This window comes from Neofelis nebulosa, chromosome 1, assembly GCF_028018385.1.
Source record: "Neofelis nebulosa isolate mNeoNeb1 chromosome 1, mNeoNeb1.pri, whole genome shotgun sequence".
Classification (NCBI taxonomy): domain Eukaryota; kingdom Metazoa; phylum Chordata; class Mammalia; order Carnivora; family Felidae; genus Neofelis; species Neofelis nebulosa.
This window is the reverse complement of record NC_080782.1, coordinates 114,985,420-116,138,852: the sequence shown is the minus strand read 5'-3', so window position 1 is coordinate 116,138,852 and position 1,153,433 is coordinate 114,985,420. Positions and strand designations below refer to the sequence as shown.

At 39.0% G+C, this 1,153,433-nt stretch overlaps 8 protein-coding genes, 2 long non-coding RNA genes, 1 other non-coding gene and 5 pseudogenes across 32 annotated transcripts; 9 read left to right on the top strand and 7 right to left on the bottom strand.

Annotated features, from left to right (window-relative positions):
• The first annotated feature begins 12,052 nt into the window (after positions 1-12,052).
• DDX4 (DEAD-box helicase 4) lies at positions 12,053-102,084 on the top strand. 7 transcript variants are annotated; one of them, XM_058732354.1, is made up of 22 exons: positions 12,053-12,165; positions 12,929-13,024; positions 21,502-21,562; positions 47,119-47,196; positions 51,375-51,425; positions 52,958-53,008; positions 56,941-57,000; positions 65,985-66,086; positions 67,484-67,564; positions 68,533-68,595; positions 74,525-74,572; positions 74,683-74,730; positions 74,956-75,098; positions 75,772-75,924; positions 76,931-77,085; positions 82,537-82,666; positions 83,936-84,102; positions 88,131-88,276; positions 99,002-99,101; positions 100,535-100,805; positions 100,955-101,065; positions 101,751-102,084. In XM_058732354.1, the coding sequence occupies exons 2-22, from the start codon at positions 12,953-12,955 to the stop codon at positions 101,835-101,837; spliced, it is 2,178 nt and encodes a 725-aa protein (XP_058588337.1). In that variant the 5' UTR covers positions 12,053-12,165; positions 12,929-12,952; the 3' UTR covers positions 101,838-102,084. The 7 variants fall into 7 exon arrangements, with proteins under 7 accessions (XP_058588337.1, XP_058588332.1, XP_058588322.1 ...); XM_058732349.1 differs by lacking the exon at positions 51,375-51,425 and adding an exon at positions 51,226-51,303 and having other exon boundaries at positions 68,548-68,595; XM_058732339.1 differs by lacking the exon at positions 51,375-51,425 and adding an exon at positions 51,226-51,303.
• Positions 32,380-33,603, bottom strand: LOC131513036 (vacuolar protein sorting-associated protein 26A-like). Its single transcript, XM_058732366.1, has one exon. The coding sequence runs from the start codon at positions 33,580-33,582 to the stop codon at positions 32,599-32,601; it is 984 nt and encodes a 327-aa protein (XP_058588349.1). The 5' UTR covers positions 33,583-33,603; the 3' UTR covers positions 32,380-32,598.
• Positions 102,085-132,272: 30,188 nt separating the features above from the next.
• IL31RA (interleukin 31 receptor A) lies at positions 132,273-199,452 on the top strand. The gene is made up of 15 exons (XM_058732324.1): positions 132,273-132,280; positions 138,278-138,368; positions 159,126-159,243; positions 162,360-162,541; positions 165,033-165,184; positions 170,646-170,811; positions 179,309-179,388; positions 181,660-181,876; positions 188,525-188,707; positions 189,517-189,618; positions 190,446-190,592; positions 192,830-192,970; positions 194,880-194,973; positions 196,113-196,194; positions 197,379-199,452. The coding sequence occupies exons 2-15, from the start codon at positions 138,311-138,313 to the stop codon at positions 197,826-197,828; spliced, it is 2,172 nt and encodes a 723-aa protein (XP_058588307.1). The 5' UTR covers positions 132,273-132,280; positions 138,278-138,310; the 3' UTR covers positions 197,829-199,452.
• A 26,419-nt stretch (positions 199,453-225,871) lies between these two features.
• IL6ST (interleukin 6 cytokine family signal transducer) lies at positions 225,872-277,957 on the bottom strand. 7 transcript variants are annotated; one of them, XM_058732271.1, is made up of 19 exons: positions 277,728-277,957; positions 263,283-263,367; positions 259,935-260,171; positions 258,684-258,778; positions 257,309-257,388; positions 252,277-252,582; positions 251,302-251,422; positions 244,177-244,343; positions 243,492-243,646; positions 241,600-241,759; positions 238,742-238,824; positions 237,880-238,090; positions 237,163-237,345; positions 234,749-234,850; positions 234,420-234,566; positions 233,963-234,103; positions 230,999-231,095; positions 227,578-227,659; positions 225,872-226,929 (listed from the first exon to the last, which is right to left on the bottom strand). In XM_058732271.1, the coding sequence occupies exons 5-19, from the start codon at positions 257,370-257,372 to the stop codon at positions 226,192-226,194; spliced, it is 2,757 nt and encodes a 918-aa protein (XP_058588254.1). In that variant the 5' UTR covers positions 257,373-257,388; positions 258,684-258,778; positions 259,935-260,171; positions 263,283-263,367; positions 277,728-277,957; the 3' UTR covers positions 225,872-226,191. The 7 variants fall into 7 exon arrangements, with proteins under 7 accessions (XP_058588254.1, XP_058588230.1, XP_058588263.1 ...); XM_058732247.1 differs by lacking the exon at positions 259,935-260,171; XM_058732280.1 differs by lacking the exons at positions 258,684-258,778; positions 259,935-260,171.
• A 751-nt stretch (positions 277,958-278,708) lies between these two features.
• Positions 278,709-280,361, bottom strand: LOC131512986 (tubulin alpha-1A chain-like; annotated as a pseudogene).
• LOC131518074 (succinate dehydrogenase [ubiquinone] cytochrome b small subunit, mitochondrial-like) lies at positions 280,267-343,917 on the top strand (annotated as a pseudogene).
• Positions 343,918-352,671: 8,754 nt separating this feature from the next.
• Positions 352,672-881,468, bottom strand: ANKRD55 (ankyrin repeat domain 55). 3 transcript variants are annotated; one of them, XM_058732216.1, is made up of 17 exons: positions 881,362-881,468; positions 629,755-629,874; positions 628,174-628,252; positions 599,446-599,492; positions 549,678-549,910; positions 529,389-529,498; positions 448,826-448,916; positions 421,837-421,959; positions 409,973-410,103; positions 405,712-405,821; positions 395,626-395,686; positions 384,227-384,355; positions 371,954-372,138; positions 367,703-367,870; positions 363,973-364,634; positions 355,633-355,725; positions 352,673-353,688 (listed from the first exon to the last, which is right to left on the bottom strand). In XM_058732216.1, the coding sequence occupies exons 7-17, from the start codon at positions 448,881-448,883 to the stop codon at positions 353,567-353,569; spliced, it is 1,842 nt and encodes a 613-aa protein (XP_058588199.1). In that variant the 5' UTR covers positions 448,884-448,916; positions 529,389-529,498; positions 549,678-549,910; positions 599,446-599,492; positions 628,174-628,252; positions 629,755-629,874; positions 881,362-881,468; the 3' UTR covers positions 352,673-353,566. The 3 variants fall into 3 exon arrangements, with proteins under 3 accessions (XP_058588216.1, XP_058588199.1, XP_058588207.1); XM_058732233.1 differs by lacking the exon at positions 367,703-367,870 and having other exon boundaries at positions 352,672-353,688; XM_058732224.1 differs by lacking the exons at positions 529,389-529,498; positions 549,678-549,910; positions 599,446-599,492; ... (1 more) ...; positions 629,755-629,874; positions 881,362-881,468 and adding an exon at positions 501,833-502,144.
• On the top strand, positions 549,790-550,872 carry LOC131517983 (heterogeneous nuclear ribonucleoprotein F-like; annotated as a pseudogene).
• LOC131489793 (U6 spliceosomal RNA) lies at positions 633,824-633,925 on the top strand. Its single transcript, XR_009250746.1, has one exon. It is a non-coding gene; the product is annotated as a U6 spliceosomal RNA (small nuclear RNA).
• A 77,057-nt stretch (positions 881,469-958,525) lies between the features above and the next one.
• On the top strand, positions 958,526-959,598 carry LOC131517884 (dual specificity protein phosphatase 5-like; annotated as a pseudogene).
• Positions 959,599-971,814: 12,216 nt separating this feature from the next.
• Positions 971,815-979,031, bottom strand: LOC131512948 (uncharacterized). Its single transcript, XR_009262398.1, has 2 exons — positions 978,919-979,031; positions 971,815-972,876 (listed from the first exon to the last, which is right to left on the bottom strand). It is a non-coding gene; the product is annotated as an uncharacterized LOC131512948 (long non-coding RNA).
• Positions 979,032-990,990: 11,959 nt separating this feature from the next.
• MAP3K1 (mitogen-activated protein kinase kinase kinase 1) lies at positions 990,991-1,076,606 on the top strand. Of its 5 annotated transcripts, none has more exons than XM_058732110.1 (20): positions 990,991-991,503; positions 1,041,819-1,041,969; positions 1,044,845-1,045,045; positions 1,049,189-1,049,389; positions 1,049,751-1,049,867; positions 1,050,183-1,050,331; positions 1,055,893-1,056,014; positions 1,056,623-1,056,704; positions 1,056,819-1,057,002; positions 1,059,864-1,060,142; positions 1,063,119-1,063,240; positions 1,065,062-1,065,153; positions 1,065,406-1,065,595; positions 1,065,902-1,067,186; positions 1,067,792-1,067,944; positions 1,068,690-1,068,852; positions 1,070,762-1,070,893; positions 1,071,726-1,071,868; positions 1,072,592-1,072,723; positions 1,073,952-1,076,606. In XM_058732110.1, exons 1-20 carry the CDS (start codon positions 991,022-991,024, stop codon positions 1,074,099-1,074,101), a joined length of 4,530 nt encoding a protein of 1,509 aa, XP_058588093.1. In that variant the 5' UTR covers positions 990,991-991,021; the 3' UTR covers positions 1,074,102-1,076,606. The 5 variants fall into 5 exon arrangements, with proteins under 5 accessions (XP_058588093.1, XP_058588119.1, XP_058588101.1 ...); XM_058732136.1 differs by lacking the exon at positions 990,991-991,503 and adding an exon at positions 992,053-992,566; XM_058732118.1 differs by lacking the exon at positions 990,991-991,503 and adding an exon at positions 1,002,961-1,003,176.
• On the bottom strand, positions 1,044,777-1,105,987 carry LOC131512944 (uncharacterized). Of its 2 annotated transcripts, none has more exons than XR_009262396.1 (4): positions 1,105,860-1,105,987; positions 1,078,456-1,078,552; positions 1,064,171-1,064,377; positions 1,044,777-1,045,043 (listed from the first exon to the last, which is right to left on the bottom strand). It is a non-coding gene; the product is annotated as an uncharacterized LOC131512944 (long non-coding RNA). The 2 variants fall into 2 exon arrangements; XR_009262397.1 differs by lacking the exon at positions 1,044,777-1,045,043 and adding an exon at positions 1,059,090-1,059,543.
• On the top strand, positions 1,095,629-1,096,708 carry LOC131512940 (homeobox protein NANOG-like; annotated as a pseudogene).
• Positions 1,105,899-1,113,903, top strand: SETD9 (SET domain containing 9). Of its 3 annotated transcripts, none has more exons than XM_058732168.1 (6): positions 1,105,899-1,105,997; positions 1,107,455-1,107,822; positions 1,109,229-1,109,352; positions 1,109,843-1,109,958; positions 1,110,912-1,111,013; positions 1,113,534-1,113,903. In XM_058732168.1, the coding sequence occupies exons 1-5, from the start codon at positions 1,105,900-1,105,902 to the stop codon at positions 1,110,962-1,110,964; spliced, it is 759 nt and encodes a 252-aa protein (XP_058588151.1). In that variant the 5' UTR covers position 1,105,899; the 3' UTR covers positions 1,110,965-1,111,013; positions 1,113,534-1,113,903. The 3 variants fall into 3 exon arrangements, with proteins under 3 accessions (XP_058588151.1, XP_058588134.1, XP_058588141.1); XM_058732151.1 differs by having other exon boundaries at positions 1,110,908-1,111,013; XM_058732158.1 differs by lacking the exon at positions 1,105,899-1,105,997 and adding an exon at positions 1,106,306-1,106,959 and having other exon boundaries at positions 1,110,908-1,111,013.
• Positions 1,113,904-1,118,123: 4,220 nt separating this feature from the next.
• On the bottom strand, positions 1,118,124-1,152,881 carry MIER3 (MIER family member 3). The gene is made up of 13 exons (XM_058732026.1): positions 1,152,773-1,152,881; positions 1,151,305-1,151,329; positions 1,148,129-1,148,274; positions 1,138,352-1,138,486; positions 1,136,709-1,136,829; positions 1,135,486-1,135,571; positions 1,135,222-1,135,294; positions 1,133,094-1,133,245; positions 1,129,283-1,129,364; positions 1,127,675-1,127,769; positions 1,122,454-1,122,581; positions 1,122,234-1,122,376; positions 1,118,124-1,122,128 (listed from the first exon to the last, which is right to left on the bottom strand). Exons 1-13 carry the CDS (start codon positions 1,152,779-1,152,781, stop codon positions 1,121,671-1,121,673), a joined length of 1,653 nt encoding a protein of 550 aa, XP_058588009.1. The 5' UTR covers positions 1,152,782-1,152,881; the 3' UTR covers positions 1,118,124-1,121,670.
• Positions 1,152,882-1,153,433: the final 552 nt, after the last annotated feature.

Genomic DNA, 1,153,433 nt, shown 5'->3' with positions numbered 1-1,153,433 from the left:
ACTTTGGATATTAGCCCTTTGTCTGATATGTCATTTGCAAATATCTTTTCCCATTCCGTTGGTTGCCTTTTAGTTTTGTTGTTTCCTTTGCTGTGCAGGAGCTCTTTATCTTCATGAGGTCCCAATAGTTCATTTTTGCTTTTAATTCCCTTGCCTTTGGGGATGTGTCAAGTAAGAAATTGCTACGGCTGAGGTCAGAGAGGTCTTTTCCTGCTTTCTCCTCTAGGGTTTTGGTGGTTTCCTGTCTCACATTCAGGTCCTTTATCCATTTTGAGTTTATTTTTGTGAATGGTATAAGAAAGTGGTCCAGGTTCATTCTTCTGCATGTTGCTGTCCAGTTCTCCCAGCACCATTTGTTAAAGAGACTGTCTTTTTTCCATTGGATATTCTTTCCTGCTTTGTCAAAGGTTAGTTGGCCATACATTTGCGGGTCCAGTTATGGGGTCTGTATTCTATTCCATTGGTCTATGTGTCTGTTTTTGTGCCAATACCATGCTGTCTTGATGATTACAGCTTTGTAGTAGAGGCTAAAGTCTGGGATTGTGATGCCTCCTGCTTGGGTCTTCTTCTTCAAAATTACTTTGGCTATTCGGGGCCTTTTGTGGTTCCATATGAATTTGAGGATTGCTTGTTCTATCTTTGAGATGGATGCTGGTGCAATTTTGATTGGGATTACATTGAATGTGTAGATTGCTTTGGGTAGTATTGACATTTTAACAATATTTATTCTTCCAATCCATGAGCACGGAATGTTTTTCCATTTCTTTGTATCTTCTTCAATCTCCTTCATAAGCTTTCTATAGTTTTCAGTATACAGATCTTTTACATCTTTCGTTAGGTTTATTCCTAGGTATTTTATGATTCTTGATGCAATTGTGAATGGGATCAGTTTCTTTGTCTTTCTGTTGCCTCAGTGTATAAGAATGCAGCTGATTTCTGTACATTAATTTTGTATCCTGCAACTTTGCTGAATTCATGTATCAATTTTAGCAGACTTTTGGTGGAGTCTATTGGGTTTTCCATGTATAGTATCATGTCATCTGCAGAAAGTGAAAGCTTGACTTCATCTTTGCCAATTTTGATGCCCTTGATTTCCTTTTGTTGTCTGATTGCTGATGCTAACACTTCCAACACTATGTTAAACAACAGCGGTGAGAGTGGGCATCCCTTTTGTGTTCCTGATCTGGGGGGGGGGGGGGAAGCTCTCAGTTTTCCCCCATTGAGGATGATATTAGCTGTGGGATTTTCATAAATGGCTTTTGTGATGTTTAAGTATGTTCCTTCTATCCCAACTTTCTTGAGGGTTTTTATTAAGAAAGGATGCTGAATTTTGTCAAATACTATTTCTGCATTGATTGACAGGATCCTATGGTTCTTATCTTTTCTTTTATTAATGTGATGTATCACATTGATTTGTGAATATTGAACCAGCCCTGCAACCTAGGAATGAATCCCACTTGATCATGGTGAATAATTCTTTTTATATGCTGTTGAATTCGATTTGCTAGTGTCTTGTTGAGTATTTTTGCATCCATATTCATTAGGGATATTGGCCTATAGTTCTCTTTTTTTTGCTGGGTCTCTGTCTGGTTTGGGAATCAAACTAATTCTGGTTTCATAGAATGAGTCTGGAAGTTTTCCTTCCCTTTCTATTTTTTGGAACAGCTTGAGAAGGATAGGTATTATCTCTGCTTTAAATGTCTGGTAGAATTCCCCAGGGAAGCCATCTGGTCCTGGAATCTTATTTTTTGGGAGATTTTTGATAATCGATTCAATTTCTTCACTGGTTATGGGTCTGTTCAAGTTTTCAATTTCTTCCTGTTTGAGTTTTGGAAGTGTGGGGGTGCTTAGGAATTTATCCATTTCTTCCAGGTTGTCCAGGTTGTTGGCATATAATTTTTCATAGTATCCCCTGATAATTGCTTGTGTTTCTGAGGGATTGGTTGTAGTAATTCCATTTTCATTCATGATTTTATCTATTTGGGTCCTCTCCCTTTTCTTTTTGAGGAGCCTTGCTAGAGGTTTATCAATTTTGTCTATTTTTTCAAAAAACCAACTCTTGGTTTCGTTGATCTGCTCTACAGTTTTTTTAGATTCTATATTGTTTATTTCTGCTCTGATCTTTATTATTTATCTTCTTCTGCTGGGTTTGGAGTATCTTTGCTATGCTGCTTCTATTTCCTTCAGGTGTGCTTTTAGATTCTGTATTTCGGATTTTTCTTGTTTCTTGAGATAGGCCTGGGGTGCAATGTATTTTCCTCTCAGGACTGCCTTTGCTGCACCCCAAAGCATTTGGATTGTTGTATTTTCATTTTAATTTGTTTCCATATGTTTTTTAATTTCTTCTCTAATTGCCTGGTTGACCCATTCATTCTTTAGTAGGGTGTTCTGTAACCTCCATGCTTTTGGGGGTTTTCCAGACTTTTTCCTGGCTGATTTAAAGTTTCATAGCATTGTGGTCTGAAAGTGTGCATGGTATGATCTCAATTCTTTTATACTTGTTAAGGGCTGTTTTGTGACCCAGTATGTGATCTATCTTGGAGAATGTTCCATATGCACTTGAGAAGAAAATATATTCTGTCACTTTGGGATGCAGAGTTCTAAATATATCTGTCAAGTCCATCTGGTGCAATATATCATTCAGGCCCCTTGTTTCTTTATTGATCCTGTGTCTGGATGATCTATCCATTGTTGTAAGTGGAATATTAAAGTCTCTTGCAATTACCACATTCTTATCAATAAGATTGCTTATGTTTGTGACTAAGCGTTTCATATATTTTGGGGGTTTGAATTTGGTGCATAAACATTTATAATTGTTAGCTCATCCTGATGGACTGACCCTGTAATTATTATATAATGCCCTTCTTCATCTCTTGTTACAGCCTTTAATTTAAAGTCTAGTTTGGGGGCACCTGGGTGGCTAAGTCGGTTGGGCGTCCGACTTCGGCTCAGGTCACGATCTCGCTGTCTGTGAGTTCGAGCCCCTCGTCGGGCTCTGGGCTGATGGCTCAGAGCCTGGAGCCTGCTTCCGATTCTGTGTCTCCCTCTCTCTCTGCCCCTCCCCTGTTCATGCTCTGTCTCTGTCTCAAAAATAAATTTAAAAAGTTTAAAAAAATTAAAAAAAAAGTCTAGTTTGTCTAAGTATGGTTACTCCAGCTTTCTTCTGACTTCCAGTAGCATGATAGATAGTTCTCCATCCCCTCACTTTCAATCTGAAGTTGTCCTCAGGTGTAAAATGAGTCTCTTGTAGACAGCAAATAGATGGGTCTTGTTTTTGTTTTTATCAATTCTGATACCCTATGTCTTTTGGTTGGAGCATTTAGTCCATTTACATTCAGTGTTATTATTGAAAGATATGGGTTTAGAATCATGGTGATGTCTGTAGGTTTCATTCTTGTAGTGGTGTCTCTGGTACTTTGTGGTCCTTGCAACATTTCACTCACAGAATCCCCCTTAGGATCTATTGTAGGGCTGGTTTAGTGGTGATGCATTCCTTTAGTCTTTGTTTGGGAAAACCTTTATCTCTCCTTCTATTCTGAATGACAGACTTGCTAGGTAAAGGATTCTCAGCTGCATATTTTTTCTGTTCATCACATTGAAGAATCCTGCCATTCCTTCCTGGCTTGCCAAGTTTCAGTAGATAGGTCTGCTACTACCCTTATGAGTCTACCTTTGTATGTCAAGGCCCATTTATCCCTAGCTGTTTTCAGAATTCTTTCTTTATTCTTGTATTTTGCCAGGTTCACTGTGATATGTTGTGCAGAAGATCGATTCAAGTTATGTCTAAAGGGAGTTCTCTGTGCCTCTTGGATGTCAATTCCTGTTTCCTTCCCCAGATCAGGGAAGTTCTCAGCTATGATTTGTTCAAGTACATCTTCAGCCCCTTTCTCTGTCTCTTCTTCTGGAATTCCTATGGTACAGATATTGTTCTGTTTGATTGCATCACTTAGTTCTCTAATTCTCCCCTTGTACTCCTGGATTTTTTTATTTCTCTTTTTCTCAGCTTCCTCTTTTTCCATAATTTTATCTACTAATTCACCTATTGTCTCCTCTGCCTCTTCAATCCATGCTGTGGCTGCCTTCATTTTATTTTGCACCTGATTTATAGCATTTTTTAATTCATCACTATTTTTTAGTCCCTTGATCTCTGTAGCAATAGATTCTCTGCTGTCCTCTTTGCTTTTTTCAAGCCCAGTGATTAATTTTATGACTGTTATTCTAAATTATTGTTCCATTATATTGCTTAAATCGGTTTTGATCAATTCATTAGCTTTCGCTACTTCCCGGAATTTCTTTTGAGGAGAATTCTTCCGTTTCATCATTTTGGCTAGTTTTTTGTCCCTTGTGCATTTTAAAAGCTTGTTGTGTGCTCTGCACCTGCAAGCACTGCTATATTAGAGGAGGGTCATACACTGTCCAGGGCCTGGCCCTTCAGGAGGTGTTTTTTTGGAGATGGTTACTTGCTCTCTCTTGTTGTGACTTTGGTTAGTTTATTACCCTACTCGTAGTAATATTTTGGACCCTCCACCAGGTGTGCTTTGATTTGTTCCTTGGAGTAGCCCTGTAAAGGAAAACCTATAGACAAACAGGAGACAAAAACACACAAACACACAAACAAATAACACAAACAAATTAACAAAAACAGAAAAGTAAAGACTAAAAACAAAAAACCCATAAACACCGACTACAAGTAAAGAAGAGGGTGGAAGTGGTGCTGATGGAAGAACACATACAAAGAGAGAAAAAATAAACATTGATTAGGCAGAGAGACTAAAAGGCTTAATCCAGAGAGAGAGAAAGAAAAATAAAGACAGAGGTGGGGAAAATGGAATGAAGATAAAGTTACCCAGACAGAGAAACTATATGGGTTGATTATTCCAGAGAGAGAGAAAGGATTATAAAGAAGGAGGTATAACCAGCCTAGGGGAGGGAAGAGATAAGGAGGAGAAATGGGGAGCAGGGAGAATATATCTATATATCCAGAATTGACCTAGAGTTAATCTAGGCAATGCTGCATAGCATGTCGGGAGTAGCTGTCTGCAGGGTCTGTGCTGCTCCAGTGGATACGCAGTTACCCAGTGCAAAGGGGCGTGGTTTGGCGTAATCCGGACACACCTCCTCTATGGGCCTCAGGGTGTGATCCCTGAGGCCCAGCCTTGGTGATGGTGGTGGTGGGGGGGAATGGTGATCCCCTAGTCGCTTCTCCAGGGACCTGGACCGGTGGACTCAGTTTGAGTGTACTCACTATGCCGCGGAGGCAGATAGGGCGGTCCTTCTCTCTCTACCAACTTCCCTGACCTGCGCTTGGCTAGGATTCAAAGTCCTGCTCCCTGTGCTCTGGCACTGGGGAAGTGCCTCTCAGTGTGGTGATATGTGGTCCGGACTGGTCTTGTCTGTGCTGCCGCACTTCAGGGAGGACACCAGTCTGTTTGCTGCAGGTCTCCTACTGCATACTGAGAGCCACCACCCTTGCAGTGAGTCCCGGGTGGCAGACACAGGCAGGCTTTGACTTTTCCCATAGCACTCCAGGGAGACCGGCTGCCTTTTCTTCCTACAAACTTCGCCCTCGGCCCAGCCACTGCGCCCTGGGGTGGCAGACGCAGGCAGGTTCTGTACTAATGTGCAGCCCTCCAGGGAAGGAACCACTTTCTCCAACTACGGACTGAGCCCCTGACCTACCACCCCAACCAGGGCTGGCTCCCCTCCTCCCCATGTGCGTGAAAAGGGAGCCAGCTCCAGTCCAAAGAAAGCCCTGCAGTTAGAGATTGGATCCCTCTCAGTCTCAGTCTGAGGTCTTTCTCCTGTTCAGCTATGGTCCTACACTTCCCTAGCTGCCCTTTCTCTTCCCTTTGTCTCTCCACAGAAGAGGGTCACTCCCCTCCGTGCCCATGTGACCTTTTTTTTTTTTTATCTCCCCCAGTTTGCAGTTACCCACCTATCTTTTTCCCAGCTTTCCCATTTTCTTCCTAGTAGATTCAGTTTGTTTTCCTCCCAGGCTCTGGTGTTCAAAGTCCTTTGGCTTCCGCATTTCTTTGTTTGAGAGATGTGGGAAGTATGGATTTCCCCTACTTCTCAGCCAGGTTAGCCAACTCTGGTTTTATTGTTTTCACATATGAATTTCTTATCCTGTTATATCGTATGAAGAACAGATCGAATTTTATATCTTTCTATATGGTTATCCAGTTATATTGAGAATATTTTTGTAAAGAAGTAGTCAACAGTGTCAAAGACTAATAAAAGACCTGTTAACTTAAGAATTGAAAACCGTCAGTCAGTTTTAGAAACAAGGAGGTCAGTGTTGCTATTGACCTTGGCAATATTGGTAAAGCAATGGGGTAGAAGCCAGAATCCAATGGGTTCAGGAATGAAAGGTGGGGAAGTAGAAAAATCAAGTACAGACAATTACTGTAGGTCCTGAATTAATAAAGTCTTTTCATTAGGCACCATATAAAAGATTCACAATTCTAAAACATAGATTTCAGGGAAAAATATTTTCAGTAAAATCTTTTTGTAAGTCAGTGACCAAGTAGGACAACAGAAACCATTACAAATATGTAAATAGAAGGAATTAGAAAATTATGCCTTATGTGGATGTATGCAGCTCTGCAGTGCATGGCGTGGTAAGTAGTATGTAGGCTGAGGTCAGCTCCTTCTTGCCTCTTGGCTTGGGGCCTTTGTGTAGGGCCTAATCGTCTCAACTATAGCTGGTTAGCCCCATTTTACAGACAGAGTGATTAAATAACTTGCCCAAGTTCACATAGTTATTAAATGGACAAGTAGAAATTATCAATAATGACTTCATAGTCAACTGCTATTAATTTCTTCCTCCCTGCTTGAAAGCTCAAAGTCTTTAGTCTTAGTAGGGTAGGTAGAAAGAGATTTATCCCTGATCGAGTTTCATTGATTGGACCTGGTCACTACTTCTCTCTCTTTTTAAAATATAATTTATTGTCAAATTAGCTTCTATACAACACTCAGTGCTCATCTCAAGTTGTCACTACTTCTCTTGAGGTGAAATACTTCTCTCTTTTATATCGAGGAAGATTTACAGTGATGACATTCACAAATTGTGTTTCCTTTGCCATTTGGGATACAGAAAAGCCAACTTTCTTTGTTAAGTACAGCTAACATCTAGTGGGAATGGGAAGGGCTAGACTTTGGTAATACTATGCTTTCCTCGTGACTGTTTACCAACTTCCATTATTCACTGGTGAAACACTGTTTTGCAGTGAAGGGCCAAGAAGACCCCTTAGTCTTAGGAAGGATTGCACAAGGTACACAGTATTTGACTTGTATTATTCACTCACTTTTAGCTCTCATTAAATACACTTGTAAAACTACTTAGGGACTACTGATATGTCATCTAGGAGGTCTGGTTGATTGCAGTCAGGAACTTTCAGGAATGCTATTTAAATAAGACTGGTTTCTAAACCAGAATCTCAAAATGTATTCATTCGTAATGGGGAGCAATTAAGGCTTATATGTCTTATCCACTGCACCTCCTTTCTTAGTATTGAAATACTTGGGGAAGTTGAACTATTATTTAGGAAGTTGCTAAGTGAGCATAGAATCAGAACAGGTTATGATGAAATATATTTACCTCACAATAGAGAAAATCTGTCTAGTTACCAGTCCCCATATCCAAAGTCTTTCCCATTTGCACCAATGTTTCCCAAACTTCAGTCCTTTGAATACCACCTTCATGATTTTTGCTATTCCTGCATACCATTTATATTTACTTTTTCTTTAATTGAATAAACTTTTTTGAACTTAACTATTTAGTGTCATTCTAAGCAATTATAGTTCTGAAATCCTGCGTTTGTTATGATTCTTAGTTATCTAAAATATTAAAATAAATATTACTTTAAAATGAAAATTGTCCATGAATTGCCTACAATCAGTGGTATGTGTACCACACATTGGTAAATAGTCCCTTAATCATTATTGGGAAAATAGAGATTTTCATGTCTTTGAACTCTGCTGGGGTATGCTGAAAACCCCTCTTTGGTGACTTTTTTCCTTAGATGTGTTACTAGCACCATAGTATCTTGGAGACACTGTAAACCTCCCCCCCCATCTATTTACAGAGCTCCAACCATACCATTCATTAAAAAAAAAAATCTTTTTTATGGTTATGTGCATAGTAAGAGATTCTCAAGTATTCTCAGTACCTATGAATGAACATCTATTCTCCCCCATTTGAGGTGACCAATTTTTAGCCTACTGGAAGATTAAAAGAAAAATTTAACAGTCTTGACATGATATTAGGCACAGTTTACATCAATTAAAAAATCATTATTTGAGTAACGTGGAGATAATATTGAAAACATAAGTCTAAGATATCAATTCTCTTTATCTACATTACTTTGGAAAATGTAATGCCTCTTTCTAAAGTGTAAAGGATCTTAACTGCAAACTTTGATTCTAAACTATGAAACATTTTTGAGGAAACTCATCCTACCTTATTATATGGGATGTACAGAATTTGGATAAACTCTATATAAACTTTACAGTGAATCTTCTATGACAGAAATCTTAAGATTTTAGATTTTTTTAAGTCCAAAGCAGGGCTTGAACTCACGATTCTGAGATCAAGACCTGAGCTGAGATTAAAAGTTGGATGCCCAATCAACTGAGCTACCCAGGCACTCCCACAAATCTTAAGGTTTTATATTCCATTAGCCGTGCCATTCTCTTCCCTAGACTTCTCCTTGAGAAATTGGCTAATTTTACTTGTAGCACTTAGCATAATACCTGGCACACACTAGGTATTCAGTTAAAGCCTATTTAATCACTAAATGAATTCCTGCATTTTCCCTATGTTGCAATTTATTACCATCACTAATTTAAGATTTGTCAGAGAGAACCTGAATATAAAACATACAGGTCTTCTCCAGTATTTGAAAGTGCAGTGTTCTTATGAAACCTTTCATAAGTCACAATGGTGTCAAATGAAGAAACAATTACCATTAATTTATATGAAAAAGTTTTTGAGACTTCTCAGACAAAATATATGACCTCTCTTAGACTTTTCTGATACTTGAGGACACATCTTGCTAACAGATACCAAAACAAATTGAGATGCTCATAGACACACTTCAAAGCTATAGTGGCTTGATGCTGACATGCTTAGTTCTTGGGGAAGGAGCTTAGTGTCACTCGCTGCTCCAGGTCATGCTACTTCTATAAGGCATCCCTGCAGAAAAACACTGAATGCTATTTTTGCTTTTGCTTTTTTGTAAAAGCAGAAATCCTCCTTGGATTTTTCTGTTAGTGAAAAAAGGCCCTAATGTAAGTCTTTTATAAAAGCAAAGTAGCAGAATGTGAGCTTTCAAAACATGGGAGATACCCATACTGGCTTTACTTTCTTGGCACACACATCACAGAGCAAGTATTTACTTAATTGTGTTTGTCTTTTTTTCACTGTTTCTGTTCAGTTTTTGAATTATATTATTTTCATCCATTGCTTATTTTTTCTTTCCTTAATATTAAACTTTAGTTTTCATTATTATTAAATAATAATAATATTATTTTTATTAAAAAGTAAATTATTACTTTTTCTTAACCAAAGCTAGCTCCCAAAAATTATATAGAATGTTTCATATAGAAGAGTTTCATTGCAATGCCTGAAAGCAATAACAATCTGTTCTAGGACTGAATGGCAGAGATTGTTGACTAAGTGTTTTCTTTAACCCAGAGAAAATGAAAACACTAATTCATAAAGATGTATGCACCTCTCTGTTTATTGCAGCATTATTAAAGTAGCCAAGATATGGAAACAACCTAAGTGTCCAATGATAGACAAATGGATAAGAAAGATATGGTATAGATGCACAATGGAATATTACCTAGCTACGAAAAAGGATGAGATTGTGGCATCTGACCCAACATGGATAGACCTAGATAGTATTATGGTAAGTGAAATAAGTCAGATTGAGAAAGACAAATATCGTATTGGTCTTTATGTATCATCTACATGTCATCTACATTTGATTTCAGTCCTATGTAGACTCTAAAAAGAAAAAAAAAGCAATATCAGATCTATAAATACAGAGAACAAACTGATGGTTGCCATAAAGGAAGGGGTTAGGGAGATGAGCCAAAGGGGTAAAAGGGAATGGGCTATAACAGGTTTCCAGTTATGGAATGAATAAGTCACAGGAATTAAAGGCACAGGATAAGGAATATAGTCAATGATATAGTAATAGGGACCTATGGTGACAGAGAATAGCTATGTGGTGAACATAGCGTAATGTATAAACTTGTTGAATCACTATGCTGTACATCTGAAACTAATGTAACAGTGTGTGTCAACAACATACAAATTTTAAAAAGTTATTTTCTTTAACTCTGTTCTGAAAAAAATTATTTTAGAAAATATGTCCAAGTTTTCTATATGTAAAACAGAATCTACTTGGTTATCATTCATCTACACAATTTAATACCTTACTCTTTTCACTTAATATTTTCCCATGACACAAAAAGTTTTGAAAGAATAACATTCAATTCAAAGTGAGTTAAAATACCTCAAGGACCCCTGTTTACAGATTCAGAATGCCAGGAGTATTGGTGGCTCTCCCATACACGTGCAGCAATTTAAGGTACTTCCCTCTTAAAGGGCATGGTGTGAAAATCTAGTTTAAAATTAGAAATTGTTGGGGTGCCTGAGTGGCTCAGTTGTTTAAGTGTCTGACTCTTGGTTTCTGCTCAGGTCATGATCTCGTGGTTGTGAGATCAAGCACTGAGTCAGGCTCCATGCTGAGTGTGGAGCTTGCTTGGGATTTTCTCTCTCCTTCTCTCTCTGTCCTCCCCCTCTCAAAATAAATAAATAAACACTAAAAAATAGAGATTATTAAAAATGACAGATAAAATATATTCTGGCTTGATCTTTGTGCTTTGAGTTTTGAAGCAGGATCCAGGCTCTGAGCTGTCAGCACAGAGCCTGATATGAGTCTCAAACCCAGAAACCATGAGATCAAGACCTGTGCTGAAGCCGGATGCTTAACTGACTGAGCCACCCAGGTGCCCCTGATCTTTGTTAACAATAATCTTTTAAAAATAATTCACGTTGAAAATAGTGCTAACTAGATAAATAATGACATATTCTTGATGAAGACACAGAAACAATAATGGTGGTTCTAAAGATGAAAGAAGTTTAACCCGCAAAGTGCCTAATCCTCTATGCCCGAATGTCAGACTATCACAAAAATAAAAAATGGAAACAATACTTCTAAAGCAGTTGGTTGTTATACTTTTTGGTTGAAGGAAAAATATTGAGAAATTTCCTTTACTTTTTTGTGAGGCAAAACAAGAATATCTGATTGGTCAGAGCATTAAGCATGGAAATGATCCTTGGTCACTCTTAGGTTTGGCTAGTACCCCTAGGGATGCGAATTGGTGGGCCACAAATCCAAGCCTTGATGAATGAACCTACTCCAGCACAATTTCCTTCCTTCTGCATCAGAGGGCATCTCTTTCCTGAAGAGAAGCACCCTCAACTCTATAGGAAAGGGTAAGTTGTTTTTTTTTTTTTTTTACAACATCCTGGATGAGGCAGGACAGAGCCTCATCCTAGCTGTCATGGGGAGGAAACGGAAACGTGCCAGCTCCACAGTCCTTAGCCACATGCTGAGGCAGCAGGAATCCCCAGTTGTGAAGCAAGCACCTCAGAAATAAAGAACCAGAGGGACCAACAGCCAGGGACTACAGCAAGAAAACAGGAAGATCAAGTCAAAGAGGTTGGAGGCAGGGCATTACTCACCTTCCCTTTTATTTTTGGTATTATAAAAAGGGGATGTGCATCTTTGGCTTGCACACAGAGAAAATCTAGGGCATCTCCACATTGAGGACCACCCCCTCCCCAAGAATCTAGAGACAAGTGGCTCACGGCCAGCCTTATACCCCCAGGCCTAACGGGCCACTGTGTGAAAAAGAGAGCGGGTCTGGCTTTAGCGACCTCAAATGCGAGCAAATAGGGAACGCACTGCTGGAGATGGGGTGGGGCAACGCCGGTGGTCTGAGCGCTGATTGGCTGGAGGCACTCGTCGCCTGGTGCCATTTGTTGTTGAAGCTGCGCACCTGACGCAGTCAGCGGCGTCCTGCACGTGCAGCCGTTTAAGCGGCGTCGCCGCCTGAGAGGACCCCGGGAGAGCAAGCAGCGGAGAGGTGAGTGGCCTGGCGACTTTCTTCCTGGCGTGGGTCTCCACTGGCCCCTGTGGGTTTCCCGGTAGTCAGAGTTTAGGCTAGATGAAGAACGGATGGGGCAGGTGGGCCTTGGAGCCGTCCTTTGGGGCTTTTTCTTTACTTACCAGTGTAAGTCTTAAAGCCCGGCTGACGCCTGTAGGGCGTAGAGGCCTGTAGAGGAGGTAAAGAAGCATCTTTGCCCAGTTTGTGTGTGGCGTTTTCTCCGAACAAGAGTGGCTGTAGTATCATTTGTGTACAAACGCCCCTTAGAGTAACTAGTTGTCCACTGTTGAAAGCATTTGGGCCACCTAACTCGTGACCCCTACCCCGCCAAGCTTGAAGGCCTTGGCCCTGGCTCCCTCTCTCCCAGTAAACTATCAAAACCTACAAACCAAACATCTTTACTTTTGAAGGGAGGTGTGCAAAGAGAGAAACATTGAGTAGTAGTTGAGAAATTTCCCTTACCCTTAATATCCAGTAAGCTGTTTGGGAGACCCTTGAAAGGAGAGGATAAAGTCAGTAAACAGATTTTGGAGAAAGGCCCAGTAGGGACATTGTGGTTGCAAGAGTGGTTAAGTAGTTCAACTCATTTTTAAAGATAAAAAATAAGGGGATCTTTGGGGAAGATCAGCAGCTAGTTCAGTAGTTTTGGGAGGTGTATGTGAAATTGTGACAGTTCATGTTGTTAAGTATATGATTCTGATCTAATAGAGGCCAAATGTACGTTTTTTTTAAAAAAATTTAGATAAAAATAGAACTGGAAGCCACCATGGGAGATGAAGATTGGGAAGCGGAAATAATCAAACCTCATATGTCTTCCTATGTTCCTGTATTTGAGAAGGTAGTAAAATTTAAAGTTTGTGGTTATTAAACACTACAGATTTTATTGAAGTTGAAAATCACTGTGGTGGGAAAGTTCTAGATTACAGTCCGGTGGAGTGTGCTGTGCTTACCTCCATCTGATTGTTATTAACTGCCTTAGGGGCAATGAAGAGGAGGCACTCTAAGCCTCAAATGGAATAAAATAGTATGAGGTAATTTGATAATTAACTAAAATATGTGTAGTGATATTATTGACAATTTAAATGTCAGTGATTGAGGACTTACTGTGGGTGGAAGCAAGCTGGTACAAATATGGTTGAACATGTTTGACAGACACTTGTATTGAAAACTGAAAAATACAGTTTGGTGTTGGGTGATATTTTGAATTCTATAAATTGGTTTCCTACAAGTAGGATGCGTATGTTAGGCTGATTGAGATGGTGTCATCACTTGGCTCTTCAAATGTGCAAATCATCAGATCTTTTTCCTTAGCATTGGGAGAGTTATATTGTAATTCAAAAGAACAGGACTTGGAATAGCTTTTTGGGTTTCAGTTCTGATTTGAAAGTTGACTTAAAAAAAAACCCTCTACTTTAGAAGTTAATATATATTTTTTTAATGTTCATTTTTGAGAGAGAGAGAGAGAGAAACAGAGTGTGAGCGGGGGAAGGACAGAAGGAGAGGGCGGGAAATAGAATCCGAAGCAGGCTCCAGGCTTTGAGCTGACAACATGGGGCTCGAACTCATGAACCATGAGATCATGGCCTAAGCTAAGATCATGACCTGAGTCGAAGTCGGATGTTTAACTGACTGAGCTACCCATGTGCCCCTAGAAGTTAATATATTTTAAAGGATTGTTTTTGCACAAGTGTTATTTATTTGAAAATGTCTCAAAAGTTGGTTTTCTTTTCTTTTTTTTTTTTTTTTTTTGAAGTTCATGTGTTCACTTTGAGAGAGTCAGAAACATCATGAGCAGGGAAGGGGCAGAGAGAGAGGGAATCAGAATTCCAAGCAGACTCTGCACTGTCAGCATGGAGCCCGCTGAGGGGCTCAAACCCATGAAACCTTGAGATCATGACCTGAGCCAAAACCAACAGTCAGTTGCTTAAATGACTGAGCCACTTAGGCACCACTATATTGTTTTCTTCTGGAATTTCCAGTTTGCATTTATGTTGGTCACTTTTTACAAACACTTCATTATTTCAAGAGATATCTTAATGGAAGTTCTATCACATAAAAATATATGTAATACTTTATTTCTCTTAATTGGATTTGATTTGTATATAAAGTTTATTTCAAAATACTGAAGATTTTTGGGTGAGGGTGTCAAAATACTCAAGATCTTAATCTGAATTTATCGTGTTTTTTTTTTTTTTTTTGAGCTTACTTGAGAAAGACATCTTTTGTGTGTTAGTTTTTTTATAGTCCTGTGCCTCATAAAAATTTTTTTTTTTTTTACAATATTGGGAAAAGAGAAAAAGTACTTAACAATCATGTTTATTAGCACACTCTTGTAAATTTTTATTAAATTTTCTTCCCCCCCCAAATGATAGTACATAATAATATTTTTGATTCCAGCCTTTTCACTCTTGAGCACTATTCCATATTACTACTAACTTCCTAAATAATTTCTTAAGGTTGCATAGTACTTCAAGGAATGGATCTACTGTAATATAATTTTCTGTTGGCGGGAATTTAAGATGTTATCTTTTCACTGTAATGTCATGAATATCTACAGCTTATATATATATTTTTTAATTTGGGAGTATTTTTTAAAAAATGGAATTACTTAAAGGATATTTTATGGTTCTTTTTACCCCAGTTCTCAGTAAATTTATTATATTACAAAGTTTAGTTCACAGATACAGACTTTTTCATTTGAACTTAGTCATTTAATTTTGTTTCTTCTTAGTCTGAGATTTTTTTCTTCATTAAGCATTCTTCAAATAGTACATTAGACTCAATCATGTTGTACTTGTTTATTGAATAAGCTGTCTGAAATTGAGGGTGGTTGACTGTCAGATCTTTCAGACTTACCTTTTTGGAAATATTTGTGCTATTTAGTAACATACCTTGTTTAATATTACGAATACTAAATTAAATGTTAATACTAACTTTACCTTATGATTCTTAATATTTATGTGGGGCCAATTTGTAAATTTTTTGTATTTGTCTGCAAACTTAATTCCTGATGCTGTTGAGCAATTAGCTATCTGGCCTAGTTGACTTGGAGGAACATGGTGCAATCAATGCCTTTGTGTGCCTTGGTTGAATAAAAAGTACAGAAAGTGAAGATGATTATATGATATATACATGTGGGAGAGATCTGAGGTCTTTTATTTTGCCTAGTTTCATTTAAAGGCACCATTTTGATTGGTAGTTCTGAATTTCTATTTCAATTTTTTTTAAGTTTATTGATGTTGAGAGAGAGAGAGAGAGAGAGCATGAGTGGGGAGGTCTGGAGAGAGAATCCCAAGCAGGCTCCATACTGTCAGTGCAGAGCCTGACAAGGGGTTCAAACACATACTGCTGAGATTACGACCTGAGCCGAAATCAAGAGTCAAATGCTTAACTGAGCCACTCAGGTGGCCCCCTGAATTTCTGTTTTAAGAGACAGCTGGGCTTTTTGTTTTTTAGAATTTGTCTTCACCCTGCGGCTGTCTTGGCTTAATCCATCTTAAACAATATGTGATCAGCCTTTTATGAAAACTTTCTAGGATTTTTATTTGGAGATTTAATTTTTACCCATTCTTATATGATTTTGTACTGATAGGCCACTGGGAAGTGTACTACTTCGGTGTAGACCAGTAAAAGATGTGAGGTTAGGAAGAATTTGATAATGCAGCAATTATGTAGTCCAGACATCTTAATTGTTAGGCATTTGCATATTTCATGTAAGCTTGTTGGAATGAGTTTTGGAGTGGTGGGTATGGTGAATGTAACAGGGTATTGGATTTGCTTACTAGCTGTGTAATGAATGCTTCTTGTTGGAGGACCATGGGAGTAGGTCTACATAGTGATTGTCTCCATCTGTCTCCCTTTTTGGTGGCACATTTCAGAAGTCAGATACTCTTGTGATTAAAGTAGAAATAGTGTGAGATAATTGGTCCACCCACAATACAATTTTGTTAAGTAGTAGTAGCAAAGTTTGTAATAATTAGGTAAGAAAATAAAGTTCGGGGCTTCTCTGTTCATACTATGATTCTGAAGTAGTGAGAAGAAATGTGGCCCTTGAACATCATTGTATTTGCAGACCTAAGGAAGCTGAACTGCTAGAGCCTTAAGAAGATTTTGAGCAATTTCTGCCTACAATTATCACTGAGATGTAGGAGGATATTGTGTCTTCTACTAGAAAGCTGGGATATTATTATATGCTAAATAAGAGCAACTTGTGGAAGCTGGTCAAAATGGTCATCCAAATAAAATGGCCATCCAGATAAAAGTGGCAGGCTTGGAGGAAGGAGCTCTGATGACTCATAATCAAAATCTAAACAATTAAGTCTAGAGTAGAGTGATGAAAAGATACGAGAAAGCTGAGGAGAGGGCTAAAGAGATTGCAAAGGTGGCAGAGATGTTGGTGGAACAGGTCTGGAGAATAGAGAAAACTGAATCCTCTTGAAGAAGAATCATCAATTTACAGCCAGCAGATTCTAGTCAACTGATAGAGATTCGGTGACACCAGAGAGAAACTGAAACTAGAGAGCCTTTTGTTTTTTTTCTCTGTCTATACACTATTATCATTTATAGTAGGTTTCTCTCATAGTGTGTGGGAGATGTTTTCACTATAAGTTTTGATTGTGAAATGTTTGGGGGAAAGAACTTTTATTTGGAAAATGCTCTCAGATAAAAAAATTAGGGCCTACATTGTAAGCTCTTAGAACAGTCATATTTGTTCCTGGCTTTGGTTGTTTTTTCTAAATTTTGAGGTGTTTGCTTTTTCTTGTGTGACATGCTAGCTATCTAGAACCTTAGATCTGTGTGTGATACATGAGACTCAAGAGTTGGAGTTTTTCAGCCCTGGAGGTACTGAAGTAACTGCAGTAATTTTAGATGTCTCCATGTAGCAGTTGTCAAAGAAAGGACCAGGCTTCAACTGTGGATGTGAATGGGGCTGATCTGGCCAGGACTGATCAATCAGAAGAAGGGATGGAGGATAATATTGTCTGTATTTTGGGACTTTAATTTCTGTATCAGATCAAAGAAGGAGAAATAATTTGTTTGAAATTTAAATTTTATGTGACACTGTCTGATATAACCTGTCTGGTCATTTTATTTGGACAACCTATCTCAGCTCTATTTGACATGGAACCTAAAATAGGAAATGAGATCTTGGTACTTTGTATAAATTGATACATTCTTAGGCATTTCAGGGGATTCTGAATATAAAGTGAAAGATATATTTGCTAAGGAATTTAAGGGGCTGGGGGAAGAAAACATGGAATTGTATTGGACCCCAAATTGGACAGGGAGGAGGCATCTCCAAGGTTCATAAATTGTCCAGCTATAAATTCATTTGAATAGCAGCTCTGACAAGTCATTGAGATCAAAACCTTACTATGTTGGTGGAAATATTCATTTGCTTGAAAAAGACCTTTAAAAGAAAACAACCTTTAAAGGGTGTGATATTTCATAATTGAAAATATTAAGAGTACATAGAAGGTCAAAAGAAATGTGTTTACCAGAATGAGAATGAATTATTTGTAGCTGTGTGTGAGAACCCTTATGTGTAAAATATTTTGAAATTTCTGATTGCTCTGTCTTCCCATGGCCTTGGTTAACTTCTTTTGCCTCTCATAAGGACATTTGTAGTGACATTTAAGGTCTACACAGATAATTGAGTAATCTCTTCTTTTTTCAGAATCTGTAATTATATCTGCATTCTTTTTCCAAATAAGGTAATGTGGGTGGCCATATTTCATCCTACTACATGTAGTGTGGCTAAAGCACTGTAAGATGAAACAAGAGTGGTAGAAAATGAAGTCAGAGAGGGAAAGGGAAAAGCAAAGGGAGAGGGGCCTGAAGGTAGTTGTGAGCTTAGTTAGTAGGACTGGCTTGACTGGGTGTGGGGAGTGAAAGAGAGTAATCAAGGTTGATGTCTAGTTTTTAAAAATTTTATTATTTTATTTAATTTAAGTATAATTGATACACAATATTAGTTTTGGGTGTACAGTGATTTGACAAGTTTGTATGTTAAGGTATGCTGATGATAGTGTAGCTACCATCTGTAAACCATACAATGCTGTTTCAGTATCATTGACTATATTGCTTGTGTTGTACCATAGACTTCTTTTAAGTTTAAGCAACTGGATAGAAGATGGTTCCATTTGCTGAAGTGGGGAATCTCTGAAAAAATGTATAAGCTTGGGAGGGGTAAAAACAAAGAATGCTAGCTTTGTTGTGTTCAATTTGGGATGGCTATGAAAACATAAAAGTAAAGTAGCTTTTATGCATTAGTTGCTTAGAAGAGGGATCAGGGATATAGATATAAATGTGGTAATTATCAGGGCGCCTGGGTGGCTCAGTCGGTTGAGCGTCCGACTTCAGCTCAGGTCATGATCTCGCGGTCTGTGACTTAGAGCCCTTCGTCGGGCTCTGTGCTGACAGCTCAGAGCCTGGAGCCTGCTTCGGATTCTGTGTCTCCCTTTCTCTCTGCCCCTCCCCCGCTTATGCTCTGTCTCTCTCTCTCTCTCTCTCTCTCTCTCTGTCAAAAATAAACATTAAAATAAATGTGGTAATTATCTGTATATTAATGGGATTTTTAAAATTTATTAAAAAGATTTTTTTTTAATGTCTATTTTTGAGAGAGAGCAAGACAGCTATGAGCAGAGGAGGAGCAGAGAGAGACAGACACAGAGGATCCCAAGCGGGCTCTGTGCACTAACCATGAGATCGTGACCTGAGCTGAAACCAAGAGTTGGACAGTTAACTGATTGAGCCGCCCAGGTGTCCCTGTGTGTTAATGGGATTTAAAGCTACCAGACTAGGTAAAGATACATAGTGTAAAACAGACTTAGAGGGCTTGACCCTGGATAGTCCAACTTGAGAGGTCCAGTATAAGAGGAGCCGGCAAAAGGAGACTGAGGAGGAAGTAGCCACTGGAGCAAGAAAGAAAACCAGAGAATTGTGGGTTCCTTAAGCCAAGAGGAGAATGTTATAAAGAGGAAGGAAATAGTCTGTCATTTCAAATGCTGCTGAGAGCTCTGGTAGAATGAAAGATAAAAGTAGTAATTTTATTACATAATTTCCTTATTAAAAGCATTTTCAGTGTAGAATGAGGATGGAAGCTAAACTGGAGTAGATTTAAGGAAAAAGGGATATGAAAAAGTAGAGGCAGCAACTAACTGTAGACATTTTGTTTTAAGAGAGAGAAGTACTGCAGTAGCAGAAGGGAATATGAAGGTAATTTATTTTTAAGGTAATGAAAAAGGTTAAGAATCTTTAATGATGTTTTGTTTCAGAATTTGCCTTGGAATTTTTAAATTTCGTGTATGTGGAATATTAAATTCCACAGCCTGAAGGTCATCTAATAATAATTTTTAAGTTATTGACTGCCGAAGTGTCTCATTACCTTTATTAGCTTTATATCACTTAAATAAAACCAGACCTTTTTTGGATTCTAGTCACTGGATAATACTTTGGCCACTAGGAAAAAAAAAGTCTTTAGAATTGCACTTTAAAGATAGAAAACTAGATCATTCTTGTTTTAATGTCTATGGTAATTGTAAATTGGAACTTTATACTGTAGTAATTACCAAAATCCCAAAAGTATTTGCCTTTCTGTTCTTAATAACTCAGAGAATAATTGGGTGGCTCTTGGGCTTTATAAAAGTAGTTTTAAAAGTCATTTAGTGTCTTTTGTGAAAGAAATTTTAGAAAATAAGTATTACTGAGACACCTGGGTGGTCAACAGGTAAGTGGCTGACCAGCTCAGGTCCTGATCTCACAGTTCATGAGTTCAAGCCCAGCATCAGGCTCTGTGCTGACACCTCAGAGCCTGGAGCCTGCTTCAGATTATGTGTCTCCCTCTCTCTCTGCCCCTACCCTGCTCATGCTTTGTCTCTCCTTCTCAAAAAAAAAAAAAAAAAAAAAAAAAGAGTAAGTAAACATTGAAAAATTAAAAAAAAAAGAAAAGTACTACTTTTGCACTCTTTTGACTTATTTAAAGGAACTTAGGTAAAGAAATATTGTGTCTGTTCTAAAGTAGCCAGTTAATTAAGGTATCATCTTAAGTTTTAGGACACCTTTCATTTTTAAAGTATTGAATTCTGCTTTTCATGTGCAAGAATTTGAGACCTCTCTTCTGTAAGTTTTGTCCTAAGTAGAGGTAGCTTATATGAGGGGAAATTAAGGTGTCAGTTAATGATTATAAGAGCACCCTAGGAGTTAAGGTGAGAAAAAGGTTACTCAAGTTTTTGTTAACACAGAGATACACTAAGAAATATTGGAAGTTTCCCAAATTAACTTGACATTTAGCTATTGGTTTTATAACAAAAGTTGAATTTTCTGAGCCCAATAGAAATGCAAGTACATCACTGGAAATGTAATACATATATATTAATTGCAAATACATAGTTTTTGAGACTAAGGTAGGGAAAATGGGATAGGTAGTATTTGAGAACATCATCGACATTTCAGCTGTTGCTGTGAAAAGTTTGATTAAAGTTAATGATGCATATTCTGATCCAGTAGCTAACATGAACCACTTTGTTGTATTTATACTGCATTTGCATTGTACATAAATAGGTATATTGTTTTTAGTGCATCAGTGACCTTTTATTTTAGAGTGAATTCATTTTAAAAAATTGTGAACATGTTAATTTGTTTCCTTTTATAGAAACAAAGTTGAAGTTTTAAAAATAAATTCCTGTAGTACTTTACTGTAGAAACTATTGTCCACTGCTCTCCTCTGTGCTCTACTTTATTCTGTGCATTGTTAATGAGTATACTGTAAAATACAGAACTTTTAAAAATGTATATTGGCAGGCATTGATTTATTCATGTGTTATTTTGGTCAGATTTTATATAATAATAGTACTTAATTATACTTTTCAAGTATATGGGTGAGTAAACTTTTAAGTCAGATGTCAGCAAACTCTTTCCATAAAGGGCTAAATAGTAAATAGTTTAGACTTCACAGAATTTAGGATCTCTGTTGCAACTTCGGTATCCTGGTGGGAAAGCAGCCATAGACATTTCTAGATAAATGAGGATGGCTATGTTCCAATATAACTTTATTTACAGAAACAAGTGACTGACCGGTTTTGGCTCATAGCTATAGTTTGCTGATCAATGTTTTAAGTGATATATTAATATGCTATACGTTTAGTATTAAAGTGAAGAGGTTTTGGAATAATTAAGGAATGAGTGGCGTAGAAAATCTTAGAGCCTGTTACTGTTTTGTTTGGAACAAAGTCCAGTTGTTAAAATTTTCTAGCATTGGTGATGACACATTCTTATTTTCAAAGTAGAAAATGAGTCTTTTCTTCCTGTTAACAGGAGAGGTATTCTTCTGGAGCAAATGGAGACACTTTTAACAGGACTCCAGCTTCATCATCAGGTATGTGTTGAGGCAAAAAGATGGATCCTTTTCTAGGTTAAAGGCTTCACCTAGTGAATAAGGAGCAGACTAGTAGACATCTTATAAATAGTGTTTGTTAGATTTCTGTGAGATTTCATTCTGTTTGGATGTTTTTAATGAGGGACACTTCCAGCTAGAGGAAGCAAGAGAGGAGAGAGTATAGTGATATAGACCATAGTGCTTTAATATTATTTGGTTTTGTAGGTTTCCTGTAAATCCTTTGCCCAACTTGGAAGTTGTATATTTGTCTTTCATACCACTAGAGAATTGTCAGGGTTCCTGACATATGGAAGTAGGATATGGGATTATTAGGTTGTTGTTTGTTTTTACAATGTAAATATTAAATATTTAATATGTAATATTAACACTACAAGCAATGGGTCAGTTAAGAAATCAAATGGCAAATCAAAATATGTTTCAAAACAAAAGAAAAAGAAAACATAATATTCCAAAACCTATGGGATGCACCAAAAGCAGATGTTAGAGTGAAACTTAAGTTATAAATGCTTGTATTAAAAAAAGTTGGGGCGCCTGGGTGGCTCAGTAGGTTGAGCATCCGACCTCGGCTCAGGTCATGATTCCACGGTCCATGAATTCGAGCCCTGTGTCGGGCTCTGTGCTGACAGCTCGGAGGCTGGAGCCTGCTTCAGATTCTGTGTCTCCCTCTCTCTGACCCTTCCCCGTTCATGCTCTGTCTCTGTCTCAAAAATAAATACACGTTAAAAAAAAAAAAGTTAAACAACTTAACATGACACTGCAGAGAGCTAGAAAAAGAATAAACTTAGCTGAAACTTAGTAGAGGAAGGAAATAACAAAAAACATAGAATAAACAGTTACGTAACATTAAAAGTAATGACCAGTTTTTCAAAAAAAATCCCTGCAAAATTGGCAATGTTTTAATTCTATTAACTAGGGAAAAAAGACTCAAAATTGAAAAGAAATGGAAGAGAAGATGGTAGATAACCACAGAAATACATAGTGTGATAACAGATTATTATATACATTTAAATACAAATCAGATAATTTAGGAAAATAAAACAGATAATTCCTAAAAACACACCAGTTACCATGATTGAATCATGAATCTTGAATCCAAGAAATAGGAAATCTTCTTAGACCAATAAAAAGAATGAAGCTGAATTAAGAATCAAAACTCCAGCATGGAAAAGCCCAAGACCTTATAGTTATATTGGTAAATTCTACCAAATATTAAAAAAAATTAATGATACTCTTTATCAAAGTTTTACAAATAATGGAATAGAGGGAACACTTTCAGAATCATTCCATGAAACCAGTACTACCCTGATACCAAAACAGGATAAAAACAATACAAGAACAAAATCTAGTTTGTCCCATGTAAGTATTGATACTCCAGCTTTCTTTCCTTTGACATCCATTTGCGTGATAAATGTTCCTCCATTCCCTCATTTTGACCTGCAGGTGTCTTTAGGTCTAAAATGAGTCTCAGAGCACCTGGTTGGCTCAGTTTATTAAGTGCTAGACTCTTGATTTTGGTTCCGGTCATGATCTCAAAATTGATGAGATCAATCCCCCCTACCATAATGTGCGCTGACAGCATGGAGCTTGTTTGGGATTCTCCCTCTCCCTCTCTCTCTGCCCCTCCCTCCTCATGCTCTCTCAGAGTAAATAAACGCTAAAAAAATAAAATGAGTATCTTGTAGGCTATAAGGTTGTTGAAGTAAGTTGCAGTAGTAGTGACCTGTCAGGGTAATTGTTTAATCCTGGGAAGCCATCAAGATATCATGAGTTTTGGGGTGTCTGGGTGGCTCAGTCAGTTAAGTGTCTGACTTGATTTTGGCCTAGGTCAGGCTGTGTACTGAGTGTGGATCATGCTTAAGATTCTCTCTTTCCTGAGGCACCTGGGTGGCTTAGTTAAGCGTCTGACGGTTGGTTTTGGCTCAGGTCATGGTATCACGGTTTGTGAGTTCGTGCCCCAAGTTGGGGTGCAGAGCCTGCTTGGGATTCTCTCTCACTCCCTTGCTCTCTGCCCCTCCCCCACTCATGCTGTCTCTGTCTCATAAGTAAATGAAAAGACTTAAAAAAAAGATTTTCTCTCTCTCTCTCCCTCTTTCCCTCTGCCCCTTTCCCCTGCTTGCCTGCACTCTCTCTCTCAAATAAAAAAATAAAAATTAAAAGCAAATTTTAATTCCCATGTTCACCTTAAGTTCAAAGTTATCTTGACAGAAGTTAAGAGATGCTTTTGCTGTTGTCAAGATGTATTTATTTTACATAAACTTTTAAAAGTAGTGGTTTAATATAGAATATTCAGATTAAGAAAAGTTGATGAAATTGCTGCCTGCTGAAACCCCAGAAGGCTAACTTTGCTTCCATCCTATGAACTACTTACATGCATGTGTACTTGAAATATCCAGAAAAGACAAACAGGTAAAAGAATCTGTGTTTATTTGCATAGATTACTATATCATCAGGAGAAACCTTATTCTTTCAGGTGCTGAAAACCAATTTTTGTAAAGGAATTAAAATTTAGATGTATATCAAAGTAGAACATTGTTTTGTGGTGAAATCTTGAAGAAGCTAGATTGAAACAGCCACCAACTTTAGCATTAGATCTCTGAATGTTTAGGCAAATGAAATGAAATCAGGCAATGAAAAATGCTATCTACAAGAAGGTAAGCATGCAATTTACAAGTATTTTTTGTAGCTCTTTTTTTTCTTTAAAAAATTTTTTTAACATTTATCTATTTTTGAGACAGAGAGAGACAGAGCATGAACGGGGGAGGGGCAGAGAGAGAGGGAGACACAGAATCGGAAGCAGGCTCCAGGCTCTGAGCCATCAGCCCAGAGCCTGATGCGGGGCTTGAACTCACGGACCGTGAGATCGTGACCTGAGCTGAAGTCGGACGCTCAACCGACTGAGCCACCCAGGCGCCCCATAGCTCTTTTTTTTTCATAGAAATAGATTTTTTATTATAGAAATGCATATGAAGCTAATGAATGTGTCTACGCCAATACCTAAATATGCGCTTGGAAAAAAAAAAAAAAAACCTTAAATGCAGGTAAAAAGGAAGAAAGAAATGATCTGAAATTTTGGCCCCCAGATTAAGCCACCATTGGGAGTATGTTGACTGAGATGTTTTAGATTTTTGCATATATTCCTACATACATAACTGTATTCCAATGGCATATTATATACATGGTTTTAAAATTTTTTTATTGAAGTATAGTTGACATACAATGTTAAATTAGTTTCACATATACACCATAGTGATTCTACAAGTTTATACATTGTTATGTTCACATCTGTCACCATACAATTCTATTGCAATACAATTTACTATATTTCCTATGCTGTGCCTTTTATTACTGTGACTTATTCATTCCATAACTGGAAAGCTTGTACATGTTCCTTTTTATCATAGCTATGTGTCTTGCTTTTCCTTTGTTTACCTACCGTACACATCCTTTTAACAATCTTAAATAGATTCTTGTTAAAATGCATATCGCTTTTGGCGTGCCTGGGTGAATCACTTGGTTAAGTGGCAGACTTGGTTTTGCCCCAGGTAAAATCTCATGATTCGTGAGATCAAGCCCAGCCTCTGGCTCTCTGCTGACAGTGTGGAGCCGGCTTGGGATCCTCTCTCTCTCTCTCTCTCTCTCTCTCTCTCTCTCTCTCTCTCTCTCTCTCTCTCTCCCCCTTCCCAGCTCATGGTTTCTCTGTCAAAAAAAAAAAAAATGCATGTTGCTTTTAATGATAGTCATAGAAACCCTCCTAAGTCAACTATTAGAATCTTATTCTTTGCAAAATTCAGTGGAAAAAATTCATGTTAACTGATTTTAAAATGTCACCTGGTAACTTCACACCTTACAATTGAAAACATTTAGTTCCCTTTCTCATTCATCATTTAACTCAGTATCTATCATGAGTATTTAGCCTTTCCCCTTCCCTCATGCAACCTCCCTCACACTTCTTCCCTTTCCATTCTCCTAATAGTTACACTTTTTGCTTAAAAATCTAAATTCGTTTTTTATATCTGCATGGCTATGTATGCATCATTCTCATTTGAGACATACAATATGTTATGGTTACACTTCTTTGTTATTTTATACAGTATGCTCTGTTATGTTCTCTTCTGTTTTGGTTTTAGTAGACTTGCTGCTCTCTTGGCTCGCATCCCAAGAATTAATAACTTCACCTCTTCTTCATTCCTGTTCAGTTTTCCATGGATCCCATGTTTTCTCTGTCTTAATTTTTTTTCACCCCCCCCCCCCTCACTTGGGTAGAGTCAGTTTTCTTTCATCTTGAGAAAGGAAGAATAGGACATAAATTTGATATATTACAAGTGTCTTTACCTTCATGCTTAAAGTTTAAGAATAAAATTTCAGGTTGGAAATAATTTCCTCCACAGACTTCATATTGCCTTATTGTACATGAAATTCTAATGAGTTCTGGTCCTTTGTGTATGACTATTTTTCTGAATTCTTCTAAAGTTTTAGGATCTCATTTTGTCTTCTGAATACTGAAAATTTAATAATCATGTACCTTGATGTGGGACTTTTTATTTATTGTGTAAGACACCTAATGAGCCTGTTAAATCTGAAATACATATTCTGCACTTTTGAGAAATTTCCTTGTGTTATTTTTTTCTCTGAGGATTGTTAAAGTTTTATTTGAAGGTTATTTCTGTTGTTACTTAGAGTTTTTTCTTTCCTGTGTTTCCTGTGTTTTTTATTTTTATTTTTCATTGTTTATTACTTTAATTTTCAGAAGTTTAAGAGTCAAAAAATTAGGGAACATTATAACATGTATCCTAGTATTTACCATTGATTTAGCATTTTTCCTCAGATTTCCTTTTAATGAAGTAGAATATGACAGATGAAACTGAAATCCTCTTTAGTCTCTCTTGAATATTCTTTGTATCTGTTCTCTCTTTCAAGAAAAAAATATAATGCATGTAGTAACTTTTCAGTTTTTAATTTTTAAATACACATAAGTACTTATAAATAAGTACTACTTTGTATTTTATGCACAAATGCTTTGTTTTACTATGCTTGCAGTTTTTATTTGACATTTTGAGATCTGTCTGTCCATGTTGATATATACAGAACTGATTTAATTTTGTATCATGTTCCATTATCTGAATATGTCACAATTTTTACTCCATTTTATTCATTGACCATTTGTGTTGAGCACTGTGAACTGCCTGTTTATATCCTTTGCCTATTTTTTAACTGGATCACTTGTCCTTCATTTCTAGGATTTCATTACATAATTTGTGTATTGATTAATTGTTGGCTACATTAGGCTATATTTTGTGTTGTATGTCTTCTCTTTTATTTATGCTTATATTGTACATAAATTTTCAGTTTTGAGAAAATGTATCAATCTTTTTTTAGGTTATTTTGCTTTCTGTGTTGTAAGAAAACTTTCTATATCTAGTTTACAAAGATATTCAAAATTTTCTTCCAAAATCCTTAAGTTTTACTTGTTCTGTTTAGATTTTAAATTTATCTGGTTGTTTGAGTGCCTGATTGATTTGAGTTTAGATTTTAAATTTAATGTAATGGTGTATATTGGTGGTCTACCTTAATGTTTTCTTCCAAAAAGAAAGGTCATTTGTCCCAACACTTCTTTTGAAGGTTTCTGTATTAGTTTCCTAATGCTGCTGTAACAAAGCACCACAGCTGGGTGGTTTAAAACAATAAAAATTGATTTTCTTATAGTTTTAGTGGCTACAAGTCTGAAATCAAGGTGTTAGCAGAGCCATGTGGTCTCTGAAGCCTCTAGCGGAGAATCTGTTCCATGCCTTTCCCTTAGCTTCTGGTGGTGGCAGTTGATCCCTGGTATTTCTTGACTGAAAGCTCTTTAATTCTAACCTCTGCCTCCACTGTAACAAGGTTTTCTCCCTTTGTGTGTCTGGGTCTCTGCATCTACTCTTATAAAGATACCAGTCATACTGGATTAAGAGCCCACCCTACTCCAGTATGATAACTCAACCAGTTACATCTGCAACAACCTTACTTCTAAATCAGGTCATAATCTGAAGTTCTAGGAAGGACATGAATTTTGGGTAGACACTGTTCAACCCAGTAGAGTCTGCATCTGTGTTCTCTTTTGGTTTCCCCTGCTCTGTATGTCTATCCATGCACAAATAGAGCTCTGTTAATTCTATGGGCTTATTGTAAGTTTTATTATCTGCTAGGATGATTCCCCCTTCATTGTTCTTCTTTCAGAATCATATACTTGACCTTATTTTTCCAGATAAAAATTTAGTATCTGTATTAATTAAAAAAATTTTTTTAATGTTTATTTATATTTGAGAGAGAGAGAGAGAGAGTGTGAACAGGGGTGGCAGTGCAGTGTGGGCAGAGAGAGATGGAGACACAGAATCTGAAGCAGGCTCCAGGCTCTGAGCTGTCACAGCCTGAGGTGGGGCTCAAACTCACAAACTGTGATATCATGACCTGAGCCGAAGTTGGACACTTAACCGACAGAGACACCCAGGTGCCCCTTAAACTTTTTTTTTTTATTATTTAACAAATTAAAAAAAAATTGATTTATTTTTGAGAGAGAAACTGAGTGCAAGTCGGGGGGGGGGGCAGAGAGAGAGAGGGAGACACAGAATCTGAAGCAGGCTCCAGGCTCTGAGCTGTCAGCTCAGAGCCCGATGAGGGGATTGAACCCACGAACCGCGAGATCATGAACTGAGCCAAAGTCAGACATTTAACTGACTGAGCCCCCAGGGGCCCCTAGTATCTGTATTTACATTCAGAAAAATCTTACTGCCATTTTGATAAAACTGCAGTAAATTTATATATTAACTAGGAAGAAAAGTGTCTTTGGGGCACATAGGTAGCTCAGTCAGTTGAACATCTGGCTCTTGGTTTTGGGTCACGTCATGTTCTCACAGTTTATGAGATTGAGCCTGGCATCAGGCTCTGCTCTGACAACAGGGAGGTTGTTTGGAATTCTCTTTTTCCCCTTCTCTCTCTGCCCCTCACCCACTCACAAGTGCACTCTCTGTCTAAACTTTTTAAAAAAGTATCTTTACTGTAGTTAGTCTTTCCATATATGGGCCTGGTTATCTCCTGTTTATTTATAATTTTTCCATAAAGGTGTCACATATCTTTTGAATATTTAACTCTAGTAATTATATTTTCTTGGTTGAGACTATTAACGCTGTTTGGAAAGTTTTTGTTTTAATGTTTATTTTTGAGAGACAGAGACAGAGTGTGAGGGGGGAGGGGCAGAGAGAGAGAGAGAGAGAGAGAGAGAGAGAGAGAGAAAGAGACCGAATCCAAAGCAGGCTCCAAGCTGTCAGCACAAGAGCCTGATACAGGGCTTGAATTTAGGGATCACGAGACCATGACCTGAGCTGAAGTCAGATGCTTAATGGACTGAGCCACCCAGGTGCTCTGACGCTGTTTTGAAATTAATAATCTGACGAATTTGTTAAGTAATCAGGAAATACGGTCAATATGAAAGTCTATAAGATATTTAAAAAAAAAATGGCCAGTCCCTCTAAACCACAATTACAACAGAACAGTAAATAATTAAATAATGTTTACTCTGGTTATGTTTTCCTATCCTATTCCTTCTAACTTGTCTTCCTTCCTTGTTATACTCAACACAAACAGTAACACCTTAGCAGGCTGAATTATATTTAAGCTGCTGCCAGACATCATTTCAACCACTCAGAATCTTAAATTTTTTTAAAACACTTAGTATGGATTCAGTAACTATGATGTAAAACTGGCTGAGCTCTAAGACCCATAGCAGGCAGCAGACCAATTTCTCTCCTTTCCCTTGTCTGCCCCTGCCATGCTTGGGTGCCCCTGGTCCAGGCTGGGCTCACTTTTGAGTTGACCTGGTCCATGCTTAGTTTGTTCAGGAGTACAGCCATGGACAAGCCTCAGAAGTGGCATCACTGCTTCATGTCAGGGTCCAGAACTTAAACTTGGAGTTTAGTGTGACCCCCAGACTCCTTTCCACGAAGGAAAGGAGTGCTGCCCCACGAAGATCCTGGATGTTGGCCACCAAGCCAGAGCCTGACGACCTGTGCCAAAGCACCAAGTCTAGGTGTCTGCCTGGGGAGCCTTTCTTACTGGAGCCGGCTGGGCCAAAGGTTGTCCTTGCCTGCTTTTTTTGTATTTGAGTGGACCATTAAAAATGCTGGTAGGAAATCAACTTCATGTGCATGGACACAGCTTGTTGAGTGCTTGGCTCCTCTATCAAGTAATGGGGCCAGGGCCAGGCTGTTTTGTTGGGGAGAGCAGTTTCCCTAGAGAGGAATTAGCTAGTGTTTGTCAAGAGGATTTATGTTTTTATTTTTATTATTATTATTTTTTTAAGTTTATTTATTTTGAGAGGACAAGCAGTGGAGGGGCAAAGAGAGAGAGAGAGAGGGAGAGAGAGAATCCCAAGCAGGCTCCTCGCTGACAGCATGGAGTCTGATGTGGGGCTTGAACTTAATGAACCATGAGATCGTGACCTGAGCTGAAACCAAGAATCAGATGCTTAATTGACCCACCCAGGTGCCCCTAAGATTTAAGTTTTTTAAACTCTGTTTCCTATTTAATTTTCCTCTTTTGTCATTCCCTTCTCTTTATCTCATTGTATGACACAATGGGGCAGAGACAGGAAGAGACACAGAATCTGAAGCAGCCTCCAGGCACTGAGCTGTCAATACAGAGCCTGATGTGGGGCTTGAACTCACAAACTCTGAGATCATGACCTGAGTCAGTTAAGTCTGTCGCTTCACTGACTGAGCCACCCAGGCACCCCAGTATGTCAGAGATCTTATGTTGCCTTTACTGATTTTTTTCATTACCCTTTTTTGAATGATTTGAATTAGTCCTAGATGAGCTATTTATGTAAGGGAGTATCAGGTGCTCTTTTCCCCCAAAGGAACTGTTCTTCTTTATGTGTGTTTTATTTATTTATTTATTTATTTTTTTGGTATCATTTCAAATTCTTTATTATACATCATGGTTGCACAATTTGAGGCTGGTTAAATACAATTGGTTTTCAAAATTTCTTCAAATATTCCCTAATTACTACATGCAAGTGACCATGAAAATATTTGGCATTTTTAAATTTTGAAACTCTGAACAGGCACTTACATGAAGGAAAACATTACCATTCACAGAGAGCCACATTTAAAATAGATGCTCCAGCACATGGTACATGGAACCTTTTGGCAGTAAAGAAGTTGGTTCCTGACCATTTTATCAACAAAGTGCCACAGTAGTAAACAGGTTTAAAGAAATGTAATTTAGGTTACTTAGCTTACTCATAAGGTAAGGTTAACTGACAAGACTTGCGCTGAAGTGTATAAAAAAATATTGGTACAAAAACCAGTGAACCCTAAGTGAAAGTAGTTTCACACAGCAGGCTTCATTTTAGTTCCTACACCCCACATTTAGTGTATCTGAGCTCAGACCCCATGCATATGAACAGATGACTGAAACCTTTTTGGAGACTTCGAAATAATGACTTGAATTTAGTGTTAACAAAATTTAAACAGAGTGGGTGAAGTTTAAATCTGAGCTTGAACTAGCCAAAGTCCCAGCTTACCGAATATGAAATTGTCGGGATCTAGATAACTACATGCTTCACAGGTCCTCCTGAGTTCCCTATCCTCAAATTTTCCCCTAGCAAGGGAAGAGAATATTTGTGAAGGCAAGAATATTCTATTTGTATATATGTGGTAAAAAGATGCCTTAAATTAAAAAAAAATTCAAAGTATTTACGGAAAAATTATATGGTTCTAACAAACTTTAAAATGCCAACACAGAGTCAACTCAACATTGCAGAAAACATACAGTGGTAGCTGCTGGATGGCAGAGGCAAAAATAGTTACTTAATATGGCGAAAGAGAAAGAGAAAGAGAATGAGAAAGAGAAAGAAAAAAAGAAAAGAAAAAGAGGAAAAAAAAAGAGCGAAAGCAAGAAGGAAGGGAGGAAGGCGGGGGAGGGGGATAAGGTGGGGAGAGAAATAGGAAGAAAGGGAGGAAGGGCGGACGGTAAAGAAAGGGAAGGAAGGAAGGAAGGAAGGGGGGGAAGGAAGGAAGGAGGCAGGCAAGCAGGCTTCGGGGAGATGCCACATAATCTCTTGGGAAATAAGTTTAACATTCACACCACAGAAGGCTTCAAAGAGGATACAATTCAGGAAGCCATGGAATAGTAGACTAAGAAGCACCTATGGTGAAACACTCCATATGCCTTTCCCAAACACACATGTAGAAACATAAATGTAGTTCTCAAAAATACTGAGATGCCATGTTTTAAATCTTTGCAGGATGTAAGGTCCACTCAATTTTTCTATTTTTATTTGAACACAAAATATTTAATTTTTTGCATGTAGAGAATAAGAGGTAATTATTAGCATGAAAAAGGAGAAAGTATTTATAATCAACATTACGAAGAAAGCAAATTACAAATACCAGCCTACTCACGTGAAAATCTTTTTTTTATTTTATTAAAAAAAATTTTTTTTTTCAACGTTTTTTATTTATTTTTGGGACAGAGAGAGACAGAGCATGAACGGGGGAGGGGCAGAGAGAGAGGGAGACACAGAATCAGAAACAGGCTCCAGGCTCCGAGCCATAAGCCCAGAGCCTGACGCGGGGCCCGAACTCACGGACCGTGAGATCGTGACCTGGCTGAAGTCGGACGCTTAACCGACTGCACCACCCAGGCACCCCTCACGTGAAAATCTTTAATGTTTATGTTGATGCGTATCTGAGTGCTTATAATCAAATCAAAGTGTGCAGTAAAAAAAAAAGAAAAAGAAAAAAAATGGCAGCTTAAGAAAGTTCCAGTGTTTCAAAGAAAGCGCTTTTTTTTAATGTATATACATGAAGAAAATTTAGTTGTATCATAAAATAAATGCAGCACTGTAAGATAAAGGAAGACTATTATAAATGGAGTTTTGGCCTTTCCCCCCCTACAAGCTGCAACCATCTTTAACCTGCTGAACGTAACCTCAATGGATATAGGAGTTTTTTTGTTTTTCTTTTTTTCTCCTATTCAGTTCACATTTCAGGCTGTTCAGCAGATGCCTGGGAGTCTGGTGATTCAAATCGCTGGTGAAAGTTTGTTCTCTGTTTCCTCAATTTTTCAGGAGCTTTTCTCCATAAAATGATCTCCTGCTGCTTGAAATACCTTCTGTCTTCCTCATCAACAAGGACTAGATTCAAGAAGTACCTTACTGAAAATTTTTTGTTCACATCTCTCATTGTTGGAGTTGGGTCATATCCCGCTAAAAATAATCTTATTGGAATTGATTCACCTTTTACTGGTGCACCATCCATTATTTCGTATTTAGCAATTGTTTCTGTTTCTCTGGTGGTACTGGGTCCAATTCCTGTGATCTCTTTTTTGATCAGTTGCAACTCCATATGTTGGATTTTTATTCTTACTAATAAAAAGTAAATTTTCCCAACAATCACATCCTTTAAATGATACTTTGATTTATTATATTCAAATTCTATGTGTAGACAATCTTCAGTGCCCACTTCCATCTTAATAGAGTTGGTAACATCAGGATATGTGGCAAGCTGGTGAACAATAAGATCATATTCTTTTACCAAGTCTGTGAGTCTTCTTACTATTGTCACTTTAAGAAAATACCTCAAGCGGACATTGGCACCGATGTAAGATTCATATGGCTTTTCAACTTGCATAAATTCAAAATCATAACTTCTGCTCTGAGTCAATTCTCCAGGCAAGGCTAGTTCTTTCACTAGGTTTACAAATTCGTGAGTATTACTCTTGTCATTGAAAAGTTCAATTTGACCTACAAATTCAATTCTAATTCCTTGGTGCTCTAGTCTCTTTCCAGGTTGCTTAAAGGCTAGGTTTACCTTTCCTGAAACAGATTCTCCATCATAGAAAAGATAGTGTTTTTCTACTTTGCCATCTTCAGTTTTCATCTCGGCCATTTTCCTGGTTTCCCCATCATTAAGGACAACATTGATCTCACAAATGGGTCCAAAAAAGCCTCCAAGAAAACTCATTGTCAGCGCCAGCGCCGCGTCCCCCCCACTTCACTCCGCTTCCCTCTTTATGTGTGTTTTAAAACATGCTGTTTTGTGTGCCTGTTTTTTCTATACGTGTACTTAGAAAAATGTAATTGAGGTAAAGATCTCATTCTTTCCCACCCTACCACTATGCTTAAGACTTACTTGTAATGGATCATTGATTTCATTGTTTCTAACTACTGCAAGGTATTTAATACCCTTTGTCTCCAAGTTTTATTTACACCCCACCCCCACTCCCATAATGGACCCTGAGAATACATCTTATCATCCTCCACTACCACAAAGGTGAACATTTCTGTACATATCCCTTCATAGACTGGAGTGAGAATGTCTTTGGGTAATGGACGCAGGAGAGGAATTAGAGGGTCATGGGTGTATGTGTACTTAATTTGACTGAATACTTAATAATTGCTCTCTAGAATAACTATGCCAGTGTATACTCCCATCAGTTGGATATAAAGGTTTTTATATCTCCATTGATATTTGATACTATTCAGTCTTCTAAATTTAGCCAGCCTATTGGGTGTAAAGTAAAATCTCATTGTTGTAAATACATTTATCTGATTAACAGCTGAAGTATCTCTTCATATGATTGGTAATATTTTAGGTTTCTCCTGTAAGTTGCCTCTTCATGTTTTTAGCCCATTTTTTCTATTATGCATGCTCTGTTTCTCTTATTGATTGGCAGGCATTCCTCCTGTATTTTAGATTTTGTGCTCTTCTGATTTATACATGGCCAATATTTCCTTCCATACTGTAATCTGTCATCTTTGTCCGTGATGCGTCTTACTGTTGAAAAATTTTGTTGTGAGGTCATTGAACTAATATTTTTACTTTCTGATATGCTTTTGCAGTTTTGATTAAACTCTGTCACCTCTGTGTTAGAAGTAACCACCTGTTACTGTTAAGAGTTTTACTTTTCACGTTTAGCTTTTAATTATCTGACTCTGTCCTTTAAAAAAAAAATCATGGTAACTATTTCAGTGACAAATCAGAACATTGTGTATTCAGTATGAGTGAATACAGGATTCACAAAAAATCTTTGCATTTGGGCTTTTGTGGTCAACCCAGACCATGGGTCTATAGCAGTTAAAATGACGTGTTTTTTTTTTTTTTTAAATTGTGGTACAATAAACATACAACGTAAAATTTGTCATTTTAACCATGATATTTTTAAATTAAAAAAAATTTTTTAAGACTAGATTTAAAAAATTTTTTTTTTTCAACGTTTTTTATTTATTTTTGGGACAGAGAGAGACAGAGCATGAACGGGGGAGGGGCAGAGAGAGAGGGAGACACAGAATCGGAAACAGGCTCCAGGCTCCGAGCCATCAGCCCAGAGCCTGACGCGGGGCTCAAACTCACGGACCGCGAGATCGTGACCTGGCTGAAGTCCGACGCTTAACCGACTGCGCCACCCAGGCGCCCCCAAGACTAGATTTTTTTAGAGTGGTTTTAGTTCATAGCAAAATTGAGGGGAAGGCGTAGATATTTCCCATGTGACCTATTCCACATCTGCGTAGCCTCCCCCATTATCAACATTCCCAACCAGATTTGTACATTTATTACAGTTGAACCTACACTGACACTTTATAATCACCTAAAGTCCATAGTTCACATTATAGCTCACTCTTGGTGTTGTATGTTCTGTGGGTTTGGATGAATGTATAATGACATGTATCCATCATGTATCAAAAAGAGCATTTTCAGTGCCCTAAAAATCCTCTGTGTGCTGCCTATTCATCTCTCTTCCTCCCCTATCCCCTAGCAACCAATGCTCTTTTTACTGTCTACATAGTTTTACCTTTTCTAGAGTGTCACACAGTTGGAATCATACAGTATGTAGGCTTTTCACATTGGGTTCTTTCACTTAGTAATATGCATTTAAGCTTCCTCCATGTCTTTTCATGGCTTGATAGCTCAGTTTTTTTTTTTTAAAGCAATGAATAATATGCTGTTGTCTGGATGTAGCACAATTTTAAATTTATTCACCTGCTGATGGATGTATTGATTGCTTACAAGTTTTGGCTATAAAGCTGCTATAAACACAACCATGTGCAGGTTTTTGTGTGGATATGAGTATTCAGCTCCTTTCGGTAAATACCAGGGAGCACTCTTGCTAGATGATATGGTAGGAGTATGTTTAGTTTTGTAAGAAACTACCAAACTGTCTTGCTAAATATCAATACCCTTTTACCTTCCCATCAAATAAATGAGTTCCTGTTGCTATATATCCTTGCTAGCATTTGATATTTTCAGTGTTAATGGATTTGGGCCTTCCATATAGGTATATGGTGGTATCTTAATGTTTTAATTTGCATTTCTCTGATGTCCTATCATGTGGAGTATCTTTCCATATGCCTGTTTGCCATTTGTGTATCTCTTTTGTTGAGGTCTCTATTACGGTCTTGGACCCATTTTTTAATTGGATTTGTTTTCTTGTTGAATTTTAAGAGTTCTTTGTTTTGGTTAACAGTCCTTTATCAGATGTGTTCTTAGATATTTTCTCCCAGTGTGTGGCTTGTTTTCTCATTTTTTTTGACATTGCGTTTTGCAGAGCAGAAGTTTTTAACTTCAGTGTAGTTCAGCTTATCAATTATTTCTTTAATGGATCATGCATTTGGTGTTGTGTCTAATAAGTCATCTCCATACCCAAGGTCATCTGTGTTTTCTCCTATGTTTTCTTCCAGATGTTGTATAGTTTTGCATGTACATTTAGATCTGTGATCCATTTTGAGTTAATTTTTGTGAAGGGTGTAAAGTTGGATCTGTGTTCTTTTTTTTTCCCCCTCCCTGTGGGTGTTTAGTTCTAGCACCATTCTTTGAAGACTGTCTTTGCTCCATTGTATTGCCTTTTGACCCTATTTATGTGGATGTTTCTTGGTTCTCTGTTCTGTTCCATTGATTGATTCTTTTGCCAATACTACACTTTTTTTTAAATCTTTTTTTGAATATTTTATTTACTTATTTTTAAGAGAGAAAGAGTACAAGGAGGGGAGGGACACACAGAGAGAGGGAGACACAGAATCTGAAGCAGGCTCCAGGCTCCACGCTGTCAGCTCAGAGCCTGACATGGGGCTTGAGCCCATGAACTGTGAGATCATGACCTGAGCTGAAGTTGGACCCTTAACCAACTGAGCCACCCAGGCTCCCCAATACTACACTGTCTTGATCACTATAGGTTTATAATATAGTATATAGTATACTATTGAAATTGGGTAGTGTCATTCATCCAACTTTGTTCTTCTCCTTCAATATTATGTTGGCTATTCTAGGTATAGAATGTAAAGTCTCCATATAAAAATTTAGAATTGGTTTGTCAATATCCATAAAATAACTTGCTGGGATTTTGATTGGTTTAGCATTGAATCTCTAGATCAAGTTGTGAAGAACTGACATCTTGACAATAGTTTTAGTATCTATGAATGTGAAATATCTTTCCATTTATTTGGTTCTTTGGTTTTTGTTCATGAGAGTTTTGTAGTTATCCTCACAGAGATCTGTATATTTTGTTAGATTTATACCTATTCACTTTTTTTAAGTGCTGATGTAAATGGTAATGTGTTTTATTTTCAAATTCAACTTGTTCATTACTGTTATATACTAAAGCAGTTGGTTTTGTATATTAATCTGGTATCCTTATCCTTTGCTATAATTGCATATTAGTTCCTGGCATTTTTTTGTCTGTATTTTAGATTTTCTACATTAATGATAATGTCATTTGTGAAAAAAGACTTTTATTTCTTCTTTCCCAATATGTATACCTTTCATTTTCTTTTTTTGCCTTATTACATTAGTTAGAACTTCCAGTATGATATTGAAATGGAGTGATGAGAGGGCACATCCTTGACTTGTACATGATCTTCGTGGAAAAGCTTTGAGATTCTCAGTATTAAGTGTGATGTTACCTCAGGGTTTTTTGTAGATAGTCTTTATGAAGTTGAATAAGCTTAACCTGCTTAACCATTTTTAAGTGTACAGTTGAATCCTTTATTTTGAATATGATGTAAAATAGAGATCCATTTTTTTTCTGCATAAAGTTTTCTCTGCAACATCTGTTAAACATGCTCTCTTTTCCCTAGTGATGTGTGATGCATATTTCATCTCTTAACACAGATTTTGTCCTTTGTTGTCTTAAAGTAATGAATAAAGCATATCATTCACTAAATAGTAATAAAAATAATCATTTAGACTTTTCTCAATTTCAGTTAATGCTCCCAAAATTTTATAATTAAAGTATGATGTTTGCTTTAGGCTTACATTAGTTGTTTTTTTGTTTTTTTTTTTAATATATGAAATTTATTGTCAAGTTGGTTTCCATACAACACCCAGTGCTCATCCCAAAAGGTGCCCTCCTCAATACCCATCACCCACCCTCCCCTCCCTCCCACCCCCCATCAACCCTCAGTTTGTTCTGTTTTTAACAGTCTCTTATGCTTTGGCTCTCTCCCACTCTAACCTCTTTTTTCTTTTTTTTCTTCCCCTCCCCCATGGGTTTCTGTTAAGTTTCTCAGGATCCACATAAGAGTGAAACCATATGGTATCTGTCTTTCTCTGTATGGCTTATTTCACTTAGCATCACACTCTCCAGTTCCATCCACGTTGCTACAAAAGGCCATATTTCATTCTTTCTCATACGTAGTATTCCATTGTGTATATAAACCACAATTTCTTTATCCATTCATCAGTTGATGGACATTTAGGCTCTTTCCATAATTTGGCTATTGTTGAGAGTGCTGCTATAAACATTGGGGTACAAGTGCCCCTATGCATCAGTACTCCTGTATCCCTTGGATAAATTCCTAGCAGTGCTATTGCTGGGTCATAGGGTAGGTCTATTTTTAATTTTCTGAGGAACCTCCACACTGCTTTCCAGAGCGGCTGCACCAATTTGCATTCCCACCAACAGTGCAAGAGGATTCCCGTTTCTCCACATCCTCTCCAGCATCTATAGTCTCCTGATTTGTTCATTTTGGCCACTCTGACTGGTGTGAGGTGATATCTGAGTGTGGTTTTGATTTGTATTTCCCTGATAAGGAGCAACGTTGAACATCTTTTCATGTGCCTATTGGCCATCCGGATGTCTTCTTTAGAGAAGTGTCTATTCATGTTTTCTGCCCATTTCTTCACTGGGTTATTTGTTTTTCAGGTGTGAAGTTTGGTGAGCTCTTTATAGATTTTGGATACTAGCCCTTTGTCCGATATGTCATTTGCAAATATCTTTTCCCATTCCGTTGGTTGACTTTTAGTTTTGTTGGTTGTTTCCTTTGCTGTGCAGGAGCTTTTTATCTTCATGGGGTCCCAGTAATTCACTTTTGCTTTTAATTCCCTTGCCTTTGGGGATGTGTCGAGTAAGAGATTGCTACGGCTGAGGTCAGAGAGGTCTTTTCCTGCTTTCTCCTCTAGGGTTTTGATGGTTTCCTGTCTCACATTCAGGTCCTTGATCCATTTTGAGTTTATTTTTGTGAATGGTGTGAGAAAGTGGTCTAGTTTCAACCTTCTGCATGTTGCTGTCCAGTTCTCCCAGCACCATTTGTTAAAGAGACTGTCTTTTTTCCATTGGATGTTCTTTCCTGCTTTGTCAAAGATGAGTTGGCCATACGTTTGTGGGTCTAGTTCTGGGGTTTCTATTCTATTCCATTAGTCTATGTGTCTGTTTTTGTGCCAATACCATGCTGTCTTGATGATTACAGCTTTGTAGTAGAGGCTAAAGTCTGGGATTGTGATGCCTCTTGCTTTGGTCTTCTTCTTCAAAATTACTTTGGCTATTCGGGGCCTTTTGTGGTTCCATATGAATTTTAGGATTGCTTGTTCTAGTTTCAAGAAGAATGCTGGTGCAATTTTGATTGGGATTGCATTGAATGTGTAGATAGCTTTGGGTAGTATTGACATTTTGACAATATTTATTCTTCCAATCCATGAGCAGGGAATGTCTCTCCATTTCTTTATATCTTCTTCAATTTCCTTCATAAGCTTTCTATAGTTTTCAGCATACAGATATTTTACATCTTTGGTTAGATTTATTCCTAGGTATTTTATGCTTCTTGGTGCAATTGTGAATGGGATCAGTTTCTTTATTTGTCTTTCTGTTGCTTCATTGTTAGTGTATAAGAATGCAACTGATTTCTGTACATTGATTTTGTATCCTGCAACTTTGCTGAATTCATGTATCAGTTCTAGCAGACTTTTGGTGGAGTCTATCGGATTTTCCATGTATAATATCATGTCATCTGCAAAAAGCGAAAGCTTGACTTCATCTTTGCCAATTTTGATGCCTTTGATTTCCTTTTGTTGTCTGATTGCTGATGCTAGAACTTCCAGCACTATGTTAAAACAACAGCGGTGAGAGTGGGCATCCCTTTTGTGTTTCTGATCTCAGGGAAAAAGCTCTCAGTTTTTCCCCATTGAGGATGATGATAGCTGTGTGCTTTTCATAAATGGCTTTTATGATCTTTAAGTATGTTCCTTCTATCCCGACTTTCTCAAGGGTTTTTATTAAGAAAGAGTGCTGGATTTTGTCAAAGGCCTTTTCTGCATCGATTGACAGGATCATATGGTTCTTCTTTTTTTTTTTGTTAATGTGATGTATCACGTTGATTGATTTGCGAATGTTGAACCAGCCCTGCATCCCAGGAATGAATCCCACTTGATCATGGTGAATAATTCTTTTTATATGCCGTTGAATTCGATTTGCTAGTATCTTATTGAGAATTTTTGCATCCATATTCATCAGGGATATTGGCCTGTAGTTCTCTTTTTTTACTGGGTCTCTGTCTGGTTTAGGAATCAAAGTAATACTGGCTTCACAGAATGAGTCTGGAAGTTTTCCTTCCCTTTCTATTTTTTGGAATAGCTTGAGGAGGATAGGTATTATCTCTGCTTTAAACGTCTGGTAGAACTCCCCTGGGAAGCCATCTGGTCCTGGACTCTTATTTGTTGGGAGATTTTTGATAACCGATTCAATTTCTTCGCTGGTTGTGGGTCTGTTCAAACTTTCTATTTCCTCCTGATTGAGTTTTGGAAGAGTGGGTGTTTAGGAATTTGTCCATTTCTTCCAGGTTGTCCAATTTGTTGGCATATAATTTTTCATAGTATTCCCTGATAATTGTTTGTATCTCTGAGGGATTGGTTGTAATAATTCCATTTTCATTCATGATTTTATTTATTTGGGTCATCTCCCTTTTCTTTTTGAGAAGCCTGGTTAGAGGTTTGTCAAATTTGTTTATTTTTTCAAAAAACCAAGTCTTGGTTTCACTGATCTGGTCTACAGTTTTTTTAGAGTCTATATTGTTTATTTCTGCTCTGATCTTTATTATTTCTCTTCTTCTGCTGGGTTTAGGCTGTCTTTGCTGTTCTGCTTCTATTTCCTTTAGCTGCGCTGTTAGATTTTGTATTTGGGATTTTTCTTGTTTCTTGAGATAGGCCTGGATTGCAATGTATTTTCCTCTCAGGACTGCCTTCGCTGCGTCCCAAAGCGTTTGGATTGTTGTATTTTCATTTTCGTTTGTTTCCATATATTTTTTAATTTCTTCTCTAATTGCTTGGTTGACCCACTCATTCGTTAGTAGGGTGTTCTTTAACCTCCATGCTTTTGGAGGTTTTCCAGACTTTTTCCTGTGTTTGATTTCAAGCTTCATAGCATTGTGGTCTGAAAGTATGCATGGTATAATTTCAATTCTTGTAAACTTATGAAGGGCTGTTTTGTGACCCAATATGTGATCTATCTTGGAGAATGTTGCATGTGCGCTCGAGAAGAAAGTATATTCTGTTGCTTTGGGATGCAGAGTTCTAAATATATCTGTCAAGTCCATCTGATCCAATATATCATTCAGGGCCCTTGTTTCTTTATTGACCGTGTGTCTAGATGATCTATCCATTTCTGTAAGTGGGGTGTTAAAGTCCCCTGCAATGACCACATTCTTATCAATAAGGTTGCTTATGTTTATGAGTAATTGTTTTATATATTTGGGGGCTCCTGTATTCGGCGCATAGACATTTATAATTGTTAGCTCTTCCTGATGGATAGACCCTGTAATTATTATATAATGCCCTTCTTCATCTCTTGTTACAGCCTTTAATTTGAAGTCTAGTTTGTCTGATATAAGTATGGCTACTCCAGCTTTCTTTTGGCTTCCAGTAGCATGATAAATAGTTCTCCATCCCCTCACTCTCAATCTAAAGGTGTCCTCAGATCTAAAAGGAGTCTCTTGTAGACAGCAAATAGATGGGTCTTGTTTTTTTATCCATTCTGATACCCTATGTCTTTTGGTTGGCACATTTAATCCATTTACATTCAGTGTTATTATAGAAAGATACAGGTTTAGAGTCATTGTGATGTCTGTATGTTTTATGCTTGTAGTGATGTGTCTGGTACTTTGTCTCACAGGATCCCCCTTAGGATCTCTTGTAGGGCTGGTTTCGTGGTGACAAATTCCTTCAGTTTTTGTTTGTTTGGGAAGACCTTTATCTCTCCTTCTATTCTAAAGGACAGACTTGCTGGATAAAGGATTCTCAGCTGCATATTTTTTCTGTTAAGCACACTGAAGATATCGTGCCAATCCTTTCTGGCCTGCCAAGTTTCAAAAGAGAGATCAGTCACGAGTCTTATAGGTCTCCCTTTATATGTGAGGGCACGTTTATCCCTTGCTGCTTTCAGAATTTTCTCTTTGTCCTTGTATTTTGCCAGTTTCACTATGATATGTCATGCAGAAGATCGATTCAAGTTACGTCTGAAGGGAGTTCTCTGTGCCTCTTGGATTTCAATGCCTTTTTCCTTCCCCAGTTCAGGGAAGTTCTCAGCTATAATTTCTTCAAGTACCCCTTCAGCACCTTTCCCTCTCTCTTCCTCCTCTGGGATACCAATTATGCGTATATTACTTCTTTTTAGTGTATCACTTAGTTCTCTAATTTTCCCCTCATACTCCTGGATTTTTTTGTCTCTCTTTCTCTCAGCTTCCTCTTTTTCCATAACTTTATCTTCTAGTTCACCTATTCTCTCCTCTGCCTCTTCAGTCCGAGCCGTCGTGGTTTCCATTTTGTTTTGCATTTCGTTTAAAGTGCTTTTCAGCTCCTCGTGACTGTTCCTTAGTCCCTTGATCTCTGTAGCAAGAGATTCTCTGCTGTCCTGTATACTGTTTTCAAGCCCAGCGATTAATTTTATGACTATTATTCTAAATTCACTTTCTGTTATATTATTTAAATCCTTTTTGATCAGTTCATTAGCTGTTGTTATTTCCTGGAGATTCTTCTGAGGGAAATTCTTCCGTTTGGTCATTTTGCATAGTCCCTGGAGTGGTGAGGACCTGCAGGGCACTTCCCCTGTGCTGTGGTGTATAACGAGTTGGTGGGCGGGGCCGCAGTCCGACCTGATGTCTGCCCCCAGCCCACCGCTGGGGCCACAGTCAGACTGGTGTGTGCCTTCTCTTCCCCTCTCCTAGGGGCGGGATTCACTGTGGGGTGGCGTGGCCCGTCTGGGCTACTTGCACACTTCCAGGCTTGTGGTGCTGGGGATCTGGCATATTAGCTGGGGTGGGTAGGCAAGGTGCACGGGGGCAGGAGGGGCAGGCTTAGCTCGCTTCTCCTTAGGTGATCCACTTCAGGAGGGGCCCTGTGGCAGCGGGAGGGAGTCAGATCCACTGCCGGAGGTTCAGCTCCGCAGAAGCACAGAGTTGGGTGTTTGTGCGGAGTGGCAAGTTGCCCGGCAGGAACTGGTTTCCTTTGGGATTTTGGCTGGAGGATGGGCGGGGGAGATGGCGCTGGCGAGTGCGTTTGTTCCCCACCAAACTGAGCTCTGTCGTCCAGGGGCTCAGCAACTCTCCCTCCCTTTGTCCTCCAGCCTTCCCGCTTTCTGAGCAGAGCTGTTAAGTTATGACCTCCCAGACGCTAAGTCGCGCTTGCTGTCGGAACACAGTCCATCCGTCCCCTCCGCTTTTGCCAGCCAGACTCGGCGGCTCTGCTTGGCTGGCGGGCCGCCCCTCAACCCCAGCTCCCTCCTGCCAGTCCGTGGAGCGCACACCGCCTCGCCGCCCTTCCTACCCTCTTCTGTGGGCCTCTCGTCTGCGCTTGGCTCCGGAGACTCCGTTCTGCTAATCCTCTGGCGGTTTTCTGGGTTCTTTAGGCAGGTGTAGGTGGAATCTAAGTGATCAGCAGGATGCGCAGTGAGCCCAGCGTCCTCCTAGGCCGCCATCTTCCCTCTCCTACATTAGTTGTTTTTTAAATCATGCCAAGGAAGTTTTTTTCCACTTTTGGTCAAATATTAGTTTTGTTTAGAAAAGGCAGTTCAATGTTAATAAATGCTTTTTTAAAAAAATTACTTGTATCTGTTGTCTCCTTTAAATCTCTTAATGTAGTGTTGTAAATGGAGTTCTTTAAACTTGAACTAAATTTGTATTCCTAGTATAAACCCTGCATAGCTATTTTATTGTAGTTTTCAGTGAAACGAGATGTTAATTTTTTTATTTAGCACTTTAAAATTAATTTATTAAGATTGGCCTCTAGTTTTCTTTTCTCATGTCCTAATTTAATTTTGATTTTATGCTTTTCATCTTTTAAAAAAAAATAACCTCTGGAACATGGAAATTACCTGCTAATTACAAGGTTAGTTGCCTTTGTCCTCAGATCTATGTAGACCAAGTTCTTGTTTTAAAAAGAATTTTTTTTTATTGAAGCACAGTGTACACACAGATTCACTATTTTAAAGTAAGATTCACATCATAAATGTTCAGCTTCCTGGATTTGAATAAACTGAACATACTGCTGTGTTGAGTACCCAAATCAAAAAATAGAACATTAGTGGAGCTCTAAAATTCTTCTATGTCTTCCTTCGAAGCACCATCATTCTGACCAGGAGTAACTGCTATTGTGATTTCTGGCAGCACAGATCAGTTTTTCCTGTAAATTGGAATCATTTACAATGGAACTATATATTCTCTTGTCTTCAAGTTTCTCTCCATGTTATCACAAGTAGTTGTGAGTTATTCTTGGATATATGTTTTCTACTTTGTAACTGTGCTGTAAACTGTATTAATGGGCATGTGGGTAGTTTACAGTATTTCCTGTTTTGAATATTTCTGCTGTGAATATTTTCTGGTTTGTCTTTTGGTGGATATAAAAATCGTGTTACTCTGAATGTGGTTACCAGACTAGTAGCATTGATGTTACCTGCAGACTTCTTAAAATAGAGAATCTAATGCTCCAACCAAAAGTACTGCATCAGAATCTACACTTTAACAAGATCCCTAGTGCACATTACCTTTATAATTGCGTGATCTCTAGATGGAAGACTCAACATTGGTGATTGATTGATTGATTGATTGATTTATTGTTCATTATATGAAGTTTATTGTCAAATTGGTTTCCATACAACACCCAGTGCTCATTCCAAAAGGTGCCCTCCTCAATACCCATCACCCACCTTTCCCTCCCTCCCACCCCCCATCAGCCCTCAGTTTGTTCTCAGTTTTTAAGAGTCCCTTATGCTTTGGCTGTCTTCCACTCTAACCTCTTTTTTTTTTTTCCTTCCAACATTGGTGATTTATAAATGTTTAGTCTTTGAGCTACTTAGGATAATGAAGGGGATTAGAAGTTAGGACAGCTGGTAGCCCTAAAAAATGAGAAGTTGTTTTAGAACTCTTTGCCACAAAGTCTTTCTCATCTTCCCTTAACCTTTTCACCTTGTGTTAAGCAGATCATTTCAGAGGAAGGTTGGAAGATCATAGAGGACTAGAACTCATACTGAAGTCCCATAGTTGTTGGTACTTTTGCTTGGTTCAGTATGTGAGTTGTTGTTGTTGTTGTTGTTTTTTTTTTAAGTTCAAAAGTTGCTCCTCCTTCCTGGATCTGGTCCAAATGTGACTATATATGAGATATATTCTTTGGTCACTGGGTGGGAATTGCTTTCATTAATCTGATTTCATTTTAAATGGAGTTTATTTTTATTTCTTTTGATTTGTTTTGATAGGGTTCAGAGCACTATAGAAAAATAGCTATACTTCATCATTTATATTATGGACTTCTGTACTGATGTTTTTCTTCCTATGTATTTTGTTGGGGATTGAACTGGATAAAATTCAGTGATGGCACTTAGTTAAATTTCTGAAAGTGAGAGCAATAATCCCTAAAATTACTAAAGAAAAATTAAACATGAAGAGAGTATGAGTGGGGGAGAGGGACATTGGGAGAGAAAGAATCTCCAGCAGTCTCCACGTTCAGCATGGAACCCCACATGGGGCTCAATCCCACCATCCTGGGATCATGACCTGAGCCGAAATCAAGAGTCAGACCCTCAACTGATGGAACCACCAGGCACCTGTTTTCTTTTTTTTTTAAAGAAACTTAGTACATATGTACACTGTACACTATATTTAAGATTGCTTCTTGAGTTTTACAAAAATGGTAACTTACTATATATAGTCTTTTTCTGCAATTTGAATTTTTCATTCAGTTTTCTTTTTAAGTTTTATCCATGTTGACAGTTGTTTTGGTCCATTTATAATCATACTCTTACATGAATACACTATACATATACAATATATGTAATTCTGTATAATAAAGTATAGAACATATTTACATATGTAATACTCTTGTGTGACTGTGCCACATATTTTTATTCTCTTATTGATGCACATATGAGTTGTTTCCTTTTTGCTGGTACGAACAAAGCTGCCATGAACATCCCTTAAATTGCTAAGTATATGTTTTTAAGTCATAAATTGTGTTGAGTTATATCATGGACCTATGGAGGTAGTTTTTTCTTTTTAATATGTTGATGTTGTTAATTACCTTTTGAAGACATTGTGATGTTAAAATGCCCTTGCATACGGGGGAAAAACCCAAGTTGGTCATAATGTTTTGTCTGTTCAGTTTCCTTTGGGGTTGTTTTGCTAATAATTGTTTTGGAGATATTGCGTCTACTTGTGAGAGTTTTCCTTGTCATGTCAAAATTATGTTCACTTGGTAGAATGGGTTGGGGAATAATTCCTCTATTTCCGGGAATGGTTGTAGGAAATTGAAATAATTTGTTCTTTGAGATTTGGTAGAGCTCACCTGTAAAACTGTTAAGGCATGATGTAGAGATTTAAGTATTGATTCAATTTCTATATGACAGTTTGATTTGTTTATCCAGAGGAGAAGTTAATATACTTTCAAAAAGTATACTCTTTTAAAATTAGGATTAAGATTGATTTATAGCTTCACTATAGTATACGATTTGTTCTTGTTCCCCTGTCTTTGACTGGTTTTGTTATTAGCAAACTTAAAACTGTTTTCCAGTCAGTCATGTGGTTGAAAAAGCTGTTTCCTTCCTTTGATTTCCATTCTGTGTAGTTGAGTAAGCTTTAGTTACCATTTATTTTTCTTTTGGAAAACTCCCTTAGATAGGCTACTAGGCTGTTTGTTTTTCTTATTGATTTATATAATTCTCCTTTGTCCTATGGGTGGTACATTGGAATGGCTTAAAATTTGTGTACCACCAGATACTAATTTGGATTTGCTTCAAAATGTTAATTGCTTTAGAAATGGATGATGGACCTTCTGGAAGAGATCATTTCATGAGAAGTGGATTTGCTTCTGGGAGGAGTTTGGGAAACAGAGGTAAGTATCTTTGTCTTTCATTAAAACTTCTCAACTGTTGAATGGTAGAATGAATAGAGACTATTATGGCTGTTGAGTGCAAAGCTAAATCTGTTACAACTCTCTGCAGAGTAGACTTTGAGGTAATGAGTTTATTATTTTTTCAGCTATGAGTGTTCTTTTTGCTTTTTTTTCCTTTTCTGGGATAGTAGGAGATAGTTAAATTGATAAAAATAGATTGGTTAGATTGATTAAAGATAGTTGGTTTACAGAGCTGCTACTTAATGTGTTTGATTATTGATTTCCAACAATTGGCATGGGAGGAGTGTTGGTAAAAACTTCACAGATGAGGGTGAGAAGAACCTGTTTTTTTTTTTTAATTTCTCAAGAAAGACAGCACAGAAGCATTTCTCTGAGGTCATTAATATTAAGAGGTTATTTTCCCAGTGTTGAAACTTTTCATTGTTATTTTTAGATCAACTGTGTGATCTGATAATGACACAGCAGAACACCTTACTGTGGTCCATTTTTAGAATTGTTATTAAAATGCTGAAAATATTCTGCTTTATGTTTTAGTATAGTGTGATAAAATATGAGAACCTTCAATTTATTTAAATATCTTTATGACCATTTATTTCTTTTACAGGATGCCATAAATAAGGGCTAATTGGTAGTTTTAAATACACAAAACATTTAATCTTGAATTCATTAGATGTTAGTTGGAAAATCTTATTTCTAAGGATTTTTATTCATTGGAAACTAAAGGTGTGGCATTTCATTTGATATTTGGAAAACTTAATTTCTTGTTTGGATTCAGTTAACATAGTTAACATGTGGATCTATATTTTGATATAATTTGGAAATAATTATTTTAAAAAAATTTAAGTTTATTTATTTTGAGAGAGAGCATGAGTGGGGTAGGGGCGGAGAGAGAACCCCAAGCAGGCTTGGCACCATCAGCACAGAACCCAGTATGGGGCTCGAACCCATGAACTGTGAGATTATCATGCAAGCCAGAATCAAGAGTTGGATGCTTAACCAACTGAGCCACCTAGGTGCCCCAGTTTATTCCTTAAATATGCACATATATTCTGTTTTTAAAACCTTCATAGTAAGAAGCATTGATGAATAAAAATCATGTAATCTTGCCAAGAGGTTCAGGTGTGGGTTTTGTTAGTTATTACTAACATTAGAGATAATATCTTAATATTACACTTAGAGAAATATTTAATACTGGATTTATTTTAAAACTTTATTTTTGAGTAGATGTTTTTAAATCCCATTTTAGAATAGATGAGGTGACACTTTTTGATGTAGATTTCAAAATATTATTGAATAAAATCTTTTTAAAAGTTTAAATACTTTATTTTTACCAAAGCCAGAAATGTTTTGAATTAACTATTTTTAAATTTTCAAGTTCAGAAAGTATACTTATATATCTTCTTAAAGTTTTACATTAATTGAATGTACTTTTTTTCTTTTTTTTTAATTGAAGTATAGTTGACCTAAAATATTGCATTAGTTTCAGGTGTACAATGAAGTAATTCATCACCTGTATGGGTTGTGGTATGCTCACCACAAATGTAGCTACCATCTGTTACCATACAACACTATTAACAGTATCATTGATTATATTCCCTATGCTGTACTTTTCATCTGTGTGACTTACTCATTCCATAACTGGAAGCTTGTATCTCTGAATAAAAGCTTTTTAAACTAGAAAAACACCACTTAGACAGTTTTTACTACACGTTGTTAATTTCATATGGGTTAGGTAGCAAAACTTATCAAAACTCTTGGTTGAATGTTAATACTTATAAAAGTTATCATTGTACCACATACAATCTTGGGAATTCATAGACCCATTAATATAACTCGTTTTCGTTATTGTTAACCCGCTATTTTAGTTTCAACCTCTGTGATATTTTTTTCTCAGAACTTGCATAGCTAGTAATTTGTTTTTGAAATTGTCTCTTAGGGGCGCCTGGGTGGCGCAGTCGGTTAAGCGTCCGACTTCAGCCAGGTCACGATCTCGCGGTCCGTGAGTTCGAGCCCCGCGTCAGGCTCTGGGCTGATGGCTCGGAGCCTGGAGCCTGTTTCCGATTCTGTGTCTCCCTCTCTCTCTGCCCCTCCCCCGTTCATGCTCTGTCTCTCTCTGTCCCAAAAATAAATAAAAAACGTTGAAAAAAAAAAAAAAGAAATTGTCTCTTAATTGCTTATAATACAGCATTGATCCCCTTTTTATGTTCTATAAAGTATAACATAAATAGCTTTAACTTCTTGAATCACACACATCTTTAGAATCTGATGAAAATATGGATAATTGCTCTTAAGCAGTTTTGCACGTGGCTTTAGAAGTTTTGCAGGTCCTTTAACTTAGTTGTATTAAGATATTACACAGATAGGTAAGACACAATTTATGCAGTTTTTGTTGTTTCAGATGTCTTTTGTTCTAGTGTTTTGTTCTAAATAACCATGCTTCTTGCCTTAGCACCTCTGCCCTCAGAAAGATTAATGTAGTGATAGAGAAACACATGGAAAGAAATAAAGTGGTAGTGTGCTGTGGGAATGTGGAGAAAGGATTGATGATGACGGGAGGTCTGAAAGAAGACTTCTTCAGATAAGGTTGCCTTTGAACTGGGGTTTTGAAGTGTGAAAGGAATTTTGATAGGAAAAAATAGGAAAACGGAACGCCATGCTGAAGAATTTTGGTAGGAAAATATGAAAGCAGGGAATGCCTTGCTGAAGTATACAGGAAGGTACACAGTATTAGAAGTTCACAGTGTGGAACATGGGACATTGTTTGGTGTGAATTAAAATGTTGAGAGCTCAGTGTTATGTGGTAGGAGATAAAGTTCAAAGATAATATGAGTAAAGATGCTGGAAGAGTGGAGAGGTGATAAGGGGAGTGGCAGTCACAGCTCTTATTTCTTTATTGCCTAGTTCCTTCCTAATTTGAATTTTAAAAGTGGAAAGATTGAGAAGTTTAAGTATTAACAGAATAAATAAGTAATAATTAAAAAATCGCACAAGAATATAACATGTTCAGTAGCATGTAACCTTCATACAGGGGCATAAGTTTAAGTAGCTGGCTCTATACAGGGTGAGGTTTCAATATACAGAAAATCACAGTTGAATTTCCTCATTAAAAGTCAGGAAAAGTCATTCATGAAATAACAACTAATAGAAAGCTGTATTTCACCAGGAGTATGTTTATGGTTTTACCTTAGTATTATAAGTTACGAATTTTTTATAAAAAGTTGAAGGGTATTATATCTTTATAAGTTCTTATACTTGTTTCTCCCTATCCTTGGAGGTACCTTTACCCTAAAGATTAATTTAAAATAGGGACATCTGGATAGCTCAGTTGGTTAAGCATCCAACTTTGGCTCAGGTCATGGTCTCACGGTTTGGGAGTTTGAGCCCCACGTTGGGCTCTGTGCTGACAGCTCAGAGCCTGGAGCCTGCTTCAGATTCTGTGGCCCCTCCCTCTCTGCCCCTCCCCTGCTGGCATTCTGTGTCTCTCTCAAAAATAAGGAAACATTAAAAAAAAAAAATAAAACTTAATTATTTAAAATAAAATTAAATAATTTATTTACTTAAAGGTTTTTTTGTTTTTTGTTTGTTTTTTTTGAGAGAGAGAGAGAGAAAGAGCATAAGCAGGGGAGGGGCAGAGAAAAGGGGATACAGAATCCCAATTAGGCTTGGCACCATCAGTGCAAAGCCCCACACAGGGCTTAAACCCACAAACCATGAGATCATGACCTGAGCCAAGATCAAGAGTGGGACATTCAACCAACTGCACCATCAAGGCACCCCCTGAAGATTTTATTTTTAAGTAATTTTTAAATGCAACGTGGGACTTGAATTTGCCACTCTGAGATCAAGAGTTGCATGCGCTACTGAAGGACCCAGCAAGGTTCCCTCCTTTTTTTTTTTTTTTTTTTTAAAGATTTTATTTTTAAGCAATCTCAAGGAGTCCTTTAATTTCTAGTCTTTGATGGCACAGTTATATGTTTTAAAGAGTTTTAACTCTGTCTGAATTTTCAGATGCTGGCGAGTCTAGTAAAAGGGAGAATACATCCACAATGGGTGGCTTTGGAGTTGGAAAGAGTTTTGGAAACAGAGGTAAACTGCTGATGATAATCTTATAATCCCAATTTGAGTGAGCCCTAGTTGTTTTTTTTCCTGTACTCAAGACTCTTCCCCTGTGGCCCCCAGCAAGAGATCCATCTTATATACTTCAAAAGGTGAATTTGAGTTGAGCAAAGAACCAGTAGTAGCTTTGAAGTTACATTTTTTTTTTCTTAAAAACTAAAAACTGTATATCAGAACTGGAGCATAACTTAAGAACAAGACTGATAATGTGAAGATGGACGACTTTACCAAGCATTTTGGAAACCAGACAGTTGAAGAGGGTTGAATGTTGGGAAAGGTCAGTTGTGGAGGGTAGTAGATAGATTATAATCCTTTCTGAACCAACTTAAAAGATTGCAAATACTGACATGAACTAAATAACTGAAAACTTAGGTTTTATGGAATATGCTATTTCTGTATAGATTATCTTTATTTGGAAATTATGTATCTTTTCAAGGAAAAACTCTTTTCCTCTAATTACACATTGAAGCTATAGGGTACTTACTTTTATATCATAATTGTGTATTAGATTTCTGTGTTAAAAGGGATGTTAGATTATTTTGTACCTGAGATATTAAGTGACTTTATATATACATTCTGCATATAAATTTAATACCTGTCAAAATGATTAGTCTCTGTATTGCAGAAGCCATCATTTAATATAAATATATTTTATAATTTTGCTTAAATACTGATTGACAGGCATCTTACATTCACATTTAATTTTAAGGTATATTATTCCATGAATGTCTTTGCACTAAAGATAATTTAAGTAAGATTCAACATTTAAAAATTTTATGAAATATTACTGATAGATCCTTTTAAAATTAATTTTAGAGACATATCTGTATGTTCCAGAGACACGTAAATCTTTGTACTGGTTTTTATTATATGAGAAATCTGAAAGTAGAGTTAAATGAAAGATGTAAAAAAAAACTTGCTGAAAATAAAAAATGTTAGAAGAATTTCCTTATTACTGAGATGGGAAAAATTACTGATTATTGGATTATAATTGAGTAATATTGTCCTCTGGCAAATGAAGAGATTGAAGGTTTTAAAACATTTGATATTTTGAATAGAAAGTATGTAGTGTGTTATGTTGATATATAGCTGTAGTTTGACCATATAATATAGAAGAATATATGACATCTGAGATGCTATAGCGTTGGCTGACATTTTACCTTAGTTAAATGACACAATGCAGAAATTGTTAGCCAACCCATGTGAGTTTAAAAAAAAAAATTTTTTTTTTAACATTTATTTATTATTGAGAGACAGAGAGATACAGAGCGTGAGCAGGGGAGGGGTAGAGAGAGGGGGAGACAGAATCTGAAGTAGGCTCCAGGCTCTGGGCTGTCAGCGCAGTGACTGACATGGGGCTCGAACTCACAAACTGTGAGATCATGACCTGAGCCAAAGTTGGTTGTCTAACCAACTGAGCCATCCAGGTGCCCCCCAACCCGTGTGAGTTTTTATTCAGTATTTATATTTATAGTTCTGTGTCGTTTATCCTGTATTAAAGGGGCATCATAACAAGTAGCACTTGTTTTGCTGTTTTTTTCCCTTTGTTTTTTGGTTTGTTTACCACAGAGATACAGGTAATTGTTTTCAGAAATTTGCAAGTTTAATTTTCTATTTTGTATAGGTTTTTCAAATAACAAGTTTGAAGAAGGTGATAGCTCTGGTTTCTGGAGACGTAAGTTTAATGTTTTTTGTAGTGGCTTTTAAAATTGAATGTTCAGAGTACATGCTAAAGGGAAAACTAAGATTAAGTGTCACAGTGGTTTTCAGTTCTAATTTATTCAAACCCACTTTCATACAGCAATTATAACCAGAGCCCTGACCAAGAATTCAGGCATCCTAGTTTGGCCTATTGCCATTTGACTTAGTCTATGAGGTGCGACTTCTGAATGGTTTGCTACCTTAAGAAAAAGGGGATAATAGAAAGAACAAGTTAAGAATCAAAACTCCATGTCCATATACACATACAGTTTGGGACATGCAGATCCCTATTCAGACTTACATAATTCTTGACAGTGGAAAAAGATTCATGAGTATGTAGATGACTGCTGCTATCAAGGCATTTCCATCAAAAGTACTGACACACTGGTTTGGAGGAGTAAAGAGAATGATGAGAGTAGAGTAGTGTTATCAGAAGATAGATTATAAAAATTAATAGTGCTTTCTACTGATTAAGTAGATTTGGATGAGGCCTTGGAACCTGTATTTAAAAAGCCTGCCTGGTGATCCTGATGTCATTTTGTTTGGTAATCACTTATCTATGGAAACATAATGATGTAATACATTTTGGATATGCAACTTTGTTTCCTGGCCCTGCTTTGTGACCTAGTTGAATGACTTAGAGCAAGTTGCTTAATTTGTCAGAGCCACAATTTGCTATTCTGCAGAGTGGAGGCCATCATATTAAAAGGTTGTTAGGCAAACTTAATGAAAATGTGTGTGAAAATATAAAGTTTAATACCACACACATTCATGGTAAATAGTAAATGCCATCCATCTTCATGATTTATTTGAGACCTAATCTTTTTATACTCTTAACAGTGATTCTCAACATCAATACCAAGCCTAGAATGATAACCTTAAAACCTGTTTGGAGTTAGATGGGGTTTTAATATCTCTAATAAGACTGTTTCCCTAAACTGTCGTCAGTCTCATCCTGCCTAATTGTTTCTTCATTTTTTCATATCTTATTCAAATGAAAATGTACATAACATAGAAGTAATATTTAACAGAAGAAAAAAAAACCCAATTTTTATTCTTTTCCATTTCTGTTCTACCTAATCTCCCATTTTTAAATCTGTTAATATTTCAAGATCATGTTCACCTAACCAATTTGTGCTTTTGAGCACAAAGTCCAGTTTCTCCTGGCACCTGAGAGAACTTGTTTCCTCCAAAATGGTCTGCTTTCTTCTCTTTTGTCTTCTTTCTTCTGTTCTCAAGCTTGTGTCCCCTTAAAAAAACAAAAAAAACCCCAAAAAAACCCACATATATATGGATTGAATTCTGTCATTCTTACAGTTGTTGTTGGCAAGCCCAGGAACAGATTTTAATATCATGATAGAAGCTATTACTCTGCATGCAAATGAATAGCATCTTTTGTGGTCGTTATTGGCCCTGCAGTCTTGTTTCCTCTAGCTGGTATAGCTTTTATCTTTTGATAAAAGATGATAATACCCATTTCATAAGGTTTTTGTGAAGATTTAAAAAGTTAGTACATATTATTCATTTAGAACAGTGCTAAACTATACTGAATTCTGTTATTACTATTAATTAATTTTATGTGATATTATTTATATAAAATGCTATAATATATGTGACATTTTTGCATACTAATATATATTTGATATGTTTTATATAATCAATGTATTATGTGTTATTTATGTTTATATGTTTAAAGTGTCTATATTTTATTTAAGTTACATATTTTATACAGTTTTAGTGATTTTTATGTAATTACTAATATAATGTGGTCATAGCTGATGTTGGGATAATCTCTCTTTTTTATCCTTGGCTTTATCTTCTAACTCTACAGTGATTTTATTTTTTAACTTTATTTTTTAAAATTTACATCCAAATTAGCGTATATTGCAGCAGTGATTTCAGGAGTAGATTCCTTAATGCCCCTTACCCATTTAGGCCATCCCCCCCTCCCACACCCCCTCCAGTAACCCTCTGTTCTCCATATTTATGAGTCTCTTATGTTTTGTCCCCCTCCCTGTTTTTATATTATTTTTGTTTCCCTTCCCCTGTGTTCTTCTGTTTTGTCTCTTAAAGTCCTCATATGAGCGAAGTCATAAATTTATCTTTCTCTAATTTCACTTAGCATAATACCCTCCAGTTACATCCACGTAGTTGCAAATGGCAAGATTTCATTCTTTTTGATTGCTGAGTAGTACTCCCTTGTATGTATGTATGTATGTACCATATATATATATATGGTACATACATACATACATATGGTACATACATATATATATATATATATATATATGGTACATACATATCATACATATCACATCTTCTTTATCCATTCATCCATCAATGGACATTTGGGCTCTTTCCATACTTTGGCTATTGTCGGGGTGCTGCTATAAACCTTGGGGTGCATGTGTCCCTTCGAAACAGCACACCTATATCCCTTGGATAAATACCTAGTAGTGCAATTGCTGGGTCATAGGGTAGTTCTGTTTTTAGTTTTTTGAGGAACCTCCATACTGTTTTCCAGAGTGGCTGCACCAGCTTGCATTCCCATACAGTGATTTTTTTTTTTTTCCCATACAGTGATTTTTTAAAATAACTTGTTATTTTGAAATAGTCTAAGACTTACAACAAGTTAGAAAGTTAGAGTTAACAAGTTAGAGTGTTTCCTTCACCCCTCTGCTAATATAATTGTTCCCTTCACCCAACTTCTCCTAATGTCATTAGCCTATTTTAATTCCCAGTGTGGTCAAAATATAGGTGTGTTTTAGGGGAATAATTGGACAAAAATAATGTGAGACTTCTTTCTCCTTCTCACTTCTCAAATTAATTCATAGGTTTTTTTTTTTTTCATATAAGGCAATAATTGTTAGCTGTCATACTTATTCCAGGGTGTGCTAACCTTTCCCCAATTTTTTCCTTCATGTTAAGTTCCCTTGTAGTTTTAAATCCTGCCTTCTGGAAAGTTGTCTGGTTGTTAGATTGTTCTTAAGGAATGTTTGGTAGTCGTTGACTTCATTTGAAGTAGGAGCCTGCAACAAGAGCTCTGGGTCATTTCTTATAGAACAGTATTAATTGTTAAATTAGCATTTTTGCAAGGAACTTAACTGATAGCTTCTAAGCTGTCTAGCCACTTGATGACATTACTGTGACTTAAACTTCTCAGATTTTAAACATTTCATGGCATGTATAAAGATCTCTTGAAGCCATTTGTTTATTTCCCAAATGTGGCTTTGTTGGAGTTTTCTAGAAAGAGTTTTGTAAAGTTATTACTAAAGGTCATATTATTATTTTAATAATAAATTTAATAATTTATTAATAATTAATATTTATTTATTATTATTAATTATTATATAATATATATGGTAATGTTATTTGATAATGTCACTAAAAACAGAAAAGATGGGATATCTGCAAATTCTTTCATTAGGATGATGAGGGAAAAGTTAGCATTAAAAAAAAAAGCCTCTAATGTCTGAGGTTTATTAAGAAAGGCAAATTACAGAAATATTGATAGCATTATAAAAAAAAATAGCCATGTATTTCTAGTGGCCTATGGCCTACATTTCAGAACCACTTGACTACTTAATAGTTTAGATGTTTCTGAAACCATTTTTAGTCATACTAACATTTTGAAATTCCTATTTTTTGGCTTGTGTGTGGCACTTGGCAAAAAGTGAGTTCTCAATTGTATGCTTAACATTTAACATTTAGGTATATTAAAAGATTTGTATAGGGAGTTGACTGAATAATGTCTTTATATTGCTAAAATTATTTCAAGAATTAAAATGTTACTTTACTTTAAGAAAATACTTTTTCACTAATTTATCCTGTGACAGTGCTATTTAGATATTTCACCTTTAAAATTAATTATTTAGATACTATTCACATGTTAAATTTTTATTCAAGAATCTAGTAATGACTGTGAAGATAATCAAACACGGAACAGAGGATTTTCCAAGAGAGGCGGTAAGGACCATATTTTGGAACAGTTTGTACTTACACTTTCTAATGTCATTGGGTTTCTTTCCCTGAAGATCTCCAGAATGTGCTATGAAGTACAGAATAGGGACTATGAGTTCTGGTTATTCACAGTATATATGAACTGGGATGTCATTGTCTCTGAATAGAATATTTGGAGATGAGGGAGAGGGAAGAAATTGTAGATTATTCTTTGTTCAAGTCTGGCAGTGCTCTATCATACTCTGCTAATCCTGCCTCTGATGCAGTTAAGGTGAGATGGTATAAACATTACCATGCTTAATTCTTGATAATCATTTATGGGTAGACGTGGGTTTTATTTTTGGTATTTCAACAACACATAGTGAACTTATAAAATGGATAAAAATTACTGAATTTCCCTATATTAAAAGATATTAAATCTCCTTATATTAAAAGAGTTTATCCTTAGGAACTATATAATCAGATACATTAGTATTTTCACCATAACTTGGGAACGGCTTTTTCCTTCCCTATTGAATAGCCCACTGAATACCAGACACTCCCTAGTGAAGCTAGGACTTGTGGACTTCAGTATAACCTTCTTAGGGCTGTGAGGTAGGGAGGAATTTGGTGGTGAATGAGGGATGGCTATTTACCTCATAAATTGAATTTTTTAATGATAATTGCAGGGGGACATGTAATAATGGCAAGGAAATTTAAGTAAAAGCCAGACTCCCCTTTTAGAATTGCTTTTCCTTTAACAAGCAATTTTAACACTTAATATTCCTTAAGTATTGCTCTTAGTTTTAAATTTTTGGTTGTTTTCTGCAGAACAGTGAGTATCTTCCTCACTATTCTCTTTAAATCTGCTTAACTCATACTTATGGGATGCAGTCAGAAGCCAAAATCTCTATGTGCTTGATCCTGGCCTATTGACTAATACAGGGTGACTCACAGGGAAACAGTCATTTTTGGGTATTCCTGATCGCTGTTCTTTGGAGTTGTATACATTTGAAGGTAGGGAAAGCGTGCACATGGTGGTCAGTAAATACAAGTATGTGTGCATAAATATAAGTGTATTTAAATTTATATTGAAATATGACATAAAGTACCAGATGTGTGCATACATCATACATGTTCATAGGCATCCAGATCAAGAAGTAGAAATTACTAGCACCTCAAAAGCGCCTTTTATGATCATATTCACTCAGCAGCAACTTGCCCACCACATGGGTAATTTGTATTCTGACTTTTGGCGGGACAGATTAATTTTCTCTGTTTTTGTACGTAATATAAATGGAATCATACAACATGCTGTTTTGTCTCCAGCTTCTCTCTGCTTAATGTGTTTGTGAGATGCAATCATAGTGTTGGTTGCAGTTGTAATCATTATCATTACTATATAGATTCTTTTGTTTTACTGTTCTGTACAGAACAGTACGTGGATGTTGGGATGTCTTCCAATTTTGGACTATTTTGAAACTGTTCCTGTGGATATTCCAGTACATTGCTTTTGGTGATACTGTTATCTGTTCGGAAATAGAATTGTTGGCTCATAGATTTTGTATATATTTTTTTACTGTCAGATGTTTTCAAGATAAATATACTGAGGTACACTCCCACATCATCACCTCACTTGGTATTTTCTTCTTAATTTTAACCATTCTGTTAAGTCTGTAGTAATATATTTCATTGTGGTTTTAACTTGCCTTTTCTTGATGGGCTAATAAAATGTGCAATGCATCGTATGTTTACTGGCGATTTGCACATCATCTTTTGTGTAGTGTTGATTCAAGTTTTTTGCCACCTTTTTTTGGGGTGTCTATTTTTACCTTTTTATTTGCAAATTAACACAGAAAATTTGCAAGAACAATAAAAATAACTCGTGGATAACATTTATATTTGGAGACTCTTTGCTCCCTTTAAAGTAATGGAGATACTGTCTTCTCTTTTTCTTGTTAAATTTTATTTTTTTTAGCCTCCACATTCAGACTGTGATTCATTTGGACTTCATTTTTTATATGGTGTAAGATAGGGATCAAGGTCCATTTTTATTCCCCATAAGGGTGTGCAGTTGATCCGGTATCACTTTCTGAAAGACTTTCCCTTCCACTCTCCACTGCTAGGCTGCCTTTGTCCTAAATCAGGTGACAGTATTTATGTGAAACTATTCCTGGACTTGGTTCCTTTCCATTGGTCAGTTTCTGTATTTTCACATCTTTGCCATATAGCCTAAATTAGTGTAATTTCATAATATGTCCTAATATCTGGTACTGTAAGTCTTCCAAGTTTATTGTTCTTCAGTATTACTTGGGTTATTGTTAGTCTTTTGCATTTCCATGTGACTTTTAGATTCAGTTTATCAATTTCCAGGAAAAAACTTAATGGGATATTTTGGGGATTGCACTGAATCTGTAGATTAGTTTGAAGAGAATGGCCATCTTTGCAAATATTGGTGCTTCCAATTCCTGAATATCCCCATCGTAAATCTTGAGTTTTTCCTATGTTTTGCAGTTTTCACTAGTGAGTGATTATATGTCTGTCTTTACTTTAGTATTTGATATTTTGTGATACTTATGTTTATTTATCTAATATGTCATATAACATAAGCTTCACCATTTTGATGTATATAATTCAGTAGTTTTAAGTATATTCACTGTGTTGTATTTCAAATCATCACTCTTTAATTCCTGAACATTTCCTTCTCCCCACTCCCCAAATACCTTGTGCCTATTAGCAATTCATCCCATTTCCCTTTTATCTCCATCCTTTAGCAACCCAACCACTAACTGACTTTCTGTAGCTATGGATTTGCCAATTCTGGACTTTATGTAAATGAAATGATATAATATGTGTTTTTTTTGTGTCTTCTTTCACTTACCATGATGTTTTCAAGGTTTGTCCGTGTTGTAGCATGTGATGGTACTTAATTCCTTTTAATGGCTAATTAATAATTCACAGTGTACCATGTTGTGTTTGTTCATCACCTGATGGATTATTGGGTTGTTTCTACTTTTGAGCTATTATGACTAATGCTACTATAAACATTTGCGTACAAGTTTTATGTGAACATGTGTTTTAATTTTTATGGTGTATATACTTTGGAGTGAAACTGAAAAATTGTTTCCTACGGCAGCTGCACCAATTTACATTCCTTCCAACAATGTAGGAGTGTCCCAACTTCTCTGTATCCTCACCAGTCTTTGTTATTGTGTGTCATTTCGGTAGTAGTGATCCTTGTGGGTGTAAAATGGTATCTCATTATGGTTTTGATTGGCATGTCCTGATAACTGTCATAAGACATTTGCCCTTTTCTGTCTGGCTTAATTCACTTAGCATAACATTTTCAATGTTCATGTTGTAGTATGTATCAGAACAAAGAACTTTTCTTTTTATAGTTGAATAATTATCCATTGTATATATAAAATGCTCTTATGCTCCTATGAACATTCATATATGTTTATCTGTTGGGAGTCGTTGTTTTTGCATCTTTGGAATATATGCCTAGAAGTGGAATTGCCAGAAGATGGGACTGGAGTAAGTTGAAATATGCCACAGAGTTCACCATTCTGAGAATCAGCTTAAAATATTCTCTGGGTTACTGCAAGTCTGATTAACTTTCATTTTGGAAAATTTTTATTCTGACAGTTTTTGTCCATTTTTTTTTCTTTTTTTGGAGTAGCAGAATTTGGAGTTTGTTACTTTGCCACTTTTGCTGAGTCATTGATCCATATCATTTAAAAATTTTCATTTTGTTTTCTGGTATATAGAAATATAATTGAATTTTATATATTGAAGGTTGAGTGACCTCACTAAATTTATGGTAAGTACTTTTTTAAATGAAGAAAAGATGTTTATATTTCTTTTACCCGAAGTTTAAATGATTTATAAAGTTATGCCTTTTTGAGGATTGTTACCAGACATCATTAAGAGCTGCAAGAGTTTGTCAGCTGTCCCTTATGAAATGCAGAACGCACCTCACGGAAGGACTAATGTGTCACCTTTAAAAATACCTTAATGTTGGGGCTCCTGGGTGGCTCAGTTAATTAAGCGTCCGGCTTCAGGCTCAGGTCATGATCTTATGGTTTGTGAGTTTGAGCCCTGCGTTGGGCTCTGTGCTGACAGCTCAGAGTTTGGAGCCTGCTTTGGATTGTCTCTCGCTCTCTGCCCCTCCCCCACTTGCTCTCTGTCTCTGTCTCTCTCTCTCTCAAAAATAAATAAACATTAAAAAAATAAATTAATGTTATTTATGAAAAGTGACTTTTAAAGTGGTAAATTTTGAAATATTTCAATAACTCAGAAAAGCACAGAATATTCTATTACAAACACTTGAATACCACTACCTGGATTTAACAGGAACATTTTGTCATGTATATTTCATATATAAAAAGATACATAATTGTTGGAAGATTTATCTTTATATTTTATATCTTCTTCTTCCCAGAGTTAATTTAACATTGGTGTGTGTATATATTTCATATTCATACTTTGATAAAAATGTATTATACCTATCTTTTTGTGACTTATTTTTAAGATTTTATTTTTAGGTAATCTCTACACCCAACGTGGGAATCAAACTTAAAACCCTGAGATCAAGAGTTGCATGCTCTACTGACTGAGCCAGCCAAGCACTCTCCCTCTTTTTGTGACTTTTTTTATTCCTTGTTTTTAAAGATTTATGTGTTGAAAGTGTAGATCTAGTTCATTCATTGTAACTTCTGTAGTGCTTTACTTACCTTTTAACCTCTTTATTTAAAAACAAATTATTTTTATGACCATGTGGGATACATAGTGTCCCTACCTTCAAACAAGAAGGTCATGCAGATTTTTAATTGTATGTAACATCCATGTTATTTTCATCTCAAGTTATTAGACTTCTTATATAACTGGAAATTGGCATTAGTTACAGGAAAAGGAAAGCATCTTCATTTAAATGTTTGTGTTTCTCTTGTGTACAGAATTATTAAGCTTTGGTACTGGAAGTACTGAGTCATTTTATAATCATTGGCTCAGCAGAGAAGCTAGTTTTGAAAAGGAACCAAATTGAATTTACAGAAAGCAGTAGTGATTGAGAGCATAATGAATGGATTAAACAGATTAAAGATGAGTAGAATAAATGAGTCCATATAGAGATCTGAAGAAATTCTCTAAATTTGGGAATGGAAAACTTGAAGATATCTTCTAGGGAAGATAGAATAAGAAGCTCTGTTACTCTAACATATGTCTCTATATCTCCTGAGGAAAGAACACAGAAGATGAAAGAGGGAAGGGAAGAATACTATTCAAAGAATAGTTCAGAGACTTTTCTAGAGTTAAGGAGGCACAAGATTACAGAGAGAATTTAAAAAAAACTTACACCCCTATATGTGTATTGAAATTGCAGAATTATGAAGATAGAAATATTTTGAACTATCAGAAAAAATATTGATCCACCTGTAAAAGAACATTAGATTGATAGAACTTTTGTGCGTTTTTTTTTTTTTTTCCAATAAAGGTAGAGATCAGAATAGAGGAGAATGTAGAATTCTGAGGAGAATAGTTCTGAATCTGAACTGTTACATCCGGAAAATTTAGTTATCAGAGAGAAATAATACCACTGAGATAAAGATAGTGTTTAGTACTGTCATACCACTGAGGAAACAACTACTAAATCATATTTACTAGTAAGAGGAAACTGCAACAAAGAAGTAGGAAGCAATGATGAACAAAACTAAATAAATACACGTTTTAAAAATGGTAAGCATCTTGGTAAGCCTAGGTAAGTATTGCTTGTAGAAGATAGTAATAAATGATGGTAATTAATTTAGGTGTTATAGAAACAAAGAACCAACATACTAACAAATGAAATACTTTAGTTCTTTGTCATCTCAGTAGGAAAGAGAATGGATTGAAACTAATTTCAGGATTTCTTAAAAATGGTAAAACTGAAAGATAATAAAAAGTACCTGATGTATAACTCACTAGTGGAGGAAATCCAGTAGAAGGGCAGGACTTTGTAGTAAATAGACAAGGTTGAAGATAATTTATTTTTTAATTTTTTATTAAAAAATTTGTTTTTGATGTTTATTTTTGAGAGAGAGAGAGCACAAGCGGGGGGAGGGACAGAGAGAGAGGGAGACCCAGAATCTGAAGCAGGCTCCAGGCATTGAGCTGTCAGCCCAGAGCCTGATGCAGGGCTCAAACCCATGAACTGTGAGATCATGACCTGAGCTGAAGTTGGATGCTTAACTGACTAAGCCACCCAGATTCCCCTAATTTAAATATTTATAAAATATTCATGGTGAGATTGAAGGATGTCAGTAAAGGCATAAAATGTAGCATTTGGGAAATCTAACAGAAGGGCAGAAAGAACAAAAAAAGTTGAAAAAAATTCAGGAAAGAGAAAACACAAAAGAGGATGAAAGAAGTAAGAAATCAATGTCAGTAATCATAATATGTGTATAGTTACATGTATTTCAGTGCAGAGTTGCAAATAAAGAGAAAAATGTCAGTCCAATATGAACCCCCAAAAGCTGGTATAGAAATAGGAGACAAAATAGACTAAAGCAGACATATTAGGGATAAAGAAATAATTACCTAATGATAAAAGGCATGTTCACTGGGAAAATATTACAGTTTGGAACATGGTTTGAAATCTAACAATATATTCTTATGTATATAAAGCAAAAGTAGACATAATTACGTGGAAAAAAATTGCAAATTCTAGTTAAACCATTAATCTTAGGTTTAAACCATTTTTCTGTTACAAACTGATAGAATGAGCAGACCAGAAATGAGTAAGACTATAGAGACTACGGTAGATTTGAATACTAGTTATTAAGCCTGATTTAATATTTCTGTTTGGAATAATACACACCCTTTTTTATACATTCTTTTACAGCATCTAGAAAATAGATATAATTTTGCCATAAATTAAGGCCAAAAGGAAGTCTCACAATATACTGTAGAATTTATCATATGCTATGTCCTCTTGTTAAAGTATTGTGAAAACAGAAATCCATAATGAAAAGCCTAACCCTTGTGGTTTGGAAACTGAATTTCTCAATTTCTGAAAATTCATATGGAAATAATAAAGTATTTAGAACTGAATGGGCAGTAAAAACATCAAAACTTAAGGGATACAGCTAAAGCAGCTGACTTTTTGAGGAATTTTTGTAGTCTTAAATGCATTGAGTAGAAAAGAAATTAATGTATTCAACTTAAGTAATTAAAAAACTCAGTAGAAGGAAGTTAAAAAGAAAATAGACATGAATGAAACAGATACAGTGGAGTGTTATTCAGCACTAAAAGTGAATGAAGTATGCATCAACAAAAAGTTGAATAAAAGGAAGCAAGATAAAAAATACATATTCTATAAGATTCCATTATATAAAGCTCAAACAAACTGAACAATATGTTGCATAAAGATATGCACATAGTTGGTAAAATTAGGAGCAAGGAAATGAGAAACAAATCAGGATATTGGTTGAGGAAGGGGGAAACATAGGGTGAAAGACTACACATGGTCTCCCTAGGTCTTGGGAATATTTTTAGTTTGTTTTTTTTTTAATATATTTATTTTTGAGAGACAGCATAAGCTGGGGAAGGGCAGAGAGAGAGGGAGACAGATCTGAAGCAGGTTTCACGCTTGTCAGCACACACCCCGACTTGGGCCTTGAACCCATGAACTTAGCATGACCTGAGCTGAAGTTGGACTGGGTGGACCAGCTGAGCTACCCTGATGCCCTGGGAACGTTTTTAGTTTTAAGCTGGCTAGTAGGTCTATAGGTTTTCATTTTATTATTCATATGCTCACACCAAAGTAACATACCTAAAAAAGAAGCTGGTCAAAAAAATAAACTGTTTCTTGAGAAGAGATAAACTCTAACAAGGTTTATTCAAAGATAAAGAGGCACAAATAATTTAGAAAAGGTGGATATAAGTATTGATAAAGCGATTGTTGCTAGATTGAGGAATCTAAGTTTGAGGTTGTAGATGAATCTACCTTGAATTAAGTCTGCCCTATTTTATAAATAGGCTTTAAAAACACATATAATTCAGTATCAAGAAATACAGGTAGAATTTTTACCTTTATTGAGAAGTTTCTTTGTAAATAGTGGCAAGTTCATAAACTGAATCTCTCTTTATTTTCTGCCCAGTTGACGTTTTGGTTTTGAATTGACCTCGTTCTGCCTTAGGTGGGATATGTTACTTGAAATATTTATACTGATTTTTGGTTTTTAATTGAATTTAAAGTGTTTATAGTAGGAAATCAGGCTTTGTATATGTCTATATGTCTCTGCTTTGAGTAAGATGTTTTACTGTTTTCTGTAAAGAACAATGTAAGCCTAGATTTATCTAAGGCTTCTGTGCATTGTAGAAATGTTGTTAATGATACATTTGTGGTAATTTTCAGTGTTTTGCAAGTGACAGTTTTTTCGTCAAAAAAAATTTTTTTTTCAAGTAAACTCTTCCTCTCAACGTGGGGCTTGAACTCAAGACTCTGGAATAGAGTCACAAGCTGTACTGACTGAGCCAGCCAACTAACTACCTCTGGTTATTTTTCGTTTTGATTCTCAGAAAACAGTGGGTTTTTCTTTTTTTAAATTGTAGCTATATCTGTTTATGGTAGTAAAGTTGAACATTTAATGTTTATTTTTAACAGAGAGAGACAGACAGATTCAGAGACAGAGCATGAGTGGGGAAAGGGGGAGAGAGAGAGGGAGACACAGAATCTGAAGCAGGCTCCAGGCTCCGAGCTGTCAGCACAGAGCCAGACACGGGGCTCGAACTCAAAGATTGCGAGATCATGACCTGAGCCAAAGTGGACGCTTAACCGTCTGAGCCACCCAGGTGCCCCAAAGTTGAACATTTATAGGTCAAATATGGCATTTCTTTTTAGTAACTATTAATGCCTTAAAATATTTAAAGTTACTTAATTATGCAAGGCTTAAAATAAATTTGGACACCATTTCTCCAAGATTTCTTTGTTGTTATTTTGTGTTGTTCTTGTGTGTGTTTTCATATTATAGGCTATCAAGATGGAAATGATTCAGAAGCTTCAGGGTCATCCAGAAGAGGTGGAAGAGGTGGTTTCCGAGGTTGCCGTGGAGGATTTGGTCTAGGAAGTTCAAGTTAGTAGTGAATTGCAAATGGTGTGCTTTATCTGTTAAGAAGGAAATGATAAAAAATAAAACCTATCGGTTAAGCTTGTTGAGAGGATTATATGAGAAGAGCTTACACTGTAGCTGGTATATAATTGCTTACATTATATATGACATTTTTAGACACATATCTAATTGCATACCTGTTGGAATAGATGAGTCTTTATAGAAGTTTGTGTGACTCAGCTCTTTAATCTTACTTTTTTTTTTTTTTTTTTTAGAGTTTATTTATTTATTTTGAGAGAGGGAGAGAGCGGGAAAGGGGTGGGGGTGAAGAGAGAATTCCAAGTGGACTCTGCTCTGTCCACACAGAGCGCAATGCAGGGCTCAAACTCACAAACTGTGAGATCATGACGTGAGCCAAAACCAAGAGTAGGGTGCTCAGCCATCTGAGCCACCCAAGTGCCTAATATTACTGTTTGAAAGCCTTCATCATAAAAGCCAACCTTAGAAATAGGTAGCCTTCTCTAAGACTGTACCCTCCTTTATACCCTCTTCTACCAGTTTGGCTTTCTAACAACTTACTCCAGCCATCGTTTCTTAGAGCTAGGGGTATTGACTTCAGAAGTCACTGCTGGATTGCGTGTGTCTCTTTTTTTTTTTTATTTTATTTTTTTTTATTTTTGGGACAGAGAGAGACAGAGCATGAACGGGGGAGGGGCAGAGAGAGAGGGAGACACAGAATCGGAAACAGGCTCCAGGCTCTGAGCCATCAGCCCAGAGCCTGACGCGGGGCTCGAACTCACGGACCGCGAGATCGTGACCTGGCTGAAGTCGGACGCTTAACCGACTGCGCCACCCAGGCGCCCCTGCGTGTGTCTCTTAATGGAAGAGGAAGGATGCGTGGTTTTGGAAGTCAAAACTAAATCTGTAATAATTTAATAGATGTATAGGAGATTAGTGAATTGTCACTTTTAAAAAAGTGTAAGGGTCTAGGGGTTGTTCAGGACTTGTAAGGTTTGATTTAGCAACAGTGGGAGCAAGCGGGTACTGTTCCGGAGAATAAGCAAAAAGGCTATGCAATGTGAAGTTTCTGGGGCAGTAGCAGTGCTATTTTTGGGAGGTTGTTTAACTTTTGCTTATATGATATTTTAACATAGTATTGGCCCTAACTTTTTTAAAAAATAATTTTAATAAAAGTTTTGAGGAAGTCATTTGTAATTCAAAGAAATAATTTATGGAGAAATCCTTTGTGTGATTCTTAGAAAAATGCTCATTGTGATTCTTGTACAATTTAAACTATTTTGCCTCACATCTTTAACTTCTGGCACTATCACTTGATTTTCTTGTCTCTCTTTTAGATTTTCTTCTCTTTATCATTTTAAAACCTCTTAAAAGTAATATAATCTCATTATGTACAAATACAGATAGTGAATATGAACAAGATGAGGGGATGCAGCGCACTGGTGGCCTTTTTGGTTCTAGAAGACCATCTTTAAGTGGTGCAGGTGAGAAATAGAATTTCTTATTGAATGTTAAACATTCATGTTTTTAACTCTACAATTAGTAAACTAATAGATGTATTTAAGTATACTTGGTTAGCTCATAACTTTCTATGATTTTTAGATCTGCTTTTTATACATGAGCAGTTTTGCCTTCCTTATAAAATTTGTGCACTGTGAATTATTTCTTCTCTCTTACCAGTTAATTTGATGTATAAATATAGCTTGAATTGGAGGAAGGAAAATGAAGTTTGCAGTGGTTTCAAAGAAAGAACTCTTTAGGTGATTTGAGGAGAAAATGAAAAAACACAGCAACACAATTATTGATAAAAATGTGCAAATGTGTATATACTGGTACATCCAAACCATAGACTGTTATTCAGTACTAAAAGGAAATGAGCCATCAAACTATGAAAAGACCTGTAGAAACCCTAAATGCATGTTACTAAGTGAAAGAAGCCAATCTGAAAAGGCTACTTATTAAATACTTTCCAACTTTAAGACATTCTGGAAAAGGAACAACTTTGGAGAAGGGTAAAAAGAATAGTGGTTGCCAGGGGTTGGGGGCAGGAAGGAATAGTATGAAGGATTTTTAGAACAGTGAAAATACTTTGTATGATACATCAACGGTGGATACAAGTCATTTTATGTTTTTTAAAACCCATAGAATGTATAACACCGAATGTGAGCCCTACTGTAAACTTTTAATATGATAAACTTTTAATGTTGATAATGGGGGAGGCTGTTAAAATGTGAGGGCAGGAGGGAGGTATCAGAGAAATCTCTGTTCCTTTCTCTCAATTTTTCTGTGAACTTAAAACTCTCTCTCAAAAAAAAATGAAGGTTTTAAAGTGTTCACATGAGGAAAAGATTTATATTAAATGTAGAATTAAGAGATGGATGGACAAAGGGACCAGGTATCCTCAGTACTCAGTATTTGAATAGAAATAGCTATATGTCTAAGTAATCTGCAGAACAATGCCTTACAGGTAATGGTGACACTTACCAAAGCAGAAGCGGCAGTGGAAGTGGACGAGGTGAGTTTTTACTTGGTTTACCTACAAGGGGTTAACATTATTGTAATCCAAATTTAATTTTTTTAATCTAATTTTTTTCAATATATGAAATTTATTGCCAAATTGGTTTCCATAAAACACCCAGTGCTCATCCCAAAAGGTGCCCTCCTCAATACCCATCACCCACCTTCCCCTACCTCCCACCCTCCATCAACCCTCAGTTTGTTCTCAGTTTTTAAGAGTCTCTTATGCTTTGGCTCTCTCCCGCTCTCACCTCTTCTTTTTTTTTTTTTTTCCTTCCCCTCCCCCATGGGTTTCTGTTAAGTTTCTCAGGATCCACATGAGAGTGAAAACATATGGTATCTGTCTTTCTCTGTATGGCTTATTTCACTTAGCATCACACTCTCCAGTTCCATCCACGTTGCTACAAAGGGCCATGTTTCATTCTTTCTCGTTGCCACATACTACTCCATTGTGTATATAAACCACAATTTCTTTATCCATTCATCAGTTGATGGACATTTAGGCTCTTTGCATAATTTGGCTATTGTTGAGAGTGCTGCTATAAACATTAGGGTACAAGTGCCCCTATGCATCACTACTCCTATATCCCTTGGGTAAATTCCTAGCAGTACTATTGCTGGGTCATAGGGTAGGTCTATTTTTAATTTTTTGAGGAACCTCCACCCTGTTTTCCAGAGCGGCTGCACCGGTTTGCATTCCCACCAACAGTGCAAGAGGGTTCCCGTTTCTCCATATCCTCTCCAGCGTCTATAGTCTCCTGATTTGTTCATTTTGGCCACTCTGACTGGCGTGAGGTGATATCTGAGTGTGGTTTTGATTTGTATTTCCCTGATGAGCGACATTGAGCATCTTTTCATGTGCCTTTTGGCCATCTGGATGTCTTCTTGAGAGAAGTGTCTATTCATGTTTTCTGCCCATTTCTTCACTGGATTATTTGTTTTTCGGGTGTGGAGTTTGGTGAGCTCTTTATAGATTTTGGATATTAGCCCTTTGTCTGATATGTCATTTGCAAATATCTTTTCCCATTCTGTTGGTTGCCTTTTCGTTTTGTTGATTGTTTCCTTTGCTGTGCAGAAGCTTTTTATCTTCATAAGGTCCCAGTAGTTCATTTTTGCTTTTAATTCCCTTGCCTTTGGTGATGTGTCAAGTAAGAAATTGCTACGGCTGAGGTCAGAGAGGTTTTTTCCTGCCTTCTCCTCTAGGGTTTTGATGGTTTCCTGTCTCACATTCAGGTCCTTTATCCATTTTGAGTTTCTTTTTCTGAATGGTGTAAGAAAGTGGTCTAGTTTCATTCCTCTGCATGTTGCTGTCCAGTTCTCCCAGCACCATTTGTTAAAGAGACTGTCTTTTTTCCTGCTTTGTCAAAGGTTAGTTGGCCATACGTTTGTGGGTCTAGTTCTGGGGTTTCTATTCTATTCCATTGGTCTATGTGTCTGTTTTTGTGCCAATACCATGCTGTCTTGATGATTACAGCTTTGTAGTAGAGGCTAAAGTCTGGGATTGTGATGCCTCCTGCTTTGGTTTTCTTCTTCAAAATTACTTTGGCTATTCGGGGCCTTTTGTGGTTCCATATGAATTTTAGGATTGCTTGTTCTAGTTTCGAGAGGAATGCTGGTGCGATTTTGATTGGGATTGCATTGAATGTGTAGATAGCTTTGGTAGTATTGACATTTTAGCAATATTCTTCCAATCCATGAGCACGGAATGTTTTTCCATTTCTTTATATCTTCTTCAATTTCCTTCATAAGCTTTCTATAGTTTTCAGCATACAGATCTTTTACATCTTTGGTTAGGTTTATCCCTAGGTATTTTATGCTTCTTGGTGCAATTGTGAATGGGATCAGCTTCTTTATTTGTCTTTCTGTTGCTTCGTTATTAGTATATAAGAATGTAACTGATTTCTGTACATTGATTTTGTATCCTGCGACTTTGTTGAATTCATGTATCAGTTCTAGCAGACTTTTGGTGGAGTAAGTCGGATTATCCATGTATAATATCATGTCATCTGCAAAAAGTGAAAGCTTAACTTCATCTTTGCCAATTTTGATGCCTTTGTTGTCTGATTGCTGATGCTAGAACTTCCAACACTATGTTAAACAACAGCGGTGAGAGTTTACATCCCTTTTGTGTTTCTGATCTCAGGGAAAAAGCTCTCAGTTTTTCCCCATTGAGGATGATGTTAGCTTTGGGCTTTTCATAAATGGCTTTTATGATCTTTAAGTATGTTCCTTCTATCCCGACTTTCTCGAGGGTTTTTATTAAGAAAGGATGCTGAATTTTGTCAAATGCTTTTTGTGCATCAGTTGACAGGATCCTATGGTTCTTATCTTTTCTTTTATTAATGTGATGTGTCACGTTGATCGATTTGCGAATGTTGAACCAGCCCTGCATCCCAGGAATGAATCCCACTTGATCATGGTGAATAATTCTTTTTATATGCTGTTGAATTCGATTTGGTAGTGTCTTACTGAGAATTTTTGCATCCATATTCATCAGGGATATTGGCCTGTAGTTCTCTTTTTTTACTGGGTCTCTCTGGTTTAGGAATCAAAGTAATACTGGCTTCACAGAATGAGTCTGGAAGTTTTCTTTCCCTTTCTATTTTTTGGAATAACTTGAGAAGGATAGGTATTATCTCTGCTTTAAACGTCTGGTAGAACTCCCCTGGGAAGCCGTCTGGTCCTGGACTCTTATTTGTTGGGAGATTTTTGATGACTGATTCAATTTCTTCGTGGGTTATGGGTCTGTCAAGCTTTCTATTTCCTCCTGATTGAGTTTCGGAAGTGTGTGGGTGTTTAGGAATTTGTCCATTTCTTCCAGGTTGTCCAGTTTGTTGGCATATAATTTTTCATAGTATTCCCTGGTAATTGCTTGTATTTCTGAGGAATTGGTTGTAATAATTCCATTTTCATTCATGATTTTATCTATTTGGGTCCTCCCTTTTCTTTTTGAGAAGCCTGGCTAGAGGTTTATCAATTTTGTTTATTTTTTCAAAAAACCAACTCTTGGTTTCATTGATCTGCTCTACAGTTTTTTTAGAGTCTATCTTGTTTATTTCTGCTCTGATCTTTATTATTTCTCTTCTTCTGCTGGGTTTAGGCTGTCTTTGCTATTCTGCTTCTATCTCCTTTAGGTGTGCTGTTAGATTTTGTATTTGGGATTTTTCTTGTTTCTTGAGATAGGCCTGGATTGCAATGTATTTTCCTCTCAGGACTGCCTTCGCTGCATCCCAAAGCGTTTGGATTGTTGTATTTTCATTTTCGTTTGTTTCCATATATTTTTAAATTTCTTCTCTAATTGCCTGGTTGACCCACTCATTCTTTAGTAGGGTGTTCTTTAACCTCGTTACATGCTTTTGGAGGTTTTCCAGACTTTTTCCTGTGGTTGATTTCAAGCTTCATAGCACTGTGGTCTGAAAGTGTGCATGGAATGATTTCAGTTCTTGTATACTTATGAAGGACTTTTTTGTGACCCAGTATGTGATCTATCTTGGAGAAGGTTCCATGTGCACTCGAGAAGAAAGTATATCTGTTGCTTTGGGATGCAGAGTTCTCAATATATCTGTCACATCCATCTGATCCAGTGTATCATTCAGGGCCCTTGTTTCTTTATTGTTGGTGTGTCTAGATGATCTATCTATTTCTGTAAGTGGGGTGTTAAAGTCCCCTGCAATGACCACATTCTTATCAATAAGGTTGCTTATGTTTGTGAGTAATTGTTTTGTATATCTGGGGGCTCCTGTATTCGGCGCATAGACATTTATAATTGTTAGCTGTTCCAGCTGGAGTAGCCATACTTATATCAGACGAACTAGACTTTAAATTAAAGGCTGTAACAAGAGATGAGAAGGGCATTATATAATAACCAAATTTAATTTTTGATGTTAAAAGTAACCGTTAGTACTTTTATACACTTTGAGGAATATACATTTTCTCTGCCTGTATTGGGAGTTACTTAATACTCCTCAGTATAGCAGTTCCATTATAGGAATTATATATCATTGATGTATTTGCTCAGTGTATGCACAAGGGTGTTCACTGAAGCTTCATTTATAATAAGTAAAAACTGAAAGTCAACCAGAATTCATCAATAAATAATGGTTTACTAAATAATATAACCATAAAATGGGATACTGTGCAGATGTTGAAGATTGAAATATGTATGTATAAGTTCTTAAGACAGTATGTTTTGTGGGGCGTCTGGGTGGCTTAGTGGGTTAAACATCTGACTCTTGATTTTGGCTCAGGTCATTATCTCATGGTTTGTGAGTTCCAGCCTTGTTTGGGCTCTGCCCTGACAACACTCCTGCCCTCCCTGCCCCCTCTCTCAAAATAAATTAAAAAAAACAAAACTGTGTTTTCTTATGAGATAGTTATTTGATTTGATTTGGTAAAAGGGATAAACAGTGTCGAGTATACATGATTTTGTACTATGAAAAATTTTTTTAGAGTTAGAAATATTTAAATGTCATAAAAGTTAAAATGCTTTCCTGACCAGGAAAACAATAAAGCTTGTTTTATTTCTCTGAAAAATCCTCAGTGATCATTAGTACTCTCAGAGCATTCAAAGAGACAGTTCCTTTGGGCTGCCTCTGTTCTACCCTCTTGATTCTTAGATTCTTCATTATAGAAAGAGGTTACTAATGGCTAGTTAAACCATATTTACAAATGCTCAAATCTTGTTTGGACAAGGATGTTCAGGACAAAATTAGCTTACATGTAAAAATGTATCTTGTTAGATTTTTAAATCTAGTGCAGTCCTTATTCTTTTTTTCTGACAATACCTGAAAGTGGCACAATAGATAACTATTGTCTAAAAACCATAGGGTATTGTATGGAAAAGAGTTAACGTAACAGTCCTGACTGTTGTTCTTTGAATGTCCTGCTTACAAGGTTGTTCTTTGTCTAGTATTCGGGAAATTGGATTTGGGGAGGGTTCTCACCACCCTGAGTAGTGTAAGAATGGCTTACTGTGCCTGAATTGTTAGTACAACAATGTAGGTTTTTTTTTTTTTTTTTTTTTTTTAATTTTTTTATGTTTATTTTTGAGAGAGACAAAGCGCAAACAGGGTAGGGGCAGAGAGAGGGAGACACAGAATTTGAGGCAGGCTCCAGGCTCTGAGCTGTCAGCATGGAGCCCCACACCGGGCTTGAACTCATGAGCCATGAGATCATGAGTTCTCATGAACTGAGCCACCCAGCCAACAGAGCCACCCAGACGCCCCAACAATGTAGTTTTAATACCTTCTTTTCTTTTGAGAGTCTGAAATTTCTGCCTGGTATTTGCGAGGCAGAAAGTGGCTACATTATCAGCCCCTAATAAAAAGCAGTGTTTCCAAGGTGTTGTTACAACTTGGGGCTAGGGAAATTAGTCCTGTGTGACACCACTGGGAGCGGACTCTTGGAAGCTTATGTCTGGTTATCTTTGGATTTTGCCCCATACACCTTTTTCCTTTGCTGATGTTACTTTCTGTCCTTTGTAATAAATCATAATTGTGAGTATGACTATAATAGTTTCTGAGTCCTACTGAATCATACAACCTGGGAATGGTAGTGGGGATACCCCAATACAGATGGACTTTTAGTTCATTTTAGAAAATAGATTCCTTTGCTGAGGAGTATAGGAATTAGGAAAGGGACAGAACAGCTGAAACAAAAACTAATAATATATAACAGTATCAGCTGCATGAAATCAGCATTTTGAGTATTAAGGAAACCTAATTAAGGTTAACCTAATTGTTAGCCTAATTGTTAAACCTAAAATTGTTAAGGATTTTATTTATCAAAATTGTCTTGTTTGTGTGAAGGGACTTTAAAGATGTCTGTCCATTTTTAGAACTTACTTTCTTTGAAAACAAGCAATGAAAATAAAGATGTGCACAGTCTTTTATCTTGACTAATTGTCAGTATGGATTTTTTTTAATTAGGTGGTTACAAAGGTTTAAATGAAGAAGTAATAACAGGCTCTGGAAAAAGTAAGTTTTACTTTAGATAAAGTATTTGATTTTTATGGTCAAAATTCTTTTACCCTCCAATTAAAAAATACAAACCATTTATATCTTGTTTTGGTTTGATTGCCTTTAAGATTCTTGGAAGTCAGAAGCTGAAGGAGGAGAAAGTGGTGATACTCAAGGTATACTAATTTTTGTGTGATCCCATGAATTTCTATTGTATTTTAATAAAAATGAAAAATACTTAAAAGCAGAGTTGACTTTTTTTTTTATTTGAAGTGAAAAGTTGAATGGTAAACATTGGGAAGTTCTACAGCATTTAAAATTTGATATTCAGTTCTTGTTTTCCCTCTTACTTTTCTTCTGGTCCTTGTGATGTAAGCTCTTTCTTTTATTTGAATTCTAAGGACCAAAGGTGACCTACATACCACCTCCGCCACCTGAGGATGAGGATTCCATCTTTGCACATTATCAGACAGGCATAAACTTTGACAAATATGATACTATTCTTGTAGAAGTATCTGGACATGATGCACCACCAGCAATTCTGGTCAGTGTAATAATTATATCTTTATTGACTGTGTAGGAAACTTTGTTTTTAAAATAGTTGGTACATTTCCATAGGTTGATGTGAAAGAATATAAAAATCTCATTTTTAGCACTTAATGGCTTAGGTTAGAAATTAAGAACCATATCTACCATGTACAGTAGAATTAATAACTATGTTGAAAGAGTATTAAATTTCATCTCCACATTACCAAACCAGGATGAGAACTTCATTTAAATCTACTAAAAAGGATATTTTTCTAGAGATTCAAGATGTCTGCTTCCTAAATATTTGAGAAAGTCTGTTTTAGGAGAATGATTTTCTAAGGAGTAGGGGAGCTTACAGTCCCCTGTTGATTAATGAGCCATTATTACTGGTCAGAGTATTTGTATTTCACAGGTTTTGAGAGATCAGAAAAAATGTTTTTAGAACTAGTATCTATAGGGAATATTCTTTAATTCTATGAAGTAATAATATATAGGCTCTGTTTATTACTTTTGAGTAGGGGCATATTGGTAAAGTAAGTTTAGTATATAGAATGGAATTAACAAAAACATGAGAATAACTCAAATGGGATATGTTTATGGGATGATCTGCGTGTGATATATGGAATTTAATCACTGCCCTCCCCCCCCCACTCCCCTGCCTTGTTTTTTTTTTTTTTTTTTTTTTTTAGACTTTTGAGGAAGCTAATCTCTGTCAGACACTGAATAACAACATTGCTAAAGCTGGTTATACTAAGCTTACTCCTGTGCAAAAATACAGTATTCCTATTATACTAGCAGGGCGAGATTTGATGGCATGTGCTCAGACAGGGTCTGGAAAGACTGTAAGTCCTTTTCCAACATGTACTCTCCATAATCAAACTATTAATAGTTTTTGAACTTAATTTTTTTTCAAGTAGTTTGAATCTTTTCGGTTGAATGGTAGATCGATAATTTCAATGAACTGTCATAAATACTCATGTTTTTTGCTTCTGAATGAAGCAAAATGAATGTTTAATTCATTTTTTTAAGAGTGCTCAACTCCTTCTGTAACATGTTAATATCCGAAATAAAATGATAGAGGGTCAAAGCACTAGAGGTTATAAAAATAACCTCAGGTTATGCTATCCAAAAGAACTCGGATGAGATCGGGCTGGTCTTAAGACTTACCTCTGGGATCTGTCTGTTAAATAGGGTTCCATGAGATGAGTCTTAAAGACTATCCTTTCTGAATCATGCAATTTTGGTTCATGCTGTTTTAACCTTAATCAGCCTCCATAGTAGAGTTGAGGGGATAATAAGTGAGTTATATAGTATAGCAGCTGATGTGTGACTTAAGCCTTACTTTGGAGGTAGATTTTAGTATCTTAATGAGAAAACTATTACAAAACATTTCTTTTGCCCCATTAACTTCAGTAAGGGTGAGTAATCCAAATGAATGATTTCCCAATTTTTGCTCTGTTTGTGTAACACTTTTGTCATGAATTCGGAGTGATAATTTTATCACTACTCCAAAAGGACAGATTTAGAATAATTGCTAAATGCAATGATTTACGTCAAGTTATATGTACATTCCCCTCTATAAATAAGTTAATGTTAATTTATTTAGAATCAATGGGTGTGCTTTTTAAAAAACTGAAAAATATCAAAAATTTTATATTGTGTAAATGAGCATAAAAGTTGAGGTGTTAAAAACTCACTGAACTAAAACTGTTTTCTTCTCTCATCTTAAATTTACCAGCAAGATGGAGGAAGAATCTAGAGACTGTAAGGAAATAAGGAATAGATTTATTTTTACAGGGAGAAGGATGATGTATTATAAATTCGTATACCATGTAATTTAACTTTTAGGCAGCTTTTCTCTTGCCAATTTTGGCACATATGATGCGTGATGGAATAACAGCCAGTCGTTTCAAAGATCTGCAGGAACCAGTGTGTATTATTGTAGCACCAACTCGAGAGTTGATCAATCAGATCTATTTGGAAGCCCGAAAATTTTCTTTTGGGTATGTACATCTGGAATGCCATCCATTTTTTTTTTTAAATGTGTATTTATTTATTTTGAGGGCGGAGGGCAGTGAGAGAGGGAGAGAGAGAATCTGAAGCAGGCTCCATGCTCAGCACAGAGCCCAGTGTGGCACTTGATCTCACAACCATGAGATCACAGCCTGAGCCAAAATCAAGAACAGACTGAGCCCCCAGGCACCCTGGAATGCCATTCAAAACAAGGTTTTCTTTAGAGATTTTTCTTAAAGTCTCAGTGGAGTTCTCAGAAGAACTCAGTGCAGTAATACTAATTATTTGATTGAAATGTGCTTTCTTTATAATCTTTATGGAATCCCAGTTTATTTAAAAATTTTTTTCAATTTTTTTCAATTTTTTTCAATTTTTTTTTTTTTTTTGAGACAGAGATACAGAGTGTGAGCCAGGGAGGGGCAGAGAGAGAGGGAGACAGAATCTGAAGCAGGCTTCAGGCTCTGAGCTGTCAGTGCAGAGCCCAATGTGGGACTTGAACCCATAGGATCATGACCTAACTTGAAGTTGGACACTTAATTGACTGGCTACCCAGCCGCCCCCAAGTTGTTTTGTTTTGTTTTACCTGTTTATTTTGGTTTTGTTCTATTTATTTTTTGGGGGTAGGGAGGGAAGGTAAAAAAGAAAAGTTTGGTTTTTGTTTCAAGGAGACTTCCTAAAGAGTAGTAACTCATTTGTTACACATTACCATGGATGAACACTGTTGTTTTGGCTTTCATGACTGTTCAAATTCAAGGTAATGTGCATAACCTGTATTTTTCTGAAATTCAGTGTGTTCATTTGGACAGACACAGGCTGACTCTGTATTTTTGTAGGAAAGGGACTGGCACTTTGGTATCAAGAACAAATAATTGAGCAATAGTGGTCTTGGATACTTCAATGCCCTGTGAACCTGCAATTAACAAAGAGACTGCTCATTCTAAGAACAATGCAAGCAAGAAGGGAATAAGGGAAGAGTTAGAAGTCTCATGGTCAGAGCAAAATATCAGTCGTAATATCCTTCTCAGTTCTCTGATATATGTAAAGTAGAGGGTGAGGATAAGACTTATATGAATATGACAAATAAAAAGTATATACAGAACTGGGAAAGTATTTTTCATTAAGTTGGCCAATTATGCTAGTTCAACAAGCTTGTGAGGAAAAGAACTAAGGCAGAATAGTAGTTACACTGTTGTTAAGAACTTCTTGAAAGCAAAAGAAAAGAATACTAGTCAACTAATCAATGGTGTGATTTTAATCGTGTTAAAACGTGTTATTTTTAACTTGAATATCTATGTTATGCCTTGGAAATTCAAAGCAAAAAGTAAAATCAAAAAGCCAGAGATGTTATTGACACATCTACACAGATGTTTGCTTGTAGTTTTTGGTATCCAAAACCTTTTTTCCACACATTGCACAGATGGCCTTTTTGTAGGCACAGCCCTAGCAGTAATGAGAACCTGGCTGGTGCACAGAACTTTTACAAATTCTGCAAGTGGAGAACTTATTTTTTCCATATGGATTGAATCTTGCTTTTTTTTTTTTCTTTTTTTTTTTTTTTTTTTTTTTTTAAGTCAGAGCTTTATTTTTATTCTGCTTTCTTCCACCATTTTCTGTGGTATTCCTTGCTGCTGAGCCACCCAGGCACCCTGGAATCCCAGCTTTTTTTTTATTTTTAAAAGAAACATGGGGAGCCCTGGAATCCCAGTTCATTTTTATTTTTAAAAGAAACATGAGGCGCCTGAGTGGCTCAGTCAATTAAGCATCTGGCTTCCACTCAGGTTAGGATATCTTGGTTCGTGAGTTCGAGCCCTGCATCAGGCTCAGTGCTGAAAGCTGGGAGCCTGGAGCCTGCTTTGGATTCTGTGTCTCCCTCTCTCACTGCCTCTCCCACACTCAAGTGCATGTGCGTGCTCTCTCTCTCTGTCTCTCTCTCTCTCTCTAAAATAAAGATTAAAATAAATTTTTAGAGAAGCATGCTTATAAATCAGATGATAATAGATACATAATAAACATTGGTGGTATATTTTCTAGTAGTTTTTAATGCATGTTTAATGCACTTAGGGTGTTCTTAATAAACTGTTTAATATAATTTAATAATATAAAAGATGCTTATTTCATAATTAGACCTAATTTTTAATCATTTTCAGATTATCTTATTTCTGTATTTTGGCACATTTCGGTTGTTTCTAGTTTGGGACTACTATAAATAAAATCATAATGAGCAGATTGCTAAATAAACTTTTTCTATTTTTATGTTTTAAGTTTTCCTTAAAGTAGGTTTTTATAAGTTTAATGTTAAAGGGTATGAACTTCAAGCCAGTACTGATAGTTCTGTTAGCAGTGTATGAGAACGCCAGTTCACTCTACACTTTGCCAACATTTGGTATTATCTGTTGCCTAACAAATTACCTAAAACATAGTTGGTTAAAATGATAAATACCGTGTAATAGTTTCTGGGGATTAAGAGTTGGGGAAGAGTTTAGCTGAGTGCTTGTTGCTTGAGGTCTCTCTCAGGAGTAGGAGATTGCAGACAAGATACCAGCCAGAATTGTAGTTTTCTGAAGACTTGTTTATACCTGTCCCATAAGGATGCTTGATTGTCCTTAGGAAATGACAACTGGCTTGCTTAGCACAATGAATGAGGAAGAGCAAGGAGGAGGCTACAGTGTCTCGTATAAAATAGTCTGAGTCACTTCTGCCATATTGTGTTCATCACTCAGCAAGTTACTAAGTCTACCCCGTACCCCAGGACTGCCATGTCATTTGCTTGAACAGTACAAAATGGAAATGCAGGGTCCTTTGTTCAATAATTATTATGGGGGTCACCTGGGTGGCTCATTCGGTTTGAGCTGCTTTCTGACTCTTGATTTTTCACTCGGGTCATGATCCTAGGGTCATGGGATTGAGCTCTACATTGGGCTCCACGCTAAGTGTGGAGCCTGCTTGGGGTTCTCTCTCTCTGTCCCTTTGCCCCTCTCCCCTGCATGTACTCTCTGTCTCTAAAATGATAGAAATGGGAGTGCCTGAGTGGCTCAGTCTGTAAAGCATCTGACTTCGGCTCAGGTCATGATCTCACGGTTTGTGAGTTCAAGCCCTGCATCGGGCTCTGTGCTGATAGCTCAGAGCCTGGTACCTGCTTCGGATTCTGTGTCTCCTCCTGTCTCTGCCCCTCCCCTGCTCATGCTCTGTTTCTCTCTGTCTCTCAACAATAAATAAACATTAAAAAAATAAAAGTAAAATAATATAAATTATTAAGAATTTTAAGACCGCATATAGCAGAGCATTAAACCAAGCTAAGGACTCTTCCTATCTTGGGACCCTATGTGACTGCATAGGTTGCACACCTATGAAGCCAGCCTTAACACACGCTTAAGGGGAAAGGGAGTTAGGATCTATATTTGAGGAAAGGGACAAGTATCTTTACTTTTTTACTTAAAAGGCGAAACTACTTTTGGAATGCTTAATAAATTTTCGTTTGTTAATTACACATTGGTGTATACCACTTTATCTAATGGGATGTTAGTGTTGTTTTTACAGGGTTTTTTTTTTTTTTTTTTTTACAGATTTTTATGTAGAAATGGTTATATTTTATTTTCTATGAGTCAGTTTATTTTAAAATGAGAAGAAAAAACTAAAGTTACTAAAAATCCTTTAAAGCCTGGGGCGCCTGGGTGGCGCAGTCAGTTAAGCGTCCGACTTCAGCCAGGTCACGATCTCACGGTCCGTGAGTTCGAGCCCCGCGTCAGGCTCTGGGCTGATGGCTCAGAGCCTGGAGCCTGTTTCCGATTCTGTGTCTCCCTCTCTCTCTGTCCCTCCCCCGTTCATGCTCTGTCTCTCTCTGTCCCAAAAATAAATAAACGTTGAAAAAAAAAAAAATTAAAAAAAAAAAAAAAATCCTTTAAAGCCTGAAGAAAGTGGATATATATTGCTTATGACAGTGTTTTTTCTTGATAATCCCCATGTACTGTGTTGCTTTTAGGCTTTTAAATCAAGTAGTAAAAAATAACATTTTATTTATTAACTTTATTAATTTTTTAAAATTTACATCCAAGTTATTTAACACATAGTGTAGTAATGTTTTCAGGAGTAGAATCTAGTGATTCATCACCTACATATAACACCCAGTACTCATCCCAACAAGTCTCCTCCTTTGTGCCCCTTGAACAAATACTATTTTAAAAACAAAAACATATGCATGGTAAATTCAGATAATGGTCATGCACAAATTGAATCTTTGTACCTGGAAATTTGTTGCAACGTTATGGCAAAACTGAAAAGTAAATACCTATCAGTCAAGGACTGGTTAAGTTATAGTACACTTAGAATACTAATGGTAATAATGAAGTTATTGAATATTTAGCATTTGCTGAGTTATAAATATTAAATGTGTTATTTTATTTAGGCCTAGCAATAGCAGAAAATAGAATCTGTTTAAAGCAATGAGTTTGTTTAATAAACATAAAATTTTGGGGGTACCTGGGTGGCTCAGTTGGTAGAGAATGAAACTCTTGATCTCAGTGTTGGGAGTTTGAGCCCCATGTGGTATGTAGAGATTACTTAAGTAAACTTAAAAAAACCCCTACAACATAAAACTGTCCTGCCCTCTTGACAACCCTCCCCCCCAACTTATTTAATTCTCCTCTTCAGAGTTAACCACTGTTAACAGTTTCATATGAATTAGTGTAAAAACAGCTGGTGCACACATACGCACTTTAATCCTTCTTCCAATAAGTGGGTAGTACACTAAGCTGTTGTCACTCTCTTTTTTTTAATGGTAAATGTTAATCTGGAACTGTTGCCCTTTCTATGGGAATGCACAAGTATCTCTTGGGATGAGTGAACTGTAATTACAACTCTTCTGTTTTGATGCTAAATAGCTGGCAGTGAATATTTATGTAAATTCATCTTTGCCCATTTGTGGCGACATACTTAAAGGGTAAATTCATACATGTGAATTTATTGGGACAAGAGAGAAGTTTTTACAATTTTAATAGAGACTAATTGTGAAAGAGCCTGTCTCATTTTATCCTATTAAGTGTCAGTTTCCCGACACCATGGCTAACATGGTATTATTACACTTCAGGGAAAATGTTGTGTTTGTCTTAATTTGTCTTCCTTTTTAAAGTAATGTTGACCTTAAAAAAAATGTTTAAAAGCCAGTTGTATTTCTTATGAACCACATGTTCATGTTTTTGGTCAATGTTTTTGTGGGTGGTATTGGTGTTTACCATTGTTTTTGAAGAACTGTTGCTTGGATAGATTGCAGATTTTTTTTCATAATTTTTAATTTCTTTTTCAACTTCTTGGGAAGAATTTAATTTTTTTTAGATAATGAGAATGTATTAGTTTTTTTCTTTATGGATTTCTTTTTATAGTTCATTAGAAACAGATGTATAATTTTCACAAAACTAGAAAATAACATTTATTTTTCTTGTAAATAGGACCTGTGTAAGAGCTGTTGTTATATATGGGGGAACCCAGTTGGGTCATTCAATTCGACAAATAGTACAAGGCTGTAATATATTATGTGCTACTCCTGGGAGACTGATGGATATCATAGGTAAAGAAAAGGTAGGCCCTCGAGGGATGACAAAATTGTGGATTAATAATTTTTTTTGTATGGGAAAGGGGAAGAATGGTATATAGAGAGATATATATTTATTAGAGTACCCTTTATATGTTAGGCCCCCATCAGAATCTTTGAATGGACTATTACATAATTCTTAAAATAATTCCAACATGAGATAAAAAGTATTTCCTATTTTGTGTTTGAGAAAGCAGTAAGTGATATTATGCAATTTATTTAAAATCCCTCACTTAGCTCTAGTGATAGAGCTAGGGTTAGAGCCTGGATCTGACTAGAGTCTATATCCTGTACTCCACTACACAGGGAGAAATGCGTTAAATGCTCCCATAGTTTCATATAAGTTATGATGACATATTTTCTTCCTGAATTGTGTACTAGCAATTTTGTTTCCTGTTGAAGCATAGGAGTAATGTTAACCAGGATTATTAAATTTCCAAGTCTTTAAAAAGACATTTTAGAGTTATATATTTAGTGTAGGTATTCCCATACCACAATATTAAATCACTAAATCGTTGCTTTAAATTCACGTTCATGAACCTCTTTTGCTTTTTTTAGGCTCTTCTCTAAAGGGGTTACTCAAAATACGGTCTTTCTGCATAAAGATACGATACTTATTCAGACTACCCAGAGAAATCCACTTTGATTTCTCACTTAACATCTTACATGGTTGTGCGACATTCATTTGTTTTCCTTGCAAATGTCTGTTTCTCTTTGTAGTGATAAGTGTTCATGCGAAGAAGGTGAGAGAAGTTTCTCAGTTGTTCCCAAGTGATTACAGAATGGAGAATTTATTAAGAGTTTAAAGCATTAGAAGTAAATTTACCAGTTATAAGACATTTGAATATGTCATGATGTTAGAAAATGTTTCCTTACATTTAAGAATCTGACTTTATCAGATAATAAGATGTAGATCTGTGAGGTCCACTATGGTAGTTAGCCACATGTGGCTGTAAACATTTAAAAAGGATATAAAATGAAAAATTTTGTTTTTTAGGCATACTAGCCACAGTTCAAGTGCTTAATAGCTGTATGAGGCTAGTAGCTAACATGTTAGTGAAGATCAAGAATTGTTAATAAACATTTAAATAAACAGTACTAGTGTTACGAACCAAAACAATTCTCATCGTTTTATGCATTGATTTCTACTTTTCATTCTTAAGAATAAATCAGTAGTTGGAATTGTGGACACATTTTAGTTTAATATATTGACTAATATGCATTTTCTGCTCTAACCCTTGAAAATATCCTTAAAGATTGGTCTCAGACAAGTCAAATATTTAGTTTTGGATGAAGCTGATCGCATGCTGGATATGGGTTTTGGACCAGAAATGAAGAAGTTAATTTCCTGCCCAGGAATGCCATCAAAGGAACAGCGTCAAACCCTTATGTTTAGTGCAACTTTTCCAGAGGCAATTCAAAAGTAAAATTTTTTTCTTCTTAAAAATAATTGTTATGCACATAAATGGCTTTATGAAAGGAAAAGCAATGTGACTCTATGATTTTTAAGAGTATTTTTAAAATTTAAGGTAACAAAGGTAGTTTAAGAAGTGGATGTATTCCTAAAAACTTAACTGCGTTTTTGATTGTTTGTAACCTTTATCCCTGGCTTTGCCACACTTTAAAAAATTTGTAACATTTTATTAAAGTGTGTGTGTGTGTGTGTGTGTGTGTGTGTGTGTGAGATTACACAGCACCTAGATAGGATTTAATAAGTGCTTACTCAGTGAAGTTATTTTTTGTGTCTTGAAACCAAAATTGTACTGCTTGCAAAAATTGGGCCTTTTGTAGAAAATTCACATACCAACTGTTGACACATATTGAGTATCTTACTGTATATGGTTTGGTGAATTCTGAGATGAGGATGACACATCCCTTATAGATGATGTGTTCCTTCTAGAGTTCTAACTCTTCTTCCTGCTTGCTGATCCCTTGGCCCTAGGGAGCCTGAAGTGTCTCAACAGCAACTTCTTAGCTTGTCATTTAGTTAGACTCTTGCATATTTACTCTGATAGAACTTTTCTTTCTTTGGGAACCAAGACCTCCACACCTGCAGAATCTGTGGCTGTGGGTGGGACAGGAAACACAGTTTCAAATATGAGTCACAGGGAGCAATGGTAAGTGGACCACTCTTGCTTTGCATGCCTTGGTCTCAGACCCAATGTACCATATAAGGATTTCTGGTTGAAAGTTACCATGCCCTGTTGAATCATGTGCCATATTCAGAAAGAAACACTTCCAAGCACTTGTTTAAGTGGATGTTCCACTTTCTGTTAGCCTGGCAGCATCTCACTGTTGTCATGTGATATGACCTGTAGACGTTATGGTTATGGGCCTGCTCTGTCACTTATTATTCTGTAAAGTGGGTCTCCTGGCCTGATAGAGTCTTACATGGGATGAAATACTTCACAAGCCACAAGTTAGTGGTGCTGGCTATTGATTTGTTTTACTTAATAGATGATTTAAAAAGTCTTTGTGTTGGGGCGCCTGGGTGGCGCAGTCGGTTAAGCGTCCGACTTCAGCCAGGTCACGATCTTGCAGTCTGTGAGTTCGAGCCCCGCGTCAGGCTCTGGGCTGATGGCTCGGAGCCTGGGGCCTGTTTCCGATTCTGTGTCTCCCTCTCTCTCTGCCCCTCCGTTCATGCTCTGTCTCTCTCTGTCCCAAAAATAATAAATAAAAACGTTGAAAAAAAAAAAAGAAAAAAAAAGTCTTTGTGTAAAGTTAAAACGAGCTCTTTATTGGGGGAAAAAATCTAAATCATAAGAGAGCATTTGACCAGTTAGGATTTTTTTCTTTCTTAGTGGTACATAAAATAATAGTTTCTTATAATAACTGGTGTCTTAAAACTTGAAAGGTGGTATCTGTATTTCCCTTATCGCCTTTGCAATTAATAATAAGTAGATAATTACCTACCTAAATAGCAGGTAATATTCTGCTGCCTATATGTTTTTTTATTCATCCTGAAATAGGAAGGTATTTGAATGTTGGCTAGCCAGAATGACTAATGTGTACTGTCATCAGTAATATTTGTGAGGGCTTTTTATGAGCCATATTTGAGTATAAGTCCTGGGTATGTAGGGTAAACAGTAGAGTCCCTCACCTTGAGGGACCTTGCCCATTATTCTGTCTAAAGTCCAATGTTATCATTCTACATATTCACTGAACTATTGCAGCATCCATTTCCTTGGCTGATGTTTCTTTCTGTAACTGTCCCCAATTTATTACCTGTATCCTTAATCTCTCTTCGGATTGCCAGACTTGCAGATTTAACTCTTCAGGAGTATTTTATTCTTAGATGAATTACCTGTAAGGTTCATTATGTCCAAAATGGAAGCTCTTCTTCAATGCCCTCTTTCCTGTTCAGTTTCCCTTACTGGCTGTGTTGTCTTTCCAAGCCCAAATCCTTTCAATCATCTTGATTGCTTTAATATATTCTTTTAACTTTATGCCCTTCAAAAACAGTCATTTTGGCAGTTATCTCTAAAATATTTCAAATCAGTTTCTTCTGTTTCCCACCTTAATTTAAGTCCTTTTCACTTTTCTCTCTGCTCATTGTCAGTAGCTTTCTAACCTGTCCTCCCTGACTCTAATCTCAATTTTATGTCAGTAATAATTCCAAAATAAAGTTTTAGGTTTTTTTTTAGACATTTATTCAAAATAAGCCCTTCTGTGTCTTCCCATTTCCACAGACTAACCAGATTTCAAAGTGTACATATGATCAAATCTTTGCTTTTTCTGCTACTTTATTACCTGGAATTGTATATTTCTTTTCTATTAAAACTATTTCTTGTTGGCTGAGCAAGCCAAATTCCATACTTCCTCATTATTTTTTCTTGTTTCTCCTTTCTTCTTAGAATGTCTTTCCCTAGTCATCACTATTATACATTCTTGCTTGCTGCTGCTTAGATCTAGCTCAGTACTTGAAGACTCTTGGAAATACACATCACTTCATCCATTTCTTGCCATTGTATTTGTCAAGAAACTATTTTAAACACTTGGCACATTTTTTTGAATATGGTAAATGTTTAAACTGGAATATGAAAATATATTAAATACTAAAACGTTTATTTTTTTAATTTTCAAAAATTTTTAAAAATATTTACTGTCAAATTTTGTCAAATTGGCTAACATACAGTGTGTACAGTGTGCTCTTGGTTTTGGGGTAGATTTTCGTGGGTAATTACTTACATACAACACTCAGTGCTTATCCCAACAAGGGCCCTCCTCAGTGCCCATCACCCATTTTCCCCTCTCCCCCTCCCCCATCAATCCTCACTTTGTTCTCTGAAATACTGAAATGTTTTATATATGATTATGCAATATTAAAAAATGTTATATACTTAAAAATGTAGTAATTATTTTTTATATAACTATATCTTATTTGATGTGAGCATCTCAGTGGCAGAAACTATCATATTCATCTTTGTATTCCCAGTACCTTGTATCATGTATGCCTGACACAGACACACAATTAATGTTTTAGTGAATGAAAAAAATATGATGGAAAGTAATGAACTGTAGATGGTTTTAAGATTTGTGCTTGAGGGGGTGCTTGATTCTTTAAGGAAGGACTTCAAAAAGAAGCTTTTCTTTTTCTTTTATGGTAACAGCAGGTGAAGAGAAAGAAGCAGTAATGATTTATTAAGATTCTGGATATGCTTTGCTCATGAGATTTTCATGAGACTGCTAAGAAGTAGGGACTGCTAAATGGGACAGAGGAGGACTGATGATAGATTTGGCCCTCCTCCTTAATCACAGAAAAACTCATTTCTTTGCCAGTTCCCTTTCTCCTCTTCCTCTGTCGCTGGATGATTTAAAGCAGGCCTTCTTAATTGTATGCTGTCTGTGAGTTATGTGTGTGTCCACATGCTGATATCTTCAGCGTTTGGGGTGACCATACACAGCCTGATGTGACCTAGCCTCTAGGCCCTTCACCTCCTGTCTCATTTTTTTGCTCAGACATGCTGTATAAATGCTACAATTTTTTGTATGTGTCATGACATGAAAAGCCCTGACCTAAGGTCTGGTTTGCTGATAATTGTTCAAAGCATAGTAGTTTAACAAGTAATATTTTCAGAAAACAACTTTTAGCAATAACATACATGAAAGCATTAGTGAAGGACAGAATTTTTGCCCTAGGCTTGCATTTCAGTTTGTAACAAAAATTCCTATTTGTTGTAGTCTGATCATTTAGCATACTTTTCTATTGTTATATACACATTTTAAATAGTTTTGCATGGCCACGTTTCACTAAGTTATTTAGTATTTTACAAAATCTTAATGTTTTATACTGATCTTTGGAATTAGTACTTGCATGATGTAAGTTATCTACCTTGTTATAGTTGTTATAATCTGTCTAATTAACATTAAATAACACTTGGAATAATTCAGTGAATATTGTGAGTGTTAATGGAAGAGGATAAGTTAAGGAGTAATTTTTTGTCTTTGAAGGTTGGCTGGGGAGTTTTTAAAGTCGGATTATTTGTTTGTTGCTGTTGGACAAGTGGGTGGAGCATGTAGAGATGTTCAGCAGACCATTCTCCAAGTTGGCCAGTACTCAAAAAGAGAAAAACTTGTCGAAATTCTGCGAAACATAGGTATCTTACATTGATATTATTTTTTTGTCATAATTTTGATTTTTAAAAAATGCTTAATTTTTAAATTACTCTAAAAATTGTTTGGTATGGGTTTTTAAATAAGTGCGTTTTCATTATTTCCTCTTTCTCTAAAGCTTTCTTTATAAAAGGTTTTATGATTTAGTTTCCTCTGTAAATTATATAGCAGTTTAATCTTTTCTTCATAAAGATTAAAAAAAAGGATTTGAGACTTGAGATATGTGACTAAGAGCTATTCTAGGAGGGGCGCCTGGGTGGCTCAGTCAGTTAAGCGTCCGACTTCGGCTCAGGTCACAATCTCATGGTATGTGAGTTCGAGCCCCGCGTCGGGCTCTGTGCTGACTGCTCAGAGCCTGGAGCCTGCTTCAGATTCTGTGTCTCCCTCTCTCTCTGACCCTCCCCCATTCATGCTCTGTCTCTCTCTGTCTCAAAAATAAATAAACGTTAAAAAAAAAATTTTAAAAAAGCTATTCCAGGAGAAATACATATATTTTTCATTGTAAGAAATAAAAAAGCCTCCTTTACATTAAACTCCATTTTCTTCACCCTGAGTTATTTTTACTTCATAGTTTTTGCTTCCAAAATATTTCTATAATTGTAGATTCAAAAAATTTTAGAGCTGAAGGGAACTTTAAACATCTGGTTCTGGTTTTTACAATAGTGATGAGAAATTTCTCACCCCCCCCAAATAATTTTTATAGAAAGTCGTATTTCTTTGATTGAGTTGGGCTTAGTTTGTGCCGAAAAATAAAACTTTTTAATATTGCTATCTTATTTATCATTTTTTTCATTATAGGACCTACTTTATTACTGAGAAAAAATGTTTTATTTTTTCCACCATATGTAGCAAAATTTATTTTTCCTTTTTTAAAAAATCTTAGTTTTAACATATAGTACAATATTGGTTTCAGGAGTAGAATTCAGTGATTCATCATAGCAAGTGCCCTGTTTGGTACCCAGTAATATTATTTTAATTTCTTCTTATTACCTCACAGGCTAAGTGTACTTACATGCTATATATTCCCCCTCCCCTTCTTCATTTTAGTTTCAATTTGAATGTCACTGTTGAGATGGAGGAATGAGGAGAGGACAGGAAACCATCTAATTTCCAACAATGAGGAGGAAAAAAAAGAAGTTGACTTAGAAAACACTTAAAAATTTTTTTTTAATGTTTACTTATTTTTGAGACAGAGACACAGCATGAGCAGGGAAGGGGCAGAGAGAGAGGGAGACACAGAATGTGAAGTAGGCTCCAGGATCTGAGCAGTCAGCACAGAGCCCGACGTGGGGCTCAAACTCACAAACTGTGAGATTGTGACCTGAGCCAAAGTCCGACTGAGCCACCCAGGCGCTCCTAGAAAACACTTTTAAAGGCTTCTATTCTTCAGTTTCCGCTAAGTCTTAAAAAAAAACACAAAACTTTTTAAAACCAAATGCTCATCATGAGTTGGAGAAATTTTACTGGTTTGCTTCATCCAGTGTTTCATAAATATACTGTATATGGCATATTAAGTTAAAATAATAACTTCTGTGGGCCACATACTCTTCTGATTGTTTTACATGTATTAACTCATTTAATGCTCAAAACAACTTTCTGAAGTAAGTTTTGTTAACCGCATTTTAACATTGAGGACACTGAAATACAGAGAGGTCAAGGAACTTGTCAGGTATAAATTGAAGTTCCATATGCAGAAGAGATAAGCAATATGTAGTTTTGCTGAAGTTAGAACATTTTTAGTATAAATGTTAAGATTTATAAAACCTTAAGATTTTTTATGTATGAATTTGTGCAATAAAGATTATTTGAGAATAATTCTAATGAGAGTTTTCAGAAGTGCTGGTTTGCCTTTGAGAAATCTTTGAAGTCACTGTATGAGCACTATTGTATACTCCTGTATTATTTAAACTGTTAAATGTTCTGCAGTTTAGAGTTAATTGTTTTTATAATTTATGTATGTATGTATTTTTTTAATCTGCATGGAATATCCATTCAGTATATCCTCAAGTTTTACATATATTTGTTCATATAATTTGTTTTTTCTACTTTTTAAGGTAAATCTGCTAGCCTATCCCCTGTGCCTTTAAAATGTATAGGTATAATTATTTTATAGTAGTATAACCAGCTGCCTTTTTCATAATTTAATTTTTTAAATGTGTACTTATTTTGAGAGAGAGAGTAAGAGACAGCACTTTCAATACAAAGCCCTGTGCGGGGCTTGATCTCATGAACCATGAGATCATGACCTGAGCCGAAATCAGGAGACAGACGGTTAACCGACTAAGCCACCTAGGTCCCCTCATAATTTAATTTTAGTTGAACATGTATCAAACATTTTATTGAGCTCATTAATTATTAGGAGAACTAGTAAGATGTTATAGCTACTTTGAGCAATTCAAAGAACACGTATGTGTAGGATATTAGGAAAGCCCAAATAAATTTACAAATAAATGTAAAACTGGTCAATATCCACAAAGCAGTAATCAGTTATATTTGAGGGGCAACTTCATTTTTTTTTTATTGATAAAAATCATTTGCATTGCTATCAGTTGCAATAGAGGTATAACAGAAAAAATAGAGTAAAAGTCACATAACCATGAAGGGTGTGCTAGATGGTAATTTTTCTTGGTTATTTCAAAGTCTTTCACAGTTTTTCCTGACAGCTATATCCTCTCATGATGACAACAATCTCAGAGATTATTCTTGGTCACAGAAAGGCTGGTCTCATTCTCTTAGGCTTATTTGCATAGACGCAGCAAGACTATTAACAATATAGGCCTCTTTGAGTTTGTTTTGCACATCTAGAGCCAAACGATATTGAATAATAAGATCACAAAATTAACTTCTATCTGGAAGTTTTCATAAGAAATCTGACATTGAACTTTTAAAAGTCTCCATTATTTGCTTAGATAGGAAATTAAGTCTGGGAAACTCTCTGAGTCATATTACAACTGTAATACATAGCAGCTTTAGTGAGTTCCTATCTTCTAAAGTTTCACCTGATTTTTCATGTAATTAATTCTTGTTCCACTGCATCTGTTAGACTTTCATGATTCTTTCTGCTTCTGAACTAGTCCTATAAATTCTGCTTGTCCAGTGATAGGATCTAAAAGTTATTAAAACATTGTCCACTTAGAACCTTCTACCCTAGACTATTTTTTTTTAATATCAGTAGTTAGAAGTGCTTGATAGAGGCACAAATATACAAACTCTGCTATCTGGCTCATAGTATAGCCTTTGGGAAAGTATCAAGAGAAAACAAAAACTATATAGTTAACAAAGACTTAATGATCCTGGTTAATTTATTAGTGATCATTATTGAAAATGAAAGATTTAATGAGGGTTTATAATAAGAATAATGCTAGTAGTAAGGAAATTTGGTTGTTTCTGTGGCATTGCAAAATAAAGGTAATAAAGTCATTTCTAAGAAATTTTAGATGAATGTCTAAATGATGATGTCTCTAATGAAATGTCTCTAATGATAATGATAAGCCTATTTTCAAAGCACTATGTAAATGTTACATCTGATTTATAAAAATAGGGTAGGTCTAATTTTTCATACCAAGAACATCTGGTAAAAAGATTGAGTAAGTGCAAATAGGATCTACTTTTCTGTATTTATACAGAATGCCACATGTGAGTCTGGTGTACATCCCATTTGAGAACCACTAGCCTAGAAGGTGCTAGATTAAAATTAAGAAGTGAACTATTTCTTTTAATTAAAAAAATTATTTTATATATATTTACTTATTTAATGAATATAATTTATTGTCCAACTGGCTTACATACAATACACAATGGTCATCCCAACAAGTGCCCTCGAGAAAGAGCACGGGAGCCAGGGGAGAGGGGCAGAGTGGGGAGAGAGAGATTCTTAGGCAGGCTCCACACTCAGTGCAGAGTCCCATGCAGGGCTCAATCCCACGACCCTGGGATCAAGACCTGAGCTGAAATCAGGAGTTGGACGCTCAACTGACTGAGCCACGCAGGCACCCCTAAATATAAACATTTTAAATAATAAGTGAAATTATGACTGGCAACACTATGCTGTTGTATTAGGCACTGTGTCTCTAACCCTCTGATCAATACAGAAAAACTCTAGAGAGTTATTTCCTAAGTATTTTAGTCAATGTTTCTCCTGTAGGTGTAAACATATGGGCATTTATACATCTCCAGGGACTTCCCAGAAGGTATACATTTTGAAAGTATTTCCATAAAGTCTACATCTTACCTATGCTTTTTAACCTAGAGGAAGTTTAATATCTGTTCTGACTTGACAACTGTTGCCATTCAACTCTTAAAAATAGTAACACATCAAACAAGCCTAATTATTTTTAGCCTCTCTTTTATTTTTTAAGGTGAGATAACAAACTTTTGTGCTTTTCCTGGTGTTTTCTGAGAAATCACAATGATAGTTTAGATGGATTTTTTTTTCTTAATTTATGGTTCATTTTTAGAAAGGCAGAATCAAGAGTTGTCAGAGGAGAGTTGAACATTGGGTTAGTGTGGGATCATTGGTGGCTGAGAAACAGTACTTGGTTGCCAGTTTAATTAAGTGACAATAAAACCTTTAAAAATAAATATAGAAGGTAACATGATTGTTAAGAACCATAGCTCTTTCATAAATATAGTGCTTTTGCTGTTTTTTTTTCCTTTAAATAACCAAAAAACATAATAAAGTCAGCACAGTCTCTGCTATATAAGCTGATTACAAGGAAAAGAAAGAATAAACTTTAATACTGTAATTACTGAAAATAGCTGTAAGTTATTTTCTGGAGTAAACTGACACTTCAGTTTAGGACAAAATGAGTGTTCCCCGGGTCCCCTAAGACCTTCTCGTAGGATCGCTGAGGTAGAACAGTTTTCATTATTATACTGAGAATTATTTATTTTAACATAATATACATGCCAATAAGTATTTCAATTTTTTCTTGGTTTTAAGTTTTAATATGGTAAATTTAATAACTGAAAGTGTTTGGGATTGTCAATAATATAAGAATTTAAGAATTTAATGGGGCCACAGACCAAAATTTTGAGAGCTACTACAGTAGGGAAAAACTACTCTTTTTTTTTTTCCTTCAAAACAAAAGCACATACAGTTTCTATTTCTGTTTTTATTACTCCTTCTATAGTCTCACTTATGTTAATTATAACTTTTAACCATAGTAACTTCTGTTTCATAGAGGAAACTGGAGGCAGGAATGGGCATTTGAGAGATGTCAGACATAAGTGTTGTAGCTGACTACCAGAGCTCATGAACTTTTTTTTCACCTTTTTTTTTTTAGTGTTTATTTTTTGACAGAGAGAGCGAGCGAGCATGCACAAGCAGAGGAAGGGCAGAGAGAGAGGGAGACACAGAATCCGCAACAGGCTGCAGGCTCTGAGCTGTCAGCGCAGAGCTTGACGCAGGGCTCGGACTCACCAACAGTGAGATCATGACCTGGGCCAAAGTCGGATGCTTAACTGACAGAGCCACCCAGGTGCCCCTCATGAACTTTTTATACTACTTTTTTATGGCACACTTTGTTAAAGTATGAAAGTGCTGCAAATTTTTAAGTGGCAAAAATGAACATGTTTATTAACATGCCTCAAAGATATTGCATATGAAAAATAAGCAAAAGAACATGAAATTAGGTTTAGTAATTAATATGTGAGAATTCTAGTGATCACTAATTTACTCAATATAATCTACTCTTTTAAGTTACCTAAAGCTGAAGATGTTGGATATTATTTTCAGGATGACATTATGCAAAATATAAATACTGTTGAATAATGAATCAATTTACTGAACACAAGCTTGTTTTTATACTTTTAAGTCTTTAAAATTTTTTTTTTTATTTTTGAGAGAGTGTAAGTGTGTGGGGACAGAGAGAAAGGGAGACAGAATTTGAAGTAGAGCTTAGAGCTCTACTTCATGCTTAGAGCTGTCAGCACAGAACTTGACGTGGGGCTAGAACCCACAAACCATGAGATCATAACCTGAGTCAAAGCTGGACCTTAATCGACTGAGGCCCTATGTTGTTATGCTCTTAAACATTATGGAGAATATTAGCTTATTTGGGTGGCTAACCTACATAGGCTAAGGAAAACCCAACTAAAATAAGGTGTTTGTATTATGCTTAAAACTGATAAATCAGAGAAAAGATGTGTGTTTTTTTTAAACTGAAGTTATTAAATTAGTCTTGAGTTTATCAAAGATTTCACTTATGTGTACTTGTCATCTTAAATGTTTCAGATTTAATTCCTGTAGGAAGATTTTTTTTCAAAAACAGTTCAGTTTTAGAAATTCAGTTTTGTTATTCTCTCGGAATTTTAGGAATGTTTGCTTCTGTAAATTATTTTTCTGTTTTATTTAACTCAGTAAACCAAATCAGAATTAATTTGATAGACCTATAAGACACTTTTTAAAAGATGCTTTAATAGACTTTTATAATTTATTTTTTTTTCTAGTTTTGCTTCTCCCCTCTTCCTATTTTCTCCTTCTGCAGCAGTAATTAGATAATATTAGATCTTGTTCTGTCCTCCATATTTTGTAACCTCATTTTCATATTTTCTACTTGTTCTGGGTTGTATTCTAGATAGTCTGGGTAGTTATTCAGATTTACCATCACTTTTGCAGAAATTGGTACTGGTACAGTGTATATGTATAGTTCTCTGCCATTTTGCTACCTGAGTGCATTTGTGTAATTACCACCAACATCAACATCGAGAGCTACTACCTCACCACAAAGATATCCCTTGTGCTGTTTTTATAGCATACCCACCACTCCTACCCTCACTGCCTATCCCTATGTCCTCACAACCACTAATCTGTTTTTCATCTTTATAATATTATAATTTCAAAAATACTATGTAAATGGAATCATGCATATGTGACCTTTGAAATGGGTTTTTCCTTTCGCTGTAATGCCCTTAAGGTCATCAAGTTGTTGTGTCAGTGGTTGATTTCTTTGTATTGCTGAGGAGTATTCCATGGTATGGATATACTTGTATTTTTGGTTCTTAGTCCTTCTGTCAATTTTATTCCTTTTAATTGTTAAATTTATACCATTTAGGTTCATTGCAATTATTAGAGGTTAGAGCTTAATCATTTCATTTTTTTTAATGCTTGTGCCATAGAACATTTATTTTTATGTGTGCCAGTAAACATGAAGAAGTTAGGTTTGATTTTACAAGACTCTGAAAAGGACTAAGTTCAGATTCGTCCATGACATTTGCCTATTTTTTTTCTTTTTTATTTCTTATTTTTAGTTATTTTTAAATTTTTGTCCAAGTTACTTAGCATATAGAGCAATAATTTCAGAAGTAGAATCTAGTGATTCATCCCCTACATATAACACCCAATGCTCATCCCAGCAAGTGTTTTCCTTAATGTCCCTTACCCATTTAGCCCATCCCCCAGCCCACAACCCCTCCAGTAGCTCTGTTCTCTATATTTAAGAGTCTATTATTTAACCATTTCTATCTTCTTTTTGTTCCTTCTGTTTCTCATTTCTCTGTTGTTGTCTTCCTAGAATGTTTTTTAGAATTCAGTTTTGATTTTCCTACTTTTTTGAGTTTTTAAGTATATCTTAGCATAGCTTTGTTAGTGGTTGCTCTCAAGGCATTACACTGCACATAAATAATCACAGTGTGTCAGTACTGTTGTCTGTGTTGTGTCAGTTTGAGTGAAGTATAGATACCTTATCTCCCTTTGTGTTCCTTTATCCTCCCTTATTTTATTTATTTACTTTTTTTTTTTTTTTCCATAATAGTAAGTGTATTCTTTAATCCCAGTCACCTATTTCACCCATTCATTCCCCACCTACTTCCCCTCTGGTAACCATCATTCTTTTCTCTGTAGTTAAGAGTCCTTCTTGATTTTTTTTTCCTCTTTTTTTTCCCCCTTAGCTTGTTTGTTTTGTTTCTTAAATTCCACATATGAGTGAGATCACATAGTATTAGTCTTTCTCTGTCTTATTCGGCTTAGCATTATACTCATTAGCTCCTTCCACGTCATTGCAAATGGCAAGATTCCTTTTTTATGGATGAATAGTATTCCATGGTATGTATATACCACATCTTCTTTATCCATTAATCAATGTACAACTTGAGTTGCTTCCATAGTTTGGATATTGTAAATAATGCTGCAATAAGCATAGGGGTACATGTATCCTTTTGAATTAGTATTTCTGTAATTTGTGGGTAAATACCCAGTAGTACAATTAATGGATTGTAGGGTAGTCCTATTTTTAATTTTTTGAGCAACCTCCATACTCCATACTGTTTTTCACAGTGGCTGCACGAGTTTGCATTCCCACCAATGGTGAAAGAAGGTTCCTTTTTCTCCGCATCTTTACCAATACCTGTTGTTTCTTTTGGTTTTGATTTTAGCCATTCTGACAGGTGTGAGGCTTTTTAAAGAGGCTTTAAGAGATGTTGTAATTTAATTTTTTAATATTCTCCACAAGGTATTAACATAATTATTACATATAATAAAAAAATCCTTTCTGAATTACACATAAAGTGCTTTAGTTCTACCGCTTTAAGCCACAGTTCTACCACTTAACTTTCTGGGGTTAAGAATGACCCCAGAAATACAGAGAATTGCAATCTAGCTACTATTCTATTAGGAGAATAGTAGAATCTATTAGAATTATTTTTAGATTCTTAGTTGATTTTTACTTAGCTCACAATGGACTAACAAAATGGATACTCCATCACTTCTCACTCAACAGAATAGAGATTTATAATTCATCTGTTTATAGAGATCACTGAATGGTCTGATCATAAAGCTAAATTTGCAATTATTGCTATCACCAGTGGTAGTATGACCTATTGTCTGAACTAGAACAAATACAAAATCATTAGGAAGAATTCTAGAGAAAGTCAGAGTTAAATTCTTATTGCCACTGGGATTCATACTGAAAACCAAGAAAAGAGATCAGGGCTTAAGTTGCTCAAGAGTGTTAAGTACTTGATACTATCAGTTGTATCAGTTTTGGCTTTGGGCATCTTATTGGGTGACTTCCAAAACTGTGGAAAAATAATTGATAAAAAATCACTATTCTAATAATATGAAAATGACTATATCTCGAAGATTTAACTGATTTATTACTGTAGGAATCACTTGCCCTTTGAGTTTTCTGCTTGATTTTTAACAGGTCTGAGAGTTAATGAAACACCACCTCTGAGCCTTTTTTTCTTATAGATCTCCTATTTCAGTTAATGTTAGTTCTGTTTTTCCAGTTACTCAGACACAGTCTTGGGAGTCCGCCTTCATTTCTTTCTTTAACTGCATATATCATTTCTGTTAGCAAAATCGTTTTGGTTCTAACATCAGAATTTATTCAGAATCCGTTAAGTCCTTAGTTAAAACAAACACCAGATCTTGTCACTTCTTTGTTCAAAACTTAGTGGCTTCCCTTCTCAAAATGAAGAAGTTTTTTTTCAATGGCCTTCACGACTCTGTGTGACACAGCTGCCATTACTTCTCTGTCTTCATGTTCTGCTGTCTCTTGCTCACCCTACTCCAGCCAGACTCCTCATTGCTGTTCCTCACACGTGCCAAGCACGTTTCTCCCTCATAGCCTTGTTACTTGCTGTTCCCTCTACCCAAAATGTAGGGGTCACATGAGGGCCCCTGTGTGTGTGTGTGTGTGTGTGTGTGTGTGTTAGCACATAACTCCCATGTCTCTTAGCCTTTCCTTTATATTTGTCCTTCCCTGTGCCTTGATGTTCTTCCCCAAGTATCTCAGTAGTTTATTATTTTATTCTTAGTTCTACTTAGATGTCATCTAATTAAAAAGGGTACATCTAAAGTAGCCCTCTTGGGACTCTATTTATCCTTGTGGGTTTTTTTTTTCCATTTTAGGGCTTATTGCATAATTATTATTTGCATCTCCACAATGAGAGCAGGGGCTTTGTTTTCTTTGCAGTATTTCCAACACCTGGAATAGTGACTGGCATCTCTTAGGCACTAAATATTTGTTGAATAAATGAAGCCAACTAATAGGGAAATGAGGGAGAAGAATTATGAACAGTAATACAGTCTTCTTTCCGTTAAGGCTATAAGTTACCTTCTTTCCTCTCCAACATAGGGAGATTCCTTGTGTGAAAAAATCTCTGGCTCATGCTTGAAGTTCTACCAATTAAATTCTTTAAGCTAACTGGTAAATATTTTTGACTCATAAAATCCTAGGATAAAGCCACTTAGTTTTTTTGATAAATAATACCTTGGAAATAAAAGGGTTTGAATTAACAGAGAATGTTGAAACACAGAATGTCGCAGAATTTGTCAGCCTTGGGTTGGATGCCTTATAAATTGGGCAATCAAGGCAGAATGCAAGATTGGATTATCTTGGGAGGTAAGGAGCAAAGGCATTAATTTAATGAGTGGGAAATGAAGGTCCTGAGATGAATTTGGAACTGCCAAAAGTTGGCAGGTAGATACCATTTATCTTGCCCTTAGTCAGCTTTTTGGTGTTGGCCTGGGAGGGCAAAGGGCAAGCTCATTTTTTTAGTCCCTAAAGTAGAAAACAGTTCTGATACTTTATCTTTGACATTCATTCATTCAGGAAATATTTGGGCTGCTGTTACCTACCAGGCCTGGTCTTGGTCTTGGGAATACAGTGATGGATGAGACTATTTCCTACTAATACCTCCTGGCTTTTTTTTCCTTTTCCTAATTTCATAGTTTCTGTGTTTATCACTGTTTCATTGTCTTGTAGGTGATGAAAGAACTATGGTTTTTGTTGAGACTAAGAAAAAAGCAGATTTTATTGCTACTTTCCTTTGTCAAGAAAAAATATCAACAACAAGTATTCATGGGTGAGTAGATTAATACGATTTCATAGTAGGGAGGTGACACTTGTATTTGTCATTTGCTAAGAAATAGCAGTGCGTGTAACTGACATAACATAATCCTAAGATTGGGATTCAGAATTCTCAAGATCTAAACTGTTAGTCATTTTAAGTTTTTATAAGAACTAAGAGGTGGGGATGGGTGAGTTAAAGGTTTGTCTTGGACTCCTCATCATGAGGAGTGGTAACTTCTCAAGAGAACTCAGTAAGTTTTTCTCTTCTGCTGAATCCAATCTTTCTCTTGCTTGAAATTTTTTATTGAAGTGCATAAAAATGTCATATGAGCACAACTTCATTGACACTTTACTCATGGATCTGAAATACTAATGAATATACAGAATTCTGAGATTATACTTAAACAATTTTTTTGAGAAAACATTCTAATCAAATAGTTGTGTATTGTCAAGACAAGTACGAGATTAATAGGTGAGATTTAATGTTTGTCACACTTGTTAAAAATTTTTTTTTTAGGGGCGCCTGGGTGGCGCAGTCGGTTAAGCGTCCGACTTTAGCCAGGTCACGATCTCGCAGTCCGTGAGTTCGAGCCCCGCGTCAGGCTCTGGGCTGATGGCTCGGAGCCTGGAGCCTGTTTACGATTCTGTGTCTCCCTCTCTCTCTGCCCCTCCCCCGTTCATGCTCTGTCTCTCTCTGTCCCAAAAATAAATAAAAAACGTTGAAAAAAAAATTAAAAAAAAAAAAATTTTTTTTTTAAAGTTTATTTTTTGAGAGAGAGAGCGCACAAGTGGGGGAGGGACAGAGAGGGAGGAGGACAGAGGATCCAAAGCAGGCTCCACATTGACAGCAGAGAGTCCAGTGTGGAGTTCAAACTCAAGAAATGTGAGATCATGACCTGAGCTGAAGTCAGATGCTTAACTGACAGCCGCTCAGATACCCTGATGTTTGTTTGTCTGACCTAAATTTGTGTTGTAGCACTCTGTACTACCTTTGTTACCTTACTTCATGTGCAAATGAGGATAATTGTTCCACCCTCAAAGTATTACTGTGAGAATTAAATAAAATGATGGCTTGAAAAAAATTAGTATAATACCTGGTATGTAAGAAGTAGATAGCAATGTTGATTGCTGCTATTTTTACTGTTACTGAAAACATGTTGAACTTGAATGGTTCATTGTAGTAATTTTTTTAATGTTTATTAATTTTAGAGAGAGAGAGCACATGTGAGCAGGAAAGGGCCAGAGAGAGGGGGGTGGAGAGAGAATCCCAAGTAGGCTCTGTACTGTCAGTGCAGAGCCTGATGTGGGGCTCAAAATCATGAACCGTGAGATCATGACCTGAGCAGAAATCCAGAGTCAAACACTTAACCGACTCAGACACCTAGACACCCCCACTGTAATAATTTTTTAAGAGCTGTCCTGACACATGCTTTCTTTGATTTCTAGTGACCGAGAACAGAGAGAGAGAGAGCAAGCTCTGGGAGATTTTCGCTGTGGAAAGTGCCCAGTTCTTGTTGCTACTTCAGTAGCTGCCAGGGGGCTGGATATTGAAAATGTTCAACATGTTATCAATTTTGATCTTCCTTCTACCATTGATGAATATGTTCATCGAATTGGACGTACTGGTCGTTGTGGAAATACTGGCAGAGCTATTTCCTTTTTTGATCCTGAATCAGATAACCATTTGGCACAGCCTTTAGTGAAAGTACTGTCAGATGTAAGTTTTAAATGTTTAAAACTGAATGGATATTATTCTATCATTGAAAGTAGACCTTGTATATCTATGTATATTGAGGAAAAGTAAACTGCTATAATCTTTGAGACTAGATGCATATTGAATATGAAGTTAATAATTTCTTTTTTTAGGCTCAACAGGATGTTCCTGCATGGTTGGAAGAAATTGCCTTTAGTACATATGTTCCTGCCTTCAGTGGTAGTGCAAGAGGAAATGTATTTGCATCAGTTGATACTAGAAAGGTTAGTTGAGGGGAAAAATTTAGAACTTGGCTTCCAGTTACTCTTTGTGAATGTTGTAGTTAATATTGTGAAGTAACAATAACGTTTAATAATTATCTTGTCATTTTTTATACTTAAAAGTTTAATATTTCTTAAAGTTTTATGTATGTATGTATTTTTGGTCTTAAAAGTGAGGAATAATATAACCTTTCAATTCACGCTCAAACATCCCTCCTTTCTCAAATTTGCTGGCATTTACAGCTCCTTTGGATTCTTCTGAATTTCCTGTAAGAATTCCTTGTTTTTAGAGTTCTGACAGTATTATTAAGTAAGACAGAATACTAGAGATAGTGAGTTGCATGTCCTTTTTGATGTGTCTGTTTATAGGCAGCACCACTTTTATACAGCAACAGTGAATGCACTAACCATTAAATATTTATGCTTATTTATTAAGGTATAGAGCTTTCAGTTTTTCCATCTGCCAAAACTACTGATTAAAGAAAGATTTTCTTGAAATATTTTGTGTAATTTAGACTACCCAGGTTCATATGGGCCTTTATCAAATGGATTAAATTTAGTGAGAATCCAGTCTTTTATATTTTTTGGGAAAACATGGTGGGAAGTTTGAGTACCTTCTCTGAGTCTGGGAATGTAATTTGAGAGATATCATAAAATTAAATCTTTCTTTCTTTCTTTCTTTTTAAAGAATTACCAGGGCAAGAATACTTTGAACACAGCAGGGTTTTCTTCTTCACAAGCTCCCAATCCAGTAGACGATGAGTCATGGGATTAAAGCTAAAACATCCTTCAAGTTTGTGGTACAGTTTTGATGCAGAGAAGAAAATAGTTTTGATTTTTGAGTTTAACAGAAGTGCAAAACCTGACACTCTATTATCTTCTGTCCTTCTGTTCTTATTCCTACCCTTAAAAAAAAATTCTTGCTGACTAGTTATGTGAAATACTAAAAATTAACAACATTGCAGTTACTGATATAAATGGTGTTAACTGGAAAGATTAAAGCATTCTGAATGTCTTGCTTATTTCTAGTGTATTCTTCAGGGGTTTTAAACATGTTTCATGTCTAAATACATAGTCTTAGTGTGGTGTTTATTGATCCTAAAACAAGCAGTAGGATTTATGACAAACTTTTGTTTAGAAACTGAGTCTCCTTTTTTTGCTTAAAAAGGAGGCTTTAAAGCAATAGTGTGTCACTGAAATATGGTAACATGATTTTCATGTAACAGACAGTAAAAGACATAAGCCTTTGAAGGTGATTTTGACTTTAGGTCATCACATATGTGATGAAAATGGTTAAATGCAATGTGAACTCTGTACACAATGAAGTAACAAATGTTTGTTTTTACTCTGTACAGACTTTCCTTGAAAATAAAGGATGAAACACTTTGCCCCCTTAGTTTTCTAACAGCATTTAAAATTTTTCTTTGTTGCATATCATAGTTCTCCTGTATTTTGAAATTTTGAGCCTTGTAAAACCAATGAAGTGAACAAGGTATTACATAAATTAAATATTAATGTATGATATACATTCATACACAAATAGTGAAAATCATTATTTGAACTCAAACTATATCAACAAAAAACAATACTGTTCACTTTTGCCACAATTAATTTTTTGATATTTTAAGAACAATGAGGGAAAGAATCTTTTTTTTCATTTACTAATATATATCTTAAATATGTCTAGAATGTAAGTAGTTCTTAATAAATCATTAAGTAAATGAACCAAAACATTAAGACATGGAACAAGTAAGAATTAGGGAGACAAAAAATTAACCATTACAAATGTTTGTTATCATTAACTTAAAATATCCAAAGCAACATGTCCTCAACATATATCTTGTTACATGAATTTGGTTTATAATTAAGGCATCACACATGAAAAGAGAAGGTCTGTTTAACACATGTTTTTAGGATTAGTTAGATACCTACCCCATGCCATATTCAACATCAGTTCCATGTGCATTACTAAAAGTTAGAACTACAAAAAATACAGTTAAGTATGAAAGCTTTGAATTGGGGATGAGAGTTGAATTTAAACTCAGAAGTCAGAAATCCCAAAGGATTTGTGCACAAAAGGATGAGTTGCTTATTTAACGAGTAAACAACAAAGAAAAATATGACAATGATTACAATGATTACAGTGACTACAATGTATTATTATCAGTGAGTAGTTCATGATAATGTGGATATGTAGGAATACCTTAGAGGAATGCACAAAGAACAAACAGACAACTCAAGGGAAATTCAAGTAATGAAAATATGGGGAATATTTAACATGTACTGTGTAATCTCATTTCTGGGAAAGGTTAAATTAAGGAAAGCATTGGTGTCATTACTCATAGTACCTGTGTGTCTTAATTTTCTCCTCCAGTTTGTTTTGTTTACAAAGGGTATTTACAGGCCATTTGTCTTTTTTGTTTGTTTCTTTTTTTAAATGTTTTATTTATTTCTGAGAGAGAGAGTGTGTGCAAGCAGGGGAGGGGCAGAGAGAGAGAGAGGGACACAGAATCTGAAGCAGGCTCCAGGATCACAGAGCCTGATGCAGGACTGGAACCCACAAACCGTGAGATTATGACGTGGGCTGAATCCGGACACCCAACGGATTGAGCCACCCAGGCGCCCCTTTTTTCTGTTTCTTGAAAGAGCTTTTGGTCATACATGGCCTGATTGCTTTAAAAATATTTTTGAATTTGCATGATTTGTCAAATTACCATAATAGCATTACTGAATCAGTATAAAAAAGAAAATAAAATTGTACCAGTTACAGTATCATTACAAACCCACTGTTAATGTCCCCATGTTCAATTACTTTCTGCATTTCTAGGTATAAATTTGAATGATTTCTTTAAATTACATCAAAGTAACAGGTACAGGTATGATTAGAAAATGCTATTGAAGAGTTTATAATAGGAAGAAGTATTCTGCCTCTTTCTTTCAAATTGCTATTTCACATCCCATGTTCAATGGTCTTTCACCATTTCTGGTAGTTGGTATCATATGTTTTATTTTTATCTCACCAAGCTGAGATTTCTCTTGGCTTTCTGTATAATAGGTAAAGATTTAACTGACCTCAGTCTTCTTGGGTAATTTTAATATAGTTATAAGTATACTTTGTGAGGTGATGGTAAAGTCACCCTTTCTCTTCTCTTTGTTAGCGCTTTTACAGTGTATCAACTTCAAACTGTACATTAACATTTCCAGAGTTAACACTTCCACTCTATTCTAATAACCATAAAGTTTCCCTTTTATATTTATATGTTGGTTCTAAAATTGGAAATCAACAGGCAGGGTTTACATAAATAAAAACTTAAAAAATAAGAAAAACAGAGGAAAATATTGTTTGCTGAATGGACCAATTAACACAGTTTGATTTCCTTTTTTTAAATTTATTTTTCCAATTTTATGATCTCTGTTGTGTTTCCAGGAAGAATTCTAAATGTCAGGGTCAAACGAAAATTGATCAAAACCATTCCACATACTAATTTGCTTTAAACTTGAATCGTAGTCTCTTTGAGCAGTTTTACCTTTGAGCAATTTTACCCTTCGGTTTGTCTTTGTTTTTTCTTTCTGGGAGAAGAAACATGCTCTTTTCGCCATATCATTATCTTTCTGGGTTACTGTATTGACTCCAAAAGATACTGATATTTCTAAATTTTTTGAGTGGGCTTTTTAATTCTGGCTAGTAGTTGGTGTGTTTAGCAGATCATTCTTTTCTGGACCTGAAAGTGTTTTGTACATTGTCTCATAATTTTTCCTAAGTTTTCTTTCTTCTGTCTATATCCTATCTCTCATGTTTTTTGTCTTTTGGCTTGTTATGTTCTGGTAGAATTTTTACTATTTTTTAACCCTCTGATTTTTAAAAGCAATTTCTTATTTCCAAGGACAATCTTATTTTCCTCTGTTTTTCTTATTTTTTAAGTTTTTATTTATTTATTTTTAATTTTTTTTAACGTTTATTTATTTTTGAGACAGAGAGAGACAGAGCATGAACAGGGGAGGGTCAGAGAGAGAGAGGGAGGCACAGAATCTGAAACAGTCTCCAGGCTCTGAGCCGTCAGCACAGAGCCTGACACGGGGCTTGAACTCAGGAACCGCGAGATCATGACCTGAGCCGAAGTCGGATGCTTAACCGACTGAGCCACCCAGGCGCCCCAAGTTTTTATTTATTTAATCTGTACACCCAGAATGGGTTCAAACCCACAACCCTGAGATCAAGAGTTGCAGTGCTCTTCCAACTGAGCCAGCCAGGCACCCCTCTTCTGTTTTTTGAAATGTTGCTTAATAGTGAATTTTCTGCTTCACTTAGGAATTTAACCTGAAATTTTTTTTTTCTTTTTCTTTCTTTCTTTCTTTTTTTTTTTTTTTTTTTTTTTTTAACATTCACCAGTTTTGCTGCTTGGCATCAGAAATCTTAAGCCTTCATCAGTTTGTAAGTTATATGTTTATTGAATGCTAGCTTTACTCAGATACAGCGATGTCTACCTTTCCCAGCAGGGCCTACAGGTTAAGTGCTCTTCTGTCTCTCTAAATTTTTTTTACATGTTTTATTCTTGAGAGAGAGAGAGAGAGAGAGAGAGAGAGAGAGAGAGAACGAATGGATGAATGGGGGAGGGGCAGAGTCACAAAGGGACTCAGAATCCCAAGCAGACTCCAGGCTCTGAGCTGTCAGAACCGGGCACAATGCAGGGCTCTAACTTAGAAGCTGTGAGATCATGACCTGAGCCGAATTTGGTGCCCAACTGACTGAAGCACCCAGGAGTCCTTGTGTCTCTTTAATTCTACAATCACAGCTTGTTCTCTAAAGAAGGCATAGGTTGGGATGTGAACAATAAAGCTTAGCTTTTCTTTCCTAGAGGCTTGTGCATTTTTAATGAGCCAAAGGCTCTGGTCTAAACCAAAGTAGGAAGCTCAAAATGTGGAATATGAAGCATAATGTGAAAGTTTGGGAATAATGGTGATGCAGTAGCAAATAAAGGTGAAGAGTGGTCCTGATTACAGTTAGGGTAAACTTGCCTACTTCATCTGTCCCTACATTCTTGAAGTGGAGTAGCTACGGCTTTTCTGATTTACGTTTTTCAGCATTGATAACTTTTGTATATAGAGCAGATGCCTTGGTGGGACGTTTACTCTTCCAACCCTGCCCATAACTTTACACTTACCCAGTTTGCATATTTAACGGTTTTATTTATCCGATAATTTGGGAGAAGGCAGCTTTTCATTTTGTTTGGTTTGTGTGCTCTTCACAGATATTTAAATGTGTCGAAGATAGGGTACCTATCTAGTCTTTAAGTTCTGAGAGCCCTTTTTCAGTCGCTCGCCAGCGTGCGGCTGCTATCTGTGGTTGGCAGACGTTGCTTTTGCTTGCTATCAGCATCTATCGGCATGATCCCCTCCTCCGCCGCCCCCCCCCCCCGCCCCACGCTGCTCCCTGCCCTTTCGCACCCCTTGCCTAACTTCGTGCCTAATACATCTTTTGTAAATATTAGCCCAGCATTGTGTCCCGAGATCCTGAGGAAAGGAACTCTCAGCATCCAACCAGGAGAGAGCCGAGCCTGGGCGCGCAGGCGGCGGTGGCCACTGTGAAGCTGCCGGTGCTGCGAAGCAGTTTCCGCCTGCGTCCGGGCTTCTGGAGGCGGCTCCCAGGTGCGGCCCCAACCTGTGGTTCTTCCGCTCTCCAGGACCTGGCAGAGCTCATTCCGAGGCCCGGAAATGACAGCTAGCGAGGGCGTGGGGCAAAGGGAGCCTTCGGGTGGAGTAGGAGGCTGGCCTGAAGGGACCCAGGGGGCTGAACCGCCGCGGAAGGGTGCCTGCATGGGCGACGGTTGCACTGGAGGTGGGATGGCACTGTAGGCTGTCCTTGGGACTCTCCCTTTAGCATTCCTAAACTTTCTGGATCACATCTACAGAGCCCAATTGTACATTAAATCTCAGGGCTCTTATCAGCCTCTCTCAAATCCATTTATACCCCCACCCAAAGGGTTCAGAACAGCAGATTTAAGACTCCTACTCTAGAGAATATACGGTAGTGCCATGAGGAATTCATGTCAAGAGAGGACAGTACAGACGCTGAAATAGAAGTGAGCAAATGATGTGGCCTCAAGTTTGGGGGCTGGAGATTCAGGTAAATTTCTTAATCCTTTAAATGATTGATTGTTTTGCTGTAATTTAGGGAATAATTGTCAAATCATCAAAGTGGGGTATTGGAATTAATTTTCTGTGGGGGATTTTGAGTGTGAGAATTCGTAAAAGGATTTTTTGTCTCCATTAGTTAGTGTGTTCTGCAGCTGGAGTCTAATGTGTTTGTGGGATTCTTTTTCACTATTCCAGGGACAAAAACCACCTTTTCTTCTCCTGAATATATGAGCTTATTAATTATCCCAAAGTCTTGGATATGTCCATTTTAATTTGATTTTTGTCTTCGTTTTGCAAGGGGGGTTACAATGTAGGGGATTAAAACACTTTCAACAGAAATCCAAACACTTTATTTAAAAGCTTACATGTGTTGGAGGAGAAGCTCATATAGCAAGGTAGGCATGATGCTTCAAAATAAATAACTAGTTGGAATAACCTTAACATTGGCTTTATTTGTTGACATGTGTGGTGCCTAGTTCTATCAGTGATCTGCTTTAGGCCTTGGTTTGCTTATATATAAAAATAAGACAATAACTGGGTTTTTTTCCATGTTCATCTCTAATCAATGAAGAAGTCACACAATGCATGCATTGAAGTGTTTTTTTTTTTTTTTTTTTTTTTTTTTTTTTTTTTCAACATTTTTTATTTATTTTTGGGACAGAGAGAGACAGAGCATGAACGGGGGAGGGGCAGAGAGAGAGGGAGACACAGAATCGGAAACAGGCTCCAGGCTCCGAGCCATCAGCCCAGAGCCTGACGCGGGGCTCGAACTCACGGACCGCGAGATCGTGACCTGGCTGAAGTCGGACGCTTAACCGACTGCGCCACCCAGGCGCCCCTGAAGTGTTTTTTAATAGACACAGTCTGAAGACTGTGTAAGAATGCAGAGTATCATAAGTAAATGTTGGTATAGTTGTATTTTGATGTTCAAGTCTTATTCTAGTATTGCACTAGCTGCTTTATCAGTGTTAAATGTACAGTTGAGAAACAAGTCAGATCACATCTGCAGCTATAGTGGTTGAATCTCTTTATAAATATTACATGGGCATGAGTGATGCTTGTTAATTGACTGTTCTGGCATCTTTATACTTCTCCTTTTCATTTTTTCATCGTCCTTTAGATGTTCCACCACTGAAGATTTATTCATGATAATTCACACGTGGTAATGAGCCAGTGTGTTCTTGCCAGGTAAATGTAATGCAGGTTCTGACAGTTTCATCTTAAAATGTTTGTTGAATTATATTACTGGGTTACCAGTCATCTGTGTTTGTAGAAAGTTTGGTTTCAGTAATTTTTTTTCAATTCTCTAAACAGAACTATTGTTGATATAGTGTCACAAAGTTAATACCACCATTTGATATAGAATGCAGTACCAAAACAAGTACATTTTATCATAGTGTGTGTATTAGATATAAAATACATAGAGTGATGCTGATTGCCTGTTTAAACAAAGTTCTAAAGAGACCTTGTAGTTTTCTCATCTGTGTATGCAATTTGGTAGGAAAATGAACTCTACTGTAGTGAAAAGACTCAAACTGACCTAAGTTCAAACCCAGCTCAACAACTTACTAATAATTGTGTGCTCTGAAACAAGTTAACTTTTTAATTTTTGAACTTGAAACAAAATTTACATATAATCAGAGACACAAATCTTAAGTATATGGCTTAAATTTTTACTGCATATATTTCTCAACATCACCCAAATCAAGATATCTATCACTTATATGACCACCTTGCCCCTTTCCAGTTGAATTCCCACCCAGAGGTTATAACTATTCTGATTTTTGTTACCATAGTTAGATTTGCCTGTTCTTGAACTTGATATAAATGGAATCATAGAGCTTGCCCTGTTTTGTGTCTGGCTTTTTGTCCAACGTAAAACCTGTGAAATTTATCCATGTTGGTTTGTGTATCACTAGTTTGTTCATTTTTTTTATTCTGTCATATGAATACATTACAAATAGTTTTTCCAGTTTCTTGTTGATGGGCATTTCATTTGTTCACAATTTTTTATGAATAAAGTGCCTATGAATATTGTGCAAGTCTTTTGGTACATAAGCACTCAATTCTCCTAGGGGTGGAATTGCTGGGTCATAAAGTAGGTATGTGTTTAACTTTATTAGAAACAGCCAAAGAGTTTTCTAAAGTGGTTTTACTATTTAACGTGGCCACCAGCATTTTAAGACTATTTCATTTGCTCAACATCCTCACTATCACTTAGTATTGCCAGTATTACTATTTCTAGCTATTAATGTGGTTTTAATTCATATTTACCTGGTGGTTAGTGATGTTGAGTGCCTTTTCATATGCCTGTTGGGTATATTTGTGTCTCTACACCTGTTTACATTTCTACCTAGTCAGGTTTTGCAAACCATATACCATGAGTGGTATAAGAGAGTGGAGAAAAAATGGAATTAAGAGAGATGGGGTGCTATCTTGCTCAATAGTGACAGCAAGATATGTGGAAGTGTTTTCTCCTTAGGTTAAATAACAGTCCTTTGGGTCACTGACTGTATCTATTAGGGTGACCCTACCTGTTGCTAACCCCTAAAACTTCAGTGACTTATGATAGATTTACTTTTTTTTGCCCACCTTGACTGTCCAAGGAGCATATTCCCAGTAGGTAGGTTGCCTCTCAACTATTTACTTAGAATTCCGGGATTCTTCCATCATGTAGATCTGTAATCTTTGATACATGGCTTACAAGGTCTTTATGCTTCTCTTCATCAAGCTAGAGAACGGAAGAGAGTGGAGGCAGAGGAAGGAGGACAAGGACATATGGAAGATTTTGATGGGTCAGGCAAGGAAATGGCATATACATCTCTTTTCACATTCTACTGTTGAGAACTTAATTGAATGTAACTGTAAGGGAGCTCGGAAAAGGAGTCTTCTTCTGTGTGCCCAGGAAGCTGGAAATCAGCCAGCAGTCTCTGCCAATACTGATGAAATGATATGTTCTCAGGAATAGTCAATTGATTTCTGTATTAAACTGAGTCAGGACAAAAACTAACTTCTTGATATCCTTCAAATAGCAATGAATCTATGTAAACTGATAAATAAGGCATTTCTCATTCTTTTTGTGTACCCTCACAGTGCTGTAGGAGTTGGAGAGTGACCATTAGAAGTACAGATAATGATAACTTAATGAGTCCATTATGTGATGGTTAAAATACTTTGTTGAAAGCTCTTTTCCATTTTATTTATTTAATATGTCATATTTATAAAATAAATGTAATTTAGAATAAGGTAATTACTGTGTCCTTTAGTAATATTTCAGGACTTTGTGATTTTAAAACTTTAAAAACCCCCTTAAACCATTTTTTTTGAGACTTAATAGAAAATGACTCCTGATACTGTCCTTGCGGAAATGCAAAGCTCTTTGACACTTTCCCTTAAGTTTCTAAGATGTTCCTAATATGTTGGAGTTGCTGAGTCATTGCCCTGTTCTTCTTTTATTAAGTTCTAAACCAGTAAGACATGGATTGCCTTGAATCATCTAAGCCCTGGGTCAGCAGTCTTTCTAGCTCTTAAGAGTCCAGTGCACATCATTGTTAGAAGGAGTAGGGAGAAGAAAACAAGGGAAGAAAGAAGGGAACAGAAAGAAAATGCGTGTATGCAGTAGAGCTTCTTAAGTTGTTCCGTGTTTAAGCTTTTATGGGCAAAGTATTGCTCTACAGCAGTCCTGTACTTTAGAAATATAACGTGAGCCATATATGTAATCAGTATATCCCAAATATCATTTCAACATTTAATCTTTATAAGAATTAGATATTATAAATTTTCTTTGTACTAAATCTTTGAAATCCACTACACCATATTATAATTACCTCATACCTCATTAAATTTTTTTAATGTTTATTTATTTTTGAGAGAGTGAGATAGAGTGCAAATGGGAGAAGGGCAGAGAGAGAGGGAGATCCAGAATCCGAAGCGGGGTCCTGGCTCTGAGGTGTCAACACAGAGCCTGATGTGGGGCTCAAACTCATGAACCGTTAGATCATGACCTGAGCCGAAGTTGGATGCTTAACCAACTGAGCCACCCAGATACCCCCACAACTCATTTTAGATGTGGTTTTCATTGGAAATTATTTAGTCTTTGTAAAATAGACTTAATATATTAGGATTCACATATGTACTATAGATACCCAAGTTGTTCCAAACATACTTAGAAAAGTTTCCAGTAGGTGAGACAATTCTCAGATTTTAATTTTAATTAGATTAAGAATTCAGTTTTTCAGTTGTACTAGCCATGTTTTAAGTACTCAATAGCCACATGTGGCTACTGGCTTCTTGGTCAACAGTTTAGCTCTAGAGTATAGACTCAGTTTGAACTGAAAGCTCTAGGAAAGCATGAACTTCTCCCTGGCATTGAAAAGTACTTAAATATTTGTGGTTTGAAGATATTATCAACCTATTTTAATGTTAGTGGAGTTAGAAAGTGAGGCATAATAAATAAACTAATTGAACAGCTGGAGCGAAGCCAGGCTTCTTTTTCAAAACTGAATTGCTCCTTAAATTAGCTTTCAGAGTGCAACTATTTAGACCAGAATGGTTATGCTTTTTGGAGGATGCCTCTATCCAGCCCAATGGCTATTAACTGGCCAAATGACCTATTACTTGTCACAGGTAAACAGTTATAAGGGAAAATACTCAAGTGCCCTTTCTATAACCCACTAGTTAGGATTTGGGGAATATAAACCAAAGGAAAATGTAGTCAAAACAATTAAGGTTGAAAGTATGGAAAATAATCCTACATCCCATTCCATGTTACTCTGCAGAGGAAAATAGGTTCTTGTTTTAGAGGCATGCACCTCTAATTTACCAAAAAACAAAACAAAACAACAAAAAAACACAAAAACAAAAAAACCCCCAAAATCCCACAAAACCCTAACCTGGAAAATGTTCCTCAGTGTTAGAAAAGGACTCTTTATATTCTTTGATAGTGGGAATATTATACTCTAATAGGCATATGCTTTGTCCACTAATTACCAAAATTGTACTAGTTCAGTGTTCTGAAGATGGTTTCCTTTCACAAAGCCTTCCTTGATTACCATAGTTGAATTGCTTCCTTCTTTCCTTCAAGTCCTTTCTCATGAAAATAAAATATTTTTATCATCCAAATACATATCTACAGTGCTGTGAATTGTTTCCATTGGATAAGTTTTGTCATGTCTAGCACAGCCAAGTCAGTGTTCTCATAAGCAGCAGTTGCTCAATATTTACTTGAATACACAGAAAAAGAGAACAATCCTGAAATCGTGGCTGATGAGCTTCTTAAGAACCTCTGACTATGGCCATGCTTTGTGTTGAGATTGCCTGACTGCATTCTGCTGTACTTGACTGATGGCAGAAACTCAGCTGAGCTGCCAGGTATTGGAGTAGTGAATTAAATGAGCCAAAATGAAAGTGACAGTCAAGCTTTTAGTCACTTATTGCAGTTAAATAAATAGAAGTCTAAACCAGAGAAAAGACTTCCCAGTTCCACTTCTCCCTATGGAATGGCCTACAGAGTGAGGATCAGATGCATCAGCATGGATATTGGGTGGTGTTGAGTGAGCCACAAACAAAAGCCTTCTGCAGATTTATGGACTGTTGGAGGAAAGAGGAAGAAGGGCTAGGAGTGAAAAAGTATTCAGTCAGAATGAAGGAGTTTGCCTTACAGTTTTCCCATATAGGGAGACCTCCAAATGGAGTCACCTGGGCCAGAGTCCTTTATTGCAACAGCTTTCAGAGATTACAGTGTACTGGTTGTACCCCAAACTGGATGTGGGGAGGACAGCTTTCTCCTGTGAGGCCTGCCAGGTAAATCCTGTGTAATTGCCTGTGACTGGTCCTGAAATGTCATACAGGTTTTTTTGGCTAGAAGCTGTACTCCTCAAAGGGAAAATCACTTCTAAAGATTTTAAACTATTTTCATCTATTGCAGGATGTACATGTTCTTACTTTTTAGTATCAGGATGCATTTTACAGTTGATGCCAGCCAGGTAATAGTTGTGATCTAATTGTGTGAAACCTTCCATTGACACCTTTGAATAAAATCAAAAGTATCTTTCCCCATTGTGTATTCTTGCCTGCTGTGTTATAGATGAATTGATCATGTAAGTGTGGGTTTATTTCTGGGCTCTCTGTCCCATTCCATTGACCCATGTCTCTGTTTTTGTGCCAGTACAATCCTGTTTTGATTATTACAGCTTTGTAGTATATCTTGAAATATGGGATTGTGATACCTTCAGTTTTGTCCTTTTTTCTCAAGATTGCTTGGGCTTTTCAGGGTCTTTCGTTATTCCACACAAATTTCAGTATTATTTGTTTTAGTTCCATGAAAAGGGCTATTGGTGTTTTGACAGGGATTGCATTGAATCAGTAGATTGCTCTGGGTAGTATAGACGGTTTAGTGGTTGTAAGCCTTCTAGTCTATGAGCATGGAGTATTTCTCCGTTAGTTTGTGTGTTCTTCAGTTTCTTTCATCAGTGTTTTTTAATTTTCAAAGTACAGGTCTTTCACCTCCTTGGTTAAGTTTGTTCCTAGGTATTTCATTCTTTTTGGTGCAATTGTAAATGGGATTGTTTGATGAGATGTAGTATCCGTTTACATCATTTTACCCTCATAAACTACCTATATAGGTCTTGAATTGGGCACCTTATGTCTCCATTTTAGACCTTTTTAATATGTTCTGATCAGTTAGATTGAGGTATAGGGTATAGAATAGGAAGGGAATATAATGGAACATTCTCAAGCGAAGAGGCTAATGTCTAATTAATCTTTAGTGGTTATTACCCCATATTTTATTATGAGAACTTCCCATTACTAAGTAAGTTATTTCTCAGCCCCCTGACAGGACTAAGCATTCTGTTATATTTTTCTGACCAAAGGCCCTTATCCTGTCAAGGTCAACATAGTCCAAAAACACTTGTCAAATCTCTGTCCTTTGTTCGATTTTTTAAATTTTTATTTATTTATTTATTTTTTACTCTCTCATGTTTATCTTTTCTAGGGATTTTTTAAATCTCTAACTCTGCCAACCCTTTCTGGATATGACTTGAAATCTTGCTTTGTAGTTTTGGAAAATGAGACATGACTGAAAATGAAACTTGACCCATTTGGCTATTTCATGATCCTGAGGGAGATGTGAAGAGACTATACATGTGAAAAGGACATTTCCCTGTACTCTTTGTCAGGATTGCTGTTTCATAAGCTTTGCCAGGGCAGAATAAATGAATTAAAGCATGGAATGTTTTCATGGGCTTTTGTAGGGTCATCTGGAGCCATTTCCTAAAATAGGACTGCTAAGCCTGTTCCAGGATAAGGTCTGGTGTTCTGACCTGATGATGATTCTGATGATACCACAGTGGTGTTCCTCTTGACTCTCGTTTGTTTTCAGTGCAATTTGGAAACCAAATCCAAATGGTACATAGAAGCAGGAAACCAAAGGATCCTGAGGGACCACATGAAGAACATGGTGAGCCAGGACCCTTCTGTAACAGGGAGATCAAATCCTGGGACAATGACCTTAACAGCCTCACCTGCCATGTCCTGAACCAGAGTCATTGGATTCCCACTGGAACAAAATGGACTTTGTCTTCCTTCATTTTTGTTACCCCACTTTACTTTTCCCATATATTTCTCCCTTCTAGCACTCACCTTAGCCCTGGGTTATTCTGATAAACACCCTTGCTTAAGAACCACTGGTCAGGGGCGCCTGGGTGGCGCAGTCGGTTAAGCGTCCGACTTCAGCCAGGTCACGATCTCGCGGTCCGTGAGTTCGAGCCCCGCGTCAGGCTCTGGGCTGATGGCTCGGAGCCTGGAGCCTGTTTCCGATTCTGTGTCTCCCTCTCTCTCTGCCCCTCCCCCGTTCATGCTCTGTCTCTCTGTGTCCCAAAAATAAAAAAAAAAAAAAAAAAACGTTGAAAAAAAAAATTAAAAAAAAAAAAAAAAAGAACCACTGGTCAGACTTACTTTATAAAGAAATATCAGAGATAGATAGATGTATATTAATAACTTTCCTCTGTTTGAATTATCACTGCATAATAAATTACCTCCAAACTAAGTGACATAAAACCATATAATTTCACCGTTTCTGTTGGTTAGGTTTCTGCATTTAGCTTAGGTAAGTCCTCTGTTTCTGGGTCTTTAACAAAGCTGCTGTCAAGGTGTTACCTGGGATGTAGTCATCTCAGGGCTGGATTGGGCAAAGATGTGCTACAAAGCTCACTCAAATTTTTCACAAGATTTAGTTCATATCAGGTTGTTGGACTGAAGACCTCAGTTTCTTACAGCCTACTGATCAAAGGCTGTCCTGTGAGTTCCTTGCCATGTATGGCTCTCTGTAGCACAGTTCACAACATGGCTGCTAGCTTTGTCAGGGCAAGTGAGAGGGCAAAAGAGTATGAGAAAGACAGAAGTTAAAGTTTATTTATTTATTTATCAAATATATTTTATCTTATTTTTTAATATGAAATTTATTGTCACATTGCTTTCCATACGACACCCAGTGCTCATCCCAACAGGAGCCGTCCTCAATGCCCATTACCCACTTTCCCCTCCCTCCCTCCCTCCCCCCATCAACCCTCAGTTTATTCTCAGTTTTTAAGTCTCTTATGGTTTGGCTCCCTCCTTCTCTTTTTTTTTTTTTTTTTCCTTCCCCTCCTCCATGTTCTTAAGTTTCTCAGGATCCACATAAGAGTGAAAACATATGGTATCTGTCTTTCTCTGTATGGCTTATTTCACTTAGCATAACACTCTCCAGTTCCATCCATGTTTCTACAAAAGGCCATATTTCATTATTTCTCATTGCCAAGTAGTATTCCATTGTGTATATAAACTACAATTTCTGAATCCATTCATCAGTTGATGAACATTTAGGCTCTTTCCACAATTTGACTATTGTTGAAAGTGTTGCTATAAACATTGGGGTACAAGTGCCCCTATGCATCAGCATTCCTGTATCCCTTGGGTAAATTCCTAGCAGTGCTATTGCTGGGTCATAGGGTAGTTCTATTTTTAATGTTTTAAGGAACCTCCACACTGTTGTCCAGAGAGGCTGCACCAGTTTGCATTCCCACCAACAGTGCAAGAGGGTTCCCGTTTCTCCACATCCTTGTCAGCATCTATAGTCTACTGATTTTTCATTTTAGCCACTCTGACTGGCATGACTCAGTGTGGTTTTGATTTGTATTTCCCTGATGAGGAGCAGCGTTGAGCATCTTTTCATGTGCCTGTTAGCCATCTGGATGTCTTCTTTAGAGAAGTGTCTATTCATGTTTTCTGCCCATTTCTTCACTGGATTATTTGTTTTTCGGGTGTGGAGTTTGGTGAGCTCTTTATAGATTTTGGATACTAGCCCTTTGTCCGATATGTCATTTGCAAAAACCATTCCCTTGGCTGCCTTTTGGTTTTGTTGATTGTTTCCTTTGCAGTGCAGAAACTCTTTATCTTCATGAGGTCCCCATAGTTCATTTTTGCTTTTAATTCCCTTGCGTTTGGAGATGTGTCAAGTAAGAAATTGCTACGGCTGAGGTCAGAGAGGTTTTTTCCTGCTTTCTCCTCTAGGGTTTTGATGGTTTCCTGTCTCACATTCAGGTCCTTTTCCATTTTGAATTTATTTTTGTGAATGGTGTAAGAAAGTGGTCCAGGTTCATTCTTCTGCATATTGCTGTCCAGTTCTCCCAGCACCATTTGTTAAAGAGACTGTCTTTTTTCCATTGGATATTCTTTCCTGCTTTGTCAAAGATTAGTTGGCCATACATTTGTAGCCAGTTCTGGGGTATGTATTCTATTCCATTGGTTTATGTGTCTGTTTTTGTGCCAATACCATGCTGTCTTGATGATGACAGCTTTGTAGTAGAGGCTAAAGTCTGGGATTGTGATGCTTCTGGCTTTGTTTTTCTTGTTCAATGTTACTTTGGCTATTTGGGGTCTTTTGTGGTTCCATACAAATTTTAGGATTGCTTGTTCTACCTTCGAGAAGAATACTGGTGCAATTTTGATTGGGATTGCATTGAATGTGTAGATAGCTTTGGGTAGTATTGACATTTTAACAATATTTGTTCTTCCAATCCATGAGCATGGAATGTTTTTCCATTCTTTGTATCTTCTTCAATTTCCTTCATAAGCTTTCTGTAGTTTTCAGCATACACATCTTTTAAATCTTTGGTTAGGTTTATTCTAGGTATTTCATGATTCTTGATGCAATTGTGAATGGGATCAGTTTCTTTATTTGTCTTTCTGTTGCTTCATTATTAGTGTATAAGAATGCAACTGATTTCTGTACATTGATTTTGTATCCTGCAACTTTGCTGAATTCATGTATCAGTTCTAGCAGACTTTTGGTGGAGTCTATCGGGTTTTCCATGTATAATATCATGTCATCTGCAAAAAGTGAAAGCTTGACTCCATCTTTGCCAGTTTTGATGCCCTTGTTTTCCTTTTGTTGTCTGATTGCTGATACTAGCACTTCCAACACTATGTTAAACAACAGCGGTGAGAGTGGACATCCCTGTCGTGTTCCTGATCTCAGGGGGAAAGCTCTCAGTTTTTCCCCATTGAGGATGATGTTAGCTTTGGGCTTTTCATAAATGGCTTTTTATGATGTTTAAGTATATTCCTTTTATTCTGACTTTCTCAAGGGTTTTTATTAAGAAAGGATGCTGGGTTTTGTCAAATGCTTTTTCTGCATCGATTGGCAGGATCATATGGTTCTTATCTTTTCTTTTATTAATGTGATGTATCACGTTGATTGATTTGCAAATGCAAAAAGCCCTGCAGTCCAGGAATGAATCCCACTCGATCATGCTGAATAATTCTTTTTATATGCTCTTGAATGCGATTTGTTAGTATCTTGCTGAGAATTTTTGCATCCATATTCATCAGGGATATTGGCCTGTAGTTCTCTTTTTTTACTGGGTCTCTGTCTGGTTTAGGAATCAAAGTAATACTGGCTTCATAGAATGAGTCTGGAAGTTTTCCTTCCCTTTCTATTTCTTGGAATAGCTTGAGAAGGATAGGTATTATCTCTGCTTTAAACGTCTGGTAGAACTCCCCTGGGAAGCCATCTGGTCCTGGACTCTTATTTGTTGGGAGATTTTTTGATAACTGATTCAATTTCTTTGCTGGTTATGGGTCTGTTCAAGTTTTCAATTTATTCCTGTTTAAGTTTTGGAAGTGTGTGGGTGCTTAGGAATTTGTCCATTTCTTCCAGGTTGTCCAGTTTGTTAGCATATACTTTTTCATGGTATTCCCTGATAATTGCTTGTATCTCTGAGGGATTGGTTGTAATAATTCCATTTTCATTCATGATTTTATCTATGTGGGTCATCTCCCTTTTCTTTTTGAGAAGCCTGGCTAGAGGTTTGTCAATTTTGTTTATTTTTTCAGAAAACCAACTCTTGGTTTCGTTGATCTGCTCTACAGTTTTTTTAGATTCTATATGGTTTATTTTCTGCTCTGATCTTTATTATTTCTCTTCTTCTGCTGGGTTTGGAGTGTCTTTGCTGTTCTGCCTCTATTTCTTTTAGGTGTTCTGTTAGATTTTGTATTTGGGATTTTTCTTGTTTCTTGAGATAGGCCTGGATTGCAATGTATTTTCCTCTCAGGACTGCCTTCACTGCATCCCAAAGCATTTGGATTATTGTATTTTCATTTTAATTTGTTTCCATATGTTTTTTAATTTCTTCTCTAATTGCCTGGTTGACCCATTCATTCTTTAGTAGGGTGTTCTGTAACCTCCATGCTTTTGGAGGTTTTCCAGACTTTTTCCTGTGGTTGATTTCAAGCTTCATAGCATTGTGGTCTGAAAGTATGCATGGTATGATCTCAATTCTTTTGTACCTATGAAGGGCTGTTTTGTGACCCAATATGTGATCTATCTTGGAGAATGTTCCATGTGCACTCTAGAAGAAAGTATATCTGTCGCTTTGGGATGCAGACTTCTAAATATATCTGTCAAGTCCATCTGATCCAATGTATCATTCAGGGCCCTTGTTTTTTTATTGATCCTGTGTCTAGATGATCTATCCATTGTTGTAAGTGGGGTATTAAAGTCCTCTGCAATTACCACATTCTTATCAATAAGGTTGCTTATGTTTGTGATTAAGTGTTTTATATACTTGGGGGCTCCCGTATTTGGCGCATAGACATTTATAATTGTTAGCTCTTCCTGATGTATAGATCCTGTAATTATTATATAATGCCCTTCTTCATCTCTTGATACAGCCTTAATTTAAAGTCTAGTTTGTGTAAGTATGGTTACTCCAGATTTTTTTTGACTTCCAGTAGCATGGTAGATAGTTCTCCATCCCCTCACTTTCAATCTGAAGGTGTCCTCAGGTCTAAAATGAGTCTCTTGTAGACAGCAAATAGATGGGTCTTGTTTTTTTTTTTTTTAATCAGTTCTAATACCCTATGTCTTTTGATTGGAGCATTTAGTCCATTTACATTCAGTGTTGTTATTGAAAGATACGGGTTTAGAATCATGGTGGTGTCTGTAGGTTTCATTCTTGTAGCGGTGTCTCTGGTACTTTGTGGTCCTTGCAACATTTCATTCACAGAATCCCCCTTAGGATCTCTTGTAGGGCTGGTTTAGTGGTGATGAATTCCTTTAGTTTTTGTTTGTTTGGGAAAACCTTTATCTCTCCTTCTATTCTGAATGACAGACTTGCTGGGTATAGGATTCTCAGCTGCATATTTTTTCTGTTCATCACATTGAAGATTTCCTGCCATTCCTTCCTGACCTGCCAAGTTTCAGTAGATAGGTCTACTACTATTCATATGTGTCTACCTTTGTAAGTTAGAGCCTGTTTATCTCTAGCTGCTTTCAGAATTTTCTCTTTATCCTTGTATTTTGCCAGTTTCACTATATGTCGTGCAGAAGATGGATTCAAGTTTCATCTGAAGGGAGTTCTCTGTGCCTCTTAGATTTCAATGCCTTTTTCCTTCCCCAGATCAGGGAAGTTTTAGCTATGATTTGTTCAAGTATACCTTCAGCACCTTTCTCTGTCTCTTCTTCTGGAATTCCTATGATACAGATATTGTTCTCTTTGATTGCATTACTTAGTTCTCTAATTCTCTCCTGATACTCCTGGATTTTATTTCTCTTTTTCTCAGCTTCCCCTTTTTCTATACTTTTATCTTCTAATTCACCTATTCTCTCCTCTACCTCTTAAATCCGTGCTATGGCTGCCTCCGTGTTTTTAAATATTTCAATATTTTTAATGTTATTTTAAATGTTTATTCACTTTTTAGAGAGAGAGGAGCAAGCAAGCAGGGGAGTAGCAGAGAGAGAGAGAGAGAGGGACACAGAATCCAAAGCAGGCTCCAGGCACCCGGCTGTCAGCACACAGCCTGATGCGGGACCTAAACTCAAGAATTGTGAGATCCTGACCTGAGCCGGAGTCGGATGTCCAACCGACTGAGCCACCCTGGTGCCCCTGAAGTTAAAATTTAAAAACCTTAAGTGACATCCCTTAACTTTTGCTGTATTCTTTTAATTAGAAGTGAGTTACTGGGGCCTCTGGGTGGCTCGCTTGAGGGTCTGACTCCTGATACTGGCTCAGACAATGATATTGTTGTTGTGGGATCAAGCCCCATGTCAGGCTCTGTGCTGAGTGGAGCCTGCTTGGGATTCTCTCTCTCCCTATCTGTCTGCCCCCCCCCCCCAACCCATGTGTGCATGCACTCTCTCTCTGTCTCTCTAAATAAATAAATAAACTAAATGTACATTACTAGTTCCAATCTACATTCAAGACAGCATTATACAGAGTGTAAATAACAAAAGGCAAGATCACCGGGAGACCTTGTGTCTAGAAGCTTTGTAACCACAGAATATAAATTATTACATAAATGATATAAAATTAAAAACAAGAGTCTGGATGTGAATCCTGTTCTATATGCTTAAATATAATATCACAAAAGTTCATTTGGAATCTTCTATCTGATTGAAATAGTAGGGAATTTATCTCAGTCATTATGGGGATCACTCTAACCCCAACACATGGAGTTGGCTGGGATTTTAGGTCATGAACACCACCAAAGCTGTGGGCAGGCCCTTCAGATCAAGCTCATGGAACCTCCAAATCCTTAATCTGTCGCCAATCTGAGGTTGGGTCAGAGCTTTTTTACTGTTACTCTCTGTTTCCCTTCTAGGCACTTCGTCTCCCTTCCCTGAGTTACCTTTTCCATTAATCTGGGCTTTCCCTAACCACTGAACGAGTCATGTACTTCACGTAGACATTTCCAGTTTGTTCACCTTCCTGAGTCAAAAACATAACAATGATCCTGTTTCTTGCTCATAATGGGGAAGAAAGGAAAAATAGTGGAATATTAATATCTCAAAACTATCCTGTTGCACAACATATAAAGATAAAAACTTCTTAGACACCATTTAAAGATTTTTCACCAAGCTGTTCAATATGGTTATTATCTTAGGGTTTCTGTTTGTTGGTTCCACTATCTGAGTCATGTCTTAGTTTGGTTCTGCTAACTATATCTTGACAAATTTTACTCAAATTCCAATCATGGGTAAAGAATCAGGTAAATAATTTTTATACCTGGAAATAGGTGTACTTCTTCTGGCAGCCCATCAGTGTGGGGACTTGATGCAGCCTAGCCAGATTTTGAGCTTGGTTTGAGCTTCAGTGTATCCTAGGCTGCAATTTTTTTTTTTTTAACAGTGGGTTGCTATTACCTTTTGCTTAGAGTGAGGTCTGGGGTCTACCAGCCCCGGGTCTACCACAGCAGGGGTCTCTCTCCCCCATCAGAAGACCGTGGGTGCTGATTACCTGATGCTATACTTATGGCTGTCCTGGCATAACAGAAGTTGTCCTATGCAAGACTTGTACTCCTAAGTCTTGGGGGTGAGACTTTCTCAGCATTTCTGCCTTTCCTCCCCTTGGCAGCTAGCCTGTGCCTGAGATCTGTAGTTGGTCTAGGGCAAGAGAGGGTTTACTCTGTATTCCAGTGGTAGCAGATTTTGGGATAGAAGTGCCAGATACTGAGCCTGAGCTTCTTTCCTGCCCCTGCCCAATGAGTAGAGAGGTTTTGTTTTTACCTGTTTCCCAGTGGCTAATGGATCTTCTCCTGTGTCCTGAAGTTAGAAGATTTTCCTGTCATCTTCCAGAGGCAGTGAGGTTTGCTTTTATCTCCTTATAGAAAAAGTGGAGTTTTGTCTGTGCTCTAGTGGTGAGGGGGTTCTTTGTGCTTTGATACTGTTGTAATCAGTTGATTTCATCTTGCCGTTTGCTTCACTGAGGAGGTCCGGTGGGGGTGGGTGAGTGCAGTCTCTTGGCCCATCCCAGTATTTCTTGTGAAAGTCAATGGAGGAGTGTGGTAAAGAGCTTGTTTGTGGCTGGGTTCTCCCGACTACTTGAAAAAGAAATGCTAGTCCACACTTGGCATTAATGATTCATTATAAGTCTTGGTGACCTGTTATCTATTTGTATGATGGTCACTTCTTTCTCCTTTTCTTGTTTAAGGTGAAACAGTTGGTATGATCTGTCTCTCTTTGCAGGAACTTGCCCATCTTTAGAATTCCTTTTATTGGTTGCCTAAGGATCTCAGCTCTTGGATGGGCTCAAGAAAAATCTTTGTGTATTAGCTGGCTGTGTTTGTTGTTGTTAAGGTGGAAGTTAAATTTTCTTGGAGTTTTCTATATTGTAAGCAGAAGTCTAAGTTCAATTTTCTATAACAATAAATCAGCAATGGTATTTCCCACAAACACAAATTTAAGTAATCTCAAAGGTAAAGGTTGTATTACAAAAACAGAACACAAAAGTCCCTACTCTTAGTTAATGTAGAATCTCCTAGAGTGCTTCTTACTGGAACAAAAGCAACAGCAGCAACATGCACACTGTAATTAGAGGAGGAGTGTACATTCATCTGCTGGGAAAGGAACCTTTATCCCAACTTGGTTAATGCTTATGTTCTTAGTGTCTTCAAGATACCTGTTATTTGCATAAATATCTTTCAGTTTTTTAGTTTATCCATAGTACAAAATGCTACTTGTGTCAACTATTTTCCCCTTCTTTCAAAATTCTTTATTATTAAATTGGAGTTTGAATCCTGTGGTCTCTGATTTTAGCTCTATCTTTCCCAGAACTCATTTGGACCCTATGCTTCTTTAGTACCTAGACCTTTATTTTTTATCTGCTCCTCTGGGCCCTTCAAATAAATGCATGTGTGCATATTGTAAATCAGCTCTCATTTCCACTTTATTTTTTTTAATGTTTATTTTTGTGAGAAAATGTGAGCGAGGGAGGGACAGAGAGAAGCAGACAGAGCATCCAAAGCAGGCTCTGCATTGAGAGCACAGAGCCCAATGTGGGGCTCTAACTCATGAACTGTGAGATCATAACCTGAGCCAAAGTTGGATGCTTAACCAACTGAGTCACCCAGGCACCCCCCTCATTTCCACTTTATGACGGGTTTTTTTTTGTAATAAATTTATTCTTTCTTCCCTTTCCCTTCACATATCCTCTGACTACCAGAACATAGATCCCTAGAATTGACAGAAAAATCCAGAAATTAATCTAATTTGTGATAGGAATAATACTTTGATTCAGTAGAATAAGAAATACTTGATGAATGAAAAGTAAATTCCATATAGATTAGGTATTTAAATGTAAAAGATTTAAATGTAGAATGAAAAAAATCTCAAAACTTATAAATCAAGATTGTAAAAAAGAAGCTATAAAAGAAAAATTGAACGGTGAAGGGGATTAAGAGTACATTTATGATGAACACTTAATAATGTATAGAATTGCTGAATTGTTATTTCACCTGAAATAAATATAACACTTTGTCATAATTATACTGGTATTTAAAAAAAAGAAAAATAATTCTAAACAAAAGCTCCTAGTTAATACTTCTGCAGCCGAGCCATAGACTGTACTTTGAAAAGTCAAGTTCTAGGGCACATTGACTAGTTCTCAGCTAGTATTAACACAATGAGAGAAGCTTGACTATTATCTGTGTATATCCTTTTTATTTATAATGGTTTAGATGTAATGATGTGGAAAAACCATTTGGTATTTGTGGTTATATGAAAATGCAAATAATGTTTTCCATTCATGGGTCTTAAACATTCTTGAAGAATAATTAGTGAGGTAAATTCTTGAAAGGCTTGTAGAGTTTCCCAGAAAGCACAATACTCCATTAGCTCTTGGCATGATAACATAATGGATCCATTTGTAAGAGTTTCCTTGGAAAGTTACATGATTCTATTATATTTCAGAAAAATAGACTTCAAAAACCCACTTTATTTTTCAATTTTAAGTTTTTTTTGTTTTAATTCTACTGTAGTTAACATACAGTGTTATGTGTACAACATAGTTAGTGTACAGTTTCAGGTGTACAGAATAGTGATTCAACAATTCTATATATTACTCAGTGCTCATCAGGAGAGTATACTCTTCATCTCCTTCACCCCACCCACCTCCCCTCTGGATAACCATCTGTTTTTTCTCTATAGTTAGGAGTCTGTTTCTGGGTTTGTTTCTCCCTTCCCCTCCCCCTCCCTTTGCTTGTTTGTTTGTTAAGTTCCACATTTGAGTGAGATCATATGATATTTGTCTTTCTCTGACTGGCTTAATACTCTTAGCATTATACTCTCTAGCTCCATCTATGTTGTTGCAAATGGCAAGATTTCATCCTTTTCGTGTGTGTGTGTGTGTGTGTGTGTGTGTGTGTAAACACACCACATCTTCTTTATCCATTCATCTATCAATGGATACTGGGCTGCTTCCATAGTTTAGCTATTATAAATAATGTGGCAATAAATATAGGGGTGCATGTATCCCTGTGAATTAGCTTTTTTGTATTTTTTGTCTAAATACCCAGTGCGATTACTGGATCATAGGATAGTTCCTTTTTTAACTTTTTGAGGAAACTTCCTACTGTTTTCCATAGTGGCTGTACCAGTTCACTCCCACCAAGAGTATGTGAGGGTTCCTATTTCTCTACATACTGTCCAACACTTGTTTCTTGTGTTTTTGATTTTAGCCATTTTGACAGGTGTGAGGTGATACCTTACGTAGTTTTGATTTGTATTTCCTGATGATGAGTGATAATGAACATCTTCTCATGTGTCCATTGGCCTTCTGTATGTCTTTGAAGAAATACCTGTTCATGTCTTCTGCTCACTGTTTAATTGGATTATTTGTTTTTTGGATGTTAACTTCGATAAGTTCTTTATATATTTTGAATACTAACCCTTTATTAGAGATGTCATTTATGAATACCTTCTCCCATTCAGTGGGTTGTCTTTGCGTTTTGTTGATTGTTACCTTCAGCGTGCCCAGGCTTTTTATTTTGATGAAGTCCCAGTAGTTTATTTTTTGCTTTTGTTTTCCTTGCCTTAGGAGACACATGTAGAAAAAACTTGCTACAACTCATGTCAAAGAAATTACTACTTGGGTTCTTTTCTAGGATTTGTATAGTTTCAGGTCTCATATTTAGGTCCTTAATCCATTTTTGAATTTATTTTTGTGTAAGGTGTAAGAATGTGGTCCAGTTTCATTCTTTTGCATATAGCTGTCCAGTTTTCCCAGCACCATCTGTTGAAGAGGTTGTCTTTTTCCCTTTGGATATTCTTGCCTCCTTTGTCAAAGATTAATTGGCCATATAAACATGGGTTTATTTCTGAGCTGTCTGTTCCATTCCATTGATCTATGTCCCTATTTTTGTGCCAGTACCAAAATATTTTTATTTCTACAGTTTTGTAATATAACTTGATACCTGGAATTGTGATGCCTCCAGCTTTGTTTTTCTTTTCAAGATTCATAAATGGACCACTAAGCATCTGTATTGGTACTAATTATGTTCCATTCTTTGTGAAATGGAATTGTCATTTAAGTTCTTGTTTGTAGTTTTTTTTTTTTTTTTTTTTTAATTTTTTTTTTTCAACGTTTTTTATTTATTTTTGGGACAGAGAGAGACAGAGCATGAGCGGGGGAGGGGCAGAGAGAGAGGGAGACACAGAATCGGAAACAGGCTCCAGGCTCCGAGCCATCAGCCCAGAGCCCGACGCGGGGCTCGAACTCACAGACCGCAAGATCGTGACCTGGCTGAAGTCGGACGCTTAACCGACTGCGCCACCCAGGCGCCCCTTGTTTGTAGTTTAGATGAGAAGCCTAGATGAGAAAGGCTGCCAGAGATTCTTGCAGTTTTAATACAGTTAATTTACAGATAGCTGTGTAATTATCTCCTGCTATAATTATTAAAACAGGAAGATGGAATCAAGAGTTTAGTTAACAGTAATGGAAACAGAAACATCCCTCTGACCTGTGCCTAGAGGATATTCCTTGATTTTACCCTATAGTTGTTTTGTCCTGAAATAATAAAGAATTAAGTCTTCATATGAGTGTCACAGAAGCATGAGGATATTTTTCACCAGTCAGCCTCTGAGAATAAGAATGTTTCATTTTTAGCTGTGTAGGATTCATGATGTCACTCAGTTACCTTGTCCTAAGCAGGATCTGCTCCCTAGTGTGCTTTTCTCATTAGGTAAATGTCACTGCTGTCCTTAGATCCTTTTCTTAGCAGATGGCCATTTCTCCTATTTTAGTGGGGGAAACTGAGGCTATTAGGTGGAAGGACTCTAATCTACATAGACGTTCATTTAAGCCCATTCTTATTTATTTGAGAGAGAGAGCTAGAGAGGGAGCATGCACCAGTTCGGGAGGGGTAGAGAGGGAAACAGAAGATCTGAAGTGAACTCTGTACTGATAGCAGAGAGCCTGATGGGGGCGCTCAAACTCATGAACCATGAAATCACGACCTGAGCTGAAGTCAGATGCTTAACCAACTGAGCCATCCAAGCGCCCTAATTCAAGCCCATTCTTAATTCTGAGAGGACAAATAAATACATACACTCTACCTTCCATTCCACCAATGTGTCCTTTTTTTCACAGTGTTCTTATCAGACTTAAGCTTCTTTCAGAGGACATGCTGCTTCCTCACTGTGCACCCCTCCTGTTGCATCCACTTCCTGCTGCCAAAACCTCATTGTAGCTGGCTCCAAGAATACTCTTCAAGAAGAAAATGCATTTATTTTAACAAAACATGTGATTATGAGTTGGGATGATTATGTATTAGGTGGAAGGTATAGGCTTCTCATATCAACAAAAGAATAGAAAACAAAAACTTGAGGAAAAACAAAAAGGTCTACTAGAAAGTCATTGTCCAATTAGGAGGAATAAATGGGGCATGATTTTGAGGATTAGAGTAGAGTTTAGGAAAAGATAATCCAGTTGACTTCTCCTCCCCCCCCCTTTTTTTTTTTTTGAAGTATACTCAATCTAGTGTGACAATTTGAGGGACATGGGATTGCATTTCTTTTTCTATATGTGCAAAACACTACTTGATTCTGCTGTGATTATAGATTAATCATTATATTATAAATGCTGTTTATTAACATTTAAGTTTAAGAATCAAGGTATAAGAAAAGCATGGATGACCTAATTAAAATAATGTGATATTTACGAAACTTTGAGAGTATAAAACTATAGCTGAAGATTTTCAGAAGAGGAGTAGGGGAGAAGAGAGGTCAGGGTAAGTTTGAGTAAAACTAGAGCAGCTGTTCTCCAACAAATGTCATGCAAGCTTCATTTTAAAAAGTAAAAAATGTAAAATTATATATTTAACCTAGTGTACTTAAAATGTTATTTCAACATAAAATCAGTAGAAAAATTAGTAATAAAGAATTCTACTTTATTTTTGTATTAAGTCTTCAAAATCTGGTGTGTATAGTACACTTCCAGCACATCTCAGTTTGGAATTGCACCTCAATAGCCACCTGTAGCTAGTGGCTACCACATTGGACCTACCGCAGTCTTTGGCACGTAGTAGATACTAATAGATGTTCAGCGACTGAAGGAGTTATGCAATTGGCATGTAAGATGAAGAGACCTAATCCAAGGTAGAGGGACCACAAGACCTACCCTGCAGAGGGTTGTAAGTGGTGGTTAGTAGAATTGTGCTTGTTTCGGTCTCTGGACCATTTGATACTCTCAATTTTTCCGTCCTCTCCCCTGATGTGAATATTTAGTCTGGAGCCTGAAACCATCAGCTTGGTAGTTACAAAAGAAAGCTTAACTGCTTTCTGTTCATTGACCCTTTTTATTGGTAAAATTTCGCACCTGTTAACCTTTTCTTAACAGCTTACTCTTTGAAATTACTCATGTGTTTAGCAATTACCATTTTATTTCAACCTCCTTATATATTTTTAAAACCAAGTTACTGCCAGGAATCATTGATAAATTGAGTATCATTTGCTTGCAAGGAACAAAAACGGATTCAATGTACTTAACAGAATATTGGAGTGACATAGCAGATAATGTCATGGATATCTACAGGCAGAGAATGCACCAAAGTTTCATGTGTTCCACGCAAACAACTAGGAAGTTGGGTATTGAACTTTCCTCACCTGGACTCTCCCCTTTGCTTATCTCTTTGCTTTTCTTCACTGTCTTCTTCATTTTCTTGCATGTCTAGAACCTGACAGCACTCACGACCTGAGCCTCATTGTCCACCACAGTCTAGCTGGTTCACTCCCACATTACTAGATGAAAGAATTTGATGGGTTAGCCTTGCCTGTGAATCACATGCAATTTGGTTTTCTTGGACTATCTAACAAGGTACCACAAACTGGGTGGCTAAAAACAGGCATTTATTTTCTCACTTCTGAAAGTCCAAAGTCCAAAATCAAGTTATCCATGGGGTTGGTTCCTTCTGGAGGGCCTAGGGGAGAATCTGTACCACGCATCTCTCCTTGCTTCTGGTGACTGTAGCCGTTCTTGGCTTCCTTTACTTGCACACACATTGCTCTGATCTCTGGTTTCCTAGTCGCGTAGCTTTCCCCTGTGTCTCTGTGTTTTCTTTCTCTTACAAGGACACTAGTCGCTGGCTTTAGGACCTGCACTAATCTGATGATCACATCTAGAGATCTGTACCTTAATTACATCTGCCAAGACCCTTACTCCAAATAAGATTATATTTTCAGGTTCTGGTTAGATCTGTCTTCTGGAGGTCCAGCATTCATCTACTTCAGGAAGTATACTGAAGGGATACTAGTATGGCTTCTACGAATCCGTCCCAGGTGCCAGCAAATGTCTGGCTACTACACTTCTCTACACAGAACATAATTTCGTACATCTTAGTGTTCCACTAAAAAGTCCCTTTCTCTTATTTTGGGGGTAGAATTAATGACTCCCTTTTGTCATTTTTTTGTAGCACTTTGTACACGCCTCTTTGGCAGCCCTTGCCATATTAGTTTATAGCATTGTGTTTACATGTCTCTTTTCCCCGCTTAAATTGTGAACTTAAAAAAAAATTGTTTTAAATGTTTATTTTTGAGAGAGAAAGAGAGCATGCACGTGCAAGCAGGGGGAGGGGCAGAGAGAGGGAGACATAATCCGAAGCAGGTTCCAGGCTCTGAGCTGTCAGCACAGAGCCCAATGCAGGACTCGAACTCATAAATCGTGAGATCATGATTCAGGTTGCTCTCCTCCACCAGTTCACATTAATCTTCTCTGTTGCACAGATGTTATTTGTGGTAATTGTGTTCTCTCTCTTTTAATGTTTAATATTTGTTATTTTGAGAGAAAAAGCTAATGGTGGAGGAGCAGAGAGAGAGAGAATCCCAAACAGGCTCCATGCTATCAGTGCAGAGCCCAATGTGGGGCTCGAACTCATGAACCGTGAGATCATGACCTTAGCCAAAATCAAGGAGTCAGATGCTTAACCAACTGAGCCACCCAGGCACCCCTGTGGTGTTTATGACCTATAAAGTTGCTGAGAACACTAAATTATTGAATAAGACACCATTCTCTCTAGGCAAATAACAAGATTGAGTTCCTGCAAGCCTCTGGTTACAATTATTTCATTAGTTGATCAATATATAACCTTGTTTTATGTGTGTTTTGGCTTAAAGACACCTTATTTAATATATATAGTTGACGCATTAACCTTGAACTTAGAACCAGTAGCAGTGTAATCCATGCCTAAATGAAACTTACCTAATATACATATTTTTTCTGTAAGGCACATCACTTCTTCCACTTGGGAACACTAGCCAGCACCTTAGACCTGTTCTCGAGGGCCATTTTAAACAGCAAAACCACCAACAAAAATGCAGAAAACATGGCTCTAAATAGATGATGAAAAGGATATTTGTATATAGTATGAGATTAAAGTGTCATCTTGTTTCACCGCAGCTGGGAACGTGAACATCAGGTGACTCTGTTTTTGCCAATACACATGTTTGCAAATGACTGTGAAAACATCTAGAGTATTGATTTCGGGGGTACAAATTAAATTTTAGAGGGTGGATTTGCAAACATGGAATCCATGAATAATGAAGATAGATTGTATCTACCTGGTGTCTCAAATTCCTGAGCCATTGTGTGATTCCACCACCCAATTCTTCGTCTTGGCACCTCTCTTAGGCATTTTTAGGTTCCAGCTTTTCTTATTTTTACCAATTCAGTTACCACTTGATTCACTTCTCATTTTCCCCAAACTTGCTGCCATCCTTTATTTCATGTGTAATTTTCTCTGCTCCTGTTTGTTTTGTGTTGTGTTTCTATACCTTTCCCATAATTTTTGTGGAGTTTGCTGAGAGAATACAGATGAATTAATCAACAAATTCTTACCCAGGATTTTATGTCATACCCAGCACCTTCAGTCAGGTGTTACACATATACTGGGTGTTTACTAAGTACTTGTTGAACAAATTAAAGAAGTGCTATTTTTTTAATGTTTATTTTTTAGAGAGAACACAAGCAGGGGTGAGGGGCAGAGAGAGAGGAAGACATGGAATCTGAAGCAGGCTCCAGGCTCTGAGCTGTCAGTGCAAAGCCTGACATGGGGCTCGAACCCACAAGCTGTGAGATCATGACCTGAGCTGAAGTCAGACCCTCAACCAACAGAGCCACCCAGGTGCCCCAAAGAAGTGCTGTTTTTATGCATAAGTTTAGTGATGGTAAACAATAAATGGAGTTTTTAATATCTTATGTAGGTAAGGGACTACCTCTTTTTCTCCTTATTTCTGATAAATTCTTTGACTTAGGGAAACATTGCCTGAAGATGATGGGGAATGGGTTTAAAATAAAACATGAGGCTGGAAGGCATACTTTGTTTTAAAAATAAGTTTTCTTTCCCTTTGCATTATAATCTCTTCCTTAATCTGTTTACTTCTTTTACAGTTTTGTTATTTGCAAAATAAGGTAAAATTATAGTGCTCACATGAATCCCAGAAATAATCTAATTTAAACTTTTGATTTGTAGGAAACTGAGGGTCAGGCTACCTTAGCTCAATTCTTTGCCCCACCACTAAGTTTGGACAAGTTTCTCAATTGTTTTGGCCTCAGTTTCCTCACCTGTAAAATGGAAATAAACATACTATCGATAATTTTAAGATTGTTGTGAAGATCAAAGGAGATAAATAAAGTTCTTAGTATTGTGCCTGACAAGTGGTAAGATCTCCACATATAACTAACTATCATAATAACCTGCTAAATAAGCAGCTTAGGTAAATAAGTGGTTTAGTTTGGGCTCCTGACTCTCAGTTTAACATGTTTTCTTTTAGATATAAATAAGAATTATAAACCTCTTTTCTGAGTTAGCTACTATTATTTTCTTCCCTTCATCTGTTTCATTTAAAGATGATCACATGATGCATTTTTTATTTCTGTTTTAATAGCTAAATATATTCTCAGCATTTCACCCATTACCACATTTTTAATCACTTCCTGAAGAGAAAATTTAAAATTTAGTCATTCCTTTTAATTGTTTATGACACTTTCAGATGGTATTTTTCCTGTAAAGTTGAGTACTCTCACAGAAGCAGATTTTTTTCCAGTTACAATAATGTACTTCACTTCCCAGCATAAATGGGTTAAGTGCCACACTGGCTTGGGCTTTGCTTAAAAGCAAAGAGAAAGCTCCCAGACAACCAGAGAGGAAATAGTCAAACATCTCTATGTAGATAAATTCCAAATTCCACTCCCTGTCCTAACATGGTCTGTAGGGAACAGAGCACCTTTGATGGGGATCCTTTGAACCGGCAGGACATCTTCTGGATACCACAGAGAGGTGAGTGCCACATTCAGAGTCTAATAACTCCAATCCTTGCAAATTGGGCCTCTTTTTCTATTATGTGAGGGTCTTTTTCTGCTTTCTTCAGTGAAATTATGGGTCAGAACCCAGCACATAAATTACTCCTTAGTTAGACTGCTCTTTGGTAATTACAGGGAATCTCATCTTTTGGCAGCTAATGTTTTAATGTTTGTTTATTTTTTGAGAGAGAGAAAGCAAGCTGGGGAAGGGCAGAGAGGGAGAGAGAGATCCCAAGCAGGCTCTATGCTTTCACTGCAGAGCCCTATGTGGGGCTCGAACTGATAAACTGTGAGATCACGACCTGAGCTGAAACAAAGAGTGGGACACTTAACTGACTGAGTCATCCAGGTGCCCCTTTTGGCAGTTAATGTTTTAAAATGCTGCAGCAGGGGTGGAAATCATGGGGGTCAGAGGTCAGGGGCTGGTGAAAGTATGTGAATATAATGGATTTATCTTTCTGAAACTCTAGGCTAGAGAAAATTAAACCTAGGAAGAAAGGTTCAAAGGAAGATTCTTTTTGTGTATTGGTGTTTTGTGGCAGCAGGGTTGAGGGACAGTAAATCACTAATAGCTACTGTTTTGGTAGAAAGAGTCTAAGCTTTGGATTAAGACAGTCATGGGTTTGAATCTCAGCGATGCCACTTATAAACTAAATGATTTTTGGACTGGTTACATAATATTACTGAGCTACAACTTCCATATCTATAAAGCGGAGATAATAATATTTTCTCCATAGGGATTTTTAGTAGACCAAGATATAATTTGTGTAATATAATTAGCACATTGGAGACTCTCACTATCACATCACAATTATGTTTTTGCCAATCTTGCTGCTAGCATCTCAAAATGTTCTTTGTATGAAGGCACCTTGAGTGGATTTATAGATTTTGAAACTGAATGTGGTATTTTGACAGCTTTTTCTTTTTACATTTAGATACAATGTCACATAACATTAGTTTTAGGTGTACAAAATAATGATGTATATTTGTATATATTGTGAAATGATCACCACAGTAAGTCTAGTTAACAACCATTATTATACATAGTTAAGGAATTTGGTGGGACTGAATTTGGTGGGACTGAGGCTGGGCAGCTTGCTGCTTGCTTCTTCTCTCTCATCAGTAGAGTTCACGGGTTCTTAATTAAACCTACAGCCAGAGTGCTGTCCCTAGAATTTATTCCTTCTTTTCCCATCCTTTAAAAACCCAAGTCCATACTATGCATGGTTTCTGACACAGAATGGATATCAACATACATTAAGTGAATGTATGAATAAATGAATGAATGAAAGTAGGACCAGCGCTGGGAAAACACATACATTTTTGTACAAGTGTATTCAGATGAAAGTTTGCATCTAGGATGCACCCTTGAGTGGGAACTTTTGAGTTGCCGAAGGACACCTTTGTGTGTGTGTGTGTGTGTATGTCTATGTGTGTGTGTGTGTGTGTGTATAATGGAATGCTAGACAGTAAATCCCCCCCCCCCCCCACACACACACACTGTTTCTTTTGCTTTGGTCATATGAGATAAGATGCAGGAAGACAGAGATAATTTAACATGTTAGCATTTTTAGCAGAAACTGGCAGAGGAAGTATCTCCTCCTTTGTTTCTTGCTTCTTGTCCCCAGTCAGTGTGCATAGCCAGCCAGCAATAATTCCTTGGATTTGTTTCCAGTCCTTCTAAAAGTAGTTATTACTGTGTTTATACCTTTAAGGATAAGACACTACAGGTTACTTAAGTGGCATCACTATATATTCTCAGAGTCCTTTAGTCCAACATGGAATATTCATAGTGTTGTTTGAGAATTCTGGGTCTCCATTAAATGCTGTATTCATCTGAGGTCCCATAATGAGATGTATATTTCTAGGAAGTGACCTTTTATTGAAGACAGTTGTTCAAAGCTGCTGCATTTTAGAAGTTAGGGCTGATGACCAGGGAGTACAGGAAATGATTTGCTTTCCTCCAGAGCAAGGCATAATCTTTCTGAATTTTCTGTGGCCCAGAGTGTTGGTACACCTGGAATTGCTTAGATTTAGGAAGGCTAATTTACCTCATTTAAGACTTCAAGAGACTGATGTGGGTTTTTTTTTTGTTAATACAGATTTTCATGAAATTATTCTTGTGCCTAAATTCAGACAATAGCTTAGAAAATGTAGCCTAAAAAAAATAATTTATGCATGTCTTCATGTAAGCACATGCTTTCAATTAAGTTTTAAAAGAAAAGTTTCCAGAGCCTTAGGAATCTATCTTTACTGTACCGCCTACCGGTTCTGATAAATGTGATATGTGACACCAATCACACCCTCCTCCTGAACTGTCAAAGTTCTCTCCAATTTGCCAGGGAATGTGCTAAAACAGCAGAGCACAGAGTCCTCCCCTACATAGTAGATCCATTCACCATGGGGAGATAGCACAGCTAACAAAGTCACCACCTTCTCTGTTATTGGAACTAAAGCTTTTGTTACCTGCATGTTCATGAGGACCACTGTGTTTGATCTGTTGGACACCACAAAGTGCTCTGGGTTTTTAGGAAGCAGTATCACACTATTGACAGTGATATCTGTTCCTGTAGTACTGCCTAGAGATTTAAAGGTATTTGAACATTATGTGGTCTTCATATCTTTGCAGTGCCATCATTGGTGCAGGATACACCAATAATGTCATCTTGTGTAAAAGTTGTTTCACTAACAAAGGAAGAATAGCCATGAAATTCCTTCAGGATTTTCCCAGATTTTAACATTAAAAAAATTTTTTTTAAATGTTTAATTTTGAGAGAGAGCACGAGTGGGGGAAGGGCAGAGAGAGAGGGAGACAGAATCTGAAGCAGGCTCCAGGTTCTGAGCTGTCAGCACAGAGCCCAGTGCAGGGCTCGAACCCATGAACCATGAGATCATGACCTGAGCCGAAGCTGGACGCTTAACTGAGCCACCCAGGTGCTACATCCCAGATTTTAAACCAGGAATTCTAATTGGTCAAAAGAGGCACTAAGGATATGACTCCTATGATAAGAAGAGTTTAGACAGGCGACACCTGTACTGTGTGCCCAAAGAAGGAGAGGATAGTCTTTGTAATGACTCACATCCCTTGTTCAGGGTCTCCTCCTCTAAATCATTCATCAGAGAAGTATTAACAGAATCACAGCAATGGTGGAGATTTTTAGTTTTGAGTTTTCTTTCATCAAGATTGTGGTTAGGTCTAACAGTTGTCTTTTTTGGAGTATACCACTACAGTACCAGGAAGTTTCATCATTTCCTCCAGGAGATAGTACTCTACCAACTTCTACCTTTTTTAAACGTCAATGTTTTAAGGTCTGAGGTGAGCTCTCCTTTTTGTTCTCACAGTCTCCTTCCATTTAAGATATAATTAGTCAAGTAGTTTCCTGTAACTAAATGACAATGATGGTTTTCCAGGTCCACCTGAGGTTACATCCAGATTTTTCTTGGCCGGAGTTTAGAGTGTACTCAAGCTCTTCAACTGCATATTTACCCACTAGTTTACTCTCACAGATAACTAGGAGGCTTTGTACACAGATTTTGCTACTTGAACTTCCAACTGAACTTATTTCTAAGTCCCTGGGAGGCACCTCACATTTGTTCATATTTACTACCCACAAGTAATCTCTTTGTGGTGGTCCTCTGGTATTGGAGAGAATGTGGAAAAGGCACTGGAGGATAGGCAAATGGTAGAATGAGGGGCACTCACCATATTGCACCAATTGTTGGCTTTCTGCAGTCATTAGAGTCAAATGAGTCATTGGCTCATTTCTGTCTTTAGATGCTCTGCTCTCGTTGCACTATTAGAATTACAGCACTTACCATGTGGTATTTGCTATTACTGTCCATGATTCTGTCTCTGCAAGTAGATCTATGATTCTCAGTTCTTTTTTTCTTCTCAGACCCATTTGGAAGGATATGATTTGGAGCCATCAGTAATAGTAGCTCACTCTGGACTGTGGCATCCTCTCCACCCTCTGACTCCCTTTCCTTGTTAAAAAAAAAACACTGAACTAGGGACACCAGGGTGGCTCAGTCAGTTGAGCATCCAACTTTGGCTCAGATCTTGATTTTGCATTTCACAAGTTTGAGCCCCACATCCGGCTCTCTGCTGACACCTCAAATCCTGGAACCTGCTTCGGCTTCTGTGTCTTTGTCTCTCTCTCTGCCCCTCCACTCACATTCTGTGTCTCTGTCTCTCTCAGAAATAAATAAACATTAAAAAAAAAGCCACTGAACTAGAGTGAAATTGGGGGCAGGATGATCTTTTATTCCAAGCATCTGATGTGTGTCTGGGACATTGCTGAATGAACAACACAATGCCAGAGGCCACCAGCTGATTCAAGGGAGAGTCAGAGCTAGAACGCAGGCAGTGTCAACTTCTAGAATGCTCCTCTCTTCAACTACTGCAGTTTTTCTAGCTTTGTCTCTGAGCATGATTTAGTACTGTTGATTTTTTTCAGAAAGGGTCTTTTTAAATTCACAAATAATAGATGGGTGTTCTCATTTTAAAGGAGGCAAGCAATAATTCCCATTGTTTTTGAAATATTCAACAGTTAACATTGATGAGATTTTAAAAACATAAAACCCCATGTTAGAATAACAATTTTAGCTTTAATATCTACAATTATTCATTTACTCAATTACTGAGAATTTGAGCTTTAATACAGTTTTCATGGTTGGGCCTCCCTCCGTTTCCAGAATGCTTTTAGAACTAATATAAAGGTGTGACTTCTAGCTAAGAAATGGAGAAAATTAAGACAATGTTCTGAGTAATTAGGCACTAAAAGTGCCATTAGTATTACATTTCATTTTAAAGAAGACATTTATTCTTTATTTAAAAATTGTAAAATTTCTCTTTGTTTTGTACTCATTAAATCAAAACATTTATTTCCTGAGAGAATAGCTACTGCTGTTGAGTAACATGTGTTTACTATTTGTTATTGTGGAACCAGCAAACATTGTTTCCTGATGGTATTTTTATTATTATAGACCCAAATTCTTTCTGCTTTATTGCCATAGGAATTTTCAATTAGTAAGATATTTCAATTGATTCACATAAGAGAAAATCTTATTCCTTGTGGTTTTCTCCAGAAATGATGCTTGTGAACTTTTCTCAAATGATTTGTTGGGAACTCCTTTTTTTTTTTCTTAATAATCTGTCAGATGAAAATGTGGCATCCTTTATCTCTTCCTGAAATGAGTTCTTGCTTTTACAGTTGCTTGACACTTAGATTATTCCACCATCTCATGTGGGATGAGATAAGAAGGCAGCAGCCTTTTTGTCCTAATCAATTCCATTACCAGTATTGTATGCCTACCATGTACCAGTAGGTACTTAAGTAGTTAGGCTTCAAAGAGAAATAAGAGAAGCTTCACTATTCAAAAGCACTATGTAGAGAAGCCAACAGGTAAACTGTTAAACACCAATCTGTGTGACACATGCTAAGGTATAAGTGGCATGGAGAAGAGTTGGTGTACAGGGAGGAAATGGCTAGCCAACTCCATCTGAGGCTTCAGGGAGGTGTTCAGAGAAGGTTAGCCTTGAGATGAGTCTGGAAGGTGGGATTAGTTTGCCAAAAATGAGGCAAAAAGGACATTGTAGGCAGAAGGAACCACATGAACAAAGCGTGGGATGTAAAACACCATGACAATTAGGGGAAATTGTGAGTTGTTCTATTTGGCTCCTGTGTTTAGGGCCTGAGGCAGACACCAGATGATGGTCTCAGATCTACACAACCGAGAGTACTTTCTTCTGGAGTATATTTTTCGTAGCTGGTGTACTTTTCACATAGTGGAATGAATTATGGACAAATTAAATGTTGACTGGGGTTGATGTAGTAACTATGAAAGGATCTATATGATGATGCCCAAAAATATAGTAAGATGAAAAAAAGATTCTGCCTGAAACCCCCCAGAGTCTGTCACTGGAAATGAGTTAAGAGATAGGAAACTAACTTTTGACTGATGACGTTTTTAGTTCTCTCCTCAGCCTGCCTGCATTGACTTGGGGATGATGTGGGCCCACACACTGTGGACACTCCTCCTACTCTGCAAATTCAGCCTGGCAGGTAGGTTGACCTGTGCCCTTTTATGGATTGTGTAGTTATTTTTAGCTTCTTTGGATAAGAACTGTTAATTTGAGTGCAAAGTGCCTCCTGGACCATGAGCACATGTGGGTGAACAAGGGATTCGTGACCTCCCTGAATTTGTGTGGGTGGGTGTGTAGATGTTGATGTACACGTATGTGTGTGCAAATTTGGCAAGATGGCCTATCACATTTTCAAAGGGAGATAAGACCTGCCAAAAGGCCAACATCCACTGTTTTAGAGTGGTAGTAAATTCTTGTATCAATAGTTTTTGTGTGAGGAGCAGTGGTTGCATATAAACACACACAAAAATAAAAAAATATATTTTCACAGTATTTTCAGTAATTTCCAAGGATATAAAGGGAAATGATGGAATACCACATTTTTACAAGGGCCCATCTCAAGACTATGTGCCTGATATTCATAAACTACCTTGCAGATGTAATATCCGTTAGTTTGGTTGCATCTTATGTTAAAAAAATTAAGACCAGAGAGGAAAAGTGGGGATTGGGTACTGGGAACGTAGAGAAGGCATCATGTCATGTACCGCTTTGCTAGGGCTTTCATAGCTACAAACTGGGTGGCTTAAATGACAGAAATTTTTTTTCTTATAGTTTTGTAGGCTAAAAGTCCAAGATCAAGGTGCCCATAGGGTTGATGTCCTGACACCTCTCTCCTTGGGGCATAAATGGCGTTCTTCTTGGTGCCTCTTCATATGGTCATCCCTCTTGTTTGTCCTAATTTCCTTTTCTTATAAGTACACCAGTTGGATTGGATTAAGGCCTACCCTAATGGCCTCCTGTTAATAGCTCCTTAAGACCCTGTCTATAAATACAGTCACTTTCTGAGGTACTGGGGGTAGGCTTCAACATATGAATTTAGGCATATACAATAAATACTGTCACACGTAGTAATTGGAGGTGACCAAGAGACAGATAATGTCTTCCAGGCCTCTCTTTTGCCATGGCCTGCCTTGTTGCCCCCTAGGGTATTCCCGTGGTACTTAGGAGTTGTATAGACAATATAGACACGTAGGCCTTTATCTCTCTGTGTCATCTAACCTCTTTTGGCCCATTCAGAAACCAAAAATTGGTCCAGTTACCCAATTTACAGTTCAAATTATGTGCATCATGGCTCCTATCAACTCACCCTTCCCCTCAACATACCTTTTTCTGTCTCCTATCTGTGGCTTCTTCTCTTATTACCTTTTACTTGTACCATGTCTTATGTAACTGGCTCCAGTTTCCACCAGACTTCCCTTCTAGACTATCCTTCCTTTGATCTCTGATCAGCCCTGCCTTTCTTCTATTACAAGACACTTTTCAAAACACTAACTTTGGGGGCACCTGGGTGGCTCAGTCAGTTAAGCGGCTGACTTTGGCTCAGGTCATGATCTCGCGGTCGGTGAGTTCGAGCCCCGCATCGGGCTCTGTGCTGACAGCTCAGAGCCTGGAGCCTGTTTCAGATTCTGTGTCTCCCTCTCTCTGACCCTCCCTTGTTCATGCTCTGTCTCTCCCTGTCTCAAAAATAAATAAAACATTAAAAAAAATTTTTTTTTAAAAACACTAACTTTGCAACAGCACCTAAGTGATATAAGCATATAGGAAAGAAGGGAGATCGGGAACATTTTAATTTTGAAAAATGTTCTTTTTGCATGTGGACAGTTCTCTGATAAGAAGAATATTCCCCTTAGAGGAAGTTAATGAATATTTCCCTTTTTATACACATAGGGAAAATAGTTATTTTGAGAAATAGGAATATAGTTGTGGATTGTTTTTGAAGATGTGGGACAAGGATAGATATGTACCAATGGTAAATCTAGCCTTCAGATGTCCATTTTTAAAAAATAAAAATTCTGTTTTTGAATAATTTAGATTTATAGGAAGCTTGTGAAGATAGTGCAGAGAGCTCTTACATAACCCTCATCCAGCTATCCCCATTATTAATATCTTATAATACCATAGTACATTTGCCAAAACTCAGAAACCGATACTGACACATTAGTACTGACTAAATTCCAGACTTTATTTAGATTTCACTAGTTTTTTTCATTAATGTTTTCTCTCTGTTCCAGGATTGAATTTAGGGTACCATATTGCATTGCATTGTCACAACTCCCTAGTTTCTTCTGGTCTGTGACAGTTTGTTAGTCTTTCCCGGTTTCTCAAGGTCTTAACACTCTTGAGTACTTGCCAGTACTCCTGGGTTTTGTAATAAGTACAAGGGAGGTGAAGTGCCCTTATTATTCTATCACAGGTTGTGGCAGCCTTCAGATGAAGAGTTGATATCCTAGTTAGAGATCATGAATAAGACCTAAAATCAGCATCCTGTTGGCCAACATGTGGAAACGGGAGGATGATAGATGTATAGGCTCTGTGAATCATGGTGGTTCCATTATGTAAAGCAAAAGCAGTTGACATGTGCAGGGTCATACCAGATAACTGAGGCTGGAAATGTAAGTAAAGCAAGCAAGTAAAAATGAAGCCTAATATTGTTTGTTGTTTTGGTTCCTTCTTCTTCCAGTTCTTTCCAGCCTCCTATTTGTGATAAAACAAATCTCAAATGACTTAAAATACATAGATAGAATGTTATGAGGATATATGAAAAGAGGAGAGAAAACTACTGATAAAGTGAATTCTACCCCCAAGTCTTAGAATCCTGGATTTTCACAGCAGACCATTTTTTTTACATTAGTCAGGGAAACTTGTTTATGCTGCAGAAACAAACAAGCCTCAAATCTTAGTATTCAAAACAGCAAACTGTGTATGTCCATCAGAGGTAAGTAGGATCCCAGGGTGATGAAGGCTCTACCATCCTAAGACACTGTCATATCAACGTGGATTTTCAGTGTGTGCAGGAACAGAGGAAGGAGAGAAAGGACAATTGTACACCAAAACTTAAATGCTCCTCTCATGTCATTGGCCACAGCAAGTCATGTGGCCATGGCTAATTTCAAGGGAGCAAGAAAATAAAATCTTACCATAAGTCCAAGAAGGGGAGATATTGATGAACACTGAAGATACTACTGAACTTATATTTTATTCATCACAAATCTCTTCTCTAATACTAGAGTAGGGGATCAGAATACTCCATTCCAAAATATGCCATTGGGATTATTTTGATGTGGAGGTAGACGAGAATCAACAAATGCAGTAATGAAGCCTACTCCATTAGTTTCCCACATATATTTACCTTCCTGCAGTTTGCTACCCTTGAAAACCTAAATTCCTTTTCCTTTGTCTGGTCTCTTCACAAATTTATTGTATTTTTAAGATACTATGTGAGCCCAAGATTTAACCACCTTTTTGAGTTATTCTTCACTGAGGTTTATCCTGCATCATGTGCACTGCATATGTTAATAAACTGTTTTCTCTTTTAATCTGTCTTTTGTTAGTCTCATAAAAACCCAGATGCAGAACATAGGAGGGTAGGAGGAACAGGATTTTTTCTTCTCATATACCAATATTTATATAAGAATATTGCCTTCTTGCCATATTTCAAGCAGTAAGGACAAGACAAAAGTAGCTCCTTTAAAAAGCTCACATGGAATGGAAAATCATTTTTAAAAGCACTTTCTACTTTCCTGATACCTGGGGAACCAAATGGTTCTGTTTATGGGAACAAGCTGTTTGACTCCCTTTTTGACCCATGCCTTTTATATATATTAATTAAAGCTTCTCAAGGAATGAAGGAGAGGTATTCAAAGACGACCAGGAAAGTAAAGATAGTGAGTTTTGACATGGTTGGTTTTGAATCATAAGGACTTATTGATACATGAGTTTTTGTGGCTGGCTTTGGATTCAGCCAGTGCAAGGCAAAGTAAGAATGAGAAGGAAATAAAATAAAATATGACTATAAGAAGCCAAAATGAGACTAGCACAAGACCAAAGAATATCCTGGGGATACAGAGAAAAACTTCTTGTTTCCTTGTTCTCCAGCAAAGACTCAACTTTGAAATCCTGCTAAAAGTGAGTGTAATGGGTGTAAGTGAAATGGAGGGTGAAGGGCAAGCTAATATTTAATGAATATTTCAAGCAAACTTGTCCAAAGAATTGAAGACTGACCCACATGTATACACAAATGCACACACGTGTATCCTGCCATCATCTCTGAGTCACGGAGGCAGAGCGAATTGGTCAGTGTGAAAGTTGTTCCTCTCGGGATATTATGGGATGACCTTTGGTTCACTGCCTCGTAGGCTTTTTCTTGTTTCCACTGACAGTTGTGAATCTGTTTGTATTCTGATTGCTCACCCAAGAAATTCTCCATGGAGGTTTTCAAGCTGCGTGGGCTCTTTGAAGAATGTGTTACTGGTCTAGCTTCTAATTTCCATTTACCATGAAGCAGTTGGTTCAGGTCTAGTTATGCTGGTCTTTTTAAGCACTTGGACTTGGAGATCACCATCTTTGTCATGGTTTTCAGCATAAAAATAGTAAAGATGGAAAATCTTTTCTAAATTAAGTTTTATGTTAATTCCAATGTAATTAGCATACAGTGTTAAATTAGTTTCAGGTGCACAATATAGTGATTCAACAATTCCATACATCACCTGGTATTCATCAAAACAAATGAACTCCTTAATTCTCTTCACCTATTTCACCCATCCCCCACCTCACCTCCCTTCTGGTAATCATCAGTTTGTTCTCTAAGGGTCTATTTCTTTGTATCTCTTTCTCTCTCTCTCTTTTCCCTTTGCTTGTTTGTTTTGTTCTTCAAATTCCACATATGAAGAGATAATATGGTATTTGTCTTTCTCTGATTGATTTATTTTGCTTAACATTATACTCTCTAGCTCCATCCATATTGTTGCAAATGGTAAGATTTCATTGTTTTTTATGGCTGAATATTATTCCATTATCTATCCCATTATGTCTGTATCTGTATATATATAGATATATGTATATATATGTGTATATATGTGTATATATATATACACATGTGTATATATATACATATATATCTATATACATAGTGGAATATATATATATACACATATATCTATATATATAGTGGAATATTTATATATATATATATAAAATTCATCTTCTTTATTCATCTATCGATGGACATTTGGGCTGCTTTCACATCTTGGCTATTGTAAATAATGCTGCTGTAAACATAGGGATGTATGTGTCCTTTTGAATTAGTGTTTTTATATTTTTTGGGTAAATACCAAGTAGTATGATTACTGGATTGTAGTATAGTTCTGTTTTTAACTTTTTGAAGAACCTCCATACTGTTTTCCACACTGGTTGCACCAGTTTGCATTCCCACCAATGGTGTAAGAAGGTTCCATTTTCTCTACATCCTCCCCAGCACCTGTTGTTTCTTGTGCTGTTGATTTGTAGCCATTCTGATGTGTGTGATGATGAGTGAAGTTGAGGAACATTTTGTGTGTTGGTTAGCCATTTAGATGTATTCTTTGGAGAAATATCTGTTCATGTCTTCTGCCCGTTTTTTAGTTTAATTATTTGGGTTTTGGTTGTTGAGTTTTATAAGTTCTTTATATATTTTGGGTACTAACCCTTTATCAGAAATGTCATTTGCAAATATCTTCTCCCATTCAGTGGGTTGTCTTGAGTTTTGTTGATTGTTTTCTTCACTGGGAAGTTCCCATAGTTATTTTTGATGCAGTTCCCATAGTTATTTTTGCTTTTATTTCCCTTCAGGAGATATATCTAGAAAAATGTTGCTACAGCTGATGTCAAAGAAATTACTGCCTGTGTTCTCTTCTAGGATTTTTATGATTTCAAGTGTCACATTTAGGTCTTTAATCCATTTTTTAAAAGTTTATTTACTTATTTTTAGAGAGAGAGAGAGCGTGAGTGAGCGAGCACAAGTTGGGGAGATAAAGATAGAAGGAGAGACAGAATTCCAAGCAGGCTCCACACCTTCAGTACAGAGCCTGATGTGGGGCTCAAATTCACAAACTGTGTGATCATGACCTGAGCTGAGATCAAGAGTCAGATGCTTAAATGACTGTGCCACCCAGGCGCCCCGGTCTTTAATCCATTTTTTAAAGTTTATTTATTTATTTTGAAAGAGGGAAAGCACAAGCAGGAGAGGACCAGAAAGAAAAGGAGAGAGAATCCCAAGCAGGCTCCACATTATCAGTGCAGAGCCTGACTCAGGGTTAGAACTTATGAACTGTGAGATGAACCTGAGCCAAAATCAAGGTTGGATGCTTAACTGACTGAGCCACCCAGGTGCCCCTAACCACTTTGAATTTTTTTTGTGTGTGTATGGTGTAAGAAGGTGGTCCAGTTTCATTCTTTTGCATGTTGCTGTCCAGTGTTCCCAGCACCGTTTATTGAAGAGGCTGTCTTTTTACTACTGGATATTCATTTCTGCTTCATCAAGGAATAATTGACCATATAATTGTGGGTTTATTTCTGGGTTTTCTTTTCTGTTTTGTTAATCTATATGTCTTTTTTTGTGTCAGTACCATACTGTTTTGATTACTGCAACTTTGTAATGTAACTTGTAGTCTGATATTGTGATGCCTCCTGCTTTGCTTTTCTTTTTCAAGATTGCTTTGGCTGTTTGTTTGTTTGTTTTTGTGGTTCCATATAAATTCTAGGATTATTTGTTCTAGTTCTGTGAAAAAATTTGTTGGTATTTTGATAGGGATTGCATTAAATGTGTAGATTGCTTTGGGTGCTATAGACATTTTAACAATATTTGTTCTTTGATCCACAAGTATTGAATATCTTTCTGCTTCTTTGTGTCATCTTCAATTTCTTTCATCATTGTTTTGTAGCTTTCAGAGTTCAGGTCTTTCACCCCTTTGGTTAAGTTTATTATTAGGTACTTTATTATTTTTTTGAGCACTGGTTAATAGGGTTGCTTTCTTACTCTGTTTATCTGTTGGTTCATTATTTAGTATATAGAAATGTAATAAATTTTATATGTTGATTTTGTATCCTAAGAGTTTACTACCAATTCTAGTAGTTTTTTGGTGGAGTCTTGAGGGTTTTCTGTATGATGTCATCTGCAAATAGTGAAAGTTTTACTTCTTCCTTACCAATATGGATGCCTTTTATTTCTTTTTTTGTCTGATTGCTGTGGCTAGGACTTCCGGCACTGTGATGAATAGAAGTGGTTAGAGTGGTCATTCTTATCTTGTTCCTGATGTTAGGGAAAAGCTCTCATTTCTTCCCCTTGAGTATGATGTTAGCTGTGGGTTTTTCATATATGGCTTTTATTAAGTTGAACTATGTTCCCTCTAGATCTACTCTGTTGAAGATTTCTATCATTAATGGGTGTTGTATTTTGTCAAATGCTTTTTTGCATCTACTGAAATAATCATATGGTTTTTATCCTTTCTCTTAATGATCTGATGTATCACACTGATTGATTTACAAATATTGAACCACCTTTGCAATCCAGGAATCTCACTGTATCATGATGAATGACTTTTTAAAAATTTATCATTGGGTTCAGTTTACTGGTACTTTGTTGAGGATTTTTGCATCTATGTTCATCAGAGATATTGGCCTATACTTCTCTTTTTTTTGGTGCAGTCTTGAACTGGTTTTGGTATCTGGGTAATGCTGGCTTCATAGAATGAATTTGGAAGTTTCCTTCCTCTTCTGTTTTTTGGAATAGTTTGAGAAGAATGGGTGTTAACTATTTTATTTTACTTTATTTTATTTTATTTTATTTATTATTTTAGAGAAAGAGAGCATGAGTTGGGGGCAGGAAAGGGGGGGAAGAGAGAGAGAGAGAGAGAGAGAGAGAGAGAGAATATGAATCTCAAGCAGGCTTCCTGACCTTGATGCAAGTCTCCATTGTATGAACCGTGAAATCATGACCTCATGACCTGAGCTGAAATCGAGTCGGATGCTTAACTCCACTGAGTCACCTCAGGCGCCTCTGTTGGGAGTGTTTTGATTACTGATTCAAGTTCCTTTCTAGTAATGGATCTCTTCAAAGTTTCTATTTCTCCCTGTTTCAGTTTTGGTAGGTTATATGTTTCTAGTAATTTATCCATTTCTTCTAGGTTGTCCAGTTTCTTGGCATATAATTTTTTGTAACATTCTCTTACAGTTGTTTGTATTTCTGTAGTGTTGGTTGTTATTTCTCCTCTTTCATTTTTGATTTTGTTTATTTGAGTTCTCTCTCTCATGAGTTTTTTTTTTGATGACCTAGAGGTTTATCAATTTTATTGATTTTTTTCAAAGAACCAACTCCTGCTCATTGATCTGTTCTATTATTTTTTGTAGTTTCTGTAAAATTTATTTCTGCTCTAATCTTTATTATTTCCTTCCTTCTGCTGGTTTTAAGTTTTGTTTGTTGTTTTTTTCTAACTTCTTTACATGTAAGGTTAGGTTGTTTACTTGAGACTTTTCTTCTTGATATAGGCCTATATTGCTATAAATTTTCCTCTTAGAACCCATTTTGCTGAGTCCCAGAGATTTAGACTATTCTGTTTTCATTTTCATTTGTTTCCATCTAAATTTTATTTCTTCTTTGATTTCTTTTTGATGCATTCATTGTTTAGTAGCATGTTATCTAACCTCTATGGTGGTCTTTCCAGATTTTTTCCTGTGGTTGATTTTTAGTTTTATAGTGTTGCGGTCAGAAAAGATACATGCTATGACTTTGATCTTTTTGAATTTGTTGTGACTTGCCTTGTGACCTAATATGGGATCTAGTCTGGATAATGTTCCATGTGCATTTGAAAAGAATGTGTGTACTGATGTTTTAGGATGGGCGTTCTGAATATATCTGTCAGATTCAGCTGGTCCAATGTGTCATTCAAAGCTGATGTTCCCTTGTTGATTTTCTGTGTAGATGATCTCTTTATTGATGTACATGGGACTTTAAAGTCCCTTACTATTACTGTACTACTATTGATTATTTTCTTTATGTTTGTTGTTAACTGTTTTATGTATTTGGTTGCTACCATATTGAGTGCATAAATACTTATGATTGTTATATATTCTTATTGGATTGTCCCCTTTGTAATTATATAGTGTCCGTCTTTGTCCTTTGTTACAGTCTTTGTTTTAAAGTCTATTTTGTCTGGGGGTGCCTGGGTGGCTCAGTCGACTGAGCTTCTGACTCCAACTCAGGTCATGATCTCATGGTCTGTGAGTTCGAGCCCCACATCAGGCTCTGTGCTGACAGCTTGGAGCCTGGAGCCTGCTTCAGATTCTGTGTCTCCCTCTCTCTCTGACCCTCCCCCGTTCATGCTCTGTTTCTCTCTGTCTCAAAAATAAGTAAACATTAAAAAAAAATAAAGTCTATTTTGTCTGGTATAAGTATTGCTACCCCACCTTTCTTTTGACACCCATCTGCATGATAAATGTTTCTCTATTCCCTCACTTGCAGTCGGTAGATATCTTCAGGTCTGAAATTAGTCTCTAGTAGGCAGCATATAGATGGATCTTGTTTTTATTAATCCATTCTGTCACTCTGTGTCTTTTGATTGGAGCATTTAGTCTATTTACATTCAAAGCAATTATTGATCTGTATGTTATTTATTGCTATTTTGTTACTTGTTTTGTGGTTGTTTCTATGGTTTTTCTCTGATCCTTTTGTCTCTTGCTCTTTTTCGTGGTTTGCTGGTTTTCTTGGTGATATACTTGTATACCTTCCTCTTTATTCTGGGCATATATATTACTGTTTTTTAAATTTATAGTTATCATAGATTTGTACATAACATCTAATGCATATAGCAGTCTGTATTAAGTTGATGGTTGCTTAAGTTTGAACCCATTTTTTACTCCTTTCCCCCATGTTTTAGGTATATGGTATCATATTTTACATCCTTTTATTTTGTGAATCCTTTGTGAAAAAAACCTTTCAGTGGTTTTTACAGATGTACCTCTTTTTCACACTCTCATTTATGGTCTTTCCTTTCTACTCACAGAGTCCCCCTTAATATTTCTTGCAGGGCTGGTTTAGTAGTCATGAATGCCTTAGTTTTTGTGTCTGAAACTGAAACTCTTTATCTCTCCTTATATTCTGAATGATAGTCTTGCTGGATAGAGTATTGTTGGCTGCAAATTTTTCCCTTTCAGCACTTTGAATATATAATGCTATGCTCTTCTGGTCTGCAAAGTTTCTGATGAAAAATCTGCTGATATCCTGATAGGGTTTCCCTTGTATGTAACTGTCTTCTTTTCTCTTGCTGCTTTTAAGATTTTTTTCTTCATCACTAATTTTTACCATTTTAATTAGAATGTGTCTTTGTGTAGACCTCCTTGGGTTGATTTTTTGGGGGTCTCTGACTCCTGTATCTGGATATATATTTCCTTCCCCAGGTTAGGAATATTTTCAGCTATTATTTCTTCAAGTAAGCTTTTGCCCCCTTTTTTCTCTCTTCTTTCTCTGGGATCGCCATAATGTCTGTGTTATCAGATATAATGGAGTCACTGAGTTCCCTAAGACTATTCTCAATATGTATGATTTTTTTTCCTCTCGTTCGCTCAGCTTGGTTACTTTCCATTACTTTGTTTTCCAGGTCATTAATTTGTTCCTCTGTTTCATTTAGCCTGCTCTTTATTCCATCAAGTGTATTTTTAATTTATTTATTGTGTCCTTCATCTCTGATTCTTTTTTATCTCTTTGTCAAATGTCTCACTGATGTCCTCTGCTCTTTTCCCCAGTCCAGTGAGTATCTTTTTTTTTTTTTTTTTGTAATTGATAATATATTTTTTTCTTTCTTTCTTTCTTTCTTTCTTTCTTTCTTTCTTTCTTTCTTTCTTTCTTTCTTTCTTTCTTTTTTAATATATGAAATTTACTGTCAAATTGGTTTCCATACAACACCCAGTGCTCATCCCAAAAGGTGCCCTCCTCAATACCCATCACCCACCCTGCCCTCCCTCCCACCCCCCATCAACCCTCAGTTTGTTCTCAGTTTTTAACAGTCTCTTATGCTTTGGCTCTCTCCCACTCTAACCTCTTTTTTTTTTTTTTTTTCCCTTCCCCTCCCCCATGGGTTTCTGTTACGTTTCTCAGGATCCACATAAGAGTGAAACCATATGGTATCTGTCTTTCTCTGTATGGCTTATTTCACTTAGCATCACACTCTCCAGTTCCATCCACGTTGCTACAAAAGGCCATATTTCATTTTTTCTCATTGCCATGTAGTATTCCATTGTGTATATAAACCACAATTTCTTTATCCATTCATCAGTTGATGGACATTTAGGCTCTTTCCATAATTTGGCTATTGTTGAGAGTGCTGCTATAAACATTGGGGTACAAGTGCCCCTATGCATCAGTACTCCTGTATCCCTTGGATAAATTCCTAGCAGTGCTATTGCTGGGTCATAGGGTAGGTCTATTTTTAATTTTCTGAGGAACCTCCACACTGCTTTCCAGAGCGGCTGCACCAATGTGCATTCCCACCAACAGTGCAAGAGGGTTCCCGTCTCTCCACATCCTCTCCAGCATCTATAGTCTCCTGATTTCTTCATTTTGGCCACTCTGACTGGCGTGAGGTGGTATCTGAGTGTGGTTTTGATTTGTATTTCCCTGATGAGGAGCGACGTTGAACATCTTTTCATGTGCCTGTTGGCCATCCGGATGTCTTCTTTAGAGAAGTGTCTATTCATGTTTTCTGCCCATTTCTTCACTGGGTTATTTGTTTTTCGGGTGTGGAGTTTGATGAGCTCTTTATAGATTTTGGATACTAGCCCTTTGTCCGATGTGACATTTGCAAATATCTTTTCCCATTCCGTTGGTTGCCTTTTAGTTTTGTTGGTTGTTTCCTTTGCTGTGCAGAAGCTTTTTATCTTCATAAGGTCCCAGTAATTCACTTTTGCTTTTAATTCCCTTGCCTTTGGGGATGTGCCGAGTAAGAGATTGCTACGGCTGAGGTCAGAGAGGTCTTTTCCTGCTTTCTCCTCTAAGGTTTTGATGGTTTCCTGTCTCACATTCAGGTCCTTTATCCATTTTGAGTTTATTTTTGTGAATGGTGTGAGAAAGTGGTCTAGTTTCAACCTTCTGCATGTTGCTGTCCAGTTCTCCCAGCACCATTTGTTAAAGAGACTGTCTTTTTTCCATTGGATGTTCTTTCCTGCTTTGTCAAAAATGAGTTGGCCATACGTTTGTGGGTCTAGTTCTGGGGTTTCTATTCGATTCCATTGGTCTATGTGTCTGTTTTTATGCCAATACCATGCTGTCTTGATGATGACAGCTTTGTAGTAGAGGCTAAAGTCTGGGATTGTGATGCCTCCTGCTTTGGTCTTCTTCTTCAAAATTACTTTGGCTATTCGGGGCCTTTTGTGGTTCCATATGAATTTTAGGATTGCTTGTTCTAGTTTCAAGAAGAATGCTGGTGCAATTTTGATTGGGATTGCATTGAATGTGTAGATAGCTTTGGGTAGTATTGACATTTTGACAATATTTATTCTTCCAATCCATGAGCAGGGAATGTCTTTCCATTTCTTTATATCTTCTTCAATTACCTGCATAAGCTTTCTATAGTTTTCAGCATACAGATCTTTTACATCTTTGGTTAGATTTATTCCTAGGTATTTTATGCTTCTTGGTGCAATTGTGAATGGGATCAGTTTCTTTATTTGTCTTTCTGTTGCTTCATTGTTAGTGTATAAGAATGCAACTGATTTCTGTACATTGATTTTGTATCCTGCAACTTTGCTGAATTCATGTATCAGTTCTAGCAGACTTTTGGTGGAGTCTATCGGATTTTCCATGTATAATATCATGTCATCTGCAAAAAGCGAAAGCTTGACTTCATCTTTGCCAATTTTGATGCCTTTGATTTCCTTTTGTTGTCTGATTGCTGATGCTAGAACTTCCAGCACTATATTAAACAACAGCGGTGAGAGTGGGCATCCCTGTCGTGTTCCTGATCTCAGGGAAAAAGCTCTCAGTTTTTCCCCATTGAGGATGATGTTAGCTGTGGGCTTTTCATAAATGGCTTTTATGATCTTTAAGTATGTTCCTTCTATCCCGACTTTCTCAAGGGTTTTTATTAAGAAAGGGTGCTGGATTTTGTCAAAGGCCTTTTCTGCATCGATTGACAGGATCATATGGTTCTTCTCTTTTTTTTTTGTTAATGTGATGTATCACGTTGATCGATTTGCGAATGTTGAACCAGCCCTGCATCCCAGGAATGAATCCCACTTGATCATGGTGAATAATTCTTTTTATATGCTGTTGAATTCGATTTGCTAGTATCTTATTGAGAATTTTTGCATCCATATTCATCAGGGATATTGGCCTGTAGTTCTCTTTTTTTACTGGGTCTCTGTCTGGTTTAGGAATCAAAGTAATACTGGCTTCATAGAATGAGTCTGGAAGTTTTCCTTCCCTTTCTATTTCTTGGAATAGCTTGAGAAGGATAGGTATTATGTCTGCTTTAAACGTCTGGTAGAACTCCCCTGGGAAGCCATCTGGTCCTGGACTCTTATTTGTTGGGAGATTTTTGATAACCGATTCAATTTCTTCACTGGTTATGGGTCTGTTCAAGCTTTCTATTTCCTTCTGATTGAGTTTTGGAAGAGTGTGGGTGTTTAGGAATTTGTCCATTTCTTCAAGGTTGTCCAATTTGTTGGCATATAATTTTTCATAGTATTCCCTGATAATTGTTTGTATCTCTGAGGGATTGGTTGTAATAATTCCATTTTCATTCATGATTTTATCTATTTGGGTCATCTCCCTTTTCTTTTTGAGAAGCCTGGCTAGAGGTTTGTCAATTTTGTTTATTTTTTCAAAAAACCAACTCTTGGTTTCGTTGATCTGCTCTACCATTTTTTTAGATTCTATATTGTTTATTTCTGCTCTGATCTTTATGATTTCTCTTCTTCTGCTGGGTTTAGGCTGCCTTTGCTGTTCTGCTTCTATTTCCTTTAGGTGTGCTGTTAGATTTTGTATTTGGGATTTTTCTTGTTTCTTGAGATAGGCCTGGATTGCAATGTATTTTCCTCTCAGGACTGCCTTCGCTGCGTCCCAAAGAGTTTGGATTGTTGTATTTTCATTTTCGTTTGTTTCCATATATTTTTTAATTTCTTCTCTAATTGCCTGGTTGACCCACTCATTCGTTAGTAGGGTGTTCTTTAACCTCCATGCTTTTGGAGGTTTTCCAGACTTTTTCCTGTGGTTGATTTCAAGCTTCATAGCATTGTGGTCTGAAAGTATGCATGGTATAATTTCAATTCTTGTAAACTTATGAAGGGCTGTTTTGTGACCCAGTATATGATCTATCTTGGAGAATGTTCCATGTGCACTCGAGAAGAAAGTATATTCTGTTGCTTTGGGATGCAGAGTTCTAAATATATCTGTCAAGTCCATCTGATCCAATGTATCATTCAGGGCCCTTGTTTCTTTATTGACTGTGTGTCTAGATGATCTATCCATTTCTGTAAGTGGGGTGTTAAAGTCCCCTGCAATGACCACATTCTTATCAATAAGGTTGCTTATGTTTATGAGTAACTGTTTTATATATCTGGGGGCTCCAGTATTTGGCGCATAGACATTTATATTTGTTAGCTCTTCCTGATGGATAGACCCTGTAATTATTATATAATGCCCTTCTTCATCTCTTGTTACAGCCTTTATTTTAAAGTCTAGTTTGTCTGATATAAGTATGGCTACTCCAGCTTTCTTTTGGCTTCCAGTAGCATGATAAATAGTTCTCCATCCCCTCACTCTCAATCTAAAGGTGTCCTCAGATCTCAAATGAGTCTCTTGTAGACAGCAAATAGATGGGTCTTGTTTTTTTATCCATTCTGATACCCTATGTCTTTTGGTTGGCGCATTTAATCCATTTACATTCAGTGTTATTATAGAAAGATACGGGTTTAGAGTCATTGTGATGTCTGTATGTTTTATGCTTGTAGTGATGTCTCTGGTACTTTGTCTCACAGGATCCCCCTTAGGATCTCTTGTAGGGCTGGTTTCGTGGTGACAAATTCCTTCAGTTTTTGTTTGTTTGGGAAGACCTTTATCTCTCCTTCTATTCTAAATGACAGACTTGCTGGATAAAGGATTCTCGGCTGCATATTTTTTCTGTTTAGCACACTGAAGATATCGTGCCAAGCCTTTCTGGCCTGCCAAGTTTCAAAGGAGAGATCAGTCACGAGTCTTATAGGTCTCCCTTTATATGTGAGGGCACATTTATCCCTTGCTGCTCTCAGAATTTTCTCTTTATCCTTGTATTTTGCCAGTTTCACTATGATATGTCGTGCAGAAGATCGATTCAAGTTACGTCTGAAGGGAGTTCTCTGTGCCTCTTGGATTTCAATGCCTTTTTCCTTCCCCAGTTCAGGGAAGTTCTCAGCTATAATTTCTTCAAGTACCCCTTCAGCACCTTTCCCTCTCTCTTCCTCCTCTGGGATACCAATTATGCGTATATTATTTCTTTTTAGTGTATCACTTAGTTCTCTAATTTTCCCCTCATACTCCTGGATTTTTTTATCTCTCTTTCTTTCAGCTTCCTCCTTCTCCATAACTTTATCTTCTAGTTCACCTATTCTCTCCTCTGCCTCTTCAATCCGAGCCGTGGTGGTTTCCATTTTGTTTTGCATTTCATTTAAAGCGTTTTTCAGCTCCTCGTGACTGTTCCTTAGTCCCTTGATCTCTGTAGCAAGAGATTCTCTGCTGTCCTGTATACTGTTTTCAAGCCCAGCGATTAATTTTATGACTATTATTCTAAATTCACTTTCTGTTATATTATTTAAATCCTTTTTGATCAGTTCATTAGCTGTTGTTATTTCCTGGAGATTCTTCTGAGGGGAATTCTTCCGTTTGGTCATTTTGGATAGTCCCTGGAGCGGTGAGGACCTGCAGGGCACTTCCCCCGTGCTGTGGTGTATAACTGGAGTTGGTGGGCGGGGCCGCAGTCCGACCTGATGTCTGCCCCCAGCCCACCACTGGGGCCACAGTCAGACTGGTGAGTGCCTTCTCTTCCCCTCTCCTAGGGGCGGGATTCACTGTGGGGTGGCGTGGCCCGTCTGGGCTACTTGCACACTGCCAGGCTTGTGGTGCTGGGGAGCTGGGGTATTAGCTGGGGTGGGTAGGCAAGGTGCACGGGGGCAGGAGGGGCAGGCTTAGCTCGCTTCTCCTTAGGTGATCCACTTCAGGAGGGGCCCTGTGGCAGCGGGAGGGAGTCAGATCCGCTGCCGGAGGTTTGGCTCCGCAGAAGCACAGAGTTGGGTGTTTGCGCGGAGCGAGCAAGTTCCCTGGCAGGAACTGGTTCTCTTTGGGATTTTGGCTGGGGGATGGGCGGGGGAGATGGCGCTGGCGAGCGCCTTTGTTCCCCGCCAAGCTGAGCTCTGCCGTCCGTCCGGGGGCTCAGCAGCTCTCCCTCCCTTTGTCCTCCAGCCTTCCCGCTTTCTGAGCAGAGCTGTTAACTTATGACCTCCCAGACGCTAAGTCGCGCTTGCTGTCAGAACACAGTCCGTCCGGCCCCTCCGCTTTTGCCAGCCCGACTCGGGGGCTCTGCTTGGCCGGCGAGCCGCCCCTCCGCCCCGGCTCCCTCCCGCCAGTCCGTGGAGCGCGCACCGCCTCGCCGCCCTTCCTACCCTCTTCCGTGGGCCTCTCGTCTTCGCTTGGCTCCGGAGACTCCGTTCTGCTAATCGTCTGGCGGTTTTCTGGGTTCTTTAGGCAGGTGTAGGTGGAATCTAAGTGATTAGCAGGACGCGCGGTGAGCCCAGCGTCCTCCTACGCCGCCATCTTCCGGACTCCAGTGAGTATCTTTATGATCCTTACTTTAAATTTAAATTATCTGTCAGGCTTATTACTCATGTCTGTTTTGCTTAGGTCTCTTGCTGTTATTTGGTCCTATTCCTTTGCTTGGGATATATTTCTCTGTCTCCTGATTTTTTTTGCAATTCTCTGTATATGTTTCTCTGTGTTAGGTAAGTCAACTATGTCTTCTGCTCTTGAAGGTAGTGGACTTAAAAAGAAGTCCTTAAGTATCCTGTAGTGCAGTATCCCCTGCTTCCCAGGGCCTGTCACTTCAGATAGTTTCTCTTGTGTGTGTTGTATGTGCTTTGCTGCGTTCTTGTATCTTTTCCCTTTAGTTTAGTTGTCTGTAGTGGCTCTTTTTGCCTACTGTGGGAAGTACTTGGTCCCTGGCAGGTGTGGCCTGCATTTATACAAGGTAAATGCTGGTTTACTTGCTAATTGAGACCTGGAGCTTTTGCTGTTAGTACTGGCTAGCCTAAGTAAATGGACAAATGGTGCATGGGTGGGTCTTGCACTTTTAACAAAGTGCATCTCAGACTTCTGCAGAGTCTGCTGCTACCAAGACCAAGGCTCTAAAAAGGCACAGGTCAAGAGTTGCAATGTTAGTGAGATTTGCACTGATCATCTGGGAGAGAGGCTCTGCGGTGCTGAGACTGAGGCAAGCGTGACTGGAAATGCCAGATCCAGTGAAGGATGGGGCCGGGGGGTGTTGGCAGTAGCACATTAGGTAGCAAGTATGGGCAAAGCTGGTTCCTACATATGCCTATGTGTTTATGCTGGGGGATGGGGATGGGAAATGGTGTCTTCCAGCTCCTTTGTTCCTGGAGGAGTCTTTCTGAGATCCCTATCTCTTCAGAACATGCTCTGTAATGAGTAAATTATTCTCCCTCCTCTTTGCCACCCGGTGTATTTCACACTTTTGGTTCTACACTGTATCTGCTCAGGCTGCTAGTCAAATTGCGTCTTCAAGGGTGGGGACTCAGCTTCCTAATGCCAGCAGAGCTCTCCCAGAGCTGAACACCTTATTTTAAGAATTCTAGGCTTTAATTCCCACCATTTGCAAAAACTCATGAAATTAGGCTCCTCTTGTTTTCAAAGCCAAGTGATATGGGGGTTCATCTTCCAGTTTTGGGTCCCTGACTTGATTGTCTTTTTCTTGCCTTTCACCATGCTTCCAGCTTGCTCCTGTCTGATGGCCACAGGTCTCAAATCGCATGTCCACCTTCTTCAATGTGGTCTCTTCTCCACCTTTGGTTGTGGGGTTTGTTCTATAAATCTTTGGGTCTTTTTCTAGGTGTTTTATCTAGTTTTATCCATGGAAAGAGGTGAGCTTAGGGTACTCCTACACTGCCATCTTCCCAGCAGCATGAGATAGAAAATCTTTGATGTCACTGCTGACTAATGGGTGCTTCAGGGATTGGGTTCACGTGCAGGATTCAGAGGAAGGCAGCTTCTCAAGAAAGAGCTGGAAGCATTGACACAATGTGTAGGCACTTAGCTCTCCCTCATTCTTGTTTATCATTCCTAGGGGCTACTTTACCATGTGGGCAATGGTCATTTCATAGAAAAAATATATGAATATATACACAAATTCAAAAATCCTAAACCTAAACAGAACAGTGAATGTCCTGCATTCTGGAACCCTTTACCACTGCCTTTTTGTTAGAAGGTAATACCTTTGACAGAGATACAGAATTAGTTAGGTAATACTAATACAGTAAATACAGTATTAGTTAGGTGTACAGAGAAAATATAATATCCTTATAGTCTGTGATCAATCTGATCAGTTCTAAAAAGTTCCTTCTCCCCTGGAAAGCCAGGCAGGTTTGAGGAAGGGGTGGGGCTGGGTAGCACTCTTATTTGTTAACATTGGCTGTTCCTTCTGGTTTACAATCCTTTAGCTAATCCACTCTCTCTGGGGTAAATGCCCATGTTTCAGAGTTCCTACCTTTCTCCTGCTCCTCTATAAGATGGTATCTAGGTATATGAGCAGGGTTTATATGACTGCAGAGCCGTGGGCAAGGGCTTGTGCATCCATGTAAGCAAACCTTTGTGTTGCCTTCTGGTCTTCTCTGGACTTTCTGCTTTGGTCTCATGCATCGTCTGCTATTTGCTGCAAGATAGCTGGCTTTGCCTACACTTTGGGACATCATACTTGCACCTATTCCTGAAGTTCATGTTCTATTTGCTTTCCTATGGTCCTGAAGTCCCCTGTGCACAGAACTTCCACTGAATCCCAGGCCTGGACCAGTGTCACACATCTATACCCACCCTCCACCTGAGGCACCAGGGATTTCTGGATTCCTGCCTGCTGTACTTGCCTGTATGGAGCTTATCTAAAGAGCTACCCTCAGCCCACACTCTGCCAGTGTAGTGTTCTGCATTTTTCTGGAGTTGATGCTGAGTCTGGAACATGAGGCTTCTTTTAGACTAAAGCCTTGTGACCTGCACCAGGCTGTGTCTGATGAAGTATGTCACCAGCCCCATTGACCTGTTTTACAGACCCGTCTGTGTGTTTGTACTGTTCCACCAAGAACACTGACCTCTGAGCTCTTTGCTCTACCTTACTTCCATTATCTCCCCACATATTCCCCTTCAATATTTTACTTGCCAGAAGTGATGGGCTTTTTCCCATTCCTTGTCTGGTAGAGACTTCCTTTCTAGATGCACTGTAGCTTTACTTTGATACATAAAGGTAACATAAGTTGTCTTCCTTTCTCAAAAATGCCTGCTTCTTAAGACTATGGTTTTGCCAAAGTCTCAAAAGGAAGTTAGTTTGAATCTCAGAACTGAACATTGCCCTTAGTTGAAAATTGCCTTTAGTTCTTAATTATGGGTGTGTATATGTGCATGCATGAGTGTGTATGATTAACCCCTTGGTCTTCTGGTGAAACCTCTGGACCACTTCTCAAAATAATATTTCTAAGTGTATAAATAATATACATGTGATTACAAAGAAACTCAAATATACTGAAATGATGTTATCAAAGTATTAAGGAAACAAATTTGTGATAGTAATATGTGTGTTTCTTAAATTTTTTTTAATGTTTATTTTTTAGAGAGAGACAGAGCATGAGTGGGGGAGAGGCAGAGAGAGGGAAACACAGAATCTGAAGCAGGCTTAGGGCTCTGAGCTGTCAGCACAGAGTCTGAAGTGGGGCTTGAACTCAGAAACTATGAGATCATAACCTGACCTGAAGTTGGACATTTAACTGACTGAGCCACCCAGGTGCCCCTGTCCTTCTTTATCAATACATTAAATGGGAAGGCCTAATAATTACTTTAGTGTAGTAATAGTAACAATAGTATTTGATATTTCAAGATATTTGCAACAACTGAAATATAAATGAAAATACCCTGACTTTTAATGGTGACAAATTCACAAGTAGGTTGTTGACCACATTCATGGGGGAAGAAAATTTTTAATTTCAACAAAAGGTTAAGTGAAAAAATCAAGATAAAACCTTTTTCCCATTTAAGTTCATGTACCCATGGATTCTGTCTCTGGACCTTTTCAGGGTCTAGATCTATATTCTAGATGGTATCTTCTTTCTCTATGGAAGGATAGGTGTTATTGGGTGAGAAACTACAGGGAGAAAAATTTATAAACTATGGAAATACATGTAAAATATTTCAGAAATTTTCTCTATTAATGTAATCTGATGAAAAACTATTGATACATAAAGTTGAAGTGTGGCATAGTTGAACATTTTGTGTTTTTCTCTTCTCCACATATCTTCCATTTCCCAGTTACCCAGACTGGTTCCATCATTTGATGCTTTACTTAGCATTTCACTAACACTTTATATTTGCCTGGTTTCTTAATACAATTTTTGCTTCTCAAATGTTGCTTTTGAGTAATAATGTAAAAAGTGCTTTTTAAAAAATATAAATCTAGTTCTTTAAGATAAAGGAGTAATTGAAGAGATGGAGTTAGATTCTTTCCTTTGCCTTGATTAGGAGGATCTATACTATGTATCAACTAACCAAAACAGTCTAGTTTTTGATCCACCTAGTTTCATGAAATGATTGCGTGTATGTATGCATGCATATATGTGTTTGTTTGTTTAGTTTTGCCAGCTAAACCTGAGAACATTTCCTGTGTCTTCTACTATGAGGAGAATTTTACTTGCACCTGGAGTCCAGAGAAAGAAGCCAGTTATACATGGTACAAAGTAAAGAGAACTTAGTAAGTACCGGAGCTTGTGTGCTATCAGTGGGAGTAAGGGTAGGAGGCAGAGGCTCCTGGTTCACTCATGATTCAAGTCACTTCTGAAGTGAAATGTTCTCCTCATTATAGCTTCTGGGTGACTCCCATAGCCTCCAATGGCTGGGATGACACCTTGGCTGCTTGCAGCCATACTGACAGGAGCTGCAACTATGGAGGGAGGGGAGCTATAGCCACATGATGATGACCTCTTCTCAGAGGCACTGGATTGGCTCAGAGCAGTCACCAGTTATAAGCAGAGTGGAAAAATCTGCTTATTTACTATATTCAGCTATGTTCTTCCTCTTTCCAGAATGTGTCCTAAAACTGTTCCTTTTTCATGGATGCAATGTTAGTAAGTAGGGTCATAAACCCAGAACTAAGAGGGAGATTTACACTAATTTGCTATGTGACCCCTGTTAGACAGTATTCCACCAGGACAGTGCTTCCCCAATTTCTTACTACCTCAAGCATCCCTTTTTATCCTAATCCTATTAGAATAAAAATTATAAAATTTTTATTATTATTCTAGCCAAAAGCTAGATTTTTTAGCAAGTTTATGCAGGGGTTCTTTTTTGAAATTTTGAAAATAGTTCATGAAACCCTTTATGGACTTCATGTTCCCCTAAGAATAAGGATGCCCACACTGGGAAATATTGAAAGATTATCTTTTCCATTCCAAAAAGAGTCTATACTTCCAAGTTTTTGTTTTATTTTGTTTTGTTTTGTTTTTAAATACAAGATCTCATTTATACTCTTTTTTCCCCACTCCTTGGAAATTGGTAACTAGTGTTGTAGGGGAAATCCACTTTACACTTTACAATAGAAGAAATTGAAAAAAGCAAGCACTATTCCTTGCAGTACTCATATATCAATGAGTATATCAGAGAGATGATTTAACACAGAGGTCAGCAAACTTTTTCTATAAAGGGACAGATAGTAGATATTTTAGGCTTAGAGGGAGGTGGATCTCTGTCAAACTATTTAACACTATTTCTGTAGCAGGTAAGTTGCCATAGGCAATATGTAAACCAATGGACCTCACTGTTGTCCAATTAAACCTTATTTATGGATCCTGAAATTTGAATTTCATATACTTTTCACATGCCACAAAGTATTTTTGTTTTTATATATTTTCCCCAACCATTTAACAATGTCAAACCTGTTCTTAGCCTTTGGGCCAATCAAGAATAGGTGGCGGGCTGTATTGGGCCTGTAGGCCTAGTTTGCTGAGCCCTGCTTCTGAAAATAAGAATGATAAAGACCCAATAATCCATGGTACAAATGACTTATATTCTCCTAGACTGTAGTTCTAGGTCCAGTGTTGAATAGAAAGTATCAGTATAATGAAAATCTGGAAACCTCAATAAGTATACTCCTATTTTTTTGTTATAAGGAGTCACTCCTCCCACCCCCTTCTATCACTCCCTATGGATTGTCATTATGTTTATGAGCTGGTCATGTAGAAAGAGGAAATGCCTGGGTGTCCTTAGGCCTGTGTACAGTCTCTGTCCATGGTCTCAGGTCTGCTGGGCTCTCCAGGACTCCCATACTAGCTTGTACCTTTGTAAGTTTATCACCAAAAATCTTTTTTCCGGGTAGAATGGGAAGGTTTCTTGTGGGTGATCAACTCTGAGAGCAGACGATGGTGGGTCAGTGGTATGAAGAAAAAAACCTTACTGATGCTCAGGAATGATAGGAATAGATTTTTCCCTGGAGAAGAATAAGGAGTTGGATGCCTTTATGGAGGTAGTGACTTTTGAACTGAGATGTGAAGGAGCTCTAAAGATGCAGGAAAGGGAAGAAAAGGATATGTCTCCAAGGTTACAGCATGAATAAATGCAAAATATTCAACTACAGTGATAGTACTAGTAACAATGATAGTAACATCTCATCTTTAGAATAAGTGGCTGAACTTTTAAAAGCACTTAATGCATATTAGCTCATTTCATCCTCATAACAGTGCTATACTATAGGTATATTACTATTCTCATTTTAGATGGGAAAACTCAGGCAAGGAGAGGCTAGGAAACTTGCCCAAGGCACAGAATTCAAACCTGATCTTTTTCCAGAGTTTGTGATGTAACCATGACTCAACATTATTCTGGAGGCCATTTTTTTTGCACTGTACAACTATAGAAAAACTTTAAAGTCCTTTCTATTTTCAAAATTCCACGATTCTATACATCTAAGCTCCTTTGCTCCCAGCCCCAGCCAACACTGGGACCGTGTATGGTGGGGGTTTTTCTGTTTTCTGCCAACTTCAACTCCTACATAATCCCTAGAGCTGTGGGACTATATCTATACCTACCCATCTGATTCCTATCAGTCTTTGTACTTGTCTTCATTAAGTTATAGTTTGATAGGATTTAAGTTATCTATCTGGGATAGATAGATATCTCTCTATCAGGAAAATAATTTTCATGGGTTTTCTGAAAATAGTGTATGCCAATGGTAGAAAATTCAATTTGAAAAATGTAAAGAACGTAAAAAAAAAAAATCGCTTGAAATTTCATCACCAAAGGTAACAGCTTTACATTTTGCTGAGCACCTTTCCAGACATCTGTAAGAACAGTTATATAAATATGTAAGTTTATATAAATTTGATTATTCTGCATATAATATGCATATTTTTTTTTACCACCAATAGAGTATGGCCATCTTTCCATATCAATAACTATAGATATATTAAAAACTATTTAAAATTCTACTTATGTATCCACCATACTTTATTTAATAAATCCTCTTTGATTTTCATTTTCTTTTTAGAATAACTTCCCAAGACTAGAATTTGGGGTTTTCAAGGGCCTATTCAGTATTTCTTACCAATAGGAAATACAAGTATAGTTTTTGATGGATGTAAAGAGTTTCAAGCAAGTCTCCATGTCTCATAACATCTCAGACAAGAAGCGGGTAACTTGGAACTCTCCTTGGAAGTGATGAGGAAGGCGTTTGGAGAGGGGCACTCTATTCTAAACGATATAGTCTTCAAGAGAAACCCAAAGTAAAACTAACAAATACATGCTTAATATATTAAGTATGGCTTTGTTTCCAAACTGCTGTACTAAACTCATGTTGAATTGCTTTTTCCTTCAAAGCTCTTATGGATATAAAAGTGATATTTGTCCAAGTGATAATTCTACAAGAGGAAATCATACTTCTTGTTCCTTTCTTCCTCCAACAATAACAAACCCAGATAATTACACCATTCAAGTGGAAGCTCAAAATGCAGATGGTATAATTAAATCTGATATAACACATTGGAGCTTAGATGCTATAAGTAAGTATTATTTTTTATTCTTATATACTCTTTTATTAAAAGATACCCCCTTTTTTTTCTTGAAAGAGATACAGACACAAAAGTAGACTCAAAGCTTAAGGATATAGTTCATATGTGTCATGAATATACCAAGGGTTATGAGTATGCATAAGAGTTCCTTATTCTCCACATCTTTACCCGTGCTTTTTTTGTTGTCTTTTTGTTACTAGCCATTGTGATTGGTATGAGGTAATATCTCATTGTGGTTTTCTCTGATTATTAGTGATGTTGAGCATCTCTACATGTACCTCTTAGCTATCTATTTGTCTTTGGAAAATGTCTATTCAGGTCCTCTGTCCATTTTAAAATTCAGACTGTGATTTTCTTGGTGTTGAACTGTATGAGTTCTTTATATATTTTGGATTTTAACCCCTTATTGAATATATCATTTGCAAATACCTTCTCCCATTCAGTAAATTTCCTTTTCATTTTGCTGATGATTTCCTTCACTGTGCAAAAGCTTTTTATTTTGATGAGTTCCCAATAGTGTATTTTTGCTTTTGTTTTACTTGCCTGAGGAGACCTAGCCAAAAAAATGTTTCTAAGGCTGATGTCAAAGAGATTGCTGACTATATTTTCTTTAGGATTTTTATGGTTTCAGGCCTCACATTTAAGTTTTTAATACATTTTGAGCTTATTTTTGTACATGGTTTGAGAAAGTGGTTCATTTTCATTCTTTTACATAAAACTGTCAAGTTTTCTCAACACCATTTATTGAAGAGACTCTTATCCCCATTGTATATTCTTGCCTCCTTTGTCTTATATTAATTGATAATATAAGTTTATGCTTATTTCTGGACTCTCAGTCCTGTTCCACTGATCTTTGTGTCTGTTTTTATGCCAGCACACCTTGAAATCTTGGATTGTGATACCTTCAGCTTTATTTTTGTTTCTCAAGATTACTTTCAAGATTATTTGGGGTCTTTTGTGGTTCCATACACATTTTAGTATTATTATCTTTTTAATTCTGGAATCTGTAAATTGCTTTGGGTGGTGTAGACATTTAAAAATTTTTAGTTCTTGGGGCGCCTGGGTGGTTCGGTTTAGCATCCGACTTCAGCTCAGGTCATAATCTCATGGTCTGTGAGTTCAAGCCCCGTGTCAGGCTCTGTGCTGACAGCTCAGAGCCTAGAGCCTGGAGCCTGTTTCAGATTCTGTGTCTCCCTCTGCCTCCGCCCCTCTCCCACTCATGCTCTGTCTCTCTCTCTCCCTGTCAAAAATAAATAAACATAAAAAATTTTTTTTAATTTTTAATTCTTCCAATCCATGAGCATGGTATATATCTTTTCATTTGTTTGTGTTGTCTCAATTTCTTTTACTAATGTCTTATAGTTTTCAGAGTACAGGTCTTTCATGTCCTTGTTTAAATTTATTCCTAGGCATTTTATTCTTATTGGTGCAAGTGTATCTCCTCCTTCATTACTCATGTATAGAAATGCAACAGATTTCTGTATATTAATTTTATATCCTGCAAGCTTATTGAAGTCATTGTTTAGAAGAATTTTTAATGCAAGTGGGTATACGCTGATTGCACAGTGTGATTTAAAAAGATGAAAGTTTTATTTAGCATAATAGAAAATTTGCTTAAAAATTTACAAATGCTTACATAGAAAAAAGCCTGGAAATACACCAGAAAGTTATAATGGCTATCTCTGAGGTTGATGGCATTATGGATGATTTAAACTTTTTCTTTGTATTTTTCTATATTAAAAAGATTTTTTTAGAATGAGCATATACTACTTTTAAAACCAGAAAAAAAATTGCATATCTTCAGAGAGAGAGACTTAGGATGAGAATGTTTGTAGTATTCAAGGAAAATGAAAGATGCTTTCTACTGGACACTTCTGGGTTGAGGGGAGTGTAGAGTAGATAAGGTAAACGGCCCATTTTCTGGTTGTTTTACCTCCTTTCTTCTTGGCGTAAGATCTGACCCATTTAGTAAAATGTATATTTGCAGAAAAATCATAGGAATCTATCCTCTCCTCAGAGGCCATCCCTTTTTTTGGTGGGGGTGAGGCGGTGGGAGAAGTGGGGATGGCAGCATTCCTTTTGCACTGCCTTCCTAATGCCATCTGCATATAGCAGATTACAAAATAAGCCCTACCATTTCATTTCTACTTTTCTTTTTTTTTTAATTTTTTTATTTTTTATTATTTATTTTTGAGAGAGAGAAAGAGTGCGAGTTAGGGAAGAGCACAGAGAGAGAGGGCGGGGTGGGGGGGGGGAGACACAAAATCTGAAGCAGGCTCCAGGCTCTGAGCTGTCAGCACAGTCTGATGCAGGTTCTCAAACCTGCGAACCACAAGATAATGACCTGAGCCAAAGTCGGACGCTTAACTGACTGAACCACCCAGGTACCCCTCTACTTTGCTTTTTTCCAGTTTTAGGTGGATGCTATTAACATCTTCTGATCTTTTTGCAATTATGAGAAATTTAGGATTTTTATTTTCAGCGAAAATTGAACCACCTGAGATTTTCAGTGTGAAACCAGTTTTGGGCATCAAACGAATGGTTCAAATAAAATGGATACGGCCTGTGTTGGCTCCTGTTTCATCTACTTTAAAATACACACTTCGATTCAAAACAGTAAATAGTGCCTACTGGGTAAGTATCCTATTACAATGTTTCTATTAGAGGGCCCAAAGAAAAGAATTATTGATAACTTTTTTTTTTTTTTTTTTTTTTTACTGGGAATCATTTTTTTTCAATTTTCTACCTTAAAAATAGAAGACAGATAATAATGAGTACTTTTCTTCCTAGTTTCCCATTAGGGCCTTTTGGATTGGACAAGTATTTCTATAGGCATCTTGCATTCAAAGCACAGGGACATATTAAAGAGTGAGAAGTTTACTTTTGAATTCCACTCTGGTTTGTGTATAGCTATGTCAATGGCTGATATTCTGTGGCTTGTCCATTTCCTTTTTTATTTTTCCAACTCTTTATGAAATTGTGATATATAACTTGTATTTGGAAAAATGAACAAATCATAGCTGTTGTATTTAATAAATTATTATTAAGTTAGCACTCATGTTAAAACCAGTGAGGTCAAAAAAAGCATGCCAAAGTCCCCTGCTTATCCTTTCCGATGACAACCCCAACACTGCCTTAGAGCTGTTATCTTGATTTTCATGGTAAATGCTTCTTTGGTTTTTATTATGGGTTTACCGTTTAAACCTGCATCTCTGAACAACACAGTTTGACACATTATGTAATAGAAATCTGTACATTTTGTATTTTTAAAAAAATATTTGAGTTCCTTCAGTATTGTATTCTTAAGATTCATCTATGTTATGTAATGCTGGAGTTTATACATTTTAATTGTTTTATAGTATTCCATTATGTACTAATTAATTTGCATTTACCTGACTTTTAATTGCATTAATTTATTGCATTAATTGCATTAATTAATTTAATTTGCATTTACCTGACTTTTAATGAGGTTGTATACCTTTTTATGTGTTTTTTGGCTATTTGGAGTTCTTTGTGAAATGTTGATTTAAGCCTTTTGCTCATTTTTTCTAATGGGTGGTCTGAGTTTTAAATTGACTTGTAGGAGTTTCTTATACATTTTATTTATGAGTTTTTTTTAATCTGCTATGTGTGTTACAGACATTTATCACTATGTGGTTTGCCATTTCACTGTCTTAATGGTGACTTTGGAGGAGCATAACTTCTTAATTTTTAACATTTTTAACAACTTTCAACAATCCTTTCTTACTTCAAAGTTCAGAGTATATTCTTCTATTTCCATCAATGCAACCTGAAATTATATCAACCTTTTTTTGGTAACTACTATATATATATTTTTAATGTTTATTTATTTTTGAGAGAGAGAGAGAAAGATATCAACCTTTTTTTGGTAACTACTATATATGTATTTTTAATGTTTATTTATTTTTGAGAGAGAGAGAAAGAGAGAGAGGGTGAGGGAGGGACAGAGAGAGAGGGAGACACAGAATCCAAAGCAGGCTCTAAGCCCTGACCTGACAGCACAGAGCCTGATGTGGGACCTGAATGCATGAACTGTGAGATCATGACCTGAGCCAAAGTCGGAAGCTTAACCGACTGAGCCACCCAGGTGCCCCTGTAAACACTACATATTGTTGACTCTTAATCAGATCCTAGCCAATTAAATCAGTTAAACCTTTAATATTTTTTTCCCCATACACAAGATTTTCTAGTAAAACACATGTCCACTGTCTTAAAGTTTATTGGTTTTTAAGATAAGTGGAGGCATTATCAGCATTTCAGCCAATTTAGAATCTTTATTTTACCACCAAAACTTACAGTTAACTTTTAACTTTCTGACTTTTCAATATCCTCAGATTTTATAACTCTTAACTTGTATACCTTTATCAAATCATTAATAAAAATAGTGACTATGTCAGAGCCCTGTGGTAAACCATTAGAGACTATTCAGAGATATCAACCTTTTTTTCTCTGAGTGTGGTCATTTACTTATGTTTCTGTGAATATGCATAATTACTGTCATAATCATTCAGCCTACTCTTACTGTCTTGACCATGACACTATTACTAGACTTTGCTGAAATTCATAGATACTTTATTGCATTCTCTCCTAGTCTAGAGCTCTTTCAGAAAAGAAAATTGGTAAAGTTTCACTTATTACATGTTTAAGATAAGAGAAATAATGATGTCCACTCTTCCTCTCAGCTTCTTTTCTAAGCCAGCTCTGGAACCATTCTCCTAGTACCTGCCTACATGTACCACAAGACTAATTAATTTGTAGTTTCTGGAACCCAGAACAGAATACCTAAGCAAGGAAGTTCCTGGTACAACATAAGTCCATCTTCCTTCACATCACCAGTTATGGTCTAAGTAAACCTGAGGAATTGCTAGGAATTGGTACTGTCTAGCGATCCTTGATTTACCTTGTTTGTCTGAGCCCAGAGTCCTCCGGCCACTGAGATAGGATTCAATAAGAAAAACCAGGATTTCTGTTCCTCTGGAAAATGAGCAAGCCATGTAGAACACTAAGTGAGGGAAGCACGTGTAAATTACCCCAGATTTCAGCATCCTGTACCCACCTCTTTGAGAAACTCACTTGCATCTGCCCTCATCTTTGCTTTATTCCTTCCAGTCCTTGAGCTAAGAGGTCATTCCTCCTGCTCTGCTGAAGGAAGTGAGAAGGAAAGTGGAATGTGCTGTCAGTATCTCCCTCCTTTGAGCATTCAAACACAATAATTTTTAAACTCAATTATACCAACCCAATTTTTCTATGGAAAAAGGTCCAAATCCTTAATCCTCCAACACTTGAACCCTATCAACCCCTCCAACCTCATTTTTCATCCTGCCCTTGGTTCTCTACTAACTAGTTCTGGATTGCTACTTTCCCTTGTGTCATGTTGTTTCACTATTCTGTGTCTTTGCTTTTGTACCTCTACTCCCTCGCCAAACTTCGTTAAACCTGTTCATGTCTCAGAACTCAGTTCTGACATATTTCCTTCTGAGCACCTGAACTAGGTGCTCCTCCTCTATCACCACACTTAACACTCAACACAGTCATTTAAAGTCCTATCTCCCTGCATTAGACTGTAAAAAAATCCCAATATGTCCATATAGCAGGACTTAGGTTTGTATAATGCTGTGTGTGTTGCAAAGTGCTTTCTTACACTCCAGACTATTTAATCTTTGCATATATCTATAAATGAGGCATCACTATTATTATTTTTACATATTAGGAAATCGTGGTGTACAGAGCTTAAATCACCTGTCTAAGATCCCAGGGTTTGTAAGTTGCAAACCTGAGCCCAAGTTTTCTGACTCTAAGTTGCCATTCATTTGACCATATTTTAGCAACCTCCAGACCATCTTCCTGTTGCCTAATCTAAGGAGTTTCTGCCTTTAAAAATAGAGCTATGTGAGAACTCTGCCAAAGAATATCAAGAAGGTTTTAAAAGTTTGATTTAGGCTTTGCACCAACACTTCTGACTCATCTCTTAAAACATAAACACTTTGGGCGAGCTAGGATTTGGCACAAAGTATAGGTTGTTAGAAATAAACCCGATGAAGTTAATTAGTGTTTTGTTAGGAGTCCTTTGTGTTGAGCTGGGGAAATCTTAGTTGAGTCTATATATGGAGGATCAGTTGGTCCTGGACTGTATGAGGGCCACAGGTACTTGCCTGGACAAAAAGCCAAACTGAAAGAAGCCTTTCAGGCAGATATGTAGTTTGAAAGGCTGAGCAGCTTTTTTCCCACCTATGGGAAAGGGCTGTAAAGAACATGCTTGGCTAGCTACATTAGGCAAAGCTTACTGAACATGAATGTGAAGAGCCCCAGCTTGTAGACCAAGTATGTGCTTGAGGGTACTCGCAAAGCAGGAAGAAAATTTTGAAAGATTGTTATAAAAGAATATTACATATTTAAAAGAGCTTAAAAGGACAACAAAACTTTATTAGACTTCTTTGTGTATTAATATAGTTTTATTTTGATTTGTGTATGGAAGATACCATGCGGTTGTCTGTCTTATAAAGGTCTTAATATCACCCCAAATGAGCCCCATAACTAAGCTAAGTTGGGGAAGGCTACTTTCTCTGAGATGTGGGATTGTCCCAGTGACCCTATTCTGCCATTACAACATCTCCAGGGGCTGTTAGAGGTCGGCGCTCAGGGAACTTTGGATTCAACAGTGAAACTGCCCTTGCCTCTGGTTCCTACATCCTTTTCCCAACACCATCTTCATAGATTCAGAGTTTAGAAGTTTCCATCTGCGGCTGAGATGCTCAGGTTTTTGCCACATACATATATTCTCATTTTGTTCAATTTCCTTTAGGCCCAAGACCTATAGTTATTTAGTTATTTTCACAGCTGTTATATATACTTTCTTCTCTCACAGGGTTTTATGGGACTAGTGTGCATATTCACAAAATAGACATGCCTATTAGTGCAGTTTATTAATCAACTCAATGTAAGTTCATATAAACCAACAGCTAAAAGTTCATCTTGCAACAACAGTGACCATGCTCAAAAATAAATAGCTGAATTTTTAGTGTCTCTTGGAGAGTTGGGTCCAAAAGGGACTTGAGGGGTGCCTGGGTGGCGCAGTCAGTTAAGCGTCCGACTTCAGCCAGGTCACGATCTCGCGGTCCGTGAGTTCGAGCCCCGCGTCAGGCTCTGGGCTGATGGCTCAGAGCCTGGAGCCTGTTTCCGATTCTGTGTCTCCCTCTCTCTCTGCCCCTCCCCCGTTCATGCTATGTCTCTCTCTGTCCCAAAAATAAATAAAAAACGTTGAAAAAAAAATTTTGAAAAAAACAAAAACAAAAACAAAAAAAACCCAAAAGGGACTTGAGAGATTATATAAAGCAGTGTGCTCATTTTACTAATGAGGAAACTGAAGTCTAGAAAGGAGAAGTGATTTATTTACCTCCCCCCCTCCACTTCCCCCACAGAATGTCAAAATGAATTTATGCATCCAGGCTGCTGAGATCCTTAGCAGCCCTACTGGTTACCTAAAGACCAATAGTTTGCAATGGAAGATTTGGGTAAAGGGGAAGTATGTAGGAGTTAGGAATGCTGTATTCTGATTCCAGTTATGCCTATAACAAACACTGAAGTAGTCCACAGTCACTTAACTTTTGGGCTCTTGTCCATTACATGAGATTGAACTTAATGCCACTGAGGTCTCTGTTAGTTACTGTTCTATGAGGCCTTATATCTAGGTATTGGAGTCACCTGCAGTATTTACACTGAGGCCCAGGTTGCCCTCAGTCCCATGACTCTACCTTGTATTTTCCAGAACAAGACTCTGCACACTCACTTCAGCCAGGATGGGGTGGGGGGTGGGTGTGTGGGCATGAATCTCTGCCTTACAAGCTTAGAGACAGGAAATGGGGAGGGTGGTGGTTCATGGGGTGACTCACATCTGTTTAGGTGCAAGTGATCCCCAGGCATGTGTGAGGTTTATCTATGAAAATGATATTTTTTGAAACCTGAGATACAATGCTTCAAGTTCCAAAAATGTAAGAGAGACTTGGGGCATGAAGAAGAAAAATGGAAAGATAACAGGTGATCTCTCATCCAGCTCAGAGTCATCTTTGTCTTTTAGATGGAAGTCAACTTCACCAAAGAAGATATTGATAGAGATGAAACCTACAACCTCACAGGACTGCAGGCCTTTACAGAGTATGTTATAGCTCTGCGATGTGCCACTAAGGAGTCCATGTTCTGGAGTGGTTGGAGCCAAGAAAAAATGGGGACAACTGAGGAAGAAGGCAAGCTGGTCCCTTGCAATTCCTTTTCTGCCTGCTCTGGTATAAGGTGGCCTGGGCCTAGCCTTAGTGGGTTTTGTCCAGTGTTGTACTTGGAAATCATGGAATCTCACAGTCCTAGAGCATGGACAATCTGTATGTTCCCTCTCTATAAGGCACTTACCTGAGCCCACAGGATAAACCAGCCCTCCTCAGATGGTCTGAGTTAGCATCTTCTTGCCCCAAAGGCAAAAGATCACATCTTTACCACTCTTATTAAGTTCTTATACTATACATGAAACAGCATAATACTATTTAAAGGTATCTTATGATACATTAAAGATATATATTGTAAACCCTGCAGCCACCACTAAAAAATTAAAAAAGGTATAATTACTGAGGGAAAAAAAGGTCAGATTCTTAATGACAGTGAGAGAGAAAGAGAAAGGGACTATACAGTGAATGAGTGCTTACCATGAGTCAGGATGGTCATTCAGAATAGTACTTTAAATCTATAGGCTTGGCTTAGATTCCAGCATGGCTGTGGAGTGATTTGGGGCTAGATAACTAATGTCTAAGCCTCAGTTTTCTCAATTTTTTTTTTGTATACACATGTTCATAGCAGCTTTATTTAAAATAATAAAATAACGGAAAGGTCCATCAACTAGTCAAAGAATAAACAAACTATGGTATAACCATACAAGGCAATACAATTAAACAATAAAAAAGGAACTAATGATACATGCAACAACATGAATATCTCAGAAGCATTATGTTAAGTAAAAGAAACTGGACACAAAAGACTAAATATGATTTTCAATTTATTGGAAATTCTAGAAAAGGCAAAAAATAGTGACATATAGCAGATGAATGATTGTCAATGGGTAGGAATAGAGGCAGGGGACTGACTGCAAAGGAGAACAGTTTCCTCAATATTTATTCCCCTTTTCCATAATGGAATATCATTTGTAAAATTGAGTTAAAAGCAGTACCTACATTTTAGTGTTACTTTAAAAATGAAATAATGTATTTAGCTCATAGTAAACATTCAATAAATGCCAAGTTATCTACTATTTTTATTAACTCTTCCAAGAGCCCTATAAGATATGTGGAATCACCCCCATTTGGAAGTGAAGGAGCCAAGTTTCAGAAATATTAGTAAATCACTTAAGGTTACTCAGCATGTGTTACCATTCTTTATAAATCAAGAATCTTTCCCAGTGCCTGTTCTGTAGTAGATAGTCAATAAATGTCTGATGAATGTATCAGTTTCCTTTGGCCACTGTGACAAATTATCACAAATTTAGTGACTTACAACACAGCTTTTTCTTTTTTTTTTTTAATTTTCTTTTTTCTTTTTTTTTATTATATGAAATTTATTGTCAAATTAGTTTCCATACAACACCCAGTGCTCATCCCAAAAGATGCCCTCTTCAATGCGTATCACCTCCCCTCCCCTCCCTCCACCCGCCTTCAACCCTCAGTTTGTTCTCAGTTTTTAAGAGTCTCTTATGCTTTGGCTCTCTCTCCCACTCTAACCTCTTTTTTCTTTTTTTTCCTTCCCCTCCCCCATGTGTTTCTGTTAAGTTTCTCAGGATCCACATAAGATTGAAAACATATGGTATCTGTCTTTCTCTGTATGGCTTATTTCACTTAGCATCACACTCTCCATTTGCATCCACATTGCTACAAAGGGCCATATTTCATTCTTTCTCATTGCCACGTAGTACTCCATTGTGTATATAAACCACAATTTCTTTATCCATTCATCAGTTGATGGACATTTAGGCTTTTCCCACAATTTGGCTATTGTTGAGAGTGCTGCTATAAACATTGGGGTACAAGTGCCCCTATGCATCAGTACTCCTGTATCCCTTGGATAAATTCCTAGCAGTGCTACTGCTTGGTCATAGGGTAGGTCTATTTTTAATTTTTTGAGGAACCTCCACCCTGTTTTCCAGAGCGGCTGCACCAATTTGCATTCCCACCAACAGTGCAAGAGGGTTCCCGTTTCTCCACATCCTCTCCAGCATCTATAGTCTCCTGATTTGTTCATTTTGGCCACTCTGACTGGCATGAGGTGATATCTGAGTGTGGTTTTGATTTGTATTTCCCTGATGAGGAGCGACGTTGAGCATCTTTTCATGTGCCTGTTGGCCATCTGGATGTCTTCTTTAGAGAAGTGTCTATTCATGTTTTCTGCCCATTTCTTCACTGGATTATTTGTTTTTCAGGTGTGGAGTTTGGTGAGCTCTTTATAGATTTTGGATACTAGCCCTTTGTCTGATATGTCATTTGCAAATATCTTTTCCCATTCCGTTGGTTGCCTTTTAGTTCTGTTGATTGTTTCCTTTGCTGTGCAGAAGCTCTTTATCTTCATGAGGTCCCAATAGTTCATTTTTGCTTTTAATTCCCTTGCCTTTGGGGATGTGTCAAGTTAGAAATTGCTATGGCTGAGGTCAGAGAGGTTTTTTCCTGCTTTCTCCTCTAGGGTTTTGATGGTTTCCTGTCTCACATTCAAGTCTTTTATCCATTTTGAATTTATTTCTGTGAGTGGTGTAAGAAAGTGGTCTAGTTTCATTCCTCTGCATGTTGCTGTCCAGTTCTCCCAGCACCATTTGTTAAAGAGACTGTCTTTTTTCCATTGGATATTCTTTCCTGCTTTGTCAAAGATTAGTTGGCCATACTTTTGTGGGTCCAATTCTGGGGTCTCTACTGTATTCCATTGGTCTATATGTCTTTTTTTGTGCCAATACCATGCTGTCTTGATGATGACAGCTTTGTAGTAGAGGCTAAAGTCTGGGATTGTGATGCCTCCTGCTTTGGTCTTCTTCTTCAAAATTACTTTGGCTATTTGGGGCCTTTTGTGGTTCCATATGAATTTTAGGATTGCTTGTTATAGCTTCGGGAAGAATGCTGCTGCAATTTTGATTGGGATTGCATTGAATGTGTAGATAGCTTTGGGTAGTATTGACATTTTAACAATATTTATCCTTCCAACCCATGAGCACGGAATGTTTTTCCATTTCTTTATATCTTCTTCAGTTTCCTTCATAAGCTTTCTATAGTTTTCAGCATACAGATCTTGTACATCTTTGGTAAGATTTATTCCTAGGTATTTTATGCTTCTTGGTGCAATTGTGAATGGGATCAGTTTCTTTATTTGTCTTTCTGTTGCTTCATTGTTAGTGTGTAAGAATGCAACTGATTTCTGTACATTGACTTTGTATCCTGCAACTTTGCTGAATTCATGTATCAGTTCTAGCAGACTTTTGGTGGAGTCTGTCAGATTTTCCATGTATAACGTCATCTGCAAAAAGTGAAGCTTGACTTCATCTTTGCCAATTTTGATGCCTTTGATTTCCTTTTGTTGTCTGATTGTTGATGCTAGCACTTCCAACACTGTGTTAAACAACAGCAGTGAGAGTGGACATCCCTTTTGTGTTTCTGATCTCAGAGCGAAAGCTCTCAGTTTTTCCCCGTTGAGGATGATATTAGCTGTGGGCTTTTCATAAATGGATTTTATGATGTTTAAATATGTTCCTTCTACCCCGACCTTCTCGAGGGCTTTTATTAAGAAAGGATGCTGAATTTTGTCAAATGCTTTTTCTGCATCGATTGACAGTAGCATATGGTTCTTATCTTTTCTTTTATTAATGTGATGTATCACATTGATTGATTTGCAAATGTTGAACCAGGCCTGCAGTCCAGGAATGAATCCCACTTGATCATGGTGAATAATTCTTTTTATATGCTGTTGAATTCGATTTGCTAGTATCTTACTGAGAATTTTTGCATCCATATTAATCAGGGATATTGGCCTGTAGTTCTCTTTTTTTACTGGGTGTCTGTCTGGTTTAACACAGTTTTTTCTTTTATAGTTCTGGAAGTCAGAGGTCCAGGAGTCAAGGTGTGGGCAGGGTTGTTTCCTTTTGGAGACTCTGAGGGTATTATGTTTTCTTACCATTTCCAACTTCTCATGGTTACCTGTATTCCTTGGCTGATGACCCCTTCCCCCATATATTGAACATCAATCTAATGTCTGCTTCCATCATCACATTACTTTTTTCTCATTTTTTGTGTTAAGTCTCTGCCTCTTTCTTCTAATGACCTTCATGAAAACATTTAGGGCCAACTTGGATAATTCAGAATCATCTTCCCAACTCAAGATGCCAACTTAATCACATCTGAAAGGCCCTTTGGCCATATAAGGTAACATTTACAAACTGCAGGGTTTAGGACTTAGGTCTTTGGGGCCCATTTTTCAGTCTAACACAATGAATGATGAATGAATGGATGAATGAATGAATGAATGACTAGATGAATATTTGGTGATGGTCACACATCTTTTGAAATAAGGAGATTAAATGCAAAATTCTGATCCTTCTAAAACTTTCTGAGGCTTTACTCTCATTTGTTTGTAAGACACATGGGGTTCTAGCCCATACATTTCCCAAAACCACACACCCGGCCATGGTTTCAGGCCCTTCTTCTTCTCCTTTACAGCCAAGTACCACACTGGTATCAGGTAACATCAACAGTCAATTTCTATGTTCCCTGGTTCATATGACAACAGCTTATTCCTGTGGATCTTGGTTGAGTTTCCTACGAGACCAAGTTGGTATTAATAGATGTTTAGCACAGTCACAGATATGGTCAGATGTCTGGAAATAATCCCATGTTCTGATTTTGTAACCCCGCCTGGAGATGTTCATGCTTGGTCTGAACTACCCCTTGGTGGATGTGGTTACAATACAGGGGTTCATGCAGTACATAGTAAATTGTACTAGATGACTTCTGAAAGCTCTTGTCACCCTAAGATTCCATTCTTCTATGCTATTCAGGCATCTAGTCTTCTATGCCAGGCTCTAGCAGTAAAGAAAAAGTCATAGAAAATCCCAAGTCATATGTCTTTAAGTACTTAGAATAGTGCCTTACAAATGGTAAGGGCTCAATAAATCCTACATAAATAAGAATGCAGACATGACTGAAACAAGTCAGGTTGTGGATCTAGTGTAACTTTTGGTTAAAATTACATACAATATTTGGGAACACATTTACACTCTACAGACATCACCTCAGAGTGTCAAATGAATACAAATAGAACAGTTTACAAATATCAAACAGCATGTAAATTGCACAGCAAAAAATGGCCCATTGCTTGTAATCACTTGGACTACTCAGTTGTTGTCTTAACTGGGCCCTCCCTTCTAAAAAATTCAAATGCAATGCATGCACTATCTTTGAGCAAAGCATCCTCTGCCTTTGCTACACCTTTTGGCAGGTGGTCTGGGGGATTAAGTTCCACTTCAGGTGTAATCATGTTTTGCACTGCCCTTCTCCTCTTTGTAGCTGGTAGTCTTCTCTCCAGTGATCTCCTGGTACCATTATGGCTCGTGTCTTAATTTAACTCATGACAGCCCAGCCAACTCTCTAATGTCCATTTTATCCACTTGTTTTGCTGCCAGAAACAAGATTTACCATTTCAGCTGATGTATTATTTCGGCTAGTTTGGCTGTTATTAATTAGCAGAACACTAGATGCTGGTGTTCTCTGCCTTTGGCTAAATGAATCAAACCAACACTTATAAATCATAGTCATCACTATAGAACTTTTACTTTTGTTTTTCTTCATTTTTAAAGGATCCCAGAGAAAATTGATGAAATGCACAACCCAGCCCCCAGCAAATCCTAATTTCTACTACATGACACAGATGTAGTTATATTTTGATCCTGGCTTTATTTCCTAAAAGTTTGTAACACTGCCCAGTTAGAAGCTTCGCTTCTCTGTATTTCAGAAATGGAGATAATAATACCGCTGTACCTAATTATAGGGCTTTAGAGATTAAATGAGATAATTGAGGTAAAATGCTTGGTATAGTGACACTTGCTAAAAGTTGACTCTTCTGTTTCTTTAAAAGTTTACTTATTTTGATTGGAGAGGGGGAAGGGCAGGGAGAGAGAGAATCCCAAATAGGGGATTCTACACTGTCAACACAAAGCCCAACTTGGGCTCGATCTTTTGAGATCATCATCTGAGCCAAAATCAAGAGTCAGGAGTTTAACTGACTGAATCACCCAGGTGCCCCAAAAGTTAAACATTCTTATTGTTGGTCTTCAGCAAGACACCAGTAAGTATGTGAAGTGTCTAACTGGTGGTGGTTGTAGGTATTATCAGATTGTAATGGAAACAACATAGCATCAAATTGTTGCTAATGGGTCCAAAGAATTAATGTCTTTGAATATGTAGATATTTTTATGGATTTGGAAAAATTTAATTTTGCTCTTTTATGAATACAGAATTACTACTTTTTTAAAAATTTATTTATTTATTTTGAGAGAGAGGAACCACAAGCAGGGGAGGGGCAGAGAGAGAGGGAGACAGACAGAATCCCAAGCAGGCCCTGTGCTCTCAGCATGGGCCATATCGTGGAGCTCAAACTCACGAGCCTTGAGATCATGACCTGAGCTGAAACCAAGAGTTGGACACTTAATCAACTGAGCCACCCAGGTACCCCCAGAATTATCACTTTTCTAACTTTGATTATACTGCAAGTCCATTACTAGCTCATGGTGAACGGAAACTTGGCTGTTAATTGCAGAAGATATACATGCTACTTAGGTAGTGGTTTTACTAAAAGCTGCACCTATGGGAAATCTATATTAGTAAGACTGTTCCTCTTCGAACTTTATCTGCAGGAAATAGTGGCCTCAGTGAAAGGAGAAAATGCCTAATTAAATCCATTTGCTATCACTTCGTACTACAACTAAATCTAAACTAAATGGGATAAATCTAAGGAGAATTTCACTCATATTTCTAACCAAGTGTCTGGAATGATTGGTTATTTAATAATCAGTTTATGGGGCTGTTGGTTGGCTCATTTGGTTAACTGACTCTGAACTTGAACTCTGCCTTTGCTCACATCTCATTGGCTTGTAGACAGGAGTAGTTGTAGAAATGTGATTCTCCATTGATGACAAGATTTAATTGCCCTTTGGATCTTTTTTCTACATTACAGAGTTGTCTTCAGTTGGAGTTCAGTAATTTCACTTTAAGACACCCAGTCACTTGAAGTGTGATTTCAGATACCTGAAAACAGTCTGTCAGCGCTAAAATAGTTTAGATCTTAGCCTGAGTGGTTGACCCCATTCTCTGCAGACCTGCTTACAGTATCTTCAGCTATGTTATTCCTCAAGAGAAAGTTCAGAGTTCATCAACTGCATGTTCAAGTAGAGACATTCCTTCTCCAGATTAGAGGCTTTGGTACAGTTCCTTACAATTCTCTGCTCTCTTCTCATGGCTAAAGTGTGTAGATCATTCTTAAATCAGACATTCAGCATTTTGAAATTATCCCTGTATGGTTAGATTATCCAAAGTTAATACACTTAAACTGTCTTGTCTTGGATTATGTTATTCACCACAGAAATGTATAAATCAGGTTTAACATTGTGCCCTTGCATTTTATAGAAGATAAATATAAGGTACACATGCCATATTTCTGTACTTTTGCTCAACTCTGATTGCAGACGTTGGCCTTTAGGTTACCCTATATCTTTTTAAGAGGATCCATATGATAAATTCCATTTATTAATTCAGTACCCATAATCAGAAATAGTTACCCCTTCATATGTTTGTTTTTTAATAGGCTATGAGAAATATACAATTCAATATGATCTTTTTTTCCTTCTTTTGCCATGAAGATCATTCAGTTTAAACCTCAAGTGAACTAGTGAAGATGATTTCTCTGTCCCTTTATTCTTTAATTCTTTCTTAGATTTTATAACATTTTAAGTATACAGTTTCATCCTTTTTGGGAGAAGATCTTTTGTGCTCTCTCTCATCCCCACTCCCATATAGTATATATAATAGTGTATATAATATAATAATATATCTCTATGTATCTCCTTTAAAAAAATGTTTTTAAAGTGTATTGATTTTTGGAGAGACAGAGACAGTGGGGTAAGGGAAGAGAGAGAGGGCGAGAGGGAGAGAGAGAATCCCAAGCCGACTCCACATTGCCAGTGCAGAGCCTGATGCGGGACTCTCAAGAAACCATGAGATCGTGACCTGAGCCAAAACTGAGAGTCACAACCGACTGAGTCATCCAGGTACCCCTATGTATCTATCTCCTTGTCAGTTATCTGTGTCATTCCCAGCTGTAAGGTATGTAGATGTTATATATGATAGGACATGAGATGTTACATTTCAATCCAGATTTCAATGACAAATAATATTATAATAGGGTCTATTGTACTTTTCTTTTACCTTACATTAAGTCATCAGATCCAAGAGCTGTTTAAATTTTTACTTTTAGTTGATGCCAATCCTTTGGCCACAAAATGAAGACATCATTGGTTGTTGCAATGCTGCCATCCCTCCACTGACCATCTTCCCCCTACTGGCTCCCTCCAGCAAATGCTTCCTAACTGCATTTTTAACAGACAGCCCAGCTAATCTCACCATTTTCAGTTGTAGCTTCCTTCCGTCTTGTGTTGAGCACCTCATTCTTGTTTCCTTACAGCTCCACATGGCTTGGATCTGTGGAGAGTCCTGAGACCCACCACAGTAGATGGAAGAAGGCTAGTGCAGTTGATGTGGAAGGTGATTTCCTTATGTTGTTTTTTCTGTCTCAAACCCTTGGTCTCTTATACCTCCAAGAAGAGTAATTCTTCAACTTTTACCTCCTGAATTTCCTTTCCTAGAGGCTTTATAATGCCCCACATCTCACAGTGGTTTCCCAGCTCACAAAGCCTTCTAGGTTATCTTACAGATGGCCTAAACATGAATTGCAGACCCTGCATCCTCTCTTCCTTGGACTGAAACATTAACATATAAGACAGGTACAAAGTGAAAGTGCAGGGGGCACCTTGACCTTCTGGGGACCCCACCTACCCCTGGCTAGCTGCATTAGAAGGCAGTGTAAAATTGCATAGCACCCACCCTCACATTGGAGAAGAACACTGATTTTGGATCAGCTCACTAATGTGTCCTGAGGTGATTGAAAACATATATTGCACATAGGGCAAGTAGGATACACTGGGGTGCAAGGACAGAGCAGGGGCCAAATGGTCCTTCCTAGGATGGAGGCCTGGGATTGAGGACAAAAGGAGAAGGTGGGGGCAGCATGCAGAGAAGAGGAGAAATAAAGAAGAGAGCAGGTAGGAAAAAGGGAAAAAAAGGAGGGGAAAAGGGAATAAACAGGAAAGGGAAAGGGCAAATAGAAAAGAAAAATGCAGCCAGGAACCAGGAGAGAAAAGACTGGGGAGTTAGTGGGGAGAAAAAAGAGAATAGAGCAGTAAAATATCAGAACTCTTTATTAGTGTCCAGAGTTCTCAGGGCATAAGTCATCATATTATTTCATGCTTGCTCAAGTCCAGGCAAGTTTAAAATACTTCTGAAAATGGAGAAACCACCTGCTTTACCAAATGATATTCTGCTCCTAGTTATGTCAGGACTGGAGCATCCTTTACCTTTCCTTGCTCCCTTCACACCCCAGGGCCATGGGCACCCTTGGGTTGTAGAGGCAACAGGCCAGGGAGGGCACAACCAGTGTCACTGGGAAATCTTTAAGAATCAATCCTAGATGTCGTGGTATCTTTCTCAGTGATTAAGTGTGGAAACAAATCACTCTGTCAACATTATTTTGGGGGAGGGAAAGCAAACAGTGGCCCATTTCCACATGTGGGCAGCCACATGTGTTGGGTCAAGTAGGCCAACATGTGAAATAGATGAAATGGACTTGAATGCCTTTCTCCTTCTCCTCCTCACCTGGAAACTGGTCTTTCTTTTGCCTCAGCAGGAGAGTTTTCTAAGAATTAAAGTTGGTTTTCAAAGATTGGTTAAAACTGAATGGTGGTGAAGATTGCACAACTCTGCAAATATACTAAAAAAAAACCCCAAAAATCCTTAATTGCATACCTTAAAATAGTGAATTTTATGTTATGTGAATTATATCTCAATAAAGCTGTTACTTAAAAAAGAGAATGAATTATCCCAAGAGTTAAAGGACTCCGAGTCATCAGGGAGTTTCTGACCTTTTATGTCATGGAAGCCTCTATGTCACTTCCTGAACTGAAATGTCAGTGGGACAAAGTGACTTCTGAAGTCCTGTCTGACCTTACATTCAGTCATTCTACTCTATCCAGGTGTGTTATCAGTAACATAAACTGAACAAGTGAAAAGCCCTATAATTCCTGGGGAATACTCAGTGTGCTGATTCCTAGGCAAAACATATGGTTAGTAGGTTCAAGTTCAAGGCTGCAGATAGGAGTTTGGCTTAGAGCCCCTGGGGTCACCTTAGGCTTCTCACTACAGATTTAGGACCTGAATGTTTCAGGCCTCTTCGCTAGGATACCTGATGTGCCTGGTCTAGGGAAACTAGCTCCCTCCTCAAAGGAGGAGGCATGCTGCTTTTTATGCAGCAATATAAATACTTTCCAACCCTTCTAAGCTTCCAGACAAGAGATTACCCAGGGCCAGAACAGAATTGGGGTTCTTGGAGGGAATGCCTCAGATTTTTAATTTATACTGTCCTGTGCCTGTGAGATAGAAAGAAAGATAAGCATCCAAAGAATATGGGGGTGACTTCCTTACATTGGCTTGGCATTCTCCTAGTTCAGCCTCATGGAATTAGACTTACGTTAAGGGCCGATACCAAGGGGCCACTTAGCAAATCTCTTTTGGCCTTTGAAGGGTTAATATCACAGCACAGGGTGTGTTATTAATCCCAGAAGGGTAATTGCCTAAATTGTAGTTTAGAACTTAATAATTAACATTACCCTTCACCCCTCATCCTCACCATTTATCACAGTTTCACTGCCTGTCCTGTCTTTTCTTGTTTTTGGCAATAAATTTTGTTTCCTTTGGGTTCAGAAGGCAAGTGGAGCCCCAGTCCTGGAGAAGGCACTTGGCTACAACATATGGTACTTTCCAGAAAACAGACCTAACCTCACAAAGACATTGAACACCACTAACGAGAAGCTTGAACTGTATCTGGGAGGCAAGACCTATTGGGTTTGTGTGGTTTCTTATAATTCTCTTGGGGAATCTCCGGTGGCCACCCTGAGGATTCCAGCTATTGATGAAAAGTGTAAGTACAGTGTAAACTTCTACTTAGATGTCTGGCCCCATCTAGTTGGCCAGGAAGTAATCCCTCTGCTCTCAAGGGTTGTGTTTCTCTCAAGTCAAAATGAAAATGAAGTGGGAACTTTTTAGGTTATGGTGAGGATAGCAAACTCTTGTGGTAATTAATGAGCCTGGAACAAAGCCTGTGTTGAAAATCAGAGACTTCATAAAGTCGTATGAGACAAAGTCACACACCTAGAAGTTCTATATTTGGGATTTTCTCCTCACAGTGTTGACTATGTCTCAGACTTCATTTGCTCATTCTTCTGTGTTCTTCCTTTTCCTCTTTTTTTTATGTTTATTTATTTTTCGCAGAGAGCGAGAGAGAGAGAGAGTGTGTGTGCACTGGGGGGCAGGGAGGGAGGAAGGGGCAGAGAGAGAGAGAGGGAGAGAGAGAATCCCAAGCAAGTTCCATGCTGTCAGCATGGAGCCCAATGTTAAGAACTTGTGAGATCATGGCCTGAACTGAAATCAAGGGTTGAACAGTTAACTGACTGAGCCATCCAGGAGCCACTCATTACACTTTTGATTAAGTAGTTTTGCTCCTAGGCAAACTCATATTTTATATTCCATTTTGGAATAAAATACCTTCTTTGATTCTTATGCAAGGAATTGCAGGCAAGGGGTTTCCTCTCCCCTACTTTATTTTTCTCTATAAATATGTTTCTCAGTCTATAGATTTTCTCATTTATTTTGTTGCCTATCTTTTCCTCAATTGGATACAAGTTCCATGAGTGGAGAGAATTTTCTGTTTTTCTTTTCCTACTTTTCCTCTTCCTCACACCACTTCCCTCATCTCCAACAGCTAGAAAAGGCATAGAGTATTTTGCATACAAAAGGTGCTCAGTAACTATTTGTTGAAACACATCATAGTCAGATAATGCACTTTTCCGCTTCTCTTTACTTAGACCTAGACTGGCTCCGGCATTGCACTACTGGCTCTAGAATTGTTTGTCTATATTCCTTTCTTTCTCTTCTCCTTAAACTTAACCCATTTCTTGCCTTGCTTCATGTTAGAACTCCTATATACAGTTGACCCTTGAACAACATGAGTTTGAGCTGGGTGGGTCCACTTACGGGCAAATTTTTTACAGTACACTGCTATAAATGTATTTTCCCTTATCACTCTCTAAATAACATTTTCTTTTCTCTAGCATGCTTTATTGTAAAAATACAATATGTAATACATGTAACATACAGAATATGTGTTAATCAACTATGTTATCAGTACGGCTTCCAGTCAACAGTAGACTATTAGTAGTTAAGTTTTGAGAGAGTCAAAAGTTATACATAGATTTTCAACTTCTCAGGGGGTTGGTGCCCCTGATACCCCATGTTGTTCAAGGGTCAGTTGTATACATGACATTTGAGCTACACTTGACATTATTTTAGTATTTAATATCATTCTCCACCATTCTTAGTTCCTGGAATCCTAGTTTCCAAGATACTATCTATCTACTACCTATCTAATAATCTAATACCCCTAGTGATGAGGTTTCTGACAAATGCATGTGTCATTGAATAAACATTCTTTGTTAATAGAGGCACTGCTGCATAGTAATCCCAATTTCTTGGTGTTGCCCTGGAGTGGAAGGCAGTAAAGAATAGGGGATACAAACCTAGGCTTGGGAGTCCAACAGCCCTGTAGTTATATCTTTACTTTTTCACTACAATATCTAGGCACTGCAAACCTTGGGCAAGTTATCTAAACTCTAAACCTTAGTTGCTTGTAAAATGGAGTTATTTTATTGTAACACCTACTTCATAGAGCTGTTGTGATGATGAAATGAGATTGTATATTTAAAATGCTTTGCCTAGGGGTGCCTGGGTGGTGCAGTCAGTTAAGTTTCTGACTTTGGCTCAGGTCATGATCTCACAGTTCCTGAGTTTGAGCCCCACGTTGGGCTCTGTGCTGACAGCTCAGAGCCTGGAGCCTGCTTCGGATTCTGTGTCTCCCTCTCTCTCTGCCCTTCCCCACCTCTCACTCTGTCTATGTGTCTCTCTGTGTCTCAAAGATAAATAAACATTATACCTTCCAGTTCCATCCACGCTGCTGCAAATTCAGTCAGAGAAGGACAGATATATGTTTTCACTCGTATGTGGATCTTGAGAAACTGAACAGAAGACCATGGGGGAAAGGAAGGGGAAAAAAAAATAGGTACAAACAGAGAAGGAGGAAGGCAAATCACAAGACACTATTAAATACAGAGAACAAACTAAGAGTGGATAGGGGTGTGGAGAAGAGGGAAAATGGGTGATGGGCATTGAGGAAGGCACTTGTTAGGATGAGCACTGGGTGTTGTATGTAAGCCAATTTGACAATAAATTATATTCATAAAAAAGATAAATATTTAAAATAAAATAAAATACTTTGCCTAGGGGCACCTGGGTGACTCAGTCAGTTAAGCATGCAACTCTTGGTTTGGCTCAGGTCATGATCTCACGGTTCAAGCTGACAGCGAGGAACCTTCTTGGGATTCTCTCTATCTCTCTCTTTCTTCTCTGCCTGTCCTCTGCTCTCTCTCCCTAAAAAATAAATAAACATTTTATTTATTTTTATTTTTTAAATATTTTTTAATGTTTATTCACTTTTTGAGAGACAGAGTGTGAGCAGGGCAAGAGCAGAGAGAGAGGGAGACCCAGAACCCAAAGCAGGCTCCAGGCTCTGAGCTGTCAGCACAGAGCCCGACACGACGCGGGGCTCGAACTCACGAGCCGTGAGATTGTGACCCGAGCCGAAGTCGGACGCATAACCGACTGAGCCACCCAGGCGCCCCGAAATAAACATTTTAAAATAAATAAATAAAATGCTTTATTTAATGCTAATTATTACTATTGTCATTGTTAATACAATTTCTCATTAAATTTTTATTAGACATGGATTATCAACTTCACAAATACTATGAAATATATTTTAGCTAAATTCCCATAGGGTTTGTTGTTTATTTTTCCCAATTCTGAAGGTACTTGATTTGTGTCAGAAGCATTGGTGTGATCATTAGTTATAATGATCCCAGACCAGATGTAGGCAAGCTACAGCTTGTGGACCAAACTTGGCCTGGCACCTGTTTTTGTAAATAAAGTTTTATGGGAGCACAGCCACACCTATTTGTTTACATTTCCTTGTATCACCTTTTGTGAAACAGTGATACGGGGTGCCTGGGTAGCTCAGTCGGTTAAGCGTCCGACTTCAGCTCAGGTCATGATCTCGCGGTTGGTGAGTTCAAGCCCCGCATCGGGCTCTGTGCTGACAGCTCAGAGCCTGGAGCCTGTTTCGGATTCTGTGTTTCCCTCTCTCTCTGACCCTCCTCCGTTCATGCTCTGTCTCTCTCTGTCTCAAAAATAAATAAATGTTAAAAAAAAAAAAAAAAGAAAAAAAAAGAAACAGTGATAGAGTGGAATAGTTGTGACAAAGACCATGTGTACTATAAAACCTAAAATATTTACTATTGGGCTTCTTACAGAGAAAGTGTAAAGACCCCTGTTTTAGACATATAATAAAGTAATGCTTTACAGAATTTTATTTAATAAAATGGAGTCAAGTAGAGAATAGTTATAATTGTAATAACTATAACAATCTTTAAGTATAATTATCATATACTGTTAGTATATGTTAGGCATTGTGATAAGATGACATAGGTCAGTTTAATGTTAGCCTTGAAATGACCCATGAGGTAGATGCTGTGGAATCATTTCATAGACGATGAAGCTGAGATTCGGGAGAGCTTAGGAATCTGCCCATGGTTTCTCAGGTGGAATTCAAACACAGGTCTCCACGATCCAAATTTATATAATATGCTTTATTCAGAACCTTGGATTTGATGCTGTTTGACACTGAACTGGTTATTTACCTCTGTGGGACTCCATTTTACCATGTTTAAAATAAGGGTTTGGAATAGATACACCTCAGGTTCCATCTGGTCTGATCATTCTCTGGGTTTTAAAAGATCTTAGCCAGCAGGTGACTCTGGAGTGATCTGAGGCAGGGCCCAGAAGAGCACAGCCATTTTGTGGTGGGGAGTCAGAAGGAGGTTGAACTCTTGGGGAAGAGCTGAGGATAGGCTAGGACAGCTGGCGAAGGTGAGGCACCATAGCACCTGAGGACTATATGTGATGGCCCACAGTGACTGCTTTCATGCAAACGACAAGAACTTAAAGGTATTAGTGGTCAAAGCCCCTTCCCCCTCTCCCCAGAAGAATATGGATTTTCTCCTGCTCCTGGGGGTATGGTGTATTTGGAGAAAGTGCTCAAAAGTTCTTGGTGAATAATGGAAGGATTCAGCAATTAGTATACATACAGCAGAGTGATGATTAGGAAACTTCTCTTTCAGCACCCTTTGACACTACCCAGGCCCTTTGAAGGTTGACTTATGGCTTAATTGAACCTTTTCCACACTCTTGTGGCCCAGAGCCTGGGCTGTTCTCTTCTTCCCTGCAGCATATTTGGCTCTTTCGACCTGACTCCTGTTCCTCTGATAGCCAGTGTTGGTAAAGAAAGGTGTGGGCTTAGGAATCAACACTCACTCCTGTCTTCAGGTTAAGATTTGTGTGCAAGTAATAACTGAGAAACTGCCTCCAGGGAGACCAGAAAAGGCAGTGAAGGAAGCAACGTCAGGGAAGGGAAGGCCAGGCCAAAGGTGCAGTGTGTTCTTCCCAGGGCTGCTATAGAAATGTACCAGACTGAGTGGCTTCAAACAACAGAAATTTATTATCCCATTGTTCTGGGGGCTAGAAATCTGAAACCAAGGTGTTGATGGGGCTATGCTTTTTCAGAACCATCTAGGGGAATTCCTTCCTTCTTCCTGCTTTTGGTAAGCTCTAGGCATTCCTTGGCTTGTGACAGCATAACTTCACTCTCTGCCTGGTCTCCACAGGGCCAGCTTCCTCTGTCTCTTTGTCTATGTGTCCAAATTCCACTTTTCTTATGAGGACACCAGTCATACTGGGTTAAGGACCTACCATCTTAACTATTAACATCTGCAACAACCTGATTTCTTGATAAGGTTGCCTTCTGCGGTACTTGCATTCTGCGGTTGCATTCTGAGGATATCTTTTTTGGGGGACACAGTTCAAGCCATAACAGGTAAAATCTGTAATAAACATCCTGGGGAAGGTGGTTCCAGCATGACCTTGCAAGGGGACTCTGGAGTATGAGTTATATTACAAAGTTCTTCCAACCAAGAAAAATACACAAAAACAGTAAGAAGGAATTGAGAAGATCACAGAGCATGAATATTATCTGCTACAAGAGGCTGGGGAGGGTTCCAGATGCTCTAGGAATGCCTTTTGGCCTGACTTCAATGGTAATTGAGGATGCGTACAGGCTATGAGCAGGGGTGAGGGGGTAGGAGGTGGGAGTGACAGGAGCTCTAGGGGTCACAAGGGCTTAATGCTCAGGCCCCTGTCCTCACTCCAGCTTCACATTTTCTTCATGCCTCATCTGCCCTTCCTGACCCTTTCAGGGTGACAAATTACCTGGCCTTGCTTATGGGACTAGCAGCTGGAGTGTCTCATAAAGGCCCAGTTTGGGAAAAGGATTCATGAACTTTGGCCTTCAAGAACAGAGGTTCCTAAATATGAACACAGCCTCATGGGGCTTGTTGCCTAGAAATAGCAGGATTCAATACCCCAGATTCCACATCAAATTCCTACATTTGGCCTAGGCTTCTAGCTTCAGAAGGGTCTTTTATTTATTTATTTTTTTGAGGGACACTGCCTCCTTTTCTGCCTTTATCCAAGATTGTCTTTGGTGTTCATTTAAGCATATTTTCTGTTCCAGTTTTGAAGCTTCAGGTGTGTTGTGGGTGATAAGAAGTGGAGGAGAGGGGAGAGCCACATCCTGTGATCTTCTGAGCCCCACCCCTTCTCTGCCATACTGTACCTCTAGTAGTTCTCCTCTCTTTGCTTATTTAGAAAATTTTCAATAAGATAGCCCTCTGATTCTAATGAAATCCTAACTATTGTACTTGAAGTCACATGTTCAACTTTTCTATTAAAGGAATCCTCGTTGCCCTTATCCAGACATGGGTTTTTTGTTGGGCTTGCAGAAGATGTTGTCATTGGCATATCGGTCTATACCTAGGTGCTTTGAATGAGTGTGTCTGTATCTTTCTGGTACAGATACAATTCTTACTGCCCTATGGAGAGGAATCCATAGGCAGGTTGTGTGGGGCTAGCCTAGACAGTTGAAATTTGAAGCCACCTCCCTGGTATGATATTAGGGTCCCCAGCTCCCAGCCATAAAATTCCTGGTGCCTGAAATTCTGTCTTTAGAGATTCATTCTTTGTCTCAGGCTTGCTTTCCTTTTATTTGCAGAGGCACCTGTGGAAGGTGAGTCTTTTGAGTCAGCAACTCTCTAGTGAGATCCTTTCTTGGAAACAGGTAAATTTTGTCAGAGATAAGGAAAAATTAAGAAGGTACTTACATCAAAGTTGGGGGTAAAGAAAAGAGATACAATAAAAAGGGTTGAAACAGCACCATTAAGGGAGGCTGCAGTGGAGATCCTGAACTTTGATCTTCTTTACAATTTGGGCAGTGAATGCATGCCAGTGTGGTTGGTGCATTTGGAGAATGAGTTGGGTAGCTTTCTTTCTTCTTTTTCTCCTCTCTTAGCATTTCAGTGCATTGAGGCCATGCAGGCCTGCCTCACTCAGGACCAGCTGGTGGTGGAGTGGCAAAGCTCTGCTCCAGTGGTAGACACATGGATGGTTGAGTGGTTTCCAGATTTGGACTCAGAGCCCTCCACTTTTTCCTGGGAATCTGTGTCTCAGGCTACAAACTGGACAATTAAGCAAGGTAGCAATTATGAACCGTATAATTTCCCTCTTTGTGGGATTCAGTTTCATTTCCATCAGTTTTAAAATCTTTAACTTTGACGTCAAAGCTGTAGGTGTGGTTAATAGCATTTGACAAAGCTAGTGCAAGCTTAGTGAAGTGACATTCTTGCCATTTCCCAGTGAGGCTGTGTTGGGAAGTCATGGGTATCACACCAGGTATCTGGCCTGTTTCCAGGTGGAAAACACCATGTTAACACCACCATCAGAGAGCCCTTCCTGATGTCTTGATCATGGGGATAACATTAGAGTTTATATCCCATCCCAACAAACACTGATCACAGATAAGTGAGGCTTTACCCTCCTAATCCTGTCAGTCCAGCCATTTATTAATACTTAATAGCACTCATATAAGGATTTATACTCATGCAGGGATGCAGGAAGACAGAGGAGCTAGAATTCATGATATCTGAATTCACCAGGTGATGTGCTGTTAACAGAAGGATTCAGTTTTTTTCTGCATTGCTACCAAATCAGGTATCAAAATCCATGATGGAGGAGGGACGGATTTCTTTTCCCTTCCTGGATGTCTCTGTCATTTTATCACACTGGTGCAGACTTGGTTCTTAGAATTAATTTTAAAAGTTCTATTTTAGAACTAGCATAGACATTAGAGACCATCCAACCTAACCTCCTTATTTTCCGGATGTGGAAACTGTAGAGAAATAGAGCATCTTTAGTAAGTTGTAGTGGTAAGTTGGTTTAGTGGTTCTTCTCCTTTGCCATGCCCTGAAGTAAGGCTTGTTTTCTGTCTCTCTTTCTTATTTACAGATGAATTAAAACCTTTCTGGTGCTATAACATCTCTGTGTATCCAGTGTTGCAAGATCGAGTGGGCAAGCCATTTTCCATCCAGGCTTATGTCAGAGAAGGCAGTATGTATGAAAAGGCCCTGTGGGTCAAGGAAACACTGAGTGGGGGGGTGCTATCCAACATCCAGACAAGGCTGTGGATGTCTGTAGCTCATTCACAGTTGCCTTAGTGTTTAGCTATGCTGCACCTTCTTTCAGCTTCTGGTAAGCTATATATGCTTGACACAATGTGGTCAAGTTGTAGATCCACTGAATTTCAAAGCTGGACTAGAAGTTAGAGATCATCAAGTCCAGGCCCCTGATTTAATAAATGGAAAATCAAGGCCCAGAGAGTTGAAATAGTTTGTGCAAATTCACAAAGAAACTTTGTGCAAATAGCCCTGTAGGCAGAATAACATTTAGCTAAGACCGGGTTAGGGACTTTGCAGAGTTAATCATAAGTTGGAGATGCTAAAAAATTACTTTTAATTGTGTAATTGTAATCAAGGGTTTTACTGGTGAACTTCTCAGACTTTATGTTTTGGAAGTTAACCTCCTCCACGTTAGAAAACACATCCTGTCACTCAGAGGTAGCCCATGGGGGCATATCCTTCACCTATATTTGATGATAGCTATTACAGATATGAGTAGAAACTGAATGCAAAATGAGAGTGAGTGCCATAAGAAAGTACTTTTTTTTGCAGGCCTCTGACCCTGCTTTTCTTCTGTTCGAGATGGATAATTCCAGAAAACAGTGTTCCCAAACAAGATGATTCATCATTTACCTACTTTGCTCCTACCTCCCACCTCCAGCACTGATTTCGCTTTCAGTACTAGCCAGAGCCTTTGTGGGGAAAGGATCTACTCCACTGTGATTCAGTGTTTATTGTTTTTATCCCTGTCCTGTAAAGTTCCATCAGCAGGTCCTGTGACCCAGGCGGACAACATTGGTGTGAAGACAGTCACAATCACATGGAAAGAGATTCCCAAGAGTCAAAGAAATGGTTTCATCACCAACTACACCATATTTTACCAAGCTGAAGATGGAAAAGAATTCTGTAAGTGTGCTTATAGCCAAGTTGGAAACTCCCTAAAACCCAAACGTGCTATGGATAGACCTGCCTTAGGGGTTGGTGCCCTATAATCTTGCATGAGTCACTTAGCTTCTTTGAGAATCTCTGATAATGAGGCCAAGAGTACCTATCTCTTGAGTTTTGTGGAGTCAAATGAGAGTGAAGTGACAGTCTTGTAGGAACCACAGGAGTTGATATAATATGTCCTCGTTAGGCTGTGAACAAGTGGGCCTCCTGGGAGCTTCACCATCATTAGTCTGGAATGGACTTGTGTGCTTGGATTAAAGAGTAGAGTAGTGACACTTAGCTCGGTGCAGGACCCTTTATCCTGACTCCTACTGCCCACTGCCAAGTCATACTTTTTTCCTTGAATCCAGACTATCTCCTGATATCCTAGGGATGGGCATGGATTCCTAAAATTAGGCAAAATTTTTTATTATGGCAAAATACATATAACATAAAACTCACCACTTAAAACATTTGAAAATGCACAGTTTAGTGGCATTGAGTTTGCTGATAATGATGTGTGACCATCATCTCTACTTGTTTCCATGCCAAAAAGAAACCTGGTAGCCATTAATCAGTGTCTTGGCATTGTCTTCTTTCCACAGTCTCTGGAAACCACAAAATTGTTTTCTGTCTTTTTGATTTACCTATTCTGGCTATTTCATACAAATGGGATCATAGACTATGAGGCTTCTTTTACCTGGCTTCTTTTACTTAGCATATTGTTTTCAAAGTTTATCCATCCTGTATCTTTTATTAGTATCTCATTCCTTTTTATAGCTAAAGAATATTCTATTATGTGGATATCCCACATTTTATTTATCCATTCATTAGTTGATGGGCATTTGGGTTGTTTCCACCTTTTGGCCACTGTAATTAATGCTACTATGAATATCTGTGTGAAAATACCTGTTTGAGTTCTCTGCTTTTAATTCTTTGGGGCATATACCTAGGAGTGGAATTTCTGGGTCATATGGTAATTTGGGCTTAACATTTTGAGAAACCACTGAACTGTTTTCCATAGAGGCTGCCCCATTTTATGTGCCCACCAGCAAAGTCTGATAATTCCAATTTTTCCACATTCTTACCAACACTTATTTTATGTTTAAAAAGATTATTATGGCTATCCTTGTGGGCATGAAATGGTTTCTCAGTGTGATTTTGATTTGCATTTCCCTAATACCTAATGATGCTGAGCATCTTTGCATGTGCTAATTGGTCATTTAAGGATCTTCTTTGAGAAAGTCTTTTCAATTTTTTTTTTACCATTTTTATTATTTATTTATTTATTTATTTATTTTTTAACCTTTATTTTTGAGACAGGGAGAGACAAAGCATGAACAGGGGAGGGTCAGAGAGAGGGAGACACAGAATCTGAAACAGGCTTCAGGCTCTGAGCTGTCAGCACAGAGCCCAACGTGAGGCTCGAACCCACAGACCGCGAGATCACGATCTGAGCTGAAGTCGGACACTTAACCAACTGAGCCACCCAGGCGCCCCAGACCATTTAAAATTTTTTTTTTAATGTTTATTTATTTTTGAGACCTAGAGAGACAGAGCATGAGCGGGGGAGGGTCAGAGAGAGGGAGACACAGAATCCGAAACAGGCTCCAGGCTGTCAGCACAAAGCCCGACGCGGGGCTCAAACTCACGGACCGCGAGATCGTGACCTGAGCCGAAGTCAGACGCTTAGCCGACTGAGCCACCCAGGCACCCCCCAGACCATTTTTAAATTGGGTTATTTGCCTTTCAGTTGTTGAGTCCTAGGAGTTTTTAAATATATATTCTCAATAGAAGTTCCTTATAAAATCTGTGATTTGCATATATTCCCATTCTGTGGGTTGTCTTTTCACTCTCTTGATAATGTCTTTTGATGCACAAAAGCTTTTATTTTGGTGAAGTCCAGAGTAATCTATTTTCTTTTGTTGTTTATGTGTTTGGTATCATACCTAAGAAAACAAGGGCAAATTCAAGGCCACCATTTACCCTGTGTTTGTCTTCTAAGAGTTTTATAATATTAGCTCTTATGTTTAGGTCCTTGATCTATCTTTATAGGCTAATTTTAAGCACAACATGGATAGAGGGATTGGGGTATGAGATGGGCTGGCTTAGAGGTACAGGTTCCAGTGCTCTTATTTCACTCCTTGGCCTTGGATCTGGCATTTTTTTTTACTTGGCCTTGGCTCTGGCATTTGACTTCCATCTTTTTCCTTTAGTCAAGACAGTTAACTCCAACATCCTGCAGTACGATCTGGAGTCCCTAACACGAAAGACCTCTTATAGTCTTCAAGTCATGGCCAGCACCAGTGCTGGGGGGATCAACGGCACCACGATAAATTTCAAGACATTGTCAATTAGTGAGTATTTCCTTCAAGCCTTGGATAAGTCCTCTTGGCATTTCTCTTAGGCCAGTTAGTGATGATGTTTTCCAAAGGCAGGGGGAAGCCAAATGAAAGGGTGGTACATAGAAGAACCATCTACCCTGTGGCTCACTGGCCTTCCTGGAAGGTGTATGTGTGAGGAGAGAATAGGGAGAGCAGGCACATTGAGAGCTGAATTGAAAAAGAGTGGTCATTTTGCTCCTTCCTAATGGATAGCCCCCTATTATCTTGAGGTGAAGAGATCAAGTTAATGCCAACTTTACTCTCAGTCCAAACAAGCTCCTGCTTCAAGGCTGTCCCCAAGTTCATAGTCACCAGTTTCTCTGTGTCACAGGTTACTGCACAATGGGGACTTAGAGGGAAAACCTTGGTTGAACAAGCACCACTGGCCCACAGGAAGTAACTTAACCTCTATCCTTTGTGAAGATTTTTGAGTAAAAACATACATGACATGTTCTGCTTATTAGTTTTTAGATTAGAAAAATAGCAAGAAAAATGTAATAAATAACAAAATATAAAATGCTGTATAGTGTTGTATGATGGTTATGGGAAATATTCAAGAGGAAAAGATGAAATGAGAAGAGAGATCAAGAAGAAAGAAGGGGAATGGGAGAAACAGAAATATGTTAATTTTCTCAAGTCTTTGAGGGAAAGAGATTTGATTTGATATATTCGAATTGTTTTAAGAATTATTTACATTAAAAGTGAAAGGACATTGCCAATTTTTACAGTAAAAGTGAAAAATAGTCTGGCTTAAGTACTCTTGAAAACCTCTTGCTCATTACATTGTTAAAAGAATAAAAATATATTTATGCCTCTGGAAAATACGAATATGGGATTGTGTTTTTTACACAACACGTTCTATTTTTATGGACTAACACTGCCTTTTTGGAGGTTTTTGATATTGTTCTTTAGCGTCTTTTAAAAATCCTGTTTTATTTTCACAACACTGGGCACAAATTGCATTATCTGCTAGAATTTTCTCCATGGGTCATATTTAAGGCAAGAGCCTGCCTTGGAGCGTCGATGTTTCTTACACTTGTCTACACATTACAAATCTCCTCCCTTCTGTCTCTGTTCCTCTACAGTCTACTCTCCACACACCAGCCAGAGTTTAAAACCCTAGACTCCTGCTTGAAACCCACCAGTGGCTTCTGTTGTATTTTAAGTAAAATTCAAACTCCTACCCATAGCTTTCAGGATCCTTCACACACTGTTGTTTACTGACCTCATCTCCTACAACTTTCTGCTTCTGTCTGTGTTAACTTCTTTCTGCTTCTGTCTGTGTTAACTTCTTTCTGCTTTGCGACTTTTGCATCTACTGTTCCTTTTGCCAGAAATGCTTTCTCCATATTGTTGCATGGCCATTTCTTCTCATTATTAACATTAGCTCAAATTTCACCTCTCAGAGAAGTCTTCCTTTGCCACCCTATCTAAAGTTACTAACTTTTCTTCAACCTTACCTTGGATACAGTCTAATATCCTATTATATCTGAAATAATCTTTTTTTATTGTCTGAATCCTCCTACCAGAACGTAGGCTCCATGAGAGTAGAGATCTTGTATTTCTTGCTTATTGCTGTTTATTTTATTACCCAGAACAGTGTTTGGCAAATGGTAAGTGCTCATAAATATGTACTGAATTAAAAAGGTTGGAGACTGAACCTTGTGAACATAATATCTGTCACTATTATTCAGGCAGAAGAGAACTGGATGAGGAGCCATAAATACCAGGGTTTTTTTTAATGAATAAATTCAAATTCAATTGAATTGAAAGAAAACTCATAAGTAATGTGTTGCTTAAGCTACTAGAAGAAAAAGTTAATCTTTGGTATTTGTTAAGAAAGTGAGGACTTTAACTGACATTTGTTCTCCTATTCCCAAAGGTATCCTTGAGATTTTCCTTATAACTTCTCTGGTTGGAGGTGGCCTTCTTATTCTCATCATCTTGTCAGTGGCATATGGTCTCAAAAAGCCCAAGTGAGTTTATAGGCGACAGCATGGGCGTTATAGGCAACAGAAAGGGGTGGAAGACATCATGGGTGGAAGAGTGTTCTCTGTCATTAAGGGAGTGTTGTTTCATTTATTAATTTGGCATATATTTATGGAGTTTATTATATGTTACACCCTATAGCTCATCAGAATTCTGACCAAACAAGAGGACTCTCACCCCCACAGCCCCATACACCAGGCTTAGGCCAAGGGATTGCCAGCTGCCCCACAGGCTTTATCTTCTGTATTTGGCATCTGAGACTAAAATTAGGGAGAAGGTCCTTTCTCTCAGCATCTGGCAGCAGCAAGAAGGCTGAAGGCCACTAGCTTCTCTCCCAGGCAGACTAGGGAGCGTACCCATAGAATTAGATTACTAGCCAGTAGTGTGCCCAGCACAGACTTGTTCCTTGCTCTTGGTGCAGTGTTGGAGGGCTGGCTACAGGGGCATTTGTCCTGCCTGTCCTGGCCACTATGGGAAAGGAAACTCATCCTCAGGGTCATAGGCTTTCTTTCCACAGACAGCCTCATACTGTCATGCTGGTCAAGAGCTCCCTCCCTCATAGACCTCTCTCTCCAGAATTGTGCAGTTTGGGGCCTTCTCTGCCAAGCAGCTATGCTTAGTTATGGTTAAGTGAATGTCAACCTCATTTTCCAACCATAGGTAGAAACCAGGTCAGCAGCCAAATTCTTGTACGTGTTGCATGTGTAACAAGCTCCCAGGTAATGCTGCTGCTGCTGCTGCTGCTGCTGCTGGATGGTACCCCACTTTGAGAATCACTGCACTAAAGTATGGGTATCTTATAAGGCTTTGAGTGTTACCTTTCCTGGAGAATATATCTCAAAGACATGGTTCTGTGATGGTGTGATTTTCAGCATCAAGACCCGGGGTGGAGATGAGGGGGAGGGGAGGGTAAGAAAGGTGTCTTTCCATCACATCCCATTGATGACTTGAAGTTTCACTCCCCAGGTTACTTTGTTTCCCAGTTTCTGTCAGGAGGTCAGAAGCTTGACCTTATTTATTAGGGAGCCACACAACTCCCTATAGCAAAGCTCCATCCTTTTGGCATAGCCATGCAGTGTGAGTAATATACTTCTTTAATTCACTTCCTGTTTTAAAATATTATTAGCAGATTGAAGCACCTCTGTTGGCCCGATGTCCCCAACCCTGCTGAAAGCAGCATAGCCACATGGCGTGGAGATGATTTCAAGGTAAACAGTCCTGTCTTTGTTAAGGAATCATTGAGGAGGCTGGTTGTAAAAGACAACGAAGAGTGATGGAGGTTAGGAGTCCTGGGCTGAGATTTTACAGGGTTTACATGAACTATGAGATCATGACCTGAGCTGAGGTGGCATACTTAAGTGACTGAGCCACCCAGGTGCCCCAAATTTCATAAGTTTTTAAATCGAAAACTCTTTTGAAAGTTTTAAGGTATAATTTCTTAGTTAAGTAAAAACAAGCCCTGTCAAATATCACCTTTAAATTTGTATTAAAGACTGTTTCTAGTATTGCTTGATGCTGGAATTTTTAGTATTAGCATTTGTTTCAACTCAGAAATCTTTTTTAAACATGGACATTTTTATTTACTTATTTAAATTTTTGTTATTTGTGTTATTTCTGTTCTCTCCTGTATCAGCTGTGTATTACCTTATTTGCTACTTATTAAAAGTTATGAAGAGAGTAAACAGATTTATAGGCAGTATTGTCAGATGTCTAAAGTGTTCATTTATTTAAAAAAGTTATTTATTTTGAGAGAGAGAGATAGAGGAAGGGGCAGAGGGAGGGAGAGGAGGAATCCCAAGCAGGCTCCAGTAAGGGGCTTGATCCCACAATGCTGGGATCATTGCCTGAGTTGAGATCAAGAGTTGGACGCTTAACCAACTAAGCCATCCAGGTGCCTCGAAAATGCTTTTTGAGTAACATAGGGCTGGCCTCCATGGCAGGCATATATTACTCACTGAATGCCAGGCATTGAGCTAGACTCTTTGTATACAAAGATGTTAAAGACACTGCCTCTGCCTAGGAGGCCACCTTCGATTTTTCTGATGATGTTGGGCAAGTCATTTGTCTTCATGATTGTAGTTTTTGCATCTGTAAGAGTTCTAATTTTGATTCCCATCTGAACTGTAGTTTTGTGAACTTAAGATTGTGTGGCAAATAGTCTCGAGCTCTCTATAAGAAAAAAATGGAATACCTTGTGCCATTCTCAGGAAATGGGCCAGTGTTGCCATGCTCTTATGGAAGGGCATATGGAGGTGATTGGCCATCACTTCTGGTCTCTGGAAGGAATGTGGGGGACTGGTCAAGAGGTGAGACATTGGTTGTCCCAAGCCTATTGACTACCTCATGTGTAGCTCCAAAATGATCATTGGGGGTATCCTTTTCTCTTTTTCAGGATAAGATAAATTTGAAGGAATCTGATGACCCTGTGAATATGGAAGAAGACAGAGTTCTAAAACCATATTCTTCCCCCAGAGACCTTATTGACAAGTTGGTGGTGAACTTTGAGAATTTTCTGGAAGACGTTTCCACAGAGGAACTTGGAAAGGGTCAGGAAAACATTTTGAGAGAGGAAAAAAACGAATATGTGACTTCTCCATATCGGCCTTACTGTCCTCTCATTTCAACTGAGATTCCACAGAGAAAATCCCAACAACTGTGTTCTAGAATACCAGAGGGGATCTGCTTAGAAACCACAGAGCAGCTTCTTTCTTCTGTTCCGAATTTAGGGCCAGACTGTATCTGTGAAGAAGGAGAACCTAATCCATACTTGAAAAATTCAGTGACAACCAGAGAATTTCTCACGTCTGAAAAACTTCCAGAGCAAACCAAAAAGGAAGTCTAATTGTTACTGTGACTTGAATCTCTCTGGGTCGTAGTGTGGGTAACTCTTATAGACAGAATGTATTAGGCTTAGCCAGAAGAGCTTCCGTGGCTGTCTCCCCATCCTTGCTTTGTGTTAGAGAAATTGTCACACATCCCTGAGTGGCTTGTTGAACTTGGTTGGCACAGATGTGTAACTTGCCTGAGAAGAAGGGATAGTGGTATGGCTGAGCATTTTGCAGAGGAAAAGTGTTTATTTTCTTTTGTTCAGGTAACAAGCTCTCACTGAGGTCTCTGACATGATGATTTTAAGGGACAATGGAGCCCCTAAGGTGGATATATCTTGCCTTCCCTAGGAATTAGGTCATTGCCACAACGTTTGCTTGAGCTGCTCCTCAGAGATCCAGCAGACTTTCCCCATTGCCAGAGGACAGTGGTCTGGTAGGAGGTGGGAATCTCTCGCTTTACCTTGATTTCCTTTGGGTTCTGGGTTCTACCTCCAAGGAAGCCCTGAGATCTCACTTTTGAGATTTTGTTTCTCCCTCAATATAGGGGCAGGGGAGGTGGAGTGGCCTTCCTGATGGTGTGCTCCTCATTAACCTCATAAAATCTCAAGTGTCTGCAGCAACACCTCCACCCAGGACTCTTGCCCCTAGTTCACAGCACATTGGCCTCTAGTAAATCGATCTCAGCAGGGCACTAGGGAGTGGACTCCAGGCTGGGCCAGCAGGTCTGCCCCAATCTTCAGGTCATTGCCCAGCTCTGAAAAGCTCCCAGAGGACTTTGCTGGCCCTTTATCTTGCACTCAAACCTGGGAGTAGAAAGGCACCAAACACTGCACTGCTTTTGTACAGGATCTCTGGCCCCTCATGCTAGCTCACAGCCTAGAAATGCTTACAAAGCTTCCTTCAAAGGCCTCTTTCCTGAAGGACCTGAGCAGGGTGTGGAAACATGCTACTCTAACTTTGCTGCCCAGACCCAGGACTCCTCTTCCTTCACCTTGGCCATGCACAGAGCTTATGACACGTCAGGGGAGCCTTTAGCCCAAGTGCTAATGGCAGGGTTCAGTTGCTGAGAATTGGGGACTGATGGCTGGCCCTGGGCTGGCACCTTAACCGCAGTGATGGCAGATGATTTCCTAATATGTGGCTTTGACTCATCTGGCTATTAGGGGAGGTCTCTGAGAACCTGGTGAGATCTGGGAAGGCCAGGCAATGAGTGAGCAGCCAAGGTGCCTTGAACGTAGCATTTGCCAGCCAGAAAGGCTGGTGTCCGTTTTTATAGGAGAATTTGAGAAGTCAGTACTTGAGTAGCAGGCATGAACTTCACAAGCCAACAATTCAGATGTGCAAAAATATCACTTTACTTTCCTATAACTAAACTTAATTTCTGACACAAGCCTATGACATTTTAAGCCCAATTTGGTGATTTGTGAGTGGCTTTGGGTTTATAGCTCAGTCACAGTCAGGATTTTGACTGGCCTTCCCTCCCTTTCCCACCACCCCCATCCAGTCTGGGACTGATTCTGAATGCCACAGGATATTCAGTGGAGCAGCAGGTTCTGTCTCCCATTTGGTGTCTGCCTAATGCTGGTCCAGGGATATGCCTATGACCCCACCTGTTGGGTCATCTACCACTTTTCTCGGCCAATTGCTGTGTCCTTACCTTGGGCACAAGCAGGTGGTGCAGCTCTTCTGGAACTTTCTCCTCATGAAATTTCCAGTGTTTGCAGCACCTTTACACCCCCCCCCCCCAAATTCTTCACGCCTCGTGTACAGAATAGTGTCTGCTGACAAGGCGAGGAATGCAGGAGGTCTGGAGCAGCAGGCTGGGGAATCTGCACCTTTGTACTGGGAGTAGATAGGGACCAAATGCAAGGGATACACTGGATCCATCTGTAGTAGTCTCTCTCTGCCCTGTCTCCCCCACCCCATCTCGTTGTGACTCAGGCATTTCTATGAGCCCCTTGTCCCCCAGGGTTCCAGATGGGGTCCTTTCTACCTGTTTCTTTGCATTTGTGAACCTTAGGGACATGCTAGCCTCATACCCCACAACTGTTCTCTTTTCTGTGGCCATCTGCCCACCTCCCACTGAGGGATCTTCTCAAATTCTGTATGAGGGGAAGGGGGAAGGGAATGAGTCCCCTGCCTCCTGCCCCCATCTTGTTTGTTTCACACCTGGATGAGGCTTTTGAACATAAAACCCAAGAATTACATGTCCGGGGAGAGAGGAGGAGTCCCAGCTGGCTCCTGTGAGTGGGTTTCAGAGATGAAGACCTTCCCCTCTGCTTCTCCTCCCTTAATCATTCATTAAAGCCTGAAATGTCTTCTGGTGGACAGTTGGAAAATGCCACACTCCTGGCCCCTCCTCTGCTTCATCCCTTCCTCCCTCCCATCTTCTGCTTTCCTGCCTTTCCCAGAAGCTTCTCTTTTTAACGCTTCATTTTTCTTCCTTCTTTTCTTTTCTTTTCTTTTCTTTTCTTTTCTTTTCTTTTCTTTTCTTTTCTTTTCTTTTCTTTTCTTTTCTTTTCTTTTTTCTTTTCTTTTCTTTTCTTTTTTTTCTTTTCTTTTCTTTTCTTCTTTTCCCAGTAACCTCCTTTTATAATTTTCCACACTTATTTTTGTTGCCTTGAGGGCTAGGGAAGTAGGGGCCCTGTGTTGTGTTCTAGGTGACCGAGGTAGGTCCTAGGAGTCAGTGTTGCCTGCCAATAAAGGGTGTGGGAACCTCAGAATCTCCTTCAGCAGGCTGCACACTGCTCTCCAGAGCAGATTCCCAGGACATAGGTCTAAAAGCTAAGAAGCCACGGTGGCCTTTCTTCCCTGGGGTCCAGCCAAAAACTGTCCCCACTCCCAGTACCCTGGGCTGCCTCTGTGGCCCAAAAAAAGCAATCTCCATTTTTTCTCTGTTAGATCAAAGAGAACACAAACAGGGAAACTTGTATTTTAGCAAGATCATGAAAAACTGATAACATTCTCAGTCGGGTTTTCTGGGGTTCAGAACCATGTAAACAGCTATGTTAGTGCCTTATTAATGGCCTTCTACACTGATACCAGAAGAATTTAAAATAATGGCAGAAAAGCCAACTGTGGGCTTAAGAAAAGAAGGTCATACTTTCACTGTGGCTTCTCAGGAGGCAACAGTAAACCACACACAGTGCAAACTCTGTAGGGGTGAGGTGAGCTTTGAAAGGAGGCAGGAGATGGGGAAAGGGAGTTGGGAAAGGAAAGATGTCCTGCGTGGGTCCCAGGATGCCCACCAAGGCTGCTCCTTTGTGTGAAGGAAGCCTGTGCCTGGATGCCCAGCCACCCTGAGGGGTTCTGGTGCCTTCTCCATCATGTCCCTAGTTACTGCCTACTGGTTGCAAACTGGCCTTCAGACTAAATCTGGGACTTGTGTTTCCAGAGCCCATGACTCAGGAATGATGTTGACATTTTAAAAATCTGCTGGATAACAAAATCAAAGGAAAAAATCATATTTAATGACATGAAGACTATATGGAATGCACATTGTGTCCATAAATAAAGCTTAAATTGGTAAAGAGCCACACCCATCATTTACATATCATCTGTTTTCTTTCCTCCCACAAAGGCAGAACTGAGTAGTTGTGACAGAGAATTTCTCCCACAAAGCCTAAAGTGTTCACCACCTTGCCGTGTGCAGAAAAAGTTGGCTCACCTACGGGTAGCCCACCAACATGAGGTTCAGACCGCATAGTGTTGACCCAGAGTGTTTTAACTTTGAATTAGCTGATAATTAAACAAAATTTCAGGTTATGGTCATTCTGGATTTTTAACTGAGTAGGTAGGGACTGCCTCTTTTAGAAGGGCACATACTCTCTGGCTCCCCACCCCAGCCCTCTCAGCTGCCCATAGCTAAGGTGGAGCATTAGTTGGTTGGTCATCACCCATTCCAGTGGTTCTTCATACAGCTTATTCTGTGCCCCTACTTCAGACATATGGCCTAGAGGTATCTTGGGAGGGTGATGCAGGCATCTAGTGGATAGAAGTGAGCTACCTCTTCCCACTCAACATTCATAGGTGTTCCCACCTTTTTTTTTTTTTTTTTTTGTAAATTTAAATTTTGTTTTGGACTCTACTATGCCAACATCAACAAAAACAAAAATCTCTTAATACCAATTATTTGTGTCATTCTTAATTCCTTCCTGATATGATCTGCATATACTTATATACGTGTTCATCTAATTGAATGTCATACATTGATTCTATTGTATTTTCCTTTAGTTTCATGTACTATTTCATGTTTAAAATTTCATGCATGGACATGGTTCATTGTGGTAGTATTTTGAATGGACACTCAGAACTCCATGGTGTGCCTGAATATTATGGTTTGCCAAGGCCCCTTTCTTGTTAGGATTGTTTTAAATGTCTTCTTTGTATAGAGACCAACTTCACTAAATTCTGTTCTTTGTACATTTTCTTTTCCCACCTTTGTCCTAACTCCTTGGGGACTCTTTCTAAAGGTGGAATTTCTGGGTCACAGTTTTATGTTTATTGTCATATATTGCACATCTGTGACCCCCTTAAAGGCTGCACTGATATTTTCAATATATCCAGGGGTATCTGGGGCATCCTTTGTCCTTGCTATTGATAATCAACTGTTTATTGCTGTAAGCTTGGTTTTGTCAATTTATTGGATATGGTTACTGACACTTCATAATTATTTGTGTTGCTTCAGTCATTGTGAAGGTAAGCTTGTCCCATGTATATTTATAGTCTGCATGTCTACCTGTTGACATTATATAGTGTTCTACATCCAAGCCACTGGGGCATTGAGAGACCAGCTGAGCTGCTAGACATGAGAGGCACTTAGCAGGACTTTACAAAATTGATTGACTTCGTCATTTGGCTGAATATTGAAAATATGTGGGTTTTGTAGGACATTTTAAAAGAAACACCACATTGATGTCTTTCCTGAATTAGTGACAGGGCCTATTTGTAATCACAGTATGTGGCATTATTGGTGTCTTGCACTCTTGGAGGGAGGGTGCCTGGACTGATTATGACAATGTCATTAGCAGTTCTTGTCCCTCTGCAGCTTTTACTGGACACTGGAGTCAGCAGAGAGAGCATTGGCTCAAAATCAGAAACGTCCCCAGTCCATGTTGGCGAAAGCCTGGAGATGCCTGCATCTGGCTGCTGAGAAAGGTGTGGGAGAAACGCCAAGGGAGGAAGTCCTCAAAAGCACGAAGCCAGCAATCAGCAAGCCTCAGATGGTTAGTCAAGGCAGTCTAGGTGCACCTACTGCTGATTTCGTTTTTAGGAGCGGGATTCTTTTTTCTGTCCAACTTCACTACATATGTGGGGTAAAATAACCCAAGGCCTGGACTTTGAAATGGAAGTCAAATGTGCAAAGCAGAACAGATGCGCAGAAAACTCTGAATGATTATAATAATGCAGAAGACTGGACTTGTGTACCAAGAGAACCATCTCTCTGTATACTGTGCATGCTGTCTCTTCCACATATTGTTCATAAAGCCTTACAGTATATAATGCGTGTGCATGGCAGTTCTGGCCTCCTAAGCAGAGTATGAAAGCAGGGTTACTATAGTGAGAATAGCCTTTAAAACGCTTTACCATAAATGCATTGGTATTTCTGTCTTTCAGGTAATAAAGCTGTAATACCATTTCGTGTAAAGCTATTCTTCTCTTCTAAAGTTGTACCCACTCAGGTATTTAAAATGAGACTTCAAAATGCAAATATCCAACTTTGTTAGAGATCGAGGGAGTCTCTTGGTTATGGGACACACAGAACAGCTACAGGTGACCAGGAATCAGACTTAGGGAGTTATTTTTGCCAACATAGCTCCCGCTAGGGATGCAGCTGGGCCTCACACCTGAGTTCTCTTCGATCTCTCATGGCAGAATTTTTTGTTTTGAAGTTTATTTATTTTTGAAAGAGACAGAGACAGCATGAGTAAGGGAGGGACAGAGAGAGAGATAGAGACAGGGAGGAGTGTAGGGAGGGAGAATCCTAAGCAGGTTCCGTGCTGTCAGTGCAGAGCCAGATGTGGGGTTTGACCTCACGAACTGTGAGATATGACCTGAGCTGAAACCAAGAGTCATTCGCTTAACTGACTGAGCCACCCAGGTGCCTCTCATGGCAGCAGTTTCAAACTCCCGGCTCCTCAAACTCCTTCAGAGTACTCTCAGCAGATGAGGTGGTCCCCCTTCATGGAGGATGCACCACCCGCCCATCTCTCTTCTCCTCTTCAGGTCAGACTTGGAGAAGGTCTCTGAGGCAGAGGTGGCCCTGCTCTTATACATCCCTCCCCCCTGGCTCTCTTGTTCTTTCAACTTCTCCCTCCTGAGAGATTCCTTCCCATCATCTTCTAAACATGCTCAGGTCACTTCCATGTTAAAAGAGAACAAAGTATTCTCCTTGATCATCCTCTCCCTCTGGCTGCCTGCTGGCTGTCCCCATGGATCTGCCTGTAGTTTCAGGGTAGAGTGGGCCATATCCCTTGTAGCAGTAGGGAGGAATGACCGATGCTGAAACCTCTAGGACATTCGAAGACTGGAAGCCTCGTTTCCCCAGGTCACTTCTTGTGGGATTAGGACAAAGGCCCAGTAACAAAGCAGGCATTCTCTGGTTTATTCTCACCATCGAGACTCCAGAACCCAGGCAGCAAAGCTCTCTTTTCTAGGGTTATGTGGCTACCTGGTTCTCCCTCCTGCCATCTGCTGTGTTCCCAGCTCCTGAGGGGCTGTGTGGAGCCACAGTTGTGGTTAGAGTACCCAACTGTGTGGGACTGAGGCATTTTCCAGGACATGGGCCCTGCTGTGATAAAACCCCACAGTCTCAGGTAAACCAGAATAGTGTGATCCTATACTGCAGCTCTGGGCCTGTTCCTTCTTTTAAAGTTATGTACTTGTGCTGGTGTTTATCTTCATTTTGATGGGTCCACTTGCCCCCAGACTCTCATCCAGCTTGTGCTCTTTGACAATACCCCCAGGGAGTCCACCCTGGCGGTATATGAGTGGCCATTCCTCCCCATTCCTTGGCAGGCTTGCTCCTGACGTTCATCACCCTCCAGTAAGGCTCCAGTGTCTCCGACTCCCCGGCCCATTTCCATAATGCTCCTTGTGACCCCAGCTGCCCCCTTCAGTATACCTGGTCATGACATAGAAAATTGCCCCTTGACACATTGATTCCTTTTTAAAAATTATTACAACAGCAGCGAAATGAGCTGTCTTCTGGCTTCACCCCTGTAGCCAGTGTCCATTTTAACCTATTTTTGCCATTAAGCCACCTGGGTGTGGGACCACAGACCTCAGTGTTTGCTCTGTTCCATCTCCTAGGATGACCTGGGTCCTACATCCTCTCTGAAGGGCACTCGTATCACAGAAGCATTTGCTCCTCCCAAAGGACCAGAGCCCTGCCAAGCCTTTGGCAAAGGCTTCTGTGTACAACCTTGTTCTCACTTGGAGGCTCTGACCAGCCCCCTCAAATGAAATTGGTGAAATGTCCCCTCCTCTGTAATACAATGAAGAATAGGGTGATTTCTGGCTGGTCAACTGCCAGAACTGTGGTTCAGGAGTTGGAGAATGTTGATTGGGATGATATATGTGCTAAAAGCTGGACCCCCTGAGAGCTTTCATAGACCCTAGAGAGCCTACATACTGTCAAATATATTGAAATTTCCACATTTCACATTGATTATAGTATCTTTACATAAAAATTTTGTAAGGGTTTTTATGTTTTGTTTTTGAAATTATTTGACTATTGTAACTTTATGATTTAACTTCTCAGCAGTCAGCCTGTATCTTTAGGGATTCTTGTGACTTGTGAAAATTAATCTATTCTAATCTAATTTGCAGATGTTTTACCAACATATATTTTTTGGAATTGATTTTTTAAAAGTTTTTATCTTTTTTCCAGTTAGTTAACATACAGTATTATATTAGTTTCAGGTGTACAATGTAGTGATTCAACAACTCCATATATCACTGGTGCTTGTCACAACAACTGCACTCCTTAATCCCCATCACCTATTTTACCCAACCCTCCACCCACTTCCCCTCTGCTAACCATCAGTTTGTTCTCTGTACTGAAGAGTCTGTTTGTTTCTTGGCTTGCTTTACTCCTTTTTTCCTTTTGCTCATTTGTTTTCTTTCTTAAATTCCACTTATGAATGACATCATACAGTATTTATCTTTCTCTGATTGACATATTTTGTTTAGCATTATACTTCAGCTCCAGACATGTTGTTACTAATGGCAAGATTTCATTCTTTTTATGACTGAATAATATTTCGTTGTATGTATGTGTGTATATAAATATATGAATATATAAATATATTTGCATGTATATTTATGAATATGAATATGAATATAAATATATACACACATACCACATCTTCTTTTTTAAAAAAATTTTTTTAATACTTATTTATTTTTTTGAGAGACAGAGACAGAGCATGAGCTGGGAAGGGGACAGAGAGAGAGGGGGAGTCACAGATTCTGAAGCAGGCTTCAGGTTCCGAGCTGTCAGCGCAGAGCCTGATGTGGGGCTCGAACCCACGAACCATGATATCATGACTTGAGCCGAAGTTGGCCGCCCAACTGACTGAGCCACCCAGGAGCCCCTATACCACATCTTCTTTATTCCTCAATGGATGGATATTTGGGTTGCTTCCATTTCTTGGCTATCGTAAGTAATATTGCTATAAACATGCAGGAACATGTACACCTTTGAATTCGTGTTTTTGTATTCTTTGGATAAATACCAAGTAGTATGATGGCTGGATCATTGGGTAGTTCTACTTTTAACTTGTTGAGAAACCACCCTGTTTTCCACAGTAGCTGCATCAATTTGTATTCCCATCAGCTTTGCAAGAGGGTTTCTTTTTCTACATATATTCACCAATATTTGCTGTTTCTTGTGGGTTTTTTTGTAGACACTGACAGGTGTGAGGTGATATATCATTGTAGTTTTGATTTGCATTTCTCTGATGATAAGTCATGACGGTATCTTTCCATGTGTCTATTGGCCATCTGGATGTCTTCTTTGGAGCAATGTCTCTTCATGTCTTCTGCCCATTTTTAAATTGGAATATTTATTTTTTGGGTGTTAAGTTGTATCAGTTCTTGATATATTTTGGATACTAACCCTTTATGGGGTATGTCATTTGCAAATATCTTCTCCTGTTGCATAGGTTGCCTTTTAGTTTTGTTGATTGTTTGCTTCACTGTGCAGAAGCTTTTTGTTTTGATGGAGTTCCAATAGTTTATTTTTGCTTTTGTTTCCCTTGCCTTAGGGGACCTATCTAGTAAAAAGCTGATATGGCTTGTGTCAGAGAGATTATTCCCTGTGCTCTTTTCTAGGGTTTTTACACTGTCTCACATTTAGGCATTTAATACATTTTGAATTTACTTTTGTGTATGGTGTAAGAAAGTGGTCCAGATTCATTCTTTTGCATGTTGCTGTCCAGTTTTCCCAACACCATTTGTTGAAGAGGCTGTATTTTGCCCATTGGATATTCATTCCTTCTTTGTTGAACAATAAGTGGCCATATAATTTTGAGTATATTTCTGGATTTTCTCTCCTGTTCTATTGATCTGTGTGTCTGTCTGTTTTTGTGCCATTAACATACTGTTTTGATTATAACAGCTTTGTAATATAACTTGAAGTCTGGAATTGTGATGCCTCCAGCTTTGCTTTTCTTTTTCAAGGTTGCTTTGGCTATTTGGGGTCTTTTGTGGCTCCATACAAATTGTAGGATTGTTTGTTTTAGTTCTAGAAAAATGTTCGTCTTTTGATATGGATTGCATTAAGTTTGTAGATTACTTTGGGTAGTACAGACATTAAATAGTATTTGTGCTTCCAGTCCATGAGCATGGAATGTCTTTCCATTTCTTTGTGTCCTCTTCAGTTTCTTTCATTAGTGTTTTATAGTTTTCAAAGTACAGGTATTTCACCTCTTTGTTTAGGCTTATTCCTAGGTATCTTACTATCTTTGGTGCAGTTGTAAATGAGGTTACTTTCTTAATTTCTTTCTGCTGCTCCATTATTGGTGTATAGAAATGCAACAGATGTCTGTACATTGATTTTATATCTTATGACTTTACTGAATTCATTGATCAGTTTTTGCAGTTTTTTGGTGGAGTCTTTCGGGTTTTCTATATGTAGTATCATGTCATCTGAAAATAGTAAAAGTTTTACTTCTTCCATACTGATTTTGATGTCTTTATTCCTTCATCTTTTCTGGTCGCCATTGGTAGGACTTCTAATAGTATGTTAAATAATAGTGGTGAGAATGGACATTGCTGCCTTATTCCTAACCTTAGGGGAAATACTCTCAGTTTTTCTCCATTGAGTATGATGTTAACTGCATTTTTCATACATGGACTTCATTGTATTGTGTATATTCCCTCTAAACCTACTTTGTTGAGGGTTTTTATCATGAATGGGTTACACTTTGTTAAATGCTTTTTCTGCATCTATTGAAATGATCACATGGTTTTTATCCTTTGTCTTACTGATGTGATGTGTCACGTTCATTTGTGAGTACCGAACCACACTTGTAACCCAGGAATAAAAGGCACTTGATTGTGGTGAATGATTTTTTTTAATGTATAGTTGGATTCAGTTTGCTAATATTTTGTTGAGGATTTTTACATCTATATTCATCAGAGATACTGGCCTATGGCTTTTCCTTTTTTTTTGTGGTATCTCTGTTTGGTTTTGTTATCAAGGTAAGGCTAGCTTCATAGAATGAATTTGGAAGGTTTTCTTCCTTTTCTATTTTTTATAATAGTTTAAGAAGAATAGATATTAACTCTTATTTAAATGTTTGATAGAATTCTCTCATGAAGCCATTTGGTCCTGGGCTTTTGTTTGTTGGGAGGTTTTTTTTGTTTGTTTTTTGTTTGTTTTTTTACTGGCTTAATTTCTTTGCTTGTTATCAGTCTGTTAAAATTTTTTTATTTATGCTTGTTTCAGTTTTGGTAGGTTATAGGTTTCTAGGAATTTGTCTATTTCTTCCAGGCTGTCCAATTTGTTGGCATATAGTTTTTAATAATATTCTCTGACAAGTTTTGTATTTCTGTGGTGTTGGTTGTGGTCTCTCCTCTTTCATTTGTGGTTCTATTTATTTTACAAAGAACCAGCTCCTGGTTTCATTGGTCTGTTATTTTTTTTTTTTTAATTTTCTATAGTATTTATTTCTGCTTGAATCTTTATTATTTCCTTCCTTCTGATGGCTTTTGGTTTTGTTTAGTTCATTTTTCTAGCTCCTTTAGGTGTAAAGTTAGGTTGTTTATTTGAGTTTTTTCTTCTTGTGCTAGGCCAGTGTTACTATAACCTTGCCTCTTGATTTGCTTTTGCTGTATTTTGTTCAAAGGTTTTAAGCCATTGTATTTTCATTTGTTTCCATGTACTTTTTTATTTCTTCTTTTATTTCCTGGTTGACCCATTCATTGTTTAGTAGCGTGTTCTTTAACTTCCATGTATTTGTGGTCTTGCTAGATTTTTTTCTTGTTCTTGACTTGTAGTTTCATAGTGTTGTGGTCAGAAAAGATGCCTACTAAGACTTCAATCTTTTTTAATGTGTTGAGGCCTGCTTTGTGGCCTAATATGAGATCTGTTCTGGATAATGTTCCTTGTGCACTTGCAAAGAGTATGTATTCCACTCTTTCAGGATGGAATGTTCTGAATATATCTTTAAATCCATCTGGTCTAATGTATCATTCAAAGCCATTGTTTCTTGTTGATTTTCTGTTTAGATGATCTATCCATTGATATAAGTGGGGTGTTAAAAGTCCCTTACTATTATTTTATTATTATGGATTATTTCCTTTATGTTTGTTACCTACTTTAATGTATTTGGCTGCTTCCATGTTGGGTACTTAATATTTACAGTTGTTATATCTTCTTGTTGGATTGTCACTTTATAATTATATAGTGTCCTGCTTTGTCTCTTATTGCAATCTTTGTTTTGAAATCTCTGGGAAACGTGGTGTGAACAGGGGCGGGGCTGCTGTATTGTGACTGAGGCAAGCATGACTGAGAAGGGCAGTCCCAGCAGAGCACAGGGTCTGGTGCATGCAGGTGACTCTGTGTTTGTATTGAGGGGCAGAGGAAAGAAATGGTGCTGGCCAACTCCTTTGCTCCTGGAGAGGTGCCTCTGTGAACTCTGGTCCTCAGAGACATGCTCAGAGAAGAGCTAATAATCTCCCCATTCTTTACCAGGTATTCTTCAGATCTCTGATTCCAGGCTGTCTGCCCCAGGATTGTTTGCCTGCCTTCTCTCCAGGAGCAGCGCAATGCCCTCCTAGGTTTATTCTAGCCAAGCCAGCTGACCTTTAAAACTCTAGGCTTTAAGCCCTGATGGTTATAACTCAAGAAATTCAGCCCCTCTCTTTTTCCAAGCCAGTGGCTTTGGGGACATGTTCTCCTTGTGTGTTCCTATGTGTGCTCCTCTAGCTCTTGCCCTTCTCTGTGACCCTGGTTCCCTCCTTTGGGAAGGAAGATAGTTCCCTATCTATTTGTCTCCAGATATTTTTTTATTTCCTTTTTAATTTTTTCACTGACCATTGGTTATTTAGTAGCATATTATTTAGCTTCCATATACTTGTGTTTTTTTCTTTGTTTTTCTTGTAATTATTTCTAGTTGATTCATAACATTGTGGTTGGAAAAAAAAATGCTTGATATCATTTCAGTCTGCTTAAATTTATTGAGACTTGTTATATGGCCTAACATATGATTTATCCTGGAAAATGTTCCATATGCTTTTGATCAGAATGTGTACTATGCTGTTTTTGGATGCATTGTTCTGTATATGTGTTAGATCCATCTAGTATAACTTGTCATTCAAAGCCACTGTTTTCTTATTGATTTTTCTGTCTGAATGTTAGTGAGTAAAAATCCACTTCTGTACTACTGTCACTTTCTCCCTTTATGTCTACTTCTCCTTTTCTGTATTTAAGTGCTCCTCTGTTGGGTTTATAGACACTTAAAAGTATTACATCCTCTTGTTGGATTGATCCCCTTATCATTATGCAATGCCCTTTATTGTCTATTTTTACAGTCTTTGTTTTAAAGCCCATTTGTCTGATATAAGTCTTGATACCCCAGCTTTTTTTTTTTTTCAATTTGAATAAAATATCTTTTTCCTTTCCAGTATTTACACCATTTACGTTTAAAGTAATCATTAATTGTTATGCACTTACTGCCATTTCGTTAATTGTTTTCTGGTTGTTTTTGTAGTTCTGTTCTATGTCCCTCTTTTCTCTCTTAATTTGTGATTGATAACTATCTGCAGTGTTATTCTTGGCTTTCTTTTTATTTTGTGTATCTGTTTACAGGTTTGTTTTGTAGTTAACCATGTTCATATATTACGTCCTAAGTGTATAAGATGTCTATATTAAGTTGATGGTCACTTAAATTTGAACACATTATGAAAGCAATACATTTTTACTCCTCTCTCTCCACACTATTTGTGTAGAATATCACATTACATACTTTTGTTGAATCTCCTGATTTTTTTTGATAAATTGATTTTACTATTTTTATATTTTAACCTTCATACTAGCTTTATTAGTAATCAGTCTTCTACCTTTATCATATATTTGTATTTCCCAGTGAAGTTTTTTCCTTTCATAATTTTCTTAATTCTAATTAGGGTTGTTTCTTTTTGGTTAAAGAAGTCCATTTATAGTTCTTAGAAGGCTTGTCTAGTGGTGAATAAACTCCTTTAACTTTTGTTTGTCTGGGAAACTGTCCTTCAATTTTGAATGACCCTCTTGCCAGTTAGACTACTCTTGGTTGTTGGTTTTTGCCTTTTGCATTTTGAATATATCATGCTACTCTGTTCTGGACTGAAAAATTTCTGCTGAAAAATCAGCAGATAGCCTTCTGGGGCTTCCCTTGTACATGACCAGTTGCTTTTCTCTTGATTTTAAGATTTTCTTTCTTTAATTTGTACCATTTTAATGATAATGTGTCTTGGTGTCACTCTTCTTGGGTTCATCTTGTTTGGGGCTCACTGTCCTTCTTGTATCTGAATATCTGTTTCCTTCCCTAGATTAGGGAAGTTTTCAGCTATTATTTTTTCAAATAAGTTTTCTGCCCCTTTGTCTTTTTCTTCTCCCTCTGGGACCCCTATAATGTGAATGTTTACTTGCTTGATACTGTCCCAGAGTTCCTTTACTCTGTCATCATTTTTTAAAAATCTTTTTTTTTTTTTTTTTACTATTTAGCTTAGGTGCTTTCTACTATTCCTTATTTTCCAGGTTACTCATCTGTTCTGCATTTTATAATCTGCTGTTGATTCCTTTTAGTGTATTCTTCATTTCAGTTATTATATTCTTTAACACTGGCTGGTTCTTTTTTATATTTTCTATCCCTTTTTTGAAGTTCTCACTGAGATCATCCACTCTTCTCTCAAGTTGAGCAAGTATCTTTATGACCATACTTTCAACTCTTTATCAGGTAGATTGTTTATCTCCATTTCATTGAGTTTTTTCTGAAGTTTTTTGTTCTTTTGTTTGTAGCTTATTTCTCTGTCTATTCATTTTGTTTGACTTTGTTCCTATGAAATAGGTGAAACATCTGCCTCTTTGTCTTGAAGGATTGGGCTTGTGTAAGAATTCCCTTGTGTAGACTGTATATGGCTGGCAGCTTTGGTTGATTGGCTGGATCTAGGCAAATGTGGGCCAGGGTCCTGGGTCTCTCCATGCTGGGACCACCCTGCTAGGATGACAAGAGCTATAACCAAGCATGGGCTGAGGCATTCCTCATAGGGGCTGTTATGTTGGGATGGCTGGAGCTGAAATGGGTGTGGCCTGGCAGATCCTAGGGTGCTCCATGCCAGGCCCACCCAAGAAGGATGGCTGGGGACACGGCAGGCACTGGCCAAGGCCCTTTTTGCGAGATACACCTGGAAGGATGGATGGAGTTCTAGTGGGGGTAGGCTGAAGATTTCCCACTGTATACCTGCACCAGGGCAGCCTTAGTGGGATGGCTATAGCTTGGTGGCATGGATGAGGGTGTTGCCTTGAGGAGATGGCTGGGGCTGGTATGGGCTAAGCTACTGGAGCTCCCTGAGGCAGAAAGCTAGCTAGAGTGCTTGGACCTTACTTCCATCTGCATTGTCAAGGTGGAGGGGAAATGTAAACAGTATGCTCACCAGCACCTCCAACTCTGAAGAAAGTTGCAGCAGCTCTCACACTATTTAGGGGATGATCCAGGGTTGTAAACTGGTTTCCTTCACTTATAGTGTACTTGCCCTTTAAACACATGTTTGTTTGTTTGTTTGTTGTGCCCCAGGTCAGATGAATCTGTGTGTGAGCCCCTCAGTGATATCTCTCCCTACTGCACTTTGTGGCATTGGGGCTGGGGGTACTGTCATTATTGTGTCCCCATGTCTCCTATTGCTCTCTGTGTAGTCTCTCTGTCCTTTGTTATACAGAAGCTGTTCATTCAGCCCTGAGTTCTTAGGGAGAAGTTGCTCTATATATGTGTATATTTGGCGAGTCTATTGGAGGAGGTCAAGGTCTTGTTACACTGGCATCTTGGACCCTTCTTAATATGGACATTTTAACAATATTCTTCCAATCCATGAGCATAGAATATCTTTCCATTTATTTGTGTCTTCTGTCTCTTTCATCAGTGTCTTACAGTTTTCATAGCACAGGTCTTACAGCTCTTTGGTTAAATTTATTTATAGCAATTGTAAATGGAATTATTTTCTTAATTTCTTCTAGTTTGTTATTAGTGTGTAGGCATGCAACAGATTTTTTAGATTGATTTTTGTATACTGTAGCTTTGCTCAATTTGTTTAAGAGTTTTTTGATAGTCTTTAGGGTTTTCTTTATATAGATTTATGTCATCTCAAATAGTGATGGTTTTACTTCTTTTTTTTAAATTTTTTTTTATTTTTTTAATTTTTTTTTTCTTCAACTTTTTAATTTATTTTTGGGACAGAGGGAGACAGAGCATGAACGGGGGAGGGGCAGAGAGAGAGGGAGACACAGAATCGGAAACAGGCTCCAGGCTCCGAGCCATCAGCCCAGAGCCCGACGCGGGGCTCGAACTCATGGACCAGACCGCGAGATCGTGACCTGGCTGAAGTCGGACGCTTAACCGACTGCGCCACCCAGGCGCCCCTACTTCTTACTTTTTTATTTGAATGCCTTTGATTTCTTTTTCTTGCCTAATTGCTCTGGCTAGGACTTCCAGTACCTTTTGAATAAAAATGGCAAGAGTGGACATCCTTGTCTTAGTCCTGAAGAAAAAAAGAACTTTCACATTTTCACTGTTAAGTATGATATTAGCTGGGGACTTGTCATATATGGCCTTAATTATTTTGAGGTATGTACCCTCTATTCCCATTTGTTGAGAGTTTCTTTTAAGTAGATGTTGACTTTTGTCAAAATATTGATCCTTCTAGCATCTCTGGATGCCCACTCAATCCCACTCAATCATGGTGTATGATTTTTTAATGTATTATTAAATTCAATTTGGTAATATTTTATTGAAGATATTTTTAAAAATTTTATTTAAATTCAACTTAATATGCTAATTCACCATCTCTCCCATTCAAGGACTACCCAGGCCGGACCCTGTTTAGCTTCTGAGATCAGACAAGATTGGGCTCATTCAAGGTGGCATGGCTACAGACTTGTGGGGGATTTTTGTATCTATGTTCATCAGGGATATTGGCCTGTAATTTTCTTGTAATGTTGTCATGTGGTTTTGGTTTCAGGGTAATACTGGCCTAGTGAAATAAGTTTGGAAGTGCTCCCTCCTCTTCTGAGAAGGATTGGTATTCTTTGAATGATTTATAAGATTTATTAGGGAAGCCATCTTGTCCTGGACTTGAGTGTTTTGGGAGGTTTTTGATTACGCACTCAATCTTCTTACTACGAATCAGTCTGTTAAGATTTTCTCTTCGTGATTTGGTCTTGGTAGGTTTTATGTTTCTAGGAATTTATCCATGTCTGTATGTTGTCCAATTGGTTGGTGTATGCTTATTGTTATTATAGATAAGGTAAGTGAGGGTTGTAGAAGTGGTACAAAGTTAGTGTGCCTCTGAAGCCCATGCTGATTCTAATGGATCTTGCATCATTTGTTCATTTCTGTGTGGGTTTATCTGTGTAACTGGGGACTGCTAAATTTGGGTGTGGTGTGAACCTGGCTGTTACTGAAAGCCTGGGGAGCAGCTAGGCAGGCGTCCCACATTTTCCTATCTCCTATCACTACCATCTTCCTTGATGCTTTCCACAAACAACTTCAGATGAGGCCTGCAGTCTCAGAGCAGTGTTCTTGAAGGTTATGCAGTTAACACTGGAACATAGGAAGGAGGGATAAAGGCAGATAGTGATTGGGCAGGGGTATTGAATACAATTGTCTTAAAAAAGGAAATGAGCTCTTTATTAGCTCTTTGCCATTAGTGGTTGCCTGTAGACACCTTTGGGTGAAAGTGAGGTGTCATCTCACCTTTGTGAGGTTCCCTATCTAGTCACACCCAGGAAACCCTTCCTGCCTGTTGGCTTCATCCTCCCCAACTAGTGGGCACAGCCAGAGCTATGGCATAGACATAAGCCCCTGAAATAAAAAAAAATTGACTCCCCAAGACAGAAACCTGCCGGTACTAAAGAGGGGAGACAGGGCTTGGTGTCATAAACCAGGGACCTAGAGCCTTAGGCTTCCCTCATTATCTTCAGTATGTTTCTCTTTAGACACATCATCCATAGCGTTAAAAGGACTGTAACCTGTCCTTCACCTCCTTGGCTCATTTACCCAGATGTACTTCCTTTCCCTCTTTTCTGCTAGGCAATGTGGCTTCTGGGATGTTTCATGAGCTGTCTTTGCCTTCTTGTTGTTCTCCAGGACTAAGCCCCTGTCAGTCTTCATCAACATCAATGAAATTTTCCATAACAGTTTCCCTCTCTTTACCCTCTCTTGTCCATTCCTCGGTCAAATGCTAGAATAATCTCCTCACAGTAATTCCACTTTACCAGCTGGGGAGCCTGAAATGCTCCCAGTCTCATGTGATGACAGAAAACCCAGAGCTATCAAGCAGGGCAGTGACAAGGGAGGCACCTGTTCAAGCCCAGGATCACGTACATGCACTGAATGCCTCTTTTACTTACATGTCACGATGGCCTCATTTTAGCCCCAGGCCTGTCACCAACTCCTGTCTTTCCTACTCAGTTTATTTCTAACTCTTTGTGCTGTGGGAGGCCCTAGGGAGGCTGCCTGATATCTTGAAATCCTGACACTTGGATTATGGCATCAGGAGAGACTCTCACCTGCAGAATTATTTGCACAGAGCCTTGTTGCTTGGAAATGGGACTGGTTTGCTTTCCATGATTCTGTTGGAGAAGAGAGAATCCTGTTCAAATTTTGCTTCAAATTCAGTAAAAAATTTTGCAGGTAGGTACCAGTCTTGAACCTTCCTCCATTGAGGTTAGAGATCTGTGATTACAAGGCATTCCTGTTTCTGTCCTGGGAGTAGAAAAAGTGCAGGATAATCTCTCCCTCACATGTGACTCTGGACTGAAGATCAGTTTGACTGTGGCCAGCTTAGGAGTAATGGAGATAAGACAATAAGGGTCTTTGATTGCTTGAGAAAATCACACTTTGGCTGTCAGCAGGAAGTAGGGCCCACAATAATACCTGCATGCTAGAGAGGTCAACAAAATTTCTTTTGTCCAGCTTTGAAATTTAAATCTTATATGACAAAAAGATTTATAGTCAAATCTGACCCGTAGCAGTGAGGCAGCATTACCTTGAGAACAGTGTGCATATACGTGTCCCTCTCTAACTCGTCCATGCCCATAACTTCTTCAGAGTTTTATAGGAAGTTTTTTTCTTCCAGGAAGGCATGCCTGATGAACAGATTTTTGCCTGAATATAAAATGAGTGTTTTCCTGAAAATAATTGCCCAGAAAAGTGTCTCTTATTACAGATTATCTCTCAATTACTTTGAAAATAAGAGTGTTTGGGAAGACCCATTCACCAAAATGACCTCAATCATGCTTAGTTCGGGAGTTTTGGTGGAGATCACTGGAATAATTGCCATAAAAGGAGCCAAAGCAAACCCCAAAGATTGAGTAATTACTCCTTTGGTATGATATCACTATTAAATATATTTGATTTAAATTTAAACAAGTTTATTAAAGACCCTTTTAAAAAGCAAATGGTAAGCAGTTACCTTACGGAGATGATACATATGCACATCTGAGATAATTGGGTAACTGTTAATATTACACAAGTGGAAACTTAAGACTTAGCAAACTGTTTCCAATGACAGCTTCATCACGCTGTGTCTCAGACAACTATGTGGAAGTGACAAGGATGAGCCCTGGAAAACCATGCTGATGATTCAAAAAGAGTTACTGGTGGTGACAAGGAAAACTATTATCCATGAGCATGCAAAGATGTGGATAGAGTTATTTTATGAGTGAAAAAGCCAATATTTTATATTCCTGTTTTGGATATTGTCTAATTTAAAACAGCAACTATAGGTAGACATCCAGCTCTTTAATCAACATTTATAGAATTTATACATTCATGTTCAAAATTTTCTCTAGATCTCACTGAAAAATAGGGAGATCACTCCGTATTTGGGGCTGCACTATATTCAAGCCCTGAGGTAACTAAGAACCTGGTTTGCTCAACCCCCACTTACTCTTTTTTAAGGCTAAGGCTAATCCTAAGTGTTTATTTCATCTTCCTCTCCAGAAAATAATTTCTTAGGACAGGGCTATTGTCTTTTTCTGCTATAACCCTTCCAAATTGAGTTTTTCCCTCTTGTGGTGTGGGAACATTCACTTGTCTGTTTTCTCATGGTCCTCGTCTGTGGAATGAGAAGATAGAACAAGATGTTCTATAAGGATCCATCTTGAGTTTTTGTTTTTCAACTCGCTGAGTGTATATGTTACTTTAAAAAAGTTTTAAGCTCTTGGTGGATAAGAACGGGAATTAGGGGATGCTTTTATGTTGGAGGTGGAGAAGAGGGCAAATCTCAACCCGAGACAGGTGGTAAAAAAAAAAAAATCATTAACAAATTTGGAAATCTCTTCTACTCATGCCCTCATTTCTTCCTCTAAGCAAGATTTACCAAGCATCTATATCTCCCTAGCATACTAGGTGCCAGAGACTCAGAGATGAAAACAAACAAAAAAACAGGGAACCTTCCTCCAGGGGATGTGGCTCCTAGGTCAGAGAGAGGCAAAAACTGGCGATCAGTGTGGTCTCAGGAAACAGAAGGCCCTTAAGTCTGGGGAGAAGGAGGAGATGAACAAATGGTCTCACTCAGGAGGATCCGTTTGAGTCTCTTCTTCATTAAGAAGAATTTTCTCACTAAGCAAAGGACTGGAACTAGAACATTTGAGAAGAAATCACAGGGTGGGAGCTAAGAGAAAACAGTGTGTTCCAGCAACTGGAGAGTGTATATCTAGAGAGGAGCCTACATGAAGCTGGAAATGGAGACACGGCAGACCAGGTAAGACGATGGAGCCAGAAAACCAAATGTTGGCCATCGGGTCAGAATAGTTGGACAGCAGCAAGCCTTTCATGTTGCCAGTGCTGCCCCCTAGTGGATCGGCAGGAGATGGATGGGAGCAGCTGGAAGCCACCCTGAAGGAGAGGCCCCAGAGGTAGACAAATGCGGATGGTTATGTGCACATGGTAGCTGATGTGGACAGTCTATAGCAAAATGGCCTGGGATAGGAGGAGTGTGAGCTGAGCACCCAGGAAAGGTGTCCTGCCTCCTTTTGTCACTAGCTGCAGGGGGCCAGATTCCACCATTGGATGACTTTTTCTTTGGCCAAATGAAACTGTAGGAGTTTTGTTAAATGCATTCTGCTGAGGAAAGAGGGACACATGTCCCTCCCATTTGTTTCGTTTCATTTCCTTTCATAAGTTTTTATTTAAATTCCAGTACATAGATCTCCCTTTTAGGTATTGCTTTATGGGCTTAGAGCAAATGCATGAGCAGGGAGTGGGGGAAGGCTGGCTTCAGAGCTAACTCAGATGAGGACTTAAAGGGATCCTGATTGAGAAACATTGCTCTGGGCTAAGGGCTGGGGAGGGGGAAGCTTGAGGGCAATAGTTGGTGATGAGAAGGCAGGGATGAGGAAAAGGGATAGAAACTCAGAAGAGTTAGCAAGGTTTAAGAAGCAAGTGAGTCACTGTGCAAGCCAGCCACGGGCATGCTGATCAAGGTTTTCACTAAAAGCATTTGGGGACAGTTGGTATACACAGCAAAGACTCTGGGCTTTGGGGTCAGTTAGAGTTGGGACCCCATTCTGCTTTTTGTCTAGCATACAACCCTGAGCAGGTTGTTAAACCTGAGACTATGTCTGTCAATAATGTTACTTTTTTTTTAATGTTTACTTTTGAGAGAGCACGCATGCCTGAAAGGGGGGGAAGAGCAGAGAGAGAAGGAGACACAGAATCTGAAGCAGGCTCCAGGCTCTGAACTGTCAGCCATGAGCCCGATGTGGGGCCCGAACCCATAAACCGTGAGATCATGACCTGAGCTGCAGTCAGATGCTTAACCAACTTAGCCACCCAGGTGCTCCTTACCTTGTGAGAGTTTTTAAGGATTTAATGACCCTAAATGAGTATTTTATAGATGGTATGTATTTGATTGAGTTTATATGCCCGCAGCAGCCTGTGGCACAGTAGGTAATGAGAAATGTCTTGGGTGTGCAGGGGATGTGCACCCCAGCAACATGAGGAGCCAACGATTTCTAGTCAAAATTGTAAATTTGGAAGTTTGATTTTTTCATGGGTTGTTTTCTAGGCTCCGATTTCAGCTGGGTAGCCTAGGTGTTTTTAAGTCTAGATTGAAGAAGGGGCCAAATCCACAGTGACTAAAGAGTGACTGCCCTTTTCTTTTTTTTTTTTTTTTAAATTTTTTTTTCAACGTTTTTAATTTATTTTTGGGACAGAGAGAGACAGAGCATGAACGGGGGAGGGGCAGAAAGAGAGGGAGACACAGAATCGGAAACAGGCTCCAGGCTCCGAGCCGTCAGCCCAGAGCCTGACGCGGGGCTCGAACTCACGGACCGCGAGATCGTGACCTGGCTGAAGTCGGACGCTTAACCAACTGCGCCACCCAGGCGCCCCAATGACTGCCCTTTTCATTCTTTGAATGCTCATGCTGAATCAGGTTTTCTGTTGTGAGAATCTCAGTGCCTTTTTACTTAAATATTGCTTTAGGCCATTAATTTAAAGACATGATCCCCTTCGTGGAAGCTTACAGAACCAAATTCCAGAGAAATTTGTATTCATTCATTTAAAAGCTATCACTGAACAATAGACTTCTCCTGAATTTAGCCAAAACTGCATGGAAAAGTGTTTCCTATACGGACAGGATTCAAATGTACTTACTGGTTGTAGCACGGACAATTCATTAAGATTGTCCTAGCAAAGGGTGTCCAGTCTGAGTCCAAAGGTAGGTCTCTTCGGGAAAAATTGATGGCTGGGTTACTCTGCCTACTCTGTCTCTAAAGGATTGTATACAGCCCTGGATAAGGCGGTGGGAGAGACACTTCATCTGAGGTAGGTTTTTTTTTCCCGTTACTTTTGTGTGTGAGGATTCCCACTGTATATTCCATCATGTTATCCCAGTAAGATTCCAGTTTCATACAAATGCATAAGTGCATACAGAAATACCATTAAGTGGGAGAGAATTCTCACTAAAACACGTTCAGGAATAATACCCTTCTAGTTAGACCTTTCTGGCATGTTGACATAACCATAGTGACAAAGGATAAATGTAAAAGAATCAGATTTTGAATGTCCACAGATTTCTGAAACCAAGCTATGCCACATTTGTTTAAAATCCGTAACAGTTGGGAGAGAATAATTATAAAAATAAATGTTGAACTTTGAATTTAAAGACCTATTTTTCTCCTCAGTGGACATAGAACCATTTTAAGCTATTGAGACTCCAAGCAGCAACAGGAACAAGGGCCTGGATTTGGTGGCTTGCACTTCCCTCTGCTTCCCTGCACTCTCTTCTTTTTCTACCACTGTTCAGCTTTCATCCTGCTCTTCTGCTTACTTGGACTAACTAGCCAAAGCATAGGACTTCAATGTGTATGTAAAAGTGCATTCATAGTTTGTTGTACTAAGTTTTAGATTTGTATTTTGAAACTGGAAGGCGTGTTTTATATTAACTTTAAAGAGAAAAAAGCTTAAACCAAAAGTTAAAGTTGTTTTCTGCCCCTGGGCTAGGGAAACAATGCTTTGAGGTAACTCTTTCTGGAAGCAGGATGTATTGGATGTATAATATAAATTAGGATAAGACAAAAGGTACCACAAAGAAGTCACGCTGAGCCTGGTAGAGCCAAATGAAGGATTTTAAACAAAGGAACACTTAGCTCAAAGCCAAGATATTATTTCTGTAACCTATAGTACACACATGAAAGGATGAAGTTAAGGGGTGAAGATGTACAAATCTAATTGTCCAGATTTTCTTCCAAGTGGAACTGTTCACTTAGTTTCACATACTACTACTCAGCAATCTTGGGATGGCAGTGTGATGTATGTCTGCTGGCTTCAGGCCTCATTGTTAATAAGGATGAGATTCCAGCAGTGTGGCTACAGACTGGCCACTAGATGGCACATTACCTCTGTACTTGGTTGGTCCCTGGCACCCTAATAGAAAACAAAACAAAACAAAAAACAACCACTGGGAGGTGGCAGGATATTGGGATTCCAGAACTCATCTTGGAAAATTCATTTACCAGTTTTCCAAATTTACAATCTGTCAGTCCATACTTTGTTACTAAGACCAAGACAGTGTATCAATTTTCTTCTAAAACCTATTCCATTATGCTAAATGAACATTTAAAAAGCCACAGAACCCTCTGAAGGCATCTAGTTTACACTAAGACTCTAGAGCAGTAGTGACAAATACTGTTATCTCAAACATTATGTGTAATGACATCCAATTGTAGTGATCATACACAGAAAAAAAATTTAAACAAGAATTTCTTATATTTACTTAAAGGATTAGAGTGGATACATAGGCAACGTTTACAATAACATTTAGAGTTATGTCAACATAAGACCGATAGCTATGGTAACAATTAGCACATGCAATTCACTGTAGAGGTAAAAATACTTACTCTCTCTAGACAAGCCTTCTACACGAAGGTAGACTACGTAGGGGTAAAAGAGCAAGTGAACTTGAGAGGATTGCACTTACAAGTAAAAGGGACATAGCTAAGATATAAAGAGGATACATACCTAATGCTAATCACTGTATTGTAGTACTAGCAAATTGCACACTTATTTAGAGTATATTCAATAAACATATGTTAAGACTAAAGAATTTTCAAATAACTGCCTTTAAAGTAACCATCTGACATCACATTTTGGTATTCATGTTACACCACTTGAAACATGTAGTTTACCATTCAGACAAAACTGGTCTTTAAGGGATAAAAGATGTAGAACATCTCTCTCCATGGTCTTCAATGCATTTTCATCATTAACTTTAAAGCACTTGGTAATGAAGTTAAACTAGCCCACCTGAAGGAGCTGATGGCAAAAAGCTCTTAAAAATTTAGGAACAAATGGACAACACAAGAGCTCATCCCAGGTTGTCTTCTTTTTCTTTTTAACGAAATGTATAGTAGAATATCACACTACTGCATAATAGTAGCACATAAAAAAAAAAGATTAATCCAAAAGACAGTACATTTGGCTCTAGAAAGTTGTTTTGACTTGCATCCGAATTCTGTTTATCAATATTCTGAAAAGGAACTGCTGTCAAAGACCAGTCGCTACTTTATACCTTCTTTTAAAAATAAAATTGGGTCATTGTCATGGATTTCAAAGTTTGTTTTTTTTTTTTTTTTTTTTTTAAGTTATGTCTTCTCTCAGCATAGGGCTTGCTTGAACCTATAACCCCAAGATCAAGAGTCACATGCTTTTCTGAACCAGCCAGGCATCCCGACCATGACCAATTTTAGGTTAAACATAAATAGCTTGCCATTTTATGGCTCCATATTCTCGATTTATAGAAAAGTGCAATAATTTTTTTTAAAGCAATCTTGGGCAGTAGAATTGAACACGACCTGCAACAGAAAGCTATCCCAGTAATTTTTAATAACTGAACTTTAAAATTTTTATGTAGCTTATTATATTGACATTTTACCCATTTCAACAAAACAACAGAAGTGTATGGTTTAAAAATTTGTTCTTAAACCAAACATAGGAGAATGATGTGGAATATAACAGAACGGAGGAAGAGCTCCTCCACTTGATTTATGCTTGGTCAATATGTGCCAGTTAAAAGAAATATTTAAGGGAATTGTACAACAGGATTATTCTACTTCTACATTGGTCATGATTTTAATTAGTTATGTGGATAGAAACTAACCATTTTTAAAAATTTGATTTCTACTTACAAAGCTATTTTAGCTGTTCTACTTTAAGGATGAGCTTTCATAAATTAATGTTTTACAAGTATATTTCTACTTCATTAACCTTTAACTTCACAGTAAGCTAGGAAGACCAGATAACTTCATGTGTAAAGTTGCAATTAAATGAACAGCTAGGTAGATGTGAACACAGAATATATGAATGGTTTGGCTTTTTACCCTGCTTCTACTTACACAGTATGTTCTTGAGTGCCGTGACTGATCGGTGCTGGCTTGAAGTAGGGTACCAACATACCAGTAACTAATAGTCAAATTATAACAATACATGTGGCATATATGCTTATTTTTTAATCCTGTATGAGCGCATCAGAAGCAGTGTATTAGTTTTGTCTACAGAGAGGCTTTTTTTCTGATGTGCCAGTGTTACTTTAAAGGAAATTTTGGGATACTAAACATCTGAGTAACCCATCCACTGCTTATATATAGACTAATTTTCACATAAACCAGATCCACTTCTCTGCTTACCTAAAATACAATTTACATGCCTCAAATTATCCTAAGACATGGCTCAGGAAAGTAATTTTGTACTTGAAACAAGTTTCATGAATGCTTGTCTTTATCTGGGCAAAAGATGTACATCACATACTGGTAATCCAATCTACATTTTCTGATTGGATTATCTGTATAGTAACAATGTAGTATGTGTAAAGTGCTCTTGCAGCTGGGGGGCATTCACTCAGGGTACCATTTTTCTATACAAGTTTTCCACCAATAGGGTTGCTTATATAATGTTCTTTCTTAAATGACTTCATTCTCCTCCCCTTAGATTAGGAGTCTGCATATTCTAAGTGCTCCCCATGTACAAACTTCACACTCGAATTCTTTGTAACACTGCTGTTTATCATGAGGAAAGTTATAGCTGAACATGATGACAATAACATGACTACTTACTTGGAGGAAATGAAAAATATAACTGATAAAAACTTCTTGACAGATTCTTAGCAAGATAAATCTAATCCTGATTTGGATCAGGCTTTGACCAACTTAAATGGTGGTGGTGACATTATCTTATAGTGTGACTTCTCTGTAGATTTCTCTGTGCCCAGTCTTCCTCATCTACTTCTCATCCTGTCTTTCTACCAATCTCATGTTGCACCTGCCCTGTATCACAAAGGCCCTGTGTATGAAAGAATTCTGAAACACATCAGGCAAGAATACAAAGTATAAAATGTTAACAGGAAGTCTAATATGTACAGAATCATATATAATGAGAATTAGATTTCAACTGTAAATGTAGAGCAACTTCTTTTAGCCTTTTATTCTTGAATAACCTCTATAAACCATTTTAAGTGGGCCTGGTTTTTGTGACTTAAATATGACAAAAAACTGTAACATACTTTCTGCAAAACTACTTGATAACACTAGTCAACTACTAATGACGTATCAAAAATTTTCACTTAGCCCCTGTCTTTAGCCCTTGCCTCCTATAAAATGTGGTGGGTAGGGTAGGGCATAAATGTGAAAGTGTGGTTAGTGCTAAACTCTGGAACCCTGGCTCACTTCTCTCTGGGAAGAAGAGAACTTGTGGGAAGAGGTTTAAAGTCTCTTTAAATCACACAATGTGGAACTAAGTTCCACCTACCTCAGACCTAGCAGGTGTTAAAATACTATCTCATCATTAAGTGCCTCCACAACAGGGTGTTCCCTGTGATATTAACTAACATCAATATGTACATTTTTGGATAGGGTTTTATTTTGGTAAGTAGTGCCCATGTGTTCTCAGTTTGCTTCAAACATCTAGAAAAAAAAACCTTCCAATCTTGGCCTACTTGAAAACAAAGCATATTAAAACATATTTTAAGTTGAAGATATATTGTATAAAGTGCTTCATCAACCAAATTCTCTAAAGTTTTAACAAAAAGGGTCAATGTTTATATATACAGAAAAATGGCGAGTCTATAAATGGCAAAGAATTTTTAAAATGGTTATGATACTTTGGCATTCATTGCTAGTTTTTTAACTGGGCACTCTTAACTGAATTTGTGAAATGGATCTTCAAACAGATTGTGAATAACAACATAAAGCAAATTTTTGAAAATTTAGTTACTTATGATATAAATGTTCAAAAATATATTTTTTAATCTGCAAAATTAAAACTCTAGAATTCCATTTATCTAGGGGCGCCTGGGTGGCGCAGTCGGTTAAGCGTCCGACTTCAGCCAGGTCACGATCTCGCGGTCCGTGAGTTCGAGCCCCGCGTCAGGCTCTGGGCTGATGGCTCGGAGCCTGGAGCCTGTTTCCGATTCTGTGTCTCCCTCTCTCTCTGCCCCTCCCCCGTTCATGCTCTGTCTCTCTCTGTCCCAAAAATAAATTAAAAATGTTGAAAAAAAAAAAAATTTTAGAATTCCATTTATCTAGTAGCTGGCATCATTATACCAACAGAAGAGAATGTCTAATATTTCATGTTGGCAAGATTGTAATTCAACCCACTGTTTTTTTTGCTTTTGGTCAGACAACAAAAACTGGGTTCATACAGTTATGCTACCTAATACTCTCCTTACGCTGTCAGCTAAAGTAGAGGGTCTAGACCTTGCTCATCTAATTTTTTATCTTAAGTCCATCTCAGTCAATTTGGTGACTATTCTCATTAAAATCAGTAGAGCTGTGCTAAATACATCACTGCTTATTATCTAAGGACCATCTGTTGTCTAGCTACAGAAAATTTTACTTTATAAATTTCAGACAAGCTTTCTGTTTTTCTTCAGTGCAAACATCCTGAAACAGCACAAAATCATTCAGCTATTCAGAGGATGAAGTCAGTTTATGTAGTGCTTGAAAGTAGAATCCCAGATATTCTGGAAGGGAAACAGCCCATGTGGGAGGACAGTTTACTGTTGTCCTTAAGGGCAAATGATCATCTTCAGCGAGCGAAGATTATTTTTCTCTGAAATAACAGTTAAAGTTAGCTTTAGTTTACAGGTACTGGTGAAGTTTTAACAGGAACCAGTCTTTCACTGAGGCATGTAGCCACCTCGTCTGACAGTTTGTGGTAAGTAGCTTTTAGACATTCCTTCATCAACTGCAGCCTCCATCCCAACTGTTTCAAATCTCTCTACCTGTCCCTCAGTATGTAGACCAAAAGCATCTGCTACAGAAATTTCTTGAAACATTTTCATTTGCCCAGATCCACAGGACTGTGAAATATCTGAAATCTGCTGTTTGAGTCTAACAAAATCTTCTTCATTGACTGACGAAACTTGCTTTGACCTTTCAAAATGTGAAATATCTGGACTGGTTTCACGTTGACTGCAGTTTTGTTTGAAATACTGTTGCCTGGGCAAATTGCCAACACTGCTATCTGTGTTATCTACCAGCTGTAGATCTTCTGGCCGTTCTTCAGAATCTAACAAGGGCTGGGTGGACTCGGATCTTGAGAAGACTTGGACCGATGGAACCTGGTGTCTGTAGCCACTGTGCACCACTGTGGAATACTGGACGGTGCCTGAAGTGTTCTGGGCAGACTCATTTTCATCACTGCTAGAAATGCTTGGCCTAGAGGAGGACATGCACGATGAACCTCCAATACCACTGCTGTGTCCTTCAGTACTGATTTTTTCCTTCTTGAATAAGTCCAGTGATTTCAGATCTTCTGGAAAAGGCTTTTTGTCATTTGCTGCTTCTATCTCCACGACACTTACATCAGTGAAATTGCCATCTGAGTAAATCTGATCTTTTGAATTAAAATTATGCTAAGAAAGAAAGAAAAAAAATTATTACCTATGGCATAGGTTCATTTAGAAACTAAGAAATATATATGGCAAATTCTAGTTAAAGCCACAGAGAAATGCATCTCTGAAACTTCTCAGTAATTTGGTGCGGACATAATCTATATCACTAAGCACTGTCAACTAGCTCAACTACAGATACTGTGAAATGATTCTAAGAAGTATGAATCAGAGTGGACTTCCTCAGAATTCCCAATCAACTGTTAAATTTTGATAAGCTACTGGTGTATATACAGAATTTCATTACTAGACTACAGAGTTGAGGATTGACTAAAAAGTAGAAAACATGAAAAGTTCAAAGAATTTAGTCTAGGTTTCTAGAAATCACTGCAACAGTATGAAACTGGTAGACTGTTAAATTTGATTTTAATATCCAATACAAAATGCTTGCCTTACAACATTTACCATATAGGAGTATTTACATATTGAGTTTTCAATTTGCAAGTTCAATGAAGTATTTTTCATGTTTACTGAGTAGAATAAGGAATATAAGAATATGCTATGATAATATTTTATCATTTACTTTTCAATTTGGTCTTATCATTTGGTTCAACTCTATAAAAATACCCTGAAATGTCCATGTATAAACAAGTCAGAAACACTTTATCTTACCCTAGGAGGTGTATGAGGTGACCACTGGGCAATATGACTCTTTGAAGGATCTGGAACATTAGGCCAGATATGTTTTTTAATTCTGGAGAGAAAAAGAAATAAAGTATCTGTGGAACCACATGCAATAAATAATGAACAGTCCCTAATTTCAAACATGAGCTTAATCTAGTCATAATGAAAAACTACCAATAAGGCTAGTAATCAGCATTCAATTTAAAAAACTGAAATAAAATTCTACAATAGAAACCAATCAAAAAGTGGAATAAAGTCACAAAACCTTAAAGTACACCCCCCTCCCAACAACAAAAGAAGCAAATACGTTCAATTTCCAACTAAAACCACATAACACATTTTCACATAGCCACCAGGTAAAATATGATAAATTTGATGTTTTCACAAGAATATTTACCTCAGTATAGTTCCTAGTCCAAAGTTAGAGGTCCCTAAGTGTGTATAAGTATACAGGAAGTGAGTCATCTTGAGAGTAAGTTCAAATACAAAAACAAAACTGAGTAATAAGATCCTAACAGACTGACTCTCCTGTGCAAACAACTATAAAATCTAAGTGTAATGTAAAAAATAATAAAGTTAACAACCTAAACAAAAGACCAACTAATGGATGAATTCCATGAAAGAGACTTAAAAAAATTTCAGTTGTTTTACATAAAGAAATTGAGTTAAAATTTTTTTAATGTTTATTTTTGAGAGAGAGAGAGAGAGAGTGAGCAGGGTAGGGGCAGAGAGAGGGAGCCACAGAATCTGAAACAGTCTGCAGGCTCTCAGCTATAAGCACAGAGCCCGATGAGGGAGGGGCTTGAACCCACGAGCCTTGAGATCACGACCTAAGCCAAAGTCAGAAGCTTAACTGACTAAGCCACCCAGGCACCGCAAGAAACTGAATTTTTAAATTAACATTCTTCCCACAAAGAAAATCTCAGGCTCAAACTGGCTTTGTGAATTCTAGCAAACACTTCAACAGAAATACTATGAATACTATATAAACTCTCCTAGAAAATAGAGAAGGTAAGGTGTCCCCATTAATTTGAGGAGACTGTTCATTTTATGAGGTAATCAGTATCCCCTTGATTTCAAAAGTAAATGAACACACCACCAAAAAGAACCACTATCACTCATGAAGCATAAATGCAAAAGTTAACATACTGAATCCAGACAGTCTAAGAAATGCAAGGACAGTTTAACATGTGGAAAAAAACCAATGAATAAAATTCACCATATACATGTAGGAAAGAGAAAAATCGTATGATCATCTCAACAGATGACAAAAAAGCATCTGACAAAATTGACCCAATCATGACAAAAACTCTCAGGAAAAAAATATAAGAGAACTTCCTCAACTTAAAATCAATATCGCAATTGTCAGAGACTGAATGCTTTCTCCCTTAAAATTGGGAATAATGCAAAGTTACTACTTAACCAGTATAGTAAGAAAAATAACTGAAAGGATAAACATCAGAACAACCATCTTTACTAAGCAGTATGACTATGTATGTGGAAAATGCTTAGGGGCCCAAAAAGATACTAGAGTAAATGAACTTACCAAGGTCTTAGTATACAAGGTCATTATATTAAAACAATATTAATTGCATTTCTATTTCTAGCAATGAACAATTAGAAAATAAAAATTTCTAAAAATGCCATTTACAATTGTATAAAAAACATTTAGGAATAAATTTAACATAGTACAAGGCCTACCCACTGAAAACCACATAACAGTGCAAAAGAAAAAGAAAACCTAGGCAAAGAGAAATTAACAAGGGTGACTGGGTGGCTCAGCTGGTTAAGCATCATCTGACTTTTGATTTCAGCTCAGGTCATGATTTCGGAGTTGTGAGTTTGAGCCCTACACAGGGCTCCATGCTGACAGGATGGAGCCTGCTTAAGATTCTCTCTCTCCCTCTTTCGGCCCCTTCCCCCCTCAAAATAAATAAATAAACTTAAAAACAAAAGAGATTAACATGTTCATGGACTGACCCATGTGACATAAATGTTGTGAACCAAATAACCTAGTCAAAATAATTTTGAAAAACAACTTATTAAAAGAATTCTAACTGCTCTCAAAACTTACAGAGCTATAAAAATCAAGACTGTGTGGTACTGGCATGAATAGACATATAGAACAGAATTGAGAGTCCACAAATAAATCCAGACTTACATGGACAATTGATTTTGACAAAGATATCTAGGCAATACAATGGGAAAAAAAGTTATTTTCAGTAAATAATGCTCGAACAACTAGTTATGTATGGAAAAAAAATTCCCTGACCTCACACCATGCACAAAAATTAATTCTGAATAGATCATAGACATAGAGCTACAATGATTAAGTTACAGAGGAAAATAAAGGAGAACACAATTGTGACAATGACTTAGGCAAGAATCACAAACTGATAACATGCACCTCATCAAAATTAAAAACGTGCATTTTCTAAAGTCACAGTGAAGAAAATGAGAAGCCAAAGCCACAAGACCAGACTTTCCACAACATATTTGACAAAAATTTTGTCACAGAATATATAAAGAACTCTTACAGCTCAATATTACAGCAAACAACTCAATTTAAAAACGGGCAAAAGATTTCAGAAGATCTATCACAAAAGAATATAGATAAATGGCACATGGAAGGATCCATTACTATTTACTAGGGAAATAGAAATTAAAACCACAGTGAGATAAAATTACACACTGATAACAAGGGGCTAAAATAAAAACCCTGACAGTGCCAAGTAACAGTGCCATGTAACAACTGGAACTCTCACGGAACTGGGGAGAATACATGATGGTACACCTGCCTTGAAAAACAGTTTCTTATGAAGTTATATATGTGCTTCCTATGTTACCCAGCAATACCAATACTAGGTATGTACTTACACAAGATAAATGATAACATATACCTACACAAAGATCTGTAGATGAATGTTCATGGCAACATTATTCATAATAGCCCCAAATTAAAGACACAACCTGAATTTCCATAACAGATGAACAAATTTTGATGTATCTACACTGCAGACTACTATTCAATAAATAGAAAAATATTAGTATATGCAACATGGATGAGTCTCAAAAACATGCTAAATGAAAGACATCCTATAAAAAGACTACATATTATCTATTTATATGAAATCTCAGAAAAGGCAAAACTACAGTCACAGAAAGCATATCAGTGATTACCTTGGGGCCAGGGGTTGAGGGAGAGGAGAGACGATAAAATAGAATGAGGAAACTTTTTAGGGTAATAGAAATAGTATCTAACTTGATCGTGGTGGTAGTTATATATCCGTATACAGCTATTAAAATTCATCAAACCATACACTTAAAATGAATGAATTTCACTGCATGTAAATTATAGCTCAATAAACCTGGAGGGAAGAACTGCAAAAACACAAATAGGGGTACTTACAGGTCTCGCTTATTAAAGCAGAACAATACTCCCAAAAGGGTTGTCAATAGAAATGCTAGGCAAACAGGAACAACTATGGCTTCAATTTCTCCTTGAGCTAAAAATCAGGGGTAAGAAGTAAAATAAATGTCAACTCATGTGCTAAGAGAAATAATGAAACTTCCCAACCAAATGGCTGTTGAAAAGATGAAATACCATCCCGTTTTTATAGCCTTTTCAAACTTAAAGATTGTTTTCTGCCACCCCTGTGCCCCTTGGTGAATCATATCCTATCTGCTTATACCTGACACAGTAACCTGGCCACAGAGAAAGCATAAACTCTATGTTGGTTAGGGGAATAAAATGACTAGTTCAGTTTTCTGGACAGATAATCTATCCAATAAGTTAGAAGTTTCAAACCTAACCATTTATTACATTTATGATCTGCACCCAGCAGAATCTTAACAAATGCTTATCTTTGAGATCTGTGAGTGCTGGGCACAAGTGGAAATATGGAATCCTGTATAAGGAATAAAAATAAAAGGTTCAAGCAAAATTTTTAATTTTCAAAAAGATGGCATATCTGGTATACAGCTAAGAATTTGTAAGAATCTTAAGTACAAGGAGTGGCAGAAATAGGAATATTATCACCTAAAATCAACAAGCCTAAGATTTCTAGATAATTCCCAACCTGCATTTAAAAGAGGGCTTACTTGAGCAAATGAATCACTAATTGGACAGTTTATATTGGAGATATTTTTTAATGATTTACCTTATGGCTGTCTCTACTTTAACTCCTCCAGCCTCCTTATAAGTAGAAGTAGTCTTTTATGGGAAAAATTTATAAAAGTAATACTGCAGTCATATACTATTTACTCAGTCTAGTCTTTGCACCGCATATATCCCTTTACAAGTAACTTCATATTCTACAAAGCCTAACAGAAATCAGTAAATCAGATCAATGCTCGGAAATAAACTGGAGGCTGGCAAATATTCACTCTTGAACACTGAGGTTTTCATATAGGTGCCAAATCAAATTCAGGCAGACCCTGTTATTACTGTTGCCAAACTTACTATGTTTTCAAGTCTTGGGCCTTTGCTTATCTGTCCTAAGATGCCTTCTTCTTCCTTTTTATCCACATCCTAACTTTTGGGGACTCAAGTACTGACTCCTCTATATAATCTATGAAGATGAAATGCCCCCTATAAATTATCTTTAAATTCCTACTCCATTTACTGTCTACATGGCCCAAATGCCTTTCCACTTAATTACTTTACTTATGTTGTATTTCTTCAAATAAAGTCCTTTGGGAGCAAGGCCCATGACATATGAAGAAGCCATAATATGTCCATAAAACAATAAACAGATCAGTGAAAAAAGCAGATGATTAAGTAATCCTAACAAGTATGATCTAATTTGGGGGGGAAAATGTATGTATAGAAAATAATAGAAGGATATACAAATGTGTTAAGAGATTATTCTGGATGAGGGATTAGGAGTGGTTTTTCTTCTGCTCTGTACTGTATAGTCTACAGGCCTATATAGTACACAATCTACTTTTATAATGAATATCACTTTCATTAGTTGAATATTTTAAAGGTTTATTTTTTTCTAAAGATCAATTTCAAGTATTACTTGTTAGATATTTATTTTACTAACATGTCACCACAAAATCTTATTCCAAAAACTATATTCATTTTTGGCAATCACAGCAAAGTTCAGGATCTTTTATTATCTATTTTAGGTAGTCACTCATTCATTTTCTCATTCACCCATCATTCAATAACAAGGAATATAGCTTACTATTTAGCATTCACTGTGTTGGTACCTGGGGGTGGGGGTTACAAATAAATGATAAAATAAGGTAATTTCTATTATGATTCAAAATGTAGGAAGAACAAGAAAGAATGCAGCTTAAGAATGCTTTAGGGAGGTTAGAGGAACTAGAAAAAGTGAGGACTTAATGTAGGGCTACACACTGGGAAAAGATGGAGAAAATAATGAGAAGCATATGACCAAAGAAAGAGATTACAAAAGGGCATGCAAAAGCAGTAATTAGAAGGCATGATCAATAGGATTTTACACTTGGCTCATGTAAGCAAAAAAGACTCATGAAAACAAAAAATTTATCACATCCTTATCTAAATTTGTGGCTTTCGCAAAGAGTTGGACGGCTGTGGCAGGGAACAAAGAGAAATGTATTTGGGAAAAAGGATGACTGAAGTCACGGACAGAGAGTTTAAATAGGCAGATAAAATACAGGGCTGAGAAGAGTGATATGGAAAATACAAACCATTTTTTAAAAAAGTAAAAAAGAGAGAAAAAGAGATCAAGAAGGAAGTATGAGAAAGGGAGAAGACTCAGGAGAGTGTTGTTATTACACACACACACACACACACACACACACACACACACACACACGTGAGAAGAACCAATGGAAGAGGCAGTTTCAAGGATGGAGAAGCCGAGTCAAATGCTGAGAAGTATAAAAATAAGGAGACTAAAAAGCATGTACTGGATATGATAACTAAGAGGCCTTCCCTGAGTGACATTAGGGAGGTTTCAGTGGATTGGTGGGTTGGAAGCCTGATTTCAGTGGGTTAAAGACTAAGCCGGAGGAAGGGAAGTGGAGCTCGAGAGAGTGAACTAGTCTTTCCAATAACCTGCCTACAAAAGAAGGAGTAAGACAAGAAGGTAAGAGACCACATTTGACTTTTGCCAGTGAAAAGATGAACCCATTTAGAAAGATACACAAATTCTTTTGGCATTTATAGAGTACAGACGAAATCAGTCAGAAGCAGTTAATAACAGAGCTGAGTTTTGATAGTTTAAAGAAACAATCCAAATCAGATAAACAATACCAACAATTCATTTCTATGGATCCAAAGATGCACTTTTAACAAAATTTTAGCTTATTAACTAAGTCCATATTTAGTCTGATTAAAAAAAAGAAGAAGAAAAGAGCAAATGTCATTATTTCTTACCAAACTTCGGTGTAGTAAAAGTGAATTCTGGGCCATCCTTTCCACCTTCGTCTGTGTATGCTGCCATTCGTACCATGTACAAGGTGTCACTGGTCAAAGAGGACAGTGTATATTCTGTGTGGGAGGAATCCACATTCACAGCTGGAAGAAATCAGTAAGTGTGCTTTATTTAACTACTCAATGTTTCTGCTTGATTTGGCTTTTGACACTGCAAAAGTATTAAAAAGGAACATATTTTCCAGAAAATAATTTTCTTATCTCTGCCAGAATATTCTTCTATAAGCACAACACAGTATTTTTTTTTTCCCACAGTATTTTTTTAATAGGCATATTCTCAGGTGTCTCTTTTCTGAGAATAATATACTACACTTAAGATGTATAACATAAAAAGGTGAGACAACATTTAAAAGCTTAAGAAAAAAACCAATGATTCTTAATAACTGATAGAGTTTATTACCAGTTTCATTTCCAATGATGGTTCTATAAAATATAGTATAATTTCGGATAAATCCGTTCTGAACATCAACAGGAAGTTGGTCCCACTCTAAGACAGCTTCATTTTTCCCCACTTTTTTTGTCCGAACAGTAGGTCCTTTGGAAGGTGCTAAAACAGAATAAAAGTATTTGGTAACTAAAAATTACTATGATTTAGTAAGTCATTAGGATTTACTAAAATTTAATTATATTATTTGAACATTATGAGACATACCCTTATTTTAAAAAGAAAAAAATGTCTTTGTTAATACAAAACTCAACATATTTCAAAGAAAATGAATTTGGACTTACGAGCTTGTTTAAGGTATGCCTTTATAGACTCAGGGCTTCCTGGTCCATCAGTATATACTGGAGTAACTGTTATCAAATAACATTTGCTCTCTGCTAGGTTCCCTAAAGAAAGAATGGGAGAGTAAGCATTTTTCCCCACATAACAAAAAAGTCTACATTCCATTATTAACTTTACATTATAAATTTCATGACTATTGAACTTTCTTTTCTTTTAAAACTACAGCTTTTTAAGCAAGCATTGCCTTTTGTGTACTGGATTCAAGCTTATTAATTGAATAAAGCTTTTCATTAAAGTAAAAGCTTACTTTTATTGCCAATACAGTAGATTAAAAAATATATTGTTAGTAAAAGTACTTTTTATATTCAGGACTTATAAAACTCTGATCTCAAATTATCATTGGTCTTATAGTTTGACATTGTTTGTACATCAACTAATTCTCTGAGAACTGCCTAATGACCAGGGAAAGCATTAATGGCCCTGGTTTGTCAAACCAGGGAAAAAAAGAATTAGTGCCATTTCCCCCAGAAAGTAATATTATTTTTTTTATTTACTATATGAAATTTATTGTCAAATTAGTTTCCATACAACACTCAGTGCTCATCCCAAAAGATGCCCTCTTCGATACCCATCACCTACCCTCCCCTCGCTCCCACCCCCCATCAACCCTCAGTTTGTTCTCAGTTTTTAAGAGTCTCTTATGCTTTGGCTCTCTCCCACTCTAACCTCTTTTTTTTTCTTCCTTCCCCTCCCCCATGGGTTTCTGTTAAGTTTCTCATGATCCACATAAGAGTGAAAACATATGGTATCTGTCTTTTTCTGTCTGGCTTATTTCACTTAGCATCACACTCTCCAGTTCCATCCACGTTGCTACAAAGGGCCATATTTCATTCTTTCTCATTGCCACGTAGTACCCCATTGTGTATATAAACCACAATTTCTTTATCTATTCATCAGTTGATGGACATTTAGGCTAAGAAAGTAATATTAAAAAGCCATCTTGAATACCTCTTTTATTTATAATCTCTCCATATTAAATCTTTTTTAAATAGCCACTTTATCTGCCCACAACAGAAAATAAGGTATGTGTTATACCAAAGTTTATACTTTCAACAAGAACTTTTATTTCCTTAACTTAATTCACAAAGTTGTATATGACAGCTCCTTTGGTTTCTTAAACAGAATAATTTTACTTTTTCTTGATGACTCAATATTATCAAGAAGATAAAGAATTTTTAGACTCTGTTGTAATACAGTGATGTTATCAGGACTACTGAGCCACTGGATCTGCCTGTGCAACCTGAAAGTCTCTAGAGATTATGCGAGGCTTTATTAAAAACATTTCTATTGTCCAGTTACTACCAATGTGTCTTCTCTCTAGCTCCACCTTTCTTTTAATTTGATAAGACTAGTAAACTAGACAACCAAATTTATTAAAACTTTTTTTTTAAGCTTATTTATGTATTTTTGAGAGAGAAAGAAAACAGCGTGAGGTGGGAGGGGCATAGAGAGGGAGAGAGAGAATTCCAAGCAGGCTCTGCACTGTCAGCACAGAGCCCAATGTAGGGCTCAAACTCAGGAAACAGTGAGATCATGACCTGAGCTGAAACCATGAGTCAGACGTTTAACTGAGTGAGCCACCCAAGTGCCCCTATTGTTTTTTTAAATGATAGGTTAATGAGGGCCAAACAGCCTATTTCATAAATAAAGCTCACAAAATTTTATGGCAGATAGGTCTTTGCTTAGAGCTTTTCTTTCAGCAATCATATTATTCATAATTGAATTCTAATGGTTATCCTTCTTTACTAAATAAAACACATAAAAGCTGAGTGTTTTGTCTTTAAAGTTGTTCTCTTCAAAGCCACATAAAAAAGTTGTACCTTAAAATGCAGAGCAATCTACCACTTTGGAGCTCTACGGTATCATTAGAACTTCCAGTTAAAAGATGTAAGGAAATCTGAATTCTAGTTCTGTTTCCCCTATTCAACAACTTTAAGAGGTTAACAAGTCATTCATATGCTATAGGAAAATATCTTCTCACTGAAGGATGAGGAAGTTAAATCAGGTAAAGAACCATTCAACTAATTACCAGCAGCGATCAGATTATCTTAGATTTGTCTTTTACTTTACAGTTTTGTTAGCGCTCCTTTGATGATCAAAACACTGAACCATAAATAGAAGATACTATTAACTCTGCTTTGTCCATAAACAGATCCTGTAGTTCATTCCGTGAGATTAAATGGAACTTGATAAGAGTCACGCATCGAGAAAACTATATGTAACTTTTAACTATCATAAACTGAAACTCTTCAATAGACCACAATATCTGTAAACCAGACAAAAATATGTAAAAGAAAAATCTGTCTGAAGAGTTACACAAAGGATTTCAACTTAAGTTTTTTCTAGCTAGGAATACCTCTTAGAAAGGTGCGATGTACAGTGCCATCTTCTTGTTGCCAGTCTGGGATGCACGGCGATTTATCTGATAATACACACCACTCAAGTATATACTTGTTTACAGATTCATTTGGAGCAGTCCATTCTACCCAAAGCATATTATCTTTGGGAAATGCTTTAAGATCCGTGACCGGGCGAGTAGCTTTAAAACAAAATTTGAAAACTGGTATGATAAATGAACATTAAAAAATTTCAAATTTTGATGTTTTACATTTCCAAACTTGCTATCAGTTTTTGTAGTATATAATATTAATATGTATTTCCATTAACAAAAACACTTTATTATAATTTACAAATAGACAGTAAATTTATTTTGAAACTAAAATTCTTCCTTTCCCCAAATTCTTCAAATGTTTTGTGTATGTAAATGGAAATATTTTCTTCTTTGAAAGCCATAAACAATATATTTAAGTCATATTCATATATGGCTCCCAAAGCTTTTAAATAATATTTAAGAAAACCAGGTAATTAGAAAATGAGCAAATAAATAAGTAGTTTACTTCAGAGTTTAAGTGAGCCACATAATAATGGAATGAATTATTTCATTGCTGACTGATTTCTAAAACTATTACAATCGATACTGAAGAGGCAGTCTTAGAATAACTATGTATTAGGTATTAGAATATGTATATGTATATGTATTATGAACCACTTTTCCCATCTCACAGATACAAACCTTGAAAGTTATAGGCAGGGATAGTTAAAACAGCTGCATCTGATTTGCCAACCAGATTTCTTGCTGTCAGAGTTGCTATGTAACGATCATTTGTGAGGTTTACTGTCCATTTTGTGTCATTCACTGTATAATTCTGTAAACGTGATTTCCATCTTATGAGAGTCACTTCATAATCCAAAATTTTTCCATTGGCTTCAAAAGGAGGCAATGTCTATAATAAAATAAGTTTAAAAATGTATTTAACAAATCTTTAATCATTTTTTTTCATGTTCACAAATTCTGCTGTTACGTCAAGCCTCCATGTTAAACTGAAAGGAACTGGCAACCTCATTTTCAACTCACAACCTTAAGTAAAACTACTATATAGTGAATGAAGAGTAAACACATGACTTTGACTAACAGGGAAAGTAAAGTAGCACCATTTTGTTAGCTTTTAGTTCTGTAAACTATTGTGCACTGTGACTATCTGGCCCTAAATCATCTTATGCTGGAGTACTTTTCTCTCTACCATTTCTTAGTATGGTACACCTTAACACTTATGGACTTGACAGTCATTGTGTAATTCCTATTATTGGCATACAGTTTGATTACCCAAAACCTTTATTAACTATTTTCTATGAGGCACTCAGGAAAGTTCAAGGACAGACAGGATCCTTCTTACAAACTTTCATAGAACTGTGAAGTATCTGTAAACTGCAGTTCATGATCCTTTTATGTAGTATATATAAAACTCTGTTTCTATTAAACGCTTTGCTGATATTAAGATGAATAAAAATGTAAGTTAAAAAAATTACACTCATAATGCCATAAAAATGTACTATGTAAGCAATAAAAGAATATAAACATGCATTTTTTTCTTTACCTTCCATATGAGTTGCACAGATCTATAGCTGTGAGTATGGGATGGCTCTATCTTATACCAGAAACTTGGTGCCTTGGATGGTCCTAAAGAAATGATATAAACTTTTTAAAATAAAAGTTTTTATCATAGCAGTAAAATATAATCCTGGAAATTATTCTCTTACTTTGTTCTTATTCTTGCCATTCAATCACATGATGTATCTTTTTTTTACATGTTTATGTATTTTGAGAGAGAGGAGAGAGACAAAGAGAGAATGGGGGAGGGGCAGAGAGAATGGGGGAGGGGCAGAGAGAGTGGGAGAGAAAATCCCAAGCAGGTCCTGTATGGTTAGCATGGAGCCGGATGAAGGGCTTGAACCCATGAACCGTGAGATCACGACCTGAGCTGAAATCAAGAGTCAGAAGCTCAACCAACAGCTCCACCCAGGAACCCCTAAGCTAGCATTTTTCCCATTGCAGCACACCATGCCTGGGTCTTCCTTTATAGAGGAAGATAGCTTGATGATATAGATTAGAATGCTTTTTTTATCTTAAAATTGTAAAGCTACAAATATATCCTAAGGTATACCAAAAATGCATCACCATTTCTTACTGCTAAAAATTAAACCGAAAAACCATATTTAAATATACACTTAAAACCCCTAAATGTGGGGCACCTGGGTGCCTCAGTCGGTTGAGACTCTGACTTCGACTCAGGTCATGGGTTTAAGCCTCATGCTGGGCTTTTCATAGACAGCACAAGTCTTTGGATTCTTTGTCTCCCTCTCTGCACCCTCCCCCCACCAATCACATTCTCTCCCTCTCTCTCTCTCAAAAATAAATACACATTAAGAAAAAAAAACCCTAAATGTACATATATGAGAATACAAAAAATAATAAATTGAATAAATATGGGTTAAGTTTATTATCTTACGGTGGGATGACTGTTAACAGAGTATAATAAAAATGAATTCATAGTACTGTTGTGATAATCACCAAACATGTGAAAAATGAAAAAGCACTTTACAGGATCAGGACGCCTGGGTGGCTCGTCGTTTGAGCACCTGATTCTTGATTTCGGCTCAGGTCATGATCTCACGGGTTCACGAGATCAAGTCCAACGTCTGGCTCTGTGCTAACAGTACGGAGGCTGCTAGGGATTCTCTCCCTCCCTCTCTCACTACCCCTCCCCTGCTTATATGTGCATGTGTGTGCTCTACCTCAAAATAAATAAATAAACTTATAAAACCAAATATCAAATGCTAGTAATTAGGTTTTCAAAATTCCTATAGGATCAACTGATTTTTCAAAAAAGGATCTGAATAACATCTAAACTGTGATGTGCTCATTATAAAGAGGTAATTACAGAGGACAAAACAAAGAGGAAAAGCAGACAAGGGAGGCTGGGGAAAAGAGTGCCAGTATAAGGGGTTCAAATAGATACACACGCATAAGCATACAAGAAATTATAAAAAAAAAAAATGTTATAGGCCAGAAAGATTTCCTAACATGAAAAGAACCTGGAGGCATCATTCATTAAGTTGAAGAAATGCTTATCTAAATGGCTCATAATTTTCTGGGTATCTCTATGATTTGACAAAGGTTATGTACCATCTCCCCAGAAAATGCACACAGGCACTAACTACAATAATCTGTCCACATTTTAAAGTAGTTCAGCAACCCCTGCCCCCCAAACTGACCCAACCAGCTTTCAAGACCTCTATGATGCCAGTTTAAGAATTCCTGGGGGCACCTGGGTGGCTCAGTTGGTTAAGTATCTGACTCTCAGTTTCGGTTCAGGTAATGATCTCACAGTTTTGTGAGTTTGGGCCCCACATTGGGCTCTGTGCTGACAGTGTGGAGTCTGCTTGGGATTCTCTCTCTGCCTCTCCCCCACTTGCGCTGTCTCTGTCTCTCTCTAAATAAATAAATAAACTTAAAAAAAAAAAAAAAAAAAAAAAGAATTCCCAGCCAAGACAAAGGAATCTGGTTGAGGACCCAACTCAGGACCCAATTCAGCAACTGCAGGATTGCTTTCTTTCATGTCATTTATGAGAATAAGAGAAAATTCTTAGTGGAGAGGGGTAGTTTACTATTCTGCCTTTTGAGATTGTCACTTCACCTATCTAAACTGCTAGTAGAGCTGGAAGTGAAGGGATATATGTGGTACAGAAGGTTTTAAAGCCATAGTTGTTGCTATTGACATCTAAAGGGTGAAACTAGAATGAAAAATGTTCAGAAAGAAAAATCAGTATGCCACAGGACTACTTCTTGATTGCTATACAATAAATTAGTAATGTTAGGTGTTTTGGGGAGGGAATCTTACCTTATAACATACACCCTTTTATAACTTTTGGATTGTGCACTATATGCCCTATATGATCGTGGAAAGGAAAAAGGGAAAATGATAATAAACTAACCAACCTAAACTTTAGGATCCTTTTCTAGGGGTTTATTAAGTGATGGTAGGGAAAAAAATGAATAAAAATATAGTACAAATATATTTCTGATAGTGAGAGTCTATGGTATATTTTGTTAACGTTATTTTAATGACTCAGGATATGATTCTCTAGTTAGGGATACTGTGAAACATTCCCTTTTAATAAAATGTTCTGGATTTAACTGTTATGTTAATGGTTTTCTCATTACCATGGAAAAAAAAATTCCATGGTAATCTTCTTTCATTAGTAATCAAATAGAGTTATACAATCAATAATGCACATTTTATATCTTTAGGTCCTTAAAAATACAAGTGTAAAATATAAGTTTGAACAGAATGATCACAAAGTAAGAAGCAATGAGGTTTATACTATTAAGACCTGACACAAGTCATAGCCGTAATTCCAAACCTTTACTTCTTCATGGATCTTAATTACTTACTGTCTTCATATGTGATCCCACTGGCTTCTTCACTCCAGTCACTCCAGAATCCTTTACCATCTTCCTTCATACAACGAATCCTAAACACATATTCTGTGAAAGGCTTAAGGTCCTGGACAGTGAAAGAAGTTCTACTGGATGCTGTATCTTCAGGAGGAATCTAAAATCAAAGCAAACCAACCAACAAAAAAACCCCATGGAATTTATTGTAAGTGTCCTAAATTCCATTAAGATCTTAGAAATTGATTTAATAAAAGAGAACTAACAAACAAACGCTGAAAAGAAATAAATGCAAGTCAAAAAGCAGTCAGAGTCCGTAAGTTAACAGATTTGGGAAGTATGGAACTATCTATTATTAATCCTTCCTTCCTTTTCTTTATTTTTATAACTTCCTTCCATGAAGCCTGTAACACATAGGATCTCAGCAGGAAAGAGATGGAGTATTCCAATTAGACTTTAATTCAAGAAGGGTTTACTAAAGGAAATATGGGTAGAGTGTAGGGAAAACTTAGGCAGTGGTCAGTACTCTGGGGCTTGTCGCTGTTACCACCCCTAGCCCCAAAGGGACGAGGGGAAGTAGCAGAAACTGGGAGAGGAGGGTGAGACAGGGTTAACTTGACAGGACCAGTGACCTTAGGCTGAGAGACAGCAGCTCCAGGGAAGAAGCAGGGAAAATAAATATGCTCACTTCACTTCATTTCTCTCCTCTCTTGTGCTAGGCCCTCTTCCCCCTCCTCCCATTAATCACATTCACTAGGAAACCAGAGACAATGTGAACCCACAGATGAAATTCATACAGGTCAGCATTCCAAGACAAAGAGTAGGGTAGAGAAGAACAGAGTGTAACTCTGGATAGGCAAAATGAAGCCCAATCAAGAAAAATAAAAACTATCATTGCATATAAACTTGGTTTTCAGGAAACGAGAGAATAAAGATAAATGATTCTTTCTACTACTATGGGATTCCAATATTGAATACAAAAATAGGGGCCTTTTTTTCTATCAGTGAATTAAGATTCTATGTTATTAAAAATATTTTGAAGTTTAGGTATGTATCCTCTCTGTACAACATGAAGCATTAATCCATTTTTGTTTGTTGCTTTTTCTGGTTTTATTTTGAGCCCTTTAAGCGGAATGGAGAGCAGAAGTAGTAAGGTCATGGGCTCAAATCCCTTATGAACTCATTACTGCAATAAGAAAAAGCAAAAGCATACTGTTAGTGATAAATGAAATTACAACAAAGAATATTATGGGGAACACAAAGCTATGGTGACAGACATCCTTTTAAAAAGTTCTAAGTACTTCTTTTGGTGATAGCATCATCTCTGGGTACACTATTCTTTTCCTTTTCAGGCTTAGAAGTTCCCCAATAATTCCTTCCTCTACTAAGAGGTTGACAAGCTTTCTAAAAAGGACTAGATAGTAAATATTTTAGGTTGTGGGCCAGATATTCTCTGTTCCAACTCAACTCGTCCACTGTGGCACAAAGTAGCCAAAGACAATATTAAAAAAAATGAGTGTGGCTTTGTTTATAAGAACAGATGGCAGGATGAAATTGGCCTCCAGATTTAGTTAAACCCTGCTCTCTACCTTTGCTATATAATCTCTTCATATACTCCCCCACTTAATTCTTATTTTTTGTGTTCCATTCACCTCCCACCAAAAATACTATTTCTTGCCACCCTACATCCCTTCCATACTTCATTTAAAGGCTACTGTACTCAGCAAGACTATATTTTCTATCCGAATGTCTTCCTGTTTGCCCTTGCATGAAATACAGATCAAGAAGAGGTGTGAAACAAAATATTACATATATTCACAACCTTAGTATATTGAAATTTTTAGGTTAGAGGGTTCTAAGACTATCTGCATAAACAGTAACTTGCAAGTTACCTGGCTCCAGGTTGAGGCATCTCTGGTCCTATATTGAATGTTATATTTCAGTCTTATAAAACTCTGAATACTTGAGTTGATCCATGTCAATTTTAAGATACTAGACAGTTCCTCTGAGTTGCTGACTGATAAATTATGTGGTGGATTGGGCTTCACTGAAGAATAAAATAAATCCGAATTTTTATCATTTTTACAACTTCTTATACAGACTCAAAATATACTTCTTATATTTCACTATATTGATTTACTCATACCATATGAACTAATTTTTCTGAAAACAGTACTTACGTCATACTACTATAATGAAGAGAAAACGTTTCTGAAGAAATTTTAGTTTTCTTTGTCAATTTATTATGCTTGTTAAGTTTTTAGGTTCCAATATCAAAAGACAGATATTTATAGGCAAAGAAAAACACAATAAAAAGGACCCCACATACCATGATTACTATGCTATAAATACTGTTTGGTAACTGCACAAATACCAGCAGATAACATTCAAAATAAAAACTGCTATGACTGCAGTTGGATTATGGATATTTTTCTTTTTCCAAATTATTTTTAATGTTGATAAAATGAATTTGTAAAAGTCACTAAGATAATAAGTGGTTGTTTCTACATTAAAATTGAAAAACTAATTAATAAGCCATTAAATCTAATAAATTCTCAAATTCAGTGTTATAACTACCTTTATCTACAGGATCAAAATTTATATGATCTGATGTAACCTTCCCAAGGGCATTCTCTGCTTCTACCCAGACTTCAATGTTGACAAAATACACAGGAGAATAATCAACAGTGCATGAGGTAGGGGTGTCACGTTTTGTTTTACAATCAGCAAACTTCTCCGTTGCCCTAAATACAAAAATGGAAGAACCGGTCATTAAAAATAGATTTCAAAACATTAGAGTGAAAAATGTTATTTGATGAGACCCAGATTATTACTGCTTAAAATAAATGAAGTAATTATAAGTATGAAATAAATTGTTGATCATTAAAAACAAATAAATTTTCTCTAAAACTTGAGTTTGCTTTATACCTTACAACACAAAATTATTTTCAAATTTTTACTCCACGGACATTACATTTATAATACCATGCTCTATCTTCAGTGACCTTTCTCTAAAAATCTATTTCTTGTAATCTTACTACCGTTTCTTTCCATTTCTGAAACAGGATCCTTACTGTACCTGCGATGTCTTTCTTCAAGCACAGTATGCCTTTTCTAAGCATAATATGTTATGAGGTGACATGAGGATAGGGATAAGAATTTCTGTCACCCCAGAAAATTCCCTTAGCCTCTTTACAGTCAAACCCAGGCAACCACTTTCTAATTTTTATCACCAAAGTTTAAATGATATTATGATATTTACTCACCTATGTTTAAGTTATACATCAATTAAACACACACACACACACACACACACACACACACACACACACACACACTTTTTTTTTAAATAGGAGGGTAAGTGAAATCCAAAACAAAACAGGTAACTTCTATGAATTACTGAGGTATACCTCCAACAGGATACTGTATATTATGTCAATTAAAAAAATTCCTAAAAATCAAAAGCAAAATGAAATACATGAACTATGATGTTGAGTTGGTGCTATAACACAGAAAAAATTATTTTAAGTAACTTTAAGACAGCAATTTAACTATATCCTTAATGAAAGAAAAATAATCTTATAATGCTTAGTATTCCTATTGTTGGTGCTGATATTGGCATTGTTATTCTGCAGCTCTTGTGTTTACTGTGAGTTAAAGCAAATGAATAATTATATTGGTGTTGTTGGAAACTAAGGTTTTCAGCAGCTAAGAAAGGAGATGTAGATGTCAGATGAATGAAATTAAGTAAAAACAGTTCAGATTTTAAATCGGAAACATTGGTATTAGTTCATGATGTATTTTACCTTAAAGACACTTCCCAGTTCTTTCTGCCAAAAAAGCCAAGAAACAACAACCCAGTACCAGTAAATTCCTCTAGCACCCAGACTGTAGTCCCGAAATGGTATTTCCCACTAAATGGAAACATGGCTACTTGGGAAATGGCTGATTCTAGGTCTGAGGCATGACATATGAACTTAGAAAATGAACTTGGAAAATCACATCATATCAGAAATGAAGAAAGCTGTCAAAGACTAATGAGTAAAGTCAAAGGAAGATCCAACCTGAGGAAGTTCCTCTGAACCAAAATGGGACAATGTGAGTACCAAGAAAAATGGTAATGGACCGAAACACATCAAATATATTTAAATATGAATTCATAAGGAAGGGATAAACCATTCATTATTTACCTTTGGAGGATGCTAGGGAACTATGTCATCATAAAACTAGTTGTAAAGGGAAAAATACCAATACCATTTTCCTTCCAAGAACTGTGTGCCTCAGGGTAACCAATGATTGATCAAAGGAAGTTTTGAGTATATCCACCTTAAAAAAAAGATGGAATACCACTATTTTGTACCTCATGTACAAATAATGATCACTGATGATGGCTCAAACCTTTAAGTGAAACACTAACGGGAAGCAACACGATTTAATTCCCAAAACATCCTGCTGAGTCATAAAAACCATTCACAGAAGAGTACACACTGTATGATTACATGACATTCAGAACAAGCAAAAATCTACAGTGAAGAAAATCTGACAGGTAGCTGCCCTGTGGGATGGGGTGAGACAGGGTGGTGGCTAGGACTGACTGGGAAGGAGCATAAGTGAACTTTCTGGGGGTATGATTATGTTTTAAATCTTGATATGAGTTTGAGTTACATAGCTGTATGTAGTAGCCAAAACTCATTGACTAATAATAAAGTATGTATTTTTTTTTTCAATGTTTTTTATTTATTTTTGGGACAGAGAGAGACAGAGCATGAACGGGGGAGGGGCAGAGAGAGAGGGAGACACAGAATCGGAAACAGGCTCCGGGCTCCGAGCCATCAGCCCAGACCCTGATGCGGGGCTCGAACTCACGGACCGCGAGATCGTGACCTGGCTGAAGTCGGACGCTTAACCGACTGCGCCACCCAGGCGCCCCAATAAAGTATGTATTTTTAAGATGCACATAAATTTTATGAAAACACAAAAGCTATGGGTGACTGTCTAATTACATTTAATTAATGATGTAAACACTGAAGCGTGTAAGGGTGAAGTATACTAATTTCTGCAACTCACTTTGAAATGCATTAAAAAAGGTGAAAAGAAGGATGCATAGATACACATCTGTGTGATAAAACAAATACAGTAAAATGCTAATTGCAGGATCTAGGTGATGGGTCTGTATAAATGTTCACTGCAAAGTTCTTCCAGCTTTGATAAAAACTGCTGTCAAGAACAGTTTGTTTATAATCAATTTTTACTTGTGTCTGCAGAGTGTGTCAGTCATGTCAAAGCCAGGTCTAGTACACAAAACCTGTCTTTGCAAAAAAAAAAAAAAAAAAAAAAAAGAATGGGAAATTTTATAATCAATGGATTGAGCTGACAACACACCTGAAACCACTGTTCAATCTTGGTATCAGAAAAGCAAAAATCCTCAGCCAAAACATCTGTTAGATCTAATCAAAGAATTCAGTAAAATTGTAGAATTCAAAATTAAAATACAAAAATCAGTAGCGGTATTTTTACATTTAAAAGAATTTTCTGAAAAAGAAATAAATTTATCCCATTTACAATAGCATCAAAAAAATAAAATAGAAATAAATTTAACTAGGGAGGTGAAAGATCTCTACTCTGAAAACTACAAGATACTAATGAAAGAAATCAAAGACGACACAATAAGAAAGGTATTCTGTGTTTATGAATTCAAAGAATGTTGTTAAAATGTTATCACCACCAAAAGCCATCTGTAGATTCAACGCAATGATTATCAAAATTCCAATGGCTTTTTTCTTTATACAAAAGTAGAGGAAAACACTCCTAAAATTTATGTGGAAACAGAAAAGACTTTGAATAGTCAAAGAAATCGACTTTTTTTTTTCAAATAAGTCTCAATTTTAATAAGATCCTCTACATACGCATTTGCTACTGAAAACTGAACTACCACAAAAAGTTTTTATTGTAATTCCAATTTTTGAAAACCAGAAAATCTAGCCTATGCACCCTGCCCTAATTATAATTATGCTCTAGCCAAACCGCCCAATATTCTCTATATATTCCTCCTGTGCAAGTTACTTGGCTTCTAATTTGATGTTAGGTTTTCTTGTTTTTTTTTTTTTCTTTAAATGTTTTTATTTTTGAGAGAGAGTGTGTGAGCAGGGGAAGGGGACACACACACACACACACACACACACACACACACACACACACACACACAATCCAAAGCAGCTCCCAGCTGCCAGCACAGAGTCCTACTCTACAAAGCTCTAGTCTGATTCCTAACCCAAATGAGCCACCCCGGAGCCCCATGTTAGATTAACCTATCTTAATGACTTCAGGCTTCTCAAACAGATAAGCAACACTCAAAACCTATTAGTGCTTCCTTGGGTCATATCAAAAAGTGAAACTAAAGTATATTTAAGTCATTCAAATGCAAACTACAGGATTCCTCTCAAATTACAGGTATCAAGGTAGAAAAGACAAGACAGAGCTAATATCATAGACTGTCAAAATCAACTAATTATGCTAACTAATACTTGAGTAGGAAGCCAAGAATACCTGACAGAGAAGACCCTCTTCACAATAAATAGTGCTGGAATAACTGGATATTCACATACAAAAGAATGAAATTATACCCTTATCCTATACCCTTCACAAAAATTAACTCAAAAAATTGAAGACTTAAATGTATGACCTCAAAACATGAAACTCTTAAAAGAAAACACAAGAATAAAGCTGCTTGACATGGATCTTGGAAAAGATTTTTTTGGATACGACACTCAAAGCCCAAGCAAAAATAAAAAATAGGTAGGCGGAACTACATAAACTAAAAATCTTCTGCACAGAAACCATCAACAGAGTGAAAAGACAACCTAAAGAATAGGAAAAAAATATGTGGAAACCACAGATCTGATAAGGGGTTAATATTCTTAATATATAAAGAACTCATCCAACTCAACAGCAAAAAACCAAATAACCCAAATAAAAAATTGACAAAAGACCTGACTAGATTTTTCTCAAAAGATGATAAATGGAAGGGCGGCAGGTACGTGAAAAGATGCTCAACATCACTTGTTATGAGAAGAATTTTAATTAAAACCATAATAAGATACCACCACATGCCTATTAGAAGGGCCATCTTCAAAAAGGTAAGAGATAATAAATGCTGGCCTGCATGTGGAGAAACGGGAACTCATATGCACTGTTGGTGAAACTGAAAATTGCTACAGACACTATGAAAAACATTATGTAGGATCCTAAAAAAATTAAAAATAAAACTACCACACATGATCCAGCAATTTCACTTCTGGGAATACATCCAAATGAATAAAAACTGCTAACTTGAAAAGATATCTGCACACCCTGTTCACAGCAGCATTATTTGTAACAGCCAAAGTATGGAAACAACGTACGGGTCCATCAATGGATGAATGGATAAAGAAAGTGTGGTTTATATACACAATGGAATATTATTCAGCCATGAAAAACAAGGATCCCACTGACACATCATTTTCTTTCCTTTATTCACAATGCAACTCAAATTTTAAAGTTTTTTTCTGCATTCAATAAAAGGGAAAAATCAGCAATTTTCAAAAACTTTTGTAACCACAAATAACATATAATTTGCATACTATCCAAGATATTCGCAATCTAAATTAGATGACAAATAACAAATCCAAGCAAAAAGTATGGACATGGACATAATAAAAGACTGGTGACTAAAAAATTAATCTTTTCCTTGTTTGCGACAACAGGGATAGACCTTGAAGGCATTATGCTAAGTGACATAAGAGAAAGAAAAATACTTATTATTTCACTTATTTGTGGAATCTAAAACAAACAAAAAGATAAAACTCACCCAAAAAAGAGATCAAATCTGTGGTTACCAAAGGCGGTGGGAGGAGCGGGGGGAAATTGGAGGAAGGCAGTCAAAAGGTACAAACTTCTAGTTTTAAGATACTAAGTACTAGGGATATAATGTACAACATGACCATAGCCAACACTACTGTATGATACACAGGGAAGATGTTGAATAAATCTTATAAGTTACCACAAGGAGAAATTTTTTTTCCTCTTTAAAAAAATTATACCAACATGAAAAGTTGGATGTTAGATAAACCTATTGTGGTAATCATTTCACAGTATATGTAAATCAAACCACCACGCTATGCGCCTTAAACTTACACAGTGATATATATCAATTATTTCACAATAGGAATGGAAAAGATAAAAATGACTGTCAGAAATAGTAGACATAAATTGTCTAACTGCTTATCACTCCAGTTTAAATCAAGATAAAAGGTGGTGTGTACCTTTAGGAAAAAAAACAGAGGAAAAAGAGAAAAAGAAACAAACACTATGTAGTGGTTCCTGACTGGAGGTATACACCACCCTTACAAATTACTTTTGAAAAAAAAAAAAAAGAAAAAGAAAAAGATACCACACACAAATCTGATTGTCTAGATGTAACAGCAATTTTTAGGAGGGCACAAAGGAACATGTTAAACAATGTGTAACTGCAACTTTAACAACTGAATTGCAAAGAAGAAGAAAGAAGAGAAAACCAGGTGGAACCTATGGTAAAGACAAACTTATAAAATGTTATTAATTTGCAATGCATAGAGATTATTTAGACTGTGATTTGAACACATGTAAAAATATATACGTATATTCATGACAGAGCACAGGTGATACAGTCAATGATAATGTCATAGTGTATGACAGATGGTAGCTATGCTTATGGTGAGCACTGCACAAGGTATACAGAATTTGAATCACTATATTGTACAGCTCAAACTATTTTAAAACTGTGTCAACTATACTAAAAAAATATTAAAAAGATGTATATACTTATATATCATGAGACATGATACTAACTGAAAATGCAACGATATACTGAAGTATTTTCAATTCTATTGCAGTATAATAATGGTATGTAGTTATGGGTACTTTAAAAAAAAAGTTTACTCAGTTTTGAGAGACAGAGCGTGAACAGGGGAAAGGGAGAAAGAGAGAGGGAGACACAAATTGGAAGCAGGCTCCAGGCTCTGAGCTGTCAGTGCAGAGCCCAACACGGGGCTCAAACTCATGAACAGTGAGATCATAACCTGAGCTGAAGTTGGCTGCTTAAACTGACTGGGCTACCCAGGTGCCCCAGTAGTTATGGGTCTTAAAAAAGGGTCCTATCTTTTAGAGATATGTACTGAAATATTTATGGATGAGATGATATGATGTCTGAGATTTTAAGATAATCTGGGGTGGGATATATATAAGATTGGTCATGAGCTGATCATTACTAGAGCTGGATGAAACACAATGGGGATTTATTATACTATTCTTTCCACTTTTAAATGTTTCAGATGTTCTAAAATAAAAGCTTAAACAAAATGTCTAAAAATCTGAGACACCTGGGTGGCTCAGTGGGTTAAGTGTCCGACTCTTGACTTTGGCTCAGGTGAGAAGTTCGAGTCTCACATAGGGCTCTATGCTGACAATATAAAGCCTGCTAGGCTCTCCCTCTTTCTCTGCCCCTTCCCTGCTTGTGCTCTCGCTTGCTGACTCTCAAAACAAACAAACAAACAAACAAACAAACAAGCATTAAAATGAAAAAATGTTTAGAATTTTGCATTTAATATTTCTACTTGAAGAAATAAAAACTCCACCACAAATGACTAATTTACTAAATTTAACATACAAAAAACAAGAACAACTTGCCATTCAGATTTTAAAGTGAAGTTTGTTTCCAGGTATGTTTCCCTTCCAGGATCCCACTGACACATCATTTTCTTTCCTTCATTTACAATGCAACTCAAATTTTTAGGTTTTTCTGGAGGCACTAATAGGGAAAAATCAGCAAATTTCAAAAAGCTTTTTGACCACAATTAACATACAATTTATATACTACCCAAGATATTTAAAACCTAAATTAGATGATAAATTAACAAACCTAAGCAAAAAGTATAGAAGACTGATGACTAAAAAACTAATCTTTTCTATTTGCACTCATACTTTTTAGATTAAATAATACATATTTTCTATAATAACTGTCATAACTCATATGTTTCAAATTAATTGTCTACACAAAATCAATTTTCATTTATAACTGGATATCAATATTAACTGATTTCTCCATGAAGTTTATTTTAATAATACTGCATATGTTATTAAAGGCATTTAAATGGAAACAAAAATAATTATATTTCTCTTCCTATTACTTTCCAAAACTCTGCTGGAGGAAAAGCAAATCCCAAAATTATGGTTTTGGGTATCCATAAATTTGATAATCCACTCTTGGGTCACACTAAGTTTATTTACTCTGACATAGGGTATTTCTTCACTTTCGCCAGTTAGTTGCTTTATATGTGCATCTTCTCAGCAATTAAGGGATACTGAAAGTTACTATGACTACATTCATAAACTTCAACAATGTTTTGTGGGTCTCATGTCAAAACATTTTTTTAGAAAACTGATGGATACCTGACTTTCATAAAAGAGAAAACTTATATTACTCTTCAGGCTTTTTGTATATTATTAATGCAAATATAGTTCCGCTTCAAAACTTATTTTTTTAAATTATGTCCAAAAGCCACCAAGCCAACAAACTGCCACATTTCATAAAATCCAACAGACGTTACAAATGTAATTCAACAGTCATAACAAAGTCTGAAATAAGGCAAAAACAAAACTTACAGCCTGAAATTATTCTGATTCCATAAACATTCTGATCAATCTGTCCAAATGTACGAATGTTGCAAGTGAGTTGAATATTTAATAAAGATATATCTGTAAATGTGACACTAGATGCTGTTCTGTTTATGGTGGTATATTGTTCTTTAGGAACAGTAACATGGTTTGTTTTCCAGAAAATGTAATTAGCATTTACATGAAAATAATCCATGCATTTTTCCTTTAGCACACAAACTGCAGTGAAATTAGAACCAAGTTGTACAACTGGAGATTCAGGTTTGATATGACCACATGGCTCTAGAAGTTCACCTGAAAAGGAACAACAGAAAATATAAAAATGGACTGAATTATTCTGGTACAAAATGGTATTTTATATCAAAGCAGTCCCTCAATATTGAATAAATTATCTCTAAAGACAGGAAAAAAGGAATACACAGTAAAAAAAAAAAACCAACAAAACATGGCCAGGATTCAATGCCTAAATTTGTAAAGAAATACACAAATTATAAGGCTAATGAAAAGAAAAATGTATGCAAGCTTCAGCCCTTTTGATAGTTATTCCAACTTTACTTTAGGAAACACAGACTGCCTGCAGCATGATTCAGACTTATTCCACCACCAATCCTGTTCCTTGATTCAGACCCAAGGTCTAAATTAAACCCTCCAGAAAAGAGGCAGTGGTAGGTTCTGCTCTCCAGTCCTGAATGGTGTTGGGCGGGTAGATGGGGGCAGGGAAGATAGTATGCATGTTCATTTAACAAAATTCAGACAACATAGTAAACAGCAAGGGAACAAAAAAACCATGGAGACTAGAACAAGATGACCAAATATATGTTTTAGCAGTAAGTATATGGGATAAAATCGCATATTAAAAAACAAAAAAATCAGACTGCATGAAAAAATAACTATACCACAACTATATGCTTTAACTATACTCAATTCCACGCGGATGACAACTAAATCCCTATCTCCAGCTCTAACTTCCTACTGTTTTCAATAGCTTGAAATACATATCCATGTGAGATTTCCTGTAAGTACTCTAAGGTGAACACATCTAAAGATATATGTACCACAGTTCCCTTTAAACTTATTATTTCTCTATCTCTGCTCAGAGCACCATGTGCATCCAGTGATCTAGGCCAGATAGCCTGCAGTCACCTTCAATGTCTCTAATTAGATTCCTCCAACTTCCAACTTAACAACACTGCATTGAGTCTTGTTGGTTCCAGATTCTTTTTTTTTTTTTTTTAATTTTTTTTTTTAACGTTTATTTATTTTTGAGACAGAGAGAGACACAGCATGAACGGGGGAGGGGCAGAGAGAGAGGGAGACAACAGAATCGGAAGCAAGCTCCAGGCTCTGAGCCATCAGCCCAGAGCCCGACGCGGAACTCGAACTCACGGACCGCGAGATCGTGACCTGAGCTGAAGTCGGACACTTAACCGACTGAGCCACCCAGGCGCCCATGGTTCCAGATTCTTAATATGTTTATCAACCACTTTCTTACCAGCCCTATTTTGTCTGCTGAAGCTCAGGCCATTACACCACGGCCTGACCTCCTTCCAGTTTATCCTGCATACTACTACCCGAGTTACTATTCAAAATGATCATGCTATTTCCCTATTTTAAATTATTTAATGGTTTCCTGCTACCATCAACATAAAATTCCCAACTACTTGGCATGATTCTAGCCTCACTGCCCAGAAATGTAAGGCCGCTTTCCCTAGAAAATCCCATTTGCCAATGGTTCTTGGGTGGTTACCTATCCTAACTGAGCTTCAGTTTTTTTCACTTGGAAAATGAAGTTACTAAACCAGTGTTTCTGAGATTAAAAATTACTTATGTAAAACATCTATCTCAATGCCTGATATTCAATAGTCCACCAATAAATGGCAGCCTATCATCATTATTAATCTCCAGAGACAATCAAGTCACACTGATAGGGTCTGGAAGGTTCTCTCAAAGTCATCAGGAAGAATTAAAAACAGTTTTTTGCAGTCAAAACTGTACTCCAAAATGGAATCCTGGACTCTCATAAAGCCTATAATGCTCAGAGTAGGAATGTGTATTTCTTTGTTTCAAAACTCATAATGTGGGATGTTTACATGACCTTGCTATTATTTATTTATGTTTACAGTAAGTCCCAGTGCATTACTCTAAACTTCCAATTGTATGGAACTTCATCTTGTGGGGTACTAACAAGTTACTCTGATAGTGGGCCAGTCCTTACAAATCCCTAGACGTCACTTTATTCCTTGGTAAAATCACTCCTATTTTACTTTCTCTAAAGTAATTATAAGGAACAGTAAGTACACAATACACTTTACAGAACTACATGAGACACAACTACAGGCTCAGTATTAACACTTTTTAAACACACAAAATAAGAGAAATACCAAAAATGAACAAATGTTCCAAAGTGAAGTACAGGTTCATTAAAATCATCCTATGCTAAATTAATACCATTTTTACAGGGCTACCAGGTTATTTGAGATTAAATTGTTTAGAAAGAAAGCATTTTAATTTTTGAGCATCTGAGAAAGTTAGTTGGGGTAATTACATAGACAAGATGAAGAAATGTGGATTAGAATATACTATAACATGTAATATAGCATGAACATTACAAAACTGTTATTTGGTTGTTCCTGAGTTACAAAAACAGAAATTCCATTGGTTCAAACTAAATTGAATCTTAATTGGTTGATTACTCAAATAAAAAAAACACTACAAAAAAAAAGTCAGCGTGAGAAAGGTCTTGAGTTGAGCAGGCTCAAGTGCCTGCTCTTAGCCCTTGTGCCAGATTGTATTTTCCAAACATGGTCACACCTATATATTTATCCCGTCCCATGTGCTCTTCTTACAATGTGACTGATACTCCTTCCACAAAGAAATGGGGTCAACTCCTGCCCTCAGATCTGTGTGGGTGCTAATGGCCCTCCGATCTGCCTCAGCTAATGGAGTGTACTATGTGACTTCCAAGGCTAGATCATTAAATGAATACAACTTTTGACTAGCTCTCTTTTTCTCTTTTAGAACATTTGTCCTTGGAACCCAGCCACACGTTGCTGGTGAGCCAAGGTCACATGGGGAGACTACATGCACTGTTCTGGCCAACAAGCCCAGCAAAGTCCTCAAACTACAGCCAGCATCAACACCAGACATATAAATGAATGTGCCTTCACATGATTCTAGTTCCTAATCTTAGAATACTCCAACTGAGGTCCCAGATATCATACAGCAAAGATGAACAGTTCAGCTATTTTATTCATGACACACAAACCGTGAGAAATAATAATGATTGCCATTTTAAGCCTAAAGTTTTAGCGTTATTTGTGAAACAGCAATAACGTGGTCCTGTTATTCTGAACATATTTATTGATAACTTGGCAGAAAACAGAGAGACATCCACACTTATCAAATTAGCAAAGGACAAGACTATGAAGGATTGACAACACTTTGGATCATAATGTTAGGATTAAAATTATACTGAAAAAATAGACCAGTAGGCTAAAACCAAGATAATGAACTATGCCAGAGAGGAAAATACTTCCCATTCAGGCTGATATGAAATAAATACAGGTAAGGGAGAAATGGCTTAAAAGTAATCCATGTGAAAATAACCTAAGAATTTTCACTGGCTAGTAGCTTAACATGAAACTACAGTCCATCTTAGCTGGAAAAAACTATGTTGATTGAATAAAAATGATGTTTAGATCAAAGTAAATTATAAAATTACTATACTCGGACCAAGTCCAGTTTTGGTACATTAAATTCACTTTTTTAAGTGTATTTTATTCGAACCTCAATAATAATTATATAATTACTATCCTTTTTATAATGTTTACTATGGGCCAGGCACCGTCCAGATGCCTTCTGTATAATAATTCATTTAATCTCCATAATAACCCTAGGAGTTAGGAACCATTATTATTCCCATCTCATAGATCAGGAAACTGAGGCACAGATTAAGCAACTGGCCAAAGTCCTACAGCTGGTAAGTGTGAGAGGTGGGATGGTCTAGTATTTTGAAGGTGCTATGGGCAACCAAGGGAAGAATGAGAAGTGTAATCAGCATGTACAGGGTTAGAAGCCAAGGCTGTAAAAAATAATTAGGATAACTGCGTAAGTTCAATTTGGGGAAGAGAGGCCTCAAGAGACACATAAACAAAGTCCTTCAATATGTGAAGAGTTGAACAGTGGGAAGAGAAAGTGGGAGTACTCTAGAACTAGGGTTAACGGGAAAACATTTCAAGGAGAAAAATTTGGGCTTCAGAATAAGGAAAGATTTCTCAAATAGCAACAATTTTCAAAATAAGCTTTATGACACTTAAAGTGTTCAAAAAGAGCTGCATTCCTAGATTTAGAAAGGGGATGATTTATAGCAGTGCTTCTCAAACTATCTGTGGTGAAAAGATCAGTATGGCTTTTTCTTCCCCCCAGTCTTTACAATCTTTGCTCTGTACCATTTTTGATGAGACAAGTCCAGGGATCACATGCTTGGGTATCATGGCTATGTCAAATTGTTAAGAACTTCTAACATTTATTCTTAATTTCTGTACTTAAGTGGACCAGTAACAACAACCAGTTCTCAGATGGGCATCACATTGTGGTCTAGTTTGAGCAGTACTGCTCCAAGTGACCTCTTTATTCTGGTATCACAATAACACTCCTGCTCAGTGATACCTTTGGCCACTAAATGTAACAGACTTTCCCCTATGTATTAATTGAAAAAAAACAAACAAAACCAAAACCCAACAAAACAATATATTTTTTCCCCTCCCCACCTTAAAGTTATTGCCAGTATATAGAAACAGCATTTAGGATTACTGGGTGACTGTTTCAACTCAAATTATAATTTACCAGTATTTTTACATTTCAAAATCATTTTTAACAGCATTATTCTCTCAATAATGATCCTAGAAAAAAAATAAAAATAATTGTATAATTATGAAACATAAGATTAATTATAAAATTATATAAAAAAATATAAACCTAATTTGTGATGCTGGGAGGAAGGGTATTTCATGAATCTTACCTACAGATTCAGTGGTGAAGAAAATAAACAACGCTTGCACTATCCAAGTTTTCAATGTCAACATCTTGCATTAGATATTTCTGTAAAAGACATACAATGGTATTATCTTTAATATTTTTTCTCTTACAACACATAATAACACAACTTCTGAAGCTCTTGCTTCCACTGTATAATCATCTTCTAAACGGTGATAAAATTTTATGAGGATGCAGAAAACAAATTTAAGTCTTCAAAACATTTTTCTTTATTCCCATTGGAGTTATGGCTAATAAAATAGTGATGGAGAACAACTTATACTTTAAGATCAATTAAAAAAGCAATACTGTTTCTTTTGATGTGTAGACTTGTACTATTAGTAAACACTATGTGAGACAATACTTCAGAGAGACAAATTTCTTCATGGCAAAACCCACCAAAACCAACCTCAAAAGCTATTCGCCAAAATGGAAAAAAAAAAAAGTTTGTAATTCATACCATGACCAAAAATACCCCTGATATATGGAGAATGCCTACAAATCACTAAAAAATTCCAACACCTAGAAGAAAAACAAGCAAGATGAGCTGAACAGACAATTTATAGAAAAGGAAATACAAGTAATTTAAACATATGAAATGATACTCTCAACTTCACTCATAATGAGAGATGCAAATTAAAACTACCCCAGACAGGAATACAAGATAAAAGAGACACGCTGGAAAACAATTTGGCAGTTCTTTACCAAGTTAAAAGCACATAATAACACTGGGCATTTCCACTCCTAAGAATGTATCCAAGAGAACTAAAAATACATGTCAACATGAAGACTTTTACTCAAATGTTCATAGCAGCTTTAGTCATAATAGTCCCAAACTAAAAAAAAATGTCTACCAACTGGTGAATGGATACACAAATACCCAAACAATCGTTTATCCATACAATAGCATACCACTCAGCAATACAAGGGAATGAACTAGTGATACATGCAATAGCATGAATGAATCTCAAAACATGTGGAACGAAGGAAGCCAGACACAACAGGCTATGTACTGTATAATTCCATTTACAGGATATTCAACAAATGGCAAAATTAAGGTGACAGAAGGCAGATAAAGGGCTAACTGGGGCTGAAGTGGGGAAGGGGAATAAATGTAAAGAGGCACAAAGGAACTTTCTGGGGTGATGGGAATGTTCTATGACCTGAGTATGGTGGTGACAAGACTACACATTTAATATTCAAATATTCAATAGTCAAAATTCACTGAATTGTGTTAAGAATAGTGAAAGCTCTAAGATTTTACCCTACTTGCAAGCTAACAAGTTAGCCTGCCAGTTCTATGGATACTGGCAGAAGACCTGAAACTCCTGTTGTCAGAGACAAAGGACCTGATTACTCACACCAGGAGCAGCATTTTCAGATTATCAGCATTTTCTTGCGCCAGTTGCCTGAGCCCCAATTCCGACACAGCATTGTGAAGAGAGTCAGGTAACACCTGTACACACAGTGGGTTATGTTACAGGAGAGAAGACTGAGCTTAAAAACCCAGATCTTTTAAAACGTCAGTAAGCATGCTTGCCTTTTACTCTGGAGGAAAACATTACCCTTATTTTTCAAGGTTGTAAGCAAACCTTCAAGAGACCTATGAGGAATTGTATCCTAACAAACTGTACAGTAAAAATTGATAAATTTTATTCTTTATAAATTAAAACTCAATTAAAAAAACCCAGCAAAATCTACTTGGACAAGGTGTATACCCAAAAGACATCAGTGCCTCACTCCTCTAAAAGACATGTACAGGAATGTTCATACAAGTTTTATTCATAAATAGTGAAAAGTAGAAGCCCAAAACCAGAGAAATGGCGGAACAGAAAAATTCAAGTAACTAAATCACAGCAATGAAAAAGAATTACAGGTACTCAAAACAAAATGACTGAATCTCACATACAATAGAGAAGAAAGCAATCAGACACAAAAAGTATACATGATTCCCTTTATACAAAGCTCAAAATCAGGCAAATGTAATATGTGATGACAGAGATCAGAATAGGAGTTATCTTTTTTGGGGGATGGAGAAGAGGTCAGTAGAGAGCAATCTGGGATGCTGGACATGTTCTATACTTTGGACTATGGTTATGGTCTGTGGACTTCATTGCATGTAAGTTGCACAGTAAAAATAGTAAAAAAATAAAACAAGAACTACCCAATATCATTTCTAGTTTTGGTCAAAAAATAAAAACTAAAAAATTATCAACAGTGTTACGACTGTTGAGACGTTGAGACTATGAGACTATGACATAAAGGCCGTCTCATACACTGCACATTACAGTATAAAATGGCATAACCTTCCCAATAAACTGTACACTTAAATCTGTGAATTTTATTATTTGTAAAGTAGAACTCAGTTATAAACCAAGAAAAGAACCTACACACAAAAGGCATATGCTCAGTTTTGCATTATCCATCAAAATTAAAACACCTATGTTTTAATCTAATGATTATATTTCTAGAATTTTATACTACAGATATGAGCAAAATGACACATATAGAAGATTATCAACTACCGCATAGTAAAAGGCTGAAGCAACCTAAATGTTCATGAATCGGGGAGCAGTTAAATTATAGCACATCCAAATAGAGCATACATGTACCTACAAAAATGAGAAAGCTCTAGATCCACAGGTATGTAATGATATCTAAAATACTGTTAATGTAGGGATGCCTGGGTGGCTCAGTCAGTTGAGCACCCGACTTCCACTCAGGTCATGATCTCGCAGTCTGTGGGTTCGAGCCCCGCGTCGGGCTCTGTGCTGACAGCTCAGAGCCTGGAGCCTGCTTGGGATTCTGTGTCTCCCTCTCTCTCTGCCCCTCCCCTGCTCATGCTCTGTCTGTCTGTCAAAAATAAACATTAAAAAATTTTTTTAAATACTGTTAATGTAGAGAACAGTGTATTTTTGTTATTTGTGGGAAGAAACCACAAAAAGGTAAAACACACAACCATTTCCTTATATATGCACAAAACACCTCTAGAAGGATAAAAATTCAAATACTGGCTGCCACAAGGTAAGACACCTAGGTAGGAGGGAGACTCTCTACCATATGCTAGTTGCACCTTCTATGTGACTTTAGTACTTAATCAAAAAAACTAAATTAAAAAATTTTTTTATGTTTATTTTTGAGAGAGAGGGAGAGACAGAGCGTGAGCAGGGGAGGGGCAGAGAGAGAGGGAGACACAGACTCCCAAGCAGGCTCCAGGCTCTGAGCTGTCAGCACAGAGCCTGATGCGGGGCTCTAACTCACAAACCGCAAGATCGTGACCTGAGCCAAAGTTGGACGCTCAGCTGACTGAGCCATCCAGGCGCCCCCAAAAAACTAAATTTAAATTAAAAAATTCTTGATGCATAAACTCTCCCAAATAACACTATCAACTTCTTGGTGAGGGCTTCACAGTACTATATTTGGAACAAAGTATTCTTTTATTAAATAGTAATACTAACTTGATTTTATGCACTCCCTTACCATGTAACAGTCACTCCATAAATGATATGTTCATGAACTATTTAGATTCTCCCAAGGTAAAGGTATAAAAAAAGTTAAGGTGCAGGAACCATTTTCCTCCACCTGTTGTATCTCTTATTTGCCAACTTTAAATAGTCCCATATGAAAAAACTCCACATCACTCAAGTGTTTATCAAAACAAAATAAAATATCAAGGCATGTTAGGAGAGCGATATGTGGTCATGCCATCCTGACCACCCCCACCAAGTACCTTGTTCACACTGTGCAGAGGACTCTCTATGGTTCCTGGAAACTGGCAATCTTTCTACTTTTGCACTATATTCTTACAACAAAACTCCAAAAGAAGAGGTTCCATGAAGGTATTTATAGTTACCACAAAGCAATTAGATTTATCTAAGTGGGGCCACAAAACACATTAAGTAAAGGAAAACAGGCAAAGTTAGGTTTCACATTTTTTAGTTAGAAAACAATGTTTCCTAATTTTTAAAGGATTGTCATTGAGATGTGATGAAGATACATGCATTACGGAACTTAATTTCATAATTCAAACCTAAGAGATGGAAACACAGTAGCACTAGCTAGAATTTTTTTTTTTTTTTTTTCAACATTTTTTATTTATTTTTGGGACAGAGAGAGACAGAGCATGAACGGGGGAGGGGCAGAGAGAGAGGGAGACACAGAATCGGAAACAGGCTCCAGGCTCCGAGCCATCAGCCCAGAGCCCGACGCGGGGCTCGAACTCACGGACCGCGAGATCGCGACCTGGCTGAAGTCGGACGCTTAACCGACTGCGCCACCCAGGCGCCCCAACACTAGCTAGAATATTAAATGCAATACCGCCAACTTAATTTTGGGGCTTATCTTGTTTTAAAATGGACAGAATTGACAGTATCCTGCTTATTGTTCCTGTCCTTTCAGTTTGTTGACAAGACATAGTCAATTTATAGTTCTATTATTAGCATTATCCTCCTTCATCTCTTGCAGAATTTTCCACACATATATTATAACCACATTGCAAACAATGATTTTCCTTGATATTTGCATGTTATTTTAGAAGATTTTATGAAGCTAAAACATAACTACTAACCACAGATACAGGGAATGTTTATTCTAAGCAATGAGTGGTTCTTCTGCAGTGGCAATTCCTCAACTGTGGTGGTTGAACACAGTAATGTGTTGAAAGGTGCTATAAGATGCATCACAAGTAATTCACAACTATTAAAGTAATAAAGTTAATAAATGATGTAAAAAATAAAATAAATTCAACACTGTCTCTATAGTTGATTGTTCCTATTCACTTTGATTCCCATGGATTTTCTCAAGTGGGAGAATACATGGGAATTATAATGGATAAATATTTAATAGCTTTGCCCTTTATAAATTATTTTTGTTATTTGTGGATTGTGATTTTTGAGTCTCTTGTTCATTTCACTTTGAACCAAGGACAGAATAAAGAAGCATGAATAATATGTATAGATTTAGATTTCATGAGAGGAAGAATGTCAATATAAACTTAGTTACTACAGTAACATTACTACTATAATTGCAGAATAGATGAACTACAGTTGCCAAATAGAAGGCAAAGTAATGTTTGTTGAGTAAGCTGGGCAGGGATGAAGATGGGAAAAATTTCAGTATGGTATCATGTATACATAGTACAGTGTTACTCTGAAAAATCTGCAAAAAATCCATCAAACTTATGTTATATTAGCTAATTATTATTTTATTTATTTTTTAAAGTTTATTTTTGAGAGAAAGAGAAAGAGAGCACATGCAAGCAAACGGGGGATGGGAAGCAGACTCCAGGCTCTGAGCTGTCAGCACAGAGCCCAATGAGGGGCTCAAACTCACAAACCATGAGATCATGACCTGAGCAGAAATCGGAAGCTTAACTGACTGAAACACCTAGGCACCCCTAACTAATAATTATTTTAAAAATTATCTGGCTCTGCTCTATTCCATTAGTACTAATTACTAATTCCTTTTTTTAAAATTTTTTATTTAATTTTATTTTTTTTTTATGAAATTTATTGTCAAATTGGTTTCCATAACTAATTACTAATTCATAACTAACATTTTTATACTACTGTTTTACATTATAACAAGTGCTTTTATGTAAATTATTTCACTTGACTCTCCTAATATCCTAGAGAAGCAGGTAGGTAGGGCAGGGGTTACTATTTTTTTATGAGTTTATATTTTTAGAACAGGTTTAGATTTAAAACAAAATTGAGAGGAAGGTACAAAGAATTCCCACATACCCTTGGCCCCCACACAGGCACAGCCTCTCTCATTATCAACGTCACTCACCAGAATGGTGCATTCTACCAAAGTTGAACCTACATGACACACTATAAGCAACTTAAGTCTATAGTTTACCTTAGTGTTCACTCATGATATAGAATTCAATGGGTTTCAAATGGCAAGGATTAACTACTGGAACTCCACAAAAGAAAAACGAGACAGGCTAAGTTACTTACCCAAATCACAAAATTAGGAAGTGAAGTAGGGATGTGAAACTAAGTCTTCTGCCTCCAAAAGTCATGTTCTTTTCATTGATTCTCACTATAAAGAGAGGAAAGCCTTATAGAGAAAGCTGGCTTTGATAATATTTATTATATGCTTACTTCTTAAATCCTTGCCTGGTATAAGGCTTTCTGAAAGTATTCCACTGTAGATACCTTCTGACTTTCAGTATAAAACAATCCCATAAACACCTGTATAACAATATTTAAACATCCCTTTTTTTTTTTCACGTTTATTCATTTTTGAGAGACAGAGACAGAGCGTAAGTAGGGGAGGGGCAGAGAGAGGGAGACAGAATCCTAAGCAGGCTTCAGGCTCTGAGCTGTCAGCACAGAGCCCGACGGTGGGCTCGAACTCACAAACTGCAAAATCATGACCTGAGCCAAAGTCGGACACTTAACCAACTGGGCCACTCAGGCTCCCCCATCCTACTGTTTTAATACATACTTGGAAACATTATCAGCCCCTCTGTGCCTAGTCCAAACTTCCCTGGTTTTCATGTAATGTCACAGAAACATGAAAGGGATATTTTGTTGAATTTGACAAAAGCAGTTAAAACAAATCTTTAACAGAATCATACCTTTTAACCTTTCACTAACAGTTAAGACTACTAACTCTTCAACTGCCAAACTATTTTATGCACACAAATAAAAACTCAGTTTAAAATTCAAAGCTAGGTTAAATCTGGTGTAAAAGTAATGGCAGTTCTTCTTTGAAATGTAAAAGATAACTTCAAACTTAGGAAAGGAGTTGAATCTTCCATTATTGTTTCACAAATATTAACACTTTGATATAATTTAATAATATATAAGAAACTGAATTTATAACAATGATATATTAAAATATAAAGGAAATAATTATTTTTAAATTTTCAAGTGAACAACAGTTGAAAATGTCATGTACAAGTCCTCTATAATCCCCAGAGAACTACTGTCAACAATTTGATGGAAACTCTTGCAAAATTTTTACTTGTATATTCTAAAATTATACTGTATAAATACACTTTATTTCACAAAAATGTTCTATAACTTGCTTTTTTCCCTTACTAAAGTCAATACATAAAGATTATTACATTTGCTCAAATTCACCTTCTCATACAGGTTTTCCCTGGCCACCCAGTATTGCTTATCCTCCTTTCCTGTTTTTTTTTCTTTCTTTTTTTTTTCTCAATGGCATTTAATACTTTTTAAAACAGCTTGGCAAATATTTCTTATAAAGAACCAAATAATAATTATTTTAGGTTTTGTGTGTGTTAAGGTCTTTGTTGCAAATAGTTAACTCTGTTATAGATAATATGTAAACAAATGGGCACACTATATGTTAACTAACTTGGATTTAAATTAAAAAAACAAGGGATGGCTGAATTCTAATAAAACCTTATTTAATAAAATAGGATGCATGTTAGATTAGGTCTGCGGACCACAGTATGCCAACACTTCAGAAAGTGTGCCAAAATAGTATTTAATTTACTTATTTTGTTTATTGGCTGTTATGGGTTGAATTGTGTTTTCCTCCTGAACATGTTGATCTCCTAACCCCCAGTATCTCATAATATGACCCTATTTAGAAATAGGGCTGTGGCAGATATAATTAGTTAAGATATCATAATGGAGTGGCCCTTAATACTGGTTGCTTGTCATTATGAGATAAAACACACAAACACAATGCCATGTGACAACACAGGCAGGTATTGGCTACCACCAGAAGCTACAAAGAGGGAAGAGGCAAAGATTTTATCGAGAGTTTCAGAAGGACTTCTGGCCTCCAGAACCGTAAGAGAATAAACTTCTCTTACTAGAATAACTTAATAGAATAAACTTTTATTGTTTTTTAAGTCATCCAGTTTGTGCCACTTTGTTATAGCAGCCCTGGGAAACTAATACACTGTGCACCTAAAATAGAAAGCAAGCAAATTAGGCAAGAAATTCTGTGTGTTTTGTTCTCAACTATGCTCCTAGCAACAAGAATCATACCTAGCATGGTAAGTACCTCAATACATTTGTTGGATGGATAAACTGACTTCCTTGTTGTAAGCTGGTACATGATATATTAGTGGAAAAAATATACTATAATATAACCAGTCCCAAGTCTGGTGGGACAAAGCTTTCATTTCTCTTTGGAAAATAGCTAGTTTAATAGCTAGGTCATATATATGGTAGGTATATATTTATTCATATTCTTCTTTGGTGATGTGTCCAAATATTTTGCTCATTTTTAAATTGCATTTGTTGTTTTTTCATTACTATGTTTACAAAGTTTTAAAAATATATTGTAGGGGTGCCTTGGTGGCTCAGTCGGTTAAGCATCTGACTTCAGCTCAGGTCACGATCTCACAGTTCACGGGATCAAGCCCAGCGTCGGGCTGTGTGTTGACAGCTCAGAGCCTGGAGCCTACTTCAGATTCTGTGTCTCTGGCTCTCTGCCCCTCCCCCACTCACACTCTCTCTTTCAAAAATAAACATTACCAAAAAAACCCCATCTATATATATGTATATATATATAGATGCCTGGGTGGCTCAGTCAGTTAAGTGTCTGACTTTGGCTAGGTCATGATCTCACAGTTCATGGGTTTGAGCACCACGTTGGGCTCTGTGCTGACAGCTCAGAGCCTGGAGTCTGCTTCGGATTCTGTCTCCCTCCCTCTGCCCCCCCTCTGCTCAAGTTCTGTCTCTCAAAAATAAATAAAAGGTAAAAAAATTAAAAAAATATATATATATATTCTACATATAAGGTCTTTATTAGAAAATTCTTTTAAGTATATTCTCCCAATCTGTGGCTTATCTTTCCATTCTATTAATTCTTTTTAAAGAGCAGAAATATTCATTCTAATGAAGTCCAATTTATGAATTAGTGTTTTTGGTATCTAAGCACTAATCTTTTGGTATCTAATTACTGTATCTAAGAAATCTTTGCCTACCTCAAAGTCCCAAAGGTTTTTTCCTATGTTTTCTAGCTAAAAGTTTTATAGTTTTAGGTTTTATATTTAGGTCTATCAACTATTTCAAAATAACTTCTATATATGGTATAAAGTAGGTATTCAAGTTATTTTCTTTACATATGAATAGCCAATTGTTTCCGAACTGTATGTAGAAAAACTATCCTTTCTCAAGTGAATTACCTTTATACTTTCATCAAAAATCAACTGTCAATATATGTGTGAGTCTGTTTCGGTAATCTTTATTCCATGGCTGGGTAAACATTTTATGTAAAGGGCCAGAGAGAATAAATGTTTTAGGGTTTGTAGATCACAAGATATCTGCTGGAACTACCCAATCTGTTGTTGTGGCACAAAAGCAGCCATAGGTAATACATAAACAAATGGGTGTGGCTGTATTCTAATAATACTTTATTAAAAAAAGGAGGCAGCCTAGATTTCCCCTGTGAGTGCTAATTATCCAATTCCTGCTCTATTATGTGGCATGATGTATTTGCTTCTCTTTATACAACTATTCCAGTCTTGATGACCATAGCTTTAAGTCTTGATATCAGTGTTCTGGGTGTACTTAAAAAGCAATGCTTTTGCTGGATGGAGTGTTACATAAACGTCAATCTCATTGACAGTATTATTCAAATCTTCTATATCTTTAGTAATTGTCTACTTCCTCTATCAATTATTGAAAAGGGGGTATTGATATCCCCAAAAAGAACTCTGACTTTATTTCTTCTTGCAGTTCTTTCAGATTTTGTCCTATATACTTTCAAGCCACATTATTAGGCACATAAATATAAGGTCTTCCTGATGAATTGACTGTTCCATCATTGTGCAATGATGTTCTTTACCAATGGTAATATTCTTTGCTCTGAAATCTACCTTGACATTATAGACAATCTAACCTTCTCTTCATTAGTGTTATGGTATATCTTTCCCCATTCTTTTATATTTAACCTGTTTGTTTCTTCATATTTAAAGAGCACTGTTTGTCTTTTGTTGCATTTTATTTGTTTTGGTAACCAGGATACAGTTGTATCTAATCTGACAACCTCTGCTTTTATTGGGTATCTAGGCCACTTACATTTAATATCATTATTGAAACAGTTGGGCTGAAACCTATCATCTTTGTATTTGTTTTTTACTTATTTAACCTCTTGTTTCCCTTTTCTTCTTTTACTGTCATGTGTTCACTTAATTACTTTTTTTTTTATCATTTCCATTTTGTCTTCCTTGTTAGCTTATAAGCTATTAAGTCTTTGTTTTGTTATCTTAGTGGTTACTTTAAGGTTTATAGTACACACAGTATAGTATAGACAACTTATTAGTCTACAAGTGATGTTATAGCACCTCATGCACAGTAAAGTATAAAACAGCATACATCCATTTCTCTCCTCTTGATCTTTATACTATTTTTGCCATACAACTTACTTTTGTACATTTTATAAACTTCACATGTAGTTTACAAATATTATAAACCATGCTGTCACTATTTTTTAAAATAATTATTGTAAAAGAAGACTAAATAATATAAAAATCTTGTATATTTATCCATATCACTACCATTTCCAGAGTTTTTCATCCTTTGTCTGGGTCCACATTTCATCTGATACTTTCATTCTGCCTGAAAGACTTAAAAAAAAAAAAAAAAAATAATAATATATATATATATATATATATATACATATGGCAGCAGACCCCCACTTGTAGTAGGTCTTGTAGTGTGAGTCGGCTTGTAGTCACACTTGTAGTGTGGGTCTCCTGGTGATTAAGTCTTTATATATCTAAAAAGCATTGCATTATTATTTTTCATAGATATTTTCACTGGGTATAGATTCTGAATTGATAGTTTTTTCTTTCAGTATTTAAAAATGTAGCTATTAACTTCTTGCATGCACTGTTTCTAATGAGAAATCTACTATCATCCTTGTCTTTCTTCTTTTGGATGAGAAGTCTCTTATTTTCCTCTGGATGAATCTAAGTTTTTTGTAACTAGTTTATCACTAACTTTGAGCAACTGGACTATAACATACCTTGGTATAGTTTTCATCGTGTTTCTTACACTTAGAGTTGGCTAAGCTTATTAGATCTGCTGGTTTATAGTTTTCATCAAATCTAGAAAAATTGTGGCCATTACTTCTTTGAATATATTTATCTCTGACCCTCCTGCTCCCATCCTTAAGGATTCTAACGTTTTTTATTTATTATTGAGAGACAGAGAGAGACGGCATGAGCATGGGAGGGGCAGAGAGAGGAAGGAGACACAGAATCTGAAGCAGGCTCCAGGCTCTGAGCTGTCAGCACAGAGCCTGACACAGGGATGGAACCCACAAAACACTAGATCATTACCTGAGCTGAAGTTGTACGCCCAACCAATCAAGCCACCCAGGTGCCCCCATCCTTAAGGATTCTAATAACATGTATTATCAGGATGCTTGAAGTAGTCCCACAGCTCAGTGATGTGAGCTGTAAGTCCATTTTTTTCTTTCTTTCTAGGTTTTATAATTTCTACCGCTATGTCTTTAAGTTTACTAATTTCTTCTTCTGCAATGTCCAATCTGCCACTAATCCTAACTTATGTATTTTCCATCTTACACAATGTTATTTGTCATCTCTAGAAGTTCAATAGGGTCTTTTTCATATTTTCTATAACCTTACTTAGATTTTTAAACATACAGAACATAGTCATATAATTATTCTAATTTCTTTGGTAATTTTATCTGTGTTGGCCCTGGGTGAGCTTTAATTTTTCTTATTATATAATGTACTTTCATGCTTCTTTGCATGCCTGATAATTTTTGACTGTATGCCACTGAATTTCAGCTTATTTGCTATTGGATTTTTTTGTATTTCTACAGTGTTTAGAAAAAAAAATTTTTTAACGTTTATTTATTTTTGACAGAGAGAGAGACAGAACATGAGCGGGAAAGGGGCAGAGAGAGAGGGAGACAGAGAATCCGAAGCAGGCTCCAGGCTCTGAGCTGTCAGCACAGAGCCCAACACAGGGCTCAAACTCACAGACCGCGAGATCATGACCTGAGCCGAAGTCGGATGATAAACTGACTGAGCCACCCTGGTGCCCCTAGAAAAAAATTTTTTAATGTTTATTTATTTTTTGAGAGAGACAGAGAATGAGCACAAGCCAGAGGTGGGGTGGACAAAGAGAGGGAGACACAGAATCCAAAGCAGGCCCCAGGTTCTGAGGTGTCAGCACAGAACTCAAGGTGGGGCTCGAACCAATGAACTGTAAGATCATGACCTGAGCAGAAGTCAGATGCTTAACCGACTGAGCCACCCAGGTAGCCCCTGTACTTCTATACTTTTGAGCTTTGTTCCATGACACAGTTAAGTTACTTGGAAACAGTTTGGTCCTTTCACATCTTGCTTTTAAGATGCATGGGTATCTACGTATTTACCCAAACAATAAAAAAAAAAGATTAATACAAAGGAATACATGCACCCCAATGTTTATAGCAGCATTATCTATAATACCCAAATTATGAAATAGCTTAAGGGTCCACTAACTGATGAATAAAGAAGATGTGGTATATATACACATCAGAATATTACTCAGCCATCAAAAAGAATGAAATCTTGCCATTTGCAACAGCATGGATGGAGCTAGAGAGTATTATGCTAAGCAAGATTAAGTCAGTCAGAGAAAGACAAATACTGTGTGATTTCACTCATGTGGAATTTAAGAAAGAAAACAAATGAGAAAAGGGGAGAAAAAGAGAGGTAAACCAAGAAATAGACTCTAGCTAATAAACTGACAATTACTAGAAGGGAGGTAGGTGTGGAGACAGGTGAAAATGGGGATTAAGAAGTGTACCTGTGATGACTTCCAGGTGTTGTATGCAAGTGTTGAATCACTTGTACACCTGAAAGTAATACCATACTGTATTTTAACTAACTGGAATTTAAATAAAAATTAAAAAAAATACACTGGGTAGGACGGGAGCAGTGCTTATTCTAGGGCGATTTATTCCCTACTACTGAGGCAGGATCCTTCCGTGTACTCTCCAATGTCCCAGGAATTAGGGTTGGTTCCCAACCTGGCTGGTGAGGACAGGTACCATTCCTGACTCTATGGAAGGATCAACGCTGTTATCTTTACCGTCTCCAGGAGGTTCTTTCCCTGACATGTTTCTTTACATGCATGCACTGGTCAGTACTCAGCTGAACAGCTGAATGGGACATCTGAAGCTTTCAAGAGTTCTCTAGTATTCTGTTCTGTCAACTCTAGCACCTTTGTTATTCCAGGCCATTTCTGGAAATCCAAGAGAATCCACATCCATGGGACTTACCCTGCATTCCTACCTATGCCATGGCCTGGAAAGTTTCTCAACGTACTAGGATAGTGCAGTCATAGGGTTCATCTTATTTGTTTCCAATCTATCAAGATCACTGCCTTTGATTATCCAGTGTCAAGTGTCTTATCATTGCTTCATGTGTTTTTCCTATTCTATGGCTGTTTCAGGCAGGAGGGTAAATCTTATCCTTATTATCCTACTTTGGCCGTGAGTCCAAGGTGCACAGTCACTTGGATAACAAATCAAACAACGATTACATAATAAAACTATTATCAAACTATGATGAGTACTGGTGTGAAAAATCCTAATTAAAGCATTGCAAGTTTATTCTAGCAATGCACATGAACACAAAACAAAACAAAAACCATAAATACTAACACGTATTTAGCCTAAAAATGTAAGTATAGTCCAATATGCAAAAAGATAACACTGCTATCCATCATATTTATTAAAAGAAGAAAACTATATAATCATTCCAATAAGATGCTTGAAAAGCATCTGATAATATTCAAAAGCTTCACTTAAAATTTAAAAATAACAACAAAGTGTCAGAAAACTAAGACTGAAAGAGACCATCCCCTTGATGAAGTATAATAAAGAAGAGGATGGATTCTGGAATCAGAGTGCCTATGTTCAAATTCCAGCTCCTTAATTTTGTATAACATCTTAGCCAAGTTATTTGATATCCCTCACTTTCATTTTCCTTACCTGTAAAATAAGGATAACACTACCACCTACCCACATACTACCTAGGACTTTTGGGAAGACTAAGCAAGTCAATAAATGTGAAGTGCTTAAAACTTACCTGGCTGACAAGTATGTACTCAATAAATGGTCATCTGTGGTAGCACAGTACTTTATCAGAAGCCTACAATAAACATCATATTTAAAAATAAGAATTAGAGGGCTGCCTGGATGGCTCACGTGGTTAAGCATCCGACTCCTGATTTCCTCTCAGGTCATGATCTCAGGGTTCATGAGATTGAGCTATGCATTGGCTCTGTGCTCCCATAAGGGAGCCTTCTTGGGATTCTCTCTCTCTCTCTGCCCCTCACATGCTCTCAAATTAAATAAACTTAAAAAAAAATTAGATGCATTCCTGTCAAAGTCAGAATTCAATGGAGTCATCACTTATTCAATACTGTTCTAGAGGGCTTAACTAAAAATAGAACAAATAAATATGATATAAAAATGGAAAAAGAAAAACGTATAAATACCACCTATTAAGAAAAAGAATGAGAATCAAATGACAAACTACCACAACTACTGAGAGTTTAATAAACAAAAGATCATCAAAAAACATAGACAGCTCTCCTATACATCACTAATAACCAATTAGAAATGTAAAAGAAAAAATCCTATTCACAACACCATCAAAAACTATAATATATCTAAGAAAAAAAATCTAATCAGAACTATGTAAAAAAAACAACAACCATGTAATAACTTTATACAGAAAAGTATAAAAGCTTACTAAACAGCTCATTAGGAAGACTTAAATATCATGGAATGAAAAACAAAATATATATAATAGAGACATCAGTTCTTCACAAATTAACATATTAATGCAATACAATTTTAATCCAAATTGCAAAGTGGTTTATTACAAAAATTTACAAACCAATTTAAAATTTCGTATGAAATATTAGATAATAGCCAAAAACCTACTTTCAAAAGGAAAAATAAACAGAATATTGCTGTATCATCTGTTAAGACATACTTTGTTATAGTAATCAAAACATGGCATTGGCATATGAATAATTCTACCAATGGTACAAAACAAAAAATCCAGAAATAACCCATGTACATTTAAGAATTTAATTATCTGATTAAAAAAAAAAAAAGCATCTCTTATCACTGGGGAAATAAAGGACTATTTAATAAATAGTATTGGGACAGCTGGCTCCACAAGCAAAAAGATAAAGAGCTCTACTTCATCACAGATACATACACTCCAAATTGATTACGGACCCAAATGCAAAAGCAAAATTTAAGAGTATTGGAAGAAAATACAGAGTATGTTTATGACCTTAGAGAAGAAGGCCTCTTACAAATTACCACTGTTTTAGACATATGAAAAGGCCTAAAGAGTATTGTGACAACCATCCATGCTCTCACTACAAACTAAGAAATAAAACTTAACAAATAATAGCTGAAGACACATAAACAACCTTCTCTTAAGAAGTTCAAAGTTTATAGGGGCGCCTGGGTGGCGCAGTCGGTTAAGCGTCCGACTTCAGCCAGGTCACGATCTCGCGGTCCGTGAGTTCGAGCCCCGCGTCAGGCTCTGGGCCGATGGCTCAGAGCCTGGAGCCTGCTTCTGATTCTGTGTCTCCCTCTCTCTCTGCCCCTCCCCCGTTCATGGTCTGTCTCTCTCTGTCCCAAAAATAAATAAAAAACGTTGAAAAAAAATTAAAAAAAAAAAAAAAAAGAAGTTCAAAGTTTACAGGGTAGACTATGCACCCAATGCTACAGAAGCATATAGAAGAACTCAATGCAGAAAGGGCCCAGGAAGGCCCAAATATGAAATATGAGTAAAGGTTTTTCTAAACAGAGAAAACAGCATACACATTAGCTATGTCATCTTTGACTCTAAATGTCAAATGAAGATTATCAATGGCAAAATTCCAGCACATGCCAGTGTACAAACCAGAGCTGTACTATCTGAAACATAGCTGTGATGAGTTTACTTTGTGTTAGGAAATAGAGGTGAGGGAATATATACTAGAGAACATCCAACAAAAAACAGATTGTGCAGACAACCTATATGAAATGCACTATTCAGAAGTAAATATACAAATCTACCTCAAAGCAGAGGATGAAACTGAGTAAACAGAAAATGAAAATTTGGAGGTAGAACACCCAAATTTTAACCGGACAACAGATTTATTGTGCTGAAAGGAATAAAGCTCCTGCTCTGGGTATGTTTACATACACAGCTTTGAAATGATAATCTATACTATAGGCACATTTCAACAGATGAAGCTCTCTTAAGTCATGATCAAGTAGCTAACTTCTCATTAAATCTTATTAAGATATACTAGTCAGAATAAAAGAGACTATAACCATTGTGACAATATCAAAAGTGTTTCTGAAACATTCCATATTGTTGACTATCTTTGCTTCCTGAATTTCTTTTATCTCCTGGTTTCTATGTAACAATATTATGTTGTTGAAATCTTTCCTTTGTCTATTTTACTGTCTCCTTCATTGAATTCTCTGCTAGGTTTTATCTCCTGGCTATGAATGGAGCCAAGACTATTTAGGATCTACTACTTATTTTTTAAGTTTATTTATCTATTTGTGGGGGGGCAGAGAGGGAGAGAGAATCCCAAGCAGGGGTTCTGCCCTGTCAGTGCCCCAACGCAGGCCTTGAACCCATGAACTATGAGATCATGACCTGAGGGGAAATCGAGACACAGTCACTGAACTCACTGAGCCACCCAGGCAGCCCTAGGATCTACTATTTTTAAAAAATACTAACTTCTTTGAAGATACATGACTTGAACTATCATCTTCAAACAAAGTAATTTCAAGAATTCTGGCTGGAAACTTTCTTTTGATTCCAGTTATATATCACTGTCTTGGATATTCTGCTTCTGACTCAAATAGAAAGGTCTAAAAACAATACACACATATTGTATACATATATACATACATACATAAATGCACCCGCTTTTTACAAAAGTCACAGTACTCATCTTTTTACCCCATCTAAGACCACCCTCCTTGAACTGCCTAAGTCAATGGGGTCCATTGTTGTCCCTTATCTATTAAATTCTAGCTTGTCCAGTCTTCTTTCATGATGTCTTTCTCATTTGTCTCTTCTTTTCTACCCACTACCATGACCCATGTAATCTAGGCACTGACCATCTTAGTACTTATCACTGCCTTCCTGCTTCCAGTCTCTTTCCATCCTCCAAATCATTCTGACATTATAGGTGGATGAATCTATTTATGACATTACTTTAAACTTGTCATTCTTTTCCTTAAAAGAGGAAACTTAAATGGTGAATATTAATGCTAAATATTTTAGCTATTTAAGAGTCTAAAAATTTGGCTTCATGTGCCTGTCTCACTTATCTTCTCCAATATTTAAAATCTATTCTGGAGAGGCCTGGCTGACTCAGCCATAGAGCATGTGACTCTTGATCTAGGGGTTGTGAGTTCAAACTCCACGTTGGATGTAGAGATTAAAGAATAAATAAATAAATAGTAAAGTCTCTTCTAAAAACCCCCTCTAGTCAGACGTTCCTCAAGCTATCCCACCATGATAGATCTAAAGAGAAGAGCAAACAATCTAATGAAGCTTTCATTTTACTTGACCTCATCTAGCCATTCACAATCTGATCTACATTTTATCACTCCCGACTAGCCACTCCTAGCCACTAAGTTCAAGCCACTGCAAACTACTAGACTTTCTCTAACACAGTTATTTCAGAGTTTTTACATCTACATATCCTATTCCCTGCCTCTAGAATGTCTTTTCCAGACTCTGCTTTGTACTGTGTATAACTCAGATGAAACATCATCTCTCCTGTGGAATTTCCCCCCACTCCCACAAACATCTTTGTTCCCAATGCACTCGAGTACCGTTCGGTAACAGGACTAATAACACTGTACTTCGTATGCCTTGATATTCTCAGAATCTAAGATACTTTGAGGCACATAGAGGACAATTAAGAGTGGGTTTTAAAAGACTTTCTGGTATGGTCATATTATTCTAGTCACTGACATTCAAGTATACTACATGAAGAGACAGTATACGCATCACAGTTAAGAGCTCAGATTCTGAAGCCAGGCTGTCTAGGTATGAATTTTGGATCTACCTCTTATTAACTCTGTGGCATTAGACAAATTAACCTCTCTTTGCTTTAGCTGCTCTCCTTGTAAAAGGAAGATAATAACATTTACCTCCCAAGGTTATAAGGAATAAAAGAATTAATATGGGCAAAGAGCTCAGAAAAGTGACTGGCATAAAGTAAGCATTACATATGTGCTGGATATAATGTAGCTTGGTTATTTCTGACCCTTTCTACACAGACCTCTATTTGGAATGGGTTTCCTTCATTTTTCTCCTTATCCAAACTTTACAAAGTTTTCAAGTCTGACCTCTGCTCAGTCTTTTGTGATCATTCCAAACCTTAAATAATGGATTTATATATCTACAGCATTTTCTGTATCATCCTGCATCTAATTAAAACTGCCTTGCACCCTTGCAATTTTTCATGCATTTATTTGTCAGTTCAATTTCTGTAAACTCTATCAATGTTCTGACAATATTTCCTGCATCTTTGTGAATTCCTGGAGCCAGTTGTGTTTAGTATTTGTTGTGTAAAATAATAAATAGACTAGAAACTTCAACTCTGATCATACTGCCTTTGCAATCAAAGAAATGGAGAAGGCTATGAGAACATTCCACAAATTTCTCTAGGAGCCAAGCTGTATTAGGGACAGGGAATCCTGACTCCTGTTAAAATAAGAAGCACTCAAATAAGTTTTTTTTTGGGGGGGGGGAGGATGGGGAACCCTCTCTGCAGAACAGTTATGGGGGAGTCCAAAGTTCTCAAACTGTAGTAGTGGACACTCCATGAGAAATGTGTCAGCATGACAAAATGACCAACAGCGAGTACAGGACGTGCAATTACATAGATCTAGGTTTCAACGGACCCTGAGCCTCAGTTTCCTTCTTTATAAAATGGGTACTGCAACATCTCCTTCATAGGTATACAATAATCGAAATTGCCCTAACATTTAACTCCACTGCAAATTCCCTTAGGAAAATGTTGAAATAAAGTGAAAACACTGCAACTCGTAAATAAAAATGAGAACACTGTACACATTTTTCATTACATAAGAAAATATCTTAAGTTAGCCGGCGGCAGTACTGTAATATTCTAAATTACCTCTGAGAAAATTAAACGTGCATAATATTGTCAATTATACAGACATGCAAAGAGCGAAAAATTCCACTACAAAACTTATTCTCCTTTTCTCACACTTTCTCCATCCTGTAATTTTTTTCTTCCACTTGTGATTAAAAACAAGTGTTCAAAATTATCCCCCCCCAAAAAAAAAACAGCTGGAAAGCATGATTTAACTTAATATCAAGTTGGTTCTATAAATGTAAAATTCCATTTACAGTCCAAAAATACTTCCAAATGGGAATTATGAATTTAAGAAATTAAGATAATGGCGAACAGCTCATATGATGATCTGAGTCAGGAATTTCAAATTAAGAGTTGTCCAACTTGAAGCTGGCACTCACACAGTCTAAAGGGTTTGTTTACAGCACTGACTTAACCAAAGGCTTCAATCTTTTAGAAGAGTCACCCTGGCATTCTAATCACTACTTATTTTAAAGCAGTGTAATCGGTGAAATGACCCCATACCAACTACACAGATTAAACCGAAATGGGTGTCCTTTCTTAAGGTAAAAAGAACAAAAGTGGCAAGTCTTACTTATAACCTGATATTTTTTTCAAAGAAAAAATAGTTATGAATAAAATGCTGTCCATCTCCTAAAAAACAGAACCTTGCTGCGTGGAATAACCTTTAAGCTTGGTGAGGAGGGGTGAAATTTTAAAGATGAATTTGGTGCTTTTTCAAGCTACAGCGTTAGGTGGGATTCGTTAGAACCGGTACACGTTAGAGATAAAAAGAATAAAGACGTCAGTTTAAAATGTTTTAAGGTGAACTTCCAACAGTGTTGAAACATTACAATTTCAGGATGAAAAGACGGCTTTGGGGAAGAGAAATTAACCTCCAGGTAGAAAATCAAGAGTCAAATGCGGGGCTAGAGGAATTAAAGGGGCAAAAAGTGGGGATTTGGGGGCGAGGGCCTGAGAAGGGTACGTGTGTGTGTGTGTGTGTGTGTGTCCGCGCGCTGGAGGTAAGGTATGCGCTTAGGGTTGAGAAATGTAGGTGACAAAGTTGTAGAGATCAAATTCGGAGGTGTGCGAATAGGGAAAGGAACGAGGAATGTGGGGATTTCCAGACTGGGATTAACAAATTTAGGGCTCGCGCGCTGTTGGGGCGCCCCTCTCGCGAGGGAGGGTGGCCCTCTCCAGTGCCAGGTCTCCGGGCCCGAACGCCCGGACCTATAGCCCTCACCCTCCCGCTACACGGCCCTTCACTTGGCCACGGAACCTCCTCACCTCAGGCCGCGGCGCCTCGCTCCTCCGCTTCTGTACAGCGCACGACTACCTCGGTGCCAGGCCGGGCCCGTGGGCCGCGCAGCCGCGGCCTCCGGCTCAGCTACGCCCGGGCGTTCCCCGCGCGGCTCCACGGGCCTCTCGGTTCCTCGCCTCGGCTCCGGCTCGCTCCCGGCTCCTTCCCGCAGACGCGGCACGCGGCCCTCCTCCCACGGCGGGGCGCTGCGCCCCCTGACCCCGCCCCGCAGCGCCCTCGCCGCGCCCCGCCTCCGGACTTAGGGACTGTATGCTGATTGGCCCCAAAGAGACCCTGCGCGCCCGGGCATTGGGTCGGCTGCAGCCCGACGGCGAAGGGGCGGGACACCAGGCAGCTGCGATTCCCGTAACGAGGCTCCCGGCGTCCGGGATTCCGGTGGCTGCGCCCGCGTCGCCTCTCCTAGACCAGATCGAAGGGTTCCCCCCCATCTCCCCTCTGCGGGCGGAAAGAGCGGAATGTTCCATTTTTCTGTGGAATAACGGGGTCGTGAACTGAAGCCCGGGTGCTTTTTATGCCTGCCGCCATCCCTTCTAGCCGCGGTTTCTTCGGCCTTCCTTCTCAGCCTTCCCTGAGGGACTCTGTGCCGCGAGGGACCGCCGGCCACCCTTAGGGACAGAGGAGGTGTGGGAACTCCCCGGGGAAAATGAAGAGTCCGATGGTCGTGACTGGACACCAGATTACCGCAGATCGTGGGGGCGCCGGCCTTGGTCCAACTCTTACACAAACGAACCTTGCCATGATATATATTTTTAACTTACTAAATGAGTTGGTTGTGATTGATCAGTGAACCCCAGAGCTGGTGACACACCAAGAAACTAGTTTTTCTTTGCGGTTTGCACCTCCTAATCTGTGATAAAAATACCTAGCAAAAACTAATTTCATTACATTCCTCCCCCGCCTGGGAAATGGGCCTTCAGGCTCACCGTGATTTTTTTTTTTTTTTTTCATTTAAGACAGGGAATACTTTATTCAAACCCATCAGAGAAATGGACAGCCTGGATCTATAACAAAGAGTTGTGTTTTAAAGCATATGTCAGTAATTGTATATGAGAGTATACACTGCTACATACAAAGTAACTGATCAGAGCACAACTTTTCAGTATTCAAAACAGAATAAGCTTCCCTGTAAAAGCAGCACCTTTGTGACATTTTTAACTTTAGTTTTCCTCTCCTTCCTCTTCACCATCTCCTTCAACAGAATCCACACCAACCTCCTCATAATCCTCAAGGGCAGCCATGTCCTCATGGGCCTCAGAAAACTTTCTTTTCCTGCATGCCCTCACCCACATAGCAGTGAAAAAAGGCACGCTTGGCATACATCAGGTCAAACTTGTGGTCCAGGCGAGCCCAGGCCTCAGCAATGGCTGTGGTGTTGCTCAGCATGCACACAGCTCGCTGTACTTTGGCCAGGTCTCCACCAGGTACCACAGTGGGAGGCTGGTAATTAATACTTTGAAGCCAGTGGGACACCAGTACACAAACTGGATGGTACCCTTGGTCTTGATGGTGGCAATGGCAGCACTGACATCTTTGGGAACCATATCACCACAGTACAACAGGCAGCAAGCCATGCATTTACCATGGCAAGGGTCACATTTCACCATCTGGTTGGCTGGCTCAAAGCATGCATTGGTGATCTCTGCTACAGAAAGCTGTTCATGGTAGGCTTTCTCAGCAGAGATGACAGGGGCATACGTGGCCAGAGGGAAGTGGATGCAGGGATAGGGCACCAGGTTGGTCTGGAATTCTGTCAAATCAACATTCAGAGCTCCATCAAATCTGAGGAAAGCAGTGATGGAAGACACAATTTGACCTATCAACCTATTTAGGTTAGTGTAGGTTGGGCGTTCAATATTGAGGTTTCTACGACAGATGTCATAGATGGCCTCATTGTCTACCATCAAGGTACAATCAGAGTGCTCCAGGGTGGTGTGGGTAGTGAGGATGGAGTTGTAGGGCTCAACTACAGCAGTGGAAACCTGGGGAGCTGGGTAAATGGAGAACTCCAGCTTGGACTTCTTGCCATAATCGACAAAGAAACGTTCCATCAGCAGGGAGGTGAACCCGGAACCAGTTCCCCCTCCAAAGCTGTGGAAAAACAGAACATGGGTCTTCACCCATGCACTGGTCAGCCAGTTTTGAATTCAGTCCAAGACAAGGTCAATGATCTCCTTGCCAATGGTGTAGTGCCCTCAGGCATAGTTATTGGCAGCATCTTCCCTGCCTGTGATGAGCTGCTCAGGATGGAAGAGCTGGTGGTAGGTGCCAGTGCGAACTTCATCAATGACTGTGGGTTCCAGGTCTACAAACACTGCCCTGGGCACATGCTTGCCAGCACCCGTCTCACTGAAGAAGGTGCTGAAGGAGTCATCATCTCCCCCAACGGTCTTGTCACTTGGCATCTGGCCATCGGGCTGGAAGCCGTGTTCCAGGCAATAGAGCTCCCAGCAGGCATTGCCGATCTGAACACCAGCCTGGCCAGCGTGGATAGAGATGCTTTCACGCATGGTTGCTGCTTTGCGGCTGCCGAGCAGATGGTGGAGAGGAGGAGAGGTTGTTGCTTCTTATAGCGCGACTCTTAGGCAGTCGATGTAAGAGAACCTGCAGATTTTTTTTTCCTAAAGCAAGATGAGGAACTTAAAAGATAAGCTCTGTGTGTGTGTGTGTGTGTGTGTGTGTGTGTGTGTGTAAAGAAACACATGAGAGGCCAGGGCCTTTTGCAGAAAAATGACAGTCTGTAGGAGGGCAATATACCTATAAATTAACAATTATAAAGTTTTTCATTACATTGAAGATCCAGAGTAAAACGCAGGATATACTATGATCTTTTTGTTGTTCAGATAATTTTTAAAAGACAGAGAAGTAGGTCCCAAGCATACTTGGAGATGGCGCTCTGACATAGAGACAAGGCTTCAGTGTGTTCAGCTTGCTGCTCCTCATCATCCCGTGGCTAATTTACAGAGTGTGGCTGGATTGTATTCTAGTTCTGCCATTTATAGGGGTGTTTAAAATAAACATATAACATCTAGTTAAGTTAAAATTTTTATTTAGATCTAGCAAACATTTATTTAGAGGCAATGTGTACTGGTTAAGTGTACCTTCTGCTTCCAGATGACCTGAGGTTGCATCCTGGTGCTGTCCCTTACCATGTCTGTAACCTTTGGCAGGTCATCTTGGTTTCTTTATCTGCAAAATGAGAATAAGGGTACTAACCTAATACGGTTGCTGTAGAGGTTAAATGAGTTAAAATACATGAGGTGCTTTGTATATAGTAGGTGCTAAATAAATTTATAGTCATTAAATGTCTGTTATGTCAATGCTTCCTAAATCTTTCACATCACAGCATATATTGAAAATGATATTTCTCTGGCACAGGGAATAAAGTCAGAAGGAATAAGTATCTCATCACACTAGTCTGCCTTGTGCACTGGTCAAAAAAGCAAAAGACTGAGTTAGTCCCTTTGTGGGTATCTCTGTACTGCCTTAGTCCAGCCCTAACCTCTAAGAAACTCACATTTTGTGGGGATAAACTCCTGGGCTAAAAGAATGAATCAATATTGGAGAAATATTTTTCAGAACAGGAAGAGCCCTTCTGCCTTGGCTGGAATTCTAGGACTTTGCAAACATCTCTTTAGGGTAGTGGCCCAAAATGACCACTTTTACATTAAGGATTTGTCATGAGAAAGCCCTGTAAAAATTCAATAATAAGTGGGATAAAGTGACATATCAATCAAGAACTTTCCAAGTATACCTTAGGATCATGTGGGATTTCACATGTATCAAAAGTGGAGAGTTGGGAAGTGTACAGTGAGAGAGCAACACAAGGACAATGAGGTGACTTGAGAGTAGGTGAACAAAGCTAGGAAAAAATGCTATGTGACAAAGGTTATATATGTCTGAGAGAAATTTTGCCTGCTTGCTATTTGCATACAGTTGGCCCTCATCAAGATAGCCATTTACTTCCTTGCCTGTGCCCAACTGTGTTTCCGAAACTCTGTGTCAGCCTTGGAACTATCCTCATGTCCTGCCCCAGCCTAATGATTTCAGCAAACATGATAATGACTCAGTTAGCACCCTGACCTCACAATTTCTCATCTTTCTCTGTTCCAATCATCTTCAACTTCACTCTATCAGAAACCCACAGATGTAGCCACTCCTTGAATCCAGTCATCAGATGAAATTACTCCACCTGCAAAATTTTCAATTGTTAAGTTTCTTTCTACCCACAGCCACCTACTCTTGGACCTCTCTTACTCCCTCACTCCCACTTACTCTGTGATTTGTCCTCAGCGTGACCTCTAGTCTTGGTTCTCAAAGTTTATTAGTTATTTCCTACCTTCACTTTATCTCCCTAAACTGTGGGAACCCTTTTAGCAACTTTCTTAACTGCATTCTTACTAGTGTGTATCTTCAATCCCCTTGACCTTCAGCCATATTTACCTTATCAATACTATTTCCTAACTATCCCTTGTGCTTGAACTACCAGCCCCACCCTGACATTTATTCCTAGCACGGAATCTTTTTTTTTTTTTTTTTTTTTTTTTTTTTTTTTTTTTAACATTTTTTTTAAATTTATTTTTGGGACAGAGAGAGACAGAGCATGAACGGGGGAGGGGCAGAGAGAGAGGGAGACACAGAATCGGAAACAGGCTCCAGGCTCCGAGCCATCAGCCCAGAGCCTGACGCGGGGCTCGAACTCACGGACCGCGAGATCGTGACCTGGCTGAAGTCGGACGCTTAACCGACTGCGCCACCCAGGCGCCCCCCTAGCACGGAATCTTATTTCATTATTCCCTGGGAAAAACCAATACCATCATTTGTGAGCAATCTTATCTTTTCCCCAATTTAGGAGGCAACTGTATATCCTTTTCTTCTTTTCCCACTGCCTTATTCCTTTAAAAGGTTTCCTCCTTCTGTGTTCTGGGTCCTTCTCTTACCAATTTCAGTCCCCTAGTTTAATGTTTTTCATTATTAGCATAAAATACTTTAGAAAGTTTAAAAATTAAGTATTTAATTCAAACTATTAAATTAAAATTTTTTATTAAATTATTAAATTTAAAAAAATTAAATATTTAATCAATGGTGAGTTGGGGACATCTTGGGGACCCCAAATCTTTGTAACCTAATAGCATGTGATTCACCAAGAAAAATGAAAAGTAATTCAAAATAAGTTTCAAAATGGAGCAGTTTCAGCCACACTGTAATAAGTCTGGGATGAAATATGAACTTAAATCAAGTTGCAACCAAATTTGCAAGCTCAAAAACATGACAAATTCGTTTCACAGCAACAAAACTAAGCATGAATGTGACTTCATTTCAAAAATTTTACTGAAGAATAATATATAATCACTGGGCATTCTGTAAGAGCACAACTTGATAGTTTTTCACAAACTGAGCAGAGCCATATAATGTGCATGTAGATCAAGAAAAAGAACATGACCAACACCCACAAAAGGACCCTTCTGGTTATTGAAAAGTCACTGGTGACCACTATTCTAACTTCTAACACCACAGTTTTATGGCTATCGTTTTAAAATTGAGAATTTAGCAGAAACTTAATTTATTAGTATTTGTTTATTTTATTTCATTTTAATGAATAACTATAGTAGATCAAGAGAGTTAGAAATGAAATAAATAGGGGCACCAGGGTGGCTGAATTGGTTGAGTGTCCACCTTTGGCTCAGGTCATGATCTTGCAGTTCGTGAGTTGGAGTCACACTGGGCTCGCTGCTGTCAGCCTGTCAGTGCAGACCCCGCTTTGGATCCTCTTTCCCCCTCCCCTGCTTGTGCTGTCCCCAAAATGAATAAATAGTTTTTTAAAAAAAAGAAATGAAATAAATACTGCTCTGTATAAAGGTTAAACACAAATGCAAATTGAAACAGAGGGAGTCTAGCATCTTGTTACTCTAGACCTCTGGATAACTATCAAATAGTTCTGGGTTTGTCAATGATCTTGCACTACCCTCTTTCACAGGGAGAATGAAAGGCCAGTGCAGAAGTGTGAGCAACAGTCAGGTGTATCCTATTCCCAGACAAATACACAGGATAAAGAAGTCCGTTATTAGGACTACAGCTTTGCAGTGGCCCAGACTAGCTTTAAAATATCACCTTAAGGATTTTCACCATACTTTGCTTTTGTTAACTTTGACACAACACTTGGAGAAGCAAAGGTTTTTCCGCTGTTGACCTCATATGCAAGAATACTTTTCAGTTACAAAACAGATTCCTTGGCTAGAAGTTTGATACTTAGTACTAAAACCAGATAAATAAGAAAGTACCAACATGAATGTTTTAAAAAAAATATTTTATTTTATGGGTTTGTATGGCCAAGAATTTCCAGCCCTTTGCCTAGAATTTGGATAAAGTTTCAGTGCTTAACTGTATTAAATAATGGCTGAGGCAAATGTGTGTCTGTCTCCTCAAGGGAAGCTGGTGCACTGGTGCCTACTGAAAAGGCAAAAATTAAATGAATATACTTGTAGGAATAGCTGGAATGTTTTGAAAATGGTCCTGATTTTTCTTTAGAATTTTAGGGTTTGATCATTTTCTGGGACTGACAAATAATAAATGGAATTTAGTGTCGAGTCAAATAAGAATGGGAACAAAGCTAATCTAGCTCGTATTTCAAATTATGAGAATCACTATTTTGCTGTAGGCGGGCATGATACACAGACACTTAGTGTAAATTCTATGTATGATCTCTTGCTTCCCAGTGTTCTTTGTGTGATTTCCTCTCCGTGAGAGAAGGGCTGTAAAGAACTATGCTATGCAAGATTACAGTGACCATCTTGCTAGTGTCTCTCTGTTGTGGCTTTGAAAACTCAAACTGCCATATTGTGGCCTCTATGTTATATGAAACTGAAATACTTGTCTTGTGAGGAAACTCTTTCTTGCTGGCTTTGATGAAGCAAACTGCCATTCTGTGGGCAGTCATATGGAGAGATCCATGTATCAAGGAATGGAAGATGGCCTCTGGCCAACAGCTAGTAAGTAACTGAAGCCTTCAGTCTTACAACCTCAAGGAACTTAATTCTGCCAACAAAAGCAGATCCTGCCCAAGTGAAGCCTTGGATAAGACAGGATCCTTAGCCACCAAACTGACTGCAGCCTTGTGAGACCCAAAGCAGAGAATTCAGTCAAGTTGTGCTCAGACTCTTGACCCATAACTGTGAGATAATAAATGTGTGTTGTTTAAGATAAGTTTATAGTAATTTGTGCAGCAATAGAAAACTAACATAGCAGGCAAAAGTTTAAAGCTATTTACATATATGTATACACTGAATGTTATTTTCACATATTCAAATCTGCCATTTCTTAAGTCAATAAGAAGAGCTGGATCGAGAGAAGGGAATTATATTAAATAGGAGCTTGCTCTGGTATTCCAAAGGCCCAGGAATTAAGGGGATACCAACTGTTCCAGTTTATTCAAGTCATTTATTCCATAAACATTTACTGAACATCCACTATGTGTCAGGCACTGAGATATGGATCTGAATAAGAGACATGTGTTGTTCTTGAGACTCTCAAAGTCTAATGAGAAAGGTAAACAAACCAGCAATTACAGCTACGTCATAGTGCTGTGAGAAAGGTGTTAAGAGAACATTTGGGCACTTTTTGGGATGAATACTGGGTGTCAAATGTAAGAGATGAATCACTGGGTTCTGTTCCTGAAACAGACTACACTGTATGTTAACTAACTTGACTTTAAATAAAATAAAGAAATAGAGAACATCTGGAAGTGCTCATGCAAGAATACTTAATGAACTGGGGATTATAATAACTCTGTACTTCTCTCTCCCTCCAATCTCACCTCCTCAGACTCTGTGGTGGCTTAAAGATGGTTCCAAATTCCATGATATCCCTTGTGGAAGGGTGAGGTCTATTTTTCTTCCTATTGAATTTAGAGAAGCTTGAGTATGGCATGGATCAATACAATACAGAAAAAGTGCCTCTATGCCAGTTCAGAGGCAGCTTCTTCTTCTCCTCCTTCTCCTCCTTCTCCTTCTTCTTCCTCTCCTTATTCTTTCTCCTCCTCTTCTTCCTCTTCTTCTCCTTCTCCTCCTCCTCCTTTTCCTCTTCCTCCTCCTTCTCCTTCTCCTCCTCCTTCTTTTCTTCTTCCTCTTCCTCTTCCTCTTCTTCCTCCTCTTCTTCTCCTTCTCCTTCCTCTTTCTTCTTCTTCTTCTTCTTCTCCTTCTCCTTCTTCTTCTTTTCCTTTTAATTAAGAAGCCCAACCTCACAACCCTGAGATCAAGACCTGAGCCACATCAAGTGTAAGACACTTAGGCAACTGAGCCACCTAGGCACCTAGGGGCTAACCTTTAAGAAAAGCTTTCACCTTGGTATCTGGAAATCTTGAGCCCCTATGTCAGAAGTCTAATTTCCTTCTTAGACCATATGAAGAGGGCTGAGATGACATGGAGAGGGACAGTGGCCCACCTGCCCAGTTACCAAAAGTAAAACCATCTTGTAACATCCATACCAGATTAGCTGCCAGATGCATACTACCATGATGCCAATCAGTGCCACAGAGAGCAGAAGAATTGCCTAGCTAGTCCTGCCCAATTCCTGACCTCCAAAACTGTGACATGTAATAAAATGTTATTTTAAATTACTAAGTTTTGTTAGGGAGGAATAAACAACCAGAATGAAACCCTCAAATCCATCATGCACAATGCTGAAAATGTGACCATCTCTTTCAAAGCCTTTTTATCACCTAAGCCACTTTTGTGTGTCTTAAAAGTCTTCCATTGCCTGACCTCTCCTTACTTCTCCGGCCTTATCTTTAATATAACCTCCAACACCAGGCTGTCACATTACCAATTTGCTAATGGTTCCTGGGCCAACTTCCAATACACTGTTTCCTGCTTCCATGCCAAGAAAAGACAGCATATGCTGTTCCCTTGCCCTATCATTGCCTGCTTCATTTTCTTTGCCTAACTTGATTACAATCTTTCAATATTCATCCTAGGAGTTACTGCCTCCTCCCAGAAATATATCTGACTTTTCCCTGCTCTAGGCCATGAGAAACTTACAACAAAGAATGCAAATGACTCCAGATGATCTCTTCTACTTCCTTTTCTCCAGTGTTAGCTAACTTCTGGGTCAGCAGGAAAGGGCTTCTGTCCTTAGTCTTGACATGGCCTGGCATCTGTTGAGATGACCAATAGCCCCATGTGGTTCTTGGGTGCTACATTAGGTACCTGTGGAGATAATTTTGACACACCTGGACTCATGATGTGCACGTCATATGCCACTTTCCACTTTTGTGATGCACTGTTATGGCTATTGGACCCCTTGGGCCCTTTGTCAGCTAAATGTTGTGCCCTTATTGAGAGTCTAGGAGCAATTTAGCTCTTCATCTGTGCCTCTCTGGGGCTGCTAGAGATTCAGAGGGGCTGCCTTAAGCTTTCCCTATCCATGGCACTCTATGTGACCATTTTTAACTTAACTACTGTCACAATATTGTGTGCTAGGAAACACCGTTAGGCTGTTGCCTCCCAGGATTTTACATGGTAACAGATCCCCAACATCATCATGAGCCTCCATCATCTTTCCCTACCATAGAGCTAACCTCAAGGTAAAGGGCATGGTAAAAGAGCCTTTCTTACATCTCTAATACCTCTATTTCTCTTGCTTACACTCATTTCTCTACTTTTGTTCTCCCCAACTTGGGAAGTCTTTATTGGCCTGGAAGTGGGTGTGGGTGGGAGGTTGATGCTAAATGTTTGTTATCACAGCAGAAGGGAGAATTAAAACTGGGCAGCAAACCCCCTCTTCCCAAACCCTTCTGTCTTATACTGGACCAAGGCTTTTGAATTTGAAAGCCAAGAGTTTGACACCGTTATTCCCTATTAATGCTGTGATGAGTTTTCTAAAGCAATGGGGAGAGTTAGTAAATGGGGAGTACAAAGAGAAAAAACATAATCTGGAATGAATTGTACTAAAATATTTTGACATATCAGAAGAAAATTTTTAGCTCTTCCAAGTCTATGCTCCCTCTTCTCACATCTGCCATGACAGTCATAGGTAAGACACCCCAAATTAGAATACAGCATATCTGCTGTCCTTAATGTGATTTTTGCTGTGTAGGGAATGAGATGAGGAGTGAGATCAACCATATGCAAACTTGCTTTCAAGTACCCAGGGCCAGAGCTTAAAATGAGGCATTTTCCCAAGGGTTGACTGGATTGGGAACTGAGCCTCAGAGGTCACGTAGAAAATTTCCAGGGACATTCAAGGCAGCTCACACTCTTGATTGTGGTAAATAAAGGGAAAAACTAAAAAAAACCTGCCTGGGACTGAACTTTTTGTGTCCAGCTCTGATTCTGTCTATGGAGCTCTGTGAAAGAGGATTGCCAATGCCCCAATGTGCCATCACACATCTCCCTTCCCTGGCTCTTTCTGCATACCTTCCTATCTCCCCTTTTACCTCTTAACATCATTATTATGGATGTTTTTTCACACACCACCTTTTTCTGCATGCATGAAGGCAGAGCAAGAAATGAAATAATGGACAATACATCCCATGTGTTTATCTGTAATGATAGGAGGAGGGAGAAGGGAAACCCAGTATATCTTTAAACCTCTAGCACCTAGCCACTCATGGACTAACTGATCCAACCTTATATCCACAAAATGATTCTAAACTATTTAAACTGTGATTTTGATTTTAAAAAGAAGAGAAAGTTATTTTTTCCAAGTAGGAATAAGTTATACTGTTTTCTCTAACTGATCAGAGACAAATTTTCAATGCCTGAATAACTAGTCATCTTAACTACCCTTCCTCGAGTGCCAGCCAACTGACTCTACTAGGCACTTAATATCCCAAATAATCTTTCTAATGTGGAAGGTGTTCTCATTCACATTTTACATAAGGGGAAGCAAAAGCTCTGAGAATTTAAATAACTATCCAAGGCCACACAGCTAAAAATTTGTTTGTGGGGACTGGAACCCAAGTCTTCAGTGACCTCAAAATCACGCTCTCTCATGATGCCACCTTGTCACCTCACCACATATTTCACAAATACCTTCTAGTGATTTTCATTATTTCGAGCTTGTCAAAAATGCAATGGGATAAGACGTTTGGAAGAAAAATCTTTTCTATCCCCAATACTCTGCCATGCAGCTTCCTTTGGGGATTACTTTGTGTGGAAATCAAAGTGATAACAAACACTTAGTGTTTACCCTGTGCTGGACATTTTTCTAAGTGCTTTATATCTTAATTATCAATCCTCATAAAAATTCTGTGCAGTAAGTATTATTATATACCTTTTAAAGATGGAAAAACTGAGTCTAGAGTGGTAAAGCTACTATCCCAAGGTCTCATTGCTATTAAATAGAGACTCTGGGATTTGAATCCAGAGATTCAAATTGTGTTCTTAAACACAATGGGAATGGCTATTCATAAATTACAGAGTGAAAAATGACTTTCATAATTTAAAATACAGTATCAATTTCTGTATCAGTTATAGGGTTCCTTACACTGCAAGTGACAAAATAACCCAATACCACTTCTGACAAGTCCAGAGGCTCTAGGCAAGCTTTGATCGAATGGCTCAAATGATGTCACAAAGGACCTGGCTTCTCTCTATCTCTTTACTTGGATTGGACAGTATGTCTGGAGCCTTGGGCTCTACTCTGTGGTCACCTGAGTCATTACCATGCTTTCACTCTATGGTGACAAATGACTGTAGCAGTTTGAAACTTAGCATCATACACCATTTCAATAGAAGAGTGAAAGCTTCCTTTCCACCAAAGTCTAGTAGTAAACATTTCCTCGTGTCTCATTGGCTCTAATTAGGCTACATGTCCATGCACAGACTATGGCATGGGAATGAGATAAGATGATTAGCTTTAGTGCACTGGGTTCCACATCTGTAGCTTCACCCAGGACACTTGTCTGAGAATGAGGGGAGGGTGGTTCACCAAAGCAAATATAGGGGATTATTTCCTGAAGGGAGAATGTTCACTGGGCATTATAGAGCAGTAGTCCTGAGTACTTCCAGCCTAGAAGTGTCAATATTTTGGCGTATTTTTTTCAAATCTTATTTTCTAAGCATTTTTTTTTACTTGTATATGCCCTTGGTTTTGTTTCTTATGGCCTAAGCAATTTTCCATGTTGTTAAAAGCTCATTTTATTGACTATACTCCTAATGCTTTTATTAGCTCAATGAAATCTTCCAGTAGATTCCACAGATACACATCTTGACAGTAGACAGAGCTAGAGGGTATGGAACTTCAAATTAGCCTGGGTCTGGTCTTGGAAGGGAGCATATAACATACTGCTCCATAACTCTTGCCTCTCCTACAGCCACACCTCAAGCTCCTCTTTGCATGGTTTCTGGGATATGGCTTATAAGGGAGAGGAAGAGGGGAAGGGAGGCTCGAACTTCCTAGAAGCCTCTGGCCCACTTGGCCCTATCCTCATATTCTCTATGAGAAAAATTTTAGACACCAACACATACTCCATTATGACCTGAGAAACTTGCTATGTAGGGCAAAAAGACCAAACAGTGGGGAAAAAATTGATTAGAAGTATGACAGATCCTGGGTAGAAAGAGTTACCATTGCATGACTCTGAAAACCCTCAGCATGGCCTTGGCCCTGTCTCTGAAAGTATACAGTATTGCCTCTGTGCAAGGTGTTTTTCATTTTGGTTGGAATTTTCACTTGTAAGATGGCCAATTTCTTTAGAATTTGGCCAGAATATTTAGATCCTGAATTTGTGGATCTAAACTCATTTGTGCTTATTCTAAGTAGAACAGTCAGGTTGAACTTGTGGATCAACAGTCCACATTGTGCCAAACAAAATATTTTCTTCTTTGAGACAAGTAATGAGTTCCAATATTCTTGAGCCTTTCTCACATAAGGAAATGGGTCACATCATTAAAGCTGCCTTAAAGGAAAATCTATGATAGCATTTGTAAAACTAACATTCTAGAAGAAAAGGAACAACACCAATATAGAGAATTATTAGTTACTGTTTCGTGCCTTCTAATGACTTCACGTTTTGTGTTAGTCTCTCAGCAAAGTTCCCAGGTGTCACATTATGTATAAGGGTGCAAAGCACTGTTCATGGGGTAGGGCGCTGCTGGTTCAGGTTTCTGTTCTGCCAGGCTTTGGTGGGAGCAACCAGTTAGGCAAATTGAGGCAGGCACAACACCTTTTACATACTGCACAATTGGTCATGGTTTACTGTGTAAGATGATGGGTTGGAGAGGAATCATAAGGTGAGGGGACAGAAGACCACATGGTTCTGCCACTTACTAGCTCTATAACCTTAGGCAGGTTACTTGTCTCATCTGAACCTCCATTTCCTTATCTGTAAAATAGGAATATAGCCTCTTTCAGCAAGTCATTATGAAATCAAATATATATATATATATATATATATATATATATATATATATATAGTATATTTTATATATATGTATATTATATTATATATATGTATAGTATATTATATATATATAGTAATTATATATAGTTGCTTTATGTGCAAAAATATTTATAAATGTAAAGGTATGTTATTATTGCTTTATGATTATTATTACTACGATTATTACATGGAAAGACTTACATGCTGACTAGTAAACTGTGATAGCTTAGTAGCAGTCTATAGTTTAGGGTCTCAAAATAACAAAAACATAAATGTCAGATATTTACATACACACACACACACCAATTTGTTTAGTAGATAACCCCTTGGGGAAGATGAGGTAGATTTTTTTCATTTTTCTAATTCTTGCTACCCATTTGCCCAGTAGTCAAGGTAGGATTTGTTCTAGATTCCAGAGTCACAGCTTTAAAGAATTGGTAGAGACTTCAGAAAATTGACTATATGTCCAAACTTCTTTGCAGATGAGGAAATTGGGACCTCCCAATGAGTTCCAATTAGTCCTTGGTTCAAACAAATAGTTCATGGCAGAATTGGGATGGCATCAGGCTTTTCCACTGTCTCAAGTAAAGGTGATACAGCACTTAATGACTTGGAACAGCCTGGATCTGATGTTAAAACCCAGTGATCTCCTCATACGGAGATGCAGAATCTTTCCTCTAGAAATAATTGAGGCTCTTGAGTAACTAGTTGAACCCCTGGGAGGCCAGAGAGGGACTGTTCAGGCTGAGAATGGATTTTTGTCATTTTGCTATTTTCATTAAATTGTATTATCTATAAGGATACTGTTTAGAAAACACGGGCATGGCATAATTCTTAATTGCTTAAAAAAAGAACTCATACCTACCATTTATTAATCGTCCATTATGTGCCAGATGTTCTATTTAAATTGGATAACTTAATCCTCCCACCAACTTGGAAAGTTGGTACTACTCTACGATTTTACAGATGACACCTAACTTCAGAGAGGCTAGGGAAGTTACCTAAGGTCACAGAACTGGTAAATGTCAGAGGCAGGATTCTAAGCTAGGTCTGTAAGATCGTGAAGCCCAGGCTTTTTATACTCTTTATACTTACAGTAGTGGGTATGGATGGCTCAGAGACTAAGACTGGTTGTTCCAATGGTGGCAGTATCTTCAGTTCCTAGCCAGTCTGAGAATAAGCCTTCTGCACAAAATTAGCTGTCCCAAACCAGAGTTGCTTGCTTAATGTGATTCACACTAAGATTCTCTGTTTCAGGGGTGCCTGGGTGGCTCAGTCAGTTAACCATCTGACTCTTGATATCAACTCAGGTCATGATCTCATGGTTCATGAGATCAAGCTTCCCCCTCTCCCATGTTGGGCTCTGTGCTGGCAGCATGGAGCCTGCTTGGGATTCTCTCTCTCCTCCTCTCTCCCTGCCTTTCTACTCGCGTGTGCATACACATTCTGTCAAAATAAATAAATCAATGTTAAAAAAAAAATTCCTATTTCACACAAGTGCTTAGAATCCTTCCCTTTTGCAGTGAATTCCCACTATTTTGACCCCAGGTCTCCAGATCTTTTCATCTGATTTTGTCCTCTTTTTGCAATTTCCATAAACACTTCAGGTTCCTTCCCTGAATGTTGAAAGGAAGGAAGAGGATCATGATATATGGTCAAATATGGGAACTTTGGTTTGAATTAGCATAAGAGGTAGAGATTTAGGCAAACACTCAAGTGACATAGGATTTGGTTACTGCTTAGGGTTCAGGCATGACAGTAAATACTTTCTGCATAACTAACAGAAAACAGACCTTTCCTCTCTTTTTCTTGGGAACCATACACATACTTGAACATGAAGCAAAGGATCCTGAAGAAAGAGGTGAAGAAGTTTTTCGCCATTTGACACTTTGGCTGAAATAAACTTACATGTAGAACATACAAATTATGCTTTTCTTTGGAAAACGTTTTTCCATGAGCTGGGCATAGGGGCCATGAAGAGGGAGGGCAGATGACTAAGATGGAGTCAGAACATCTTTCAGTCCTGGCTCTGTAACTTCTGACTGTGCAGCCTTTGGCAAGTCACATAATCAATCACTCTGATTCCTATTGGGTAAAATGGGGCTTATAGAGGTTACCCTTGGTTACAGCACAAGCATGGTATGAGGGCCAAATGAGACAAAAGATGGGACAAGGCTTTCTAAACTGTAAAGGTGCTGGGCAAATGCAAGGAGTTAATATCAACCACAAAACTTCCCTGCTTCCCTGAGGGCGGTGGCTAGGGAAGGTGGGGTGAAAAAGTGTTGTGCTAAGGAGGACATTTTCCATTCATATGCTAAACCACAGCTGCTGGGCAGGCAGAAAGCCAGGGCAAAGCCTGCTCTCTAGAGCTGCACTTGAGATTCCAATTTCCTCCCTTCTCTCTTCATTCACTGACCTGTCTATGAATAGGCAAGTATCAGGCCCTCCTCCTCCCACATCCACAGGAAGGAAGGAAACCAGCATTGAGCCACAGAGAGGTTGAGTCACTAACAATCACTACTATTTACTGAGTGTTTACTATGTTTCAGGCATGATGCTGAGTGTTTTACATACATGATCTTATTTATTTCTCCTATAAGAAAATGACACATGATTAGTATCCCCATTTTACAGATGAGGACATTGGGAGTCAGAGAAGTCAAATAACATGCTCAAGATTGTAAGGAGATGGAACACTCCATCAAGGATCAAATTCAGGTGGTCTGATTCTAAAACCCACATCCTCTAACCCTAAGCTATGCCGCCTTCTTAGGAGCCAGAGTAATCTCTGGCTCACATCCATCCTCATTCAGCTTCCTGCCACCAACATAACTCCATTGGTGGTATCCAGCTTTTGAAGAGAGTAAACATGGAGAGGGGTACTAATGATGGTCTGGCAACTTCATTTCCTACTTATTGCATAGACCCAGTTCAGTGCTGTGAAGTCCTGTTCTGTGCAGGGGGCCAAGCTTTGACCTGTTAGCCTGTCTCTTTTTGCTCCTGGAGTTTCTGGCTCATAGATGCCAAAAAGGTGTCTAATTCTAGTTTTAGACCAAGGGAGGATTAGAGTTGTAATTAAGGCAGGGTTTGACATGGGGGTCATAGCTGAGGAACACCTGTGACCTGGGGATGGGGGCCGTTGCTAACAGCGGCAGCAAATGGTGCCACACCAAAGCCCTCACCTCCGTGATCTACCACATCTACAACAAGATCGCTAATCTCCATCTACAGCAAATATTTCCTGAGCATCTTAGAGTGCCACACCCAGTGCCAATGCCAGGTGCCAGGTACTTGTATGTATACTTGTACACTCAGGAGACAAAGCAGTAGGAGGCATTATATGATGAAAACAGATCAGTGGTTCAGAAAACAAGGGAAACTGAATTCTAACAAAGAGACAAGTTGGGGTAGAGCAGTCAGAACGGCCTTTATGAGGGAAGGAGTGAAATGGACTGAAAGAGGGGTGAGATCCGACTATGAGAAAAGGGGTGGGGAGGGAAGGGAGAAAAGTGAGAGAAGATGCAGAAGATAATAGTGCAAAGGCAGGTTCAAGACAAGTGGGAATGGGTGCTGGTGTGGAAGGATGCTTTCAGCTGGTTGAAACAGAAATGGCTTCAACAAATGGATCCTTTCACATAGTGCAGAGGTTGGATGGACTTCTGCAGAGGTTTGGCTGATCCAGCAGCCAAACAGTGCTAGTATCTTTCAAATGAACTCTGTCTATAGTTCACAGAGTCATTTGTCTTCAGTAAACCAATATACTCCCTTGTTCAACAAGAGAGAGATTGATTTATCTTTCCCAGAAATTCCCAGCTAGCCTCATTTTATATTTCATTGGCTCAAACTGGCTTTAGGTCTGCCTGATCCTAAACCCATCACTGATGAAGGAAATGAACATTATGACTGGCTTACACCAGTGGATCTCAAACTTTAACCTTCCTTAGAATCAACTGGAAGCCTTCTAAAAAACACATATTGCTGCCCAGCCTACTTTAGAGTTTCTGATGCCATAGGTCTGGGGCCAGAATTTGCAATTCTAACAAGCTGCCAATTAGAATTTGCAATTCTAACAAGTACTGCTGGTCTGGGACCACACTTTGAGGACTACTATCTTAGAATAGTCATTTGGGGTGGATTAGAGGTTGGGGCATCAACCACAATGTCTTCTGTGATATGGCCACCAAATATCCTGGTTTGCATGGCACAGTTTCTGCTTATGTCTGTTAAGCCAGTGTAATTATGTCCCCTTTCACTTTCAAAAGTGATCATTTTCACATATAAATCACATGATTACCTTACTTAGGGAGCTATGAGTTCAAGTCAAAGACCCTTATTTACAAGTCAGCACAGGCTGATGGACTGGGATTCATCAATAAAACGTGTTCCAATTTGAAGATCTCTTCTTTGCCCTGTGTCCAATGATGTAAGGGAGACAGAGAGAGAGAGAGAGAGAGAGAGAAGCCATCATTATGAACTATATTTTATGCTTTTGGATCCTGACTGATCTGTGTTGGAAGCTTTGCTCTTAATTTGTATGGAAACTATTCTCTACTCATCATAAATACAGCTGCTGATATCCTTTTTCCTGAACATTCTTAACAGTGTAACTCATTTTACTTAATAGTAAGGCATCAACAGAAACTAACTCATTTTGTCTTATGTTAACATAATTTTTAGGGAAATATGAAACATATTTTATATGAAGCTAAACTATCGTATTTTTAAAACTTTGACCATAATGCAGCTCACAGTAAAACAGAGTTCAGAATTAATAAATAGTGTTGGTTGCCAAGTATTTTGATTCATCCAGAACTAAAGTTTTTTACTGAAAATTTACTACATCTGGCAGTCATACAAGGAGGCCATGTAATTTCTGGAAGAAAAGTAGTGAAAGAATATTCCTATTTTTCTTTCTTAATCTAGTTTCTCTCTCTTGGCTTTTTCTACCTAGAGGTTATCAAACACTAGGTATGAAATGATATTACGTATTAGATACCTCCAATCTTATTCATGGAATCCAGTGTGGCCTCTTCGAGATTCTTAAGAAACTGATAACACGCAGTGTTTGGGATGCAGTTTAAGAATTTACTTAAACCACTTCCTCCCAAGCCCACACAAAATCATAAACCCAAGCAAATCCAGATGAGAATCATAGACATATCATTGCTCTCTGCAAAACCAAGAATTGTGAAATTTTACTTAATCCAAAATTGTTTGAATTCTGTTGTTTTAAGCCTTTTACTAAACTTTACTTATGCCAAAATAACCACATATGGTTTTAATCCTTCGAGAGGACAGTTTTGGGTGAATCTGGTGGAAAAGCAACATTTAAAAAGTTTAAATATGGTAGAATCTTTGAGTTGGTGAGACCCTAGCAGTCTTCTGTTCTAAACTTCCATTCACGGTAGTAATCTCCTCCTCAACATCACTCAGAGAATGGTCCTTTTAACTGAGTTGTGACTTCCAGGGATAGAAAGGCCACAGCTTCAGGGGGTGGGCAATTGGTTTCATGGTTGAACAGCTTCAGCTAGAAAGTTTTCTCACAGTGGGTTACAGCATACCTCCCAAAGTATTTCCTTTAGAAGGCTACAGACTGTTCTGTGGACTAAACCGTGTCCTCCCAAAATTTGTATGTTAGAGCCCTAACCCCCAAAGTGATTGTATTTGGAGACAGGGATTTTAGGAGGTAATTAAGATTAAATGATGTGATGTGGGTGGGGTCCTAATCTGATAGGGTTGGTGTCCTTATAAGAAAAGGGAGAGAAAGAGCTCTCTCCATTCCAAGCAGTGAGAAAAAAAGGCCACGTGAGCACACAGTGAGCATATGGTCATCTGCAAGCCAGAGAGAGAACTCTCCCCAGAAACCAAATAGGCTGGCACCTTCATGTTGGCCTCCTAGCCCCTGGAACCATGAGAGATAAATTCCTGTTAATTAAACCACCTCATCTGTGGCATTTTCTAGAAGCCTGAGCTAAGACTATGTGTACTGCCTTTTCTATACCAGAGCTTTCAGCTATCATGCCCATTTAACACTGAACAGTCTTTAAAATGAAAATTCATGTGAGTTCCAATTTTCTTTACCTGATAAAATTTCCAGATTGCGTCTAGACTGCCCATTTTGAGATCACTCCAGCTTGTGTCTGTCTTGTCAAAATAATGTTGTCTAGAATGGAACATAAGTATTCTACATTCATTCTGCCCAAGTAGTATACACTGAAACATTATTTTCTATGAGCTAGATTCCATAGGTTCTTATGGGCTGTATATAATATAATGTTGGTTTTGGTTTTTCAGAAACACATCGTATGCCAGTTTAACTTGAGGTCACCTAAAATTGCATTTTTTTTTCTTTTTAGATGAGCTTCTTTCTGGGCCCTGTAATCCAGGAGGCTCTTAGGTTATCAAGTATGAGATCATACAGAAAAATGTAGAAGATTAAGGAAAACTGATATTTCACTATACAAATGTGAACTCCAAGGACTGGTTCATTGACGGAATGTAAAGTCAGTTATATGCTATGTTGGCAGGTGCTAAATGCTGTGAAAAACATGAAAAAGTAGCACTTGGTAGGGGGTGTTGGGCCTACATTCTTCTGGTATCCACAGAGGAGGAATCACTGGATCTCATCAACATGGTTGTTGCTTTTTCAGTTTCTGCTGCCTCAGTTCTAGATATGTGACCCTGACCATACACCCAAGCCATGAGTAAATTGATTAACTTGAAAATTTATTACATATTTTACATATTTAATATCTCTAATGTAGAGTTGTTGGAGACTATGGTAATTAATTCAGCTTAGGAAGTATTCACCGAGTTAGAATTTAGAATACCAGCCTGTGATTTTATTTATTAGTGGTATATATGATTTTGAAAGTGCCTTCATTTAATCAACTGATTAATCACCCATCATCTCATCAACAAATTTTTATGGACCGCTTGTTATGCAGAAGTGTGGATCATATGTACATATATTAAAATGATTATTACAGAATTACTAGTTCTAGAATTCCTGGGTGTTTATAAAGTTTGAATGAGACACCTAGAAATATTATTAAATTTATTTATTTATTTATTTATTTATTTAATGTTTATTTATTTTTGAGAGAGAGAGAGAAAGACAGAGCACTAGCAGGGGAGGGGCAGAGAGAGAGGGAGACACAGAATCTGAAGCAGGCTCCAGGCTCTGAGCTGTCAGCACAGAGCCTGATGCAGGGCTTGAACTCACAAACCGCAAGATCGTGACCTGAGCCAAAGTTGGACGCTCAGCTGACTGAGCCACCCAGGCGCCCCAGAAATATTAAATTTAAAAAGAGAGTATTTTCTAATCAAAAGAATGTAACTGTGGTATGAACATTTTTCTTTTCTTGCTTTATGATTATGTAAGAACATGTTAGTTGATTTTATAATACCTCTCTAGTAGATAAATTAGCATGTTTTCCTAACTGTATATGTGGGGAAACTTGAGATTCCAGGAAGATAGATGGCTTACCCTTAGTCACTTAGGGAGTGTTAACATTGGAACGGAAACCTTAGATTTAAGTGTCATTGTCTAGCAACATCTCATCTTGATCCAATTAGTGTAAGAGGTTGCACACCATTGGCTCCAGACCTCTCTGTGATCCAGGGGGCCTTAACTGTAATAACTCACTCAGACCTTGCTTATTTTGGGGGTCCACATCCTTGGTGTCAAAAGGCCTCAGGTCTGAGAAGTTCTCAGGGTGCTATAGGCTATCTGTCTTAGCCAGTAGGGTTCAGGCCTTCTTCTGGTCCAGGTATCAGCAAGCACAGAAGAAGGTATGTGGGTAAAAGTTGGGGCAGGGGAAGAGGCCAAAAGAAGGAATCAACCATGTTTATTTCAGCTCCTTCATCTTACTGCAGCTCCCGACTTTCTATGTAGCCTTGTCCCATGCAGTTAGAGGTGGGAGAAAAAAGGAAAATGATAATCACAAAAGAATTCTAGATATGTGACCCTGACCATTTCGCTTTTGGGAATGCCATGTCCAGGCTTTAACTTTAGGACATTTTTATCTGGGGATTTTCAGCCTAGTTACAAAATGGGCAGAAGGAGTATTACTCCATGGAAATTTATCATAAATATGTGAGGGAAGGGTGTGGAAACATGATTTTCTGCCTCTTACCCCTACCCCCCACCCCACATCCACCCCCGCAAAAGGATCTCATGCAGGCAGTTTCTTAAACCTGGCTACATGTTAAAATTACTTGTGGAATTAAAAAAAATTACCCATCCCTGGGTCCCACCTCCAGGCACTCTGAGGTCTTTGGTCTGAGGTACAATCTTGATATATTTTTTTAAAGCTCTACGTGTTTTGTCTTGTTAAAAAAGTTTGAGATAGAGAGAATGTGAGAAAGGGAGGAGCAAAGAGAGAGGGGTAGGGAGAGAATCCAAGAAAGCTCCATGATCTCAAGAAACCAAACCATGAGATCATGACCTGAACAGAGATCAAAAGTTGGATGCTTAACCAACTGAGCCACCCAGGCACTCCTTAAATCTCCATGTGCTTTAATTCTTTTATTTTTAAAAATTATTTGTTTTTAATGCTTATTTTTTTTTTTTTTTGAGAGAGAGAGAGAAAGAACATGAGTGGGGCAGGGGCAGAGAGAGAGGGAGACGAAATCTGAAGCAGGCTCCCTCCAGCTCCAAACTGTCAGTACAGAGCCTGACATGGGTCTCAAACCCACAAACTGTGAGATCATGACCTGTGCCAAAGTCTGACACTTAACCAACTGAGCCACCCAGGCGTTCCTCCATGTGCTTTTAATATGCAGCTAGGATCCCTGCCCGGTGATCCCCTGTTACTGACAGGAGAGGGTCCCATCCCCAGCATCTTGCCACCTAGAGTGTTAATGTGGAGAAGAAAGCATGAGAGCGATCCAGCCAGTCATGCGCAAAGTGTTTCACACACCACCAGCATCAGCATCACCTGGGAACTTCTTAGAAATTTAAATTCTCAGGCTTCACTCCAGACATATTCTCAAGGGTATAGTCGACGAATCTATGTTTTAAAAGGCCATCCAGGTGATTCTGACACATAGTAAAATTTGTGACCCATTGTCCTAACTTAACCTAGAGCATTCTGAACTTGTAACTTGAATATAACCAAGTTAAATACTTGTCCTTTATGATAAAGAGAAAATTCTAGTTATAAATATGAGCATACATAGGGCTTTGTTTAGCCAAAGATATTAAGTGTAGCACAGAAATGTCAGACATTAACTAGGGAGGACTCTGGGTATAAGGGCAGAGGTTATATATATATATATATATATATATATATATATATATATATACATATATACACACATACATACATACATACATACAGCTTGTTTGTTTTGAGATATTAGCTCCTTCTCAGGAAATCACATCATATCTGCAGCCATCTTTTCACCTTGAGCTAAAGCTCTTTTTGCATTGACTATGAGTTTATATTTTAACCTAACCTGGGCAGGCTCTTCCCCATAATCAAATAGTGTTTTCAAAGGCAATGAAGATTAGCAAACAAGGCCCAACACTAGACAAAGGGACTGGCAAACACCCAAAGCCACCTCACCCAAGATGTCTCATGGGAATCTGTTTGGTTTTTGACTACAACAATAACATAGATGATGTCATGCCAGAATCCTGTGGTCATGAGAGTCAGGGCAGAAGAGTGAGGTGGTGTCATCTACCATGCCCCTCAGTGACCCCTGTGGCTTTGAGAGAACCTTTAGATATGAGGCTGTGGGGGAGGAATGACATGTGGTTTTGGATATCCCTCATACCATCTTATTTCCAGCTTTCAATCACATCGATGAGGATGTGAGCAATGTCCGAAAGTAGGAGAACTGTGGCATCATAAGAAAAGCCTCCTGGTTGGCAAACGCAAATGCAGGTTCACAATTCTTTCTTATGGAGGAATCCATTATAATATCAGAGACTCAAGGGTTAGATTGCTTCAGAGCTCACTTGTTTCAAAGAGCTCATACATTCCTGAGGGATAAATCACTCTTACTGGGACTGAAGACATGCTTAAAGTAAGAATGTGATAGTAATGATTCACTCTGAGATTTCATATCAAAGCCACAGGAACTAAAAATGCAAGTATATTTCCCAATGTGAAACGTGGCCTGCAATCTTAATCCATGTTACTTCCTCATATTGCTGTATTACTCAAAACAGCCTATTTCTTCATTGAACATAGATGAATTTCTTCTGTGGCAACTGTCACCATTTGACCCACTGATATGTCCATGCTCTCTCCACCTGTGTGTTCTCCTTTAAGGAAAAGTCATCAAGGAAGCAGAATAAGTCTGGTAAGAGCATGTGCTTGGGACCAGACTACCTGTGTTCAACTCTACCAACATAGCTTGTTGGGGGTGTATATTTGGATGGATTTCTTCACCTTCCTAAAGTACTGTTTCTCCACCTGTAAAATGGGGAAATAACACTACCAACCTCATAGCATTAGCAAAAGTACAGGATTTGATATACAGGGAGTGCTCAATAAATACTAGCTCTTATTTGAGGAGGCTATAGCATAATGGTCAAGAGCAGGATTTGTCTGGTTCAAATACTTAGACAAGTTTCCTAATCTGTGTTTCTCTGTCCTTGTGTGTAAAATGAAGATAGTAATATTATTACACAGGTTGCTGGATCAAATGAGGTAATCTGTGTAAAGTGCTTAGAACAGTAATTGGCACATGGCAAGCCTGGATTAAGTATTAGTTATTATTGTGATATAAGAATCATGACATAGAATTCCTGTCAGGAATAGTAGTGAGTCAAGAACCTGATTGCAGGTAGAATCAGACTAATATTACAGTCCTTAACTTCACTACCTGGTTAACACTGGCTAATTCATCAGAGTTGGAGTTTGAAAAGGAGTCCAGGGACACCTGGGTGGCTCAGTAGGTTAAGCATCGGACTCTTGATTTTGGCTCAGGTCATGATCTTATGGTTCATGAGTTTGGGCAGCGTAGAGCCTCCCTGGGATTCTCTCTCTCTCTCTCTCTCTCTCTCTCTCTCTCTCTCTCTCTCTCTGCCTCCCCCAGGCTCTCTGTCTCTCTCTAAAATAAATAAACATTTAAATTAAAAAAAAAAAAAAGAAATAGGACCTCTAAGAAATAAGTAGTGTTGAATAAGGTAGTGAGGTGTGGCCCTGATCTGATGGGATTAGTGTCCTTATGAAAAGAGACAACAGAAAACTTGCTCTCTCCCTCTCTCTGCATGGAGGAAAGGCCATGTGAAGACATAGATGGAAGGTGGCCAACTGCAAGCCAGAAATAGAGTTCTCACCCAAAACCATCCACACTGGCACATCACTGATCTCAGACTCCTAGTCTCCAGAACTATGAAAAAATAAATTTCTGTTGTTTAAGGAACCCTGAGTCTGTGGTATTTTGTTATGATAGTCCAAGCTGACTAACACAGGGGGTGTGGTATGGACTCCTGTGGCAGGGTGGAGGGGTTGTGTAGGGTGCATCCTTGGCTTGGCCTGCAGGCTCCTTGATCTGTGTGGAGGAAAGGCAACCAGAGAAAAGCTAAAGGCCCTCTAAAGAGACAGCCTTAGGGCAGGGATCCCCTTGGGCTCCAAGGATGGTACCTTTCCCCAAAGGAGCTCAGGGAAAAGTAGAGAAACTGAATTTTATTGTACTGGTCTAGATAGACTCAGTGTGGGAATTTAGGCCAAAAAATAAGTGGCCCTTGACAGTTATGGTTATGGTCTATTCTGCTAGAAATTACCCTAAGGGTCATCTTAGCCCTCATTTTACAGATGGGGAAACTGAGGTCTACAGACTTTCTTCAGTTTACATAAAACCTTGCTAAGACCTTGGCTGTCTGGAATCTTAGGCATATAGCTTTTTCTCTGTTAGGTTAAGCTTTCCAATTTGTGCATTAACTGCCAGAGTCCTCCTGAATTTGCTAGGACAACTATGGAGAATGCTTTAAGAATTCTTGCCTTATTGCAGCCTAGAACCTATTTTGCCTGGGCTTGATAAAGCAAAACCATTTGGTCAAAAACATACATTGGTGCCTCATAAGTATGTTCTCTCAAACTTATTAACTAAAGAAAAAGTGGATAATAACATTTTTTGGGTGAGGCTTTGAATATTTACAGACTGTTATTTACCCCAATCAAACAAACATATGACTAACAGCAAATATAGTCCTATGAGGTTCAAACGTAATGTTTGTTTGTATTAAAAGTGTATTCAGGTCACATGAAGGAAGCACTTTGAAACAGGGCAGAGGTGGCCAAGCTGTAGTTCAGTAATGGAGCTCATATTCTCTCACATTCCTGGGGGCCTGGGGTACTGGGAGAAGGGATGGTGGGCTTCAAAAGATCACAGTGTAAGGCAGTAGACTTAGACTACTTAGTAGTGTTGGTATCTAACACACCTGTTGTTCTCTGCAGCTTCTGTGCCTCCTTTGACAATAGAGGATCTATTCTACAATGACAATTCTTCCAGGCAGGGACAAAGGTCTAATTATAATATAATTTCTCTTTATCTGGGTATTTTCATTTCAAATGACTCCTACGCATTTGAACACACTTGAGTTGACCGGCCATGCACTTTTATTGTTCCTATGTGAGAAGTGACAATATTAAGATTCAGAGAGCCTAATTAAACTATTGGCCCAAAGTCATACAGCTGATAAAACAAGAGTTGAATTCATGTCTTCTGGCTACAATTCCTCTGTAGTATGCTTTAAAAATAAAACAGTCAGAATATGAATCTATCTTATTAAGACGTTGGCTGTACTTACGGAATAAAATTATTTTCTCTCAGTAGGGCTCTAAGTGTGAACATCCTTTGCTCAGAGCTTGGGCAGTCCAGGTGGTTCCCAGCTCTCTCTCTTTGATTTCCAGAAGGAGAGAGTAGTGACCCCTTTCCCTGTGAAGCTCTGCCTTTCACGGAAATGATCAAGGGCTGCAGCTGATGCTCTTAGGTTTGAACAGATGAGACTGGGGGCGTACCTCAACCAGTATCCAGCTTATCTCTTGAAAGTAATAAAAGTCATCCCAAATAATCCTGCTAAAACAAGTAATTCTTGTAATTCTGCTAAGTAATTCTCCTTTTACTTAATGTCCATTGCCTTTTTCCTGGTTGTAAAAAAAATCTTAGAGATTTCTATGTGGAAAATGTATACAGTGAAGAAAAGTGTAAAGAGAAAACCAGGTTTACCTGTAATTTTACCTCTCTGAGATAACCACTGGGAGAATCTTGATGCGTTTCCTCAAGTCTTTCTGTCCTATATTTAGAACACTTTGATCATACTACAGATACAATATTTTATAGCTTGCTTTTTTTTGTCATTTAGCATATTTTATTGCATTTTCCCATGTCATTTGGAATTTTAAAAGACATGTCTATTTTATGGTTGTACTACCATTTAATGGCATATTAAATAAAATCACTTAATTTAAATGATTTTCTGTTCTTGGACACTTGGGTTTGCTCCCAATTGTTCAATTTTATAAATAATTCTGTTATAAATACTGTTAACATGATTTTTTATTTCTATCTTTACTATCCTTAGAGTTGAATCATGGAAGTAGAGTTACTGGATCAAAGACTACAAATCTTTTTAAGATTTTTGATACTTGGAGTCAAATTGCTTTTCAAAGAGGCATTACCCATTTATTCTACCACTGGTGGTGTAAAAAGTGCCTCTTTCATTACCTCCTCTCGACAGTGATTCCTACCTGATGGTTCATCCCTGGTATCAGGCTCTGGAACTAAACTGTTTTATAACTGAATCCCAACCGGACCGCTTCCTAGCTGTGTGGACCAGGAGAACTTGCTTAGCTGCTCTGTGACGTGGTTTCCCTTCTATTACATGGGCATAACAATACTACTTAATTTGTAGAATTAAATTACAAGTAAATATTACAAATATATTTTACAAGTAAATATATTATTTACTTGTAAAATATATTAATATATTTTACAAGTAAATACTTAGAAGTGCCTATCATACAGTAAGTACTTGGTGCTGTAAGTAAGTAAGTGCTGGTTTATTATCATAAATAAACTTCTCTTCCAATTTGATAGAAGAAAAACTATCTCGGTGCTGCATGACACTACATGCTTTTACTAGGGATGATAAAGGTTTTTTATGCTTAATGGTCAATTTGTATGTGTATATGTAAATTATCTATTCTTGCCTATTGACTACTCTCAATTGTGGTTGGTGTTTTCTTGTTCTAGACTTGTTAGAGACCTTTGTATATTAAGAGTATTAACCTTATGCATGTCATCTATACTGCAAATATTACTCACTGTGTATGATTTGTGCTTATGCTTCTATGTGGCCAAATACAATCTTTTCTTTGGTATTTTATTCTACTGCTTTTGTGCTTAGAAATCCAGCTCTCCTCCCACATTGGTTTGTAATACATATTTATCATTCATAAATTGAGTTTTTATATGTTCTAAGGTCTGTTTTGAGATTCACTAAAAGATTTCATTTTTTTGCATGAACACAAGTGTTTTAAATATTCTAGATTTATAATACGTTTTAATACTTGATAGCTTTTCTCTTTCAAAATGTTTTAAGGAATTTTTTTTTTTCAACGTTTTTTATTTATTTTTGGGACAGAGAGAGACAGAGCATGAACGGGGGAGGGGCAGAGAGAGAGGGAGACACAGAATCGGAAACAGGCTCCAGGCTCCGAGCCATCAGCCCAGAGCCTGATGCGGGGCTCGAACTCACGGACCGCGAGATCGTGACCTGGCTGAAGTCGGACGCTTAACCGACTGCGCCACCCAGGCGCCCCGTTTTAAGGAATTTTTGAATGCTTACTCTTTTAGTTTAACATTGTGTTGTCAAGTTCCCATGTATAAAAAAATCCTTTTAATTAAATTTGTATTAAGCCTATGAGTTAATTCTATTTTAGGAACATGGAATATTTCATTGATTACAATTTTATTTTTAAAATTTTACACATTTGCTGTTTTGGTTTTTGTGATTGTTTTCATAAAGGTCTATGCATTTCTTGCCAGGATTATTTCTATAGTGTGTAATATTTTTGTATTATAAATGGACTTGTTTCCCACTCTATATTATCTAACATTCCCAGTATATTGGGCATATACAAATTTCTGGATACTTTGTATTTGACAACTCTGAAGAACTTTCTTAGGAATTCTAAAAGGTTGATTGTTGAGTCAGTTGGGTATTCTAAGTACATAATCGGACCATATGGAAATAATGCTAATTTTTTTCAAATAATCTTATTTCCTATTTCTATTTCATGGATATTATCAGTTGCTGAAAATGTGTGGAAGATGTAATGTCTAAAGTAATCTCTCCTTCCTTTTTCTCTCCACGCCCACAACAACCAGAGTGGAGGATGAGTGGGGGCCAGCAGGAGAGAATGGGGAGAGACAGTGCTTATCTGAGAACAGGTAAAGGAGGCCCCTGGGTAGCAGTTTCTGTGGCTCCGAGCTGTGGCTCCAGATGGACTGTGATCAGTCATCTGCCACCTTCCTACTCTCCCTTCCCTCTGCCTGAGCCCACTCCTCTCTCCCCTTCCTCCCTCTGTGACGATCTGGCAGCAGCCAAAACCTCTGCACTGAGGACAGAAGTTGCTAACGGTAGGAACTTGTTCATCTTCGGCCGGAAGATTGGACTCCAGGTCACATGCAAGGGGCCTTTGTGCACCTGCCCTCATGCATGTCCTCCCTCCTCTCCATCCTTACTCCCTCCCTTCCCTACTTGCACCTTCCTCTGAGGAGCTAGCAACTCCCACTTTGATTCCTACAAGAGGTTTCTAAATGGCTCCCCACCAATCCCTTCTCCTCATAGGCTGATATTTTATTTTTTTGTTTTTTTTAAAGTGTACTTATTTTGAGACGGGGTGGGGGGCGAGTGAATGAATGCACGAGCAGGGGAGGGGCAGAGAGAAGAGACAGAACCCCAAGCAGGCTCCACACCATCAGCACAGAGTCCCCCCAGCCCCCCATGTGGGGCTCATACTCACAAACGGTGAGATCATGACCCTAGTTGAGATGAAGAGGTGGATGCTTAACCCACTGAGCCACCCAGGCACCCAGGCTGATATTTTAAAAACCAAAATCAGAATGCACTCCCTTATTAAACCCCTTTCAGTCGCTTCCTGTACCACTTAGGGAAAAAAAAAAAAACTCCTTAACATGGTTTGGTCACGTACTATCCCCAGTACATTATACCATGTCTCTTTCCCTGATTTTCTGGGCTCCCACCACTCTGCCTTCATTTGTGTCCCTAACACACATCAAGAGCAATCTGCCTAAGATTCTTACTCCAACCCTGGCACGTGTTCACTTCCTCATTATTCAGGCCTTGTATCCAAGTTCCAAATCCCTACTCTCCCCAAGCCAGAGCATCTCGATTGTGCTCTTCATGGCACTCATCACAATCTAAAAATTTAGTTGTTTCCTTATTTGCTGTGTGTTTGCCACCTTGAAAATAAACTCTACAATAGCAGGAGATTCTGTTGTGTTTATATCTGAATCCCTGCTATCTACAACTGTGGCATGGAAGGGACTAGAAAAACACTGCTTTAGCCTGAGTTCCTCCTAGAAAATGGAGTCTGCTTCCAGGGTTTGCATGCATTTTGGGAAATGAGCCCCATGGAGGAGGAATGCAGATACCAATATCCATTCTCATGTGGTCACTATAGTGGACCACTCAAGATGGGGGGTCATGGTGCCGGGCATCTTCTGTGCAACTATGTAGACTCTATCTTAGAACTGTCCATTTAAGGGACAGAGGAAGCAGGTACCTACCCACCAGATTTGTTCTGCAGCTCTAGTCAAGAGCTCACCTTTCCATGGGCACAGGCAGGATCAAATATACAAACTGGGAGCCCCAGTGCAAAATGAAACAACAGATCCTTGTTTTAAAAAGTATTAAGAGGGGCACTTGGGTGGCTCAGTCAGTTAAGCGGCCAACTCTTGGTTTCAGCTCTGGTCATGATCTCTCATTTAGTGAGTTCAAGCCCCATGTCGGGCTCTGCGCTGATAGGATGGAGCCTGCTTGGGATTCTCGCTCTCCCTCTTTCTGTCCCTCCCCTGCTTGTACTCTCTCTTTCTCAAATAAATAAATAAATAAATAAACAAACAAACATTTAAAAAAAAGTATTAAGAAATTCCAGACAGTGATAGCAGAGACTTAAACCAAGTGTGGGGCCATTTTGAGCACAGGCCCTGTGCCATTGCACAGGTCTCATGACCAAGCCCTCAAGCCTTCAGTACCAAGCCTTGGGGGCCAAGCAGTTGCCTGCAGGCATCCCGCTGTGTGTCAGGCTGTGGAGAAGGTCCGGGAGTGGATGAGCTCATGATGAGTTACAGCTGAAGCAGGACCTTGCACAGGTTTCTTATGCAAGCAGGTTGCTCAGCAGAGCCTGGGGCAAACGGTAGGCAAAGACGGTGTCAGGCTGGGCCACCAGACTTATCAGATCTCCGAAAGAGTCAATGAGTTCATTGTTGATGCTGCTCACTGAAATATGTCTAAAGTTCCAGAAAACCTAAATGATAATTTGGACATTAAGAATTCTTTTATTTTTGGGGCGCCTGGGTGGCGCAGTCGGTTAAGCCTCCGACTTCAGCCAGGTCACGATCTCGCGGTCCGTGAGTTCCAGCCCCGCGTCGGGCTCTGGGCTGATGGCTCGGAGCCTGGAGCCTGTTTCCGATTCTGTGTCTCCCTCTCTCTCTGCCCCTCCCCTGTTCATGCTTTGTCTCTCTCTGTCCCAAAAATAAAAAAAAAATAAAAAAAAAAAAAGTTGAAGAATTCTTTTATTTTTGATGGTAACGGATGTCTCTTTTACTTCACTATTAAATATGATCTTGGCATTGGTTTAAATGAGATTATACTCAATGGGAGAAAACACCATATTTGTAGCATTCTGTGCAATTAATTGTTAAAATATTAAATCATAAAATAGTGTTGTTCTCTTCTGTTCTGGTTACTTATTGCTATGTTACAAAAGGACCCAAAATTTAGTGGTGTCAAACAACTCCCTTTTACTGTAGTTCATGATCTTGTGGTCAGGAATTTGGGCAGGGCTTGGTTAGGTCTTTCTTCTCCTCTATGAGGTATCAATGGAGTCACTTGATGCTATTCACCTGTTGTGTAGGCTGGTAGGGGGAGAACCTAGGGTTTGCTTCCATGTCTGGTGTCTTGGCAGGGTTGACTAGAAGTCTGGGCTCATCAAGGACTGTTAACCAGAGAATCTACACATGTCCTTTCTAGCACAGTGGTCACAGGGTAGCTGAATTTCTTACATGGTGATTCAGAGCTTCTAGAGAGAGGGTTCAAAGGAACCCAGGTGGCAGCTGCAAGACTTTTTGTGACCTAGCTTCAGAAATTACAGAATGAGGGGCACCTGGGTGGCTCAGTCGGCTGAGCATCTAGCTCTTGACTTCGGCTCAGGTTATGATCTCACGGTTTGTGGGCTCAAGCTCCACGGTGGGCTGTATGCTGGCAGTGTGGAGCCTGCTTGGGATTCTCTCTCTCCCAATCTCTCTGCCCCTCCCCCACTCATATGCTCCATCCCCCCCCCCCCAAAAAAAATAAACTTAAAAAAAAAAGAAATTATGGAATGTAACTTTGACACATTCTATTTGTCAAGGGAGTCACTTAGGCCAGCCTAGATTCAAAAGGAGGGAAATTCTCAATGGGAGGAAAAGCAAAGAATTTGTGGCCATTTTTAATTTAGCATACTCCTATTAAAATTTCCTATAAATCACAAGATAGGATGACTGGTCCCTTTAGGGTGGAACTACTGGTATCTTTAGTTAGGGTTGTCAGATAAAACACAAATATTACGTGAGATGTATTTATACTAAAAAACTATTTGTTGCTTATCTGAAAGCCAATGTGACTGGGCATCTGTTTTTTGTTTCTAAATGCGGCAACACTGTTTTCATCATTCCTACATATACTGTAGATGTATCAAAGTCTACAGTATACATGGTAGCAATTCCTCAGCTTAGACAAGGGAGATGAGCCCCTAAGAAGATCAAAGAGAGAGGAAGTCTACTATATAGCAATCCCAGAGCAAAGTGCATGGCAGGAAGGGCTGGTTTACTTTTCTGACCAACTGAGAATTAGCTAGAATGCTTCTGTTTTTAGACCTAGTTTCTGCAAAATGTCTTAAGTAAGGAAGGATAGCATTCAGCAATAGATAAAGGTCCAGGTTATGGAGTTAAGCACATCTGGACTCAAGTGCCAGCTTGCCCTTGACCAGCTGTGCCACTCCAGAAAACAAGTTAACTCCTCTGCATGCTGTTGCCTTATTTATAAAAGAAGGATAACAGCACCTTACAGGGTTGTTTTCAGGGTTACATGAATGCACGGAAAGTACATAGCATGGTGCACATAATGAGTACTGAACCTGCTAATATTATTATTTTAAATCTTAATAAGCAGAATAGGCTGTATAACACAATTTTTCTAATTATTGAAATTTGGATGAACGTCTATTTAGGCAAGACTTATAATTGTTTTAAAAAACTCTTAGTATTTTCATGGAGTTAGGCACAGAGCTCAACAAATACTTGCTTATCAGCCTCACTCACTTATACATACATTTTAAAGAGAAAGGGGAGTTAATGGTTCCAGTGAGTTCACTATGAGGTAAATGAGAGACTTTTCAATCTTTAGAAAAATGCCTCTATAGCATTGGTTAGTGCTATTGGTCATGTGTCAGTTTTTAGCTCTCAAACCCCAAACACCTACTCAGCCTCAAATGACTGCTTCTTTTTAATGCTTGCAAGAAGATAAGAGAGTTAATCTTCTGATTTTCCTCTTTCTGAGCTTTATTCCCCAGGGCGTGAAACCAACCATAGTGTAGTCAACCATTGAGCCTGCTTTAAATATCAATTGGCTAGCACAGAGACAGTTCAACACATTATTCTTCAAGGATTAAAAAGCGTGGGCACCAGGGGCACCTGGGTGGCACAGTTGGTTAGGCATCCGACTCTTGATCTCAGCTCAGGTCATAATCTCAGTTAGTGGGTTCAAGCTCTGCATCAGGCTCTGTGTTGATGGTGCGGAGCCTGCTTAGGATTCTGTCACTCCTCTCTGCCCCTTCCCTGCTTGTGTGCGCTCTCTCTAAAAATAAATAACTAAACCAAAAAAAGAAAAAGTGTGCACAAAAACACAAAACAAAACAAAAACAGTGGGCCACTAAATGAACACATTTGCAAAATAAGCAGTACTGTGGGTTACATATAAGTGTAAGTACTTTAATAAGCATTAGCACAATTTTCTAACTGATTTCTAGATAGCACTCTGTCCAAAAGAACTTTCCAAGATGATGATGATGGTCTAGGTCTGTGCTGTCCATTAGGGTAGCCAACAGCGCATGTGGCTACCAAGCACTTAAAATATGAGGAACTGTATTTTACATTTCATTTAGTTTTCAAGTTTGTTTGTTTATTTATAGTAATCTCAACGTGGGGCTCAAAATTACAACCTGAGATCAAGAGTTGCATGCTCTAATGACTGATCCAGCCAAGTGCCCCAAATTTCATTTAGTTTTGATGAATTCAAACTGCTACATGTTGCTAGTGGCTCCTCTATTGCAATGCAGTGACTGACAGTAAATGACATATGGATATTCTACCAATGTTAAAGTCATCAAAACTTCACTTCAGCTTCTCTATGAACTTCACTGACTAAGTTATTACAAGCTTGCTTAAGTTTAAGGCATTAGACTCTAGATCCACAACAAGAAGTTCCATTTCTTTATCTTGTACCCAAGGTGACATGGAACATGGCATTTTTTGCTTCTGAGCTCAGAAGGAGCTTTATAATCTTTCTCACTATCAGCCTCTGGAAAGCCATTAGTCACTGAGAGAAGTTAACAATAAGCTAATACTTACTGAGGGCCTACTATGCACTGAACAGTTTATCACAGGTCACTCAGGATTAAATCCTGATCATTCCAACCACAGATCTGCACCTTTTTCTTTGTGTCAGGAACCAAGATGTTCCTCCTCATTTTTTCCACTACTCTAAGAAACATTAAGTACTGTAGGGACTTATTCTCAGAATGAATAAAAAAGATCAGTAGGTATTTACTGAATCTGCCCCAATAAGTTTATAAGCATACAAAGGAAAAGAGAGAAGTATATATTCAACATACATTTGCACAAAATGATTAAAATCTGCTAAAAAGGTATGAAGGCGCCAAGTTTATACCTCTGAATTCAAAAGGCTGGGGGAGGGTCAGACTTGGTGAGAAAAAGCATAATTATGAATTTAAGCTGTACTGCTTGAGGGAGAACTGCAAGACTTATACAAAGCCATCAGAAAAAAAGGAGCCACTGTGCTCTTTCATATCTTGTTCTTAAAAAACATAAGTGATCATTCCTGGAACTCTGATAAGAAAGGTTCCAGTAGGCAGGTCAGCTGAGGTTCAGCCAGGAAGGCTATTTACTTAACATTGTGCTGCTGGGATTGAAGGGAAAGAGACACTCTTAGTTTCAAACTCAGACTAGGCTATAACCCATGGGAAAAGGATTCACACATTTTCTAGAGAGAAGTATATGTTAACAATAATAATAATAATAATAATAATAATAATAATAAAAATAAAAATAACAACCCTGCATAGTTATCACTGTTTAAAAATTCATGTATGAGAACTCTTATCATATTCATATATGATAAATGACATTTTCTTTACATAAAAGGTAATAACACATTTTCTAATTTTCAAATAGCTAAAAAATATCTGATTTGTCAAAGCCTAAGTTAGGAAATGAATTCTCTGGGGCTAACAGGTACCTATTTGAGGCTCTTACATGTACAGGTTTCATTTCATTGTAACAAATACTCATCAAGTGAGTGCCAGGCACGGTGCCAGATGTACACTGGGGGACGAAAGAGACACAGTCTTTATACTTATTGTGCTTAGAGTCTAGTGGGGAACCCACCTAAAAAATAAATACTATAATAAATATCTAATTAATGTCTTAAAGGAAAACAACAGCATGTTATAGGAGACAAAAATGAGAAGAATCTAATTTGGGTTTAACAGCCAGGGAAGTATAGATTCTGGCTGCTCTTTCATTTCCAGTTAAACAGACCCCATTCAACTGTCTACCAGGGATTTCTCTAAATAAAATAAAATAAGTATTATTTCAGGCTTTTGTGGTCAGAAGCATTATTAAACTTCCACGCTTGACATGTGAGTCAAAAACTTTTTTTACTCCCGAACCACATAAAAATAACAACATAACCCACGTCATTCCCTTCAGATCTATATAAGGTTCCTAAAACCTCCCTCATTCCATGCTCTGCAGAAGTCAAAGCCCATTCCAACACTTCTGTAAATTCCTAAGGAGTTTATGGTCGCATGGTCATCTCTGGCCTTGAACTCCTGTTTTGCAAACAGGTTTAGATTATGGAATACGTTGCTTCCTGCAAATGTGGTTTCTTTCTTTTTTTTTTTTAATATATATATATTATTGTCAATTTGGTTTCCATACAACACCCAGTGCTCATCCCAACAGGTGCCCTCCTCAATGCCCATCACCCACTTTCACCTCACCCCCACCCCCGATCAACCCTCAGTTTGTTCTCAGCATTTAAGAGTCTCTATGATTTGCCTACTTCCCTCTCTGTAACTTTTTTTCCCCCCGTTCCCCTCCCCCATGGTCTTCTGTTAAGTTTCTCAGGATCCACATATGAGTGAAAACATATGGTATCTGTCTTTCTCTGCCTGACTTATTTTACTTAGCATAATACTCTCCAGTTCCTTCCATGTTGCTACAAATGGCCATATTTCATTCTTTCTCATTGCCCAGTAGTATTCCATTGCGTATATAAACCACAATTTCTTTATCCATTCATCAGTTGATGGACATTTATGCTCTTTCCATAATTTGGCTATTGTTGAAAGTGCTGCTATAAACATTGGGGTACAAGTGCCCCTATGCTTCAGCACTCCTGTATCCCTTGGGTAAATTCCTAGCAGTGCTATTGCTGGGTCATAGGGTATTTCTATTTTTAATTTTTTGAGGAACCTCCACACTGTTTTCCAGAGTGGCTGCACCAGTTTGCATTCCCACCAACAGCTTCTGTTCCATGCCATGCTAACCCAGATATGAAAGTCGGTGTCCTTTATGATTGCCACAGAATTCCCACTCTCATAGCACATTTGTATGTATAATAGACATTTTTGAAAGTCTGAGAAGGGAGTGGGGGAAGAAGTTTGCATTGGTCAGGATAAATCAACTGCTATAACAAACAAGCCTCTCCTGTAATAACTTAACAAAAGAAAAAGGATATTTTCTTACTCATATCATTGTCCAATGGAAGTAGCAAGAGGCTTGATCCATACAGTCCTTCATAGACAGAGGCTTCTTTCATCTAGTGGCTCCATCATCTGCTGGGATCATGGAGTCCTTCACCTGACCCTATGCAGCCAGCCTGCAGGAGAGGGAAGAGTGTGGGAGTTGGATAAGGCAGGCCTGGAGGTGGTGGTGTCATTCCTGCCAACTTTCCATTGGTAAGAACCAGTCACATATGACTGTACCTAACTGCAAGGGAGGCTGGGAAACATAGTTTAGTTGTGACCCCAGGAGGCAAAGAAGATGGGTTTTGTAGCACACCTAATCTGTCTCTGTCATAGGATCTAAACCACAGCAACACCAACAACTTCAACTTTAATGTTACATCTCCTAATTTTAGGAACTCTTTGGCCTTCTCACTACTGGGGATTTTTAACGTAATGTCCAGGCTCACGATGACCCTTTCTTCTCTCTCACTTTACTCCTTCCATCCTTTTTCCTCTTTCTGTAACCCAACACTCTGGTTATTTTTTCTAAAAAGGTTTTTAACTCTCTCTCATTGTCTTGTATCCCACAGATTCCTAAGGCTCTCACTGTCCATCAATAGTCCTATCAGAGAACAAAGATAGTCTTTCACTAGGGAATTCTTCACACGCCATCAAATTTGAGGCTGTCTGAGATACCGTATGACATATGTCTGTGCTTCTCAAACTGACGTAAGTGTATTCTGAAGAATATGAAGTCTCAAGATAAAAATAATATGTTTCTGGCTCAGAACAATTCCCACAGGAGACACGTCTGTGCTCTCCATCTTCTTTTGGGAGAAGAGTTCCTTTATGCCCCATTGCTCCAATATGTCGTCTAAATCTTCCAAATACAATCGGTGTGTATGTGTGCGTGAATGTTACCTTCTTTCTTCCCTCTTTTCTGGTCAAACTGAACTGTGGGTCCCCAAATTCTGCCATGTCCTTCACTTGCAGAGAAAAGCAGAAGCAAGAGGCAGAGAGGAAAAGTGTACGAGGGGTCTCAGGTCCTTGAGTCACTCTTTCCCTCATCCATCCTGGTTATATGAGCCAATAGATGCCTTTCTCTCTCTGACCTAGTTCACTTATGGTCTGTCACTTACACACAAAAGAATTCTGACTTATATAGCATACATGGCAATTTTCCTGAAGAATCATTGTTTACTATCAAATTTGTGCAACTCCCAACATCATTTTAAAATCATACACATGCCCACACACATAAATTGAATACAACACCTGCCTGAAGCTAGGTCCCCAGATCTGTACATACTCCTCCCTACTTAGAGGAGCTTAGGTGGCAAAGATAAAGAAACACTCCCTATTCTTACTTAGAGGAAGGATTGAAGTCCTTCTCCATGGAGGAACTTTCCCCCCCTGGGGACACGTGAAATAATGAGCTTTTTATGCACCTCCTAGCTGGATGTCCTTTTGGGATTTGGGGCAATAGAAGCAGGGATGTGCAATAGAGTAGCAACATCTGAAAAGTCTGCTAAGCCATCTGGCATCAGGAGAATTTGTCCAGCTTGCTTCCTGGAGGTTGTGATAAAATTTATAAATAATTTATAACACAAGGATTTCAAGAGAGGCTTATAGGAAAGAAAACTCAGTGCTATCTCAAGCTGTTGGAAGCAAGCTGCTAGTCCTCAGCTACCTCCCCACTGCAAAAAAGGGCCAGTTTTGAGTGGAAAGGAAACACTTGTAGCTCCATTTCCTCCCTCTCGGGCACAAGCAGCTCTAAAAAAAGAAGCAATGTGAACAGAACGCCTCAGAGAGAGCTGTAGCGATGGTTTGCAAAATGATGAGGAAGAAATAGTGTTAGAAGTAGTTTGAGATTAGGGCAAGCAAAGAAAAGTGCAACCTAGAAAATAAACTCTACAGGGACAGAAACATCAGATATGATCTACCTCACTACATGTTTTGTTTTGTGGTGTTTTTCCCGCCTTTGTCTCACGGTTGAAATTAGCATTATCTTCAAATCTAACCAATACCTACTTCTTCTTGCTTCTTCTTATACCTGGGAGTTTCTATTTGTATTTTACCCACCTTGAGTAGATGATCAGCCACAGCAGGATATAGCTTTTTTTTTTTTTTTTTTTTTTTTTTTAAGTGCGATTGAGCTCAAGGCTAGCCCCGCAACTAATCGGTCTGGTTTCCAACAGAAACATCTCCCTGTGATTTTCATTTGTTTTCCGTAGTTTTTCACAATAAAGGGATCCAGACTCTGTGAGGAGCCGACTGTCAAGTATGTCATTCATTCACTTTGGATCTTGTTTTCCTTTATGTACAACAGGTACCAAATTTTAGGAAAATAACCAAAATGACCTATCCTGGAGTAGGTTAGGATCAATGGATTTATCATAACAAAACTTGTTTTTGATTTCTGATTTGGGGTTGATTTTAAAAATAATTTGTTAAGGGGCGCCTGGGTGGCTTGGTCGCTTAAGCGTCCGACTTTGGCTCAGGTCATGATCTCACAGTCCGTGAGTTTGAGCCCCGCGTCGGGCTCTGTGCTGACAGCTCAGAGCCTGGAGCCTGTTTCAGATTCTGTGTCTCCCTCTCTCTCTGTCCCTCCCCTGTTCATGCTCTGTCTCTCTCTGTCTCAAAAATAAATAAACGTTAAAAAAAACCCAATAATTTGTTAAATGTGACGTTTTGTCGAACATGATGTTTCAGCTGTTAAACATGACGTTTTTGGGAAATCCATAGGTTGTATTCTAATCCCCATTACTGGAAATGATTTCCGTATTATTCTGATTACAATTAATCTAAGGGATGAAGTATAACTCATATTTTTAAAGAAAGTCCTAAAGTTGCCACATTTGAAGTGGTGGTTTTAGTCTGACAAACCCTGAACACCACTACCACACGGCCCGTGTCCTGGGATCTGTCACATGTTCCAGGGCACAGGGGGTTCCTCCTGTACTTCTAGTCTGCAGAAATGTCCATATGCTGTGACGAAAACCAGGGAAATAGTAATGGTAAGTTGGCTAGTCCCAGGTGTCCAAAGTGCAACTCAAATGGGTTATAGAGTAACTAGGTTGTCCGGCATTATCTATGTACTGGTCTCTCAAACAGGCCACACATCATAAACACCCAAAGGGGTTTAAAATGTTTCCCAATTTATTTTTAAATTTAAGTAGATTAAAATTCACTTTTAGGTGTCAAGTTCTATGCACTTGGACAGATGCCTGTTACCAACATCACAGGCAAGATGCAAACCCACTTCCTCATCTCTCTCCAAATCCTTGGTGCGACCTCTTTTTACCCCCAACCTGCCCCCACCCTTAAACTCGAAAAACCACTAATCTGCATTTTCCATAATGTAATATAAATGGAATAACGTATGGAAAGTGGATACCTTCACTTTGTGTAACGCACTAAAGATTCATCCTTGTTTTTGTATCAAAAATTTATTCCTTTTAGTTGAGTACTATTCCATTATAGGGATATACCACAGTTGGTGTTTATATGTATAATTGAGAGATATTAAGTTATTCCTAAGTCTGGATGATGATGAATAAAGTTGCTATAATCATTCATATATACCTATGGTGGACATACATTTTCATTTCTTTGGGGACAAGAATAGCAAGTAAAGGGATACTTGGAAACTTGTGGAAAACATTTGTATGTTCACTGAATTACAGTATCTTGGGTGTAGGACCTTGAAATAGGTACTTTGTTATTATTATTTTTTAAGTGTATTTATTTTTGAGAGACAGACACAGCGTGAGCGGGAGAGGCATAGAGAGGAAGATACAGAATCTGAAGCAGGCTCAAGGCACTGAGCTGTCAGTATAGAGCCTAACATGGGGGCTCAAAGCCATGAAATGTGAGGCCATGACCTAAACCAAAGTCGGACACTTAACATACAGAGCTACCCAGGCACTACTTTTAAAAAATTGTTATTTATTTATTTTGAGGAGTGGGGGGAGGGGCAGAGAGAAGGAGACAGAGTATTCCAATAGATGTTGGCACAGAGCCTGATACAGGTGGGGCTCAATCTCATGAACTGCGAGATCATGACCTGAGTCAACATCAAGAGTCGGATGCTTAACTGACTGAGGCACCCAGGTGCCCCAGAATATGTACTTTTAAAATGCTCCCCAAGTATGACTTCTTAATGCATACAGAGTATGCTTTTAGAGTGATTAAAATGTCTTAGTATGGATACACAACACTGTGAATGTATGAAATGCCATTGAATTGTACACTTTAAAATTATTAATGGTTTACCTCAACTTAAAAAAAAAAAATGTTCCCCAGGTGATTCTGATGTTTGGAAGTCCTGATCTTGGGAGGTTGTATCTAGGTGGGTTTCATGTTCATGATGTCTGTACTTGTTAGAGGCTGGTCTCAGAATAATGGACTTGGTCTTGGGACCTATCTTCAACTCATGAATCTGTAACAAACTGAATTTTCTTTAGAAAGTTTTGGAAGTCTTAACAATTCTTAGTGGTTAAAGGGTGAACCTGTAGTTTAAGCACCCTCTTGGAGGTTGCTTCTGGCTTGAGCAAACCCAGAATTCTAGGTCATCACAATTCTGCTCTGGTCTAACCCGAGCTCTAAGGAATCAGCACTAAGCCTATGTCCGGCTTCTTCTGGAGTAGAGCATTGTGGCTGAGATTCTTCTTACGTAGGATTACCAAGGACATGGCAGCCCTAGAGTCTGTGGAGACATTTTACATAACCATTTTGGATGCTTGGGATTGGCTGGCTATCAGTTCCCATTACTCTGGAGTTTTTGCTTTTCATCAGTAGAGAGACACCTGTTTACTGCAACATTTGAATAGATCACACCACATTACTTTGGCACAAGATATGCCATACATGACTATATTCATAACCCTGACTATACCTGAGTATGACTAGCACTGCAGATGTGAGCCAAACCAGCCAGACAGGGTTGTGAGATTTAAAAAAGTATAGGACAATGCACTGAGTGACCTTAGTTCTGGAATTATTGTTCTCTGTAAAGATTAAAGCAGAGGCACAGAGAGAAGAGTCTTCTGGGTCTCTCCAGTCACCCATCCCTTACTCAAATCTTGCTTTAGACTGTTTCCCTAGATATCCCTATATCCTTACACTTCCTGTTTTTGTCTTTCCTGTATAACTTGTATTTCTAGCTACCTTTGAAACCAGAAGACCCTACATGAACACCTTCTTGTGGGATTTGTGTTCCTGGCTGCTTTGTGAATGAGGGAACAAGCCAACAAAAGAAGATAGCTGCGAACTGGAGCTCAGAGTCAAGCTCAGTCGCTGGTGGTTTCCCTAAGCTACCACTGCAGTGGGCTATGGGAAGTCCCTCTGAAAGGCAGGCATCATCCCAAGCTCCAGGCATCTCAGGGAACAACTGAGTCTTATCTGAAAGAGACACACTTTGGCCTTATTACTTGCTCCAGAAGACCCTGTCCTCGTATTCCAGGGGAGTCTTTTCTCTACCTTCTCCTTTCTCCCTGGAATGGAAGCCTCTTTAGATAGATTGGTATGAGTATTACAGAATTTTTGACACTTGTCTTCTCCACTTGCCTGGCCATTGTTGCCTTTTACTCATTAGGTTTCATGAACTGAAACATGAAGAGAAAGGCAGACAAGACTGCATTCAAAATAAAGCAGAGGCAGAAAGCCCAGAGGAAAGGTATTTTGTAAGATGTGGGGGAGGGGTAAGGAGACGTGTGAGATCACATGCAGGTTACACGTTAGACCTAAACCAGTGAAGAAGAGATCAATGACTAAACTTCCTGTCCTCCTAGACTGCATGTGACAATGAACAAAAAGGAATTTATAGCCCTCTGCATACACCTTGCCTTTCCCGCCGGCTCAGGAGTAATTCCTACAGAATTACAACCTTGACAGACAACCAGGCAAACTTACAGGGAAGGTAACTTGTTTGCCTGCCTCTTTATCTTCCTTTCTGGATGTCCTCCCCCAGAACTTGTCCTTTTTTTTTTTTTTTTTTAATGTTTATTTATTTTTGAGGGCAGGGAAGGGACAGATAGAGAGGGAGACAGAGGATCTGAAGCAGGCTCTGCACAGAGAGGAGAGAGCCTGACGCAGGACTTGAACTCACAAACTGTGAGATCATGACCTGAACCAAAGTCAGATGCTTTAATGACTGAGCCACCAGGTGCCCCAGAACTTGGTGTCTTTATAGACTCCCAGGGTGGAGAGTTTTGTGGCTGTCTACCTCAGCAAGACTTTATGTACTTGACCTTTTTTGACTACTCCTCTGTCCCTAATCTTACTTTTCTTGTATCCTATCTTCCCTTTAGAACTAGTGTGAAATTGGGCGTAAAGTATGGTGAATGGCAGAATCTTAACATGTTCACTCTCTCTCTATCCTTGCTATCACCTGAAGTGTGAGGAAACATGGTAGAGTGGTTGGCAGAGATATATTTTTGGATGGGAGAACATAATGCATATTACATAGGAAATTGACTTGACTCTACTGACTTGCATATATGAAAGGTCAAAATTCCAGAGCAATATATGGAAGCAGAAAGTTAACATTCAAAATAATTATGCAGCCCTCCTATGCACATACTATTCTATATGATTACTATATTATATGCTGGGGAGGAGAGGGGGAAGAGACAAAGATAAGAAAGATAAATGACTGCCTTAAGGCAGTTATTGTCTGGGATTTATCATGTGAGAGAGAATTTTGAAAATCTTGGCATATATAATGATGATCCCTAAGGAAAACAATACAAGTGCTTCACCAGCTGTAAGGGAGACCAAGAAAGTAAATAATGACATCTTGGCAAACTGTACCTCAAGGCACATTTCCCACAAGGTTGTGGTTATCTGGGTCCACACACCCCTTAGTTGTAACAGTGGCGAGCAGGCCATGTTGTGTCATTAGTAAAAGCTTTTTTTGTGGGAACAGTGGTGTACTTGTGGACAGAAGTTCATGCTGAGTTCTATTTATAGCTTCTGATGACTCATTAATATGTTACCTTAGCAAAGGCTAGCTCCAGAGCCAGGCTTCTTGAGTCAAAAATATTCTCACTGGAATATTCTGATGACATAAAAAACAAATTGTCTGTAAAACACCCGAAGCAATTTGCATGTCAGCTTTTTAATTGGTATAATATTAGCCACACTTAGACTCACTATTGCAAAACTACAGCTGTCAAAGGTACCTGCATCTCCCAGTGTTTACCAACATGTAGATTTTGAGTTAAGGAAAAAAAAAAAAAAAAAAAAAAAAAAAAGAATTCATTGGTAGTCTTCTGAGGAGTTAAACCAGTAGTTGATCTGGAAAATATGTCAACCAACCTTCAAAAGTATTTCCGTTCCCGGAAGTCTTCACACCCTTTGTGACTATGCCCTTTGTGACATTTCCACACATGTGACCTTCACAACTCACCACTTTGATTCCAACAGACAAGTCGTGGTCAGGGCTTTATAGAGACGTTAAGGTAGGCTTTGAAGCTGCTGTACTTCATCAATTCAGTTTGAAAAACAATCTCTGTGGTTTAGTATGTTAAATCCCCCTTTGCTTTCATAGGAGCTGGCTGAGGGTTGTTGCTAGGAAGGCTTGCAGGGGGAGACCACGCACTCTCACGGAAATGAATTCAAAGGAGTTACTTATATTCTGTGCATTGATTGATTGATTGATTTCAAATAATTATTTAAATTCTACTTAACATATATGGTAAAACTGATTTCAGGTGTAGAAGTGAGTGATTTATCACCTACATAAAACACCCAGGGCTCATCACAACAAGTGTCCTTCTTAACGCCCATCATTTATTTAGCTCATCTCCCACCTCCCTCCCTCCAGGAACCCTCAGTTTGTCTCTAAGAGTCTCTTATGTTTTGTTCTTCTATGCATTTTAGCATAACCTTATAATTAGATATCACTCTATGCTTTGTTAAAACTACAGCACATAATGAAGACTACCAATGCCAAGTGCTAGCAAGGACTTGAAGAAACTGGGACTTTCATACACTGCCGTATAGTATTGGTACAGCTACTTTGGAAAACAACTGGGCAGTTTCTTATAAAGTTAAACATACACTTAACATATAAAGTAACAATCTCACTCCTACGTATTTACCCAAGAGAAATGATAACATATAACCCTGGCAGGGAGTGGTGTATGTGGTGGAAACAGAGCTTTCTGACAGAGGAAATGGCACCTTTGAGAACATGACAAGTTGGAGGAACTAAGGACGTGCCGGATGGAGGGCTAGGGCAGGTGACAGTAGTAAAGCCAGAGACCTAGTCAGTGTGGGGCTTTGTGGGCTGTGGTAGGCAGTTTGGTCTTTATTCTGAGATTGATGAAGACTATTAAAACGTTTTGTGCAGGAGGGAGACAATCAGATAGGACTTTCAAAAAGATGAGTCTGGCTGCAGTGTGGAGAAGAGACTGGAGGCAGGCATGTATGACTGTGGGGAGGCTGATGTATTGCCAGAGAGGATTCTCGATGGGCCATGGGCTAGCTTGTGGCCTTGGTGATGTTCTCATTTATCCCCAAACACCCTTGAGATAGTTTGCACTTATGCCTTTTATAACATAATATTTCTAACAGAAACAAAAATGATGAATTGTTCCTCTTAAAATTTGTTATAAAAATGCTCATTAAAAAGAATTCATGTTAACATTAAGGTAGATGACATAAGAAAAAGTATTCAGTCATCTCCTTATTTCAAGACTACAATGTTATCATTTTGAAAACCTTTACACAAGACTCTGCTCAATTTTAAAAAGCAACTGAGAACTCTCCTTGGAATGCAGTGATATCAGGACTTTCTAACAATCAGAGCTTTTACACAATAGGAGAGGCTGCCTCTGGAGGCCACGGGAGGCCAAAATGCTGTCTGTCTAAGGGTGTGGAGGAAGAAATCCCAGAAGGGGAGGAAAATTGGTAGTGACTTGGCAAAGATGCCCATCCCAAAATTTTCTGCCACAATGCAACAAATAGAATAAATACATTAAGAGCAAAGCTTTCCAGGGGCATTTAAAACCCTGGGGTGTTGGCTTCTTAAAGTTAAATGTGGAACTGCAGCTACTTTTTTGGTAATCCTTTGATATTTGGAATAAGATGGAACTGTGTGCATACATACATTCATATACATAGCAATATATATGGCTGATGTATTTTGAGTTCCTGAGCTCTCAAAGCAGTGGATTAGGAGCAAGATGAGGAGTTACATGGTCTTTTTGAATTTAAAGAAACAGTTGGAGTAACTCCAATTTCTATTCTGTAGCACAGACTGGCAGGCAACTGCTTTTGAGCCAAATACTGCTTGTTTTTTTATGACCCATGAGCTAAAATGGGTCTAATTGACCCATTTTGTCTGACTGACTCAACTTTTATTTATTTTTATTATTTTTTAATTTTGTAAATTTTTTTTTAATTTTTAATTTCTTATTTTAGACAGAGAGAGATGAAAAAAGGGCAGAGGGAAAGAGGGAGAGAGAGAGAGGGAAAGAGAGAGAATCTTAAGCAGGCTCTGCACTCAGCATGGAGCTGGACATGGGGCTTGATCTGATGTTCTGGGACTCAATCCTATGACCTTGGGCTCGACTCTGAGCAATGGATCATGTATGGAGCCAAAATCAACAGTTTGATATTCAACCAACCAAGCCAGAGAGAGCCACCTAGGGACCCCCAAATGACTCAACTTTTAAATCTGAGTTAACTGTAGAGTCACATGCAGTTAGAAGAATACAGAAAAAAAGCTAATAAACTGGTTTTATTAAAATTAAAAACTTTTGTGCATCAAAGGACTATAAAGAGAGTGAAAAGGCAACTCACAGAAATGGAGAAAATATTTGCAAATCATATACTTGATAAGTTATTAACATCCAAAAAATATATTTTTAACCAACAACAAAACTCCCCAAACAATCCTATTAAAAAATGGGCAAAGGATTTGAATGGACATTTCTCCAGAGAAGATATAAAAGTGGCCAATAAGTACTTGAAAAGATGCCCAACATCCATAATAATTAGGGAAATACAAATCTAATCCACAGCAAGAGATCCTCTTACACTCATTTCGATGGCTACTGAGGAAAAAAATCAGAATATAACAAGTGTTTCCAAGGATATGAAGAAATTTAAACTCTTGTGCACTACTGGTGGGAATGTCGAATAGTGTAGCTGCTATGGAAAACCTTATGGTGGTTTTTTTTTTAATGTTTATTTATTTGAGACAAATAGAAGAGAGCTGAGGAGGGCTTGAGAGAGAGAGAGAGAGAGAGAGAGAGACAGAGAGAGAGAGAATCAGAAGCAGATTCTGTGCTGCAGCACAGGGCCCGACTCAAGGCTCTAAGTCACGAACTGTGAGATCATAACCTGAGCATAAATCAAGAGTCAGATACTTAACCGACTGAGCCACCCAGGCACCCCATGGTGGTTCTTCTAAAAATTAAAAATATAGTTACCACATGATCCAACAATTGCACTTTGATATCCAAAAGAATGGGAAACAAGGAAGGACTTGAACATATATCAGCACACTTAGTATCATAGCAGTTTTATTCACAATAGCCAAGACAACTCAAAAGTCCATCAGTGGATGAAAAGATAAAATGTGGTATATACATATAAAGGAACATTATTCAGCTTTAAAAAGGAGTGAAATTCTGATATATGTTAGAACATGGATAAACCTAAAAAAAATTTCATTTAAATAAATCAGACACAAAAGGACACAAATTACATGACTCCACTTATTCTAGGATATTTAGAATAGTAAAATTGATAAGGTCTAAAAAGGAGCTGCAGGAAGGGAGGAATGAGGAATTTTTTTAAGTGGATATAGTTTCATTTTGGAACAATGAAGTTTTGGAGATGGATAGTGGTGATAATTGTACAACATTGTGATATACTAAATGTCATTCAATTATAAACCTAAAAATGGTGAAAATGATACATTTTATATTATGTGTATTTTATCAAGATAAAAAAAAGGAAATCAAAGAGATCCCATGTATACTCCAGTTTCCCCCAGTGGTAACATCTTACAAAACTCTACATTATATAACCAGGAAGTTGACATTGATATAATCCACTGATTGTGTTCAGCTTTCCCCAGTTTTACATGCACTCATTTGTGTGTTTTTTATATTTTTTAATGTTCAAAAACAATCAAAAGAATAATATTGTGTGACAAGTGAAAATTATATGAAATTCAAATTTCAGCATTCATAAACAAAGTTTGATTGGAATATAGTCACACTCCTTAATTTGTATAATGTCTACTTTTGTAGCTCTAGTGGCAGTTAAGAAGTTGTGACAGAGACATATGGCTAAAAAGCATAAAATGTTTACTATCTGGCCCTTCACAGAAAAAGTTTACTGACCTCTGTTCTACAGTATAATTAGATGCCCCTTAACCCTTCCTCCCCGCCCCCCCCCCCCGGCAAAAAGCAGTGATCATAAAATAACTTGGGGAAAACTACTGAAAAATATGTATCACTTTAGACAAATTAAGCATAATGAAAATGGTAGACTGTCAAGGGTGGTATTTATAATAAATAAATAGGTACTATTTGGCTTTGCTGGGAATCTTAATTGTTCCCAACAAGCATACTCTTACCTCTTCTCACCAGGGTGAGTATTGATTTTTTGGTTCTTATATTTTTGGTCATTATACCAATGAATATGCTTTTGACTTAAGAAACAGAAAATAGAACTGAATGTCATCTAAATAATAGGAAAATTGTATTACCTTTCATTAAAATTTGAGAAGCAAGGGTACTCCAGAGTTGAGTAGTTCAGTTGCTCAAAGATGTAATCAAGGACCCAGGTTCTTTCCACTTTTCTGCTGGGCCATCCTCAATTTATTCTCAGGCACACCCCCTCATGTTCTCAAATGGCTTCCATAGCTCACTGTGTCCTAAGGTTGGAAGGGGGAAAGAGGCATGTCCCTTCCTCATATGTCATGGTGAAGATGATCAAAACTCTTCCAGAAGCCCCCTGAAAGACTCTCTTCCTGAATTGCTTCCAAATCCTATACTAGCCTTGATAAGAAGAAAAGAATACCATGACCAGACTAATCTAATCAGGATCTGTCCCTGGAATAGGGAAGAGCGCTATGTTCTGAAACACATGGTCATCTAATGTGAACAAAAGTGGGACTTTGTTAGCAAAGAAAAATGTGGGGGAATGAATACTGGAAGGTAAAAAATAAGTGTGTCATAGACACAGTTTGGATGGCTGCAACCTTAATTGTGGAGTGGATGAACCAGAAAGTGGGCTTTCACCAGACATCAAATCTGCCAACACCTTGATCTTGGACTTCCCAGCCTTCAGAACTGTGAGAAATGAATTTCCATTGTTTATAAGCCACTGTGTCTATGAAACTTTGTTATAGTAGCCCAAACTGACTAAGACACCATTCACTGTTGCTCTTCATCTGAGTCTTTAGAGTATTTCTGAATGCTGACTTTCCTTTCTTAGGTGACAGAACTCAATAGTAGTCCTCTCAATTTGTGGGTGGAAATAAAACACTCACATCATCCTGATTCATGTAGGATTTCAAATTTACCCACAGTCAACCCACCCCCTCTTTTTACAAATAGGAGGAAAAGTATGAGAAATGTATCTCTGATTAAAATTGAGTACAGAGGTCAGCAGTATCAATGAGAGGGCTTCTAGGAAAGGGAAGTATGAAGGGTGGGGGATGCTACAGGAGGGCAATCTGGGAGCCACACACCTAATGGTAGGGACACTGGGGGGAAAAAGGACATTTAGAACTAGAAATTTGGAGTAATGGTAAGTGCTTCTCCTTTAGAATCAGTTGTCATTCTGACCTGAATCTGAAATCCTGAGTGATTAGAAACTTAAAATGGGGGTTATTAAATTCAGACAAGTCCAGAGGAAGACTTTCCCGGTTAGGGTTCATCCTAGCCAAGTTGACCCTTGTTCCTGGTAAGCAGGATAAGGTTGTCCCCATCTTCAGGCCATGTGGGCCTATCAGCCCTTGCCTGCTTCTTCTAGGAGGCCCAGTGTCGCTGAGATGATAGCTCAAGTCTTGCCAAGGGTTCTGGGAGGTTGGGCCTACTGCTCCCACAGATTTCTTTTCTGTCTAAAATTATTTGTGATGGCATTCATAGGGCCAGAACGCCCTCATTCTCTTTTTCAGACTTCTGAGGACCTTCCCTGAAACTTCTTTTGTATCCATCTGTCCTGAGTGCATTTGATTGAAATCCTGAGTACAATTTCAATCTTGGTAACTACTCTCAGAGCATCAGGGACTTTTCAGGAATGGGGGTGCAGAGAGATGGGGGAAGGACAAATTTGGAGTGTGGCTATGAAGAGTCAGAAGGAAAGGCCACCATTAGTGCCCCTTGACATTAAGGAACAGAACACTGGGCTGATGCAAAAGGCACACCTAACACTCTTGGTGAGAAAGCACAAGTATGAGCGCGAAGACAGGAAAGTGGGAACAAACAAGAAGGATGCTTCGTAACTCAATTACTTTCCCTTCAAAATCTTTTGTTTGGTATGGTAAGTAGAGAATTTTTGCTTCTAATTCATATACCTAAGATAAAACTATAACCAGAATGCTCTGGAAAGAATGTTTTATGAATTCATATCCCTATTCTCTCAAGAAAGGAGACATAAAATCCAATAGTATAGCATGAATAATTATTAGAAATAAAGGGAAAAAAAGACAGTCTAAAATGGAGCCAGGAACGTAACTATAGGAGCACGCCCTGAGCACTAGGCATGACTCAGCTGCACGCTGAACCCCAGGCTTACCAGCAGCCAGCTCAAAGTGGAGAGTACCACTCACAGGTGTTCACATAGCTGTTAAGATTAAAAGGCCAGCGGCCAAAAATAAGTGAATCATTCTTGGTACTGTTGGAGAAGTGGATAAAGTACACCAAAGATGGCTGATTGGACTAAAACAAACTCTGGTCTCTAGCTTAGAGACCCCCTCCTCCAGGTTCTTCTTCCTTTGTTTGCTGCACGCGAGAAAACCACCTTCCCTCCCACAAATTTGGAGGCTGATAACTATAAATTACCCTTCCCGCTCACATTCAGGGCTCACATCTTTGGAGAAACGGTCCTCTTTGAGCCTGCTGGTGTTAAATAAATCTCCAATCCACCAAGGTCTCCGAGTGCTGCTTGGTTTTTCTGCCAGTGTTCCAGCCTGATTCTGTAACAGTACTAAGACCAGCCTGATTCCGTAACAGTACTAAGACCAGACAAATGCTTTGGAGAGTCCCTTGGAATAGGACAAGATGAAATGCTGAACAATGTGGTTCTATAGGAGATCCAATGATAAACTCTTTCTAATAGCATCCTTCATTACAGCAAATTCTACTGAGGGGAAAGGTGGGTGGTGGTGGCAGTTACTTTGAAATAACATGTGTTCTTAACATTGGAAAGTCAGAAATGTATTGCCAGTTTAGGACATTTCAATGTTTCAGTGAGAAAAAACACTAATAAGAGTTCATCTTCAAGAAAAACAAAGTCCTATCTTTGGAAGCCCTCCTATCACTGTTCCCTTTCTCCACCGACAGACAGACAGGCAGACAGACAGACACACACACACACACACACACACACACACACACACTTCTCTTAATTCTTATTCCATGGCTTCGCTGAATAAAGGAAAGATTATACTATAATAACTGTTTTTAAAATTAGGAAGCCACCAATTTAAGAAACCAGGCAATAAATTATAGTGAAAAATGACTGATTCTTATATAATAGTAGTAGAACCAGATTTTGCGGGCCCTGAAGCTTATACAATTTGAGGCCCTCTCTTTAAGGACAATAATAGAAAATTATGAATATAAAAATTGTATGAACATAAAGACAAAATAAATCACAACAAATTACTGGCGCCATGGAGATTTGAGTCCTTTTCTTCTGAGATTAGGCAATTTACCAGAAATGCTTACAAAGAAAAGCTTCCTGATTGCAACCTGCCCTCTCCTTCCCACCAGCAATGAACTCCCAGCTCTCACAGGGGCCTGGGCAAGCGAGGGGCCCTGCAGCTTAACCTTCATTAATTCATGGCTTTATAGAAAATCATCTGAGTTCCCGTCACTAAGTCTACCAGCTTTTCCTAGAAGAGGAAGCTTCTCTCTTCCTTTGATAATGCAAAATTTGAACTGTTATTGACAAGACCCCAAAGAAATCAATGTCTTTATTTCTTTGAAAATGACTCCCTACCCATCTGGAAGAAATAATAGCTTCTAGTCTTGTTCTTTTTAAAATGATCGTTTGCCCTCACTCATATGTCAGGCTCTAAATAAGGGGTATCCTTGGCCGTCATACAAGAGAATTTCCAGAGAAGTGTTTGGGGCCAAAGAGAAGGAATGTGCGATCTGTTCTCTGAGAGGCAAACAGCAGGAAGTTGGGAAAGTCTGATATTGCTGAATGTATTTTCTGTACATCTTGTCCTTTACTCAAATTAATTTTACTTTGCTTGCTTGGATGAAGATCTGGGACAATTTTGACTTCAGCTTTATAACTAATGAATTTGAAAGTAGAAAAGCCAGATGGAAAAACCATCTCCAATCTAAAAAGAAAAATTTACTTCTAGAAAAATATTGCATGTGACTCAGAAAAATTAGTATTATTTAAAAATGAAACCTCAAGGACACAGGTTTTGCTGAGAGTGTTTCCTCTTTGCTTCTTGTAATTTTACTCTGGAATTTGAGCAGTGTTAGCATTTTTGGTACACAATGGATTTCCTGTAGTGAGAGGAAAGAGTCATAGGTTGAGTTTAACTGAAGGAAGGCAAGGCTCTTTGATGATTAACACAAGATGTAAAGTGGTCAAATTTTTAAAAAGTCAACAAATGGTTTAACACAGCAAGATTCCCTTACATGCATGCTAAGGTGCTTTTGACTAACTGAGCTCCAGGCAGCTGCTTAATGGCAGTGATTTCCTCCAGGTCCCTGGAAGGTGGTGTGTGATGGGAAACTGGGTGAGTGGGAGTGCCCAGGGGGAGGCCAGGCTCTGAGCCAGGCCTGGAAAGCAAAGCCTGGGGTTCTCAGAGCAATTATTCAACCTCCTGGCCCAGGGGGCTCTGGAGAAATTAGGGAAGCCTTTTAGAATTGATATCTTTGCGTAGGAGGCTGTAGAGCCAGTGAGAACCTATCAAGTTGACCCACAGGATCCCTGTGCACAGGAAAGGAATGGGAAATGATGCATAAGAAGAAACAAAGGCAAGAAAAGAAAGCAAATATAAGTTCAAGCCTCCTGTATGGAGAACAAACACTGACAGACTGTTCTGAGGCATATGACTACAACGAACTCTCAGTGACAAGAATAGTGTCAAAGGGGTCTGATGTGGATGAAAAGAAACTATAAATTAATTTCTAAAGGAAACAGAAATTTATGATTTTAAGGCATATTGTTTCATAGTTAAATAGCTGAGGAGGCAGGCAGAAATCCTCCTGGGAGTGTTTACATGCTTAAAGGGGGGGAAAAGAGTAACTGGGCCAATTAATTGTTATTAAACAGATGTTGCTAAGATTACTTAAAGTACTTGAACACGGTTTGTTTCCTTCAGAAGGCTAAACATGATTTCAGTGTTTCACAAATCCTGTTTTTCAAAATATTGCTTTGATGGAGTCTATCTCTTGAACTTATTCTATACTCTTCAGCAGGTGAGAAAGAATGTGGTCTTATCCTGGGTGGAATACATTAGTGTATTGCAGCAATAATAATATAACAATTTATTTTATATATACTATATACCACGCTCTCTACAGATCTCTTTCTGCATGTGCTTTTTGAAATTTTATTTTAAAATTCTTTTAAATTTCTTTATTTGTTTTGAGAGCAAGAGAGTGAAAGAGTGAGAGACTGAGAGAGAGAGTGTGTGTGCATGAGCAGGGGAGGGGCAGAGAGAAAGGAAGAAAGAGAGAATCCCAAGCAAGCTCTGAGTGGGGAGCCTGATGTGGGCCTCAAACTCAAGAACCACAAGATTATGACTTGAGTCAAAGTCAGACACTTAACCCACTGAGCCACCCAGGTGTCCCTGAGAATTTTTTAAATTGATAACCTCCACCCACTAAAAATTTTTAAAGAAATTTAAGGGCACAGAGTGAGATGTACATAAGGTTAAGTCTTCAATTCTGGTTCCCTAAACATTCAGGCCAGAGTCACCACAGTTCACTAGTTTCATATGCTTGCCTTCCAAGACAGTGTGCTGAGCATTAAAAAATGCTCACCTCATGGGATGGCTGGGTGGCTCAGTCAGTCAAGCGTCTGACTTCAGCTCAGGTTATGATCTTGCAGTTCACGAGTTCGAGCCCCGCATCGGGCTCTGTGCTGACAGCTCAGAACCTAGAGCCTGCTTCATTCAGATTCTGTGTCTCCCTCTCTAGCTGCCCCTCCCCTCCCCCTCTCTTTCAGATTCTGTGTCTACCTCTCTAGCTGTCCCTCCCCCGCTCTCTCTCAAAAATAAACATTAAGAAAATTTTTTAAAAACACACACATCACCTCATTTACTCCTCACTACAACCCTACATGACTATTATTATTTTTGTTAACAGCTGAGGAAACTGCAGCACAGAGTGTCCTTGCCCCAAATCACAAGATAATAGGAGAACCGGGATCAGAACTCACATCCGTTTTATCAGTGCTGTACTTCCTTCCCATTATCCTCACTCCAGATGGCCTCCATGCCTGGACTCTATTCTCTCCCCCATTTGTTTGTCTAAACGCTACCCATTCTCCAGGGCCTTGCTCAGGATACTACTATTAGCATTCATTGAGTGCTTGCTGTGTGCCAGGCACTTGCACACGTGGTCTTACTTAATCCTGACAGAAGTTCTACAAGGTATGTTGCTATTATTATCCTCATTAACAGAAGTGAAACCGAGACTTCAAAAGTCACACAACAGAGGCAACACTCAGCCAGGACAGTCTCATCTGAGGCCCCTGCCTCCCAGCTGGGACACACCCACTCTGCAAAGCCCTCCCAGACCCCCCAGCTTGCAGGGATTTCACTCCTCTGGGGACAGCCTTCACACTTCTCCTCACCAACCAAGGTGGCATCTATCTGCTTGCAATTCATCCTGGCAATTCAGCATTCTAGATTCTTCCAACTTTGCTGTCACTCTCAGAAAGCAAAGACTCTATTTTTAATGCTTGGTCCTAATGCTTCGTAACTGCTTGGCAAACATGAAGTGTGCAATAAACAATTGGCTTACTGTAAAAAAAAATTTTAGCTCCATGTGAGCATTTGCAGAAATCCTAGTGAGACTTTACAAAGTGGAACAAGAAACTGGACTAATGAAAATCGAACTCTTTAAACTTCTGTCTGGAATTATGTCATCAGCATATTTAACTTCTGAAAAATCAAATTTATGTGCACTAGAAAAAATGAAAGAGGAAAAGGGCAATTGAATGGTGTGGTGATATTGCCTTCCACTGCTCTCCCGGCACTCTGGCCTCCATGTGGGCATGCCACTGGGTGCTGTGAATCTTCCAGTAAAGCAGGGAACCTGCATGGTTCCCCCTATAGCTGCCAGCACAGCCACATGAAGCCCAGAGCCCATAAAACATACTGAGGAAACATAGTGATGAAAGCAGGGGGTGTGAGCTAGAAATCCTGAGGTATAGTTTCCTCTAGTCCAATATGAATGTTGGGGTTCTGACTCTTCATTATGGGTAGTAAGCAACCAGAAGCCACCGTTTTTAATGCAATTAAAACACTCTCCTAACTTCCATGAACTCAACAGCCTGTCAGATTTATCCCAGAAAAACAACCTGTGTTCCAAGTGATGGAAGTTCCAGCAGCACCAGCCCCCAACCCTCTTGCCCCAGACAGACAGTCTGTCTCCAGGCAGTAAATCGTTCACCCTGGCTGCTCCTGCCAGCAAACAAACAAAGTAGAAGAAAAGAAAGAAGTCATTTCCATTGATTCAACTGAGAAATAGGAGGGATTTTGGCCACAGTCTCTGCCATAATGTCTATAGGGAATTGTCTTGGCTGAGACACTCCAGCCAATCAGTGAGGAAGAGTGGGAGCTACTTCTCATTTCAGAGTGAGGGGAAGAGGTGGGCAGCTTGGGGCAGGGAGAGAATGGAGTTGGTGGCACATTGTGAAACAGCTGTGTGTTTAAATCAGAGGCCCTGGGCCAAGGGCAGTCAGAGAACATGAAAATTCCAGGCACAGAGAGGATTCCTAAAAGGGTCAACCCCTCTTTAGGCAAAGAGAGAACTGGAGGTGTAGTGATGAAAGCAGGGGGTGTGAGCTAGAAATCCTGAGGGATAGTTTCCTCCATTCCGATATGAATGTTGACTTTGGTATAATGGATTTCTGTGTGTGTGTGTGTGTGTGTGTGTGTGTGTGTGTGTGTGTTTTAAACAAGGAAAAATCCAATACCTACATTTCTAGTGCTGCAGTTGGTCCCATTTCATTCTTCCCAAACATGGTAAAATGTCTGATAGGTAATAAAGGGGAGAAAAAGAGGACTTAATACTTTCATACAAAATTCTTAAATTAGGGGTCAGTTAAATGTTTTTTATTTTTTGTTTCTTCCTCTAAATAATTTCCTGTTTTCCCTTTTGTCCTTGGGGCTCTCCTCTTTGCATCTCCCCTGCCCCCACTTCCCACCCACTTCCACTCTCTTTCTCTACTTTCACTTCAGTGGCTGACAAAACCAGAACGTTATTTGGCTTTGAAATAGTCACTGTGGAAGTTTATGAAATCTTTTCATCCAGAGGTTTTACTAAGACAGGCATTAGCCTCTCTTTTTTAAAATAGTTTAGGGAGAGTATGCATGCTCACGTGTGTGTATGCACGTGGATGCTGGGAGAGGGCTGGTGCTGGTGTACCTCCTTGTGGTACGGAAAAGTCTGATCCCTAGAGTAGGGGAAGAGCACAGGAGTAGGAAAAGCTTCTCTGTTTCCTCCTCAGGATCCAGTGGGAATCCTGGCCATTTTGGCACATAACTTGGCCACCACTTTATTATGTGGTTGATTTGGAAAGCAGATTGCTCAGAACGGCAAGGAAAGGCAGAACCTTGAAAACTGCTTTTAAGCAAGGGCCCTCCTGATGTACATTCTGGGATGGGTCTATGTCACCTGTGAATGGAGGGGTACTTGCAGCCTTTTGGTGTCCGCTATGTGGGGTGGACAGTCCCCTTCCTGTGCAAAGCCACACTGGTTCTAAGGCAGTTTTGGCTTTCTGAGAACTTGGCTTTCTGCTTGTCATGAAAGCAACTAAGAAACAGGAAACCATCGCTTGGGCTGTAAAGTAGATTGGTGCCTTACTGAAGCCAGTGAATACAGAAAATGGTCTTAAGAATCATGAAACTAACATCAACCTGAGAGAGGAGGGAGAAAGAAAAGACAAGTGTGCATCTTCGAGTCTGGATACAGTACACTGTTTGACTGTGGTAGTCTATGAGTGGACTGCACGTGCCCCTTCCGGACTTCTACCTCTACTCAATTTTCCTTTTCCTTGCCCTCTGCTTTTCTGAGGTCAGCCCCACTTCTTCAGTAATCCTTTCCTTGGGCCACCAGATCCTCTTGGGCTTCACAAAACCCTCCCTTCTCTGCCCTTCTCCAACGTTCCAGTGATTGGAGGCTCCCTAAGTACACAGCAATCACACTGATGATCCAAGGGGGTGCCCAGGATTTGTTGATAGCTGTGATGGTCCCCACAATGCTCAGTGAACTTGGCTGAGGTCTGCCCTGACCCTACATTTAGTGCCTGAGAGTAAGACCTACGTTCTATTCGATTTGATTCGATTCAGTTCTGAGAGAGAGGGCACAAATGAGCAAGGGGCAGAGAGAGAGGGAGAGAGAATACAAGAATCTCACAAAGGGCAGAGAAACAAAGAGGGAGAGAGAGAGAGAGAGAGAGCAAGAGAGAGAGAAGTGGGATTCACTCCAAGTGGGGCTCAAGCTCACCCGGTGCAGGGCTTGTGTGCACCAGAAGCGGGGCTCGAATTCATGAGCCATGACATCATGACCTGTACTGAAATCAGATGCTTAACCAACTGAGCCATCCAGGCGCTCCAAGACCTACTTTTTAAAGGAAAGAAAGAGAATGACTGAATGACAAGGTTTGTTTTGTCATGTTTTCTATTTATAAGTGAAACCACATTCAGAGAAAATTTGTGACCATAAAGTTGGCATCTATCTATCTATCTATCTATCTATCTATCTATCTATCTATCTATCTATCTATATTTTTAGTCAGTCTTCTGTTGGGGATTTTTTCTTCTACTTTTTAAGAGAAAATAAAAGCCAGTGGAGAGAAACTCTCTCAAATTCTTACCACATACCTTTCTTCTGCTCTCTCCACCATAGTTGAAGAAATTGCTCACTGCCACAGTCAATTCTAAGGCTTTCCCTTGCAGTCTGATAGACTTAGCTTCATTCTACATTCCTTCTCTCTCCAGGTTAGCTAATTCCTAGAAACATAAAACAACTCACCTGGCAGTGAATCTGTCCCGTGCAAACTAATAAATTCGGAATCTGTACCCTAACCACCTCTTTTCTGTGGTTCTCACAGGGCTGTTACACTTGGCCCACTATCCTCCTACTCTAACTACCACAGGGCTGGGTAGCAGACAGCTAGAGACAGGCCCACTGCTTCCAGAGCCTACTGGTTATTCCTGCTAGCCGGTCCTAAACCTGTTCACGCTGCCTTGCCTTCCTATAAAAACCAAAATAAAGCCTTCTGCCCATGTTTCTCCCATCTCCCTCTGTTTCCTGACTGACCCTGGTACTTCCCCCATGTGGCCCTGTGTGGCCTGGTGTACCCCTCTTCTACTGAATTGTAATAAATTATGTTTTCAGTGGCAGGGGTCTCCTGATCTGTGAGCTTCCTATTATTGGAATAATAATGAAACCTAATTTTAGACCATCTGCTCACGTCCTTATCTGGTTCCTTTGGCTTCAGTCAAGCATATTGAAATAGGTATTTACACTCTCCATCACCACTTCCCTACCACCCTCCACTCTGAAATTCTCCTAAAATTTGACTTTTCTCCCAATATTCCCCTAACGATGCTTCTGTCAAGATCACAAATGATCTTGTTGCTGAAATTTAAGGTGGCTTTTCCGGCATTACTTGATTTAAGCTCTAAGCAGCATCTCATGCTTGGTAACCCCTGTGCTCATGAAAATGACTTCCTTGGGCTTTAATGATATCTATCTTTTTCACCACAATGTCTGATAATCTTTTGTGGGTTCCATTTTGGTTTATTTGTTCACTGCAGAATCCATAGAAAACTCAACAGTATACTTGTCATTTCCACATGGACATCCACCAGCATTTTAGAATGGGGACATCCTAAAATTTTTTTAAATATTTATTTTTGAGAGAGACAGAATGTGTGTGGGGGAGGGGCAGAGAGAGAGAGAGAGAGAGAGAGAGAGAGAGAGAGAGAGAGAAACAGCATCTGAAGCAGGCTCCAGGCTCTGAGCTGTCAGCACAGAGCCCGATGTGGGGCTCAAACTCACAAACTGTGAGATCATGACCTGAATGGAAGTCAGGTGCTTAACAAACTGAGCCACCCAGGCTAGAATGGGGACATCCTAAATCAAGATCACATCTCCATCCCAAGCCCACTCTCCTACTGTATTTTCTTTCTCAATGAATGGCATTGCCATCCCTGTAGTTGCCCTAGTCAGAACCCTGATGGCATCCCCAGCCCCTCTCTGCCACATTCCCCACATCCAGTCAGTAAGGCCTATAACTTTTACTTCTACTTATTACTTTTATTTCAAATCGATTTCTTTCTATTTCCATTGTCCCGACATTTAGTTCAAGTTATTTTACCTCTCACCTGGTTAATCCAACAGTTTCCTAACTACTCCCTGCCTCCATCTTTGTCCCTTTCTTTGCATTCTTCTCATTGCAGCCAGTGCTCTTTCTAAGCATTCACATCAGAGCAAACAACCACTTTTCCCCACTTAACACTCCTTTGCTTGTGCCTCACTGCCCTTAAGACAAGGTCCAAATTTTTCCACATGGCCTTCAAGGACTTTGATCTTGAGTTCCCTGCTTGCTTCTCTTGTCTCTGATCATCCTTACTACGACCCCATCATACTAAACTATTGCAGTGTCCTGTCTGTGCAGTTCCATGAACTCTCTTTCCTTCTCCTGTTCCTGGCCAACTCTAGCTCATAATTAGATCCCAGGTTAGAGATATGAATCCTGCATTAAAGCCTTTTCTGATTTTTAGGTGCCTCTAGAGCCAATAGAATACCTCCCTCAAAAGTCTTAATACACTATAGTCAGTGCCTTCTCCTTGCCTGTTTCCCTGGTAGTTATAAGCACCTTGAGGGCAAGACCATCTCTGGTCAACTACACCATTTCCAGTGTCCTACACAGTGCTGGCATAAATACTTGTTAAACAAATGACAGTAATTCCAACCAACGCTTGTGGGCAAGAGTGGTTCAGTGACATGGCCTGTTCTGAGCACACTAACATTATTGTCCTCACATTCCTTTCGTCATCAAGAATAATATTCATTGAGTGCTCACTGTGTGTCATGCTATTTTCCAAGAGCAGGGGAAAAAAGCCAGACCACTTCCTTATTTATTCCAATGAAACGGTATTTAAATAAAGTCACTTTCATTTTTCTTTTATTTCAGTGGTGATTAAAACTGAGATCATTCTTGTAGGGGCTGCTGTATAAAAGCCCAAAGAACTAATCATTGGCCTTAAGCAACACTGACTTCAGGGGGTAGATTTCTTAGTTATCCATGATATATTTTGACCATATGCATCTAACCATTCATTAGAAGCCTAAAAATGTTTAAGGTCAAATCATCACCACTTAAAAACATACTTACTTGTTCAGGGATTGTTTTCCAACTTGTTGAACTGGACCACATGTTTATCATCTCTAATTAATTCCCATAATTAAATAATTGACAAACTAAAGCCATCTTTTGGTTTGCTTATAGAAATGAAATTGTTAATATATGTTGATATTAATGGCTAATATTAGAAATTAATTGCTAATATGAGGAAAAGGAGGTCACTGTAGGGCACAACGAAGTCACGATTTCTGAGTTAGTGGAATTTTTGATGATTTCCTAGAGCAAACAAATATTTATATGTCTGACATTTTGAGCATATCTGGCAGAGGCTATAAATAATATTGCAACTTATGTATCTGACATTTGCCATTGCCATCTCCAGAGACTTTGCCCACATTTGTTATCAGTTTGCAAAGACCTAACAGGAAAAGCCAGACATTCCTGGATTAAATTATTCCATTTCATCTTCACAGAGAAGAAATTGTAGCATTTTCATTGCCATTTTGTGACTGGGCAGGAAAGGTGCTGCCTTAGTCCACTTGGGCTGCTATACCAAGTATCATAGACTGGGTGGCTTCTATTTCTTACACTTTCTCAGTCTGAATAGACTAAGACAAATGGATCTTGCCCAAGAGAACTTCCTAGAGAGGGGACCCCAAAAGAAAGGTGGGCAGTTAGTATCAGGGGGCTGGTAGGAAGACATAAGCTGCTGGCCAGAGGAGAGCTGTTCTCACCAAGAGAGACCAAGTTAGATAAGCTAGAAGCAGTCCCACTGGAGAGAGGCAGCTATGTCACAGCTAGCACCCCAGGGAGGGAGGAGGGGGGCAGAGGCCAGAGCACAGCCTTGAGGATGCATCTTTGCTCCCTCATCCCCTCTCTCCACAGGGTGGCCCTGAGGGGTCTAACACATGTGCCAGGAAATTGGAGAAGAGGTAGATAAAGAAGGAAAGAGGAAGCTAACAACACATCATGGCAGGCTCCAAGCCTGAAGCCAATGTAAACTACAAGTTTAGAGGAGAATTAGATTGGAGTTGAGATGTTAAACTGTTCTGCACTTTTTTTTTTTTTTTTTTTTTCTAATTTATTTTTGGGACAGAGAGAGACAGAGCATGAACGGGGGAGGGGCAGAGAGAGAGGGAGACACAGAATCGGAAACAGGCTCCAGGCTCCGAGCCATCAGCCCAGAGCCTGACGCGGGGCTCGAACTCACGGACCGCGAGATCGTGACCTGGCTGAAGTCGGACGCTTAACCGACTGCGCCACCCAGGCGCCCAAACTGTTCTGCACTTTTAAAATGAAAGACTGTTCTTGGGCCTGAAAAGGCCCCAGGTTCTATGGGACCTGCCTGAGATTTTATCTAGGACCTGGAAAAATGGTCTCTGCTTACTATGGAGTGGTGGGCAACACTAAAACTGCTTTCATGTGCACAGTTTATTGAGACTGACTTCTGAAAAGAAATGAGTCACATATACATTTTGGAATGTTTGCTAAAAAAATTCTATGGCTTCTTTTTTTTAATTTAAAAAAATTTTTTTTAAGTTTATTTATTTTCAAGAGAGAGAGAGAGCGTGAGCAGGGAGGTGAAGAGAGAGAGGGAAACATAATCCGAAGCAGGCTCCAGGCTCCAAGCTGTCAGCACAGAACCCCATGTGGGGTCTGAACTCATGAACGGTGAGATCATGACCTGAGCCAAAGTCAGACGCTCAACCAACTGAGCCACCCAGGCGTCCTGACTTCTTTTTTGTGTATATGGGTATGTACATACACATATAACGTGTATACAGAATCATGGACTTTTACAGTTGGAAGGATACTTAAAGATGTTCTAGTCCAACATGCTCATTTCACAAATGAGGAAAATTCAGTTTCTTTAAAAGCTCTTTCAGTCCCAAAGTTCTATGATTTTGCAATATTGACAGCTGCTCATAGAAGATATTGAAATAAACCACACTTTTCTCTAACAGATATGCACTCGACTTTTAAAACAGAGCCAAGTAACCTGTGATGTCAGAAAGGCACTCTGAATACCAGTTGGTTTATTGCTTCTGCAGGAAGCTTGCCTTTTTTTTTTAATAGATGGGGGATCTGTCAACCTAAATAACTGCAATATTTGACTAAGAGCCAAGGCTCCAAGTCCAAAAACAGAGTCCAAATTTGCCCTTGTTTTAGATGAAATCATTTCTATTCACCTTCAGAGAACCTTTCAGTCCTACCTGTCCAGAGATTTATGCATATAGGCTTACAAGATGTCAGTCTTTCCAAAAATCCTTGATTCTGCGCCCCTGAGCTTTCCCCCTATCCCGATGGCAGAGGCAAAGGTAGAAGGAAGTTTCAAAGATCTTCAGGCAGGAAAACAGAAGAGTAGGCAATGATCACAGTCCATTAATCTCATTCCTTCTGAGTTCTTGTACCACTCATGAGCCTACCATGTGAACCTCCAGGGAGTGGTCCCGCCATCTTCTAGGACCTCAGAGTTCTCCACTGGGGCCTCTGCATCTTATTCATGGTGAAGGAAGAGAGAGAGCATGAATGGCTCTAGACCTCTTAGGGAGGTCAGACACATCACAGCCACTCACATTCAGAATCAGCCCATGCCTCACCTGCTGCAAGAGCCTGGGAAATGTATTTTTGACATGTGCCCAGGAATAAAGGACATGATGGTGTTGGTGGCCATCAGTGGTCTCAGCAGCAGCCTGATATCTCTGTGCCTGATATCTCTGTGGGGGATCAGTGTGTGCAGGGACTATGCCCCAAATGGCTAGGCAGGGAGCCTGGCCCTGCCACGTGGAGCTGTAAGGCACAGTGATGGTACTTACCTCCCAGGACTGTTGTGAGGTTACACAAGAGGACTCTTCAGAGTTCTAAATTTAGAACAATGGCTGCTCTTAGTAAACAACTGAGGAATAGTAGCTATTTTTGAATGGAAAGCACCTCATCAGGTCTGACAAAAGAACATCAGAGGCTATTGTTTCTCCTTTCTCTTATTTATGGCTTCAACTAAAAATGTTATTTTCTAATGTTTGAGGTCCTTCAATGACCTCCACCTGCTTCTCCTTTTCTTTCCAGCTTTCTTCTTTGCTGCAGCTTTGGATGGCTGTTTCCGTTCCGGATTTTTATTTCCTCCATCACGCATCCTCTGGCTGTAAAAGTCTCCTTTGCTTATGCTCTGTCCTGTGGCCTCCAGTTCCTTCCCCACCATCGAATACCTCCTGAAAACTTCCTCTTAATGAAACCTTCTCTTTATTGCCCATTTAAAGATTGTTTCTAAATTAAGTGGAGTGCTCCCTTCTGGTTTTCTACTTTTCTCCCTGTATATTTTATCAATTCTCACAGGAAATAAAACCCAGGAGAAACAGAGCTATTAGCAGCAGCAATACCAGTAATTGGCAATCAGATTTTATGGAGTTTCTTGGATACTGATGGAACAAAGTCAGAAAATAGAACCCATCTATGTCACTGCTTTACCCATGTAACCCAACCTGGAGAATTTTGGTTGGCATCCTCATCGACAATGAGCTTTACAAAAGGAGGCATTTTGTTTTATTCCAACTGTAGCTTCCTCACCCTGGAACAATATACATAATGGGTATTCACAACTTTTTTGCTAAAATAATCTTCAACTGGAGAAGGGAGAGTTAACAGCAGAAAGTGGTACATGAAAACAAGGTAATATTTATTAAAAACTACTTAGTTTCTTCTGATATTCTCTACCACAACTTTTTAAGGAATTTTTAATTATAAGATTAAAGTCATTATGAAGAAGTATTCTTCTTAGAATCAAAAAATATATTTACAGTGTTAGAAGGGCTAGCACATTTCATAAAAATGTTGGTCTTAGGATCTAAGTGGTCATTCTTCATCACATTATTTTCTCTTAGAAACTGTTAATAAGATGGAGCGCCTGGGTGGCTCAGTCCATTAAGCGTCTGACTTCAGCTCAGGTCTGATCTTACTGTTCATGAGTTTTAGCCCCGCAGTGGGGTTCTGTGCTGATAGCTTGGAGCCTGCTTCAGATTCATTCATTCTCTCTCTCTCTCTCTCTCTCTCAAAAATAAATAAACATTAATTTTTTTTTAAACTGTTAATAAGACACCCTTTCCAGATTCAGTTTAAGTGAAAGGCAATTACCCCTATGTTCTTGACAGTGAAATTTTAAGGTAATTAAAAAAGTCAGAGCAAAGCATTATGTCCTGTTAAGCCTTATTTTAAAATGGTTTGCACAGATACCTTTCAAATGTTGAAGATAAAACACACATAGAAGCTTCCTGACATTTTGTTCTAAGCTTCTTTTCTCGTAAGAACCAGAATTACATTGAAAACACAGAAGAGACAGATGATTTTTAACTTTATGCTTTAATGTCTGCACGTGCACATACTTAGGTCTATGCTACTCAAAGCCAATTCTCTATCATCAGGGGACTGCTTTGAAAGTTGACAGATCCTGCAGGCCTCTTCCCCTCCTTCTCACTCTTCCAGAGTTCATAAGCATACCCACAGATGGGCTAAGAGGTTAAGAAAAATGGAATCTGGGAAATCGGTTTGTTTTGCTTCTTGTGTGCAGCTGTGTTGAAAAGGTTTGTGTGAAGAGAGAGAAGGTAATAGATAATCCATTAAAAGAGCTGTGCCTCAGGAATACCAGAAACACCTCTCTACTTTTTGCTGCATTAAGTACCTCTGATCCTCCTGTCCCTCCACCCTGAGAAACTCTCATCTTGGCCCCTGGGTTGGGCTGAGAATGGCAGGGGCTGGGACTGGTGAAAGCATTAGTTTCAGTGTCCCCCCCCCCCCCACCCCCCATCATCTTCACACTTCCTACAGAGTCACAGAAGTTGGCTCTCTTTTCCTGAATAGATCTACTGATGAGGAAATATGGTCAAATTAGCAAGAAGTATCATTTTGAGAAAGAAATACTCAGCAATGCTAACGCTTTTGAGAATGGGGCAACTTTGTCAAATACGTAAATTGGTTTTTTCTTCTGCTGAACCAGTGAGGTTACCACTTTATAAGAACTAGTCCAGATTTCCTCATACTCTGACCCTGTACCAGCTACAAAAAGACCCTGGCTTTCATCTTCAGGATCTTTAAGAGGTCCAATGTCAACACTCTGGATTATCATTTCAATTTGAATTCAAGTTTGTTCATGTCTAGAGTTCTGTTTTTGATTTTTTTTTTTTTTAAGTTCTGAGACTGTGACTCTGGGGACTCTGTAATTTAGCAAGGAAGAATAAAAGTAGCTTCAGTAGAGAGAGGGACGAGTCTCCGGAGGCTGTCTTGTGTAGTGCCCAAAGAGGCAGAGCTCTGTTTCTACAGATGCCAGTGGTCAGACGTGCTCGTGCTCACGTGTTAGCATTTCTCCAGGTCCGACCTGCCTCAGGATGGTGGAAAACACAGCACATTCACCTGTCACCCAACCACCATTGTGGTTCCTAGGCTTCATCTCTCAGCTTGACTGGTGAGAGGGTTGGCAGTGTTTTGCTCCTGGGCTTGGTTCCAGCTGCTGATTTGGACCATGGCTCTGTGACGGACTACTCCCTGGCTGCAGCCCTCACTTTTCATAGTCACTGGGGCCTTGGACAAGTGGTTACTGACTATGTTCGAGGGGATGCTTGGGAGAGGGGTGCCAAGGCAGATGTTTTGGCATTCTTGGCTTTAACCTTTGCTGGGCTTTGCTATTTCAGCTTTTATCCTATGGGCATCTGCAAATCTGTTGCCATGATGTGGAAGCTCTGACCTCTTTGACCTAATACCTTGAGAATGGACTGTACACCTCTTTTCCTCTGCTCTGTTAAGCCATTTAACTCACAATAAGGAGGAAATAACAGTTAAGCCCACTGGTGAGACAAATCTCTTCTCAACACCTGGTTATTTTTAGAATTTAGTCTTTGAGGAAAAAGTTTGAGAGGAATTGTATCCAAGAAATCTGGAGACTGAGTTCCTTATTCCGGTGAGTTTATGGGGTTGTCTCCCAGCTTCTCACAAGACTCATTGTATAACTAAGCATTCTATATGAGCTTTTCCCTTTTAGTTTATCCTAAAGGGAATTCCGCTTTGTTCTATCAATATCTGATCAAACTTCTGTATTTGTCCTGGGAATGATGGAGAAAGGGAAAGATTGTTACTTTCTTTAAATGTTTTTTTTAATTTATTTTGAGGGGTTGGGAGGGACAGGGAGGAGAGAGACAATCCTAAGCAGGCTCCATGCTGTCATTGCAGAGCCCAACACAGGGCTTGATCTCACAAACTGTGAGATTATGACCTGAACCAAAATCAAGAGTCAGATGTTTACCAACTGAGCCACCCAGGCACCCCAAAGACTGTTACTTCTTAAGTAAAGACTTCCCCCAAATTAGTCAGTGTTCAATTTTTGAAAACTTGCCTCTCTGTTCATTCAATACCAGTAACTGATGGTTACATGTTCTATGGAAACTTTAAAAAATCAGGATATACTGGGGCACCTGGGTGGCTCAGTCAGTTAAGCATCTGACTTAGGCTCAGGTCACTTTCTCACAATTCCTGGGTTCCAGCCCTACATTGGGTTCTGTGATAACAGCTCAGAGCCTGGAGCCTGCTTCAGATTCTGTGTCTCCCTCTCTCTGACCTTCCCTCTCCTTGCTTGAGCTCTGTCTCTGTTTCTCAAAAATAAAGAAACCTAAAAAAGTTTTTTAAAATAAAAATTAAAAAATAGGACATACTGTTATTTCACATTACTAATTTCTTTCTTTTTTTATTTTTCAGAGGCAGAGGGTACAAGTGAGGAAAGGCAAAGAGAGAGAGAGTGGGAAAACAAACTCATGAACTGTGAGATCATTACCTGAGCTGAAGTCAGATGCTTAACTGACTGAGCCACCCAGGGGCCCACACACTACTCATTTCTAACTCCTGGGAAGAAGAGCCTGAAGAGCTTCTGAAGTGTAGAGAAATCCCATGTAGGGAAGAGGCCCCCTTAGAGATGTCTCAAAAAAATTAGAGATTCTACTGGGGACTTAATCCTCCTAATATATTTATTGTACTTATCCTAAATGTATCCTTATGTATTTATTTTACCTGTCCTAAAATCTCTGTCCACAAATATAACACTGTAAGTAATAAAGCATTATTTTTCCCACTGTGGGAATCTCTAGTGTGAAAACATATTTTATGAAAATCAAGTTTTTTAAAACAATAAAATACTATACAATAAAAAAGAATAAAAGTAGAGAAATAATTTAAGAGTTAACATTTGTTTTTACTTGTGAAAATCCTTAAAGGAAACCTGATTTCAAGTGTAGTCAGGAAACCCTGAAGGGGGAGCTGTCACACTCTACCACTTGCCCTTGTTTGCAGAGCCCACCAAGAAGCACAGCTCAAATGTCCCAGTAGGAAGAGGTTTACTTTACTACCCGCAGGGGGTAGCAAGTTTTCTCCTTGCCCAGGAACAATCCAGCCAATGACAACTGCAGCAACTCAGCCAATGAGAAGTTGTCACAACCCCAAACTCTTGTTTTCTTCCAAAAGACTTCAGTTCCCAGCAGCCCTTGCCAACACCCTTCTTTCCCCTACAAAAGGCCACTCCTCTCCTTAGTTCTCTGGACTTGCCTATGGTTGCTGTGGTTTGCATGTCAGGAATTGCAATTCTTCTATTCCCCAAATAAACTCCTTTTGCTGGTTAACTGGCTACTTTATTTTTAAGTTTCACATATTAAGGGATAATCTATTGGTTTCAAATGACCAAAACAGACAGCATACAGTTTAAATGACTTTTTTTCTTCTAATAAATACAGGAAAATCCTCACAACCTCATATAAATTTGTTGTACCCTTAATATTTTAAACATTATTTTTCCTACAGCATCTACCACAGGGCAGTCAAAACATGATTGCTGACACAATGAACGACAGCATGAAAGCATTACAATCAAATGCTTCAGAGCCAGAATGCACTAAGAACAGAGAATAGGTGCTAGAAATGGAAATAATTTCCAGATCTGGACATTAGAACAAATACTTAAGAAGTCTTCCTGCCCGACTGATGTCAGAGCTCTTGGGTCACATGATTTAAACTAACCTTTTTCTTTACCAACAAACAGTGATTGGTTATACAACCAGCCAAGGAATTCAGACCCATACACATCCATTTGTACAAAAGATGTATGATTTGCCTGGCTTATAAATATAAGGAGAATACCTCCTTGATTCCAGGAGAGTTGACCTGAGGAAAGGCACTGTCACATCCATTTCCTACCTACCATGATTAGTATTTATTTTTTGACTAGGAGGGTAGTTAAGGGGGAAAACATACATTTCTTGAGTATTAGAGGGTGTTGGGGTAACTGCAAGATCAGGCGTGAAATTAGAGTGTACTGCCTACATTACCACCAGGATACCTACCTTGAACAGTAAAACTGATTAAACTAAGCTGTGAGCTGTTAATAGGCTCACAAGGTAACACGAAGAAACAGTGTTCATCCATGAATACTCATTAAGATGTGATGTGGCTCATGATGTGCTCTAAGAGGAAATCTCATTCTGAGTATAGTGCTGAGTCATGCATACACGTATTATATGGGTTTCCTTAACCCTTGGATTATATTCTATCCCATGAAACATCACAATTTAATACAGTAAAACCTAGGCATGATTCCTGTGCACCAGCATCAGTGCTTGCAAAAGGATATGTCTTAACAATATTGCAATCTGCTGCACAGTTTCGGGTATCTGTCTCCTGCTTCAACCCTGCTTGGAAGGAACAGACAGACCCCAGGAGGCCCCCAGCCTCCCAGCACCCCACAACCTCTTTTGCAGTCGCAACCTTCGGAACCACCTTCTCAGCCATCCTGTGCCTCCCCGAAGAGCCAACACCGATTTCCGCACTTGGCCCCTTTCCTGCGCACCAGCACGAGCTCGCACATGCGTCAGAATTATGCCACCCGGGTGGCAGCCGCGTCCACCGCCTGGCCCACCTGCCTCTGCGCGTCTCCCGTACTCACCTCTGTCTGGGCCACTGTTTCCACGGGGAGGACGTGGCTCTGTGGACGCAGGCCACGTTGCGAGCTGAGAAGCTCCAGGGTCCCCGCGTCGCTGGAACAGGCCAGCCAGGCGGGGCCTCAGCGCTTCTTCCAGGACGTGCAGGAGCCACGCACGTGAGCGGGATCGACCTCCGGACGCCAAGGCAGCGGCCCCGGCCGGGAGGATCCCGAATCCCGTCCTGTGTGTCCGCGGACGTGGCCTCTGCCCGCGCCCACCCACCCGCGTCTGCGGGCCACCTGCGGGACCTCGGCCAGCTGCGCAGGTGCCACCCATCGCGAAGATGGACACCACCTGCCTGACCCCGTGGGCCGGCCCACCGGCGGGGCAGGGGACACCTCTCACCTGACTCCCCCCTCAGGCACCGCCTGTCTCCGAGGGGCCCCCTGGCTCTTCCCTGGTGTCAGCTTCTGCCTGAACCTCTTCCTGAGGCCACCAGGCAGCCCTTCAACCACCCTGGAGCCCTCTCCCAAGCCATAGACCAAATGGAAACAATAAAGCTTTTGCAGAAGATAAAATTAATTCAAAGAGCTCTTAAATCTGAAAGATTACCCCCCCCCCCCCACAAATGTTATACCCAGGGGTGTGGTGGTAAACCAGATCTCAAATAAAAGAAAACCCTGATTTGTAGTGTTTTCCAGTTTCCATGGTGTAAATGTTTCCACCAGGGCCAATTTCAAGCCACCAATGGTGGCTGACAAGCACTGGCTCTAGCACATTCAAGGAAGCAAAATCTTACTCATTGTATAAGCCTTTGTTAGAATAGTACAAAAGGCTTTATGGAACTTTGACTCTTCATCCTGCCCTGGTAGAATGTGGCAACGGGGAGGTGATGCTCCCCAATCTCACTGCTATGGAAATTGAATGGGCTAGCTCTCAGGAACTAGAGAGTCAAAGGAGGGGAAATTCTTTAAATCTTTTCCTTTTTTTAATTTGCATTTATATTTTTTCCTTCCCCAAAGTCACTTGTTCAGAGAACACTGGGGTAGATATCTTAGAGTGAGCTACGTTGACACATGAGAACATTGCCTTGTGTTTTTTAAATTTTTTTTATTTTTTTAATGTTTATTTTGAGAGACAGACGCACACACACAGAATCCAAAGTAGGCTCCAGGCTGTCAGCACAGAGTCCGACACGGGCCTCAAACTCAGAAACTGTGATACCATGACCTGAGCCGAAGTCAGATGCTTAACTAACTGAGACACCCAGGTGCCTGAACATTGCCTTGGTTTTTACCTTTTCTTGAATTCAAAGGCTTTCTTGGCTTTGTCATAGAGATTTGAGAAAAGTCTGATAGCCTCCTCCTACCTGTAAACCACGATGCTGACTGGCCTAGCCTTCTGTTTATTGTTATTCTCTAACATACTTCCAGAAACTTCTCATCTAACTCTGCAGCTTGAATGAATAACTTATACTTTCAAATATGGTTAGTGTTTGGCTCAGTGGTGATCTCCCTGAAGTCCTTTTTTAGGGCCTTAAGCTTCCTTTTTAGCCTGTTGGAGCATAATGCTTGTAGCTCTGTATCTCATAGATAGATATGATTCAATCAATTCTAGTGTTTGAGCCCTGATGAAGCAGAGGAGATACCATTATGTCCTGGGACATCATGGAACAATGCCTTAAGTGTTAGTAAGGCAAGTGGGTGTCATCTTCTGAGAGTGAGACCAGTCCTTGATTTGTCTATTGCAGGGAACAATTCTTTGGGCTCTAAGATGTGGCTTTGCTTCCTCATAAACTGTCTTTTTATTATCAGTAATAGTGAATATAATTGGTTTCTTTTTAAAAGCTTTCTTGGAGTACTTTTATATATCACATTAATGGAAATGATGGAGATAATTTTCTTCCTTCATTCCTTTATGTCACTCACTGTTATTCGCTTTCAGTGCACCAAAGATATTGTTCATGGTCATCTGTATCTGGGCTCAGCACTTGCTTTCATTGCCAATGCACAGCCAACTACAGTCTCCTATACCATCCACTCCACCTTCTCACCTTATAGCTGGCCCCGCATCTCCAAATCTTCAAACTCCAGCTTCCCATCATTGAAGTCAACATGTTAGATTCTACCTTGTCCCCCTAAGGGAACTGGCAGTCTTTCTTTTGCTCTCCTTTTTCCTAGTTGTGGACCACTAACAATTGCAAGGTAATGTACATTCACTGTAAATACAATTTTTACTAGGGACTTAATAATTAACAAGCTATTTCCTATTTTTCACACATTAGTGTGAAAACTACCTTTGTCCTTCTGATGACAGTTGTGCACACTGACTGAAAACTTTTGAGCTTTTTTTAAAGTTTATTTATTTACTTTGAGAGAGAGAGGGAGAGAGAGAATCCCAAGCAAGCTCCACACTGTCATAACAGAGCCCAATATGGGGCTCAAACTCACACACTGTGAGATCATGACTTGAGCTGAAATCAAGAGTCAGATGCTTAGCCAACTGAGCCACCAGATGCCTATTGAGATTTTGATACAATTCGTTCATTGACTTTTCATATTTGGCCTTTGGGGATTTCTTGGAACTTAGCTGCTTAAAAGACCAAGATTGGACTAAATAGAGGTCAGAATCAGAAGGCATTTTCTTTGAAAACATAGTAGTTTGATAGAAACATACCATTTATTGATAGTCTTCATCTACCAGTATTAATGTTTCTATGCCAATGTCTAGGGAATTGAATCTGATGGAATTTCCTGATTCCAAAGATCATTTTCAAATAGTAAGCATTTTAAAAAATACATCATTTTCCCTGAAGGCAATAAGAAAGGCTAGCTACTACATGTGAGAGCTGCTACCATGTTTGTTTTTTTTTTTTAATTAATTTGGTTTTTTTTGTTTTGTTATTTTGTGTGTGTGTTTGAGAGACAGAGCATGAGCAGGGGAGGGACAGAGAGAGGTTGGGGACAGAAGATCCAAGGTAGGCTCTGTGCTGACAGCAGCGAGCCTGATGTGGGGCTTGAACTCACAAACTGTGAAATCATGACCTGAGCTAAAGTCAGACGCTCAACGGACTGAGCCACCCAGGCACCCCTTATTTAGTTTTTAACTTGAGTGTTATATATCATGCTAGGGTCAAATATGCTCCTTCCTAATTACCCCATTTAATCCCTAGGGTGGATTCCAAATGGTCCTTTTCAAAAACCACTTTTAAAATGCCAGGATGCTTAGAGACATGCATTGGAAAAATTCAGAGTAAGGGCCAAAGCAAAATCAATGGTTATGTTTGCCTTTGTCGGAAGGAGGCACAATATTTCTAATCAGTCACTTGGTGAGATTTTCTAAAATTGTGTATCAAGCTGTGATTTAACAGACTTAGAAAGGATAATAATCTGGAGTCACAGAAAGCTATTTATATTGGCTGAATTCTATGAAGATAAGAGCATTAGAATTTAGTGTTTACTGGGAGAAAGGACACCTGTGTTAAACCAAGTGATTACTGAAGGAGAAGAGGAAAAATTGGGGGAAACCCTGGCTTCCAACAACTGTAATTGTTTAGCACAAATTACTGAATTGGTCTGCTCTTTCCACAAATATTAACCTTAGCTACACTATGCCTGTACAGAGTATAAGCTAAATAAGTAAATTCAGAAAGGGAAGCTTTGCCAAAGATGTATCACACCAATGAAATTTCTGGAACAGGAAAATGATGATTTGGGAATTATGTATGTGGACTATGGGACTAGAAAGACTTCACTGCTAAGGCCTGTTCTGCCATTAGTTGTGTGACTTTGGGAAAATTAGTTCTTTCTTTGCCTTGGATTCCTTGTCTGTACTTGGACAATATAGGTTGATTTGATATAATGATTCCAATGAAATAATGTATGCAAAGTTATGATGTTTATGTGTGTAAATAAATGAGTCCTTAGCAATGAAGGGAAATATAAGTGCAAAATAAGAAAATAGTCATTTCAGAAAAAAAAATTTTCTTGTCATTTTTAAAGTTGGGCACAAGCTGGTGAATACCTACCTAATATCTGATTTGGTCAGTAAAATATTGGCTGAGGATAAATCTACCTCAAACAAGCAACTTTACTTGGTGGCAAAACGATAGCTCCTCTACTGATTTATTTATATTTTTTATTTATTTTTGAGAGAGAGAGAGAGAGAGAGAGAGAGAGAGAGAGACAGAGAGAGAGAGAGGATCTGAAGTAGGTTCTGCGCTGACAGCAGAAAGCCTGATGTGGACCTCTAATTCATGAACTGCAAGATCATGACCTGAGCCTAAGTCCAATGCTTAACTGACTGAAACACCCAGGAACCCCAAGGATATCTGCTCTATTTAAAAAGGTGGTATTTTTTAGGTGGTATTAAAAAGGCAGCATATTACTTCTTCATAGCTAGCAAAAGATCCTTAAATCAACTTTGATAGAAAGGCCTAGCTTTAGAGAATGCTATGTGTGTATATATGTGTTGGGAGGTGGTGGCTTATTCCATAGCTGTACACAGGTATTGTTTTGTTTTTGTTTTTGTTTTTTAAATTGTTTTGGCCTCTTAGCTATCCATGTGGTAAAGAGAACTTAAATGATCACTTAGGGACCGAACTTTGGTTAGTGTGGTAATCTTTTGGATAGTTCATAAATATTCCAATTCTCCCCTTTTCTGACCCATGGGAGGACTTTATTTCCTTACCCCATTTGGAGTTAGACATGTCCATATGCTTGATCTGGTAAATGAAATAGGATAGGTGGTGATAAGACTCACATCGCATTTCTGCTGTTTTTGTCACCAAGGAGGTGCATGTTGAAGTGGAATCTACATGAGCCAACTCTGCCAGCTGGTATGGAGCATGTGTTGTGAATAAGAAAACAAAATTGTCAGCCAATGAGATTTTGGTTTTATTATTGAAGAAGAGGTGAGCCTATGCTCAGACTAAGCTAAGCAGGACAGGGCCAGGTGTCTACTATGTCTACTGTGGATGAACACAGATTCTGAAGTAACCAGGTGACACAAAAGAACTACCTAACTGAGAGTTAACAGAGAATGATTCTTCAAAGATGCAGCCCACAAACAAAACAAAACAGAATAGAAAACCCTTCAGTATCGATGTCCTGGGAGCTCTTCCATTTGCACCAGGATTTGCCCTCCCTATCAACTACTGTCTAGCTTGGGTGATTGGTCACAGGCTTTTTCTTATATAATCCCTAATTCAGACTACTATCATTGTCAAAACGAGATTGTGGAAATAATGACCTCTTTTTTTATCATTTCTACATCTCTCGATCTTGCCACCTCCCCCTCTACATCCTGACTTCCTTCCCTTCCTTCTTTTATGGAAAAAAAACAAAACAAAACTGAGTGCCTACTATGTGCCAGGCACTGTACACACTTCTATAAGCACAAAGCCAAAGAACTATGTTTTGGCTTCAGAGGAGCTTCTATTTAGTTAATGGCATAGTCTGACCTCTCTAAACAAATAATGCTAATATCAAATGGTAAGCATTGTACTTGAGATATTTACAGATAACATGTGGGCTTAGAAATAACATGGAATGGCTATAATCTTATATGGCTGGGCCTTGACATTTAAATCAGTCTCAACAACACATAAACATCTTAAGTAAGATCTACAGTTAGTAGTACCCTTTCAAACTTTACTAAGTCATAACTTTGGAAACATTTTGAGTGGGCAGAGACCATTATTTTGAAACATAAAAAAGAATGATTAAATACATAGAGTATTTGAGGAATGTATGAGAAGTGCCGATTTCATTCTGTTAGGCCAGGATGTAGACCCTTCCAACTCACATGATCTTCTCACTATTAATCACATCTGAAAGTGACAATAGGTGGAAATAATCAAATAACAAAGAAGATACATAAACATTGGCAAATGATTTGGGCTGTTACCAGGATCAGATGTTAGAAAATATTTTACAGAAGCTTGTACATTTAAAAGCCAAAAACTGTGACTAAACTGTGATTAAAGGAATTTGCTACTTTCATTTTAATTAAGTTTCATCAACCAAGGGTAGAATTACAATGAATGTGAAGAAAACTATGGAATATGCTTTTTGTTGTTTTTTTTTTTTATTCAGCAAAGCATACATTTTTAGAACATAAAATCGTTCAGGAAAAAAAAAATCTCTGCTGATACCACAGTGCAAGCCAAACATAGCTGTTTCCCTGCTGATAACATATTCTGACTTTTAGTTTTGGCATGTAGAGGTCAGAGCAACTCACAGACTTAAAATATATATATAATCAAAGATTCCAAGTGCTTGTTTGGGAAATGTCATTAGGAAGGAGTTGTAAAACTGTGAATGGCTTCTAGAATGCAATTTACTGAATCAGTCTTTGTTCTCACAAACTAGAGTAATCTTATCCCTTGACAGTTGAAAATATATATAATCCCTATTTTTACAGTCAGTGAGCCACAGCTAATTCTCATCATTGGTGGGATTGACAAAGTTTTCACTTTCTTTGCCTGCTGTGCTGTGTCCCCGTTGGCTTGGAATAGCAGGTAGCACTCGGTTTGTCCTCAGAGATTCTCCAGATAGAACTGAGGAGAAAGAATAGAAGGAGAGACTTTCAAGGTTTGCTTCTGTGAGAGTCTCAGGAGAAATGGTGGGGGGAAACAATGTTATGTCTTAAGGAGTGGAGGCATTTCTAAGAAGCTTATCTGGTGAGAGCCTGGCTGCAGGAGAAAGCTGTATATCTGTATCTATTCAGGCTCACCACATGTCATCAGGGATGTCAAATATGTACAAATACAGGACAGAGCCAAGTTTGATCAAAACATGATTGGGCTGTACGTTCCTGGCAGAGCTCTCTTTTCCTGGGGTGGAGCAGCTGTTGATGGCCAAGTCAGCACAATGCTCTAAATGAGCCCCAAGACATTTGTACTGCACTTCTATGCAAGCCTCAAAAGGTTCTCGGTTTCTTTTAGGAAAAGCACTGTGTAGCTTTCCATTTCTTTTTCGCAGAGCTAAACTTGATCAAAGTCTTTATCTTCTCTTCCCTCCTTAAATTTAATTGTGCAGACCAAAGCTCCTGGGCTCTGCCAAAGAAAATCCCCTCTCTGGCTTCTCCAAGCCTCACCAGGATTTGAGGCTGACCAGCTACTTAATTAGATGTCTTTGTGAGTACATTTCTGTTTAAAGACAAGGTCAGGCTTGAATTTCATCCAGTGATTGAATTCGCACCATCCAAAACTCTCACTTTACATAAATCAAAAAAGCTGAGGAATGCATTTTGGTTTCTGCTACTAACTCTGTGTGAATTTGGACATGTATCTCCACCTCTCCCTTTCCTTATCTGCATAAAGACAGGGTAATACTAAGACTCCGTGGATTACTGATTTTACCTAAGGAATCCTAGAGCTCTCGGTTGGTACCATCCAAACTACAGCCTGGGACAGGAAAAGACATATTGGATATTAATTCTTTGCAAATAGTTGCCAGTATTTTCCATATGTTATCTTGTGTAACCCTCCCAACAACCTTATCAGGCTGGCACTACTCTTACAGGCCAAGGAAGGAAACTGAAGGTTAAGAAACTTGTTTGAACAGGGCAGTTCCTAAATCTTTCAACCTCTGCAATTAAGAGGTTATGGTGAGAGATGGGGAAGATAATACATTGCGTGTCTGCATACATGTTATAAATGAGTGGGCTGGGATAGAAAGAAAAGGAAGGAAGGAAATTAGAATCCAGTAAGTATTGCTTGTTTTCATGAGGCAGCTGACTCATAGTCCTATAGTTTTGTTCCTGGCTCTGCTACTTACTACCTAAATAATGTTGGGAAAATCATGCAACCTTTCTGAACTCAAGTTTTCTCATCTGTACAATGGGAATAATAATAGAACCTGCCTCATAGTATAGATATGAAAATATACAAATTCAGAATTTCTGGGTGTGGGGATCAGAAATCTACTCTATAACAAGTACCCTAGGTAATACTTAAGTACACTCAAACTTGAAGATCACTGGCTGAATAGAATATTTTTAGTATTTTATATTGTGAGAAATTTTTGTACAAAATATTATAAAATAGATCAACAATGTCAGGAGTAATATAGGTGAACAACATCTACTTGATTATTCCTTTCTGTTTAGGGATGTGTAGCCTCTGAGTACAAAGATGATACATATTTCCATCTGTTCATTGTAATAGGGAAACCAATGTCAAGAGACCAATCTTAAGAATTTTTAAACCACCTTCTTAAACACATTAAATAGTACATAGCAAAATAAACTTCTGTTGTTGTTTTTATAATCCAAACATAAAAATTCCTCAAGGGAGGGAAGTATTCTTTTTTTTTTTTTAATAAGCATTACCAAGTTGGATGAAGCTTTAAAGAACTGTCTCTATTCTATTTTCCTGTAATTTACAAGTTTTGGCGCCTGATGTTCCCTTGAAAAATGAAAGTAAACTGAAATAACAGTTAGTTGTGTTTAGACATGTTAACACTTGCAAAGGAAGCTGAAGAAGATTCATAATACTTACATTTTTGGTCTGGTAAGGGAGCTAGGTTGTTCCGGGTGAAAGGATGATCCCTGATTTGGGGTCTGTTTGGGGACAGATGCTGAAAATTTTGTCCTGGGGACAAACATAATTGTATCAATAATTTGAGATGCAACCAAGTGCAAATTGTAAAATCCAATGGATAAGATAATCATAAAATTGTTAGTGATCACTAAACTTAAGATACTAATAACAACAGGGGCACCTGGGTAGCTTAGTCGGTTAAGCATCTGACTTCGGATCAGGTCATGATCTCAAGGTTCGTGAGTTCGAGCCCTGCATTGAGCTCTGCGCTGACAGCTCAGAGCCTGGAACCTGCTTCAGATTCTGTGCCCTGTCTCTCTGCCCTTCCCCTGCTTGTGCTTTGTCTATCTCTCAAAAATAAATAAACATTTAAAAAAATTAAAAAACAGATGCTAATAACAACAAAAATAATAGTAGCTACACCTTACTGGTTTTTATTATATGCCAATCACTAGTTAAATGAAAGAAAAGAACATCAGAAATCATTTCTTGAATAAATCAGTTTAAATATAACTTCATAAACAAGCACAGTTGGCCACCCACTCTATAAAACTTAAAAGCTTGAAAAAAAAAATAGGGCATAAAGTACAACCCATCAGTCAAATCCGTGCTAAATGATACAGATAAGTAGGGGATATTCTTCCAGACCAGGGTTTCTCAATGCTGGCTACACATAAGAATTGTCTGAGGAGTTTTGCTGCCCTAGCCAAATCCCAGATCAATTAAAAAAGAATCTCTGGGACTGGGATAGGGCATCAGATTTTTACTGGTTCCCAAAGGATTCTATTGTGTGGTAGGATTGAGCGTCACTGACCTAGAAGATGGATCTGGGTGAAGTCACCTGGGAGATTGCTATTCTCTAATTTAGGCCATAAGTAGTGCTGTGCTGGAACCATGTATACTGGCTCTTGGGAACCGATGGTTAAAATTTTAGGAATTTAGTGAGCTGGTTGACATCACAGTGGTGGCTCAACATTGGCCATAGTGGAAGTATTTATACCATGAAAATCAGCAAGCACTGATTTTTCTTCCAGAGAGCCAGCTGTTAAACATTTATCAACAGACTACTGATTACAGGAGATAGATCTAAATATCTGAAAATATAAAAAATACCCAAGTTATTCAGGTCCTTATACATAGTTGACTAAATGGGACAGGATTAGACTTTTTGCCAACTTGGACAAGAGATTCTCCCTCTCTAAAATTTCCTTATGTACAAAATGGTGAAAATAATTGTGTCTGTCTTTTTCACTTGTCCTAAAAATTAGGTAGGAGAACAAATGTAAAACATGTAGCTTACAAGGTTAACACTCAATAAGCATTAGCAATTATTACATTTTTATTCTGTAGCGTGTTTAACACGATCTCTGGGAGAGTAGGGAATGTATTCATTTAATTTGTCTCCTCGTAGTCTTGAAAGAATCAGAACAACTACAGTACTGCTCATAGGTTTAATTCTTCTGTTTGGACCAAGTCATCCTTAGATAAGGGGAAACAGAAAAAGCATTAGCCAAGATCCACTGTCTATCTGCTTAGGTGAGTCCAAAGGCATATTATAGGAGCAGTAATCTGAGCACTGCCATTTGATGAAGACTGAGCAAAACTTCCAGTCTCTCTGGTGGATATTATATTTTCATTCCTTTGTATCCTAAAGGTCAAATAACTTCACAAACTATTATTTAAAAAGAAAACATTCCTCAGTAGAATAATAGTGAGTAATTACAGTAAGTAAGCACCCTTATCAACTCATACCTTATTTATCCATGAATTGAGCAGAAATTTGCAAAACCAAGAAATGAGATAATGGTAATTATGGATAATGTCTATTGGGCTATTGTCGGGGACTGGGCTCAATCCTATATGCATAATCTCATTTAATCCTAACAATCACTTTCCCTTGTGAGATAGATACTATTATCATCCCTGAGGATACTGTGGCTTGGAGGAGTTCTCAAAAGTGCTCAAGGTCATATAATGGAAAGTGACTGGGCTCCAATTTAGGTCTGTCTGACCTAGAACCTATCCTGCCTCCCTAGCAGCCAAAGCAATTTTGGCAGGATGAGAGAAGTGGGCAGAAACAGGGTGTGGCAGTGATTTGGGAAGTGAAAGCAGAGCTCAACTTCATTCTGCACTGGCATTTGGCTCAGTTTTGAAGGAGGAGGTGGAGCTGTGTGCAGTCCATCTGTGCTGCAGGCACTAAAAGGGACCTCCAGCCTGTGGGGACAGGGTTGAGGACCACTGTCCTAGACTTCAAAGGCAGAAAAGGTTTTCAACTAAATCCCTTTGTTTAACAACTAAATAAATTCAGCACTCCTCTGTTGTGTGCTCACCATATTCCTGAGCTAGAGTACAAAGAGGAGAAGGCAAGATGCTCAGGAGGTGATTACAGTGTACGTTGGAAGAAAAACAGGTTAACGGATACTTTTGGAGCCCATGGGCAGTGCTGTGAGGGCATCACACAGAAAAGAGGGGTCCAGACAGGTGGAGGTGTCTTAACTCCCACAGAGCTCACTTGAATGTCTGCTCTGTCACTTCCTACCTAGCTCTGTGACCTACCGAGCGGTGGGCTAACCTCTCTATGCCTCAATTTCCTCATTTCCAGAATAGGGATTAAAGACTCCTCTTCTGCAGTATTATTGAAGGGGAAGTATGCAGTTCAGTTTGCCATCTGCCCCCCAGGAGGCTCAACAAGATAGAGCTATTCTTCTATGATTCACAGTAAGAAAGAGCCACACCTCCTATAGAGGTCAGGGTGACTTGCAGAGAAGTTTTGAGGTGGTTCTTAAAAATCTGTACAAGTCTGTTAAGCCCATAGTGGACAGAAGCTAAAAATAACATGGGCACTGACGTCATAGAGTGAAAGGTATGGGTTGTCAGGGAACTGAGAGATATTCAAGGAACTGTTCAGGGGGATGAGGGAAAGGATTAGAGATGTGAGGCACAGAAGCTGACAACAGAAAGTGAGGCCCTGCCATGCTGGGAGGATTTTGTTTACCGGCTCAAGAATCTGGCTTTTGTCCTGGAAAAGATGTAGCACCTGTGATGGGTTTCAACAGAGGGATCACTAGATCAGCCATACACAGGGAGGAGGCTGCATTGTTGCTAGGATATGTTAGAAAATTAGGGAGAAGGAAGTTCTCTCTTAAGGGAGAAGGGAAGCGAGAGCTTTCTTGCTTTCTGTGTGATGGCTTGTAAATAACCAGGCTGGTAGCAAACACCTCAGAGCTTTCTGTTCCATTTTCTCTGAAAGCTGTTTGCAATGAATTAAGCTGATGTGCTCCAAATTTCCTCATTAGGCTAAGTGCCTCACCCCCCATCTTTCTCCATCTAGCCCACTGACAGGTCTCAATGAATGTTAAGCAATAATCATTACAGCTCAATGTTCAGGGTTGCTGATGCAAGCACAGGTTAATGGCTGCCAGGAATTCAAACAGTGGCAGTGCTAGCTAGCCCTTATTATTTCTACTAAATCCAGTGCAGGAAAAGAGAAAATCCTATGCTAAAGCTACTATCCAAGTTCAAATCAGTGGTGCAATGGTATGACTTAGATTATCCAACTACTTTACTGTATTAGGCTTTCATATCACACATGATCTTAGCCAAAAGGCTGAGAAGCGATACGCTTTCATATCAAATATGGCAGCTCAGTGTAGAAATCTGTTTCAACCTGCCTAGACTAACACTAAAACCACCCAAGTGAGCCTCCTAATCGTAGTCCAGAGCCTCGGTAGTTGTCAAAACATTTCAAACTGAGTTAAAAATGTCCGCAAAAATAAAATCCGTAAGGCAGGAAAATCTTTTTTGTTTTGGGGAGGACAATGTCATTTCTCAGACAAGTACACTGTGGGTAATTGGTAAGCTTACTACCAAACTGGACTTTCAGAGAAATACATTGCCATGATGATACATTCCTATTTTGGAGATCTGGGTTCAAGTACAGAATACATCATCAATTAGTTGTAAAACTTGGAGCAAACTGTTTTAACTCTTCTAGGCCATGTGAATTATAACTGAAAAGAGCCTGATGAGGTATAATGGTCCCAGCCTCTGGGTGAGTAAGAAACTGTGGCTCAGAGAGATATGTCTTGTTTTATCAGTTGGGGCTCACCCAGGAAAAAAGAGACCTCTCTTGGTTTTTGAAACAGAGGGAATTTCATACAGAAACTTGTTTCTATTGGTGTTAGAAAAACTAAGAAGCCAAACAGAAGAGAGGGTAGAGGACAATCCAGAGATCAACCACTGCAAAAAAAAACACAAAAAAAACAAAAAAAAACAAACAACCATCTCTAGGCTGGAGAGATAAGGGGAAAGGATGGTGTTAAGCTAGTGGGGGCCAGAGCTACAGAGTGAGCAGCTGTGTGGAGGGAGCATGAAGGAGATGGAACCACTGTGGGAGCTTCCAGAAAAAGCACAGGGCCATTGTGGACAACTACACTGTTTTCCCTCCTTCTCCTGCTCTTCCTCATCTGCCAGTGCCTCCTGATACTTGGCCAAAAGTACCTGGGAGCAGCTGCAAGGGAGCTTGGGAAGAATCATTCCCTGAGAGACAGAATAGGGCTGGAGGAAAAAACTAGATGTGAGGGCAATCAGGCAGTTGACTAGCACATTTACTTAAGTTTCATCATCTTTAAAACAAGGTGATTCCTAGCTTGTAACTAAACCATAGTGCTTAGTATGGGGCTTGGCACATAGTTTTAAAAAACCAAATATGTTCGTGTGGGTATAACACTTTGTTCAAATCACTGTTCTAAATACTTTACCTGTATCACCTCTTTTAATTTAACAGCAACTCACAACACTATAGTTAGGTATGGTTAGGTATTTCCTCCCATTCTTTTCAGGTGAAGAAACAAAAGCCCAGAGAGATTAAGTAACAGCACCTAAGTGACAGAGCCAGAATTTGAACCCAGATGTCTTAGCCCTTGTAGTAGTCCGCCTCTTGACAAATTAGAATGGCAGACCCTCTAACCATTTAATGAATAAGGTCCTTTCCATTTCAAAACCCTATGATCTTGTAACTAAACATGATAAGAAAAGTACCTTGAAGTCAGTTGCATAATCATTTTAGCAAATCCATATCTTTTAAAACTCATTTATAGGCTGAAGATTCTTGGGAGATTTATCTTACCACAACTCAGTTGCCTAGAATGGCTCCTAGCTATTATCAGTGCTTAAAAACATTGGTTGAAGGGGCACCTGTGTGGCTCAGTCAGTGAAGCATCTGACTTCGGCTCAGGTCATGATCTCCCGGTTTGTGAGTTTGAGCCCTGCGTTGGGCTCTATGCTGACAACTCAGAGCCTGGTGCCTGCTTCAGATTCTGTGTCTCCCTCTCTCTCTCTGCCCCTCCCCTGATTGCACTCTGTCTCCCTCTCTCTCAAAAATAAATAAACTTAAAAACATTGGTTAAAAAATAAATGCTTTGATGTAGCCACAGCTAATTATTTAAGATTCTCTTGGAGAATTTTGCTTCTTTTCTACTATTCTGCCACTCCAGGACTTTTCAAGTCACTTCACTGGCAAATGAAGCTAATTTTTTTTTTTTTTTAATTTTTTTTCAACGTTTTTTATTTATTTTTGGGACAGAGAGAGACAGAGCATGAACGGGGGAGGGGCAGAGAGAGAGGGAGAAGAATCGGAAACAGGCTCCAGGCTCCGAGCCATCAGCCCAGAGCCCGACGCGGGGCTCGAACTCACGGACCGTGAGATCGTGACCTGGCTGAAGTCGGACGCTTAACCGACTGCGCCACCCAGGCGCCCCATGAAGCTAATTTTCAAACCGAGTTTATTGAATTTCATTTTATTTCCAATAATACAGAAAGTTTTAGATAGTACAAATGCCATAATCTACTAGTTCTTTATCCACTATCAAATCTCTCTTCTCTCTTAGAAACAAAAATCCAACTTTTGAGGGACAGCCGCATGCTGAGATAAAAGACTGCAATTCCCACTCTCCCACGCCAGTAGGCGTGACCATGTGATTAAAGTTCTGGCCAATGAGATGTAAACAGATATGTGGACTTAAGGGCAATGATGTCTTAACGGGAGCTGATTCAGCTGGGAAAATCCATGTTCCCCCTCTATCTGTTTCTTTCCTCCTTCTCTGTTAGCCTTAATGGACCGTGAAATAACCTGAAGAATGGAAGTCATATGGTAAGCTGTGGAGCACACAGGAGGAAGGAGCCTAGGTTTTTGGTGATCATGGAGCTACCAAACACCTGGGAACTACCTACTTCAGACTTCTTTCCTATGAGAGCAATAAATTTCTATGTTGTTTAAGCCATTGTTACTTTGGTTTCTTTTACAGGCGGCTGAGCCCATTCCTAACTGATAGAAAAAGACAGGCTCTCTTGGGAACAGAAAAAGAACAAGATTTTCACAAATTTCAAAAGATTTTCAAGGGAGGAGATATTAGCCAGGACAGGACCAACTCCAGAAAGGAGGACGGGTTGAGGCCCCGGAGACCACTAAAGTATCAAAAGAAGAAGACTAATATCTTTCCTTCCTGATCCTTCTGTAGAACAAAAGCAAAAACATTACCTATGGCACTAACCACATACTTTAGTGCTTTGTGGAGGAAGTAAAATGTTGGGTGGAGTTTTTCTCAGACACCAGGATGTCTGTTTCTCACACATACATGTAAATATGTATGAGGGGAGTCATACTCTACCTCTACCTGTTTCAGACACCAGACCAGGCACACATAAATGAGGGAAGAGAGCCAGGCTCATGCTGCATATTAAACAGGAAGGAACATTTCTTTCTTTTTTTTTTAGGAAGGAATATTTCTTATTTCCAAATATATATATTCCTCCATTTCTTTTTTTTAAAAGATTTTATTTCTTTATTTTCAGAGAGAGAAGGAAAGTGAAGAGTGAGTGTGAGTGGGGGAGAGGCAGAGAGAGAGAGAGAGAGAGAGAGAGAATCCCAAGCTGTCAGCTTAGAGCCCGACACAGAGTTCAAACCCACAAACTGTGAGATCATGACCTGAGCCGAAACCAAGAGTCGGATGTTCAACTGACTGAGCCACCCAGGTGCCTCATCCCTCCTCCACTTCTTACAATACACATAGCCCTCTCAGTCTTTCATTCTTCTATGTTTGACAGAAATGCGGGTTCAAGATACATCATTTTTTTCTCTTAACCCTACTATGAGAAAAACAACAGAGACACATTAATGAAGAAAAACTGACACTCCTTGGAGAGATACTAGAGACTTGGACTGGGTTGAACTGGGGACAGTGATGTCTAGCTGGTGTTCAACGGGACAGTGGGTATTCATTACCTGGCCTATTATTACCAAGTGGAATTTGGGTTCAGTGTTGCCAGGCTTTTTAATTTTTCAGAAAAGGCTAGAATTTTCTATTTTTTTATGTAATACTTGATGATTTTTAAATATTGGCAATTAATTCACTTGAAAACAAAACAAGATTCTGTGGCAATGAACTAATTTTGGAAGCTGTTTTGCAGCCTCTGCTTTAAAACAATGTTTCCCTTTCTCTAGTGTGCATCAGAATCACCTGTGGACCATTTGAAAAAAAAAAAATATATATATATATTGCTTATATGTGTATAAAAACAAATTCTTTAGTGTGATATACTTATTTAAAGGGGGATATATACTTACTTATACCTATTTTGTGTGTGTGTGTGTGTGTGTGCGTGTGTATGTGTGTATGTGTGTATACCCGTGTATAAAATATCTCTGGAAGAATAAACAACAAATAATATTAGTAGCTTTGGATGAGTGGCATTGGTTGGCTTGGGGAAGAGACAGCAGGGAGAATTACAATGTAAGCCTTTGGTATGTGTGGAAACTTGAACCATTAATGTGTGAATGTTACCTAGAAGGTATTGCCATTTCCTCTCCTCCTTCACCAAAATTTTGCTTCTGTAGGTCTGAAGTAGGGATTGAACACCTGATTTAAAAGCAAGCCATCACACAAACAAGTCAACCCCTCATAATTGATATTGCCACTATCCCTGGTTAAGAATCTTAGCTACTGGAAATAGTAATATTTCTGCTTTTATCTTCCAATCACTACACATATCTGTTGGGAATATAAGAAGGCACATACTTTAACTTGATGATTGCCCTCAGGGTGGAAAAGCAGAATGTTTCAATAGCCTAGAGATCTTGAGTCCAGTAAACTCAAGGAAAAATGTTGGTCCTAATCATCCATTTTGCTCTGGCCCTGCCTTCTAGGCTACTGTCACCCCAAGTTCCTAGCCCAGAACTATAGGAAACATTTCTTGGAGAGAGCCTGCCAGGAATGAGGAAGAGGGAAGCAAGGGTAATACCTGATGAAGGATTATGTAGATGAGGAAGATGTGGCAGCCCAAAGACCTCCTGGTGACCAGAGCCACTGGTGAGCAATCTGTCCAGCAGTTTATCAGAAGAAGACACAGTCCCAGCCTTACAGAACACCTGGTTAGAATCGCCTCTCCAGGGGTTATCTAGCAATGCTTGGCAACCAGTTCTGTTATGCAGTAAGTCCTGCTCACTGCGGCTTTTCTGAGATCGCTGGGCCATATGATGACTACCAGAGCTCAGACCAGTATGGGAAGTGGTCCCCTGGGAAGCTGTCAGGAAGTGACTGCCCACGGTGATGGGTGGGAGACTCTGCGTTCTGATTGGTGGAAGCCCCTTGGGGCCCAGAGGCTTCTTTTCTAGCAAGAGATGTTTTGAATTCTCTGAGGTCCGCTTCTTAAGGTCAATCATAGCCACCTGATCGCCTGGCCCTTCTTGGCAGCTGGTATCCACGATGCCATCAAAGGTGGTGATGATGTCATCGACTTCCGAGGTGTGCTCCCCCCTGTGTCGATCCCTGCTGTGATCCTTCTGATAGGCTCTCTGCTCTTCTTTTTTGTTTTTGCAGAAGATTTGGTTGAGCATGCTGAATCGTCCCTCCTTCTTCTGGGGTCTATTGCTCTGGGAAGGAAAGGGTCGAGTAGGCTCTGTTCTATGGGAATGTAAAATAACAAGGACTCTGTAAGAAGCTAGGAAGTGGTCACAATCCCCCAACCAAACACTGCCTCCCTCTATTTCATCTGCTTGAGAAGGTTGTCTTAGGTAATCCAAAGACACCCCAAAGCACTTTCAAGTCAAAGGTCAGGTGGAAGAACTTGCAAAACCCTTTGTTACTCCACTCCTTGCCATAGTTAGACTATTTCTTAGATTCCTCTTAGTCCCTCAGGAAATATCCTTTCAAAATCTACCTTTAGATCATCTATTTTCACCAAGGGATAAACTAAGTTGAAAACAGCTTAAAGCATTACTGTTCTCACTTCTCAAGCACAGTCAGTAGGGGTATAAGTTTTAAGTCACAGAGATGAAGGCTAAGGGTGAGTTCAGGCTTCAAGTGGTAGAGGCAAGGGGAGCTTGTAGAGGCAGGGGAAATGTGGTTTCAGGTTTTCTCTGAAAGAGATCTCATAAGATCTAGGCATAGCTCAGACATTATCTACCTCAGGAAGCCTGCCCGTTTTATGCTATTTGAATGTTCTTTGTTTCCCTTTCAGTTTTTACTAAATTTCCTATTGGAAAATACTTTTTAAAAAAGGAAACCGAGGGAAGAAGCTTTAGTCTGGGCTTTAGCTGCCCAGGAGGAAGTGTTTGTCCCAGAGATCGGGTGTGGCAGCAGAAGAAAAGTGAGCAATGCCCAATGGGCAGGCAAATTCTAAAGAAAAAAAGGTCAGCAGTTGTCCGACGGGCTCCTCTTATGTGGACAGTTTCCCTGAGGCACGATTCTGTTTTTCTTGCTTGGAAAATTCTGTTACTCTCTTTTGAGGCCACAACTGACTTAGTGCTTTCTGTGGTATGAGTTAATGATGAAATCTGACCCATGTGTGTGCCCTAAAAGCCAGATTGCAACATTACTCTTCAGAGTGAGATACTGTAATTTGTAATTTGAAAAACATCACCACTTGACTGTATATAATTAGTGTTTTTCTTTACAGGTCACACAGTGTGTAATTGAATCTTTATTTCCACGATGTATTTTTATCTTCATTCTTTCACCTTCCAATAGGCTTTGTGAACTATTGAATACCCCTTCTAGACCCCTAATATTACCCCAGGGGATCTCTAACATTCTTCCAAGTTGACCTCAATAGAATATAGCCCTGTGCAAATTAATGCTACTTTAGTATCTTCTATAATCTTTCCTCCTTCGGTTATAGATTGTGATTTAGGCCAGTGGGGTCTCAAAGTGTGGTCCCCTAAACGCTGTGGGTGGGGTCCCCAACAGTCTTCAGTTGCTTTTGTACAATATTCATGTGCTTTTGTACAATAGAGACAGTGGGTCAAAGTATGGGCTCCTTGATACAAATCAAGACAGTATCATCAGTGGACTTATGTTAAAAAATTGTCATTTAACTTATTAATGTCTGGTAAAAGTTATTAATTTTATTAAATATTGACCTTTGTGGGGTGTCTGGATGGATCAGTAGGTTAAGTCCTGGCTTCAGCTCAGGTCATCTCACGGTTCGTGAGTTCAAGCCCCAGGTTGGACTCTGTGTTGACAGCTCACAGCCTGGAGCCTGCTTCGGATTCTGTGTCTCCCTCTCTCTGTCCCTCCCCCACTCTTTCTCTCTCTCTCTCTCTCAAAAATAAAATAAACATTAAAAAAATTTAAAAAAATGACCTTTCAGTATACACTTTTTGACAAAACAGGAAGTACCCATAAGCAATTCAACTATATAACAAAATATGACGGTTGTCTTGAGGTAAAGCACTTGTATAATTGTGTGAGTTGCCAGCTAACCTAGATACTGTTTTTTCACAGAACACCATTTTTATGACCTACAGACAAACTATGGTTATTTGCAATTGGGTATTTTCAGAAAGCTTCTCAAAAACGAATAAAATAAGCCTGTAATTTCAAGGTAAACAATTGACAGCAATTGCTGCCAATGACAAAAGTCCGGTTTTCAAGCAAAAATTAGAATTTTGAAAAACTTGTGTGCATACTGTAAGCTTGACAGATTCCTGATACATAAAGGCTCTTCCAATAAGATCAGTGGTGATATTAACAAATGTGATTTTTTAATATTGTATAATGCAATGTGTCATCTGGATGATATTCCTAATTAAGTGAACCAATATTTTCCAAATGACCAAAGCAAGATACTATAAAATCCTGTATGGGTATAAGACCCATTTAAAGTGCAAGACAAACTAATGGATTTTAACACAACAGAGTATAAAAAGTTCATCGATATGCCAATAGTTCACGTTGTAACTAACATTTGTCAAGTTTGGATGTAATAGCAAAGGAAAAGTATCCACAATATCTGAAAATGCTACTGAAATATTCCCTTCTCCAACTGCATATTTATGCAAAGCCAGATTTTTTTCAGACACTGCAATCAAAATAACATATTGCAAGAGATTGAATACAGGAACAGATGTGGGAATATAGCTGTATTCTACTATGCTTCTATTAAGATATCGAAGAGATTTGCAAAACATTGCAAAGCTCTGCTGTTCTTCTCATTACAACTTTTTTTTGGTTTTGGACAAAAAGGTTATTTTTAGCTACAAATATGGTATTTATGTCAACATGTAAATGTAATGAGGTTATTATTGCTTTAAATGAATAACTACATATTTTATTAAAAATTAGTTTTAGTTTTTAGTGCTATAAATACAGAAAGGTGTAACTCCCATAAAGAAAACCCCTTGGGGTTCCCAATTTTTGAAAGTGGAAAAGGGTGCTGAGAGCAAAAAGTTTGAGAATTGTTGATTACGGAAAAAAAGAAGATTAAGAGAACATGGCATACAGGAAAGAAGAAAGGGAGAAAAAGGAAAGAAGAAATGAAAGTCCAGTGGATGTTAGGGTGATGGATTTGGGCTCACTACTATAATTTTGCTCCACAGAGTAGAGAACATGTCACGATATATTAGACAGTGGCAAGCACAATATTAAGTTAGAGCTGGATTTGGGCATCGGCAAGCGAAACAGTTTCATCCAATTTTTAAATGTTTGAGAGGAAGAAAACAATGAGTGCCTCTCCTCTCCAGTGCACTCACCTACTCTCTTGGGAGAGGAGTTGGACACATGCTGTGTGGCCACAGTACAGGGCGTAGGCGAGGGGTGTGCTCTCCTTGGTGTCTCGCAGGTTGCTGTCCATGCCCAGCTCCAGCAGTGACTGCACACAGTCTGCCTTCCCTGCAGCTGCAGCCCAGTGCAGCGGTGTCCTGGGGGACCACATGGGAATGGCACAAGGGTCAGAGCACAGAAATGGCACAGGGTGCTCAGCTGGCAACAGTTGTTTAAAGTCTGGATGTGGCACGAAAAATGTGTGGCTATTTGCAGTGTGGAAATGGTAAGTTAAGTATCAGATGGGGCTTCAGGATGCTGCAAACTGTCCTCCAGCTATAAGCATTCTGGAGCCTTGTACCCTTCTCTGGCCTTCTTGACGATGTCCTAGAAGAGGAAGTAGTGAGTCAAAAGCTATGGGCAATTTTTTTTTAAGTTTATTTATTTATTTTTGAGAGAGAGAGAGAGAGAGAGAGAGACAGAGCACAAGCAGGGGAAGAGCAGACAGAGAGGGAGACACAAAATCCAAAACAGGCTCCAAGCTGTCAGCACAGAGTCCGATGCAGGCCTTGAACTCACAAATTGTGAGATCATGACCTGAGCCAAAGCAAGCTGCTTAACCTAGTGAGCCACCCAGGCGACCCCAAGTTATGGGCAATTTTAAGGCTCTTTATACATAGTGCAAACTGTCTTCTAAGAACATTGACTCAATTTCTCCCCCTACCAGCTGTGTCCCTATTCCTTCCCTAAACTGAGTGTTATCATCACCTTTAAAAATCTTTGCCAATTTGGTAGGCAAAATGATACCACAGTGTTATTTTCTTTTGCATTTCTTTAATAGTGAGGTGGAAGTTTTGAAATACATTTTTATTTGTCACTTGAGTCTTCTGACTGAAATGACTCTTAATGCCTTTTGGCTATTTTTTTTCTGTTATATTGTTAGTTTTTCTTACTAATTTATGTAGGCTCCTTATATATTAAAGATATCAATACTTTTGCAAACATTTTCTCTAATTTGTTACTTGACTTTTAATTTTTATAGTGATTTTCCATAAAAGTTAAAAATAACCACATTTAATTATCTCTTTGCTTTTGTTTCTTTCAGCATTTTATACTTAGAAAGTCCTTCATCAGCCAGAAGGTAGATACATATTCCTCAATATTTAAGCCTTTATTTAATTGTAAAAGCAGTATTCTCTTAGGTAAAAAAAAAAAAAGCAGGAGGCTAGGAGAAAATATTGTCATTTTTAAACTGCCCTGGGAAAGGCTCAATCCTGAGGCAGGGAAGGAAGGCATGGAAAACTTCTTGGCTTTCTGGTGGGGCCTGAACCCTGGGCAGAAGGGTGGCCAAGCAGTCTCTCAGACATGGAGGCAGCCAAGGGGCTAGACAGAAAAGGGCTCAGTTGGAGCTATCTGTTAAGGTGCATGGGCCTTAGTACTTGGGAGAGACCTCAGTGTGGTCAGGATCCCCATGCGTGGATTGTGTCGTCTGTCAATCAAGCATCCTCCTCCTCAGGTTATACTACTTCCCGAAATTTGAGAACACTTCATAGGACTGTGTTTCTTTTCAATACAGTGATCAATCACCCTGCTTATTTGAATATGTGGCAGATGTGACTGATTCCATCCTACTTGAGAGAGGTCTCCACACAATATCTATTATGAAACAGGATGAGGCTCCAGCCAGATTATGCCATCCTGTTTAGAGAATATATTGCCAATAAATTCAATAGATGAAGGGTTGGGCATCAATCTCATCAGGTTCACGGACACATGACAACTCACTTTGGAGCAGTGTGAAATACTTCTTTACAACAATTGTGAAGACCAAGTGTTTTACTTCTTCTGACTGCCAACATGGAAAAAGAGATCCGGAAGAACGGGGAAAACATAAATTATTTTGCAGAGAAACGGAGTATATAGAAAACTCCTAACTAATACACACAGAGCCTTTGTGGGCAATCTGCAGTATCCAATTTCAGGTTATCTAACCTGTAATTCCTTTCTTATCTCTAAATTTCCGACAAACACAGCACACAAACACACCTTTACACTGTGATAGCTGAAACTATCAAAATGTGAAGGTGGAGGGCCAGGGCCCATGACTCAGAAAAAATTCATTAGAGGTGGTTGATGAGGTAGTGTCTGAAGAGCAGGAAATGACTGATATAAGCATGCAGCATTGGTTGAGATATCAGTAAGGAATGATTTATAGGACATGTAAACATTCCTGAGAGAATTCCCAGAAGCATGTAGGCAGAACTTGATAAAAGACTGTCTTTCCTGAAGATAAATGGGTTGGGTATTAAAGTAAAGTATGACCTCACAGGTTGATGAAACTTGAGACATTTATGCTACATGAGCTACTTCTGAGTTATGTGTTCTGTGCCATGGATCTTAGGCTAATTACACCATGTTTTAAATATCATACATCTGGGGCACCTGGGGGCTCAGATGGTTAAGCTTCCCACTCTTGAATTTGGCTTCAGTCATAATCTCACAGTTCCTGAGATCCAGCCCCAAAACAGGCTCCATGCTGACAGCACAGAGCCTGCTTGGGATTCTCTATCTCTCACCTCTCTCTCTCTCCTCCTCCCCTGCTCTCTCTTTCTCTTTCTCTCTCTCTCTTAAAATAAATAAGTAAACTTTTAAAAAATAAATAAATATCACAGATCTAGAAAGTACTTTAATATCTAGGAGGACTAGTGCCTGCATATTTTCCCTCTCTCTCTTTTTTTAAATCACTGCCTTATTTTTCTTCCCTTTGCTTCAAACACTTTCTCTCCACTAGGAGAAGAAGCATAAGGAAGTCACAATTCCTACAAATGGTTAAAGCATTTATACCTATGAAACTTCTGAAAAATTCTACTAAGACAAGCTCACAGTTTCAGTGTGAAGGTACAGCTGCAGGCTGCAGAAAACAAAACAAAACAGAGGGCAGGATTTGGCCAATTGAGGCAACAAGTGAGTTGAGCTTTAGAGCAGGAACTAGATTCTCCTGGAGATTTTACTTCACTTTGAACTCTTGTAGGATCTTATCTTTTGTACTTTTTTTTCCTACCTTGGTTTTACTTTCTTCCCTGAGGCTTGAGGAACTGGATTTCCTTTGCTAAGTGTATGATAATGCAAACTGGGAAATATCCTATTTGGAACTGGTTGTGAAAGTATTTTAAAGTCGCTAAACTTTTCTCCAGCCCTCCTTTCTTAAATGTGTTGCTTTCTTCTTTTTTTTGGTTCATTCACCTTTTCTCTTCATGTAACTTCAGTCCTGTTACTGTCTTACCTGCTCAAGATCAATATCTGACCTTGGGAAAAGGTCTACTTTCAATGATCTACACTTCAATTTTAATTAAAGTCATCATGTTAACCATCTCCAAGTCCTGAGACTCATGTGCAACTCAAGAATTTTTCCCAGGTGTTACAAGAATTTCAGGTATAGGAGAGTAGGAGGTGCTTCTTGGGATTTACCTGAAGTTAAGATAAGTAAGTGGCTAATTTTGCACTTCAACAGAAGAGGGCAAAAAACCCATACATAGTATGTAAGCCTTTTACTTATTTTCAATAGTCTTGTTTGTTGTTATATTATTCTTGTATTTCCATTGAATCAATGCCTAACCAAAACAAAGATTAGATAAGCAGTGTAATTGAAAAGCTCTAATAGTTGATGATGTACGAAAAGTTCTTTGTTTAGAAGAGGGGGGTACGAGGAGGGTACAAGTCTTCTTTCATTGCTGACTACCTCTGGGATAAGTCTCTTCCCCTTTCTGGATCCAGCTTCTTTTTCCTTGCCAATGTATTTTTAATGGTTGGGAAAAAAAGAAAAACCTGAAAAATGTCACATCTAGTTCTGAATACAAAACTTGTCTTACGCTCTTGTCTGGATAACAAGAACTTATAGACTTTATGACATAATCCAGGAATGATGAAAAAAATAAGACTTACTGTTAAGAAATAAAAAGTGCATATATAGCAGGAAGCTGACATACAGAAAGCCTTCTGAGAACATTTAGCAAAAAGTGGAAAGTCTGACAATACTGTACAGTCACAGCATTTCTTTCCATAACAATGATTTTTCCTGCCCTGACTAAAATAGAGCAGTTTTTATTGTCACAAGCACATGTGTGAATATTACCGGCAGTCAAGGATGTAGTCATATAGGATAACCCCTTAACCATGTTCTTTATTTTAAGATAAAGAGAAGATGGCTGTTAGTTCCCAACACTTTGAGTTGCTACCAATACCTGTCGTCCACATCCAGAGCCTGCAGGTTGCACTCAGGCACTCTCGCCAGTTCGTTAATAATGTCGCTGAAGCCTGCTGCTGCGGCAATGTGCACACATGTCTTCCCACTCTCGTCATCATAGTTGATTATGGATGGACCCTGGTGGTGGCTCAGGATGATGGAACACAGAATTCTATTTCCACTCTGGAGGAGAGAGTCAAAGGAAGCTCATTATGTATCATCCAGTCCTCTTCCCGGTCTATGAATGTTAAGATAAAATGCAAAGAAAAAAATGCAAAAAGAAAAAGAAAGGAAAGGAAAACTAAAAAGGGGAGTAAACACATTTTAATAAACCCTCCAACAAACTCCCACTTGCCTCTTGTCACTGGAAGGATTTTTGTTTCCCATAAGAGCTAAATTGTCTTCCATCATTAGCCAACTAACAAGGACTTAAATTAAATACAGGTGTGACTGACATGGGGGGGGGGCTACCTAGACAACAACTGGTTCATCAAATCTATTTTTTGTTTTTTTTTCCCCAACTAGGGCAGAGGTTGGCCTCTGAGAAACCAGAAGAGTGAAAAAAATTTTTAAACAATGATTTTTTTAATGTTTATTTATTTTTGAGAGAGAGAGAAAAAGAGAGGCAGAGAGGGAGGCAGAGAATCCGAAGCAGGCTCCACGTTGTCAGCACAGAGCCCAATGAGGGGCTCAAACCCACGAACCCTGAGATCATGACCTGGGCCGAGACTGGACCTTAACTGACTGAACCACCCAGGTACCCCAGAGTGAATTTTAATGTTAACAAAATGACCAGAATGAGTACTCGCTGGTGGCAAAATGATGACCAAGATGATCCAGTAATGATCAGATTGCTACAAACTGCATGAAATTTAATATCCAAAAATCCTTGGTGAAAGTAAATGGATCATAATTAAGTAGTTAGTCAATAAGAAATCAACAAATATGAGAAAGAAAGAACTTCAGGCAACCATCTAAATTGGGTCCATCTCTGTGTAGATCTATAATAAACTTTTCATCCTATCTTTGAAAGGAGGCTATTCTACACTTTTTTAAGTAGCCCGTCCAAGTCTTAAAAGTTACCAATTCTTCCTTGATAGTGTCCTATATCTCTTCAGCTTGCACAAATAGGTAAGTAAAATCTGTGCATATTACTGGTGTTGAATACCTTTCATTGACCTGAAAAAAAAAACTGCATGAGCGTTTACAATTTCAAATGACAATAAATTTTCATTGGCCAATGAAAGAGATTCTCATTTTATATCATACAATAGAAACTCTAATCCTTCAGATTCTCCTGATATCTCTGGAAAGATTATAAAACAATCCAAATAATTCATTAGCATTTTAATTTTCTGATTGAGTCCACAGAAAGACCCTGTAACTCCATGCACTAGGACTTATGGGTAGAATGGAGGTCCCTAGGAGGATTAAGAGCAGGTTAAGGAAATAGAGGAGCAAGGTATAGTTCTGGAAGCCCAGAGCTGGACCACAAGCTAGGGTCAGAGACCTGGGCAAGAAACAGAGTTGGATTTTTAAAAAGCTGCAGTTTTGATATACTTCAAATGCTGTTCAACGGCTACCTCCTGATACATTTTTCCGTGTAAAATTTCCTGTTGGTCTTCTTCGCGCTGTGTTATCCTGTTTATTTGACCCCACGGCTGGAGTCAGTTTTCACAATTCCATGGAACAGCACTCATTCATTTCACCTTTCCTCTTCCTTTCCCTCCCTTGTCTCTGCATTCTCGGCTCTCCGGATTTCCCATTACTCAGCTTGTTGCTGGCTCACAATGGGCAATTACACTGTGAACCCTGGAAATGTGCTTCCACTGTATGAGAGAGGGCAGCTGACATGAGTTCTACACCTCTTGCAGGACAAGGGCCAGGGGCCCTCACAACTCTCAACTCTGAGGTGCAGGAAGAGAGCTGAGTGGGCATTAAATGCTGCAACCAGAGCCAGATACATAATGTGTGAGGCTCAGGGCAAAATGAAAATGTGGAGTCCCCTGTTGATATGGCAGGAAAGAAGCTCAGTCCTTTCTTCTTGGTGTCTTTCTTGACATGGCACAGTGATTTTTATTTGCTATTTATTATTGTGCTCCTTTGGGCTGGAGAGTCTTACTACTAGAGCAAACCCTCACAGGTGCCTGGGCCTTCCTCTTGTAACCTGGCACATGCTTGATCCTGACCCTCCTCAGGTCTGTGTCCAGATCCCTTGCCAGGAGGCTTAGAGTTTGTCCTAGAGAGGTGGGGAAGCAGTACTGTGTGAGCCATGGTACCACTGTCCTTTCTGACTTCACTTACAAAACAAAAATTCAAAAATAAAATTAATGAAAATTTTCAGATGGCGGCCACAGAGCATTATACCCCAAGCACAGGGATCCCTTTTGAGCATGGGACCCACTTTGGCTATACTGGTCACAGGCCCATAAAGTGGTTCCTACCCTTAAGCTTCTTCCTGCTCTTCCTCTCATCTTCCCTCTTATATCCTCTTGCTCCTTCCATCCTTCCTTTGTCTACAACAACTTTTACATTATTTGGGTCAATTGATGAAGTTCTATGGCATGCCTGTTACCAGAAGTTGTTTACACTGAACACATCCAAGCTTCTGTGCCTGCTTTATCAATTTTTCTAAGATTCCTTCACCTGATGTTACTTAAACATATTTTGAAGGAGTCTAAAATACATTTAAAACAATCAAGAGCACCCCACCCCCAACATGCACACCTTTTAAAAAAGTACCATTTGAGGGAGAAAACAGAAGCAAAGAGCGTCAGTTCAATGTATTTATTTTGTTTATAATTTCCTGGAACAGCAAAAGAATTCAGGTTGCCAAGGTGATTCAAAGGGCAAAGTGCCCTGTCACAATTCTCTCTTTGTGTGAAAGGGGGAGTGTCAAGCACAGATAGAAAAAACAATACCCATCTCCTCACCCTGTGTTTTCCTCCCTCCTCGCCTGACCCTCAGAGCAGTCATTTTTGGAAGTCACACTGAAATTGTGTTGCTTCCCAGGACTCTGCACCAGCCTATTCTGGACCCTGACCAGGCAGGCCCAGTCAGCAGTGCCCCTGAGGACTGAAGTGTCACACAGCTTCTCTAGATGAGAACTCCAACCTTATCCTTTTCCTCCAAAATATCTTCTATCCTGAATTTTCCAGGCAAGGCCTTTGCCTCTATACCTAGATCTCACTTCTACAACATTGTCACTGTATTTCCTTTTCTTAACGTTTTTGTTTTTTTTTTTGTTTTTTTTTTTGAGACAGAGAGAGACAGAGCATGAACGGGGGAGGGGCAGAGACAGAGGGAGACACAGAATCGGAAGCAGGCTCCAGGCTCTGAGCCATCAGCCCAGAGCCCGACACGGGGCTCGAACTCACGGACCGCGAGATCGTGACCTGAGCTGAAGTCGGATGCTTAACCGACTGAGCCACCCAGGTGCCCCAGTATTTCCTTTTCTTTAAGAAGAAGGTGCTCCCAGGAATAAGGGCGATAGCTACCTTTACTTTGTGTAGACTTTGTGTGCCTGGCACTGTTCTAAGCATTGTCACATGCCAGCTCATTTAATCCTGGTAAGAACCCTGTGAAGTAGGTACTCCTATGATCCCCATATTGTAGAGCAGAATATGGAGGCATGTGGGAATCAAGTAACTTGGCCAGGGTGACAGTCAAGAAGGGACATGGCCAGGATGGACAGCCTGTCTGCAGAGCCCTTGCACTTCACCACTACACCATTCTGTCCCTGAGAAAAGGAACGGTCTGTTTATTTGATCCTGCATGTTCATACTGGGGAAACAGAAGTAAAAATGCCTGCTTAGACTGCAATGTCAGAAGCAAAGATGTGTGCCTGGCCAAATGAGACCTTTTACAAAGTGAAACATGAAGTGCTTTAAAAGCCTTTGCTCAGAGGGTTGCCATGGTGCACCCCCACAGGAATTTGAGGGGCTCAAGAGAGCACTAGTCTATGAGCTGGGGCCTCAGGCTCAGTGGTTTCCTGGTGACAGCATTTCCTTCTTGGCAAGCTGGCCATGTCAGCCAATGGTAGGCTCCAGGCCTGGGAGGCCAGAGAGGGTTACAATGACCAAGGAGCACCAGGATAGAAGGAATGGGGTGGTGCTTAGAAGAGCCCTCAGGAAGAATGGAGAGTGGGATTCCTTTCATTAAACAGGGGAAGTAACAAACTGTACAGATCCTATTCTTACGGAGCTCTGGAATTCTGCATTGAGTGGCCAGATGTGGACTGTGGATTTATTTGTTTTCTGTTGTATTTGTTTTGTTTCTGTCCATGGATAATCCATACAGTTGCCTTCATGTGCTCTGAAAACTGCTGGGAACTACCAAATGCTAGTCATTTTCACTTTACACCTCGTGAGGGAGGGTTCATAAGAGGCTTTGTGTGATATAATTATTTATAAGAAATGTATATATAGTCATTCAGATAACCAAAATATATTTCTCAGATTCCTGAAAATGCTTCAGAACCATAAAGGTGAAATGAGTGTCTTGTTATTAATGAAGGTGACTTTTTGACCCCACCCAAGGGTGGGGCTGATAGCCAAGAGGACCAACCATGTGATTAGAGGGTTGGAACTGCCATTATCCCCACCCTAAAACCTCCAGAGAGGGGAGAGGGGCTAGAAGTAGAATCAGCTGACAGCCCACGACTTAGTTAAATCATGACAATGATATAATGCCTCAAAAACTTTTTTAGTTCTTTTTCAGAGCTTCCATGCTTGGGGAACCAGAAGGCTTCCATGTACTACCAAGCCAGGCCTCAAGGTCCATGAGGATAGAAGTTCCTTTCTTTTGGACCTTACCCTATGTATCCCTTCAACTGGCTATTGACTCCTATGCTTTATCACATCCTTTAATAAAATGGTAAATGTTAGTGTTTCCCTGAGTTCTGTGAGCTGCTCTAGAAAATTAATCAAATCTGAGGAGGTCAGTGGAACTTCCAGTCTTTAGCTGGTAGATCAGAGGCACAGGTAACAGTCTGGGGCTTGAGATTGGCATCTGAGGGGCAGCCTTGTGGGACTGAACACTTAACCTTTGGAGTCTGATGCTATATCCAGAGATATCTGTCTGTCTGTCTGTCTGTCTCTCAAAAATAAATAAACATTAAAAAAAGAATTTTGCTATAGGCAGATTGCTAAAAAACATTACAATATTCTTACTGTAGACCCTTTTTATTCTAGGTGACCTTCCAAAGAGTCTTTGTGGAAGATTTTGGACTAGTTTTTATTACCACATGTCTGGGGAATAAGCTCTATGGTGGCTTCTTCTTGGAGGGCACTCCAACCACCTTCCTTCTTTTGGAAGCAGTGGCATATTTGCATCACTTATCCCATGATGGTGATTAGATAAATCATCGCTAGGGTTGTAGATCATACAGCCCTCTTAAAGGTGAGAAGAACTAGCCCATCAGTTAAGCTAGAGCCAGATATGTCAGGCTGAGAATGAAGCTCCAAGGAAAGATCTACTCATCTACATGAGGTGAACATTTGAGAGTTAAGAGTCTAGGGCTAACCAGATTAAAAAAAAAAAAAGGTGCTTAACAGCCTAGCTCAAAGTCTGGAACTATCTTCATGGTTAGCCCCTTTGGACCCAGGCTTTACTGCTTGGCCTGACTCCAGAGGCCACTATACCCCAAAGCCTGGGGCTAACTCTCCTGGAGAGCTAGTACAAGACAGAAATTGGAGGGATGGGGCATGAGGCATGGTGACCCTCAGCTGCTGAACTACTTCATTTCATAGCTTTTCTGATACTTTGGAAAACAAACAAACAAACAAACACAAAACACAAAACACACACACCAAAAAACTATAGGAAAATAAACTACTATAGTATAGGAAGCAAAGAAACAAACAAAAAACAAAAAACAAAACTCCTTTCTTGCTCTGTTAGTGTGTAGAAAGGGGTTAAATCCCACTTTTGTCTGATAAGATGAAGGCCTCCAGGATATCTCTACCCTGTCCTTGCTAAATGTTATGACTAGGGATCTTTCTGCTGAAATGAAGCCTAGCAGAGAGTAATACTCAATAAATATTTACTGAGCAACAAATAAATAAATGAGTAAAACAAGCCTTACAAGCTACAAGCAAAGCCAAACAGAATACCCATCCTTTTTAGCTTCTCTGTCTTCTCCTCATTGTCTTCTTTCTTTTACTATTTCACTTGTATTCACTCCTAGGTGAGTCCCTGTTATTTTCTCCTTTTACTGCATCCCTTCCTCACTATAACCAAGCACTGGGGAGCTGACACATGTGGCCACTTAAACTTAGGTTGCCCTTCAAGACTTCAGTTTCCTAAGCAGGTTGGCCTTTGCTCCCAGAATGATGGATTTTGCAAATATTTTCTTTGCTTACTTTGGGCTTAGTGGCTTTGTAGTCTTCCCGGGAGTCATATGGCCTGGGTGCCTACGTGGGCACTGGGTGTATCTGGTCAAATGACAACCTCCTTGTGCACTAGTTTCTTTACTCATGAATTGAATAGTGGGATTACATGATTTACTCTGGTCCCTTGCAGCGCTGAGATTCTCTCACCTTAGGAATTAGACCCCACTGGTATATGACACTTATCCATTGTTATTCTGAATATATTTAGGGTAAAAGTATATTTATAAGACTTTGATTCAATCCAGAAGGCTGACCACAGGTCTTCACTACAGGAAGGAGGAGGATTCCACATTGGACCAACTGGACCAAACCAGTCTCAAGCACTAGAGGCTTAAAGGTTATATTAAAGAGCTATTAGGGTGGTGTGTGTGTGTGTGTGTGTGTGTGTGTGTGTGTGTGTGTGTATTTAATTTCCTTAACCACATAACTACATACTGAATGAATAAACATGAAATAGTTGTTTTTTATTATCATAATTCTTTTCTTTCTACCCTCCCTTGAAAAATGCACTGAAAGAAAAATAATTCTGAGGAAGATTCCAAATAAACACATTTTCTAGTAAGCAGAGGAGGGAGCTAGTGGCAAGATTTGAGGGACAGTAGATACTTGCCACCTTCACTGACCAGCCATCATATCTATGCTAGAAATCCTACGATTAGAAAAACCTCCCTGGTATTAAGACTTGTACATTCCTGCAAGACTCAGTTAAGGTAACAAATGGTATTCTAAAGAAAGAACCCAATAAGCCATTAATCTCATTGATTTGAGATGGGTAAGTTTATTGGACAGAATTCAGTGAAACCTCTTGGAGGACCTAAGATTCACAAAGATCTGTTCTGGGTCTTGAGACACATCTACCTGAATAAGGCACAATACCTTTAAGCACACAGTCTAGAAGGAAAGAATCAGGCATCTCATTGCCTACGCCACCAGTCCTAGATGTTTAAGAAAGCACTAGATGTGCAACTTGGAGGGAACAATTCTGGAAGGGAGCTTAATAAAGAAGGTGGCATTTAGTTAGGCCTTCAGGAATAAGAAAGAATATGTAGAAATTCTTCAAGTGGAAGGGATGATGTGGGGAGTGCAAGAAGGATTTCACCAAAAGAGAAGAACGTGATTAAGGTGGAGACAGAATGAATCTCTGGGAGTGGGTAGGGGGTGGGGAGTGGTTGCTCACAACAGTAGGTGTTAGCCCAGGGAGTTTGTTCTGCACCAAAAAATGGAACTCTTTGAAGGTTTTTAAGCCAAAGACCAACAGTGACCATAACTGTTTTGGTGGGATAACAGTTGTATTCATACATTCCTTTGGGATTTGTTGAAAGAGCACTTGGTGGCAATGTGAGAACAGAATGGAGAAGAAAAGGGCTGAAAGTAGGAATACAAATACTGAAACTGTTCAGGTGAAAGATGGTAGAAACCTGAGCTAAGGAAGTGATGGCAGGTGTACAAAATTGTCTCTACTTGCTCTTCCAGGCTTACCCTCCAAACTTTTTCCATCCTGCTCTTTACTTTTTAGCCTGTATGAATTGCATCAAATGGACTCCTTTGTTTTCCTGTTGGGTTTGGCCAATGAGTGGCACTGACAGGAGATGGGTGTAGGAGGACAGAGACTGAGGTGTTTATCATTCAGTTCTCTCCCTGCCAGGCCACAGTTTGTTCATTCCATCAAAGGCTACCTGTACTGTCTTGGGACCTCTCCTACAGCTCTAGCTTTTTCTGTCTTAGTAACCGCTCCCTTCCATGCCCTCTTAGGCCCAGATGCCCTAATGGCAATGTACTGTGGTATGGAAATAGCCTCTTCATGACTCCCTACCAGATTTATCCCATGCAAATGGGCTGTTTCCTGGTACAACCATGACCTATACAGTGGGGATAGAAAGTAGGTAACAGAGATGTGGGAACGGAGGAGGTAGAATTGAGGAGTCTTGATAATGAAGAGACAGTGAAGGGAGATAAGAAAGGAGGGTTCATGGGCCATGCAGAGGCCTTTTGGCTTGGGCTACCAGGAAGATGGGAGTGTGGCAGGAAGGAGAGATCACGGGTTAAGTTTGGACATGACCAGTTGAAGTGTCTGGGAAATGATGTAGAGAGGCCCAGGAGAGCTAGAAATATGAGTCTAGAGTTCAAGAGAGATGTCAGTTGGAACTCACGGAAGGTTTTTAAGCCAAGGACCAACAGGGGCCATAACTGTTTTGGTGGGATAACAATTGTATTCATACATTCCTTTGGGATTTGTAGAAAGAGCACTTGGTGGCAATGTGAGAACAGAATGGAGAAAAAAAGGGCTGAAAGTAGAAATACAAATACTGAAACTGGTGAGAATGTTCTGATGGGAATGATAGCTGAAGCGACAGGCTTTCTGAGGAACAGAGTGAGAAAAAGACTGGGAACTGAATTTCTGCCTTGTGGAGGAGAGACACCCGTGTGGACTCCTGATAAATCGGTGTCCTCACATGCTCTGAAGGGACTGAGATGCCAACAAAAGAGACTGGATGGGGTCAGGGCTCTGCTCAGTGCTAACCAAGACAGAGGCAAGCACCAGGGTCTCCTGGGAAGACAGGAGGGGCGAATGAGGGCAGTGGGCCCACAGGAGGGCACCACCAGTTACCAAGAGACCTTAGAGATGGGGCAGAAGCCCAATTCCAGATCACTTCACGGACCTAATGTTTCCAATCTTTCCTGCCTTGGTTAATCTGGGTCGAATACAGAGGCTTTATTATTTCAGAGTGCTATAGCTTTAAATGTGGTCTCATGTGGTCCAAGAGAAGAGCAGGAAGTTCAGGGAAAGGAATAAATGACAAAGGGAAATAGACTCATTCATGTGGAAAAACTGTAAATGGAGCACAATGCTGGTCCTGTACTATAAATTAACAAGAAGTCTAAAGCAGGCAAGTGTCATCGTGGTTTCAGCTGACATTTGGAATTACCCTTAGCCTTCTTTGCAGAGTAAAGGCCAGGACGCACCACTTCTGAATTCCACTGCTAACCACAAGGAGACAGAGGGTGCACGGTTTTCCCACAACTGTGATTCTTAACCTTTTGGGGGGTAGTTACTGATCCTCACTGAGGAAGTGAAGAAAGTCATGGATGCCTTCCTCAGAAAAAAGTGTGCTAACATATGCTCACACTCACACATAGCATATTTCATACAATTGTAAGGGTTTTAGAAGGAACCTGCCTTGTTAATCTTTTTACACCCAATGCCAGATACACGGTATGTGCTCAAGAAATATATATTAAGCAGTTGAGTCAATAAATGAGTGACACGTTATGCTTATACAAAATCATGGTCAAAAATGCAAATATCTTATGTAGGAGTAGCTAAGGTTTTAGTACCCATTAATATGAATTCATTTATCATAGTGTTTTTGATGGGGTTTTGGAGTGATGGGGGTCTGGAGCCGACCAGAATTCCTGAGATGTCTTTGGTGCAAAAAAGTTATTAAAGCACAGGGACAGGACCTGTGGGCATAAAGAGCTGCACTGGGGTTGTGAAGAGTGACTGGTTATATGCTCTGGAGTTGGGGGAGATAAAGTCAAGAGGAAGTTTCTTAAAGGGATTTCCATGTGCTAAAGAAGACTCACAGATTACTGAAGCCTTAGCTATTGTCAGGCTAAGGTTGTTTCTCCCTCTAGCAAATCATTATCAATAATAATAGGGAGTTCCTGGAGATTAGGCTACTGATAAGATTGCCTTTCTTCTTGTAATTTACTAAGATATTTGTAAACTGATGGAGACTCAGGTCCTTTGATCTCTATCAGTTCAACCATTTGTTCTCAGTCCTTTCCTTTGTTCTTGGTCAGCCAGCAGTGCCTGAGGAATATCACACATATTCCACCTGTGGGGGTGGGGGGAGGAGAGGGGGTTTGTGAGGTGTCAGCTTACCTTATGCTCCCTCATCAGTTTTCAACCCTATGTGCATATTGCAGTCTGCTGGGATGAAGCAAAGCTTTAAAAAATATGGATGCCTGGGCTCTACTCCAGAAAAACTGACTGAAAATCTAAGGATGTGGGGCTTGGGTATCCAATATTGCTTAAAAGCTCTTCAGATGATTTTAAAGTGCAGACAGGACTGCAATCAATGTAGCAGGTTAAAAGCTATATCATCTAGTAGGGAGAAAGAATATGATGATGTGGGTATGATAACTAAGCTGTTGTGGAAGAAATCAGGAACCATAATAAAAATGGTTATCTATTCCAATTACCTAGCACATTACATAGTGCTGTCATATGCACAGTCTCATTCATACCCCAAAGATACACTGATAGTTAAACCAAGAAGGTATTGGTGATTTTCCTCAGATCAAAACCATGTCTGTCAATACAAACAGATTTTCTGACTTTTCATTTTGCCAAACTTCTTCTTAGAGGGTGAGAGCAAGGGTTCCCACCCCTGAAGAGTCCAAATTAGAAGATGTGGAGGGGGGGTCTGGGGACCTATAATTTTACAAGCATTGCTGATGATTCCATTGCACGTGCAGGACTAGAGCAGCAACTCTAAATTGGGGGTGGGGTGGAGGAAGTGGGAGCAGAGATGTGAACCCCATCAGAAATCTGTGGGATTAAAACTCAAGTATGATGAAGATGAATACAGGAAATGCTTGATTTGGATATCACTTTCACATCAGCTGAGCATCAGCACACATGGTTGCCCAACCAGAGGACAGCACCCCAGGGGTCAGGGTGGGAGATTAGATACTGAAAGTATGTAGGTGGATGCTACAGGCAGGTGGGGATGACAAAATAAATTTTGCTCACTTCACAGTTTTGCCCAGGGCTGGTGCTAGTACAGAGTAACTGAAGCCAGAGCTGGAGGGACAAAACCAGAGCAGTTTCCAAATCACTTCTGTTTGCCTCTTCCCCCAGGCCTGAAAGTGCCAGGTGCCCATCTCTGGTATGCTTGGCATGTGAAACAACTGAATGTAACCGCCATCAAAACAGGCAGAAACTCCTCTTACAAGGATCCTGGCAGCAGTATGGCAAGAGTGCCTTATTGAGCTGGTGAAGATAAACAGTGGAGGTGTCTATGCTTGGGTATCATAAGACAGAAAAGGCTAGCAAGTTTGTTGAAATGATGCATACTACTGCTCTCCTCTGAAGGATGGAGGAAATGACTCTTAGTTGATCATTCCTCTTGCAAATAGAAAGCACGCCAATAAATGTTAGCCATGATCATTCTTTCACCTTAGTCTCACTTTCCCCCTCATTGGGCTATAGATTTCTTGGGCCTATTCTGATTTCTTCAGTCATGTGTACTGATATAGACTGCCTTTTGTGATCATGAGGTAGCATTATAAGGCATGATTTTCATTGCTCAGGACAGAATTCAGGGTCATCTGGAATAACTCTGCTTTGGAGGATTTGGAAGGAAGAAGAGAGTTATGGTTCAAAGACTTTGAAGAGATTTTCCTAGAATATCTTTGAAGGTTTTTCCTGGTGTGCTGTGAGCTACTAAGCAAGCATGTGGATGGAGAGAGCAAGAGAGCAAGGGAGAGAAGTGTTATGTGTCTGTTTACATGTATGTGTGCATGTGTGTGTGTGTGCGTGTGTGTGTGTGTGTGTGTGTGTGTGTGTGTGTATGTCTGTATATAACATCCAAAGCAGGCTGTCTTCCTCCTCTGTATCTTGGCGTGGTTTCTTCTCCACAAGTGATGCACTCACATCTTCCAAATGGACAGGTTTGCTGTTGCCCCTCTGGATATGAGGGATGGGAGGAGTGCAGAAAATCTTACTTGCTCTAGCACACTAATAACCTCCATATCACTGCAGTGGCTGTGCCTTTGATAATTCCATCTTTCAGTTCTGACATACTCAGAGAACTGTTAACATTGCTTCACACCATCTAAACTTGAGACAAGTTTGCTGGCCAATTTCTCACCTGGACTGCCCAGTGCAAAGCTGTTTTAAAGTCTTTATCCACAAGAGTGGGGTCTGCTCCTTTCTTCAGCAGCATTTGGGTGTGTTGAGGCCGGTTGTGGAAAGCTGCCCAGTGAAGTGGTGTCATTCCCTATAAAACCACAGTCAGAAAGGGGAGAGGTGAGCAGAGGCTATCAGGAAGGAAAATGGAACTCACATTGTCTCCTCAGGCCAAGGGCCATCACCACATAAGTTGGTTGCTGCCTGTCAGTTCATTCATTCCTTAAGCCATTCAATCAACAGATATTTACTGAGTTTCTGCTTTTTGCCAGGAAAATAAGTGTTGAAGATACTGTAGTGAATTAGATAAAGAAGATCCTTGCCCTCATGGGAATTGCAGTGTGGTAGAGGAAGACAGATAACAAATGCAAATGAGCAAAAGGATTTTCCAGATTGTGCAATGCTATCAAGACTGCAAATGGGGTACTGTGAGAGAGTAATTGTGGAGTTAGTGACTATTCTACATGGGCCTCTATGAGCTAGGCAGGGGAAAACAGAACAGCAAGCACCAAGCCACAGAGGCAACCACTTGTAACTGGGGTCACGCTAACCTGCCATATCCCACCACAAGGAATTTTACTGCAATATCTCCAGTGGCTACAACAGAGACTAGATAAATAGCTGTTGAATAAAAGAAGGAATGGAGTGGGAGAGATATCCATGTGAGATGAGTCTGGAGAGGGAGGCAAGGCTGATCCTGGGAATATGGGTTGGGGATACCAACTCTGAATAAAGCATTCACAGTTTATTCTAAAGTCACTGCAAAGACACTGAAGGGTTTTAAACCAATGTTGACATGATCTGACCTACATTGTTTAGAAGAAACCACTCTGTGGTAGCTTGGATGAACCTATATGGTGAATCCCAACTTCTTTTAGAGTTTAAGGTCACACACTTTAGTCATCATTTAATAATAAAATGAGCTTATGCTTGGAAATGGTAACCAAGAGGAACCAGTATTATTTGGGAGTGTACTGTGAAAAGATGGCCTCTTCTCCTTCCCCACACCTCTCAATTACACAAAATATATCTAAAATGACTCTAGATTAAGATGACTGGTAAAGGAGATAAAGGGGTATGGGCATCTTTAAAGTTCTTTTTATAGTCATCTCTGCAGATAAATAAAGGTATGAGTCTAATATTTATTGATCCAAAGACCTTTATGAATTCTTATGTATATTATTTCACTTAATTCTCCAAACAACATTCTGAACTAAGTACTATGGGGAAATCTGCTATGTGTTCACCAAACTCTATTTCCTCTCCCTCCAAGCCACCACACTGGGTACATTCCCCAGCCTTCCAGCAGATGGATATGGCCATAAGACTGAGTCCTGATCACTGCAATGTGGACAAAAGGGGTGGCCTGCATAGAAAACAAAACCCACGTGGTCTTCCATACCTTCTCTTTCCTCATTCAACGAATGCAGAGGACAAGGCTAAAGAAGATGCTAGAACCACATTTAATTATGAAGCCCAGGACCCTGACTGTTGAGGGGGAATAAGCCTACCTTGTTGACCAGTACTGGACTATGATTCTAAATAAATAAGCTTTTGTGGCAACTGAGTGGCTCAGTTGGTTAAGCGCCCATCTTCGGCTCAGGTCATGATCTCACATGAGCCCCAGGTAGGGCCTCTCTGCTGTCAGCACAGAGCATGCTTCCTATCCTCTGTTCCCCTCTCTCTCTGCCCATCCACTCATTCTCTCTCTCTCTCCCTCTCAAAATAAATAAGTAAACTTAAAAAAAAAAAAAGAAGTAAGATTTTACTGTATTAGGCCACTGAATTTTTGAGTTAATTGCTATAGCAGTTGACCAACGTTAACAGGTACCGCTGTCCTTCTCATTTTATAGAAGAGGAAGCCCAGCTCTAGAGAAGTTCCCAAGTCTGTGAATGAACAAGGAACTGAATCTAGGGTTTGAGGTTTGGGGGGAGCTGGGATTAGAATGTTAATCCCCTTGGGGCACCTGGGTGGCTCAGTTGGTTGAGCGTCTGACTTCGGCTCAGGTCATGATCTCACAGTTCATGAGTTCGAGCCCCGTGTCGGGCTCTGTTCTGACCGCTCAGAGCCTGGAGCCTGCTTCAGATTCTGTGCCTCCCTCTCTCTGCCCCTTCTCTGCTCATGCTCTGTCTCTCAAAAATGAATAAAAGTTAAAAAAAATTAAAAAAAAAAGAATGCTAATCTCCTTGACCAGGTTGAAAATTCTAAATCATTATATTACAGTTTGCTTTCAAGCTATAGGTGACATACAAGTGAATCTCCCGGTATTTTCTTGAGGATATTTTAAGAAATTGGTTCCATATGGAAAAGAATGCTGATACTAAAGCAGTGGAACTTCTTGTTATTATTCTGACAGCTGAATATTTGCTTGGGATTTAGAATAACTCAATGCATTTCAAAAAGCCCTCTTCATTATAAAATTGACCCACTGGAACTAGAAATCTGGGCTCAAGGGAATCAGATTATTCTTATTATGCATGGATTTCCCCTTCCCAGTGCTGATTCCTTTTTGCTTCAGAGTCATTGGCTTCATCATAAAAGGCTATCAGTATCCAGCGTTAAAAGACATCAAAGGAAATTTTAAGTCACTCGAGTGTAAACTTCATTAGGGTAGGTCCTTATCCAATGTCTCAATACCTGGAGCTTAGAACAGTGTCAGGAACAGTGTAGATCGTAAGTAGTCAGTAGTTACTTAAAATGGATGTCTTAATGGTCCTTGATTGAATTTTTTGCTTTTGTAATATCTAGCTTTGCTTTTAAAAATTATATACATTTTTAAAAAGGCAAAACACTTCTCCTTTACAGAAAATGAACTTTTCTGATATGGTCATTGTTACTAACTCTTCGACTGAAACCTGGTAGAATTTTTGATGAGTTCTCCAAAAGGTAGATGGCAATCACTGAGTGTATATGAGAACTCTGTGTGAAATGTCGTTATGAATTAAATGGTGATCATGCACTGCTAATCATTATCTCCTAAACAGAACTGCTAAGCTTCAAGAGTTATTTCCTTAAAACAACACCACCCCCCTGCCAAAAAACCCTTAAAAGCCCAACTTCTGCATGTTTTGGTAGAGTGAATGGGGTGGGGAGGAGCATTACCATTTTTTACATACCTACTTCCTGTCAAGAAATTTATATATATATTACCTCATTGAATATTTATATACACATATAATCCTAAGAGGTAGGTATTTTTAGGCCCATTTTACATTTGAGGAACCCAAAACACAGGTTAAGTAATTTGCCTAAGGCCATGGGCATGTGCCATAGTTGGGATTCAAATCCAGGTCTCTCCAACACTGGAGAATAACATTCTTTACACACATCATGCAGGTAGGCTTTCATTTTGGAAATGAGGTCAAATGTTGGAAATTCTTTTCTTTGTGATTTTAACACCATTCAGGGTCTTCTAATTTTCTGGAATGGTGGTTTTCATTAGAGTACATGTTGCCATCCTATATTATTTGTTTCATTTGGCATTGCCCCTAGGCTCTTACTAAATACACAGCTGGCAAGTATTTATTTTTGTAAGGTATTGAACTATGTATTTTCTCCCACCCCCTTCCCCCACCCTAGAATTTGGTGATTATCTGAATGACTCTAAATCAAGACTTTAATCATTCCATTCCTTCTTGAAATAACAATTACACACACACACACACACACACACACACACACACACACACTGTTTATATCACAGTATATAACATTCGGTTAAGTCAAGGGAACTTTTCTGTTGCTATTTTTTTTCAACTGGGCTAATGAGAAATAAAAGTAAATCCTCTCATAGTAATAAGAAAACCAAAACTTTCAAAATCAGCTTCAGTGCAGCCGCTGGTATTGCACAACATACTTTGTTTAGGAAAGTATACTTTTTTCTTACAACTGCCTCCTTCTCTTTCCTCCAGCTTCTGTTGAGCCAGCAGGCATCAGAGTTGTGTTATGTTAAGGGGTTGACTTCAGTCTCAGAGGCTGGTGTCTGCACTGAGTGGTGACAGGTCATGGTTCAGCTGTAATGCACTTAAAGGCAGAGGCCGTGGCTTATTTGATGTGGTATGCCCATAGCACCAAGCACACAGTAAGTGTTCAAGAAATATCCACAGGAAGAATTAGTGGATTACTGGTTATCAAGGCTCCCTTGGACTCATGGAAAGCATAAAACACCAGGGTCTGTTGAATGTAAGCCAGCCATCTGTGTCCAAACTATGGAGACCTTTTCTACCAGCTGCTTTCTGGAATTTCACTGAAGACTCAATGGGGCCTTGGAAGCATCTAGGAGCTGAAAAGCTAGGAGTCACTTGTAGACATGTTGCAACAAATGCCCAGATGGCCCTGGCGACAGGAGAACCCCACTTTCTTGGAAAACAGAAAGTATTGGCTCAATGGCTGAAAAGTAACTCATATTCAGTTATGAGCACAGCTCTCCAGAATGCTTTGAAGGGAAATGTTAAGTTTTAGTTGGCTTAGAATCCATTCTGAGACTGCTGATAGGATTGAATGAATGTCCTAACTGTTGGATGGTAGCAGGGTTGCTTTGGAGCAGTGCTGTTATGAAGATGAGTAATTCTGTGCCTTGAGCCTGTATCACTGAAATTTTATTTAAGGGCTTACAAGTCCTAACAGTGTCTCAGAACTTTTTTTTTCCCCAAAACCACCATAACTTCTGTGTTTTCTGAACCAGAAATCTGATTAAGTGCTCAGGATTGCACCTTTAGACTGACTCTAGCAGACATTGAAAGGCACAGAGAGAGAAATGTGTGATGTGACCAGGTGCTTGCCATATCCCTCATCTTGGTGCCCTGGGGGGGTAAAATTATAGCAAGTGCTGAGGAGTCAACCAAACAATTCTAGATCCTTCAGGGGATCTAGATCTTCCAAAGGATCTAGAATTTCACAGAAGTCCAGCTTGGCTCGGGCTGACATTTTAAAATTCACGTACTATTAATTTCCCAATCACATATGACTACTCCTCACAAAAGTTGTTTCCTGTAGACAAAAAAATAGGAATAAATGTATCAATCATTCCTACTTTTTGTCTATAGGAGACAACAATAACTTTTGTGTACTTTAAAAGATTAAAAAAAAATAGATGGTTGTAAGTACAGGAATGAAAGTCATTTTCTTCAATTTTTATTTTGAAAACACTTTATAATTATAGTTCACAAAGATTAGTAAATTATTTCATTGTCTTTGTTTTAGAGTTTTCTTTTTTTTTTTTTTTTAATTTTTTAAATGTTTATTTATTTTTGAGAGAGAGAGCATGAGTGGGAGGGAGGTGCAGAGAAAGAAGGAGACACAGAATCTGAGGCAGGATTCAGGCTCCAAGCTGTCAGCACAGAGCCCAATGCTGGGCTCAAACTCAAAACTGTGAGATGGTTACCTGAGCCAAAGTCAGACAATTAACCACTGAGCCACCAAGGTGCCTCTAGAGTTTTCTAATCTGGATAAGTAGTGCACATGATAATAGCCACAGATTATAACTGATAACTAAAAATAATTAGATGTTGGGTTTCAGGACAGTAGGAATGGCTACTAGTGATATTCTTCAAAAACAGTCACTTTTTCCCTTTAATAATGACAAAATGTTTCCAACAAAAATACAAAAACCTTCAGGATGGAAGTTTTTATAATTTAAATGAGGCATTAACACAAGAGAAGCAACATAGATTAATTTAAGTCATGGAAATAAAGAGCAAATTCCAACAAGAGCAAACTTATAAAACAAAGCCTTTAGGGGTGCCTGGGTGGCTCAGTCGGTTGGGCTTCTGACTTCAGCCAAGGTCATGATCTTGTGCTTTGTGGGTTCGAGCCCCATATCGGGCTCTGTGCTGACAGCTCAGAGCCTAGAGCCTGCTTCAGATTCTGTGTCTTCCTCTCTGCCCCTCCCCTGCTTGCACTCTGTCTCTCTGTCTCCAAAATTAAACATTAAAAAAATTTTTCAAAAGCAAAACAAAACAAAACAAAGCCTTGAGAACAGAGACCTAAGTTGTTATATTTATTTTTTCAAATAAACAGAGCATCTACATTCTGCACTAAATTGTGACCTATTAGAGCAGGAATCAAGCCTATATGAGACAAGGTAGGTACTTAAATATTTTTGAGCGAATAAAATGACTATTTTCCCATTCTAAGCAGATCACCTTGGGAGGCCTATAATTATTCCACTTGTTGATCAAAATGTTTTTGGGAGATTTTTTTTTTTTTTTTTGGAATTACCACCATAACAGGGGTTCTATCCATGGATAGGAATCAGGCTTAGATCAGAGAAATAAATTACATCTTTACTGGCATTAACTTCAAATTGAAATTCACCATCTTATTTAAATATGAATATAGGCAACAAGCCACAGTACTGTTAACACAATACCTGTGACTTGGCCAAAAATACAAATCACAGATACTTTTGTATTGCATTAGTTAGTGCAGATATCTCAAAATATGTTTTGTATGTATCCCTAGTACAGTAGTTATTGGTCCTACCACTAAATCTTAATAAATGCATTAACAAGCAAGCTTACATATTACCGTTACAAATTTGATCTTTATAATATTTTGGCAACTTTTTCAATATAATTGGTTTCTTTTGTAATCCTCTATATTTTATTTTATATAATTTCAAACATTTTTCTGAGGAGGGATCCATAGGCTTCACCAGCACACCGGCATACATGAACAAGGACTCCTGGCCTAGAGTCTAGAGTACATTTTTTGAAGATCCTAAATGAAATAAAATCTTATTTTTCTGAAAGTAGATTTTGGAAATAATTAAAAGTCACCTGGAGAGTTAAGTGTGGTAAATAAAATTGGTAACCAAGTTGGGTCAACAAAACAAAGAGAAAGGGCCAATAAAATAAAATATGACTTTCCCTTAAAGTGAATAATTCTCTATCTATAATATATACATACATCTATACATAAATATATATTTGGGGTGGGGGCTCTACTATATACAAGTTACTGAGCTAGATCTAGGGATCCAAAAATAAAAAAGACATGGCCTGCCTTTAGACTCTTACGGGGAAGGGGCAAGTGAGGGTTTGTAAGTAGCAGTGACTCTACTCTTATTTTTATAAGCAGTTCATTTTGAGAATAAAAATTCTAGAGCATTTAAAAAATTTACGTTATTATTTTACCTTTTGCTAACTGTAAAGTAAAGTGATTTCTAGAGTCAGGCACTGTTTTGTTTTTGTTTTATTTTGCCATTATAATGCACAGTTTCTGCTTATGATTATGCCTTAGGAAAGCTGTAAGTGAATTTAGGACTAAGAATTATATCCAAAGGTTCACATCTGTTTTTGCAACTTGGATTTATTTTTTCAGAGTATGGCTATAATGGAAGTTTGGATTGTCAGGCCCCTCACAAAAATCTACTCAGACCCGAATTTGCATGCAATGTAGGATCAACAATGTATCCTAAATACAATGCAAAACAGTCCTTCTCTGGATAAGTGCATTTCAGTTCTAACCCAGATGCCATTAGTTCACAGCCCCTTTTAATGAGGTGCTCTTGTCAAAGCTAAAATGCGAGCAAGAGAGGTTAGATTCCAGGAGTTTAGCAACTTGTTAGCTCCCGGTAACTACATTAGACAGCCTCCTTCTATGCAAAGATTCCTCTGAGGTACAAAAAGACAAAGGCACAAAGGACAATCTGGCCCATTTCACCTTTCCTACAGTGTGAAACTCTACAGTGTGGATAGCTTCTAAATAAGTCACTTTACAATTAAGCTCTGTGGTTAATGAAACATGAAAAACAAATAGATCATTAGCACAGAACAATTAAACGCAAAGTTAGCATAATGTAGTTATGTCTTGTGGGGTTAGGGAGGGCCTTCTTTAAAAAGACATCAAAAGCAAAAGCAGTAATGAACAAGAATGATCACTTTGATTATATCATATTTTAAAATTTCTGTACTAGAAAAGACATCACAAGCAGTTCTAAAATGAGCAACAGACTATGAAAAACTATTTGCAGTCCAACAGGAAAGGATTACTGTTCAGAATAGAAAATAAACTATGAATCCATATAAAAATGACAAAGTAACCCAACAGATGAATGGACAAAAGATCTAAACAGGCAAGTCACAAAAGAAGATATAAAAATGACCATTATACCTATGAAATAGTACTCAATCTCATTACTTATCAGGGAAATGAAAATTAAGACAACAAGAAAACGTGACAAGCACGCTATTAAACTGCAGGTGGAACGATATGTTGACACAGCCATCTTGGAGAAGCACCAGTCATGTGTATTAAAAATAAAAATGTACACCCTAGTGACCAACAATTATTCTCCCAGAGAAATGATTGTGTAAAACACTAAAGGAGGCTTGTACAAGAATACTCTGGAAGAGTGTTTCTTATGGCGAAAAATTGGAGACAGCCTAAATATACATTCATAGGGAAATAGTAAAATAAAAGAAGTATTTTCCTAGTGTGGAACATCATGAAGCCATTAAAAGGAAAGAGACAGATCTATATGTATCAACATGGATAGAGCTCTAAGATATTGTTACATGAAGAAAATAAAGCTGTAGGGGCACCTGGGTGGCCCTGTTGGTAGGACTTCAGCTCAGGTCATGATCTCATGGTTCTTCAGTTCAAGCCCTGCATCAGGCTCTGTGCTGACAGCTCAGAGCCTGGAGCCTGTTTCTGATTCTGTGTCTCCCTCTCCCTCTGCTCCTACCCCACTCACACACTGTCTCTCTCTCAAAAATAAATAAACATTAAAAAAAAAAAGAAAGAAAGAAAATAAAGTTGTAGAACAATATACAGAGTGTGATACTTTTTATGTTACAGTCCACATTTGTGAATATACAGAAGACATTGGAAAAGATTACCTGGAGGCTAAGATGGTAGGGTGGAAGTAATCAAGGACTTCCTATCGTTACTTGTAATATTTAAATTTTTCAAAAGCAAATGTGTTCCTATATTACTTATGCAAGTAAAAACTAATAATATAAAAAACTGTTTTAAGTCATTGAGCTCAGATCAGGACAGCTGCTAGGGCGATAATCACTTCCCTGATATAAAGTACTATCATATTTTGTTTTACTTGAACAGTTATAGGAGAGGTTTTCTTTCTTCCTCTCTCAGTTCTTTAGTTTCAGTTTATAATCTAAATCATCTCTTAATGAAGTTAAATTTCTACTAATTGATTCTTCAATCTTTAATAATTTATTGTGATAAGCTTGTTAATCCTACAGTTATTCTTGGAATATAATTTCATTTGGAGTCTGTAGAGGTATGCCTTGCTCTTTCCTCTTGTATTAGAAAACCATAATACTTCAGTAGCAGCATTAACTTACCTTTTCCCTCATTTTTTTTTTTTTTTGCCTTCCATCTTTTTTCATTCCTGTTATTTAGCAGATATATGGTATGTGTGCACTTACACTTTGTTATCCCCTCAAACCTAATGGAGACTGATTATGCTTGGAGCTCACTGGCAAAGTGATTTAGGGAGAGGAAGAGTAGGCCACTACTCTTAAAAAGGAGGGAACACTACTTGTTCAGAACACTGAGAAACCAAATGCAGGAAATCTACCAAGGTAATGTTCCTTCCATTTCACAGCTGTCCTTACTTCCCAGTGCTAAAGAGCTTCTAGCCCTTATAAATTTATATGGATTGACCATACTGGCAACAAAACACAGGCAAGCATTAGCAATTGGCTTACATAGGTTTCAGACATGCTGTGACATGGTCCAAAGAGAAAGCTGCAACACTGGATGTAAGTGTCCTTTATGAGGTCCCTTCTCCCTGCACACAAAAGCCACTGAGTCACAACGCTGGTGTAACAGTGGGAGAAATCTCTTCTGAGAGGTCACTTTGTGTGAGAAGGAACTGGAGGCATTTTAATATTTAGTACACATTATTCAGAAAGTATAACAATTACCACTGTTAGAAGGAGCTGGGTCTATTTTAACTGTCCCCACCAGGCAGGGGCCTCCCAGGGTGGGGAAGAGTACAGAAATAACACTTTGCTTTCAGCTGTTCTTTCAGGATGTTCTTTCAGCTGAAGGCTGGACAGAGGGGGAGGTCTATAAGAGGAGTTAAACTTTAGGGTGTGAATGACTGAATTTCCCTCCTTTTTAAGACGCCCCAGTTTTGGTGAGTGAGGGTAAGAGCTGGAGGTGGGGGAAGTGGTCATCAACTTTCCCAAACTCTAGATCAGCCGACATAAACTGCACCACTCAAGTTCCCTGCTTTCATACCATAGGCAGAGTGATCAAAGTGTGCTTTCTCATCTCTGGTTCTCATTTTTAAAGCAGAAGTTTAAAACAATGAAATCCTCTCTTAGGGTTTTGCTTCAAACCCCTAAAGACACGGAGGGTAAAAGTGGCGTGTGACCACTGAGTCAGGGTGGTGTCCAAACTCAGAACTAGGCTGTGAAGCAGGGGGTTTCTGGTGTGGTCATTAATGCCAACCCAGCAGGGAAGAAGCCTGTAATCAGAAAGTTCAAGAAAGACAAGGGGCCCAGCCTCTGTTAGGGCACTTCCTCCCACACTGCTGTTGCTGGCCACCTGGCTTCCTTGAAAACAGTGTAATTTGGTATTTGGAGGCATATGCACTTTCAATGCTATCAGAGTTTCTTAAAGTTATCAGACATTCTTAGTAAAGCACAGCCAAACCAAGCACATATTATATTAAAGAAAAATAAAATGGAAACCAGGTATTTAAATCAGTTTAAAGAAGCTTGTTAAAGAAAACAGGCTGGGTAATGAAAAATCAGTCCTGCTTTTTCAAAGATTTAAGCAGTTAGAATAAGATCCTAAGCTACTCTGGGGCAGCTCTGCCTGGTATCCGATAATACTCCAGCAGGAATTTTGCTTGAGAGTGCTATACTGCCTTCTTGGAAGCCTTATACTCTCTCTGCAACATAAAGGAAACAGCAATTGTGATCACCGGCATTAATAATGTGGCCTCCAGAGCCTGGAATTATCATCTATCTGTCATCTTTCACTCAAAGAGAGAAAACTGGCAGCCACAGCTTGCCATTGAAGTTTCTGGGACTCAAGAAGACAGGAAAGAGCAATATTTATTTCTCAATGTCTAGAGGGAAATTACAAAATTTCAGTGGTATGATAAAAGCTTAAGTACTTAATGCAAGAAATTCTTCCCTAGTAGAAGATACCCATACCCATGGTGGGGATAAATTTCTGTCTGAGGGTTAATAGTAAAGACACAGGCTACTATTCTCAGGGTAGGGTAGGATCCCCTCTCAGGGTAGGATCCCCAAAATGTGCTCCATCCCCTCCTTGACCTTTATGATAGGAAGCACTGGTTCAGAAAAGCCCTTCCTGCCCTCCTAAAACGCACAATGGCCAACTGTTCCTTGAGATGTTTAAAGAAGGCTCACCTCATTGTCCTGGTGATTAATCTCGCTGAGATTTGACTGTTGCACCAACACTGTTAGGAGCCTGTGAAGAAAAATAGAAGAAGAGGCTCAAAAGAACAGAATGTGTATGAGAACATAACATTATAAGTACCATCCACCGAAGGCCTCCAAGTGAAGATGAGCCCTTTCTGTTTATCGAGGGGGAAAGATCCATAGAAAAGAAGACAGTGTGATTGGTAAGAAGGCACCTGAGGGGATTCCTCTGTCTCTTCTCACCCCACCTCCTCTCCATCTTGGGGCTCTGGAGATGGGGACAGGGACAAAGGGAATGGAGAAAGTGAATCTGTAGGCTCATCTTCTTCACCAGACCTGTGTTCTTATGTGTGCACTTTAAGAACTAAATTCCTCTAGGGGTGCCTGGGTGGCTCAGTCCGCCTCCGGCTCAGGTCATGATCTCACAGTTTGTGGGTTTGAGCCCCGCGTCGGGCTCTGTACTGACAGCTCAGAGCCTGGAGCCTGCTTCAGATTCTGTGTTTCCCTCTCTCTCTGCCACTCCCCCACTCACACTCAGTCTCTATCTCTCAAAAATGAGTAAACGTTAAAAAAAAAAGAACTAAATTCCTCTAGCACTTATTCTTCATTCTTTTACATAAACATATGCAGTGGTTTCAAATTGCTTCACCACTTGGTACATGTGTCACACCTTGTAAATGTATAGATTATGCTAGGAGACAGCATTTACGACTTTGCTTATTTTTTCGAAAACATGCAAATGTCTAGGCATGAAATGACAGTAATCAGTGTGAAAAAACTATCAGTGATTCTCAAGCTCAAGTTTTTATCTCACTTGGGTCCCACACTTTGTTGACTGAGGTCTACATTGTGGGAGAGAAGCAGTTGATTGTAGTTGGTAGGGACCCAGAATCTGGAGCCAGACCACCTGGGTTCACATCGCAGCCCAGCTACTCGCCAGCTTTATGACTGAAGGCAAGTAACAACCTCTCTGTGCCTAAGCTTCCTCATCTATAAAATGGGGGTAAAAAAGTGCCTACCTTACAGCTCAGTGTGAGGATTAAATGAATTAATGCATACAGCACTTATAGCATGACTGGAACACAGCCAAGTGTTATTTCTAGAACACTTAACGCTAGAAGTTTTAAACCTGGCTCAATCTCAGAATCCCCAGGGGAAATTTTTTAAAACCACAAATACCTGGATTCTGTATTCAGTATTTCTGACTTCGTAGGTCTGGAGAGAAGCTCAGCTTTCACAGTTTAAAAGGGTTGCTCGGGAAATTCTGGCAAACAGGTCTGAAAACCACTGAGACAGGTACTGAATAAATTAACCAATTGATACTCATTGCTGTGAACTGACTGTGTTCCTCCTGCCCGCAAATTCATTTGGTTCTAACCTCCAGTTCCTCAGAACGTGACTATATTTGGAGATTGAGTCTTTAAAGAGGTAATTAAGTTAAAATGAAGCCTTTAGGGCAGGCCCTAATCCAATCTGACTGATGTTCTCAGAAGAAGAGATTAGGGCCCACCAGCAGCATGGATTGCAGAGGAGAGACCACGTAAAAAGGCAGCAAGTGGCTGGCCATCTGCCAACCAAGGACAGAAGCCTCAGAAGAAACCACCTGCTGCCACCTTGCTTGTGAACTTCTACCCTTCAGAAATTCGAAAAAATAAATTTCTGTGGCTTAAGCCATCCATTATGTGGGTATTTTGTTACAGCAGCCCTAGCAAACTAATACAGTCATGAAGATGATAAAGGATTGTCTATGGGGAGACCATTCAGATAATTCAGACAATTTCTGAAGGAAATTCAGAAACTATTTTTGGAAGAATGACTTGAAAAAAATCAAATGGTTTAACCTTTTCCCCAGTCAGATTTTCATTGTCTTTTATTTTAGATGACATTTAGTCTTGAGTCTTAAATTGCTACCTACAATCGAATAAAAGAAAGTGGGACTGATCATGTTGCATTAGTGGTAAATGTAACACAGAGAGAGCTTAAATAGGAATGCATTTCTGGTTGTTTACTGTGGAGATGAAATAGCCAGGAAGCCTAAGGTTTAAATCTAGTTTTACCTCTTTTGGGGAGCCAGGATAATGCTGTGATTTAATTCTGCCCTCCCTGCTGCATGACCTCTCTGAGCTTCTGTATCCTCACATTTATCATCGGGATAATAACAGTGGTGGTGTAAAGACTGAATAACAGGGGCACCTGGGTGGCTCAGTCGGTTAAGCGGCCGACTTCAGCTCAGGTCATGATCTCGCGGTCCGTGAGTTCGAGCCCGTGTCGGGCTCTGTGCTGACAGCTCAGAGCCTGGAGCCTGTTTCAGATTCTGTGTCTCCCTCTCTCTGACCCTCCCCTGTTCATGCTCTGTCTCTCTCTGTCTCAAAAATAAATAAAACGTTAAAAAAAAATTAAAAAAAAAAAGACTGAATAACATAGTAGGTATAAAGCTCCCAGTACACAGACTTTAAAAGAACAGTGGCACTGAATGCAAGCTTTCTGAATTCTAAAATTTCTCCACCTAGTGGGAAGAGGCTATAATAATTGCATTTTTGGATAACACTTTTTATCTTTGTAACTATATTTCACTACTGGATTTTCCCCTTATAATTGCTTTAGAAGGCTGGAGGGCAACTGGTGACTTTCTTTTTCTCTTTACTGGCCATTGCTTAGTCTCTAGGGTTCATTTGGTCTGAGTTGTGGGGAGAGAGTGGGAAAGAAAGGCAAGAGGTCAGCTGTGGTCCAATCTGGTTATCCTCGGCCAACCCTAAGGAGACTGAGATCATACATAGCCAGATAGGATCTTCTGGGACTGCTCCAGAGCAGTGATCACACTGAAGGATGTCAGGTTTTGACTTGATGGGAATGAGGGAGGGGAGAGCATGACCTCCTGTCACATCCTGGTGGTGGGGGTATTCCAAAGGTCATGGGATGAATCCTGTCTCTGGATATTTTTCTATTTGCCCCTCAAATCCATTTGCTGCCCTGCAATGTCCTGCTCTGAGGTTGACCTGCAATAACTTTATCATCCAACTTCCCTTGCCCTCTGACTATTTTCTGGGTTTGGCCAGGAGAACTGGCAGGAGAAAGGAGAGAAGCCACTTCCCTTTCTGTCAATGACTTTTCCCCCTTACCAAAGGCCACAGCTGCTGCTCGGTGTGTCCTCTTCTACAGCCAGAACTCTCAAGAGGTTCCAGTAACAGCTCCATTCCTTGATCCTTTTGGCCTAGTGGTGGAATACTTTCCTGCTTTTTTGGGGAAAGTGGAGGTGGGGAATTATGTCACCATCTCTTGCTAGTTAATTTTAAATAGTCTTCCATTAAACTTTGTTCAGTTACCTTTTAATATTCTGTGACCTCCTTATTGTGACCCTGATTGATACATGCCAACCTATATTGCTTGATTCCATTTGATTCCTAAGTGTCTCAGATTCAATAATCTCCAAAGATGGAAACAAATTTATAGATAAGTATTCTCTCTCTCTCTCTCTCTCTCTCTCTACCTTTGTGAGAGCAAACAATCTTGCTTTCAGGGCCATCATACATTGCCTTGGTGGTAATTCAGACTGGACTAGAGAGCAGGTGTTTGGTTTCAAGACTGGGGCTTCCATGCTGTTCCATGGTACAGGGGAATCTGCCAGGTGCTTGTCTCACATCTGTCTTAATTACCAGAGGATTTGAAGACCCCTTAGTTTTGTTTTCTCAGAGCCCTCTTTCTGTGCTAAGGTAGCTTAGAAGTATTCTTCCCAAGATCCCCAGCCCAGTCTCTTATTAGCACTAGCTCTGTCCTGTTCTCAGCTCTCTAAGAAGCCACACAAAGCCCACCTTATCCCAGGTAGCAGGATACCAGGCACAGAGGCCCAGCAGGAACATTCTCAGATAGGCAGCATGATGAGTGGTAAGAAAACAGGTGCTGGGGCCAGACTGCCTCCATTAGAATCCCTGCTCCATTACCAACCAGCCAGTAACCCTACACAGGCTATAAAACTCTCAGTACCCATATTTTCTTATCTGCGAAATAGAAATGATATTAACACCTCCTTCTTAAAGATCTGTTGTGATTTTAAATGACTCAGTGCATATGAAACACTTAGAATGACATTTACATGCCAATGAATATTCTGTATAATTTAATAAAGTTTTTAAAAGCTCTTGCTCTTTATATTTTGGGATCCCCTGATCTTTGAGATCAGCTAGATGCATACTGGGGGGTACCTTGTTTCTGTGGGCTTTATTTTGCTGACCCCTTGGACTCACAGTGCTGTATCTGTCCAGCACAGTGATGGTTGGGGAAAAGGGTCCCTAAGCCACCTGTCTGCCCTCCTGTTCCTGAAGCTGCTGATGTGAGAGTATCCTGAAGTATATCATCCCCCCACAGGTTAGAATGCATCACCTGGTAATGTGAGAACAGGACCCCAAAGAAATAATTTCCTTCCTCCCTCTATCTGTCATCAAGAGTCATGAAAAGAGGCAGAGCTGCTGGCACTCTGGCAGGGAAAAAAAAAAAAGAATCTGCCAGTAACCATGGAGACCATGAAAAAGATCTTCAGAGAGCCCTGTGGCTGCTTTCAGAGGAAATCGCTGTTTGCCTTCCAATGCTTGCATGTGTAGCGTTGTACAAACACAACTCCTTTCTCTTTGGAGCTTCCTCTTAATGATCATGCCCCCTCTTTCACACTGGCGCCCTCTGAATGTCCTAGAAGCAAGAAAAGCCCTAGGGAGCTGAAAGGGAGAAAACTTGGACCTGCTGAGAAGCTCAGGGTTCAAAGCAGGAAAGGGACTCGTGAGATGAAACCTGCGTTTCTTTGCTTTTGTCCATCTAACTTGCTATCGTGTTCATGATTATAAATCCCTTATTCTTGCATCAGCTTAAATCCCCACTGAGCTGTAGCTTAGCTAAGGCTGTACATTGGAACTGGCTGGTTTGTTCATGAGTTGTTTGCATCACAGAACCTTGCTGGAGGGTTAATTGAGGTGTCCCCTTGGCTTGTTTACAAGCAGCTACAATTTGAGGCTTCATTCTAAATAACCTCTAGTTGAGCACTGAGTGGAAGGAGCATGCTTAGATTTGGAAATCTAAGTATTAGTAGATTTTAAAGTGAGTATGAATACCTGAGTACAAGGACATAATGTGGCCCATATATATGTTTAGGATTAGGGGACAAATAGAGATGAATGTACACTAACAAAGGTAAGGAAGGGAGTTTCAGGGAAGCTGAATGGTTGAATTTGATGTTCATTGGATTCTAAAGCCTAGTATTGCTCTTATAGGGGCCAAGGGCAGGCCACCTTAAGATGGGCCACTTTGGCACGGACATTACTTTGAGTTAAAAGCAATCAAAACCCAGTTGATTCAGGGGCGCCTGGGTGGCTCATTTGGTTAAGCATCTGACTTCAGCTCAGGTCATTATCTCAATATTTGTGGGTTTGAGCCCCACATCTGAGCCTGCTTCAGATCCTGTCTCTCTCTCTCTCTGCCCCTCCCCTGTTCATGCTCTGTCTCTCTCAAACATAAACATTAAAAAAAAAAATTAAAAAAAAAAAAAGCCAGTAGATTCAGAGAACACTCTTTAGCTCCCCCTCAACTGCTTGCCTGTACCAGAAAGAGAGCTATTAATAGAGATTCCCTTTTACTTAACAAACTTACCTGCCTAATAGGGCAATCTTTGTTTTCCAAACATTTCCTCTTAACTTCCTCCTAATGGAATTCTCCCCTTTGTATCCTCAGACCCCAACACCTTTCCTTAGCTCTTCTATATTCCCTTAGTCAGTTGCCTGTCTCTGGAATTTCCATGTCTGTGTGGATTCCCTGTACATAGGCTACTAAATTTGATTTTTTTTTTCCTGTTAATCTGTCTCATGTCAGTTTGATTCTTAGTCCAGTTAGAAGGATCTTGAAGGATGGAAGAAATTCTTCCTCCCCAACACACCTGTATGTGAACATATGTTTTGTGGACCTGTGTGTGCTAAGGTGAAGAAGGCTGGAGTGAGAGCTGGTGGGGTGGCAGCAGCAGGGATTCATTCTTTAGCACTGATCTATGGTATTTCTTTATTTCTGTCTATCTCCTATCATGATTATCACCCTATCATCACCATCATCAACACTTACCGAACACTGACAATGGACAGTGGTCAGTGTTTTTTTACATATTTTCTCATTTATTTCTGCCAATTTACCATGAAATAAATACTGTATTATTCCTACTTTCTATGAAAGAAAGCTAGCTGAGTCTTGACAAGTTAACTTTATCCAAGATAATATGGTTACTAAGAGATGGACCAGATTCAAACCTGGTCAGTCTGACTCCAGAGCTGGCAGTCCTGACCATCCTTTACCTCAATCTAAAAGGGATGTTAGGTGGTTTTTAGATACATATAGTAAAACAAGATTACAAGTGAAGAAACTAGTCCAAGAGAAAATAAGGGCAGGGTAAATAAGATGCAGTTATGGTCCTACACGTGTCCCAGAGGTGGGACACAAACTGGGGTTTGGGTGTTTTAAACATACAGAGAGAAATCATAGGTCACAGGGTCCACAGAGTAAAAATAAATAATTTATCAGGAGAAACACAGCAATTCTTCCTTTAGTAGAATTTTTTTGTGTGTGGTTTCTCATTTTTTAGATGCTATAACAAAGTATTTCCTGACAATGAAACAATAAGGAGTTTTGTAAAGCTTCTTAGGGTAGGGCTTAATGACAGACTATGGCCATTAAAGTACATCCTACAGGGTCCACAGTAGTGGATCCTAGGAACAGAGTAGGCACACGGGCAGGTTACTTAGCCTCACACATGCACTAGGCAATTAATTATCTTCTTAGTGCCTCAACTTTCTTATCCATAAAATGGGGAGAAAAATATTACCTATCACATAAAGGTGTGGTCAAGATTAGATGAGATAGTACATGGAAAGCACTCAGAACTTTGCTCAGAACATGGTAAATAATCAGTGCCATTTGTCTTTCTTTTCCTCATCATTGTAAATGCAGACCTATAGGCTTCAATGGTTAGCCAAATCTGCTTACAGTTGTGTCCACTTAGGAAAATTAAGCAAACAGGTTTGCATGGCCTAATGGAAGGTCGCTCCTGCGTTATGGTTGTAGGATTAGGAAGTACCCACAAGCCAGACTTATATATATATATATATATATATATATATATATATATATATATATATATTTCAGAAAACATTATGAGTTCATGCTGATATATAAACAAATGGATGATAGAAGGCCAACTTTTGTGCCATAGGACATCGCTTGGCTACTTTCTGCTTGAAACACTGAATGCAGATGCTATCAAACACTGCCATGGTCATAAAATTTCTCATAAACCAATGATAAAATATCTAATTCTAAGCAATGTAATGCCATAGGGAATTTTTTAAGGCAAGCTAGTTTCTAAATGTTCTCTAGGTAACAAAGCCAGTTGCTTTGCTACATGGGTTGTTAAGGTTTCACACGATTCATTTTTGGAGAACATTTACCAGAAATGATGATTTTGGTTTTGGAATAGTTAATCTTAATCTTTGGGTTTTCCTAGTTGCCACAGCTAGTATTATCATAAATAAAGGAGGATTTTATCTTCCAGAATCAGCTAAATGTCCATTTAGGACAATAAAACCATATCATCAGCACACAGAAGGATGTTTATTTTTCTGGCTTTAGCTTTTCTGAAGGTGGTGGCTGGGTCATTAGGTATAATTTCAAGAAAAGGGGAAACCACAACTCTGTGTTATCTCAGTTATAGTGATGTAATGTAGATCCTAGAGAGTCTAGGGGCACTTCTGGGCATAATATGAAATAGACTGATATGTCCACAAAAGAGGAAATACAGTTGGATTGGTTTTTAATTTATTACTGTAGTGATTTGAAATGATGAGCCTAATCAATTGGCCAAATTAACATCAAGCATGCTTTTGACTGAGAAGTCTTAGTTCACCCCTCAGGTGCAATGGCCTGATGACAGAGACAGCTTTTCAGCAAAATTCATGAACCCTTTTCTTAGGTTGGAGTCATGGTTGGGAGGTGGATTCTATATTCCCAAGTACTCCTTAAACACAGGGTGGTACATGACCAGTGTGGTAAATGACTAGTCCTTATTAAAAGAATGTGAGCAGAAGTGAATTGAATCAAAAGCTGAGATTTTAGGGGCGCCTGGGTGGCACAGTCGGTTAAGCGTCCGACTTCAACCAGGTCACGATCTCGCGGTCCGTGAGTTCGAGCCCCGCGTCAGGCTCTGGGCTGATGGCTCGGAGCCTGGAGCCTGTTTCCGATTCTGTGTCTCCCTCTCTCTGCCCCTCCCCCGTTCATGCTCTGTCTCTCTCTGTCCCAAAAAAAAAAAAAAAAAAAAAAAAAGTTGAAGAAAAAAAAAAAAAAAGCTGAGATTTTAAAGAAATAAGGTGGGGAGACTTCTTCATACTACTCTTTCCCCATCCCCAGACTGAACAAAGAGAAGCCACAAGATGTAAGAAACTTAGGTCTCTGAGTTACCATATGGAGGGGAGCCACCCTCCAATCCAGGAACACCTAACTGGGACAAAGCTTTTATTGTGTTAAAAAACTGAAGCTTTGGGTTTTATTTGTTACAAAAGTTAAAGTCACCATAACAAAAGCCGGTATTTACCTTCCAGAATCAGGCAGATTTTGAAATGACCACTCAGTGAGGCTGGTAAACCAAGTAGAGTAAATCAAGGTAGAATAGTCTTAAAGGTACATTTTAAACATATATTTGAAAGATTATTCTTGGGATAACAGTATGATTTTGTGACTAAATATTTTTGTGGGTTGTCTAGAAAAGTCATTCTTTCTTTATCCCAATTCATCAAAAGGGAGTCATCTCTTTATGATGTCTATTGATTGTTAGCTCTAAGCTTGCTGTTTCTTCTCTAAACTTCCTTGTTTTGTTGGGCTTTGAGTAAATCCTAGTTTTCTATTATTCCTGGATATAATCCAATGATAATAAGAGGCAATGCTTGGTTGGGAATAGTTCTGGAATTTCCCAAACCCTTTTGGTGTAAAACAGAATGAAATGAAGAAATCCTGTTACCTCTCAACTTGGAAGAGGCCTTGGTCTCATGAACCCCCACAGAGCCCCTCATGTTAGTTCTGAATTCAGGGTCTAGAGGATGAGGCTCCCAGATAATGAGGCACCCCCTGTGGTGCTGGCCTGTGCCTAGCTCTGGGGAATGCTAAATTCCTGTCAGAGGCATGTTCTGTGCTATGGAGGTTAAGGAAGTGCCCAGAATGTTGCTGATACCACACTGGGAAATGCTATTATTGGCTGCTCCAAGGGGCTTTCAAAAGATTGGACACCAAGGACTTTTAGACACAGAGGATTGGGGAAGCTACACTTGGTCTGGACAAAACTTTTTCCTTTGTTGCTCAATTGTCTTACAAAAATGTGACCTTCTTGATCATCCAACTTATTTGTGTATACTTCTTCACACAGCTCCCAGAAGCTCACAGGCCTGGTTTTCCTTCTAACCCACTGGTTCCCCTGTCTCTCTCCTTTGCTGAGTCCCTTGCCTCCTTCCAACCCATAAATGTTGGCGTGACTCTGACTTGAGACATTAATCTTTCTGCCCAGTCAGTGCTCTTCCACTCCCCTCCCCAATATTTGAAATTATCCTATTTATTTTAAAATTACCCTATTTATTTGTTTACTAGAGTGCTGCTTAGCTGCTTCACTAGAATGTAACCTCTGTGAGGTCAGAGACGCTGTGTGCTTACTGGCAACCACTGGGGCCTAGAGGAGCACTTGGTCCATGATAAGCACTCGACAGTGACTGAATCAATAAATGACTGATTGGATGAATATGTGAATTCAGATGATGAAAAATAGCATTTCTTAAATCAGAGTGTAGGAGAAAGGGTTTTTCTTTTTAATTTATTAAACAGGAGAGGAATGAGATTAGAGTTTAAGATTCTTCCAGGATATTTTGATTCACTGAGATGAGGTCCTATCTGCTGCAACGTAAAAAAAAAATGGATGGGCTTTTTCTTTATTCACCTCAGAGGGTTGATTAGGTGACCTTCTAATCCAAGTTAAGTCTCTCCAAGTGTGAGGATTGTGTGAACCTGGCTACTTACCTCACATCGGGCTCAGCAGTGGCAGCATGCAGTGGCAGACGGCCATTTTTATCTGGGATATTGTGCTTGGCACCATTCCTGAGCAGACTCACACAACCTTCTAGCCAACCCTGAAATATAAGAGCAACTGTGTCATTATATAACACAGCCTGGTATAACAGACCAACAAACTCTCTCCAGTTTTCTTTCTCTTTTTTCTTTGGTGCGGCTAAAAATATGTTTTGTTTGATTTGAAGTGGTTAAGGATCACAACCTCAACTTCAGCGGAAAGCTGCAGACCTTGATATATGGGTTCCTGAGTATTCTGGAGGACCTTTACCCTGTCAGGTATAGATGGATTCCTAGACTCTCTCTTCCATCTCCCATTCCCCATTTCTTACTTGCTGATATTCCACTTTTATATGCAGTTCCTAGGGATCAATATGGCATGTGGTAGTTCTAACCTCGCATTCTGTAGGCTTAGCTTCAAATCATGCTTGTCAGTGGTCTGACCTGGGTGCCATGGTCCAATTCCAAAAACTGTACTCCTATATCATTCTTGAGTCCCAGCCTCCACTCTGTGCCTCAGTTTATCTATATCTGATAAACAGGCTTTGTGGTCCTCTTTTCCAAGTTCTCTTTCTAGTAACCACAAGGATAATATTTTTCTTATTCTAGTCAGTCTCCCTCCCAATGTCTAGAATCCTAGTCTAAGCCATAATCCAATGGCTGGGACCCTTCTGGGACCCATCTTGTTGACTGATATGTCTGATGCTGAATATGGGGGTATCACCAGGACCCTCTAAGGGTTCCCTGTTGCTGGGCTTCACCCACTATGAATTCCCTAAGAAACTTTGTGTGAACTCCCTGCTGTCGACTAATTCTCCAGATTGAGAGTGGTATTGCTACATCTCATGCTTGTCCCCTTCTTGGTTAGCACTTACAGCTGGGTCATTTCCCCACTATCTCTCATTTCAAAGGGCAGATATAATCACAGGCTAGTCCTCCCTCCCTTTCTGTTCTCTGCTCCTTTAAGTAACTGACCCAGCCCTACTGATAACCAAGTTTGGCCAAGCAGAATGCTTCCTACATTCATCCAGAACCATTGGGGTTACTCCTTCAGTTATAATTAGATATATAAGTAGATGAAACAATTATTACAAAAAATAATATATATGATAACTCTCTGTCCTGCCTTCATTCCTTTATAGCTAAACTTCAAAACTACCCCATCAGAAGAGAAAAATGACTGAAGATTTCCTCTCACAATACTGGAAGCAATGGGGGGCTCCTGGGTGGCTCAGTTAAGTGTCCAGCTTCAGCTCAGGTCATGATCTCACCGTTTGTGAATTCAAGCCCCGTGTTGGGCTCTGTGCTGACAGCTCAGAGCCTGTAGCCTGCTTTGGATTCTGTGTCTCCCTTCTCTGTTTGCCCCTCCCTCAATCACACTCTGTCTCTTTCTCTCAAAAATGAATACACATTAAAAAATAAAAAATAAAAAAATACTGAAAGCAATGAAAATCAAAATGTTACTAAATGAATGGAGAAGAAAGATAATAAGAAAAGAACTTTTTGGTTCTGGAAAGTCTGGAAAAAATATTTTAATAAAAGCACATTCATAGGTTATAATATTGAATATGGTTTTGAATTGACCAATAATATATAAGTCTTAAGTAGAAGCAAATGTTTTTCAGTCTTAAGTTATAATTTACTCATGTATTAAATCTGGTTTTAGCTTCTAATGTCCAAGTCATCAAGATCTCTGATTAAAAGGAAAAAATATGACAAAGAAACCCAAAAGAAAGGCATGCTGGACAAATTTTAGAGTTGCCTAAGTTTTACACTTATTGAAAAACAAATCTCCTGATGGGGGAGGGTTTGAAACATTTTTATCATCTTGCAACATTTCCTGGAACTATGTGTATGTGGTTTTCTTTTTTTCTTCAGAAAACAAATCAGAAAAGTCACTGAATACACTTGAAACCAGGGGTCACTATTCAGAATCAACAAGTACATTTTTTTATTTAGTATGTGCTGGATGATTCCGCATGTGTTTCTCCTTCAATTGTGATAAGTGTAGGATATTATTTTCACTAAATTTTACAAATGAGGAAGGAGACACAAAACGGTGAGGTGATGTGTCTAAGGTTACACATCCATGCTAAGTGTATGTGTATACTGAGTTTGGAGCTGTGATGGACACTAAATTGCTAAGTACGCCCTTTGCCAAGTTTCTCTTCAATACTTGAATTCAAACATTGACAGAAGGGGTTGGTGGGCTCCACAGTGCAATCCCCAGGACCACCCACCCTCTTCTCAGGGAACCTCAGAAGGAATAGGGAGGGGTCCTTGCTTGGGTTGCCATAAAGAAGTGGGGGCATCAATAAGAGGGTGATGCCACATGCTGTCATGCAAGCATACTTCCTTCATGTAGCTCCTTTGAATGCATTCCTAGAAAGACTTGTCTGCAAAGGTGGCACCTCTCTAGGCTCACTATTCACTGTGATCTACAGGATACTTGCTGTAAAAAGCCACAGCAGGAGCAATTATTAAGACATGTGCAAAAGGGAAGGGGCCTGGGAGGGCATTCCTGTGTCTCTCCGAGATATGACACTTCACCTACTAGTCATAGACCAATGGTTTTCAAACTTGGGTGGGTATAAAAATTGCCCAGGAGGTTTGTCTGCATAGACATCTCCTTCCCATCCACTACCCTGTCTGCTCCCAGTGTGTGACTCAGGAGGGCTAGTGTATACTCCTGGAAAGTACATTTGAAACAAGTATTCCAACACTTCAAAAAAATTCTTTCCAGTTTAAATCTAAGTCCTAGAGAAAGGGGGTATGCAAATAGAAAAAGGAAAAGTAGTTGCTAAAAAAAAAAATCTCTGTGATAATTGGGCAATACCTCATGCAATCTATGTTAGATTGTGGCAGGAAGGTGTGGTATTTGGGAAAGGGAAGAGTCCTATTTCAGCAAGGCAGTTTCAGGACACCGTGGGGCTTGCCCAGGATGAATCCACCACTGTCAGTGGGCAGCAAGAGCAAATCCAAGAATCTGCTTTGGCTGCAACAGTAGTTATGGTGAAGATTTCTGGGAGCCTCATTAGAGGTGAAGGAGAATGATGACCCACGTGTGGCACTAAAAAGAACTTGCTTGACATAGACTCAAAGTAGCTCTGGGGTTTCCTAGAAGGAATGCAGGGAGGATTTGAAAAGAGAGGGGCTTGAACGTTTTCAGTAAGGCTTACCAAGCTTACCCAATGTTGGGAAATGCTAAACTGAAATCTCTTGATGAGGACTGGCTCTATACAATTTTTATTTATTTATTTGTTTGTTTATTTGTTTATTTATTTATTTTGAGAGACAGAGAGGAGGTAGGGGGAGGGGCACAGAGAGAGGGAGAGAGAGGATCCCAAGCAGGCTCAATGCTGTCAGCACAGAGTCTGACACAGGGCTTTAACTCACAAACCATGAGAATATGACCTGAGCTGAAATCAAGAGTCAGACGCTTAACCGACTGAGCCACCCAGGTGCCCCAACAATTTTTAAATTGAGTACTGATTGTGGGTTGAGTCCTATGCTTGGTATTGCCCCTGAATAGTCTGGTATTTCTCCCCTACTCCTACCCCCGATATTTTCCAGCATTCCCTATATTTCTCATCCTCTAGCTTCCACTTAGCTGATCCTACCCCACAATGTTACCTGCAGCTTCAAATGCTACCACCCACTCAGGGTATTAGTGGAGTGGGTTCTTAAAAAGAGTACCAAGTAAGTCCAGAAATGCTGCAAGGCAAATTCTGATGTTAAAATGGAAAATAATATTTTTCTTTTAAAAAAATTTTTATTTACTTATTTTGAGAGAGATGGGGGGAGAAAGAATGGGGGAAGGGGCAGAGAGAGAGGGGAGAGAGAATCCTAAGCAGACTCTGCACTGTCAGCGTGAAGCCAGATGTGGGGCTTGATCCCACGAACTGTGAGATCTTGACCTGAGCTAAAATCAAGAGTCAGATGCCTAACTGACTGGGCCATCCAGGTACCTCAATAATATTTTTCTAATGGCAAAATCACCTCTATCTTAGAAGATTGTTAGGAAGATCCAAAATGTCTTAGATCCACAAAACTAGCTCTTAGTAGTGCTATAAGTGTCAGAGATGATTGGAGCAAAGCTTCAAGTTTTATTTCCATTAGCATAAGTCCAAGAATACTTTTCTGCAAGGGGACACCATGACAACACACTAAGCCCTCCCCACTCCTTGACAGACACCACAGATATAATCAGTACCAGATAGGTTGCCAGGCATAGACTTGTGCGGCCATAAGCATCCTGCATGTTAATATTGGCCCCCATCTTCAACAACAGCTTCACTGTGTCCACTTGACGTCCAGAAACTGCATGCATCAAGGGTGTACATCCTGGAATGAGACATTTCAACAGTCTTTATAAAAATATTTGACTTCTGAAATTTATTAGCAGGCTTTATTTGCCTGTTCACTTATTATGCTCTTTGCAAATAAAGGAACTGCCCACAACACAAATCCAGCTGTTGAACTATATGAGACTGAAGAGAAATGAAGATGATTGTTGCTACGTTTATGTAAACTATGTATTTTCTTTCTGGCTGTATTAAATCTTCTGTAATTTTGCAGTAATTCATTGATTAAAACAATTTGTGCCAATGATTAAAAAATCCTCATTACTACCATGAGAATCAGCACCATTTAGGACATGACAGGTTTTTCCTAACCTGGTTTGAACAATGTAGAATCTGGAAGTGTCTGGAAGGCAACTCCAGCCAGGCAGACAGGTGCAGCATATTTTTATTAGAGATGGTAGATGATAAAGGGCAGTGATGGTTGCCTAGCCTTGGGTTGCACACATTCTTTAGAAAAGGGTCCATCTTTATTGAAACACTTCTCTGTTTTGGTTAGTAATATAGGCCAAGGCATCTGGTTCTTTGTGGGTTTTCTTTCTGAAGAAAAACAGATGAAATTACACATTCTGATTAACTCATAGACCTGTTGGAACAAGCCAGCCTGGTGAGGCAGAATCCAGGTGCTTCACACTCTTCAGGTGAAGAAACCAAACCTCGGACACAATCCTTTGCCAAGCTGAGACTTGTTTACATGCTTTTCATTGATAACATATTCTTAGAGTGTGCTACAAGGTACTCGAAATGGGCAAATTGTGGGGCTGCTGTTCTCATTGCAAGATTACAGCTGGCAACCCAGTTTCTCTACAAATCTCTCCTTTCTAATACTCTTTGGGTAAAAGCAGCAATGAAGGACTATGTCTTGAATAGTGGCAACAGTTCCTTCTTTATTTCTTCCTCTCTCTCTTCTCTCCTTCCTTCCCTCTTCCATCTCTCCCTTCCTCCCTCCCTCCCTCTTTCTTTCTTTGTTTTCGAGGGTGTTGAATTGTTCTAGCACCGTTTGTTGAAGAGGCTTTCTTCCACTGAATTACATTTGCACCTTTGTCAGAGATCAGTTGAGTATATTTGTGTGAGTCTATTTCTGAATTCTTTGTTCTTTTCCATTAATCTATGTCTGCCCTCAGCCGTTACCACATAGTCTTGATTTCTGTAGCCACATAACAGGTCTTGAATTTTGCAAGACTGATTCCTCTCAGTTTATTCTTTTTTTTTTTTTTTTAACATTTTTAATTCCAGTTAGTTAACATACAGTATAATATTAGTTTCAGGTGTACGATACAGTGATTCAACACTTCTGTATATGACCTGGTGCTCATCATGAGGAGTGTACTCTTTAATCTCCATCTCCAGAATTGTGATGCCCCCAACTATGCTTTTCTTTTTCAAGATAGCTTTGGTTATTTAGGGTCTTTTGTGGTTCCATACAAATTTTACAGTTGTTTGTTCTAGTTCTCTGAAAAATGCTGTTGGTGTTTTGATAGGGATTGCATTAAATGTATCAATTACATTGGATAGTATGGACATTTGACAATGTTTGTTCTTCTAGTCCATGAGCATGGAATGTCTTTCCATTTCTTTGTGTCATCTTTAATTTCTTTCATCAGTGTTTTATAATTTTCAGAGTATAGGTCTTTCACCTCTTTGGTTAGGTTTATTCTTAGGTATTTTATGGTTTTTGATGCAATTGTAAGTGGGATTGCTATCTTAATTTCTCTTTCTGCTGTTCATTATTGTCGTAGAGAAATTCAATAGACTTCTGCACGTTGATTTTGTATCCTGTAACTTTACTGAATCATGTATCAGTTCTAGAAGTTTTTTGGTGGAGTCTATTGGGTTTTCTCTCTATATATAGTATTGCGTCATCTGCAAATAATAAAAGTTTTACTTCTTCCTTACTGATTTGGATACCTTACTTCTTTTACTCTTCTGATCATTGTAGCTGGGACTTCCAGTAGTATGTTGAATAGAAGTGGTGAGAATTGACATCCTTGTCTTATTCCTAACCTTAGGGGAAAAGGTCTCAGTTTTCCCCCATTGAGGACAATGTTAGCTGTGGGTTTTTCACAGATGGCCTTCATTATGTTGAAGTATGTTCCCTCTAAACCTACTTTGTTGAGGGTTTTTATCATGAATGGGTATTGTACTTTGTCAAATGCTTTTCCTGAATCTTACTGAAATGATCATACGGTTCTTATTCTTTCTCTTATTGGATGTGATGTGTCATGTTGATTGATTTGTGCATATTGAACCATCCTTACAACCCAGGAATAAATCTACTTGATTGTGGATGATTTTTTTTAACATGTTATTGAATTAGGTTTGCTAGTATTTTATTAAAGATTTTTGCATCTGTGTTCATGAGGGATACTGGCCTGTAGTTCTCTTTTTTTTAATGGTGTCTTTATCCAGTTTTGGTATCAGTATAATGCTGGCTTCATAGAATTAATTTGGAAGTTTTCTTTCCTTTACTATTTTTGGGAACAGTTTGAGAAGAATAGGTATTAACTTTTCTTTAAATGTTTGGTAGAATTTGCCTGTGAAGCCCTCTGGTCCTAGATATTTGTTTGTTGGGAGTTTTTTGATTACTGATTCCATTTCTTTGCTGGTTATTGGTTTGTTCAAATTTTCTGTTTCTTTCTGTTATAGTTTTGGTAGTTTATATGTTTCTAGGAATTTATCTATTTCTTCTGTGTTGTTCAAATTGTCGGCATATAGTTTTTCATAATATTCTCTTACAATTGTTTGTATTTCTGAGGTGTTTGTTGTTATTCTCCTCTCTCATTTATTATTTTACTTGACTATTTTCACATTCTTTCTTGGTAAGTCTGGTTAGAGGTTTATCAATTTATTTATTTATTTTTCAAAGAATCAGTTCCTGGTTTTATTGATTTGTTCTATTGTCTTTTTTTTTTTTAGTTTCTATATCATTTATTTCTTCTCTAATCTTTATTATTATCCTCTCCTTCCTTCTAGTGGCTTTAGGTTTTGTTTATTATTCTTTTTCTAGCTCCCTTAGATGTAGGGTTAGGTTGTTTATTTGAGATTTTTCTTGCTTCTTGAGGTAGACCTGTGTTGCTACTTATAGCAACCATTTTTGCTGCATCCCAAAGGCTTTGGGCCACTGTGTTTTAATTTTCATTTGTTTCCATGTACTGTTTAATTTCTTCTTATATTTCCTGGTTGACCCGTTCATTGTTTAATAGCATGTTATTAAAAAAAATAGTATGTTATTTAACTGCCATGTATTTCTGGTCCTTCCAGATTTTTTCTAGTGGTTGATTTCTAGTTTCATAGCATTGGGGTCAGAAAAGACATATGGTATGACTTTTTCTTGAATTTGTTAAGACTTGTTTTTTGGCCTAATATGTGATCTTTTCTGGAGAATGTTACATGTGCACTTGAAAAGAATGGGTATTCTGCTGTTTTAGAATGTAATGTTCTAAATATATCTGTTAAATCCATCTGGTCCAGTGTGTCATTCAAAACCGTTATTTCCTATTTTCTGTTTAGATGATCTGTCCATTGATGTAAGTGGGGTTAACATCCCCTAGTATTATTGTATTATTATCAATCAGTTCCTTTCTGTTTGTTAGTAACTGTCTTACGTATTTGGTTGCTCCTATGTTGGGTGTGTAAATACTTACTTATAATTGTTTCATCTTCTTGTTGGCTTGTCCCTTTTATTATTATATAGTGTCCTTTATCTGTTGTTACAGTTATTTATTTATTTAATATTTATTTTTGAGAGACAGAGAGAGACAGTGTGTGAGTGGGGGAGCGGCAGAGAGAGAAGGAGACACAGAATCCGAAGCAGGCTCTAGGCCCTGAGCTGTCAGCACAGAGCCCAATCTGGGGTTCAAACCCATGAATTGTGAGATCATGTCCTGAGCTGAAGTTGGACGCTTAACTGACTGAGACACTCAGGTGCCCCCAATCGTTGTTTTAAGGTCTAGTTTGTCTGATATATGTACTGCTACTTTGGCTTTCTTTTCACATCTATTTGCATGATAGATGTTTCTCCATCCCCTCATTTTTCACTCTGCAGGTGTCTTTAGGTCTGAAAAGAGTCTCTTGTAGGCAACATACAGATGGGTCTTGTGTGTTTTTTTTTATCCATTCTATTGCCCTATGTCTTTTGATTGCAGTGTTTAGTCCATTTACATTCAAAGTAATTATTGATAGATATGTATTTATTGCCTTTTTATTTTGTTTTGTAGTTGTTTCTGAAGATTTTCTCTGATCTTTTCTTGTCTTTCTCTCATGTTTTGCTGATTTTCTTTAGTGATATATTTGGATTTGTTTCTCTTTATACTTTGTATGTTTATTAGTGGTTTTTGATATATGGTTTGATATATAGGTTTGTTTATAACCTCTTATGCATATCATATAGCAGTCTATATTAATTTGATGGTCATTTAAGTTTAAATCCATTCTTTTCCCTTCTCCCCCCCCTTTTAGATATATGTTACTATATTTTACATCCTTTGTTTTTGTGAGTTTTTTGACTTGTTTTTTTTTACAGAAATATTCACTTACTGCTTTTGTGTTTCCTGCCTTTATACTGTCACTTTTGGTCTCTTTTTCATTTAGAGTCACCTTTAATATTTCTTGCAGGGCTGGTTTAGTGATCATGAAAGGTTTTGTCTCGGAAATGCTTTATCTCTTCTTCTGTTCTCTTGCTGCTTTCAGAATTTTCTCTTTATCCTTGTATTTTGCCAGTTTCACTATGATATGTCGTGCAGAAGATCGATTCAAGTTACGTCTGAAGGGAGTTCTCTGTGCCTCTTGGATTTCAATGCCTTTTTCCTTCCCCAGTTCAGGGAAGTTCTCAGCTATGATTTCTTCAAGTACCCCTTCAGCACCTTTCCCTCTCTCTTCCTCCTCTGGGATACCAATTATGCGTATATTATTTCTTTTTAGTGTATCACTTAGTTCTCTAATTTTCCCCTCATACTCCTGGATTTTTTTATCTCTCTTTCTCTCAGCTTCCTCTTTTTCCATAACTTTATCTTCTAGTTCACCTATTCTCTCCTCTGCCTCTTCAATCCGAGCTGTCGTCGTTTCCATTTTGTTTTGCATTTCGTTTAAAGCGTTTTTCAGCTCCTCGTGACTGTTCCTTAGTCCCTTGATCTCTGTAGCAAGAGATTCTCTGCTGTCCTGTATACTGTTTTCAAGCCCAGCGATTAATTTTATGACTATTATTCTAAATTCACTTTCTGTTATATTATTTAAATCCTTTTTGATCAGTTCATTAGCTGTTGTTATTTCCTGGAGATTCTTCTGAGGGGAATTCTTCCGTTTGGTCATTTTGGATAGTCCCTGGAGTGGTGAGGACCTGCAGGGCACTTCCCCCGTGCTGTGGTGTATAACTGGAGTTGGTGGGCGGGGCCGCAGTCAGTCCTGATGTCTGCCCCCAGCCCACCGCTGGGGCCACAGTCAGACTGGTGTGTGCCTTCTCTTCCCCTCTCCTAGGGGCGGGATTCACTGTGGGGTGGCGTGGCCCGTCTGGGCTACTTGCACACTGCCAGGCTTGTGGTGCTGGGGATCTGGTGTATTAGCTGGGGTGGGTAGGCAAGGTGCACGGGGGCGGGAGGGGCAGGCTTAGCTCGCTTCTCCTTAGGTGATCCACTTCAGGAGGGGCCCTGTGGCAGCGGGAGGGAGTCAGATCCGCTGCCGGAGGTTTGGCTCCGCAGAAGCACAGAGTTGGGTGTTTGCGCGGAGCGAGCAAGTTCCCTGGCAGGAACTGGTTCCCTTTGGGATTTTGGCTGGGGGATGGGCGAGGGAGCTGGCGCTGGCGAGCGCGTTTGTTCCCCACCAAACTGAGCTCTGTCGTCCGGGGGCTCAGCAGCTCTCCCTCCATTTGTCCTCCAGCCTTCGTGCTTTCTGAGCAGAGCTGTTAACTTATGACCTCCCAGACGCTAAATCGTGCTTGCTGTCGGAACACACTCCATCTGGCCCCTCCGCTTTTGCCAGCCAGACTCGGGGGCTCTGCTTGCTGGCAGGCTGCCCCTCCGCCCCGGCTCCCTCCCGCCAGTCCGTGGAGTGTGCACCGCCTCGCCACCCTTCCTACCCTCTTCCGTGGGCCTCTCGTCTGCGCTTGGCTCCGGAGACTCCGTTCTGCTAATCCTCTGGCGGTTTTCTGGGTTATTTAGGCAGGTGTAGGTGGAATCTAAGTGATCAGCAGGACGCGCGGTGAGCCCAGCGTCCTCCTACGCCGCCATCTTCCTATCCTCCTCCTCTTCTTCTGTTCTCAATGATAGCCTTGCTGGATAGAGTATTGTTGGCTGCAGATTCAGCACTTTGAACATATTATGCCATTCCCTCTGTCTTGCAAAGTTTCTGTTGAGAAATCTCCCATGAGCCTTTTGGGCTTTTCCATGTAGGTTACTGACTTCTTCCGTCTTGCTGCTTTTAAGATTTTTTCTTTATCACTATATTTTGTAAATGTTATCATACATCTTAGTTTGTTGATTTTGATGGGAATTCTCTATGCTTCCTAGATATAAATATCTCCTTTCTTCACTGATAAGGAAAGTTTTCAGCTATTATTTCTTCAAAGAAAATTTCTGCCCCCTTTTCTCTCTTCTTCTTCTGGGGTTCCTGTAATACAAATGTTACTATGTTTAATGGAGTCACTGAGTATTCTTATGATTATTGCTTTAAATTCTCTATCAGGCATTTTACTTAAAAATGTTTCATTTAGATCTCTGGCTTTGGCCCTGTTCTGTTCTTTCAGTTGGGATGAATTTCTCTGTCTCCTCATTTTGTCTACCTCTCTGTGTCTGTTTCTGTGTCTTAAGAATGTCAGCTATGTCTTTTGTTATTGAAAGTAGTAACTTTATGAAAAGGAGGTCCTGGAGTGCCCTGCAGTGTAGTGTCCCCTGTTCATCAAGACCTGGCACTTCAGGAGAGTATCCTATGTGTGCTGCTTATGCCTTGCTATTGCATCTGAGTCACTTTTCCTTTCAGTACAGTTGTCTGCACTGACTCTGCCGGCTGTGGACTGTGCTAGCTCTCTGTGATGTTAGTGGACCCAGGCAGAGCAGCTCTGAGGGTGCATGCTCCCTGGGGAACTTGGGAGCAGGGTGGCAGTATTAGCAAAATTTGTGTTGGGCCACTAGGCCTATGCTGGATCACCTCAACTGCTGTGGTGGCTGCAAGCTCTGCACTACATGGCAGGGGGCGTGTGGCTGGGTGCTGTGCTGTTGCTGGGCAGGGCTCTAGATAGCAGTTGTTCACCTGGTGGCTGGGTGGGGCATGTGTGTACTTTTAACAAAATTTGCCTTGAGCCTGGGCCAAGGCTATAAATGTCCGTGCAGCCCCACCTCCCCCAGGTGGCTCTGTGTTTATGCTGGGGGGCAGGGGAGGAAAATGGTGCCTGCAAGTCCCTCATTTTCAGAGAAGTCCCCCAGTGTGCTCAGAAATCAGTATGAACAGATCTGTCTCCCATGTGTCCTGGTGTTATGTAAATTCCAGTTTTTTTGTTGTCTCTCCATGTAGTCCACTATCTCTTTAAGGGCAGAAACCCAGCTATCATTCACTCTCCCAGCTCACCCAGAGCTGAGTCAGCTGACTTTTAAAGCTCCAGGCTCCAAGTCCCACTGTTTTTAAAAACTCACAGAATTCAGCCCTTCTAGTTTTTGAAGAAAAAACATTATGGGTATCAGTCTTCCTCATGTGATCACCTTGGTGCAAGGGCCTGTTTCTCTGCCCTCTCCCTGCAGTGCACAACTCCCTCCCTCCTGCTGGGAGCTTCCTTCCCCCTTTCTGATCTTCCTAAAATTTCAGGTGCAGTTTCTTTTCTATATTTAGTTTTTAAATTTGTTCTGCCAGTCTTTGGATCATTCTCCAGTTTATTGACTTGGATATGGATGATATCTAGTTGTAAATGTGGGATGGGGTGAGCTCAGTTTCCTCATACTCCTCCATCTTCCCAAGATCTCCTGCTTGCTTTATTCTTTTTCAAAATTGATTTAACTATACTACTTTCTTTGCCTTTTTATATAAATTTTAGATAATTTTGTATATATCTACAAAAAATCTTGCTGGGATTTGATAGAAATTGCATTAAATCTGCACATGAATTTGAAAAGCACTGCATATTTGCTATCTTCAGTCTTTTAATCCATGAACATGGCATATCTCTCCATTTATTTAGATCTCCTTTGATTTCTTTCATTGGCATTTTATAATTTCCAGTATACAAGTCTTACATGTATTTTGTTATATTCACACCTAACTATTCTTTGTTGAGTGATTTTAAATAGCATTTTAATTTTAATTGTGGATTCCATGTGTTCATTTCTGGTATACAGGAATATAATTTGTTTTTCTGGATTGATTTTATATCCTGTGACCTGTATCCTGAACTCAGTTGTAGAAGTTTTTCTTGGTAGCCTCCTTAGTATTTTCTATGTGTAAAATCAAGCTGTGCAAAAAGAGACATTATTAGTTTTTCATTTTAAATAGATATGCCTTTATTATCTTTTCTTGCCTTTTTGTACTGGCTAGAACTTTCACCACTATGCTGAATATAAGTAAGAGTGGACATTTTTACTTTGTTCCTGATCTTAGGTGTAAAGCATTCAGACTTTTTTACCATTAGGTAAAATGTTAGCTCTAGCTTTTTGGTTTTTTTGTTTTTGTTTTATAGATACTCTATCAAATTGAGGAATTTCCCCTCTATTCCTATTTTTCTGAGAGTTTTTAATCATAAATGTATGTAAAATTTTGTCAAATACTTTTCTGCATTCATGGGTATAATTGTGTGATTTTTCTTCTTTAGCTGGTTAATATGGTGGATTACATTGATTGATTTTGAAATATTGAACCTCACATCCCTACAACAAATCCCACTTGGTCATGGTATATAAATCTTGTTATATATTACTGAATTATATTTGCTAATATTTTACTAAGGCTTTCTTTATCTACATTCATGAGGATCAGTCTTTAGGTTAATTTTTTACATCATCTTTTATATCATCTGGTTTTAATATCAGGGTAATACTAGCTTTATAAATATAACTGAAAAGAGTTTCCTTCCCATATGTTCTGGGAGAGATTATTTACAATCGGTGTTAACTATTATTTAAAACTTTGTAGGAGTTTCTAGGGAAATTATCTAGGCCCGAACATTTATTTTTCTGGGAATTTAAAAATAATGAATGTACTTTCCTTAATATTTGTAGAGGCATTCAAATAGTCTATTTCCTATTGGATAAGTTGTGGTAGTTTATCTTTATGGAAGAATCGACCCATTAAATCCAAATAGTATGGGTGTAGAGGTTTTGTTTGTTTGTTTTTTGTAATTCCTTTTTATTGGTTAGATGGCTGCAGGGTCTATAGTGATATCTTTGGTTTCACTCCTGACAGTGGTCATTTGTGACTTCTTTCATTTTTTGTCTGTTTTTTTATTCCTAGAATTTTGTCAATTTTATTGATCTTTTCAAAGAATCAGTTCCTTGCTTCAGTGATTTTCTTTACTGTTGTCTATTTTCAATTACCCTTATTTCTATTCTTTCTTTATTAGTTCTTTCCTTTGGGTTTATTTTGTTCTTTTTTTTAAGTTCTTGGGGTAAGAACTTACATTATTGACTGATATTTTTCCTCTTTTCTAATGAATGTATTTAGTGTCATACATTTCCTTCAGCATTGCTTTGCCTGTGTCACACAAATTCTAAGATATATTTTCACTTCCACTCATAGGCAGGACAAGCTAGGATTGAACCCAAACAATCTGGCTCTTGCACTTATCACACAAGTAGTATCAAACATTTGTCTCTCCTCATTTCCCGTTATTAGCCATGAAGCAGATGTACAAGTAAATTTCCTTTAAAAAGAAACAAGCAAACAAATAAACAAAAAAACTACTATTGATAAGTTAGGGACAACTACTCACTTTACAAAACATTTTGCTGTCATGATAAGGGATTCTCAAGCTCTTCATGGGACAGGTACACGGGTTAAAAGTCATTAATGACACAAGTACTAAGACAGAAAAAACAATGATAGAACTTTTTATTGTGGGGTGCCTGGGTGGCAGTCGGTTGAGCATCTGTCTTTGGCTCAGGTCATGATCTCACGGTTTATGAGTTGGAGACCTGCACTGGGCTCTCTGCTGTCAGCACAGAGCCCACTTTGGATCCTCTGTCTCCCTCTCTCTCTGCTCCTTCCCCACTTGCACTCTCTCTCAAAAATAAATAAACATTAAAAAAAAAAAACCAAACACTTTTGTTATAGTCCCACAAGTCCCTGATGCTCTTTTTTTTTTTTTTTTAGCCTATTTTCTTTCAGTTGTTCAGATTGGCTCATTTCTATCATTCTATTTTTAAGTTTGTTGATCCTTTCCCTCTGCTTCCTCACTCTGCTGCTGAGCTTATTTACGGAGTTTTTAATTGTGATTATTGTATTTTTCAGTTTAAATATTTTCCATTTAGTTCTTCTTTATATCATCTATTTCTTTGTTTAAGCTTCCTATTTCTTCATTTGTTTCAAGCATGTTTGTAATTGTTCATTGAAGTATTTTTTTTTTTCATGACCTCTTCAAAATCTGTCAGGTAATTCTAACATCTATTATCTCAGTTTTGTATCTATTGATTATCTTTTTTCATTCAGTTTGAGATCTTCCTGTTTCTTGATATAACAAATTGTTTTTTATTGAAATCTGGACATTGGAATATTGTGTTGAGTTGCTTAATCTTACTTAAACCCTCTATTTTAGCTGGCTTTCCCTGACAATGCTCCAAAGGGGGAGAAGGTATGTAATTGTGACCTCATTATTGCCAGGTCCAAGTTCCCTATTTAGCTTCCATTGACATTTGAGGGAGAAGATTCTTCATTACTGGGTGGGAGTACTGGCAACTAGGGGGAGGGAGGCTCACTAGTTGGGGTGGAGGTCCAAGATCTCTACTAGGTCTTTGCTGGAATAATGAGCCTAAAGCCACAGGTTCTCATTTGTCTGTTTTTTGTGTGATGTTTGGTTGGAGTAGACTCATTACTGTCTACAAGTTTTCTGTGTTGCTATGTGGTACCTTTCCTGGTTCTTTGGCTAGAGGGCAGGCTTTTGTTGGGGCTTTGTTTTTTTGTTTTTTTGTTTGTTTTTTTTTTTTTTTTGGTCTGTGACTGTTGGCCCTTCTGAGCTGTTGGATTCTTCAACTCCAAGTTGGGATATAAGAGGCAAAAAAGAAAACCTAAGAAACTTACCACAGTGTTATTCCTTGGGTCACATTGTCCCAGCTGGTCTGTCATTTTCTCTCCACCTTCGGGAGTGTTCTTATGTTTATATTATACACAACATCCAGGATTTTTAGTTATATTTAGCAGGAGGAATAGAGAAACAAGTACATCTACTCCATCTTCTGAGAAGCAGGTCTCTGCTTCTGGCTTTAATAGTCATACTTTCCCAACATCCACTGCTACCAAAAATAGCCCTCTTTCTATATTCCTTTTTTAACTACTTGGTGTGTCTACTTTAGTCATTCATACAAATAAGTTGAAAATAAATCTAAATCAACTAGATTCATTATATGAAGTGGTGTAAAAAAAATTGGAAGATTTGTGTCCAAGACCATCATTTAAAGACAAGCCACTCCTTGTCCCTCCAGTACCAAATGGCCTGTTAGATGTAATTTTAACAGTGCTCACCTCTGAAGACCATCTCTAAAAGAATAGAGAAGAACATTCTGCAGGCTTCAAAAATGCATAAATAGCTCACCTTCACTGTCACAGCATTCTAGGATGGAAGGGTCTTCACGAATTACTGAGGTCAGAGCATTGACATCTCCATTAGAAGCTGCCTGATAAACCATGGTCAGGTCAACTTCCTCAGATGAGTCACCTTCATGAATCAAAAAGAGATACACTTAGTGTGTGTAGCAAATTCACTGAAAGAATAACAACACCCACAACATCGCACATACAAGTGACTCATGAAAACTTCTTTAATGAATCTGAGCAGGAGGCTGAGTCATCCTCTTATAAGCAACCTATTGAGGTTCTGAAGAAAGGTAGACCCCTGTGGGTCATGTTGTAACATTACCATATATTGGGAAGGAGTCTGAGGGATTAGATGTCCTCTGAGATTTTCTGACTCTTTCCAGGCCTTCAGGCTTCTCAAAATCAGTGAGACTAGAAAGGAAAATGGGACCCTCATGTTGGTTCTAGGCTCCCCTCTGATCTGAAACATGATAAATTTGTTAAACTCAGTGAATCAGTTTACCTACCTCTGATAGAGATATTGCATTATTTTCTGTTCTTCTGACATCCTCTCCACTCTATTCCCCTCAGCTGTGTTCCCTGAGGGCTGATGCTTGCTGACTACTTCACCCAGGTACCCTCCCTCTTTGGCTTGCCCATAGGAGACACTGGCAAGAGACTGGTAGGGAGAAGGGAAAGAGGTAGGGAATTTCTTTCTGCCTTTCCCCGGTGTAGTGTCTAATAGTAGCTGCTGCTCTCCCACCAGGATGTTCCTCCTCCCCAGAACCAGCTCCTGGTGGGCTCCCTTTGGTAACAAACACCATTCTCGCCACCCTGCCGCATCTCTGCCGCAAACTTCTTCATTTGAATCAGCTGGGGTTACATGACATGCTGTTTCCAGAAAGAAGAGACCTGTATGCAATTGCTTTGAATTTGGTAGCCACCTGTACTATACCTTTGTGCAAGACTAAACCAATTGAACCAACTAATAGTACTGCCAAAAGTGACAACAGAACTGTGGGTCAAGTGACCCTAGGGGAGCACCGTAAGGGCTGGGAGCTTTAGTGAGGTGCTATGCAGAGTCCTTCTACTTTTACAATTTCCCCCCATACATAGCCATTATTCAGGGAAAATATATGTAAGAAAAGTTTTTTAAATTGTGTTTTTTCTATGAATGTGGACATTGCACCAGAAATACTTTACAGTTCTAATATATCTTTAGTTGGCAGTGATCCTAACCTATTGGCTGGGTTTCTCTGCCCCAGTACCTCTGGGAAGTGATTAGTGATTTTTTAACCAGTTGACCTGTCCCAGATGGAGCTTGTTATTGCAAATGGTTCACTTACGACAACAAGCTGCTTTGTAAAGTGAGTGGTTCCCTAATTTATCCACAGTAAATTTGTTGTAGGTGGTGGTGTTTTTAAACCAGGCTCACCTGCGCATTTGCCTGGGGGCTGGAAATAGGAGATGAGAGATGTCAGGGTCAAATGTCCCCTCTGCCATAAGAACTTTGCAGCCACACAGCTTGGGTTCAAGTCCTGGTTTTTACTAACTAGCTCTGTGAATTTGGGAAATTACCCGCTCTGGGCCTGTTTCCTTGTTTCTAAAATGGAGATGATGATGATGATGATGATGACGACAACCACCTATGTCATAAAGTTGTTGTCAGGAATAAGTGAATTAATACTTAATCCTATGTGCTTTTAGAACAGAGAATAGCATGTAGTAGACACTATATATACTTTGCTACTACTACTTTTGTTTTGTGCATGTGTGTGTTTGTGTTTAGGAAATATGAGAAATCTGGAACAAATAGAGAAGAAGGCCTCTTTTTGATGATGGCTAGATAAAGAATTCATACTCTGCACAGAACATTTACTCTGCTGGAAGCCCTCCTAGGAGTCTAGGAATTTTTTAAAGGTTGATAATGATGTCTTTGGGCCCCAAAATAGGGCTCACACTTAAGGACAATGATGGGCCTGGTATCTGGTTATATGACCACATCCAAAGATGCTGGTAATGTCACCTTAGAAAGAAGATCTTGGTGTTGGGCTGTGAAGCTCTGTGTTAACAGCATGTTTATATCTTATATAACATGTTTATAATACATATATACACATGATTATAATCTGTTCAATATTGAGTGCAATCAAATCTGTAAGGCACATTCATCATACTGTTGAGCATATACAGTTGAGAGAAACAAGGAATTCACTGCTTGATAGAATTAGAATCCCCAAAATAACTTTCCAAGAGGATTCTAATAAGATTGTATTTAATAGGAATAAACACAGGGCAATGTATCCTATTTTTAAAACACTCAGTTGGACTTATTGAAGGGTGGCTGACTTTACAGTTATTGTTGCTCAAAACCCCCTCAGCATACAGGTGACCTTAACCTGAGCATTCTCTAGGGATCAGCTCTTCTCCACTTTTGGACCATGGGGTGATTCAGTGGAGTTGACAACATCCCTGATCAGGGGCAGAACACATGACCTGGAAATAAGTCACTCAGCACCAGCATTATCGGGCCACAGAGATTGTTGGTTCAGGAACGTGACCCAATCAGAGGCCATGGATGGCAATATGCTTTGATCAGAATTGCTGGGAGCAATACTGTTGCTTTATTCCACCACCCATGAACTTGTGAGAGACTGGGAGGCATCTTATGGGTGTAGAGACTATCTAAGAATAAAGAAAACACAAGGAGCAAAGCAGAGTTCTACAAAAAGAAGGAAATAATTGAGACCTGGTGACATCATTTGAACTCCTGAATCAAGCCACACTTCAAGTCCCCACCATTAAATTTAAATGTGCCAATAAATTCTTTTTTTGTTTGTCAGTTTGCATAGTTTGTGTATTTGCTTTTTCCTTTTAATCACTAAAGAATTCTAAGAGCTAAAAAGGTTTTAGCAGTGGCACATCAGTTAAGAACTTAGGGGTTTAGCTTCATAGTTTGCTTTGTAGGAATGAACAGTGTGATGAACTAGTAGGAGCTTTGGCTGTATTATTAATCGTTTAGCAAACAGATTGAAGGAGGTGATAGGCTTTTCTGTTCTTAACTGGTCAGTGTCATGTTGAGATCTATGGCCTGTGTGGATTAAATGGGCTATTAGTGGTTGGAGAACATTCAGAGTGACCAGAATGGGGTATGTATGGATTTCATTCATGTCACTTGAGGAACAATTGAAGAAATAGATGTCTTTACACCAGAGATTATTCCAATGGGTCATGATAGCAGCCTTCAGATATTTGAAGATTTTTTTAATTAAAAAATTGTGGTGAAAAATATGTAACAAAGAATTTACCATTTCAATGTTTTTTGTTTGTTTGTTTTGAGAGAGAGAGAGAGAGAGAGATTGAGAGAGAGAGAGAGAGAGAGAGAAGGAGAGAAGCGGAGCTCACCTGATGTGGGACTCGAACTCAGAACAGTGAAATCATGACTGAGTCAAAATCAGAGGCTCAACTGACGGAGCCACCCAGGTACCCTCCATTTCAACCCTTTTTAAGTGTGCAGTTCAGGGTCATTATGTACATTCACAGTGTTGTGCAACCATCACCATCAATCATTTCCAGAACTCTTTTCATCTTCCAGAATTCAAACTCTGTACCCATTAAAATAGTAACTCCTGACTCATCTCTCATACCAGCCCCTGTAAACTACCATTCCACTTTTACCATTCACTTTCTGTGAATGTGACTACTCTAGGAATCTCATACAAGTGGAATTGACAGTGTTTGTGCTTTTGTGACTCGCTTATTTTACTTAGCATAATGTCCCAAGGTTGATCCATGTTGTAGCATGTGTCATAATTTCCTTCTTTTTCAAGGTTGAATAATATTCTATTATATGTTTAGACCACATGTAGTTTATTAATTTATCCACTGATGGATATTTGGGCTGTTTCTACCTTTTGACTATTGCAAATAATGTTATCATGAATATGCTTATTCAAATATCTCTTTGAAACCCTGATTTCAATTCTTTTGGGTATAAACTTAAAAGTGTAGTTGCTGGATCATATGATAATTTTATTAAACAATTTTTAAGAACTGTCATAATGTTTCCCACAGTGGCTGCACCATTTTATATTCCTGCCAACACCACAGAAGGTTTCTAATATTCCTATGATCTTACTGACACTTGTTATTTCCTGTTATCGTTTGATGTGTTTGTTTTAATAGTACATAGTCTAATGGTTGTGAGGTGATATCTCATGATTTTGATTTGCATGTCCCAATTATTAGTCACTTTGAATATCTTTTCATGTACTTATTGGCTATCTGTATATCTTCCTTGGAGAAATATCTCCTTAAGTCCTTTGTCCATTTTTTAATCAGGTTGTTTGTGTTTTGGTGTTGTTATAAAAATTCTTTATACATTCTGGATATTAACCCCTTATCAATTTATGATTTACATATATCTTCTCTCATTCTGTGGATTGCCTTTTCATTCTGCCGATCATGTCCCTTGATACGCAAAAGCTTTTAACTCTGATGTAGTTCAACTTGTCTACTTTTTCTTTTGTTGTCTATACATTTGTCATCATATCCAAGAAATCACTGTCAAATTTAATGTCACAGAGCTTTTCCCCTATAATTTTTTCTAAGATTTTTATAGTTTTAGATCTTATGTTTGTATCTTTCATCAATTTTGAGTTAATTTTTGTATATGGTGTTAAGGTAAGGGTCTGATTTTTCTTCTTTTACATATGACTATCCAATTATTCCAGCACTATTCTTCCCCATTGAATGGTCATGGCACCCTTGTTGAAAATCAGTTGATTTATATGTCTGGGATTATTTTTAGGCTCACAGTTCTGTTACATGGATCTATATGCCTGACTTTATGTTAGTACTACAGAGTTTTGATTACTGTAGCTTTGTAGTATATTTTGAAATCTGGAAGTGTTGAAACCTCCAACTTTATTTTTCTTTTGTAAGATTATTTTGGCTGTTTGGGACTCCTTGAGATTCCACATGGCTTTTTAGGATTGATTTTTCTGTTTCTACAAAAATAGAAAAAAATTTTTGACTGAAGGTCACAAAACCATTTATATGCAGAAGATCTACGTAAACAATAAATTCTTCTTTCTCTTCTTTCCTTATCTAATATTTTTCTATCTAGTATAATTGGAATTTTGATCAAGATTGCATTGAATCTGTGGATTTCTTTGGGTAGCACTGATATCTCAACAATATTATCTTCTAATCCATGAAATGCAGGATGTCTTCCCATTTATTAGTGTCTTCTTTAATTCCTTTCAGCAATGTTTTGTAGTTTTCAGTGTGTAAGTCTTTAGCATCCTTGGTTAAGTGTATTCCTAAATATTTTATTTTATTTTTTGATGCTGTTGTAAATAGAGTTGTTTTTCAAACAAGTTGTTTTCTTTTTTTTTAATTTGCATCCAAATTAGTTAGCATATAGTGCAGCAATGATTTCAGGAGTAGATTCCTTAATGCCCCTTATCCGTTTAGCCCTTCCCCCCTCCCACAACCCCTCCAGTAACCCTCTGTTTGTTCTCCATATTTATGAGTCTCTTATGATTTGTCCCCCTCCCTGTTCTTATATTATTTTTGTTTCCCTTCCCTTATGTTCATCTGTTTTGTCTCTTAAAGTCCTCATATGAGTGAAGTCATATGATATTTATCTTTCTCTGACTAATTTCACTTAGCATAATACCCTCCAGTTCCATCCACATAGTTGCAAGTGGTGAGATTTCATTCTTTTTGATTGCCGACTAACACTCCATTCTCTCTCTCTCTCTCTCTCTCTCTCTCTCTATATATATATATATATATATATATATATACCACATCTTCTTTATCCATTCATCCATCGATGGATATTTGGGCTCTTTCCATACCTTGGCTATGGTTGATAGTGCTGCTATAAACATTGGGGTGCATTTGCCCCTTCAAAACAGCACACCCGTATCCCTTGGATAAATATCTCATAGTGCAATTGCTAGGTCGTAGGGTAGTTCTATTTTTAATTTTTTGAGGAACCTCCATACTGTTTTCCAGAGTGGCTGCACCAGCTTGCATTCCCATCAAACAAGTTTTTAAGCAAAGAATTTTATGGTTAAATTGTTTCATGGAACCCCAGCAGTTAGAAATAGCAGTGAGTGACAATGACAGAGAAAAGGGTATTTTAAATGTTAAAGCACTGTAAAAATATTATGGGCCACCTCAAGAGGTAGTGAGTTTCCTGACACTGAAGATGGCCAATGCTGGCTGGATAGCCACCAAAGAAGTGTACTGTAGAAGGAATTCAGCAGCATGAGGCATAGCACAAGGGAACAGGAAGATGTATGAGGCAGAAGAAAACCTACTTCAGAGTTCCTTCTAGGCTTGAGTTGTCATACTCAACCACTGAGCCATTAAGAAACAGGAAATGAAGGGGTTTCTGCAGAGGATGTGTAGAAATAGCCAATTTAAGTTGTGGTCAATGAAAATAATTAGCTGTAAACTTAAGACTATACAAAGAAATCCTGTGAAAATGAGAAAGGGTGATGTAGAAATAGTAAGTATAAGGAGAAGGATGAATGATGGTCCTTAATGAATCTAAAAGAGAAGAAATTTTTTTTCTACTGAAGGTCACAAAACCATTTATATGCAGAAGATCTAAATAAACCAGCAATACATGAACTCTTTCTTCTTTCCTTCCTTCTTGGCTTACCTGTTTATCGATGTATCTATCATCTACCTATTTTTCTACCTAGTATCATCTAACTACATCCAGCACATGGTTTGAATGGGTCTTGCATCTCTAATTGTGTGAAAGTAAAACAGACAGACTTATGTATGGGTGCATAAAGAGAAATTCCAGAATTCACACAGAGGGGGAGAGACTGAAAGTAGATAAAATGGAAAAGAGACAAATAGGAAGAAAGAAGCATGTGAATAGATGTAGATTATGTTTTATAAAAAGGATATTGTTGTATACGTATAAACATGAAATACGGAAGATTGGAAGAATATGCATCAAAAAGACAACAGAGATCATGTCTTGGATATTCTTTAGAAATTTCTATATTTTCCAAATTCTCTAGATGAGTTTATGTTTTTAAAAATTATTGAAGTAAGTCAAGTCTTTTCCTTAACTGCTGAGGGGTATGTCTTATAAGCTTTACACGTGCTACTACTGGGGCACCTGGGTGGCTCAGTCAATTAAGCATCTGACTTTGGCTTAGGTCAGGATCTCACTGCTCATGAGTTCGAGCTCCGTGTTGGGCTCTGTGCTTACAGCTTGCAGCTCTGAGCCTGCTTTGGATTCTGTATCTCTGCCTCTCCCCACTCACTTGCTCATGTGTTCTCTCTCTCTCAAATATAAACAAACATTAAAAAAATACTTTAATAACATGATATTACTAAATGGGTAAACAGAGCCTAGTTATGTATATAACTGAGAAAACAAGTCCTGGATATTCGACAAAGTACTGAAAAAGAAAAAAATATATATGTCTTTTTCTAATTCTGCCCTTTACAAATACCCTAGATTTAAAAAACAGGTACAGGGGCACCTGGGTGCAGTTGGTTAAGCATCTGAATTCGGCTCAGGTCATGATCTCATAGTTTGTGAGTTTGAGCCCCACATGGGACTCCGCACTGGCAGTGCGGAGCATGCTTGGGATTCTTGCTCTCTCCTCTCTCTCGGTCCCTCCCCTGCCTGTGCTCAATCTCTCTCTCTAAAAATAAATAAATAAATAAATACATAAATAAATAAATAAAACCAGATACATATTTTAAAATTGTATCAATTTTTACCTAAAAACTGGAAGGATAGGCATTCTTATAATCATCTATTTCCCTTATTTTTCATGGTTAAAAACGCTGAAAGTTTTCTGGAGGTATCACAAATTGTCTACCTAATCTTAAGTGCCTATCTTTTTAATAGTGGCACTTGTTGTGTTTCTTTGAATCTCAGACATATGACAGGCTACTAGAAATGTTTGGGATTAGAGGACCTTCCTCAGAATTTCTCAGATTTACACAAATGTAGGCCCCTTTTCTAGTTCTGTCCTTGAGTTATTATGGAGGAGTTTCTTGGGAAAGCCATTGCCTGCATCAGTTACTGGCTTATTTTATTGAAATTTACCTAGAGGTCAGTTTGACACTTGATCTGCTTAAGCTGTGACCGTTTTGTGGAAGAGTCAGGTCAATGTGAAAATAGAATAGGTATTGCAGTTTCAAGAGTCTAAAGAATGGTCTTGAGAGGCTTTCTTCACTTCATTCTATCCTGAGGATGCTTGGGTGGATCACCCACTCTAGAATCACCATGAAGTCTAGATCCAACAGAGGACTTTGTAGATCTTTCTTAAACTGTTCCTTGCAGTGGAATCGATTGCCTGTGAGGAATTGAAGTTTAATCACTCATCCATTTACTCAACATCTACCCTTAGGCTAGTGAAATTGCTGGGACAAAGGTTGTAGAGTCTCTGTGTTTAAGAAAGACACACCCTAGTGGGAATACAAATGTGCAATTGACAACAGAAATATACCAGTGCTATGGCAGGATGAAGAATCACTTAAATGAATAGTTTCTTGGGCATTCTCCTAATTCAGATCCCTCTCTCCTCCTGCAGGATTATCCTGGGTGTTTTAGGGATAGTAGAGAAATTGCATTTTGGGAGCTGCCTGGAATGACTTATTCATAAAGTGGTGAGGCCTTTCTAATTTTAGGAAGGATGCCAGGCCTACACTGTATCCTGATGGCTCCATGTGACAATGTTGCCACCCACTGGTGATGAAGAGTCTCTGTGGGCCTTGACCTGGTCCCTGAACTAGAATGGTGTCAGTCCTGCTGGACAGAATTAAAAGTCAGTCTGGAAGTCTTTGGAAGTACAGAAACAAGTTTAAAATCATTGATACATGGAATTGAAACAGAAGTAGTTTCATACAACTCATTATATATGTCATGTGACACACTGCATACTTACTTGGAGGCAACATAGAAAAACCATAAGGTCATAGACCCAACCTCCAGAGTTTGAACCCTAGCACTGCCACTTACCTGCTGGCTGTGTGACCTTGGGTGCAGTGCTAAACATCTCTATTCTTATTCTTCACTTGTCAAATGGGTGAGAAAGTAATTACCTGGTAAGGCTGTCTGGAGAGCTAAATAAGTTAATCCATGTAAGGTGCTTATAGTAAAGCCTGCACAGAGTAAGCACTGAAACCATGTCAATTATTATTAATATTAATTCTTTAGTGTAGCTAGTACTCTCTGTCTTCTATGTCCTTAATGACACCCTTTGCATTGCTGGGCAGGCTACAGAGATCTTGTGAGCTGAAACATTTTGGTATTTCTCCCGTTTTTTCCTCCAGTCCCTCAGGGTGTATTGGCTGAAGCTTTAACAGTGTTTTATAAAGTACCAGTCATATGAAAGGAGGAAAAAGAGTTTCTTTCTAACATTTTAAAGAGAAGAAATCTCCAAATTTTCTGCATATGCCAGCTGAGAGAACAAGTACTCAAAGCAACTTTCATGCCCTGGGAGTAGAAAAGGAGATTTCATTCTGTGGGGAGGAAGTCTTGCAACAATATTATCTCTAGGGTAAATATCTGGCCACCATCAGACCTTTCTTAATAACTAGATTTGTGATGTAGCACATGTTGTGTTTCTTTGAATCTCAGCTGCACTGTGTTCCTCGGGGTGCTTCTTCTGACCTGTGAATGTCATTCCACAGTTGGCATTTCTATTGGACCTGGGGTCGTGGTAAGGTGGGGTCTGGGGGCACTGGAAAATGGAATTTGCTATTTTAAGGAGCATGTCTGTGTTGAACTTCAATAGTGATGCCTCTCTAGAATGTATTTTCGTAGAATGAACTTTCATTTTAATAATACTAATTCTTAAGAAGAACTGAATTTTCAATGCATAGGGCTTTGAGTATCCGTTCAATGAATGGATTGATTGAGTGATTTAGCATGCATTTTCAATGGGGTTTCTCAGCCACTGGAGTCTTGTGGACATCTTGATGTTAAAATACTGTGCCAGTAAGTTCTCTGGCAATTAGGCAGGTATAAATTTTAAATGAATTTTATGAAGGACTGTGCTAGCTTAGTTGGCCTTTGGAAATTGCAAAGGAAGCCAAGTGTTGTTATTCAACCACCCTTCCTTCAATACCCCTAACTCTTTTGTAGATCAAATACATCCCTCAACCTATCTTTTTCACTTTCCAAAAATGGGAGGTGTATACATCAAGTATTTGTCATCTTACCTGGGGACTCTGGGAGGTGAGGAATTGGCGAAAAGTCAGAGTCTGTTAGCTGAGGGAAGACATGAGCACCATTTTCAAATACTGGAAAACTGGAAGAGGATTTAGATTTGTTTTCTGTGGATGCACAGGGAGAACTAGTGGTGGGTAGTTTCTGGTGAGTAGAAATTGACCTAATTGAGACTTCAAATAACTAGAGCTATTCAAAACTAGAAGAGCTTATCTTGCGAGCTAGTGTGCTTCTCATCACTACCCAAGTTTAAGTGGGTTCTGACCAACAAAGCTTGGGATGCTGTTAATTAGATACCTGTGCTGAATAGAATGTTGGCCGCTAAGGTTCCTTTCATGATTGAGGTTCTACATGTCTTTCTCACTTCTGTGGAGAACCAAATAGCAAATCACCTACTGTTGATGAATAATGACTATTGGGCTGGAAGGGGTTTGGAGAAGGAGGTCTTCCTTGGGTCCTCTAAAAGACATTTTTCAAGTGGCCCTCTACTGTAGCCACTTAAAAAATGCTCCTAGTGCCTTGATTTCCTGAAAACAGTTTAAGAAAACAAATTTAGTTTGTCTGTTCCAGCGTCAGAGATTGAACAAGTCTGTCACTCTGTAGTCCCTTTGCTTTGCATTGTTCCTGAAGCCTTGTTGCAGACACATTCTGTCAGCTGGTCTTCCATGGATGTCCTTGTTGTCTTGACTTCTCTTTCTCCCTCTTTATCAATAGTTAATTCAGATTGGACACGATCTCTTACTTATTTAAATTTTCTTTAAATTTGAACTGACCCTGAAAATTTCTACACTTGCTTTCTGTCCACAGTCACAAATTGACAATAAGTTCCTGAATGGCTGTCTCATGTGTTTTTAAAGATGTCTGTTCCTGCCATGGTTTCGTTGTTGTGTAATAAAAGGCAGAGCATAAAACCAAACCTAGTGAATAATCACTCTTTATATGTCTGTACTAGAATTTTGGTAGTATAGTTTTACCTTTATTATAGGAGAAAAAAATCTCTAACATTAGATAGTAGAAGCTAGAGTAGTGTTGGATGTATTGTAGATACTTGATAATTATGTGTTTATATGATTGCATCAGCATATTCTTTTCCATTTGGCAAGTTGAACAGAGTGCATATAAGAACTGAAGTCTCATTTTTCATAATCCTTGGGAAGAGAGTTATGAAAAGTAGTGAAAGAAGGAGTCTTCTCCTTTAAATAATTTTGTAAGGCTTATCACTAGGATTTTAAGTGGAGTTAAATGAACAGCTTCTGTCAACTATCAAATATTATAGATGTATGGTTAAAGTAAGGCTGGTTTATACTGTATTATCAGAACTTTATACATTTAATATTATGAGATCTAAAACAGTGGCAACAGAAATGACCTCTCAGTAACTAAGAGATGTGAATTCTCACTTAAATCTGAATCTCATAAAGAATCCTCTTTTTGAACAATGAGCATATTATCCAAGTGTGTTACTGTGAACCTATTTGGGTTCAGCTGCCTATTTTGTGAAATTAGAGGTTGACTATATCCTTGGATCTCAACACTGGCTAAACATTAGAGTCACCTCGGGAGCTTAAAAAAAAAACCCTGATGTTCAAATGCTATCCCCAGATATTTTGATTCAATTGATCTATCATTTTATGTTATTTTATTTATAATATTCTCTTGCTTTGTAAAAACTACAAAATACAGATGAAAAGAAGAAAATACATCCTCAAAGATAATCACCATTAAGATGTTGATGTGCTGTATGTAGTTAACTTATGCGACACAATGGGCTTCCTTCCCACCTCTTCTTTCCTGGAACCTCTGTTCCTCTACCTGCCTGTATAATGTAATGAGGGGGTATGGAGAAATGCTAGCAAGAGCAGAAGCCTGTGAGCCTGAAGGATCTGGTTGCTTCAGAATGAGAAATTGTGAGAGCCTCTGACCTTTCCATCTTCTCCTTCAAAATCTCAACCGTCTCTTGCTCCCCATTCTGCACTCAAAATGGGTATGACTGAAAATGAGTGGTAACCCAACTCATAGGCTATATAAATGAGAGGGCAGACTCCTGAGGAGCAAGCAAAGGGGATAAAAGATCCAAAAAGTTGTGAGGCCAGGAGGCAAAAAAACCAGGAGGGACAAAGTCCTAGAAGGTGCTATAGCACCCTGAGGTACTAAGCCTCAGGGATAAGGACAGTGACTTTCATGCCTGTGGCTGCTGGTGGGACAGGACTAGCTGGCCAAGCTAGCCATACAACTCTTTAATCTCTCACACTGTGATCTTTCCATGGTTGGAATACAATGATAGAACCTGAAAAAAAATGACTAAAAGATTTTCTAAGACAGTGTGAGTTTGGCTAACAATAAGGGCATTTTGTTACTTATTTACTAAGTGAATCTCTGTCTCCCCTTCCCCACCCCAATTCCCCTTCCGCAATAAGACACCGGGTCAAGGGTCTATTTTAAGAGGTCTGTATTAAGAGTATCTAACAACTGGTTTATCAGAGCCTCCATCAGAATGGAAGCAAGCCTAACAGCTGGAGTGGGATCTATAACTTTTTAGCTGCTAAATTGTGGGTAATGTGTTTGTGTTCCTAGGGAATGATTGGTACAGAAGGATGGATGGTCCCTATTGATCAGAGGGCACAGAGGTATTTTAATATTGTAACAAAATCAATGACTAACAGTCCTGAGCATAGTCCTGCACTTACACATATCTATTCATTATTAAATGAGATTATGCTATACATGTAATTTTTATTTTTGCCCCTTTTCATTTAATATTTGATCATAAATGTTTTCCCATGTCCTAAGGCAAGATTTTAAAATGTTATTTATAAAATGTGGCATAAATCCCATTGACTCAACTTAGCCATAATTGATTTGATCCTTTTATTATCACAGGACATTTAAATTTTTTCTTTTTGGAGAATCAAAGGTTCTGTAGCTATTCCAAATAATGCCATAATATTCTTGCTTATATATCTTTTTCCACGTCTTTGATTATTTGCTGTGGACATATTCCTAGAAGTGAACGTGGGAGTCAATTCATTGACTCTTTGTTAAATTGGCCTCCCCAAGCAGGCTTTGACAGCACACCACTTCATCTTTCTTTTTAAAAAATTTTCTTTTAACGTTTATTTATTTTTTGAGACAGAGAGAGACAGAGCATGAACGAGGGAGGGGCAGAGAGAGAGGGAGACACAGAATCGGAAGCAGGCTCCAGGCTCTGAGCCATCAGCCCAGAGCCCAACGCGGGGCTCGAACCCACGGACTGCGAGATGGTGACCTGAGTTGAAGTCAGACGCTTAACCGACTGAGCCAGCCAGGCGCCCCACTTCATCTTTCTTAATGATAGTGTACATTATTATTTAAAAAAAATGAATGTTGATGTGAAAGATGGAAAATAATATATAATTTTCAATGGCCATTTATTTACTCTTCCTGAGAGGAAGTTTTTTCATATGTTTATGGCCATTTTATCATTTAATGGTGTCCTTATATCTTATTATTTCAAGGCATTTATCTTTATCTAATTAATTTGCAATACTTTTATATACAGTAAGTACACTAGCTTTTCACCTGTTACCTATGCTTCAGTTATTTTCCCTGTTTGCCACTTAAGTTCTCAGGTGCTTTGTTGGTTCTTGAAAAATACATCTTCAAAATTCATGGATATTGCATTTTAAAAATTTATTTCATTGCTTTTATGATTAGAGAGGTCAGAAGTTGTGGGACCTTAGACTTATATGTATGTTAACAGTTAACACTTAACTATAATTAATATGGAATTTCTAAACTTTATTTTTGTATACTACAATGTTTTCCCAAAGAGTCAATTATTGGATAATTTTCCGTTTCCTTCCTAATTTGTAATGGCAACCTTATCATATACTAAATCATTATTAACTCCTTACAGGAGGCTCTTCCTACCTTCCATTAACTGCAACTGTGGCTTGGAAAGCAGAACCCTAGAACTGCCCTCTCTGCAGTGGTGCACACATGAACTTGGGGAGATAGCCAAGGTGCACCTCAGGCACATTCCAAAGAGTCCTGTGGTCAGTCTGCAGTCAAAGTTCTTAGCTTTTTTATGTTTCTAGCAGAGTTTTGAATTCTAGAAATTTTGGTAGCTTATTCGGAGGAACTGAAAAACTCAGAACACCCCTAGAGTTAGTGAAAACTATTATACGACCACTTCTACAGCATAACAATGTCTCCAGTCACTATGATAGTATCCACTGTTATTGTGCTCTTCATATCTCTGTCACCCTCTGAAGAACAATCATAATGATGGTTAACAGTAACATTATGCTTATTATGCACCAGGCACTGCACTAAACCCTTTCTGTAAATCAACTCATTTAATTTTCACCTTATGAACTAGGTACTACAAATTATTCCCATTTACAGATGGGGAAACTGAGGCTTAGGGCAGGAAAGTGACTTACCCAAAGGCACCTAGGTAGCTGGTGAAACTCAGAAAAGGCTGCAGGCTATCAGGCCTCAGATTCCACCCTGTGACCCATGTGGACTATTATGACTATTATATATAACTGCCCTTTCACTCAGGAGGCAGAGCTCTCACATATTCCAGTGAACTTGTGACCTTTCTCTGGTGCTGGATGGTCATTCCACATTCCATTCTTTCTAACAGAGCCTGCACCTGGCTCTCCACTCTGCTGCACAAGCTGTGTGCCTCAGCATTGTGCCTGACAGATGTCACCATTCTGCAGTTTATACTCATTTGTAGCAAAAGTACAATTTACACATTTGCTGAAAATTGGAAATGTTATCTGTGAAGAGCTGTTTGTACACCAGGGAGACAATTAAAGTTAGCGGTAATAGTATAAAGATTCTAAAGTTAGGTTGACTGAATTCTTTTAATATATTAAGATAAATATGACAAAGGAACAAATAATTCTCATACTGATGCACAGAAAAGTGATTGAAAGTTTTCTAATCGCTTTTCTTTTTTAGCAACATTTATTTTTTAAGTAGTCTCTACACTCAACGTGGGGCTCGAATTTACAAACCCAAGATCAAGAGTTGGATGCTCTATCAACTGGACCAGTCAGGCACCCCCCTGATTTATTTTTTAAGGCCAGCATAAACTGGTAAAACACACAGACACACAGACACACACAGACACACACAGACACACACAGACACAGAGAAGCACCTACAGAATAATTTAATTTGTGAGTACATAAGTACATTTATTTCTAATCAACTCCAAACATCATATATAATAGCAAAACAATAGAGAAAGAAAGAAGACAAATTTTACCTAATGCAGTAAGTATGAAACAAAAAAAAAGATACAACAATCACAAAGGGAGAGCAAAATTATCATAATTTTAATAACAGCTAACTTTTACAGATGACTAATGTTCCATATACTGTTCTAAGACTTTCTTTTTTTTTTTAATTTTTTAATGTTTATTTAATTTTGAGAGAGAGAGAGAGAGAGAGAGAGAGAGCAGGAGCGGAGAAAGGCCAGGGAGAGAGAGAGAGACACGGAATCCGAAGCAGGCTCCAGGCTCTGAGCTGTCAGCACAGAGTGCCACGCGGTGCTTGAACCCATGAACTGTGACATCATGACCTGAGCTGAAGTCAGAGCTTAACCGACTGAACCACACAGCCACCCTTACTGTCCTAAGAGTTTCATTTGAATTCAGCTATTTATTTGCTTCAACAATTCCATGAAGTACACAGTATATTTATCCCAATTTACAGATGAAGAAATTGAAGCATAGAGAAGAGGTTAATAATTTCCCCACAGTTGCAAAGCTGTTAAGTGGCAGAGCAGGATTTGAAAACAGTCCATCTAGTTTCAACCTCTGCACAAGGATGGCACAAGAAAATTAGTGACAAAACAACAGAAGTAATAAGATTTGATTAAGTTAGTGAGGTTTAAAAATAAATATAAATTTGTAATAAATTTATAATAAAATAATTTATAATAATTTACAAATAAAAATTTATAATAAAATAATATAAGCAGGAAATGACTCCTCCTTACACTGAAAACAAAAAAATTCCCAGGAGTAAATATTCAGAATCCAGTTGAGGAGAACTTACAGAATTTTGCTGAATGATGTAACAGAAGAATTGAATTGATAGAGATACATGCCATATTCCCAGATAGGACAACTAAATAGTATAATAAATTTTAATTATTACACAGATTCATTTGTAAATTTAAAGTCATTTCAGTAAAAGTTTCAATAGTTTTTTGGGGCACTGGGTGTCTCAGTCAGTTAAGCATCTGACTCTTAGCTTTGGTTCAGGTCATGATATTAGGCTTTGTGGGTTCGAGCACCGCATCAGGCTCTGTGCTGGCAGTATGGCAACCTGCTCGGGATTCTGTCTCTCTCCCTCTCTCTATCAGCCCCTCCTCCATTTGTACTGTCTTTATCTCTCTCAAAATAAATAAATAAACTTAAAAAAATTAAAAAAAAATTTTTTTTTACATTTATTTGTTTTTGAGAGACAGAGAGAGAGAGCACACAAGCAGGGGAGGGGCAGAGAGAGAGGGAGACACAGAATCTGAAGCAGGCTCCAGGCTCTGAGCTGTCAGCACAGAGCCCATCGCAGGGCTTGAACCCATGAACCATGAGAACATGACCTGAGCCCAAGTCGGACACTCAACCAACTGAGTTGCCCAGGCACCCCTTAAAAAAATTTTTTTTTAAGTTTCAATAGGTTTTTAGGGGATGGGGTTCAGGGAAATACTACTACTTTTCCTTTGTGAAAACAAATGGATAAGTTTATGCTTTAAAGAAGAAAAAGAGAATATATTTAACTATTTGCTTACCTATACATAGAATTTCTCTGGAAAAATACTTAAGTAACTGCTTAAATTGATTTGCTTCCAGCAAGGGGAATTGGATGGCTAGAGAGTTTGGCAGGGGTGGGAGATTTTTCATTGGATATTGTTTTATACCTTGAACATGTATGAATGTAATATCTTCCAAAAGCAAAAACAAACAAAAAAAAAGGTGGCTCAGTCAGTTAAGTGTCTGACTCTTGATTTTGGCTCATGTCATGATCGCACAGTTCATGAATCCAGCCCTGCATCTGGCTGTGTGCTGACAACATGGAGCCTGCTTGGGATTCTCTCTATCCCTCTTTCTCTGTCTCTGTTCCCCCACTCTCTCTCACTCTCTCAACAAATAAACATTTTTTTTTTAAAAGTCAACAAAAATGAGTAAGATTATCCAATAAAACTGAAAAAAAAGAAGAGTACTGAGGGAGTTTTGCTCTATCAAAGAGTAAAACATTATGAAACTATTAAACAAATGAGGCTCTGCCTCAAACCCAGATAGATTTTCTAGAACCGGGTAGAGAGCCCAGAAACCTGCCTGGCACCAGCATAGAGAGTGAATCTGACAGAGTGGCTTTTGAGCAAAGAGAAGAGTTTTATCTGGAAGGCAAGTCTTAGAGGATAGAACACCAGAAACAGAGGACAGGTAAAGTAGAAGTATTCCAAGCTATGTGAGCTTTCCTGGAGAATTCATTTCCTTCTTGGTTTTCCTGCCCAAGAAAATCTTGTCCCTTTCAATTTCCACAAAAAACAGTGGTGCTCTGCCACATATTCATTACCAAGGAGGAGTCAACTTGAAGGGTAAGAGGTTCTCTTGACCTGGGAAGACCAGTTGTCCATGTAACCTTAGGTGAGTCATTTGTAAGAACCATTAGCACTCACTGAGTGATTACTCTGGGCCATTAGTAGTTCCAACTGCTTTGTATGTATGACTTCGTTAAATCTTTATAACAATCCTTGTTGCAATCATCTTTAAAACAGTCCTATAACCAACACTAGCACTCACTGAATGATTACTATGAGCCAGGCATGGTTGCAGGTGCTTTGTATGTATTGAGTCAATCTATATAAGCAATCCTTTGTAGTAGCCTCATCTTAGTTTACAAGGCTTTACAAGGAAAGCGAGCTGTAGAGATGTTAGCTGGGTCACACACTAAGTGGTGGCACTGGCCTTGAGCCATTCAGTTTGGCTCCAGTGGCCATTACAACATTATACTGTATCCCCATCAATACCTCGATGTCTCAGTTTTCACATATAAAAAGTAAGGGAGTTGGATTAAACACTCACGGACGTTCCTTCTAATTCCAAAAAGTACTACTATTCTCAGTCATAACACTTCCAGGATCCATCCTGAAATTGGTTTCTGCTCTGACTGCCTGAAACCAGATGCCTGTGAGCCTATCTCTGCTCCTCTCTATATTCAGTGGTCATGCTGAGTCAGCCAAGTTATGGCCAAAACTCTAGAACACCATTTTTGGATGGCACTAAGTAATCAGAAGGATAAAAGTGTCAATTCAGATGAATTTCAGGTGTCCCTCTCACAGTTCTTAAAAATAAGATTTTTTTTTAAACAGCAGACTTGGGGTACCTGGGTAGCTGAGTCAGTTAAGCATCCGATTCTTGATTTTGGCTCAGGTCATGATCTCATGGTTCCTGAGATCTGAGCTCTGCGCTGACGGTATTGAGCCTGCTTGGGAGTCTCTCTATCTCTACCTCTCTTGCTCCCCCACCCCTGCTTGCACTCTCTCTCAAAATAAATAATAAACTTAAAAAAATAAAACCGCAGACTGTGTTTTGATTTACTGTGGTGAGTTGGAGAACAAAGAAATGGTGTCAAGGTTATTATCACAGCATAGGATATCAATGTTAAAATAATTCTTTTTTTCTTTTTATCAAATGCTGTTTATGTGTGACCTTGTTTATAGGGCTGGCCTCCCTGAACTGTCTTTTGGAGAAACATCAGGTTGCTGCCCAGAACAAACGTGCTGAATAGGAATATGATAAAGAATCTGGCTTCTGAAGCTTCTGTGATGGAACCCAAGCCCTGACTTTGCAAATGCTCAGCTTCTATCACATCAGCTTCACAGGTCACATTCCAGTGTAACCCAAACCTTTTAGCCACTGACCCCTCCTTCTAGGATGCTGGTGCTCTTCTCTCCTACAAAGGAAGTCTGCCATGGAGACTGAATCCATCACTACCTTGGAAGAGGTCAGGCTGTCACAGTGAGTAGAGCCCACTGGGCACAGTTCACTGCAACTGGAAGTTCAGCCTGGGGAACCACCTCAGTGGCTGTCAGCTCCCACCAGTCCTGCTTGAGGTGCCATTGCCTTTCTTTTCCTTCTCGTGCTAGGAGTCATGAAGGGGTAGGTGGGTGGGCTATCAGAACCTGCAAAGTATAACTTTTGGTAAAAAGGAGTGTGAGGGGGCTTGGGTGTCAGAAGCTGGAGTTAAAATGACAGTTTTGCCCTTGCTCTATGTGGCCTTGGGCAAGTCATGTAACCTCAGACAGTCTAGAGATGGAACATATCTCATAGGCTGTGTTGAGGATCAAGTGACATAATAGGATTGAAGAGTTTAGCACAGTGCCTGGCATGTGGGAGCTGCTTAATAAACCAGTTACTGCTCTTCTTGTGACCAGTTAATGATACTGGTTAATATTCTTGGCCTGATCTCCTCTATTTCCCTTTGAAATCTACTTCCCAGCCCTGGCATGGGGGGTGAGTTACAATGAGTCCATCTTGGTGGCTGAGAAGCTGGAGACAGGCTGGGCTCATAGACTGAAGAACAGAGCCATTTGCTAGTTATACAACATGCGTATTGCTAGAATACATTTTTTATGCTCAAATCCTTTTTGTATTGTTTGACTATTTTGAAAAATGTGGTATTGATTTCACAATAAGAAAGAAAACAGTATGTTAAAAAAAACATTGTAAGGACAGGTTGATAACTAATAAGTCAACACCATTCATCTCAAATTTGAAAAGATTTGAAATGATTTGAAAGATTTGAAATGAATTTGAAAAGATTTAAATGATACTGTGATAACCTGAGATGAAGACATCACCCATGTGGTACTCTGTCTGGGAATGTATATATCTAAATCTAGTCATGAGGGAGCAACAGACAAACCCAAAAGGAGGAACTCAGTATTAAAAGAGACAGAGAGAGGCTATAATTTCAAAATGTTGATGCCATAAAAGACAAAAAAACTGTGCAGAAATGTTCCAGAAGAAAAGTGAATAAAGACACATGACAACTAAATATAATACGTCATCCTAGACTGGATCAAGTACTGGAAGAAATGCTATGAAAGATGTTACTAGTTCACTAGACAAAATTGGAATGCAGACAGATTAGATAAAAGTACATACACACACACACATGCATATATAAACATATACATAGAGAGAGGCAGAGAGAGCGATGTGGGACATAGAGACACAGACAGAAGAAAGCCAACAAAAAGGCAAAAGGGGCAAAATATTAATGTCAGATGAATCTGAGTAAAAGATAGTCAAGTGTTCTTTTATGCCATTTTTACAAGATTTAAGTTTGAAATTATTTTCAAACAAAAAGTTTAAAAAGGATTAGCATGCTATTAAATATTTTACATGTGTATTTTAAAATTCTGAGGAACATTTAGAGATAGAAATACTTCCTGTGTGAAAGGAATCTTCCCTTTTCTTCCTCCTCAATAGAGTCAATAATAAAACTAGATTATCAATGCACAAATTACATTTTTAAAATTTTACAAAGAGAAAAACTAAAGACCCTTATTAAGCACACAAATCTATATATTAGTTCAAAGTTAGTGTTAGTTAAAACCACCATGATTTTCAGAGATAAATCAGAAAAGCTGAGATGTAGATCATTCTTGATATAAGTGGATTCTCAGAATCAGCAAGCATTTTGCACTGACTGACAGGCTTCCTTCCTGATAGTTACAAGTGCTAAACATGACTTCTGGTAGGATGGGGTCTTTCTGCAAGATGGTATATATCTCTACACATCTTTTACACCAATCTTGTATGTAAGTGCCTCTAGACCCTCTTCTTCTCACCTTGTCTCATATTTGGGGATGGGTAAGATGTTTGTTTCATACTTGTTTGGTAATAAAAATAGCTACATGCTTAGTAAATTTTCTTTCAGATTCCATTAAAATATCTTTGCATCCAAATAATTGCATCAAAGAGAAAATACATGAATATCATTACCCAACACAATTGCTTAATAGTTGCTAAGGAAATGTGGAGTTAATGGATAGAGATGGTAGGAAAAGCTCACTGTAGTGACCCAGCTGACTTTTGGACAAGGGGCTGGAAAAGAGGGTTTGCCTCCTGAAGTTGATCTGGCTAAGCTGTGGACATAACATTAGGGTTGATGCAGGAGACCTAAGGGACCAGTGTACCTTCATTCCCTGTGGCTACCACTCCTGGATGCTCCCTCTTGGGATGCATACTAGGGAAAAAGGCCCCATTCCCTAGGACAGTAGGGCTGTCCTGTGGCGGAGAATACTGAGGACACCACTCTCCTAATCCCCAACCCACTGAATCACTTGCATTTTCATGGCTGTCAAAGGCTGTGAATGGTAATTGTTTGGGTAAAATTAGTCAAGGGCTTTCCTCTAGCTAGGTTCACAAGAGGAGCTAGGAGTGGATGGGTTTGTCTCAATCTTTCCCAGGAGTTGGTTGATGGGAGGGAGGTTCCTGTGCCAAATTGACAGCAGTGAAGCAGAGAAGGGTGAGGGACAGGCTTCCAGAAACCTTGGTCTTGAGTGGGCCACAAGAGCAGAAAAAAGTCTTTCATCTCTGTTTCCCTCTGCTCCTCTTTCTTCACCAAATGAGGGAGAAGGCTAAACATTTCCCAGAGGCAACAGCAGTCTGCTTCTAAGCCTGTGGATTGGTGAGTTGCCAGCTAATCTTACTTTATCTGGACAATTAATCTGAAAATTAATCACAGAATTCCCCCTCAGTGTTCCTGGGTTTCATTCTAGGTACGCATTTAGGTTTTTTACCCTAAAATCATCAATTGGGCCAAAATCATTCCCTCTCTGTCTTGTCTCCTTTGCCTGCCTCTCTCTGCTCTCTTCCCAAACCTCTAAAAATGTGCTTATTCTTCCTTTGGAGGCATCTGGTTGTCATGCAGAATTTTCACTTTTGCTTTTTCAGCAAAGTGCAAATTTGTTACACTCTAAATTCTTTTTGTTTACTGCTTCCATTTTGGATGAAATGTTGGAAATTAAAACCCTCACATCTGTGTGTGGGAGCTTTAAAAATCCACAACACAATGGAAGAACAGCTTGATTGTGAAAATACACACTTCATTAATTTTAATTTTTTAAAGTTTATTTATTTATTTTGAGAGAGGGAGATAGAGCACGTGAGCCAGGGAGGGGCAGAGAGAGTGGGAGAGAGAAAGAATCCTAAGTAGGATCTACACTGTCAGCGCAGACCCCGATGTGGGGCTGGAATCCACAAACTGCAAGATCATGGCTTGAGCTGAAGTTAAGAGCCAGATGCTTAACTGACTGAGCCACCTAGGTGCCTCATTAATTTGAATTTTCATTAATCTCTTACTTCTTCATTAAAATTTGTGGTTGATGAAGGAAGATTACAGTTGTAGATAGAACATGGGTTTTGAAGTCAAGCAGCTTGAATCTCAGCATTGCCATTTTATATGTGGTAACCTTGGGTCAGTCATAACCTTTTAAAATTCCCTCATTGGTAAAAGGCGGGAACATGAGAGTGGGATAGATGTGAGGATTAAACAAGCTAGTCTATGTACAATCCATGGCACAGAGCCTGGCTTTGCTAAGTGCTCAATTGACATTTGTTCTCATCAAATGTAATCCATGTAAAATGCCTGCACAGAGTCTGCTCCAAATAGATGCCCTTTCTATCTTCCCTTCCAAATGTCAAATTTCTCTCTAGTTTCAATAAGAATGGGTTTTCCCAAAACCCTAGTCATAATACTTTCTGACAAGGGACTTGAGATTTGATTTCTGTTCATGCCACGTAACAGGCTGAATGGTGGCCCTGAAGATACATCCATATCGTAAATCCCTGAAACCTGTGAATTTTACCGTGTATGACAAAAGGGTGGATATCACCTCGTATGTCAAAAGATGTGATCAAGTTAAAAGACGTTGAGAGTAGAGATTTACCCTAGATTATGTGGGTAATCCATGCATTGTAACTATGAGAGAGAGGCAGAGGCATTTCTGAGACAGACACACACAGAGGACAAGGTGATGTGAAGACAGGGGTGTAGACTGGAGTGGAGGCCACGAGCAGCCAGAAGCTGGAAGAGGCGAGGAAGGATTCTTCCCTGGAGAGTCCAGAAGGAGCAGGTGCTGACATTTTGATCTCATACACTGGCCTCCAGAACTGTGAGACAATACACTTGTGTTGTTTTAAGCCACCCAGCTTGTGGTGCTTTGTCATGCAGCCCTAGGACACTACTGCAGTGATTCAATCTGCACTGGAGAGTTTGGCCCTCCTCTTGTTCTCTCAGCAACTCTATCAGTAAAGAGCCTGCAGGGTGGGCCATGCCCCCTCAGGTGCCCACAAACACAATGCTCATGAAACACAATTTCGTCTGGACCCTGGGCAGGGCAGGGTGTGGAGAGACCCTTGGGACCACTCATCCAGCTCCCATCGTCTCTGAGGCCTTAGGTTCCTCCTTTGGGCACAGCAAACCTTTTCTTTCCACAATTAGAGACAAAGCTTAAAATGCAAATATCTTCTGTTATATAACATCTCCACTGCAATAGGAAGCTTTGTGTTCCGTAGTAAATGATTTTACTACAGGTCCTTTCCTGCATGTGGGCTCTGACAGGGAAGACAGCCAGGAGGAACACGTGGGACCAGAAACAGTGTTGCTATGGTGAAAGCAAAAAGCACAAAGCAGGAGTGGAGAGCTCTGAAGACCCAGGCTTCCTGCATCACAATTTCAGAAAGCAAGCCAGAAACGACTCTCGTTCCCGTAGCCAGATAACTGGGTGTTTAAGCCTCCCAGCAACCCTGCACATTTCACAGACTAGGAGATTGATTTGCCCAGGTTCATGAAAATGGGAAGAAAACTGAGACATAACATGAGTAAGGGCCATATATATGTCCCCGAGCCCTTAGCATAAGGATGCCTTGTTACCTCTACTAAAGAGAAATCTAGAAAAATGCCACTGAAGGGATTCAGCCTTAACACATCCACATCATTTGACCCCTGAAGGTCATTCTGTGTCATATTTTTTTCAAGTGCATAATGCTAACCATTCCCTGTGAAACCATAAACCAGAGCTGTCTGAGCCCTGCAACCATTCCATAGCAGCTACTGGGGCCACAGACCACCCATGAAAAGAAGTTTCTCAATGTTCTGATGTCTGGATAGAGAATACCTGGGTCTCAGGCCCTTCTATGACTCACTAGCTGGGTGTTATTAGTACAAACAGGCCCCACCTTTTCACCTCTCTGTGCTTCCCTCTTCCCATCTGAGATGTTAGGCCAATGGGTTGGATGAATGATTCTCAAGCCTTGTTGTACGTGAGATCTTCCTGGGGAGCTTCCAGGCCTCCCCCCAACACTAATTATACTGGAGAACTAGGCATCAGCATTTTCCAAACCTGTCCATGTGATTCTTATGTGTGGTTGAGTGTGAGAACCAATAGATTACATGACTTCTGAGATCCTTCCAGATCATTTCTTTTCTCAACATTTCCATAGAAATCCAGGGCTACTAGAATTTTGATTCCCCAAATATTCAGAATTCATGGAAAGCCCTTGAATAAAGCCCACATTTGGGGAGAAAATCACTCTGCTGTGGTTTGCCCAACAATATACCATAATGGCATTTAAAAGCTATGTAATGGTCTAAACCATTATGGCCTTTCATGCTTTTAAGAGGATGGAAGGGTTAATGTGATAATAGAACTACTCAGGTATCATCTAATTAATTTTTATTTTAGGGGATTGCTCTAAATAGTACCCTGGAATACTGAAAAAAAAATTAATGTTTTCTAGTCAACTAGTATTAACTAAGCTCTTATTTGTTCTGAGGACTGCTAAATTCAAGCTGGAGGTAGAGAAGGGAAGAGACTTTCACATTTGAGGAACTCATAGTCCAAGGTAGCAATTAAAACAGGAATAACAAAGGCAGCCACAATTTTAAAGTACTTATGGCACATTAGGCAATGTGATTGGTGCTTTTTATGTATTATTTTATATTCTCACAACAGCCTTGCGAGGCAAACATTATTTCCTCCATTTTATTGCTGAGGAAAGTAAGGCCCAGAGAGGTTAGGTAACTTTCTAAGGTCACACAGCTAAGAAGTAGATCTGCTGTTCCAACCTATGCTATTTCAACCATACTTCAGCACCTCTAGAAAGGATTGAGAAATAGAAATAGAGATGGCAGGGAGAAGGTGAACTTTCATGAGGGAGTCAGGTGTGGGGTGGACGAAATGCTGTGAATTGCTCACATGAAAGGTGCTGTAAGAAAATAAATATGACAAATTAATGTGCTAACTAGTTAACTACATTTTGGGCTCAAGTCTGTAAGGGAACACAACACTGGAACAGATGAATTCATTATGAAGGGCCACCTCTTCACAGTCAATTCCAGCTTCCTCAGATTAGTCTCAAAAAAAAAATAAACTCATTGTGTTCCTCTTTGGATTGCATAGCTCAACAATGTCATTATTTAGCTAGTATGAGGTCTTTGGATTTAGGCAGACTTTCATTTTTGCTGATTGTCTTCAGTGATACAAAATGTACCAAGGGGAGGGGATGGTGGTAGGCACAGCTTTAACAATCATTTTCCCTATGGTGTTCATCATCAAACACCATGTGAACCAGCATATTCTGAAGGGACACACACATGCAATTCAAAATGAGTTAAGAAGTGGAGAACTATCTCTCTTTATATATACATATGTACATATAGTCACTCAGAGATCTAAAAGTAAATCTAATATTTGAGAAAGCACTGAGCTAAAATAATTCACCCATGAAACAGATACAGCTTGAAGGGTAATAAACACACTATGGCCTAGAGCAGGACAAGGGAAAAAGAAAGAAGCAATGGATTTTCTTAATGAGCTTTTACAAATCATCTTTTTCATGTTGGAGCCAAAACTAGGAGCAAATGACCAAAGAACTTTAGGGTCCTGAAGAATATTCACAGGCTACAAAAAATGGTTTAGATGTCAGATTTTTTTAAAATATTCTAAAAAATATTTATTACATTTACAGAGTGGAAATTTCCTATGCATATATAGAAAAGATGCATAATTACACAAAGGTATTATGTATATGTACACAGTTCATATGCAAAATGTATACACACAAACTGTACTGCTGAATACATGCTTTTTATGAGGATGGGGCTGATTCCATAGCAATCTTTTCATGTGGAAAATGACCTCCACTCGGCAAATTATGAATAGGAAAGATATATCCTGTCATTACAAATAACATAGTGTTAAATCACACCACAACCACGGATGAGATATTCTATCAACTATAGTACAAATCTAGGTAACATTTATTCCTAAAAGGAAATCAAGAAGTATCTATGGAACTGTGGCAATGAGATATTGAGTTAATAGAATGAAAAGAGACATGTGATTTGTTCTTTTTATATTAGTTACTATAGTATAGTTTTTAAAGATTTGAAAATAAACTAATGAGAATAAAGATGATCGTATCTGAAATAGCTGGTTGTGTTTGAAACCCAATTTTTAAAATTTGTACATAGGAATACTTAACAAGACAAACAGACCATAAGCTTATTTTTCTTTTCCAAATGCTTATCAAATAAGAAGTGAACATGTAAAACAGATTTGTTTTCTATGTGAAATCCTCTTTCATATTACACACACACACACACACACACTACTCTTTTCCCCCTCAGAATTGCAGAATCTCTACCACTGAACTAAAGATATGAAGAACCAAAGGAGGTATTAAAGCAGCATTTTTACCTTTTTGCTGGTCAAACACAGATGGAGTGCTGAAATCCATGGTTGCCTGTCTCATCATTTACCATCAGAATGGCAAAAAGCATCCAGGTTTCTAGAGAGAGAAAAAAAAAAAAACCCACCATCTCACATGTTACAGTCAACACATCAGTCAGATACAGCATCACTTGCCAAAACTCCTGTTTGAGAATTAAACGTGCATTAGAGCTGCAGGTTGTTGTCGAAGCAAATGATGGCAATAGGCAAATGTTATTCCTGTGATACCTGCCAGGAAAAGAGTTACTTCTTGTGGCTTCATTCATCAGCTATGCTTGTGGGTAATTATTATAGACCTTCCAACCCCCAACAAAAAAAACGAAAAAGCTCAAACTAAAAAAAATACAATTTGCAGGGGGCTACCTGCCTTGGATCTGAGCCAGGAAAACACTGGAGGTCAACGGAGCTTCAGCAGCTGGAATGTTGCTTTAAACCAAAAGAAATCTCAATGGGTGAGTGAGGATTCACAGGGCCAGACGGAGCATGTGCAGAGCTGCCAATGCAGTTGGATTCAGCTGTGTTCTTGGTGGAGTGAGAGCTGCATTTGGGTCATGTGAGCGGAGAGTGCCATCTCAATGGAATAGGACGTAAATAGTGTAGCAGGAAGCTGCTGGCCATGTGCTGTATGGAGTGGTTATCGGCTTTCATAGCTCATCTGCAGTCTCTCTTCGGCTTCATGCTCCAAATGACAGGGAGGATGAGGGGAAGCAAGTGGCGTTTGAAAGGTGAGATTTCAAGGCTCAGACACCCATGACAATGAAATTAAAACAGTCTGCAATCACAAGGGCGTTCAGTGCAGTATTATATGTGGTTGAAAAAACCCTGAAAATACCAGAATGTACACCATTGAGGAATAGTTGAACAAATGGTAGTAAATTCATACTCTACATTTAAAAACGTGAGAAAATCTCTCTATATATTCATCTGGTAGGAGGTCTCTAATCTATTGTTAAATGAAGAAAAAGCTTATATATTTCATTTGTTTACATTTTTATAAATACAATAACTACCCATTGTGTATGTAAATATATATATATATATATATATATATATATATATTCTAGGAAATATCAAGGAAGATGTAGAAAGATACACAACAAACCATTAATACTGGTTACCTCAGGGGATTGCAATTAAAGTAGTAGGTTTCTAACTCCATCTACCTTTGTATTTTTAGTCATATTATAATTAATGTCTATTATTTTATATTTGTCATTATAAATTGGATATAATTCAAAGCAAACTAACAAAGCTCTACACTCAAGTTAACCAGCCATATAGCAAATGCTGTCATCAAGGCTGTTGAAAATGGTAATAACTGTTTTCTTTTTAACTTTGTGTGAATGTGGAAATGAAAATAGAAGCCATTTTTCTTCATATATGACCACAACTTGTTTTGATAAGGACATATAATTTATGATATGTGTTCTTTCATAGAAAAACTACTTTGTTTTTAAAAATTTTGTTTGTTTGTTTGTTTGTTTGTTTGTTTGTTTTTGAGAGAGAGCAAGGGGATGGGGGAGAGGCAGAGAGAGGGAGTGAGAATCCCAAGCAGGCAAGTGGCCGTTACACAAGGCTCGATCCCACGAACTGTGAGATCATGACCTGAGCTAAAATCAAGAGTTGGATGCTTAACTGACTGAGCCACCCAAGCGCCCCAATAGAAAAGGTTCTTTCTTATCTCTTCCTTCTTATATTTTCTCACTGCCTCATCATTCATTTTCCATTAAACACATTGTCTGGTCTCAATTCCCTGTGACAATATTGCTACTCATTTACCTTTCCTATGTCAGTCCCTCTCCCCAAGATGCCCTGTGTTCTTTTTATTTAAAACACAGGCAGGAACTACTTCTTATAAATCATTATGCAAAATGTGCTCTATAGATAAGTCTCTCAAATTTCCCAATGCTGTGGGTTGTTTTTTTGTTTGTTTTTGTTGGTTGTTTTTTTGTTTTGTTTTTTTTTTTTTGCATTAGCCATGAAAGCCAAAGTGAGAAGGCTCAGTGGACTGGTGAAGAAAGTGACTCATACTAGCTAAGGAAAGCTGGCTCAAGCTTGCCTAAATGACCTACCTCGAATTTAGATTAACTTCCTTTTCATTCATTTGCTCATTGATTCATCAATTCCTATGGAAGGATTAGCGCACTCCGGTCATCTCTGTAGGTTCTGATGATGCAGGCATGAGCAAGGTCTCCACACTCAAACAACTTAACACTCTTGGGTGCATTATATTGTATCCACTCATTTCATGAAGCAGCAATATGAACTTTCTCCATATAAAATATGGTATATACTTTGTATATATATATACACATTATTCTTAAAAACAATTTTTTTAATGTTTATTTTTGAGACAGAGAATGAGTGGGGAAGGGGCAGAAAGAGAGGGGGACACAGAATCCAAAGCAGGCTCCAGGTTCAGAGCTGTCAGCACAGAGCCCAATGTGGGGCTCGAACCCACAGACTGTAAGATCATGACCTGAGCCAAAGTTGGACACCTAACCGACTGAGCCACCCAGACACCCCCATACACATTATTCTTAAAACAGTTTTCATGTTGCTTTGATCTTATAACTGGTACGTTTTAACACTCATTCACTTACATAAACATTTAGTGATTAGTGTGTACCAGGGACTCTTTGAATTTGAAATAGATCTCCTTTCACAAAGATGTCTGACCATTTAACATTCATTACCTTATCTGGAACTTAATCATAAATTACTGATATTTTGCAATGTGTTTTTAAAAATTTGTTATATGATCATGTTAGACTTACATTCACAACTCAATTCTAAGTTCCCAGAAGGTTTGAGCTGAAGGATAGGTCTTTTGTCTCCCGCAGTGCCAAAAGAGTGCTACACTCAGAGCTGCCAGTAACAGATACTGATTTTTGTTAAATGTTAAATGTTAAACGCCCAAATGGACAAATCCAAACTTTGGTACAATGGTGAATTAGACAATGGAGACTTCCAACAGTGGGTGCTCCTCCTGTCCCCTTCCCAGTCTGCACAGTCCCATTCCTACTTAGTGCAGACATCCCCATTTCTGACTTTGCCCTATGTTTTCCTTTTATCTTAGTTTTCCAGGCTACTGTAAACTTTTACCTTCATGCATATCATGATAGCAACTTGATGAGTATTTATCAGGCATTTCTAACATGCTGACTTTAATCTGGAGCAATGGCTTTATTCATTCATCCATCCATCCATCACATGATACGTATTTAATGAATACTATTTATGTTCCAGGCAATAGTGTTGGTGCTGGGGGCATGGTGCTGACCAAACTAGGTATGTGGTCCCCATTCATAAGAAGCTTTCAGTTTAGGGATGATTTAGGAGACTACCTTTGGTGGCCTCCCGGCACCTCAGAGTCCTTGGATCACTAGAAGCCTGAAGAAATATCTCTGAATGACCACCTTCTGTAAGAACACAGTAACCCTCCCCATATCTGGGCAGACAGAATGTTCTTCCTTCTATCCTATGCTGATGAATAATGCTGCTCTTTGGCTCTCTAATAGGCAGGTTTGCTACCCTACTTTGGCCAGATGAAAAATGCTAAGGGTTTTTCACCCTGCCTCTCACCATGAGCACTAATATTACAATAGATATCCACAGATGAGAATAATTTTTGCCTTCATTTTAAAATCCTAAATAGATATTTTTTGAAATGTTCTTTCTCCAAATTGTATTTGTTTCATTTCTAGACTTCCATATCAACTGGAAACTGTGGGGATTTACCTTTAAATGCATCTGGGTTGTGGCCATTTCCTCAGTAATCTGATGGTTTGGGAAAACACAGAAAACAAAACATAATAGAAACTCAATCCACGATGCTTTTTAAATGTCTGTGTGGATGGTAAATTTACTGAACACCTCAAAACTCTTTTTAAAAGTTCTAACTTTGGCCACAGATCCTTTCCTTCTATTTTCAACTCAGGAATGATTGGCCAAGTTCAAATGAAGTCCTGTGGTTTGAATTAAGTTAGCATGTCAGAGAGGTCTGGCTCCGGCAAGCTCACTCCTCCCCACCACTTCCTGACAGACTCTCAAATGTTTAGAACTTACTTTTCTTTGCATTAATTTTTCTGAGAGGAAATCCTTGTGAGGAATCTAGTTGGACTTGGCTCTCCAAAGTTTCTTGTAGAATTAGAAAAACAAAATTTGAGGTTATGAAGCAGGTTAATGGAAGAGAAGCCTGTGGTTCTTTGCTCAGAATAGTTGCTAACGAGGCCAAGTCTCACTCCGTAAAGCTGCTGTGTTTTGTGACCACAGACTGTACCACTATCAGCTACAAAGAGGATGGGATATGATAGACTATATTGTATCAGTGCCAGTCACTGCCAACTGCAAAAACAACATACAGCGTGACACATGAAAGCCCCAATATGATTGTTGTAGGCTAAAGCAATGCTTCTTTAAAAAAAAATTTTTTTTAACGTTTATTTATATTGAGAGACAGAGAGAGACAGAGCATGAGCAGGGGAGGGGTAGAGACAGAGAGGGAGACACAGAATCTGAAGCAGGCTCCAGGCTCTGAGCTGTTAGCACAGAGCCCAATGTGGGGCTCGAACTCACAAACCATGAGATCATGCCCTGAGCCGAAGTTGGACACTTAACCGACTGAGCCACCCAGGCACCCCTAAAGCAATGCTTCTTAAATTTTAATGGACATATGTATCACCTTGGGATCATCTTATGGGGAAGATTCTGATTTAGTAGTTCTGGGTAAGAAAGATTCTAGATTTCTACCACATTCTCAGATGATGCTGATAGTTGGTCCATTCTTTATGTAGCAAGGAGACAGAATATTTTTCAAATACTAAGTAAAATATACACTTACTGGGCTTTTACACCCAAGGTTCTCTATGGAATAGTAAAGATCTAGAAATATTAACTAAGTCCCCAAGGGGCCACAGAAAATGTATTTGTAACAGAAGTGAGCCAGAGGTGGGGAATAGTTATTGACAACATTACCACCTTGAATATCTGTGGCTGTTTTTAGGTTAAAGAAGGAGTACAGGCCTATAGTTGGATGTTATTAGGGTCATATACCCTGAGCTTCCCTCAAGCTCTGCCCCCATTCTACTTCTGTGCATTTGGGCAAATTCTTTTTCTCCTAATTAGCACACTGGAGATAATGGTGGTCTTCACCTTAAAAGGCAGCTGTAAGGATGAAAAAGGATAACAAAACAGCGGTGTGCTGAAGCCAGCACCTACTGGCCCTCTGAAGCTGTTAAATATTGAGGAATTTTGTGAGGCGCTTGGTAGCTTGAAATTAGCAATGGTGGGAATATATTTACCCTATGGAAAACAGCAAATGCTACTGGTAAGGGCTCTTTCTTGTTTTTCTAAGAGCTGTTTTACCAGCATACCAGTTTTTATAAAGTACTTAGTGCCACGGGGCGCCTGGGTGGCTCAGTCGGTTAAGCGTCCGACTTTGGCTCAGGTCATGATCTCGCGGTCTGTGGGTTTGAGCCCCGCGTCGGGCTCTGTGCTGACAGCTCAGAGTCTGGAGCCTGTTTCAGATTCTGTGTCTCCCTCTTTCTCTGACCCTCCGTTGTTAATGCTCTCTCTCTGTCTCAAAAATAAATGTTAAAAAAAAAATAAAGTACTTAGTGACTAAAGACCTTGTGAATACTACCTTAGCTACCTTATCTGAATTATTCCAGCACTTGTGGTTTGAAACACATCATTTAGCACTAGACATTTTATAGCATTTATAGCAGCTTCCTTTTCAATAAATTCTATAATAGGGTTCTTCTCAAGAGTGGGTCTCTTGAAACTGGAGGCTGCGGAGGTATTACACATTCTGCCATATACCATGATTGATCATGCCTTATTTTTTGACTCTCCAAAATTATACTGAGCATAATTTCAAAATCTTTGGAGTCCATTACTCCAAAAGCCCTTGATTCCTTTCACAGGAAGAATCAGAGTCCAACCTGAATAATCTCAGGACAGATTCCAAGATAATAATGCCTCTCCAAAATTTTTTCAATGATAATGTGAACATTGGAACAGGGAGAAAGAGAATATATACAAGTGCTATAAGATAGGTCTGTGTCCCAGTCATAAGCTTTCACACATTTGTCAAAATAACTGTAGTTGGTAGATTAATTTGGAAATGGCACCTGACACAGCAGGTAGGGAGGTAATGTCCCTCTGTGTACTTATGCTGACAACTAGATCTAAGAATGAGTATAGCCATCTAATGTGAACGCCCTCAACTCTCTTCTCCTTTTCTTCTAAATTTTTCTGTTCCTTCCCCTAGCCCCGATCTCTTCTGCTGCAAAGAAAGAAGTGTCTTTTCTCCTTGAGAATGCTAGGCCACCATTAGTGCATCTCATTCTACACAAAATCTGCCCAGAGAGGCAGGTTTGCACAACCATTAAGAGCAATGACTAAGCCTGACTAGCTAGGTTCAAACCCCAGTCTTGCAACTTGATGCTGTTTAAGCTATGCCTTATTTCCCTCATCTGTAAAGTCAGAATCATATTAATGACTTCCCATAAGGTTTTTCAGTGCATCAAATTGATTTAAATATGTCAAGCTCTTAAAAGCAATGCCTTATACAGAGTAATTCTTATATACGTTTACTATTAATGCCATCAATTATTTTATCTCTTTTGCAACTTCATCCTATTCCTTCAAGATCCTTTTCCTTAGCCTACATGCATGCTCACATCTTTCAATCCTTAAAAAACAAACCAAAATAATATAAGACAAAACTGTGATGTTTCTTCAGACAGGTTTGCCTTTTCTTTCCCAGCATGCTTTTGGGGGAGAAAAAAGTCTACATTTTCTCTTTCTTTCCTGACCACTCAATCTTTCCCTGGTCCATTACAATTTCAGTTCAGCTCAGTATGGGCACTATTGTGCAGATACTCTAATGGACACCTGTTCTGATGGAAATGTTAGGATTCACTGCACATTTGGCTGGTGGAACTGATTGGTAATGCCTGCTTTGAAAAACATACAGGCTCAAATAGTATTTTCCACACATCTCAGGGCTTCTACCACTTGGGCATCCAGTATTATTTGGGAGGGTAGAGGCAGACCCTTGGCAGTTGAGCCTAGGCAATGTGGTATGGTGGAAAAAAATGGTGAACTTTGTTACCACAAGACCTGGGCTCAAGTTCTCATTCTGTTCTACACATTGTAGAATATTGTAGATGCTTCACCAATACTTGTTTAACTGCAGTAAATTATTTCCCAGCAAATCACTCAAGACCCTTGCCTTCTTATTTTTATGCTAATGTATCAGTAATCCCGGTTGAGTCTGACTAAAGCAGAGTCTGAGTGGAGGTTACTTGTTTGAGCCTGTAACTCAGGCCCTTAGGCACAAGAGTGAATAACCCAAGGGCTTTGAAAGGATTTTTCGCTCTGGAGGAAGATGAAGGCAGGAAGATGAAATTGGTCACAGGACTCAGACCTGACCCTTTAAACGGGGCTCAGATGAAATCCTCTCCTGCTTGAAGTCAGTCTGGTTCTTCTCTGGTATCATCTATAATATATAGTGTCTCTTTCTAGTTCTGCCTCTAATCTCTTTTTCCTCTCAAGAGAATCTTAACCCCTCAAGTCCTCCTATCATATGTGTTGAAAAAACTTCCCAATGTTAAGAGAATCATAAAACATATTAGAACAAAAAATTATCTTACCTACCTTCATCTTACAACCAGACCCAGAGAGTTGATAACTAAACCAATAATCATCAGAGAAAATAATTTTCTTTCATTTGTAGGAAGAAAATAAGGAAGTTTGGATTATTGCTCACCCGGTTGAGGCGACACTCCCATTGCATGAATACAGCATCAACAATTTAATGACATCAAGGGTTTGAGGGTTTCCTTTACACATCATCCAAAAGGATGTTTTCATATGAGCTTGTGCCAGATAAGGGTTTTGAAATGCTGAGTGACATCCAGCAATCCCTTGTTTGATTTCCCAATCTTTTTGTAAGACACAATTTAAAACATCTCTATTTTCTTCTCCACTGAAAGTGGTGTTGGAGCAAACAGATTTATATTAAGCTTACAAAGTGGAAAATTAAAATTTTAACCAAACTGTCATGTATCTTGTTAGCTCTAAATTACACTAACCTGGTATGGTAGGCTTTGAGTCCCTAAAGTAACCATCTTTTTGGTATCATATAGACCTAGGGTGCATGTTTCTGGGTAAAACAATGCCTGAGTCCTTCTTTGGACCAATTTATCCTATGTGTTAATAAGAGATGTACTGAAGAAGTTATACATGCAGCAACATACCAGCCTTTAGGCAACTTTTGCTTGATGGAACATTTCATCTATTTGCAGGATTTAAGCTTCCAAAGCATGTATTCTGACATTTCCCTTTCTTTCCCTCAGGGAAAGAAATTCTATTGCAATCCAAATTGTGAAATAGAGGAGGAAAAGAGATATTAATTTGCAGCGTGAGACTTTAGGCATGATAAGGTTTAAAGAAACAAAAACCTAAATTAATCTCTGTATCTCCAATAACAAGCTTAAGCTTTCCTTCATCCAGCTAAACAAACAAACTGAAATTCTATGGGCAGAGGAATATAGTTGTCATTTTATTTTAATATTCTCTTTGTTATAATTTAAGATACAAAGAACATACAGGGAGAGGCTTTAGCTATTTGCTTGATAGACTGAGATATGAGAGAAGTGATTTTCATTATCAGGCAATTAATAATTGATGGAAAAAGATGGTGATCTCTGAATCCCCTTCTGGCAATGATAGACTCCACAAGACGAAATCAGCCTGTTGAAATACTATTCGTGTAATTCTGTTTGCATGGAACATACTCCTGTGTATTAAATTCTATGCTTACCATGCACAAATAGAGATCCAAATCAGAATTCTTAAATTTTTCTGAGCGAAAAACCAAATAGTTGAGTTAGAATGATGTATTAGAGGAGATCACTATTGACTACTGATGAAGAAGTATGTATAACATACTCATTGAATGACTGGACTAATATTTGGTGCCCTTATTCACTATCCCAACATGCTTCATAAATCAGCTGCCTATTCTCAGACCTACTGTTCCCCCAGTAATCAGAAAGGAGAAGTGTGTTTTAGTCCAATTTTCTCTGCACAGATAGGTATAAACTAAGTATACATCTTGTCCCTTCTGCTGGCTCATGACTCTTACATTATGACCCCTCTAGACCACTTTCCAGAGCAAGTCCTTTGTGTTGAGAACCTTTCCTCCCCATTGGTCAGTTACACTTACTCTTCAAGGCTAGTGTCTGTGAGTCAGGTGCCAATGGTGAGCTATTCTAAGACCCAGCTCTTTGGTTACAACATAATCACCCTCTCAAATAAGCAGATTCCTTCAGACATCCTGACATCAGGAGGACATCCAGTCCAGCACCCTGATTTTACAAAGGAGAAAACCAAGGCCACAGATGTGTGTTGACCTAGGCCAGCACTTTCTCCACTGTTCCATGCTGACTCTTGCTCTGTGAGCGGAAATTAACATTGGTTTAGTATCTTTACTATTGCCTTCTGGGGATGATCTCCTAGTCCAGGACCTGCAACTTTGAGAACTGGGCAAAGTGAGGGGTAGGAATAATTTATCACACTTTTCAACACAGAGATATGTCTACTACTAGCTGTGAGTCAGCTCTATTAGCCTTGATTGCCCCATTGGATGGCTAAGTCTGAATTCACTCTGAAGGAGCTAACCTGAATTCTTGTCTCTTCCCCCATCTTTTCAATTCCCATTAACTCCCAGGATCCCTAGTTGCTATCTGGCAACAGTATTTCACTCAAAACTTTCATGGATAATAATATGCTCATAATTAAGAGATGTGTGCATTAAGAGTTTATTATGGGGCCGATGCTCTGCCAGGCTCTTTATGTATATATTTTTTTCATTTAATTCTCATAGGAGCCCTATGAGATAGGCAGTATTAATAGCTCTACTTACAGATAAGAAAATTAAGGTTTGGAGAGGTTAAGTCACTTGCCCAAGGTCCCTGAGCTAGGTTTTCTAACAGAGGTAGTCTAACTTCAGTCCTAAGCACTGACTCATATTATCAATAAACCAACAAAAACACTGAGCACTGACCATATGCAAGCCATTCAGCAAGGCTTCTAGCCTAGATGAGGTGTCTGGACATCCAAAGACATGTTTAGAAACACATTATGGAATAACACATGGTAAATAATAAGTTAATAATGGGCTAGGGTGGGAGCTTAATCTTTTTGTGTGTGTCAGGGACTTCTGTGGGAGTCTGATAAAACCTATGGACTCCTTATCAGGATAAGTGCATAAAATAAAAAGCATGGAATTGCAAAGGAAGCCAATTACATAGCAACATACTAAAAAAAGTTTCTAAATGTTGTAATATAGTGGTATATAAGCTTTTATATTAACACATCATAAACATCACCATTTTGAGAACCAGTGACATGGAGAGGAAAAGCAGTGGGGACTGAGGGGCCAGAGGGATGGGAAACCAAGTGGATGTGGAGCTCAAACTGCTTCTCATATCTTCCCAGCTCACCCAAGCCCATGCTTCATTCCTAGAGAGTGTAAACTGTATATGTATTTTCATCGTGCTGTGCATTTCCATGTACTGGTTTTTCTCATTGCTCCATAATAAATTGGTTTGCTCACAGCTCTCTGAATAGATACATTCCTGCACTGCTATCACATCTATTGACACTAAACTCCCACATCTCAGAGAGGGATTTAAAAAAAATTTTTTTAACATTTATTTATTTTTAAGACACAGAGAGAGACATAGCATGAGTGGGGGAGGGGCAGAGAGTGGTGACACAGAATCTGAAGCAGGCTCCAGGCCCCCAGCTGTCAGCATTGAGTCCAATGCAGGGTTTGAACCCATGAACCATGAGATCATGACCTGAGCCAAAGTTGGACGCTAAACCAACTGAGCCACTCAGGTCCCCCCTTAGGGATTTTAAAAGATAGTGCAGCCACATTTCTCTGACGTTTCTTCCTTAGAAAGCAATTTTAAAACCACAGTTTTAAATATCAAGAAATGAATTTGGATAGATTTCAATAATTGCAAACAGTCACATTTAATTCCAAGAGTGAAGTTTCTGTTACAGCTTTTGTGCTTTTTGTACTAGGGTGACAAGAGTTTATTATGTAATTACAATGGGGAATTAAAATTCATTTCACTGCAACTTACTTTTAGCAGAAACCTCACTCTGAATTAAACTGGCTGTTTATAATTATTGACACCTATTTTAATTCACTTTATGGTATTCAGAACTGTGGTTTTGCAATTGTCTTTTCAAGGAGAAACAGTGGTGTTTCTGGACTATGAGCAACATATGTTATCAAGATGTGGTTTAAATTTGCATTTTTCCCATGAGTAATGATGCCAAGCACTTTTCATTTGCTATTTGACCATTTTGATAACCTCTTTTGCGAAGTGACTGCACAGGATTCTTGTCCAATTTTAAAAATTGTGCTATTGTTTTCTTATAGACTTAGAGAATTTTTTTTTTAATTTTTTTTTTTAACGTTTATTTTTGAGACAGAGCATGAACGGGGGAGGGGCAGACAGAGAGGGAGACACAGAACCGGAAGCAGGCTCCAGACTCTGAGCCATCAGCCCAGAGCCTGATGCGGGGCTTGAACTCACGGGTCTGTGAGATCGTGACCTGAGCTGAAGTCGGACGCTTAACCGACTGAGCCACCCAGGCACTCCATAGACTTAGAGAATTTTTAAAAAGATATTCTTGATATAAATCCTTTCTAGATGTGTGTGTGTGTGTGTGTGTGTGTGTGTGTGTGTGTGTCTGTATGTCTGTGCATGCCAGTCTAAGGTTTGCTTTTCCATTGTCTTAATAGTGTCATTTATTAAATGGAATTTCTGAATTTAACTATCTGAATTAAATTAAAATTAAATTTCTGAATTTAAATATCTGAATTTAACTAAATCCAAATTATCAGTATTGCCTTTGTCCTGTTTAAAAAAGTGTGACCTCCCCTGAGGTCCTGAAGATATTTCCTGTGTTTTCTTCTACATGTTTTGTTGTTTTACTTTGCACCTTTGGGTATATGATCAATCTTGCATTAATTTTTGTGTATTGTTTGAGGTATTTTTTTTCCATTTGAGCCAGCACTATTTATTGAAAAGACTGTCCATCCTTCTTCCACTGAATTGCTGTGGTGTCATTGTCATGAATGAATTGATTCATCATATGGGTGTGGATCTGTTAAACTCTATTCTACTAGTCTATTCCATCATCTACTGTCTATTCTTATATTAATACCACACTTTTAATTATGCTAGCTTTGATATCTGGTTTTATTTTTCTCCTTCAAGATTGCCTTGATTATTCTAGATCCTTTGTATTTCTGTGTACATATTACAAATAGCTTGTCAATTTCCACCAATTAAAAATGATGCTAAGATTTTCATTGGGATTACACTGAGTCTAGAGATGAACATGGAGAGAACTCATATCTTAACAATGTTACATCCTTGAATCCCATGTTCATAGTATAGTCTTTCATTTATTTAGGTCTTCTTTTACTTTTCTCAGTGTATATATTTTTTTAATTTCTTTTTAACATTTATCTTTGAGAAAGAGAGAGACAGAGCACCAGCAGGGGAGGGGCAGAGAGAGATGGAGACACAGAATCCGAAACAGGCTCCAGGCTCTGAGCTGTCAGCACAGAGCCTGACATGGGGCTCAAATCTACACACAATGAGATCATGACCTGAGCTGAAGTTGGATGGTCAACCGACTGAGCCACCCAGACGTCCCCATATCTGTGGTTTTAAGTGTAGAAGTACTGTGTATCTTTCATTAGATCTATTCTGCATAATTGAAGTTTTTGGTGCTTTTAAAATTTTACTCTCTAATCGTTTGCTTCTTTTTAAAAATAGATTTATTTCTTTGTTGAAATTCTCTGACTTATCTTCTATGCTGGCTACCACTTCCTACATTTTCTTGAATATATTTATCATGATTATTTTAAACTACCTGTGGGTTAATGTCAGTATTTGAATCACCTATAAATCTTTTCCTATTACCCATATTTTTCACTTGGATTTCAGTACTTTGATCCTTTTAATTTTTATTATATTTTCACCAACACCATAATTTTTGGTTAAATGCCAGATGTCATCAATTATAAAGACTTGAAATGATGTTATCTTCTTCCAAGCTTAAGTTTTCTTCTGCAGGTTGGTAGTCAAGATCTTGAGAAAACTTGATTTTATGCTTTTTGGGGGGCTAGTCTAGTTTGTTTTTTTCCTATTCCTATGGATTGATCCTTATTCCTATGGATTGATCCTTATTCCTATGGTATGGCTCTTATTCTTAAGGCATGACCCTAAGGTTTCAATTCGAAGCCTGGGATTTGTACCAAGCTTTTTCCATCTTAGTAAGGCTTTAATTATGACTTCTGCCTCCCCAATAGTATTGAATTCTCTGATCAGCACTTTAGCTACCCAGCTTTAGGGAAATGTGTATGCAGAATTTCAGTCTCCTTCTCTGCTGGCCTTCCTCCTCTAGGACTTTGCTCCCCAAGTAGCAAGCTTCAAGCTACTCCAAACTCTGACTTCTGCCTCTTTAGCCCAATAAGACTACTGTTGTATATTCTTGTTCTGCAAGTTGTAAATGTCTTCAGAAAAATATCTGGGAAGAATGTGGAACTCATGTCATGGGCTTTTCTTCAAGTATGGTCTGTTTTTGTGCCTTCAAACAATTGCTTTAAGTATTTTGTTAAATGTTTAGGTTGTTTTCAAAGACAGTGTTAGTATGATGTCAATATTCCATGGTGTCTGGGTCAGGCAGAACTATTTTTGTGGTAAAATAAAACAAAATTTGTACTACGTTTCTCAGAGCATCAACTCATCTAAGATTGGAGGTCAGGGTGGGATGTAAGGAGAAATAAGAAAAGATCAATCATTATTCATGCAGGATGAACCGTGCTGGAAAATGAGGCTTAGACAATGCATAAATGACTACCTAACTTTTGAAAACATGGTGAAAATTATATTTAAAAGATTAACCTTGATAACTTAATGAATCAAAACTCATACTGCTTCCTACTCATTTTCAAAGGAAAAAAGATGAAACCATATATGGCTCTGTAACTTTCCTCTGAAAATTGTTTTTAAAAATAAGTTCGTAAAAAAAAAAAAAAAAAAAAAAAAAAAAAAAAAAAATAAGTTCGTCATGTTTTTAGTTGGGCATATCCGCAGTGTTTAACACTGGTCAAAAGTAAAAGCATTTGTAACCATAATTGTCCTAGAACTTTGTGATGAAAGTAATTTAGAGTAGCCAACTCTTAAGAATTTATGGCAACAAAGTTTTTTTAATGTTTATTTATTTATTTATTTTATTATTTTTTTTAACGTTTATTTATTTTTGAGACAGAGAGAGACAGAGCATGAACGGGGGAGGGGCAGAGACAGAGGGAGACACAGAATCCGGAACAGGCTCCAGGCTCTGAGCTGTTAGCACAGAGCCTGACACAGGGCTCAAACTGGGGAATGGTGAGATCATGACCTAAGCCGAAGTCAGACGCTTAACCTACTGAGCCACCCAAGTGCCTCATGGCAAGAAGTTTTAAAAGCAATGTAGGAAGGGTGAAGCAGAGAGGAAAAGACTAGATAGGATATTCCTAAGGAGGTGGGTTTCTCAGATCTGGAAGAGCACTGGTATAAGGAACAGGAATGGCTACAAGAGTCATCCCAGGGATGATCCAGTCCAGCTTTCTCTGTCACCTCCCCTTCTAGTCAGTGACTCTTCAGAGGCACCAGAGTCCTGAGGCTGCCCCTGCACTCCTATGTGTGTCCAGAGGACCTCAACTGGGGGTGAGGAAATTAAGAGGTAGATCTGCTATTTGCTGGATGTATGAATTTTACCAAGTTACTTAAAGAGCTTTTGATTCCAAGTAATAGAAACTAAGCCTCAAAGGCTTCAGAAGAATTCATTATCTCAAATCTACCTTAGAGTCTGAGGTAGAACTTCTTTAGGATTGGTAGATTCAATAGCTTGATAACATCACCAAGAATCTAGGTTATTTCCATATTGCCACTCTGCCATCTTATGTACTGGTATTGTCTTTAGCCTTTTGGTTCCCTGAGTCATATCCAGACACAATACTTGAAGGAAGAAACCTCATCTCATGATTTATTGAACATAACTAGGTCTCTTGTTCCTGCCTAAGCCAAACTCCAGTAAGGAAAGTGGAATTCCTGTGACCAACTCCTCAATCTGTATATAAGCCAGAGCCACCTGGGGAGAGATGAGCATTTGAATAAAAGTGAATTCTGCCCACAAGGAAGAAGGTTATTAGGTAGATAACCACTGATATCTACTACACTTGAATTTGCTGAGCCTTATTTTCTTTATCTGCAACATGAAGAAATAATAGTATTTGGCTTATAAGATTGTTATAAAGGATTAAATGCAAAAACCCATGGGTTATTCCTCCAAAAATTCCTGTTAGGCTTGTATTCCCATATAACTTCTGAAACACTGCGCCATAGGGTTAAAGATTGAGACTAACAGAAAATTTAAAGATGGTTTTTCAGAGACTTGTTTCTCCTTAATCAGTTATTGTTTCTTTTTGGAGCCCACTAACAAATCCACTAGCTGTCTCCAAAAAGACCTGGACTGACACACATGAAGGTCATTGATATGATTCTAGCCTATGAATAAGCTAGGCTCTGCATTCCTTCCCAAAGATAAGGAGTCCCAGACCCCATCCAGTTTATAACAACTTTTTTTTTTTTTTTTAACATGTACATAGTCTTCTCCTAACAGATCACCTCCTGATGTCAGGGGCCAAATTTTGCCCCATTTTAATGTTAAGTCTCCAACCCAAAGTGAACATGGGATGTATGTTACATATGTTTGCTCAACGCAGATGCTCTATCTTTCCTCATGAATAGTCTTAAATTTCCACACCCTTTGTATATAATCCCAAACCCTATGACTATAAAACTTGTTCTAACCTTAGGGGAGGTGGATTTGAGGCCTGCCCTTCCATCTCCTCATTCAGCTGCCTCTCAGATAAACCCTTTCCTTGCTGCATACATGCCTCAGTGATTGGCTTAGCTGCATGTCAGGCATACTAACTTGGGTTTGGTTACGCTTCTATTGATAACTCCTCACAGCTACCATTTATTTTTGTCTTTTTCAAAAAACATTTTTATTTATTTATAAATAAGAAATAAATAAAATAAATTTATTATAAATTCATTTATAAATAAAATAAAAATATATATATATAGCTGTTAGCACAGAGTCTGACATGGGGCCCAAACCCATGTGCTATGAGATCACGTCCTGAGCTGAAGCTGGATGCTTAACTGACTGAGCCACCCAGGTGTCCCTGTTTTTATTTATTTATTTTTGAGAGAGAGAGAGAGAGACAGAGACAGAGACAGAGAGAGCATGGGAAGGGCAGAGATAGAGGGAGAGAAAATCCCAAGCAGGCTTCTCACTGTCAGCACAGAGCCCAATGTGGGGCTCAATCCCATGAACCATGAGATCATGACGGGGGCTGAAACCAAGAGTTGGATGCTTAACTGACTGAGCCACCCAGGCACCCCTATTTTGATCTTGATGTCATATGCTACAATAGGTGCCATATGTATGTGTGTGTGTGTGTGTGTGTGTATGTATGCCAACCACCAAAAATGTATTCATGCATTCTTTTCATTCATTCAACATATATTTGATTGCCAGTAATCTCACTTTACAGACAATGAAACAGGTTTAGAGAGGCTGACTAATATCTTGAAAGTGACCTAGCAAGTGAGTGGCCAAGTTAGATACGTGCTTAGGTCTCACTCCACAGCTTGCAGATCCTTTATGACTTCCTTTCCTGAAAGCCTCCTCAGGGTCCCATTTCTCCAAGTTTAACCCATTAAAAAAGGGTGGCTGGGAGCAACTAACTGCAGGTTGTCAACTCACACTCTAGGGTACAAAGAAGAGAACACAGTCTTGTTAGATCCCACACCAGCCCCTCCCCTGGAGCTTCGGGTAATTCTGTTTGGTTCCAGCAGGTGGCAGGTTGGTATCAGTCAACACTTGCCTCTTCTACTACACAAGCAACTGAAGTGAGAATGACTTTCTTGGCAAACTGTAAAAATCAGACTCATCACTTTTTGGTCCCACTCTCTAGGAAGGACAGCTGGCTCTTGTCAGCTACTCTTGGGCATGAAGCAAGAGATGAAATAAACTGCATGGGAATCAACCTTTTTACTTTGAAAAAGTGCTCTCATTTTTATATGCACATTCATCCCACCTCCAACAGATTTTTCTTAGAAAAATCTTAGAAAAAGCTTAGAACAGATTTTTCGCCTATCGTTATCGACTGTATTGTTTTATTCACTTAAATGCTGTGAGCTCCCTAAAGTGGTGGGTAGAGTTCCTTGTCTTTGGACACCCAACATCAGATACACAGGTGTATAGTGACTACTCAGTCAACATTAGCAGAGTGTTTGTGAATGTCTTGGAGTGGGGTGATCTGGGTTTGAGTTATTTGGGATGTCCTTAGTAAGTCATGTGCTCTCTGAGCCTCAGTTTTCCCATTGGTAACAGACGGTGATGATGTTGATGACAATGATATTGGTGGTGATGATGATAATTCCTAAGCCCACTTGGTATGACAGTGACAGGTTTATGAAAAGGACTTAATAAAGTACCTGACAGAGATAGTTTTTGGCTTTTAGGTGAATGTGCCAAAGTTGCACAATATACTAGTGGTTGTCACTCCCTGATAGGGGTTAGAATATAAAATGCCCAGGGCCAGAATTTAGACAGATCCCACTGGGGACATCTTATCTCCAGTTGTCATTTCCTGCCCACAGCTCCAGTATCACCTTTGTCACCTCACATGGAGAATCACTGAAGTGCTTTACTTATTGTCTGTCTTGATTCCAATTCTACCTTTTCCAATACTAGTTTCTAAAGGTGTTATTCAAGGAGGTCCTTCCGTGACCTGCCTTCCATCTGCTTTTCCCAAGCGACCATTTTCCACTCATTCATGTACATGCACAATGCGTCCACAGCAGGCAACAAGTTCATTCCTGGAAGCCCACCCTGCCTTGAGCATCTTCAGTTCTCTGCCTGTGTGAATGCTCTCACTCCCTCTTCTTCTCCACATTATCCCCTGAACCACACTCATCCCTCGACCCTTCTTCCAAGAAGGTTTCCTCTAGCCCACACTGATCTCCTACCTTAAAACCCTGAATGTTCTCATGAGACAGTACAGATCACTGGATATTGGAGGACATAGTCTTGGTTGTCACACAGCCTGCAATCAAATCCGGGCAAGTTATTTAAACTTTGTGTGCCTCAGTTTCTTTATTCTCAAAATGAAAATAATAATAATATCTACCTCATAAAGATGTTTTGGGGATTTAATGAGAAAATGTATACAAAGCATTTAGCGCAGTGATTGGAAAAGTGTAAGCATTCAATACATAGTATTTTATTATTATTACCACTATTACCATTAAATAGATTACTTGATATTCCTTATTGCATTTTTGGATCATGTCACCTCTTCATAGTAGGTCAGTCAGCCTCCTCTATTCAAGGACCATATTTTGTGTTTATTTGTAACCCTTGCATTGCCTTGTGAACTCCCTGAACATGATAAATATGCCACAGCTTTTTATTGGTCAGTTTTCCCTAGTATTAAGCAATAAAACTTACCCTCAAGTTAAGTTTTAGCAAAGCCACATAGACACTGGTTGAAGATGCCATTGAAACATGCCAGGAATCTTTACAAAGTTTTCTGATCATTAGACATTGGCCATTCAAAATTCAGAGAGTAGTATGTATGACTATAACATACATTTTATTAAGTCAAAGAGATTACTTTTTTGAGAGAGAAAGAGAAAGATAGTCATTGTGTGCACATGCATGCAGGGAATGAGCAGAGGCAGAGGGAGAGAGAGAATCTTTTTTTTTCATAATTTTTTTTAACATTTATTTTTGAAAGAGAGAAACAGAGGTGAGCAGGGGAGAGGCAGAGAGAGAGGAAGACACAGAATCTGAAGCAGGCTCCGGGCTTATCAGCACAGAGCCCAATGCGGGGCTTGAACCCACAAACCACAAGATCATGACCGAGCCAAAGTCAGATGCTTAACTGACTGAGCCACCCAGCTGCCCCAAGAGAATCTTAGGCAGACTCCATATGCAGCATGGAGCCTGACGTGGGCTTGATCCCATGACCATGAGATCATGACCTGAACCAAAATCAAGAGTGGGATGCTTAACCAACTAAGCCACCCAGGCGCCCCAAGATTACTTTTTATACAGTTTGGGGATTATCTACAGAATAGGAAGAAACAGAACAGAGAAGTGTGACAGGTGACAAAATAATACCCATAAAGGATAGGACATTTATAAAGTTTATCAACTATAATGAGCTTGAGCCAGTCTCTGATCTCCCAAATATCTCTGCTCCACACCCCAACTCTGTGTTGTTTGATGATGATGATGATGATGAGTAATGGCCCAGGTCCAGGATTCTGCTGCTTTCTCCTTTCGTTTTTATGATTCTCAAAAGAAGGGCTAACCTGCTTTCTCTCTCCTTGCCAGGGGTGGATGTAGTTGCAAACCTCTTCTCAGTCCCAAATAAAGATTATTTTACCTGTGGTCCCAGGAGATTTAGCTCTATTTCTCAAGCCTTTTGTATGTGTGCTGGGAAACCCTCGGGTGAAATGTCACATCTCTGGAGAGTTAGGGGATCTTTCACCACTTTAGAGAAGCCTAATCTCACATTGGGTGTGAGCCTTACCCTGGGGCCCTCTGCTGGCCATGATAAACAAGAGCAAACAGCAATTCTTCAGGACAAGGAACCCTGAATTTTGTATTGAAAGTAATACAGAGAGAGCCAAGAATTTTCCTGTTCATCAGGGCCATCACAACTTGGGTTATGAAAATAAAATGGTGGGAGAAGAGTAAGCTAGAAATAGCAATACAAATCTCCTTCTAAAAAGAGGATTAACAACTGGATTCGGGTCTTAGTTCAAAAGTTGAAATTAATTTAATACACAGTGCTAAAAAATATCTCCTACAGGGAATACCTGCAATGTACAAATGTTTTGTTTTCAGTGCAGGGTCAGTAATTAGTAGAGATTGCTAAATTGGCTTGAGCAAACCCACTGGAAAGCATGTTCCTTACCCAGTAACACACGCTTTTCCCTGGGCTTATTTTAACTCATGCACCAGATTACCAAGGTATCATGGTGACAGATGCCATAGAAATACCAAAACGAATGGACGGAATCAGACACTCAAATACGTTCAATAGGCAGGGCTTTCTGATTACAGAATGGGCTTTGTGGCCCACTGGCCCAAGCTTTCATTAACAGCCCTTGCCCTGGCTCCCTACAGAGATTTACAGCCTGGCCTGTGCCTGTTTTGTTGCTGTGGCCAGTGCTTTTGCTCTACCACAGGCACCATAGGAGAACATGGGCCCAGGTGCCAACCCAGCTGAAGGGCTTCTCATAAAGAAAGAAGCAACACCTGGTGTTTGTCACCCAAAGGGCCAGAGCAAGAGAAACCAAAACCAACCACAAATGTGACAACCTCAAACCTTCTCTTAGCTCGTTTTCTGATCAAATGAAATAAAATCCATATACAGGATAATGATAGTAGACATATCTACCACTCCCGAGGAGAAATAGATGAAGAGTTTGAACAATTTAAAGAAAACCAATGAGAGATAGATGTCACCATGTAGGAAATACTGACAACACGGCAGAAAATAAATCGGTCAGGCCACCCTTGAAGAGTCATGTGCAGTTAGGGACAGGGCAGTGTTTGGAAGAGCCTTGGCCATCCCCAAGATGCAACACATGCCAGCAGCCGGTGGGGGTCAGAGGTACTCTATGTCTGAGAAAGAGAGAGAACCCCAGGCTGAGTCTGTCTACTGCTTGGCACCTTTAACCTCAAGATGGACAAATCCTGCTAATAGGAACTCAGCAGGAAGTCCCTGTGAGGCCACACTTCTCTTCAGGAAGAGCAGGACCATGAAAACATAGGAGGGAGCTGATCTCAGATGCTTTACCATAAAGATTAATTCTGACTTCAAAGCAATTTGCTTATTTTACATTTTCTTGCAGCAATAACCCTCCTGCTGCTTAGTAGATGCAGGGTGGTCATTGTTCTCAGAGTCAAGCATGTAAACACACTGAAGCAAGGACTCTATTCTACATCCCTCACCCTATCTCTTCAGAGCACAGGACTTCCCTTCTAATAACTTTTCCTTGGAAGTCAGTGGCAGTTTGAAGACAATGCTTAAGTGGATGGGTAGGTCTAACTGGTTTGTAGGTTGCACAGGCATCCATGATGGAGGTGCTTATGCAACCTCAGGAGAGCCAATTGTGTACATCTCTCTACCATCTAGTTGAGTGGTGTGTGTTGGTAGCTTAACATTGGTCATGGTGAGAGTATTTACAGAAATGAGCAAATGCTGCAAATCAGGGCTCTTTCTCCTAGAAAGCTGACTTTATTAAACATGTAAGCACACCAATGATTCCAGGGGAGGTTTAAGAGTAAATCATTTAGCACTATCATCTATCACGCACAGACCAGAAAGCATCTAGTAAAGAGAAAAAGGAACGATATCTGATTAGCCTAGAAGATCTTCCAGTCTGAACCATTCCTGAAACTACAGTCAACAATTCCATAAAGAATTCCTTTCGAGGACTAGCAAGAAATTAAATAACATATTCCTAAATAATTTTTAACTGTTGAATTGGAATACTAAGAGGCCCACCCATGACCCCATGTATGCTTCTTCCCTTTCTAACTTTGGGCCTTGGGGAAAATGTAAGCCTCCTTAGAAAGTCTATAACATACATTTTATGGTTTCAATCTGGAAGAAAACAGGGGTCACCTTTCTCTTTTGTGGCATACGAGGAGCCATAGAACAATGGCTCATGTTATACATGTATTGTACAACTTAGAGATTTAAACCCACAAAGTAGTCAGCTTTTCTTAGAAAAAACACTCTTTCACAGGCATGGACTAACTTTCACCTTTGCCGATCATCAAAATTGCCTGAAGAAACACATTCAAAACGTCTGTTGTGCCATAATTTTTGTAGCATTTTCTACAAAAGACATATGTCCAGGCTATTAGTTCATAGTCTGTATTTTTATCATTGTAATCAAATGTCTAAATGAGAGTATTGGCCTGATAGGGTCCTGGCAACTTAATGAAGATGGCCTAACAGGGGTGGCAGCTCACTGGGTTTGGGAGATAAATTAAAAGTAGGGGATAACGAGGATTTTAGAAAATAAGTGAATGTAATAAAGTGATGAAAACGAAGTTTCTCACTAGAGAAGGGAGTAATAAATATAGAAAGGGAGAAAGCTGGAATGAGTCACGTTGCATAGAGTTAGAATTGGAAGTTCAGGGCAAACTTAGAGTTCTCAATATGTAGAATTAGATGTAGAAAGAAATAGTGATGTACATTCTATGTATGTATGCAAACACCTCTATATCTCCATATGTATGCATATGCATACACATGTATACCACATACATAAATACATATATTTCCTAGCTCTATCCCTGAGAGCTTGGGGGTAGGAAAACCCCAATAATGAAGAGTCTACCTAGAGCCCAGATCCTGGTTTCTAAACACCAGCCTCCACTAAAAGGGAACAGCTTTGATGCCAGGGCTGGAACAGGAAAAATATGACATGTTTAGAACATCTCATAATTCCAGAAAATAATCAAAGAGTAATGGAGACATGTCCAAGGGACACAGAAGACAGAAGGGGTGCCAAATGGTCCAATTTGGGATGATTTGATATAAATGAAATCATAGCATCAGATTAAGTCCCGTTAACTAAAATGGGCATCCATTAGTTTTTCCTAATATTAATACGTAAATGAACATGTAAGGGGAAAAGAATAATCTTCCCTGTAGTACAATACCAACTAATAATGTTCAAGAAACTATGGAATTATAAAAGCACAGTTTGAGACCCATAGTGATCATTATTTTAGGCAAAAATTATCAAAAAGATTCTAAAACTATTGGGTAAAAGTTGGGTGAAGAATGGAGCATTTACATAGCCTTAAAATATTTCCCACAAAACCCTTATTAATTGCAAAGGAAAAAAAGAGTGATCTTATAGTAGAGAACCTTGGTAGACACCATGCTACTCAAGAGCTCAAAGTTTACTTCACCACTAATAGGATAAACGAAGATCATGTGTCATATTATGGGATGCCATGAAAATACATCATCACATCTGTGATATTCCTGCCCCAAATGCATAATCTCACTTTAATTTAATCATGAGGAAGCAGAAAACAAATCCAAATTGAGCCATTTCCTTGAAACAAATCTCCTCAAAGGGTATTTGTGCATGCAGGAGCATGAGTGCACACACACACACACACACACACACACACTCTATTGGTTCTGTTTCTCTGGAAAATCCTGTCTGATAACAGTAACAATTTTGGATTCAGAAGCTTTTGATAATTCAGGTTGCTAATTTTAAGTCTTTGCTCAAATATCACATTCTCAGAGAGGCCTATTCTGATCACCATATTAAAAATGAAAATTAGAGGCATGTGGGTTGCTCAGTTGGTTAAGTGTCCAACTGTTGGTTTTGGCTCAGGTTGTGATCTCATAGTTTGTGGGTTCAAGCCCCACATTGGGCTCTGTGCTCAGTGTGGAGCTTGTTTTGGATTCTCTCTCTCCCTCTCTACCCCTTCCCTGCTTGTGTTCTCTCTCTCTCTCTTTCTCAAGGTAAATAAATAAACATTAAAAGATGAAAATTAATTATCGCTCTATTCCATATTCCTGATCCCCTGACCCCACTCTATTTTCTCCCATAGCAATGTCACTTTTCACATACTGTGTTACTATCATGTTTATTTTCTACCTCCCTTATCCAGTATATAAACTTCACAATGGCAGGTGTTGCGGGAAAAGTTCCCTGGGAAAAAACTCTGAGGTGGAGATTTGTGCACAGGATGCTTATTGGGGTGGGTAATGCTCCCAGGAACAGCAGCCATAAGGGACTGAGGAAACAGGACTGGGCAGAGTGTGTAGTGCAGCTGAACACAGGTCTCAGCTGATCCCAAGGGGAGCTCTGAAGATAGGGTAGTGCCTCGGCCTGTCCTGAATTGAGACAAAAGGGGCTGGGCCTTTGTATCCCCACAGCAGCCAGTCATTGGACACAGGGTGCACCAGGGAAGAGGCATTACCTTGGGTAACACAGCTCCTTGTGGCCAAGGGCAGATCCCAGGAGGAGTCAGTCATGGGTCAGCAGCCAGCAACACTCCTGGCAGCTGGGGAATGGGCAGAGTGATCCTGAATGGGGGATCTGGGTGGTGCACCCCAGCAGCAGCCACTAGAGCAGGATCTTTGTCTATTGATATGTCCCCAGCTCCCAGAAGGGGGTCAGAATTATTGACTGGATGGGTGGGCACATGAATGAATGAGCAAATGAATGAATGAATTCCTTTTCCAAAAGGTCAGCATGCACACAGACAGGATGTGGCCACGAGTCTCAGTTGACAAGCAAATTGACAAGAGTGTAAAAATAGAAAATAGGTCAATGTGAACAGAGAAACTTTAAGATAGTCGAATATCAAAAAGCAGCAAATGAGAGAAGAGAGGCATGGGGCTTTTGGAAACAGTGGCAAGGTTGGATATGGCACTGAGTATATTTATATTTCAAGGAGATTCCAAGTCTTCCACTTAGATTGTGAGCAGTTTATTGTAGGACCAGGGTGTGCTGTTGCAGGCCCGAGGGGCCCAGGGTTAAAGAAAGCATCCTGCTAATACAAGGAGCAACAGGCTCCCGTGACAGAACTTTTAACAAGCCTTTTCTCATATCTGTTGACTTAACGCAGGCCAGGGAATTCTTTGAAAGGCAACATGGCTATAAATCAGCAAGTCCTGTAACGCGCATTCCAGGGACTTGGAGGAAAAGTCTGCACACAAAGGCACCTTTTCTAAGTCTTTAGGAATGCCCGTGGTGAGTGGCCCTGGGAGTCTTGGGGTTAGACTGGGGCTGGGAATGGAAAACATCTCAAAGGGAGGAGCAGGGAAGCACCAGTGACAGTAGCACAGCATGTGCTAAAACCCTGGGTACCCAGCACCCAGCTCAGTGCCTAATACTAGTGGATAATCAGCACTGAAGGAATTTCTGTTGAATGAGTCACTAAATCATAGTCAGTTTTCTTGGTTCTGGCCCTGATTCTGTCATTCACTGGCTGTGCGACCCTGAGAAACTTCCTTCTTTGAACTTTGGTCACCTTGTGCATTAACTGTTAGGCATGAATACAAATGGAATCTTCAGGAGTGAATGACCCATTAGCTCCTAAGTCTTAAGGAACATTCAAAGAGGTGCCTGAAGATGTAAAAAGAAGAAAAATACAAAAAACCTATTTGGCAGAGAACACTGAGCTAACCACCTGAGATGGTCAGAACCTGCTAAAGGAAGGAAGTAAATAATTCCTGCCATGGCTACCCCTCCCACCCCATCCCCACCCCAGGGGGATCTCTTGGGGCAGCAGGGGCTGTTGTGTCCATCACTCCAGGGGAAGTGCCTCTTCCACAGCTGCCTAAAACAAAGCAGATGCCCCCAAACACAAACAATCCACTCTGGGGCAGCCTGACGCCAGGCCAGGGGGTAAGAGGCAAATGCTGTCTGATGTCCACTGCAACTTCCATTATATCTAGGGCAGACCATCTCCGAAAGGCCCCGAGGCAGGCAGAATCAATTTCAGTCAATTGCCTGCTCACTTCCATCAGTGGCCTGATGTGGTAGAAAGGACAATAGGCTCCCACTAAGAATACAAGAGTTCAAATTCTAGCTTTTCTGACACTTGCAAATTTAACAAATGATTTGATTTCTCTGGACCTATAAAATGGGAATGATAAGAACAACGTTGCAGGTATGATCAAATGGTAGAAGATTTATGAAACCAGTATATTTGTTTCCCCTTGTACCCTGTCCTCCTTCCTTCCTTCTTTTTTCTCTTCTGTACCAGTCAGCCCAGTTAGTTAGAGCAGAGTACAAGCAAGGCCGAGGACATAATGAGTGTGATGCTCATAGAAGACCACAATCCCGCTCCTTGTCCTGGCCATGTCCTAAAGAGCCAGCTTGCTAATTGCGTGCTTATACCTCCTCATCATAGAGCAAAGGCAGTTCGCCACTGACCAGAATCACTGTGGACAAATACTATTTACTCAGCAAGGATGCCAAGCATTTTTAATCCCTGACTCATCAGGAATTTGGCAAAAGGGAGAATGGGGGTGGAGAATGAATGAGATGAAACTGGGTGATGCCAGAATGTAATTATGAGGGTCAGATTCCACCATTTTGGGGCACAGAGGAAGAGGGGAGGAGATGGTCTTCACCCTTAGAAGAGCTGATGTGATCCCAATTCCCCCTCTGGAAAACTGAAGAAGAGAGGGCTATAAAAGATGTGTGGGGTTTTCTTGGAGTTGCACCTTATGCTGAACCAGGGGCTCTAAATCCTTGGGTAGACTGCTGACATCATTGAAAGGGGCCCTCAAAATCTACATTTGAACCAAGCACTATTTGTGTACCAAATAACCATAAGTTCAAGTGCTTTCCTGGAAGAGATGTCCATTTGACTTATATCTGGGTCCTTGTATTCAAATTATTTGGATTCAGAACCCCTGCAGCCAGGCCTGATAGCTGGAGTCCCCATTTCTCCAGATACTCTCTTTTGCCTCATCTCTCTCCACACTTGGGATTCAGCAGCCCAGCCATGGTAATAAACCACATAGACGGGGGCCTCCTGATAAGGCCTGCTTGGGCCTTCCCCCTCCGTGTTCATCTTCTTGGGTGTTGAATCTCAGGGGCACTTGGCTTCTCCTGGTGCCAAAGGATGGTTATTCCCATGCTGACAGTCCATTTATTTACTCCACTGTAGCTGATTGCCTTACTAGGCCTACTCCTTTTTTTCCCAGCCCCTTCTTCCCAATCACTGTGCTTTTCATCATCTCCTTTTGCCCTTTCTAAGATGCTAAAGACAGTTTTGTTGCATCTCTACACCTGTATCATCCTTTCCCAAGATCCTTGGCTCCTCTTCTAAGCCTTCCTCTATAGTTAAGCCATGAGTATTTCCTCCTCTGCAGTGCCATAGGATGTTCTTAACACCAGATTGTACTCCAGTGAGCCCGGGGAATCACCCCAGGTGAGTGGACATCAAGATGGTTCTGAAAACTGAACAAATCTCAAGAAATAAAAAATGGCATAAATTGAGCCCTGAGTATGGGCCAGGATACTTACATGTAATGTATATTTAGCCCTCACAGTTTTCTCCTGAGATACTTTTACTCCTATTTTATGGATGAGCAAACGGAGGCTCAGAGGAGTTACGTACCTAAGCTGAAGTCTCAGTTGGCAAATGACAGTCATAACCTACTCTAGGTCTGTCTGAGTCTGGAGCTCTCTCGTTTCCACACTTCAGCACTTCACTGACTCCAGAGTAATCTTCACCACCATCTCTGGCTGATGCAATGTCATCTTGATGCTCAGGGAAATCTGATGTGTCAGGTTCAAATTTAATCACAACATCCTATAAATTATAGTTAGAGAAGCAGAAATAAATGTGTCAAGATGATTTGTAGGATGAGACATAAACTCTGATAATTTGACCTGAGTTGAAAGATGTTAAGTCTGTGTGTGTGTGTTTGTGTGTGTGAATGAGAGAGAGAGAGAGAGAGAGAGAGAGAGAGAGAGAGAGAGAGAAATAAACAAATTCAGCACATTAATAAAAGCATCAGTGTCCTCAATGCTGGAGCACAATGAGAGAGCAGCTTAGGAAATGATTTTAATGAACAGAAACTATGGCCTGGAGGGAATACCCAGAATTAAGAAAGCCTTAAACTCAAGAAAGCCTTAAAGTCTTCTCAATTTGTGTTTTATTCTAAAGAAATACAGTATAGAATTTATTATTAGTAAGAAACATACATTGAATTATTGAATAAGGCATCTTTAAAAAGAAACACACATAAAACAAGACTATGTATTGATCAGCTGGCAAACATGTGACCAGAGGCTTATAGGAATCTGACCCTGCATTTCCCCTAGGAGCAATGGCTTAATAGTTGCTAGTTCAGTGTTTACAGTGATTTTATAGAACACGATGACCATGAATCATGAGAACTGACTCCATGTTTGCTTTTTTTTGCCTGTTTGTATTGTCTCTCTCACCAGACAGTACACTCCATTAGTGTAGATATCATGTTTTCCTTACTTCTAGATCCTTGAAATCCCCTGGATTAATCCTCCTATGGCAGGTGTCAAATAAATGCTTTCTGGAATGAATGAACGGCTGAGTGAAATTTAGGAAGAGAATCACGAAAGTGTAGAATCACAAAAGAGTTTTGAGGAGTGAGTAATCATCCATGTAGCCAAAGCAGAGGGTTTGGTGGGGTAGAGAGGGGCAAGTATCCATTGGGTTGGCAGGAAGGAGGTCATTCGTGGTCTGGGAGACCTGTTTCAGTTGTGGAAGGAGGACAAAAGGCGTATTTCAATGGCTGAATAACTGGCCATGAAGAAGGCGGTCGGCTACATTTTTTAGAAGTTCAGGTGAAAAGGGGAAGAAAGAGATTCAACAGAAGCTAGAGGAGCCTCTGCTGCAGGGGTGGGTCTTTCAGGACTGGAGAAGTGATCCCATAGTTAGAAGCTCAGGGGAAATAGCCCAGAGAGAGGAGGCAGTTGAGGGTATAGCAGAATGAAGTGGAAAGAACAGTATGTGGTTCATGGTAGAGGTCAAACTCTGAACAAGAAGAGGGAGATCTTGGCCTTACAAACTTGGGAAAAGGGAAAAAGGATGTGTGTGGATATGAATATATTCATAGTGAAGGGGGCAGGAAGTTAAAGGAGATCCTTCCTAATTACCTTGATTTCTCTGTGTCCAGCAGGAGGCCAGGTAGGATGTCAGGGAAGGAGAGGGAAAGCATTTGAAGACTGAGCTGGGGCTTAGAGATGGTGAAGGAGTTTATGCCAGACAAATTCAAGGACTGATGGATAGAGCAACATTGGAGACCATGATACTGCAGTGGCATTAGCAGTCAGGGTAAATAGAACAGCCAAGGCAGGCTGTTGTGTTTCTGGTCAGCTCTTGGGTTTTGGTGGGCAAGTGCAGTGGAAGGACTACAGAGAAAGATAGCTTAGGAACCTATGCAAAAAGAGTTCAGACTGGAGCAGGCTGATGGATGGGAAAAAAGACAGAAGATGAAGGATTTGTGGTCCCCATGAAGCGGAAGAGCAAGTATGGCAGGATAAGGATATGAGTGAGCAAGGTCAAAGGTGCAGGAGGGAAGCCCCAGGTTATGACTAAGCCCATAGTGTTGCTCAGTGTTGCAGCTGAAGGTCAGTAGACCTTCTTTAACTTAAGGAGATCCAGGGATTGTAAGACCAGTGATCCAGCTCATCTTGTATTATTTTAGCAAGATGTTTCCTGAATCAGCTTCTTACCTGTGGCTTTAAGGCCTTATCAAGGTAATAATGAAGCAAATTATGATGAGCAGCATGTGTATGAGGAAAATGGAAATATTCGTTTCACAAAGTCAGACGAATACAAGTCCTCCCTTCCTCCATACCTATCACAAACCCTAATGGGTTAATTATTTGAAAAAAAGTTGAAAAGAGGTTTTACTCATATGCACTGAGTGTGGTAGAAAAAAAGTATGGGCCCAGAATTAATGTAATCATGTATTTCTTGACTCTAGATTCTCCACCACCAAATGAATCACTAAACAGCCCAATTGAGTGGCTTCTTATCTATTCTTTTTTTTTTTTAAGTAGGCTTCTTGCCCAGCACAGAGCCCAAAATGGGCTTGAACTCATAACCCTGAGATCAAAGCCTGAGCTGTGATCAGCAGTTGGATGTTTAAATGACTGAGCCACCCAAATGCCCCTGTTCTTAACCTTCTTGACTTCAGGAAGATGGCACCCAGTATGGTGGGCCATCCCTTCCAGACTTAGCCTTCAGAAACACTACTTTTGAGGTTCCCCTACTCTTTCTCTATATTTCCTTCTCTGGCTCCCCCTCTTTCTTTTTCACACACATGTGGTTGACCCCAAGGATCTGCTCTTAGCAGTCCTCCCTTTCTCTTTGCACACTTTCTCCCTTGGTACTCTCCTTCTTTTGCATAGTTTCTATCGGTACCTTCTTGCAGGGGATTTAGTTCTTTATCTTCAGCTCTGACTTTTGTCCTTTGCCCTAGTCTAAATTTCCAAAGGCCTGTTGGACATATCTGCCAACATATCAAATTCACATCAATATAGAATGCAAAATTTTCCTTTTTATGCCATCATGTTCTGTATTTCTGTCAACTTGACCATCATACCCAATGTTGCTAAAGGTATTTTCTCTTCCTTACTAAAAGAATCATAGGACCTTGGGCATTTGACAGGAATGGATCTAGAGGTGGTATCTCATAATTGGAGGCATTGTGGCTAAGAACAGGCATATGGTCTTTGGACTTGAGTGGAACTGGATGTGAATACTGGCTTAGTCTCTTGCTTGCTGAGTGACCTTTGGGAAGTTATTTAACTTTTTTGTGCCTTAGTTTCACATGTATAAAATAGAGGTAATACTTTTAAAAGTTACTGTCAGCAACAATTAAATGATGTGTGTAATGTTCTTAGTCAAGGGCTTAGCACTTATTAAATACTCAGTGAATGCTAAACATTATCAAGGATTCCACCAGTTAATTTCTCAGATGGTAATGCTAAGGACCAGAGACATAAAGTGATGAAATAATAGTGAAAGTGTTGACTAGAAACCAGTCTGATGACTTCAGGACCCTTGTGTCTTCCTAAATTTTAAGGCTTTTACACATAAGTCAAAGGGAATAATGGTTAGAAACAGTAAGAAAACTGTCTTTGGAGGAACCTATTTTTAGATCATTACTGGGGGAAGGCACCCTCTTTAGCTTGCTGTCAAATCTTAATTATTTATGCTAATTGGGACCAAGGAGACTTGGCTAAAGGAAAGGCACACATAATGCCCAAAGGCTGTTTAAATAACAGCTTCAACCTTTTCCTCAATTATTGTCTATCAGTTTTTTGGAAGTACTACATTCATTGTAGAAACAGAACATGAAAAAACCAGCAATATTCTTGAACCATGGGTTTCTAACTAGGTTTAAAAATAGCCATGGCATCACAAATAACTTCATCTCAAAAGAAATCTTAAAGGAAATTTTGAAAAATAGAAATGGAATGAGGGCATTGTGGTAAATAAAAATAGACAAATGAAGTCTCTTATCTATTGTTATCAACGTCTGCAAGAGCTCCATCCTTGGCAGGAAATTATTCCCTGCTTCCTAATGCTGTTTTTCATTTTACTTATCTTGTTAACTTTATTAAACCCAACAGGAAATAATTTTAGCATAACAGCTAATTTGTTTTGACGTCTCTAGAGACCTATTTTTTTTCTTTTAAATAATGCCTGCTGCTTTGTATCAAACCATGCCCCAATTGAAGGGGCATACGTTATTGGAATGCTTTTTCAAAAATAACAGTGGAGTCTGAACGTCTGGAAGGTTTACAATAAAATCTTCTATTTGGAGCCCACATTTGTGATGGGATGCCTGAGTATATTTTATTCTATTTTTTAAGTCTTTCCAGACTTTTGTGAAAGTCATCATGTGTGATCATGTTTCTTTAGCTGAAGTTCATCAATTAAATCTGACTCCATGAGAGTTGGATAAGGGGCATCCTCACACAAGGTGTGAAGTAAACAGTATGCTCTGGATGAGTCTAAAACCTGCAGTGTGGGGTGCAAGTGTAGATCCATGATTTTTAAAGGAAACTCCTCACTTCTACATAAAGTCAATTTCCAATGGCATCTATTTTGAATGGACTTAAGCCAGTTTGGTCATCAGCAAATTATCTAATGTTCTTTTGATATACATTAATACTATTATATCATCTAGTGACAAGAGGTAGGTATAGGGAAAATTATATAATCCCTTATTGACAGCCACACTACCAGAGAGTACAGTATGTTAAAATGATAGCAAGTCTTGGATCAAATTTTGGCAGATATATTAATATTTATTCATAAGCATGAAAAACAAATACAGAGATATTTCAAAGGCAGAATGGGCCAGCCTTGTAATAGGGTCATGCTCTTCACGAAGTTAAAAGATAGTAGGGCTTGATATGTGACACTGAGCATGCCAGATTCTTACTCCTAACTGATCTCCTCTCCCTTATGCTAAGTAACAAATCCACTGGGGTAGATTAAGACAAACTGCAGGAACTGCTAGGTATCAGTTCTGGATGGTATTGATTCCTGATTGGTGTTCTCAAATGTGTTAACTACCTCTGAAGGGCATAGTTCTCATTAGATACTTTGAATGTTAACCAACTGCTACTAAATTGCTAGACTGGAATTAACTTGCATTTTTACATCAATCTGTAGCCAAATACAGCATTGTTATTCTCCCCACCTCCCAAGCTAGACCCCACAGAGGCATGCTTGTCATGGCCAACTGCCTTGCCCATCAACAGATTCTGACAAGCTTCACTGATTAATCATCTCTCCAATTTGCCTTTTTCTCTTATGTGCAGAAGCACTGGCTTAGTTTCAGTCCTTACTGGGAACTCTCCTTGAATGACTGTAACAGCCGTCTTACTGCTCATTTTAACCTTTTTCTTTTCCTACGGTTCATCCTTTCCCACCCTAAAATCAAGTTTGACCCTGTCACTCCCCACCACAAAATTTTCTGAGGGCCCCCATGGCCTACCTTGCAGACCTCAAGCCACTTATCCACATGGACCCCTGTGATCCAGTTTTTATAAACTTCTCATATTTTCCTATACATTTGACCTGCCTTATCCTTCAGGCCATTGGTAGATTCAGGTCCTCCCTGGTTTTGGTACCTGAAAATTTTTTTCCTTATTTTAAAGTCTCCTTTACGTCACCTCTTTTATGAAGGGGACAGGCCTTTTTGTTCCCATAGCCTTTTCTGATTGTATTCATTGACAACAACTGTTGTGTTGTGTATACTGGGATTATCAGATACATGGCAGGATGCCCAGTTACATTTGAATTTCAGATAAATAATGAATAATTTTTATTATATGTAGGTTCAATACAATATTCCATAACAATTATTTGTTACTTATCACAATTTCAAAGTCAATGGAGCATCCTGATGTTGGTTTGCAAAGTCTGGGAAGACTAGCTGTACTGTAATTCAACTGTGTAAAAGTCTATTCCTTACTTTGCCCTGTGAGCTTTTTGAAGGCACTTGTATCTAAGTGAGCAGCTAGACTCCAGGCCTGGCATCAAACTCCCATTCAATAAATGCTTCTTGAATAAATAAGAAGAAGAAAGGTAAAAAAAAAAAAAAAAGAAACGCCATTGCTTGTCTTTTTCCACTTGGGAAAACTAAGAAAATAACAACAGCATTAACAACAATAACAAACCTTTGGGTGACTTAATTACTACAGGTCATAGTGCTTTCTGTACCTAGCAGTGTTTCCGAAGTCAAAACCTGTTCCAAAATGAGGCATGAGTAGGGACAAGATGGAGAGATACTTTCTAGTGTGAAAGCCAAAAGATGTACCTAACATACACACAGAAGTAGTAGTGATGATGATGATGATGATGATGATGATGATGAAACAATATTAGTTATATGGAACACACACCAGTACACTCTCAGGGCATTCCCATTGAATCCTCACAAACCCTATGAGGCAGGTGCTCACTGCAAGGGGCTGGACTCTTTGATTCTCCAGTTTTGTGCCCTGTTAGCTCTGGTTCCAAACACTATTCCGCTTCCTTCCCAAAGACCCCCAGGGGAGCTGACACAGTAGGAGAAGTGTTCAAAGCCCCACCTTGTAAACGGAAAATAATGTGTGAAGTTGCCAGGTTTCTGTGAGGGATTTGGACTCAGTCCCATTTCTTCTTTGGGAAGCTTTCTTTGCCCATAAAGGATTCTCAGACTTCCACTTTTGTTTCAGTCTTGTGGTCATAAAACTGCCTTGACAAAAAGTTTGTTTTAAGGGCTTATGACTTGGGGACATAAAGAAATGTTTAAAGAAGGAAAGGGGATAACAGCATGTGAGATTCTGTATGGAATGGACCATACAGAGCCCCCCTCCATCTCCTTTGGTTGAGCCCATGGTGGGAGAACATTCAAAAAAGCCAACAAACTTGGGTAACAGCCCTTAAATAGACATTGTTTGAGTATGAATGGATCCAACTGGCTTTAAATGTTTTGTTCCTCACATAATTCCTATTTTAGGCAGATTGGTTACTATAGAGACTAGAGCCACCTTAATTATGGATGGTCAAGAGAGGATATGTTGACTAATGGTTAGAGCAGAGGTCTAAGGTCCAAGGTCCTAGTCTTAGCCCAACCACAGACTTACTGTGAGCCTGTCTAACTCACTCCCTGTGCTACAATCCTGCCTTAACTAAGCAGAAAGGAAAAATACCTTTGCTGGAGTCCTGTGGGGAGTCATAGTCTATATTTTGTTTTTAGGAGTTGGTGAGATAGAAGATTTGGGAATGAGGGAGAGAGAGAGATTCTAACATAAAGTAAATTTAAGAAAATATTGAACTTGGGAAGCTAACTTGGCAAATGGGAAGTGTCTACATATCACAGCATCATCTCTGGGGCTGGGATGTGGGCAACAGTGTCTGATATTTAAAAAAAGCATGTGTGTGTGTGTGTGTGTGTGTGTGCACGCATGTGCATGCCAACCCTCAAATTCTTAAAGCTAAGATATAAAAGCTACAATTTACAAATCTATATAAACCACTTGCCCCTATCTTTTAGAAATAATTATTTTATTTTATAGGACCACTTTGCATGTATTTTCATTTTTTAAAACAACTTTTTATTATGAAGATTTTGGGACACAAAGCTGAGATGCCAATAGTGTAAAAGAACGTTCATATATACATTACCCAGCCTCAACCATTATCCACATTCTGTCATTGTTGTTTTATCTCACTTATCTCTCTCTCTCTCTCTCTCTCTCTCTCTCTCTCTCTCTCTCTCTCTCTCTTTTTCTTTTCTGGACTATGTGAGAGAAAATCCCAGAGAACATATCATCTTACTTGTAAAAGATGATAGGTTTACTTTCGTTAACGGATAAAGGCTTTGTTTCCCTCATTACCACAGCATACCATTATCAACTCCTAGAGAATTAACAATTCCTTAATATTATCTGATACCTAATCCACGTTCAATTTGCCAAGATTATTTTTAAAATATCCTTTTTAAAATTTGGTCTGTTCTAATTAAGATTCAGATATAGGCCAGACATTACATTTGTTTATGTTTCTTAAGTATGTTTTAATCTATAACAATTCCCCTTTCCTCTCCCTGCTTATTCTATTTGGAAATATTTGAAACAAAGAAAAGTTGCAAACAAAAACAATGAGCACTTATTTACCTTCATGTTTTATACATTTGCTTAATTCTCTCTGTGTGTCTTAGCATCATCATTAATTTTTTTTTGCTGAACCATTAGAGAATTAGTTGCACACATCGTGACATTTTACCCTTAAATATTTCAATGCATTTCCCCTAAGAACAAAGGCATTCTCCTACACAGTTACATTATAAATATCACATGGAGGAAATTTAACACCACACAATATTATCTATTATTCATTCTATATTCAGATTTCTCCACCTGTCCTAATACTGTACTAATACTGCCCTAGTAATATTGGAGCTTATTATTATTTTTTTAAATCTAGGAGTGAGTACAGAATCAAGCATTGCATTTAGTTGTCATGTCCCTTTGGTTCCTTTAATCTAGTGTACTCTTCAGCTGTCTTTCATGATGTTAACATTTTTAGGCATTTTGGCTAATTATTGGGAAAAATGATTCTTAGTTTGGTTTGCCTGATTGTTCCTATTTTCAATTCTTAAAAGAACTGATGAAACAACTCTACAACTAGCATACTTCATTCTAATTTAGAGCAAAATTTCCACATGTTGAGGCTGAGTTTTGTTCGTTCTCTTACTATTTTGCATTCCCTACTCACTATTTGATTTGGGAAATGTTTGTCCTCAGAGTAGCATTTAGGTCTTGTAATTTTCATGTCCTTAAGTGGATTAAGACTGGAATTTATTTTTAGGGGCTTCTGCGTGATCTTAAGGATGTATCTGAAGCATTTATTTTTTGTCTTCCTCTTGAGATTCTCTCTTTTTTCAATTCACAGAACAGCAGAAATGTGTCCTAACTGCAGTGTAGAAAGGACAGGAGGTAGGCACCAGACGTTACTGTCTCTTCTTGAAACATAGCCTAGCCTCTCCCACCTGGAAACCTGGAGCTTTCCATACTTCCCACGATGTGAGGACAGAAGGCACATCGATTCTGCATGGACTTCCAGCCAGCAGTGCTGTCTATTTCTGCACGTGTCCTCTGGTGTCTGGTGTAAACCTTGCCCTAGCCAAGGAAACTGGCTTGTGCTGGTCCCTGGTAGTTACATATGGCTTGTGTGCATGAACCATGGAGGAGCTTGCTGTTATTTTCTGGCCAGATGTCCTAGAGCTGCTCAGCAGATAGTGAATTAGGAGTCCCTAAAACAGCATTAGTGATGGGCAGCATGGCACACCCTGCCTGGTAAGGTCTGTCATCTCCACATGGGCCTCTGTGTCCATGACAGCAGACTCTTTCCTTTCTTTACCATGGATGTGGATGCTGTCGGACCCCTCTGTCCCCATCACCAAGGAGACTGCTGGTGCTGGGTTGGAAGAGTGCAGATGGTGTCTCAAGCTCAGTACCTACTACAAGTCCCTTTGTTTCTTGTCCACAGAACTGTACCTCACCTTTCAGGCCATTTAGTGGAGTAATATGGGAAGGGGGAGGTTGGGATAGGAAAAAATGCCCTCTGGTAGCATCAAAGTTGAACAGTTTTGAATTCTTAGGAGATCCCACCTTCCCATCCACTCTCGCTCAAGTATCATCCCATGCCAGACTTTGCCAGACAGCTATGCAGGTAGGGCTTTGTTCCCCAGAAAAGAAAACTGGATACCTGCCATGGCGCCCAAAGGCAAATCTGTACTGTTTATGTTTTTCAGAGTTTTATAGGGGAAATGGAAAAGAACAATAGGTGCAGGACAATAGCGACCTGCTACCCCTAGTGACCTGGCATGAAATATTCATCATTATAATGATTATAGCGGGTTATTCTAATAAGTTCTCCCAACACAATGTCAAGTAAAGACTGCAGTTCTCATAAAGAATGTGACAGCACTAAAGCTCAAAGAGGTTAAGGAGCTTGTCCACAGTGATTCAGATGGTCAGGATGGGGTAGGAATGTGACCAAGTTTTCTTCAGTTTAGAAGGAGCTGCTTCAGGGGCACCTGGGTGGCTCAGTTGGTTGAGCATCTGACTCTGGATTTTGGCTCAAGTCATGATCCCAGGAGGGTGGGATTGAGCCCCGCATCGGGCTCCACACTGAGCATGGAACCTGCTTATTAATATTCTCTCTTGCTCTCTCTCTCTCTGCTTCTGCCCCTCTCCCCAACTCATGCTCTCTCTCTAAAAACAAAGAATAAATTTAAAAAAATTTTAAAAACCCAACAATTTGGAAGTATTTAAAAAAAGAGGAAGGAGCTGCTTCTATCACGGCTCCCTATTACTTCCTCAAGGAGCTTTGCTCTGCTGACTTCAAGGTCATAACGAGTTTTCTATAATTTCTGTAGCTGATCTCTTTACTACCTCCAACCTAATTATATTAACTAAGACTTTACAGCCAAAGGGCTTCTTCAGAGAACAGAGCACTCACTTGGTCTAGCACTGTTGATACAGATATAAAGAAATATATATCTTCATATTAAATGGGAGTGTGTGTGTGTACATGTATGTGTACGTGTGTGTGTGTGTGTGTGTGTGTGTATAAATTCAGGAGAGTGCTTAACACATGGTGAGGGCTCAGTAAATGAGACAAACCTTTGCATGTAATGTGTGTGGGTATGGGTATGTAATATAGGTACAAATCTTATATTAATGAATCTAGATGATAGAATGAGGGTAGAAAAGGTGAAACACAGTAAAAATTGTTCCTAGAACTAATGCTTTTCTCCAATAACTCATTTTTAGAGCCAGGTCTACTGAATAGCTTCAGCTATTGGTGATTTCCAGGTTATACCCACATAGAGTCAGAAGATGGAATTGAGAGGGAGGTAATATAAGAAAAGAGAAGGGTGCTCCCAAGTATGCAAGAGGCAACTGGAAGAGAAAGGCCTGCCTCTGTTCCCAGCTTTGTGACTCTCAGCTCAGCAGAGCTCCAGCTTTTGGCCTGTATGTGGGAGGAGGGAGCCTGAAGCTGAGCCAGAGGTCTGTCCAGAGTAAAGACTGCCCCTCTCAACTGCTAAGGGAAAGGGATTCTTAGAGTTTGGAGCTTTGGAGCCTGGGAAGTTAATTTAGATAGACTTTAGTATATGAAAGGTATCTCCAGGGCTATCTTCATTTATCTTAGGCCCGTGTCTTCCTGGATACTATATTCCTATGTGCTAATTTTTGCAGCCAAAGGATTAAAATGCCATGTCTTAGCTTTCTACAGCATGTTTGGGCAGTGGTTTTATCCCAGTGATCATCATCTACATGTTATTGCTGGAGAGACACTGGGACAATTTGAAATCTACAGCATAAATAACAGGATGGAGTCTCCATTTTCCATGCCTCTTCCAAAACAGTGTCCTATGTGAACAAAATATCAAATTGTTATGGCAAGAGGCTCAGGACTCAGAAAGACTATTCAAATCCCATATTTTCCATTTACAATCTGACCTTGGCCAAATCTCACAGCCTCTCTGAGTCTCGACATCCTTATCTTGTAAAATGTGAAAAATAATGCCTCCTTCCCAGGCTCGTGAGGATGAAATTATATAATGTATGCCAAAGCCCAGGCTTGTTCCTAGCACAGGGTGAGAGTTGGTTTCCTTCCCCTCTCTCTACCCCCCTCATACTCATTCCTTCTTTTTTCCCTTTTGCTATAGCTCATATTAGCACTGTAAAAAAAAAACAAAAACAAAAACAAAAAAAACAACATTATCTGCTTTTTATTTCTCCTGGAAGGGCTGTGCAAATTTAGCATCTCAATTTGATAATGCTTAGGAGATAAACGCTCATGAGAACTGTACCAAGGAATAGGACAGCCTCTTCCTATCCAAACACTTGCAGCTCAGAAAAGGAGACACACAGCCAGACTCAGGTATATGCAGTTCAAGGAAGACCAAAGACACTAACAGAAGCCACATAAGTTCCTCATCAGGCAGAACCAAGCGGCCCTGAGTTAAAAGAGCAGGGTATGTTTCCTAGACATCTGTTTCTCTTGGAGTTCACAGTGCTGATCTTTGCCTTCAGGGTCTGAATGCCTAATTGCTGGAGGCAACTCAAAAGAAATTTAATCAATGGAGGCAGAAACAAATCAGTAGACAAGCTGGCCCAAATGAGACACCCTCCACCAGAATTCTTTAATTGCCTGAGTTGGATTTCCATCAGACAAGATACCCAATAAGAGAGTGGAAAGCTTTTTATATCTGGAGTGAATAGGGTTCCAATGTAGGAAAATTACTAGAAAACTGAGGAAGGCAAATAAAATGCTGAAAATTTTAATGCAGTCTGAGAGTGAGTATTTTTGTTTCTGTTCCAAAATTCTGTGTTTTCTTCAATAAACCTGTGATAATTCTGAAACAGGAAAACAATAACAATGACTGGTGGAGCAGAGACAGAGGTTGAGAGGGTAAAGCTGTACATTTAATAATGTAGATCTGGAACTTCATAGTTTTGAGATGTAACTGTGTTAAAGTAACACAGTTTCTTCTCCATGAGTGTTTGTATACATGGCCAATGTGTGTTTGTACATGTAGCACAGGTGTAAAGACTTTTTCAGCAAAGCAGAGCTCTTGAACAAGAGTATAAAAGCCACCTGAGTGAGACCCTCACCTGAATGTATAAGTTGTGGTGAGAGAGTTCAGAGCTTTGGTATCAGAAAGCCCACAAGAATCCCAAATCTTCCAAAGACAAACCATGTGGATTTGGGCAAGATTCTTAGTCTCTCTCATTCTGATATGTAAAATATGGAAAATAATCCTTACTTTATAGGATTGTTTTGAGATACAAATAAAATAATGTTTTTATTAGAATCTTTGCTTTATTCAAAGAATTAGACCCATTACTTCTGAACATCTTTCTCCATATCTCTCTCAACACCTCAAATCACTCTTCTAACATTCTCTTTTTGATCAATCAGTAAATATTGACCAAGCACCCACCATACAGTCTTTCCCCCAGCCTTCCTGAACTCAAGGCAAACAAATCAGTGTTTCTGTTCTAAAGTGAAGAAGTCATGGGAAGCTATCAGAAGATGGGTAATAGGGCTGTACCTGACTCAAACTGAGGCACAACTGGAACTGGTCTTTGGCATTCTGCCGGCTCTCTTACAAGTATGAACTTGTTTCTTCCCAGGGAAGGTGTTAATAGTCTACTCAATGCCATTTGCCCCACATTTCACTCCCTGGCTTTTCTAGTAGGTAGATTTGCCTTGTTATTGGGAAGGGTAGACCTCTCGCTTAACATCAGAAGAGTGAGTCATGGTTACTCTAAACCTAGGGTAACCCCACTCCCCTTTGCTAGTGATTGGTTTAGGGGAAGCCAAGTTAACAAGTTCCAACAATAAGATGCAAGGAGAGGTCTTCTTGAAGCTACTGCTAAGAATGTCACTTTCTTAGTAAAAGACACAGATGAGGCTTGTGAAGCTCCTTCCTTTTCCTTCAATTTTCAAAGTGGAAATGATATCTGAAATTGCAGCAGCCAGTTTGGGGCCATGAGGAAATAAGCACAAGAATAAAATGCCAATAACCAAAGATGGAGAGTCTGGGGGATAGAGGACAGAAAAAAACCTGGGTTCTCGATGATACGATAGAGTCTTGAACTGGTAAACTTCTTATTAGGTGATATGAATAAATGTTTTTATTGCTTAAGTCACTCTTAATTGGGCTTTCTGCTACTTGCAACTGAAAACATTCATATTTGATATTCCTTCCTTCTGAACAGCATTCCTTTCAGAAGGGTCATACTGCAACCTTCCTTATAGCCCAACTGCCATCTTTTTTTTCCAAATGGCTTCTAAGGGATCACTGCTAAGGTATTCCAGCAGATCATGGTATTAGTGGGAGTTAAGGCATGATTTAATTAAAGGATATTTTCATTTTAACAAAAAATTCCTGAGATGAGAAAAATTTCCTGAGACAAAGGCAAAAACCACAATGGTGGAATGACACGTTGTGGGATTAATACTTTGCAGAGGACTGGTGGTGTTGATTTCTACTTCTTCAAGCCCAGGGTGTAAGTGGCCACCTGGTCTACCTATGCTATTCTTAGAGGCTTGCAACTCAAAATGTGGTCTACCAACAGTACTGGTATCACTTGAAGACTTGGAAAAGTGCAAAATATTATGCCCTGACTCAAACCTACTCAGTCAGAATCTTAATTTTAACAAAGATCTCCAAGTGATTCATACATACATTCAGGTGTGAAACGCATCACTCCAGAGGACAGAATTGCTAGAGTTATAAAAAGCTCAGTCTTCTCCTATCAGATGAATAGTTAGCAAGGCACAATGTTACAAGTAAAATTTCTCATATTGTCTTTTTATCTGGCAGTACAGAGTTGGGGTAGACCAGATTTATTGAGTAAATAAATATAATTCTTTTAAAGTCATCTGAAAATGAAGATCAGAACTATTCAGCACAACTCACTTTCAAGATTATATATATATTTTTCAGTAATCTTTACACCCAACGTGAGCCTCTAACTCATGATCAAGGGTCACATGCTCCACTGACTGAGCCAGCCAGATGCCCCAAGATTGTATCTTATTTCAAAAAGAAACATGAGTTACACAGAAATTGAGAGATATAACAGAGCTAGTGGTATGGTCTAAGGAAGGGCCCACTGGAGTTAGATACTTCCTCATGGTACAGCCTTCAGTTAGGTCACTTCATGTAGGGGTCCATCTGTTTCCTTGAAGACTCAGAATCTCATTATTGGCAGTGCCTGGTGATCAGGCTTTTAAAAGTTATCCATGCCAATAAAAATAAACACTATTTTGCAGGAGATTCAAAGATGTCAAAAAAATTAATTTACATTAATATGTAGTCATCATATGGACAAGAAAGCTCTCCCTGGTTTGGTCCAAAGAAAGTTCTCCCTGTAAGAAGCTTCCTGGGAACCCAAGTCATAATCAGAAGTTCTCTCACTGATTTATCAGAAGACATCCCTATCTCAGGGACCACAACATTGGGAAGTCCCTAAAATAAGTTCATTTCCCACCACCCCCTAAAAAACACTTACATGGAAGACAAAATTAAAATGAGAAGGATGCTTTGTGTGCATGGAATCAAGTTAAGATTTAGATAAATGCGTACTAACAGCACCAGGCCATGTGAGCAGCCTTGGGCAGGTCAGTATCCACTACCCACTAACCTCTCTTGGTAGCCCAATATCTGAGACAGGTGGACCAAAGTTTACTCGATGCTAAACTAATAAGGTTACTTACATTTCATTGGTGTCTTAGTCTGTTCAGTCTATTATAACAAAAATACCAGGGGTGTCTGGGTAGCTTGGTCAGTTAAGTGCCCAACACTTGATTTCAGTTCAGGTCATTATCTCACGGTTCAAGGGATCAAGTCCTGCAATAGATTATGTGTTGACAGTGCAGGGCCTGCTTGGGATTCTCTTTCTCCCCCTCTCTCTTAACCTCCCCTGCTCACTCTCTCTCTCTCTCAAATAAATAAATAAACTTAAAAAAAAAACCCATAAAATGAGTGGCTTATAAACAACAAAAGCTTGCTTCTCACAGTTCTGGAGGCTTGGAAGACCAAGATCAAGGTTTCTGGCAGACCTGGGTTCTTGCTCTTGGTTTAAAGACAGTGATTTTTTTCACTGTAACCTCATAAAGGGGAAGGGAATTAGGGAGATCTGTGGGGTCTTTTTAGAAGAGCACTAATCTCATTCATGAAGTCGCCACCCTCATGACTTAATCACCTTCCAAAGGCCCCACCTCCTAATAACATCAGATTGGGCATTAGGTTTCAACAAATAGGTGTGTTGGGTTTCAACATATGGAGTTGATAGTCAGACCAGGGCACCTAGGCCAAAAATAAGCTGCACCCTTGAGTGAGGGCACTGCTGAGTCTGCAGGTGGAAGCCAAGTGGTTCCAGCTGTGGCCTTGCTGGCTGCAAAGGCAGAGGCCAAGGCCTGTTGGGTTACAATGTGGGTGGCTTATGAAATTACTCAGTGCTTTCCTATCTTGTTCTCAAAAGCTTTCTGGAAATATAACTATATTGGTTTGCTAAGGCTGCCATAACAAAGTATCATACATAGTGTGGCTTAAACAACAGACATTTATTTATTCATTTATTTTCTCATGATTCTGTAGGCTAGACCTCTGTGACCAAGGGGTACCTGGGTGCCTCAGTCAGTTAAGAGTCTGACTTTGGCTCAGGTCATGATCTCGCGGTTTGTGTGTTTGAGTCCCACGTCAGGCTCTGTGTGGACAGCTTAGAGCCTGGACCTGCTTTGGATTCTGTGTCTCCCTCTCTCTCTGCCTCTCCCCTGATCTTGCTCTGTCTCTGTCTCTGTAAAAAATAAATAAACATTAAAAAATTACAAAAAAACACATTGGTTTCTTCTGAGGCCTCTGTCCTTGGCTTGCAGATGGGCATCTTCTCAATGTGTCCATACATCCTTATCCTTCCAGTCTATGTATTTGTGTGTTTCCTATCTCTTCTCCTCCTCTAAGGAAACCTACTATAGGGAATTGCGGCCACCCATATGACCTTACTTTACCTTACTCACATCTCCAAAGGTCCTATCTCCAAATACAGCGACATTCCAAGGTATTGGATACTAGGGCTTCCACATATAAATTTGGGGGTTAGGGACACAATTCAGCCCACAACAGTCACCAATAACACTAAGACAAATCTGTGGCTGGCTGAGAGCTATAGGGAAGAAAAAGAAAAAAGGATGTAGATCACAAGATTTAAAAACACAAATAGCACACAGGATTTTAGAATAGGATAGGCCTTTAGGAAGTTAAAATACTGTCATTTGACAGATTAAGAAACTGAGGCCCAAAGGTGTGATATGACATCCCCAGACCTATACAGTTGTGAGACAAAATAATAAACTGAGGGTGAGGCGTATAGTCAGAACTTTGTCAGAAACAAATGATTCTGTGTACATATTCTTGCATATAAAATCAGAATAAAATCTGCCTTATGGCCAGAAAATATACTTATGAAAGAAGACCTATTTATGGTCCTGCAAACTGGTCATTTGCCTCTGGTGACTTCTTTCCTTGAATCCTGGAGCTCCCATCTGGTATATTCCCAGCCTACATTTTTGGCACTGATGTGGCTATCTGCTGAGATCTCTCTGCTCCAGGGCCAGTAGCAATTTCCTGATCTTGGACTCTGGGTCCTAGCATGACAGCCACAACTGCCTCTGAGTACTTAGAAGCTGGTGACAAAATCACAGAATGCTGAATCCAGCTGCCTCAACTATTCTGATGCATCGCCACAACCTGCTTCCTGGCAGCATCAGCAGCAGAGAGATAGCTTCTGTCTCACCCCTGTTGTTCAGATTTTGTCCACATGCATCCAGTTGGTGAAAACTAGTTTGCATCTAGAAGCCTAGATGCAAGAGTCTGGGAAATACAGTTTTTAGTTTTCCAGCCTCTCCAGTATAGGAAGGCACATAGAAAGAGGTGGAATCCATGCAGAGTGCCAATCAGGCATATCCAGCACAGTTATGCCTATGATTTTAACCAGTAGAGTGAACTAATTGAAGACTACTGGGAACACTGAACAGAGTATACTGTCAGGTTTCTTTAGTATGGAGCTGAACTCAGATCCATGGGACACTATTTTTGAAAAAGGGTAAGGGGATCCATTTTTCCAACACATGTGACTTTTGCAACAATAATCAGCATGCAATACATACCAACAAATAAACCAAGGGTGACTATTTTCAAGACTTGCCTGGGCACAAAAAATATTTATGTCAGAGACTGACACCCTTCCCCCTTCCCATCCATTTTCCTTTCCCCTTCTTTTTAATAATAGAAACACCTATCATTAAACATAAATACGTAAACATAGACACATGGCCATCCAGCTAGTGAAGAAATTGGCAGATGATGGCCTGTGGGCCAAACCAGACACTGACTCATTTTGTAAATACAGTTTTATTGGAACATAGCCACTCACTTATTTCCAAACTGTCTATGGCTGCTTTTACACTACACAGGTAGCAACAGGTAATTGTGACAGAAATCATTCAGGCTTCAAAGCTGAAAATACTTCCTATCTGGCTCTTTACAGAAAAAGCTTCCTGACTCCTGAGCTGAAGATGGTATTCTACAGTCTCCCCTGCAGCTACACAAGGTCACATGACTATCTGTGGTCCAAGGAAATGGGGGTGCAAATGACACATACCACTGATATGCTTGCCTTTAAAATATTAGCTGTGTATTCTTCCAATACTCTTCCCTCTTCCTGTCAGCTTAGCAAACTTTTTTTTCTGTAAAGGGCCAGATAGTAAATATTTTAGACTGCAGGCCATAGAGTCTCTGTTGCAACTACTCAGCTCTGCGCTTGGGGCACAAAAGCAGCTGTAGATAACATGTAAAGAAATAAGCGTGGCTGTATTCCAATAAGACTTTGTTTACTAAAGTAGTTGGTAGGACAGATTTGACCTGTGGGCTATAGGTTGCTGATCTCTGCCTTAAGAGATAGCTAAGTGACACAGAAAAGGAACTTGAGTTTCTGAATGACCATATGGGGAAAAACCACAACCTGGACTTTTATCTCAAGGCTTGTTTTTGAGGAAAGCAAATAGTGTGATTTATTTAAGCCACTGTATTTTTGAGTCCCTTTGTTATGCAGTTTAGCTTTATATTGTGCTTCTTGGACTTGTGAATGACACACAAACTAGGGAGATACTTTCCAATATTGCTGAACATCTTGCTCCTAACATTTACAATTCAGTGTTACCTGAGCACCTACTGTGAGCTAGTCTGTGTAAAGCATAGCAGGAGGTGAAATGATGAGAAAGACACATTCCCTCCCCTCGCAAAATACAATCCTTGTGTTATGATTTACTGGTGGGTTGTAATCAGTTATGTAGTCATCACTAGCAATTGATAACTTCAGAATTAAAGTTTCAAAGTTTGTGAATGATGTATTGTGCCAGGGGTCCCCAAGATCACCCTAAGGCTTTGTGATCTGCTAGAACACACAAAACTCAGAAAGTGTTATGCTCACAGCTAGGGTTTATTAAAGTGAGAGGACAAAGATTAAAATCAGCAAAGGGAAGGGTACATGGGTGAAAGTCCGGGAGAAACCAGGTACAAGCTGCCAGATGTCTGATCCCAGGGGGAGTCAATGGAGAAGAGCTTCACTTTCCAGCACTGACGTGTGAGAACATATGCCAAGTACTACCAGCCAGGGAAGCTCCCTGAGCCTTGGTGTCTAGGTATGAATGGTGTTTGAAGTAGGGTCACCAGTAACAAGGCTATTGTGAGACAAAATTGAAAGCCTAAACTGTGGTTGTGGATGTAGAAAGAAGAGATCTAGCAGAAACAATTCAGATGAAAAATCTATAAGGATGAACTCTAAAAATTTTGTAAATAGTGACATGCCACAGAGAGAGGAATGGAAAAGAGGTTAGAAGTCATACACATTCCATGATTTAGAAACAAGGTGGCTGGGATGATTATGGGGCTACTATAGAAAATAGAGAAAATGGAAAATGGGCCCTGAAGTTTATTTGAACAGGAGCTGGGCACAAGACAGAATCCATTAGATTTGGAAATGGTGAGTGAAAGACCAATAAAAAATCCAAATGATGTCTATCAGGACATTTAAGAAAAGTGATTATAGCTTGAGAGAAGTCTGTGGGCTTGAGAGCTCCTGGCATCAAGGTCCTGTGGCAATAAATGACATCAGGGAAGGGAATGCAAAGGAAGAAGAGAGGCTGACTTGAGAAAGAAGTCTGAAGATGCCCATAGTTAAGTGACAGGCAAGGAAGAAGCATGTGAAAAAGCTAGAGAAGAGAAGCAGAGATGGATCAGTTTGGAAACCAAGGCAGCAAAGCGAATCCAGCAGTCTGGCATGCTGTTGGGAAGTCAAGCAGGGTACCCAGGGGAAAGATTGCTGAGCCTGGTTGGCATCAAAGAAAGGCAGTGCTTCCTGACGTTGAGAGGCGCATTGGCCCAATTTCAGAGATTAGGGAGTAAGTAAGTCCTGGGAGAGTAGAGAAGAGAATCTCTCTCCCCCATGCCTCAGGGAGAAGCAGGAACTCCTGTGGATGGAGTTGATTGGAAGGGAGGGGCATGGATAGGACACAGGGGTAGGCAATCAAAAGCAAAATACTGACTGACTGGGCACCCCAAAGCTTTGCAGCAAGCTTAGAAAAGCAAGTGCTCTAAAGGCCACAGATGATGACAAACTGTTCTTTGTCATGAAGCTAGAGGAGCTACGTTGATAAGGCCCCTTTAAATGCTGGTGATACTGTGAATGTCCCTCAGAGACCACAGGGAAAATGGTCCCACAGTCAATTATCATTGTGGCACTCTGTACTAGTCAGGGAATTTGGCGGGTACTTGGGTGTTGTGTTCCAGCTCAGGATCTGTATTCTTCAGATTAAAGTCATTACAACTCTGTTTATTTTAGAAAAGATTAATAGTTCCCCCTCCTCATTTCTCAAGAACAGACTTTTGTCTGTCTGGAGTGAGTCATTAACTATATCAGTTCAACTGCTCTGGCTGCAAGATTACAGATATAAAATCATCTGATTTTGACAAAAAACAGCTGCAGCTTTTTGTATTATTTTGAGTCTACAATCACTTGTGGATAGAGACAGATAGGAAATGTTCCATGATAGTAAGAGTGATACGAGCCTTCTACCCTATCAGTAATCTTCCCAAGACCCTCTAACTTGTCACCTTCACCAAGATGTCTCTCAGTTAATTCATGTCACATCAATTTAACTCAACTCTCCCAACTCTCCCAACTCTCACAGGCTACTCCCATGAATAATGTGGAATATAAAAGATGAACAAGAAGGAATACTTACGCTCAGGAGTTTTATAGTCTATATGGTGAATTAAACAAAACCCACCTAGAACTAAGACTGGTTGTGGTAACTGTTGTGGTAGAGGTGTTTGAAGAAAGGGAGCTTTGAAAGGCAAGCTTGGACCTCAGGCAAGACTTTCTGGAGGAGATAGTATTGGAGCTGATCTTGAAGGGCCTTGATGTGTGTGTGTGTGTGTGTGTGTGTGTGTGTGTGTGTGTTGTGCACAGCTATACAGGGTTAACTAGGAGGAAAGTGAAACATTCCAGGAAAAGATTCTTTTTTAATTTTTTTCACATTTATTTATTTTTGAGAGAGACAGAGCATGAGCAGGGGAGGGGCAGAGAGAGAGGTAGACACAGAAACCGAAGCAGGCTCCAGGCTCTGAGCTGTCAGTGCAGAGCCTGATTCGGGGCTTAAACCCACAGACCACAAGATCATGACCTGAGCCGAAGTCAGACTGAGCTAACTGACTGAGCCACCCAGGCTCCCCTCCAGGAAAAGATATTTTAAAACACGTGGAGACACAGAATTGCAGTGCATGGGTAATATGTGGGAAAATCAGAGTTGGAGGGGATTTTAGGCCCAGATGTTCACAAACTTTGATGTGTGTTAAATCCACCTGGGCAGCCTGTGAAAAATTCAATAGCCTAAGCCTCACCCTTGGATTTTACAAGCTAGGCTCCCAGGACTTGGAGGTGTTCATGATTAACCAGGGTCACACAGCAGTTGGACCAGCTGGAGAACCTGTTTTCAGGGAAGAACATGTTTTGGGTGTTTTTTGTTTTTTGTTTTTTTCTTTAAAGGGACCTGAGGTGTAAGATTTGTGAAGGGAGTTACAAGAGAAAAGACTAGAAAAGTAGGTTGAACTCAAGATTATGGATAGATTGGATGAAAGTCTAAGGAAATTAAAAGATTCCTACCAGCATACAAAGCCATTGAAAGCTTCAGAGGGAGAACTGACGTGGTCAAAGTAATCAGACGTGACCTAAGAACAAAAACTTATGGTTCAGCCTATTGATTGAAAGTGGAATTATAACTGGTTTCCAGGTTCTGAATCTTCCCAGCCAGCTAGGTCCTCTCACCCTCATCTGAAGCACATTCCTTTTAAGCTCATAAAAGCAGGGTTTTGTTTTCTGCTTACACAAATGATAAAACATCCATGAGGAGATATCACTTCATCAAGCATCTTCCAAAGCAGCTCATTAAACCCCAGGATGCAGAGTCAGTGGGAGGAATGCAAATATTCATCTAGCTCCTGACCCAAGGACAATACACACCAATCCCCCACCCCCACCCCGCTCTTCCGGTCTGCCCCATGGTACAGGCAGCAGCCCCAAGTCTACAATTGAGCATACAGGGAGAGTGTGGAGGGGTCACCACAGTGCTTCCCCATGGCCAGAACAGCACATCTGGAGTCTGCTCTACAGATACTGGGCCTCTCAACAGCTTCATGAGCAGATGGAGAGCCAGATACTCAGAACCATGTTCTTCTTGGAGGGCTGGGGGCTGGGGGCCTAGGTCCTATCAAGGGATGCCATGCATACTGCAAGCTGAGGGGGAAGGACAGCAAACATTTGAAACCTTCACTGCCTTTAGCTCAACAGTTATTTATACCAGTTAACACTGGCCTTGGGAGGACAACTCCTGTGGCCTGGGCAGATGCCCAAGGCCCTTATCACCTGCTTTTGTGTACCTTCACCATTTGCAAAATTCCCCCAGCTGTTATCTCAACATTTGTTCTCCTGTTTGTCTTCTGGAGGATAAAATATAGTTTGCACTGAAAGATTAAACAAAGACATCCTAAATGGAAACACTCATAGGGGACTTAAGATTGTAATTAAAATGTTGGCAGAATACCACATGCCAGAGAAACTATCACCTTGCAACAAATATTGGGATAAAATAACCCAAAATGAGGAAAATCTTTTTAAAGAACTAACTACATCATGTATATATAAATCCATCAGCATTTTGTATGAAAGGCAGAAGGTCAGAAGTAACATACCTTTCGCTAATACTGTGCTCAGAAACAGTGTTTCCCCCTAGGGATTCCATTGTTTTGTGTTATGCAGAATCTCCCTAGCCTGGAGGAAAGCCAGTGTTCCTAGATGTCAGCAGCACACCTCAGTTGTGGTTCAAGCTAAAAATGTCCTGAGAACCACTGCTGCAAATTTCAGGTGCATTTCAAAAATAATTTCCTTATATCCATATAAACATTCAAAATATTAGTAACATCTTCACTTTTCAGATGATGAACTGAGACTCCAAATGAATTGCTGGTTTTTCACGTGGCTAGTGAGGGGTGCTGCTGGCTCTAAACCCCAGTGGACTGATTCTAAATTCAGGTCCTTTTCTAAAATATCGTGCTGCCTTTTAATGGAGGTAGAGACTCAGACTTGATTTCAATCAACTATTATATTAAATGCATGCTACTGAATTGCTGTTGTTGTTATTCATATTTCTAACTGTCTTCTCAGGAGCATGGATCTTGTTACATAGAGGACACTTGGTTCCATGAGGTCACTGAGAGAAGGGTATAGGTAGGAATTAAGGGAAATGGGTTCATTTGCTTAACAGAGGGAAAGGATCATGGATCTCTCAGGGACAATAAAGAAGGTTGGGGAACAGGAGAGAGAGGCATTGGGAACTTGCGAGGCTTGAGTTATGTGACATGACACATTCATGTACTCGGACCCACAAGTCCCAAGCCTTGAGTACAATGTATTATTCACAAAATGCTTACAGAGTGATTATATATATATATATATATATATATATATATAATGTCAATTACACCTGGGTTGACAGAGACTGATGCGGAGACAGCATACATGCTCCCAGAAGTCAGAGGTAGAAAAGTCCATGAGAGTGTAAGCTCCTCTCTGAATCAGCAGAACTCAAGGGCAAGGTTTGGGCTTTTCACAGATGTGGAACTAGAGCATTTACCCAGGCAACTGACACCATGGGGGCACCAGTTGACATCTGAAGCATAGGTACCTCGAGTGAGGGCAGAAACATTGCTGGGTTCTAGAATAGTTTTCAGGTATTGCAGGGAGGAGAATCAATTTGTGTCAGAGATAACCCAGCTTGAAGCTCTCTCAAAGGTAATCTAAAGATTTGTCTCCTTATTTAAGATCCACATAATATTTGAAGTAACTGATCATAATAGGATCATAACAGCAATTCTCTGAATAGAATTAAAAATGGTGAGTTTGGGATGTGATGGAGACTCAGAAATAAATGGCTTAAAGCCATATTCAGTTAGTGGCCCCAGAACTGTCACTTCTAGAAGCAGGGAGAAGCCAACCATTTCAGGTTATTATCTGTAATAAAGACAAGGTGGTTATATAACTCCAGATTTCACTAAAATAATAAAACCACAGAAAGTGACTAAATCCATATATGGAATGAGGACCAAAGTTAAGCATAATTATCCAGTTAGGATTATTATACCTTAGGATTCTCGTATAAACATCCAGTTTGTTCTCAATAAAAATGTGGTGAAACCTGGCTTGTATTCCTTTGGACATACCAGTCTGTTCTTGTTTCATGCTGATCTGCTCTGGCTCACTGCTTTCTTGTATTCAAGACCTTATTACTGCTTAGAAAAGGTTCTTTATCTTTGCATGTTCAGTAATCTTTATGTGAGAAGCAGGAGAGGGTGGCCCCTGGTTGCCTGCCCAGTGCTGCAGCCAGGAGTCTCAGTGAGCTTTGCACCTGAGTGCTGCCCCCCAGGGGATCTCTGCTGTATAGCTCTGCAGCCATTGGGAGCGTGCTCATCCACTCCAGGCCAATAGGCACCACCTCAAGGCCCCCAGTGGTCCAAAAAGTTCAGAGAGTGGAATAAAAGAAAATCCATTACTAGTGCCAAATTTCATTACCTTTTTCTACCCTGTGGTTTCCAGAGGGGGTCTCTCAAATCCTCTCAAACCCTTGTCATCCCAATCATCTTGCCTAACCTCTTCCACCAAGGCAAGCTTTGGCCTGACATATTCCAGACACAATTAGTCAGTGTTTGACTCTCATTCAAATAATAATAAAAAAAATCAGATGGGCATTATGTTCTTTGAAGATGAACTTGATAGGCATGAAATCTCAAAAGAAATCCTTCAGGCATGAAGCCTAGGGTCCTCAGTGGGTCTCTCCCTGATTCCTGGGCAATGCTTGCCTATCACAGCCAGCACAGAATGAGGGAACACTCTACCCAGCTTCCACCCTTTCCTCAGTGGCTCTGGATTTGCAACCTGTTCAGGATCCAGTGGCTTATAAGGAAATACACAGAAAAGGAGCACAATTATTGCTCAAAAAGGAAATTCTCAGGTTCCCAGAATTTAAAGGGGTTCAGAAAATATCCCAGAAATCACAGTAACATGGTGTTTAGAGACAAGTGTTTAGAGACAAGGCCCCCACACAGTTATAACAATTGAGAACGGGGTATTTACAGAATGCTATCAGAGTCCCAAAATACCAAGAAAAAAAATACAACCTTAACCTAACATCTTTATCTAAATAAACCCTCGATGTCCATAAGTGAGTCCTTTCTGGACTCTGAAGCATGGATTTGAAATATGCATGGCGTAGCAATCCACCCAAGCCAAACTGGCCTTTTGGCAAATATGAAGTTTTTCTGGTACATGTTAATAGGCTCCAACCATTAGAAGTGAGAATGGGGGAGCTTATGTGTTCCTTTCCCCACAGCCTTATTACCAGGAGTTGTATTATAATGAAAACAACTTTTAGACAATATTCTGACAACACCTAGACATTAGGTTTAAAAATAGTCTTAAACCTTCTCTGTAGCTGAGAAGTCCCACCCTTTACCCTTGGGCCCTCTCTTACCTGGATCTGCTGTTCAGTATTTCCAATAAAAAGGCTTAACTGAATTTGAGGCAAACATATTCTGATGGCAGGTGTGGCCAGCTTGGTGCTGTGTCAGGCACAGGGCACTCTGTGGCAGAGCGGAAGAAATGAGGGCCAATTAAGAGGTCTAGATCTCAAGTCTGAACCATTTGTATTCAGCAAGCTGGGCTTGCTACGTGCTTCTACTTCATCCACAGAAGGGTGGTGGTTCCTTCCTGACACTACTAGCCAACCACCTATTTTGAATACTACTCATTTCACCAATTAAAAAACTATTTTAAACATCCCTAATGCTAATTGGTAAGCCTTCTCGTGCAGGTTTGGTTAATTGTATTTACATTGCCAAGTAACCATCTTGGAAGATGTTGATTCTGGCTAGGGTACTTCATATGCTGGTTAACCACTTCTACAGGGTAGCTCCCCAAGATATGGTATTTTAAAGGCTAGCTAACTGCAGTTAAGTTAGAGTTAACTGGTAAATACAATATGACACAATGTTCATATTGAAATACTAAACATCTTTTTAATGTTTATTTTTTATTTTTGAGAGAGAGAGAGCAGGGGAGGGAGAGAGAGGGAGACACAGAGTCTGAAGCTGGCTCCAGGCTCCACACTGTCAACACAGAGCTTGACGTGGGGCTCAAACCCCCAACTGTAAGATCATGACCTGAGCCAAAGTCAGACATTTAACTGAGCCACCGAGGCACCCCCATATTGAAATATTTTAAAGTAAAATGCCACACAGACAACATAACACATGAGAACAGTAAAAAGGCAAGGGAAGGTAAATGAGAGTTGGAAGCAAGGGAAGCAGTCTTGACTAACTGACTTTCTCCTTTGTTTATGAGAGCATGAATCCTACTTCAATAGGGTGCTGAGTTCCATGGAAGGACAGGCTCTCTTTGCTGGAGATTGGTTTATTTTATATGAAATAAATCTTAATTGGCCTCTTCCTAGAACTTTTTTATTTTAAAGATTAGAATTTCACTGGCCCAGAAGTATCCAGAATAAGTCAGACAACTGTACTCAGAGATTTAGAAAGAGAATTTGAGGGATGCCTGGGTGGCACCAGTTGAGCATTCTGACTTCAGCTCAGGTCATGATCTCAGGGTCTGTGAGTTTCAGCCCCACATCAGGCTTGCTGCTGTCAGCACAGAGCCCCATTTGGATCCTTGGTACTGCCCCCTCCCCCCGCCCCGTCTCTGCCCCTCCCTCGCTGATGCTATCTTAAAAATAAATATTAAAAGAAAAAAAAAGAAAGAAAGAGAATTTGAGGCAAGGGTCACAGAAATGAGTCTGTTTCAACCAATTCTGTATCTCCACTCTCCTCTGGTGCTTCTGAAAAGCAATCTAAAAAATTCTAGTAGAGAAACATCTAAAGGTGAAGAAGCATATTTCAAGTGTGTTATCAAAATTCCACTGATTAACAGGAAAATGTTATTGGTTGATCCGGGCTGAAGGGTAAAACTTTATCAGTATTTTAAGACATTCACCCAAGTTGTAAACAATTGTTCTTGCTGCCTCAAATCCTTTGTACAGTGCCTCAAATCCCTTATAGAACGTGGAGTATAAATAAAAAACATACATAGGCACATGTGTGCACACACACACACTCTTCTAAATATCTCTTATACAGTCAACATCACTGATACTTTATTTTAATACAAGGTTTAAAATGAAAATCAGGCAATGAAAGTCTTAAAATAATTTCAAATTAAACCTTGTTAGTTTTGAAATTATGTATTCACCAAACACCAAGTGACCTAAACTTTTGAGATTAAATCTCTTTTATAGAATACAATTCAATGAGTTTTTCCCATTTTGACTCCTTTTTGGAAGAAGATAGGGTAGAAATACATACAATAAAAACAACAAAGTCACATAATTATAATAGCAAACAAATCAATGCCTCAATCTTATGAAATAGCTCAGCCAACCTACAAGACTTCATTTTGCTCGGCTTTCTTTCAGCAGCTTTGATCTCCTAGATGTTGTATGGCCTCTGAAAAATCGCAGAAATAAATCAAAACGCAATACAAAAGGTACCAAGGGCAAGAACAGTGATCGTATTTTTGGTTTCACTGAGCTAAGACATTAGTAGGTTTTGGCATTAATCTACCCGCTGGTGCCAGGATAGCTTTTTCAAGCATCAGGGTTTTTAAAGAAACAAAACCCCAAGAGCCAGATGGTCAAGATATCCACATTTGATGTACATGGCCTGCCTATAGGGAGGTCTGTGTGGAGTAAACTAGTGCCCGAATGATATGGCAAAAGGGCCCCACAAAATCCCCATCTTCAAAATATCTCCCTTATTACCCTGTAATGGGTGCCCAAGCTTCTACCATTAAACATTTTATTTGTTGTATTTAAGATAGTGATTTTCTAACTCCTTTAAGCTGACAAAACTCTTCTTATCCATTGATTTTATTCAGAGGTCTCATAAACAAAACATAAAAGCACAGATGTTGTAGTTGAAGGAGAAGACCCATCGGATCAGGCCCACACTCCTGAGACACATCTGCACACTGCTACAACTCACTGAAGCACATTTGAAAAACCAATGGGTTAAGACAGAGTTTCCCAACTGATGTGCACAGAAGAGTTATAGAAGTTGAACATTATTGATCCCTTTGAGCCCTCCGTGGCCCACTGTCTCTCACTTTCATTTATCCCAGTGTGTGGAAAAAATATTGTATGTGCACTGGACATGAAAAGAGGTTGGGGACACTCAGATATCACCTCACACCAGTCAGAGTGGCCAAAATGAAGAAATCAGGAGACTATAGATGCTGGAGAGGATGTGGAGAAACAGGAAACCTCTTGCACTGTTGGTGGGAATGCAAATTGGTGCAGCCGCTCTGGAAAGCAGTGTGGAGGTTCCTCAGAAAATTAAAAATAGACCTACCCTATGACCCAGCAATAGCACTGCTAGGAATTTACCCAAGGGACACAGGAGTGCTGATGCATAGGGGCACTTGTACCCCAATGTTTATAGCAGCACTCTCAACAATAGCCAAATTATGGAAAGAGCCTCAATGTCCATCAACTGATGAATGGATAAAGAAATTGTGGTTTATATACACAATGGAATACTACGTGGCAATGAGAAAAAATGAAATATGGCCTTTTGTAGCAACGTGGATGGAACTGGAGAGTGTGATGCTAAGTGAAATAAGCCATACAGAGAAAGACAGATACCATATGGTTTCACTCTTATGTGGATCCTGAGAAACGTAACAGAAACCCATGGGGGAGGGGAAGGAAAAAAAAAAAAAAGAGGTTAGAGTGGGAGAGAGCCAAAGCATAAGAGACTGTTAAAAACTGAGAACAAACTGAGGGTTGATGGGGGGTGGGAGGGAGGGCAGGGTGGGTGATGGGTATTGAGGAGGGCACCTTTTGGGATGAGCACTGGGTGTTGTATGGAAACCAATTTGACAGTAAATTGTATATATTAAAAAAATAAAAAATAAAAAATAAAAAAAAAAGAAAAGAGGTTGGGGAGATCTAGGCAAAGACAGTGTGCTCTAAGAGAGGTTATAAAACTATATTAGTGCTGGTTATTAACACTTTAGCATGGACCTTCCCTCCCTCCCTCAAATTCTCAATGTAAAGGGAATATATATCAAGGAAATTAGGGAGATGAAGGAAAACCAGCACTCTTAGGAAAGAAAGAATTGAGTAGGAGGCCAGAGAAGAATGCTGGAAGCAGGCTTCTGGATGACCTGGAAGCCAAAGGTATGACACTAAGACAAGGGAAAAGGACACTCTGAGGAATGGAGAGGGTCTGCCGTGAAGGCCTTACTTTGCTACCTGGTGAGGATAAGCCCTGCTCCCCAGTGTCAGCTCAGCCTATGTTGAGATCATGCACTCAAACACATATTTTATTTCTGAGAGATTTTCACAGTGGAAGTGCTCACTTGGGAGACCCATGTAAGTGGTTCGTTCACCTGGAGGAAGGCAGACTTGAGTTTTGAAAGGTTCAATGAGTAATTCTCAGTGGAGACCCGTCACAGAGGAAGACAGGCCCTGACAGCCTCCGACTGAAAAAACAAAGCTGCTTCCCACCTCCTCCCTCCCCAGCATCCTGTCCTCTTCCCTCATTTCTCAACTTCTTTTCCCATCGTTGTGACTCACGAGTGTCAGCCAATGGAGTAGCTCTCCATTTTGCAGCCCTCAGAGATCTCATTGTGAGCCCTTTCTTCTCATCCCCATCCACTTAATGTCGGGCACCAATCCAGACACGATCCCTTCTCCAAAGGCGCCCCCTGAGGTGCAGCTTCCTGGCAGGCACCTTCCACAGGCAAAAATGATTTGCCTCTGAGGACTGATTCGCCAGACGGACAATCTGAGGTTTATGGTTTTCCAGCAAGGGGTTTCACAAAACCTTGCCAATGCCTCTTTTGCCATTGGCCAATTCCCTTTCACTGGCTCTCCCTGCCTGTCATCTGCTTTGTCAGCCAAAACCCTTTTCATTTTTCTCAGCTTCATCTTGGACTCAGGCCTAGGAAGGCCTGTCAAGAAGATTCCTGACGTACGAAGTTTTATGACTCTTCCACCACCATCCTGAGAGGCACCCTTGTTCTTCACCTCTGTGTGTTTCAGAGGAGTGCATTCTTGTGTCTTACATAGAGCATATCTGACTGAAATTCCAAATGAATAATAGCACACATAATTATTTTCAAATGAGAATTAAAATCAAATGATGTGACAAAACGATGGAAACAGAATCCTCAAGAGAAATCTAGGGGAAAGGGAGAAACAAGAGGAAGTGAGACTAAAATAGAAAATGTCCTTGTACAAAACTGAAAATCTTTAGGGAGAATCAAAAACTACACCCAAAAAGGTGTAGTTATTTAAGATTCAGGAGGCCTTGACTCTTGTCTGAATCCACTCGTCATCTAAGCCCTTCTTCTGAACACTCTGGGCCTGTCCCAAACGCACTTGCCTTTTTCTTCCCAAATTGCTCGTTATTTCTCAGCACGATCTCTCTGCGTCAGCAAAGTATACTGCTCGCTGCTGTTGCTCAAACACAACTTGCTGTATCCACCCGAAACACTTGCCAAGCATAGTTTTCTTCTCATGGAACAGGCCTGGCACCAATTTAGTTTTTGTTTGTCTAATTGAACACTTATTGAGGCTTACTAGGTGCCAAGCATGTTACATGCGTTATCTCATTTAATTTTCATAACAACCCTTACTGTCCCCATTTGAAAATAAGGACACATGAGGAAACGAGCTGAGGAAGTTGAAGCCATTGGCTCAAGGACTGAGTGACAAGAACAGCATTCTGACCTAAGGTTGGTCTGACCAGAGAGCTCAAGCTCTGAACCACAGCACTCTCCCTCATTGGCTCCTCCTTTGCTCAATGAGTTTAATGTTTAATGAGTTTAAAGTTTAAACTACTTTGAAATTTGGGACAGAAATGACCAGCACTCTGTTGGCCTTGGAAAATACAACTCCCAAGCCCACTGCTGTTCAGATCAGCAGGAAAACCAATCTCTCTCTCTCTCTTTTTTTTTTTTAGCAGACACTAACCCTTTCCAGCTGCCAGACACTGGAAGAGGGAGGCAGCTGAAACCCAGGGGACCTGCAGAGAGTCTCTCTTTGCATGGCCAGGAGTGCATCCTGGCCTTGGCTTGAAGGCTGGTGGCTCTGTTTCCCATTCCCCAAGATTCAATGCAGAGCCCTCTCCAGGGATCTGCTGCAACAGTTCTTCGAGAGGAAATGAGGATAATCCCTCACCCTCCACCCTTTGGTGCTCCTCTTAGTCAAGAGATTTCCACACCAACCCTGGCCTGACTTGCAGTGAAACCGGCTTAGATTCACTCGGTCACATCCTGAGGCTCCAGTCTACCCTGTGGGGAACAGGTTCCTCTGCTGTTCTCCTTTCAACCAGCTGGCTCATACATAGCAGGACCAGCCCCTCCCTCTTGTCTCATTCTTCCCTCAAAGTAGTTTTGTTTCAGAGGCTTCCTTGCCTTTTTTGGTTTTGGGTGGTGGTTGTGGTCACCCACTGCCCCTTAGTTCACCTCAAGAGATTTCAGTAACTTTGAATCACAGGGAAGAGGGGTTGGGGCTTTAGTTCCTTCCCTCACAGAAGATCCCTAAAGTTCTCATGCTAATTTGCTCCCACCACTCTCAGACAAGTTCAAGTGCTTTTCAATATCTTTAAAAAAAAATCAAACTTCACTGGGGCATCTGGGAGGCTCAGTCGGTTGAGCGAATGACTTGGTTTCAGCTCAGAATGTGATCTCATGGTTAGTGGGTTCGAGCCTCACCTTGGGATCTGCACTAACAGCACGGAGCCTGCTTGGGATTCTCTCTCTCTTCTCTCTCTCTCTCTCTCTCCTTCTCTCTCTGCCCCTCCCCCCCCCTTGCATGCATTCTCTCTTTCTCTCAAAATAAATAAACTTAAAAAAAAAAGTAAAAAAAAAATCAAGTTTCACATCACCCTGCTACAATCAGAACTCAGTTCTCAGGGGAAGCCTAACTACTTCACTGCTCCTTTGCTTCTACCACTTAGCTCTTAGATTAATTTCAGTCCCACAAGCAACCTAAAGTTTGTGAACCCATCCAAGGCTGTTAGTACTCCTCAGAGCCCAATAATTGGTGTTCACTGACTAGGGCCCTGGAACAGTCTATGTCTTCCTTTTTTCCCTTTTCTTTTTCTTAGCAATGTTTGGAGCAAGGATGAGTCTATTATTGGCAAGGCTGTTCGGACTCTTCAAAGGAGAAATGTCAAAGGCAGGATCCTGTGGGGGTTGTAATTATTTTATTCTCAACCATCTTGCAGCCTTTCTGTACCAGACCTCTCATATGTAATATAATGTAGCTGAGTCATATTTCTAAGTATTTTATCTTCATCTGCATCCCCAAGGGACATAGGGAGCATAGACTAAAGACTCAGGATGAGCCTGGGAAGGTTCAGGGGCTTTAAAAAGAGCTGATGAGCATACATTTGGGAGAGATTCTCTTCCTTTTTCTGCTCTTCTTTCATCTGATCTCAGTTGGTGCCAGCCAGCTCCCAGCCTCCTGGCCCAGCTGCTGCCCTTGGCTGCATAAGTAGGGGCATTGTGTGGGGGAGGGGTATGTACTATTTCTCTTTAACCTCTGTATTCATCCTGCTTGATTACCATATACACCATGATAGGTTTTGCATTGTCAAGGCCAGAATGTATGAGGATGTTCCTTCCCCTTTGGGTATTCTATGTTTTGAACATAATACACTGTCAGGAGGAGGCACAGACAATAAAAGTTATTTATTTCTTAATTAACTTCTGTTGCCAGGCATTTTACATAGAGTGTCTTATTTAATCTTCACAAAAACACTGCAAAGGAGATTTTATTCCATTTCTTTAGGAAATTAAAGATGAACAAGGATCATGGGCCATAGTAACATTTTTTCTAGATATGTCTCCTGAGGCAAGGGAAATAAAAGCAAAAATAAACTATTGAGATCATGTCAAAATAAAAAGTTTCTGCACAGTGAAGGAAATAATCTACAAAACTAAAAGCAACCTACGAAATCAGAAAGGGTTATCCAATAAAAGGATAAAGAACTGATACAACTCAACTGATATATAAAGAACTGATACAACTCAACACCCCCAAAACAAATAATCCAATTTAAAAAGTGGGCAGAAAACATGAACAGACATTTCTCCAGAGAAGATACACAGATGGCCAACAGATACGTGAAAAGATGCTCAACATCACTTATCAGGGAAATGTAAATAAAAACCATAATGAGATATCACCTCACACCTGTCAGAATGGCTAAAATAAAAAACGCAAGAAAAAACAATTGTTGATGAGGATGTGGAGAAAAAAGAACCCTCTTCCACTGCTGGTGGGAATACGAACTGGTACAACCATGGTGGAACAGTATGGACGTACCTCAAAAAGTTAAAATAGAACTACTCAATGATCCAGTAATTACACTATTGGGTATTTACTCCCCAAATGCAAAAAACACTAGTTCAAAGGGATACATACACCCCTATGTTTATAGCAGCATTATTTGCAACAGCCAGATTATAGATATAGCCCTAGTGTCCATCAATAGATGAATGGATAAAGAAGATGTTTATATAGATGGGTATATTTATGAGTGAATAATATTCCATTGTATATATGTATATATACATATATTATTAGTATATATGTATGTATATATATTATAGTATATATGTATATATAATATATAATTAGTGTATATATTATATATATGGATTATGTTATATGATTATATATAACATATATAATCATATATGGTTTTTTGGTTTTGGGTGTATATATATGTATATATACATATACATATATATACACACAATGAAATATTATTCACCCATAAAAAAGAATGTAATCTTGCTATTTGCAACAATGTGTGGATGGAGCTAGAGAGTATAATACTAAGCAAAGTAAGTTAGAGAAAGACAAATACAATATTATTTCACTCATGTGTATAATTTAAGAAACAAATGAACAAGGGGAAAAAAAGAGAGAGAAAGAGACAAACCAAGAAATAGACTCCTAACTATAGAGAACAAACTGAGGGCAGGTGGGTGGGGCGATGGGTGAAATAGGTGATGGGGATTAAGGAGTGCACTTTCTGTGATGAGCACTGGGTGATGTATGGAATTGTTGAACCACTATATTGTACACCTGAAGCTAATATAACACTGTATGTTAACTATATTGCAATTTAAAAAATTATTTTTAATTAAAAAAAGAAATTTTAAAAAAGGATGATTAAGGAGCACCTCGTAAGTAGCTTAGCTAGCAAATGGTGGAGCAGGAATTTGAATCTGAAGTCCCACTGTCTTCCCACTGCTTGACTCTTCCTAGTAGGTGGTGGCTTCTCACCTGAGCTACAGCCTTCCCTTGGGGGAGTTAGTCGAGGCAAAGACAGCATGCTTCTCTATTTGATTATCCTTTTTCAATCACAAAATATGAAAGAAGATAAATCTAAGTATTACGTACTATTACAATGTCACTTCAATGGATGACTAATTTTAAAGCAAAACTAAACACTTCCCAATGTAATTAATTCATTCTATTTATTGAAGTATGGTAACATCTCACACTTGAATAAATCCTGAATTTCTAACTCACTCTCAGATTTTCAGTTTGGAAACGTCTCCAGATTCCCTTAATCACTAGAAAGTTCTGCAGCTTTGGTATCACCATCACACCGCCAGCATCTCTGTAAGGGTTCTTCTAAGGTGATGAAGCAAGACAACTGTAAAAGTCAAAGCCTGTCTTTGCACCTATTGAAAGTGAATCATCTAATTGGATTATTGTAAGGATTAAATGAGTTACTAGATTCAAAGTATTTAGACAGAAAGATCTCAGTTAATTTTAACTATTATTATCAATAATGTTTTCAGCTGTCCTAAAAAAAGAGATGTATCCTTGACTACTTTCTAGTATTGCTATTCAGCTGGCAGTAGAAGACAACACTGCTTCATCAACTTGAGGGGCTACGTGGACCTGGGAGAACAGTGGCACAGTCCCACGTTTGGGCAAAGGACAGAATTAGTGTGGACAACTGGGTACTCCTTGGCAGTGTAATATGAGACTGCACTCAAAGGAGAGGGAGACTCTTTTGATCCAGCTCTGTCTTTTATAGTATAAGTTATCATCTTGTTATAATAAAAAAGGATCAAAACACAGTCTTTCTAGAGAGGAGAAGCATTTCTTTTGTTTCTATTTATTCATTTTTTGAGAGAGACAGAGACAGCATGAGTTGGGGGTAGGTATAAAGAGGGAGAGGGAGAAAATCCCAAGCAGGCTCTGCACTGACAGTGCAGAGCCCAATGTGGGGCTCGAACAATGAAACCACAAGATCATGACCTAAGCCAAAAACCAAGAGTCAGACCCTTAACTGACGAAGCCACCCAGGTGCCCCAAGAGAAAACTCATTTCTAATTTCAGCAGCACGACTCCAGCCATGGAAAGAAAACTGCATCTTATACTGGAAGAAAATAAATAAAAGTATTAGTAGTAGTTATCTCTGGATATTAAGACTACTATAAACAGTTTTATTTAGTTTTGGGGGGCACTTCTCTATAACTTCCAAAATATTTGATGAGTATACTTTACTTCCACAATAAAAAAGTTAAAAAAAAATAAAGTTACAGGAATTGTATAAATTCATACCCAAGGTTCCTTCTAGTTGGTCTATTTTCTGTCAACATTTATTTTTATGACAGCCCTTAGGTTCCCCCATCATTTTCTTTTGGATATACTAATGAGATGCCAAAATTAATGTTTATCTTAGTAAGCCTCATTTCAGGAGCAAAAACCTCATTCTTAACTTCTCTTCTGACAGTGTGCCTCTGGCTGAGACTAAAGCAGGGTAAATTGGACAGATTCTAGGAAAAACAATAGAGTTTATTGTAAATAAAACCCAAAAAAAGAGTACAGGAGTACTCAGCTCTAGACCAGGAAGCCTAACATTACTTGTTTGGGCTGAAGCTCCACAAGTCAGTCTATCTGACATCATCCTAATTTGCAACATTTTGCTCAAACACTTAATCCTTCCCAAAAACCCCTGCATTCTATTAAATGTCTCTATCTAATATTTTACGGACTTGTCAGCCTGCAGAACTCTTCCAAATCCTTGTAAGACAAACTGAACTTTTAGACTGAAAAATGAACTCAAAAGACACCAGAAACTTCACAATCAAATGAGACGCTAATGGAAGATTAAAAAAAAAAAAAAATCCTTCTCATTGCATTTAGTTTTTTTTTCTACACATAATTTGGAATGTTCCTTTTCAGAAAATACACCCAGAAAGTCTTAGAATTAGTGACTGATTAAAAAAATGCTTCTCTAGGGGAACAAGTCCATTATTTACCCAAATCATTACTTCAATAATAAACAGGTGATGTGGTGCCACTTAAGGAATAATTACAGTCAACGTTTCTGTAATGTAGACACTGGTCTAAGCATTTTACACATAATTAAATCATTTGATTCTTCTAACAACCTTGTGAGGAAAGACTTTGTTACCTTCGTGTTACAAGGGAAGAAACAAAGACCCAGAGAGATTAAGGAAGTGGTTCAATGTCACATAATCATCGAGTGTAGAATTAGGATTTGAACCTTGGGCGGGTTGGCTCCAGAGTCCATGTTCTTAACTACCGGGTTATGTGGCTTCAACTTGATTGTCAGAGATAGAAAAAGGGGTGTCATGTGGACTACTGGACAGTTCTTGGCCTCTGTCAGCATCCCCAGCAGCATCACCACCACCGTCATCACCAGCAACAACCGTAAATACTGTATATATACTCATGGCCTAATCCCTGAACTATGAATGTAACATTGTTTGGAAAAAGGGTATTTGCAGATGGAATTAAATTATGGATCTTGAGATGAGTAAATCACCATGGATTAGAGGGTAGACTCTAAATTCAATAACAAGTAAGTATTTTTCTAAGAGAAAGGCAGAGGAAGATTTGAGACAGAAGAGAACACAGAGAGGCGAAAGAGAGAACATAACCATGCAGGCAGAGATTGGAGTAAAGTGGCCTCAGGTGAAGAAATGGTGACAACCATTGGAATCTGGAAGAGGCAAACAATAGATTTCCCCTAGAGCTTCCCAGGGGAGGAGAGGTCCCGCTAGATTTCAGACTTCTGGACTCCAGAGTTGTGAAAGAATATATTTTGTGGTAATTTATTACTTTAGCCTCAGGAAACTAATACCTAGTGCTTTCCAGGTTTCAAGGTGCTTTAGTATATGTGATCTCATTTGATCCACATACCCCTGCACCTCATAATAGTTCACTTTGGGGATCCAGCTCCACCATAAAATGACTACTGGACCTTGTGCGAGTCATAAGTCTCTCTGGTCTCTATCCCTTTATTTGTAAAACGGGTCTAATAACAATGCCTGCCCTGTGCCCTTCAAAAAGATGTCAGGAGGCTCAAAGGTAAAGAATTCATGTGAAAAGTTGTCTTTGACCCAGAGCTATTTTTATGCAGGAAGTCTTGGGTGACAACTAATTCACTGCCTGGATAAGGATGTGGGCACTGTGAACATACACCTGCTGGGGCATGGGCATGCTACTGCCACCTTCTCCAGGACCATTTGTTGTCTGAACCCAGTTTCTCCACTGGGAATCATTGGGAAACTAGGACAGGGACAGAAATTTAACAAGGCAAAGCTCTGCTGTGGGTCCAGTGATTGCATGAGCTGAAGATTGGTGTCATAAGGCTGGCTTCTCAAGAAACATCTGGTGTAAGAGCAGAAAAGCAGAGAGGCTTGTTGCCCAAAAGCCCTTGCTCTCTGCATGATCAGAAGCCAGGGACCACCCCAGAAGGTGTGAATGGAAGTTCATTTTCCTGCTGACCTTTCATTCCTAAGCCTTTGGGTGATGATGGCTCTGAAAGGTGGTAATTAGTGCCAATCGAGGTGATGTTTTTGTGAAGCTGACACCTCTCCATTAGGAAATGGACTGAAGCCAGTGGACCAGCCACTCAAGCAGGGCACAAAAAGCTAAATAATCAATGCTTGGCCAAACCTTGCACAATTAGTGTCTTCCTCCAACCATGCTCTAGTGCACAGTGGAAACCCTTGCAAGGATGGAAAATGGGAGCTACAGGGTTGAATGGCACCATAAGCCTTGGAATAGAAATATAAACAATGACAAGGAAGAAGAAACACAATGGGAGAGAGAATAGGAATGGGGGCAGGGTAAGTCAGTGTGCTTGTACGGGAACAGAATAAACCCAGGCGGAAGAGACTAGCATGTATTAAAGTCAAAGGCACTACTCTAAATTCAGTACAAAGCAATTTACTGATTTTTAATGAATTATGTCACTTGCATTCTGTCAAACTTCTTGCCTCCTGTTCTTCCACTCTTTATTCAGTCTCCACAGGTACCTAGAATTCTACTAAAACTTGGCTTCATTAAGGAACAAAAGCTTCACTCCAGTTATTACAGTACCTTCTAACTTTCTCCTCTTTTTCTTTAGCCCCAGCCATACCTTTGTCCACACTTAATTACAAGCGATATTTAAAATTTTTTTTTTCAACATTTTTTTAATTTATTTTTGGGACAGAGAGAGACAGAGCATGAACGGGGGAGGGGCAGAGAGAGAGGGAGACACAGAATCGGAAACAGGCTCCAGGCTCCGAGCCATCAGCCCAGAGCCTGACGCGGGGCTCGAACTCACGGACCGCGAGCTCATGACCTGGCTGAAGTCGGACGCTTAACCGACTGCGCCACCCAGGCGCCCCACAAGTGATATTTTAAAAGACAAATCTGAATGTGTAACTCTCATGCCCAAAACCATCACTGGCTTACTCTTTCTATTTTACTTAAGACAAAATCTAAGATCCTCAATACAACAAATAACACTTTCTGGCTGCTGCTGACCTCCCCAAGGCCAACCTCAAGCAGCTCCCCTTATCACTTTGTCCTGTCCTTTGCACCTTTCTTTGCTGGCTTGGAGGCCTTCAAACAAGTTACTTTATATGTACATATGGGAATATATATGTATGTGTGTGTATATGTATGCATATATTATGGAAACAGACAGTCAAATTTGATACATATCTAACCAAGAAAGATATATTCCCTTAGCCTGGGAAGCTCTTGCCTCTGCCCTGTGCCTGACCAATTCCTACTTCCTATCCTTCTGACACACAGTAAGGTCTTCCCAAGCCCCTGCTCCTCACTTTTGATCATGTTCTCTTTATTACTCACTCTAACACTGCTCTTTCTCTTTTTCCTTGATAGCACTTACCACAACTGTTATATATACATGAAATATAAGTGTATATTAATATATTAACATACATATAAGTGTTGTTTGCCTTTTGGCCCTCCCAAAGAGGTAGGGACATATATGCTCTGTTTCCTGCAATAAAGCCACATACTTTACCCCAACTCCAGATATTCTGATATTCAGTTACTCAGGAATTAGGGTGGGGGCAGGGTTGGGGCATTGACAGTTTTTCAAAGTTCTTCAGGTGATTCTAGTGTGCAGCTGGGGTGGGGACTGTTTATCCATCCTTTCAATAAGGAAGGAACGAAGGCCCAGAGAGGTCATTGACTTATTCAAGGTCTTCAAGCAGCTATTAGCAGTGGAAATGAGGACTCAGTGGAGCCCTGCCTTTTTATACACTATAATGTTCCTTCACTTAACTTGGAGAAGCTTTGTGAAAAGGATAGAGATTCCTTTCAATTTTTTTGCATTCTTGCAAAATAATTAACTCGTACCTGTTTGCATAGGATTTCTCTGGTTTTAGTGCTATAAGAAGGCGGAAATGGAGGCACCTGCATGGCTCCATCAGTTGAGTGTCTGACTTTGGCTCAGGTCCTGATTTCATGGTTTGTGGGTTCAAGCCCCGAAAAATTGGGGTCTCTGCTGTCAGCCCACAGCCTGCTTCGGATCCTCTGTCTCCCTCTCTCTTTCTGCCCCTTCCCTGCTCTTTCTCAAAAATAAATAAATAAACAAACAAACAAACATTAAAAAAGAAGGGGGAAATAATGCTTCTTACATAATTGTGAAGGTTAAATAAGCTAATATTTGTAAAGCCCCGAGCACAAAGCCTGAGGAGTTCTAAGAGATCAATTAATATTAGCTTTTAAAATGTTACAAGAGTCTTTGGAAACGAGGTAGAAACACTCTTCCTTCTTGCCTTCCTGCCTGCCTGCCTTCCTTTCTTTCTTCCTTCTTTGCTTTGTTCTTTTTTCTTAATACAGGTGTAAATATACAATGGAGATGTCTCAGGAGGTGTAAAAATTGCTAGAGCAATAAAATACCTCTTTTTTTAAACCAGAACTCATTACTGTCTGTCAACTTTAAATGCCACCCACACATCCCTAGGTAGTATAATTTCTCCCTACCAAGTGAAAGCATTTCAAGGTGCTCAATCATTAAACAGCTACTTAAAACAACTCTCTTTCAGGGTTTCTCTTTCCCTTGGGCATCCATGCTTGTTACTTTGTCAAAGTGTCTATTTCCTGGAATCAGGCTTCAGCAGACTGCCTGGATGTTGCTTTACCAGACTCATTGTTTTTGTAAGGCAGCACTGGAGTCCTCGGGATACCAGCTGAATTTAATCCATGGGGTAGCTCTGGGAATCAGGAAATGATAACTATGTGGAACTTACTCTGCTAGCATTTGCTTATTAATTTGTTTTTTGTTTATTTTCCACATAGGCCAAACAAAAGATGGATTTGGGGACAACTCCATCATGGTAACTGGGGTGTTCATTTAGTCTTATCTCACTAGTCCTGGCTATCCTTGTGTCTTTAGCAAATCCATATTAGAAATGACAGTTCATTTGTGAGTCCATGAACTAAGCAGAAATGCAGCAAATCAGAGAATTTTTGAGAATGGGGCTTTGAGGATTACCTCATCCAACCCCCTTGAGAATATTGCTCATTTAATATTTTGTTAATGCAACATTTTGCAATCTATCAGGAAATTCACTAGTATCATTGCCCATCAAATAGTGACAAGAGGACTTGGGGAAGCTGCAGATTTCGATATTGTAGGGAAGTGGGTAGGTGAGGGGAGAATAAATTTTGTGTGGGCACACACCAGGGAGCAAATCAGCAAGGAAGGGACGCTCTAGGATGATTGGCAATCAAGAAAACATTAAATCTACAAAGTGAAAACCCATCTTTTGTGAAAGAAAGCAGATCAGCAGTTGCCTGTGGCTGCACAACCACCACTGAACTAGTTCCTCAAATGAGTGACTTGGCATCACCCTTGAACCCTGACCAATCAACTCGGTCACAGGTCCTACAGATGCTACCCTTTAGATGTTGTTCATAATCAACCTTTTCTCGCTATCCTCATGGTCACTCTCTTGGGTCAAAACTTCAAAAATGTTTCCTCTTTTTTTTTTTTTAGGTTTTGAGTTGGGGATGGAGGTGTGGAAAGAGCTAGACTTTCATAGCCATTCTCAAGATTTTTGTTGACTTGAACCTGAGTATGATGTGAGATTAAATGATTTTAAAAGGATGTTTTCCCCAGAGTCCTAGAAAGATGCTCAAGAGAACATAATTGAATGTATGGAGTATAAATTAGAACAGCCAGGAAATAAGGTAAGAAGACCAGTTGGAGGGTCCTAAAAACAGGTAAGATGTTTGAAGATTTGACCTAAGACAGTGACCATGAGGATAGCAAGAAAAGTGTGATTAAATAAAAAAAAATATAAATAAATGTGTACAAGGCTGGGCCCTGTGCTTGGCATACTACTGGATTCAGGAGAGGACTCTGAGAGTGCTGAATAAAGCAGCAAGCCATTTCTGACAGAAATTCTACACAAGGAAATCCCTTAGCCTAGAACATGCAAAGGCAGACAAAAAAGATGTGGAAATCTGCACACACACACACACACACACGACTGTATCAGCATTTCATCACTCTCATGAGTAAGTGCTACTTTCTTGACTCTTTTATCCCTTGTAAATGATCCTGCTCATAATGTTTATAATAAGGCGCAGCAGTAATAAAAATGATGAAAGATAAATGGATGTATTTAAAAAGTAGCTGTGCAAAAGATTGTTTATGTTGCATGGCAGACCATTTTTCATACTAAAAGTGGCTAAATTTCTCTACATAAATCATGATCATGTTCACTGCTTTTTCCTGTAAAGACTTAACTGAAAATGCATTGTCTTCTCTAAACTCTTCCAGGTTTAACCTCTAGTCTTTGTATATTGGACACTGGTTAGCAACAAATGGCTTATTGTTGATTTTATCTGAAGGTGAACCGCTTCTCTCTGGGGGAATGCTAATTCATGAGAAGCCCACAGAGCTCTTTTTTTTTTTTTTTTTTTTTTTTAATAAAAAACCATTAGTATTCATTTTTGGCCTTGACATAAAACAGAGAATAGAGGATTTGGGATCCAAAAGACCAGAAGCAAAGACCCTTAAGAGAGATTCTGTTTCTTCCTATTGTTATGGAACAAAAAGGGTGTCAGGACTGGCCTTCATTGCTCTTTTCTAGGCCTTCCTTTCTCAGTAATTCTTCCCAGTGAGGAAGAATTACTGTTTGTTTCTATACCATCAATCTCTCCATCTCTCCACACCCCCAACTCTCCCCAGCTGACTACTGAAATCTAAAGATGTTTATCAGATATTTCTCTTGCTTGTATTAAGGGTTTTGGTGGATTAAGTCAGAACAAACTTGTCATATACATAAGCTTTATACAATCATCATCACCAACACCGATTTCAACATCTTCATAAATAAGAACATTATTATAGTGTCTATTTCATATTGATCATTTACTACATTACTGGAACTGTGTATGAATTTTTCATACATTATTATCTCATTCAATACTCACCACAACTTCATGCAGTATGCAGTAATATTGTTTTCATTTCATGTATGAGGAAGTTGGAACTTGGAAGTTTAAATGACTTGACCAACGTCTCAGAGGGTGAAAGTAGCAGAGCCAGGACTGAAACCAGGGCTCTCTGATTGCAAACCCCATGATCTTTACCACTGTACCATGCACATAAGACAAGTACTCTTCATTGTTTATGGCTTTTTACTTTAGGAATTTTTTGTGGCAACACCTTATTCCCAGGCCTAATTTCATGGCCACCTAGAGGCATATACATATCCTACCAACTCATCTTAAGGCTGTTCTGAGCAGAATATAATTACAATGGTAAATCTTTTTTTTTTTTCTTTTTAAAGTGGCCATTCAAAATAAAACATGTAGCAGTTCTTACCCTCACTAAGTGTGATTTGTGGAGAGCTGATTCTTTGTAATCTTAATTCTTTTTTTTTTTTTTAATTTTTTTTTTCAACGTTTTTTATTTATTTTTGGGACAGAGAGAGACAGAGCATGAACGGGGGAGGGGCAGAGAGAGAGGGAGACACAGAATTGGAAACAGGCTCCAGGCTCTGAGCCATCAGCCCAGAGCCCGACGCGGGGCTCGAACTCACGGACCGCGAGATCGTGACCTGGCTGAAGTCGGACGCTTAACCGACTGCGCCACCCAGGCGCCCCTGTAATCTTAATTCTATATTTTCTGTTCCTGAGTTGCTTTTCTAAAAAGCCTTTATTTGGAAGCATTAAGTCAAAGAGGGAAACTTAATGTGAATTTAAGAGCAGATTAGTTTATATTGATTTTGAGTTTTATTCCAGTTCTGTATTTGAATATCACTTAGTAAGCAAAACAGTAGCAATCTTCTTGACTATAAGGAATAAATTATAAATTCCCATATTCCCTAAAATAGACTTTACAGAAATAAACTTCACTGATATGAAGTTAATTTGAATCCATTTACAAAAAATACATCAAGTATGCATATATTTAACAAGAATGTACAATACTTGTACACTGAAAGCAACAAAACATTGCTGAATTAAAATAGCAGAATTCACTGGGAGAGATATACTATGCTTATGGACTGGAAAACGTAACATTGTTCAATGTCAATTGATCTATAACAGAGAATAAAGAGGTTCAGAGCATGCCACTCCAAAATATGCCACTTTGGAATAAGGATTATTTTGAGCTGAAGGCAGTTAAGAAAAAGCAGCCACATGGGTCATGATCTCATGGTTCGTGGGTTGGAGCCCTACATCAGGCTCTTTGTTGTCAGGGCAGAGCCTGCTTGGGATCATCTGTCCCCCTCTTCTCTCTGCCCCTGCCCCACTTGGGCTCCCCTTTCTCTCTCTCAAAAATAAATAAACATTAAAAAAAAAACAAAATCTTTATGTAATACAAAAATAAAGAAATAAAAAAGAAAAGAAAAAGCCACAGGACAAGCTCTCTGCCCTCCCCCTATCTGTATGAAACCAAAACACAAATTCCTACTGTTGAGTTGTTCTCCTCCTATTTCCTTACCAGGAAGGGGGGCCCTCCTTATCCTTTGAGGTGAGATGGCACTGACAGTCTATAACAAACAAAACGCACTAACTAGACCTCATCATCCATTAGCTTCTCTATATATTTACCATCCCACAGTTTGTGACCCCTAAAAGCCTAAACCCCTTTTCCTTTATTGTCACTTCTCTACAAATTTATCTTCCTTTGTTAAAATGCTGTCTAAAATCCACATTCTAACCACTCCTTCCATTTATTCAACACTGAGTTTCTCCCATATGTATATGCACCACTCATGTTAATAAACTTGGCTGTTTTTCTGTTGTTAATCTATCTTTTGTCAGTTTACTTTTCAGTGCCACAGATACAGAATCCAGGAGAGTAGAAGGAAAAGTTTTTCCTCCACTATAGGGTCAAAAAACTATGGCTCATGGGCCAAACTATGGTTCATGGGCCAAAGCAGGCAGCTTTGGAACCTGCCAGGTATGGAACGTGGCCATACCTATTTTCATTTATCTATTGCATGGCTCTTTGTGCCACCCCCACCCATCTAAAATACAGTAAAATGTTGGATTGCAAATAACTCGTTATGCAAGTGTTCCACATGACAAGCATACATTTCTAATAAATTTTAACTTGATAAATGAGTGATGTCTTGCAATATGAGTCGTACATGAGGCCGAATGTCACATGATCACAACTGAGCCACTGGTTCTTGAAATTCACTTTGGTATACAAGTGCTTTGGATTACAAGCATGTTTCCAGAATGAATTATGCTCGCAAACCAAGGTTTTACTATCTGACCCCTTAGAGAAAAAGTTTGCCCACTCCTGAGCTACAGATGTAGCATAATCTCAGCTAAAATCCAACAGACATTTTTGGCATGTAAAAACTGACAAGCTAAGGGGCGCCTGGGTGGCGCAGTCGGTTAAGCGTCCGACTTCAGCCAGGTCACGATCTCGCGGTCCGGTGAGTTCGAGCCCCGCGTCAGGCTCTGGGCCGATGGCTCGGAGCCTGGAGCCTGTTTCCGATTCTGTGTCTCCCTCTCTCTCTGCCCCTCCCCCGTTCATGCTCTGTCTCTCTCTGTCCCAAAAAAAAAAAAAAAAAAAAAATGTTGAAAAAAAAAACTGACAAGCTAACTCTAAAATTTGCATGGATATTCAAAAGACCTAAGTTAAAAATCTTGAAAAGTGACAATGTTGGAGGGTTGTTAGCACCTGATTTTAAAGTTAATTTGTACTGCTTAGGGCTCTGCCACCCAGTTGGCATTTTTCCTAAATGCCAACCTCTTCCTTCCTTCTTGAACCTCTTCCTTCTTGATCCTGACTTTTAAGGAAGTCACTGCTTGGGAGGAACCATTTCTTTGATGGGTTTGTATAGGGAAAGAAGATAGATTTTCATTCCATAGCTTTTATTCAGTTCTGATGAATAAACGAACTCGATGCCTTCCTTCCAAGGTTGGTACATATGAGTGCCACTCCAAGGGGAAAGACTTTCATGGAAGGATTTCTGCATCAAGCAGTCCCTGACTTGAGTGTCTCCCACTCCCTGGGATTCTTCCACCTTGGCCACTTCTGCTGTAACCACTTATGATTCCACCGTTTCTCTTATCCTTCTTGAGTTCAAGTGTGGGGAAAATCGAAATCCTCTTCTTTTTCTTGTTCCTTTTACCTCATGCATCTTCTAGTATCCTCTACCTCTTAACCTTAAAACAAGCCAGTTAACTGATGAAACTTCTTATTTTTAATTGGCAAAAGACTTCTAACATATTTTTTTAATGTTTATTTATTTTTGAGCAACAGAGAGAGAGAGTGAAAGTGGGGGAGGGACAGAGAGGGAGACACAGAATCTAAAACAGGCTCCAGGCTTCAGGCTCTGGGCTGCCAGCACAGAGCCCGATGCAGGGCTTGAACTCATGAACTGTGAAATCATGACCTGAGCCAAAGTCAGATGCTTAACTGACTGAGCCACCCAGGCACCCCTAATTGGCAAAAGACTTCTAAAGGCTATGAAAACCAAAAGCAGAATAATCAAGGAAATAATGAAATCCACAAGTGTCTAACTTATAGAGCTTGGTTTATCGATCTAATAGTACCAAAATTATGTATAAAATATTCAATTTCTGTTTGGTCCCATGCTTTGTCTCTGGATCTTTGTCATCCTTGGGTCACTTCTGACAGGTGTGAGGTGATACCTCACTGTGGTTTTGATTTGCATTTCCCTGATGGTTATGGCAAGCATCTTTTCATGTGTCTGTTGTCCATCTGTGTATCTTCTGTGTCCATCTTTTCTTGTTTTTCCCTCTCTCCAAAGAAAGGAAGCAAAGCCCTTCATATACTTAGAAACTGTGGCTTAAGTTTATTTTCTCCAGGTAGATCTTGTTATCATTCTCTTAACCAGATTTGTGGTTCTTCTCTAAATTTTCACCAAGTACTGCATTTTCTTCTGCACTATGAACTACAGCTGCAAGTGATAGTCTACCAAAGGTCTGACTTACGGTGATTATAAAAAGATTATTACTGTTCTATGCTACTCTCTTAATATCGTATTTGGTGCCCAATCTAGTCACAAGACTATATCACTACTTTACTTTCTGATTCTGCAAATATTTCATTTAAATATGTATGTCTTACCCAGTTTACTAATTCACTTGAAAATGTCTACCATTATTACAAAGGCCACTTTGCTATTTTTTTTCCTATGTTCCAATGAACTTGTTCACTGTTGGGAATGGAATTCTTCATTCTGAGAATGAAGCAGAGGGGTCATAAAACTACATTCTGCATATTTTCCCTATTTTCTATGTGTGCATTCCTTACTGATTTAGAAATTATTCAAGTTTTCAAAAGAAGAAATGATTTTAAACAGGAATAGTTAAAACATTCTAATGCATTAGTACTTCTCTCTGGGGTGAATGTTAAAAATAGGAGTTATGTAGGTGGATACAGAAAAACTAAAAGTAGGAGGAAGAGGGAGGAAGCACTCTAATTTCTACTCAACACACAACTATTCAGGCTATTCAAGAAGTGATGGGATTTTAGATCAGCCAAATTTGTGAAAGATAACCTGAAGGAGAAAAGGACTTGAGGATATGGTTATGGAATGTAGTCCTCTCTAACTCACCCCTGTCTTTACCTTTAGATCATTTTATACAGAAAGAAGGCTTATAATCTCTAGCAGTAAAGCTTCTTCATGAACACAGTTTAGTTATGGAAACATACTCCCATTTGTGATCTCACAAAAACAAAGTGGACTTAAAATATTAGCATTATTTCTTCATGTACTACTTCAGTATGTAGTATGAAAAATAGTTTCATTATTTTTGAGGTTTCAGGGCTTAAAGATCAAATTGGGTTAACGAACCTCCCTTATTGACGTGCAATGGAGAAATTCTTAAACTATATGATCAAGATCAGCTAAATGTTGTAAAAACCCCGATATCTCAAGGGCTTTTAAAAAGGTTTATTTCTTGCTTTCACAGTATAATGCAAGTCTCTTGGAGGTGGAGGAGCAGTGAGGGAGGGTCTCCTCCAAGAGGGCATTTGGGCTTCTCACATGTGGAGGTTATGCCATCTTCCAGGACCATGAGGCCCTTCTGGATTCTCTGCATTGGGCTGGCAGAGAAGAGAGAAGAGGGAAGGAGTGGAGGGCAGAGCCTGGTAGTGATGGCCATTGCTTCCACCCACATTCTTTTGGGCTAACTGTAAGGGAGACTGAGAAATATAATTTAGCTGTGTGCTCAGAAAGAAGAGGAAATAAGTTTGGCGATTATCCAGCTAGTGGCTGCCATATAATTTAAATTAAAGATCACACATTAGCATCAGGGAAGCTTAATGTTGCCCCCGGTTGGGGTTCCTTTGGGCTTGCAGTGAATGCTTTAAAAATTCAAATTACTTTAGGGGCACCTGAGTGGCTCAGTTTGTTAGATGTGTGACTTCAGCTCAGGTCATGATCTCACAGTCTGTGAGTTTGAGCCTAGCGTCAGACTCTGTGCTGACAGCTTAGAGCCTGGAGCCTGCTTCATATTCTGTGTCTCTCTCTCTCTCTGCTCCCCCTCTCCTTCACTCTCTGTCTCTTAAAAATAAATAAAATTCAAATTACTTTAAAAATTTGAATATGAGCAGAGTTCACATTAAAAAAAAACTATTATTTTTGGGTTCTCTCCAAAACTCAGAAGATCTAACAGATCTTTTGGACCTGCTTTTCCACTTGATATTAAATGGCTGGAATGAAGTAGCAGCTATCCCCTTATCCAGAGGCCAGCTCTCCAGTTAACCCTTGAGCCTGCTTCACTCACTGTGACCTGCCTAGCCTCTGAAGGAGCTTACACTTGCATTCTCGGGTCTCAATGACTTAATCTTTTCTATATTTTATATCTTGTCACTAATATGCTAATAACAACAAGAGACTTGAATAGATTGATTTGGGTCTGCAGTTGTTAGATTATGCTTTAATCATGGTGAAAACTACTAGCCAACTCTTTCTGAAACTCCCTTTCTCAATAGAAGTAATGCTCTAATTATGAAAGAATTGAGATACATATTTTATTTTTAGCTTAATCACTAGTTTAGTCATAATTCACATTCTGAATAGGAATGATAATCTATCAGGAACACTGTTGAATGTGAAAACTTTGCTTTCCTATTTCTGCCTAGGATTAATGCTTGCTGGGTTTATAATCTTAAAATCCTTTTTATGGACTAAGAGCTCTTTACAGAAAAGCAGGCCTCAAGCAACAGAATGGTCCTTAGGTTGGTAGCAGAACAGTTTACAGAAATACAATCTAATTCATGGCTGTTGATTATTGGCTATTTGGGGGAGAGGAGTGAGGTAGGGTAGATTTGATGTAGCTATAAAAAAAAATACACCTTAAATAAAAGATAGATCCCTTTGTGTCTCTTTTAGTTTAACTTGAAATTGTTCCACAATTGACATTTGGAATATTAACCTACATTGAAGGGGAGGCTTTTGGGTGCATTTTAAATGACAGTTATAACTGCTTTGTTTCTTTGAAGAACTCTGCACAGATATCTAAGAGTTGAGTGTTAGAAGTCCGTACGTCATTCTAAAAAGAAGGAAATAGATTATCAAACTTAAAATCAAACAAATTATCTGCAAAGAAATTATCTCTTAACAACCTGGACAGGTGAAAAAATATATATAAACATACCTAAGGCCAATTAACACAAAATGAAAGCACCACATTATATTGAGAGCTTTTATCTCTTTTGTTTGCCTTTTTCTTAACTGAGCAGAGATTAAAGTGTTATTTTTAAAAGTCACCTGAGGGTATTTTAATGTTCCTGGTGAATTTGCTTATGCATGTAAAGGCAGCCTTTCTATTGCTTTTCAGTTCACATGTCTGGATTTATTTAGAAGTTATATGAATTCTGTGTGAGAGAAGTTTTGTTTTGTTTTTTAATTTTTTTAAGTGTTAATTTATTTTTGAGAGAGATAGAGCACAAGTGGGGGAGGGGCACAGAATCCAAAGAAAGGTCTAGGCTCTGAGCTGTCAGCAAAGAGCCCAATGCAGGGCTCGAACCCACAAACCGTGAGATCATGACCTGAGCCGAAGTCAGATGTTTAACCGACTGAGACACTCAGGTGACCCTTGGAGTAGTAATTAAAATTTTTTTTTTGTTTAATGTGTATTTATTTTTGAAAGAGAGAGAGAGACAGACAGAGAGAGACAGAGCACGAGCAGGGGAGGGACAGAGAGAGAAGGAGACACAGAATCCGAAGCAGGCTCCAGGCTCTGAGCTGTCAGCACAGAGCCTAATGTAGGGCTTGAACCCACAAACCACGAGATCATGACTTGAGCTGAAATCAGGCGCTCAACCGACAGAGCCACCCAGCTGCCCCAAGAAGTTTTCAATGAATTTGTAAAAGCACCAGTGGAAAAACTGACATTGTTTTCAATTTTTATTAATGATTTGGATAAGGGTAATAAGATACTACTGCAATTTTAGACTTAAGTCAGCCCCTGGTATCAGAGAATAAAGAAATAGCAGAATTACAAATTCTGGTGAAGACAGAAAAAAAAAAATTCTCCTTTGAGAGAAAATATGAATGGAAAATTTTTAAAAAGTCACCTTGAATGACCATCAAGGGGAATTGTCACTGGACAAAAAGAGGTTATTGGATGATGTGGGCTGCAAGAGGCCCACTGAAGGCAACCAGCATGATTCCAACTCACTCAGCTATAAATCTTCACCTAATGCTAGGAAATAGTAATTATTATCCTCTTGCCCCAGATGAGGAAACTGAGGCTCAGACAGATTGATCAACTTGCCCAAAGTCCATAAGCTAAATAATTAAGGCTGTAGGCATTCAAGTTCAAGGCCCCCAGGCACCAAAGTCTGAAATGAGAACACTGAAGAGTGAATATAGAGAAACAGCATACCAAGAGAGACTCAGGTTGCACAGAAATGGACAGCAGCTTAGGTTTTAAATGTGGTTCACTGACTAGATGACTAAAAGGAGGAAGTTTCAAAAGACCTGAGGCAAAGTGGGCTGAAGGATATAGCAATTCTCCCTCCAACTCCCAGAAACCAAGGCCAGAGCGTGGGCTTAACCAGGGCACTTTGGTACCAGAAGGATACATACTGGATAGATTCCAACAGAGCAATAAAAACAGTGAAGGGAACAGAGATTTATCTGTTGGAAAGATACACAAATCTAAGTGCCTCAAGCTTGCTTGAAAGGGGAGGAGGGTACCATGGATGGCAACTCTTTGAAGTGTGCACAGCACTGCGGAGACAGTGTTCTGCCATGGGGGTGTACCTGGGAGTTAGAAGTGATGAAATGTGGACAAGAAACCTCTGAGCTGATAGCAGTAAATGTTTTTTGGAAAAGCTTCAGGATAACTCCTTCAGGCTCTGATGTTTCACTTTCCCTGACTCACTTTTTTTTCTGAGATTCCAGTGTCTCCTGAAGGAACCCCTGTCCTATGCAGCCCCCACTGCTGCACAAGGAATGCAGGCTGGGTTGGTCCTCAGGGATGTTGCTCCCAGGGGCACAGCGGAGGGAAGATCCAGATGGGCTGGGCAAGGTGACTCATTTGGTTTTCCTCCCATGGTCATTTCTATGAGTCATACACTTTCATCCAGTCCAAAATATGGGAAAGTAACATCAAAAAGCTTGTCTAAGATGTTGTTATCAAATATTTAATGGAAAAGAAAAATCCCCTCTCGTATGATCTGTAAAGAAATGTTTATTTAGGCTTTCCATTTGTTGCTATTTCTTTGCTTTATCAGCATCCAGGAGGTGGGGTGAGGAGAAAGGAGGATGTAATCAAGACAGAGTAAGATTAAGGCAGCTCTGCACTTCTGGTCTGAGGCAGTGACCCAAGCTCCTGACCCCTGAAAAGAAAGCTCAAGCTCTTTTCCAATAAGCAAGTACTCCTCTCCTGAATAAGACAGGCATTCTAGTCAACTGAGTATTCAGCTCTGTGTTTGTAAGAGCATGGTGCCCATGTCTAGATGGCTGGAGATAGGGTAATGTGGTGGGTGGGCAATGTAGAGCAGAGACTTTGACATCAGATGGATCTGGCTTTGTCACTTATTACTAGCTATGTCTCAGGCAGGATCCTTGACAGCTCTGAGACTTAGCTTTCAGATCTATAAAATCACTATTATAAGAAAAATAATAGTAATGGTAATGCTAACAAGTCTATCATTGATTGAGCTTCTTACTCCATACCAGATATTGTTCTATGGACTTTACACATACTATCTCGTGTAATCTTCACAGCCCTAGATAACGGTATTAATATTGTCCTCATTTTCCAGGTGTGGAACCTGAAAGGACTTGCCCGATCATGCGATTAGATAGTGGCACAGGCAGCAGAATATCTGCCTCCTCAGGTTGTTATGAGGTTTACTAGAAGTAAAGCAGTTAAAGTAAAGGCATTAATTTACACTAAATGTACAACATATACATGCTTTTTTAAAACTAAAAACAAGGAAGGGGAAACTCCCTTTCTAATTGTCCCAACTGTTATCTCTTTCTTTTTCTTTTTTTCTTTTTCTTTTTATTTTTTTTTAATTTTTTTTAACGTTTATTTATTTTTGAGACAGAGAGAGACAGAGCATGAATGGGGGAGGGTCAGAGAGAGAGAGACACAGAATCTGAAACAGGCTCCAGGCTCTGAGCTGTCAGCCCAGAGCCCGATGCGGGGCTCGAACTCACAGACCGTGAGATCATGACCTGAGCCGAAGTCGGACGCCCAACCGACTGAGCCACCCAGGCGCCCCTATCTCTTTCTTTCTAAAATAAATGAGTCTCTCTACTGTCAAGATCCTATGTAAGGGTAACCCACAGTATTTCTTATGTTTTAATCCAAACTATCTAAATTTCATAGACATCATTTGCACAAAAGCTGTGTGCAACACTTCATACTAGGCTAGTATGTATTCCCCAGCTCTGTTCAAGAAACCACTGTGTTCTGCCAATCAGTCAAATTAAACATGCAGAAATCACGGAAAATGTACTCTCAGTAAACATGCTCACAAATCCTGGAGCATACTCCAGAACAAAATAAAATATCTTCTCTACACATACACGTGCAACTCTAATTGGTGTTCAAGACTATTTTCAAGATGATGCTGAGTAAAACTTTCTTACCCTGTATGTTGATTGGTGTATTAGTCCGTTTGGCTGCCACAAAATACCACAGGCTAGATGGCGTAAGCAACAGAAATTTATTTACTCACAGAGGCTGGAAGGTTCAAAATCAAGGTTCCAGCAGGGTTTGGCTTCTGGTGCGGGTTTTCTTCCTGGCTTGTAGATGGCCACCTTCTCACCATGTTCTCCCAGGCCTTTCCTTGGTGCATGTGAAAGAGAGGAAGAGAGCCTTATAAAGCTACCAATCTTAACAGGTTAGGACCCGATCCTCATGACCTTATTTAACCTTAATCACCTCCTAAACGTTCCAGCTCCAATTACAGTCACATTAGGAATTAGGGCTTCAACATATGAATTTTGTGGGGGACACAATTCAGTCCATGGCAGTTGGTTAGTCTAAATTGAATTTTACACAGAGGCCTACATATTTCTGAAACTCATTCATGATTCATTAAAATTTTCTATAGATTGTGATCATCGCTAGATCAGTAATTGTTGAAGGGCTGTGAATCAGGTGCTTGTGTAGTCCATGAACAGATGAGATATAAAATAGATAAGATCTCTTGGTAAAGCAGAGTGAAAAGGGTCTCAGAATATAGGGTGGTGGTGTTCTTTCTAAAAATAAGTCTTGATGGCTATTGTGCTCCTGATAACTGAAGATATTTGGGAACATAAACAAGTTGCCCAAAAGCAAAAGTTAGATCTGGAAAGGAAAGAGCCCATTCTGCAGAAGGAACATGTTTTTTCCAAATGGTTTGCATAATTTCCTATGTAGCTTTCATGTTACAGAAAACAAACACTTAGGCGTTTTGGATGACTATGTGGACAAAGTTTCCATGTCTCTAAAAATTCACTGGGGCGGGATTAGTTTAAGAAGTATTGTTAACTTTCCTTCCTTATGTCATTTAAAACTTTGGAAAATATGAATGTGCTTTTGGCCTTTTCTTGCTTGTGGACTTCTTTACTTTCTCTCTTTGACCATAGGCATGCTCAAACACTGGGGATATCTTTGTATGTGGGTCAAAATGGAGGAATGGGGAAATGGGAAGGGTTGGATTTTATTTTATTTATTTGTTTATTTATTTATTTATTTATTTATTTATTTATTTACGTTTATTTATTTTTGAGACAGAGAGAGACAGAGCATGAACAGGGGAGGGGCAGAGAGAGAGGGAGACACAGAATCAGAAGCAGGCTCCAGGCTCTGAGCCGTCAGCCCAGAGCCCGACGCGGGATTCGAACTCACGGACCGTGAGATCGTGACCTGAGCTGAAGTCGGACGCTCAACCAACTGAGCCACCCAGGCGCCCCAGGAAAGGTTGGATTTTAAAAAGTAGGCTTTTTCAATTGTAAAAACCCAGAAAATAGTCAAATCCTGGTGCTCAAAATAGGACCTATTTTTAAGGCTATTGTCTTGAGAACAGATTTTCAGGAAAAAAAATTTTAATCTTTCTTTAAGAAATCAAGATTTGGAGACCCTATTGGTTCTTCCCACAGGGAAGCAAAGAATCACTCTTTCAGGACAATAAGGCCAAGATTTGCTGTTTTATGGTGGAAAGGTTATAGGATGCAGTGACCACATGTTAGAATCTTGCTTCTCATAGGGTATGGTGGCCAAAGAAGAGCCGGTTAAAAAGACCTTCATGGCCTAGGAGTTATTTGAACAGGTAGAGGGAACACTGATGGCAAAGAAGGCTGGCTCCCACTTTCATACGATCCCAGGAAGAAACTAAATTTCCAGCTGCAGACTAAACCAGTGTGCAGGATAGAGTGTTCAGGCAGTGGGGGCCCTAAGGTTTTGTGCCTCTATTTCTGTGTGAAAAGCCTGTGAGTCTCCTGGGGCCCTCTGTGGTGTTGTGCGATAGAGCCCCACATCAGGTTCTGTGCTGTCAGAGATTCTCTCTCTTGGGATTCTCTCTCTTCCTTTTTCTCTGCCCCTTTGTCACTTGTGTCTTCTCTCTGTCTCTCTCTGTCTCTCTGTCTCTCTCTCTCTCTCTCAAAATAAATAAATAGAGAGGGAGGGAGGCAAACCACAAGAGACTCTTAAATACAGAGAGCAAACTGAGGGTGGATGGGGGAGGTGGAGAGGGGAAAATGGGTGATGGTCATTGAGGAGGGCACTTGTTGGAATGAGCACCGGGTGTTGTATGTAAGCCAATTTGATACTAAATTATATTCATAAAAAAGGAAAAATAAATAAATAAATAAATAAATAAATAAATAAACTTAAAAAAAATAAATTCGTATTGAACAAATGAAGGCACCTGACTGCCTTGAAGGGTTAGCCCCAGAGTTAATTTGATTCAGAAAAAAAGTACAGGTCAAAAGAATGCTTATTGTTTTGCCACTTTCTTGTAGTGGAAAGTCCCAGCCAGTTACCAATTAATAATGAGTATCAACACAATTTATCTGGTGCTTAACAGAGGGTGACTTCTGAAGATAACTCCACAGACAGAGCCTATTGTGAAACAGGGTGAATTCTGCCACAGTGTATTCCTTCTCTGGTCTCAGACTAATCACTTAACTCCTGAAATGCCACACATGGAAAATGTGTTCTGTCATCAGCCTTGTATGAATTAACAAGACTATGTTCCATGTTCCAGAAGCACAGCAGGATGATGCAGATGTCACTGGGCTCCTGGCTTTGTGAGTTTACATGCTGAAGGATATCTGGGTGAAAATCAATGATATAAACACAAAGGAACTATTATTAGGGTCATCATATTGGCATTCTCATATTGAATCAGGTCAGGGGAGGATGAGACAAGGGCAGGACTTGGGCAAGTGACAAGACATAGTAGCAGTGGGAGCAACAGTGCTGGGTAAACAGTTGTAAATCCTCAAGGCTAGACCTTGTTAACATTTTACAGAATTCTTTGTCTCTTTTAAGCAAGCTACAAAGCAAGAAAGAATTCACACAACCTCTTTGGAGGTCAGTGGGATTTCTCTGTTTCTGTGGGAGATCACTAATCACAAACTAATTTGTACCTTGAGGTTCACCAAGTTGGATTTAGAAATCAGGCACATTTTGCTTAGCAGCTTGGAGGAGACAGCTGTAGGTAGAGGTGGAACACACATAAAAATGACTGGTTCTCCTACTAATTGAAAGGAAACTCCACAGTTGGGTTAAGAGAAGCTACCTAACACTCTTTCTGGTGCCCTTTTGGTGACTTACTTTTGTTCTTCCTTCCCTATTTGGCATCTTGGCACACTTAGTTTCTGAGGCTCTGAAGAGCAGCATGTTTTGGGTCATTTCTCCACGGGTGTAAACTGAGGAAGGAAGGAAGTTTACTCTCAAAGCACATGAAGCAAGGGTATGATTTGGGGACAGAATAAGAAGTATTAATATTTTGTTGAACATAAATGGCCAAGGAGCTGATTTTGGTAAGAAGCTTCAGGCAGAAATTTCAAACTGTAATGGCTGTCAAGTATTAAGGGGCAAGATGCCACTAATTCCCAGGGGATTAAAAGTACTGCTAATTTTTCTCAGGGACATTTCAACTTTGAAAAGGGTATCAATTTAAAAACACAAATTAAATGCTATCTTTGAGGTGAAATGAAGCCATAAGGAATTAAACAATTGGCCACTAAGTGGGATTTTTCTCAAATAATCCTTGAACTGTGTGTTCTAGAAAGGACTATGTGTACAGCATAGTGAGAGAGGGATAAGGAGGATAGCAGCTGAGGAGGAGGACATGTCTGAGGAATGTGACCTTAGGATACTCAGGGAAATTTCTACAAAGGAAAAATCTGACAGAGAAACTGAAGAAGTGAACTCAATCTCTTGAGGTGTCTGGGCCAAAACACATCTTATGACTTTGATGATAAAACAAAAACAAAAACAAAAACACCAAAAAACTATGTATTTTGAGTATTAAGATAATGAAGATCAAAGCCAGAAATTTTGGATGAAAAGAGGATTACTGTCATGTTTGAAGCTTTAGAAAAAAAGAATGGAATAATCTTTGGATCAAAGTGGCTAAAAAGTGGATATTTGGGTGCCTCAAAAAAAAATCTTGCAAACATTTACATAGAAAATTCATTATAATAATGTAGAAAAACACATGAATGCATGCTGCATGGAGTGAAGCTTACAGTAGGAGTCTGTCATTAGTGAAATAGCCACGTGTAAGTAGGATTATTTATCCATTGTTTATAAATCCATAAGATTAATTGGTGAAAAATATACTACCATAAATAATAAAACTCTTTTCCATCCACTTACTTAAAGAACTACTTTACTATATATTGTTTAATTACATTCACATCAATCCTGAGAAACTATTTAGAGCAGGTTTTAGCAGGTTTTATAGGTGGGAAGGCAGAGCACAGGGAGGTTACGTAGCTTCATAAGGTCAAACATAGTTGCGAGCATTTCCCTGAATTTGGCCTTTGGATACCTTAACTGGGACTCTCCACCAGACCATGAGTTGCCCCGTAACCAACTCCTCTGAAGTACTCAAACCTACCAATGAATAAATACCAAAACAAAACTTGAAAGGGCCTCAAATACCAAGGTCACCAAGAAATACTAATCACAGCCATGCTCCAGGCCAGCTTCAGGACATTCATATGAATTTCTATGAATGGAGAGGAATTTTTTTTATGTCTGAGACATAAAAAGGTAATACATTTACCCACTGTCTGCTAGAATGCCTGGTTGATAATTCCTTTGGCTTCAGAAAGCAGGTCCTTGATAATGTAGGTTGAAGGCTTTGGAGAACTGTGGGTAAGATATCCCAGCATGACAGACCACTGAGACCAAGCAACTGAGTGAGACTCTAGAGAGCTCACAGGCTCCTGAGGTGGTGCCTGGAGTTTGGTGGAGAGAAGCACCTCAAAATGAGGATGGGCACAGAAAGAGGCAGTTGGAGAAATCCTGAAAAATATTTTTGTTTGTCTGTTTTGACCTTTTCCAGCCTTTGGGAATCATGGAAATATAACAGCACAGGTCTTGAGGACAATCTACACTGGGATGTGGAATATCTGTGTGATTTTAGACAAGTCATCCTTATCTATCAAATGAAGAGGTTAGACTCAGTGAGGTTTTTTCTACTCTATTATGTTATGATTTCATGAAGCAAGTCTTAATTTAGCACTTAGAAAGATCCTTGGCTCACACAAAGTTACTCCATCCAGAAGGAAACTGCCTTTACAATCTGTTTCAGGACTTGTATAGGGACTTAGCACAACAGTTAGTGATTGCCTTTGTCGGTTGCCAACTGTCTGGAGAGTCCCAGAGTACATGTGGGCATTGTCCTAAGCTGGACAAGTCAGGAAAGAGCTGCAGAGGCAAAGGACGGACACTGCAGGAGAAACCAGGAGTGACTCAGAAATGAGACCATTCTCTCCATCCAACTCTCAGTCCCCAAACTGGGCTCCTATTGTGGAAATTAGACCTTTGAGCAGTGTTCCGTGTATTTATTCTACTTGTATCAAAGAGGCTTTCATCTTCCTAGAGCAAATTATTAACACATTCCACCAAAGATGTGAGGGTGGAGGCCTGGCCTTGGGGAAAAAAAAATCACATCATAATAAAAAGCTGCCCGAAACATGAACTTAAGAAAAACGAACACAAAAGCCCCCACTTTTAATGACAGTGGTTGGCCAGATGCCAAAGTCCTTGTGCCCAGAGGAGCATGGCTGGCTGATTTCTTGTCCGTGGGCTGACCCTTCTGTGCCCAGGAATTTTCCATGCGATGGCCAGTGGTGTGGGAGGTGGGGCCTTTGCAGGTTCAGCAGGTTGAGGCACTCACAGACAGTTGTCTTTGACTTTAGCTAGAGACCAAATTTTGTTGGCTGAGTGAACAGTGACTCTCAGTTCCAGGCAGTAAATCTTTGCTTCTTGAGATTATTTCGTTGGGGAGTGGGGAGAGAATAATAGAGACAAACAAAAAAACACACTTCAGAAAGACCAACTACTCTCAGGTACATCCAAGATGGGAAACATTTACAATGAGAAGTCTCATGAATGATTACTCCCCAAGGCAAGAGGCTATAAGGAATAGTTTCTAGACAGAGATTATGCCATTTTCTACAGCTAGTTCCTTGATTTACAGGAGTCATTTGGTGTTCAGGCACTTCCTTTGAGATATAGCTCCACTATATGTGGAAAAGGGCCTAGTGTGAAAGAGTATACAAAGAATTATTTATTGCTGTTGAAAACCAGGACCCAGGGTCTGATTTTGTTTTTGTTTGCCTCTTTAAAAATGTTTCCTAGTAACACCAAGATATATTATCACAAATCCCATGTTCAGCAACTGTGACAACCAAGATTCATGAACAGTCACAAACATGTTGTCTGACATTAGCATCAGTTTCTACTTTTGGGGATAGAGGAAGAGCAGAGAAATTGAGAAACTGAGAAAACAAGAGGGAATTGAAATACTTCATCCAGTTGAACAGCCAGTGCAGCCTTGAGTAAAAGCAGTCTAGGATTTGGGATCTTGGCTTTGCCATCTGAAATCGAGCATTTGCGTGTGAAGAATAATTGCTGACTCTAGTGAAGATGGATAAATATCCTTTGTAGTGATCAAAATCACTCTTCTAACAAGAAGGGCTCTCAAAAATCCCACAATTTCACCTATAACACACATGGATTTTTAAACTTTGGCTAATCAGAATAAGTATCATTTGCTCAGCACTTGACTGCTTTAGAATGCTTCTTACAACAATATCTGTGCCAGTGTTATAATTTTTTGCAATTAATCTATTCAGAAACTTGGGCTCAGCATGTATATAATTTGCCGAAGTTTCCTCCTCCATCATCATTACTCTACTCCTGAGGTTCTCAACAAGGGACCAGTCTCTACCACCTTCCCTACCCTGGGAATGGTGAATAGCTTTTGGTGATATCTGGAGACATCCTTGTTTGTTGAAAAAGGGGGAAAGAGCCATTGGCATCTAGTGGGTGGAGGCCAGGGGTGTTGCTCAATACCCTAGAACATACAAGATAGCTCCCAACCCCCAATATTACAAAGAATTATCCATCCCAAAAGTTAATAACACCAAAGTTGAGAAAACCTGCTCTACATAGCCTCATTTTAAAGTTCCTTTTTGACTTCAGTGACCATTTCTATACTGACAACTGTCAAATCCATTATTTTTATTATTTCCCAAATTCCATACTCTTTTTACTAATTTCCTAACAGAGGCCTCTGCCTGGTTGTTATGTGGGAAGCTTAAACATAATATGACAAAAATAGATCTTCTTCACCTCCTATATTCTGATATTTAAAAAAAAGGTTTTTTTAATGTTTTTATTTACTTTTAAGAGAGAGAGAGAGCTAACAGGGGAGGGGCAGAGAGAGGGGGAGAGGATCCCAAGCAGACTCCACAGTATCAACGCAGAGCCCAATGCGGGGACTAAACCCATGAACTGTGAAATCATGGCCCGAGCCATATCTGAGTCAGATGCTTAACCGACTGAGCCACCAGGCACCCCAATTCTGTTCTTGATCACAAACCCTACCATCTAGGGTTTCTCAAGTTAAAAGCATGATTGCCATTCTTGACCTCTTCCTTCCTCTTCTATTCCCCACTCACCCCAATCCAATCATTTGACAGGTCTTTCAAATACATCTGAGAAACATCTCTTGCAACTGGCCTTTCCTTTCCTTCACACTGACATCATTTTAGCATTAGTCCTCGTCATCTCAGGATAAATTGTTGCCTTAATTTGGCAAATCATGCCAGGCAGTATCCTCAGAACCCATGAGTTATTATTATCCTCCTTATTTTACAGATGACGGAAACATGGTGCAGAGAGTAAGTGGCTACTCAATGAAGAGGCAGGGGTTGACCTCAGGCCAGACTCTGTGCTGTCAACCACTACACTCTGCTACTTCCCAATTCATTATCTTAGACTTGACTTCTATCCTTTCCTACATGAATCAAATGTTCCAATTACTCTGAACATCTCCCGACTCTTGGATCTTTCTAGAGCTTTTCACATTTTTGTGTCATTGAAAATGATGCTTCCCTCATCTGGAACACCCTTTCTTCCCTCGTTCTGGCTAGCTCCTAGCCATGATCCAAGGGCCAGTTCAGATAAAAGCTCTTCAAGGCCAGGTATCATATCTTATCCATATTTTCAGTCTCTAGCCCTGTATCTGTTTCATAACAGGTACCCAAATTTTTACAGAATAAAAGAAAATTACTTTCTCTTTCTACTACTTCCAATGTGAAGTTACTTTGCAAATATTTTTCAGTGAAAACGGCTCCATCAATATCCCATTTCTTCCTCAAGGCAACTAATTAGAAGTTAATGGTTGTATATAGGTATATACAAAGGTGAGCTTCTTTAAAATATATTGATTATATGAGTTGAATATATATATCCAATAATATTATATATATTCAATATACATTGAATATACTATAGTAGTGAATATATATTCAAATCATATATATTCAATATAGAGTATTGAATATATATATAGTATTGAATATATATTCAATATAGTATTCAATATATAGTATTGAATATATATATATAATTCAATATATAGTACTGACTATATATTAAATTCAAAGAGGTGGTGTCAAATGTTCTGAAGAGAACTAAACACTTTTAAGGTTTGTTTATGATCCAAAATTTCTGCTTCAAGTTGAAAATAAGTCTCTTATCTTTGGCCTAATAGAACTAAAAAAAAAAAAATTGCTTTAAGAGTGATTTGTTTCAAATAATTCATCTCAGAGTGAAGAAGAAATTCAAAAGATGTTTACATTGGAAAGTCTACCCCACGTTCACATTATTTTAACAATTTTCCTCTCCCTCTCCCCTGTCCCCTGACACCATGAGTCATTGAAGTAAAGACACAATATGGTGCAAGGATTTAAGGTCATTCTAATTTCTATTTCTCTCATGACTAGCATAAGGCAAATAAGAAGACAAATATTTCCTGCAAGCATCTTCTTTGTCATCAGCAAAAGAGGGGAATAAATATATAGTGTAGAAAAAAAATCCTTTGGCAAGACCATAAAGTCTTTATGTTCAGAAACAAAACCTGATTATCCCCTGGTCCATTAATTCTCCCAAACCATTAGCAATTGGAAGACAAGGACAAAAAAATGAAGATAAACAAAAAAATGTTCAGAGGCTGTGAGAATTAAAATGATTACTGAGATATGACCCCTGTTCCTCAGATGGGGAAAAGTATAATAAAAGGTCATTCTTCCCTTTAGCTTCTGGAAATATGAGAATCAAATCCTGCATTTTCTTTGTTAAAATGACATTTTCTATCTTTTTTTCCTCACCAAATAGGATAACTATTCAGCATGAACACATTTTTGATGGGATAGTTCCAGTATCCTGTCCCCAGAGGGTCTTAGCTTTGTCTCTGAAAACCCATAAAGTCAATGTGGAATTATATTCATTAGCACTCCTTTTGAGGGGTCCTGAGGTATGATCCCGAGGCGTTAATCCCGTGTATAGCAGTTACGTGTGCAAAAATTGCAAACTTAATCTGTATTTACTCAGGAAAGTGAAAAGACCTATTCCTTTTGTTATTCACATACCCAATCAGTCCCAAGGCAGTGTCAGCTCCATATGATGGTGGGTTTTCTTTAGGTCATTTCTTTTATGACTTTGTGGGAAATCAGGAAGTAAGTGTTCTTCTTTTGGGCATAATTCCTCCACCCTGAAGAACAGTTTAAAATGGCTGCTGAGGCTGCTCTTGGCTTTCTAAAACCAGGACTTTCATACTAGCATGTTTTTTCATGGCTATTCCCCTTGCCTAGAATGCTCCCTCACACCTTTCTACTTCTCACTTCATCTAGTTCATTATTGCTTCAATCTCACCTTAAAATCACTGCACTTCGGGGGCGCCTGCGTGGCTTAGTCGGTTGAGTGTCTGACTTCGGCTCAGGTCATGATCTCATGTTTTGGGAGTTCAAGCCCTACATTGGGGCTGTCAGTGCAGCGCCTGCTTCAGATCCTCTGTTTCCATCCCTCAACCCCTCCCCCACTTGTGGTGCCCTCCCTCCTCCAAAATAAAAATAAATATTAAAAAAAAATCACTGCTCTTTGCTGGCCTAACAAATAAACTAGGCTATAGTTTTTATTTAGACCATCCATTCTTAACCTTAGCTATGCATTAGAACTACCTGGGGGTGCTTCTAAAAACTATTTATTACCAGGCCTACCATGGATTAATTAAATCTTACTATCTAGGATGGGTATAGATAGCAGTACTTTAAAAAAAATAGCCCTAGGTGGTAATGAGCATAACTTTCTTCATATCTCCATAGGAGTTCTGAGCTACTTGCAAATATTGGTTCACTGTCTCTCTTTGTCATTATATCATATAATGAAGTGGGGAATTTTGTTTACCAAGAAATCTCAATGTGAGAGAAAGAAGAATTCATTTTCCAGGTGTGTGGTCCCTTCCCCAGGAGCAAGAATGGGAAGGTGGTGAATGGGGGTGATTCATGGATCTTCTGGGTCCACTTCTCTAATCAAAAGTAAAGATCATTTTTAAGTTTAGTTTTGGTTGCTAATTGTGTTTGTTTGACAGTTACTCCATGAAGAGACCATGTCACATGGATATTGAGTGAATAAATGAATGGGTAAGTGACTGAGGGAGTAACTGAGAAATACTTTTTACATCTGATTCAACCTCAAATTTCCACTTATAGGCTTTCATTATGAAGACTCTTTTAACAGACCACTTTTTTTTTCATTCCTCACAGGCATTGGCACATAAATCCCCCTTGGAAGTTTAAAAGATGTTTTAGATTTGATGTCCAAAACTAAGGAGGATTGGAAGCTCAGTTTTGGAAGGATTTATTTGGGTATTTGTCATGGACTTTCAAAATACCGAATCCAAAATCTCAATTTTGTCTTCTCAAACAGGCAAGTTCTAACATGAGCTAAGAATGCCAATGATATGCTCAAGACACAGAAAAGAGACTGGAGTGGATTTGCCACTAGAGAAATGCAGTGTTATGTAATATGAGGTACACTTCCAGTCTAAGAACTAGCCCTGCAGACTGCCACTGGAATGTGGTCCCTCCTCATGCCACTTCCAAGAAATATCAGGTTTAAGAAATAAGTAGCAAATGTAAGCTAAGAAGGGAAGGAAACTGACTAATGAGGGAAGGAAAGCATATACCGTTCAATACCTCTGCATTTCCAGGCAAGAAAGAACTTGCCATTCTTCATTTCATTAATCTAGTTAGATAGTTCTCAGAGACTTCCAAATGTCAAACTATGTTCTAAGCATTAGAGATACAGCAACAACAACAAGAAAAAAACACCAACCAGGGCGCCTGGGTGGCTCAGTTGGTTAAGCATCCGGAGTTTGGCTCAGGTCATGATCTCATGGTTCATGAGTTCAAGCCCCACATCTGGCTCTGTGCTGACAGCTCAGAGCCTAGAGCCTGCTTTCGATTCTATGTTTCCCTCTCTCTCTCTCTGCCCTTCCACTGCTCATGCTCTCTGGCTCTCTCTCTCTCTCTCCCTCTCTGTCTCTCTCAAATAAACATTAAAAAAACAAAAACAAAAAAACAACCAACCAACCAACCAACCAAAAATCCCTCTTCTCATTGATGAAACATTCTAACCGAGGTAGGTAGAAAACAAACACAACACACGGTGTGATGAAAGTACTATGGAGGAGGTACAGTAGGGAAAAGGGATATGAAATATAGGGGGCATTGCCATTTTCTGTAGGGTTGCCAAGCATAGGCCCAAGTGGAGAAGGTGACAGCTGAGTAAATTCCCAAGAGAGTTGAGGGAGTGAGTTATGTGGACATTTGGCATGAAGTGTAGAGGCAGAGAAAACAGCAAGTGCAAAGCCCTGAGGCAGGAATCTTAAAAGCTCTGGAAGGTGTTTGGCCTCTACTCTGAGTGAAATAGGGGGCTTCAGTGGGTTTTAAGTGGAGGAGGGATACGATCTCACACCTTTTGGGATCACTCTGGCTGCAAAGTTGAGAGTTGACCGAAGGGAGCAGGAATAGAAAGACCAATGGTGAGGCTGGTGCAATATCGCAGGTGAGAGATGATAGTGACTTGAGGTAGAGCTGAGAGCATCAGCAGCTGGATTAGACAAGGGGTGTGTGATGGAGACAGAGAAGAATAAAGGATGGCCTCAAGGTCTCTTTTCTGAGCAGCTGAGGTGAGGAAAGCTCTGGTAGGAGGAGGCAATAGCTGGCACTAGATCCCAAGCCAAGCACTTTCTGAATGTAAAGGAACACAGGATGTACAAAGAACTTAACATCCAACTTAGGCGAACCTCTTCACTGAGGAAACTGAGGCCGTATAAAGGGGGAGGTATGTGGGAGGCAGTACAGGCACTAAAATAAAATGTCTTATGAGTTTTGCTCAGAACCAACTGGTCCAGAATAGAGACAACCTGCCCCCTTAGGTGAATATAGGAATAGCAGATGGTACTGTGGTAGGACTACAGAAGCCTTTCAGGCAAACCACTTTAGGGAAAGAAAAGACCCCATATTTTGGAGGGCCCTGAGTAAGTCTTCCCCAAGTGAAGCTGTCAGCCATGTCCTGTGCTATAGTTCCCCTCCTCAAGGCAGAGAGTAAGAATGAGTACATGATGGTAAGATTCTGGGGTGGGAAGGCTGGAGACCTTTTAGGTGAAACAATGGATTGGGTGGAATCCCTCCCAAAGTCAGAGCTGCTTGTTACTGTTCCTGCTGCAGATGTTCTAGACAATGGTACTAAAGGGCTGAGTGTGGGCGTGTTCTTTCTTGACACTGACTCTGATAATGGCCCTCCTTTTAAATGTTATGGACTTCATCATCAATCCTTGCGCATTAGCATTCTTGAATCTTCTATTTTGGGTGACCTCCAGCCAACAATAAGCCCTCCCACTTCTGCACAGTTGCTTCTTGGTTTGGGTTGGAATCCAACATAGCAGAGTCAGGGAAGAAGATTTGTTTCATGGGGCTTACTTTCTGTCCTTGAAGCTCCCTTCAGTCCTCTCCTGTGGTCTTGCCTCTCTGCCCCTCCATCTTCCTGGTCAGGCATACTGCTTTGTCCTGGGTTCTCTGCTGCCACAGAACAGACAGTAAGGACACTGAGGCCTCATGGAGGAGGGACAGTCAAGGCTTTGTTAAGAGAGTGTCTCCATGTGTCCAGGTCTCTTTTTCTCACCATTCCATTTTGCAGCCAAAAGACTTTCAAGGTCCAAAGCCATCAAGAGGCTTCTCTAGGAAGCCAAAGCAAGGCAGTGCAATGCCAGAATTGGCCCACATAAATTTGGCATTCTCAGGATGTTCTTTAGTAACATAACAGTATTTGAGCTGGATTTGCTATAGCTCTTTCCACAGTATCTGTGTCTTCAAGGGTCTCAAATGAAGACATCCCAGCAACAAAGAATAAATGCTGATAGTGGGCTTCAGAGCCATATATTACCATCTTCTTTTTGGACCTATTGTGGCAGGTTTCAAGGGAAACCCAAAGTGACTAAAAGTGAAGGGCTAGGTTTTTAATGAAAAACAAAAGTAACTAAGATAAATAATGTCAAACATCATTAACAAATGACAAAAGTCGGGGCGCCTGGGTGGCGCAGTCGGTTAAGCGTCCGACTTCAGCCAGGTCACGATCTTGCGGTCTGTGAGTTCGAGCCCCGCGTCGGGCTCTGGGCTGATGGCTCGGAGCCTGTTTCTGATTCTGTGTCTCCCTCTCTCTCTGACCCTCCCCCGCTCATGCTCTGTCTCTCTCTGTCCCAAAAATAAATAAAAAACGTTGAAAAAAAAATTTTTAAAAAAACAAATGACAAAAGTCTATTTAGGAATGTTCTTTAAGTTCATGAATGGGATTACCCAGAGTTTAGGAACAAAGTAAAAAGAAAATGGCTTGTATTAGTAAAATGATCAAATGTGAAAGGGCATGTTCAATATTTACAGAAGTTTCTGTGAAAGACTGCTGGATTTCCATCTTTGGTGATATACTGATATATGTTGATTTAATGCAATCTCAGAAGAGGTAACAATCTTGGAAAAGAAGAACAAGTTTGGAGGACTCACATTTCCCAATTTTATTTTATTTTTTTATGTTTTCATTTATTTCTGAGAGAGAGTGAGAATGAGAGAGAGAGAGAGAGAGAGGGAGAGCACACACTGGTGCTGGTGCGCAAACACAATTTTTTCTTCATTTTTCTTATTATGGACACAACATAAAGTTTACCATCATAACCATTTTTAAGTGCAAAGTTTAGCAGTGTTAAGTATATCCACATGTTGTGAAACGTATCTCCAGAACCTCATCTTGTAAATCTCAAACTCTATATCCTTTAGATAACTCCCCTTCCCCCCTCTCCAATCCCTGGTAACCACCATTCCACTTTCTGTTTCTATGAATTTGACTATTTTAGATACCTCATATAAGCGAAATCAAGGAGTATTTGTCTTTTTCTGACTTGCTTATCTCACTAAGCATGATGTCCTCAAGTTTCTTTCATGTTGTAGCATGTGACAGGACTCTCTTCCCTTTTAAGTTTGAGTCATATTCCATTGAATGTGTAGACCACACTTTGGTAATCTGTTCATCTGCCCGTTGACATTTGGGTTGCTTCTGCTTTTGGCTACTGTGATTAGTGCTGCTATGAACGTGGGTGTGAAAATATCTTTCAATATGTTTTAGCTTTTTAAGAAACTGCCAAAGTGTTTCCTAGAATGGTTGTACCAAATTACATTCTAACCAACAGTGTATGAAAGTTTCAGTTCTTCCACCTTCTCATCAACATTTGGTATGGTCAGTCTTATTAATTTTAGCTATTCTTATAGGTATGCAGTGGTATCTCACTGTGGTTTTAATTTGCACTTTCCTAATGACTGATGATGTTGAATATTTTCCCATGTGCTTATTTCTATCTTTGTATCTTCTTTGGAAAGGTTGAGAACCTTAAGATAAAACAATGGATTGGGTGGAAACTCCCCCCAAACCAGAGCTATTTGTTGCTATTCCTGCTGCAGCTGTTATAGACAATGGTACTAAAGGGCTGCGTGTGGGCGTATTCCTTCTTGACACTGATTGTGATAATGGTCTTCTCTTTTAGTGTTCTGGACTTCATCATCTATTCATATCTTTTGTGCATTTTGTTTATTTTCTTATTATTGAGTGTGAGAGTTCTTTACATGTTTTTGATCCAAATCCTTTATAAGAAACATATTTTAAATATTTTCTCCCAGTTTGTGTCTAATCTGATCATTCTGTTAATGATAACAATAAAAAGTACAAGTTTTAATTTTTATGAAGTTTAAGTTAGCAGTGTTTGCTTTTATTGATCAGATCTTTGGTATCATATCCAAGAAATCTTTGCATACCCCAAGATCATAAACCTTTTTTCCTGTGTTTTCTTCTAGAAGTTTTGTACTCTTGTAGGTTTAAGCTTTAAGTCCATGATCCGTTTGAGTTAACTTTTGTATCGTGTGCAAAATGTGGATCAAGATTCTTATTTTTGCATCTGGATATCCAGTTATTCCAGCACTTTTTTTGTTGAAAAAAACTTACACTTTCTTCAGTGAACTGTCTTTGTATCTTTGTTGAAAATTGGGTACCCATACATAAGTGGGTCTATTTCTAGAATCTATTCTCTTCTATTGCTCTATCTTTAAACCATTACCAAAATATCTTCATACCATAGCGTTCTAAATTTTGAAATTGGGTAGCATTAATGCTCCAACTTTGTTCTTCTTTTTCAAAGTTGCTTTTGTTATCCCAGGTCTTTTGCACTTTCGTATGAATTTTAGAATTAACTCATTAATTTTGACAAAGAAGTCCACTGGGATTTTGATTAGGATTGCTTTGAATCCACAGATCATTTTACAGAGAATTCACATCTTTACAATACTGAATCATCCGATTCATGAACATGATATATTTCTCAATATATTTCAGTCTTCTTTAATTTCTCTCAGTTTTTATTTTTATTTAGTTTTTATTGCTCAGCTCTTGCACATATTTTATCAGACTTATCCCTATTTTTTTATATTTTTGGAACGGCATTTTTTAAAATTTCAATTTCCAATTATTCATTGTTTAGCTTGTCTGGTTTTTAGCTTTTACATTTATCTTATTAGATTCTCCTATCTCTGTTCTCATTGCTGAATGGGTAGGCAGCTTAAAGGTACTTGCTTATTTTGAGAGATTTGTTGGCCAAATCTTACTCACACAGGTCTGGGAAAGGAAACATTCCCCCTAAGATACTTCTCATTACCTTCGTATAGGCAGAATCCTTACCCTGCATCTTTGGATAAGAACACTTCTCTGCAGTTCTTTTCTGGAGCTTCCTGATTTTCTGTTGCAGCAAACAAAACCCACAGAGACCAAGGTCCTGGCACAAATGCTACCAGTTTTCTAATCAGTTGGCATTGGTCACTGAAGGTCACAGAGCTTCCTGGCAGGAAGTAGGGCACAGACGGCAGGTGGCCCTGCCAGAGCAGCTGAAAAAAAGCTCTATTCATGGCAGATTGTATATCACCAACTCGCTGTGACAGCACCACATACCTGCCAGCCCCAGAGCAGGCTGATTAGGGTAATTTAGGTTTTGTCTTCAAGCATAATTATTAGAGCTGTCAACAGCCTCTGTGATGCTAAAATGAAGAATCACATCCAGAGAAGGATGGAGAAGACCCAATGGGTGCTCAAACAGGCATAGAAGGCTAAGAGGCAATAGATTCATTTCAACCCCAAGACAATATGATTTGGGAATAAGAAAATGCAACTATGTTCAATAGAGTTCATGGTGCTCTGAAGATATATAAGAATGAGAACTCAGAGGTGATCTTAGGAGTCCTATATGTAAGTCTCAAGGAAAGGATCTACTTTATAAAAGCATCTGAACCACAGACTATTTAAGAACAGAACACACTGAGACTTAATCACTAATGTGCTTGGCACAGAACTGCCCACAGAAGCCCCACAGGCTTAGTAAAGTTTCACAGAGAGCTTTATTGGCCTTGTAAAAACCTCAGACCTAGGACTAGAATCCTTATTTTAAGTAGAACTGGAGGTATTAACTCACTGTGATTTCAGAAGCAACAGAAATGTGTCTCATGATCCTAGCACACTATGCTCATCAATGTCTGACATTTCATGAATTCCTTTGCTTTCTTTTCAACTACTGAGATGATGACAACTTTGGTGGGAGAGTAAGTCATTAGGCTTTATCAGTCATTTACACCCCAGTGTGAATGCATTTATCAGAAAACATTTTTTTTCTCGTCCTTGGAGAGTATAGTACAAAAGAAATAAAAAAAAAAAAACTGGAAGTGAGTGAAGAAAAGTGAAAGGGGGCAAAGGCATGAGAGAGACTGACTGATTGATACTCTTTCAAATTTCAAATGGGGCCAGCTTGGTAAAACTCACACAGAAGTATCAAAGGATACTGTCCAGAAAGTGAAAAGACAATGCAAAGAAAAGGATAAAAGGTCTGCAAATCATATATCTGATAAGGGTCTAGTATCTGGAGTATATAAAGAGCTCTTACAACTCAACAACAGAAGAACAAAAACTCCATTTAAAAATGGAAAAAGGACTCGAGTAGACATTTCTCTAAAGAAGATAAACACATGGTAAATAAGCACATGAAAAAAATTAACATTGTTAATCACTAAAGAAATGCAAGTCAAAAGCAGAAAAAATACCACTTTACATCCACTAGGATGGCTATAGTGAGAAAATTGGACATTAACAAAGTGCTGGCAAGGATGTAGAGAAAATGGAACCCTCATACATTGCTTATAGGAATGTAAACCAGTGCAGCTGCTGTTGAAAACAGTTTGGAGGTTCCTCAGAGAGTTAAACATAGAATTACCATATGACACAACAATTCTACTTCTAGGTATATATACAAAAGAAATGAAAACAGATGTACAAAGAGAAACTTGTACATGAATGTTCACAGCAGCACCAGTCACAGTACTCAAAAGGTCTAAACAGCCCAAATGTCCATCAATTAAGGAATGGATAAATAAAATGTGGGATATCCATATAATGTAATATTATTCAGCTATGAAAAGGAATGAAGAGCCACTAAATGTTACAACATAAATTCACCTTGAAAACATTATGGGAAGTGAAAGAATCCAGACAAAAGGTCACACATTTTATACTCCATTTATATGAAATATATAGAATAGGCAAGTCTGTAGAGACAGAAAGCAGACTGCCGGGGGCTGGGAGAAGGTGAAACAGAGAGTTACAGCTTAAGAGCCTTGGAGTTTCCTTATGGAGTGATGAAAATATTCTGGAACTAGATAGTGGGGATGGTTGTACAATATTATGAATGTACTAAAAGCCACTGCATCACACACTTACAGATGGTTAAAATTCAGATGGTGAATTTTATGTATATGAATTTTACCTAAAAAAAAAAGCCATATAGAAACTCCATGAACTTTTGGCTAATTCTACACAAACCTCATCTTTTCAAGTGTCCATTCACAGCAAGACAATCCTGTATTATGAGTGATATCTAGAGAACACACCACCAGCCAGGCTTCTGAGAAGCCTCGTTAGCAGAGCTTCAAAAGTGTAACTCTTTTTATCCTTCCTGATGTACTGACTGTCAAGCTGCAACACAGGAATTAGAACCAGATAGAAGGAAGATGGGCAGGGAAAACAGATGTGCAACACAAGAAATGTAAAAGTGCTGAAGTGGAATCAAAACCTGAGCCATCAGAATTTGTCATAGTTGAGGGAAGTGCCAGGAACCAGACCTCAATACAGGATAAGCAGAGAGGGCCTTTTTGACCACCTCTGAAACAAATGCTTTCTTTTCCGTTATCTCCTCCTCCAAGTCCTCAGGTGTTAATGCATACACACAACTACTTACACACACACACACACACACATGATTTAACACTTTATTACTGTTCTTAAGGCTACTTTTTTTTTTTAATTTTAACGTTTATTTATTTTTGAGACAGAGAGAGACAGAGCATGAACAGGGGAGGGTCAGAGAGAGGGAGACACAGAATCTGAAACAGGCTGAGTGGTCAGCACAGAGCCCGATGCGGGGCTCCAACTCATGGACCGTGAGATCATGACCTAAGCTGAAGTCGGATGCTTAACCGACCGAGCCACCCAGGCGCCCCTTAAGGCTACTTTTAAGTACAAAAAAATGACCTGCCAAAACTGACTTTTTTCTTCCAGGAAAAACAGGCCACAGAGAATGGTATGTTACAGATTTGCAAACAATATATTTATTATTATATGTTACAAACTATGTATATATAGTTTATAATATGAAAAGATGAGGTTTGTCTAGATATTGGAAAGGTTCAGTGGTTGATTTCCCCCCCCTCCTTTTCTAGTCATGGTTGAGACATTTTTGATTAACTGGGAAAAACAAAATAAAATTCAGTACTGCTGAATCAGAAAGAAAGTCCATTGCAAGTGATTTGACTAAATTTGGTGATGCAGCTAGTGGTTCCACAATTTAATCTCTACTGACAAACCACAGTTAAAGGCATTGCATAAAAGGGTTGTGCTTTTTACATGAAAACTCATTCGTTGGACCATGATGAGTCAAAGGGTCAGGTCCAGTGGTTGTAGGGATCAGTCTTTTTTCTCTTTCATGTCCTCAAACTGCCATCTTGAAAAAAACACCAGGTAAGTTTACTATTGGGTCTGGAAGGAAATACATTTTAGATCTTGATGACAGACTAACAACTGTCTGTCATCCTTATATATTAAGAAAAGCATAAATTTCTGGGAAGCAAATGTTAGGTACTCAACGTAGTTGTGAGATGAACAATTCAGGCGGTGAAGACAGGATGAAGGATGTTGGAAGGGGATGTTGCAAGTTCTCCACTAGAATCTGATGGAAGTTGAAAAAAATGGCATGAAAACAGTGGTTTAAAAGTTTATTGGGGCGCCTGGGTGGCTCAGTCGGTTAAGCGGCCGACTTCGGCTCAGGTCATGATCTCACGGTCCGTGAGTTCCAGCCCCGCGTCGGGCTCTGTGCTGACAGCTCAGAGCCTGGAGCCTGTTTCCGATTCTGTGTCTCCCTCTCTCTGACCCTCCCCCGTTCATGCTTTGTCTTTCTCTGTCTCAAAAATAAATAAACGTTAAAAAAAATTAAAAAAAAAAAAAGGAAAAAAAAAGTTTATTTATGCTGAGAAAACTTCCCCCACAAATGGTTCTAGTCCAAAGGACAATTAAAAATATCTTGGACTATACTGTGTCTTCCTGGAGAAAAAGGTACTCAGAGGGACAACTGAGGTGCTGGATGTGAGGAAGAGCAAGAGCATGAGGATAATAACAAAAGGAGATGCACCTGCTCTTTCCCTGGAGCCCTCGGCATTTTTAAGTGTCAGGTAGAATTAGGGGTCTTTTGTCTGTAAACCATACTTCTGTGATGAAAATATAAATCAATCCTGTTCCTCTCAGGGGACAATCTGTTACTTACATGGAGTCTCTCCAGCTGTGGGCATGCCCCTCCACTTTCCACCCTCATTTGTTCTTTAAGCTGCAAAACTGCACCCAAGCTTGCTTGATATCTGTTTCTCTCAGGTGTCATGATGGTGGGCCTTGATGGTCACGCTCCATGGTCTTCCTGCTGCCGCTTGGTTGAGGATGTGCAGAACTTCCTTTCTGACTGCACAATTCATGATGGGGATGCAGGCATTCATTTTATCTACACTAGAAAAGGCAGGAAGAGTGGTGAGGCTTTTGTTGAACTTGAATCAGAAGATGATGTAAAAATGGCCCTAAAAAAGACATGGGAAAGCATAGGACACCAGTACATTGAGGTCTTCAAGTCCCACAGAACCAAGATAGATTGTGTGCTGAAACACAGCAATCCAAACAGTGCCAACACCACCAGTGATAGCTTTGTGAGGCTTCAGGGACTCCCATTTGGATGCACCAAGAAAGAAATTCTTCAGTTCTTCTCAGGGCTGGAAATTGTGCCAAATAGGATCACATTGCTCATGGACTCCAAGGGCAAGATTACAGGGGAAGCTTTTGGGCAGTTTGCCTCACAGGAGTTGGCTGAGAAGCCCCTAGGGAAGCAGGAGAGAATGGGGCACAGATACAATGAAGTGTTCAAAAGCAGTCAGGAAGAAGTTAGGCATACTCAGATCTCCCTCTGAAGTTCATGTCTGTACGGAAGTCAGGGTTTTATGACTACCCTGGGACAGCCAGGAGGTATATTGGACTGTCAAGCAAGTGGGCCTAGAAAGAAAGGATAGGGTGCTTACAGTGCAGGTTATGGGGGATATGAGGAGTACGGCAGCCTCAGCGATGGCTATTCCTTCACCAATCTCTCTCTTGGGAGAAACCTCAGTTACTTACTCTCTCAGGCATGTATGACCACAGATATGGAGGCTGCTAGTTCACTGTCCAGAGTACCACTGGGCACTGAATCCACATGAGAGGGATGCCATACAGAGCCGTAGAGAACGACATTTATAACTTTTTTCTCCACTCAACCCTAAGAGAGTCCATATTGAGATTGGTCCTGATGGAAGAGTGATTGGAGAAGTCAATGTTGAGTTTGCCACTCCCGAACACCAGCTATGTTCAAGGACTGTGCCAACATGCAACACAGACACATAGAACTTTTCCTGAATTCCACTACTGGGGCCAGCAACGGGGCATAGAGCAGCCAGATGATGCAAGAAATAGGGTGTCGGCCCAGTCCACTTATATTGGCCTTGAGAGCCTGTCTGTGAGTGGCTATTATACGGCTGGCTATTGAGGCCAGAACACCATGGGTGGATAGGACTAGTTTTGTAGGAGCGTTTGAGTTATTGCAATTAAATTTTCACAGGCAGCCAACAAACAGTGAAAAGCTGGGACACATTTTGCACCATGAGTTTGTTAAATTTACATTAAAAAATGACCTCTTCAGGAAGCAAAAATCATATAAAAACAGGGAGGGGGACAAAATGTAAGAGACTCTTAAATATGAAGTACAAACAGAGGGTTACTGGAGGGGTTGTGGGAGGGGGGATGGGCTAAATGAGTAACAGACATCTTACCCATTAAGGAAATCTACTCCTGAAATCATTGTTGCACTATATGCTAACTAAGTTGGATGTAAATTAAAGAAAAAAAATGACCTCTTTAGTGTTTTCTCATGCAAACTTTTCTTCTAGCATGTGATACGGTGTAAACTAAAACTGTTTTCAGTGTTTTTCCATTAACATTTTGGTACTGCACTTCAGCATAATGTTATCTGAGTTAAAGTAGTTTTGAGTGCATTAAATGGATTTTTTACACCACATCACCATGAACACATTGGGGAAATGTGCTTTTTTTTTTGAAAACTCAAGGTGCCAGATCCCTAATTCAAAGAGGAACATTTCTCATTTTTTTTTGTTCTAGTTTATTTTCATTTAAAATCTTTTAGGTTAAGTTTAAGCTTTTAAAATAAGTTAGTTTTGAAAATTGAGTCATATTACTAATACCCTAGGAGTTAGTGAGGCCTTGACTTAAAACTCTCTTTGTACAGTGATTTCTTTCTGGGTATATTTTGCTAAGTGAAACTTGTTAAAGTTTTTTGTTAACTAGCTTTTTTTCTTAAAATAAAGATTTTTTCACACTGAAAAAAAAATACCTTGTCTCCACAAAGAAAGGAAGAATAAGATATGTATATGTGTGGGTGTAATATTTAGGTATATAACCTAATTTCACAAATAAAGATAAAGGAATTCCAACTCATGACACAATTTTTAAAATACCTTAAGACCTATCTCTAAGAATCACCCTTAACTAGGTGATCCCAGGTTATTTGGGGTATTACAATAGCACAAGATCTATTTTTCAAAAATGATTAAGGCACTTCACTATTCACCAATTAGATTTACTTAGCCTTAAGATGTCTTGCTCTTATTGGAATTCATCAGCCTATAACTTACAGGGACAAAGGCCTCTTTCTTGGACATGAACCAGAAACCTGGGAGGGAAACTGTGTGGTTCTGAGTTCTGCTGATGTTGGTTTCCATTATATCTGTGGCAAGTTGTTTTAGCTCTGGGCCCAGTAGATCTGATTCTGAAATTACCTAAACTCTACTTTTCTCATCAATCAAACAGGCTTCAAATTTATTCTTCCTTCTCAATTTTGTTATTTTTTATATTTGCAAAAATAAAAAATACAGCATGGTTGTGAATTATTTCCAAAAACAGGAATTACCTTTGTCAAATGAGTTCTAAACCAGGAAACTTAGCAAGAGGACTCCTGGGTGTTCCCTGTATCCAGGCTAGCTGGCATCACACATGAAGAATCCAAGGCTGTGGCTTCCTCCCAGAGGAGGCTAAGTCCAGTCAAAGGGCAAGGTCTTTCCAAAACTTTTCCCCAGACAATACACATAGGACAACTCATTGTGAAATTCAGTTTGTATAAGTTAATCTCAAATATCAATTAAATCTCCAAATACATCTTCACAGAGCTAGAAAAAAAATCCTAAAATTTTTATGGAACCAGAAAAGACCCCAAATAGCCAAAGCAATCTTGAAAAAGAAAACCAAAGTTGGAGGCATCGTAATCCTGGACTTCAAGATGTATTACAAAGCTGAAATCATTAAGACAGTATGGTACTGGCACAAAAACAGACACTCAGATCAATGGAACAGAATAGAGAACCCAGAAACAGACCCACAAATGTATGGCCAACTAATCTTTGACAAAGCAGGAAAGAATATCCAAAGGAATAAAGACAGTATCTTCAGCAAGTGGTGCTGGGAAAACTGGACAGCGACATGCAGGAAAATGAACCTGGATCACTTTCTTACACCATGCACAAAAATAAACTGAAAATGGATGAAAGACCTAAACGTAGGACAGGAAGCCATCAAAATCCTCAAGGAGAAAGCAGGAAAAAACCTCTTTGACCTCGGCCACAACAACTTCTTAACTCAACATGTCTCCGGAGGCAAGGGAAACAAAAGCAAAAATGAACTATTAGGACCTCACAAAAATAAAAAGCTTCTGCAGAGCAAAGGAAACAAACAAAAGGCAACTGACAGAATGGGAGAAGATATTTGCAAAGGACATATCAGATAAAGGGTTAGTATCCAAAATCTATAAAGAACTTATCAAACTCAATACCCAAAAAAGAAATAATCCAGTGAAGAAATGGGCAAAAGACATGAATAGACACTTCTCCAAAGAAGACATTCAGATGCTAGCAGACACATGAAAAAATGCTCCACATCACTCATCATCAGGGAAATACAAATCAAAACCATAATGAGATACCACCTCACACCAGTCAGAATGGCTAACATTAACAACTCAGGCAACAACAGATGTTGGTGAAGATGCAGAGAAAGAGAATCTCTTTTGCACTGCTGGTGGGAATGCAAACTGGTGCAGCCACTCTGGAAAACAGTATGGATGTTCCTCAAAAAATTAAAAATAGAACTACCCTATGACCCACCAATTGCACTACTAAGCATTTATCCCAGGGATACAGGTGTGATGTTTCAAAGGGGCACATGCACCCCAATGTTTATAGCAGAGCTATCAACAACATCAAAGCATAGAAAGAGCCCAAATGTCCATAGATGCATGAATGGATAAAGAAGAAGTGGTATATATGTACAATGGAGTATTACTCGGCAATCAAGAAGAATGAAATCTTGCCATTTGCAACTACGTGGATGGATCTGCTGGGATTATGCTAAGTGAAATTAGTCAGAGAAAGACAAATATGATATCACTTAACTCATATGAGGAATTTAACATACAAAACAGAAGAACATAAGGGAAGAGAAGCAAAAACAATATAAAAACAGGGAGGGGGACAAAACATAAAAGACTTTTATATAGAGAGAACAAACAGAGGGTTCCTGGGAGGGGGGATGGGCTAAATGGGTAAGGGGCATTAAGGAATCTACTCCTGAAATTACTGTTGTACTATATGCTAACTAACTTGGATGTAAATTAAAAAATAAATAAGTTAATTTAAAAAATCTCAAAATACACTCCTTAGAATTACATTTATTTGCTTTTTGTTGATTTAATGGTCAACAAGAAAGCTCAATGGATCCTAGGAAAATGTAATTAATTTAAAAGGATGAATTTTCAAAGCAAAACAAATAAAATATTTAAAGGGTCATATATAATGATTTCAGAGAGGACTAGATATGGAATCCATAAAGACAGCGACACACTGCTAATGAGTTTGTCTTTCCCAGTCTTCCCACACCAAGCAGGAAGACTACAGAAGTATCTTATCATCCTTAGGTGTTTGTTCAATGAATGAAAGTGTCAAGCAGGACAGAATACCTTAGGCACTGAGTGATGCTAAGGAAACCTAAAGAGTTTCTTAGGTGAGAATACTGCTGATATTTGTGAAGATTTGAGAATATAAGGGTTCTAAAAATGTAAACACAACCCCAGAGATTTTTTTAGAGTCAACTTTTTAAATGGAAGGAAACGAGTATTTATAGTCATCTCTGTTGGAAAAAGACTATGAGTTAGGATGGTCTCATCTCCTGTTGCTGGGAGCTCCTTAGCATTTACTGTTCTGAAGTACACCTACCTTTCCTGTCAAAGTCTAATTTCAGAAAAAGATTTGGCAAATTCATTCTCCCTAAGTTTCAGTAACTGAATTGATTATGATACATTAGTCTGTTTTAATATACTGTAATAGCTCTTCTGTTTACTTTTTAAAAAGGTTTAATGTCCTTTTTTTAAAGTTTATTTATTTTGAGAGAGAGAACACAAGCAGGGGAGAGACAGAGACAGAGAGAGAGAGAGAGAGAGAGAGAGAGAGAGAGAGAGAGAATCAGTCCCAAGCAGGCTCCACACTGTCTGTGCAGAGCCCCATGTGGGCCTCGAACTCATACGTTGTGAGATCATGACTTGAGCCAAAATCAAGAGTCAGACACTTAACTGACTGAACCACCCAGGTGCCTCCCCTTTTTAAAGTTTATTTATTTATTTAAGTAATTTCTACACTCACTTTGCGGCTTGACCTCAAAATCCCGAGATCGAGTTGAGAGCTCTACCCATTGAGCCAGCCAGTCCAATAGGGTTTAATGTCTCAACCCAAGGTAATGTATGTCTAAGTGTAGAATTAAAAACATCAGTTAGATGGAAGCAAGTGATTTTCTAAAAGAAAAAAATACTTTCTAGCAGAAATATACTGTTTACCTCAACTATTTTTATTTAAGACCCAGTATTTGGGGTGTCTGGGTGGCGCAGTTGGTTAAGCGTCCGACTTCAGCCAGGTCACGATCTCGCGGTCCGTGAGTTCGAGCCCCACGTCAGGCTCTGGGCTGATGGCTCGGAGCCTGGAGCCTGTTTCCGATTCTGTGTCTCCCTCTCTCTCTCTGCCCCTCCCCCGTTCATGCTCTGTCTCTCTCTGTCCCAAAAATAAATAAAAAATGTTGAAAAAAAAATTAAAAAAAAAAAAAAGACCCAGTATTTGATCATTCAGTAGTATTTTGGCCATGTTACATATTAAGAATGGCTAGCCCAAAGCAAGGGGATGGAAATCTCTAATGTAACAATGAATTTCACCCTGAAAATCTTGCAGCAGCTTGCTCAGGACTTAAGCTAAACCAGGTATTCAAATATCAATCTAGGTTTACAAAGATGCAAAGTTTACCTACTTCTGTCTGTTGAAATAAAAATAACCATTCCGCATTCATGGGATTAAGTAGATTCTTTCTGATAGTTAATATAATAAGTTCTATACTTTGACAATAATCCTTGGGATGTGTTCTCATTGATATTTCCATTAAATAATTTCCTTTGAAGATCAAAAAGATCATTAGTACTTTTTAAAACTGAGGTATAATTAACATACAGTGTTATATTAGTTTCAGGTGTATAAGATAATGATTCAACAATTCCACTGGTACTTTTTAGAATAGTGTTAATAATATTATGGATATATTCTCCATGTTCCATATTTCCATGTTCATGGATACATTTCCCGTCTCTTTAAATTGCTTGTACTAAGTGACTTAATACACTGTCAATATATGCTTAATGCATTTCAAAATATGTGTCCAGAAATGTGTGTGTTAGAAGCATATTGGGCCTTGAATACCGCAAATTGGCCTCATTTCTGCAAATCTTTCCTTTCAGTGTCTTATGCATAAACTGTGTTGTAGACTGACAAGCTGCCTGCCATATACAGGCTTGATCTCCTCATTTTGTTTTAGATTCAAAATTCCCAACAGGAAAGTAACCATTACAGTAATGAATCTCAGAGTTTTGTTTGGTTTGCTTTATAAATTCCTAACCTTTTCCTGATGTAGCAGAAAATATGCAAGGCTCAGGTTAGGTCAACAACAGAGTCAAGGTTAACTGTGAGAGAGTGAAGAGAGTGACATGGGAAAGAATCCAACCAGTCAAACATTAAAACTTCAATAGGCAACTTATATCAATGTTAACATTAGCTATCACCTCAGTACATTTGCACTTAGTATATTTTGTTAATAGATTCTAAGACTCTTAATGTCTGTTTTATCCTTTTGCCACAGGGAAGGGATTTCATTGTTCTTAAAGCACTGCATCTTCTGCTGGGGATGATTCTGTTCTTGGCCTCTGGAACAGCTCATAAATTGTATCTCCTGAATTATAGCATGAAACAGTTAACAAAATGGCTTCCTATTCCCTGGGGAAGCCCAGGTAGGAATAGGTACTTAGAGAAGTGATTAAGTGTAAAACTAGCTTTAAGCACAGAGCAACAGTAGACTCCTGAGCTTTTTCATTTGCATTTGGAATTTGGTTTATTTTGGCTCTATCAATTCATACATCTGAGAAGAAAGCAGCCCCCAGCTTATGTTACCAAGATTAACTGTAGAAGAGAGAGATGGGAGCAAGCTTAGGGACCACAGCCTCTCTTGGCCATATATCCATCTAACAGAGCTATTCTGCTATTCCAAGCCTACTCCTGTGCTTGAAGGAAAAATACCTTCACGTGTGGGATGGAGCCTTTTAAGAACACACTTGTCTTCACTTTCACACAGATTTCCTGCTCAGAGTTCGTCAGGTTAACTTAACCTCAGAGGATTCCAGGGCTTCCAAAGTAGGAAAAAAACATGTTTATAATCAAATAATTTGGGGAACAATTAGGCTGAACAAAATGGCAAATAATTATCTTTATTGAAGAGTCACTAATAAATATGCTAGTGTCCACTGTGTTTCTTCAAGAGTAGATGATCATCTTCCAAGGATATTTGACCTTGGAAGATTTTTTTTAATTCGGAGTATCTCTAAAAATCTCACATTCTCCAAGGAATCAAGTCACAGTCAAATTTTAATTGAAAGCCTGTTTCAGTTATTCATACTCACTTTAGCATAAATCAGAGCCTTGATTTTGTTGAGTTGGTTGAATTCCATGACTGATGTCACTTTGGACCAGATCCATAGTCAGTTCTAGTATCCTATCACACAAGGCTGTCATCGGTGTAGGAGATAAGGTGCACATATGAGCTTGTTAAACTCTAAAGGTTATAAAACCACCTCAGAAGAGTTCTTGTTATTTGATTATTAAGAGTTTCAAGCCCCAGAAAAACTGAGGATTCATGGGAGAAAGAGAAGTCTGTGGGAAAGCATAGCAGTTGCCAAGGTGACAAGTTCCTTGAAATATTAAGAGTGGAACTCTTATTTCCTGACTTCCCTAAAGAACCCCTTATGAATCTACCACCCAGGAATTCACCTAAGTTTTTGCACCACTTCTCAGGGATACTATACTGTTACTACCAAATGTTAAAAAAAATTATTCTGCTTATTTGTACAAAAATGATGCTATTAAGTCTTTAAGGGATGCTAAAATATTAAGGTTGATGTTTTCTGGTATAAGGAGGTTCAAATTAGAAGAGAATAATGGATGCCTCCTGATTAGACCCTGGTCTGGCAAGGCTTTTTACAGGCAGAACCTAGAGGCTATATTTTACATCCACGGGGCTAGAGGGAGGAAAGAGGTAACAGAAGGATGGGACAACTCACCAGTCTAACTAAGCACATCAGGCCAATTCTAGCCATAACTCCAGCTGAATCAGAACTGGCAACTTAAAGAGCAATGGCATGCATACCTAGTCAAGGTGGGTATCATCTTCCTTTAAGAGGATCTAGAGCTACCTATATCTGAAATTTAGGACTGGAAGACATTTAAAGATCATTTAGTACAAACCCTCTTATAAGAAACTAGGAGACTGAGGCCTAGAAAGTTTTTGTAAGATATCCTAAACATGGCTCCTGGATCAAAGTACAGTATCTCTGAGAAGCAGGCATGGAATGTGTTTTTCCACTATAGCAATAAACATGTTTCTGATAGGAGAACACAGCTCCATATATTTCCCAATGGTTTTTTATAGTTAAGAAAAACCTATGTATTTAAACATAAATCATATTGCTTTTAAAATCAGAAAATGGCTAGATGATGGAAAAATATGGAAAGATATAAGGAGTAACTTTGGCCAGAGATGCAAACAAGACAGTAGAAAACTGGCAGTAATACTCTGATCTGTACACAGACATAATAGCTTCCTGCTGAAAGAAGATGGTCTTCCCAAATGAGTGTCTCTCAGACACTTGGGTTACATAGTGATACATCAGTCCAGAGAAATCTGTTTTAATAACAATCTACTTCTTTGAGACTTCTGCTACTGGTTACAATATAGAAGGATGCCAAAGACTGTCCCTCCTTTAGCTAACAACGAAAAAGTCCCAGACAAAATAAAAATTATATTTTTCTACAAGGCAGAGGAAGAGGGGTGAATATAATGAAGACTTGATGAACTTAACTCCAAGAGAAATATGCTTTTTATAGGTGAGTAGAGAGCTGTGACAGCTTCTACATGTAGGGGAACATGGTTTAAGTACAGACAGAAACTGGGATGGAGAGACTTTTCAGGATGGAGGGAAACTGGCCAGCTTTGTAAAACAATGTGTTCTGGCTAGGACTGTAGTCTAGAAGAACCCCACACAGGGACAGAACACATGGACCAACAATTCTTCTTCTTATACCATAATAATCCACCATGAAGTTTGCTGAGAAAAATAGCATTGGGGGAGTGACTGATAAGCAGAGAGAAACTGTACAACTCTGCACATTCTTGAGCCCTGACAGAGTTTAATCCAAAGGTAAGCAAGCTAAACATATCTTAAACTTCAGCCAATCCTCACCCAGTTCAACTACTGATATGATCAAGTAGCGATTTGGGATGAGGGTGGTGGGGTTAAACACAGGTGAATTTGATACAGTTAAAGCAGTGAGCGAACATAAGTACATTTATATACAATGTCCAAAAATTAAAATTGTAGGGGCGCCTGGGTGGCGCAGTCGGTTAAGCGTCCGACTTCAGCCAGGTCACGATCTCGCGGTCCGTGAGTTCGAGCCCCGCGTCAGGCTCTGGGCTGATGGCTCGGAGCCTGGAGCCTGTTTCCGATTCTGTGTCTCCCTCTCTCTCTGCCCCTCCCCCGTTCATGCTCTGTCTCTCTCTGTCCAAAAATAAAAAAAAAAAAAAAAAAAAAATTTAAAAAAAAATTTAAAAAAAAAAACAAAAAAAAACACAAAAATTAAAATTGTATTACATACAAGAGAGCAAAAACAAAACAAAACGAAACAACAACAAAAACTAAATGTAGGAAAAACAGTCATTAGAAACAGATTTGCAGATGACAGTTACTGGAATAAGCAGACAAGGACTTTAAAACAACTATTATAAATATATTAAATAATTAACTGAAAATGTGATTATATTGAGTAGAAAAAACTGGATAAAAATAAAAACTCTAAAAAAGAACCAAGTGGAATTCTAGAGCCAAAAATTCTGCAATCTCTGAGTGTTAAAAATCACCAGGTGAAATTAACACTACACGGAAAACTGCTCAAGAAAGGATCAGTAAACTTAAAAACTTTAAAAAAAGAAATTACTCAAAATAAAAATGAAAGAGGAAAAAATTAAGGAAAAAAAAAAAGAATGCCAATTATCTTTGGGATAATACCAAGAGATCTACAAGCAATTAGAGTCCCTGCAAGAATTGAGCAGAAAAAATTTTGGAAGAAATAATGGCTGAAAATTTTTAAATTTTTAAAAATTATCAACCCACAGATGGAAGAATGGAGTCTGAGAAACTCAACAAATCTCTAATGGGATGATGCATAGAAAAACACACCTAGGCATATTATAGTCAAATTTCTGAAAACCATGGAGAGAGAAAATGTAGAAAGCATTTCCTCCCTCTAGCCCCATGGATGTAAATGTAAATGACAGTTAACTTCTCATTACAAACAATGCAACTCAGAATACAATAAAATAATATCTTTAGAGTGCTAAAAAGAAAAAATAAAACAAAACCTGTCAACCCAGCCTTTTATATCCATGAATATATGATTTAAACATAACAGTGAAATTGAAGGTATTTTTGGATAAATGAAATCTGAGATAATTTGCCATAGCATATCTGCACTATAAAAAATACTAAAGGAAGGTCTTTAGGTCAAAGGGAAATGATACCAGATGAAAATTCAGATTTACAGGAAGGAATGGGAAATGCCAGAAATGATGATTACATGAGTAAATATAAATGATGTTTTTTCTCTTTTCTTAATTTACTTGAAAAACAACTGTCTTAGAAAGAAAAACTTTTTAAAAATGCATTGTGGGGTTTATAAAATATGTAGAAGTTAAATATATGACAAGAATAACAAAAAATGGGAAGGAATAAGTGGAAGTATACTGTTGTAAATTTTTATATGCAAAGTAGCATAATACTAACTCAAGGCAGAGAGAGAGGCAGATGTTATTTTTTTCTATTACATATATAAGAAAGCTGAGGCTCAAAGAGGATGTTTGACTTGACCAAGGTCATAAAGAGAGTTAGTGGCCAACCCTAGTCTAGAAACCAGGTTTGCAGACTCTAGGCTATTGCTTTCAAAGCAAAATCGGGATTAAGCATGGATGCATGATGGTTAATCCAAGGCTCTACATAACTAAATGAATCTTATTTCTTAGTCTATAAGGTTTGTCTCCATAATGGCTCATTTTACTTATCTAAGATTCCTCTTCTTCCCCTATGGCTGGAATATTATTTATAAAATTTATAAAAGAAAAAGAAACATGCACTGTTCTGTTTCCTTTCCATCTCCCTTCTCTGTTTAGTTTCTCTCCAAGCAATTTACCTCCCCACACTAAGTCTGGTTATGGCTTCTCATGTCAATCAAGAACAAATGAAGAAAAGAAATGTAGGGATAGGAGAGATTAAGCACAGGGTCTTTAGAGGGGTATTCAAACAGATTCTGTGAAAAGTAATGAAAGCCCATAAAGAATAGGAGAATTGTGACCATATTTCACTTTTCACCTCTTGGTTTGCATCTACTGTATCTTGACTATGATAGGGACTATGGCATCCTGTCTCATCAAGTCAGAGTTTAGCATAGAACAGGATGACCTTCAGTAATCAATGGCAAAATGTGAGTAAAAGTGAAATTTATTCCATCCCTGCTGCTATTCCAAATGCTCTCTGCCTGTCCATTAGCAAAGAGCACTCCATCCAATAGCCCATTTCCAAGACAAAGAACATGGTAGAGCCACTCTTATTAGTTCTCAGCTTTGCACGGTCCAAGAGGAATCTTCTGAAACCTAGGCTGTAAGAAAAGGCTACTGGGATTTCTAATCCACACATATCAAATTGCACCTTGACATAACCAGGGCTTCCAGGACAGAACAACTGTTTAATAGCTGCTCCACAAACTTGAGAGAAAACAGCTCCATTTCTGTATTGGCATACAGCACACTTCCTATGTGGGTCATTTAGAGGCAGCGCAGCCTTGCAGACAGATAAGTCCTTCTTAGTTGGGCCAATATAAGAATTTAGAAGGCAATGGCGGGGGTGGGGGGGGGGGAGGTGCAAGGAATATTTCAAATGTGTCAATGAACTGCACCTAAAAACTGGAGCTGAGGCGATGGATATGCCCATACAAGATAATGGGAAAAGACTAAAGAGAGTTCTAGGTTCACCTTGATTTAAGAATTAGAGAAACTTAACAGGAACCCATGGGGGAGGGGAAGGAAAAAAAAAAGAGGTTAGAGTGGGAGAGAGCCAAAGCATAAGAGACTGTTAAAAACTGAGAAGAAACTGAGGGCTGATGAGGGGTGGGAGGGAGGGTGGGTGATGGGTATTGAGGAGGCACCTTTTGGGATGAGCACTGGGTGTTGTATGGAAACCAATTTGACAATAAATTTCATATTAAAAAAAAAGAATTAGAGCATCATTCAAAAAGGACTATGATAGAGCAGCCAAATTCATAGAGACAGGAAGTAGAATGATAGTTGCCAAGGACTCAAGGGCAAAGAAAATGGGGAGTTATTATTTAGTGGGGATGGAGATTTAGTGTGGGAAGATGAAAAAAGTTCTGGACATGGTTGGGGGTGACAGGTGGGCAACAATGCAAATGTACTTAACGCCACTGAACTGTACATTTCAAAATGGTTAAGAAGATAAATTTTATGTTATGTATATTTTACCACAATCTTAAGAAAGAAAGAAAAAAATACAGTGAGTTAATTAGCTGTTGGCCCTAATTTGTTTAGAGAAAATTATAGGTCAATATTGGTTTTAGCATCTGGCAAATCTTATATACTTCCTCAGTACATCACCCAGATTCTCTCAGCCACCCCTTTCAACAACATCTGTAGGGATATACCTCTGTTTGAGAAATGATTCTCTTAGATGGTTTTGGGAGTATATGACAGCCATTTCTGATGGGGAAAAAAAAAGCAGAGAAACAAATGAAAGGTTTTAGTGGTGGTGAGTCTCAACAAAAACAAATTATTTCAAAAATGAATTTACTTCCTGATATGGGAAGTAGGGTGAGTTAACAGATATGAGGGGGAAATAATTTTAAGTAGTTATTTTATCTTCAGTAGATTGTAGGTGGCTTGATTTAGCATATCAGCTATTTTACAAAATGGTGCCTAGTGAAAATATTCTTTAGCCACAAGACTTGGGGTGTCTCCATCTCAGCACCTCTGTTCTCAAGCAATTTGATTTGGGGTGACTTGTTTTGGAAATTTAAAGAAAACTGCCTTGTGAATATTTATATGAGCAGATTTTGTTTTCCCCTTGGGCTGTACAGCTGCCAGCCATTTATTGCCTGCTTGGTCCACGGGCAGGTTTTTTTGTTTTTGTTTTTTTTTTTTCCCTTTCCCCTCTTGTGGTTCCTACAATAGAAATAAACATTTTTTAAAATGGAAAGGAACCCACTCCCTTTTCATAATCTCAGCTACAGATCTGCTTTTGATTTTTCATGCTTCATTTTGTTCCCTGAAGGATAATTTGGAGGTTTGAGTAATTAACCCAAGACTCATAGGAGGCCGTCTTTCGAAGGCGGGTAATTTTGCTGTGGTGGAGTCGGCCGCTGTCAAGCATTAACTTCTTAATAATAAAGCCTTTCAGACCCTCGACTATCCGCACAAAGATGCACTTGAAGCTAGTGGCTTGGCAGAGTGTAAGCGGACTACTTCTATTCTTTCCTTGGACAAAATAGTCCTCTTGATCTCTGGGTTGGAGCTATTTTTATTTTAGTTCAGTTCTTTTTTGCTTTTTAACTTGGTAGGCAAGTCTTTCACTTATATTTTGATCCCCTGCTTAATCTGTTGCCTTTTTTCAAAAAGACCTGCAAAAAGACACCCTTCCCAATATCCAGTGACCAGCTCCCCCTTTCAGTATACTTAGAATCCTCCCTTTTTAGAAGAGCAGTGACTCAACTCCTGAACTAAATAAGAGTTTGATCGCACTACACTTCCTGCTATTAACATGAAATGGCCCTGGTGCAGTACTGGGGACAATCCCACCTGCAATTAACAACCAAATTAGGATGTATCTTTTCTTGGGGAGCAGATCCACCAGAAATTTGAGGACAGCTGCTGCCCTGCCTCCCATTCCCACTCTCCTTTTAATGCCCTCTCTAAAGCTCTTAGCAGAGAAATGAACCAGAAATTTTGTTTTCTATTTGATAAACCAGTGTATTTTAAGTGATTTGGCAAATACTTACTGAGTGCTTACAATGTAACAGACACTGTGGCAGGCAGTGATCTTTTATCCACTTGTCACTGGCTTACTGTGCCCTGGGACCTCTGACTTTTGAAAAGGATTACAAAAATACTAGGCTTAGTATATTTATATTATAATATATATAGCAATTATTTATATACATATATATTCCAAAATGAATACACAATTAATTAAATGTCAACCAGCAACATGATATCAACCTAAAACTGCAGACATTTAAAAATACCATTCCATTCAAAGCAGTTTATGGGTAGATTTTTCTCACTTTTCAAATATTCCCAAATATTCTCTTTGGTTTTTTTTTTTTATGTTTATTTTTTAAAGAGAGAGGAAAGAGAGAAAGAGAGAGAGAGCACGAGCAAGTGGAGGAGGGGCACAAAGAGAGGGAGACAGAAGGCTCAAACTCACAGACTGACCTGAGCTGAAGTCAGAGGTTCAACTGACTAAGCCACCCAGGTGCCCCAAATATTCTACGTGTAAGCAAAACTAGTTTTTCAGGGCCAAATAATTTCATAAGAACCTTTATTTTATTTATCTTAACAACTTTCAAATTAAAAAAAAAAATTATAGTCACTGTGAGATGTATAAGTATCAAGACGTTTACTATGATAAAAGCCTCTGAAGGCTTTAAAGCAGCCCAGTGAGAACAGATAAGAGGTTCATGGGTGTCAAAAAAGAGGCCTCTGCCATTCAGAAGTTTACAATCCCCGGGTGGACAAGCATGGCTAGTAAAGGAAATGCAAAGGATGCGCTCCACTTGAGGTCCTAGTATTGTCTCAATAGTTTGATGCTTTTTGGGATATTTGAAGACACTTCTCATGCCAATGCAAAAGGACTTTCTTTCCTGCTTCTTTCTGTTCCTTATATAATATCATTCTGGTCACTTCTTCTTGATCATACCTCAGCTTGTGTCTCATATAATTTGGTGCCAAAAAGGGAAAACCACACTCTAGATGTGGTGAAAATAAGTACAAAGTATGTGGGAGTCTTGCCACCTCACTAGAGTTTTATTCTTACATTAATTCAGCTGCATTGTGTTTTGCTTGGATACTTGTCCTCAACCAAAACACAACAGCCCTCAGGTCCTTTTCATATCAGTAGTGCCAAGCAGATTATCCTCAATAGGTATTTGTGAAGGTGGCTTTCTAAACGTTTTCTAAATGTAGTTTTGTAATTCCCTTCCCCTCAAAAAAACAAACCTTGATTTTGTTATCTGGCATAGTTATTCTGCCTCTCAGCTTTGTGCCAGCTTAAGTTTGATAAATTTGCCCTCTATATTGGATAAGACATAAATGATCAAGTACAGAATAAGGGACTTCACCCTAGCAATCACCTAAAAATAATGTTGGTCCCTGGGAGTTGCTTGTTCCATCAGCTACAAAATTCAGCAATGGTACAGTTCTCTATTTTGGCAATGGAGATATCACAAATTATTTCTTTAAACGCTTTACTGAAATAACAACATTCTGATTTTCAAAACCATCCAAGCAAGAATACTGCTTCTGTAGTTTCTATTTTCAGTTTAATATTGTATGTCACATATCATTATTACATTTCTTTATAGAGACAAAACGTCTGAGTCTAGCACAATGAAGTTAAATTTATGTGACACCAAAGGATCAGTAAAGATAATAGCACTACACCACTCATGGTATAGAATTGGATAGGACTTCAACAGGTCGTTTCATCATCCCTGTGCCTCAATTAAGTCAGTCCCCAAGTCTGTCTTCATTTCCCTCAGGTCTTTCTTTTTATGTCTCCTTCAGAATTCTGTGTAAATGACACCATTTTCTGAGTGGTCATAGACAGTCTAAAATTTAAAGTTTTAAGAATAGTGTCCAATTCAGTATTCCTTGTCTGGTTTTGCCTTTTCACCTGGATCTAAAGTAACTGGATCTCTGATAAGTATTTAATGGCCTTGGGGACATGCAAAGAAGTGTGGGTCCTGCTCCGGATTAAAGGGTTTAGGAATCCAGGGAAGGCGCCACATTCCCGGGCTGTGTTAATTAGCCATGCCTGTTGCTAATAAGTCTCTGGAGATATTTTACGGGATCACAGAAGCAATTTGTGATGCCCAGAGTGGGAGGGAAAAACAAAACCCTGGCTTTATGAATCTCTTAAAAAAGAACTTTGCCTTCTCTACAAAATCATTCTCCTTATAATTTAGATTTTTTTAAAACCAGAACAACAGAGCATAGAAATCAAACCTCTATAATTCAAAGTGAATTATGGAAATGTATTTCTCTTTCTTCAGTTGTGTAATTCAATTCAGTGTTCTTACCCTTCAACAAAACCCTGACTATTATTAGCTGAAAGCATGAGTTTATAATCATTTTTTAAAATTCTGTGGATCTCATCCATGGAATTTATTTGCTCTTCAATACTATCTTTCCCTCAAGGGACTCATTACTCGTTTACACATCTAGAAAGTAAATAATGTGCCATTAACTGGAAAAAAAAAATGTAGCCTCTAATTCATGGCACCAGGATATGCTTTTTTTTTCTTTCTTTCTTTCTTTTTTTTTTTTTAAACAAGACAAGCATTTGGAAACAGAATACTTTAAAAGGAAAAGATCAGAACTTGTTTTTCAATGAGTTGAGAACAACAGGCACCATTGTAGCCCAAAGCAAGGGTCTTATATTCAGTTCAGGGGGAAAAAAAAATCCATAACGAACTATTATATGTAAGCTCAAGATTTAGATTAAATATTCCTAAATTCCAGATGGATTCCAATTTCTTTCTTTTTTTTTAATTTTTTTTTTCAACGTTTTTTATTTATTTTTGGGACAGAGAGAGACAGAGCATGAACGGGGGAGGGGCAGAGAGAGAGGGAGACACAGAATCGGAAACAGGCTCCAGGCTCCGAGCCATCAGCCCAGAGCCTGACGCGGGGCTCGAACTCACGGACCGCGAGATCGTGACCTGGCTGAAGTCGGACGCGTAACCGACTGTGCCACCCAGGCGCCCCTCCAATTTCTTTCTTAATGTGTATATCTATTTCCAAAATTATTCATGACTTTTTTTTAAGACCTTAGTATTCTGATAAATTAAAAACATTGGGAGTAATCATTTAAACCAGAAATAAGGGCATATTTCCACAACAGCTATTCATCTGTGGCCCAATTGGCACTGTACGGAAAATTCTTCCCAGCATCCTCTGGGTTGGGGAGAGCAGGACACAATCTGGTTTCATCAAAGGATCAGGAAGTAGTTTACCATAAAGTACAGCATGAATCCTATCTATATATGGCATCTATATGAAAAGACAAGCATTCCCAGACATATAATCATTAATCTTGTAGGCATCTCAGGAGTGCAAATGATTGATTCCATCTGTGTTGACTGAAGTGGCTACACTGGGGTTCCCCTAGAGACAAGGGTAGAAGACCTAATGAAGCTGTCAAGTTTTGCTCTCACAGAGAACCTGGGGTGATGTTAAGACTAATATATCTAACATTTAGGGAATACTTATTTCATGCTAGGCACTGCTTTCAACACTTTATGTATATGAACACATTTATTCCTAACAACAATATCAGGGAGGTGCATGAATATTCCTATTTTCTGGAAAAGGGAACTGAGACACAAAGAAGTGAGACTGTTTCCCAAAGACAAGCAATTAGCAACAGACCAAGTGGTCTGATTTTAGAGCAGTGTTATTCAAAAGGTATATGTGAGGCACATATGTAATTTTAAATGATCCAAAGGCACATTTTTTTAAAAAAGTAAACAAACATAGATGAAATTAATTTTAATAATATATTTTCTTTAGTTCAATGTATCCCAAATAGTACCATTTCAACATGTAACAGAATAAAAATTATTAATGAGATGTTTTATATTTTTTAACTAATTCCTTGAAATCCTCTGTGTATTTTACATCTCAGTTTGGACTAGCCATGTTTCAAGTGCTTAATGCCACACATGGCTAGGGTCTACTGATCTTGAGTCAACTTTCTAAATATCCTCATGTTACTAGAAGTGATGTGTCTTACCCTGCAGTATCTATCACTCTTCTCGTGGTGTGGAAGCAGCTTCTAAATGCAGAAATGTAGCGGAGAAGGGGATTGGTGTGGTTTCTGGGAGAACTGCAAGAATCAGACCCCTTCCACTTCATTTGGAGGATCTGTGGATATTAGAATAAGGCCTGGCTCTGGGATGACAGAGCCCCTCTGGTTGACAGAGGCATCCCCCCTCATCTCTCAGGCCACAAGCTCCACACCCACACGCCATGGCCCTGCATTTCCTTCTCAAGCTCTCTGTGGGTTCCCTGTGGAGACCGGGCTGGGAGGACAGGGCAAACAGGAGAGCACTCCCCTACAGGCAGTTCTTGGTTGTGTGCACTCAGCGAGGTTAGGGGGGCCCACCCTGGGTGTTTCTGTCAGGATGGAAGTGAGAGCAAGACTTTCAGAACATGTGTCTTGGGTGGCCCTGTGCCAGCAGGAGACTGTTCTGGACAGAGAATGATGTTCTATGTGCTTATCATTGGCAGCATAAAAAAGGCAGAGAGGCAGTCTCCAGTCCTTTGCTCCCTGGATGGTTTGCATTCTATTTTTCCTCTGTTTCTCCCCTCTCTCTGAAGACAGTCCTCTCTGGAGCTGCAGGCTTAGTCCCTCTTTTATTTCATTACCTTTTTGATCATGAAAAACTCACTCATTGGTCTGCCTTCAGGTGGCTGTCTCTATGACCGCACATCTTACCTCTGGAAGGACAGGGCTGCAGAAAAGTGAATGCTCTGATAGACCAGGCAGGTTTCCAAGGACAGGAAGCTAGGTAGTGGCCAGGGGACCAGGCTTGTCTCCCTAGTATCCTAGGGAGGCCAAGAGTTGAATAGCGGTGGAGGGTCACAGAAGTGTCAGGAAGGTTCCTTCCAGACATAGAGAACAGAACCTGCTACTGGGAAGCCAGCTATTTCACCCAACAGGTGCACATTCCTTCTGTTCTGCCCTAAAGCTGTTTTAGACTCTGCAGTCTCTCCCCCAGCCCTCTTCCTTCTCAGCCCTGCTCAGAGTTATAGATGGAGGGTGCAAGCAGGAAGGAAAAGAGAGTCAGGGGTAGATGAATACACAATCATTTCTGTATTGGTATCTCAAAAAGCATTCCCCACAGAAATCACAACTCAGTATTTTTCAAACTTCTTTGACCATAATTGACTGTAAGAAACGTTATTTAAATTGGTACTAATATTTTGAAGAAACTATTCGGTGGTGTCTACTAATGGTGAACTTCCACATACCCAGTGATCCAGTAATTACATTCTTAGCTATATCCCCTAGCCAACAGGGATGTGTGTATATATGTTTACCAAAAGACACACAGTAGAAAGCTCATAGCAGTACTCTCTGTATTAGTTAAAAACAAACAAACAAACAAACAAAAAAACATGGACATGACCCAAATATCATCCATAAGAAACTGGCTTAAACTATGTGTGATCATGCAATACACAGTATGTATGTTGTACATAATTTGATGCTGAGAATGAGCAAACTATAGCCATATTGTATTTATTATATTGTGTTGTATTATATTATACTACATTATATTAGTTCTCAAAAATAGTCTGAGTAAAAGAAGCCAGAAACCAAAGACACAAAAGAACATATATGACATCATTTCATTTATACAAAGTTCAAAAAGAGCCTACATTTTATGTTGCAATCAACAACACATATAGTATACAGAAATGAATTGAAAGGATAAAGAAACAATTCTTATTCCTAATATATGTAGTGTACTTTTATATTTTTCTATTCTGTTTTTTAAAGCCTAGTAGCTACTCACTAGATGGATTTTATAATCTTTAATGGATTGTGACCTATAGTTTAGAAAACACTGTTATTAATGTGGGCGAGGCTCTCAGACTAGCCCAGAGGCTTCCTAATTTCTGCAAGCTTCAGTTTCCTCCTCTGTAAATCAAGGATAATAATGGTATCCATCTCATGGGTAGCTGTGAGGATCGGATGAGTTAATGTACATTAAGCACTTAGCACAATCCCTGGCACATGTTTACATACATGCTTTCATTAGTAGTTTTATTTCTAAATACTTGCAGCTCTTTCCTCAGGCAAATAAACCTTTTAAATCCCTGCTCTGTACCTACTGATCATGTAAACTAAACTTCCAGCAGAGACTTAGATACTATTGCTTGTTCCAGGGAATTCAGGTTCCCTGTAATTAGGACTTCTGGGATTTCCACACAGAAGCGGGCTTCTTTAAATTGTTTCTGCATTCCCACATCATGTTCCACTGGGCTGTTTTCTTGTCTGCTCTGATCTTTTAGGTAGGGCCTGAGATCACTTGGGCTGTACAGTGTAACTGTATTTGCACAATTCTTGTTTTTAAAAAGTCATCTTATCTTGGGAAGTGTTGGTCATGGCCAAGAGCAGCCCTCCTATTTGGCCGGGGGTCTGACTGGCCCCCATTGCTTCCTCCAACAACAAGGGCTTTATGCTCCATGCAAAAAAGACCAGCTGTCAGTTTAAATTTCCCTAATCCAGCCAGATCCCAACTCGGCCAATCAACAGTCGCTATCTAGGGGAAGCCCATCTGTGAAATGCAGCAGTGCCCTTACTGGAATGACATGTCATAAAAATTAGTTTGGGCACTAATCTAAGGAAGCTTTGTGCTGAGTGGAGGGACTGCAAGGTCCCGGCTGGTGTCCTTCTCTTTGCCAAAAAGCTGGACCAGATGAGCAGTGCAGAGCTTGAAAATAAAGCAAGCGCCTTCACGTCCTGCCTCCTCCCATGCGATGCTGTTCTCAGCAATAAGGGAAGAACCTTACCCACTCCCCGAGTTTTCTCTCCCAAGCAGTCCGTACTCTATCACGCAAGGGGGCTAAAAGGATGGCTGGATGGAAATCTATCAAGGCTGCTGGGGTTTTTTTGGGGAGGGTTGGGGGGGTGGGAGGGCATTGTTGTGACTATTGTTTTCTAGCTGCAAGATTACATTCCTAACACATGTTAGCCTGATTTGTTTAAAAAGACATGCAACCTCATCCTACTACCAAAGATTCTTCTAGTGTGAGTTGCCCTTCTCACCTCTGAAAGAACAGTTGCTCCCAAAACATGTTTTGTGAATTGCTGAAAAAAAGAAAGACTTACATTTTGCTATATTTTAATGGCCCAGGTGACTTTGTCCTCCAGAGACCACTTTATCCTGCCCTGTTTACTTCCTCTCAATTTAGACCACACCCTCACTTTACCACAACCCTCCTTTCTAAAAATTTTCCTGGACTCTTTGCTCCTTTCAGCTTCCATCACAGGACCATGGAGAGAGTCAGGGGTGGGTGGCTAATGGCTTGGCCGGGGGGCAGATCCGAAATTGGTATGCAGGGGGTGCCAATTCTTGTCCCGGCATGCTGGGCATGGCTGGAAATGGGAGGAGCCCTGAAAACAGGATCCTGCAACAGGGGCTGGGGGTGAAAGTTGGAGAAGTAGGAAATGGTTTGCACATGTGAAATGTTTGCTAACTATTCATGGCAGAGTACGCATGCATACACACAGAGGGCACCAGCATAGCAAGGGCGTGGGATTGGCTGCCCAACTTCGCATACAGTGTCTGGAAATCTTATTTCTACTACTTTTCCGTATTTGAATCACATTTACACAGTTTTCCAATGATTTTTATTGAGGGCATCCTACATTGTCTGCATTGTTCCAGGTGTCTAGGGATACGTTTCCCCAAAGACCATTCACCAGCTAGGCTGCCTGGAAGTGTGCACAAGGCTGACTTTGACCAATTAAAACATAAACTTTATAGACAGGAGCTCAAAGGATCTGGAGCAGGCCTCTTTACATCCTTAATTGACTGAATAATGTGCTTCATCTGTGCCATTTTAAAAAATCACCACGCCATGAATCACAAATTTTGAACTGTACTTTCAGACAATCACATGGGCATTTTCACACTTACACATTTTTATGTGGTTTAACTCCCGTTTAAAAAGATTTGGGGATCTTTCCTGAAAGTATAGGTCTTGTCCTAGAAGTTAGACATGTGAGTTCTAAAGTAAAACTGGAAAAAAAATTAAAAAATTGATGATCACATTCTTGTATTTAAAAAAACTACAGATTTTTTTAAAAAGTCTTTTCCTCATAATATTAAGAATATTTTCTTACTTAGTTAATTTCATCTAATTTTTAAATTTTAAACTAATCTTTGGGATAAAGGGAACGAACCAATGTTTTACCCCGTCTTTTCTTCAAGGCAATGCAATTAATCAGATAGCCATTTTAGGTCAGCCTGAACTCTGGGCAGCCAGTGTTACAGCTTGAGAGACCCAGAGCGTATTTTCTAAGGACTCTGTACACACATTATATATTAGACCAAAAGATAAGCAATCAATCTGTTAGTTAAAACCATACACTTATGCAATTTTATATGGTGAAATTTGTTTATTATGACATTTACAAGCAAGTCATGAAGACTTTCGTGATATTTTGGAAAGACACTATAACGTCTAAAGCAAGACTGAAATGAATTAAAGCCGACAGAGAAGGGGTTGGGAGAGAGGAGAAAAAGAGATGATAGACACAATGTTATATCTCAGGGTGGAAATCTAGTGAGCTTGGGGGAAGGCTAGATTAAAAAAAACATTTTACTCATTCATTTATTCACTCACTCATTTCTTTGCTTCTTCATTAAACGCCAGTAAGGGCTCATTAACACAGACCCAGATAGTGTATGATCAAGTTAAGCCTAACATTTCTCCCAAAGCTCATGTGATCCCTTTCAAGCTACACGTCCATCCGCTCCACTGCAGCTGGCTCTCTCCTTCAAAGGTGATCTCCTCCTCAAAGCTCCACATTGCTCCTAACCTCCTCCACACATGCTATCTCTCTGCCTTCCCTTTATTATTTTCAATTCGTTTTTCCAAACCTCATCCTTCTTTTCCCAGCCCTAGCCTCAAGTGGTTTGTATTGAGCTCACATACAGCTACGATGGCTTCTGTATAAAAAGAAGTCTAAGGTGCAACCAGGAGCTACGATTCATGCTTACAACATAGGAAATCTGGACAACACATCACACTTGCACAGTACCAGCGGGCTGATCCATGCAATGGGCACTATAAGAGTTTGTGGGATGAAAAACCACAGGAGCTTTTTTTAAGGAACTGAGATTTAAGTCGTGATACTAAGACTTGGGCAGTTGTAAAAGACAGCACAAACATTCCTGGTGAATGCGAAAAGCTACTCACCCCAGTGGCTGTCGATTACTTGCAGTTCTATGAGCACATCCTGGGCTTAAACATTCTCCAGCACATCCTGGGCTTAACATTCTCCCTGTCAGCGACTTGAATGCATGTTCTTTAGCACAGGCTTAAAAAAAACAAAGATGGGTCAATGTGTCTCTCTGGCTTTTCCATTTCTCTTCATTCTATTTATTTTAAGTCCCTTGAAAAGAGGTTCATATCTGATCTTTAGTTGGAAGGGACCAGCATGCTCTGCCTCACATAGACTGAAAAGGGCTAGCAATTTACAAGAAATTAAGTCTCATGAATATTATCTGTGACAATCAAGTCAGGGTCCTGTGTGAATTGAGATGAAAAAAAAAAAAGATGAATGGGCTTGTACAAAGAAAGTTTCCAAAACATGACCAAGTCAATAAGTATTGATTTATACTGGTTACACTGCAGTATAATGCAACCATAACATCAGAGGGAAACAGCAAAATAAGGCCAGAGTATGCAGTGAGGATAAGTCAGGTAAGTCAGAGGAAGTAGGCTGACTGGGTGCTGGAAGGAGGTGTGAGTGGATGGGAGAAGCCCTGGGGAAGGAAGGGACCTGCAGGAGGCAAGACTTCCAGACTCTGGTAACATAAGCACTGTCCACTGTGTCTGGCAGGAGATCCTCAGAGAGCACCTGGCTGTGAGGGTGGCTGGGTTCAAGTTCTTGCTTAATTTTGCATAGGTTGACTTTAAGTATTGATATCTACATGTAAAGCACCTACTGTGAAGCAAGGGAATTCTCAACAAAGTTTTCCTGTTTCTGTTATCTTTATCTTGAGTCTCTATCATAAAAATGAAAATGCTAACAAAGCCAGACTAATAAAAATAGGAACACGGTACTCTTGCTAGAAAATTCTGGGCTTTCCCGCATCTTTCTCTCAGATTCATTAAGAAAAATGATACAAACTTTGAAAATAATGGAAAAAAGACTAATGTGTATCTTTTTTATATACTTGCAGAAAGGGTCATCTGACACTCAAAGGGAAAGTAACATTGCCTGTCTTAATAATTAGGGCCTAGATGCTGTAAAGCTAGATGTTATCTTATTAAAAATCGAGGAGGAGGAGCCAAGATGACGGCACAGCATGGAAGTTTTTTGTGTGTCTTGTGTCCATGAAATATAGCCAGACCAACACTAAACCATCCTGCACACCTAGAAAACTGATTGCAGGATTAACACAACAATCTGCACAACCTGAACCACAGAATTCAGCAGGAATTCATCCCAAAAGAAAGAGCATGAAGAAACGACAGCCAGGGATTTAACCAACACAGATACAAGCAAGACGTCTGAACCAGAATTTAGAATCACGATAATAAGAATATTAGCTGGAGTTGAAAATAGATTAGAATCCCTTTCCGAAGAGATAAAAGAAGTAAAAAATAGTCAGAATGAAATTAAAAATGCTATAACTGAGCTGCAATCATGGATGGATGCTATGGCAGCAAGGATGGGTGCAGCAGAACAGAGAATCAGCAATATAGAGGAGAAACTTAAAGAGATTAATGAAGCAGAAAAAAAGAGGGAGATTAAGGCAAAAGAGCATGATTTAAGAATTAGAGGGGCGCCTGGGTGGCGCAGTCGGTTGAGCGTCCGACTTCAGCCAGGTCACGATCTCGCGGTCCGTGAGTTCGAGCCCCGCGTCAGGCTCTGGGCTGACGGCTCGGAGCCTGGAGCCTGTTTCCGATTCTGTGTCTCCCTCTCTCTCTGCCCCTCCCCCGTTCATGCTCTGTCTCTCTCTGTCCCAAAAATAAATAAAAAACGTTGAAAAAAAAAATTAAAAAAAAAAAAAGAATTAGAGAAATCAGTGACTCATTAAAAAGGAACATCAGAATCATAGGGGTCCCAGAAGACGAAGAGAGAGAAATAGGGGTAGAAGTGTTATGTGAGCAAATCATCGTGGAAAGCTTTCCTAACCTGGGGAAAGACACAGATATCAAATCCAGGAAGCACAGAGGACCCCCATTAGATTCAACAAAAACCGACCATCAACAAGGCATATCATAGTCAAATTCACAAAATACTCAGGCAAGGAGAGAATCATGAAAGCAGCAAGGGAAAAAAAGTCCCTAACCTAAAAGGGAAGACAGATCAGGTTTGCAGCAGACCTATCCACAGAAACTTGGCAGGCCAGAAAGGAGTGGCAGGATACATTCAATGTGCTGAATCAGAAAAATATGCAGCCAAGAATTCTTTATCCAGCAAGGCTGTCATTCAAAATAAAAGGAGAGATAAAAAGTTTCCCAGATAAACAAAAACTAAAGGAGTTTGCGACCACTAAACCAGCCCTGAAAAAAATTTTAAGGGGGACTCTCTGAGGGGAGAAAAGATGAAAATATATATATATAAATAAATACCAAAAGCAACAAAGATTAGAAAGGACCAGAGAACACCACCAGAAACTCCAACTCTACAAGCATCATAATGGCAATAAATTCGTATCTTTCAGTACTCACTCTGAACATCAATGGACTCAAAGCTCCAATCAAAAGACATAGGGTAACAGAATGGATAAGAAAACAAGATCCATCTATATGCTGTTTACAAGAGATCCACTTTAGACCTGAAAACACCTTCAGTTGAAAATAAGGGAATGGAGAACCATCTATCATGCTAATGGCCAACAAAAGAAAGCCGGAGTAGCCTTACTTATATCAGACAATCTAGACTTTAAAATAAAGACTGTATCAAGAGATGCAGAATGGCATTATATCATAATCAAGGGGTCTGTCCACCAAGAAGACCTAACAATTGTAAACATTTATGCGCCAAATGTGGTAGCACCCAAATATGTAAATCAGTTAATCACAAACATAAAGAAACTCATTGACAGTAATACCATAATAGTAGGAGACTTCAACACCCCAGTCACAGCAATGGATAGATCATCTAATAAAAAAATCAACAAGGAAACAATGGCTTTGAATGACACACTAGACCAGATGGACTTAACAGATATATTCAGAACATTTCATCCTAAAGCAGCAGAATATACATTCTTCTCCAGTGCACATTGAACATTCTCCAGAATAGACCATATACTGGGATAAAAATCAGCTCTACGTAAGTTCAAAAAGACCAAGATCATACCGTGCATATTTTCAGACCACAATGCTATGAAACTTGAAATCAACCACAAGAAAAAATTTGGAAAGGTAACAAATACTTGGAGACTGAAGAACATCCTACTAAAGAATGAATGGGCTAACCAAGCAGTTAAAGAGGAAATTAAAAAGTATATGGAAGTCAATGAAAATGATAACACCACAACCCAAAACTTCTGGGACACAGCAAAGGTGGTTATAAGAGGAAAGTATATAGCAATCCAGGCCTTCATAAAGAAGGAAGAAAGATCTCAGATACACAACCTAACCTTACGCCTTAAGGAGCTGGAAAAAGAACAGCAAATAAAACCCCAAACCAGAAGAAGACAGGAAATAATAAAGATTAGAGCAGAAATTAATGCTATCGAAACCAAAAAAACAGTAGAACAGATCAATGAAACCAGAAGCTGGTTCTTTGAAAGAATTAACAAAATTGATAAACCACTAGCCAGTTTGATCAAAAAGAAAAAGGAAAGAACCCAAATAAATAAAATCAAGAATGAAAGAGGAGAGATCACAACCAACCCACCAGAAATAAAAACAATAATAAGAGAATATTGTGAGTAATTATAAGCCAATAAAATGGGAAATCTGGAAGAAATGGACAAATTCCTAGAAACATAGACACTACCGAAACTGAAGCAGGAAGATAGAAAATTTGAACAGACCCATAACCAGGAAGGAAACCGAATTAGTAATCAAAAATGTGCCAAAAAACAAGAGTCCAGAGCCAGATGGCTTTCCAGAGGAATTCTACCAAACATTTAAGGAAGAGTTAACACCTATTCTCTTCAAGCTGTTCCAAAAAATAGAAATGGAAGGAAAACTTCCAAACTCTTTCTATGAAGCCAACATTACCTTGATTCCAAAACCAGAGAGAGACCCCACTAAAAAGAACTATAGACCAATTTCCCTGATGAACATGGATGCAAAAATCCTCAACAAGATATTAGCCAACTTGACCCAACAATACATTAAAAAAATTATTCACCATGACCAAGTGGGATTTATACCTGGGATGCAGGGCTGGTTCAATATCCACAAAACAATTAATGTGATTTATCACATCAATAAAAGAAAGGACAAGAACCATATGATCCTCTCAATAGATGCAGAGAATGCATTTGACAAAATACAGCATCGTTTCCTGATAAAAAACCCTCAAGAAAGTAGGGAGAGAAGGAGCATACCTTGAGATCATAAAAGCCATGTATGAAGGACCCAATGCTAATATCATCCTCAATGGGGAAAAACTGAGAGCTCTCCCCGTAAGGGCAGGAATAAGACAGGGATGTCCACTCTCGCCACTGTTACTCAACTAGTATTGGAAGTCTTAGGTTCTACAATCAGACAACAAAAAGAAAAAAAAGGTCTCTAAATCAGCCAGGAGGAGGTCAAACTTTCACTCTTCGCAGATGACATGATACTCTATATAGAAAACCCAAAAGATTCTACCAAAATACTGCTAGAATTGATTCATGAATTCAGCAAAGTTGCAGGATACAAAATCAACACACAGAAATCGGTTGCATTCCTATACACCAACAATGAAGCGACAGAAAGAGAAATCAAGGAATCCATCCCATTTACAGTTGCACCAAAAACCATAAAATACCTAGGAATAAATCTAGCCAAAGAGGTGAAGAATATATACACTGAAAACTGTAGAAAGCTTATGAAAGAAATGGAAGAAGACACAAAAAAATGGAAAAAGATTCCATGCTCCTGGATAGGAAGAACAAATATTGTTAAAATGTTGATACTACCCAAAGCAATCTACATATTCAATGCAATCCTTATCAAAATAAAACCAGCATTCTTCACAGAGCTAGAACAAATAATCCTAAAATTTGTATGGAACCAGAAAAGACACCGAATAGCCAAAGCAATCTTGAAAAAGAAAACCAAAGCAGGAGGCATCCCAATCCCAGACTTCAAGCTATACTACAAAGCTGTAATCATCAAGACAGTATAGTACTGGCACAAAAACAGACACTCAGATCAATGGAACAGAATAGAGAACCCAGAAATGGACCCACAAATGTATGGCCAACTAATCTTTGACAAAGCAGGAAAGAATATCCAATGGAATAAAGGCAGTCTCTTCAGCAAGTGGCGCTGGGAAAACTGGACAGCGACATGAAGGAAAATGAACCTGGATCACTTTCTTACACCATGCACAAAAATAAACTGAAAATGGATGAAAGACCTAAATGTAAGACAGGAAACCATCAAAATCCTCAAGGAGAAAGCAGGCAAAAACCTCTTTGATCTTGGCCACAGCAACTTCTTACTCAACATGTCTCCGGAGGCAAGGGAAACAAAAGCAAAAATGAACTACTGGGACCTCATCAAAATAAAAAGCTTCTGCACAGCAAAGGAAACAATCAGCAAAACTAGAAGGCAACTGACAGAATGGGAGAAGATATTTGCAAATGACATATCAGATAAAGGGTTAGTATCCAAAATCTATAAAGAACTTATCAAACTCAACACCCAAAAAAGAAATAATCCAGTGAAGAAATGGGCAATAGACATGAATAGACACTTCTCCAAAGAAGGCATCCAGATGGCCAACCGACACAACAGATGTTGGTGAGGATGTGGAGAAAGAGGATCTCTTTTACATCATTGGTGACAATGCAAGCTGGTGCAGCCACTTTGGAAAACAGCATGGAGGTTCCTCAAAAAATTAAAACTAGAACTACCCTATGATGCAGCAACTGCACTACTAGGCATTTATCCACAGGATACAGGTGTGCTGTTTTGAAGGGACACATGCACCCCCATGTTTATAGCAGCACTACTGACAATAGCCAAAGTATGGAAAGAGCCCAAATGTCCATCGATGGATGAATGGATAAAGAAGATGTTGTATATACACACAATGGAGTATTACTCAGCAATCAAAAAGAATGAAATCTTGCCATTTGCAACTACGTGGATGGAACTGGAGGGTATTATGCTAAGTGAAATTAGTCAGAGAAAGACAAAAATCATATGAATTCACTCATATGAGGAATTTAAGAGACAGAAAAAATGAACATAAGGGAAGGGAAACAAAAATAATATAAAAACAGGGAGGGGGACAAAACAGAAGAAACTCATAAATGTGGAGAACAAACTGAGGGTTAGTGGAGGGGTTGTGGGAGGGGGGATGGGCTAAATGGGTAAGGGGCACTAAGGAATCTACTCCTGAAGTCATTGTTGCACTATATGCTAATTTGCATGTAAATTTAAAAAAATAAAAAATGAAATTAAAATCAATCAATCGATATATCGCAAGTGATTTCTACCTGGAAAAAATGATTTCTATTTGGAAAAAAAGAACAGTTATAGCTTTATTGCCTGTACACCATTAATCAGTTTGATGTCTAAATTTGCAATTTATACCTCAATTTTTCTTTCCTGGTACCAGTTCCCATATTCCCCTTTGAGTCAGCTTTGTCATCCTTCTAGTTGTATCATCAACAAGTTTAATAATTCTTTGACACATGCTAGCTATTTGTATAAGATGCATTTTCAACTTTTTGAAAACTGTAACTTGACAACTCTTAGAAGTCTGACTTGGTGTAATAGGTTTAATGTACTCATTGGCAAACAGCTTGGGGGTGATGTATCTCTGGTGATATTAAGGACTCTTGAATCTTTTGATAGCATCCATAATTTTATACAGGATATTTTATCTATGTCCATGCACAGTAACCTTGGAAAAGATAACCACAAGGAAGTGGCATTTGTAAACCACTGAACAAGTCTTGAATAGGGTTAGCAAAAGAAACAATTAATTTTCTAATTTGCAAGAAATATTTTTCTACTATTCTGCAGAACTAGTCTTCCCTGCACTCATGGGATTGTGAAATTCTTGCAAGCTGTTAAGTCAGGAAGCATTTCAAATAGAAAGAGGAACTTAAAAAAAATGTATCCCAGAAGAAAGATTTTTTCCCTCCCCTGCTCCAAAAAGACTCATAATTCATTTCAGCTACTTTGTATTTTAATGGCACCATTTTTTTTTTAAAAAAAAGAAAAGTTGAGATCTTATGGAGAGGCATCAACTATAGAGGCAAATGTGATTTTCTTTTGGTGAGGTTTGTCTAACCTTCAGTGTTCAAGGTAAACAAGATATTATTAGCCAACAATATTTTGCGGGAATCTTGAAACATCTGAATTAATTTTTTTCTTAAAATTAACCTAAAGTCAGCCAATGAATGAACTCCAATTACTTTAAAAGATCTATGACAACAATGAATGAAGCCTCTCAATCTTTACCTATATCCAGTTATTCTTTCTTTATAGAACATGGTACATCTCTTATAGTTTTAAATTACTGCATAATACAAATTTGAATTTGCCATACATCCCCCCCAAAATTATTGAGTTTCTACTATCTATAAGACTCCAGATAAAAAGGTACAAATCAGCTTCCACCCAAAAGGAGGTTACAATTTAATTGGAGAGGAAATAACCAAATAAAATCCCTGTGTAAAGGACATAAAGATATATTTTTGATGTGGTTAGAACTTAGTTTCTGTTTTAGCAGATCTTGATCATCTTCGGGCTGTAGCCAGATGCACTATGGTAAAGCTTCTCTTATCTAGGATAAGGCATAGGATAATTGTGCATCTGTGTGTGTGTGTGTGTGTGTGTGTGTGTGTACGTGTGTGTGTTCTAGATTTGAATTTAGTTTTTACAGGGACCATTTGGAAGACAGACTGAAAAAGAACCAAAGGAACAGATTGAGATCACTTATCTCACTTATCTCACTTGTTGATTCACTTAGTAACCATATCCCAGCAAATAATGGGTCTTGTAAAGGAGGCAGAACACCAACTAAGTGCCTAGTACACAACATGTATTTAATAAACATTCACTAAATTGAGTTAAAGATATATCAGAAGTGAACCTTGCCTTCAGAGAGCTTATAATCTATGAGAGAGGCTCTATTTAGTCAAATTATTTGGTCAAATAATTATAATACAAAGGAGAAAGTGGATTCCATGAAAGAGATATATACAGATAGCTTGGTGAGCATAGGGATAGCCAACATTGCTTCCAGTTGGGGAATCAGGCTACACTCTGGGGGCAAAAAGATATGTGAGTTGGACATGGAAAGATGGGTTGGATGTTGACTTGTGGTGATAAAGGGAAAGACTCTGCGGGGAGAATAAAAACATGAGCCAAGTCTCAGAGATCAAACAATATGGGACATGAATGGGAAAGCTCACTGTGGAAATTAAGAGAATTGGTAGAAAAAGAACTGGAAAATCTATAGTAGGTTCAAATACTGACAGCCCCTAATACTATACAGAGTTTGAACCCAGAGCTTCAGACAAAAAAACACGACCGAAGATTGTTTTCCAGCTTTATGTAATAGGCTGCTGTTCCTAACAGAGAAAAAGTTTGTATTCTATGTTGAATGTCTTTAAGCATCCCTGTAAGAAATCTCAGTATGTTTGGTTATATTGGTTTATTTTGGAATAACTATGTCTTAGAATCCTATGCCGTCTCCATTCACTTAGAATCACCTTTGACTCACTGGATTCCCGGCTTCATAATGCTCTGCTCAAAAGGGATCTACAACTTACTCTTCCAAGAAAATTGCTGCTATAAAATATATGGGTGTGAATCATCATTTCTAGTCTTTCAGTAGATGAGAAACTTCACCTCTAGTGTAAATCCTTATACTAGGTTCTCTAAACAGAAGTGGTTCTTCATTTATGAAGGTGAATTGCTTTTTGTCCATGGTTGGTCACTGCAGATCTTTGACAGCCATGATATTAGAAAGCCTTGGGTGCTTTTCAGTCACTGGGCCACTCTCGAATTGCAAGAATTCTCCTGTTTTTATTTTTTTATTTTTAAAAAAAAAATTTTTTTTTCAACGTTTTTTATTTATTTTTGGGACAGAGAGAGACAGAGCATGAACAGGGGAGGGGCAGAGAGAGAGGGAGACACAGAATCGGAAACAGGCTCCAGGCTCCGAGCCATCAGCCCAGAGCCTGACGCGGGGCTCGAACTCACAGACCGCGAGATCGTGACCTGGCTGAAGTCGGACGCTTAACCGACTGCGCCACCCAGGCGCCCCTAGAATTCTCCTGTTTTTAAAACTGACTCTCCTCAAATCTACAGTAATGACATGTTGATTACCAGTATATTATTGAATTGTGGCAGCAGGTAAATCAATATTAAATAATTACTGTTTGCTGAGCACTCACCATGTCCTAGGTTACTGATAGAATGTAATCACCCAACAAGACGGAGACAAGACTGTAATTGTTACTCAAATTTACGAAAGAGAATAGCAAGGCTCTGAGATTGATGAAATTTGCCCATAGTCATGAAGAAGGAAGTAGTAATTGGACCTTGGCAATCCAATAGGAGAGTCTGGGCAGGTTGCCTCTCTGTAGACAGAGAGTTCTTCCAACTGTTGTCTCTAACCTTCTCACCCCCAATTCACTTCTACAGAGAAATAGATTGCACAACTAGAACACTGGCCTGGGCCTTGAGTCCCACTTCTTATCGGACAGCCAGTTATCGTCTACTTCTTAGGAATGTCTTTCTAGGCCCTTGCTTGCAACATTTCGAAACCAAAAAGCAATGGAGTTTCTGTGATGCCTATTCCTGGGACCTAGACATTGCAATTCAAGGCTGAATTTTGCCTTGATTATCACTGTCACCTCGCTCTTCTCTTTATAATCTACTAGCTTCAGGGGACTTTTAAATCTTAAAATATAGCTTAAGCCTTTTTTCAGAGCATTTAACTTTTTCCGATCTTTAAAATATTTTTGTCCTTTCTTTGTCCTTGATGATCTAAACTTGTACAGCTAGAAATCCTCCTAGGATTCCACTGCTTTAGTGGGTGTTTTCTGAAGTCATGTAATCTTTCCATGTATCTCTATAATTTGGGGGACTGATGCCCAGTAATGACTACAACTATTATAGTAGAGACTCCAGCAACTGTGCCCAAAAAAAGATCTCTGTCTTAGTAGCTAAATTTCCTCAGATACGGCCATCACTTGGCAAATCCAACCTTTCTTGAGGCCTCCTCTTAGTATCATCATCCCTAGGGATCACTGTCATTCTCACCCTTCTTCTTTTGCCAAAATAAGATGCTATTTCTCTAGAATTATTTATTGAACTAGTTAAATATCTCTTTGCACAGTGAATGGAAACCACATTGAGTTAGGCATCTAAGACTGAACAACAAGAAAGAAAAAATTAAGGTGTTTCCCTTAAAAGCAGGTCAAATGAAAAAGTTGTCTTTTACCTGAAGGTTTACTAAGCTTCCACTGTGTACCATAAAGTCTCTGCTTGACACATAAAACATTTGGAGTAATCATAATGGAGCTTCATTTATTCTCATGAGATTATGGCCCAAAGAAAGCAGGAATAGCTCTGCTGCTATTTACACTCAACAAAATTCCACTGCCATATGCTGCCTTCCTTTATCCCATCCCATCTGTTTATGACTCAAATTATGCCTTCCTTTAGGCATTCAATAAAAACTGTGTGTGTATTATGATCCAGAAACTGTATGTTAGTCTCTGGTACTTACTCTAACCATGTAAACTGGCCATTCCTCCAATGGGAAGAACCTATTAGAATCTTAGAAATCTGAACCCCTTAAAAAAATCCTTTTAAAAGGATTAAGGGAGGGGTACCCGGGTGGCTCAGTCAGTTTGGCTCAGGTCAAAGGTTCATGAGTTTGATCCCCACATGGGACATTGTACTGACAGTGTAAAGCCTGCTTGGGATTCTCTCTCTTCCTCTCTCTCTTCCCCTCCCCCACTTGTGCTCTCTCTAGCTCTAAAAATAAATAAAATTAAAAAATTTTTTTTGAAGGATTAAGGGAAAAAAGGATTAAGAAAAAAAGATGACAAAATAAGCTTTTGATTAATAAAGATATTAAAATTTTTTTAATGTTTATTTTTATTTTTGAGAGAGAAAGAGAGAGAGAGTGAACAGGGGAGGTACAGAGAGAGGGAGACACAGAATCTGAAGCAGGGTTCAGGCTCTGAGCTGTCAGCACAGAGCCTGATGCAGAGCTCAAACTCAGGAACTGCGAGATCATGGCCTGAGCCGAAGTCGGACACTTAACTAGCTAAGCCACCCAGGCGGCCCAATAAAGAGAATTTTAAAAATGTTTCATGGTTACTTTCCATTTACTATAGAATTTTAAATGCCTTAATATTTGCCTAGCATTTTTACAGGTTTCAAAGGACTTTCATAAGTACTCTGTAATTAAAGGTCTACTTACAGAGTTTGGGTAGTTTGAAAAGGTCTTCCTCACTATGAACTCCTTGAATAGAGACTGTTTTATTTATTAATATTTATGTCTCTAGAATCTGGCTCAGGGATAGGTATGGAATTGGGAATCAGTAAGTAATTTTTGAATGAATATCTTTACATTACATGTATGTACATTATTTCTCCTGCTGGCTTGTAATTGGAGCCTGTTCCTACTATTTCCTTTTCATGTTCCCAGCACTGCTCTCATTAGACAAGGCACTTGGCTGAATCTCATCCCAGAGAAAGTTAGGATTTAAAGCATGAACTGGGACAATGCCATGTTATTTTACCACATCATTACTCCTTGAAGCCATAACCAAGGAGGTTTCCTGTCATCCTTTATAAAATGACAGCTTAGTGAAGACACAAAGTTGCTAGGTGGGGCAAATTGGAGAATTAAGTTTCATGTTGGGGGTGGCAGTTTCATAATGAAAATGATGGTTTCAGAAATATTAAGACATATTTAAACAGAGACACTAAGATGGCATCTGAAGCAAGTACTTCATCAACATGCCTTCTTCAACTCTGCCTTTTCATAGAGGACTTGGGAATTATTTTCTCTTATATATGCCAAATGCATGGCTGCTGGTTAAAAACACTAATAATCTGATGAGCATAACGTAAGATACAATAGGGATAACTGTCTGGCATTTTGGTTTCTGGAAGAAAGCAGGACAAGATTGTAAGTTAACCACATTAGAAGCAAGGGACAGATACAAATTGTGAGAGTGTGTTAAGGTCTTAGTTCTGACCTCGTGGTAAGACTATTTCTTGCTATTTCTATCTTTCCCCATCAGAGACTTTAATAGCCTGATTTTCAAAGGCCCTATCTATGAAAATAAAACATTAATAGTAGATAACCCAAGACTTAGAGATTGAAAATGTATCTTGTCAATAGGATAAACACTGGCAGAAAAAAAATGTTAAGAGATAATTTTAGATTCTTGCAACTTAGATATTTTCCTGTTGATCTTGGAAGTCATCTAATCTCTCTAACCTAAGTTTTCTAACTTTGATAGAAATATTTTAAAATTGGCCCATTTATGTTTTGTTATAGTGTTGCTTCAGGAAAAGTTAATACAGATAAAATACTTATAAAAATTAAGAGACCTATACAAATGTATATTATTTTAATTAAATAGTTTGTTTTCCTTTTTTTTTTTTTTTTTTTGTGAAAGCTCAGTTCTGAGTAGAGAAAGTGGCCAATAAGGGAAAGACTGAAAAAGTCAATTCTGGAAAAGTCAACTCCAAATCTAACAGAAGCCTGAGTTAGTCATCAGTTAGGCAGCAAGTCTAAAATAAATTAACCACATAGCCTCAGTTTCCTATTCCCTTTTCTCTTTGATTTTGATTGGCATCTGTGTGGATGAAGCAAACTTATGTGTCTTCTTTGGTAAAAATATTGTGAAAATATGTGCTCTTTTACCCTACTAACGTGAGAAGCAGAAGGAGGAAGTGAAGATGAGCTGGAAGAGTGAGTTGCATCAGTGAATGTAAGCTGAGCTACTCAGAATCTTAGCAGAGCCCTGTAATTCCTGAAATCTTCCTTGTTGCTTTACACACACACACACACACACACACACACACACACACACAATTTTATATATAATGTGTATATATATATTTTTAAATTTTTTAATGTTCATTTATTTTTGAGACAGAGGGAGACAGAGTGTGAGTGGGGGAGGGGCAGAGAGAGAAGGAGACACAGAATCTGAAACAGGCTCCAGGCTCTGAGCTGTCAGCACAGAGCCTGATGCGGGGCTGGAACCCACAAACCACAAGATCATGACCTGAGCCGAAGTCGGACGCTTAACCGACTGAGCCACCCAGGTGCCCCTATAATGTGTATATATATGTTGAACTTCTATGTGCCCCAAACAATGAGATTATGTTGTTGTATGAGAAATACATACTTCATACTTTCAGAATGCTTACCTTCTAGTGTAAGAAATAAAATAGTGAAGTCAGAAAAAATTAAAACAAATCCAAATAATTATAAATGCTATAGAATAACCATAAAAGAATTAAATAGGGAGCAATAGGCAGGGGGGGGGGGAATGGAAGATGGGGTTGTACAATTTAGAGACAATATCTTTCTGGAGAATTTGATGTTTGAACTAAAATCTGAATATCCAGAGGTCCCAGCCAGGAAAAAACATTTTGGAATAAGAACTAAAAAATCAGCTGAAGTAACCTAGATGAAAAAAAATCTGCAGAAAAATTAGGTTGGGAGAGTAGGAAAGAGCCAGGTCATACACATAGATGTTTACTCTATGAACTTGGGTTTTATTCCAGGGGTAGTAGGAATCTCCCAGAGGGTTTTGAGAGACTAATTTGTGGGTCAATGTCTTTCTGGACAATTTTTAGCCATTATACCTAAAGGGTTTCTGCTGCCCCATATCTCTTTTTCCTATCCTTCTTTGACACCATTTGGTAGTGTCTCAGATATCTAGAACATTCTATTTAGTGGTGGGTTTTTTTTTTTTCATTCTTTTTTCTCTTTGTGGTTCAGTTTGGATCATTCTGTTGATCTGTCTTCAAATTCATTGATTCCTTCTTTTGTGTCCAGTCTTGTAGTTAAACACATTGAATGAATTCTTTATTTCTGATATAGCAGTTTACAGATCTATAATTTCTACTTAATCTTTTCATAAAGTTTTTATTTCTATGCTGAAGTTCCCCATTTGGCAAAAAGTACTTTTCTAAAAAATGTTTGCTGAATGAATGAATTGGTTTTGATGCTCTGTCAATAAGAAAAGTATTTTTAAAATATATAAAAAATCATATTTAGAACATTTAGTTTTTTACAAAATTATGTCTCTTCCACTAAGATTCAGTAACTCCTGCCATAACCAGGAGATAACCATCCTCATTTGCATACTTTGCAAATTTAACCTTACTTGGGGGACTAATGTTACAATTCACTTTCATATTATTGGTATTTTTATCCTTAGTTTCCTCTGGAAGCTGACAGGATTACACCCACCAGCCTATGAATGCTAAAGCACTTTGCTCGATAGTGCATAACTACAGCAACCATAATAAATGTCTCCCTTTTGCAAATGCTTTGAATAAAGCCAGAATATCATTGGGTTCAGATTTTCTGTGGAATAAAGAAAAGTCATTCTATCAAGTTACAAAATGTGCTCCTTGGAATAGATTGCACATGACTTAAATTCTTTCTGTCTAGAGAACAGCTTTGGCAAGTCTCTCCATGTGCACAGGTAAAAGGGAGATATGCTTTCCACCTGGAGAAGAAAACCCTCGAAGTCTATCCTGCAAAGAACAGACACCAGAGTTGTAGGAAACCCAGAATTTAACAGTTACAACTTTTTTTAAAAAGTGGAAGTAAAAAAGTATCCAATAATTCATTGTTTCTGGACCAGACAAAATAATAAGGCAAGGCTATGGAATAGTATAATAAGAAAAACAGGAATGTACATTTTCCACAAAGCACTGGACTCTTACATAAGCTTGAAGGCACTGATGCCTCTGGCAGGGGGTTATACATAGAGTTGAAATGGTTATGTTTTATTAGTGCTTATTATTATTGTGGCCAAACACAATGCTACCTGCTGCCCTGAGTGCATTTCAAGTGTAGGCAAAAATCCAGAAGATTTTCTAAAAGAGATGCATACTGACCTATATTACAAATCTACAACAGCATTTGTATATGCACATGTGCACGTACACACACATGCACATAGACGCACAGACTCAAAGTGGCATTTTAATCTCTCAGTAGAAACTTTGACTCTTTCATATTCATCTGTACATTCTAGACATTATACAGAGAGACAGACATCTGAATTTGGCCGGTGGGAGGGTTGCCCAGTGATTAATTAGATCAGTGCACAGGCTGGGACATGCTGACCTTTTCTGTCCCTGCTAAGCCAAGGCCTCTGTTTCTGAGTGTTTCCCTCTCTGTGAACTGTAACAACAGTGATTTTTTCAAAGTGTTTCACAGACTTTACTTCTTATTGCTCCAAGGAGAGGCCATTATTAGTCTGTCCACTTTACTGATGGAATGAACTGACCTGTTTAGGGACTGGTGGGAATTAGCATACAAACTGGAATTACAACTTTGGTGCCTTTAGACCTTGCCCTCCACACTGGCCACTTAGGACAAGTCTGTTGCAGCTCTTTTCTCCCCCTGCCCTGTCTCTGTAGAGGGAACCCACACTAAGAATACATTCCTATTGGTTTTGCTCTGTTTATGGTACTTTTGATGTTGTGAAGTGTGGATGTGTTCTGTATGAGGCTGACAAAGGTTTACTACTGATTGAAAGTAAAGAACTGGTCTGTCAGGTTCTATACATCCTAGGACTTGAAAGCCAGACAGATAGGTAATGCTGGATGTTAGCAAATGGGATGTGGAGATTTAAAAAATCCTTGTGTATAGTTGATGAGAGATAATGTTCTCCTAACATCTCACTGACCACAACTTAGTCTCATGGCCCCCTAACTGCAAGGGGGTATTTGAAGTCATCTTTATTTCAGATAACCATATGTTCAGCTATAATAAGGGCACTTTTACCATAGAAGCAAGGAATAAACCATACGAGAAGAGAGCCAGAAAGTGTCGTCTCCCATATTAGAATGTTTTTTTCAAATTACTAATAAGAAGCAAACCACCAGGAAGGAGAGGGAGTGTTAAATCATCAAACATATACCCTTTCTGCAGTACTTAAAATTAAACTGAGCATTTGAGATCTTTCCCTGGTTATTTTTACTGTGTCTTTTTATTTTACTTATTTGTATTGGACCTCAGATACTGAGGGCTGGCTGAATCATGACATATTATCCTCATTACTCACGCCATGTCCTGCTCTTGCTTCATTTCTTGTTGCTTTCTGAGTAGTCCTTAATAACTGCCCCCTTCCCCATTCCCACATTGAGCTATACCCTGAATGGGTTTGATACCTATCTTTGGAATTGTGTGTTTCCTTATAAACTGTCCAGTATTTTTTGCATGTCTGTGTTTTCACTCTACTTAAATTATATTGTGCTTAGAAAAACTCAGTTCTTTTCCTTATTTTTTGCACCCATCATGTTTTTAAGATTTCTTTGTATATCTAATTTTTTGCTTCTAACTACATATTGTATTCCAAAATTCACCACCCTTCGATAATCAACTGCCTTGGTTATGGACTCTTAATTTGCTACTCAATTCTCCACTGGCCCAGCAACTGCAATGATACACATGTGTATCTATACTCTTAAGGACCTGCGTGAGAATTTCTCAAGAATGGTGTTACTGAAAAACATACGATGGAGCACCTGGGTGGCTCAGTTGTTCAAGCGTCTGCCTTTGTTTCAGGTCATGATCTCACAGTTCATGAGTTAAAGCCCCGCACTGGGTTCTGTGCTGACAGTGTAGAGACTGCTTGGGATTTTTCTCTCTCTCCCTCTCTCTCTGACCCTCCCCTGCCTGTGCTATCTCTCTCTCAAAAATAAATAAACATTTGAAAAAACAAAAAGTAAGATACATACACATTAGTTGACTAGGCACTGACACATTTTTCTCCGGAATGTCTTAACTGGGCTGTATTCCCAACAGCAATACACAAAAGTTTGTGTCATCGTGTATTTTCCCCTACACTCCACATTATCAAATTTCTAACTTATGATTTTATAGGAATAAAGTAGTATATCATGGCTGCTTTAATGCATTTTAAGTTCATTTTAATGCATTTCCCCAATTATTATTCATTTTATCATGTCTTTACATATGTACTAGCCATTTGGATTTCTTCTTACATGACCTTCCTTTTTTACCTTGCCCATTTTTTGCAATGATTTTTTTTTGTCTTTTTCTTACTGATTTGCAAGAATCTTTGTATACTATCCATATAAACCCATTGTCAATTAAGTCATTGTAAATATTTAGTTGATGATGATAATCCTTCTTCCAATTTGCCATCCTCTCTGACCATTATGGTCAAAGGCTTTGGTCTTTTTAGAATCCCCTTCTTCATTTTGAGCCACAAAAATATTCTTTTATGGTTTATTCTACTAGCTGTATGGTTTTACCTTCATATTTAGATCTTTGATCCAGCTAAAGTCTTCTTTTATATAGGTATAAAGTATTGATCCTGTTGTTTTGTTTTGTTTTTTATGTAGTGACCCAGATTTCCTCACATCATAACTAAACTATTGATCTGGATTAGCACCATTTTCTTAGGTCAAGTTCCCTGATACAGGGTCTGAAATCTCTCTCTCTCTCTCTGAGATCTCCATTCCATTCTAAGTCTGTTGTCTTAGAATCTAGAAACCAGTTCCATATTTTTAAGAGTAGATAGAGTGTACACACACACACACACACACACACACACACACACACACACACCTGACTGCATAGGTACAGTGAAGCATTGTCCTAAAGGTGGATTTGACTGGATTAACCTGGAAAATGTGGGATTTGATAAGTGACTCTGTGTGCCACATAAATGACAAGAAAATAGGAAAACAAAGTAAACCAGGATTCCAGCATCTACCTTTGACCTCAAGGATGACTGAATTTAGAATGGGTTAAGAAAAATATACTGTAAAAAACTATAAGCTCTAATATTAAAGATCTGATATCAGTCAAAATTTCAAGTATTCCCATGCAAATGGATTAAGTATAGTTCATGGTCAAGTTTGTGATGTTTCTCTCTTAAGAGGAGAAGTAAATTTGGGTAGGATCTTTAACCTTATGAAAACATTTTAAGATAATTTCCTTTAAAATTGCTTTGTGGCAGGATGGTTCAACTTTTCCTGTAACTTCTAAAAACTTCTATTAATTAAAAATAATAATACAGTCTTGTGGCTCTTAAAGTCTCCTCCTTCGATATCTGCCTTGAGAAGGAGCCAACTTGGATTTATATCTGCAGAAAAAAAGCCTGAGAGGAATATTGATATGATGGAGTCTGGGCTGACACTCTTGGTTGTTTACCAGACAAGCATTCCCCCTCTGTCCACTGGGCTCAGGAAGTGGAACCAAGGAGGTCAGAGAAAAGCAACTGCTCCCCTGGGTCAGAACGACTGAGAATGTGGAAGCCCCTGAAGGTGATTCCATTCCCCTATATTGTGACTGATGTAAAGGAACCATGTGATCTACTTTGGGGCATTCAGGTATAGAGGAAGTGTACTGATGTTTCTGGGGAAGACTTCCTCCCTAATTACAGAAAAAGATTAGGAGGGACCCTGACCAAATGCAGCTGCTGAGAAGGTAGTGCTTGGAGCCGTGGCAGCCATATTGTGACCATAAGAGAAGAAGACAACTCTGACCAAATGAGGAATGAGCCTCGGAAAAATGGAAAGGTCTGGCTCCTTGATATCCTCATAAGGCTCCAGAATAGGCCCCATTTCTGGGCTTCTTGTTGGGTAGAGAGAAAAATAAACCCCTCTATTTTAAGCAACTTTTATGTAAGCTTTCAAGAGAAAACAAACTAGTAAAGAATCAACACCAGTCTGTTTGCTTATCCAGATTCCCAGCAAATACAGTATCTGTTCTAAAGTGAACAAAGGCTAGTTATACCAATGTGGTTAGAGTCACTTACATTCATTTTACTAGTCATCTACTATGTGCCAGGCTTTGTACTATGTACTGGGAACTTGAACATGAAAAACAAATAGTCTCTTATCTAAAAAAGTCCTGTGTAGTAAAATTTAAAGGAAAGGCCTGAAACTTCCAGGGAATATTGAATTTTCTTGTTGAAATAGGATTGTTCTGACCAAACTGCTGAGTTTAGTGCTAGGGTTGGGAAAGATGTATCAGAAGCTAGAAATAATAAAAATCACATATAACAATATCCCATAAGGAAGAGTTGCCTTAAGAATAGGCTGACTGGCAGGCACCTAAATGGCATAACTTCAGAAGCTCTAAAAAAGTTCTTTTACCCCAGAAAAATCCCATCCCCCCCAACCCCCAACACCTAAATCCAATATCTTGAGATTCATTCCTTTGGCTTATGGATTTGTCCTTTGCTAAACTCTGAGTATCCCTGAAAGGCAATATATTATTTTTTTTGCATCACTTAAGAGGAAAATTAGAGCCATCATGAAAGTTCTGAGGACCTGAAGAAAGGTGGGTAGAAGTGGAAGGAGAAGAAATAGGGACCCATAAGGAATCTGGAGGATACTGAGGTGATTCAGATTTTAGCTCAGGGTCAGTAATCCTTAAAAGGGCATGTGATCTGTAATTTTTCTGACTATTCCTTTTTTTGGCTTGGCTTTTCTTTGGTTTATGCTAAATTAAGACTTCATCCCAAAAGGTATAGAAGTTTTCGGATAAAGATCCAATTGGTCACTCTAGTGTAGAAATCAAGTAGAAGAGGGTTAGGAGAGAGAGAGAGAGAGAGAGAGAGAGAGACTATTCTGCTATTCACAGCTCTTCCAAATACCCCCCAGTGAAACAATGGGGTGAAGCCCCTGGTATTCCAGCCTCTAACCTGGAAATGCATAATTATGCAAAAATGTAAACAAAAAATGCCCCAACTGAGAAGGAGGCCAGAGAGTGGTTTCATTGAGCTTGAAGGTTCAGAGTAGACATTTCCAAATGTCTCAAGACTACGCTTGCAGAGCATTACAAGATTGCCCCCCCTAGGTACACTTCCTCCCCCTACCTACACTTTCTCCCCTTGTCAGCAACCCTTATGTCCTTACATTTCCCTGTTGCCCAAAGAATTTCTTTTTTTTTTTCTTTTTTTTTTTTTCAACGTTATTTTTTTTTATTTATTTTTGGGACAGAGAGAGACAGAGCATGAACGGGGGAGGGGCAGAGAGAGAGGGAGACACAGAATCGGAAACAGGCTCCAGGCTCCGAGCCATCAGCCCAGAGCCTGACGCGGGACTCGAACTCACAGACCACGAGATCGTGACCTGGCTGAAGTCGGACGCTTAACCGACTGCGCCCCCCAGGCGCCCCCCAAAGAATTTCTGTCCAGTGTCTGTACTTTGACTTCCTCCTAGAAAGTCCGATCGGTCTACAACGGGCTTCAGCCCTGAAGGCCTCATTCTGACCTAACCATTGTAGTGAAACTGAAGCATACATAAAGAAGAAAAATTCTGACATGTATGGATGAGAAGAGCACTGACTTGTCTAAGCAAAAGTGAAGTTTTCCCTTATCTGAATAAGACATTTTCCTTCTTCTTCGGATCAAGATGCTCTGGCTCCTGATTATTCATTTCCTTCTCTAAACATTCCTTAGGCCCCTCCTGTGAGCTAGGCAGCAAGGTAGGCGGGGAGGGCCCAGTGATTAAGTCCTACAGGCAGTCTCCCTTCTTGAATAGCTTCCACTCTATTGAGAAGCCCCTGAAAAAGTGTAACAAGTGTTAGAAAGAAGGATTCTTAGAATGTACACCAGAGAAACCATACAGAGTGAGTGATACACAGTTCTCCCAAAGGAGGAGGAGGTGCACCATGAAGCAAAGAGGGGAAAAGACATCAGATGAATACAACAGCAGCCAGTAGCTGTTTACTGTAATGAGGCATTCAGACCATACACATGGACAGACTTACCTAAGAGGGCATCCAATCGGGGAAATGAGCTGGGAAGTGGGCTGGAACCAAGGCAGGGCTTGGCTGGCCCAGAGGAAAAGGGCCTCTGGAAGGAAGGCAGAGAGAGGAACAAGCACATTGCAGTGATGGACAGTGAAGGGTTCTGCTGGAAAGAACCCCAGGGCCAACACTAGGAAGCAGTGGGAAATAAAGTAGCTTGAGCAAGTGCAACCTATAAAAATGTTTCTAATTCAATTACCTGTAAAAATTGTATCTTTCTTCTAACCACAATATCTCACTTATTGGACACAGAGGTATTAGCTTTTTACTTACAATGACTAACGGTATCTATTGATGATTTCATTCCTTCCCACATGCAATGTGTACCTCTTCATCATGCAAATAGGTACATAATCTCACACATACGCTTCCTCATCTGGACAGCAGAGGGAGGGGAGATGGAGGGTCCTAGGAATAAAGAACCAATCCCTCACCCCTTGCATGGAGCCCTGCGGCCACTCCCTCCAGTCTGCTCTCCGGCTTTAATTAGTGAAACCCTATCTTTTGGAGATATGCCTCTTAAAGGAACACAAAAAACACTACCGAAAGCCTCTAAAGGCTATTAATGCATTCTTCAAAAGCTGAAAGCACATAAAATCTGCAAATTTTATAAACAAACACTGAGAAAAACATGATGAGAACCAGAACTCTAAGCAACTCTACTCAAACCCAGTGCTAGGCTGCCTTTCTAAAAATTCCCAGACTCGCCAGTGGAAATGTTTGAGAAGTCCAAGTGCATTTTCCTGCCCTACACTTAGAGGTCCGTTGTGTTCATGAGCTGAAATGCCTGGGGGTTACCAAGCAAGAGGGGGAAACTGGGTCTTTAAAAAAAAATTAACCTCTCCCTACGCTTCAGTCACAAAGAGAATTTTGTAATTAAATTGCATAGAGATGTAACTTCACCACCTGCTGTGCTAGGTCTGCAGATACTTGGTTTTGTTCCAGGACTTCTTCATGGCCCAGGGATTTTCCAGGTCTCTTGCTGTGTGGGGTTTAAAGTGAGTAGTACTCTCCAATGAGTTGGAAGTGGCTTGGGGCAGTGCAAGGGGGTGGGGACAGTGGAGGATATGAAGACCTGACAGGGAAGACAGGAAAATGCCCTTTTCCTGAAAGATTTCTCCCAGATCCAGGACACCCTCTATCCCTAGACATTGAAGGATAAGGCACCCAGCACAAGACTACAGCTAGTCTAGGAGCTGGTTCTTCCAGTGACTAGTTTAGCAAGTCACTTCACCAATCTGGGTCTTACTTCCTTATTTGCAAAATTCCTCTTCTGACCAAACAATGCAGTTCTTACACGCTCTGATACAATGACCTGGAGGCAAATCCTAGAGCTACTGGGGCGAAGGAGCAGTCAATATCCACCGCGAGTGTGTTCACAGGACTCAGAATAAGTGGTATTTCTGATGGAAAGGCACTCTAAGGCAGCAGGAGTCGATAAGGTATGAAGGATTTGTAAAGTGTTACCAGATGGTGGAGGCTTAAGAGGACACAGTACTCTCCTCCCTTAGAATGCCCACCAGATGCCCTTTTATGCTAAGGCCCACCTGTGCACATCCAGGGCCCAAAGTAGCCACCCCTGATGAAGCGATCATCAAAGGTGCCTTCTGGAGCACTGGGGCTCCTTCAGTATCCTGAAAACGTGCCTCTGTTTTCTATCAGCCTGAAGAGCTTGACTTAATAAGTATTTTCTTTTTGAAGGTCCACAAACATCTACCTCCCTCTCCCTAAGCCTGACATTATTACAATAAGACTTCCTTTTCCTAATTATCCCCCCTTGTCCTCTCTGAAAACCAAGGAAACACTGAAAACCCAAGTCTGAAAGGGCACTTGTCATCTTGCTGTCACTTTAAGACTTCAACCCACTTAGCTTAGACTAGAATAGGGCAATCATTTTCAACAGTCAACAGGCTGAGTGAAAAATGACACTGCTCCCCCCACTCCATTGCAAAGGAGCAGTGCAGGTAGATGAATTAAGTCATAAATCTTGGCAACCTCTCCCACCTCACTCATTATTTCCTTATTTAACCCTTTAAACCTGCTTACCTGATCAAATAAGGCCTTAAGTCCCAGTCATCAATGTCTGGGGTAGAGAAGGTATTTGCTCTTACCCTTGGGACTGTGTGTTTGTTCCTTGAGTGTGAAACCTACTGAAGGATCTCTAGTTAGTCACATGACCCAACATACATTCATTCAAAGGTATATAAATGCACAGGTTTGGGAGTGGCAGAACAAATAGTTTCCCTTTGGTCATTTCTCAAAATCACAGGAGCAAATTTTTTTTTTTAATTAGTTAATTAATTTTTTTTTTTTAATTTGGATCTAAGTTAGCATATTGTGCAACAATGATTTCAGGGGTAGATTCTTTGATGCCCTTACCCATTTAATCCATCCCCTCTCCCACAACCCCTCCAGTAACCCTCTGTTTGTTCTCTGTACTTAAGAGTCTCTTATGTTTCATCCCCCTCCCTGTTTTTATATTCTTTTTGCTTCCCTTCCCTTGTGTTCATCTGTTTTGTGTCTTAAAGTCCTCATATGAGTGAAGTCATATGATAATTGTCTTTGACTAATTTCACTTAGCATAGTACCTTCCATTCAATCCACGTAGTTGCAAATGGCAAGATTTCATTGATTGCTGAGTAATACTCCATTGTATATATGTACCACATCTTCTTTATCTATTCATCCATAGATGGACATTTGGGGTGTTTCCATACTTTGGCTATTGTTGATAGTGCTACTAAAAACATTGGGGTGCGTGTGTCCCTTCAAAACAGCACACATATATCCTTTGGATAAATACCTAGTAGTGCAATTGCTGGGTCGTGGGATAGTTCTATTTTTAACTTTTTGAGGAGTCTCATACTGTTTTCCAGAGTGGCTGCACCAGCTTGCATTCCCACCAACATTGCAAAAGAGATCCTCTTTCTCTGCATCCTCGCCAACATCTGGTGTTTTCTGAGTTGTTCATGTGAGCCATTCTGACAGGTGTGAGGTGGTATCTCATGGTGGTTTTGATTTGTATTTCCCTGATGGTGAGTGATGTTGAGCTTTTTTTCAAGTTTTTATTTTCTATGTGCCTATAATGATTGGTCTTATAAAGAGACAAATCAGTGGCAGCCTGCATGATAGTACTGGGTGGATGCTTTCCAATGGGAAAAAGGCCAGTGCTTTTAAAAATATCTCCCATTGTCTCCGACATTGCTCAGTTAGGTGAATCCCCTCCTTTTAAACCTTTGTTTCTATTACACACAGCTACACTTAGGGCAGCAATGAACAAACTTTTTGCACAAGGGCCAATTCAAGAAAAATAAGATGCTTAGGAGTCAATTATTTTAAAAACTACAACAGAAACAGAAGTTTTTTTTAATCAGGAAATTCAATCTGTGCAAGTGTATTTAAGCATTTTAAAGTTTCACCTTATAGCTAAAAGCCCAAGAACCATATGATAAGTTTGCACTGTAGAATCTGACTTCAATATTGCACTTTTGAATAAATTGTATTGCTGAGTAAGACAGTTTTGGAGCTGGCCAATTTTGCCTTTCCATAGCAAGCTCATAAGCTATTTGGCTCCTCTCCTTGTGCTTCTAAATATTTTCGTCTTCAGTTGTTAAATTCATATGGCTATATTAGCAGTGCCTTCACTTCCCAAGAAGTTCTTCTTGTGCCCATTTATTTTGAAATACATAATTTTAACTAGTCGCCTTTCTTTGCTTGTTGGCAGGCATAGCAGGTACTTAAAAGTTATTCAAAATGCAATCCTCTCCACTTGTATCAATGAAAATATCTTTTTTTTTTTTTTATTTCTCAGATTAAGTCAGTTGGTCATTTGGTATTCACCAACTACCTGCCTTCTGTGGACAAGTGAGAGAGATGGTATGTACATCTTCATTTTTATTAGATCCAGCCAAATTTCTCTCCATAATGGTGGTTCCAACATATGCCCCTACATGCATAAGTGTTCCTGTTTCCTCACATCCTTGCCAACTTTTGTTGTTATTTGCAACTTCCTCATTACTTGTGAACTGGAGCATCTTTTCATACATTTATCAACCATTTATATTGCCTCTTATGTGAACCATTAATATCTTTTTCAACTGGATTGACTATCATTTTCTTATTAAGTTATGGGATTCCTTTTTATATAGGGTGCAAGTATCTTCCTCAGACTATTTGTTTCTTCTTTATGATATCCTTTTTCCCAAAGAAGTTTTTCATTTTAATAAAGCTCAAATTTATCCAACTTTCCTCTATGGTTTCTGATTTATGTGTCCTGTACAAGAAAACTTCTCCTATTCCAATGTCATAATATTCTATGTTTTCTTCCAAAAGTTTTAAAGTTTGCTTTTCACACTTAAATCCTAATATATCTGGAATTTATCTTGTATACAGAGTGAGGCAGGGATCTAGTTTTATCTTCTCCATCATGCTCACTCTTTCTCATTTTAAGTGTCATTTCTTTTATTATAGCTGGGTTTTTTTTCTTTGTATGTCCTTAATCACAAAATGATTCATGTTAATAAGTTGTTAATTAAATTATTAAGTTATTTTAGTTCCTAGGTTCTAATCCTGTTGCATATTTTGTGCCTAATTCTATCTCTTGGAGGACTGTTGCCTGACAATTTGTAATTTTAGAGTGTGAGCTCATCTTCAGCAGGACTTTGCAGGCATACTTTGTTTTATTGGGCTTCATTTTAGTACCTTTTACAGGTAATTGTGTGTTGTTGTTTTGTTTTTGTTTTTTTGTTTTTTTATAAATGGAAGGCTTATGGCTATCTTGCATTGAAAAAGTCTATTGGCACCATTTTTTTCAAGAGCATTTGCTTACTTTGTGTATCTGTATCACATTTGGGTAATTCTTACATTTCAAACTTTTTCATTAGTATTACATTTGCTATGGTGTCTGTGATCACTGACCTTTGATGTTACTATTCTAATTGTGTAGTGCCACAAACTATGACCATATAAGTTGGCAAACTTAATAAATAAATGTTAAGTATGTTCTAACTGTTCCACTTACCAGCCATTCCCGCATCTCTCTCCCTCTTCTCAGAAACTCCCTATTTCCTGTAACACAACAATACTGAAATTAGGCCAATTAACAGCCCTACAATGGCCTCTAAGTCTTCAAGTCACATGAAGAGTTATATGTCTCTCACTTTCAGTCAAAAGCTAGAAATGATTATGCTTAGTGAGGAAGGCATGATGAAAGCCAAGAGAGGCTGAAAGCTAGGCCTCTTGCTCCAGTTAACCAAAGTGTGAATGCTAAGAGTTCACGAAGAAAATTAAACGCACTATTCCAGTAGATACATGAATGAGAAGAAAGCAACACAGCCCTATTGCTGACATGAATAAAGTTGTAGTGGTCTGGATAGAAAATCAAACCAGCCACAACATTCCCTTAAACCAAAGCCTAACCCAGAGCAAGGCCCCAACTCTTCACAATTCTATGAAGGTTAAGAGAGATGAGCAAGCTACAGAAGAAAAAGTTGAACCTAGTAGAGGTTGGTTCATGAGGTTTAAATAAAGAAGCCATCTCCACAACATAAACATGCAAGGCAAAGCAGCAAGCGCTCATGTAGAAGCTGCAGCAAGTTCTCTGGAAGATCTAAGATAAATCATGAAAGTGGCTACACTGAACAACATATTTCCAATGTAGATGAAACAGCCTTCTATTAGAAGAAGATACCATCTAGAGCTTTCATGCCTACAGAAGAGAGGACAATGCCTGGCTTCAAGGCTTGAAAGCACAGGCTGACTCTTTTTTCTTAAGGGATAATGCAGCTGGTGACTTTAAGTTAAAACCAATGCTCATCTATTATTCTGAAAATCTTAATGCCCTTAAGAATTATGCTAAGACTACTCTGTCTATGCTCTATAAGTGGAACAACAAAGCCTGGATGATAACATATCTCTTTACAACATGGTCGACTGAATATTTTAAGCCCACTGTGGAGACCTGCTGCTCAGAAAAAAAAGATCCCCCCCTTTTCTTTTTAATATATGAAGTTTATTGTCAAATTGGTTTCCATACAACACCCAGTGCTCATCCCAAAAGGTGCCCTCCTCAATACCCATCACCCACCCTCTCCTCCCTCCCACCCCCCATCAACCCTCAGTTTGTTCTCAGTTTTTAAGAGTCTCTTATGCTTTGGCTCTCTCCCACTCTAACCTCCTTTTTTTTTTTTCCTTCCCCTCACCCATGGGTTTCTGTTAAGTTCCTCAGGATCCACATAAGAGTGAAAACATATGGTATCTGTCTTTCTCTGTATGGCTTATTTCACTTAGCATAACACTCTCCAGTTCCATCCATGTTGCTACAAAGGGCCATATTTCATTCTTTCTCATTGCCACGTAGTACTCCATTGTGTATATAAACCAGAATTTCTTTATCCATTCATCAGTTGACGGACATTTAGGCAAAAGATCCCTTTCAAAATATTATTGCTCAACGCACCTGGTTACCTGAGAGCCCTGATGGAGATGCACAATCAGACGAATATTGTTTCCATGCCTGCTCACATAACAATTATTCTGTAACTCTCAGATCAAGGGATAATTTCTACTTTCAAGTCTTCTTATTAAAGAAATACATTTCATAGGCTATAGCTGCCATAAATAGTGATTCTTCTGATGGATCTGGGCAGTGTAAATTAAACACCTCTGGAAAGGATTCACCATTCCAGATGCCATTAAGGAACATTTTTGATTTGTGGGAAGAGGTTGATTCCAGCCATCATGGATGACACTGAGGGGTTCAGAACTTCAGTGGAAGAAGTAATTGCAGACGTGCTAAGAAATACCAAGAGAACTAGAATTGGAAGCAGAACCTCAAGATGTGACCCAATTGCTGCAATCTCATGATAAAACTTGAATGGAAAAGTTGTTTCCTATGGATAAATGCAAGAAAGTGGTTTCCTAAGCTGGAATCTTCTCGTGGTGAAGATGCCTTGAAGATTGTTGAAATAACAACAAAGGATTTAGAATATTACATCAACTCAGTTGATGGAGCAGTGGCAGCATTTTAGAGGACTGACTCCAATTTTGCAATAAGTTCTCCTGTGGGTAAAATGCTAACAAACAGCATCACATGCTACAGAGAAATCATTTGTGAAAACAAGAATCCATTGATGCAGCAAACTTCACTGTTGTCTTATTTTAAGAAATTGCCACAGACACCCCCAACTTCAGCAGCCATCTCCCTGATCAGTCCTCCCATCAGCAAAGACCTTCCACCAGCAAAAAGATTGTGACTCTCTAAAAGCTCAGGTGATGATTAGCATTTTTTAGCAATAAAGCAATTTTTAAACTATTTTTTAATGTTTATTTTTTATCTTGGCAGGGGAGGGGCAGAGAGACAGAGAGAGAGAATCCTAAGTAGGCTCCACACTGTCAGTGCAGAGCTCAACGTGGGGTTCGGTCCCATGAACCATGAGATCATAGAATATGAGCTGAAATCAAGAGTCAGATGCTTAACTGACTGAGTCACCCAGGCATCCTGGCAATAAAGCATTTTTAAATTAAGATATGTACATTTTTTAGAGTGCCTGGGTGGCTCAGTCATTTAAGCATCCAACTGGCTCAGGACATGATCTTGTGGATTGTGGGTTCGAGCCCCACATCAGGCTCTGTTCTTATAGCTCAGAGCCTAGCACCTACTCTGGATTCTGTGTCTCCTTTTCTCTCTTCCCTCCCTTGGTCACCCTCTGTCTCTCTCCCTCAAAAATAAACATAAATTTTTAAAAAAAATATATGTACATTCTTTTAGTTTATTTAGAGAGAAAGAGACCATGCAAGCGAGAGAGGGGCAGAGATATAGAGAGACTGAGAGAGAGAGAGAGAGAGAGAGAGAGAGAGAGAGAGAGAGAACCCTGAGCAGGCTCTACACTGTCAGTGCAGAGCCTGATGTGGGGCTCAAACCCACAAACCATGAGATCATTACCTGAGCTGAGACCAAAAGTCAGACGCTTAACTGACTGAGCCACCCAGGCACCCCCAGATATGTACGTTGTTTTTTAAAGACATAATGCTATTGCACACTTAATTAAAAATAGTCTAGTGTAAATATAACATATATATGCACTGGGAAACAAAAAAATTCATTTGACTCACTTTATTATGATATTCGCTTTATTGTGGTGGTTTGGAACAAAACCCACAATATCTCCAAAGTATGCCTGTACTTCTCTAAGGTAACCCTGGTGTACCACAGACCCAAGACCAATCTTTAACATAATTTCTCATCAAGAGTTTCTAAGACCATACAGATATAAATATAGTTAACCTCAAACTCATGAAGTGGAAGCTTGTGAATACAAATTATCAGGGAAACTTTTGTTTCTACATATAGCTCTTAGAGACACAGACAGCTTCCCTGTGCTGATCAGTGGGGTTGTTTTTTTCCTGGTTCATTTTTCACAGAGGTGGAGCCATTTAGAGTTCAAACTACACACAACTGAGGATATTTACAGGAAAAACACAACCACTTGGTAAAGAGAAGAGTCCATAATTAAAGTTACTTAAGGGCAACCTTACTTTATGTGCAATGAGCTAAACTAAACAAAGATTTTCTGTCTTATAAATTAAGAACTAGTAATTGTATTGTCAAGTGCTGCATCCCATGGCTTGCTGCTAAATTCAGAGAGCCCTTGTCAGTTGGCTTTAAAAAGATACCCAAATCCACTTTACTGGGTGAAGGTTACTTTATGGTGGAAGGGAAACTTTTCCCCTTCTTTTGCCATCCTCCAACCTTTCTGCCATCCTCCAAGAACTTCCCATACATCTGCCTTACCATGATGAAAATGCTGCAGGGAATACTTAGCTAGAGGTTCCTTAGGAGAAACCTGGGTGAGAGCATGTGCCCTTGTTTAGGTATGAGAGTATATACAAGTAGGGACCCATGCAACAATCTCTTCTAAAGGTGCACTCCCTGTTCTTTTAGGAGCATATTAATAATTACTTTTACTCTCTCCTGCCTCCTAATCACAGGCATTTCCAGTGTTGTCACAACAGTTCCTGCGTGCATCTGTTTTCAACCATTGGCATGGGTTCCAGGGAGTGTTTGTGAGAGAGGAACAGAACAAAAGATTGACAGCCATGTGTTGACATTTTGGGACTGTTTGGAAATGAGAATAATCCAGGTTTGATGTTGTAATTCCTCCTTTTATGGGCAAAAGTAATGTCTCAGCATGAATGAGCATAACTAAACGTACTGGGACACACCCCAGGCACATACACTCCCTGGACACTCACTGTGCTTTTTGTTGTTGCTGTTGTATCACAAAAAGCAGCAGACAACTTTTGCTTCCCCACTCCCAAATCTCTTAACCCATTTTATTGAAATGAATAAAACATCAGTCTTAAAGGGAAAAAAATTCCCTGATTTATGTGTATCTTTCTTTCCTATGATCCTAGTTACCATTCATCACAATGAATTAATTTTTAATTACATAATAGATTCTCATTGATAAAATTAAAATACAGATAAAGAAAAACTTCTCTGTGCCTACTCACCCAATCCCACATTGTTCCCCAATTGTGTATCCTTATCACCCATCCACTCTGTATCCTTTTAGAATTTTTCCAACCATATACATTCACATGTATGTTCAAATATAAGAAAGGATACATTTTGTTTGGTAAGAGTTTCTGTTTGTTTAAATTGTGCCATACTCTGTATAGTGTACTCCAATTAGTTTTTATTACTTAAGTTGAATGTATTTTTCTTATCAGTACCCATTTATTGATTTCATTCTTTTTAATGGAAGCATAATCTTCTGCAGAATTGATATATAGTAGTTTATTTGATTATTTCTAAAAGATGGAAATGTGGATTATTTTAAAAATTTTCACTATTACAAAGAATGCTGTGATGAATGCCCTTGAACAATGTTATGATGAATTTCTGGGTAACTGTGCTAATGTTTTGTCTAGCATAGGTTCTGAGAAGTGAAAATTGGGGGCATAAGGGTAACAGTTACTTCTTTAAAGCAGCAATAAAATCTATCTATCTATTTAGCTTGGACTGCCATAACAAAATACTATACTGAGTGGTTTAAAAGCAGATATTTATTTCTCACAGTTCTGGAGGCTGGAAAGTCTAAAATTAAGGTGCTGATAGATTCAATTCCTATTGAGAGCCCTCTTCCTGGCTTGCAGATTTTCATCTTCTGACCGTGTCCTTACATAATGGAAAGAGATTGAGTTCCGGACTCTCTTCCTCTTCTTACAAGGATACTAATTCCACCAGGGAGGCCCCACTCCCATGACTCATCTAACGTAATTACCTCTCAAAGGCTTCACCTCCAAATACCATAACTTTGTGGGGTTGAGCTTCAAAATATGAGTGGGGGGGGGTGGGGCACAAATATTCTATTATCCATCTACCTATATCTATCTATCTATCTATCTATCTATCTATCTATCTAAATAGGTAACAAAGGCTTATAGTTTAAAAAATTCAAAGTCATGATAAAGCGTAATCATAAACTGAAAAGCAGGCATTAAAAAATGTGGATTTTAATTCAATCATATCAATAATAACATTGTATGTGAACGATTTAAACACACCAATTAAACAACAGATTGTTTGGGTTAAAAGAACAAAGGAAGGTTCAACTATATGTTACCTATATGAAACCCACTTTAAATTTAAAGAGATAAATTAAAAGTGAAGGGAGAGAAACACTAATAAAAAGAAAGCCAAAGTACCTATATTAATATCAAAGCAGACTTAAGAACAAAGAATTATTAGCAGTGATGAATGGACATTCCATTTTGATAAAGAGGTTGGTTCATAAAAAAGATTTAACAATCCTAAATGTATATGCATTTAACAAGACAACTTCAAACTACATGAAGCAAAAATTAATAAAACTAAAAGGAGAAAAAGGCACATCCACAATTATAGTTAAAGTCTTAAGCATTTTTCTCTCAGTAACCAATAGAGTAAATAGAGAGAGAATTGGTAAGGATGTAGATGACCTAAACAACACTATCAACCAACTTGACCTAATTGACATTTATAGGACACTTGGCCCAACAAGAGCAGTATCTAAAAAATTTTAAAAGATTTAAATCATCCAAGATGTTCTCTGTCCATAATAGTATTAAAGAAGAAATCAATAACAGAAAAATATCTTTAAGATCCCCAAATATTTGACAATTGAACAATATGTACTAAATAACCCATGAGTGAAAGAGGAAGTCATAAGGACAAATGTAAAGTATCTGGAATTTAAAGAAAATGAAAACACAATATATCAAAATTTATAAAGGTAGCTAAGGCAGGCCTTAGGGGGAAATGTATAGCATTAAATGTATAGCATTATATTAGAAAGGTTACTGGGAAAATAAAAATTGAAAGGAAGACTGAAGACACAGAGTCACAACATGCAAAAACAAAGGAGAAAGCAGTAACTAGGCCCTCAGCCAATGTCACACCTCCCACTAATCCTGTGAGAATGCCACTACATCAACTATAGGCCACTGACCATGCCAGGCTGCCTGAAAGTCTCTACTGGCTTTGGAAATTGGCTCTCATCACCCCAGCTGCTTCCATCAATAATGAAAATGTTTCTTGTTCTTTATTTCTACTTTTTAGGATCATCAACTCCATCTTCACAGTCCAAAGCTTATGGATCGGACTGGCTGAACCATATGCCCCTATCTTAACTGGGAGAATGAATGACTTAAGTGGTCAGTTTCTATGATAAAAAAAAAAAAAAAAAAAAAAAAACAACTGGTTATTTGTCCCATAAAAAATTAGATCCAGAAATTATTAGGAAAATGAGTTAAATTTTCCCTGATAGGATATATCTGGTTAAAAAGACCCAGACTTGAGAACCAAGGGTATGTTGTAAGGAGAATTTCTAGAGACCTCTCGGGGTTTTTCAAGAGGCTGAAACTGAATCTTCTATCCCAACCATCATCCTAACTCCACTCTTCCCACTCTATACACAAAAATGGAGGAGGAAAGAGAATGAGAGATCAGAGTTACCAAGAATGCAGTGTTCATGTTGGGAGGCTGTTTCTGGACACCACCCAACAACTCCATACTCTTCCCTTCATCCTCACTCATGCAGGATTTCTACCAACCCTTCTCTCTCACAAATGAGGGAAGTACAGGGCACCTGGGTGGCTCAGTCGGTTGAGTGTCCGACTTCAGTTCAGGTCATGATCTCGCAGTCTGTGAGTTTGAGCCCTGCATCAGGCTCTGTGCTGACAGCTCGGAGCTTGGAGCATGGAGCCTGCTTCGGATTCTGTGTCTCTCCCTCTCTCTCTCCAACCCTCCCCCACTCATGCTCTGTCTCTCTCTCTGTCAAAAATAAATAAACATTAAAAAAAATTTCTTTAAATAAATTTTTTAAAAAATGAGGGAAGTAGACACTTAAGCAACCATGGGTAGAGTCTGAGAGTATTTGTAAGAAAGGAAGGCTCATGTCTCACTCCCTGCCTGTGGGCCTTATGTGGTAGACAATTGGTTATAAGAGGTAAAAAGGAAATGAATGGGGGAGTTCCGGAAGATGGCGGCGTAGGAGGACGCTGGGCTCACCGCGCGTCCTGCTGATCACTTAGATTCCACCTACACCTGCCTAAATAACCCAGAAAACCGCCAGAGGATTAGCAGAACGGAGTCTCCGGAGCCAAGCGCAGACGAGAGGCCCACGGAAGAGGGTAGGAAGGGCGGCGAGGCGGTGCGCGCTCCACGGACTGGCAGGAGGGAGCCGGGGCAGAGGGGCGGCTCGCCGGCCAAGCAGAGCCCCTGAGTCGGGCTGGCAAAAGCGGAGGGGCCGGACGGACTGTGTTCCGACAGCAAGCGCGACTTAGCGTCTGGGAGGTCATAAGTTAACAGCTCTGCTCAGAAAGCGGGAAGGCTGGAGGACAAAGGGAGGGAGAGCTGCTGAGCCCCTGGATGGCAGAGCTCAGCTTGGCGGGGAACAAAGGCGCTCACCAGCGCCATCTCCCCCGCCCATCCCCCAGCCAAAATCCCAAAGAGAACCAGTTCCTGCCAGGGAACTTGCTCGCTCCGCGCAAACACCCAACTCTGTGCTTCTGCGGAGCCAAACCTCTGGCAGTGGATCTGACTCCCTCCCGCTGCCACAGGGCCCCTCCTGAAGTGGATCACCTAAGGAGAAGCGAGCTAAGCCTGCCCCTCCCGCCCCCGTGCACCTTGCCTACCCACCCCAGCTAATATACCAGATCCCCAGCACCACAAGCCTGGCAGTGTGCAAGTAGACCAGACGGGCCACACCACCCCACAGTGAATCCCGCCCCTAGGAGAGGGGAAGAGAAGGCACACACCAGTCTGACTGTGGCCCCAGCGGTGGGCTGGGGGCAGACATCAGGGCGGACTGCGGCCCCGCCCACCAACTCCAGTTAAACACCACAGCACGGGGGAAGTGCCCTGCAGGTCCTCACCGCTCCAGGGACTATCCAAAATGACCAAACGGAAGAATTCCCCTCAGAAGAATCTCCAGGAAATAACAACAGCTAATGAACTGATCAAAAAGGATTTAAATAATATAACAGAAAGTGAATTTAGAATAATAGTCATAAAATTAATCGCTGGGCTTGAAAACAGTATACAGGACAGCAGAGAATCTCTTGCGACAGAGATCAAGGGACTAAGGAACAGTCACGAGGAGCTGAAAAACGCTTTAAACGAAATGCAAAACAAAATGGAAACCACGACGGCTCAGATTGAAGAGGCAGAGGAGAGAATAGGTGAACTAGAAGATAAAGTTATGGAGAAGGAGGAAGCCGAAAGAAAGAGAGATAAAAAAATCCAGGAGTATGAGGGGAAAATTAGAGAACTAAGTGATACACTAAAAAGAAATAATATACGAATAATTGGTATCCCAGAGGAGGAAGAGAGAGGGAAAGGTGCTGAAGGGGAACTTGAAGAAATTATAGCTGAGAACTTCCCTGAACTGGGGAAGGAAAAAGGCATTGAAATCCAAGAGGCACAGAGAACTCCCTTCAGACGTAACTTGAATCGATCTTCTGCACGACATATCATAGTGAAACTGGCAAAATACAAGGATAAAGAGAAAATTCTGAAAGCAGCAAGGGATAAACGTGCCCTCACATATAAAGGGAGACCTATAAGACTCGTGACTGATCTCTCCTTTGAAACTTGGCAGGCCAGAAAGGCTTGGCATGATATCTTCAGTGTGCTAAACAGAAAAAATATGCAGCCGAGAATCCTTTATCCAGCAAGTCTGTCATTTAGAATAGAAGGAGAGATAAAGGTCTTCCCAAACAAACAAAAACTGAAGGAATTTGTCACCACGAAACCAGCCCTACAAGAGATCCTAAGGGGGATCCTGTGAGACAAAGTACCAGAGACATCACTACAAGCATAAAACATACAGACATCACAATGACTCTAAACCCGTATCTTTCTATAATAACACTGAATGTAAATGGATTAAATGGGCCAACCAAAAGACATAGGGTATCAGAATGGATAAAAAAACAAGACCCATCTATTTGCTGTCTACAAGAGACTCATTTGAGATCTGAGGACACCTTTATTGAGAGTGAGGGGATGGAGAACTATTTATCATGCTACTGGAAGCCAAAAGAAAGCTGGAGTAGCCATACTTATATCAGACAAACTAGACTTTAAACTAAAGGCTGTAACAAGAGATGAAGAAGGGCATTATATAATAATTACAGGGTATATCCATCAGGAAGAGCTAACAATTATAAATGTCTATGTGCCAAATACTGGAGCCCCCAGATATATAAAACAGTTACTCATAAACATAAGCAACCTTATTGATAAGAATGTGGTCATTGCAGGGGACTTTAACACCCCACTTACAGAAATGGATAGATCATCTAGACACACAGTCAATAAAGAAACAAGGGCCCTGAATGATACATTGGATCAGATGGACTTGACAGATATATTTAGAACTCTGCATCCCAAAGCAACAGAATATACTTTCTTCTCGAGTGCACATGGAACATTCTCCAAGATAGATCATATACTGGGTCACAAAACAGCCCTTCATAAGTTTACAAGAATTGAAATTATACCATGCATACTTTCAGACCACAATGCTATGAAGCTTGAAATCAACCACAGGAAAAAGTCTGGAAAACCTCCAAAAGCATGGAGGTTAAAGAACACCCTACTAACGAATGAGTGGGTCAACCAGGCAATTAGAGAAGAAATTAAAAAATATATGGAAACAAACGAAAATGAAAATACAACAGTCCAAACGCTTTGGGACGCAGCGAAGGCAGTCCTGAGAGGAAAATACATTGCAATCCAGGCCTATCTCAAGAAACAAGAAAAATCCCAAATACAAAATCTAACAGCACACCTAAAGGAAATAGAAGCAGAACAGCAAAGGCAGCCTAAACCCAGCAGAAGAAGAGAAATCATAAAGATCAGAGCAGAAATAAACAATATAGAATCTAAAAAAACTGTAGAGCAGATCAACGAAACCAAGAGTTGGTTTTTTGAAAAAATAAACAAAATTGACAAACCTCTAGCCAGGCTTCTCAAAAAGAAAAGGGAGATGACCCAAATAGATAAAATCATGAATGAAAATGGAATGATTACAACCAATCCCTCAGAGATACAAACAATTATCAGGGAATACTATGAAAAATTATATGCCAACAAATTGGACAACCTTGAAGAAATGGACAAATTCCTAAACACCCACACTCTTCCAAAACTCAATCAGGAGGAAATAGAAAGCTTGAACAGACCCATAACCAGCAAAGAAATTGAATCGGTTATCAAAAATCTCCCAACAAATAAGAGTCCAGGACCAGATGGCTTCCCAGGGGAGTTCTACCAGATGTTTAAAGCAGAGATAATACCTATCCTTCTCAAGCTATTCCAAGAAATAGAAAGGGAAGGAAAACTTCCAGACTCATTCTATGAAGCCAGTATTACTTTGATTCCTAAACCAGAGACCCAGTAAAAAAAGAGAACTACAGGCCAATATCCCTGATGAATATGGATGCAAAAATTCTCAATAAGATACTAGCAAATCGAATTCAACAGCATATAAAAAGAATTATTCACCATGATCAAGTGGGATTCATTCCTGGGATGCAGGGCTGGTTCAACATTCGCAAATCGATCAACGTGATACATCACATTAACAAAAAAAAAGAGAAGAACCATATGATCCTGTCAATCGATGCAGAAAAGGCCTTTGACAAAATCCAGCACCCTTTCTTAATAAAAACCCTGGAGAAATTCGGGATAGAAGGAACATACTTAAAGATCATAAAAGCCATTTATGAAAAGCCCACAGCTAACATCATCCTCAATGGGGAAAAACTGAGAGCTTTTTCCCTGAGATCAGGAACACGACAGGGATGCCCACTCTCACCGCTGTTGTTTAATATAGTGCTGGAAGTTCTAGCATCAGCAATCAGACAACAAAAGGAAATCAAAGGCATCCAAATTGGCAAAGATGAAGTCAAGCTTTCGCTTTTTGCAGATGACATGATATTATACATGGAAAATCCGATAGACTCCACCAAAAGTCTGCTAGAACTGATACATGAATTCAGCAAAGTTGCAGGATACAAAATCAATGTACAGAAATCAGTTGCATTCTTATACACTAACAATGAAGCAACAGAAAGACAAATAAAGAAACTGATCCCATTCACAATTGCACCAAGAAGCATAAAATACCTAGGAATAAATCTAACCAAAGATGTAAAAGATCTGTATGCTGAAAACTATAGAAAGCTTATGCAGGTAATTGAAGAAGATATAAAGAAATGGAAAGACATTCCCTGCTCATGGATTGGAAGAATAAATATTGTCAAAATGTCAATACTACCCAAAGCTATCTACACATTCAATGCAATCCCAATCAAAATTGCACCAGCATTCTTCTTGAAACTAGAACAAGCAATCCTAAAATTCATATGGAACCACAAAAGGCCCCGAATAGCCAAAGTAATTTTGAAGAAGAAGACCAAAGCAGGAGGCATCACAATCCCAGACTTTAGCCTCTACTACAAAGCTGTCATCATCAAGACAGCATGGTATTGGCATAAAAACAGACACATAGACCAATGGAATCGAATAGAAACCCCAGAACTAGACCCACAAACGTATGGCCAACTCATCTTTGACAAAGCAGGAAAGAACATCCAATGGAAAAAAGACAGTCTCTTTAACAAATGGTGCTGGGAGAACTGGACAGCAACATGCAGAAGGTTGAAACTAGACCACTTTCTCACACCATTCACAAAAATAAACTCAAAATGGATCAAGGACCTGAATGTGAGACAGGAAACCATCAAAACCTTAGAGGAGAAAGCAGGAAAAGACCTCTCTGACCTCAGCCATAGCAATTTCTTACTTGACACATCCCCAAAGGCAAGCGAATTAAAAGCAAAATGAACTATTGGGACCTCATGAAGATAAAAAGCTTCTGCACAGCAAAGGAAACAACCAACAAAACTAAAAGGCAACCAACGGAATGGGAAAAGATATTTGCAAATGACACATCGGACAAAGGGCTAGTATCCAAAATCTATAAAGAGCTCATCAAACTCCACACCCGAAAAACAAATAACCCAGTGAAGAAATGGGCAGAAAACATGAATAGACACTTCTCTAAAGAAGACATCCGGATGGCCAACAGGCACATGAAAAGATGTTCAACGTCGCTCCTCATCAGGGAAATACAAATCAAAACCACACTCAGATATCACCTCACGCCAGTCAGAGTGGCCAAAATGAAGAAATCAGGAGACTATAGATGCTGGAGAGGATGTGGAGAAATGGGAACCCTCTTGCACTGTTGGTGGGAATGCAAATTGGTGCAGCCGCTCTGGAAAGCAGTGTGGAGGTTCCTCAGAAAATTAAAAATAGACCTACCCTATGACCCAGCAATAGCACTGCTAGGAATTTATCCAAGGGATACAGGAGTACTGATGCATAGGGGCACTTGTACCCCAATGTTTATAGCAGCACTCTCAACAATAGCCAAATTATGGAAAGAGCCTAAATGTCCATCAACTGATGAATGGATAAAGAAATTGTGGTTTATATACACAATGGAATACTACGTGGCAATGAGAAAGAATGAAATATGGCCTTTTGTAGCAACGTGGATGGAACTGGAGAGTGTGATGCTAAGTGAAATAAGCCATACAGAGAAAGACAGATACCATATGGTTTCACTCTTATGTGGATCCTGAGAAACATAACAGAAACCCATGGGGGAGGGGAAGGGAAAAAAAAAAAGAGGTTAGAGTGGGAGAGAGCCAAAGCATAAGAGACTGTTAAAAACTGAGAACAAACTGAGGGTTGATGGGGGGTGGGAGGGAGGGCAGGGTGGGTGATGGGTATTGAGGAGGGCACCTTTTGGGATGAGCACTGGGTGTTGTATGGAAACCAATTTGACAGTAAATTTCATATATTAAAAAAAAAAAAAAATAAATAAATAAATAAATAAATAAATAAATAAATGAAAAAAAAAAAGGAAATGAATGGAAGGTTAGACAGGAAGTTTAATTTTAACTATGAGACCTGCCCAAGGTGTCATTAAATAATGGTAAAGGATACTATGACAGTACAGTTGAAAGCATTTATACCGATAACACTGCTTAGTTGCAGTCAACAGAATCTACTCTAGCTAGCTTTGTCAGAAAGGAATTTATTTAGGGATATAGGAAGCACTTAGAACCACTAATAGGATTGATGAAAGAGATTCCAGGCTGAGCTCTAAGAAACTGACCTCAAAAGAGTTTTTGACTCTGCCACAATTAAAACAAAAGCAAAAACAAAAACAAAAATCAGAAAGCCACGAACCTCTAAGACACTGCTTCTGCTGAGACGGGCCAAATGGATGCTCCATGTCCTGCCTTTTTATTTTTTTCTCCTTCTTTCCTTCCTTCCTTCTCTTTCTTTCTTTCTTTCTTTCTTTCTTTCTTTCTTTCTTTCTTTCTTTCTTTCTCTTCAGAGAGAGAGGGAGGGGCAAAGGGAGAGAGAGAATCTTAAGCAGACTCCACACCCAGTGTAAAGCCCAACGTGGGGCTCAATCTCCTAATCATGAAATCATGACCTGAGCCAAAATCAGGAGTCAGATGCTTAACCAACAGAACCACCCAGACTCCCCATGTCCTGCCTTTTTAAACAAAAGTTCTAAATCAAAGTCTTTTGTAAATTTATCTTTTTTATGGAAACTAAATTATGTCCTCACACTTGGAATATGGGAAATGGCAATGTAGTATCGTTTATTATTCTACATGTAAAACGGATTTAAATTGTGGGTAAGTATTAAAATGTGAAAAAAGGCACATCTAGGTTGCTCAGTCAGTCAAGCACCCAAATGTTGATTTCAACTCAAGTCATGGTCTTGTGGTTTATGGGATTGAGCTCCAAGTCAGGTTCTGAGCTGATAGCATACGGCCTGCTTGGGATTCTCTCCCTCTCTCTCTGCCCCTCCCCCTGCGCTCTCTCTCTCTCTCTCTCTCTCTCAAAATGAATAAACTTTTAAAAATGTGAAAAAATGTTTAATAGTTTTGGAGCAATGCAAATGACAATACCTACTATAGCCATTACTGGAAAAAAATTTATCTTAATTCACGACTTGAGACTATGTAAAAAAAACTGGTTGAAGGAATATATAACATTGATCTACATCTTGATTTTCTCACTTAAATTATGTCTATATCAATTACACATAAATCTGTTTCATTTGTTAATGGTTGTATCATATTCCATTGTGTGGATAGATTCTAATGTATTCAGTTCTCTAATGATAGAAATTGAGGTTGTTTCCTATATTTTGCTATTATATTTTAAAAGCTGCAGTGCAGTTATTACTGGCACACAGTAATAACCCACTATGATCAGGCCCCTTCCAAATGAGATACTGGCATTTCTTTGCTTTGTTTTTATGGTTTTCCAGAATTAAATAGAAGGGAAATATTTTCCCCTTTCAGGTGAATGTGCTATATACTTGAAAATCAATTTTTGAATAAAGTTACAGCAAAAAAGAGATTCATGGGAGAGGAAGTTTTCACACCAGGTATCTTTGTGACCTCAGGCAAGTGACAAACTTTTTTGGGATTAATCTCATTATCTGTGAACTTCAAAGTTTAGATCAGGTGATCCCTTAGGTACAGCTATTGAACTCTGTGGTCCTGAGTAATGGCATTGGGATACCTTTTGTTGCTTTAATGTTTCAGAAAGAAAGTATATCTTTTACTTTTCTTGAAAGACCTAGAGAAATGAGACCCATGACTTTGTTTCTTCTTGTGTCTCCATCCTTCTCATCTTCACAGCACCAAAAGCAGCACTCCAAATACAGTAGATGCTTAGAAAATTAATTACCAAGTGATGGTGTACCACCACTGAATTAAGTGCTCATGGGTAGATTTTGGAATAATCATTCCTATGCCTTGCTCACATTTAGGTTCTAGAATGCTCTGTTCTTCTCTGTGGTTAAGGAATTGAAGCATTCCTTCCTGAATCCATTCTCTGTGAAGGAACTGTGTGATTTTTATTAACTGGATTGTCTTGTATTATAAATTACGGTTTATCAGTTAGTAATTTGGTCCTTAAATTTGTTTTGTCACTATATACTTTTTAGTCCTTTGGAAACTTTGGAACCCTGAGAGACTCAAATCCCTTCATGGAAATGAAGCAAAACATGCTTGGAAGAATTTGTCTTTAATGTATATGAAAGTATTTTGCAAATGTCATACTTTTTTTTCTTCTCTGTGATTGTGGACAAAATGTAGAGTCCTGAATCATAAGTGGACAATGGGTTATAATAAGGTAGGTAACCTTGCAACACAGCAGAAACAGCAGTCTTTGTCAGGTGGTCCAGAGTACAAATCACATTCTGCCTCACTAGGTATGTGGCTTTAGGGCAGTCATTTGACCTCTCTAGGCCTCAAGTTAATTATATTTTCTTTGCATTGCTATTACAAAATTTAAAAGAGTATATGTAACATGTCTTTCATACTTTAATTCCAAACTATGGCCATTGTTAGTATTATTACCCATGCAGTGATGATGCGAATATAAAATACATTCAAATGGTGGACTGAACACACAGCCACATGGAAGAAGGCAAACAGCCTGGACAAGGTATTAGGGCTACCCTCTAGCTTCCACAAAGCTAGCTGAGTGGAATTGCCTGGTATTAACTAAGCAGACACAATCTCCAGGAGCTTATGTCAAAACTAGTCATACTTTAATAGTCCATTAAAAAAAAGACTGTTCAGTGTCTTCTGGTGTGATCTCTATGCCAAAAATACTATCTGGCTATTCATGCAGAGGTATATGCAGTGTGTCGGTCATCCTGGATCGTCTCCTTGTCTCTCACTCCATACAAACTACCAGCTCTGCATTCCTTCCTCCCCATCCCAGGTCTGCCTTGGCTCTGGTTGTACTGTTTCCTGGATTCCTGTCTTTTCTCCAGTCTCACTCCCTTACAAGTACTTGTTAATCCTACTGCCAGAGTGATGGCTCCACTGCCTCCCTGTAGGCTAAAGGATAAATCATATTCTTCTTTGACTCATACAAAATCCTCCATCACCATTCCCATCCACCTCCAGCCTAACCTCCCATTACTTCTTACCATCTTCTCCCCACCTCCCAAACTCTACTCTCCTAAGAATACTCATCTATTTATAGGTCCTGAACACTCCATGTTTTATATTGCACATGCAGTTAGTTCCTCTGGCTGGAATGCCCTCCACTGGATTGTTCACCTGAGAATCACCTGCTGAGCTTTCATAAAGACTTCCCTGCCTCCTTCACTTGGCTAGGTGCTCTCCCGTCTACCTTATGCTCACCCCATTCTCCACACAAACCTTGCTAAAGCAATTGCCGTATTGCTGTGTAATGGTTTGCCTGTTGGTTCCCCCAGAATTGGATTGTAAGTCCCTGGAAAGGCTTTTTGATAACAACTACATGTATGTTCGTATTTGTCTCCCCAGGACTAACACAACACTCGGCACACAGTAGATATTCAGCAAATGATGGTAACTAGCTATATCAGAAATGAGCATGGCTGTAAGTGATGGAATATGTGACTAGGAGTAGTGTGAAAAAATAATGAGTTATTTTCCACAGATAACAAGATTTCTGGAAGCAAGTGATTACTAGTGTTGGCTTAGCTGTTCACAGATGCCATTAGGGGACTTAGGTTTATCTTTCTTCTTTTTTTTTTTTTTTAAATTTTTTTTCAACGTTTTTTATTTATTTTTGGGACAGAGAGAGACAGAGCATGAACGGGGGAGGGGCAGAGAGAGAGGGAGACACAGAATCGGAAACAGGCTCCAGGCTCCGAGCCATCAGCCCAGAGCCTGCCGCGGGGCTCGAACTCACGGACCGCGAGATCGTGACCTGGCTGAAGTCGGACGCTTAACCGACTGCGCCACCCAGGCGCCCCTATCTTTCTTCTTTTAATCTATCCTCAACCTAACAGCCAGTGTGATCTTGTTAAAATTTAAGTCAGATCACATCATATCTCTATGCACAACCCTCCAATGATTTGCCCAGAGGAATATCAAAGTCCTTACATTAGCATTTGGGGCCGCACCACATGTATGTCTGCTGTTCTTTTCTCTATAGTACTTTTCACTATGCGACATACTATATCTTTCACTTATTATACAGTATATATTATCTTTCTCTCCTGTCACCACTAAAATGCAAACCTCAAGGAGAAAAAAAATTGTGTATTTTGCTCACTTCTATATCTCTAACAAACTAAAACAGTTCTTAGCACATAGTGGACACTCAGTAAATATTAATTGAATAATTAAATGAATGTATCCTCAAGTGAAACCACAAATAAGAAAGGAGAAATAACAACTAACACCAAAGAAATACAAAGAATTATACGAGAATATTATGAAAAACTATTTGTGAACAAACTGGACAACCTGGAAGAAATGGATGAATTCCTAGAAACATATAAATTACCAAAACCGAAACAAGAAGAAACAAAATTTGAACAGACTGATAACCAGCAATGAAATTGAATCAGCAATCAAAGAAATCCCAAAAAACAAAAGTCCAGGAGCAGATGGCTTCACAGGTGAATTCTACCAAACATTTAAAAGTTAGTACCTCTTCTTCTCAAGCCATTCCATAAAACAAAAAAGGAAGAAAAATTTCCAAACTCATTCTATGAGGCCAGAATTATCCTGTTACCAAAACCAGAAAAAGACACCATAAAAAAGAGAACTACAGGCCACTATTTCTGATGAACATAGATGCAAAAATCTCAACAAAACACTAGCAAACTAAATCCAACAATACATTTAAAAAAATCATTCATCATCATCAAGTGGAATTTATTCCTGGGTTGTAAGTGTGGTTCAGTATTTGCAAATCAATCAACATGATACATCACATCAATAAAACAAAGGATAAGAACCCTATGGTCATTTCAATAGATACAGAAAAAGCATTTGACAAAGTACAACACCCATTCATGATAAAAACCCTCAACTGGATAGGTTTAGGGAAAACATACTCAATATAATAAAGTCCATATATGAAAAACCCACAGCTAACATCATCCTCAATGGGGAAAAACTGACAGCTTTTCTCCAAAAGTCAGGAAAAAGATAGGGATGTCCACTCTCACCACTTTTATTCAACATAGTCCTTTAAGTCTTAGCCACAGCAATCAGACATCAAAAAGAAATAAAAGACATCCAAATCGGCAAGAAAGAAGTAAAGCTTTCACTATTTGCAGGTGATATGATACTATATATAGAAAATCAGAGAGACTCCACCAAAAAATTGCTAGAATTGATAACAGGGATTTAGTAAAGTCACAGGATACAAAATCAACATACAGGAATCTGCATTTTTATACACCAATAATGAAGTACCAGAAAGAGAAATTAAGTAATTTATCCCATTTACAATTACACCAAAAAAATAGTAAGATACCTAGGAATAAACCTAACCAAAGAGGTAAAAGATCTATACTCTGAAAACTATAAAACACTGATGAAAGAACCTGAAGATGACACAAGGAAATGGAAAGACATTCCACGTTTATGGATTGGAGAAACACATATTGAAATGTCTATACTACCCAAAGCCATCCATGCATTTAATGCAATCCCTTTGAAAATACCAACAGCATATTTCACAGAGCTAGAACAAAAAATCCTAAAATTTGTATGGTTCCATAAAAGACCCCAACTAGCCAAAGCAACCTTGAAAAGGAAAAACAAAGCTGGAAGCATCACTTCAAGTTCTATAACAAAGCTGTCATAATCAGGGGAGGCTGCATGGCTCACTAAGTTGAGCATCTGACTCCTGGCTTCAGCTCAGATTGTGATCCTAGGGTTTTGGGATAGAGCCCTGTGTCAAGCTTCAAACTAAGCATGGAGTTGGCTTAAGATTCTCTCTCTCACCATCTTCCCTGCTTCCCCACTTGCTTGTGTGCTCTCTCTCTCTAAAAAACAAAAACAAAACAAAAAACAAAAACAAAAAAATATAAAGCTGTCATAATCAAAACAGTATGGTACTGGCACAAAAACAGACACATAGACCATTGGAATAGAACAGAAAACCCAGAAAGGAACCCACAACTATATGGCCAATTAATCTTTGACAAAGTGGGAAAGAATACCTAATGGGGAAAAGGTTGTCTCTTAAACAAATGGTATTGTGAAAACTGGACAGCTACATGCAAATGAATGAAACTGGACTACTTTCTTAGACCGCAGGCTAAAATAAAATCAAAATGGATTAAAGACCTAAATGTGAGGGGCGCCTGGGTGGCTCAGTCATTTGAGCGTCCGACTTCGGCTCAGGTCATCATCTCGTGGTCTGTGAGTTCGAGCCCCATGTCAGGCTCTGTGCTGACAGCTCAGAGCCTGGACCCTGCTTCCAATTCTGTGTCTCCCTCTCTCTCTGCTCCTCCCCCGCTCACACTCTGTCTCTCTCTCAAAAATAAATAAACATTAAAAAAAAAAAAAGACCTAAATGTGAGACATGAAACCATAAAAATCCTAGAGGAGAAAACGGGCAACACAGGCAGTAACTTCTCTGACATGGGTGATAGCAACTTTTTTCTAGATAGGGTCCTAAGGCAAGAAAAACAAAATTAAAAATAAACTATTGGGACTACATCAAAATAAAAAGCCTCTGCACAGCAAAGTAAACAATCAATAAAACTAAAAGGCAATATATGGAATGGGAGAAGATATTTGCAAAGCACATATCCAATAAAAGGTTAGTATCCAAAAGAGATAAACATACAAAGAACTGATACAACTCAACACCTAAAAAACAAATAATCCAGATGGCCAACAGACATAATAAAAAGGTACTCAACATCACTCATTGTCAGGGGAATTCAAATCAAAACTACAATGAGATATCACCTCATACTTGTCAGAATGGCCAAAGTCAAGAACACAAGAAATAACAGGTGTTGGTGAGGATGTGGAGAAAAAGAAACCCTCATGCACTGTTGGTGGGAATACAAACTGGTGCAGCTAATGTGGAAAATAGTATAGAGATTCCTTAAAAAGTTAAAAACAGAACTACCCAATGATCCAGCAATTTAACTAATGGGTATTTACCCAAGGAATACAAAATCACTATTTCATGCACTCTGATGTTTATAACAACATTATCTACAATAGCTAAGACAAAAAAGCAGCCCAAGTGTCCATCTATAGATAAATGGATAAAGAAGATGTGATATATATACATAATGGATTATTATTCAGCCACAAAAGAAAAAATGAAATCTTGCCATTTGCAACAACATGGATGGAGTTAGAACAATGCTAAGTGAAATAAGGCAGTCAGAGAAAGACAAATACCATATGATTTCACTCACATGTGGAATTTAAGAAACAAAACAAATGAGCAAAGGGAATAAAAGAGAGAGAGAGACAAATCAAGAAACAGACCCTTAACTATAGAGAACAAACTGATCGTTACCAGAGGGGAGGTGGGTTGTGGAATGGGTAAAATAGATGATGGATATTAAGGAATGTACTTCCCATAGTTAGGACAGGGTGATATGTGGAATTGTTGAATCACTATATTGTACGTCTGGAACTAATATAATTCTCTGTTAACCAACTGGAATTAAAATTAAAAAATATATACATTCATACATGGATCTTCCTATTCCACTTTGCCTAGAATCTTTGCTTTGTCTTCATCTTTACTGCCTCTTGGCTACAAAATGGCTGTTGCTCTCCTGACATCATGTCCATGTCCAAGGAAGAATGAAGTGGGGACAGGAAGAATGGTGCCACATACATGGGTCCCTTTTTAGCAAGAAAACAAAACTTTTTTCAAAAGTCCCAACCTGACTTCAGCTTATATCTCAATGGCTCAGGTTATGTCATAAGCTTCTGTCAGCAGTGAGACAGGGTAGGAAAGCAAAGCAATAACTAGGCATATTGCTTCCCTTAAGAAACCTTGAAAGAAGTGGAGGACTGGATTTAGAATAAGTAACTAATAGAGTCTGCTGTGAAACTGCTGAAGGAATACCCCAAGCCTTAGAAACAGAGTGGAGAATGTACTGCCTTCTCCTTGAATCATCTCTCCATCTCATCCCTTCTTTTCCCCAGATGGCCTGGCCCCTGGTCACTGGACTAACATGAAAGGGGAAAGCAGTCTGTGGTCAGAGGTCCAGGGAGTTTATCAGAGATATTAGTGTCTGCTTCCTTGAAGCTACCAAAAAGCCAGCATATCACAGTGCTGAAATTATTATGTCTCTCAGGCTCATAAGCATGCTTGGCCTTGTTCAGGCATATAGCTCCTTCAGAACCTCTGAACTTGGTCACAATGATCAGCACTACCCAGCCTCTGGGTCTCCAGACTGCACACTGATGAAGAAACTCTGGCAACAGTTCAAGTGTCTAAGATGGGTCTAGTCACATAGAAATATTCATGCAACGTCCTCCAGTCTGGCTGTGTGGTTTCCCTGGAAACAAGAGCCTTCCCCTGACCACTGCACCTGTGCTGCTCCACATCCTCCAGGAGGTGACTGAAGCTCCCTTAAACTAGAAGAGAACCATGTGACACTATATGGGCCATGGTTCTCATGATATGTATGGCAAAAGGAATTCAAGGGAGAAAAGTCAAGTCAATAGAAGGTGCCAAGACCTTGAATATTAAGGCCGGAAGCAAGACATAATGATGAAATTCCTTTCAGTTATTCCAGTTATTCCATCACAATACTTGTCACTTTGTTCTTTACTGGATTAGGGGCTCCATGAAGACAGTGAACATGTCTATTATTTTTTTGTACTTCCAGCACTGGTGAATACATGGTGGGTGTTCAACAAACGGGCACTGAATGAATGAATCAAAGATTATCTGAAAACAGAATGTGTCTGGAGTATGGGAGTGAGGGGCTCAAGGGAATCCCATGTACCCATGCACAGTACTCCTCCACAGCCTCTGCATTAAAATAAAAAGATTTTACTTTTATTGACCTAATTCCATTAACATCAAGATTTTTTGCCCATGGTTGCCTTTGAAAAGAAAGGGAAAAAATGTCAGTTTGTCCAGGGCATTTGAAAAGTTATCAAATAGTTTAATATCAAGGTAGGTTACTCACAGCTCAAAAATTCCATTATTCTGTGATTCCTCCTTTGCTTTTTCATGTGAGAATATTCTCCATTCAGGGGAGTAACCTTGATACAAGTAAGTCTATTAGTATAATCCCCAAATATCTCTAATTAAACATGACTTCCTTTAAAAAATAATTATAATATCTTCAGTAGCTAATCTTCCTCTCATTTAATTAAAGTATCTGTCATTTTCTCAGGTGTGACATCTGAGCACAGAGAATCCCAAACCTTGTTAAGAGAGGGAAGGCATTTTCCTGTATCATGTCTCAGAGTATTTCCAGGGCTCATAATGGTAGAAAGAAGATCCTCTCCTATCTCCTATGTCAGCCAGTGGCATTCTGTCCAGACTGTTCCCACATATGCCCACTAAAATGAACTGTATTTAAAGAGAATAGGTTCTTAACCTGAACACTTAATCTCATTTGTACCATGACTTTACTGGCCCCAAAATTAAGAGAGAGAAGAAAGAAAGAAAGAAAGAAAGAAAGAAAGAAAGAAAGAAAGAAAGAAAGAAAGAAAGAAAGAAAGAAAGAAAGAAAGAAAGAAAGAAAGAAAGAAAGAAAGGTTATAATTATGATCCTTCACAATCATACATCCTTACTTAGCCTTGTAAAGTTTTTCAATGTGGTAGAAGAGAATTGACTTTCAATTGCTGCCATGTTAGACAGCCATGTCGCCACTGTCTCTGCTATTACTTCTTTCTGCTGGAAGAGGTGCAAGAAAGAAAAGGTGCATATGAAGTCACTGGCTACATAGGACTGTCCCATGTGATGCGATGCCATGATCTGGCCATCTCTTACAGTACAGCTTTTCATTCCAGGATAGCCCATTGTGCAGACTGTTTTGGATGCAGCTTGGCATGAGCACAGAAAGTCCATACAGCCACCCACAACTTGATCTACTAGTTGTGAACGGAAACTTTTGAACACGTTCCACCGGCTGCACAATGGTACCATTTATGACTTTATTCTCAGGGGAAAACATTTGCTGTGCGAATAATACCAGGGACTTATGTAAGCCTCTTCATTTTCAGGGAGCTTTATGGGTGTCAGCAAATTCACACAACACCGTGGTAAGGTAGCAAGGCATTGTTAGACCTTCTTTACAGAGAGAGAAACCAGATCACAGCATCTGATTTTCCCAAGGCCAAATGGACAATAAGGGGCATGGACTCATTCCCAAAGAGAACCATCCTCTTCTGCTAGAGAACACCAACAATTTTCCACTTACAGAAAGGCTCCACAGGGTTCTATCCTGGATCTAACACTTGAGGATAACTACTCTGACTTTTGACACTTCTAATGTTGCATGATTCTTTGGTTTTGTCCAGATGGGTAAAAAGGTAAAGACAAAAAGGGGTACCCACATAAGATACTGTGAAGGCTTGCCATCTCTCATATGCCTCGTCACTGAGGAATTGTCCAACCTATAATCACAGGATAACAGAGGGAAACGCTGAGTATCCATAAAGTTCTATGAGGGAAAAAATAACTTTCACTACCATATAGGACATCTTTGTTGATTTCAATTGCTATTTATGAGATTGAGAGTCTTCCCTATAAGCTCTGAGAACATGTTAAATACCTCTAGAGTGGGTTGAATTGTGGCTTTCAAAAAAAAAAAATGTCCAAGTCCTAACCCTCATAGCCACAGCTGTGACCTTTTTGGCAAATAAATGGGTCTTTGCAGATGTAATTAAGTTAAGGATCTCAAGATGAGATCATCCCGGATTTAGGGTAGGCCTAAATCCAGTGACAGGTGTCCTCATAAGATAAAGGCAGAGAGAGATCTGAGACACAAACAGAGGGGAAGGCCATGTGAAGACAGAGGCAGAAACTGGAGTTACTCAGCTAAAAGCCAAGGGAATTCAGAGTTTCCAGCAGCCACCAGAAGCTAGGATAAAGGCATGGAATGGATTCTCCTTTAGAAACTGCTTAGAAGAACCTTAGAACCTTCCCTGAGAGACTTCCCGTAGAAGAATCAGTGCTGCCTTGATTTTAGGTGTCTGGCCTACAAAACTGTAAGAATAAATTTCTGTTTTTAAGCCTCCTAGTTTGTGGTAATTTGTAACAGCAACCCTAGGACACGAATACATCCTCTTCAGCTTCTCCCCATCCTCAGAATCACATGAGTTTTAACTCAATTCAAAGCTAAATACATACAATGACAAATCTTTTCATTTGTGTGTGTGTGTGTGTGCGTGTGTGTGTGTGTGTGTGTTAGAAGATACAAATTCTAAAATGGTTGAAAATTACTCTCCTAGATCACCAATATTAGTGAATGAAAAATTGGATTACCCTGACTTATTCCACTGTTAAGGTCAAAGGGACATCATGAAGAGAAGAAAAATCAAGAAGCAGTGGAATGAATTCTAGTCACAAAGCAAGAGTTTTCATACATTATCTTCTCCAGGCCACTGCCTCAAGAAAGAACAAAGTGAAGCACAGTGTAGCCTTTAAAAATAATATTATAATTATTACTAATTTAATAAAAATTTATTACATAAATTCAACCATTACAGAAACTCATAATGTAGAAAATGACAACCTCCAATATAGAACACCTTCGTCTAATTTTTTTTTCTCTCTAAATACATGGACACTCTGTCTCCTTCCCCAACCTTGTAAGAACTGGAATGGAGAGGGGGTCTGCAGGACAGCCTGGTGTCTACTAGTTTTTTGGCCTAATTTAGTTGAATGAAAGGAATGTTTGCTGAGTGGTTCCAAATGTAAGCCCTATTTCTTGAAAGCCTTGGGTCAGACAAAAAACTGACCAAATACATCTCACGTGAGATTACGTTTTTTTTATTATAACACAGGTTGATATACTTTTTCAGGGTCAGATTAGTAAATATCTCAGGTTTTGTGGGCCATGTGGTTTCTGTTGCAGCTAAACTCTGCTAATATAGTGCAAACGCAGTCAGAAATGATATGCACATGAATAAGCATAGTTCTTTTATTATTATTTTATCACTGCATAGCAAATGACCACAAATTTAGTGTCTTAAAACAACACTTATTTACTAATTCTAGTTCTATAGGTCAGAAGTCTAATTGGCCTAGAATTCTCTACTTAGGGTCTGACAAGCCTGACAAGAAGGTGCTGGCCAGAAGAGCTCTCATCTACAGGCTCTGGGTAAGAATTTGCTTCCAAACTTACTCAGGGTTTGGAAGAATCCAGCTCTTTGGGGTTGTAGGATTGATACACCAGCCTCCTTGCTGCATGTCAGTGAGAGCCATTCTCAGTTCTTAGAGGCCTCTCTCAGGTGTCTCATAGGCCATTCATAATATGAATGTTTGTTCTCTTCCAAGCCAGGGGAAGGACATCTCTCTAACTTCCTCTTCTTCTCCCAGCCAGGGAGAACCCTTTACTTTTAAAGGGCTCATATGATTACCTTAGACCCACCTGAGTAACTTTCCCATTGAGTAGCCAAAGTCAATTGATTAGTAACCTTAATTACACCTGCAATAATCCCTTCTACCGTATAATGTAACATAATCACAGCAGTGAAACCTCATTATGTTCACAGGTTTTGCCCACAATCAAGGGGAGAATATTATGCAAGAGGGATTGTCACTGGGGGTCATTTTAGATTCTGCCTAACATAGCTTTGCTCTACTATAGCTTTATTTATAGACAATAAAGTCTGGATTGAGTAAAAGGTTCACATTTAACAAATATTATACTTTATTTTTCAACCTCGTGAATGTAAAAACTATTCTAAACAAGCAGAGGGCTGGATGTGGGGCAGGAGCTGTGGTTTGCTGACTTCTGAGTTAGAGGATCAAATAAACAAATGTTATAGGAACACCAAAAGAGTAATTTTCATTGTACCCACAACGTGCCTTCATCACAGTAAGTATTCCAAGAGAGCATGAATGAACAAATACTGGGTTCCCAGTGTAGATAACATGCACCCCAAAAGTCCTGGTACAGAGTCCACTGCTGGGAATAGAGTAAAAACAGTTCTGCTTTGGAACAGGAGTCCAGGCATGACTTAGGGGAGGTCCAGGTGGCCCAGAGCTCAGGCTGGAGCACCTGTGACATTTCCCCTGGGCTCCAAAGTAAAAGCACTATAATTATAAGGGTCATATAATAGTTAAAGTCTACCCAGCACATTTTACCTGATTGCTGGACTGAAAAGCCAAGCAAAACTCAACAGTCTTTCTTTGAGATACTGGGGTTGGTATATGGGTTTAGGTCTCCTTAATGACTGGTAGGCTCATCTGGCTTTGCAACAGTACCACATTCCAACTAAATGTATCTCTTGGTAAATGAATGAGGTAGGAATGGCTTGGACCATACTGAGAGTAAAATGCATGGTAAACTCAGGGCTATGGGGAAACTTAGCACTAATTGGTGTAATCTCTTTACTAGTATAAAGGATCCATCCCCAGCATTTTCTAGGTGGAGATATTCTCTGGGATAATAGGAAAAATCACAAAATTGGCTGAAGCCCTATCAGAGGTACAGTATTCGCTCTGGAAAATCTGGGAGAGTGTTCTAGTCTGTAAACTACCCAGAACCCCAGATTTATAGAATACCAGGATTAGAGGGGACCTGAAGGACCACCTGTTTCAACTCTCACATGCAGGAAGAAATCAAGTCTCGAGACATTAAATTACTTTCCAAATGTCCCAAGCTAGGTTAGTAAGAGTTTAGGAAGATCCTATTTATTGTGATTCCCAATAAAATACTATTTGTGATCCAGCTTCTCTTCTTCATTTGTCCCAGACTCTCTCAAAATTCTGGTTAGCATTGTGGCCAGAATTGTGCCAGAGATTATTGTTTCTTCCTGCTCCTTCTACTGTCACATCATCTCCCTGGGCTGTTGTCACTTTTTATCTTGTATTTTAGAAAATTGAAGAAGGTGCTTCCTGCCTAGATTTTCATGGGTCCTTCTTTCCTGGTTGCTCTTTTAGATAACATATCCAGGCTGCTGGTAAGGAATCAGAGTTCTGGGGACAGCCTGGTTTGGTCTGTAGACAGTCTAGTTGAGGTCAGAGCAATCCTTGCATTAAATATCAATATTGAAGGGAAGTGGGAAGAGGTTTCTAAAATATTTATTTGCATTTCTAATTTATGGCTCAGTTTTCCTTAAAATGGAGAGGACTAATTGCCCTGTGCCACCTTAGCAATACCCTAAATTTTTGGAGATCATGCTTCTTGTTGGACCTCCTTACCAGTGAGTCACATCTTTCATTGCCCAACATGTCCCCAGTGTCTTAGGATTCCCTGTGGTTTCTCCTCCATTTCATGTACTTAGCCCCATCTCTAGGCTCCTGTCATCAGCTTTCAAGACCATAATCTAGGAGCTGAAAACCCACAAGGGAACTCTCTGGACTGCAATTCTCCAAAATCCTTCTCTCTTGCAAAGCCTCAGGATGGCCCAGGCATGACCTCTAATGTCATGTGGTGCCTATCCTTCTTTTCTACCTCTTGGTATTCCTTGGTCCTGCTTATTATCCCTCCATAGCCTGATAGGGAGGTCATATCTTCTCATCAACACAAGGTCCTTCCAGCTCTCCACCAAAATTATGTCCAGTTGTCCTCACCCTTCCCATCTTCACCTATGAGGACATGGAGACTTTTGTTGGATTTGGCACTGCTCACTGGGTTTTCTCCTCCTTTCACTGTCAAAACTCACTTGTTAGACCTGCCTTGCTATGATTCTGTCTCCTGTGTCACCACTCCTATCCAACTCACTCTTTTTGCTCCCCAGAGCCTCTGCTCATGAACACTGTGGGACTAGCATGCCTGGGTAGGTTCAGAAGGCCTGCAGAATTGACACCATGAAGTCACCTACAGAGAGCTTCTCCCTACTAAGAGTTCTAAGAAGGACCTCTGTTATTTGCTTGCTCAGGTGGGGCCTCTGTTCCCACCCCCAGCCCAGGGCACCATCACTGGAGATTAGGAAGCAGCCTCTGTTCCCCCATCCCTCCCCACATGTATCATAAATGTTTCTTGAGGAAAAATACTGCAGCCTCATGGCTGTCAGTTCTGAAGGTCCTAGGACCCCCATTTTGAGGCCCCATTGTGGATTCACTGTCCTCAATCCTCTTTCTGTTTCCATTTTTTAGGGCAATTGCATTCATGTAATGAAAGCAATGCCTATATCATTGAAGCCATAGCTGTTTTCACACACAACACTTACCTTTCTCTTCTGGACTTATAACATGTGCCCTGAATATGCTGCTTCTATCACAGCAGGGGCACTCCTGTCTCAGTTCATCCTACAAGAGAGATACAGGCATTTCCTGTTATTATTTTCGCCCAGAAGTGTTTTGAACCTTAAAAAAAATACTTTTCCTCTTTTATAAAGAAAAATGCACCTGGGTGGCTCAGTCAGTTAAGCATCTGACTCATGATCTCGTGGTTCTTGACTTCAAGCCCCACATGGGGCTCTGTGCTGACAGCTCAGAGCCTGGAGCCTGCTTTGGATTCTGTGTCTCCCTCTCTCTCTTTTCCTCCCCTACTCATGCTCTGTCTCTCTCTCTCTTAAAAATAAAGATTAAAAAAAATTTTTTTAAATGCTATGCTCAACCACCCAACAAACTCTTGACATGACCCACCTAGCAAGATGAGACCCTGGCCCCATCAGGTGCTCCCTTAGAAGGCTCATTTGTGCAGATTCCCTACAACTAAGAGAATTAATAAACCTGCTTTGTTTGCTTATATCACAGGAACAGTAGACTGACATTGGTTCCCAAGTTGTGAAATTCTCCTATAATATTAAACACCCTTTTTTTCAAAGTACACATACATTTCCTTCTAGAAATGTTGATACATATCCAAAAGAACTTTCTTTATCTGTTTGAAAACCAATGCTATAAAATGTTAGAGGAACAAAAGGAAGATGTGAAGGCTACACAAAGAATGACTCTGTGGGACCCAGAGAGAAAAAGAGAAGAGAACCATCATGAAACTACCTGGCCAAACAGTGTTCTCAGAAATGGGTGTATGTTTTCTCAACATGTATACCATAATCTTTAGGTTTGAAATACACATCTCTGTGTGTTATGCAGTATACTACTCAAATGAAAAAGTTTTCATCCCAACTCCAGAAGAGCCCTACTTTATAAATTTATTGTTTCTCACGCAATGCATTCAGTATGACCCTCTCCTATACGAGCTCCTCAACTTTGTCATTTGCCATTAGTAGATGATTGAGAAGCAATGTAAAGACCTCCTGTCCACAAAGCCCAACTGCAGGCATATGTATGAATCCAGAGTCCCTAGCTAGGGACAAGGAAGGGATATATGTGTGTATTTTGGGTGTGGGGAGTGGGAGCGGGTGGAATCCCAGAGATTCCAGGTTGCAGAGCTCTCTTTGAACTTGATCATTTTTTTAAAAAATTTTTTTTAACATTTATTTACTTTTGAGACAGAGAGAGACAGAGGATGAACGGGGGAGGGTCAGAGAGAGAGGGAGACACAGAATCTGAAACAGGCTCCAGGCTCTGAGCTGTCAGCACAGAGCCCGACGCGGGGCTCGAACTCACGAGCCGTGAGATCATGACCTGAGCCGAAGTCGGACGCTTAACCGACTGAGCCACCCAGGCGCCCCAAACTTGATCATTTTTAAACTTTGCCTTTCCTTGAGAAATAATGACATCTGAGACACAACACAATCCCAGGGTATTAACAGGCATGAGACTTCAACTGCTCCTACTAGCAGAAGTGAGAGAATACCAATATGACAACTCCACAGACATATGGTACAAGGAATCATTACCCAGGCTGATCAACTCTGCACGGTCCTATCTGCTTTGGCCCCATAAAGGACCATTGTACAGTTTAACACAGCTGGACTGACTCTTCAGAAACACACTGCAGTGGCTAAGGCTGTGCTGACCTGAAAGAAAAGAAGGAAAAAAGATAGTATTAATGTCTCCCTCTCATGTCAACAGGATTTAGTGAAAAAGAAACAGAGGACTTTGTCATTTTTTAATGCCCCCAAATCTTCCTATATATCCAGGATATTTTGAATTCTATTTAGTATTTGATTTGAGTTTTAATTATTTAACAGTAGATAAAGTCAAATGAGTAAATCACATGCGTTAAAATCCTGAAAACCTTTCCCAACCTAAAGATAGCCAATAACTTTTAGCCTACATTTCACATGAGGAAAAACAAATGTTTCAATGAAGTGTCCCAAATTCTTAGACAAATCAGAGATAAGAAGCTCCCGCCAGCGACTTCAGTGTTACTGGCCCAATTTAGCAGTTTGGGCCTTGGCGGAAGTCCCACTGACAGGACAGAGGACTCTTTGGGAAGACAGAGGCAATTTGAAATGCAAGTGTTATTTATAAATTATCTCCAGATGGTCCAGTTCCTACAATTCCTAAATTGCTCAGATTTTCAGAGTGGAAATTTTAATCACAGACATTTGAGGTAGATTTAGTCTAAGCTGGGGATGATTTTGAGAATTTAAATGACAAAAAGAAGGCAAAAGAGTCTCTCCTGGGACTGCTCAGGAGACTTGCCCTTGCTTGTGGTGTCAGTGAATCACCATTTGCATTCAGCTTTACAGTTCACAAAGCCCTTTTGCTCAGACTCTCAGAGAGGCCTTGCCCTTTGCACCTGGGAGGAACTGATGAAAATATCCTCTAGGGAGGGAACCAAACTGAATAGCTAATTTACGGTTAGAGCATCTCTCTCTCTGTCTCTCTCTCTCTCTCTCTGTTTCTCTCTCACCCTAGCACAGGTTAGGTATTAAAGTTCCAATTCTCCTGTTTCTGGTAAGCACTTCTCCATATCAGGAGCTATGTCTGATCTAGACTTTGCCATCTCCCTTGCTCCCTCCCTACACCTTCCTCCCTCTCCTTCCTTCTTTCACTACTCCTTTTCTTTCTCCCTTCTTCTCTCTCTTTCTTTCTTCCTTCTATCTTTCCATCCTTCCATTGTTCTTTTCACTATTTCTTCCATTTATCCAACAATTGTTTATTAAGCCCTTACTATGTGCCAGGCACGGGGTTGGGTGCTGAGTAGAGGGCAAAATACCCTTTTGTCAGATGCTAGTGGACAAAAAAAAAGGACCTGAGTCCTCCCTCACCAAAGAGCTTTATAGAATCACATAAATTCCAGTGCATCAGAGTCTATGTATACAGAAGAATAAAATCTTAACATCTCTACTTCTACCAAAGATTAATTTGAGCCTCTGAGGAAAGATGATCTACCCAAGATTATAAAATTACAGTTGAAATTGCAGGGGAGGGTCGGGACAGCTCTCTTAGGCCTCCAGATACACAGGCTATGATTCTTCTGTGTATGTTTTTGGTTTAGCTCAGGAAGAAAGAAGAAACAGAGAGAGGTCATGTGCTACCAGGCCTATTCAGTGGACCACAGCTGAAGGAATGGCTTTGAATCATAGACAATGCCGGACTCAGAGCAGGCATTTGATGACTTTAGGGTCTCCTGGGTGGCTCAGTCAGTTAAGCATCCAACTCTTGATCTGGGCTCAGGTCATGATCTGACCTGAGTTCGTGGGATCAAGCCCTATATCAGGCTCTGCATGGAGAAGTTGGAGGCTGCTTGGGGATTCTCTGTCAACCTCTCTCTCTGCCCCTCCATCACTTATTCTCTCTCTCTCTCTCTCTCTCAAAAAAAAAAAAAAGCAGGAATTTGATGACTTTAGAATAAGTGGTCCAGAGGATCATTAAGAAGGAATGTTCATTATTGCCCAGGTTCATTGACTTGTATGGATAAAATACATGCAAACAGGAGAAAAACAGTTTACCTAATGAAAAAAAAATAACTTAGAGGGGTGCCTGGGTGGCTCTGTTGGTTGGGTGTCCAACTCTTGGTGTTTGTTCAGGTCATGATCTCATGGTTTGTGGGTTCAAGCCCTGCCTTGGGTTCTCCACTGGGCATGGAGCCTGCTTAAGATTCTCTCTCTCTCTCTCTCTCTCTCTCTCTCTCTCTCTTTCTCTCTCTCTGTCACTCTCTTCCTCTCTCTCTATCACTCTCTTCCTCTCTCTCTATGTCCCTCCACCCCTCAAAAAAAAAAAAAAGAAAAGAAAAAATGACTGATTCAGCAAGAAAATCATAAGACTATAGGTATGTTATTCATTTGGAAGGCCACACATGCTTGTATAATTGATTTACAAACTAATTCTCTAGGAAGAATAATATGGTGGTTAATTCTGTCAATGATGATCACCACAGATATAAGAATGCAATAATGAAGAACGTAGGACAAAGAGAGCTACCCCTTGGGCTTTCAAACTCCAGCCCATATCAGAATTACCTAGAAGGCTTGTTACAACATGCATCAATAAATAGGCTCATCCCCAGAGTTTCTGATTCAGTAAATATGGGGTGGGGCCTGAGAATTTGCATTTCTAGTAAGTTCCCAAGTGAAACTGATGCTGCCCTTCCAGCTGGAGAAATGGAGAATCCTGAGTTAGAGATCAGCTTTAGGAAGAGCACTAAAGGTTGTGGAATGCGCAAAGATGGGTGCAAGAGGCACATGACTGAATGTAGTGGGTGTCCAGTGCCAGACACTTTGTGTGGATGAGGTTGTGGAGAACTCTGAAAGCCAGAAAAGAATGGAAGGAAGGAAGGAAGGAAGGAAGGAAGGAAGGAAGGAAGGAAGGAAGGAACAAAGGGAAAGAAAGAAAGAAAGAAGGAAAGAAAGAAAGAAAGAAAGAAAGAAAGAAAGAAAGAAAGAAAGAAAGAAAGAAAGAAAGAAAGAAAGGAGGGAGGGAGGAAGGAAGGTAAGATTTTCTAAAGTAAGAGAGAAACATTAAATGTTTTTGATGAGAAGCATCATGTATGTCACAACCTGTGTTTCAGAAAGATAACTAGCGACTATGTGAGGAGTTTGGGTCTCTTTGAAAGCAAAAATTTTGGGCAGAATCTGTGGCTTTTCTGTACAATTTCATGATACAGTTAACTGAGAGAGAAATTAAGTGAAAGGATACAAAATAAACAGAAATAATTTTTTAAACTCCAATATTACAATCTAACAATATAATGCTATTGATTTATTCTTAAAATATATTTTTTAATTTAAGTAATATGTATATAATTTTTATTAAAATTTTAGAAAATACAGAAAAGGAGAGGAAAAAACTCAATCACTCATATTCCCATTACCTCCACACAACCACTAGTAATTTTTTTAATCTTATTTATTTATTTTTAGTAATCTTTATACCTGTGGGTTTCAAACTCACCCAGAGATCAAGAGTCACATGCTCTTCCAACTGAGCCAGCCAGGCACCTCAACCAATAGTAATTTTTTAGTGTATTGTCTCTATTGTCTCTTCATCTTTTTTATAGACAAGAATATTTCACTTGTGACTGCACTATAGATAAAAAATTTTTCCTATCTTATTTTATACAAAATATTTTCCTAAGTCACTATATGCTTTTGCTAAACACAACAATCACCAAATGCAAATGCTACAGCAGTTGTTATTTGCCTACCTAATCATCCTATTCCAGATTTTCCCTGCTGGCTGAAGCCAATGATTTTTGGTCCACACCTCCTTTATTTGGCTTAAGTAAATCTTCACTAATATAAAGCAGTCAAAGTAGTTCTCTCTTGCCAGTAACTGATTTAATGGCTTTCTTTCAGAAAATGTCAAAGTTTTTTACTTTGACAGTCAAAGTTTTCTGTTACTCTAACAGAAATGAGCAATGTGAACAATGCCCCCCGAAGCTATCACATCCTAATCATTGGACCTATAAATGTCACCTTATTTGGGAGATGGGTCTTTCCAGATGTGATTAAGTTAAGGGTCTTGCTGGATTAGCTGGGTGGCCCTAACTGCCATCATCAGTGTCATCACAAGAGAGAAGCTTCCACAATACACATACTAAAAATGGAACACTATAGAGAAAACTGCATGGTCCTGCACAAGAATGACACACAAATTCATGAAGAGCTCCACATTTAAAAGAGGGAGAGAGGCAAAAGGAGACTTCACATGGGCACACAAAGGAGGTGGTACAAAAATGGAGCAGAGAGGTTTGAAGACTGGACTGAGGTGGCCGCATGACAAGAAACACTAGCAGCACCCTGAAGATGGAAGAAGCAAGGAGTGGATTCTCCCTGAGAACATCCAGAGGGAGCACAACCCTATCAACACCTTAATTTCAGCCCAGTGATACTGATTTTAGACTCCAGAACTGTGACCGAAGAAATTTTGATTGTTTTATATCACCGAGTTTGATGTCACATAGGAGCTGTAGACAGCTAACAGTGACCTAGTCCAAATCCTTCTTGAAACATTCTGTCCCAGTTCTGGTCAATAAGACATAGTCTATGAAACAGAAGGCTCTTCTTGGAAAGATTTTATTGCTCTTAGAAAAAGAAATGTGGGGGGTGGGAGGTGGGCAGGAGTCTAATTTTTCTGCTGAATGTTGTCGCATCTACCTGTAACATTAAAACCATGGCAGCCATCTTGTAACTATGAGGCAGGTCAGCCTGAGAACAAGCCAATGAGCTAAAGGTGGGAGAGCAGAAAGACTGAAGAAAACTTGGACCTTTGATGACATCATCAAACTGCTTTAATTAACCAGCCCTGGGACTTTCCTATTAGATTTCTTCTTACACAAGAGGAACTTTTTAAATTTTTTGTTAATGTTTATTTATTTTTGAAAGAGAGACAGAGCATGAGTGGGGGAGGGGCAGAGAGAAGGAGGCACAGAATTGGAAGCAGGTTCCAGGCTCCAGGCTCCAAGATGTCATCAGAGAGTCCGATGAGGGAGCTCAAACTCACCAATAGTGAGATCATGAACTGAGCTGTAGTCAGATGCTCAACCGACTGAACCACCCAGGTGCCCCATGAGATGATCTTCTAACGTGAGATTAATGTGATTTTCAGGCTACCTTTAGTTAGGTTTTCCCTTATTTTCAGCTGAAAGCAACATACCAGATAGATTACACCATAATTATGGTGGGCCTGCAAACAACTGCCTGACTTTGTAAATAAAGTTTTATTGGATCACAGTCTAATCCATAGACCACTGTTGGATTCTGCACTACAATAATAAAGTTGAGTAGTTGTGATGGAGCTCGAATGGCCCACAAGCCTAAAATTACACTACCGGGCCCTGTCACAAAAAGTTTGCAAACTTTTGCTATTCTGGAACACATCCATTCCTTTATTGTTACATATTGTTTTTCTAGTTTCTCTGAAAATTGTCTTCTCTATGTAAATTTTTAAAACCTATCACTTGACCATACACCCAAGTGCTATACAGAGAAAAAAGGGTCCAATAAGAAAATAATTAACACACTCATGGAAACAATTTACAATCAGCTCCCACCTCAGCTGTGATCTTACCAGAGTCTGCCAAAGGTTGTGATCAACACATGGGACTGCATTTTCCACATATAAATAAGTACTAGGGAGTACAACAACAAATTCAAAACTGCAGCCTAATCCTGAGGAAAAAACAAGGAAAAAAAGCTTTTCTTTTCCTTTTTTTAAGTTTAAATCAGGAAGTTAAACTTCCTCCAAGGCTGAATGCTGTTGGTGGGATGTACATCACAGGGAATGTTATTACAGCTGAGAGAGAAGGGCCTGAGCAGTCTCCAGCCAGCCTGAAGCACCCCACTTTATGGTTGCATCCTGTGCGGGGAGAAAGCTACTATTCAGTGTCTAAGGCTGGACTCAAAGCTTATCATGTAAATGGAGCCAATTGTATATTTAATTGATGTTTTGACTCCATGCCACATTCTCTCCCTCTCTCTTAAAGAAGAAGAAAAAAAATCACTTCTTTTTAGCAAGTTCCCCAATGGCACTGCACTCTGAAGTCACCTTCCTTAAATGATCCAGGAGGCAGGCAATCCTGCAGTTAAAATTGTAGCTGCACACAAGCAGGTGGCAGGAGGGAGTCACTGACTAAATAACCTTTTGAACTTTGTGGGAAAGTCAAGCTGTAGCTGCCCCAGCCAAACATTTCTACTTACTTCCCTGGAAGCTGATCAGGAGGCTCTCTTTGGGTGCAGAAAGAGCAAGATGTTCACATCTCTTAAGTTTTTCCGGGGGTTTGCAGGATGCCCTCTGGGGCAAAACACAAATAAACTGGCAAGGTGCATAATCTGAATAATCTTTAAGGATGAGCCAAGCCTTGTCCTTTTGTCAGAACGAATCATCTAGAACGAGTCTGGCATCCTGGAGAGAGTCCAGAATAAACAGTCCCTGAAGGCAATGCTCTATAAATGCCCAGGATCTGGCTGTGCTTTAACATACCCACACACCTCTCACTCACTCACTCACTCACTCACTCACTCACTCACTCACTCACTCACACAATGCAATATTCAGCAAAAACACCACCAAGAAACCCTCAGGAAAACAACCAGAAAACCATTGGCTGCAGTGTGCCAGACTCAGAGAATGGACAATCAGAGGCAGAAAGTTTCAAGTCCATGAATATTCAACAAGAATCAATGAAAATGCTTTTGGAAAGCTCCGGACTGGCACTCCCAGCCTATTCCACAGCTACCTTCTTTCCAAAACATCTGATAGGGAAGCTTTCTACTTCCTTTCCCAAAGAATGCTGGACATGTGCTTCATTTTCCATATCAACTGTGCAAAAACAATGACCCTCCCATTTCTTAACTAAGATAGACATTAAAATCTGTGACTGAGAAAGCACTCATTCTATTGAAGGTTTTTAGCTCTTCTATTATTTAAAGTAATAATGATAGTTAATACATAGATAGATAGATAGATAACTAAAGTAAATCAAATTTTTTATTTAGGAAGTTAGAATAAGAACACTTAAGACTTGAGCATTTTTCCTTTTATAACTTCGAAAGGTTTGATACATGTTGTCTGCTATCTCACATGAATTTCAGTATAGAACCCTACAAAGTGAGTGGGGATAGGGCTTATTTATTTGATAGAAACTGAGGTTCAGAGTGAGTAAACAACTTATAATGGTTGCACTGTTTTCTTTTAACCAGGTTTATGGTTATGGTCTATGTTTCTAAATAAACACAAAAACTTAGAAAATTTTAGAAAATTTTTTTCATAATTAAAAAAACAAAACAGAAAAGAACAAACTTCAACCAAACAAGGAAAAGAGCCTGTTTGGCAGGAAAGTGCAGGTTTTAATGTCAGGGACATACACATAATTAGCTGGTGCTTCAGAAAAGCTACCTGGGTCTCTCAGCCTCATTTTCTCATCTGTAAAATTGGCATAATAATATCTACCATGCAGGATTGTTGTGACAATTAGAGATAAAATATTCAAAGCCCCTGGAATATGGTGGAGCCATAACAAATGGTAATTATTCACATTTGGAGTATTTTCTTTCAAGAGTGGCATTAAGGCATCAGTACTTGGATTTTAGATGTAATTAAAAATATATTTTATACAATGTTCTATCACATTTATAGACATGTACTCTTTATACACAAACTCTTTATAGACGTGCACTACATAATAGAAAGTGCTTATTCCATCTTCCACCTAAACAATCCCTATTTTCAGACATGTATGTAGTTTCCCATCTCCACTTCTAAAAATAACACTGTGATGAAAATCTTCACACTAAAGCTTCATCTGTATTGAATTCTCAAGATCAATTTCCAGAAGTAAAATTACTAAGTCAAAGGCTGATGATGCTTGTGTTCTAACTGCTTTCTAAAAGGATGATAGCAAAGCTCACAAGCAAAAAGCAGTTGAGAAAAGGTCTGCGCCACCTTACTCTTACTAGTCTGTCTCCATCATTCTGGAAGTCTGTGACAATGTGATCACAAAGAAAACAGCTTTCTGGTTTTGATTTGTATTTCCTTGGTTACTAGTGAGGCTGAATTTTTCCAAATATTTTTATTTGCAAATCAATTATTCTTTTCTTCTCCCATTTTTGAAGTCTTAATGTGTTTCCTCCAGATTTCTATGAGTTCCCTACTTATATGAAAAATGTTAACCTTGCTGAGTGGCCCTGCTGCCTCAACCAAATGGGCAGGGACCAACAAGGCATGACTATAAGAGATGGACAATATTACAGGTCAATGATAAGCCAACTGACTTCTCAGTAGAACTGGATCCCATGATGTCTTCAACTCTGAAGCTGTACAGCATCCAAGAAGTAAGCAAAACAGGAAGACAATCAAGTCACTAACATCTTTTGAATGCTAAATGTGACTCTTCATTCTTTTAATCAACAAATAATTTATTGAGCAACTACTTTAAGTCAGGCTTTGCTCTAAATGCCAGGGATACTACAACAAAGAAAAGAGACAGGGTCTCCACTTTCATGGAGCTTATTTTTTTAATGCTTCCTGAATGTCAAGTGGGTTTCCAGAGGCCTTCTCATCCAGGGCCTCAAGAACTCCATGTGGTAAATATTATTATTTCTGTTCTTTACATATGAACACTGAATCTCAGGTTGGTGTACTTGACAAGCAGTGGACAGCAAGCAGTTCAGTGTTAGAGAGGATGTGAACCCAGGCACACAGGATCCAAAGCCCATGTGTTTTCATGTTCCTAATAAATAAGATAAAACCTCAAGTACAGGCAGTCCTTGCACTGTAGCACAACATTGTAAAAATGATGTGCAGGCTGAAACTGCAAAATGATTTTAATAATCACTGGGGAAATTACAATTGGTCCATGACCTTTAGAAATTTTTGTTAAAATATTAAAAACACTCTCACTGTCAGTTATAAATGTATAGGGAAATGAAGAATATAGTAAAACAAATATTTATGTGGTACACTATAATTTAGCTGATTAGAAATATTAAGAATTGAAGTGTTTTATTTCTTTGTAAAAACTTACCTAGAATAATTAGAGCAGTACCTGCCTTCTTTCATATAATTTATAATACAGAGCAAGTATCTTTTCCATGCCTTGGTAAATTGTTAGTGTCCTTCCTAAAATTGGATCAGCTTCACCATTTTATCCTTTGCACTTTCCAGGCAGTGAGATATGTAAGTGTCTTTAGTGTGATATATATATATATATATACATATATATATGTATATATGTATATATACATATATATATGTATATATATATATATACATATACATACATACACGTATTTTGTGGGGAGGGGGGCTGGCATCATTTCCCCTGGGACATCTTCATCTTTTTGTAATTCCCTTGTTTACGGTGATAAGTTCACCGTCACTAAGTTCTTTTGGTTGCTTATCGTGAATCTCTAAAATGGCTCCAATGTCAAACTTCCTAGGCTTAGGTGTATTTCCTAAACTCCATTTACATTCAATTTGAATTTTACTTTCTATGTTATTATTTTTTGTTTCTTTTCCCTCTTCCATTTTTGTTGGACAATTCATTCCACTGATAATCCTGTAAATTGTCACATGAGTTATAACTGAAGACAAAGAGGCAACACAACTACACACTTTGCTGTCTGTGGGTAAACTGAATAACAGATGCCCAGTGACCAATTGTCAACTGAGTTCTGAAAGAAGTAACATGACTGGTAAATAACTAATCATGATGCACATATTTCAGAAATGATTTGTGTACTGACAGCAGCAAAGTTCATCCTCTATGCCAGTAGTCACAGTTCATTCGCCATAATAACTGAAATTTTAACTGTGTTGTTGGAGGGAACTGCTTTCCTTTAACTAAACTAAGGAAACCATAGTGACTGAAATTCACACATATTAGAATTCTGCAGAATGAGGATTACCTGAATTATTTTTGGGCTTCTTGGAACTGGGTCTTGCATAAATGTAACAGTGAAATGATAGTACATTTTAAAGTGGTAAACACTGATTTTTATCTTGCCAAGTTGTCCCCCCACCCACCACCACCTTGTGTAAAATAGCAGGGTGTGGCCACAGAGATCACTATTATTTAATCATTCAGTCAAAAATCCAGCCCACATATGGTCTCTCCTCACTCCAGTGGACCTGCTTTTTGAAGATCATTCTATCTAGTTCACAAAGCAGTAGTGAAGATATTTCCTGTCTTCATGAAAAACACTTCCATCCTCTCTCTGCCCCAGGGAGGAAATGGAAAGAGAATGCTTATCCATCACAACAGGATGTAGAGCTGTGTACCTGGGTCCACCCCCATGTCTCAGATTTAATGTGTAATCATAACCCAGGCACAGATCTAAGCAATATGCCATGTGTGCAGACCCCAACAGAAATCAGAACAAGCCTGAAGGAAGTAAGGCAGAGCAACCAGCCCCCAAAGATACTGAATATTCTCTGCCACAACATTCCATTTCCTTTGTGGCCTGGTTTTCATGGGACTGTATATACGTCAGTGTGGGACAAGGGGAGAAGGGGTGTTGAGAGGTAGAGGTGTCTGCATTTGTCTCATCCTGGTGCAGATGTAACTGTTAAAGTGAGAAGAGGGACACCAGAAGATAGAGGTGTATGAAAAGGGAAGGGTTAGGGCTGCCAGGATCACAGTTCATCCTAAGATCATCGCGTTTGGGCAAAAGTGTATAGTAAGTGAAAATTACCTTAGCTGAGGTTTCCCAAAGGCTAATGATGAATACAGGTAGTTAATTTGGGTGGTTATGCCAGGAAGATGGACGATCAGGAGGGTATGGAAATGAACCATGGAAAGCAAGGAAGCAATACGAATATGCCAAAAAGCAGGTTGCTAATGTGAACAGTCAGGGCTCAGTTGTCCTGGGGACCTCTGCAGGGTAATGTAGAAAATGCCTTAGCATTGTCTCACTCAAGGAATAAGAAAGATTGGGGCGCCTGGGTGGCTCAGTCGGTTAAGCGTCCGACTTTGGCTCAGGTCACGATCTCGCGGTCCGCGGGTTCGAGCCCCGCGTCGGGCTCTGGGCTGATGGCTCAGAGCCTGGAGCCTGCTTTGGATTCTGTGTTTCCCTCTCTCTCTCTGCCCCTCCCCGGTTCATGCTGTGTCTCTCTCTGGCTGAAAAATAAATAAACGTTAAAAAAAAAATTAAAAAAAAAAAAAGGAATAAGAAAGATGTTGGGGACCGTTCAACTTCCTGGTTGCAGGCTACTTGCTATCTTTTAACTTCTCAGCACATACAGTTTGTCCTGCATGCAGTAGAGCACACCCCCAGAGGCCAGAGGGAGCCTGGAAGGAGAGTCACAAATTCTTACAGTATAAAAGCATCTGGAGTTTACAAAATGGTGAAGGTGAGTACCAATGGATATGGGTAAGGAATCAACAGTGTCTGCTATTGGGTTAAGTTATTGTCTAGATGCTATTCTAAGCACTTTGCATGTATTGACTCAGTCATACATGTAAGCCTACAACATGTAAGCCGACAAGGGAGGTACTATTATCATCTTTGTATAAAATAGGCACAAAGAGGTTAAGTAACCTGCCCAAGCCCACAGGCTAGCAAGTGGCAGAGGAAATATTATAAACCATATGGTAAAGGCTCCATGTAACCTCTAGGCCCCACTGCGAACACCCACTGAGATGCATGCTTGATCTTCTCTACTTCCTTTGTTTTTCTACAAACTCTCTTAGATGTTTGAGACTTATTGTATGGCTATGGAGTAGCTTCATTTTTAAATAGGATAACTGAAGAACATTTAGGGGAGCAAGGTGCTTTACATGAGAAGGGTCACCAACATGATTATTTACCAGCCAACTCTGGACAGGATACCTGAGCTTCCGTGTAAGAGAGAAACAGTATTCTCTTATTGAAGCCACTGTATTTGGGAATCTTGTCATTACAATGATCCAACTTATATCCTAATTAATACGCAGGATAATGTTGGAGCTTTAGTTACTGCTTCCAGACACTAAACACAAAAGAAGGTATGTGGAACAAGTCCTGCCACAACACTACGACCTTATATAGGAGGTGCTGCGTTAGCATCTGTAGACTTGCCTTCCCACCCAAGTTGTGCATGTATCTTCTCTTGCTTTGACTAAAAGAAGGGCTCAGCCCCTTCTAGAATTTCCTTTCCTTGTACAGGGAGCTGGAACAAGAGACAACATGACTGCATCCTCTTTGGCTCCTCCACAAGTCACTGCTTGATTCTAGGTCTGCCTCACCAAACCAGTCCTGAGGTCTCAGTGCTCAGAGCTGTCAGCACACCTCCCACTCCCTGTTTGTGTTGGCTTGTGTCACTGTGCCACGCTGGAGGTGTCGGCTAGAGCTGTTTACTCTTAATTTAAAAACACCTTGAGGTGTTCTTAAAATTCTGCTTTGAGCAGCAATATGGACAGGAATGGCAATGAGGCAAGAAAATAATGGAGATAAAATAGAATATAACAAAATTGTGTTGAAATCACATGGAATGCCATAAAGGAACTTTTGAAAAAGTGATATGCTATTTAAACCCAATCACATACACACATGAATATGTGTACATACACATACACACACACATATGCATTCATACACACATATATAATTTCAGGATATCTTATCATTTTTATGGAGCTCAGCCATCCACACTGCATACCATGTCATAGGCTAAATCCAACTCTGAAGCACAGTCTTCTAGATTAAAAACAACAACAACAACAACAACTAAAAAATAGACTTCAAGTACTAGTTTAATGTGCTTGAAAAATAATAGCATTTAAAATCAGATTCCTGTTGCAAAAGCCACCACCTAAGCTTCCTGCTGACTTTTGTAAGGTCAAGACCACCTAAAAGTGAGATGTAGGTAGAATCAGACTACACAAAGTGAAGGGCTAAAAATCTGCTGATGGAAAATCACCAACTGCCCAAGTTAGAAAATCATTTGTCCATTCTCCAGGAAATAGGCTCAAAGAGAAGATCACAAAACTAGCCAGCAGCAGAATCAGGGCCCAGATCTCCTCTCTTCAACATTTCACCACACTTTCTTGCCTCCCTATTCTACTACTCTTATGTTATGACGGCACACTGTAGCACCACCTCAGAGGGAAACTCCTGAGTCATAATCCCTCTCTCTCTACCATCATCTTATTTCCTAGCCATTCTGCTTGGTCACTTGCCTTACCCAACCCTGACCCAGGGCCTAGCCACCTGTCTTCCTTGCAGGCTGGGATCAGTAAGAAAAGGAAGTTAAAAGGGAAGTCAGAGGAGTGGGGCATGCTCTTCTTTGCAAGTTGGGAAGCGGAAGTAACATGACAGGAAAGGTCCAGCACTGCCTCCCTTCCATAGCCCAAGAGCAACATCCAGGCATCTACCTCTCTGCCACCCTCCCACATGCTGACACACAGTCTCTTTGTCTTGGATTGAAGTTTTCAGCACTGAAACCCACCATCTCTGACTTTTTTCTTACAGCCACCTGAAGGGAGGCTGGTGACCAAGCAGAATGCTTTCTAGGTTTTGCTCTAGAACCAAGGCACTGACATTTTCCAGCCCCTAAGTAGGCACAAACTGTCTTATCAGAGTGACACACACAATGCCAATATTGATGGAACATGAGTTCTTTCTACCTGGAAGAGAAGAGCCTTGCTCCTGATGGGCCAGAAAGGGAGGGGAATAGGAGAATAAACAGCCCATAGTACGTATTCATATCACTAATGTCATCTATTCCAACCCTCATTCCAGCAGCATTTCTCAATGTAACATTTAATCATTGCTTTAAATGATTATTTAAAAATTATTATAATTGGGGCACCTGGGTGGCTCAGTCGGTTAAGCGTCCGACTTTGGCTCAGGTCATGATCTCGCGGTCCGTGAGTTCCAGCCCCGCGTCGGGCTCTGTGCTGACGTCTCAGAGCCTGAAGCCTGTTTCATATTCTGTGTCTCCCTCTCTCTCTGCCCCTCCCCCATTCATGGTCTGTCTCTCTCTGTCTCAAAAATAAATAAACGTTAAAAAAAATTAAAAAAAAAAATTATTATAATTTCACAAAACATTTAGGGAAATATGATCATAATTAGCTTTTTCAGCTGTGGTTCTAGCCTACAACTTTAAAATATAATCACATGGAAGTAAGCCCTAAAAAGACAAGAAACAGAGGAAACTAACATATTGCACATTAGCACTGGTCTTTGTCTTTTTGTTGTTGTTGCTTATTTATTTTGGAAGAGAGAAAGCGTGAGTAGGAAAGGGGCAGATAGAGAATCCCCAGCAGGCTCCACACAGTCAGCACAGAGCCCAACATGGGGCCTGAACCCGCGAACCATGAGACCATGACCTGAGCCGAAATCAACAGTCAGATACCCCAAGGACTGATCCATCCAGGTGCCCCAGGTCTTTGTCTACTTTTGACTAATCTAAGTATGTTCTCAAAGCACTTCTTAGGGGGGAATCAAAGACGTGTAATATTTACAGTACCACACCCCTAAATCCTCTGATTCTCAGCTAGGGGTCATTAGACTGATATTATTCAATTCAGGCATACTTGGAAAATTAAGCCAGAGGACTAACAAATATGAAAGATATAGAATGGATACTACATCTGTGCAAGTCTGAATTTTATTCAATGACTATAAAAAGGGGAAGATTAAAGGAATAAAGTATATTTGGTGGTTATTATGTGCCAGGCACTGTACTGAGTGCTTTATATGTAACAGATTTGAGCATCATAACAAACCAATGTTTTAGGTACTATTATTAATCCAATTTTACAAACTGGGATGTCCAGCCTGATTTGATAACTGACTTGAGGCCACTAAGGTACTTAAATGGCACAGTCAGGAAGTGACCCAAGAAAGTCTGACTTCAGATTGTATGTTCTCAACCAGTATGCTATACTGTCTCTCTATGCTTAGAATACAAGAATCATTCTTAAAATGTAGCATTTTAGAGATGTGTTCATTTATATACATTTAGTGATGGTGTGTCTGTGCCAAGCGATTCACACTAGTTGCTGAGGAACAACAGTAGTTGAAAATGCCCAGGTTCATGCCCTTCGGAGTTTATATTCTAGTTGTATAGAATTAGGATTGCATAGAAGAAAAAAAATAATTGTATAAATAAATAAAATTAATGTAAGTTGTAATAAGTGCTATGAGAAAAACTAAAACCCTAAGATATTAAATGAAGGAGAGGACTTTCTTCACCTAACTTCTCCATGGAAAACTTGGCCAGGGATTGTATGCAGGTAGCTTATTTTGGGAAGTGACCCCAGGGAACAGAAGTGGAAAGAAGGAAAGGGAAAAGGAAAGGGAAAAGGAAAGGGAAAGAAGGAGAGAAGAAAAGCTGAAACTAGGGTAGAGTCTCAAGTTGGTCACTGCTGTGGTTCATGGGGATGATCCTGTACGGACATTGAGGAATTGTGTAGAATGCTCCTCAAAACTGTCCACCTAAGGGGCAGAAGAGAGAAGCACTGGCCCATCAGTTACTATTGGTTTTGGGTTTTCAACTTCCTCCCATTCCCAGGCTAAGCTGCAAAGCTCCTAATGCAGCATCAGAAAAACCCTGGAGTCTCTGAAATCCTGGAGCAGAAACTGAAAGAAGCCAAGTGCAGCTGAAGCTGTCAGGTGACAGGTGAACAGGTCTATTTCTGTCACAATGGCTAGAATTTGAGAGGGTTTGAGAGGGTTTGAGGCAGGCAAGAGATGATCTGCTTAGGTGGGTGGGTCGGAATAGGACTCTCTGTGGAAGAGTCTTCAAGGCTGAGATCTAAGGAACCAAAGGAACTAAGAATAGCAAGAGCTGGGAGGAGAGCATTTCTAGGTACAGGAAACAGCATGCTAAATGGCCCTGAGAAAGAGCTTGCATCTTTCAGGAACTAAAAAATCAGGGTACCTATGGTGAATAAGGGGGCAAGGCAGCCCAAGATGTTATAGTAAGAAGGACAGAGGCCAGATCATGCAGAATCCTGGAGAGCATGGTATAGATTTTATTCTAAGTGAATATGAACTCATTTAATGAATGCTACTAATCTCCAAGAACTACAGGTATGAAGCTGAGAAGTCATTCTACTTTGGGAAGTACAAACTGGTTGACAGTACCACTGAGCAAAGATCCATACTGGGGCCAAAACTAAGGACTTTCTTCCAAGTTGCAGGGGTGATGATTTGTCTTGGGCTGCACAGCCAGGCTCAACAGGCAAGATCCAGTCTTCAACACATTGTCCATGAGAACAACTTAGAACCAAAGGTGGGATGGGACCAGGAGCAGGACTGGATGAACACTGTTTGGGAAACTCCTATGTGTCAGGGTGCCTTAATTTCCTTTGTCTGGTGTTAGCATTGATCATCATTTTAGGGGAAAAAAACCCTCAAGTCTCCAAAACCTGGGGGAACAAGAATTCTGAATGGAACTCTTGTCCTGGCTGCTCCTGACTCTCCCCTTGAGGTGCCTTTTCATCCTCTCCAGAGAAGTCTTTCTTTCTGATTCCTGCTGCAACTGCTGTGCTGGGCCCAAAGGGAGGCATTAACATTCTGATCCAAGCTTCAACAAAATCCCTTTCCCTTGAGATATTTGTTGAACAGGAATAGCTTGTCTATGTTTATTTAAACATATTTGCCACATGATTAATGAGCAACATGAAATGCTTACACCTGGGAATCATTAGACATGTAATTTCCATTTCCCTTGCCTGTCTGACCTTTCCTTAGCTTACAGGTACAGTACTATACATCCTGTCTCTGTACTACCTTTTATGGTTGTGTTACTCAGAGTAGGCTAGATGCTTAACAAGAGTAAAATGCCAGTGGCTTAATGCAACAAGTTTATTCTCATTTCTGTCACAGTCTCATGCAAGATTGCAGTGAAGTTCCACACAGTCATTTAGGGATCCAGACTCATTCCTTTTTAGAGTTGTGCCTTCCTCTGAGCCTTTGGACTCATCTCCATTTGCAAATCAGAGAAGCAAAAAGAGCTCGTGGAAATACTGCCTGGTCTTCAGGGAGGCACATTCACTCTGATGAGAACTAGTCTAATCTCCCAGCCCTGTCTTTTGCCCTGATATACAGGATTAAGAAGTGCCATGAATGGGAAATCCAAGAAGAGGAGACCTTGGATATCACTGGCCACCAGCAGCCTCCACCACATTGATAAAGGATAACAAAGCACCTTTCTAATCCTCCATGACAAATATGGAATCTGTAAATGTGTTTTATCATGTAATAAAGGGCAGGGACAAAGAAATATGTGTGGCTTCCTAAAAAGCATATACTAACAATACAGACTACTCAAGTACATTTAGGTCTTTTTCTCTACATGACTCTACAGTTCTGAAACTTCTGAGCCTGGAATTTTTTTTTTTTTATTAACCTTCCTTTTTAATTGTGGTAAAATATACATAACATAAAATTTACTATCTTATCCATTAATTGTACATCTCAGAAAGTGTTAAGTACATTTACATTGTTATGTTACTAATCTAAAAAGCTCTGTACATAACTTCAGAGTAATAAATTAACATTCAAGAAGACTAGTAAGATCTATGTTTACAATTACCCACATAAAGACTTGAAACAGTTTTTAAAAGTTCTATGACAGTACTGTTATTTTGGTTTAATGTCAATTTATGATATACTGTTCATAATCGAAGAGTATTACTTATTCTTTTGTTTTTTAATTGTGATAAAATATATGACTCTAGAACTAGCCTCAGGTGAGGCCAAAGGATATACATAAAGTGGAGAGGATGCAGAGAGCTCCATAATTAAATCGATGTCTGATGCAACACTTGAATAAATCCTTCTCTGACTTTCCATAGTTTTGTTTCATAACATGATAAACCCTTTGAATTGAAAGGGTGTCTGCAAAGACCACTGTGGTGGTTTCTCTCACACTGCCTTGAAATCAAGTCTGTATACAATCCTCTACTGGGCTGCACCAGCCTGTGGGTATAGTGAAACTACTCTCACTGCAAGTATCTGAACTAATGGCTCTTTGTCCCATGTTTCAGCTCACCTCCCAGTGTTACCCAACAGGGAGTCAGCCAACAGTGCCTCATGAAGGTTTGCTGTTCTCCTGCTATAGACCTCCTTCAGGTGGGCTCCTCTGAAGCTTCTCACCACTGCCTCCACTGTTGCTACCCAGTCCCATGGACAATGCTAAGATCCATGACCTGGGGGGCCATTACCTAGGAAATGTTCCCCAGGCTGTGACTCTTCCTAATGGAGAGGATGCTCTTCCCAGGGATCAAAGCCTGACTGTGAATTGGGCATAAATGCAGAAAAGGGCTCCCTTCCATATTTCCTAGAAGCTAGAGAGCCTTCTCTCCATAGGACAAATACCCATCGCATGTGGTGAGCCTGGAAAACAGACACTGGCTTGATCTTTTTATAACTCCTTCACCCCTAGCAACCCCTAAGTACTGAGCACAAACCTTACCCTTGTTGGCTCTCTTCCCCCAAAGCAAAGAAGCTCAGCGAGAAAGTTCCCTATGCTTCCAGCCCCATCAGTCCTTCATGTAGCTTCTGACATGTCTGAGCCTCAAGTTCATGTGCTTTTTGTTTTTGACCTTTTCTGGACATCATAAGCTCTCTGAGGACACATTAGCTTGTGTCTTCTGTGTGCTTAGCACAGAAAGTACCACAGCTATTAACTGCCTGACAGTGAATGAATAAAGGAACAAAGATGCACTCAATAATTTCCTTGGTGACCTAACCATCCAAGACAGGTAGTAGAAGGCTGTCATATTGTTTCCAAAACAATTGTTTTTATACATATAGAGGTTTTATTTATACAACTTACTATGTTTCTGATCTCTCCAAATCTGACTTTTCCACTTAAGTACTAGAGGTTAATATTCATCAGAACTGTAGGATGAAAAACATTATCAGATTCCACCAGAATGACTAGTTATGTTTTCTACTCAAATAATAATAATACGTATATTTTTTTAACTCCAACCAAGATTGCTCCTTCCGCGTGCTGTGGCCCAAGCAACAATGGAGAGCATGGTAATCAGACACCTGAGCTCTTCACAATGTTGCAATGAATGATTCTTTTCTTTCTCTGTTTGCTGGTCTTTTCTAGTCTTGCCTTTCATTTCACAGCTTTGTTAAAGATTCAGGTCAAGGTCAGAGCAAGGGACTATTTCAGAGTGGGAGGAACTGAATTTGGCCATACAGGGCCTCTCCCCATTGAAAACACTTAGCACCCAGTCAAAGAGTCTGTCTCTAGATTCCAGGAGAGAAAAACAAACAAACAAACAAAACAAAAAAACCTTCCTCAAGAAGATGTCAATTTTGCTTTGTTTTACCCCAAGCTAATCCAGTTTCAGGTTTCCAGGTAGCAGTGCCCTGCAAAAGAGAAAGAACTAAAACCTAAATTCTATTTCTAACACTCACTCCAGTGCTCTGCAACCATATCCTGGCCACTTCAGCTTTGTGTCACCCCAGCCCCATCCTGGCTCTAAACTGCCACCCTCCACCGTTCTCTCCTTACTGGAGTGTTATGTGTAACATTCAGGAAGATCCTCTAAAACTTCAAACGCAAGTAGTTTATTACAAGGAGCCACTAGTATCAACTAGCCTAAAGGGGGTTATGGGAATGAGCTCAAAAGTCTGGCTTCCAGCACTTGTGGCATTAAAACCTAAAACTGACTGCTTAGGAGTTGGGGACATGGGAATACATAATCATCCAAGGAAGTAGAATTCACCCCTTACCTGGGAGGCACAAAAATACCCACAAAATTTCCTCCTACAGGAAGCCATGGCAAACCACTCTGTACCCAGCCCCCATTTTAGGGGTTTACTCTGGTCTTGTGGGAGTCATGTGTAGCAATGGCATCCAAAAATTGTTGAAGCAAATAAGCGTGATCCTACTAGTGAGGGGAGGAAAAAACATTCCCTTTTGAAGATGCTAGTTCCGGTATATTAGGTGAAAAGAAAAACAATCATAAGAAACAGTAGAAGCCATTTTTCCAATACTTTGTACAAACCATGATTACACATGGTGCTGCAGCTATGATTCTGGAAGCAGTGTGGCTTTGCTGGAGAAGACACACTTTGGAGGAGAACAGCTGAATCAAATAGTGACTTTACCTCTTAGGCACTGTGTGACCTTGAGCACACATATCATATCCCACTCTAAGTTGTTTCTATAAAATGGAGTTTCTAAACAAACCTAATTGATCATATTTTAAGACAAATGATAAAATGCCCATAAAATGCTTTTAGCTCTCTCTCTGAACGTGTCAATTGCTTTATGTTACCTGCTAACAATAATAATAATACTAAAGCTCATGAAGGAAAAAAAATGTCATATCCAGGGAACCCATGAGTGATGAGCAAATAGAATTGATCCTATGAACTCTTTTGGCCCTAAAGCATCTTAACAGATACTTCTATCTTAGCATCTATAACATGTCATTGTACTCTTTGTTCACTTGTTTATATCCCCACTATTCTGAACCTCCTTCCTTTCATTGTTGTATCACAGTATCTCTCTAGTACATGTCTTATGGAATCATTGTTGAGTGAATGAAAATTAAAATCATGAACTAATGAATGAAGAAGTAAGCAAATGAAAGAATACTTTTTGGAGGGGAATATTTGTTTCATTTAGCCAAAACAATTGTTTCTTACACAAATGATTTCTTTTTAAAAAAATAGCACTTTGCTTATTTACTATGAACTGTTTTCACTTTCTCTCTTCTGTCAGGAATGCCAAGTCCCAGATTCAGAGTAATTTCCCAAGAGTTGTTTAGGTGCTAAAAGTGTTAAACACGGTCTCCAAATCCATGAAAGATTTTTGATGGAATGAGCCCATTTTCAACCCTGCTGTGACTTACAGATGTGGAAGCTAGGAATTTCAAATGGATGAGAGGAAAGAAAGGTGATACCTGCACAAATGAGCATCTTACTATGGAAATCTCTAGATCTTTTAGGAGTGAACATCTTAAGCTTTCTAAAGGAAGGACTATGTACAGAGTGAAGCAAGTTTTGCCTGGATGCTCATTCTTGTTCTGCCAATAGGCTGCTGGAGCTCACTACAGATGTGATGCCAGGGTGCCCAGTTTAGTTTGTAGAACATTGTCTAATCCATCAGAAAAAATGCAGTAGATATTTTGAAAAGTAAGAGAAGCAACCTCAGCAGTTTATCAACTAATGGCAGGCCAATCCCTCAAATCGGAATTTATGAACTTATTGAAACCAGGTGCACAATGAAAATGCAGAATCTTCTCATTATTAAACATGTCAAGATGGGAGCAGCAGAACAGTAACCCAAGCACGGGTCCCCTTCTGAGCAAGGGACCTGTGCAACTGCACAGGTCATAGGCTCTAAAACCAGCGCTGCCTGCTAATGGCTACTTAGCAAGTCAAGCACCAGCTATGCACAACTCCTCCACAGTAGGCCAGCCGCTGCAGCAGAAAAACAAAAACCAGACACCATTAATACCTCAAAGTCATCCCTCCCCAGAACCATCACACTGCCTCCTGGTCTCCATCAGATGGTCAGTTTCCGCTAGTGTTTTCCCCTTGCAAGTCTTCAGTGTTCATAAAGCAGTTAAAAGATTAAACACACACACACACACACACACACACACACACACACACACACACACACACACAACACCACACCGTATCTAAAGCCCTACAGAATTACCTCCCTGATATTTGCAGTCCGTGTTGACTGATGTTCCTGAGTGGGAGTGTCAAGTAGAAACATCACACATCAAAGCCAAAGAGGCCAAACTCAAGATTGGAAACCAAAATCCTAGGGGAAGCACTGTTAGGAGACAAGCCCCCGAAGTCTGCTCACACTGTAAGCTGCACAAATAAATCGCTTTCTGAATATTCCCTTCAAAATTGGGGAGGGGGGAGGAGGAGGGACCTGAAATGGCTGTAATTGCAGAGTGAAAAGAGAAGCTGAGATAACAGGCAGCAGGGGCGGAATTTCTTTCTCGCTGCTGGATAATTTGATAAGAAACCTGGATTCTGAGCGGCCTCACAATGGCCTATTTATCTGGCTCTCACGCACCACCCGCAGCCCAGGCTGGGAATCACGGGGGTGGCAGCCGTCCCCGGAAAACGGCGGCGCTCCGGCACAGGAAAGCCAGCTGATAAACTGATCTGCAGACAACGCTTCTTCCTTCCTGGGAAGCAGCCACAAAGGCAGCCAGCTGACCTCGGCCAAAGCTGTCCCTTGGCCGAGGAGGGAGAGGGGTAGGAGGAGGGAGAGCGGCGGGGTGGGGGTGGGGATGGGAGGAAGCAGGGAATCGCCGACCTCCTGCTTCCCGAAGTTTCCTTTGGCAAAAGCTGTCACACGACGTGATTCGGCAGAGCCCACGCTAGCCCCGCTCGGCTCCGAGTCTCCTCAAGCCGGGCGGTAGGAACGGCGTCCGCGTCCCCACCCCCACCCCTGTCCCGGCCCCTCCGCCGCCAGACTGCGGCCCGTAGGCCCTTCCGGCCGGGCTGGTTTGGCCCTGGCTGGGAACGAGTTCGGTGAGGGGGACGGGAACCAACTGGCAGAGCCCTCTCCAACTGTAGGATGGCCCCTCCCTACAGCTTTTGGTTAAAAGCAAAAAGAAACACAGACATTTGTGTCACTCTATTAAGCACACAGGGCTTTGAATGGTGCACCAGGCGCAAAGAGTTCTCATCCTCCCCTTGGCAGGGTGGCCGGGTAAATACAATAAAAAGCAGAAGCAAAGTTCCTAAAATTTCCCCCTGAACTTCCTTGGAGACGGACAACCTTAGTAATTAATTTCTTTCCTTTTTCTCTCTCCCCTTCTTTCAAGTGAAAATATTTTATTTTTGTGTTATTTTTTTAAAAGACAATTGCTTTAAAAGACAATGCTCCAGGCACTCCCAAGGAAGTTCTGTTTTGGGGAGAGTTGACCCAGCAGCTGGTCCCTGCTGCTCTAAGATGTGTCCTTTCACTTTTTCACTCCCCAAACAATTTGGTTTGGAGTCTTGAGAGCCTTGGAAAGAGCTGCCTACAGAGGAAAAGTTCTGGAAAGGGCAGTCCCCCAGAGAGCAGAAACCCAGGGGAAGTGGAACTAGCTCTGTGAACTTGGGGACCTCTGGTTGCTGGCCTGTGGTGGGGGGTCTCCAGGCCTCCAGACGTCCAGGCTGCAAGTGGGGTGGTCAGCTGGGAGCCAGGATGCCCTTGATCTACTTTCCAAATTGTACACAACTCCCACAGGGAAATAAAGGCATGAGGGGGTCAGATCTTTAGCTGTTTGTATGCCCTGCAGCAGGAGGCACTATTTATCATCAGTTCACTGGGGCCCTACTCCAGAGGGCTCCAAGGAGCCCAGATCTCTTCCCTTCAGGGAGGATCCTGGACCCCCACATTCCATCTCCTAAACTTTTCTTTCTCAATATACTACCATTAACAGTATTGTCAGCCTTCTGGGCTTGAGCTCTGGAAGGAATTTCCTCCAATTTAGTGCTTGTAGGGAAGTGCTTTGGAGAGGATAAGGTATTCCACGCCTAAGGGCACAAGGTCTCTGAGTTGACTCTTCAATAAACATTGTTCTTCAAGGGACAGAGCTGTCTCTTGATTTAGAAGAACAAAGAAGTTGCAGTAAAGATCCCTGATGTTCTATGACATTTTGGAGACCTAAATTCATTAGCCCTTGCTAAGTAAGGCTTTCCTGACCTACCAGGAACTACTTTCTAGTGAACATAAAGTTCCTAAAGTGAGCTTAAAGGGACCCTCCCTACCTGCCCACCCCCCCAGTCTCCCACATCTTGGGGTTTTGGTAGAGTTACAGCAGAAAAAGATGTGAGGGAAGCAAGCAGTGGTCACCTTTGGCCTGAAATGAACTTCTTGGGGTTTTTATATCCACCTATCCACTATGAGGCATTGTTTGCTATAGTGCTTCAGGTAAATGAAAAGGACCTCTTACCTAGGAATAAATTGAGAATCCTGTGTGAGATCCGGTTATTCATATTATAGTTTTAGACAATATAGAAAAGAATATGAACTGTGGTGACTATTTTCAGATGAAGGAGACTCTGCATTTGCCAGGTCACAAGTTTTATGATCTATTCTCGATATCAATATCTTTGCAAAGACAGATGTCTTTTTGTAAAATTAAATCATTCCCTGAACACTTGTTTAATAAGCTCTCACTGGAACCTATTGAGAAAGGCTAGTCTTTCTCTTCCAGACTCTATCTTTGACTGTGGCTGTCCCCACACCCCCAATGGGACAATCCCTGAAAAGAATGAGCTCTAAGCCTTCCAACCCCATCCATGGCTAATGCCTCATCCAGAACCCTTGTCTCTGCCTTTATTGGACTGCAGACCTGGCCCTTTACTCCAAATGGCTCTCTCTGTCTCCTGCTTCCAGTCTGCCCTCAGCCCTGAGATCTAATGACAGACATGTGACTTCCCTGGCTTTGACTCTCCATAGCCTCCCTCAAGTCCTGCTCTTCTCAGTAACTCCCACGCTATACCCATTGCCCTCTATGACAGATGCTCCTGGAAGGCCTGATTTTCTCCTGCTCCCCACAATGGGATTCTGACATGTACTGCCCTTCAAGTTGCTTATAACACAACATCAGACAGCAAATACCTAAGAGACCTCAAGATTGTGGTGAATTACTACCATGAATAAATGCACAAGAATACCATGGTTCTCTTACAAAGAAGTGATTAGGATTCAAAACTGTCTACATTAAATATGTCCCAGAATGGCCTCTTGTTTAGACTTGGTCATGTTCACTCTGGAATACAGTACTCTCCTCTTCTCCCTCCCATTTCTCCACTGATTTTGGTAGAATGAGCTTTGCAAAGAGCAGAGTTAGTGCCTTCCTACAACTAAGGATTAAAAAGGTTGCAGAGAGGTCCAGTCCCAATCTACTGTCACTCTAACCCACTGGTTAGAGTCTCTTCACCCCACTGGCCAATCTGCATCAGAAAGAACAGAATTCCAGCCACCAAGACTATTTTTCAACATCAAAGTCCTCCTACTAAATAAAAGTAGTACAGCAGCATAGAAAACATTCTGATAGCTCCTCAGAAAGATAAACACAGAATTACCACATGACCCAACAATTCCACTGAAAACAGGTATTCAAATACTTGTACATCAATGTTCATAGCAGTGCTAATCATAGTAGCAAACAACCCAATGTCTGTCAATGGATGAATGGATAAACAAAATGTAGAATATTATTCTGCCTTAAAAAGGAATGAAGCACATGCTAACAACATAAGAAAATCTCCAAAATATTCTAGGTGAAGGAATACAGAAACAAAAGGCTATATATTATATGGTACCATTTATATGAAATATTCAGGTAAATCCATAGAAATGGAAAGCAGATTAATGGTTGCCAGGAGGTGAGGGGAAGGGAGGAATGGGTAGTGACTGCTTAATGGGTATGGGTCTCCTTTGGAGGGGATGAAAATGTTTTGGAACTATATAGAGGAGATGTTGGACAGCATGTGAATGTACAAAATGGCACTGAATTGATCACTTTAAAATGGTTAATTTTATGTTTTGTGAATTTTACCTCAATTAAAAAAAACCCTCCACCTTTGAAGGCTCAGTTTATTCACGTTGTTCTCTTCCAGATGGTCATTCTTTGGGTAATGGAAAAATGAATGGGGAGGAGTTAGGAGGATGAAAATGACAGGTGTCCACTTTACCCTATTTAGTTGATCACAGTGATGATGAGGACAGTGATGATAATGGTAACTTAGGATGAAAATGAAGAAAGGAGGCTTAAAGGGGTCCTGCAGTTCAGGGCAATACAGTATTCACAGCTTACCTGATCAGGACCATATTCCTCAGCAGTCCTAAACCTTGAGCCACTGTGCCCTTACTGCAGCTTTGCCCAGAGTCAAGGCTGGTAAGTGATGAAACCAGGATCCACATCTGTTTTTGTCCAGTAGAAGAGCTATATACTCTGTGCTCTTTGACTTTGACTATATACTTTGACTTTGACTATATACTACAGCATCTCCCTAAAGTGATGGTAGATAATTATAATGACAGTTATGGGATCATTAGAAGACCTTCTCCCTAGACCTGAATGTAGTAAGAATATTAGCTAACAGTAAGTATTTAGCACATACTAACACAATTCTATATGATTTGCATATATTAAGTTGTTAATTCCCATTGTAGCATTGTGGGCTAGGCACTTATACTACGTCCATCTCATGGATGAAGAAACTGAAGAACAGAGAGATTACAGTCATGCCTGACCAAGATCCCATAATTATCAGGCAGTGGTGTATGGACTGACACTCAAAGAAAAGGCTGCTTACTACGTGGCCTCTATAAGAGCTTGCTGCATGGGCACTGAATGATTACTCCTGGCTCTCCCACTCCCTAGTGGAATTCCAACATATTTCTCCTTTGTTCTTCCAGGAGGATCATGTCCTCTAACATCTGGCCATGCTGCCTTTGGCACCAAAACTATATACATACCCTTGGAGCAGAGACTTACTGAGTTTCCTTAACAATATTTTCATGCTGTTTCCTACATTCGGGATATAAATATAAATGTTTCCTACATTTGTCTTTCGTTTGCCTTTGCTATTGTTTGTGTGATGAGCTCTCGGTGAAAGGACATTGAGACAGTAAACAAATAGCTTTGGTTCTGAAATTAAAGGCTTTTCTTTGCTGCTGCAGGAATCTCTCTATTAAAAAAGATTCATTCTTTTCCTTAAGGAGTGGATTCAGAAGACTGATTCATTATTTTGTTTTATTAGTGAGTTCACAGAAGCCTGGGAATCTCATCTTAGTGTGCCATTTTGCTTTTCTCTTCCTCCCCCTACATTGCCTCACAAAAACAGCAATACTGTGCCACAGAGCCGTGAATCTCCCCAGTGAATTCAGGGTATTTGGAACCTAGTTAGGGAAAGAGGCTACTAGTCTGAGGAAGAGCTGGATGCGGCCTCAGTAATATCTGCTCTAATACATTCCCTTTCCCAGTAGATAGATAAGAAACTTGAGCCCCAAATGGCAAAAAGATGGTCACATTCCTAGCTCATAGTAGACAAAGAACTTACGCACTGGCCAACCTTCTAGTTCCATATCCAGAGTTCTTCCTGCCATGCCACCTTCCTCTCTAAACTCTCCCTGAAAGCAGCAGAGCAGTGTTAAAGGAATCCATGAATGCCAGGTCTGCCTGGCAGAAGTTAGGTTAGCAGCAGATATCAGAGGTGGTAGAAGTCAGAAGGGCCAGGAACAAGGTTCAAGGCAGGGGTGAAAAAGCAAAGTATCTGGTCTTCAATCCAGTAGGTAATCAGTTTCAAAGCCAGGTGGCTCAAAATTCTTGGTGGTTTCTTAAGAAAATAATTGCTCTAGACATTGTGCAAGATGACTGAAGGTACAAAGTATGATATTTTTTCAGTGAGTACCCAGAGTATTTCTGAAACTGGCCTGGGAGCTTTCTGTGTACCATCATTTTTAATTCCCAGAACAATGCTAAGATGTATGTTTTAGTAATCTCCTTTCACAGAGAGGTCACACAGCCCCCAAATATATACCCATAGAGTTCGTTTGACCCTAAGGTTAGGAGACTTTCCATTAAGCTATATGGCCCTCCCCAAATGAGCCTGGGGGTTCTTATCTCAGAATCCTGAACTTCTTCAGTAGACTTTGCCTCCCAAAAGGAATTTTTAAATTTTTATTGGTATAGTATCCATTTTGCTAGATTTAGTCCCAATAGGACCCACCAGAAACCCTTACGGGAAGGCATGGCTTTTCCTCTGACCTCATTTAAGACACCCTGGGGGAATGTCTATGTTCTTAAGCCACTCAGCAGATCTTCTGGAGGGGAAGGTGGTGGGCTTATCCTCTCTTCCATCATTGAAAGGGTCATCCAAAAGAGACACCCTGGTAGAATGTCTAGGAGCAGGAATTCTGGCATCATACTAGCAGAGATGAATACCAGTTGTCATTTACCAGATATGGAATCTTGGACAAGACACTTAGTCTTTCTATACCTCATTTCCCTCATCTGTAAAGTGGGGTAATAATATCACCTGCCTCATAGGATTATTGAGAGAACTAAACTAGTTAATATATATAAAAGACACAGAGCATTTCCTGGCACACCATATGTAAGTGTTAGCTATAATACTTTGGGGAGCTATTTACCCTAAGTCTTGGGTAGAAGTGAATAACAACCAGAATCCAGGAACCAGCTACCACTTTTATTGAGTATTTAATCTCTTTACTAGGTATGCTTTATATATACTCTTTCTCTTATGGAAACCTTGTTAGAAAACCATCATTATATCCACTTTTCAAATGAGAAAACCAAGTTGTAGAAGGTCAAATGATTTGCACCAGGTCACGCAACCAGAAAGTGGCCCAGGTGGTGTCTCAGTCTATGTCATTTAAGCTACTGGGTCCTTCTACCTGCTCAGCTGTTTCCTTAAGATTGGGTTGGTGGTTTCAAGAAAAAGCCATCTTTAAACATAGTATCTTTTATTATTTTTCCTTTCCTTTTTTATTTTTTAGTAATGGGGGAGTTAGCTTGGTAGTAAAAATTAAACAGAGTATGAGAAAATGTACCTTCACAAGCCCCTTTGAAAACAAAATTAAAGAAGAAAAACATTGTCCTTTGCTAGCTGCTGAGGCCAAAGAGTGGCCATGCCGGGCTGCACACTCTCTTGTTGTGAGATTATCCTTGACTGACCTAACCTCAACCCACATCTATGGTAATTAAGGGGAATGAGGTCCATAAACAAGTAAATCCATTTTCATGGATTCAGGACCCACTCTCTCAGAAAAGAGGTTCAAAATGACCTTACTCAAACCTCTTTGTTCTACAATGTTGTGGTATAGGGAGCTGGTGATGGCAATAATAATAATAACAAATAGTTACAATAATAATAATAATAATAATAATAATAAATAGTTATAAGAGCTTATGAAGTGCTCAGCACTGTGTTAAGTGCTTTAAATATATTATCCCATTTAACCTTCACAACAGTCTTTTATAGCCCTCCTTCGTGGGTGAGGAAATTAAGATTTAGAAAAGCAGAATAAGAAAAAAAAAAAAGTAAGAAAAGCAGAATCCGTAGTTCAAGATAACATAGTAAGACATGGAATCAGAATCCAATTCCTGCCTTACTCTCATTCTAAAATCCTAACAATAGGCCATATGACCTCTGTGCTCTTTTGGAAGGGCTTGACCATTGACCACTGCAAGACCTATTTGCCAGAAGCTGGGTGTGAGAGGGGTCTCTCATCTAGATCAAAAGGGACAAGCCAGACTCTAGTTCTTCCAAAAGGAGATGGAGCTATCTATTCCCTCGAATTCTACCTTGAATTCTTGAACTGTGGTGGAGATGGCAGGTTCTCTCTGAATCTCCCAAACCCCTTTGAGAGTGGAAGAATAAGACTTCAATCGGTGGGGTGCCTGGCTAGTTCACTTGGTAGAGCATGCAATTCTTGATCTCAGGATCACAAGCTTGAGCCCCACGTTGAGCAAAGAAATTACTTAAAACAAAAAGACTTCAATTATAGGTAGCTGTTTTAGTCGTACTTGAATGCTCTTCAAACAATAAATAAAAAAGTCACACCTAACTAACCCCCATCCACCTTAATAAATCCTGGGTTAAGTGTTAAGTATTCTAACTGGCTTTTTTGTCTGAATTAGTTTGAAATATTGCTACCAGTCTTAGAAACAAGAATAATAATATTCAAGGAAGCACTTTTACCACCCAAAATTTTTACCACCCCAAATAGTACCAGAGTACTATGAAAATGAGATTGCAAATTAATCTGTCCATTTACTCATTCTATTATATGACAAACATTTATGCACCTAGTATTTTCCTAGTATTGTCCTAGGGGGTGCTGAGAAGGAAGAGAGAAAAATAAATGACACTGTCCTGTCTTCAAATTGCTTGAAAATTTACATGCACTGTTCATAGATTGGATTCTGTCAAATCCAAAGAAAAAAACTCTTCAACTGGATCCCAAAACCAAGATCAGGAGAAAGCCAGTGGCATAGTTCTATTATCTGTATACTTTACAGGTATGAAAAACAGGAAGAGTAATTGCTACAAGTCTAGGGTTCTTTTAAAGCATGAATTATAAACCAGATCAACAGGTATGGTGAAGGGCTTGTCAGTTGAACAGTTGTTTTTATACAAAAAGACGGTTGGTTAGAAAGAACTGTGAATCATCTTCCCCACCTCAACCTCTCTCCACATGAAGCCCAACCTCTCTGAGCATGGCTGAAATGTTCTCCAGTTTGTTTTTATTCTAGCTCCCTCCCTTCCCAGCTGACCCTTGCAGGGAGAATGAAGCCTGCCATTTTGCACACAGTTTTGCCTTTTCTACTGTTTATTTTGCTAAGACTCTTAAACCTGTCAGCGAAGCGGTTTCCAGCATAGTCTGTGTGGTAATAATCTCCCTTTCTAAGAGATAAGCACCCTGAGTAAGGCATATTGCAAGACAAACTAACACACCAAAGTTGCTGAGTACACACGACTCTTTGAAGATACCTCACCACTCAGGCTTTATTAGCTTCAGAGAAAAAGAAAAAAAAAGTAGGAGGAGGAGGAGGAAGAGGAGGAGGAGGGGGAGGAGGAGGAGGAGGTTTGGCTTGAAGGTTTGAGAAACTCACTTAGAAATTACCAAAAACTGCTTGAGAAAAATGCCAAGGCACATGCGTGTGCCCAAACATACACTTCTTGCTTTAGAGGGGCAGATGGAGAAAGACAAGCAAGGAGAGCCTACTGGAGACTTCCAGAGGAAAGGAACTTTCTGGCAAACCTTGATTTAATCAGATGTCCCAATTTCTAACATGCATACCTAATTTCTACCTCTAGGACAGGAATATATGAATTTTATTACCAGAAAATTAAACAAAATATCACGTTTTTATTTTCTGAAATCCAATTAACTCCTTTGCTCTGACAGGACATTTAATCTTGCCATTTGGAAGGAATTCCCTACCAAAGATAATGTACAATCCCTGTGGTAGGGATCTTGTCATCAGTCTGTGGCCTGTTCAGCAGCTATTTCATGCTTACTTTTTGCTGATAGAACCCTAATTTTATTCAAAGGTGGGGCAGTGATGTACTCAGGGAAGATGGATCCTTCCCCAAACCCAGGTGCATCAAAAATGATTAGTCTAAGTCTATTCTAGCAAACCTACCCTTACTGCCTACTTATAGCATGGGATGGGCAGGTGACAATGAATTCTAGGATCTTTAGGGGAACAGTTTCCGCCTTGATCAAAATAAAGGCATGTGAAGCAAAGCTCCATTCCTTCCTCCCTTTGAACCTGTCCATGTGAGGCATGATGCATGGGTCTAGAGGAATCTTATTCTGAGAGAGGAGTAAAGACTATCACCAAGCCACTTGGCCCTCTGAATCACTATGTCATTGAGCTTCCCTACTTTGAAACCTCTTGACATGTGCAACAATAAACCTCTATTTCCCAAAACTCTTTTATTTGAGTATTCTATTACTAGCTTAAATCATAATATATTATACAGTTCTTGAGTTCAGAACATTGAGGAGAACCTTCTGTTACTTCATCCACACTGGTCACCACTGTTACTGTCTGAACCTCCATGGTTCCTTATAATGAGATAGCTTACTGTCTTAGTGCCAAAAGTACACTTCATTATGTGTGTGCATGGGGGATAATCAGGGCTCTGCTGAAGATTGCCTCCTCAAAGCCTAATGTTCAGTGTCCTTGGGGCACCACATGGCCACAGGCTTGTCATTCCCAGCTGCCTCTAAGAGCCTACAGGAAGCTCCTGAAGAGCAGTAATGCTGCAGTGACCTTGATTCTAAGACTGGATCTGATGAAGTACATTTTAATGTTGCCAGACCCTTCCCAAGGTCTTTTAGTAAAAGGCAACTCTGACTTGTAACTGGATTCTGTTGCCCCAATTCATTCACTCAGGGAGAGAAACTGGGTCCTGAGACAATGGGCAGGACAGGCCTTAAAATGATTTCTGGTAATACAAAGTAATTGTTTGGTTGAGTAAATGTCCAGAAGACTCAGTTCACCTCTCCAGTTCCCACACCAACCCTACTCCTTTCAGGATCTGCACAAAATGTTCCATCGATGCATTTGCTGTGCTCTCTTGTCTTAGCACAAGACACTTGCCCTCCAAGGCTCTCTGAGTGGCCCAGAATTTTTTTAGAAATTGAATAAAGTGCATTAATTTTATCTTGAAAAACTAGCCAGCAGGTTAACTGAAAGAGGCCAAAAGACCTGTAAAGGTGGCTCACAGGGTGAAGATTGCGTCCCTTCTAGAAGTTTTTTCATGTTACAGCATTGTTGTCCATGGCCCAATAGGGCCATTTTTAGTTCTTCAAAATGGTGTTTTTACAAGCAGAGTTTTCACATGGCAATAAGCATAACATTCCCCTGAAGAGTGTTGTGTGTGTGTGTGTGTGTGTGTGTGTGTGTGTGTGTGGTTGTTGTTGTTGTTGTAGTTTTGTTTTGTTTTTTGTTTTCAGCATATTTCTGGAGCCCAATTTCTTGCAATTCCAGTTCCTCAGGCCTGGACCACCTCCTTTGGACTAAGCCTGGGTGATTATGACATGGAGAGCCACAGGTCTACTCTGAGGTGCACTGTTCTGAACTCAGAGCCAGGCATTTCATCTTATCAAAAGCAGCCTCCACCTTCTTCTTCTTCTAAATAGCCTGTCCCTTTTTCTCTGTCTTCCTTCCTTTTTAAAATAATCAGATTTAAAATAGCTCAATCAGTGGTTTTGCCAACACACTCAGCGAAAAATGTTTATTTGGATTAGCATTCTGTTGATTCCAGAATGTGAAACATAAAATGAAGGTCCAAACCCTAATCCAACATTACTTTTGAGAGGAGACTTTCTATAGCTACTCCACATTGTGTAGGAACTAAACAGGGCTGGTGTTCTCTAAAAGATGTTTTTTGGCAGTTTCATAAACCCTGTCTCACATTTCACAGTTCTCCCAGCCTCCCAGGGAATGACCCAGTGGAGTGCCTCTATGCAAATGAATAGCTTGCCTTATCTGGTCCTCAGAAATTCCCTTTTCAGTGAAAACCACTCCGAAGTTGGTTACAGACCAGGGTCTGCATTAGAGGCCCAGCTGGGCAAGCACCTCTAAGTAAACAGAATGGGTCACATGATTTATCGGGTGATGAGTGTTTGCTGGAAGGCATGTGGTGTGAGGTTATTGTCCAGTCAGAGGGAGAGAAGAGGAAAAACAAAACAAAATAAAACAAAACAGAAAACTCCTACTTGCTTTTGTTTTTAAGGGAAACTCCCCTCCTGTGAGGTTCTTTCTGAGCCAGCGCCTCCACGCCAAGAGTGATGCTGTTGATGTGGTGGCTGCACTGAATGGGACAAGGGACTCTGGGAACCCATTGGTCAGGTCAGGTCATCATCCATAGTGGACAACTCTGTCTTGGAGGAGGCTTCTTTCAAATGTTTCCCAAGAGTCTTCTCAGATATTCCTGTTTAACAGGTCTTTCCCTTGACCACGTAGGGTTTTCAATTGGTGACCTGAAAAACATTTCCTTGATGTTTAAGAATAAAACACCCACTTGATAGAAGAACCTATGTGACCGAGGCTTTCTTTTGGAGGATGAGATGGGAACCACCAAGTTTGCAAGTTAAACAAAAGATGAGGCAATGGGCTACTCAGGCTGTGCTCCCTGGGTTGAGTATACCAGTTACTGAATTGCTTTCTTCATTACTACTTTTCTAGAGTTCCAAATGCTGAATATCCACTCTTAGAGGTCAGTAAGAGTTGATAAATTCCAGCATACTGCACATATCTTTTCTACTCTGGACTGAAATTTCCTTATCACTTCTACAAATCAAGGAAAAATCATCAACAGTTTAACCTAAAAATGGGCAAAAAATATGAACATATAGTTCAAAGAAATATAAATGACTTTTAAGCACATGAAATGATGCTTAACTTCTGTTAACCCAATTTAAAATTATTTCAAACTAAAAAGGCATGGTTTTAAAAAGATGGTTACTTTTCATATAGTAAGATAAAAGCAGAAAAGTAAAAACTGCACAAAATGGAAGGAAGTATAAAAGGGACTCCTGGGCTATAGGTTCTGTGTTTTTTCTTGAAATGGATGTTCATTATACAATGTGTTTAGTTTGTGAAGATCTATTGAGCTATACACTGATGACAAATATACTTTTATGAGTATATCATATTTCAATTAAAGTTTTTAAAAATTACACTGAGATATCAGTTTTTACATAATAGAGTGAGCAAAGATAAAAAATGTTTAATAACCTACTGTGTTGACAAGATATAGAGAAATAGACATTCTCACATATTGATAACAGAAATATAAAATGATAAGAATCTACGGAGGGCAAATACCATTAAATATACAAATGCACATACCCTTTTACATAGCAATTCCATTTCTAAAATTTATCCTGCTCACACTGCACACGATGATATTGGTACAATGTCTTTATAGTAGTGTTTATAATAGCAAAAGATTAGTAAATAACCTAGATGTTCACTTTAGGAGACATGTTAAATAAATCATTGTACACCTATAAAATACCATACTAGCCAATCATAAAACACATATTGGAAAGGCTTTTTTTATCTTTTTATATGTTTATTTATTTTTTGAGAAAGAGACAGAGCCCAAGCAGGGGAGGGTTATAAAGAGAGGGAGACACAGAATCTGAAGCAGGCTCCAAGCTGTCAGCACAGAGCCCAGTGTGGGTCTCAAACCCACACACTGTGAGATCATGACCTGAGCCAAAGCTGGATGCTTAACTGACTGAGCCACCCATGTGCCCCTTGGAAATTTTTAATGTACTAAAACAGAATAATCTCGTAAGCATATTGTTGACTAAAAAGAAAAGCAAAGTATGGGAAAATGTGGGTAGTAATTCTATCATTTGAATAAATAAGGGGGTAATTACATTAATCTATGCTGACACATAAATAAGCCATCTCTGTCAGAATATGAAAGAAAATGGTAATACAACTTCCAGGTAGGAGAACTTGGAAGATGGGGGACAGAACCAGAATGAGACTTACGATGTATTCTTTCTGTACCTTTTGAATTTTGTATTATATGAAAGTATGATCTAGAAAAAAATAAATAACATTTAAAATCCTAAGCCTGTGTTTTCTGCTGTAAGTAATATATTGACTTAAATTATTACTTGCATTCTACTTCCACAGTTTCTCTCTCTTACACCCTTTCAGTTGTAAGCTAACCCATCAAGTCAATGACTTCTCCATGGGGAATACGGTCAATTCTACCACAGTGGATCTATACATCATTATTATAAGACCCACCTTGACTTTCAGAAATGTTCTCATGAGAAAAGTGCATGCCTTCTAGGATGGAAGAAGACAATTAACCTGCTTTGCTAACTACTCACTTATCAGGCCCCAGACCATGAACTATGATCAAAATACAATCATTGACATTTTTTTTTTTACATTAAAAAAGTGTGGCCATTTTCAAAGGCATTAGGAAGTACCAAATATGGCTTATGAGTTCCAGCAAGGGCAGTCTACCTGAGAGATGGTGAACAACCAAGGGAGGATGAGAGTTGGCTCCAGAGAGGAGAAGCTACCAGAAAGGTAGATAAAGAGGGAACCCCAAATGTCCCACTGTGGCTGAAGGTTAAGGAAGCCACTCCCTAAAATAGGACTAAAGGAACCATTATAGGGCCTTGAAAGTTTAGAAGGAGCTCTTTTCTCTCAGTTTAGAGTTAACCCTGCAGAGGCATTTCAAAGGGCAACTTACCAGCCCAACTCCACCCTTGGCTGCACATTATTTTCTAATCAGCACTTTACTCATTGTTGAAATATGGCAGCAACAAGGGATTCTCCTCTCCTGTTGCTTTTTTTAAAAAAATTAATTGCTGCAGAGTAAGATACCTACAAGCTACTCCTAATGGATACATTCCTGTCCAATATGTAGAACAGGGCTTGCACCATCTTCCAAGACAGGTCAGAAAAATCTTACTTGGAAAAAAATAAAACCTGGGCTGCTCTCGGGTCTCTGCTGATGCTGGCAGCAATACATGCTAGCTGAGGTGCCTCCTCTGCTGGCCAGCCTCTGATCACCAAGGGTCAGCTGTGAGACAAGAGGACCACAGATACTGGCCATACCTTCACAAGTTCTTGTAAGATATGACCATGCCTTGCAAAGGGACAACATGGCACTGCTCAACCTTAGAGACTTGTTTTTGCTGGATTTCTCTTTGTCCTGTGAAAGGATTTCAATCCAAAATGGAACTGAAGAATAGTAAATGGAGAATCTCATGCATGTGCCCTCAGAAGAACAGAACTTAAGATGTGAGAAACTGGGGGCGCCTGGGTGGCGCAGTCGGTTAAGCGTCCGACTTCAGCCAGGTCACGATCTCGCGGTCTGTGAGTTCGAGCCCCGCGTCAGGCTCTGGGCTGAGGGCTCGAAGCCTGGAGCCTGTTTCCGATTCTGTGTCTCCCTCTCTCTCTGCCCCTCCCCCGTTCATACTCTGTCTCTCTCTGTCCCAAAAATAAATAAAAAACGTTGAAAAAAAAAAAAAGATGTGAGAAACTGATATCATATAAATGCCTGATTTACAGAAGACCAAGACTCCTGACCAATGAACATCTGCCATGAATATTTCCCTATTTTACTGCTTGAACTCTGACTGGACTTCCCTCTTTTTTCCCTCCTTGTCCATAAATACAGCCTGCCCCAAACTCTCAGCAGACTCACCCGCAGCTAGCTACAGCATATTTTCCAAATTAAAATTCCACTGATACTCCCAAATAATTTCAATTTCTGGTCATTTGAGCTTGCTTCAGGTTACCTCTTTATTTAGGGTTGACAGTACCCTTTCCCTTTTGTTACAGGGCCAATAAATCAATTTTGGGTTTGGATTTGGTTTCCTTCCTATGAGGGGGGTGGTCATTGGGAAAGTCTCCTCTAAAAGACAATAACCATGTTTATATTGTTGATGGCTAGAAGAAACCTCAAACATTTCTCCAGGCCTAGTTCTTAAATGTCAAAGAGATGGGCTCTATCTGAACTTTAAAAACCTCCAAGGATGCGGTTTCCAAAATTTCATAAATTCCACTAGAAGTTTATTTAAGTAAATAATTAATCATCCTTATGTTAATCAAGACACTTTTCAGGTACTAGAACTTTCTGGATTTTGAAGATGTAGAGTCACGAAACAACATTTTCCCAGATCTAAATTCTAGAGCTGGCTAAGACTTTAACAGTTATCTTAATCTGAACTGCTCAGAGCAGAAGTGAGGCTCAGAGCAGGAGGACAAAGAAGACCTAGGTCTAGAACCTGGCTTTCCTGACTCCCCCTCATTCAGCACTCTCACAACTATGCTAGGGGGTTCTTACACATAAAAGTTGTTAAATCCCTACTCTCTTTTCCAGGCTAAAAACCTTTATCCCCTAAACTCTCCTCACACTTTTTTTTTTTCTTGGCAGTATCACTTACTAAGTAGCAGTACCATATAGCTATCGCACTAGCTTATGGTCTACTATGACTACTGTATCATTTTCTACTATCCCCCCCTTGCTTCCTGAATAGACTCTTGTTTCCTTATTTCTGGTAGTCTGTTTATTCTCTCCTCCATTGTACTATCTCCTGTGTCTCACTAATGAGCTTCATCCTGTTTTTGACAGACCATTCTGTTTTGACAAGGTAAAACTGATCACTGAATTAAACACATGTGAAACATCTCTAAATACAAACCCACTGTAGGGAAAGATTTGAATGCTGTCCATTTCCTTGAGATAATAACTTGCAAAGCAATTTTCATAGCCAGATGAGTTCTGAATGGAGAGCTCTGTTTAAACTTTGCATTCCATAAATAGAAACAAAGTGCAGACATCCTGCCTCTTGACTTCTTTAGTCATTTGAAGCTTTCAGATGTATGTTTCTTATTTGTTTTCTTGATTCTTTTCTTCTGTACATTAGACTGTAGCCAAGGAGTGTCCACAGCACACTGAGGGCTGGAGTAATCTCTTACTTCCCTCCTGCAGGCAGATGCCCTGTGAGACTACAGTCAACTTTTCACTGCCTTTTGAAACTGGGCCTGGTGAGCTTTTCATTTCATCACACACAGTCATGGATTTTATAACTGAACCCCAAAATGAAATACTCTATTGGCCCAAATGGGCATTCTCTATGAACCAGGATAGGAATTCTTGTGATTCAGGATTCATTAATTTTATTAGTAAGTTCACCTCAGAGACTCATGAATTTTCAGAAATGGAAAGATTTTAATATTTTCACATTTGGGACTGATGATCTGGCATCCACAGAAAGCTCGGTCATCCATGGATGGATTCAGGGGTTGTACCAATCAGAGTGTGCTAAATAATGCTGTGGCAACAAACAATTCCAAGAATCTCAGTGGCTGAAAGCAACAAAGGTTTAATTTTCTCTCATGTCACATGATAATCCAAGGTTGGCTGGAGACTTAACTCCTGCACCATTATTATTGTCAATCCTGGACCCAATGGAGAAGACACTATCAGGATCGTTGCTGGCTTTAGTGAACAAAGAAAAGAAAACACCACTCAAATCTTAGCCCAGAAATGTCACCCAGAACTTCTATTCACATTTGATTGGTCCGTGACTGAGTTAATTGGAGTGAAGAAGTGTAATCCTCCTGCAAGCAGTAAAACTACTTTGGAGAACTGTTTACTGATGTGTCCATGAACCTTTGAAATTATACATGTAATTATAGGTGAACAGGCACATGTGCCTACTTCTGGAGGGTGGTTCTTTAGCTTTCATCCTATTCTGACAAGGCACTTTGACCACCAAGCCCTCACCAGCGCCCACCACCCCCATCACCACCAAAGTTAAGGACCAATGATTCTAGTCCAAACTCTTTGTTTTACATATGGAAGAACTTGAAAGCCAATCTTTAAACAACCTGCCAAAAACCAAAACAACTTACTTGAACTTGCCAAAGTAACAATTAATTCGGAGCACAACCAGCCCCTAAGACTGCATGAGGGAAAGGCCTAACTTCTAGGCACAGTAAAAGGCTCCAGCCTTTGCTTCACTAGCTGTCTGCATCCAAATTTAATTTAGGGAGGAAGAAAGAGGTCATGGGAAGGGACCCAGTTTCCTGTAGGTTTCAAATCCCAAATGGAGGTTGGAAACTGGTAGAGGATCCTCCTTGGAAACTTTAGAAAAATAACTCATTTGACATTTCAATGCCAAGAAAAACGTGACCCCTAGTCCTTCTCCCACACTGTTGCCTTTCCCTTCTGCCCTTTTTCCTCTTGTCAGGTAACCTGGGCACCCATTGTATCCTTCCAGCTTCCTCAAATGAGCTTCCCACTGGGGCCCAACAAAAGGCATTATCCTGGAAGAACTGGTTTTCCCATCTCTTTTCATAACTCCATTTCCTTTTCGGAAGACCATGTGTTTTCCTTAATTCATTTCAATTCACCATCCTGTCACCTCCCTTTACTTTACCCCACTTTCCTCTCAGGATGGAACATCACTTAGCTTCCCAACCAGCATGGCAATGCTTTATTTCAGCTGTTAAAACAAACAAATTAGGGATCTGCTCCTGTGAGCCCCTAGGCATGAAGACCAGTACTAAGATGCATGAGATAACTTGGCAATTTATCTACCTTCTCAATCTCTTCTCTTCCTGTTCACTTAATTGATTATTTTATCATTTTCCCCATTTCCCATTCCTTTTCAGGATTGGATTTGTGTCAGGCTGTGATGAAGCACCAGGAAAACTAGGTTTTTGTATGAAACCTAGAAATTGCTGAAAATCTGGATAGAAGGAAAATTTTTAATGAGATTAAGAATTATGTAAGAAGTAATTTTAGGAGGCCTAGAATCCAGGGATACCTGCCCAGGTTTTGCAGGGCCTGATGAATATGGTGGCTTCCAATAAGAAAAACAATTTTGAATTGCAAATATATAGATAGGTACCAAAGTAAATATGTATTTAGAAGTCAATTCAATTACAAGTGAATATTTATTTAAAGCTCCCTATCCTCACTCCTACCTTAACTTCTGTCAGAGGACAATTATAAGAGAGGGAATATTGGAGTGGACGTAGAAGCCGTATCAGCCAATTGAAGTAGAAATGTCTCACATAAGATATCTTGTAAAGCACACAAACATGGGAACACACTAGCAGGGCAACCTTTGGGGCCTGTGAAAAGGGCCCTAGCAAGTGAGGGGCATTAAAGTATAAGCTTCATTGCCTCTGAGAATCAAGATGCATTAGAGACCCACGAAGCCAGAATATCTGAAAGGTGAATCAGGTCAAGGAACCAGCAATCAGTAGCTCAAGTCTGAACCAAGGTCTATACATATTCATTTTAAGAAAGGCCCCACTACTTTTTCTAGATCTTATCACCTTGTCATCTAAAAAAAAGTTTACTGCTTATGACTCAATGCTCTGGACTTCTAAGAGATTACTTTTTGACAATAGACAACCCAACTGAATGGAATCCTCCCCAAAGAAGTGATTGTAGGTATCACCAATACTGAAGTGGGGCAAATTTGTGGAGACTGGACAAGGAGTCTTTTCCAGAGTTCTTCCAGTTACACTATAGTGTCCTGGAGGTTTAGGAAGAGGAGGGTTAACAAGGCTCTCACTACAGAGCCTTGGACAGTCATTAGGTAAATTAAGAGCATGGAGGCCTCAGTTGGGGGTGAGGTGGTGTGTGGGGAACAAAAGGAAGGACAAATTCCATTCTTTGCCTGCTGGCTAATGAATGGCCCTGAAAACATTTTATAGATGCTTCTTCCCTATCCTATATTTTGCTTTATTCTACTCTGAATCATTACACGGACCTTCCCATTCATAAGGTTAGACAAAGAGATGTCCTTTCCCTTCTACATAAGAATGGGTGAGACTGGAAGGATCTTGGAGGAATCTTACTCAGTGAAAATGGTAGAAAGGAAAAAAATGAATTCCTTAAAGCCAGCAAGGAAAAAACATAAAAAATAACACATTTTGCTTAGATATCTATTAGAATCCATGATTTTTCCTAATTCATGGACTTTTCTTTTTCTATATCTGATATCAGACTTTGATTTTTATCTAGAAGAGATAATTCTTTAGCACCTGCTCTTTAGAACTACGTTTATCACCACTCTTCCTGACTAAAATGGACCTGTGTTCTTAATAGCACACAACAGTGGTGCCTGCTCCCACATACAAGCACCCAAGCACCTGTTCCTGCCCCACTCCTACAGCCTGACCTAATACATAGAAGAGTATGTAAGTGTTCATATGACTGTGACCTGACCATCAAAGGCATGGTCATTCTGTCAGCTAACAACTTTCATACTTCCTAAGCTCTAACACGTTTTCCTTAATAGCAACAAGACATCAACTACATTTGGTATTTCCCTGTAAGAGGTTCATTAACTCACTTAAAAACAGTCTCTTTCCTGGGCAATGGAAAGAGGTTTTCCCCTCCAATCTAAATATAGACACAAATGAGAAATGAAACTATGGGACTGATAACAATAGTGTGGCCGATTCTTTTAAAGATGCTATCAGCAGGAAGAACCAATGGGAGTGCCTAGTGGGGTGGGGGTGAGGTGGGGGGAGAATGTCAGAGAATCAAGGAAGTAGCCAGGTCTCAAAGTTAGAGGCATTATTTGACATGAATCCTGTTCTGGAAACTGGCTGATTTCTAAATAAGGTCCATTTTTATTTTGGATCAAAATCACTCTTGTTCTTTTGGGAAAATATTTTTATAAATTAGTTAAGTAGACAATCAGTCCCCGAATAATCTTTAGATTTGAAATGCTTTGATGGTTTATGAGAACACACAGGTGGAGAGTGTATTAAAACAGATCTAATCCTAGGCTAAAAGTTATTCAGTATTCTGCCAGTGGATGAAGGATGGTATCGCTTTTTCTCACACCAACTCATTCCTTACATCTTAAGCCAACCTTTCATGGATGGCTGAGTCCTATTCATTTCCAAGACTGCCAGGTGAGGGGCCTTTATAGTATCAGGGGACTGGGAACAAAGTCATGAAACAAACTACTTCCTGCACTAATAAGAGGACCAAAGATTATGAACTAGACACACTTTCTACCACTTATACTGGGGTGTCTTTGAGCAAATGTGCTAGTTCAGGCTGTCTAATATCGCTGCAAATACAAGATCTGAGAAAACCAGATGAGAATGTGTGGATGCAACCTGTGGGTAATGAGGGGCTGGCTGACCTGACCAAGTAGAAGCCTACACAGGTCCCTAGGGTGAATGTCAGGTGATGGGAGCTTAGATACAAACTCTGCTACTAACTAGTTGTGACACCTGATGCAACAAATGCATTGTTCTAGACTATAGTTTCTCACTTTCAGAGTAGCACCAATGGGCTGAATAATTTTGGAAAGACCCTCCAGGTCTAAAGTTCTGACTCTAATCAGAGAGGTCCAGATGGAAGGAGATTTAGTGCTGAGGTGTTTGTTTAGACTATAAGACCACTGGACTGGGAGATGTTGTAGAGAATTAAATAGTAGATCATGAATTTGGAGCTATTGTTAATGTGATTACAGCCACACTAAATCTTTACTGAACCCTCAGTGGGTATAAATACCCTATTATCAATAGAACCCCAGTAAATGTTATGGGCAATGAATTGAATGGATGGTTGGATCAGGTCATCTTTGAGGCTCTTTCTAACCAAAATTCTCCATGACCCCAGTATTCTCCTAGGGAAAATGTAAATAAGGTAAGGCTAAGGGTCTTTAGGAAAAAGTGTTTTTGTTTCTCTTTCTTTTTCCCCCCTCAGTTTTAAAACTTATATTCTCTGGGGAATTAGCATTCTCTTGGGGATCACAGTCCCATTGGATTAGGGCCCTATCCTTAGGAACTCATTTAACCTAATTACCTCTTTAAGGCCTTACCTCAAAATACAGTCACATTGGAAATTAGGGCTTCAACATAGAGATTTGGACACAATTCAGTCCATGAGATACTCTAACTCTCAGTCTAAAATTCCTTCCATAACAACACACTGCATGCCAACAACAAAAACAATGCAAGAGTGGTGTGAGTGAAAGGAAGAGAAAACTAATTTCATTATTGAATTGTGAAAAATGATGCATTATTCTTTTTGTAGAGATTTCAAATAATTATGATAGTCTTGAGTAGTCAGAAGCATTTAACAAAAGGTAATAAGTGAAAAGATGAAAACGTTCTCCCTTGTTCTGGTTTTAAGTCCATCTTAAGGGTGCTTCAGGGCCCCATCTTTTGGCAGTCTAGAGAATTAATAGAATTCTCTATTTCTTTTGGCAGTTAGAGAATTAATGTTTCTATGAGGTACTTTAGCCTGGAAGAGAGGAGGCTAAGATAGAAAAACACCTATTTCATTAAATATTTTAAGCACTGTCATGAGAAATCAAAATTGGATTGCAAATCACAAATATTTGGCATGTGATATTATTTCCCCTTCTTCTACCCTTGGCAGACATTACTTATCAATCATGGCACTCACCAAACAAAGCCTCAGAATACACTCAGTACAAACAGCACTTGTTTTTTTCAATGTTTATTCATTTATTTTGAGAGACAGAGAGAGAGAGTGGCAGAGAGAGATCCCAAGTAGGCTCCATGCCTTCCATGCAGAGCCCAATGCAGGGCTCAATCCCACGAACTGTGAGATCATGACCTAGCTGAAATCAAGAGTCGGAAACTTAACCAACTAAGCCACTAAGGTGTCCCCAATCAACACTTTTAAAAACAAAAAAGAATTTGTATAGGGGTGTCTGGGTGGCTCAGTCAGTTAAGCATCTGACATTGGCTCTGGTCATGATCTCACACTCTGCATCAGCACACGGCCTGGAGCCTGCTTCGGATTCGGTGTCTCCCCCTCTCTGCCCCTCCCCTCCTCATTTGTTCTCTCTCTCCCTCTCTCAAAAATAAATGAACATTAAAAAAATAGGTAAATAAAAATAAAAAGAATTGGTATGTAAGGTGAAATAGTAAAAATAACATTGCCAACAGCTAACATTCATTGAGTGCCTACCAAATACCAGACATTGCTCTAAATTTTTTCACATATAAACCCATTTCTTCCTGATAACCACCCTATGAGATAGGCACTGACAGAATTCACCTTTTTTAGATGAGGACACTGAAGCACAGGCATTCAGTGAAGATGGTGAGGAACTGGCATTTGAACCCAGGCCATGTGGTTCCAGACCCATAATTATTGATCTCCTAAAGTGTTCATCTACCTTGGATTGAATTGATCATATATAACAAACAGGCAGAACAAGAGCCAGTGGGGGAGGTGTTGCAGAGTCAAGTTGCATCAACATAAAACATAACTGTTTTTAACAATTACATTAGTCTAATAATGACATCATAGTCACCTGCAATATTGAGTGCCTTATAATTGGAGACATCTGAGCAAAGTTATGTAGCTAACTGTTATAATTGTTGTACAATGGATTGCATAAAGGAGAGGGTGGGTTGGATGACGGCATCTCAACTTCCCATCTGGTTCTAAAATTCAAGAATTCCTTGACTTAAGCAGTGCCAGCAAAACTAGAAGGAATCCAAAAGTGATATCCTTCCTCATTCTTTCTTTTTTACCATCTCCCTTAGCCTCCAGCATTGTCAAGCACAAAGAATGTCCAGGATTTGAATAAATCACACTGAATTTTAAAAATAGACACTCAATAGATGGCATATAAAGCTCCAAAATATAAACAGTAGTCTTGAAAAGACTACTGAGTTCTATAAAACCATTGTTCTTTAATTGTCTGAGCAGACTTATTCTACTCCTTATTATCACTTTCTGGGAAAAGGAAAAAAGTTACAGCAATAGTAAAAGATAGGTAAGTTTGTTAACTGTTAATGACGTTGACAATATCTTCAAACATTAACTCTCTCTTTATCTCTCCCAGGAATGGTATGCTTTGCAAGGCAAGCATCTTTTTCTGGAATGTGACCCCGGCCATTCCTAGCAGCAGCAGAGAAAAATGCCATCCCTATGAGGTTACCATTTAGTAATGGGAAACAGAATAAATGGCAGGTGCCAAATAATTTCAGATGAAAACTCACATATGCCAAATGCTAAGGAATCTTCTAATATACTGTCATTCCTTCCAAGATTTTTACCTAAAAAATTTTTCTATGCTTCTGAAAGTCTGTGGTATTACACTCTAAGCCAGGTATGAATGGCCTGTGTCATTTTTGCATAGGTCTAAAGACCTCCTGTTTTAAGGCAAAGCATGACTCTCCCCCTTGGACTAGCCTCAATGCAGACTATAGATTTACCTCCTGAAACGTAAGAGGAAAAACTCAAAAAGGAGTCCCTTCGTGTTGACTGTCCAGTGTACTTGAGAGAACTGGTCACTAGAATCGGCTCTAGTCCAAACTCCATGACTGAACCAAAATGTATGACCTTACACAAATCACTTATGACCTTACCATCTTTGTCTCTTATTTTTTGGTATCTGAAGTGGAACAAGTGATCTTTGATCCTGGCAAAATCACCAAAAATAAGGATAAAAGATAGTTCAGTAATATATGAAGGCTGATTAGCACTATAGCCATTACAGAAAAGCAAGGGCAACAGAGCATTCTTTCAAAGGTGCCTCTAGTGAGTCCACAGTAGGTGTAGTTGCAACCAATACTTGTTATTGCTTACACAGGAAAGGACAAGACCCATCCTTGGATTTCAATATACTACTCTATTTAGACACTTAATATCCATGTTTGGGTGACTATGAGAAATATATGTATAATTCCATTGGGGGGGGAGTTTATGCTTTCTTCTAATATTTTTCCAAATATATGCCCCGGGAAAGATTTAACAAATGGGTATAGAAGGAGTTAGCAATCTTTTATTTAATCAATATGTAAACCTAAACAATTTTAAATATAATACTTTTCTGAATGTTGAATTATGGATCTTAAAAAAATTTGGAGGGATTACCAGAAGATGCTGGAGAAACATGTCTCCTGAACAAAAAAAAAATTATGAGTTAATACATGATAATAATAGGGGTGCGTGGGTGGCTCCATCAGTTGGGTATCTGGCTCTGCGTTGGGCTCTGTGCTGACAGCTCAGAGCCTGGAGCCTGCTTCGGATTCTGTGTTTCCCTCTCTCTTTCTGTCCCTCCCCCGCTGTGCTCTGTCTCTCTCTCTCTCAAAAATAAATAAACAAAAGAAAAATTTTTAAATACAAGGTAATAATAATAAGAAGAAGAATGAAGCTAACATTTCTGAGTACTTATGTGTGCCTTTTACTATTCTAAGCACTTTATTCACTCATTTATTTCTCATACTAACCTTCAAAGGTAGGTAACATTATTACCACCATTTTATAATTAGTGAATGGAGGCCACAATCATCCTCGTCTTGCTCTTGTCAACAATCATCCCTCATCCGATCATCCCTCATAAGATCAGCCTGTGAGATATGCATTATACATCCTCTATGTGGTTGGTTAAGGAAAATGAGGTTCAGGAAAGTTAGGGTTGCAGGATTGACAAAATCAGAACATGACTATAATGTTCTAACTTGGAGAACTGTTCTTCTGCATTCAGATGCCTCACATTTAAGCCACAATCATATGCTAGAAATCCTTGTCTAAAACCTTGCTGACATTAGATTTTCTCTAATGCATCACTTAGTGCCTTGATCACACTCTCATCTTGATAGGTCAGTCACATCTGTCAGTCACAGGGCCAAGATTAGGTACTTTTTGAGACACCCTGTCACTTTCCCCCTTTCTTTTCAAGTATCCAGGCACTATTGAGCCCTGAATTGTCCAAGATTAATGTCCAGTTATTCTTCTGAAATAAGAATAGCCATTTTCTTATTTGAGCCATCTAAAATAAATTTCAAAGAAGTGACTAAAGTGTTAGCTGACAAACTGCTACTGTAATGTGTTTCTTTCTGTTCTTTCTTTCTTTCTTTCTTTCTTTTTTTTTTTATAGATTTTGTTAACTGATCAAAGGTTGACACCCTTCTCAGGCCCTCTGATCCAATCTACTCATGTTCCTTGGTTTTCTACTAGACTAATAAGAAAACAAGTTATGTCAACAGATTTGATAACCTAGATGAAATTGAACAATTCCTTGAAAGACACAATTTGCCAAAACTCACATAAGAAGGAGACAATCCGGGGCGCCTGGGTGGCTCAGTCATTTAAGAGTCTGACTTCAGCTCAGGTCATGATCTCACAGTTCGTGGGTTCGAGCCCCACATCGGGCTCTGTGCTATCAGCGCGGGGTCTGCTTTGGATTCTCCATCCCCCTCTCTCTCTGCCCCTCCCTGCCTGCACTTCTTTCTGTCTCTCTCAAAATAAATAAATAAACTTAAAAAAAAAAAAAGAACATTCACTCTTTAAAAAAAAAAAAAGGAGACAATCCATATAAACCTATATCTATTAAAGAAATTGAATCAATAATTAATAAACTTCCAACACAGAAAGCACTAGGACAAGATGGATTCACTGGTAAATTCTACCACATATTTAAGGAAAAGATTATACCAATTCTCTACAATCTCTTTCAGAGGATAAAAGCAGAAAGAATACTTCTGAACTCATTCTATAAGGCCACAATTACCCTAATACCAGAATCAGACAAAGGCATTATAAGAAAAAAAATTACAGAATATTATCTTTCATGAACAAAGATGTAAAAATACTTAACAAATTATTAGTTAATCAAATAGAAAAAATATATAAAGGAATTATATACTACAACCAAGTAGGACATAGCCCAAGTATTCAGGACTGATTCAACATTACAAAATCAATTAATATCATCCATAATATCAACAGACTAAAAAAGAAAAATCATATGATAATATCAATAGATAAAGAAAAAGCACTTGACAATACCCAATACCCATTCATGATAAAAACTCTCAGTAAACTAGTAATAGTGAGTAACTTTCTCAACTTGATAAAGAGTATTCACAGAAAACCCTTCAACTAATATTATACTTAATGGTGAGAAACTCAAACCTTTCTCACTAACATTAGGATGAAGATAAGAATGTCCCCTTTCACCACTGCTTTTCAATATTGAACTAGAAGTCCTAGCTAATGCAATAATACAAGAAAAGGAACTAAAAGGTGCAGATTGGGAAGGCAGAAAAAAATTATACACAGGTGACACAATAGTCTATATAGAAAATCTGAAATAACTGACAAAAAAAACCCCACAAAAACATAAAATAAAACCCTGCTGGAACTAAAAGAAATGATAGCAAGGTTGCAGGATACAAGGTTAATATACAAAAGTCAAATGCTTTCTTATAGACCACCAATGAAAAAGTGGATATTAAAATTAAAAACATGATACCATTTACATTAGCATCCCCCAAAATGAAATACTTAGGTATAAACCTAATAAAAATAAAATAATTAACTAAATGTAGATATATTCCATGTTCATGGACAGGAAGATTCAATATTGTCAAGATATCATTTGTTCATAACTTGATCTATAAATTCAATACAATCACAATCAAAATCCCAGAAAATTCTTTTATAAATATTGAAAAAGTGAATCTAAGATTTCTATGGAGAGGCAAAAGACCCATAATAGACAACACAATATTGAAAAAGAGGAACAAAACTGGAAGATTGGTACTACCTGACTTCAACACAAATTATAAAGGAACAGCAATCAAGATACTGTGGTACTGGTAAAAGATTAGACAAATAGATCACTGGAATATAATAGAGAGCCTAAAAATAGACCTACATAAATATAGTCAACTAATCTTTGACAAAGGAGAAAAGATAGGTCTTTTCAACAAATGATGCTGGCACAAGTGAATATGCAAGTGTTAAAAACAATTAATGTAGAGACAGAACTTAAACTCTTTAAAAAAATTAATTCAAGTCTCATTCAATGCTGGTGGGAATGTCAAATGATATAGCTACTTTGGAAGACAGTTGGCCAGTTTCTAAGAAAACTGAACAGACCCTTCCTATACAATCCAGCAATTGCACTCCTTGGTATTTACCTAAAGGAAGTTGAAAATTTATGTTCACACAAAATCTGCACACAGATTTTTATGGCAGATTTATTAGTAATGGTCAAAAGTTGAAAGCAACCAAGATGTCCTTCAGGAAGGAAATGGATAAATAACTGTGGTACATCCAGAAAATGGAGAATTATTCAGCATAAAAAGAAATTATCAACCCTGAAGACATGGAGAAAACTTAAGTGCATATTACTAAATAGAAGCCAATTAGAAAAGGCAAATATATGATTCCAACTATATGACATTCTGGAAAAGGCAAAACTATGGAGATGGTAAAAAGATCAGGGGATAGGAATGAGGGAAGAGAAGAACAGAGCACAGAGAATTTTTAGCACTGTGGAAATAATCTATTTGATACTATAAAGATGTATACATGTCATTAAACATCCAATTCCATAGAATGACAATGGCAAAAGGGAAATACAATATAAACTACAGACTTTGGTTGATTACGATGTACCAGTGTAGGTTCATCAATTGTAACAAATATACCACTCTGGCAAGGGATGTCCATAATAGGGTAGATTCTGCATCCTGGGGGACAGGGATATATGGCAATCTCTGTACATTTCTCAATCTTATAAACCTAAAAACTGACCAAAAAATATACCTTTAAAAATATATATAATTAATACTCAGAGCCTTGCCAAGTTTCTTCCTTTATTAAAGCTATTAGCTGGCCACTATAAATCCCTAAGATAGTCACTGTAATAGGATGTCAGCCTTAAGGTCATACAGTGCTTGGGAACACTTACATAAAAGCAAAAGAGGGACTCAGCATGAGGCCAGGATGTGGCCACAAAGAGCAGCAATAATCAGGACTTATACAGTTTTATCCATTCAGCTCAAATGTTCTTCATCTGGATTTACTAAAAGTTCATTCAAATAAGTGATTTGATTCAGAATGGAAACCAGGCCTCTTTCCTTCCAACATTTTTAGTTGGGTGAAATTTATATCCAGTAAGTTTGAGAAGTGCTGCTTACTGAATACCACCTCTTAGAAATTCATCCTGCTAAGAGAGTAAAGAAACCTTTTGAATTTCAATTGACCTACTAGTTACAAAACATATATGATTATAGATCCTTTATTCTTTGTTAACATTCTGTATATGCAGGTTCTATACATCGTATTTTGGGAATATTATACTAAAGGCACTTTTGAGTAACTGACAGCCACAATTCCAACTTCTCTAATTTTGCACACATACACCCAATCCTGGAGTCTAATTCCAAACCCCTTAGTCTGGCTTTTTAAGATTCTCCACAATATTTTCCCATCTAGTTTTGCAACCGCATTTCCCATTATTCTTCTACATGAATTTTCCGCTCTAACAAAACTCTCTTATTCTTTGTTCCCTAAATAGTCTGTGTCCAATTCTGCCTCCCTATTTATATACATATTCTTTAGGAGGGTCTTGAATTTCATTAGAACTGGGGAGATGTCAGACGTTCTTAATTAGTCATTTAACAAATATTTATTGACTGTTTGCTTTAACATTGTATCTCCTGGGATGCTTTGTTGCAAGCAACAGAAATAGGCCCTAGCTAATTTAAGAAGAAGAATTTATTGAAAGGACATTGGGTAACTCAAAGAATTCCTAGGGGGTCTAGGGAATAAGGCTTGGAAACTGTGTAGCCAGGAACACTCCTGTAAATCCACTGCACAATACATCCAGGGAAGATAGCATACTTGCTACCCTGTGCCCAGACACTATAGCTTGCACTACCAGCACCAGCAGCACTGGTTGATGGATGTCAATGACCCTGCCACCTCTGGGAACTGGAGTAGCTGCTTCTGTGTCCAACACCCATTGCCAGCACGGGTTTTGCATGTTCTCTTCTTCCGACCAACAGCAGATTCAAGGACCATCTGATGAATGGAACCTGGACATTTGTCCATGTCCTAACCGCAAAGAAGATTGGAAAATCTGATGTCTGGAATTTTCATCTTCAATAGGAGGACCTGAGCTCTGCCTTATAAGATAAGGGATTCCCCAAAGAGAGGAAGAATCTGTAGATGCTGGGTGGTCAAAAAGAATGACAATTTTCAGCTATTGTTATATGATGGATTACTGGGAAACACCAAAGAAAGAGTTTCTTCCCATATGCTCTAAAGGAGTTTACCTAAGTGGACAAGAAAAATATGAGATGATCAGAAAATCACATAATTTAAAAAAACATAATAAATTGGACTGCTTAATTAAGAAATACTAAGATGATACTGAACATTAACCAATAGAGTTTGAGAAACGTGTATTTGTACTTTATAGCTCCAAGCCCTTGTTTTCCCAACAGATATTTTTCTAGAGCAAAATTTATGTAAACAAGCTCTGTTTCCACCTGGAATATTTCCACACATCTTCCCAGCTCCATTTTCCAAGTGTATCTGCACAAAGACGAGCTCCTTGGTCACCAACAGGATGCATGATTCTCATAACTGAACCCTTTATAAATATATATATATTGGGTTAAGCATAAATACCAACTCTATTTCCCTCCCCTGAGAAGACAGACCTTAAGCTGATGAATCAGAAAACAGTGGCAGAGGAGCACCTGGGTGGCTCAATCGGTTAAGCATCCGACTCTTGATTTCAGCTCAGGTCATGATCTCACAAACTATGACATTGAGCCCTGCATCAGGGTCTGCATTGAAAGCAAAGAGTCTGCTTGGGATTCTCTCTCTCTCCTTCTCTCTCTCTCTCTCAAAATAAATAAATAAACATTAAAAAGAAGGAGAGGAAGAAGAAGAAGAAGAAGAAGAAGAAGAAGAAGAAGAAGAAGAAGAAGAAGAAGAAGAAGAAGGAGAAGAAGAAGAAGAAGGAGGAGGAGGAGGAGGAGGAGGAGGAGGAGGAGGAGGAGGAGGAGAAGGAGAAGGAGAAACAGCAGGAGGAGGAGGAGAAGGAGGAGGACGAGGAGGGGGAGGGCGAGGAGGGGGAGGAGAAGAAGAAGGAGAAGAAGAAGAAAACAGTGGCATAAACTTGGAAATGGATGTAGGTTCTTGACCTGTAGTTAGACAGGATGAAAATGTGCCTAGAGTCCTGAGAAATCCAACAGCACTCTTCTGCATTGTGCTTTTACCTCCTTTCCTAAGGAAGGGCATTGCTAGGCTGCACTGGGAAAAACTGCCATGCAGAGCCCAGAGTTGAATGTTTTTCCAGTGCTGGGTCAAGGTCACTGCTGTACAGAGCATTTGGAGCTCTGTTCTAGCAGTTAGCCAATGGCCACTATGAATTAACAATGGAAGTCATGTGGGCAGAACTGGGGGGTGAGGGGGAATGGGTCATTTAACTGCTTATGGGACATCCAAAAGCAGTAGTCAGGGCCTCCACCCACAGCAGCTACCCAGTCCCCAGGGCTTGCTGCTCTTCCACTTTTCTTTTTGATGCCATGCAGCCCTCTCTATCTCACATCCTTTACTTTTGTAGGAGTCAATCTGGCTTTCAGAAAGAGGGTGAAAGTGAAAACAAAAACAGAGATAAGGAATTAGGTGACACCTTCACTCCTTCAAAAGGGGAAGGCTTGTGCAATATGACAGAAAGTAAATTGACTCAAAAGCTTTCTCCAGTTACTAGCTGGGTAACATATGGCAAGTTGCTCTTTCTCCATTGCAACATCAGGAAAACAGGATTATGTGAGACAACTAGTATAATATTACAACCAAATGTAAAGAGCACTAGTTATCCCTCTACCTACAACTAGGTTAGTTCAAATACTATTTATGTTCTTCTGTACTAAATGACACTTGGGAGTGATTGCAGCTTAAGCTGCTGGTGTTGAACAGTTGATGGCCTTTTGCTCTGGCTCTTGGCTTTCTTTGTACCCTTGACAGTTCTTAAGGACAAGCTCTTCTATGCTCAGGTTAGAGGTTGTGGCCAGAGCACAACCAGAGCACAGGCAGCAAAAGGAGCCATCTTATAGTCTCCACTTCTACCCCACATGTTTGGATTCCCTCTTTTCCACATCACACACACACACACACACACACACACACACACACACACACTCCCACCCACTCATCCCTGAGAGATATATGCTGATAAAGTAATACCTAATAGGGGCGCCTGGGTGGCTCAATTGGTTAAGTGACCGACTTCGGCTCAGGTCATGATCTTGTGGTTTGTGAGTTCAAGCCCTGATTTGGGCTCTGTGCTGAAAGCTCAGAGCCTGGAGCCTGCTTCCAATTCTATGTCTCCCACTCTCTCTGCTCCCCCCCTTATTCATGCTCTGTCTCTCAATAATAAATAAACATTAAAAAAATTTTTTAAAGTAATACCTAATATTCTAACGTGCATTACTTGAACTTTCAGTGCCTCAGTTGTGCCAACATCTACAGAATAGAATCATAATAGATCTAACATATAGAACTATTGTGGGAATAAATAAATTAACACACATAAAGCACGTAGAACAGGACCCAGCACAAAGCTTTTATTTGACATCATTACCTAATATTATTATGTTCATATATTTAAATGAACATAGTTTTAGGTACGAACATAGTTGTATATAGGGGCACCTGGGTGGCTCAGTCGGTTAAGAGTCTGACTTCACCTCAGGTCATGATCTCATGGTTTGTGAGTTTGAGCCCCGCATCAGGCTCTCTGCTGTCAGCAGACAGCCTGCTTCAAATCCTCTGTCTCTCTCTGCCCCTCCCCTGATCGTTCTCACTCTCTCTCTCTCTCTCTCACACACACACACACGCACACAAATAAAATAAACATCAAAAAAACAAAAGGAAAAGTTACTGTGTACATGTGTGCCAGGAGCTACATAAACATGGTTTTACTGAGTCCTTAAATTTCAAGTTTGGTACTATTACTCTGACTGATGGTCAGAAAGGTTAAGTAAGATGTCCAAGAGCTAGAAAGTGGGGAGTTGAGATTCAAACCCAGGTCTTCTGGTCCCTAAACCCCAACACTGCATGTTTTCTCTCCCCTGGGGAGCTGCCACCATTACTGAAAATACTCAGAATTCCTCTTTTGGAATTTCCTTCAGAGACCAATGACCTTGTTTCAAATTTCCTTAGCACTGGAAAAACTTCTTTTGAAAAATAAGTTATCAGAAACTTTCAAAAGTCATTTATTGTTAAGGTGAATGGCCCAACTGGGTCATAATGTTTTGAACTAAAAATAAGGTGTGGATAATGCTCTTAGGTGTCTGGTAAATTGACCCTGGAGACAGTCCCCAGAGAAAAGTTCTAAAATGTTTCTTAAAAATTCAGTATCGCAGGAAAACCGCATTTCCCAACCTTCATTTGGTTATTCTGGTTCTGACAAGCTTCTGCAGATGGTTTTTCTTTAACAACTTAGTTGTAACTTCCTGTATGCAGAAGAACATAGAGTAAGACTGTCATAGCATAATTATGAATAAGGTTTGAGGTCTGTGTTTCCATAGTGATGACCTCCTCTGTGGTCCCTGAAATATTCTTATGTGCCCAGGCTCCACATGGCCCAGAACTGCCATGGAGGTCTGCATGACAGGGGAAGAGGTACAACATTAAGTATGGCACTTTCTCAAACAACATTTGAGTGAGGTGTTATCCCACTTAGTCCTTGTAACAGTCCATTTCACTGGGAGGAAATAGAGGCTCAAAATGGGCCCATAACCTCCTGCATGTCCCACAACTAGTTCAATGGAACAGAGGCAGGTACAGCCCTTACCTCCAGATTCCCCTCCACCCCTACCTGTGGCTGAAGCAGTGTCATATCCAGCTCCACCTCAAGTGCCTCAGTGCTGGGCCCTTTAAAGTAGACTAGATTCATGGGCAGAACAGTGTAGGCAGGAATATAATTAAGTAATTATTAAAGCTGTTCAAGGCAGGGCCAGGCCTCCTCGCCCACTTGTTCCTGGCTCCAGCAACATGTAAGATACCAAGAGATCATCCCCTTTCTGGAAGTGGTTTACTCACAGGCCTGTACTCCAATTAGATGGCGCCCTTTGCCACCTCCTCCAGCTTCTAGGGTTTATGCTTCGGAGACTCTGTCCCCACATGCCACTCCTCCAGAAGTAGGCTGCCATGGAGAAGCTGCTGGTTGCATTTATGCCCTTGATACAGTAGTACATATTAACTTCAAGCCCAGACAAATTGGTAGATTACATAGGGAATAGTCCCCTACTCTGATTCCATTTGACTCTGGATCTTATTTACCACAGTTGCACTAATATAGAGAAATGAGGAAAGAGAGGTATGGGGGAGAAAGATGGAGAAAAAGGGTAGCCAAGTTTGTATTTAATTAATAAAAAAATCACCATTACTCCAAGAAAGAAAATACTGGTAGACAAGAGCACAGCTTCAAAAAGTAAGACGGTCCAAACCATGTTAACTATTAAATTTGTTATCTGTCCACATAACCTCTAGATTTTTTACTTGTTCCATTCTACTGGCTCTTTTCACATTATACTTGTTATAATTTACCTGTTAAAAGAAGAACTTTTAAGTCCTGTTAATATGTGACTCTAGGAAACTCTACCAGTAGAGAGAAAACTTCCAACTCCTCAACCACTCTGGGGAACTTGGCTCTCTAAGGAAACATTGTTTTAAAACCAAGAACAAGCCAAAGATCATCAAGATTACGTTTCACTCTTTGCTTCCCAAATCCTGATCCCTAATCCATTAGAGCTAATTTTGCTTAATCCCTTTTCTGTAAACTCTGGGGCTAGAGGCGGGTTTCTCTTAGATGGAAGGAGAATCAGGAAAGGGGTCATGAGGAAGGAAAAAAGGACCTATTTCATGAAGCTGCCACAAGTATGTTCATGCCAGTGATAGCACGTATGATACAAACATGCCCCTGCATGCAGAATCATCATCTGTATGGGAAGTTGCTTATAAAGATGATGACATTTAAAGTTTGGCATCTCAGCAGTTTTTACTTTTGATCCTGGAAAACTGCCCAAAGTAAGTAAGTCATCCACAGTCTGGCTTGCTTGCTATTTTAATACTTAAGGGTTGGGGGAGCACTTTGCCTCTTAAGCATATGGTACCAGCAGCCTACTTTTTCATCTAAGAATCAGCAAAATAGATAGAACCTCAAAATCTGTGATTTTGCCCAACAACAGGGCAAACTTTGCTACACAGTGACCTTTTTTGATACTTCAAATCCAAGCCTGTAGCAGATTCAGTATGACAAATTTTAAACCTCTTAAAATGAAGTCTGAAGCAGAAATTCAATAGGCTCTTAATTACATTTGCCCTGGAGGTAAAATGAACATTGCTCTGTTCCTCATATATCTCCAGTTAAAGCTGGATTCTCACTGTGTCAGCCATTCAGACTAAGTGGAGGCTGGCTGGCAGCTCAGGTCTGTCTCATTTCCCCTCAGAGACTCTGAGGGTGGCTGAGGGCAGAAGGAAAGGGGCCTGGAGTTCTAGAAGAGCAGTTCCAGTGGGAGAATAGAACCCTTTTGTTCTGGGTGGTTGAGGTAGATGACCCTAAGCAGGGACGGAAGCCTAGCAGGCTGGGATCAGTGGACATAGGGAAGTTAGGAGGACTGGAAGGAGACAGAATGAGAACAACTAAATGTATCCTCTGCTCTGGAGGAGAAAACACAGAAGAGGAAGTAAAGGACATCGCTCCTTGAGGGCAGACAGGCACTGCACATTCGAGCTTGGGGAGTAACACTGCCACTGAGAAGAGAAGCCTAGTCTAGATGCAGAGTTTGACCTATGGCTTCAACAATCATGAGGCCAAATAGAGACATTTTAGTGAAAGATAGTAAATTGCTGATACAAAAAGAAGATTTTAACTTTTTGATGAAACTTAAACAGAAATTTCCTAAAATTGCCAGACAGCCTTGGCACCAAAAGTATGAAAAACATAGCTTTGGTTTTCCCTCTCAGCCAGCAGATGTTTGAGAAACCACTCAGTTTTCCCAGATTGAGGTCACCCTATGCTTGCGAAGGGACCTGAACCCAAGATTGGTTGCCTTGTTGATACTATACACTCACCACCTAGGGTGAACTGACCATGTGGGAGTAAGGATTCAGACAGAGCTGGCTCCCAGGTGGTTGGGAGCAGGATTGATTTCTGCAGTATGTAATTTTATCACTTCAGCAATTGTCCATGGCTGGTATCTGTTCTCATTGGTTAGGATTAGAACAACACATGTGGCTGAATACTGTGAATATCATCCCTCATTGAGATGTAAAAATCAGGATATGTTATTTATATTTTGGTCATTTCATGTATAAATGGTGATTGTCACATATTTGAAAGTCAGTGCTTAGTTACAGAAACAGTAAATTCAAAGAAACACCAAAACAAATTAGTAAGTCCCACTAAACTACACTTATGTGTGTAAGAGAAATTAAATTATATTTACTCAAAGAATGTGGTAATTGCAGGGGACTTTAATACTCCACTTAAAGCAATGGATAGATCATCTAGACACAGGATGAATAAAGAAACAAGGGCCCTGAATGATACATTGGATCAGATGGACTTGACAGATATATTTAGAACTCTGCATCCCAAAGCAACAGAATATACTTTCTTCTCGAGTGCACATGGAACATTCTCCAAGATAGATCACATACGGGGTCACAAAACAGCCCTTCATAAGTATACAAGAATTGAGATCATACCATGCACACTTTCAGACCACAATGCTATGAAGCTTGAAATCAACCACAGGAAAAAGTCTGGAAAACCTCCAAAAGCATGGAGGTTAAAGAACACCCTACTAAAGAATGCATGGGACAACCAGGAAATTAGAGAAGAAATTTAAAAATATATGGAAACAAATGAAAATGAAAATACAACAATCCAAACGCTTTGGGATGCAGCGAAGGCAGTCCTGAGAGGAAAATACATTGCAATCCAGGCCTATCTCAAGAAACAAGAAAAATCCCAAATACAAAATCTAACAGCACACCTAAAGGAAATAGAAGCAGAACAGCAAAGGCAGCCTAAACCCAGCAGAAGAAGAGAAATAATAAAGATCAGAGCAGAAATAAACGATATAGAATCTAAAAAAAACTGTAGAGCAGATCAATGAAACCAAGAGTTGGTTTTTTGAAAAAATAAACAAAATTGATAAACCTCTAGCCAGGCTTCTCAAAAAGAAAAGGGAGATGACCCAAATAGATAAAATCATGAGTGAAAATGAAATTATTACAACCAATCCCTCAGAGATACAAACAATTATCAGGGAATACTATGAAAAATTATATGCCAACAAACTGGACAACCTGGAAGAAATGGATAAATTCCTAAGCACCCACACACTTCCAAAACTCAAACAGGAAGCAATAGAAAACTTGAACAAACCTATAACCAGCAAAGAAATTGAATCAGTTATCAAAAATCTCCCAACAAATAAGAGTCCAGGACCAGATGGCTTCCCAGGGGAATTCTACCAGAAATTTGAAGCAGAAATAATACCTATTGTTCTCAAGCTGTTCCAAAAAATAGAAAGGGAAGGAAAACTTCCAGACTCATCCTATGAAGCCAGCATTACTTTGATTCCTAAACCAGACAAAGACCCAGCTAAAAAAGAGAACTACAGACCAATATCCCTGACGAATATGGATGCAAAAATTCTCAATAAGATACTAGCAAATTGAATTCAACAGCATATAAAAAGAATTATTCACCATTATCAAGTGGGATTCATTCCTGGGATGCAGAGCTGGTTCAACATTCACAAATCAATCAATGTGATACATCACATTAATAAAAGAAAAGATAAGAACCATAGGATACTATCAATCGATGCAGAAAAAGCATTTGACAAAATTCAGCATTCTTTCTTAATAAAAACCCTCGAGAAAGTCAGGATAGAAGGAACATACTTGAACATCATAAAAGCCATTTATGAAAAGTCCACAGCTAATATCATCCTCAATGGGGAAAAACTGAGAGCTTTCTCCCTGAGATCAGGAATACGACAGGGATGTCCACTCTCACCGCTGTTGTTTAACATGGTGTTGGAAGTGCTAGCATCAGCAATCAGACAACAAAAGGAAATCAAAGGCGTCAAAATGGCAAAGATGAAGTCAAGCTTTCACTTTTTGCAGATGACATGATATTATACATGGAAAACCCGACAGACTCCACCAAAAGTCTGCTAGAACTGATACATGAATTCAGCAAAGTCACAGGATACAAAATCAATGGATAGAAATCAGTTGCATTCTTATACACTAACAATGAAGCAACAGAAAGACAAATAAAGAAACTGATCCCATTCACAATTGCACCAAGAAGCATAAAATACCTAGGAATAAACCTAACCAAAGATGTACAAGATCTGTATGCTGAAAACTATAGAAAGCTTATGAAGGAAATTGAAGAAGATATAAAGAAATGGAAAAACATTCCGTGCTCATGGATTGGAAGAATAAATATTGTTAAAATGTCAATAGTACCCAAAGCTATCTACACATTCAATGCAATATCAATCAAAATTGTACCAGCATTCTTCTCGAAGCTAGAACAAGCAATCCTAAAATTTGTATGGAACCACAAAAGACCCCGAATAGCCAAAGTAATATTGAAGAAGAAGACCAAAGCGGGAGGCATCACAATCCCAGACTTTTGCCTCTACTACAAAGCTGTAATCATCAAGACAGCATGATATTGGCACAAAAACAGACACATAGACCAATGGAATAGAAAATAGAAACCCCAGAATTAGACCCACAAAAGTATGGCCAACTAATCTTTGACAAAGCAGGAAAGAATATCCAATGGAAAAAAGACAGTGTCTTTAACAAATGGTGCTGGGAGAACTGGACAGCAACATGAAGAAGGATGAAACTAGACCACTTTCTTACACCACTCACAAAAATAAACTCAAAATGGATAAAGGACCTGAATGTGAGACAGGAAACCATCAAAACCCTAGAGGAGAAAGCAGGAAAAAACCTCTCTGACCTCAGCTGCAGCAATTTCTTACTTGACACATCCCCAAAGGCAAGGGAATTAAAAGCAAAACTGAACTATTGGGACCTCAAGAAGGTAAAAAGCTTCTGCACAGCAAAGGAAACAACCAACAAAACTAAAAGGCAACCAATGGAATGGGAAAAGATATTTGCAAATGACATATCAGACAAAGGGCTAGTATCCAAAATCTATAAAGAGCTCACCAAACTCCACACCTGAAAAACAAATAATCCAGTGAAGAAACGGGCAGAAAACATGAATAGACACTTCTCTCAAGAAGACATCCAGATGGCCAACAGGCACATGAAAAGATGCTCAACATCACTTCTCATCAGGGAAATATAAATCAAAACCACACTCAGATACCACCTCACTCCAGCCAGAGTGGCCAAAATGAACAAATCAGGAGACTATACATGCTGGTGAGGATGTGGAGAAACGGGAACCCTCTTGCACTGTTGGTGGGAATGCAAACTGGTGCAGCTGCTCTGGAAAACAGTGTAGAGGTTCCTCAAAAAATTAAAAATAGACCTACCCTATGACCCAGCAATAGCATTGCTAGGAATTTACCCAAGGGATACAGGAGTACTGATGCATAGGGGCACTTGTACCCCAATGTTTATAGCAGCACTTTCAACAATAGCCAAATTATGGAAAGAGCATAAATGTCCATCAACTGATGAATGGATAAAGAAAATGTGGTTTGTACACACAATGGAATACTATGTGGCAGTGAGAAAGAATGAAATATGGCCTTTTGTAGCAACGTGGATGGAACTGGAGAGTGTGATGCTAAGTGAAATAAGTCATACAGAGAAAGACAGATACCGTATGTTTTCACTCTTATGTGGATCCTGAGAAACTTAACAGAAGACCAAGGGGGAGAGGAAGAAAATTAAAATAAGAGGTTAGAGAGGGAGGGAGCCAAAACATAAGAGACTGTTAAAAACTGAGAACAAACTGAGGGTTGATGGGGGATGGGAGGGAGAGGAGAGTGGGTGATGGGTATTGAGGAGGGCACCTGTTGGGATGGGCACTGGGTGTTGTATGGAAACCAATTTGACAATAAATTTCATATTTAAAAAAATTATATTTACTCACTTCTGCCTTTGGGAACTGTAGCAAATACTTTAATGGTGTGATGGTCTTTTAATATGTCAACTTGACCAGCCTGTTATCCCCAGTTATTTAATCAAACAGCAATATCAGTGTCACTGTGAAGGTGTTCTATAGATGTGATTAAAGCCCAGAATCAGTTTATTTTAAGTAAGGGCGATTAATCTAGATAATCTAGTGGTCTTGACCCATTCACTTGAAAGGCTTTAAGAGCTGAACTAAGGCTTCCCCAAAGAAGAAATTCTGCCTGTAGACTGCTGTTTCAGCCCTAAGATTTCCAGCCTGTCCTTCCTGATGGCCTGCTCTATGTATTTTGGGCTCACCCAGCCAGTGGTCATAATTGTGTAAGCCAACTGCCTGCAATAAATCTCTGAATTTATATATCTCCTACTGGTTCTGCTTCTCTAGCTGAACCCTGACTGATATATGTATGCAGCCTAGATGCCCGTTCAAGACTGAAGGATTTGTTGTTTCAGCTATTGGGAGAGCTGCTAGTCGAAGCCCTTGGCTGTCAGCCATCTTCAGGGATTCTTTGACTGAAAACAGCCACCTTGCCCTAGGTTACATTCCCTTCCCAAGGAATTGTGCATCTAATGATAGGTTGATGTCAGGTATAAAAACCTAGTTCCCCTGCTCTGACTCTGGATAACCCTGAAGGGCTGCCCAAGTTTAGAGCTACCCATGAGCTTAGTTGAGGCTTTCAGGGCAGTTGCATCACAGACAACTTCTTCCTCCACCCCAGCCCCCTTACTTAGGTACCAACTCCAAGAGCATTGCCTAATAACCTCCAGCCTGTCAATCCCTGTCTACTTCCCACTTGTACAGGGACCTTTTTCATGGAGTTCCCTTTTATTTCTTACATCTTTGAATTTTCATTTCTCTCCTTCCCCTCAGCACATACATATTCTGGGCTCTCCCATGTTTAAAGGAAACACAACCAATAAACATAATAACCATTCCTAAATTCTGTGTCATCCTCAAGTTATGGCTGCTTTTTTTTTTCCTATATCCAAACTTCTTGAAGAACTAAATTGACATGTTTCCACTTTGCTTTCTATACAACACAATGTGCTTCATTATTCCTCTAAAATATATTTTACTAAGGTCACCAGTGACTTCCTATTTATTAAAATACCATGGGCACTCTTCAGCCTTCCCATACTTGACTTGACTGTTGAAAATGTGACCCTCTCCATCCTTTTTTGAAACTATTGCCCAGCTCCAATAGCCTCCATGACTCCCTCTGCCCTGGACATCTGTGTATCTCTTTGGCTTTTCCCTTTCAGTCTTCTTCACGGACTTCCTCTGTCAGTGACTGAAGTCTCTTCTCAGTCTGTACTCTGTCCTGTGGCAATCTGGTCATACTCATAGTTCCAGCTACCACCTATGTGCTGATGATTCCCAAATCCATATTTCCAAACTCTACCTATGTCTTGGGCTCTAAACTCCATATTTCTAGCTACTGTATATTTCTCCATGAATTTCTTGCCTTTTCTGACATGAACACACTCTTACACATGTTCTTCCTTCCTGAGCTAATAGCACAATACCATTCTTCTCACCAACAGAGACTGTAATGATCCTCCACTCTTCTTTCTATTCCATGCTGCCACTGCTCATCACTGGTTTCTTTTTCTTAAACAGTGAATTCTTAAAAGCAGTTTCTCCCATTTTGTTATTTTATTTCAAACCTTTACTATCTCACATATTTCACAAAATGATGAATAGTACCTATGTGGAAGCTTCAAAGCCCATGTTCCACACTTTAAATGGCTCTGCTTTATCCTTTCTCTGGTCACATCCCTAGCCACATGCAAGGAATATATAGGGACAAAGAGACATTGCCACCATGGGTCCACATACCCTAATTTTAGGCCATGTTTCTGTACCAAGGACTGTAGATTCCCTGTGCAAACGACCCAAGCCTGCCTATGAAGGATTCTTCTGTAGACCCATCCTCCCAAGAATATATTGTATCACTATAGCACACATATGAAGACTTGAAGGTGGTTAAGACATAGCTGCCTACAGTGGGGTAGAGGAGTAGATAGAGGCTGTACGTAGAGGCTGGACTGTCTACATACACATATGTGCAAAATTCCTTGTGGTTAAGGAAGGAACTTCCTTCCTTAGGCTTCCTTCTTAGGCTAAGGGAGAAGAGAGGTGGGATAGGACCCTGAGGGCTCTAATTATACTTTCACCTCAGTCCCACAAATGTTGGGAGGAGGGTACTGGTTATGAAGCATGTTTTACATACCAAATATCAAGCTAAATGATGAGAATCTAAGATGAACCAAATATAATCACTGCCTTCAAGAAGCTCAGAAACATAAAAGAAGGGGGATATTATAAAACTAGATGAAGTCCATTTTACTAAAAGCATATTTAAAGAGTTGTGTGAGGAGGGATAGTCAAACCCTGCCACATAATGTGGGAAGCCTTCCCACTTGGGATAACATTTGAATGGGAAATCAAAGCTTGAGAATAAGTTTTCCAAGCTTGAGGAAGCCACCACAGCAAAGAAAACAGCAAGTATTCAAGAAATAATGTGTACTGAGTGAGCTGGGAACAAGGGTGGGGAGATGCCTGGAAAGGTAGCAAGGAGTGTCATGAAAGGTATTTACCAAGGAGCTTTTAACATTATCCAGAAGGTACAAGGGAATCTAAGGATTTCAGGCAGGGGACTGATATGGTCCTGTCCTCACATTTGAAAGATTTATTCTCTAGACCAGCCTCTTAATGGTATTTCCTTTTCTCCCCCTCCTCTACTCTTGCTTGAGAATTCATCTACCACCCTGCTGCCAAAATGATCCTTCTAAAATACTTTTTGGGAGGGTGCCTGCATGACTCAGTTGCTTGAGTATCCAACTCTTGATTTCAGTTCAGGTCATGATCCTAGGGTCGTGGGATTGAGCCCCACATTGGGCTCTGCCCTGAGCGTGTAGCCTACTTGAGATTCTCTCTCTCATTCTCCCTCTGCCCCTCACCTCTACTCACACTCTCTCTCCAAAAACAAAACAAAACAATAACAACAACAACACACACACACACACACACACACACACACACACACACACACCAAAAACAAAAACAAAAAGGAAAAAGTACATTTTGGATGCTGTCACTCTTCTGCTTCTTCCTATTGCCTATAGGTTAGAGTCCTAACTCTTCAGGGCAGTTTCCAAGGCCCTTTATGTCCTACCCCTGCCTGCCCTCCCAATCTAGTCTCACATCACTTTCCCACATGCTCTTTCTATCATAGATATACCCAATGACTTGCCCTATCCAGAAGGCACCAAGATCCCTGATTACTTTGCATCTATGCCCTTCCCCAACTTGTTGGCCTGAACAACTGCTCGTCTTTCCAGTGGCAAAGTGTCGAGAAAAGAACACAGACTTTATATCCAGATTGATCAGGGTTGAAAGCCACTCCCTGACTCCACAATGTTGGGCGGGTCATTTAAATTCTCTGAGCCTTGGCTGCCTTGCCTCTTTTATGGACATAACACTCATTTTCCAAGACTACTGTGAATATTAAATGCACTAACATAGGAAAGTGTCTGCATAAATACAGCAGGCTCCTCTTGGACTAAGCCCTCTGGACTCCTGTGTCCATTCAACTGCAGCCTTTCCTACAAGTAATGCCAGTTGAGCTTGCCCATTTTACATACTTGAAGTGTACTTTACTCCTTTGCTCTGACCACAGTCTGGTTCTTGTTGATATTCTTCATTCCAAGGGAGATCCTGTTCCCTCAAGCCCCAACCACTGTCCTACACCAAACTCAGGGGATCCCCTGAAAACACAATGCTGCCAATGACCAGCTGTACCCTGCCAATGGAGGATCCACCATCTCCACCATCACACCAGCCCCTGCTTGGAGGCAGATGTTAACACTACTACTATAGGTGAGCTTATTGCATCCTTTGAGTATACTTTTGACTTGGTTACTACTCACCTAAGCTGTTGTCTTAGCTCTTAATCTCAGGTTCTGCCCACTTCCACCTTATTTCCATCTCCCCACCAACCAGCAGAGGATATACTTCATGTTTTATGACCCATAAATAATGTATAATTTATCATTCAAATCAAAATGTTTTTGAGACTAAAAAGGCACAAAAGGAGTTAACTGGTTGTGTGTTTACCAATACATACACCAAATAGCATCAGTCATTTCTTTGGGAGATGCAATAGTGAGACCAAGAAAGAAACTTCGTTCTTTATTCTAATTCCTCCATGGACTGTGGTTATAATGCCTTTAGCTATAGAGATGTCTATCCTAATTTTAGTGTGTTTTAGTCATCTCAGTCTGTTGTTGTGGTTCACCCAGAGGAGCATCTAGCCACTAAGAGAGAGAAAGAAGAACAGTGTTCTGCTGCCTGAAGTGCCCAAGGCAAAGAACTGCTCCTGGTTGCTTCTGCCAGGGAGCTCTGCTGTGACATGGTACCAATGCTAGATGTGGGTGGAAGGTGAGACAGCTGTGGTGCTTGTCATTTTTATTTGACAACTGTTTGGGTTTTAGAAACTCTTGGCGTTGGGTTACAACACCCCACCCACTCCCTCTTGGTAACCGCCACTTGTCCTTCCTATAAGAGGTCATGCCAACTCTGAGATGAGGCAAGGCCATGCTTAGCAGCCCTGGATGGCTACTGCTCTGGTATTTGAAGGGCTTTCTCTTGCATCTGGTCAGATCCACAGCTCTCTGTGGCTCTCAGAATCAAGCATTTATGATGGGGTTCAAGTGTCAGAATGCTGACTCTCCAGAGACTGGCAACAGAAATAAAACTTTCCGCTTTTAATAAGCATATTGAATGCTAAAGGATCTTTAGTCACATGCATTGCTGTGACAGTCTACGGATATGCACTAGAGAGTGTGAACATACTTCTGGCACTTGATAATGCATCACCATTTAAAGGAAATTCCCTTCAGCCCTTTTATTTCACCATCACGCACGGCCTTGAGCCAGCCCACCACATGAATCTCTTATGAGTAGGGTGAAAGAGAAAAAAGGAACCAGGCCCACTTTGCCCTAGAAGCATGACAACAATCAGAGGGGAAGAGTAAAAAATACACTGAGAAGCTCAAATATAACCATTAATACATCACCCTGTTTTTTGCCTCGACCTCAGCGTTGAGATTTATCCCTATTACCTGCTTAACTTCTAAAAAAATAGTAATCACCAAGCAATTGCTGTGTGCCAACAGTTTCTAATGTACACAGTCACCCTATAAACAGGCACTACTGCCCTAACTCTAAGCTATGGACACTAAGGCCCAGAGATGAGTAAGTGATGAGACTGTCAACTTTGAAACCTGTACCTTGTACACTGTACAATATTTCTCCCAATTTTGTTCTGCAGACCTCTGGAACAACAGAGAGATTCAATCCTCCATACAATCCCTTCATTATAATGACTGTCATTATAGGCAGAACAGGCAAAGACAAAATCTCTACCCGCCCCCCCCCCACCTTAAAACAAAAACAAAAAAACAACATAATTATTTGTCCTGGGAGGTGAAATGGTGGAAAGAGTGGGAGTGTCCAAATGAAATTATGGGGACATAACAGACCAAGGAAAAGATACCCTAAATCTTTGGGTGCTTGCTATTTAGATTACTATTAATTGCTGGGACCCAAAAACATGCTTAGAGTTAATCCCAAAAAATTTTCATTGAGGAAAATGGCCTTTGAATGCACTTAATGAAATGAAAAATTCTAACTCATTATTAAAAATTCTCCATTTGTTTCAAAGACATATTTGGGGCCAATTTGATATATAGGAGTTTGAGATTACAAAATTCATAACACAAGGCATTAAGTCACGAATCTAAACTCTTCCTGACAGAATATACCTGTATTGGACAATTATACCCACATTAAAGTGTAATGTTGTAGCCCTAGTTCTTGTGCAAATGAAATCATAGAAATAAGTGCCAAGAGCTACTATCATCGGAGACCCTTATAAATCTGATGAAAGGCAAGGGACAGGGAAAGAGAAGGAAGGGGGCTCACCCTGCAACAGAGATTCCAGGGTCAAGAGAGGACTGTGTAACTTTCTGAGCCATGCCCCGCCTGGCCAGGTCTGGTCAGTTCTTGCTAAATGTTTTCAACCCAATGAAACAAGGACTGGCCTTTTCCGTTCCAGCCTGTGGCAATGCGCCTCTGATTTTATAACAGAAGTCAGTAGAACAATGGGATTTGCTTTTTGAAAATCTGCTTTTTAGAGACCAGTGCTGCAAAAACACCTATTTTTACTGCCTCCCAAAACATTTCAGTGGAGCTCTTAAAATATTGTTTAAAAACAAAAACAAAAACAAAAACTACTGGGTTCTTGGTAAATAAATACACCTAACCTCCCCTCCATAACCAGAACCAAGGCACCCTACATATTTGGAGCTCAAAGCCCTGGCTGAAGACTGCTGTTCTGATTCATTCATGGATAAGGGCCACATTGATAGAAGGCATAAAGGCAAGCACACAGACAAGCAGAAACCATAGAAGTCAAGTTTGCCTTTGGGTACCTGGTCTAGAGCAGGAAATATAGTTACTAAAATATTGGGCTCTGGGGGGAGACAGGTCAGTGTTCAGATCCCAAATAGAACACATAAGCAAATTACTTGAACTCTTTAAAATTCATTGTCCTCACCTGAAAAATGGGGATGTCAACTGCATTAATATTTGATTTGTTGTGAGGATTAAATGGAAAAAATGCATGGAAAGTACCTGCCACAAGAAAAGTAATAAAACCATATTGCATACACAAAGAACACTGCTCAACAGAGAACTGCTGTGTCCACCAAATGAATGTGGTACTTACTATGTGAGGCTAACTCCAAAGGGCTCTGACTGGCTTTGTTGCTGCCTTTCTCTACCTTCTCAGAGAAAAGCAGTGTGAGTCTTATAGAAAGCTGTTAAAGAGGACCTCTAGACATAACCAACCAAGAAGCTGGAAACAGTGATCCTTGTACATTCTCTAGACTCTGCTTTGAGGCAAGTCTGGTGGTGCACTCTGGCCTTGACTAGGGGAAAGCAAGCTGACCACGATAATGGCTCCGGCTACTAATTTTCACCTCCTCAGAAGAATATACTTTTTCTAAGTAATTGGCCAATTAAATTTTAAACCCGGGAGTCTTTTTATTAAAACATATAGATTTTATTACACTTTCAAAAACATCCCAGATGTATAAATACAATTATTTATAGTCTTGTAAAAACGTGTGCCAGATGAATGGAAAAGACTGCTGGTTTAGTTTTACTCTCACTGTGGTAACTTGTGTGGTTTAGAGCTTTTGCTTACTTTCTATTGTTAGCAGCTAAGTATTTTCCAAATAACCAATTATTGGAATTGAACCTGTTTGGTTTGATACACATGCACACAGAGTCATGTATACAAATACAATCTGAATGTCCCTCCATGGATTAGAATTGAACCTGTCTGGTTTACTACACATGCACATAGAGTTGTGTATACAAATATAATCTGAATGTCCCTCCATGAGTAAACAGGAGAAGCTTTCACAGTTCGAGTATTTGTTTTAATGCTCAAGTTATAGGTATGTGATCTTAGGCAGAAAATTTAGCTTTTCTGGATATCAGGTTTCTGAAATATAAATAAATAGACCAACTTAGATCCACAGATGTGTTTTATTTGGCCAACATTATTTTAGACATGTGAATGACTTTTCTAAGCATTCACTCTCCCGTTCCCACAGCTTAAACCACCCCTAACATGGTCCAGCTGACTGCCTTTTCACATTTGCTTCACTTGATCGGCTCCTGAAAGCATGTGGACTGCAGACCCTGGATGAGATGATCCAGAGGTCTTCCTCTAGCTATGAGACTCTACTATGCTGATTCTATCAAGTTGCTGAATTGTTTAATCTCTTTGTCTAAAGAGTAAATAAAATCCTCATTCTTTTATAGTTATGCTTGTGAATTTATCAGAAACAATTGAAGCATGGCTCAGACAAAAAGAAAAATCATAATTTTCTGATAGGAAATTGAAGTTAAATCTCTTGGCAAATATTTTTGAAGATGCTTTCTCTATAAGAACTCTATATTCTTACCTGCAAGGTATCTTATATTTCGGCCAGGCAACAACTACCTCTCCTTTTAAATATTTTGTATCTAAGTCTCTCCCCAAAGTCTCTGTTTGTCTTTCTACCTTTGTCTTTGGCTGTCTCATTAAGGCTATTGGACAAATATCCCTGACAAGTTAAGCTCTGAATTTGACAAGTAGAGATTTAAATTGTATGATTAACCATCCTCATTCCACAAAGGGATAACTGAGCTTCTAGTTGCTTTGGCCTTACAGCCAACAGAAAGTGAGCTAGACCCTCCTTTCAAATAAAAGCTTGAGTGCCCAAGCTAGAACTAAGAAGGTCAGAAAGGTCTTCACTAGTGTTTTCTCTCAAATAATTCAATACCCTTCTTGCCAAACCAAGTTTAATGGCTCTGCCATCCAGAAGTCACAGATTTTACTGACACAACTGGAATTCTACCTTAACGGCACAATCTGCCCGATCTTAATCTCAAAAATAATACTCTTGAAGCAATGATTTCAATTTTGTGTTCATCACCAAACTGCTGGAAATTGGGGACGTTTATCTCAACTTTCTTTGCCTGAATTTCATTCATCATTAATAGCAGAGTTGCCACTCTAGAAGTGACAATGGCTTGGAACAGTGCACATAATCACCTAGAGATCATATTGAAATGCTCATTCTTATTAATTGGGTCTGGAAGGGGGTCTGAGATTTTTGCATTCTAACTCTCCCAGCTGATGTCTACATTCCTGGTCTATGACTACTTTTAGAGTAGAAAGGACCTAGAGAGCTCTGTTCATTTCAATTAGATGTTTATTTGCTCCTTAGTGCCAAATTCTGTGCTATGTACTGGGAACACAAAGATGTGTGGGACACAATCACCTTTCTCAAAGAACTCACCATTTAGTGGAGGAGACAAACACATAAATATCTAGCTATGATATATGTTATAGTTAAAATATGAATAAAGTACTCCAGAAGTCAAAGAGAGTGAGAAATAAACTTACGACTATAATCAATGCACAAATAGCTCCTATCTCCATGGATCTCCCTTTATTTTTTGCCTCTTCACGATTCAACAGGAGAAACAGATCTGTAACATAAAACCCAGATAAGACCCTTGGGAATGATATTCCCAAGTGGTCAAGCTTTTAACAAACTGCATATAAGCAGACACTTTCAAACCTGTAATTTTCAAAAAGGCAAAATCTTAAGTCTCGCAAATACAAAAATAATATTTTTCAAATATCTTAGCAAATTAACATTGCTCAAAAAGCATTTGAGAAGCTATGCACTTATAAGCAATGTTAGGATAAGATTTCTGGGTCAGATAAAAAATTGGTGAATGTCCAACAGAGCCAATAACTGTAAGATTTTAGGTTACTTGATCTATTATACAGAAATTATTTGTATCTACAGCAGATCAAAACCTGCTACTTAGCATCTACTCTAAAGATATAAAATAGCTCAGAAAATATAAAGCCAAGCCCAGCTCTGAAAGAATCCTTGATATTCTCTTTTGCTTATTTTCAAGTTTCAGATAAAATTTCTGATTGCATACTCAGGCTTTCAAAAATTAACAAGGGAGAGAAGCTCTCCCTTCACCTCAACCACTTCTAATTGTTCCAGGATCTGAAACTTCCTCCAGTTTACCTGATTGGATCTCATTCCCAGATAAAATGATCTACATTAATACCAGTATCTACAATTTACTGAGGTCACAGTCTGCGTGTTTTGGGTACATCATCTCTCTCAATTTTCACACCAGCCCTTGAGGTAAGAAGAACTATCCCTACTTGACATTGAAGAAATCATCTCAGGGAGGTTAGATGATTTGTCCAGAGACACTCAGCTGGTGGCAGAACTGGGGTTCAAATACAATAATATTATTAGCAAAACAATAAGTATTTAGAAAACAAATGTGAATCTATCTTGCTAGATAAGAGTAGGTTGGCTTTGGGAGCAATGTGATTTGAAAGATTTTTTCCACAGTGCACAAAATTGCTAGCATTAAACCTGACCCTTTAGGTAAAGGCATTGGACTTAGAACTCATGTCAAAAATAAAATAACACTTGACAGAAAATGAGTAAGCATGGAGAGAGCAATGCTTAGGGAACAGATATTAGGGCATACTGCCACAAAGGGAACTGGCATATCAGACTCAAGAAGCCTTAATAGGGCTGGGTAAGGCAAGGTATGCTCACACAATCTCCATCTCTAGCTGCCTCCTTGCTCCTGGTTGTATCCCTGGTTCAGCTCCTCTGCCACCACTCCTATTTCTAAGGACCTGAGATGAATACTCTAATTGAGATCGATCCTAACTCCTGGAGGAGTACTTCCTGCCTGATAGCCAACCATTTCCTCAGGAAGAGGTCCCCAAGGGCCCATAATATAGTTTTTCTGCTTAGAGTGAGTAAAGGAACACTTAAGCAATGAACAAAAGCTGGATGAGACAGAGGGAAAAGGCAGTTTCTATCACACAAGAACTACATGGGTCCAGGCAGACACCGGGCTGGCAAATTCTTCTGGATGGTCACTTCTATTTTCAGAGTTCCTTTAGACACTTGTTAGAATGCATTCTCCTGGGCCCCATCCGGACTTACTAATCAGAAACTCTGGGATGGAGCTCAAGAGTCCTCAATTTTTAACAAACCCTCCTGGTCACTCAGTCTGAAAACATTTTGCCTCAGATTGCTAGTTCTTACCTGCCTTCACATTCAAATTACCTGGGCACTTTTCAAAATAGCATGCCCTGGCCAGGGATCTGCATTTTTTAAGTTTCCCAGGAGATTCTAAAGTAAAACTAGGATGGAAAAAAAACACATTGTTTTAAAATTTGACACTTCTCAAATTTGAGTGTGCATTCAAAGCATCTGGGAATCTTGTTAAAATGCAGCTTTTGCTGCAGCAGGTCTGGAGGGGTCCTGAGACTCTGCATTTCTAATAAAGTCCCTGGTGATGCAGACGCTGCTAGTCCTCGACACCCTTAGAGCACCAAAATTCTCCGTTACTGACTCTTCACTTTGGCTGATCATTAGCATCACTTTTGCAGATTGTATTAAGTTCCATGACTGCTGTAACAAATTGTCACAAACTTGCTGGCTTACAACAACACAACTTTATTCTCTTATAGTCCTGGAGGTCAGAAGTCCAAAATCAGTTTCACTTGGTCAAATGAATATCTGCAGGGCTGTTTTCCACCTGGAGGCTGTAGGGAAAAATATGTTTCCTTGCCTTTTCCAGCCTCTAGAGGCTGCCTGTTTTCTTCAGTTTGTGGCCCTTTCCTCCATTTTCAATCTGTTTTCATTGTCATTCCCTCTGCCTCTGACATTTCCTCCTATAAGGAATTTTGTTATTGTATCAGATAATCCAGGGCAATCTCCTGATCTCCAGATTCTTGATCACAAATGCAAGGTCTCTTCTGTCATATAAAACAACATTCACATACCTATCTTCTCAGACTATGCCAAAACTAGAAAAGGAAGGAAACTTCCAAACTCATTCTAGAGGCCACCATAACTTTGATATGAAAACCTGATGAAGACTCCACTAAAAAAGAGAACGTGGATCCCTGATGAACATGGATGCAAAAATCTCCAATAAAATACTAGCAAATTGAAGCCAACAATACATTAAAAAAAAAATTCACCAAGATCAAATGGGATTTATTACTCTGTCACAAAACTGGTTTGATATTCACAAATCACTCAACATGATATACCACATTAATAATAATAACAATAATAAAGGATAAGAACCACATGGTCATGTCAGTAGATGTAGAAAAAGCATTGACAAGGTACAACATCCATTCATAACAAAAACCTTCCAACAAAGTAGATTTAGATGGAACATACCTCAATATAATAAAGGCCATCTATGAAAAACCCACAGCTAATATCATCCTCAATGGGAAAAAACTGAGAGCTTTTCCTCTATGTTCAGGAACAAGACAGGGATGTCCACTGTCACTACTGTTATGTAACCTAGTACTGGAAGTCCTATCCACAGCAATCAGACAACAAAAATAAATTTAAAAAAGATATCCAAATCAGCAAGGAATAAATAAAACTTTCACTATTTGCAGATGACATGATACTCTATATAGAAAGCCTGAAAGACTCCACAAAAAAGTTTGCTAGAACTGATACACAAATTCAGTAAAGTTTCAGGATACAAAATCAACATACAGAAATCTGTTGCATTTCTAAACACCAAAAATGACATAGTAAAAATAGAAATTAAGAAATCAATCCCATTTACAATTGCACCAAAAATCATAAGATACCTAAGAATAAACCTGATCAAAGAGGTGAAAGACCTGTACTCTGAAAACTATAAAACACTGATGAAAGAAACTGAAGATGACACACACAAATGGAAAGACATTCCATGCTTGTGAATTGGAAGAACAAATATTGTTAAAATGTCTATATTACCCAAAGTCATCTACAGATTTAATGCGATCCCTATCAAAATACTGATATCATTTTTCACAGAGCTAGAACAGACAATCCGAAAATTTGTATGGAACCACAAAAGACCCTCAGTAACCCAAAGCAAACTTGAAAAAGAAAAGCAAAGCTGGAGGCAACACAGTTCTGGATTTCAAGTTATATTACAAAGCTGAAGTGATCAAAACAGTATGGTAGTACAAAAATAGACACGTAGAACTGAATACAAAACCCAGAAAGGAACCCACAACTATATGGTCAACTAATCTTTGACAAAGCAGTAAAGAATATCCAATAGGAAAAAGACAGTCTCTTCAACAAACAGTGTTGGGGAAACTGGACGGCCACAGGCAAAAGAATGAAACAGGACCGCTTTTTTTTACACCATATGCAAAAATAAATTCAAAATGGATTAAAGACCTAAATGTAAGACATGAAACAATAAAAATCCTAGAAGAGAACACAGGTAGTAATGACTTTAACATTAGTCATAGCAACTTCTTTCCAGATATGTCTCCTGAGGCAAGGGAAACAAAAGCAAAAATGAACTATTGGGACTTCATCAAAATAATAATCTTCTGCATACTGAAGTAAACAATAGAACTAAAAGGGCATATATGAAATGGGAGAAAATATTTGCACACGACACATCTGGTAAAGGGTTAGTATCCAAATATATATAGAACTTATAAAACTCAACACCCAAAAAACTGACTAATCCAATTCAAAAATGGGCAGAAGACGTGAAGAGACATTTTTGCAAAGAAGACATCCAGATGACCAAAAGACACATGAAAAGGTGTTCAACATCACTGATCATCAGGGAAATACAAATCAAAACTACAATGAGGTACCACCTCACACCTGTCAGAATGGTTAAAATTAATAGCACAAGAAACAAGAGGTGTTGGTGAGGATGTGGAGAAAGAAGAACCTTTTTACACTATTGGTGGGACTGCAAACTGGTGCAGCCACTGTGGAAAACAGTATGGAGGTTCCTCAAAAAGTTAAAAACAGAACTACCCTCAATCCAGCAATTACACTACTAGGTATTCACTCAATGCATACAAAAATACTACTTTGAAGGGATATATGCACCCTAATGTTTATAGTAGCATTATCTACAATAGAAAAATTCTGGAAGAGCATAAGTGTCCATCAACTGATGAATGGGTGGAAAATGGAATATTACTCAGTCATAAAAAAAGAATGAAATCTTGCCATTTGCAACAACATGGATGAAGCTAGAGAATACTATGCTAGGTGAAATAAGTCAGAGAAATACAAATACCATATGATTTCACTCATATATGGAATTTAAGAAACAAAACAAATGAGCAAAGCGAAAAAAAGAGAGGCAAACCAAGAAACAGACTAACTATAGAGAACAAACTTGTTACCAGGGGGGGAAGGTGGATGGGGGATGGGTTACATGGGGGATGGGGATTAAGGAGAGCACTTTTCTGAAGAGCACCAGCTGATGTATAGAATTGTTGAATCACTATATTGTACACATGAAACTAACATTACATTGCATATTAACTAACTGGAATTTAAAGAAAAACTAAACTAAACTTTAAATTATATTAAATTAAAAACAAATTCACAGATTCCAGGGATTAGTAGTGGTCATCTTTTGGGGGTGGAGGGCATTATTCAGCCTATCACAAATTTTTTTTTTAATTTTGAAGTGTGGACCCCATAGTAAAGATTCTCGTGTTTCTGATGTAGGGATGAGGCCAGGGCATAAGCCCTTAAAGTTCCAAGGTGAAGGTGATGGACAGGTGTCTTGATAAACACTGTTCGAGGTAGACAAGGTTGCACTGGTGCTGGGTCTCCCATCACCCTTTGTCACTGACTTCTCCCTGGATTTCCACTCAAAGACCCTGGCACCCAAACTGGGGCCTGGAAGGAAGGGCAAGGAAGGCAAATTTTCATTATTCTTCTTTCTTAGGGGGCCTTCACAACTAGAAACCAGATTCCTGTCCTTTGTCCCAGGAAATAAGGACCCAGGACCACATGCATGGGCCTTGTTGATTCAGTGCTTTACCCTAAACAGGTCTTGTATCTTGGTGAGGTTTTATTTTTTTTAATTTGGCATTTATAGTATTCCCAGCCACTTCTCAACCCTTATAATTATAACCCAGATCTCACTCAGTCTCTTCAGCTAGGGCTTAAAAGCTAAGAACTCTCTTAAAGCAGCTAACTATTAAAACTTCATAGCCTTTTACAAAATATCAGTTGACAGAAGTATTATGAAATACTGCCTCGTGTAATTAAAATTGCACTGCAATTGTCAACACCCATGAGTCAAGCACACTATGTGAAGTGATAGTCAGGATCGCACAGTCTGTTCCTTAGCTAGCTAACCAGGCTCAGGGCTTTCCTAATCCATCTCTAAAGCCCAAGGGCCTTGCCATCAACTACAAGCTGCTACGGCCACCCTCTCTACCAGAAATTGGGCTGGCCCTGCTTGTGACTTCTGCTCTAGTCTTCATATCCGACAGGAATGCTGGCTGTCTACTATGCCTTCCTGGCAGACTTCAGGAATAGCTTTGAACAGTGGCCAGGTGTTCCATTTCTCCTTTATGACTTCAGCTACAGTGATAAAAACAAGCCTTTGTTTGTGACTCTCAGCATGACTACCTAAGAGTCTGGGATGAATATGGTCTTGGCGGACATCCTTAGAATATCTCATCTCTGAGCCCCCTATTACCACCAAACCTCTTTAAGACAGGGTCTCCAGAAGCTTCAAATCCCACAACACTGTAGACTAACTTTAGCCACCATCCTCTTCTCTACTCCGTTGAAAATCACCAATCCCATCCTTGTTGCTGGCACCCATTATCTATTTTGCAGAATCTGTCTGCATTCTCTTTCTATTTTCAGTTTCATGCTATTGACTTTTGCTTTTACAATAAAGTCCAAATTTCATTCCCAGGGCCTATATCATCTGGTCTCTGTCTACCCTTCTGGTTTTATCTCACAGTCCCCAGTCTCCAGTCTCCCTGGCCATCTGCCAACACCTCCAGTCTGAAATGCTCTTCCCTCTGCTGAGAAGCTTACCCCACCCTTTCTAACATGGCCAGGTTCTTCTCACTGCTCATCTCAGCTGAAATGACACGTGGTGAAAGAGGTCTTCCCTAACCACCCTTCTAAATGGACATGTCATCCAGTCTTAATATCCTCTATCACAGCATCCAGCTTATTTTCTTCATCACTTGTATTACTTGAAATTACTGATTACGGGCGCCTGGGTGGCTCAGTCAGTTAAGCGTCCGACTTCAGCTCAGGTCACAATCTCACGGTCCGTGAGTTTGAGCCCCGAGTCGGGCTCTGGGCTGATGGCTCAGAGCCTGGAGCCTGCTTCCGATTCTGTGTCTCCCTCTCGCTCTGCCCCTCCCCCATTCATGCTCTGTCTCTCTCTGTCTCAAAAATAAACATTAAAAAAAAAGAAATTACTGATCAGTTTATTTGCCTACTTGCTTCATCCATTTTTTCCAGTGGATACTGAGCTCCATGAGGGTAAGGAACATATCTGTCTTGTTCATCAAAGAAGATCTATCAATAGGAGCTGAATATATAGACTTATTGACTAGCCCACTCTATCACTTTTCCCTTGGCTCTGAGGTGTTTTGTTTTTCTGCTCTTCCCCTAAATTTACTTCCCTTCATTTATCTCCTTCACAATTTCTTAAGAGTTATTATCAGCCCCCACTCTTCTCAGGGACTTGGTTCATTCATAAAAAACCTCCTCTTTAGCTCTGAGAACTACTTCTCCATCTCACTACTCCCTAGTGGCTGACATCCAGCTCTCAATGTCTCCATGTTGTTGTGCTGAACATTTCTATCAGGGTGGTCAGCTTTTTCCCTAAGCCACCTTTTCTCCTGACTTCCTTATTTCTCTTCATGCTATCTCCATCTTTTTGGTCATTAGGCTTGGAATCTCAGCATCATTTCTGACTCTAACCCTCTCCTTTCATTCAATCAGATAAAGAGCCACACAATAGATACCCATTTATCTCTGCCACTGCTACTATTCAAACCCATATCACCTATTCCTTGGACTACAGAAATCACCAATGAATTGATTCCCAACATCAGCTTCTCCCCACTATGATTAATCCCTCTGTCACTGGACTAATCAACATGAACTCAGCTTCACTGTATGACTCTGAGGCTCAAACACTTTCAATGGCTCCCTACTGACTACAGTGAAGTCCAAACTCTTTAGGCTGACAATTAGGCCCCAGGTTCCCTTTCTCAATAGCTATGACTGCCTTATCTGCAGTTTCCTTATACTAATTAAATAGTGTAGCTTCCCATTTCTATTTCTCATTCCGTCTCTGAACTCTCCCACCTCTGATTCTTTGCTTCTCCCATTTTCTTCATCTGAATTGCCCTCCTCCACCTTCCTCTGACAGACTATTTCAGAGGCCATATCCAAGGCTACCTTGTCAGTAACAATTTTTTTCCTGATTCTGTCCAGCAGGAGTGACTGCTTCCTCCTCCTGACTAGCATGGCTACCTTTTATGCCACTTTTCTGTACATTTTAGTTATTTGTATACCTGTGTCTCATGCTGTATTTAAATTTTATGATCACTAAAAAAAAAACACTATGTCTTAACTACCATCACTCCCCTAATGCACATGTGCGCGCACACACACACACACACACACACACACACACGGAGGCATGTTAAGCATCCTTAATAAGAACTGTAAATAATAACTGTCCTTAAAATAGTCTATAGAGAACTTTTTGTCACGCAAAAAAGGCTGGTGCAAGTTTACATTATACAGATGTCATAGTAATGCTGTGGCTTATTCTCTATAGAATTTAGACCTCTAATACTAAACTAAACTAAAACTAAAAAGCCCATGTAGTCACCCTCCAAACCATGATTTTACTACATCCTCCTGGGATGAAAATTTATGGAAATAAACCAGTCTAGATCTAGAAGAAACCACACTGTTTACTTAAGAGGTTAGACACAAAGCCTGAGTGAGCATAGGCTTCATCAGTACTGAGCCAGTGAGGTTGAATAGGCAGGTGTTTCTGCAACATGACATGGAGTGTTTGCCAAAGGAAGCTGGGGACTTTCACCAGCAACAATTGGTTCTCTCACCTCTGAACTCATGTGGCTCTTTTTACCATTCATCTTTAGGAAACTTAATCAAAGTACATGTCAAGTAAGCCACTGTAGTCCCTAGTGGCTAGCACTCACCTGACAAATAGTGGACACTCAATATTTTCTTGAAGAAGGAATGAATGAATGATCTTCTCTATTCACCTCCCACCTGGGGAAGTCCATATATTCTAATAATAGAAAGATATCTATTGTTTCCCCATTAGTGACACTCTACCTGCAGTCACTACAGCCCACTCAGAAGCTTTGTCCAGGGACCTGACATTATAAGGCTCCTGCTCCAAGAAAAAGTCTACCTCAACCTAGAGTTCTGTATGGGGGTAATGAAAAAAGAAAAAGATTTGAAATAAAAACAACCTAGTGTTGCGTTCCAGTTCTGTGATCTTAGACCTATAATTGCCCAATATGGCAGCCACCAGCTACATGTAATTATTTAAATCTAAATTAATTAAAGTTAGAGAAAATTAAAAATTTATTTCCTCAGAAGCACTAATCACATTTAGGTGCTCAATAGCCACATGAGGTTAGTGGTTTCCATAATGGACAGACCAATGAGAATGTTTCCAACGTTGCTGAAGATTGTACTGGACAATACTGCCACAGACAAGTCATGTAACCTCTTTGGTGCCTCAATTTGCTCATTTGTGAGTAGTAAATCAGTGAGACTAGATGGCACCTGGATTCTTTCTTCTGAAATTTTTGGAAAGTCTAGAATCTATGCCTGTTTCCTTTAAAGCTCTGGAATGCAACTGGTTTACTACTGAATAAAACGGAAAAATGGCCTGAGAATAAGGACAAAAGAAGTTTAACCATCCAACAACCTCAGGGTAAGATTTGGGGAAAGTGGGGAAGTTGGCTTTGGCACAGTGCCTTGCAGCTATGCACCTCTCTCAAACACATCCTCAGCTTCAAAAATTAGTGCAGCTCTTTGGGTCTGCTCTCTGCTAACAGACAGCTGGCTAATCTGATCAACTAAATACCACTGCATTTTAGCACTGATGCCTAAAGAGTCCAAAGTCACTGCTCAAATGCTGCAGGGCCTGAGCAAAAGGCAGTATTTAGCACAGCTCAGAGCTAACCCTTGATCTGTCACTGCCTGTCTATGTATCTTTTGGCAAGTCATGCGACAGGACACAATTTTCTTATGTATAACATTATGTAAGTCTATGGATTCCAAGGACATTCCTGACTCCAAGATTCTAGACTATAGCATTAGATTTTCCAAACAAGAACAACAGGTCTGTGTGGAAGGTCCATTTTGAAGGCAAGAGAAAAAGTTTGCATTAGCCTTTGGAGGGATTAGCTAGGGGATTTCTCCCCATGGAAAAATAGGGAGAGGTAAAAGAGGGGTATTCTCCTTCCTGAGCCTTAGGCTAAGTAGAACAGAACAATCTGCCCTTGTTTCTGGTTGAGCTCCCTCCTGGTGATGAGTCACATGGAGGAAAAGGTGTGTTGGGTGCCTGCCTGCCTGCCTTGTCTGGTTAATGCAATTCCTTATATGGTACTTGTTTTTCTGACAGGTGACATGTTCCTGGACATGGAGCTTATTTGAAGTCAGTTCTTCAGGTGACATTCAGAAAATTTTTGTCTTGTTTTATTTTGTTTCACAAATAGCCTTTTCACTGGAAGTTTCTTTCTGGACAGGTCCAGCTGCCACAACTCCTAATACCAAAAAAGTCACTCAGATTCAGGGACCAAAGCTAGGGTCCCCTTCCCTCTCATAAATAGGCTCATGTTCTCTGAGAAGAGACCATTATGAAGGTGAGAGTGTTTCTCCGTATCAAGTGTAAGGGCCAGTTATGTGTCAGGGTCATGTTAGGTTTCTTACCACACTGTCTCTAAGCCTATAAACTGCCCTGCAAGGTAGATAATATTACCTTCCCTACTTTACAGATGAGATGAGGGTCAATAACTGGCCCAAGGCTACTCAAGCAGACAATGGCTGAGCTTAGACTAGAGACAGTTCTGAGGCTTCAATACCCGTGATCTGGTTCCCAAAAGACTGGAGCCCTGCTAAGAACAAATGAGTGTAATATCTAGCCTTTGGAAGGTTTGAGGAAAAGCCTAGGAAAGGAATATAATAGTTTCTTGTGGCTGTTTTAATGAATTATACAAATTTAGTGACTTAATACAAATTTATTCCCTTAGAGTTTTTTTTTTAATTTTTTTTAACGTTTATTTATTTTTGAGACAGAGAGAGACAGAGCATGAACGGGGGAAGGTCAGAGAGAGAGGGAGACACAGAATCCGAAACAGGCTCCAGGCTCTGAGCAGTCAGCACAGAGCCTGATGCAGGGCTCGAACTCACGGACCACGAGATCATGACCTGAGCCGAAGTCGGACGCTCAACCGACTGAGCCACCCAGGCGCCCCTCCCTTAGAGTTTTAGAAGCTAGAAGCCTGAAATCAGTTTAGCTGTATTAAAGTCAAGGTATCAACAGAGTTGTTTCTTCTGGAGGCTGGAGAGGAGAATCCATTTCTCTGCCTTTTCTAGCTTCTAAAGACCACCCGCATTCCTTCCTTACGTCACTTTAACCTGATGCTTCAGTCCTCAACATCTCCTACTTACTTGTTTGACCATCTTGCTGCCCTCTTATAAGGACCCCTGTGGTTACATTTAAGGGTCACTCAGATAATCTGAGATAATCTCTTTGTATCAAAATCCTTAATTTAATCATATCTCCAAAGTCTCTTTTGTCAGATAAGGGAACATATTCACAGGTTCTAGGGATTAAGATGTGGACATGTTGGGTGGGAGGGATTTATTCACTACCACAGAGGATTCTTCATTTACGGTGAGAACTAGAAATAGTTGCTGGAAGAACTTTTGGGTTTCCTCCTTCAACTCCGCTCAGCCCTTTTCTCCTTCCCTTGGGTGGGAAGCAAGTGAACAGAGATCCAAAGGGCCATGAGGGGACAAGAGGAAAAGACCCTCGTATAGTGGCTGTGAGTACTGCACCCAGGCCTCTTATTGCCCCTGTGTACCACATGCCCCCTAGGGAGGAGGTGGCCAGAGAGTGCAAGGTCAGTATCATCAAGCAGCTGGTGGCCTGAGGATTGATATATTATCTTTGTCAACCTGGTAACACTTCTCACAAGGAGAAGGCCCCATTCCCTCCAAACTGCCCTCCACTCTCATACTCTGACCAGGAAAAAGAGCACCTATTTGCTTTATCTGCTTAGTGTCCCATTGCACTTGGACAGTGTCCAGTTCCCTTCCATGATCTACACAAAGCCCTGAAAGATGAAACCTCTGCCCACATTTCCCACCTCAATTCATGCCACTCCCCTCTCATCCACTGTGTCCCAGCCACAGTGGCATGGTTGACAAAAGGGAATGTTCATGATTTCAGCAGAACCAGCCACTGTTTTTTCTGGTACTGCTTGCTGATAACACATGTCTGCAAGTGGCTCAATTAGTCAATGCACATTATAGTTGTGGTTTCTATAATGCATAGGCTTTCCTTGAAAACAGAAATCTTATCTTAACAACCAGCCCCCTAACAGAATTAAAAATATATATGTATATAAACTAATACCTTTAAGCCACTCAAGTTGTAGCTAGAGACCAATAGAATGTCTTCGTCCTTCAAACACTAATATGTATCTTGCAAAATTGCTTTTGCATCATTATCCAACACACTGTGTGTGGTCAGAAAGTGGTTAATATTATCTTCACATTATAGATGGGGAGAAATCTAAAAAAAAGAAAGTCAAACCACTTTTAAATGACAGTCCCAAGACAGAACCCAGTCTTTCTCACTCAAACTGTTCTTCCCCCTATGTGTTGAGCTTAGAGGCTTGAAGATAAGTTGATAGGGCATACTGTAAAGGACACAAGCAAATAGAAAGGTCCATAAAAAGATTATCAGCACGAACTGGCTGTTGTTAATTGGGTGGTAATTAAATACAACTAAACACAACAAATTATATATATATATGTGTACATATATACACACATATATATACATACATTTATCATTGTAGGCTGAAGGAGGCATAAATAAGAAGGTGAGAACTTCCCAGAGAATCCCAGCCTACTTGACCTACTGCTTTCTGCTCATATGTGCCCTGCTCCCTTCCTGTCAGTTTACCTACTTCCTCTCTGATTCCCCACTCTGACCCTGAGGACAGAAGGCAGCAGCTGTGGCCACTGGGAAATGGGAAGGGCAAAATTGTTCTTGAAACCACCTTTTCTCCATGCTCACCCAGTTCTGATAGCCCTTCTGAGGGCCTTTGATTAATCTTGCCCAGGTAGTCCCTGGAATGCCAAAGGGTAGAAGGCAAGAACAGAGGCTCTTCTTCCAAGATTTTCAATGGAGCAGGCCTTCCTAAAACATTTTAAAGGGTGCCTGAATGTAAACTTTAAAACTTGTGCCAGTAGCCAAATGCTATGTTTTCTGTTTCCAATGCCCAGATCATAGAGGGGAGCATGAACTCTGCTCTCTGACCAACAGGCTCCAACCCCTACACCATCTTGAGCAGGTCAAAAACTTTCCAAGGCCTTATTTTTTTCATCTGCATGATTGGAATAATAAAATATTCACCTTCAGAGATCATAAGGAAGATTAGTTAAGATATTGTGTAATTTAGAGCAGTTTCTCAAAAAGCTGAGTTATTACTGAATTCATCATCCTCACGATTCTTGAATATAGTAATGCTCACTAGATATTTGTTCAATAATTAAATGAATGATACGTAAAGTCAGGATAAGTCATGTCATCTACATTGCACACATGAACCAGAGGTTTGGAACTCAAGTCCTGGCATTCTTCCCTCCCTTCTCAGGGATAACTTTGAACTTCAGGACCCAGGTATAATGCTAACTGTGGCGATAATGTGGATTAGCAATCAGACTCACAAAGCCTCCAGGAGGATCCAGGAGGCCTTTTCCTGACCAGGCTACAACCATTAATAGATACAAATCAGTATTAAAAAAATAGTTTTGGGGCACCTGGGTCGCTCAGTAGGTTAAGCATCTAACTTTGGCTCAGGTCATGATCTCACTGTTGGTGGGTTAAAGCCCCACATCAGGCTCTGTGCTGACAGCTCAGAGCTTGGAGCCTGCTTTAGATTCTGTGTCTCCTTCTCTCTCTCCCTCCCCCACTCATGCTCGCTCTCACTCTCTCTTTCTCTCTCTAAGGCAAATAAACATTAAAAATTTTTTTTCAAGTTTTGAATAAAAAATACCAGTAGTAATAATATTACATCATGAAAATTTTGTTTCCTTCTAATGTACTTTTGTATATTTATGTGTGTTCATATACATGCATGCATATAGCATACTGAACATACTGAATTTAATGCCACTTAGTTCCTACTGTGGGTTGTAATCTAAAAACTTTGAGACACTATTTTTGGGATGGTCATACCTTGGTGCAATCTTCATAGAGAAATAGTTACTATTGATTGTCTGTTTTCCTGACTTTTTAATTGTGTACTTTGACAAGAGGAAACAGCAACAGTGAGTGTGAGTGAATATGAGAACCTAGAGTTTGGGGAAGATTCATGTTTTCAAGCTACCTGTCAAGGTTAGTTACCACATCTGTTCTTCAGGGAGCAGAGTTAATGGTACATTTTAACTAGGGGAACCACTGAGTGACTGATGCCTGGGAAATTAAAGTCAGTGGAGATATGTCAATGACTGCTTGTTAGCACTGCCATTGCCCATATGTGTGGCACAGGTTGACCTTCAGAGAAAGGTCACAGAACACAATGTTCTCTTACATTTCTTACCCTGTAAATCATATCTCTAACTCAGCTCCTGGCATTTCCTGTGCTATGTAGGAGTGCTCACTGTGCACAAGGAAAGGCTCAGAGCAGGAAGAGGAACCTTGTGGCTGAGCTAGGAAGCATGCAAGCATCGGGTGATTACCCATCCCCTTGAGGGAATTAATTACCTCTCCTGTTAATGTCCATAACTCTTCCATGCAGTACCCTAGCTCACAGATAAGTATTCATGCTGGTTTTCATTAGACAGAACCTAAGGAAATAATAATACCCACCTTTCTGGGATCATAAAGAAGACTAATTAAGTTGATGTGAAATTCAGGGTAGTTTGATGATGAGAAAAGATGAAAGTAGCTTTCTCAGGGTAACGCAGTAGGGGTCAGTGGAAATAGCAATGGCCCAGAATTCAGAAGGCCTACCATGCAGTCCCAACTCCACCACTAACCAACGTGGTCTCTCTGACACACCATAACCTCTGAGCTTCAGTGTCCTCATATGCAAAATGAAGGAATTAATATAGGTCATGGGCCAGAGTGAAGAGAGCGTACAGCCAAATCATTATTTAACCCAAATTAACTGTTTATTCACTGAAAAATTTACATGAAGGCACAGAATAGAAAACCCATTAAAATGAGTCAACTCTGACTAAAACAAAAATGGGAGTCTAACCTTACCTAGATTAATTCTATGTTGCACAAAATTCTAAGTTGGCCCCCAAGATTCCCAGCCCCCGTGTACATATACTTTCTCCTAGTTATTCAGCCAAACACTAATCTGACTACTGCTGTAAAGGAATTTTGGAGATGTATTTAAGATTCTAAATCCACTGAACTCAAGATAGGGAGATTCTTTGGGTAGGCCTGACCTCTAATGATATGAGCTCTTCAAGTGTGAGTTTGTTCTGGCTGATGCCCAAAGAGGAAGACAGAGACCTGAAGCACAAGAAAAATTCAACACATCTCTGATGGCTTAAAGATGGAGGGGACCACATGGCAAGGAATACTGGTGCCTCTAGGAGCAAAGACCAGCCCTACCCTGCAAGCAAAGGAACAGGGGGCTCAGCCTATGACTATAACCAGAGAGAATTTGGAAGTAGACTTTTTCCCAGAGCCTCTACAGAACTCAGCCCAGTCAACACCTTCATTTAGCCTCTGATACCCTAAACAGAGAACTCATTCATGCTATGCCAGACTTGTGACCTACAGAACTGTGAGCTAATATAAAGGACATTATTTTAAGCTGCTAAATGTACGGTAATGTGTCACATGACCAGAGAATTCTATACACTACCTTTAGCCTATGGTGGCTAGCTTCTCCACAGAAGGCCATCTTTTTAGGAGTCTTAGAGACCTCTGAACTGGACTGTCCCAGCCATATCTCCTGACTCCAAGTTCCTACAATACCTCATTCTACTTCACTCTGAGGACAGTTTTATGGAAATCACATCTGAAGCTGTGAACTATGGGAAGTCTTAGTATTTTTTGGTCTGGTGACTTAGGAGCCATTAGAAAACGTGAATTGCTAAGCAGTAACTGTATAAACATGGAGCAGGGAAATAAACATTTTTCAGGATTTGTATAGTCTGATGATGTTGAAAACATTGATACTCCACACAAGCAAGTTACATATCACACCTGAGCAGGCAGCTGACTGGATGAGATAGTTTACCTTCTACTTAAATCTCTAATCTTAGAATGCCAGAGGAGTTTTTCCTTTGTTATCCTGGTCACCTCATAAAGGTATTACATTCAGAGAGAGGAGATGGCCCACCTAGGCGACTCACAACAAGAATAAGGAAAAACTTGGCCTAGGAAGCTGGTGGAGTCCATCTGTATCCGTTGGGTTGTTCCCTTTGAATGTTCTCTGACGCAAAGGAGGAAATTCATGAGTGACTTTAAATCTCATCGGTGTTCCAATGAAAACAGGAATATTGCCTGTGGAAACACTTCCTGACTTGGAAAAATAGTTATGACCTCTAAGACCTTAGTTATCCCCATCATGTCTCAGTACTCTGTTGGTGGAACTCCCCTTTATCCATATGGACAGTGTAATAGACATGGACAGAAACTTGGGTTTCAATCTTAGCTCTGCATTTAACTAGCTGTATGTCCTACATAAGTTACACAACATCTTTGAGCTTCATTTTCCTCATCCACAGGAATGAATAAGAGTGCCTCACTAAATAATAATGCTCACTTCATAGAGTTCTATTGAAAATTGCACAATATAACATACACAAAATATCTCATAAAGTAGTCAATAAATATCAATATAGTTAGTACTGGTAGTTATATTTTTATCATAAATTTTCCTTTGACAGTTTCTATATGCAAACTCTACTGGAATCACTTCTTCCCTTTTAGGAAAACTTGATCATTCTGCCTCTGGCCTTGTACTCATTCATGCAGAATTTACAGAATACCTACAATATGGCCAGGACTCTCCTAGTAACCAATGTCAATGACATACAAAAAATAACTCTTATTCTCTAGCAATAATTCTCTGGCAAGTCAAGAACTTAAAGGCTTTGTTGGAGCATTGGGGTTGAGAAGCTTTTATAGGTAAAGAGAGGCTGCTTTAGAAAGTCTTGAGCATCACAGTTGAGTGAAAGGGACTCAGCACATAAAACAGTTAACAGGAAGCCACTTATACTGTAGAAGAAATAGAGCATGGCAGGTGAGGATTCTTGTTTGATGACTAATCTTAGGACTAGTCAGCAGTATGGTGGGTGCTCTGGTGGGGAGGCTGGAGGCAAGGAGATAGTGGGAGGCTGCTCTTAAATGCCTTTCAACATAAGTGAAGAACTTTTCTAGGGCAGAGCTCCTCAAACTGCAACATGCACTCAAATTCCCTGGGGATCTGGTAAAAATGAAGATCCTGATTGAATGTTTGCATTGAGTATCTCCCAGGAGATGCTGATATGACTGGTTAGGGACTACATTTGGAGTAACCAGGACCTAAACTAGAAAAGTCACAGCAGAAATGGAGAGAAAGAAATGCACACATCAAAGGAAGTTTTGACAGACATTAGCATTTGACACAGGCTACAAAATGGATGAACCTCCCAAAAATTGTGTTCAAAAAGAAGCCAGAAACAAAAGAACACATATTATATGATTCCACTTATATGAAATGTCCAGTAAAAGCAAAGACATAGAGACAGAGAGTAAATTAGTAATTGCCTAGGACAAAGAGTGGAAGAGAAACGACTGCACATGGGCATGAGGTTTATTAGCAGCTGATAAAAATGTTCCAAAATTAGATAGTGGTGATAGTTGTACAACTTAGTAAAAATACTAAAAATAATTGAATTGCGTCTTAAAATAGGTGAATTTTATGGTATGCAAATAAAGCTATTAATTTAAAAAATTTTAATAGAGAAATTTTATGTTTGAAGCATAGAAGATAACAGACAAGAAACAATACAAGAAAAAACTAATATGATAAGCCTGTGCCCACAGATAGGCTGGCCTCTGCTCTGTCTTGTAGCAAGCATGGAGGGACTTGAACCTGAGCTCACAGGTAACCTTGGTATTTTAGACACATACATAGCTAAATAAAGTCCGTTTAATGACCCCAAGTCATACCTTGGTTATAACTACCTTCACTGCAGGGTTGGTCAAAGTAGTAATCTGGAAATGCATCAAGGAAAAAGAAAACATTGGAAAATAATTAATGTAATCATATAAATCAATGGCTTATCCATTATTTTTAAATACTTATTCTCTATTCATATCCCAGTAACATTTCTCAGATTGAAAACCTATGTATCTTCAGGTTTCCAAGCAGAAAATTGCACACAGAAATTGCATTGCTTTTACCACAATCTGTATACAGCACCAAAACCTGAAGATTCTAGGTCACTATGGTCCTAGGACTAGAAGCATTAGTATCACCTGAGAACTTGTTAGAAATACAAAATCTTAGGCTTCACTCTAGATTTACAGAATCAGAAACCAAGGGTGGGGCCCAGAAATTGTGTTTTAACAAGCCTTCCAAGTGATTATTTACATGTTAATGTTTGAGAACTACTGCCCTAGATCATGTCCTATGCATATTTACCAGCTTCACTTGGGAAACATGTCATTTCAAAGACAAGAGCTGCAGAGTTATGAATACAGAAGTTATGGCAAATACGGAGCATGTGGGAACCATTTCTGTCTTCCCCATCTATGCCGGTCACCGTTGATCAATGACTGCACTCTCACAATGAGTCAGGGTAGTAGGGGCCTTGGGTTTGTCTTCCTATTTAGAAATCTGGGAGGAGACGGTTTCACCAGACACCCTCTACTAATATGAAACTGGGTGAGAAAGGCTAAAGTAGATCAGAAATTGTAACATGGAAGAATTTGGCAGAGAACAAGAACCCAACCGAGTGTCACTGATTCCCCAGTCTTAGGTGGCATGTAGAAGATTCAAAATTTCCTACTGCTTCAAGGGGGGACATGCACTGAAAAACTGGTGGACCAAACAAAGCCTGGAGTTCACAGAAATAAATTCACAAATTTCCAGTACCTGGAATTCACAAAAATCCAGAGTTAATGACAAAGAGACAGATATTAACATGAGGTCTCAAAAGTCCAAGTGGAATGAACCACATCTGGTAGAAACCAATGCAGTTGACAGGTGACTAGGAAGGACAAAGCACATCTAAGTAGAGGTCAGAAAGGACCCAGAGGACTGCTCAAACCAAGGACCCATCTCCCAAGGGCCATGTTGAAGAAAAGTAAGCTTCCTTCTACCAGAGGCTGTTTCGGGGAAGGAAAGCTAAAAGGGGGTTTCCTTGAGAAAAGAGATATTGTCCTGATAGGGAGTTTAAGCTCTGACACAATCCAACATTTACCCAAAAGAGACAGTTGTAAACTGGTGGAAGAGATTGGGTTATCTGTGAGGCTGTAACCTAGACAGGAATTTTAGATCAGTTATAAGAAAGAATGTTAAAATTTTTTGGCAAGCATCTGATTTATAGCTGTCCACATAAGGCTACTTACTGAAAGTTATTGATTCAAATATTTTTACTTTTAGATGAGTGCCTCCTGGTCCACCTAAAACAAGTAGGGGTGGGAGGCAGAAGCAAAGGTTGGTCCACACCATGGAGAGTTAACCAGCGCCAGGTTTCAACACGAGGTGCCCTTGTCCCATTTCAGAATGCTTTCCCTTCAGCCTGAAACGTTTCGACAGTTAGTGCCATTTGGTCCAGTCACACACTCACAGCTGGTAACTGGAGAAGGTGAACATGTGCTTCCAACATTCACTTTTCATAGAATCATTAGGTCAAAGATCATCTGGCCAAATGCTCTTATTTTACAGATGAGGAAACCAAGGTCAAAGAAGCTAAACTAAGTGTAGAAAGGCTGTAGACAAGGCTAGACCTAGAATCCAAATTGCTCTGACTCCAATATATTGCTTGAAATTTCTGCCATATCAAACTGTTCATAAACCAAAAATGATCAATTCCACACACTGTAGCTATATATTAAAATCCAAAGATTCAAAGCAATATCTTCCTTTAAAGTACCTATTTATGTTTGCTTCCTTTCTTCCCGGATTTGTTTTGAGAGATGTTAAGAGTCTCCTGATGAAAAGCTATTCTGAGAGAAACTGAGACAAAGCATCCATGATCTATGGCTGCCAAAGTTAGCTCCTTCACAGCTGTACCAGCACATCGGAGGCTATGAGGCAGCCAAGCTGTCTTTGGTGTTGTATTAAGAGGTGTGAGCTCCTGGAATTCTACAATTCAAAAGGGCCTTCTGGGTGGCAGCTGCCTTCTCAGAGTCTTTGAAGGACCACCCTGGTATGACTGAAGGAAGACTTTGCATGTGTCATGGGACATGACTTTAAAAGAGGGCCAAAATTCAAAGTCTTGACCAGTCCATGGGAACGTGGACAAATCTGAGACAGGATTTGGTGACAATGTGGTGCATATCTTAATTCTTCCATCACCTACAGAATTTTGTCTTTAATTTTATGGGGAAGAAAAATGGAAATCAAAGCACTACCTGGATAACTTAATCCAAAAGCACATGCTTGCTTTAGTCTCCTGGAATAACTATTCAGTAATCAATTCAGTAACTGTGAAATGAATCTCATGGGAGTTGTGCTTGCCTCAGGGTACCAGTTTGGAAGACTACCTGTAACTCTCGCCCAGTGTAACCAGAACCTTCTCAGTTGCCTAGAGTAAAGAATCCCCCAGCCCCTTCTTTGTCAGAGACAGTGAGAGAACCATCTCCTTAAATTGAATTTTCAATACTGATTTTATTGCCGGCTGCTACTGTTTATATATTTTTAAAAAAATCTTCTCCCATACACAGGGTTTCTTCCTCCACAATAATAATTGGCATAATGAACAAACATGGATGATTTTCTTCTTTAATTCTGAAATATGTCTCTGACTCCTGTTGGTTCTAACAGGAGGGAGGCAAATAAATTCAATAAAAATTACACTAAGTCTTGCATGTTATCTGCTATTAACTTCAATTTTATGATTAATTTTGGGATTAATCATAATCCCAAATACAATGTGTATCTAGGTCTGCAATTAATGGCAATTCTGAAAATATCTCTGATATCAATTAACGTGCTTCAGATTTTCCACATTTTGAGGTGAGAGATTGAACACTATTGTTTGTTTAATGGTAAAGTCTGTAGATATTTCAACATCAAAAGTTCCTTAGCAAATGCTACTATTGCTTTGGTGATGCCCAGCATTTCAATTTTGAATTCTCATATCGGTCTGAATAAAACTGTAAAATCTTTCTCTCCTGTTACATAAATATTCCTCCTTGTTTTCTACAAAAGAGAAAAAAATAAAACACACACATGCACATATCTCAACCCTCTTCCTTTTTCTCTCCTACTTTCTGTGTCCATTACTCTACCCATTAATGCCAGGTGGGCAAGCTGTTTTTACTCTCATCTTAATCCAAGTCCCTAGAAAGCAGTTTGGGAAAGCTGATGCCAGCTGGAAGTCTCAGGGAGGGCAAGCAGTATACATTTGCTCGATAGGACAGATTTCCTAGATACAAGTACCCTTTTCTGCTCACTTGGGCTGTCTGCCCTTCCTTATGCAGTCTGGAAACCAAGGTTTCTGGTAGGTATTGTGGAGCAGCTGTCAGCTCACAGCCACCAGCAGATGGGCTTTCTGGCATATTCACGCCTGAGGAGCAGAATCCTTAGAAGAGATGGTACCATGATAAAGAAGAGATGAAAGAAAAACCACCCCAGGATATCAGGGCTAAACCCCCAGTGGTAAAGGGTTACATACCACCATCTGCACTGGTGGCAAATAAGCAGGTGCATTTTACAGAAAGGGTGCCATTTGTTTCTAAAAATTCTACTGGTTTTTTCAAGGACAACATTATTTGTACAAGTGAAACTTTTTTTTTTTTTTAAATCTTTACTCTCAATGACTTTCATGTGAGAACCAAGTACTGACAGAATTTAGGGCTACTAAAGATGTTAGCTCTCATCCAGCTGAGCACTTGCATTTTAATAATATGGGAAACTAAATCCAAAAAGTTTAAATGGTTTTCCCAAGTTCCCAGACTAGAGGAGCTGTAGTTACAATTAACTACAACTAACTTACAAGCACAACTTAAAAAAAATCATTTTAATTATTAATAAGGCAACACATATTGAAAGAGAGGTAATAAATGATGGTATACAATGAAGGCAGAATATCATAGCACTGTTAAAAACAAGACAGCAGGCCCAAAATGGAGTCCTTCATACTAAATCCCTTATGTTTATGCTAAGTTACCAAGCCAAGACTTAAACAGTTTCCACTGTCCCACACATGGAATTTTAAACCAGTCAGTCAATGAGGAATCTCCTGATCACCACTAATTAAGTAATCTGACTGGTAGACCGCTACCATCCTCTAAATGGAAGTAACTTTGCAATAACCAACCCATTTTGTACCTAATACAACTTTCTTGTTCCTGCTCCCTTCTACCAATGAAAGTCTTCCATTTTGTGTAGCTTCTCTTTCTATCTGCTAGATTGGATCCTGCCCAATTCATGAATCACTGAATAAATCCGGTAAGATCCTTAAAATTTACTCAGTTGAATTTCATTTTTTAACCGTGGTTAAAGCATAGATAGGCTTTGGGGTAAGCAGATATAATTTTGAGGCTCAGCTCTACTATGTATTAACCACGTCTCCTTAGAGGAATTTACCAAACCTCTTTCACCTTGTTTCCTCATCTGTAAACATTTGGATAACAGTAGAGCACAAAATTAGTAATCTAACCCATCCCTTCATTATTTGTAACAGAACTCTGATCCTGCTGCTGAGAAAAGGGGGACAATTACCCACCTATGTCCTTAATGGGGGATGAGGCAATTTTGACGTGTATCCATGCAAATTCCTCATAAATACTCTCAGTCAATAGCTGTGTCTGGGTACATGTTGTTTTTGAAAATGTTTTTCCTCTGGCTCAAAACTGCTCTCATAACACTAAATGATTTTTTTTCCAGTTTTTTACCTTCTTCCTCCATAAGCTTCAGGGAAACAATGAAGCTTGACTGGCCTGGAAGTCAACCATGGTGGTCCCTTTCTACTTGCAATGGATGGTTGGTTTAGGCATGGGCATGTAAAGCAACTATGTGTACTATCTTGGGAAGTGAGGGGCTTCCGGGAAAGATTTATAACAAGATGCCCATTCTTCCCATTAGGGAAGAAACCAGTTTTTGCCGTGTGTCGATCTGATGCAGCAACCATCTCAGGACCATAAGGGGAGCTTACTTGAGGATCATCTGCCATGTTAACAATGACAGAGCAAAAAGATGAAATATCAGATCCTGATGTCTCTGTATTTATCACCCTATGACTATTCTACAATGAAAGTTCTTGCAACATAAAGTAATAAATTTCTTTGTTGTTTAAGCAGTCTTATGTTATAGTTGAATGCATCCAAATTGGCACAGTAATACTTATGATATATGTTACTGTGAATAGTAAATGATAAATGCAGTGAGAGAAATAGTATACACAATCAAGCACCAAAAAAATAATAAATACTACTTTCAATATTGTTGTATTTTATTATTATTATTATTATTATTATTATTGGTATTATCATTGAACATAAAGTGAAAATAAATATCTCCAATATTTCCACATTTTTTTTCTGTAGTGACAAAAAATGGTTAATACTTTCTAGTATATCCTTAGGTCACTTTTAAAAAAAACAAAAATAGGGGCACCTGGGTGGCTCAGTAGGTTAAGCATCTATCTGACTTTGGCTCAGGTCATGATCTAGTGGTTCATGGGTTTGAGCACCACATTAGGCTCTGTGCTGACAGCTTAGAGCTTGAAGCCTGCTTTGGATTCTGTGTCTCCTTGTCTCTCTGCTCCTCCCTTCACTCACTCTCTCTCTCTGTCTCTCTCAAGAATAAATAAACACTAAAAAGAAAATTAAAAAATAAATAAACAAAAATAAAATACTATACTTTTTTTCAATTCCAAGAGATTTCCTAATGGATAAGTCAGTGCCCATAGTAATTTACCAACTCAGATGAAAATTACCTCTAATCCCAAAAAGTGTGCTTCACTTAATACTCTCCCAAAGATTTGGAAATATAGCCTTAGTGCAAAAAACACTTGCTTTTCAAAATCCTCCTTTTAAATGCAGAAGAAAAAAAAAACATACTTAGACATGTCAAAGGACATAAATAACCAGCATAGCCTGCCCTCATGCACATTAAGAGCCAGAGCCTGATTGCCCTGACAGGGGGTTTTTGATAGGGGATTACTGAGTTCTACAGTATTTGTGGAAGCAGAGTGGCACTTACTATATGGGACTGTAGCAATTTTATGGATCTGTTTCGAAAAGAATGTCACACTAAGTCAAATGATCATCGGGACACAGGTTGTAGCTCTTATCCGCTAAGGGTCCTGTGGTAACCAAGTGGGGTACAGAAATTAACCAAAGTTCAGGGACCCAAAAAGAAATCACCAAGCAGCGTGAGTAAGAAGAGGCTAACCGTCAGCCAAAATTTCCTCCAGAAGTGACAAGCAGTCAGGGAACATTTCTGACTGACTGAGATTCAGAAAAGTGAGAGTCCAGGAAGATCTTTTCTCTTTCTTCCCTTAGAATTTGTAATAACAACTATTCCCTCTGAGCTTGATGGACCACAGAAGCATAAAAATGCTTGTCCCCTGAAAGGAGTAAGGAAGTGATTAAAAATTTCCCCAAAGTTCAAACCTGTCCAAAAACTTTGTTTTTAAAATGTGATTTGGGAAGTACTTCCTGACTCTTCAATAAGAGAAAATCTACCACTTGGGTAGAAATGTGGTATAGTATGACTTTAGAGTTAAGACCAAGTTCTTATCCCAGCTGAACTTTAGGATCATACAAGAAGTTTTGCCTAAAATGCTGATACCAGGGACCCTACCCGAGGTAACAGTTAAATCAGAATCTCTGGGACTGGGATTAAGCATATGAAAGTAGATAGGTATTTATTCGTGTGGATATGAGTTTTCTAAGCTTTTCTAACTAAGTCCAGGGGTGAGAATTCACTGAAGTAGGCCCAGAGTTAAATCCTGAATTCCCAAATCTTAATTATGTGACCATGGACACGTTATTTTCTCTCTAGGCCTCAGTCTCCTTTTCTGTAAAGAGGGGATTACAATAGTATAATAGACTAAATGATGCATGTAAAGAACTTAGCCTAAAACTTGATAGGTCATGTCAGGTCCATCCTCCCTAACATGGGACTGTCACTGTATTCCTCTGCAGAGGGAGGTTGCACTGGCAGAAAAAAACAGTAGGTACAGCAGAGTTCTGGGGAAATTCATTGGGAAGAGAAAGTGCCACTTTCTACTATCTTGCCCATCAAACGAGTTTGTGAATTCCTGGAAGAAAGCAAGTGTCCTGAAATAGCCACTTTAAATGACTGCATTAGAAACAATTACACATTGAGGCAAAAAAAAAATTTCTTCTCCTTTTCTTCTCCCTACAAGATGATGAAAGTTCTACCACATTGTGCTCTGGACCTTGGCCAGCCTGTCACAAATTTTTACAGGCAGTAAACAACCATGGAGGTGACTCCTGACATGAAAGATACAGAAAAGCAAGAAGGACCGATATTCACCTGGCACCAAGCACCAGTGAGGGGCCACTGACAACAGGTTAGGATTTCCATGAGATTATACCTTTGTGTGTCTATCTCCACCATTATACTTAGGATCCCTGGGAACCAAGGAGGGACAGTATTTTTTAAATAATAGCTACCCCTGGCACACCTGGGTGGCTCAGTAGGTCGAGCATCCGACTTGGCTCAGGTCATGACCTCACAGCTTGTGAGTTCAAGCCCCACATTGGCTCTCAGGGCCTGGAGACTGCTTTGGATTCTGTGTCTCCCTCTCTCTATGCCCCTCCCCTCAGTCTCTCTCTCAAAAATAAATAAACATTTAAAAAATTTTTAAATAATAGCTACCCCTTACTGAAAGCCTTCCAAGTACGAGGCATATATATATACAGATATACATATAATTTATTATATTTAGTATTAACAACATTTAACAGAGGCACTGCTGCCCCCCACTATGAAAAGGAGAAACCTAAGGCTTAAGAAGATGAGTAACTTGCCCATGTTCACATAAATCCTGAAAACAGACAACTTTAATATGAGTCTGTGTCTGGCTCTAAAGATATTATACCTCAGGCTTTAAAAAGTACTGGGCATAGGGGCATCTGGGTGACTCACTTTGTTGAGCGTCTGACTTTGGCTCAGGTCATGATCCCACAGTTCATGAATTCGAGCCCTGCACTGGGCTCTGTGCTGACAACTCAGAGCCTGGAGCCTGCTTTGAATTCTGTGTCTCCCTCTCTCTCTGCCCCTCCCCTGCTTGTACTCTCTCTCTCAAAAATAAACAAACATTAAAAAAAATTTTTTTTAAGTGTTGTGCATATGGTACACCCTAATGTCTTATGAACGAAGTTGTTTCCTCCAGAAGAAAAGCAGAAGAGCTGGAAGTTAGCATCCATATCACCCCCATGATTCCTAACAGCTCTTACTGATTTCTTCCCAAACATAGTAAGGAATAAATCCACCTAGGGAAGAGCAGCCTTCTCCCCAAATTGCTATGGATTTTTTTAATCAACCTGAAAAAACTAGACTTAGTGATTCATAAATTTTTTGAAACCTGAAGGTAAAACTAACACATATGTATCTATCTTATCTCCCCAACTTGATTGTATGCCCCTGAAAATAGAATTATGCATTATACATCTTGCATTAATCAACAAGCTTAAGCAGAAATATGTGTCATTCTTGAGAAGGGTTCCAGGGCTGAGTAAACTCCTGCTGTTAACTTGGCCTTTTAGCAACATTTTTTTTAACGTTTATTTATTTTTGAGACAGAGAGAGACAGAGCACGAATGGGGGAGGGTCAGAGAGAGGGAGACACAGAATCTCAAACGGGCCCCAGGCTCTGAGCTGTCAGCACAGAGCCCAACGCGGGGCTCGAACTCACGGACTGTGAGATCATGACCTGAGCCGAAGTCAGCCGCTTAACCGACTCAGCCACCCAGGCGCCCCTTAGCAACATTTTTTTATCCATGTGGAATCAAATTAGAATGACCATTGAGGACAGTTTATAAGGGGAGAAGTCACAAATGGAAGCATACACCATGGATGTGAAAGGGCAGAGCATCCCTGCCAGCCTCTGAGCTGTGTGATGTCAGAAATTTTAATCAATTTTACATCTAAATGTCCAGTCATCTCTGGCACACCTCACTGGCTTCACACCTTTTCCTTTCCTGCCTCCAAAATCCCATCTTTGAAGTTAAGTCAGGTCTACAATAGGGAGAGGGACAGGAAGAAGAAGCAGGCTAGACTCCATGAACATAGACAAATTTGGAAGCATTAGATCAGAGAAATTTTGCACTTGAAGCTCCTTAGAAAGTATAGTGTTAGGTCTTCTGGTTTCACATACAAGAGAAATAAGCCTCCAAGTCAAGAACTGATTTGCTCAGAGTCATATAATCAAACCATTGTTGGCTGAAACTTGAGCCCTGGTTCTTCTGCTCTTTTGATTCCCCTAGACTACCTCTTTACAAAGACAGTAAGAAAAGAGCCTATACACTCGCTGAGAATAAACAAGAGGCTGCCCAGGGATGGGCAGGGGCAGTGCGGACAAGGAAGCTAAGTGCAGGCTTGCCTAAGATGCTCCACACATCGGTCCAGTCTTGCTCTTCTGGGGTCATGATTTACTGTGCACACAGTCAGGTCATGGGCCATTGAACTGGTCACTGAGATGTCAGGAAGAAGTGGTTCTGACCATGTGACCTTGGCTTCATTAGCTACTACACGGATGAAGTTGATCAACTATAGTCAAGAAAACCCACGGGGCGCCTGGGTGGCTCATTCATTTCAGTGTCCGACTTTGGCTCAGGTCATGAGCTCGCAGTTCATGGGTTCAAGCCCCACATCAGGCTCTGTGCTGACAGCGTGGAGCCTGCTTTGGATTGTCTGTCCCTCTCTCACTCTCTCACGTAAATAAACATTAAAATTTAAAAATTAAAAAAAAACTATAGTCAAGAAAACCCAAGAACCCAAGTTTTCAGAAATTAGAGCCCTCCTATTTCCATATAATCAAATCTAGAGAAAAAATAATGGTTTTCAAATTCTGACTTCTCAAACTAATCAGAAAAAGACATTTATGATGCCAACACACACATATAATTACTCTTCTTTACAGCCTGATAGCAACAAAAGAAAAAAGAGAACCAAATTACTCATGTGTAAATGTGAAATTAATAGCTTCATAAACCTGAAAAAGCAATAGCTGCACAGATTATCCAGAAGAAAAGAAAGATTTTTTTCTTAAGCTTCAAATATTTAAATCTTTTTTTATGAAATTCTGTCCAATTTAAACCTTTCTTTAAATGTTTTTTTTTTCAACGTTTTTTATTTATTTTTGTGACAGAGAGAGACAGAGCATGAACAGGGGAGGGGCAGAGAGAGAGGGAGACACAGAATCTGAAACAGGCTCCAGGCTCCGAGCCATCAGCCCAGAGCCTGACGCGGGGCTCGAACTCACGGACCTCGAGATCGTGACCTGGCTGAAGTCGGACGCTTTAACTGACTGCGCCATCCAGGCGCCCCATAAACCTTTCTTAGGTTGACCCAGAATAGCCTTTCTTGGTAACTGTGTCAACGTTGGATGAGTCTTACTTTAACAAATTTCCTCCTATTAGCAAACATATTTCTCAATCTAGTTCACTGCCAACACTCCCCTCTCTCAAAGAGTAGACCAAGAATAGGTCTCACTACCCTCAGTGGCATCTGTTTCTTATGAGTATGCTGTCTTGCTGATGAGCCATCAGCTTTCTGAAGAGCTAGCCCTGAAAGGCACCCAGAAATCAAGCATACAGACATCTGCTGCTGTGATTGTACCTGACTACTATTTTGGAGGGGCATGAACATCCAAGATGAAGCCATTGTCTGTACGTGCCTGATCTTGAAAGATCTTGGCCAGCCACACGTTCTTCTCCTGTTTTTCCAGCAAGACCAACTTTCATAAATGATCTTGTAGTTTTGTTTTTATCTTCTGGCGCCACAGCTGTCAAACTTTGTAGCATGAATCCATTTCTGTTACCAGATCCACAACGCACTCAGTGAAGTTGGCACTGACACCTGAACCAAGTCATCACATGTGAACTCTATGCCTTGCCTCCAGTTACAGCACATTCACTCAAGTCAAAGCCTTTTGGGATCTATTCAGAGTCATCCAATGAAAAGTCAGCTTGTGCAGTGGTCTCTAAGAATCTAAAGTGGCCCTGCTCCTAGTCCACTCAAATCATTTCTATTGGAGTGTGAAGGTTGGGGTTTTTCTCTCAAATCATGTTCAAAGAGGTGTTCTCTGGGAGACAAGGAAGAGGCACATCAGGAAGGAGGGGAGCTGGTTCTTTTAGCTAATGGAATTTTCATAACCTTAAGAGAAGGCATATCATTTTGGATCTGAAACCAAACTCTTTAAATACCAGACTTTAAGTTCTTGTAGGTATTTTTACTAATGTTCATTTATTTTAAATAAATTTTTTAATGTTTATTTTTGAGAGAGAGAGACAGAGCATGAGTGGGATAGGGACAGAGTGAGAGTTGAGACACAGAATCGGAAGCAGGGTCCAGGCTCTGAGCTGTCAGCACAGAGCCCGACACGGGGCTTGAACCCACAGACCATGAGAGCCGAAGTCCTATGCTTAAATGACTGAGCCACCAAGGTGCCTCCTGATGTTCATTTTTGATAGGCAATTTTGTTGTGTTTTGTTGTGTTTTGAGTTTAAGCCATGATAAATGACCTTCCTTGTGTTTTCCTTCCCCAGATTACATCAATATTAGGCACCTAGTATGTGTGAGACCTTTGCTTAGAGTTTTAAAACGAAATTTTATCTTTTGGGATAAAAGTCTTTCTAGTAAGCAAGTTCTCTGTCTCTAATGGTACCACCAAAGGGTCAAAGGGTGTTGGGTGAAGAGTGGGGCTGAGGGATGTGCAGGGATGACCTTAGAGATGTTATTCTCAGAGAAAGAACAGAAACTCAGTTTCCTCATTTCTCTTTAGAGTACCGTATATTTTTATCATCTTATTTTGAATCTATTAATTTTGCCCTGTTACACCTCAACAATTGGCGGTTCATATATGAAACCGCACTTTCTTTAACTGTCCAGAGTCAATTCTCTTTCAAGCTTCAAGAGAATATTGATGAAGCTGTCCATGTACACGCTATTTGAACCTGTCAGATGATACAGACTATTCTTTCACTATGTATACAGAGTATGCTCTTTTACTGACACTTTGAGTATCAAAGGCCAATTTTTACCTAATAAGACTAACAAGACATTATTCAGCAGTCTTGATAATGCCATTGATACTGAGCTCCTATGTTCTGCCCTCATCTGCCTCTTTGCTGTGCATAGATACAAATGTTATAGATTTTACAGTCCTGTTCAAAACACCACAGACCTCATAATGCCTTGTATTGCCATTTGTCTTTTGCATGGATGTCCTCCATCTCCAACCAGACTGGGGAGATAAATCAACCTTCCCAACTTTAGAGAAAATAGTCTAGTTCTTCTACCACTTTGAATGCTTGGTCCCTAGCACAGAGCCCAGATGCTCCTGTTCTTGATGGTCAAGATGCTAGTTAAACCAAGTGTTTTCCAGATTTGAACTGCACTGTCCTCTCAGATATCATATGTCTAAATCTCAAATCTGAAATCTCCAGAAACATCTCCTTCAGAAAAGTGATCAAAAATCTAGAATATTGTTAAGTTGGGAGGAACCCAAAGATTCATCTTGTCCATCAACTTCATCTTAGAGATGATGATACTGAAGTCTTCCTGAAAGGAACTTGAGTAAAATCTGCGGTGAGAATGTTTGGAATTGGCTATTCATGTTTAATGGACTTAACCACTTTGGCAAAAATGTGGAGATTAAAAAAATTCTAGGCCTTTTCTCATGCTCTGAGGGAAAGTTTCAACACTTAAATGGATCACAAAAAGAGTAAATAAAAACCATTATTTGTGTGAATGGATTGTTCTTCCAAGGATCTCAAAGTGGAATGTTATTAAGGGGAGAATTTTTTTTCTAGACTTTTAATTTTAGGGGCTAATTGCATCTCCATAATGATTAAAGGGGGAGAAACAAATAGGCCTGCAACATGCCTAGTACTGTATAGTGTAAGAAACAGCTTCGTTAAAAGAGTATTTTTTCTTTTAAAATTTAAGTATTTTATAAACCTTTATACAATATGGGAAACTCCTTCCTTTCAAATTCAATACAATGTATGAAAAAAAAGTTGATGGATTATTTACTAAATAGCTAACTAGGGGCGCCTGGGTGGCTCAGTCGGTTAAGCATCCGACTTCGGCTAAGGTCATGATCTCACAGTTCATGAGTTCTAGCCCCGCGTCGGGCTCTGTGCTGACAGCTCAGAGCCTGGAGCCTGCTTCACATTGTTTCTCCCTCTCTCTCTGCCCCTTCCCTGCTCATGCTGTGTCTCTCTCTGTCTCAAAAATAAACATTAAAAAAAATTTTTAAAAAAAAGCTAACTAAAAGGCTCCATGACAGGACCCTTATTTGAAGGATTCAGGACAGAGTTCCTGCATATGAAATTGCACTGTATAATTCCATGATAAAAGTCTAACATGATTTTTTAAAAACCTCTAAGTATTATGGGAGTTTTACAATACAATCTAGTTAGCAGCAACAAAACTGGTACAAACATTTTTGAAAGCATTTTGGAAATTATGTATCAAGTGCCCTAAAAATATTCATGTAACCTGACTCAGCAATTCTACTTCTGAGAAACTATCCTTAGGAAATTAAGCAAAATATAAGTAAAGTTTTAAGCACAAAGCTTTTCAAGACAGCATTATTTATAATAGACAAAGATTATAAATAATCTCAATGTTACACTAATAGGGAAATGCTAGTAAATTATGGTAAAAACACTCAATGGTCTTCATTAAACATGATGTTTACAGGGGCGCCTGGGTGGCGCAGTCGGTTAAGCGTCCGACTTCAGCCAGGTCACGATCTTGCGGTCTGTGAGTTCGAGCCCCGCGTCGGGCTCTGTGCTGATGGCTCGGAGCCTGTTTCTGATTCTGTGTCTCCCTCTCTCTCTGACCCTCCCCCGCTCATGCTCTGTCTCTCTCTGTCCCAAAAATAAATAAAAAATGTTGAAAAAAAAATTAAAAAAAAACATGATGTTTACAAGATTTGTAATGACATGTAAAAATGTTTTTAATAAAACATTAAGTAAAAAGAGCAGAGTGCAAAAAAATCTATGGCATGGGCATATCAAGAGACTTGAAGAAAATACAACAGAGAAAATACAAACAAAAATATTTATAGGTAGGATTCCTTTAATCTTTATTTTCTTTATAAATTTCTATATTTTATAAATATTCTACCATTAGAGTGTTATATTTCTATAAATAAAAATAATTTTAAGTTTAAAAATGAAAGAAAAGAGTAAACCCAAATGAATGATAAAAGTATGCAATATTGAGTCAGAGCTATTGCTTCTTGATTCTACACTTATTTTATTGAATTCATGAAAAATGTATGAGTGAAGGGAACATCTGTTCTTCAGAATCAACATGGCTGGAATAACAAGTCTGATTATTTGGCATCAGGAGCAGACTACGCTGTCCACCTGAGTTAGCCAGCCTCAGTATTATTGCAGAAGTTATTGCTTTAGTTTAGTAAACTTCGACAAGCATCTACTGTACCTAAATTGGACTGGACTAGCAGCCACTGAGACTATAGAAGTAAGTAGACATGATTCTAGCCCTCAATATTATGTGGGTGAGACATGAGTGATCATAATTCAACACAGGTATGCTAATGGCTCTAGTGGAGGTAACTAGGAAAATGATGTGAGAGTGTAGAGAAGTAAGAAACTAATTCAGACACCCTTTAGATGGCAATGTTTTTTGTCAATGCCTAGATATCTGCATAAAAACAACCCACTTTGTTCAGGGAAACATTTTTGTCTAGTACCTGGGAACTACAATAATCTGTAGCCATGAGAATATTTTGCTTTTACAGTGTTTTGCAATATATTTAGAATACCTTTCAAGATTCTAAAAGGACTTACTTTACCTACATATTCATATATATCCTCAACAGACTCCTCTTAATAAGGGTGGGAACCTGTACCATCATCATCAATGGAGGGACAAAGACAAGGAGGTTTTTAATGAATCATCTTCCTTCTCACTGGTGTATGTTTTATCTGGAAAGTGGTGATAGGAACAATCTCTGAGCCAGGATTGGACAAAAGTGTTTGAACAAACACTTTTCATTCAAGAAATACAGAGGGAATTATTAGTCTCCAAATCTATACAGCAACTCTTTAGTCTTGATTTAAAAAATAATAATAAAGCTAGAGTTGGGATAGTGGGGGAGGAACCAGAAGGATCTTCTAACCAACTCATACCCCCATCTTGAAACTCTGACTCCCTCTGTTCCCTGACAATCTCCAACCTTGGAAAGCATGGAAGGAGAAGAATCATGGGAAAGTTGATCTTTATCTGTCTAGGGAGCAGAAGAGCAATAAAAGCTGTCAAAAACCTGGAGTGTCATACTCAACTGCCTTTTTCTTTTTCCATTTCCCCCTCCTTTCTCATTAAGATAACTTTTGGTAGACACACACAAAAAAGGAAGGACTCCAGTCCTCTACAGAGTGACATTCTAACAAAACAAATCTCAGTTTGTGCAATGATGCCTTAAAAGCCTGTATCCACAAATACAACAGGACACAGCTTTCTGAGATACCCACATGTTCAATATTTGTGGATAAGGTTAATGAGAGTTAGTCCACGAAGACTTTTAAAAAGGAGAAAAGGTCTGGGTTTGAGTAGAGGCTAAACGTCATGTTTATATTAAGTGGAAGTTAAAAATGCTTTATTCAACTTTGATTCAAAATCAAAGATTCTGAAGGTCTAGCCTTGGTTTCAAGCTAAGCCAAGTTCTGTCATTTTAATGATGCATTTTAGAAAATAAGGGGAAAATGAAATAAAAAAGAGGTCTTTGGTCAGTATAAAAACACAAGTAAGACTGTGATGGTTAAATGTGGTTTACTATGTCAAAATCTGCCTTAAATATTTTAATTCTCTGCGTGCTTGAGTGTCTGGGTGGTCTAAGTTCATAAAGTGGCCTCAGTGAAGACACAGTCCCTCTCCCATTTCTCAGGATTCTGAGCAGTTGCTCATGAGCCATATTGTATGAATGACATAATGGCCAGATGAACCTTAGTGATATTGCAAAGTAATTACTTTAAAATGGTCCAATTAGCTTTAGTCTCATGTTTAGTTAAAATTATGCCCTTGGAAAGGTCATGTGAAAGACTCAGAAGCAATTAGTGGAATATTTGATGAAGCCCCAGTTCTCAGAAAGCCATCAAGCCAAAGGAGCTGAAACCACTCCTTTCTCCCTCAAAACCATGAGTGGACCTTCATTCACTAAAGCACTTCTATCAGGTCAGCCCAGGAACTAATAAAGCATTGTGGAAAGAGGTTTAATAAACAGAAAATCCCATGAACAAACATCAAGCCTGTACTGTGCCTACAAAAACGTCATCCTTAATTAACACTGCAAAACAGAGAGGGCCAAGGATTTTCACATCCTGCCAAGGCACCAGCATTAGCATCAGCTTCTGCAACTGCTTTACTTCTGGGCTTCATTTTCAGCTCAGGAGCCCATCTAGTGCCTTCTTTTCTTCACCTACATTTCTGCTGCTTTTCCTCATCACACCCTCCATCTGAGCAAGGAAAACATGTCCATTCCTCCTTCAGGCCTATTTCATCTTTCCCCTTCAGTTTCTCCCACTCTCACTCCAGTTAAGGCTGCTCTTTTCTGTAATGGGTCAACCTTGCAAGCCTGAAGGCTTGTTTACCATTCTCTTAAGATAAGGGCTTTCCTTGTAGTTCTCTCTTCCAGAAGAATTCCATTATTCCAATCAAAGACTGGAAGTTAAAACATGGATCTTTAACATCCCTATAGGTTACCTCTTTAAAAATATAGGAGATAAGATGATAAGCAAATAGAGGCACCCAGTTTGCTAAACAATATGGCTGGTAGAAGACTAACAGCAGAGGGCCAGAATCATCTGTAGAGATGGGTCTTCAAATTTTTAATTATATTTTTAATGGATAAGTCCTAAAGCAAGTTTTTCAGATTTTCCATGTCCTCAGAAAAATCATGAGAACTCCTTAACAACCAAGGCAAAAAACAGTTGATAAAATAATAAATAACTTTGTTTGTACTTGTATTGAAAAAGCTAATCATTGACTTAAATTATGCTTTTTTACAGGTGTCAGTAGAGAAATAGCATTTTTTGAACCTGGGTCTCCAGGTTTACTTGAGAAACTTTATTTACTTGAGAAACTAATGATTTTGATAAAGCTTGATTATCTAATGCTTAATGTTAGCTAGAGAAATACAAATGAGAATGACCAATGACTTTGATAGTGGGTGAAGTGCAGAAGTGGATCAGAAGAAGATACTGAACACATATTGGTGCCTCTGCTTTCTCACTGGGGAGGCTAAGAAAAGGGGAATGTCCTTGGGCTGAATTCCATCTGGCCTCTACTTAATGCTCTTTCCAAAGGCACTGCTGGCTTTCTTATCTCTCTGGAGACTTATCTATGGGATTTTAACTCAAGTCTTTTCAAGACCCTTGGACAGATTTTCTTTCTGGAACAATTTCTCCATTATGTGTGTGCTTCCTGATTTATTATTAAATCCAAACCTTATCAAAGGTGAAGAACAAAACTTTGGTTCTTTTATCTCTACATAATCATTTTTCCCTGCCCTCTATTTCCTTCCCTGGAAACAATGACTCCTGTACTCCATGTTCTTGAAGATTCTGTCTCTTCTGAACATTTGTAGTGTGAACACTACATGCACCCTCACCATGGTACTTCCTTTTTTTAAAAATAATTTTGTTAATGTTTATTTATTTTTGAAAGAAAGAGAGAGAGAGACAAAGTCAAAGTGGGGGGTGGGGGGAAAGAGAGAGGAAGATACAGAATCCGCAAGAGGCTCCAGCCTCAGAGCTGTCAGCACAGACCTGGATATGGGGCTTGAACTCACAAACCATGAGATCATGACCTGAGCCGAAGTTGGACACTTAACCGACTGAGCCACCCACACGCCCCACCATGGTACTCTCTATGGCCTAACTCCAAAAACAGTGGACACACCCCAAACCATAAGCCTGTTAGAGACATTCCAACCAGCACAGCCTAAATGACAGCCTAATATGGGTCCTTGAGGTCAATGTGCTAGCTTACACCGCTCAGTCTTTTCCATGTGGAGCAGTCCCCACAAAGAGCATTCCAACTTAGACACTTCAGTTATAAGCTTAGTTCCAAATCACTTGCCTTGAGCCAACTTTAGTTCTCCATTCTATTTTCTCTGGATTTTTGCAACCACCATCCTTTCTACACATGTTCTTATTTGTATCCTCCACCTATCCTTTAGAATTAATGCACAGTACCACCTTCTTAACTACAGCACTGGCTCAACCCAACAATTAGGTTGGTTTTTCCTCAGCCACACAGTTTGGCTTGCTTCTCCAGGCAGCTTGGTACCTTCCTAGGTTAGACCCACTTTCTAGGTCCAACATATTTCTCCCTGATATAGCAAATGAAACAGAGGAAGAAAATTAAGGGATTATGAAGTTACAAAGGAACAGTTGGGGCTCTGTTATTTAGCACAACCAGGATCAGGTAATTTGTCAATTAAAACTCAGAGGAAACAAGTACGGAGCATCTGGCTGCTAGAAAGTAAGAGATAGTATCACATAGAGGGAATGACAAGTAGCAGGTAAACTAGTGAGCTGATTAAATGGAGGTCAGTTGATAAAGCACCACTTTAATCCTCAATTTCTCTATTATGCCCACCAAAATTTACCTCCTAACCTAAAAAAACAAACAAACAAAAAAACCCACAAACAATTTAATCTTATTATGACATTTCCTGAAGCTGCAGGTCCAAGTAAGTGGCCTCTTCACAATCTCTGTTCCCCTTACTTGTGACCCAGAACATCTTCTAAAAATTATCACTCTGATTGAGAATTTCTGCCAAATGTAGAAGACAGTAAGTACAAACAATTCAAATTCAAATCTCAACACAGATGGAATATGAATAATAAAAATCATGTTTCACTAGGAACCCAATAATAGCATCATTTGATTAGGCCAATTCACAGTAGTAATTGCAACTTGGTATGTTATTCGTACATCTATTTGAAATTTTGGAAGACTCTGCACAGCACAGTCAGGAGGCTTTGAAAGCCTGGAGCCCTTTCTGTTGTTTCAATAGTGCCAGCCACAGCATGTTTAAACACTGCTGTTGCTAGCTGGGTGCCAATGTGGTTTCACTAGCAAGTATGGGCAAGGATATTTTTTAGAAACTGAAAATGATTTCTGCCAGACCATGAAACAACTGCTAAATCTATCAACTCTTAGAACAAACAAATAAACAAAAATAACACCTCTATTCATATATAGTGATTCTGTGTAAAAATCATTCTTGTCACAAACAAACTTAACTCCAGGGCCTTACTGAGAAATCTCATGGTGGGAAGCTTAGAACTATAATCAAAACAATAAGTAATCTCTCCACTCCCCTTCCTTCATTCACCTACAGCCCTGGCAAGCCAACAAGACACATTCTGAGGAGCACATTCAGATGAATCTGAGACCCTGAAAGGAGACCTAAGTAAAGGTAGACTGCCTGGGAAACAGCTGTCAGTTACATTTATCATTAAAGATGTTTGCACTGGGGGGTTGTTTGCTCATAAAAAGAAAGAAAAGGAAGAGAGTGGATTTAGAGATCCAGAAAGCCAAATGTGTAGTATTTGCACGATTATAAATACTAAAATCTATACATAAATCAAGTACGTAGGTATGCTACTCTTCATCCACTCCCAGCCCATTACTAGATTATTAATTTGAGAGCTAGGACATTCCTTCTCATTCTTTGCCATCATGCTCACTTTTCACTGAGACTTTACTGATATAATACTTTACACAGGACAGCTGCTTAGTAAATGCAGTATAGTGTAGAAGGTAAGAGCAAGCCAGATTGCCCACGGTTCAAATCCCAAGCCTAACACTTGATAGCTGTGAGCTGGGCATACCAAATAACTTCTTTGTGTCTTACATTCCTTAATTAAATGTAAAGCACTTAGAGGAAATGATTGGTGATAGTAAATGCTCAGTAAATACTGGCAATTATCATTAACTAACTACAACTGGTTAACCTCTGTTAATCCATGACCCACTGATTAGTTCCTAGAAGAAGAAACTCTAGAATGGAAATGCAGTTTTCAATCAGTAATAAAGACACAGCCTTTCTTCAAACTCAGGACATTGTATCTGAGCATGGATAATCTAGAACCATCAAAGTTGTGTCCTCAGAAATAATCAATAGATATGTTGTATCTCCTGCAATCTAACCACTAGAAGGGATGCCCTGTGGATCTGCAGGTCTTGGTGACCAAATGGAAAATACACTGATGTATAAATAAAGAAACTCAAATTGTAGAATAGTTCTATCCTTAACTACCTGTGTGACTTTGGTATAATCATGTTACCTCTCTGTATTTCAATGTTTTCATACATATAATGAGAAATCTGATCTAGCAGTGCTATCCAGTTGAACTTTCTGCTGTGATGAAAATGTTCTGTAACTGCACTTTCAGGTATGGTAGCCACTAGCCACATGTGGCTACTGAACACGTAAAGTGTAGTGGATGCAACTGACAAGCTGCATTTTTAATCCTCATTTTATTTATTTCCAATTAATTTAGATTTAGTTTTATACAGCCATATATGGCTAGTGGCTACCATATTAGACAGTACAGATAGTGTATTTTCTAAGATCTTTTCTGGTTCTAGCATTCTGTGATTCATAGAACTTCTTTAGGTAAAAACAAAAAAAGGTGGGGGGAGTAAGTATTATTATAGTGGATCTTAAAACTTATTCAGTCTCTAGGGTCTGTATACTTTGGAAGGTGGCTAAAAGCAAATATATAAAAAGGGACCTTTTTTAAAAATTTTGTTAATGCTTACTTATTTTTGAGAGAAAGAGAGAGTGCAAGCAGGGGAGGAGCAGAGAGAGACACACACAGAATCAACACAGAGCCCGACGCAGGTCTCTAACCCACGAGCCATGACCTGAGCCAAAGTTGGATGCTTAACTGACTGAACCACCCAGGCGCCCCTAAAAAGGGACCTTTAAGAATACAGATTTTGACAAAGTAAGAGTAGTTCTGCCTGGGGAGAGTGGAGTACTCTCATGACCCTCCAGGATATTTTCCAAGTCTTTGTACCCAGCTTGAAAGTCTTACTTACTGAAAAACAATTTGCTATAAGCCTGTGAAACAGATATATTATTACCATTATTATTATTATTATTATTATTATTGACTTACAGATGAAGAAAGTGATGCAAAGAAACATTAAGGGACTTGTCCCAAGCTATCCAGCTAGAAATAAATGGGTGCACCAGGAAATGAACCCAATTAACTCCAGAGCCTGTCTTTGTAAAAATGAAAACAAACTTCCTTTTTTTTAAAAGTTTATTTATTTATTTTGAGAGAAAGAGAGAACACAAGTGGTAGAGAGGCCAAGAGAGAGAATCTCAAGCAAGCTCCGCAATGCCAGCTCAGAGCCCAGTATGGGGGTTGAACCCACGAACCGTGAGATCATGACCTGAGTCAAAGTCAAGAGCTGGACACTCAACCAAATGAACCACCCAGGTGCCCCATGAAAACAAACTTCTTAATGAAGAATAGCATAGCATACAGAACAATGTTCAAATCAAAAGTTCACACTTGAATGAAAATTTTTAAGAAGTGCACACTTGATAAATTTCCTCAAAGCAAGCATACCCAGATCATTTTCAGAACACTTTCAGCATCACGGTCCCATTCAGTCACTGCTCACCCTACCCCAGCTAAGGATACCCACTATGCTGATTTCTAACACTAGTTAAGTGGAACTTATACTTCAACTAGGACTTTGTTTATCCCTGAATACAGTATTAAAAGATCAAACCAGGGGCGCCTGGGTGGCTCGGTCGGTTGAGCATCCGACTTCGGCTCAGGTCATGATCTCACGGTCCGTGAGTTCAAGCCCCGCGTCAGGCTCTGTGCTGACAGCTCAGAGCCTGGAGCCTGTTTCAGATTCTGTGTCTCCCTCTCTCTCTGCCCCTCCCCTGCTCATGCTCTGTCTCTCTCTGTCTCAAAAATAAATAAACGTCAAAAAAAAAATAAAAAAATAAATAAATAAATAAATAAAAGATCAAACCAAGGAAAAAACCACACATGCACACATAGAGCAAAAGCAATAGCTATTTGGTGATCTCAGATCCATCAGTAGTAAAATGGACAATTCACAGATAGGAAAGCTACTCATTCCTTCAATATGGGGGTTTTTTGGTTTTGGTTTTTGGTTTTTTGTTTGTTGGTTGGTTTGTTTTTGTTTTTGAGCACCTACTATATGGCAAGCACTGGGCTAAGTCAGCACTAAGTATTCAACACTGATCAAAACAGACAGGGTCCTGCCTCATACAGCATTTAGTCCTTGGTCCAACTCATCAACTAACAGTCAATTTAGAACAGAACGGCTTACTCAGTGGCCTTAGTAGTAGCTGACAAGCTCAGTGGCAGTGCCAATGGTAGTGCCAGCACCTCAGAGAAGAGTTTCCCTGGCTTTAGTCCCTAGAATTCAAGCAGAATGTCCTTCGAGCCTCCTGGAATTTTGGAAAGGTGACAACTAGAGCTCATTGCATGGCTTCCCACTAAAAATAACTTTATAAACAATTTCTAAATATTGTCTTTATAGGAAAAAACCTAAGAAAAGTCTGCAGGCTTAATGTAACCAGAGAGATTACAACATGAGATGAGAAATGTGGGAATATTGTGTGAACAGAAAAAAAAAAAAAAAAAAAAAAGGGCACCAGGGAATTCCACTCCAGCTGATGAGGCATGATTGCTCTACAATGACAAGAAACTGAGCAACTCTCACTAATATTTTACAGACCAAGAAAGGGGATGATGCAAGACAATGAAGAGGGGTATTTCCAACAAACATATCCTAGGATATCCACAAGCAAAAGGACCAGTGATAGTTAAAACAAAATAAAACAAAACGAAACAAAAAAACAGTTTGCATGTGTTACTAAGAGTCGAGCTGTGACTTGGGCATGTGTAAGTATGCCTAGGGACATTTCAGCCACTGTTCTCCTCTGGCTCAGGGAGAATGTACATGGAAGTCGACTCTTAAACACGTCCGTCTTCCTTTTTCCAAAGTCAATTTGATCTCCCCCTTGAAATGTATATGCTAATATGACTCTGGGGAATTGTGCAAACCTACTAACACACCACAAGGTCAGCTGTTTAGACACTGTTGGGTTTTCTTAATGCTGAGAAAATAGCATGGGAGCCCTGCAGGAACTGTGCCATCACTGTGTTGTTGTTGTTGTTTTTTTAATCTAAGCTCCGTTCTCACACTAGCTGGAGCTCTTGCATCTACTGTACAATGAAAACATACTGTGGGAACAACTGAAATTGCATCTCGGGGGAGGAGAAGGGGTGCATTATCTCCTGTTATCCAACTCCATGCTATCCAACCAATCTTACCCATCCTTGCATCAAATCCACATAGCTAATGGAATATGACTGGCCCTGAGGGCCCCAGTCTATTTATTATAAACAGTGAGTGGGAGTAAGCAGTAAACAGGACACCCCACCACTAAAAGCTGATTGGGGATGTGCAGAGAGCTTGCAGTGAAACATAAGTCCAGAGAGAGAAGCTAGTGTGCAATGAACTGAAAGAATGGCCCCAGGTTCTTTCCTATAAATGAGCAACAGGCAGACTCCCAGGAGCTTTGTGGTACCAATGAGGAGCAGACAGGATTAAGAAAAGAATTCTACACTGCATGGCTCAGGAAGTTCTAATTCAAAGAAAAGTCTGAACAAGAGAAAAGTCACACTTCCAAACAAAATGTTTGGACTTCTAAATCCATAACTTGTAATTTCTCCTTGCATTGATTTTAGCTTGAATACAATGGGACCTGGCAATCTTCCCACTTGAGTCTTGTGCCTTGACAAACCATAATGCAAAAACTAATGCTTCATCTTTAGCCTATGTGGAGCACACCCAAGGCTACTTTGTAAAGTAGCAATTGAATACTGGTTGGGAAGTTCCAGAGCCTGCAAATGATAATTTCTCCCTCTTTGGCTGAGAGATGGTGTTCTAAAGGAGTATCCTCTTGGCTTTCTCTTCCCATGGCCAAAATCTCTTTACTCTGCACCCTGTTCTTTTCTTCAAGGGGTTGGGAGCTTGATGCTTCTATTCATTAATTCATTCCTCAAGTATTTGTTGAGCACCTACTCTGTGTTAGGCACCTTTCTATGTGCTGAGGATACACCGTATCTAAGACAAAGCTGCTCCCTTAAAGGAGATTATATTCTAATGAGAGAAAAGATGAAAGACAAAAAAGTAAGTAAATGCATCATTTAACATTAGGCAGTGATAAGCAGCATGCAGGGAAAAAAAGCAAGCCAAAGAGACATAGAGTTATTGTAGATAGGGTGGTCAGGAGATGGCATTTGAGTAGAAACCTAAGGATGTAAACAAGCCATGTGGACTCCTGGAAGAAACATGGTCGAGGAATAGCATGGTAACAGGAATAGAAAGTACAAAGGTGGAAACATGCTTGGCATGCAGGAGCTACAGCAAGCAGACAAGCATGGCTAGAATACAAGAAGCAAGGGGGAAATAACAAAAGATGGTATCAGTATCACAGAGGAAGGCAAGTGCGTAATCACATGAAGACTCAGGTAAAGACTTTGCATTTCATTCTAGGGGAAAGGGAAGTCATCTGAGCATGGCTGCGATATGATCTTTATTGCTAAACTTTGTGACTCTCAGTGGCCCCACTCAATCACAGAGTAAGACTGAGGACCAAAGTTCTAGCTGGAGAATATACATCCAGTGAGGAAAAGAAAAAGACATAATGCCACAGCCGTTCCAATGATCAAAACTCAGATATGACAGCAAGACCATGAGGATTCTTTGATACAATCTCCTATCCTCTGCCCTTCTCTTTAGAATGACCCAGTTGCTACTGTTGGGATCTGGAGAAATTCTGGGTTCATCAAATCAGTACCCTGACTAGCCACAGGTCCCTCTCTTGCATGCACATGTGGCCTGTGCCCAAATTCCCACTTCCATCAACTGCTATTTCCACATGCACCCCAATCTCCTGTCATAGTGAATTATGTGTCCTCCTCAACTATGTTATGCCTCTATGTCTAGAATGTGCCCATTATTCTGCCACAAGTGACATTCTCTACCTCATATGCCTGAGGAAACACCCACTCACCCTTTAAGAGTCAGCTTAGATAGTATTTCTTCTGTGAAGGATACATTGTGTTTCTGTTAACATGGATTACACTGTATTTGAATATAAACAGATGACCATGGATAAGAATTAAGTATCCAGACTTGATGGGGGAAAACGCACCAATTTCAAAAGATGACATTCTTACTTGCTTGGGTGGCAGAGGTACCACACCACTGTGGTAGAAGAGATAGGCCACCCTGAAGGGAAGATGTGCTCCTACTGTCCTTTATCAGAGAGGAAGTCACTTCTGGGGTAGGAAGAGACAAATCAGAGGGGAAAGCATTTCTTAAGGACTGGGGAAATTGGGCTAGTCCACTCTAGTGTGGAACATGGTCCAAGGTGCATCTGAGTTTGTATGCAAGTTCTGTCCTGCTAGATTGAATTGGTGAAAAGAACAAAGCTTCTGCTCCACTAGGTGAGGATTGTGGGGAGGGCTATTACTCTATCAATGAGCAAAACAGAGAAAGCAGAACTGGATGCCTGTTTGTTCCAGCTGTTTTTCCCCCCAACACCAGTAATAAAGCACATAAAGTGGCCTTTTTCTTGGGTGTGTAATTTCTAATCCAACACTCACAGATTTTTTTTTCGTATGTAGGGAAACTAAGCACTAGATTCATTAGAAAGACTTGAGAGTATCCAGTATGTTCTAACCCTTTTGATAGAATAAATACCTTGGAGATTCTTGGGCATCTATGGAGGAGGAAAACCGGGGAAGATTGGAGTTCCCACTGTGAGGGACAAATAGAGGTTTAGGATTGTTTAACTTCAGGCCACTGATGTGGATAACATCAATAGCACCCAAAACCTGCAAGACTAGGCTCACAGGTTATGTCATTTTTGGCTTCTCTGCCTCATTCTCTTGGAACAGAGAAGACATGTTATCCATCTATTTTCTCCTGCAACTATCAAGGTGCCTGGGACTTAGGGGATGCTCAATAGATGTACACTGAACATACAGATGAGTGGGTAAATATGGAAGCAGAAAGGAGATGAAGGAGGGGAGGGGAAAGAGGGAGAAAGACAGGCAAAATTGGCTATATGGGAAAGCATGTGTTCAGACCAGAGTTGTGTGCTTTCTACACTTTCTTGAGTCTATAAAGGCAAGTTCTTCACCTGTGTCACCTGTGAAACCATATACAACTTTGATCTTGACAAGAGGTCTTCCTATATCATTTATACAAGAAATGCTGTTCCACTCCTATAGAAACAACTCAATTCACCAGTAGACAGTCATCCACTAAAGAATATGTATTTCCATTGAATGAGTTATGTTAAATAAAGTAGCTGTGACCTGCATTATGGACAGGGGCAACCCAGGAAGAAGACACCAGTCACAGCCTAACAAATGGTAATCCACTGCTTCTCATGATTAAATTGAGGTTAAAACCCAAGAAGTTTCTTGTGTAAGACCAAAGTTGCTGAAATTCCAGAAAGGCAACTAAATTTTGAACTTCCCACTGACTCTGATTCAGCAGTTAAAAAGATCACAATTGCTATTTTAATAACTGGGGAAAACATTGGGGTTGTTTAAAAGACATGAGTTTGAGTCCTGACTGCCCTCATTCATCTGTGTGACACTGGCCGAATCCTTTAACCATTCTGAAATTTGGTATCCTCGCAAGTAAAGGGAAGATAATAATAGTTGACTTGTAGTGTTGCTGTGAAGACTAAACAAAATGATGCATATGAAATAACTTTGTAAAGTACTGGACTCAATATGAATATGTCATTTTGGAATATATTTCTGTTATTACAATTACAATTGGGATGAACCAGTATATATACAACCTATTTACTTTATTGTTATAACTAAATAATATAGCTAAGGAATGACAACAAATTTTAGGCAGGTATGTATATTCTAATCAACATATATGAAAATTCTTGAGATATTTTCTTTAATGTCATTAATCACAGTTTTGGGAAATAAAGGAGCCCCCAGGAGAGGGGGGGATAAAATAAATAAAGGAACCCTGGGAGTAACAGGAAGCCTCTAAGAGTAAAGAGTATTTTTGTAATTCACTGCCTTTCATATTCTGCTTTCCAAATCCACCTCAAAATATTTGTTCCTTATGGCCATTCACACACTGTAAAATTTTATCTGGCCAGAAAATTAAGGTCCTTCTAGGCATAACAAGGTCAGAAACTATAAACACAAAGATTGATAGAATTGATGACATAAAAATTCTAAATGTCAAAAGAGCAAGAAACCAAACAAATAAATTAAAGCACAGTTGACAGAAAGACTACAGAGTGGGGTAAAACATAGCATACAGAAAATAGAAAGTGTTAAATTCGTGTATTTATAAATTTTTAATACAAAAATTACAAGCAATACAATGGAAAAAAAAATGGCCAAATGGCATAGAAAGATAATTCATAAGGGAAGAAACACAAATGACCAATAAGAAGAACACCTGATCTCCTTAGGAATTAAAGGAGTATAAAGTAAAACAACAAGATACTATTTTTCACTTATCAGATGGGCAAAGGTTTAAAAGAATGGTAATATCCATTGTTGGCAAGGGTGTAGGATGTGGGCACTCTCATCAACTGTCAGTGGGAATTAATTTCAGTACAACTTTACTGAAGGGCAATTTGACAAGGCCTATAAAAATCTAAAATATGTAAACCCTTTGACCTAACTCTTCCATATCTAAATATTTATTCTAAAGAAATCATAAGACAAATGCACAAGATGTCTGTACAAAGTTATCTTTCATACAATTGTTTATGACATAAAACTGGAAGCAACTTAAATATCTAGGCAATTATTTTGAATAAATGATGAAACATACATATAGTGGAATATTACAAACAATAATGTCAATCTAGTTATTGATGTGAAAAATATATCTGTAATCAAGAGACAAAACAGTAAAAAATATCAATCTGGTTATTGTCTTTGGGTGCAATTAGGGAACTATCAATCTGGTTATTGTCACGGAGTGAAATCAGGGTTCATACTTACCTTCTATAATTTTCTCAATTGTTTCATTCATGTTTTTATTATATCAAGCATGTAATTACAACTACTGTTATATTAAAAGAGATAAAAGCTATTTCCAAAATGTTTTTTTTTTACAAAGCAATAAACCTATTTTCACAATAATTCTTTTACATCACAATATTTTAAGTATGACTTCCTTTCCTCTTGGAGGTCCCAACTGAGACATATTTGAGACCATTCCAACACAATAGTCTCTCTAGGAGAGCATGATTTGTTTTCATCCTCACAGTTTGATATGCTGACATAAAAGCTAAAATAATGAATCAGGCTCTTTCTCCCCAATCCCCTCCAGTAATTGTTTCCTCCTTTCCTACTTTTCTACTGCTAGGACAAATCAAGGAACCCAACTGCATGGAATAGCCTATTCACACAAGGCTGTTGGTCCCTTCTCTGGCTTTTGCTTGCCTATCTCTGAAGTGACCAAGGGCCCAGGCCTGGATTATTTTATTCAAGAATAGCAGTGTAGTTCTTTTTTTAAATTAATTAATTAATTTTTAATATGAAATTTATTGCCAAATTGGTTTCCATACAACACGCAGTGCTCATCCCAACAGGTGCCCTCCTCAATGCCCATCACCCACTTTCCCCTCCCTCCTACCCCTCATCAACCCTCAGTTTATAGTTGTATTAAAAGATCAGCTAGTTCAGTGAAAAAAAAATGTATTCAGGACTAGAGATTAGTTGATATAGCACAGCAAACGGGGTATACTGTGGTTCTAGAACAAGGTTTCACAGATTTAAATTTTCATTTTACTTACTATCTCTGTAACTTTGACAAATTATGCTAAATCTCAGAATACCCACCTGTACAATGAGTTTATGAATATCTTCTTCATAGGATGGTCATGAAGATGAAAAGAGAAATCACATGCGTAACACTCAGCACAGTACCTGACAAGTAGTTAACACTCATGGATGCTGGTCATTAATATCATCATTTGTCCTAATTCTCTGTTGTTGTGTAATTAATCCAGTTTCTGTGGGTGAGGCATCTGAAGGAGACTTGGCTGGGTGTCAGGCTCTGGATCTTGCCTAAGGCTGCAGTCAAGTGTCAGCTGGAACTGCAGTCATCTTACTGATAAACGGGGGTTAGGATTCACTTCCAAACTCACTCAAGGTACTGAATTGGCAAGATTTAGCTCCTTGTGGGCTGCTGGACTGAGGTCCTATTTCTCTGTGAGGTGGCCCTCAATTCTTTGCCACATAAGCCTCTCAGTAGGCCACCTAAGAACAGGATGCTTCATCAGAGAGAATCAGTGAAAGGGAAAGAGGGAGTGCCGGTATGAGGGAAAGTGCAAGCAAGATGGAATTCACAGCCTTTGATAACCCAATATTGGATGCGACAGCCCATCACTTTTGTCATTTTCTATTCCTTCTAAGTAAGTCACTAGTCCCAGCCTACAAACAAGGGGAAGGAGTTATACAAGGTAGTGAAAACAAGGAGGTGGGGATCATTGGGAATCATTTTAGAAATAGCCTACCACATCATTTTTCAAGTTTTTCCAAGAAAATACTAACTTCTGAGAAGTATATTGCATATTAGTAGACTTCTACAAACCCAGACATATTTCAAAGTATCCAATTAGAGTTAATGAATCATTCTGTCTGAGCTTTTATCTATGTTAACATAGCAATAGGGTAGTTCACAGACAGCTCCTATGATAAGGGAAAGAGTAGGTATGTATATCCATTACAAAAACAAAACAGCTTTTTTCTGTTTGTTTTTCAAATATAACCCAGCTCTCTTCCCTCTAAGATACTCCTTGACAACTTTTAAAGAGATTAGACACCACCTCAGCTCTTGAGGTCACTTTCCTCTTACAGCAAAGAAAGGTGCTCCCACACTCAGAGTCCATCTAAGTCACAGCCCACCTCTTATGCCTTCTGGTACCTAATGGTCCTGGAGCTTTATCTTCACAATTCACCCCAGGTTGGGAGTGCCCATTTTCTTCAGTCCTCAATGCACCAAAGAGACTTTGTTACTTGACTTAAAAGAGCATTGCAGTTCTTCTTGGGTCTTTCAATTCTCTTTCCAGATCATACTGTATATTACAAAATTGAAAACAAAGCAATCCTTTCCTTAAATCGAATTCGATTCTCTGAGAAGCACAGCTAGCTTTTGAAATTGTGTGATGCTGTTTCTCATCATACAAATTATATTTTTATATTAGTTTTCTTCCTTTTACAATGACCTAAAAAAATTTATATATATATATATATATTTTATATTTATATTTATATTTATATATATTTATTTATATATAAATATATATATTTATTTCTCTTTCTCTTTCATTTGATTTATTAGATTCTCATTTCTCTTTCATTTGATTTATTAGATTCAATGCAATGTCAATTAAATACTTAGTAAGCTCTTCTAAAAGAGAAAATGACAAGATAATTCTAAATATATGGAGAGAAATACAAAAACTAGAATAATCAAGATAATCTTTAAAGAAGAAAGAGAAAGTTGGAGAATTTGAACATCCAGATTTCAGGACTTACTATAAGTTAATAAGTAGTAATTAGGATGATGTAGTGTTAAGGCCCCTGGGTGGCTCAGTTGGTTAAGCACCCAAAGCCCCACATGGGGCTCTGTGCTGACAGCTGAGAGCCTGGAGCCTGCTTCAGATTCTGTGCCTGCCTCTCTTCTCTGTCCTTTCCCTGCTTGCACTCTGTCTCTCTCTCTCTAAAAAATAATAAATATACATTTAAGAAAATTAAGATGATGTAGTATTGTCACTAAGATAGACTAAAGAATATGTGTAAAAGAATAGAGACCAGAAACAGAACCACATATTTGTAGACACCTGATTTTCAACAAAGGCATCAATGAAGATCAGTAAGAAATAGAAGGATCTTACAAATGATGTTAAGAACAACTGGATATCAAATGAAAAACTATAAACCTTGACCTCTACCTCACACAATAACAAAAACTAATTTGAGATGGACATTAGCATGGAAGCTGAAAATGATGAATGATAAAGCTTCTAAATAAAAAAACATTAAAATATCTCAACGACTTGAAACAGGCAAAAAGTTCTTAGATGCTAAAAGCATTAGTTATAAAATAAAAATTGATAAATTGTATTTCATACAAATAAAATTTCTACTTATCAAAAGATACTGTTAAGTGACAAGATAAACCATAGTGTAAGAAAGTATGTGCAATATAATATGTAACAAAGGACTCATATCTGGAATATATAAACAATCAATAATAAAAAGACAGACAACACAAATTAAAAATGTGCAAAATACCTGAACAAGCACAGCATTTCACAAAAAATAGCATCTAAATGGCCAATAAGCATAAGAAAACATTCTCAAAATCATTAGTCATGAGTGAAATACAAATTAAAATTACAATAATATACCACAATATACTCATCATAATGGTGAGAGGGGAAAAAAGACCTACAATACCAAATGTTGTCAAAAATGTAGAGTAACTGGAAATCTCATACATGGCTAGTGGAAATGAAAATGTTACAACTACTTTAGAAAAGTGGTGATTTCTAACCAAAATAAACATTAACTACCCCATGAAAATTCTACTATTAGGTTTATACAGATAAGAAATGACTACATATGCTCACAAATTGCAGAAAAAATGCTCATGGAGGTAAAAAGCTATAAATAATACAAATGTTTTTCAAGAGAAGAATGGATAAATAAATTGTACTATTACAATGGGATGGCCTTCCATATGTGGAATACTATACAGCAGTGAAAAGAAACTCAACGGACTGCAACAACATGGATATGTTTTCAAAAAAATTATGTTGAGTGAAAGAAGACAGCCACTAAAGAGTACAACTTTAGAATTTTATATGACTTTCAAGAATAGGCAAAAGTTGGAGTACCTGGATGGCTCAGTTGGTTAAATGTCTAACTCTTGATTTCGGCTCAGGTCATGGTCCATGAGATGGAGCCCCATGTCAGGCTTTGTGCTGACAGTATGAATCCTGCTTGGGATTCTCTCTTCCTCTCTCTCTGTCCCTCCCCTGCTCACATTCTCTCTCTCTCTCTCTCTTTCCCTCTCTCTCAAAATAAATAAACATTAAAAAAAAAGAATAGGCAAAACTAGTTCATAGAGATAGAATAACTGATACCATGGGAGGGGATGTGGGATACTAAAGAGTGGAAATGGGCATGAGGTAACTTTCTGGAGTGATGGAAATGTTTTAGATCTTGATCTAGATGATAGCCACATTAGTATATAAATATGCAAAAAAAAAATATTTGACCTATACACTTAAGATGCCTGAATTTTATAATGTGGAAATTATACCTCAATAAACACTGAAAAAATTAAATATTGAAAATGCTTTTTTCTTTTTTTTATGTTTATTTATTTTTCAGAGAGAGAGACAGACAGAATACGAGCAGGGGAGGAGCAGAGAGAGAGAGGGAGACACAGAATCTGAAGCAGACTCCAGGCTCTGTGCTGTCAGAACAGAGCCCAACACGGGACTCAAACACACAAACCATGAGATCACGACCAGAGCTGAAGTCGGATGCTTAACCAACTGAGACACCCAGGCACCCCTGAAAATGTGTTTTTCTAATTAGGCACCACCTTCTACTGCACTTCCATAGAACACCCAGAAAATTTTTTATATTCTACCATGTCCTGTTTGGAGAAGTATATCCTCCCATATTTCCCTGCTTGGAATTACTAAGTAATTCCTTTAGTGAACTTCTATTTATGCAGTATTCACTGTATCTTCTTAAAGAGCAGAACTGGATTTGTGGAGCCACAGAGGAGGGAACAACTACTTTATCCTAGAGTACATTTTCCCCAGTGATTGGCTCAGGGCAGGCAGCCTGGGCTCCTGAGTGGAACAGGATGACAGCCAACTCCTAACCAAACACACAAATTTCTGGCTCAACTAGAAATTCAGGGGTAGGAGCCTCACATACAGACAGGTGACTGAGTACAGAGATGGGAGCTCCTTGCCTCCATTTAATCCCTTGTCCTTTTTCTCAGGAGCCTGCTTGACAAAACATATGATGGCGGAGTAAGAGAGAGGGCTCATCTTGACAAATAAAAGGTTGCTAAACCACCTTCAAAAGAGCTGAGATAATTCAACAGGAATTGTTTCTTCCCCAAGGAGTATCAAGGAACTGATGGCATCTAAGGTGGTTGTCTAGTTAAGGGTGGAGTCAGAGCTAGCATTGTAGATAAAGCGAAGGAGGTTAGTAAGACAGGCTTTCCAAACACATGGGAACATGGGGTGGGGAGGTGGCTTGATATGTTTCCAGAGTCCATGCCAGCTGAGGGTATCTGGTACCATATTCTTCAGGGAAATTCTCCTAAATATCTTCCAAGTTCCTATTCTTTGAGACAGAATTAGACCAGGCTCTGTTGCTAAAGGCACAATCAGCATTTCATAGGTGTTCAACATGGATTATACTCATTTTTTCTAAATGAGCCAACAACCAAGGGTTTTTTTCAGGAATCACAAGCTTTAATGCAGAGAAGCAACGTTATGTACAAAAGGTGAGTGAATCCTATTCTATTGTTCCTTGTTCACTGTCTCATTGTCCTCAACTTCTAAGGATGTTGATACCTGCTCTTACCTTAAACATTTATAACCTTACACCAGAAATACCAATGACTTTTATTTTTGTAATGCTTATTTACTTATTTTGAGAGAGAGATCATGCATATGCAAGCAGAGGAGGGGCAGAGAGAGAGGGAGGGATAAAGAATCCCAAGCACCCTCCACACTGTCAGCACAGAGCCCAACTCAGGGCCCAAACCCATGAATGACAAGATCATGACCTAAGCCAAAATCAAGAGTTGGATGCTTAACCAACTGAGCCACCCAGGTGCCCCTGACTTCTAAACTATTACATGTTTGTGGCATTTTATAATAATGCACTTTGCTGTTTAAGACTTTTAGGAGCAAACACACACGCGCGCGCGTGCGCGCGCACACACACACACACACACACACACGCACACACACAATTGCTCTGATCAGCTTACAACACAAACTGTTAGAAGTCTGCACATAGACAGAACACCCTAGAGTATGTAAAAATATGAGATTAAATAAACTCATAAATTTTAGATAAACATTGACTCCTTTAAAATAATACCTAGGAAGATACTTATTCTGACAAAAACTCCTCTTTGTTCCTAGAACTAGTTTGTCAGTGGCACATAACACAGTGACAGATAAAATTAAACTCAATATTTTATAATTACAATTTTCTTCAACTAGGAAAGATGTTGGCCCAGCTTACAATCAAAATCAAAACCACCCTTAAAGAAGATGATACACCATAACTGAGGCAATTTTAAAATATCCATAATTCAAAAGCATAATTTTTTTAAAAAGTATGGTAAGCAATGGCAGTATTATAGAAATATATGTGACAAGCCTCCCAAGTCATTCTTTAAAAGACAGAATTGCCATTTTTGATAATAAGACATTTTGTGAATTTTTTAAAAAGAGAGAAACCCCCCCAATCTCATTCTAGTGTTACCATTCCTCTATCAATGAGAACATTTATACCATGTATCTCACCATCACTCTATGAATAAACCTCTTTAGTTTTTTTAAATAAAATTCATATAAAATTTTCCTATTAATAAATTAATATAAATTAGCAAAGAGTTAGGGAAAGAGAGAAAAGTATAAAGAAAATATAATCACCTATTATTCCACCATGAGAGATTGATCATTTTAAAGGTGAGTTTTCTATATTACCTTAAAAAGAATTATGATGAAGCTGAGATGACCCAGCTGTTTGAGAAATAATATTCAGGAAAATTTGCATTTATCTTGTAAAAAATGAACACTGGGGGAGAAAATCAAGTTACAACATTCTCTCTAGAAGTCAGACCTCAACTAATCAATGCAAAGCATATAAGTGCCTTAGGTGTTACAGATTCTTAGCCTTTTATCTGAAGCAGTAGTGCCTTTCCCACCTCAGAGAGTTTTGTGCCACAGAATGCAGCAAACCAAGGGGTGTTTGTCTTTCCAAGCAAATTGGGTTCAGTAAGACAGAACAGGAAGTACTATTAGCTTTTCCAATACAATTAGAGCCACTGAAACCTTTCATCCACTGGCCATGGTCAAATCCAAACAATCCTGCCAACACCTGGACTCCAGAAACAAAAGGCTCTACTCTTCCCAAGGGCCCCAAAGTTTACCTATGAGGACCAAGGTAAGGAAGAAAGCATTCTTAACAAATAATTTCCACAGCCCTCAAGTCTAAACTTAAGTTTACTATTAATTATTGTAATTATAAGCCAACAAAGATATATGGCACCTGAATTCCTCCATCTATATTACTAGAAGTCCACATAAAACCAACTGAATGAGCATTTCCTCTTTATCATATTTCTGTATTCCTTTGGCCATGGTGATGCTCTTTCCCTGTGTCTCAGTCATTGGGCTGAGGGCTGACACTATGAATCTGGAACAAAGTGAGGACTAGTATGGGTTGGAGAGGCAGACCTCAGAGATACCAGCATACAGTGAGGCTGAAGTAATAGGACTAGATCACAACCTAATGAAGAGTATGTAGAGTAAAAAGAGGAAAAGACCAAGATGGAGATCTGAGGAACTCTTAAAGTCTGGCAAGACACAGTGACTGACAAAAAGTAGGGGACAAGGAACAGGGGCATGCACAATGGTATCTGCATTTTGAATGCATACTATATTATCATTATTTTTTATAAAAATCTCCTTTATTTTGAATATCTCAATGGCAATAACTTTGTGGTCTTCTTTAGCACCCAGCAGATGCTTAACTGATATCTACAGAAGAGAGAAAAGAAGAAAACTATAAAAGTAGAGATGAAGGAAAAAATGGAAGGGAGGAAGTGGAACTAGGAAGACAAGAAGAAGATAACCAGCCAGAGGTAATATTTCCACAAGGATTCCCTGCCCAGCCTGCTTGTTATAAACTTAGAACTATGGTGACCAGGTCAGGCTCTGAACCGGAAGAAACATAGCAAGAAGCTTGGATATGGAGCATTTGAATGCATTTGAATTCACTCATGAGGAAACTCAAGTCCAACTCTAGGGGATCAGCCTCCAGAGCAGAGATGAGGAGCCCTACTCCCATTCAGAGTACACAATGCTTCTAGATATAAAAAAAATAAAAAATAAAAAATAAAATAATAATAATAATAATAATAATAATAATAATGGAAACTTAGTAAAGTCAAGGCTTCTGAAGTGAAGACATCTTCCTTGGTTCTTTAGGCTGCTGAACAGAAAAACAATAAAATACACCTTAGGAACTCAGCTGGCCCGATACTAAAAAGAATGTACAAAAGACTTGGTAGCAGCCAAATAAATACGTGTTTACAATTTTCCATTTATCTTGGTACACTGGCTTGCAGGAGATAGGACTGTGAGGTGACAAAGGGAGGGCAGAATGGAGCTGGTTCACAAGGCATTCATACTGCCCTGATGGTGAATTCCCCACAAAGGTGGTAAATGCTAGCTCCCCAACTGGCTGTGGTCTGCATCATCTAAAAACTCTTACTTATTTTCTCCCAACCAAAGTTTATCTCCATTTGATTTTGTAGGTCCTTGAAGCTAATAAATTATAGAACTACTTTCCCAGAAAAATATTTTTTTATGGAAAGAATCAAGTGTAATCTAGAGGAAACACTCATTGTCTGAATTCCAACAAACCTATTCCATGATATGGCTGAGTTCTCACACTCTGCCTAAAACCAAAACACGTACTATGAATTAGAAATAATTTAAGACCCTTGATCCAACACTCACACTGTATTACAAATTCGATTCTCTAATTGGAAGGTGGGGTGAGGGATAGGGAAGTTCAGAAAACATCTGTTTATCTGGCCATACCTGGAACAGTTCTTAAGATTCTGTACTTTATCATTTTGGCTTTGTTTGTGTATGTTACGTACACCAAAAACTGTCAAAGTACAAAACTCATTTCTAGAGCAACCTAAAGTCAGCCCATACAAAACAATTAATTAAAATAGTGTGTTGCTTCTCTGCAGTTCCTTCTGAACACAACATTAATTTTCTGGGTACTTATTTTCATAAATGGCATAGCATAGCCTATTCTTTTTTATGGAGTCCTCATTACCTGTCCAATTTTCCCTCCACTTACCTTCCTGGCCCTCCCCTCCAAGAAACGCATTAAAAACCAACCCATTTCTTTACAGCATTCATACATACACATACACAAGCACAGATACCCACTGTGCTGACTACACTTTCTTATGTTCCATATTCTTGAAACTCCGGCATTTGGAGTGTTGATCCTAGAAAGACTGCCCCTCCCAGGGCTAACTAATTTCTAGAGATAACAAATTACTTCCCTGGGAGTGAGCCTTTAATAAATAAGCCAACCAATCCAGGGTCCTTTATCAAATTCTTCTTTATCAAATTCTCAAACACCAAGCCAATATTCCCCTTGCCTTAAATCACCTCAGGCTCAGATACCAAACAACTAGGGACCATCCCTATATTCCTGAGCCCACCCAAATTATACAAAGTATTTAATCCTAAACTTACTCAGTGTATCTTCCCTGCCTCACCCATTTCTTCCCACAAAAATCCCAGTAAAGGCAATGGTAAGCCATGCTCTGCCCTCCCCTCTTCTGCCTCCTGATTCATCCTGTTATTTCCCTGTATGGCTCTGCACATCCTGGTATGCTATGCCATGTGTTTCTAGGTATCTGTAAGTGTAAAATTCTTCCTCTGTGACAATTCATTTCTGTGTTTGTGTGTCTTACTATACCTGATAAGAACAAATCTTGGGTACATTTTTAACACATCCATATTCTGTAAAAAAACAATAACCTAAGTGCTTTAGAAATCATTCACTGTTACTAGGCCACATAAAAATAGAGGGACATGGATGAAAAATTCTAGTTCAGTGCTCTAATTCCCAAGGAAGAAAGCAACCTCTAAGTACTATCTCCAAATCTCATTCTATCTAACTGAGAATGAGGGTCCTTACTTTAAACACCAGGCCTGTGAACACAATTGTGTTTTTATGAATCTGTTTATATAATATGTATATACATATGTGCTGTGAGCTTCTTAAGGCCAAGCATGATAACTCACACTCTTTTGCTGCTCCAAGCAAAGGGAAGGATCACATTGCATAAATAATATTTTTTAGTGATTAATACATGCCCACTGAAGTTAGAGTTTGGACAAAATTGTGGATTTGCCTCTTACTACCTTAAGCAAGAAGTTACTCATGGCTCAATTTCCTCAACTATAAAATGGATATAATGATATGGCATACCCCAAACAATTAAATGAGTATTAAATTTAATAACTTCAGCAAAGTTCCTAGAATATAGAAAATCTTCAATAAACATTTTCTAATATGATTATTGTGGTGAGTGCTTCAGAGTCACAGTTAGGTGAAACAGCATTTAAAACAAAGTCTTTTCTTGCTATGGCAAAATTGCTTACATCTACCCATCAGTTTAATTAGGAAAAATAAAACAGAAAGGGAAAATGTATTAAGCACATTCTGTAAGCCATCCATGGAGCTAGACCCCTTGCTTTATGTATTTCATCTAATTCACACAAACACAATGAAGTGACATCATAATTGCTTCACAAATGAGGTGACTAAAGCTGAGAGAGACCAATCTCTTTAAGATAACCCATCTTTTAAGTAGCAGAGTCAGGATTTGAATAAAAACCTTTAGGGGCACCTGGGTGGCTCAGTCAGTTGAGCATCCGACTTTGGCTCATGATCTCACGGTTCGTGAGTTCGAGCCCCGCATCAGGCTCTGGGCTGACAGCTTGGGGCCTGGAGCCTTCTTCAGATTCTGTGTCTCCCTCTCTCTCTGCTCCTCCCCTGCTCACACTCTGGCTCTCTCTCAAAAATAAATAAATATTAAAAATAAATTTTTTTTAACTATCTAATTCCCCAAGCCAACTGGTCTTTGGTGTCTCCCAAGTACAAATGTACTCCAATATCCTGGGAAAGTTCAATTATTATGGGAGTTCCTGGGAACTGGCAGAGAGCAGAAATGATATAGTGATGTGCTCCTTAGCAGAGAAAATGTCCAAGGTTGCCCCTGTAAACAAAAAACGTGGAGGGGCACCTGAGTGTTGCAGTCAGTTAACTGTCTGACTCTTGATCTTGGCTCAGGTCATAATCTCATAGTCCATGAGTTTGAGCCCCATATCAGGTTCTGTGCTGACAGTGTAGAGCCTGCTTGGGATTCTGTCTCTCCTTCTCTCTGCCCCTCCCGTGCTTATGCTCGTGCTCTCTCGCTCTCTCTCTCTCTCTCTCTCTCTCTCTCTCAAAATAAATAAATAAACTTTAAAACAACATGGAGTACAGATAAAAGGACTGAGGAAAGTGCTTGTATGAAACATGAAATATAAAAAGGAAATATGAACAGACAGAAGTAGATGAAACAAGAACTGCAAGAATTTAGAAAAGAAGTTGGGGGGGGAAAGTACGGCATCACAAAAATGAAGTTTACATTCAATGAGCAGTAAGGAGAGTAAACCCTGACACAAATATAGTAAAAGACATGGAGGATGTAGTTTAAAAAGTGAGTAAAATAAGATGGAAGTACAAAAAAAAAAAATCAGAGAAAAAGATGACAAATACAGAAAAAACTAAGTAAGACAACATGAGTCAAAGTGACATTTCTGAAGAAAACCCAAATAAAGAAACAGTAAAATATTTCAAGATATAATTCAAAATGACTTCTGCTTGCTATCTCAGGTAGCAGCTCCCCAGGACAAGTTAGTTCTTGCAGGGGCATTCTGACATTCTCTACAGAGTTACATACATCAAATCAGGCTCTTCAACTCCAGCTCTATCAGCCAATCCCAGGAGTGCAATGTTTTGAATAATAAAATTGAGTTCTCAGGTATAAAAGCTATACTTTTTTTCCAAAAAGAAAGAAAGACTGATCTACAAATTAAAATTAAAAGATACATCTCATCCCTAGGAAAACAAAATCACAGAATAATTGTCCAACTTCAAAGATAAAAAAGAATCCTTTTAGGGGCTCCTGGGTGGCTCAGTTGGTTAAGTGTCCAGCTCTTGATTTTGGCTCAGGTCATGATCTCACGATTCATGAGTTTGAGATCGGGCTTCAAAATGGCAGTACAGAGTCTGCTTGGGATCCTGTCTCCCTCTCTCTCTCTCTCTCTCTCTCTCTCTCTCTCTGCCCTTCCCCTGATTGCTCTCTATCACTCTCTCTCTCCAAAATAAATAAATAAACATTAAAAAAAAAAAAAAAGAATCCTTTTAGTATCCTGAAAAAAAAATCAGGTCACTTACAGAGGCTGAAAAAGTCATGCAGTAAAGCATGCTAACAAGGTCCACAAAAAATGAAAACTGTAACCCAAGAATTTTATTATCTACCAACAGAAGTGTAAAAACAATAGGTACATAATTCTGAAAATGCAAGAGTTCAGTGACTATAGTTTTTCACTTGTGGAAGCTACTAAAACAAATTATTACCTAAACAAAACAACTGAAAGGCCTCCTTAAAATAATTGCTGGTTATTTTGTGTATTTCATCCACTCAATCAAAGGAGAGTTAACTAGAACAACTATAGGTATTTATTTATACAACAGAAGATAAATGTTATAAATCCTGGCGATGTATATATAATTAATAACATTTTTAAAGTGAAAGAGAGGGAAGCTGTGTGGTGACTTAAATACAACTGAGTTTGACTACTGTACAGTTAGAATTAAAGTCTCCAATCCTGAGTCTAAAGGGTGGACCCTGGAAGCCAGGACACAAGAGGAGAGTTGTAGGGGCGCCTGGGTGGCTCAGTCAGTTGAGCGACCGACTTCAGCTCAGGTCATAATCTCATGGTTTGTGAGTTTGAGCCCCACATCGGGCTCTGTGCTGACAGCTCAGAGCCTGGAGCCTACGTCAGATTCTGTGTCTCCCTGTCTCTCTGCCCCTCGCTTGCTCATGCTCTGTCTCTGTCTGTCTCAGAAATAAATAAACATTAAATAAATAAATAAATAAATAAATAAATAAATAAATAAATAAATAAAAAACAAGAGGAGAGTTGTAAATAGCCTTTTCCCAGGCAGACCCCAGCCATGACCAGAAAACTGTGGTTAGAGGGCCTCAGTGAAGGAACTCTAAGGAACCTTCAACAGTATCCCAGGAGAGTGTCAGTATTTGGATATCTGCTGTCTTAGGTTGGGTTACTAAGAAGCAAACTCTGAAATGAGGGTTAATGTGTAATAAGTGACTTATTAAGGAAGTACGTTCAGAGAATCTGGTAAGAAGGTGGGAGACAAGACAAAGAAGGAGAAGAAGCCACGGAAAGATGAGATTTCCAGCATAGTTCCAGCCTCAGGCTGATCTCAAAGGGAGCTCTGGGGCATAAATTACACTTCAAGAGTTCGTCCCTTTTTGTGGCAAAGGCATAAGGCTTTCATTTTCCTGTTCCAGTCAGTCATTGCTTCGAATGAAGGAATGAAGGAAGACATAAACTCCCAGACTACCAGGCACACTTAGATCTCTACACTTATAAGTGAAGAGGCTGCAGTAGCCCAAGGGAGTTCCTCTAAAGAAAGTGGCAGGTGCAAGTTCCCACAGCCCACCAAACCTGGAAGAGCCAGAGAAAACAAAGTGAGTGGAGAGGAGCAGCAAACGAGCAAGGATGGGAAACATCAGAAGGCAGGCTAAGCCCCAAAGCACATCTGAGCCAGAGCCAGGTCCCAGGTAGCTAAGTAAAGGGAGATGTTTCCACTGGGAAGAGAGATTGATATTTTGTTTCTATATTAATTCACACTCTTTAAATGAAAATGAGACTCTCCATAAATAACTGAAAGTGACTAGAAAAACTAAGGGAAGTACCAGAGAATTCATCCATGGGTGGGCAAGGAAACAACAGAGGTAAATTTTAAGTAAATTTGGTCATGAGCAGAAATAAAGTTACTTGTTTATAAACTCCAACTCATTTAACAAACTGCTTACAAATATGTGCTACATACCCCATTAATTTGATTATATTCACATAGGTTAGATCTGGGTGGGGGTCAGGGGAGGCAACAAACTGGTAACAGCAGTTGCCCCTGAGAAGGGGACCAGGTGACTTTGAAGCAGTCAAAAATTTATTTAAAGGGCGCCTGAGTGGCTTAGTCGCTTGAGCATCCAACTTCAGCTCAAGTTATGGCCTCATGGTTCATGAGTTTGAACCCCACATCGGGCTCTCTGCTGTCAGCACAGAGCCTGCTTCAGATCCTCTGTCTCCCTCTACCCCTTCCCTGCTCACACTTGCTCTTTCTCTCAAAAATAAACACTTTTAAAAATTTATTTAAAAATAAAATCATTTAGGGGCAACTGGGTGGCTCAGTCGACTAAGCATCCGACTTCAGCTTGGGTCATGATCTCATCGTTTGTGGGTCTGAACCCCACTTTGGGCTCTATGCTGACAGCTCAGAGTCTGGAGCCTGCTTCAGATTCTGTGTCTCCCTCTCTCTTTGTCCCTTCTCCACTCACACTCTTTCTGTCTCTCTCTCAAAAATAAAACATTAAAAAATTAATAATTAAATCATTTAAAGTTAAAATCCTTTAACTAATAAGAAAAATAAAGCAAACAAAATCAAACAGGAAAGTAAGCTGAAGTCAGGTATGAGTTAGTTTGTAAAGTGTATCGCACAGTCTCATCAACTTGCTATGAAGGCAAATTTGGCTCTAAGTTCTTGGCTACCATTATGAAGAAAGGAACACCACAGTTCCCAGTATCCATCAGGGGAGAACAAACCATTTATTTAGGAAAAGCAATGCTATTCCTACAACTAAGATTAGAATTAAATTTCTCCTATGGGTCCTCTCTTTTGGATCCTAAAAAGGAGTCAACATTTTCACTAACCTCATTATTATAAACAGGGGGAAACTTCATAGAGTTGCCAATCTTATGGTATTAGTTATTATTAGTAATAAGAACTAAAGGTGATATGAACCAGGGATCATTACTGGCTTCATAGGTGAAGTAATGAAATCATAGCAATTATCTGGCTTTAGTAGGAGCAATAGGAAGAAAACTGAGGAGTCTATAGCACTGAATCCTTAGGCCGTTGCTTGAAATTCACTTACTCTTTTGACTTGGATGCAGCCAACCGTGTGCCAAAGATTGAATTTCACAATGCGGCACCTGGGTGGTTCAGTCGGTTGAGTGTCCAACTTTTTGGCTCAGGTCATGATCTTGCAGTTTATGAATTCAAGGGCCATACTGGGCTCTGTGCTGACACTTCAGAGCCTGGAGCCTGCTTCAGATTCTGTGTCTCCCTCTCTCTCTTCCCCTCCCCCACTCATGCTCTGTCTGTCTCTCTGTCTCTCAATAAATAAATAAACACTTAAAAAATTAATTTCATGAGTATTTGTCTTCAGATAATATTTGAACTTTGAGTCCTATGCACTACATAACAAATGAATAGTACAGTTGCACAAAATATTCACCTAAGTACCCTCACTGCAACCCAAAGCAAATGTGAATCACCTACCACTACACCTCTATTAGAATGGATAAAATTACAAAGACTGACCATACCAAGTATTGTCAAGGGTGTGGAGGAATTGGAACTCTCATACATTCCTGGTATGCAATGATGCAATCACTTCAGAAAACAATTTGACAGTTTCTTTAAAAATTATACATATACCTACCATATGATCTATCCATTCTACTCCTAAGTATTCACTCAACAGCAAAGGGAAACTATATCCATAAAGACTGATGCACAAACAGTAGCAGCTTTATTTGTAATAGCTAAAAACTGAGAGCAACCCAGACATCAAATCAACAATTGAATGGATAAACCAATTGCGGTAGAGTCATACCATGGAGTACTCCTCAACAATAAATAGAAAGGAACTAACAATACATGCAGTATCAGTGGTTGAGTGGTTATTATAGGCCAGGCACTTTACATTGTTTCATTTTAGCTCCATGGGGACCCTATAAGCTAAGTACCACTCTCTTTTTAGAGTTGAGAAAACTAAAGCTAAGGGAAGTGAACAACTTGTCTGGGTTCATACAGGTGGGCACAGACCAAGCAAGCCAGTCTGACTTGACCAGAGACTCTTCACACACACTTTACTCAGAAGAGTGCTTTGGATTCCTTCGACCCACCAACCTCTTCAAGGTAAAGCTGTACCATCCAGGAGATGACTTCCAAAAATTAGAAGGGGTTCAGAGTTTGTGGGGAGAGGGTAACTGTGAAGGAGGAAGAAACTTTTTCTTTTTACAGATAATGTCCCTAGAGGACTCACCCTTTCCTATCACTCAGCTCCAAATCCTCAAATCTTAATATTGATGTGTCAGATCTGGGGACCCATTGGAGTGCTCCCCAGAGAGTCTGCCCTCTGTGTCAAGGCACAGGTCCATACAAGCAGCAGCTCCACCTGGGTACCTATTACTGAAGCAAGCTGCAATTTGATATTCTCTTACTGTTTACTTGTGCCTTAATTACAGGGTGGGGGGAAAGAGCGTCTAAAGTTTGCCAAAAACTTCGGTGATTTTTTTTAAAGTTCCTTACTTTCTTTCCAGTTGTTCAACTCTGTTGGGAAAGGCAAAAGGAATGCTTTCAGAACTGAGCTTGCTGCTAAGTTGCCAGGGTTTAGAGATCTCTGCAAAGGTCATTGTTTTCTGTAAAGGTCATTGTCTTTTCATGAAAACCCCGGTAAAGCATGCCAATGCAGGAAAACCACCAGCTTGCCAAATGTCCAGTGTCCCAGTCACCTGCTCTTCCTGCCCTAGGAAGGATGTGGATGATCTCTGGAGTAAAGACATCGGATTGGTTTTGTTCCTTTCTTGCTCTTAAATCAGCTGCAAAATGCATGAACAAAGCACACACAGTATGATTCTCAAAGCCCCTGTGCAGCCTCCTTGTTAAACACCCGCAGCTGCTGGGTGTTGCACACACCAAGATAAGCAATATGACATTTGTGGCCACTTACACTGCATCCTGAGTGTACATCACTGTGCTCTCAACTGAATATCTGGAGTTTCAAGCTTTAAAGAATACCCCACCAGTGAAAACACAGAGCAAGGCTGAGCTCTGGGCCAGGGGTCCCGGGTGGGGTGGGGGGTGTACAGCAGGAGTGGCAGACAGAATCAAGAAACCTAATCACGAGTTACTTGCTCTTTAGAAAAGCAGTTCTGTTAACAAGAGAATTAGGGCAGGATGATTTTGGCAAGCCTCATGTTATGTTAGCTGCACAAACTTTTCCTTTCCTCTTATGCAGCCTCTTAATAATTGGGTGGGAGCTTCTTTTCACATTTGACAAAGAGGCGATTCCTGTCAGATGTTTTTCAGAGGGGTTCCACCCTAGGCTTGCCAAGCACACACAATTCCAGATGCAACCCTGAGTCTATTTAGTTTGAGAAGATTAAAGTTTGTAGCCTCCTTGCCATTGGCAGGATTTTCACTCTCCTGCTTTCCTCACAGTTTTCTCATATTACTTTAAGGAAATCCTACCCTTATCTTACATCAGGTCTTCACAAAAAATATAAGGCAGTGGAGAAAAGACTCAGAGAGTTACCAGGGGCAGCTGGCATCTAGGTGGAAGCTGCCAAACCACACAAGTGTTTCCTAATTGGAAACATGTCCCTTCCCCACTGGGTGCCTCTAATTTACCTCTCTATAGGCAGATATTAATTTTCATAACCATGGTGGGGCTTGATGGAGGAAATTACTTCAACTACTTCCCTTCCATCTTCCTGCCTATTTCCACAGCCTCTATGTCTTCTTCCCTTCCTCCCACAGCTCTGCCTCAGCCACCCATCAGCAATAAATACAAATATAGCTCTCAATGGTGTTCCTGCATCTAAGAGACAGGTCTCCATAAACAGTCTGCACGAACCACACTCCAATCCCTGCAGCTAGGTCACTGCCCTGAGAGTGTTCTCATCATCACCTGAGGCTAGGGCCAAGGTGGGGGTACCTTAAATATTACAAGGATGTACAGACGCTCCCATGCTGATCATGCAAAAAGAAAAAAAAAAGGTAAAGAAAAAAAATCCCCTGCAAAGAAATTATCTCTAGAGAAAGTTTGTTAAAAAGATGACTAAACATATAAATCTTTCACTTAAGGCAGACTACTTAAATATATGTGTACATATCCTTTCCTTCAACCCATTAATTAATTCATTCATTTAATTTTATATCCATTTAGAGCATACTATATGCCAAGCACTATTCCAGGCACTGGAGATTTAGCAGGAAAGAAACTAAATTCCCTGCCCTGTGGAGCAGACATTGTGGTAGAGTGAACACACACACACACACACACACACACACACACACACAACACACACACACAAGAAACTAAATTCCCTGCCCTGTGGAGCAGACATTGTGGTAGAGTGAAACACACACACACACACACACACACACACACACACAAACACACATATATTTCAGGTTATGATAGGGATATGAAGAATAAGTAAGTAAGGAGGAGGAAATAAAGAGATGGGGACTGGGAATAATGTGTTTTATATAAGCAGTCATGGAGGCCCACTTGAGAAGGTGACAGCTGAGCAGAGACCTCAAGGAAGTGAGACATGAGCCATAAAGATATCTGAGAGAAAACCACACTAGGCAGAGGAGAAATCAAGTACAAATGTCCTGGGGTGGGAGTGAGCTTGGTACTTTCACAGAACAGTAAGGGGGCCCTTATGGCTTGAGTAGAAGGAACAAGGAGAGATGAATAGGAAACAAGGTCACAGATGAGGGAACCATGATGGCATAGGCTCAGAACGAGACTGGCAGACTCTGGCAAGTCCTGAGCAGAGTATAGATACCATATAATTAATGGTCTAGAAAGATCTCTTTGTGTGGGGAGAGACTGAGTGTTCAGGGACAGAAACAGTGAGCCAAGTTCAGAGGCAACTGCAGTAATCCAGACAAAAGGTGATGGTGCTGGGAAAAGGTGGTAAGAGTGGAGATGGCAAAAGAGGAGAGTTTCTGGATATATTGAGAAGACAGAGCTACAGGATTTACTGATGTACTGGGTTGACTGCATATTTTTGATACTGAAACATCAGAAATGGGGGCCTCTTGAATTCTGGTGCTTAAGCTAGGGGCAAAAAAGGCTCCATTTACTGAGCACCTGCTATGTGCCAAATGCAGTCTTAGTTATTTTCACAGAGACTTCCTCCTTCTAAGTCTACAGTAGGTTTAACTATTTCCATTTCACAGATCAGGAAAGGGATAGAGATCTGAGCCACTGTAAGCCAGAACCCAGAGCCCATCACCCTGAGCTCCTTATAGAGAGACAACCCCTGAGGGTGTGCAGAGCAGAGGGCTTGGTGAGTGTCCGTGAGCTCAGCAGGGGTAGGCACTGACAGCCTCCATGGCTGCTGCAGCTTCTCATCAGAACTCCAGGGTGGAGATACAAGTCCAGGGTCTGACCCAGCCCTGACCTTCCTCAAGAGGATCCAGGATGCAATTGTTAAGGCTGCAGTTGCCAGAAGCAGGAAAGCCTACTGGGCAAAGGAAAGAGATCTTGGTGACCCTTCTAAACCTAAGCACAGCTTTCTTGTGCAGCCTAGGACGGCACCACCCGGCTGCTGCCAGCAGCCCCTGTAGGCAAACTGACCTGAAATTCAGATTTTCCACATTTCTGTCTCCACACCCCAAAAACTTTCAGCTAACTATCCTGGGAGGAACCCAGAGGCTGTCTAAAGGCCAGCCAGGGCTGTTTGGAGGAAATGGGCCCACTCAATCTGAGTGCACCTGCACTGGGCGTAGTGTATTTCTCCTCTGGTTGCCAGAGTGACAGAAACAACAGTGGCTACTGAAACCCCCTTAACACCACAGCTCAGGCTGACCCTGACCAACGGAAGCCAACTCTGCATCCTGGTCCCTTCCTTGTTCTTCCACCCACCGATAAGTATCTGCTCTGACACCAAGAACTTACCCAATTCTTACACTGAGCTGAAACTGTTCTTAAAGCTTGATCAGCTGTGCTCTTCCTGGCACTCCTGGTTTTCTCTGATTCCCAGACCCCAGGGAGAGGGTGGAAGCCTGGATCCAGGCATGGAGCAGAATGTCCATCTGGGGGAGGGCTCCCTGGAGGCTCCTCTTTGGAACCGTTGCACAGGCTACTTTATTCTAAACCCAAGCAGAATGTGTAGTCCCCTTAGGTACGGTCATGGCTGCAGACCCCAGAGTTTGTACCCCAACATACATGGGTCTGCCTACTTTCCTTATTAACAAATCCCATCTCATGAGAGGCACTGAGGCTGTAGGTCCACCCCTTTATTGAGGGAATTAGTGCCTTCATCCCATACAAAAAAGGTCTTACTTTGAGAGGACAAGTGATTTATGGTAATTTATGATACCAACCTATTGCTTTGAAAGTGCCTAGGAAAAGAACAACTTGTCCTGCCCATTAATTCACAAATGGGCATCATGAGCCAGAGACATACTTGCTCTGAAGCAAAGTATACAGCCCCAGCCTCAAAATCATAGTGTACAGTGTGCTTGAATTTCCTCTCTCAGGCTGCAGCAGAGCATCTCATGCTGCATCAAAAGACTGAACACCAGAGTTCTTCCCTCCATTCTATTAGGATCCACCACAGGAATTATCCTTGAGGGTGAGGGAGAAGGGTACCTCTGTGCTATTTCTTTAGTTCTCTTTGAAATCCTACAAGTTAGAGATATCATTTCCTTCATATTACAAATGAGAAAAACAAAGTTCAGAGAGATTAAGCGACTTGCCTGAGATCACAGCAAGCAAGTACCAGGACCATGACTTAAATCTAGATTTCCTAATCCACAATATACTCCAGAGGTTTGCTGAAGGGCTTAAATAAGGAGCTCTTTTTGTTGATTATTCTACACAATAAACTAAGGCATATGTGCTAAGCCCTACCTTCTAAATTCTTTTTTCAGCTCTCTATATAATGTGCTCTTCACTTTAATAGGCACTTACATGCACGACAAAATAAAAGACAGCTTTTACTGAAAATCAACTTTCAGTTTCCATTCTTCTTGCAAATTTTTGCAGAGAGCATCTATTACATACAGAACACTTTGGCCATTACAATGTCATGATACATAGCTCCTCTTCTCATCAAACTTTTAATGAGGCTGGGAAGATAAGAAATGGACCCAAAGAAGACTATACCAAGCAGATATGGTTTGAGCCCTGAGAGAACGGTGCCCTCTAGGGTACTGAGAGGTCCAAGGAGTGAGACATCAATTCTGTCTGACATAATCAAGGAAGGATTCCTGGAGGGGTGACTTTGAAGCTGAGCTTTAACTGTCACAAGGAATTTTCATTGAGATTGAGGATTTTCACTTTTAAAAAACATCAAATTGGACCTTACATTCAGATTTTTACACCCCCCCAAATTTTGATATAAATAATAATAGTATTTCCAATATCATTCTGCAACATGTCCCCTGACAAGGAGCATCTCCCAGAAGAAACAAGTATCGGTACCCAGAAAAACACAACCCAGTAGCCCATTTCATCTGACTCTATCCATTTTTGCATGGGTGACAAGCTTCCCCTCACGTTGTACCATCCTCTCTTCCTTCACTGTCTGGTGTCTGCCAGCCTACAGCCGCCAGTACAAAGCTTAGAACTGCTGAAGAGGGCTATATTCAACACTGTTTCTCATTCTCCATTTAGAAACCAGCAGAGTGCTCATTTCTTAAGATAGAGTAAGACAGGCCTTGTACAGACAGGTGATTGATTCCAGGACCATTTACCCCAAAGAGAAAGGTTTTTGTCTCATCTTCTACTGTAACTTTGCAGCTCTGATTCTTTTTCTTTCATTGTTCTCCTGTATCTGTCATTAACAGAGCAGATGACCATTTAATCCAGAAAACCAGTTTGCTACACTTGAGGAAATCTCAGGGTAGCAACTGAGCATGGGATGTGTCTGGTTTGTATTTAGTTCTCCCTAAGAAAGCCCTTCTCCCTTTCTCCATTCAACCTAATTACCTCCTACCCAGCCATTGAACTCCAGCTGAAAGAGTACTCTTTCAGGAAAACCATTTCCCCTCCACACATCTATGTCTAGGTCAGGTTTCCCTGTTACATATTCTCATTTTAGCCCTCTTTCCTACTTTGTAGTTATAGGTTAGTGTGTGTCTCTTACATTAAATCTTAATCTCCATGAAGGCAAGTATTACCTAAGATTATCATCGTGTCAGACAGATGGAAGAACTCTTCTAATAATTGTGGACCAAACCACTGAGTGGCAACCTGACATAGTGGTAAATGAAGTCAGACAGACCTTGGCTGGAATGCCACCTCCAACACTTACTATTTAGACAATTAATTATGCTCCACATGTCTCAGCTTCCCCTTCTACAAAATGAGGATAACAACATGATTATTATGAGAAAGATATATATGAGAATCTAGTTAGAACCTTGTGAGTGCTCACCAAATGATACTAATTTCTTCACCTGCTTTATCACAACTGAACCGGAACACCATGGCTGCTAGGGTATATCTGACCTTGACCCTTGGGTCACACACACCTTCCTTCATAAACCCCAAAGCCCACCCTATAATTAAAGATTAGAAATTCTCTCTGGGGCTATATGAAGCTGAGTCAAGAGGTTCCATTCACCCTCTATGTCTGTCAGGATTCTAAGCTATAAGCAACAGAAACCAACTCTTATTCATTTAAGCAGAAAAGGTGGTTATAAAAAGCATATAAACTCAAGAGTTCCTAGGATAGTGAGGAAACAGGCTCAGAGTCTGTCCACCAAGAACAATGCCCCAAATTAGGCCATGAGGCTGTCCCAGCGAGCCACTGCTATCATCACTACTGAGCACAGACCCTGTAACAGGTACTATGTGCATAGCTGGCACTGGGCACTGGATGTTGGCTATGAAACCACAGCCCCTGTAGCCTCTAGAAACTAAATGTAGTGTCACTGCTACCCACCCTCACCAGAATGGTATCCACAGGGTGTCTGTTTTTGCTCTGACTCAAAATTGAGGAAAGACGCTTCTGACTGATGGACCCTGGATCAATATGCCCAGAACCTAGGTGCAAAATAGGCTGAGAAAACACAAATCTGCCATGTTCAGCTTCTCCATGAGAGGAGGCTTTGCCTAATCAGGTAGGGAATTCCCCTAAAAAGGAGAAGGACTCAGTCACTGTGATCCAAAAGGAATGATAATTGCCTGAATTTGCCCAGGCAAATTCCTATCTCCTGGGTTTCTCCACACCATACCCTTGCTAGCCTTGTGGACTAAGCCCCCTAACTACCTCTCCCCACATACAAGCATTTTCTAGGTGACTCGTTCCTGCCCCATATTCCAGTTGATCTAAAATATCTCTAAAATAAATATGAAATTGTTTTCATTCTCTAAATTTTATGTTTACATAGTATTTTAGAGAAAAGTTCTTTCTCTCGTGTGGTCACCTGTGTCAATGTCTGAAATGGCCAGTTTTGGTGAACATTATGTTCTTAATATGGTCCTCAAAAAAAGTATTCTTTGGTCAAATTTGAGAAAAATTCCTTTATAAGAGACACAATGCACATTAGCCAATGAAAGATTCTGAGAAGTCAATGAAATAAAGAAACTTGAACTTTCCAACCCAAAAACCCCTAAAGCTTATTTGACTACAAACACTACCACATTTTTATGATTGTCTTCATAACACTGACACCTTTTCAGAACTAAAATATGCTACAAAAGAGATTCCACAAGATCTACTCAAAAGATTTTTCAGGGCGCCTGGGTGGCTCAGTCGGTTAAGTGTACGACTTCAGCTCAGGTCATGATCTCACGGTCTGTGAATTTGAGCCCCACATCAGGCTCTGGGCTGATGGCTCAGAGCCTGCTTCTGATTCTGTGTCTCCCTCTCTCTCTGCCCCTCCCCCATTCATGCTCTGTCTCTCTCTGTCCCAAAAATAAATAAACGTTAAAAAAAAAAAAAGATTTTTCATACTCTCTTCTTCTTGTCTGTCATGCATCCCTAAATAAAATTATCCCAAAGTAAGGGAATGTTGACTGGGCTTGGAGAAGGGGAACAAGAACAATGCAGGGGAGGCAGAACGCAAGATCCTTGCTACTCAAAGTGTGTTCCATCACCCAGGAACTTAGGAAAAATGGAGGATCTCAGGCCCTACCCCAGGTTTTCTGGTTCTCGGAAAATCAAAATCTGCATTTTACCAAGATCCCCAGGTGATTCCTAGACACAATGGAGTTTGACCCACCCTGGCATAGATAATTTCTATGCCTACATACTACAATTCCCTGTAATGAACATTTAAGGAATTCAATTCACACCCAAATTCCCTCAACCAGATAAATTTGTCTATACTACCAGGGGATTTGGTATCTTTCCCCTTAAGATTTTACAGAGCTCAGCATTCCTTCATGGGGAGGGCCTCTGGGATTCTGGAACATTAAGGAAACCTAAGCATTTTGTGGTTTGGCCACAGAGAAGCTGAGCTGAATTCTATGATCTTCTTTAAAACATCCTGTGGAAGCCCCTGACCCCCTGCACTGAAGGATGTGCTGTCTATACCTCTGTCTCCTTGTACACCCAAGAGATACTACTATAACTGGTTAGACAGGATGCAACTAAGGAAGTTACTCAAATCAGAGAGCTAAAAGCTATCAGTAGAAGGGAAGAAGGGAAGAGACAAAAGCAGGGAAGAAATGTGTTTTGTTTTGCAGAAACAACAGTTTTAGCCAACTAGGTGTTTCACCTGATAGCCCCTTACATGAGCCAATTTGAGCCACACTGGAGCTGAAGAGCTGTACAGAAGCCCCCCTGAGTTGCCCAGAGGTTACCTTTAGCTCATTATAATACTAAGATCTCCTCTTATTGGCAGGGTTTTCCACCATTTTTGAACATGCGATCTATGCACTAGCATATTGACATGCTAGGCATGCACAAAGAATTCAGTGCCTAAGAAAGAGAATAGATATAAGTTCCTTAATGTATATGTGAGCTCTCTGCCTCCACCCCCAGTACACTAAATAAACACTTCTTGTACTAACACCATAGGGAAGCAGTGCTTCCGATCTCCTTACTTGTCACAAGTAATAAAGTATTTTGCTTTCAACACTTGCTTGGATTGTATTCAAATTTAATTACTCTAGCAGCAAGCTCCTGGAGTTTGGTTACCTAACTACCTTTAAGCTTGGTAGCATTTAGAAACCCAATTCTGCCAAGTACAAAAGGAATTCTAAAGAGGAACTTAAGTAGTTTTCTGCAAAAACTAGAATCTCTCAAACACCAACATGTGTGTTAAAATATGGCAGAGTTTTGGGGTGCCTGGGTGGCTCAGTTGGTTGGGCATCCAACTTCGGCTCAGGTCATGATCTCACGGTCCATGGGTTCAAGCCCCATGTCAGGTTCAGTGCTGACAGCTCGGAGCCTGGAGCCTGCTTCAGATTCTGTGTCTCCCTCTCCACTCCTCCCTTGCTCGCGCTCTGTCTCTCTCACTCTCAAAAGTGAATAAATGCTAAAAATAATTTTTTTAAATATAACAGAGTTTTTAAAAATGTAAACTGTAAACAAACCAATTTTAGCATCTGGACCTCAGCCTGTCTGCCATCTCATTCACGTGCCTTAGGTTACAAAAGGTCTTACTAATTCCCATAATGCCCTGCTTTGCACCATAGGCTTTCAAGGGATTTGGAGTGAGAAAAACCTAGGTTCAAATACTGGCTCTACTACTTACTAATTTAGTGGCACCAACCATTTTACTTTACCTCCCTTAGCTGTGGATTCATCCATGTCAAATGGAGTGTGAGGACAAACTTCCCAGAGCTGTTCTAATGAGGATTCCATCAGGTAGGTGTGAGAAGCACCAGCACAGTGGTTTGCTTCAGTAAGAGCTCCAACCCCATTAGACCCTCACATGCCCCCCAAGCCCAGGCCAAGCATCAGCTCAGAACTTCCCAGCCCACAGGCCTCCAGCCTCCAGTCAGATGACTACCCTCCCAGCCCTGCAAGGTAAGGATGACCACCTACATCCTCCCTCACTCCCCTAACACCCCACCTTTACCTTCCCACTTGCCACAGATGACAAGCTCCTCAGAGTGCAATTTCTTTTTACCTCCTCAGCAACCTTGAGGGTCTCTCCTAACCTTGGAAAGGTCTGGGGAGGAAGGCAAAGGAAGGGAGCAGGGGAGGAAATGGGAGAGGAAGCACTGAGGGATTCCCTCCTCCAGGACCTACAATCTAGGGTTCATCCCCCCTGCTTCTGAGAAATAAAGAAGAAAAAGGGAAATTTAGCATGCTTTCTTCTTAAGCCACAGGAATAAAGTAAATAATGAACCTGTTTTCTTCTATTTAAACTTGGAGCTAGTACAAGTCGATTCTATTAACCAATTTCCACACATGGATACAGATTCAATCTTTGGAGGGTATATTGTGATCTGTAATAAGAAAAATACATTTGTTCTTCTTCCACTGTTACTGGTTCAGAGCTCTTAAAACCTTGAAATTTGCTAGGTGATAAGAGCCTCAAGGGTATCTTTTGTTAACAAACATAGGCTAGGCAGAAAGCCCCCCTAGGTAAACTAAGGATGGGGGCTGGTTGCTAGGAGAACCAATTACATGATAGAGGGTTACAACTTTCAGTCCCTCTACCACCAGGGCTTTAGGGAAGGGAGAGGGGCTAGAGATTGAATCAATCTCCCAAGGGCCAATGATTTAATCAATCATGCCTTGTAATGAAGCCTTTATAAAAACCCAAAAGGACATTGTTCAGAGACCTTCTGGGTTGACCAACAAGTGGAGATACGGGGAGAGTGGCACTCTGAGAGGGAACAGAAACCCTGTGCCTTTCCCTCATTCCTTGACCTATGCATCTCTTCCATTTAGCTGTTTCTCTGAGTTCTGTGAGCCACTCTAGCAAATTAATTGAACCCAAGGCAGGGTCATTGGAATCTCCAATCTATAGTCAATTAGAAGCACAGGGAATAACCTGGGATTGTGACTGGAGTGAAGGACAATCTTGCAGGACTGAGCCCTTAATCTGACGGATCTGATGCTATTTCCAATTACAATCTGTTAGAATTGAGTTGAATGGCAGAACACCCAGCTGGTGTCTAAAAATTGCTTGGTAGTATGGGGAATCCCCCTACACACACACACACACACACACACACACACACACACACGCACACACACACACCAGAAAGTGCAATCCTTTTAGGGAGGAAAAAGGAAAATTATTTGTAAGTTACCCATCCCTTATAAGGAAGAGACAGAGATACGACCATTAGATAACCAGATTCCAAGTGACATATGCACTGAGGTCAAAAAAGACTACAGGTCACTGACTGATGCTTTTTCCAGATCCACTTGTGGGCTCACTGTCACTACCAAAGGAATATTATTGTTAATCATCACAGATATGAGTGTTTCCCAGATGACATAACTTTTTCTATGGACACAGAGCACACAAATTAGCAATACTAACAAGCTGAAGATAATTGGTATTTCTAAAGACCAAATCATGCTTAAATGCATTAAGTGGCAAAAATGTACAGTAAGATCTTTTCTGAAATATGCTCTAAAAATAACTATACTTTAAATAGTCAACAAATGATTTTTAAAATTTAGCAACAATTCTCAGTTTCCTAAAGTACTTGGAGGAAGCCCAATTTCTACATCCAGGGCTAAGGATGGGCTACCAAAGGATTTAATGGAGGTCCCAGAAAGAGGACCTCTCATAGCTGCATCTCATAGAGCTACTCAAAGTATGGCCCATGGAGTGGAAAGGCTGACATCATGGAGAGCTTGTCATAAATACAGAATCTCAGGCCCCACCCCAGAGCTACAGAATCAGAATCTGCATTTTAATAAGATTTTCATAGGGTCCAAGTGCTCATTACAGTTTGAGAAGGGATGTTTTAAAATACCAAAAATGTAAGGGGTAATTCCATTAGGTTACTCTCTGCAGGTACTCAGGGGAAGGCAGATTCATTCTGTCACAGCCATGACACAACTATAAAAGGACAGTGTTTTTTTGTGGCATTACTCACCATGGCAGGAGAATTGCACTTCTGTTTAGAGATCCCCTGACACACTCCTACTCAGATAAATTAATGGTCCCAACTCAGTGGTGGATTCTTGAGACAGGAGCAATCAATTCACATGTCAATATACCTAAGGATCCACATGGCCCCTACAAGAAGTCTACAATTGTGTTCAAGGGCTTACAAGGCCTAGGTGGTAGGCTGGTCTCATTCTTCTCCTTGTTATTTACAGCCACACTCATTAACCTTCAACCAGCAGCCATATCATAACACAGACATGCTAGAAAACACAATGAACGATAACAGATTATCCTCATGGAATGAAGCATGGGGTAAAGAATGAGGAGGTAAATTAGAAGGAGTATTTTATAATTTCTGTAAGAACTGTGCCATGACGAGTATGATGTGTGGTTTTTGGCTTCGAGTGGAGATGGAGAAAAGTAGAGAGGGGTTCACAAAAACTGGTTTCTGGTTTTTATTTAATAAATTTAAGTGTGTTCTTAAGGCCCCTTGACTTTATGAAAATGTCTCACAATTTGTGATCAGAATGTTTGATAAAATAGTTTGAACTGAGCAAAACATTGTCTATACCAGAACATTATCATATTTTTTAAGTGCACCCAAGTTCTATATGTAACAAATAAAAATAGGCATATTTACTCATGTGATAGCAAACTAACTCAGGTGTGTGTTACCAACAGCCCACCTCCAACTGTGCTTGTTTGCCACCATTTTTTCCTGTCTCTCTGAGAACAGCCAGAAAAATTACAATAGTCAACGGCATTAACATCATTCTACTTCCAAACCCTACAATAATAAAGATAACTAAACTTCACAGAAAACTGGGAAAGAACTGAAAACTACCTTTTAGAAAGGCTGATGGTGGTTTCTTACTTTTGGAGGAGTCCATGTACATGGGAAAAATGACGTTAAGGTTTAAGATTGCCTTTCAGTGGTACTTATCCAAATTTTATTGTCCATATATACTCACATATCTTTCACTTCAAAATCTTGTCCCAAAATTTCCCAAAGAAAATTCATTTCTCCAAGTCTGCCTCATCCCCACAGGAAGAAAAGCCAGACTCCTAGGGCAACAGCCCCAAAAGGTTCCTGACTTGATAAAAGGAACTGAACAATGTATAATAATATACACGATTTCTATGGCCTTTCCCCTTTATAAAGCTCTTAATAGGCATCATCCCAATATTCTGAAGAATTATGAATTGTGTTTAATTAAAGCCTGGGTGAAAGAAGTGGAAAGTTATTTTGAGGATGTTCACATATCTTCAGCCCCTCTTATCAAGGTTTCAGAGCTCTACTTTAAAAGGTTAGGGGGTGGTAGGAGGCAATTATGTCTCTTCGCTAGCAGCTGCCAGAGATTACTGCCATCAGAGTAATTATCACCAAATAATTGTCCCCTTTCTTCCCTGCTGACAGGGTAGAAAGGGAACAGAGACTCATCTAAAATAGATTCTGTACTTGGCTGACTACAAGTTGGATAGCTCAGGTCAGTGGGCATCCACTGAAGGATTTCAACTCATGCCTGTAGACCTTACAGAAAAATTAAAATTCATCTTATACAAAAGGGAAAAGCATTAAATGTCACCTGCTTGAGGTTAACCAGATTTCTTGAAGTTGAGAAACTGTGGTTTCAGACTAGAATAAGTGCTTATCTTAGCCTAAAATTATTCTTTTCTGCTGACAATGTTTTTAGAAGATGGAAACAAGAAGAGCATTTTCTGGAGCCTTGAACTTTGACACAAGTACTTGGCTTATCTCTAGGGCAGTTATGAAAGAGACAGCACTAACAACTCCTACCCTCCTGCTCTCTGCCTTTACGACATTCACAGGTTGGTTTTTATTTTTTTTTTAATTTTTTTTTTAACATTTATTTATTTTTGAGACAGAGAGAGACAGAGCATGAACTGGGGAGGGTCAGAGAGAGAGGGAGACACAGAATCTGAAACAGGCTCCAGGCTCTGAGCAGTCAGCACAGAGCCCGACGCGGGGCTCGAACTCACGGACCGCGAGATCGTGACCTGAGCTGAAGTCGGACGCTTAACCGACTGAGCCACCCAGGCGCCCCCACAGGTTGGTTTTTAAAATCATTTACTTGGCTGGTCTCTGGAGCAGCCACAAAGTCCAAATTCTCCAAGGGAGTCCTCAAAGTTATCATAAAACTGAAGACAAGACAGGGTAGAATGCTACAAATTTAATAGTGTCACTTTCAGGATACTGTCTACCCAGGAATTACCTACACTGCTAAGAAATGAAATGTTGCATACAAACAAATATTTATGGGCAATTAATCCTATACAGGTTAGTGGGCAAGAACAAGGCAGAATAGACTATACGAATCTTTACAATCTGTTAATGTGAAGGTGGGAAGGTGGCCATTTCTTTATCTTCTCACATTGAAAGCCTTTAATTTCACCCAATAAACATGCATTAAGGCTTGATGGGTACCAGACATTGTGCTAGGGGCTGTATGGGTAGGGAAGAACCTGAGGTAACCAAGATAAACTCTCTGCTCTCAATGAGTTCTGAGTGTAATCCCAATTCTTTTCTAAAGGAGACAAATTGCAATAAGACTTCTGAATAAGAAGCGTCACAGGATCAGAGCACCTGGGTGGCTCGGTCCGTTAAGCATTTGACTCTTGATTTCAGCTCAGGTCATGACCTCATGGTTTGTGAGATTGAGCCCCGCACTGGGGCTCAATGCAGAGCCTGTCAACGCAAACCCTGTTTGGGATTCTTTCTCTCCCTCTTTCTCTGCCCTTCCCACACACTTGATCTCATTCTCTCTCTCCTGCTCACTAAATACATACATACATACATACATAGTCACAAGATCAGAGTTTGAGATTTGGTTGTACAACTTGCTAGCTATTGACCTTGGGCAGGTCACTGACTTTTCTATGCCTCGGTTTCTTCCTCTATAAATTGAGGGTAATGATATTCTGACAATCTATCTCACAGGACTGTTATGAAATTAAGCATGAAAAATCTCTTTATAAAGTGCAATAATTAACGACTGCGCAGCCGCTGGGCACCGTGGCGAGTAGAGCCCCGATGCTGTAATTCCGTGCTTGGAATCCTTGGCTCCTATGAAGGTAGCTTAACACATATCCACAGAGACTTCCATAATTTACGAGGAGGAGAAAATCTGTCCAAAATTGTGGAGGATGCGAAGAGTGCTGTAATGATACTGATCGGGTTGAAACTCTCCCGCGGAGGGGCCGGACGGACTGTGTTCTGACAGCAAGCGCGACTTAGCGTCTGGGAGGTCAGAAGTTAACAGCTCTGCTCAGAAAGCGGGAAGGCTGGAGGACAAAGGGAGGGAGAGCTGCTGAGCCCCCGGACGGCAGAGCTCAGCTTGGCGGGGAACAAAGGCGCTCGCCAGCGCCATCTCCCCCGCCCATCCCCCAGCCAAAATCCCAAAGAGAACCAGTTCCTGCCAGGGAACTTGCTCGCTCCGCGCAAACACCCAACTCTGTGCTTCTGCGGAGCCAAACCTCCGGCAGCGGATCTGACTCCCTCCCGCTGCCACAGGGCCCCTCCTGAAGTGGATCACCTAAGGAGAAGCGAGCTAAGCCTGCCCCTCCCGCCCCCGTGCACCTTGCCTACCAACCCCAGCTAATACGCCAGCTCCCCAGCACCACAAGCCTGGCAGTGTGCAAGTAGACCAGACGGGCCACACCACCCCACAGTGAATCCCGCCCCTAGGAGAGGGGAAGAGAAGGCACACACCAGTCTGACTGTGGCCCCAGCGGTGGGCTGGGGGCAGACATCAGGTCGGACTGCGGCCCCGCCCACCAACTCCAGTTATACACCACAGCACGGGGGAAGTGCCCTGCGGATCCTCACCACTCCAGGGACTGTCCAAAATGACCAAACGGAAGAATTCCCCTCAGAAGAATCTCCAGGAAATAACAACAGCTAATGAACTGATCAAAAAGGATTTAAATAATATAACAGAAAGTGAATTTAGAATAATAGTCATAAAATTAATCGCTGGGCTTGAAAACAGTATACAGGACAGCAGAGAATCTCTTGCTACAGAGATCAAGGGACTAAGGAACAGTCACGAGGAGCTGAAAAACGCTTTAAACGAAATGCAAAACAAAATGGAAACCACGACGGCTCGGATTGAAGAGGCAGAGGAGAGAATAGGTGAACTAGAAGATAAAGTTATGGAGAAAGAGGAAGCTGAAAGAAAGAGAGATAAAAAAATCCAGGAGTATGAGGGGAAAATTAGAGAACTAAGTGATACACTAAAAAGAAATAATATACGCATAATTGGTATCCCAGAGGAGGAAGAGAGAGGGAAAGGTGCTGAAGGGGTACTTGAAGAAATTATAGCTGAGAACTTCCCTGAACTGGGGAAGGAAAAAGGCATTGAAATCCAAGAGGCACAGAGAACTCCCTTCAGACGTAACTTGAATCGATCTTCTGCACGACATATCATAGTGAAACTGGCAAAATACAAGGATAAAGAGAAAATTCTGAAAGTAGCAAGGGATAAACGTGCCCTCACATATAAAGGGAGACCTATAAGACTCGTGACTGATCTCTCCTTTGAAACTTGGCAGGCCAGAAAGGCTTGGCACGATATCTTCAGTGTGCTAAACAGAAAAAATATGCAGCCGAGAATCCTTTATCCAGCAAGTCTGTCATTTAGAATAGAAGGAGAGATAAAGGTCTTCCCAAACAAACAAAAACTGAAGGAATTTGTCACCATGAAACCAGCCCTACAAGAGATCCTAAGGGGGATCCTGTGAGACAAAGTACCAGAGACATCACTACAAGCATAAAACATACAGACATCACAATGACTCTAAACCCGTATCTTTCTATAATAACACTGAATGTAAATGGATTAAATGCGCCAACCAAAAGACATAGGGTATCAGAATGGATAAAAAAACAAGACCCATCTATTTGCTGTCTACAAGAGACTCATTTTAGATCTGAGGACACCTTTAGATTGAGAGTGAGGGGATGGAGAACTATTTATCATGCTACTGGAAGCCAAAAGAAAGCTGGAGTAGCCATACTTATATCAGACAAACTAGACTTTAAATTAAAGGCTGTAACAAGAGATGAAGAAGGGCATTATATAATAATTACAGGGTCTATCCATCAGGAAGAGCTAACAATTATAAATGTCTATGCGCCAAATACCGGAGCCCCCAGATATATAAAACAGTTACTCATAAACATAAGCAACCTTATTGATAAGAATGTGGTCATTGCAGGGGACTTTAACACACCACTTACAGAAATGGATAGATCATCTAGACACACAGTCAATAAAGAAACAAGGGCCCTGAATGATACATTGGATCAGATGGACTTGACAGATATATTTAGAACTCTGCATCCCAAAGCAACAGAATATACTTTCTTCTCGAGTGCACATGGAACATTCTCCAAGATAGATCATATACTGGGTCACAAAACAGCCCTTCATAAGTTTACAAGAATTGAAATTATACCATGCATACTTTCAGACCACAATGCTATGAAGCTTGAAATCAACCACAGGAAAAAGTCTGGAAAACCTCCAAAAGCATGGAGGTTAAAGAACACCCTACTAACGAATGAGTGGGTCAACCAGGCAATTAGAGAAGAAATTAAAAAATATATGGAAACAAACGAAAATGAAAATACAACAATCCAAACACTTTGGGATGCAGCGAAGGCAGTCCTGAGAGGAAAATACATTGCAATCCAGGCCTATCTCAAGAAACAAGAAAAATCCCAAATACAAAATCTAACAGCACACCTAAAGGAAATAGAAGCAGAACAGCAAAGGCAGCCTAAACCCAGCAGAAGAAGAGAAATCATAAAGATCAGAGCAGAAATAAACAATATAGAATCTAAAAAAACTGTAGAGCAGATCAACGAAACCAAGAGTTGGTTTTTTGAAAAAATAAACAAAATTGACAAACCTCTAGCCAGGCTTCTCAAAAAGAAAAGGGAGATGACCCAAATAGATAAAATCATGAATGAAAATGGAATTATTACAACCAATCCCTCAGAGATACAAACAATTATCAGGGAATACTATGAAAAATTATATGCCAACAAATTGGACAACCTGGAAGAAATGGACAAATTCCTAAACACCCACACTCTTCCAAAACTCAATCAGGAGGAAATAGAAAGCTTGAACAGACCCATAACCAGCGAAGAAATTGAATCGGTTATCAAAAATCTCCCAACAAATAAGAGTCCAGGACCAGATGGCTTCCCAGGGGAGTTCTACCAGACGTTTAAAGCAGAGATAATACCTATCCTTCTCAAGCTATTCCAAGAAATAGAAAGGGAAGGAAAACTTCCAGACTCATTCTATGAAGCCAGTATTACTTTGATTCCTAAACCAGACAGAGACCCAATAAAAAAAGAGAACTACAGGCCAATATCCCTGATGAATATGGATGCAAAAATTCTCAATAAGATACTAGCAAATCGAATTCAACAGCATATAAAAAGAATTATTCACCATGATCAAGTGGGATTCATTCCTGGGATGCAGGGCTGGTTCAACATTCGCAAATCGATCAACGTGATACATCACATTAACAAAAAAAAAGAAAAGAACCATATGATCCTGTCAATCGATGCAGAAAAGGCCTTTGACAAAATCCAGCACCCTTTCTTAATAAAAACCCTTGAGAAAGTCGGGATAGAAGGAACATACTTAAAGATCATAAAAGCCATTTATGAAAAGCCCACAGCTAACATCATCCTCAATGGGGAAAAACTGAGAGCTTTTTCCCTGAGATCAGGAACACGACAGGGATGCCCACTCTCACCGCTGCTGTTTAATATAGTGCTGGAAGTTCTAGCATCAGCAATCAGACAACAAAAGGAAATCAAAGGCATCCAAATTGGCAAAGATGAAGTCAAGCTTTCGCTTTTTGCAGATGACATGATATTATACATGGAAAATCCGATAGACTCCACCAAAAGTCTGCTAGAACTGATACATGAATTCAGCAAAGTTGCAGGATACAAAATCAATGTACAGAAATCAGTTGCATTCTTATACACTAACAATGAAGCAACAGAAAGACAAATAAAGAAACTGATCCCATTCACAATTGCACCAAGAAGCATAAAATACCTAGGAATAAATCTAACCAAAGATGTAAAAGATCTGTATGCTGAAAACTATAGAAAGCTTATGCAGGTAATTGAAGAAGATATAAAGAAATGGAAAGACATTCCCTGCTCATGGATTGGAAGAATAAATATTGTCAAAATGTCAATACTACCCAAAGCTATCTACACATTCAATGCAATCCCAATCAAAATTGCACCAGCATTCTTCTCGAAACTAGAACAAGCAATCCTAAAATTCATATGGAACCACAAAAGGCCCCGAATAGCCAAAGTAATTTTGAAGAAGAAGACCAAAGTAGGAGGCATCACAATCCCAGACTTTAGCCTCTACTACAAAGCTGTCATCATCAAGACAGCATGGTATTGGCATAAAAACAGACACATAGACCAATGGAATCGAATAGAAACCCCAGAACTAGACCCACAAACGTATGGCCAACTCATTTTTGACAAAGCAGGAAAGAACATCCAATGGAAAAAAGACAGTCTCTTTAACAAATGGTGCTGGGAGAACTGGACAGCAACATGCAGAAGGTTGAAACTAGACCACTTTCTCACACCATTCACAAAAATAAACTCAAAATGGATAAAGGACCTGAATGTGAGACAGGAAACCATCAAAACCTTAGAGGAGAAAGCAGGAAAAGACCTCTCTGACCTCAGCCGTAGCAATCTCTTACTCGGCACATCCCCAAAGGCAAGGGAATTAAAAGCAAAAGTGAATTACTGGGACCTTATGAAGATAAAAAGCTTCTGCACAGCAAAGGAAACAACCAACAAAACTAAAAGGCAACCAACGGAATGGGAAAAGATATTTGCAAATGACACATCGGACAAAGGGCTAGTATCCAAAATCTATAAAGAGCTCATCAAACTCCACACCCGAAAAACAAATAACCCAGTGAAGAAATGGGCAGAAAACATGAATAGACACTTCTCTAAAGAAGACATCCGGATGGCCAACAGGCACATGAAAAGATGTTCAACGTCGCTCCTCATCAGGGAAATACAAATCAAAACCACACTCAGATACCACCTCACGCCAGTCAGAATGGCCAAAATGAAGAAATCAGGAGACTATAGATGCTGGAGAGGATGTGGAGAGACGGGAACCCTCTTGCACTGTTGGTGGGAATGCAAATTGGTGCAGCCGCTCTGGAAAGCAGTGTGGAGGTTCCTCAGAAAATTAAAAATAGACCTACCCTATGACCCAGCAATAGCACTGCTAGGAATTTATCCAAGGGATACAGGAGTACTGATGCATAGGGGCACTTGTACCCCAATGTTTATAGCAGCACTCTCAACAATCGCCAAATTATGGAAAGAGCCTAAATGTCCATCCACTGATGAATGGATAAAGAAATTGTGGTTTATATACACAATGGAATACTACGTGGCAATGAGAAAGAATGAAATATGGCCTTTTGTAGCAACGTGGATGGAACTGGAGAGTGTGATGCTAAGTGAAATAAGCCATACAGAGAAAGACAGATACCATATGGTTTCACTCTTATGTGGATCCTGAGAAACGTAACAGAAACCCATGGGGGAGGGGAAGGGAAAAAAAAAAAAAAAGAGGTTAGAGTGGGAGAGAGCCAAAGCATAAGAGACTGTTAAAAACTGAGAACAAACTGAGGGTTGATGGGGGGTGGGAGGGAGGGCAGGGTGGGTGATGGGTATTGAGGAGGGCACCTTTTGGGATGAGCACTGGGTGTTGTATGGAAACCAATTTGACAGTAAATTTCATATATTAAAAAATAAATAAATAAATAAATAAATTAAAGTGCAATAATTATGCAAATATGAGTATTATTATAATTATGGATTACAGCAAAAGAGCTATTAGAATCCTAAAAACAATGGCACCAGCTGCATAAACAATAACCCTATCCAGAAACTCCCATTTTCTAAATCCCCTAAAAAACAGCACATGAGAAAGGCAGGTCTGCTTTCCTTCAAAGGCAAGGATTTATTATAGACATTTGTGTCATCCTGATGCCAAGAGCACAATAAGTGCTCAAAAAATGTTGAAAAAACAGAATTGCTATTGCTATGTGGCTCCACAGTCAGATTAAAGAAAAGGAAACCAAAGGGGCTAATGTGGCTACTGCTAATAGGAAAACTGGGCTCAAGAACCATACATCTTAATGGTCCCAATTCATCAACTTCTCTTCTTATGTAATCATGCAAATATGTCAGTAGTAATAGTTTACCATATACCAACCATAAGAGATTCCTCCCCTCCTTTCTCACCACCACAAGACTTCTTGTGTGGAGCTTTGATTGTTGCTTGAATTTCAGGAAGACTGTAAAATCACAGTAGTTAGCCTAGAGAAAATGTTTGACAAAGCTATGGAGCCATGAATTATGGAATCATTGGAAGCCAACTTCAAAGGTATGAAGTGTGAGTAGGAAGGGTATTCAGTGTCAGAGTCTAGATGGTCTAGGATCTAGCAAAAGGCTTGAGACACACACCAAATGGTGGGGCACTGATTTCTGAAGAAGATAATGATAAGTGGAGTTGTAGTTAATATGCTTCCACTTTTGATCCTTGGGCAAATACCTTAAATCTTTTCATCTACATTTTCTAAATCTGTAAAATGCGCATACCACCTTTCTCAATATACCACAAACAAAACAACAGCAAACATCCTTAGAGGGCATTAAAAAAGAGGGGGTGAGGGTTAAAAAAAAGATCATGTAGGTTGATACTGAAATTGACAAGGAGGAAGGGTAAGTTACTGAGCTGGAGAAATAGTACTGTGAAACAGTTCTCCATGTAACTGTGAAACATATACCTGTAATTAGGGGATTGAGCTCTGAACAGACAAAGTGCTCCTTATAATAAATGTTCCCACACTACTACCGCCAGAGAGAAACCCAGTTACTTGTGTGAACAGATCAACCTTGAACCCCTTTTTCTCTGCCCTGCCATCTTAGCACTAAAATTGATGACAGTGTCTGAGAAGAACTCTCAAAGTGCAGAAAACTGGGGCATTGGTAATAAAACACTTGGCCCACATAGGCCCCTGACTGTCCTTTCTCAAAAACAGCTTTTACTTTTCTCCTCTGCCACTGTCCACAGGACAGAGTATTGGGAAACTGCTTTAAAAGAGGGAAATTATTAAAAAGGGGGGGATTATCTTGAAACCAAACACATTCATTTAGACTTGAACAAAGATGATTATGGGGTTGGGGGATGAAGAAAAACAGTTTAAGAGAAGGGAAAGGAAAACAGAAATAAATTCAGACCTCCAATAGTTTCAATCAAATGTATTTACAGAAAAGTTCTCACATCCTCACCTCTATGGAGGCCAAGACAACCAAATGTGCTGAATCCAAGCTCTGCCTTCTAGAATATGATCATATAGGCAGGCCCTACTTGACTAGCTCCTGAATCCAGCCTTCCATACCCAAACCCAATCATCTCACCTTAAATGACAGAATTCCAGGACTATTTGAAATGGCTTCAGACCTTGTTTTATAGGTGAGGACAGAGGTGAGTGGTTAAATGACTTGCCCAAGGTCTCAGAGCTAGTGAGTTAGAGCTGAGATCTTCCAATACCTTCTACCTACTCCTACAGACAAAAGTCAGTGGACAATGTTTTATTTTATTTTTGTCTGCTGAGGGAGCTGGCTTCATCTTCAAAAGATCCCCAGAAAAGGGATTTGCCATTATTTTTCATATCTGTATACCAAAAATATCTCTGTTACAGCACCTAACAGAATACCTTAAAATTCATCCCAGGAATAGATTGTATAACCAAATAAAACCTATTCAGAAACGGACACGTGTGCACATAGCAGATCCCTTCTATCTGCCTTCTCTCCTCTCTTTATCACCAGCCCTCGGGCTCTGAGAGACTGCCACACTCAGTCATAAGACTAAGGATGTGCTTAGACTTTGTGTTGACAGATACGTAGAAAAGCACTAGTTTCATCTAGTGTTTTTGCACTGCGTTTGATGTGACAACTAACACACATGAGTGCACATGTGCATGCGCACACATGTGTGTGCACACACACACACTTCAAATAAGAAATGAATATAAAGCAGCTAAAACCAGACAAGTTCTAGATCACTAGGGCTTGAGATTCAAACCTAAGATTGTATTCCTCAGGCTACATTGGCCTGAGGCCTCAAGCTCCTCTCCTACACTCTGCCCCTCAACTCTTTTGGATCCTTCCCAGATATGGTCCACATGCCCCAACAGATCCAGGCTTTAGACCCTCCTGTGCCAGGTGATCAATGCCTCTTCCTCATCCCTCTCCTGAAGGTTTCTGTGCATGTAAATCTGGAAGGCCTTTCTTCTACAACACCACATTCCTACTCTGATAATTTGGCCTGTCTGAAACATGGCAATTTCTAGTGCTCAATGAGTTCCATTACCTATGGGTCTAAGCTTGCATTTCTACTTCTCTACTTTGAGCCTTTCTATAAGGCATCAGCTTCATTTCCTAGCCAGAAGTAGAATCTCACCCTCTCCCAATTCAAAACTCCATAGAGCCTCAGGATCACCCACAGAATCCTATTTCATTTCTTATGTACCTCTCCAGATTATTCATTTGAAGAGGAGAGGTGACAGGTTTTGTTAACTGATCCTCATTCTCACTGGTGGCCTAGTCATCATCTCCTACACTTTTGAATGTTTCAGAGTCATTGTTTGTGTTCCCCTGTAGCACTTCTCTAAGGGAAGGATATGGGTGAAGTAGTTTATTTGGCTGTTGATCCCAAGAAAGCATACAGAGGGAATGTGAAACAGGGAAGGGAGGAAACCCAATAAAGAGAGTGTTAAGAAACTGTAGGTACTCCCCAAAAGCCAAAGCAATCTTGAGAAAAAGGAGCTAAACTAGAAGAATCATGCGCCCTGATTTTAAACTATATTACAAAGCTATAGTAATCAAAATGGTATGGTATTGACACAAAAACAGACATACAGATCAATGGAACAGAACAGAGAGCCCAGAAAAAAACAAACAAACAAAAAAACATGTATATATGGTCAATTTATGACAAAGGAACCAAGAAAATACAATGAGGAAAGGTGTCTCTTTAATAAATGGTGGTGCGAAAATTGGAAAGCAACATGCAAAAGAATGAAACTGAATAACTGTCTTATACCATAAATATACATGAACTCAAAATGGATTAAAGACTTGAACATAAGACTGAAACCATAAAAGTCCTATTAGAAAATATAGGCAGTAAGTCCCTTTATATCTTGGCAATGATTTTTTGGATCTAACACCAGAAGCAAAAGCAACAAAAGTAAAAATAAACAAGTGAAATGACATCAAACTAAAACACTACTATACAACAAAGGAACAATCAACAAGATAAAAAGGCACCTTCCTGAATGGAAGAAAAATATGCAAATCACTCTTCTGATAAGGAGTTAATACCTAAAATATATAAAGAACTCCTATAACTCAATAGCAAAAATAAACCTGATAAAAAATTGTGCAGAATATATGGATAGACATTTTTCCAAAGAAGGCAGATGGCCAACAGGTACATGAAAAATGGTCATCATCACTAATCAGGGAAATGCAAGTCAGAACCACAATGAAATGCCACCTCACACATGTTAGAATGGCTATTCTCAAAAAGAGAAGACATAAATGTTGGCAAGGATATGGAGAAAATGTAACCCCCAGTGCACTGTTGGTGGAAATGTAAATTAGTGCACCCATTATGGAAAACAGTACAGAGTTTCCTTTAAAAAAATAAAAACTGAACTACTATACAATCTAGCAGTTCCACTTCTAGATACTTAAGCCAAAAAAAAAAAGTAAACACCAACTGAAAAATATATATGTACTTCTATGTTCGCTGCAGCATTATTTATAATATCTAAGATATGGAAACAATTTAAGTGTCCACAGATGGATGAATGGATAAAGAAACATGGTATATATACAGTGGAATATTATTTGGCCCTAAAAAAGAATGAAATCTTGCCATTTGCATTTACATGGATAGCCCTTAAGAGTACTATGCTAAGTGAGATAAATCAGACAGAGAAAAACAAAAACTATATAATATCACTTATTTGTGTGATCTAAAACCAAAACAAAATTCCAAGCTCACACATAAAGGGAACAGATTGGTGATTGTCACTGGCAGGAGGTCAGTGGGTAGGCAAAATGAGTGAAGAGAGTCAAATACAAACTTCCAATTATAAAATAAATAAGTCACGGGGAGGTAATGTATAGCACAGCAATTATACTTACTACTATATTGCATATGGGAAAGTTGCTAAGAGAATAAATCTTAAAAGTTCTAATCACAGAAAAAAGTTCTGTAACTATGTATGGTGATGGATTTTTTTTTACATGAAATTTATTGTCAAATTGGTTTCCATACAACACCCAGTGCTCATCCCAACAGGTGCCCTCCTCAATACCCATATCACTCACCCTCCCCTCCCTCCCACCCCCCATCAACCCTCAGTCTGTTCTCAGTTTTTAAGAGTCTATGGTGATAGATGTTAACTAGACTTATTATGGTGATCATTTCACAATATATACAGACATCACATCATTATGTTGTATACCTCAAACAAATATAATGTTGTATGTCCGTTATGTACCAATTAAAAGAAAAAAAAAAAAGAAGCTGCAGGGGACTAGAACTTACCGCTATAGGAACCCTCTAAGAAACTGTGTAGAACAGAGTAAGGGCAAAGAGGCTGAGTTATTTGTCCAGCAAAGCCTGTCCCTCCTTGGCCAAAAAGTTGCTCCTCAGATAATAACTCTCTGGCACTTGAAGTCTAACCTGTGTGCTTCCAAGCTCATGTGCATGGCCAGAGAATGCTCTCAGAAGCAAGAGGGTGTCAGTTTATATCTACAGTTGAACCCTGAATGAGGCACCTTTTGCAAAGGTGGTGGCTGCTTATCACTCAGAGTCCACCCACCCCAGTGTAATCTTTCTGATTTCAATCTAACTTAACATGTATTGAATGCTTACAATATAAAACATACTAAACTCAGGTAAATAAAAACACATATAAGACATAGTTCTTCCCCATGAAGAACTTGAGATCTGATATATAAGACAACCATAAATAAAAGTCACAACAGAATAAAGCAGAATATGCTAAGCACTGTATTAGAGGCACATGACATGAGAGCTGGAGGAAGATGAGATTAATTTTGACTAAAAGGAAAAGGCTAGCAAAGAAGTTTTCCAAAGCCCAAATATTTTAAGCATATGTTAAATCGACAAACATCTAATTCTCACCAAAAGCAGAAGAAGAAACATTCTTTCACACAGCTTTAAAGCCAGAAAACATCAAGAAAATTAGGACCACTTTATCTCAACTCATAGAGGGAAATAAGTCACATATTTCAGTATCCCCCATTCTTCTAGATGTAACATTTAAAATCAAATCAGAAGAGCAATGTTTAATGGTGAATTTTTAGTCTGTTCTCAAATGAGTTATTAACAGTCTTTGTGAGACTCCCAAACTCAACCAGTATGCTCTTCTCCTGTTTCCTGGGCAACAAGCAGTTACTTTCCATGTCCCTGCTTTTGATGGACAACTTTGGAATGAGGCTAAACAAAATTCAGCAGTTTTCCAAACCCAAGTGAAGAAAGTGGATGACTTCAGCATGAAAGACAAGGGCTCTGGAGAAGAGGTAGGGGTGGGGAGTAGAAGACAGATGGATGAGTCAGCCCACATTCATGGAAAGCCAGGATTTTATTGGGAGAATCTCAAGCTTTCATTTTGTGGTTATGGTGAGCTTAATTCCCAGCTTCTAATTAAATGTATAAACTGTCATCATGATGGTATTTCACAATTCCTTAGATCTGGAAGGGGTTCTATGAACAGCTTTTAAATGGAAAGAAGGGGAGAACTGTGGAGAAGGAATAGGAGAAGTGAGCATCTTGGGCCTGAGAAAGCTGCCAGCTGATTTGGTTCCAGGGATTTCACAGCCTAGTTCCAATACTGGAGGACTACAGACAGAAAAGAATGGAAATGGAGGGGCAGGGTAGGGCCTTCTTGTTCTTTTTGCCCACGTCCTGCTTCCCTGACTCTTCTGGCACCTGGCTCCAAACTACAGATTTGGACATGCAGCTGGAGGTTTGGGGACAGAGCTAAAAGCAGCAACTATACCTCCAAGTCACAACTCAAGTTCTAAGCGACATGCCCTTGTCACTAGCCCAGAACGGAGATGCCAGTGGACAACAGGTAGAATAGAGTTGTGTGGGTCTATGGGAAAATGGCAGACCTAAACCGCCATCACTAACTGTCACTCCTTCAGCTATCAGCTGCGAACATTCAGAGGGATACTTCTTGAGCTTCTCTCCTTTGATCCCCTGCAGAGTGACTTAATAGCATTATCATGTCCAAACCAGCCACAACCAAGCACTCTACTGCCAAAAGGAGATTTTGCCAAATACCATCATGTATTGTCCAGGGGTGCTGAGGTCCTGGGAAGGAATGTATGTATTCTGGAGGGAAAAAAGAAGGCCATATATGGGAAATCCAAGTCAGAAAGAAATGTGGGGTCTTGAGCACTTCCCCAAGGTTGTTGTGTGACTTAAATGCCCACTGTTATTAACAACCACAACAGAATCATCTATACTGGAGACAAGTTCTAGGACATCGGAGCTTGATTCCCAAAACAGAAAAGTTCTAGATTACTGAAATTTAAGATCCAAGCCTGACCCGTCTCCTTTACTGCACTTACAAAACATTTTGTGGTAAAGAGTAGGAATGACAACAATAATATGTATGATTTTTGAGGACCTCTAATGTGCCAGCTTCTTCGAAGTCATTACCTGGGATCACAACAGACTCTGACAGGTAAATATTACCATCCTCTATGTTACAGGTGGGCTCAAGAGATCAAGAATAATGAATTTGCCCCAAACCACACAGCTAATAAATAGTAGAGCCAGCTCTGAAGCAAGTTCTGACTGACTGCAAAGCCTGTGCTCTTCCTGCTCCAACACACCAGCTCTTCCCTGACTTGGAGCACACACTACCAGATATTTGGACATTTATGTCTGAGAAGAAGAGCCAAGACTAGTTGTCAGGCAGACCGGCATCTCTTTCCATAGTCTGCAATGGGAATTTGGGCCCTCAGACCTCAGTTTTTTCATCTCTAAATAGGAAATAAAATATGACTTCTTACCTCATATATTAAAAGGTTTAAAGAATTTACTCTTTTATAAAATACTTAGCCTAATATTTAAGCCATACTTAATAAATGTCATTTGATGGGGTTTTTGGAGCCCTGGTGGGATCTGGAGCCAACAGCCAAGAAAGAATTCTTGAGATGTCATCGGCACGAAAAAGGTGATTTTTATTAAAGTGCAGGGACAGGACCTATGGGCAGAAAGACCTGCCTGGAACCCGTGAGAAGAGACTGATTATATAATAGAGAGTTGAGAGAGGTAAGGTCAAGGGGAAGTTTCCAAAGGGATTTTCATATACTCAAGAAGACTCACAGGATACTGGAAGCCTAGTTATTGTCAGGCTAATGTTGTTTTCCTTTCTAGCAAAGCATTAACATTAAGACAGTAGGGAGTTCTGGAGAAATGTTCTACTCTGCCTGCCTCAAATATTTGTCAATGGGCTGCAGGTTATAAGAAAATTTAATTTTATCTGCTATTTCCTTCTGCCTTTGTTTCCCACATCATCAGTAATTATTGTTTTTAGGTCTGGACTCAGAGGACCCTCAAGAGCACTTTTACTTATTTTCAACTTGGATGCACAAAATGAGATTAATTATAATCTTTGGTTTATGGCACATTAAAACCATTAATCCATGCATGGCCCTCTTCATTAATTAAGGTATTTATTTTATACTAAATAGCCACAAAGCTACTACTCAACATGAGAACTATACCATTCACAATAACATACATTTTACATATACAAAGAATTTCATATTTATACAATATGTATCCTTACAGACACCCCATACCATCTTCTAAACATAATAGCATATTGAAAGTATTTGATGTTCACTGAATAGATGAAAGAATCAATACATGCAATATTTCTTCACTTATCTTTTGTACAAGGTAACCAAATATTTTAATTTTATTTATTTATTTATTTATTTTTAAGTAGGCTCCACACCAAACATGGGGCTCAAACTCGTGACCCTGGGATTAAGAGTTGTGTTCTCCAGGCACCTGCATAGCTCAGTCGGTTGAGCATCTGACTTTGGCTCAGGTCACGATCTCACAGTTTGTGGGTTCAAGCCCTGTGTCAGGCTCAATGCTGACAGTTCAGATGCTGGAGCCTGCGTGGGATTCTGTATCTCCCTCTCTCTGCCCCTCCCTTGCTCACACTCTGTATCTCTCTCTCTTAAAAATAAACATAAAAAGAGAGTTGTGTTCTCTACCAATTGAGCCACAGAGCTGCCCCATTATTTATTTATTTATTTATTTATTTATTTATTTATTTATTTAGTGACCAAGTATTAATGTTGAGGTTTTGGGGCGATAGTGGGGTTCGTGGGGTCCGGAGCCAAGAAAGAATTCTTGAAGACATCTTTGGTGCAAAAAGGTGATTTTATTAAAGCATAAGGACAGGATCCATGGCCAGGAAGAGCTGCCCAGGACTTGAAGAGGCACTGGTTATATAGTATGGAGTTGTGGGAGATAAAGTCCAGGGGAAGTTTCCACTGAGATTTTCATATGCTAAAGAAGACTCACAGGATACTGGAGGCCTAGCTATTATCAAGCTAAGGTTGTTTTTCCCTCTGGCAAAGCATGAGGTAAGACAGGAGGGAGTTCCTGGAGAAAAGTTTCACTCTGCCTGCCTCAAGTATTTGCCAATGGGCTGCAGGTTATAAGGAAATTTAATTCTGCCATTTCCTTCTGCCTTTGTTTCCCACATCAGTTAAGACAGAAATCTTTCAGTCTCATTTGGGCTGAGCAACCAGACAATTGACACCACACTTCAAAAGAGGTGTGAGACTACAATACCTGGTTTGCAAAAGCATTATCTACAAACCACCTTTTAAAAAGCATTAGCCTTCCCCCAAAAATAAAAATAAAAATAAATAAAAGTATTAGCCCCTTACCACATTAAGAGCACACTCTACTAAATTAAAAGGTGAATTGGGCATTTCAGAGAGGAGGGTTTTTGGAGAGAACTACAGGTGTGCCATTCCTGCCCCAAGGAGGAGAGGTTGTGGTTGCTTCTCCCTTACCTGAAGTCAAGTTAAGGGGGTATAAACTGTCCACTCTAAGAGACTGATACACATGGCCTGAATATAGAAGCCACAGTGGACTGGTATTTCTTCTGGTTGAGATATGTAAAAGGGGAGTACTAAGGAGGCTACTATCACAATAGAATAAAAGAGGGATGGCTACATAATGACCAGATAATGCTTGCAGACAGATTAGAAGAAGCCTGAGTATTTCCAGGGAGTCAGGTGTCAGCCACATAGGACATCTGGCCCAAGATTATCTTACATCTTAAACAAGAGGACTGTCTGGTAGGACAAAATGATGCCATAGGAAGGTGGGTCACCAGAGTCCCAAGGAGAGAAACTTTAAGCTACCAGCAAGAGAACTGCATGAGCCATCATCAGCATGTGTAGACTATCCCTGCAAAACTCAAAATGATCCCTCCAGAAGAGCTGGCTTTAACCACCCACAGGTTCTGATACACCTGGCAATATTAGTTAAGTAAGAACTTTGCTACTTCCTTCCCTCTTCTCCTTCCCCTTGCTTCAACACAGAAGGAGCCAGAGGCAGTCTAGAGAGTAGATGAGACGGGATGAGAAACCTAAGGCAGCACCGTGAAGAAGCCAGGTGTCCCCCTTCTCCACTGTATGTCTCAGTTTGGAGTGGGGTGGCAGTGATAAGGAAAAATTTTAACTTTGAAGTAAATGTATATTTTTCATTATTACATTGAACTAGGCATGATCATTATTAAACTCAGACTGATTTTCTAACTAGGAGTGACCACAGTACTTGTATGAGAGGGTCCAGCCTCCAGAATGGGCTTGAAGAAACAGTAGGAAAAAATGAAATTAGCTATGTTCTGTGTAAACTCTGTGAGTCTCACTTACTGAGAGGAAATGGTAATAGTTGTAAGGGTTCAACTGAGATTCTCTAAGACATATCCTGAGCTCATCAAAAATTCTCAGATCTAGAAACAGACCAGGAGCCCTCTTTTGGATTTCTCCCTCTCCATCTATAGTCTCCATCCAGGTCAATCAAGGGTTTGATTTGTGCACAGAAAATGTTGGAAGATCCTCTAGTTTTTCCTCATTGTGGTCAGTTCTGAGATACTCATTAGCCACTGAAAACAAGTGGTTATCCTGCTTCCATGCCAAGGCTGGAAGCCTTGATGAAAGCAAGTAGCCATTTCCCTTAGTGGTCTTACCACTCTCTGAGCTGCCAGGAATCACCAGAGCACAGGTCCTCCTACTTTGGAGATGCTTCCCAAATTGTGTTGCCTTTATGGTTTGAGGAAACTTTTACCTACTTTCTTGCTTCCAAGCACACTTGCCTATTCTTCCCCTTCCAGAACTCTCTCACTGATGTCCACTCCATGAGCTCTTAGGGGCAAACCTACCCTCTTCTCCCAGGTTCTGCACTTGGAGGAATAAGGCGTGTAACAAATTCTGCTCTGCTCTACCCAGATCTATGTGCTCCTCCTCAGCTCTGTATGCTACACTCCTAAATGCCCTCATTCGCACTCTCTCAAGAGACCTACTTTGAGCTGTCAGTGTCACATAGCCTGGAGCAGCCAGAGCCAGAATTGGCTGAGCAGGTTTACATTCCCACCACACATGGCTAATGACTACATGGTACAAGAGGGTGAAGGCCTAGGTCTCTTGCCCCAAGCTAGGACAAACTGTAGTATAATTTACACTTCAGGGCTTCTCTAGGGATCAGCCTAAGGATGGGACCTAACCTGAAGTCCTAGATTTGCTTTTTTTCCCTCCCTGTCCTGCCTCCTGCCCTTCTTTCCTGGTTTCTCCTCAGAACATTTTATTACTAAACCATTTGCACTTCAATCCACTTCTCAGGATCTACTTCGACAACTGACATAAGACAAGGGGCTAGACCCACTCAGTTTAATCAGATTGACACACCCACTAACTTAATACTGCGAACAAACTGATCTCCAAACAGTGCTGGAAGAGGACAAAAAAGTAGGTCCCAGGTAGGAGTAGGTTGGTGAGCTGGAGCACCATTTTACCTGCAAGCACCCCCAACCTCAAACAGCAAACCTCTTAAGAAGTCAGAATGACTTCTTCACAAGGCCTAAACTCAAAGATGTTAGTCACAAACAAATATTTATCCGAATTTGTTTTGACTCTACCTCTTTGTTTTTAATTCTGTTTTGATTGCCAATCTTTCCTTTAATACCTGAGGAGATTGAGTAAACATTTCACTTAAAAGCATTTTATTGGTGAATTCATGGTTAAGAGAACATACAGATAAAGTTCAAGATGAGCCTAAAATGGAACTCACAGTGAAATTCAAAACCTGTTTCTTTATATGGAATGGTGCAAAGCTAAATTGATTGAACTGGATGTTAGAGTAATCCTCAACAGAAAAATCAATAGATGAACACAGTGTACCCACTTAAATAACATTAACCCACTGTACCCACTTAAAGAACATTAAAGAACATAGGTCTTTTTAAAGACCTATGAAGCAAAGCAAAGGGATCCTAAAACAAAGGGGAAAGGACAGCTTCTTAGAAATCTAGAAGTGGAGGGCTCTGATTCCTAGGTAGACCTCACCAATTTGAATGCACCTGCTACTTCCTGATGCCCCACTTAAAGAACACTGATGAGTCAAAAAGACCTCAACAGGCCCCTCCTTGACCATCTGGGACAAGTCAGCCATGACTATCTTCTGACTTTGCAGAAGGGCAATGCGACCCTCACCACCCCAAGCAACTTTGCAAGAAGAAGAATATCAATTAGAGAAATTGATGACCTGTGTGTCTGGGTGGCTCAGTTGGTTAAGCATCACACTTCGGCTCATGGTTCATGAGTTCGAGCCCCACATCTGGCTCTGTGCTGACAGTGTGAAGCCTGGAGCCTGCCTCGGAATCTGTATCTCTCTTCTCTCTGCCCCTCCCTTGCTTGTGCTCTGTCTCTCTCTCTCTGTCTCAAAAATAAATAAACATTTAAAAAATTAAAAAAGAAATAAAAAGAAAAAATGATAACCACAACTCACAGCTTTCCATTTAGCCCTGGCCTTTTTCTCCCAAGTTGCTCGGGAGAGTATACGACCAGAGTCCATACCAGGAAATACCCAAATTTACTTTTTTCACTCCTTGCCTGCACCATCTGAGTTAAAATTAGTGGTGGGGACAAGTCCTGATGAAGACTTCAGATCTAAGAGTCAAAGCCACAGGAAAATGTCTTTTAAATGTATTCATCTATTGGGAAAAGCATCAATGGAAGAACATTTATTGGGAAGCAAAATAATTCAGTTAAAAGGTTAGATTCTGGAACCAGACAGACAGCCAGTTCAAGTCCAACACCAGTGCACACCATGTCTGCACCATTGAGTGAAGTTCTTCAACTACATCTATTTCCTCATTTGTCAAATTAGGAGGATGTCAATAAGAGTACCTACCTCATAAGGTTACTGTGAGCATTAAAGGAGTTAATTCTTGAAAACTACTTAGACAAGTATCTAACACATGGTAAATACCCACCAAATATACCATGACTGTTGTTGCAATTGCTGCTGTTATTTATATCATCACCCATCGTCACTGTCATTGTCATCAGCCAACCCTTTCCTGACAAAGTTACAAATTTGAAGCAATGTCTATCAACTGAACATAAAGAAACATCTGCCCTACCCTCTACTTCTCCAATATGTGAATATATCTCACAGATTTTCTCTATATGTATGTATACATGTATATATATTGGTCTGTAAGTCTATTCTATAAAACTCTGAAGCCAAATATCTCCTACATGCCATACTATGCAACTCCTCTAATGCCCCAGAAATTCAAGAGATTCAGGATAAGAAAGTTTATATTGGATACTGAACACACAATAAGGATAGTATATGTCAAATAAATCATTTTGGTGCTTCTCTCCCAAAACAGAGACTCACTGCTTCTGCATCTTAGCTTTAAACAAACCTCAAATTAGAGTGTTTTTATTGTTTTTTCCCTCCTCTTGTTCCACCAAGCTAAGGTTATTTTATGTCAACTGACATGTAAGAAAAATACATCTCTCTTCTTTCAGCCCTTGGCTGCTTCAGTCAACCCAACATGCAGCTTCAAGAGTATCAGAGGTCTAATGCTAATTTTCAACACTGATCCAATACTTAAACTGGTTGAACACCCAATAATACTAATACTGAATACTATTCTCTATTACTAACACTCAATACTAATACTAATACTCAAATACTGAAGCAGCATAAACAACAACATAAAATATCTGGTCAGGACAGGCTACATAATTTTCAGGTCTCAGTGTAAAATAAAAACGTGGGTGCCCATCTTCAAACATTAATAATTTCAAAACGGTGACAGCAGATCATTAAACCAGGTGCTGGCTGCACAGGCTGCATGCTCATGAAGCCAGTTCTGCTCCTGGTCACAGAGCTGTCACCACCACCATGACCATCCTGGACCAATACTCCTAAAACTGCTCCCATCTCTCACTACAGTGCTGCTTGCTCAAGCCAAGAAAATTATTTTGTCATCATCCTCCACTAAGTCTCACATGCCATTCACTTTATCTCCAGTGTCCTGGTCACCTAAACCTCACTCTTTTCAAAGTTCTGCTCAATGCAGCTTAGATGGAGCATGCCAACGGCAGAAGGGGCTACTCTCCCTGCTTATGAGAGGATATTAGAGGTGTGAAGTGAGATCAGGATGTAGCAGAGGCATGGAATGTGCTTATGGGTGAAGCTTTAAGGTCCTGTCCTGAGGGACTCCCACCATCCCAGTGTTCTATTTATTTGCACTTCCCACTGCCCAAAAGATCTAGCTCTGGTGTGTATAGCTCTGAACAGGTAGGTGAACTGTGACTATGGCTGCCATTTTGTTTTTACAAGCTCATTTGTGTTTGCCCCATTTCCCCACCATTGAGACCTCAAGATGTAAGGAAGAAAGATTAAGCTTAGAGTCTTGATTCCTCACCCTGGCTCTCACTGCTACGTGACCCAGAGCAATCATTTCTCCAAGCTTCAGTTTCCTCACTTGTTAAATGGGATAATGAACAACTGCCCTGCCTGCTGCACAAGATTACAATAGTCTCAAATAAGATAAGGTATATAAAACTCTTACAGCAGGACCTGTGCCCCCTTCACTCTTCTTCATTCTTATCTCTCTATATGCAGCACATGGTAAGTATCCAATAAATGTTGGATGAATGAAGAGAAACCAAAAACCACTATAACATCAACACATCAACTTTGTGAGGGCAAAGCCCATTTACTTCCATTTTCTATTCCAAAATGAAAAGGTTACAAAGTACCTTCCAAAGAGCATAAGAGTTTTTCCATTATTAACACAAATAATGGTTCCTCTTTTCTTCCTTTGGGTTTCAGAATTGTAATATGAGTACACAGTCACTTTAAAACTCTTTCCCATTTCCACTCTCTCTAATTACATGGTATCATGAGCCAAAAGATAGACCATGAGATCCTGATGTTGCTACAACTTGCAAGTGACACAAATTATCATTAGCAAACTGCATCTGAAACTGAGAGCACTTCACCCAAAAAGATCCCAGGAGAAACCGCCTACTCAAATGACAATAAAGGCTGAGTTCACAGATTAAGGAACACATCATGACCAACCTGTAGATGTTTTAAAAGCATTCATTATTGCTACAGCAGGTCATAGGGAGACTAAACCAACTGCACTTATCTGTTATGATTTAAAAAAAAAAAAAAAGCCACCAACACACTTCACAAGTGCTAAAGCTCCAGGCTAAATTGGTTGCAAGGCATAAAGCCATCAGTGCATTCAAAGAAATAGTCTCTGCAATTATCACTAATTAACCAGCCCTAACAACCTGGAGCCACTTGGAGAGGTTTATGCTTGAATGTAAATGAGAAGGGAACTGCTGGATAGAGATGGTATGGTATATTTGTTTTGTTTTGACTTCTTTCCGGATATATTTCAGTTTACATAAACATTTGAAGGTTGGATCAGACAGGTTATATAGCACAATGGTAATAGGAATGTCTTTATAAAAACTTTGATATGGTCTAAATTAGGTTTCAAGAAGGAGGGCAGCCGTGGGAGTCTTTTTCAATTTTTAATTTCATGCCCTGACCAGCACCTCATACCACTTAATAAATCACAGGTACCTCTGACTTACAAGTGAGCAGTGTTTCCATGGCTTCAGTTCTTGCTATAGATTTCAGAAGGAACAGACACTGCTTGGAGAGAGAACCTGCCAATCTTCTGGTTTAGGCACAGCATGTGTGACCTTTGGTTGACCTCGGGTTCTGGGATTTGAGGGTTAAAGTTGTCTTTTGGCATTTGAGTCAGATTTTTTTTCTCCAAAGTCTTTAGACAAATAAAAGATGGCAAAATTGTTTCCTATAGAAGAGTTTAGTGACTACCTCAGTTACTGCCTTATGAAAAACACTTCTTCAGGAAAGCACCTCTTTCTCATCTGTTTTTGTTTCTCTTTTAGCATCTAAATTGCAAAGAGCTTGTTTAAAATTAGCACATTCTTCTGCATAAGGGAAGGTAAAGTGAAGGTAATGTATGAAATGTTAAAGTCTACCTGTTTTCAAGGTGGAGTCAGACTGAAACAACCTGACAGGTTGAACTAAACAAAGCCCTCACCTCCCTGAACATGAATTTTCTTAGCACAAATTCTTCCCCCCTGAAGGCAGATAGTTGAGGGGCAGGTGGGAACCTTAAGCTACATAATCATCTCTTTAATAAATGCATTTTTATTGAGGCTGATGTTTGATTACGGGTAAACCATGAAATATATTACCCTACTCCTAAGTGAAGCAGGAAAGCTTTCATAGAGAGGTTTTGTTTACATTCAGTGAAAAGAAGAGTCTGACTTGAAGTACTCAGATTTAATCTCTCTGAATTAAAATGGTTCTATTGTACTATAGCTGCTAGTACTGTTAGGAAAAGGGAATCTAAGATTTTTGCCCAGCCATAGAATCCCTTCCTACAAGGGAGCTATACATGTGGCCACAAATAAACAAACATGCCTGGTTTATTGGCAGCTGTGCTCAGTGCAAGAAGAGTTTATTTTCCTTTAGGAACCCACAGTTGAATAATGTTCTGGTGCCCTGGCTGTTTCATAACTCTCCATGTAATTAAGCAGTTGGCATGACCTTCTGTAGCAAGATAATAATAGGAGTTAAGCAAAGGTAGGGCGTGTACACAAGGGCACTTTGGACTGCTCAAACTCACAAATATAAGCTTTCAAATAAGTGCGAAACTGTCAAATTTGAGGAGTTTTTCCCACCACAGTATCAAACCCTACATACATATACACACACCATGCAAGTTCCTGTAATTGAAGAACTGAAAGGTTCAAAGGGGGTTGGGGGTGGGGGCACTAGCTGTCATTTCTCACACACCACCTCCATCCAGATAAGTTTAAGGATGAATACCAAAACCAGTCATTTGCAAAAGGCAAATCAGTATAGATTTCCAAAAGTAAGCTGGTTTTAAGAAAGGAATTATGATCTAAAAAATGATCAGGAGCACAAATTACATGGCCACAAAACACCAAGTAGTTTAAAACCAAGATCCAGTAGAACAGATGGGCACCTTTCACAATCTGAAATCTGAGCCCTGCTGTCCCTGGAGAAGCTCAGTAAACAGGCAACAGGTAGGTATTCTCCAAAGATGGCTACCATCAATGCCTTCCCTTTCTACACACTCATGCTGCTTCTTCCATCAAGATATGCAGTCTAATTCCATCTTTGAATTTGAGCTGGCCTTAGTGACTAGCTAAATAATAAACATGGCAGAAATAAAGCTGCATGATTTTGAAGCCACTTAGAGCCTTGCAGCATCTCCTGGGTATTTTGGGACACTCACTGGTGGGATGCTTCCTCTTGAATGCAGCCTCCATGCTAGCAGAAGCTCAAAGATCATGAGAAGCCATTAGTGGACACCCTGGTGGACAGATGCAGCTGTAATGCCAACCAATAGTCAGTTGCACCTGCTGCCCAAGAGAGTGAGCCATCTTGGAGGTGCAGCTGCAGCCAACACCTGTCTACAACTGTATGAAGGACCCTAAGCAAGAATTGCCTAGCTGAGCCCAGTTAACCCACAGACTGGTGAAAGAGAACAATAAATTGTGTGTGTGGGTGTGCGTGTGTGTACCAAGTGTGAAATTCCTTTGTTCATCTTTTGCTTATCAATGTATAAGAGATTTTGTAAATTAGGGATATTAACTCCAATATTAACTCAGGACATTGCTTGACATTTCAATATCATTTCCCCCTTTTGCTGTTTGCCCTTCATCTGCTGCACAGAGGTTAGTTTTTTATTTTGATTTAGTCAAATATTTCAATTATTTGCTTGTATGATGTCTGTTTCCACATGCTATTTCATAGGCCTACCTCACACACCAAAACTATATTATTTATCCATTTAAATATTAATTTAATGAATATTCATTGAGCACATAGCCTATGCCAGGCACTCTCTGTGTTGCCAGGTATACAGTATTAATAAAATAGAGTAGGACCATGCCTGTTCTAAGCTCACAGTCTTCTAACGGATGGGGAGAAGAATCTGAATATAGAAGTTATAAAAAATGTTATCCTGAGGCACCTGGGTGGCTCAGTCAGTTGAGCGTCAGGTCATGATCTCACAGTTCGGGAGTTTGGGTCCACATCAGGCTTTCTGCTGTCAGGGCAGAGCCTGCCCTGTCCTCCTCTCTCTCTACCCTTCCGCTCAAGCTCTCACTCTCAAAAATAAACAACATTTAAAAAAAAAAAGAATGTTATCTGTAATGATGGGTAAAATATAGGTCACCATGGAAGCCAATAACAAGGGTTTCTAGGGAGCTCAAGAAAAGTTTCCTATAAGAAGTATAAAAGATATACGTGTGTGTGTGTGTATATATATATATATATATATATATATATATAGTTTCATTTTATATCTAATTCTTTGATGCATTCAAGTTCAAGTAATAGTGTACATAGGCAATATGATGTAAATTTGAACTATTATTTTTACATACTGGATTTCTATGTGTATTTGAAGCTGGTTTTATGTTCTATATCCTGTTACCTGTTTTACACATCTGCCTCTTTTTGTCTCATAAGTATTCTCCTTATAATTGGTCTTTTAATTTCATACTGGGCCAAGATGTAAGACTATTCATTTTTTTCCTATGGATGCTTTTTACTCTAAATTATTTTTCTTGATATGCACTTGTATTATTGTCATTCTATTATAAAATCACTTTGTAATAATATTTCATAGTTTTTATTTTAACTTTTTTATTATTTTTAAAAATTTGTGCTATAAGTGTATGTAATATATGTACTGAATTTACATAGTATATTCCAGTGAATGAAAAATAATAAAATGGTATGCACACACCACCAAGCTCTGACCTTTGAAGCTCCCATGTGCTCCTTCCTAGACTGTCCCTCTTTCACATTCTTGAGGTAATCCTGTCCTGAATTAGCATTAAGCATTCTCTTGCTTTTCTTTATAGTTTTACTACCTGTGTATTTTCCTAAGCAATATAGTTTTTAGTTTTGCTTGGGTTTTAACTTTTTCTAAACGGAATCATTTCATATGTATTTTTCTGTAACTTCCTTTTGTGGTTCTACATTGTATGCCTGTATGTGTGTTTGTTTACATATGTTGATGTGCACAGTGTAGTCACTTAGTTTTTACTTTTTGTAGTATTCTATTCTGTTCTATTTTTTAATCCTTTATGTTATTGATGGATATTTGTATTACTTCCAGATTTTTTTTAATAGGAATAATGCTTCCCTGAACATCTTCTGGTTTGTATGTGAAAGTTTCTCTAAGATTTATATACAGGAGAGAAAGTGCTAGATCATAGGTTATGCATATATTCAATTTTACTAGTTAATGATAGTTTGTTTTACAAAGTGTACCAAATTATATTCCCTCAGTCTTTGAAAGTTCTTATTACTCCACATCCTTGCCACACTTGATATTAAATAACTTTTTAATTTTTGTTAATCTGGTAGATATGAAAAGAATGCCATTGTGGTTTTTATTTACACTGTCTTGACACATAATGAGATTAACATTTTCATGTGTTTATTGGCCATTTGTTTTTTCCTCTTCTGAAAAATGACTGTTCATTACAATTGCCAATTTTCTATTGGCTTAATCATCTTTTTCTTAATGATTCAAATGAGTTACTTTTGTATTCTGGATACTAATCTTTGGTTAGTGCCAAATGGTTCCATGTGGCAAATGTCTTCCCTTTCTTTATGAATTTTATTTGCTTTCTTTATAGCATCTTCTAATGAGCTGAAATTCTTGATCTTAATGTAGTCAAATATATTAATCTTTTCCTTTATCATTAATTTCTTTTGGTGTCTTTCCCTAGCCCAAAGTCCCAGAGATACTCTCTACTTTTTCTAAAAGGTTTTGAATTTTGCCTTTCAACTTTTAAGTCATGAACCCATCTGGAATTTATTTTTGTATTAGACGCAACGAGGAAAGTATTTTCCATTTTGTATCCTTCACAAAGACAACCAGTTGTCCCCCTAATTTTAACTAAATAGTCCTTCCTTGCCTCATTAATCTGGTACCCAATGAAAGTGACATTTTAGGATCTCAAATTTATGCAGAAGTCTTCAACGCACCCTCTCCTTAATTAAGCTCCAGTTGTTGCTCCTATCCCTTCAGAACACTTGGCCCATTAAAATCCAAGCAAAATCTACCAGGGAAAAGCATCAGATGTTGCACAAGACAGACACCACTCTGAGGTCACATCCCCCTGTAGAATCACTCTTTCTTCTATTTATGGGCTCTAATTATTTTCCTTATTTTATTACCAGCTCAGTCATACTTTTATAAATATTTGTTTCAGGTATCAGTATAACAGATTTCTCCACACCTTCAATTTAAAATGTTACCCTTTATATTTTTTAATGTTTATTTATTTTGAAAGAGAGATGGAGAGTAAGCAGGGGAGGGGCAGAGAGAGGGGGAGAGAGAGAATCCTAAGTAGGCTCTGCAATGCCAGCACAGAGCCCAACACAGGGCTCAAACCCACAAACCATGAGACCATAACCTGAGCTGAAACCAAGAGTCAAACGCTTAATGGACTAAGCCACTCAAGTGCCCCATAAAATATCGCCCCTAACTTTAAATCTAAATCAATTCTATGCTTTTTTCCAGTAATATTGATTACACTAACAAACTGTATTTCTGTATTTTTACATTCTTATTATTATCTTTCACTTTTATTCTGATGGACTGAGTTATGTTTTCAAGAAATTTTCCAGGAAGGGTTCATGAATAATCTCTTTCCTGAAAATTTACTATTGGCCTCACATAAGAAAGACAACTTAGTTGAGTGGCACTCTTTCCCCCTTGGTATCCTATAGATGTTATTCTGTCATCTTTTATTCAAAAATGCTTCTGAAGAGTCTGACATCAGTCTGAACTATTTACCTATTTTTGTTTTTATGAGTAGAGGTTCATGGAGGTAGAGGGAGAAATGGAGTGAGAGTGACCTGTTTCTGTTTCTATTTGTGGATGATGTAGAATTTTGTTTTCTTTTTTGATGTTATTAACTTCACCAAAATGTATCTCGATGTGAGATGTTATTTATTAAATTTTCCTGGGCCACCATAAACTCCTTCAATCTGAATATTCAGATCTTTTTTCATTTTAGTTAAATTTTCTTCTATTACATCTCTGAACGTTTTTTTTTTTCTATTTTCTTGTCCTGTGTCTCAGATCTCCAATGGCTATTCCTTGTATCCATAATTTCCTTTCTAATCTCTTGTCAGTCCTTTTCCTTGGCCATTTTTGTGATTTTTCTCAATTCTATCCTTTATTTCACTGATTTTGGTGCTTCACAGTGTCAATATTGTTCTTTTACTGCTTCTAATGTAATTTAAATTTCTGTAACAAAATGGCAGTGCTCATCAAACTACAGTCATGAATACTCTACAGTATTTCAAATTTAAAATGCCCTAAAATCTTACAATTTTTAAAAACTTCTTTGAGGAGTGAAAAGAAGAAGTATAACTGGCTTTATTGTAAAAGTGGGAGGGGAAGTGTAAATATTAAAGGATAATTTGGAATGTGTAATGTCTTTACATGCTCTTATTTTGTTTCTTTTCTCCAAATACACATTCCATTTTGACAAAGAATTTAGGAAAATAGCCAAACATGAGTAAGTTTGGCCACACCCAGAGTGAGCTGACAAACTCCCTTCCCTTTCTACTATTCTGTAACATACACGGTTCAGATTGTTAAGAAGTCTCATCAATTCCTCGGATATATCAAGGTTATTTGTAAATATTTTTTTTCTTTTTTTAATGAAATAACCACTGTTTTGTATTAAAGTCAAGAGCACCTCCCAATTGGATCCTGTCCAAAATATCAAAAGAAAGATAAGGCAGTCTTTCTATCCCAGAAACAAGTACCTTCTACATAGGCTCAAACAACCAGACCAGATCACTTTTCCCATTCCTTTGGAATAGAACAGCACTTCAGATATGAAATAATTTCACAGATTCTAATTTCAATTATTATCTTCTTTTTTATGAATTGGGAAGCTAAAGTGCAATGGAGGCAGTGCTCTAAAAATAGCTAGCAAACTGTGAGTTGAATAAAGACCAGACTCCTTATTTGTCAATGTATTTTTAAAGTGCATATGGAAATGTGCATGCAAGGATACTCCTGCACGTTAAGAGTAGGTGGAACTACTATTGCAACATTGTCATTTTCTAGGGAAAATTAAGTGGGCAGCTTCCTTTATGTATGGACAAATTAGAGCTGTGCAGGAATTTTCTAATTAGTATGTGGTGATGACTCTGTTCAGTAGCCCTGGCAAAAGGCTCCAATGAGGATAACACAAGAATATTTTAAAGTCATTTCTCCAAGTATAAAAAAAGTGAACAGAATTAGAATTCTTTAACTTAATAAGGAAGAATTATTCAACTTAAGAAGTGAGAATGCTAAGAGCTAAATTTATTATTTTCAAGTACCTCAGAAGAAGTACAACTCTCTATAGCCCATAAAGAGGAAAATTAGATAACTGTGGCAGAAAGTTGGCTTACATCAAAACAACAACAACAACAACAACAACAACAACACCCTTCCAATTACAATGATTAAAGAAAAAATCACCAAAGAAATGACCAAATAATAACATTAATAATACTTATCAATTATTTAGTATATTATGTCAGTTTATATGTTAAGCAGTTTGTAGACTTTATCTTATTTAACCCTCATAATAATATCCTATGATAAGTATTGTTACCTCCATTGAACACTTATTTATTAAACAATTCTTTCTAGTGCCCTCTAGGCCACTGTCCTTAGGCTGCAGGATTAAAAGTTCATAAGTCTAGACAAAGTCCCTGGATTTATGAAGCTTTTATTCTAATGGGGAGGAGAATGACAACAAATAAATAAATTAAATTAATAAATAAGAAAAGTAACTTAGGGTGGAAAGTTATTACACAGAGAATTAAAACTAGAGGGGTAAGACAGTCACTGGGCAAATTAGGCAATCAGAGAAGGTATCTCTGAGATGGTAAGATCTGATTGACAGGAAGGAGCCAGATAGGAAAAGGAAAGTGGCAAGAACACTGGTGACAGAGAGAGCAAGTAGAGACAAGGACCAAAGGCAGAAACAAATTTAACCACTTGTGGAAGATAAAAGGCCACTATGACTGGAGCACAACAGAAACAGGAAAACAGCACAAGAAGACATTCAAGGGAAGGTTAGAGAACAGGTCGTGGGGCTTACTGAGGGTTAAGGTAAAGATTCTGGATTTTATTCCAAGTATTTTGGGATGTCCTGGGAGAGTCTTATATATCAGAGTGAAATAATCAGGTATCTTTTTTAAGCATCATTCTGGCTTCTGTACAGAGATGGACTGTGGAAAGACAAGAATGGAAGCAGAGAGATCATTAAGCCTTTCCTTGGAAGTAGAGAAAAGCTTCTCCCAGGAAAATGGATGCAGGAGGGGACCTGGTCACTTATCTGCTCTATAATTTGGTCATAGCTAGAGTCTGTTAAATTCTCCCACTCCAGGGTTGCCTGGGTGGCTCAGTTGGTTAAGCGTCCAACTTCAGCTCAGGTCATGATCTCATGGTTTGTGACCTGGAGCCCCATATCAGGCTCACTTCTGTCAGCACAGAGCCCACTGTAGATCCTCTGTCTCCCTCTCTCTCTGCCCCTTCTCTGCTGGTTCTATCTCTCTCTATCTCAAAATAAATAAACTTTAAATTCTCCCACTCTACAGTGGTTAGACAGTGTCATAAGAGCACCAATCTGTTATAAAACTTTCCAGCTGATACTGTCTTCCTTGTTTTTAAGTCTTTGCAGCAGTTGATTTACCTACCAACATAATTCCTACCACCCCCAAAAGGCAAACAAAGTGAAAAAAATTCCTTTTTTTTTTTCTTACTGTCGTTAGTCAGGTGGAAGTGTCCTAAAATGTGTCTGACGTTAATGGAATATAACTGACTGGAGCCAACTCTTATCTGTAATGCAAGGCTGACCCTACCCAGAAAATCTTTTTCCTGTCTTTAATAGTATATCCAAGAAGAATTAATGTACAGGAATTCTTAAGAGATTCCTCATGATACTGGGGAAATCCAGCCTGCCAAAGTTATTGTTAAAAAAAAAAAAAAAAGGTAGGGGCACATGGGTGGCTCAGTTAGTTGAGCATCTGACTCTTGATTTTGGTTCAGATCATCATCCCAGGGTTGTAGGGTTGAGCCCTGAATTAGGCTCTGCACTGAGCGTGGAGCCTGCTTAAGATTCTCACTCTCTCTAAAAACAAACAAACAAGCAAATAAACACACACACACACACACACACACACACACACATAAAAACCTTTTTAAAAGATACTTTAAAAAATGTTTTGATTAGGTTATTCCTCAAATTTCATCACATAATGGGAAATTAACAATGTGGCATATATGATTAGTCCCTTGATGAAAGGTAAAAGATCAAAGGAATCATGAACATTGATGTGTCCATCAAGAAATCATCTACATGCATCTCTCATCTTCCTTCTACAATATGCTCAAGTCAAATCAATGATGTTTAATATCTATGGCCAACATATGAAACAGATATTGGAAAAACAGATTCTAGTTCAAGAGGGTGATGTAAGAGGATCTTGGGCTCACTTTGTCCCATAGACATACCCATTCTACAGCTACATATGGAACAACTTCCTCTGAAAAAAAAAAAAATGAAAAACTATCTGAGCAAACAAGAGAAACCCACATTAAAGCAGGTAGTAGAGACTGGGACACAGTCTTGCCATAAACAGCACCCCTAGTGCAGTGACCCACAGTCAAAAGGGAACTCAAAACCTGGAGCTGCTCCCTGAGGAGCAAAGGACTTGAGCCTCACGTCAGGCAGCCCAATTTTTTTTTTAATTTTTTTTTAACGTTTATTTATTTTTGAGACAGAGAGAGACAGAGCATGAACAGGGGAGGGGCAGAGAGAGAGGGAGACACAGAATCCGAAACAGACTCCAGGCTCTGAGCTGTCAGCACAGAGCCCGATGCGGGGCTCGAACCCACGGACCGCGAGATCATGACCTGAGCCGAAGTCGGACGCTTAACCGACCAAGCCACCCAGGCGCCCCAGGCAGCCCAATTTTTAAGACGGGCACATGAGGGACAAGCTCCCAGAACATCTAGCTTTATGAACCAATGGGGCGCATGTCCACCACACCCACAAAGCTATAATAATCTGCTTGACTCTCTTGTTAGAGAGACAACAACTCTCTTGTTCTCTCTGAGAACCACCTCCTAAAGGGCTCACACTGGAACCCACATGTCCCAGGGCCCACCATAGAGACAGCCAATAGAGAGATACCCAGATTTATTTGAAAGAGGCTCATTTTCTAATCTTAAAAGTGCTCCCTGAGAGGGAGGTATCTAAATTAGCACACAGCTAAGTATCCTGCTGGCTGGTGGATACCACCTTCATACTCTTCCTCTCCCTCACTCTAACCAATGTGTGCCATCTTTTTTTCTAGAGTAGAAGGGAGGTTTTACATGTTTATGGTGCTTTGTTCTTGTGACTGCCACCCAGGAGATGCCCCTTGATTGTCTGGCTGGGGCTGGGCCAGGGAGTGGGGATTGGGGAGACAGCACTTGCATTCTTGAGTCACACATAATTGTAACAACTGGAGAGAGAGTTCTTGGCAATCTACCACCCCCCAGGGAACTACAAAGACAGAAAACTCAAATATACCCCATCTTTCTGTGAAAGAGACCTATTCACTTCTGCTGGAGCTTCAGCTTGAAGGGCAGGCTTCAGATTTGGCACACACTGAGGTGCATGTGGAGGTACTCACAGGGAACACAGGCCGAGGGATGCCATCTTGATGCTCTCCCTCTGCCTCACTACAGCTCACCAATATCTCCCAGGAAGGAGCTTATACACTTGTCTGAAGCCCCAATTTGTGGGAATGCTGCCCAGGGTACACCTCTAGATAACCTGATTTGGTGGCTAGTGGGGCTCATCCTTGTGAGGCTTACACTTGTGGTCCCACAGTACTGTATATATTTGCATACTTTAAAAGCTGCTGCGGGGGGGTGGGGGGGGTCTGGCTTCCAATCAGCCTGCACCCAGGTGCTGACCAAGATCCTTCCTTCAAGGACACTGAGGACACACCCTCAACTATTGGGAGCTATTAAAAATAAAATATGCTGTGTAGAAAATCACAAAGGTTTGAGAGACAACCAAGAGCTAAGGCAGGATTAAACAATAAGGTTCGTCTATAGGAGGCCACACCTTCAAGACTGGGACAGGTGGCTGTTTTACCTAATGCATAAAACTAACAAGAGAGTCAAGCAAAAGGAAGAAACAGAGGAATATGTTCCAAATGATAGAACAAGATGAAACCTCAGGGCGGGGAACCATAATGAACTGGAGATAAGTAATTTGCAAGGTGCTAGAAAAACACAAGTAAATAAAATCCTGAACTTCAATGACTTAAAAAAGAAAAAAAGGAATATAGAAATACTTAATCTGTTTCTTGCAACAAATAGGCTGCCCAAATCACATCTACTACAGGACATCATTATGGTCTGCAGACACAGTGATTTGTCAGTAATAAAAAATAAAAATATCAACAATAATAACAATATTTGTTGAGGGCATCCTACAGATCAGGCATGCATATCAATTGCTTCCAGATCTTTTCCTAAAGATAAAGATGCTTCTAGATCTACTGGTGACATGTGTCCCCAGAACTGAAAGAAATTTCTGCAATATTCTTTGGAACTCACTAGAAATATTTTCCCATTTGGGAAACTTGTTAAACAAAAATTGTTCTTAAGATTTTTTTCTACTTCTCAGGGCGCCTGGATGGCTCAGTCGGTTAAGCTTCTAACTTCAGCTCAGGTCATGATCTCACGGTCCGTGAGTTTGAGCCCCGTGTCAGGCTCTGTGCTGACAGCTCACAGCCTGGAGTATGCTTTGGATTCTGTCTCCCTCTGTCTCTGCCCCTCCCCTGCTCACACTCTGTCTCTCTCAGAAATAAATAAATATTAAAATTTTTTTAAATATTTAAACAAAAAAAGATTTTTTCTACTTCTCTACCCAACAAAAAGTTGAAGACATTTAGTCTGGATAGAAAGAAGAGAGATACCATATGTTTTCACTCTTATGTGGATCCTGAGAAACTTGACAAAAGACCATGGGGGAGGGGAAGGGGAAAAAAATAGAGAGGGAGGGAGACAAACCATAAGAGACTCTTAAAGACTAAGAATAAACTGAGGGTTGATAGGGGGTGAGAGGGAGGGGAAAGTGGGTGATGGGCATTGAGGAGGGCACCTGTTGGGATGAGCACTGGGTGTTGTATGGAAACCAATTTGACAATAAATTTCATGTTAAAAATAAACAAACAGTACAGGAAAAAATTATAAATATTAAAAAAGAAAGATTTTTTTCTACTTCTCTACCCAAAAAAAGGTGGAGACATTTAGTCTGGATAGAAAGAAGAACTTCCTAATGCCAAAAGTATTAAAAAATAAAACACATATATCATTTAAGTCACATAGATTTGGCCTCTAATCAAAGAAGAGAAGGATATATATATATATATATATATATATATATATATATATATATATACAGATATATACAGATATATATGTATATATATGTATACAGATTTATTATTATAAATAAAAATATTTATATTTATTTATATATTATTATATATAATATATATTAAATATATATATATTAAATATAATAATTATATATTATATTTATTAAAAATATTAATATATATTAATATATATATTAATACAGAAAGCATTTAATTCCTTCTATGCAAATGTAAATGGGATTAATGGTGTACTTTGAACATAGCAAGGATCCAGAATTGATGAATCATGTGGCCAAAGCTATTATGTAAGGAGGCTATGAATACATTCAAAGCAACAACAGTATGTTTTCTCTCAATATTTATACAAAAATTAAGGGTTTTCACATGAAGGTAATCACTAAAAAAAATAATGCCACTTGTTCTAGTCCTTAGTAACTGTTAAATGTCACGTTTACATTATTACCTTTTCTCTTTTCTGATTTTAAAAGTAGAATTTGTTCATTAAAGAAAATCTGGGAAATTAAGGTTAAGAAGATAAAAAGAGAAATTACCCATTATTCCACTATCCAGAATTAATGGCCTTAATATTTTTTTTGGAGATTCCATTCCAGCTTTTTTCTCAAACTTTACATTTTTACATAGTTAAGAAACAATGATATGTATACTTTTTTAAACTTGCTTTTTTTTCACATAGACTTATACTACTAAGTACTTTCCTATGTCATTAAAAATTCTTCATAAATATTAAGAGTTATAAAATATTACATTTCTAACTAAGCCTCTGTTTTGGAATAGTCTGCTTCCTTTTCCTATTATAAAAAAAAAGCACTGAAAATGTAATATTAATGATATCACAACAGAACTTAAAAAAAAAAGTATAATAGCTTCTATGCCATGAGTAAGCAAGCAGAAGTGGTATTCTTCTCCCAATCTTTTATCCCCCAATCTGGGTCTAAAGCAACTGAAAGGATAAATCAGAGAAATCTCCCTAGGTACAGCATATTGATTAACAGGGTAGAAGAACTCAGAGCAACATGAAAGTTGTCAAGTACTTCTTTTTGCCCATTTCACTATCAACTACCATTTCCCACCTCTCTAGAAAATCCAAAGTCTACTAGCCAGAAAGGTCTGTAGAATATACAGAAATATTTCTGTGTACTAGAACCCCCAATCAACTTCCCCTGAAGTCCCAACACAGAGAATATGTGCTTGCCCAGGACTTACTGGGTTGCACAACCCCAGAGGTACAATTTGTATTATTTTCTGTGTAAAGTTCTCCCCTCAAGTTTTTCAGCATTGCCCCAGACTGTTTCTTCACATTTATACAAGAGCAAAATGAAAAACAGAAGGACAGAAGTATTCTCTGGTGCTTTTCTTAAGTCTTTTGTTGATCTCACCCCAATGCTGTTAGAGTATCCTTTAGCTTTAGTGCCCAAGGCTCCACTTGTTCAATCAGTTTGAACATATTTTCCACACAGAAAGTCTTTTTAAAAGACTCTCATGAGGCACCTAGGGGGCCCACTCAGTTGAGTGTCTGACTTCGACTCAAGTCATGATCTCCAAGTTTGTGGGTTGAAGCCTCACCTTGGGCTCTGTGCTGACAGCTCAGAGCCTGGAGCCTGCTTCAGAGTCTGTGTTTCCCTCTCTCTCTGCACCTCCCCACTTGTTATTCTCCCCCCACCAAAAAAAATTAATTAAAATTTTTTAAAAATTAAAAATAAAGACTCTTCCAGATATAAGGACATAGGGCCTCTCTATAACAAAAATTGAACCAGGACAACAGAGAAACCCCCTGCTCCCACTACCACGCTGGCAAGCACCAAGTAACAAGAAGCAGGAGTCTACTGTTGGTTGAGGGTCAGGAGCTCAGAGAGAAACCATATTTGTGGCACAGGAGCACAGGAAAGATATGAAGTTGAAGATGGAGCAAAAACATTGAAAAAACCCTCCAATAATTCAACCTCCACTCTATGCACAAGGTAATATTGGAGGAATTTGAAGCCAGTGATATACTGAAGGTGACTATAGCAAAAATAAAAAACAAATACAATTTTACTTTTGATTAGACTGACTCAACACTACCACCCTCTTTCCCCCACTACTGGCCTAGGAAAAGAAGAAACATGTCTTTTTGTAGGCATAAAGATTATTTACTATAGTCTACACTGTATTACACATTAGATTAGGCACTCAATCAAAAATTAGAAGATACATAAAAACTCAAGGGAAAACAATTCATTTTCAAAAGACAGAGAAATGAACAAAAAGACTCAGAGATAAACCAGATGTATAACTATCAGAAAATTCAAAATTACTGATTAGCTATCTTATAGAGAAGATGGTAGAGTAGGAGGACTCGAGTTGTATCTCATCCCACAGATACAACTAGGCAACACCCACATCACTGTAAGTAACCCAGAAAATGACTCAAAGACTGTCAGGACAGACTTTCCACTGCTAAATGGAGAGAAGAGGCCACACTGAAGAGGGCAGAGATGCAGTCAGGAGTTTAAAGGACCTGTGAGACTGACTGAGGGAGGGAAGGATGGTGCAGGTGTGGAGAAGGGAGAGCATATCCTTATACCAACCATTCCAAGCATGGGAAACCTGCGTGAAAACTGAAGGGACATAATTCCTCTTGTTCTTACAATCAGCAGGACTTAACACCTCGAATTTTGAAGGTCGGCAGGGTGGCCTGGAGTCCAACAGGAAACTGAGCCCCTGACCTTAAAGAAATAGCTTAACAAATAGCCCTGTGGAGATAAAGTATAGAAACAGCAGTTTGAGGAATGCCTGGGGTATACAGGAAGCAGATTTGTTTACCAATGCCAGAGCATGTGCTGGAGGGGCAGGGATTGTAGGGAAACTTCTCTAGGAACAAAGGAGCTGGTGGCTGCCATTTCTCTCCACTGTCCTCCACTCTAGACACATGGACACCTCCTGAACTAGCACAACACCAACACTCCTTACACAACCTGCCCCAGCATATCCCACCCCCGAATTCTCCTGTGGACACAGCCCCTCCAGCCAGGCCTCCCACAGTAGACCTAGCAAATCTTGCTAACACCATGTGCTCCCTCCCTGGACTCTCCCCGCAATTCTCCAGTGGCTCTATCCCCTCGAATACATCCATGACTGGAGTCCATCCAAAGCAGTGCCACAAACCTGGCAGAGTGTGAGCAGTCCACAACCAGGGTAGAGCATCTCTCCAATTTAATTCCTACCCAGGGAAACAGATGTAGAAAACCACACATACTAGTCCAAATGTAGCCCCTACAATGGGCTGGGGTCAGACATCTGGTCTAACTTCAGGACCTGCCTACCAAAGAAAGCTTCTCAGGGGACAATGCAGGGAAAGCACCCAGCAGTTGGGTGCTACTGCATCTCTACTGCATCTCTAATAAGCAATTGGTCTAACTCAACTCGAGCCCAAGGCAGCCCCAGACTGGCCCACTAATAATACGGGGACTAAATGCTGCCTACAACAGGCAAAGAGAGCCATGGCAGATGACTAGACTGACAAACACAGCTCAGCCATAACAGCAGGGCTTATGCAACACATCCAGGAGACACCTGTCAAGTGTGAGGTTCTGGTGAACAGGGGACATTGCACTGCTGAGTACTATAGGACCTCTTATTTATAAGGCCACTATTTTCAACAACAGGAGACATACATGACTTTCCCAACACAAAGAAACAGCCACAGAGAGTTAGACAAAATGAGAAGACAGAGGAATATGTCCCAAATGAAAGCACAGGACAAAATCACAACAAGAGAGCTAAATGAAACAGAGATAAGAAATATGCCTGATAGAGAATTTAAAGTAATCATCATAAAAATACCCACTAGACTTGAGAAAAAAGCAGAGGATATCAGCTATTTTTATCTATTTTAAGGGTAAAATACATAAAAATAATAGATAAAATAGATTAAAAATAATAATAATAAAAGAACCAATCAGAGATGAAGAACTCAATAACTGAAATTAAAAATACACTGGATGGAGGGGCACCTGGGTCACTCAGTTAATTAGGCGACTCTAGATCTCAGCTCAGGTCTTCATCTTGGGGTCATGAGTTTGAGTCCCGCATTGGGATCTGCACTGGGAGCAAAGCCTACTTAAAAAAAATACACTAGATAAAATAGACAGTGGACTAGAGGAAGCAGAAAACAGATTAGCAACCTGGAAAGCATTACTCCTGACAGAGTAATGGAAAGCAATCAAGCTGAACAAGAGAGAGAAATAACAATAAACGAAAACTAAGGAAACTCAGCAATACCATCAAGCATAATAACATGTGCCTTATAGGGATCCCTGCAGGAGAGGAGAGAGAAAAAGGGGCAGAAAATTTTTTTGAAGAAATATTACCTAGAAACTTCCCAAATCTGGGGAAGGAAACAGAAATCCAGATCTAAAAGACATAGGGAATTCCTAACAAAATCAACACAGAGGGTCCACACCAAGACACAAAGTAATTAACATGGCAAAAAGTAGTGCTAAAGAATTTTTAAAATTCAAGAGAAAACAATTATATATAAAGAAAAACCCATAAAGTTATCAGCTGTTTTCCCAGTAAAAAGTTGCAGGCCATAAAGGAGTGGAATAATATATTCAAAGTGCTGGGCGGGGGTGGGGGGGGGTGGGGAGAGGGGACCCCATAGCCAAGAATACTCTATGTAGCAATGCTATCATTCAGAAAAGAAGGAGAGATGAAGAGTTTCCTAGGTAAACAAAAGCTAAAAGAATTCATCACCATCTAACCAGCCCAATATGAAATGTTAAAGGGGACACTTTGAGTGGAAAGGAAAGACCATAAGAGTAAGAAAAATAGGAATCATAAAAGCAGTAAAATTAAGTATATCTACAAAATCATTCAAAGGATTCACAAAATGAAAAGATGTAAAGTATGACACCATATATCTAAAACATGGGGGTAGAGGGGAGAAGAGTAAAGAATGGGTTCAAACTTCATTGACCATCAACTTAACACAACCTGCTATATGCTTAAGATGTTATATATAAACCTAATGAGGGGTGCCTAGGTGGCTCAGTCACTTAAGCACCCAACTCTTGATTTTGGCTCAGGTCATGATCTCATGATTCGTGAATTCGAGTACCACATCAGGCTCTGTGCTGACTGCTTAAAGCCTGCTTGGGATTCTCTCTCTCTCTCTCTCTCTCTCTGCCCCCTCCCCATTTGTGTTCTTCCTCTCTCTCTCAAAATAAGTAAACATTTAAAAATAAATATATAAATAAAAATAAACCTAATGGTAACCACAAATCAAAAACCAGTAATAGATATGCAAAGATTAAAGAGAAAGGAATCCAAGTATATTACTAAAGAAAGCCAAGAACAAGAGAAGAAAAAAACAGAGAACTACAAAAACAACCATAAAACAAGTAACAAAATGTCAGTAAGTAAATACCTATAAATAATTATTTTGAATGTAAATGGACTAAACGCTCCAATCAAAAGACACGTGATAGAACGGGTTAAAAAAAAAAAAAGCAAGACCCAACTATATGCTCCCTACAAGAGACTCATTTCAGACCTAAATACACATGGAAACTAAAAGTGAAGGGATGGAAAAGCATTTATCATGCCCATGGAAGTGAAAGAAAGATGGGGTAGCAATACTTACATTGGGCAAAATATACTTTAAAACAAAGACTGTAACAAGAGACAAAGAAAAACACCATACAATCATAGAGAGAATAATCCAACCAAATGATATAACAATTATAAATATGTATGCACCCAACAAGAAAGCACCCAAATAAATAAGGCAAGTAATAACAAACATAAAGGAAGTAATCAATAGTAATATAATACAGTAGGAGGCTTTAATACCACACTTACATCAATGGATAGATTATCCAAACAGAAAATCAACAAGGAAACAGTGGCTTTAAATGACACACTGAACCAGATAAATCTAACAGATACCTTCAGAACATTCCATCCTAAAACAGCAGAATATACATTCTTTTCAAGTGCACATGAAACACTCTCCAGAATAGATTACATATTAGGCCACAAAACAAGTCTGAAACAATTTCAAAAGATGGAAGTCATACCGTGCATCTTTTCTGACCACAATACTATGAAACTAGAAATCAATCACAGAAGAAAATGTTGGAAGAACACAAATACATGGAGGTTAAAAAATATGCTACTAGGGGCGCCTGGGTGGCGCAGTCGGTTAAGCGTCCGACTTCAGCCAGGTCACGATCTCGCGGTCCGTGAGTTCGAGCCCCGCGTCAGGCTCTGGGCTGATGGCTCGGAGCCTGGAGCCTGTTTCCGATTCTGTGTCTCCCTCTCTCTCAGACCCTCCCCCGTTCATGCTCTGTCTCTCTCTGTCTCAAAAATAAAAAATAAACGTTAAAAAAAAAAAAAAAAAAAAAAAAAAATTTAAAAAATATGCTACTAAACAATGAGTGGGTCAACTAAGAAATCAAAGAGGAAATAAAAAAGAATACAGTGACAAACGAAAATGAAAACACATACCTCAAGAAGCATACCTCAAGAAGAAAGAAAATCTCAAACAAACAACCTAACACTAGATCTATAGGAGCTAGGAAAAGAACAAACAAAACCCAAAACCAGTGAAAGGAAGTAAACAATAAAAATATAAGCAGAAATAAACAAAATTGAAACACCCCCCAAAAACACCACAACAGAACACAGCAATCAAACTAGGAGCTAATTCTTTGAAAAGATCGACAAAATGGATAAATCTTTAGCCAGAATCATCAAAGAGAGAGAGAAAGAGAGAATGGAGACTCAAACAAAATCAGAAGTGAAGAGGAGCAATAACAACCAATACCACAGAAATACAAAGGACTATAAGAGAATATTATGAAAAATTATAGACCAACAAACTAGACAACCTGGAAGAAATGAATAAATTCCTACAAACATATAATCCAAAACTGAATAAGGAAGAAATAGAAAACTTGAACAGACTGATTACCAAAAATTAAATTGAATCAGTAATCAAAAAACTCCCAACAAACAAAAGTTGAGGACCAGATGGCTTTACAGGTTAATTATAACAAACATTTAAAGAAATATTAATACCTGTTCTTCTCAAACTCTTCCAAATTCATTCATGAGACATTACTCTGAAAAACTGAAAGCTTTTCCCCTAAGATCAGGAACAAGACAAAGAGTCCACTCACCACTTTTATTCAACATAATACTGGAGTCCTAGCCACAGCAATCAGACAACAAATAGAAATAAAAGACATCCAAATTGGTAAGGAAGAAGTAAAACTTGCACTATTTGCAGGTGACATGATACTACATATAGAAAACCCAAAAGACTCCACCAAAAAAATACTAGAACTGATAAATGAATTCAGTAAGGCTATAGGATACAAAATCAATATACAGAACTCTGTTACATTTCTCTACACTAGTAATGAAGTACAGAAGGAGAAATTAAGAAAACAATCCCATTTACAATTGCACCAAAAATAATGAAATACCTATGAATAAATTTAAACAAGAAGGTGAAAGACCTGTATTCTAAAAAATATAAAACACTAATGAAAAAACTGAAGATGACACAAATAAATAAAAAGATATTCTATGTTCATGAACTGGAAGAACTAATACTATTGAAATATCCATTTCTACCAAAAATAATCTACAGATTTAATGCAATTCCTATCATGACACCAACAGCATTTTCACAGAGCTTGAACAAACAATCCTAAAATCTGTTTGGAACCACAAAAGATCCTGAATAGCCAAAACAATCTTGAAAAAGAAGAACAAAACTGAAGGTATCACAATCCCAGGTTTCAAGGTATACTACAAAGCTGTTGTAATCAAAACAGTATGGTACTTGCACAAAACAGACACACAGATTAACAGAACAGAATAGAGAGCCCAGAAATGAACCCACAATTATATGGCCAATGAATCATCAACAAGAATATATAAGAAAAAGATAGCCTCTTCAGCAAATAGTGTTGGGAAAACTGGACAGCTATGTGCAAAAAAATGAAACTGGACCACCTTTACACTGGACCACTTCTTACACCACACAAAAAAATTAACTCAAAATGAATTAAGGACTTAAATTCAAGACCTGAAACCATAAAAATCCTAGAAGAGAGCACAAGCAGTAATTTTTCTGACATTAGCCTTAGCAATATTTTTCTAGATATGTCTCCTGAGGCAAGGGACATAAAAGCAAAAATGAACTATTGGGATTACATCAAAATAAAAAGCTTCTGCATGGCAAAGGAAACAATCAATAAAGCTAAAAGCCTACTGAATGGGAGAAGATATTTGCAAATGACATATCAGATAAAGGGTTAGTATCCAAAACATATAAAGACCTTACACAACTGAACATGAAAAAAAAACAAAAACAAACCCAAACAGTCCATTTAAAAGATGGGCAGAAGACATAAACAGACATTTCTCTAAAGATGACATAAAGATGGCCAAGAGATACATGAAAAGATGCTCAACATTACTCATCATCAGAAAAATGCAAATTAAAACCACAATGAGATATCACCTCAGACCCATTAGAATGGCTAAAATCTAAAACACAAGAAACAACAGATGCTGGCGAGAATATGGAGAAAAAGGAAACTGCATGCACTATTGGTGGGATTGCAAAATGGTGCAGCCACTGTGGAAAACAGAACAGAGATTCTTAAAAAAGTTAAAAATAGAACAGCCCTAAGAACCAGCAATCACACTGGGGGATATATATGCGCCCCTATGTTTATAACAGCATTATTTACAATAGCCAAACTAAGGAAGAAATTCAAGGGTCCATCAATAAATGAATAGATAAAGAAGATGTGAAAAATGTATGCACAATGGAATATTACTCATCCACTAAAATAGAGTGACATCTTGCCATTTTCAACAACATGGATGGACCTAGAGAGTACAATGCTTAGTGAAATAAGTCAGTCAGAGAAAGACAAATACTATATGATTTCACTCATATGTGTAATTTAAGAAACAAAACAAATGAACAAAGAAAAAAAGAGACAAACCAAAAAACAGACTATTATGGCTACCAGAGGGGAGGTGGGTGGTAAATGGGTGAAATAGGAGAGGGAATTAAGAGTAAATTTATCATGATGAGCACTGAATAATGTATAGAATTATTGAGTCACTATATTGCATACCTGAAAGCAATACAACACCGTATGTTAACTCTACTGGAATTAAAATAAAATTTTAAAAAAATTTAATAAAATAAAATGACCAAGTAAAAAAAAATAGATAAAATAACATATCTTAAACACTCTAGTGGAAAAGGTGAACAGCATGCAAACCCAGATGGAAAATTTCACCAAAGAAATAAACACTTAGGGAAAAAAAACAAAAATGCTATATAAATTTTTTAAAAATCATAACAAATAAAAAATGTCTTGGGGCGCCTGGGTGGCGCAGTCGGTTAGGCGTCCGACTTCAGCCAGGTCACGATCTCGCGGTCCGTGAGTTCGAGCCCCGCGTCAGGCTCTGGGCTGATGGCTCGGCTCGGAGCCTGGAGCCTGTTTCTGATTCTGTGTCTCCCTCTCTCTCTGCCCCTCCCCCGTTCATGCTCTGTCTCTCTCTGTCCCAAAAATAAATTTAAAAAAGTTGAAAAAAAAAAAAAATGTCTTTAACTGGCTGATCAAAAGATTCAACAAGCCAACAGGAAAAAAATAAGTGAGAAAAAATTAGTGAACTTGAAACTAGGTCAATAGAAATTATGCAAACTGAAACAGAGAAAAACAAGTGAAGAAAAGCAAATACTAAATAGAACCATTAGAACTATGGGTATAACATATGTGTAGGGTGGAATAAATATTTGAAGATATAAAAGCTGAGTATTTCCCCACAAAAATAATGAAATATATTAAGCCACAAGTCCAAGAAGCTCAGAGGACCCCCCCAAACAGATAACAGTAAAAGAGAAGGGAGAGAAACAAAACTCACACCACAAACATATATCTAGACCCATAATACTTAAGTGGCTTAAAACTTAAAGAGAAAATCTTTAAGACACTCAAATAAAAAGGAAATATTACATACAGAGAAACAAAGCTAAGACTGACAGTAAGCTTCTCATGTGAAACCGTATCAAACAATATAGAATGATACCTTTAAAATGCTGGGGGCGGGGGGGGGGGGGGGTGGGGAACTATTAACCCAGAATTTATGCCCGGTGAAAAACATATCAAAAAAGAAAGAAAAGACTTTTTCAGACAAGTAGAAACTGAGAGAATTTGTTACTAGCAGACTTACACTACAAAAAAAAAAAAAAAAAAAAAAAAAAAATGTTAGAGGAGGCTCCACAGGTAGAAGGGAAATGATACCAGATCAAAACTTGGAATGTGAACCAGTCAGAGCCCCAGAAATGATTAAAATAAAGATTTTCCTAGCTTTGGGTGAATGAAATTCTTTTTAATATAAAAAACTCAATCTAGTCGACTCTATTGGTGCCCCGCCCAGCCCTCCTTTATTGTACTGGTGCAAGGATTCTCCTGGTTGCCCAAGAGGGAAGGGGTGTGGGGAGGGCTTCTATCAGCTCACAGATGCATTCCACCCTTCAGAATTGCCCTTGGCCAGTGGCAGCCACTTGGAGATAGAATATATGGGACGTTGTGCCCTGCCCCTGAGGAAGGCCTCCAGCCAATAACTAACAGATATGGGGTACCATAAAGACCCACTGCCTTGCCTCAATGGGGAGCAACTCTGTAGTACTATTCATGTTTTAGAGTTCCCTGAATCTACATCTTTGCCTTACCATTTCTCCTGTCTTAGCCTGCTTCCTTCTCTTTATTACAGATTTCACCTGAGAGCTCTCCCTCAAGATTCGATTTCTCAATCTCTGAGGACTCTGATAAAGACACTCAACATTTTACCACAAACAGTGATCTTAGCCATAGGTTTTTCTATATGTTGTTTTTCAAATTAAGAAATTTCCTCTATACCTTGTTTCCTAGGAGTTTATATCAAGAATGGATGCGATTTTCTGTAAAAAAAAAATAATAATAATAATCTACATTTATTTATATGATCACGTGATTTTTCTCCTTTATTTGGTTAATATAATAGCTTTTGTATAGTAATTCAGAATTGTTAAAATAAATGTAACTTGGTCATAATTTTTTTTTCATTTTTTTTATTTTTTTATTTTTTATTTTTTATTTTTTAATATATGAAATTTACTGTCAAATTGGTTTCCATACAACACCCAGTGCTCATCCCAAATGGTCATAATTTTTTAAAATAACTTCTTAATCTATTAAAACTTTTCAAATTGTAAAAAGCAAGATTTTCTTTTTCTTTTTTTTCTCTTTTACAAGAGATCTTCCATAAAGATTAAAGGGAGAAAAACTCACTGAGACTAAGCAGGGAGCAGCAAGAGAAAACCCAAATATATTTAAATCTTCCAAAGCTGCTAACAGCAAGAGGAATACTGGCACATTTCTTATTCAAGGAGTCTGTACCAGCTCTGCAAAAGGAACAGTCCTGCCTGCAGGCAAGGGTGGAATGAGAGGGTCTGCAAGTACCCATCAATCTTCAGGCTTCTAAAACCAGCTTTTGCTTGAAGAGCCAATAAAACTCTATGCTGCAACCCATAGGCAGAGCCTTTCTGAGGATCAAAACACATGGCTCATCAATCCCATACATAGGATTATGAGAGTAGGGAATATAAAAGGAATCCACAAACTGGCATAAAGCCTTTAATATTGACAGATTCACAGATTTTTATCAATTTGTGTCACAGAACATCTTCCTCATCTTTCCTTGTTCCTTTAAAAGTTGGAGGAGCTTGGGGCGCCTGGGTGGCTCAGTCGGTTAAGCATCCGACTTCAGCTCAGGTCACGATCTCACGGTCTGTGAGTCCATGAGTTTGAGCCCCGCGTCGGGCTCTGGGCTGATGGCTCAGAGCCTGGAGCCTGCTTCCGATTCTGTGTCTCCCTCTCTCTCTGCCCCTCCCCTGTTCATGCTCTATCTCTCTCTGTCTCAAAAATAAATAAACGTTAAAAAAAATAATAATTAAAAAAAAAAAAAGTTGGAGGAGCTTGACCCCAATTGCCAGTCATTCCATCACTAAATACAGTACTTGTATTTATTAATGAGAAAATAAATAGCCATCAACATTCTAACTAGAAAATACATTAATCTTCACGTATGGAATAAAGACACCAAAACCCCCCAAATACACAAGCTCTGGAATGATGAGTTTACCCTGCTCCAAATAACTCATTCAGTCCCTCTTGTGACCCCCATTCTTGAGATGGCTTGAAAGACTGGTGACATAGTCTTTATCTGCAAGACTGAACGATTTCCAAGTTTGTCAACTAATGTAAAATGTTTTTGCATTCTCTGCTAAACTCTACATTCCTCCAGGTCCATGAATATGTCTTGTCTTTTGTTCTGTCTTTCCTGGCAAAGTACCAAGGACACAAGAGATCTGGTCAATTATTATTGAATTAGATATGACTGGCCCATGTGTCTCAACACTGGACCTTGACTTCACTAACACCATTATTTAACCAGGTGTGCTACTGAAGAAAGTACCCACAATGGCACTGAAGACAGAAATACTCTGCCAAAATAGAAATCCTAAAAATCTCTGAAATTATCACCTTTCTTTTAATTTTCTATTGTCCTTCCACTTATATACGAGGCCCAGTGCTTACTGGATGCCTTTAACCTGAAGATCTGGGCTGCTAAGAGTACTTTTGAAACAGTCAGTCAATTGTGAAATAAATACTCTTGATCATCTGATAGCTGACTTGTGACTTGGTTTTTCAGGGAACTCTCCTATGGCTCAGTTTAATCATTATATCAAAGAAGAGGCTGTGCCATTTGTAAGCTCAAAACACAATCATTAGGAGAAACTGGCCTCTCCCTTTACTCTTCAAGACCCAGTCTGTTCCTTCCCACCTTTTATAAGCATATTTCCCTGAACAATCTTATTGGGGATGCAGTTAGTATTGACCTTAAAATTGGTCCAATTTGGGAGACAACGATCCTTGGAAAATAGCCACCATTCCTTACATTCTTGGTTTTTACCTTTTACCAGTGCTCTGACTCAAAGCATTTTGGCTTAAATGGCATTATATCAAGTTTCACCAACTAATTTTACTTCATAGATCTCAGAGATCATCAGAATTTTGGAGCTAGAAGGAACCTCAATGACTGATGAGTCAATTCCATTGTACTAAAATTGAGCTCCAGAATAAGTGCATTAGCCTATATCTATAGACAGATTCAAGATGATAAATCAAGTCTGCAGTCTTTCTAGTGAAGACACTGTACTACCCTCTATGCATAAACCAAATCTGAGAAAATGATCTCATGAGTTCATGCCCAGCAACATGAAAATGTTCCCAAGTCTCTAGAAGCAATGTGATAATTTAAGCAAGCAAGACCTCACTCCAGATTTCCCCCAAAATGAAGTATCAGGGCTGCCCTGAACATTGATGCCTCCTGGGTAATTTCTGCTAAATTACAAGAAAGGAGAGGGTCATTGCCTTATTTTGACAGATCCTTTTCACACTTCTGATCCACATATCCTCTTATTCCTACTTTTATTAGGATTAACTGGCATAGGTCTCAAACATCTTATCAAGCAATATTAAGAAATCTCTCTCTGCTATTTTTCCTACCCATTCCAGCCTCATACCCTCTCCTCTAAGGATGGCTCCACAAAAAAAAGAGAGTAGAGACCAGTTACTTCTAGAGTCTAGGAAAGGAGCCTGCTAAAAAAGGCCTTCCCTTCCAATAATAAATTGTTTTTTCTGACCTCTATGTGAATAGAACTTGAAAACTTGAGCTTTGAGTTGTGATTTGATACCTGAAATTCCTTTCATTCCACAATTAAAGATAAGGCTTTCAGGGTAAACATAGCAGAACTAAGCATTCCCTGGATTCACTAAAGCACATAAGGGGATAGAGACTGACTTGGCTCAATTCTTAGATCTAGTTTTGGAAAAACAAGAGGAAAAGGAGAGGTCAAGGGCACTGAAGGGAGAGTGAACACAGGAAAAAAGAAAGGCTGGAGGCATTGAAGAGAAAGTCTGCCCACTTCACCATCTGCCCTGAAAAATGCTATGTGTAATTGCTTCCAGGTCTACTCCTCATTTTTTAAATTTATTTATTTATTTATTTATTTATTTATTTTTAGTATTTATTTATATTTGAGAGAGAGAGCGAGCAGAAAGACAGAAAGTATGACAGCTGTGCTGACAGCTCAGAGCCTGATGCAGGGCTCAAACCCACGAGCCGTGAGATTGTGACCTGAGCCCCCTCATTTTTTTTTTTTTAAATCAACTTTGACCACAAAGGCAACTGTTACTGGTCTTCAAATGGACAAGAATATCTTTGGGTGGCATCTATCTAGATGAAGATGAGTGGGAAATAGAGTCTTATAGATGTACTAGAAAGAGATTTTGAAACATATAATATCCTTTTATACCTAATTGTATTACTTAATCAGGATGATATTTTCTATTAACATGGTCCTTTCAAATAAGGAACTCAAAGTGGAAAAGGAATCACAGATTTATAGAAAGCAGAAAAATCAGCTCCCTGTATTCCCATTAAAGTGTTGTCTGTATTAGAAGTCACAAAAAAAATGAAAGATAAACATTCATGTTAAAGAAATTTCCAAATTGATATGATTGCTTCCACAAATGAAATATTGGAAGCAGTGATGATGTTGAGAAAGTGGTAGAACGCAGTCTGTTTTTATTTTCTAGGGGAAAACAAGGCAGAGAAAGAGAAGGAAAAAATAGTGGATAGTGCTCCCATTTACACACTGCCTGGGTTAATATGTAATTGGCAAGCTTAATGACTGCATAATAACTGCCTCTATTGTTTACTGTCTGGATGGTGGCCAGTCATCACTCTGCCCACCAGGGGCTTTGAGTTTGTAAGGAATGCAGTGAGTAGCTGCATGCCAGGGTCTACATGCCAGGTGTAACCTAGCTGAAGAAGACGTTCAGGAGGAAGTGCATGGGGAGACCTGGTGATGTTCCCAGTGGTGGGGTGTGTCTCTCTGCTCTTGGTAAATAGTCTCACTTCAAAACTGCTATGTGAGTTGTGGCAGAACAGAGCTATGCTGGGCTCCACTTGAAAAAGACAAAGAAAGGAAAACTCTCATGATCCAGAAAAAGTTCTCATTTCTGTCCTATCCAAGCTGTAAAGAAGAAGAAGAAGAAGAAGAAGAAGAAGAAGAAGAAGAAGAAGAAGAAGAAGAAGAAGAAGAAGAAGAAGAAGAAGAAGAGGAGTGTTCCCTTGGCTGTTCTTGCACTGACCTGGGATGTGCTGGGAAGTACTCATCTTTCATGTTTGTTTCATGTCTCAGATTTGCAGGGATGTGAAAAGACATTCCTCCTTACTGTTTCCTGATCCACTTTCTAAGTTCTTTCCTCTTGCTCTTCATAATGTGACATAGGCAAACAGACCAAGACTTTCAGTCATGAACTATAGAAAGGATTTCCATGGAAACGTACATGAATCCACTGCTATGGTGCTGATCGTGTCTCATCTTGCCTCTTGCAAGGACCAAGATGGTTTGATGTACAAAAACAAGTGTAATTTATTCTCATGTGGTCTTGTTCTGATCTGGATTACAAGTGTTCTCCCTGATTACCTTAACTTTCATTGGTTTCTTCATTGTCTAATAAATCAAGTTCAGATTCCTGACACCTGAGAAGGCTCTCCTACTACTTTCCCTACTTTCCCTTCCACTTCAACTTAACACTGCTTTATTGTGTTGCTCCATCCTTTCTTCTGCCTAACTAGATGTCTCCTTCTACTCACTCCCTCTCCATTTAAATCATGTTCCTCTGCTGCAAACCTTGTAGTATCTCCCTATTATACATTCTCACACACCTTGTGCTTTTCCGTCATAACACTTATCCCTACGGCCATAAAATGCGTATATGTATAGTCATCAGTGGGGCGACTTTCTTCCTAACTACACAATGAGATCTCTAAAGATAGGGACAACATGTATTATGTTCTGTGACACATATCTAACAGCAAACTGGTAATAGGTGATTAGATTGTCAAGTTAATAACTATATTAATGGTGATGAACACCAGTTCAAATTTCCACTTCCTTCATAAGATGGACCTTCAACTTTTCCAGCTGAGTATATTCTTGTTAGTCATCATCTGAAGTAGCAGGTGAACTTTGTGCTTCATGCTGGCACTATCATTCTCCATGTTTTGTCAGCATTATCAGGATCTTAGTCTTATCTCCTCTGTTATTCTAAGGCTCCTTGACAGAAGGGACTCTCATTCATTCTTTATATCATTCACAACTTTAATCACAAAAGTTACCTAAATGGGACTCAAAACCTGTTGTCTGAATGATGGATAAATCTTTTATGTATTCCCTTGTTTGTTTAATGTCTACAGTCTCACATTAGGCAAACACATTACCCTTCCTACAACAGAATTTAAATAAATAAATAACCAGTTGACATATCTTTTCAGCATTTCAGAGTTTTAACTATGTATGTAGCATATGCTCCTTCCAGGGGCATTCCATTGTGTTCTGAGAAGTCTTGAGTTTAAAGCTGTGAAGGCAGGGCATGAAGAAGTTCTAAGTTTTGGGCCAGAGACAACAGAGGAGGTTAAGAGCCTGAAGCAGCAGGAAAATGAAGAGAGCAGGAATAAGTATTTGCAACAGATGATTTAGGTGGAAAAAACTGTATGCTTCAAGAAACTCAAAAGAGTGACGGGCTTTGAGCTTAAGCCTTTATTGTTTATAAACTTGAGCTAAGGTCTTCATCCTGAATATACTGTGTCACCTTGCTAAAATCACTTTTCTTCCTGAATCTGTTTCCCCATGAGTGAAATGACACAAATGATGCTTATATTTCAGATTGTTTATGTAATTCGTACAATAAAAAGTGAGAAATTGGGGCGCCTGGGTGGCTCAGTCGGTTAAGCGGCCGACTTCGGCTCAGGTCATGATCTCGCAGTCTGTGGGTTCGAGCCCCGCGTCGGGCTCTGTGCTGACAGCTCAGAGCCTGGAGCCTGTTTCGGATTCTGTGTCTCCCTCTCTCTGACCCTTCCCCATTCATGCTCTGTCTCTTTCTGTCTCAAAAATAAATAAACGTTAAAAAAAAAATTAAAAAAAAAAAGTGAGAAATTGTTCTTATCAGCCCAAAAGGGTTATGTAAGTGGGATCACCTAAATGGTGGTTAGGACTGAGAACTGGAGTGAGACAGCTCAGATGGTTTAGGAGACCACAAAGCAGAAGCTTATGTTTCATCAGGAGAGTAAAAGGACCATCACCCTTAAGGCCCTAGAGTAAATGGGGATTAAAAAGTTAAATAAGGAGGAGGTAGTCAGAATTTGAGGAAGGAATGTGGGGGGGATGGGGCAGATAGAGCAACTACACAGAATATGAATGAGGCATAAAGTACACAGGGGGTAAGACTAAAAGAGTCTTAGGAGAAGGTAAAAGGGGGACACCCAAGGAAAGAGGAGAGCTGGGCAGGACAGGGAGCTCAGTATTTCTTCTATGAGATATAAGATAACATACAATGAGAAGAGATTGAAGAGAGGGAATCCAGGATCCCATAGATTTGGCATCATGGAAAAAGGTTGGGAGCTAAGGGGCTCCCACAAAAAGTAGACCCCTACATCTTAATCTTACACAATGTGATATGTCAATTACATCTCAATAAAGCTTGGGAGGAAAAAAAAAAAAGGACTACCTACTTCCTGCTGATCAGATCCAATTAACATAACATGGCAAGCCAGTGTGATGTTTTGTGGAATAAGATAAAAAAGATAAATTCATAGAGGTGGAAAGGAAAATGGTGGTTGCTGAGGGCTGGGAGAAGGGAGGGAATAGGAAGTAAGTATTTAATAGATATGGAGAGTTTGGGTTTTTGCAAGATGAAAAAAGTTCTGGATATAGATGGTGGTGACAGCAGTACAACAATGTGAATGTGCTTAATGCCACTGAACTGTATACTTAAAAATGGTTAAAATGGGAAGTTTTATGTTATGTATACCTTACCACAATTTTTGAAGGAAGGAAAGAAAGAAAGAAAGAAAGAAAGAAAGAAAGAAAGAAAGAAAGAAAGAAAGAAAGAAAGAAAGAAAGAAGAAGGAACTTAAAAAGAGTCAGTTGTACTCTCTACTAAGAGAATATAAGAACAGGAGCAGTAAAGGAATCCCTGAAGAATTGATGAAAGGAAAAGGGACCACAGAAACCAAAAGTGGAGAAAATGTCCAAGCCAGGCTGTCTTCTTCCTAGAAATGCAACCCACTACATTTTCCAGATTCCTCTGCAGTTGGGTGTGGCCAGGTGGCCAAGTTTTAGCCAAACTAACATTAACAGAATGTTGTAGGCCACTTCCACAAACCAGGTACACAAAAATCTTCCACCTGTGTTTCTCCATGCTATTTTCCTTCTGAAATGTGGGTGCTCATGGCCAGGGCAACTTTGGAAGCCACATGTTGAAGACAATGAAGCCGCAAGACAAAAGGAGTTCAGACTCCTGCATCACTGCTTGAAGGATAGAACTGTATCGATCAGGACATCTATTTTAACTATCAAGACATCTATTTTAGACATAACATCAGCAAGAAAAAACAAGTCTATTGTGTCCAAGCCAATATACAGTTGGAGGTGAATTCATTATAAGAGTTATCATTACCTTAACTGGGGAGGCTGGGGAGGTGAGTAAGGAGCCCACTGGCTGCATTTTTGAACAATCAAGTGAGAATTATAAGAAGAGAAAGTGGAAAAAGCTGGGAGAAAGAAAATAATTGCAGAGGGTATCTATGGATAGTCTTTGAAACCAGGATACAAGAAAAAAAAGAATAACAAAATGTGGCTTTTAACAAATGTTGTTAATAAAGCATGTGCTATTACACATCATGATCCAGTCAGTCCATATCCATCCCTATTTATTGGCTCTCCTCTACTCTATGACCTTGGCCATGCACATACCCTGTCCTAAGCTTTCTATATATAGCCACAAGAAAAAATATCAACCAAGTTTCCAATACAGGTTTTTAAAAAACTCCAAGTTCCTTCTCTTGCTTTCCCTCTCTCTCTTTTTCCTCCAAATAATTTTTAATTGTTTAATGTGGGAAAATGTTTTATGGGAATTGCATTCCTTTCTGAGCCACTGCCTGGGTCATTTAAAACTAAACAATAGACAAAACAAAGGGAAACATTAACTTGCGGGGAGGGTGGGGGGTACTTTATAATAACAACCTTCAGGGCTGATCTAGGATTGGCTAAGATGATAAAAGGAGTTAAAAATTTGTGGCCATCCAGGCTACATAAAAATAATATTCAGCTTTCGCCTCTCCTCCTCCCCAACAGGTATGCTGCAGAGAGATGCCTAATTAATCCTGTAGTCCTATCAGTTCCTATTATTGCTAAAATGTTCTCAGATTCTCAGATAAGTCACAGGCCAGTGAATTAATATAGTTGCTAAAGGCTAAAGTTTGCAGAGACTCTAAAGCCATTCAAGCAAAAACAAGGTATAAACAGAATTCATTTTAATGACTACTATTATTTTTATTATTTTAAGCAGATAGGTTTATCCAGGACATGCAAACTTAGCTTTTGAGTCTTGGTTGTAAACCTTTAGGCACTTTTCTAGCTCTTGTAATAACACCAATGAGAGATTAAACTAGAAAGTAAATCTACAAATGAGTAGCCATCTTATAATTACCAAGCACTCTCCTTTATATAAAATTCCATGACAGCCTTTAATAGCCATACTTTATACTCACCTAGAGCCTTTCATCTGAAAAGCTCAAAGCACATCTTGCTAATACCAGTGCCAATTATCTCAAACTTTTTGTAAGTCAGGGAGCTAGAATTTCCATCCACAAGGCATTTTGGTCATTGCTGGGATCTGAGCCCTTCTGTCTCCATCCCATGTTGTTGTGGGTAACACTCTTTCCCCAGATCACAGCCCCACTCCCAGCCCAATTAAGGGGAGAAGGGATCCTATCAGGGCAAGAAATACTGGTTTTAGCCACATTAGAGGCAATGGAAGGAAAAGAAAAGGTCATCCTTTGGAATTAGACCTGACTACACAACATAGCTTTAAACAAATCATCTTAACCTCTCTGAGCTTCAATTTGCTCATCTATAACCAAGAATATAAAATAATACTACAGTTCTTGGCACACCGTAGGCACTCAATAAATACCTGCTTGAGACTATAAAACCATATCATCCTTCCTATCACTAATTTCATTGGATTTTTTTTTCCCACTAGATTTTTTAAACTAAGCAATGTTTTATCTGTTTAATATTGGCTGAGAGTCTGCATGGGAATACTGACCGTGGTAGGGACTAAATAAATGTTAGTGAAGTTGCACTGGTGTAGAAGAAGTGTATATCCAATGCCCACGAAAACCAAACTATCTTGGGTTACCCATAAAAATAAGTCCCATATTTTTTCAATAAGTGCTAACCCCTGGATATGAATGATTTATACTAATACAATTATAACCCTTTTTAGTATACTTGAGGTGATTTTCCAAATCCCTTATGTCCTGTATTTATAAACAAAGGTGAATATTGTTAGGAATTTTACCACTTTTTAAAATACCAAATAATAAGTTATTAGTTACAGAGATCTGTTGAAGAAAATCTTATGTTATATATAACTTAAATGTATTACTATGGTTTATGGATTCATTTGGGTTATTTTTAGAAGGCAAAAACTTAGTCCTTTCAGCTATCTGAAGACAAAATTGTATACCTCCCATTATAAATATCACATTTTCATTAGATTTTTCACAGTTCACCAAAAATGCAGCCAAATCATTTATTAGTCAAGAACTATAGAGTCAAAAGGAGTCCCTATTCCCTGGATTTGAAAGTGTTAAAAAAAATTCTAGAGGGTAATGCTAAGTGAAATAAATCAGAGAAAGACAAATACCATATGATTTCACTCGTATGTGGAATTTAAGAAACAAAATAAATAAGGGAAAAAAGAGATAACAACAACAAAAAAAACAGATTCTTAAATACAGAGTACAGACTGTCACCAGAGGGGAGAGGGACAGAGGATAGGTGAAATAGGTGAAGGGGATTAAGAGTATACTATCATATGAGCACTAAGTAATGTACAGAATTGTTGAACCATTATATTGTACACCTGAAACTAACATAACACTGTATGCTAATTATACTTGAATTTTAAAAATTAATTTAAAAATGTTTTAATTATTAACTTACTTGTTAGGCCATGACAGTGACATCACTTACCCAGAACTGTTTTAGCAACCTCAATCAATTCAAAACATGGTAATGATCAAACAGTAAGGACAAGAGTTAGGAGGAGCTTCTGAGTAGGCAAAATAGGTATTAGGAACATTTATGTCTAACAGTCAAGAATTTCATTCATAAGAGATACTTTAGCATATCACTCAGAGCTAAGTTACCCTTACTTTGTCCACAATTCTAACAAGTTTTCATTTGATTTCTCCCACTGTCAGTGGTTTAAAAGCAGCAAATCAGAAGTATGTAGACATTAGAAGGAAGAAGATTTCTTACAGCTGTTATCCAATAAGCCAGCAAATTAACAAGCTCTTTTCGAATGGTAACTATTTTCTACCACTTTAGTAGGTACTAAGGGACAGAAAAGTGTAAGTTATTATCCTTGCCCTCCATAGCTTAATACTTCTGTTGAGGATACAAAAGAGCTCCACACAGGAAACAAATAGAAACAAATAAATTACATACCACTGACCATAGCTTTAAAAACTTCAGAGAAAAGAGAAATCAGCATAGGAGAGAATACAAAATATTTCATTGAGGCCAAATCTTTTTTTTTAATTTTTTAAAAAAGGATACAAACAAAATATTAAAGCAAGCCCTTTGTCTGAAGACTTAAAAAAAAAACATATGTGTGAAGGGTGATGCCTTATAATCATTGTGGGAGACACTTAAAAGTTTAAAAAAAAGTTTTTCTCAGAAGAGAAAATGAACAGGGACAATTAGTAGCGTCAAGTATCAAATACAGTGATTTCTTTGTGTATATCTGGAAAACCAAATAAGGAGAAATCAGCTTACAGTGCAGAAGCAAAGACTGCACTAAGGCATTGGAATGTATTTTTAAATATAATCATGTTTTTTTTAAGTTTTCTTTTTATATACTGCTCTTTCAATGGTTTTAGTGAGGGGCTCCTGGCTGGCTCGGTTGGAAGAGCACACAACTCTTGATCTCAGGGCCATGAGTTCGAGCCCCATGTTGGGTTTGGAGATGGCTTAAATAAATTAAAATAAATTTTTTTAATTAATTTATTTTAAAAAAATTTTTATTTATTTATTTTTGAGAGAGAAAGAGCACAAGCCAGGGAGGAGCAGAGAGAGACAGGGAGACACAGAACCCGAAGCAAGCTACAGGCTCTGAGCTATCAGTGCAGAGCTCAACATGGGACTTGAACTCATGAATTGTGAGAGCATGACCTGAGCTGAAATCGGATGCTTAACCAACTGAGCCACCCAGGTACCCCTTAAAAATTTTTTTTTAACAAATAAATAAACAGTTTCAGTGCAACTGCATGGAGGCAGAGTAATGGGTGCAATGACCATTCAGTAGTACTGGTTGCATGACCTGTGTAAGGTCATCCTCCCCTGTCCCACTCTACCAGCTCTGCTAATCCATAGGATCACTGACACCTTCCCAGCAGAAATGGCTCTCCTTCACGAGTTTCACAGAGATTTTAATCTGTAATCAGGATTCTGAATAAGAACTTCATGAACTGCTCTACTCATGTCCCAAGTTGGCAAAAAGGGCCAAGTCTATCTGCCAGCATCAGTGGACAACAATGATGATAAAGACCATGGGCCAAAGAATCTGAAGGAGAACATATGTGCACACACCAAACTTGCCGCCTGATTACTGGGTGACAGATGCTGGCCTGGATTTAAAGGGCACCAAGATAACCCCCAATTAAATCTCTCCCATCCACAAAAAAAGCAATGCAGTAGGGTGAATAGAGGATAATGGTTATTTCTCCCCCAAGTAAAACACAGGCAATAAAAACAATAAAGCTCCTACCAGCCAGATACAACTAGTGACATATATTCCAGGTAAGTGGCCATTTGCAAATCTGTCCTAGGTCAAAGCAGAGAACAGTCCTCCAAAAAATGAAAGAATATTTTCTCATTTTCTTTGATGCCATTCACAATGTAACATTCACAAATATGACATACTTTTCCATTCGATTGGCATTATCAATGTTTTCTCCATCACTTTTTAAAGTCTAGACTCTAGACAATCAACATTGGATCAAGCCGCAATGTGCAACATTTGTGAGTGTCTATGGTTTAAATACTTCCACCATGGTCAGTTTCAAGCTTCCAATATAACATTACTGAAAACAGAGTTGGAAAGGGATGAACAACAGCCCACCATTATACAGTGTTTCTAACACAGAGATACAATAGATATAAGCAATCTCAAGAGCACAGAAATATCTAAATGCAGTAAAATAATTAGGAAGTGATGAGTTTTTAGGATGCTATTATCTTCATGTTTAATATAATTTTTTAGTCATGAGTTTATACAACTTAACTTTTAATAATGGCTGTATATAACAGGGCTCACATAACTCCTAAAAACTGAACTATCAGTTCTCAAGAACCAGTATGAGCCAGATCTAACACAACATGGATTCCATTCATTCCTAAGACCTACCTATATTCCCATCCTGATTTCAGGAGCTGACAAATGCCCTCATTTGTCCAGTCTATATAGATCCAGTTGCTTTCTGGTCACCTTCAACCAAAAGAATCTTGGCTTATTAAAGAGATCCCTGCCAGCTAAAGCAGATGAAGATGGCTTCATCTAAGAGGCAAGATTACAGCTAACACCTATGAAGGAAAATCTTCCAGCCAACTTAGATTTTTTTTTTTTAAACTGGACTTCCCACCTTGTTAAATAAAATTTCCAACTATGAATATCCTGGGCATGCCATGCAATGGTCACTTTAAATGTCTTCCCCAGATGAAGAATGTTTAACCGGCTGAGCAGAGCCTGCAGGCCCCACAGGAGTCCGGAGGATGTTAACAGCTCACAACCACTCCTGCATTCCCAGGAGCCCAGCATCACTTTGTGAAACTGCACAGGGTGGAGTCCTGGCTTTTCCCTGGGGAGGAAGTGGCTGCTGAAATGCCAGATGTGCCATTCCCACAGCAGCTGGTGGAGGGCCCATCTCTCCCAGGGTAAGGAGCAGCCTCCGCAGAGACCAAGCCCCGGAAGTCTACAAAATTTCCACAGACTTGCCAGGAGAACCCAAAGCTGTGCAGGGCCTGAGGCAACACTGGATGATAAATAGAACATTATTCAGGGCTGATGCTCCCACCCACCTCCTTTGTTTCCGGCCACCAGTGTTTGGAAAACCTGTTTAAAGAGTTATTCCAAGTGTTTTCAAGCCTCTGATCTGTCTTCAAAAATATCCTTGAAGAGGAAACAAAGGCTGTTTGCTAACAGTGGACTGGGTAGAAATGACCAGGAAAAGTCTTTCCAGCACACCTAGATGAAAGCCACAAATTAGGTTTGGGGAGGGCTTGGACAGAAACCAGCTGTCTACCAGTCTGCTGTGCTCTGCTTGTTCTGCATTTTAAAAAGGGGCGGAGGGGGGGCAGCTGAAGTCCACTCCTCTGTGTGAAAGCTGGGGGGTGGAAAGCTGGGGGGTGGAAAGATGAGGGCAGAAGAGAAATGGGGGAGCAGAGGTGGGGACGCTACAGATGATTGGAAAGAGGGAGACGGCGAGACATGGAAAAACAGCAAGGAAATCAAGTGAAATCTTGTTTAATATACATTTTCTCAAGGGGGTTGAGCTGAACTCTACAGTCATGCATCCAGAGTTGATTAAAACCTGAAATTTCCTGTAATTGGACCTCATTAATAAATTCCTCAGGGTTCCAGGAGGCTCTGAAGAGGTAAAACAAGGGTTTGGAGAGATGAGAGCAACGGGAGGTTGTACAATCCCAGACCATGGAGTTAATTCCATTTAATCAGCCTGGAGAAAGTCTGTATTCACAACAATCCCTGGAACCTGCTGAGCGCTCCTTCAGCAGGGCAGGATTTTCTCTCATTCACTGCATCCTTACTTTTTAACCCCTACTTCCAACATGGATAACGAACTGCCCCCAAAGTTCTCTGCAAGTCAAGTGCAAGTCAACTTAAAGAACCTCACTGCTGCTGTGGTGGGTGTAAATTCCAGTGATTGAAACAAGAGAGGCTGCCACCTCCCAACTTCCTCTGTTCATTTTCATCCACCACGTTCACCACTGCTTTGCCACACCCATCTCCTCCCCTTCTGCCTTTATTCCCCCCTCTATCCTCAGTTGTTAGTTTGACCTCACATTAGCATAATCCCAAACCTCAATTGAGACATTAGCATTGGTTAGTTGCCACACATTGGCTTGCTGAGTGATTAGTAAAGTGGCGATTGTGCTTGGTGTAAAATGTACCTTCTCTCTTTCCTCTAGTAGAGTGAGCCAGAGATACAAAATGCCCAAAGATCAGAAATCTAGGAAAAAACAAGCAGCAAAGGGGGATGTCCAATTTAGGAAGTCAATTTCTAAATAGGAAAGGACAAGGGTCAAATTGTCACGGTTCCAAATGGCTCCTTCTCACAGTATTGATACCTTACAAATTTCTCCTTCCCTTTTTGGGCATTTCAATGAGAAGTGTCATCTGGTAAGACCAGAATGGAAGAGCCACAGCAATATCAACCTCCATCCTCAAGGATCATTAACCTCCATCCCCAAGGACCCCAAGGTCACTGGTCCTCAGAATAAGATTCACCCCAGGACGAAGGCAATGTGTCTTTTGTGGGATGTGATTATTTTCGTTGTCCAGACTAGAGTTAAGCTGCAGAAAAAAGGGGATGGAGATGGAGAAGAGAGGAAAGGTCAACTTACCAGAGATAGTGGAACCAGAAGAGGTGGTTAAGCCAGACCTGCAGTTACCTTCTTATTGCACCCACCCAGCCACAGTTATCTTCACACCCTAAATAAGCCTCAGAACATAAGAACAGGCTACCTTTTTCACTTGTAACTTAGCCTCTATTTTCCTGTTCCCTTACCAGGCTGCATTTGGAGATGTTCTTCCTCTCAACTCTTCACCTTCCTTAATTCTAACATACCCTCACTCTCACCCCAATACAGAAAAAAGAAGTTTTTTTGCACTGCTTTTCCTAATGACTCTAGAGAAATCTCAGATGACCCAGTGTTTCCATTAGAATGAATGGTGTCTCGTCTGTAGCTCTCCCTCTTCTTGAAGGCTGTCTTTGTGTTCTTTCTCCCAGCATGGGCCATTATACTCAGGCCATCAAGAAGGAAAAGACTGATGAATGTATCTACCAAAAATAAAAATTAGATTAAGAAATAAACTTCCAGTGGCATCTGGGTGGCTCAGTAGTTTAACCATTTGCCTCTTAATTTCAGTTCAGGTCACGATCTCACAGTGGTGGGTTCAAGCACTAAGTTGGGTGCCATGCTGGGCATGAAGCCTGCTTAAGATTCTCTCTCTCCCCTCTCTCTGCCCCTCCTCAGCTCACTCTTTCTCTCTCTCTCAGTAATAATAATAATAATAATAATAATAATAATTAACCTCCATATGGCAAATACGGTGGACATCATAAACGAAGTCCAAAGACAAAAACTGAAGAAAATTTCTTGAAATATATCTGAGAAAGGTATGGTTTCTTAATAAACAAAGAATCTTTATAATTCAGTAAGACAAAAGAACAAAGGAAATTAACTGCTCAGTAAAAAAAAAAAAGAGAGAGAGATAATAGGTGTACCACATTACTCAACATTAAAAAGGTAAAAAAAATCAAAACAAGTCACTGTTTTTCCCTATCAGGTTGGAAAATACTAAAGGTTTGGTAATCCTCCATATTAGTGACGATGTGGAGAAACAGTCACATACTGTTGGTAGAAGTCTCCATAAGTATAGTTTTGCAAAAGTAAATTTGGCAACATCTAGCAAAGTTAAAAAATGTACATATATTTTGACTCAGAAATTACATTATGAGAAATGTATTCTATAGATATAAAAGTACCCAAAAATAGGGGTACCTGGGTGGCTCTATCAGTTAAGCATCCAGCGTGGCTCAGGTCATGATCTTGCAGTTCGTGGGTTTGAGCCCCACATCAGGCTCTGTGCCTGGAGCCTGCTTCACATTCTGTCTCCCTCTCACTTTCTGCCCCTCCCCTGCTCATACTATGTCTCTGTCTCTCAAAAATAAATATTTTTTAAAGTATCCAAAAATACATGTACAAAGGTGGTCAATGAAACTTTATTTGAAATTTTTAAAATTTTCCACAAATAGGCCATTAGTACATTGTTTGTTTTTTTTTAATTCTAGGAAAGAAAATGGTAAAGGTAGGTGACTTAGTCCATTCAAACTGCTATGACAAAATACTACAGACTGGATGCTTAAAACAAAAGAAATTTATTGCTCACAGTTCTGGAGGCTGGAAAATCCAAGGTGAAGGTACCAGTATAATCACCTTCTGGTGAGAGCCCCTTTTCTGGTTCATAGGACAGCAACTTCTCACTATGTCCTCACATGGTGAAAGACCGGAGTCTCTGTGGAGCCTCTTTTACAAAGCACTAATCCCATTCATGAGGCCTCTGCCCTCATGATCTAATCAGCACTCAAAGGTCATCATCTAATACTATCATCTTTGGGAGTTATGACCTCAAAATATAAGTTTTGAGGTGGCGATAAATATTCAGACCATACCATTAGGAATAAAGGTAAGAAGAGAGGCTTTTTATTTTTTATCTAAAATTTTTCTGTTTGTCTTAATTTTTTACCAAGTGTATTAAAAAAATTCCTTTTCAAATCAATAAAAAACAAACAAAAAAACCCTCCAGCTATACATGCTGTTTCTGGTCGCTAACTCCTTGCTGGTGCCCAATAATTCCCCAAGACAAACATATGATTCACCTACTCAGTCCCAATTAACCAACACTTCAAACTGAGCAAAACCTTTGATTGAAATGCTCTGCATCATGATAGTTGACAAAAGACAAAAAAAATTAATTTCTTGATGGTCTCTTTCTCAATGACCATACGCTGTTAGCTGGTTCAGAAACAGTTGACAAAGGCTATATAGCACAGGCAATCAAGTGAGATTTTGGAGCAAGCAACTCTAGCTTCATCCTGCTTCTTCATGATGGGGACTGGGAACAGATCAGGGAGGTGGGTAGTCCCATGGGAACCTACCACTTTGACACCAACTGGCCTGGCTCTGTCTACTGTACCCACTGTCAGAAACATTCAGGAAGGCTTAGAATCGTGCCCTGGGGTATGATTCCAACTATATGACATTCTGGACAGTAAAAAGATCAGTGGTTGCCAGAAGAGGGAGTAGGGGGGATGAATAGGTAGAACACAAAGGGTTTTTAGGATAATTCTGTATGACCCTATAATGGTAGCTACTTGTCATTATACATTCACAAACCCACAGAATCAACAGTACCAAGAGTAAACTTAATGTAAACTATGGACTATGGGTAATTATGAAGTACGGATGTAGGTTCATGGAATGTAACAAAGGTACCGCTCTGGTGGGGGGTGTTGATAACAGAGATGGCTATGGAGGTATGGGCACAATTGGTATATAGAAAACCTCTGTACCTTCCTCTCAAAAAAAAAAAAATTACAGGACAGATATTGTTTAATGTATGCTTGTTATAGGCTAAATAAAAGCAAATCCTGCCCCAGGCATTGTTACCACATCCACTAGGATGAAGGACAGTGCTGTGCTCTCATCTCTCACCTACTTCCTACATAGCCCAGGACCCTTTTCACCCTTGACTGTACTCTTCAGGGCTTGGCCAGGTTTCACCCATAATTTCACTTGTAAATATCTGGGGATAAAGTGGGGACTTTACATACTCCACATACATTTATAACTTGGAATTTTACAAGAAAATCATCATGCACTGCTTCTATAAAAATAATATAAATAGAACTTTGTGTTATTATATAAATTAAGCCTCTGATGTCAGATGTAAGGCAGATGTGTGCTCAAACCTTTCTACTCTCTTGGATTTGTTAAATTTGGCCTGAATCCCCCTTCTGAGGCTTGATATAGTTCTATCCCCTTCCCACAATTTTCCTGCCTTCATTTATCTTCCTCTTTGCCTTTGCCCTGCTGCCTTCCCATGTGTTGTCTCAATAGAACCCACATGAGGATGTCCTCAGAGTCCATCCCCTTCTCTGTTCCCACAAGAAACCCAGGCTCACTCAGCACTTTGTCAGTTTAGTAATTCTCTGGGGAGTTATGAGAAGCATAGCATGGTTCCATTTCCCAATACCTGATCCCCACCATTTTCAGCACATTGGGGAGTGGAGTTCACATTATCTCACTGCCTGCCTTCCTCAGTCCCCCTTAGGAACACTGATGAATCCATTTCTTTCCATTTTAACACAAACGAATTCTAGCTAATTTAAACCAAAAGAACTATGTGATAAGTATATAGGAAATATCAGGAAATTCAGATGGACTGTAAGAAGAACCAAAAAGCCCTGGGCAGGACTGTCTTTGTATCTCTCCTCTCTGCTTATCTATGTGCTGCATTCTTCTCTCCCTATAATGCCTTTTCTCTGCTTCTCCATCCACATAGGGGTATGTGGCTGCACCCTAGTTACCAAGTATCCAGTTACATAGAAAAATAAACTGGCTGCTTTAGAACACCAATCCCAAATTCCTGGGAAAAAGTGTCAGAAAGGTCCTTGCCTATTATCTCCGGCCAGGAGGAAAAGGGTCTTATAGCATTAGGTCACATGAAAGATGGATTATGGCTAGGCACCTCTTGGGTCCTTAATTGTCTTGTCTATGAAATTAAGATAATTATCCATCCAGAGAGAGTGGTTGTGAGTGTGGGGCACTCTCATTTTTTGAAATAAATGTTTATTTATTTATTTTGAGACAAAGAGATAGACAGCAAGTAGGAGAGGGGCAGAGAGAGAGGGACACAGATAATCTCAAGCAGGCTCCACACCATCAGCACAGAGCCCGATGTAGGGTTCAAACCCACAAACCATGAGATCATGACCTGAGCCAAAACCAAGAGTTGAACACTTAACCAACTGAGCTACCCAGGCATCCCAGGATGCTCTCATTTACCTGAAGTATCCACTTCACGGTGGGTTCTCAGAAAATGCTGACTCTCTTCTTCCTTTATTCGATTCTTGATGGAGTGACGGTAATCCTTCTATAATAACATCTGGCCATGTTACTCCCCTGCTTAAAGACTTTCTGTGGCTCCTCCATAAACCTTTAGAATAAAATCCTGTCTCCTAAGGATAATACAAAAGGCCCTTAAAATCTCTCTGTTGTCCAAACTACTCACTCCCCATCACACCTATGTTCCTGCCATACCAAACCACTTTCAGTTCTCAGCACCCATCAGATTCTATCTTTCCCTCTTCCTCTTCTCCCCATTCATTCTTCCAATCTTGTCTACTTCTTCCTCAGGAAAATCTTCCTTGGCCATCACTTCTCCCCCACAAGGCTGAACTCTCTCCCAAATACTCCTGCACAGAAACCTTCCTCAGCCTTGCACAGAAATCTTCCCAACCTATCTAGCTTAACAGCTCTAGAGACTGTGCATTGCAAGGCAGCCCATTCCACTAATTTCTAAAAGGTTCTACCATCTTCATCCCAACTTCAGCCCCACTTATCCTTTCAGCAAGAGAACTGAAAATGCCTCCCCAGAATTCCCACCCACCCATCACAGCTTTTACCGTGGAATAATGTTCAAATTACTGGAAGCTTGAGTCAGTCACCCTCACCCCCACTTCCCCAAATTTATCTCTCCAGCCCCTTCACTTGACTTCAGGAGGTGTGGTTCAGAAAACATTCATCATCCCATAACATCCTCTAGTTTATCCCTATTTTTCTCAAAGCCTAGTGCTCAAATGTGAGTCTAACCACCACCACCTTCCTGATTATGGATCCTACAAACTTATACAGTCTCAGACTGAGTCACTCAAGTGAGCCACCTACCTAGGTCCTATGAGCTTCTGGGCAATCACACCCCCTCCAAGTCCTTTTTTTTTTTTAACGTTTATTTATTATTGAGAAACAGAGAGACACAGAGTGTGAGCAGGGGAGCGGCAGAGAGAGGAGGAGACACAGAATCTGAAATAGGTTCCAGGCTCTGAGCTGTCAGCACAGAGCCCGATGCGGGGCTTGAACTCACAAACTGTGAGATCATGACCTAAGCCAAAGTCAGTTGCCCAACCAACTGAGCCACCCAGGTGCCCCCCTCCAAGTCCTTATCATAGGACCTGATATCATGCTAAGTCCCATCTCTCTCCACCCCAGACTTAATGCAAGTCACTGAAGCTACCCAACAAGCCAAGGGTAGAGACCAGGAGACATCTCGATTTATTATTTCTAATACAGCATGGTTCAACAATTAATCTGTCCACAATCTTTGAATTGATGGCCTTATATACGCTGAAAATAACAGTTAGTGTGGCTACTGAGGTCTACTTTGTGTCAGGCTCTGGGCTAAAGAGTATACATGCATTTTATCATTTAACCCTCACAACAAGTACTTTACAGATGAGGAAACTGAAGTTTAGAGAGATTAATAAATTTAATCAATAGCTCTATAGAATGGGAGGTCAGGTTAAATAAAAAACAATTAACGTCTCAGAGCATATCAAATATGGAAGCTTTAGAGGCCCATATTCCTCTATCATCATTAGAAGTCTCCCAATTTTAAACTCCTAATACCCAAAGTATTTCATTTAAACATATGAGAAAGAGGACTCACATCAATCAGGTGAAGTCTGAAGGTCCAGAGCAACAGCCCAGCTTTCAGGTATTCATCTTTGCAGGTGTTCACTTCCCTTCTTACACAATATATGGACGCCACACAGCTTTTGTCTTACCCATCCACCCCCTTTTATTAACCTGAATGCAGTGTGAGAAGAGATTTTGCAGGCTTGCAAAGGTTCTGTAGACATTTGCTCTCTTTCTTACAATACATAACACCAGCATTGGCTGGGTTGGTTCCCATGTAAAGAAGGGCTCATAAGCCTATTGCCCTCTGGTGACACTGATCAACTTGACTGGCAGGTAGAGAAGTCTTCAATCACACTACTTCCCTTGTAATCACAGTATAATGAAGAGAGATTTGTCCACCAAACCTTTCACCCAGTCCTGGAGCTCAGGAGGACCAGAGGCTGTCAGCCTGGGCAAAGGCTCCCCATGGAAATTTCTGCTGCTCTAACTTAGAACTTGCCTTGCTTGTTCTGAAGCTGGATCAAACATCTGACTGCTCATTGTGTGGCTTCCCAGAAGATTCAGAAACATGCTTGATGTGGGTATGAGATGGGGACAGGGGAATTCTTGTGGCCTACAGGGCAGAGAAGGGTTCCAAACACAACATTAGGGTTTGGCAAAACTCAAGAACATCATGCCAAGACCTTTTCCCTTCACTTTTGAGCCCATATGCATTTCAAAAGGAATTCAGTCCTTATTTCAGGAATAAGTGCACATGTATCATTAGTGTGCAGTAATATTAGCACTAAGCACTAATGTCTGAAATGTCCCTTTCTTTTTTTTCTTATCCAACTTCTGCTAATCTGTCAGAATCCAGTTCCTTTCCACCAAGACTCTTCTAGTAAGTCTTCTATGAACACTCTACTTCCATGGTAACCACTAGCTTATGACAACATTACACTTATTGCTAGTAAGGTGGCTTTTGACCATGTGAAGCCTTCCAGCATCTTTTGAGTTGCTTTATTTGCATATACATACACATGTGTATACATACACATAAGACAACTTTTAATGCACTTATTCAAAATTGGTTTACTGAGGACCTACTATTGCCAAACCCAAGCTGTGACTGGGGATGCAATGGAGAACAAGATAATCAGGTCTTGGCCCTTCCAGACCTCACAGTGGGGAATCATCAGTCAGAATTCAGTGCAGACAACAGAACTCACTCTAGTTATTTCCAACTGCAAGGCAGTTAGCATAGGGATTGGAGTGCTTACAAAACCACTGGACGTGCTAAAGAGGAAGTTAAGGGGCTACTGCTGAACAACTTATTTTGAAGGCATAGAGTTCTATGACCTTGAAGTAGGACAGATTCTACAGCTACTGACACTGCTATCTCCCCACAAGTGATTTGCCCATAAAGCTGGAGGCTAGACATGGAATGCTTAGTCTACCCACCACAATCAACTCTAATGTCTACAGAGCCTTGGTCACCAGGAAAAGAACTTTATATATATCTTCCAAATTTTAGAAAGAGAAGAAGGTAAAGACAAGTGTGGCCACAGACTGATGTATTCTGGACAGTACAGCACACCAGTCAGTACTAAACACACAAGACTGAACTGCCTACTCCATTCTGCAGATGATAGATTTTTAACTCAGACAATACTTCACATTTCTGTCTTGGGATAAAATGGTTCCTACACTTCTTTTTAGCTGAAAAACCGCTACTCATCTTTGAAGATACAGCTCAAGCACCACCTCTTCCATGAGGTCTTTCTTCGTGCTGCTAAGATAAGAACTGGCTACTCTCTCCTTGGGCTACTCTCTCTTCCCCATGGAAGCAGACACAGACTTTCATCATGGTGCCTGCTAAACTTATTTCCACTCATACCAGTTTTTCTGGTTAACTGTCAGCTCTTTAAAGCAATTCTGTGGCATGTAACAGATATAGAATTAATGACTGCTGAATGAATAGCCAAGGCTGGGGTCCTTACCACAAACTCAAAATGTAGGTGGTGATTCCACCTGTTCCCCTACTGGGTCAGAGAACTGAGTGAGTGAGTCCCCTGTTTTCACAGATGCTAAAATTTTGAACAAAGTTGGTACATCTTAGCTCTGGTACAGTCTGGGCAATTGCAAGGCACTGGGATGGCTTGAGCAGAGACTAGGAAACAGAAAAATACTTAGTATCTGTTAGGATTCTTTTCATTGCAATTAAAAGAGTTAAGCTAACAGAAACTGGTTTAACTAGCAGAAACTCAGCTCAAATTAGATTTTAAAAAGGGGAGGGGGAATGTACTCACCAGCATAACTGAAAGGTCAGTGTGCTGGCTTCAGGCATAGTTGGATCCAGTCTACATCCTATATCATCAGTGTCACTCTGGCTCAGTTTTCCTCTGTGACTTATATTCTAACATTGACTCTTCCCATGTGATAGCAAAGCTCCCAACTTATACAGTACCTAGCAGGCAGCCTCAGTGAAAACAGAGAGTCTCTTACCCAATACTTCCACAAAATCTTTCATGTGGCCCAGTCCGGGTCCCAACTATCCTGGACGGAAAGCTAGGAAGACAGAAGATGTAGGTAGGCCAGGGTGCTCTCCCATCCTGAAATGAGGGGGCTTCTATGGTCTGGTTAACCCCATAAAAGCCTATAGGCTGAGCTTGGAAAGTGGTGGCCTATAAAAAAAGTTGAGGTGGTGTTATGAGAAAAAAAGAGTATGAACGGTGGGTAGGAAAAATAACACATTTCCTGCAGTGGGCATCTAGTACTTTGCAATCTCCAAAGCCCCACTCTTCATTTTAAAAGAGACTTTGAACTATTCAGGGTATCAAGAGCAACAGCAAAACTGCAGCCTTTCTCAGGGTGCTTCTGTGATGGGCTGCCTGAGGAGACTGGTACAAAACAGAAAAATCTGACATCATTTCTAAGTTTCAGTTGAGACTGGGGAGAGAAAGGAAAAACCCATCAGTTTCGGGTCTTGAGTAATAAAACCAGAGTGAGAAGGAAGAGGAAAAATGCTTGGGATGTAAATGTAATGAACAACAGAAAATAATTGAAAAGGAAGTGGCTTCCTCTCGTGTGTCAGTTGGGCCTTGTGAAGAACAAGACAAGTACCTTTTCTGGAGCCTCAGCTGCTCTGCTGCCTTTCCAGCCGTCTCCTTGGGAAGAATGAGGCTTTAACAACTAGCATGGTGTCAGGGCTGGCTTCCACCCAAGCCTGAACAGTGCCCCCATTGAGGTACCCCAGGGACAGCCCTGGATGCCTCTCCCTTCTCCTGCTCCCCTCAATGGGCTATTTGTGGGACTAACAAGGACCGGGAGACACACTGCCCATCTCCTACAAGACCCCAACAGCTGCAGGAATCCTCAGGAACTCCACAGTCTCCCTGTACATGTCTGTAAAGAGACTAACAGGAGGAATGCCAGATTCAGAAAGGGGTCCCCAAAAGCCTCCTGGATGAGAGAGAAAAATACTCCCCAGTTCTCTTCTCCTTTCCGGGCTTTTCTCTTATCTTCTGAGATGGCAGTTCTGCACCCCAAAAATATTTGCTATCTTGCCTTCTTCATGGCACAGATACCTTCTCTGTTCTACCTTCCTTGCTAGCTGGGAGAGAGAATACAGAGAAGAAATAAGCAGAGAGTTTATGACTGCAGCCATGTTCAAATACTACATCTTTACTGCCCACTTGCAATGCTGAGACAAAGTGACCTCAAGTAGAATAGGAAGTGGTAGCTAAAAATTCTTATCAAATACCAAGATCAAGCTTCTGTTCTTATTGATTTAATCCCACAACAATGCCAAAGGACAGCAGACAGAGTCTAATTTTTCTGTGCCCATTAGGTAATGATTGCTACTGCCCTGGGGAAAGAGATAAGCATAATGGCCAGAAGAGACAGATGAGAATGCATTATTATCTCTGACTTCCTACTTCCAGAGGATATAGAAGCATGCCTATATGTTTTCATTTAAGGGGTACATGTTGAGCCCTACAGAAATTTCTCCCTCTAGAAGCTTGTTATTGCACATGAAAATTTCCATCCTTATAACATTCCTATTGTTTGTAGGCTGATGTAAGTGGTGGTCTGCATGAATAGAAGCATGCCTATTTGGTGGAAATTTACCAAAGCATAGGGGCGCTTGGGTGGCTCAGTTGGTTGAGCATCCAACTTCGGCTTGCATCATGATCTCACAGTTTGTGGGTTCAAGCCCTGTATCAGGCTCTGTGCTGACAGCTCAGAGCCTAGAGTCTGCTTTGGATTCTGTGTCCCATCCCCCTCTCTGCTCCTTCCCCACTTGTGCGCTCACTCACACGCTCGCTCTCTCTCTCTCTCAAAAATACATAAACATTAAAAAAAAAAAAAAAAAAAGAAGTTTACCAAAGCATAAATTTCTCTGGGCTCTAGACATTAAGCCCTATAAGTGATAATGATGGCATGTAGGTGATCGTGCCTTTCCCAGAGTAATAGCTGGGATAAAAGGAAGAGAGTCAGCTCCAGAGACAAATTTTGACTACTTGTCAATGAACAGAATCTGAAGAGTGATCTAGTACAGCTTTACTCTTCAATCCCTCCACAACCTCCCAGCCAGAAAGCTGATATCTGGCCTCATTTTTCAGGGTCAGGGGACTCCTCTCTTCCCATGCCAGTCCATTCCACTTTTGAACAAATCTTACTCATCAGAGAATTTCCAATATCACACAATTTCCTTACAATGTCCAGACATTGACCCAGGTCTTGCACCAATGCTACATTCTCTAATCCGTGAAATCCCCAACCCTTCAAATAACTATTTCTACACAGCAATCACTCATGCCTCCTCCTGAGCTATTCTGCAGGCTAAATCGTAGCTTCTGGGAATCCTGCAAGTTTCCTAGGTGATCCGCTGCCTAATTTTTACCACCTGGTTGACTGTGTCTAGATAAACTCCCTGGACCTTTTAAGATAAGGAACTTATCTGATATTTGGCTGAAATTAAAATACAGGACCATTACCAATCCTTGATAGGAGGATCCTACCTACACGAATGCACTCTTGGGTCGATGCTTGTCATGGGACACAGGACTCTCATTGAACTTCCTAGTGATAAAACTCATGAGACTTTTCACATGAACTTCTATTAAGCCAGTCATCTCCAGTCAATTCATTTTTTTAATCTAAGATCTAATCTTAATTTCTCATTTAACTTTATCCCCTTCATTTCAACCCATCAATTTAACATATAGAGATCTTTTAAGAATATGAACTCAGTTATTAGAACCTCTCAAATTTATAAAAATACTCAAATACATCTTCTATATTTTCATTCAGAATAAATAAAAGTGAAGGCAAAACTGAGAAGCTCAGATAAAGAGCCCTGAAACCTAATGTTAGAGATCTTTCAATGCCATGTTCAAAACCATGTCTATATAACAAAAACAGATGCCAGAACCCTGAGAGCTCAGTCTTTCTTTCTAGCCCAGAGACACCTCACATAAAATAATATCTTACTTTTGGACATAAGGTAATATTTTTATGCTTTCTTTAAATTGATTTTGGATAGGGGTGGTCAGTATTGCTTTTCATACTATACAAATACAAAATTCTATGGAGATAGCAGAAGCAGTGGCCTTTTAACCTACCTTATGCATTAGGTAATGGGTCTCTGATCTTTTAAAAAGATTATTTGTTATTAAAACAGCCTTCTTGCCAAAGTCCTATGTCTTCTTTTCTAAGATTTCTATACCAAAGCTAATCTAATCAATATGACAATAAAAGCAACACCAAAATCTTACCCCTTATTGTCCTGGGGTTCTCCAAAGCCTCCCCAAAGAGGCACTATATTTTCATTACCCAGGGAAAAATAGAACCATTCTATAAATTATTTGCAGATAATTGCATGAATATCATATCCAAACTCTTGCAAAGCAGATTTGAATACTCAGCTAAGGCAGCTGTAGGGTGGGAAACCTCAGTTTTAATTGCAGACACCCCATCTGGCAAAGTTATGTGAAAAATGCAATCATGTCTCAAATCAGATATTTTCCCTAAGCCATTCCCTAGCTTCATGTCTCACAGAGGTAGAGCGTGAGCTGAAAAATGAACAGGGTAACAACATGAGGATAAATAAGTCACTTATTTCAGGATTCTAATGGAAAAAAAATTTCACTGAAAAAAAAAGTCACAGCTAAGTTCAGGTTTTGAACTTGTCTCATCATAGGATGAACAATCAGAAGGAAAACCCAGGTAATTCTGTTACTTTTTGAGGTCATAGTAATCCCTTTCCTACAAGGTCCTATTACAAATACTAAGTTGAATCATAGCTTACCTTGCCACATTTCAGCCCTACAAAAGGAAGTTTACTTCTCTCCAGAAATTTACCTCTCTCCAGGTCCAAAAACATTGTGCAAATTATCTTGTACTCTTCTCAATCATTTTGCAGTTCTGTTGTGATGAAATATTACTTCCATTACCCAGTGCTAATACCTAGCACCTTCCCACACAATGTCACCAAATCCTTCCTTCATAATGCCGCTTCATTCATTTCCTCCTTTGTTTTCCCTTATTTCTTCCCACTAGAAGGAACTATAACCTGAGTCCTTCAAACTTTAGGATTAATACCCAAATAGCAGTCTTAGAACCACAAGAAGTCTAATACCCATCTCAGTATTTCAGAGGATCAGCACAGGATGCTTCTCCTGGGAGACTGCCAGTCATCTCTCTCCCCAAATCCCTGCTCCTGGTCCCTCTGAATCCATGTGCCCCTCTTGTCCACTCCTCACAGCCCTTTGTCCTTCACACATACTCTATTCTTGTCCTTCCCTTACACAAGGCACTACCAACATAAGGCCCTATTTCTCAGGCTTACATTGAAGGACTGGAAACTTTGGAAAGTAATTCCAGAACAGGATAAAATTTAATTCAGCTATCACTGTTGCTAATGTCCATCCATAAAGAGTCCCTTCCTGGCCAAGTTACCAGGCCAGCCCTCAGAATGGAGTCCCAGGCACCATTTCCTTTTTTCTCAACCAGCAAGGGAAAACTCAATCTTCCTTAACATTAAAAAATACAAACAAAACAAAACAACACAAACTCTACAATAATTCAGCAATCCTGAAGCACAAATACATCTGTACTCAGGTTTGTTAGTAGCAATTTTTTAAATTCAGCAAGCACAAAATTATAGTACCTCTACATGATGTAATAGCACCTGGTTCTTTTTTGGGAGGGAGGAGGGGCAAAGGGGGAGGGAGAGAGAGAACCTCAAGCAGGCTCCATGCCCATAGCGTAGGTGATGTGGGGCTGAATCCCATGACCATGAGATCATGACCTGAGTGGATATCAGGAGTCGGATGCTCAACCGACTGAGCCACCCAGGTGCCCCAGCACTTAAACTGGTACCCCAGTTCCTTAAAGTTATTCTGCTACCTCTAAAAGGAGCAGATATTTGTAGCTTCTTTCAGTTATGGTAAAATCACTTATTATGTAATGTTAAAGAAAAAAAAGATCCCAAATTATAGGCAGAGTATGATCTCAACTGTAAAAACTCTGGAGGAAAGTATGCCAGATTATCAACAGGGGTTACAGGAGTATGGGTGATTGCTATTTTATTGTTTAAGCTTTCCTGTGCTTCTTAAAGCCCACTGGATAATCACTGTCTTTTATGACCATTTAGGTATGACCATGTAGGTAAGCAGACCATTGAGCTTACCTACATGAGTACCTACCTGGCTGTTCTCATGCTGCAGCTCATCCTACTCCCAGAGAAATATCTTATTCCACAAGATTCAGCCCAAATATCACCCATGAAGCCCTATATATCCACCCATCTTCCCATCCCATTAGGCAATTGGCTGCTTCCCCTACTGTCAACCTATAACAATCTGAACAATCTTTCTTAATATTTCTTATGTCTGTATCAATAGGGTCTTAATAGTGACAAATAGCACTCTGACACTGGAGAGAGTTTATTACAGAGACTCTTTACAAAGAAACAGAGTACAAGGAAATCACAAAAGATAGTGCATACCCCAGAGAAAATAACAGGGGGCTCTGTTACCACCCTTAGCCTGAAAACGGTAACAGGAGAAAATGGTTCCCTGAGCCTGGATAAGGAATGAGACAAAGCTACAACCATCAATAAAGGGATACCACTGGCCTAAAGCAAACCCCCAGGAAAAGAGTCAATGCTTTCTCCTCCCTCCTTCCAATTACCTACTGGTGCTCAATACTGGCCATTCCAGCTGGAAGCCAGGGGACAAGAGAGCCCTTTGATATGGCCCATAGAGGGCAGCTTCCCAAGAGGAGCAAACCAAAGATCCACTAAAGAACATAATTATTGATTTACAGGTGTGGTTCAATGTCTGTTGCCTGAGCTCATGGTTACATCCCATGCCTTGCAAACTCCAGACCCACCACCCTTTCCATCTTCTTTCCAAAGGATTTCAGAGAGTGAGGCTTCTCTTGAGCTAGGCCTTGCTACATCGTGCGTTGTTCCTCTCACTAGACCACTTCCTCCCATGCTGGACACCACCCTTCTTCCTTCCTTTTTCTCACATCAGCACAAATTCAAGGATTATTGTATGTATCTTACTTTTAACTGAAGGGTGGAGGGTAGAGGGGGTAACTGCAGCATAGCATAACTTTTATTAGTCATCTCTCTTATAAATATTTATTAACCATTCTCTGCCATGAAGAATTTCTTGACTGTGCTCACCATCATCTTCCAGGGACTCCATCTCCCTCAAGGTCTTTCACCAGTGACAACCCTCCAAACCCTAAACTCAGTTATACAATTTTTGGTCTAAACCTTTAGATATTTTAGTGCATTAGTATTTAAAAAAATCAAAATTGGCAAATTTTATCGTTTTATTGGAACCAGGCCAGAATTAGGGTGAGGAAAGTGAGGCAAGATCACACACATGCACCCAAGGCATGTGCTTCACACCCCCCTAGTCCTGGCCCTGCCAATAGGGGCAGGAGGGATTAGAGGGGAGGAGGCAGAGGCTCATCTCTCTACATTAAATATGCCCATTGAGGTGCTTTTCCAAACCAAAAGATAACTTCTTTTTTTCAAGCAGAATTTTGCCTTTAAACTCTTGCCAATTTTGAGAATTTTTTCTTGCCATCTACCCTCCATTGGACCATGAGATCCTTCAGAATAGAAAATGATGCTTAATCTATTTCTATATCCCCAAGTGCCTAGACTTAGAGGATGAATTATAAACCTTTGCTGAATATAAGGGTCTAGTGTAAAAATTCATAAGGTCATTTTGTAAATATTGAATCTATTTAGAGCTTTCTTTTTTTGAATTCAAATCTAAACTCCTAGAAAACTAGCTAGCAAGGAAATGAAGAATTCGTCTAATCTACAATCTTTTCATTTTACACATTAGGAGACTAAGGACTATTTCCATGGTATTATTTGCAAGCAAGTTGCTCAGCATTTATCCAGTATAATTAATATTTCCCATGGTTAGGGTGCTATCCCATCTGAATAATTTTGATAGCATCCCAGTGAACAAAACAGAGTAAAATTCCCCATATTGTTACAATGCTATTATTTCTCCCAACAGAAATCTCAGACTCACCATGTAAACATACACAAGAGATGCAAAATAGGGAAAAAAATACTGACACCCAACCAATGACTTGAGTCAGAACAGCTTTTATCACAGCCAGATACAGTAACACTAACACCAAGGAGAAACTACAGTTTTAAATCAAAGCCAGAAAAAATGTATTTGCTCAAGTAAAGGCATGAGTGCAAGATTTACAGAGAGGACAACAATGATTAGGAAAGCTTGCTTCTTAACAATGAACTCATTGTGTCAAACTTGTAAGGCACCCAGCAAGCTGACAAGGGTCTCTCACCCCTGTGCCCAGGACAGTTTGGCCAAAGGACATCTAGGGTGACATGCCTCAAACAGTCAGCACTAATCTCTTATCCCGGAATAGCCCAACAAACCTGTCCAACCTGACTGACTGCCTTTTAGAAACACCTTTGGAATTCTTTGTTCAGTTCTCCTCGGTTTACACTGGATCTTCTCATTTCTGGGACTTCTCTGATGACCTGATCTTCATCAACGACGACTTCCCCAACAAGTCTACCAACCCCAGATTTGTCCAACAGATGACATTAATAAGAACCAATTAAGAGTTATGCATTCAAAACAGGCGAGGTACACATCCACACACAAGTCAGAACTGTCACAGAATCACTTCTTACAATATTCCCCTGGCAGAAAAGAGGTCAAACTGACCTTGAAGAAGAAATGTCCTTTTCTAACTAGTTACCAAGACAACGCCAACCCTCTCTCTGCAGGGTACCTGCCCTTGGGGTTTGCACCTGCCAGCTGGTAGCAAAAGTGGCCCAGCAGCCTTAGTTCCCTGTCACTGGGCTCATTTCACCAACAAAGGTGCCAGCAGTGCCAGTTGGCTTCATGAAATGGATACCTGCCCACTAAGCATTGGCCCAGAGATCAGGGACTTTCACAAAGGCCAGCCAACAGCTGGCAAGCAGGCACCGCCAGGTCATTGTCATCCTGGACTGAATCGGAGACAAAGGCTCTGTCTGTTCCCTCCATATTTTATTTTCAGCTCCAGGTCTCTTCCTATGGGAGGGCCGTGTTGAAGGTGGCTTTCTTGACTTTTTTTGTTCCTTTAATGTCATCCTGTCTATGCATGCTGGTGTATAAAAGCCTTCCCCGACCCATGTCTTGTTTTACTGCAAATCAGAAAGCTCACCATAAGTCACACAGGGGCAGTGAGTTCTGATTTGGAGCTGTAACCAGAAGCTGCATCAAACTTTTTCCCCTGGCTTCACACCAAGGCCTCCGAGGATTCCTTGTCACATGAGGTTAGTGTAGTTTCACATCCTCTAAAGCAAAGCTCTGTCGAAACTCTCTAGTCTCACATGGCTCCGGCTCAAAAAACCACCCCACTCAGCTGCCTTTCAAACTGTTTTGAGCAGTGAGTCAGGAGATCTAGGTTCCAGTTTTAGCTTAGTCTACATGAACCTGACCAATCACTGGTCCTCAACCACTACTTAGGGAAAATTAGGGGCCAACATAGCTGTCACTAGAACCCATTTCAACCTGCATTTTTTTTTATTTTTTTAACATTTATTTATTTTTGAGAGGGGGGGTGATGCACAGAGAGAGGGAAACACAGAATCTGAAGCAGGCTCCAGGCTCTGAGCTGTCAGCACAGAGCTCCACACGGGGCTGGAACCCACGAGCCGTGAGATCATGACCTGAACCGAAGTCGGATACTTAACCAACTGAGCCACCCAGGTGCCCCTCAACTAGCATTTTTTAAATACCAAAGAGACAAACCAAAAAACAAAATCCTTTATTTCCGCTACCACTTTACAAAGAAGCTGCTAACCTGAGAATTTCTAAATACTAACAGATATTATTTTGGTTTAAAAATAAATGGATACACACAACAACATGGATTATCTCAAAAATATTATTCGAGCAAAAGAAACCTCATACAAAGTTCTAAAATAGGCAAAGCTAATCTACAATAAAAAAAAATAAGAAAGTGGCTGTCTCTGGGGGTGAAGGGAGCAGGGATTATTTGGAAAGGAGCATAAAGGAACTTTAGGGGATAAATATTATATTTTGTATCTAGATAGGGGTTTGGATCACACAGGTGAAAGCCCCTGTCAAAACTCATAAAATGCTACTCTTTAGATGGATTGATAGAAGCCTGGAGAAATAGGTAATAAAATAATTACAGCAAAATATTCATTGTAGAAACTAAGTGGGTATATATGTGTTCTCTGTGTAATTCTTTTTACTTTCCTCTATGCTTAAATACTTTCATAATAAAGTATTGGAGGAAAAATACACTGTAATAATACTCCCTCCCTCTTTCTAGACATGTAACCTTTTTTCCCACTAAGTAAGTCAGTGCCAATGGGAATATTCATTGATTCGAGCAGAGAAGTCAATGATGCTCTGTGGTGACTAATTACTTTATCACTGCCTGAGGCCTTCAAGGGAAGAGGACACAAGTTCTGCACATCCAGAACCCACCCTTTGACCTCATCGTCCTCTACAAAGTTATCAGAAACAAGTTTCTTGGGAGGCTGGCTACCTGCCCACTTCGAGGGTTGGTCTCTCATCACACTGTGTACACCTCTGCTCTCTGATTATTAATATTCTTTATAGCCTTACAATGAGAAGGTTCCAATTAAGACAAGTATTCCAATCCCAAATATAATCGGAAATCCATTTTTGGACCCCCTCTGGGAGTAAATCAATTACTCAGGGACAGATTACAAGTGAATCTTTCACTGGACTCACTACCCTGTTACCCATCACAAATATAAATATCATAAATATGTCCCTACAATATTGATTTTTTTAACCACTTTCCTTTAAAACTCTAAAAACATATTCTTCTTTGTTCCTCTTCAAGTAGATTTCTTCTCCCTAAAAATCTTCAAGCCATACACACACACACAAAAAAGCACATGTTACTATGGTCTACACTGAACTAGCAGACACCTAATTCACAGCTAACTTCTTTTGGAGGAAAAATTAAAAGGGAAGAAGCAATTACTAAGAAGGCAGAGTAAAGTGATTTCCTAGGGGATAGAATTCATGACTCTTGTCCATTTTTCTCATGGTAAGTTAATCAAATCTAATAGAAACACTCATTTACTGAGTTCCAAATATCTTCAAAGCCTTGAGTTATTCAAAGAATTAGATTAGTTTCTTTAAACTAGTACGTAATCTAATCTAGTGAAGGAGATAAAATATAAGCTTATGCAAAGTTAAACAATAAAATATCCAGATAATTGTTTCATACGTCAGGGGAAGAGGTGTCCAAGCTCCATGAACAATGGACTGACAGATGAATGGGGGGAGCTCTAAGCACTTAAGAAAGGACATATAACCTCTAAAAGGAGTGGGGGTAGAGACCTCACAAGGTGGGATTTCAGCTATGTCTGGAAGAATATATAGAATTTGAGGAATGCAAGAAGGGGAGAGACCACATTGGGCAGGTAAAACCAGGTGGTTAAAGAAGTACTTTTGTTCACAATGTTTCAACAGCAAAGCATCACTACATTTGTAAAAGGCCTCTGTGACTCTGATTTCTTTGAAGGAACTGGTGCACAAATTCTCTACTATTCTTTAAAAACTCAACCTCGGTCTTCTTAATGTCTCAAAGCAAATGAAGACAGATCACTTCAACAAACTGGACCACTGAGACATTAGCAGGATCTCACCACTCAGAAGGGTCATCTCAATTGCAAGAGTACTCCCAAAAAACACACATGTGCCCTTATCCAGCACTGACAAGAAGCCTATGAGCCATTTTTCATTTAGCCAGGTCATATCCAGGAAAGATGAGGCCTAGGACTGTTCACAGTCATGGTCAATTCTTTTACATTAATGCTTATTTTCAGAATAATACTAGACTTCCATAAGCCACACCACAAAAAATTAAATTATAAAACCATTCTAAGCAATCACAAAGTTTCCACTACTTTGATTTCTCACAATTTTTGTTGTGACAGCAGATGATTTATACTTGGATAAAAAGCCAAATTAAATCTGCATAGGTAGAAGTCAATATATATTCAAATAAATATAATAATTTTTCCAGCTTTATTGAGATACAATTAAAATTTAACATTGTATAAGCTTAGGGCATACAAAATGATGATTAAAATGTTATTATTGGGTTATTTTTTAATTCATATCTTCCCCCCCATATCCCCACTGCACTATACAACTCTCATATTGGGGAATGAGCAAAGGAGATGGAGACATAACACAGGGGTTTCATTTCCAACTTTGTTCTCTGTGACTTTGGGACAGTCTCACAACATTTCTGAGCCTCTATTTCTTTTTAGGGGGAGGGGAAGACAGAGAGAGAGAGAGAGAGAAAGGGCACAAGTGAGAGAGGAGCAGAGAGAGAGAAAGAGAGAAAGAGAGAAGCAGGGCTCACCCAAAGCGGGACTTGTATTTTTACCCAAAGCTGGGCTCATGCTCACCCGAAGCGGGAGTTGAGTTCACCCACTGTGGGGCTCAACCTCACCTGCTGTGGGTCTCGAACTCACAGTGAGATCATGACCTGAAGCCAAAGTCAGATGCTAAACTACTGAGCCACTCAGGTGCCCTCTGAGCCTCTATTTCTTCAGACACAGGCTGGGGAAAAAAATAGCTACGTCAAAGGGTTGATGTGAGAATGAAAGAGAACAGTGGGTGTAAAGGACCCAGGGAGAGGATGTTGACCCACAGCAGATGCTCTATATATATTCTGTTAAAATGAATTTAGAAGAACCTGTTCTGTGAAGAGAGAATCAAGATAAATCGGTAAAAAATTGGATTTGAACCCATAATTAATCGGCTATGCCATTGTTTTTCCCATTCCAGTAATTCCTCTCGGAGTTTCCACCTATAGATGCTTGTTAGAAAGGATTACAGATTTGATAAGCAATCTTTCAAAAGCCCTCTCCCAACCCCAACACACACGTTTGTTAAAAATTAACACTCAGCCCCTTTTGTGAAACTTTTATTAGGAAATCTCAAACATGGTGCTGAATGGAGGTAGTAGTTTTTATTTCCTCCATTTCTCTGTACTTGTAGAAACTGAGGCACAAAGTTAAGATACAGGTGTGACCAGGTCTTTTGAGAAGTTCAGCTGACTGAACTGCTTCTGGGCCAGAATCATTCACCTAGATACCTTAAAAACAAGCCACAGGAATGAGAAGTAAGAGAAGTGTAAATGCAGTTTAAAAATACTGCACTTTCAGGACACCTGAGTGACACAGTCGGTTGACCATCTGACTTTGGCTCAGGTCATGATTTCGCAACTCACGAGTTCGAGCCCCGCATCAGGCTCTCTGCCGTCAGCATGGAGCCCACCTCAGATCTTCTGTCCTTCAATCTCTCTCTGCCCCTCCCCTGCTCTCTGTCTTTCTCAAAGTATAAATAAATAAATAGATAGATAGATAGATAGATAGATATAAATACTTCATGGGGCGCCTGGGTGGCGCAGTCGGTTAAGCGTCCGACTTCAGCCAGGTCACGATCTCACGGTCCGTGAGTTCGAGCCCCGCGTCAGGCTCTGGGCTGATGGCTCAGAGCCTGGAGCCTGTTTCCGATTCTGTGTCTCCCTCTCTCTCTGCCCCTCCCCCGTTCATGCTCTGTCTCTCTCTGTCCCAAAAATAAATAAAAAACGTTGAAAAAAAAATTTAAATACTTCAGTTTCCAATGTGAAGTGACCAGAAATGAGGTTAAAGACAGATTTCAGTATGTTATGTCACAAAAAATGGGCCATTTCCTGTCCTCTCACTGTCAAGTTTAGAGCATAAAAGAAGCCACAAGGATACATTTCTGCTCCATACTCTGTCTCTAGGCAGTGAGTACATAAACAGCAAAATACATACACTACATATACAAATGTATATGACACAGCTCCACATTGTGTGTGTGTGTGTGTGTGTGTGTGTGTGTGACCACAATCTCAAAGAAATAAAAAAATTCCCCCCCAAAAAAATTTTTAAAGTAAAAGAAAGTAAGAATGAGGAATAAAATCCAAAAGCACAATGGGAGCAAAGAATGCTAGACTTGGGAAAAATCTGACAGTCTGTTTTAACCAAACTTCTTTATTTTATAGAAAATAAACTGGACCTCAGAAAGATTTCCAATTTAAATGGAAATTACATCTGAGAGTCTGAATCTGAAACTTCCATGGTACCACCCAAAGACAGGGTTGGAATTAACTTGATAAATAATGTATGCTAAATTCCTCACTTCTCTGGTGAGGAAACTGAGGCCCAAAGAAATGAAATGACTACTTTGAGGTCATATGGTTACTTAGTAGGACCAAATCCCCTATGTTTATGCTTCTCAGAGAGAGAGGTTTGATACCTTCCCTTCCCTATCCCAAATCTCATTCAACAGCCTTCACCCACTCTTTCATTCTATGAGATGGATAACTGATATTTTTCACACAATAAGGTTTAAAGACCCACATCTCCTTCCCAACGAGGTTAGCACTCCTTTGTAGAAACTCAGGAGTCACTAGTTAAGCCCAGCTCAGGGCAAACATGGTCAGGGGGCATCCAGGCAATTTTAAATATGTTTTACAGCCACCCAAAGTTGGTCAGCCTCAAAGAGATCAATTATGAGATCAACACTTTCCCATGTTGTAGTCCATCTCTATTTACCAAAATAAACAAATTCGGGCACTGAAAAATTACAGTAAACAAATATATTTTTATCCTCAGTTACAGTGGTTGTGTTGATTTTCTTCTCTCAGTATGAAATATACTGAGATAATAAGATTACTAAAACTTAATCAAATGTAGCAAGTTGTATAAATTCTACGTGGCCCTGTAGACAACTATTTTATTCATACTGCAGAAAAACTCATGCTTTAGATCCATTTGTTTCATTCATTTAATAGATTGACAAAAAAAAAAAAAAAACTGCTTATCATGTACCTAGAATTTTTCAGGTGCCGGAGATACAACAGAGAACAAAGTTCCTGCCCTCTTAAATCTTACATTCTAATAAACAAACAAGTAAAGCCATAATATGTTAGATGTTGTTACGTGTCATGGAGGAAATAGAAAGCAAGGGAGGTAGGAGAATGGGTGCCAGGCAGAAGAGGTAGGGAGGGTTGGGTGCTATGTATTATATTTAAGATGGCCTTGCTGATAAACAGAAACAAAATAAATGAGAAAGCAAGCTTTCTGTACACCTGGAGGAAGTGCTTTCTAAAGAAAGCCAACAAGGGTAAAGGCCTGAATCAGGAGTAGCATATTCTTGGAATGGCAAGAAGGCCAGTGTGGCTAGAGCAGAACAAGTCAAGGAGACAGTGGAAGGAAAAAGAAAATGATGTCTCAAAGGTGGCTGAAGTCAACTGTGTGGAGTCTTACAATGCATTGTAGGGGCTGTGACTTCTACTCAAGGTGAAATGGAAAGGCAATGGGCGGTATGGAACAGAGGAGTAACATGTTCTCATTTCCACATAAGGAATCACACTGCCTGTGTGCTGAAAAACAAGTTTAGCCTATTACTGGCTATTTCAATAATACAGATGAGAGATGATGGTGGCTTGGATTATGATAGCAGTGGTAGAAGTGGAAAGAAGTAGTAATATTCTTGGAGGCAGAACCCAAAGGATTTTTTGGTGAATTGGACATGGGGTGTGAAGAAAAGAGAAGAATTGATGACATCAAGGTTTTCCACTTGAGCGACTAAGGGGTGGAATTGCCATTTGCAAGAATGAAGAAGAATATGGGAGGAGCAGATTTGGGTTGCAGGTGAAGAGGTTATAAATCAGGGGTTTAACCCTAAATGGTTGAGCTGAAGATGCCTATGTTAGATACCAATTAATAGACACATTCTGTTACAGATACATGGTATTAGAGATGTATCCCAAGAATGCAACTGAATATACAACAGGATTCAGGACAGAGATCCAGTCTGGAGATATGAATGTTGGTATTGTTAGCATATGGATGGTATTAAAAGCCATGAGACCAAATGAGGTCACCTAGTAAAGGTAAGTTAAAAAATAAAATAAAAGAACCCTGAGACACTCCAATGTTTGGAGGTCAGTGAGAGGAGAAGGAACCAACAAAGAAAGTGGAGTAAGGGACCATAGAGATGTACGAAGATGAGAGACCAGTATTCCCAAGTCAGGCAAGTGATCAGCTATATCCACTGCTGCACATAAGCTTCAAAATTCCAGATACAAACTGAATTATAATGGCAAAAGCAAAAAACAGCTTCCTGTGTCTCCTGTTATTCTATCTACAGCTTCCTGTTAATACTAGCAAGAATAGCAATAATTAAGAACTACCACCTACTGAGTGCCTTTCAAGTCCCAAGGATTGTGATTTGACAAATCTCACATGCTAACTCTTATAGGTCAAAAGTGGCTACCTGGAGCATTATGTTGAGAAGGAGTCTGTAGCTTAAGGAAAAGGATTGAGTTGTGTGTGATTTCTGTTAAGGACACAGAATGAGAATTAGCCTCATATTTGCTGGGTATTCATCATCCCTGTAATAGGACATACATTTTCTGTAGGGTTCATAGCACCTCAGTGGTCATTTAATTAGCCTCATTTTACAAATGTAGAAACCTAGTTCAGGGATGTTTACTAATCACCCTAAAGCGGCATTAGCTAGATGTGGTGAAGGGGAGACTCGGCACAGGCCCACTGGACTGTGCCCCATACTGTACAGTTTCTCTCCCCATCCCATCAAAAAAGTGCACAGAATTTCAGATTCCCAAGGTATACCACTTCTAATTTAAACCTGTGACAGAGAAAGCATAGAATTAAAGTATAAACTTTAAAAGTAATTGTTCCTTTATGCTCAAAGAAAATATGATATAACTGATTCACAAACTGATTTAGAGAGGTATGTTTGCAAACTTAAATGTAAGAGAAAAAGAAACAGAACATGAGACAAGAGTAGTCAAATGATTCAAACAAAAGTTTTTTCAACCTAGGGCAGTTGAAGATGACACAGTAAGAACAACCATTAAAAATATGACTACTATTTTGTCTTCATCATTCCCATGGCAACCAAGTATTAATCCCTGCCAAAAAATAACTCTGTAGGCACCAAGAATTCTCAGTCTCTCTTTTAGCACCAAACCCTTCCCAGAGTCATTTGTATTAACATTTGCAAAAGATTTATTTCCCTTTGATTCAAATAATTCCACATTCCCAAGAATATCTAGACTGGAGCATAGCCAGCTGCCTGCAGGGCCTGCAGCCGTCTCCCTGGTCCTGGGTAGCTCCCTGGGTGCCCATGAATGGCTCATTGTTAAAGACAAACCCACTGCAGAGAACAGAGAAAACACAGAAGAGCAATCAGTGTCATGTCCTGAGGACTGGTCTGGATTTTGAGCAATGAAACTGAGTGGGAGTGGCAAGCACCTAAGGCTGTTATGAATCAGTGATTGATGCCTTCCAGAGCAAGTCTCCTCTGAGATGCTGGCTGGGTCACCATCACTAGTCAACTCACTTCAGGAGATTCTGAACCCAAGTCCTTTATGTGACAAAGCAGAGCAGGCCCTAAACTGAAAATCAATTTCATTATCCAAGCATCTGTTAAGCACTAATTGTATGTAGGAGTAAAACACTGAATTTCAGTGAAAAGTCTAAGGTCACCTTCAAATCATGTAGATGGCTTTAGCAACTAGCCAAACATCCAAAAAGAAAAAGTGTGCTCTCTAGATTTGTATATAATGAAGAATGGGAACCCAAATCTTGCTCTGATTTTTGCTACTGAGTTTCTGCATACTAACAGGTCACTTTGGAGAGAAGTCCAGGTGTATACTTCAAAGTCTGCTGAAATCAAAAATAAAAAGGTCTATAATTTTAGCATTTCTTGGGATGAATCAACCTGTCACTAAATTCAAATGGCATAGTGAATTAAATGTTTTCCTGATGTAAATGTTCAAAATTTAGACCACATTTATTATTTCAGAGATGTACTGATAAATCCCACAATTAATACTTGATGAGTATAATTTAGTACCTGTAAGCCTATAGCTCAGAATATGTCTATTTTAAAAAGTTACACTTTCTGGTACTTATTTGTGTCTTTTATTGTCCTTATTTGAGCTTTTTCTTTTAGTAGTCAGAAAACTAACATATTTCAAGATAAAATTCTCATGCTGCTTTACTTCTCCCAGCTCCCAAAACCCCCCCCAAAAAATCAGAGAAAAGCAGTGAAGTGATCCGGAAACAATAGAATAACTCAGTTATGGTCACAATTAACCTCTTTGCAAAAAAAAAAAAATAGGTATATCTGCTCAAGTGAAAATATATGTGACTTTATGGCACAGAGAAAAATAAACCCAACTTGCTAAGACATGCTTCTATTCTTCAACTGCCCTACTTACCATTCTGCAAATGAGGCAAAAAGGCTATATAGAGTCTGAGCTTCTACCTTATGGACACATCTTGCTCTTCATTGAGGCCATTAATATATTAAAAACACTGATGAAAGGCTATTTGTTGGGTAGAGTCATTTTTCCCTTGACATTTATTATCAGTAGAAAAGTTTTCTGTTTTAATACCCACATTCTGGCATATAATTACTGTAATAAAGTCTACTTCTTCACTCTGGGTGACTGCTGCCAGTATTATGAAATCATGGCAATGGTTGTAAAAATAAGGGAGGTCACAACCTTTCCACACACACACACACCCACTCTGCAGCTGATATTAAATAGCTTTGGTGGGAAAATGCAGACCTTTAAACTTTTTCTACCAAACTCAATGCATTCTGTATTTAACTTCTTCTTTAAAACAGTTTGTGTTGTAAGAATTCAAAAACTGCATATGGCCATGGGAATAAAAAAGGAGCTTATACTTAATTAGCTACTAAGTCCGACTTGGACGAAGCACAATAACAACCATTTCTTTGTGCTAACTATTTTTAATGATATGCATTACATGCATTGGCCTGTCTACTGCCCAGACTGCTCCAGCATCAATCCTGCTTTACTGTTATGCTTTTTGGCAAAGGACAACATGGGGGAAAGTCTCCATTTCGATATTTTGTCATTTTGATTGGAATAATAATTCTTAACAGCATGAATTCCCTCTAAACCTTGAACCACCACCACAGTTTCATGACAAGACAAGTGACATCCAAGTATACCAGATGCTGTACAAATATTCTCCTTATACCTCCAGCAATACTCAATAGTTTGATTCATCCTCTCTCACTTTAAACTGTTTGAATATTTTCATCCAATTGCTTTCAGCTATTTTTTAAACATAACTATTGGATATAATTTTTCTACTTCTAGCCAAGATTCAAGTCAAGCTAATTCAGAATCATAATGAGGATAGATAGGCCCAAGAGGGAGTGTGCATTTTTAAAAATTTTTTCTAGCTCTTCATGGAATAGGAATTTCCTTAGGGAGGGTCTAAGGAAATACCTACTTTAAAAGTAGAATCTTGGGTTTCCTAATGAAAGTAATCCTAAGTAGAGATGCTATTTGGGGGTCGGAAGGTCAAGATCTCTTTTTGCCCTTGAAATGGAAAATTACTGGAACCCATTATCTTCCAAAGCAACATAGAGAAGAGAGAAGCTAACAGAATGTTGGAGAACAGGTGTGTTAGACCCACCAAAAAGCACCAAGAGAGCATACAAAGCAAGTCAACACTAGGAATACCACCTCTGTTTCAAACAGAGCAGCTCTGTCATCTACTTTATTTCCTGGTATCAGGTTTTGTTTATGGAGGAAAAGAATTACTATAACTACAGTGGACAACAGTTTGAGTTGTGCATGCGCTGCAACCAGCAATTCTGCTCCTAGATATGTATCCTGGAGTAATTTGTACATATGTGTCCAAGATTGATTGTATATGAATCACAGCACTGTTGTCCATAATGGTTCCAAACCAGAAGCAACCCAATGTCCATCCTTAATACAATGGATCTATACATTGTGGTGAATTCATACAATGGGAAACTGTATCACAGTAGAAATTAATAAACCAGAGGTTTGTGTCACAACATAGATGAATATTGCAAACATAATATCTTATGTAAAAAGAAAGACACAAAAGAAAGCAGAATTATTCTATTTATATAAACCTAAAAATAGGCAACATTAAACTATGTTATTTAGAGATGCACATATAGGCAACAAAACTAGGAAGGAAAGCAAGTATATGATTTTCACAAAAGCCTGAAGAATGTTTCCTTTGTGGGGTGAGAGAAGGTTGTAATCAATAATCAAGATGGAAACTAGAGGAAACTTCTGGGGTACTGTTAATGTTCTGTTTTTTCCACCTTTAAATTAATATTTTATATTTTATTTAAAAATTACACACATGGAACAGAATAGAGAACCCAGAAATGGACCTACAAACATATGGCCAACTAATCTTTGCCAAAGCAGGAAAGAATATCCAATGGAATAGACAGTCTCTTCAGCAAGTGGTGCTGGGAAAACTGGACAGCGACATGCAGAAGAATGAACCTGGACCACTGTCTTACACCATACACAAAAATAAACTCAAAATGGATGAAAGACCTCAATGTAAGACAGGAAGCTATCAAAATCCTCAAGGAGAAAGCAGGCAAAAAACTTTTTGATCTTGGCTGCAGCAACTTCTTACTCAACACATCTCCAGAGGCAAGGGAAACAAAAGCAAAAATGAACTATTGGGACCTCATCAAAATAAAAAGCTTCTGCTGAGCGAAGGAAAAAATTGGCAAAACTAAAAGGCAACCGACAGAACGGGAGAAGATATTTGCAAATGGCATATCAGATAAAGGGTTAGTATCCAAAATCTATAAAGAACTCATCAAACTCAACACCCAAAAAACAAATAATCCACTGAAGAAATGGGCAAAAGACATGAATAGACACTTCTCCAAAGAAGACATCCAGATGGCCAACTGACACATGAAAAAATGCTCCACATCATTCATCACCAGGAAAATACAAATCTAAACCACCATGAGATACCACCTTACACCTGTCAGAATGGCTAACATGAACAACTCAGGCAACAACAGATGTTGACGAGGATGCGGAGAAAGAGGATCTCTTTTGCATTGCTGGTGGGAAGGCAAGCTGGTGCAACCACTCTGGAAAACAGTATGGAGGTTCCTCAAAAAACTAAAACTAGAACTACCCTACAACCCACCAATTGCACTACTAGGCATTTATCCATGGGATACAGGTGTGCTGTTTCGAAGGGACACATGCACCCCCAGGTTTATAGCAGCACTACTGGTCCTGGAGGAAGATGGCGGCATAGGAGGACTCTGGGCTCACCGCGTCCTGCTGATCACTTAGATTCCACCTACACCTGCCTAAATAACCCAGAAAACTGCCAGAAGACTAGCAGAACGGATTCTCTGGAGTCAAGCACAGACGAGAGGCCCACGGAAGAGGGTAGGAAGGGCGGAGAGGCAGTGCACGCTACACGGACTGGCAGGAGGGAGCTGGGGCGGAGGGGCAGCCCACCGGCCAAGCAGGGCCCCTGAGTCTGGCCTGCAAAAGCAGAGGGGCCAGACGGAGTGTGTTCTGACACCAAGCGGGACTTAACATCTGGAAGGTTATAAGTACAGCTCTGCTCGGAGAGCGGGAGGGCTGGAGGACAACAGGAGGGAGAGTTGTTGAGCCCCGGATGACAGAGCTCAGCTTGGCAGGGAACAAAGGTGCTCGCCAGTGCCATCTCCCTCACTCATCCCCCAGCCAAAATCCCAAAGGGAACCAGCTCCTGCCAGGGAACTTGCTTGCACCACGCAAACACCCAACACTGTGCTTCTGTGGATCCATCCCTCTGGCAGCAGGTCTGACTCCCTCCCGGTGCCACAGGGCCCCTCCCGAAACAGATCACCGAAGGATTAGCAAGCTGAGCCTGCCCATGCTGCCCCTGTGCACCTTGCCAATCCACCCCAGCTAATACGCCAGATCCCCAGCACCACAAGCCTGGCAGTTTGCAAGTAGCCCAGATGGGCCACACTACCCCACAGTGAATCCCGCCCCTAGGAGAGGGGAAGAGAAGGTACACACCAGTCTGACTGTGGCCCCCAGCGGTGGGCTGGGGGCAGACATCAGGTCTGACTGTGCCCCCCCCCCCCCACCAATGCAAGTTATTCAAGACAGCACAGGGGAAGTGCTCTGCAGTTCTATACAAAATGATGAAACGGAAGAATTCCCCTCAAAAGAATCTCCAGGAAATAACAACAGCTAACCAACTGATCAAAAAGGATTTAAACAATATAACAGAAAGTGCATTTAGAATAATAGTCATAAAATTAATTGCTGGGCTTGAAAACAGTATAGAGGACAGCAGAGAATCTATTGCTACAGAGATCAAGGGACTAAGGAACAGCCAGGAGGAGCTAAAAAAAATGCTATAAATGAACTGCAAAATAAAATGGAGACGACCACGGCTCGGATTGAAGAGGCAGGGGAGAGAATAGGTGAACTAGAAGATAAAATTATGGAAAAAGAGGAAGCTGAGAAAAAGAGAGATAAAAAAATCCAGAAGTATGAGGGGAAAATTAGAGAACTAAGTGATGCACTAAAGAGAAATAATCTACGCATAATTGGTATTCAGGAGGAGGAAGAGAGAGGGAAAGGTGCTGAAGGGGTACTTGAAGAAATCATAGCTGAGAACTTCCCGGATCTGGGGAAGGAAAAAGGCATTGAAATCCAAGAGGCACAGAGAACTCCCTTCAGACGTAACTTGAATCGACCTTCTGCACGACATATCATATGAAACTGGCAAAATACAAGGATAAAGAGAAAATTCTGAAAGCAGCTAGGGATAAACGTGCTCTAACATATAAAGGGAGACCTATAAGACTTGTGACCGATCTCTCTACTGAAACTTGGCAGGCCAGAAAGGAATGGCAGGAAATCTTCAATGTGATGAACAGAAAAATATGCAGCCGAGAATCCTTTATCCAGCAAGTTTGTCATTTAGAATAGAAGGAGAGATAAAGGTCTTCCCAAACAAACAAAAACTGAAGGAATTTGTCACCACTAAACCAGCCCTACAAGAGATCCTAAGGGGGATCCTGTGAGACAAAGTACCAGAGACATCACTACAAGCACGAAACCTACAGACATCACAATGACTCTAAACCCATATCTTTCTATAATAACACTGAACGTAAATGGACTAAATGTGCCAACCAAAAGACATAGGGTATCAGAATGGATAAAAAAACAAGACCCATCTATTTGCTGTCTACAAGAGACTCATTTTAGACCTGAGGACACCTTCAGATTGAAAGTGAGGGCATGGAGAACTATTTATCATGCCACTGGAAGTCAAAAGAAAGCTGGAGTAGCCATACTTGTATCAGACAAGCTAGACTTTAAATTAAAGGCTATAACAAGAGATGAAGAAGGGCATTATATAATAATTACAGGGTCTATCCATCAAGAAGAACTAACAATTATAAATGTCTATGTGCCGAATATGGGAGCCCCCAAATATATAAATCAATTACTCACAAACACAAGCAACCTTATTGACAAGAATGTGGTAGTTGCAGGGGACTTTAACACTCCACTTACAGAAATGGATAGACCATCTAGACACACGGTCAATAGAGAAACAAGGGCCCTAAATGATATATTGGATCAGATGGAGTTGACAGATATATTTAGAACTCTGCATCCCAAAGCAACAGAATATACTTTCTTCTCGAGTGCACATGGAACATTCTCCAAGATAGATCACATACTGGGTCACAAAACAGCCCTTCATAAGTATACAAGACTTGAGATCATACCATGCATACTTTCGGACCACAATGCTATGAAGCTTGAAATCAACCACAGGGAAAAGTCTGAAAAACCTCCAAAAGCATGGAGGTTAAAGAACACCCTACTAAAGAATGAATGGGTCAACCAGGCAATTAGAGCAGGAATTAAAAAATAAATGGAAACAAACGAAAAGGAAAATATAATCCAAACGCTTTGGGATGCAGCAAAGGCAGTCCTGAGAGGAAAATACATTGCAATCCAGACCTATCTCAAGAAACAAGAAAAATCCCAAATACAAAATCTAACAGCACACCTAAAGGAAATAGAAGCAGAACAGCAAAGACACCCCAAACCCAGCAGAAGAGAAATAATAAAGATCAGAGCAGAAATAAACAATATAGAATCTAAAAAAAACTGTAGAGCAGATCAACGAAACCAAGAGTTGGTTTTTTGACAAAATAAACAAAATTGATAAACCTCTAGCCAGGCTTCTCCAAAAGAAAAGGGAGATGACCCACATAGATAAAATCATGAATGAAAATGGAATTATTACAACCAATCCCTCAGAGATACAAGCAATTATCAGGGAATACTATGAAAAATTATATGCCAACAAACTGGACAACCTGGAAGAAATGGACAAATTCCTAAACACCCACACTCTTCCAAAACTCAATCAGAAGGAAATAGAAAGCTTGAACAGACCCATAATCCGTGAAGAAATTGAATCAGTTATTAAAAATCTCCCAACAAATAAGAGTCCAGGACCAGATGGCTTCCCAGGGGAGTTCTACCAGATGTTTAAAGCAGAGATAATATCTATCCTTCTCAAGCTATTCCAAAAAATACAAAGGGAAGGAAAATTTTCAGACTCATTCTATGAAGCCTGTATTACTTTGATTCCTAAACCAGACAGAGACCCAGTAAAAAAAGAGAACTACAGGCCAATATCCCTGATGAATATGGATGCAAAAATTCTCAATAAGATACTAGCAAATCGAATTCAACAGTATATAAAAAGAATTATTCACCATGATCAAGTAGGATTCATTCCTGGGATGCAGGGCTAGTTCAACATTCGCAAATCAATCAACGTGATACATCACATTAATAAAAGAAAAGATAAGAACCATAGGATCCTGTCCATCGATGCAGAAAAGGCACCTGACAAAATTCAGCAACGTTTCTTAATAAAAACCCTGGAGAAAGTCGGGATAGAAGGAACATACTTAAAGATCATAAAAACCATTTATGAAAAGCCCACAGCTAACATCATCCTCAATGGGGAAAAACTGAGAGCTTTCTCCCTGACATCAGGAACACGACAGGGATGTCCACTCTCATCGCTGTTGTTTAACATAGTGTTGGAAGTGCTAGCATCAGCAATCAGACAACAAAAGGAAATCAAAGGCATCAAAAAGGCATTCACTTTTTGCAGATGACATGATATTATACATGGAAAACCCGATAGACTCCACCAAAAGTCTGCTAGAACTGATACATGAATTCAGCAAAGTCGCAGGATACAAAATCAATGTACAGAAATCAGTTGCATTCTTATACACTAATAAGGAAGCAACAGAAAGACAAATAAAGAAACTGATCCCATTCACAATTGCACCAAGAAGCATAAAATACCTAGGAATAAACCTAACCAAATATGTAAAAGATCTGTATGCTGAAAACTATAGAAAGCTTATGAAGGAAATTGAAGAAGATATAAAGAAATGGAAAAACATTCCATGCTCATGGGTTGGAAGAATAAATATTGTCAAAATGTCAATAGTACCCAAAGCTATCTACACATTCAATGCAATCCCAATCAAAATTGCACCAGCATTCTTCTCAAAACGAGAACAAGCAATCCTAAAATTCTTATGGAACCACAAAAGGCCCCGAATAACCAAAGTAATTTTGAAGAAGAAGACCAAAGCAGGAGGCATCACAATCCCAGACTTTTGCCTCTACTACAAAGCTGTCATCATCAAGACAGCATGGTATTGGCACAAAAACAGACACATAGACCAATGGAATAGAATATGTATGGCCAATGGAATACGTATGGCCAACTAATCTTTGACAAAGCAGGAAAGAATATCCAATGGAAAAAAGACAGTGTCTTTAACAAATGGTGCTGGGACAACTGGACAGCAACATGCACAAGGTTGAAACTAGACCACTTTCTCACACCATTCACAAAAACAAACTCAAAATGGATAAAGGACCTGAATGTGAGACAGGAAACCATCAAAACCCTACAGGAGAAAGCAGGAAAAGACCTCTCTGACCTCAGTCGTAGCAATTTCTTACTTGACACATCCCCAAAGGCAAGGGAATTAAAAGCAAAACTGAACTATTGGGACCTCATGAAGATAAAAAGCTTCTGCACAGCAAAGGAAACAACCAACAAAACTAAAAGGCAACCAACAGAATGGAAAAATATATTTGCAAATGACATATCAGACAAAGGGCTAGTATCCAAATCTATAAAGAGCTCACCAAACTCCACACCCGAAAAACAAATAACCCAGTGAAGAAATGGGCAGAAAACATGAATAGACACTTCTCTCAAGAAGACATCCAGATGGCCAACAGGCACATGAAAAGATGCTCAATGTCACTCCTCATCAGGGAAATACAAATCAAAACCACACTCAGATATCACCTCACGCCAGTCAGAGTGGCCAAAATGAACAAATCAGGAGACTATACATGCTGGAGAGGATGTGGAGAAACGGGAACCCTCTTGCACTGTTGGTGGGAATGCAAATTGGTGCAGCCACTCTGGAAAACAGTGTGGAGGTTCCTCAAAAAATTAAAAATAGACCTACCCTATGACCCAGCAATAGCACTGCTAGGAATTTACCCAAGGGATACAAGAGCACTGATGCATAGGGGCACTTGTACCCCAATGTTTATAGAAGCACTTTCAACAATAGCCAAATTGTGGAAAGAGCCTAAATGTCCATCAACTGATGAATGGATAAAGAAATTCTGGTTTATATACACAATGGAGTACTACGTGGCAACGAGAAAGAATGAAATATGGCCCTTTGTAGCAACATGGATGCAACTGGAGAGTGTGATGCTAAGTGAAATAAGTCGTACAGAGAAAGACAGATACCATATGTTTTCACTCTTATGTGGATCCTGAGAAACTTAACAGAAACCCATGGGGGCAGGGAAGGAAAAATAAAAAAAAGAAAAGAGGTTAGAGTGGGAGAGAGCCAAAGCATAAGAGACTCTTAAAAACTGAGAACAAACTGAGGGTTGATGGGGAGTGTGAGGGAGGGGAGGGTGGGTGATGGGTATTGAGGAGGGCAACTTTTGGGATGAGCACTGGGTGTTGTATGGAAAACAATTTGACAATAAATTTCGTATATTGAAAAAAAAAACAAGAAATTAAAAAAAGCACTATCAACAATAGCCAAAGTATGGAAAGAGTCCAAATGTCCATCAGATGAACGGATAAAGAAGATGTGGCATATATATACAATTCAGTATTACTTGGCAATCAAAAAGAATGACATCTTGCCATTTGCAACTACGTGGATGGAACTGGAGGGTATTATGTTAAGTGAAATTAATCAGTCAGAGAAAGATAAAAATCATATGACTTCACTCATATGAGGACTTTATGAGACAAACATGAACATAAGAGAAGGGAAACAAAAATAATACAAAAACCGGGAGGGGGTAAAACAGAAGAGACACATAAATATGGAGAACAAACTGAAGGTTACTGGAGGGATTGTGGGAGGGGGGATGGGCTAAATGGGTAAGGGGCACTAAGGAATCTACTCCTGAAATCATTGTTGCACTATATGCTAACTAATTTGGATGTAATTTTTAAAAATAAAAAATTTTTAAAAATTGCAAACAAAAAAAAAACATTCCTAAAAAAAGAAAAGTTTGAAAACTCACTGCTTCAATTCAACTTCTTCATGGTAAAGGCAAGGAACTGGAGGGCAGGGAGACTACATCAATTGCCCATTTCTCCTATCACCCTAATGTGCAGTTTCTGGGTCTGGGGTTATCACAGAGCTTCTTCTAAGGGGTCTAAGTCTAGAAGCTCAGCATGCCTGTCATTGTCCCACAAGGCTTTTCAGTCCAACTTGCAAACTGACCCATTCCTCTCCCTCCTTCACCCACCATCCCCACCCACAGGCCAGCCCCCAATATGTGTCCCTGCGGGTTCGCAGCCAAGGTCCTCCTTTGAGGACCCTTGGACAGATGCACATACTGCACATGCACACTTGCACCCTGTACCCTCTCTTGATCACATGTCTATCTGGCTTGCCAATCCTAGGTAAACAATAGCTAATATTTAATCTATACCCTAAAACCTACTACATTTTGCATTTTACAGATGTTAAAAACCAAAATTACATTTATTAACTGCAAATATTAAATCCAATGATCTACAGACACTTTTCAACCATCCTTCCAATAAAAAATAGAGGTAGCAGTGTGAATTATAGACTTGTCACTCGTGAGGGGACAGGGTGTTTCTTCCTGAACTACTACTACTCTTTGAGCTGCACAGAATATATTGCTTTTATAATGGAGTTTTTAAAAAATATCTTTACTATCCCCTTCCTTTAAAAACAAAATCAGGAACACCTGGGTAAAGCATCCCTGGGTAAAGATAGTAAAGCATCCGACTCTTGATCTCAGCTCAGGTCATGATCTCTCGGTTCATGAGTTTGAGCCCCACTTCAAACTCTGTGCTGAGTGCAGAGCCTTCTTGGGATTCTCTCTTCCCTCTCTCTCTGCCCCTATTCCACCCACACTCTCTGTCTCCTGGATTAAATAAACTTAAAATAAATGAAATAAAATAAAATAAATTTTAAAAAATCAGTTGCTGAGACAACATCTAGCCAGAACTTTGTTTAGAAAGTAAAAGTATGATTTAAGAAATTCCATGAGACATTTGGGAAAGGCATCACAGGCAGATATGAATAACAGCATGATTTTCAAAGTTTATACAGCAGTCTATTTACTAGATTTCTCCAATTCAGTGGCATTCTTGGATTTTTTCCTATTTAAAAACTTTATTTGGGGCAGCAACTTTAGGCTTTCAGCAAAATGGAGACAAAGTCACCATTCCCACCTCCCCTCTATGCCCACATATCCACAGCTTTCCATATTACAGACATCCCCCTCTAAAATGGTACACATCTGTTACAACTGATGAACCTCTGTTGATACATCATTATCATCCAAAATCCATGATTTACATTGTGGTCCACTCTTGGTGTTGTACATTCTATGGATCTGGAAAATGTGTAATGACACGTATCATCGTTTTATCATTCAGAGTGTTTTCACTGTTCTAAAAATCCTCTGTGCTCTGCCTATTCATTTCTTCCCCCTTCTTCAGTGCATGGAAATTACTGATCTTTTTACTGTCTTCATATTTTTGCCTTTTCCATAATTCCATACAGTTGGAATCATACAGTAAGTAGCCTTCTCAGATTGGCTTCTTTCGCTTAGTTACATTAATTTCAGTTTCCTCCATGTCTTTTCATGGCTTGATATTTAATTTTTTTAATGCTGAATTATATTCTATTGTCTGTATGTGCCATGGTTTATTTATCCATTCACTTACTAAAGGATACCTTAGTTGCTTCCAACTTTGGGAAATTATGAATAAAGCTGCTATAAATGTCCACATGCAGATTTTTGTGTGGACGTAAGTCAACTCCGTTGGGTAAACACCAAGGAGCATGACTGCTGAATTGTATGTTAAGAATATATTCAGTTCTTAACGAAACCACCAAATTATCTTCCAGAGTGCTGTACCTTTTTGCATTGGACCAGAAATTTCAGACTTGACAAGGGAAAGGTAGAAAAGTGTATCTATGTCCCATTTGTAAGCAATTCTGAGACAATTCTCATAAAAATAAAATTATGAAAGAAGCCAAAAATCCAAGATAGCCTATACTACCAAGCAGAGCAAGAGAACAAAAGGGAAGAATACGTAAAAATGTAGGAAACAAAAGAAAAATATTACATAAGGAAATCAAAAGAAAAGGACAGAGTTCTTAACTCACAAACAACTTCCCTCCAAATAACCTTGCGGTCATTCTCAAAGAAGCCCATATCCATGTAGGAGTTTTCCAGCCATGGAAAAATAAGAAATAAGTATCATTTCCCATGGGGGGAAATGCTTTTGTCAGAAAAACAGCAATATGCCCAATCTCCCACCTTATCTGTAGGAAGCCAATGTAACCAAAACACCTGAATAAGTAAAAACCCTCTGTGTCATACTGATATTATGCCAGTAGTCTATAAAAGAAAGAAGGGTGATTATTTTTTTCTTTGAAACAATCCCATGCACAAAGATTTGTTTTGCCTTCTGGTGTGCATCATCAGTGGCATGAACTCATTTAGCTAAAATTCCAGACCACATCACTTCTTTCCAACTCATTCCCCAAAATTTGCTTTCTAGTCTTCTACCTGTGTTTAGGTGTACTCTACCCTTCATGGTGCTGCTCAAGCACAGCAGCCCACAGCAAGAGTCTCTGGTCTTTGAATTCCGAGGGCACTAGACATGCATTGCTCATTCAGACTAAATTTCATAGAGCACTGCATAGGGGCTTAAACTGCATGGTTCCTTTCCCCACTCAGATTCTAAGGTCATGGAAGACAGATCTCTAGTACTTTCTTATCCATCCTCTATCACAGTGCTATACTCATAGGAGGTGCTCAAACCTTCCTGAGGGGTTCATTCAATCCATGCTGCCTTCCTCTCCAGAGCTCAAGATCGTCACCAGAAATAAACTCCCTTACACCATTACGCATCACGGCAGCCAAAGCTTCCCCTACCTCTGTGACTTCAGTGCCTTTTCTTTATTTTTCTTTAAGCAGATGATGGACATAAACTAAAAACAAATCCAGGTCAGCGAGTGTGTATTTATGGAAAACAATGGCTCTCTCCACTCCAGAATACAGTTCAGGTTACCATTGAATTTTAACATGTCATGATGACAACCAAGTTCATAAATGGGTGATAAACACTGGCAGGATCACTGTGAATAACATACAAATGCAGGGAACAGATTGAAGCTTTCATAGTAATTTGGAATTGGACTCTCAAAGATTTTAACAATATTGTTTGTTCTGCTATAATAGGGTATGTAGATTCTTAAAAAGTAACCTGGTTTGTCAATAATTGTGATATTAAAAAAAGCTGTTTTAGTGAAAGGGGAACATTTTGGGATTATTATGAGAGCATTTCAGATATGATAACCAGCAATAGAGGAATTTCAGTTATAAGTATATGTTATCATAATATAAAATGTATAGATTCACCGATCAAAGTGGACAAAGCAAACCCAAATGTTTCATTCCATAAACTCAGGAATTTTGTAGTCTTTTCCAAATCCTTTGGCTTTTATTTTATGATTCAGTTTTCTGAGCCACTAATCTTAAAACAAAGAATAAAAAAATAAAAACCAATCTTCAGAACAGCTCACCAAGAATACACACAGCAGCATTTTCACTGGCTTTGCAAAGCTGTGACTTTTCTCCTCCTTCTTGGAGTCCTAGTCCTTCAGAAACTTACTGTGATCAAAAGGAGTTGCATAATGCAAAGGTGTTCCTTAATAGAACATCTCATATTTCTTCTCCATTATGAAAACTACCAATGCAGGAAAAATGGTTGAACTCCAGGCTTAAAACTAAATTTGGGTTTTCATATCAATCACTGACTTCCTAGGACCATATCTGTGATGTTTCTGCAAGGGGTTTACGGCCATAGAGACATTAACTTTGCTCATTCCCAACCAGCCCCTGAGACTGACTTTTCCCCACCAATACAGAACAATGGTTACCGCCCAACGAACAAAACCAAAAACTCAGTAGAGAAATTCAGGTGCATCTTCTTAAGGTACAGTCTCCTCTCCATAGGGACAATGATTTTGGAGATGAGAAGAGGCCTGTAGCCATATCTTCAAGACAACTCTTCATGTCATATTTCTCACTGAGATATCATCAACAGTGAAAATCAAGATTCTTGAGGAAACTGAGAATGAAAATACGATAAAAAACAAATCATCTGGTTCTTCTACAGAATCAACCAAATCCATCCTGGATGAGTGGGTGAAAAGTCTTACTTCTATATCACCAATTAAGACCATTAATCCCTTCCAGAACTGACATCAGTATGAGTTCACTGGGGACTTTGACTACAAAGCTTATACAAGTTTTCTGATAAACTCATTCAAAGTTTTTCTGAGGCTCTAATAAAGTCAAACTTGGATTCTAAGGGCTCTACCCAATGATACAGTCCATCCTTAAAACATTTCAAGAAAGACTTCAAAAGCCTCATTTCACAGATGAGGAAACTAAGGCTTAAGAACATAAAGTTCCATTAATCTCAGGTAGATTTTTTGTTTTCCTGCCTCAGGATCTCTTCTGAAGGTGCAAGAGCCCATTCAGCCCATATTCAAGATGGCTTCAAAGTCTTCAACCACTGGGGCATGGGAAATAGGAAAAATGTCTCAGCTTTCCAGCCTTCCAAAAAACAATTCCAGAGACATCCCAGATGCTTCTCAGAAAACCAGTATAATTAGGCTCCTGTTGCCCAAAGCAATACACCCTTGTACTGGCTTTTTCCCTTTCCTGTTACTCTCTCTCCATTACTTCACTCATGCTTCTTAGATTCATTTCCCAAATAAACTACTTACACCCAAGGTTTTCTCTCAGGCTTGTTTTGGGGGGAACTAAACTAAAACATCCCACCTTTGTGGCATAATTAACTGGACAGTTTCTTACAGCTTCTTCCTAATCTATTACTTGGTGGCTTTAAATCATACACAAAATTTCAAAAATCTTACACTCAGCCCTGAATGAAGTCCATCAAGGCAAACATTCCAGAAGAAGCTACTAATATTGTAGGAATGTTGAGACACAATCATGGGACAGTTCCCCCTTGTTACAATTTACCAGGATGTGAACAGCTCGATATACATTTCCACCTAGATTTGGACAGAAGTGGCTGTTTATCTAGAAAGGCTCATTCTACTCACTAGTCTGTACAGAAGGCATGGCATAATTCTGTATTAAGTTATCCAGAAAGGCAGTTCTGGGGCTCATATTTTAATTGGCATGTATCCAATACAGACAGATCTTAAAGCACAATTAACAGGTTCTCCTCATCCAAGTATAATTTTCTAAGGCCAAACCCGTTCTAATTATCTGAGCCTGAGGGTATAACTATGGCCCTAGGGACAGTCTTCAGAAACCCCTAGGAGTAAGTATAAAGAAGGAGTAGGGACAGGATGAGAAGAGACACAAGATTCGACTAGTCCAGCCCTATCTTTTCACAGATGAGAAAAGGTAATTGCTCAGAAAATTGCTGAAGTGTGCACAATGCCCCACAATTCAGTAAGAACTGGAAGGACAGCCTAGGCCTCCCCACCTTGTGCTGCCTCCTCCATGGAAAGCCAAATGTGGAAAATGCAGCCTAAAAAATTCTTCATAGTCCCTGTCTCCAGTTGCTCTAGTATCAAAATGGTATACCACCTTTTGCAAACATCATAAAGACTCCCATCCTGCCTGTGTGAATAGTAATGAAAAAGCTGGAGTTCCTCAGAAATATTCCATGCTGTCAGTGGTAGAGATAACAGTTGTACAATAATCAAAGATTTGCAGAGCTTTAGAACTAAAAGAAGTCTAGTTGATGGTTGTTCACAGTGAGGTGTCATTAATTTGGAAAAAACCATGTATTTCTAAGAACTAGCAAATGGCTTTTTTTTTTTTTAGTTTCTCCAATACTTTCTTTTTCCAGAGAGCAATAACAATAATAATTAAGATTGTGTGATTACTATACTAACTGCTTTATATGTATCATATATTCCTTATGTTGTAGGTACAATTATCATCCCCTTTAGCTTCTATAAATGTACCATAAACTCAGAGTAATGACAACATTAAAAAAAATAACAATTTCTAGGTTTGCAATCCCCTACATAAAAAGACAATGTAAATATTCCTTTAGAGTTCTGTAACAATGTTGTTTTGGCTTACATTTTCAGTACATTGATCATTATTGGGGAATGTTACTTATCTACTTGTTTGTTGTGGTAAAATATACATAATATAAAATGTACCATCTTAACCATTTCTAAGAGTACAGTTAAGTAGTGTTAAGTATATTTACATTGCTGTGCAAACCAATTCTAGAACTGCATCTTGGAAAAACTGAAACTCTGTACCCATTAAACACCTCCCCTCTTTCCCCTCCCCCAGCCCTTGGCAACAACTATTCTACTTTCTGTTCCTATGACTCTAACTACTTTAGATATCTCCTATAAACAGAGTCACACAGTATTTGTCTTTTTGTGACTGGTTTATTTCATGTAGCATAATGTCCTCAGGTTTATTCATGCTGTAGTCCAAGTCAGAATTTCTTTCCTGTTTAAGGTTGAACAATATTCCATTTTGTGTATATACCATATTTTGTTAATCCATTCACCCATCAATAAACACTTGGGTTCCTTCTATCACCTGGCTACTGTGAATAATACCACTGTGAACATGGGTGTACTATCAAATTGCTATTTAAAATAAATTGATTATATTCAGTAGTGTTCCTTCTACCTCATAGTCTTAGATTCCTGTTCTTAAGAAAAGCTAACCTCAGTCCCTTTTATTCAGTTATTCACACTTGGGAATAAGCTTAGCCTATTGGCCAAAGAGTCATGGCCAAGTGTAGTCATTTATCTCAGCACAGAGGAAAAGGCAATATGCCTAGGAGGATAGGCTCACCAAAAGCTGGCCTTGGAAAACCCATTTCATGAAGTAGTGACAAAGTGACAAATTAGGGAAACCATATAAGCTTAGTAGTTATAAACATGGGTCTGGGATCAGAATTCTAGTTCTAGCACTTACTAGCTGTGTGATCTTGAGAAAGTTACTTAACCCTCTAAGCCTCAACTCCTAATCTCTAAAAAAAGAGGTGATAATAATAGTTCTTACATCCTAAAGTCATAGTAAGGAACAAATGAAATAATCCATGTAAAGAATTTAGCATAGTGCCTGGCAGAGAGTAAGTGTCCAATGGTTGTTAGCTTTTATTCTATGGTTATAGGTCACCAGTTCCAACTACCTCAATTACAAATAAGACCCAACAAGATGAATGAGCACACACTCCTGCCATTATAGGCAAAGAGCTCTGGATATCCAGGCAGAGACCCCTTGTTTAACATGAAAACCATAGTGATAAGGGATTTACCATCTTTTAATCATAAAAGTCTTGTTTATTTCAAACTTTGATTAAAAAATTATATCACTTGGGGCGCCTGGGTGGCGCAGTCGGTTAAGCGTCCGACTTCGGCCAGGTCACGATCTCGCAGTCCGTGAGTTCGAGCCCCGCGTCAGGCTCTGGGCTGATGGCTCGGAGCCTGGAGCCTGTTTCCGATTCTGTGTCTCCCTCTCTCTCTCTGCCCCTCCCCCATTCATGCTCTGTCTCTCTCTGTCCCAAAAATAAATAAAAAACGTTGAAAAAAAAAATTATATCACTTAACCTAAGGTTGACCCTTTTCAGCCTTACATGCTTAAAAATAAGAGTTAAGAAATGGGAAGTGAAAATGTTAAAACATAAAATCTGAGTAAAATCAAGTAAACATCACAGATGTGTTTCTGCTAAGAAAATTCCTGACCCTGTAAGTATCTTAAATCATCAAAAATATTTGATTTTCTATTGCTTTGCAATTAAATGTGGGCCATCACAGCCATCACACAAAGACCACTACATTTTAAATAAGGATCCATCAATGTTGGCCTCTTAACAGGCTATTTATCTCTTACCTCAGCATTTCTGCTTTTGCAATACTGATTTACTTAGAGTTTAACACCTTTGGGCAGTTCAAAGCTTCAAGGCAACTTGGGGGCTGGCCACATTCAGATGGAATGCAGAATTGTCACCCTGCCCACCAAACACTTGCCCTTCAAACACCCTGCCACTGAACAACTTCCAGTCCCAGAAAAAAGCCTCCTAGCTCCAGTGTCCTCTCTAAGCCTCTGGACCATAGCACCGGTCAAGTACACAGTACGTTTCCTCTAGCAGTCTTGGACAATTTAAAGAACCTACATGGCCCTCTTCCTTTGATCAGACATAGTCCACAATATCTAGGGTTCACAATGCAAAGCAGCATTAACAATTTCCCTTTCATATCATGCCACCCTGCTTTGCTCCTGCTCACTGTTGACACACTCAACCCAAGAACCACCCTGCACATGAGTGGGAAGCAATGCTGGCTATGCATCATAATCACCAGATCACTTTTTATAAAACTGTGGATGCCTACATGTCACTCCAGAGCACCTGAAGCTGAAGTTCTGAGGATAGAGTACAGAGTTCAGCAGTTCTTGGGAGCTCTGCAGGTGACTCTGATGTATAGTGAAGTTGAGAACCTCTGCTGTAACCAAAACAGGAAGTCGGAAGTCAGAGCACATTGTCAGGCACTGAACTCCAAGCAGGCCTTGCTCAAGATGAAGGATGAAGGTTGGCAGAATCCTTCAGCCACACCGAAGATTCCAATTAGTAACCCCAATTCACTTCTAAAAAGGAAAGAGGTCCTTCCTCAGCACACCTACAAACCTGCAAAACCATTTCTACCTGGGGCTGCTGAGTGTCGGCTCCCCCACTCTAGCCAACATCACACCCTGAGTGCTCATCTTATCTGGCTGAACTGTGCTCCTAGCCTTTCTGCAGAGACTATACCTGCACAACTCAACTACACTGCAGAGTAAGCAAAGTTGGACAGAACCCTATACAGTCAGGGCTCCACAGGAGATCTCAGGGGCCACCAGCAGCATTCCCTCTAAGCAGCAGGATCAGTAAATGTGAAACTGTCAAGACCCAGAAAGCAGGCAGACCACAAGCTATGTGTCATCAACAACAGATAGAGGCACATGTGCTGAGGGTATTCAATAGCAGGACTGAAAACAGAATAACATGCAAGTGGCCTGTCCCTATACAGTCAGAGCTTCAGACAGAGAACCAAGGCAGAGACTGAATATAGAAGCAGGGCAGAGAAGCAGTGTGGCATAATACAAATGAACCCTGGCTCTGATTATGATTTGGAGCAAGGGAAAACAAAACAAAACAAAACAAAACAGCAGCCTCAGTACAAATAGCTGGTGCTCAATCAAATGTTAGCCATATTATCATGAGATAAAGAAGTAGTTCCCAGGATCTAAACAGAGGTTTAGTCAAAAGGAAATAAGGCAAAAAGGCCAGTTACACATCAGAGCGGGCCCAACAGAGCTGAGAAACCAGTTCACCATGCAACAATGAACCAGAACTCTTGGTTCTAGTTTCTTTATAACAACAGGCTTACCTCCAGAGTCTTGGGCAAACTGGGCAGCTGTGGCCTTAGCTGCAAAGGTTAGAGGCCTGGAGGCTGAGGGCACCAAGCCAACTACTACACTGATTGGCCTGGCACAGGTTCAAAGTCAAGTTCATCCCTGGGATTCAAAGAGTCCACTTTCCTTGCACTCAACAGGTTCTTCCCAGTGTGGCCCTTACTTCAAAAATTACTTTTTTTTTTTTTTTTAATAACTCCTAGTATTTTTTACCTCCAGTTTCAGGTCCCCATTCTTCCTCTGGCCAGTGGCTTCCCACCTGTTCTCTACCCTCAGTCACTTTGTTTTCTCTCATACTTCCCCTGTTTTATTTAGTCTCCCCTCCAGCCTTTACTCTAGGCCGAGTCCCCCGAGTCCAAAAGAAGTCTTTCTTCCCCACCCTTTCTCCCCTACCCCATCAGGTCTCCACACTCTGCCCACCACCAATCAGCAAGGGTCTTATTAGCCTCTAATCCATCCCATAAAGCCTTCATTTAAGAATTCTCATACATATTTTCATGTTAATAACACCCACCATCTTCCCTGGAAAGTTCCCATTAGCTTTTCTTCAAACACTGAAAATACAGTAAGACTTCACATTAACATCTTACCATGGAAACCTCTGCCCTGTTGGCATTTCAGCTCACTCTCAATAGGGTGAAGGGAAGCATCTGACCATACCCTGAAAAGAAACCAAATGCAGAAGCAGATAAAGAGGGACATTTCTCTAAATGTGTTTGTTTCTGATCTTCCCTCCCCAACCCCACCCCCATAAAGCTGATAAACTCATCAGATTGGACCAACACTCATGAAATTCTGTTGCTGTTTCTCAGTGCAGCAAAGAGATATTTGGAATCTGTTTCCAGCACAGAAAACATTATTTGTTGCCTTCCAGGGCCAAAGTTTAAACTTTAACCCTATCCAGACATTTTACAAACTCAGTTATAGATTAGTTACAGATCTATCATAAGAGGAATCAAGGGCATGAAGCCATCCACAGGCATCAGTGTGGCTAAAGATCAACATGCCCAAGTGGCAGGGCCTGGTAGAAGATGGCCAAGATGTAATTATCCATTTGGCAGAAAGTAATCCTATCTGTGCCTACAGGGTACTATCTTCTGCTTATTTGCTGCACTTGTGCAGAGGAACTGAGGGAGAAAAGTGAATGATGATATTGTGGTTAGCTGCACTTTCAGGTTAGCCAGTACTGGAAAAACATTCCTATTTTATAAAGATACCAACTCTCCGACTATTTTCAGGGATGTCAGGAATAATCTCTTTAAGTGCTTCATTCTAGAGATGAAGAGATTGGGATCTTGAGAAGTAAAGGGACCCACCAACAGTCACCAGAACAGAACAGGAACTGGCTTCCCCCTTCCTGTACTGTATCCATTGCACCACACTATTCCATCAACATCTCCATCTCGGCTATTTACAAAATGCATTTTTTAAATGTAAACATATGACAGGAACTGAAACATAAGAATGGATTTTTCCTTTGAAAAGTATTTGTATTGTCATAATATTTTTACAACATACATACCTGAATTATTCTTACAGAATGATAAAGTACTAAGGATAAAACAAGTCATTTCGTTGCAGAAAAGAAAAAAAGAAGGAAGTCAAGTGGCATGGAAAAAATCAAGATGAGAAGTTTAAATAGTATTGAGATTGAGTACAAGATCGAGGAGGGAAGAATTGGGCTGAAAAAGGACATCCATGGAAGGATATGAGAGATCAGGACAGAAGAAACACCCCAGAGAATCCTGAGAAAGTACTGTGAATGGCAAACCGTGAGAATTCTTAAAGTCAGAGATGGAAAGGACAATGGGGAAATGACTTCCGTTAAACAGATGGTTTACATATTCTCCGTTCAATCCTCACAAAAATCCCATGAAAGGTTATTATTACACCCATCTTACAGATGAGAAACTATGTCTCAAAGAAGTTAACCTGCCTATAGTCAAAAAACTAAAATGTAATAAAGCTAAGATCCTTTTCAGGATTGACATCAAAATCCATCTAACAACTAGGTCATGGCTTCCTTTCCATTGGAAACAGTCACACAGGTTACAGTGCAGAGATAAAACCTTTTCTTACAGCTACATATGAAAAATAACATTGGCACATCAGAGTATGCTTCTAACATCATAGCCTGGACATGCCCTATTCTACTAATCTTTACTTTGGGCCAGAACAATTATTTGCAAGCATTATATGACCTTGAACTTGGCTTTCAGTCAATCAAAGAGTGATCAAGGTGGGAATTTCTTTAATTTGTTGAAGTGATACAAAGAAGATCGTATCAAGAGTTTATGTCCCCAATTCAAAGTAAGGCAATGTGAGTTCTCACCTAGTAACAATAATTTATTTTTCTTCCTCATTTCAACTCCGATTAGGTTTCAGAAGTCTTAGTACATATTCAGTTTCAATTCCCTTACTGTTATGTACTTAAGTTTGATCATATTTTCAGTACAACGTAGCTCCAAAAATTCTCATAACTCCTCTATTAAGAATATACCACTAGACAGCTACATTGGGGAAATGCTCAAGAACTGATTAAAAGTTCTGATTCCTTTCCTAATTTATTCTATTCCAAGGAAACTGGCTGGACATATCACAATAACTTCTTCAGGAGACACATTTTGCTTTCATTTATGATTATAATACAGATGGAAATTAATTTAAGTGATCTCTTATACAGTTTCTTTTTGTCTACAAGTTACTTCCAAATCCTTCCTTCCCAAAAAATACTATAATATCAAAATAACTGAGTGATATCATTTTTTAAACTCCTGACAAGAAGAACATCAAATTGCCAGAAAGAGTTTCCTCATCAAGACAAGTCTTGTGAAACCTTTTTTTAAACCCAGACTGAATTCACTTTTTACTGGTGTCCACACTGAATTATAAACAACACATTCTGAGGTGTTATTTTTAGATGTTTTTAATTTGTCTGGTCTAATACGCAACCTAAAATTTTCCATTTAGGGTGTAACAATACTTAAAAACAAAACCAAACAAAACCTTTTTCCTGTTCTGTTTAAGGTGGGTGGATCAAAGAATGTCTAGGCAGATAAGAGAGCTTCAGATACTGAGCAGTCCCAGTTACTGAGAAGAATAAAAAAGAGGGTTCTTGCAACTATGGCTGTGAGTACTTTCTTACTCAAGAAGACAAGAGAACTTTCCAAACAACTCTTGGTAAATGTTCAATTTAATTTGCTACATTTCATATCTTCTCAGTCTTCAAAGGCTATAAATTTGAAACTTTAGTAAAGTTTTGAAATTTAAGTTCCATTTATTCTTGGCCAAGCCCAGCAGTCTGGTTCCTGGGATGGGAGAGGGGAAGGTCAAACTGTCGAAATAGCATCTGATGATTTCCCCATCACTAAATCTCCCCAGAGAAAGAGTTAAAAATGTTTGCTGTCATTTTTAAAGTATGGGCCTAAAATACAACTTAAAAAGGTGTTTTGTTTTTTAGATGCCAAGGAACAAGAAATTCTGATTCTGTAGATTGAGTCCCACCTTTCTTCTTAAGTAACTTTTCATTGAAGTTGAGTGCCTTCCCCACAGCGGTGGTAAAGAAATGTGTTCATTGCCATCTCAAATCAAGATATGAAAAAAATTCTTAAAGGGCCAGTCACATCTTCAGTACGGTATGAGGGCTTAAGGGTTCATTAATGATTTTTTGTGCGTGTGTTTTATTATGGTTCTATCTCACAAATATGAACTTAATTTGACTTTCACAAAATAAATAAGAGAGCCATTCTGAAATCTCCAGTTTGACTTCTAGGTAAGCCACATCGTTACACACAGCATCCACCAACACACCAGTCCTCAGACTGCCATCACATTTGAGATAGAGCAGGAAAAAATTGTCAGGGGAGAAATGTAAATTCTAGATACAGAATGGATCAATCTTTCCTCTTGTCCCCTACAGTGCTATATACAACACAGGGTTGGAAGTTGACATCTCAACGATTAATAGTCTTATCTCAGTTTACAAATCCTCTGGAAGGAAGCTACTTTATGAGACGTGCATTGTGGATAAACAAACAGAAAATTCATAAATCACTGTCACTGCATAACAATGCTGTTCCATACCTGCTGTCCATCTGCCCTTGCCCCAAATAAGATCCTCTTTAGATAAATCCAAGCCATCTTCCATGTTTGTTTTTCATCCCACCTTCAGTTTTAGGGCCCATTTCCTTCTATACTCCCTTCAGGACCTGAAGTTCTCTTTCTTTACATCACCCTCAATCGTATTAAATAATGTGTATGAAACATCTAGTGCAGGGGCATCCAGGGTGGTTCAGTTGGTTAAGCACCCAGCTCTTGATTTCAGCTCAGGTCATGATCTCACAGTTTGTGAGATTGAACCCTGTGTCAGGCTCTGCGCTGTGTACTCACCCACTGAATCAGTCCTCAGTTAGTGTTAAACCTCAGACTAATCTATCAGTTAGAAGGTGCACTTGGCTACTCATGATACAGAATCCAAAAATAGTGACCTAAAGACACAAAGGTATTTTCTGTCATGTGAAAAAGAAATCTGGAGGAGGCAAGTCAGGGTCGGTGTGATGACTCAGCAAAGTCTCCAAGGACCAAGAGTCCTTCTACCTGCTTCATATCTCAACAAACAGCTCTATTTTTGAGGTCACCTCCACGTCCAGGATGGCTAATTGGGGTACTAGCTCATATCAGCTTTCCAGCTAGCAAGGAGACAGGAAGGACTAAGGGTACAAGTGTCCTCCTCCTTTTTAAAAATCCTTTCTAGGGGTACCTGGCTGGCTCAGTCAGTGGAGCATGAAAGTCTTAATCTTGGGGTTGTGGGTTCAAGCCCCATGTTGGATATGAAGATTACTTAAAAATAAAATCTTAAAGAAGAAGAAGAAGAAGGAGAAAGAGAAGGAGGAGGAGGAGGAGGAGGAGGAGAAGAAGAAGAAGAAGAAGAAGAAGAAGAAGAAGAAGAAGAAGAAGAAGAAGAAGAAGAAGAAGAAGGAGAAGAAGGAGAAGAAGAGGAAAGAGGAAAGAGGAAAGAGGAAAGAGGAAAGAGGAAAGAAGGGGAAGCCGCCTTTCTGGAAGTCCCATAGAATACTGCCCACGTCTAGTAAGCCAAAGCCTGGTCACATGGCCACAGCTATCTTAAGAGAAACCCCATCTTTGCTGAGCACATTGTTGCCCTGGGAAAACTAAGCATCTGTTGGTTAAGGAGAGAGGAAGAGCATTATCTATGTCTGCCAACAAGGGATTACATGTGCGCGTGCACACACACACACACATACACACACACACACACACACACACACACACACACACACTCCCCATCCCCTACACCCCTTTTTTCTTGACTCCCACTGAACAACAAAGCACACGTTTGGAATACATTTCAATATGTGTTAAGTAAGCTACTGTGAGTAGACTTTATTCACACATTTTTGCTATCACATTTTTGATGAGGCAAAACATGAAACTTAACCATATCTCAGCCTTGGTTGGAGAAAGCAGCTGGCCAGACAGCAGGGCCACATGGTGTGTATATGCAGAGTGTAAATCTGGATCACACACACTGTGATGATGCTGGCAGTTGGGATAAAAATAAATACCTCCCAAAACTCTCCACATTGTGATTATAGTATTCAAACCTTAAGTGCAAGGGTGGTGAAAGCAAACAGCAGGAAAATGAACTCACTGTAACACCTCCCTGAAGGAAAGCTGATAGGGTCTGAAAAAAACTAGAGACAACATTTAATAGAAAACTCTCTCAGCCTCTCTCTCTCTCTCTCTCTCTCTCTCTCTCTCAGCCTCTTCACAACCACCCCTCCTCCCCCCGTTGTGGGGTGGGGGAGGGGCTATCTGTGTGTCTCTGTCTCTCTTTGACTCCCTCCCCCTTCCCGTACCTAAGATGTATCAGAGCTGCAGTTTTACTTAACTTTTGTGAGCTAACTGTAAAGCACCTATATGCAAATCTCGAAAGAGCTTCTCCCTCCATTAAAACACTCCAAGTCATTGGCTAACCTGGATTTGGAGTTCCTCCGTATTTAGAGCCTTGCAAGGCAGACAAAAACTCCTTTATAAAGAAGCTCGGAAAGAACTGAACTCTGAAATGATAGGGTCTTCGTGTTCTTTGTGTAGGTAGGCAATTTCCCAGCAAGGTTTCGGGTTTTGCAGTTAGCTTTTGTGAATACAATAAAAGAGAGATAGTAACCTTTACAGCAAGTAGCAGCGGCACCCCAACACTAGGCTACGTGAAAACAGATCACATTACCAAGAGCCTCACACTGCAGCACAAAGTTATTGTGCAAAACTGGGTTCTGTTGTAGGCATCCAGGTAGCCTTTCTTCATCGAGGAAGGTCATTGTAACTATGTAAACTGATTATTTTTCATTACGGGAAAACTTCCTTCCCCCCAATTTAATTGATACTGAAAGTCACAGCTAAATGCATTTGTGTGGGAAGTTGTGGAGGGAAAGGCAGAAAACGAGGAAATCTTGTTAAGGGCAGAGGAAGTGTCCACAAGCTAAGCAAACTACTGGGTGAATCACCTCAGATGCACAACTGTTCTGTGGCTTCTCCAGGTGCTGTGTGTGACCTGCTACCGTAGATGGTAACTCAGGAGTATGGCTACCTCAATCAAGCCATCACACCAACAAAGTTTGGGAACTGCTGATGCTTTCCTGTCATGAGAATGGATGGTATTTTTTTTTTCAGGAATGGAATTTACTGATTCATCACTTACATATAACATCCAGTGCTCATCCCAACAAGTGTCCTTACTGCCCCATGCCCATTTAGCCCATCCTCCCACCCAACACCCCTCCAGCAACCCTCAGTTTGTTCTTTGTATTTAAGAGTCTCTGACAGTTTGTCTCCCTGTTTTTATATTATTTTTGCTTCCCTTCCCTTATGTTCATTTGTTTTGTATCTTAAATTCCACATATGAGTGAAATCATATACTTGTCTTTCTCTGAATGACTTATTTCACTTAACATAATACACTCTAGTTCCATTCATGTTGTTGCAAATGGCAAGATTCCATTCTTTTTGATCACTGAATAATATTCCATTGTATATATATACCACATCTTCTTTATCCATTCATCAGTTGATGTATATTTGGACTCCTTCCATACTTTGGCTATTGTTGACAGTGCTGCTATAAACATCAGGGTGCATGTGCCCCTTTGAAACAGCACTCCTGTAACCTTTCAACAGAGTGGCTGTACCAGTTTGCATTCCCACCAGCAATGCTAAAGAGATCCTCTTTCTCCGCATCCTGGCCAGCGTCTGTTGTTGCCTGAGTTGTTAATGTTAGCCATTCTAACAGGTGTGAGGTGGTATCTCATTGTGGTTTTGATTTGTATTTCCCTGATGATGAGTGATGTTGAGCATCTTTTCATATGTCTGTTAGCCATCTGGATGTCTTCTTGGAAAAATGTCTTTTCATGTCTTGCCCATTTCTTCATTGGATTATTCGTTTTTTGGGTGTTGACTTTGATAAGTTCTTTATGGATTTTGGATACTAACCCTTTATCTGATATGTCATTTGCAAATATCTTCTCCCATTCCATCAGTTGCCTTTTAGTTTTGCTATTTTCCTTGTTGTACAGAAGTTTTTTATCATGATGGGGTCCCAATTGCTCATTTTTGCTTTTTTTTTCCCTTGCCTCCAGAGATGTGTCATTTAAGAAGTTGCTGTGGCCAAGGTCAAAGAAGTTGTTGTCTGTTTTCTCCTCTAGGATTTTGATGGCTTACTGTCTTATATTTAGGTCTTTCATCTGTCTTGAGTTTATTTTATGTATGGTCTAAGAAAGTGATCCAGGTTCATTCTTCTGCATGTCACTGTCCAGTTTTCCCAACACCATTTGTTGAAGAGACAGTCTTTTTTACATTGGATACTCTTTCCTGCTTTGTCAAAGATTAGTTGGCCATACATTTGTGGGTCCATTGCTGGCTCCTTTATTCTATTCTATTGATCTATGTGTCCGTTTTTGTGTGACTACCATACTGTCTTGATGATTACAGCTTTGTAATACATCTTGAAGTCTGGGATTATGATGCCTCCACTTTTGGCTTTCTTTTTCAACATTATTCAACATTACTTTGGCTATTCGAGGTCTTTCTGGTTCCATACAAATTTTAGAATTCTTTGTTTTAGCTCTGTGAAGAATTCTGGTGTTTTGATAGGGATTGCATTGGATGTGTAGATTGCTTTGCATAGCATCGGCATTTTAACAATATTTGTTCTTCCAACCCATGAGTATGGAATGTTTTTCCTTTTTTTTTTTTTTTTGGTGTCTTCTTCAATTTCTTTAATAAGCTTTTAATAGTTTTCAGTGTACAGAGTTTTCACCTCTTCAGTTAGGTTTATTCCTAGGTATTTTATGGGTTTTGGTACAATTGTAAATGGGATCAATTCCTTGATTTTCTTTCTGCTGCTTCATTATTGGTGTAAAGAAAAGCAACAGATTTCTGGACTTTGATTTTATATCCTGTGACTTTGCTGAATTCATGGATCAGTTTTAGCAGTTTTGTGGTGGAGTCTTTCAGGTTTTCCACATAGAGTATCATGTTGTCTGTGAAAAGTGAAAGTTTGACTTCCTCCTTGCCAGTTTGAATGTCTTTTATTTCTTTCTATTGTCTGAGTGCTGAGGCTAGGACTTCCAACACTGTTAAATGACAGTGGTGAGAGTGAAGATCCTTATGGTGTTCCTGACATAAGGGGGAAAGTTGTCATTTTCTCTCCATTGAGGATGATATTAGCTATGGATCTTTCATACATGGCCTTTATGATCTTGAGGTATGATCCCCCTATCCCTACTTTCTTGAGAGTTTTTATCAAGAAAGGATGCTGTATTTTGTCAAATGCTTTCTCTGCATCTAATGAGAGGATCATGTGGTTCTTATCCTTTTTTTTATTAATGTCCCTGTCATATCAGGTCAGATCCCTGTCATAACCTACAAATTCCTGTTGGATGTATCACATTGATTGATTTGCAGGTATTGAACCAGCATCGCATCCCAGGAATAAATCCCACTTGATTGTGGTGAATAATTCTTTTAATGTATTGTTGAATCTGGTTTGCTAGTATCTTATTGAGAATTTTTATATTCATGTCCATCAGGTAAACTGGTCTGTAGTTCTCCTTTTTAGTGGGGTCTTTGTCTGGTTTTGGAATCAAGGTAATGCAGCCCTTGTAGAATAAGTTTGGAAGTTTTCCTTCCATTTCTATTTTTTGGAACAGCTTCAAAAGAATAGGCGTTAATTCTTCTTTAATGTTGGGTCGAATCCCCCTGGAGATAATGGATGGTATTAAATTAAGACATGTCATCTTCTCTGAAGACTTTCTTCTAACTTGGTTCATAAGACATCAGCATTGCATACAATTATATACAATCTAATAAATATCAATATTAAAAACCATATCCTAATAGAAACTGGTCCTTTGAGCTGAACTTCTACTGGAAAAATTTCAAGGCATTGTTCTTATCTATCACTGTTAACTGGTGTCCTCCACATTACTATGGACAAGTTGACACTGTGTGGAAGAGGCAACGGGTGATGGAAATTCAGTTCCAATAAATGCTGTTCAGTTGACAGAAGACCTAGAAAATGTGAGTGAGGAAAGCAGTCATTCAATCAAAACTATCAACCAAGAGCTATTTATTGAATGCCATCTATATGCCACTATAAGACACTATTCTAGTGTTAGACATTGTTCTAGGAATTAAACAAACCAGATCCTTGCCCTGGTAGAGCTCACACTGAAGTGACATTTCTTATACTGGCCATACCGGCAAAGTTCCTCACTAGGCATTGTTGGAGTACAAGGATCAATAATTCACAGCCACTAATAATCCTCACTTCTCTCACATCTAGTGAGGGAGATACCAATGCCACATTAAGAGCTTTACAAGGATACTCTCAGGGCTCAAAGGAAGTATGTATCCATGTGAAGTGGTATGAGACTAATCAACTTGCATGAGTAAAACCAAACTAGCCCAAACCAGGAAGTGCTAAGGAGTTACAGAAGGGAGTATGGTAAGGTGAGGCCATTTCAGGAAGATTAAACTACTTTTGAATCAGGAATTTAGGGCTCTTAGTACCAGATCCCTGTCATAACCTACAAATTCCTGTTGGACCCAATCAGAGCATTGACTGAAGGCCATAACCCATCAAGTCCGGAGTCCAAGTGGCTAAAAGTAGGGTGTAAGGGCTATCAGGACATTTTAGACATGTGTTTGTGACTCACTCTGTATTTCAGACTTTCTTAAGGACTGAAAAGTATGTACCTCAGAGGTCACAAAGTAACCCAAAGAAGTATTTTGTTTGGCCTGCAAATTACTTGAAAAAAATAATTTTTTGACCCAACATTTAAATATCAAAACACATCCCATGTTAAAATGGTGATCTGCAGCTTCTTTAAAAGAAAAAAGAAGATATGGCAACACTTGGCCTACACTACTGAAACATAGTAAGAGGCCAGAGCTGGAGAGCTTTTTGACCCCCACCCACCCTTCTCAGTAGATGGGCCTTACACCCACACACGCACAGTCCTCACCACTTCCTGTGGCCTACCCTAATATAAACATACCCGCCAGTTGATGTTTTTATGACAATTACAATGTTGATATTTTATAGTCAAGAAATAACTTCTTCCCATGTCATTTTTAAATATGTGGACATGAAAGACCTGAGGGACTATATATCTTTCAAGAAAAAAATCATTCTTTCCTTCATTCTATGTGTTTTAATTGACAGCTTACTAGGAGCCACATACTATTTTAAACATTACAGATACAGCAGGGGTGGGAGGAGGGGAAAGCATGTTCCTACCCTTGTGAAGCTCTTTCCTGTTTCTTAGAGATAGATAATAAACAAATATACAATATACCTTCAAGGAATTATATGTAATATGAGAATTTAAAAAAGCAGGGTAGGGTTAAGGTTAGAGTGTGTAGAGATGGGGTAAAGAGGCACGTAAATTGGTCAGGGAAGGCCACTCTGATGAGGCAGCATTTGAACAGAAACCTGAATGATCTGAAGGAGTGAGCACTGAGAAGGTATATGTCTTTGTGGGAGGAAAAAACATATTTTTTCCTTCCAACATATTTAGTATGCAAGGGGCATTTGTGTCAAAAGAACCTAAGACACCAATATGAAATAAATCAAGGTAAAAATTATGGAACAGCACACAGACAAATTGAGGTCCAGTCTTGAAGATGCTTTTAAATATCTATGTTTTATATTTGTATAATCATTTCACTGGAGAGAAGACCAAAATCCAGTTTAATATTAGCAATCTAATTATATTTCTTTTTTTTTCAATTTGGTTTTTTACTTATTTTATTTTTTTAATATGAAATTTATTGTCAAATTGGTTTCCATACAACACCCAGTGCTCATCCCAAAAGGTGCCCTCCTCAATACCCATTACCCACCCTCCCCTCCCTCCCACCCCCCATCAACCCTCAGTTTGTTCTCAGTTTTTAACAGTCTCTTATGCTTTGGCTCTCTCCCTCTCTAACCTCTTTTTTTTTTTTCTTCCCCTCCCCCATGGACTTCTGTTAAGCTTCTCAGGATCCACATAAGAGTGAAAACATATGGTATCTGTCTTTCTCTGTACGACTTATTTCACTTAGCATAACACTCTCCAGTTCCATCCACGTTGCTACAAAAGGCCATATTTCATTTTTTCTCATTGCCACATATTCCATTGTGTATATAAACCAGAATTTCTTTATCCATTCATCAGTTGATGGACATTTATGCTCTTTCCATAATTTGGCTATTGTTGAAAGTGCTTCTATAAACATTGGGGTACAAGTGCCCCTATGCATCAGCACTCCTGTATCCCTTGTGTAAATTCCTAGCAGTGTTATTGCTGGGTCATAGGGTAGGTCTATTTTTAATTTTTTGAGGAGCCTCCACACTGTTTTCCAGACTAGCTGCACCAGTTTGCATTCCCACCAACAGTGCAAGAGGGTTCCCGTTTCTCCACATCCTCACCAGCATCTATAGTCTCCTGATTTGTTCATTTTAGCCACTCTGGCGTGAGGTGATATCTGAGTGTGGTTTTGATTTGTATTTCCCTGATGAGGAGTGACGTTGATCATCTTTTCATGTGCTGTTGGCCATCTGGATGTCTTCTTGAGAAAAGGGTCTATTCATTTTTTCTGCCCATTATTTCTTTTTCGGGTGTGGAGTTTGGTGAGCTCTTTATAGATTTTGGATACCATGGGGACATCAGACTTTGTCTGATATGTCATTTGCAAATATCTTTTCCTATTCTGTTGGTTGCCTTTTAGTTTTATTGATTGTTTCCTTTGCTGTGCAGAAGCTTTTTATCTTCATGAGGTCCCAATAGTTCAGTTTTGCTTTTAATTCCCTTGCCTTTGGGGATGTGTCAAGTAAGAAATTGCTGTGGCTGAGGTCAGAGAGGTTTTTTCCTGCTTTCTCCTCTAGGGTTTTGATGGTGTCCTGTCTCACGTTCAGGTCCTTTATCCATTTTGAGTTTGTTTTTGTGAATGGTGTGAGAAAGTGGTCTAGTTTCAACCTTGTGCATGTTGCTGTCCAGTTGTCCCAGCACCATTTGTTAAAGACACTGTCTTTTTTCCATTGGATATTCTTTCCTGCTTTGTCAAAGATTAGTTGACCATACTTTTGTGGGTTCAATTCTGGAGTCTCTATTCTATTCCATTGGTCTATGTGTCTGTTTTTGTGCCAATACCATGCTGTCTTGATGATTACAGCTTTGTAGTAGAGGCTCAAGTCTGGGATTGTGATGTCTCCTGCTTTGGTCTTCTTCTTCAATATTACTTTGGCTATTTGGGGTCTTTTGTGGTTCCATACAAATTTTAGGATTGCTTGTTCTAGCTTCGAGAAGAATGCTGGTGCAATTTTGATTGGGATTGCACTGAATGTGTAGATAGCCTTGGGTACTATTGACATTTTGACAATATTTATTCTTCCAATCCATGAGCACGGAATTTTTTCCATTTCTTTGTATCTTCTTCAATTTCCTTCATAAGCTTTCTATAGTTTTCAGCATACAGATTTTTTACATCTTTGGTTAGGTTTATTCCTAAGTATTTTATGATTCTTGGTGCAGTTGTGAAGGGGATCAGTTTCTTTATTTGTCTTTCTGTTGCCTCATTATTGGTGTATAAGAATGCAACTGATTTCTGTACATTGATTTTGTATCCTGTGACTTTGCTGAATTCATGTATCAGTTCTAGCAGACTTTTGGTGTAGTCTATCAGATTTTCCATGTATAATATCATGTCATCTGCAAGAAGTGAAAGTCGGGATAGAACGAACATACTTAAACATCATAAAAGCCATTTATGAAAAGCCCACAGCTAATATCATCCTCAATGGGGAAAAACTGAGAGCTTTCTCCCTGAGATCAGGAACATGACAGGGATATCCACTCTCACCGCTGTTGTTTAACATAGTATTGGAAGTTCTAGCATCAGCAATCAGACAACAAAAGGAAATCAAAGGCATCAAAATTGGCAAAGATGAAGTTAATCTAATTATATTTCAATCTTAGTGACCTCAAGGGATAGGTAAGAAAATTTCCATTCTACAGATAGACGAGTAGAGCTCAGAATGGCTATGTCCTTGTTTACAATAATATGGCTATCAAGTAGCAAAGATGAGACAAAGCTATCCTGACTCCAGTCTTAGGGTCTTTCCAAGGTAGTGCTTTAATAACTTCCTCTGAAGCACCTGCAACAAGAAAAGGTGAAAGCAAACCTGGGAGAAGGAAGTGAGGGAGTACTGAAGTTTAGAAGTCCAGAAATATCCCCAAGCAATCAGGTGTCGATTAAAAAAGTTCATGATTTTATGTTATCTTGAATTGCATACATTTATTCCATAATATATCTGTATTTTTTCAATTGTGATCAAAGAAACACACTAAAGGAAGATTTGCTACATCTATTGCCCAAGTTTTCTTGCTATCCCTCCAAATGCAGTGAGTACCCTAGTTTTGAAAAAAATGCTAGAGGTCTGCAGAATTTCACTAGCAAACTACCAGAACCAGAGCCAGTATGGAATTAAAGACACAGCAGTGTGACAGAGCACAATATTCTACATCAAATGCATAATTACTGAGATATATAAAAGTGATTAAAATACTTTCTATATTTCAAACACATGCCAGCATGTATTACAAAATGATGTTCAAATGTCATTCATTTTATTTACTTTAGTGTAATTTGAAAGATGTTGTGCTCATCTGTAGATAAAATAGCACAATCCAAGAAAACTAAGGATGGTAAGATCCAAAATTAAAGTTATAGTCATTAGGCACAAATCAGTGAATTGCTAAGACAAGTTTTCCTTCACTGCATAACAATTCATTATTTCATTAAGGATAAAAAATAACATTAATGTTACAGGAATGTATCACATAGATGTTTCCAAGGGTTGGTATCTCTGTACTCTTCTAATCATAAGCTGTTACAGATGCGTTTCTGGGGTATCTACAGGGTGAATTTACTCTACCTTGCCTTGTCTTTCAGTCTTTATATAATTGCAAGTGTTGGCTACTTAGGAGTTTTTGGCTCATCTATAATGGAGAGATTCTCTTCCATGACTTTTCCCTAAGGAACTATATTTATATTGCACATGGTATTTTACCCAATCTCTAAGGATAAGGATGAACTTGGCAAGCATCTTTGCTCAAATCATTCCTCACTCTTGCAAATGGCTGGCATGAGTCCACACTATTTCCCTCACATTCCAATGCATGTTGTCCCAAGACATCTTTTCTTGTACCATGTAGGAGAAAAGCTCCACAACAAAAAAGAAGAGACACCCAAGGAATCTAATAATCTCCAAAGTTCTGTGGAAATAATGAACCAAAGATACTAGATACTTATTTCTAGATACTTCTAGAAATAAATCTGGGTGTGAGTTGGCAAGAGACTTTAAAAAAGAATACAGACTGTCTTTCCAGGGCCCATGTCAAGGGAGAGGGGAAAAAGTCTCATTTCATGTACAAGCCATTTGAGGAAGCATCTGACAGGGTAGTTCTCCTTTAAACACTCTGTTGTGGTCTATGAGAGGAAAAGCCACCATTTCCCTCTCTTCTCTTCTGTCCTCCTTAATTCTGTCTCTTAGAAGTACTGATTATGCAAATCACTCTGCAAGTGCCCACTTGTTCAAATGCCTAGGTCAGGCTGTCATTATTTCTCCTCCATTTCTGGAATGGCCTCCTAATTCATCTGCCTACCTCTGGCATCTCCTCCCTCTATCCTTCCCACTGCCATCAGAGCAAATTTAGTAAAGCACAGATCTGGTCCCATCCCTCACCTGACTAAAAAGTCTTGGAGACTCTCAGCCTCCCTTTCTCTCCCTGGTAATTCACTGCCCCTTGTACTCTAGGCCTTGCTCTTCTTCACCATGCCTGTGTACCTGCTGGCATCTACAAATGGAAAAGCTTTCCCTTCTCTCTGCATGACTTCTATTTTTCCTTCATGATTAAGCTGTCCTCTCTCAAACATTTAGCAAGTATATTTCAATTATTTGGCTTCTTTTGAATATGAAATTTATTGTCAAATTGGTTTCCATACAACACCCGGTGCTCATCCCAAAAGGTGTCCTCCTCAATACCCATCACGTACCCACCCCTCCCTCCCACCCCCCATCAACCCTCAGTTTATTCTCAGTTTTTAAGAGTCTCTTACGCTTTGGCTCTCTCCCTCTCTAACTCTATTTTTCCTTCGCCTCCCCCATGGTCTTCTCTTAAGTTTCTCAGGATCCACATAAGAGTGAAAACATATGGTATCTTTCTTGGTATGACTTATTTCACTTAGCATAACACTCTCCAGGTCCACCTACGTTGCTACAAAAGGCTATATTTCATTCTTTCTCATTGCCAAGTAGTATTCCATTGTGTATATAAACCAGAATTTCTTTATCCAGTCGTCAGTTGATGGACATTTAGGCTCTTTCCATAATTTGGCTATTGTTGAAAGTGCTGCTATAAACATTGGGGTACAAGTGTCCCTATGCATCAGCATGACTGTATCCCTTGGGTAAATTCCTAGCAGTGCTATTGCTGGGTCATAGGGTAGATCTATTCTTAATTTTTTGAGGAACCTCCACCCTGTTTTCCAGAGTGGCTGCACCAGTTTGCATTCCCACCAACAGTGCAAGAGGGTTCCCATTTCTCCACATCCTCACCAGCATCTATAGTCTCCAGATTTGCTCATTTTAGCCACTCTGACTGGCGTCAGGTGGTATCTCAGTGTGTGTGTGTTTTTTTTTAACTCCTCACAGGCCCCACTAACACTTAGAGAATAAGAACAAGGTCTTCACTCTCTTTAATATACCTTTAATATATCTTTAATATACCATACTGAGGAGCATTAACTCCACTACACACCCAGTCAGCCTTGCCTTGGAAAAAAAATAAAAACCCGAAGAAGAAAGCTGAAAGATGTTGTAACAGGTGCTTGAGATGCACCTCCAGCAGCAACACGAAGACCTGTCAACCAAAGTGGTAGCAGAAATTAGGTGAGCTCAGGGGGTGCAGCTTAGGGCACAAAATGTGTCTGCTATAGGCTCACAGATTTGAATAACCCTGGGAATTCAGAGTAGGGAAGCACCTCAGAGGCCCTTTGGTCCAACTTCCCACTCAATGCAAGGATGCTTTTACAGATCACTGACAGATCCCCCACCCATCCACCCCTTGACATGGGCAAATGATATCACTACATAGTTCGCTGCTTGGCATTTCTGTCAAAGATAAATTGATCTGATTTTAATAATATTATTTAAACTTAAATAATATTACCAAGTGCTTATTATATGCCAAGTACTACATTAAGAGCTCAGCACATACCATTCAATCTTCATAAGTGATTTATACGGTAAATACAATCATCATCACCTCCAGTTTCTAGGTAAAGACTATAGCAAATGCTGCCAGTTCCCTGACCATCCACCACCACCCCCCAACGCCCCTTAGGCCCCCCATATTAGTGCATGCTGGCAGAACTCTCCAATGCCTGTACCTGCTTCTCTGGGCCAGAGACCATCCTCTGGTACCAGAGCACACCTTTCTGCAGTACAGTTAGCCAGAAGAGCCAGAGAATTAATACTCCTTAGAAACATACCTCTACCAATGACTGAGAGAGCTTCCCCTCAAGTAGGTTGGATCTGTGGTATATGGCCTACACTAAGTGCCAGAGGTCCCCAGTGAGGTGGAGCTTCCATTGCCCACAATTATAACACGCTTGATAACTCACACTTTATTGGCTGCTCCTTCATCAGCTCACTTCCTCCCTCCCCACTAGTGTTTCCTGGCATCACCTCCCAATATCGGCACTTAAAACCTGGTCTCTGGATTTCTGTCTAGAGAAAACTAACAAAGACAAGGAAGCAAAGGCACAGAAATACAGGGACATACCCAGAGTGGTATCTCCACCCCAGAGCCCATATTTATCTCCACTACCCTGTAGTATATCCTTATCCAACTTTCCCACTAGAGTAAGAAATACCATCTTCTCCTTCCTCTACACACAAATACATGAAGACAGCCAAAGCATCTCCTACTCCTTCTACCATGACAGTTTCCATACCCATCGCCCCCTCTTGAGGAACTCTATCTAGCTTCTAATTTTCCACTTAAAACTAAACATATGAAATTGTTCTGCTTTAAACCTTTTATAATTCCATCCGTTTCTTAATCTTGTGTCATTATACAAGCAGAGAATTCAGAATACAGTATACTAAGCTATTCAATTTTAACCCTATTTTAATGAAAAAAATTCCTAAAATTATTTCTCTGTTCAAAATAGCATCCATACACAAAATTAAAAATTTTATTGAATTGGTTACAATGAATCTTATTAAATATTACAACATAAGTAATAATTGTTAGTAAGTGCTTATTAATTTAGCAAAATATAAATATTAAACATCCACTATGTATTCATTAACAAAATAACAAACTCTAATAGACTCGTCTTACATCCCTCAATTACACCCTCATCCAGAGGTATCTCTAACATACTTCTTTCTCTAGAATCTTCTATGTCAGCTATAAAATAAAACTTCAAGGATCATAAATTGTCTAAAGAAAACATTCCCAGAAGTAAGTCACTCCACAATGAGATATGCAAAACATATTGTTGATGAGTTTAAGGTTCTTGATTGGTGTATACAATCAATTGGGGTACAACATATCAAAAGTAAAATGACTGATAACCTCAGGAACTGCAACTTATTACAAATAGATTATGAAATGAAACTTTTTAAAATTTTAGGGTAAGAGGCATCTTAGAGAACAATTCATCTTTCAATTTCATCTTTTTTTAATGTTTATTATTTTTCTATTTTTGAGAGAAAGAAAGCACAACCAGGGGAGGGGCAGAGAGAGGGACACAGAGGACCCAACGCAGGCTCTGCATTGACAGCAGAGAGGCCAAAGTGGGCTTGAACTCAAAAACCATGATATCATGACCTGAACTGAAATCAAGAGTTGGACGCTTAAACAACTGAGCCACCCAGCTGTCCCCATCTTTCAATTTCATCTTTTGCATGAAACTTTATAACTAAGCAGCAATATAATGAGAAATACAACCAGGTGTCTTAACTCTCAGTTCAGAGCTTAGTTGGTTTACCATAATCTGTAACATATTCTGAATAATTCACATTCCACCCCGTTCACAATAAAGTATCCTTCTACATTGAGTCACTGGTTCATCCCCATGATAAACAACACCTGGTTTGAAACAGATAAGTGAAACTAATCAAATTTATGTCTCAGGATTTTAGAATTAGGATAATGGGAGACTAAGTCAGGGAAGAGTACTTGAACTGAGAGGTCATGCTAAATAGTACAAAATTAACATCAGGTGCCACGTTAGGTATATGCAATAACATAAGGTAAATCACCACAGAACCCCCAAGAGACAGACAGTAGCCCGAGTCTCACTCTCCCAGAACAGTTCTTCTAAGGCTTGGCAGTATTTAAGACCTCATGAAGCTTATTCATATTTTTAAAGCAATAACCCTCAACCATTCCACTTGAATCAGTTTAAGTAGATTTCTCTTCCCTATAACCAAAGTGTCTAGGGAGAAGACTCTTGCCTCTTCTTGTTATTAACTAAGCAACTATAAAAAGAAAATGGGTGTTGAATAATGGGATAATAAAAATAGCCATTGGAATCAGCATGAAGAACTGGAATAAAGCAGGAGAACAAGTTTAGTCAAATGCCAGCTGTGGTTAAAGAATGTCATTGTATGGGGAAAAAAGGCTGAGATCCCCCTCTCTAATTTCTTAAGCCAATTTAGGAGCAGTCCCATGATATTATAAATGTATGGGTTTTGAATCAGAAGTTTCCTGTCCCCTCTCCTATTGTGGACTTGCCATGGTGGATCTAGACCAGAGAAACAAAGGAACCTAATTTTGGAACATGAAAGGGCATATTCCCTTTCCCACAAGCTACTCTTCTGATCACAAACTTACAGTCCTTCTGAGCTCTCTGCTACTTCTACCTTTTGGGGATAGGTCAAAACATTAATTCAATAGGGCCTCTTCCAATTTACTACTGGTTTTATTGGTTTCCTATAGACCCAAGACAATCACTATACCTAAATCAATAAAACATTTTCAAAGGACTTCTCCCAATAGCATTAAACACAATTGTATTACCATTATTTTCAACCAGCAGCCATTCTCTTAACTCTTTGTTGACAGAACCCTGATTATCCATTTCTCAGGAAAAGTGACCCTATCCTCAGCTCATTAGCTCAGAAGAAAGTCCAGATTAATTTAGGATAATCATGACAACGTCATTCCCTTTGTCAATGATTGGTAGAGGCATGAGCATATGACATAAATCTAGCCAATGCCATCATGGTAGCTAATCACTGAAAGCTAACCACATACCATGTTCTAAGGATTTTACAAGAATTCATCCTTTTTTTCCTTCACTACAACTCTGCAAGGTACAATCAATATTGTCCCTACATCGTGTCTTCTTGAAGTATAAGATAATTCATCTGTTTCATGCTTTAAGTCATTTTGATTTGGATTTTCTACAAACATCTGAACTACAAACTGTCACTACAAACATCTGAACCAATACTCCAATTAATCTGTCCTCTTCTCTTTAGAACCACATTTGAGCATGAATGCAAAGACAGCAAAAGAGTATATAACTGCCATACATACTATTGCAGTTCTTCCCTTCCTAGTTCCTGTGAGTTTTTCTTACCCTTTACTATGAATTAAAAAAAGGAAGCAGAAGGGGAAACTCTTCATTCTCATCTATTAGGTTTATTATTAAAATACCTTACTATAAGCTTGTTTGATTCATGAAAAATCAACCTTGTAAATAAGTGTAACAAATGAAAATAAGTTTTCAGTATAAGCCCTATCAGAAAGATGGATAAATAGTCTTTTCCAAGCCTGTATAATTTCACTTAGGACTATTATTTGCTGAAGCAATCTTAGATCCTCCATTTCTCATCTCAGGACTTGAGACTGCATGGTTATCAAATTAAATCCAATCTTCAGTTCTATCATAATTTATATTTCTATGATTTTAACTTTTGGACCATTTGAAATTATTTCTCACTATTCAACCATGCTTCCTGGTACCTTGGTTTTATGCCTACATAGTTTTGGAAATGTAGGGAAAAATTTTTAATTCCCTTAGTAAACATTTGAAATGGCCATTACATAGGCTCTTGGCCGTTACAGTTTTAATATTATATTAAATTACTATTCAGGTATTTTCTTAGTGCTCTCTGGCCAAAAATAAAGCAAATTAATTTAACAATTTTACATATTATTATAAATAATTCAGTTATAGTGAGGTAGTTTAATACAGTTGCAGGACCAGATGTCAATATGTAAATGCTACCACTGTAATTTATCATCTTTGTAACATTGGGCAAGTTAGCATTTGTGCCTCAGTTTCCTCACATGTAAAATAGGGATAATACTAATAACTATCTTTTACAGCTATTGTGAGGATTAAATAAACCAATACATATGAAGCACCTGAAAAGATCTCAGGACTCAGTAAGAAGTCTGAATATTATCATTCTTATTGTTATTACCAAGGTTAGCTGGTAATTAACAGAGAACTTGATTAACAGTGGCTTAGACCATGAGAACATATGTTGCTTACTTAATACAACATTTGTTGGCCCTAGGGTTGGTTCATAGCTCAAAGATGTCATAAAGGTCGAGCCTGGGTGGTTCAATCAGTTAACCATATGACTTTGGCTCAGGTCAAGATCTCACGGTTTGTGAGTTCAAGCCCCATATTGGGCTCTGCACTGATACTGAAGAGTCTACTTGGGATTCTCTCTCTCTCTCTCTCTCTCTCTCTCTCTCTCCCCCTCTCTCTCTGCCCCTCCCCCACTCCTCTCTCTATCTCAAAATAAAGAAAGCTTAAAAAAACTAAAATCAAAGGGGCACCTGGGTGGCTCAGTCGGTACAGCATCCAATTTCAGCTCAGGTCATGAACTTGCGGTTCATGAGTTTGAGCCCCACATCTGGCTCTGTGCTGACAGTTCAGAGCCTGGAACCTGCTTCAGATTCTGTGTCTCCCTCTCCCTCTGCTCCTCCCCCACTCACACTCTCTCTGTCTCTCAAAAATAAATAAAGATTTAAAACAAAAATTAAAATCAAAGATGTCATAAAAGACTCAGGCTCCTCCCACCCTCTGCTTTGCCATTCCCATTGTATTGGCAAAGTTTCTCATGAGTTACAGGATGGCCACTCAACTACAAGTTCTTCTGACAACAGTAAGGTAAGAGGATGAGGGCAAAACTAAAAAGGGATGGCGGGGGGAAGACCTTTCTTTGGATAAATATTCATCTTTTCAGAAGAAAAATATTTCCCAGAAATGGTCAAGAAATATCTTACGTCTTAATGTCCAGAACTGGATCACTTGACCACTTCTAGACCAATCACTGAGAAAGAACAGAATTACTATGATTGACTTAGACCAAGCATGAGCCATTTTCTGAGGCTGGGACTTTAGTTGCATGAACAAAACCAGGTTTCTATCCCCAAGGAAAAGAAGAGGAGAGTCACTTGGGTATGCAAACAATACTATGTGTCATCAACAAGCATTCATTTTTTGCCTACAATATGCTCAACTAGTGCTCCCAATAAAACTAGAGGAACCATCAGAGGGTGCCTGGGTGGCTTAGTCAGTTAAGCATCTGACTTTCGATCTCAGTTCAGGTCTTGATCTCAGGGTCTTGAGTTCAACCCCTGTGTTGGGCTCCATGCTGGGTGGGAAGGAAGGAAGGAAGGAAGGAAGGAAGGAAGGAAGGAAGGAAGGAAGGAAGGAAGGAAGGAAGGAAGGGAGGGAGGGAGGGAGGGAGGAAAGAAAGAAAGGAAAGAAAGAAAGAAAGAAAGAAAGAAAGAAAGAAAGAAAGAAAGAAAGAAAGAAAGAATCTATCAAAAGAACAAATGATATTTTCTTTGCCCTTGAAGTCCTATTTACTTGGCATCTTTAGAGTGAAGGCTACTTTTGTTAGGCCCTGCCAAGTAACTAAACCAGAGGCTTTAAGGCCTCCTTCCTGATCTACTCACTCTAAGTGGCTTCACCTATTCTCTTCAAATACATTTGATCTTCCTTTTCTTGGTCACATCCTTGTGTTGCACCTTAAAGTGTTTCATGCTGTGCATTGTCCATTTTCAAGTAGTGACAACTGAAGGACTACACAAAGAGTAATTCAAAATTCCATGATTAGAATCTCTGAGCACCCCAGACACCCAGGCAGATTCCATTTCTCTCTTTTTTTTTCTGTATTGAGGGGTTACTGTGAGACAGGCACTTTCATAAAATTTTTTCCACTCATTCTCACCAAAAAATCCATGAAATATAGGATTCAGATACAAGAAAAAGAGGTAAAGACAGAACAGGTGGTTTGTACAAAACCAGTGGCTACAAACAGGAAAAATAACTAACCTTTTGAACAATGTCCTAAATGCTACATGTGAATTCATTCCTTTAATTCTCTTAACCAGGTAAGCATTCACTCACAAAAAATACTTTCCAAATATTCTCTACCTGCCATTCTGTAAGTAAGAAATCTGCAGTTTCAAAAGCTAAGTAACTTCAAGTTTACGCAGGTGAAAGTAACAAGTATTAGTTAAAGCTAGATCTAATTCTAAAAGCTTTGTGTTGAAGCCTTACCCACCCTCATACTGCAGGAATTTGAACACAGGCCTCCTAACTCCTGGGCCCATTCCATAATTGCTAAATCATAGATGGAATATTCTGATGTTTTATTCTATCTGCTGTTCTATGAGATGTTCTCCAAATAGTTCATGATTGGCCTAGCTGCAAAACGAAGTTGGGAATCTCTCAGAAAATATTTAGGAAATTAGCATTTCCCCTTTTTGCTTTTCAAAGTATAGAGGCAAAGCTAGCTGGTCTCTGTTGAGCTTAAATAAAGAGTCTTCTGGGTAGGTAAATTATCAATATTTATCACATTTCTGCACTGTCATTAAGCCACAAATTAAACATTAACACTTAAATTAAGCAAAATCATGATGTTGCCTATTTTACCTTGTCTAAATTTTGTTAGCTGGTCTGTGTTTTAAAAACAATATGGCCAATGGCTCTGCTGTAAAACATTAAAGCCTTTTATTCCCCCTGTCAGCCCCAGATTAAAGCTTGCCAGAAAAGAGATTTCATAATTGGTAACTGCTCCAACTTTGCCACTAATGGAAGCCTTCTGTCCCTCTCTAGTGTAAATTTATTCAGGTAGCTCCCTAGTCAGAAATCACCTGGGACTCTATCTGTAGAAATAAGCAGTTCAAAAGACTTTTCCTGGCCTGTTCCTAGACTTATAAGAAATGGGAAGTGTAAACATTTCTTTCTTTTGTTCATTCTGTTTGTTTGTTTGTTTTTGTTATTTTGCTTTTGGTACTTAGGTTTGAAACATGACACAGGTCAAAGTATTAACAAATCCTTTCTCTAAATGCAATTATTTTCGCTAAGGATTGAAGTTTCAGAAAGTGAAATCTGACATCTAAACTCTGACACTAACTCCATAGCTCTACAGAGCTGGTCCCCAGTAGCTGGAAAATCATGTTTTAGGGAAACATGTGTGTGCTGATCAACACAAGTATATAAACAATCCAAGTTAAACAAGATGGATATGACAATCCCAGTGACCATGATATTTTGGAAGGTCCAAAGGACTATGTAAGATAAATGATTAAGGAAAACAATGTATTAAAGTGATATTTACAGTTTTCTTTCATGGGGATACAAAACACACACACACACACCCTAGAGTATCATTTGTGGAGTCCATGTACATGGGACAGAAAGCATGATGTAAACCCTGAAGCCCTTTCATGAAATGAACATTTCATGAGTCGCAATTTTCTAATTTTCTAATTTTCTAATTCTGAGTCCCAATTTTCTCTTTGTGAAAGAAGTTTTTGATGAAGAATTATCTCTAAAACTAGCTCCTTCATCTTGCTTCCCATGCTCTTTACAAATTCATCTATTATAGAGCTAGTTACATCCCATTGCTAATTAGCAGGGACGTTTTCTTTCCGTCTCCTACCGCCAGACATGACGGTATTATGTCCTGGACCAGGTATTAACCTGGATACTGGCCCAGGACATGGTGAAAATGTAGTAAATGTTGATTAAAGAGAGATAGGGGTCTCTCTACAGATCTATTCATTTCAAAGCCTCCAAGCAAATTTTCAATGCTATTGCTGTAACAAAGTTTTCAGTCATCACTATTCTAGAAATTCCCAGGAAGCAATCAGCCAACCATTACTAAAAACTATTTCAATAATAATTAGGATAAGACCCTTGGGGACTTATCTAACATTTTTTGAATACAATGATAAGATGTGTATAATCTTGCTTTAGTGAGATAAATCAGCGAATTAATTTTTAAATGATTTTTTCTATGGGATTATGGCAACCCATTCCAACCCCTTCCCAGTTGTTCCTCATATATTTCTTCCCCCATCAAAACTACATGGATCCCAAGCACCACTAAATCATCATTTCTCAAAATTCATTCTATAGACCCCTGAATCTGGACTAGCCAGAGGGTTTGTCATAAATACAACTTCGTGGGCCTTCCTCCAGCCCTGCTGAAGTAAGACTCCAAAGGTGGAGCCCCTGAAGCTGCATGTTTCATAAACCCCACAGGCAATTCTTATACATACTCAAGTACAAGAACCACCACTCAGGACCCACAAATTAAGACTAAATGGCAAATAGGATTGGACTGTGAGGATCTGCAGAAGCAATTAAGTAGGCTCAGGCTCCACCAAGTTACAAGATTACTTTGAATCTACCGCCCAAAAGAAGCATCTTGATTCCTGAGCCTGCTATCTTGTGCTCTGACTCAGAAGTCTATTATCACCTGTAACTACCTGATCCTCTGGTTTCACTATACTTTTCTTTGTGAACACAATCAACTCTTTCTATGTCCCGGGCAATTAATATACATTTTATATTTAGAAAACAATATCCCTTCACCCCTCACCTCCCTTCCACATTTCCCACTACTTTTACCAAACCTCAAATTTCTGCCTTTCCTATAAAGAAGGGAGACACCATAAAGACTGCCTCTCTTATAGCCATGGGACCCAGAGTTCTGCTCAATGGTAAAATGCTCTCCTCTGAACTAGAAATAACAAAACCACCTTATTTAATGGAGAACAAAAAGTTCATGCCAAGGAGAACATGTTTTACTGAAAAGATGGGTGTTCTAAAAAAAAATGTAAGTGACCACACAAATACTGTTATGGGCAAATATAAGCTTTTTTGGTGAAAATAAAAATACTTTGATAATTATAATAATAGTGACATTTAGGTGGATTTTCCTCCTGGATGGTATGCTATTCCAAAGAATTTGCAGAGAATTTGATGGGAAGACCTTCCCAAAAGAAACTTTATATTGTGGAATGTTCACTGGCCTCTTGCACATGCCTTTTCCAGCAATAGGTGAATTTATTCTAAGATACAAGACTAAAGGGGTTTAAAGGAGATAGAATGCTTTTGTTCTATAAGAAATAAAGTACTATCACAGAATGGATATTCAAAAAAAGGGGGGGGGGCAATGAATAAATGAAAAGTGTTTTCCTTCAAAAGAAAATAGAAAACAAAGTACAGAAGAAACAGAAGGAAGGAGGTTGATGAAAAGAGTAACAAGAAGTCTCTACTTCCATTCACTGGAGAACAGCATTGTAAGAGGAAAGGATGAAAGAGGATTGATTTCAAGAAAGAGCATGATATAATAATGGGAGACCTAAAAAGGGAGAGTCTCTTCATTTTTCTACTTCTAATGGGTTGGAAGAGGCTCCCTGAGTAGATTCCTCATGCTCTGAAGGAGAGGCTCTGAGAAGCAGCTTTGCCAAGGATATATGGTTCTTTGAGTTTTGCTTTTCAATTGCTAGATAACAACCACAATAATGAAGGAATTTACCAAACTTAATCATGTTAATCCTCCACCCACCCAACACAGAATGGAATGAATGTCTTTTTTCCAAAAGAGATAGGCATCCTCCAAATCTTCCCAGTGCTCAGATCCTGTCTACAGTGGATCACATCCAAGTCTCCAGATTTAAAAAAAAAAAAAAAAAAAAAAAAGTTGAATAAATAACCCACTGAGTGGGAAAGAGGATTGTTGTTGAAATAAAACACCCATCTCACCAGGTCATTTGCCACATCCCTCTCCATCCAGAAGAGATCTGAATTAAGCCTATCTCTTAGTAGAGAGGTAGGTGCATAGCTGAGTCATTCCATAATGGCGGCGGAAGACAGGGGTAGGAGGGCAGCATAAAAAGTAGGCTATAATGATGAGACATGTAATGCATCACCATCCTTTCCCCATGCTCCATTCCTCCAAGAGAAAATGTGCTTTGTAAGGACCTAAAAATGTGAATAACATTTGGAGTTGACACAGATTTTTAATCTAGAAACAAAAACACCACTGCTGTAATTAAAATTTTTTTTTAACACAGAGGAAACATGGTCCTGTGCTGCCAACTTACAGCCCTAAGTGCTTCAGCTAACCATAAGGAGTTAACATTTATTGAGTGTTCACTACATGGGCTGAGCGTTATCTCTTTCGAAAATCGTATTTGCAACAAAGATTTGTTACTTTCACACCTAGAGCACAGAATCTATGGTTAAAATTATTTCACCAAAATAATTATAGCCACTTTATCAGTTACTTTGTAAGCCCCGATTTTTTTTTTTTTAATCTTGGCTCAGAAACAAGCCAAAAGAACAAACACAGTACCCTAAACCCAACCTTGAAGTTGTCCTTGTCTCAATCTCATGCTCTTTTTTGCAAACTCTGCCTTTACATAAAAGGCCAACTTCAGCGGGTGTGGCTGGCATGCCCACACAGGAGATGTGCACATTTCTCTTTGGGGATCAGCATTTGGGGCAACCTCAGAGCAGTGTCACAACGTGGCTATCATCCAAATCTCAGGATGAAAGCTGAGGTGCTGAATAAGCTGAATAAGAGAACATCTCAGAACAACAAAAAAGGGAACATGACCACAGGTTAGTGGGAAACAACTGTCAATTCTGCAGGCCAGTTCAGGCTGCAGGGAGGCAAGAGCATCATAGCGTGACAGCATGGATCATGACGGAATCAGACCAGGGTTTTCCAACATGCCCACTGGTGTACTGGGAAAACCTGGAAAGCCTATGGCAGCACCACACAATACCAGCTGCCCAAAAAGTGGCCCATAAAGCAACCTGTACAGTCAGCAACTCTGAAACAAATACTGTTTACAAATGCAATACCAGTCAGACCACTTCACCAAGAACAAATGTGATCTTTCCTGCAATTAGTTTAGAAACTTGCCTTAAGATTAGAAGAAATCAGCTCTGGAGAGTCATAGAAAGAGAAATGCCTAAGCTTTGGAGAGAAAGTTGTACATGTACTTGACCCAGTTACAATCTTCCTTTTTCTTTTCCCCTACCCACTGTTCAGGAGGCTCCTTCCTTAATTCTAAGTATTTTTCTCCATTGCAATGTATTTTTTCCCTTAGAGTTAGATTATATTCATTTTAATTCTGTTTTCTCCTCTAATGTTTTCTTAAAAAAAAATTATATAAAAGTAAGTTAAAAGTTGTCTACTATAGGATATACAGAAAAATACAAAGATACAAAAAAAAATCACATCTAATCCTATCACCTGGATGATCATAAGCTTTTTCTTTATTAATTCCAAATCTTTCAATTTTTCTTTGTGTTTGTATATGTATGTATATACATATATATGTTTGTACATATATTCAGTTAATTTACAAAACTGGGATCATTCCAAAATACAGTTTGTATTTTTTTCTAATTATAATGGGCAGCCTATTCTCAAACCATTAAATACTCTCTGAAAACACATTTTTTTTAATGACTACATAATTATTATTCTTTTTCAGGCTTTGACATTCTGAATGCAGTACATTAAGTGGAATAATATATAGATTTCCCCCTTTTTAATGTAACTTTGAACCATTTGTATTTGATTGCACTCACTTTTAATGCACTTCTCCACTGTTTTTCAAGATCAGACATTTTAAGTGCAGCCAATTAAGTTGAAAACACTTAAGAACATCAGGAAAGATTTATTGACAGTATAATACTAAAGATACCTAAGCCATCAGTATTTCTCACAACAGCTCTGTATTTTACAATCAAATAAAGTTTATCTCCTATGAACTGTTTGTTTCTTCTGATTTTAAGTGTTACAATGGCTGGCTTAGTTGTGTTGTGACTTGTGATGGCACTGCATCCCCAGCTATTGGCTATTCATTTGCAAGTATCTGAAACCTTTTATCCCATTAGGTGGCATTTTATTAGCATCACACCATCTAGTTGTTCAGAAAAATTTGGATAACTGACTGTATTGTCAGTAGGACTTAACTTTGTTTTAATAGCTATTCTTCCCAACATCTGGTTTCAAACTGGTTGTCTGGAGCTCTCAGAAAATATTCTCCCAAAAAGACAAGCTCTAAGTGGTAAATAGCTGACAAGGACCTGAGGCACAGTAGGCCCTGCCAGGAGCACCAGGTAACACTATCACAGTGATACTGGGGGAGGATGAATTCAGGCTACAGTTGTGGGATCAGTGCCTTTTGTTCTCACCTTTCACCTCCGCTACCCAGATGCAGGAGTGAAGATTCCAAAGGGCAACTTTGGGGCACTCAAAGAAGCAGAGTGGTGACAGGAAGGCTCAAGGGTTCCAGGGAAAGAGGGCTCCACTCTTTCTCAGTGTGTGTCAGGTTTCAGACACTCTGCACTGTGCACCTGCTTCAACTTTCTACCATCACCATCTTTTGACACCCCTCAAGTTTTGCCCACTTCCCAAATTCTCTCAAGCCTTCCTTTTCCTATAGCAAGTTCAAAATCCTTTTTGAGGTTCTCTAAGAGTATGTGTTGCTAGGGCTACTAAGAAAGTTAAAAGCTCTCTCCTAAATTTACCCCATAATTTTTATATTCTATAGTGAAAGACAATATAGGGAATAGGGTGGCATCAGAGTACACAGAAGCCTAATAGAAAAACAGACATCTACATTTCAGAGTAACATTGCATGCTAATGACTCTCTTGATCACTGCCCCTGCCTCTTCCCACCCCCACCCCCACCACCAGAGTGCGGAGGGAGATTTAGAGGATTAGGTAGAGGTAAGGATTCCTATATGTGAATAGCAAAGGGAGAACACCTACAAAAGAATCAGCTTCCAGTCTTCTTTTCCTCCTTTTTGCTATTTTCATTTCCACCACTTGTGTGGGAATAGGGTGTATTAAACAAGGAATGAGCATTTCTTAAATTCTTACCAGGGTTCAGGCACTGGACAATTTTACAAATGAGAAAACTGAGACTCAGGATAGTTACTTGAGAAATAAGAACAAAGGGAAGCAGGAAGAGGGTACAGTTTTTAGCAGAAGCAAAGCCAACAAAAGATAGGGAAGGCCAATGGAAGTCCCAAAGAGTGTCAACTGGGAGGGAAAAATAGCCCTCTGTACCCTGATTGCCATTTCCTGATCCCTGACTGGAATGAGGCTGCCACTCTGAAGACTATTCCTACATATGGATGTAAGGCATGCATCTGTATTCTAATTTTCATTTAGATGTTCTGGCATCATGTACACACCACCATGGCATGTTTCAGTTTCTACCAAAACAAAAGAGACTCAGAAGAAATTATTTACAGTTTAATGTTTCCAACCAGAGAGCCACGCCTCCCTTTCCAGCCTGCACTGTCAAGCTCTGAATTTGGTTCCAAGACCCTATTCTAGTCTAACAGTCTTCAATGCTGAAAATAAATTGCAATTTAAGCATGAATTCTATCATTTTCAAATAGGATGGTGCTTGGCTTACTTTCAACTGTTCTTACTTGAACAGGATTTTATTTCCTTTTTGCAGATCATTCAATTCTAAATTTCTTCTTTCTTTTCTCTTTAGTCGGTTATATCAGTTTTTTCAATGTTTTAACCTATTTCAATGTTTTAACCTAAAGCTTTCCAATAAATCAAAGTTAGAGACACTTTCTATATGATCTGTGAAAAAGCAATCTTTCCCACAGTAATTTAGAAGTTAATCTTTTCATTTTACGAAATCTCTTAGCATTTGTTGTTATTCTCAGGGACGAATAATATTAGCAACAAAGACAGCAACCACAAAACCATTCCTAAGTAAAGGAGATGGATTAGAAAGTTCAGGCAAGAATTGATAATATCCTCTCATACTTAGCAAATTTCATGTGACTGCTCAGTTCAGAATGTGGCATTACAAATGTTGTGGAAACAAAAATATAAGCATTCCTGGGAGACTCTTGTTTAAAAAAAATTTTTTTTAATGTTTATTTATTTTTGCAGAAGAGAGAGACAGAACATGAGTGGGGAAGGGGCAGAGCGAGGGAGACACAGAATACATAAGCATTCCTGGGAGAATCTTGTTTAAAAAAAAATTCTTCTTAATGTTTATTTATTTTTGCAGGAGAGAGAGAGAGAGAGAGAGAGAGAGAGAGAGAGAGAGAGAGAGAGAGAGAGAGAGAGAATGAGCAGGGGAGGGGCACAGAGAGGGAGACACAGAATCTGAAACCGGCTCAAGACTCTGAGCTGTCAGCACAAAGCTGTACCTGGGGCTTGAACTCACAAACTGTGAGATCATGACCTGAGCCAAAGTCAGATGCTTAACCAACTGAGCCACCCAGGGACTCCAGGAGAATCCTATTTTAAAAGCACAAGAAAACATGTGACAACCATGCGGGAAAGGTCTAGAGCCTTCAGCAGTGAAACAGGAGGAGGGTGTATTACCAGCAGCAAAGCCAACAACAAGGGATACCTCAGAAGAGTCCTTGGACTAATATAAAGCAAAAATTTTTTGGGCTTCTTCTTGTGCCTAACAGTCCGCTCGGTGTGGAATATAAGCAAGTACTTCATTAGCACCACCATCAGTTAGAGGTTCTTGGCAATCTAAGCACAGTGGATGACTTTACTGCTGAAGAGAAGCGGGATCTAGTTCCCTGGTAATAGCCATGCCAAATCTCAAAAGCAAAACAAGATTTTCTTCATTGTTCTGATGAGACACAAGATGTTTCTGAGGTTAGAGTTCAACTTTTACATGCACTTCGCTTTTGCCTTCAGAACTAGTTTATATTTACCTGTCAAATACCCTATGATTTCATTTATATGTGGAATAAAAAAAAAAATGAACAAGCAAACAGAAAGAGACATAAATATAGAGAACAAACCAGAGCACAGGGAGTGGGGGAATGGCAAAATAGGTGAAGGAGATTAAGAGGTACAAAATTCTAGTTATAAAATAAGTAAGTAGTGATGAAATGTACAGCATAGGAATATAGGCAATAATATTGTAATAACTTTGTATGGTGCCAGACGGTAACTATACTTAATGCAGTGAGCATTTCATAATGTGCATAATTGTTTAATCACTATGTTGTACACCCGAAACTAACAGAACACTGTATGTCAACTATACTTCAATAAAAAAATACATAAATAATTAGGTGAACAGGAAATCTTACAAGTATTTATAGCATACTAGTAATAGCCTAATATGGACCATTGCTTTAGTTTCACTATTTAATCACTAATTATTATATCTTAAAATAATAAATCCAACCTTACATCATGTGTGTTATTTACAAAGCACAATTTCAATTTCAATAACTATAGTTTTCCCCTCTAAAGTTTTATGTGATATTTTTCAAAAGAACATGCTCTCTACTAGCGTTCATTCCATTTTTATGATTTCCCCTTACTTTATTTTTCATTATTTTATTTCTTTCTTATGCCATAGCTTTTTTCTGATAACTTTTTTTTATTGAAATATATTGAAACACAATGTTACATTAGTTGCAGATGTATGAAATAGTGATTTGACAAGTCTATGCAAATGCTATGTTCACTGCAGTAAGTGTAGCTACCATCTGTTACCATACAATGGTATTACAATACCATTGACTATATTCCCTATGCTGTACCTTTTATCCCCATGACTTATTCATTCCATAACTGGAAGTCTGTATGTTCCACCGCCCTTCACCCATGTTACCCAGCCCCCACTTCCCATTTCTTTCATTCTTTTACATTTTTTTAATGTTTATTTATTTCTGACAGAGAGAAAGAGAGAGAGAACAAACAGGGGAAGGGCAGAGAGGGGGAGGGAGACATAGAATCAGAAGCAGGCTCCAAGCACTAAGCTATCAGCACAGAGCTGAACCTGGGGCTCGAACTCACGAACTACAAGATCATGACCTGAGCCAAAGTCACACGCTCAATCTTTCACTCTTTTAAACATACTTCTTTTATAGTATCCTAAATTTCATATTGCTTTAAGTTCCGGGGATATAAATCTTCACACGAGGTGGGGGGGAGGGGGTGTCTGTCTGTCTGTCTAAGTGTGTGTGAATTTTGTATGCTGTGAACTGAAGAAATGTACTCAGAGAATGAGTTCTTCTATAAAGGAAACCCCAGAGATTTCATTACTCCACAATCAGTTTCCATATTAATTTTTCAGTTTGACATTCCTCAAGATGCAGGTAAAGTAAATTTGGATTCTATACCCATGCACAGCACACTCATGGTGATGTTATTTTTTCCACCAGAACCCAGGTACTCATGAGCTTTCTCAGAGCTTTGCTGGGCCAGTGGAGAGTTTTTAAAGTTCACCTTTTATTGAAAGAGCAGACACTGTCCTAGCCTTAAGCTAGGATCTCAGGAGCCTTGAGTAAGCCAAGGACAAATCTTTGGGCATTAAAACCCCACCATCTACCAAGGCATTTGAGGCATATATCAAAGTCTAATTCTCTTCTGGGCCATGGAGACATCTGTTCATTAGCTTACCGTTCTGGGTTTGTGTTCCCTCTTTGTTTCTGGGACTTGGAGATTTCACTTTCTTCCTTTTGAGTACAACTTTCTATTTTTAATATTTTATGAAGTTTTTTAAAATTATTTTTATGTGTTTCTTGCATGTAGGGCTGCTACAATAGACTGTCATGATCCTGGGACCAAAAATCCAAAGAACTTTTATGTAATTTTCTCATTTGCTCATCATGACACTGAGGTAAACAGAATTTTTTTTCACAGTTTTACAGATGAGCGAATAGAAAGATACTCAGACCTATTAAGTCACATAGCCAGTGCATGAATCAAAATCTACTACAGCTAGACTTATATTCTTTCCACTCTGCTAGAGATTCCTCAACAGGGGTCCTTCAATCCTTTTGGGTCTAGGCATTGTTTTCAGGCTGAAAAAACAATGCCTTAACATATATATTCTACTACACTTCAAATATACCTAGATTTTGTGATTAATAAATATAACTTCATTTAAAAGGAAAACTCCCAGCAAGTCCATTTCTTGGTACCTACCCCCAAAGAACTGCGGACTACACAGTCCTAAGGTGGCATATATACACAAGGATTTTTTTTGCAACAGTTTTCATAGTAACAAAATGTGAGGAAAGATGGAAACGATCAACAGCTGGGGAATGGATAAATAAACAATGGTATTGGGACACCTGGGTGGCTCAGTTGAGCGTCCGACTTCGGCTCAGGTCATGATCTCACAGTTCATGAGTTCAAGCCCTGCGTCAGGTTCTGTGCTGACAGCTCTGAGCCTGGAGCCTTCTTCTGATTCTGTGTCTCCCTCTCTCTGCCCCTTCCCCACTCATGTTCTGTCTCTCTCTGTCTCTCAAAGATGAATAAATGTTTTTAAAATTTAAAAAAAAAAACAATGGTAGTACACATGGGTTAAAAAGAATAAGTGGTGTTCTTTATGAACTGACATGAAATAACTTCCAAGACATAGGGTTGAGTTGCAGCATAATACATACAGTACGGTACAGTGTGTGTTACAGAACACATGTACCATACATAAAAAGCAGCACCAAATATTGAGATTTTTATATATTAATAAGATAGCAGAGAAAAGGCATGGATGGATACAAACTATAGAGCTAATAGCAGTTTCCTCCAGGGAGAGGCCTGGAATTGGGGCTCAGGTCAAGAAATGAGAAAGAAGGTACAGTTTTGTGGGTTGTATCTAATTTATTCAATGAAAATATAGACATGTTAATTATATAACTAAAAATTAATAAAGTTATATTTAAATGCATTTAAACAAATACCACGTACCTCAATTCTCAATAGCTTTTTTTTAAATTTACATTTTGTAATTTCTCAATCAACAGACACTAAAAGATATATGTTAATGAAAACTGTTGAAGTATGATGGGCCTCACAATCACATAACTGGGGATATCTGTCCTTAGCCACATGCCTCTTTTAAGTAATAATGGCTATGCTGGTAGCATAGCATTATGCATTATTGTGAATATGGCATTATTGTGAACTGGTAAATCCTGGATGTGTCAAATCCATGACTAAGGCCAGTAGATGACAATGAGGTGTACATTAAGTGAGAAAGTGTCATATGCACCTGCCATTGCCACACATGCTAATGCAAGAAAGGTAATATATCAGAGGCCTTCACTGTGAAAGCTGTGTTTACTCGCACATCAAGCGATAAAATGGACCAATTGCAAAGATCAAACAACCAATAAAATACATATATTTCTTATGTCTTTGGAAATTCTTGTTACCTGATGTGGGTTAGGCATGCTGGGTATTTCTCTTACTACTGAAAACACAGCACCTATCTTGTTTTTCCCTTAGCTTCTTGAAGTTTTTGTTTAAAAAAGGGGTGGGTAGCCCAAACCTATTGAAATCTGGCTCTCCTTCTGGGAACAATTCTTACAAATACAGATTGAAAACCTTTAGTTTTAAATCTTTTGTAGCTACTAAAGATTCGGTGATACTCCAGGAGGGCTCATGGTAAAGAGGCCCAAGAAAGCACAACAGAAGAAATGCACAGCCTTAAACAATCAGACATTGCTGTGAAACAGCAATACATGAGCCTATGTATACTCACTGCTGACAAACGGGTTCAGCCTCCCTCATTCCAATAAAGTTTTTCAGACCACTATCAATGCACCTTTGTCACGAGTATAAAAGGAATCCTGGCCAACACATACTTTTAAAATGGGAAATGCCAGAGTGTCTGGGTGGTTCAGTTGGTTAAGCCTCCAACTCTTGATTTCATCTCAGATCATGATCTCATGATTCATGAGTTCGAGCCCTACATGGAGCTCCTCGCTGACAGTGTGGAGCCTGCTTGGGATTCTCTCATGCTTTCTCTCTCCCACTCTGCCCCTCCCACACGTGCTCTCTTGCTCTCTCTCTCAAAAATAAATAAACTTAAAAAAATAAAATAAAATGGGAAATGTCTTTAAAATGGAAAGGTCAAATTCTCCCATAAATACAAATCCATTTATAGATCTGCAATTAGACAGAAGGAAGTTATGCAACGCTAAGCTAAAGCACTAGGGTAAAATTTGACTCTTGGAATGATCTGCCAGCTCCTCTCCAGAGTATCAAGAGGACTCAGAAACATACAAGAGTCTGGCCTATCTGACAAGGCCTCACAGAGAACCACTCTGCACTTTGAATCAAACCCGCTAAAAAACAAAACAAAACAGATCTATCATGTCAATGGGCAAGTCAAAACATTCGTGGATATCAATGTCTTTCAGTGAGGTTTAGATCCATGTTTTCTAAGCAAATCCCCAACGCACAGGATTTAGAGAAAGCAGTTCTTATCAAAAGAAAGAAACACATTCAGAAATCATGGGAGCAACTCTCTAAATGCTTGTTTTAGAAGATTATTTCCCATCACTTAAAAAAAGAAAAAACATATTTCCTGGTACATGGAACATTTGCATACAGATTTAAGTACTTTATTCAATTTACAGATGTAGTCAAAGTCATTTCTCAGACCTGTGTCTATGAACACAGACTTCAGAACCTTGCAGGATCATGGATATGCAAAATCCCTGTTTTTTAAGTAAGATGCATTAACTGTAGAAATGCCAACAAGGCAAAGCTCTTAGCTGTTTTTTACAGTTCTGCCATATTAAGCACCACTGTACTCAAACTTTAATGAGTTTTAATACTATCCCTTCAAGCAAGGGCAAGTCTTATATCCACAGAAATATCCTTATGAATCTGAACAGAAGTCTCTCATTTACTTTCGCCCACTAGAGAGCATCTTGGTTCAAAGGTGACAGTGAAAAGTTGTATTGCGTAGGGATTTCAACCTTGAGTTCTCATCCCTTGAACATGGCTTAGCTGTTCTCAGTTGTGCATAAGATCTCCACCTGATGTCAAATGGGTTGGCAGTTTTGGAAGATATAGCTAAGTATAAACAGGGAGTAAAAATTAGGTCCAAGATTCCATCAAAAGCATGTGTCATTATACAAGTCAGACTGCTCATCACAGGAGTGTTATTCCTGCAGAGGCCCTTACAGATCGACCTAATTTTTTCCATTTGACAAAGAAGGAAACAAATTATAATAACTATAGCTATCATCAGTGGAGCATTTTGCTTTAGTGCATTCTCTCATTGAATTTTCAATGCTACCTTGTGAGAATATCATTATCTGAGACTAGCAGATACTATCATTACCCCTTTGTAGATGAGGAAACTATGGCTGGGAAAAACTAAGGACTTCCTTTGGATTTCCACTCAAGTGTCATCTTATCAGGGAAGCGCTCCTTTTGTAAAACAGCAATCTTTCTGTGGCACTCCCTCTCCCTCTCAGATTTATTTTTCTCCCTGTCACTTATTTCCAACCAATACATTTACATTTTCAATTGTCTATATGCCCTTCTAGAATTTAAGCCTCACTGGGAGTAGGCTTTGCTTTGTTCACTGCTATATCCATAGCACAGAGAGTACCTGGAACATAGTTGGTAGTCAATAAATATGGGGTGAGTAAAAAGTTATTAAAGAAAACTGCCCAAGGCCACAGAACTAGTAACCAATAGAGCCAGAATTTGGGCCCAAAACTGTAACTCTGAAGCACACACTTTTAACCATTTTGCTCTTACTCTAAGCAATCAGCTTACTTCACAGTAAGATATTTTTCAGGAGTTCCAGGCCATCTTTAATTTTCTCTGGTTAACTCCCTCACCTCACTGTGGCTATGCTATTAGGATATTTATTTGAAGGAAAGAGGACACATGGGCTGAGGGTCCTAGAGGACAGTTTTTGCCCAGCTAACTGGTTACTGGATCTTTCTATATCTCATTTCTTCATCAACAAGGAGTATTCTTTCTGCTTGAGCTCTAACTCTATTATTCTAAATTCTTAGAATAAAATACTTACAATGTGCTAAAGAATCCCCAGTGACTCCAAATGATGGCAGAAGCCTCCTAATCCAAATTAATTTTACTGAATTAAAATTTTAAAATAACTGTGTGTATTATATCCACATTCTGCCTGCCCAAACCCCTCTGTGCCAAAAAATAAACAATTTTTTTTTTAAAATCTTGATAGAAAAGTCTACAAGAAAATGTAAAAAATATCAACAGCGGTTAATATACCTTATTTTAAAAATAAATCTAAAAACAAAATAAAGGTATATCCAGTATAACTTGTAAGGCAAATAGCTTTACCAAGGATGTAACAATTCATTTATTCCATAATTTATTAAGTACCATTATGGGATAGGCAATATATTATTCCTCCAAAAAATGACTATCAGGCTTTATTTTATAAAGTTTAGTAACAGCAAGATTCCAGGATAAAAGATTTTGTTAGATTTTTTTTCACTTTACAAAAAGATTTTGTAAGATTTTTTTTTTCACTCTGTTAGATTTAATGAGAAGATAGGAAGAAGAGAGACTTGGCCACCTACTCTGACCCTTTAACATTTACCTTTGCATAGACACCCTAGAACTGCCTCGAGTTTCATTCTAATTCAGGTGAGTCAATGGAACCTAATTCATGTTAAGAATCAACTTAATATTGATTCAGTGCTAGAGAAAGTCATGGATCTTAATCAGAAGGTGGACATCTTTCTAATATCGGGTGGAATTCTGTTTGGAATCTTTCCCCTTTCTTTTTTCACATTTTGGTGGTCCCCCGACCCTCTCATTCTCCTAGTCCCTGGAGTCTCTGCTCACTCTGATATTTTTTTTTTTTATCCACCAGTGCTCTCAGCCATATCAACAGCTGACTTCACAGTGCCCATCCTCTCAGATTTGGCCAAAGCAGAACAATGAGACTAACAAGAGAAGGAGCAAGAAGAAAGTAGTCAGGCTTTTCTGTAGCCCCAATTTATTGAGTCATTAATGGTCTTGGTGTCACCTAGTCTTCCACAAACAACAGGGCAGTAATTAGCTTGGCTTGGCCAGTTAGCAGCCATCAATAAAAGGCAATAAAATGGAAAGACAAAAAATAATACAGGTTTACAAGCAACATACCTTTAGACATTTTATTATCATTTAAAATGAAAAGGTTTAGACTTTTAATTATATAATTAATAGCCCAAGAAGCTACTTGTCTGAACAGAAAGCATACCAACTTCAAGAACCAGAGTGAGGGTGCCTGGGAGCAACTTGGGCACAGGAAGGTGCAAATTATAAATTCTTTTACAGACAGCAACAATTTCGAAAATCCTCTGATCTTCCTCATGAATCTTATTCCAGAGAGAAGCAAGTGATCTGCTGTTCCTGAAAGAGCCGCCAGGACTGGCAGCCTAGGAAACTCACAGGACACTTAGCAGATAGTCTTTTACCTTCAGTAAAACAACATTTTATTTCTGGAATTGGTGCCCACTTCACAAACACACCTGTTGTGTTCTCAGTAAACATATATAATTTATGTACATATGTATTTACTTATATATATAATTTATATATGTATTATATACATGTTATATATATGCTCTATATACATACAATACACACAAATACAAATACATGAACCAATGAGAAAGCCGACATAAATGTCACTTCAGGTTAGCATCAGTGCTGAATTTCCATTTAGTTATTCAGATTTTTTTCTGTGGGTCATCTTGACTTGAAAGTTATGATACAGAACTAAAGTCTTAGATGTTTCAAGCTGTAAGTGAGACAGTTAGGTCTTCTCACAACCACTGTCTAGTTCATCTCCAAATCCATTTCCTCATCATCAAAAAATAATGTTACTATTGTTATTGAGAATGGTGATGGTCCTGGCAACACTGTCTCCACAGTCATATTTGAGTGGGTACTGCTACTACAGTACCTTGACTGAGGGTAGAAGTAGGGAGTTGTGCTGAGACCCTAATGCCAAACCAAAGGGAAAAGAAAGAAAACCAAAAAAGTGAGGGAGCCAATGCTTAGGGAACATGACCAAGTAAGATGTGAGCCCTTAAAGAGAGTGGCCAGCAGTCTAAACCACAGTGTGCAAAAGGGCCAGGTGATCTCAAGCTCAGTGCAGAGCAATATGTATGGCAGTCTGAGATGCTGAGTGGACAGAGCACCAGGAAACCCCAGACAGACAAGTATCAACACACTAAATCTAGAATACCTTAGTTCAAAGCAGGATCCAGTCCAGAAAAAAAGTCACTAGAAAGTGTTAAAGGAGCATGTGTACACTCCAGCTAAGTAGGCTGCACTTCAAACCTAGTTCTAAGAGGACAAAAAATCAGGAATGGGAAGAAAGGCTACGCTCATACAGCAGTGCTCAGACTCATGGCCATAGCAAGGGCAGGGTAAGTCAGGTGCAAGGCAAGAAGAACCCTAGTTGCGAATACCCTCGAAGACTTGACCAAGATTGGCTCAAGACTGGAATCTGTTCATAGAAATTTCCTGGTATTATAGCAGAGTTGGGGGACTAAGGGAAATCAGAGACTATCTTGAGACTCACTTAAATTCATGGGTGAAGTTTCTCAGAACTCTGGTATTGACTTAAAAGGCCCTAATGGGGAAAAAAATGTGTTGAAATAACTATAAAATAGTTATCAAAATCCAACATCTACCCTAGCCTAAGGATTGGTGGACACTGCTTTTAAACCCTTTTGTCTTTCCTAAAAGTGAGCATTTGTGTGACAATCAATACTATGAATTCCTCAGTGCATTTCTGCTCTAAAATACAAGGAACATAACTCTTCAGGGTACAGGCCTGGGTACCTCTACTTGGACATCAAAAAGATTAGGGGCAAGGTCAACCATCTTCCCAGTTCTACCTGGAGCCACCCTCCAAAGCCAGAAAAAAATACTTACGACTAGGAATTTTAACAATCTGTCTTCTTAACACTTACAAGTGAATCCAATGGTTACATCTGGTCTTGGCCAGGAGTTTCTAACCAGCTTCTAGATAAATGCTTAATTAACATTATTTTAACTTTGCCTAGATCTGTGGCTAAAAGGTTAGTCATGTTTTGTTTTATGACATGAGGGGAATTTGGTGCCTTGGAAACAGAATGGCTAACCCAGACCATAGTCCAGTGGTTTTCAACTCAGGCAGCACACAGAATCATCTGGAAACTTTTTTTTCTTAATGTTTATATATTTTTGAGAGAGAGAGAGACAGAGAGACAGAGAGTGAACAGGGGTGGGGCAGAAAGTGAAAGGGAGACACAGAATCAAAAGCAGGCTCCAAGCTCTGAGCTGTCAGCACAGAGCCCAATGTGGCACTTGAACTCACAAACCACAAGATCATGACCTGACCCAAAGTCGGACATTTAACTGAGCTACCCAGGTGCTCCTAGAAACTTAACAAAAACAAAAACCAAAACATTGCTAGGGCTCCACCCCTAGAGATTCTGACTTAATTTATCTTGGCTATACAATATGCTAGGGAATGTTTTAAAAGCTCCAAAGGTGATCCTTCCATCCAGCAAGGTTAAAAGCAGCTTTTCTCAAACTAATGGGCATATGAATCCCACAATATGTGGCAAAACCAGCAGATCTTGATCCAGTAGGTCTGGTGTGGAGCTTTCTAGGTGATACCTAAGGTGTTTGCAGGCCACATATTGAGATGTTAAAAAAACGGATGGAAAAGTATGAGGAAAGAGGGTCCACACTCGTGTCCTCCCAGGAGTGTTAGTAGGTGAGCCCTCCTTAACCAAGGCAAAACACACCCCGACTCTGCCTTAACTGTCAAGTTGAGCAGATGTTCCCAGAGCTCAGAGATGACCTTCTGAGTTATGAAAATAAGCAATTATCCAAATGTCCAGAAAAGGCCTCAAATCAACCAGGACAACACTAATGGGAATCCCAGAGTGAGCAAATAGGAGTCAAAGCAGTGAACTTTAAAAAAATGAATCTGCCTTTGTTTCACTTTGGCTCTGTGTTTGCAGGGAAACTCCATAAGCAGAAGCTTATGTGACCCTACTTTAGCCACATGGCAAGCAGGGGCTGTAAAGGAGGAAGAGAGACATCAAGGAAGGAGGGCTCTGTTTACACAGGGTGGCTTAACAGAACACACCACACAGTCCACTAAATTCCACAGACCTAAGCTTTGGTCACTGCGAGATTGTACCCTGTGAGGTCCTCTTGCAGTGACTGCCACTCTCTTCTGTCTTCACTTTCCTGATATACTGCTTTCCTCATTTCCCTTCCCTAATCAGAAATGTCCAGCAAGATGAACTCCAAACTCTGTGTGACCTCTAATCTGTGTAATTCCTCAGCCTTACCTGCCAAGACATTCTTCTTTTCTCTCCTCCCAAACACAGAGGCCATCTCTTCGTCAGGGCTATCAGCATGACATTTCCCCACCTGGAATACTCTCCTTTGCACATTTCCTGTTACTGAAATTCTCCTGCTCTTCTCAAGGCCCAGTTCCAGCCCTATCTTTCTCGTCAAGGCTTCTCTCACCCTCCAGCCACCACGCCTTCGTGGGCACTTCTAGAGCTTTCCCTTGTAGTCCATGAATTTTACTTACCCTGCTACTCCCAGACTTACTATTTTTTCACAAGAATATAGTGTGTCTTTCTAACCACATCATAAACTTTTGGCTGGCAGTACTATACCTATACTTTCTTGTATCTCCTGTACCCAGTATGGTTCTATGTAAATAATAGATGCTACAGCAAGAGTTGTCACACATTTACCAGAGAGCTCACCACAGCTGATGAAACTGAGATTCCCAGAGGCAAGATTCTCAGGAGTTTCCACTCACAGACAAGACTTCCCACAACTAACAAAAGTGTCAGTTGCTTCAATGCCTCAGATCCCTTTCTACTCCAGTTATGTTTGCCATTATGTGGCACCAAACAGTCCCTGTTCTGGATTCCTGCAAAGCCCAATGCTTTATACTCCAAGAGCCCTCACACCCAGCCAACCCTTGTGCTAGGGTGAGCATTCAATTCCATAACATAATCTTTAGGCCTGTCCAGTTTTCAGTCCTTGTATGGAAGTCAAAATTCCTTTCAGGATCAGGCTCTCAGTCTGTTCCTCTGAAGAGAAAAACAATAGGGTGTGGTCAGGAGAAAAGTAGAGACCTAGCCAAACTGCCTCCTGGAAAAACTACTCATATAGCTACAACAAACAGGTATGGCCACTCCACTAGCTCTGCGCAGAACTATGCCAATGCAAGACAGCAGATACATATGAAGGAATGCTATCCAATACCATCCATACAGGAACCATTAAACTTTTCTAGTCTGGGAAAGGGGGGGGGGGTGGGAATTCTGTCCAAAAAATAAATAAAAACATTGAAAACTATGGATGTGATCATTACAATGGACCATGAGATTATTCCAAAAGTAGACTTCGCCTAGGGGTCTTAGAAATGTCCTAGGGTACTGGCAGCCCTTGACAAACAGCAAAAGAAAAATGAGATTCATTTGCTGCATATTATGGATTCTCCCCCAGGGCTCAGTGCACAAAGACCCTGCTCCTTTCTCCCCTAGGACACACAGCCGAAAATGCTAGTCTCAGTGGCACACCAGACTTGCTTTAGCTAGGTTCTGTGTTGGCCATGGGCACTAAACGCTGCTCTGAATCCTCCCCCACTGCCCTCAGGCTCCTCTTTTGTTTTGATCATACTACTCACAGGTCTCTGTCCTCCTGCATTTCAGACAAGAGAGTTAAGTTCAGTCAATGTTGAGGAGGGAGAAGAAGACTTTGCAATTAAATTGCTAATTAAGGAAGTACCAACCTGAAGAAGCTAATTTGCACTGACCTATTTAAAATATCCAGCAGCAGATCAGGCATGAATTGAGGTACAGCCCTTTTATGCATCAGCCAACTGGCCTTCTTTCAGAGCAGCAGCTATCAATAATTCCATGCTGAGGACCATCTGATAGGAAATCAACCATGGGCCCCTGGAATGCCAGCATTCCCCACTGCTCTGTTTTCCCAGTTGTCAGATCTGTTTATAAATTGTCCATTTATAGCAAATCCAGCACCTGCTATGAACACCTCATCCTGCCAAGTGTTGGAGTGCATCTCAGAAAGAACCACTATAGACTTTTCCAGTTCCTTTTAACCTTTCCCAACCCAGGAGTTTGAATATTTGCCTAGGAATTCTGAGGGAGGACATATTCTATACGGAAAAAGCTAGTCTATTATAAGTTAGCATTCTGCTCCACTTTAAAAAAAAAAGAAAGAAAGAAAAGAAAGAGAAAGAAAATCATCATTCCCTTGGGAGACACAATGCTCTCTTTCTGAACAAGTCTGACATTGGGACACATTTAAAGTAACCCCGAAAAAATTCAGCAGGGTACAAATGCTCTGGGGGAAAGTTAAGGGAGGCTCTCTTTTTAACTCTATTATGTAGCTTTTTAGCTCACTGTCAATACTTCCACTTAGCAGACAATGCTGTCTGCTGCCCAAAACCATTATGTAAAATGTATTTAAAGACACCTTCCCAGGGCTGAAAACCCTATATATGACCTAGATTTGGGTTTTTTCTTCCCAATTATCCATTTGCAAAGTGCCTAGAATTAATTCTCAAAATTCCATCCCTCCTCCAATCCCAGTACGCTTCCATTCATTTTATTCTTTGCAAAACAAAATAAAATCAATGGCATACATATAATATTTTTGAAGTGAGGGTTCATGGTTTCTAGAGAATTATGAAGTTCAAACTAGATGCTGTGGTAGACAGAAATGTGTGGGTAACCTCCAGGAGGTGCGGTGACCCCTTGATGCTTCAGTTTATACCTTCCCTCAATAATCCTTCTCAAGCATAAAACTGTCACTTTTTTTTTTAAGCCACAGAGGGAGACCCTAATTAAGAGCACGTGGCAGAGGCCGCTGGTGTGAGGGGGTGGCATTTCTCATCTCCAGCTCTGCATTCAGCCAAGGGGGTAGCCACATATTTTTGCTGGAGGACTTGAGCATTTAATATTTCTTTTTGAAAAATGTTGAGGTATTTGGAGACAGAAGACAGCCTTTGTAAGGTAATTGTTATTAGTGGGCCAGTAAAGTCAGGCAGTCACGAGATTGGGCAAAACAGAAGCAACTCAAGAAATAGAATCAGAGAGCATGGAATTAAACACCTATAAAATTAAAAATGCCTGCTCTCGGCTATGGGTTATCCTTTGCAGGGGCCAGGGCTTCAGCATTCCAGTCTGGGATAGTTTATAGCTTTTTGTTGGAGTTTATACAGATTAAGCTAATCTTAGATTACATACGCATCAATTATTTCTTTCCACAATGGAACTGTGTTTAATCCGTTACATGTTACTCCAGTGCAAATCATCTTTGCTTACTTTTTGGTCATTTGATGGCCATCTGTTTTACCAACCTGGATTCTTTCACTCATCACAGAAGTCAGGCCCCATTACTTGAGATGATCTCTGAGATGCCCCTGCTGGAGAAAGGAATGTGCAAATTAGGAGACTACAAATCAGTTTGAAAACTCAATGACTCCTTCCCATAAATCTGTGTCCTTAATATTAAAAATCATTTGGAGGTGCTGAAAAGAGAACTGATAGCTAACAGAACACAGCAGCCCTACTCTCTTCAGGGCATGGATTAGCAGTTGAGAGGGACTATGCAGATCTAAATCCATATTCTGCTACCAAAAATAGAAAAGAGGAAACCTTTGAAGCCAAAGAAGGCCTAAGAATAACTGTCAGCAAAGAGTTAGAGCTCCATGGGCAGGAAGCAATGCTCAAGTGGCCGTTTTGTGCTTCTTTTTTTTCCCCCCTCCCCAGTGGCTTTCACATTTATCCTGTTAGAAAGATAGCTTTCAAAGACTTCCCTTTAATACAGACACATGGGCCTTCACAACCCGCCTTTCTACAGCGGCTCAGGGGCCTGGCGCTGCACATCACTTCCACACAGCCCCTGGGTTTGGTGTGATTTCCCCCCACGATCACTTCAATCTGTTTAAGGCTGAACAGAGAACTCTTCATAGACCACATTACACAGAGAGCCTCAGTAGGAAATGGCTGACCAAGAAACACTTGTTTCCTGTTTTGCTTTTGACAATTTTACATTTCAACTCAACCTGGGTTTCATCCTTTTTTTAAAGTCACAAAAATCAATGCACCAAACCAGTGAAATTTGTTTTATGACACTATAAAATATACACTTGAATCTATCTTATAAAAGGTTTTCGAGTTAGAAGAGGTTTTCTGGAAACAAGACAGTGAGGATGTTTTAAAGAGGCCTGTGGGACAACTGGAGAGGCACAGAGGCTGACAGGGTTACTAGAAGGAGATCTGGCAGATGTGTGGTGATAAGCAGCTTTAAAGGCCAAGGGATAGAAAACACGATATGAAGGAGAACAGAGAGAAACAAGACACTGAGGAAGATGACAGAGTCTCCTCTAGCCATGCAACACCTTATGCAAATAAGGAAAAGGCACCCCTTGTGAGCACACACAAACTGATGCGAAGGTGCATGGTTTGATTTCAGCTCTCACTCTTCCCTTTGATCAGATGCCCTTCTGCAAGGCACAGCCTACACCATACCACACCTGGGGTTTGTGAAAAATGCAGGCAAGAAACTGAAAGTCTCAAATGGGGAACTTTAGATAAACTGTCAAAAAAAAAAAAAAGTCACAGATGCTTATGGTAGCATACAGGAAATCCTGTTTTGAATCAAAGAATTTTGCTGGTGACTGAGGTTGGGGGAGGATAGCTGGAAAAATTTATTTCTCCAAACTAGCTATATCAAAACATCCCAATGGAACATTTTATCTATTGTCATGTTTCATATGATGCATGTATTTGTTCATTTTTTAAAAAACATTTATTTATTTTTGAGAGAAAAAAAGAGTGCAAACAGAGGAAGGGCAGAGAGAGGGAGACACAGAATCCTAAGCAGGTTCCACACCATCAGCACGGAGCCTGACACGGGGCTCAAACCCATGAACCACAAGATCATGACCTGAGCCAAAATTAAGAGTTGGACACTCAACTGACTGAGCCATCCAGGCACCCTGTATTGTTCATTTTATGAGAGCTTTTTGGGTTTTTTGGGGTTTAAATTTTTTTTTAATGTTTATTTATTTTTGAGAGAGAGGAAGAGAGAGAGAGCGAGCAGAGGAGGGGCAGAGAGAGAAAGTAAGACACAGAATCCGAAGCAGGCCCCAGGATCTGACCTGTCACCACAGAGCACAATGCAGGGCTGGAACCCACGAACCTTGACATCATGACCTGAGCCACCCAGGCGCCCCTAAGAGAGCTTTTTGTTCATCACATCACTATATTTGTCAGGATCACAATCTGTGCCTAGACACAAAATGCTAGAACTAGTTATAATCTGAGCACAGCTCGCAGGATGAACCATTGGGGATTCTTAATTGCCTTTATCTCAAAGTTCTTGAATGTTTTATTGAAACAACTCATTAAACTTCAGCCAAAATAAAAAATAAAATAACCCCCACCACTCAGACAGACTGTTTTTTCAAGGTCATGGCCTTTGTTTTTTTTTGTTGTTGTTGTTTTTTTGGTTTTTTTTAACGTTTATTTATTTTTGAGACAGAGAGAGACAGAGCATGAATGGGGGAGGGTCAGAGAGAGGGAGACACAGAATCTGAAACAGGCTCCAGGCTCTGAGCTGTCAGCACAGAGCCCGACGCGGGGCTTGAACTCATGGACCGCGAGATCATGACCTGAGCTGAAGTCGGCCGCTTAACCGACTGAGCCACCCAGGCGCCCCATGGCCTTAGTTTCTAATATAATCTTTTATCAGTCTGCTTGAGTTAGGTCCATGAGTTGCATCAGTCAGCAAAACTAAAATGGACAAAAATCATAATCGCACAGAAAAGAGAATCAAGAGAAGAAAGAGTAAAACATGACATTACATACCTATTATTAAAACACAACCAGTATGTAAGAAATGGTACCACTCTTGCTTTTGCTCAGGACCTGGGCATTCAGTGAACAATTAACATTTATAACAATGTACAGGTTTTACAGTTCTTCAACAACTGTTACATGCATCATCTCATCAAATCCTCAGAATCCTTACAAGTAAGTATGGTTTTGTCATCACCTTTGGGTAGGTGAAAAAATTGCAAATCAGACAAGCTGAGAGACTTACTCAAGACCAACCAAAATAGTGACAGAACCAAGACTCAATCCCAAGCCTTCTGGCTCAAAGCAATGACCTTACTAGTATACTGGCTCTCTGGTTCAAATGGAGACATCTCCTGATAGCTTTTTGTATAATGGATAGGTCTACCTATTTCTAGGATGACAAACAGCCTGAGAGGTCATGAGATCAGCCATTATTTATTCTAGCAATCTGAACAACTTAGCTTTTTAATATCTATTTTACTTTCAAAAGATTTTTTCTTCATGCACTCCCTCTGCCAAACACATTTTTGGAGAAGTTAGAATGTTAACTGATTTCAGTTAATAACAGCCTCTGCATTATCTGCTTTTATAACACTCTCTCTCAATTCTAATGCAGATTCCTGATTAAAAATGAGAAACTATTTTTAAAAATTAAGGATGTCTTTGCACTTATAATTGTATGTTTCTGAAACCAACTTGATTAGCTTCAGAGTATCAGGGTTTCAAGTTGTCTAACAGTGACAAAATAATTTGGGAGGTTTTAAGGTCAAAGCTGGCAGTGATCCATTAGAAGACCTGCTTCCTAAAAGACTTCAGCCATGTGACCAAGTGATGACACCAGATGGTCAAACTCATCCATCATCACATTTTTACAATAAAAACAGCAACCCTTAGAATTAACTTATTGGAAATAACACATATAATCTAACCAATTAACTAGTTATAGTTAAAAAGTAGCCTCTAATGGCTTATATCCACCTAAGTCCTAAATGTTTAGGTTATACTGGTAAAAGTTATCATTTCCCAACATATTCTATAACACCAAAAATTCTACCTCTAGTTTTCTACCCTAGAAAAATTCTTTTTTTTTCAATATATGAAATTTATTGTCAAATTGGTTTCCATACAACACCCAGTGCTCATCCCAAAAGGTGCCCTCCTCACTACCCATCACCCACCCTCCCCTCCCTCCCACCCCCATCAACCCTCAGTTTGTTCTCAGTTGTTTTTTTTTTTAATTTTTTTTCAACGTTTTTTATTTATTTTTGGGACAGAGAGAGACAGAGCATGAATGGGGGAGGGGCAGAGAGAGAGGGAGACACAGAATCGGAAACAGGCTCCAGGCTCCGAGCCATCAGCCCAGAGCCTGACGCGGGGCTCGAACTCACAGACCGCGAGATCGTGACCTGGCTGAAGTCGGACGCTTAACCGACTGCGCCACCCAGGCGCCCCGTGTTCTCAGTTTTTAAGAGTCTCTTATGCTTTGGCTCTCTCCCACTCTAACCTCTTTTCTTTTTTTTTTTTTTTTTTTTTCCTTCCCCTCCCCCATGGGTTTCTGTTAAGTTTCTCAGGATCCACATAAGAGTGAAACCATATGGTATCTGTCTTTCTCTGTATGGCTTATTTCACTTAGCATCACACTCTCCAGTTCCATCCACGTTGCTACAAAAGGCCATATTTCATTCTTTCTCATTGCCACGTAGTACTCCATTGTGTATACAAACCAGAATTTCTTTATTCATTCATCAGTTGATGGACATTTAGGCTCTTTCCATAATTTGGCTATTGTTGAGAGTGCTGCTATAAACATTGGGGTACAAGTGCCCCTATGCATCAGTACTCCTGTATCCCTTTACCTTAGAAAAATTCTTACACATGTACAAAAATGTTGTGGCAATGCTGTTTGACATTTTTCAAAAGTTACAAATAACTGCCCCTCACCAGAGAAATGGGTTTAAGTACTTACAATCAATGTAAATACAGCAAAATGCTATACAACAAATAAAATGAATGAATTGAATGTACATATTTTAAGATGGATAAATCTCAAAATATATTGTTGAAAGAGAAAAGCAAACTGCAAAAGTTTATTTAGTACACTAATTGTCTAAGTCTGTTTGGTCTGCTACCAAAGACTGGGTAGCTTATAAACAGAAATTTCTTGCAGTTCTGGAAGCTGGAAAGCCCAACATCATGGTCAGGTTCTGGTGAAGGCATTCTTTCCAGTACAGACTACAAACCTCTTGCTGTGCTCTCACTTGGTAGAGGAGCAGGTGATCTCTCTGGGGTCTCTTCTAATCTCATTCATGAGAGCCCTCATGACTTAATTACCTCTAAAGACCCCACTTCCTAATACAATCACCCTAGGGGTTAGAATTTCAACATATAAATGGAAGGGGGGGGCACATACATTCTAATCATAGCACCAGTATTTAAGTAAAAACCTTAAACATACAAAATAAGTTATAAATGGGTACATACAAAGATACAATAAATAAATGTATGAAAATATTCATGGAAATCACACATATCAGCTTCACAAATGGTTACCTCTAGAGATGGAAAGAGACAGAAAAAAAGAGCTTTGCTCTACCTGTAATTCTTTTAAACCTTTAGATAGATTTATGTTTTCTTTCAGAGTTATCAAAATAGTATAGCACTCACATTAAAACAGGCATACAGACCAGTAGAGTAGAACAGGGAGCCCAGAAACAAACTTTTGCATACATTGTCAAGTGATTTTTGACAAGGGTGACAAAACCACCCAACAGGGGAAAAGACAGTCTTTTCAGCAAGTAATGCTGGGAAAACTGAATATCCACATGGAAAGGAATGACTCATAAAGTTGGACTTGTACCTTATACCACATATTAAAATTAGTTCAAAATGGATCAAAGACATAAACATAAAAACTAAAATCCTAAAACTCTCAGAAGAAAATATAAGGGAAAAGCTTCATGGCATTGGATTTGGTAAGGATTTCTTAAATATGACTCCAAAGACATAGGCAACAAAAGAAAAAATAGATAAATCAGATTTGAAAATTTAAAAGTTTGTGTATCAAACACTATTGACAGAGTAAAAAGACAACCCATAGAATGGAAGAAAATATTTGCAAGTCATATATCTGATAAGGGATTAATATCCAAAATATATACAGAACACCTACAACTCAATAACAAAAAGCAAAAAAAAAACAAAAAAACAAAAAAAAAAACAACCCAGGGCACCTGATTGGCTCAGTCAGTTAAGCATCCCACTCTGGATCTCCATTCTGGTCATGATCTCACAGTTTGTGGGATTGAGCCCCACATCAGGTTCTGTGCTAACAGTCAGAGACTGGTTAGGATTCTCTCTCTCCCTCTCTCTGCCCCTCCCCTGCTGGCATGTGCGCTCTCTCTCTCTCTCTTTCAAAAAATAAATAAACTTTAAAAATAAATATATTTAAAAAAAACTTAAAAATGGGTAAAGGACTTGAACAGATAATTTCCCAAAGAAGATACACAAATGGGCAACAATCACATGAAAAGATGTTCAACATCACTAATTGTTAAAGAAATGCAAATCAAAACCACAATGAGACATCACATCCATCAGGATGGTTATTATATAAAACAAACAAACAAAAATATGTATTAGTAAGTATGTGGAGAAACTGGAACTCTTGGGCAATGCTATTAGGAATATAAAATGGTGCAGCCACTGTGGAAGACAATATGATGGTTTCTGAAAAAATTAAACATGAAGTTACTATCTGATTCAGCAATTCCACTTTTATGTATATACTCAAAAAAAGTTAAAGGAGGGACTTAAACAGATATTTGTAGACCAACAAATAGCAGCATTATTCACAATAGCCAAAAGACAGAAACAACCCCATGTCTGTTGACAGACAAATGAATAAACAAAATGTAATATATACATGCAATGTAAGTCTTAAAAAAGGAATGAAATTCTGATGCACGCTACAATCATGGCTAAAGGCAAACTCTTGAAAACTTTATGCTAAGTGAAATAAGCCAGACACGAAATGACAAATATTGTATGGTTTCACTTATACAAGGTACCTACAATAGCCAAATCATAAAGTAGAATAGTCGTTACCAAGGTCTGGTGAAAGGGGGAATTAAGAGTTATTGTTTAATGGATACACGATCTCAGTTTGGAATGATGAAAAAGCTCTGCTGATGAATAGTGGTGGTGTTGTACCACATGGGTGTATTTAATCTTACTGAATTGTACACTCAAAAGGAGTTAAAATGGTAATCTTTACGTTATGTAGCTTCCATCTCAATAAAAATGTTTCTTCAGTAGGGGGAGAAGGAGGTGAATCAAAAATGGCAAAATGCCAAAATTGGTATCTCTTTAAACCCAGTGGTAGGTTTACAGATAGTCTATTAGTTTCTGCATTTTTTTGTGTTTTTGAAACACCTCAGCTTAATTTTGTTAATTTATGGTAAGTTTTGAAGAAAAGTTTTCATAAAATTATTCTGACCCTGTCAAGCAGAATGATGAGACTCTGGGATAAGATATTGAAGGCTGAAGCACCTTTCACATTATTTGATTAGTTTCTCCTGCTCTATAACAGAGCTCCTCAAATATAAAGTGAATACAAATTACCCAGAGATCTTATTTAAAAAGCAGACTCTGATTCAGTTGGTCTGGAGAGAGCCTGAGAGTCTCCATTTCTAACAGGCTCCCAGGTGATGCCTATGCTGCCAGGCCACAGACACACTTTGAGTAACAAGGATCTGAAGAATGACAGCATTCTACATATACTATCTTTCATCTGAAATTGTCTTAAATGTGTATTTCTAGATGATAAAGGGCTAAAGCCAGTCTTGAGTACTCTTAAATGAAAAATTCATCATCTTATAATTTGTTTGATAAAAACTATCATAAAGCAAAATAACAATTAAAGCCTAACCATTATTGAAAATATTTCACAAAGACTACATCTCTTTTGAAAATCCTAAATTAGAAACTTTGACTCAGCTATCAAAAAATATAAAAAATGCCTAGTTTAAGACATATTAATCCCTCTTCCCCAAATGAGTTGTGAAATAGGAATTGCTATAGCACAAATTTCCACTGATGGCAAGTTATTTCACTTAATTATACAGTCCTTAAATAGTCTCTTTTTACTTTGTAAATTCCAGGATAATCCTAGGTTGGGAGCTAATAATTTCACCTACTATAAAATCACTGATTAATTGCCTAAAATTAAAAAAGCCTCTAGGACAAGATTTCTTGCCAGAATGGTTTAGAATCTGGTCTGTCTGGTGGGCCTCAAGGGGCCATTCTAGTTAACTGAATTAAAGCTTCAGGAGACACAGGGGCATCTGGATGGCTCAGTCAGTTGTGCATCCAACTTTTAATTTCAGCTCAGGTCATGATTCCAGGGCCATGGGGTCGAGCCCCTCACTGAGCATGGAACCTGCCTGGGATCCACTCTCTGCCCTTCTCTCTGTCTCAAAATAAATAAATTAAAAAAAAAAAAAAAAAGCTTCAGGAGATATAGCGCTCCCAGAATTGGTACAAATGTGATCCACCCCATTGCCAAAAAGTAAGAAATCCTCTATATCCCCCAGTTAATCACCAAATCATCAAATTCCTCCTTGGACTCAAACAGTATGGTTCCCTAAATAAGTATAGTTGATTAAGAATAAGCAGACTTCAGGCATAATTATCCTACTGCTGAGCTTGATTTAAATAACATAATACTACAGAATTCACATGATTCACTAATCTTTCACCAGTCTATCATTTCAGAGGCATGAATTGTCTTCAGTCCAAACAGAAAATTTTGACACATTTTCTAGGTCAACGGTTGTTTAGAATCTGTATCATACTCTTCCAGAGTAATAGTTACATCAATAATACATACATAGATAGCGCTAACTTTTATGGTGCCTTAACTCTGTGCCAAGGCCCATTCTACATGCTTTATTTACATGGATTATCTCCTTGAATCCTTGTAACAACCCTATGAGACACATATTATCATCTCCAACTCACAGTTAAGAAAACAGACTCAGAAAATTAACAGGTCCAAAGTCACAAAGTAAGTGGCAGTTTCTGACTCCAGAATACTCTTCTTCACCATGATGCTCACTTGCTAACTTTGTTACTACTACTCCCCATTGTAAATGGCATCAAACAGGGCTATTCCAAACTGCTTTGTAAAACTACAGTAAATTCAAAGAATGTCTCTTGCTTATAACAAGTATCCTCCTCTATGTCTTTACTCTATCTCATTTAGAGGAGTCATTAGAAACATATGGGCCTACTGGCTAATACTGTCAAGACAAAGGTATCATTATACTTGGCAGAATGTCTGCAATATTTAAGTGGAAGATCATTAATGCCTCTAATAAATCACTCAGTTTAGTTTGCCCACTTAGAGTAGTTAGCAGCAGAGCTAAAACCTAGGGGTGTCCTGAGATTTCACTCTGAAGGATGGCTAGTTGTAATACAAGCCTGAAAAATAAAAAGCTGCGTTTGGGAAAATATCAGCACATTTTCATTTCTAACGCAATTGAATTCCCTCCCAAATGACTTATTTCCCTCCACAAAAACTAGGCTCTTAATTCCTAGGCTTGATATTTCATCAGGGATAGAAAGACTATATATACGTACAAAATATTAATAGCCCTAAAGGAGGTCACATTGATTCAAGAATTATCTATTTACTGTGCCAGTGTCAGAGAGCTCACACTCTGGGTGGGTCAAATGAAGGAAAGGCTGAGGATACTGACAATATCAGTCAGAAAACAGAAAGCCCAATCTATTTCAATCCCATTTGCAGTCTTAAATCACGACTTTTACTGACAAAGTCAGTATTTAAGACAGACATTTCTCAATAAAATATAACTCAAAGGTAATTTGTTTTCCAGAAGCCAAATGGCTATCTTTTTCTTCCAGATTGGCATAGCATATTTTCCTCAGGACCTGAAGGCATTTAAGATATATTTAACTTGAGAGAGGAAATCAAGAGACCACGAGTCTTCCTAAAGATACAGAAGAATGAGTGATGGTTCTTTCAAAATTAGTAATTGCAAATCAAACTACCAAAGAATGGAAGAGAAGAAAAGCAATTATTACATCAATCAAGGCGGTTACTTATAAAGGACCTAAAATACATTTCTTTTATTTATCTTCTTTCACCTCACAAACATAGGGAGTTATGGCAAAGCTAAAGGTTGCATCATGAGTGGGGTCAGAACTACAGGATGGCCAATTAAGTATGAAACATACTTCTTTCCCCCATAGATTGAACCCCCTCGATTACCTCTTTTGGGTTGTGCTAACGGCACAGGTGTACTTAGTGAAAAGCAGAGTCACAAATCATTTGAGACTACTTATCTGAGATGCATGTGCAAAGATTTATGTAAGTATTTGGTTAATGCATAGGTTCTTTTTAATTTTGCACAGAGCACTAAACTATGTGTTGCTGACGAGAACACAAAGAACACATCACGTATCATAATATAATACAAATATCATTTATTATGTATACTTGCCATATGTCCAACTTTATGATTACCCTACAAAATTCAATCAATTATTCTAACAGACTAGTGCCTTTGAAATATTTCAGTCTTGGGAGATTTTCACACTGTTAAAAACTAATGAAGACCTTAAATAACTTTTTTTATGTAGGTTATATCTATCAATATTTACTGTATTGGAAACTTAAAAAATGAGAAAATTTTAAAATATTTATTCATTAAAAACCATATGTTAATGTATTTTAACAAAAAGTAACTATATTTTCCAAAACAAACAAAAATTAGTGAGAAGAGTGGCACTGTTTAAATTTCGTCAATCTTTTTAATGTCTGCCTTAATAGAAGACAACTGAGTCTTCCTTTTGCATTCAATCTATTCTGATATGTTGTTTTGGTTAAAGTATATGAAAAAGATCCACTCTCAGACACATATGCAGTTGAAAAGAGAGGAGCATTTTAATAAACTTTGCGGATAATTGTGAATATTCTTTTTTGATGCTATACCAAAACACAATAAATAGGTTTTTAAAAATTAGTTGCAATGTGGAATCTAAAACAAAACCCTAACAACAAATTTTTCATAGTTATACTACAATCCATTGATCTTTTGCATTTTAATGGATCTTTTACCCATGTTATAATGTAAAACCATGCAATATCATTTGGAAACGGTTAGTTCACTAGTTATGAAAATCTTCCAAACAACAGAAGTTTGTTTGGAAGTTTGTTGATTATAATAATGCTAGCATAAAATATTTATTAATGTAACACTAATCTCATAAAAAATCTCCAAAAAAATCCCATTAAACATTGGGAAACTATCAAACTCACAGTGATAGACACAAGTATTTTAGAATTTTAATTTTTGTTTGAAATCTCAGGTTTTAACACTGGCAAAGATACTGCCAGTTGTTTTTCTGAAAGTAGCAGTCCTCCTTTTTGTTAATTTGGTTAATTAACAAAGAAAGAAAATGTCTGCCAAATACCCAAATTTAAATATCCATTATTTGCCAGTCATTCCTTAGGTAAAAACAGGGTTCCAAATTTTAAAACTTATGTAACTTCCTCTTTTCAAGATGACATACTTCAATTTATAGCAGAAGGGCTTCATGAAGCAGACATCCATTTCATCACAAAGAATATTTAAAAATTGTGCCAACTGCAGAGTGGTGAAGAATAAATACCATTACAACTAGTCCAATTTGGTACTATTGCCTTTATTTCTGTTGAGGCACTAGCAGCTTTTGTGCCATCTGTGCAAATGTCAACACAGATAAAAAGTAAGCTCTTACTATAATAAACATTGTTTTCACCTTGCTGGCTCCAGAAAAAGTTTTAGAGACCCCAGTGGTCTGTGGCTCACACCTCGAGAACCAATGGAGGATACTACAGCTCACATAAAAACATCATCTGTAAACTGTGTTCTCTAGGAGACAATAGCTATGCAATTCTGTAGTGTGGTTACTGAGCAGAAGGCCTACCAGAATGAAGACTCTTGACTGAGGATCAAATGTTATGTGTTGAAATGCCATTTTCATTTGAAAATATTTCGCTTTGTACATCATCATATGGTGGTTGATAGTAACCATGAGAATGGAGAGGGGGTAGTTGCAGAAGAAGGTTAGGAAAATGAGACTGGAAGAACCCAGGAATCCCAATGACTACCCTGACCTAGTTGATTCACAGCCGGTGCTTAATCACCCAATTGCCCAATTACCACATCTGGTAGGCAGTGGAAATGCCAGAAGCCCCAAGAAGAAATAGAGGCCTGGTATCTTGCATTCCAGATAGCCTCAGGTGAAAGGGAACTTGGGCAAAATATTGCTGGCATATGTGAGTTAGGTTTTTCCAATGAAGACACTGCAATGCCAGATATCACAGGGGGTCCCCTCCTTGTCCCTGTGGCTTACTTGGCAAGACTTCTTTGGAGCACATATTTCCATGCTCTGGTCCCATATTTACAAGGAAGTTTCAAGAGAGGAGCTGAGTAGCTCCTTACCTCCCCACATTCCAAAACTGGACCCCCAGATCTTGAATAAATATCTCATGGTATGGCTCCAAGAATTCATGTTTGTAGTATATATAACTTTCCACTTTTCATTTTTGGTATGAATTTTTTTTGTTATCTTGTATTTTTAAAACCCTCGTTCTTATTACTCAGAAGTGGCATCTCTCATTCCACTGATGCTGATGAGATTATTGGTGCTGTTTGGGTAACAAGAAGGAACAACTGGGGTAAAGGGTATATACACAAGGTCTTTTTTTGTTGTGTACAGAAAATACTGAAGAGGCACTGTAATAATTTCCCCACATACCCTACATGATTTATCTACCAGCAATTCCTGTGGTATTAGTAATATCTCTAAGTAATTCTACTTTACAGATGGAGAAATGGAGGTACCCAAGGTTTAGCTAATTTAGTTAAATCAGTAGACAAATTGAAGATTTGAATACTCTTAACCTGATGTGTTTTCTAGGCCAGTGGTTCTGGGGGATTTCAGGATCCAGGCTCATATTCCATCTCTGTACCCACCACTAACCTTGCACTCTACCCCCACCAAAAAAAAATTTTTTTCATTCCAATTTGTTATCCATATTGTTGATATATCTGAAGAGTTAATTAGGAGAGTGATAATAACAGTGAATATTAAGTAAATATCAGCAGCTAGCAAGAAAGAAAAGTTTACTAGAAAAGCTTTTCCATGGTGGCTTTTAGTTATAAAAATATGTTCTTAACATGTGTTTCATTGTTTTTTTACTTTTTTAAATTTTTTAATGTTTTTTTTATTTTTTTTATTTTTGAGAGAGACAGAGACAAAGTATGAGCAGGGAAGGACCAGAGAGAGGGGGAGACACAGAATCTGAAGCAGGCTCCAAGCTCTGAGCTGTCAGCACAGACCCTGATGCGGGGCTCAAACCCACAAACCATGAGATCATAACCTGAGCCAAAGTCGGACACTCAACCACCTGAGCCACCCAGGTGCCCCACTTGGTTGGTTTGTTTAAAATAAATTTTGAACACTGATTCACTTGCCCATTTTACCCTACCCAGCAGTATACTCATTTCACCTATAAATTAATGTCTGCAAGGAGAACTCTTAACTTCTTTCAATTTGATTGTTAGGTCTGTATTTATATTATAGAAAGTACTCTATAATTTAATACTTACTTTTTTAAATGTGCTACTTTGAATTGATTTGTAACCTCAGTTGCCTTGTTTTCCTTGTCTTTGTTCTATGAAAAAAACTTCTGTTGGATTTTGATTTATAGAACTAAATATACTCTGACAGAAGCATGGGGCAAGCCCCACTGTTATTAAGGCTTCATTCAATTATAGGTAGAAATGAAATTTAAAAACTTTCTGCAGTACAGACAGCATTCACATTGAGCGAACCATTTTATTAGAACAGTGATAGTTTCTGCTATTGCTTATTTCTACTTTTGTCACTGGACCCTCCATCTCTGGCTCAGGCAATTAGCTCATTATGGATACTTGAATTATTGATAATAACTACTTGGCACTTAATTAGGGCACTGTGCTAATGAGGCCAAATTGCAGCTGCGTGTCTGTGGCTGTCATTGGTTTCACTCCATTCGCCCCAACCTCAGCTCACTATCTTGCATCATGCTTTCTACCAAGTTCACAAAGGAGACTTAGCAAGCAATCAAGAGTTGAGTCAATAAAAAACCAACAATGCTGCCAAATAACGTTCAAAATGCTTATTCTACTGATAGGGAATAAAAAGCATGATTTAAATTAGTACGTACGTAATTCTTATTACATCCTGAATTTGTACAAGGCATTTTGACTAATGGAAACTGAAGTATTACTGAAGTTACTTTAAATTATCTTAACAAAGATTCAGTGTCCATAATGTTCATGACATTATGCTAGCCATGGTGAGTGATTAAAAAAAGGCCTTGTCCCTACCTTATTATAGCCTAAAATAGAGGTGGGAAGATAATTATAATGTGTATGTCATTATTAAATGGTTATGTTGAAGATAATGTTCTAAGTACTGTATATATATTACCTTATTTTCTCCCCAACCATTTAGGTAGGTATTATTATCCCCATTTTGCTAACAAAGAAACTAGGCTCAGGAAGGGTAAATCATTTACCGAAAGACATTAAGTGCCTGAGCTATGATTCAACTCATGCCTCTTTGATTCCAAAATCTTAACAGTTAACTACAATACTATAAAGTACAAAGACTTAAAATGATAAAACAAGACACCAAAAAAAAAAATTTAATATAGTTCAAATGTTACTACACTTAACCAAACCACTGATACAAAAAAAAGTCACAGAAAAGACAAGAATAATACACAAATCCTGCTTTTGCTTCACCTGTTCCCATGGAGTATTTGGTTGCCTTTGTGAAATACACACCCCTCTCCAGTTATTTTGGGGAAACCACAAAGGAGGTGCAGTCTCATATGTGCTCACAAACAATTTTTTCAGCTACAGTCCTCAGGAGGCACCTAAGTGAGGGTTTATGGAACATGAAGAGTTAGCACTAGACCTTGTAGACACAGAGTCTTACCCTAAGTAGAATGGAGGAAACAGTCTCAACTGGCTACCACAGTGGTGTTTAGAGAACACACAAATAATTCTTTTAATCTATACTTAGTTTTGGGATCCCTCAGAGATAGTCACCCACATACACACTCACAGGTTGAACCTGGTCCCCCAAATCTCTCAGTCATTATTAAGGGCATTCAAAGGGTCATGTCTGGAGCTTGAATCAAAAACAAGCATATGCAAATGTGGAATTGAAGAAGTCGCTTTTGGGAGAGGGGGACAGGGAATTTGGGGTTTGATTTCTGTTACAAAGACAATATTATATGCTCACTACACCATTTTTTGTGAGCCCACAGAATGTATGGCCCAGCTTTCTCTGCACATAGGTTGGGAATTAGTGGAATATAGATGAATGTACTGAAACCACTTGTTATAATGGTCATCAAAAACATCTCCCTCAATAGTCTAGCATTCTCTTCCCACTTCCTGGTGACCTGGGAAATCATGTATCCAGATAACATAGTTAGATGAGGAAAGTTCAACTGCATCCTTAAGTCATAGCTTTAAGATGAGCTGCTAAAAAAAAACTACCTGACCTGAGTCAGACTCTGATATGAGCAACAAATAAATCTGTGTTCCATTAAGCAAGGAGATTTGGAGGGTTATGTTACCTAGGCATGACCTAATCTATCTTCACTGATATGGCCCCTGAGTGGAAGCTCCAGGACTCTTAGTATATATCAGCAAATTTTCCTCCCCCCAGGGATATCACTGTGTTTGATATTTAGGATAACAAACAACAGGTTAGGGACTATGGGAAACAAGTAGTTGTGCCATCCAAATATTCCTTGGTGACAAACTAATAAAGGAGGAAAGGGACTATAGGAACCATACCACAAAAGATTGCCAAAAACTAGCTATATGTACCAGCAGGTCTGGGGAAGATATGTAGGACTGGATTCTGAGGGTACTTGATCAAGGGCCTGAAACATAAAAATGGGTAGTGAATAGTGTGTGCACTTGGGGTTGTTTTTTTCAGATCTAGGATTTAACACCTTGGAGAAGATCCTAGGAAATGGTAAACTCACTACTCCAATAACTCCCAGAAGTTTGGAAAAAGAGATGGACATGCTGAGTGAAGTTGAAATGACAGAATTACCATGGTGGATAGTGGACAAAGGGATTAAGAGCTCAGGGAAGTGGCCATACTGGAATAGATATACTATTTATGGCCAGAAGACCATCAGAAGATAGTGCTCCATAGGAAACCCAAAGGACGCACCATTTGTAAAGCCATAAGGTATACACCAGTGAGAAGAGTAAATAAATAAAAAAACAAACAAACACAGTGTTGGCTCCCCTTTGTAGGCCAGGGCTGACCAGGGTAAGAGATACCATTACAGAACTGGACTGACTGACAGCAAAGGAAATAATAGGGCTCCAGAACACACAGTCCAAAACCCAGCAGTTTACAGTCATTATAGGGATCAGCAGAACTGATGTGGCAGTCTAGAGTGCCTAACTGAAAGCACAGCATCCAAAGGAGCAAAATAATAAATGGCAGACAAAAATACTATTCAACTTGTACTAGTAGAAAGTTAAGGACAGATACCTGGCAGATTGAGAGCACTCCTCCCAATAAATTGTCATAGTTCTTGCCCAATTTCTGGACCTGAGCCAGTTTTCGGCTCCAAACCCATTGCCTGAAGATGTAGACAAATTCCTAGGAGAAAGGACTATACTACACCATTAATAAGGAAGCACAAACCTGGTGAGCCTCTTGAGGTTCTAGAGACAACATATCCACATGCAAGGATACTTTGCCAGCCCACATACTGGGTGATACAAAAGGCTGCTAGAGCCACTCTGGAAAACAGTGTGGAGGTTCCTCAAAAAATTAAGAATAGATCTACCCTATGACCCAACAATAGCACTGCTAGGAATTTACCCAAGGGATACAGGAGCACTGATGCATAGGAGCACCTGTACCCCAATGTTTATAGCAGCACTCTCAACAATAGCCAAATTATGGAAAAAGCCTAAATGTCCATCAACTGATGAATGGATAAAGAAATTCTGGTTTATATACACAATGGAGTACTACGTGGCAATGAGAAAGAATGAAATATGGCCCTTTGTAGCAACGTGGATGGAACTGGAGAGTGTGATGCTAAGTGAAATAAGCCATACAGAGAAAGACAGATACCATATGTTTTCACTCTTACGTGGATCCTGAGAAACTTAACAGAAACCCATGGGGGAGGGGAAGGAAAAAAAAATAAAAGAAAAGAGGTTAGAGTGGGAGAGAGCCAAAGCATAAGAGACTCTTAAAAACTGAGAACAAACTGAGGGTTGATGGGGGGTGGGAAGGAGGGGAGAGTGGGTGATGGGTACTGAGGAGGGCACTTTTGGGATGAGCACTGGGTGTTGTATGGAAACCAATTTGACAATGAATTTCATATATTGAAAAAAATTAAAATTAAAATTAAAAAAAAAAAAGGCTGCTAGATTTCTGGGTGGCCTAGAATAGAAAAGACTGTGAAGCAGGTCCAAGTTATGGTAAAAATAGCCCTGCCACTAAGGCCATATGATCTGCAGACACTATGGTTTTTAAACTATCAATAATAAGAAAACATGCCATTTGGAATTGATTGCAAGTCTCAGTAAAAGAATTATATACTATGGAAAACTACAGGTTTTAGTACCTGTCTCAGTGTCTGCTTCCAGAGAACCAATCTATGATCGGGTAAATTGGATATTTCCAACTTTGCCACATGATGAGGATGCATTACAGAAGGAAATAAGGAAAAAATATGAACTTCATGGGAAGCATATACTGAGTGTATCTGTATGTTTCTATATTTTTACAAAGGGAAATTAGCCCCCCAAACAGGCAATTCATTATGTCCTCCATGAAAAATTTTCTGAAGAGTACTGCCAAGATCCACTCCATGTACCTTTCATAGGAGGAAGAGGCCACTGTCCTTCCAAAGTCATGCAAGACCCAACACTCAAGTAGCAGTGTCAGAGTCTGATCCTTGTATTCACTGAAGAATAACATCAAGAAATGTTGGAAATTGAAAGGATTTTGCAGGTCTTTACCCTCATTGATAGAGCCCGACATCATTCTATGGAGGCTTCAAATGTCTGACAGTCACTTTCCTACCTTCCTTTGGGACTATGGCATGGAACCTAAAGAGAAGTCTGCTGAAGTCTTCTATGAAAGGCTTCCTACCTGATTAAAAAAAAAAAAAAAAAAAAAACAACCTCACAAGGAAGTAATGCTCTTGAGGCCTCAAACCATGGCACCCATATGCAACCATTAGGAGACACACCAAACTAAAGATGACAGCAGAGTAAGACAAAAGAGCTTGTGTCCTTGATAATAACATGGAGCTGTTGAACCAATTCATTAAATAATCTTAAATCCTAAATTTTTATTTTGACATAATGCGTCCCTTATTTTAAGGTCATTTTTACTTGGATATTATGATTTTCAGCCAAAAGTACTGTGTTCAAGCATTTTCTAATCCAGTAACTTTGTTTCACAGATAAGGAAACTGAGATTCCAAGTAAGTAACTTGTTGAACACTTACAGTGATTAAGTGAAAGAGCTACAACTCAAATGCAGATGTCCTGATTATTGGACTAAAGCACTTTCTGCCAACCCTTGGAGAACATTCTAGTTGGAATCAAAAGGAAGTAGGAAGCCAGAGAAAGGCCTGGTAGGCTCTGAGGGGAAGCAATCTCAGGCACTCAGGGACAAGAGGATTCGTGATAGAGTACAGACCAAAGGGATAGGATTCCAGCCAATTGTGAGTGACTTCCCTGCCTTGTTCCTGACCTCATACCCCACCCTTGTGTCCCCAGAAAGCCAATTAAAAATAAGCACTGACCATGTCACTGTCCTAGATACATAAAAATAACATTACTGTACATGACCAAAAGTGAACCAGATTCTCTGAATTTTTTTCCAACTTCCAAAAATAGTTAGGACTTTCTGCCAAAGAGAGTGGGGTTTGAATTCCCATGAAAAAAAAAAAAAAATCAGTTGATGGCATTTGCTCCAGTGTAGAGATAATTAAACACACACTCAAGAATGGAATTCTCCATGCTCTCTCACTGTATCAGCCTGTTTTCTGAAAATAAAGAAGGGAAAAAAAGAAACAACCAAGATGTAGTGAAGAAAGCACTGGACTTGGAATCAGGAAAACTGGATTCTAGATTTTAGGAAACAGATGCCATTCTTTTTAGTGACCCAGCATCTAACCCTTCCTTTACAGGTTAGAGGAATCTCTCATTTTAAGACACAGAGCCCATCCTTCATTGTATCAGCTTAAAAGGCCAGATATTTATTATTCCAGGCTCCCTTGCAGCTAGAATTTGGGTACTTGATGGCTCACTGTAATGGCTTATTTGATGTGTTAACTTACCGAGTCACAGGCTGCCAGATATTTGGTTAAACAATATTCTGGGTATGTCTGTGATAGTGTGCCTGTGAGGATGTTTCTAGATGTGATTAACATTTCAATCTATGAACTGAGTAAAACAGATTGCCTTTTCCAATGTGGTGGCTCTTGTCCAACCCATGGAAGGACTGAATAAAAAAAAAAAAAAAGGCAGAGTAGAAAAAATGTGTTCTTTGTGCCTAACCTTCCTCAAGCTGAGATATCTGTCTTCTCCCACCTTTAGACTCAGACTGGAACTTATGCCATTGGCTTTCCTGGTTCTTAGGACTTTGACTTGGAATGAAACTATACCATCAGCATTCTTCAGTCTCCAGGCTTGCCAACTGCAGATCTTGAGACTTCTCAACCTCTACAACTATATGACACATTCTTCATAATAAATCTTATTGCTTATTATGTAATTCTTACAATAAATCCTATATATCCTACTAATTCTGGTTCTCTGGAGAAGCCAGACTAAAACATCCACCAATCAAAGGCACTATCCCCAGATTTTGAACAGGATGTCAAAAGAAGGATGTGGCAAAGAAGGATACAGAAATAGGGACTGGTGAAGAGAAGGGGAAGGAAAAGAGAGTTGATTAGACCTTCTTAGTTGACATATGACTTAGAATCACAGTAAATAACCCAGGGGCTTTACAAAAAATATTTAGGGTATGGGGCTTTTATTTTATCTCTTACTGTTGAGGCACTGAACATTATTGATTCAGGGTCAGTCTTTGACTCTTGGCCAGACTGCAAGCTCCATGAAGAGAGAAATCTTCATTGGTCTGTTCACCACTGTACCCTTGGACCTATCCTAGTGCCTAGAGACAGCAACTACTCAAAACTGTTTGTTGAATGAAGTCATTTTTGTAAAGGAACACATCGGTCATTATTTGCAAATAGGACCATTTTGTTTTGAGCTTTATCCTGACCAAATTAAGCATTGCTCAGTGTAGGAACTTAGAGGAAACCCCCAGGCTAAGAGAAGCATTATAATAACCAAAGAGGACTTAACTTCAGGTTTGACTGCAATTGGAATAAGTCACAACACTGGACATTTCTCTAACAATGAAGGATCTAGTGACTGACATTTTGGCTATGAGAGTGATAACCTCCAATCATAGAAATTCTCATACACCATGCCAAGATAAGCTGGGATATAGGTTGGTAAGACCTGCCTGGACCTTCTCTGACTAGACAATTTCAGCAATGGCTCAACTCACATTCTGGTTTTATTACATCTTGCTGTTGCCATTAAAGGGCAAAGGGGGGATCAAAGGAGCAATCTGTAACTCTAATAAAATAATTACACTTAACATCTTTATTATATTTTAAGAGATTTAGTTCAAAAGGTAACAGAAGCCTACAGTTAAATTTGTATTAAAATGGAAAATGCAGCTTCGTTTATCAGAAATGTACTTCCTGAGGCCACTGTATGCTGTGGCAGTGTGTAGGACAGGGCACAAAGGTATCCTTGACAGTGCTTAACTGGAAGAGAAACTTCTCTGGGATAATCCTGGGTACCCTAACAAGCTGTAGAGTTATCACTTACAAGCAGATATTATGTGCTGGTCACTGTCTAAGCACTTAACATGCTCTTACTCAGATAATCCTCACAAATCCCAGTGAGTATGTTACCATCATTTCACCCATTTTACAGATGAGGCAAAGCAGGAACAGAGAAGTAAATAACTTGTACAAATTCACAAGCTACGATGTGAGGAACTGAGATACAGACCCAAGCATTTGGGTCTGGAGTCTGTGCCCTTAACAATTATACAAGTGCATACTAAATAAAAACTCAGTACTTCCCGCCACAGATAACATGGTTGGTGCTCACTGCCAAAGATGAGTCAGGGCTAAGAATTAGTGAGGGACTGATGAACAAAGAACAAATTTAAGGCCTTTAAGACACACACACACACACACACACACACACACACACACACACAAGTTACCTTTGGTGTTATTTACTAACTATAGGTGGCTCAGTTGGTTGAGCATCGGACTTCAGCTCAGGTCATGATCTCATGGGTCATGAGTTCAAGCCCTGCATTAGGCTCTGTGCTGACAGCTCAGAGCCTAGAGCCTGTTCCAGATTCTGTCTCCCTCTCTCTCTGCCCCTCCTCTGCTCACGCTCTTTCTCTTTCTCTCAAAAATAAAATAAACTTTAAAAAAATGTATTTACTGACTATAAAAATAATATGTTTGGGGCGCCTGGATGGCTTAGTCAGTTAAATGTCCGACTCTTGACCTCAGCTCAGGTCATGATCTCACCGTTCATGAGTTCAAGCCCCATGTAGGGCTCTGCGCTGACAGTGTGGAGCCTGCTTGGGATTCTCTCTCTCCCTCTTGCTCTCTGCCCCTCCCCTGATTGTGTGTGTGCACTCACACAGTCTTTTTCTCTCTCAAAATAAATAAACTTTGAAAAATAAATAAAAATAAAATTAATATGTTCACAGGAGAAAATGTGGGAAATATTAAGTATTTAAAAAATTAAAATCTCAGGGCTCCTGGGTGGCTCAATCGGTTAAGCATCCAACTTCGGTTCAGGTCATGATCTCATGCTTTGTGAGTTCAAGTCCCACGTCAGGCTCTATGCTGACAGCTTGGAGCCTGGAGTCTGCTTGGGATTCTATGTCTCCCTCTCTCTCTGCCCCTCCCCTGCTCATGCTCATGCTCATGCTCTGTCTCTCAGAAATAAATAAACATTAAAAAAATTTTTTTAATTAAAATCTCATGTCAGTTTGAGTCTTTTATACCCATCCACAGATCTTGTTCATCTGCCCAAGTGTCCTATTAATTATTCAGTATACTTTTGCACTGTGCTGTACCTGGCTCTGTGAAGCAATTATACACATCATATAAACTAACTCAGCTTTGGTTCACAAAAGGAAACAAAACATACCTAAGAAATGTCCATTATCTACAATTTTAGGCAAGTTGTTATTAAAAGTGATGGAGCACCAAGGGTTTTAAGGCAGCAAAACTAGGCTGCATGATACTATACTAGACATTTGTTAAAACACTCAGAATGTGCAATACCAAGCATGAACCCTAATGTAAACTATGAACTCTGGGTGATAATGATATATCAATTGTAGATTCATCAATTATAACAAATGTGCCACTCCAGAGAGGGAGGGTGATAGTGAGGGAGGCCATATATACCTAGAAATCTCTGTACCTTCTGCTCAATTCTGTTGGAAACCTAAAACTGCTCTAAAACAATAAAGTCTATTTAAAAATTTTTTAAAAAATTAAGCTTGAAAAATTGATACAAAGTTAAAATAACTAAGGCATGGTATTTATTGTGTGCCACACATAGTTCTAAGAAGCTACATGAATTACCTCGTTCAGTCCTCACTATAACTAAATTGATGAGACTATCCTTAAATAGCCTTCTTATAGATGAGGGAGCCAAGGTGCAGAGAAACTACCCAAGTTACCAAAACTCATAGCTATTAAGTGGTAGAGGCAGACTTTGAATCTGAGCAGTGAGCTCCAGAAGCTCCTAATCACTATTGTCCCCTGTCTTCATGAAGGTTTGAGACAGCTAAGGACGGTAGGATTGCTTCGGTGAAGGGCAGGGGTGAAGGGAACGGGGGAGCTCTAGAGGGATACGAGCAGGGAAGAGGAACATTTGAGGCAGATAAAGGAGTCCTCATTTTTCCTGTTCCTGCAGTATTTCAGAGCCTCTGAACATCTTGTGGGTGCATTTCCACCAATGCAGAATGCTAGATTTCTGATCCTTCTGTGGAGGGTTCACACCAAGCAAAATGACCACCATTTCCAGAAAGACAGTCATGGTGGACATATGCCCAGCACTACTAAGCACTGTAGATAAATTGTATCTTCAGGCCAGAGTAAAGTATCTCTGTCTCTGTCACCCTGCCCTATACCTCCCTCCTCCCTCCCCTCACAGCCCTCTCTATCTCAAATCTCTTCCCAGTGACAGTTTGCCCTTGTTCCTCTAGGGCTGCCCCAGGACACTGCCCTGCCAGCATTACCCCACCCTCTCTCCTGGCAAATCTGCTCAGGTTGTGGTTTGGCCCTGGAGGTCCACATTGGCCAGGAACAGCCTGAAACAAACTTCAGATAATGAGAAAGTTCCATGTTTGCCTGAGGCATGACAAGTCATTCAAGACATTCTCATACTAGTTAGTACTCCATCCCAGCTGTGCCCTCACTGTCCTGTATATTTAGGCCTGCTGAGGAGAGCCAATCTTGATAGGCCTGTTTCTCTCCCTCATCCTTCCTGAAGGGGCATTACTAAGATTTCTTTCTGACAGAAATTTCTTTCTGTGGAATTTTGTAAGTATTCAAAGTATTCAACCATTTCACAAGTTTGCTTAAAACTGTATCAAACTAGAGAGCCTGGGTGGCTCAGTAGGTTAAGCGGTTAAACATACAACTTCGGCTCATTCATGATCTCACGATTTGTGAATTTGGGCCCTGCACTGTGCTCTGTGCTGACAACAGCACTGACAGCACAGAGCCCACTTGGGATTCTCTCTCTCTCCCTCTCTCTCTCTCTCTCTCAATTTGCCATTGATGCTTGCTATAAAAGAGTAGAAAAAGTATAATACAATGGTCAAGTAAACTATATATACAATTTATTATGTAGCCATTTAAATAATGCCTAAGAAGGGTTTTTAGTATCACAAAATGCTTAAAATATATTTATCCAAAAAAAAAGGAAAGAAAAGAAACTGAGTGCCCCAAATTATAAACGGTATATATATATATATATATATATATATATATATATATATATTCACTTAATAGACATATAGAAAGATGACTGGCCAAAATGTTAGCATTTTTAGCTGAGTGGTAGCTATTGGATGATTGTTACTTTCTTCTTTATGCTTCTCTGGATTTTCCAAGTTTTCTATGGTGGACATGATTATGAGAGTAACTAATGCCTATTTTGTAAACAATACAAAAAAATCATCAAAATAAAGTGATAGTCAACCCAAGCCCACTTTATAGAAGATAACCACTGTCAACATTTCGGTGTTAACATTTAGGATTTGTTTTCCTCTGTACATTTCCATGTATAAATGTCCATTTTAAAATAGGCAATGATATTATACATGGTGTCTTATACTCTGATTTTTGTGCCAGTTTTATACTAAGAAAACAAATCTCAAAACATAAAATTGATATTATTTTTCTCAGGACTTCTCACTGCCTTTTTATCCTTCTTCTTTCATACAGGTTTGCAGAAATGTGAAGATATACATAAATAATGTAGCCACAGGAACATAACATACCATGCCCAAAAATAACAGTGTAAAAAGTGTACCAATAATTAATGTATGAGGAAAATTTATATTTAGCAACTTGGAGAAAAGGGCTTCTTGGTACTCCCCCTTCCCTTAGAGTTGCCTTGGAGGACCTTGAACCTGACAGTGACCCATAGCAAGTGAGGCCTATTTAGCAAAGAGGTTACAGGCAGAGTTATGTCTGAGTTAGTTAAAATTCCTCCTCCTCCATCTCACACGGGCTCTCTGACCTTGGGCAAATGACTTGACTTCTGTAAACCTTCATTTCCTTATCGAAAAAAAACAGAGGCAATTCAATTAATGACCTCAAAGGGATGCTGTAAAGATTGAATTCGGCAGTCCATGTGAGGTGCTTAGCATAGTCAGTTATTATCTAAGTGGTGGTGATGTCATTATTCTTTCTTCCCAGAAAGGGCTGTCACACTTCATCTGGCTTAAACCACACCCAGACAAACAGCATTTAGTCCTTACACTATTCTGTCCACATCAAGAAGAAGAAAAAAAATCAATAGGCAGCAGACATTATACTTTATATGCATATCACATATATGGATATCATAATAAAATAATGTTCCACAGTCTGTTACTATCCCATAATTAGCATTAACTAATAGAGTTTAGAAATGGAAAGAAAGTTTAACATTTAGGTTTTTATACATTTTGTTAGGCATTAGATATAATAAGAGTAACAAGAAGAGGTGGAGGGAAGGAAAAGAATAGCTACAATTTTTGCACGCTTTCCATATGTCAAGTAGCATGCTCAGGGTGGTTACAGAACTAAATGTTACCAACAAGTATTTTTTGTCCCCATTTTACAAATAGGGAAACTGAGGCTTAAGGAAATTAAACAATTTGCCTAAGAATACACACCTGGTAATTAGACTTGAATCCAGTGTATTTAATTACAAACTTCTGAGCTTAACCACAAGGATAATCTTCCCAACAATTCCACAAAGTAGGCATTACCTCAAGTGTTACCCAAGGTTAACACCTAAGAGTCTTTCCATGCTGGAATTTACAAAATCTTTTCTGGAATAGTCACTCCCTCAAACCCTACGTGTTATTTCCATGATCAGAAGCTGATTTCATGTTTGCACATTAAAATTACCAGGACAGGCTTTTAAATACAGCAAACCTCCCTACAGAGATTCTAATGTACTGCATCTGAGCAGCTCCAAGCCCAACTCAGTCCAATTCAACCAGCATGGAGAAGCATTGCACTAAATGGTGCTGGGAGCACCCACTGCTTCTGAAAGGACTCTCAAGTGGTTTCACCATCCTCTCAGTTCCCCAGAATTTCTACTCCATCCAGCAGCACCTACAGCTCTTTTCCTAGATTTGCTCTTCTCCTTCTCTCATTCATTCTCTGCTCTGCCACGAAAGACCTTAAGTCACTCCTGGATGATCCACCTCCCCCGCCCTCACCCTTCCAAAGTTTCCTAGAAAGCTTTGGTGAAAGCATGATCTATTCCTTCCTTTCAGTGAGTTTGGGAAACCACTCTTTCTGTGGTTTCAACAAAAAAGGGAAGAGGGGGATAAACAACAACAACAAACAAAAAAACAAAAACAAGAAAAAGGATGCTCACAAATTACCATTCATTGTTCCTGGAAACCAATCCTTTGATTTTTAAGAATTAAGAAAGGAGGGGCACCTTGGTGGCTCAGTTGGTTAAGCGACTGACTTCAGCTTAGGTCATGATCTCATAGTCTGTGGGTCTGAGCCCTGCATCAGGCTCCACACACTAGCAGTGTGGAGCCTGCTTGGGATTCTCTCTCTTTCCCTCTCTTGCTGCCCATCCCCAACTCACATTTCCTCTCTCTCAAAAATAAAAAAAAATTAAAAAAAAAATAAAAGAATAAAGTAAGGAAGACTTGTCAGACCCCTCCTGCCCCAAAACTGCCTGAAAGGAATTTTGCTGAGTGTGTTCTTCTGAATACAGGGTCATCTGTATCTTGGGGACCAAATGACCACAAGAAGTTGCAGCTTCTGTTTTCTAAAAGTTACATTACATAGTCTGTGGAAGACTTTTATTACATGGATCTTACTGTTCAAAGAGTGCTCAGTTCTTAAAAACCTCAGAGCTTCTAACTGCTAAAAGGAAAACCACACTGATTTTGTTCACCAGCAAAAACATATTAACATATGGCCCCGAACAGACATATCTAGGGTTTTTGCTTAAAATGATATAACACTGTTCTTTCTACTGACTACTCCCTTATTCTTGTTGTATACTCACATACGGAATACAATTCTGAAAATACTTCTTTTAAACTATTTAAATCTTTATCTTTCCATGTTAGTTGTTTATCTCCACTGCCAATAGTTCACAGAGACATGAGTCAATGTAAAACTTGCACTAGTTTTCACTGATAAACCCACAGAAAAGGACTTTTGAGATGAAATGACTGTTCTCTCTCCCCATATTTGAGTTGAACAATTATGTGGCCACAAGAAAAAGCTTTAAGTAGCTCAACCTTCACCTCTGTTTCTGGTGAGAATCAAGAATGAGACTAATGATCTTGTCTGAACTACCTGAAACCAATTCCAACGTTTACTTTTGCAGTTTTACACCCAAAAAGAATCTGAGACTTTAAGCAGAATGTAAGAACTGAAACCATGAGGGGCGCCTGGGTGGCTCAGTCGGTTGAGCATCCGACTTCAGCTCAGGTCACGATCTCGCGGTCCGTGAGTTCGAGCCCCGCGTCGGGCTCTGGGCTGATGGCTCAGAGCCTGGAGCCTGCTTCCGATTCTGTGTCTCCCTCTCTCTCTGCCCCTCCCCGTTCATGCTCTGTCTCTCTCTGTCCCAAAAATAAATAAACATAAAAAAAAAGAACTGAAACCATGATATTGCTGTGCAGTCTCCTCTTGAAAGGACTTTGGCTTGATTCATGAGCACCTCATTATTAATTTACCTTTTGCGGCAGAGATGGAAAGAAAAATGCACAAGAACCAAATCTCAAAGAGGCCTTACTGAATGAAATGGACATGGTTTACCCTGCTGTTTCTCAAAAGGAATCCCAGAAGAGTACAGAATTAAGAACAAATTGTTTCAGCAACACAAGGCTGCTTCTTATCCAAAGTGGTCTTCAAAAAAAATCAATAAATATACACATAAAAATGAGTTAAACAGTTCACAAAGTTACTAAATTAAACAAAAGCATCTAAACTGGGATAAGTAGTCATTTAGGGATAACTTACTGAGAATTTTGAAATCCTAATTTATAAGTTATATAAATTATTAACTATAAAAAGTCATCAAAATGATGCTTATTATAATTATTATCACCTTCTGGAAAAGATACAATAAAATGAGTGAGATGTACTCAGTTTTACAGATGAGGTGGAATAAAGTGAAATCAGAAATCAGACAATAAAAAGGTGGACAAGGTCTGTTTCAGTATTTTAATACACTTGTTTAAAACTTCTCCATGGGTACAGATATATCTGCATGTGTGTAAGATACACATGCACAACTTTTTCCTGGACTGATTGATAATCATGAACAATTATGCTTAGTTTTAATTTCATGTTCAGTTTAAAGCTGTCCAATTGAGTTTCTAACCATATACTAGTGACAGTTTCTTTTTAAAATTTTTTTAATGTTTATTTTTGAGAGAGAGAGAGAGACAGAGAGAGAGAGAGAGAGAGAGAGAGCAGGGGAGAGGGAGAGAGAGAGGGAGACACAGAATCCAAAGCAGGCTCCAGGCTCTGAGCTGTCAGCACACAGCCCGACATGGGGTCCGAACCCACAGACTGTGAGATCATGGCCTGAGCCCAAGTCAGACTCTCAACCTACTTGAGCGACCCAGGCACCCCATGACAGTTTATTTTTAATAAAACAAGTGTCACCTGGGCAGTGAGGATATAGCCCATTCTAATTTTTTTTCTGTTTTCTTATATTAAAAACTGAATATATGCTATTTTAAAATTAAATATCATTACCTGTTCTATTTTTAAAAATTGGGGGGCTCCTGGGCGGCTCAGTCAGTTAAGCATCTGACTTCAGCTCACGTCATGATCTCGCAGTTCATGGGTTTGAGCCCCATATCAGGCTCTGTGCTGACAGCTCAGAGCCTGGAGCCTGCTTTGGATTCTGTGTCTCCCTTGCTCACTGCCCATCCCCTGCTCATCCTCTCTCTCTTTCTCTCTCTCTCTCTCTCAACAATAAACATTTTTAAAAAATTTTTTTAATTGGAGAAGGAGACAAAGTCATCACATTAAAGTTAGAGCTGGTTTTAAAAAGCATTATGCAAGATATTCTCTAGGAATTCAAACAGATTTTTTTCCTGTTCACATATTTATTTCACCACTCATTCATGACCAGATTTTAGTTTTGTATTATATTCTAGTAAAAAAAAAAATCTGAAAAAAGCACCCCAAGACCCACCAGAATACACAGTTTTTATCTTATTTTCTTTTGTTTCCAATGCTAACAAGTTATTACATGGTCTTATTTTAAGTAGAGCCATGAAAGTGTCAAGGGTTTGGGGGGGGGGGGATCTACATTTTCATGAACTGTACTCAGATTTTGAGTATAGTATGCTGTTCCTCACAACTATGGGTACTTTTGTACTTCCTTATTCCTCACAAAGTATAATTGTTTCATGTTTTCCATTGTCCAGTCCCCAAGAACCTTGACTGAAGAACCAGCATTCTGTGCTGGGTTTGAATTCATCATTAGCACCCAGGGTAACCTCAGTCCACAGAATGTAAGAAGACAAGTGAGGCAATGTTTGTGGAGTCCAGCGGCTGAACCGGCTCCACAACAGAAGAAATGCCCCAATTGTCCTTCCTAAGCAAAAATTGCCATGATTCCCCATAAATAAGCAGTTGTCCGTTGACTGTTATAAATAGACTTTAATATACAACCAGCTGTCTCAGAAAGTTTATAACTGTTGACCAAAGACACAGTAGGGAAGAGAAATGGGATGTTTCCACATAGCAGGAGAATAGCTTGTCTGCAGTGAGTGAGGTTGCACACAGATTCCCCATTTAAAACATGTTAGCATGCCTGAATTCAAACTAAAATTAGGGGATAGCACAATGGGCTTCATGTGGGAGTCTTTTCAATAGAGACTGTATTCTTTTCTGATGGGCACCCTTGAATTCAGGATTGTGAAATAAGTAGCAGCTACCAGCAGACATCCTACAAAGTGCTGGTCAGAGAAGATATTTTAGAAGATACAGAGCAAGATGCACCAGTTTGGCTGTGATAAGAACTAACCTCTGTCCCTGTCTCTTACCCATTTCCTGTACTGCTTTTCTTTATCGTTTTCAAAATAATTCTCCTTCCTTGCCTTCTTTCTCAACCTCCCCAGATAACAACTCTATGAGCAAGTGTTTTGAACAGTTTATTTTAACCAGATCCAATCCCTGGGGCAAGATGCAGTCTCAAAAATCTGATGGGGTATGACAGAGAACAAGGCCCAGAGCAGCCATCCAGGGCACATGCCTCTCTGTACTGCAGAAGGATCCCACCCACGGCTGCTGTGAGTTCTAACCAGCCAGCCAGAGATAATTGGATGTGGGTGAGACTAAAGGTAGATGTGCTACTGTTGCAAAGCTCAGTAAAACAACTCAGGGAAGGACAAACGTGCCTCAGAGAAATATGGAAATAGAAGGGTGAGGACAAAAGACAGACAAAGGAAACCAGAATCTAGAAGGAAAGACATATCAGAATGTTTCTCCCTCTACTAAAATAAATAGGGATGAAAAAGAATAGGATATTTTAATACAAAATAGTATACTGTGTACTTTTTTAAATGTACATCTTCCCAAATATCTCTGAAATATGCTCTGAGGATGATTTTCCTTTCCAAATGGGTTCCTAGTTTGATTCCCACCCTCTAAAAAATTTTAAGAGGATTATAATTTTCTAAAATCACTTGGATTAAAAAATAATAATAAAGACTACCATGATTGCTTTTGAACTATCCAGAGCTAGCAGATAATCCTATGATCCCAACTCACCCTGAAATTTACATGAGTGAGAAAGTTTATGTTTAGTTTAAATTGGAGATTTTTTTTTCCTTCTGGTTGAGACACATGTAATTTAATGCCGAGTCTTATTTAAGAATTACAAGTTCTATTTTAAAGACTGAAACACTTTAAACTGAGTAGGCAAGAGAATGTACCCTTAGAGATGTACACCCAGAAGATTTGAGATATTTGAGATCTCCTACTACAAACTTGTAAATGATTACTTTTTCCTTGGAAACTGCTGTTCCTCAATATCCTTTCATAAAGCAGCACCTCCCTCAGAGTGTTGTAATAGAGCTAAGTGAGTGGGAGTTGCCTTACACATGGCACTCAGTAGTTTAGCACAAATTAAAGCACTTCATAACTTGACGTTGCTTTCTTTTTCTTCCACGGTAACTTTGCACTGTAGTATACAGACACAAGTGCATGTCAGTATACAGCTTGATGAATTTTCATGAACTGAACATACCAATAGGACCACCACCCAAATTAAGAACATTCCGCACACCTAAAGGAGCTCCCTTCATGCTCCACTGTGGTCACTATTGACCAACCTGCCAGCTCACAGTAACTACTATCCTAACAGTATCAGTTTTGCTTTTTTGAAGATATATATTTTTATTTTTGCTAAATAGACAAAGTAAATTTACCATCTTAACCATTTTTAAGTGTACAGTTCTGTGGCACAGAAGTATGTTCACATTATTGTGCTAATACTACCAGCTTCCATCTCCAGAACTCTTCATCATCCCAAACTGAAACTCTAATTCCAATTAAACAGTCTCTCCCCACTCCCTTCCTTGCCCAGGCCCTATCAATGACAATTATATTTTCCATGTCTATGAATCTGACTATTCTAGGTACCTCATATAAGTGGAATAATATATTATTTATGCTAGTTTTGCCTAGGAGATACATATCCAACATAAGGGACTGCAAGCTTGGTACTATGGTTAAAGAATGTTATTAATGATAATTAAAAATCTTAGTAAATGATGCTGACATGTTTTCCATACCTCATCAGTTTCATTCAACAAATAAAATTAAAATAGCTAATATAAATAATATTAAATAATTAAATAGCTAATAATAGAAGTTAAGCAGTCATTAATCAGAAAGCTCCTTAAATGATGAGAAACTTAACCTTTCTGTGAGACCAAAGGTCCACCCCTCAACCAGTGGTCATTCTCTAGCAATGTCCTCCAAACCTGGGGATTCCCAGGCTCTCACCTGACACTGACCAGTAGCTAAGGCCTTAGTGTCCTATACCCAAGCTAGCCGGTGACAGAGTATTCCAAAGAGGCTGGGAATGCTAAGGGTGACAAACTGACATCCCAAGGTCCAGGTCAGCTTTGGAGCAGCCCTAAGGCAGATGATACAAAGAAGGTCAACAACAGGGGAATAGGTTGTATCCCAACCAGAGACCTGTTCAACAATACAAGTTTGCCCAAGGGCAAACATATGCCCATTCCAGCTCCTCCTTCCTCACCTAGTGACCTCGAAGGTGGCACTAATCCTGGCCAACACACAATCTAGGGCACAGCAGTATTCAGACATTCAGACAGAACAAGGCCCAGCTCCCCTCCGTGAAGAGGATGATGAGAATAGCGGTAAAGGGGCTGCCACCGTGTGAGACAAGCATCACTCCCATAAACCCATTCTTCTGACTGCTTTGAGACACAGAAACCAAATTTCACCCTCCCTCCAAAGCTCTCTTGTCACTGTCAGAACTAATGCCGATCCCTCACTGGAGTCCTGAGACTTGAGTGGCTGCGGGGCCAGCAGGAGCCTCCAGAGTATTTCCAAAGCAGCCACACTTTTCTATCAGGGATGTGTTCACGTGGTACACACACATCTCGAGTTTATCATCCTGGACCATCAAGGAGAAAAGTCTGAGTTAAGGGATGACAGGCCTGGAGGAGCCAGGAGCAGGTAGAAGCAGCCCTTGAAGGAACACAGAACAGGAGGGCGGACACTGATAGCCACAGCCCATACTTACGAGCATCAGTAGACTTAGGTGCTTGTTTCCACGATTTCCCACCCCCATCCCCACGAAATGCTACCAGAAAGCTTCTGGAACATTCCTTCCCTGACAGGAACCAGAGCACCAGCTACTTACTTGTGCACCTGAGAGTAAAGCCATGTCACCTGACAGAAAAGATCTCATTCACGTGTGAAGGCAGACTCCAGCTGGGATCATCCAACGGCTCTACCCAGCAAAAATGCATAACCAAAAACCCAGAGCCAGTCGCTCACGGTCAACCTCCACTGCGCGGTGCTGCTTCAGACACGTCAGCGCAGACGCGACACTGCGTGCTGCCTGAGAAGGCAGTTTACGCATGCGCGGCTGCTGCAGCGCCCAACCTTGTGCTGGACCAGGACCTGCTTGAGGAAAGCGACGATGTGGGCGTGCTGCGCTCCTCACTTGACACCTGGCTTCCCGTCGGCCCGCCGGTGTACTTCCTCCTTTGGGAGGCTTTCTTTCTTTTTTTTCTTTTTTTTTATTTTTTATTTATTTTTGAGAGGCGGAGCATGAGTGGGAGAGGGGTAGAGAAAGAGAGGAAGACACTGAATCCAAGCTGTCAGCCGACAGGCTGACATGGGGCTCGAACTCAAGAACTGTGAGATCGTGACCTGAGCCAAAGTCGGACGCTTAACCGACTGAGCCACCCAGGTGCCCCAGGATGGGAGGCTTTCTAATGGGAATATCCTGAGTGTTGCATAGATGTAAAATTCATTTCACTACAGATGTTTGAAACCAAAAAAGCCATCAAGAGCCAGTGTGGGAAATCAGTGCCAGCTTATGACCAGGACCAGAACATCCCAGGTGAAATCCTTCAGCTGCTCCACCTTGGAAGTGCCTCCAAGTGGGAGTTCTTGGCCAATCTGCACATCACAGCTCTGCTAAATGCCTCACAGTGGACCTTGGAGTCCTGCATGACCCACCTGCAGTACAAATGGATCCCGTGTAAGACAGCCACATGGCTGACGTTAGCTCTCACTTCAAGAAGCAAATGGGCTTCAATGACTATGTCAGGGAAAGGGGAGGCAAGGTCCTGGTCTACTGTGAGGCTGGGATCTCTCATTCACCCACCATCTGCATGGTTTACCTCATGAAAAGCAAGCAGTTCTGCCTGAAGGATGCCTTCAATTACATCAAGCAGAGGAGGAGTGTGGTGGTCACCCCCAGCTTTGACTTCATGGGCTAGCAGCTCCTGCAATAGGAGTCTGAGATCCTGCCTTCCACACACCCAGACTCCCTCCTGCCAATGAGAGGCAACCAGCTCTTCATTCATAGCCCATTTGCAGACACTGAGACCTGATACGTAGGGTTCCTACTGCACATTTCCTACCTCAGTGCTGGCTCCGGTGCCCACCCATTCAACAGTCTCAGACCTCAGTAGAAGCCCCACGGCCATACCTATAGCCTACAAATATGGCTGGGAGAATCAGCCCAACCCCAAAAAACTGTGATTTTAATTTTTTTTATTTTTTTAATCTTTATTTTTGAGAGAGAGAGAGACAGAGACACAGTGTGAGCAGGCAAAAGGCACAGGGAGAGGGAGACACAGAATCCAAAGTATGCTCCAGGCTCAGAGCTGTCAGCACAGAGTCCAACGCGGGGCTTGAACTCACGGACTGTGAGATCATGACCTGAGCTGAAGTCAGATGCCCAACCGACTGAGCCACCCAGGCGCCCCTGTGATTTTATTTTTTAAACTCAGATATTTCATACCTGTGCAATACTAAAAACCTCACTCTTTCCCACTGTAGGTGATAGTAAATGGCCACCGGGATTGCAAATGAACTTCAGACCAACCTTAGGGATAGGTTTTTGGGACTAAAGGAAGTTCAAGCCGTTAAGAAAACAGCATCTGACTACTCTACTTCCAGATCTGGTGACCTCTCAGGACTGCACAGTCTGTACACCTCCTAATTCGCCTTTTCCTTTCAAGCTTAAGGCAAGAGATAACCTATAGCAAAATGGAAGAAAGTAGGTGCTAGATCAAGAGAAAAAGCAGTTAAGAAGCCAATTCATTTTGAAGGAAGCACAATTTCCACCTTAACATTAGCAATCTCAGAATCTCTCTCCGTTCCTTCAGGACATAAGCTTATCATCATCCAGTCAGAAAAATAACCCAACAGGGTTTGTAAGGACATAGTCTATATGCTGATTTGAAACCTCCATTTTTTTTTTTTTTGAGATTCTGTCATGAGTTCAATGGAGGCAATTAGTTGAAATAGTGAGAAATCAACCTTTCTGAGTGTCCTGTCCCCTGTGGATTCTTCCCTGACTTTTGACTTTGCATGATTCTTATTCATACTTCAATTTTTCTTATTGCATCTCTCCACAAACTGTCTCTTGTGTCATTTGAAAAGAGTTCTGCAGAACTTAGACCAAATCAGGCCTTTGAGGTGGTGGCAGGAGATGGGAGGAGAAAAAGAATACCTACTGTTTAGGTCAGGTGGCATTGAAACAGCCATTTGCCCCAGCTAGTTGTCCTTGGATGTGCTTGTCTCGTCTTTTACAACGTGTGTTTTTTCCCTGCCCCTGGAGGTTGTCTTCAAGCTGTTGACTTCTGGAATTTTATAGATTTCTTCAAGAGAAAAAAACAGTAGTTCCCTAAAATCCATATGAATATGAAGAAGAGCAGTAGGTTACTGGTTATTGTTGTTGTTATTGTTTATAGTGTAAAATAAAAAAAAAGTAAAAAGAAAAAAAAAAGAGAGCCAAAAGCACAAGAACAAACCAAGGGCCACTGCTTCCTATGGCCACCACTCCACATGAGGCTTGCGCTATGAAGCTGGGCTGCCTTCCTCACAGCCTTCAACTATCCTTCTGCACGGGTGTGGACACCTGGGTGGCTCTGTCTGTTAAGCATCTGACTTTGGCTCAGGTCATGATCTTGAGGTCTGTGAGTTGGAGCCCCGCATCGGGCTCTGCGCTAACAGCTCAGAGCCTGGAACCTGCTTCGAATTCTCTCTCTCTCTCTCTCTCTCTCTCTCTCTCTCTCTCTCCTCTCTCTCTGCCCCTCCCCCACTCACACTCTGTCTCTCTCTCTCTCTCAAAAATAAATATTAAAAAAGAAGACAGTACAGTCCTTTTTATGCATCCCAACACTTTTATGAATATCATAAGAAAAGTCTGTCAATTAAACATTCATAGTAAGTCATACTTCATTAACAAATTAACCAGCAGTTCATAAAATTTGTTTTTCTTAAAAGACCAAATCACACTGGCACACCTATACAATCAAAAGAAGAGAAACTGGACGTTTGTTTACTCTCATCAAAAAAAAAATCAGGCTATATATGCAAAATTATATAAATAAATATAACACAAGTAACAATAATAAGCACATTCCATCTTTAGAATGCTTCACCAACATTAGCTAATGAACTCACACAACAAGCTTGTGAGGTAGGTGTTATTATCCTTGTTTTGCAGATGGAGAAACTGAGGAAGGAGGAGGTAATGACTGGCCCAAGGCAAGCATGAGTCAGCATCAAATGCAGAGTAGACTCTGTTGAGACAATTGCTTTGGATTTTTGTCTCTTAAAAACCAAGAAAACAAAACAAAACCAAAGGAGAAAATAATTCAGTTTAGAAAAATGAGCTTTAGTAAAGGGAATGGGTTTTTTTAAACTAAGAACAGAATTTCCAAACCTAATAATTTGTATGTCCCAAAGTTTCCCGCTAATTACCACCATCTCCTCTGTTTTATCTTTCTAGTGAGAAGTTGATGATAACTCTCTCTTGACCAGAGAAACTTTACCTTTTAATGAACAGGCTCTTATGGAACCATAGTTAAATATGCAGTGAGCTTATGGAATTTCTATCAAATATAGTTTTTCTTTTTGTTTACATAAATTAATCTTCAAATTATCAGTGAAAGAAAAAGGGGTTAATCCAGTGCAATCCCTACACCTTCTCTAAATGCCTTCAAATCTATATCAAGTGTGTATATAGTAAGTGAAATCCTTCATGAATTTGTAAATTGCTTTAAATAAAGACCTTCAATAATAATTTTGTAGGAGAGGCTTGTTTTTGTAATTTATAGCTAAGCAGCTGTTGTTTTGGTGGCATCTTCAGTTTCTTTTAAACACAAAAAAAATCTGAAAATGAGTCATGTGGACAGGAAGACCAGATTGCTTTACATGGTATATGTTTTGCCTCTTAGAATTTTTAAAGTCTCAGGAAAGTAAATACCAGAAAAGATCATTCATTAACCATCACACAGGAGAAAATGTTAACCAATGATATGTTCAACTTATACTCCAATCGATTTTTATGTTTCATATAGATTGACATGCAGTAGCTGAGTGTGTGCGATAAGCAAATAGACTAGCAAATACAAGAGAGCTTCTCTGAGGCTCTGCAAAGCCTAGTACATGTTTCATCAAGGGTGTAAGAATTGACTTTTCAAGTGTTTTACTCTGGTATGCCTGTCCTTACCATTCACTTTTGTCCCCTTGGATGTGGCAAGAATCAGAAGCTGATGAAAAGCACATAGTTACTGGGGTGCCAGGGTGGCTCAGTCAATCCAACTAAAGCTCAGGTCATGATCTCAGTTCGTGAGTGGGAGCCCCACATTGGGCTCTGTGCTGACAGCTCAGAGCCTGGAGCCTGCTTTGGATTCTGTGTCTCCATCTCTCTGCCCCTCCCCCCCACACATTGTTTCTCTCCCTCAAAAATAAATAAACATTAAGAAACTTAAAGTTAAAAAAAGAAAAGAAAAAATACATAGTTACTAATATACTCAGTATATTATTGACACTTGAGATGATGTATGTAAAGGTGCTTGGTAAATTACAAATTATAAGTCCCTTCCGTATACAAAAGTGTCATATACTTCGGTAATGTGATCATATCTAAGCTTTTGAATGAATATCAGTTAAAAGAAATTAACATTTACCCCAATATCTGTATATATATTTATTCATTAATAAACTATATATGTGTACTTCTCTACTAATACAGTATACATATTTTAAGACACACAAAAATAGAAATTGAAAATGGTTAAGAAAGATAAATAGAAAAGAATTTCTAGTATTTTCTTCCTCCTACCAATAGATTACCTTTAGAGACTATTGCTCTAATGGAATGTAAATCTATTTTCAAAATAAGGAGTGACATAATTAATTTTTAGAATATATGTAAATACTGCTAAATATTACTAATTCTAGTGCTTTACATTTATTAACTTGTTTTATCTTGGTATCAGCCTTATGAAAGAAGCAATAATTATTATCTGCACTTCACAAATGATGAAATCAAGTCACACACTAGTTACCTAACTTGTCTGTGGCCACACAATTACAAAGGAGAAGGGATGGGACTTAAATCCAGGCAACTTAGAGTTAGACTTTAGCTAATCTGAAACTCTGAATGCCTGGCACATTATTATTATACTATACCAGTAAGAAATAGGGGCTTCTATGCATTAGTTTCCATAACACTTTCATAATAGCATGTATCTTACCATATTATAACTGTTGTTTTGAATATTTGTCTCTCCCACAAGAATGAAAACTCCTTGAGCTCGAGGACTGAGTACTTTTATATTTGAATCACAGGGCCTGGTATCTGGAAAGCATCTGTTGAATAAATGGCTAGATGAAGGAGAAAACAGATTTTAAAAATGGGCATATGGATGGATTGACCCAGACTGTCTTCTTCTTTTTTTTAATGTTTTTATTTATTTTTGATACAGAGAGAGACAGAGCATGAGCAGGGAAGGGGCAGACAGAGAGGGAGACACAGAATCTGAAGCAGGCTCCAGGTTCTGAGCAATGAGCACAAAGCCCAATGCGGAGCTCGAACTCATGGACCATGAGATCATGACCTGAGCTGAAGTCAGATGCCCAACCCCCTGAGCCACCCAGGCGCCCCTACCCAGACTTTCTTCTTAATGGGATATTGTTCCATTGCTAAGCAAACACATAGAAAAATAACTTGATGTTATCCGAGCTCTTTCAGGTAGGAATACTGTCCTACCCATGGGCCTTCCAATCTTTGATCCTAGAGAAACCAAAAAGGTGAAAGTAGAAAGATAGGAATGTTGTTTATAGAAGTAATGTCTCTTGGGAACCTTATTCATATTTTACCTCATAAAAAAAGAAAAAAAAAACAGAGGTACCTGGTTGGCTCAGTCAGTTAAGACTCTTGATTTAGGTTCAGGTCATGATCTCACAGTTCGTGGGTTTGAGCCCCATGTCAGGCTCTCTACTGCCAGTGTGGAGCCTGCTTGGGATTCTATTTCTCTCTCTCTCTCTCTCTCTCTCTCTCTCTCTCTCTCTCTCTCTTGCTCTCTGCCCCTCCCCCACATATGTATACTTTCTCTCCTCCCTCTCTCTCACTCAAATAAGTAAATAAACATTTAAAAATTTTAAAACAAAACAAAAAGAGAATCTGCTCTCATGCTCTGGAGTCAACAGAAAATCTATTTCATTACAACCTTAGCCTGGATACCTGCAGGAAAAAAAAAAAAAGATGGATGGATAAATGAATGGTGGACTTGCCTTCCATGAAGTGGAATCCAGATATCCAGGTCTCATTCCAGTCTTAATCAAGCATATGTGGTTACACTTCCATTAGCAATATGATTCATTACAACACAATTTACCCAGACTGCAAGACTGATATCCCCAAAACATGACATTTCATATGTTTCCTTTTCTTCATTTTGAGTGACAGAAACCAGCACCAGGATGTTATCCAAATCTTGAAATATTCCTTCCTGTATTTGAAGCTGGAAAAACTGCAAGGCACTCTGACCCAAACACACACTGTAATAAATGTGTGCTATTTTCACCCCAGTTACTACTGTATGTAGCTTAAAATACAAAAGCCTCTAATAAAACAATGACTGTTTAACAAATCTAATGATGTACTTAATGTAATGTAATGGGCCTCATCTAAATACTATATAATTGTGTCTGTTTTTCATTGCTTTATATTCTTTCAAATAAAAGATGATTTTATAGAAGTTGAATTCTGGACTTTGCTATAATTACATATGTAATCATATTAACTATATAATTACATTATATATAATTTTTTTATTTGAGCTGATTAGTGTTGTTCTTTGGTGCTTCTTTTAGCAATCAAATGGAATTACCACTGTTCTGTAATACTGCCTCTCAAAGTTGTTATTTCACTCTGAGAGCTGTGACTGTCTTGTCTTTATTTTTCCTCTTCAGGACAATGTCCACAACAGTGTTGCTAAATCTTTGCTGAATTGGATCACTATTAAACTACTTAGCAAAGGTAACATCTGTCAAAGATATGATTCGTTTTAATGAGTAGAAAGCGAGTAGAGTCCTACTTAAGTGTGGTTTGCTGGACCAGAAGAGCAGCCTCAACATCACCTAATAGCATTGTAAAAAATACCTTCACCAGGGTATCCTGAGTGGCTCAGTCACTTAAGCATCTGACTTCAGCTCAGGTCATGATTTCATGGTCCATGAGTTCAATCCTTATGACAGCTCAGAGCCTGGACCTTACTTTGGATTCTGTGTCTCCCTCTCTCTCCACCCCTCCCTCACTTGCACTCTGTCTCTCAAAAATAAATAAACATTAAAAAAAAAAAAAGCCTTCACTAATCTAAAGTAACATTCCCTGACCCATTTCACCTATAGTAAAGGTGATATTTTGATCATCACCATTTATATCTGCAATAGAGCAATTTGGGAGGGAAAAAGAATTATTTAATTATCTCCTAAAACCCCAGCACTTCATAATAATAGTGAGTGCTTACTATGTGCTGCACACTATTCTAAGTTACACTTTGTGAATTAACACTCTCAACCCCCCCCAAAAAAAAAAAACTCTGAGGTAAGTATTATTAATCTTCATTTTGCATATGAGGAGAGTGAGTCAAACTAAGTAAATGAAAGGATACATCATCTCGTGGATATAAAGACCCAATAAAATAGGTCAATCCTCCCCCCAAAATTAATCTACAAATTCAGTGCAAACTCCAATCAAAATCCCCATTGAAAAATCATCGAACTCGTAGCAGATCCTAAAACACATATAGAAGAGGAAAAGCAAGAATAAAAACAAGAATATCTAAAATTTGGGGGCACCTGGGTGGCTCAGTCGGTTGGGCATCCAACTTCAGCTCAGGTCATGATCTCGTGGTTTGTGAGTTTGAGCCCCGCATCCCAGCTCTGTGCTGACAGCTCAGAGCCTGGAGCCTGCTTTGGATTCTGTGTCTCCCTCTCTGTCTGTCTCTCTGCCCCTACCCCACTCGCACTCTGTCTCTCTCTCTCTCAAAAAATAAATAAGCATTAAAAAAAAAGAATATCTAAGATTTTGAAGAAGCAAAAAGAGCAAGATGATCCTCTGTGATAATATAAACCACTATGGCAGATAAATACATTAATGGAGCAGATCAACAAGTCGTGTCTATGAGAACTTTATGTAGACAGAGAAAGATTACAAATCTGTGGAGGAAATAGTGTAGTATTCTAATTAGCTCTCCATATGGAACAGTAAATTAGGCCTCAATAAATTAGGAACAATAAATTAGGCCTCACCTCACAAAACCACATATTTAAATCTATGCTGATTAAAGGCATAAGTATGAAAAATAAGACTTTTAAAACTTCAAAAAAATTAAAATTAGGTGTTTAGACAACAAGGATATCACACACCAAAATTAAATGACAAATCACACACTAAGAGAAGATACATGCAATGTATTTAAAATCCAATATCCCTAGAGTAAATTTCTTAGAATCATACAAATCAACTTAAAAAGGGCTACCCAGTTTTTTCAAATGGGCAATGGATAGGAATAGAATTCACACAAGAATGATCAATAAATGTGTAAAAAAAAAATTATCTTTCTCAATCAGCAAACAGAAAAATATTTTATATACAAAAGATTAGCAGAACATTAAAAGTCTAATAATGTAAATAAGGAGCATGAGGGGACGCAAGCACCCTCAATGCACTCTATAAAATTTGCTACTAAATTTTAGTAAATATCTAGCGAAATTGAAAATGCACATATTATACAAACTAGCAATTCTACTTCTAAGAATTGATCTGGAGTCCCTCTTTCAAGACTTCACTGGAAATCTATATGAGGATATTTCAGCTAGCATCCTTTATCTCAAGAAAATATTCACTGAAAGATCAATAGGTTAAAAAATTGAAGTATATTTATACAGTAGAATGCTATAGAGTCTTAAAACCTATGAATATTTCCACATGCATCAACATATTTAAATCTCAAAAAAAAAAACAAATCTCAAAACAACATTTCAAGACACATGTATGGAAATTTTTACAAACCATGAAACAATATTATATTTTGTTTATGGATACAAACACATGTATTAAGAGCATAAAAAAATAGACCAACTTCAGGATGGTGATTACCTTTGGGGTTCAGGGAAGGGAATAGGAAAAGCAGGCCTTTATCTTTATCTGTTAGGGTTTTTTAACGCTTATTTATTTTGAGACAGAGAGAGTGTGTGTGCATGCTCGCAAGCGGGGGAGGGACAGGGAGAGAGAGGGAGAGAGAGAGAGAATCCCAAGCAGGCTCCTGTGCTGTCAGTGCAGAGCCCAACTGGCATTCGAACTCACAAACTGTGAGATAATGACCTGAACCAAAATCAAGAGATGCTTAACTGACTGAGCCACCCAGGTGCCCCTATTTGTTAGGTTTTATTACTTCAAAAAGAAATTTTTGAAGCCAAAGTAACAAAATATTAGCACATATTACACAGTATCTAACTCTACTATTGCCACCAATTTTGTAGTCTTATATGGTTTAATAATTTAAGAAATGAAATACTACAAGCTTCATTTATTTGTGTTCCTAAAATTTTGTTCCAAATAGTAATCATCAACTAACTTTACAAGTATGTATGAGAAAAGTATTCTTCTCAGGGGCGCCTGGGTGGCTCAGTCGGTTAAGCGGCCGACTTCGGCTCAGGTCATGATCTCACGGTCCGTGGGTTCGAGCCCCGCGTTGGGCTCTGTGCTGAAAGCTCAGAGCCTGGAGCCTGTTTCAGATTCTGTGTCTCCCTCTCTCTGACCCTCCCCCGTTCATGCTCTGTCTCTCTCTGTCTCAAAAATAAATAAATGTTAAAAAAAAAATTTTTGAAAAAAAAAAAAGTATTCTTCTCTAAAAAATAATGACAAAAAAGTAGCAAACTTTATTTTTCTCAATTGTAACTATTATATCAGGTATCTATAAAATTGTGAAGAAAAATATTTAAATGTATAAATAAAATGTTTTTATTTTGTATAAATTTATTTATTATGTATAAATGTATTTATTATGTATAAATAAAATGTTTTTATTGAAGTGGGATGAATAGCAAAGAGAATTTTCTGTGTCCAGAATAAACATGAAGACTATAAGAAAAGAGGACTGTAATTTATCCTCATGAACCCATCTAGATAGAATGCACTGCTTAAATGAAGCTAAAAATGATTGTTTAGTGCTTCGGGGGGTTTTTTTAGAGGACTTGAGTGACTTACTTAGGTATATGAAGCAAGATAGCAAACTTGGAGGCACATTTAGACTTCATTCCAATAGATATTTCTTTGGTAGGTAAAGTTGCCATATGCCCAGCTGCTAAAACATTTATCTCAATTTCACCTGCAAAAATTAGATTATCTGATTTACATATGAGGTGTTAGAGAATTTTTATTTGACTTTGTACATACAGTGTGTGACTTCTTACAGCCAGTGCCCTTCGGAGATTCTAAACATTGAAAAGATTATGGAGTCCTCCCATCCCACTCCACTGGTAATTCAAAATTTCATTATGGCACAAAACTTCCATGCATGCCAAAATTACAAATTCTTTTCTGGTGAGCACAGCATAATGTATAAACTTGTCAAATCACTGTGTTGTATACCTGAAACTAATGTAACAGTGTGTGTCAACTATACTTCAATAAAAAATTTTTTAAAGATAAAAAATAAATTAAAAAAATTAAGAATTCTTTTCTACATTTTTGAATGTGAAATTCTGGACAAAAATGTCGAAATTAACTTAGTTATTTTTAGAAGAGAAGGTGCCCTTGCATTGCTGGTGCCCTGAACACGTCATAATCTGTTGGTTAGTCCTGTACTGTCTCAGTTACCAATAAACTAAAGGGTTCTTTAAGGCAACCCATTATTCCAAACCTCCTAAGTAACTAGGAAAACTACTATAGGTTTTAAGTTTTCTCACTGGTTTCAGGACTCAGATTCTAGTCTGACACAGCAAAAGCTCACATAATTGAATGAGTAGTACCATGCGACTGAAGCCTAAGATAGAAATTTCTATTTCTCATTCTCTCCCACAAAACTAGACTGTAAGACATTGGTGGAATTTGTACTTACAACCTTCTGGATATGCTACATGAACACTTTTTGAAGAGACCATGCTCTTCAGCTTCTGGACAGCTTTTGTTGTGTTTGCTACAGTGCAATTACTAAAACAAGATGGCTGAAATGCCTTTCCAGCCAGTGCTACAGATCTCTGGAAATAAAGGTCATTCAGGAATATGCACACCCAAGTTTCAAAAATAAGGTTAATTGTAAGAAGTGGGCATGGCTTTAACCCAATTAATTTTAAGCCCATGCAATCTTGCCAAAGGGCTTTACATTTTTATAAACTTATTTAGCAAACTATGATTTTCTATACAATTCCCAATTAGGTGATGGAGGAAATGTTCATTTGTTACATTGCAAATCATAGTAAGTCACTTGTTTTCCAGTTATCTAAAGACATAAAAAAAAGTATATATGTTAAAATTCACAAAAATTCTAAACAGGGGTGCTTGGGTGGCTCAGTTGGTTAAGCATCTGACTTTTGGTTTCAGCTCAGGTCATGATCTCAAGGTTTGTGAGTTTGAGCCCCACATCAGTCTCTGTGCTGATGACAGTGTGGAGGCTTCTTGGGATTCTCTCTGTCCCTTTCTCTCTGCCCCTCCCCTTTCTTGCTCTCTCTCTCTCTCAAAATGAATAAATAAACTTAAAAAAATCTAAATAGGTCAATATACTGATTTTTAAAAAGAAATTCACCAAAGGAATCATACACAATAGTATAGTAGGAAATACCACTTGGGACCTTTTTTGTCTTTTTCTTTTCTTTTCTTTTCTTTTCTTTTTTTGTTAAGACTATGGTTTGGTAAATCCAAGAACACTATCAATCTGTCAATTAATCAGTGTTATTGAGTACCTATTACATGAAAAGAATCATGATATTGTTGTATGAACTATAAAAGAGCATGAAGTGTAAGTTTTGCCTTTAAGAGATTTATAATTTGGTCAGGAAGAAAAGATTTAAGTACATTGAAACATAAATTACAATATATGAAAATAACATGAAAGCAGACAGAGGCAGTTTATGGCCAGTGGTTCAATCAGTGGTATAAACTCCAAATAAAAGTAATGCTTTAGTAAATGGAAGAAATCATTATACAACAAAATTTTGTATGTGAACATGTTGTTATTTAGCCAAGAAACACTGAAGGACAGGCAAGTCACAGATCAGTTAAGCAAGAGGATTGGTTCCCTTGTTCCAATGTTGAAACAAACCGTCAGGTCAAAACTATTTGCAGATAAAGGGGAGGGCTAGTGGGTCAATCTCAGGAAGACCAAAAGCATCTACCACTTGAAATATTGGAAATACGGTGCCATTAAACTCAATTCTTAAAATTCTCCTTTCTCTTTTTTAAACACAGTTGTAGAGGTCTGAGTTCATCCCACACCTTGGTTCATGCCCACTATCGTGCACCAGGCAATGTCCCTTGCTCATTTTGTTTTAGTTTATTTATTTATTCCCTCTTGTCTCCATGTTTCACTCCCTTTTCCCTTTTCCCTCATAGAAAATATTTGACATATTTGACCTGTTTAACGTGTATGGTGTTTTACTTTTTTTGCTGGTGTTCTTACAAAATGGATATTATTCTTTTGTCTGCATGTATTTGTTACAGCTTTATCAAGATATAATTCACATACCATAGAATTCACCCATTTAAAGTGTACAGCTGTATGGTTTTTAGTATCCTCATAGAGTTGTGCAACCATCACTACAATCAATTTTACACCAGTTTTAGCGTCCTCAAAAGAAACTCTGCACCCATTAAAGAGGTAATCCTCATCCCCCTCTGCCCAGCCCCTGGCATCCACTCATCAGCTTTCTTTCTCTACAGATTTGCCTCTTCTAGACATTTCATATAAGTGGAATCATAAAAATGTGTAGACATTTCATATAAGTGGAATTAAAATGTGTGGCCGTTTGTGTCTGGCTTCTTTCACTAAGCATAATGTTTTCAAGGTTTATCCATGTTGTAACACAAATCAGTACTCCATTCCTTTTTATGGCTGGCTAATATTTCATTGTATGGTCATATTTTGTTTTAGCCATTCATCAGTTGATGAACATTTGGGCTCTTACGAATAATACTGCTATGATCACCCATGTACAAGTCTTTCTCTAGACTATGTTTTTGGTTCTTTCAGATATATAGCTGGGAGTGGAATTGCAGGGTCGTATGGTAACTCCATGTGTAACATTCTGAGGAGTTGCCACACTTTCAGGGTGGCTGCTCCATTTTACATTTGCACAGCAATGTCTCCACAATCTCACCAACACTTGCCATTTTCTGTCTTTTTTATTATAACCATCAGTAGGTAATAAGTGGCATTTCATTGTGCTTTTAAAAAAAAAAAAAAAGATTTTATTTTTAAGTAATCTCTACACCCAGCATGGGGCACACATTCACAACCCCGAGGTCAAGAATCTCATGCCCTAATGTCTGAGCCAGACAAACACCTCCTCACTGTGCTTTTGATTTGTCTTTTCCTCATAGTTACTGTTAGGCATCTTTTCATGTGCTCAGTAACCACTTGTATATCTTCCTTGGAGAAATGTTTATTCCAATCCTTAGCCTCTTTCCAAATTGGGTTGTCTTTTTATTATTGTGCTGTAAAAATTCTTTACATATTCTAGATACAAGTTCCTTGTCGGGGCTGTCCCTTCAATTTCTTGATAGTATCCTGTGAAATAAAAAGGTTATTCATTTTTATAAAGTCTAATTTGTCTGTTTCTTCTTTTGCTGCTTGTGCTTTCAGTGTCATATCTAAGAAAACGATTATGAAATACAAGATCACAAAGATTTACTCCTACGGTATCTTCCAAAAGTTTTATAATTCTACCTTTTACACTTGGCCTTTGATCCATTTTGGGTAATTTTTGTATCTGCTGTGAGGTTTGGATCCAACTTCATTCTTTCACATGTGGCTGTCTGGATTATCTCCACTGACTTATATGTCTGTTCCGTATACCAGTACCATAATATCTTGATTATTGTTGCTTTATGGTTAGTTTTGAAACCAGAAGGCAGGAGTCTTTCAATTTTGTTCTTTTTCAAGATTTTTTGGGTGCATATATTTTTAAATTTAGAGCATGTTTCATTTTCATCCACATATCCTTTTTATAACTGATTTTGAAACAAAGTCCTAATGATAATTCCATGTAAAACTGCTTTTTCCTCTTTATGGAGGTGCTCTGACCTTCCCTTCTCTGGGTTGATTAAAAGTCAAGGCTCCTCTGGCTCAAACTGACTGAGGCAGTTACCAAACAAAGCCTTTCTGTGAGGTTGGCAATTCTTCCTTCTTCCTCAAAGTTCCTCAGACCAGGTCTCATCTCTTTGTATTGTTGTTGTTGTTTTTAACTCTTGAGACTTTTTGAACAACTGCTCTATCTCTGATGATTCCAGCTGAGCTGCTCAAATTGAAACCGAGTGAATGTCTTAATAATAGGCTTTAGGGGGTATCTTTTTTAAAGCACATGTATATAAAGCATTCACAGAGAGATAAGCATAAGTCATAATAGTACAGGAGTGTACATTTATTTTTAATTTATGCAAATCACATTGTGATAGATGTAGAAATATAGAGATACATCTTATTTTTTTCACATAAGTTTCTATACACAACCTTCATACTTGACAAAATGTAAACAAAATGGTTTCACTCCCTCACCAGAATAGAGTATAAATTTTAATTTAAAAGTTGTTTTAATGTTTTATTTATTTTTGAGAGAGAGAGAGAGAATGAGTGGGAGAAGGGCAGAGAGAGAAAGAGATAGGGGATCCAAAGCAGGCTTGGTGCTTGAACTCACAAACTGTGAGATCATGACTTGAACGAAAGTCGGAAGATCAACCAACTGTGCCACCCACATGCCCCATAAATTTTAATTTAAAAACAAACAAACAGGGGCACCTGGGTGGCTAAGTCAGTTAAGCATCAGACTCTTGATTTCAGTTCAGGTTATGATCACATGATTCCTGGGATCCAGCCCTGTTTAGGCAGAACCTGCTTGGGATTCTCTCTCTCCTCTCTCTCTGTCCCTCTCCCTGCTCACATTCTCTCTCTCTCTCTCTCAACATAAATAAACACTTAAAAAAAAATACCCTCCCTTACCAAGCATTAAGCCAGCTCTGTTGGCTTTTTTCTTTTTAACGTTTATTTACTTCTGAGAGAGAGAGAGAGACAAATCACGAGCAGGGGAGGGGCATAGAAAGAGGGAGACACAGAATCTGAAGCAGTCTCCAAGCTCCAGCACAAAGCCTGAAGCAGGGATTGAACTCACAGACCATGAGACCATGACCTGAGCTGAAGTTGGATGGTTAACCAACTGAGCCCCACAAACGTGCTGAAATTTATCAGAAAATTCATCGCAGCTATGTCACCATATGAGCCACCCACATGGCCAGGGGCATAAGGGACAGAGGTATCTAAATTGTGAGATGTGTAATAACCAACATTGATAATTTGACAAGTCTAGCAAATCTCTAGCTGCAGGACTATAGCAAAGCTTTAAGGACACTAGAATGTGGGAAAAGTCCCCAGTAAAGCAATGAAGTAATGGGTCAGTGAATAAATCATTTGTGGAATTGATTTTTGGTGAACTAGCTTGTGGCAAATTCACTCATTATCAATGAATTGACTTTTGCTTCATGGGCCTGATGCAACATGTAGAACTGGAATGTATAAATGTAGGTTAGGTCCTACAGTCTCCACCACAATGATCTTGAATCCTACTTTACTGCAACCTGTGGTAAGGAATACACTTTGCAGCATGACTACATGCACACACATGCATACACACAACACACACAAAAGATTCACATTGCCTTCACTCCAGGCAATGCACTCTGATATTTTCTATCCTATTTCTTTTATTTTTTTTAAATAATAGTTACAACCCAATAACATGATTTCTTAATCATTCAATTGGTTTTGACCTGCAGTTTAGAAAACCTTGTAACAGAAAACCTGTTGTAATTTTGAATCTATAGTACAAGGTTAATAGTCCCATAGCACCAAATTAACATGTTTAATACTGTTTTGGAGAAAATAATGGATATGGTTCCAACTGAGTGTTCCAGGATACAATTCCCCACTGCAAGGGAACATTCTATCTACTCTAAATCCTATCGTGGGACCATAGGGAGACCTTGAAGCTCCACATTGCTGTTGTGGCTGCTCTGGCCTGATGGGTCACCGAGGAGCTAATTAAAAGGCTGAGGGGAGAGAAATGCCTTGGTCACCAGATGCCTCACTAATGGAGCCCTTTCTTTTCCTCTACCAAACCTGTTTCACTTTGCATTGCCAAAACTGGCTGGCTATCTGCTGTCCATAGGAATTGCTCTTTCCCTTGCTCTGCTAAAACAAACACCATCTCCACCTTTTCACTTCTTCTGTCCTGCAATCAAGTCAGCAACCATATGAGGTTTCCTAAAGGGTAGAGTGCTGGCAATGAGAATGCACTTATTGGGTAGAAAAGCCTCATGCCTTTTCTTTCTCCCTTGTGCTGGGTAGGAAAAAACAGAATTGCACATAGATTCTTGTGGTGAGTTTTCAAGTGCAGCAGTGTTGATTTACCATCATTTTAAGAAAAAACAGACTTGGGTTGCTCTGATGGGGCCTTCATGTCATCTGCCTGAAACCAATATTTTATGATACTATTTCTAATTTGGTGACATATGAATATTAGAGGGGAAAATGATAAAAACATACGCCATGTGCTATTGTATAATGTCTCATCATTTAGCCATGAATTTAAACAAATTACATGCTGATTATACTTCAAGTGTAAAATGCTGAGGGCCTCTTCTGCCCTTTTGAGTTCAATTAAATTTTTAATTACTTGGTAAAGGAAAGCACTTCAGGAAAGAGAGGTGACATTTCACCCAAAAGCTTTTGTAAAATTAAGAGTTGAAGAACAATGATATTTTTATCTGCTATTGTTCACTGATGACCAGCCAGTCTATTTGTTTGTCTGTTTTTGTATTTAACCATCTCCATGTGTCCATCCCCAATGGACTTGTATCAGCCATACTGGATGCTGATAGGAAAGATTAGAATCAAAGATGAAGAATAAATAAAACCTCACCTATTTTCAGGTTTTTCAAATTTCTGGGACTCATCCTTTGTCGCTGGAGCTTTCCATATTGAAGTTAACCCAAAACTTAATTTAGGGAGAATGTTTGATTAGCATTCCTTCAGTTATGAGGCCTTTACAAAGCACAATGTTTTCTTGGCATCTTTGTTAGATTTATTTTCTTCCTTATCCGTGTGAGCATCTTTAGAAGAAGATGATGAAAGAACTGAACTTTGAAACGGACTTACTGAGAAGGTAAATGTGAAGCACTCAATTTGAAAAACTGAGAAAATACAAAACTGAGAGTGTTATATGAGTATTTGAGGATTCTGAAAGCCTAGGGCATGTGTTGGATAATTCTACCGAAATGCCTAAGAATCTGTTTTGGAATTCCAGGCCTACATTGGAGAGGCTGATAACTCAGTGAGTTAGAACATAATGCTAATGAGCTGAGATGACAATCATGGTCCTTGTTTGAGTTACTGGGAGTCATTAAAAGAAATTTTGTTACTTTTACCCCCCACTAAACTTCTAACCCCAGTGACCTGCTGGAAAATTTTCTGCTACTGCTCAAAATAGGACTGGTTGAGGACCATAAGTGATTATACTATCGTTACTCAGAAAACCTTTAAGTGCCTGGTACCTGATAGGCACTTGATAAACATTTGTTGACTGATTAGAGATGTCTGATTGTTACACAAAGAATACATTTATTCTTCCTGGAAGCAGTGATGTATAATGGGAAGAAGATCAAACTTAGAGTTAGCAGCCTATCCTGCCAATTTTCCAGCTAAGTGATTTGCAGCAGGATTAAAAAAACAAACAAACAAACAAAAAAACTCCCTATGGCTCCATTTCCAAGTCTGTAGAACGGGGAAACTTTGTCTCCAAAACGACCTGTGGAAGAATTACGTGGGTAACAGTATGCAAGAACACCTGACAGACTGGGGCCTTTATCAAATGTTGGATGAATCAAATCCTAAATTTTCTGTTGTCGTGAATGAGTTTGTCTTCAATTTTAGTCTTTCCACCAATAATTTTAATCTATTTATTTTGTTCTCTGGATTATGTAGTATTCTTCCTCCCTTAAAAATAATCAACTCATTTTTGGCAAAGTACAGATGGGAGCAAAAATAATAGGAATATTAAATATTACAATGCCAATAGAAGGGATTAAGACCAACTTTGAGGTATTAGTAAGACCACAGAGTACCGCCAGGCTCCTGAGTGTATGTGGGTAAAGGAGGCAGGGAATCCAATAGTAACTTCCCTGGCTAAGTACAACTGCAGCATTTCAGAGAGAACTCAGTCGATTATAATTTTATGCCATCCTCTGGTCAATGATGGCCTCTTGGCAGTTACCTAAGCTGATGTTATTGTTGTTGATTAGACTAATATGAAGAGTTATGACAGCTGCTGGGGTACTTTGCTTCAAATAAAATGAAAATAGAACCCAAGGAAAAAGAAAAAGATACAACTGAAGGAGCCAAAAATCACCTGAGTTAGAAGAGGCCATTCTGAACATATGCTCAGCTTCTAAGGAGGCTGACAACTCCAGAATGAGACAGGCCAGGCTGTTCGGGAGCTGCCCCTTGTCCTCTGCCAGACGTGATGATCACTAACTGTCACATGAATAGGCAGAGCTGGGCCTGGCCCTGAAACTGCAGTGAGGAGCACTGGCCCAGCCAACAAGCCTGCAAAGCAGTTGGAGAATAGAAAAATGCTAATGTCCTGGGTTTCCTCAACCCTCAATACACAATCTAAGTTCCAACATATGGTCAACTGTTTTAGAAAGGTAAAGAATTGCTTTTAGGAAAATCTGGCCATTTGAAAATCAGCTTAGAAAAGTTCTTATAGTTCAGAAGCTTTTTAAAGTTTATTTATTTATTTTGAGAGAGAGAGAGAGAGAGAGAGAAAGAGCTGGGGAGGAGCAGGGAGAGAGAGGGAGGGACAGAGAGGATCCCAAGAGGATCCACGCTGTCAGCACAGAGTCCAACATATCGGGAGATCATGACCTGAGGGGAAATCAAGAGTTGGATGCTTAACTGACTGAGCCACCCAGGCACCCCTATTTCAAAAGCTTTTGATTTCAATGATATTTCTATATAATTTTCATCACTGATCATTTTAATATTTGAAAATTTTTTTTAAAAATCTAGCTCTTCGGATTTCTTCAATTCACGTTGCAATATCCTATTTCTAAAGAAGGACATGAATCTTAAAACGTAATTTTGAGACCCTCTGCAATATGAAAAGTGGTTTAAAATAAGATGAAAAAGGGGCACCTGGGTGTCTCAGTCAGTTAAGAATCCAATTCTTGATTTCGGCTCAGGTCATGATCTCACGGTTCATGAGTTCGAGGCCTGAGTCAAGCTCTGTGCTGACAGTGAGGAGCCTGCTTGGGATGCTTACTCTCTTGGGGCACCTGGGTGGCTCAGACAAGGGTCTCACTTCGGATCAGGTCATGATCTCACGGCTTGTGAGTTTGAACCGCAGGTAGGGCTCTATACTGACAGCTCAGAGCCTGGAGCCTTCTTTGGATTCTGTGTGTTCCTCTCTATCTTTGCCCCTCCCCCACTCACACTCTCTATCTCTCTGTCTGTCTCTCTGTCTCTCAAAAGTGAATAAACCTGAAAAATGTTTTTTAAAAAAGATTCTCACTCTCTTTCTTTCTCTGCCCCTCCCTCGCTCTCTCTCTCAAAAATAAACATCTAAAAATTAATAAATAAAACAAAATGAAATGAAATGAAAAGTTTGTTTCCATGGTCTGACCCTGCCTAGTCCAGTGTTTTCTTATCTTAAGTTGGCATTCCAATGTTTTCATATATACTGGTAAGCTATAACAACAATGCCCATCCACTTTACACTGATAAAGAAGATAGTTCTGTGATTTTTGCCACCCTTTGGAGTACTTCTCAAAGAAAAGCCGTTGTTAGTTTACCTTTGCCTCTCTCAGACTGGGATATGACCCGACTTGCTTTATAGTCTACAAGTTGAGGAGAGTAAATGCTTCTGCTTAGCTTCCTCATCTTGCCATGTTTTCCTACAGCTTGGCCCAGCAGATTCTCTGCCAAAAATCATCTGAAGCAACAGATGTATACTGCAATTGCCAATACATATGTGTGAAGGGGAGGGCGCTCTAGAGAGATGGGCTGTGTTTTAGAGTTGTTGATACAATGACACTTTCTCATCTTAGAAATTATTTTTCTTTGTAATTTAATTAAAGCTGGAAGTCAGTGATAGGTGTCCTCTTAAGAAATGCAGAGAGGTACTAAACTTAAGTCCAAAAGTGAAGATTGTTTTCCCCATCACGTGAGTTGTATTTCTTTTTTACTTTTTTTTTTAAGTTAGCAAAAAACACTTTATTTAGTTACTTACTGTGCTGAAAAATATGCTGTGTCCACAGCATACACTGAATATATTGCGAGGATTACTCTTCAGTGTTGTAATTTCAGACTGAAGTGCAAAGGCTTCATAACCAACCAACTCAGTTTTAGCACTAAAGTTTGGGGAAAATAAGTCAATAAATTTTATGTTTCCAAAAGAAAACCTGGCATTCTAGCATTTAATTTCACCCTGACTATTCCTCTACCTAAAATTTAAACTTCATAATGTATATAAATTAGTGCCCTTGTTATAGAAACACCTTTATTTTCAAAAGTTAGGAAAGTTATAGGAGTCTAATGAAAACTTAGCCAAAGCAAAATCACTGGTAATAAGGCATACTTTTTTGGGAAAGATTTATTCCTTCATATTTGTATGTATTATTTAAATTTATTATTGAAGAAAGATCCATGTCTGTTATAAGGTGTATAAACAACATAGAAGTAAAAAGTGAAAGTTCCTTCACCCAACTCCCAAGAGTTAGTATTAACTATCTTACAGGTATTTGAAATATATAAAAATTTGTCACATTAGCATTATATATAACATATATAAAATAAGTATAGACTTTACAAAAATGTAATTGTATTATAATCTGCTGCTTGCTTTTCCACTTTACTACACTTTAGACATCTTTCTTTGTCAGTACAAGAAATAAGTAGAACAAGCTATTTCACTCTTCCCTGTGACTAAATATTCATTTAAGTAGCATAATTTTTAACAATCTAACCACTACTAATGGGATCAAGTTTACTGTTATTGTTTCATGACTATCAACACTGCTCTGTAGAATAGAAATCAAAGCAAGGGCACCTGGTTGGCTCAGTTGGTTAAGCGCCTGACTCTTGATTTTGACTCAGGTCATGATCTCACAGTGCATGAGTTTGAGCCCCACAACAGGCTCTGTGCACTGGCAGTGTGGAGCCTGCTTGGGATTCTCTCTCTCTCTCTGTCTCTCTCTCTGTCTCTCTCTCCCTTTCTCTCTCTCTGCCCCTCCCCTGCTCACTAGCTCTCTCTCAAAACAAATAAATAAACATTAAAAAAAAAAAAAATCAAAGCATAGTTTTGTTTAAATTTTTAAAAGCTATTTCATATTGTCCTCTTTGGTTCTGTATTCGATACCTCTTGTGTCCACCTGCATCTTGCACATCTTTTATTTCCATTATTGCTGCAGCTTTGTGCTGCTGTCTGCAGCACGACAGCATCTCACTCCAGCCTGACCTCATTATCTCTCACTTTTCCTCAGGGTCTATCAGGCTGTCTGACCGATGCCTGGGGACACTAATCAGCTTTCACCAGTGCGTACACCTTGAAATACGAAAGGCTAACACTTCTTGGTGTGACTCTTATCCAATGAGGACAGGAGCTGGTGGGTAAATGCTCCCCTCCCCTCTCCCATTCTTTAGGTGGGCAATTATGAGGCACAATTCACACATCCCTTCAGAAGACCCCTGAGAGATCCAGCCCTTGACTGCCTACAAGGGTGGTGACTGACTGGAAAAAGCTCCCCGAGGATGGGCTTTACCGTTCCCTTTTCATTCCCCCACTCCTATTCCATGGTCTCAGGCTCTCCTTTTGGGGGGAATCTCAGTTAAGACAGGTACAGATTAAACCCGACCAAAGGTGACTGTTTCTTCTCATCCTCAGCCACATCAGGCATTGTCCACCTTTTTAAATGTTGTCAGTCTTATAGGAAATAAATAAATCTCACTGTTTTAATTTGCAAGTCTGAATAATAGTAAGTTACATATTTAAAAAAAAACAACTTTAAAACATCAGCAAGTAAACCATGATCAAGAGTCTGTCATTTCTTCCAACATTAAAACCCTAAGGAAAAATACTTTGTTGCCTTTTTCCCCCAGATGAAGGTAGTACTTTCTGATTTTCACACAGTAACTGACACCACAAAGATAATAACAAGGATACAACATGACCAGAAGTCTTTTCTTACTGTCTTACAGACTTTGACATATTAAGATAGGACTAGCAAATGATGGCTACATAATTTGAACTTGGTCCTTTGTCCACATGTGTTGCACTCTGATAAAATGCTATTTGCTAATAATTCCTATGGTGTAAATACACCTATCCATCCATAAAATGTTAGAGCTGAAATAGACATTAAATTCCATCTTGTTCAGTGTCCTTACTTTGAAAATGGGGACACTAAAACCCAGGGAAGGGAAGTGACTGAATGACTCACCCAATATGACACAGACGGAGAGAGCAATAATCTGGGACTCCTCACTCTGGGTTCGGTGTTTTTCTTAATAAATTATGTTCTCCTTTCAGAAACTAATAATTTGGCTTCTCCAAAATGTCCTCAGCCCTTGTGTCTGGTAAGAGCCCATTTACTCTTGAAATATAATAAGGTAAATAATGCTATTCATAATTTCACCATAGAGACATTACAAAGGACTACAGGTTTCCCCTCTAAAAGTAGAGCTTTCCTATGAAAACTTTGTAAGCCAAAATGGCATAAAGCAAAGAAGCACTTAAAATTAATTTATATGGGTGGGAATGCAAGCTGGTGCAGCCTCTCTGGAAAACAGTATGGAGTTTCCTCAAAAAAACTAAAAATAAAACTACCCTACGACCCAGCAATTGCACTACTAGGCACTTATCCAAGGGATACAGGTGTGCTGTTTTGAAGGGACACATGCACCCCAATGTTTATAGCAGCACTATCAACAATAGCCAAAGTATGGAAAGAGCCCAAATGTCCATTAATGGATGAATGGATAAAGAAGATGTGATATATATATATATATATATATATATATATATATATATATATATATATCACACACACACACACACACACACACACACACACACACAACAGAGTATTACTTGGCAATCCAAAAGAATGAAATCTTGCCATTTGCAACTATGTAGATGGACCTGGAGGGCATCATGCTAAATGAAATTAGTCAGTCAGAGAAAGGCAAATATCATATGACTTCACTCATAAGAGAACTTTAAGAGACAAAACAGATGAACATGAGGGAAGGGAAACAAAAATAATATAAAAACAAGGAAGGAGACAAAACAGAAGAGACTCATAAATATGGAGAACAAACTGAGGGTTACTGGAGGGGTTGTGGGAGGGGGGATCGGCTAAATGGGTAAGGAGCATTAAGGAATCTACTCCTGAAATCATTGTTGCACTATATGCTAAGTCATTTGGATGTAAATTACTAAAAAAATTTTATTTTTTTTTAATTTTTTTAACGTTTTATTTATTTTTGAGACAGAAAGAGACAGAGCATGAACGGGGGAGGGACAGAGAGAGAGGGAGACACAGGAAGCAGGCTACAGGCTCTGAGCCATCAGCCCAGAGCCCGACGCGGGGCTCGAACTCACGGACCGTGAGATCGTGACCTGAGCCGAAGTCGGACGCTTAACCAACTGAGCCACCTAGGCGCCCTAAAAAATTTTTACATAAAAAAATTATTAAAAAATACAGGAAACAACAATGTTGGCAAGAATATGGAGAAAATGAAAAAAATATATATTTATATAGAAAAGTTTTTGAGCATTCCCAGACACCCTGCCAAAAAAAAAAAAAAACAAAAAAAAACAAAAAAAAAAACCCTCTCAGCCTTTTCTGATACCATAGGACATATCTTGCTAATGGATGCCAAAATAAATCGAGATAAAGCACAGATGCTCACAGACAGAGTTCAAAGCTATGGCAGCTTGATGCTGAGTGTGGTTCCTGAGTTCATATTTCTTTTGGTTAGCAAAAGCAGGAACCAATGCAGGTCTTTCATAAAAGCAAAGAGGAAAACTTTCAAAAAGCTGGGGATACCTATGTTTTTAAAGAGAAATATCTAGGGAGGTTATAGCTTTTTAATGGTGACCTCATGAAAGAGCTTTCTAATGGCTCCAAAATTACAACTGCAAATCCTAGAATATTCAGATCCTGGCATACATCACTATTCAAAGGTGACATACAATATGAGGTCAAGACAAGAATCTAAAATTAAAACCAAAATAAAACAAAACTGACAGTTGCTAGTGAAAAATCAGTATCAATGAATAAAGGCATTAGAGACTTTAAATTTATTAGAAGGCTACAGCTACTAGCAGTGTGAAGAGAGCCTGGAGATCTACATCTCACAAGACTACATTCCTGAATTAATTTTGTCTCTTTGGTTATGTTAGAGATTTACCTTAAGTTTTCATATGTATAGTTTGCATTTTTTATGATAAAAATTTATTTAAAATAATGAAAGTTTTAAAAAGTCCACAGAGGTGATTTATGTATTTAGGACAATTGAGTTTTAAATGCATACTTTCAATTCCTATTATGGCTAATTAACCCTTAAATTCTGCTGAGTTGGGTTTACCCATATATTATTTCAGTACAGGGAACTGCTAATATTTGTGGAGCACCCGCTAAGCTCTATGCACTTTACATAATTTCAACTTTATTTATCACTAGTCCCTGTCCTAGTTTGAGTTGCCCTAAAACCAGACCTTTAGACAGAATTCTAACGCAAATAGTTGTTTGAGAGGGGAAGGCAGGGGAGTGGAGACCTGGGACAGGAAAGGCAGTTAATAAAGTTTGTATTTCCAATCTAGCTACCACTATGGGTAACTGGAGATCAGTCCTGCTGGGGAAAAAATCTGGAAATAATTGCCAACCACACTCCTGAATGATCCCACCCTAAGGGTAAGACATTCTGGTATGTTGGTCAGTGTTTAACAAACAGCTCTGGAAGACGATGGGAGAGTTCTTTTTTTTTTTTTTTTTTTTTTTAAGTTTAAGAAAGAGAGCATGGTGGGGGTGGGGGGCAGAGAGAGAGGGAGAGTGAGAATTTCAAGCTGTCAGTACAGAACCCATGTGGGATCATGACCTGAGCCAAGATCAAGAGTCAGACCCCCAACCTACTGGACCACCCATGCCCCCCAAGTTCTGATTTGTAGCATTTGCTAATAATTCCCGTGGTGTAAAATACATCTATAGTTGCCAATTTCAAGCTACCAATGTGACATCACTGAACTTGAAGTTGGAAAGGGATGTGCACTATAGGTTCTTACATATGTGTGCAAAGCATCTGTAGTACACCACTGTAACCCTTGTCATTGGGTAAAGACTGCTCTGAATCAGGGAGCAGGGTCCACTTCCAGCAGGCTATATAGTCAGCAAAGTGAGCGTTAGAGGCCAGAGAGATGTAGTTGGTGGCATGGAAATGTGGTAACGGTAGGAGGAGAAGGGGAGGCTCCAACAGAAAATCCCCATGTTAATGATGACTAAAGTGTGTACAACTTGTCAAAGGTCATGTCACTAATAATGGAAGAACTGAGATTCCAACACCAACTTAGCTGATACCGAAGCCCTCTTGTATCTGTGTATTGCCGCTTCTCCTAAAGCAAGTGGTATCTACAATGCATTAGCGAACAAAGAAAATTATATTGTATTATTTATGGTAGATTAAATTACCATAACAACTAAGTCTAAATAAGTAATGGCATAAAACGATAAATTGTTATCCCTGGGAATGAATTCAGGTTTTCTAGAAGGGCTGTCCTCTACCTAGTCACTTAAAGACCCTTTTTATTCTGTGACTCTGACATCCCACGGGGGTATTGTAGTTATCAGTACCCAGCCAGGGCCATTTCTTTAAAGCCATGGTTCCCATTCTATTGGAGAAACAACTCACATGGCCATATGTAACTGCAAGGATGGCTGGGAAAGAGTCCCTCACTGGGCAGCTGTTTCCCAGCTACAGCTATACAGGGTGATGCGAGGAACAGTTATTTGTCGCTGGAGCTCAGGCCTCAGGATAGAGTAAATGGTGAGACCAAAATAATTAATGGTGGAAAGTATGAAGGAGGAGATAGATTGAGAGTTCCAGGAGGGTAGAAAGCATGTCTACTTTGATCCTATGATATTCTTGGGCCTTGCATGGTATCTAACACATAGGAGTTAATGCACTTAGGGGTGCCTAAGTAGCTCAGTCAGTTAAGCGTTGATCTTGGTTTCACCTCAGGTCATGATCTTGCAGTTTAGTGAATTGAGCCACGCCGTGGGCTCTGCACTGACAGTGTGGAGCCTGCTTGGGATTCTCTCTCTCCTTGTTTCTCTGCCCTCCCCCACTCACGATGTCTCTATGTCTCTCAAAAAATAAATAAAATAAATAAAACACTAAAACTACAAATCTTTTTTTTTTTTTTTTTTTCAACGTTTTTTATTTTTATTTTTGGGACAGAGAGAGACAGAGCATGAACGGGGGAGGGGCAGAGAGAGAGAGGGAGACACAGAATCGGAAACAGGCTCCAGGCTCCGAGCCATCAGCCCAGAGCCTGACGCGGGGCTCGAACTCGCGGACCGGACCGCGAGATCGTGACCTGGCTGAAGTCGGATGCTTAACCGACTGCGCCACCCAGGCGCCCCAAAAAACTACAAATCTTTTTTTTAAAAAGGAGTTAATGCACTTAACATTTGTTGAATGAGTGAAAGAAGGAATTTGGATTCTATGCTCTATGTAATGTGGAACCATTAAAGAGTTTGAGGAGAAGGGACAGAATCAGAACTGTAGTTTAGTAAGATAACTGACAATAGCACCTGAAATTTATTTGAAAGGTTAACTACTGGAAGTAGAAAATAATTTACCTAGTTATATGTTACTAATTTCCATCTGTTGTGACTTTTTCTTTACAGAACATATAAATGTGGATTTATTTTATTTTTTTATTTTTTAAAATTTACATCCAAATTAGTTAGCATATAGTGAAACAATGATTTCGGGAGTAGATTCCTTAATGCCCCTTACCCATTTAGCCCATCCCCCCTCCCACAACCCCTCCAGTAACCCTCAGTTTGTTCTCCATATTTATGAGTCTCTTCTGTTTTCTCCCCCTCCCTGTTTTTATGTCATTTTTGTTTCCCTTCCCTTATGTTCATCTGTTTTGTCTCTTAAAGTCCTCATATGAGTGAAGTCATATGATTTTTGTCTTTCTCTGACCAACTAATATCACTTAGCATAATTTTTTTTTATTATACACCAATCTGGCCTCACCAGGGATTTAATAATCCATAAAACTAATAAGTGTTAGGTACAATGGCACTGGGACTGTGCGATGCAATGCACTAGCCGCTAGCTACACGGGCCTTTTGAGCACTTGAATTATAGCTAGTCCAAAATGATGTTTAAGATGTTCTGAAGTATAAAATACACATCAGATTTGAAAAATCTAGTAGAAAAACAAATGGTAAAAGTTATCATTAGTAATATTCTATGTATTGGTTAAATATTGAAAGAGTAACACCTTATATATATTACGTAAAATAACATTATTTTCACTTGTAATTAATTTCACTTGTTTCTTTTTAGTTTTTTTTTAATGTGGCTACTAGAAAATTTTAAATTACATATATGACTTGGCATTTGTGGCTTGCGTTATATTTTATTAGACAGCACTGCTCTAGTAGATATCAATTTTGTATACCTATTTAGCAGTTTTCATCCCAAAATAATGCAAATCAATTGCAAAGTGAAGGTGCAAATGTTGCAAAAGATGCAGAAATTAACTAACCCATCGGAAGTGGCAGTGAACTTCTTAGCTCACATGTAAAGCCTTACCAGTGTAGGATTCAGCAGAGTTGAACCAGCAGACCACAAAGGAAGAGAAAAGGAACAGGGACAACAATTCAAAGAAAGCAACTGAATATTACAGGAGGACCTTGAGAAAATGTATGAAGTCTTCAAATATTTTTTGCAAAACTAATAGTCATAAATAAACCACAAAGGTCAAATGAAAAAAGAATATCTCATCATACATCAAAAACAATAACCAATATAGCTCATTCAAAGAATTCAAAGAATCAGTGATGTTGCAAATGTAGTATAATTTTCCTAACTGTGAGATAGATCAGTTTCATAAGTTGTAGTTTTATTTTTAAATAGGAAAACCCAAATTATCTGTTTTTCATTATTACTACAAAATTTAGTGTCTGATTTTAAGTACATGCAAATATATGTAAAATATTTAGATGGCTGGTTAATAAAAAGGAATCATAAAAATGTATTTTTATCTTTATAAGATACATATATCTTAATATCTTACTGTTTAAAGTTTATTTATTTATTTTGAGAGAGAGAGAGCTGGGGAGAGGCAGAGAGAGAGGGAAAAAGAGAATCCCAAGCAGGCTCCACCCTGCCGGCAGAGAGCTCAATGCCGAACTTGAACTCACAAACCATAAGATCATGACCTGAAGAGTCAAATGCTTAACTAAGCCACCCAGGCACCCCTTAAATATCTTATTTTAGCTTAAACATAAATAACAGTATTTTGTATGATTTGGGATTTCTTAACCAGTACGTGGCTGTGGGGCCCTGGTTTGTTGAGTGTGGGTTCACTATTTAGAGTTCCATGTATCTATGTCACTTATCTCACTGCCTACAATTTTCACTTTTACTTTTTTTTTTTTTAATTTTTTTTTCAACGTTTTTTATTTATTTTTGGGACAGAGAGAGACAGAGCATGAACGGGGGAGGGGCAGAGAGAGAGACAGAATCGGAAACAGGCTCCAGGCTCCAAGCCATCAGCCCAGAGCCTGACGCGGGGCTCGAACTCACGGACCAGGATCTGGCTGAAGTCGGACGCTTAACCGACTGCGCCACCCAGGCGCCCCCACTTTTACTTTTTTAAAGCCAAGTGAGAACTGATAGATACCTGCTTTTCCAATCTTTTACAGTTAACACATCCACTACTACTTTCATAAAGACTTTTTTCAGGGTCTTACCTGCTTGCATTTTCCAAAGCATTTAACTTAGTTTTCATTGGAACAACGTTCCTTTTGCATTTGCATACCCATGTTTTATTAACAATCAATTTGATAGTATTTAAATTTCATAAGGACACTTATAACAGTATAATCAGGTTTGGGAACAAGTATGACAGATTTTATTTGGGCCCACAACTCACCTGGAAGGAGAAGCATACAGGCACCATGAGCATTAATTGTGCTCTGGCATCCCTTTGAAAATGTCCTTTTAGGGGGCCAGTTATCCCATAAATGACAAGATTTCCTGACTTGGAACATCTGGAAACAACTGGGAAGTATGGTATCTGGAAAGAACATGGAGAAACCAAATTCTAGCCCAGCTCTCCTGAAAGTACTCTATACTAATTATATAAATATATATAAACCTCATAGAACACAAGCTTTTCGTTCTATGCTGCACATTATATTCCTGCTCTTTATGTCTACATAAAAATAGATCTTACAAAAAAAGTATGGAAACACACACACAGATCTCAAAATTCTCTCAGAGTCAGCCTGAAAAATAACTAATAAAAATATTTGCAGATGGGAATTTTTTAATTTTGTAAATAAGAAAAATAACAAACAATATCTCCAGAGAAGAGGAAAACTCCCTGCATATGCATAGTAGATACTAGGTACTCAATAAATATGTGATGAATGACATACAGGCTGAAATATTTCTGCCAGTGCATACTAAATCAGCTCATTCTGATGTCAGTGATATTTATGCACAATCAAGAAACACACCAATATTAAGCTAGATTCTCCAAATGAATGTGTGTAGCAACCAAAGTGTGATAAAGGTTACCAAAGTTGTCATGGGATGAGTGAAATCATTGCAATACTTCTATCTGGGAAAGCATAGAACTAAAGGACTTGGAAATAGTACCTGAAGTTTTCAATGCACAAGCAACCTTCGAAGAGACACAGCCTCCTTTATGTCATTAAAGAAATCAAATTAAGGCACTTCAACATCAGGATCCAAGAGTACCAAAACCAGAGCTAGAGTCCTACCATGTTTAAGATTGAGAAACTACAGTAGCAATCCCATGGGTTAAATTGTCCTTAAAGAAGACTTTGTATTAACATATTGCAGACAAAGAACATCCTTTGCAATCAAGCATGTCCTTTGCTTATTTCTCTCTCCTCCCCCCTCTAAAAAAAAAAAAAAAATCTATTTGTCAGTGCATAATGACAACCCAAATATTTACATAAAAGATCAAGGGCAAAATTCCTCAAAGCACCAAAAACTAGGCAAAAGACCAGTACTTGGGTTTCTCGGTGGTGGTGTGTGGTGAATGGACGAGGTCAGAGAAGTGGGGCTAGTTTATAGTGTTGCATTTGCTACAAATAAAGAGTTTTACTGGAATCCTCTTCTACTTTGCTACTATGGCCAAACTTTAAAATTCGAACGATTTTGAAAGGCTAATTACAGGTAACTCTGTGTGTGTGTGTGTGTGTACACAATTTTAAGGTTTTTCTGTCTAAATAGGAAAGAGGATAGTTTATCCTTTCAATTTGGGATTTGGTGGGTGTGGCAATCTGGGAAGATCTGGGAAACAACTAGTGTTTAGTTTGGATGATACACCTGGCTACCATTAAAAGAGCATATAATTATAGCCTAAATGTAGACTTTAAATTTTAACAGATTTATCTAAACTTTCAAAATTTGTACCGTTGAATGTAACTATCTAAAACCATTCTATGGCAGATGTTGCAGTAGTATTCAAAACTGAGCTAATTTACACTGCCATTTTAAAAATCCCTCCAATATCACCACATTCCTAAGTTAACGTTTATACTCGGGAATGGGGCTTTCATTTCTTCTAGTTTGGAGAAGTCAAATGAATTGTTTTGTAGACAGTTCAGACTTCTAATTCTATGAAGACTGACAAGACAGCGCTCTACTTTGTGTTAGAGAGAAACCCTCTCCCTCCCATCCCCCCACGCTATGTTTTAATTAACGTTTCACAAAATAAATATAGGGGTGCAGGTCCCGGGTTGTGGGACGTTTCCCCTCACAGACAAACATGCTCGAGGAAAAGGAGGGGAGAAATAAACGCCACACAGAAGATCTACTCGCCAGAAGAAAGGTCGAAAATCATTAACATGTAAACGGTACTTCTTCCATTCCGAGGCACCTTATCGCCGAGACTGCCCCAGGGACTGGAAGGGTTCGGAACTCCAAGTTAGGCAACTTGGGGACTGCAGGGGTCGGGGCGGAGGGAACCCAGACCGTGGCCAGACCCTCCTTGGAAGGACGTGCGGCTAGAGGCATCGGATTTAGAGGCGGGGCGGGGCAGGGCCGGGGGGGGGGGGGGGGGAAGAAGGAGGGACTGGCAGAGGATGATATTATCGAGCACTTTCCTGCACAGCCTAGCTTCCTTCCCCAAACGCGCTCTATGTGGTCCCGTAAACCGCTGCCCTTCCCCAAAACAGCGGAAGAAAAAATAAAGATGTATAAGGGGACACCCGCCCTCCGTGTCTCTCTCTAGGTGAGAGGGGTATCCCAAATCGGTGATGTCAGGTCGTGAACAAGATATTCCAGGAAACGCTGAAGTTTTATTTGTAGTTCGTGTTGCGGAGGGTGGGGGAGGAGGACAATGGAAGAGAAAAACGTTTAAAAAAAAAAAAAACTTATTCTTTTTGGTCCGCGGCTGCACGTCTGCTGAAAATTGAGTTTCTTTCGCTTTCCATCAAGCCGAGAACCCTGGCCGCCACCTGCGCGTCCCGCGCGGGGTGGGGGAGGGGGTTGGTCCTCGCCCGGGTTCCCCGACGACCACTGCAAAGGGCAGCGACAATGACAAACCGCAAACTGTCTCGCCGGCATTCCCTTCAACGCACCACACACCTAAGTTCGAATTGAAACTCCCGTTGGCCGACCTCCCACCGAGCCAGGCCGAGATTGCGGCGGAGAGGAAGCTGCGCGCTGCCGCCACGGAGGCTCCTCCTCTCGCCGGTGCAGCCCGGGACTACCTGGCGGCTCGGGCAGGGGCGGGGGTTGGGTGCAGCACGCAAAGCTCAGGGCACCTTCGAGACGGCTACGTTCCAGCCCACTTCGCAGGCCAGCGCGCGACGCCGGGCGCACAGCCTATTCCTTCCACCTGCTCCATGCCGTACCCTCCCCCTTCCCTGGCTGTGCCCGGTGAGCCTGCCAGACCTTCCAGGCCAAGCACCCGGCTGGCCGTGCTCACGCAGTTGGCGCAGGCGGCCCTACGCTAGCGGCGCAGCGCCCGCCGGTCCGCCCGCCCCCTGCACTCTCCCCGCCCCCTCCCTCCCTCGCAGGGGCCGAGCGAATGTAGCCCGCGAGAGAAAATGGCGGCGGCGGCGGGGAATCGCGCCTCGTCGTCGGGATTCCCGGGCGCCCGGGCGGCGAGCCCCGAGGCGGGTGGTGGTGGAGGTGCTCTCAAGGCTAGCAGCGCGCCCGCAGCAGCCGCGGGGCTACTTCGGGAGGCGGGCAGCGGGGGCCGCGAGCGGGCTGACTGGCGGCGGCGGCAGCTGCGCAAAGTGCGGAGTGTGGAGCTGGACCAGCTGCCGGAGCCGCAGCTCTTCCTCGCCGCCTCACCGCCGTCCTCCTCCACTTCCCCGTCGCCGGAGCCCTCGGACGCAGCGGCGGGCGGGAGCGGTTTCCAGCCTGTGGCCGTGCCGCAACCCCACGGAGCCGCGAGCCGTGGCGGCGCCCACCCTCCGGAGCCCGCGGCCGCACCGGACAGCGGCGCTCCGAGCCCCGCGGGGGCCGAGTCCGGGGAGAAGCGGACGACCGCCGCCGAGCCGCCTCCTGCAGCGGCCCCAGCCGGGTGAGCTGCGCGGCCGGGGATGCGGCGGGGACTTGGGGGACGGGCGAGGGCAATGAATGAACCCCGGACACCGCGCACTGCGTCCCGGCGCTCAGCGCCGCTAAGCTGCGCGCCGCTCGCCGGGATCTGAGCCCTCGGGCACCCCCTTTGACCACTCCGGCGTCGGGCGGCGCCCCGGACCTGGCCTGCGGGACGAAACGGGGGCCCGGGGCGGGGACGTGCCGGAGAGTTTGTTATTGTTTGTAGACATGTGACAGGCGTGCGAGCAGCGCTGCAGGGACCCGTTGAGATAAGGTGTGGGGCCCCGGGCTGGCTTTGTGGGGCTCCGGAATCGGGACTCTTGGAGGACCCCCGGCGTGGGACCCTGGTGTTGCCCTCGGGGCTGGGCTGGGGGGAGGGCAGAAGCCTGTTGGCGGCGCCCCCAGACGAGAGTCCCGGGATCTCTGGGGTGAGGCCAGAGCCTGCAAACAAGCGGTGGTCAAAAAAAGGGGCGGGGTGGGTGGGAAGCCCAGCCCGAGGCCGGGTGGGGGGCCCGGGACGGAGGAGAACGCGGTGAGGTCCTCCCGGCCTTGACAGGCAGAGACCCTTAGCAGGTACCCGGGGCCGGCCCGGACGGAGGCAGAACGACCACAGGGGCTCCTGGTGGAAGGCGCTGTAACGCCTGTCAAAGCGTTGTGGGCGGGCAGACTGCACACTCGGGGACTTGTAATATTTTTGGAGTTGGTTTTTCTCATTGCGTCCCTCAAGGGGCTCCACATGTTCTTGGGAATGCGGACAGCGCCACTGAGACTTGAGTGACTTCTGTTTGCAGTTTGAAATTGGCCTTTGAAGTTTGCATTTGGCGGAGTGGTGTAAGAGCCAGGACCGGATGTGTCAGCCATTCAGTTTCAAAGCAGTGGTGACTGCTCCCCGCAGCCTCTCTGGCGTGGCTGGGGACCGCGGCTCGGGTGCGGTGCTTCCTGCTCGGTGCAGCTGCGCGGGCCGCCCGCCTGACTGAGGGATTCCAGGGGTCACAGTGCGGTGGGCTTCGGCTCACATAGCCCTGTAGTGCCAATGCATTACGGTATGTGTAAGGTAACAGACTAGACGTTCTTGGCCTGACCCTTTCTTTGGCTACTGGAAATCTTTATGTTAAAGGAAATTCTTTTAAGTGTGACAGCCCTAATCCATGTTTTTAGAAAATCTGACTAGTGTTTGCACAGCACAGTCTTGATGAGTATTTTGAGTTGCTGGAAATGTTTTTGTGATAGTTACCCATTGCCCTGTAGAGTTTCCTGACCTTTATTCTGAGTATTTTAAAGACTGTCTTAGATTTTTTTCCTTGTGAGACGAATCTGACAGTAGGAATCCTTGGTTTCGGTTATCTAAAGTTCTTTGGCACTTTTTTGAGCTTGATTATTTATTTAAAGCCACAGTTCATTTATTACCAGGAAGTCGCGCCCCCCCCCCCCAAATTACCCTAAAAATTACGGTCAACACTGTGCCATGGCAATCTTGAAAGGAAAGGAGATGGCTGTGATAGTCTTCTGCGTGCACTTGTAAATATAACTTAGTTTTATGAGAGTTAAGTTCCTCTACACTTTGCTGCTTCCCTGCAGATTGGAGTAAAAACTCAGTAGGATAATTCTTTGAAGGCAGATGATACTACAAATGAGCTCCAGATAAAAATATTAAACCTTAAATTTGGGAAGTTAATTTTATCTGTTCTGACGAAAGCAACTTTTGAATACAGTAAATAATTTAGTACCAGCATTCTAGTCATTAAAGAGCTATGAATATAGAAGAGCAACCACTGTAAAAAATAATGTGTAGAAGTTGTTTAGTGTTGTCTCCACACAAAATAAGAGGACTAAGATGGAGGCAGGTAGAATTCAGAAATGGTAATTTATGCTTAATTTTTGCATTTCATAACGTAGGTATTTTTCCCCTCTTTGTTTCAGGAGTGGATTATAATTGTGCAATGTGTGAAATAATTGGCTAATCAGCATAATCACTTTTTAAAAATGAATTTCACTAGCCAGAATGCTGTTTGTTCACCCTGTCATCCCTTCAAATTTCATTTATACTAAAATGTTGATTCCCTAAACTTTTGAAATATAGTGATTTTTCCTTTCAATTTCCTTGTCAGTGGGATTGAAATTCATTTGCATTTGTTGGTATAAATACTTTGAGTATAAAGAGTTCATTGAACTCTACATTTTACTTTTTTGACAGTTTCATTTGTACTTTCTGGAGGAAAATTTAGCCTTGAGATTTTGAAATATTTTTATGTTTTAGTAGTAGTAAGGGTCTGGAGACCCCTTCTGTCTAAAGACCTATTGTATGTTTTAAAGAGAATCCTATGATTTTTAATTTCAGAATTTCCTTCAGGTTTTTGACCTTTGGATGTAGAAACTGAAAATGTAGAAAATATATTTGTGCAGTATAAATTATGTAAGTTATACTCATATTAAAAATAGAAAAGTTTAAGTCTGACCCTCTCCTTTAGGGTAATAATTGAAACCATGAAAGTTTTGTGCCTGAAAGTGGCACCCAAAGGTTTGGGATTTTAACTTACATTACAGAATTAGGAACTTTTTCTTCCTATTTATTGTCTTTGAAGAAAAATTGCAGTGTTATCCTCCATTGAACAGGCTGTTGTGAGTTTGGTAGTTATAATTACTCTATCCTATTTTTGTAACTGAAAAAACCCTAACTATCAATTTGCTGGCCCCATGAAAGAACAAGATATGCTGTACTTGTTAATGTTAGTTTTTGTTAAAACTAAAGCTATTTCATAGGCTGCTTTTATATCCTCATATAGCCCTCAGCTTTCACTTCCGTTTAGAAGCTACTGGGTTAAAAATATAATTTAGTGATTTTTTTTACTAGAGGAGATACAGGAACATTATTACCTAAAAATAAGTTTTAAAAAATTGACAATTTTACAAAACAGTAGAGGGAGTTACATAAGTTAACATAGGTGAATTTGTAAGTTTTGTAGTTATGAATTATCTCCAAACTCTCTATTAAATCAAGTAAGAAAATTAATGCATTCTTCAAAGATTATCCTTATTAAATATAATTCTGAAAGAAAAATATCAGTTATAGTTGCTGCCAACTTTTGTTTTCTTTTCATATCTGATTTTGGCAGGGGTAACTGGTTAACCAACATTCCTTAATGTATGATTTCCAATACTCTTTAATAACTCCATTTTGTTAGATACAAAAACCAGGAAGTAGCCCTGTTCATTGGTACTGTTTCACCTCCTCATAGTGCCTCAAGTCTATGTTGCTTGTCTTAGAAAAATGGTCATTGACTTACTGACTTGAAGATTTCAAAATATAGAAAGAAAGGAGTGTTCTTTGTTTTCATCGAGTGCAAAATAACCAGCTACAGCTTGCCTAGGCTGTCTGCTCATCAGTCCTTGACACTGGCTGTGAACATTCCAGAAGAAGAAATAATGGGGTGGCAAGGCAGTTAATGGTGAATGGATTCCCCTGAGGGAAAATATGAGGCATTCAGAAGTGCTCTGAGTTAGAAAGCATGATTTGCATTTGTAACCCATTTTCTTGGGTTGAGGAGTCTTTCTCTATAAAGGCAGTAGAAAAATGTGGTATGGAAAAGTAATAGTCTCCAGAGGCTGCTTACGAACTATACTATATTGCACCTCTAACCTTGGTAATGTTTTGATTATATCAGATACCAAGTATAGTCCTTAGACTTGGTGGTTTTCCTCAATCCTGGCCTCTTTTTATATCCTAAGTCAAAAGTTAGAGCTACTTAAAAATGTGAATGGGTAGAAGATAAATGTAAGCAAATGTTCAGTATTAGGAATAGATCCACATTGTCTCTAACAAACAATTGAAGAACATTTTTAACATGAAAGAAGTAATCAGGAACAGAATTAAAGTAAATGGTTTGTGGCAAAACAGTGAGATTGGGTGATATGTAAGAGGATTTTAGCTATGGCTAAAACATGTTCATTGAGCATACAGATATGTTTGGATTCATTTTATGTAGTCACCTTTCTTCCCTTCTGCGGGTCAGACAAGTTACAGCCCTCCAAGGCTTCGTAATTTCTGTTTTCAAGAGGTGGAAACTTATAGGTAATGCTAAAGCCCTTTGATCCCATAACTAGAAGACAGAGCTCCGTCAGTCTGACTCCACAGTTCATTTCTTTCCACCATCTATGCTGCTTTTATTTTTTCAAATTAATAATTAAATTAATTGATAATTTTTAAGGAGGAAGTTACTCTGCAGGAGTCATAGTAAACATAATAGGTCTCCACTGAGTGCCATTGCCAATGTATTTGTCTCTTTATATGTATATACTGCATAGTTTTCTGTAACCTGGCCTTGTATATGTAATACAAGTAGACTGTACTAGATCACCTTATTGTGTTAGGCACGAAAAATAATTGATTCATGTTGAGTGTTTCTTAGATTTCTTGATTTGTGCTGTATTAAATCGGAAGTGGAGGGAAGTGAAGCTGAAATTAAAATCGCTCATTTATCTAAATCATCATACATGGAGAGAAACTTCCTGTTTAGCTGGACCTTGCTCCTTTGTTGTTCTTCTTTTTTTATTTCATTCATCCAACATGTAAGAATCTCTACAAGATGATAGTCTTTGTATTAGAGAAAAAGATCATTAATGCATGGTCTCAGTTTCTCTTGGTGGGTTCTAGTATGCATGTGTTAGCAGTACCATGTTAAGTGCTTTAAGAGAGATGTGAATTCAGAGAGACACGCAGATTAAAAATTAGTGTTCTGAATCTCATCCACAGCATTCCACACTGTATTCATGCAGTGAATATGATGGTACCTCCCTAACTTTCTCAGGAATTAGTTGGCCTTCCAGATTAGTAGTTAAGGGTGGTAGCTTTGTTTTACTTTCTGCAGGGCATTTGGTCTTTTTCCCCTTTCTTAGGACAGGTATATGCTGTAGTTTTTCCATTTCTACAGTAATGGAAAAAGGAAATCTAGATACAGATCAGTTTCAAACTGTTTCTGGCTATACTCTTAAGAGGAATATATACAGAACTGCAAGTTCAGATGTGATTTTTTTTTTCTTGAAAGAGAAAATGGAGTATGGGGAACAAGAAACTCAATATATGCCAATGGTGCTTTTAAACTTTAGTCTTAATTATTAGTAACAGCAACTCTGCTAGTTAAGAAAACAATATTGGGAAATGTAAATTATGCTCTATGGCATAAGATAATCAAGAAAATGTCCTTGTCTTTATATACTCTATGGCATATCACAGTTGGTTTAGGTATGTTTGGTATGGAAGGGAGTTTTATTAGTGACAGAGTCCTTTGGAATACCAGTTTGGTTAGTTTAGTTTAATAGATTGACATGTCATAGAGTGCCAAGAACTGTTAAGTTCTTAATAACCACCAAGCATATATTTCTGAGAGTACAGTCTGTCACCTGGAAATCATTAATGAGGCCATCAGACCTCTTGAAGAATGGAGGAAGTCCCTGGAGCTTCCACAGTGCTGTAGTTAGTGCATTAACTAAGTTTATCACATGAAATATATTGAGTGTATGTGGAGTAAGGAGAGAGTAGACACTGGGTGGAGACTTTACTCTTGACAAATAGACGTGATCATTACTTTTTTGTTGTTGCCTAAATAAGTCATTTAACTGATATATTATCAAATAACCTTCAAACTGGTCTAACAGCATTCTGAATAGTAAATATCAGTTGTTAACAAATGCGGAACTCTGTCTTATTATTTATACCATTGCCCAGTACCTAGACTAGTGTCTGCTACCCATGAATGTTAGGTGCCCATAAATGTTAGGATGGATTAATTTTCTCAAAGTGGTTATTTTTAAATTAGTGTATCTGAAGATTACAATAATTTACTTTGATGTGATTTTAATCATGGTCTAGCTTAAGGCAAGTTTTGAAGTCAAGAACTGTTTCTTAGGCTTGATATTTAGTAGCAATAGTTGGTGTTTAGCAATCACTGACCATATTGATTGATTTCATATTATGTATAACAAAGTAATTAGTTTAATAGCTCAGTGTAGTTGCAAAGTAATTAGAGCCATGCTCAAAGTATCGAATAGTGAGAAAATTGAGTTTCTGATATTTCAAGTGGCTAGTTATTTGGACTGATGGGTAATCCTCCTGATTATCTTCTTCACCCTGACAGTTCTTGCTTGGTGGCCCATCATCACTCTCTTGAACATTAATATTAGAAGATCTTCAGGTTGATCCTAGGGCTTCTCTCATTTTGTCTTCTCCATCCCTACCCTCATTAATGCCTTGAGATCAATTATTGACCGTTCACAAATGATTGCCGAATTTCCTAACCATGACCTCTCCTGAACTCCAGACTTAACATCTAACTGTCTGTGTAACAGAGCCATACTCAGATATCTAAAATCAAATTCAGAACTTTCCCTATACCTTGTTCTACTAATACGTTCTCGGCTTATGGAATGGCAGAACCAGAACCTAGGAGTTACCCTTGACAGCTCCTTGTGTATAGTCCACCATCAGAGGCTGAGGATTTGACTGTTACCACATCCTTAAGCCAGGCTTCCATGATCCCTTATTTAGACTAATGTAGTAGCTTCCTGACTTGCCCCTGTATCCTGCTTTCTCCCTTCTAATCTGTTCTCCTTATTATATGGCCAGAGTGATTATTTTTATTTTTATTTTTATTTTTATTTTATTTTATTTTATTTTATTTTTATTTTATTTTATTTTATTTTATTTAAGTAGGCTCCATGCCCAGTGTGGAGCCCAATGCAGAGCTTGAACTCAGGACCTTGAGATCAAGACTGGCTGAGATCAAGACTCATGCCCTTAACTGACTGAGCCAGCCAGGTGCCCACAGAGTGATGACTTTAAAATGTTAATCTGATTATAACAATTTTCCTCTAGAAAAGTAAGATTAAATATGAAAACTCTCAGAAGCTTTCTATTTGGTTAAAAACAGAGAATCCTTAACATGCTCTACCCAGTCCCTGCCCTGTCTGGCCCTGCGCCTCTCCAGGCTGTCTCAGATCACACTTGCCCTTGTTCTTTGCTGGCTTGCCTTCTTTCATTTCCTCAAACTCAGCATTCCACCTCTCGCCATAGGGCTTTGGCATGTACTGCATGCTCCCTCTGCCGGGAACACTCTTCCCCAGTCCCATGTCAGTACTTCCTTGTTCAAACCTTAGCTCAATGATACTTCCTCGGGGAAGCTTTTCTTCCCTGGTCTCTCAGACTGGCTTGTAGCACAGTGTCTCTCTACTGTCGATGTTGTGATTTTACATTTGTTATCTCATTTGATGAATTGCTGCCTTCTCCAGAAGATTATAAGACCTTTGTGGGCAGTGCCTGTGCCTGGATGGGGACCCGGCACCTAGCAAATGCCTGGCCCAGAGTAGACCCCCAGAGTAAATATTTGTGGAATAAATGAGTAAGGATAATAATGGCAAGTTTAACCTAGTGGATCATCTGTTTGTCGCCTTTGGTCACAGTACCCTTGGACCTAGCTGAGACATGAATAAACAGCAAAAGCCTAGATGATTGTTGTTTCCAAGTTCTCAGTTTGTGATAGATTCATTGGGAAGTATATGGACTATTAGACATGCCAAGTGCCTTGACTGAGGTAGGACAGCTTAATGTGGCATGGGGGAAATAGCTATATAGTAGTCCCTTACCCCCTTTCCCATGGTTTCACTTTCCAAGGTTTCAGTCGGCTGGCCGCAGTCTGATGATCCTGCTTCCTCCTTCTGACACTGTCATCACAAGTTCAGTAGTGCTACCCCTTCCCCACTCATGCTCTGTCTCTCCCTCTCTTTCTCTCAAAAATAAAGAAAAACATTTAAAAAAAATTTAAAAAGGGTGGGGGGGGGGGCCCTGGATGGTTCAGTCAGTGGGTTAAGCATCCAACCTTGGCTCAGGTTATGATCTCACGGTTCATGCATTCAAGTCCCGCATTGGGCTCTGTGCTGACAGCTCAGAGCCTGGAGCCTGCTTCACATTCTATGTCTATGTGTCTGTCTCTGTCTCTCTCTCTCACTCTCTCTTCCTCCTTCCACCCCTCACTCATGTTCCCTCTCTCAAAACTAAATAAAAACGTTAAAAAACTTTTTTAAAAAAGTTCAGTAGTAGCTTAACACTACGTCGCCAAGTCTACATCATTCGCCTCACTTCATCTCATCAGATGGGCATTTTATCATGTTACATCATCACAAGAAGGGTGAGTACAGTACAATAAGACTTGGAGAGAAAGTGACCACGTTCACATAACTTTTATAAAATTATATTGTAATAATTGTTCTATTAGTTACTGTTACTCTTACAGTGCCTAATTTATAAATTTAGAAAAAACATAATTTATGTAGGGTTCAGTACTATCTCTGGTTTTAGATATCCACTGGGGGTCTTGGAATGTGTTCCTAGTGGATAAGGGGAGACTGCTCTACTGCATGATAATCTCTTGTAGGTAAGAAGAGCTTACTGTGTGTATGTAATTCTTTTGCACTTACTAGGGTACTGAAAATGTGTGTGTATGCATATTTATGTATATATGAATAAATATACACATAAAGGTGCCACGCATTAATATAATGATTCCTTTTTTTTCAAGTTCTCAAAATGTTATGTAAACTTAAGATATCGTTTTAAGGTTCTTGTCCCAATGTATTCATATGAATAAATATACTCATAAAGATGTTATGCATTAATGTAATTGTTCCTTTTTCACAAACTAGTCATGTAATGTAAACTTAAAATGCCATTTCCAGGATTCTTGTCACAATATAACCCTACTTCATGTAAAATTTATTGAACTGTTTTTGATAGTAATTCAACTTGTAATAAATAGAAGTTCACATTTGCACTAAAGAGATTTGCCAGGCAAATACTGTATGAGATTTCAGGAACCAAGAGCCCACATAACAGAAAGAAAACATTTTAAAGTTTACTGATGGTAACTAAACCCAGCAGCCTCCCTTATCTAGAACATGGTTTAGCACTAAGATGTAGGAAAAAAAGGCTCTCAGCCGCCAAAGAGCCTGTAACAAAATCTATCCTTTGAAGTTCTTTTATTTTACACTTAATGAGAGTTCCAAGGGCATTGGCTCAGGATTCACAGACACTTACTTAAGATATTCTTGTTTTCTTGTCCATTTGGTGTCCCTAAAACACAGCAATCAAAAGCAGCCAATTAGAAGGACTAGGAGTATGAAGGACAGGTTCCCTGATGGCAGCAATACTGGCGGAGAGATTTGACAGCCAGAGAGGAGAGAGGGAGGGAGAGGAGGATGTCACAGCATTGCTGTTGGGGACACCTGGTGTGGGAACATTCTGTTCCACATACCTGGATAGCTTCTCAAATTATGAATTTTTTGAATGACAAAACTTTCCACATTACTTCTTGAGCACCAATTTCCTTATTTGTAGAATGACTATGAAGAAGATTGTTTTTTATAATGGCGAGTGTGGCTCATCATAACAAAGTTGTGGTGTTTCTTTCTATTCAGTGAACGGAAATTAGAATGTTTATAATATATTAAGATTTTCATTCAAGATAGTTGTAGCAAGTATTTTGATCCTTAAAGTGGTAAGCTTCTAAATTATCTAGAATAGGTAGTTACATAGCCCTGATGGTACTAAATAATTGAAGAGTCCGTTAGAATTCTGTAAAATTGGATGCCACTCATTAGAAATGTCGTGTGGATTGTCTCTGTGGGAAAATCTTTTTCGTTCTATTTGTTGGCTTGAATCATATTCTACCCTGCAGTTTCTTTAAGATACTTCTTAATCACTACCACTAGGGATATATCCTGACCTTTCTCCTAGTTAGACTGTGAAGAGTGAAGCAGTAAGCTCTGACTTTTTAACACTGATCAAGTTACTTAATGACTGCAAGGTTTTTGGTTTAATTACTTGGAAAAGTCTGTATGCTTTAAGGTGGTAAGTGTTTTGAAACAGACATTCACATTTCTTCCTTTTTTCTCCTTCGAGGTTAATTGGCTGCATCTCTTTATCTTCTGGATTTCTATTAATATTCTTAAATTCTGCTTGGGTAGTAAATAAGATAATTTTAATTGAAACTTAGATTTTATAAAAGATGTGACAGACTAATGTAGATATTAATATTCCTGAAAAAGTTTTAGGTTTTTTAATCTAAATTTATTTTGAATTATGAAAATATGTTTCAATCTTCTGATACAATGGCATCTCCATGCTGTTTTATGAGGTCCTAATAATGTTTTTGGGATTCAGGACTTATAGAATTAAACTTCATTATTAAAATGATTGGACAGCCCTTTTGAAAGCAATAGAACAATTATTTTTTTAATTTGTATCTTTATCATTTTACAAAAAGGACTGTACACTGGAGACTACAAATTTTTTTTTCTTTTTTTTAGATTTCTTTTTAACATTCATTTTTGAGAGGGTGTGAACAGGGCAGGGGCAGAGAGAGAGGGAGACATAGAATCCAAAGCAGGCTCCAGGCTCTGAGCTGTCACCACAGAGCCTGACGTGAGGCTTGAACTCACAAGCTGTGAGATCATGACCCAAGCCGAAGTTAGACGCTTAACTGACTGAGCCACCCAGGCGCCCCATAAATTTGCCTTTTTCTTGACAGTATTTTGTTAGTTGTGTTGATAAACATGGAGCTATCTTTTTTGTTTTTTTTAATGTTTATTTATTTTTGAGAGAAACCAAGTGTAAGCGGGGAAGGGGCAGAGAGAGAGAGAGAGGGAGACACAGAATCTGAAGCAGGCTGCAGGGTCTAAGCTGTCAGCACAGAGCCCAATGTAGGGCTCAAATCCACTAACCAAGAGATCATGACCTGAGCCAAAGTCAGTCACTTAACTGACTGAGCCACCCAGGCGTCCCTGAGCTATCTTTTTAATGACTGAATAATATTCTGTTATATGAATGTCTCATTAGCCAGTTTTCTATTTTTTTCTCAGTTTCCCGTTTTTAGACATTTATATTGTTTTTGTTTGGATTGTTATATTAACCTTTAGTGACTGCCATCGTATATGCATTTTTATGTATTAGAGAATTTATTTCTATAAAATAAATATTCAGAAGTGGAATTGCTGAGTCAAAGGACATGGATATTTAAAATTTGATTGTATAGCTGAATTGCATCATCAAACATTGTACCAGTTTATATTTATTTCTGTTTATTTCACAGTATGTGAGAGTGCCCGTGGCCCCACATTTTGGGTATCATTGGACATCATCCATCTTTCATTTTTTGCCAGTCTGGATGAAAGATGGTTTCTTATTTTAATTTGCATTTTTTAGCTTTTTAACATCATTGTACAACTTGCCATATTTATTATGGACAAGCTGTCATAATAATTTATTGGACAAGTTGTCATATTTATTAACAGTTTTATATTTCTTTGGTATATTTTCTTTCATACATGGGTAAGAACTGTTTATTTTTTCCTGTTGGTTTGTGATCACCCTTTGTATGTTAGAATAGCTCTGACATGTATTGCAATTGTTTTCCTCACTTTTGTGTTATGAATTTCAGTTAAGAGTGTTTTTCCACAAAGAAAGTTTAATTGTCTTTTCAGATTTCAGTTTTTTCTTTTCATTATTTTTGCATTTAGGTCTTATAGCATGGCCTTCTAGAGATGCAGTGCTGTGTAGTACTGAAGAGTGCAGATGCATGAATTATAGTCAGAGTGTCACCACTGCCAGGTAGTGTAACTGGGCAGTTACTTACCTTCTTTGCATTTCACTTTTCTTAACTGTAAGATGAAGATACCATTTCATAGTTATAATGAGGACTGAGTATTTGTATAGCTCTTCAGACAGTGAGTGCTTGGTGCACAGTAAACACTGTATAAGTAATGGTTCTTACTATTCCCTATTGTAAAGTTATACAAATTCACCAGCATTTTCTAATATTTTTATGTATTTAAAAAAAAAAAAAACTTTAACTTCTGATCCATCTGAAGTTGTAAGGAATGGTACAGGGTCTAACTTCATTGTCTCCTAATGACTAGGTGTCCCAGCACTGTTTATTGATTAAAAGTATTCCCTTTATCACATACTAAATTCTCAGATATTTGGAAGTTCCTAGATACATTTCTTTATTCCAGATCTTTTTCTTGCACTAAGGGCCTAAACTCCTAAATAGCCACATTTCAAGATTAAAAGAAAGACATTAACTAGAGAGAAAGGATATATCAGGAGATTATTAACTATATCTTTGCTGACTCATTCTTATTGATTTTGGTCCCTGAAATGTCTTGGCTTCATTGACAGAACCCTGCATCCTACTGCCTCTGGGATAGTTTCTCTAGAAGGTGCAGCTCTGGCAGGTGCTATAGCCCTGTGTCCACACTGAATCCCTGTCACCCTGCCCCCCAGCTTCTCTATCCTCTCCCTCAGTTCTCCTGCTTGTTTTGGGTGCCTGTTGGTAACCCCTGCCATCATCTCCCTCATTGCTGTGCTCTTATTCTTCTGGCTTTCTTATCCTCAGCATCCAAGCAGTCTCCAGTTGTACTGTTGCCAGTTCCCTGCTAGCCTTGGAATTCACCCTACAGCTGCTAATCCAGGGTCACACTATTGTCACCTCATCTCGATCTTGCAAAGCCTCCTTCCTAACTAGACTCCTGCTTTTAGACATGTCTTCCTGTCTTTTCCCTACACTGTAGTTAGAGTGAGGCTTCTACAGTGAGGGTATGACCCTGACACTTCTGTCCACGGAACTTTCCTTCATCCTCAGAATAAAGTCCAGACTCCTTAATCTAGCTCAGAAGCCCCTGGTGACCAGGTCTGCTCCCCTCTTAGCTCCCCCTTTCAGGACACCGTCTTTATTTTCAATGTGCTGTTTCCTCCATCTGGAATACTCCTCATCTCCACTGTGAGATGGTTTTCAATATGTTTTTACTCCCTTTGCAATAACGAATTACTGGTATTCTACTAAATATAAGTGTGGCTTTTTGCAGAAGTCAATACTGTATTGTGAATTCTGCTGAACTCTGATTTAAAGTTCCTCAGTATCTGAATTAGATTTGTCGCTTTTAAACCTCTTCAGTTTTTCCTCTGTGATTGTGTATGTAGTCACGTCTTAACTGAACAACGGTGTTTATGAAGAGTTGTTTGTAAAGTGTACGTTATTACACAGTGAGTCGGATTTTTCAGGTTATGTGAAAATTTCATAGGTGCAATGTTGGGAGAAAATTTTGGTGCCACACAATGTATTGGTGTCTTTGGGAATAATCCAAGACCATCTCCCGTAGGAGAACAAACATGCTGAAATGCTGCAATCACAGGGCTTGACTGTGTCCTGGGCACATCATCACAAGGTTTATATCAGCTGCCTGGCCTCCTCAGGCAAGGTCCCAGGAAGCCGATGGGCTATAGGAAGACAGGCCTGTCAGATGTGGGGTCATTTGAAATCTCTTTTTGTCTAGTCTTTGCATAGTCTTTCCAGAAAAACCAAAGGCTAGAGTAGTAAACATGCCAGGGTGAATGTCCATTACGAGTGCTGTCATCCCCCCTTACACCGCCACCATCCATGCCTTCAAGAGCACTCTGAGTGACTTCTGTGAACCAGGCTCCAAGGTGCTAGGGACCCAGGAGGGATGATGCGTGTAAAGGAGTTTAACAAGGTAACAGTCTGCTGATGACAAGGGTTGTGCAGCTCTTAGTCATCTGGGAATGACACTGGTGTAGGGAGGGTTTTCAGGGAAATGGGAGGTCCATGCCAAGTTCTGGAGAATGCAGAGTTGTGAAACAGGTGAAAGGGGCTTGCTTACAGGGAGACTTCATGAGGTGCAGGGGGAACAGACACAGGCCCTCTGCTGGTAAGTGAACTGCAAGTATAGTTCAAATAGCTCTAAATGGGTGGAGAGTAGAGTGTACATGGGGCTAAGGAACCAACCTGTGGACAAGATTTCTGTCTGTGCCCAGAGAGCCGTGCAGAGGTCTCTGCTTCATTATTGCTCCCACTGGTCAATCCTTAGATCTCTGTGCTTAGGGCAAAATAAAAAGCTTTTGTAGTTTTACAGGTAACCACAGTGTGCTAGGAAGTGGAACAGGAGGCCCAAAGAAGGAGTTACATCAGAGCTGGTGCAAGGTAGTCTGCAGCCACAAGTCTTTCTGGCAGCTATGACTCTTGCATGGCCAGCAGCTCCCACAGTTGCAGAGGTCCACAGATTGGGAGTTGTTTACCTGCAAAACAAATTCCATCCACTTTGAACCTGAATGTGGTTTTGGAACTGCACTACACTGGGCTGTAGTGATTAGGGCCCTAAGAGTCAGACCTGCTAGCCACTTAATACTGTTGGACCCAGGGAATGTCACTTAACTTCTCTGACCCTCATATTTCTCACCTCAAAAATGGTGTGAGTGGGGTGATGAGATGAAATAATAAAGCTTGATTCTTGACCCAGTAAAGTACTCAGTAGGGGCGCCTGGGTGACTGTCAGTTAAGCCTCCGACTTCGGCTCAGGTCATGATCTCACAGCCTGTGAGCTCAAGGCCCACGTCAGGCTTAATTCTGACCGCTCAGAGCGTGGAGCCTGCTTCGGATTGTGTCTGTCTGTCTTGTCTCTCTTTTGGCCCCTTCCCCATTTGTGCTCCGTCTTTCTCAAAATAAATAAATAAAAGTAAACATTAAAAAAAAATTTTTAAGTACTCATTAACTGTCAGTAATATCACTGCAAATAACTATGAAGACCAGTTAAAACTTTGTACAAATGAAGATGAGGTTAAGACACTCAAGGTTACCTTACTAATTACCATTAATTTAGGAAAGGTAATGTATATAGAGTATGTGTCATCTTGAGAGGAATTTATTTTTTATTATTTTGAAATTATTTACTAGAATAATGGAAAACACAACTTTCAGAATTATGTGATAGGGGATAAAGCATATCACTGGTAGTACATAGATCAAGGTTCTCATCACTTTGTGAGGACATAGGGCTGGTTTTCTGGGTTTGGTTTTCTCATCTGTGAAAAGAAGAGGTGACTTACATAATCTCTTGGTTCCCTTAAAGATCTAACAACTTTACAAAAATTTAATTTGAAAATTACCGCTTGTGGCTGTATTTAGTTCTAATTACTGAAATGATTACTTTTGTGAACTTACATACTCTTGAAATTTTAAACCTGGATATCAGCCCTAACAAGAAATACAAATGAAAATCAATGAAGGCCTAGAAAAGTGGAATCATGTTTATTAACTGACATTAAATGATGAGAAAATCCTTACTTTTTTTTTAAAGCCTGTAACTATACTGGGAGTATAGTATTTTGCAAAGTGGAGAAAAATTAGGACTGAGTAATTAGCATGTTTGTGTTTAACAGCTATGGTTAGAGAAGAGTTTTGAAAGTAACTTTGAATCTAATTTTTGGTAACTATACTGGTAAAAGCTGTTTTGCCTTTTGGGTTTTTTTTTGTTTAGCTTTTTTTTTTTATTTTATTTTTATTTTTATTTTTATTTTTTTATTTTTTATTTTTTAATATATGAAATTTACTGTCAAATTGGTTTCCATACAACACCCAGTGCTCATCCCAAAAGGTGCCCTCCTCAATACCCATCACCCACCCTGCCCTCCCTCCCACCCCCCATCAACCCTCAGTTTGCTCTCAGTTTTTAACAGTCTCTTATGCTTTGGCTCTCTCCCACTCTAACCTCTTTTTTTTTTTTTTTTTCCCTTCCCCTCCCCCATGGGTTTCTGTTACGTTTCTCAGGATCCACATAAGAGTGAAATCATATGGTATCTGTCTTTCTCTGTATGGCTTATTTCACTTAGCATCACACTCTCCAGTTCCATCCACGTTGCTACAAAAGGCCATATTTCATTTTTTCTCATTGCCACGTAGTATTCCATTGTGTATATAAACCACAATTTCTTTATCCATTCATCAGTTGATGGACATTTAGGCTCTTTCCATAATTTGGCGATTGTTGAGAGTGCTGCTATAAACATTGGGGTACAAGTGCCCCTATGCATCAGTACTCCTGTATCCCTTGGATAAATTCCTAGCAGTGCTATTGCTGGGTCATAGGGTAGGTCTATTTTTAATTTTTTGAGGAACCTCCACACTGCTTTCCAGAGCGGCTGCACCAATTTGCATTCCCACCAACAGTGCAAGAGGGTTCCCGTCTCTCCACATCCTCTCCAGCATCTATAGTCTCCTGATTTCTTCATTTTGGCCACTCTGACTGGCGTGAGGTGGTATCTGAGTGTGGTTTTGATTTGTATTTCCCTGATGAGGAGCGACGTTGAACATCTTTTCATGTGCCTGTTGGCCATCCGGATGTCTTCTTTAGAGAAGTGTCTATTCATGTTTTCTGCCCATTTCTTCACTGGGTTATTTGTTTTTCGGGTGTGGAGTTTGATGAGCTCTTTATAGATTTTGGATACTAGCCCTTTGTCCGATGTGTCATTTGCAAATATCTTTTCCCATTCCGTTGGTTGCCTTTTAGTTTTGTTGGTTGTTTCCTTTGCTGTGCAGAAGCTTTTTATCTTCATAAGGTCCCAGTAATTCACTTTTGCTTTTAATTCCCTTGCCTTTGGGGATGTGCCGAGTAAGAGATTGCTATGGCTGAGGTCAGAGAGGTCTTTTCCTGCTTTCTCCTCTAAGGTTTTGATGGTTTCCTGTCTCACATTCAGGTCCTTTATCCATTTTGAGTTTATTTTTGTGAATGGTGTGAGAAAGTGGTCTAGTTTCAACCTTCTGCATGTTGCTGTCCAGTTCTCCCAGCACCATTTGTTAAAGAGACTGTCTTTTTTCCATTGGATGTTCTTTCCTGCTTTGTCAAAAATGAGTTGGCCATACGTTTGTGGGTCTAGTTCTGGGGTTTCTATTCGATTCCATTGGTCTATGTGTCTGTTTTTATGCCAATACCATGCTGTCTTGATGATGACAGCTTTGTAGTAGAGGCTAAAGTCTGGGATTGTGATGCCTCCTGCTTTGGTCTTCTTCTTCAAAATTACTTTGGCTATTCGGGGCCTTTTGTGGTTCCATATGAATTTTAGGATTGCTTGTTCTAGTTTCGAGAAGAATGCTGGTGCAATTTTGATTGGGATTGCATTGAATGTGTAGATAGCTTTGGGTAGTATTGACATTTTGACAATATTTATTCTTCCAATCCATGAGCAGGGAATGTCTTTCCATTTCTTTATATCTTCTTCAATTACCTGCATAAGCTTTCTATAGTTTTCAGCATACAGATCTTTTACATCTTTGGTTAGATTTATTCCTAGGTATTTTATGCTTCTTGGTGCAATTGTGAATGGGATCAGTTTCTTTATTTGTCTTTCTGTTGCTTCATTGTTAGTGTATAAGAATGCAACTGATTTCTGTACATTGATTTTGTATCCGGCAACTTTGCTGAATTCATGTATCAGTTCTAGCAGACTTTTGGTGGAGTCTATCGGATTTTCCATGTATAATATCATGTCATCTGCAAAAAGCGAAAGCTTGACTTCATCTTTGCCAATTTGGATGCCTTTGATTTCCTTTTGTTGTCTGATTGCTGATGCTAGAACTTCCAGCACTATATTAAACAGCAGCGGTGAGAGTGGGCATCCCTGTCGTGTTCCTGATCTCAGGGAAAAAGCTCTCAGTTTTTCCCCATTGAGGATGATGTTAGCTGTGGGCTTTTCATAAATGGTTTTTATGATCTTTAAGTATGTTCCTTCTATCCCGACTTTCTCAAGGGTTTTTATTAAGAAAGGGTGCTGGATTTTGTCAAAGGCCTTTTCTGCATCGATTGACAGGATCATATGGTTCTTTTCTTTTTTTTTGTTAATGTGATGTATCACGTTGATCGATTTGCGAATGTTGAACCAGCCCTGCATCCCAGGAATGAATCCCACTTGATCATGGTGAATAATTCTTTTTATATGCTGTTGAATTCGATTTGCTAGTATCTTATTGAGAATTTTTGCATCCATATTCATCAGGGATATTGGCCTGTAGTTCTCTTTTTTTACTGGGTCTCTGTCTGGTTTAGGAATCAAAGTAATACTGGCTTCATAGAATGAGTCTGGAAGTTTTCCTTCCCTCTCTATTTCTTGGAATAGCTTGAGAAGGATAGGTATTATCTCTGCTTTAAACATCTGGTAGAACTCCCCTGGGAAGCCATCTGGTCCTGGACTCTTATTTGTTGGGAGATTTTTGATAACCGATTCAATTTCTTCGCTGGTTATGGGTCTGTTCAAGCTTTCTATTTCCTCCTGATTGAGTTTTGGAAGAGTGTGGGTGTTTAGGAATTTGTCCATTTCTTCCAGGTTGTCCAATTTGTTGGCATATAATTTTTCATAGTATTCCCTGATAATTGTTTGTATCTCTGAGGGATTGGTTGTAATAATTCCATTTTCATTCATGATTTTATCTATTTGGGTCATCTCCCTTTTCTTTTTGAGAAGCCTTGCTAGAGGTTTGTCAATTTTGTTTATTTTTTCAAAAAACCAACTCTTGGTTTCGTTGATCTGCTCTACAGTTTTTTTAGATTCTATATTGTTTATTTCTGCTCTGATCTTTATGATTTCTCTTCTTCTGCTGGGTTTAGGCTGCCTTTGCTGTTCTGCCTCTATTTCCTTTAGGTGTGCTGTTAGATTTTGTATTTGGGATTTTTCTTGTTTCTTGAGATAGGCCTGGATTGCAATGTATTTTCCTCTCAGGACTGCCTTCGCTGCGTCCCAAAGCGTTTGGATTGTTGTATTTTCATTTTCGTTTGTTTCCATATATTTTTTAATTTCTTCTCTAATTGCCTGGTTGACCCACTCATTCGTTAGTAGGGTGTTCTTTAACCTCCATGCTTTTGGAGGTTTTCCAGACTTTTTCCTGTGGTTGATTTCAAGCTTCATAGCATTGTGGTCTGAAAGTATGCATGGTATAATTTCAATTCTTGTAAACTTATGAAGGGCTGTTTTGTGACCCAGTATATGATCTATCTTGGAGAATGTTCCATGTGCACTCGAGAAGAAAGTATATTCTGTTGCTTTGGGATGCAGAGTTCTAAATATATCTGTCAAGTCCATCTGATCCAATGTATCATTCAGGGCCCTTGTTTCTTTATTGACTGTGTGTCTAGATGATCTATCCATTTCTGTAAGTGGTGTGTTAAAGTCCCCTGCAATGACCACATTCTTATCAATAAGGTTGCTTATGTTTATGAGTAACTGTTTTATATATCTGGGGGCTCCGGTATTTGGCGCATAGACATTTATAATTGTTAGCTCTTCCTGATGGATAGACCCTGTAATTATTATATAATGCCCTTCTTCATCTCTTGTTACAGCCTTTAATTTAAAGTCTAGTTTGTCTGATATAAGTATGGCTACTCCAGCTTTCTTTTGGCTTCCAGTAGCATGATAAATAGTTCTCCATCCCCTCACTCTCAATCTAAAGGTGTGCTCAGACCTAAAATGAGTCTCTTGTAGACAGCAAATAGATGGGTCTTGTTTTTTTATCCATTCTGATACCCTATGTCTTTTGGTTGGCGCATTTAATCCATTTACTTTCAGTGTTATTATAGAAAGATACGGGTTTAGAGTCATTGTGATGTCTGTATGTTTTATGCTTGTAGTGATGTCTCTGGTACTTTGTCTCACAGGATCCCCCTTAGGATCTCTTGTAGGGCTGGTTTCGTGGTGACAAATTCCTTCAGTTTTTGTTTGTTTGGGAAGACCTTTATCTCTCCTTCTATTCTAAATGACAGACTTGCTGGATAAAGGATTCTCGGCTGCATATTTTTTCTGTTTAGCACACTGAAGATATCGTGCCAAGCCTTTCTGGCCTGCCAAGTTTCAAAGGAGAGATCAGTCACGAGTCTTATAGGTCTCCCTTTATATGTGAGGGCACGTTTATCCCTTGCTGCTTTCAGAATTTTCTCTTTATCCTTGTATTTTGCCAGTTTCACTATGATATGTCGTGCAGAAGATCGATTCAAGTTACGTCTGAAGGGAGTTCTCTGTGCCTCTTGGATTTCAATGCCTTTTTCCTTCCCCAGTTCAGGGAAGTTCTCAGCTATAATTTCTTCAAGTACCCCTTCAGCACCTTTCCCTCTCTCTTCCTCCTCTGGGATACCAATTATGCGTATATTATTTCTTTTTAGTGTATCACTTAGTTCTCTAATTTTCCCCTCATACTCCTGGATTTTTTTATCTCTCTTTCTTTCAGCTTCCTCTTTCTCCATAACTTTATCTTCTAGTTCACCTATTCTCTCCTCTGCCTCTTCAATCCGAGCCGTCGTGGTTTCCATTTTGTTTTGCATTTCGTTTAAAGCGTTTTTCAGCTCCTCGTGACTGTTCCTTAGTCCCTTGATCTCTGTAGCAAGAGATTCTCTGCTGTCCTGTATACTGTTTTCAAGCCCAGCGATTAATTTTATGACTATTATTCTAAATTCACTTTCTGTTATATTATTTAAATCCTTTTTGATCAGTTCATTAGCTGTTGTTATTTCCTGGAGATTCTTCTGAGGGGAATTCTTCCGTTTGGTCATTTTGGACAGTCCCTGGAGTGGTGAGGACCCGCAGGGCACTTCCCCCGTGCTGTGGTGTATAACTGGAGTTGGTGGGCGGGGCCGCAGTCCGACCTGATGTCTGCCCCCAGCCCACCGCTGGGGCCACAGTCAGACTGGTGTGTGCCTTCTCTTCCCCTCTCCTAGGGGCGGGATTCACTGTGGGGTGGTGTGGCCCGTCTGGTCTACTTGCACACTGCCAGGCTTGTGGTGCTGGGGAGCTGGCGTATTAGCTGGGGTGGGTAGGCAAGGTGCACGGGGGCAGGAGGGGCAGGCTTAGCTCGCTTCTCCTTAGGTGATCCACTTCAGGAGGGGCCCTGTGGCAGCGGGAGGGAGTCAGATCCGCTGCCGGAGGTTTGGCTCCGCAGAAGCACAGAGTTGGGTGTTTGCGCGGAGCGAGCAAGTTCCCTGGCAGGAACTGGTTCTCTTTGGGATTTTGGCTGGGGGATGGGCGGGGGAGATGGCGCTGGCGAGCGCCTTTGTTCCCCGCCAAGCTGAGCTCTGCCGTCCGGGGGCTCAGCAGCTCTCCCTCCCTTTGTCCTCCAGCCTTCCCGCTTTCTGAGCAGAGCTGTTAACTTCTGACCTCCCAGACGCTAAGTCGCGCTTGCTGTCGGAACACAGTCCGTCTGGCCCCTCCGCTTTTGCCAGCCCGACTCGGGGGCTCTGCTTGGCCGGCGAGCCGCCCCTCCGCCCCGGCTCCCTCCCGCCAGTCCGTGGAGCGCGCACCGCCTCGCCGCCCTTCCTACCCTCTTCCGTGGGCCTCTCGTCTGCGCTTGGCTCCGGAGACTCCGTTCTGCTAATCCTCTGGCGGTTTTCTGGGTTCTTTAGGCAGGTGTAGGTGGAATCTAAGTGATCAGCAGGACGCGCGGTGAGCCCAGCGTCCTCCTACGCCGCCATCTTCCGGAACTCCCCTGTTTAGCTTTAATTGTATAAGGAAAGGATATCCCCAGGGATATCTTCTAACGAAGAAAGCCTTCTTTTGTCTTTTTCCTAAATTTGTAAAGTTTTTCCATAAATGCCCATATGTATACATTCTTTTTTACTTAAAACTTTAAAATGCATTGTTCAGTGACACTTAGTTGTATTGCTTCCTGATACTGAAAATTCAGATTTAACTGTATTGCGGGGGTTCTTTTCACATAATTTGGACAGAGTTGGCAATTCCTAGAAAGTATGAATTTCACTATGAATTTTTTTTCTTTTTAATCTAATAGCTTGGTGCTCAAGTTCTAGAAGAATATGACTTTCAGGTAGGTTTGGAATAAGGCTTTTTAACTGACTTAATCACTGTGATTGTACCAACTTGAAGCATAGTCACAGAAAATCTCTTGCCCATTGCAATTCTTCATGTACAGAACTGAAGCTGCTTCTAATACATTGCTGAGCACATCCAGTACTGATCACTGTTTGTCTTTGGATTCCTGGTACTGAAGAATACTTGACCTTTTCTGCTTCCATCACAACCCATACAGTTCCTGCGTTTTGAATGTTGGGATCAGCTATTCAGATATTTGGGAGCACTTACTACATGCTGCTAGCACCTGATTTATCCACAGACACAGCTGTGATGAGAAATAGAGCAAAGTTCTTTTGAGTCTCAATTGCAGTTAGCACTATTCCTTTAGCTTACTGTGACTGATAACTAGCAAAAGTTTTTGTTACCACTGAATAAGGCAGGTAGACTGTCAATTTGCACAATGCAAACTGAAATCATCCTGCAGTTTTATAAATGCATGGTAGAACATTTCCTCCAATGCAAGAGGATTCGCTAGGAGTTTTAAATAATGCCAGAGATGTGTGAGAACAGAGCCTTCCGTTTTGGGGATTAGATCCATAAAGACACTTTGGGCATCCAAGAGAAAAGGTTTATGTTGCAAATTTCTTGATTTCTCTTCTCCCTCTTACTTCCTGGGCCAAGTTTTGGTGATAAAATCTAAAACCATCAGTGTCTGAAAGTCATCTTATCTCTAAATACAGCAACTTGCTAAGAATTAAATTGTGTAATATAATGCTTTATTCTTATTGAAGGTTCCCCAAAATACTGAATGTCACAGATTTTAATTACTAAAAGCAAATGAGTAGAAATTTCTTATATGAGTAGAGAATATGGTTGGCCATATACCGAGCCAAAATGAAGTTTTTGTTTCTGAGTTCTTTCTCTGTTTAATATTCCCTGCCTACAATACATACACATGTCATGTCCCCTGCCCCCCGACCCCCCAAAACAGACAGGTCTTGACTTTTCACTTGTGCTGGACAGTGGCTTTAAGACTTGCTGTTAGTAAGCCACCTGCACTGAATTCTTTGCTTTAGCAAGTTTCCTATAATGCCATTGCAATCACATTTTTTCTCTATTTCTTAGTCCTTTATTAAAAATAAATATTACTTTATAAATTATTTATTAAGCATTGATAGGGTTTGCACTTGTGATCAATTTGCTCTACACTTTGGATAGTTATACCATCCTTCTCTTCATAGGCTGATTTCTGTCCTCATGCTTTGGGTTACTTTTGCCCCAATATATTATTACATGGGAATACAGAGCACAGGAGCTACATTTTATATTGGCTGAAGCCGTATTGTTTTTAAATCTGTCACAGAAATTAGCCCAAAGACCTAGAAAAATAATATGCTATCAATTATTGATTTTTTTAAATAGCTAATCTGGGACTGATTTTAAGTGTACTGTGAGAAATTGCATTAAAAACATTGATAAAAGTATTTACATTTCGTAAAAAGTTTCTGCTTAAGGGATATATTTTAAGTGTTCATTTTTCCCCCATATGCTTAGTTAGCCGTGTGCATCAAATCTTTCTAAATACAGTGTTTTTTTCCATAAACCGTTAAAATATCCTGGAAATATTATAATTTCAGAATTTCAGCCCTTTCTTCCACAGCTCTTTTACCTGTGAAAATGGGATAAAATCTTGTTTTCTTAAGATGATGTGTAAGAATTTGGGGTTTGGACACTGTGGGCACTGTGAAGACATGACAGCCATCACCACCTCCCCTCCAGGATTATGTCACCTGTGATTGTTGTGAGGAAATGGTGAAGTTAGCGCTCTTGGCTGCTGTGGCTTTCAGTTTCTGCCCTGCTGCCTAGTAGTTATTTTGGGGTCTCCCTGTATAAGTCTGAGAAGCAAAATATCACTGGGTGTCACCCTGGATCCTGGACATCAGAGGGGTCTGCTGCTATGCTGCAGCTGAAGCCGGGGTGGACTCCCTGGCTTATATCAGTTCAGGTACCAGAGAACTGCTTCTGGATAAGACTTGCTCAGGATATTGACCTGTTCTCCCTTGCTGGAGCACAGAAGCAGCCATTGAGACTTTTAGAGGCGACTAGATCAGGAATGGGATGGAGAACAGAGGGGCTGCTGGTGGTGGCAGTGATGGCAGTGGCAGCAGCAACTGAAATCGATCTTTACGGCCAGTGAACTGCAAAACCTGATCAGCTTCTTACGGGATAGCTAGACTCTGACAGAGGCAGATGGATCATTACCTGTTACTTTCTCTTAGAACTTTAAACATTCTTTAAAAACGTGAATATTTTAGTCTATTTCAAGATGTTTATTATTGCTTATGTAGGACTAATGAAAAAAATTAGGAACAAATGAATTCCACAAGAATTTTTCTTTGACCTCTGAAGAGTCAAGTAGCCCAACTTAAAGGTGAGAAAATGTGGATAATACTTTGAAAACGAAAACTATTCTGATAGAAAATTGAAGTTTTCTTTTCCTGTTTCATTTAAAATGAAAAGCCTAATCAAATTGCATTTCAAATTCAAGAGTTCTTTATGGACACATCTGATTCCTTCTTTCCCCTTTCAGCTATTGTATAGGGAATTTTCTGTGTCTTTAGTTGAAAAACATCGAACCTGCTCTCCAGGAGCTGATTGTGGTAGACGGCGTGTTAGCATCAGCTCACACCAACAGGCCTGTACCCAGTACTGTCTTCCCACCTGTGCAGACCATTGAGTAAAGTACTTGAACCACTTTGAGTTTGTCCTTATCTATAAATGGGAAATAATGTCTTTCATACTTCAAGAATTTGAGAAAATTGAACGAAATGATGGCTATGAAAGTGCTTTCAAAGGGTAACAATGCAGCACTAGGATTTATGGTCCCAGCACTTCAGAATACCAAAGTGCAAGCACCTGCCTCTCTAAGTATCACAGTGGCATTAGAGATCTGGAGCAGTGGAGTCCCGGGCTGAGGCGGCTGGGGCTGGCCAGTGCTGAGTTCCCATCAGCTCATCCTAGTTCAGCAGCGTACTCCTGCTGTGCTGCTCTTATTGGAAAGAGCAGTAATAGCTCACTTCCTCCGTGCCTGGTCCACTGGGTGCATCCTATAGCTTCTCTCATTTAAGACTTACACCATCCTTGTGAAGTTTTATTCCCATTTTACAACTGAGAAAGCAGACACTCTGAGAGTTGAGGTAACTTGGCAGCTAGTTGACCTTGAAGCCTGGATGTGAACCCTGGTAGTCTGACTCCAAGACTGTGTGCTCTTAACCTTTTTGATAATCTTGTATGTATGTATATATATACACACACACACACACACACACACAATATATATATATAAATATATGTTTTATATACGTTATACATATATTTTAAATCAGGAGATAGGTTTGAGTTACATCAGCACATTTTTTTAAAGTTTATTTATTTTTAGAGAGAGAGCATGAGTGGAGGACAGGCAGAGCCAAAGCGGGTCTCAATGTCATAAACCATGAGATTATGATCTGAAGTGAAAGCAAGATTTGGACACTTAACCAACTGAGCCACCCAGGCACCCCAGCACATACATTTTATTATCTTTTATTTATTTCCTTTTCTTGCCTTTTATTGGAGTAAAAATCATATCTGATTATGACTTTTTAAATTATGGTTAAGTCTTCCAGAATACACAGGAAGCATCACTGAACCATGTTAACATTTTTCATTGTGACGTGAAGTTGGTATAAAATAAAGCCAATTGTAAACACAAATAAATTTAGACTTCATTGTGTTTACTGTGCCAGAGAAGAGAGTAGGCTCTAGGGTGCAAATATGGTCGGATTCTTTTTTTTTTAAATTTTTTTATATTTACATCCAAATTAGTATATAGTGCAACAATGATTTCAGGAGATTACTTAGTGCCCCTTACCCATTTAGCCCATTCCCCCTCCCACAATCCCTCCAGTAGCCCTCAGTTCTCCATATTTATGAGTCTCTTCTGTTTTGTCCCCCTCCCTGTTTTTATATTATTTTTGTTTCCCTTCTCTTATGTTCATCTGTTTTGTCTCTTAAAGTCCTCATAGGAGTGAAGTCATAGGATTTTTTTCTTTCTCTGACTAATTTCACTTAGCATAATACCCTCCAATTCCATCCATGTAGTTGCACACGGCAAGATTTCATTCTTTTGGATTGCCGAGAAATACTCCAGTGTGTGTGTGTGTGTGTGTGTGTGTGTGTGTGTGTGTGTATGTATGTATGTGTATGTGTGTGTGTATATATATATATACACCCCACATCTTCTTTATATATATATATATGCACACACCCCACATCTTCTTTATCCATTCATCCATCAGTGGACATTGGACATTTGGGCTCTTTCCATACTTTGGCTATTGTTGATAGTGCTCCTATAAACATGGGGGTGCATGTGTCCCTTCAAAACAGCACACCTGTATCCCTTGGATAAATACCTAGTAGTGCAATTGCTGGGTCTTAGGGTAGTTCTATTTTTAGTTTTTTGAGGAACCTCCATACTGTTTTCCAGAGTGGCTGCACCAGTTTGCATTCCCAAAATATGGTTGGATTCTTAATGCACAGACCTTTGCCAACAGAATGGGAGATATGCTTGGAGTGCACTTGCATTAGAAGTAGTCATTGTTAACACCGTGGAGCCTTCACCCTTCACAGAGTGCACGCACAGACTTGGTCTCCCCTGCACCCTGTGACACTGCCATTATTCCCATTATATAGTTGGTGGAGATACCTCACAAGAGTTAGGCAGCCTCTCCAGGCAAATGAAGTAGTAAGAGACAGAGTAGTAATCCTCTGTTCTGTATTTACACCCACTCCCTCCTGTGCCGCCTCTCCTCAGCTTGCACCTGAGTGTCCTAGTGCATGCTCCAAGGTAGCTGCCTTGGGTATTTCAGGCATTTTGAAATTTATTTCTTTACATCTAAATGTAGTTATTAGAATTCTTTGTGTAAGTGGGTCTTAAAAAAATATTTTTCATGTCCTTTGGTTTTAAATAAAGATTCAATTCAGACTTCAGCATTTTTTTTGGTTGGTGTAATTTAATTGTTGGTTATGCCTGTTTACTAATTTGAGTAAAGATATTAATATCTAAGGCTAACATCCAATATAGAAGTATGCCTAAGTGAATTCTAGTCCATTCTCTTATTGATGTTTGTTCTCTACTAGTAATGTAAGTTAACAAATGCCTGCCTCCCAAGTGTGGAATCTCTTTTTGTGTTCAGCAGACATCTTCTTTGATAATTAGAAGAGCTTAGTGGCTTTGAGAAAATTCATTAATCTCCCTGACCCTATGCCTCCCTAACAAACAAAGGCGATTATCTTTAACTATAGAAAGTCCACTCAGGTAAAAATGAAATCTCCTTCAGGGCAAGATAAATATCTTTGCCCTTAACTGTCTTTTATTCCCTTATTTTGTTTTCTTAGAAATCATAGTAATGTATTTGCTGTCCTGTAAAACCTACATACGTGCTCCTTGTAGAAACTTAAACTGTCACCTCAACTCAGGCCATGTTTACTGGCATACTGTGTGCATACTACTGTGCTAGGAACTCATTTGGGGAGGTAAAAAGATGATTGACTTCTTGTGTCCTCTGACTGGTTATAGCACTACTGGTAGCTAGGTTCAGGAGAAACTCTTGGAGAAAATAGGGGTAGTTGTCCATTCTGCCTGGATTTGACAGTATTCATGTATATACTGGATATGAGGACAACTTCATAAATGCTGCCTACTGATTATCTTTTTAGGGTACAGATGATGTAGGCATTGAAGAAAAAAGATGAAGAAAGAAATACCGTTGTGCTGTAAGAAAGGCCTCTTAATGGGGCGCCTGGGTGGCGCAGTCGGTTAAGCGTCCGACTTCAGCCAGGTCACGATCTCGCGGTCCGTGAGTTCGAGCCCCGCGTCAGGCTCTGGGCTGATGGCTCGGAGCCTGGAGCCTGTTTCCGATTCTGTGTCTCCCTCTCTCTCTGCCCCTCCCCCGTTCATGCTCTGTCTCTCTCTGTCCCAAAAATAAATAAAAAATGTTAAAAAAAAAAAAAAAAAGAAAAAAAAAAAAAAAAAGAAAGGCCTCTTAATAAAAAATGTAAGCTGACACACACACACTCTCCCAGGAAAACAATCAAGAATGATGCAGTGCCAAACTCCTGAAAATTATTTTATTATGTGTATTTTACTTATATACATCTTTTAAGAAAATAACTTGTGGAAAGTAAGATATGCTTAATCTTACATATCTTGTTACAGTGATAATAATTCCTCCTTTGGGATTGAAGTTTCATGGCTTCTTATGAATGTTTGTAAGGATACCTTTGCTCACTTGAACCCTGGGTTGCTCAGAATCTTTCACAATTGCTGAAGATTGAAGAATGAATGGAGAGTTGCTGTGGGCAATTTTAATTCCTTGATAGATCAGCCCTGGTTCATTTCCGGACCTCTGAAAGAGTAGTGGGGAAATCCTAGCTCAGATTCCTCCTTCTGAGGAGTGCCAGGATTTCACGGAAGAGAGCAGAGGAGAACCTGCAAAGGAGATGTTACAGGACAGATGACACCCAAAAGGCAGGGGAGAGGACATTGTCCATGGAGAAAATGGTCAGCAGTGGCAGTGCCATTGGGCAAGGAATGTGAAGGTGGTAGTGACTGTCTTCTGACCAGCAGTTTTAGTGGGGTGGTGGGCATCGGAGCACCTGTGCTTTGTTAAGGAGTAACAGGGCGGTGAGGAAGCCCAGGCTCCTCTTGAGAAGCTGGCAGAAGATGGAAGGGGAGAGAGGAGAAAGCCTAAGGGTTAGCAAAGGCAAAGAAGCATTTAGGATTGATGTGATTGGTCTTTATTTTAAGGCTAGGAGAGGGGAGAATGCTTATAGACTGAAAAGATGGAGCAAAGAGAGGAGGTTTTGTTGTTCAAGTAGTGAGCGTGCTTTTCTGAAACAGACGTTTCTTGAGGAGGAGGCTGGGAGGGCACTTGACTGGTGAATAGGAAGCCAGTCTGTGATTAAAAGTTTGCCATGGTTATGAAATATGTAGATAGGCATTTTTTTCTGTGTTTAAATTATTGTAGTTCATGGTGTAACAAAACATTTGCTCACTCAACAAATTTATTAAGAACTGGCTATGTGCCAGGCACTAGGAATACAGCAGTGAGGGAACAGACAAAAATCCCTGCTCTTACAGACATTATGTTCTAACAAAACACGGTTGTGATTGTACTTGGAACCCATTTCATGGTTTCTACATGCACAGTTTGTTCATGTCTTACAGACTTCCCTGAGTGTGACAGGGAACACTTTTTTTTTTTTTTTAAGTGACTTTCCCTGCCCCAAGTGTTCAGAAGGTTGCTTTCTGTCCAAGCCGTCTTGGTGGCTCTGATAGTTCTCTACCCTCTTCCTAATTGTCACTTACAGTTGCCTCTTAGAAATAGTAACCTGGTCCTGTTTTAACTTGGTCAGCATGCATACCTAACTGGCAGCCAGTCACATTTTGATGCTGAAGGTGTGGTGTGGTGATGCATGTAGGCGTATGATCCCATAGTACTTTCTTGGTAATAAAGTATCAAAGATTTAAAATATTTTTAGAAAAATAGTTTAGGACATATTTATAAATATCCCTATAAATATTACTTATTCTGTTGTATAACAGATATAACTGATAGGCTTTCTTGGGTGGAAAGTGGTAGAGATATGGTATATGCTTGGCAGTTATGCAGTTTATCTTCTCTCTGCCTCAGGTAGAGGGTGACTTATTGCTTATATATGGCTAGTTGCTGTGGCCTTGATAAATTATGCTCTCTGAACAGTTTTTTGAAGTTTTGTCATATCTTTATGTAAACATCAAACTGATGGGAACACGGTTGAGAACAGCTGCTTTAGCTTGTTTGTGAACACTTTGGACATCCATTCAGTTCTGCTGAAGGACCCAGGAGTGTCCCATGCAGTCTGCCATGCTGAGAATGCTTGCTTGGAACAATGAACATCTTTGTGTCATTGGCTAACATTGAATTCATTTGAATTTTATTTTTTAGTCATATTTGTATTTTTTAATTAAATTTTTTTTGATCTTTATTTTTGAGAGAGAGAGACAGAGACAGAGCATGAGCGGGGGAGGGGCAGAGAGAGAGGGAGACACAGAATCCGAAGCAGGCTCCAGGCTCTGAGCCATCAGCACGGAGCCTGACATGAGACTCAAACTCACGGACCGTGAGATCATGACCTGAGCCAAAGTTGGATGCTTCACCGACAGAGACACTCAGGAGCCCCTAGTCACATTTGTATATTCAATGAAAGACTCATTGCAACTCACTCCCAAATCTTAGAATAAAATTGGCCTTCTAGAAATTGATGGTCAATTTTTCATGCTTATGCTATGGCTTCTAATACATACCACCAGCTGTTTTCCCCTAAACTAGGAGAGTCCATGTTTGAGGAGTCTAGATTTGGGCTTCCAACACTGCTGCTTCCCTGGACATACCCCCATTCATCAACCCCCTTGGCTAATTCCCTCTGAGGTTGCTTCCTAGTAAGATAGTAGTCTCATGACTTCTGCCTCTCCCCTCCCATGCACAAATCCTGTTGGGTTTTCCTTCAAGACTTTTTATTCTTACTAACCACAGGAAAATCATCAGGCATTAACAAAATGAGAGTCATGCTCAAGTTCCCAAACTTTGGGAAAGTTCTTTACACTGAAATACAGATGTCTAAATTTGTGGTTCTTGGCTTCTTTTACCGGCCATCTCTTAGTGTTCTACTGGGATGAAATCTTCCACTTTTCATTCTTTCCACAAAGCGTGGTCATAGAGATATGGTCTGGAGGCTCATATTGGAAAGGCATTCCTTCCTCCCAGCCTGCCGTGTATAGGTACCAAGCATTTGAAGATCCATAATGTTAGAATGGAAAATGAGTAAGACCTGGTCTTACCCTCAAGTAAAATATAGCACAAGGGGAAAGATCAGTCTTTTCCTTTATTCAGCATGTATTTATTAAGTATCTCCCATATGCCAAGCTTTTTGCTAGGGTGGGGGACATAATGTTGAGACACCCCCCCCCCCCACTTTCTGCCCTCAAGGATTGCACAGTCAATTGTTGGAGACAGATAAGTGTCCATTTTAATAGTGCAATTTGCTGAGAGGGGATGGAAGAATCTATCCCTCACTCCAAACTCAGACTGAAAGCCAGCCTCTGGGACAGTTTCTCTAAGGTAGAGATGACCCTAGAACTTGAGTGGTAAGGTGACAACTACAGGGCATTGAGACCAAGAGATACGCCAAGGAAAACTAGACAAATTTTATTTTTATTTTTTCCTTCTTCTGTGTACTAGATAAACTCACATTTTATTGTCAGCTTTGTTTCCATTTTTCAACCTAAAAGTTTCGAGGTTGCATATCAGCCAGAATGGTAATGAATTGAGTCAAAGTTATTCCAGGTAGAAAGAATATTCATATACATGCTTAGGAAAAAGAGTTGGTGTCTGCCATGATTTAAAACAGGAATAACGGGGCGCCTGGGTGGCGCAGTCGGTTAAGCGTCCGACTTCAGCCAGGTCACGATCTCGCGGTGTGAGTTCGAACCCCGCGTCAGGCTCTGGGCTGATGGCTCGGAGCCTGGAGCCTGTTTCCGATTCTGTGTCTCCCTCTCTCTCTGCCCCTCCCCCGTTCATGCTCTGTCTCTCTCTGTCCCAAAAATAAATAAAAAACATTGAAAAAAAAATTTAAAACAGGAATAACATGGGGCACTGGGGTGGCTCAGTCAGTTGAACGTCAGGCTTCAACTCAGGTCATGATCTCACAGTCCGTGGGTTCGAGCCCCACATCGGGCTCTGGGCTGACAGCTCGGCGCCTGGAGCCTGTTTCGGATTCTGTGTCTCCCTCTCTCTCTGTCCCTCCCCCACTCACGCTCTGTCTCTCTGTCTCTCAAAGATAAATAAACATTTTTTAAAAATAAATAAAAAATAAAACAGGAATAACACAATAATTTATCTATGTATAATCTTTTGCCCCATTTTCATTCAGATCATTCTTTTATAACTGAATTAATTAAAATTAGAGATGGTTAAAATGACTGTCTTTTGAAGAATATACTAGGCTGTCATAAGTCAAAACCTGCCATTTTAAAATTAATGCAATTATTGGATTCTACTAAATTGTACCTTTTGCTACAGTGGAAAGAAATTGGCATATTCAGGAACACCTCCAGAATTCTGTTGAAATAAGGAAGACGTTATTCAGGTAGACAGTAATGATTCAGACTGTATTTGGGACCGGATATCAGAATTAATGTACCTTCTCTTTGAAGTGATTAGTGGGGCAAATGACATCTTTGATAGTAATAATCACTTAGGTTACATTTTTAAGGAAAGAGTGCCACCTGCTGAATGAAGTTTTTTTCTTCTCATTCCATTCTAGAATGTTCTGTTTCACTTTGAATTCTTAGTTTTTTCAACTATATATAGATAGCTTATGCCAGCCAAAGAACAAAGAAGTTAGGTTCACTCCTGATCTCATCTTCCAGTGGATTAAATAAGGTGTGCCTAGTATTCTTAGAGGAGGTTTGTGCCATCAAAACCAGTTGCAGAAAATAAAACCTTAACCTAAACACGATTCAGCACTTTGCAAGTTTCAAAACCTTCCCATGATTGTAATGTACTCACTGGCCCAAAGTTTTTGTTTTGTTTCAAGATGGGTATGTGGACACTCATTGAGTAGGAATAGGTGAGCAAATGTCTGGGAAGAAATTATGCCAAGGAATAACTGAAGGGGAATAAGGAACATACGAAATTGGTCAACATCTACTGGGGGAGACCTCAGTCACCTAGAATGTTAGTACAGAAGTAGTTTGATCACAACTTGGCTGTAGGTTGAGGAGATTCCTGAAGTCAAGTTGGAAATCTAAATACCTATTTCACAATAATCCATAAGGTACTTTTGTAGTTATTAACAAGATGTCATCTCATCAGTGAAAGGTTGAGAACGTGAACACTAGCAAACACAGCAGTAATAGAATTAAAATATTTTATTTGAGAATTTTACATGGCCATTACTTGTAGTTTATTGACACATTTGTGGTGTTTTGGCTTAATTTATTGTTAGGCGTCAGTCATTTGCAGCTTTTTCCACTTGTTTATTGGACTATATAAGTAGAGAATTTTTTTTCTTACCAGAAGAGCTAGACAGTACACTAGATTGATTTATACTTGCTGATATAGACAGAGTAATTGCACAGCCCACAGAGGAATGACATTTTGTATTAAAATCTGGAACTAAAAAATCATATATACATAGTGTAAGGTATTAGAATTTATTCCATATAAAATATTTATGTTTTTTATTCAAATATGTCAAGTTTGTATCCTAAATACCAGATGTAATTAACCAAAGGTTAGTCACTTTTTCAGTTTGAGGAATGAATTGTACCTAAGACAGCAGATCTTAAAAAAAAAGTTGCAGTGATATCTACTTTTATTACTTAAATAAGCAGTAATAATTGGCTGAATGATAATAAGCATTCTTTTTTTTCAACGTGTTTTTTTTTTTTTTTTTTTTTTTTTTTTTTTTTTTTGGGACAGAGAGAGACAGAGCATGAACGGGGGAGGGGCAGAGAGAGGGAGACACAGAATCGGGAAACAGGCTCCAGGCTCCAAGCCATCAGCCCAGAGCCTGACGCGGGGCTCGAACTCACGGACCGCGAGATCGTGACCTGGCTGAAGTCGGACGCTTAACCGACTGCGCCACCCAGGCGCCCCGAATGATAAGCATTCTAAATATAAAAAGCATAATATTTAATACAGAATCAAAAAGATTTTACAGTAATTGTGTTTTCAGGTTAGCACTCAAAATGACACATTAAATATTAACATCTTAGCTTTTCTTCATTTACAAAAAGCAAACCATCACTTCTGTGACACAGATTAAGCATTTCTTTTTTTTTTTTTTTAAATGTTTATTTTGGAGGAGAGCACAAGTTGGCGAGGGGCAGAGAGAGAAGGGGCAGAGCATCTGAAGCAGGGTCTGTGGTAACAGGCTGACAGTAGTGAGCCTGATGTGGGGCTCAAACTCATCAACCACGAGATCATGACCTGAGCCGAATGGACACTCAACCGACTGAGCCACCCAAATGCCTCCATATTAAGCATTTCTGAAATGATGACACCAGATTAAGATAAAAGCAGGCTATATGTCTGCAGAGAGCTCTGGACCAGGGGAGTCAGAATTCAAATTGGACCATTGTCACCAATGCAGCCAAGACTTGACCAGAAACCAGACATGCTTCATTTCTCATTTCAGGGTAGGTACTACTTTACATCTTTTTGACTTGTAGCACTTAAATATGCAAAAATGGCTGTTCTTTTAAGAAAGAGAAATTTGCGTTTAATTAAAAAAAAAAAACTAGAAGAGTTTTTAATGTAAAACAACTGAAAGTCCATGTTTTGTGGTCTCTCCTTTCTTGAATGTTCTTCCTAATAGGTGTTTGACATTTCCGAGAGAGCTTTGATAGACTCTTAAATATAATACTCACCTCTTTTCATAATGAGGTTTAAATTGCTTTTATGTAATGACTATCAAGTGTACAGAGTCTGTAAGTTTAGTATTTCCTAGCCTGAGTTTTCATAGGGTCTATGGATTCACATGTGTAGCTTGCTGATGGTAAGAAAGGCTTCTCAGATTTTAAAATACTGGGAGCCACAGGATTATAGGAGTGGCAAAGAATATTTTACACAAATAAACTTTTAGAAGGTACTCTCCAGATTTAACAAATAAGGGAGTTTATGGGTCATGTTGAGCTTTATATTTTTGTTTATATTATATCTCCCTTATAGGACTAAAGCATTTATATAGTGGCATTAATAAACGAATCAGGGGCGCCTGGGTGGCTCATTCAGTTAAGCATATGACTCTTGGTTTTGGCTCAGGTCATGGTCTCGCACAAATCGAGCCCCTTATTGGGCTCCATGCTGAGCATGGAGCCTGCTTGGGATTCTCTCTCTCCCTCGCTCTCTGCCCCTCCCCCACTCACATGCATGTGCTCTCTCTGTAATGTATGTATATGTGTGTGTATATATATATACATATATATATAATTAAACAGACAATCCTCTTAATAGATGCAGAAAAAACATTTGACAAATACAGCATCGTTTCTTGATAAAAACCCTCAAGAAAGTAGGGATAGAAGGAACATACCTCAAGATCATAAAGACCATTTATGAAAGACCTATAGCTAATATCATCCTCAGTGGGGAAAAACTGAGAGCTTTCTCCCTGAGATCAGGAACACAACAGGGATGTCCACTCACCACTGTTGTTCAGCATAGTGTTGGAAGCTCTAGCCTCAGCAATCAGACAACACAAAGAAACAAAAGACATCTAAATCAGCCTGGAAAAAGTCAGATTTTCACTCTTCGCAGATGACATGATATTCTACATGGAAAACCCGAAATACTCCACCAAAAAACTGCTAGAAATGATACATGAATTCAGCAAGTTGCAGGATATAAAATCAATGTACAGAAATTGGTTGCATTTCTGTACACCAATAATGAAGCAGCAGAAAGAGAAATAAAGGAATCTGTCGCATTTATAATTGCACCCAAAACCATAAAATACCTAGGAATAAACCTAACCAAAGAGGTAAGAGATTCGTACACTGAAAGTTATAGAAAGCTTATGAAATAAATTGAACAAACACAAAGAAATGGAAAAACATTCCATGCCCATGGGTTGGAAGAACAAATACTGTTAAAATGTCCATACTACCCAAATCTACACATTTGATGCAATCCCTATCAAAACACAGAACTAGAACATTCTTCACAGAGCTAGAACAAACAAGTCTAAAATTTGTATGGAACCAGAAAAGACCCCAAATAGCCAAAGCAGTCCTGAAAAAGCAAACCAAAGCTGGAAGCATCACAATTCCAGACTTCAAGCTGTATTACCAAGCTGTAATCATCAACACTGTATGGTACTGACACACAAAAACAGACACATAGGTCAATGGAACAGAATAGAGAACCCAGTAATGGGCTCACAGATGTATGGCCAGCTAATCTTTGACAAAGCAGGAAAGAGCATCCAGTGGAAAAAGACCATCTCTTCAGCAAATGGTGTTGGGAAAACTGGATAGTGACACGCAGAAGAATGAACCTGGATCACTTTCTTACACCATACACAAACGCAAAACGGGTAAAAGACCTAAATGTAAGACAGGAAAACATCAAAAATTCTAGAGGAGAACACAGGCAGCAACCTCTTTGACCTCAGTCATAGCAACTTCTTACTAGACGTGTCTCCAGAGGCAAGGGAAACAAAAGCAAAAACGAACAACTGGGACTTCGTCAAGATAAAAACCAGGAATGTGGCCATCAGTGCCAAAAACACAAGAGTGCTACCACTGGGCCAGAGCTTTGGGTGTTTGCAGTAAAGTGAAGACTGTACCCCAGGAGCCTTTTTTATTTCATATTCTGGGGCTTTCCTTAGGCATATAGAGATTAAAGAAAATGGCTTGTCCAGGTTTTGTTGTTTTTTTTTTCCCCCCTTTGGCTGGTGTCTTACGTTTACCCAAGACCTAAGTCCTTGGCAGAGAGTGAGTAGACAGGGGCAAATCTTAGTGACAAACTCTGGCCTCTGCTAGTAGTTAGATTAGTCCAAGTTTGCATGTCTGACACCCACTTCTCTTAGGATGGGTTCACATCAGGTGATTTTACCCATCTCTGTAGCTGGCTGTCAAATAATCTTTTTCCCCATATTTTGAAATCTTAGAGCCTTAGTTGCTCTAAAGACATGCTGAATTTTATGATAGCTTGAGAAGTCTTACATTAAGATAGTAAGACAGCTAGTTTTAGTTTCTTCTCTAGATTTTTCTTCTTAGATATATTGACTTATTTGAGCCAAAAGGGACTATATAGATGATTCAGTACAGATTTCTCACAATATATCCCAAGAACCACTACTCTACCAAAGGTGTTCTGCTAAAAGGGGCTTCTATGCCAATGTAAGGAATGCTGTGTATCTTCTTTTTTCACCCCTCTTGGAAAATTAAGATGCACATAGGTCTTTAAATAAACTCATTTAATTTCATTTTATCTAATATTTCCTAACAGTAGGGTTATAAACTGTTTAGTATTTTATAGAACATTATTTTCACCAAAGTTAGATCTTTTGTCTAGAAAATCTTTCAGCATTAATCAACTCCATGCCAGTCCTTCTCTTTCCTTTAAAATTATTCAGGTGTTACCTTCTCTGTGGATCTTTCCAGGATTCCCCTAGATAAATTTAAGGGATGGAGATCCACTCCATCCTTGCAACTATTTATGGTATGTTAAAATACTTCTATTGTTGCAGAGATGGCCTCATATTTTCTCTACCATAGAGAAAGTGCTAGACTAAGCACCTGGAGGGATAGAGGTCCTGTCTTATTTATCTTTTGTTTCTTTATCCCACTTTGTATATCTGATGCTTAGACCAGAGCTTACATGTAGTAGACATGCCAACATTGACTGAACAAAGTGGGTTTCTAGCATTAAAAGCATAAAGAAGAAAAGCAACATTTATTAGGAAGTCATTCTTCCTCATTTTGAGCATCCCAGTTAACATGCCTTTCCACCAGCTAGAAGGAAGTAGTACTATAGAAATAGTATCAGCTGTTCTGCGGCATTTGAAAGAAATCATTCTCCTAGCAGAGGATGTAAGAGGGCTTTGTGCTCTAATTTGGTGCTATATCATACTCTCCTCCATTAATCTGGGAACAGTGAAAATAGCCCAAGGGTTTTTATCAACATAGATGTATTCACTCAAATTACATTTACATACAGTTACATTTTTAACTGTAAACCAACTTTTCTTAAAAGAGAGGAATATATATAGTAACAGTCCAGTCTTCCAATTACTAGCCGTACTCATTTGATCTCTTAAAAGAATACTCAAACTGAACTGCCATGCTTTTTGAAAAATAACTGACTTGGTAAAAATGTAGTTAACACACCCATTGGAGAAAGTTCCAAAGAAAAGCATACACCAGAGCCTCCATATAACATTGATTTGGGATCTTTCTGATGCAAGGCAAAGTGGTTAAGGAACAGCCATCCCTCCCCCCACCCCCCAATACCTGCTTTGTGCCATGGACTATGTACTAGTGCTCTTAGACTGAGGACAGGAGACAGTGCTTTGTGGGAAGCTGTCCCCAGTAGTGGTGTAGGGAGTTCTAGTCTACTTCTGTAACGTATTGTAAAAGCCCCCTATACTTATCCATTGGTTGTTATTTAGACACAACCCTAGATTTGTCGTGTAGCACAAAGGAGAATTCTTAAAAGGAAATAGACATTTACCCGATACTATAAAGTATTAGTATCCTTTTCCTTGCTTACTAATCTGTGATCAACAATTCAGGAAGATAAACTCCCTCTGTAAACAGTGGTTCTCAGAAACTAGTTTACATTAGGCCTGGTAGATCTCCCAAGTTCGTGGGTGTGAAGAAAAGAATAGTATGAATCTTCTCCCTGGAAAGATGGGTGGAAGAATAGTAGTATTTAGAAATATTGTTACAAAGGTCATTACTGTGATGAGTAAAACAAGTATTTTTGAAAAATACTTAGTTTAAGTAATAAATATTCCCTTGGCAGCAACTTTTCAGTCCATTTGTCTGTCATTGTTAGCAGAATAGCATTGTTTTTCTGTCACAAGGATTTTCATGTATTTTGTGAGTTGATCAATCTTACAAAATCATGAAACTGAGGGTGCCTGGGTGGCTCAGTCAGTTAAGCATCTAACTGTTTTGGCTCAGGTTATGATCTCACAGTTTGTAAGTTCGAGCCCTATGTCAGACTTTCTCTCCCTCCCTCCCTTTCTGTCTCTCTCAAAAAGTAAATAAACAGTAAAAAAATTTTTTTTAAATCACAAAACTCATTTCTATTCAATTCTGACAGTTTTTATAGTTTTCACTCATCTACCATAAATATTGCCATTTAATTTTAGTTCATAATTTGTGACAAGTCCGTGAATTTCACTGAACTTGAATCATTGTTGGTTCACTTTAGTCTGATTTGTTTTCTTTTATGCACATACATGAGAGGTGTGACCTTAAAAAGATGTCTGCCTTCACCGTCTCGTTTTTCTCTGAGTGCCTTTTTAAAAATGTTTTTGATTTCAAATCGCTAATCTTCTTCTAGGATTTTTATTTCCTTACTAACCTAACTTGATTACTACCTTGATTCATCTTACTTCCTTTAATTTTCTTTAAATTCTGAGCCTGCGTGGCTCAGTCGTTTGTGTCCAACTCTTCATCTCAGCTTCAGGTCATGATCTCACAGTTAGTGAAATCAAGCCCTGCATCAGGCTTTGCGCTGATAGCACAGAGCCGGCTTGGGATTCCCTCTCTCTTCTCTTTCTGTACTTCCTCTGCTTGTATTCTGTCTTTCTCTCTCTAAAAATAAACAACAAAAATAAATAAATTCTTATTGCCTCCTGGCAAGTTTTAACTTCTGTTGTAGTCATTTTCTTGACTGGTCCGTCACATACTTGTCATTACATATGACTGTTATATGTCCTCTGGCTTGATAAAGTATATATAATTATTCTCATTTGATACAGATTTATTGATTTTCAAATTCATCTGTTAGCACATTTAGAAGGCAGGGTGATTTTTTTTACCCCAGATTTGGATAGCATATCATAGTTCCATTACTGTGTGATGTTACCAGTAATGCATTTAGACTGGTCTGTTTGTGGTAAATTAATTAACTTAAACATAGTAGTTCTTAATGGAATGTGTCAGCTGAGAGAGAGGGATGTACCAAGGAAACTTACTAATCAAGTTTTTGCATTGCTGCTTTATATTCTTCCTGGGACTAAGAGGTATTTTTGAACATTCATTTTTCATTGTATCTTTTTCTTGATTTATGTAGGCACAGGAAAAACAGCCCCTTTAGTTTGATATTTACTCATGTATAAGTGTGTCTACTTGAAAGACTAGCCTTGGTGTTTTACCTTCATTGTGTCAGTAACTTTGTAAGCTCCTGAAGTCCATCCATTAGCCTCATGTGTTAATTATACAATATTTACTTTTCCTGCAAAGTAGTTTTATCAGACTCCTATTTGAATACTGGTATGAATATGTGACCAAGAAAGGTGCCTTTTAATCATAAAATAGTGTTGAGTAGAGTTAAATAAAAATGCAGCTCATAAAACAATCTAGAATCTTTTCTTTCTTCACTTGGGGCACCTGGGTGGCTCAGTTATTTGAGCGTCCAACTCTTGGTTTCAGCTCAGGTTATGATCTCACAGTTTGTGAATTCAAGTCCTGCATCGGGCTCTGCACTGACAGCATGGAGCCTGCTTGGGATTCTGTCTCCTCTCTCTACCCCTACCCCTACTTGCTCTCTGTACCTTTCTCAAAATAAATAAAAATTTAAAAAATAATGTATTCTCCATTCATAATATTGTCCTAGTTGGTAGTTATCAATATGTTATTTACATTTAAGAACATTTTAATGGTGTTTGAATTTATAACAGTTACAACTACCAGTAATTCACTTATCAATCCGTTAGTGTTTATTCATTATTCTGTAGTCTTGCTTTAAATATATTTATATATTTTTACTACGTATCTAAGAACATATGGTACAGAACAATGTAGCTAAAATACACTTTTTAAATTTTATTTATTTGTTTTTGAGAGAGAATCTTAAGCAGGCTCCACGCCCAGCACAGAGCCCTGTGTGAGATTTGATCTCACAACCATGAGATCATGACCTGAGCCAAAATCAGGAATCAGGTGCTCAACTGACTGAGCCATCCAGGCACCCCTAAGATTTTATTTTAAGTAAATCTGTACTCCCAACATGGGGCTCGAACTTACAGCCCCAAGATCAAGAGTCCCATGCTCCACTGACTGAGCCAGTCAGATGCCCCACAATACACTTTTCTTTTTGATTCACTTGAATTCTCTAAAAGGAGACCTTCAGGCATATAGTTTACTCCATAGACTCGGTCATGGGTAATTGACTGCCAAAAAAATTCCATATGGAGTTGCTACCATGAAGAATGCTTTGATACTGTCTAGTGGCTCTCTGCCTTTTGTAAACTCCGTTGTTATATTTGCACAATGATTGTTCATTCAGTATTTTACAAATTACTGATTTAGAAGTCAGAAAACCTTTTGATCAAAACCACAATGAGATACTACCTCACACCTCGCTAACATTATTGGTGAGGACGTAGAGAAAGAGGATCTCTTTGGCCTGCTGGTAGTAATGAAAACTGATGCAGCCGCTCTGGAAAACAGTATGGACGTTCCTCAAAAAATTAAAAATAGAGCTACCCCGGGGCGCCTGGGTGGCGCAGTCGGTTAAGCGTCCGACTTCAGCCAGGTCACGATCTCACGGTCCGTGAGTTCGAGCCCCGCGTCAGGCTCTGGGCTGATGGCTCCGAGCCTGGAGCCTGTTTCCGATTCTGTGTCTCCCTCTCTCTCTGCCCCTCCCCCGTTCATGCTCTGTCTCTCTCTGTCCAAAAATAAATAAAAAACGTTGAAAAAAAAAATTAAAAAAAAAAAAAAAATAGAGCTACCCTACAACCCAGCAATCACACTACTAGGTATTTATCCAAGGGATACAGGTGTGCTGTTTCGAAGGGGCACATGCACCCCAAGGTTTATAGCCGCGCTATTGACAGTAGCCAAAGTATGGAAAGAGCCCAAATGTCCATGGATGGATGAATGGATAAAGAAGATGTGGTATACACACACACACACACACACACACACACACACACAATGGAGTATTACTTGGCAATCAAAAAGAATGAAATCTTGCCATTTGCAACTATGTGGATGGAACTGGAGGGTATTATGCTAAGTGAAATTAGTCAAAGAAAGACAAATATCATGACTTCACTCATGAGGAATTTAAGATACAAAACAGATGAACATAAGGGAAGGGAAGCAAAAATAATATAAAAACAGGGAGTGGGACAAAACATAAAAGACTCTTAAATATAGAGAACAGAGGGTTACTGGAAGGGTTGTGGGAGGGGGGATGATCTAAATGGGTAAGGGGCATTAAGGAATCTACTCCTGAAATCATTGTTGCAAAATATGCTAACTAACTTGGATGGAAATTAAACAGTAAATAAGTTTTTTAAAAAAGCTTTTGAATATTCTTCTTGTTCTCTTTGAAATTGTTTGGGACAAGTTATGAGTTAAATAGGCTGTGTGTATCTGCTGGGTACAGTATCTGCACAGTGTTATTTCCTAGGTATTTGTTTATTAGAAGTGATAACCAGCTACTCTGACTCTGAATCAGCAATTGTTTATGGAGCCCACGACATATGTTGCTCTGAGTGCTCTGTTCGTAGCTATAGGAGGTGCCAGAGACAGGAGGTGCCAGAAAAGGCACTTGCACTTTTCTTGTCTAGGTTGGCCTAAGTTAGCTAGTGAGCAAATGACTGCAGTATGATTACCCATTAATATATTCTATTGGTTTAATTTTGGTTAATTTCATACATACTCTTCATGTGTCTATACCACATTCAACTTTTCCAAATCTTGTCAATTTTGCTTAAATTTTAATCTTAAAATTCAAATGGAGTGACAGTTTGGTTGAAACTAATCCATGAGGTCAGATAAACTGATTTTTAGCAGTTTATTTTTAGCATATATTTAGCATATATTTTTAGCATTTTTGGAATAATTTATAAATATGAATCCATCAGAATCACTAAGGTGGTATTAAACTGCTTATAATCATTGTTGACAATAAGTTGTATTACTGTCTTTGATCTTTGGCCTCCATATTATTTAACTCTTGATGTTATTGACCAGAATACGGGCTTTTTGAAAGTGAGATTCTGTGCCTGTGTCACTCAAAGGACTAAATAAGATTTGTACAATACTAGAAATAGCTGTCTCCCCCCATAAAGACTTTCTTTTTTAATATTTATTTATTTATTTTGAGAAAAAGAGCACAAGCAGGGGAGGGGCAGAGAGAGAAGGAGAGAATCCCAAGCAGGCTTCATGCTATCAGCACAGAACCTGTTGTGGGACTTGAACCCACGAACAGTGAGATCATGACCTGAGCTGAAATCAGAGTCAGATGCTTAACTGAGCTACCCAGGTGGGAACCCCCTCCCCCACAAAGACTTCTGATAGAAATTCTACATAATATAAAACTGGTTATATCATGGCCATACCCACATTAACAAATCAGTAGGGGGGGTTGGTGCCTGGGTGGCTCAGTTGATTAAGCATCCAACTCTTTTTTTTTTAATGTTTGCTTATTTTTGAGAGAGTGAGCGAGTGCATGCAACTGAGTAGGGAAGGGTCAGAGAGAGATGGAGACACAGAATCCGAAGCAGGCTCCAGGCTCTGAGCTGTGAGCACAGAGCCCGACATGGAGCTCGAACTCACAAATCAAGAGGTCATGACTGGAGCCGAAGTCAGACACTTAACTGACTGAGCCACCCAAGTGCCCCAAGCATCCAACTCTTGATTTTGGCTCAGGTCATGATCTTGTGGTTCGTGAGTTCAAGCCCCACGTTGGCCTCTGCGTTGACAGTGCAGAGCCTATTTAGGATTCTCTCTCTCTCCCTCTCCCTGCTTCTCTCCTGCTCCCTCTCTCTCTCAAAATAAATAAATAAACCAAAAAATAAATAATCAGTAGACCTTTGTTGTGACAAAGGTTTACTCTGTATAGAAAAAAAAAAAGCAATTGCCTATTTCTTGTTGTAAATCAGTAGGACTTGTGCCATCATTCTCAGGTTCATATATTACTGAACATGAGTAAAATCTTTTGGGGACTAATTTTCATAACATGAGCCATTTTTATATATTATTTCTTATGTAAAATTAGATATGTTATAAATGCTGGAAGATGGAAAAAAAAAAGACGGAAAGGTTGGACTGGCCATTGATTTTGATCTTTCCTCCTCAGTAGCAGCCCACATCTCTCAAGAAATTATCTCATGGGAAAATAGAGCTGTTACAGATATTTTGGCCTCATATCTTGGTCAACAAATTTTAAGCACTTGTAATCATTTTCTTTTTGCCCTATAGGATATAAGAGACTGTGGAATCATTCATATGTGGGTTTAAATCCTGTATTCTTCACATATAGACTTTATCACCTTGGAGATGTTACTTAACCTCCTTGGCTTTTTGTTTTTGTTTTTGTTTTTTTGCCAATGGGATAATAAAAGTTCCAGGTCTTGGGAATTGACTGAGGTGACCCATGTGGAACTGTAAGCGCAGTGCCCTGTCGATGTTAAGGGATTGTTAGCCTCTTTTGTTAGCCATATGCTTCACCAGACTCTCTCCCCAGTCTTACCTAAGTCATTCCTTCTCTTGACCTTTACTTGGAAACTTAAATTTTAAGGGTCCCACAACAGACTAGTTTTGTTTTGGAAGGGGGTTCTTCCCTTACTCTCCTCTCCCCTTGGTAACAAAGTCTGTGGGTTTTAGCATAAGAATTCCTACTCTTATGAGAACTTCCCACTCTTATGAGAACTTCCCAAGCAGACCTCAGTTGTGTGGCTCTTAATTGTGCCTGTCCCAAATAATTCAGTGTATTTCCAGGGTTCTGTGAGATTCCTTGGATACTGAAAGAATGAAGATTCTTTCTATATAAAGTTATCCATAATGTGAACTGTTTGACAATCTTCATATATACTAAAGTTAAACCCCTTAATTTCCAGAAAGGTTTCATATAATCATTATATACTCCTATTACAGTGAAATGCTCTATTAATGAAGAGAATTAATGAGCTTTTGAATTCTTAGTCACCATTGTAAAAACTTGTTTAAACTTCTTTGTATTCTTATCAAATAGATAAATAGCACAGATACCTGGCATTGACTCATTGTGAAAACAAAATCAGAATTGACAGTGACCTGCCATAGCAGTCAGAGTCAGATTGACCAGGGTCTAAATCCTGGTCCTGCTCCTTATATGTTGTGTGACCCCAGGCTTGTAAGCCTGCCTCTCCAAGCCTCAGATGGTAATGACCTCATGTGGTTATTGGGAGGGTGAAGTACCTGTAAATATATATAAAGCACCTAACACCTTGCCTGTCATGTAACATTAACTTTTTCTATTATGACGTATGTCTGGCCATTACTTCTCCATATTACTAGTTGACTAACATATTTCCATGCTAAAAATGAACTATTTAAGAAATAGCTTTTAAAAATTATAGTTAACTTGGTAGGATTCTATTTTTGAGTGTTTTTCGAATATCCTCTGTGTGCCAGAGCAATGAGCTGTGTTAGTGCTGTAGTCAGACTCTTTGGGGATGCAGGGAAGAGAGAGATTATGGGGTCTATTTCAGTACAATGTAAAAAGGACCCATGAAGTTTCCTCCATTGCAGCGAACACATGCAGCCTTTGGAGAACTTGGTTATTCACCACCCAGGGAAGTGTAAAAGTAGCTCTTACCGGGTAACAGCATATCAGGGGACCCAGGTACAACTCTCATGTTTATTTTCATTGCTTCTTTCCATCCTTCCATCGCTGACCTCATCTTCCTTCTAATTTCTCTTTGCTCTCCCTTATTTTGTCTCACTGTTCCTAGTTACTGCTTTGCTCTTTTTCTCTATTTTGGTGCCATTCTTCCTATAGTGACACATCCATGTATCTTTTAAACTCCCACAGTGGGCAGATCTGGTTAAAATATAACAATGCCATCTAGTATAGAGGGTCTTTGGATGAGGGCAAATTATTGCACTGGCCAAATGTGACTGCTGGAGGGATTCACGTTTATAAACCATAGTGCCCCTGAGCATCAGACACTACGGAAGGGGAGGTGGCTATGACTAGATAGGTGCCCTGGCTTCTAGTTGGGTGCCTTTTGTGGCTTGTCCAGGGCATTTGCCTGGATACAAAAATGAGTATGATGTTGCGGTCTGTCCCAGAAGAGCTCCTAGTGTGGTGAGGGAAGCAGATACTTAAACCAATACTGGACTTTATGCTGTATTATAATTAATATTGACATGGTGGGAGGGAGTGGCAACTGCTGTAGAGTGGGAGTAGGAAGTTCTTGATGAAGGCATGTAAGATGATAGGGTGGTTCTGTCAGGAGAAAAAAACCATCTGCAGTAGCAGAGAGGTATGAAATATCTTGGTGTACTTAAGAGAGTATTGAGAAGAGGGCAGTGACTAGTATTTAAGGGGCTCCTGGAAGAGGGTCTAGTATATGATACCAGTGAGGTCAGAGAGTCAGAAGCAGAAAGAGGAAAAAATCATCTAGAAGTTAAGGGAGAGGACATCTATAAGAGTGACGGTCCATTTAATAATAGCTGGTACCGTGGGAGGTCAGATAAAGAAAGGACCAAATGGCTTCATTAAGAAGGGGCCACTGAACCATTTCATTTGTTAGCAGGTAAATTCTGTCTCTAGAAAGAGACTAGAACAAGAAGCCTAACCTCAGAAGAGAAAGGTTCTCTGACACTCTAGATTGATCACAAATTTATTCTGAGGAATGTTTAGAACCAAAAAAAGCAAGAAACCTCATGTTTTCTAAATAAACAGGAAAGGAAGATAAAGCTTAATCTGTAACAGTGTTTAAGTTTCTCATATTTGTCTGGCTAAAATTTCATTTATTTTTAAAGTCTTCAAAATACTTTCCCAAAATACATTATGTTTGTTTTGTCAAAGAGTCAGAAATATACAAGCTATTACTTTAGATAAAATAACAGGTATTGGTTGTAGGTACTAGGTCAAAAATAACTCTCCAGAACACTCTTGTTTAACCAAAATGAATTAGAGGCCCTCTAATCTCCTGGTGATTTAGCAACTATCTGTTTAGATTAGTTTGTGGGTTTAAGATTAAGATTTAATATTATTATAGCTATAATGTTAATTGGATAAGACACATGACTTCTCTATCCATACACACATGATTTTTTTCCTAGTCAGTAGAATTAGGATTTACTGTATATTTCATTGAAGCTAAGATCCCATTGGTTGTAAATGAAACCATTATTTTTTTTTTTAACGTTTTTTTTTTTTTATTTTTTTATTTTTGAGACAGAGAGAGACAGAGCATGAACAGGGGAGGGGCAGAGAGAGAGGGAGACACAGAATCTGAAACAGGCTCCAGGCTCTGAGCTGTCAGCACAGAGCCTGATGCGGGGCTCAAACCCACGGACCGCGAGATCGTGACCTGAGCCGAAGTCGGCCGCTTAACCGACTGAGCCACCCAGGCGCCCGGAACCATTATTTTATATAAACCCTGCCATAAATTACAACATTTGATTGTAAGAGGCATTCAGATTTCAGAGATACTAAAATGTGAAAAATACACATTTTATAATTAATGATATATAATTATTTATGAAGACATTAGAATATTTTGGTTTATATTTACAGATTAATTTAGGAACAACAAAAATTGCTCTACTAAATAACATCTAAACTGCAACTGTAGTCTTAATTAAAAACAGAACTATAAAAAGAATAACATGAGTAGTCATTAAATTTTAAAACTAGGAAGGTTCTTAGGGCTGTCAAAGATGTTAATACATGATTATTCATTTAATATATGCTTTGATACCTATCATAAGCCTGACATTGTTAGATGTTGTATATATAATGATGGATAAAACACTGGTCCCTGCCTTCATAGAGTTTATAGTTCTTGATGGGGGATCGGGAAATAGGTTTGCAAATTGCAATGAGTACTTTAAAGGAAAAGTACAGTGCTGTCAAAAAATGGAACAAGGTGGGGGCGGTGCCTGGGTGCCTAGTCAGTTGAGCATCCAGCTTTGGCTTAGGTCATGATCTCCTGATTGGTGAGTTTGAGCCCCAAATCGGGCTTTCTGCTGTCAGCACAGATCCAGCTTCAGATATTCTGTCCCCCTCTCTTTTTGCCCTTTCCCCACTCACACTCTCTTGTCTCAAAGTTAAATAAACATTAAGGGGCACCTGGGTGGCTCACTGGGTTGAGTGTCCAACTTTGGCTCAGGTCCTGATCTCGGATTCATGGGTTCAAGCCCTGCATCAGCCTTTGTGCTAATAGCTCTGCAAAAGTCTGTGCAGAAGTCTTGAGCAGGAAAGATGTTGGAGTTTTTTAGACAGTGAAAGAAACACAAGGGTGGGGTAGAGGTCTAGGTGATTTTCAGTTGAGATAAGACCACATGGTGCATAGCCACAGTGGACCTTTTAAACATTTTAATCTAAGCCCAGGGGCAAACCACTGGAGGGTTTTAATAGAGGAAGTGACCCTGGCTGCTCTGTGAAACCTGGACTGGAGTAAGATTCAAAGTGAAGAAGCCCCCTTAGGAGTCTGTTAGTACAGACCAGCTAAGATGGCAACTTGACCTGAGGGATTGTGAATGGAAGATACATTTTCTTGAAGATAATTTGCCAGTATTATCAGGAATCTTAAATTTGTGTATGGTCTGACCCAGCACTTCTATTTCACTCCCTTGTTCTGAAGAAACAGATGTATGTAAAAGTTGAACTACCAGTTTGCTCATTCCCTATTATTTATTGAGAAATTGGTTTAAATAATTACAGTATTTTCAAACAAGCAAAAAGGAAAGAGGCAACTCATGCCAACTTTAAGGAGGCCACATCTTCCAGGAAGAGGTGTTTAGACAGGGAGAGTCTTCTGGTGGGTTCCTGGGAGAGATACACTGAAAATACAGAATGGAGAAGAGATACTCCTAAAACAAATGTGGGGGAGGAGAGACATTTAGGACCAAAGGGAAGATAAGCTCTCTTGTCTGGGAGTGCAGGAGCTTCTGGTGTAAAATGTACTGCAGTTCTGCCATGTGACTTATTTTTTGAGAACTAGCCTGGGAACCTAGCCACGCCTTGCAACGTTGTTACTGGAGGGGAAAGTGTTTGCTTTTCAAACTAGAGAATTGTAAGTGAATTTTTGGTATGCAGTCAGCCCATAAATTCAGTTGCCTGTAAATCTGAGCTTCCCTGGGTAAGTAGTAACTGAACAGGATGAAATTTTGTGAAAACGTTTCTCTACCCCTGCCTTTTCCTTCCCTTAGCTCTCCCCACCCCCTACTCTCTCACTCTCCTCTCCTTTTCTTCTTTCTTGTTCCTTCCCTTTCTTTCCTCTCTTCCTTTCCCTCTCCTCCCTCCTTCTCTAGTCTTCTCTTATATACCCCAAAAGTTACATTTTATACTATAATTAGAGCAGGAAAAACAGCCAGGCACTTCTAAGTAAAAAAAAGAATCTCCTTCCTTTCCTTCCTTCCTTTACCTTTTTTCTTCTCAGGTAGCCTCTTTTTTTTTTTTTTTTTTTTTTTTGGACAGCTTTTTTATACCATGTGATGGGAATACTCTACTATGTGCTCTTAATGCCGATTTGCAAGTTTTCAAATGCTTTGTACTCTTTGCATTCCTAAAACTCTCTAGACCAGTCTCTGCACAGGGATGTTTAACTTGTTGATTTCCACTCCCCTCCAGAATTGATGCTTTAGGAAAACCAGTTAACCATTTACTTTCTAGTGCATATTTAGTTTTAAGTTTTTGCTGGTTCTCTGAAGATACTGCTGCTCTGTGGTTGTAATTATCTGGAAAATTCCTAGAGGAGTTTGCATTTCACTTTTTAGTAAGCTTGCAGCTATCATCTCTGGTATTTCCTTGAGTATTTCCTTTTCCTATCTATGTAGAAAAATCAGTTCTGTAGCTTTATAGAATTTCCAAAATAGTTATTGAACTTAGCTGATTAGTATTTTTTAAATTGTTACTTCTCCCAGAGTGCAAATGCTTTAACTGTTTCCTTATGAATCAGGTTTTAAAATCCATGCATATGTATATTGTATCTGTTGTATATATCCGCATGTGGATATAAGTGTATTTGAAATTAGTGGATGCTTTACCTATTAAAGGCTAAATAATTTTAGGAGCCTTTTAGGATTAATTTTCAAAAATTACTAGCTTACAGATTATTTTATTCTGATAACTCCACAGTATATTATGGAGTAAAGGTCACATGTTTGTACCAATTTTTACATTTTATATATGGAGTGTCCCCAATACTGTGATGTGGAAATAATGTTACAAGAATACAAATCTAATCATTTAGGCTTTGAACAAATATTGTGAGATCATAGAAGATGTGGTTAGGTTTCACTTAGCTTATTAAATATTGATTTAGCTTTTTTCAGAAAATGAGCATATCCACCAGATTCTATCTATATTTACTTAAATTATTGGAAATCCTTAAGTTATTGGAAATCCTAGAGTAGTAAAATGCTCTTCTAAATATTTGTCTGTTAAATACTTCAAGTATGTGAGAGTGGTATAAATGGAAGCAGTGCAGTCTTCATGAATGTGTTTCTTAATGCAGTACTTAATGTCTTGGGATCCATTTTGTTAACTACCTGTAAACAAAGGTCTGTGTTAGTAGTATTAGTAAGCCTGCACCTTCTAAATAGAACTTTTCTTTTTAAAGGCACTATTACACTCACATTACCATACAACATTGAAAAACAGAGTATATACGATTCACAGTGACACTTTCTTTCATACTTGGCTTAAATCGTTTGAGGTTTTAGCAGTTACCTTTTTAGTTACATGTCCACTGAAAATATAAAATACTATTTATTCTTGGAAATTTTTTATATACTAATCTCCTTCTTATTGCTCCCTCCATTTTAGTCGCGAGATGGAGAATAAAGAAACTCTCAAGGGGTTGCATAAGATGGACGATCGCCCAGAAGAACGAATGATCAGGGAGAAACTGAAGGCAACCTGTATGCCAGCCTGGAAGCACGAGTGGCTGGAGAGAAGAAATAGGAGGGGCCCTGTGGTAAGTGTCTGTTTACCTGCTATAAGGAAGAAAGCATAGGAAGAGATGGGAAATTAAGCATAAGTAGATCCTCTTGTAAGCTTTTTTTTCTTCTTGATTTTAAGTGCAGTTATTTGATTTGCTTAACATTCTAGCCACTTGGAATAAAACATAGCTAAAACTATGCTCATTAAGCACCTTAAATTGTTCTAGAAACTGAACTGGTAGGATTGGGTAGCTAATGCTTAAAGCAACACTGCCCCCTACTGTCAGTGTCTAAAATCCTTTTGGTAGAGATTTATACTGTATTTTAAGAAAGAAAAGCAATTTTTCTAATGTTCTCTCTCTAAGATAGGATCCAAAGATCTGAGTTCCAGAAATCATCCAGGAAAGCAAAAACTGAATAGCCTCATAGAGTTTGAGGTAAATTTAAAAGATGCCCAGGGTTTGAGGAAAGAAACCTAGATTACTAGGATTAGGAGAGAACGTCATACTCCATCTTTTGCCATGGTTATTCTCTTTTAAGGTATACAAATACTATGAAATGTGCTTCTCATTCTTACAAAGGAGATAGACCTCAATTGTTAAGTGATCCCGTATCAGCCTGTATCAGCAAGTTTTTTGTCCTTTATAAACAAAGATAAGTTAAGATTGATTAGGTTTGGGGTAGGCAAAGGGATGGTGGGCATAATCATAAAAGTTATTGGGCAAGCTACTCACTTGACATTTGAAACCCTTGACCTTTACCCTTGCCAAATGACCAGCTAGCTCTCCATTCATCCCACTTGCCTATTTAAGTTCAAATTGAAATTAATTAAATGTAAATAAAGTAAAAATTTAGTTCCTCAGCCACATTAGCCATATTTCAAGTGCTTGATAGCCACATAGACATCCCTCATCATTGTGTTGTCTTGCACGTTCTACCTACTGGTGTTTACCCATGGAGCCAATATAGAATATATTTAATTGTTCCTTTATCTACCAGCTTTTCAAGCTGTGTTACTCATGAGTCCTTTCCTTTCCAGCTGAGCTTCCACATTTCTTCCATTTGTTTTTCATAGGAAGTAGTATGGCGAGAACCCCTCACTGTTTTAGTAATCATGTCAGAGGATAAAGATGAAGAAATCAGGAATTTATCTTAGAAAAGCAAAAGTTCTATTGAAATAACTTATAGAAGGGAGTAAATTTCTACCAAGTTACTACAAAGAACTTTTGAGTAGGTAAAGCCATTTGAATGTGTTGCTTTCTGGAGCTCCTTGTGCTAGTGGAGAGTCTAAATCTTTTGAGAATACCATAAAGCAGAAATTACAACTTTTTAAAAAGAAGCCAATAAAGCCAATCCTTTATTACATATAAACTAAGGACATTCCATTTTCTAAGATGAAATTTTGGTTTTTCTCACTGTCCCCTTTCTGGCAAATCTTTAAATACAAGACAGAGCTAAAGAGGGAAGAGATGTGTGGAATAAGACATTTGACACGTAGTCCTTAGCACAGTTATACTACCCTGTATGTTACAGTTTACAGATTTCATATTACCCTTAAGAAGTTTATAGTCTTGGGGCGCCTGGGTGGCGCAGTCGGTTAAGCGTCCGACTTCGGCCAGGTCACGATCTCGCGGTCCGTGAGTTCGAGCCCCACGTCAGGCTCTGGGCTGATGGCTCGGAGCCTGGAGCCTGTTTCCGATTCTGTGTCTCCCTCTCTCTCTGCCCCTCCCCCGTTCATGCTCTGTCTCTCTCTGTCCCAAAAATAAATAAAAAAACGTTGAAAAAAAAAAATTAAAAAAAAAAAAAGTTTATAGTCTACTTGGGAAATCTGATTGTGTTTATTATGTCTTATATAAATTACATCAGATCCTTCTTGAAATATAAGTGAGGTATAAATATCTCCAGTTGTGAAAATGCAACTTATAAATAAAAATAAAGGTATGAAATACCACAGAACAGTTTGTGAGTATACACCAAATGTGTGGACTGGGCAGAAAGCAATGATGACTTAGAAGAAAAATGTCAGGCTGACAGAGTTAAGGGCACTTTTGTTAAAGGTAGGATTTTAACCGAGCCTTAAAAGCTGGGTGTTTTCACCAGGTGAAGGTATGCTACCTGGTATGCTGCAGGCTAGAGATGTGGATTAGAAGGGAGAGTGGGAGTGAGAGTGCAGGACAAGGCCAGGTTAGGCGTGTGTGGTAGGCACAGCAGCTGGCTAGTAGAACAGTAGAAGAGTAGTGGAAGGAAGGTGGGGATGGTTGGCTAAGGCTACAGTGTATGGCCTTTTGGTCATAGCTAGATTAGGTCTGTTGAGAAATAGCAGGTTTTACAGCCTGCATTTGTGCTTGAGAGATTGATCTTTTAAATATCTAGCTTCTTTTGGTGATTCTGAAATATATGTCTAAACTATTGTAACATAACATTGCAAAAAAAAAAAAAAGGCAAAATGGTTTTGTATCGATTAGACTATTTGGGCACATAAATTACTCCCATTATTGTTTTCAAGATCCTGCATTTTCTCAATAGAAATGAAAAAACATCTACTTTAATCTAGTTGAATAAGTTAACTGTAGAAGGTATAAGTGCTTATTTTTCACATTTGTTTACTAACCTGTGATTGTTGATTTTTAATGTTAAGTGATTTAGAGCACATAACAGATAATGCTAAATTTCTAAAATTACATAATAACATTTTAACTAGTGATAAAGCCTACGTTAATGAAATCTGTGGGTAAAAAGTCTTACATTTATATCATTTGAAGTAAGACTAAATAAAAGTTGATATGTTGTCTGTTATATTTGTATAATATTGTGTGATGAAAAACTTGAGTTCATCTCTTAGTCTGTTGTGTTCAAATTTACTTATTTTTTATATTTTTAAGTAATGAGAATATTGGAATTTTAATTTAGGTGGTAAAACCAATCCCTATTAAAGGAGACGGTTCTGAAACTCACAGCTTGGCAGCTGAGTCTCCAGGAGAAAGCCAGGCAAGCACCACTTCACCAGCTCCCAAGGGCCGCCGCAGTCCTTCTCCCGGCAGCTCCCCGGCGGGCCGCACAGTGAAATCTGAATCTCCAGGAGTAAGGAGAAAGAGAGTCTCCCCCGTACCTGTAAGTTAATGTTTCAACAAGCATGTTAAGTTTCTACAATTTTTAGATTCATCTGTAACACAGAAAATATTGCTAGACATCTGTTAAAGCAGCACTTCTCAAAGTATGGTCCACAAGCCCTACATTGGGGGAAGAGGGAAGGTCCTGGGACCTTTTCTGTGGATCCGTTAACTCAAAGCAAATTTGGTAATAAAACTGAGATGTTATTTGCCCCTTTCACTGCATTAACATTTAAATTGGTGGGTAAAGCTGCTGGTGCATTCACCTGAATTAAAGCTGTGACAATAGAAAATGTATTCTTCACTTGGGTATTTGGCATTTTCCTTAAGACTAGTTAAGTGAAGGAAGGAACTTGAAGGAAGGCAACGGAAATGTTTTTTCACCAGTGGTAAAATTTGAGATTTCAAGCAAAAATTAGAATTTTGGAAAACTATCTACCACTGTCAGCTTGACAGTTTCCCAATCCTTAAAAGAATTTTCTAATGAGATCAGTGATTTTATCAACTGTGATTTTTTTTTTCCATATATATCGCACAGTGAAATGTGTGAACATTTGAGAGATCTGCATAACTTAGTGAACCAGTACTTTCCTGATGACCAGTGCAGGATGAAACAAAACCATCCTTAGGTAAATGATCCATTCAAATTGTGTGAGATATACCATCTGGATTTTAATGTGTAACAGTAGGAAAAGTTTGTTGGTGTGGTTTCAGATTCCATATCACAGTCTCCTTTAAGAAACCACTTTTTTGGGGGCGCCTGGGTGGCGCAGTCGGTTAAGCGTCCGACTTCAGCCAGGTCACGATCTCGCGGTCTGTGAGTTCGAGCCCCGCGTCAGGCTCTGGGCTGATGGCTCGGAGCCTGGAGCCTGTTTCCGATTCTGTGTCTCCCTCTCTCTCTGCCCCTCCCCCGTTCATGCTCTGTCTCTCTCTGTCCCAAAAATAAATAAAAAACGTTGAAAAAAAAATTTTTTTTTTAAAAATAAAAAAAAAAAGAAACCACTTTTTTGGAGTAGTATCAAAAAAGAGTGTTCATAATTACTGTCTTTTACAATACCTTTCCCAGCTACATATATTTGTAAAGCCACATTTTCTTCATGTACTTTAACCAGAACATAGTATCACAGCAGACTGAATGCAGAAGCATCAATGAGAATCCAGCTGTCTTCTATTTTAAATCAGACATCAAAGAGATTTACAAAATGATAGCTTCCAGAGAGAAAATGAAAGAATGAGACCTCTAGTGGCAAAATGCAAGTTAAAATTGACTTTCTAAACTTGAAGAGCAAATGAGTGAATGGTAGAATGATTAAGGTCATGCCTACCAAGGGGAGATTTGCATATAAATCCTTCCAGAAGTAAATTTTAAGTGAATCTTTTCACATTAAAGCCCAAGATACCTACCAGTATTTATTGGCTTTATGTTGACACACCTTTAAATGAGCTATTAAAAAAAACCAAAACTTAAAATAAGAACAATCATGAATCTGCAAATTAGGTGGAGCTCAGCAAGAGTGACTTTTGTCTGTTCCTCATGGCATCTGTGGAAGTTAGAATATCCAAAATGCTTCCTTACTCCCATATCTGGTGTTTCAGCTGGGATGCTAGAACAGTTGGGGGCTGCTGACATCTCTTTCGTTCTCACAGCACAACACCAAGTGTTGCAAGGTAAGAGAGAACATGAAACATATTTTCTCTCACAGTCCTAAGAGGGAATCCACCCTGCTGACATCTGCTCTTGGACTTCTAACCTCTGAAACTGTGAAGCAGATTTCTGTTAAGCAAAAAAAAAAGTGTATCAGGAGGGCAAGTCCAGTGTGGAAGTTCTTATAAAGCTGCCTTATATCCTAATGCCTTATTGCCCAAAAGTAGTTACATGCCAGTTGCAAACCCAGAATTAGTGTGGTGGGGGACTCCACAAGGGTGCAAGTACTGGGCGGTGTGGTTCATAGGGGCCATCAAAGTAAAAGTCTACCACGAGTACATACAAATTACATTTTCCCTGCCCTCTCCCACTTTAGGATAGATGTCAAAGTTACCCCTCATTTAACAGCAACTTAGCATTTCATTATCTGGATAAATCATAGTTTAATGAACTTCATACTAATGGACATTTATATTCCTTCTTCACTTTCATTACTAAAAAAACGTATGCAAACATACTTTTTAGGCATACATCATTTTGCACATCTGTGAGCAAATCCATAGTCTGAATACTTAGGTCATATAGCATGTACACATGTACTTTTCTTTTTTTTAATAACTGCCTATTAAAAAATAATGGCTATATTGAGATATAATTCCTATACAGTACAGTTTGCCTGTTTAAGTTATATAGTTCCTTGGTTTTGGTCTACTCAGAGTTATAGCCATCACAGCAGTCAACTTTAAAACATTTTCATCACCCCAGAAACCCCAGACCAAATGAGCAGTCTATCCTCAGCCCTAGGCAACCATTAATGTACTTTCTGACTCTATATATAATTTGCCTTTTCTGGTCATTACATATATAGTAAATGGAGTCATGCAGTATATGTGGTCTTTTGTGACTGGCTTCTTTCACACAGCATCATATAAGTTGTATCCATACTCTCTTTGTTTTAGTTTTGTTTTCCCCCACAAACTGTGTTTACTTATCAGTGTGTGCATTGGGCACCTGGGTGGCTCAGTCAGTTAAGCATCCGACTTCAGCTCAGGCCATGATCTCACTATTCATGAGTTCAAGCCCCGCATTGGTCTCTCTACTGTCAGCAGCATGGAGCCTGCTTCAGATCCTCTATTCCCCACTCACTCTTGCCCTCCCCTGCTCCCACTCTCAAAAATAAATAAACATTAAAAAAAAATTTTTTTAATTATCAGTGTGTGAATTTTTGCCATGTGCATTCATATTTTAACACAAAGTATTCATTGTGCCATATCATTCTTCCTCTTTTTTGTTGTTTAACATTCAAAACTAATTTCTGATACACCTACTTCTCTTTATGTTTAAAAGTACTCCATTTTTTTTAAGTTTATTTATTTTGAGAGAGAGCAAGAAAGAGCTGGGAAAGGGCAGAGAGAGAAGGAAAGAGAGAGAACCCCAAGCAGGCTCCACACTGTCACTGTGGTTACAGGGCTCAAATTCACGAACTGCAAGATGATGACCTGAGCTGAAATGAAGAGTCAGATGCTTAACTGAGCCACCAGGCACCCCAGAAGTACTATACTTTTAAGTTATAGAAGATAACATTCTTTTGTGTGGATATACACATTTGGCTTATCCATTCATCAGTTGATGGACATTTGGGTTATTTCCACTCTTTGGTTATTATATATATAATGCTGTTGTGAACATGTGTATATGAATCTTTGGGTGGACATAACTTTTCACTTCTCTTGGGTTTACACCTAGAAGTGGAATTGCCGGGTCATGTTTTCCATAGGAGCTGTACCATTTTATTTCCCCACAAGCACGGTTCTAATGCTTCATGTTCTCACCAACATTTATTATCTTTAACGATTAAATTAGGTGTCAAAAAGAATTAGAATTCCCACTGACCACTGATGGAAAGACCAAGTTCTAGGGGAATCAGTGAGGTAGAATGAGAGTGGTATATGTCACCCTCACCACAGGAGAAGTTTTATCAGCCTTTGGTGAGATGTCTTAATCTGGGGAAAGTCACTTGCCATTAGTTCTCTACAGACTGCACCATGGGAGGAATTGCATGGCAGCATTTATATGCTCTTGCAAAAGAGCATTTGGTAACACCTTAAGTGGAAGTGAGGAAACTGGATATTTAATTTTTATCACTAGAAACAAGTCATTGTGCTTGCTTCTAAGTGAATTTTTATGCTTTCCATCTTGGTTTACATAATACTCTTCAAAGAACTCAAATACTTACAATTTGTAAAATTATCACATGGTTGTCTCACTTGGCCAGATATTTATCATTATTTATAGGGATGACTGTGATTTTAGAAGTTTCTTTGTGATGAGTATGTCAAATAAAAGCATTTGCAATATGCATTTTGTCCCATTATATTTGGGAGCATTTTTTCAGAATATAAAATGCCACATGGCCATCTGATACGACCTTTTTTTTAAGGTAAGTGTTTCTTATCAAGAAGTAAGCAATTTACCTAATACAAAAACAATGTTGTGAAGTTTCAGAGCGGGAGAATCACACCACCTAGAAGAGCTCCTTCCCCGGATGGCTTCTCACCATACAGCCCTGAGGAGACAAACCGCCGTGTAAACAAAGTCATGCGGGCCAGGCTGTACTTACTGCAACAAATAGGACCCAACTCTTTCCTGATTGGAGGAGACAGCCCAGACAATAAATACCGGGTGTTTATTGGGCCTCAGGTAGGATCTTTCACCATTCTACAGTTTATTAGTATCTGTTCTTCTTAAGTTTAGATGACTTATTTCTCTTCATTAAACTAAAGTGAGTTTAAAAAATATTTTGGGCTGATAAACATTTTTATTTAATGTATTTGTGAAGGTTTCTACTTGAGAATACAGATTTGATCTATTTAATAAATTTACCAAAAATAAGAGATTAGTTCATAGACTTTTCTTGCTTATCCTTATATATCTTACATAATAATAATGAAGCAAATAGAAACTTTGTTAAACTTGGAAATATAAAAAAAAAGTGATCATCTTAGGAATTCTAATAGAGCCAGAGATTTGTTAACCCATAAGTTCTCTTTTAACTCTCTAGAACTGCAGCTGTGGACGTGGAACATTTTGTATCCATCTGTTATTTGTTATGCTCCGGGTGTTTCAACTAGAACCTTCAGACCCAATGTTATGGAGAAAAACTTTAAAGAATTTTGAGGTAATTTTTAATAAGTACCTTAGAGTAAAATTGTTAATAAATTTTTACGGCTCATTCCTGACACTTCTCCATGAGGAGTCATTTTGAAGTTATAAAGACACAGAAGAATTATTTGAGCCTTATCTCTTATAATCTATTGACTTTTTCCTCCAGACTGAAAAGAATGTGAACACTGACCTGCTGTTATTTTGAAGCTCTTAAATTGGCTTTGTGAAAAACTTATGAAATAAAAGACAAATAATTCAACCTCTATAGAATTCTTTACATGTTATTATGGCATGAATATCATTGTTACTGTTTTTTTTTCAATGTTAGGTTGAAAGTTTGTTCCAGAAATATCACAGTAGGCGTAGCTCAAGGATCAAAGCTCCATCTCGTAACACCATCCAGAAGTTTGTTTCACGCATGTCAAATTCTCATACATTGTCATCATCTAGTACTTCTACATCTAGTTCAGAAAACAGGTTAGTACTATTTAAGGAATTAAAAGCATTAATCTAGTGTTACTTTTTAATTTTAGAGGTAATTTTTTATACCTACTTGTTAAGCTGCTCTAAAGTAATTGACCTATTGAACCTTGGCATTGAAGTTAAAATCAAGGGTAAACAACATAGATCATCTGAGCATGTGTGTGTATACACACATATATATGCATATATATATATGTGGACTTCTCGTCCTGAAAAACCACACTGTTGAAAAATGGCACCTTAAATATCAGAATATAGTAGAGTCATTTCACAAGAAAAATCAAGTGGCAAGTATAAATATAAGTGGCTACTGTTTATCAATCATTACTTTGTGCCAAGCATCTAATACGTTGTCTTATTCTGTTCATAGGCTAACCTCATCAGGTAGGTTTTATCACTCTTTTGCAGATAATGAAGGTGCAGCACTGTGTAAAAAATATGTCTATAGTTTTATTAACAAATTATATACAAGGCAAATAGTTTTCCAAAATCACTTTGAAATGCAGGATCTCTAAATTGTATGACATCACTACTTCTTTCATAGATCTTTTCAGGGAATCCTCATTACAGGCTGTTTTACTTGTGAGAGCCCAAGGATACTCTTGGAAACAGACTAATCAATTGTAATTAAGAGATACAGTAGCCATTAATCACAATTACTATTTAAAATCTATGGCACTTCTCAAACTTTTTCATTGCCTAGCTGATAAGAATGAACATACAATACTGAAGGATATAGCCTAAAATGACCAGTGTGAAAAATTTTTCAAGTCTCTAGTATTATAAAAATTCTTGTCCGTTATCTTTCTTTTCCAAGTTCCGTATTGGGTTTAATGTAAAAATGAGTTTTTTAGGGCTGGTTTAGTGGTGACAAATTCCTTCAGTTTTTGTTTGTTTGGGAAGACCTTTATCTCTCCTTCTATTCTAAATGACAGACTTGCTGGATAAAGGATTCTTGGCTGCATATTTTTTCTGTTTAGCAACTGAAGATATCGTGCCAAGCCTTTCTGGTCTGCCAAGTTTCAAATGAGAGATCAGTCACGAGTCTTATAGGTCTCCCTTTATATGTGAGGGCACGTTTATCCCTTGCTGCTTTCAGAATTTTCTCTTTATCCTTGTATTTTGCCAGTTTCACTATGATATGTCGTGCAGATCGATTCAAGTTACGTCTGAAGGGAGTTCTCTGTGCCTCTTGGATTTCAATGCCTTTTTCCTTCCCCAGTTCAGGGAAGTTCTCAGCTATAATTTCTTCAAGTTCCCCTTCAGCACCTTTCCCTCTCTCTTCCTCCTCTGAGATACCAATTATGCGTATATTATTTCTTTTTAGTGTATCACTTAGTTCTCTAATTTTCCCCTCATACTCCTGGATTTTTTTATCTCTCTTTCTCTCAGCTTCCTCTTTTTCCATAACTTTATCTTCTAGTTCACCTATTCTCTCCTCTGCCTCTTCAATCCAAGGTGTCGTCGTTTCCATTTTGTTTTGCATTTCGTTTAAAGCGCTTTTCAGCTCCTCGTGACTGTTCCTTAGTACCTTGATCTCTGTAGCAAGAGATTCTCTGCTGTCCTCTATATTGTTTTCAAGCCCAGCGATTAATTTTATGACTATTATTCTAAATTCACTTTCTGTTATATTATTTAAATCCTTTTTGATCAGTTCATTAGCTGTTGTTATTTCCTGGAGATTCTTCTGAGGGGAATTCTTCTGTTTGGTCATTTTGGATAGTCCCTGGAGTGGTGAGGACCTGCAGGGCACTTCCCCTGTGCTGTGGTGTATAACTGGAGTTAGTGGGCGGGGCCGCAGTCAGACCTGATGTCTGCCCCCAGCCCACCGCTGGGGCCACAGTCAGACTGGTGTGTGCCTTCTCTTCCCCTCTCCTAGGGGCGGGATTCACTGTGGGGTGGCGTGGCCCGTCTGGGCTACTTGCACACTGCCAGGCTTGTGGTGCTGGGGATCTGGCGTATTAGCTGGGGTGGGTAGGCAAGGTGCACGGGGGCGGGAGGGGCAGGCTTAGTTCGCTTCTCCTTAGGTGATCCACTTTAGGAGGGGCCCTGTGGCAGCGGGAGGGAGTCAGATCCGCTGCCGGAGGTTTGGCTCCACAGAAGCACAGAGTTGGGTGTTTTCGCGGAGCGAGCAAGTTCCCTGGCAGGAACTGGTTTCCTTTGGGATTTTGGCTGGGGGATGGGCAGGGGAGATGGCGCTGGCGAGCGCGTTTGTTCCCCACCAAACTGAGCTCTGTCGTCCGGGGGCTCAGCAGCTCTCCCTCCATTTGTCCTCCAGCCTTCCCGCTTTCTGAGCAGAGCTGTTAACTTATGACCTCCCAGACGCTAAGTCACGCTTGCTGTCGGAACACAGTCCGTCAGGCCCCTCCACTTTTGCCAGCCAGACTCGGGGGCTCTGTTTGGCTGGCGGGCCGCCCCTCCGCCCCGGCTCCCTCCCGCCAGTCCGTGGAGCGCTCACCGCCTCGCCGCCCTTCCTACCCTCTTCTGTGGGCCTCTCGTCTGCGCTTGGCTCCGGAGACTCCGTTCTGCTAATCCTCTGGCGGTTTTCTGGGTTATTTAGGCAGGTGTAGGTGGAATCTAAGTGATCAGCAGGACACGCGGTGAGCCCAGCGTCCTCCTACGCCGCCATCTTCCCTCCGAAGCCTCAAAAATGAGTTTTTTAAATCACTCCAGAAAAGAGTGCTGCTTTTCTTAAAAGGGCACCTCCTATGTGTTCCTGAGGCACCTGTTTGAGAAGCACGGGTCTAAGTGATTAAATCCCATCTTCATCCATCAGTTTTTTACGTATTGTATCTACTTCAAAATTCACAAATAGAAAGTAATCAGATCAAGGGATTTGTGAAAAATGGAGAGACCAGTTTTTTCACCTGTAGGAAAAGTAAATGTTTGAATTTCCTTATTTTTGGTTAAATGAATTTGTTTTAGAATCATAGAGTTTTACAAGCTTTTTGGGAATTAGAGATTTCTAGTTTATGTGGTTCCATGATAAGTGAAGCCAAAAGAGGTCATGCCACTCAGGTGAGCAAAGGCAGAACCAGAAACTCAGCATCTTGACTTTTAGTTCAGAACTCTTTCTCTTACTACTTATCTCTTCTAAACAGATGAAAAGAATGAATTTTATTTCTCAAGCTTCCTGACCCAAACTTATTCTGGACCCTTTCTCCTTTTGGTTGACATTCCTGTAGCTTTTTATTTTGGAAAAAATAAAAAATGTTTAAAACCAGGTAGCCAAAGTTAAGTTAGAAAGTTTCTCTCTAAAATAAACAAAGGTACCTTCCAAATATGGGCTGGCCATACTATGGATATTAATTCATTTGGATTAATGTATCCATGCAGAGAAACCACAGAAGCTATAATCTAGATTTTACTGAGATTATACTGTGTTGCTAAGTAGGTTATGTTTTATGTAATCACAAATTTTTATATCTAAAGACTAAAATAAAAAGGAACTTATCCGGAAACCTGATTGCATTGTATTAATTTTAAATTATATAGGAAACAGTAAAAAAACAATTAGGACAATTGGAATATACTTTAAAAACTTTACCAAAAAAATTAAAGCTGCAAACAGGAACCTAAGGTCCCAGTACATAGTGGCAAAGGGCATGAAGACAGTATTGACACAAGAATTCCATAGGGTGCCTGGGTGGCTCAGTTGGTTAAGCGTCCTGACTCTTGATTTCAGCTCAGTTCATGATCTCATAGTTCTTGAGGTCAGGCCCCATGTTGGGATCTGCACTGACAGTGTGGAGCATGCTTGGGATTCTCTTTTTTCAAAATAAGTAAATAAACTTAAAAAAAAAATTGAAACAAACATGAAAATGGTTTAGTTAACCTGATAACTAAGAAAATGGTCATTAAAAGAAAAAAAAAGGTATCAGATTAATTTAGAGACTTTGTAATAAAGACCATTCAGTTCTTGTGTAAGGATTTGCTTCACTGTATGTCAAGTGCTATATAGCCTTTCTGGAAAAAAAAAATGTGATTTTTTAAATGTGTTTGTTGATCCAGTAAATGTACCTTTTTTTAAGAAAAAAATTTTAATCTGAGAAATGCACAAGATTTATATATATGACTGTCACAGTATTGTGAAAAATTGAGAATAGCTTAAACATTGAGCAAGGGAGTGGTTAAGGTATACCCATATTAGGAATAGTTCATGCAGCCGTTAAAATTATGCTTCTGAAGAATACTGAATGGCATGAAACAAAATCTAGGTTGTAATGCTGTATGTCATGCATGAACGCAATTTGTATATATATAAAGGGTATTATGGGTACATACACACTATAATGACCAAAAATTTTAATGGTTATCAATAAGTGGCATTATTACACTTTTTTATACTTTAAATACTTTGGGCTTTAAGGTTCACTGGGTCTCTGTCACAACTACTCATCTCTGCCCTTGTAGCTGAAAAACCCATAGAAGATATGTGAATGAATGGGGATGGCTGTGTTCAAAAAAAACTTTGTTTACAAAAGCTGGCACAGGCTAATTTGATCCCCTTGTAGTATGCTAATATCTGCTCTCTACTCACATGGCTTGACTCCTGAAAAAACTGCTAAAGAAAAGAAAATCAGAAATGTAGAAGTGGGCACAAAGAGGTTTCTCCTTATGTCTTAAAATGTGAAAATACGGAAACAACTTTTGTCCAACAATAAATAAATGCTTATGTAGTTAGATCTATCTACTCAGTGGAAAATGATGCCACCATTAAATTTTTACTATGTATATGAAGAGTTTAGTAACAAGTAGAATATGAAATTGTACATCTCTATAGATAAATGATCTAAATAATGTTTACAAAATATATACTGTAAAAAGATGAGCAGAAAAATTCCAGGGTGGAATTTTTTTTTAAGTCAGAAAAGCATTTCAGTAGTAAGTTATACTTGCAGTGGGACTGAATTGTGGAATTTTTTTTTTTTCTAAATCTTTTGAGTAAGCTAATTTCGGTGTAATTTGAAAAGTTACTTGAGCTGGGATCATCTTTGCCATTAATATTTTTATTATAGATTGTTGTATAAATAATTTCTCCAATATTTGTTAATTTTTGTCATTGCTGCATGCATATTTGACAGCATTTCCCCACTCCATGTAGCTCCATAATTATGAAAGGAGATAAAGAAAAGGGGCAGATAGTCAGGAGGGAGAGAGACTAGTAAGTATGCCTTCACCTGAGGAATCATGCATCCTGACTTTGCTAGACCTGTTTAGCTTTTAGGAACATTTTTTAGGAAATTGTTACTTTACTATCACTCATTCAGACCAGTTTTTCAGGAACAGCAGAATCTGGGGGCTACATGGGTCTCTTAAGATTATAGTTTATATACTGAATTATACTCATAGCAAGGAAAGCTTAACTCAAAATCTTAAAGTTACTCTACTAATTAATAGGAAAAATAAATTTCTCAAATAGTTGTATGCAAGATTTCCTAACAAGAATTTCTATTTTTTCATATTGTAAAGAATCCAAAACTGTTTTTAGCTATGCCATTAATTCTGTATTATATTCTTTTCTGTTTAATGCTTTCATTTCCCCTTCCTTACAGTATCAAAGATGAGGAGGAACAGATGTGTCCTATTTGCTTGTTGGGCATGCTTGATGAAGAAAGTCTTACTGTGTGTGAAGACGGCTGCAGGAACAAGCTGCATCACCACTGCATGTCAATCTGTATGTGGCTCTTTCCTCCCCCTGCTCACTCAGAATAGTTGCTCTATGAGCCAACTGTATTATTTAGGATTTTAACATGACTTTTGTGGAGACTAGGGAGAGAAGAAAAGAAGTATATCTAGGCCCTTAGGTAAAGTTTTCAATGAATTGGAGTTTAGGATCCTTTAAGAGATGAGCTGTGTGAGCAAAGAAATGTAACATAGTGTGATACATGTAGTAATGGAAGGAGTGCACAGAATTAGAAACATGATTCTGGTCTTGAAGTGTACATGGAGGTGAAGAGGTAGAAGACCTGGGCAGGCGTGACAGGGTAACATCAAAGCAAGTTTGAAATAACATTACCAGGTAATCAAGTGGGCAGAATGTTTTGAAAAATAGTTAGCAAAATACATGTTGTAACTAAAAAAACAGCATTTGCAAGAGGTATGTGCATCAGAATAAAATTTAACCTACTGTGTTTGCCTGCTTCTAGGTAAATACCTGATCAGGTTGTTTTTTGAGGTTCTTTCAATATAAACCTATACTAGCCACGAGCAACAATTATTATATATAACTACTTAATGTTAAGCATTTATATTTCTGTAAAGTTCTTCCCTTTAATTTTTCAGGGGCAGAAGAATGTAGAAGAAATAGAGAACCTTTAATATGTCCCCTTTGTAGGTCTAAATGGAGATCTCACGATTTCTACAGGTAACAGTTTTGAATTAATGATTTGGACGTATCTAATAAAAAGTTAAAATGTTCCCTAAATGTTATTTAAATCTGTTAATTATTTTTAACAAGGTTTTGTTAATTTTCAATTAGCCATGAGTTGTCAAGCCCTGTGGATTCCCCTTCTTCCCTGCGAGCTGCACAGCAGCAAACCATACAGCAGCAGCCTTTGGCTGGATCACAACGAAGGAGCCAGGAGAGCAATTTTAACCTTACTCATTATGGAACTCAGCAGATTCCTCCTGCTTACAAAGATTTAGCTGAGCCATGGATTCAGGTAAATGGTTCTTGTTCTTCATTTCTCAAATAAACCTTTATAGACCACTTAATGTAGTTGTCTCCCAGTTGTTTATAGTTTAAGAAAATACTTTTACTTTGCCTCCATCATGACTCTTACTCGATGGAAATTTCTACCTTTGGTGTTAATACTATGCTGCTCACTCTCAACAATAGCCAAATTATGGAAAGAGCCTAAATGTCCATCAACTGATGAATGGATAAAGAAATTGTGGTTTATATACACAATGGAATACTACGTGGCAATGAGAAAGAATGAAATATGGCCTTTTGTAGCAACGTGGATGGAACTGGAGAGTGTGATGCTAAGTGAAATAAGCCATACAGAGAAAGACAGATACCATATGGTTTCACTCTTATGTGGATCCTGAGAAACTTAACAGAAACCCATGGGGGAGGGGAAGGAAAAAAAAAAGAGGTTAGAGTGGGAGAGAGCCAAAGCATAAGAGACTGTTAAAAACTGAGAACAAACTGAGGGTTGATGGGGGGTGGGAGGGAGGGGAGGGTGGGTGATGGGTATTGAGGAGGGCACTTTTGGGATGAGCACTGGGTGTTGTATGGAAACGAATTTGACAATAAACTTCATATATTGAAAAGAAAGAAAGAAAGAAAAGAAAGGAAAGGAAAGGAAAGGAAAGGAAAGGAAAGAAAGAAAGAAAGAAAGAAAGAAAGAAAGAAAGAAAGAAAGAAAGAAAGAAAGAAAGAAAGAAAGAAAGAAAGAAAATACTATGCTGCTTATTATAGAGCTTAAATTTCAAAAATTTTTGGAGCCTCACTGCCCATCTCTAGAACCATCAGACATTAAGGATTATCCAAGGATAGACACTAGACCCCTTCAGTGCTAACTTATTCAAATGTTTAATCCCATTCCTACTATTTCTCATTTCTGTGTCTTCATGGCATATATATAATAGCTGCTTAATAAATGCTGAGTGGTTGAAAAAAAATGTATGATATTTGCCTTATATTAGTCATTTTTATTTGTAAGGGCAGTTCCTATTCCTTTATTTTCTCTTTGGATGAAATATTTTTTTCTTCCTTTATCAGAATTTCTACTGGTTGTTTGGTTGGATTCTAGTGATTTTTCTTTGTTATTTTAGTCCATGATGTTTAAAAATGTAGAATCCCAGGGGTGCCTGGGTGGCTCAGTCAGGTAAGTGTCCAACTCTTGATTTTGGCGCAGGTCATGACCTCATGGTTCATGGGATCCGGCCCCGTGTTGAATTCCACACAAAGCATGGAGCCTGCTTAAGATTGTCTTTCCCTCTGCCCCTCTCCCCACCTCGTTCACTCTCTCTGTAAAATATGAATGAATGAATGAATCCCAAACCAATATCTCCAGTAGATAAGTGAAGTAAAATATTTTCAATAATCTGTTAAATACTGTTTAACTGTTAAATTTGTCAATGGACACACTAACTCCTTCAGTTTCTATGTCATTAGGATTTATTTCCTTTTTCTTTTTATGACCACTATAGTCCTGCAGCTTTTGAAACTCTTCTCAGCATGTAATCAACCTATCATGAATCTAATAAAATTTCCAAACTTAATAAACATACCTTATTTTAACTGGTTCATTAATGATATTTAACATAGGCCCTCATCTATAAATCCTCAGGAGAACTCTCAAATTGATACTGAGCTATTGGATGCTATTCTTTCAAGGCAGTGGTCTAGTGTGTTTTGTTTAAGCTTTAGGTTGCACTTAATGTTATCTATTCCTAGTTTTTTACTAAGAATATAAGACAGAATTAAGACTTTGATCATAGTATGCTTTTTAACAGTGAGTGCCAGGCATATAATAATTTAACTATATTCTAGTTAATTTATTCTCCTTTATTAACTTAAAACATCTATAAATAAGTCATTTGTTTTCCCCAAAATGGTGTTTATTCATCCCTAAATTTTCAAAAATTTTCATATGACAAATTTTCTTAGGCATTAAGTTTACTTTTAGTTAATTGTCCCATAATGTCAAGACCATGTACTCTTTCCGTTATTTAGGGACTCTGGCTTTGCAGACATGGTAATGATGTGTTGTTTTTTTTTTGTTTGTTTTTTGAGAGAGAGCGCAAGAGTGCAAGCAGGGAAGGGGCGGAGGAAGAAGGACAGAGAATCCTAAGCGAGCTCCACACCCAGTGCAGAGCCTGACATGGGGCTCTATCTCACCACCGTGAGATCATGACCTGAACCAATATCAAGAGTCAGTAGCTTAAGTGACTGAGCCACCCAGGCGCCCCAACATGCACTTTAATTCTAGGCATATCATTATCCTTTGCTGATTTGAACACAAGAGTTTTGTTTTTTTTTTTTTCTTTTGGCTTTAGATTTTTCCACTCCATTCATTATAGTTCCATCTAATTTTGCTGAGTGTTTTTTTCTTTTACCTTTTTCTACAAGACAGAAATCACATTAAAAGCTTTTGACTTAGCACTGTCATCTGTAGGAGAAATACTCTGTATCCCTTGGACAGTCCAGTGCCTGTTTTGATTTGGCTTTATCTTCAGTTTTTTCTCTGTAACTACCATAATATGAATTCAGAGTTGGGGTACTTCACAGATTTTTTTTCTTTGGTAAGCATAAGTGTACAGAAATGTATAAATATCCATCCAGTTACTTAATGGAGTTCACTCTTAATTTTATTTGAGCTAATAAATATTAAGGGCTTTTGATAATTACCAGTTAAACTTGAGTATAAGTGGCTAAACATATTTGAACCTGCGTAGATTGATAGAGACTTAAGAAATGTCCGCAATTTTTCAAAAATCATGCTTATTTCCAAATACTTCAGGTTTATTGGTTTTTCTTCACATTAAATTCATTGTGTTTTTTTGATTATAGGTATTTGGAATGGAACTCGTTGGCTGCTTATTTTCTAGAAACTGGAATGTAAGAGAGATGGCTCTCAGGCGTCTTTCCCATGATGTTAGTGGGGCTCTGCTATTGGCAAATGGGGAGAGCACTGGAAATTCTGGGAGCAATGGTAGAAGCAGCCCGAGCGCTGGAGCCACCAGTGGGTCTTCCCAGACCAGTATCTCAGGAGACGTGGTAGAGGCATGCTGCAACGTTTTATCAATGGTCTGTGCTGACCCTGTCTACAAAGTGTACGTTGCTGCTTTAGTAAGTAGCTTTATTATATAACCAAAGCATTATGGTTGTGGTGGTTTTTATTTTTTAAGCTTGTAGATATCATCCTTAAAATCCAGTAAAACTACTTTTACCTGATTTAATTTTGGAAAATTCAAGTTTTTATTCCATAATCCCAGGAATTACAATTTTCCATTTAATCTTTTCATTTGGATTTTACTTGTTTTAATCTATTCAAGTTTTATTATATACTGTTGCCTTTTCTCCCCTAAGACAACAGTGTCTTGCTCTTCATATCTTTACATTTTCCTTACACCTTACATATGATCAGATTAAAAATGTTCTTAATGGATAGAAAGTGATCAAAGCTACTTAGATTTTTTTGAAAATTTGCCATTAGTTACACATTAAGGAGAACTGATTGTTAATATTGTTGTATGTAAATTCAGGATTCTTTTCACAGAGGAAGGTTCTAGGACACAGATGATTCAGTTTTTCTAATTTAACCTATTGGAAGTTGTGTTTCATAAATGAGATGGAATAAGGAGCTTGTTTCATTTGTGATTTTGGAGGCTATTTGACTTTTTTCATTCTGAGTATACATAAATTTAGAACAGTTTTTCAACCTCAGCACTATTGACACTGAGCCAGATAATTATTTGTTGGGGGCAAGGGTGCTGTCTTGTGCACTGTAAGAGGTGTAGGAGCAACCCTAACCTCTCTCTACTGGATACCCATAACACACCTCTCTTACCCCTCCTCCCCATCATGACAACCCAGAATGTCTCCAGGCATTGCTGAGTGTCCCCAGAGGGATGCAGTTGCCCCAATTCACAACCACTGCTTCAGAATAATTCTTACCTAGCCAGTTTCAAAACTCATTAATCCCTCTGCTTCCACTTTTTTTCTAATCATCCTATAATACCTATGCCTAATAAATCTTTTTGAGAGGTAGTATAGCCTGATGGTTATGAACATGAATTTGGAGTCAGAACTGAGTGACCTCATAATTTATCATCCTAACTAGGATACTTAAATAATCTGCTAGTTCAACTGGGACTAGCATAGGTAATCTGGACATAAGGTTAAGATTATAGAGACCTTGATTCAAATTCTGGTTCTTCCACTGGCTAGCATTGTGATTTTAGGACTCTTTAATTTCAGGTTTCTCACCTATAAGGAAAATACTACCTCTTAAGTTTGAAATGAGATTATGTAAAACCTCTAATCATAATGTCTGGAACATTGAACATTGACTATACAGTAGCCATCAGTATTCCTTAAAGACCACTTTGATTATTCCCCAGCTTAGAAACCTTCAGGTGTTTCTGTTGCTTTAGCAGCATTTCCAAACGTATATTACATGGAAGTTTGGCAGGATTATGAAAACTTCCCTTGAAGACAGAGTTCTTTGTTAAAATTGATAAGCAATGAATTACACAAATTAAATGGGTTGTTCACTGAAGGCTTCTAGGAACCTTCAGTAAGCTAATGTACATTGGCAATCTATGAGATCAAGGAGTAGGATGCATTGTTTCCCAAATATTTCTTACCTTGGTCTGTTTTTTCATGTAGAATATTCAGGGACCAGCGTAACATAAAGACCAATGTTCTTGGCCCAACTTTTAACCTCCTTCTTCTTACTGTTATCTAACACAAACCTTCAGACATACTTGACTATTCAATAGACTGCCTGTCTGGTTGTTGCTTAAGTTCAGATGGTTTCCCATCTAGTTAGTGAGCTGTAGAGGGAAGGGACTCTGAGAATCATACTATATTCTGATTCCTCTATAATTACTTAGTGCGCCAAGCATAAGGCAGGCAGAAGTGGTTCCTTCCCTTAAAGCTCTCCCTCCCCTCTGTCCTCCTTTTTCTTCTCTCCCTCGCCATACATAATTCTTTGCTGAACCTTTGGAGAGTTAATTTGTAGGCATCATGACATGGTATTTCACCTCATATACTTTAGCATATATCTCTTGAGAACAAATGCATTCTTCTGTTCCAGCAATGTTCTTTACAGCTAAGCTGCAGACTTTATTCAGTTTTCACCAGTTTTTCCATAATGTCTTTTTTTCTGTTTTAGGATCCAGTCCAGAAACTCACATAGCATTTAGTTATCATGCTCCCTTAATCTCTTCCCATCTGTGACAGCTCCTCAGTCTTTCCTTGTCTCGCATAGATCTTGACACTTTGAAAGTGTGCTGACCACTTATTTTGAACAATGTCCCTCATTTTGGGTTTATGATATTTCCTCATGATTAGGTTCAGTTTATGCATTTTTCACAAGAATATCAGAGATTTATGTGCATTCTTAGTGCAGTGTATCAAGGGGTACATGATGTGCCAAGTACTGGTGATGCTGTCCTTCATCACTTGGTAAAGGTGATGTTTACGGGGTTCCTTACTATAAAATGACAATAAATGTTTTGAGGCAGATACTTTGAGACTATGCAAAGACCCTGTTTCTCTTCAGAATTTCGCTTACTGGTTTTAGCATTTTTCAGTGGATCTTGTCTACAGCAGTTATTATTGTGGTATTCTAATGCTGACTTCCTATTTCTCTCATTCCTTCTACATTAATTAATAGGAATTCTTCTATAAAGAGGAGCTGTCTCTTCTGCCTCATTGTGTATTTATTCAGTTTTTAAATTTTATCAATATAGGCTGATGAGTATTTTAGTCTGTGGGTTATAATGCAATCCTGTCATCATTTAAGTTGTTGCTCATATTATTCCAGTTTTGGGCATTGGAAACTTTTCATTTTGAAATACATACTTTAAAAATTATAGAAATAGTTCAGAGCATTTCTTTCTACCCCATCTATTTATTTATTCAGTTTTTTATTTGTATCAATATGGATTCATGGATTATTTTATTTATGGGTTATAAATCTATTCCTATCATTATGTATTGTGTTTATTAAATTGTCTCAGATTATACCAGAGTCTCTGATGCTTTTCAAATGCAGTTAAACTGACCATCAGGTTTCCCCCCCCCCCCCCCCCATAGAAAACATTGAGAGCCATGCTGGTATATACTCCTTGCCATAGTTTGGCAGAAAGAATCAAACTGCAGAGACTTCTCCGGCCAGTTGTAGACACCATCCTAGTCAAGTGTGCAGATGCCAATAGGTAAGGCCCTATTGATGAACTGCTTCAAACCCTCTTATATTAAAAGCCTAGCAACAAGCCTCATACCTGGTGAGTATTTGATACATATTTATTAAATGAGGCTTTGAATATTGTTTTCTAAAATGAGATTTGAAATTAAAATGTAACACTGAAAGATTTTCAGCACTAGCGAGAAGGGCTAATGGCAAGTAAAAACCAGGCTAACAAACTGCATGGATAACCACATTACTGTGTTGTGATTTTCTTTTATTATAAAGCAATATCCTTAATCTCAAGGCCAGTTGGTAAGAATAGTAGCTGATACAAATATAATCTCATTTTAGAGAATGAATTACACAGGATAGGAACCTATAAAATCATTATACCTGGTTGAAAAAACCCAACCATTCCATATTTGCTGTGTAATGGAATTTTACCCTATGACAGTTTATGTTTAAAACAACAATAACAAATTGCATACATCGTTGTAATATCCATAAAAACTGACAAGGAGCGGGGGGCGCCTGGGTGGCTCAGTCGGTTAAGTGTCCGACTTCGGCTCAGGTCACGATCTCACAGTCTGTGAGTTTGAGCCCCGGGTCAGGCTCTGGGCTGACAGCTCAGAGCCTGGAGCCTGCTTCTGATTCTGTGTCTCCCTCTCTCTCTGCCCCTCCCCCATTCATGCTCTGTCTCTCTCTGTCTCAAAAATAAAAAAAAACGTTAAAAAAAAAATTAAAAAAAAAAAAACTGACAAGGAGCAAGAGTAATGCTAACTGGGAGAGTAGAGATAGTAAGGTAGAGAAGTGAGGCATGATCATAGTAAAATAAGCTCAGGCTGTGCCTTTATGAGACCACTGGTTCACTTTTATTTTCCCGTTCTGTGAAGTGGGAGGAAAAGATGACTTTTCACTTAGTGAGCATAGCTGGGAACAGTTGTTTGGTGGTTCTCACCTCTTCACATCCAGCCGGTCTCAGGTGGTAAGGAAGCATGGACTCACCCGTATGCCTCTGCCATTACACCCATTTGGAGCTCTCTCAGCCCAGCCTTTGTCTTCCTCCTTCCATCGCATGCTATCATTTGTAACTGGTCTCAAAAATTAGGTGCTTTGCTTCTCATTTCATTACATCTTTTTCCTCCATTGTTTTCTCTATCCAAGCCTATGGATTGAAAGTATTAGAGATTTTCTTATTAAGGAGAGTCCTATAATATCTCAAGAACATTAACAGGCAAATTAACAAATCATTAGCAAAATGCACAGAAAAATCACATGATTTTTCAGTATGAGAATCAGTATTTTTCTGAAAACTTCATTGCTTTTGTGGCAGTTGTGTGCTTTCCAGAATTCTAAAGTTAGATTGTTTACCTGGTTGCTTCGATGATGGACATTATAAAAAATACAGTAGAGGTTTTAAGATACTTGGAACTCACTTTGGCTATATAAGAGAACATGAAGGTTTTGGAGGGGGAGGTTTTGTTTTTAATTTAAGAGATTCTTAGTGAAAATTCAGAAATCAAAATTAGTCTTCTGTCTTTTTTAATGAAGTAATCAAAATATGCCTTCTACCTGGTTTGCTATTTAAATCAACATTTGCTAAGAGCCACTAGTAAAGATTCTGTGCTTAACATAGATAAGGTAAAGCTTATGAAATTAGACCTTAAATAATGAATATTATCTGTAGCAACACTGTAAATTGATTTTAGTGGTGGAAAAGCAAACACTTGTGAAACTATTTTTTGCCACCTTTTCATATGGCATTACATTACTATTGTCCTTTTGTCCTTTTAATGTGTATTTTATCCAGGATAAGATCCAAGTCTGATGTTGCTTCTTTCATTTTTAGTCGCACAAGTCAGCTGTCTATATCAACCCTGTTGGAATTGTGCAAAGGCCAAGCAGGAGAGTTGGCAGTTGGCAGAGAAATACTTAAAGCTGGTAAAATCTTTTTACTTAAAATAAATGTAGCAGGTCTTATCATAATCCCATAATCTCTGATAGGGCAGCTGTATACAGGATTTTGAAGTAATTGTGTAAATTGATTCAGTCAGCTAACATTAGAAATAGGAATTAATCTAAGCAATACTTAAAATGAATATAATTAGAGTATTTTTCTTGGTCTTTATGCTATTTTGATCATGTTTTAGATTTTAGTATCACTGTTTTTCAGTTGTTATTTCCTTTTTGTAGGATCCATTGGTATTGGTGGTGTTGATTATGTCTTAAGTTGTATTCTTGGAAACCAAACTGAATCAAACAACTGGCAAGAACTTCTGGGCCGCCTTTGTCTTATGGACAGACTGCTGTTGGAATTTCCTGCTGAATTTTACCCTCATATCGCCAGTACTGATGTTTCACAAGCTGAGCCTGTTGAAGTCAGGTAATTTTTCTTCTGCAAATAAATTACTTTGTTCTTCCCTCCTACCCCATCCCTACCTTATCCCGCCCTCCCCCCTCCCCAAAGAAGGACACATTTTAGAAAGACTTAGAAACTACAGAACATATACAGGTTACTACTAATACCTTAATATTTGATTGACATAAAAACCTCAAGCCTGGGCTATTTAATTGAAAATATATAGATCCTTTGTACTGAAAGGACTGTTTTTAAATGTATAAGCTTCTTTTTATTTGTGTATATTTGCAGTAATTTTAACTTGTAATTGAATGTGTTTTTTTCTTTCAGGTATAAAAAGCTGCTGTCCCTCTTAACCTTTGCTTTGCAGTCCATTGATAATTCCCACTCAATGGTTGGCAAACTCTCCCGAAGGATCTATCTGAGTTCTGCAAGAATGGTTACTGCAGTACCCCATGTATTTTCAAAACTGTTAGGAATGCTGAATGTTTCCAGTTCCACTCATTTTACCAGGATGCGTCGTCGTCTGATGGCTATTGCAGATGAGGTGGAAATCGCTGAGGCCATCCAGCTGGGCATAGAAGACAATTTGGATGGTCAACATGACAGCTTTTTGCAGGCATCTGTCTCTAGCAGCTTTCCCGAAACCACAGAGAACAGCTCCCTTGAGCACACAGACCATTTAGAGAAAACTGGAAAAGTACTGTGTGCCACAAAACTGAGTGCCAATTCAGAAGACGTTACTGACAGACTGGGCAGCATTTCAGTAGGACTTCCTAGTTCAACAACAGTGGAGCAACCAAAGCCAGTGGTTCAAACTAAAGGCAGACCCCACAGTCAGTGTTTGAACTCCTCTCCTTTATCTCATCATTCCCAATTAGTGTTTCCATCCTTGTCAACTCCTTCTTCATCTGCCCCATCTGCACCAGTTGGTACCGGAACAGATATCGCTAAGCATAGACCTCAGGGATTCATTCCCTGCAAAATACCTTCTGCATCTCCTCAAACACAGCGTAAGTTTTCTCTACAGTTCCAGAGAAACTGTTCCGAAAACAGAGACTCAGATAAACTTTCCCCCATCTTTACTCAGTCAAGACCCCTGCCTTCTAGTACTATACACAGGCCAAAGCCGTCTCGACCTACCCCAGGTAATACAAGTAAACAAGGAGATGTCTCAAAGAATAGCATGACACTTGATCTGAAAAGTAGTACTTCCAAATGTGATGACAGCTTTGGTGGCAGCAGCAATAGCAGTAGTGCTGTTATACCCAGTGATGAGACAGTATTCACCCCAGTAGAAGAGAAATGCAGATTAGACGTCAATACAGAACTCAATTCCAGCATTGAGGACCTTCTTGAAGCATCTATGCCTTCAAGTGACACAACAGTAACTTTTAAGTCAGAAGTTGCTGTCCTGTCTCCTGAAAAGGATGAAAATGATGATACATACAAAGATGATGTGAATCATAATCAGAAGTGCAAAGAAAAGATGGAAGCTGAAGAAGAAGAAGCTTTAGCAATTGCCATGGCAATGTCAGCGTCTCAGGATGCCCTCCCCATAGTTCCTCAACTACAGGTTGAAAATGGAGAGGATATCATCATTATTCAACAGGATGTAAGTACAAGTCTTAAAGAGATTAGAGTTTCTTTGTACCGCTAAAATCTAATTCAGAAATGATGTTTTTTACACAAGTTAATCATTAGAAGCAATTTTTCACATAGAATTACACATTGTATATAATATCGTGTCATTGCTTAAACACACACTTCTTGGGGCGCCTGGGTGGCGCAGTCGGTTAAGCGTCCGACTTCAGCCAGGTCACGATCTCGCGGTCCGTGAGTTCGAGCCCCGTGTCAGGCGCTGGGCCAATGGCTCGGAGCCTGGAGCCTGTTTCCGATTCTGTGTCTCCCTCTCTCTCTGCCCCTCCCCCGTTCATGCTCTGTCTCTCTCTGTCCCAAAAATAAATAAAAAACGTTGAAAAAAGATTTAAAAAAAAAAAAAAAACACACACTTCTTGACTATTTCAAAGGCATTTCTGGTTGGTTCTATAATGGTGATCACTTCTGCATTTGACATTGGTCACCAACACTGCCCATTCAGAGGTCAACTTTATAGGTAGTTTGGGAAGCCAGACTGAACAAGAATAATATTTTGCGAGGCTAATTTCACAGATCCCTCCTCTTTTAATAGTAAAAAGATTGCTTTCATTTAATATGTAGACACCCGAAACTCTACCAGGACATACCAAAGCAAAGCAACCTTACAGAGAAGACACTGAATGGCTAAAAGGTCAGCAGATAGGCCTTGGAGCATTTTCTTCTTGTTATCAGGCTCAAGATGTGGGAACTGGAACTTTAATGGCTGTTAAACAGGTAAATATCTGGTGAGCACATAAATGATTTAAATTATAAAAATGAAGCATGAGCAAATAAAAGTAAAGGCTAGGTCCCTTTGTGTATATGCTTTCATTCTTTGATTATCACAAACCTAAATTTCAAAGTAAATACTGCCAAAGCACCAAAAGCATCATGAATTCTATTGAAAAGCTGAAGCATGATTATTTTAACAAATTATAGAAACGATCCCTCAAAGTACAGTCTTTAAGTGTGACTATGCATGACGATGCTAAGATGCAACATCAAGGTGGGCCTCATAGTGGCTGTTTTTGGTTTTTGGTTGTGCTTTTTATAAACAGAGGTATGGTTTCATACTCCTTTTAGCAATGTAACCAATGTACCATCATCTCGGGGGCTCTGGTAGTTTACTTTTTATGATGAGCATGCTTATCAAGATAAGAAAATAATTAAGTTTTCATTTTTAAATCACATTGGTTCTTCCATGAATTGGCTTTTCTCATTCTGTCTTCGGTTTGGGAGGATTGGCTATGTCCCATCTTTTTGTCACTTTTCTGATATTTCACTGCTTAAGCCACATCCTGTCTAAAAGCGTTTGAATTGGCTTTTTATGAAGTATCTACATTGCATCCATGAGCATAAATGCCAATTCCTATTATATAAGCTAATATGAATTTGCCCATTTTAGATCAGATTGTCAGTGAAAACTGTAAATAGAAATTCATCAGAATTAAAAACCTTGTAAACATGGTTACTGAAACAGGTGACATATGTCAGAAATACATCTTCTGAGCAAGAAGAAGTAGTGGAAGCATTAAGAGAAGAGATCAGAATGATGAGCCATTTGAATCATCCCAACATCATTAGGATGTTGGGAGCCACATGTGAGAAGAGCAATTATAATCTCTTCATCGAATGGATGGCAGGTATGTTCATGTTTTAAATTACCAATAATAGTACATGAATTTAACTTTCTGGTTGACGTTAAATTTAGGAAAAACATTTTGATGAATACATATTTTAATTAAATAGCTTGAATTTCTAAAAGCAAATCACCCTAATATAAACTGTAAATATCTTGTCTTTAAATACAAATAAAATATTGTCTCTAACTTTGAAACTTTTTCAGTGGTTTATTTTTGAGAGAGACAGAGACAGAGTGTGAGCAGGGGAGGGGCAGAGAAAGAGGGAAACACAGAATCCGAAGCAGGCTCCAGGCTCTGAGCTGTCAGCACAGAGCCCAACACGGGGCTGAACCTTACAAACCTTGAGATCATGACCTGAGCCGAAGTCGGACGCTTAACCAACTGAGCCACCCAGGCGCCCATCTGTTTCTTTTTAAATGATTATATAGCATTCTTTTATAAGAATAATTTTTTTTAAACCGCTATGTATAAGACCCATATTTTTCCAGGTGGCTGTCATTAGTTGGACAGATTTGAGATGTTTTAACATGACAATATAAAAGTGAAATTAAGATATAACTTGGAGGGGCACCTGGGTGGCTCAGTTGGTTAGGCATCCGACTTGGGCTCAGGTTACGATCTCATGGTTCTTGAGTTCAAGCCCCACATTGGGCCCTGTGCTGACAGCTCAGAGCCTGAAGCCTGCTTCAGATGCTGTGTCTCCCTCTCTCTCTGCCCCTCCCCAGCTCATGCTCTCTCTCAAAAATGAATAAACGTTAAAAAAAAAAAGAATAAAAAAGAAAAAAGATACAACTTGGAAAAATTAAGCAATGAAGCATAAAATTGAACCTTATCTACGTGAATAAATAATGACAAAATATACCATATATACAGTAAAACAAGTAACTTGCGATGTAATGAATGAATAAGTGGTTTAACTTTTTAGATTTTTTTGTGTTTGAAGAGTTGATTTTTATTCTTAATATGTTCTCTGATGTTGGTCATAGCTAGGTTGATGGTTGTTTTCAGGTTGACTATTACAAATACTTCTCAGTGAGGTTTACTGAGTTTGTGACTTGTACCAGGTCACAACGAGTAGGTAATAGAATATGAAGCCTAATGCTCGATCTTCTGGCTCCTCCTATTCTCTTTACCTTCTGCTAAGTAACATGTTAGCACTGTTTATTTAAATCTTATTATTAAGAAAGGTATTTTGGGGGTGCCTGGGTGGCTCATTCAGTTAAGTATCTGACTTCGGACATGATGTCCGAAGTCATGATGTCGCAGGTCATGATGTCGCAGTTTGTGAGTTGAGCCCCACCTTGGGCTCTGTGCTGACAGCTCAGAGCCTGGAGCTGCTTCAGATTCTCTATCTCCCTCTCTGCCCCTCCCCTGCTCGCGTACTCTCTCTCAAAAATAAACAAACATTAAAAAAAAATTTTTAAAGGTATTTTGGGGGTACCTGGATGGCTCAGTTGATCATTAGATTCTTGATTTTGGCTTATCTCACGGTCATGAGATCAGGCCCTACATTGGGCTCCACACTGGGGGGTGAAGCCTGCTTAAGAATCTCTCTGCCTCTCCCCCCTAATGCTCTCTCTCAAAAAAAAAAAAAGTGTTTTATGTATCTATCAAAAAGAGAGGTGAATGGTACATTTCAGAAATGGCTCCATGTAAAACTATTAAGTTTTAAAGCTTTCTGAAATCTTGACCTCCCAAAAAACTAGTTCATGAAAGTTTGATGAAAATGTCTAATTGTTAGGAACTTGTTAGTTTTTAAATCAGTTTCACTTCTGATGCAGTGTATAAATATAACATTCCATACATGAATGTCAGTTCATGTGGTGCAAGCTAATGTAACCAAAATGTAATCAGTGGTTTTAATTTGGCTTAAATTTATGATAACTATCATTACATGTTTGTCTTAAAGGGGGATCTGTGGCTCATTTGCTCAGTAAATATGGAGCCTTCAAAGAATCAGTAGTTATTAACTATACTGAACAATTACTTCGTGGCCTTTCATATCTCCATGAAAACCAGATCATTCACAGAGATGTCAAAGGTAAGAATTCTTTTCATTACTACCTATTAGCAAGAGGTAGAAATCAAATGTAGTTTTAAAACTCAGACCTTTGTTGATAATTTCTAACTTGAAATTATCTATGGGACTGTTTTCCAGAGTAACTCAAATCACTAGAATTATTCTAAGCGAAAGGAACCTTTGGAATCATATAATCTGCCTTCCTTAGGCTGTGACTTTTCCATTCTTACTGCTGATTTTTTTTTTTTTTCAGTCTAACTAACTAATGGCAAGCCAAGTATAAAATTCAGGTCTCTGATTACCTTTCTTGGTCTCCTGATCTCTACTGCCTCCCCAAAAGTTCCCATTCCTGGTTTTATTTACAATAACTGGGATATTATGAACTTTTTTGAGAAAAGGCCTTTCAAATCTTTTGCAGTTTATTTTGTTTAAGAGCAGCTTTGGTTTCCTGACATGAAAGTCTTTGGCTAGTATTTGACAGTGTGTATTTTGAATTGGTCTTAGGTGTATTTCAACAAATTTTGTCTTAAAATGTAAGCTACACTAAAACTTTAATGTTGAGGGAAGGTTTTTGTTGGGATTCATTATATTAAAGGCTTTCAACACTTAGTGACATTTCACTAAATGTCTGCCTCTGTATCTCTTTATGCCTTCTTACTTTCATCTTCCCTTTGAGGATTTGGATTTTATTTGTTTTACATGTTGATACCTGTGTGCCTTCGAATTGAGAGGGGAGAGTTCTCTGAACCTCTGACATACCCACTTCTGTGATTGTCCTATTAGTAGTATTTTACTGAGATTTGAATCCTTTTGTTTTTTAACATACAAGGTCATTTGCTGTTTTTGTTGACAGGTGCCAATTTGCTAATTGACAGCACAGGTCAGAGACTGAGAATTGCAGATTTTGGAGCTGCAGCCAGGTTGGCATCAAAAGGAACTGGTGCAGGAGAGTTTCAGGGACAGTTATTGGGGACAATTGCATTTATGGCACCTGAGGTGAGAAGCAGCTTTGAGTGTGCTGAAAGAAAATATATGGAGTTCTATGTGACAGAATTATAGCAAATTAGTTTGCGGTGTTATTCAGTATATGCTTACCACTTAAAAGTCCATGAGTCTAAAAATAAGGTTTTAATGGTATCCTTGATTTCAGACTCTTAATCCCTGCCTTTCTATCTTGGTCTTGACAAAATTTTAAAAGATGGGTTTTTGTAGATTTGCTTAAAAGCTATTTCTAACAAAGAATTTTGGGGTAATTTATACTACTTGTTTTGTAGTAAGCCCAAAGTGCACATAATTAGAAATCTTAACAACTGTTCTCTATTCAAAAGGGAGATGACACAGAAGCAGGACTTAGTAGAAGTTTAAGTAAACATTACAATTCTGAATTAGGCTTCTTTTGTGTTCAGAACTCTTCGTGTTCATATGTAATGATAACTGGTTGTCCTTTGGCCCCATAGTTAACTTTTAAGTGCACTGGGGCTGCTTTGAAATTCTGTGATGTGATCCTTGTTCAGAATCTCCCAGTTCTCCAAAATATTTTTTGTACCACACAGATTAAGTTTGTTGATGAAATAAATGAGACATCAGACTAGTCCATGGAATTGCTGTTTGTACCATTGTCCTGGTTTGAAATAAGAAAACTAGAATCCGTAACTACAGAATGTCTTTGTCTTTTTTTAATGGATCCTATTTCCAAATTAACTCTCTTTTTTATTTTAGGTACTAAGAGGTCAGCAATATGGTAGGAGCTGTGATGTATGGAGTGTTGGCTGTGCTATTATAGAAATGGCTTGTGCTAAACCACCCTGGAATGCAGAAAAACACTCCAATCATCTTGCTTTGATATTTAAGGTATTTATGATATAAAAATTACTTCTTTCCACTAAAATTGGCAGGAGGAAGATTTTCATGGGTTCTCCTTAACTCTCAATCTAATGTCCAGGCAGATCTTCCTTGAAATAAATATGTATGTATACATATGCAGGAATTCATATGGTACGGTGAATGCTGGCAGCATGTACAGTTGGTTCTCATTTTTCACAGTAGTTAGGCTCCATAAAGTCATTGTGAACAATGAGTTAGCAAATAATGAGTCATTGTTCCTAGGTGAAATATGTGTATCTCAGACTTTCAAGTGTAAAAATGTAAAGCTCTTCCTGTATATAATCCACAAATTTTTACAATCTGATTTACTATTTTCTGTATTTAAAAAATGTACACCCAAGTCAGGTGCCAAATCCTATCTGTCCATTTCCATCAAAGAATAGTAGAATAGTTGAGATTTTTAGCTTTTGATCCAGACTTGTGCTAGGTAAAAGCTAGGGCTTTGGAGCCATACAGACCTGGTTTCAAACCCTGGTTCCATAAAGCCGTGTGACTAGGGAAATGATTTCTGTCTACCCTCTGTTTTCTTGGTTATAAAATAGGTATAATAACAGCACCTACTTCATGGGATTATTATGGGAACAAACAAAATTACCTCTGGGTCTTAGTGAAGCCCTTAGCACACAGCTGTCTGTGTGCACAGTGACTAGTATCAATCCTGTGCACTGGCTCCCCAGCACCTCACACCTGCCATAACTTCTTCCAGCCCTTTTCACACTCCTAGAACTTCCTCATTCAGTGCAGGTGTGTTTCTAATGTACTGGCCAGGTTTGGTCTTGCTCACTTGGAATAGCTCGCTGTGCTGAATATTAGAAAATGCATGATGAAGCAAAGATCACAAAAGCCATACTGGAGAATGAATATGAGTAAAGCATATAGTAAACTGAATACTCTTCCTGTCTGACCATTTTGATGCACTTAGTCTTGTTCATTTGAGACAGTAAGGAAAACTATAGATCGACCTGATCCACATGTAGTTGATCAATCTAAAATCCTAAAATTTGAAGGTTCTTGAAGGAAGCCTCCCATCCAGCAGGTGAGTTTTTGCACAGATTGTCAGAAGGAAGTCCATCCACTGTAGCCTCAGTGCCTGTGTACAGGATGCACATATAGAGGCTTTGAAATCTATGCACATGTACTAATACATCAGAAGTTCCAATTGTGGCAAGTTTCAACACAGGTGGTTTTCTTACAGATTGCAAGTGCAACTACTGCTCCATCGATCCCTTCACATTTGTCTCCTGGTTTACGGGATGTGGCTCTTCGGTGTTTGGAACTTCAACCTCAGGATAGACCCCCGTCAAGAGAGCTACTGAAGCATCCAGTCTTCCGTACTACATGGTAGCCATTTACACAAACTATAATGGGGACAGGATGCTCATCAAGAGAAAAAAACTTTTGTGGGGAACCACGTTGATAATCTGCTGGCCTTCATGCCAACGAACAGCTATGAACAAGACCAGTGGGAACCCTTACCTAAGTATGTGATTGACAAATCATGATCTGTACCTAAGCTTAGTATGCAAAAGTCCACAGTTTGTGCAGACACTATAAACTGTGCCTTTCAAAGAACTGGCCATAGGTAAACAGGAAAGCAATGAAGTTTGCATGACTAATGAACAGAAGCATATTTTGGGGTTTTTTGGAGCACTTTTTCAGCAATATTAGCAGCTGAGGGGCTCAGGATCTATTTTAATGTTTCAATTATTCTTCCATTTCATATCATGATCATAGGCAGGGGGTTCTGCAATTCCGTTCAGTTTTTTGTCACTGGCTATAAATCAGTATCTGCCTCTTTTAGATCGGAATATGCTATAAGTAGCAGTAAATAAATATATTTTTAAAAGTTGATGACTTCTTTATGAACCACAGTTGACCTTTATTTTTTAAATGCCTGGGCAGTTGTGGTTCACTGTGCATTTTACTGTTGGCCCATTCATTTCGTTTTTGGAAATTATGGTTCTATATTTTCATTTCACCTTCACTTTTGTTTAATATTCAGGGAAAGGTGATCTTTTCAAACCAGAAAAAAAATAGAACTAGATGTGAACTAGAGTTTATTAAATATCTTGCTATTCCAAGTGTTTTTTTTTAATACAGATTAATTTTGTTTAAATTGGAATATAATAAAATACTACCTTCATTGAGTCAGTCACTGCTCTTTTCATGCAGGTTAAATATAAATTAAGTGAAAATCAACTATTCTCTGTGATGCAGCTCACAACCAAGATCAAGATTACCTTGAAATTTATTTGAGTTCTTTTAATGTATTGGTTTCTTTTGTAGGAAACTTCACACCACTGAAGTCTTACTTTGTATGTAACAATCCATCATTCGTCATCACCACTAATAACAACATGAGACTGCTATTTTCCTTCTACCATGCATCATCTCTTTCCACTAGGCCTGGCTGACCATTAAAGAAAAATTAACTAATGACCCAACTATTAATAATAGCGTTTGTACAAAATAAATCTGCTTGGGACTTTGAAAATGTGTTCAGAAAGAAAAGTCAAATGGATTCCACTTACTAATCCTTGAATTTTGCACAATTATCTAATGGTTTTCATCTGAGTGGAATTCAGATACATGGAATCTAGAAGGAAAATGGCAGCTCTTTTATCCTTTTTTTGTGAGTCTTTTAAAATCAAGTACTGATTAAATATTTAATACAGCTTTTTGAGATGTTAAATTTTAACTCTTCAGACGCCAGTTGAATTGTTGCAGAATGAAACAGAATTGGTTATTCTCAAAGACTCAGGATAAACTAAATAAGCTATATAGAGTACATTTTAAGTGTACAACACAAATTGGAAGTAAAATAAGTTACAAGTTAAGTTTACAGGGATATATTGCATATAATTTTTAAAAGACAGTTTTGGTTTTTTGGGTTTTTGTTTTTTTGTTTTTTTGGGGTTTTTTTCTATGTGAATGTGTCTCTTAGTGAAATTTTACATTCCTTTGTTTTGGAAGATTGGCAATATTTGAAGAGTTAAAAATAGTACCGAAATGTGAAGTTTGGTAGCTCTACATGTGTTGTACTTGACTTTCTTTTTTATTTTCTATCTTTTGTGTGTGACTACTTAGAATTTTCACAACTCTAATAAGATTGTTTCCAAGTTTCTCATGTGCAAGCTTTAACGGATGCACTCTTGCCATTTGATGTACTGGAAGATCACTGGTCAGATCAGTACTGTGTCTGACAGAAATGTAAACTGTATAAACTGAGGAACCTCAGCTAATCAGTATTACTTTGTAGATCACCATGCCCACCACATTTCAAACTCAAACTGCCTCTAGATGTCCAAATCCATTGTTTGAGTTTGTTTGCAGTTCCCTCAGCTTGCTGGTAATTGTGGTGTTTTGTTTTTTGTTTTGTTTTCAATGCAAATGTGATATAATATTCTTATTTTCTTTGGATCAAAGCTGGACTGAAAATTGTGTAATTATTTTTGTGTTCTTAATGTTATTTGGTACTCAAGTTGTAAATAATGTCTACTGCTGTTTATTCCAGGTTCTACTACCTCAGGTGTCCTATAGATTTTTCTTCTACCAAAGTTCACTTTCACAATGAAATTATATTTGCTGTGTGACTATGATTCCTAAGACTTCCAGGGCTTAAGGGCTAACTTCTATTAGCACCTTACAATGTAAGCAAATGTTACAAAAAAAAAAAAAAAAAAAAAAAAAAAACTCTGGGTTAAGAAAATTTGGCTTAAATGTATCCTTTGTTATTTTAAATATATCGAGATATTTTAATTAAAATTTTTACCCCATTGAACCAATTTTATAGTATTTGTACCTATTTTGGTGTTTTGTCTTTATAGTAAATAAAAGTTTTTGAACAAAAGTTGGTAATTTTATTTATTTTGCCAGTTGCCCCATTATTTCTTTTATGGTTGAAGTATTCAAACCACCATCACATGTTCCTAGTAGTTGTCAAGACTCATTCAAATCCAGAACAAGGTGACTGTTTTATAGAGGTCCCTCCATTGGGAGTTTCAAGCTTCTTCATGACTGGATTCAGAGTATGCCTGTTACAGGAATATCACAGAGGTGATGCTATTCTCTTCTTAGTGTGTCTTACCAGGAGGCGCTTACAAAGTCAGTCTGTCCGGATGCTGGTGATATTAACTGATCATCTGAGTAGGCTTCACCAATATAAAGTTATCCTTTCCCTTTATAATTAATATGTAGCTTTATGTTAAGTATTTTGCAGAGGTAATATTTTGAGGCTACATAGTTTGTTCTTCATTCACCATTAACTCTCTGCTCTTTGCTTTCTTGAATTCTGAATTATTACTCTGTTAGTTGCCAAATGGTGATTTTCTAGTTCCTGCATTCCTTCTGTATTTTATTAATGGGCGTTTTGCTATAATGACTTATTATTTATAACAAAATGGATTTGCAGATTCCTATTCAGTGAGAGCAAATCCATTATTGTCATCATGTATTTGTTCAAATTGTCATCCTTAGCCACTGGGTGCCTCTGAAAGCTAGCTTCTCTGTCCACTGGCAAGCCACCATTCTTCTCTGAACACTTCCATACTTTCAGACCTATCTTGTGTGTCTTCCACTTCAGCCTGGAGATAAGCCATTTTCCAAAGATTTCTTTGATGGAAACTGGTATTTAAAAATAGGATGGTACTCTCTCTTTCTGCCTCTCTCTCTCTCAAAATGCACTTTTTTTAAAAAGTGGGGGGTGCCTGGATGGCTCAGTTGTTTAAGCGTCTGACTCTTGATTTTGGCTCAGGTCATGATCTTGCAGGTCATGAGTTCAAGCCCCATGTCGGGTTCTGCACTGGCAGTACAGAGCCAGCTTGGGAATCTCTCTTTTTCCCCCTCTCTCTCAAAATAAATGGATAAACTTTAAATAAATCAATAAATAAAAACAGGGTCCCTCTTTACGTATTTTTAACTCCTTTCCTGGACAGTAAAAACTCTGACTCCCATTTACCTCAATATATCTTGTTCAAGTCCTCCACCCATGTAACCAATCTCCAATCTTCCTAATCCCCTTCAGGCTGCCTTCTCTCCCTGGGGCCCAACCCCTGCTGGACTGCCTTTGTTCCAGCTTACCTATGGGCTTTAGTATATATGTTATATATATATATATATATATATATTTTTTTTTTAAAGCTATCTTACATGTATACATAAAAGTCACATATATTATAGCATGGTGTGTGTGTGTGTATGAGATTTCCAATATTCCTCCTGGCCCCATTTATTCACAGCCCCCCCCCCCCACTATCAACATCTAAGGGTTTTTTGGCAAGAAGAGGAACTCTTTAAAAAAAATTTTTTTTAATAGATTTTAAGTGAAAATTCTAACTCTTTTTAACATAATCTACCTTATGTGGCTTTACATGTTATGTACTTTCACATAAATACTACTACTGTTCCCAGGTAGCATAGATGAAACTTAATTGATTCTGTTAATTGATTCTGTTCACACAACTGTTTAAATCATATGGTGTTTAAAAAAAAACAAAAACTGTCCTCTTACATTAACCTGCTGAGAATGGGAATGAAGATTTACTCACCAGCTAGTATTTGTCAGTCACACCCTGGAACACAGTGATTATACTCCATTTCACAAATGCAGAAATGGGGCAATTTCAGTCATTCTGCAATTCAAGCTACACCAGCCAGCGAGCTCACGTGGCCCGCCCCACAGTTTTAGTCTTAGATTGTACCTGTGGTTATGTACTCATTTCCACTTTTATCCTTCATTTTTCTGCCAGTAGTCATTTTTCACAGGACCAAACTCATCAGAAACAAGATGAATCAACCCTGCAAAACAGGTAACGTCACTGAGTAAGTGTGGGTTCAGAGGGCATTTTGTGTCTACATCTGTTTTAAAGCTTCTGTATTATTTGAAAATGTGTGTCTTTTATATAGCCTCTAGATATTACTGCTGAAGGGTACACTTGTGTCATTTTCAGAAAACATTACTTTTGAGAACAGGTTTTTGCCTCAGGAATTAAAATAAATTCTATTGTGGGGCGCCTGGGTGGCTCAGTCGGTTAAGCGTCCAACTTCAGCTCAGGTCATGATCTCAGAGTCTGTGAGTTCGAGCCCCGCGTCGGGCTCTGTGCTGACAGCTCAAAGCCTAGAGCCAGCTTTGGATTCTGTGTCTTTCCTCTCTCTCTGCCCCTCCCCTACTCATGCTCTGTCTCTCAAAAAATGAATAAATGTGGGGCGCCTGGGTGGCGCAGTCGGTTAAGCGTCCGACTTCAGCCAGGTCACGATCTCGCGGTCCGTGAGTTTGAGCCCCGCTTCGGGCTCTGGGCTGATGGCTCAGAGCCTGGAGCCTGTTTCCGATTCTGTGTCTCCCTCTCTCTCTGCCCCTCCCCCGTTCATGCTATGTCTCTCTCTGTCCCCAAAATAAATAAAAATCGTTGAAAAAAAAAATTAAAGAAAAAAAAATGAATAAATGTTAAAAAAAATTTTTTTTCTAATTCTATTGTTCTTTGATTCTATTTAAGTGATGTTAATAATTGTGTAAAAGGATGATACTGCCAGGTTAGAGATAATCTAGAAAAATGTTGGTATATCATGCTTACACAGAAAAGCCAATGAATACATACATGAACTAATACAGTAATACACTTGTTACAAAATAAAATGCATGAAATACTGAAGCCACTGGGGAAAACAGTGACTAACAGAAACTTTCGCAAACTATCTTTATGTGTCATGACAATTTTTAGGTTTGTCCTTTATTTATTTTTTTAACGTTTATTCATTTTTGAGAGACAGAGACAGAGAATGAGTGAGGGAGGGGCAGACAGAGAGGGAGACACAATCCAAAACAGGCTCCAGGCTCTAAGCTGTCAGCACAGAGCCTGACTCGGGGCTTGAACTCATAAACCACAAGATCATGACCAGAGCCGAAATTGGATGCTTAACCGACTAAGCTACCCCTGGGTTTGTCCTTTCTTAATTTTAAGCTGTAAGCAAAAATCTCAGGTTAAAATGACATAAGGGAGGAAAGGATGGGCCTTTTAAAGTAGGTCATTAGGATGGACCTAGAAACCAGAGAGCATGAAACATAACCTAGATCACATCTGGCTCTGCCAATTGCCATTTGACTCTCTGAACCTCCATTTCTGCTTCGATGAAATCAAAGTGACGGGGCGCCTGGGTGGCTCAGTCGGTTAAGCGGCCGACTTCGGCTCAGGTCATGATCTCGCAGTCCGCGAGTTCAAGCCCCGCGTCGGGCTCTGTGCTGACAGCTCAGAGCCTGGAGCCTGTTTCAGATTCTGTGTCTCCCTCTCTCTGACCCTCCCCCATTCATGCTCTGTCTCTCTCTGTCTCAAAAATAAATAAATGTTTAAAAAAAAAAAGAAATCAAAGTGACAATGTTATGTGAAGGAGAAGAACCTATGTAAGTGACCAAGAATTGCCAGGTACACTGGATACACAATATATGTTTGTATGAATGAATGAGTGACCCCAAGGGCATAGACTCAAATACTTCTTTGTGGCTAGAAGAGTCTTTAGCAGGGCTTGTGGCCAACCTCAGAGTTCATACCAAATTCACATCCAAGAAAGGGGTCAGAGCTCACCACACTGAAATGGGGAAAAAAAACAAAACAAAACAAAACAAAAAGTACTGCCAAAGCCTTTAAATTTTCAAAAGAAGCTGGAAATCTGGATTTTATCTGTAATTTCCTGGTTTTTAAATTTTTTTTTTTTTTAATGTTTTTTATTTATTTTTGGGACAGAGAGAGACAGAGCATGAACGGGGGAGGGGCAGAGAGAGAGGGAGACACAGAATCGGAAGCAGGCTCCAGGCTCTGAGCCATCAGCCCAGAGCCCGACGCGGGGCTCGAACTCACGGACCGCGAGATCGTGACCTGGCTGAAGTCGGACGCTTAACCGACTGCGCCACCCAGGCGCCCCTGTAATTTCCTGGTTTTTAAACATTAGAAACTAATTTAAAATTTGGATTAGGAACTGTAGGCTAACCAAAATTCATATGCTAGATTTGACCTGTGGCTAGCCACTTATTAATCTCTGATTTTGGTCCAGGCTTATAAAACAAAAGAAGGTAGAAAACAGGAGTAGAATCGCCATTTTGGAAAAGTGGGTCTAGGACTTTTGTCTTCAAAGAGCTATGAGATGGGGAGAAAGTGGAGATGCTGATTACAGATGCTAGAAAACTAACCTCTGAAGAGAAAATCAATGTCTAATTATATGCGCTGATGTGAAATGTTTACCACTAAAGCTTGATTAGCAGGTAGCAAATTCTGCATATGGAGCATTCAAATATACCATTACTGTGATCTAGATAACTTTGTGAATTTATTTGACAATAGATAGGCATTATCTGTGACTAAAGGACTCCATCCATGACTGAAGCCAGTCTTACCACTTTGTAATTAACCCAGAATCACCATAGCCCAGGCCTCATGGCCCTCCTACTTTGCCAACCATGTAGAGATAAACTTGGGCTAACCTGATGATGTAAGAGGCAAAGGCATCATGTACCAAGTTCCTTTTCCCACAGTACTGAAATTCCTGTCAGAGTTTATTTTTGAGATTACTAAATGCTATTTCCCCTTCAAGTTAATTTGAAGGAGATTTCTCAACGCGTATAAAGATATACTGAGGATGAGGGTGTGACTAGGGTGAAAGGGGGAGAAAGAGAAGAGGGAGAAAAAACATGGTATGAGAGATACTGAAAAATCCTTGGCACCAAGTGGCATGACTGCATTTGTATTTTGTAAAGATCACTCTAGTAGCATCTTAAAGAATCAAACCAGGTAGTAGCAGAGGCAGGTACAAAGTCAGAAGATAACTGCAGTGTCCAGATAAGAAATTAAGAAGGGAGAGTGACATCACGGCAGCATAAAAAGGTCCCTATCAAAATTGAATCATGAGGAGGGGAGCCTGGGTGGCTCAGTTGGTTTAGCGTCCCACTTCAGCTCAGGTCATGATCTCATGGTTTGTGAGTTCAAGCCCCGCATGGGGCTTTGTGCTGACAGCTCAGAGCCTGGAACCTGCTCCAGATTCTGTGTCTCCCTCTCTCTCTGCCCCTAACCCACTCTCATTCTGTCTCTGTCTCTCTCAAAAATAAATAAAAACATTTTAAAAAATTAAAAAAAAAAACTGAATCATGAGGAAAAAGCAAAAGTGAACAGACTGATAAAAGTAAGGGGACTGAATCAGTAATCAACTCCCCAAAAAGAAAAGCCCAGGACTAGATTTTCGCACAGGTGAATTTTATCAAACATTTAAAGAGTTAATATCCTTCTCAAATTTTACCCAAAAAATGAAGACAAAGGAACACTCCCAAACTCATTTCATGAGGCCACCATTACCCTGATAACATAGCCCTAAGGACTCTATAAGAAAACTATAGGCCAAAATCCCTGATAAATAGAGATGGAAAAAATCAAAACATTATCAAACCAATTCAACAGCACATGAAAGGGATCATATACCATGAACAAGAGGAATTAATTCTTGGGATACAAGCACGGTTCAACATCTACAAATCAATAAATGTAATACACCAGATAGATGCAGAAAGCTTTTGACAAAATGACAACATCATTTTATGATACAAATGCTCAATAATTTGGGTACAGAAGGAACATATGTCAACATAATAAAGGCTATATATGACAAGCACACTAACATACTCAACTAAGTTTTCATATCTGTAACTTAAAGTCAATTTATTCAAGGAGATTTCTCAACATTTACATAATATGCTGACAGAATGAGGGTTGTACATAACTTTGTTATGGAGATGAAAAGTAGAAAGCTCTCCCTCCAAGATCAGATCCCTCCCCCCAGAACAATCAGGGGTGCCTTCTCTCACCAATCTTATTCAACAAAGTACTGGAATTTCCTGGCCAGAACAATTAGATAAGAAAAAGAACTGGGGTACCTGGGTGGCTCAGTCGGTTGAGCATCTAACTCTTGATTTCAACTCAAGACATAATCCCAGGGTTGTGGAACAAGCCCCACATCGGGCTTGGTGCTAAGCATGGAACCTGCTTAATATTCTTTCTTTCTCTCTCTCTTTCTCTCTCTCTCTCTCTCACCCTCCCTCCCTCACTTTCCCTCTGCCCCTCTCCCCTGCTCGCATGCTCTCTCTCTAAAATAATTAATTAATAAGAAAAAGAACTAAAAGGCATCTAAATCAGAAAGGAGGAAGTAAAATGTCTTTGTCTGCAGATGATATCATCTTACATATAGAAAATACCAAAGACTCCACCAAAAACTGTTAGAACTAATAAATTAATTCAGTGAAGCTGCAGGATACAAAAATCAATATATAGAAATATGTTGCATTTCTATTCACTGAGAACAAACCAGCAGAAAGAGAAAAATGAGAAAATCATTCCATTTACAACTGCATCAAAAAGAATAAAATACCTGGGAGTAAATTTGACCAAGGAGGTGAAAGACCTGGACTCTGTCAACTGTAAAACACTAATGAAAGAAACGGACGATGACACAAGTAAATGAAAAGATAAACCGTGCTCCTGCTCTGGAAAAATTAATATTGTTAAGATGTCCATACTATCCAAAGCAGTCTGTAGATTCAAGGCAATCCCTATCAAAATACCAACAGCCTATTTCACAGAACAAGAACAAAGAATCCTAACCTTTGTCTGAAACCACAAAAGATTCCAGGTAGCCAAAGCAATCCTGAGAAAGAATAACAAAGCTGGAGGTATCACAATCCCAGATTTTAAACTATACTACAAAGCTGTAATAATCAAAACATTATGGTACTGGCCTAAACATAGAAACATCAATGTAAGAGAATAGAGAGCCCAGAAATACACCAACATGTATATGGTCAATTAATCTATGACAAACGAAGCAAGGATATCCAATGGGGAAAAGACAGTGTCTCCAATAAATGGTGTTGGAAAAACTGGACAGCTACAAGTAAAAAACTAAAACAACCATTTTCTTACACCACTTACCAAAATAAGCTCAAAATGGATTAAAGACCTAAACACAGGAGACAAAACCATGAAAATCTTAAAAGAAAACATAGGAAATAAACTCTTAGCCATCATTCTTATCAGTATTTTTTGGCTCTCTCTCCTTTGGCAAGGGCAACAAGAGCAAAAATAAACTACTGGGACTACATCAAACAAAAAAATCCCTTTTGCACAGAGAAAGAAGCCATCAACAAAACAATAAGGCAGCCTACTGAATAGGAGAAGATAACTGCAAATGATATATCCAATGAGGGGTTAATATCCAAATATATAAAGAACTCATACAACTGAACACTGAAAAGCAAACAATGTGATTAAAAAACTATTCAGAGGACCTGAATAGTTATTTTTCCAAATGACATCTACAGAAAGCCAACATACACATGAAAAGATGCTCAACATCACCAATTATCAGGGAAATGCAAATCAAAACCACAGTGAAGAATCACTTCACACTGATCAGAATGGCTACTATTAAAAAGATAAGAAATAACAAATGTTGGCAAAGACGTGGAGAAAAGAGAACCCTTATGCACTACTGGAGGGAATGCAAAATGGCGCAGCCATTATGAAAAACAGTATGGAGGTTCCTCAAAAAATTAAAATTAGAATTACCATATGATCCAGTGATTCCACTTCTCAGTATTTATCCAGAGAAAACACTAAATCACAAATATATATGCTTCCCTATGTCTACTGCAGCATTATTTTCAAAAGCTAAAATATAGAAACAACCCAAGTGTCCATCAATAGATGAATGGAAATAGAAGATGTGGTGTGTGTGGGGTATGTGTATGTGTATATATACATCCACAATGAAATATTATTCAGCCATAAAAAAATAAAGAATGAAATCTTAACCACTTGTCATAACATGGATAGACGTAGCAGGTCTATTATGCTAAGTGAAAAAAGTCAGAGAATGACAAATACCACATGATTCCACTTATATGTAGAATGTAAAAAACAAAACACATGAACAAATGGACTCATAAATACAGAGAACAAACTTGTGGTTGCCAGAGGGGAGTGGAATGGCAAGAGGGTGAGGGGGGTGATGAGGAAAAAGCTGAAGGAGACTAAGAGGTACAAACTTCCAGTTATAAAGTAAGTAATGGGATCAAAAGTACAGCATAAGGAATATAGTCAATACCAAAATAGGGGTGCACGGATGGCTCAGTCAGTTAAGCGTCCGACTTCAGCTCAGGTCATAATCCCACCATTTGTGGGTCCAAGCTCCACATCAGGCTCTGTGCTGACAGCTCAGAGCCTGGAGCCTGCTTCAGATTCTGTGCCTCCCTCTCTATCTCTCTCTCTGCCCTTCCCCTGCTCATGCTCTGTCTCTCTCTCAAAAATAAATAAACATTTTAAAAAATCAAAAACAAAATAATACCAAAGTAACTGGTTGACCATTTCATAATATATTTAAATATTGAATCATTACTTGGTACACTTCAAACTAATACGAGATTGCATGTCAACTATACTTCAATTTAAAAAAAGTTTTTAAGTTGCAGATACAAAACTAACAACAAAAGAACAGAAATCAGCTGTTTCTCTACACTAACAATGAAATATCTAAAAAATAAATAAAGAATAAAGAGGGGAGCCTGGGTGGCTCAATCAGTTGGGCTTCCGACTCTTGGTTTCAGCTCAGGTCATGACCTCAGGGTTCATGAGTTCAAGCCCCACATCAGGCTCTGGGCTGATAGCACAGAGCCAGCTTGGGATTCTTTGTCTCCCTCTCTCTCTGCCCCTCCCCCACTTGCTCTCTATCTCTATCAAAATAAATTTTAAAAGCTTAAAAATATTACAAAAAACTTTTAAAAAAGAAAACAATCTCATTTACAAGTGCATCAAAACCAATAAAAGATAAAGGAATAACTGTAACCATGGAGGTGTAAGATCTAGACACTGAAAACTATAAAACTATGATGAAAGAAACTTAAACACAAATGAATGAAAAGATAATCCATGTTTATAGACTGGAAGAATTAATACTGTCAAAATGTCCATACTACTCAAAGCCATAGAATCAATGCAATCTCTATCAGAATTCCAGTGATAATTATCACAGAAAAAGAAAAGGCAATTCTAAAATTTGTATGGAACCACTAAAGACACCTAAAAGCCAAAGCAATCCTGACAAAGAAGACAAAGCTAGAGAGTTCCCACTTCCTGATTTCAAACTATACTACAGAGCGATAGTAACCAAAATGGGATGGTACTGGCATGAAAATAGACACATTGACAAATGGAACTAAATGAAGAATCTAGGCATACACCTCGCATATAGAGGCAACTAATATTTGACAAGGGAGTCAAGAATATTCAGTAAGGGGAAAAAAGTCTCTTCAAAATGGTGCTGGGAAAACCTGGATAACTGTATTCAGAATAATGAAACTGACCCTGATCTTACATTACTCATAAAAATTAACTCAAAATGGATTAAAGACTTAAACATATGACTTGAAAATGTAAAAGTCCTAGAAGAAAACACACGGATAAAAATTCTTGGCAACATGGGGTGCCTGGGTGGTGCAGTCGGTTAAGCGTCCGACTTCAGCCAGGTCACGATCTCGCGGTCCTTGAGTTCGAGTCCCGCGTCAGGCTCTGGAATGATGGCTCGGAGCCTGAAGCCTGTTTCCGATTCTGTGTCTCCCTCTCTCTCTGCCCCTCCCCCGTTCATGCTCTGTCTCTCTCTGTCCCAAAAATAAATTAAAAAAACGTTGAAAAAAAAAAATTCTTGGCAACAATCTTCTGGATAGGACACCAAAGTGGAAGCAACAAAAGCAAAAATTTGTAAGTGGAATACGAAACTAAAAACTTCTATACAGAAAAAAAAAAATCAACAAAATGAAAAGTCAACCTACTAAATGGTAGAAAATATTTGCAAATCATGTGTCTCATAAGGGGTTAATACCCCAAATATGCAAAGAACTCACAACTCAGTAGCAAAAACCAATCTAATTAAAAGATGCACAGAGGATCTGAAGAGTTTTCTAAAAGTAACATACAAATGGCTAGACATATGAACAGGTGCTCAACATCACTAATCAGGAAAATGCAAATCAAAATCACAATGAGACATCACCTCAGGGAATGTAAAATGGGGCAGCCACTATGGAAAACAGTATGAAGTTTCCTCAAAAAAATAGAAACAAAACTTCCACATGATCCATCAATTCCACTGCTGGGTATTTATCCAAAGGAAATGAAATTAGTTTCTCAACAAGATATTTGCATCCCTATGTTCACTGCAGCATTATTTTCAGTAGCCAAGACATGAAAAAAACCTAACCATCCATCGAATGGATGAATGGTTAAAGATGTGTGTGTGTCAGTGTGTGTGTGTGTGTATAAATATTATTCAGCTGTAAAAAAGAAAGAAATCCTACCATTTTTAACAACATGGATGGACCTTGAAGATGTTAAGCTAAGTGAAATAATTACATCAGAAAAAGACAAAGACCGTATGATCCACAAATATGTAGAACTTAAAAAAACAAAACAAAAAAAAAAAAAAAACACACCGGGGCGCCTGGGTGGCGCAGTCGGTTAAGCGTCCGACTTCAGCCAGGTCACGATCTCGCGGTCCGTGAGTTCGAGCCCCGCGTCGGGCTCTGGGCCAATGGCTCGGAGCCTGGAGCCTGCTTCCGATTCTGTGTCTCCCTCTCTCTCTCTGCCCCTCCCCCGTTCATGCTCTGTCTCTCTCTGTCCCAAAAATAAATAAAAAATAAAAAAATAATAAAAAAAAACACCTAGATACAGAGAACAGATTGGTGGTTGCCAGTCTGTGGGGCAGGGGGGTTAGTAGGAGGTCAAAATGGGTAAAGGTGGTTAAAGGGTACAAACTTCCAGCTGTAAGTCCTAGGGACGTACAGTAATGAGCACAACATGGTGACTATAGCTAACAATATTGTATATTCGAGAGAGTATCTTACAAATTATCATCACAAGAAAAAAATTATAACCGTGTGGTGATGGATGTTGACTTATTGTGGTGATCATTTTGCAAAATACACATGTATCATTGTTGTACCTGTAAAACTAATACAATACTGTATGTCATTAAAAAAAAAAAAACTTATGTAGGAGTAAAAGCAAAGCGAAGTAGTCTAGATGCTTAAGAGGTTCTTTTCATGGTCTGACCTCTGCTTTACTCCATCACCTTCTAAACTATCACCTTCTCATGACCAAGATACCTTCCCTGCTATTGCTATTTCCCAGCATATGATATGGTCTCTCTTGTCATCACACTCTTCTACCCCTGCCCCTCTCTTCACTTGATTCACTCCAACTTGTCCTTCAAGACTTACTCTTAATTCCTCTAAAGGTACCCCTACCCATGCTGAGTCAGATGATTCTCTTCTGTAATGCTTTGGCATCCCTAACTTAACTTTTTGGTCCTCTCACTACTTGACTATAATCTTTGAATTACCTTTCTTCTGTATTAGACTGTGAGTTTTGCAGCTGTAAGAACAGTATCTTATTTATTTCTGTGCCTTCACTGACTAATACAGAGACTGAAACAGACGCAACTTAGGTTTGTTGAACTAAATGGCAAGGAGAAATTATTGACTAAAAAAATACAGTTGATTTCTAACTTAATTAAAATATTTATAGCTGAATGGGGCACCTGGGTGGCACAGTCGGTTAAGCATCTGATACTTGATCTTGGTTCAGGTCATGATCTCACAGTTAGTGAGTTGGAGCCCCATTATCAGGCTCTGCCCTGATGGTGTGGAGCCTACTTGGGATTCTATCTCCTTCCCTCTGCCCCTCCCCTGCTTATGCATGCGCTCTCTTCTCTCTCTCTCATAATAAGTAAACTTAAATTTTTTTTAATATATTTATAGTTTAACGAGACCAGTTTTCTGACTGTATATTCTTGGTGGGATATATTCAAGAACAAAGGAAAGCAAATACATATTTGGTTTCAGTAGTGATATTGTAATTCTCAAAGCATTTTGCATTTTACAGGATACGAATAAGAAATATTGGGGCGCCTGGGTGACTCAGTTGGTTAAGTGTCCTGCTTCGGCTCAGGTCATGATCTCGCGGTTTCTGAGCTCAAGACCTGCATCGGGCTCTGTGCTGACAGCTCGGGGCCTGGAGCCTGAATCAGATTCTGTGTCTCCCTCTCTCTCTGCCCCTCCCCTGTTCACGCTCTGTCTCTCTCTGTCTCTCAATAATAAATAAACGTTAAAAAAAAATTAAAAAAAAAAAGAAATATATTGATGCCACCAAGGAAGAGGGTTTTCAGTGTGCGAGAAGGAAGATACAAATATGAATGGGAGGAGGTGGAGAAAAATCAAATGTTAGTAAATTTCAACTGGATATAAACTCATGGTTTTTAAAATATAGTTTTTAGTAACACTGAGCACACCCAGCTTCTCAATCTTGGTTTCTAAGGCTGAAAACCTAAATGAAAAACAAAACAAAACAGGGATCCTCATATAAACAGCTACTTTCAGATCTGGCACAATAAAATAAGAAATGAGCCTAGTATATAAGCCTAATGGGACATGTCAAAAGGATGCAGCTCAGGTGCCAGGGTGGCTCAGTCAGTTAAGCATCTGACTCTTGCTTTCGGCTCAGGTCATGATCTCACAGTTCATGATACTGAGCCCAGCTTTGGGTTCTGAGATGACAGCACAGAGCCTGCTTGGGATTCTCTCTCTCCCCCTCTCTCTGCTCCTCCCCCACTCGTGCTCTCTCCCCAAATAAATAAGTAAACTTTTTTTTTTTTTAAAGGATGCAACTTATGGGAATGCAAGCTGGTGCAGCCACTCTGGAAAACAGTAGGGAGGTTACTCAAAAAACTAAAAACAGAACTACCCTACGACCCAGAAATTGCACTACTAGGTATTTATCCAAGGGATACAGGTATGCTGTTTCGAAGGGACACATGCACCCCCGTGTTTACAGCATCACTATCAACAACAGCCAAAGTATGGAAAGGGCCCAAATGTCCATTAACGGATGAATGGATAAAGAAGATGTGGTGTATATATACAATGGAGTATTACTCAGCAATCAAAAAGAATGAAGTCTTGCCATTTGCAACTACATGGATGGAACTGGAGGGTATTATGCTAAGTGAAATTAGTCAGAGAAAGACAAATATCATATGACTTTACTCATATGAGGACTTCAAGAGACAAAACACATGAACACAAGGGAAGGGAAACAAAAATAATATAAAAACAGAGAGAAGGATAGAACATAAGAGACTCTTAAATATGGAGAACAAACAGAGGGTTACTGGAAGCGGTGTGGGAGGGGGGATGGGCTAAAAGGGTAAGGGCACTAAGGAATCTACTCCTGAAATCATTGTTGCACTATATGCTAATTTTGATGTAAATTTAGAAAAATTACATTAAAAAGATAAGTAATAAAATAAAATAAAACAAAACAAAACAAAACAAAATAAATTAATTAAATAAAGGATGCAGCTTAACAGGGCTCCTACAGAATAAATTTGGGGCAATTTGATCAGTAAGTGGGATAACGACATTATCATGCTGAATAAAAAAAAACCCATGAATCCACAGTGATTACAAGAGGGCAGAGAATGAGAAAAGGAAAGCTGTTTTTTACAAACGAATATCAGCTAATAAACGAATAAATATAGACATGGGGATCTAATTAAAACACATCATTTTGGGACACCTGGGTGGTTCAGTTGGTTGAGGGTCCAACTTGAGCTCAGGTCACGATCTCACAATTCATGAGTTCAAGCCCTGCGTCGGGCTCTGTGCTGGCATCTCAGAACCTGGAGCCTGCTTCAGATTCTGTCTCCCTCTTTCTCTGCCCCTCCCCCACTCATGCTCTCTCCCTCTCTCTCAAAAATCAGTAAATATTAAAAAAAAATTAAAAACACATCACTTCATGAACCCCAGTGTAATAACAAGACCAGGCAAAAAATCCTCATGGATGCTGAAACCACTGTGAAATGTTGGGGAAAAGGATACTCTCATGGTCACAGAGCATCACTCTAGAGATTACTCATAAATACAAAGGGAAACCATTATCTTCCAGTGAAGGTCTGTTGTCATTTTTAAAAAAGTGATCACATGTAGTATCAACAATACTAGGACAGCCTGAAATGATGTCCCTCTTGATGTGATGCAGTAAGAAGCACACATTATATATAATATACATCATAAATATCCCTCTCACCAAATGGTGAACATAAAACAGTTATGTAACACAGCAGGTTTGATCTCTTCGTAAAAGTTTTAGGTCATGAAAAACAAAAGCAGGGGTAGACTAAATTAGACCAGATTAAAACAGACTAAAAGCAATACGTAAACTCTGATCCAATTTAAAAAACAAATAACAAAAGAAAAAATAGCTATCAAAGTCATTTTTGAGATGAGAGAAATTTGAGTATGGACTATATAGTCATGATACTGAATTAATGTTCATTTTAAAAGACAGGATATTGGGATTACTTAGAAAAATGTTGTTCTTGTAAAGCCGATATGGAGAATTCGTGTTCAAATGGAAAGGAAAAAAAAAGAGAAAGGGCGGCAATATTGCAAAATATTAACAATTGGTGAAACTACAAAAAAGATAGATGGCTGTTCATTGTACTTTTCCACAGATTAGAAATTTTCAAATATAAGTTGGTAAAATATTTCTAAGTTTGTATATTTTTTGGTTTGGCTTCATTTCATTTTTATATTTTACCTTGATTTCCTTCTTTTGCAGTTCATTCCAGCCTTTCAATGGCAATTCAGCCCACACTAATTGACCAACAGTGTTAAGAATTATTTAAGCAATTATATAATTTCCAGAAGAGGGCAGCAAAGTAAAAATTTTCTTTAATAAAGGATGATCTTGGTGTTAACTTTACCAATTATTTGAACATTTGCCTCTAGGTCACCTCTCTCTCATGAATAAAGCAGTTGTGTCAGTGTGCCTCTGAGAAAATTAAAAAGCTCAAAAGGCAATCACTGAGACTTCTATTTTTTCAATCTAAAATCTAGACTCAGTGTTTATTGTCTGACAGGACATTCCTATTTTCCCATTCTGACAGACAGCTACAACCAAGGAGAAGGTGTATCAAGACACTTGGTAACTTCTTTGCTGATCTCCTGTTCTGAAGACCACCCTAGCTGGCCATTCAAGCTCCCACCCATCCATCCACCATCTATTTACCCACCAATCTAGCTTCCTAAACTACTTCTACATGCTAATGCTCTGAACCTTCAATGACCACCAACCACGTAATGCCTCAAATCTCAATATTTCCAATGATCTTAGTCTGCCTAAAAACTTTACTTCCTACCATTCCTAATGCAATTGTTTGCTGTACTCAGATCATTGTAGTCTTGCTCTGTGAACCCATTGTGTTCAATCCCATCTCTGTACCTTTGCTCATGCCAGTGGTTCTCAAACTTCTTGAACTCATAGTTTGGTCTGAGAAGTGTTGAGAACCAATATTCAAAGCTGCCACAACCAACTATGTACTACACAATTCTATGGGGCATCATTCACACTGCAGTCCTAAAAGAGTTGTGTATTTATTACAATTACTTTCCACTAGATGGCAGTAAAGTGGCTGAAGGAAGAAGTGGCTTTTGCTTAAAAAAAAAAAAAAGTGGCTTTTGCTAATCCACACAAAGACTAGCAGAGATCATTTTTTTCTTCTGCTTTTAATGAAATATGTTAGGTCCTATGGCACAAAATAACTTCAAAATATTCTGTGTCTAATTTTATCAATATGCCATACATTACTGTAATTCATAGAATGGGCATTAACTCCAATGAAATGTCCTTCCTCAAAATTTTGCATCACAGTTTGTAGTTCTAACACTCATTCTAAAACATTTTTGTCTTCAGACTCTATTACACTTTTGAAAATTACCAAGAGTCCCCAAGGGACTCTTTATATGGGATATATCCATTGATATTTCCAGACTCGTTTATATGGGATATATCCATTGATATTTCCTGTATCACATGAAAACTGATGTTTTAAAATATTTACTTATTAATTAAAAATAAAAATTCAAAATCTATTACATCTTAATGTGGATGACATACCTTTATAAAAAACAGTTAATCCATTTCCCCCATAAGTAGTGAGAAGAATGACATTTTTTCTATTTTTGCAAAGGTATTTTCTTTCTGGCTTAATAAAAGAACTGGATTCTTGAGACAGGGGAAGCTAGCAGAGTAGGGGGGAACATAAGCTCACCTTTCCTCATGAACAAATCTAGATAACTATCAAATGATCCTAAATACCCCAGAAATCAACCTGAAGACTGGCAAAACAAAATCCACAACTAAAGGGAGAGGCCATATCGAAGAAGACAGCAAGTACCGAGACAGGTCTGGGAGAGAAATACATTGTGGCCACTGCAGTGAGAAGGGAGCTGTGGCCACAGAGAAAAGCAAGAGACAAACACAGAGGGGAGCCCACAGGGGAAAACAAATCCCCAGAGCAATTGGCTAAGAAAGCAAGAGGGCCCAAATTGCTTGAGTTCTTGCACCCAGCTGTGCTTAAAGCCTACAGTTTTAAAGGTCAGCTTGGCTCTGGGAAAGCTTGGAGGATATCGGGCTACTCTTGAAGAAAAGGCAGGTCAAATACTCTGTAGACTTAGGACATGGAAACAGTTATCTGAAAAGAACCTGGGGCACACATGGTGAGGTTAGTTGTTGCTCATCTCAGAGCATGTCACAGAGAGGGAGTATTCACAGACAGACCCCTTCTGGAAGAAAAGAACTCACAGGCACCATTTCCCACCCTGTCCCTCACCATAAGCACGGGACCACCTGTAGGAACCAGCACAGACACTTGCTACCTAACTTGCTTACACCAAGGCCCACACCCCCACACTCTGGTGGAGGCGTCCTTTCCTGTCACGCTTGCCTCAGTCCCAACATGGCAGGCCCTTCCCAGACCAGCCCAAACCCATGCTCACACCTCATCTCCTGACATGGGAGTTTGGGGGACCCTTGGTTCTGGCAGCAGTGGCACAGTGGTGACAGGTCTCACATCACAAGCAGACCAGAAGACACCTAGGTAAAACTCACCACATCCAGGCCAAGGACCAAACACTGCCCACAACAAAGAGAGCCTCTGCAGACTACTGGCCTGAGAGATAAAGCAGCCAGGACACAACAGCAAAGCAAGCACACGCTGCATACAATGGAGATAGTCTAGAAACCACCAGGCCCAGGGGAATAGGTGATACTATACTTATGCACCTCCTCTTCATAAAACCATTACTCTCAAGAACAAGAGGTATAGCTGACTTTACTAGCATAGAGAAGCAGGCACAAAGACTTAGACAAAATGACAAGACAGAGGAATTTCTTTTTTGGGGGGCAGGGGGAGAGGGCGAAAGTAAGCAAGGGGCAGAGAAAGAGAGGGAATCCCAGGAAAAGCAGAGAGAGAGAGAGACAGAGAGAGAGACAGAGAAAGAGAGAAGTGGGGCTTGCCAGAACCAGGGCTCGTGTTCACCTGAAGCGGGGCTTGTGCTCACCCAATGTGAGACTCGAACTCACAAACGGTGAGATCATGACCTGAGCTGAAATCTGATGTTTAATGATTGAGCCACTCAGGCACCAGAAGAATTTCACCTAAATCAAAGAACAAGACAAGGCCATGGCCAGGGATCTAAGCGAAACAGATATAAGTACACACCTGATGGAGAATTTAAAGCAATGATCATAAGAATACTCACTTGACTTGAGAAAAGAGTGGAGGACACCAGCGAGACCATTAACATACAGATATGGAATAACATAGCACAGATAAAGGGCTCAATAAAAAACAGAAACATGCTTGATGGAATAAACAGCAGGCTGGAAGAAGCAGAGAAACAAATTAGTGACCTAAAAGACACAGTAATTAAAGTAATCAAGCTGAACAAAAGAAAGAGGAAGAATTATGCAAAACAAGAATTCACTTATGGAACTCAGTGACTCCATCAAACAGAGCAGCACTCATATTACAGGAGAAGAAGAGAAAAGAAGAAGAAAGAGAAAAGAGGGCACAGAATTTATTTGAAGAAATAATAGCTGAAAAATTCCCTAACCTGGGGAAGGAAATTGACATCCAGATCCAGGAGACACAGAGAACTCCCAAAAATTACAAAAGCAGATGCACACCAAGACATATTGTAATAAAAATGGCAAAATATAGTGATAAAAATATATTATAAAAACAATGAAAACACTAATTTGAAAGGATATATGCACCCCTGTTTATTGCAGCATTATTTACAATAGCCAAGTTATGGAAGGAGCCCAAGTGTCCATCGATAGAAGAATGGATAAAGAAGTTATATATATGCAATGGAAGATTATCAGCCATTAAAAAAGAATGAAATCTTGCCATTTGCAACAACGTGGATGGAGCTACAGAGTATTATGCTAAGCAAAATAAGTCCGTCAAAGAAAGACAAATCCCATACGATTTCACTCATGTGTAATTTAAAAAACGAAACAGATGAATGTGGGGTGGGGAGAAGAGAGAGAGGCAAAGATTCTGTTTAAGAATCATAAAACAGATTCTTAACTATAGACAACAAACTGGGGGTTGCTGGAGGGGAGGTAGGCGGGGGGGTATGGGTCAAATGGATGATAGGTATTAAGTAGGGCACTTGTGATGAGCACTGGGAAGTGGTGAATCACTAAATTCTATGCCTGAAACTAATATTACACTATAAGGTAACTAGATGGAATTTCAATAAAAAATTGAGTGTTTTGGTAAACTGAGTTGGTTGACGCTTAGCTATTTCAGTGGTGACGCCACTTCATTCTTTCTGATACTCTTACCTCTGGAGATCTTCATATTTCTCTAAGTTCTTCCATCTAAATACATAAGCCTGTATCTCCCTCTTTTTTTTCTCTCTACCCTCTACTCAGCAACATGAGTGTCGATCCAGCTCAGCCCCAATGCCCACTTTGCCCCAAAGCACCCAATTCTAGGGACTCTTCTCCAATGCCTGAGGTTTATGGGCCTGAAGGAAATTATGCATCCTTGCAAATGTCATCTGCTGAGACCCCACACACAGAGACCATCTCTCCTCTTCCTTCCTCCATGGATCTGCTTGTTCAGTACAGGCTCAATACTTCCACCAGTCCCAGAGTAAAAGTACTACCCACTTCTACAGAGAAGATCACAGGGAAGAAGGAAGATACAGCTCAGGGCAACAAACAGAAGATCAGAACCATTTTATCTCAAACCCAGCTGTATGTACTCAATGAGAGATTTCAGACACAGAAATACCTCAGTCTCTAGCAGATGCAAGAACTTTCCAACATTCTGAACCTTAGCTCTAAGCAGTTTAAGACCTGGTTCCAAAACCAGAGAATGAAATGTAAGAGATGGCAGAAAAACAACTGGCCAAAGAATAACAACAGGGTGACTCAGCTCTCCAGAATACCCAGACTTCTATTCCTATCACCAGGGATACCTGATGAACACTTCCGGAAACCTTCCAATATGGAGCAACCATTACTGGAACAGTCAGACCTGGTACCCCCAAGCCTGCAACAGCCAGGCCTAGAACAATCAGCTCCACAACTGTGGAGAGGAATCCCTGCAGCCCAGATCCAGTTCCAGCAAAATTCTGTCAGCGATTTGGAGTCCATCTTAGAAACCGCTGGAGGGGGCAGCTGGGTGGCTCAGTAGGTTAAGCATCCAATTTCGGCTCAGGTCATGATCTCACAGTTCATGGGTTGGAGCCTTGTGTCGGGTTCTGTGCGGACAGCTCGGAGCCTGGAGCCTGCTTCGGATTCTGTGTCTCCCTCTGTCTCTGCTCCTCCCCCACTCACACTCTGTCTCTCCCTCTCAAAAATAAATAAACATTAAGACAGACAGAAAGACAAAAACTAACTGCTGGGGAAAGCTATAGTGTAATACAGCAAACCACTAAGTATTTTAGTACTCAGGAAACAATAGACTTATTCCCAAATTACTCTGAACATACAGCCTGAAGATGTGTGACGATGAATATATCAATCTCAATGTGGGTGGTGGCTGTATTACTTCTCCTAGGATTTGTCTTTTACGGTCTGTATCTCTTCCTTGATATTGTTTTTCATTATGCTTATTCTGTCAATCAAGGGGGTATGGTTGCAGTCTAATCAAAGAGGATTCCGTAGCTTTGGCTGCTATAGACAACATGCTAAAAGATATTTCTGGCTATATATAACTAGATACAATACTAAATTGGACATCTTTAGGCTCCAGAATTCAACCTCAAGAATGGGAAGTAAAAATACAAAGACATGTGATGAAGGATTATTTGTATTTTCTGAGATTGTGAGGCTTGTTAACAACTTCAACTGTTATGGTGATGGGTTAAGTTATAATGTGCATCACTGATTTACTCTGCCCCCTGTGCTGGTTTAATTACAACTCCTAGCTTGTTGGTTATCCAGTACTTGTAGAAAGCTGAGGGCCAGCTTGGCTGGTGGTTTATAGGTTTGAGTACAAATAAATACCCACTTTACCTTTAAAATGCATACATACGGGGCGCCTGGGTGGCGCAGTCGGTTAAGCGTCTGACTTCAGCCAGGTCACGATCTCGCGGTCCGTGAGTTCCAGCCCCGCGTCAGGCTCTGGGCTGATGGCTCAGAGCCTGGAGCCTGTTTCCAATTCTGTGTCTCCCTCTCTCTCTGCCCCTCCCCCGTTCATGCTCTGTCTCTCTCTGTCCCAAAAATAAATAAAAAACGTTGAAAAAAAAAAATTTTTTAAATGCATACATACATACATAGAAACAAAAAGAACAGAAGGTCTCAAATCATTGATGTAAGGTTCTACTAATCAAGCTGGAAAAAGAAGAGTAAAACCAAAGTAAGTAGAATGTATAATAGAGAACAGAAATTAATAAAATGGAAAATAGACAAACAAAAGAGAACATTAAGACAAAAGCTGTTTCTTTGGAGAAAAAACCCGAGTTACAAAGATGAAGAAAAAGGGAAAAAAAATCACCAAAATCAGGAATGAAAGTGGGGTTCTTACTACAGATCATATATAAGACTATATTTATGAACAACTTTATGTCAAAAGTTTGACAGCATAAATAAACAAATTTCACGAAGAACCTTTTATCAAACTTGAAACAAAATGAAACAGAAATTTTCAAGAGTGCTTCATCTTTCAAGGAAACTGAATTCAGGAGGAGGGATCAAGATGGCAAAGTAAGAAGATCCTGAGCTCACTTCCTCCCATGGACATACCAAAATCTACAACGATGTAAAGAACAACTATCTTTGAAAACAAACTGAAGACTACCAGAACATGTCATACACAACTAAGGAAAAAAAGAAAAAGCCACATTAATATGGGTGGGAGGGGGTGAAGACATTATCTAATTAGTACCCACACCTACTGCACAATGATCCCCTGCAGGAGGGTATCAAACATACAGGCCTTCCAAGAGAAACAAGGAGTCCAAGCTCCACATCTGGATCCCCAGTTAAGAGACTGGGAGCTAGAGAGCATTATGCTAAGCACAGGAAAGATGAGTGCCCATAATATCTGGCTTTGAAAACCAGTGGGCTTATGTGTGGGAGACCCAGAAGGCAATAGGAAACTATGTTCCATGCTTTAGGGCAGGTGCATAACCTCAATCATCCCAAGTTCCAGAGCAGAGGCAGCAGTTGGAAAAGCACCTGGGTGCTGAAAAGAGATTCACTGACCAATTTTAGGACATGTGCCAGAGGGGCAGGGATCTGTTAGAACATTCTCCAGAGACGGGTGTGTTACCAGACACCTTTTTCTTCTTCTTTTTTTTTTTTTTCATTTCCCTTCTACCGAGCTGGTCCAGCCTGGCAGGAGCCATTTCTGACACTCTACCTACTGTGCTAACACCAATCACCTGACCCCAGTCATTCTCTGCAGATTGTGCCAGCCCAGCCCAGCCCAGCACCCCTCCAAAGCAGCTCCCACCCTGCCACACCTGGGGGTGGAGGCAGCTGTACTGGAGCCCTGGCCTCCCACTACTCCCATCCCCAGCAAGCAACCTCCACCCCAGGGGAGAAGAGCCAAATACTAGGGCACCTGCAATAGTCACACCTGGAGGTCACAGCCAGCCACAGTGGAAGCCTATTCCACCCACACACATGGCCACAGCTGCCGCAGCAGGACTTCACAGCCAGCTGCACAAGGAGCCAACTCTGACACAAGCATGCCCATAGTGGTTATGGCCTGTACTCTCAGCCAGACAGGCCAAGGACCAGCCCCACTCACCAGGACATCCAGAGTCGACATGGGTAGCCCTCACAAAAAGCTGCACAACTGCCCTGCACACCAGGGAGTTCACACCAAGTGCAACCCAGCTATAAAAGAAGGGTACGTGCAGCCCACACAGGAGAGACCTCTAAGGCACCTGGCTCAAGAATGAGGAGGTGGGAGAGGGGTTGCACAACTGGGCCTGACAGGACACCTTCTGCATAAAGCCAATCTTTCAAAACTGAAAGATATAATTGATTTACCTAATACACAGAAACAAACACAAACAGGCACAAGAAAGAGACAGAGGAATATACTCAAGACAAGAGAACAAGACAAAACCTCAGAAAAAGAACTAAAGAAAAGAGAGAGAAGCAATATACCTGATAAAGGTTCAAATTAATTTTCTTAAGATGTTCACCAAACTCGGGAGAATGGATGAACACACTGAGAACTTCAACAAACAACATATAAAAAGAATCAATCAGAGCCTAAGAAAAACTGAAATGAAAAAACACACTAGAAGAAAATACCAGTGGATGAGATGATGCACAAGAATGGATCAGAAACCTGGATGACAGAATAGTGGAAACTACCCAACTGGAACAGCAAAAGGAAAAAAGAATCAAACACAACGAGGATAGCTTAAGGGACCTCTGGGGCAACATTCTCAGCAACAACATGTGGGAAGCAGAGAAACATTTGCATAATGGGTACCAGAAGAAGAGAGACATAACGGGGTCGAAGACCTATCTGAAGAAATATTGACAGAATTTTCCCTGACGTGGTGAAGGAAACAGACATCCCATTCCAGGAAGCACAGAGTCCCAAACAAGATGAACCTGAAGAGACCCACACCAAGACACATAATAATCAGTGTCAACAGTTAAAGGCAAAATCTTTAAAGTAGCAACAGAAAAGCAACTAGTTATGTATAAGGGGACCCTCAAAAAACTATCAGCTGATTTTTCAGATTTCACAGGCCAAAAGGAAGCGGTACAATATATTCAAAGTGTTGAAAGGAAAACATTTAAAACAAGAATATTCTACCTGACAAAGTTGTCACTCAGAATTGAACAATAGATCAGAGCTGCTCAGATAAGCAAAAGCTAATGGAGTTCATTAACATCAAACCAGCCTTACAAGAAACCTTTAGGAAACTTCTTTACATGAAAAAAGAAAAGGCCATAACTAGAAATAAGAAAATTGTGAAAAAAAATAAAATGTAACTGGTAAAGGTAAACATATAGTAAAGATAAATGATCAACCAGAGTGAGTTATGAAGACTGAAAGACAAAAGTAGTAAAATCATCTAGACCCACAATAATTAAAGGATACACAACATATTAATATGTAAAATATAATATCAACAACATAAAATGTGGTAAGGGTGGTTAAACTATGGTGCTTTTAACTTGAACTTAAATGACCATCAACTTAAAACAGAATGAACCTCATGTTATATATAAACCACAAAACTAAATCCTATAAATAACAGATACACAAAAAAGGAATACAAACATAACACAAAGGAAAGTCACCAAATCACAAAGAAAGAGAGCAAGAGAAGGAACAGAGAAGAACAGCAAAAACAAACAGAAAACAACTGACAAAACAGCAGTAAGTACCTATCTATCAATAACTACATTAAATTAAATGAACCAAATGCTCCAAAGAAAAGGCATAAGGTGTGTAAATGGGTTAAAAAAAAAAAAAAAGAAAAAAAAGAAACATAAAAAACAAGACCCATCTATAAGCTGCCTACATGAGACTCACTTCAGATATAAAGACATACACAGACTGAAAGTGAAGAGATGGAAAAAGATAGCCCATGCAAATAGAAGTAAAAAGAAAGCTGGATACTTATATCAGACAAAAACACAGTAACACAGACTGTAACTGAAGACAAAGAATGGCATTACAGAAGATAAAAGGATCAACCAAACCAAAGAACATAACACCTAAAAACATCTATGCACCCAACACAGGGGCACCTAACATATAAAGCAATATTAACAGACATAAAGGTGAGAATTGACAGTAAATGAAATAATAGCAGTGACATTGGTGGATAGATCATCCAGACAGAAAATCAACAAGGAAACAGTGGTTTTAAACGACATGTTACACCAGGTGGACTTAATAGATATACAGAGCATTCCATCCCCAAACAGCAGACTACACATTCTTTTCAAGTGTACAGGGAATACTCTCCCAATAGATCACATGTTAGGCCACAAAACAAGTCTCAATAAATTTAAGAAGAATTAAATAATATCAAGCATCTTTTCTGACCACACAGTATGAAACTAGAAATCACTTGCAAGAAAAAAAAATGGGAAAAAAAAACAAACAAAAAAACACATGAAGGCCAAACAACATTCTACTTAACAACCAATGGGCTAATAAAAAAGTCAAAGGGGAAATTTAAAAAATACCTTAAGACAGGGCGCCTGAGTGGCTCAGTCAGTTAAGCATCCGACTTCAGTCGGTTATGATCTCACGGTTCATGAGTTCGAGCCCCGCATTGGGCTCTGTGCTGACAGCTCAGAGCCTGGAGCCTGCTTTGGATTCTGTGTGTCCCTCTCTCTCTACTCTCCCCCACTCATTCTCTGTCTCTCTCTCTGTCTCCTTCAAAAATAAATTAAAAACATTAAAAAAAATTTTTTTTAAATACCTTAAGACAAATGAAAATGGAAACACAATGGTCCACAACCTGCAGGATGCAGACAACACAGTTCTAAGAGGAAAGCTTATAGCAATACAGGCCAATCTCAAGAAACAAGAAAAATCCCAAATAAGCTTACACCTAAAAGAACTAGAAAAAGAACAAACTAATACTAATGTTGTAGAAGAAAGGAAATAAAGATCACAGAGGATATTAATGAAATACAGAGCTGGTTGTTTGAAAACATAAACAAAATCAACAAATCATTACGCAGACTTAAAAGAAAAAAACAAAGAGGGCCCAAATAAATAAAATCAGAAATGAGAGAGAAGTTACAATGAACACCACAGAAATATAAAGGATTATAAGAAAAATCCTGCAATTATAGGCTAACAAATAGGAAAAACCAGAAGACATAGGTAAATTACAAACATACAATCTTCCAAGATTGAATCAAGAATAGAAAATCTGATCAAACCTATAACTAGTAATGAAGTTGAATCAGTAATCAAAAAACTCTCAATACACAAGAATCCAAGACCATGACATATCAGATAAAGGGTTAGTATCCAAAATCTATAAAGAACTTATCAAACTCAACACCCCCCAAAAAAATAATCCAGTGAAGAAATGAGCAAAAGACATAAATAGACACTTCTCCAAAGAAGACATCCAGATGACAACCAACACATGAAAAAATGTTCCACATCACTCATCATCAGGGAAATACAAATCAAAACCACACTGAGATACCACCTCACACCTGTCAGAATGGCTAACATTAACAACTCAGGCAACAACAGACACTGGCCAGGATGCGGAGAAAGAGGATCTCTTTCGCACTGCTGGTGGGAATGCAAACTGGTGCAGCCAAGTATGGAGGTTCCTCAAAAAATTAAAACCAGAACTACCCAATGACCCAGAAATTGCACTACTAGGTATGTATCCAAGGGATACAGGTGTGCTGTTTCAAAGGGGCACATGCACCCCAATGTTTATAGCAGAGCTATCAACAACATCAAAGCATGGAAAGAGCCCAAATGTCCATCGATGGATGAATGGATAAAGAAGATGTTGTGTGTGTGTGTGTGTGTGTGTGTGTGTATATATATATATATATATACACACACACACACACAATGGAGTATTACTCAGCAATCAAGAAGACTGAAATCTTGCCATTTGCAATTACATGGATGGAACTAGAGGGTATTATGCTAAGCGAAATTAGTCAGAGAAAGACAAATATATCATATGACTTCACTCATGAGGAACTTAAGGTACAAAAAAGATGAACATAAGGGAAAGGAAGCAAAAATAATATAAAAACAGGGAGGGGGACAAAACGTAAGAGACTCTTAAATATGGAGAACAAACAGAGGATTTGCTGGAGGGGTTGTGGGTGGGGGGATGGGCTAAATGGGTAAGGGGCATTAAGGAATCTACTCCTGAAATCACTGTTGCACTATATGCTAACTTGGATGTACATTAAATAAATAAATAAATAAATAAATAAATAAATAAATAATTTTTAAGAAGGCATCACATTCCCTGATCTCAAACTATGCTATAAAGCTATAATAATCAAAACAGTGTGATCTGGCACAAAACCAGACATATAGATCAACAGAATAGACTAGAGTCCAGGAAAAACCTTACACTTATGCAGTCAATTAGTTTTCAACAAAGAAAATAAGAATATACAATGAGGAAGAGACAGTCTCTTCAATCATTTGGTCCTGAGAAAACTGGAGAGCTACTTGCAAAACAACGAAACTAGACCACTTTCTTACACCACATACAAAATTAAATTAAAATGGGTTAAAGACTTAAATGTGAAACCATAAAACTCTTAGAAGAAAACATAGGCAGTAAGCTCCTGGACATCAGTGTTAGCAGTATTTTTTTGGATCTGCATCCTCAGGCAAGGACACCAAGGGCAAAAATAAATGGGACTACATCAAACTAAAAAACTTTTGCACAGTGAAGGAAAACATGAACAAAATGAGAGGCAACCTACTAAATGGAAGAAGACATTTGCAACTAATAAAACAATAAAGGGTTAATATCCAAAATATATAAAGAACAGATACAACTCAATAAAAAAAAATCCAATTAAAAAGTGGGTAGAGAACCTGAATAGACATTTCTCCAAAGACATACAGATGGCCAAGAGACACATGAAAAGATACTCGTTACTATTATTCAGTAAATGCCAATCAAAACCACAATGAGATATCACCTCACACCTGTCAGAATGGTTAGTATCAAAAAGACCAGGAATAACAAGTGTCAGCAAAGATGCAGAGAAAAGGGAAACCTTGTGTATTGTTGGTGGGAATGCAAAATGGTGCAGCTTCAATGGGAAATAGTCTGGAGTTCCCCCAAAAAATTAAAAATAGAAATAACATACATTTCAACAATTTCACAGCTGGGAAGCAAACAAAATCACTAACTGGAAAAGATATATGCACCGCCATGTTCACTGCAACATTATTTACAATAGCCAAGATATGTAAACAACCTAAGTGTCCATCAGCAAAAGATGAATAAAGAATATGTGGTGGGGCACCTGGGTGGCTCAGTCAGTTAAGCGTCCAACATCGGCTCAGGTCATGATCTCACAGTTAATGGGTCCAAGCCCCGCATTGGGCTCTGTGCTGCCACCTCAGAGCCTGGAGCCTGTTTCGGATTCTGTGTCTCCCTGTCTCTCTGCCCCTCCCCTGCTCATGCTCTGTCTCAAAAATAAACAAACATTTAAAAAAAATTTTTTTAAAGAATATGTGGTATAAATATATACAATGGAATATTACTCAGCCATAAAAAAAGAATTCTTGCTATTTCAAAACCTGTAACAACTTTGTATGGTGACAGATGGTAGCTAGACTTCTGATGGAGATCACTTACTAATGTATATAAATGTTGAACCACTATGTACACCTGAAACTAATATTGTATGAAAACTGTACTTCAATTTTAAAAACTGAATTCATTATCAAAGAAAACTACAAACCCAAATGGTTTCACTGGTGAATTCTATCAACATTCAAGGAAGGAATAACACCATTCCTATACAAATGTTTTGGTCTTTTTTCACAAGTAGAGGAAAAGAGAATACTTCTCAATCCATTTTATGAGGTCAGCAAAAGTCTAACACCAAAACCTGAAAACAAAACTACAAACAAGCCATGACACTGAAAATTTTATAACACACTTCGAAATAAATTTGAGACAACAAAAGCATATAAAAACCTATAGAGTATGACCAATGTGTTACTCATAACTATCTAGCTATCTCAATCCAAGCATGGTGTAACATCTGACAATGTATAATTCATACATTAACAAAAGAACATAGAGAAATTATGTGATCACCTCAGTAAATAGCAAAGAAAAGCATGTGATACTCATCATTAACTTAAAACAAAAATTCTTGACAAACCAAAACTAGAACTTTTTAGATTCGAAGTACACTTACCAGAAAAAGAGTAATAAACGATGTTAAAACCGTAGAAACAGAATAATAAAGTGTAATTATACAAACTAATATGGAGAAACAATAAAATACATTTTTGAATAAATAAAAGAAGTTGTGGATATTTGTAGTAGCTTAAAACATTCACACATATATCTATGATTTTCTGTAGGAATACAGAACACATAGAAATAAGACTGAAATAAGACAAACACATAGAAATAAGACTGGTGGAAAACACATCAGTCTGATAACTTTTTTTATGTTTATTTATTTATTTTTGAGAGAGACAGAGTGTGAGCGGGGGAAGGGCAGAGATAGAGGGAGACACACAATCCGAAGCAAGCTCCAGGCTGCGAGCCTTCAGCGCAGAGCCCTACATCGCGCTTGAACCCACCAAGCTTAACCGACTGAGCCACCCAGGCACCCCATAATTCTTAACAAACACGTACTGATTTCAGAGATTCTTGTAGTTTGCATCCACTGGAACTAAGCATAGTCTGAACTTCTCCGAAGTGGGTGTGTGTGTGCGCGCGCGCGTGTGTGTAAATACACGAGCGAATGGAGAAAGAAAAGGGGAATAAAGGGCTTCCCTCATCTATACGCACCTACGATTCAGCCAGCTGAGGTCAATAAAGGAGAGGGACGGAGGCCACAAGATCCAAGGGAGTCCCAGGGCAAAGGAGCAAGGCACTGAAGGCGGAGACCCAAGAGGGGCAGGACGGCGTGGCCTCCGCTCCTCCCCGGACCAGGGCGGGCCCGAGACTGTGACCCACCTCTCCGGCGCTGTCCTCGTTACAGCGCCGCGGGACGGCCATGCCGGGCCGCCTGCTTCGGGGCCTGTGGCAGCGATGGCATCGTTACAAGTACCGCTTCGTTCCTTGGATCGCGCTGAACCTAAACCACAACCCCAGGTGAGAGGGCGAGGCCGGCAGACCAGGGACGTCTTCTTTCAGCCCCACGACGCCACCAGGACCGCTGAACTGGAGGCATGTGGGCCCTAAGTGGGCGGAACCTCCGGCGAAAAGCGCTTTAAACGGCGGTCTCTGGTGGGCGGAGCCTCAGGCGACCCTGGGGCCCGAGGTGGGCGGGCCCGTAGCGAGCAGAACCTGAGGTGGGGCGGGGCCTGAAGTGGGCGAAGTCGAGGCTGGTGGAGTCGGAGGACAGCTGGGATACCGCAGACGGTGGGGAGCCTTAGGAGGGTGGGACCTGAGGCCTACTCTCCCAGAGTACCCCGCGCTGTGAGGTCTGTGAGGCGGGCGTCCCTCACGGGCAGTGCGGCTCGTGCTCTCCTTTAGAGGTCTTCGCTGACGGGCGCTTCTGTCCGGGAAAAAAATAGAAACTTTTGAAAACGAACAAAGTTTATACAGCGTGAGGGTGCATGGCCTTCTCTCCGCCAGGGCATACTTCAAAGTTCCTTACAAAAGCCAAACTGAGGTTTATTTTTATAGCTCCATAGTTTATATGGTGAAAGCAGCCCGGCTTGGATGTGAGGATAACAACTTGCACTAGCTGACGCAGAAAAACAAGCAAAATGTCACTAAAAACACGTCCGAATGTGGGGTTTAGAATAGTCCATGCCTGAAGAAAGGGATCTAGTTGAGTGGGTGGCGGTGGAGTCACTGTTAATTCAGGCTCTAGTAAGTGGCATGGTAGCGATCGTGAAGAAGCTCACGTAATGCTCACTTAAATAGGCAAAGCTAGCTCCACTGAAGGCCAGTTAATAACCGAAGAGCTTTTCCAAAGTTTGATTCCGCGGAAACGTGAATTCAGGGCCACCGCTGCTATAGAATTGTGAAGCGGAATGGCTTTCTTTTTGTCAAGAAGTAAAAAATAATACCATTATGCGAGTAAAAATGATGCAGCCATTAAAGAAGTAAGTATTCCCGGGAGAGAATGTAACAAAGTATATGATGTTAAATTTGTCTTTGTAATTAAATGCCTATAAAATATATGAGGATTCTTATGCGATATTCACATAATGGCCATGGATGTAGTGGGAAGAGGAACTAGTTCTGTTTGAGCTGTGGCTTTCCTGCTTAACAGCTTTAGGATCTTGGGCAAGCTCCACAACGTCAAGCCTCAGTTTCCCTGTCTTCAAAGATGAGATAATGAATGTAAGGACCCAACAGCATTTGGTACAGATAGACTTTTCACAGATAACCGGCTATTTGTAACTTGGGTGGGTATTGCCAGGAGTTAGCGAACTACAACTATCCCCAAACAATTCTTTCTTGAACTTTTTAGTTTTATGCCCTTCAAACACATGAGAATAATCATCATTAAGCCCAGTAACTTAGAAGGCATGAAGGCATGAAGCCTGACTTTTATCACTTGAAGGGTAGTGAATGGAAACTTTTCCTGTTTTCAGGACCATCCGGTATGTTCCAGAGGAATCCAAAGACAAAGTTATCTCAGATGAAGATGTCCTAGGAACATTACTGAAAGTTTTCCAGGCTCTGTTCATTAATGATTTCCATAAGCAATCAGATATCTTGACTATGCTTCCAGAAACCGTTAAATCAAAATATCATGACCTACTGTCAGTTCAACATCCAAGGGTGAAACTGCTTGAATACAGACATCAACAGCAAAATATCTTTAAACCAGAAGAAATTCTTTATAAGACACTGGGTTTCAGTGTTGCCCGAGCAACTAGCTCATTGATTTCTGCTGGAAAAGGTGTCTTCGTTACCAGAGGATTGGTACCAAAAGGCGCGGTTGTATCTATGTATCCTGGTAATGATTCAATTAGTGCTTTGCCAAGAGTTTCCTATTTATCAGTTAATATAAGTCCAACAAAATACTTACTCTTATAATCCTTTGAGTAAGGAGTTGAATTAGAAACTGAGATTTCCACACATTTGTAAATCCTGATTTCGAAAATAACTACAAATTATTTTATGTGCTAGAAAGCATCCTTGAGTATTTATTTGAATAAAAGCACTTTTCTTTTAAGGAAATTTTTGTAGTCAGTGTTTAAATGTAGAATATAGTATGGCCTACTCTGATAAGATGAATTACTTAGAAAGCACTAGAGAATAAGTCAGTTGGTTTACATAATGGATAACTAAAGGTAAAAATAGTACAGGTTAAAACAGGTATGACAGAGTTTAAACCTGTAAATCAATAAATACCTTTCTGCCATTTCTACACTTTGAAAGTAAAGCAGCTTCTTTGCAAAAAGATCATTGACTAGAATGCTTAGTAGGGTATGTTATTTGTTAAACTAAGATTACATTATTTGTAAATGTTTAATTCAGACATGTTTTCAAAAAGTCATTCTGTTTTCTAATTTTACATCCCTAAGCAAAAGAGTTGGTTTCCTCCTACACAACTAACTCTGTAAAGGCTCAATAGAACAAGCTGGCAACAAATTAATACTAGAATAAATTCAATAGATTAGGATGCCAGTAACATAGGACACACTCAGTAAATACTAATTTTCTCCTTTCCTCTACTGCTAGCGAAAGGGGAAACAACCTGAATATCAGATTCATTTATTCCCATTTTGTCTACATTATTTAACTGGTTATTAACAAATACATTTCTTAAAAGACTTTCTTTTTTTTTTTTTTTTTTTTTTTTTTTTTTGAGAGAGAGAGAGGGCGCAAGTCAGTGAGGGGCAGAGAGAAACCAAGCTCACCTGAAGCAGGGCTCGAGCTCACCTGAGGCAAAGCAGGGCTCGAGTTGACCAATGTGGAACTCCAACTCACTACTGTGAGATCATGACCTGGGCTGAAGCTCGATGCTTAACCACTGAGCCACCCAGGAACCCAAAAGACTTTTTAATGGATGTCAAATAACACTCTACTTTAAAAAGCAAAAACAAAACAAAACAAAAAGCCCCTATAATTTTGTAAAGCTGAATCTCAAATGTGGTGTTCACATTTTAATTAATCAAAATAGTCACATTTTATTTGGCTATGTGAACAAGTTGATTCTCTGCTCCATTTACTTTTGGGCACTCTTTAAAGGGAAGAAGTAGCCAAAGAGAATGTGATAATCTAGACTGGAGGTAAAATATTAGAAAAAGGTAGAGAAAATAAAATAGTTCATTTCATGTTATGTTTATTTTCCAGAGAAAGGTGCTTATCATGATGTTAATAATTTTTACATGGTGCTATGTCCTTATCTTATAATAGGTACAGTATATCAGAAGTATGAGCCAATCTTTTTCCAATCCATTGGAAATCCATTTATTTTTAGATGCCTGGATGGGGTACTTATTGATGGAAATGACAAAGGAATATCAAAAGTCGTATACAGGTAAGTTAGTGCCCATGTTCAAACATAACGATAGGACACAGAGCCACAGGAAAATGACCATGACCCTGGCCTTTTCACTTTAAATAAAAATCTGTTTAGACAGCTGCTAAGTGGCAACTCAGCTGCCCTATTGACTAGACAAAACTTTAAAAAAAATTTTTTTTTTTAATTTATTTTTGAGACAGAGAAGGACAGAGCATGAACTGGGGAGGGTCAGAGACAGGGAGACACAGAATCGGAAGCAGGCTCCAGGCTCCAAGCTGTCTGTCAGCACAGAGCCCGACCCGGGGCTCGAACTCAGGGACTGTGAGATCATGACCTGAGCCGAAATTGGACGCTTAACTGACTGAACCACCCAGGCATCCCAGACTAGACAAAACTTTTTAAGAGAAATTGGATTTGTTCAGTTCTAGGATTAATTTTGTACTTTTGGATTTTACTGTAAGACATAAAAGAACAATCTCTTACCTAATGCTTTCACCTGTTTCAGATCTTGCAATGGGAGGGATCAACTTGGTCCTTTAAAAATGAGTGACAGTACATGGCTAACATCAGAAATTTGTAATCCACTTGCTGTAGGACAGTATGTCAACAATTGTTCAAATGGTAAGTTGACATTATGGGTCTGTGAGACAAGATATAAATATAGCAGTAGTAATTTTTCTCCTTTGCTATATGACTGAGTGCCAGAGGCAGTTAAATTTAACATCTCAGCTTTTCAAAGCCTGTAAATAAATTGTAATGCTGAGAAGGCAGATATTAAAGAAGTTGGGGAAATAATGATATACATTAATTGGAATTCTTTTACTATTTTTCTTCTGGTTTTTCAGTAAACATGGGTAACTGATAAATGCTCCTTTGATCATTATTATTTTAGCATTTTTTAATAATTAAAAAAAGAGCATTAGAGATCATTTTGTCAGAGCCTCAGTAGAACCTTGTAGGTTAAATTAGACTGGTATCCCCTTTCTGTTGCTACTTTTGTGAATCACTTACCTTCTCTAGGGCTTGACTTTCCTAAAAATGTAAGTTTGATCTCGCCTACATTTAGCATAGGTTTTGGTGTTAGGGAGATATGAACTTGAAACCTGACTTTTCGGGGCGCCTGGGTGGCGCAGTCGGTTAAGCGTCTGACTTCAGCCAGGTCACGATCTCGCAGTCCGTGAGTTCGAGCCCCGCATCAGGCTCTGGGCTGATGGCTCGGAGCCTGGAGCCTGTTTCCGATTCTGTGTCTCCCTCTCTCTCTGCCCCTCCCCCGTTCATGCTCTGTCTCTCTCTGTCCCAAAAATAAAAATAAAAAACGTTGAAAAAAAAAAAAAAAGAAACCTGACTTTTCTACATAACCTTCAACCTTTCTGAGTCTCTGTTTTCTGATCTTCAAAAAGTAAATAATAAAACATACATCATCTAGTAATGCCTGGAAGGTAATAGTGATTATTAATTTGAAAATGTTCTAATAATTTAGAAAACCATGCATCAAGTGTTAAAATTCAGTTCTGTTTTCCATGACCTTTTTTAAAACGGCTATTTCTAAAAATTATATACTTGTTCCTAGACAGAGCTGCTAATGTCTGTTACCAGGAATTTGATGTGCCTGCAGTTTTTCCTATAGAGCTAAAACAGTATCTTCCAAACATTGCCTACAGCTGTGACAAACAAAGGTTAGTCTTTTCCTATCCCCTGTCTTCTGCTGTACTCAAAAAACATGTATATTCGAGGGTGCCTGGGTGGCTCACTTGGTTGAGCATCTGGCTCTTGATCTCAGCTCAGGTCATGATCTCACGGTTTGTGGGTTCGAGCCCCACATAGGGCTCTGCACTGACAATGTGGAGCCTGCTTGGGATTCTCTCTCTCACCGCCCCCCACCCCTGCCTCTCTTGTGTGTCCTCTCTCAAAATAAATACATAAACTTAAAAAAAAATTTTTTTAAATATATATATTCCAAGAAAAAGCTATACAGAACTTGGAATAATTTCTCTTAGGAAAAAATTATAACTTAAATTTTGATTTTCATCATACCTTAATGTATTAATGTAGGCTCATTTGAAGTTTAATATTTTTCATTAACTTAGCTCATTCTGCTTCTTATTACCCATTTTCGTTCTATGTAGTCCTTTATAAGTATCAACCTTAAAATTTTTTTCAAGTGATTCATTGTTACTTTTCTACTTACAAAATCTTCAAATACATTTTTTAATCTTTTTTTTTTTTTTTTTTTTTTTTTTTTTTTAATTTTGGCTTTTTTTATTTTTTATTTTTGGGACAGAGAGAGACAGAGCATGAACGGGGGAGGGGCAGAGAGAGAGGGAGACACAGAATCGGAAACAGGCTCCGAGCCATCAGCCCAGAGCCCGACGCGGGGCTCGAACTCACGGACCGCGAGATCGTGACCTGGCTGAAGTCGGACGCCTAACCGACTGCGCCACCCAGGCGCCCCTAATCATTTTAAGGATTATGTTCTTCATCTCACTTGAGAACACCCAGTTGAAGAAAAAGGCTAAATTACACTATTCTTTCTTTTGCTCATTTCACTATTACGTTTGGAAGCTTAATGAAAAATGAGGAAATATTCAGGGGCACCTGGGTGGCTCAGTCAGTTAAGTGCCTGACTTTGGCTCTGGTCATCATCTCACAGTTCATGGGTTTGGGCCCCATGTTAGACTCTGTGCTGACATCTCAGAGCATGGAGCCTGCTTCGGATTCTGTGTCTACCTCTCTCCCTGCTCCTCCCCGACTCACACTGTCTCTCTCTCTTTCTCTCTCAAAAAAATAAACATTAAAAAAAAGAGGAAATATTCAGAAAATACATATTATTAATGTAACATTTCTATTCAATAAGTGGAAAGTCTGAAAGTGTTCAAGTAACAATTTCTAAATGTAAGTAATTCTGTAGAGTTCTTTATCAACAGTGCTATAGGAAAATATAATCTTTATGTCATGTCACTGAGCTGCCAGGTGCTAGCAAACTTTATTTTTTATGGGCCCCATTAAATTGTCCTTTTAAGATGAAAGAGATTTAAAACTTAGACTGTTCTTTGGGGGCACCTGGGTGGCTCAGTTGGTTGAGCGTCCAACTTTCAATTTCAGCTCAGGTCATGATCCCAGGGTTATGGAATCAAGCCCCTCGTTGGGCTTCACACTGAGCATAGAGCCTGCTTAAGATTCTCTCTCTCTCTCTCTCTCTCTCTCTCTCTGCCCCCCCCTCCCTCTCTACCCTCCCCCCCCCCCCCGCCTCTGCCCTTCTCCCCGACTCCTACTCTGTCTAAAAACACAACAAACTTTGACTATTCTCTGTACTTGATACATACTCTGTCTCTACCTGTGTGTATGTAACAGTTGGGTTTTTTTTTTAGCTATATGCTCTGGAGCATAATATCACTACTGTTCAACAAGTACAGGAAAAGTTAACTGAGTAGGAACATTGAAGGTTACTTATGTCTTACGGTGTTCATAAAAGTATTTTTTTTTTTTAATTTTTTTTTTTCAACGTTTTTTATTTATTTTTGGGACAGAGAGAGACAGAGCATGAACGGGGGAGGGGCAGAGAGAGAGGGAGACACAGAATCGGAAACAGGCTCCAGGCTCCGAGCCATCAGCCCAGAGCCCGACGCGGGGCTCGAACTCACGGACCGCGAGATCGTGACCTGGCTGAAGTCGGACGCTTAACCGACTGCGCCACCCAGGTGCCCCAAAAGTATTTTTTTAATCCCAATTAATTTTAAGTAATGTTTTCATCTTTGCAGAATACAAAGATACAAATTAATTTTAAAATGTTAAACCACAAGGGCACCTGGGTGGCTCAGTCGGTTAAGGGACGGTTAAGCGTCTGACGTCGGCTCAGGTCATGATCTCACAGTTCGTGGGTTCGAGCCCTGCATTGGGCTCAATGCTGACACCTCAAAGCCTGGAGCCTGCTTTGGATTGTGTCTCCTTCTCTCTCTGCCTCTCCCCTGCTCATGCTCTCTCAAAAATAAATGTTAAAAAAAATGTTTTTTTTTAAACTTACTGATTTGTGGTCTCCATCAGGGATAAGAACTATTTCTTCAGGGAAATCAAATAGCTAAGACAATAGTAAAAAATTTGAATAAAATTATGTCTATAACAGCTAAATTGGTTATATTAAAAATATGAGCTTGGATTTGTTAATACTTCTAACTTTTGTGTATTCTTTTTGTCCTCAGCCCACTTCGATGTGTCATTCTTGTAGCACTCAGGGACATCAAACAAGGAGAAGAGCTTTTTTCAAACTACTATACAATTGTCAGCTAACTATGAATTAGAAATTAGGTTTTCTATTCAGCTATTTATTCTAAATGTTTTTGTTAATTGTATCTCTGAGTTCCACCTATAGAACAAATTTTTTGAGGCCTAATTGGAGTGGGAATTTTTTGTTTTTATTGATGTTAATGTGTTTATATTAAAATCTATTTCCTTCATTACAATTTCAAATTTATAATGCAATTATAATTTTAATTGGTTTTCACCTAAAAACACAGTAGCTTATTAAATTAAAACCTACTGCCTGAAATTAAAATTTCAATTTTTCTTTTATTTTGTATCTCTGTGGTTTATAAAATTTTAACCAAATCATCACCATTTCTTGCACTGTTGATGTGTACAAACTTCTTTAAAAACTCTATTTTTAGACCTACCCTTTGACCCAGCAGTAGCACTGCTAGGAATTTACCCAAGGGATACAGGAGTACTGATGCATAGGGACACTTGTACCCCAATGTTTATAGCAGCACTCTCAATAATAGCCAAATTATGCAAAGAGCCTAAATGTCCATCAACTGATGAATAAAGAAATTGTGGTTTATATACACAATGGAGTACTACGTGGCAATGAGAAAGAATGAAATATGGCCCTTTGTAGTAACGTGGATGCAACTGGAGAGTGTTATGCTAAGTGAAATAAGCCACGCAGAGAAAGACAGATACCATATGTTTTCACTCTTATGTGGATCCTGAGAAACTTAACAGAAACCCATGGGGGAGGGGAAGGAAAAAAAAAAGAGGTTAGAGTGGGAGAGAGCCAAAGCATAAGAGCCTCTTAAAAACAGAACAAACTGAGGGTTGATGGGGGGTGGGAGGGTGGGTGATGGGTATTGAAGAAGGCGTTTTTTGGGGACGAGCACTGGGTGTTGTATGGAAACCAATTTGACAATAAATTTCATAAAAATAAAAATAAAAACTCTATTTTTATATTATAAAGCCAAAAATATATGTTGTTGCCATGAGTTGTGTGTGTGTGTGTGTGTGTGTGATTTAAGGATTGTTTTAGCTTTTAGCATGGAAATAAAGTCATAAGATAGTGGTGATGGGAGGAACATGTATTCCCCATTCTCTCTTTTTTTTTTTAAGTTTATTTATTTATTTTGAGAGAGAGCGAGCGAGCAAGCAAGCAGGCTCCTTGCTGTCAGCACAGAATCCAATGCAGGGTTCAAACTCACAAACTATGAGTACATGACCTGAGCTGAAACCAAGAATCAGACACTTACCCGACTGAGCCACTCAGGTGCCCCTCCCCATTCTCTTATTCCAAGGGGGAGCACTTCCAATAGTGATGCTCCTGGCCTCTCTCTATACCCATTGGAGGAAGAATGATTTTCTGAAATTATCTTTGGAGGAGAACTAGGCACCCATGGCCCAGACCCCTGGATTTTTTTTTTTTTCTGTGGACTCTGCCAGCAGAGAGGGTGTCCTGGTCTTCTCTCTGCTCAGCCAGTGATAGAGTGAGTCTAGTAGTTCAGAGGTGGAGTATTAGTGAGCTCACCTGGCCACAGCTCTGAAGCCACATTCTCCAGTGAGTTTCATTCATAATCTTTCCTTGATCTCCATCAACCTGACTCCCACATTTCTCAGTTCCAATCTTGGGTGGACAGGACACCTCAAATCCTAACATGGAACCAGATTTTAACCACCGTAACTGCTACATCAACAACTTTCTTCAGTTTATTGCAATTTCAATAGTATTGTAATTGCCTTCCCTTGTTTCCACTCCTGCCACTTTTACAGAATTGATCACCCGGAGAGATTCTTGTAAATGTAACTCAGATCTTGACCCACCTCTGCTCAACCCTCTCATTACTCCTCATATACTGGAATAAATGCTAAAGTCCTTCACATATATGATGTAGCCATTCACTACCTCTGATCTCACCTCTTGCTCGTTCTACCCCAGGCACATCTGCCTCCTTCCCACACCTTGAACCTGTTGGACACACGCACACTTTCAGGGCTTCTGCACTAGTTTTTTGTGCCTGCAAAGGTCTTCCCCTTTTTTGTCACCTTGCCAACCATCGTACTGAAATTCACAATCCTTAAGTGCCAGCCCTGAAATTCCTATTACACTTTTTTTCTCTATCATATGTATCATGTATAAATAGTAAATGTACATTTGCGACAGTATCTGATTCTTTTTCTTAGCCTCCTTTATCTTTTATTTGTATAAGATCCTTAAAACCAGGAGAAATTAATCTTATTTGGAAAAAAACAAAACAAAACAATCTACTTGACCAAGAAGATCCTGTTACCCAGAACCTTATATAAAATACAGAAATACTAACTCCTGTGGACATATTAGGAGGGGCTGTAGGATGGGCTGGAGTTTTTAGGAGTGAACTCTTGAAATGTCAACTTAACCAGTGCAGGGAAAAAATATGTTATATAGAAAAAGATCAAATATGGCAAAATGTCAGTTCAATCTGGTTTGTTCATTATACTATTCTAATTTTTGTCTTAAAAAGTCTTTCTTTCAAAGCTAGTGGACAAGTCACCATTAGTTTAAGAGTAATATAGGCCATCAAGCATTCAGTGATACCTACTAGGTGAAGGGTCCTGGGATATACAAAGAATAAAACATGGTTCCTCATAAAATGCTCACGGTGAGAGTATAAAGCTTGCCTAGTATCATGACTTGGTTTGCACTGGAGGGGTGAATTTTTTTTTAATGTAACACTGACATTTTAAAACATAGAAAAACCATGTTATCTTTTTTCTTACTAAACATTTTTTTAGATTTATAAATGGCTAATTTCATTTGACATGCTTACAAAATGCTTTTGAGTTCTATACCAGAAAACAACTTTGTAGCAGTATTGCCTTTACCTTTGTATAAGCATCTCATCAAAATTGAGTTACACAACAGCCTGTGTGTCTCTCAAAAGTGAATGTCAACTAATGTATTAAACGTAGAAAAACGTGAGCACTCCTGGTCTAGAACCATGAATTCAGTCCCCTAGTACACAATTTTGCCAGAGAATCCACACAGACACAGAAATAGACGGTGAGGATTAAAGAACGCCTACCTGGATGGGAAATGGTAAACAGTACTATGTCCCAGAGGCTAGTTTAAATTCAAAGCGTAGGGGTGCCTGGGTGGCTCAGTCGGTTGAGTGACCGACTTCGGCTCGGGTCATGATCTCATGGTTTGTGAGTTCGAACCCTACGTCGGGCTCTGTGCTGACAGCTCAGAGCCTGGAGCCTGCTTCAGATTCTGTGTCTCCCTCTCTCTCTGCCCCTCCCCCACTCATGCTCTGTCTCAGAAATAAACATAAAAAAATTTTAAAATAAATTCAAAGTGTACATAATGAAATAGGTAACTTACAGAAGCCCTGAGGCCTTTGAGAAGTCAGAGAAGCTGCAGGCTCAGAGCCTATCATTGATGAAAATTATGGCCAAGAAAGATAAAGTCTACAAGTCAGGAGAGATTATTCTGCTCCCACAAGGCTCTCCTCTCTCCCCTAAAAGCCTTAAGTACTTTGTAGCTCTCACATGGTACTTGGCCACATGCTTGGCTGGATTGAAAACATCTGTACTTGTCCCCACCTGAAGGCACTACTGTGTTGTGTCCACCACAGACCCCCGAACATTTATGCTCTGTGGCGTCTGTGCAAGAAGGAATGTGATTTTAGAAAAGTAACCAAAGCAGAGGATTCAAGAGCGCTTGCTTTCATTTTATCCTCTTTGTGTCCTTGTACAAAATCTGGACCCTATGTGCTATCTGATCACTGCATATTAAGAATGGACTAGGGGCGCCTGGGTGGCTCAGTCAGTTGAACATCTGATTCTTGATGTCGGCTCAGGTCATGACCTTGCAGTTTGTGGGATCAAGCCCCACATCAGGCTCCCCACTGGCAGTGTGGAGCCTGCTTGGGATTCTCTCTCCCTCCCTCTCTCCCTGCCCTCCCCTCCCCAACACCCCTTCTCTCTCTCTCTCTCTCTCTCAAAAAAAAAAAAAAAAAAAAAAAAAAACTAGATAAAGCTCTGCTCAGAGGAAATGAAATATGCAAACAAATTTGTGAAATTAGACTAAGAGATCTTCAGCTTGAAAGATGAAGGTTTTGAAAAGGTTTCTACGAGGCTACTAAACTATGTATACTAGGATAAGAAAGACTAGTTTACCATAAATACATTGTCACATAACAACACAATTAATAGACATCACGTCTTCCTAAAAGACATACTTACCTACAACAGTGTTTGAAACAAAACAGACATTCAACAAATATTTCCTGAATTACATTGAAACTATAAGCTAGCCTCATTTTGGGATGGCTGTTTTATTCCATATGGAAATTTGTTATAGAGGATTTAAAGAAAAAGTATTTTATCTGCCATTTGTCACTATCTATCAAATATCTTATTTACTGCCTCAAAAACCAACCGAACAGTGGTTAAATATCTACCCATGTCCCATGAGTTATAGCTTATGATTCATTAAACAAAAATCTAATTGTGGCAAATACTCACACGAACCAAGAAAAAAAAAAGATTTCCAGATGTTTATTTCTGGAACTGTACACCAGGTATTAAAGTACAACAAATACAAAATAATGCTCAAAAAAATCAGTGTTTATGTACAAATATTAAAATCAATGCAACAATAGCAACTTCCTCTTGAACATCTGATACTAAAACTTGTTGTGATTGTCACTAATTAATCTCATACTCACAGGATACTTATTTCAAACTGGGACAATTGGAATCACTGGTCATCTAAGAGGAATTTTAATATCTACCATATTTAACAATAAAACTAATAGTTTCCTCCTTTTAGTGAAAAAATTAAGAACTTTTTAAAAAACATAGTAATGTCAATATTTTTATAAATTATTTCAATTTCCATTTGTAGACAATGTGCTTTGAAACTCTGGGCAAACAATCTCCTTGGTGGTCAGGTTTATTCATTAGTTTACATTCAAAGTTGAAATATTCACTAGAGACTTTGGTTAAATTAAATAGTATCACTATGCTCTATTAAATCTGACGTTCTCAAATATTTATGACCCTCAATTTTAAAAATTAAAAAGGAAACAATTGCACAATTCTTTGACCTAATTGTACACACTTTAGTATTGTTTAAACAGTATTCTACATCCTTCAAGTAAATTCAGCAGTTGACCGTGACAAGAGGAAAACTAAACATTTAAAATGCTAGCATGGAAAAGATGACGTACGACTAACAAAAGTATTGCTATAATCACAGCACCAGTTACACTCCTAAATGGATCCGTTGTCCTCTTCAAATTCCCTGTACATAAAAGATACATCAGCCAACAATACAACTGCTCACCATGGATTTTTGGTTTGTTCATAAGAAAATAATGCGGCAAAAGAAAAAAGAATTTATCACAGTTTGTTATAAGAATTGTGCTTCACACTTGATAATAAAGGCATTATTGTTTCTTCATAAAATTGCAAATCAGTTATTTTCATGCTCTCAAACGCAATTCTTCTAATAAACAGTAACAAATTCTCTGTTAAGATGCTTAACTGGAGGAAACAAAACCCAGTAAATCCAGCTTTTAAAAGAAAATTCAATAAATAGCTATTTTACATGGATAAAGTCATAGTGGTACAATTTATGAATGTCACATCAAGCATGCACAAAAATGGTATTATACATGGCGGAAGCAGTCAGAAAATATTGAATTAGATCTAAAAAGATATGAAGAATTTACATATATATACAAAAATCTTGCAAATTATTGCCTCATTTTAACAAGGAATTAAAAGTAAACGTTACCAGCTAGTTAGCACTCTCTAAGAGGCTAAAATCAGATTGACATTTAAAAATCTATTAAACTAGCTGGAATTTATTTTTCTCTCATATCATTTTCTGGATTTTGGTCAAAAATCTTTATTTAAATAACTAAAGTGTCCATTCAACTTGCTGATAATCAAAACTTTAGATAAGAAACACTGTTTCCATCTTATATCAAGATCCCAGCAATGCATAGATAAACTGACTATGTTACTGCATCAGCTACTGAGAATGGGCATGTTCATTTAAGTGCAACTGGTATTAGCATTCAGTCATCTTTGTGTAAATTATTTTATACAAACCAGCCACTGTAAACCCAGAGTGAAAATTAAAGTTATAACAATGGAAGATTATGGCCAGTATCTTACTAAATTATAAAAGGTATACTGATTTTTAACAAAAGAAATAAGGTTCAAAGTTTAGCACAACACCACAGCAATAAGAAGCTGATAACTTGGATAAAAATATCTGAAAGCAACATAGAGCCCAGGCTACCCATTATTATTTACTGTGTGCATACAGGAATGCTAGACTTTAGATGTATAAATTAGAGACTGATTTTAAGTTATTAATTTAACTACTTTTGTCCACTGTGCTAAACTAAATTTTATAGTAAATATGCTACTGAGTAAACACTTCAAAGCAATCTTCATTAAAATGCTGCAAACAAAAATAGGAATACACATCATCCAAAACTAAGGATGTCATTGCAGTTCACAGTTTTTATAATAAATACCCTCCCTTTCCATCACTACTAAGGTCACTACAACCTATCTACTCATCAGCACAACCTTGAAGCGACTTATACTTACAAATATCAGCAATGCAGCCAAACATTTAAGTTTTTTGCAAAGCACAACAACTAGCAGAAATTGAAAATTTCAACTAAGATGGTGCAAAAAAAAAAAAAAAAAAAGCAAAATTCCATTGTAACTGAACTATAAAAGCAAAGCTTATTACATCCTAATACTGTATTGTGTATCATGTGAATTCACCTTTTAACTTAAAGATGCATATCTATAGAGCAAAAATGGCCAAAGTTTATGACAATGGCTTCTCATTCACAATGTCTGGAATAGAAATAAAACTGAGTGTGAGATGCATCTGAACGTCTATCACTTTTTAAAACTTAAAGTGGTAAAGTACCATTCTATGTCAATAGACAGAAACTCACATTTTTCTTGCCAACTGTTCAAGCTAAACAAAAAAAGTTTAAATATACTTCAAGGTTCTACTGCATTAAGTGTAAAATCTAGAAGTCCCTCCAAAATATGAACACTTTGAACTGCAGTGCTACAAACAACATAAGAAGTGTCCCAAATGTAAACCATTGAGTGGCAACATCCTAGGCTCTGTAGACTGTGTCCTGCAAGTCAGTTGCCTCAGGATAAACTAAATTATCAACACCAGTATGATTTTTAGAATTATAATCTTGACAATGGTGGACAAAACCCCATCTAAATACCACATCTTCAAAAGCCAAATTTTTAGCCAATCAATGAAGGTACACAGAACTCTTCCCACAGTAAAATGACAGATTCTGTGTAAGGTAGCCCTGGTCTAGAATTTTGAAACAGGATCCAAGCAAGTGTCTTCATAATTTGCACGCAGTTCCTCGTGCTGGCTTCCATAAAGATGGACTTGCTGTTTTGTAAACTGAAGTGCTCTAGTTGAATAACATGAGAGAAGTTTCCATTTTAAAAAAATCCTTGCATGTTTGTGCAGTTTAAAGAAACCTACCCCTGCTTTTATTTAATTAAGAAAATAAAACCAAAAAATGCTACATTGAGCAGGGATTGGGATCGGTACCTGTAAACATTGTTATTCCACTGCATCCATTACGGCAAAAGGAATTTACACGAAAAGAAGCCACTCCATTCAGTTCAGAACATCTGTGCTGGTTTTGAGCCGGTGGCCTCTGTCTACAGGTTTTAAAATTGGGAGTGAGGGCAGTGGGGAACAGAAAAGAATAGAAAAAAAGGGAGTGGAGAAGAGGTACTGGGGGATGAGGAAGAGATAAGCAGAGCTTAAAGCTGCACCACAGAGTTCAATCTTAGTTCCCAACTCTGCTGATCATAGTTCATTTCCACATTTATGGATTGAAAAATGAAAATACTCTTGATAAATCAAGATATAGTTCTATACATACTGACATCACTGATGTCATAGTGAAAAAGGTTCAAACTTCCAGTGAAAGACTAAGCAAACCTGATCCTTTCCTCAAGTTTACTGGTTCTGCACACCCACTGTTTCTGGGCTCCTCACTCGTGTCACTCAGAATGAAGGGCGGCATGCTGATGTAGAGCATGGGCACTGATGAAGCCATTGGTCTCACTGGCAGACAGACTGCCAAAGTCAGCCACAGAGACGGCCATTTTGGCACTGGTGATGTGATGTGTGTGATTTTCAAAGTCCACACCCAAATTATTTACAGAAACCTCATTCATAAAGGATTCAGGAACAGCAATGCCCATTTTCAATCTCTTTGCTGGTCTTTCTGACTCTTCACTGCACATGTTCATGGGGTTTAGCTCCGAGTGATAAAATCCAGTCTCAAATAAATTAAAACAATCACTTTCCCCGTTGCTAGGCAAGGTGAGTAACTCTTCCGTTACGACAGGCACATGATTTACTTGTCCACGGGGTGTGTTGCCCAATGGAGGAAAGCTATCATCCAAACAATTAACATCCGTGGGGTTGCAGACGGTTGCTACGCTGTTGGTCAAAGCTAAAAAGAAATGGAAAATGGTTTAAGTAAGTTGTCCTGTGTCATGAAACAAAGAAGACACAATTTTGCCCTAAGCTGAAGAACACAAAAAGATGCTCATTTTACCTGTCAAGTCACTGGCAGTGAAAGAGTTGAGAATGTTCAGCTGTTGATCAGGAAGAGGCTCAGGTCGATTAGAAGTTAAGGCTGAAGAATTTACTGTCCCTCCCAGAGCTTCTGTTTCATCTACCAAACGATCCATATAGTCCCTGAAAAACATACCCCAATAATTTCATGACTGCATATCAGAGTTAAAACAAAAGTCTCTGAAGCCCACGGTACTTACGTAACTCCAGGGTGATGGTTATATCGTTTCTTTCCAAATCTTGTCTGTTGAGCAAAGTAATCATAACGTTCAGATTTCTTCCACATATAGTAGAATGCTACACATTCAGCAACTGTTCTAGTTCTCACCTAGCAAAAGAAAGTTGAATTTTTCAATAGAAACCAACAAACCCAATCCATTTTTTAGTAATTTTTTTAATACAACTATAGCTTCAATCCATGGGTCTTACTTTCTATCTCCCGAATTATGAAATTCTGAACATTAGAAAAAAAGTCTTTATATTTATACTATTTAATAATAAGGATACCTTCAAAAGGCCAAGGTTTGTTATTTCAATCAGAATGTATTAGTTTATAAAATAAATGTGTACCCAGAAATGATGCTGAAAATCCTAAAACACTGGCAACCTTTACTTTTTTCCTCACTGTACACTCATTGTGATTCTGACTGCAGCAGGAGTCCTTAACCCTGAGGGGTCCATGAATGGGATTAATGGGCATCTATTAAATCCGAAAATTATATGTAGGTACACTTTTCCGGGGTAAAGGGCTGCAGCTTCATCAGATTATCAAAGGGTTCCATAATGCAAAAGAGACTAAAAACTCTTAGAAAAGGGATCAGCACTCTACTGCATCTGCAAATTTCAGATGATTTTCTAGCTAAAGGCAGGGTGTTTTCCTTCAACGTGGGTTTGGTTCACAGCTACAGGAGTTTGGTAACAACAACAACAAAAAGAATAAAATTGGAGCCTCACCAACGTGTCTCCACATCCAGACTAGGGCTGTTCAAACTATATGCAGCTAAAGGTATGAGTTCAAACATACAGACAAAATTCTGTGTCCTTCTCTAATAAATACTTTCTCCACTGCTTAATCAGTATTCCATGAGGAACTTTCAGCATCTCTATCCTGATTACTGATCATGACATAAGTGCATAACATAAGGAACAAGCTTTCTTTTTTTTTTTTTTTTTTTCAATACATGAAGTTTATTGTCAAATTGGTTTCCAGGGAACAAGCTTTCTAAGCCAAGAAATAAAGTGTACATTTCAATAAACATCATTAACTAGAAGTCTTTGTGGTGAACATAGGCTTCTTGGGAACAGAGAACTTTCCTGTCTTATTCACTGATGTATTCCTAATGCTTAAAACAACGTCCAGTAAATTGTAGAACTTCATTATTTATGGAATAAATGAATAAATTTCCTAAGTCACTGTAAAACTTATGTTTTATTTTAACTTCAACAACCCAGCCTTCTTTAAAAAAGTTTTATCTATTCACTAAATACTTCATCTCATCTTTGAGAAAACATAAGATTTTCATCTTTCTATCTCCAAAAGGCATTAAACAATATAATATAACAAAAAGGCATTAAACAATTCAACATTATACTGGAATATCTAGCAAAAGCAATAAGAAAAATAAAAGGTATACACATTGAGAAGAAATAAAACTGTCTCTGTTTACAGATGACATGACCGTACAAAGAAAAATCCAAAGAATCCACAAAAAACTCATGGAACTAATAAACGATTATAGCAAGATTGTAGCACACACAGTTAACACACAAAAGTCAATTGCTTGCCTACATACCGGCAATGAACAAATGATATTTGAAATTTAAAAACACAACATTTACATTAGCACACCGAAAATGAAATATTTAGGTATAAATCTAACAAAATACATGCAAGACCTATGTAAGGAACACTATAATATGATTAAAGAAATGAGAGATATAAATAAATGGAGTGATATTCCACATTCATGGATAAGAAGACTCATTACTGTTAAGATGTCAGCTCTTCCCAACTTAACCTATAGATTCAGTGCAATTCTAATCAAAGTCCCAGCAAGTTATTTGGTAAATACTGACAAACTAATTCTAAAGTTTATATGGGAAGGGCAAACAATACAAAACAAAAACAGAATAACCAACACAATACTGAAAGAAAACAAAGCTGGAGGACTGACAGTACCCAACTTCAAGCTTACTATAAAGCTACAGGAGTCAAGACAGTGTGATACTAGTGAAAAAACAGATACCCACATTAATGCAACAGAATAGAAAGCCCAGAAAAAGACACACAAATGCAGTCAACTAATCTTTAACAAAGAGTAAAGGCAATGCAATGAAGTCGTCTTCTAAACAAATGGTGCTAGAACAACTGAATAGCCACATGTAAAAACAAATAAAAAAACAAGGATGAAAGGAAGAAAAGACACAGTTCTTAAAAACTTTCACAATAATTAACTAAAAATGGAATACAGATGTAAATGTATAATGTGCACAACTATAAAGCTCCTAGAACATAACATAGGAGAAAATCTAGATGACTTTGGGGATGACATGACTTTTAAGATGTAATACTAACAGCATGATCTATAAAAGAAAATTTGTTAGGTTGAAGTTCATTAAAATTAAACACTTCTACTTTGCAAAAGAGAATGAAAAGACAGCCAAAGACTGGGAGAAAATATATGTAAAACACCTATGTGATAAAGGACTGTTATTGGAATTATGTAAAGATCACTTAAAACTCAATGATAAGACAACAAACCACTCAGTTAAAAAATAGGCTAAAAAAAAAAAAAAAAGGCTAAACACCTTAACAGAAGACACCTCCTTACAAAAAAGAAATACAGATGGCAAATAAGCAAATGAAAAGATGCTCCACATCATATGTCATCAGAAAAATGCAGAAAACAAGATACATTACACACCTATTGCAACACCCAAAATCTAAAACACTGACAACAACAAATGCCGGCAAGGTTGTGGAGCAACAGGAACTCTCATTGCTGGTGGGAATACAAAATGGTAAAGCCAATTTAGCAGACATTTGGAAGGTTTTCTACAAAACCAAACATACTCTTACCATATAATCCCACTCACTGGCATTTAGCCAAAGAAGTCAAAAACCTTCAACCAGATGTTTATAGCAGCTTATAACTATCAAAACTTGGATGCAACCAAGATGTGCTCCAATAGGTGAATGGATAAGATGGTATATCCATACAATGGGATAGAAAGAAATGTGAAAAAAAGAAATGCACTTTCAAGCCATGAAAAAAAATAGAGAAACCCTTAAATGCATTATTACTATGTCAAAGAAGCCAATCCGAAAAGGCTACATACTATATGATTCCGACCATATGACATTCTGAAATGGCAACGGTATAGAGACAGTAAAAAGCCAGGTGTTAGGAGTAGGGCTGCAGGGAGGGAAAGAATAGGGTGGAAGAGGTTAGAGTACACGGATTTTTAGGGCTGGGAAACTATGCTGTATGACACTATAATGGTGGGTATCATTATACATGTAATGGTACATGTCATTACACATTTGTCAGAACCCATACAACACAAAAAGTGAACCCAAATGTAAACCATGGACTTCAGTTAATAATATATCAATATTCATTCATTAATTATAACATATATATCACACTAATGTAAGATATTAATAATAATGGAAGCTGTGTATGTGGGGGTAAGGGGATACACAGGAACCCTGTGTACTTTCTGATCAATTTTTCTGTAAACCAAAATGCCCGGATCTATTAATGAAAAAGGCAGAAAATATTGACCTACCCATCTAAACACTTCAGAATCTTATGTTCCTTTAGGATAAAGAGAGATAATAATAAACAAAGCATACTTTAATGAAAATTATTACAAACTACTAGAATATACACACACATACACTTTTTTTAAAATACTTTATTTTTTAGAGCAGTTTTCAGTTCACAGTTGATTTGAGCAGAAAGTCCAAGTTCCCACATACATCTCCTGCTCCCAAACATGCATAATTCCCTTCACTACCAATTCCCCACCTCAGTGGCACTTGATACAATCAATGAATCTATACCGGCACGGGTTTATTACCCAAAATCATTTACATTAGGGTTCACTCAGTCATTACTTATTACATAGGTATTGAAAAATATATAATGACATACATCTATCAGTATAACATGATACAAAATAATTTCACTGCCTTAAAAATCCTCTGTACTGCGCCTATTTATCCCTCCCTCCACGAAAAATTTTGAAACCACTAATCTATTTATTGCCCCCATAGTTTTACCTGTTCCAGAATGTCATATAGTTGAGATCAAACAGTATATAGTCTTTCCAGATTGGTTTCTTTGCCTTAGCAATACACGTTTAAAGGTCCCCCCATGTCTTTGTGGCTTGATAGCTCATTCTTTTTTAGCACTGAATAATATTCCATGGAATGGATCTGTCAGTGTATTTATCCATCTACCTCTCAAAGTGTGTTAATTCATCTATTCAAAGGACATCTTAATTATCTCCAAGTTCTGGCAATTATGACTAAAGCTGCTATTAATATTTGTGTGGAGGTTTCTGTGTGGACATAAGTTTTCAACTCCTTCAGGTAAAGACCACTGAGTACAACTGCCGGATCATATGGGAAGAGTATGGTTAGCTTTGTAAAAAAACACCAAACTGTCTTTCAAGAAACTGTCAACTGTCTTTTTAAGGTGGCCATACTATCTTACACTCTCATCAGCAATGAATGAGAATTCCTGTTGCTCCACAACCTCACCAGCATTTCATGCTGTGGTAACATTTATAGTTGCTTTTAGTAACCAATGTTTCTTCTTTCAGCAACTGCAGTTCTGGCCACTAAAGGGAAACATTTCTGAGGCCACAAACCTCTGAATAGCTTAGAAAGAAATCAAAGTCAAGGAAAATGATAAAAGACTAAGACTACCTGGAAAATATAGTAAATCCATTTTCTTTTCTGTTTTAATGTTTATTTTTGAGAGAGAGAGAGACACACAGAGTACAAGCGGGGGAGGGGCAGAGAGAGAGGGAGACACAGAATCTGAAGCAGGCTCCAGGCTCTGAGGTGTCAGCACAGAGTCCGATGCAGGGCTCAAACTCATGAATCACGAGATCATGACCTGAGCCAAAGGCACACACTTAACGGGAATGAGCCACCCAGGCATCCCAAGTGAATCCATATTCTATGAATATGACAACTATATGTGTCAAAAGATAGGTGAGTACACTATCAGCATTCCCAGGAGTAGGTGTTGGCAAATCCCAGTCATGTTTAGAGTAATATGAGAAATGTTAACGTCAGGAGAGCATTAACAAGTTCTTCCTTTCTTTTGTCCTAAGTGACTTAAAACTTATTTGTTCATATTCATTGTAATTACTAAGCAATCTGTACTAATCTGCCTAATTTACCTTATTCTTCTGTATAAGATGAAAATCTTTTCCAAAAAGCATGAGTGCATGTTCAAAGCTCCGGCATTCTTCTTCTGTCCATGCAGTCATTCCATCTAAAGAAATGTTAAAAAAAAAAAAAAAAAAAAAAAAGATGTATTGATTGACCTCACATCTTTTATGCAAATTGCTAGTTTACTTTCAGTATGTTTCCCCCTATAAAAGGCCATTAACTAACTCCTTCCCTCTCTCTGTACCTCCCTCCCTCCCTCTCTCTCTCTCTCTCTCTCTCTCTCTCTCTCTCTCTCTCTCACACACACACACACACACACACACACACACACACACACACACACACAGTTCTGTAATCCAATGATTTCAGTTAGGATTACCTAAAGTATACACATTATAAATATTACTTAAAAATCTACAATACCAAAATATAAAAACTAGGTTTTTTTTCCCTGCATGAAAGGATAAGGATGTAATTTTTTTAACTTATGCTCATTGTTTTTCTAATTTTTTTTAAACTATAAGCATACATTTTTTTTTTTAATTAGAAAAAAAGGTTATTTCCTTTATGGGAAAAAAAGTTCCTTATTTTGCTATTATATCAAAACCATAGTGCTTTAAGTAGAGACCATGAGTAATCAATATATATTTATTTAGTCTTTTTGCAGAGTGCTACACTCTGGAAATCTAACAGGAATAAGAAACAGCCCATGTTCTCAAAACACTAAATCCCATTCAACTTCCCAGAAGACACTAACATTAATAAACTCAAATCTATTTGGGGCAGAGAAGACTTGGAGTTTTTTCCTCAAAGACATGGGAGACTACATCCCCATGAAGAATAGTCCACCATAAAGATAAAACATAGTTTGAACTCAAGAAAAAAACCCAGTATTTAGTTCTCAACATTAGGAGAGCTTAAAATAAGTTTTTTAAAAAAGCAACTTTTATAAGGAAACATTCCAAAAGACTGTCTCAACCTACAAGTTTAAACATACTCTTTTCAGCTTTTCTATTTTTGCCAAGCCATTTATATAATATTAGAATATTATTTCTTTACCTACTTACTTAATGAAAGCCATGGTGCATGCAATTCACTTATATAATAACAAAACTACTGAAATTAAAGCTAACCATTTTCCTTGACACACACAAAGCAAAACCTAAGCGCTGTAAAAATTTTATTACATGATTACTAAAAACACCCTTCTTGTAATAAATTCAATGGAATATTTTATACATGTTTCTTGTTTATCTTTAATCTCCTTTCCATTTCCTGTTTGGTTTAAAAAAACAACTTTTTGTTCAGTGAAATCATAAAAATCATTCTTTTTAATTACTTTGGATATATTGTCATCTCTGGGGTCTGCTTTGTTCTGTAACTATTTCTTCAAGAAAGTGGAGGTGACAGGGGGGTAACTAATGTGTATTTGAAAAATCTCTGGTACGTCTAAAAATAGAGGACAAGAAAAGGAAACAATTATTCGCTATGAAGATGAACACCGATCTTACAAAAGTGTTACAGGATTGCTCCATCCTTTATAATACTTTGCTTATTCTACTCCCCAAATGAGGATCCCCTGTCATTTCCCTCTCTTGATCCCAAGCTTTGCTTACCTTGAGATGCCTTTCCATTGCAGCAGTACCTTTCAATTGCTTCCTTTATATTATGGTTACACTTGAGAAGTTCATATAATGCCTACAAGAGAAAGAAAAAAAACTATTCAATAAAAATTATCAGAAATTCATACTTAATAGCATTAAAACAAACAACCAGGACCAGTAACAGTCCTGACAAATACTGTCTGAAATGCTCTCTAAATATGTAAGACATGGGGCGCCTGGGTGGCTCAGTCGGTTAAGCGTCCGACTTCAGCTCAGGTCACGATCTCACGGTCCATGAGTTCGAGCCCCGCGTCGGGCTCTGGGCTGACGGCTCAGAGCCTGGAGCCTACTTCCGATTCTGTGTCTCCCTCTCTCTGACCCTCCCCCGTTCATGCTCTATGTCTCAAAAATAAATAAACGTTAAAAAAATTTTAAAAAAAATAAAAAATAAAAAAAAAATATGTAAGACATTTGAGGGTATGTTTGTCCAAACATTTAGTCTACATACCTATCCTGATGATAGACTCAAGTATCTCAGAAGTTTGTTCATTTTCACTCTACCCCTCAGAAGTCACCCACTGGTATCACTCTTGACTTTATTTTTTATTGTCAGGCCATCTGAGCTGGGGAAATTTCCCTATTTTAGATGATTTTTCCAGGTGGGAAAAATTAGTATAAATATGGTCTTGTTCTTCACATCACCTACTCCCTGCCTTTTAGAGTGTCAATATAAGGAAACAGCAGCTAGCCTGGAAGAGGATGGGTATTTTAGTGACTAGGGTTTATAACAGTCTCATTGTCTACTATGAAACAGATCATTTTTTAATCCTGTTTAAGATTCTTTCCCTCTCTCTGCCCCTCCCCCACGTGCTGTCTCTCAAAATAAATAAATAAAAACTTCAAAAAAAAAAACAATCTAGCTGCTAAAAGAGCATCTGGTAAATCAATATCCATTTCTAATTTTAAAAAGAAAGGGGCACTTGGGTGGCTCAGTTGGTTAAGCGTCCAACTTCACTCAGGTCATGATCTCATGGTCTGTGAGTTCAAGCCCCGTGTCAGGCTCTGTGCTGACAGCTCGGAGCCTGGAGCCTGCTTCAGATTCTGTGTCTCCCTCTCTCTGCCCCTTCCCCGCTCACACTATGTGTCTGTCTGTCTCTCTCTCTCTCTCTCAAAAATAAACATGAAAAGGGGGTCTGGCTGGCTCAGTCGGTTAAGCGTCCAATTTCAGCTCAGGTCATGATCTCACAGTCTGTGAGTTTAAGCCTCGCGTCAGGCTCTGTGCTGACAGATCAGAGTCTGGAGACTGCTTCAGATTCTGTGTCTCCCCCTCTCTCTGCCCCTCCCCTGCTCATGCTCTGCCTCTCTCTGTCTCAAAAATAAACAAAAACATTAAAAAAAATTTAAAAAAAAATGGAAAAAAAAAGACAAAAACTTTTTTCTTCATGTTTATTTTTGAGAGAGAGAGACAGAGTGTGAGCAGGGGAAGGGCAGAGAGAGACGGAGACACAGAATACGAAGCAGGCTCCAGGCTCTGAGCTGTCAGCACAGAGTGCGACGCAGGGACTGAACTCACGAACTGTGATATCATGACCTGAGCCGAAGTCAGACGCATAACTGACTGAGCCACCCAGGCGCTGCAAAGACAAAAACTATTATATGTGTAAGCAGAAGGTTACTACCTTACTACAATAAAGACAACCTATATCAAACCAAGCACCAATATTCTTCTTTTTTTTTTTTTAATGTTTATTTTTGAGAGAGAGGGAGAGAGACAGAGAGCAGGCATGGGTGCAAAGGGCAGTGAGAGAGACAGACAGATGATCCAAAGCCGGCTCTGTGCTGACAGCAGACAGCCCAACACAGGGCTTGAACTCACAAACCATGAGATCATGACCTGAGCCAAAGTCGGTCGCTTAACTGACTGAGCCACCCAGGTGCCCCACACTGGTATTATTCCTAATGTAAAAACCTTAGATGATTACTTTCCATCAAAAGCAGGCCTCAAATCACTATCACTACCAAACATCTCTGAGTTATGGCTACTTAAAGACCAGAAAGCCTGATAAAAACAACTGAAAAATTATTAGTTTCAACAGCTTGAGAAAAGTAAATTTTTAAAAATTGGTATTTCTCTATATTAACATACAATTATAATAGAGATCCCATTTACAAAAGTATTAAAATCACGTAAGTATTTCAAATATTGAAGAATTAAGTTAATTAGATGGATGTGATTCCCAAACAAAAACATTTGAGTGATTAAAAAAATAAAATAAATGGAAAGTCAGACCATGTTCTTGAACTGGAAGGTTTAATGTTTAAAGGCACTAATTCTTGCAAAATTAATTTATAGTTTCATGGATTATCAGTACAAAAACCCAATGGGATTTCTTTTTGACAGGTGAAAGATACTCTGAAATTCAGTTTCTATAACTTCTCTATGTTACTTGGGAATTCAAGGCTGAGTCCAACTATCACTGGATATTCATTTCAGTTAGGATCATCTAGGCTAAAGATACAGGGTGAAGAGTATACAAGAGGGGCAAAATGGTATCAGAGGGCAAAACTAGGGGCATCCAAAAAAAAAAAAAAAAGCCCTAATAGGTATTACTCCCAGCCCCATCCCACATACAATCAGGAGTATTCTGCATCTATAGGTACACAGTGCTTAACAAATGCTCCTAAAGCAAATTTATACAATCTTAATACAAAATACTTTCAAACATTTCCTGAATAAAGTTCGAGAGTAATCCAAAGAATATCTTTATTATAAAACCTACAAGTCTAAGCATAGAGAATGTTTAAGTTAAGTGACATTATAGCTACAGATGGAATATATAAAATCATCAGGAATGAGATACTAAAGAATTTTCAATGGCAAAGGAAAGTAAGTGACTCAAATTAAGATATGCACATATACATAGAAGAAAAGACCAGAAGACATCAAACAATATGGAATGGTTATCGCTACCAGCTCTTGGGAATTTTTATAAGCCAGTATTTTCCAAGTTTCAAAAATCTATCAGGGGGCACCTGGGTGGCTCAGTTGGTTAAGCATCCAATTTCGGCCTAGGTCATGATCTCATGATTCATGAGTTCAAGCCCCGTGCTGGGCTCTGTGCTGACGGCTCAGAGCCTGAAGCCTGCTTCACATTCTGTGTCTCCCTCTCTCTCCCTGCCCCTTCCCCACTCGCGCTCTGTTTCTCTCTCTCTCTCTCAAGAACTAAACATTAAAAAAAAAACAAATTGGGGCCCCTGGGTGGCTCAGTCGGTTGAGCGTCCGGCTTCGGCTCAGGTCACGATCTCACAGTTTGTGGGTTCGAGCCCTGCATCGGGCTCTGTGCTGATGGCTCAGAGCCTGGAGCCTGCTTCGGATTCTGTGTCTCCCTCTCTCTCTGCTCCTCCCCCACTCATGCTCTGTCTCTCTCTCCTTCAAAAAATAAATAAAAACATTTAAAAAAATTAAAATCTATCAGAAAAAGAGATATCCAGTTCACATGTAAGAAATATTTTAATCGAGGGGCGCCTGGGTGGCGCAGTCGGTTAAGCGTCCGACTTCAGCCAGGTCACGATCTCGCGGTCCGTGAGTTCGAGCCCCGCGTCAGGCTCTGGGCTGATGGCTCGGAGCCTGGAGCCTGTTTCCAATTCTGTGTCTCCCTCTCTCTCTGCCCCTCCCCCGTTCATGCTCTGTCTCTCTCTGTCCCAAAAATAAATAAAAAACGTTGAAAAAAAAAAAATTTAAAAAAAAGAAATATTTTAATCGAATATAAGAAAATCAAGAAGAGACTAGTTAGCTGCTGTTTCAACAAAATTTGAAGAATACCTGTTCATTGTCCCTTGTGTGTGTTCCTGCAGATATCCTATCCATTATTTTTTCATTTCCAGTTCTTAATGAGGTCTCAACAAGGTACTCCTTAACTTTGCTCTCCAAAACCACACCAGGACGCCAAAGTAGCTGGTCTTCATTTTCATACACTGATAAAGAAAATCCCATTAACATACTAAATAATGAACATGCTCATAGATGTAAACAAACTGTTCTTCCTCTTCTTTGATATGCTACACACTGGGACAATTTGAGGACACAAGCAATTTGATTGTCTGGCAAGGTGAGTCCTTCACTGGTAAAGGTTTAAAAAAATTTTTTTTAACTTTATTAAGGTCCAAGTGTTCCAGTGGCTAGAGCAAGTAGCTTTCTCGCTGGTTGGATTTACTATCCAATCAGAAGGCTTTCTATGCCCTGTAAAATCTAATGTAAAACTCAGAGGAGAGGTTTTATACTCTCCCTAATGAGGGAGTAAAAATAACCTGTGAAAATTCTTTAATAACCTCACTGAACTCCCTGTCTTTATGATGATTATATATAGGTTAAAAACTGTAAAGAAATAAAACAAGCAAAGATCAATAAAAACCAAAATATCTGCCAATAATGAAATACCTAAGAAAGGTAGGTTTTTACTTTACTGATTTCCTCCCAAAAGGTGAATTTTATTTAAAGGAGGAAGCAAATTAATCAAAAATGAATGATTAACAGTTAAGAGACGTAAACTTTCCAAAATGTCTTAAAGAGGCTGATATACTAATGAGTGACATGTCACTCAAATAAGGTATATATTCTATCAATGTCCACATTGCCACCATAATTAAAGCTTCTACTTCACAAAATTAAGTAACACAGAGGCCCAAGTACTTATCCCATTGCTTCAAGTGCAATGCATTCTTCAAGTGTGTAATAAAATAATTTGCTGAAATCTCACTATGTACCAAGGACCATGATAAGTGCTTTACATTCACAACTGTTGTGAATCACCACAGGAATCATCACTCCCAGTGAGCAGGAAAGTTAAAAATAAAATATGCCTGTGAAATAATAAGACTGACTTTTCATGTAAATTTCTGGAACCAGTTTCTTTCCTCTTCGGTCAAAACTGGAATAGGTAAAATAGTTTGGGTTTATTCCCTCTAAGTATAGAGAAGGTATATCTTTCCTCCTGAATGTGTAGAACTGAGAGATGACTACCTCCATTACGTCTAATCTAAGAACTGACAGCTGCTAAGCATGTATTTGACTTCCAGGGTTTGTGTGGCATTTAGGTGGGCAACTGGGGCATCTGAAGGTGATCAACTACTGTTTGCTTCCCTGGGAGAATGTCACTTTGAAAGCAGTTTAGGAGAATGTTGTTGATAGGGACTGAAAAGGCTAAGAACCCTAGAGTAGCCAGTCCTTGCTTCCTTCCTTTAAATAGAGGATGAGCTAACAAAGAAAAGGAAGAAAGAGTCAGGAAGGGTTGTATCACTGTGACGCTTTGGCCCCATCATGTCATAAGAACAAATAAACTCATTAGCGAAAAGGTCAAATGCACATGGCCAAATCTACAGGCTTCCCAATTTCGGCTAGGGAAATGTACCTGTATCTTTATTTTCCACCACATTTTCAGAACCAACTGTTAACTAGGACCTAGCAAAATTGTGAAGAAAAAACTGATTACACTTAAGTAGGGGTGTACAAAACAAGAAGAATCCTTGTATTCTACCACCTTCTCTTTCAGGGCTCACACAAAATTTCATCTATATTCTTTATTCATTAAGAGTTGTCTTTCCAAGAGGATTTTATCTCTCAAATACTCATTATCTCAAGTGGTAAGATTCTACCCACTTCTACTAAAGTGGGATGTGGGCCAAGCAGCTGCACCCTCAGAGACGTTCCACTACTTTAGCAGTTGCCTTCGCATACCTGTAAGGCTAAGAAGCACTGTACGGAGAAAAGAGTGGTTCTCCAAGCTTCGAAGTTCATTTCGATATATTATTCCTAAGTCAGTCCCAAACTTTCACTGACTCCAAATTTATCTTTATACTGCCAAGGCTGGTATATAATCAGATAACTAAACAAACACATTAAGGGGTAACAGCCTACCAAATATTATCAATATCAAAATCAAAAGCCTCCTTACCTTTCTCATCACCATCATACTCTCCAAGGTACGGGGGAATCTCTGCCTGATATTGTAAACCAATCATTATTTCCTACAAGAAAATTCAGAAGTAAAAACACCCTATAAAAATAAATTCTGAAAAACAAGTTCCAATTAATCAGTTACAAGTCAAAAGAAATTTCATCTTGTAACAACAAAATTATCTTAAGTTACTTCAGAAATGTTTTTAAAAGTTATGTTAGTCCAAACAGTCCACTAACTTCTGATGATAACTCAACTTACTTTCCTCAAATCTTCAGGTGAGTTACCACTGTCTGTTTCAACATCTTCAGCTTCTGATTCCTTATCTCCGTCACATGTAGTATTTGCTTAAAAGAAGAAAAGTAAATTTTAAAAAGGTTTTTTTGCCTACTTTTGCAGCACCCGGAAGAACAGCTGGCACGTGGTACATTATAAAAATCTGAATACATGAGAGTAGCACAAATATACTCAACTTCTTGTACTATTCTCAGATTTTAACACCAGTCAAAACAAGACACTGAAAATACTAAGAAAGTGTATATATCCTTAAAAATTTTTGGTCTAGTCATGGGGCACCTGGGTGGCTCAGTCAGTTAAGTGTCCAACTTCAGCTCAGGTCATGAACTTGCTTTTGTGGGTTCGAGCCCCGCATTGGGCTCTGTGCTGACAGCTCAGAACCTAGAGTTTGCTTCAGAATCTGTGTTTCCCTCTCTCTCTCTCTGCTCCTCCCCTGCTTGTGCTCTGTCTCTCTCTCTTTCTCAAAAATAAAGATTAAAAATTTTTGGTCTTGTCAAAGAGTTTGGGAAGGTAAAAGGAAAACCACTACAGTCACCTTAAAAAAGAAGAGAAAGCACTGGAGGTCTTATTATATACTAACCCAGAATGGGACACAGACCAAGATGCACATTAAGTCCATCAAAATTATGTTTTTGTGCACATACAAGCGTATATGTATTTGCATTTGTTAAGTGAACAGTTCTTCTACAATCAAAATACCTAAAAAAATAAGCAAGTTTCCAGATAAGAAATTATTTCACTTCAAAAACCTTTCAATATTACTGATATACATTAAGAGATAACACCAAGAACTAAAACGAAAAAATAAAGAAATAAATCGCTAAAAAATACTTTTTGAGCATCTCATAGTTTTCAAAACCGGGAGAGTAAAGAGCCTTTTAAGAGAAGTCCAAAAAATGTCCATGAAATTTCATGGCTGAAGAATCGTTTCCCATAGTAACAGATGAATCTTGGGAAAGAAAATATACAGCCTTGCAAAACTAAACAAATACTTTAGGTTTTTAAAGGACATATTAGTTTACCTCTATCCCAATAAAAAAAGTGATAATCTTATTTGGATTATTAAAGGACTGCACGTCAATTAAAGAAAACACTTAGAATATTCTGACAAACTGTTGAATGCCATTAAGTGTACCTGAGCTAGAGTATCAATGCTACTATTAATCAGTAACGATTGGGTTTCTTACATCGTAAAGGCCTAGGAAAGAAATCGGAAGTTTCATGGGACGTCACAGATGGTGTCAGGTCATCTGCAGAAGACTGAGTTTCCTCATCATCACCGGACAGCAGGTCTTTAGCAATTTCCTCCTATAAGAATAGGAATGCAGTGTTAGAGTTAGAAATTATTACATCTCATAAAAAATATTTAAGAATTAAAAAAAATTTAATAAAAAAATTATTACAACTCATCAATTTAAGAAAAAGTCTTCATATTACTCATAAATGTATTACTATGGTATTATGATACAAGTAAGAATCTGTTGAAGCCCCCTTAGTTTTGAGAGAAGTAAGTCTGAAATGCTCTTATAATTTACTTCATATACATAAATAGTGGTAACACTTAATATTTAATTACATATAATACTTAATAACTTTACTGCTTACACACTTTTAACAAACAATTTTGCGTAACTTATGGATAAACAGAAAGCTCATATGAAGCTGCAGGCTAAGTTTTAGTGACTTTACAACAAAAATAATCTTACTTCTAAATGATTAATAATTAAACTCGGGGCTTCTGGGTGGCTCAGTCGGTTAAGTGTCCGACTTCAGCTCAGGTCACAATCTCGCAGTTTGTGAGTTCGAGCCCTGCGTTGGGCTCTGTGCTGACAGCTCAGAACCTACAGCCTGCTTCAGATTCTGTGTCCCCCCTATGTCTCTCTGCCCCTTCCCCACTAGTGCTTGTTCTCTCTCTCTCTCAAAAATAAATAAACATTAAAAAAAATTTTTTTTAACAATTAAGTTTTCTGCCAACATAAATAAAACAAAACCAAAAACTTCTCCAAACTCTTCTCTTCCAATAATTTAAAAAATCTAACTAATGAAAAGCTCTGACTAGTGATACAACTTTAAAAGAACAGATTTGAATTTATTATTTAAGTATATAGTTATCTTGTGCCTGGTACCTAGTAGACACTCAATATTCGCTAGGTGACTATAATCATTAAGGTATGGTACAGTAGTATCACATTTGACTGGAAAGGGGGAACAACAAAACTCACAGGAAGAGGTTCCAAGATGTGGATTCCTCTCCCTGCCTGATATCTGAAAGGCAAGGAAAGCTTTCCAAAGACCAAAGAAAGTTAGCAGAGACCATGGTTGTGTGAACTTTCCTCAGCAGGAACTATGCCTTCCCCACAACCAACAATGTTACAGATACGTCACAATGGCCTTGTCTACTGTGGCTGCTGTCACTCACAGAGCCCAACAAAACAGAACTTCTCTCTAACCACTCCACATCTAAGTCAGCTTGGTTTGAAGGCTTCTGAGGGATTTATTAATCAATGCGTTCAAGCAGTCAGAGGATCAAAAGAAGTGAGGGCAAAATCTAAGTTTAGACACAATATATCAACATAGGGAAGAAAAAATTGGGGGAGAACACTCAAACATACAAAGCAGCAGGAAGGTATTAGTACTTTTAAAGTAGTGTGATCAAATCCAAACAATATTTAAATTGAGTCACCAAAATGACAAGAGCAATGGGGCCAATAAGAAGTTTACATTTCAGAATTATAAAATGCTTTCAATTAAAAGGAAACTAATAAAAAACAGCCAATGATAATGGCTATTTTTGGATCTGGAAGTTTTCTTTTAAATGTTTGTTACTTACTTTGTCTAGTGTCATGTCTGGTAGTTCATCAGCAAGTTCACTTGGGGAGCTATTTGCACTGGAATTTGCAACTGCTGGAATTGTAGGTTCATAGCCATAGAATGCCAGTAAATCTTCTAGAGGCATGTTTCCTTCCTATTCAAGCCAAGGCACAAACATAAACTCAGTAAATGCCACAATACAGAAGTACAGATAAACTTAATGTTCATAAAACAGATTAACAAAACAGCAGTATCAAATCAAAGCCAAGTTTTAGTTTTTCTTTTTGTACTACTGCTAGAAAATAGGCTTAAAGACTTAGAGCTTTTATTAACATATTAACAAAAGCCTTAAAAATTAACATCTTCATTTTTATTTTCCAGCATCATTTCACTATTTTTTTTAATGTTTATTTATTTTTGAGAGAGAGAGAGAGAGAGAGCGTGAGCAGGGGAGAGGCAGAGAGAGAGAGAGGGAGACACAGAATCCAAAGCATGCTCCAGGCTCTGAGCTATCAGCACAGAGCCTGGTGCAGGGCTCGAACCCACGAACCAGGAGATCACAACCTGAGATGAAGTCAGATGCTTAACCAACTGAGCCACACAGGCCCCCCTATCATTTCACCCTTTAAAAAATTCCTCAAATATTTGCTTTAGTGACTTTTATTTTTTTAGCATTCACATTGGTATAATGATTTGCCTTGAAAGCATTCACAATTAATCAATCAATAACTTCACGTAATTTTTAGCTTGTTTCTTTGCAATTAACAGTTGACCACTTGGTTTATTCTTCATATTAATGAAATGATACCTGAAGGGAAACCACTGCTGAGCATTCACTAACACCAACAATATTTATATATTACTGTTAAAAATTATCCTTTTATATTACTACTATCATAGCTATATTCTGTATAGTTGTTTTAGGTTTCTCTTCCATAACTATCTACTGAAGTTTGTATCATTACCACCATTTTACAGGTGACAAAACAGAAGGCTCAGTTCTGGGTTCAAATCCTAGTACCACTTACTGGCAGCACTGCTTTGATAAAACCACATACTTTGGCTGCAATGCTTCCTGTGTAATGAGTACCTATGCTGTGCCACATACTGGCACCCTCTTCCCCCAACTAATCCATCAGAAAATAAGGAGTGTATTTCCTTTTTAAAAATATCTTAATTCAACTACTAAAGTGTATAGAACTATTTATAATTATTCAAATATATAAACACAAAACAATGTATCTTTAGACTAATTTTTTCAATATTGTAAAGATGTTTATGCCCATCTATTAAGAGATTCATTAAGCTTGCTTATGGGTTTAGTTTTCTTTTTAAGGCAAAATGCCTAAGTCATGATGCAAAAAGCATGAAATGCTAAATCAGAGTATGTAAAATATATCCTCAGCATATCACAAAGTGAGCTGAGAGAAGCCAGTGATGATTCTAGAAAGCCACTGATTGCCCACCAGGCCCCACAGGGAATTCAGGCTCTGGGGGTGCCCAAGAACCTGACCTTCACCTTTATAGGTCTACTAGAACTTACATTATTCACTGGGCCTTATTAAAACAGATTCAAGCGAAATGAATTTGGAATAAGGTTTAGGACAGAATGCTACTTTGTAAATTTGCTGTAGGAGACATGTGCCTTTTGCAATGACCATACCAATCATGTCACTCATGAAATCCTTTCAGCTTGGGATTGAAATCAGTTAAAAAGCTGCTTTGGTAGCATGGAGTCAGCACAAATTGAGTTGGATGGTCAGGATGGACAGAAGTTCACCCATGCCATGAGGAAACCTCGTGAATTATTCTTCTCCTGAATCAATGAACAGAACCCCTCAAATGTGCCCAGAACCAGATTTAGAGTCTCCTTAGCCCTGCTCCTTGCAGACTCCATGCAGCCTATTCCCTTTGGCTCATATTGGTTTTAAGAGGAGACTAGGTTGCAGCCTTTGCAAACCACCTGTCATCAGTATTTCTCCAAAACCTCAGAAGTTTCAGATTCTCTCCGTGACCTGAGGAGATGTCAATTTTCACTCATCATACACAGGCAGGTCCACTTTTCCATCAATACAGAATTTACTGCATTCTAGATACTGTGCAGAGGCTACTAGCTATGGATAGAGAAAAGAAAATTTATAGAAAAATCCCTGCTCTCAATGACTGTAGTCCTGATGGAAGAAACTGGTAAGTTAACAACTATAATACAATGTGTTGGCTGCATTAATCAATTCTGGAAATAGCACTATACACTGTTGAGTACAGAGAAGGGAAGAACTACACTCTGGGAATAATGGCATTTCCTCATGGGAATACATGAGGTTAGGGAGGTACCACATAGGATGGAAAGATTGAGCTAAGTCTTGAAAGATGAAGAGGGATTTGACAGATGAGGGCTGTATACTAGGGACTCATGGTATATCATAAGAAACACTGACTGAACAGTTACTGTGTGCCAGTAGGCCAGTGTGCCAAGTGCTGGTATGAAAACAGGTCTTGCCCTTCTACAGTTTACAGTCAGTGCAAAGGGGGTGGGGGTGGGGGGGTGGGGGCGCAGAGATAGTGACAATGCACAAATACAGAATTGCCAATTATGATGAATGCAATGAAATAAACAGGGTCCTGAAATACAGAATAATGTAGAGAATCTACTTTCACCAGGTCAAAGGAAAGACAGTGTCCTTTACTCCCAGGACAGTGGGAAGTAAATGGAGACTTAAAAAAAAAAAAAGGCAGGTGGGGAGTGCCATGACTTCATTTCTTCTTCAATGCTGGGCAGCTACAAAAGAAAAGTGTGAGAAGATGGAGAGGTAAGAAAAAAACAGGGAGACCACCTAAGAGCCTCACGCTGGATTAAGGTAGTGATACAGACATGGAGAGAAGTAAATAGATGATATACATTCGGAGGTGGAATCAAATGAGTTCCGGGATGTGAGAGTGAAAGGGGGAGAGAAGGAGGATTCCCCAGATTTCTATTTGAGCAACTGCCTGCATGGTGATAACTTTTACTGAGATAGAAAGGACTGAAGGAAAGGTTTGTGAAGGAAAAAAATTAAGCGTCCTGCAGAAGACACGAGTTAAATTTGAGAGGACTATGAAACATCTAAGCAAAAGAGTCAACTTGGCCAGGAGCCTGGTGCTCAGAGGATCAAGCTGGGCTAAAGATATAAATCTGGCATTTATTAGCATCTAGATGATATTTAAAGCCACAGAAGTTGAGAGGGTAGACAGAAAAGAGAAAGGAATATATAGTTTATTAGAAGAACTTTCAGGGGGCGCCTGGGTGGCGCAGTCGGTTAAGCGTCCAACTTCAGCCAGGTCACGATCTCACGCTCCGTGAGTTCGAGCCCCGCGTCAGGCTCTGGGCTGATGGCTCAGAGCCTGGAGCCTGTTTCCGATTCTGTGTCTCCCTCTCTCTCTGCCCCTCCCCCGTTCATTCTCTGTCTCTCTCTGTCCCAAAAATAAATTAAAAAAACGTTGAAAAAAAATTTAAAAAAAAAAAAAAAAAGAAGAACTTTCAGATATATTACCCTAAAGGCAATGGGACACATCTAAAAAATTTTAAACAAAATATGCATTTTGAAAGTAACATTCTGGGGGGAGTCCAAGAATGAGAACCTCAACTAAGGAAGGGAATTATCTGAGTGAAATTAAGAAAAAAGAATCTGTTTCTTGGCCTACATGATAAAGTGAATGTAAGTGACAGTGAAGTCTACATGAACTGCCCGTTTCTGGCCCAAAAAGGCTAAATACTTATAGCACCATTATGAAACAGAAACATCAGACAAATGAACTTGAGGGTGGAGGGTAGGATGGTAAATGATAATTCAAGGCAAAAGTTGAAGCAGTGGGCCTGAATGAGATCATCCAGAAAGGCCATACAGAGTGCGAAGACAAAATCTAGAGGCCTGGGGAATGCCATTAGTTAAAACATGGGCAAAGGAAGAAAAGCCCATAAATACAACAGAGGGAGATACTGGAGAGCAGAACTAGGTGAAAGCAGAATTACATAAGTTAAGGAAGAAACAACTATGGAGAGACCAGAGATAGTCACTTAAGTCAAATATCAAAGAGAAATCAATTGAGATATAGAGAGACATGAATTCTCTGTACCTATCAATCAGAAATTATTGGTGACCCTACAGACTATTGGGAGAAACAAAGTTGAGGACTGAATAGAGGGGGGAAAAGTGCATACACTATAAAAAAAAGAATCACTAAAGATAACACAGGTTAAAAAGAATTTCTTCTAGGGCTCCTGGGTGACTTAGTCTGTTAAGTGTCTGACTTGATTTTGGCTCTGGCCATGATCTCACCATGAGATTGAGCCCTGCATCAGGATCTGTGCTGAGAGCATGGAGCCTGCTTGGGATTCTCTCTCCCACTCTCTCTCTCTGCCCCTCCCTCACACAGTCTCACTCACTTTCATTCTCAAAAAACATGAACATGAAAAAAAATTTTAATAAGGCATTTAAAAAAAAGTTCTTCCAAATGTAGGAAACATATGAGTAGGACTTGCTATGCTGAAATAAAAAAAAAAAAATAAGTGGGAAGAACAGACTCAGAGCATGAGGGATAGAATTAAGAGTTAGCCTGGGATGTGGCATATACTCTAGGGACAGTAAAGAAAGAAGAAAGAATGAGTACAAAAGTTATATTTGTATGTGTGGGGCAAACAGGAGATTCTAGGTAGTCATTCATGAAAACCCTACTTTCTCTATAAAAATAATTATGATCATCTGTTGAGAAAGAAGGTGGTATCTTAGTGGAAACTTCACTAATACAGTCAAGGAATGGCACTCGTTACTAAAAGGGAGCTGATGTTAAAATACAGAAAAGGTGAATCTAATCTCTGAAGCACTTTACAAATGAAGTTTCTGTTAGAGCCTATCAACATCTTAAAAGTTTGATCTAGCACCTTATTCCAGGTAGGAGGATTTTTCTCGGGTATTTTGTTGACCCTATTTAAATTTTAAGGAGCACACTGAGTCTACTCATACTTATAAGTGAACTGTTTTTTAATGCAAAGGTTTTATATCAGAAAGAACATAAAATTTAGAGGCAGAGGACTCAGTGTCATTACCATAGACAAATCACCTAAAATCCCTCACCTCCATTTCTTTATCTGTAAATAAAGAGTATCATAATTTCCTTGATCCTATGATACATAACTTCACATACCAGAAATCAGGATGCATTCCATTACACATATAGATTTCCCATAGTACTGTTCGTCCCTGCCCCCATCTATATAATTTCTAAATCTATGGTACATTTCACAATCAACAAGGCCTCTTAACCAAGAAAATAATGCTAATACTCATCCAATCCATCTCATGGTGCTGCTAGATTGGTCAACAGAAATGGTCTAAGTGAAATGTAGATCACTTTTCATATAATACCAGTCTGATATCATAAAACATGCAGTATACACATAGCTTTTTTAAATAATTAAAAAAAAAAAACCCACAAAACAGGAAGGATCTATACCAGACTTTAAGTGGCAGAAAAGGTGATTTTCACTTTCTCATTTCACATTGAGTATCAAGGGGGGAATCTACATATTAATGTATAGAACTTTTCTAAAAGTGATGGTTCTAGACTATTAAAACCTTAGCAAAAATTAACATGAATAAATTAAAATATAGAAAGACATGATGTAAACCTTATATGTTCAAAGACATAAATGTAGTCACATAATGTATTCTCTACTTCTAAGTGCTACTATACAAAGTGGGTGTTTTTTTTTTGTCTCTTATTTTCCATAATATCTAATGTAACTAAAAATTTATAAGCACTAAAATACAGGTCATATTTACAGACTACAAGCTACTGAGTTTGTTTACTTGCAGAATAAAAATTTACTGTAATTTTTGTATTTTTTAAAAAAAGTTTATTTATTTTGAGAGGGAGTGCAAGCTAGAGCTGGTGAAGGGTAGAGAAAGCAGGGGGGAAGAATTCCAAGCAGGCACTACGTTGTCAGTGTGGAGCCTGATGTGGGGCTTGAACTCACGAACTGTGAGATCATAACCTGAACCAAAATCCAGAGTTGGATGCTTAACCAGCTGAGCCACCCAGGCGCCCCTTACTGTAATTTTTAAAAACAAACATTAACATCAAGCCCCTAAGACTGTGAACATGTAATAATAGCTAAAACAATGTTCCAATAATAAAAGACTAATAAAATACATTAAATGATATAGAAATAATTTTAAATTTCTTCTAAAAATAATCTTTACTCTTTACACTGGTATCTCTATCTACTGTTTCTTTTATTCATTTTCATGTTTCATTAAACATCAATAAAGAACAGGGACCACATTTACATAGTTATGCTTTACTACACATTAAGAATTATAGTTCAGAGAAACTGGGCAGTCAGTCACTCTTAGAAATAGCTCCTCTTGGGGCACCTGGGTGGCTCAGTTGGTTGGGCGTCTGACTTCAGGTCAGGTCATGATCTCACAGTTTGTGGGTTCGAGCCCCGAGTCAGGCTCTGTGCTGATGGCTCAGAGCCTGAAGCCTGCTTCAGTTCTGTCTCTGACTCTCTGCCCCTCCCTCACTCACGCAAACTCTCTCTCTCTAATATAAATAAAAACATTAAAAAAAATTAAAAAAAAAAAAGAAATAGCTCCTCTTATCCATTGTTCAATGAGAGAAGATTAGGCTTCTAGATGAAGACACAGTTCTTTGGTCTTCACTAGAAGCTGTTTCAAGATCACCTGTATCAGGGCGCATGGGTGGCTCAGTCAGTTAAGTGTCTGACTTCAGTTGAGGTCATGATCTTGTGGTCTGTGGGCTTGAGCCCTGCATCGGGCTCAGTGCTGACAGCTCAGAGCCTGGAGCGTGCAATGGACTCTGTGTCTCCCTCTCTCTCTCTACCCCTCCACCACCTGTGTTCTGTCTCTCTCTCTCTCTCTCTCAAAAATAAACATTAAAAAAAGTTTTAATAAAAAAATAAATTAAAGATAAGCTTTATCTTTCTGTCCCAATTTCTTTTTTTTTTTTCTGTCCCATTTCTAAGAATGTGATAGAATACCAAGAAGCCAAACTGTCCAAGTAGAAAGAAGTTGAAATATCTAAAGACCTATAATTTTTCTCAATCTACAAATTCAGTGACAGATATCATTACAAAGCAAAAAAATTAATTACCAGTGTTTATTAAACAAAATGAAAATCATAGGAAAAGGACTAGGTATTTTTGTGAATAGCTCCGTAATTCTTTGCTGTTCATTATTTCTCCATATCTTCCCCAATGTCCTTTTAAAACCCACTAAACACAGATCAAAGCAGCTATTACTACAATCTCTAGAAGAATAAAACCTACAAATCTGAAAAACAAAATCTTAAGAGCCCATAAAAATCTCTACCAGATTACTCACACTCAAGTAGTAACTGAGTTGTCACATTAAATGAAATTTTAAATTCTTACTACTTTACTGACAAAAAGACTATTTGCATGTCTAAAATGCAGTCCAATTCATTTATACCATTTTCCTATGTCATGGTGTTAACTATGCTGTCTTCCCATGTTTAACAACACATAAACAAGGAAGACACATTACGAGACCACCTGAAACTTTTGCCACAGGCCCAAACCGGTGTCTTCACTTAAAACTGTACAAGAGAGGGGTGCCTGGGTGGCGCAGTCGGTTAAGAGTCCGACTTCAGCCAGGTCACGATCTCGCAGTCCGTGAGTTCGAGCCCCGCGTCGGGCTCTGTGCTGACTGCTCAGAGCCTGGAGCCTGTTTCCGATTCTGTGTCTCCCTCTCTCTCTGCCCCTCCCCCGTTCATGCTCTGTCTCTCTCTGTCCCAAAAATAAATAAAAAACGTTGAAAAAAAAAAATTTTTAAAAAAAAAAACTGTACAAGAGAGAACTCTCTATTCTAACAAGCATTCCATGAACTTCCACATTAGGCTAAACACCATTTACTATACACATTCTTCCACAGCTCTCACTGCTTATTACCTCCATAGTTTTTTGGTCTTTGTTTTTTTTTTAATATTTACTTATTTTTGAGAGAGAGAGAGAGAGAGAGCACGGGAAGGGGAGGGGCAGAGACAGACAGGGAAACACAGAATCCCAAGCAGGCTCTGCACAGTCATCCAGAACCTGACATGGGGCTCAAACTTACAAACCACGAGATCATCACCTAAGTGGAAATTAAAAGTCAGATGCTTAACCAACTGAGCCACCCAGGCGCCTGTCTACCTCCATAGTTCTTAGCATATCATATTAAAATTCTTTGTTCCCCTTTGTCACTCCACATTAAACTGTAAGCTGCTTGAGTTCAGGGACACTGTCAAATTGCTCATTTTTGCATTCCCAGAGCCTACCACAGTCCTGACTTAATGATAACAGTAGCTGAATTCTGTTATTCTAGACCCATTCATAAGAGGTAGGAAGCAACTGCCTGCAAAAAGCCAAGGCAGAGCTCGAGACTTCTGGGCACCTTTTTTTTAATCAAAAGGCAACATTTTATTATCACCCCTGAAAGGAGCAATATGCAAAACTTTTCTTCTTAAGTATTTCACAACCATTTTATCTTTATATTCCCAAATCTGTTTGGCTATAAGTTGGTGGGGGTTTAATGATTAAATCTAATAACAATTGAGTTGAATTACTCTGCCAAGTAAATGAACACGTTTAGAAATTTTCAGGTCCACCAGAGTAAGCCTAGGGTCAAGACCCTGAAGAATGCCTTCAATTTCCCTGTATATTAATGCAAAGGGAGAAATGCAATAAGAGCTCATCTCTGTCTCACAAAGATAGCAGAAGAGATTATTTAAGAAAGGGTCTTGTCTTCTTCAAGAAAAAGAAGTATGAAAATTCAAAGGATTATTATTATTCAATATTATTCCTGAAAGCATTTGTTATTCTGGTCTGATTAGAGATAAGGTTAACTTTTAGTAAGCATAATCCTATTTTTTTCAAGTGACCCCTATGGAGACCTCTCTCTGCAGTCCAGGTATAAATACTTGTTTAAAATCCAGTTCAGTTCAAATTATACTGATTTGGGATTAAAGAGTTATAAACTACATTTATTCTTGCCAACTTTTAAAAAGATGACTAAAAAGGGTAGAAAAATGGGACATTATTACATTTAAAAATAGAATTAAAACTTTTTATCTTTCAATGTTCCTATAGTACTTCTCCCTGTATCTACTGCAGTGTTTAGTTAAACTCAAGTGTGACCCTAAGTAGAATAGTGTGGTATAATGCACTGGGCTGGGCTAGGACTCAGAACCAAGTTTAGAGCTGAAAGTTCTCTATATCCCAATATTCTCATCTGTGAGGTGACCAGATGTACGTATTTTACTGTGCTTCAAGAACTTAAAAACTAGATTAAGACATATAAAACAATTTTGAAAAATTAAATGAGAATTTACTCATTTATTAGACTTTCCCTCAAAATAATGAGAAAATCCGTGAAAATCTTTAAAAGTTAGGTCAAAAACAAGGATGCTGAACCTAATTTTATTTCAGATAGACTGTAAAATAATTTATAGTACAGTTTCAAAATCTTTTTTTTTTAATTTTTTTTTAACGTTTATTTATTTTTGAGACAGAAAGACAGAGCATGAACAGGGGAGGGGCAGAGAGAGAGGGAGACACAGAATCTGAAACAGGCTCCAGGCTCTGAGCTATCAGCACAGAGCCCGACGCGGGGCTTGAACTCACGGACCATGAGATCATGACCTGAGCCGAAGTCGGATGCTTAACCGACTGAGCCACCCAGGCGCCCCCAGTTTCAAAATCTTTATGTTATTAAGATATGAAAGTAAAATCCTTTACCTTTTCTAAGTCTTCAATTTCAGAACTGAAGTTTTTACCCTCATCCATCATTTCCTCTTCTTCAAGAGTTCTTTCATCATCATAGTCATGGACCAACATCTCAGCAGTGGGGTCAAAATCATGATCCTCAGAAGACAAAGACCCAACTGGAATGAAACAAACTACATCACTTTACACATTCACAATGCTACTTACAAAAGAAAATAATTTGTGTTCTTCTGCCAGTCCCTTTTAATGTTTATGTGTAAGGTTTATTAAATGCATTTACTATATACACTCAACAGGTTATAAAGACCATACAGTTCTGAAAAGATATCTAAATCAGCAAAAGAACAAGGCAGAGTAATTTAACAACACTTTAATAAGAAGTCTAGTCCATGAGAACACAACTTATAATAGTAGCAAAGTGATTTAAATGGAGCAGTCCTTAAAAAATGATCTAAGAGAAAAGTTGAACCTGTTTATCAGTTTAATACATTTGTCTAAAAGCAAAAGAAAAATGTTACAAGGACTATGAATGGAAGATTTCACAAGAAATCTATTATACACTAAAGCTCAACACTTCAGGCAAAGAGAATATAAATTCTGCCTAATTATAACCCTCAAAGATACAAAACAATAGGAACAATAGAAATCTGGTTCCCAGAACAAATAAAAGTTTTTTTGAAGCAGCTATACAGCAAATCAATCTCTAAAACTACTGTCACTTTTCATGTCCACACTGTATTTCAAGCTCCCCAGCATTAACCAGACAGGCATTAAACTGTAAGAGCACACTTTTCTTTGGACTACTAATAATTAGTTTTTAAGGGTATGTGAAGGAAATAACAGAAAATCACATCTAAAAGTTTCTGGGAGATGTACCCAGTTGCAAGCTGTTTTGGCCAATTCATATTTGTTTATAAAATTGTAATGCTTTTTAATAGTAAATATGAAGTCAACAGGATACTCTTAAAACCAAGTTGAGAAATGAAGAAGATCCGCAATCCCAAGAAAATGAAACCAAATTTATGAAAACTGGAATTTTCTCCATTTTACTCTCATATCTAATTCAATCAGACCAGTGACTCTCAGAGCATAGAAGGAAAGAAGTACCACAATCTTTGGGTAGAGGAAAAGAGAAGTGGAAGGAAGCAGATTCAACATAAAAAGTTTGGTCTGTTTTTAGTCAAGCTATTTAACATTTTAAATTTCAAACATTTAAGGACAGTGTGAAATCATTACCAAAACTCTGAACAACACCAAAGATTTTTCACTATGAAAAAAAACCACAGACATAATTCAGTGATTTTGATTCTGAGTTTGAAGAACTGTAATCATCAGTTCTAAAAATAACACAATTTCTATGGCACTTAATTCTTTAGGAAGCTTACATTCATTATATGATGTTATGTTTTTAATGTTAAAAGATTATCTGTGCATTTTAAAACCTGTCGAAGTACAGATTTTAAGTACAGAGCTTAATTTTAAGGAGAAAGATGAATATTTATTAAAGAGCTCAAAAGCAGAACATCCACCATTACGAATTTTCTATTTTGAGGAATTCCTGGAAACCTCTGTAATATTACTAAGGTCAGGGATGAAATAGATGGTAACTTTTCCACCTCTTTCAGGCACAGCTCTGTCCTCTTTTGTAATCCCCGTATCACTTGTCACAGCACTCTTCCTTCTTAAACTAGAAGGTATTCAATAAGGGCCAGAAAGCAAATGGCCTGAGGTCTACTCTAGGCTTTGTCCCTGGCTTGCTGAGGACCTGAGGCAAGTCATTTCAACTTTCTGGGCCGAGTCCAGTTTTTCATTTGTAAAATGCATAGTGCTGGCTTAGATGACCTCAAGAGTGTCTTCTAAGCTTTAAAATCTTTAAAATTGGGTAAATGATTAAAAACAGGTTATAAAAGTTTGTTTAAACACCAAAACTACACAATCTTCTTGCTATTTAGATTGCAACTTCTTAAAGGCAGACAGTGATGCAAAATGGAAAAATTCCATTATCATCCAGATGTTTGGCATCATGTATATAAATATTCCTTCCTGAAATCAGTTATGACAAAGAAATGCTTGTCTCAAAATTAGAAAAACTTTTTAAAACAATTTTTAAACGTAAAAACATAGATAGCTATTTTAAAAACAACCACAAATTTCTTCTACTCGGTGACCAATTGTTTTATACTTTCAATGATAATCAAGTGAGACCTTAAAAGACACCTAAATATTGTACAAAATAATACACAAGGAAACGGGCTCTTCACTCTAAGGCAACATGTTGTAAGGGAAGATTTCTGAACTTTTCCAGGCTCTATTAACTAGGTGACTCTCAATGGAGTTATTTAAAAGTCTTCTCAAGTGTAAAATAAGAGAGTTGGCGTAGTTCAGAGGTACTTTTCCTGGAGACTATTAGAGGAGAAAGAGGCAGCCAAAATGGGGCTGGAAAGGGGGTGAGAAATTAAACAAAGCTGTCCTCTCCCTGATGGGATTCAGGGGCTCCAAAAGCCCCAAAATGTATGCAATTATGCATATGTGCAGACTTCTGGAGACCATCTCTTGCTGTCATCATATCCTGACAGAAGTTTCTGATTCCAAAAAGGTTAAACACTGTACTAGATGATCTAGGGTCCTCTGACCTCAAAAATTCTGTATTAGCACTTTTCTGTGTCAAACTTGGAAATTCTATGTTTCTTTTAAGGTAGCTTTACCTAACTCTCATATTCCAATTTTAATAGAGCCCATAGACATTTCTCAATTATGAAAAATTTAGAAGAGAAAATAAGGGGAGATAGGGAGTCATGGTTAATAATCCATATAAGTAATCCCAAAGTTTCGACAAATTAAAGAATCGGTTTCTCGGGGAAAAAATTATTATCTACACTAAATTGCAAAAGTTAGTGGAAAGTTGATTTGGGATTAACTGTTTTGGGCTTGGACAAAAAAAGACATGTGAAAATTAAAGACATAGTACTTAAAAAGAACACCTGTCAGTTAGCAGCTTTGTAACAAGTTATTTTTTCAACATGCAAGGAAAAAAAAAGAGAAGTGTAACAGTTCCTTCCTCGAACTCAATTACCAAAGTGATGAAAAACTCGCAGGACAAAATTTTGTGGGAAAACCTGTAGCAATAGATCTCTGAGCCCCCCATTACCCTGTGGGAGCCACTGAAGAGGTAAGAAAATAGGACAAACCTGGGCTCGAACTTCCAAAAGAAGCCTAGGAGAGAGAAGAAAACGTGAGGTTAGATCGCGCAGCCCGGGGAAGAGGCAGCGCCGGCAACAGGGCGCAGAGGAGGCGGAGCCCAGCGCTCCTCCGCAGCTGCCAAAAGTACAAGACATAGCTTCGCTCCAATCGCTCCCAGCCCCTTTCGGGCCCCTCTTGGCTGCCTCGCCTTCCTCCCGGAGTCCCCAGTGTGCAAACTCGCAGACCCGGGACGAAGCCCAGAGTCTAACAGGCAACTCCAAGCCCCCAAACCGTCCTTTGGAGCTTAGCAAGTTACAAAGCGAAGAAGCAAAACCCAGAGCCGTTGCCTCGCAGTCCCGTCTCCGACATCTCGGGGTCTCCCAAATCCCACCTGGCTCCCCACGGAAGCAAACACCACCTCGCAAAGCAACACCGTTTCCTGGAAGGGAATCGCCCTCGGAGCACCTAGTCTACCCCCTGGGGCCCGGGAGCCCCAATTCTGAGGCTGTCCTCTAACCCGAGCGTAGGCCAGCTCGAAACAGGACACTCGCCCCCAAACCAAAGCGCAAGCCCCCCATTCTCTCTCCCAAAACTGGAAACGCGGCCCCTCAGTCCCAGAGATGCTAGTTCCCTCCAGGGTGTTTAGGCCCTCCATAGAGCCCCTCGCCCCAGCGAGCTCCAGTCCAAGGGGCTCCTGCTGCGCTACCCCCTCCCCCCAGCTCACCAGTCCCGGGGGACATGACCAGGGCAGGTTTGCTCGCCCTGCCTCCTTCCTCCAGGCCAGAAGAAAGTGGGGCTACCGAGAGCCCCAGGAAAAAACGTCGAGAGTCTTGGACAGCCACCTCACACCCAGGGGCTCCCGCACCTCCAGGGCTGCGGGGCGAGGAGTCCCGCTCGCCTCCCGCGAAACCCCGCGGCCGCGCATCCCGCTTGCCTCCGAGCTCGGAGCAAAGTGGAGCGTGAGGTTCCTTGGCGCCGCAGCCCTGACCCGCTGGGCCGGGGGCACAGAGCACTCCTCCCGCAGGACAGTGGCGCAGCCCGCTCCCCGCTTTGCAATCCGGCCGCGGATGGGGAGGGGGGGGGGCTCGGCCGGTTTCCACCCACTCTGGCCCTAGAAAGCGGCGCCGAGGCTCCGGCGGCCCGCGTCAGCTGCCTGGGGGGGCACGGCACGGCGCTGTCCCCAGGCCAGGGCTCGCTGCCGCCGGTCGCCACCTCCCGTCCGGCCCCGTCGCCCGGCCGGGTCGGGGCCGGAGCCGCCGCGGCCTAGTCCCGGAGGGAGACCGCTCCCGCGCCCGCTCCCGCCCCCCGGCCGGCCCCGCCACGGCCCGTTGCCGCCCCGTGGCCCCCGCACCGCCGCGCCGCCCCCACGTTGGGCCGGGGGAAGGGCCCCGGATCCCCCAGGCCGTCTCCGGGGCCGCGGGGGACCGCCGGGCGCCCGTGCTAGCCCGGCCGCTCCTGCCCGGTTTCCCTGCTCACCTCCGCCATATTGGTACCTTTAGGGCGAACGAGCAGCGCCGAGCCCAGTCCCCGGATGGGGCGCCTGAGCCAATCGCAGCCGCCGCCGCCGCCGCCGCGGTCCGCCCGGCACCCGCCCGGCGGCGGAGGCGGCTCGGCCCCTTATAGGGCAGGGCGGCCCGCGACGCCCCCGGCCCGCTCGCACGCCCACCCCGCCCGGCGCCGCTCGGCGCCCCACGCCGCACCCCGCGCTTGCTGCGGACGGGCCGCTGCACACCCGCGCTCGCCCGCCCTCCCCTTCTTGGTCGGAGTAAAGTTCCTGCCGAATTGTAGGCAAGTGGGGGACGGATGGAAACTCGGGCGTGGGACAGACCCACATCCAGGCAGCCGAGGCCGAAGAGCTGGCCGGGGCAGCGGAGAATCGACCGACTGACCGACACTCTACTCCGATAGGACGTTGGGGGAGGCCGGCAGGAGACGTGGAGGGACAACTCGACAGACTTCCCTAAGTAAAAAGAAAGAAGGTGACCGATGGAGTAGACTGATGGACACGAGAAAACCCCGGGAAATGGGAGAAGTGACTGATGGACTGCAGGGTCAGTCCAGAATGGGAGGCGGCGACCGGGCACCTTGCGGTTTTCCCGAAGAGACCTGAGAAATGGGGGATACAGGTCAACATGCA

Bases quoted from the DNA above. Each gene is read 5' to 3' on its own strand.
- ANKRD55 (XM_058732216.1), bottom strand. From the start codon at position 448,883: ATGATGAGACAGGCAACCATGGATTTCAGCACTCCATCTGTGTTTGAC. The intron at 367,871-371,953 runs GTATTGGTAGCA...GTGGTCCCCCAG, and splicing joins GCTCTGGATGTGGACGACAG to GACACCGCTGCACTGGGCTG. The intron at 364,635-367,702 runs GTGAGTGCACTG...ACATTCCCATAG, and splicing joins CTCCTCTCCCAAGAGAGTAG to AACAGAGCCTACTCGACCCT.
- IL31RA (XM_058732324.1), top strand. From the start codon at position 138,311: ATGATGTGGGCCCACACACTGTGGACACTCCTCCTACTCTGCAAATTC. The intron at 138,369-159,125 runs GTAGGTTGACCT...TTGTTTGTTTAG, and splicing joins CTGCAAATTCAGCCTGGCAG to TTTTGCCAGCTAAACCTGAG. The intron at 189,619-190,445 runs GTATGTATGAAA...TGTCCTGTAAAG, and splicing joins GGCTTATGTCAGAGAAGGCA to TTCCATCAGCAGGTCCTGTG.
- SETD9 (XM_058732151.1), top strand. From the start codon at position 1,105,900: ATGCCGGGCCGCCTGCTTCGGGGCCTGTGGCAGCGATGGCATCGTTAC. The intron at 1,107,823-1,109,228 runs GTAATGATTCAA...ATCTTATAATAG, and splicing joins GGTTGTATCTATGTATCCTG to GTACAGTATATCAGAAGTAT. The intron at 1,109,353-1,109,842 runs GTAAGTTAGTGC...CACCTGTTTCAG, and splicing joins ATATCAAAAGTCGTATACAG to ATCTTGCAATGGGAGGGATC.
- MAP3K1 (XM_058732110.1), top strand. From the start codon at position 991,022: ATGGCGGCGGCGGCGGGGAATCGCGCCTCGTCGTCGGGATTCCCGGGC. The intron at 1,041,970-1,044,844 runs GTAAGTGTCTGT...ATTTTAATTTAG, and splicing joins GAAATAGGAGGGGCCCTGTG to GTGGTAAAACCAATCCCTAT. The intron at 1,056,015-1,056,622 runs GTATGTGGCTCT...TTAATTTTTCAG, and splicing joins TCACCACTGCATGTCAATCT to GGGCAGAAGAATGTAGAAGA.
- IL6ST (XM_058732271.1), bottom strand. From the start codon at position 257,372: ATGTTGACATTGAAAACTTGGATAGTGCAAGCGTTGTTTATTTTCTTC. The intron at 234,851-237,162 runs GTATTCCTAGCT...TTCTTTCTTTAG, and splicing joins ACATCGCACCTTTCTAAGAG to GGAACCTAGCAGAGAGCAAA. The intron at 234,567-234,748 runs GTAAGTCCAAAT...ATTCTGTTTTAG, and splicing joins GGCATACCTTAAACAAGCTC to CACCTTCCAAAGGACCTACT.
- DDX4 (XM_058732339.1), top strand. From the start codon at position 12,953: ATGGGAGATGAAGATTGGGAAGCGGAAATAATCAAACCTCATATGTCT. The intron at 74,573-74,682 runs GTAAGTTTTACT...ATTGCCTTTAAG, and splicing joins AATAACAGGCTCTGGAAAAA to ATTCTTGGAAGTCAGAAGCT. The intron at 77,086-82,536 runs GTATGTACATCT...TCTTGTAAATAG, and splicing joins GCCCGAAAATTTTCTTTTGG to GACCTGTGTAAGAGCTGTTG.
- LOC131513036 (XM_058732366.1), bottom strand. From the start codon at position 33,582: ATGAGTTTTCTTGGAGGCTTTTTTGGACCCATTTGTGAGATCAATGTT.
- MIER3 (XM_058732026.1), bottom strand. The intron at 1,138,487-1,148,128 runs GTAAAGGATTTT...TGGCTTGAATAG, and splicing joins AAATTGAAGACTTAGAAAAG to GAAGGAAACATGCCTCTAGA. The intron at 1,122,377-1,122,453 runs GTAAGTACCGTG...TATGTTTTTCAG, and splicing joins AACCATCACCCTGGAGTTAC to GGACTATATGGATCGTTTGG.